Here is a 1,052,130-nt window from a genome sequence, read left to right on the forward strand (position 1 = left end):
CGCTCCATACCTACCTGCAAACGTGATTTTTTGCTCAAAAATTCTGAAGTGTATCTAATCAAGCGAGAAACGGAAGGCGGTGTGGTCGACCTATGTTTTTTGTCGGTTGAAAATTCCTTTGGACTTTGAATGAGGATGTAACCAGATGGAAGTCATCCTGCCTGTGTATAACTGGCGTTTCCGGTGGATCACGTGACTAGCGTTTCTCTGCTTCTCGCGTTCGGCGCGTTTCTGCGGGGTTCGAGGATGGCGGAAATAAAAATGCAGTCGTAACTTCGATGATCTGTTGTTATTAACATTAGAGAATAACAACGACTTTGCATTACTTATATCATCAGATCGGCGGATGGTGGTTAAAAAGGTGCAACCGTACGCGACATCCGGTGGAATAAACTCCGTATTGACTCTGACTGACGGTTTTGCAATTCAGGGAAAATTTCGTAGTGTCGTGGAGGATGGACTTTAGTCAAACGGAACATGCATGCGGTGGCACTTTTTAGCGTTACGCTCATCCAGCGATCTAATTATATACCTTTACAAAATTACTAATTTGTAATATGTACAGTAACTATACAGTTTGCGCCTTTTGGCACTCAAAAATAATGAGAGTATCTCCCCCATGACATAACTTGTTTTACGAAAACAAATCACGTCGTTGCTTTTGCGATGAGTCCTCCGGTGCATTTTATGCAACAACCAGAAAAGCACAGTACAAAAACAAGTGATTGGTTTTTGTAAAATTGTAGTTTACTTTACGTACGATACACACCCAGCGCAATCTGTTTGCACATTAAATTCTTTTATATACGAATAGAAAAAATTACACCTGTTTTAATTAGATAAAATGTAGAGTTATGTATGTCTGTAACAATAGGAACTGTACTCGACAAATTTTGAAGGTGGTTTACACGACACTGTGTGAAGTTAGAATGGGTAATGGTGGGTTTTACAAAGCAAAGAACGATAACTCCTATGATGTATGTTTACCATTACGAAACGATTGCGCGAATAAAGACCGCATTGACGAGGCGAGTTTATCTCATTTTTCTTATCACAGACCCAGACAAACGCATAATACAAAATAATTTTAAATATGTGTAAGAAGTCGAATGTCTGGATTTTTAGAAATTTTCCCAGTCGCAAACTCCCCTCTCTCAGTGCGACACCTTACCGCACCAACATTTAACTCGAATGCGATAAACAGTACAGTTTTTCTTGTAAGTTGTTACATGGGTAGTACAGACTACTTGTAAATCTTTTGTTATGTTTCAATATCGCCCACGGACCTGTGATTAAACCGCGTTCTTTCTTCGAAAGCGGTCAAGATTTCAACATATTTGAATAAAAGAAAAAAGTGAGAGAATGTAATACTGTTGTAGAAAGTATGAGGCGTCATCGCAATAATAATAATGATGAGAATAATAAAAAATATGCGAATTTCGTGGGTGGTTTAAGCACAGGTTTTGCAGGTGTGTTGTGTTGATGCGTACATCAGCAAACATACAGGCACACTCACACGACTATGACGCTTCCGAGTGGTGTGGCGACTCCGGGATCCGGGAATACCGCTACCGGTGACTTCACAGAAGGCGGGCGGTTTAGCTTCGCGGACCTGACTAAGTAAAGGGCTGACGGATATATATGTACGAGACCTGAATCGGATCTACACCAACACCGCTCGATCATTGTATTTTGGCAGTGCGAAAATGACTCGTTCGGGTGTGAAACCGGTTTAGTGGAAAACATGTCAACGACGTTGACATAACCTAATGTTTTTGACAGTCGGAGGGATACAGTACGGTCCATCTAGTGAAGTAGTGGAATGTTACTTCATCATATTCTGTTAGTCGAGTAGATAGATAGATGGATTTGGTGCGGGTATAGTAAGTAGGTAGGTAGGTGGGTAGGTGGTGTTGGTGGGTATCCGAGTTGGGTCAAATATATATACGTATACGAGAAAAAGGGAATCGCACACGACTCGGAAGCGGTAATTCTCAGAGCGCAGGACTAGATAATACTGGAGAGCCGCGGTAGTTCCGGTGCCCCCTCCCCCTTCGAATCAGCGTACACAAAATAACACAGCATAGCACAGCACCTCTTCAAGTCGACGACGTCCTAGGTCCACGTCCGGGGGCCACTCGGCAAACAAGCACGGAATATCATGTTCAGTTACACTTGTATATTTACAAAAAAGAGAAATAAATTAATGTAAAGTATCGGTTATGCAATTAGGTACACATGGCAGTCGTGACGGGGTGGCACCCGTCTTCCGTCCGTACGACACTGTTGCCACAACAACTAAAAGTCCGGGCTCGAGTCCAGCAGTCTTTTCTCGGGGGTGGCGAGCGGGGGCCGGCAGCGGCAGCCCGTCCTCGAGTGCCTCGCGTAGCACAGCTCGACGACGTGCTTGCAGCCCCGCAGGGGCCAGTAGAGCCAGAGGCAGGGCAGGACGAAGGAGAGCGCGCCGAGGCAGCCCCAGCGCGCCTTGCGGCGGTCGGGGCCGCAGCCGCAGGGGTAGTCGGCGCAGGACTCGCCGCCGTCCGCCTCGGAGCAGTGGTAGAACATGGCCTTGACGCAGCACAGGCAGGAGGCGTAGTCCACGACGCTGTCGGCGGAGAGGAGGCAGCCGTCGTTGCAGACCCAGCGTTGGGGTAGCGGCCGCGGCTGCTGGCAGGACTCGCACCGGCACCGGCTGCACTCGGGGCACACGATGGAGGGGCGGGCGACGCACTCGGCCGCCGCCGGCTCCTTGCTGAAGGAAGCCGTCGCCGGCTGCTTGGTGACGGGGGGCGTCGGCGCGGGGAGGGCGAGCCGGGCGGGCCGCTGGCTCCGGGGCGGCTGGGGCGGCGGAGGCGGGGTGGGCGGCTTGGCCGCTCGAAACGGGGTTTCCACGTACTCGTTCGTTGCCCGTTCATTTTCTGGACGTGGGGCGGCGAGCGTTACCGGCGGTTGAGGCCGCAGCGGTGCTAGAGGAGCGGTCAGCGGCGCAGGGGCGCTCATGATGGGCGCCCGCGGGCGATGCACGCGCGGCGGGGAAGTTGGGCCACCATAGTGAGCCATATGGCCAGGGGATCTAGCGGCCGTGCCAGGCTCCTCCTAGGTCCCTCATCGTCGCTAGCACCTGCAACAAACGCAATCCATCAGACACTCAACTCTTACATCTTATATACACCAAGCTAACAACGTTTCAACACACCAAAACCGTATCATTAAAATAAATCTCAATTTTTGTAACACTCTAGAAATTGTTTGCTGTTAAATAAAATAACAAAACAAGAAGTGATTTTGTGCTGACGAGCATCGTTTCCGTTGTAACCATTAGCAGAAATTCTGGTTTAAATTGATAATTTAGAAAACTGTCCTTTCTGAAATAGCAAAATTGAACTAAACATTGGTACAGTCAGGGAAATTTAAAGTGACAGATCCAACTTTTAAAGTTATCATAAAACCAAAAAAATAGAAACTGTGTACTGTCAAAACGTGTCACTATTTTCTACGTGGTTGTTATTTCAATCCCCTTTCCCTTGACTGATCTTCATCTCATAATAAACATTATTTGACAAAAGTAAATATTTCTGTGATAATCCTATGGCGGATTTAATAATTAGGTTTGTCATTTTAAATTTCCCCGACTATACATTATTTTATTTGCGAAAAGATCGAAAAGTTGTCGTTTATCATAAACATTTTCACAAGACGCGTGTTTGTGCTATCTAATCCTTCAAATTTATTTTGTGTTTGGGGCCAAGTAACTCCAAAATAGGAAAAATTTGAAATTAGAAAATTGGGGTTCTATTCTAGTCCTAAATAAAATTAGACATGTATCGTAAAATGGGACATAATATGTCATTATAGTTATTTGTGTATCAAGCCCATAAAGAAGAATTTTTCGGGCGATGTGAAGTTTGAGACCGAAGCGTAGCCGAGGCCTATAAATCAAATGAAGCCGAAAGAGTTCTCTTTGGCCGAGGTACACACAACGTTTTTTTAGCGACCATACTGAAACACAATTGGTTATGTAAGGGATTTTGGGCTTAGAACAATATTTTTTCGTAAAAAAAAAAAAAAGATAAAAATCATGGGGCCTTGGAAGGAAGTTTTCGACATCTGAGTACAAAAAAGTTACACTTTATGGACGTGATTGGAGGTGTAAAATGACTAAATTTCTAATGGTCACCTAAAAAAAGATTTTAATTATATTCTCGCCAAGTTTTTTTCTAAAAAACAGGGGTACTGTTCGCGATAAACATAGAGAATCCCTTTGTCATCATTGAAATTATACAAGAGAAAACCCGTCGTTCTGAAATAAACACAACAAAAATTAACTTAGAATTTTGAAAAAATATTCAATTCAGTGAAAAACTTGATGTGACTAATGTTTTACCTATTTTTCCCGATACCATCCATGACACAGAATAAAAATTTCACGTCATTCTTGTGAAAATAAGAAGTTAGCGTTTTGTTGCATTTTGTTATCTCCTTTATCTTTAATTTATGAGCCACTCTTTGAATTGGGTAGTAGCTACACAAACTAAAAATGGTACTGAGAATTTTGTAGAAAAGAAAACAAAAAGACGCAATTTTTTGGAACTAAATTCGGAATAGAAAAATATACAAAACTACAAAAAACTGGTACCTCTATTACATTAAAATGATTTGTCTAAAACAGTGGAACATTCTAAAACAAACAACCCCGGGCTGGTTGCCGCATTTCAGAACTATGGAAAAAAAAAATTAACACATCAAAGAACGTGTCTCGCCCCTGAAATACAATGACACATAGGGCTTTTTCGAAAAATTTGATTTTGCGAATTTTATTTGTTTTGTTAAGAGAACTGTAAGTTAAAATAAAGATATGTATGTAATGCTAAAATAAACGTAAAGAAGCGTGCTACACGAATGTTTCGAATGAGCTTTTCCTTTACAAAATTTTGTGATGACGTCATCAAAATTTTGCAAGGACACGTATATCAATTTGCATAAGTGCAGTGGAACACTAATAAAAACAGTCAATAAAGTGAATTGACTCATATTTTCTAAAAAGTATCAATCTCATAAATATTAAATCACAAGTCACTATATTTTATCTATTTTCTATAGGATTTATTCGGCAAAGTTTTGAGATGAGGTCATCAATTTTTTTCAAGGGGATAAACATATTTTGATTACAAATTTACCATGGTTACAATAACTTTAAAACGTCTGCAACATTTCAAAGCATTCGGTTTTGCAGTTTGTTTTGATCAATAAAATAAACTGAATCATTCATGAATTATTATTTTGAGTCGAACTACAAGTGGAGGAGTATATTATTTTAAAAATTTTAAATACAAGTTCTTAAAAAAAGGGTGTTACATTATTTTCATAAGCTTATCACTCACAAGATTGACATTTAACTGTGGAACTTCTGTTCACTCAAAACGTTTCTTTCGACGTGGTATTTCTGGCTACAAGGAAACAAAAAAATTAACAACTGTAAACACAAAATATTTTCGAACTTTAAATTTAAGAAACTCTTGTGGCGAATTTATGTTTTATCGAAACAACAAACTTTCCACGAGCAAAACATACGAACAACTCTATAAAATAAACTTCTCCAAACATGAACACGAATTTTCTTTTTTTATGCACACAGCAATAATTCGATTCAAAGAACACGGCACTCGATAAACTAATCCCCCTTTGGCCCGACTATACAAATTCCAGCTTTTTTTAACGTATTTTCTATATACTCCGTTTACTTTTAATAGATTATTAGAACGAATTTGTTTGTTTTGATTTAAAAAACGCCAAAATCAACAGAACCGATTTACGTCTCGCTAGGCAGAAATCCGACGTAACGCGGCATGCTCTAAACCAAAGCAACCTCACGATCGAACGGTATTAGAAATTGCCTTTTTGATCTCCCATTTAATAACGCAACATCTCGGCAATTGAGTAACAACCGCGACCGCAGCCACTGAAATCTTGCAAAATTTACAAGCAACTCTCGCGCCACCAAATGGCCACTCGAACGTTTCTACCCGGTCGTTCGCGTCTCCGTGGGCGCAACTACACCACATCCGCGGCAACGCCGCCGAAACCTCTCCAGGCCCCAGCTGCAAGGGCCGAGGGTGGGCGCCCCACACGCGAACCGCCGCCACCACATGCACACATCGCCTCATAAATATGCATGTACAATGTACGAGTTGGACGTGGTTTACGAAAGTGGGCAGCGCGACCCACGCCGCGAGTGGGTGCGCCGAAGGCCTAGCCTGGAACCGCCGCACCTGGTGCCGCTTCCGTCGCGTGCCGCCCCCAGCGCCCCCGGGGCGCGGCAGCCGCGCTCGCCACCGCAAACCGCCACCCGGAGAGAGAAAGCACCGTGCGCAACGCGCACGAAATCGCGAAATTAGTAAAGAAATAGGAAGAAACCTATTATGGTCGACAACCAGGTGAAAATTGTGGGGAGTCGGGGTGGATGGCGACTGTGTTATGCCTTCTAATGGCAGTTACGTCACCTACACTGAAGAAGAGCAATGTTATCGGGAATGAAAAATCGGTCCCGGGGAGGCGGATTTGCGTCGGGGCGAGTAATCCCAGAGCGGCGATTGCGGTTGCGGGTGCGTTTCGGCGTCGAGCGTGGTGGATATGGCGTATGGCGACGGCGTTTCCGGGTCGGCTTCGTCGGATGGAGGCAGTGGCGTGCGTTTTGGCGCGGACTGTACCCGGCCCACGTAACGAGAAAGTCGGTTTGGGAGTCCGCGGCTCGGTGAATGGACACAGCAAGCACACCCACACACCTCAATGTCATACGCACGCAGGTGGACGAGGTCGCGGCACACAAACACCCAACAAGGACGCCCATATGGGCCGGAAACTCACTTCGAGACGTGCACTGGCGATGGGCGGAAAAAGGGACGAGCTGGAGTCGAAAGGGGCGCCGCTGGGACACCGCTGCACGGCATGGTGGTCGATGGGTCGATGGGGCTACGATGGGACGAAACGGACGCGGCTCGCACGGAACGGATGCACGACGACCACTCTCCACAGCATAGCGAAGTACACTGAGGCAGCGCGGGTCGGTGAGACAGCAGGGGCGACAGTGGCGCACCGAGCGGACGACCCAAGAACCGATCCCCGGCTTTTTATGAATGGGAGGCAGCCATCATGAATGAAACAGCGTACATTCAAGGAAACGAGCGAACAATTCGCGAGCGCAATGCGCTTTCGCTCCATGCCGCTTTCCCCATTCATCCCGATGGGTTGGGTGACGAGAAATGGGGCTTTTCGGTGGAAACGCGAACGCATTGCGTGACCGGGCGGAAATTTTCGCAAGGCTGTGGGTCTCGCTTCCGTTGCGGCAAAACGAGGAGGTGGCGTTAATTAGAGAAAGAAAATATTTTATTGGTTTCGGAGAAACACAAATGGAAGTATTGGAATTGGGTCATTTTGACGAATGGACAAGCTCGCGTTCAGCGGTTCATGGCACTGCAACACGAAAATGCGTTTTTCCGTTTCCGTTTGTCTGTCCAGCATCTGTAGACAATTTTATTTGAATGAGTGTCTCCGAAACTAACGAACCGACTACTTTAAAAATTTAATATAATAAAAGACCATAACCACTGTAAAAATCAACTAAAACATGTGCAATTTAATAAGATAAGTGGTATTTTTGATAAATGTATTAACGACTATAGCAACGAACTTTATTAAGACACGTTCTTCGTTCTCGAACATGTCTCGCTGTATTTATGCAAAACAATAATTGAATTTAAATAAATAAAGCTATGAGTTTTTATATAATGTCCTTGAACACCTTATGTACAGCACTCATAAGTTCGCCATTTAACTTTAAATATAGTTTTTATTGAGCCATTATGCATTAACAACATAATATTAATCTTAATAAGAATAATAATAGTTCGTAAAATAGTTTATTAACCAAATAAGCAAATTTGCTCTATTCAGGTTTCGTGAAAAGTTAAAGAAGTTGCTAAAAAAATTGGAAAGTGTGATTATTACGTGAGATTCGCTGCAGTTTATGATACGTGAAAAATGTGTTTGGGTTACATTATTTTCTATTTTTTGAAATTCATTATCAAACTGGTTGAAACAGACGCACCATTGTTTTTTCGTCAGAATAAACAGGATAAACATTATACTTATAAATAGAACGTTTTGAGAGATGTTCACGTTGACATTTAACGAACGTCGCGATGTGAACGAGTTCCATATACTTATTTACTCAAGAAAAACGTCAAAGTTTAAGTAGATAATTGATCTGATATATTTTGATAGGAGTGAATGAGTACTTTATTATTACGGTATTTGTTTTTACGGACTTATATCACGACTGAAAGGAAATAACAGGGATAAAGTTGTACAATCCAAACTCGTTTTGCGCACCAAATATTAAAGGTTAAATTTCATGAAGTAAACAACTCTAAAATATTTACACTAAATATTCTCGTATAGTCAAAATCGTCACAACTACTAAATGATAACCATAGCTGTAAGAATACTACTAAAACTGTATTACATTTTTCAAAGGTAAGAAAAACTACGTCGGATATTTTTTATTAAATTAATAAAATTACAAAGTAGCTCAATTGAAGTATAACTCTATGCATAATTTATCATCTAGCACAGCAATTGGTATTTTTCTCATGGTGTCTGGGTTTTCGTGCATTGCTTGTAAATTATAGGTAATTCATAACACGCAATTTACTACACAAGATATTCTGATCATTTGAACTTCTAAATAAATTGTAATTTATGTCCCACAAGACCACTGCATGTATACTTACGATATTTACTGTAATCATTTGTATTCCAGGCAAAGCGGTTATCAAGTAATGCACCAAAGGCATATAAAATCTTGCTTGAAGATAATAACGACAGCAATAAGACAAATGGATAATTCAGAGATTTCGTTCCCCATTAATTACACAGTTTTGGAACTTGTGGACATGGGTCAGCTGCGCGCCACGATCAGAAAAATTTGAATATAATTTTAAGGGTTAATACCAGTCACATTAAATAATTTAACTTTCAGACAATTACACACGTATTTATTTATTATCAAATATGAATATGTATAAAACAGTAACCGTGGCGCACAACTGACCAACACCTGAACTTATAACTTTAAATCTAAAACAATGTCGGTACTGCGATTAGTTGCTGAAAAATTGTCACTTCTATAAGCAATTATTTTTGGACGGCACTGTTCACTTTTTCAAATCACAAAAAATCCAGTGCTTAGTCTTATCATCGAAATGAGGTACACTGTAGTTAATTATCCCTGTCAAAAGAGAGCTAATCATAATTATTGTTTTGTCACATCAGTCAGCTTAAGATGATATCTATCATCCTGTTTTGTTAAATACGAAATAGGTATTAAAAATTGCGATATATTTTGAATGTAGATTTATTGTTTTTAAATAAAATGATCCACCTATTAAGAACGGCAAAAATACGAGTATAAATTCAAGGTTTCTTACACTCCATATCCATGCCGGCGTTTAAGAAACATACTGGCGGCAAACTAAAGCAATACATAATCCGCATAATGTCGAGGAATGAATAGGCATTCTTCGACATTATTTCTTCCATTGCATGAATATTCTGTGAATTTCTTAGTACTTTGTCGGTCGGCAACGTTGATCGATTCAACGAAAGTGCCCCCAATAATCAAGCGCATCCGGGACGTCAAGGCAAACTTTGAGTTATTCTTCAAAGCAGATTCTTTAATCCTTTCACATTCATGTCTTACAAGTGGTAACTTAGGCATAGGTTTACAAACATACCGACAATTTCTTTAAATAAAATTTAAAAGCTGAGATAAATATTTTACCTAGACTTTTTATACAGCAACTTTTTCGGGCTATGCGATTAATTGCAAAGTTTAGCAAGAGTTTTGTAAAATAAACCGAATCCTTCCAAGAACACACAATTTCAGGAATTTTTTTGCATTATTATTTTGTTAATGTGTTAGGGTTCTAAATGTCTGATAAAAGTTCTTGTGTGGCACCAGATAAGAAAAACTAAGTTTTGGAACTACATAAACACTAGGCTTAGGTATAGTTTTTTGTCTACTGTTAACACTTTTATTCGAAACCCAAATCGGTATTTTTACCTGGTGTTCACAATGACAAATCGATCGCTATATATATTTATACTAACTCAGACACGTTATTATTGTTCCCCGAGCATTGAAAACTTCAACATGCACCAGTGTCTTTCAACAGCTACGCTGTTCTCAAATTCAAATTTATACCAAAATGACAGCTAACTGGTGATCGTTCTCCAGGTCTCTTGCTCAGAATCCGGAAACTGAGTTGTTGGGCAGCGTTATTTTTTTAATAGGGTGGCTGTCGGTGTTCAAATTCCCAAACCCGGCGACGTAAATCTCCGAAAAGCGAAAATCACACCTCTTATCTGTAGCGCGCTAATTGGAAAGTCTAGATTTATAATCTCGAAAACGGGGAATTTGTTTACAATCTTGGAGATATATACACCTCCAAGGAGTGATTTATGGCTTAGCCTGTAAAATTTCCCGGTTTTAAATGCGCCAGCTGTTTTTGGTGAATAGTGCAGCAGGGATTAAAGATTCGTCGGGAGCGTTTATACCTTTATTACTTCCGGATTAGTTTCGCTGACGAAAATAATGGCTGAATTTCCGTTTCCGGTTTGATTGTGGCGATTCGCCGAAACGGCCACGTTGCGAATAGTGAGTACCCATTCGTTGCTCGGTCAATTTAATAATCACTTACGTAACATTTCGAAACGACTTACTAATTGGGTTTAAACGAATAGTGGAAGAGCCTATTGGAGTGAGTCACTCTTGTTCTTCGGTTTGGAGTATTCGGAACACAGTAATTGGAGAGAGGAAGACACCGACTTTACGATAAAAATGGTAATACCAAAATAAATATAGTGATGATAATGAATGAATGGGGGGCGCTAGATTCTTCATTAACAAGTATATTAAAAATATCTGATAAGTTCGAGTGTCAATATCCTGTAATAAATTTTAAATGAGATTACTCGGTCGAGTAGTGGGAACGGTTCGACACCTGTTTCGTAATTACAACTGGTGCAAGATTCGGATGGTGTAGTAAGTGGTTTGAACAACACGAATTATACACAAAACCGATGACAAACAATTTTTTAGGCGGGTTACTCGAGCATCTTACCTTTCGCTTGAACGCTTCGAGAAGAGGCTCTACCTTTTTTCTCGAAAGGTCTTGAGTACGCTTGAATAAACTCGTCAACAGGAAGCATGGATGGTAAACACAATTTTTGACAACGAAATAGTCTCGCTTGAATTATTACTAGTAGAAATACGGCAACACCACATCGCCAGAAAATCATGAATGAAAACGCATCGGGCGAAATCGGAAGTAATCGCCGATGATGATAATAATAATTAGCAATCCGACAACGCATCGCTCCTCTGAATCGGGGTCAAAAAGGACAAATGTCCTATTATTTTAAGAGCAGATAGTGGCAGTTCTTTCCGTGCGGAAACCGCAGGGGTCGATGTTTACTATTTGGAGCAAAACTTTCTTAATTTTAGGTTACGATATAAATAGATAAAGATTTGTTGTGTCGCTAAATATGGCACCGGGATTCTATTCATCGTTGCAGACACACTACGAGCATTTTTTACGCCGGAATTACGCTTTAATCTAATTGTCTGTCGCGGAGAAAACGCCACAAAATAACTCCGCTGGCATTTTTTAAACGATCAAAAAACAAGATTTATTTCGCAAAAAATTCCCATTGAGAAATTTTTTGCCATTTGAAAATGTGCTCGTGGTGAATGAGTTACAGAACATGTTGGTTACGACAGAACGGAAGCGACATTTCGAAATCGAGATAGCGTGGCGATAACATGTTATAGAATTATATTCATTCGGCGTTTGTATAATAAACAAAGTCTAAAATTTTGATTCTGTTTACTCGTACAAGAAGCCAGTTTTATTTATTCTCTATCGATGCGTTGCTCTTCGGTTACCAGATGCCGAACCATTCCACTAATTCTCGAAAATTGTTGCCCCGTGGAGATTTCAGATAACAAGACATAATTTGGACCAATTTGCAAACTTTCAATTACAATTAACGTCTTAAAATTTTTAGTTCTTACTTTTTTCTTAAAAACTATGTTATTTGTACTTGACAGAAAAAACGGAGCTAAGTAACCATTTTTTGGCAACCATATAAAAGCAACAAATGCGAATACGTACTGGTGGATAATAATCAGAGGGCAATACAAATTGTATCATTTCTTGTTCCAAAACAAGAGGTATATGCCATCCACAAATTTAATGGTTTTATGACTTTGACTCTTATTTTTTTTTAGGGTATCAGTTTAATTTGTCCATTTTTCGCAAAGGAGGGGAAAAGTTAAAGTTGTAAAATCACAAAATATGTGGATAGCCTGTAAGTAATGTGGCAACTAAGTTTCGAGGATTGGTAAAATGGAATTACATACTTTTAACCTGTGATCTATCAAACTTGTGTTACGGTAAAATCAATTTGCACGGAATTTTGATAAATATATATTTATATTGGTTTTTTTTTTTTTCAAAAGCAAATTAAAACTGTTCTCGCATTATGATATTTTATTTTTATTTTCAAACAAAAAAAAAAAAATCGAAATCACAAAAAAGGTTATTTCAACAGAACTTCCTTCGCCCTTACTAGTCCTGCAAATCCCGTTTCTTTAAAAAATGATAAAATTTGATTTTGCGATTTTCTTTTTTATGGTAACTTCTATAAAGTACAAACCAGTGGCAGGAACGCAAATTCTAATAGGTCCCCAGAAGCGTGGACAATATCAAATAAATTTTTAGCAGATAAACAATAGAAAAGAAGTAGATATTCTAAATTTCCCAGTACATGATTAACTTCGACTGTTGCAACACTCATAAACTGAGAGATCATCTATTCGCCAAAATTCTAATAAGATGACGGAAAAATTTTGATTAACGATTTACATGCTTTCATTAATCTTATTAAACTACATATTTGCAAGATTTCCAAGCATTCGGTAAATACATATTGTTTTAGAATTTTGATTCCTTTTTAGCAAAAAATCTGGATGCCAAGGGTAAAAATTCACCAGCTTCATAGATCAGACATGCAGAAGCATGCTATTTTATTTTGTAAAATTAAAAAAAATATATATATCCAGCAGAATTGTAACATGACGTCATCATTTTTTGGGGAGGACATAAATAAGGCAAATAAATTTTGATTAACGATTTATCATGCTTCCTGTAGCTTTAAAAAGTCTGCAAGACTTCTGAGCATTCGATTTTGCGATTTCAATGTTAAAATTGTAAAATACAATTTTGAACTTTTTCCCAAAAATCTGGACGTCTAGAATAAAAACTCAACACGGATTTTAAAATCACAATTACAGAACTTTAAAACGTTTGCGAGCATTCGGTAAATGTTGTTAATTGTTCCAAAATTTTGATTTTTTTTTTTAGATCTGGATGTCTAGGGTAAAAAGTCATCACGGATTCATAAACCACATGTGCAGGAATATCTCATTTTCTAAAATTTAAATATTTCCCAAAGTAAATTTTGGAGCTGATGTGATCTTATTAGAAAATTTGACAACATTCGATCTAGTAGTTTGGGAGATTATCTGTCTAATTAAAATAGACACAGATGACACACAGACAGACGGAAACGGGAGACCTATGATTTCGTACTCTTAGAGACCATGAAATGAGAAAGCATAACAGTAGCTAGTCATCAAATGGACTCGATTACGCTTAACAAAAAAAAAAGTGGTAGTTAAGAAAATATTAATGACTATTGTTTATAATCAAATAAATGTAAAAGAGACCATTTAAATACACACGCTTGGAGTAAATAGGAGAAACATGCATGATTGTATTTTGTGAAGACGGTTATATTAAATGTCAACCTTTATATTTGAATGGAGCTTGAACTTTCCATAACCACGTTTGTTTATTTTAGATTTGTAAATACAGTTAACAGTATTATAATAAAATAATACTAATTCATGCCTGAATATATCATATTTTGTACATTTTAGACAGGATTTATTCGGCAAAATTTTCATCTGACGTCATCAATTTTTTGGAGGAGATAAGCAAATATATTTTGGTTAATATATAATTTTGAAATGACGTTATCACATTATTGGTGGAGATTATTAGACAAAATACATGATATTCCTAATATAAATACGAAATTTGACAACAATCGGCCCAGTACTTTCAGAGATTATCTGGCTAATAAAAATCGGGACGGCAGACAGGCAGACAGACGAACAACAGAATTGTAACATGACGTCATCATTTTTTGGAGAGGCCATAAACGAATAAATTTTGATTAACGATTTATCATGCTTCCTATAACCTTAAAACGTTTGCAAGATATCAGAACACTCGATTTTCAATTGTAAAATAGAATTTTGATTTTTTTCCCAAAAAATCTGGACGTCTATGAAAACTCAACATGGATTCTTAAATTGCAATTACAGGAGTATGCAATTCTATAAAATTTAAAAAATATTTATTCGGCATGATTTTAAAATGACGTCATCATTCGTTAGGGGAGCATAAACGAAAAATATTTGTAAGATTTCAGAGCATACGGTTCTACAATTTCAAAGTTGTTGTTATACAATTTTAATTATTGTTTAAATCTGTGTGTCTAGGGTAACAACACAACACGGATTCATAAACCATATGTGTAGAAGTACCTCATTTTGATAAAATTTAAATAACAATTTCTAATGTAAAATTTGACAACAATTGGTAAAGTAGTTTAGGAGATTATGTGTTGAATAAAAATTGACAGACAAACCGACGGAAACGGGAGACCTATGTTTTTGTACTCATGAAACGTAGAGAAAATATAAAAATGTCCAATCGCCAAGTGGACTTAATTTATGTTCGCGAAGTAAAAAGGGGTAGTTATTTAATTGATTGATTGATGACTATTGTTTATAACCAAATAACCGTGAATAAATACATACGTTTGGAGTGAAGATACAGACGAGAATGAGAAACCTGCATGATTGTATTTTATGAATGCGGTTATATTAAATGTCGACGTTTATATTTGAATGGAACTCCTATAACCACGTTTGTTTATTTTAGTTTTCTACATACAACAGTATTTTAATAAAATAAAACTAATTCATGGCTGAATATAAACAAATACTCTTATTAAATTAATGAATAGACAAAATTAAATTTAATTATTAGATGCTATCTAGACCTAACAAAACTCAATTTTTCTGCATTTCACTATTTCTAATCATAAACAGCGTTCATAAATTAATTTTGGTCTCTCAACCCAAAACATAACTCCACATTTAATTTTGACAGCAGGTAGAAATATTATTTTGCAAAAGGGCTGAAAAATTTACCTGTGCTATACCTGAGACAACCAAGTAGTGTTATGTTTTATGACATCTTAGAATTATGGTAATGATAATTTACGGCCCCGAACTCCTCCGAGGAACAAGGTTTTCAATGGATCAGATGTGCATGAACGAATTTTGGGTTGGGAAACCCTTATAATCCCGAGCGGTTTATTGGGGGCTGCCAACAAGCACTTTCGGAAAGAGAAAGTCAACGTTCACTATTTGGCAGCTGATTCCAAAATCCGAAAAATTTCATTGTATGTATACTAAAAAAATTCTTTACGGGATACCCTGGTAGCTTTGTAAGAAAAAGAGGAGTCGTTTTAAAACAAAAATCACTTAAAAACAATTGTTTACATTTTGAAAAAAAAAAAAAAATCTTGGAATAATAGGTTGGTACATTTTTTGCTTACTTTACATATATAATATAATCCACACATTGCTTTTAAAGTACGATTTTTTTGTGAAATGCTACTTTTTGTCAAATTTGCTGAAATTAATTTATATTTGTGTGATGTTTGTGTTTGAATGTGATTCCTTTATTTCAGCACAAACTTATCGCGTGATAACTCTTCGCCAATTCATGGAATTGCCCGCACGTACCTCCGAAGTCCTCGTGCGATTATCCGCCTCAGATCGCCAAATCGTGCCAAGTGATAATAAAAAGTCAGCACAAATAAAACCATCAATACGGATACGCGAAATAATGCACGCATTCCACTTTCCTTCTGCGAACGGTTCGCGTTTTTGTCGCGTCGTAAACAACCAAATAACCTTGATAACGACCCAACAAATTCGTAGAAATTGGTAGCGTAGAAAGCAATTTCGAGAAATTTCAACGATACCATCACATGGGTCGCAATTGCTTATCCGTCGTCTCGATTTAATGGAATCCCAACCAACCGAACGGCCGGAGCCAACCCATAAGTTATTTTTAAGGTCAGCTCAAGTGGTCGACGAAATTAACATCTGCCCATCTGAATGGGTTGAGAAACCCTATACAGACGCAGTGAGTGGTCCAAGGGGCGCGGACCAGACTCCAAGTGGACAAGTTCGTCTTTCATTTCCGCTGACGGCTACTGTGTGTGCCAGCAGCTGGTCGAAAACGCGTTCGTCGTTGGCCACGTTTCTACGGCTCGGATCCCGAATTCCAAACCTGTTTTTGCGGAATTCGTTGGATTTTATGGGTTTTCACAGACTGGAACGTCTTTTCTTCCTTTGTATTCATGATGGGTGTATTTTTGAAACGTACACGTTACGAATGTTGTAGCCGGCATCACGGTTCTCATATGAACGTGGTCAGTGACTTTTACAATTGAGTGTCCCCTCCCGCGACCCACACCGTTCTGCCGACCTTCCAGAGGCCGTATGTACAGTCAACCTGAAAACATTAGACGACTCTTGAATACAGCACCGGACGTAAAAAGAACAGTGGCGGGCTTAGGGGTGGGCCGGATGAACGACTACAGGTTACCGTCTATGGCCTTGGACATTACGACCATTCAGAATACATCTGGGTTTACAAACGTTTGAAAAACTAATCGATTTAGAGTGACGCACATCGATCTAGAAAATTCCGAATGGTTCCACATACGAATTTTCATTAAAATATAGGTTAGACCGCTTCTATTAATTTTATGCAGAGTTTACATAAATTTTGACCAAAATGAAGAGTTTGTTTTTCTACACTACATTCAACGTGATCACGTGGAATGTGGAACCCTGAAATTTGCAGCGCCAGTTTTTACACTGTATAATTCTTAATTGCTTTGATACTAGACAAAAAGAAGAATTCGCCTTTACGTCTCAAAAACCATAAACATCAAGACAACAGTTTCTTAAAACATATTAAAGGCGGAACGAAAAGTATGAATCATTTTGTAGTGTGATTCAGATTTTCGGACGAACCGAACACCAACTGCACTGACCAACAGAAAACAAATGACAGAGCTTTTTTAAAATTCATTTCTTTTGCACACTCGAATCGTAAGTATTGGTCAAAATATGCAAAAAAAAAAATGTAAAAGACAATATGCAAAAATAATTTTTAATTACTTCAATGTTTCAGACTTCAATAAACATATAAATGAATTTTTCAGGTACTATTTCATTGAAGTTCACGAGGTAACAATTAAAAAATTCCTATTTTGGAAAAAAGCAGTTAAAAAACGTTGCTGTCTGACGTCAAAATGTCGCACTCTAAACCGCAGCAAACAGTAGTAAACGTTATATTTACGTTAATTGAAACTAAATTTCAGTGGTAACTAATTCAACGAAAAACACTTTCAACGTCAACACTTAATTAACATCATTTCAACAATTAAACGTGTGTTTAATGAAAATTATAAATTCAGAAAAAATAACTTCGATCCGCAAAGATGGTAAAAATAAATTTCCAGTGAAACAGTTGGAATCCGAGTTCTAAAACTGAAATATTCACATTTTGAAGTTGCTGATTTATGTTGGTAATACAAGGAATAGATCTTATGAATGAGAGTTTTAAACTGTCTGTTTCAACTGCATCAAAAACAGGACCAAATAAAAAAAATTGGTCGAAGCTTATTTCAACAGAACTTCCCTCGCCTCTGAAGTGCAGCCAAATAAATCGCACTTTTTCGAAAAATTATATTTTATTTTTGCAATTTTTGTTTTCTAATAACCTCTATAAAGTAAAATCCAGTGCCGTAAATAACGGTCCCACAGCTTTTTTGATTGGAATTTTGCATTAATATTTAAATTAAATAATTAAGTTTTTCGAATTGAGTTTTTCGAGTTTTCAATTTTTAATTGTTTGATTTGCAATTTTTTGTTTCAGTTCTTTCTTTTCCTTATTTTTATAATTTTTCAATTTTTTGTTTCGTCAATTTTTCCATTTGCAATTTTTCAATTTTTTGAATTTTTAATTGTAACATTTTTCAGTTTTTCGAGAAAAATGAGAAAATACAAATTATTTTACGTGGCTTACGTTAGAAGTACAATGCAAAATTATTGAATAATATCTTGACAATATGTTTTGTATTATATCTCTTGTTCTTTGTATCAAAAAATTGTTGAAAGAAAACTATATACACAAAAGAAAAACAATGATTAAGCCCCACCCACCTGTCCCGATTTCAGTTGTGATGAGTATTTCACTCAAAACCAGACCGAGGGGCGGAGTTTAATTGTAATATCAAAATTTCCCTAGAAAATTCTACCTTTTTAAAAACATATTTCATACGGTAATTTCTTGTAGAGAAATGAGAATTTTTCAACCAAGGTCCACCCTTCAGCTCACGATGAATAGAAAATTCATCACAATTGAGAAGGGGTGGGCGGGCGGGGCTTATATTTTGTCCATTTTTTGTTAATATACGAAGTCTTTTGTGCCAACAAGAAACTGAAAACACGTTAATTATCCTGTTGTTGAAAGAAAACTCTATTTATATTAAAAAAAAATTACCATTTTCAACATGTTTTAAGTTTCCTGTTATGAAAAGAAATAAATCTGTCAAATTAAAGAAAGCATAACGTTAATCAAGTGATTAAAAGTACGGTACAAACGGGCATTACAAATCGAATAACTACAAAATAGAAAAAACGAAATATTGCAAAATTGAAAAATTTGTAAACTGGAAAATCGAGGAATTGAAAAATTAAAAATTTTTAAGAATGAAATGAACGAAAAAATAGAGGAAATGAAACGAAAAATTGTTAATAAAATCAAGAATTCAAAAATTTCAAAACGAAAACTTCAAGAAACGATAAACTGAAAAATTTGCAAGCGTGAAATTAAAAAAATTAGTGTCGACTTACGGAAAGCGAATTAAATATTGAATTCTCGACTGATTTAACATGAACGTTGCATAGCAACGGACCTCAAATAAAATTAATCGCGATTAACTTTTAATTCGCTTTCCACAAACCGGATCTCAAAGTTGCAAAAACGAAAAATTATGAAACCGAAACTTTGAAAATGAAAGAAATGGAAAAACATCTCAAAAATTGGTCGAAGGTAAATATAAATCCAGATTTTTCAAAAAGTTATGAGATTTGATTTTACGAATTTAATTTTTTCATTATAATTCTTATATGTTAAAATAAAAATGTGTATGGAATGTTAAAGTAAATGTAAGAAAGCCTGTTGGGCGTACGTTCCAAATGAGTTTTCCCTTAACAAAATTTTGTGATGACGTCATCAATATTTTTGCAAAGTTCACTTTGGATAGGTGCAGTATAATACTAATGATAACGGTATTATGTTCCCAAATGTTCGAGAAAACGGAGTGAGCGGTTCCCGATTTAATCAATAAAATAAATTGACTCATTCATTAACTTTTTTGAGTCACCGTATATAGAAATTTAAAAACTTTTAATGCAATGATATACATACAAAATATGACATCAATCGGTCCAGTCGTTTCAGAGATTATTATTATTATGATTGTTATCTAGTAAAAATGGAAACAGACACCAGACAGCCAGACGAAAATATGAAACCAGTTTTTTCGTATTTTAGAGGTCATGGCATGTCGAGAAAATATGAAAGTGGCAATTCGGCCGATAGACTCGATTACTATACTTCCTTAGGTAACCCTCGGAAAGTAAAAATTGGTCGAAGTTTATTTTTCTTGCTTCTGAAGTATAAAATTAACTTTTGCGACCCTTATTTTGTGATAACCTCTATAATATAAAGTAAAAAAGCAGATAACCAATGGGGGAAAATGGACTCTCAGCAATAATAACAAGCTTTAACTCCGAGTGTTTGTTAATACATTGGAAGAATGTCACGTAGAAGTTTGTCGAATCAACACAGAGGACTGAAATAATTAATTAAACGGAATGTTCTGATAATGATGATGATGATTATTATTATTATTATTAAATAATGACATGCGTATTCTCACCTTTTCGAGAGAATGAGATGACTCGTTCTTAGTTTGATCGATAAAAAATGTCTTACGTTATAAACATAGGTAACACACGCGCGAGAGAAAAAGGCATCGAACGTGCGACCGTCGGTCCGCATGCTGACGCCTCAACCCCGTGGCCACGGCCGGTTATTTCCTAAATTAGTGATAATTTTTTTGGTAAAATTTGGCCGTTTAAAGAAAACATTCAAAACGGATTCATACACCACAAGTATAGGAATATATTACTGTGTAACATTTAAATCATTTTAAAATACAATTCTTTCGATGAAATGACATCCTCAAATTGTTGGTGGGGATGATTAACCCAATTTTAGTTAATGTTTTACCATCCACATGATATTCATAATACATAGACAGACAGACGGAAACGGGAGTACTCTAGGGAAAATGAACGAGAAAACATAAAAGTGACTATGCGTCTGATGGACTTGATTCCTTAGCTTACGTTCACGTAGTTGAAGTGTTCAAAAAGTAGGAAATTTTGGCGTTTCATCCAAAGACCTGAGATTTTGGTGAAAGATTTATTATAAGTCAAACTTTCCTAGGAGCTTAAAAGCAAAACTTAACCTAATTTTAATTCCGCAATGCCACCACATGTATTTTCTCTGTGGTATTGATGTATTTCTGACATGTGAGTTTCAATTTTTCTGTCGTTGTTTCTTTTAATTTTGTCTTCTTTCTTGCTTTCATTACAGACTGAACTGTCCTTCGTGAAATTTTAAAATTTTCGAACCTGCAAAAAGTGAAGTAACTGGGTTCGTTTTAAGGTCATTATGATATTTCCCACTGTCGGTGTTTGCCACAACTTTTAGTGTGACAAATGTTTATTTCTGTGAAAAATTAGTTCAGTAGCTTAGGGTCAAGCTTAAATCATATTACTTAATTTGACGAAATTTACTCACGCGATTCTGAGAAACTGGGGCACACAAAACGCTGTACAATCACGAAGAAATTAAGTTTAAGTGTAAACGCACTTTTTGTTTTGCACAATTTGTTAGTCACAAGATTTTTGGATAAGTTCGAAGTAACGTAAGAAATTGTGGAAATTAATACATTTAATAACAGTTTTTGTATTTTTTTGAAAATTCTTCTGTAGATTAAAAAGAATCATTTCAATTTAAATTTATAAACTTACTCAGTTCAAACATTTGAATTCTCACTACAATTTTAAATGTTGAATGATTGGTTGTACAAATTTAAAGTTTTGTTTTGCTCCTGCATTTTAAAATTTATGTACTTACTTTTCCTGATTCCGGGTTTGTCAATGAATATAAAAAGTGCATAAATATGCACCTGTAAGTAATATTGTTGGAAAGACCCGTACTAGTTAATATTCAATTATTAAATAGAAATCTTTAACCACGACCATTAGAAAAAATATGGGGAAAGAACCCGGAAAACACACTAGTGGACGCCTTTGTCTCAATGCCAGTACTTTCGTAGTACAAAATTAAAATAAATTTTTGTAAATATTTGAATGATGTAATGTGAAACGAGCTTCTTGTATTATTCCATATTTACACACAAAAACCCAATAAATATTTCATGTTTATGTTAATTGGAGTTACATTAATGACGACTGCTTTATTAGAATCCCATGGTAAAATCCATCGGCACGCCACTGGAAAAACCCACTGGTAATAATTAATCGCTACACGTGAAGTAATGACGTAATAATAATCCCCACATGTAACAATTTTTCCTAATAATAATTACCTTCTGCACTATAAGGGTGTGACCCAGCCGATTCTAGGAAACCCAATTTCATTATGTACTCCCACTGCGCATTGTTGCCAATTTCTTCGGAGAAACGACTACAGACTCGGTTAAGTTGCGCGGGAAATCGATATGGCCCACAAAACGAAACTTCATCCTTGACATTCTAGTTTTTTCCACTATGCAACTTATTAAATAAAATGCACACAACCGTTATAATAATAATCAGTTAATGAATGATACACGTGAAAGTTTTTTATTTTATTGTGAGATACAGTAGTACCATTGGTTATACAAAAGAACACTTGCATGTATACGAGTTAATGTTGCATTTCTCAGATAAAAATCGACCATATATCCTCTTGGATAAAATTAATTAAAACGCTGAAAATTTAATAAGAGACCAACACGGGATACTATAAATTATTGTATTCTGAAGTTAGTCATGGATGAATCCGCTTCTTAAAAATAGTACACTAATCATAAATCTGTCATGGTGACATAACCAGTGCCAATTTATAAGTGGTGCCTACCATTTCAAAAAAGCGGATTTAAGCGTCACCATTCATTCCACGCCAGTTTTTAAACTTAAATCCGAAATGAAATCGCAATTAAAACATTTTTAAGTTGGATCGTGTCTGGCAAATGTAATGGCGAATGGAAGCTTTATTTCTTCGAGGAATAAAACAACAGTAATGTTTATTGTTTACTTTTTATTGTTTTTAACCTTTAGTCCGAGTTTATGATTATAGTGAACACCTCAAGATGGTCACGCTTCGTTAACTGAATGTGGTGTTTCGATAAGAGACAATCAGGTACCAACACTGCCAAAGGATTTCTTGCTTCAACAGATGTTTTCTTTGAAGTACGTCGTAAATATGTTTTTTCGTTTTGGATAAACGTGATGATTTAAGATATTTAAAAACTCGACCGTCACTGCAAATTACACAAACCGTAAACAGATTTCCACTTTTTCTCCAGTTTTCGGTGCAGAGCTTATAGATAATTGGGTTAAAGTTGTGTTTTTTAATTTTCTTAAGATTAATTTAGCAACAAATAATTTGGTCTTCAGAAATGAAGTTTATTGGTAATAATTTATAAATTCCATTATTATAATACATATAAGTTGTCATCATGTGAAATGGTACTTCATGCCAATCATTTTGAAACACATTTAAGATAAGAATACATGAAATATAAATATTGAGGAGAGAATTTTAAATATGAAATTGTATTATGTGTTGCATAATTTAACAAAATTAATTGTGTCTTGTTACCATCTTAATTAACTGCTGCATTCGCAACGAAAAATACTTTCTTTGAAATGCAAATAATAATAAAAGTACTATTGACTATTTGATGGTCGAAGAAGATTTTATTCACTACAGGCCTGAAAATATTGAAATAACGCAGTCTTGATTCCTTGATTGAACAGTTTCGATCTTCAATCATTCGCCATCTGGTTAACAAAACTCATCACATTTTTGTACTTTGTTGCTATTCTTGCGTGCTTAAATGGAACATCTAAACACAAGTGCTAAAATAAAAAAGCTTCTAAACTGGAGAACATAAAGTGCTAAATAAACAACCGGATTTGGTAATATTATCTAATTTCTCGGAATAACTTTTCTAGAAAACTGGAGTGCACGATTACCGTTCAATCAGAATTTTCCCACAAAATTGCGGAAATATCGACTTACTGTCTCAGTCATGTCATGGGAACGTTGATGTCTATTGAGTTTTGGATCAGACTTCACTTTCACGACCGATTGTCCACTAAGCACATTTCATAAAATGCACCGGAAATGTGTTTGTTATTTTAAAAAATTATGAACGTTGCTTTCTGTACAGATCCACTTAACATATTACAATGCGTCGCTCGACAGGAAAAGCACTCAAATCTGTTAAAGCCTTTTGTTACGTTCTTTGAAAAGGGCATTCCGAGAAAGTTGAATTCGGTGGCGTTTTAAAGAAGCTTTTACGGTTTCGGTGCATTTGCTAAAAGCTGGAGGTATTTGTAAGGACATGCAAAAATAAAGTCGGTCGCAAGATGAATTCTTGTTGAAGGAACGTGCGCCACCATTAACTGGTCTGAATTTTGTATATGAGAGGAAAATAATGGAGCAAGTACGTGATGCTTGAAAGTGACTCTCTCAAGATATAAATTCTCATATAAGGGAGAAATTTGTGCTGTGGTTGTGCTTATTATTTTGATCCAACCTATGACGTGGCGTTTAATCCAATTTTTAATAATTTGAGGCGTCTAAAAGAGAATAAATTAACGCTGTTAAAATTTTTCCACCTTTTGATGGATATTTTTTAAATTTATTTAGTAATAAAATTGTCTAGTATATTTTTCTTGTTTATTTTTTCTTTTTAGTTTCATTGTCAACTTTGTTGGCAGTTAGTTAAAGGTGGCCAGTCATAACAATGTCGAAAGAACGTTGTGAAATAGATTTAGACTGGAGAAAACTTCCACCACTTCAGTTAAGTCTATCGAAAAACAAAAATTAAAACTAGCGCTATGTTGAAATCGGCAAGGAATGGTAAAATAGTTTTTCGAGAGTTCGAGATATTTAAACAAATTCACTTTTAAACAGAGTTTTTTGAAAATTTTTAAGCAACTTCTCAAAAATGTGAATTTTGCAATATCATCAGAATGAATTTTTTGACTGTTTATCGAGATGTATTTAAAATACCTACCTTCAAATCAAATTTTGGAAATCAGAAATCTTGGTCCGGGACTACTGACCTTTGCCTTTAGAGTCAGTTCGTCAAGATCTATATCCCAGAATTTTTCTAGAATTTTTATGCAACTTTTCAAAAATCTCAATTTTTCAATTCATAGATACGTACATCCGAATTTTTTTATGGCTTTTCTATCTTTCGAGAAATTTAATGAAGCTTAAAAAAATTTAAGTTTCAAACTGAATTTTTCAAAAACCATGATCGGTGACCATGAACACTTGTTTTTTTCGAATCAGTTCGTCGAGATCTCTATTCCAAAATTTTTTGAGAATTTTTAGACAACCTTCCCAAAATTACAATTTTTCAATGAATTTTTCGAAAATCTGAGTCCGGAACAATAATACTTTATGTTTTTCGAATCAGCTCACTGAGATCTACATTCCAGAATTTTTGAAGAACTTTAAGAAAATTTTTAAAAATCAAATTTTTCAATACTCCGAATTAAAAAAAAAAATTAAATCGAATTTTGAAAATCATATTCGCAGTCATCAATACTTTGTTTTCACAATCAGAATTTTTTGAGAATTTTTAAGCAACATTCCCAAAATTACAAATTTTCAACAAAATTTTTGATTGTTTTTCGAGATATCGAAATATATTAAAAAAAAATCATTTACAAACCAAATTTTTCGAAAATCTGAGTCCGACATTAACACTTTTGTTTTTCGAACCAGCTTGTCGAGATCGATATTCCAGAATGTTTTAATAATTTTAAGCAAATGTTCAAAAATCTAATTTTTCTTTTTGGGGCTTTCGAGATATTTAAAATTTTCAAACCGAATTTTTCGAAAATCATATTCGGGGACTATTAACATTTTTTTTTTTTAATCAATTCTTCGAAATCAATATCCTAGCATTTTTTGAGTATCCGTTTGCAAGTTTTCAAAAATCCCAATTTTTCAATATCCGTATGAATTTTTTTTCCCTTTTTCCAGATTTCCAGATATTTAAAACATGCTACTTGCAAATAAAATTTTTCGAAAATCTTGGTCCAAGACCATTGAGCCTTTGGTTTTAAAAATCAGTTCGTCGAGATCTGTATCACAGGATTTTTTGAGAGTTTTTATGCAACTTTTCAAAATCTTCAATTTTTCAATAGATACGTCTGAATTTTTTTGTCGCTTTTCGGTCTTTCGAGAAATTAAATGGAGCTAAAAGAAATTACTTTTCAAACTGAATTTTTCAAAAACCATGGTCGGCGACCATTAAGACTTGATTTTTTCGAATAGTTCGTCGAGATTACATAATTTTGAAAAAAATTTTGGACCTTCCCAAAATCACTATTTTTTAATGAATTTTTTTACGATTTTTAGAGATATCAGGTATAAAAAAAAAACATTTACAAACCGATTTTTTCGAAAATCTGAGTTCGGAACATTAACACTTTGTTTTTTGAATTATCAACTCACCGAGATCCGTTCGATTTTTTTATCGTTTTTTGAGCTTTCGAGATATGTATTTACAAAAATAAATTCTCAAATAGAATTTTTCTAAAATCATGTTCGGGGATTATCAACACTTTGTTTTTACAATCAGTTCATCGAGATCTATATCCCAAAATTTTTTGAAAATTTTTAGGCAAGTTTTCCAAAATCACAATTTTTAATGAATTTTTTGACTGTTTTTCGAGATACTAGATAAAAAAAATACAAATCAAATTTTTCAAAAATCTGACACTGTATGTTTTTCGAATTAGGTTGTCTAGATCTATATTCCAGAATTTTTGAAGAATTTTTAGCAATTTTTCAAAAATCTAATTTTTCATTTGAACTTTCTGATCATTTTTCGAGCTTTCGAGATACTTAGAAAAATAAATTTTCAAACCGAATTTTTCGAAAATTATGTTGGTGGACTATCACCAATCTGTTCGTCGAGATCTATTATGTCGCAGAATTTTTTGAGAATTTTTAGATAACTTTCCCAAAATCACAATTCTTCAATTAATTTTTTCGCTGTGTTTCGAGATAAATATCGAGATATTAAAAAAAATCGTTTTCAAATCGAATTTGCCCAAAATCCGAGACCATTAGTACTTTGTGTCTTTCGAATCAACTCGTTGAAATCTATATCTCAGAATATTTTTTATCGTTCTTCAAGCTTTCGAGGTACAAAAAAACTAATTTTCAACGCAAATTTTTTGAAGAACTTGTTCTGGACCAGCACTTTGTTTTTTCGAATCAGTTCATCGAGATGTATATCCCAGAATTTTCTAAAGATTTTTGGTCAATTTTGTAAAAACCTACGTCAAGTGAACCACTGTCAACCAACGAAAATAGTGCTTTGATGGCTTTGATTTTTCCAAACTCTTCGTCTGTGAACAAAAAACATCTTAGACTAATATTGCTAAAAAAGCCGGTCCTCTTTAGCAGAAACCAAACACAGACAACAAAGAGCCACTATTGAAGTTTGAGATGGTGTCATAAATTTGGATATAATAAGCTGCCATTCGTTGACAAGATTGGTGGAGAAGTCAAAATTGTACAACCACTATTTTCGTTGCTTTACTATATATACCGAGACTCGCATGTGACGCCTTTAGTTAGGAACCTACGATGGTTAAACATAAATGGAGTTCGATTTTTACAGTTACAGCAAAAGTTGTTAAAGTAGAGTCCGCCAAATAGTGAACATTGACTGTCTGTTTCCAAAAGTTGTTATTTGGAAACCCCTAATCAATTCGATTTTTTTTTTTAATTTGAATGAAGACTAAGAATAATAACAATGACAATAACAACAAAAAATTGGCACAAACTGTGTTCTTTATTCATATTTATTATCTGAATATCTGTATTTTTAAAAATTATTACTTTAATATCTCAGGATTATGAACTTTCAGCCAAAGTTCTTACAAATAGATATTTGAATTTTTATTTAGGTATTTCTTAAACGAGAAAAAAGTAGATTTGAAAAAATTAGAAATACTTCTGAATTTTACAAACACCCACACTATTGCAATTTTTCCAATTAACTAAAAATCACGAGAGATTTTACCATCAGAACACAACTATTTGAAATGCGGAAATAGATCATTTAAATTTTTCTTGAAAATAAATACTCAGCCCGTAATTAAAAAAAAATCACCGCAAGCATTACTTTAAGATAATTGGCCATGGTCCACCTTAAGTATTACGGATATTAAACTTTTTACATTTTCGCAATTCAAGTCAACAAAGAGAGGTATTTCTTTAAAAAAGTCGTCATAATCTAAACATAATTACAGAAATTCCGAACTAATATTTTCGTTTTCGTAGTTGTTGATTTGACAGAAAAACGCGACCACGACGACGATAATATCCTCAAATGATGAAATAATAGTTGGCATAATGTTATAAACGGTAGTGTAATCTGGCGCTCAACGAACCTCTGTTCGAAATTCCGCCAAAACCGTTGGTCGAACGTCCGTTGGTGCCTTTAAAAACGTTAAAAACACCTACGTTTAAAGTTCCAAGCAAGACATGAGGTGCACAGCACGCAGAGAGCCTGCTTCGGAGCTATTCACCTCAACATCCTTGATATGGCACCTACATTCGACACCGAAATACGGCCCGCGACCATTTGGAGACAAAGACAACCGACGACAAACAAAGATGACATGCTTGCAACGAACGTGCCGTACTAAAGGCCCCTTCACGCGCCGCGTGTGCGAAAATTTTCGTTTACCTTCTTCACATGCCTGATGTAAGATCCTCGGCCAAGTCTCGAAGCAGCCCTGGGCTTCCAGTTTTGTTCTGAAACAAAAACGCCATCAGAAAACATCGTTTTTTCGATTTGGCACAAGTATTGTAAAGTGGAAGAGTTTGCGGTTTCGTCAACAAAAACATCTCCGTTTAACCTGTAATTCCTAGAAAAAGCGAGTAAATTAACTTGGGCGACCGCAATAAGCATCTACCAGCGCAAGAAAACAACAGCGGTTTACTGCTAAACGCTCGGCCAATATTTTCAGCGCACTTATACGATCTAAGCGGACAGTGCTTTCGGTTTTCTGGAGTTGGTACTGCATTTAATAACTAGACTTGCTGTACAATGCTGGGTAAGTTGGTTTCTGCCATCCCAAAAAACTAACACGTGATCAACGAACTTAGTCTTGCTACTGATATATTAATTATGCCCACTTGATGGTGACACAAATTTTCGGTTATACTTCAAAAATCAAAACTTGAAGACAAAATTTGACAAAGGAATCACTCACCAGTATGTTAAATTAGTGTTCGCAAAACTTACCAAATACTTTCCACATAATAAGAGCACCCTATATATTTTACCATATTCTCGATGGTCTCTTCGTAGGCTTTAACATGGTAGTTCATTTTTAAAATTCAAATGTGATGTTGCCATGTTAATTCAATTTTCTTGAAATTTTTTGCAACGCAAAGGTATGCGAAAAAATCCCAATAGAAATATTTTTAAAATCAATGTTACAATACTTTGGGGAAAGATAAACAAAGGAACGCGTTTTTAATCTTTGCCTAAAATATTGTAACACAGACTACAAAAATAACGCTACTGTGATCTTTCTTTTTGCGAACCCTTGCCTTGCTAAAAAAATTCAAGAAAATTAGAACGACATGGCATCAGAATTTCAAAAACAAACTATGGTTACAAATCCTACCAGGCCAATGAGAATATGGCAAAATATATTGGTGTTTCACAAAAAAAAAACTAGTCGTACACGGTTCCAAAATATAACACTATGTATAGTCGAAAATAGTTTTAGTGTATGCTCCGCAAAGAATTATATAACTTTAGCCTGTAACTTATATTTTCTATTTCTAGTAATTAATGGCACATCCAGAGCCGTGCACTTAATGACTCACCTGTATATACAAATAATCAGATTTAAAGAAATATCAGATGAGAATCAATTTGGAAAACAGCCAAACAAACCAAAACAAACAATTTCTATTCGATGATGTAATTAAACTGCATATTTACTGTCACAGCTTGTTAGTATGGTAGTATACTAAACTCACTTGACATGCACCTAGTAAAACTTTTGACTTAAACGGCTCAAGCCAAACAACCCCAAAGTCCAACTGGCTATTGTAAGCTTTATGGATCTGAACCGCAAGTCTTTTGTAGCCATAATGGAGCTGTAAAGTTTTACTAGGTATATGTCAACTGAGTTAAGTTATACAATAGCCACTTTGACTTATAAGGGTGGTTTAGCTTAAGCCGCGTAAGTCACAAAAGTTTTACTAGGTGAATGCCAAGTGAGTTTAGTACACACGGTGGTGTATACTCCTTGGAAGCAAAATTTCTAGATGAAACTGCCATAAGATTCCCATAAAAGGATAAACTTCTGTCAAATAATGTCTTTCCTACCTGATCTGGTCCGATTTTCAATACCGCTTCACTTGACTCATCTCCATTCCATTCCGCTGTTGTACTGGTATTCATAAACCAAAGAGCAATAAACATTATTTGACAGAAGTTTGTACTTTTGTGGTAATCCAATGCCGGCTTAAAAAGTTAGGTCATTCCATATGTCAGGATTATACTTCCAGTTCTGAAATAGTGAACACTAATTAAATGACTTCTGATAACCAACTGTTATCAGGTCGTTTACGAAACCCAATGTCTAATAGAAGGCACGTTGATTGATTTTTCTGAGGAAAATATCCAATCATCGACTGGAGCGGACACATATTATACTGGACTATAAATGCTCAACAGATGCGGTCATCATGTGGAAAGTTAAAGCTTAATTGAATCTACCGGGGCTTCAAGACACGTTGTCTAACCAATAGCAAGCGTAGGTTCATTGATAACGTGTTTTTATTATTGCCTCTATTCGGCGTTTCTAGTATATTACAAAAATTCCAAACACCTTTATTGAGTCTTAAATGAACCTTCTGTAGGATTCATTTATCACTGTTCACTATTTTAGAACTGGAAGTATAGAAACTTATTAACTTAAAATTGAAGAATACTTAAAAAGTTTTTCGATAATTTTGTTTTACAATTTTCATTGCAGGGCTGGGTATGTTAATGCACTAGCAGGTAATTAGTATTTAAACTTCACCCGGACGAAAAATTAGCAATTATTTGATCCTAAATGGTCACCTTATATGGTAATACATTACTTCTTACAAATATATGGGAATGTTATGGAATTCTTTTATAAACCTCAACTTTAACGTTTCGAACACTTGTTCTGTTCTCCTTCGGGGTATATACTTCCTAATACTAGAGATCACGAATTAGCGAACACTGACTTTCCATTTCTAAAAGTGTTTATTGAAACCTCTTAATAAACTGCTGAGGCTTATAATAACAGATTTACAAGACTTACCTACTAAAATGTGTTCAGGTACGTCTGATTCATGAAACCCGTGTGCCTCTCGGGCAAGCAATGACCAAAAAAGATTAACAAAATTTGAACAAGAAGCGTCACTGTCACCAAATGGAGAAAACGATTTCTAGTGCGCAAGTTCACCAAAGTGTACAGAGAGTGTGTTTACTAAAGCTGTATCGCACTGTTCTATCTTTGTTTATTGCAGGCGTACATCGCATTTCTTAAAATAGACGTTTGTCGTCATTTATTTCATACCCACATTTTCACCGTTTTAATCATAGAAAATCCGAGTTCTATTAATTACAAAGATGTTTTGTTGTGACGTTGATTCTGGAGGTTAGGTTAGTTTACAGCTAAGGTTTACAAACACGAATTTTATTATTTATCTTATTAACTAAAAATGCGAAATAAGAAATGCTAAACGAAACATCAGAAATGGGAAGTAAGAATCGCGAAATTAAACTACAGAAATGAGAAATGGGAAACTCGGAATGAGAAACTAAAAATTCGAAATGATAAATGGGAAAATGGGAAATGCGACAAATTCACGTGCGACCAATTTTTCCCTACATAAATGACAAACAAATTATTTACGTCAATATTGATATCTTGATGAAAACTAACTTTTAAAATTCCACAGCACCCTAACAATATGGCTGAAGATCACCAAAATTGACCAGCAAAAGATCAGAGGCATCGACACGAGTGTCGCTTCTTGTTCAAATTTTGTTAATCTTCTTCGCAATGACATAAAAGGCCAGGGTTCTAAATTATTATTACCATAATTCTAAGCGGTTTATGGAGGGCTTCCAATGAACACTTTTCGAAACAGGAAGTAATTTTTTTAAATCCTAGTCTCCACTTTACTTGTAGCTTTCTGACAAAAGACAGGATAAATGTATTGGAGTGATTATAGTGTGGACATATATATAAACTCACTTGACATACACCTAGTAAAACTTTTGACTTAAACGGCTTAAGCCAAACCACCTTTTAAGACAAACTGGCTATTGTAAGCTTTATGGATCCGAACCGCAAGAATTATTACTGTCCATTGTTGCCATAATGGAGCTGTAAAGTTTTACTAAGTTATGTGAACTGAATTAAGTTATACAATAGCCAATTCCACTTATAAGGGTGATTTGGCTTAAGTCATAAAAGTGAGTTTAGTATAATTGTTGCTATAGGTAAGCTGTCCTTATAGAGTCAACTCTTTTGTAGTCGCGTGTACACTTTGAGTAATTGGCAAAGCAATAAAGTAATACCGCAATCAATTACAAAGGTTATCAGCGCGTAGTCACTTCAAATTTACCAAATACCCATCTAGGAGCGTCAAAATCAACAAAAAAATCAAAAAGTCAATGTTTTCCAAAATCGTCAATTTCCAAAGTGACGCACAATATTTAAAGAAAGCAGTTTGGGAAATGCGTAAATAGGAGATAAGATAACAAAGTGTAAATCTTTGGCATTTCTTCCCATCATCAAACTCCAACGTCCACGATTCCAGTCCTACATCTAGGCGTTTATTTCGCGAAATTGATCGGAACGAATTCAAGGAAAAGCCGCTTCACGAAATGACACAACTCACACATTCAATCATCTCATTCTTTAATTAAAGCAGTAATTATCCGTCGTGTCTTAAGCGTATGTAATGGTGTTGTCATTTCTTCTCCAGTGCGATTCGCTGAAAAGGTGAAGGGGGCTTTACTCGCGCCGTGTCCCTGTAACCCATATGGTCGACGCGAGTGGGACGAAGAGGGTCAAAAAGTGGTCGAGCGGGAGAGAGACGGAACGAGAATGTTTTAGAGAGAGATCCCAAAGGACGGTCGTGTCGGAAAGAGATGGAAAGCATTGACCTGTTGCCTACCAGTCGGGCTACCGAGCTACGCAGCCACAAATCCGGGCGAGGGGAGGGAAATCGGGTACAATGCCGCGGGTAAAATGAGATAAAGGTGGGCACGTTTGGAATTTTTAACTATCGGAAACAATATTCACCTACGCCATATAACAAATTCTTAACTGGCTCTGAATGGACTAAAAATAACGAACGCTGATGGAGGCTAGAGAGCTGCTCTCGACTGGACACTGCCCACGAATTATTAAGAAATTCCTACACTGCGATACCGCCATATCTATCCGAAAAAATGACGTTTTGCAGATAACTACTTCCTCTCCGCCGTTTCCGGGCATGATTACGGTGTCACGAATTTGAGAGAATTAATTGGTACAAATACATTTTGTGGGTAAAAACCTTGTTTATTAATACACAGGAAGTTACGTGGAGATAAGTATATTTTTCACGTGCACAGAGGATGTGATAAGTAATATGGTATCTTAATTAGTAGTCTAATGCTGAACTGAATACAATGATCAATTAATTCATAAGTGCTAGTTAAATGTCGACGTAAACAGAAAGCTAAACTGTTGACGAGATGGGCATCACCAATTACTCGAAAAGACACAAAAGAATTGAAATTAGTGCCTCCGGTATAGCCACATTGGAATTTCCTATTTTTTTTGTGCAATTATTTCAGGCCATTATCCCGGATTCGAACAAAACCGTGGAAAGAATGTGGCCCTCTCCCATCTTTAATCGCACCTCAAACCAACTTCGATCTCGTGAAACGGTACTTCACTGTGATACTCTGTTCAAAATTGTCAATGTCGACGAAGGTATTTAACTCACTTCCTTCATATGGTCCACCGAAATTATTATACGACATGCAAACCACATAAATACAAATCAGAAGTATTTCGAAAATCGTTACATCGACGGGTCATTCCTCACACCCGTGCGCCAAAATCTAACTTAAACGAAAATATAAACTCATTACTTAGAACACAAATTCAATAATTTTCCGTACACCTAAGTATTCAAAAAATTCCACACCACGGGCTTCCAACATCCAAATTATTTATAAATGAAACACGTTTTCATCAAGCTTTTTGAGTGTTAATTGCACTAAAATTGTGTTAAATGAAACCTTAGATTAACTAGAGTTCGTTAACCATAAATACATACATGATTTTTTATTTAAACTGGTACTCCACAAGCTTATAAATTCCGTCAGTATTAATTTATAATTCTCTATCCTCAAATAAATAGAAACTGACAAACTGACAAAAACCAAACACAAAAATCAAGCAGCGGCAAAATATGTGCTTGCGTAGTCCGGATCTGAGAAAAGGTATGCGGTGCTTTACTCTCTATCACGTAGAAGCAAAAATTCTTTACTCACAATTTGCTACGGTTACGTTTAGTACCTTTAAGTTTTGTAAACAAAAGATCATAGCAAGGGTTCGTTAACTCTAACTCCGTTACCGCGGAAACCGCACTGCCGTTTCCTTAGTAAATAACCACAAGTTTTTAGTAACCGACGATTGAAACGCTGGTGCTAAATGTAACAGTGACATTTGGCCGTCAAACTCTTGCTTTCACGTTCGTACTAAGTGTTTGACATTTACCTTCCCCTTGCGTTTTTATTGTTCGTTAGTTGTTATCTGTTTAATCTAATAATAGTGTTCAACAATCGCTCACTGTCGCATATAAATCGATCACACCTTTAACATAGTTTAAAGATAGGAAGAGGAGAACCGGGAATGTACGTAAAGATTAGATTTCTTTCGACGTTAACATCATGCACATTTGAAATCGATGATGTCAACGGTAATGTTTTTGAGCCAGCAGCTATAAATCAATGGATCAGGATGTTGTCGATCGCACGGTACTATTATGAGACAATGCCGGAAATGTTACGTCCAAAATTATAATGTTCAATAGAACACTTTACGTTGATTCTTGTTTATGTGAAGTACTCCCGATTATTTATTATTATCAGGTGGTACTTTGTTGCGTCATATATGATGCTAAACACTCTCCAAAACATTCACAAAGCAGCATATTTCAAAGGCAAATAATATAAATAAAACATTTTCTGAATGTGGTCCACGCAGTTTTTTTAAATTTACCTGGAGTTTTTTTGGAGTACCCTTCGTTTCGAAATAGTCACTAACACCTTAAATTGGAAATTTCCATAAAAAACAGTGAATTATTCAGGGCTCCTCTGCTATCGAAGACTCGACTTTGTACAAACCATTATTCTAAAAAACCATAAACTCAGAACAGGAAGCGCAGACAGCCGCCGGTCACAATTTACGATTGCTTCTGATAACTTGCCTAATTTTTTTAATGCAAGAAATATTTCTTGGTATTTTGTAATTAAAGTAAAAACGAGATTTTGTTAACACAAAAACTTGGTTCATCTCCTGAAGTACACTCGAACAAATTCAGCTTCTTCGAAAACTTACAAAATTAAAATAACCCTTATAATTTGAAGTACAAAAAGGAAAAGGACAAGGAAAAAAATAGTCCATGCGTCTAAAATTTGATTAAAAATAGATCTGGTAGTTCCAAAGATTATTATCTGTTAAAAATAAACAAACAGGCAGAAATGCGAGACCCACTTTTTCATACTCTAGAGGTCATGAAACACCGAGAAAACTTGGAAGTTCCTATTCGTGGAACCCGATTACAATACTTTCTTAGTGCACACTCGGAAAGTAAAAATCTGAAAAATTTTTGAAAGTTATTTAGTTGTGTTTACTAATTTAAAACTAGAACTATACCTATAAAAATGCATACATACATTTGACACACACCGGAAAACTCAAATAACACTTTATAGGTATATTTAAGAAAATCTGAAATGTGTATATAACGGACCAACTTTATAATTTAATTTCTTTTGGTAAGATTACATTTTCGCTTATAAAACATAAATTCTTACAACTCGTTACTCGTTAACATAAAATGAAAAAAAAAAAAAGCTTATAAATTATAGCTTATACATTGTATTCCAAAAATGTAATAACTGGACATCCTGTATACATACATTAAATATTGTTCGCAACGTAACACGTGAGCCATCCATTCACTGTAATTGTTGAATCATGTTGTACAAAACTGGTTAATTGCAGAGGTCACATTAAAATTAATAACTATTCTGAAATTTGCAACAACAAAACCCATTTTACGTGATCGGCGATAAAGTTACATTGATCTTTAACAAAAAGTGCAAGCGTACAAGGCACCCTATTAGCATGATGCAATCTGGGACAAACACTTTAACCTTACATTTCTGACAATTCCAAGTATTAAGCTCGTTCTTTTTATATCGAAAGCAAAATATGCTCAAATAATCATAAGCTTGTGCACGTACATTATAATACCGCCACACGTGTTAACGTAATATAATAAATATACCGATGCATGGTGTGCACAAAAATGTTTTCAACTAATGAGCACGGCCACAATGATTATTTGTGTAACTAGCGCACGAAACGATTTTTTTTTTGAAGAGGCGGTAACCGAGGCAAGAAATCTTTCGAGAGCGTCAAAAGGTTTCGCGAACGAATAGTTTTTTGTACAACTTTTATTTTAAAAATAAAATGTTCTTGTATTTTCACTTCGTCTCAGTTATACAAAAATTGTAACAATGCAATAATATGTTCTATAATTTCTTAGTTATTTTTTGTCATTTTGTCAACTGGCACTATTGAATTTTTTGATTAATTTTGTAATTAAAGTATACCGCTCTGTAGATTATAAAAACTTGTTATCCTATCTCTGCGAAAAATGTGCAGTTTACGCTGAATTGTCCGCAAGCTGTGTAAAATGGATTTCGGGTTATTTATGAACAAATTAATTTATGTAATCAGTTGTTTTGACTGTTCGAATTGACCAAGTAAGCATCGTGGTGATTTAAAATGACTACAACAGCACTAATTTTTGCAATGTGCTTATTCTTGGAACAACAAAGTGTTATCTCGAACACATCTCTAATAATCTGCACAGTGTTTTGAAAAACAGTAGGATTTCTTCACACTTTCACGGCGTTTCGTGCAAGTAGAAAAAGCATCAGTGTGACGGCGATTTTCTTAATTCGATTAAAAGCGCGAAAAAAGCCGCCGTGTTTTCGGCCGCAATTATCGCCGAGCTATTTCGATCTAGTTGCATTTATAAAAATAGCGTGTCTGTGCGATAACCGTATCAATTACACATGTGGAGAGAGACAAGGGGGTGTCCTCAGACCGGCGTAATTATACGCTTCTGCGAGATTTAATGCGATGAGGCGCTACGTCACTTCCTCTCGAGAGCTCGCCAGGGGACATCTCGCGATTTCTCTCGCGATTTTTATTTACCGCAGGAGCAGAGAGAGTCCCGATTATATCCTCCTAAAAATAACGTGTTGTTAAAAACGCTATCGCATTTTATAATACGTGTTTATCGTGAAATGAAATAATCTATGTGGGGTTATCTGTGTCGAAAAAATATCCGGGCCTGAGCAAACAATCGCTTCTCTATGCTATTTCCATTTTCTTCAAATAGATCAACGCGAGTAAATACGCTGAATGGACATATCTCTATCGCACGATTAAAACGAAAACAAAAACAAAGTTTTTTGCCGAAAAAATTGGAAACATTTTCGACACCGTCGAAGTCTCGCAGCGAACACGCTCTCCCATAACTTGGCATTTAGTTTCGTATCATTATGTTAATATTATTTTCTCGTACGTTTAAAATCTTATCGAGAAATTCCTAGGGTCAACAACGCTAGCAGATATGGTTGAAAAAAATTATGAATAACATTGATACATCGCTTTTAAATTATTCGATTTACTATTTTTTTGTTTTATTTTTATCTGCCCAACTAGTATCTGTCATACGCATACACAATTTTTCAAAAACAATTGAATTCAAGACTGTAGTATGTTATCAAAGTTTTCGACTGCTTATCGAATTAGTTTAGAATTTATACATTCAGCAGCTTCATAAATCAAAATTCTGGCGCGACCTTATTATTATTAGCCTTATTTAGATGAAAGTAAATAGGCGCCAACTGTTGAAGGTCGCATATCGAATTTTAAACGTAATATTGGCCATTTGCACAATCTCTGATTTTAATAAAGATTAGTTTTCGTGTTTTACACATATATATGGCAGCTAAACAACAAGACAAATAATAAAAACAACAAAAAAATAATTATACAACACAAAATTCTGAGAAATTGTTTTGCCTTGAAATTTTGTGACGTCCTTCGGGAATACAGCAAATAAATTGTCTAAATGTGGTAAATAATTCTGTCAAATTCAAACTGTACTTTTTTGGTTCTTGTTATTGGCGACAGAAATCAGAGAAAATTATTAAACACCTAGCTTAAATATTTACGAACTACTTACTTGCAATTTAAAACTAACAACTTGTACATCTAGAGAAAATTTCGAAGTACATGTACATGTAAACATGGACAACTTTCTAGAGCTAATGATAAAATACAATATACCTAATCACATAGAAGATCGATTTTTAATGGATTTTATTTAATAAATCGCTATGCAAAGATTTGCTTATTTTTACTTGCCGAGGGTAGTACGAAAAAATAAGTCTCCAGTTTCCGTCCGTCTGTCTGTCTGTCTGCCATCTGTCCAAATTTTTATTGGACAGATAATCTCTGGGACTACCACACCGAGTGTTTCTAATGTTGTATGTACATATATTAGGAATATCAGGTAAAACGCTAACCAAAAGTGGTCCAGTCATCCTCACCAACAATATATTCAGCTCTACATTTTGCGCAATAAAAGATGTGTGAATTTTATAAAATAATGTGCTCCTGTACTTGTGGTTTATGAATCCACCTTGATTTTATTTATTACAAGCAGTTTGACCAGCTGTTATTATACAACTACTCACCGAAAATAATGTTCGGACCATTTTGCTCCATTAATTAGTCCTCTCCTCTGACGAGACAAAATCAGTCTTCATTTTCTCTTAACAAAAATGCTAGTGCTAATAGTCGAATTGGAATTTGCTGGGGCTGCGAGGGTATTATTTACACTACTGGCACTGATTTTTACTCTATAGAGGTCATAGGAAATTAGGTAAGTTATGATTTCAAGGTCCTTAATTACAGCAAACATTAAATGTGGAAATAAAAAAATTCGCCACCAATTTAATGGGACAATTTATTGTGGAACAACTTTTTAAAACAAGTATTATTTGACGGAAAGTTGTATTATTCATTTAGAATTGATACTAATTATGGTGAGTAATTGGCTTGCTCTAAAATTTAACTAAGCTACAACACGTGTTTATGTCTCATTAAGTCATTACTCCCTACCATTATTCCCAATTTTAATTTACTGCTAAGTTTTAACCAGAATGTATACGAGTTCCAGTTCAGCATAACTAAATGTCTTTTCACACCTGGCGACCGTTTTTATCTCGAAGGACCTCGTTATTTAAAATGCGGAAGTACAAAAAGAAGTTACAATTCGCGAAGTTTGAGAATAATAATAATCATAATGGTACTTCAACTTCACATGACCATTGTAAACAAACAACATGCCTGATTTATTTGCAAAAATTTATAATGTAGTATGTTCATCTTACATTTCGAATTTATATTTGTGCCAAAAAGTTGACCCGTGAATCTATTTTACGTTTAATTTCTTGACATTTTATGTCAAGACCTTGAGCTTTTGCTCTATTTTGTATTTACTTTCCTGAAATAAAATTAACGATTTTGGGCCAATTCTAAATTAAACTCAAAAGCCAACTTAGTTTAAACTATGCAAATTGAGTTAAAAAAAATCAACTTCAAAATTTAACGTATTAAAAATTCACAATCTCGTCGCACGTAGTTTAAAAAGCAAAATTTATACTGATTAAACACTACTTTGGAAACGAAAACGCCAAATATGGTGGTTCAACAAAACATTTTCCAGTTAACCTTCACGATTTTTATAAATTTATTTTTTGTATAAATATTATAGTTCCGTTGACTCAACATTTCTCATCTTGTAGATAGTTTTACAATTAGTAGTTAGTTTTTATGGTCATCATAATCACAGCAGAAAATGTCGCGTCAAGGCAATAAACGATTAAAAGAATTACAAATTCATGGAAAAAGAAAGACACCAAGTGAATGAACCACCATTCCACACAGCAAATAAAGATATGTTTGGCTATAAAAGGTAGACATCACTTGTTTATTTAAGTTTTTTCAACTAAAGATATGTCTCGAACCGATTAAGAATTTTATGCAAATATACACATACGTTATACCTTGGAAAATGTCTCGTTTAAATTGTTGAAAGTGACGTAGAATGATTCGTTTACACAGTGTATCAGTAAAATGCCCTACATTTTTTATTTATTTTTCAATAAACGACAAAAAACGATAGTGCGAGACAGCAGTGCTTTAAGAATTATCGTCGCAGACCGTCACATTAGGAGATAACGCCCCACTGAATTCGTAATGGTCCTTCCCCTAAAAGCTTCTTGATCGTGACGTATCTTCCGTAATCAGGTTTTTTAATGCAAACAGAGAATTTTCTTTGGCCGCGATCCATTCACGAGCCTCTTATATTCTGGAGATGACAGTCGAATGACGCTTTGATAAAAATGCTGACATCTGCATAGATATAACAAAAGAACCCTCTATCCACGACCTCAATGGCGTATCTTCCCTTTTATAAAGTTTTATATACGTTTGCACCCACGTGCATGTTGGGCCGGTTTAATTTTCATTCTAATGACACGTCCTACGAACGATTCTGAAGAGAGAAAGAGACGTTAATACCGAACATGACTCCACATCGTTTAAGGAGTTCATGCTTTATTACATATGGTTTTGCATTTATAAAAGAACGCACACATGTTATCTTTGGCGGTTTTTTCTCTAGTGATGATAATTTGCATATAAAATGGTCTTTCGTTGTCTGCGTTGAGCGTGGAAGATGATCCACGATGCGTTAGTGGAGATTTAGCAAGGATAAAGCCTGCATCAAGGCTTCTTTCAGATGCTACCATTTAAAAACAAACTTTAAATTTCGCCAAAGTAAGCTGAAATTATTAACCTGCTGGCTTTTCAATTTATAACATGCAGTGACGTTGCAATAATAATTTTAGGAATTCACGTCTTGGTTAATTACTAACAAGCGAATTTGACTTTTGACACACTCAAGATAACAAAACACAAATGCTGCAGTTTTATCCGTATAAGATTTCTTAAAAATAATTTTAAACGATATTAGAACACAAATTAAAATTGTTTTGAGTTTTGTTACCCTAATTACATAATTTTTGAAGTTGCATTTCAAAGTTTTAAAAAATCTGACAGGTAAAATAGTAATTTTGGATCAAAAGTGCTCGATTCCAATTTTTTTTTTCGTGAATTTTAGTTAATGTGTGGCCCAAATAATAATAATAGTAAAATTCACCACTCATTTAAAAAAATTCAAATTTTCTTGGACGTGGGAATGAAAATTGTTAAACAAAGAAATATATTTATAAATTTGTGTTAAATAACGCGACTTTATCACTTGCATCATCGCAAAATATATACCTATGCAATTAAATTAGTACCTAATTAATTAAATTAAAATTAATAACTCCGCCCGAAAAGCAATAGCGCCACGGTTATTTTTTCACTTTATTGGAAAATTTATAAACTCGGTCAATAAAAACGCGCTGATCTTTTGAACTACGGAAATGAGCACTTGATTAATTGTCTACTGAAACTAAGTAAAAAACATTTAATTGATGATAATGATAAACATCGTAATTACGTAATTACCATCAACATAACACTTTCTAAAAAACATGAGCCATCAATGGTGTTTATAGTGGTGATGAATACTAACTGCGCCGACTAAAAGTAAAGTGAAGACCAAACTGCGCTGCCATTCGTTCGTCGTTCGTAACTACTGACTGATATGATTGTCCCTTATAAGAATGTTTAGTAGAACGTGAAAAACCGGGTCTAAATTACAAAAAAATGCATCTTACGAGTTGTTACAGTTACACTAAAATAATCAAAACAATTTAGTAACTTCCTATGGAAGATAAATGACGTAACAATCAAGCCATTCCACTTCGTATCAACTGATGCCATACCATATAGGACATTCTAAATTAATTTAACCCATCCAAGTTTTTATGGTGAACAAGAAACTTGAAAAATTTCCTTTATTATTTTGTTTACATAAAACGCAACCTCAGGGCAAAAAAACAAACATAAGCTCAACGTGATAGTTTCTTTAAATGATTCAGTGTTTAAATTTGGCGGGAAGTTATATTTATCTGCATGGAATATATTAACATAAGACACTTTTCGTACTACGTACGGTAGGAACGGCGCTAAAGTAAATATAAGGCTATCTTATTTACTTAGATATCAATAAAATGTGACGTCGCATTAAAATTTCCGTGGAAACTACTTATGATATGAATTCAAGAATTTAAAAACAGGCAAACTGATAAATTAGTTTTCTTGTATCTTTTGTCTATGATGGATACAATTTCTAAAAATAATATATAGCGTAGAGCGTTCTGGAATAATAATGCCAGAGACTTTGGTACTAACTGAATTCTTAAAACTAGGTCAATAATTTACTTATGTGCAAAGTACACTAAAAAAAAAACGGTTACATGATATTATTTCATTATTCCTTGGCCTTTGAAATATAATAAAAAAATCCAGTTTTTAGAAAAATAAATATAGATAATACTAGTCAGTGTAAAAAAACCCGGTCCATGAGAGAGTTGAATCCGCGACCTTTCTGTTGTTAGCAGGCATTTTGTTAGAACCTTCCTCTAATATTAAGTACTATAAAACGTAGTTATATAAATTTTTTTCAGAAAATCTGGATGCCTGAGACAGAAACTCAATGCGGACACATAAATCACAATAAATTAAATTATTTTATAAAATTTAAATAATTTTTACCATGCACAATTTTGAGGTGACGTCATCAAACTGTTGATCGGGATGATTAAACAATTTTTTTTTTAACTTTTATATGACAAGGCAGAAGAAATCCATCAGGAAATAACGTTCTTAATTTGTCACTTGACTTTCTACTTCCCGAGCCTAGGCTAACGAAGAATTGTAATCTAGTCCATCGGGAGACTGGCTACTTTCATGTTTTCTCGACGGTTCATGCCCCCTAGAGCGAAAAATAGGACTGCCGTTTCCATTTGTCTGTCTGTCTGCCGTCTGTCCGAATTTTCATCATCTTCAAAACTAATGGACTGATTTTAATCAAATTTTATATGTGTGCTATGAATATCGTGTGTATAGCAAAACAGTAAGCAAAGTTTTTGGGGAAAAAAATCAAAATTGTACATTGCAACTAAACACTGAAACTGTAAAACATAAAGCTTTGAAATCGTACAGACATTTCAAGGTAAATCTTTAATCAAAACTTATTCGTTTATCCCCTCCCAAAAATTAATAACATCACAAAATTTTGCTAAATAAATGTTATTTAAATTTGTAAAATAACAATCTCCTGCACTTATGGTTTTTGAATCAGTGTTAAGTTTTTATCATACACATCCAGAATTTTGGAAAAAAAATCAAAATTGTATAGTTGCAAAACCGAACGTTCTGGAATCTTGCAAACGTTTAAAGGCAATCAAAAATTTATTCGTTTATTCGCTTCAAAAATGATGACGTCATTTTACAATTTTGCCGAATAAATGTTATAACATACTCCTGCACTTGTGATTTATGACTCCGTGTAGAGTTTTTACTTTGATATCCTTATATTAGTAATAAACAAATCAAAATTGTTTAACAACATTTTACAATTTAGCTTTGGAAGCAGAAAACCATATGTTCAGAATCTCACTAACATTTTAAGGTTATGTTATCGTAAGCATGATAAATCGCAATGAAACTTTATCTCCCCTCCCTCCCAAAATTGATCACGACTTCGCCAAATTTTCTCCGGAACATCGCATTTAAAATGTGCAATGATCAAATATTTCAAAATAAAATTAAATTCCTATTTTACAGTCAATAAAATACGTCAGTGAAATGAAGAAAGTAAATGGGAGGGGGGGAGGGGATAGTTTTTTCAACAAAGTCTTATAAGCAAGCAGTAGTCCTGCTCACCCACCCCTTTTTCATTCTAGTGACTACTTTTGATATTGTTCATTCTTCTCTTGACTGCTTGCAGGATCAAATACTAGCCCCGCCCACCCGCCCTGTTTTCTTACAGGGTATATCACATGCCAACATCAGTCTTATCGTAGCAAGTACAAGCTCCGCCCACCCGCCCTCTATTTTCTGAAAGGGTAAATCATTTGGCAAAATCAGTCTTACCTTAACAAGTACTTAGCCCCACTCACACGCCTTTATTTTCTTAAAGGGTATGTCATTTGTCAAAATCAGTTGTATTTTAGGAAGTACTATACCATATTGCTAAATTGAGCTTTCAGAAAAGTTGTTAAAAAATTGAAAAATATGAAAGTTTCGTTATTTCAGAGCAAGATTTTTTTAATATTCTGTTTGAAAACCATCCTAAAAATTACCATATTTCATTTGTCGATTTTGCAAAAATGGCAGAAATTTTCGAAGCAATGAAGTCTAAGTAACTTTTCGGGAAAAATTGGGCTTTTGAAAAAATGGTCCAAAGATCCTCAAAAAATTCTGGGATATACATATGGATGTGCTAATTTGAAAAATATAGCGTGTTTATTTATGGTCCCGGAGCAAAATTTTCAAAATATTCGGTTTGAACGTGAAATTTTGAATAATCGTAAAAAATTCAAAGTAATAAAAGCATCAGTGGACCACAAAGATCAGATAGAACAGACAGACGAAACGGGGGAACTATTTTTTCATATTCTAAGATTTAGGAAACGTCGAAAAAACATGAACTTACAAAATAAGTAAAAAGACATTTAAAACAAAATACAGGTGAATATGTGGCAGCACAATGAGCAATAAAAAATTTGAGAAAAAATGCTATTCGATAGAAACAAAATATATCAAACATTTGTCTAACATGGGCAAATAAAAGTGACGGCTAAATGTATTAACAATTATTATACCGACGAAGCGGGTTATGTTTGACTGCACTACAGGAGCGAGGGAAGTTCTGGAAATTTTTAAGTATTAAACGCTGATGAGTAATCATTATCAACGCCTAAACCATCTCTTATTTTTGATACCATGTTGTTATCGAGAACACAAATTTTTTGATGTATCTTCGTAAAGGTGTCCAACATTTCATTAAACACACGTACGTTAATAATTCTAGTTTGATTGAAGTTCCGCGTGTCGGAAGAGTAATCCTGCCCTGGATTTAGAGCAGAGTTTTCGGTGCAGCCTTCTCGTCCGAGAAGCGAGTCATAGACATGACCACGCTGTGAAGTCCTCGACATATCCTGCCCCCTCCTTTCAGCTTCCTGTGCTTAAGGCGACGACAAAGCAGGATAGGTGATTGTCGGCACCGCTCATTGCACCAGAGAACGTTGACTTATTATATTCCTACTGCATAAACATATTGAAATACGTGGATGTAGAATTGCGCCATATAAATCTCGCAGAGAACGAGCTTGACGAAAGCAGGCGTTCAGAAGAAAAACTCCCGAGTGAAAATTGCAACATTAAAATCCTAGAATCCAGAAACTGTGTTCGAAATGCAAAGCACTGATCTAAATTTGTAGTATTTATAAATAGTCATCCACCGGATATTTGAAGTACGTCTTCGACAACGTCACACTCCGAAAACAAACTAAAAATATGTCTTTCCTTCACATTTTCCAACATTAATTATAAAATTTCCTGTATATTCAAATCGGTGCGGACACCAACGCACCATGTAGTAAATACGCCTGTCGATGCGAAATTAGAAAGTGAGAGAATAGTTTCGAGTTATATAAAAGAACTTTGCTTCATTCATAACCGTTTGCTAGCAACCAGCTTTCCTATATTTGAAACGCCTCGCTTTGCTACACCCATTTTCTTATTGCTCCATTGAATATTGAAATATGTTAAGCTATTGGTCTACATACCTTCTGGGTATTTTTACATTCTTTACGGCTCCGTAAACAATTTTATTATATAAATATTCAGCCATCCATTATTATTTATACCTTAGATAATGAATTTTAAACATGAATGCAACGTTTTCTCACATTTTTTTCATTCACTAACCAACAGTAATTAAATATTCATAAGCAGGCCGTATCTCAACCACGACGCAACTTCACTCAATTTTTTCCTTGATCTTAACCACAGTAACATTCGTTACATCATCACCATCACTTATTATTAAACTCAAATTCATGATTTAAAGAGCACTATATCCTGAAAGTGAACATTCACTTCTTTCTGTTATGATACACTGTACGCATATGAATACAACAATGTTTCTCTTAAATGATACCTATTTTATGTAATTACTACAAACTACAACAACTTATTATACAAGTAGTACTTTATTTCAACGAAGTAAACCTTCGCCTCCATAAATACTGTGATTGGTTTAATCTTCCGCTTTTTATTAAATAATCTTCGTATCAGCATGTATTATAAAGGAAATTGCCAATCAGCATTCTAACGGTGATGGGTGAGCTATAAAACGGTGCACTGCTTTGTGGACATGTTGAATTAATTTATTATTAACTAGGAGACTACTTGAAATCATAGTGGTACTTAATGTACTGTACACTAGATGACGATAACATTTTTCCACCACAAATTTAAAATGACCAAGAAGTCAGACGAAAAAAACAAAAATGACAACTTTTTTTTTCATTAACTTCCTCAGAAATTCCTTCCTTTGAACTAATCACGTAACACCACTTCAAAAGTCTCTAGTCTAAAGTGGGTCGCTACCCCGGTAAGTGCTCTTGAAATGAACAATAGAGCATAAATCTACACAATTTGAACAGTTTAAAAACGGAAAGCAAAAATCTGTCAAATTTTATTTTAAATTAAACCCCCTTTTTTAACGTTAATTAAACACGGTTAGCTGTTGCTGAACTATTTTAACGTAACTACAAAAACGCTGCGCACATCTGGTATAATGGTCAATAATTTATGGCAACATACACTAGTATGGGAAGAATTATTACTCCCGACGTGATTAAAAATAAAGGACACGTGTGTCAATTCCGACACGTACAGTGTAACACTAATTATAAAACAATAGGGTGCACCGTTTTTGATTTCGCACACTGTACGCAGTAAGTTGACGAATGTAAAAGGACAATTTGAATCCCTCGAAGAAAACCTCGAGGCGAAGTCATAACCACAAGTACAGGAGTACGTTATTTTATAAAAGTTATTTACAAAATTTGAAAACAAGTTTCAGAGATTATCTGTAACAAAAATTGACAAAAGACGCCAGACAGACCTACAGACAGACGGAAACAGGAGACCTATTTTGTCGTCGAGAAAACATGAAAGTCGACCGTCGCCCAATGGACCCGATTACAATATTATCCTTATAGTAAAAAAGGAATAACATGATCCGTACTAATGAGTGGCAGTAAAAAATAACCACTGCTATACCTCAGTATAGTACTCGTACATTCATTCTATCAAAATTTGTTAATTAACATTACCTAGAAGCATGCTGAAGGTTCTTTAATGAACAAGAAATTTATAAAAAAAAAAAATGATCCAAAATTACTTCGATAGGACTTCCCTCTCGCCCCTGAAGAACGAGTAAAACGTCTGCAAGATTTCAGAGCATTCAGCGTTACAATTTTGGGTAAAAACTCGACACGGATTCATAAACTACACATATAGGAGGATGTTATTTTATAGAATTTAAAACCCAATTCTGAGGTGATGTCATCACATTATTGGTGGGATGGTTTGAAAAAGTTTAGTTGGCGTTTTATCATCTACCCGATATTCATAACCAGAGTTAGGTAAAGCCGAAGTGATTGGGAATCAATTAGACAAATACTAAATACAACAGCGCGACCTCAGGCGATAAATTTGGCTGGCCGACTGTGCAGTATCAACCTCAGCGGCGTTTGATTCACTTTTTATCTGATCAAGATCATCATGAAAATTGTGATGTTGAACAGTCCTTTTTAATTTTTAAAGCACTTTTAACATCTAGGAGAACCCGCATAACTGAAGAAAATCTAGAAAAAGTAGTCATTGTTATTAGGAATTCCCGAAGTTGTAGGCCTCGACTGCAATAGCGCTGGCGATCGGACAGCAATGAGCATCACTTCCGTGATACCGAAGTCTGTTCATAACACACATATAAAACAATTTGGGAACGGTCCCGCAGTTGCGGAAGATCTACTTTTTTCGTACTCTAGGGTCATAACACATCAAGAAAACGTGAAAGTAGCCAGCGTCCAATGGACCCTATTACAATTACGGATTACAGGAGTACCGAATCGTTGTACTGACTATCGTTTGTTGGAATTTTTTTGCGAATTTGAATGCCTAGGGAAAAAACTCAAGGTAGATTCATAAACCACAAGTGTGGGAATATATTACTGTGAAATTGCAATCCTGTTTAATGTAGGGGAGGCCATCAAATTGCTGGTGGGGATAGTAAAAAAAAAAATTAGTTAGCGGTTTTTTTATCATCTACACGACACTTCTAAAATACATATAAAGTTTGAAAACAATCGATCCAATAATTTTTAAGATTATCTGTCTAATAAATATCGACATAGACAGACAATAAACAGACAGACAGACGGAAATGGGACACCTATTTTTTCGAACTCTAGAGGTCATGAAACATCGGAAAACCTTGCCTCTATTACAAAACTTTCTTAGCTAACGCTAGACGCAACGAGAGACGACAGACAAACGGATACGGGAGATCTGTTTTCGTATTCTAGGGGTCATGAAACATCGAGAAAACATAAAGTACCCATTCGCCGAATGGACGCTATTATAAGACTTGCTTAGCTCACGCCCGAGAAGTGAAAAACCAAAAAAGTCCATATCCAAAAATGTTTTTAAAAAAACAACTTTCCAAGATCCAGAAACCAGCTCCAGTTCTCTGGTGTTAAGATTTTTAAGAAAGTGTCGACAGAAGGAACTTCTCTGCTGTATGAGAAAGTGATGTTTACATAAACAAATTAAGAAAACTAGTTGTATGTTCAACTTATATAGATATATTTAACACTTACCTAAGCTTCTTAAGTTAATTTATATATTGCTTATCTACAATATTTTTCTAAAAATTTTCTGTTATAAACTATAAAGCCTTTAATTCTTGTCGTAGTTATTTTCAACTACAGCGAGTCCAACTTAAAACAGTAAATGAGCGAAGAACAGATCAGAAAAAACGGGGATATTTAAACTTTTGAAGGTTTATGACACTTCACGACAAAATATCGGAGCGACAACTGAAGAGTTCAGCGAACATTAACACTTGTCGCGCCGTAACCAAACAAAGTTGATTTACTCATGAAGCAAAAACTAGATTCAAATGCTGTTAAACAAGGAAATATCAAAACTAATAACAGAACATAAAGAATTTGAACAAACTACGAAAAACCCAAGTACCTGGGGATTTCGTACTATTTAAATTACTGTGCAGCATTTGTGGTAATTTTCCATTTTGACTACGATTAAATACTGTTTACTTTTGGACAAATTTCTAGGTTATGTGAAAATAAAGAATAAAATTGTACACACTGACACTGTTTGCACATAAAGAGGCGTCACATTTTCAACATCATTCTTAATGAAGTTGGTCGGCAAAAGTGGTCAGGAGTTAAATTTATACTCAGTCAAACTGTTTTCAAATTAACACCTAGTGCAGAAACTCGCTAACAATCCCACTTTTTTTACTTTTTACTACACTATTTACCATTTTCATAACGAAAGAATTCCGCGAGATTCTTTAGCACATTGTGCACGAAATCCCAGAAGTTGATCGGTACGTTAACCACCACACTTAAACATGCGCAAACAACAGCAGCAGAGAAAACAAAATACGAATAAGCAATAAAATTCTTTATTACTGAATAACTGTTTGTATAAGAAAATAGTGTCGGCAAGAGAGATGAACAACAACAAAAAAAGGAAACGTCGGCGACCAGGATTAAATAAATAGATTTAAATTGACGTGGGCCCAATCGCGGTTTTTAAGAATTTTCAAATTTGAACATAACTAAAGAAACCTGGTACTACCAAAGTACCACAAGATTTTTTTTAGAATGTCTCGTTTTTATTTGCATGGTTACAGTAATCCGCACTACACAATGTATATCGTATTAAAAAAGACATGGCCATTCTTATCATCAATCCACCTACTTGTTCGCGCCGCATCCTACACCAACGATTATCAGAATTTGGAGTTCTGATGACTCGTTCACCCAAAAACCGAAACATCATGTGCGTTTCCTGTAAATGTGTTATGCAAATGCGTTTATGCTGCTGCGGCGGGTTGGTGCGTAAAAGGCCACCGGAAACCTTGTAAGGATGTCAGGTCCGGATGTGGCCTTATACTTAGCCTAGAAGGCAGGAAGATGTTTCCATCTACATCCCTGAATGACCGGAAATAGTCAACACCCGATGCTTACCGGATTAGCGAATCAACGCCTCTTCGTTCTAACACCGTTTAAGGCAGCAGCGCCTTGAAGTGTCTAAATCTGGGCGAACTCAAAGAATTTTGTATGTAATATTAATCCAGGGACGGATCTATAAATAATCCGCCGAATTGTTTGTGGATGTTTAGGCTAATGACGTCACACTTGAAGGCTGATAGCTCAGATGGCTTTTTCGGCCACTAAACGCAACTTTGTTGTAAATGTAGTAATTTAGCGATTCAATGTGTACGTGCATGGATACTTAGGCGAGATGGCAGATATAATTCCCGGGAAACAGTCTATTACAAGTAAGTAGGATGTCCGCCGTTGCCGTTATACACTCACAGTGCTGATATGAAGGGATATGAAATCGCTTTTCGTAAAAAAATATCATAAATGTTTACACCAGTTCAAGCGACCGATAACATTTGAACTATCTTTACAAAAATTTGTGTCGGATGGTATTCAAACTAGATACAATGAAGAGATATGATTCTCACACCAAATTCTCATTGCCGCATAGGGATCTTGATTCCAAGGAACTCTTACTCTTCTTACCCTATCTATAAGTATAATAGTACAAGCACAAAATTTTGTAAATTTTTACTTAAAGACCAAACTAATAATCTATTTCCAGTCATGTGTAAAATTAACTTATTAAAGCAACATTGGACTAATAGTTAATAGGTATCATAAAATGAGTAGTAAGTACCTCTCAAGAAATGAGCGTTAGAATTACAGAGAAGGATTAAGGACATCGTCCCCATTCCATGTACCACATTTTAGACCGAATTATTAAGAAACCCACCAATTGTCAGGATGTGTTTAAATTGTAATCACTTTGTCAATTTTCGTGGGCGCTTTTACAGGACCATATAAATGGAACATCCTTTTTTGGTTTTATCGAAAATAACGTTATTAAAATAGAATCTTAATTGCTATTATTACGGATAGGCACGCACTATATTTTCCTGCTGTATTCCCTCTTGTGGTGTGTAATTGACGCTCGTTGACAATTATCGAGTTATGTCGTTATTAAGTTTCAAAATTAATTGAAATAGGCAGTAATAATAAATTTATTGAGGAACATACAAAAAATAATGCAAAGAAAAACTAGAAGTACCTAGATTGAGGAAGTTACTTTCCACAACAACGTGAAATACAACGTAACGACATCCAGCTGCAATTTTAACAGATAACTTAACTCAAATAGCAAAACAAATCTAAAGAGCAACTGGACTTACAACGTTAACGACAACTTTTTCAGACAGCTAAATATATCAACTTCCTACCGACTGAAATTCATAAACCTGCATCAGGCTTGTAGTTTCTAAAATGTATACAAACACATGTTGACCAATTTAAAAAAAAATAGTGTAAGGTTATTTAGACAAAACTTCCCTTGCCTCTGAAGTACGATATTCGAATATTTCAAATAAAAATTCTTCAATTTGGATAGGTGGAGTGTAATACCAATAATAACAGTACTATATTCCCCAATTTTCTAGAAAATTGGGTTAACCATTCTTAATTTAATCAATAAACTAAATTGCCTCATTCATATTTTTTTTGAGTCATTCTGTATAAGTAATTCTAAATAAGGTGTCACTCACAACAACACATCGAAATATAGCATTATTCTAAAAAACCATAAACTCAGAACTGGCAGCGGACTCGCCCGACGATCACAATTTACGACTGTTTCTACTTATTTGATAACTAAAATTTTGAATGCAAAAAAAGGTTATTTACACCTCCTGAAGTGCATTCCAACAAATTCAGCTTCTTCGAAAAATTATAAAATTAAAACAACCCTTATAATTTAAAGTAGAGATATGTATGGATTATTATTTAACCATGTGTGCGAAATGACACGATATTGCTAACATATTAAATTTGTCAACAATCGATGCGGTAGTAGAGATTACAAGGCTATTAAAAATTTGAACAGACCGCAGACAGACAGACAGGCAGACGGACGGACGGAAACAGAAGATCAAGTCTGGGGGTCATAAAACGTGGAGAAAACATGAAAATACATATTCGTCGGATGGATCCTAATACAATAATTCCTTATCTTACATTCGGAAAGTAAAAAAAGACTGTGATTAAAAAAATGGTTTCCGTAAATATTCAAAATCATCAACTTGCGGACCTGATTTTTCTTGGATATTTTACCTCTAATGCTCAATGTTTCTATTGTGAATTGAGTCAAAGATGAAAACAATCTAAATCTTATTACTCTTTGTGACATGTAAAACAATTCGATTATTATAGTTTCAGTTTCAAAATCTTGATTAGCAAAAAGCCGACAAGGAACATATCGAAGGGCTCCTCAGGGTGAAGTCCTATGAATGAAGCCATACGTTATTACCGTAGCCTGGACCTGTCACAGCAACCACCAAGTTAGCCATAAGCTCGCGTCCTCGCTGCATTTAGTGAATGCTAAATTGCAATCTAAGTAACATCCCCAGAATTAACTTTATGTACGTTAACAATTATTGTTCCCTCAATACTTCTTCCATAAAATTGTGTTTGTAATGCGTGAAATTGAAGAAATAAACTCTTTTGTACCGTACAGTTAGTCACGTGAAGATTAATTGCACCGACGCGAGGTTCATGTGCATCAGTGGACTGGCGGTTTGCCGCTTTAAGTGGGATTTAAAAATTTGCTGTTGACATTGAAATAACTTTGATGTTCAACTTTTGCGGTATTTAAAGGGTTTGTAAAAGAAAAGTGGTGGATTTAAGTTGATTGTTACAAAAAATGTACTATTTTAGACATGTTTTAACTTTCTTGTTGCCGAAATAAGTTTACACATATTAAGAAAAAAAGGCAACATGTAGCCCCGCCCACCCGCCCTGTCTCAATTGTGATGATTTTTCTTTATTCGTCGTAAGCCGCGGAGCATAACTGTAAAATCCTTATTTCTCTACGAGAAATTAAAAACATATTGTTGAGTATCGTGTTGTTCAAAAAATACGATGTACCTATATTAAGAAAAATAAAGCCAAAGATTAGGCCCCACCGATACCCCCTCGATCTCAATTCTCAATTGATGAATTTTTCATTCGTTGTCAGATCGAGGGGCGGGCTTAATTTATTGCAAGATCCATATTTTTCTAGAAGAATTTACCATTTTAAACATGTTTTAAGTTTCTTGTTGCGAAAAGACGACTACGTACACTAAGAAAAAAGGCAAAATATAGGCCCCGCCCACCCGCCCTATCTCAATTATGATGATTTTTTTTAATCGATGGGAGCCAAAAGAGCAGAATTTAATTGCAAAATCCTTATTATTTCTCTACAAGAAATTACCATGTAAGACATGTTTTTGAGTATCGTGTTACTCAAAGCCAAAAATTAAGCCCCACCCATACTTGCCCTGATCTAAATGGTAATGAAGTTTGCATTCGTTGGCAGACCTAGAGGCGGAGCCTAATTACAAAATCCATATTTGCTTACAAAAATTTACCATTTTAAACGTGTTTTAAGTTTCTAAGAATAAAAAAAATCATCACAATTGAGATAGGGTGGGTGGGTAGGGTTTATATTTTGCATTTTTTTTTTTTTTCTTAATGTACATAGTATTCTTTGAACAACACGATACTCAAAAACATGTGTTTAATTTCTTGTACAGAAATATGTATTTTGAAGTTACGCTCCACCCCCTTGGTTGGTTTCTTTTCACAACATGCAACTTAAAACATGTTTTAAATGGAAAATTTGTATAAGGAAATATTGATTTTGCAATTAGGCTCCGCCTCAAATCCATATTTCCTTGCAAAAATGTACCGTTTCAACCATGTTGTAAGGTTCTTATTGTGAAAAGATGGCTATGTATGTTAAGAAAAAAAAAGGGCAAAACATAAGCTCCGCCCACCCGCCCTATCTCAATTCGGATGATTTTTTTTTATTCGTCGTAAGCCGAGGGGCGGTGCTTAATTGTAAAATCCTTATTTTTCTACGAAAAATTATCATGTGAAATATGTCCTTAAGTAATCGTGTTATATAAAGAAAACCAAAAGAGAAGCCCCACCCATCCGTCTCGATCTCAATCGTGATGAATTTTTCATTCGATGTCAGACCGAGGGGCGGAGCCTAATTGCAAAATCGATACTTTCCTACAAAAATTTACCATATGAAACAAGTTTTACCTTTCTTGTGTGAAAAGAAAACTAGACATATTAAAACAGAAAACTACAGTGTAGAAAATGATGGCAGCTATGTAAAATATGCGGGTTTCGGTGAACAGGTAGCTTAATATTAGTGGACCTCATTATATCTATCAAAATTTGATTTTCGGGGAATTAGTGCTGTCAACCAGAAAAATGTCCCCCCTACTTCAGGAGGTTTACCTTTAAGTTGGCAGCACTACACACCACCGCAATTTAATGGGTTGAAAACCCAACGTCAACGGCAACGTAAGGGCGAAAGTTTAAAAGTTGGTTATCTCGAACATCACCCCAACGGCGTATATACCAACTTTCAACGGTAACGTCAACGGATGATATAAACGACGCATACCTTAGCTGCGTATGTATCTTACAACGGCAACGTCAACGGCGAACAGCAACGTCAGCGGCAAGTTTATAAATCGACCTTTACCCACAAGAGTTTATGAAAATCTCAAAAACATATAATTCGAAGTTAAGTTTTAAGAACGCAAACTATACACGTTATGGAAACTTGTTACACAATAAATTCATAATTTCCGAGCAGGGAAACATTTTTGGTATTTTTTTCTTTTACGCTGTTTAAACGTTCGATTGTATATTTTCTTCTTAAGGAAGCTGACATTTCCGATAAACATTATTCACCTAACTCTGGGCTAAATTGTTAAAAACACTACCAATTCATTTAAATGAAGTGCACATGAAGTGGCAATGGAAGAAAGTGATGCCATAAAAAAACTGAGAAAAATGTTCCAAGTAATTTTTAAATTATCGTATTTATTCCTCTGTACATTAGAATCCAACAAATAGTGAACGTTGACAATCAGGTGTGCATGAACACATTTTAGGATATAATAACCAACTGTGTGCCAAAACCTTTGACCGTTGTAAATCATTACCATTATAATCCTGGACAATTTACTGAAGGCTTCCAAGATCTGTTGTAAACAGAAAGTCAAAATTCACTATCTGCCGGACTCTACAGTAGTCTCTCTAAAAAAATGAAGCTTCCTTGATATTAAAATATCTCGTACAAGACAGTTCTGTTGTGCTTTAATAAAAGCTGAGTTAATTAAAGCATTGAAATAACAGCTGTGAATCGGTATAAGATAAATCATTTTTGTAAATTCTTCCAGACCGTGAAAACACTGAACAAAATATGAACAGGAACACATGTATCATGTCGTATTAATTTATACTACTTTTCTCGATTTATGTTAAATTACTTAGGCATTTGAGACGAGAGAACAAGGTGAGTTTTTTGAATCCGCGTTCGCCGACTCCGAAAAATCGTAGCGAAAATAAATCACGAAATAAATAAAATAAAAATAAAGGGAGTTACAATCCCGTCATGATTTAAAAAATAATGGAAATAAAATGCAACGAGAACCTTGGTAATGGTAAATTACCTTCCAAGACAGGGAACAATTAAAATTTAGCACATTTACGCAATAAATTACTTCTGTGAAGAGTTTAATGAGCAAAGCCATGGCCGTTTTTAATAATTAATTCTGCTTTAATAATCTCAACTGGCTGCTTTTTAATAGAAGTCAATTGCAAGTCCGTCGTTTCGGTCAAACTGCGAGTTTTGTGACATTACCATTTTTCGAACGGCACGTGTCTGCAAAAATGTCCCGCATTTGGCTTGATTCCACGGCTCTTCGGATTACCATGTAATAAATCCGAGCAAACATCAAATAAGTTTTGTATCTGGACACGGATCATATTTCCCTGTCCAATAAAATTATTCGGGATAGTGATATGTGTCAAAGATGGTATAAAAGATAATAAAACTTGTTTGTGTTTCATCAACACAACGGAATCTAAAAATAACGATAGGAAAACATATCTTTGAGAAAAAGTTCCCCTAGTGAACGGAAACAGACTATTTAATATTGAGTTTTTGCTGCGGGCTCGGGTGAACGAACTTCGGTGGCTCAATGAAATACACAACTCTCAATGAATACAACCGAACTGCTTCCCCGACCACCGTCAACACTCCCTCTGAAACCTCCCGATCCCTTTCCGACCCACAACCTTCATTACAATTACTCAAGTTTTCGTCAACACCAATCGAGCCTGAGATACAAGTGTGTCCAATTAACAACAGAGAAATTATACAAACCAAATTAAATTAGAATGGGCCTGGTATGTGGACGATTGGAGCTCGAGGCAACGAATTTCACGAGTGATATATTTATTAATATAACGGACATTGTTTATTTCTTGTGTCAGAAAAGAATGTTCCTCTTGAGAAATTCCATGTTAAAGGCCGCATCTTCCTATATTCGACCCATACCGAAAACTCCCGCTAATTTATCACATCACTATATCCAAATTCCTGTCATCGCACCAACAAAGTGCTGATTGTCGTATTGAAGAACACCAACATAGTCGGAACACATGCCAAAAACCTTGAAGATTTCACCGAATTGTAACTGTAAGTGAAGGATTTCAACATGAGAGCCTCAAGCGTGAAAGAAAACCATTTGCGTTCTGCGGGCCCGAAGGAAACTAGCTGAGTTTTCTCGCTAATTATAACGTAATTATCGGCGGAGAAAAGAGAGCAAAAATTTCGACTTCCTGTTCGGACTGCTCGACGACACAATAATAATTATGCAGAAAAATTTCTAACACATTTGCAGAACGCTTTTTACATAATCGCTCTTATTCAACCTGATTCATAAATAATATATATTGTTTATCACGAGTTTACCAAGGCTTCATTAATATTGAAAAAATTCAACGGAAAAATGACTATTTTTCTTTTAATACACAAAGTTTTAATACGGCGCTGCTTCAGGAATTAAACTGAAATCTAGCATTCATATTTTCGTTTTTCGCAACTATAGTGAATGTATTGTAGTTATTCCATTACATTTACACCTGCTCATTACAATCAGTTATTTACGCAAATGTCAATGTACTAAAAAATATCGCCAAGATTTATTACTTTCCGGACTGGTCTGCCAAACAACTTAATGCGCCTTAACATGTTTTTCATTCACAAGAAACGTTTTTTAAATTAATTTAGCAATGCGTTGTTTCACATGAAGCAGTTTTTATTTCATTCCCAATTATTTATATATTTTTCTTGTCATTTTTTTTCTCTCAGATTACGTACATACAAATTTTTTAAATAATGAAACAAAAAATTACTAAATATTATATTTCACTACAGCTCCCCCCTCATAGTTCCGGTTCTGAACTAATGAATACAATATCATTTCTGATATACCTACTTCGTTAATCGTAATCGTTTGACGTTATGGAGCAGCCTCAAACAGAACCAACGTAAAACTACGTCCAAATACATACATGTTTCTAGCAACGTTAACTATTTTTTTTTGACACTTCCAGACGAACAAGAGTTTCTTTAACATCGTGACATTCAACAAATCTGTTTCAGTGTTAAGTATCCTGAAATATTCTCAAAAAACGTATCTTAGAACGCTTAATAGATTTCTGTTTATAATCATCACTCGTGGTGATGACGTTTCAAAAAATTCAGCTGGATCGAATGTGAATGATCTAATTACAATCATTAATCCGAAGGATGTTCACCATATGATCCACATGTCAACTCTCTTGCAGTAAAAAAACAGTATTACAACATCGCGTCTTGCGTATCTTTTGTAAAATCACCTTCAGCTTTCCTAGATAGTTTTTTGTTTAAATATTAAATATGGAATATTAAAACCGTACAGCTGTTCACGTAACCCGAAAAAGTCGTACTTTATGGAACATGTGAAGCATTAAAGTTGCAAAAATGGATGTTAATCATTCAGTGCTTATCAAGTTTGGATTATGACTTCTGGTTTTGTGGTTTGTTTATCAAGCGAGTTGTTAGAATACATATAAGCAGAAAGTATGATGTTAGAACTTCTTGTTAGTGGTTCTATTCTTTAAAATTTATTTTTTAAAAACGACCTTGTAACACTAACTCAAAGTACATTTACATTAACAGGACAAGTGTGGTTAAGCTTTTAATAGAAATTAATTATTTTTTCGTCGCTTGAACAACTTAATGAGATAAAGAACGTAATATCACAGACATCAGTGTAAACAAAGGAATATTGGGTTAATACTGCTGCAATTTACTTCTAGAAGCAACAGAAATCGCCTTAAATACAAGAAATGTAATTTCAGAATGGTAAAAATTATCATAATTTTAATCATTTTAAAATACCTGCATAATTCAACGATATAGTTAGAAATAGCTGCAAGTTCAGTTATAATGATACAACCACCATACCTGAACAGCTATATATGGGTACCCATAAATTCCGCTTCTTATTTATCCCACAATAACGCAACCGAAAATACTGTTCCTCATGGTACCGATGTCAACATGATAACACCAAACATGGAACACTTTTCCTGATTTATGAGTAAATCCACTATTGTAAAAAACAAATTTAAGCAGACGGTACCATCAATGAATAAATCACACAAAAGTTACGAAACTAGAGATAAAAGCATTAAGTGTGTGCACGTAATTTACTTTTTATTAGCTAAAACAACAGTCTCCGTCGTATTCATTCATAGTTCGCTACGTATTATCTGAATTATGAAGCGGTTAATTTTTTGAATAATGACAGGACCCGGGGCGGTATTTTATATGCAAATCGTGGAGTGCAAATATAGCGAGTCTTAAACCAAATCGTGTGAATGAGAAAAGCACGATGCGGTTCCTGAACGGTCTGTTCGGGCGGCGGCGGCGGAATTGCGTGCGTTGGGACGATGGAATGTGGCTCCTTGAATAAGTGAAGTTGAACACTTTTTTTTTACAATATGAGGGGAAATACACATGCGGTTTTAAATGCTTTACAAAACTCCAGTGTTTCGTTTCTGGACAAAATAAAAATTTATTGAATGAAATTTAAGACAGAAAGTTGGAGTTGCTTTATGTTCTTTATTAGTACTTTTGCTTGTATTCGCAAAAAAATACGTTGACTAAAAGACGCCCTCACGTTAATATTAATTTCTTTTTTTGTGCACCTCTCAATGACAAAGACAATTTTATTTGATCCACCAGCAGCAAAGTTAATTGGATTTTCCAAATTAAATTTTCTCAGTACAGTACATCCAGACGTGTAGGTGTTATAAGGTCTTTGATATGCGCCAGAACATCATTATTTTGTAGCTCTGCCAAAATTTGGTTGATCATCCCCACTAATAATAATAATAATTGATCACGTCATTTCAAAGAATTCTGTTTTAAAATCATTTAAATGTTATACAATAATATACTCCTATACTTGTGCTGTACGAATCCGCTTTGAGCTTTTTCCCGAAACGACCAAATGTTCACATAAAAATTAATACGGCATAACATTTTACCTAGTTCTAACTCAAGATCTAACCGTCCGTGGCCACGCAGTTATGGCGTCAGCATGCGGACCGGCGGTCCCACGTTCGATGCCAAACTTGGCCGTTTCTTTTTTTCTGTTTTTTCTTGCGCTGTGTATTATCTACGTTTATGACGTCATAGTAAATTTTTTATTGACCAAAATAACAACGAATCACCCCATTTTTGAGAAAGAGAAAAATCTGCACGTCCTTATTTAATATAAGAATTATAATAATAAAATTCGGCACATTCTGCTCGACTGTGGCTTAATTAATAAACAAACACTGGAAGTTAAAGTTTGCTATTATTGCTGAGACACCATTTTTCCCGTTGGTCATCTGCTTTAAATTTATTTTACATTGTCTGTACTTTGGACAATCCCTTGCAATTTGCGCCCAATACGAAAGGGACTATTTATGCCGCTGGTTTTTTACTTTATAGGTCTTTCCAAAAAAATACATCGCAAAATCTAATTATATAATTTTTCAAAGAAGTGGGATTTGTTGGACCAATTTTTGTAAACAGGAGTTCTGACCGGACGAATATACAGGGGGTTTATAAAGTGCTTGCTACTTCAACTTGCTACTGGAAATGTACTTTTTTTACTTTGTGACTGAATTTTAAAGCACTTGTTTCGAACTTAAGTTGTTTAACTTACTGTTGGTAAGTGGCAAATAACACTATTCAGCAATTTTTGACACAAAATAGCAACTTACAAAATGTGCTTGTGTCCACATGACGATTATTTTTAAGGTACTTTTTCTTCTTACACGCAGACTATGTTGACAAATACATCCGTCTTTATATTGACATATGAACAATTAATTTACGTTCTAGAACACACTTAGTCCTAGACGAAATATTAGAAAGACGAACAGATGGCCGTCAAAAGTATACCGTTCGATTAAAAAATAAATGTGTGCAACATTTTCAACATCAATTTTTGATTATTAGAAAACCGGTAGTCAAAATTCATATTTAGGTTACATAAAATTTACACTTACGACAATTATTTATTAAGTACTCCACTTAAATTGATAGCACTTATACCAAGGTGTAACGATACTGAGATAAGAACCAATTTTTGGTAACACATTTATGGGCGGACTGCTTATTCAGAGTTCCGTATCTCGTGTTTAATTTACGTAGACAGTTCAAATAGAACACATATTACAAAATTTTATCGCAAATAAAACAGATCGCAACTTTTTGACACCGCGATTGTGAAGGTAACAGCAAAAAGCTTGAGGGTGTATTGGTCAATAGTAGTACCCAATTATCAAATTTGCGGGAAAAAAGGGCGAATCCTGTATGCGAAAGTCGCATTATACGTTTACAAAAAAACTATATACAATACACAGGTAAGTACCGTCTCCTTCAAAAATGGGACAAAAGTTGAAACTTTGACAAAACATGGTACCGCAAAGTTGTTACCTGACGGGATTTATGTGGCGGTAAAGCTTAAAGACTTCTTATTTTTGTGGTTAGAGTGACAGCAATTTGCGCCACAATGGACATTTACCAATTAAGTCTACACATCTTAGGCAAACCGTGTAATTACATGGTTGATTCAACTGACAGTGCTGATTTTAATGCAGATGAAGTAACTATTAATAGTCGGACGGCGGTCAAATTTTCGGGGTACATAATATGTTTAATTTACGTACCCGGTTCAAACGGACGCCGGATTACGAACTATGAAGAATTTTTTGACAGTGGTTGTGACGAAAAGGCGGAAACTCCAAGCGACACTTGACAGTTGTTCGAGTATGAAGACATTCGTGGAAAGTGTGTGTTTTTGGGGTACATTGTAGTAGCCGAAAAATTCAAATTAGTAATGAGAGAGGTTGGTCCGATTAGCTCGCTGGGGTCCGCTTGTTCCGTATTTTGTATCGATTGAAAGAGGGTCGGAGGGAGTTTCCGCTGTGGGTCATCGCAGGATGATGCATCCCGGAGAAACGACTTGTTTACCAGAGTGGTGCCAACATGAGGAGATAAATATAAATAAGGGCCACTTACCTCGGTTATTTTGCGTCCGAGTAGTGATCCCGCTCGAGGCGCGCCGCGTGTCTGGGGCGGCGGCACTGAACTGCACTGCACGGGGGTGGCACTCACTGCACTCTGGGGGCGGCCTGTTGCGCACCGACCAGAGGCGCGCTAAGCGGCGGCCATGTCGGCCAGCGGTCGAGAGGCCGCGAAGAACGGATTCCCGGTGCGCTCGCTGGACGCCACTGGACCCACCCGACGAACACACAACTGATCCCTTCGTGGGCACTGCAAATCCTGGACACACTTCACTGTAAACGGCCGATTCCACGCGGACTTGTTCAGTCGCTCGAAACCTTGGGCATTCTGCGAGAAGCGGGCCCGAGGCCTGGACGGCGCATGCCCAGCCTCGCCTCGGCGATGGGCCGCAAGCCCCCGGCCCCCGCCCCCCGCCCGCCGACAACAACGCGCCATTCATTCATCCACCAAAACAACCTCGCCGCATACATATACGGAATTAGAACGCCTGACAAAACGATGAATGAGTGAGAATTCGCATCTGCACACTTCACCGCGACCTACTCTACCGGAAGTGCCCAAACATCTGCACCGGAACCTGTGCGTGTGTGCACCCCTGACACACGGACACGCACTTCCATTCACCTAAAGGGCCTTTTTTATACATGAATGAATGGCGTGGACACGGTGGATGCACGCGGCAAGTGACCACGTTTGCCAAAACGAGGAAACGACGAGGATGCGAGCTTCTGCCTCGCCGGACTTCAGAACTGCCTATTTCGGGCCATACTATAGGTGCTTTCGAGTAGTATTTGTGGAAATTTTTATTCTCATTGAGCAAGCAGCTGCTGTACTCTCAAAGACGGTGTGATTAACCATTCCGGCGTCTACATAACTTTACTAAGGTAATAATCAATCCTGCGGATCGTGGCAAGACATTTACATTTTTGTCAACCACAACATCGTTCACACCAGTCGCATGCCGTCATTATTTCTGATGTAACAGCATGGCGCGAAATGGTTTATGATGCACCAGGTAACCATTTGAGGATCTGATTACTACTATGTCTCCAGGACCAGCACTTACAGCGCTTTGATCTGATCTGTCCCCATCGCCTTTGCTAACCATTATTCAGCAAAACGAGAGAGCAGAATCTGATATTTTAACTTTGATATTTGGTGGCAGCGTTTGATAATGTTTCCACCTAACAAAGAGCTAAACTTTTGAAGTGTTGGTGCTGTCAAACGATTTTTCCGAAAGAACAAATCTTCTCTGAATAGAAACACAAGTTTACCAAAACAAAGATGAAGAAGTTACAAGGTCCTGTACTACCACAGTTTGGCAGTGATTATTTTGGGCCACATTTGCTTCGTCTAAGATGAGTGTCAATTGTATAGATCTGCCTTCCCTCTAATTAGACGTTGAACTTCTGAAAAAGATTGTTATTTTCTGATTGTAAGCTGTAATGGGGTCATTTTGTCAAATTCATGTTGGTACCTTTTTTCCGCCGCTCCGTCGTTGTCGTCATAAACAGAAAATTTCCTAAACTACTATATTGATAAATCAACACTTGATGTTTAGATACTTTTGGAACATCTTATAGAAAGAAAAGCTAAACAAAACTTATTTGTTCATCCTCGTTTAAATTTAAGTATTTTACCTCAATCTTTTGTCTTTTAAATCTTTGGTTATAATTTGTGTATTTTTTGGAGATGCTAACCAAAATGGATAATCATGGGCATTCAATTTCCTAGTAAAATCGAAACAACGAATTAATACGTACACATCATCAATGACATTGTTTCTTTACGAATCATCATTACTAAATCGGGCAAAAATCAATCGTTGCAGCTGATATTAAGTTAGTGTTCTGTGATATTACGTTGGCACTACCGATAATAAAAACTCTGCTACCTTGTATCGGTTTTGTACATTTGACAGCTAAGTTGTCACAGTTAATTTTCGACCCTACGTGTAGTGAGTATGATTTTCATTCAATATATTTTCAGAATGTAATATGTCCATTATTAACAGACTTATTGTTATGAAATTTTAATATAACAAGACAGCAGTTTTTTTTAACGGTTTATCATCTCCTTCGTTTTGACATTTTGTTGACATTTTTCATTACGTATATTTAAAAATTGATATCTCAGTTACTTGTGGAAATTTCAGAACGCGGTTTTTGCCACTGTTTTCAGTTTACAAAACTCTTGACATTACCCAAGAAACAGAATCGACTTTTTTTTAACAGGAAATGAGATGCAATAGAATCAGATTTTGTCGAAAAAATGCTTTTACAGTGTCTTATTTCCGACAAAAAAAGTCCATAATGTTTCTTAGGTAGTGTTTAGAGTTCTGTAAACTGAAGGTAGTGGCGAAATCCGAAAAATTTCCATAAAGAATAACGGAGATATTGATTTTTACAAATCAGCTTTCGAAAAATTTCAGTTTTTTGGCGGCAGATCGAGAATAGGGTTCGACAATAAATGTGTTTTCTTCCACATGTTTCCGTATCCTTCGTGATTTCAAGAAATAACCGTTAGAGTTTGATTCAAAGTTAAGATTAATTATTTTAGTAGAAAGTCTAATGAAGCGGCACACTAATAAATGACTATATTTATACAGATAGAAAGTATATTACAAAAATTTAAGGATGACCCTTCGTTGAAAAAGGCTTCTGTTGGCACCCATGTGGATAATAATACATTAGGTTTTATAAGGTCCATTATTAACATACGAGTTAAAAATTTGTAAAACAAGTGTGACAATGACTTCATAAAACATTTTTTTTAACTATTTTTTTCTATGTACTCCTAAAAACCCTTGTATTGTAAAATTTGTAAAACTTCCATTGTAACTCCGCATGTGCACCCATCCTTAAAACCACGTACCAACTAGTATCCGCTCTACCCATAGCTGCTTTTTAGAAGTGCGACGTAAACAAAAACATAACCTCAAATTGCTTTCTCTCACGGAATCAATCTTTTTTGGAGAAATTTTGAAAATTGTAAAATTACTTTTCACGTTTATTTGAATAGACGTCGTGACACTGATTTCAAATTAGTGATTAGCGGAAGATTATCTACATTTGACATCAATTCTCAGTAATTTAAAACTTTATTATCATTAACTTCAAGCATATTGTGAAACAATTTAAAATGAGATGGTATGAATAAACTTAAGTAAATTACAGAGCCATACAGACTAGGGCAAAAGTATGGAACCAACAAACTACAACAGATAACTACCTAAAATGTTTAACACAGCGTGTATAGCTTGAAGTTCATAGCATGTAACTTTTTTTAGATTTTTTTTTTCTGAGATTCACTCTTAATGCCATTTTTTAGGTACACACTTGTGTACATTTAACACCACTAAAAAGTGTTTTTTATTTTGTGCTGTATGCGCATATGATTTCTTTTATTTTTCACGACCCAGTTCCAATCTGTTGCGTTAACGCAATTTACAACTGTTGCTGGGTTATTATAAGCCGTTTGATTGGTGTTATTATGTGGCAAATTCATTTTGTGGCGACATAAAATCACAATTTAGTCCATGAATAAAAACACCGTTAATTGTGCTTTCATTTAGTTGAAATAAATCATTAAAACAAAGAACTTTTATTTTAGTACAAATGTTCAAAGGGCTCACAATTTACTTCGTATCAACAATGAATTTAAAGATCAAAAAGCATACATACACGATAGTCTGTCCCAAACGATGAATGGGTGAAAATTCGCTTCAACACACTTCTCCGGGTCTCCGCCGGAAGTGAAACAGCTGCATCGGAACCTGTACGTGTGTGCACCCTTACCACACGGACACGCACTTCCACACGACTAAAACCCTTTTTAAAACATGAATGAATGACGTGGACACGGTGAATGCACAAAACAAATGACCACATTAGCCAAAATAAGGAATTGGGGACGTTGTAAGGGCTTAAAACATGGAATTTTACTAAGTTCTAGGTGCTTTGTCACAACAATCAGAAATGTTTTTTTTTATTTGACGTTTTCTTTTCCATCATTCTCTCTCTTTTCTTTTTATCGCTGCGTCCTTTGCTCATTAAGTGTCTCCATGTGTAATGTGACTATTTACAAAATGTTGCAGGTGGAAAGGATACCACGTGAAATTGTTATTCCCAGACTATTATTACATCTCCCATCATTTTTATTTTCGACCTTGCGCTACGTCAAAAAATACCTTTTCGCAAAACAGGTGACTACGAAGTTCATCTCCTAATGAGTTTCTCACTTCCGCTAGTTTCGATCCGATTTTAGACTCTTTCGATTTCATTTTTTCCTTTGTTTTAAATGTTTTCTTTCGTGGTGTTCTATAGACATATCTTTTTCTTTCAATTGTCTAATAACATTGTTTCAGGGGGTTTCTCAAACGTCTGATTCCATTCAGGTATTTCACGAAAGGAGGAAATGGTCTTAACAATGGGATTTCCACACGGATTATTTCTCCGGAGGAATTAGTTTAGGAACAACACGGCCAATTTTAGCGTGTATGATAAATGTTTTCTATCATATTGTACTTACTGCACCACGGGTGTAAGCAAAATAAGAAAACCCTAACAGGTTTCAGACCATAACGAGTAAAGCCAACTTAAGTTTTCGCAATTTGCAGTAACAAATATACCGTCTCATAAATTACGGATAGAATGAAATACAACCCAATTCCAGAACCAGTTCAATACCAAATAAAAAACTTCAAACGTAAATTCTCCTATAATTATACACTTCCAGACTATAAAACCATTTTGCATTAAAATTCAATGACGAGAGATTTTATTTCACATTTGCATATATGGTATTCAAGTATAATTTGTTTATTTTTCATATCGCTTTTCCAGCTATAAAACAGGAACATTGTCGTTTCATTCATAAGTTATGATATTGGAATACACCAATTAGAATTGAGTCTATTTCTTGTCAATGAACGGCAGGAAGTGGGGTCGTATTTTCATTCCAGAAGGGCTTTCATTCATACTAGCCGACTACTTGGTTGCCTCTTCTAATTAGTTTGATGTAATCGTAACTAATTTACGTATTTTTACATAATAATTTAATTTCGTTGCAATATTTGGCACAGAGTCAACATAAAGAATCAATTTAAAAACATATTAAAACGTCCGCCCCCACAACACCGTCATCATAGAACGGAAGTCTGGGCCATAAAAATTTAAAAACCAACGTTATTCGCGTAGGTTATTCCACAGTAAACAACTTTAGCAGACAGATCTCAATTAATTTATAATTTGTAATTGAAATGGTTTTTAATTTAATAAGATAATATTAACAAACCAGTAAGACAGAACTAAATGTGCACTTTAATGAGCAATGAAATCATGATATTTAAATTTCAATGTCGAAAGGACGTTCTCTCTTCGGCCACTTTTTCCACAAAACTGGAATTGCAATCTGCGCGATTACTACGGACATTGATGACCCTAATAGTGACACACTGAAGTAAATATTAATATTCAACGATGTAGTTTATTTTTATTTATTTTCTCATTTGTGTACAGCTATATATCGGTGTCCCACTAATGACTAACCCCTTTTTTCGCATGTATTTATTACTCGATTAAAATGAAACTTTGTATACTATCCTCAAACATATTTGGCGTTTATGACTTCACACCAATTTGACTCCCATAATAATTCAATAGGCCGTCACAACCGGATGTCTTAAACCCGCTCACCGATACCTACCTGAAAAGACCTTTTCGACGTGCCAGGGACGGTCGAGACGCGAAGGACCGGACTCAGAGTAATTTTGTTTGTTAAAATTTTCAAATTTCAAAATTTCCTTACAGAACATGATTTATACTTCGAAGAAAATTACACAAAGACACAATTATTAGAAGTGTTACACACTCGAAAATTTGAGAAACAATATAAAATAGATGCTATGGCGCGAGATCGTGGATTTAGGGTGATTAGACTTCCGCCGTACCATTGTATATTTAACCCCATCGAACTAATCTGGTCGCAAATGAAAAATAATATAAGAAGGAATAATACGGCACCAAAATTTAGTAGTGCAACAATTGACATAATTAGGGAAGAAGCTTCCAAAATAACTGCCGAAATGTGGGCCAATTGTGTACGACATTCCACAAAAGAAGAAGACCAGTACAGGGCACGGTTGATAACACCGTTAATTATTAATTTAGAAGAGTCGAGTGATGATGACAGTGACTATTTCGACCAATAAATAAGCAGTAGTAGTTAAAAAGTAAATAGTTGTGCTGTAATAAAAAATGATTGAGTACAAAGTTACTTTGTTTTTACTTAAAATAAAAAACTCGAAAGGCGCAGTTGTCGGTAAATGCAAAACTCAGTCCTGCCCTGTGCTTTTACCAGAAAAGGTCTTTTCAGGTAGGTATCGGTGAGCGGGTTTAAGACATCCGGTTGTGACGGCCTATTGAATTATTATGGGAGTCAAATTGGTGTGAAGTCATAAACGCCAAATATGTTTGAGGATAGAATAGCTATAATATATTCTGCACTGTGTATGTTAACCTGTCATTTCCTCCGGAAATGCATCCTACTTTATTTCTTCATGCAAAACGCAACTTTGTAGATAAAAGCTAGAATATCTTGACTGTGGTACCGTCAGAGAATTAAAGCGACATTTACTTTCAGTTTTACATAAATGGTGGATGCGCTAAATTTTCTCCAAAATATCAAAATTATAGAAATTATTCAATATTGTTTGCAATTGACATTTTAACAAATTTTGACGTCCTATTTTTGAAATAAAATTCTCGAAATGAATATTGTATTGTTAAAGTATATAGCATTTGGGGCTTTTGGGAGGCATTATTATACAAACAGTTTTGAACAGACGCTTGTGGTGATGACATCAGTGCTGTCGAAAGTACATACAAAAAAAAGTGATATCAAGATGTGAAATGTTCACTACTATGAAGTATTACAGAAAATAAGTAAAACTTGAAGAATTTTCAGAATAGAATTAATGTGAATAGACTCATCCTCTATTATTGACCAGAACACTGTTTTTAAAACACGTTGTATATTTTTAATCTCCCTTTAGCAGCATTTAAACTACTCTTTATTGCCACCAAGAAGTTCTTAATCCAGTCTGGTGAGCCACCAAAGATTTATTATTATTTTAATGCCAAACTGTATTTCAAACTATAAATTACTATATTCTGAAGACAATCAATCCAAGTTATTTACTTTCTTGCCGTGGTGCTAGAAAAAAAAGTGTTAAATTGTAAAAGAGGCTTGCTGTTTTTATGGTACTTTTATTTGTTGTTTACGAGTATAGATGGTGTTAATATCTATATAACAAAACAAACAAGTTGTATAATCATAATTCACTCATCCCTGTCTAACTATACACTTATGAAAGCCTCATTCATAAAATAAGCGCATTGTTTCTAAAAGCTTATCACTTAATTATAGTTTCGACATCCACCGGATATAACCTATCTTCTTATGAAAAGTCCTCTTATGTGCTCTTAGATAAGGTTTTTATCGACTTCTTTCTATTCTCGCGCTCCATCACATCGTAACAACTTTGTAAACACGACAGGATGGATGGTCATAGTTATACGTAAGGAAAATCTTAAGGAATGCTAATTGACAATTTGTAATTTGTAATCAGAGATATGGTAATGAAAACGAAAAAATTGAATGTTTGTAGTGAATTCACTGAATGAACATGTTGTCTGCTATTTAGTAATACATATAATAATAATATAATTAATATAATAGTGTAATGTCTGGTTCCATCAAAATAAAGATAAATTAGAGACCTCGTGAAATTAATTGTAATTATTCTATTTCTAATCCTTTTCGTTCATTTCGAGTTCTCTGTTAAGATCAACGTCAGTCGACGTCCAACATTTACAGAAAACTCAGTTACGTCTCGTCACTTCAAAGTCAATTCTAAATTAAAAATTCACTGTTTCAGTAATAGTATTAGATATTAATGCACGTTAATTTTAGTTTTCTTATGCCACTTCAGTCTTCGGTGGTTAACGTGGAGGTGACTTTTGCAAAGCAGTGTATAATTTTGTCACCTAAGTTGTTGCAGGAAATTCTGTTCTACCAGCTACCAAAAATATCTTTTTTGCTGTTAGTTTGTAAACAGCGTTATTTTCAAAAGAGTTAGAATTAAAGCGTAACCTATATATTAAATAATCGATATAGGGGTGACCTGCAAGTGCGTCACATTTACTCTCCATAACCTGTAATTTATGTAGTAATAAATTCGCGTCATTCTTACTTATTAACCCTGGTAACTGCAATGCCGTACAGGAAAGATCTCTTGAATTCAGACATTATCATCCAGGGCCGGCCCAGAATGGCATCGTTCCCCGAGTGGATGGGCAGAAAGTTTCACCATGGCAACGACCGTGAAAGCGTAGGTCTAGGCCACCCCCTTTCGCCCACGCTCCCGCTGCGAAACCGCCCACCGAGCGCAGTTCGATAATTCGGGTGAAAAAAATCGGAACGCGTGGGTGCATTAATCAGAATATTGTAGGTTAATTTAATTAAAACGGGACAAGGAATCGTCTACACGGGACGTCGTCACCTGCTGCGTAAATTGCCAATTTCTGTCGTGGTACGTAGATAAGCTGTTGGCAACAATGTGTATTTATATTCCATTAAAAAAAACATCACTGCCGGATGTGCCTTAATCGAATTTGGGAGATTGGACGCAGTGGCGTAACTTTAGAATAATAAAAACAAAGGTGTGATACTTGGTAGCGGTGTTATTAATTCAATAAATATAGAAAATATGGTTGCCAGGATGTGTTTAGTCGAATAAGTTTGGTGATGTTGCCTAAAGCTGCCAATTGTTGCTACAGAAAACTTCAATAATTTGGAGCAAAATTGGTATTTAACTATAATATATTAAATTATTGTTGTTATTATTATATGACGTTCCTACTCAGCGCTAGTTTGAGGTTGACATATGCCCTAAGGTAGAAATTAAAAATAACGCACAGTGAACTGACTGTTATTTTATAACCAGGTTGTATTATACCAACACAGGCAAAATGTACACAAAAACAATGAAACTGTGCAGTAACGTTTAAAAAATTACCTAATGTTTAAATTTGGCAGGAAATTTGTTCACCTGAAGGAAAATAGTTTCCCACAGTGTAATGAATATGAATTTTCTCTTTCTCTCACAACGTTTTTGTTTATAACTTTGTAATTTTAGTGTTTAAAATTGTTTTCGTTGATAGAGTATGTAATTTGGAGGTTTTAAATTTGTCAAGTTTTAAGTTGAGTTTTAAATTCCTAGAAAAAATCTTTTGCAGTTTAAACCCTGCATTTGTTCCAGCAAAATTAAAAAATATATATATTTTTTCCATTTGTAATACCACATGATCGAGAAAAAAGTCCTAAAGTAGGCCATGAAATTTTTTGTTAAAATAATGATGTTGGTTTTGTAGCTATTTGTCACTTTATGCGACAGTTATTTGATGGCTGCTGTCAAACTTAACACGGAAGACGTCGGTGTTGCCAACATTATTATTTGAAAAGTAAATTTCATGACCTACTAAACGACTTTTTTCGATCATATGGTACTTACTATAATGACATTAATAAGAAGCAAACATTCCACCAAATACTTTATGACTAACTAGTATTACCAATTTGTACATGATAATAAATATATAGTTCTAGAAACAATAAAAAAATATGGTCTCTGAAATGACAGGCAATTTAGTTCTTCTAATCAAGGGACGAAAAGCTAAAGATAACAAGAAATGAAGAAGATAATTATTTGGACAGAAGTCGCAAGAACAAATAGGGGTAGAAACCAAATAAATTATTAATCAGTTTGTGGTGTGTCTGGAAATGAGGATTTTCTAAAAATATGTAGTACAGAAGAGGCAACACCGTCACGTCAGAGAATAAGAATTGTTGAAAAAAATAGAGGTACAATTTTTTCTTATATTCTTTGTGGGGCATATTTTGAAACAAAAAAAAAATTCGGCGCTTTGACAAAACATGAAATAACTGAAGTTCTAGTTTTAATAAACCTATTCAAATAGAAATTGAATTACAGAACTGGCCAAACCACACTTTAGACTCATCTACTTCCAATTTTTCCTTAACTAAAAACAGTACACGTAAATTGAAAAATTTTTTCATAAAATTTATTCTATGGTCAAAATTTTCGGTTTTAGGCCATATGAAGTTCGCTTAAACAAACCCCGATTGGCCTGGAAATTGCTCCTTTCCCTAATTCGAATCTCCTGAATAAGCATACGGTGTCAAAAAAGCAGAACGGCTCTTGACTTTTTTTTATTTTTCAAGTCCGAGTCTTCCGAAAATGAGATCGTACTGTTAACGAGATAAACCCATACGTCGCTCCGGTCGAAGCCTATGGGTTTTCTAGTATGTGCGTCTATGATGGGTGACTCATCGTCGGTGTATTCCAGAAAGACCTCGATCACGAAACCTCTAGAAGGAGAGTATAGGTTTAAATAGAGGCCACCTTCGGGAACGATTATTATTCAGTTGATTCAGTCAAGACACAGTCCAGTCAAGTTGCGCCGGAATTATTTTGTACATAATCGCTGTGTAATCACTCGTGTAAATTTGAGTTATTGAGAAATAAATTGTTGAGTTTTACCCACGCCGATTTTAAATACCCGTTCAACGTAACAGTACGATAACTGTGAACGTAGGTTCTAAACGGACATGGACACCGAGTTGCAAGTTCATCCAGATGTCTAAAAAAGTTGAAGAAATCAAGTGGTGAAAACCCAAATACGCGGTTTTTAATCGTTCAGGAGTTCTGGACTATGAACTCAAAATTTGGTGTTTGAATGTGGGTTTAAAAAAGGGAGCCAAGTTAGTTCAAGACCCGAATTTCAGACAAATTGAAAAATCTTTATTTTTTACAAAGTTTTTCCGTGGACAGAATTTTCCGATTTAGAGCATATCAAGCTATCTTGCTTAAACAACCCCCGATTTTTCTGAAAACTGTTCCCTTCCCCAATTCGAACTTCTTGAACACGAATGTGGGGATGAAAAAATTGCAGAGCGATCCATAATTTTTTTTTTAATTTTTTATATTCGAGTCTTCCGAAAATGACCACTTCCGATAAATGTGTGTGTAGATTCTAAACGGATAAGGACATTGAGTTGAAAGTTCACCCAGATGCCTAGAAAACTTGAAGAAATCGAACGGTGAACAACCAAACACGCAATCTTTGTCCTTTTAAGAGTTATGGCCCGTCTAACTCAAAATTTGGTTTTTAAGTATGACTTTGAAAAAGGATTTCGTTTAAGATAGGATTCAGAGGGACAAAATTAGTCCAGAAACCCAATTTCAGGCAGATTGGGGAATACGTATTTATTTTTTCTATTGATGACGACATTTTTTTTGCATCCATCAGTATGTGTCCTATAAGTCTTCTTATTTTAGATTTCATGTTATTATGTTTTTAACACTTGAGGTTATATTTATATCAATTGAATCTTTTATTTTTTATTGCTCAAGTTTAGTTTTCAAATTTAACTGCATCTTAAGCATAAAATTAAATGTGGCCAAGGATTTTATATTTTTTGTCTTTTTTAATACTCATGAACTTCTGTTATTTTCACCCTTCGACCCAAAAAGAGGGATGTTATAAGTTTGAAGCCTTTGTCTGTCTGTTTGTGTTTTTTTTTGTTTAAAAGCTGGTTTAATCGGGATCATCTCATAAAATAACACAGTAGTGGTGTAGGAATCAGTTCGTGTAGCGCGAAGGTGGGGACAGGGCATCGACCGTCGCAACAAACCTTAACCAAATTGAGACTTTTAAGGGTTTATCTTTTTGTGTCAGAATTTTTTAAGTATTAGCATGTGGTGATATATAAATTAAATCATTAATTAAAAAAACATTTCCAGATTTAAATCAGTGACATGACAATGGAAGTCGAATTTTTTTACAATATTAAGAAAGCCTAAAAGAAAAGCTTGTATCAATCGATGCCGAGGTCTCATTATCTTCTTAACATCCCATCGATAACTATGACAATGTTTAAGGCATGGTTTCACAATTGTGGATTTACCAAGTCGAGCTTGGTAAATAAAAATAAAATAAAACCCGTTTACGTTTCTCTATCTATAGACCAGGTTTACCAAAATTGGAATCTAGTAGCATCTTTAACCTATTTCTCATGCTGAAATGTGCTTGTTGTACAAGGCTGCAACCTGACAAAGTTATAAAAACCTGTAAACTTGGTGTGCTTGATTTATTATTTGTAAATTTGTTTAGCAAAAGTACGACAATTTCAACTATTTAACAATTAATGTGTAGAAAAAAGGGAATCAGGGTTAGTTTTACTTTCAAATTTGTGCTGGCAATTTTCCGGTGGATGGCAACAGTGAAAAGACGCCTTGTTCTACATATTGCCGTACTGGTAAAACACGACGACTCTTGCCAAGGTGAAATATCGAAGAATAAGTTATATTAATTAATAAAATCAAGTTAATAAACTGCAACAAACACTTTCGTTAATTGCATAGAATTTAGGTTTTATTCTCATTAACATCTGATTTTGACAGATTTTGGTCGCCTAGAAAAGCATGCTGACGTCACTCTGTCATGTTTTGAGGTTAACTTAATTGTCATAAACTTGTGAATGGATGAATACCATCTAAAAAAACATTTTGATATCATACTAACATTCGTAGAACAGATTTGTCAACTGATGGATTTGTAAGGTCACGGCCAAATTTAATTCTCTTTTTTCACGATCGCACAGCTTGTAATAGTGTGAATATCACACATACAGCTACAACTCTAATGTGGTATTTCTAGGGCAATAACTAACGCATCACCTCACTGATCAGTGTTAACACTTTCCTTGTCACTAAGAATTTTTTTACGAAATTTAGTTCTTGAGCAGCTTTATTGTTTTACATTACCAACTTGACATTTCAAAAAACAAAAGTTCCTTATTCTATCTATTTTTTTTGAAACGTTCAGACTAAAACAGTACAATTTACCGTTTGTATAGTGTCCACGAAAAGTTTTTGTTGGTTTACTTTATTTTATTTATCTGTCGCACTCTTGGCAATGACAGTTTGCCAAACCACAGGAGTGTGACGATTTTATAAACCTCACTGCCCTTGACGTAATTCTTATGTTTACACAGAGTAATGTTAACTACTTGTTTAACATGATAAAGCCAAAATTGACGTCGAAAATAGTTCATTGGAAATTCAGACACTGATTTATCATATTTTTAAAAAATAATAATCCATGTATTTTGTATCTATTATTATAGATTGTTAATGACCCACTTTTAACTATTTAATAAAACAAAGACTTCTGATTTGCCCTTAAGGCAGCTCCTCCCACTAGGTTGTGGTGGTGTTTAGCTTGAAATATGTAACAGTTGTGCAATTTTTTAATCGGTGGTCATTCAGCCAAAGAATGAAACCTTATAATTTTGTTTATTGCTTCAAATTTGGATCCCCTTCCTATAATGAATTGTTACGACACTGCAGGCTACTTAATTAAAAGACCCGGTCCACGTTTTAGATTTGCAATTCAATGGATTACTGACGCGCCAAACCATTCATCGAGCCATTTTATATGGATTTGTTATTTAATGCCATCAATTACATGAATGGCTGCTTTATTTTTATGTGCATTCATGGCTTATGTTTATACATTATCTATTCTACGAGCATATGCTTCAAACTACGCTTCAAATTCAACCTTTATTATTCATTTCAAAGGCGTTTGGCCACGGTTGACACACATTTCTTTTTTGGTATGAGCACCATTGTCGCATTGCTACTCATTACCGAACGAGTTCGCTAACGCCACTTATGGCAACAACTGGATTATTTAAATCCCCATTTAACATTTAACGACTTTTTGCGATATTGCCTAAAATGGTTCAACTAGAAGCTATTGTCATTTGCCTAAAATGGACCACTCATCGAATAAACATGAACATTCTCTGAGGCGTTTTTTTATTTGAAACTTTAATGAATGTGCTTCTCTTATCAACTGAATTTTAAACACTGTTATATATGCAGGTGGTTAAATATTTTTTATTCGGTTACCTTATTTATCTACAAAGATCTAATATTTAAGTTGTGGTGGCGCCTCCACTTTGTGTTATTAATCCTACACATTCAGAACACGATCATAAATAATATAATGTGGTATGACGCATAAAAATATCATAAAGTTACGACTGTTTGAGGGCAATCGCTTTAAAAAGTCGAAATACGAAGCGTTCCCACAACAATTTTTCACGACAATGAGTAACATGGCCATAAAATACAAATTTACATTTTTTCGGTCCCATAGAAAGTATTCTATGGTAGTAACCAAACAACCAATCGAAAAATTGTATTGTGCTATTGTCATGTCAGTTTACACTTGTTGTAGGTTTTTTCCAAGCTGAGTTGACGAATTGCAAGACATTTTGGTGAATATCTACTTTCCTGTGTTCTCTAGGTACGTTTTGCAGCCTGTAGAATACAAAAAAGTCCATCGGCATTATCAATCAACCCCCGTCATTATGTTGATATAAATTCGTATGTGCGATCTATATCGATAAATAATTATATCTTACAACCGGTACTCAAGCAGCTCGCCATTTACTTCATGACAATAATTAATGTTATATAAAATTCTAGGACACAGGTTTGATTAGTCGCAAAATTAATTAAAGCCTTACCACAAAAGGCGTCGAATTACATAACGAAAGGTGTGAAACAAATACGCCCTGTGACATACACGTAATAGTGGTCACGCTCCATAGATCGAGGGAAATACTGTCTACATTCTTTCGTTGAGTTTTTAATTAAAAAAAGTGAAACATGAGCACTAGTGTAAATGCTTTGTAACAGCGATAGTGATTAATCGTTCGGATGATTTACCGCATTCGCCTCCGGCTCGTGTGGCAAACCTCGTCCTCACGACTACTTGATATCATTATACCCTCGTTAATAATGTCTGATTAAGTTGCAAATATGAGCTTGCAAAATGTCAAGTGATTTCTAAAATTGCGATATTCAGATTAAATCGGGCTCTCCTGTATCCGAAAGCCCAACCCTCATTCAAACATGGAGGTTGGAGTCTTGAATGCTCTCGTCACTTCCTCAGTAAAAGAGGTATTTTTACTTTATCGCATACGTCAGCTCGACTGCAGTATCCTCGTTACGTTGGAAATCTAAAAAAACCCATTCAGACCCATTCCTATTCTGAATGTATGAACGATACTTGGAATGAATTAGAATTCGATGATTTAATATCTGCGCATTCATCCCAGCTGCAAGGTCTGTGCCTGAATCTGAATAAACCTTGTATACGTTCCAATATTTATTGGACCGAGTTCTTGCCCAAGACCTCATGTTATTGTAATTGTTAAAATTGTGCAGATAAAGCGTCTGCCATGACCGGAAGTATAATCATTCATAGAAGACGTGAATAAGTCCATTGATCGAAGATTGGCGCCTGCGCTCGGTGTGCACTTTCATTGATGAGGATTTTGCAAACAGCCAATGTCAGCAGTGTTCTATTACCGAACTAATTAATTTTAGTTTTATGGCCCATACTATTATGCTATTTTTAACGAGACTGCTTGTTATTGTTTCTCTGATGAGTTTTATTGTAACGCGACCTTGCGGTTTTAACACGTTGGTTTTATGGAGTATTTGTTTTTATGTGTTTAAGTGTTAAATTGTTTTTGTAAACAATCTTTTATGGGCGGATGAATGAGGCGCTTTAATTGCTGGAAACGTAAACATTTGAATTCAATTTCACTTGTCCAGTAGATCAGTTTGGTGCCGTTGTGTCACCATCGTCTTCGTCCTGGTCGAGGGATGGCAGTAAACAAGCGAGCCGTCATTTTTCATTATATACTTTATTATATCATAAATATACATTCATTTCAACCACTTTATATGAAAAAAACCCATAACAAATTATAACTTAAAATGATGAAATTAAAACACAATGGCAGGTTAAAAATGGTAATCTTTTGACTTCTTCGTAAGACTGTATCGCGCAGTAAGATAAGAAGTTACACATCAAACAGTACAAATATACATAGCACTGAAATTACCTAAACGTGCTGCAAATAAAACCAAGCCTAAGAAGCAGGGCTGTTAATCGTTTACAGAATAAAATACCGATGTTTAAAAGTGTCTAAAAACCGAAAGTATAAAGAATGTGACATCTTACAGGTAATTGTTACAAAATTTGGAAGAGTTTTTTCAGTTCCACCATTAACTGCCAGTCCGTTTTCACAAGGTCGTCTCGGAAATAGTCCTTGCAGGCATCGATAGACTGTCTTGATATCTGAAAATATAAAAACAACTTTGAGGAGAAAAATACACCCACAATTTATGTAAATGCAGACTATTGCGCAACATCAACCTTTGACAATTTTACTAAATCCATAAATTCCCCGAGAAAGCTTTATTGCTGAACGCTGGCCCGACCCACAAAACAGTACAAGTCCGATTTTATGGCTACTATTACGAAAGAAAGGTAAAGAGACGTCGTAAATATTTTTAAACGGGCTTCTTCCGGAATCATGCCATGTTTAAAAACGATAAAATACCAGACTAAACGAAAACGTTCAAATTCTTTTATAGATAATGTTTTATTTGGGGCACTATTTATTATCAATTTTTTAAACTTCATTTATTATAGCACTTTTCAAAGAACACCTGACACAATTTCGATGAGAAGCCAAACAATTTTTACGTAAGCTATATGTTAGAGGCAATTTTGAAAGTTTTTGAATATAATTTTAGAAATTTATAGCACTTTATGCTTTTTAATTGGCACAAATTGTTTATTTTTAGGTAGTCTATTACCAGTGAGACTTATGGCGTCTAACAACTTTCGTAACGATTTTGATTTGAAGGTGTTATAAAAATTTGTTTTTTTTTTGTGACATTTGCCATACTTATTTATCTACATCAAATAAACTAAGGTTGCTACTAAAACAAACTGATGTTGTTATAAATTTTCTACACTATTTAGAAACTTTCAGATTTGTTTCCATTATGTAGTTCATGCAAAAAATAAAAATATTTGCCGTGTCCAAAGTCTATATTTAAATTATTTTGTGGTAACCTGTTGCATATTTAATGACATTTTCTATTATTATTTAATAGCTTAACTGCTAAGAATTTCTTTGTAGTAAGCTTTCACATTTAAAACTGACCAAAAGTATTGCATTTTGACATTATAATTTTAACAAAACATAAATATATTGACTAAAAAAAAACTTCATTGACAATTTCGCATTTTTACTTATAATTTGAATGATTTTTCGACTTTTCTGTCGACTGAACAGAGAAAACGTCAACTGATCTAGTTCGGTGTGTCTACATCTATTTTCGAAACGTGAGTTTCGGAACATGCAATCACAGGTCTGCAAATTTCACAAAATTATAAAATGTTTTAAATTCACGAACTGTTCATTTTGAGGCAAGTGAAGGGTGATTAACACCCACTACTTAAGTCACGAGATTATTTACATAATCGTGACTGGAATAAATCAGAACGAATCTGCTTCATTGTTATGAAAAAGTTGCGAAAGATGGCAAAATCATGATTGGGTTTTATAACCAAAATTGTGAAGAGAGCGTTCGTTTTATAAGAGAAGATATAGAATTCTGTTCCTAGCCTAAATTATATGTTATGTGTACCCGACACGTGTAGTAAGCGTATAAAAGGCAACAAACGTTGAAACAGTTTTCTCTGTTTTTCAAAGTTTGGTAAAAAAGCGACCTACGAACGGAAACTTTAAATTGTTCGGAGGATTTTTGAAATGTTAAAATTGACTTGAGTTCGTCTGCCGTCATCAAAGCAAATAATTTGGAAGACAAACTATTTGATTTTTATAAAGATTGTGTTATTTGATTGTTACGGGTGGATTGACAAATAGTACGACTGAGCAATAAGTACAGGTATCAAGAAATAATGCAATTCGAAGCTTATCAAAGGACGAAAGCAAACTACTTACGGTATATTTTTTATTATATAATTCTTATTGCTTATTACAAAAGCGAGCATTACGTAAAGAGTTAATTATACTGCGCTTCATAGTTTTCAGAGCATTACATAACATTAAGTTTATCAGTTGATGAACACTGAGTACAGCTTCCTTATCCAATTTCAATATCTAAATCAAGATCATTCACGACTTATGGCCACTTTTAAGCCTACCAACTTGAAATTCTTAGGTTAATATAATATAAGCAATCTACAAATGGAGCTGTCACGCACTTTGGAGCAAAATAAAATTTGTAAAAAAAATATCCAGTCGTCCGATGGACTCTATTATAATACAAGGTGGATTCATAAAGCACGAGTACAGAAGAAAATTGGTAAAAGATATTAAACATAAAACACGACTACCTGTCATCTGGCAACGACACTATAAAAACGCAATGTGACAAAATACAATAAAAATACATACGTAAATCATTGGTCATAACAGTACTACTAGAAATTCCAGTCTTGATATTGTTAAATAGCATAACCGTCACATGCGTGTGCAATATCGTGATACATTTTCTAGTAGCGTTTAACCTCGGTCGAAACTAAATTCGGGCAAATGACCTAAAATTGTGTTATCAGCCCGAAGAGAAGACAGTTTATCTTCGTATTCCCCGGAACATATCTGTCTTGTAGCGGAACCGGACGTTGCTAGGGCCGGATGTAGGCCAGATGCGTCGTCATTGACGACCTCATCATTTCAACCGTGCTTCAATATCCGTTCTACCGTAATCCACTTCAAACTCACTGAACTGAAAATTTCAATGCGGAAAAGTTGCAGACTATGAAAAACGAAAACTAAAGTATGCTGCCGTGTCATTTTATTATGCAGGATGTTGGTTTGGTTTCGTTAGCGTAAGCAACAGACATCCAAGTATAGTAATTAAGCTGAAAATGTTCGATTCATATCTAATTTCTCGGTGCACTGGAAGTTAAAAAACTACATGAAAATCAAAGGGCCTTAAATAAATAATTATATGTAATTTTCGAGTCATAAGTTGTTGAATTTCATTTTCACAAAGATGTGTACATTTCGGACCTTTTAGTAATTTGTTTAATGAACGAGGAGATTCTTCTCATACTGAATTTTGCATATTATTGTGATTACATGGAATACTACTTGTATATACAAAACGTTTTACAAAGTTATATACTGAGACGACAGACACACTGAAACGGGGGACCCATTTTGTGATTCTCTAGAGGTCATTAAACGTCGAGAAAATATGAAACTAGCCGTTCGACGGATGGCTTGGGAAGTAAAAATTGTAAAAAATGATATGTAGTAACAAAGTAATTGAACTAAATCCGGAAATAATTCGCGCCCGAATTTTTGTGACATTTTTTTGGAATAATTTTCCACTCGATAAATTATTGTCGAAATGAACAATTGTCCGTGGGAATAATAGTTCTCGAACATAATTGTCCGTGAACACATTGACATTGAATGGTTATGACATCACAGGATGATCTATACTGAACTCCTGAATGGTTTGATGGTGTAATTTTATTTTTAAAAGCACTTGTTCATCTACACTTCTTCAATTTATGTTTAATAACAGGTTCATCACATTAAACGAAATTCTAAGGTCAATGTTTAACGTTGCGATAAAGCGTTGAAACCTCTCCAGGTATTCCGGTCGATTTTGTGGCGGCTTTTCAAGCGACTTCTGTTACTGCTTCTGCATAATGAATGTTTCGATTAATCTGACAAAATGTTGTGCACTCCCGGATTAAGCTAACAGGTAAATATAAATCATTGGTGCAGTACAGCGGAAACGCTTACGGATTAAAAAATTGCAGTGTGTAATTTAATATGTACGCCAATACGACCCTGGCGGCTATAATAATTAATTTTGTCGGACGTTAACATGCCATCTGAGAATTTTACGGCGACCGGATATTATGTGGAGTTTTTATGGCGATCCCAATCGGATGGAAGGCGGTAGGATGATTTCCATCGAGAAAAAACACATTTAATTTCATGGATAATCGTAAATACGCATCTTTACTTCAATTGGAGAAATAACTGAACAAACTGTAAACGAATTACGTTAATAAAATTTCAACGTTCGCCGTCTTTTTTTGCTGGCGCGTGTTTAACCCTCAAACAACACGTGTAAAGTTCCGGGTGCACGGCGGCATTCACGTCAAAGATCAATTAATGAGCCATTAGCTGAATTCCACTAAAATAATTAAATCCAGAGGGAGTGCCTCTGCACATGCGAACGGAACTCTGAAACCCATAGATCATTTATAGTCAACAACTTTGCTCAATTATGAATGTACATTATATACTTTATTCGACATGGTATACTACAAACAACCGACAAAAAAGTAATGCAATTTTTTGCTGGCTAATTGAGTTAATTCTTTTCGATACGGACTGTAACTTAGTTTATTGTAAAATATAAACTTGTTAAAAGTTCTTGGACTATGAAAAATAATTTCTTCTGCGGATTCTTGTGGTTGGTGGACTCTGCGAACGAAAATGTGTTATTTTCCTTATTAATTATTCCATACACTGAGAGAAGTTGTTATTAGAAAACGAGGGTAAACGAATTTAGACAAAAATAACACTTATAATGGGGGTACACAAAACCATCATTTGTGATTTTTTTATGTACTAACACAACGACAAGCATGTTGCAAGTTTGTGAAAATCAATCATCGTTTTCCTAAATCGCTTGACTTGAGTTGTTCAGATTTTTGATATGCATGTCGACATAAAAATATTTCGTAGAAGACCTTGTTTTTCCTAGAATACAGCACATTATTACTTATTAGTCTCACAAATTTGGCACAATAACGAAGATTGATGAACTTAATTCTCAAATTAATCACAATAATACTTCAATTGTGACGTAGTAAGACAATTACTCTGAATATAATTATTGGTTATGATAAAAAATACAAGTTTTTTTGCACAACTTGACGTCCATTTTTATTTGTTAAGATACGTGGACACACTAAAACGGCCATGGATCCGTATGTACTTTAATATAATAGTTAATTAAACATTATTATATAAAAAAAAAAACGTGTTTAAAAATTTTTGTTGAGCGCCGACATGTTTATTAGATTAGTTTTTGTACATTTTACAAAAATAAGGTGCTGCCAACCTTTTCATTCACGTTTTCTCTTCTCTCACTAGTAGTTTCTGCGTACACCAAGGCATAAATTATAACATTAACAACATAACTATACAATGCCTTTAATTATTGTCAGTTATTTCACCGTAACTGTCAAACTGAACAAGGGACGCGTTGATGCTGCCAAGATTATTTTAAAAATAAATTGCACGGCTTACTCGGGAGTTATTTTTTTGGTTACATATGTGGTATTTGATGCATAATTCGTTTGATAAAATGATTAAACAAATTAAATGGCGGCGTCTAGTTTATCTGTTCTAAAACTGAGACAGGTTTAGGTTTTTTACTTGTCGTCCCTTTAAAAAATTCCGTTTTTTTCGTTATCGTCCCGCTTTGAACCGAAACCACAAAGTTTTAAATATTAAGAATGAAACTTTTTGTTTTAATATTTTTGCATTATGAAACACTGAACAGAGAAATGACGTATATAGTGTCTCAGCTAAAATTCCGCGGCTTAAGATATTTAGAAGGGATTGAGATATTGAAACTCTGTAAATGCCATTGTTTTGAGCTTCAAGGGGGAAGCTTAATTTAGTACACTGTAAATATGACGCATATACATGGCGTCGGCGTCGCGACGTAAATCTATATATTTTTTACTTGGAAAGTATATTTTTTTAACGGATTTTGAGGGATCGCTAAATTACCATTACAATGATATATAATACTTATAGATATTTATTTCATTTTCAGTCGATAAAAAAAAAAAATTGTGTGAAATAAATTACTTGCACTTTATTTTATAATCAGCAAGATATGTTTCAAGTAGTTATTTGAATATATTGGTACGATGATCGGTGATTCAAAAATCGGCGCGGGTAAAACGCAGCAATTTAGTTCTTAGTAACTCAATAAATTTACACGACTAATTACACACCGATTATGTACAGAATAATTGCGACTCGAATGGATTTGTCTAGACTCTATTTCTTTCATTGTCTGGATTTCACTGACTGCTCCCGACGGTGGTTCCGATTTAAAGAGCGGTCCTTTTCGAACAGTCCTGTCACCGCTTCTAGGCTTATTCTAGAGCACCCATCGCGACTTCCGCTTCCAGGCTTTTCTTTAGCGAACGCTGCCCAGTCGCCGTCGCCGACGATGAGTCACCCATCATCGCAGCACATACTAGAAAAACTACAAGGGTCGTACCGGGGCAACGTATGAGTTAATTTCCTAACAATATGTTCGAGCTGTCATAAAATAGTGGTAGCTGTTTATTTCACACCACTTCCACTTTTTATGTATATAATTTTTTTCATCAACTGAGAATGAAATAAATATGTAAGTGTTGTGTATTATTCCAATCATAATTTAATAATCTGTCAGAATGTGAAAAATATATACGTTGCTATTTAAAAAAATATAGTTTTGCATCGCCACATGTATACGTTATAGTTGCAATGTGCTAAATTAAGCTTCTCCCTTCAAGCTAAAAAACATGGTGTTCGTAGAATTTCAATACATGTATCTGTTTTCAAGATATTAGGCCGCAGAGCTTTAGTTGAAACACCCTGTATATTATTTTTAAATGAAATAGTTAATATTTCATTTCAAGAATTTTCTTTTGTGTTTTGGTGGGCCGCGGGGTTCTCCCGTCCCTTTTGTGTCTCTCGGAAAGTTGATCACTTTATGTTTCACTTCAATTTCTTAGTAGTTTCAAGTGTAGAAGTTTGAATTTTGAACGGGTAGTTGGGATATACTTCTAGTTTTTCCGCAAGTGACAAACTTTTTTCAAATGATTTTGTTTTTCTTCTCAATGCCATTTTAAAAATGTATATTTAACAAAATGTTTTAAAAGGCTTCACAATTCATACAACACGTACAAGAAAAATTGAAGGAACGTTAATTGGCCACCATGAACTTGTTATTTTTGGTATTTTAAAATTGCAAAAGCGTATCGTAAGAAACAAATCCCGTGTTGTAATAATTACATTAAAAACAGTGTAATTTATTTTTCTGGCGACCCGCTAATGTTCAAATTCGACATTTTTATTACTGGAGCGTAAGAAGCTATAAGGAAGTATCGTAATCGAGTCTATTGGGCGATCTGCCACTTTCATGTTTTCTTGACGTTTCATTACCCCAAAAGTACGAAAAAAAAAGGTCTCCCATTTCCGACTGCCTGTCTGTGTGTCAAATTTGGATATCGTGTATATGGCAAAACGCTAACCAACGATGATATGACGTCACCTCAAAATTGTACATAGTAAATGTGTTTTAAAATTTATAAAAAACAAGCTCCTACACGTGTAGTTTATAAATCCGTGCTGAGTTTTTACCTGAGACGTCCAGATTTTTGGACAAAACATCAAAATTGTATAGTAAAAACATTTTGCAATTTAATTTTGAAATAGCAAAACCGAATGTTCTAAAATCCTGCAGACGTTTTAAACTTGGCGGAAGTATTTTTAATTAAAATATAAAAAATTTAGAATTGCTTATACACGGTGGCTAAAAAGTTAATAAATGAGTCAATTTATTTTATTGATTACATTAGAAACCACTCAATTCATTTTCTCGAAATTTTGGGATTGTAATACTATTACTGTTAATATATACCTACAGGGTTAGTATGAAGTCTCGGAACGGTCGAATTTTTATTTTACTTGTTATTTGAAATGCTTTTTTCCCGAAATTTGCTTTGGATATATAATTAAACATGGTGACTTGATTACAACATTTTTCCTTTTTTTATGGCTCTCGGTTTGCCACACAGGGCCGCCTACTTTTTTTTTTTTAATGGAACACCCAGATTTTTTTGACATTTTCTGAAGCAGAATACAAAACTACTTTCAGAAATTATCAACATGTCTATTTCTACTGAAACAAAAACTAATAAAAAAAAAATATCACAAAAAACACCTAATGTAAAATCACACATAATAATTCACTGAGACATTTTGTTGATCGATTGCATCACTATCAGATTGTAAACGGAGAATCGTTGAACATTTATTGTAGTTCCACTCAATTTATTATGTATTAGTATTTTCAAAGATGACGTGATTTTACAATATTAGGTGTTTTTTGTTTCTGAATTTTTTTCAATTTTTTTGTATCACAAGAAATAAATAAAAAAAAGTAGACGGCCTTGTGTGTCAAACTGAAAGTGCTAAAAGGAGGAAAAATATTGTAATCAAGTCACCATGTTTATTTATATATCCACACAAAATTTCTAAAAAAAATCTTTTCAAATAACAAAGTTATTCAATTGCTCCGGGACTTTACACTAACCCTGTATATATTTTTTCATAAATTTGGCATGATTATGGAGGGAGAAAATTGTTCATGATTCGTAGCTAAAAGTTGTATTTCTGGCAATGACAATTCAAATTAATTTTTAGCTACCATTTTTATATAATGCAAATTCCTAGATTTCGAAACTGCTTTGTTTTGTTGAAAGAGGCGCGTTTATAAGGCATTTTGTCACACTTAACTCGTTAAACCGTGTAAAACTTGTATCGTACATAATTAAAATAATATTATTTATTACATAATGTGTAACAGTAAATTATTTTAGCACAAGATGTAATTAATCAACATCAACGAACGTCTCTAAAAACGGAGCCAATGAAAACTATTACATATAATCGTAAAAATGACTTTCCCCCGGGTGTCTTTATATTTTTTTCTACAACCGCTGTACAATATAAAAGGAACTAGAGTTTGACGAAAGATATAGTGCAGTTATTGGTTAATTGCTAATCAACTTAAGATCCTTTTTACGAGTTTGTCACAGTAGAAGCAGTAAATCCGTTTGCCTGGAAAACCTTCTCCTGTTGTAAGAATAACCAGGAAAAATTATTTCAATACGGCACGTGGACTTCCTAACTGTGTGTGTAACGAGTTTGTAATTATTGAATTTTACGAGGGAACTGTTGTAAGATGCTTATGAATTGATAGTCGACACACACTATATCTTTCGTCAAATTTTACTACGAAAACTGTCATTCTTTCAAAACTGCAAAATTAATTTCATTTTTGAAACAAAATTGAAAAATTATCGCTCTACATGAGTACAAATTCATTAGAGAAAATTTTCCTAAATAACCTTATTACAAAAGTAAGCCTACGTAAGTCCCAAAATAGTTTAGCTCAATGTACTTATTTGGTTGTATAATTGTACATTGATGTACGTAGACTATTCCAATATTTTGAATAGTAGGATTATGCCCATTACCATTAAATTTTCACCATTGAAAATTACTGAAACGAAAAATAACGTACGACGGAAATTCGTTGCCATTGAAGAAAACTGGGAATTTTACAAATATTATAAAGTTGTTAGGAAAGTCAGTTTTACAAGATCCTAACACAAAAATCCTTCAGCATAGATAGAACTGTTAACACGGAAAAAACATGGTAGATGAACGGCCGAAAACTCTATGTAGATGAATCGATGCAAGAGAACAGAAATTGATAACACAGTGTTAGGTAGTGTTGATTTATTAGCCACAGTGTTACTTAATTAAATTAGGTTTATGAAGATGACGAGACAGGTTTAGGGAAATTTCATTCATGAAATTTCCACTTCCAACCAAAACTTCAAAATAATCTCAGGAACAAAACTGCGAAAAGTCGAAATGGCACTCTAAAACACGCTTGAGCCCAACCGGAAAATACATATCGGAACTTCAATCTCATCAGATTTTAGAGATATATATAACTGTAATAAAAGTTCAGTTCCATGGGACTAAAACATTTAAATCTCTCGAGGAAAACTATTTCAGTCGTCTACACAAAAAAAAAGACATTGCGGCAACTGAGAAAACGCATTTTTATGCTGACGTGATTTTTTAAATATATGTAAAACTGTAACCACAAGAGTTACAATTTTTTTTGAGATGACGTCATTAAATTTCGAGAGGTAATAAAACGAATTAATTAAAGTTCTGTCTAATCTCAATCCTCAAATCAAAATTGATGTTTTATCAAACTTACACATTTAATGAGATAAAGTGTAAAATTTGATACTCTAACTCGGTAAACCGTTTTCAAATTTTGATTGATATTTACCACCTTTGCAACAATCTTATTTATTCGTGAAAAGTCAAAGAACGTCAAAAACCATGACCCCACTGCAATATTTCCCTCGACCACTCTGCTCGAAGAGCAAAACCCAGCAGACATTGCCGAGGAAAGAGTTAAAGAGATTTACTGGCCATGACACATGAATCACATGACGTTCCTCAATGGTCACGACTGAAAATAAACAAAAGAATTTTTCAAGTGGTAGAAACAATGGCGAGTGCTTCCACCAATGGCCAGACGCAGTTCTGTGCTTCATGGTTGTAATTGAGATAAACAGGTCGCTGGGCCAGGAAGGACAAACAGGGGCGTCGCGGTGCATTATTGATCCGGGTGAATGCCCCGCAGCTTGCTGCATCGTCGTCATCGCAATAGGGTTGATCAATGAATAGAGGGGATGAATTCAAAACAAAAGTCTCAATGGCGCCCGGAAATTCCCACGAAACTCGCATTGAACGGAACGAAACAATGAACTCACCTTACTGACGAGCATGTCCGTAACCTCAAAGTGTCTCCCGACCATCTTGGGAGCCTCACCGGGAACTGGCTCGATTTTTATGCAGACCTCCTGGCCTTTTCGGGCGTTCTCCACGTTTTTGTGGTTCACTTCGATGCTGGTAACCACGCCCAAATCTACGAACTGGAAAAGAACACATTTATTATCTATTGTGCACTGGGGTTATGTTGTTTGGATACGTGGTAGGTTGCACCAGAAGGCACATGGTAAAAGAAATAATAAAAAGCTGGGGAACAGGAAAAATTAAAGCAAAATGTAGAAGATTTTCTCAAAACTAACGAATCTATGGACAATTTTTGCGATTTCTTTTCATTTGTTGCTGTAAATGCAACCAGCAATTGTTACGAAAATCTACCTGAGCTGACATGAGTAAAAAAATTACGGGTTATAAAATCTTGGTAAGTTGATATTGAAGAGTATTATAACATGCCGACAATAGACCTTCAACGCAGAATAATCATTTTTCAAATTCTTTTGAAATATTAGAATAAAATTTAGGTTACCATACATTTCTTATTTATATTTTGCAAGAGTAGCTACTCAATTTATATATTTCGTTTTTGTCTTGTAAATAGAATTATTCTGTTTGGAAAATAAATCTTTATTTATTTATTTAATTTATTTGAATATTAACTTATACAAATTGTTGCTCTGTGTACCGAATTATGTAAAAAAGGACAAATCAGTGAAGTAAATTTCTGTATTCAATAAAAAAGGCAAATTTTATTAAATGGAGCAACTCCAAAAACGGTCTACTAGTGTAAATCGCGCGATCAAACTCGTTACTAAAGTAGACTAGATAGATACAATATTGATTATTATTATTTTTAGGTTTCTATTAAGACAAAAATAAACAGATATTTAATATTTTTGTCTTGGTAACATGTGTAGTTCTAACTGCAATTTGCTTTTTTTTTTTAAAGAATGTGAATAAAATTCAATGATTTTCCGTTGATAGGTAAATATACTTTTTATTGGCAGAAATTCTTCTATTTTTCTTCTTTATAAAGAAAAATCTATGAAGCAATTGTCGCACCAAAAGTATTGTGGGTACACAGAAGCGAGGGTATTAGACTACTCCGTCTCCACATTGTGGATTTCCATAATCCTTAAACACTTAGAAAAGATAAAATGGACAAGGATCAAAATTTACTGGCTTGACTTTGAGAAAATTTAGAATTGGAAACGAGAACTTTAAATATTTTAAAGCATACAGTAACTGATGTTTTTAACAATAATAAATCTTTATTTAATAAATTTATTACGGGTAGACTTTAGATCGGAAGTAGTAAATTTGGGCCTGTCCGAATTACGGTGCATTTTTAATCCGCAATCGAACTGCGGTCCAAAATTTTGTAACTACCTGATCGAACTGCGGTTAGGGGTTAAGCGGTGGACACAGTTATTTAAGGCTGGCGTCTGGTTCGGTTTAGCCCTATACTAAATACATTGAAAACATCGTCGCGGTTTCCGGAGTTGCATTTTAAAAATATGAGATATATCGCTTTAAAAAAATTATATTTCGAATTAACAAACTTCAGTCCAGGGGACCTCCATATTTATATTCATATTTAATATGCAGTTTTTACAAAAAAAAAAAAAAAAATTATAAAGTTGAACAACTTTTACATCACCTTTTAACCGGCACATTGATGCATTTTTTGACGAAGTGCTGAAGTTTTTTGCATTCTGAGATAGGAGGTCCCCTGGGGAAAAGTGTCAGCTTTCTTTTGATACCATTTATAATGTTAAAAAATCCACGACTGAGGTAAATAACTCGCGAAAAGTCAAAATCTATTGAAACGAGAAATCGGCATTAAACGAGCTGTGATGCGGTAGCAGAATGCAAGTTTACTTAGATGTATTTAGTATTGGGCGAAACCGAACCAGACGCCACCCTTAATACCCAAAATTATGAATCAAAAACTTAATAAAAATTTAATAAACAACTTTAGTAAGTACATTTATTATCAGTAAATCGACTTTGATTACTTTTCGATCCTGTTATGCATGAAATCACAAATCACAAAATTATATCCAAAAATCATTACTTTAGATTGGATCATTTTAGATTCTATCTATAAACCGGATATTTTTCAGTATATAATTTTTCGTTTTTATGTTAAAAATTCACTTTCTTTTTTAAGTGTAAAAAGTATTTGGTTTTCGTCAAAATTTAAATTTAAAGCACTAAATGATGTTTCTAGTCTGAACCCCTACAGTTCAAGAACCAACCGCAATTCGGATACGACCATATATTTCATTAACAAATCATCCTGATCCACTAAGTAATCGAAACAACTAACAATTTAAAACGACACAGGAGGAAACTTCGGAATGAAATGTATAAAAATTAAAATAACGTAATCTAATAACATATCATCTAAGGGGGTAATTTCAAGTTCTTTTCTTAGAGGGTATCTCATTTGCCAAAATCACTCTTATCTTAGTAGGTACTAGTCCCGCCCACCCGCCCTCTATTCTCTTAGAGGATGATCATTTGCCAAAATCAGTCGTATCTTGACAGTTACTAGACTTGGTTTGAAACTCCTGAAACCCTCGTATTTAACGGGTATATTTAATACATGTCTCTTTTTTTTCTTCATTTTCATTTGTTTTTTTAAATTTGTTTTTTTAAGAATGTGAATAAAATTCAATGCTCTTCCGTTGGCAATAATATTTTTTTTTTACATAAATTCTTTTATGTTTCTTCTTTGTTAAGAAAAATATACAAAGTAATTGTCGAAAGTTACTATCGCGCGTAAACGTATTGTCGGTACCCAGCGGCGAGGGGTATTAGACTGCTTCGTCTCCTCACTGCGGGTTCCCATAATCCCTAAACATTTGTTGTTGTTGCTCAACATACTTTTAAGAATGATCACAGAATCCACGGAAACTGTTTAAAATTAGTTAAATCAGTTAATAACGTAAATTTCTGGATATTCACAAAAGTCTAGAAATATTTTGAAAACAGGGATAATGTAATGACTTTGGATCACACCTTTTGGAGTTAGTGAAAGTTGAGGTAGGGAGTGGTAAATACTAAAAAAGTTGGTAGGTTTGGGGGTGTGAACTCACCTCTTTGCTGGGGACACATATGGGAGTTCCTTCTTTAACGATTCCCGCCTCTACCATGACGCCCACGACAATAGGGTCACGCGAGTTGAAAACGAACTGTGGTAAGATCTTCAATTTGCAAGGGAAAACGGCGATGTGTTTGAATTCTTCGCGTTTCTTTTGCTTCAATTCTTCCCTATAGGCCATGAACTTGTCGAAGAGATGGTAAATGATGTCCGCTTGGAAAATTTTAACACCCAAGGTGTCAGCCAGCTCTTGAGCATCCCTCTCAACCCTGACATCGAACGCCAAAATAGTAGCATATCTGTAATAATATTGTTTTGGTACATACGCTGCAGAAGATGTCACTTTAGACATACGTAAATAAACATACAAACATAGAACTCGGATTTTATTCTTATCTTATTTGCTTAGGATTGAAAACAGACGGTTATGTGAGAAAAGCTAATACAGTAGTCGTGTTGTGCGTTTCGACCCGGTCATTTTCGAAAAATGATCGACGCACAGTTCCAAGAACAAGCACTAAATTGGCTGTTAGAAAGAGCCATCGGGATGACATGCAATCTCACAAATGGTAATTATCCAAAAGAACCACAATAAAAACTTACTGGCTTTCGTGCTCCAACATGATAGATGCTTTCATCACATCCTTCTTGACCACAGGGCCGATGCGAATTCCACTATACTGAAACAAAAATCATTATCACGAAAACCGTAGACCTAATGTTGACAGATCAATCCATTATTATCGAACCATTTAATTTAATCGAGTGTTATTTCATCCGGTCCGTTAAGTGATTGATTATTACTGTCGTAGGTAGGGTGTGTTCTTATAATAAACGAGAAGCGGATGCACGCCCTTATCAAAATGGGCTTGGTTAATTATCGCCGCCACAGTTTCTTCGGGATTACAAGGACGTTAGAGATAAAAATAACACGGAGATTACACATGATTTTTTTAATTCGTTAATTTTTCAAAACACAATTTCAAATACGTTGTAAGAAGAGGCATGTTTTTGTTAAGAACGGAAAAATGTGGTTTAGAGTAGTTTAAATAGAATTTCACTCGCCTCTAAAGCACAATCAATTTGCGATTTAGTGATTTTTTTAATAAATATTTATTTCGTTATTTATTAAAAAGTTCATTATGTTGGTTTAAGTCTATTGATAAATTCATTGTACAACTGTTATTTTTACTTCCCGACCGTAAGTTAGTTGAATCGCCAATTTCATCTTTTGTCGACGTTTCATGATTTCAAAAAGATAAAATGTAGATTTCCCGTTTCCGTTTGTCTGGTTGTCTGTTGGCGATTTAATTAAATTAGTAATTTCTGAAATTACCGGATATACGGTTAAATCTTTGATGTATTCAAACAATTGTATTTAGACTATAACGCTAACCAAAATTTCTTCGTCCCCATCAAAACTTCGATGTTAGTTATCTCAATTGCCAAGTAAATCTATATAAGTATGTATATAACTGTGATTTATTAATCCAGTTTACTTTTAACACAGCCCCTATAGGTAAATTAAAAAAAAAAAATCAATTACGCTGAAAATTTGTGTACGCTTTAAGGGTATCGTGATCATGGTAAATCTTTAATAAAAACCTATTTACCCATCTCTTAAAAAAATTGATGACATCATCTCAAATATTCGCAAAGTTAATTTCATTTGAAATGTGCCTAAAAACATACTTGTGTACATGTCGTTTATCTTTTAGAATTGTTTATACAGGGTGTCCTAAAAAATAAAGAATGCTGTTGTTATTAGTATTACACCGCACCTATCACAACTTATACATAAATTTTGATTAACGATTGCTTATGAATATCTTAAAACGTTTCCAAGACTGTAGAGTTATCGGTTTTGCAGTTTCAAAATTAAATAGCAAAATGTTGTTACACAATTTTGATTTTTTTTTTTTTTTAATCTGGACATCTAGGATAAAAACTCTTTTATATAAAATTTAAACAACATTTATCATTGTAAATTTTGACGTCATCCCATTGGTGATGCGGATTATTAGTCAAATTTTGGTAAGCGTTTTACCATCTACACGATAATCTTAACGTACATATAAAATTTGACAGCAATCGGTTACAAGATTCTCTGTCTAATAAAAATTGACGCAGATGACAGACCGACAGACGGATGGAGACGGAAAACTATTTTTTTGTACTCTAGGGGTTTTAAAACGTCGAGAAAACATAAAAGTAGACAGTCGCTCGATGGACTCCATTATATTTCCTTAGCTACACTCGGGAAGAAAAATTGAGCTCTATTGATTGTCCTTCAGGGGCAAGGGAAGTTCTGTCCAAACAACTTTAGACCACATTTTTTTATGATACGCTGTATGCGCGAGTTAAAAAAGTGAACATATAATAATTAAACCGCAGATATTTTTTGTAAATATTTAGTTCTCAAAAATATTTATTTTTCTGAGATGATGTCATCAAATTTCTGGAATGGATAAAAAGGCAAATTTTAGTTCATATTTTGTAATTGCTAGATCAAGTGGCATGGTCAAAAAAATTTGCAGGTGGTCCTAATCGCACAGAACAGTTGCGTGCAAACCACCTGAACGGTAAGGTTAGTTGTGCACTGCGGTCAGAAAGATTTGCATATGATTTTAAAGATTAAGACCATAAACAGGTACTGCCTGTTCTAACAGTTTACGTGAGTGTTGATCATTTAAAAATAAATAAGTACGGGAGGCATAATTCATACTTTCGAAGACAGATTTGCACACGTATTTATTAGTCGTTAGATATGTATATATTGAGCTGAAAATACTTTTTATAGTTGGTTGAGAAATTACTTTATCTTTTTACATATCCAAACGAAATACTATAAAATACTTATATTTTGCCCTTTTTTTCTTAATATACGTAGCCATCTTTTCACAACTAGAAACTTAAAACATGGGTAAAATGGTACATTTTTGCAAGGAAATATGGATTTTGCAATTATTGGGCAAAGTCGATATTTCCTTATACAAATTTTCCATCTTAAATATATTTTAAGTTTCATGTTGTGAAAAGAAATCTACACATATTAAAACAAAAAGGCACAATGTAAGACCGCCCACCCGCCCTATCTCAATTGTGATGATTTTTTTTGTTCACCGTGAACCAAGGGGGCGGAGCTTAACAGCAAAATACTATTTCATTGCAAGAAATTAAAAACATGGTTTTTGAGTATCGTGTTCAAAGAATACTATGTACATTAAGGAAAAAAAGGCAAAACATAAACCCCGCCCACCCACCCCATCTCAATTGTGATGATTTTTTTCTTCTTAGAAACACGTTCGCAATTGAGATAGGGCGGGTGGGCGGGGCTTATATTTTGCATGTTTTGTTTACATACGTAGTGGTCTTTTCAGAACAATAAACTTAAAATATGTTTAAAATGCTAAATTCTTCTAGACAAATATGGATCTTGATCGATGTGACAGCGAATGAAAAATTCATCACAATTGAGAATTGAGATCGGGGTGGGTATGGGTGGGGCCTAATCTTTGGCTTTATTTTTATTAATATACATTGTATTCTTTGAACAACACGATACTCAAAACATGTTTGTAATTTCTCGTAGAGAAATAAGGATTTTGCAGTTCGGCTTGCTTGGCTCATGACGGTTAAAAAAAATCATCACAATTGAGATAGGGCGGGTGGGCGGGGATACATTTTGCCTTTTTTACTTATTATGTGTAGATTTATTTCGGCAACAAGAAACTTAAAACACGTCTAAAATGGTAAATTTTTGTAGTAATCTACTTAAATCCTCCACTTTTCTTCTACAACCCCATTAAATATGGTAAAAGTTGAACATCAAAGTTACTCTCAACGGCAACTTGGCAACGGAGTTTATAAATGACAATTTTCAGCTGTAAAAGCAACGTCAGAGGGAATAGCAACTGCAACGGGAACTTCAACGTCAACATCAAGTTTATAAATCCCACTTTAGCTTTGAAACTGCAAAACCGAGGGCTATGAAATCTTGCAAACGCGTTAGGATTATCCTAAGCATTGTCAAAATGTATGTATTCGTTTTTTTCGGAAAAGCTGGATATATTGTACTGTACTTCAGAAGCGCGGAAAGTTCTGTCTAAGTAAACTGGACGAATTTATTCGTTCTTGCCAAATATACTGTAGAATTAATGGAACTGTAAAGTAGGAGTAAAAGGACAGAGTCGACTTCTTCGTATCAGCGAGGTACCTTTAGGTAATAATAACCATTATAATCCCATATTTGCACGCAGTATCCAATTATCTTTTTAGGAATTGGAAAACTGACCGCAGCGCGAAGTGACCAACACCCACATCAAGCTGGCCACGATGTCAAAGGGCTCCGTTGTAGAGGTTCAATTTTGATATTATTTCAAATGTAATAACAGTAACAAATCCACTACTTTGGGAAATATGTCTAATAAAATTATTAACAGACATGGACATTTTCATATTTTGTGAGACCTGAATGTCGGAAAAACCGGAAAATAGATATTTCTCAAAAAGACGTAAGTTACGTATGGGAATAAAAAACAAAATATCTTCGTTATCGATTAATTAAAATATCCACACATGGACGTTTTATTTCACACCTGTCGAAAAAAAAATGATTTGAAGGTTAAAATTTTTATGGCAAAACTTTGATCGTTAATTGTTTTAGTTATTTATAGCAATTCCAGACTCAGGAATGTAAAAATTTTTAAAACCAACATCGGTCCTCAGTAAGTGGACACATTAGTCGACTCCGATAAAATACCACTATTATGTTATTTCGATTGTCACGACACAATTTTCGAGATATTTTTCCCTTGCTTGCTTTTTTGTAAACCGCAAATTACAAGCTTCAAGATTTAGCACAGAAAATGATGGGATTCCTGTAAAACATCATTTGTAATATCGCCATATCGTCGCATACCAAAAGCAATAGTCATTCAACTTGTTGGGAATTGAAGTTCTAACTTTTTATTCAGCATTTCGAGAAATACAGTCTCTTAATTTTAATTGTGATTTTGAAAACCGTAAAAAAACACTGGCTGGGGTACAATAGAAGAATTTGCAACATTGCAAATATTTTGTTGGTGCATGAAACAACTATTTGACAAAGGTGCAAAACAATGAATTTAGTGTGGAAGTCGGAAAAACAGACCGAAAGTAATTAATAAACGTTCCTTTAAATGTCTACCAGTTCGTATTTCCTGGATCTGCAAGAAATTATTTAATTGTACCTTTAATCACTACTCCGAGTGTAAAATGAGGCTGTAATATTGTTATAGATCGGATTTACAAGCCATTAAAACAACGAACGCATTGTGTTGTGAAAATGCACGTAATTTTAAAGTCGGCATAAACTACGGCCGCTAAACAATAGCACAATACAAATCATTGTTTTATTATTTAATTTTCTATTAAAAAAATGCATATTTTTTCATTGTGTCGGTATAGCGGCAGCATCCGCTCACCGGATGTGGGGAACGTGCCAAGACGCGAACTACGTGGCGGAGGCCATATCACGCACGCCTTGAGGACCCTCCAGACACCGGGACGACAATAACATCGGACGCATCACACGACTTCCGTCGATTAATAATCTCCCATTAATATTCATAACTTGATTCAGCCTTGTAACTCATCAGCGAAAAGGGGCGGTTTCACGGTTTCATGAGTCAGCCGGTGCAAGAAGAAAAATGTTGGCGTTGATAGTTGATCCTTCAACTTACTGGCGGCAGTATAATGAGCCAATTAAGGTAAAACATATCGATTCCATCGATATTAAACAGGAGTCGGCAGCTTCAATTTTTTTCTTCGTTTTAATTTAACCACGTTGGAACTAAACATTAAGTTAACCCCGGGCCAAGTCATTAATAAATGTTGAATGTATGTGTGATTTATGTTGCTTTGATGAAAAAAAGTCTTGGAAAGCGAAATACAAAATCACACATTTCGCAAAAAGTTTCAAAATTAATTCCAAAGATCGTTGGTCAATTCCTATCAAAAAATGTGCAGTGTGTAATTAAAGCAAATTTTCAAAATTATTGTTGGGTTTTCCTTATCACGTCAGCATCTGTCCACCTCTGTTACATATGACCCCATAAAAAGAAGTCACATGAGTTAAGATCGGGTGATCGGGGAGGCCACAGAACTGGTCCATTCCATCCAATCCAATTTCCAGGAAATTTTTGATTAAACCACTTCTGCAGCGTAATGGGCGGAGGCTCCATCATGATAATACCACATGTCTCTTGATACATTCTCCATAGAGCTTTCCCATGTGCAATTAAAAAAAAAAAAAAATGTTTGACCTGTTAGTCGCGATAGAAAATCGATCTTAAACTGCATCACTCCAAATATGAGTATTGTGTGAATTAACAACACCATCTTTTGTAAATGTTGCTTCTCAACAAATTGCGGTTCCTCTCTTTTTTTTTGGCAGATCCTTTTTTAAAATTAGACGTATACTATGGTGTTAGAGTTTATTATCTCACTATTCTTAAACTTAGTAGCACACACGACATTTCATACAAATTTTCCATTAATTGTATCTCGAGAAGTTAAGGATTTTTATTAGAGGAATTTTTGGTTCGTAGTCTCAAAAAATCATAATCCATTGTCATACAAAAAGTTTTCTTGCTATTCAAAAACACATGTATTTTTGAGTGTTCTGAATTTTATAATACCTAACTTTGGTAAACATTTTCATTAGGATACTGTGTAGATCCGTGGGACACGCTAACTACAATGTCTGTTGTATGTCTATCCAAAAAACTGATGGACGTCATCTGACAATACTATTACATAAATTTCATTTTAAATTTATGAAGTTATATCGTCCTTGGCCTATAGATTCGTAGTCCAATTTTAGGCACACAAGTCGTATTTATCATAAAGAAATTATTAAATATTTGTTGAAAAATATTTATCTTATCGATTATTTGACAGATTACTTAAAAAACGCCTCACCTACATAAATATGGAAAATATTGTAATGTGCGCATTAAAAGTGATATATTTATCCATTTCGAGAATGAACTAGTGATTGATTTTACCCAATTTATATAAATTCTTCAGATGTTTGAAATTTTACATAAGACAAAAATATTTTTCAAAGAACTAAAAAAAAGATATCAATAATAATGTGTGAAAAATTATTATTCGACAGTATTCAAATATATAAAAAATATACTACCTATAATTTTACTTGAAAAAACAAAATCGTAAATTACGTGTAACTCGAAAGTTAATGATGTTTGATCACACTGTATCAGATACATATATTTGTAATTTAGTTAATACGAGTGAATAAAACAAGATCAGCACATTTGCTTTAGTAAAACGTTAAACGTAATTTCTCAACAAACTATTTGTTACAAAGTGAACCTCTTGGTAGAAAATTTAAGCATGGACAATTGTGTCTCAGAAAGTATTAATTATTTTTCTTAATTCTTCAAATTATATGCAAATATTTCTGACCGCAGCGCGCAACTGACCCCTGCCTCTCAGGTAGTTTGCTCGCAAATCTCCTGTGAAATTAGACCCACCTGCAGATTTTTTGACCGCCGAGCGCAACTAATCCATACCCCATATAATCCCGACTTTCTCATAAATATTTTGCTAAACGTACGAAATATATGCAGCTTGAAATTTGTTTTCGTTGGAGAATTGTAATGATTAATCTTGACACTATTACATTTTTTTTTAATAAATGAATTGTATCGAGTTTTTCCGATTTGCAAAAAATTTTTGATTCCGACTTTCGACTATTTTACTATATTTATTGGTACTTTACGAACAATTAATATAAAATGTACAGGAGAATTGTCTAGACCAAAAAAAAAAAAAAAACACGCTGAAATATTTAACATTCCAAACATTACTTCCAGTATAAACTGTGCAATATTCTCATTTTACAAAATTTTTGGTGAATAAATAATGTCTTATACCTTGGAAAAAATAAAAACGTATTTTGTTTAATCCACTTAAAAATGAACCATATCCTTTGTTGAAAAAAGTTAATGTCATTTCCGGAAAAATCAAAGGTGAAGCTGTATTGATTTTTTGTAATAATTTCCAATTCCAAATTTTAGCTGCTTCTATTATTCAAATATTAGAGTGGAAGCTAAAGAAGTATTGTATTAAGCTCCATCGGGCGACTGGCTACTTTCATGTTTTTTCGAAGTTTCATAATCCCAAGAGTACGAAAAAATAGGTCCCTGTTTCCTTATATTTAATAATGTTGTAACTGTACAGTAGGTCGTAACTTAAACTTGTGAAAATGACCACAGAGCACAATTTAGGGACTTTTAAAACGCGAGATTACAGCCAACTCGCACAATATAAGTTGGATGTTTTAAGAGATGACCTACGTAATTTAGTGACGTAATGAGCAGAGAAAACTAGATCAGAAAAAACACCTGCTACCTTAATGAATTAATTAGTTTTCTCATTTGTTTTGAGGAGACAAAATCAATTAAATTTCATTTTCTTTTAACATAAATGGATATTTTGATTTGTCACCGCTGATGCTGGTTATCTGTACGTGCTTAATAGAATTATTTCGAAATATATACATAAACAGTCGAAGTTAAGCTAGTGTAAATTTCTCTGCGAGATATTAAAGTGAAACAGGTAAAACACTCGGTGTAGTACACTTATTAAAAATTTTACCAAGACAGTGATTGATTTAGAGATACAGATTACGGATTACACTAACTACGTGTTTATTCATCCTCTCTAGAAGGCTGATAAAATCTCAAAACATTATTATCAAAAATTTGTTATTGAAAAATACGTCGTAGTGTGTTGTTTTGTGCTTCAGGAAGTTTAAAAAAAACCTATAATCCGATTTATTTTATTATCTCATAAATAGCTTATCTTATTTCTCTGAAATTCTAAGAATACCGTAGTGCATTTATTATTATTACATCGTATATTATATCTAGAATATGTATCATAACAGTCAATTTATTCACAACAAAAAATTGATGACGTTATTTAAAAAAGAAAAACATATTCTTTTACTTTTTAAAACGGTTTACCCAAAAGGTCTTTAGATACAGAGTGTGAACCCATAACATAATATAATATTTTAATAAATATTTTTGACCAATACATCATTACATGCCTGCGACGAAGAAAATTCTGTTTCTCTACTATGTTTCAATCCTATTTAGTAATCATATATATATATATATATATATCTCCTGGTAAATGAAAAATATCATTACTCTTATAAACAAAAAGACGGTTAATGTTTATTGAAAAAAACAAAAGTCAAAAATTTATTGTTTTAACTTCAGAAATAAATGGAATATAGTTTCGAATCAACTTATTACGTCAAAATTTATCAAAATCCCTATTCTGTCTGATGGTAACGATTTTTGTTCGCATGTTGCGCACTAAACTGATACGGAGATCTATCATCACTCCAAGGAATAAAATTACCATCGCGTTTTAGTACTACCCTAACTTACTAAACCGCTAACCATTATAACATTATAAATAGGACTGCGATTTTCATTGAAGATAACGCTAACACGACTAATACCTTCGAGCTATTTTCAAAGAAAACCTAATGAATACCAACACGTTTTGATGCATAAACTACTATAAAGTGCTTTATAGCGGCTATTTGTTCATCTCTGTCATGAGAGGCTTTACCTTACGAATACTGTTCGATAACTGTTTACTCGAGAATCATAAAATACGTAAACATACGAAGATAAAATTATTGTTGCGACGTTCACCTCCTACTCTACTTGAGACAATTAAAGCCATTGCAGAAAAAACCTGATTTATATTTTCAACTTTGTCGTTTCAGCGAACACGGCGCTAATGGAAAGTGCTTCCGGCAAATATTGATAGAATAACATTAGCGTTCCTAGGGGAAAACGGGCTTAAAGCTCATAACATCGAAAGCATTTAAAACCGACTTGTTTTTAGTTTATTTGCTACATCTAAAATATGCAGTACTGTAATAACAACCAGTATACTTCGCCCAACCAGTAATTAAAACATGCAATGTGCCACTAATGGCGACATTGATTATGAAATTTCATAGATATTACGCAAATAAACTTTGTTATTACACATACTATGTAGTTTCAAGATTTGAGTCGTTTGTGGAACAAACAATAAAACACAGTCTTAATATGGAGCCCAGTGCGACTATAAAATCTGCGTAAAGTGTATCGACCTTTCCATGTTTAGAAGATTAGATGTTTCCATTCTTCTGTAGCTTTCAAAGAAAACCACCTTTCGTCGTTCTCTCTTGACAAAAACCGCTGTTTTTGAAACCTCGACGTTAAGCCACTGGTCTATAGTTACTCATTCTAAACATGTCATTATTATCCGCATACTAGGAATTCGAACTGTTGCTAGAACCAAAATTCCAGTTAAAATGCCGCCCCAGGTTCACCTTTAATCCAATTAATACAACCACGCCACCGTCCATTCCCTTCCCAGAATCGTACAACAGAGACACCCACCGACTTCCGGTGGTAAGGCGGCGAAAGATCGAATGATCGGTTCGTCCAACGCGGCATCTCCTTATAGATAGACCTCGCCGACATGCCGCCGTCCATCTGGAGGCGATACTGACAAAAGGCCGTTGGAAAAAAAAAGACACACAGTAGATATCAAACACACATGCATGGATGTTGACTATCCTTAAATGGAAAATCGCTCTTTGCTCTCGCTCATTTTAAATTCAAATCATGGCAGATGGAACGTGAGAGATGCTCGGTGTGGGAAGGATGAGATAGATGGTTTCCAGATTTTCTTCCAAACGTCATCTATTTGTTCAATATACGTTACATAAAAACGGGGCCCACGCGACAAATTCACCGCTATTTTGTTTTTGGGTAATTTATTTCATTCAAAACAGATATAATGGTAAAGAGTAGGAGATGCACCTCTATAAGAAATCGAACGAGATGAGTTAAGTTTCGGTTTGAGTAACTGTTAATCTAGCTTATATATTTTGCAAAAAAAACACGAAAATTTAGAAATTCCAATGGCACCTCTTCCACGAAAATAGTTTTGAGATATCTTCTTTGTTTTCTAAAGCCACCAGCAACAACAAATTTAACAATAATCTAAATTTATGTACAAATAAGAGAAAAAAAAAAATTAAAAGATAGGTTTAGAATAACGGAGATTGAACACCTTTTTGACAAATACTTATTTAATAATTTCTCCGATGACGTCATTAACCTTCTAAAGGGGATGAGTTAATCGTTGTTGGGTAATCAATATTGGTAGTATCTTGCCGAAATTTCACTGATGCGACTTGAGTTAATACATCTGAAATTTTTTGGCTACATCCAAGTTTCATTTTCTCGTTTTATTAAAATTCTTATTCAATGGTGTTTTGACTTTGACTCAACTGCCAAGTTAGAACTTTTGTGGTAACATAATCGAAGGTTATTTCGATAGAACTTCCCTCGCCCCTGAATTACAGGCCAATAAATCCCGTTTCTTTGAAAAATTATAAAAAAATTAAGATTTTTGTTTTCTGCTAATTAGTATAAAGTAAAAACCAGTGATGTACTCCCAGATTTTTTGACTAGAATTTTTCAATTACTCAATTTTTCATTTTTTTGTCTTTTCAGATTTTCAGGTTTTCAAGTTTAAATTTTTTAGTTTTTCAATTTTTCAATTTTTGGTTTCCGTTTTTTATGTTTTTCAATTATTCGATTATTCAATGATTCGATTTTACAATTTTTTCTTTTTCAATTTTAATTTCTTCAATTTTTCGTTTCTTCAACTTTTTTATCTGCGATTTTTCGAATTGCAATTTTACGAGTTTTCAGTTTTTAGATTCTTTCTTTTTTTATTATTATTATTTTTAATTATATTATTTGAATATTTCGGTTTTTCAATTTAATTTATCTTTTTTCAATATGTATAAAAATTTTTAAATTTTTGGACCTGTAAATTTTTAGATTTTTCAGTTTTTCGGTTTTTCAGTTTTAGATTTTTCAGATTCTCTTTTCGATTTTTCAAATTTTCGTTTCTTTAATTTTTGATTTGCAATTTTTCTAGCTTTCATTTTAAATATGTAATAAGAATTATTAAGACCCACCACTGACTCGGAAATGACCGGCATTCAGGCAAGACTTCTATCATTACGGGTACTAAGACCAAGTAATGATATGCATTGATAAGAATTATAATTATTAATATTTTTCACTTTCTCAATTTAACTATTTTCATTTTTCAATTATTGGATTTTGAAACTTTTTCATTTATTCAATTTTTCGATTTTGCAATTGTAAATAAAAAATGAAAAAACGAAAAAGTATATCATCAGAACTTTGAAAAGTCTAAAAATTGGAAATCAAAATCTTGAAAAATTGAAGAAACAAAAAATTGAAAAATCGAAATACATATGTATAGTAAAATGGAAATATTGAAAATTAAAGTAATCGGAAAATCGGATAACTGAGAATTCCAAACATTGCAAAACTGAAAAATTGGAAAAACGAGAAACTGACAAATCAAAGACTGGAAAATTTAAAAACTGAATAAACGAAAAATTATAAAACTGGAAGAAAATTCAAGAAATAAAAGATAGGAAAAAACGAAAAATTGTTATATAAAATCGAAAAAATGAAAATTATAAAAATCGGGAGAACGAAAAATAAAGTCACGAATTTCAAAAATCGGGGAAACGAAAAATTGCAAAATCAAAAAAATAAAAATTGAGAAACTGAAAATTCGAAAAACGAAAAATTGTAACACCGAAAAATTTCAATCGAAAAATTGAAAAATTTGCAAGTCGAGAAATTGAAAAAAAGAAAAATGATTAAACCTAAAGAAAATTGAAGAAATAAAAGAAACGAAAAAATGAAAAATTGTGATATAAAATCGACAAAATGAAAATTATAAAAATTCGAAGAACGTAAAATAAAAAACGAGAACTTCAAAAATTGAGGAAACGAAAATATGCAAAATCAAAAAAATAAAAATTGAGAAACTGAAGAATCGAAAAATTGTAAAATTGAAAAATTTCCAATCGAAAAATTGAAAAATTAGCAATTCGAGAAATTGAAAAAACGAAATATGTATTAAGAAACCGAAAGAAAATTGAAGAAATAACAGAAACGAAAAAACGAAACATTGTTAACAAAAAAATGTTATACAAAATCGAGAAAATGAAAATTACATATAAAAATCGGGAGAACGAAAAATAAAAATTAAAAACTTCAAAATTTAAGGAAACGAAAAATCGAAAAAATTAAAATTGAGAAACTGAAAAATTGAAAAACGAAAAATTGTAACACCGAAAAATTGAAAAATTCCATCGAAAAATTGAAAAATTTGGAAGTCGAGATATTGAAAAAACGAAAAATTGTTAGATAAAATCGAGAAAATGAAAAGTATAAAAATCGGGAGAACGAAAAATAAAAGTCAAGAATTTCAAAAATTGAGGAAAGGAAAAATTGCAAAATCAAAAAAATTAAAATTGAGAAATTGAAAAATCGAAAAACGAAAAATTGTAACACCGAAAAATTGTAAATTGAAAAATTTCAATCGAAAAATTGAAAAATTTGCAAGTCGAGAAATTGAAAAAACGAAAAACTATTAAACCTAAAGAAAATTGAAGAAATAAAAGAAACGAAAAAATGAAAAATTGTGATATAAAATCGACAAAATGAAAATTACAAAAATTCGAAGAACGTGAAATAAAAATCAAGAACTTCAAAAATTGATGAAACGACAATATGCAAAATCAAGAAAATAAAAATTGAGAAACTGAAGAATCGAAAAATTGTAAAATTGAAAAATTCCTAATCGAAAAATTGAAAAATTAGTAAGTCGAGAAATCGAAAAAACGAAATATGTATTAAGAAATCGAAAGAAAATTGATGAAATAAAAGAAACGAAAAAACGAAAAATTGTTATATAAAATCGAGTAAATGAATATTATAAAAATCGGGAGAACGAAAAATAAAAATTAAGAACTTCAAAAACTGTGGAAACGAAAAATTTTTGAAATAGAAAAATTCCCAATCGAAAAATTGAAATTTTTAAGTCGAGAAATTGAAAAAACGATATATTATGAAACCGAAAGAAAATTGAGGTCAATAAAAAAAAAACGAAAGAACAAAAAATGGTTATACAAAATCGAGAAAATGAAAATTACATATAAAAATCGGCACAACGAAAAATAGAAATCAAGAAATTCAAAAATTAAGGGAACGAAAAATGGAAAAAATAAAAATTGAGAAACTGAAAAATGGAAAAACGAAAAATTGTAACACCGAAAAATTGTAAATTGAAAAATTTCAATCGAAAAATTGAAAAATTTTTTTTTCACACTGCTCTATATACAATATTTACAAAAAATCAAAGCCCACTTGATGACTTTTTTCGAAAATCTGGATGTCTACAGTAAAAACTGAGCACGGATTGATAAGCCACATATGAAGCAGTATCTTGGTGGGTATGTTTATCCAAATTTTGATTAGCTTTTCACCATCTACATTCTACATGATAGGTATTTCGAATACACGCAAACGGAGATCTATTTTTTCTTACTTCAGGGGTCATGAAACGTCGAGAAAACATAAAAGTAGTCAGTCGTCCAAATTACAGGTTAGAAAAATCCGAGGTTGAACACCTTTTTGACAAATATCTATTTAATAATTTTTACGTGGCGTTATTAACCTTCCAGAGGGGGATGAGTAAATATTTTTAATCGTTGCTCTGTAATTAATATTAGTAGTATCGTGCCAAAATTTCACTAGTGCGACTCGAATTATATTTTAATAAAATTCTTATTCGGTGTTTCGATCGAAATGCTAAATAACATTTTTTTGAGCTAAAATTACTTAAAAAACTGCTTTGGGGTTTCGCGGGAATAAATACAACTTTTACGTAACAGAACATATTACAAAATCATTAATTTAATAAACCCACCAGACAATCAAACGAAATCGCGCGTTAATATTTGACAGTCGATGAATGACTTAAACGACCGGACCATGTCAGGTCCATCACGAAGTTCGAGGAGGCTTGATGTGACACGAGATCGACGTCACAGCGCTCACCACCTTCTCGTTGTTTATTTTTAGTTTGGTGATAATGGTGGAGTACGCGTTCGCGACCAATTATGTAATTCATCCAATTTTAGAGAGAGAAATATTGACAGGAAGTGGCTTCCCAGTAAGACGACGGCATGGAGGTCTAACAGTTTCCGGTCCTGCCTAATTATAGATGATGGGACATTCCTAGACAAACGAGGATACTGCGAAGGAGGAACAGACGAATAGGACCGTTTCTAAATTTATTAGAAACTATTGATTTTCCGATGGGGTCGCGAACGCCCACCTACCAGTCTGCGTTCAATTAAAACGCCGCGGCACGCGTAACGATTCATCCAATTTTCTTCTTACAGCCCATCAAACACGGCCTCATTCGGAATATTCCCGCGATCGTAAACGCGTTCTAAAAGATTTCGGGATTTGACCAAATACTACACGAGGGGATGGGTTTTTGAAGCGACTAATTAATATTGTAATAACTCTTGGTCTAGATTTATTATAAAAATATTTGTAGTTTATTCATCACTAGCAATTTTTTTTTTCAAACCAGAATTACGCATTTATTGTTAAATTAAATCTATAAATACACGATCCAAGGCAGCCAGGGATTTTTGTACATTTGTCTTTGATATCATTTTCATCTTGTCAGATTACCTACTATTTTTTTATACTATACTGTCACTCTAAAAGAATATTATTGCACTATTGTTTTCTCGTATCTTGTTAGTTGAGAATACTACCTACTGTTGATTAACCACACGAGAACAATTGGTTCATAATTTTTAGATCCAATATAACGAGGAGACCAATGTTCCATTGAATTTTAATTAAATGAGTCAATAATATAAATTTGTGTTAAAAGTGCAACTGATGCCAATTTATTTCTGGATATTTTTAAAATCTATACTCCTAATAAATATAAAGAAACAATGACAAACTTTCCTGACATCGCAAAGTAAAGGTCGAGTTGAGAGTTGCCTATTTTAAAGATGAAAACTTTGAATCCATAAAAGATTAAAAAAAATGCCAATTAATTATAGAAGAAACCTCCTCAGTGGGAGGAATTAATTTAATATACCAATTTAAAGAAAATATTGTGACAGTTTTTGGAAAAATTGGACTCACTATACTTTATGATAACGCCTACAAACTAAAATAAAAAATAGTGCTATGTCCCCATAATTTTAGAAAAATTACATAAACCATTTGCGATTCAATAAAACCTGTATAATAAATTCTAAAAAATAAAAATCTATGTATGCAAGTATTACAAATTGCAAGAAAAGTTGCACCTCGAATGACATCACTAACTTGCTTGAGGAGATCAATAAATAAATTTTAATTGTTTTTCTGTAATCATTAAACCTTGCCAAAACGTAAAAAATCGTTTTGTAGATTCTAGGACAAATTGTAAAAGTGGCGTTCACATTTTTTTCCTATATTCCGTACACGCATTATTAAAAGTACATATGTAATTATTATTAATCCGCAATTAAAGGACCGTGGCAAACTCAATTTCAGGCGAGATTTACCTATATAACAAAATTTTGACATGACGTCATCAAGTTTTTGGAAGGGGTGAGCAGATAAATTCCGGATAGTAATTTACAATGTTCATGACAACCTTAAAGCGTCTGCAAAATTTCAATGCAATCAACTGATTTTTTTTGTACTTTCTAACTAAAACTTAAAAGTACAGGTCATGGAAACGAGCCGCCTCTCAGTTTTGGACTTTACTAAATGTCCAAGGACTCACGATAAATAATAATAATTCATTAAACAAATTTATTGCGGTTAAACATCACAGTACATGTTGAAAATGTTCACCATTTTGTACAAGACACATTCACTTTGGACCCATTGTTCAATTTCATGTTGCAACAGGAACTCCTGAGTGCTAAGAAAATCTTGTCAAAGATGTTTGCAGATTCTGCTCAAGTCGTCTTAAATCATTAACAATTTCCTCAGATACTGAATGTCTTTCAAGAGATTTCCCTTTGTCGACACTGCCAGTTCGAATAAATCTGTTATATCTCTAATATGAGCCTCTAACGATGTTTCTTGAATTATCAAATCCCGGTATTTTGTCAGATATTCTTGCTTACAAACGGTCACAGAATACACACTCTCCGTTTGCGATAATAAGAGATAATAATGAAAGTGTTGTTCAACAGAATAAACCATTTTCATGGTCTTCGCTTCCTAGCACAAAAACAAAAATTTTCGTACGCAAGCACCAAGAGTTTTGAAAACGACTATTTTGTTGTTTTGAGCTTGGATCAACGAGAATTACTGTAATTTATACTTAAAAAACGTTAAAGCAATAAAAACGACGACTTTAAATGACAAGTTATAAATAATATTAATGAAAAATGAAAACTGTCATAATGAGGCATAATTTCAGTGAAGCGGGATTTTTGAAATCCATGGCCAACTACGCCCTTAGAATCTCGTGATCTCTTTTGTTTTGTTTTTGAAATATTTTCAAAGAATCTCGGGGACTCTTTTTATTTTGGTTTTGAAGTAGTTTGAAAGAATCTCGGGGACCCCTCGTGCTTGGTTTTTGAAGTAGTTTGAAAGAATCTCGGAGACCCCTTGTATTTGGTTTTTGAAGTAGTTTGAAACAATCTCGAGGACCTCTTGTGCTTGGTTTTTGAAGTACTTCGTAAGAATCCAGAGGACCCTTTGTGCTTGGTTTTTGAAGTAGTTTGAAGGAATCTGGGGGGGCCCTTGTGTTTTATTTTTGAAGTATGTAGTTTAAAAGAATCTCGGGGAACCCTTTTGTTTTGGTTTTGAAGTAGTTTGAAATAATCTCGGCGACCTGTTGTCTCTGGTTTTTGAAGTACATAGTTTGAACGAATCCTGGGGACCCCTTTTGTTTTGTTTTTGAATTTTTTGAATTGGTTTGAATGGATCTCAGGGGCTTCTTGTGCCTGGTTTTAAAATTAGTTTGAAAGAATCTGGGGGACCCCTTGTATTTGGTTTTTAAAGTACTTTGAAATAATTTCGAGGACCCCTTGTGTCTGGAAGTAGTTTGTAAGAGTCTTGAGGATCCTTTGTGCTTGGTTTCTGAAGTAGTTTGAATGAATCTTGGGGATCCCTTGTTTTGTTTTTGAAGTAGTTTGAAAGAGTCTCGGGGATCCCTTTTGTTTTGAAGTAGTTTGAAAGAATCTCGTGGAAGCGATTGTGCTTAGTTTTTGAAGTAGTTTGTAAGAATCTCGAAGATCCTTTGTGCTTGGTTTCTTAAGTAGTTTGAATGAATCTTGGGGATCTGTTTTGTTTTGTTTTTGAAGTAGTTTGAAAGAATCTCGGGGATCCCTTTTGTTTTGAAGTAGTTTGAAAGAATCTCGGGGACGCCTTGTATTTGGTTTTTGATGTACTTTGAAATAATTTCGAGGACCCCTTGTGACTGGTTTTTGAAGTAGTTTGTAAGAGTCTTGAGGATCCTTTGTGCTTGGTTTCTGAAGTAGTTTGAATGAATCTTGGGGATCCCTTGTTTTGTTTTTGAAGTAGTTTGAAAGAGTCTCGGGGATCCCTTTTGTTTTGAAGTAGTTTGAAAGAATCTCGGGGAAGCGATTGTGCCTAGTTTTTGAAGTAGTTTGTAAGAATCTCGAGGATCCTTTGTACTTGGTTTCTTAAGTAGTTTGAATGAATCTTGGGGATCCCTTGTTTTGTTTTTGAAGTAGTTTGAAAGAATCTCGGGGACCTGTTGTCCTTGGTTTTTGAAGTAGTTTGAACGAATTCTGGGGACCCCTTTTGTTTTGTTTTTTTTTTGTTTTTGAATTGGTTTGAATGAATCTCAAGGACCTCTTGTGCCTGGTTCTAAAATTAATTTGAAAGAATCTTGGGGACCCCTTGTGACTGGTTTTTGAAGTAGTTTGTAACAATCTTGAGGATCCTTTGTGCTTGGTTTTTTAAGTATGTAGTTTGAATGAATCTTGGGGATCCTTTTTGTTTTGTTTTTGAAGTAGTTTGAAAAAATTTCGGAAACCGCTTGTATTTGGATTTTGAAGTAGTTTGTAACACTCTTGAGGATCCTTTGTGCTTGGTTTTTGAGGTAGTTTGAATGAATCTTGGGGATTCTTTTTTGTTTTGTTTTTGAAGCAGTTTGAAAGAATCTCGGAAACCCCTTGTATTTGGTTTTTGAAGTGGTTTGAAAGAATCTCGGGTACCCCCTGTGCCTGGTTTTTGAAGTAGTTTGAACGAATCTTGGAGACCCTTTTTGTTTTGTTTTTGAAGTAATTTGAATGAATCTCGGGGACCTCTTATGCTTGGTTTTTGAAGTAGTTTGAAAAAATCTTGGGGGTCCATTTAGCTGTGTTTTTGCAGTAGTTCGGAAGATTTTCGGAAATTTCTTGTCTTGTTTTTGAAATAATTAGATAAAAGTTAGAGGACTCCATGTGTCTAGTTTTGTAAACAATTTGAAAGAATCTCAAAGTCCGTGATAGGGGGGCCTGAAAGGCTGAAATTTTACTTCATTTAAAAGTTTATAATATTTGGATTCGGCCTCCGGTGATCTGGAAAATTCACGATTTCCAAATGGTCCGATTTGTCTCTGGTTTTACCATTTACACAACATTCTAACAACTGTTCAATAAACTCGCCTACAGACGACAGACTCTAAAAATGTTAAAGTTGATTCAAAAGTCGATGAAATTGGTACTTCAAAACTTACATCCGCTAGCGTTGAATGAAGCTTTTCATTTACATTAATCTATAACAATGGATGCGATATTTTTTAAGTTGAACAACAAAATGAATTTGACAAACCAGGTATTGGTAAATAGTGGAAAAACTGTGGAACAAACTGCGAAAGTAAAATTTTTTACCAAATGTGTGTACGAAATTTTAACACTGAATGTTATAAAATCAACAACAATAATCACTCTTGATTTCTACATATAAATCAGGCATAGTAATAAATTTGTGTAGTGAACAAGGTGTTTTTGTTTACTGTCACATTCTTAAATTACGTGAGTTGATAATGTGGTAATTAATAAATACAAAAAACATTGTTGTATTGTAATTTATCCTCGAGATAAGCAATACAAGTTTATTAGAATAATAAGAATTTATTATTCAGAATGTTATTTATGATAGTGGTTACACTAATTGAATATTTAATCCACTACAACTGTATTTTCCGTAAAAAGTATCAGCGGTTTTATTCCACAGATATGCAGCTTTACCAAGTGACACAATTTTTATACTTACGTTTTTGGTGTAGTCAATATTTGGGGTATTATTAATAATGTGTACTTATTTATAGATCTTGAATTATTTACAGTGTCAACTTTGTCGATAAGGTGCATGTTTTGTAATCTAATATCTATTAAATTCAGTGACAGCTCATCATTATCCTAATACCGGATATTGCTAGTTGGTTTATACATACGAAACTCTATGTCTATAACTAGCATTCATTAAACTAATGAGTCGTTACGTAAAAACACTTTCAGCTACAAAGTAACACAAAATCAATTTGAAAAACATTTTCATTTGCAGGACATATCGTGACATCCGATTTCCCTTTATGAACGTATTGCAAAGATCTGTTCGGGCGATATTCGGATAAAATAATTAAACCTCCAGTAATAATTCAGTATTTTTCCGAAACATTTCTTTCAACAATCGTCCCCGATAATTTTAAAGAAAAATAAACGAAACCACGTTGCTAAGCAATAATCTGATAATCTATTTCGGTGCGGTTTATTAAACATCCGGTGATTAAAGTCCCAAAAAAGTTGAGATTAATAAGTTACGCAAAACGTCCGGTTTCCTGTTTTTCCCTTCGTGGAAAATAAACATCGAGCAATAATTTTCGACTGTCATACGAAAGCGCGCATTTATGGTTCACGTTACCACATGCTCGACAATTTCACTCGAGAAAAGCGGGAAGGCATGTAATGTTATTCTAGAAAATTATGAATAGCCACCCGGGAAAGTTTTCAGTGATGGTGTGGTGTGTCATTCATGAACTGCGCAACTTTGTACTCATTGATTTCGTTCTGTCGGTCGAGGTCGCCGATGAATGAACGTGTGGGCTGAATTGGGGACGTTTTATTGAATTCTGAGGAAAAAGGAATCATGAATTGGAAGCAACGTCGTAGGCAGCATCTAAGGTCGATACATATTCGAAGAACGCCTTTGAATGAACTCATTCGCTTTAATTTTGCAATAAATAAAAACGCGATTTTGTCGATCAACGCAATTTAAGAGACACATGGTCGTCAATGAACATGTGTTTTAAAATATTAAACAATAAAAAAAAACTACTAGAGAATCATAAATTACGTCTGATTGTTTGCACCGAAAAACAAATCGTAGACTAATTAATAATGATTGTGGTAATTGTTGCGCCGGAGTAATTTAATTTATTTTCTATCAAAAGCTATCTAGTCGTCGTATAATTTATTCACAATAATTTAATAACCATTAAGTTGTTTTTGTTGTGTTATGTCATCAGTCTACGACTAGCCCGATAAGAAAAACATAAAATTTTGTTCCACCAAAGTAGACGATAATCCGAAATAAAATAGCGAATGGAACGTTATTCGTGACCTCTTTAGTTAATAAGTGTCGCCATGAGGGTTGCAATGATCTGCATCCTGTCTGATACGTGTAACAAGGATGTGTTCTATTGTAGTACCTCTATGGTGGCAGTGCCCATAAAAATTACAAACCATACGACTTACAAGATTAAAAAAAAAACACTCGACATAATTTATGGTACATGTGTACAACTAGACATATGTTGTTTACTCACCGGAATTTTGCTGGTACGCAAGAACTCCAGCAAAGCCTCTAACGAACCCAGCGTCGACGCCTGCACGTACACACCCCGTTCTTGCAGCTTGATTTTGGACAAAGCCGACTTCAACTCGCGAGTAACATCTTCTTTGAGTATATCAACTTCGTCCGATTTCTGGGCCACAAATAAATTTAATCCGGCGATGGCTTTCTCCAACTCCCGAGCAGCAATTTTAACTCCTTGGGCCGCTTTGATTTCTTTGTATTCAACATACGCGTTCTAAAACACACTACGTCAAAACGGAACTCCTTTTTTTTTTAAATTACTTACTTTGACTCTGAGTTCTCGAAGCGGTTGGGGCATCAGTAAAGATCTAATTTGAGTAACGATCGCCCCGTCTGTACCCGCACATACCATGGTATCGCCTTCTCTTAGCGTCCCGTTGACTAGAATTACATCAATGGTGGTACCCAACCCCGGGATCGCTTTTACTTCCAATACGGTGGCTTGTAGCTCGTCCGAGTACATAAGGCGTTTCGGTAGTTTGGTTTGGCAAAATTCAACGATCAACGCTAGAAGATTGCCCATGCCTTCACCGGTGATTGCACTTGTCGGTACCAGAGAAACGTAACTTCTAATGTCAGGGTTTTCGTAGTATAAAGCGGCGTTTAAGCCTTGTGTGGCGAATTGCACTATGACTTCTTTAGTTCTCTGTTCAAATTCTATCTGGGTGTTTGCTGCTTGCGATTTGATTATGTCTCGTACGTCTTTTCGGCTCATCGTTTGCCAGTCGTAAAGTCTGTCGATTTTGTTTAGGGCTACGATGAATGGCGTTTTTCTGGTTTTTAGAAGGTTGATTGATTCGATTGTTTGTGGTTCTAAACCGTGCATAATGTCTACTACTAGAATAGCAATATCACATAAGGATGAACCGCGACTTCTTAGATTGCTGAAAGACTCGTGACCTGGCGTGTCGATGATGAGAAGACCTGGAACCTTCATCTCCATTTCGCTAGCCTAAATAGATGAAAAGCAGTTGTGAATTTTGCTAAAAATGTTGCAAACTATTGTTTTTAATTTTAAAGCAAACATTTGATAATATGTTTTTAATACTACCGAGAGAGCAATAAAAACACGATGAAAGACAGCTACGGATTTTAAAAATTTTTTCTTTGATCGTTGCATTTTCAACATAATTTTCAAACTGAGTAATCTAAGATTTGTGAGCTAACATGGATGACAATTGTCCAATAGTACCAATACACAACTGGTCTCACAGCCAACTACGACATGATATATCTTATGTGTACAGGGTTTTCAAAAATTGGTCTATAACATCCAAGTGGGTACAGATTTCTTCCGTTTTTTTTCGGACTGTGTAACTATAATCTCAATTGCAGTTCAAATGTGATAATTATTTTGATAGATGACACTAAAATTAACTATAATTATTAAAATTTTACAAGCGTCTACCATTCCTAAGAAGTGGCAAATTTGCAATATTTTTAAATTTCATAGGTCAATAGGTTCATTTTAAACATGTTTTAAGTTTCATGTTGTGAAAAGAAGTCTATGTACGTTAAAACAAAAAAGCAAAATGTAAGCCCTCCCACCCGCCCTATTTCAATTGTGATGACTTTTTTTTTATTCACCGTGAACCAAGGTAGCGGAGCTTAACTGCTAAATACTTATTTCTTTACAACAAATTAAAAACATGGTTTTGAGTATCGTGTTATTCAAAGAATACTATGTATATTAAGAAAAAAACACAAAATATTAACCCCGCCCACCCACCCCATCTCAATTCTGATGATTTTTTTATTCTTAGAAACTCAAAACACGTTTAAAATGGTAAATTTTTGTATGGGTTTTGCAATTAGGCTTTGTACCTAGGTCTGGCAACGAACAAAAACTTCATTACTACATATTTAGATCAGGGCCGGTATGGGTGGGGCCTAATTGTTGGCTTTAATTTTGTCTTAAGGCCAGTCGTTAAGTTTTCCGAGTGAAATTTTCGGTCTATTTTCAGAATGTAATATCTCCGTTATTAACAGATCTATGCTTTTGAAATTTTAAACATACCTTATGTTGTCCATAACTTTCATTATATAGCGCAAGGGTAATTTTGTTAAAAACAGTTTGTGATCATATTTTTCTTTTAATTTTAGTGAAACATATTTTTAATAATCAATATCTCAATTATTGCAGGAAATTTGAGAACACGGTTTTCAACACTGTTTTCAGCTTACAAAACTCCAGAAATCATACCAGATGCACCGTCGTTTTTTTTTGTTAGAAATGATACACAGTAAAAAAAGTTTGTGTCATATAAGTTGCTACCTTTTATTTTTACTATATCTCAATCCGAACAAATAAAGTCAAAAATAGACCTAGTACGATTTCTAAATTTTTGCACGCTGAAAACAATGGTAACAACCCCGTTCCAAAATTTCCATAGATAACTGAAGTATTGATTTTTGAAAATATGTGATCAACAATTTCAATAAAATTAAAAAAATATATGATAATAAATTGTTTAAAAAAAACTGCCCATGCAGTTATGTAGTGACAGTTGTGAACAAATGACATTTAAAATTTCATAATAATAGGTGTGTTAATAATGGAGATATTACATTCTGAAAATAAATTGACACCATCAGAGCGAAACATACCGACTCCTCTTAATATACATAGTATTCTTTGAAGAACACGATACTCAAAAACATGTTTTTAATTTCTCATAGAGAAACAGGGATTTTGCAGTTAAGCTCCGCCCCTTTGGCTCACAACGAATAAAAAAAATCATTACAATTGAGATAGGGCGGGTGGGTGGGGCTTATATTTTGCCTTTTTTCTTAATATACGTAGTAGTCTTGTCAGAACAAAAAACTTAAAACATGTTCAAATGGTAAATTCTTGTAAACAAATATGGATCTTGTAATGAAGCCCCGCCCCTCGATCTGACAACGAATGAAAAACTTATCGCAATTGAGAATTAAGATCGGGGCGGATATATACGTAGTATTCTTTGAACAACACGATACTCAAAAACATGTTTTTAATTTCTCGTAGAGAAATAAGGATTTCACAATTAAGCTCCGCCCCTTTGGCTCACAACGAATAAAAAATCATTACAATTGAGATAGGGTGGGTGGGCGGGGCTACATTTTGCCATCAAAGTTATACTATCAATGGCAACTTGGCAACGGAGTTTATAAATGACAATTTTTTAGATCTAAAAGCTGCAACGGAAACTTCAACGTCAACAGCAAGTTTATCAAGCACAGGCGCGGATACAGGATTTCGTTTAGGGGGGGGGGGGCAATTTTTGTGGTATTTTACCTCCCAGAAATGCGTTCTAAACAAAAAAATTATAAAATTTTAACTAGTATACTCTTTTTCACATAACATGGGTGACATTTGGTTGTTTTCGTTACACGTAATAACCACTTCATACACAGTTGAAAACAAACTTCACGAAGTAAACCTTAATTTTATTAAACAAAATTAAAGAACTGAATTCTTAAGTTCTTTAATTAAAAATTCTTAAGTTCTTTAATTTTGTTTAATAAAATTAAGGTTTATTTCTTGAAGTTTGTTTTAAACTGTGTATGAAGTTGTTATTCAATTTCCTTTCAGATTTTTGGAAAATCGCTGATCCGAACAAATCGTTAATTCGAACACACCTTTTTCCCAATTAATTCGGATTATCGAGGTTCTACTGTACACTATACGTGTAACGATAAAATTACATTGGATAATAGATACATTCTAAAAAAATATTACTCCGTGACCATAAACACGCTATCTTTTTGGAATCAACACGCCGGAATCTATACCCTGAATTTTTTCAGAATTTTTAGACGAATTTTTCAAAAATGTTATTTTCCATTATGTATTCTCGACGATTTTCTAAATTTAACTAAATACATTTTCTTGTAGATTTTGGACCTCAGAAGTCACTTATGGCTTCATTTCTTCGATAACTTAAACCTTTTTTCCAGATTCGTCCAGTTGAAATAAGTACTTATGGCACTTTTTAAAAATTTCGAAAAATTCGAATTTCACACCGAATTTTCGAAAATATTGCTGGGTTACCATTAACATGCTATATTTTTGAAATCAGCACGTCGGGATATACATATCCCTGAATTTTTTCAGAATTTTTAGGAAATTTTTTCAAAAATGAAATGTTCCTCATGCAAATTTCGACCCATTTTCGACGATTTTCGAAATTTAATTTTTTAGTTTTAATTTCTTCGATAACTTCAACCTTTTTTCCAGAATTAGATAATTAATTCAGTGCATTGAAATGTGGCAATTTTTAAAAATTTCAGAATACTCCATACAACATATGTAGAAAGATCTTGCGTCATTTTTGCAACCATCAAATTTTAGCTAGAAACTGTATTTTTGTCGATTTTTATTGAATTTGAACTATATTTCAACGTTTTTTGATGGTTCTGAGCCACCAAACACACTTAAAGCATGCAGAATCGACTCAGAATAGGAAAAGGAGACGTTTAGGTCAATTTTATGCATTCTGGCGTGTTTCCAAGTTCAGTTCAGATTGTAGAGTTTTTGTTCGAATTAAACAAGCATCGACTTCAAATAGCCTGTGTTCGGATTACTGGATGTTCGGGTAATCGTGAATTCGGATTATAGAGGTTGTAGGTACTGTATTTACAAAATGAAATGCGATTTCAAAATTTTGAAATTGGTCAAAATAAAGTACCTCGGTCGTGTGTCAGGGGGGGGGGGGAATTGGACCCATTGCCCCCCCCCCTGGATCCGCGCCTGATCAAGCAGTCTGTTAATTATCATAAACATGAGTGCATATCTCTTTCGGAGTTCCTACTTTTGATTCTTGTGGATTGTTCAATATATTTTCAAAATATAATATCTCCATTATTAACAGAATTATTGCTATGAAACTTTAGGTATCAAGTATTCACAACCTTCACTACAGAGGGTGTCACCAAGCCTGCGTTCATCGACATCTCATTATTAGAAATTGAAAAAAGAAAAAAATCGAAGACTAAAATTGTAGGACTATACTTTACGATTATTTTTATCTATACTGAGTGTTCAGTATTTAAGCGTAAAACACAACTTAGCTTTATTTTATAAACTAGCCTATACGTATATCTTTACATATTTTGAATGACCTCTTCTTAGGTTTTACAACCACAGTTTATTTTTTTACCATTCGATGTTACCACGTTATTCCAATTTTCTTTAAATTTTTTAGCATGGGAAGGGTTTAAAAAAAATCAGTATTTTCTGGAGAGTTTATAAGAAATGAATACAATAATAATTATTGTAAAATTCGAATATTGATATTTTCGATTTTTTCCTGATATAACACCCTATCTTTTATTACTGCATCTTATTCTACTTACTGTTCTCTTTCTTTTCTGATGAGTGTTTTTGATATTTAAAGTTCATAATTACTGCAATTTTTTACTTTTTTAAGAGGCAGAAGGACAGATTAGAAGAATGAAGACAAAAAAAATTGGGTAAGATACGTAATAAAATACAGGGATATTTGAAAATCGTAAAGTTTTAGAAATTTTTCATAATTGTATATTAAAATTTGATTTAGTTGACACAACAACAAAGTGTGGACTTTTATTGAGGCTTCCACAAAATGTTGTAAGACACAATTTAAAAATAACCCTATTGCTATTTTTATTGTGAACCCTTCCATTGCAAAAAAAAATTCAAGAAAATTCAAAATTTCAAAAGTAAACTGTGGTTGTAAAACCTAAGAAGAGGTGAATCAAAATATGTAAAAATAAACAGGATGTTTCATAAAAAAAAACTAAGCTGTATGTTACGCCTAAAAAACAGAACACTCCGTATAGTTAAAAATAATTTTATAGTACAGTCCCCTAAAAACTGTATAACTATGGTCTTTTTTTCTATCTCTAATAATTAATGAGATATCGAGGACCGCACGCCTAGTGACTCACCCTGAATAACGCGAGGGCAGTTTTTTAACAACAAATTACCATCTTTTTTTAATTTCCGTAAAATTTTTGCATCACGTATTTTTAAAAATCAATTATTTATCAAATTTTGGAAAGTTGTTTTCACTACTGTTGCAGCTTACAAAACTATAAAAATTACAGAAGACATTATCGACTTTATTTGTCAGAAATAAGATACAGTAAAAGCAGCTGGTGTCGAAAAAACTGGTTTTACTGTATCTCATTTCAGGCAAAAAAAATCGACAATGTTAAATAATATGAGATGTTGATCTTTAAAAATACGTAATGCAAAATTTTCACCAAAATTAAAAAAAAGGATAAATATTTATAAAAGTGCCCGCGCATTGTATATGTATAGTGAAAGTTGTAGACAAGTTATATTTAAAATTTCATAAGTCTGTTAACAAAAGATATATTACATTTTGAAAATGTATTGAACACCCCACAAGAGTTAATTGTTGACACCTAACGTGTGAAATTATGTGCATTATCAAAAATTTTATGGCAAAATAATTTGCATTTGGTGTTAAGGGCATATTTAATCTCTAATTGATTATCAAAATATGATATATTAAATTAATAATGTCCAGACAGCCCTAGCACTTTGTGGAATATTTTCGACGATTACGAAGCACACCCATACTAATGCAGATACGTATCCCCAAAACAGTTAAAAATATCAGCCTAGTTCAGGAAGAGGACAGCGTAGCTGTTGAAACGCGTCGACATTTTTCAGGTTTGTACAATTACAATTAACAAACCTGAAAAATGTCGACGCGTTTAATGCATTTGAGTTAGCACTACGTAATTACGTATTATTTTTAATATTTCAGTTTTTTATTTTATTTTTTAATATATATAACCTCACGCCTTTATGTACTTACACCTTTGACAAACTTGATTTGTTCTTTGATAGCATCAATAGGAACATTAGTAGCACCAATCTGTTGTGTAATCCCACCAGCTTCTCCATCTTGAACGTTGGTCCTTCTTAGTTTATCTAAAATTTTCGTCTTTCCAGTATCTACATGACCAAGAACGCACACAATGCCAGCTCGCAAATTATCAACGTTCTTAGCCTTTTCTGCCGCCTCCTTTCTTGCCTATAAAATATATCATACAAAATTATACCACCCAGATGAGGCAACAAAGCAAAATACTTTAATACGTTCCACCGCCCTATCTCTTGATTTTTCCGCTGCTGTTTTTGCATCTTCATCTTCTTCATCCTCATCATCATCTTCATCTTCAGATTCTGAGTCTTCTGTATCTGAACCTTCAGATTCTTCTTCCGAACTACTTTTGTCTTGGTCTTCTTCAGTTTTACGTTTAGTTTTTGACTTGTCTTCTGGCAAAAGTTAAAAAACGTTAATCATAGAAAAATTTGAAAAAATTCTAGAGTAACTACCACGAACTGGAGGTGTAACTTCGTCTGATCCGTCTTCGTCTGAGGACGCATCCCACGCGTCTTTAACATCCTCCGCTACCTCTGGTTCTTTTTCTTGCTGTTCTTCTTTTATTGGAACGTCCGTTTCGACTGTTGGAGTTTCTTCCACTTTTGGTTCCTCCAATTCTTCTTCCGGTTTAGAGTCTTTATAACAAAATTATACTTTTAGTCATATAAAAATAATAATAAACTGTTCAAAAATGATTTCTTCATCTTTTTAGATTGTCCTTATTTTTTTTAAGTTATTAATTACATAATTGTGATATTAAAGACATATATCTATGAACTAAATCTACCACACATGTTGAAATTCTTACCTTTAATTTGCTCTTTTTGTTGCTTTGTTGGTTTGATTCTAGTTCCAGGTCTGGGTTTTTTGACTCCTACATCTGGCAATTCAACACCCTGCGCTTTAAGGCTGTCTATCAATGCTTGAGCTCTAGCTCTGTCAGCCTTTTGTTTAGGGGTTAAAAGTTTTCCTTCAGCCTTCAATCTCTCTCTGCGTTCCTTTTCTTTCTGTTTCTTCTTTTCTTTTCTTTCTTGTTCCAATCTGATTGCTTCCAAACGTGCTTTTTCTGCTTCTTCCTCCCTTATCAGGCGTTCTTCTTCTTCACGTTTAAGTCTCTCTTCTTCCTCCTTAATTTTCTTGAGTGCTTCTTGCATTGCAGCTATTGTTTTCTTTCCAGGTCCTGCAGTATTATCATACATTAATGGAAATACATTAATACATAACAAACAGATATACCTTTTTTGGGTTCCTTGCTTTCTTTCTCCTCCTTGGCCCCCTTCTTTTTTTTCTTTTTACTTTCCTTTTCGCCATCTTCCTGTTCTTGTTCTACTGTTTCAATACTCTCTGTGACTTTCTTAGCAGGTTCTTCTGCTTCTGTACTGTCTTGTTTCTTCAAAGTCTCTTTTTTGGCCTGCTTTTTGAGTTTCTCTCTTTCTTTTCTCTCCTTTTTCTTCTGCGCGGCAGTTTTTACTGTACTAGTTTCTTCAGGCTCTTCATTTTTATCTTCGGCGGGTTCAACAGATGGTTCTTTTTCTTGCTTTTTCTTAGGTTTAATCTCTTCTGGAGGTTTTTCAGGTTCAGCTTTCGGTATATCTTCTTTTTTGACGCCTGAATATTCTAATTCTAATTCAGCTAATACTTTTTCTATGTCTTCGTCGCTGTCGTCGCGTCTTTTTCGAGATTTTTTGCCCTTTTTGCCACCTTGTTCTTTAGTCCTATTTTCATCACTATTTTTATTAGATTTCTTCTTACTGTCACTTTTAACGATTTTAACTTCACTATCACTATCACCAGCTGGATTATTTTCTTCAGGATCACTATCATCTACCTTCAGAAGTGCAAATGATTTTTGCACTTTTGAAGTTGGCACGGGTTCGTCATCATCGGACTCATCAGAAATATCAATCTTCTTTTCCTTCTTCGGTTTTGGGGCAGTTTTCTTTGTTTGAAGCTTTTTTGGAACTTCTTCGTCACTGTCATCATCTTGATTTTGCTTAGACCTAGAGTTTTGAAAGTGACAAAGTTTTGAATGTGTTACACAAATGAAATGATTGTTGTGCAATTAATACACTATTCAGTGCAGTTTGAGGTGTTTGCGAAGAAAAATATGTTAGACTAAGGGAATCAACATAACCTCAAACTTTTTAAATGTATGTGTAATACTTACTTTGGAGGCTTAGATTTTTTAGAGTTTACTTTATCAGTCAATTCCTGGGTTTCTACCTCACGCTCAGATTCGCTAAAATTACAAAAAGGGCATTAGATTACGTAGAAATTGACATTTTCACACCATACCTGTCATCCCCTTTAGCTCCTTTACGGCCTTTTTTCGCTTTACCCATTGTGTATACTTAAGTAAGTCACTAGCACAAACTTTATTTATAAAAATTATCATAAGTAAATCACAAATTGTGTGAAAAATTTTAACAATCTGGCATGAGGTCTCTTATGGACATGCTTTACTTGTTCCTATGTGTCATAGGGATTTTATTTATGACGAAACTTGACATTTCCACATATTTGACATTTATACCACTAAATAAGTTTCCCTCGCAATTTTAAATTGTATTGGACGGACAAGAAATTACGGAAGCAAATATTTGATAAAACCGCATGATTTTTTTTATTGGTTATTCTCATAATTTAACGTACTTTTTAAGAAGGAAAATTTATACAAACTTATATTATTCATTGATATTACACAGAGATTATTCTATTTTGCTTGTGCTGCACCCATCTTGGTCACCTTCTGTTGGGGGATTGCACGCACCAAAAGTTAGTTTCTCATAAAGAGCTGTCCTTATAGGCATATGCGGTGACAACGCATTAGGGTTACCAAAAACGTTGAGCGGTAACTGCACATCGCCAAATCCACACTCCTTATTCGTAAATTCTCTTAAAACGTAATCCGTTGTAAAATCGTGGAAAAGCCTGGTATCATTGACTCTTAGCATTACATTATCTACTCTAAGAAAGAATCTTAACAGAATGAAAAAGGAGCTGGGCATAACCCTCTGCAATAAAAATGTTACAATCAAAAACACCAGTTAATAACATATTTACAATTTTGATAGTACATGATGATATCCCATTATCATGAAGTTCATCTTCATACAGCATCAGCTCTTGATAAAACAAGATTTTTTCCTTTTCTTTCAACCTTTCAATATCAATTCGTTCATCAGTAGGGGTAACAGTCACTGGACCTGCTATAGTTCCTTTATAATCATTACTGAATGTCCAATCAAAAGGTTTAATTTTCTCTTTTAATAGTTCAGGTGGTCTGTAATTTACAGCTTGCATTTAACTTTAAGGTTATGTGCACTTATACCTTGATTCATTCCATTCTTCAGAACACGCGACTTTAATTGGTAACTTGCCATTAGCAACAGTTTTCAAGGCATCTAGTGCATTGAATTCTATCTGCCCTCCGGAAGCATGAGTTAATGTTAAAATATTGTTAGGGAAAACCATTTCCGGTAAATGAGGAATATCCAACGTCCGTGTGTATCTACAAACTTACATTAACACCAAACACCTATTTACAAACTGGAAACTTACAAGCAAAGTAAGCAGGGTTCTTGCGACACATCATTACATTTTTCTGTAGTTGCACAAATTGAATGCAAAATGTGCGACTTCTTGTATTTTACAACCCAGTCGTGAAATATGTGTTCTTCCGAATTTACGGGCAATCTCTGGATGTCTATTTCCCCTTTAAACTGATTGACTGTGCTCATTATAACCTAAAAAATTATTAACTTGGAGACAGTGATGCATGTGACAGTTAACACGCTTACTTGATATTTGTGTTTTAGATAAAGCAGAATGTGACTTTATTTTTGGTTATTAAATTTATAGAGGGCTGTCAACGCTATCTCTTCGAAAATAATTACAAAAATATTTCAGTACGCATGCGCATTCTGAACATTTTCAAAACTTTATACCGCGAAATTTAAATCTGCATAGATTGTTCGAAACGCAACCCACAATACTTGATTTAAAACGACGATTTTGATAGTTTTTCTAATAATACAGTTTATTGTCTTTTTATATGTATTCCTGTAAAACTACAAGAGCAGCAGTATTTGTTTACATGGACAGAATTAAACAGAAATAAAGATAACTAAGTAAATAATTTTATCACTGCCAAACGCAATAGACAGCAGGATGTCTCGTCAGTCATGGATGATAACAGGTAGATATGCGTTTTTATTTCCCCAGCGATAGCCAAGGGAAGTTTGTAATAATATCTTGTGACGAATGTCCAATTTCAGTCAGGTCCTTGCACTGTCTAATACTTTTAAATAAAAAAAAAAACACAATTAGGACAAATTTAATATGTTATTAAGCTGTATGAAAACGGCCCTGGGCAATTCAATTGCCGGCTCCCTTGGACCAATAATGTTAGCGATTTCAAAAATCACGTGATTTTTACGCACTTACAATTCCGTTTGATCGGTAAACAGAATTTGTTTATAAGAAATGCCACAATCAAAAGATTTCTTGCCAAAACAGTTATTAAAAATTGTGGGAGAAAGACCAAGACCAAGATCACAAAAGCCAGTTCTACTATACTTATTAATCAATAACTAAGTTGCGCTTTGACCACTGTTTATTTTTAATAACTCCTACAAAACGACAACTCAGATTTGTGTAATATTTTCAAAAAATTATGAACCCAATACTAAATAGCCTTAGGAGATGTTGCTTTAGCCAGGGTTTAATAATAATCTGTTCTTATTTTCTCTTTTAAACAAATTAAGTTTTAATCCGGAAACTTTACATTCACCAACAAAGTTGAAAATTTTAGTAAAATGTTACCAATATTGATTTATGGATTTTAAAACATTGAATAAAATTTAATAATTCATTCATTCCGAAAGGTTGATGGCGTCCGACTAAAAATAATAAAAAAAAAACTCTAGACCCTGAGAGTATTATAAGTATTGTTAAGCTGAGGATTAAAATCCAAATAGGTACATATTTATTTACACAGAACTTCCCTCGTATCTAACGTGTAGTAAATATCAAACGAAAATTAGGACGTATTTTTAAAACATGATTTAATTGTGTAGTTTATGATCCTCTTTAGTCATCTGTCCATGTGAAAAGATTTGTCTAGTGAAAATATGATGGTTGTTGTGTGATTTTAGGCTTCGGTGAGGACTCATGGTTCCTTCTAAGGACTATTTATTTACTATCGGAGACATCTGTAAGAACACTATTTTGATATACTAATAAAAATTTACGATCTTAAGGCTAAGAACCTAAGCCCATACTCCGTAAAATCATAAATAGCAGACCCTCGGTCGAAACTTGGCAGTGGACAAAATGGAGAACAGGGGCGGATTTATTTTATTCTGTAACGAATTTATTTGAAATGTCTGGAGTGGTCGCATGCAAAGGAGCATATTAACAACCTAATTTTTGTATTTGTAGGTCATATATAGCGGACTTTCAACATCAGGAAATTATTTTGTCTCAGTATTTAGTCGAGCGATCTCTGACGATCCCTACCGAAAAGGATATTCGACGAATGTTGGCCCAATGATACTAACGTCTATAAAATTTTATTAATAAACAAGAGTAGTATCTTACTTTTTATAGGTCTCAGGACGGCAATTTAAATTTGAAAAATTTTCCGTCGTTCGACTGAATTTGATAAGCAGCACTGCAGTACAATATTAAAAAAAAAAAAGTTTTCATGTATAAATTTGGGTTTGAAACAAACACATGACTGCGTCCGGTAGTAAAACTGTTGTTGTTTTCACTACAGTATGAAATTTGAAATTTAAATGTCGTTTTAAAATTGTTATTGTGGTTTGCCGCTATAAATTATTATCATTTTCTGTTTAAGTATTTTTGGGGGTATGTACGTATATTTTTACCGGCCTTTGGTATACGAAGTTAAATTGAACATATTTATTATTTTGTTGAGAGTTTTTCAGACCTGGACACACACATTACATGAACTTACCAAACAAACTTCGGAAAATCAAAACATATTAATTCAAGAAATAGCAATATAAAATCGAGTTTGACGTTTCCAAACATTTAACTTCTTCAAGCGATTATAAGAATTTAACGAACATAATCCTGGTAATAAATCGACAAAAATGTCGAACTAAAATACCTATAAAAATTTTCTATCTACGCAAACAATGACAAATAGGTCTAGAGGTGCGGAGCGCATCCAGAGTTTTCAGATTCGGATATCATAAGGCGTCGCGACGCTTTAGCGTCTAGTTGACTCCAGCACAGCTTCTCGCACAAAAGGACGTTCTCTAGTTATGCTTGTTATTTCGTACGCGATGTGTGTTTCCTAGTGCGATTTTTACGTTTGTGGGATTATGGCCCCGGAAATGATGGAGACGACGGTTTATATTAGTTCGCCTATGGACTTTAAAACTAGGTTTAAAAATTGGTGGAAAAGACTGAGATTAAAAGCAGCTCTCCAACACATCGGACTTTTAATAACTCTAATGGCATACACCGTTGCGGGGGGTCTGGTAGGAATTTTTTCTTATTGAGTAATCTGGTAGTTGAACAAAGAAATTTGTTATTCTCAAAGCAAACTAACAAAAGTCTAGTTAATCATTTATATTTATATCTTAAGTTGCTATATAAATAAATGTAAGTGTAGTTACTGCTTAAGTTTTAATTTCCGCAATAAAGTCGCTCCAAACAACACGCTTTTATTGTCTTGTTACCAACTGCAAAGGATAATGAGAAATTTTGGAAATGTAGCCAAACTAATTTTTTATGGATTTTGTTGCAGGATACATCACTCTAATGTTAGCTCATTTAACTTTTCACTTACAATGTAAATGTTTATTTTAGTTTTAAGAACTTTGAGTTATTTTTTTTGCTTTCTGTTTCCGCTGTCCAAATGTTTTTTTTTTTGGAAAATATTTCTAAGAATTTAGGTATCTTAGTTTAAAAATTGCACCAATCGTATTTTCTTTTTGTTAGGAGCGATCAGTCTCGGTAGTGAGAAGATCAATGCTTTACACGTTGTAATCGACCATTTCAAAGACTAAACGAGACTTTATAACTTTAACAGCAATTCAATTTAAGCAAAGTTAAATTGTTTTTGGCTTGAAACAAAGTACGTAATGCAATAAGGCTCGAAAAAAGACGATTTTCAGAAGACGTTTTCGAATATGGAAAATAGAATAATAATCAGATTAAAATACTTAAAAGTTTTCATTTATTATTATTAACAACAGTTGTGTCTTTAGTTCACTTTTTTTTCTTTTTTCTTTTTCACCTTGAGTTCGCCACAGAATTACTCTTGCAGACATGGATCAGAGGTGTCCCATGTAATTGCTCAGGGATTTCACATATGAATATGTGCTGAGACAGTGGTTTGAAAATTGCCAACAAAACCGAACACAAAATTGAGAAACACTGACAAAACTATGGGGCAATTTCATCGCTGATTTGCATAAAAAGTTCAGTGGATGAGCTTTCTTGTGGGAAATAAATTTTTTCGCAGATTATAGACGAAAATGAAGTAATGATGAAAATAATCATACAATGGAAAAATTGTCTTCCTCGACGTCCAACTCTTCAAATGTCTTGGGTGTACATAATAATACAGTATTATTATGACTGTCTCGGCTATGTTATATGAAATATACGTATATTTTTTTTATAGTTTTTATTTATCTTTAATATTACATAGAATATATTAACAAACTTGAAGTACTAAGTTGGCATCACTAAAGACGATAATTTGTCAAATAATGAACAAGAATGCTTCTAAAAATATAAGTTACAGTTGCAAATTATTTTCAGCAAGTAGAGGATGAATGCCTGAAAACGTGTGACTAAAACTTTCAGTGATCAATCGATTATTATCCGTCATTTTTGACACTAAGATGGAAGTTCTATCACCTGCTCACTCCTGGGGGATGTTTTTTCCATCAAAACTAATGCTAAGGACTTAATTGATAAACAGACTGTATGTATATATGTCATCATTACACGTGATGGACTTTACACAAATTTTTAACAATGATAATAAATTTTGACCATCTAAAATAACTAAATAAAAGAACCTAAGTTAACTATATTTGAACGTATTTGTTATTGCATACTGAGTATTTGAGAAATAAAAACTAAAATTAATAGCAAATAAGCAAATAATAATTGTTCTTTTCATGTAAAAATATAGAGGTAATATTACTACAAACAACAAACGTTGAACGTACTTAAAAATTCTTAGCAAGTTTTTCGAAAATTATAAGAACACCTATGTATGTAGAGAATTAATTATCGATTGCTGTTAACCAGCAACTTTCCGTAAAGCAATATCTACTAAAAGTTTGTTCGTTAGTTGAGGCGTGCATTGAATTTTTGTGTGTCTTGAGAAAATAAACAATTTACAGATCTGGAATCATTTAAAGTTCGAGTTTGCTCTGTGTGAATAACTCGCGAAAACGGAATAGCTAAGAATGTTCGATAAAAGATCGAATTAAATAAAACAATTTACACAAACTATCGCTCTACTATAAACTAAATTTAAAATGAGTGTAGCATTTCAGCCCACTTTCTTTAAGTAAATATTTTTGTTTCAGATTTTCCGACGTTTCGAATATCCGGCAGAAATATCGCGGATAAATTATTTCAACACTACATTGTTATCAAAACGGGAGAATTTTATACAGCAAATAGTGAATAACAGCGATATAAGAAATTTGGACTTTTTTATCTCTAGTGAATTAGAAAATTACGAGAAAATCCTACAGGACGCGTTCACGGCCGGTATACCGTTGTTTCCTCGAGAACAACTGGTGAAATGGACCACCCTAAAAGCAGTGTTTTTTTCATCAACGGTTTTAACGACTATTGGTAAGTACACAGCAATAATTAATTATCCACTTGAATTAGAGAGCTTCTGCTCAATATTAATGAATTGTTTTGTGATCGGTGCAAAATTAAATCTCGTGTGATGAATATGTTTACCCTTAGTTTAATTAAGCGCCGCAGAGTTGGATGGAAATTCTTTTCCTCATGAAAAACTACAGTAAGGGTGAATTTTTATTTGCGTTGAAAATACGAAGTGAATTATAATTTAAACGATAAAGAAAAGGAATTGTCTGGGGCTCGATATGTTACATTTTTGTGAAATTAAAGTGTGAAAAAGAAAGTGTACATGGCGCCAATAACTAGCTTAAATCGAAAAGAAATAAAATATTGGAGAAAAACTGTAAGTTGAGAATCATGAGATTTACGATTATGGCTTTCGTTTTGTAGTAGTTATTAGAGCTTTTAATACGGACTTTATCGTCCGAGCAGCCAGCTTTGGAGAAATGTATAGCCAAACATTTTTGTAATTATGGGGTAAATGTTTCTCAAGTTTGCTTAAAATTATAGCAGCTTTTAATTAAGTGATAAGGAACTTTTTTGTATAATGTTTAACGAAGTGTAGATTTTACTTAGCTGAATTTATATTTACATATACATTAATAAGATGCATTAAATAAAACTTCCATGTACATACAGGACACTTTCAGTTTGGCTGTATTTTGTTTGTTTGTTGATTTTTCACTTAAAGAGAGTAATAAGTATTTTAAATTAAAGTTAAAATGTTTGCTGTGCTGCTTAATGATTTTGCATTTTCTAAAACATCATTCTCTTTCACAAACTGAATGAACTAAATACAAACGACAGCATAAAAAAGAAACACTTCGACAGAATACTTCGAAACAGATTAAAGCGAGGAATTGGATATCCTAATTTATTCCTAATGTCTGTATTAAATCATTCGCTAATACTTTGGGATTTTAAAATGGTTTTCAATTTAAAAAAGGACACTGAAGGTTTGAATAGACTGGAGAAATTATTTTAGCACATTGAGGTTTCAGTGTAACAAAGACTTTTTTTGAAGTTATTAGGTATCGCTCACCATTATTAAAATTTTAGTAACTATTACTAATGAATTTTTTTAATGTTTATCTGGCATTATTTAAGAACGAAAATGCAGCGTTTCCTGTCTTCTCCACAATCAGATCTATAAACACTGTTTTATTGAATAAAGAATTTAAACTCTAAACTTTCTAGTAGAACAAATTAATCACATCTTTCATTCCATTCATTTTCACACTTTGTTTAATTCACGTCAGAGGGTATTTTTTGAGTTATTGGGGTAATTTTTTAAATTTTAAAATAATCGAAAGAATCCGCCTTGACGCTAAGAATGTGTTATTAGTTTTTAAAATATTCAACATAATTGACCACCTATTGTGATGAACTTGTACTTCATTCCTCTCTAATAATGGTAATTTACACATGAATATTTTATTTTTCTATGAGTTGTGAATTTTTTACGATCACGTTTTTAGTTAAATATTTCGGAGCGTAATACCAGCTACCAGTGCACTCGTAAAAGTATCGCAATGAAACTGTATCTGAACAGAGGCGTTTCTCCAAATATATTATTGTGTAACATTATTGGGCACTGGCCTTTTGGCAACCCGATGATTTATAAGATTTACACACATTTTGTGATGACTGGTATGTATTTATATAACCTGGCAGGCACGATGTATTTGGTGAAAAATATCGATGATACCGAGGAAGCAACAGCTACAATTTACAATTTATTAAGCACCGTCGCAGTTATAATTAAAGCTAACATTTTTCACAGAAATTTTAAGCAGATTAAAAGCATCGTGGACATGTTTAAAATCGAGGAATTTCAGCCAAGGAACGACGAACAGTGCAAGCTTTTGAAAAGTGGAGTGTTTGTGGCCAGATTTGTCTTTTTTTATTTTTTCATTACGGCTGATTTAACTCTGGTGATGTGGATATCGTTTCCAATTTTGGATAAAGAAAGGCGATTGCCATCCAAAGCTTGGTTTCCTTACGACTACTTGTCGGAGGAATATTATATGCCGACTTATATTTGGCAGAGCATTTTTATTTGCTACCACGCTCTGAGTAATGTTGGAATGGATACTTTATTTGCAATGCTTATGGTGCAAACTGGTGCTCAGTGTGATGCACTTAATGAAGAATTGAGTAATTTAGGAAAAGAGAATTCTAACGACTCTGAGGCAGTACATCAAGATTTACGAAGATGTATTCTTCATCATAAATTAATTTTAGAGTAAAACTGCTGTAACAGTTAGTGGTGTCTATTAAATGTGCTTTTACAGCCTGTGCGATTCCATAGGATTAGCGTTTGGGAATATTGTTTTTGTGCAATTTGTAACTAGTGTTTTGGTTTTGTGCGAAACAATGTTTTTACTGTCTTTGGTAAATACTGTGAATAGTTGCAGATCTATCACATATATTTTTTTTTAGCTTAACACATTCAATGCAACTTTTGTTATGTTACTGTTTTATCAGATTGCTATTTTTACTCAAATATTTTTATATTGTTGGTTTGGAAATGAGGTGGTTTTAAAGGTAAACTTTATCTCACTCCTTGGGAAAATTTAAAACTGTTTTTTTTAAGAGCGAGAAGTTACATTATTCTGCATTTATGTGCAACTGGTACGAGTGTTCACAGCCCTTTAAGAAGGATTTGTTATTTTTTATGACAAGAGTGCGCAAACCTATAATATTGTTCGTGGGAAACATATTTCCTATAACTTTAATGACATTTACAAGCGTAAGTACTTTTTCGTTTTACAGGAGTAACTTAAAAAATGGGAGATTTTAAGATTCATTAAGGACAAACTGTTATATGCTGCTTGAAGTGTGAAATAATTAAGTTTATTTATTAATCAATTTTAGATTTTACGTTCTTCGTGGGCGTATTTTATGGCACTGCGTAAAGTTCATGACAAATCGTAACAATTTTAATATTTGGTCGTTTTTGTTGCGTAATAATGGTGGGATGCTGAACAAAGTTTCATTTTATATGGTCTTAATTAAAAATTATGTCAGTTTTGTTAATTTTTTATGATCCATTAAAAAATTGTGGATCGTAATTAGTTAGATGTTTTATTTATGTGTAGACTGCTATGATTTGCACTTACAATTATTCAGTGACAGTGCTGCAGTTCAAGAACACAAAATGATACATATATTAATCGCAAAATAAAATGAACAGAAATTGTTTGTGTTTTTTTTTTTGTGTTTTGTCTTTTGTTCAGAACTCTTACACCAATTTTTTAAATATTTGAGAAACATTAAAAAATATATAGAAACTTACAGTTGTGAGCTACTCTAACTAATTTTAAACAATCGTTAATTCCTAGACGATTCGTTGTGTTGAAGAACATTATTACATACCAAGTTTCAAGTAAAAATCTGAAATACTTAAATATGAAAAATGCTTAAATACGTGTTTCATTACTTGTGTTGAAGAGCATTAATACCAGGTTTTACGTAACCATTACCACAAAAAAACCCCTACACACCTCTTTTCAGCCCTTTAGGTTTTGAATTTCATCTCATCAATCATAGAATTCTGAAATATGTGTTTTACTTTGTATTTGTGTGAAGAGTATTAATACCAAGTTTCATGTACAAATGTAAATTTACTGTAGAAATATTGGTCCTAGACAAATTTTACCACCCCTTTTTGGGGGATGAATTTCGAGAAATGATGCCTCCAGTATAAAATAAATATTGTCCCCAAATTTCAAATTTCTATCGTTAGCGGTTTGGGCTGGGCGTTGACAGATCAGTCAATTAGGACATTGCCTTTTATATATTGTTACATTGAACGGGCTCAATAAGCTCAACAATTTATTTCTTAGTAACTTGAATTTACACGACTAATTACACAGCGACCATGTACAAAATAATTCCGGTGCAACTTGATTGGCTTTGCTTAACATTCGCTGGACTCGACTCGAATGAATAATCATTCCCGAAGTTGGCCTCTATTTAAATCCATACTACCTTCTAGATGTTCGGCGATCGGGGTCTTTCTGGAATACACCGACGATGAGTCACCCATTATCGCCGTACATACTAGAAACCATAGGCGTCGTACCGGGGCGGCGTATGGGTTTATTTCGTAACAATATACAGGGTTAGTATAAAGTTCCGGAACGAATAAATAACTTTGTTGTTTGAAAAGCTTTTTTTTTAGAAATTTGGTGTGGATATATAGTTGAGCATGGTGACTTGATTAAAATATTTTTCCTTTTTTTATGCTTTCGGTTTAACACACAAGGCCGCCTACTTTTTTTTAATGGAACACTATGATTTTTTTTGACATTTTCTGATGCAGAATAAAAAACTAATTTCAGAAAAAAGTAGGCGCTCCTGCCTGTCAAACCGAGAGCGAAAAAAAAGGAAAAATGTTGTAATCAAGTCGCTATGTTTAACAATATATCCAAAGCAAATTTCAGAAAAAAACTTTTCAAATAACAAACTTATTCGACCATTCCGGGACTTTATACTAACCCTGTATATAGATAGATTGACAAACTTCTGACTTAATATACACTAAAATGGCCGTTAGAAGTAAAATTGGAAATTAAACTCTCGTATTCTTTTCTTTTACATTGTTTGTTTTATATTATTCACAAAAATGTTCTCTAGCTCAGTACTATGTATACAAAATTAGCCTAAATTAATCTGGAAGTTTTATATCCCCTGAAACATAATCAGATAAATAATATAGTTTCTTAGATAAATTAGATAAAATTTGATTCTGCATGTTCTTTGATGACGCTGCCTGTATATTAAAATAAAATGTGGTTTCATATTATTAAACAGAACTTCCCGTGCCCCTGAAGTGCAATCAAACATATGCAGTTTTTTAGGAAAAAAAAAACAATACTTTTTTCGCTTATGCACGGAAGTAAAATAGATAATATCAGTCACAGTGTAAGAAAACAGGCACCATCGAAACCACCGATCTTCGCTCTAATTTAGTTAGTAATCTGCATTGTTGAACTGTACAATTTTGAAGCACAAATTTGACTTTTTTAAGCTACATGTTTACTTATTGTACAATACCAATTTACAAAAAAATGGCCTTATTTAAATAAATTGAAATATTAAATAAGATACAATTAGCACTATGTAATTATTTCATTAAGAGGAGATTATTTCTTCATTTGAAAAAATGGAGCCTTGTCTAAATTCTGAAAAATCTTTGGTGTTTAAATTCTTATAAACGGTAGTGTATAAGACCAAAAATAGAGGTGGATTAATAAATTACACCTATAAAGATATTATTTTACATAATTTAAACAGTATTTATTTCATAAAATTTTTAGAAGATGTAATCAAATTGTGGTGGAGATGATCAAAGGAATTTTGGTTAGCGTTTTACCATCAACATGATTCTATGCCTAATTAAAATCGCCAACATAAGACATACAGCTGGTTTCAAAAAAAAAAAAAAACGGGACAAATGACAATGACATGAACGTCATATTCCCACTGCTTTTCATTGATCTATGACAACCTGATTTGCTCATCTTGTCCCGTTTTTTTTTAAACCAGCTGTACATACGGAAATGGAAAAACAACTAAATGAAATTAGCCATTAGCCATCTATTTTATGCCTTCAAAATAATCAGTAGTGATAAATAATTACCATTAAAAAATAATTTATAAAGATCAAAGGACTTGTTTAAGTGAGGAAAAAATTTGACAATTTTTTGTTAGTACTGACAAAGCTATGACGTTCGGTTTTTTTTTGTAAGATGTATATGTTAAACACTGAACACAACTGTGTCCTAGTGATACTTTTGAAATTTTTTCATTGATTTAAAAATCGTTTTGTTATTGAAAATTTAATGATAATAATTAGAAATATCGCATTTCTTAGAGAAACAAAATGTAATTTTTATCACAGTTCGTTGGTAATTTTCAGTAATGTCGATTTTTGTTTTCTACACTTAAATTTATTAATGCTGCTGAAAATTGACGGCTTATAAGTAAATTTGAAATTTTCAGATTTGTGTTACAACCCTGACAATAGAGATCATAGAAGTTATTGTCCTGATACAAAATTTTGTAATCTAGAATTCAATAAAAGTTTCGAGATCGTATAAGCACAGCAAAGTAACTTTTCTATTATATTCCTCCTTTTTTTGCCGGTCCTTCTCAACGTCAACGTCATCAATCATCAATTTTCCAAAAGCGCAATATTGTACAATATGGTACCAAATACATATAAAGTTCTTCAAATATGAAACAAATGAAAAAGTTCATAAATTTTTACGTCAGAATGAATATTCGTCCGTCTGTAAATTCCAGACAAGATGTATGGAATTAAAAAGACATTTTATTTACAAGTTGTAGGCACAAAATATATTTATCAAGTTCATGACGTAGCTATTTATTTAAGAGGCGAAATAATCGCTATCCACACAGTTACAGCTCAGACAAATGAAACATCCGAAATTCATAATTAACAAAGATTTTTTTCCTTTGCCAGCTCGCCTTCAAATTGCTCGTTTAAATGGAATGGATTAAAGCGAAACGTGGAAACGCTGGCTTTAAAAAGCGTATCTTCTAAAACCATGTATCAGATTAAACTTTAAACTGTTTAAACAATACATGTAGAATTATCATTTAGTATAATTTGTTGATTTTTGTGAAATTGAATTTTTCGTTTATTACGAAACTAAACACGCTTTACTTTTGTTCTAATTCGTGTACAGGAAACACAGTGATTTACTTTATGGCATTCTCGGAACGTTGTACGGACATAAATTCCTTTAAATAAACCATATTTAAAATTTTTCGTTACAGACATATTTAATTTTTCATTCTTTGACATTATTGATTTGTAATTTTTAAAGAACCTGTATCGGGAACATATTAATAGGGGATGGGAGCGTGTAACACATTACCCTACTTTACTAAAATGTTGTGGATTCTGAATCATATTTTATGACTTATACAGGATAGTAAGTATATTAAAAGCTCCGATAACGCAATACAACACGCAAAGTTTTCGCTCTTCTGCTTGGTACGCTTGGCGCGAAAACTTCTGCAAAGCTATTTTGATCAATTAAACATTCGTGTTAATATGCATTTTGCACCCACAGTGATGACATTAAAAGCGTGGTAAAAAGTTGAATGAGAACAGATGCGGCTAATAAAATAATGTAGGCAATAAATTTTCTTACTTTAGTGAGAGGCTTTTAAACATTGTTATACACGGGTTTCAACAATGTCTTTTTTAATAAATTTTCGGCTGTTTTGGCATCTGCGTAAGAATAAAGACTTTAATAAACTCGTTACCGATTTATTGTTTATGTTATCATCTACTTGAAAGAAAACTATCAAGATGCGTAGTAGTTTTTAAAATATGAAAGTTTTTGAGTATGAAAATTTAGACATCAGACAGACAAACGGAAGTCTGGACGTGCATTTTTCTATTCCACGAACTATGAAACTTCAAAATTAAAGTTAGATATGCGTCAAAATGATCCTTTTAATTTTAGCTATCTGGAATATAATATAATGCCGGAAGTTTTAAATAAACTGTCGGTTATACATCTTCATTTTCCTTCAGGGGACAATTTCGGCTATAAAGTTCCACACAGCAACGGAAAACGAAATTCATTCATTCCGACATTTGCGTATGACATTTACATAAATTATTTTGTGCATATAATCCAGTTGTTTTGAGTTTATAACGCATATTCAACACGTTAATTAAAAGACAAAAATTTCGTTTTGCTCCAGTTATTATTATTATCAAAGCAAAATTGATTATTGCCTGTAACTGAGTCTATTACTCGTTGGGAATAAATTTATTATTACTATTATTAATATTATTATCATCATCAAAATTTTATCACGTACGATGCGATACTTCCTATGAGAATGGCAAATAAGGGTACCTTATATACATTTTTCAATTCAAGAAGCTTTTTTCGTATTCACTATTTACGTAATATTCCTCCATAGTACTGCTATTGATTTAAAGTTTCCTCAGGGACACTTTTTTAGTCGCCTAGTCTCCCTTAACACACTACATTTTTTTACGCCTTGCTCATATTTTCGTAATTTTGTCACCTACGCTCTTCGTAAATTGATTCATACATGATGCATGTGATTACATCGCCACTTGTTTGGGTTATAAACTCAAGCCGTTTGTTCTAACTGAATAAATTTTATTAGGGAGAAAGCAGGGTTTTGAGATATTTACCTCGGTTAGCGTTCGTATATTACGTTCTTGAAATTAGATTTTTGTTGTGTTTTTCAAACCACCATATTGTACGGTTCTTAATGACTACATTTCGGTCCGAATGCTCACTTTGCTTTGGCAAACACGGAATATTTTTCAGAAACGGAAGCCAGTAATAATATATCTTCCTGTTTCCCGAGAAATTCTGGCATTTTGTACTTAAATCTAGAACTAACTTCGATGAAAATCGATTTAGTCCCAGGGGAATTAGGATGTTTCGAAGTTCTTTCTACAAGCTGACGGACCATTTTAAGCAAACACCTTTAACCACGGTTTAAATTAGGTAATTTGGAAATAAATATATACATTTGGTTATTGGCATTGTACGAATGGTTATAAATTAAAAATGGATAAGCTATGAATGATTTATGTTGTGCCGGGGAAAATTTATCGGACGTGATCCTTGATGTGTGGCAATTTGTGAATGCAAATATACGTTGATTGATTGTTTTTCTAGACAGAGCTAGACATTGTTAAGGAGAACGAATAGTAATATGTTGTAAATTTGCAGTAAGTAGATGAGGAGAGTTTTATGTGACTTGAATAGTAGTCGTTAAATTTAAGTACTGCAAGCAATAATTCCTTACGTGATGTTAGGCATCAGTGTACGAATATTTATAAACAAATTGTTCCCCGGCGCATCCACCAAAAATTTTGCTGTAGTTATTTTCACTTTAAATAATTTTGTAGACATGATTTACTGACGATAGTAGACATAAATCATTATTTTGTCGGAACCTTTTGCTTTGTCGTCAATTAAAAAAAGGTTTCTTTTTGTGGAGACCCTAACATAAAGAAGTTACATTTTTGTCAATCGTACGAAACCTCACACTCATTCGTATCATTTGTCTTTCCGAGGGCTATTTATATAAATAACTATTATGTTCTATTAACTTCTCCTCTGTTCAACGTTATCATGTCCGCTTTCCCAATGTATTTGTTTTTATCCGTCTTGGAACAGACTCCTGTTTGTAAAGTCTGGAGAGCTGTTTCAGTTCTTTTTATTTTCCCTTCTTTGCTATTTTTGCACTTGTGTTTTAATTAACTGGCTCCTCGGAGTCTCAGTTAGCAGACCTAATTTTTATGTAAAAATAGCTTTAACGCGTAACTTTTTTTTGCAAACACAAAGACAACACATAAAGCGAGAACGTGTTTTAAAAGTGTAAACTTATTTATTGACTGAGTAAGTGCTCTAATGGCGATGCGTTTTAATCAGCTGAAAGCGCAATTTATAAAGACTTTTGTGCCATAAAACACCTTAATGATCATTTAAATCATGCGGATATTTTCCTGAGATTGTAATGAACCAAGTGCATTAGCTTATCTCATCGTCATAGCGGCAGCAAATTTCTTATAAAATGTTGTTTTACAGGATACGGGAATATCGTACCTGAAACGACAGAAGGGCGAGCCTTCTGCATAGTATTCGCTCTTGTGGGAATTCCTCTTACGCTCACCGTTATCGCAGACTGGGGCAGACTGTTCGCATCAACAGTGTCAACACTCGTGAAGCATACACCACCACTGCCAAAAAAATTCAGGTAGAAGAGTTAGCTAATATATCAGTCACACAAGAAACAGTTGGACCAACTTTGACCACGGGGTGCAATAAATCTTGTTTTGGTGCTCACCGGAAGGAAAATTTTTTGCCTTTGTAGTGGTCGCTACATTTGCCGAAAACTACACTTAAATATTTTTTCTTGAATTCCACATAAATAATGTACATAAATTAAAGATGATGCTGCAAACTATCATTCAATTTTTATAAGCTGAATTTTTAAAACGACATTACAACAAAATGTGTGTAGAATATCATTTTGTCGTTAATCAAAAAGCGATTTTAACACTGAAAATGTTTAAGATTTATCGCGCTATAAGTTTAAAGATGAAAGAACCGTAATTATCGGAGATCCTATTGGTAGTCGACAGTAAGTTTTATGGGAGTGTCCTCCTACTGTGTCTTTTGTGAACACTGATATATTGCAGTCCGCACTTCGGTTTCCATATATTTATTTAATAATAATTTTTATTTTCGTCTACATGTAACGAATCAGACTTAATATTAAGCTCAAATAAAAACAACCTTCTATGTTAAAATGCAAAACGTTAAATATTGTTCAAGAGCTGCACTTTCAGGCTGAAGGTAAAAGCTTTTCAGATGTACATTATGAAAGTCTTTATTTTATTAATAGAAAAAAGGAATTACTGTTAGACCTGCTTTTAAGATTTGAGATAGTAATTTTGTTTCGCGAATATGGAATCACGTTCTTTTTTTTAACTGTAATGTTGATATTAAAATACTTTGTTTACTTTTCCAAGCTGACATTTCACTGATTCAAAAACATAAGTGATTTTTATACTTTAGCAACATTTCAAAATATTTAGTCCGCAAACGTTGAGTGACATAGTTAAATAAACTCTAAACTTAAATAAAATATGAAGTATTACCTGGTCCCCTACAAGTTTTAAGTTGTAACTTCTTAATTAATTAGAGCAAAAAATAAGTTTCACTTTAAGCAACATAAACAATGTTTAGTTTTAAATTGTGAAATAATCAAGTGATGTTGCCATAGAATTCATGGAATCACCTAAACTTTTAGTGAAATTCTAAAAAAGTTTTGGGGATTCGATGTTCAGAACAGCATTAAAAAAAATCATTCCATTTTTGTTCCATGTACTTAAAAATTCATAGGTCATCTGTCATAGTATGAACGCTCTATATGTCAACTAATAAAATTTTACAACGTAAAAGTTAAAAAGTTTACGGCGAAACAAAGCCAGTTTTCTTAGAAACTTGTATTTACAAAATTATAAAAAAAATATGACAGTGCTGACGAACAAATATTTTCCTGAATACAACCCTGAATTTTGAGCAGATTTCAAGGTATGAAGCGTCGTCTATGATGGATTGACTAAGCTCTCTACCGTGAAGGTTGTTCGACCACTGTTGGCTTAAATGACTCTAATAGGGCCATAAAATTTTATTAGTACACAAAAATGGTGTTTTTACAGTGCATAAATTGTATATCCTTGCCAAATGTTAATATTAATCTCAAAACAAGTTGGCAGTATGCTGTGGCACTCGCAGTCACGAATAGCCAATAAAATTTTAAGTGTCACCAACTCTAAACCACATTTTTTCGATTACACGATGATTTAGGAATATATTTCATTAATGAAAAATCGTAATATGTTAAAAATTATTAATATGCTTTTGAATAGAGGTTTTTTATTTGTGTGAGACGTTATTAAATTTGAAGATTTAAATTTTGTGTGTTATGTTCTGCAACACCATACAAATAGTAAAAATAGTTCATCATAGTTAAGGTCGGTTTATACATATAAACTTGCCGCTGACGTTATTGTTCGAGGTTGCCGTTGCCGTTGTAAGATAAATACGCAGCGAAGGTATGCGTTCGAGATGACCAACTTTTAACTTTCGCCGGTACGTTGCCGTTGACTTTGGGTTTTCAACAAATCAAATTGCAATAATGTGCAGTGCTGGCAACTTGAAGGAAATCCCCTGAAGTAGGGGGGACATTTTTCTGGTTGACAGGTCCACTAATATTAAGTCAATTAATCACCTGTTCACCGAAACCCTTGTATTTTAAATAGCTGCCATCATTTTCTGCAATGTAGCTTTCTGTCAGTACTGATCCATTGTTAAAGATACTTCTCGACGTTTAAATCGACTATTCGTCTCAAAAACAGATTACGTAATATAACCGCTGGGGCTTACATTTTGCCCTTTTTTCTTAATATGTGTAGTCTTATTTTCACAACAAGAAAGGTAAAACATGTTTACAATGGTAAATTTTTGTAGGAAAGTATCGATTTTGCAACTAGGCTCCGCCCCTCGCGCTGACAACGAATGAAAAATTCATCACGATTGAGATCAAGACGGATGGGTGGGGCTTCTTTTTTGGTTTTCTTTTTTAATTGATACATTTAGTTTTCTTTATATAATAACCTGATTACTTAAGAACATATATCACATGGTAATTTGTCGTAGAAAAATAAGGATTTTACAATTAAGCTCCGCCCCTCGTTTTACGACGAATAAAAAAATCATCAGAATTGAAATGGGGTGGGTGGGTGGGGCTTACATGTTGCTTTTTTTTCGTAATATACATAGCCATCTTTTCACAACAAGATACTTAAAACATTGTTAAAATGGTACATTTTTGCAAGGAAATATGGATTTTGCAATTGTGGGGTGGAGCTCAATTGCAAAATCGATATTTTCTTATACAAATTTTCCATTTTAAACATATTTGTTGTGAAAAGAAGTCTACACATTTTAAAATAAAAAAGCAAAACGTAAGCCCGCCCACCCGCCCTATCTCAATTGTGATGATTTTTCGCCTTGAAGCAAGGGGGCGGAACTTAACTGCAAAATACTTACTTCTTAACAAGAAATTAAAAACATGTTTTTAAGTATCGTGTTGTTCAAACAATACTATGTACAATCGGCGGACATGTAAAACTGGTACAAAGAAAATTTTCCTAATGTGTATCAAGCTTGATTCCCGGGACCGTTACCGGCCAAATATACGTTAAAAAAAGACAGATTTACACAAGATACATTTTTCATTTTCCTTATAATTTTTATGACAGTTCGTAGCAGTTTTATAGGTCGACAGATTGTACGTTAAAAAAAAGACAAAATATGAACCCCGCCCACCCACTCCATCTCAATTGTGATATTTTTTTACGAATGACAACTTCATTAATGTTTACATCAGGGCAGGTATGGGTAGGACTCAATTTTTGGCTTTAATTTTTTCTTAATATACTTAGTATTTTTTAAATAAGACGATCCTTAAAAACATGTCTTACATGGTAATTTCTTGTAGAGAAATAAGAATTTTGCAATTAAATTCCGCTCCAATTGAGATAGGGCGGGTGGGTGGGGTTTATATTTTCCCTTTTCTCTTAATATACGTAGTCGTCCTTCGGGTCAAGAAACTTAAAATATGCGGGTATGGGTGGGGCTTTATTTTTCTTAATATACATAATATTCTTTGAACAACACGATACTCAAAAACATGTTTTTAATTTCTCGTAGAGAAATAAGGATTTTGCAGTTAAACTCCGCCCGCTTGGCTGACGATGAATAAAAAAAATCATCACAATTGAGATAGGGTGGATGGGCGGGGCTTCATTTTGCCTTTTTTTCTTAATATGTTTGGACTTATTTCGAAAACAAGAAACTTAAAACATGTCTAAAATGGTAAATTTTTGTAGTAAACAACTTCAATCCGCCACTTTTCTCTACAAACCCTTTAAATACAGCAAAAGTTGAACATCAAAGTTACTATCAATGGCAACTTGGCAACGAAGTTTATAAAAGATAATTTTGCTTTTAAGCAACGTCAGCGGGAACAGCAACTGCAACGGGATTTTCAACGTCAACGGCAAGTTTATAAATTCCACTTTGGAGTAATTATAGCTATGAATGGAAGTAGAATATTTATTATAGATATATTATGTTCGATAATAATTTAACCTTACATAACAAAGGACAGCACTGTCATGTAACATCATGTAAGTGAAATGTTATCTTTTTGTGTCGTCATTTAAAACTTATTTATAGAATGGGTTTTTAATTACCCCGAAAACATTAATTGAAATGGTGTTTACATTTATTTGCAATAATAAAAATGAATAATGATTCTAATTATATTTATTCCATCTTTTCTATAAACGTTAAATTTTTACTAAAAACGATTTTCAAAATATTTGTAGTAGTTTTTTCAACTGAAATGGAGCAAATCAAAACATCAAAAAAAAATTTTGATGATCATGAATCCAAACATTTCAAAAAAAAAAATAGGATTATCCTTAAAATATTTCGCAAATCCACTTTAAAAATTATACTTCAACTAGTGATTGTATTTATTTGTCTTTTTTTGCTTCCCGAGCGTAAGCTAAGAAACGTCAGGGTCCGGATAGTATTGTATTGTGCTGCAATCTATAACTTTTCGGGACGGGGATAAGTGCGCCTCTCGGCAGTGTTCTCGTCACAGGTGGTACGGAATTGCGACTCTCTGCGTGATCCGCTCGAGGTAGAGAACGTAATCGCGGCAATGAAAATAAGTGCTATTCGTAAGCCCTTTTAATCCTCTCCGGAATTGCGGCCCTCTGTGTGATCTGCTCGTCATTGAGAGCATTGCGTCACTCGGCCAAGATAAAGTCATTAATTTTTTGGAAGAAAAGCATAAATAAATTTTAGCAGTTTTGTAATTCTTAAATCGGTTAATCTTATCAAAGTGAGGAAGAAAGTTTTTATGTTATGTCGTATTATAACATGGACTGTAAAATTTTGTATTTGGACGTGTATATGTAATCTTAAAAAATGAAAACACATCAACACACTATAAGTTAAGAAGCATATTGTGCTGCATATTTAAAGATAAACTTATTTTAAAATAGTTTGGAATGACGTTATCTAAGTATTTGTATTATTGTTATTGAAAAGTGAGTGGATGGAGATAAATAGTTAATTTTTAATTGGAGTTTAGCGGTCTAAACAACAATCTTCAGGTCGTTCACGACAGCTCATGTAGAAAAAAAATAAGATTCCAAAAATTTTATTTAAAATTTACTCATTCCTCTTTTCCAAAAAGTCGTTTCCAAATATCATTGACTAAGTTCTTGGTTTACATACATATACAGATTCTCTAAAAGAAACTATTAATTAATCTTAACACGTCTTTATGAAAAGTAGGCCCTGACATGCACGAGGTGTTGGATGTAAATCAATATGTCTTTACCTAGTATGATTTTTAACAATAACTATTTGTTTCAGAAATGCGATGGTTGCTCGAAGAACCTCCTCCTACGCCCTGTCAGCTGTTTGTTTCCTTTTTGTTTACCTTGCAGCGGGGGCAGGACTCTTCGTCATTTGGGAAGACGATTGGACCTTTTTCGAGGGATTTTATTTCTGTTTCATAACGATGACTACCATCGGCTTCGGAGATTTAGTCCCAAGTAAGAATAACTATGCATTAATGAATTCCCGTGGCGTAAAAGCAATAATGACGTACCACATACTGCGTCGATGGTGAAAGGAAAAGTTAAAAGTACCGTAAACAATACTTTCCACTTCATTAAATCGTTACATGGTAATAACAATAGCGCCCTAACACGTTGTCATCATCACTCTGCCAAATTTCCTACATCCAATTTGGTGCCAAGGACATAATGGGACGTAAAATCCGGAAAGGTCATAAAATAAAGCATTTGTGTAACGAAATATGACATTTAAGTTAGGAAGCTCAGACGCGATTTCTGTAAGGATATGCAATTTAAAGAAAGATCAAATTTAGATGAATATTTGTCTTGCCAAAGTTTTTACGAAGTTTCTCTTTAAATAAGATACAAAGTGACTACACTGTACACTTTATTAGATTTTCTGGGAGAGTTCGTAGGGCAAAAAACTCTTGTTGTGGCTTTACAAATTTCATTTAGAGCGGGCTGTTTAATAAACTCCACTGGAGTTTTATCATTCGCTAAACCAGTTAACTGACGTCTCGTTATGAAGTATTTTTAATCCGTTCTAAATTCGTTAAGCGGAAAATGAAGACCATATTCACGTGTCAGATTCGCTCAAAAATTTATTATTTATCTGGAGAAGTAGACGTCCCGGGAGATCGATACAATTTGCGGTGCTTGTTTGCTTAATCTGTAATTTGCTAGGTTAGCGTCTGATGAGCTTTCACAAATTTATTGTTCTGGGGTGTACGGACATTGCTCAAATCGAGGACAAGCAAATTTTATGAGGTCTCCAAAGAATTGGAGTTGTAAACTATCTGAAACTTTGTAATGAGAATCGAGCATATTTCGAACGCGTTAATGGTGTCATATTTTGTTTCATAATTCTGGCCAAGTCTGATGGCCTATATTTTATGCGTTTACGAAAAGGCGCCAATATTCTTTCCCTCCATTTCACGGGTCGCAAAGTGCATCAAATGACAGTGACCGAGACGTCGATATATTGAAGGTTATTCACAGCAGGTGTGCCGGTCATAACTCCTCAGCGTTAGTTTACGTACAATAACATTTTTCTGACTGAAAAGATATACAAACCAAAACTCATAAAAAATTTAAACCATAATTAAAGAAAAAGTATCTAAAAATTTATTTATTGGAAAGGTAATGTAAAATTGCTGTCTTAAAATCTCAAAATTTGATGTGTCCGCGACGGATCAGTGGACACGTACCTTTACTGAAACCCTATACTCTACCGGAGAAAAAAATTTCAAACGGCTTCAAATCATTGATACTGACATTAAAGGGTACCTAACTTTGGCTTCATGAACAAATAGCCTTATTTCTTACTGTAGATATGTCTACAAACTGTGCAAAGCGCGTGATTTTTAGCTTTGTTTGTGTATTCCTAAACCTCAAATTCTCAACAAAGTTTTTATTGTGCTTGTGTTGAGACACAATACCTATGAATGTTTTGTGTATAGAAAATGTATATTTAGTGGTTATTCAGTTACTATTTCTGCCCATGTTTACGTCATAACGGAACTATATTACATTAATAAAGCCACTTTATATCTGCACAATTTCATTATGACTCCTGTAAATACCACTATCCCAGCTTTGATACCTCGTTTTCGGATTTACGATTCCTACGAAAAAGGATACGTAATTGGTATCGGATTTCTCTCGGGTTCAATTGTTGTCGCTTGATTTGCAAACAGATCGAGATTTGCTTCGTCACGTAGTGCTGTCCCATCAACGCAGAAAAAATAATTTTCGTAATCTCGTCTAGTCCCACCAGATGAGGCGACATCAAATGCAACACAAACATCGAAGTCCTTGCCATTGTGTCTCCTATAAAACTCCTATTTTTCTAGAGAAACCGACTTATATGCTGCTCTGCACGTTGTACATTCTGGTGGGTTTGGCTTTAACGTCTACTATAATAGAATTAGTGAGACGACAATATGCCCAGTCATGGCGACAGCTGCAAGCACTCCGAGGACCTCTTGCTGAAAATTTGAGGAGGTTGGCCGACAACGCGCCGGGATTAGACGTGATGGCATTTCAACAGGACCTCATGAAAGTTTTAACTGTGGTAAGGTGACGGTATTGTTATTTATTGACTACCCGAAACTGAAGGTTCTTTTATTTTACTCAAGAATGCTCTGCAAGTGTTTCTGTATTTTTAAAAGGGACTACACCAGGTGCTCATACAAAATTTACACTTATTTCTATACTATTAAAAAACAATATGCAATTCATCTTTAAATGGATACTTTTTTTATTCATTCAATCGAATACAAAGTGCGAATATGATTTTTATTTTCCGCTGACGTACAGTGTGGTCGAAAACTTTTTGAGTTGTAGTAACCCCTAACACCATCGCTGATTCAAGCTTGGTTGCTTAGCAGATTAAGACGGATTTCCCTTTTGATGAGAATGTTTTGTTTATCAGCTGATCGTACGTGGATTTTCGGCGTGGTCAGCGAATGGGTAGAACGTTGTAACTTTAATGTTTATTGTGGAGTGTAGCGAACTTCTGAATGACCGTCGGTTGTAAAAGTAAGGCTGTTGCAAGACCAGAATTGTTGAAATGTTATCGGAGGAAACAACCAGAGTGGAAAAATTAAGTCCCTAAATAACAAAGGGAGCAGCTGTGGACTTAGAACCAGGGTCGATTTAAATGAGGTAAAATTGATGCAAGAAATCCCTGAATTTGTTGAAAACCTTTCTAGGAATTATAGCACAGTATAGCCACTTTGCATTTACAGCTTCGTCCAGTCGTAAGTTAGGGCAGCAGAAACGGAATTCAGCGGAAAAAGATCGCCGTGGAAAAATTAAAGGTTTACGATGGTGAAGGTAGCAGCTGTTGTTCAAAGTACTTGTAGGGTAGGGTTACAAAAGAAAGTCATTTCACGGCAGTTATGTGAGATGAGAAACATTTGGATTGAAGTTATTCTCTAAATGGTGCTTACAATAAAGTGGACAAATGTTGTATAAAAGGGATTCAAAGATAAAAAAAATCTCTAAAATTAATGCCTTTATTTCGGTTAAAGTTAAAGTCTCCTGAATTTTGGCGATAGCAAGTAGAAATAGATTATTATAGTCACAAGGAAGAAAGGAAGCAGAATTAAATTATGCCAGAGTCTGTCAACAATTTTAAGCTTCAAAGAATTTACATGACGTTAAATCACGCGTTAATTCAGGTTATCGATTATTTAAATTGCATTCGCAGATTACCTTGTCGACCGAAACCCGATAGATATTACATACAAAAGAAAAAACACACGTTCAGTACGATCAAAATCACAATAAACTTGTCTCGGAAACGCTGCGCTCTAGAGCGGCGCCTGAGAATAAATGTTCGAATTCAAGCCGCAAAAATACTGCAAGAGAATAATTAGATCTGAAACAAACTATTAAGAAACTGTAAGAAAGCGCTTCCATTTTTCGAATCCACGAGGATATGAATTTTTAAGGTTCTTTGTTTCAAAATGGATCAACGTTTGAGATCAGTTTAAATGTCTGTGGCCGCCTGGAAGTATGCAACCAGTTATACATACATAATGCAGCCACCGGATTGGCAGTTACAACGCGCAAGCCCAAAGAGGAAACGCCACGGTGGAAACGTAAAACAGACTCTCTTCTTCTCCGACTACTCCCCGTGGGCAGACGTCCTCTTCTTCTCCGACCACTCACCGTGTGCAGACGTCCTCTTCTCTTCAAGACCTCCACGTGGACATACACATACAACCTTGGGCCGTGTTATCATTTTTTGTAGTTGGTATTGTAAATAAACCTGTACTAAAACCGTTTCCGTTAGTAATTCGACGACAACAATTACATGTCATAAACGAACTGTTAGCAACCTCGAGTGAGAAGTTAAGGAGTGTGTTATAGTATAAGTAATCCTTAAGTAAAAGCGTCCAGAAATTTTTAGTTATGACTTGATAAAGAAAAGAGTGAACTCTGAATTAGTGAATTTCTTAACACGTGGTTTTTGTGAACAATTTCACTACTGTTAAATTGTGTTAGAACCAGTAACATGAACTGCGAGTTTACAAAAATCAATTCGGGGACCGTATTATGTTCAAAATGGGTTCCTCAAACACTTTTGATTGAAATAAAGCAGATAATAGGTTTTCATTCTGTCAAGAGGTCTAAAGGTTTCATATCGAGCATTTATTAAGATAACTTACAAATTCCCCCTCAAGTTGAAAAGTCAAAGATTTAATATAGATATAGGTAAAAATGTTAAATGACATGATCTGATAGTTTAAAAAAATCATCGATACATTGTTTAGTTCTTGACAAAATTGGTTTATTAACTAGACCTTATTGTTTTCAAAGTGGGTTTCTCCAATACTTCGTATTCAAATAAAGCAGATAACAAGTTGTTCTCCTGTTATGAGGCCCAAGGGGTTCATATAGAGCAACTATTAAGATAACATTTTTTTAAGTACATATTCAATAAAATGTTTTTTCCCATGATTTTTTAAATTTGGTGTCATGTGTAAATGCGATTCAAAGGTTTTTCTCTGTACTTACGTGAGTTTGGGAATTTATAGGTCACAGATATCACTATAACGCCAATTACTGAGTTTAACGCCACATTGTTTAATTAATTAAAGAAGTATGGTGAAACTTAGTGTATAATATCGATACTATTGTTTTTATGAAAACTGGTTTCTACGTCTATCACTTTTGTTAACATTTGTTCAGCTGTTAAAAAATATTGTCATTATTATAATGATTAACAATTTACATATAAACAAAAGTGTTAGGTTTACCGATCGAGTATTTTTAAAAGCCATGATACAAAGATCGGCACAACTGTTTTTAGAACACTTAAAAATCAAATTAAAAAAATATTTGTAAAACATTACATTTAAGTCAGCAACACGATAATTATTATGAGCACAAAGAGATTTCTGTAAGCGTTGTAAATAATGGTGGTTGACCTTTACATTTAGTCGGTTTGCCAAAGGATCGAAGTCTTTGTATACCTGGTGGTTCGATTGAACTCAAAGATGTATTTCAGGACTATACATGTATTGTAAAACTTATTTAGTTACAATGTATGAAGTATGATTTCAGCGACAATTAAATTTAAAAAAATTGCTTTTAACTATCCATGTTTCCTGCGAAGTATACCTTAGCGATAAGGCTGTATGAATCACGGTTTCAACTGTGTCACACTTCTACACAACCACGTAGTTTTATATTATGTGGGATCACATTGTTTCAAACTGTTATTAGATTGCCTACAGGTGCTTATTTCAACAACTAATTCTGGATCTTATTTTTCCACTTTGAGTTTCAACCTAATCGCATTATTGCTATTCCACTGAGTCACTTGACTCGTGTTAAGAAAGTTCTGGAAAGTTCTGAGTTAGTAAACATTAAATTTGTAAATTCTAACCTTTTTTTATATTCTCAAAACGCTCTACTATAATCATAACTTGTTTATTACAGACGTCTGGCGCTTTGTTTTGCCTGATTTCTGTGTACATCACCTTTAATAAAAAGCTTCCATCTAGACCGGTATATATTGCTTCAATTTATCTCACATAATTCAGCTCTTTTGAATGTTTTGAGCCGCAATTGCGGTCGTTTGTACAAAACTGAAACATGAAACAAATTTAAACAGATTTTTGTCGACATTGTAAATGTTAAACAGCTATTCATGTATTCTTCTTTTGGTTTTGCCTCATTTAAACTGCCTTTGCTTTTACGTGCTTGCACTCACAACTGCGAATTGTTTCCTTCGACAGCATTCCTGTAATTTCATTTTTGCATCAACGTTCTACGTGTAAACTTTCAGTCGGACAAAAGGTAAGTTCGTTAAACTTCACAGTAATAAATTAATATTAAAACTTTATCCCCCTGTTTGATCAATTCCGCATAAAAAAACGATCAGCTGATAACAAAACAAAACAAAGCTGCTCCCACATGTTTTTAAACCAGTGATGCCAACTATATCCATACGTAGTGTATGTTATGGCTCGCTGAAAATCAAAAATGTTTCCACTGCACGGTATTCATTTTTAAGTAAGTTCGGGGTAAGCGTTTATGAAAGTCTTCAAGTTCCTACAGCTAGTTTGAAATTCAAATTTAGGTAAGGTAATTAGGTAAAAAAGTTTTCTCTTAATGCAAAAGTTTCGTGTTGTCTTAGTGTTTTGGTGAATACTTTTGCTTAAAGTTTTAGTTTAAAATTTTCTGTGATGAATTTTTAGTGCACAATTTTTTTCTTTTTTGGTTAACTATTTATATTTTAAAGTATGTACTGTAAGAATGTTATAACAAAATAATCAGTAAAATGCCCTTCGTAGATGCTAAACTGTTGGTAATTTCCGCAGTTGTAGGTAAATAAAACAAACTATTACCTGCCTACGCTCGTTCTCTCAAACTTTCTTAAAATAGATATTTAAAATACCCCAACTGAATTTAAGCTACTATTGAATTAAACTTGCAGATGAAAATATTTAAAGAGTATTAGAATTTGTTTTTGTAATCATTTCTTTCCTGTTTGTTTAGGTAACTATGCCCCGCAGATCTGCATTTTCAAAAAAGGAGAAGAAACTCAAACAGAAAGAATGGGAAGACGCCATCGAGGCTGTGATAAGAGATATCACTGTGGGTACAGCAGCCGCCGAACAGAAGCCTCCGATGGTCCAAATAGTCATTTACGAGAGTTCCGTTTGAAAGGTCAACAATTTTATCTCCAGTGTCAAGCTATACCGAAACTTAGGTCACTTGCATAACACGATCGGTATCGGAATTCCTATAAAAAATGTAACAAAAGTCATATCATTCTTTAGGTCGACTAAGGAGTCGACGATTATGATTATTTTCTTCTGCACCTAGGTAATAATATTTACTTATCTCAAGATTTACAAAGTTTCTACTTTATAACATAATAAAATGACAATTTAATCAAAATATTTTGTAATTTTTTATCACGATTTATAAATTGTAACACCTCATGCATATAGATTATTATGCTTTTCATTGATCTGTAAAATATTGTAAAGTTATATAAAAAGTATTATATAAGATATAAAACGTTTTTTAGACTTTTACGAAATAACATCCTCTAAAGCAGTTCCATTGTTTTATTCTATTACACCTACAGTAGAGAGTGATAAATGAAGCATTCTCATAGTCCTTACTATACTCCCAGAAAATGTGCCATCAGCACCTAATAATTCTCCAGGGTTGGTGGATAAGAGCAAATTTGTGTCATTATTTTAATTCCAGAGAAATTTAATTTTAGCAACTTTAATAAAGTTTTCCTTCAAGACTTAAGAGTCATGTTAGTGTCATAGCTATTACTACCTAACTCTACCGAACATTGCTCTTTACACTCAAAACCCAGGCCATAGTTCACGCAATTGTGCAACCTCAGAAATAACAATCAGTTATCGAGATGAGTCATTGATGTAGTAAATTCCGTATTTACTCCAGACATTTTCACGACTTAATTTTTATAGACCATGTATTTGGAAAATTTTGTTTCAATTTTTGGCGGTATTTTGCATTTTTCTTGAATAGTGTCGGTCATAATTCGGAAAAATCTAAACAATTACGAAAAACCACGCAACATTTTGTGGAACCGGTATCACAATGGACTTTGACCGGCTTTGGCGTTACTACTGTACTTATGTGGGGTATCATGTGATTCATAATAGACACGTTCAGTACAAGGGACCCCCACTCTTTATCTATATATACTATACCACAACCAGACGACCTTAACTCAGCTCCCAACTGTACGTTGCATCAGAGGGAAGTGTTTGTTTTGTTTAGTGCCTCTAGAACATTCTACCGGTGTGAAATTTCACGTAAGTGTGTTTATTTTATGTTAATATGACAGTAAAGTGTTACAATAAAGGCAAATTACAATTTTTAGTGAAATAGTGCTTCTCTTAAAAGATCAATTCTATTTTTTAATTTTTATTTCACGAAACAAGAAATTCTGTTTGATATTTGCACATATTTGGATTATACACTTGGTGCATAGAGTTTTTATCTATTAACAATTAGTCGATTTATTTGGTGCTAAGTAAGTTTACACACTTTACAAAATCTAATAGCAATTAATGAAAACTAAAAATATTAAAATTCTTCTAAAATCATTTGACCTTTGTGATAATAAAAACATATGTACTAAGTACTGCAGTCATTGGTTAGAGGTTTTATTAATGAACACACTAATTCGACTTAGAAAATCTAAAGAATTAATGGAAACTAAAAGATAAAAATATGTAGGTACTTCTAAAATTCATTTGACCTTTGTGATAATAAAAACACGGCTGTGATAATAAAAACTTTTACGCTGTATTCTTATCTAGTTTTTACGGTGATTATCAGATCAACGTTCCCTTTCCGGCACCAATTTAGTTCGTTAGTCTGTCTCGACTACTTGTAGTTCTCGTGATTGTTATATCGTTAAATCAAAACTTGCTCGAAATTTTTAATATCAAGTAAGTTAGATTATTGATACCGTTCAAATTCCTAAATTTATATTTGATTCACACTCAAGTTTTTGTAACAAACAATCAAAAAGCTATCTTAGTGATTACAGTTAACAAGCTCATTTAATTAGATCTTTTATCATTATAGAGAAAAAATGGCTGATACCCAAGTCACTTCACCCATGAATCCAACTTGCATGGAATCCGTCAACAGGATCGTCAAACTTCCAGTAGTCGAATCTTCCATCAACGCCGCGACCACCGTTTACGAAAAAGTCAAAGTAAGCCCACCAACAAACCATAAAGACGTTTCTAAACTCTACCTTTCAGGAATACAACAGCGTCACCCAGTGGACGTGCAACACCGCAGAAAGTGTCGTCAACAAAGCGGTTGAAGTAGGCAAACCCATCGCTACACCCATAGTTCAAGGCCTAGAAGGACCCATCAAGAAAGTTGACGGTGTTTTTTGTACTGGTCTGGACTACGTGGAAAACAAAGTTCCAGCAGTTAAGCTTCCTCCTGGAGAGGTAAGTTTCTTCTCATGTCATTCATCCAAAATATTTATTCATTCGTCGTCATTGCAATCATCTGACCCCAAAATGACTCTTATTCAGATTCTTTGCCAGATGTACACCACCACGAAAGACTACGTCAACAATACAGTCACCCCCGCAATTGGGGCGGCTTATGCTTACGTCGAACCCGCCGTCAAATCAGCGTACGAAAAAATTGAACCTGCTGTAGAAACAGCGAAGACAGTGGTAGAGCCTGCTGTTGAAAAGGCGAAAGTTATCGTCGAACCCGCTGTTGAAAAGGCGAAAACGCTTGTGGAACCGGCAATTGAGAAAGCGAAGTCAATTGTGGAACCTGCACTAGAGTCTCTTAAAGAATATGGCCAACAGAAATTGGCGGAATTGAACCAGTGTGCCCAAGGACATCCGGAAGGGGATATGGAGTGTGAAGAATGCCAGGCTGCTGCGAGAAACATGGAGGAACACTAAATTATCATAATGTATAGTTATTTATGTTAGTTTTGTACTGTGCTCATTTTTAAGACTGCGTTTTATACTGTATTTAAGTAATGCATGGCTTTTATGGTCTCAAAACTTTGGTAACTACTTTTGAAATTTGTATTTTACTGATGTAAAAAAACAATGGTTTGAGATTACGAATTTTTGTTTTGGGGCTGTAAAAGTAGTGATAGGTAAATCTTAGTATTTTTGAATAAATATTTTTACTCATTTTAAGAGTTTTCTTTGAAATTGAAAAGGTACAACATACATTTTTGTTTTAAAAACAACTTTGTGTGTGGTTAGTATGTAGTAATGGTGGGTCTTTGGTGTTTTATTAATTGAACGAATTAATCCATAATTGACAATACTGATTGAGAGAAACAATTTTATCATTAAAGAATCGTCAATTCCGATAGTTTTGGAGATCATTTGCCTAATAAAAATCTGAACAGACGGCACACAGACTGAACCAGGAGCCAGGAGACCTAATTTTTCATACTCTATGAGTCATGAAGTGTCGAGAAAACATAAAAGTAGTCAATCGCCGTAAACTTTCTGGGAGAGAATTAGAGAGATTATCTGTCTAATAAAGATCCATGACGACAGACAAGCAGACAAACGGACAGACAGACTGACAGACAGGCGGACAGATGGACAGCTAGTATTTAGGAAGTAAAATCTCTGGTATTTAAGAGGTCAAAGCGCTGATTAAGGGGAGATTAATTACGGATTAATTAATTCGAGATTAATTACGGATTAATTCGTTCAATTAATAAAACACTAAAGACCCATTTATTTCTAAACATCATATTCATGTTATTAATTGTCAGATTTCAGAATAATATTTGTTCTGTGCATAACTAGTGTGAGATGTAACATACATTTTTAGTTGTATAGTGTGTCCCATACTTTATGAAGACAACGTACTCGTATAAACACCTGATTTTATGGGAACTGCTTTAGAACTTCTAATAACTACGAGGGCCACTAAATATATTATTTGCCTGACTATGAAACAAAAGACATACGATTTTGTGGATAATTTTATTTTTGAATATAATCACCCCTACATCAACGCACTTGCGCCATTTACTCTCCAATGAATTTATGCCCTTAAAAAAATTTATTCTTGATCGTCAAAAAATAGTAAACTGCTTCTTTTATGCAGTTTTAACAATCTGAATAAATAAAAGTCAGACGGAGCTAGATCAGAACTATAGGGGGGATGATCTACTTCGAAGAACCTGAATTCTTGCACAACGGGCCGCATTATGCACCGTTGAATTTATCGTGCAGCGAAAACGCTTCTCTATTAGCCAAATGTTTCCAAATGATTTCGTGAAATTTCCCTTCGGCACAGTTTTTATTCGGATGTCAGGAATCATGGAACCCATCGGGCAGAGACTTTACTCATGTTCAAATTGTCATGCAATATGGTTATTAATCTAGATTCGGATATTTCTAATGTCCTGCTAATTATCGAAACTTTCAGACGCCGATTCTCGAAGACCATAGCTTCAACTTTTTGAGTCATCTCTGTATCTGTTGCTGGTTTTGGTCTTCCATTTCTGAGGTCGCCTTCGATGGATTCATGTCTCCACCGAAATTATTTAGACAAAATTTTAAACCCGAAATGAAAAATCTAACTTAACTAAAAATTACGGTGTCGGGCTAGAATAAATGGCACTATTTAACGTATCTTAACAAATGGTGTCAACTGTTTTTTTCATGGATAGGTAGATAATATTTCTAGTTGCCCTCGTATATTATATGCATGTATACTGAACATTCTTTAAATCTTACGACTTGATTTGCATAATTTGGGAATGTAATCAGAATTGTAATTTAGTAAAATATCACTGAAAAAGAAATAAGATTTGGAAAATATTTGTTGTTTTTGCACAAAATACCTATTCTGTTTGAAATCTGAAAATGGAGGTACAATAAGAAATTTTTAAAAGCATCTGTCGATTCAGCTAATAAAATGTTTGAAACAATTTCGCTGAAAAACACGTACAAGTTTATAAAAAAAAAAAAAAAAATACGAAAATACTGAAGAAGTTGTAATCTAACTTTTAAAATCTACTATAGAACTGCGTGATCAAAACTTAGTTTTTTTGGATGGAACTGTGTAAAGTAGGCAGTGAGATTTCAAAAATAAAATATAGTTGTAGAGAGCAATCAAGTTATCAAAAAATCTATAAATACAACACTCTGTATAACTGAATATAATTTTATATATTACGTTACTCAGAGAACCGAGGACCATTAATCTTTGATTTTTTTCTACTTATAGTGACTCACCCTGTGTACATTATTTTCATAACACGTAATATTTGAATGGGGTCAAAGCTACAAGTCTACATAATTTGCTTTTAAAATTTTCTGAAATGCGCTCCTCGATTGTTTAAAAGATTTGCAATGAACCTTTATGAAGTACGAGAGGTCACGCATTAGAATCCAATACCTAGTTCAAGCCGCGTTTATTGCACCTTGAAAATACTCACTGTCATTGTATCTTATTAACATGAACAGCAGCTTATTAAAAAAAAAATAATAATAAACCTTAGCTGACAGTCCCAACGAATAAGTGGCATTTATTGTGCTTGAGAGACGAGGAAAATTCTGCCTAAATAATTTACCGTTTTGTTATAACTCAACATTTTACAAATTGAAAGCATGACAATTTGCAGCAATGCTTTTAACAATCAGCAAAATTTGCTGCTGTCCGATTATGTACGATGCTATGTGACGTTTTTAGATCGAGTACCTAACCCAAATAATTTTTACTTTTTACTTTCTGAGCCTAAATTAAGAAAGTATTGTAATAAGGTTGAAGTTTTCTTGACGTCTGTCGTCTGCGTCGAATCTTCGAGGCTACCATTGTTGTCAAATAATATATTTATGTATTTAGAAATATAAAACGCTAACTAATAAACTTTGTCTAATCCTCCCCACCAACAATGTGATTGCGTCACATCAAAACTGTACATAGTAAAAGAGTTTTAAATTGTAGACTTATGGTTTATGAATCCGTGTTGAGTTTTTACCCTAAACATCCAATCAAAATTGTCTAACAACAGTTCGCAATTTAGCTTTAACACTGTAAAACCGAATGCCCTAAAATCTTATTTATTCCTCCCAAAGAATTAATGACGTCATATGTAATATGACATATACATGCAATATATATGTACCTCAAAAAATTAATGAATGAGGCAATTTATTTTATTGATGAAATCAAGAACGGCTCATTTTCCAGAAAATTTGAATATACAGTACTTTCGAAGATACTGTAATTGTTCGTCTGTATTTCAAGGGCAAGAAAAGTTCTGTCTAACTAAATAACATGAGACCAATTTTTTACACAACTGTGTAGTTTGATGAATATTTTTAACTCACCTGTTTTTACATGCATATGTACGAAAAGTCGCGTATTATATTCAAAATTTTGCTAAGTATGCTATCATTAACAAACAATAGAACCTTTTATTGAACTCTGCTGTACAATGTTGTCCACAATGATTTTTTCATATTTTATACACGTAATGATGTTAAATTGGAATTATTTTTACTAAAGTGTTCGAAAGAGTCGGCATTATATTTAAAATTTAAAACTTCCTAGTTAATGTAGTGAGCTTTTTTGGAATTTAAGTCGAAATTTGAACCGTGAAATTTAAATTTTGACGTTTATAGCTAAATTGAGCAAAAATAAATATTTAGCGTAATCATAGCTCTCCTTAATCCTTTAATTAATTGTAGAGTGTTAGTTAATTACTATTTACGCGTTGTGGAAAAATCGGGATTAAAAAAACACAAGTTTCAGTATTTTTCCAGTGTCCGTGGAAACACATACAATATTTTTTTTAACTCGCACTTCCTCTGCCATATTGAGGTCTTACATATTTATTATTAGAATGACCAATTATACGAAGCAAATGTCGGCCCATTGTGTTTTATTTATGAGGAAAACTCCAATGGAAAAAATTCTTACGTCAAACACTACGGATATAAATGGTACCCGCGGAATTAAGTGTACACTTCGGTGGGACATTCACTAGTTTATAGTTAGTTCTTGATTGACAATGTCGACGACAGTGCCAACTCCAAACATCACAGCCCCTACTGGAATTACTTCAGTATCAAATGTATTTTATTTTCTGCTTATCCCGACAATTCTGCTATGGTACGCTTACTGGAGGATCTCCAAGAGACACATGTTGGAATTAGCCGCCAAATTACCGGGACCTCCGGGCTTACCCATCATCGGCAACGCTTTAGACTTGATCGGAAAGCCACACCGTATGTATTATACATTTTATATTTAATTTTCATTTGGTATAACACTACTTTAATTTTTTGATGTTTTTATACGGTGTAATATATATATATATATTTTTTGGCTAAAACGATTTTAATAATCAGATTAGTAGAAACAAAATAATTGTATACACACTTACGAAATTAGTTCTTGGAAAGCTTTGAGAGAATATGTGTATTTAGAGTAACATACTCGTATACAACGAACACATAAAAAATAATTTAAAATTAACCGGATTCAAACCGTGCATTTTTTGCTACAGTTTAGGAACAAGCTTGAAGTTATGACGTCACTAATATTTTTTTGTATTAAAAAAACAACAATTAAATACTGTGATATATAATTTTGACGCTTAAGTAAAGTCTGTATCGAAACAATTCATCAATGTTCGAAAAAATATTTAAAAATGTTTTAGTTCGCCTTAGTTGCTTACATGTCGCTGCTGTTTAAAGATACCACAGAAATGCAAAGATTCCAGTTAAATCTATTTAAAAAAGTCGTCAATTTATTATCGTTTGTAAAGCGTGTTAAAAAATTCATTTAAAAATTTAGCACTGACGTCAGAAGCTTAACACAATTAAAATATTCCACAATTGTTTCGAAAATATAATTGTTCATAAAAAGCTTGACCGGTTCTAGCGTTTTGGTCCAATTATATCATATTAAAATATTCCGGAATTATTTTTAAATGACTGTATACAAAAAGTTTGACCGCTTTGACGGTTTTTGTCAAATAATATTGCTCTTTTTTCCCTTGGATTTTCCCACGTACACAAACACATTGTGTAATTAATTTAAATATTCTGCTTGTTGAATCTTTTCTAAAAAAAAGTGCTACTTGCATAACAATTTATTTAAAGGTCATCCACATTTTCTGAAATTATAAATTTGTAGTTAGACTAGAACAAAGAGGTCACATTTTATGTCAATGTTTACGATGTAGTCGTATTATTTTAATCGTAATGCTTTATTTTTCGCAACTCTCACTTTCTTGTTTAGAGGTCTTCAACCACGTTTACCAGAAATCGTTTGAATACCAAAAAGTCGTCAGGCTATGGGCAGGGACCAAGTTGTTGGTGTTCTTAACCGACCCTCGCGACGTCGAACTGATTTTAAGCAGTTATGAACACATCGACAAATCCTCCGAGTACAGATTCTTCAAACCATGGTTGGGTGATGGTCTCTTAATCTCTAGCGGACAAAAATGGAAAGCTCACCGCAAACTAATTGCCCCAACTTTCCATTTAAATGTTCTCAAGTCGTTCATCGACTTATTCAATGCCAACAGCCGCCATACTGTTAAAAAGTTGGAAAAAGAAATTGGAAAGGAATTTGATTGTCACGATTACATGTCAGAGGCAACGGTAGAAATTCTATTAGGTAAGATTTTTTTTTCAACCAAAATAAACACCTTTAAGTGCTTTAATCAAATAGAAACCGCGATGGGAGTAAGCAAGAAAACGCAGGACCAAAGTGGCTACGACTACGCACTGGCTGTAATGAAAATGTGCGACATATTACATCTTCGTCACACGAAATTCTGGCTGAGACCTGACGTTATTTTCAACAGAACGAGTTACGCAAAATATCAGGAAAGCCTTATCAACACCATTCACAGCCTCACGCGTAAAGTCATCAAACGCAAACGGGCCGATTTTGCGAAAGGAATCCGCGGTTCGACCGCTGAAGTTCCCCTAGAACTACAAACCAAGAGTCATGATAAAGTCGAATCAAAAACTGTGGTTGAAGGGTTGTCGTATGGGCAAAGCGCCGGCTTGAAGGACGATCTTGATGTTGACGACAACGATATTGGAGAAAAGAAGAGAATGGCTTTCTTGGATTTGATGATCGAGGCTTCTCAAAATGGCGTTGTTATTAACGACGAAGAAATCAAGGAACAAGTCGACACAATTATGTTTGAAGGACATGACACGACGGCAGCTGGTAGCAGCTTTTTCTTGTCAGTGATGGGAGTTCATCAAGATATTCAAGAAAAAGTAGTACAGGAACTGTACGATATTTTTGGAGATTCAGACAGACCTGCCACTTTCGCTGATACTTTGGAGATGAAATTTTTGGAACGTTGTTTGATGGAAACTTTGCGTATGTTCCCGCCTGTGCCTGTTATTGCACGTCAGCTTAATCAAGATCTTAAATTAGGTACTACTGGAAAAAGTATGTAGTTTACAGGTCTAAACTAATTTCTTGCAGTTTCTACCGACTGCATCGTTCCTGCCGGTTGTACTGTGGTCATTGCAACTTTCAAAGTTCATCGTCTGGAAGAATATTACCCAAATCCTGATAAATTCGATCCTGATAATTTCCTTCCAGAGCGTACAGCAAACAGACATTATTATTCATTTATTCCGTTTAGTGCTGGACCTCGCAGCTGTGTTGGTGAGTTATTTAAAAAAAAGAAAATGTCTGCACAGACTGATTCTTTTTGTCTAGGTCGCAAATATGCCATGTTGAAACTGAAAATTCTTCTTTCTACCATTCTGAGGAACTATCGTGTCTACTCAGATTTAAAAGAAAAAGATTTCCAACTGCAAGGCGATATTATCCTCAAACGTGCCGAAGGGTTCAGGGTGCGATTAGAACCAAGAAAAATGACGAAGGCATAATTCTGTTATATTTAACAAAATATTGATGTATTAGCACAAAGCTGTATATTTTTAGCACAAAATGTGGGATTATTTAATTGTGTAGTTTAAGAATAGAGGTAGTTGACGAACATTGCAATTTAAAAGTTTTTTTAACTGTGTCTAACCAACACTAATCAAAAGCAATGACCTCCGTAAACGCGATGTCACCTTTCTATAATTTGAAACAAGTGAGCGTGTAGACAATTAAACTGCATATAATAGAAGTTAAATGCCACAAACTTAACAGGAAATAAACAAAGCGCTGGTATTGTATTCGGTTGAAACTATTTTAAATATGCAGTATTATTTATTTTTGACCGGAAAATGTTCCATATTTTTATTGTTGATAGTTTGCTCCTTTAACTTCAATTGCATATTGTTTTCATGAAAAAACAAGTAGGACACAAAATTCTTCAAATATTTTGTTTGGAAGGCGATAATTGTGGTTTATTAGTTTAGTAAGTGTTCCGGGTGATGCTGGGGTCGTTGCTTTGAACTTGTTGGCGTTTCCAAAGACACGTTCTGTTTTAAACTCGCTTTGAAGTTGAGAGCAGCATCTATTTTGCCTACATTTTAGCACTATGTAAACATCTTTTAAAAGTAATAATAGTAGTCAGAAAATAAACATGTGGTTATCTTTATTTTAACGTAATAGTAACCATTCCTATCGAGAGTTATGTATAAGTTGTTGATAATGAAAGTGCCAAATGCTAATTAAATTGTAAAATAACATAAATTTCTCAACAATGGTAATAATTAACATAACAGACCGTAAGTTCTGGAACAGTTTTCCAACATCCACTGTAATCTGAGGTTTCTAATTTTTAAATTTGCAACATGAAAATGTTATTGGATGATCCGCTACTTCTGAGGTAGGTATGTTGTTCAAGTGTGACCACTAAAACGCGTAAGTTTGTTTATTTATATGACAAGTACCCTTAAGGTTATATGTGATTTTGTAACTTTTGATATAATTTTGACCATATAACATAGAAAAAATATGAACTAAGACTATTATAACTCCAGTGATCAAATTTTGACTTTAAAAGGCATCCATACTTTAAGTTTGGAATGTTCTTGTAAGATAGAGAGAACAACTGTTGATATGGTAGCAATTTTTCCCTCAAAGTTCTGCAAGAAGTTTCGACAAACTTCTTTTCTGTTCCTTGAGGTCGAATGATAGTTTGCTAATGAGTTAATGAAAAATATTTCATAGATTTTAGTCACGTCTTATTTAAAAATGGCAGTGTATCACTGCCAGAGATAATCTTTTTTTTAATAACGTACATTAAATAAAATCGAAAATATTTCATTTTTTCACTTTAGTTATTTATTACAGATACATCAGTAAGCACAATAAAAAAAATCCCCATTTTTGGAAAAATGTACTTGCATAAAACGTTTAATAAATTGTAAACAAAAACAAGATCGTGAGAGAAAGCACGATAAGTAAAAACACTATATATGTCGACGACCTCTACGTTTGTTCAGTGGTCATGAATCATATCTTGTAAAGAGATATTTAAATTAACTTTTCGTTGTCACTGACAGATATAAAACTTTCAATCTACACGAAATTTTAAATCGACGTGAAAGTATAATTTCTTATGTATTTTATAAGTCTATAACTATAGGTCGACGAATAATCAATTAAAGTGAAATGGCCGGTAATTATGTAGTTCAATAAGAAACTGTGATTTTTATATAATTACTAAAAATAACGTTGCAACATTTATTTTTGCTTTCTCATACATACAAGGAAAATGATGGAAACCTTGAAACACTGAATGGGGGTATTTTATTTACATACATTTTATATAGTTAATATTGTTACCTATTATTATTATTATTATTATTATTATGAGTAATCCCTCAACAGGCTGAGAGCCCAATTACTGAGGAATAAAAACTAGAAAATAAAGGCAAAAACAACTAAGTTAATATAGAATTAGACACTGAAAAACTGCTTAATTTTTGCCGGCGAAGTACTAAATATATCAATTTCCGATTCCACCTCTCCATAGTTTTGAAGCATTTGATATACTGGAGACGATTTCAATATGTTTGTTCTTGGGACAGGCATATGCAACAAAGAATATGATCTTAAACCTGGTTTTAACACACGTAGCTTTAGGATCTTAAGAACCTATACGTTATGTACTTCCAACAACTGTCCGAATGCTACCTACTTTGGATCCATGGAACGCAAATGATATCAAAATGTGACACTTAATTTAAAAAAACTCGCAGTGTTTGGTAAGATTAAACATTTTCAGTATAATACTCAAAAGCAAATGAAATTAAATGAAATGAAATAATTTCAATATTTACACAACCTTTCACTAAGAAAAACAACAATCCAGGTATTGCTCTAAGATTTCACTGTAGTTTTAAAAAAAATAGGTACAAAAGTTAACACTAAAAATTATATTTTTATTTAACCCTTTGCAACTTAAACTCTGTTCATATAAGTCTGAAAAAAGTCCTTCAGTGATCAGTGATCCTAATCACTTATCAGATACCTATAAATTACTGGTTGTCATTTAGAGTTGTTGGTTGCGCGCGCACTTAGTACTTGTCTGATTCTCAAAAGGTGCCTTTTCAGTTAAAGAGAATAGCGTGTCTTAATAGTGCAAAAACTGCGTAACCTTCACGACAATTACAATTTTAGCGTAGATGTAGACGGATTTCGCAGACACTTCACATTACAAGATTACACCACCATTTCACCTTACTCCTTTCTTTCTATCCCTTTCTCTCACTCTTTCACTACCAAAATACAAAAATTACTAGACTAGTTACACAAGTACCAATATACATCACGTTTTGCAGTTAAAGTTACATTAAGATAATTAATCTCAACACTCCTTCTTAATTATTTTACAACGCAGTGATTCAAACAAGTTTCGTGGGAGGGGCTTTGTGAATATCGTACTGTGAGAGCGATACTCACGTAACTCAAAAAGACCATGTTTTGAGTAATGATGATTTAAAATTCCCAAGTGTTTATTATATATTATTTGTATCTTATATACCGAAGGCTTCGAAATACATTATAGTCGTATTGTCACTCTATTATTAATCGTATTTTTATTCCTTTAGAGTAGAACCTTCTACTCGTTATAGAAAACAAGAAATTTTGACTTACGTGACTATTCCACTGGTACACAATATCAAAAATTTAAGACAAAAGCAAACTAGCAACACATTGTAATGAAAAAAATATAACAAAACACAAAACGATGACAGTATTAATTCATTCAACATCTACTATGGCTAAATTGTTATAAAATGTGTTATAATTTTATTTAATTCGTTTTTTTTATACATAATTGATTCAGTCCATCGTATTTTTTTACGTATTGCTAAAGGACCTTCATAAATATTGTTTAATCATTTTCATTTAAGTCTGATGCCGCCGTTGTCGTGATGTTCGGGAATTGATTGACTATTATTTCCTGATATATTTCCTTTCTATACGAAGTTACAAAATTCCATCGGAATTTTTGACAAATTTTAAATTTTTTATTTCGCTCTAATTAACTTTACTACCTTTCCTATTCAAAGAAAAATTGATTTCCATGTTTTCGGTCAATTCTTAGTTATATCAGTAGAGATTGTGCATTTGTTGTGTTCAATTTGTACCTAAATTAGTAGGAGTATCAGATTATTATCAACATCGACTGAAATCTCATAGCTTCATAGCTTACGTGCATTTCACTTATTTTTGAGATACGGCAGTCTTGCATTAAGTGCACACGTAATTTTCGGAAATGCAATACAAACATTTTGCTGAATTTGAGCATTACGCAACTATTAAAAACCGTTTATGCTTACATATACTAAAACTACATTAACTTGTTTATGCATTAATGATAAATTTAAGAATTCGGCAAATTTTGACTTACGTGAGTATTGCTCTCACAGTGCGATATGTCAACAAGTTGCTTACCACTATCAACATATTTAAGTGTGATTGTCTTGTTGACATGTTCGTGAAAAAACCTACGTGGGATTTCTATTTTATATGCTTCTTCCCTTTTGTAGTACCTTCATGTGTGTTGTACATCATGTGAATTGCTGCTTGATTGTCGGTAAGTAATTTGATGGATTTATTTTCCTTTACAAATCCAAGTTCCAGACAAATTCTTTTGACCCAACAAACATCATCAGTTGCAGATACGGCCGCTCGGTACTCCGCTTCAGCCATCGAGGTTGCTACCAGACGTTGTTTCTGTGTGTACCAGACAATTGGTCCTCCTCTCATCACAAGTACTCCAGCAGTTTTTGGTCTCAGGTTCTCCACCGTACATACATATTGAAAAACCCTTTTCACCATTCGCCAGTGACTCATCATTGCCTTTCCGTTGAAGAGACTTAGAAAGTTGACAGCAAAACTAATGTCCAGATGGTGGTATGGATTGATCGTTCATTTTGTCCTCTTTTCCTGTTACCACGCCTTTCTCGATAGGAGTTAACTTTGCATTGCACGAATCGAATTTGAAGCGTCGAATAATCTTCTCTGTATATTTTAGGTGACCTATAAAGATGTCTTCTTTGTCAATGCGAATTTCCATTCAGAGAGACATGCGATCTTGCTTTGAACTTGACGGCTGTATCTGATTTCAAATTTGGAGTTGATGATGTCGAGTATCCCTTAGATTTCCTTTTCATCGTAGTCAACGATAAACAAAGTCATCAGGATGGTCTTATCCTTATTATAATATAAACAGGGATCATCATGATCGGTGTTCAGTACTCCTATTTGCTTCTCAAGGAATTTTTAAATCGTATCATGTCATTTCCTCGCAGCCTGTTTCAGTTCATATAATCCTTTCTGTACTTTGCAAACATAGTTGGTGCCATCTTCAAACCCTTCTGGTTGATGCATGTAAATTTCCTCCTCCAGATTGCCGTATAGGAAAGCTGTCTTGATATCAAAGGGAACAAGTGTGATTTTCTGGACTGAACGTTTCCGTATAATCAATTCCTTCTTCCTGTGCAAAACCGCGTGCTACCGGATGTGCTTTCAATCTTCCATGTGCCTTCTCATATAACACCCATCTGCATGTCAACGGTCGAACTCCTTCAGGGCACTTCACAAGTTTCCAGGTCTTCATTTGTGTAAGAGAATTAAATTCCTCTTGCATCTCACGCTTCCATTTGTGATCCTTCAGTGCCTCGTTGACAGTGATGTCCTGAATTTCTCCTATCAAGGCTACATTTGTACTTCAGCCGGTGCGGTATTGATATCGCTGAAGTCCTCGTCTTGTCAGAGGTGCTGTTTCATCTTCAGTAATTTTGCCTTCAAGATTTCCCTGTCCTTGATCTTCATCCTCCAGACTCTCACTCTCATCCTCAAGACTTGTATCAGACTCGCATTCTTCATCTTCATGACCTGCATCAGTCTTTCCAGATGTTATTGGCACATCTCCTATATCTTAAGAACGTATGCCTGATTCCTCGCTCCACCAAAAGCTAACTTGTGATTTTGTTCTTTATTTCAGTTCCATGATCCGACCTCAGTTCCTTCACCTTCCTTCCAAATTGATTTTCCACTTGTATCAGAAATATCTTCAGTTTGTCCGGAGTTTCATTCTTCGACTTCAGATAGTAAACGGTTCGAAAGTGGGAATAATCATCCTTAAACATCAGGAAATAATTCGCTTCTCCGATCGACGTGACGTTCATTTCTCCATGATCTACCTGAACTAGATCTACTAATGTTTGAGCTGCTACCTTCTCATTTTTGGGATGTGAAATTCAGTGTTGTTTCCCATAAATGCATCCTTCACAGACTCGGTTGTTCCAGTCGTACTTGATGTTACTTCTGTCCAGAATGTCGTTGACGTACCTCAGATTCTGGTGTGCAAGCCTCTCATGCCAGATAACAATTGAGGTTGCAATCAGACTGGTCTTCTGATTGGGTAGTCGGACCATCACTCTATACAAGTTTTCTTCTCGTTACTTAATGTAGTTTAAACCACCTTACATTAATTTCTTTGAATTGATCTAATTTTGTGTTCTCTATGATTTTTTGGGTTAAAGTGGATTCGCTCTAGTTAATTCCATACTCATGAAATCATGTTGTGTAAAGCAAGCTGAAGCAGGAACCAATCAAAACACAACATTTAGTTTTCCTCAGCGAGGGGACTGAAAAACACTGAAAACCATGACACTATATCTATTAGATATATCGTTGAAAACCCTTAATAAATTACTCAATTTAGTACAAAGTTGAGCTTTATTCAACTTTCAATTTTTTTGTTAAGTTACAATAGATCTCCTGTTGCCTAACATTTTAAAAATATTTTCGTGGAATCCACGCAATGTACAACTGTGACATAAGTGACGCATTTCTGAAAACACTTTCAAGTACAAATTTTCCAAAAAGACCAAAACATTACCAACCATGGTGTCGTTTGAAGAACCTGTTTTAGCACTGGAACATGATATGTCGCCTGTAAAAAAAGAACGATTAAAAAGATTACAAAAAGAAATGTTACGAAAAAAATTCAGAGAAAGTTTGCCGGTGTTGAATAAACAGCAAATACGCAAACATCGTCTCCCATATCACGAATCTCTTCTCGCAGATCTAGAAGACAACGGTTTCGTAAACTCTGCAGAATTTATTAAGCAATTAATAGAGCTTCAAGAACGAACCAGAAAGAAATCTGGTCCTGGAACTGTCGTCTGGTTGAGACCACAATTAAAATATTCTAAATCAACTCTTGACGTGCTAGTTAAATGTCTAACCACTGCAGAAACAGCCCATAACGAAGACAAAGTGGGTTTGGAATGGGATGAAATGTTGCACTTGGCTGCTCAGTACGCTTTTGGTTCGGAGGATTGGTGGTGGTTGGGAGAGCAGCTCTTGTATCAGTGTGTTTCGATTGAATACCCTGACGAATTCAACAAACAAGAAGCTATTGCTTATTTCATCATAGGCAAGTACTTGGTAGAAAAGGGTAAGAAAATGGAACCCGGTAGGTATTACCTCGACCTTGCAAGAGTCATGTCGAAAGGAAAATCATGGACATGTTCTAAAATTTTGGGCAAGCGGCAAGATATAGTGTTTATTGAATCTTGTAGATTATTGTATAGTGTCTTGATAGAAGAGGCCGTGTTGATTATGAAAACAGATCCAAAAAAAGCTCTTGAAATTTGCAACGTTGCTCGAAAACGAGCAGCCGAAGCGTGTGATCATAACAACGAATATGAAGCTTCGCTGTTGAGAGGGAGATGCGAATTGCTTTTAAATCGTTCACTAGATGCCATCGCCACTGTGTTGAAAACGCTACATCGTACAGTTCGTCGTGGTTTTGTAAAAGGAATATGTGAAGCTAAAATTGCTTTGGCGCTAGCGTACCTCCAGTAAAAACTAATGTAATAGGTATATTTTACATTTACTTATGTGCTGCTGTTGTAGACACGGAAAAACAGTAGAATGTTTGGTATGTTTAAAGGATTTGAAAAAATTAGCAAAAGAACATAATCTCGTGTTTTATGTGGCGCAAGCGTACAGATTTATGGGAGAATATTTTCTGAATCAGAAGGAACCATCTGAAGCTACGCCATTACTAATGCACGGATTTTTTTTGTTTCATGACATCGAAGATATGAGGAGAGGAGAAAAAGTGAGAACGTGGGCAGCAATTTCAGCAGGTTCGTCTATTATCGTAAAGTACACCAAAGTAAAGACTTTAGATGCTTTAGATATAAAAAAAATATGGGTGAGATGGGTTAAACAACTGACTGTGACTGCGTGCGCAACAGATAAGGTGTAAGGTTAGATAGGCTGATTTATAAGTAACCCTTTGACCTCCTTGGTGAACAAACTCTAAGTAACTCTGTTTTGATGGCTCAGCGTTTTACATAATTCGAACTTATAATAAAACGGCGTGCGCGTGACCTAAACTGCAGTCAATTTGTCCAGTGGTCCAGTTCAACAGTGAATGCTTGATATCCCAATCAAGGAATTTATTGTCGTAAATACCGTAAAATAGCCAAAACCAAATCTATAGTTGACTGAACGTAGTGAAATAAGAACCCAACCTGGAGCTTGGAGATAACCCGCCTAAAACAGTCTCCGGGTCAAACGGTATCAGTCCTTAATAGACAAATGCAGATTAGCGTTGTATCAGCTTCAAAATAATTTTAAAAGTTGTACCTACGTGAAATTTCAATGAAATTTTTTTTAGTACGTTTTCAGAGATTTTTTGACGTACAGACACACCGACGGAAACGTGCGATCGACTTTTTCATTATAGTCTATGACCTGTGAAATGCGACCAATCACTTTTGGAAGTATTTTTTATTTATTTTATTAATTAGTATAAATAGCATTGCTATAAAAACATCGATGTCACAGTACTGACAAATGTAATAGTGTACGTTACAATTCCGTATGTATTCATTACATTCAGACAGACTACTAAGAAACTTTGACTGATCAAGCATTACAAACTTTGAGCTTAAATTTTTGTAGAATTTGCGTTTTTTCTTCAACAGTACAAAATAGTCACTTCTAGTGTCAAAATTTAAATTTAATTACTTCTGTTATCTGTAAATCTGGGTACTAAAATATGTACAACAAATCTTTGTTATTTTAGGTGAAGAACTATTTCCTGCTTTCATTGAATTAATACAAAAGGCAGACAACACTGAAGACGGCCGTGCGTATCTGATGAAGTTAATTGAATGGATTGATGAAAGAAAATTTTTCTGGCTTCACGACACCCAGTTCTCATTTTCTTTTACTGCATCAGGACAAAGTGTCTTCGAGTACACACTAGAAGATGTCGCTCGCTTGACTAATAAAAAATAAATTATATTAATGATAATTTATTTAAAGTATGAACACTAACTAAATACTATCAGTTTAAACGACAAAGCAAAGTCTAACAGAAACAAAATATGCTTTACAATATGAACGATGAGTGTCTTGTGTAAAAAACATTTAGTAATTGATTTGACCAATTGTAAAAATTCTTATGATTAATTCATCAGTTGTTAATTTCATCACTGAAAGTAACTCTTTTCTTTTTCCTTTCTGATCCATTGAGGACATCTGTATCTGAATTACCTTTATTTTTGTCTTTAAGATCATTACTGTCTGAGTCACTTCCTTCACTGCTGGTTTCAGTTTTTGTTTTTTCCACTGTAGTGTTTGATGAGTCTGATGAATTAGAATCTTCGTTTGTGCTTTTTTTGATTTCTTGTTCTTCTGTGGCTTCCACAGCAGGGATAACTGATTTTTCGCCATTGACCACGTCTTCGCTGGGTGGAGTTTCCAGGCTTACATTAGTCTCAACATTTTCAGAGTCTGATTTATCTATTCCATTTTTGTCTAACTCTTCACTCTTTTCTTCTTTGGGTTCTTCAGGCGACTCTGATTGTTCATGTTCATCTGTAGCAGTCTCATCAGTGTTTTCTTCAGGTTTAGTCTCTTCTTTACTTTCTTTTTCATTATCTTCTTGTTTCTCTTCTTTTTCCCCATTGTCTATGAGTTGTGAAACACGACGTTTAGGCACAAGATTTGAAACAATGGCGGATTTGGGAGTTTCTTCTAGTTTCTCTTCTACTTCCTCTGCAGGCTCAGTTGTCTCAACTTGAGAAAGTCTTCTTTTAGATTTGGGTTGGTCACTCTTGCTGGACACTTCTTCTGGCTTGCTAATATGATATTCTATCCTACTGCTGCCATCTTTTTCTCCTTTCTTATTCCTTGGCTTTAATTTAATCTTTATAATCGGGCGCATCTTCGGCGTCTCTTTAATGCTAACGTCTTTAGCATTTTTAAGATTAACGTACGCAATCTTTTTGTATAATCTCTTGTCGAGTTTGAGCTCATCATCAACCTGATAATTATAATTACACAACGGTTGCAAGTATGAAAAACAGTTATCAAAAATTTTACGTTTCTTTGAACTTGGGGGTGACTTAGGTAATGATTTTCTTTTAGGAGTATCACCTTGCTTTTGAACTATTTCCTGTGATTTCTTTTTCTGAGTAGCTAGCTGTGGCTGCAAAATATTAGTGTTAAATTTGAATGATGATTAGTGATGTTACTTACAAATTTATACGTCAACTTTGTCTTAAAATTGTATATCGCGTCAAAGTAAAAGAAACATTTGGGACAAGTACACAACGAGTAGTTGTTTGAAGTCAGATATCCTTCCGTTCTTTCTAGGAAATTCTTCCAATTTTTGTCCATCTGCATCAAAGATTTGTCTGTTTTACAAAAACAACAAACTTTCTCGTCACTTGCAGGCAGATCATCTTCAGTACTCAATACGTCTTTTACTTCAATGGCAATTTGTATTTTGTAACAGCATACAACACATATTTTAATTAAACCTTTGATTTTCTGGAACTAAGTTAGTAATAGAAAAAATTGTTATTTTAAATATAATCTCAGCTTACCTCAGCCTCCGGTAAAAAATTTTCATATAAGATATTTGGTAGAAATTTGGAATATTCTTCAGCATCTGAAGAAGTTAATACCCTGGTGTTTTCTGAACATAAACTGCAGACACCTCTTATCAGTTCCATTGCTATCGGCGCAATTAATTAACTAGTGTAGTTTGCGGACTACTGCATATATTTTTAAAATTTCTTTGTACAAAGGCCAGAAACCATACGACAACGACGCTTAAAACGAAAATAAAGACATCATAACCACCGACCCGCCAAATGCCACCATCTTCCTCTCGGAAGCTTCAAACAGTTCTGCCAACAAAAGTACACGTCAAATGTGGAAACGCAGGAAATGAGAATTTTTCACCGATATTGTTTCAAATTGACACCAATTTTGGTGACTGATAGTCCGAAGAGGTTGCGCCGAGTGATACCATACAATTTAACAACCTACCGTTCAAGTTTTCGCTATTTTAAATAACTCACGAAAACAAAGTAAAAAGGAGAAGCTAATGAACTTATTATTTTTGAAGGGAATAGATTTTTTGTGTTGTTACGTTGGCAGCGTGCGGTTGTTTTGATGGATTTGACATATTTGAGTCCCCTTCAGAATATTTTAAAATTGAAGTTGGATATTGATTTAAATCAATTATTAATTGTTTAAAAAGGGGAGCTTTATTTAGAAAAAATCGTTACTTTGGGTATTCGTAATGAATGGGAAGATTTGTAGGTTATGTATGGCGTACCCGTCTATTTGTTTTTCTTTGTTAGAAAACAATTTTTCAGAAATGTTAGAGGCACTTACTTCAATAAAGGTAAAAACTGAAACTATAATTTCAAATTATTGTGATTTCTTTTTTAGGTGAACCCAAATGATGTGGTATCGACTATTTCTTGCATGAAATGTTTACTCAACATAAAACTGGCTTTCAATATCCAACAAAATATTTTGAAAGCTGATAGAAGATTAAGAGAAATGACGCTCTTGAATAATGTTGAAGTAAAGTTAGAAGAATCTGATTGTGTGTTAGATCATGGAAATATAAATAATGTCAGTTTATCCACAGAAGCAAACATTCATAATTTAAATGAATCAGATAAATTAAATTTATCTTGTTCAAATTGCATAATATGTGGCGTTGAAGTAGAAAGCACTTTGTTGGTTAAACATGTTCAAGAACATTTCAGTGATAAGCAGAATTGTGATTGCTGCAATAAATCATTCAATAATATTAGTGAATATAAAGGACATGTTGCTCATAAACATAAACATTGTAAAAACATAAGCCACAGGTGTAAAAAATGTGGCGGAACTTTTCGTTATAAAAGCTTGTATAACATCCACATGAAGCAGGCTCACCAGAATTTGGAAGGTGCAAATACTGAAAAAATATTTCAGTTTGGTTTAAAATCCAAAAAGTCTGTAAAATTACTATTAGAAGCTAAAGTAAAGGAACTTGAAAAAGGTCCTTTCATTTGTAATGTGTGTAAAAAAGAGTTTCAGTTTAAAAGACAACTGATGAATCATACTCACCAAAAAAAGAAATGTCCCATTTGCGAGGCGGAAATTTCAAAAAGCAACTTAAAAAAACACATAGTGAATCACTCTTCAGGTCCCCAAATTTGTGAGCTTTGTGGAGCGAGTTTGAGAAGTTTGGAGAGCTTGAGAGGCCATCTAGCTCATACACATAGTACAGTTATGTACACTTGTGATGAATGTGGTAAGGAGTTTAGAAAAAAGTACCCTTTTCTTCTACACAAGAAGAAACATTCTGGTATGAGATTCATATTCAATAGACTAAATTTTTTTTATTATGATTTTCAGGTGAAAAAGCACATATTTGTGAAACTTGTGGTAAATCTTTCCTCACGTTTTTCTATCTTAATAAGCATATTAAGACGGCACATTTAAAGTTGCGTCCGTTTATTTGTGAATATTGTCACAAAGGCTTTTCCAGCAAATTTGCTCTGAAGACACATATTAGACAGCACACTAATGAGACACCATATAAATGTGAAATTTGTGGTGAGGGCTTCAGACAGAATGTGTCATTAAGAGCACATAGAAAATCAAAACATAACATTGTTGAAGCTAAAACGTGTGCTTGTCCAGTTTGTGGCAAATTATTTGGTTCTGATCAGGCTATTGTTAGTCATATGAGACTGCATTAGTTACATTTATAATTATTTTGGTCATTCATAGAATCCAAAAATCATTGTGCGTTGTTTTTGTTAGTGACTGTGAAGAGTGATATTCGTTAAAAGCTGATTTGAATAACAAATTGTTGTATTGTTGCATTGGAGTTTTATTTTGTTCCCACACTTCTCAATTGCAAATTCCCACATTTTTTATTTAGTGAGATTGAAACCGCCCCGCTTTCTATTATTGGAATGTAAATATTAGTGTGCATTTAATGGGTTTTTAAAGCTAATGAATAACAACTAGCGGGTTTTATTGTCTAATAAATTTAAAACTGATTGGTATTTTAATTGATGCGATCGATGTAACGCATTGTTGGTTGCATACACACTGCTGTGCATTTAATTGCAACTGCGCATGTGTCAATGTCTAAAAAAATTTTGATAGAAGTGTTTGTGTTTGTGGGAAGGTTTGGACTTTGATAAAACTCGAAATTTGTGTGGACGCTGTTAAAGCTAATTTAATTGTAATTAATCCACATGGAACATAAATAATGAAACTAACGATTAAAAGTACGTCAAGTACATTATAACCTCACTTTTTTTAATTATTTGTATCAACTCATGTCTTTCTAGATTGGACTGGAGTAGCCACTTGGAGATGGGTCGCTAATGATGATAATTGCGGAATTTGTCGAATGCCCTTTGATGGCTGCTGCCCTGATTGTAAGCTACCAGGGGACGATTGTCCCTTAGTTTGGGGCCAGTGTTCACATTGTTTTCATATGCACTGCATTGTAAAGTGGCTACAGTCGCAACCAGTAAATCAACAGTGCCCTATGTGTAGGCAAGGGTGGAAATTCAATAACAAATAAAGGTAAAATCAAACTTACGTGCTCACAACTGCAATGGCTACCTACTGTATGAACATTGTACTATATTTTTGATACTGTTGATCTAAAGATGATATAACATTTCAATGTATATTTTTTCCAAATAAAATGCAGAGTAAAATTCCTAATATAAATATAAAGACAAAATTGTGATTTGCTTAATGCAATATAAAGTTGATAGTTTCTGTATATGTATACAACTGGCGTGTTAGGATATTTGTAAAAATATAGTTCATTATTTTTGAGGGGAGTTGGACGATGCGTTATTATATTATACCTTTGTAAACATTTAGGTGTTAAAGGACATAGAAAAGAGTGCACCTCCTGTTTAATTTTTGAGTTCAAATTTCTAAGTGAGTTTAATTTATAGAAAAATATAAAGAAGAAACTATGTTGATGTCATTAAATTTTTGGAGGTGATGAACAGATAAATTCTGATTCACTGTTTACAAGCACATTGAAGCCAAATTTAAAAGCAAGAAAAGCACATTTTAAATCGGATTTATTTAGCAGAATTTTGCGAGGACGTCATCACAGTTTTAGTAGTGATGAATGGACAAATTTAGATTAGCGTTTTGGCATCTACATTATGATTTTAAAATAAATTTAAAGTTTAACCACAATCTGCTGATAATTCCGTAGATAACTTGTTTAATAACATCCCAACGGACGATAGGCGAGCGACAGACAGACAGACGGAAATGAGAGACCTATTTTTTTTATATTCTACGAGCAATGAAACCTCAAGGCAAATTATGCATTCATTAAATATACACCATATTGCAATACTAGCTTGATTAACAAGTAAAATATAATTTAATATTTTTTGAGAGATCGATTATATTAATTTTTAAGTGTTTGTAATTCTGGCTATAGAATCACTATTTTGTCGGGAAACTTAAATAAACATTTATACATATAATAACTTCATAATTAGTTTTAGAGGATGATGTAAATACAGTTAATGTTCTGCAATTATTAATTATTGTTAATATCTTACTAAAATTTTGAAGAAGTCCATCATATAATCGTTTTAGGCAATTTGTAAATGTAATTGCGAAAATGGGGCCAGGATTATTAAAATATAGGTAAAGAATATGTTTATTACTTAACAAGATTTAGAGATGACGTTATCAGTTTTTCAAGGAGATGAATACACGAATTTTAGTTAGCGTGTCACCAGCTTTAGAAGAACCTTAAAGTATTACAATAATTAAGATTTCAAACTAGACGGTACATATAATTTGTAAAAAATAAGGGAAAATGCAGACGTTTCATACTTGTAATTCCCAGATGTTGTACGTCGTGTTCGTAACTTCTTGTAATTTTTAACTAGAATTTGCTTTTTTATTGACAGTTTACCATTTTATTGTCAGTTTTTAAAACTTGTTATAAAATTCATTTAGATGTAAACCGACAATTCAAATCGAACTTGCTTCTAAATTTACCACAAACATATTTTTATCCGGATCAAATATGTTAAGAATTCTGTTGTGTAAATTTTTACTCTATTTAACTTGGAAGTTTTCAATTGTTAAAAAAAGTAAGCAACCAATTCCAGTTTTTAAGATGTAAACTTTTGATTACGTGAGTGGGACTGGCGCGACTTAGTTTTACCGGTTTCTTGTCAGCTTTAATCCAATGTGATTTTCGTCCGCCGATTTTTTTTATCGGTGGGAAATAATTTTGTTAATTAGGTCTAGTTCATTGTGCATAGTATGTAACCCCAGCCCTATATTGATTATTAATTGTTGTTTGTTTGATGGAGTGGCCCACAAATAGCTGAGTTGCTAATATAATTTGAAGCTCCAACTTCATCATTGCATGGCGAGTTGACTAATTGCTGTAATGAGATTTTAACATCTGATGGTAAATTAGATTAATATTTTTTCCCACCGTTTAAATGTAATTAGGAGCATCCTTGAATTTTGTCCCTTAATGATAGAGTTCAAGGCACAACGTTATTGTAAACTTATTTAGAGTCTATTACTGTCTAAATTTTGTTAACGGATTCTGTTGGTTCATCGCAGGACAATAACAAGAAAACGTTACAGTAATGTCGAGTCAGTCACGACAATGCTCTACTCTCGCAATTAAATGTTGCGTTATATAACATTGTATTTTTTAAATTATCTTTGTATCTAACATTGTGAGATGTAACAGATTTTTTTATTGGGAAAGTATGAGTTTTTTTTCGAAATTTTTACGCGAATCTGGGTAGGATATCGTGGATTCCGTATTTGTATGCTGAAGATAATGTAAACACGTCATTGTTCTGTTTGTACACTGTGTACCACTGTTTTATGTACGGATACAATACTTCACGTACGTGCACATTCATTCCATATACATCAATTAGGTTATAATAAATTTACCGTGATGGTTTCTGTGGCGTGGTAATTGAAATTAGATGGTAATATAGTATTGCTGTAGTTCATTTGAAAGTTGGAATTATTCTAGCCATAAAATAGTAAACAGTGCGATTTCAATGCCGCGTTTGAAAGTTACAATCCCTTGTGAATTTACAGTCATGTAGGCGTTAAAAATGAATTACTGTACGGAATGCATTCCGTCGGAAAAATCTGGTTGACATTTCCCCGAGTCACCGTTACATTTTCATTCCTTCCGCATATCATTATCTCGTTCATCCATTTTAATTAATATTAATGGAATATTACTTTCTGATGAAGAGCCAGCGCCTGCGTCTTCGGCGCGCAAATTTCGAACGCGTAAAGTCACCCTCGCGAAAAAACAACACGGGAAAGTCATTTTCACTCGTGTGGGACTCGCGTTATTTGTTTGTGTTTTCGTCGAGCACCTATTAACTATTGCATTAATTCCCCTTCTACCTGTCGCAAGGCCTCTCCTCGTTCCAGCTGCTTATCGCATTTAGTACGTTTACAGCGGTCGAGGATGATGTGTGCCGACTGCGAGCGCTAGTGATTCATTCGAGTGACTAACGAGTGTCACAAGATGATTATGATGAGGTCTACACCTTCCACGAAGATCGCCAAGCCGCCGCCGCCGGTCCCTCCCCGCCCCAGCAAGACGCTGGTGGCCGAAGCGCTGGCCAAAACCAGGAAATTGACGCCCGACGCGCAAAAAACCGCCCCCGTGAGGACGGCGCCGCCGCCGCCGACCAACGATATCAACAGGTCCAAGTCGACGGTCAACGTCAACGTGCAAAAGCCGGCGCCCTTCGACAGGTCGATCTCCGAAGAAGTCAAGTGCAGCACGAGGACCGTCATCTTTCAGTCGCCGAAAATCGAACCGGAAAACAAGAAACGCGTCGAAGTCAAGAAGGTCGACAGTTTTCGCGATGGGAGAGATAAGGTGGAACGAGCGGAAAGTTTCAAGAACAAAGTGGCGAAGACCGAAAGTGTTAAGAAGGATAATGATGACAAATCTGGGAGTGCTGAGAACAAACAGTGGGACCAAATGTTGAACGATCGCAATCATGTGAATACTTTGATTGATGAGATGTTTGCGAGTGTTTTGGAAGTTTCTGCTAATGAGGAAGACAATAAGGTTGTTATTAATACGAATGTCGAAACGAATTCTCCCACTGTGGTTGTGGTCGAAGACAATCACAGCAACACGTCGACCGCGGAAAAGAAAAAAGTTCAATTTGATGACCGTATGAATCACGAACTGTTGATTTCCGAATTGGAGAGTATGAGGTTGGAAGATGAGAAGATACTAAAGAGGCAGAGGTTGCCGTCGAAAGACATTTACAGTAGTAGTGATAGTGTTGATGTGTCTAAAATTCACCATTCTGACTGGGTGGAAGTGAGTGATGGACAGGAAGTGCGGTTATCAAGCTGTCAGATCACAATTGAGGATCTTAAAAATGAAGATGACGACAAGAACAAATTAAAGCTGGACTACGAAAGGTACAACATTGAGGATTTGTAGTTTACGTAATATGTTTCCTTGCGCCTCAGGACGTCACTGTTTTATCACGATATTGCTAAACATTGCTTTTGCTTTACTATAATTAACATTGTGAAAGATCCGTTTAGCGAAATTATAAACCGAGTAGTCGACCATTGGTATCGTGGTACCCTCATGTTGATAAATTAACACGATAAGACTATTTATGACCAAAGAATTTTTCTTCTTCCAGAATTAAAACGATGTCCTCGCTTCACGGCCTACCTCCACTGCCGAAAAGCCTCAGCGGTTTCAATCTCCTGGACGGCCAGACGAAACCCCCAACCCCCGTAAGAACGACCTCGATGCGTGGTCAAACCCCTTCAGGACACTTGGTGTATCCTCCACACCCAAAAATCAATGGAACGACTGAAGTAACCCTCACACCAAATACGGGTAGAAAATCAACAAATTTGGACGCGCAGTTGGCGATCTTGCGACGTGAAATGGTGAGTTTTATTTTTCATTATAGTTCGTATGGAATGAGCCAAGGTCGTTCGGCAAATATCATACGCATAAAAATTTCATACCGCTTACCAAGGTTGACTTGTGCGATTTATTTCCAATAGCGGAGACAAGTTGATTGCAACTGCAACAGCACGCGGCCTAAGACGTAATAGGTCAAAGACTTAAATTATAATTAATGTTGTTACTTCACTGCATGGTGATGTCCGTTGAAACCTGCGGGCGCAACGTGGGACTCATTAACTCGTGCCTTGCCGTTTGAGAAGGGATCGTTGAATATTATATCGAAAGGCAGGTGTTTCCAGGGGATTTTTCACGTTGCGTAGTGTCAAGGTTATTAGGGAAATGCATGGAGACATGAGCGTATGCAAGGTCGTGTTCAACAATGTGTAACACGATGGCACAGATGACGGGAATTTCGGGTCGTAACAAAAACAACGTTGTTAGCAGAATGTGAGCACTCACATCAAAACGAACTAAACACCGAATGTATTACGGTAATAAAATTCTCTTAGTGTTTTCTGTTAGTCTCCGATGCCACTTTTCACGTTTTGTGTCAAATCATCAAGTTGAGAGGTCTTTGGCATCATACGTAACCTTTAATATCGTCTTAATACCATGAAGTTTTGCAAGAAATTGCTGGGAGCCACGAAAGGATTGCACATTAGTTATTATTTTGTGTTCGTTCGCGTACATTGTCCTCGAACAAATTCACCTGTTCTGCTTGACGTGACGTCACAAACCACTGCACACAGACTAAGATGGTAGATACTGCTCAAGGATTAATGATAATAAGATTAATGTAAAAGAGGGATTTTCAAACAAAATGTACTTTTAAGGTATCGCTTATTGAAAAAGTTTAAAGTGTCACCTTTATTCCGTTTTGCAATTCTCTTGTATCCATAGTTATCATATAATCAACCCGGAACACCTTTTTTTCCACGTCGAAAAAACATACTAAACGGTAAACATAGCCAGCGCTTGCGGTTTTCGAGATAATCTCTTGTCACTTCTACAATATCAGTCATCTACATTTGGCGGCAACTTATATGCAGATTAATCTCGGCGATACAAAACTGGTAAAACAACGTGCTATAATTGGCCTGAATATTTATATTTTTCTTTACAGCAAAGTGATTTCTTTTTTATGTCACAATAGAAACGTGAATGTACACATTGCAACATTTACATTTTTATAATTGCTACCCGGTAAATAAGCTAGCCAAAAAAATTAGAGCATTTTCTGTGTTGAAAATACACCGGTAATTAGTGTTGTCTGCACAAGAGACGATTGAAGCTTGAATTTTTGACTATTAAGATCTTGGAAGCCGTAAAATCTACAAAATGAAGCCACCAAAAAACTGTCATTTGTACCGTAATTAAGATATTAAGAAAAGAACTGATTTTCTTGTTTTTATCTTAGTGTTACGGCGGCAAACGTAAAAGAGTACGGCCACATAATCTAACCAGATCATCGATAACATACCGTTTTTCGGATTCCTTTCTCCATTAAGTATTTCTCATAATTGACCGTTTGTGTGACGTTTAAATGTAAATCAAATAGAAAAAATTGAAATTTAATTTTTAGTACTAGTAACTCCCATTATCCTTTATAGTAACATTATTGAGCTGGTAATTTTTATTGTGTGTATTTTTTTTTTTTAGATTTTGTAGGTTAGAAGTGCCAATAAGTTTTATATGCAACATAAAGCCACTAAAACGAAGTTTATAATCTTAAAACAAAGATGATTTTCAATTTTATACTGGTATTAAATTGTGTTTATGCATTAATAGTTTAATGCTCACTTCTGAAAAACGCGTTCAAAGTGTAGTGTTTATAATGACTCAACTATAATTATAAATGATTCAACGTCATTTGATATACAGGCACCTATCTCATCCGGTCATTGGGTATTTTCCTCATTAGCTTTGCGAAATTTAGATTAACTGATAATCATATACACTCACTATCTAGTTATTTCCTTTTAAGGCGAATTATCTCAGTTGTTCTCTACACGAACTGTGCGTCGGAAAAAATGCACTGCGTCTCAAAAAGTATTCGTTGCCTTTGGCTATGGGTTACGTTTTACTATATAATGCAATGGTTGCATCAGGACAGGTTCTTTATGGTCTTGTATGAAACTTGCAGTAACGGAATTGCTTTAATTCACAGTTCTGGAGCAGTTGTATTTTTTAATTCTTACCACTTGTGAAATAAATGTCTTATTATTTTTGAAAATACGAGTGCGAGATCAAAAATTTCCGAGCTGGTGTAAATACGGATAAAAAATAATTATTTTTTTTTGTATGATGTACTCGATGAAGTTTTATAGTGTGATCAAAAATTTGTAAAAAAAATTCGTAACTCGTTTAATATTATTTACGAGTACATTAATTTGGGCAATTTATTAGCGTGAACATTTGCTTATGTTTAACGACGCATATGTAATTTATGAACTGTTAAAATTTGTTGAAAGTTTGCTGATATACGAAGTTGAAAATGTTATTTAAAGACAACAGGAAACATTTGCACATAATTTTGTTGGATATTGTTGATGATATGTTTGAAAACTTACATAATGCGTTATTTTTAATAACGAGAGGCTTTTATTGAAGAGAGCTACGTCGTTTACGTTTCGGTCAAATTTCAAGCAAAGAATTTTTTCATAGTAGCATAATTATCTGGTTAATAAACATTTTTTGTTTACATCCCCTTTATTCAACAGGATTAAATTTTTTGTTACACCGTTACAAAAAATCGGAGATATTTTTTCATTTGTCTCTTTTACTTGGCTATTTTCCCTTGGAATTGCTATACTAGAAAGGATGTGTTAACAACATGAAGCAACATTTTTTTAGGCTTTTCTTAGCTGTTGCAATCAATTTTTTACTCAGTTGCTCCATAAGTATTGCAGAACTTTCTCTAGTAATGATGTGATCCTTTAGGATTAATCTGGCGTGATTACCCTGAAAAACAACACTCTGTTCTTTGAAATATATTGATGATTTCGCTTTGTTTTTTCCTATCAGGTGCACAACAAATAAATAATCCAATCAAATTACTAAGAATTTGACAATAAGTGTGGAATTTCCCAACAATCGATAATGATGGCGTGTTTCCATATGTGATTGTTCACGTAAAATGCGGCATACTTGTGGACTGAAATTCCCATGATTTTAGCTATTTTGCGTTATCTTAACCGTTGATCTCCCATTACCCTATTAAGAACTTCTTATGGTTTTATAATTTGCTATAGTTTTATACGCAGAACGTTGTTATGAAAGTGTGCGATATAGAATTGTATCCAACACATTGGTCTAAATTTTCTATTTTTAAGTTAAAATATTTCCAAGAGTGCCTTTAGATTAAAATATATTTCATTATTTAAACATTTGGATGAGCTGTCTTTGGTGTTTACTTCTTGATACTTAATGTACTACATACCTGTATTACTTACATTGAATGGCTTATCTATTCTAGTATGATATTTGAACAGTTATCTTATAGTTATGTTGATATGAAGTGAATGTGCTGGCAAAATAAATATGTATTAATAGATTTCCTTGTTTTCTTTTTATTAAAATAATAATAACAGTTTATTTACTGACAAAATAATTATAGATATCTAGCTCGTATAATAAATTAAAATACAGTCCTTTTGTAAAAGAACCTCTTGATTCAGGCATTTCGACAAGTAGTTAATCCTTTAAGCCATACGCTTTGAAAACCAACGCTGCGTAACATTTAATCCGAGCTTTATCGGTGTACAAGAACGGCGGTTGCTAATGCTTGCCATCTAAAAAGTACTCAAAAAACGTAGGGCAGGGTAAAAATTACAACCCATACAGTACAAATAATCAATAAATGGTAACGAGAATTTATTGACCCATTGCACACAACAATCAAATGGGTTGAGTTATCAAATGGTAAAGTGGAATTAATAATGAAATATCGTATTTTCAGTATTGCGCGCCTATTCTTACACATTATTGTCTGTGTATTTGGTATAAAGCACGATTTCCACGGCGCACCACTAAGGTCAACTTCGTGTTCTTTAAACGGGAATTCCACGGCACGCGATTCGGAATACGGCATGGGTTGGTTATTGTCAGAACAATGCCAGATCATGTTAATTCTTGCGCGGTATTGTTGTGTTGTTAATTTTCACTCACAGGACATATTAGTTCTGTGAGTAGAAAATAATGATCACGCTTTGTAATATTAGGGGGTTAGTTGTAAACGTCGTTTTAGTTAAAGTTGTATATTGTTTTTGTAAAAAGGGTTTACTGTAAATTGTTGGTGAAAGAGTGGTACGAAATAAAAAGGGAGCCAGTAATATCAGTACCGTTATTGTAATGAAACGATAAAACAATCCACTGTGAAAACATTAATGAACAGTGCGATTCTTTTGTTAAAGATGAACTCTCCTTTGATTATCTCATTGTGCTGAAACTATCGATGTTGTACCGACAAGGCTGTAACGGTGTGGATTTAATTAGGCTGAAAACTTCAATATTTTTGATGATTTTTCTATTACCGATATCGTAGATTAGAGCTTCTACATCAACAACTAATACCTAAGGCGTTTTGTTGATTCGGAACCATACGTGACACATGACATGTAACGTCCGTCACGAGGGCAACAGTTGAAAAGTGTGATATATAGGTTTTGATGCCGAGTGATATTCCGGCTGTTGACATTTACGTAGAAAAAGTGGAAGTCCATTTCAGGATCGCCATAAAACATCCCCTAGATGGTGCCACAGTAGCGAAGGACTTTCACTTTCGACGCTTGTTAGTTTAATACTTATCACCTTGTTTTATTTGTTACGTTTCACGATTATTTATCTGAACAGTACTGGAACAGTGATTTTGTGTCGAAGAACAGTGTTGAAATTGCACGTGTTGGGGTTTGTGTATATTTAGAAGTTTGTGGAAAGGTTAATTAACAGAGGAACGTGAAATACCGAAGTACCACACTACTTAAAGTTCGTTGGTCTTACATTTCAAATACTTCTTCTTCTCAACTTCTACGTGTTTGCTAAATTTTTATTGCGAGACTTTCGAATTTGAAAGGATTTTCCACATTGAGAACATTTACAGTCTTGGGATACGGTTGACGTTATCAAGTGAAATTATTTAAAAGATAAATCTGGTCCCTGAAATTGCTGTCTGATTATGGCTTCCCAGAAAATTTTTAGTTTTTGTTTTTTTGTAACAACATTTATTGTAGGGTTCTTCGGAAAGATTTTTTAAGTTAAAAAATAGATACTCAATTTATTAACTTAAATAACTGATGAGATGTTGGGGATCATGCCTTATTGACTTTACGTGCTTATTGGAAGCCTCCATAAACTACGCAGAATTATAACGGTGGCAACACTTGCTTTTGGGTTGCTCGTCCGAAACGATAGAATAGTAGAATCAATAAAGCTTAAAAATTGTCAAAATCATAATCCTCAGAAACAGATGCGATTTTGATGAAACATTTTTGAAAATGGTATTTTTTAAATTCAGGAACATTGCCAAAGGATTGCGTATTTCACTTTCCGTTCTAACAGCTGGAATCGACGTAAACTGTTTGCCATTATTTAATAATTCAAAAATTCTTAATAGCAGCTGTTTTGAGTGTTGACAGCTCCGTTGTATCTGCTGTTCATTTTTTACTATTTTGACTTTAAGTCCTTTGTGTATCTGTACTTGGTGTTTGGTTGCAAATGCAACAGAAAAATTTGAATAGTATCTACAATATCGTGTTGTTCGTGTAATATACAAGAAATAAGAAATTTTGAAGAAATTCTTTCAATTAACAATACATACAAAGAACACTTATAATCAAACATACTGAAGTTGAATTACTCAACTGTCAGAGCTATTCAGTCAATATGCGTGAAATACAAACAAAAGTATTAATGCAAGCGAAAAAGTATTATGTACTTCAAAAAATACAAAGTATGCTTATTTCACATTTAACGCGAGCGTGGGTACAATAAATTACGGAACTAATTCTGTAAAATAAAAGATAATGTTGATGTATAACATATTATGATACTGATTTTTTATTCCAAATTAATTAAGTAAAGACACGTATAATTGACTATAATAATGATTTAACAACTAATTCGATGACGTCACATTATGTAATGGTATATTAAAGAACGAGTAATTTATATCATTTTTTTTACCGCGCACGTTTTTTCGCAAGATTTAATTGAAGTTTGCCTTTTTTTAAGTCTGGGGAATTTTGTCGTGGTTGGTAATGGGTTGGTCTGACACCAACCACGAAATATTTGAGGTTCGAATTTTCACAACAACTACTGTAATTCCAATCAATTCGAGTTTTTGTAAGTTAAAATTGGTTAAAATGTCTTGTGAAGAAGTTAGTGAAGTCCTTACGCCTTCGGAAATACGGGAAATTTTAATTTGACATTTGCCACTGACATTCACCTGACATTTCTCGTCATGGCTACCAATCTTACCGATCTAAATTACACCAGATCTATTAATTAACGCTTTTCCACTAGTAACGAACTGCTGTGACGTCATTTGCGTGCTTTTTAATAGACCTATTAGAAAACCAAAAAACGTGCGAGGTAGAAAAATAATTTTCTTTGTATTGATTTATACACTTTAATTAATTGTTCAGTTTTTCTTTAATTGTAGTAAAAAAAGTTCTTTGAAAAAATAAAAACACTGTTAGATTCAATTTATAACCTCAAGACATATATCTACGTTCAGTTCAAAAAATATACGAACAATTAGTGCGTTTGGAGCGGGAATAGGGGAAAACTGGTCAAGCGTTTGACTAGTATTCTCCTGTACCCACTTGGAGTTGAACCTTCAGGTTATTTACCCGAGATAATTAACGTACACAATAAAATTCCTTCTATTGTAGAGATGTTCATAAAAATTTAGAAACGTATTGATATTCGCCATAAATATATTCTATGCAGCTATTTCTTTCATATTAGAATTTTTAGTTTAAATAAATGCAAGCTAATTTTTTTGTTGAAAATTTTCTTATTTTTTTATCCAAAGAACATTTATTTTCCGAAATAAATCGTAAATTTTGTTTTTAATAAATTTGTTTACGATTGTTTAATCAATATAAATAAATATCTACATGCAATGTTTCTGATTTCAAATAATATATTAAATTAAACATTTAAAAAAAATCACATCCGCTGCTGATAATTATGAGGTAAAATCTTTCTTTGATTGCGTGGTTGACCATTATTATAACCTAAAATGTGTTTATGCACATCTGATTCATAGAACCTGTCAGGCTGGCAACCAATCGGAGAGGTCCGGGCTGTAAAATTTCGTTACCATAATCTTAAACGGTTTATTGGAGGCTTACAAAAAGCAGAAAGTCAGTGGTCACTGTTTGGCGGACTTCACTATTATTTAGTACTTTCTAAAGTCATAGCAAATAAAAATTTGTCTAAAAGTCCACAATTTTTGCTGAAAAAATGAGTACATAGTAAATGTAAAATACAAGAAAATATACACATATTTAAAGTCATGGCAACCCAAATATATTTTGTGAGAAAAACAGTAAGGTTTTAAATAAATATCAATAAAACTACTTAAATCTAATCATACTTTGACTAAATTTGAGTTTTTTTTTAATCTGTGTAATAATAAGTTCTGTATTAAAACGTTAGCCCACCAACGGAACCAGTATGGGTAGTGTTATAAAATTCGGTCTGTGTTCTCTGAAAACTAGTAGTTATTTCTGTAATAAAAAAAAAAGGCAGTAGATTAGCGTAACTGTAATTTCCCGGTAGTCCGACCTGCGAATATTTTTAAATTTTACCGCTTATAATTTGTCTCTTAAAATGCCCCAAATACATGAGCCGGACCGGATGGCTTAATTAAAACTCGGTGCAATGTCCATTCGAATGATGTAACAATTAACTTGCATAACATTTCAATTTTAACGATTCCATCAGGGAGTGCCTGCCCTGCCGTTTTGCTCGGAGCCATATTCCAGTACACACCTTCCCGTAATTAGATGTGGAGTGAAAGGTCATCTTTATGCATCGAAGCGGAGAGTTCGTCGATGCTTTTATTTCTTGTGTAAAATACGATAATGGCCGCTGGTAGTCCGGTTTTGCGATTTTTTGCTCATCATCTGGCGTTAGTGCTCGCCCAAGTAGTTTGCGCTTGGAATCGAGTAGATTCCCATTTAACGAGTGTCGGTCTTACACATCTAGTCCTATGTAAAGAATGAAGACCACACGACTTCCGCCGTGGCCTCTGCGAACGACCTGGACGAGCGAAGCGAGAAGAAGGGTCGTCCGGAACGTGAGAATCCGCACCGGCGTAACCGTTCGTTCGATAGCGGATAGATCGGCTTTTGCACTCGGAAAGGAAAGGGGTCATCGGGATAAATGATTAATATCTGTATCAAGTCGATACGTGACCTTGAAATGCACAACTGGATCACCGTCCCACTTAAATTATTTGCATACGAATGTGTGGGATGGGTCGAATTGAATTCCAGTGTGTTTGGGTATTTTCGATGACCAGATACGTGCATGGGCGGCTTAATTCGACGCATCGATGACCGGATCTGACACTACGGTAATTGAGGGAATAAGCGCGGACGCGCGGTTGTGCGTTGGGGGACCCTCGGCGGAGATAATTCGCTTCCTTGCGGAGTTAAACGACGCGTAGCTGCTTCGCTGCAACGTTTGATTTTGTCATTTTTACGTACGGATAATTTGTTCGTGTTGTGGAGTCAATTTAACACTTTCCTTGCCTTAGAAAGCTGCATGTATAATGTGTGTGAACGCATTATTGTTTTATGTCGTGTCAATTGTTCTAGACGAGAATGGGTCGATCGATGGCCTTCTGCTCGATTTTGACCAGAACCTGCCTCAAAATTACTACTGGCGTGTGGGCTAATGATTCTAGTTTGTTCGTCTTTAAAATGGCCGGGCAAATCTAGGCCGTCCTCTCGGTTGCAGAGTTCAAAACGACCAAGCTAACTGTACCTAACTTTGGTGGGAGGACAGCCGGGTTTTCAGGGCATCCATTTACTTAGTTATGAGTCTCTTTGTCCTGTGGCCGGCTTTAAGTACGCGGCAAAACTAAAAGCATGGAACAAGATGAAATAAACAATTTATACAACACCACATAATAAAATACGTAACTATGGTTATCGTAAATGTGGCTTATAAGTCTCTAGTGCGATAAAAATCATAAGTTTAAGTATTGGTATTTGAAAAATTCAGACACTTACTAAGACATTTTAATTTTATTAGTTTCCAGTGACTAATTAAGAATTAGATTAATATTTAAGTCGTTTTTTATTTGACCCAGCATGATTCACGTTATTTGACTTTACATTTGTACCGCAAGGAATGTCTGAAGGATCACAAATAAAATGGATTTGGTCATTAGGGGTCCCCGTATCTTTTTAATGAACTAAATTTTGTTAAATCTTGTATGCAACACTCTGTTACGGTGGCGAATTTCCCCCTACAGTGGTGTTCGTCAGAAGAGTTTTCGAAGAACGTCCCAGATTGTGTCCAGTGTAGCTTCAGGTGGGTTCACCATCAGCTAGTTTGATAACAACATGAATATTTTTTGATTCCAAAAAACGTTTTTTGTAAAGCTTAACAGCGTTGGTTGCGAAATTTCTTGGTACATTCGTCTTCGTATCAGGTATATAAAATACTATTTTGTCGTATCTTTCATTAACTGTTAACTGGTTATTTCATCACAACGACAACGACAAGCATCTGAGACGCGACCCAGAAAAATACGGCAAATGAATATTTCTGATTAAATTCAGAAAAATTATGTAATGTCTTTCTTGCGACGTAGTTTCTTTTCAAGACTGTAACATTTTTACTTACCGAGCTTAAACTAAAGAAGTATTAGAATCATTGTAATAGGATCCATCCGGTGAATGGCTACTTTGATGTTTCCTCGACAGTGTAAGACTCCTAGAATAGGAAAAATAGGTCTTCTGATTCCATCCCCACCAACAATTTGATGACGTTACATCAAAATTGCATGGTAAATGTATTTCAATTTTGTAAAATAACATACTTGTAGTTTATGAATCCGCCTTGAGTTTTTACCCTATGCGTCAGATTTTCGCAAAAAACAAACACAATTTTATACATATAGAAAAGAAACGTTCAGAAGCGTACGGTGGCTCAGATAGTTACGTGAGGAAGTATAGTAATCGAGTCTATCGAATGATTCGTCAGTTTTTGTTTTCTCGACGTTGCATGACCCCTAGAATATGAGTTTCCGTCTCTCTGTTTGTCTGGTGTCTGTGTTGATTTATATTATCTATGTTTATGAAGTCATTGCAAATTTTTTATTGCTCAAAGTAAGAACCAGTCACCCGATTTTCTCGAAAATGTAGGAATATGCACGTCTTTATGTAATAAGAATCATAATATGTAATAGTATTAGAACATTTGTTCGATTGTGGCTTAATTAATATGTTTAGTCCTCTGTTTTTACACGACAAACTCATTAAAATCAAAAACATTCAAAATTAAAGCTTATTATTATTGCTGAGAGGCTATTTTTTCTGTTTAAATATATTTTACCTTGTCCGTTCTTGTGCAATTTGCGCCCCCACGTCGCAGGGGCTGTGGGGGTTTATTTATACCGCAGGTTTTCATTTTATAGGGGTTATTACAAAATAAACATTATAAAATCTAATTTTATAATCTTTCAAAGAAGCGGGATTCGTTGGATTTGTACTTCGGGAGCAAGGGAAGTTCTGTCGAACTAAACTTCGACCAATTTTTTTCAGCATATCTATGTTTTTACGCACCAAAGTTTCCTCGATTCTTGAAATCGACATTTTGGCAGTAATTTAGAGCTTATAGTTCAAACTTATTTCTTAACTCTGCGAAATATTCCTATGAAAATTTTTGCAGACCCTCTTAAAACATTTTCTGGCGTTCCTTTTTGCTTTAAAAACGTTAAATTCGAATAATTTTTACATTTCAAAGAGGCATTCTTAAAAGGTGTCGAACGTTTTTGTCTCCCAAATGCAATTAAGGGAAGTATTGTAACTCACCAACAGTGTAATGACGCCATTTCGGTTGGCAACACCATTTAAATTGTATGTTACATACTGCTATACTTGTATTTTATGAATCTACCTCGATTTTGTTTATTATTGTCATTAAGACCCACCACTGACCCGGAAATGACCGGCATTCAGGCAAGACTTCTATCATTACGGGTACTAAGACCAAGTAATGATATGCATTGATTAGATTAACAGAACAACTTTCGAGATTCTAGAATTACAGCATACAAATTAGTCTGCTATCATTCTCTAATCTCACCCCATCCCCAAAAGTCTAGCGTAACTACCGACCATTTATCCGCGCATCACTTGAAAATTGACCTATTTTAAGACCCACCACTGACCCGGAAATGACCGGCATTCAGGCAAGACTTCTATCATTACGGGTACTAAGACCAAGTAATGATATGCATTGATTATTTGTATTTTTATTTTCTAAACCTTTTTATCCTTTTGGTGGACTTGTAGGGACACGTTCTGCCTTGCATAGGGAGGATGCCGGGTTCGATTCTTGGCAGCGTTTCCATTTTTTTTATTGATCAAATCAAGAGAAATTTTCTTGAATTTTTGAAATACAATATTGATTTGACATACGTGTTCTTACCGAAAGGTTTCTCAGAACATTCTTCAAAGGGAAAACTCACTAGAAACATAAACATTAATCGTCGAATTATTTTAATGTACATATGAACGGAGATGAATATACGAGTAGTCGAAATGAACCATTTATTGATATTATATTTTCTCGTTGGTTATCTGCTTTAAATAGATTTCGTGTTGTCCGTATCTGTGCGGACTGCGTCCCATATTTTGCGTGCCTCGCGGCATGATTGACAGTTCACACATATTTTTAAGTTATGGCGATGTTGCTTTTTGTTTTTATAACACATTTTAAACCATTCTTAAGATGTGGTAGATAAGTTTTTTATGATACGCGTGTGTTACTTAACGTAAGTCATTTAAGACAAGCACCGATTCGGTCTTACATTTCGGTGGGCTAAAACTTTTCTCGCGTGTCTTATTTGTATTGTAACACACTACTTGTACAATAAACAATACCTTATTAAGCTGTAGTTTTTAATGTGAAATTACAGCGGCAACGGTAACTTGAAGTGCTTTGTGGTTAGATCTGCGTCACATTTAAAAAAGCAGTAATGCGTAACCACTGATATCATAGATATTTGTGGCTTGGACAGGATAATTCAATAAACAATAACAAGATCAATCAAAGCATAAGCGTAACTTATTGATCGCACGATAGTTACGGATTTCACCCTCACAAATATTTGTTTGTTTCTACAAAGTCTGTAACTGTCGGTTAAAACTAGGAATTATTTTTTATTCTTTAAAAAAAAATAGGTGCCAAATACATTTAGTAAATTTTTGTGTACTAATAAAATTTTATGGCCCTGTTACTTCCATTTATGTATTAATTATTAGTCGAAAACTGTCCCGGTAGGAAACATCTATCTTTCACATACGACGCCTGTCGGTTTAAAATCGGCGTAAATTTCAGGGTTGCATTTAGGATAAGTTAATCGTCAGAGATTCATTGAAAGTCAATTGCATGCGACCTACAAACACAAGTTTATATTCTATTACTGTACGCGACCCTTTCAGGTGCCTCAGTTAAATTCGTTATAGAATAAAACAAATCCGCCCCTGTTTACCATTTGTCCACCACAAAGCTTCGAGCGAGGTTTCCAATATATGGTTTTACTTTTCGGTTGTAAATTTTTATTACTATACAAAACAAATGTTCCCAATCACAATAATTTACTGGCTGCTATTTCACTCAAATTTTCCCCGTCGAGTTATAATTAACACAATAAGTATTACATTTTTAGATTTTTACACAATTCAGCTCAGTACCGGTTAAAACCGGAGAGGTTAATAAGTTTTCAGCCACCGCTGCGTGACGAATTACCAAACGCTGACGCTGTTAAAGAATAACCATTTCTTCTTTGGCCACACCAGTGAGAAGTAAATGCATTGTAAAGTAATCACATTCAAATATTTATATCAAGTAGAAAGTTGTTTTCTTCTTCTAAATCTTGACGTTTATACGGTAGTTGAAATGCGAAAACCGTAAAACCGATTGACACTTGACACTACAAAGAAACGGATAGTTTATGGCTTTTCGTTTAAATTCGTTTTGTTGTAATTGGTAAACCAGGTGACTTCTTGGAGCTAAAATAAAGAAAATTCTAAAAGAAACGTTGTTGCCCCACTAGTTGGTTGGTTTTTGTTACTAGTAGCAAGGAATAGGTGTCCAACCCACACGACCATTTAATTGTACCAGGTGTTCTGTGAACCTCCTTAACCCCCTTTTTGTTCCACAAATAACTGTTACCTACGTATCGGTATGTTGACAAACTTCCGGTAAAAAAAGTCGATACGAATCGATTTTAAAAATGTTTAAAGATTTGTTTTAGTTTTTTTTTTTTAAGTTTATTTAGTTCAAAATTTAATCCTTAAACCAAGTGTCTTAATGGTTGTCGTTTTCAACGGAATATTGTCAAAAATTCTCAAAATGTCACATTTCCACATAATTTTATTCCTTTAACGCCGTTAAGTCGTATCGGTGCCCAACGATTGAAGTTGTATTACCATAAACTTGTTTACATCCGGGCCTACTATCACATATCACAAACATGAGCTTGACATCATTAAATATGTAAATATAAAACAAAAAAATCAGTATTGACTTGTATACTTAAAACGGTATTTTTGTATCCACTAAAATGTTATTGCCCTGTGAAGTAACGACCGTAATAACTGTGCAAACAGATTCAAGTGACAGTGTGTCAGTAGTAGGTAGAATCCCGTGCCAGGGACGTACTTTTAAAATTCCATTTTAAATTTTATTGATTTTATAAATGCAGTAGTTAGTTTTGACTGTATTGTTTGTAGTGAACAGAATGCTAGAAAAAAATGAGCTGGTGTTTTCGAAATAAAAATAAATATTGCATATATTTGCTTGGAAATTAAAATTCTATTTGTACAACTTGTTAGTAAACACTGATTTTCACGTCACATATGCGTTAATTTTTTGTTGGCAAAGTCTAAGTCACTCACTCCTGTTAGTTCTGCCAAATTTAAGAACCACATCGACTCTTTTCGCCCCAAACTATGAAAAGTATTTACTGTTTTAATGGCAGAGTAGATAATGAGGGCATTGTCGTCGACAAAATACAACTCTGCTATGGGAAACGAAAACGGACGAATCGGTCTACCATGCATGATGAATTATTATAATATCAGAGGCAGGTGGCAGAAAATACGGGCGGAATAGCGTAAGGAAAAATCCATATCCGATGTTGCATAACTGAAGAAGACACGGTTAAGCGATTCACGAAGTGAATGCCTCTCACCAAAATCCACATTGATCGAGTTGATTCTGATTTTGACGGCGCATTTTTTTCTTGCGGTGACACACTGTTACGGTTCAGTAAGATTCGGTTTAAAATTAGATAAAGTAAATTGAGTTGTCGATGGCGTCAGCAAGTCATCAGGAAATACTTTACATTTCACTGCTCCTTGAAACTTAACAGCATTAGTGGAGCCTTTTAACTTATCACTTCTTTAGTTAATTGAGAGATTTATTGCGTAATTAAAGAGGTGAAAATTGTACTCCTCGCGTAATTATCGATCGTGCAACTTTTATGGTTCGCTGAGTGCATAAAGGTGCGAGCACATAGAGCACGATCACGACTGAGTAACCCTAAAGTGATATCTTAGAACTTTACGAACGGTCATGGTTTGATTGAACGCAAAACCGCAAAATGCCTATACTTTTTACGAAATGATTCACTTTCGCGTTGAAGACTTTTGTTAGTTAAATGAGATTAGCGAGAAAGTGGTGTTTTCTAAAAATAAACGAATACGTTGAAAATGAACATTTTTCCGTCGCATGGCGTTGGAGTGTGGTTATCACTGTGCTGAATAGCTTGGACGCCCTAGATGTTCATTAAAATTAATGTGCGCTGCCAGTATGACCCTCAGTGAATTTTAAAGTAATCAACTATCGCATGTGAAAATGTTTTGATTCAATGACTAACGCGGATTGCGGATGATTCATCTCACATTGACAAACAAGCTGTATCCACCGTAAATTTTATTGCACAACAAAAAATTTCAGAAATGCCATAAAAGTTGTTTCTAACTGTATCATTGGAGCAGTATTGTTGTTTTTGACACGAAAAGTCCTAAACCGTTACCTACTCAAGAAACCAAGAAACGAACGCGCTTTTCACGTCGGTTTCTAATAGCAAATCTTTTATTCGTCATGGAAAGTTGACGCGGTCCATTAATTTTTGTCTATTGATTGCCGTTTTTATTGTTTCCGCCGCAGTTTCTGCGTCTCCTGCGTTCCTTAATTGTTGCGACAGGTTAAAAGTCAAACTTTCACCGAAGTTATTTTGCATAGTTTTTGACCCTTTGGAGGAGTTATGTCTAATTTCGTAATATCGTTACAGTACAGTCTTCGTCAATTGGACCTGTCGCTCCTGTCGCAGCTGTGGTCCTTAAACGAATCCATACAGGACTTTCGTCAGATATTGCAGGACCAGGAGGACCGAGTTCTTTCGCCACCGTCACCGTCTCCTACACCTTCCTCTGGGGATGAGGGTGATGGCGATGAATTTTATATGTCTGCGAGTTCGATGAACTTTCGGACGCCTCCACCGCCTCTGCCGGTCAGAAGACCAAGTAGTTCCTCGAATGCGTCCAGTCTTGGTTAGGTTAGTGAATAATTTAAGGGTTTAAAGAAGAATGTTACTTTGTTTTTTTAGTAGATCAATTTTTTTAACTCACCTTGGACCACTGTTTTTAAATTTGAGTATATTCGAATGTGTAAGTGAAGTGAATAAATTAGGGTATTTAACAAATGTAATGGTAATGTTGTAACCTTGTGATAAAAGTCTTGCACTAATTAAAGTAGTATTGTACAAATCTTACCATAACTGTAAGACTAGATAAGGTTGAGAGTTGAGTGCGCGCGTTCGCGCGCATAGCGTCCTGTGTAATGTACTTGTAGTATTTTATTAATATCCTAACATGGACTGATATTAAAATAAAATGTTTGTATTTACTAAAAGTTTTATTTAACATAAGCATGTTTTTAGCATAATCTACAGTTTGTCGGAATGGGAAGATCATATAACACTGGTTAACTATGAAGTAAAGTCCGAACTTAAAAGAAGTTTTTATTAGATGTACAAGTTAAACTTACTTGGATCAACTCAAATTAATCTATTTGTTATAGCGCGCACGATGGTGTTTCAGAACTATCGGCTTTAAACGTACAAAGGCAAGTCCTGCTTCCGCTACCATTAGGGACACAAATGTGATCAGGTGGACACTGATCTTTGTGATATTGGCAGACGTTGGTAAGTGTGGGACAACTCTGTGGAACCGCTACCAAACCGAATAATTTATTACCGCTTCCTCCTAAAGGCACATCCAAAGGTTTTAAGCGTGTTAGAGAATGTTTCTCCGCCCGCTCGATTTTTTTCCTGAGATAATCCGCATTTTATTTGAGTTGTTTATGTTTGCATACTTACGTGATCCAGTCGGACCAATAAATGTGTTTGTCCGTAACTGTTATACCAAACGGATATGTACAGTTCGTTGCAACAGTTCGTCTAACTTTAGTATCTATATCAACACATTCGATCTTCTTGGTTCCTGCATCCGCATAGCATAATTGTTCTGTGTCGTAGTCGATGGTGAGAGAATTGGGGAGCGAATCGGGTTCACCTTGAAGGAAAATAGCCCTTGCTGTCCCGTCGGCATTGGCCCACTCGATTTTAGGGTTTTTCCTGTCCCAGTCGGTCCAGAAGATTTTCCTGTAACGTAACTTAACGACACGGTTTTTGTTTCTGGCACCGTAATTACCCTCTTTGTGGATGTACGGCGATACCTCTAGGATTGACTAAACTGTCGTTGAACAGCACCCGCCTACGTTTGCCTTCAATACTTGCGACTTCTATTGTGTCTCTAGTGGAGTCGGTCCAGTATATATTCCGCGATACCCAATCAACTGCCAGACCCTCAGGCGAACCAATATCTGGAAAGTTTTGTTGAAGTGTGTGATTTTTTATGTTTGTGTCTACCTTGTGTGATAAAGTCTGCCTTTCCACTACTATTATAAGCGGAACTTCGAATTGCCATTCCGCTAATGTCGCTCCAGTACACCCTCCCTTCATAACAGTCAATTTCCAGCCCAACCGCCGTCTGGAACAACTTAATCTGTATCGGTTTCCCCAGATTTTTCTTCGAAGGTTCGAACGGAATCTTCAACGTTGCCATTCCTTGATTCACTAGTAAGAAGTTGCCTTCGTGTGTGGGATTGCGTCGACAAAAGGTACCATTGCCGGTGTATCCAGCGCCACATTGACAAATGTATCTGCGGCTTGCATCAGTCACGCACGTGGCTTGAGGGTCACATATGGTCGGGTCAACGTGACAATTGATCTCCGTGTAACAAACAAATCCGTCACCATAAAATCCTTTTTCGCACTGACACTGGTACAAAGTGGTGGACGCATCGTATTCGCAAGTGGCATGCAAACCGCAATTATTCTGAACATTGCAACCAATGGGTCGAGGTTTGCACTCGGTTATGCCGTCACCCATGAAACCACTTTTGCACGAGCAGTAATATAATTGGTAAGTTTCGTCAAAAAGACATTCTGCGTTGTCGACGCAGTTGCCGCCTCCACATGTACCCGGTTGGACGCATTGGTTTTGGGAATCTCGGACGTAGCCTTCTTTGCACACGCATTCGTACCGTTCCGAACTAGTGTAGAGACATTCTTCTGTTTGTGTGCAGTCATTGTTTGAAGTGCACATTGCTGAAGCCATGGATTAGATAGGGTAAGCGGAAGAATGTTGTGTTACCTGTTATGGTACAGTTGAAACCATCGCCTTGGTAACCTGGATTACAAACGCATCTTGATTTTCCTAGCGATTCGTCGTAGTAGCAGTTGGCGTTAGTACCACAGTTGTATTGTTGGGCACAAGAAGTGGTAGACAGTTCGCAGGTGTAGCCATCACCAGTGAAACCTTGGTTACACTGACAAGAAAAGGCGTCCGTTTCGGATGAGTACACGCACTGGGCGTTGCGGTCACAGTTGTTTAAGGTGTTACAGGTAACTGAAAGAGTCATTGTTGTTAATAAAAAAATAAGAATGTTAATGAGTGTGTACTGTTAAACCCTGAAAATCCCTTCGTGTTATGTTTTTGATCGGTATTTATGGAACAAGAATTGGTAGATTGCACTAAATGGAATCCACGTGGACAAAAACAAATAGAGGAGTTGTAACACTGAACTTCTGGAGTTTCTAGGGTTACTATATAAATATGTTAAAGTGGCATACAGTTCACCTACCATTGTCCAAAACTGTAGTCGTTTCAGGACTAACCGTCGTAGTTTGATCCTTCGGTATGCAGTATGCTGTACCTTGTTCTATACTATATCCTTCTGGACACCAACATACCCCTAAAAGACACCTTTGAATTTCTCTAGAAGACGTAGCTTCAGTAGCATCTTCAGTTTCAATTTTTCTGCAGTTATAACCATCTCCTTCATAACCCGGTAAACAAGCACAGTAGTAACTACTCGTGGTTTGATTGATCGTGCAGACCGCAAATTGTGCACAGTTGTTTACAGTGTGACAACTATTATCAACCAAAGCTGTACAAGTCTGACCATCTCCAGTAAACCCAGGCAGACATGTACACATTGCCACTCTATTAGTTTCAATACACTCGGAATTCGGAGGGCATTCAACATTATGACAAGAAAACTCATTTTCGCATACGTGACCGCTTCCAGTGAATCCTGGATTACATTTACAAGAATATGAACCGATTTCGTTAATACATTGAGCGTTATAGTCGCAACTGTGCAGCCCGGATTGGCACTCATCAACGTCAGCACAGATCGTTTCGTTCCCAGAAACAAGTTGCTGGTAGCCTTGATTACAAACACACCGGAAAGAATCATTGTCGACCACGCAGGCACTGTTGATCATACACTGGGAGCGACCTTCTTCGCACGGATCAACATCTAAAATTTTACAAAAATGTAGCTATTTTGGACCTTCTTGTAACACAACTCACCTCCTAGTGGCATTATCTTGTTAGTTAGCCCAAAACGGATGATCTGCTCTTTACTCTCGTAACTTATAAAGTTTTTTCCAACCTTTAGCCTCCATGTCTCACCTAGTGAAGTATTTTCGACCTTACAGTAATCAAAAGTGTAAACTTGATCCAGATCGTAAAAAAGCGTGACCTGTTCATTGTGTTCGTTAACGTACACAAATGATCGAGTTGACGACATTTGGATAACCCCAGGAGCGGTTTGAGTGTACTGTTCTTGGTATTCGTCCACGGTGATTTTGGAGTCGTGTGGTAATTTAGGAATCTCGCCTTGAATGTTTGCTTCTAGACGAAGTTGGTCGAAAACGTCGAGGCCAAGATATCGTTGTCTGATCGTAACGGTTTGACTCGTATTCAAAAATTTTAAGGTGGCCGTGTGGTTGAAAACACCACCCGTAAATTGGTAACCATTCTGGGCATTTCGTATGGGTTTAGCAAACACGTAGCCGATGACACCCCCAAGGATTTGTAGCGACTGTATGTCGAAACCTATCGCTTCGGGAATTTTTGAAATAGCTGTGTAGGCGCGTCCGTCTACCATGACGATGTACGACTGCAAGTCCAAATTCTCCAGTTTTTCGTCGTTGATCTTGCCGTTGATTTTGCCGTTGACTCGAAGCGGCACATCTAGAAAATGATTATTAATTTTAGGAATAAAGGTTTCTTTTCTTTAGTTACTGCTATAGTACACCTTTCTTTACACAGAATTTGCCGTTTCCATAGTACTGCTTCTTGCACTGGCAGCAAAATCCTTCGTCGTAGTCGATACATCTCGCTTGGACATGACAGTAAGTCGGTGCGTCTGCACAGGTCAAGGGACCACCCTCGGGTCCAACGTCATCCGTAATTAAATCCGGTGGGGCAATTTCGCTTCCGTCAACCCTGTAAATGAACTGTCCGGGGAGATCAATGTTTGACCACCTAAAACGAAATTTTTATTTTTAGAATACAGTATTTGAAACGGAACATACACTTCGAGGTTTCTAACTTGTTCCGTTCCAGACCCCGGAAGAGTAAATATTTTTCCGTCAGCTGAGATAAATCCAGCTTGTGCTCTTGCATCTGGTAGTCCTGACTCATCGCCAGTCCCTTGAATCCACTGAATGCCTTCTTTAGGATATAAGAGTTCGACGAATGATTGAGAGCCATCGCTAATGACGACTACTTGATAAGTATTGACTTTGTCGGTTCCTTTGTTAAAGTAGCCGACGCCAGACCACGTCACAATAAATAAACTAGTGGCTTGAAATTCTTCCTGGTCTGAGAAATACTCTCTTACGTTCTCCGTCGCCCGATGTATTAATGAAGATTTGTCAGTTTCATAATAGGAGACAGTTCCAGCCCCACGCGTATCGACGTTGGTATAAAACGGGGCTATAAGTGGGTAATCTAAAGGGAACTCGATATTGAAAAAATTTGGAATCTCTGTTTGAAACGAGATGAGGCCGTTGGAGTTCACCTGCAACACGCATTGATAAGACATCTTGCAACTAAGTTGTTTAATAATAAACATGTTTTGTTTTGAATATCGAACTTATCGCGGCTGCTATTTTTAGCCTAATGAATGAATATATAGGAAATTTTGATAAAATTAGAAGTTCAATAACCTAATTATAGAAAAATTTCAACAATGTACAATTTGCTGACTCTATGAACTGAGAAATAGCATGCAATTATATCAACATTCCATTACTTACGAATATGGAGGTGAATCGTGTACCGTAAAACACAATTGGAACTTTAAGTTTAATCTCTGGACTAGACACATCGTTCTGTTTTGGTAATTTAATGGCTTCTTGGACGTCGTGTTCGTATAAAAGACCCACAGGTATCGCAGAGACGCTTCTTAAAAATAGGATACAACAGCAAAAGATTCGTAGCAACTTCATTTTCTTCGAGTACTGAATAACTGAAGACTTATCAATATTCAAATAATCTCTCATATCGTCTTGAGTTCACAGTTCAAAAGAGCCTGCATGTTGTGACATTCATTATCTGCCTCATTAGATAGTTATAACAATGAGTTCATTTAAAGAACGGAAGGCTTGCCTTTATGTCATCTGTGTAAGAATAAATGCGTCTTTTATGTCGGCACGTTAAAATTTATGTTGTTTTCATTTGCTCGCTTTTTCTACGTGAACATTTGAATGTTCGCTTTGATGTTTGATTTTTGGTCTGGCGCCATCTGCGGTCTCGTCGGATCGTTATTGCGATTGTCCAGATAGCCAGCTGTTTAGGTAACGCTTTCACGTGCGTCCGGCTAAAAGAGCTATGCTTGAAAAGATGGCGGCAGCATTCTGTTGGCTGATTATATGATCAGTTGTGGTTCACACAGGGTCCTCGATCAAAAATAATCTTGATCAACTATAAACTTTTGCTTTTCAACTAGATTATCTTTTTTGCCAAGGGGATATTGTAACGCTAACTTTTAAAACAGATACTTCGAAGTGAAATAACTTTAATTCCGCTTTCAGATCAATGTAAATGTTGTTTCTGCTCTTTAAATAAGTTCCCTTTAGGCTCTCTTTTGTATAAAATATGACTTGGAAGTAAATTAAAGATGTTGGTGTGAACATCATGCAGGAATTCGTTATTTTATATAAGTTACATTTCTCCGAGGACATAATTATTTGATTCTTTTAATGACTTACTATAAAATTGTATTGTTTTTCTTTCAAAAAATCTTACATGTTTGTGAACATTTTTTACACTATAACAAGACTCTGGAGTTAAGACACATATGAACTATATTTTAAAAGCAGAAATACAGAAAGGTCAGGCAGTGGAAAGGTCCCAATTTGAAAGCAAGGTGTTTGGTAAATAGTTTATTATATACTCAATACAACTGCAATAATTCTAACAGCTATTTTACAAATAAATTCAAATGATTAATAATAACAGTATAAAATCGAAATAAATACACAAATTTACACTAATTTACATTTCATATAAATCTGAACGAACAAAAAGCCGTTGAATATAACTACTTACGCAGTTTATCACAAATAAAATGTTCATATTACAAGTTGTATATAAAGAAGCTTTGTATAAAATTTAGATGTCGAGATCAAAATTGACAAGCAGTCTTAGCTTATGGAGTATCTATTTAGAAAGTCAGTTGGCAAGATATCATTTTGATCCCTCAAAAGTTAATGATATGCAGGAAGTAAATAATAATATCGATACCAAAATAGATGTACATGCCAAGTTCGGTAATATCCTTAAATTATATTATATGTTAAATGATATAAATGATTCTAAAGATAAATTTGACACATTTCGACGTATACGATTGATACTGTTTCGTTGCATAACATATGATGTTATAAATGCGCGTACAAAAGCGTTCTCTACTGGGGGAGTTTAGTGAAAAAATATGTGATGTTACATTAATGTAGTGAGATACAAAACGACGAAAGTCTTTAAATTGATAACATGTTATCACATTATATTTATTAGTAGCTGTACATAGAATAAGTAATGAACTGCTCGTAGTACGAGCGCCATCCTGTCCACGATTCTCCAAGTAAAATTTTCAAGAAATTAACAATGTAAACATAATGATGACAACAATTATTCGATTTAAAAACTTTACTGGATTATTAAGTTCGGCTTCCTGAGATCACACAAGCTACGAGTCTGGTTCAAATTATTACAGCGGGAAAAGAAGCCTTCGGAAAATATCGTTTTTTCCAATTCAGTCTTCAATAGAACAACAAAAGTAAGATATGAAACAGGCAGCTTCCAGCTTACTCAACTTTTTGGTGTCAAATTTGGACCACCACTCGCTTGACTAACAAAGTAATGTCTGTTAATGCTACCAAGCTTTTAGAAATGAGTCTCGGGCGGGTCATCGATATATTTACATGTAAATGGATTAAGAAACCAGGAACAGAAAGATTTTTCGTGTTTATGTTTGCATTTACCCCTACGTCCATGTAAATTGTGCGACATTCTACTAGTATCAGAATCAATGCTAGAACTCTCACTATCCCTAACGACACTGTCGTAGCCGCTCTCAGCCCTTCTGCTTATAGCAGCAGGACTATGCTTCGACGTCCTCGGGGTGGAGTCGTGCCCGCTGTCGTATCCTTCCGACTTTTGGGTCAACTTAATAGCGGTCACACCTGATTCTATGCTAAGTATGGCTCTATTCATTCTTTCGACGGATGGAAGACTATTGGGGGGAGGCAAAGGTGGCGCAACAGGCTTAGAAGTCTCAGAAGTTGAAGCTCCGTTTCCACGTACCCTGGATTCTTCCCGTAAATTCGGATTGGAGGCGCCATCTGGATGGCGTAAATAAGCTAAATTATGGTCAGTACCGTAATTGTGACAGTACCTTTGAAACCTTCCGCCTAATCCATCGGACTTCTTCTCCGTTAAATCTTGAGTACTTGCAGATAAATACATATCGGTGTACCAATTCTGGGCGGTTGCTGGTCTGGCCATGTTTATTTTACAATTTTCGCAGAACTTTTCTTGCACGTAGGCCGGTTCGCTGTAAATGCTCCCGTTGTCATGGACTCCTCCGTAAAGCATGTCCGTGAGCGATAAGGATTCACATCTACTGAGCGTCCGGTGATTCTGTTTCTGGCTTTGATAAGTTTCGGAATTTGCCACATTTGCTTTAGCTAACCTGTTGGTATACAGCTGGTGCAAACGTGCCAATTGGTCGAATTTTTTCTGAGTAGTTTCGTCCAAATTTCCGTTGCGAGGATAAGGGTTATCGGGGTCTTCGTAATCGTCGTTGCATAGGCCGTAACGTGTATCGTATCGATGTCTCGGTAATATTCGTTCTAAGTCGGTATAAACTGACATGGAATCCGTGAAGGTGGACACTACTGTGAGGTTTTCTTGGCTTAGAATGCGTAAAGGGTGGTCGAGGGGGTTTTCTTGGTCTACTTCGGGTAGAGGGTTTTCTATATAACCCATACACAAAGCGATGTCTTCTTCGGTTACTTGTAAGCAGCAGTCTTGAGTGGGGACAGGTTCTAGAGGTTCTTCTACTTCGATGATTTCTAAAACTTCGTCTTCGTCGCTTCCGACGTTCTCTTCGTAACTGTTGTTTTGGTAATTGTTGTATTCGGCATTCGACAACATTCGTTCTTTGAGTAACATATCAAGACTCTCTAGAGACACTTCTCGGCTGCTGAGAGGTTGAATCAGTGGTAGCGCCGGAGGAATTTCCACTGCTTCTTCTTCGTCTTCTAAATCTTCTTCACCGTCAGGGTCGCCGTAGTCTTTTTCGTCTGGGGTCTGACATTCCGGGATTGCATCGTTCTTAGCTGACGTCAACTTTAACCCAGTTCTTATGGTGGACTCCTCCACGTTTTCTTGCTTCCTAGTGTCAAGCGGTTTGACGACTTCATCTTCGTACGTCTTGAACTGCGTCATTTCCTTGAGTGGTTCTTTGTACGCTTTCTGTTCTTGCATTCTCGGATGGACGTACTTCGCCCTCTGGATTTGTGACGTCTGGTGTTCCACCCACTTCCTGATCATGTTCTTTTTGTGGCTGTCCATGTACCCGTAGCCGGTCGTATTCTCAGCCTGCATGGGTCCATCAATCCAAGTCTCCCGTTTCTTTACGTGACAAGGTTCCTTCATGAGGTGTCTCGCTTCGGCGACTTTAGATTTAGAAATTCTCGGTCCGTCTATCCATTGTTCGTCGCTGGCTCCGTTAACTGAATGTTTAACGGCGTCGGACTTGCTCTTGGCAGCGGGGGCTCTGCTCGGCGACGACTTTGGCGAGTTGGTGTGAGCAGGGGAGGTCTTATTACTTTGGCACGAATTTTTAATCGACGGACGATGACTCTGCGCTTTGTCTTCGCATTTCGTAGGAACTTTGGAGGGGCGCTGCTCGGCGCTGGAGCCGCGCAGAGCCTTGCTCATCGAGCAGCGGTTGTCCCCGGAGTTGAGGCTGGGGATGTAGACCGGGGGATGCTCTCCGTCGGTGGCGTCGTCCGCCGGCCCGACGTAGATGACCGTGTCCGCGGACAGGTCGCTGCTGGAGGGATCCGGCTCGCTGCTGGTGCCGGTGGTGCGCGTCGGCTCCTCCCCCGAGCTGCCCCCCGAGCCGTTTCCGGTGCCCGCCGAAACGAACTTGATCCGCCGCCGCCGCATCCGGTGGATCCTGGAGGCTAATTGCACGGTCGTTAAGGTATCGGAGTAGTTCTGCGCGGATGGAGACACGTGAGCTATCATGGCCGCGTGACAAGTGAGCGAGCTGAGGCAGTCTTTCAGTAGTTGTGTCAATTTGTGTTCTTTGTAAGGTAAGTGCTTCTGGCCGTTGAATATTGCGAGTAGGATATTTCCGACTCCGGAAAGCGGGATTCCACCACTTGCTTTGCCTCGTTCTGAATTGCCCAGGTCGATCAGATGCAGACGACTCCTGCCGCCGGCGACTGAAACAATTTTTCACTTCAGGAAAAAATTCAGATAACGCCCGCCAACTTGGGGACTATCGCGAACTGTATGCACGAGAGAGCCGATAAGAAATCCAATTATCATAAATTTAGGGCTATAATGATCGCCAACAATTACAATTTCTTGCCTTATTTGGATTTTTTTTTTTTAATTTAAAAACAATATTCTACAAACAGGGTCAGTTAAGAGAGCTGAAACGCTAAAATTATTCCATCTGTCAGATTTGAACAGTGGTTTGAGGAAGATTAATAGTTTAATTGCCTTCGAAAATACCGAAACAGTATCTAATAACTGTGCTAGTTGTAAATAATTAAAAAAAATTTGTAATTCTTCACCAGACTGTTTTTTTCTTTGTAGATAATAACATGTAAGTACCGAGAGAACAATAAAAAACATAATCAAAGCTAGCTATATGCTTTTGAAAGTTTGTCTTTGATTTTCAACTCAAACTTTCAAATTAACGGCAATCTGACAAAACGAAATTTCTATCAAAGACAAATCTTCAAAAATTCATGGCTGTTTTTGATCGTGTTTTTTATTGCTTTCTTGATGTTTATAATCTATGTGTATATGCAACCAGTATAACAGCCATGTTACTTTGTAGCAACTTTATAGGTTTACGTCGGTTTGTTCGTATTTAATAATTATTTCTTTTAAATTTAGTAAAGTAGTTATATATTGTACATGTTATCGTTGTTTGACCAATAATAGTATTAAAAAAAACACTGAAAGACTGATTGGTAGCTTTAATACATGATGCATTCTTTTCCTATGGTTGTAGACTAGAAATATCATGAGAAGAACAGGTTTGATCAGTGGCGATCATTTGCGATTTGAAATGAAGGCATTGTAAAAATATATATATATATATTTTTATACATATGTCTATTGTGTACTTGGTGGCAGTTTGAAGACGTTAAAGTCCTCTTCAAACTTAAAAAGAGTTCAAAAGAAATTAGTTTATTATAGGGATCGTACATATTATATATAGTCATGTAACATTTTCTTTTGCTAAAAACATATCTCTTTCATCAATCAATTTCGGCTTCCCCGTACACACGTCCTCTCTGCCACCACTTACCGCCCCCCTTTCCAGCGACGCTGTACTGATAAACGTGCAAAGTAAACAAAAGATGGGAATCCCTGGTGTCCTCTCTCGTGGGTGCCCTGCACTCGATAGCTGCATCCAAGTAGTGAGCCGCCTTCTCCGCCGTGGGCACCCGCAGTTCGCAGTGCGGGGGCTGGTTGCCAAACAAGGGGTCGTCTCTCAGGTAGACGCCGGGGGATTGCTCCGAGTCTGCTGGAACAAAACGGGCTACTCAGTAAATAGTCTGCGGATACGGGCAAACAGGCCTTAAAGAGGACAATACGACCGAAGCGGTTGCATGCTATTCTCGCAACTGTGCAAATTTAATCCTTGCGTAAACAAGGTTGCCTATGCGCGGAAGCCCGAGCGAGCAACGTGCACTGGTTCACATACCGCACGTCACCTTATACACGCTTACGAATTTGTAAAAGCATATCTGCGAAAAGATTAAACATAAACAAAGGTAAAATGATGTATGGGGTATCAGACTTCAGACGTTCAACCATCCATCATAGTCGGAGCGGCGGCCGCGAAAGAAATAGACACGTATGCGACAGCTAAAATAAGAGTTGTGCGGTTGCGGTGTGGATTTCTGCTAAAATAAAATGTGTTTGTTTACAACACAATGAAATACATAGTTGCAGGCTGTCAAGTTTGACGTACAATTGTACCAATTTAATGTTCATGTATACGAAGTCATTCACGAGTAATAATGAACCTGATAGATTTGGGAATGCAACCCAGAATACATTTTCAAAATTTTTCTATATGTTTTTATTTACTCCTATTTAATATAACGATCGTTAATTATAGTAGTAATCTCGGACGTTACGTGTATAATATTTTTGATAAATTGAAAAAAAAAATCTACGAAAATTCTGGTTATATCTTCGGGTTGTAAGGGCTCATTGAATCATCATATAGAACTTGCTTTGTGTCTCTTCGATACTAAAGTGATGTAGTTGATAGAATTTGTTTTAAGTGCATCTGTTGTTTATGCAAATTTTCCATTCCATCTGCCTAGAATATTAGTGAATTGTAACGTTGTAATATGTCTATTTCGCTCGGGATCACAGGACAACCCATTAGCCAACAACTAGGAACTAGGTTCCATGAACTAGGACACAAGAACAGGGCCCAAAACGCGAGAAACTCTCAAATTTTCCTTTGCTTATTATTATTTATGTATAAAGGGAAATTTGTATGTATAATTTAATTAAAACGTAATTTTTATAACTAATTATCTGATGTACGTAACCTTCAGTTGAATCATTTTTAGTTTGTAAGTCCAAACCCACGTATTGTAATTAATTAAGTCTGTTGCTAAAAAGGTCTTAAGCTTCAGCAGAAAGCCGAACGTATTATATTATCAATGTAAACAAAAAATTCTAAAAAACTAGATATCTGTACTGACAATGCAGTTATGTCGAGAATATTTAGATTTTATCAACTGGGAATTTATCGATAGGGACATATCAAGCAACAAATTTTCTATGTGTTTAAAGACAGATGTTCAATAAACGATTATAACATTCAAGTGGGCACTGATTTGCTCCGTCTCCTTCAGAGGGTGTAACTGTAATGGCAACGACAGTTCAAATGTAATAACTATTCTGACAGATGATATGATGATATTAACCATATTCATTAAAACTTTAAAAATGTTTACCATTACCTACTAAGAAGTGACAAATCAGTCACATTTTTTAATTTCACAATAAGCTACTGGGCCTAAGAAATATTTATGAAAGCTCCATATAATTATGTTACACCATGGAGATGTAACATTATTGGATTTTTACATAGCGTTTTCTGAAAAACAGTTGCATGTTACACATAGTAACTCCACTCCAAATAAATTTAGGTTCACTTCAGAATTAACACCCATGAGAGAAATTCTGGCTTATTTAACTAACAACTTTTCCCGTGTCTTAAATAGAGTCAATAAAATAAATAAGTCTAATTTGTTAGGTAAATTAAAATTAAGTTCTGAAAATTGTTTTTTTTTTATGAAAGATAAATATGGGATAACGTTTTACCATCTTCTCAAAATATATTTAAAATTTCACAAATTTCCCCCATAAATGACACACTGACAATAGATGAAAATGGGACACCTACTTTTTCAAATTATAGGCTTTATGAAACATCGAGAAAACATAAAATTAATCTTTTGTTAAATGGATCCTCTTACAAGCTGACGTTCAGGAAGTAATAAATATATTTTATCCCTACAAAATTTCAAACATGATGCCAGTTATAGTGTATACAATAATCTTCAACTAATGTAGAAGCTCATTAATCGGGCTACCAAAATTAGAACACTAAAAATATGTAAGAACATTTCGAGCCGCTCTACAGTAACCCAAATTCGGTCTTGTATCTATCAGTACATATGATCGAGACAAAAAGTCGTCTAGCAACCGATGAAATTTAATGTTAAAAAAAATAACTACTGCTCTTTTCCTAGCTGCCAATACATATTGTTAGGAAATAAACCCATACGCCGCCCGGGTACGACGCCTATGGGTTTTCTGGTATGTGCGCGATGATGGCTCGGCCGGACGGCGTTCGCTAAAGAAAAGCCTGGAAGCGGAAGTCGCGATGGGTGCTCCAGAACCAGCCTAGAAGCGGTGACGGCGATCTTTCGAAAAGGACCGCGTGGTGTTTAAATGGGAACGACCGTCGGGAGCACGGGGTGAAGTTCGGACAGTGGGAGAAGTAGAGTCTAGTCAAATCCATTTCAATCGGAATTATTGTGTAGATAATCGTTGTGTGATTAGTCGTGTAAATTTGAATTACTAAGAAATAAATGTTGAGTTTTACTCACGCCGATTTTATTCACCGATCTTCGTAACAATATTTTCAAAAATTCTCTGTAGGAACAACCGTTCCCACAAAATCAGGTGTTCTACCTGAGGGCATTTGTAATATTTGTATAAATGTAAATATTTCCTATCCTTCGTCTACCTGCCCTACACTTCTTCATACTTTCTCTTTTCGCTTCTGGAACTTTCTAAACCCTTCTTTACCTACTTCCACCTCTTCAAATCCGAGCTTACCTGTGTACCATTTTAAACACCCTTCCTTCTTCTCCCTGGCACCGTCGAACAGTAAACAACGAAATAAAATCTCAAAACCGTACCGTCGCTTTTAAATCACCAACAATACCCACAACTGGTGACCCCGACGTGATTGAAAGAAGAAAAAAACGTGAGTATTACCAGTGATCGCGACGAGTAGAGTGCGGAATTTCGAGAGAAAATCAAAAACAATGGCGCCAAACGATACAAATAGCCCGTCAGTCGATCGCGTTGCCGTAAAAGTTCCACCGTTTTTGCCCCAGGATCCGGAATTATGGTTCCTGTTACTTGAAAGTGGTTTTGAAGCGTCGGGCATTACGCAAGAAAGCACTAAATTTGGTTACGCGGTCGGCGCCCTGGATGCGAAATACGCGGTCGAGATACGCGATGTACTCCTAAAGCCCAAAAGCGAGCGGACATACGAACTGCTAAAACGCGAATTAATCAAACGGATGGGGACATCAAAGGAAGAAAACACGCGCCGCCTCCTGGAGGACGGTCCACTTGGGGACCGCAAACCCACGCAGTTCCTCCGCCACCTACGAGTTCTCGCCGGGACGGAGTTCCCAGAAGAGGTCCTACAGACGCTGTGGATGAGACGCTTGCCCACACACATGCAAGCGCTGCTGGCCGCGCACAAGGACCTCACGCTGGATAAGAGAGCCGAGATCGCGGACTCCGTTGCGGAAGCTTATGGTAACCTGGGTAAAATAGCCGAGACAACCGTATCACCCGCAACCCCGTCATCGACCCAGGAGCAATCGAGGATAGACGGACTGGAACGCACCTTGGCGGCCGTCTTGCAAAAGTTTGCTGCAATTGAGATCTCCCCAATATCGCAGCCTCAAGACCGTTCGCGACCGGACTCGCGGCCAGGCACATCATCATCATCGCGTTCGCGTTCGCGATCGGGATCTCGTGATCGAATAAAAGGCGACAGCGGTATTTGCTGGTACCACTGGCGTTTCGGCGACAAATCAAGAAGATGCGACAAGCCGTGTAGGTACAGTTCCCTACCGGCGGGAAACGCCGAGGGCAGTCGTTAAAGACGGCCATTGACGCCTGCCCCACCACCCCTACAACAACATCGAGCCGTTTATTCGTCACCGAGAGGACAACAGGTAAAAAATTCCTCATCGACACCGGCGCCGATCTGTGTGTGTTCCCGCATGCCCTGCTACCAAAACCGCGTACGAAGTCCGCATATGAACTTTCCGCGGCAAACGGCACCGTCATCGCAACGTACGGAACAATCACGTTGTCGTTGAATTTAGGCTTACGACGCGATTTTACGTGGAGATTTGTTGTCGCGGACGTGGTGAAACCCATTATCGGAGCCGACTTCCTGGCTCACTACGGACTCCTGGTGGACATAAGAAACCAGCGACTACACGATCAAATTACCCAACTCACTTCCATCGGAGAGGTGACTGAGTGTGAGATCCCGTCCGTAAAAACCATCGCCGGAAGTTCACCGTTCCACGAACTCCTCCAACGGTTTCCCGATGTCACACGTCCAGACGGAACCCCTAAGGCGGTGAAACATTCCACCCGCCACCACATCGTAACCACGCCGGGCCCTCCCATTGCGCAACGTCCCCGAAGACTCGCGCCCGACCGACTCCAGGCAGCAAGAAAAGAATTCGACGCCATGGTCCAGCTAGGAATCGCCCGCCCTTCCCAAAGTTCATGGTCTTCACCGCTTCACATGGTGCCCAAAAAGGGCGACGAATGGAGGCCATGCGGAGATTATCGTGCCCTCAACGCGAGAACCTGCCCCGACAGGTACCCGGTGAGGCACATCCAAGATTTTGCGCAATCCTTACACGGCAAAATCATATTTTCAACGATCGATCTGGTACGCGCATTCAACCAGATCCCGGTCGCAGAAGAAGACGTTCCGAAGACTGCCATTACCACCCCATTCGGCTTGTTTGAATTTCAATTCATGACGTTCGGCTTACGTAACGCAGCGCAGACGTTCCAGCGATTCATGGACGAGGTGTTGCAGGGTCTCGATTTTTGCTATGCATACATCGACGACATCCTCGTCGCATCCGCATCACCAGAAGAACACCTCCAGCACTTGGAAACTGTGTTTCAGCGTTTGAGAGAGTACGGCGTCGTTATCAATCCCATGAAATGCGTCTTCGGCCAGCCAGAGGTCAAATTCTTAGGATATCTCGTTTCCGGCGCTGGTACACGTCCACTTCCAGAAAAGGTCGAAGCAATCCGCAGCTTCCCGCAGCCAAATACAATAAAAAAGTTGCGTCAGTTCTTGGGTATGTTGAATTTTTTCAGAAGATTCCTACCTAAGGCGGCAGAGACTCAAGCACCTTTGAACGACCTCCTCCAGGGCAACGTCAAAGGAAAAACCCCGGTCAACTGGACACCAGCAACGGTGGCCGCATTCGAGGCGTGCAAGGAGAGCCTCGCCGGAGCCACATTATTGGCACATCCCGAGCCAAACGCACCATTGGCTATTTTTTCGGACGCGTCAGATTTCGCCGTCGGAGCAGTCCTCCAGCAGAAGGTTGACGGTCACTGGCAACCGTTGGACTTCTTTTCCAAAAAACTGAGTCCCACCGAGTCAAACTACGGGGCTTATGATCGAGAACTACTAGCCATTTATCTCGCAGTCAAACATTTTAGGCATATGGTAGAGGCGCGGTCTTTCACCATTTATACAGACCACAAGCCGATCACGTACGCCTTTCAGAAGAAGAATACCGAGTCCTCGCCCCGCCAAATACGACACCTGGACTTCATCAGTCAATTCACGACTGACATTCGCCACATAGCAGGGAACGAAAATGTTGTCGCAGATACTCTTTCTCGCATCGAGGCTGTGGAAACCTCGATTGATTTCCAAGCCCTGGCAGCAGCACAACAGCAGGATGAGGAACTCGAGAGATTTCGAACAGGTAATACAGGCCTGCAGCTCAAACTGGTACGAATCCCAGGCTGCGACGTATCGGTACTCTGCGACGTCTCCACGCGAACAGCGCGTCCTTACGTCACCGAGTCATTTCGCCGAGCTGCATTCGAGTCGATTCATCGTCTATCCCATCCAGGCGTTAAAGCCACCGTAAAACTGGTGACGCAACGTTACGTCTGGCCATCGGTCAAATCAGATTGTCGAGAATGGGCCCGTAACTGCGTAGAGTGTCAGCGTTCGAAAATCTCACGCCATGTCTCTTCGCCCATCGGTACATTCTCGCCACCATCAGCGAGGTTTGAGCACGTGCACTTGGACATAGTAATTATGCCACACTCAGAGGGTTATCGTTACTGCCTTACCATGGTAGATCGGTACACCCGCTGGCCAGAAGCCGTACCCATTAGCGACCAGGAAGCAGCAACCGTGGCACGAGCTTTTTACGACACATGGATCGCACGATTCGGCACCCCGCTACGAGTAACCACCGACCAAGGTAGACAATTCGAGTCGTACCTATTTAAACAACTAAATTGTTTATTAGGAACCACTCATTTGAGAACTACAGCGTACCACCCCTCAGCCAACGGAATGGTTGAACGCCTACACCGACAGTTAAAAGCGGCAATCATGTGCCACCAGAATAATCGCTGGACTGAAGCCCTATCCACCGTCATGCTCGGCATTCGAGCAGCATGGAAAGAAGACTTCCAGGGTTCCTCCGCGGAGCTCGTATATGGCCAACCTCTCCGCCTGCCCGGTGAATTCCTAGGCATCCCACGCGACGAAAACAGCGCAGACAACAGCACCCCAAACTTCGTCAAAGAGTTACGTCAACACGTGCGTAACTTGAAGCCATGTGAGGGAACACGACATGGAGCAAAGAAGACCTTCATTTTTAAAGATCTCGCCACGTCCGAACAAGTTTTTGTACGCCACGACGGTCCCAAGCAGCCGCTTCAACAGCCATACGACGGTCCGTACAGAGTCGTAAGGCGATCGGCGAAAACGTTCGTCGTCAACATCAAAGGTCGAGATGTCACCGTTTCAATAGATCGGCTCAAACCCGCGTACATACTCAGTGACGACACGCCCACGTCAGAGTTTGGCCGCGACACTACGAGGACGACGCCCACAACAGACGAACCAGCGCCCTTCGCAGATCAACCCCACGACGACGACGAGATGCCAGCTTCCACAACGACGAGGACCACGAGGTCAGGAAGACGGGTGCGCTTCCCTGAGCGCCTGCAAAGCGGTTTTTCATAAAAAAAAAACACTAGCAGGGGGGTACTGTAGGAACAACCGTTCCCACAAAATCAGGTGTTCTACCTGAGGGCATTTGTAATATTTGTATAAATGTAAATATTTCCTATCCTTCGTCTACCTGCCCTACACTTCTTCATACTTTCTCTTTTCGCTTCTGGAACTTTCTAAACCCTTCTTTACCTACTTCCACCTCTTCAAATCCGAGCTTACCTGTGTACCATTTTAAACACCCTTCCTTCTTCTCCCTGGCACCGTCGAACAGTAAACAACGAAATAAAATCTCAAAACCGTACCGTCGCTTTTAAATCACCAACAATACCCACATCTCTAAAAGATTTTACTGAATGAAAGTAGCATACAGAGCGAGTCACTAAGCGCGCGGTCCCGAGGTAGAAACAGACTTCAAAGACGAAATTGTTTTTTTTTTAATAACACACCTTATTTTTACATATTTTTATTAGTCTCTTCTTAGAGTTTATAACTACAGTTTATTTTTGAAATGATGCTGTGCTGCCACTTTATTTCCATTTTCTTGAAATTTTTTGGCAATGAAAAGGTTCACAAAAAATCGTAGTCGAATTATTTTTAAAATCTGTGTTACAATATTTTGTATGCTTAAAAATAATTTTAAGAACCGTTAAACTTTGGTCTTTTACTTTTTTTTCTATTTCTAATACTTAATGAGATATTTAGGAACGTGCGCTTAGTTATCCATCCTGTATGTATACAAAACAATTGTTATAATATAGGCAGTGTCGGTTTTGAAAATGGTTATCCATTACATCTCGTGTCACTACTTTTCTCGAAAAAGCTGCACCAAGTTTAGAAAATAATCAGTTTTACTTTACAGCTTTCTTGAATCTTACAAAAATCTTGGATTGTGTATCATGTGTTTTAATGCATAAGCTGTATGTCTACAGTTCCCATATTAATACTCCGTACAAATCATGGCGTAATTCAAGGATCAATTCTTGGTCCTATCTTGTTTTTGTTGCATATAAATGATCTACTACAAAACTTGACACATTTATAAGTAAGTATAAGTACGTATTTGGTAATATAACTGTGACAACAAACAATATCCTAGTATTTTACTTTTTATACCAAAAATATCGTTTACAACCAGTGAAGGTTATTATTATTATTAATTTTACGATTATAGAATAGTCATGCTGAAGCAATCTGATTTAAAAATCAAATTAAACAAAATTGAATCCTTGGAATGAATGAATAATCTTTTTATACATGCTGTATTTTAATATCAAATGTAAATTTTTTCTCTGATCCTGTCAAAGTTATGTGCTGTCGACAACAAAAGACACAAAAAGAGAAAATAATCTAAATAAAATCTAAATATGCAAATATGTGTAATGGCAAAAACCAAAAACAAATGGATAGGACACAACAGAGCTTCATTTCACTAATTAAGCTGCTTATATTCGTCGTTATGGTAACATTATCACGATATTTATAAAGTTTTTAAATGAATTCGATGTCAAAGTGCAGACTTAAATAAATTAACGGAAAATAGGCAATTTTATCAAAAAGTGATTTATGTCACAACAACAGATATAATCAGTTTAATTAATGGAAAATGAACTCTCATTTTGTTTAATATCAATAAAAATCAGTTTGGAGTGCTATTTTGCGTATCGAGTTTCCATGCCTAATTAAAATCATCGATTCTAAGCAGTTCAACTTAAAACAATCGAAAGTCATTAAGTCCTGATGCCAACAAATCACGTGATCGTCTCTCTGTTTTATTCTTGCTCCTAATAAAATAAATAACGAGTTTCATATTTGTAGGTAATCACTGAACGTTGTCAGTTTGCACATTCAAATTGAAGGAATTAGAAAACAGAACAGTTCACAGTTTCCTCGCCCTAAAGTCAAAAGTGGACCTATCCGGACGCTTTTACGTCCACTACGACATTTATTGGTGTATTTTTAAATAACCTCAGTAAATTTTTAAAATCAGCCAACTGAAACCAACTAGAACATAACATTTATTTATGCGAAGTATTGTTTGTTACAGTCCTTATTATCCTGGAATTAAATCATTTGTTATTCAGTGTTCCAGATTACAGTTTTGTAACTAGTTTTCTTACAACAAACGTTTCCTCTTTGAGTTAATGTGATTGTATCCGTGAAACAGCGAAACAACATTTAAAAAACAATACTAATTCATACATTATTCAGAAAGTTAGATGAAAAACGCAAAGTATTTTTCACATTTTATGCAAACATTTACAATTCGCTTTAATTTCTCGTGTGTACATACCTAGCAGACCATATTATAATTGGAAATTTTAAATATGCAAAAACAATGTATACTTAAGCATAATGATATTACAGAGTTAATAATTTTTCCTTGCTCATATTTAACAGTGTTTTAAAAAAAATTAAGTAAATGAAAATGGTGTGTGAATAACATTACAAATCACAAAGCTGTTAAAAGATTTGACCGATATATTAAAAAAGGATTTAGAGTTTTTCTAATGTTTTTCTAAATTTTTATGTTGAAAATTTCATGATTCATACATTTGTTAGGTGACATAGTAACATTGCTGCCAATAATTCAGAACTGCCAACACAAAAATCTTCTTCAATTGCATTAATAATAGTCACCAGGTTTTAAAATTTGTGCTATGTGAATGTCGCCTCCGATCATATTTCAAATTTTCATCTGAAACTGTCCCGTAATTCGTAACAAGAGAACTAAGAACACATTTTAAATGAGCAGTGGTTTAAAAATTCACATACTTAACTCAGCGACGTTCTTGGATGCAACTCGGTACCTTTGAGAAAATTCATGTTTGTAGATTTATTCACTACAGTATCGTTTCAACACCTACAAAAACACCAACTACTGAAACTTTAAACCAAGCTACACCTTTATAATTGCACAAAACCCTCGGGCGTTCTTTACGCTTGAAAGTATGACTTCGTTTTTTAGTCGATTGGTAAATGTGCGTTATTGTTGCAAAATAATTTTAAACTAGTGTGAGCCGAAATTCTTGAGGTATGGATTTAATTAAAATCTGCAGAAGTCACCTGCCAAGCGCTTTACCCTTCACTGCGCACCAGACAAATATTCTCCTAGTCCTGATGTGTTTATACGTAATTTGTATTACGCCACAATGGAAAGCAAACATCGGTATCTAAATTCAAATCAGAACGTCGTCCTCAAGTCCTACGTAACAACTGATCCCAAGTTTATGAGTTTCGTGCCGTCGCTAGATTTTGAATTTATGCTTGGCTTTAATTAATTCGGGTAATTACCTTAACTTGAAGTTATAGTTCACTTCATTATCGTCATAAGTTGGTGATGATACCCTTTACCGAGGAAGATACAATGCCTGATTCTGGCAAGATAACTGTCTTAAAGCGTGAAATTTTTAGGGTTGCAATTTCGCAAGGAAAATTAATGCGACTGTCGACGAATGTCACGGTTAACATGGCAAGGAAATGCGCGAAGTGTTTGTACAGTTGCGTGCGGTAAATTAAAAGGGATATGGTAATTTTTCGATAGCTAGCATTCCGTAGATATTATATTTGTTTGGAAAAATTACTTTGACGATAATTACTTATCCTGAGAAATGAAATTCATGCCCTGTAATTTTGAGTGAAGTCGGCAGGATGTGGGAGTTGTAGGTAATAACACTGTTCCGAATATACAATAAAGGCAAAAATAATAAAAAATTACTTGAATGAAAGAATAATAACCTGTGTAAATAAACCATAGAAATTACATATCTAAATCGTAATACAATCGAATGACCTTATTTCAATATTTGATATATATTAATTATAGTATATTCAATAATCATTATTTAGAAAATTGTTCGGTAAACTTGATTAAATGCGAGCGGAATGATACCTACAAATACAATTAAAACGTAATATATTAAATAATTATTAAATTATTTATTACTGATTCATGTACATCACGATGATCGTTGAATGCTAGAAGCTATGAAAAACATTTGTTACTGTTTTAAGCAGAATGAACATTGCAGTAGAAAAAAATCACTTTGTTTAGTAAATTGTTTAATCTATCCGAAAATTTGGTTTGAACTACATATAAAACCTTGTTATTACAAATAGGTTTCCATAAACGTTAATTAAATTCTTTTACTCTTCATTTCTTTTTGTTTCTATACAGGGTGTGTCAATGAGGGCTTAACATCTCAAAAAATCAAAGACCAAATTTATGTGTTCCAATCAGTCTCTTTCCGATACTTCAAATTTTATGCTGGCATACCTGGTTGTCAATTAGAAATTTGGCACCAAGTCAGTAGTTGCCATTTTTTCATCGATCATGTTTGTTACGTACCCTTATGTCAAAATTGACAATTGTGAATTGAGATGACAATATTGCTGCCAATAATTCAGAATTGCCAACACAAAAATCTGATTCAATCATTAATAATCACCCGGTACCCCTGATGTAATATTTTACACAAAGAGATGTGCTTTGTTTAGGTGTCAAGAGTGTGTTTACCAAAAAATCTAATATATTATAATTTTCAAACAACTATATCTTAGTTTTTCAAATAGAATAGCCTGTATGATATTATTGCATCTGACTTTTTATTCTCATTCTTTTGATATTTTGGTGTGTTTTTTAAAAACAAGAGAAAAATTTCAGAAATTATCAACTTTAAGTACAGAAAAACACTACTGTACCTTTCCACTGTGAAAAAATTTAAGAAAATTCAGATGATTTGAAATATCGCGTTGTATTTCTAAAAGTTAAATATCTTTGTAAAGTCTAAAAAATGCCCTAAGTTATTTAGACAAAAATTCTCGGTCCTCTGAAGGACATTGGAATAAATATGGCTTCTTCGAAACATAAACAAATAAAATTGCGATTTTTATAAGTTACAATAAAGATACCAGTGGACTGTTAAAGTACAGGTAAAGAAGCTACGCTCACAAGTTCGGTACATTCTTAACTTCGATTGTTTATGTTCATATCTCGAAAGAATTCGACGATTAAGCAGCAGCAAGTTGCCTCATCAAACCAAAGGAGGCGACTAAAATGATTAATTAAGGTACAGTGGGGCGAAACGTTTGAATATCATTTTGATAATTTTCATTTTATTATTATTAAATATAGCTGCACGCAACATTACTGCATTGTCAAATTTTCGAGAAAATGAGGTGAATCGTTTTGATCTGATTAATAAATAAATTTGTGACCCATGAGTCGATCGAACCAGCAACATTGGCGTTAATAAGTCAACATTTTCACGACATGGCCACCGAGTTCACGTCTGAGTCTCACATGTACTGGTATTTTTTTGGAAAAATTTGACTGCTTAGGGTACAAAACCAAGGCTGCTTCATAAACCACAAACATAGAAGTATGTTATTTTATAAAATTAAAATGGCATATATAAAAGAAATTAGGGGTTGTCATCAAATTGTTGGTTGGGATGATCTAACAAATTTAACTTTGTACCGTCTGCACGATATTTCTAACATACTTATATAATTTGAGGACAATTAGTCCGGTAGTTTTAAAGTACTATACTTCTTTAGGTTACGTTCGGGAAGTAAAAAGATCAAATCAAACATAGGTATTATAGGGAATTCCATTTAAGAAATTAAGCTTTATGTTGAGCTTCAGAAATAAAATACTTTGTTAAGCTGAAACTAATTTTAATTTAATCTGTTTAATCTCTTTTTTGCATCTTTAGTAATTAATGAGATCTAAAAGATCGCGCGCTCATTGACTCATCCTGTATAAAATATACAGCAGCATTTCACGGTTTTATATCCTGAGAACGTATAGAAATGTTGAAATTTTGGAAATGTCATATATGACAACTAGATATATGTCTGATATGATTGGAAAAAAAAGTTCCTCTCGTAGGCTGTGCAATTTATTTTTAAAATAATGATGTTGTTAAACTGAACAAGGAACGCGTTGGTGTTGCCAAACATCATTATATTAAAAACAAATTGCATGGTCTACTAGAGCAGATTTTTTCTCGATTATATGGTAGGTCTTCATTTATATAATATTTTTGACAGTTAAAACACAATAATAAAATACATATAAGTGTTTTATATCATTGAAATTGTAATTTCATCATCTACCAATATCCGTAAAAAATTGACGTTATAATAAAAAAAAAAACAAATTTATTGAAACAAAAACAAAAAATAACCCAGTCTAGTACTTATTTAGGGTTATTTACTACGTACATATTTTTAAATATACAGGATGTTTTGTTTAAAAACTACATCTCATATTTGAATTATTTTAATAGATAATACACTAAGGGCCGGTTTATGGAAAGCGAATTAAATATTTAATCCTCGATTAATTTAACAAAAGATTAAAATGTAGAGCTCGTGATTTGTTAAAACATGCACATTGCATAGCAACGGACCTCAATTAAAAGTTAATCGCTTTCCATAATTGTAAGGATGTTTTTACAGATTTATATCTCATATTACAGAAGAAACGTCAAATAAGATACAAAGGAGATCAACCGCTTGCAACATATTTGCATTTTATGTAAAAAGTTGGCACTCTACCATATTTAAATAGGGAGATCTGCGACTTTGCATAACAGTTTTTAATTACCTTGCTTTGACAAAATTTGACTTTAACATGGTGATTAAATTAATAATTTTTCAGTTTTTTGATATTTTTCAAATGGGACACTTTGTATATTGTAACACATTCAGGTTTATTTTTTATAAGCTTTGTTTGACACCGATTTTGCTGAAGTTTATCCTAATAGTTTTTAGTAACAAATCTGATATTAAACGAAAGTTTCCTTAGCGACACGCTATAAAATATTATTACAAAACACAGGCAGTTCCATTTCAAAAAAGGGGAAAATTTGGCAATTGCAGATTTAAACATCCTATAGTGGAGTTGTGAATTTTTTTCGAAATGCAATTATCTTAAAACTATTGATAAAGAAATGACTGTGTCAGATGAAAACATGTTTCATTTTTAATAAGAAATCTAAATCTGTAAAAATAGATGCTGTGTATATGAAAAAAAAAAAAAAATACTTGTTTGGTATGCAATACTTAAATGAAATAACTCGCATGTTTGAAAAAAGTTTTAAATTGTAGCCTGAACTAACTTCTATCAAAGTCCATCATCGAATATTTTCAGCAGTTTAAGGTGAACGTGTAGGAGATCCTTGGGACATCCTGTATATACAAAATGTCCCTGGATTGAATTTACACGAGGAAAAAGTAATCTTCATTTAAAAAAAAAATGTCACAGGGATAAAAATTAATTTTATTTAGTTCATAGAGTACAAAAGTAAAGATTTCTGTCTCTTTTGCCTATCTGTAGACACTTTATTAGCTCTATTTACATAAAAACATTCTTCAAAACTAGGAATTGATTACCCTATGATAATGCGGTGTAGTTTAAGTGAGATTTACTATTGAAGTCATGGATTTGTTAGTAGTAATTGCTAAAAGGCAACAGACAGACGATAGATAATCAGTGTATCTTCGTCGTCTACGGGTTGTTAAACTTCAAGAAAACCAGAAATTAATGAAACTGAACATGTTGTAATACTGCCTAAACTGTGATAGTTTGGGATTTCAAAAGTTAATCACATTTCGAAGGAATCTTTAGAGTCGAGAAGCAACAATAGGAAACTATATCCAAGATGTTTCAGGACACGATTTAAATTTTGAAAATATTGCATCTGCATCGTAAGTTTTTTCCAAAATTTAATAGATCGGTCCACATCTTGTCGATTTCTTTTCGAACCAACAACAAAATGTGGTTTTTCTGGACATAAGTAAAAGTTTGTTTTCGTTGCGAGATATTTATTATATGGTGTGGCGTCTGTTTCTGTGCGACCATCAGTCCGTAAATGCTTTTCTGCCGTTAGGAGCAGCAGAGACAGTCGGTGGGAAGTCGCCAATTAGCACAATTCCAGCCACATCACGGCTAAAAGCTGTTTTAAACGTCGACTTTCCCTCCACAACGTCGCAATGTCATGTCAAGCCGAAAATGTAAAGTCGTATCTAAAATAATACGGCGGATTACTGGAACACGCTACTTTGTTATTTCACTGCGGCAAATATGCTAACAATATCGCAACATAGCATTCGACAATTCCTATCCGGAACACGTAAGCGAAACAAAGACCAAGACTTCCGCCAACCTCCTTATTAGCGCCGCGTGTACTTTGGGGGATGTTACAAGGTGTCTTACATATTACCACAAGCCGGTGACACGCCGGACCAGCTGCGCTTTATTGCACTGCGCTGCAGCGGAGAACATCACGGGAAAAGTTGATGATTAAAATTCTTTCGGTATAGCGAAAAATTACGAATTATTAAAAGGGGAAGGGCGGCTAAAATTAATTATTTTTTAATTCTCTCGATGCTGAGCGGGCGGTAAACTTCTTGTCCAATCTCGCAGGAAAAGTTTTGCAATTAAACGGAGAAATATTTGCTAATTTTTTCCTTACCGTTCGCATATCCGGCGAGGAGATCGCGCATTTGATTCGTCGGCCCGCATACTTCTAGGGCTGAAACACGCACTGAAAATCTAGCACCAGTTTTCTGTTTCTGTTCGTTGATGCCCTTGAACAACCACGAAATGGCACAAGGGATTATTCCTAGGGTGTTCGCGTTTTCGGGGGTCCCTAGCATGGTGTACGACTTTCCTGAAAAGATAAAAGAACATCATCAAAAAATATAAACGAACAAAACAAGAAGCTAGCACATTTTGTACTTAATATTTAACAATTAACGGTCATATTGTTCTGAAGAATGTCTGTCTAATAAAGTCCTCAGCAGACAGTGACTGACAAACAAAGCGATTAACAGAAAACTTGCATGTTGTCATTTTACTTTTGTTTTATGACAATATTTTTTTCTAGATTTGAAAATCAGAAATTTCACCTCCTGTTTAAAGCTACGTTAAAACTTAAAGTGAGCTTATGTCACAGAAACACATTGTTGAAGTGCATGAAATGCATATTTGTTACCTTGTCCCTGTAGTTTTAATATACATAGTTTAATGGAAATACTGATATAGTGGATAGTATGAGTAAAGTTTACTCGTTTTAGCATTCATGTATTCCTATCTTTTTCTAGTAGGGATAAAAGCATTTGTTCGAGAGTTTGTTCATTTACTCAGTATTAATTTGTTTGTCGTTGGCACTTTTAGGGTAGAAACTGATCCGAATATAAATGGCTTGACTCACTTTATGTAAGAATTTTGTAACTGCTAAAATATATAATTATAGTAGTGTAAAATTAAAGTCGTTTGTATTTTTGAAACGAAATAAGAGTCTGAACTGTTCAAAGATCATTTGTTTTAAAGTTTAGAAAGTAATTTAGTTTGTTTTAACTTCCCAAGCGACAATTCCAGAGAATTGTTATAAAAGAGACATCGTGGCGAATGTTAAATTTCATGTTTTGTCGATGTTTCGTAACTTCCGTTTTTGTTGTCTGTTTGTTGGTGATTTTATTAGGCTCTCCGAACTGGTTATTCTGAAATTCTAAATATCACTTAAGATTATTTCCAAGTTAACAACATACTAACGAAAATTTAATGTACTCATTCTCTCCAGAAAATCGATGATGTCATTTTAAAAGTTTGTTGGGTGCGACGAAATTTTGGTTAGTCACTAGCACCAATTTAGAGATCAAAAATTATTAAACGTTTCACTCTTTTTAGCTAGATAGGTTACTTGAATTATACTTCAAGTACATGAGGAAAGTAATTGAGATTTGAAGTACTTTTATTTAGTAAAAGTAAGTACTTGGTACTTTACTTGAACACTATTTCAAGAAGTACTTTGTACTTGGTACTTTAAGTACTTTTGTACTTTGAACAGCTCTGCAGGCGATACAATTCCTTCTAACCAAGCATTCAGAAGACTCGAAAAAAAAATTAAGAGAAGTTGATCAATTTAAGAAAACTAAAGTTAGACGTCCTATAGTAATAACGTCAAAAAATGAAGCTGCCCTGATTGAAATTATAGAAGATAATCCTGACGTGCTTCAACAGATCACAAGATTAGTCAGAGTTCGGTTTTTAACATCTTGAGAACAAACCGATTTCACCCATGCCAATTTAGCCCTTCTAATTCAAAATGAAGATCATTTGCGCGGAAAGGAACATGGTGTCAGGTATTCATCTAACACCCGAAATTCTAATTAGACTACGTGAAAAAGGATAAGGCGGATAGTTTGAGTACTTATTAGAGGATACCTATTTATTTATTTTATTTATATTCGTTTAAAGATCGAATAAATTACGTTCTATTTTCTTTAAATTTTGCCATTATTAGGTGCTTGACGATTTTCTTGTCATTATGACATAGTGTTATTTTTGTGGTGTTGTATTTACTATGGTTGCTAATTTAAAAAGATTAATAGCTTGATCAAAGTTGCGTAAGATATGTATAATGTGTCGCCTACATGAACGTATTCACGCGTTAACAGATAAAATAATCACCCTGTATAGCCTCCACTATTTCTCTTGATACACCACTTGTTGATCGATAATTTGGCAACGTTCGTGTTCAGACAATTTTCTAATTAAAAGACGTTCTCAATCAATCGAAAGCTGTTACACAGAGCTCGTGCTGAGCATTAAAGCTGGAATGCAACCACTTTCAGATTAGAAAAACTTTTCGGTATGAATTTGAAGCTGAATTTCTACAAGTGTCAAATGTCATAAAATCATGAGCAAATCAGAAAAAATTGTCTGTTACACTAGTTTAATAAGACAAATTGTAGTACTCGTGCTCCAATAGAACGTCTTTTATCTTAATATAATAATAATATTCTATTGTTAACATTAGCTATTAATTGGATTAGCCTTGTGTTCGTGTTTGCTTTTTAACTGTGGTTTCGCGTCTTTGGGACCTGGTAAACGGAACTGGTAAAGTAACTTCCGCATGGGGGACGTGAGAGATGCAGTATGATTCTATCTGATCTAACTATCGATAACTCTACGTAAATGATGCGAAAACATAGCTTCTCTTATTCTACGTCAACCCCCCAGCTTTTAGTTGGTGCAGGTTGGTACTGCCCACTATAGTCTTCAGTTTCTAATCCAAGGTTTGCAAAATTTGACACCTTGTACTTCCGCTGCAACTGGTAATTGTTCTCCCACTACTGGTGTCGAGCCGATGGCATCCTTAAAGGTCTGGTCCTTCGAATTTGGCAAACTTGCTTTCATGATTGTTCTGAGTTAGCCTTACCCGTATGGGAGGCGATCTGATCGTTAGTCATCCTTTGGTTTACCTAATTTTCTTGTAATGTTGGTAATAAAATAATCGATGTGTGAAAATATTGTTATTACGGAAGTGTATTGTTCAAGTTTAGAGAAATTTTAATAAATGTGGGCAGAACAGGCGGAAGTTTTTGATTCCGATAGTGATGATGATATCAGGGATCATGTGGGGCGAATGCGATGTCCAAAGAGATACTGACAAGCATTAACGTTAATTTTCAAAACTACAACTTTATTACACCATCTTTCTTGGTGAGGAGGTTCATGCTTGAAAGTGAATTACCCACACAATGTTCACCTCCTCCTGGATCTTCTTTGCAATAACTTTACCAACGTAATTTTTCACTGATGCAGAAGTTTTTCTTTGATCTTCTTTGTGATAACATTACCCTCGCAATTTTCTTCTAATGAACAAGGTTTCACTTTCTATCCTCTTTGCAGTGGCAATAGACAACTTGGATTCTGTGGAAGTGGCAAGGGTTTAATAATAAATAATGCGGGCTAGCGGTTCTAATACGACTTTTTCGAACTGTTTTTCGATTTTTTATCAAAGTTATTAGAATGATTAGTATTTAATATTCATTCAATTTTGGTGAAAAAATCAATGTATGTACAGTCATGCTTACATAAATCCCGCACAACCTCGCTCTTACGTAGTGTCAAAATCGATACAAAATCAATACCATGGATACAAGTTCAGATTTTCATTTGTACAGGATTTATGTGAGCATGACTGTACATCAAGCATTGTGGGTCAACTTTTTGGAGGTTATGTTGTTTATTTTGATAAAACTCAAGAAACGAGAGAAGAATGTAGATATACACATTCTAAAAGAAAAAGTAGGGTACCCACTTTCAAATCAGTTATCAAAATCATGTCGGAGAGAGTTATGACTTAATTACTATTCCTTGGATAAATTCTTATCCTATGCCAAGAGCGCGAAAAACCGTTGTTTATCCCAAACTTTGTCCGTTCTGCAGATATCCTATGATTGTAAAATCGCTATCCTACTACCTATTCAAGTAATAGAGTTATCCCTGGTTGGTAAATCCCTGGTTGGTAAAAGCGCGCCTAAGTAAAGTAACAATAAGGCATAAAATTTCTATCATTTTTTGTAAAAGATCCATCACTACTTGCTAAGATAAAACTGATTTTGGCAAATGACGTACCCTCTAAGAAAAGAGAGGGTGGGTGGGCGGTGCTAGCACCTGCTAAGATAAGAGTAATTTTGGCAGATGAGATATCCTCTAAGAAAAGAAGGGTGGGTGGGCGGGGCTAGTACCTGCTAAGATAAGAGTAATTTTGGCAGATGAGATAGCATCTAAGAAAAGAGAGGGTAGGTGGGCGGGGCTAGTACCTGTTAAGATAAGAATAATTTTGGCAGATGAGATACCCTTTAAGAAAAAAGTGGGCGGGGCTAGTATCTGTTAAGATAAGAGTAATTTTGGCAGATGAGATACTCTCTAAGAAAAGAGAGGGTGTTTGGATGGGGCTAGCACCTGTTAAGATAAGAATAATTTTGGCAAATGACATACCTTCTAAGAAAAGAGAGGCTGGGTGGGCGGGCTAGTACCTGTTAAGATAAGAATAATTTTGGCAAATGACATACCCTCTAAGAAAAGAGAGTGTGGGCGGGCGGGGATAGTACCTACTAAGATAAAACTGATTTTGGCAAATGATATATTCTCTAAAAAAAGAGAGGGTGGGTGGGCGGGGCTAGTACCTGCGATTAAATTGTTGTAAGAAAAGACACTAGAAGCTTCAAAGTACTTTCAAATTCTTTCCAAACAGGAATACCTAGAATCTCGAGATCGTTTTAAATTTTTCAAAAAAAAACGGGATTCCAAAATTAACTCAAAAACAGGTCAGGTCAGAATTTCCCAAAAATAGAACACCAAAGTCCCCCAAAATAGTTTTAAATAATTTACAAAAAATCTCCACGGGCTCCCAATAACCAAGACTCCGGGCTTCCCTTTTGGTTCTCGTGTTTAATTAATACATTTATGTCCGTTTGCACCAACGCATTGCAACTATACTTAAAATTTAAGCAATACTTAAAAACAGAAAACCGTTGCACCAACATGAAACCGCTTCTTAGGGTATTCTAAGAGGGGCTTATTTTAAGCCGGCAGGTAGTGACGCCTTAAATTCTAAAGTTCTTCTTAACAATAACAAATGAAAGAGCGCATGCTCGGTCGCTGTTGCCAATCATGTTGCACTTTGCATGTTACGATCATGAGCTGAAGATACCTCAGTTGCTAGTGTTGCCAATAGAAGTCCGCATTCCATTAAACTCACTAACTATGCATTGCTTTATTAAGTCACGGATAAGCAACGATGGTGCAATAGACAAACAATTTAAGTCCCAAGTAAAATTAAACACTTCTTCTTCCGCCCACCCACCCTGTCTTTTCTTAGAGGGTATATCATCTGCCAAAACTACTCTTATCTTAGCAGGTATTAGCCCCGCCCACGTACCCTCTCTTTTCTCAGAGGGTACCTCATCTGCCAAAATTCCTCTTATCTTAGCAGATACTAGGCCCGCCCACTTTTTTCTTAGAGGGTATCTCATCTGCTAAAATTACTCTTATCTTAGCAGATACTAGCCCCGCCCACTTTTTTCTTAGAGGGTATCTCATCTGCCAAAACTACTCTTATCTTAGCAGGTATTAGCCCCGCCCACCCACCCTCTCTTTTCTTAGAGGGTACCTCATCTGCCAAAATTACTCTTATCTTAGCAGATGTTAGGACCGCCCACTTTTTTCTTAGAGGGTATCTCATCTGCTAAAATTACTCTTATCTTAGCAGATACTAGCCCCGCCCACTTTTTTCTTAGAGGGTATCTCATCTGCTAAAATTACTCTTATCTCAGCAGATTCTGGCTCCGCCCACCCACTCCCTCTTTTATTAGAGGGTATCTCATCTGCCAAAATCATTCTTATCTTAACAGATACTAGCCCCGCCCACTTTTTTCTTAGAGGGTATCTCATCTGCTAAAATTACTCTTATCGTAGCAGATTCTAGCCCCGCCCACCCACCCTCTCTTTTCTTAGAGGGTGTCTCATCTGCCAAAATCATTCTTATCTTAGCAGGTACTAGCCCCGGCCACCCACCCTCTCTTTTCTTAGAGGGTATCTCATCTGCTAAAATTACTCTTATCTTAGCAGATGAGAGAAAAATTACGTCCAAGATTTTCTGGTCCCGCTGACGAAACGTAATGCCATTAAAGGAGCTAGAAATTCATATAGTAATTAGTACCGGGTGGCAATTCGTCAGGCGAAAATCATCGCTAACGAAAATTGTATAAAACACTCCCACAATAAAACACAGGCTAAATGGTTCATCATCACTGTAAAACGCAGTGACAAACTATGTCAAGTGCGCGAAGTAATTGAACATTGACAAACAGCAAATCTATACTTAGGTATATTAAAACCTGTACGCTTTCTGAATGTCTAAAGATTGTTGTCCCAGTTCTTAAAAAGGGTGAATTTAGCAATATTCATAATTGTTTTAGAAAAAAAAAAAGGTACCTACAGTTGACCAATATAATTTAATTTGTAATAATAATCAGTTTGGCTTCAAATTCCGATTAAACACATCACAAATCAAATGACGAACTGTTTTGTTCTTATACCACAACAACCTTTTCAGATTTGACCAAAGCCTTCGATTGTCTCTCACATTTGGTACTACTTTATTTTTGTTATATCTACTTCTAAAGAATTGACGCCAGTGATAGCAGGTATAAGTCAGCTTCAATGAATACGTGTCGTTCGTTTATTATGGATGTGTCTTTGCTACAGAATTCAAAAAGTCATTATAGGTGAACATCCTCTAATTATCTTCATGTTACGTGTCGTGTCCGCAGGGATCTATATTAGACCTGCTACTGTTTTCAATTTTTATTCATAATTTACCGTCTAATTTAACAAAGTTAGTTTAAATGCCGACATCACTATACTCAGCAGAGGTAACATTTTTGAAGATTGCGTAAATAAGATTTTGGAGGCACAGACGAAAGCCAACCAACGAACTAAGCATGAACACCGATAAATGAGTCAATATATTTTTAACACTAATCAATTATCTATCTGAATCTATCTATCTGAATACGCCGAAGAAAGCTTGTACCATCACATTTTATCTGAAACATTATTAACACTTCTTTGGAATTTCAGCAAGACACCTATTAACATTAAATTGGAAATTGCAAAGTGTTGACTGATAAAACTGACGCGTAAAAATATTAGTAGTGTTATTTAATTTTTAATTGAGATTAGCTATTTACATTAAAATCTCACTTACTTTTGTTGAAATTATGTATTTCAATATTAAATTATTTATCCCTACCAAAGAGTTGATGACATCGTCTTAAGAAACTCGTATGTTAAAGACTTATTATTTATGTTTGTAGTATTTCAAATGACGGGGAAGTTTTGTGGAAATAACTTGTTTGTTATTATGTTATAAAATTATTAAGTTAATTTTACAGCGTGAATTAGAAAAAAAACATTTTGAGAACTTTTTTTTTGCTGACAAAGTAACGTAACGAATTAATATATTGAGGTTCACTGCACTGTTTTGTGATTAATGACGCTCAAATCCTTTCACTTTTTGTAATTTTTTTTTGACGAAATATCGTGTCAAAGTACGCTCATTTGTTGTCACATGACCTTACAAATTCTGATTACAATATCCGCGAGCAGCAGAAGCAGCTCAAAGGGAAATTGAGATCTAGTGTATTCATTAATTCTTTACGCATGGATGAAGTGTGAGTGGTTTGTTAAGTCATAATTTTTTGCTTTTCGTTCTTATTCTCAGTTAGTTTGTTAATCCTGCTACTGCTTACAGAAAAGCATCGACTAAGTTGTGTGTTGTATAAAAATACTAGTCGATGCACTTTTGCTATTTTATGTTATATGGGTGTTGACTTGTGCCGTTAATGACTTAAAGCCGTTTTCTGTTTAATCAAAATGAAAACTTTCTTGAATTATGAATTTTAATTATTTATTAAAAGGCTTTGAGAATTTCAGCGCAAAGACTGCCGATTTTATTTTGAATCTATTCCTTTGGCATTAAAGGTGTTTGAGCGTCCTCTTTGCTTGCATCTCCGCTTAATAAGAGTCAAAATTGAAATATAACTCTATGCATATTTATTCTCGACTTTTGATGCAATCCGGAGTTATTTTAAAGGTAAATTTAGTGTCGAAGTAGCTCTCGCAGTTCGCAGCCAGTAACCAGATTTAAATGAACGGGGAAAAGTTTGCTCCTTCAGGATAACACTGCATGTAATAACCCATTTCCATGCAAACGCGCCTTGTAAAATGCAAAAAGCTCAGCCGACAAGACGATCCGAACAGAAGTGTCTCGTCACATTCGCTATTATTTATGAAAAGGGGGTCGTAAAAGACCGACTGTGGCAGTTAAGTTTGTTTAATTGTGGTTAGGGGTGAAATAAAATATTCGGTTACTCTGGATCCCGCTGTCGGTGGATAATTAGGGTGAGCTCGAGTGGGTCTCCGGATTCGTCAGCAAAAAGGACGATTTGAAAATATCGTAATCCTGTAGAGCAGATATCTTTCTTTATAGACGGGGTATTTATTCAGGAGGGGATTAGGAGGCTTATCGGTCCCTGAAAAATGGCTGAATCCAATACAGTATTTTCCATGCATGCATTGCTCTTCAGCCTAAAAACTTTCATCAAATTGCAAATTTTTCACGTGCCCCACACGCGCATTGTTCCCGGTGTTATTCGATGCATGGATTTTCAGGTTCGGGAAACGGCAGCGGACGTTAATAATGCAACATCAACTGGTTTTTTAACGCTATTTTAAACAAATATTTGCTCGTGTCAGACCGACGTTCGAAAAAGGGGATCAAAAACGGGAAAACGCTGCAAGGCCGTTTTGTTCTTTTGTACTTTATTACAATGAATGGACAATGACATAATTTGCATAAAATAGTATCGAAATGTGTTGCCGGGCTGCTGGAACTGTAAATTCCGACGTTAAATAACTGGCGAGGATAGCTTCAGTAACGACACCCTAGAGTCCGATCATCCAGTCAAATGTTCTCATCAACAACTAACGGATAGATGCGTTTCGGCTAAAAATAAACGTCACGACCATAATCGCAACCCTAATTACAGAGAAATTCGACTCAATGCATTTAAACAAGAAATATATTTCCGTAAATGGTTATTACTATTATTATTTTACATTATTTGAGAACATAAAAGTAGCAAGACGTACTTTTCTAAGTGAAACCCTGTATTATATTGAACATATTTTGATAACTTTGAAAGTGATGATAATACAAATCAAAATTAACTATGCATTTCGTCTAAAACATCGATGACGTCATCTGAACACGTTGTTATATCGATCTTAAATCCCATATGGGTTAAATTTCTCCATAGAGACAGTGATGACATCGTAAATCTTTACTGAAATTACGCGCTGAGATGATTTGGTGTGGTTTAGATGTTTTTACGCTATATTTTTTGTCAATTAGCGATACTTTTAAAAGCTTTGGCACGTGTTTGTCTTTTTCGCAACTCTGTTATTTTTCGTTGTTTTCGTAGCATAATGCCCTAAAGGGTATAAAGTCGGGGCAAGTGCAACTACGTCACCCTATACATCCATTGAAATGAAATTCACCGTCGATCAGTGAAGAAATCTGACGACAGTCAAGAATTTACCCTAAGTCATCGCGGAGACAGAGATATTAATCACAGTCTGTTTAATTTAAGTAATAATTATCAACACAGCTAGCTCGTGTTTTTCAATTAACAGATTGGGCTAATACAGGGGAGATCAATCTTACTTCAGCACTGTTTGCACACTTAATTAGCTGAAAATTAACGGAGTCGCTAAACTTTACGATTAAAAAGCTCTGTCTCCTTTTACCCCTTGACTGATTATCTTTGGAAATAACGAAAATTAATCATAATTAGTTTCAGACAGGTGTTCCAAGCCTAAAGGCATCTCCACTGTTTTCATTTCGACGAATTATACAGAGGCTACGTTCCGTTCGGTATTTTGTCACATCAACCGACGGCTATAATTTCATTTCTTCATCAGCGGCCCCTAAATGAATTTTCTCCGGTAGCTTCTTAATACCGGAGTCTACTACATTGGGTGTCCCACAGGAATGGTGGCTTGATGAATTAGCAGCGTGCCTTTGTGTTAATTTCTTTTGCATATTAAAAATCTAAGAGTGACGAGACTGGATAATAAATTGTGTTCAGTTAAATTAGAACAAACTTAAAGTAACAGCTGTCTTCATACACTATAATATACTGAGTGATTGAGTTTGGTAGTCACACTCATTTGTCTGTGGGACTACTAGCCAATATATGACTTAGGGCAACTCAAATTAAACATGTTGGAAATTAACGCTTATTCTCAGAACAGTGAAGAGGGTAATAACTTAATTTACAGACCCTCAGAGCAGGTGGAATCCCTGCCAGGGACGTCCCATGTAAAAGAGAAAACGATCAAACAGACCAAGATTTTAAGCATGAATTAAAACCATAAGCTGTTAAAAAGCATAAATATTGAATCATGTTATTAACAAAACGACATGATGGGCAGATAACATAATAAAACGGCAAAGAGGAACAAAAAAACATGGAAAAAATACCACGGATCAAAGCACTAGAAGAACATGACAAACATAAATAAAAACACAAACATGTAAAAATGCTACTAAAAGTAGAAAAGAGTTATGAAAGAATTGGAAGGAAAGATGGTACAGATCCACAAAAAATCAAAAAAATTTCTTTGACACGCTAAAACAATTTCGAAGTAAAATAGACTTCTACCTAATTAAGATAAAAGATCAAAATTAGTCTAAAGTTAATTAGACAGTACTTCCCTCGTCTCTGAAGTACAGGTCAACAAATACAGATTCTTGGAACAATAATAAAATTTAATTTTGCGAATTTTATTGCTTATGAGAACTTCTACGAGAAAACCTGAAAGCAGCGATTCGTGGCCGTCATCAAACTATTGGTGGGCATGATTAAACCAATTTTGGGTAGCATCTACACAAGGTTCTTAAAAAATATTTAAAATTTAACAATCGGTGCGTAGTTTCGGAAATTATCTGTCTAATAAAAATCTACACAAGAGACAGACGGCTGATGATAGATTGATGGAAGCGGCCAATCTATTTCTCCATACTATACAGGTCATGAAACGTCAAGAAAACATAAAAGTAGCCAATCGTCGGATGGACCCTGTTAAACAAACACTTAAAAATGAAAATGGAAGTATAAGAAGATGAAAAGAATATCTCTAAGAATTACTAGAAGACAAAGAGCAAGACGCAAATATGGGTGATGAAAGAACATATATCGATTCAAACATAAACTTCAGGACGAAATGGAAAAAGCTGCAGAAAGCAAAGTGAGGTGATAATACTGAATTTAGTAGAGCAATAAAAAAGAGCCTCGATAGACGGCATCATAACCTCAATTTTCAAAAAGTGGATCACTTAAAATGCAACTACAAGGCGATAACATATTCAAGTATTCAGGAAAAATCTACTGAAGGATCATATTACAAAAATTAAGAAACCGTTTAGACCCGACAATAGAAGACACCCAAGGTGGATTTAGAAGAGGAAGAGATATCCAAGAGTAAGTGTTCACCTTACTGTAAATAACAAAAAAAAACCCTTAGAGTTAATAGAGAAATTTACATGTATTGTATGCATGTATGCTGCTGGTTTTTACTTTATAGAGGTTTTCACAGAACGAAAAACGCAAAACCTAGTTTTATAATTTTTCAAAAAGCAAGATTTGTTGGACTTGTACTTCCGAAGCGAGGGTCCAATGTAAAATAGAAATTGGATTCTCTTCTGACAAGTTGTAGAATAGTAAGATTTAAAACAAAGCAAAAATAGCCCTGCCCACCCACCCCGATTCCCTTTTGATCATTCATTTTTATTGGCTCCGAAGACCGGAAGTTGGACTTTATATTGATATATAATAGTATCTATGATTATATTTTTTTAATACAATTTAATTTTTACTAAATTGTTTCAATTTTTCGATTAGCAATTTGACGAGTTTTCAATTTTTAATTTTTCAGTTTTTCATTTTTTGTTACTACTTGCTAAGATAAGACAGATTTTGGCAAATCACATAGCCTCTAGAAAAATAGAGGGCGGGTGGGCGGGCCTGGTATTTTCTAAAATAAGACAAATTTGGGCAAATGGGATACACTCTAAGAAAATAGAGGGTGGGTGGACGGGGCTACTACTTGGTAAGATAAGATTGAACAATATTAAGAGCAGTCATTGAAATGAAGAGGGGGTAGTTGGGCGGGGCTACTGCTTGCTTATAAGACTCTTCAGAAAAAAGCTACATTCAGCTCCGCCCACCTCTTTTCTCTATTTCATTGACTTGTTTTGATAAGTTGTAGAATCTAACACATTTCAAAAGGTTTTACAAAAATCCGTTCAGTGGACCCGGGTTCCGACGTATAAATCTTACAACAACAATCAAGGCGGATTCATAAGCCATTAGTACAAAAGTATGTTACTTTTTAAAATTGAAATAGTATTCACAAAGCAAAATGTTGACGTGATGTCATCAAATTGTTCTTGGGGATAATTTCACAAATTTTAATTAGCGTTTAGTGTTTTACCATCTACACGATATTCCCAAGCAACATTTCAAATTTGAAACAATTCGTCTGGTAGTTTAGGAAATTATTGGTCCAATAAAAATTGATATAGACGACAGACAAACGGAAATGGGAGGGCTATTTTTTCATATCTTAAGAGTCAGGAGTGGTCAAGAAAACATATAAGTAGCCGGAAGGACCCTATTATACTTCCTTAGGTTACGCCCGGGAAGTAAAAATTAAAATTAACAAAGATAATAAACCAAAGATAATGAAAATTAGTAAAAAGAAGAAAAACAGAAAATTAAAGATAAACAATGAACAGGAAGAAAAATACGAAAACATAAACCATAGAATTGCACAATCAGGAAGACTGTAGCAAAACATATAAAAACAGAAATTTTCTCAAAAATTGTAGTCCCGACAATAACATACAGCAAAATAAAGGAACACAAAATACACCTACGAATAATAGAAAACGAAAGTTAAAGAAACTATATATGGAACATCACATTAAACAACTGCATACAAAGTCAATTAATACCATAATGCAAGAAAATCAGTTAAGAAGGTTCGGTCACCTCCAGCGAATGAACCTAGATAGATTAACTAGAGCAAAACCTATAGGACTAGACCCAAAGGAGGACCAAGAAAAACGTGGATACAAGGACTAAACAAGGCAAACAAGAACAGAGGAATAAGTTGGAACAATATTAAAAAATTAACACAAGGTAGGAAAAAATATGGAAGTAACCATTTAATGATGAAGAAGACCAAGGCTCAATTCAGATTCTACCCTTAATCTATAATGTTAAAATTATTTCGACAAAATTAAAACCATAAAAAAATTGAAATCACAGGTACATTGTTGAATGTAACTAGAATTTATCTGTTCCCAAAGGAGACTTTCTTTCTCTGAGATAAATCTGAATGTTTCTGAAAAAGGATTTTCTTTATCTATCGCTCAATTAATGTTAGTAAATCTTATTTAAGAATAAAAGAATTACAATTCGGAACAAATAATCTAAATGGAAGCTAGTAGAATTCAGTATATTTTAAAAGTTTTGTTTTAAAAGTAATTGTTCTGGTCTTGTTAATTTGCAACTGTAACGCAACTGCAGTCTTCCTGAAAGTAATCAGACATCTCCAAGAAAACAGGTTTAATTCAACCAAGGCTCAACTAACCAACAAACTAATCTTTTTCATTTAATTAAACGGCAAGGTTAATTCTTTGTAGCTGAGCCCTTTCGGAGCACTGATTTAGGTCATGCTAATTACAAAATAAATTTCAGCGTATAAAAACAGCCAGAACCTCTCTCGGTTTTCTCAGATCCACCTCCTCGCTTTCTGTCGTTTTAAGGAATCACATCTAATTGAAACAAAACAGTTCGGACGAGCACTTCCTCTCCGGATTATCATCAATAAAACATGAGCCACTTACCGAGTCCTGCATGTCCGAAGCAGAACAGACAACCATCATTCCCATTGATGACCGCGTGGATGACGTCCGTGAGGGCACTCGAACACACCTCCGTCTGAAACCAAAGGATGCTGTAGTGCCCCATAGCAACCAACTTAACTAATAACTCGTGTGTTGCATGCATTAAAGATTACGCTTTGTGCGCGTTAGCGCCAAAACTATCGGAAAATGTTCCGAGTTTGAGATTTATGCGGTATTGGAGTTTCTTACTGCATTGGCTGCAAGTCGATTTGGGAAAAATCTGCATTGAACGGCTGTAATAAACAATTTTAACGAGATGAAGACCGCATTGTCATCGCCGTCATTATCCTAACGCTCCTTGCAGATGGGCTTTACAACTCCCTTCTCTTTATGTTTATCGCTATTAGCTGCCTCTACCTTGAGAGGGGGCCGATATTAATATTTTGCGACCTCGTAACTTCAAGACTGAAATTACCGGGGTTCGGCGATAACTATTCATGGGGTTAATCACGACTCTTAATGAGCGATAGAAAAATGTTAATGCCAACGCGGGTGATGAAGGCTGTTAAGGGTGGAGGTCGAAGTTATAGCAAAATACATTTTGCACCTACAGGTAATGGGTTGTGAAAATTGCTTCTTAACGGGATGTGCTATAAGGAGCAACTTCTAACGACTTTTCGCTTTAGCCCTCATTCATCACATCACAAATAAAATTTAGGTTGGAAATTAAAGAAAATCAGATTTACTTGCGTTTCAATAAATTAATAGCGTTTGAGTGTTGCTTTTATAAAATTTAATTAATAAAGTAAATGTTTTTGTTAGCTACGTTATCGAGTTGTCGAGTTAAAGTAATGAATTCTGGGTTGCGCTCAAAAACGTTTCAAAGGAAAGGAAAGATATGATTGCTTGACCAACAGAGGCGGGTCAGAGAAGGCCAAAAAACTCCAGGTCACTTATTAATAAACGGTACGTAAAGGGCTAATGAATTGAATCAGGAAATACCCGCAGAAATAGAAAATTAATTGAAAACTTTAGAAATAATAACGAAGAGAAACGATTATACTATATATATAATTTTGCTACTTCTTTAGTTATTGCTCATCAAGGCAGCCTCCTGGGACTTACTATTTTTATTTGGTTCATAAACGACGCAAAATAATAACTTTACATTGAGTTTGACATCGAAGTGCCAATTGTCCCTAATACAATGACAAACACTACGACATACGGAAAAACAATAGAATGGGAGGAAGCTGTTTTGATCAGATTTTTAATTAGACACAGTTATTAAAAAAATAGTGGTGCGATGTTCGTGCCTCTGATTTTTTTTCAATATGTGATATTATAATAACGTATGATTTTATAAATTTCTGCTCTAGTTAACCATGACGCGTGTCAGTAGAAAAAAATCACCCCCCTCCCCATATTAAAAATTATACAGTACATAGTGGTAGCAGCGAAACACGAGCAGCCTAGATCCTTTTTGGAATATTAAATATTTTGCTCTATTACTAGAAATAAATAATAGGTTTAATTTTGCATAAAATATTTTATAATTTTTTGAGATTACGTTAGAGGCGGCAACAACATTTTTGATAGTGTTCTGTAATGATCATATCAACTTCAGTATCTTCGATAGTTTTGATTAACTGGTACTCATATACAGGGTGAGTCACTAAGCGCGCGACATCTTATTAATCACAAGAGATAGAAAAAAGTCAAAGGTGAAAGTTGCACGGTTTTTTGAGAACTATATTATAGGACTTGTTTCTAACTAGACGGACTATTAGTGTTATTTTTTTGGCAATGGCAGCGTTCACAAAAACATTCGCAATAGGGTTATTTTTACAATCTATGTCACAGTATTTTGTAGAAAGATAAATAAAGGTATTTGTTTCCTTGTGGTATCAAATAAATCAATTTTAATATACAGACTCTTTATCAAAAGTTCAAAAAACGTTACAATTTTCAAATATCGATTTCAGTTTTTCTTCAAATAGTACATCCTATATTTTATAACTGGATCTTACTCTATTTTTTGTTCCCATTCTTCAAATATGGCGATGTCTATTAAAAAAGTAGGAATCTCAGTAACTATCAATTTTAAATATAGCAAATACTTATTAATAAAGTAGAAAGAGACCAAAAATAGAATAGGATGAAGTAAAATGAAATATCGATATTTGAAGATTGTAATAATTAATTTTTTATAAATACTTTGTATATGAAAATTTTAGTTTACTTATAACACAAAAAAACGCGTATCTTTATTTATCTCTCCACACAATATTATAATACAGATTTTAAAAATAGCGCTACTGCGATTTTTTTTGTGAACCCTTCAAATGCTAAAAATTTCAGGAAAATTGGAATAACGTGTCAAGGTTGCATCGGAATCTCAAAAATAAACAAAATAGGAAGAGGTCAATCAAAATATACTGTGTCTGGAAAATGGCGGATTGACTCTTCAGTACGTTATGCACGGGAGTGTCGGGGGTCCCAAAAAAATAATCAAAAAATTCTTACGATGTAGATTACGAAGAAAACGTAATTTTATTAAAGTAAAATTGGCAACACTGCATGCACCTAAGAGGGCGGGTGGGCGGGCTTCGTACTTGCTAAAATAAGACCGATTTTGGCAAATGGCAACCCGCTAAGAAAATAGAAGGCGTTGTTAAACGTAGCAAAAGAACTAATTTTAAAATGATTATAACTCCACCAAAATGTGAGAAGCATTTTTTTTTACTATTTCTCTCAGACTCACCAGTTGATTGTTAAAAGCATAGCGGACAGTTAATCCACCATTTTCTACACACACGGTATAGGGTGTTAAAAGAAAAAACTAAGTTGTGTGTTAAAAACAGAACACTTTGTAGCTAAAATTAATCTTAGAGTAGTTTCGTTGTATCGCAGTATTATGTTTCTAAAAAAAGATGACAGTCGGTAGTTTGTCTATTGCTTGTGTCCATTTTTATAAGACAGATAGACTCCGATTGTTGTCAAATTTTAATATGTAAATATTTTAGGAATACTGGGCAGATGGTAAAAGGCTACCCAAAAATTTGTCTAATCATCCAAATCAACAATTTGATGACGTCACCTCAAAATTTTGCATAGTAAATACTTTTTAAATTTTATAAAATAACATACTTCTGTACTTGTGGTTTATGAATCCACCTTGAGTTTTTACTCTGGCTGTCCAGATTTTCGGAAAAAAAAAAACAAAATTGTATAAGAACATTTTATACTAATTTGTATATGAGGAACCTTGATCAATCGTTTATTAACTCAAGTGGTTGGAGTGTGTATTAATAACGCCAAGGCCGAGGGGTTCGATCCCATAGTGGGAACTTTTTTTTCTTATAATGTGACTGTATTACTTGTATTTATTTTCTAAAAAACTAGATTAGTTTGATTGTACTTCAGAGGGGAGGGAATTTCTGAAAACATGAAACCATGTTTTTATGAATTGTGAAACGTGAAAAAAATATGAAATTAGATACCACTTCTTTTAGATTTCGCTCCAAACGTAAAAAAAATAATCTGCAGTGGAATAATGTGTTAGACCAAAACCTAACGTAAAATACCGTTGGGTAGATCGAAAACTAATGAGTATTTAATTCCGCAAAATTTTTATTGGTTCTTCCACATGCCAATTTTTTTACAGGAGCTATCGTTATCTATTTAGGAAAATTTACTTTCTTTGTAACGTAATGAACATAATATCCGAGTAAGTTAACACAATAACCAAAAAAAAAATTCTATGGGGTGATTTTTTAAATTTCTGCGCTAGTTAGACATTTAAAAAATCATCAGATACTTGGCGTTTATAATAAATTTATTTTGGTGATTTTTTAAAATAAAGACGTTAAATTTCTTCAATTAAGAAAAAAATGTATTATAAGGTCACCCGTCGCAAGCTTGTTTAACAAATTTGAATAAAATTTCGTCTAATTTGTCTCTTTCGTAGCTTTAATCAGTATTCTACATAATATTAAAGTAATATTACTTGATTAATGCCGATTTAGCGTCAATTATTATTAAAAAGTTGGATTACAAAATTCATCTTGAATTTTTTATGCCTTGATATATATTTTTAATTATTTCATATTAATATCTTACAATTAAACATCTTCACGTCCCTATAAATTCTACCTTGATTATTTATTAATTTGTGTTTTTCCATCTATCTAAGCTCGGAAAATCCCGGCGACAGCATCTCCTGTTTTTGGTGTGTTGGAAGACGCTAACAACGAATGAAAATTGATGACTAGGTGAGGGTTACACAAGCAACAATACAGCAAACTCCATTAGAAGTATAAGTGTCTAAGAGCGCAGCGCCTAGGAAAAACGCAGGGTGTTTCTTTCAAGAGACCAGCAAAGAGAATAGTATAGTTGCACACTGAGTGTTTCACTCAAAGAAATCTAGAATCTTAAAAAGATTGAACACGACTTTTACATTTGTGTCCCCCTGCAGCTTGATTGGTTCCCGCGTTGCAAAGAGAGAGATATCAAACGGAGGGGTGCATGGCGATACCGCAGACATAAACAATAAATTATCCCCGCATTTCTGTTCGTTAATTCTCTATTTTTTGTTCCAGTCGTTTTTCGTCGAATTGATTCGACCGTCAAAAGGTCGCCTACGGAACGATTTAAATTTAATCATAGAAGTCGACAATGGACGGGCCATGATTTAATTAAGTAACATAGTCAGCGAATGCCATCCCCATACCGGAATATCCGACAAACTGCCGGGATATTTGATTCGGAATTCCGAAGCTGCCGACGGGTCAGTTTTTAACAAAGGGCTGATTTAACGAGCGGATTGTTCCTTTTTTGGTTAACGCACCGATTAAACGGCTTTCCGTTTAATGCCAAGATTCACTTAACACAACATCTGAATCTGTTTAATGACCACGGGTTTCGCTCGGGTTGTTTCGTTGTGTGAATGAACTATTTCAGCACCAGAAAAATGGAACTAAATTGTATTTTATATTCGAAACGACAAGAGATGGACATTTTAATTGAAATATTTTGAAAAGCGTTGGATATTTTGCCAAACAATGAACAATTAAAATTATTTATTATATTCCACGTTTTTTAAACTTTGAATATTATTAAATTTATCACACTCACCGCTAGAATATCTAGTAAAAAAAAAAACATTGGCAAAATATAATTGCGAAATTTTCACATAGAATATCGGATTCGACATAAGACTATAGATCTGGAGAAACATATTGTTACGATTGACGGACGAATAATAAATCGGGTGTTGGTAAAACTCAAAAAATTTATTTCTTCAGGTCGAATTACAACACTATCTATTGCGACGAATATGTACAGAAATTATTCCGGCGCTCTCGACTGTCTTCACTGGATGAATGAATCCATTACCTACGGTCGCCTCTATTTAAACCCATAGTCTCTGATCGAGATCCTTCACGAACATCCATCGCGACTCCGCTTCGAGACTCCCCTGGACGCCGCTTCGAGACGCTCCAGACCTGTCTTTATGCGCCCGCCTCTCGGCCGTCAACAGCGATGATTCACCCATCAGCGCCGTGCGTACGTCCAGAAGGCTCTCGACCGCCATAGGCGTCGTACTGGGGCGGCGTAAGGGTGTATTTCGTAACACTGCCCCCCTCTTCAAATCCGATCGTCCCGATCGGAAGCGTCTTCGTTGTTTCCTTCGTACCGTTTTAGTCGATCGAGATGAACGATCTTCATCTTCGTCTTTGGTCCACGTTGGATCCGATAAACTACGTCATTTATTCTAGTGACGATAGTGTATGGACCTTCCCAGTCAGGAGCCAGTTTTGGGCAACGTCCCTTCTTCCGTCGGGGGTTATACAGCCACACTAAGTCATCTTCCTGGAATCCGCCACAGTTGGCCTTCACATCATAACGGGTCTTCATTCGGTCACTGGCAATCTTGATCCGGCCCCTCACTAGTTCATGCACGTTGACCAACTTCTCTTTCAGTTCGTCCACGTAGTCACGTACTTCCATTGGTTCTTCGGATGGCAATCCAAAGACTAGGTCACAGGGCAGCCGCAGTTCCTTCCCAAATACAACGTGAGCAGGTGTTTGGCCCGTGGTGTCGTGGATAGCTGCGCGGTAGGCCAGCAGGAATAGTGGAAGGTGCTGGTCCCAATCCCTTTGGTGCTCTTCTACCACTTTCGAAAGGTGTTGCTCCATAGTCCGATTGAACCTTTCCACCATGCCGTCGGACTGTGGGTGTAGTGGCGTTGTCCTTGTCTTACGTATTCCCAGTAGCTGCATCACTCTTTGGAAGACGTTGGATTCGAAATTGCGTCCCTGGTCTGAGTGAAGTTCCAAGGGGACGCCAAACCTACTGATCCAATTGTCAACCAGTACTTTCGCGACCGTGACGGCTTCCTGATTTGGAATGGCATAGGCATCTGGCCACTTGCTGAAGTAGTCGCTAGCCACCAGGATAAACTTGTTGCCGTCGTTTGTTACAGGGAACGGACCGGCCACATCGATGGCGATTCTTTCGAAAGGTGCCCCAACATTATATTTCTTCATCTTTCCCCTCGCCCTGGTATGAGGACCTTGGCTGGCCGCACACGTCGTACACTTGCGACACCAACTTTCGACATCGTCACGATGACCTACCCAATAAAACCTCTCCTGGATTTTCGACAAAGTTTTGTTCACTCCGAAGTGGGCTCCAGATGTTCCGGCATGAACTTCCTCTAAGACCTTGGAAACCTTTACCTTGGGGAGGACCAGCATCGTCTTAGAGGTACGCCCATCAGGACTCTCCCACTTTCGCTTCAAGAGCCCATTTTCCATGACCAAGGAATCCCATTGGGCCCATAATGCCTTCAAACTGGGGGATTGGTCGGACAATTCTGCCCAGCCGGGTCGTTCGACTCCTTCCTCCTTCCACTTTAGTATTGGTCCGATTATGTCGTCTGCTTCTTGCTCACGCTTTAACCGCGCCGTTGTCCATTCTTCATCTTGCTCAAAAATTGTCCGACGAACGGGCAGGTTCCCTTCTTCCGCGTCGATCCTGTCGCAGTGCTTGCACTCTCCACACGGACGCCTTGACAAAGCGTCAGCGTTGTTGTGAAGTCGACCCGCTCGGTGTTTGATCCTAAAGTGGTACTGCTGTAGTCTTTCCAGCCAACGCGCTACTTGGCCCTCGGGATTCTTTATCCGCAGTAGCCACGAGAGGGCAGCGTGGTCGGTTCTAATCAGAAACTCCTGTCCGTATAGATACTTGTGGAAGTGGTTGACGGCTTTGACAATGGCTAGCAGTTCCTTCCTTGTGGCACAGTAATTTCTCTCTGGTTTGGAATGTAATTTGCTAAAATATTCGATAACCCTTTCCTCCCCATCTTGTATCTGCGACAATACGGCCCCAATTCCCGAGTTACTCGCATCGGTATCGAGGACGAACATTCCTTTGTCCCTGGGGTAAGCCAAAATGGGGCTGGTGCACAAAGCCGTCTTCAGTCTCTTAAAGGCCATCGCACATGTACTGCTCCACTTGAAAGTCGCCTTCTGCTCCGTCAGTTGGTGTAACGGTGCTGCGATGTCGGCATACCCTTCCACAAATCGTCGGTAATATGTGCAGAGTCCCAAGAAGCTTCGTAGTTCATGCTTGTCTCTTGGTATGGGCCAATCCCGGATAGCAAGAACTTTCGTCGGGTTGGTTTCTATTCCTTTCTCCGACACGATATGGCCCAGGAATTCGACTCTTTTCTGGAAGAGCGAGCATTTCTTGGGATTTAGTTTCAAACGAGCCTTCTCCATTCGTTCCAGCACCTCCTCGAGATTCTTCAGATGGTCGTCAAACGTTTTGCCCATAATCATGACGTCGTCGAGGTATACCAGACAGGTCTTCCATGTCAATCCTTTCAGCACCATCTCCATCAGCCGCTCGAATGTTGCTGGCGCATTACATAATCCGAAGGGCATAACGGTGAAGTGATAGAGGCCACTTCCGGTGGAGAACGCAGTCTTTTCTTTGTCGTCCGGGTGCAAGCCTACTTGCCAGTAGCCACTCTTCAAGTCCAAGGTCGAAAACCACGCCGAGCCGGATAAGGTCGTCAAGGTATCGTCTATTCGAGGAAGGGGGTAACTGTCTTTCTTCGTGACGTCGTTCAGTTTCCTGTAATCGACGCAAAATCGGGTAGTCCCGTCCTTCTTGGTAACCAAGACTACTGGAGATGACCACGCGCTGTTGGATTCTTCAATTACCCCATCTCTCAACATGTTGTCCACGAGTCTTGTAGCTTCTTCTTGTTTGGCTAGGGGTAGTCTTCGAGGAGCCTGACGGATCGGTTGCGTGTCACCAGTGTTTATTCGGTGTTCTACGATGTTGGTCTTCCCGAATGGTTCCTCCTCTGAGGCGAAGACATTACGGTGCCTACGAATGAGTCCTTTGGCCAGTTTTCTCTCACGAGCAGACAGCTGGTCCCAGTTGACCTCCAAGCCTTTGGTATCCCCTTCCTTAGACTCATTCTCAACGTCTTCTTCCTCGCAGTTCAATACTCGGGCGACTGGCTCACACATTCCGATAATCTCCCCTTTTCTAATATTGACTGCATTGGGAAACACGTTTGCCACACGTAAGGGTATGTCACGATCGGTTTTGATTAGGGTGCTCGCGATCAGGAGCTTGTGGGTCGAGTCACTTGCCGGCTGCACCATCCCCAAACTGTATCCGGGGTTTGTCTCTACTCTGGCGGGAACGATGACTTCTGCATTACCATCTACCTTCGTTGTCTGACAGACCACTAGTCTGACCGTTGCAGCTTCCACATTCGGACGTCCCAGCACAAATTCTTCGGCTCCAAAACGCAGAATTTTCTGTTCTGGGTCGATCATTAAACCATACCGGCTGATTAGGTCCATACCCAGAATGAAATCGTCAGCGATTTCCGCCACCAGAACTTCATGCCTTATTCGGAGTCGACCGAGCTCTACATTCACCACCGCTGTACCCAGAACCGGTGTTGTTTCTCCTGTCACCGTCTTTACATTCGTGGCGGTATATACTGATTTAATTTGGCAATTTTGTAACCTGGATCTGCGTGCAAGGGACACTTCGGCTCCTGTGTCGATGATGATCTTTGATTCCCGTCCATTGATTTTTCCGCTGATTGTCGGACTGTCGACGCTCCCCGCGATACTTCTAACCATTACAGTTGTTGGGGCTTCTCTTTTAGCAGCCAGTACGCGCCCCGAGGTACCGACTGCCTTTAGTTTTCCTGCTCCTGATGTAGACGAGGTCGCGGCTGCGATCTCCTCATCGGCCCTGGCGATCTAACACGGCAATCCCTCCTAACATGCCCTTGACGCCCACACCTGTAACATTCTAGGCGCCCTCCATGTTGTCTAGAACTGCCCGTCTTGATTTCGGCAATTATTTCGCGGGCGAGTTTCTCAAAGTTCTCGCTCATTTTGTCGAGACTCTCTTGAATAGGGTTTACTTCGCCCTCAACCCCAATGCCTCGTATCTTAACGTTGGAACGAGGTGAGCTGTTGTATGCGGCGTCCACTTCTAACGCTCGAATCAGCGCCTCGGATGGTTTCTTGAACCCGGAGATTTGCAGGACTCTTCTTACCTCACTATCTCTTACGCCGTTTACGAAGGTTTCTGCTGCCAGTCTGTCTTGGAAGTCTTGCGGAGCTTCAGGATAGGCGAGGTGTACCAAACGTTTAACATCAGCCGCAAACTCCTGAAGAGATTCACTACTCTTCTGAATCCTAGATTTAAGCTGCGCTACGAAAACTTGCCGGAGGTGTTCATCTCCAAATCTGAGTTCGAGGGCGGTCGTCAAAGCGGTATAGTCCTTCTGGTTCTCTTCTGATAATGTCTGTAGAATCTCCAGGGCCGCACCTCGTAGTGCTACTACCAAAGCGGTCGCTTTCTGTTGGTCATTCCAGCTATTCGACAAGGCCGCAGCTTCAAATTGCTTCTTATAAGTAGTCCACGACGTCTGCCCATCGAAAATAGGGGGTTGAACTCTCACCGGACTGAATTCTGCAGGGGTCGCAATTGTAGGTCGTGGTGTTTGCAACCTTTCTTCGAGCTCCTTGATCTTGTTTTCCATTTCATTTCTCACCTCGTCCACTTCATTTCGCACGACTTGGAGGATTTCGCTTCGGCTGTTCAAAAGTGTAGTTTGCATAGCTTTTAAATTTTCTTCCATTATTCTTTGATTTTCTTCCATTATTCTGCGATCTTCTTTTCTATTTTCTTCCATTATTCTTCGATCTTCTTTTCTACTTTCTTCCATTATTCTTTGATTTTCTTCCATTATTCTGCGATCTTCTTTTCTATTTTCTTCCATTATTCTTCGATCTTCTTTTCTACTTTCTTCCATTATTCTTTGATTTTCGCTCAACATTTTCATCATTTTTGTCAGTTGTTCCTCCATGTTGGCTGTTTGCGCTCTTGTGGTAGTCGGCATAAAATTTTCTTCTAGAAACTTCTAGAGCCTTGACAGATGTCAATTCTCGAAGCCAATGTCAGGTGATGAAAGTCTAATTCCGTTATTCCACTCTTACCGCGGGAGAGAATTTTCTCGAAAGTTCACTTTGTTCCGGTCTCCCCTAGTAGCACCAACCAAATTCGAATCCCGATTTATTTCACAATTAATCCCACTTCTGACACCAGTGTTACGATTGACGGACGAATAATAAATCGGGTGTTGGTAAAACTCAAAAAATTTATTTCTTCAGGTCGAATTACAACACTATCTATTGCGACGAATATGTACAGAAATTATTCCGGCGCTCTCGACTGTCTTCACTGGATGAATGAATCCATTACCTACGGTCGCCTCTATTTAAACCCATAGTCTCTGATCGAGATCCTTCACGAACATCCATCGCGACTCCGCTTCGAGACTCCCCTGGACGCCGCTTCGAGACGCTCCAGACCTGTCTTTATGCGCCCGCCTCTCGGCCGTCAACAGCGATGATTCACCCATCAGCGCCGTGCGTACGTCCAGAAGGCTCTCGACCGCCATAGGCGTCGTACTGGGGCGGCGTAAGGGTGTATTTCGTAACAATATGTTTAAAAACTAGTAGCTTTTGATAATAAAAAAAATCTGAATGGGTTTTGAAATTTATCAAGTTTTCTTTCTCTGGACTCGTTTTCCACACACATCTTGACCTTGTCTCTAGAAAAATTAGTTACAACCTCACGTAATCCTGTTCACAATTTTATGTGTGCAGACAAAATTGTGAGCTTGCATTTAAAATGACGAACACAATTACCGAATTTGATCTTAGTGAAGATCAAATTTTCGTATTTCTGCAATTGGGTTACTTAAAATTTTGAATATATTTAACCTGAAGATGGGGGCACTTTCTTTTGAAATATATAATTTCTAATTAACAAATTTGTTTTGTTAATTATGGAATTTCAAAAAGTAGATAATTTTGAAAACATAAGTTGAACTTAGACTTTACACATATGTACGTATATTCAATTTTTTCCTCTACCTTTGTTATGCTTTGTTATGTCCAATTCAGAATAAACTATTGCGAGAACTCTCGATAGTTACTCGCAAGCAATTGGCCGCTGGAGAGGATATTTCGGCAACTTTTACTCTCCGATAGTTTTTAAAGAGCTATAATGAGGTTATTACCAGACAATACTCTCAGAACCGTGTCCACTACACAGCTACACTTTCTTGAAAGGGAAAGAAGCCACGTTTACTAGAAAGACAAATCATTTATGATTTTATGAGCTTTTTGTTAATCCTTTTTCAAGAAATATGATAAAATTATTAATACTGGGAAAATTGTTTTTAAATTTATCTAAATTCCAATTGCTGAGTGTGCACAATTAATCATAAAATAACATGTCCGTAATACGCTTTCAATCAGGACAGGCATAAACTATTTTTAAGCATTTGTGGAAAAACACCCAATATAAATATAAAAATTAATTTTCGAATACGAAGTAAGCAATACATTTTTTGTATATAATACTTTATTATTAAATACACATTAATTTAAAAGCGTTATTAAGAATTATAAAAAAAAATAATTTATTTCTTTCTGCAATCTTTAATCCCGTACTAAAATAATCTGGCTGTTCTATTTCCCGACGACTTCCATTGTATCATAAATCTGTGAAACGAATTGCTTTTAGTCCCGAAAGAATTTACCAATTTATAGGTTTTTTGTTAATTTTTCTTTCAACAAATAGGACAGAGATATTAATTAATGTTGGCCACAACTGCTTTACCGAATGTCTCCAGGATCGAAAAGAACAGAGTTTTCTTTTAACTTACAATTAGTTTCGCAGTTTTATTTTTTGACCATCGAAACTTTGTCATCATGGACTGTTTATTCTCGGAGAGCACTGTCCCACATTGAAATTTGTTCGTATTGTGAGAATCTCTCGCCGGAGATCAACGGAACTCTTCTAGAATCGTTTTCACCCATGTGTGACTTGGGAGAACAGCTCTCGAAAGCTACTCTAAGGCTACTTTCAAGTGAATAGGTAGCTTTAGTATATTGTCACATGAGATTTGTGATTACTCTCCAACAAAATTAAGGTTTTTTATTAATTTACAATTTACAATGTAACTATGGCCCGTTCCTCAACCAAGTTAAAAACTAATAGGGTATTAGTGAACCAACTCCTCATAAAACAATATAATCATAACATATTGCAAAATAAGTTCTATTTGATATTTTACAATTATTAAATCAATGTTTTCTTCGGCTGCCCGTATCCGTTAGGCCAGATAAGAGAGCCTGTTACATTCTAAATTAAAAGCAATATGTACTTAGCAAAACTCTGAGATGACGTAATTAAATTTTTATCCAACAAGAAAAAGTTTGATTTGTACCATTTATACGGCAATAATAAAGTACACCTCGTGAAATTATTTTAGTCCCATAAAATCGCCAACACGCAGACAACAGATAGATGGAATAGATATAAGTTAAGGAAACATGAAATTATAGATTTGTAAAACAAAAATGAGATAATAATTCTCAATTTTTAATTTTAGTTAGCTTAAAAAGGTTTTTACTGTTATTATCACCCCTGTCTTTATGTATTGTTGACAATATATGTGTTATTTACTATACTTTTTTGCTTTGTTAAACGTACTTTAATAACTAGGGGCAATTTTTACTTATTGAGCCTAATTTAAAAACAAAACAAATTATTGCGAGAATGGTATTATCATAAATATCGACTAATTTAATGTTTCTTCACATTTTACAGTTTGGAAAACACGCAAATATATTTTTTTTTTAGTCTGTCGTCTGTTGACTTTATTAAAAATTGATTTCAAATTTACTACATCTAAAATTCTTCCATATTCTTAAAAAAAAAAAAATGCTGCTAGGAGCCCTCAAGATTTTTTCCGATGAGAGAAAATAGAAAGTTCAATCTATTTTCAGTCTATCTCATTTCCGCCAAAAAAGTCGACAATGTTATAAATAAAATTTATGAAGGCTGAAAACAGTGGTGAAAACGACGTTCCAATATTTCCATTGATAAATAATAATTAAGATTTTGATTTTTAAAAATACGTGATGTAAAAATTTCACCAAATGTAAACTGTTATTACTTCCCAAGCGTAAGGTAAGGAAGGATAGTAAACGAGTCCATCGGACGAATGGTCACTTTTATATTTTCTCGACGTTTTAGGACCCCTAGAGTAGGCAAAAACTAGTCTCTAGTTTTCGTCTGTCTGTCTATCTGCATCAAATTTTATTAGACACGTAATCTCCGAAACTGCTGGACCGATTGTTGTCAAATTTTATATGTATATTTGAAATATCATGTAGATGGCTAAGTGCTAACCAATCATCCCCACCAACAATTTGATGACGTTATTTCAAAGAATTCTATGTTTATTTGATTTAACTGTTATACAACAATATAGTCCTAAAACTGTGGTGTACGAATCCGCTTTGAATTTTTCCCTAACCGTCCAAATTTTTGCAAAAACAAAACGCCCCTCTTTATTTAAAAATGTAAATCCTTCTCGGGGGTGCCAATGTCTTTTTAAGATTATGAAACCTTCTCGGGGGCCCAGGTGTCTTTTATTAAAAATTTAGAACCTTCTCAGCACCAAATGTGTCTTTTTTTATTGTGTAACCTTCTCGGGGGTCCCAACTGTTTGTTTTTTAATGTAAAACCTTCTCGGGGGCCCCAATGTCTTATTTTTAAAAATGTGAAACCTTTTAGGAAGTTCCAACTGTCTTTCTTAAAAATGCAAAACCTTCTCGCGGACGCCAAATGTCTTTTTTAAGAATGTGAAACGTTCTCGGGGTTTCCAACTGTCATTTTTAAAAATGTAAAATCTTCTCAGGGGCGCTAAATGCTTTTTTAAAAATGTGAAAGCTTCTCGAGGGTCCCAACTATTTTTTTTTAATGTGAAACCTTCTCGGTGGTCCCAAATGTCTTTTTTTAAGAATGTGAAACCTTCTCGGGGGCCTCAACTGTTTTTTTTTTTAAGAATGTGAAACCTTCTCGAGGGTCACAACTGTCCTTTTTTGACTAAGGTGAAACCTTCTTTTTTTCCATTACACTGTTGTGACTAGTACCTTTTAGATTGTTTTTATTCCATAGAGGTTACCACGAAAAAGGAAAATTCCGCAAAATTAAATTTTATAATTTTTCAGAGAAGCAGTATCTGTTGGACTGGATTTCAGAAGCGAGGGAAATTCTCTCGAAATAACTTTGGACTAATTTAATAATAATATTTAAAGTGTCCCTCCGCGTTATATAGTGACAAGTGTAGACATGTTATATTTAAAATTTGATAACAATAAGTGTTTTAATCATGGAGATATTATACTCGTATTTTGAAAATGTATTGATAATCCATAAACTCCAAACTTCTTAAAAATTTTTCAAAAACAAGACACTAGTGGTTTTCTAGTTTGTTCAAAATTCTTTCAAAAAATTTTATCCCATCTTTAAAAAAACTTTAGGAACCCTTAAAATTCTTTCAAATACTTTCAAAAAGAAAAAACCCGCAATACAATTTCGGAGTCAAAAAATTTTGTTTTGAGAATTTGATTATTTATGATAACTCTCTAAGTAAAAAAAATTTAAAAAAATACTGGTCCCAGGTAAGTCTTTCTTAAAAATTTTGTGATGATATCATCAACTTTTGGGCTTGATACATTTATGAGTTTGGAAAGGTAAAATGCAATACTAAATAACAACAACACAACAACATAATTTCAAGACAGTGCACTGAAGTAAGCCGTTTTTGATTTAATTACGATTATTTAAAAAACTACTCCATTAATTAATTATTATTATCTTACGCTCGAACGGCAAAAAATGGATCCAGGATTCGTTCTTTTTGTGATTCATAGTCAAAAAATAGGAGAAGTTTTGCTGAAATATATTTATTAGACATCGACAATGAAATCAGAGAACGTCGAACTTGACAGTTTGGGAAAACAGTTAAAGAAATATAACCATTAATGTTTATCTTTTATTTAAATCTGAATCAGTACTGCTCATATAACACGTAGGTATTAACATTTTTACGAGCACTGCGCATTCTACTTTTAATGATTTCATTAACAGAACAGTTGTACATTTTTCCGTAAGTTTAATAAATGAAAACCTTAAAAATACGTCACAATTTTGCGATTATGTGACTAGAATTAGTTATGAGTGTTGATATCTTGTTATGTTGGTTGTATTCTCTTTTAGTATGTGCGCAAGATATCGGTTAAATGAAACACGTTGCAGATATTGCAGAAACATTTTGTAAAGTCATTGTGATTAAAAATCAAGGCGGATTCATAAACCACAAGTATAGGTGTATGTTATTTTATAAAATTTGTTCTATTGTAATACTTTCTTAGCTGACTCTAAGTAAAGTAAATGTAAAGTAAAGTAAAAATGTTAAGATTCATTTCCTGGATGTTTTTTAAAATAATTCTACAGCAACTGGGGCGTTTTTAGTGTACTGTTTCACCTCTGACTACGCGATAATACCATACACTTTAAAATTGATAAACTGCAGCAAAATGAAAATGATCCCAGGGGTACTACTAAAAAATAAAAATTTTCGTTTCGGTTATTCACGGATCAATAATAACCTGTTTCCACGACTAATCCCACACGTACATTTACGTTTCAATCGGACTATTTTAATTTGTCATTGAACATTCAATTACAAATAAAACGTCAACATTAAAAACTGCTTTTTGATAACTAAATAAACGCGCAATTCATTGCGTACCTATCTGACTATCCTATTCCGAGCGCGGTAAATCGAGATAAACATTTTGCTATTCCGTTAATTTAGTCGAACATAATCAAAACAAATTTCAATTATGTTAAAATCACAGCGGGATAAATGATGAGGCAGAGCAGATAACAACTATATAGAGAGCTCGCCAGAGTGAGCTGTATAGCAGGTGCTGTTAGCACACGCTCGTTACTGCCTACACCTGAGTGTGAATGATCCCAAATTACCTGCGAGTCATCTTGGGAGAAGATAGCGTCAAAGGCGAACATTTTGGGCGCTGCGACACCAACTCTGCGATCTTCAGGCGCTGATGAACTCCCGCAAGTCGAAGGGTCAATTAGATTAACTTGTTTCTTTCGTTTGTCTAAGCTGAAGAACGTGTTTGAACATGCCTCGGCTCCGGGACCGGAGCAAGGATTCGACACTCGCAGCATCACTTTAACCTGAAACAAAAAATTGGAATAATACGTGATTTAAATAAATATGTACGCTGTCTCATTTAAAGTTTCATTCGCGCTGAATGACGCGTGATTAGATTAACAGAAGCGTCGAAGCAATTATGTTCTTAGTAAACCGTAACGAACTATATGAGTGAAATGACGATGGCACATGGTGAAGCTTAATTTGCAAGAGCGATTTCATAAAACAGCAATAAAACAGGGGAAAATTGTTTGAAATGATAATTACTAAAACTAGAGTACCGACTACTTTGAAAATTTAACTGTACTTTGAGATTATAATAAGGTCGTAAAATTTATCTTATCTCTCAACTGAAGTGGACGAAATATTATTATTATGGGAGATTTAAACATAGAGTTTTGTGAGCAAACTAATAGATTACAAAATTTAGCAGCATTTTTTAACATCCAATTTAAAACAAATTGTAAATAGGTTTCCTAAATCAGAAATGATTTGGTGTCATTGATTGACATAATCTGTTTAAAACAGCAGACAGGTTCAAACCAAGATGCCATTGATCTTTTCAACTTTTTATAAAATTGATATAAAATCTATCAAACGTAAGACTAATACTTCTAATTACAGAAATTTAGACTTTGACATAAATCCCTTTTCTGATGATGCAAACTTTATAAATTGGATTCATATCAGTAGTCTAGGAACAATAGGTGGAAAGGTGTTTTTTTTTCATTTTTGTCATGCGTGCTCCACTTAAATAAAACTACCTGCATTATGAAGCCATCTACACAATATGTAACACACACAACAAAAGTTTTACGAAAGAATAGAGAATGAATATGAAAGGCTATCAAAAAATACATAAAGATGATAATAATATATGTTAACGCAAAAGTAGGAAAGGGTTTTTATAAATTATTCTAAGGGCGTAGTTGACCATGGATTTCGAAAATCCTGCTTTGTTGAAATTATGTCTCATTATGGCAGTTCTTACTTGTCATTAATATCATGTAACTTGTAATTTAAAGTCGTCTCTTTTATTGTTCTAACGTTTTTCAAGTCTGAATTACAGTAATTCTCGTAGATCCAAGCTCAAAACGACAAAAAACAGTCGTTTTCAAGACTCTTTGTGCTTGCGTACGAAAATTTTTGTTCGAACTGGTAGAGTGGACAAAAGGAAATCTTCTAGAAGACCTCCACAATCTGAGGTAGTTGCGACATGAAATTGAACAATGGATCCAAAGCATTAACGAATGATGTTACAGAACATTTGAAATTTAATCACAATAAATTTGTTTATTTTTATTGTAAGTTTATTATTATTAATAACATAAGATATGAAATATTTAGGCAACCAGGTATACAAATTCATGTAGTATTTGTCGTGCGTCTTGGGCATTTAGTAAAAACACGAAGTGATAGGCGGCACACTTCCATGACCTACTTCGACCCTATAATCATTTATAGAAACCCTGTACAATGGTGACAGGTAGCACAGCAGACAGTAAAATGATCATCCAGAATAATAAGTTTTGCTGTGGAAAGACAAATTGTCATACAAAGTACATATGCAGTTGAGACGGAGAAAGATGCATAAATAATAATAAAACAATAAACCAGATAGACCATGTAAGAATACAGAGAATGAAAGGTGTTAAATGTAATTCGGACCACTTCTTAGTAATGTTGACACATAAAAATGAATGGACTGGAAACAAAAAAGATAACAAATAATGAAGAACAAGAAAAAGCATGGAATAAGTACATTCAGAAAGTATGAGAATGATCGGTCACAGTATCAAAAGCTGAAGGAATAGAAGTTTTGAGAAGCTGCAGGGTCCAAACAGAAATTTTAATGGACGTAACGAAATGAAAACAAAAAGACAAAGACTAGCATGATGGAGAGCGGTAGGTCATAAGTGGGTGACCTAACGAAGATTCGGCTCGAAGAACCCAAATGTTAGGTCATAAATGGGTGACTTAACGAAAATGTCGACCTGAAGGATCAGGTCACAATGGATGACCAAAAGTGAAGCTATTAATACAGCCTCGATTTTATTCTGACGGTTTATAATCAAATCTACAAAATGTGTATGCCTATTTTCAAAGGTGAACAGAGGTGGGTGAGAGGGTGGAGTTTAATGCATCCCTCTCCTTCCATGTACCTGGACTGACTGGGTGGACTGTGTGACAAAAATAGCAGAATTATTTACTAAGAAAAGACAGACAAAAGATGTTAGCGGATAATACGAGAGTAAATAAAGTAAAAAATTATTGAGAAATAAGAAGAGAAATGAACAAAATTATGATGAAACAAAATTTAATGAAAATAAATTGAGAGGAACGGAATAGAAGTTCCAAAAGGAAGAAGTAAGCTAAAAATATAGAAAGGGGTATCAAAACCAGTGCACATGAATAAAAGACGAGGTAGAAAGATTACTAATTAGCGTGAAAGGAAAAATGGAGGAATTATTTCAAGGAATTATTAAACTAAGGGGGAGAAGAGAACGCCTGTAATTAAACCTGGAGGAAGAAATAAACAAGAGAAGAAATAGAAGACAACATTAGAAATTTGAAGAATCATAGAAGCCCGGGGCAACTGAAATAATATCGGAGTGCTAGAAAATTGGTCGAAAGTTATATCGACAGGATTTCCATCGCCCCTGAGGTACAACAAATACCGCTTCATTGAAAAATAAAAAAATATTTTGCTAGCTTTGATTTATAATAACCTAAATAAATTAAAACACATCCTATAAACGTGTTTTAACATCTTATATATTTTTTGTTTGTCTATGACACCCATTTTTTTTAATAACACTATATATTTTTTACAGATTCTTGGAGAGCTCGTTTTTCTGATTTCATTAATGTATTGTACTTTAACCACCCATACCCCGCCTCTGTCTGATTCGAGGGCATTATGTTACGAAAAGACACTTGTTTGCATTTGGTCTGGAGTGACCATGATAGGAAACTTATGTCAATTCCGACGTGTGCAGTGTACTAATACTAATAGTAACATATTGCCGTGTACCGTTCTTGAGATTTGATCAATACAAAATTTTAATAGATAATAGCAGTATATGAAACCCATGCCGTTCGATCTTTTTTGCGAAAATTTAGATGTTTCTGGGAAAATCTGAAGATGGATTCATGGACAACAATCAGCGTTTTACCATCTACACTATATTCATAACATACATATAAAATGTGCTTAGTAAAAGCCGGACAGACAAACAAATGAAAATGGGCGACCTACTTTTTCGTACTCTAGGGGACATGAAATGTCGAGAAAAGAAAAGTAAGTAGCCAGTCGCCCGATGGACTCAATTACAATAGTTCCTTAGCTTACGCTCGAGAAGTACAAATATGGGAAACAGAAAGAATGCTTGAAGATTGTAAGGACTTGTGGAAAAATATTAACTCATATCCAAACCTGTCGTTGGTTATTCCTCTTGGAAATCGAATTGTAAAACACATTAATGATGCTAATATGTTGTCAATTTATAGCACCACGTAACTTTTAATATTTTTTCTAATATTTGTAGCGATTCCTCCATGCTACGGGTTCAAAAATACGAAGCGAATGTTCAAATTATAGCTAGAAATGAAAATAAACTTTTTGCCAAAATTTATAACTTCTGAGCTATATTTAGAGTTATTTTGAGCATAAGCCCTAAGTGTCTATTCCCGGGAAAAAGGAAACGATTGTTTATAGTTTCCACGCTCTCTTGTTTATAGCTTCAAGGAATTTGTTCAAAAACTGTAACGAAGAAAATTTTTGGCCGACCGTAAGCTGCGATAAGGGTACGAATGAACCCGAGGTTTCGTGACAACCACGCCGGGCCGACGTTGAGCGGGAGGCAGCTCAGACGCAAGAAAAAGTGTCAAAAACACCGAGGTAACCCCAAAGAGTGCCGTTACCACCAAGCACCGTACCTACTAGAAGTACCCTGGTGGGTAGTGTAAGCTACTTTGAGAACACCTATACAACCGCCACCGTCTCCGTTTTCGCGTCACCGCCTCCCCAGGATCTGAAACAGTACCACCTAACGAGGAGCCGCCGCCAAGGACGCCACAGAACGAACTCGATCGGATTTTCAGTTTTTTAATTGCTGCAAGTTTTTTTAGTCTGTTTAGTTTAGTTTTTTATTTAGTTCTGCAGCTAGTGGGTAGGAAGAAAAGCCAAACCTTTTCAATTTTAACCGCAGATACGTTTCTCCGGTTAGAGTACAGTCGCGGCCAGAAAATCTTGGATGTCATTTTCCTGTCATTTTGATATTTGAAGTTTAAAAGATTTGTCACATTTGTCACGTCGAATCCAGTGTTAGCATGCCTGCAGCGTCAAAAATGGCAAAACTAAAAAATAAGGTTACAATTCTTAAAGGTGTTTCACATTTTGTGACAGAGGAATGACACTGCAGTCCAAAATTTTCTGGCTTCGTCTCTGGAAAGCGAGCTGGCGCCCGAGCAACCGTCCCCGCAGAAGACGCCAACCCTCGTCACACCAAGACGAGTCAGGCGTGTCGTCAGGGGCACTAGTCGATCCAAGGCTCGACACTGACGTACGTCACAACCCCTACTTAGAACCCCCACCGTGGCTGTCACTGTCAACACCGACCCCCTTCAACACTTTTGATAATCCCTATATCGTTGGAAAGTATTTTTACATCTAGCGCCTTTACCGCGTAGTACGAAAATCATTCGCGTTAAATTAGAGACTTCCGTTCATAAGTCTTTTATAAATGACAATTAACAAGTTAACAAGCGAACAGATGTCAATAAAATCAGCGTTTCCAAAACCCTATTTGATGAGGGATACACGGATATATGCTAACTATTATACGGTCGTGATCCATATATATCTTTATATTTTAGACACACCACTGACCCGGAAATGATCGGCATTCAGGCAAGATTTCTAGCATTACGGGTACTAAGATCAAGTGATGAGGTGCATTAATTAGAAGCAACTTTCGAAATTCTATAGATCGTCAACAGACGATAGACGGTGGATAGACCAACGCAAACGGGCACCTACTTTTTCACATTCTAGGAGTTAGCACAAATACTATTACAACATTTCCGTAGTTCACGCCAAATTAGACAAAAATATTTAAAAACTGAAATTGTAATTTACGCAATTTTATACCTGCTATATACGAAACATGTCGCAGGTTATCTCCATTAGGAATTGTTTATGGGTAATTTTGCTGTATTTTTAACGATTATAGTTTTAAATGTATCGTTATTTGAAACTTTGTTATCCGAAAAGTGTGTGCCTCGGCGGTTAAAAGAAATAATTTTTCAGACCGATTCGATATAAAGAAAAAGAACATTCGTGATGTGCAATACCTTTTCCCGAACATCGAAAGCGAGAACGTTTTCAATAAAAACAGGGGATGTTTAGTTAATAAAATACTCGGCTGCTCCATTGTTACTATATATTAATTTATTAATTGCTGGGGGAAATTCGCATGTAGCGCTTTTCCGGCTCATTTACACAAGTTAGGTATACACAATCAACGAAATTTGGTTTATTGCGAAATTAATCAACGCCAGCCTCGGGCTGAAGTGAGGTTAATTTGGCAACAAGGCACAGGTGGCAAAAAACGTTGGAAACTATCGATTAGGCCTGACTTTGATGTGAAGTTGTTGAAAGACACGAGGCACGTGTGTCTTGAAGTTTATGCCGTCGTTATGTAATGAGGCATAAAACATTATTACTGCGCACACAATCGTTCTGCAGGGGTAGAACTATGAGCTGCGCCTCGTAAAGAGTTAGCTGTAAAATTTAATGCTTCATTTGTTTACTATAAACTTTTAGGAGAATCAAATTTCGATCGATGCAGGGACCGACTTGGAGGAGTTTATAACTCGAGTCGGAAAAATAAAATAGGGAACTTTAAGGGCTACTAGGGTTTAGTGCTAATGGAATAGGGGATTATACATTCTGAAATTAATCGAAGCAACCACTTACGCACTTTCTAATCATGTTGTATTTTGTTTGCGTTTCAAAGATTACCTTTGATTTTAAGAAAATTTAGTAATAGGAAAAAAAAGTTAGTTAACGCCCTTCAATAGCTACAGCTATTTTGACGTTGCAGTTGGAGTTATAAAAAGAGCTGCGTTTTATTGGAAGGATCCTAAATGAGTCGAATTTGTTTTGGTCCATTCGATAAAGGGACGACATTCACGACAGCTGGCGCATTTTTGTGAAAAAGAAAAAATTGTTTAATGAGGTCAAGTTCGTCTACAGGTGTTTTATTTGAAACGTTGGTTCAATTACTTTAAAACGACTGTCTCTGTAGGAAATAATGTTTTAGATCCGAAATGATGTACAGAATTAGAAGAAGTAAGGATATCTAGACGATTAGTGAAGTTCCAACGTTAACTGAAAAATAAATGAAAACAAAATTGACCTGCGTTTTCGTTTTCTATAGGGTGTAAAACGTTTATAAAACGTGACATTAACCATTCGTCAGAATGATTCTATTGCATTATCTTTCCTGCTATCGCCCGGAAAATAAAAATGTTGTACTTGGCACGTTCGATCAGATAAAATAAAAGAAGGCTATTGGATGAGTGGAATTTAGACCACAGCACACCAACCCCAAGAACTAAATCCAATTTCTGGTTTAGTAATCTACAAAAGTTTCTATACATTTTCGTAAATATCGTCCCTGTTCCCACTCTTCGAGTTTTGTTTCACGAACTCTGCATTTCCTTCTGCACGATTAAAGTTGTCGTAATTGGGGTATTTTATTATTAATGAGGCAAGTTCAAAGGTCCCATCCCGTGGCTTGCGAATCCCTCATCCGTGGAACTTCTCCTTTGGTCTTTGTTGAAACAAAAGAAAAGAGAAATCGGCAGGAATAAATAACGTCGAAGCAGATTTTGTGAGGCGACACATGTCGCTGCAGAGACGGAACACATAAGTTTGACAGAAAGATAAGGAGGTCGTGCCGAAGAACGGCCTATAAAATATGGAGGAGATGCAAAAGCGTGACAAGCTGATAGTGGGGCTACATGGAAGCGCTGATTTGAGAGATCGATTCCTACTCGGAAATTGGGTTTGTAGATTGCTGTGATAAGCGACGAGTTCAGTTAAGATGTTGCCCGGAATATACGAGCAAATATCGTTTGCCAAACGTGACTTTTCTTCGCAAATATTACGCCGGGTTGTTATTTATGGAAAGCAGAAAATTCCCCGCCAAAAAATAACAGTAACGAGGGATGCTCATAAAATTAATGAAACAAACACGTTTAGTGGTCGCTTTATGTACAATATCATGAAAATTCCATGTTAAAAGCTTCTATTCCTGTCGTGACAAATACACACACATCTTTTACGATAATTTTTACTTTGCTCGTAAATGCGGGCTCGGTGCGGCTGTAAAGGACAATCCAATATCTAGATCGTAAAAAGTTCGACATGCAGGGACTCTCTAAGGGCCCAATTACTGCATTTTATTATTTTCATGCGAAATCGCTCCGATCGATGCAAATTCAATCTCGAAACTTCGTTTTCGCCATAACATTATTAAATAGGATTTCCTCGAAACTATAGACCGGTTTCGTCCAATTAGTTTTTCAAACGGTCTGCAAAAACAAATCATATTTTACACTCTACAGAGTGTGTGAAAGGTCGCTTAATGTAGAATTCAATTTTTAAATCATTGCACTCTGTGTTGATAAAATGAGTCGCCTGAAGGGATTTACTTTGGTTTTTCAAAAGCGTTTGATACGTTGAATTATAGCCGTCTGTGAAAATTAGAAGGGATTGCTATTCGTGGTGTAGGTGTTGACCTTTTACCTTTCAATCCACCCGGAAGACCTCTCAAAAGTAATACCACCGTCGAGGCTGTTCTTCAAGCGTCGAATTTGGGTCAAATCTGTTTGTTTACATCTACATCCGTTTCATATTTTTTCGACGTTCCACAGCTTGCAGAATACGAAATGTCGGTCAAAAATCTGATGATGTCGTCCCAAAAATGAAATTTCCAGTTTGTCCGTCGATGCACAGGTCACGTGCGCGTTTCAATACTGTGTAAACTAGTAATTAATCCTTTGTTCAACTGTAAACATTGTACGATAAAAACTTAATTAATGCAAGAAAGCTGCTTGATATGTACATGTACTCAAGCGATAAGATTTAAATAGTCTTGAAACTCGGTTATAACCGGCACATTTGATGGATTTATAGGTTGCCCCACAAAAGTAGCTCGATACCATGTTCTACAGGCTTCTGTAATATTCGCGACAATAAGCGAGCGAAAAAAGGAGAAATATTGATAAAAAGAAGTAACATCAGCCGCTTTTGGATCCCTTCCAGCGATTGGAGACTTCGCATAGTAATGGCGATGGCGTATCGGGGCTGTTGCACCTCTGGAATATTTATTCGTATAATCAAATAAATCAACTTGTCGCCATATACACTGTTATATTTGAAAGTTTTGTTCGAAATTATCGACAGTCTGAGTTATATGCTCGCAAAACGACTCGGCTGGTTTCACTGACGAAATTGATGTAATTCAATTTTGGCCGTATTGGCGTGTATCGCATGAATAGTCCCTTCTATGAATCTTTTGGATATAAAGTGTTCCAGACATGGAAACTGTAGGATTTGAACTTATTTTCTTGAAAATAAGTCTATCATCCCCCGTGTCTTCCCAATATGCTGCTCTGGTTTGTTGCAGTTATATTTCAGGGGGCACAGTTCGAGATGTAGGCGAAAAATTGAAAATTTGTGTGGTTAGTTTTGACGTAGCATCAAGACAGAATAAGTTTTAAAACTGACAATTAAAGAACTAGTAAGGACTGTGAAGAGAATATTTAATGGGTACTTGAGTTGAACTAATTTTCATATTGTATAGTTTTCAATTTTTCAACGACTTTAATCCTTCAATAACAAGCAACTGTAACAAGGAAAATTATTAAGTGGAAGCATTTATTGGAAAAAATAAGCACAATTAGTGTCATTAAAGTCATAAATATAGAAAAATAACACAGCTCAAAAATTATTTTAATACAATAACAAATATAATCATTAATCCAAAACAAGTATTTTGATGACATTGTTAAATTTCATAAAAAAGCAATTGTTTAAACAAAACGAATCAGGGCAATACAACTTTATCTATTAATGATTTTCTAATTTGAAATGCTGTGAAACTTCGGAGAATTCATCAATGCGTGTAATTTTTGTTTTGTTTTTTGTAAATTTACGGTTCGAGATTTTTTATTGTTCATGGTTCTAATACAATGTAACATTCCTTGTACCGGAAGATGAGTATGTGTTTTAGTTCGTGAATTTCGCAAGACAACGTAATGTTGAAAACTAAGAAGTGATCGATCGCCTTGATCAGAGTCCATCCATCAAAAACACAAGGTAGGGTTCCATTTTGTTGACGATCACAACTCAAGGCTAAATTTTGAATTTTTTTCGGTATTTAAAATTTTGTTCACATGATACATTTTGGTAGGATGTTTGGGATGCGACAATAAAGTTCAGCCTAAATAACAATTTTTGCATAGACTTTTAAACGACTTATGCAGGGTTTCTATAAATGACTATAGGGTCAAAGTAGGTCATGGAAATGTGCCGCCTCTCAGTATTGGATTTTACAAAATGCCGAAAGACTCAGAATAAATACTACATGCATCTGTATAACTGGTTCATATCTTATTAAAAAATAAAACTAATTCGTTAAACAAATTTATTGCGGTTAAACATCACAATAAATAGTGAAAATATTCACCCTTTTGTTCAAGGCATATGTTCACTTTCTGTTTAATTTCAGAAATATTCTCTAACATTCTTTGGTCAATACTTTGGACCCATTGTTCAATTTCATGTTGCAACAGGAACTCCCGACTGGTGAGAAAATCATGTCAAAGATGTTTGTGGATTGTGCTTAAGTTGTCTCAAATCATCAGTAACTTGCTCATATACTGAGGGTCCTCCAGGAGATTTCCCTTTGTCTATACTGCCAGTTCGAACAAATCTGTTGATTACATCTCTAATATCAGCTTCTAACGATATTTCTTGAATTATCAAATCACGGTATTTGGCCAGAGATATTCTTGCTTACAACCGGTCACAGAATACACACACTCTCCCTTTACGAATGTCCTATTGCGATAATAAAACATAACAATGAAAGTGTTGTTGATTTGAGAATTACTGTAATTCACACTTGAAAAACGTTAAAACTATAAAAACGATGACTTTAAATGACAGGTTAAAAAATGAAATTAATGACAATTGTGAATTGTCATAATGACGCATAATGAGAATCATTTATAAAAACCCTGTATGAAATAATTTTAGTTGGGCAGTCGGAAAAAAGAAAGTTCTTACTTCACATTAAAATATTTTTCTGTGTTTAATTAAATCAAGAGGAAGTGGATAGTTCATGAAATTCATTTCACTGAATTTATAATTTCCTCATTAAATATTTATTAATTTTCTGACTATTTTCTGAGGCAAGAATCGACAAAACAAAAGCGTGGTTTTAGTTTACTCCAGCGATTTTCCAGTGACTTAAATCCATTGTCAACTGGTTAACTATGACCTACACAAAATATTTGTCTATAAGTGGGCATTTTCAACCGAGCGAGTGAAGTGGGTTTGGTTGGAAGCGCGATTACCGCTCGTGCTCCGCTAAATTCTGGCATAAGCTGCTCTAAAACGCTGGCGTTTAAAATTTTCGTCCAACATTGGGTCCTGTAACTGATTCCAGCACAATACAAAAGCGATTTGAGAACATATTCAGACGATCTAAATACCGCCAAGTAAGCGTATAATTTGCAGCACACACGTCGATTCATTCTCAAAGCCGTACAAGTTAAAGTGAAACTCTCCATTTCACGGTGTTGTTGCTGTATTACGCAGGATATAATAGTGGCTAATAACAATGGGACAACACCTGAATAGACACTATTGCGGTATGCTACCACCACACCCACTAGACTAACAATAACAAAACAAATTGTCCCGGATTAGTGTACGAGTGACGTTCAGGAAACAGTACGACTGATGCTCTATGTGTATGGTATACCTACACGATACCTGTTTCAGTCTTTTTGAACACTCCTCGTACCCTAGGACTTGGTTGAAATACTCAACTCCACCAATTAAGCGAGAAAAAATTCGCCAAACCTCCTTGGGGCCACTATTAAGGTTAACCCTGTCAGGAGTGGGAGTCTGATGGCATTTGCAGCGTGACTGGAGGCGTTTGAAAATTGACTTTCCGATGCGTGTAATACTTCAACTGGCAAAATCCATGTAAATTGACAGTGAAATTCGTCTGAACGACACTACAGAGTCGGTCCAAAATTCCTAGGAGGCATCTCAAGGGTTCGATCACTCATTAAAGGCCGACCGCCGCGTCTGATGCAATTATGAGAACGCGTTAGGGGGTAGGAATGAAATCCAACCATCGCCTTGACGTCTCATTGTTAATTAAAGCTAATTGAATGGAGTCTTGGTAAGAATCGAAATTATTTTCTACAAGGAAACCCTTAATTTCGTACACAGAACAAAAGACAAACATAAACTCGGTGACAGTAACAAGTTTTAACAAGACGTCGTCGATGACACCGCAGCTTCTAAAGTAATTATCTAGCGGTCTCTTGTTAGGACCGATCCTCTGCGGAAGCTTGTGTTGTTAAACGATTCGCTCGGTTGTCCTAAATAAGAAGAAAGTCTTGCTTGGTCCTACGTCTTTGATGTTGTTGATACAGGGTCTAATTTCCATTATGTTAAATACAGAAGCTTCGCTAAAAAGGGCAAAGAAGACTAACATCTATTCTCTTTTTACGCTCAGGACACAAAGAATACAACGCGCTCGCTTTTTTTATTTATAACCCAAATGTAATGAGGAATCTTTTTTAATCAGTTGTGGACGCGTTTCGCCAACCAAATTGGGGACAAATAAAATACTGCCGTTGCAGGATGCTAGAATTATTAAACTTCTTGACTACGTTGAAAGAAAGACTGAAACCTTGTCCTCGAAAAATAAAATATTACAAAAAAACTACACCCAAATTCACGTATCCTGAAAATAACGCAGTGTTCGTCCTTTTAAATTCTCAGTCTTGTGTAATTGCAGGCGGCTTTCCTCTGGCAGATTGTTTTTTGTTTTGCGGGGTTAGGTCTGCGCACAGGATAGGGGAGCAGACATAATCGGAAGATTATGCAAATGTAATTTTGTTTGGGATATTGGATTTATGAAAATACCTTTGACGGAAGTCCCTTTATTGATGGCTATGAACGGATGGCGTACTGTAGCAGGAAATAATTCATTTTTTGATCTAAAGCCAGAAGTGCGAAATACTGTGGCCCCTGCTGCATGTATAAAGCAGCCACCAGACGTGGTAAGGCGTTCAAGTCTGCCTTGTACCTGCTCTCATGTGAGCTATCAACGCAGGTTAGGTTTGCGGTCGGCTTTCGGGACTAGTTTATGGTTGTGGTCGCTGCGGTGCAGACATTTTCAATTTATAACAACTACATTAGCGCTCTGCCATTATACCATAAATACCGAATGGAATGCATCTTTGCCACATTTTCGCTGGAACTTACGAGCCACTAACGGATCACGTTATTACTATGCATGTGTCATTAAATTTTTATGATTTATTGTTATGGTGACCTGAGTTGATAGGGTTTTTTAGGCGCGACTGTTTTATATTCAGGAGTGTGTAACGACGTCGTTTTTGAGATTAGGTTATTAGGTATATCATGAAATATATTCACATTGCCGATAAGTATCACTGTTCAACGAAAGTTTCTTTGTCTGACCGGGAATAGAAACAGTTTTCTAGAACATTAAAATTAAAAAGAAGTTTCAACAGTTCAATTGGAAGATTGAGTTTAAAAAAAAAACAGGTTCCTTATTACAAGTTATATAACAGTATTCTCAATATTACTTGTGATATTTAATTTGCCAGAATTGCTGAATATCTACACAAGCAGTGACCGGTGTATATGTTTGTACTGGGTGGCCACCGTACTCAGCATTTTTTAAATCGTGTTTTTCCATTTGGTTGGACGGTACATTTTCCTACTTTGCAGAATAAAAAAAATCGACTTATTTGCGGTATAAATTAGACATATTCAGACCTCGTTTGATACTTGTTAACTACTAATGTTCTTGGGGTTTTATTCATTGCGTTGGGAATAGTTTGGTGATGATTAACGATATTCCCACGTCCTCAATTTCACGAACTTTCAAGTTTACGAGTTCATCTGCCCGGCATACGCCAGCTATGCCCAAAATCACTGCAACACTGACAGGTTTAATTTTAATAAGAATACCATTTTTTTAGGGTTTGCAACCAAGAATATTTTCGATCACTCGGTGCGCTGTATATAATATTATAATATAACGTTTATACAGAAAACACACAAAATACTTGTAGACGCGTTTCGCCAACCACATTGGGATTATCTAGATAAACCTAACCTAAAGTTCAATTACAACTAGACGCGTATTTATATCCTAATTAGGACTCTTTCCACTCCATGAACCTTCGAAACATATTGTTCGAGAGGCCAATAAACACGTCATAATGAAAAATGTAAAAACCGGTGAAAAATTTAATAACCCCGTTGACAATTATCAAGTGATCAAAGGTTTACGAGAGAAAGATTGCTTTTATGTTAGCCGACAAGGGTAATAAAGTCGTTATTTTAGATAAAGGGGATTAATTTGATAGGGTCAATCTTCTTATCGCGAATGGTCTTTATGAGTCAATTGTTAAAAATCCATTACCAAAGATGGACAGAGAAGTAAACAACACGTTCAAAATATGTAAATAATACTTTATTATTCTCGTACTAAGACTTAAGTTGTACATTGCTAACCCTGTAGTTTCCAAATTGTACTGTTTGCCCAAAATTCACAAACCTGGTAAATTGATGCGTTCAGTTGTCTCTGGAATTAATATTCCTAGATTTTACTAATCACATTAAAGACATTGTTTTGGAAGACAGTGAGAAATATTTCATTATTTTAATTTAGTTTTAGTTTCGTTCGACATTTGTTCTCTTGTTCCAAGTGGCCTAATATCGCAAATCTTAATTTATTTTAAGAATTGTTGGTCCAAAACGATTTGGAGCAACAAACATGAAGGAATATATCTAGTTGATCAACATCTGTATGAAACAGAATATTTTTCAATTCAACGGGCAATTCACTTGTTTTAACGGTTTTGAAACTGATCTAGTTAATAGAGTAATTAATAAATTTAAATTTAGAAAATGGATCGCTGAATCATCTACTTTTCAAACAGGAGAACTAGAGATGATGTTTCTGGCTACAGTCCTTTTTGCTCCTTCAGTGCCAAAAGGGCTGGAAAACATTTTCAGGGCCTAATAAAAAGTCGGGACTTTATTAAACAAGTTGTAAGGATTGTAATAAAAAATATATTGGGCAAACAAAAATGTCGATCATCACGAGATTCAAAGAACTCACCTTAAATTCGCAAGATTTGAAAAAATCAAGCCCTGGTCAAGACATTTTTGAAAATGATCATAGAATAAACGTAAATTGTTTAAAGTTAGTTAAAGCTGTCATTAATTGTAATTTTTTGAATATTCACGAAAGTCTAGACATTTTTAAGAACAAAGATAATGTAATGAATTCAGATTATGGACCCATCCCGAACTCGTCCTCTACACTCTTGTGGAGTCGGAGACGGGAAAGAGTGGTAGAAATAATTGGTAGATTAAGATTTAGTTTTTATAATAGGTAATACCTATTAATAAACAAAATATGTAGAAATAACATTAAAAATTAATTTTGTTAAATTTGTCAATAACTGTAAATTTCGGGACATGTACGAACGGAATTTTTTAAAAGGAAAAATGTAGTTAATATTAATCGTCCCTCTACGCCACTGGTGAAGACCTACAAGTTGTAATTTAGTTTTAGTTTAGCTATGTCTAAATAATGTCAATGTTGTTGGTGAAACGCGTCGACAATCAATTTGTGTTTTCGGTATTGTGGGGATAAATGTTATACTGTTGTTTGCTGCCAAGTCGGTTTTGTTATTACGTTGGTTTTCTTTATATCCATGTATTTTTAATTTCCGATAGTCGTTTTGTTCTTCTATTTGCTCTTCTTCATTCACTTTCACTCTATTGTCTAACCTTTTGTATAATTTTAGCACAGTGCTTAGAAATGTGCCTCTACATTGTTGTTCTCAATTTTATTTTCTTTTTTAAATTTATATTTATAGGTATAACTACTGTAATGAACCAAAAACGTGAGACTGGAAACCGTTATTGAGTCTTAGACTGAAGGGAGAGCTGTGGAAAAGAGAAAAGGATGTTCGAAAAGAGCAAGAAGCTAGTGCCAATGTAAGTGTCCTCGATACCTTAAGTACCGAGTTGGGTCCTACATGTTCCGTTCGCCTATTCCTAGTGCACGTATCGTTAAACACACCATCGTCCTCTTTTAATGTACCATCTCCGTCTGATCCTGGTTTCAGCGACGGCGCCTCCCCAGGATCCGAAGAAGTCCCATTCAAAGAAGAGACACCGCCAAGAAGGCCGAAGGATGACCGTGACCCATTTTTAGGTTTTTTTTGTTATCTGTTTTATCAGATCACTTTTTCTATCTTAGCCGTTATAACGTGGTAGAAAATGAAGACCGTTTATTTTTTTAACTTAAACAGGACTATTATTTATGTCTGTCGCGACCACTCACGAGACCTCTAGAGAACCGTTTCTCCGGGTTAGAGTACTCCAGGTGTTCCCTTTCCGAAGAACCGCCCTCATGGGAGATACCGCCCCCGTGACGTGAAAGCGACCTCATCGCCAATCTTGTCCTGCTGATATGCCCTTTTTAGGTTTCTTTTTGCTTCTATTCTATTTATTTTTTATTTTCTTCGTCATCCTCCTCTAGATTAGTTATAAGGAAAAGGTGCTATAAAATTTATACTGTGGCTATTTCACCCTTTTTTTAAAAATTATTTGTGTTGCCAACATCATTGTTTTAAAAATAAATTTCATGGCCTATTACACGACTATTTTTCGATCATATGGTACCATGAACTTTAAACTGCATTTCTACACTCCAATTGAACTTTTTTGCACAGCATTCAGGTGAGTCATAACCAGAGTTAGGCAAAGCCGGGCATTAATCAGACAAATATTAAAAACGACGGCGCGACGTCAGGCGATAAATCAAGATCATCACGAAAATTGTGATGTTAAACAGTCATTTTTAATTTTTAATGCATTTTAACATGTAGGAGTGTTAAGATTTTTCGACAAGAAAACCAGCCAAATAAAATATTTTTATATTCATCGACTTGTACACAGAAGAAGTATATTGCAAATACCAAGACATAGTAAAAATAGACTTCTTACTCTAAGGTTATTAAATACATAACAAAATTAACGAATTACATCAACAAGGAGAACTCGTATAACTGAGGCAAACCTAGAAAAAGTAGTAATTGTTATTAAGAATTCCGGAAGTTGTAGGCCACGACTGCAATAGCGCTGGCGATCGGACGGCAATGACCATCACACGTAGTACGCAGAATGGTTTTGTTCAGGTATTACAATTATCAAAAATCGTTAATAATACTTGCCGATTCTGCTCGACATTGATATCAGAAAATTAGTTATTATATTGAGTGTGTAATTTATTTTTCTTTTTTTTAATTCAGACCTGACGTCCTAGAAGTAATTTATTTTTAACCCTGTAATTAAAATGGACAAATCTAATATAGTTTGTGATTATTTCTTCAAAATTCGTGACTGCATCAATGCTGGAAAATATAGTAAGCCAACCCTCCTCGCTTACACTTCCCCTTTGATGCGTTTTTTACTGCAAAGTTTCTGATTTGATTTGTATCAGTTTAATTAGTGCAGCAGCAGCAGCCCTGAATTAAGCATTAGCTACAAGTATGTCTATTGTATTAACACGTTGCTCGTACAATATGGCGGCATGTTTAGTGTCAGTATCGGTATTGTACGTTATAGAAACCAGTATGTGTCTCATTCATCATCGGGAAAATATACGATCTCTCTCATGCGTTCTCTCTCTGCGAAAATTAGATCTGTACCCTTCCTTCGTCTCCAGGAAGTTTAACTACATCTAGCGATCTTAATCACAGCGAATCGCTATACTTTACAGGCGGCGGCGTCTTGACAAACACGTGAGAAGAAGCGATGAACAATGCTTGATTAACGTCTTCGATAAACAAATAGTCCGGCCCTGATCTTGTTTCCCATTAGCGATCCGTTTGTTTTCTCGTTAACCTCGCGGCATATCAGCGTGATTTGTTGCCGGTAAGTAGGGTTAGTAGTTGGAGATATCGCGTCGACACCCGGTTAGAAGCTGATGGATTTATTAGACGTATCTTAGCAGGTGGTGCACTCCCGACCGCTGCTGAACGCACCGATAACATCGGATTTCACACAGGCCAATTAAGAGTCCCTCGAACTTGACCGCGGTATCATTTTCGCGTAGTAATAACAGGGTTTTTCTGTCGATAGCCTTTGGTGGCTAGTCTGCGGATTAGTTCCTAAAAGTAACATTGGCTGGCGACGAGGGCGTCACTTTTGACTTGTTTAACCATTCGGCGAAAAAATTATGCATGCAACGCGTTCAAAAGTAACCTTTACGGGAACATGGTTAAACTGATTGATAAAAAAGTGGTTACGTGTCATATTTTTTACTGTCTGAATAAATCATTCTGTAAACAGTCTTGCTGCCGTGAAACTGTGCTGAAGAGAAACATTTCGAGTAATTACCTCTGTATGCGCGAAAGTGTTGCTTAACGTTAAAAAACCGCTCCCGGTTCGGGTTCAGCACTTGACAAAGAATATTGTAAATGGGCGTCTTAAATCATGTAAGTCTGTTTAATGAGTCTACTGGAACCATAACTCACAACTTTGGCAATAAGCCTGTGAATGCATGCGACCATTTTTTTCGCGTTGCCACTTAATAAATCACCCGAGAAAGTTAAAATAGCAACTTGTATTAATTGCGGAAAACTATAAATCACCGGTTTTTGACTATGATTGAAATCCAGTTAAGCAGATAAATGGTTTTTCTTGAGCGAAATGGGAAACCGGCCGGCGAAGGGAACGTCGAGAACACAATACGCGGCTAAAAATGGTATCGGTGTCGGAACAATACTCACCAATCTCACTACAAAAGACGACGGAATGGTCATCAGAATCGAATCATGCCGAGGATTTCCATCCATGTGCGTGAGCGGGGTCCAGATGGACATTACCTCCATGACGTCGTGATTACTAAACAGATCTTGGAGTCCGCGGCAGCGGCGCTCCTCAGGGGTCTGGCCGACCCGACTGAGTTTAGGTGAAATTAAAGTGACTTCGCCGGGTTATTGATTAGTCGGAAAAGCGTCTGTTCGCTATTTAATATTCAAAGAAACGTTTCGATAAGAAAATTTAAATAAGGACTTAAAATTGCCTACTCCAAATATGGACCGCCGCCACTGTCCGCGAGCGGCTTTTTATTGCGGAAGTCTCGTTTTTCCGTAAACATGGAAGTCAAGATTCGACATTCAGCATGAGGTTTCTGAGCACGTAAATAATATTGAATTTGCAATGATTTTGGATTAGGACGTCGGCTCATAAAAGGACAAAATAAAACTGGGTCGATATCTATAACTATAAAATTGATACGGAAAATATGTCGGCAATAAAATTCGAAGTGTATTAAAGTGGAGGACTAGAGGCCCATATTATGAACATAAAGATGACGACGGTTTTATACCAAATCGAATTTTTTGTAAGTTTTACAGTTTGGGGTTGCGCTTCTCTGAAAATATTTATTGTGTTCACGTCCTCTAGAAACAAATATTTGTCCTGATTCCCTTAAAGTTAAACAAGCAATGCAAAGGCGTTTCACGTGGAAACTTAATACAGGAAATTTGTGATGATGTTGAACATAACCTTATTTTTATTTAAATATTAATTTTATACTGATAAGTGGGAAGTAAGAATCTTAGGATAAAATACAAAGTTAGATTTTCGCCCAAAATCTCCTGAAAGTACAATGTACAGCATCCTGACCAAACACTGTTGTATATTATAATCTCTCTTTGGGAGTTTATAATACTCGAGTTCCACCAAAATCCCAGACAGACGGTAGAAAAGCCTCAGATACTCTATGTGGTTACAGTTCTGTTAAATAAAACGATTAGAAAATATTCAATACATACAAAAATTTGGTGACGCCTTAATTTAGTAGACTTAAACAAGTCTACTGTTTAATATAAATATAAAGAGGAATCAGTTCTGAAATTTGCTTTCTAGAGCCTGTTCTAGTATTAAATTTAATTGTCGGCATAGTGTATAAACACATCACTCCGACAGAATTATTACTCCGTCCTGAAAAAATCCTGCTCTGTTATTACATAAAAAGTGCAATATTCTCCGGAGTGCTTATTTCTTGCCATAAATCTTGAATATTTACGACATATAGGCACATGAAGAGATATCGTTAATTTTTGCGGAGATGCACACAACTGAGAATTATTCTCTCGGTGTGGGTAAAACAATACGCCAGATAATAAATATTCCGGGTAGATGGTATGAAACAGTCGTTCAGTGCGGCCATAAAACAGCCCTGCGGAACAGACTGGAATCAATGCATAAAGTATGGGGAACATATGCAGCAATCCTGCTCCCGTTCCTGCTTACTGTTACGTTTACGCCCCTTACTTGTAAGCGGTCTGAAGAATGGATCATCAATAATTCATTTTATATTTATTGCCTCTTTTATTTCTCCAGCACTTTATCGGTAAGTGCGAAATTACGTTTTGATTCGGTGAATATTTCATTTTATTTAAATCCATTAGTTTAAAACAACGAGAGTGATAATAAAGTCACCTCGTAAAACCGTAACATCGTAATCGCGAAAAACAATCACTTGTGAGGTTTTAGTACATTCTTGTGACATTAATTACGTAAAAAGAATTGTTGTGTGCTATATTTAAACAGAGCTCTTTATCGCTTCATTCGTTCCTAGTTTTTTGCATTGACTATGAAATTACTAAACGAATTAGCAAAAAAATATTACTCAAACGCTTATACAATTTGTCGATTATTTAAAACGGTGTTTTGAAACAGTAAAATATGGTACACATAAGGTTTTTTACAACTATCACTTTATACAATGATGAAGTCAGGTCAGGTCCAATCGTGTCAGGTCAGGTCAGGCCAGGTCGGGCAGGTCAGGTCAGGTCAGGTCAGGTCAGGTCAGGTCAGATCCGGTCAGATCCGGTCAGGTCCGGTCAGATCCGGTCCGGTCCACTTTATACAATTTTATTATTTTCTGTGTCTAATCTTGATTCTCAATTATCCACATTTCTCATACAAAGTGTCCAATTTTAGTGTGACATGAGGCCAAACAAAAAGTTAAATAATTTCTACTGAAAAATATACAGAAGCCTTCTGTTTGAAAACTAAAAGGTATAAAAGAAATTTTGACTTTAATCTTACGATTGCACTTCAAGCATAAGTTAGTTGATAAATTTAAAAATTTCATTTGGAAGAAAAGGAGTCGGAAGAAAGCAGACTGCACCACAAAATTGGAGTTAAAGAAACACATATGTAATTCAGAATTATAGAAATTAGGACAAATCAGATAGGACAGAACTGTTGAAAACGAGAAGTTTCTATATAATTTTTTTAATATAGAACAGCTGGAAACTGATGAAAGTGTCGTTCTAGAAAAATTTTGTTGTAAAATATGTATTGGGGCATTTCGACTTCATTGTACAGAAAAGCTCTGTCCCTTTTCGAAAATCGGTTTTGACGATTTTCCGAAGGATACTGAAACATTTGAAAACGGAAATAATAGGAAAGAAGACTTGTAGTAGCATTAATAAAGTCAGTTGATAATTAAAAAATAAAAAACATTTCACGAAGTTTTTGAACATTCGTTACATGAGGAGACTGCATCGTTTTACCGCTCTGGTAGTCGTACTTTAGTTTGTACTCGTATAAAATATTATTGTAGTAAGGTAAAAAGTCAAAGTGGATTCATAAATCAAAAGTATAAGGGTACGTTATTTTATAAAAAGTGAATTACATATGTGTACTTATTTATGCAAAATGTTGAGATGTTGGCTTTTCTTTTTTTTTTAATTATAATAATAACAATAATTTTATTATTCCAACAGGAATTACCCAATTACAGGAATAATATCTAACTAAATCTAAACAACAAAAGCAATTAAGATGAAATGATGAAATACAAACTGTTTTTACTATCTATACGATATTGACACAGACAGATGATAAATAGACAGACAGATGGAAACGGGCGACCCATTTTTCCTTACTCTAGGGTTGACGATACGTCGAGAAAACGTGAAACTAGCCCTTCGCTGAATAATAATTACAGTATTATTACAGTACTTGCTACCTTAAGCTCGAGATGAAAATACAGACAGAAGTAATAAACACGGATATATTAAAAGTAAAGAGTACAGAAAGCGCATACAGGCTTCTGAATTTGGCGGAAAAAGAAAAAAGGAATCCTTGAAAATGATAAACGAAACAATAAGTAGGCGCGAAACAAAATTCGTCATCTGGAAAATTGCTGTTTTTACTTTCCGAGCGTAAGTAATCTAAGGAAGTATAGTAATCGAGTCCATCGGACGAATGGGCACTTTTATATTTCCTCGACGTTTCATGACCCCTCGAGTATGAAAAAAGTAGTCTCCCGTTTCCGTCCGTCTGTCTGTCTGTCTGTCTGTTTGGTGTCTTCGTATTAAATACGTAATCTCCGAAACTGCTGGACCGATTTGATGACGTCATTTCAAAGATTTATGTTTATTTGATTTAACTGTTATGCAAAAATATAATCCTATACGTGTGGTGTATGAATCCGCTTTGAGTTTTTCTCTAACCGTCCAAATTTTTGCAAAAACAATGCACGGTATAATAAAGTTCGATTTATAAACTTGTCAGTGACGTTGCTGTTCGCCGTTGACGTTGACGTTGTAAGATAAATACGCAGCGATGGTATGCGTCGCTTATATTTTGCCTCTTTTTTTCTTAATATACATAGCCATCTTTTCACAACAGGAAACTTAAAACATGGTTAAAATGGTACATTTTTGCAAGGAAATAAGGATTTTGCAATTATGGTGCCAAGCCTAATTGCAAAATAGATATTTCGATATACAAGTTTTTCATTTTAAAAAGTTCCATGTTAGGAAAACATATATTAAAACAACAAGGCAAAATGTAAGCCCGCCCACCCGCCCTATTTCATTTGTGATGATTTTTTTTCTTATTCGCTGTGAACCAAGAACTTAACTGCAAAATACTTATTTCTTCACAAGAAATTAAAAGCATGTTTTTGAGTATCGTGTTGTTCAAAGGATACTTAAACTAAGAAAACAAGGCAAAATATAAACCCGGCTCACCCACCCTATGTTCAACTTTTGCCATATTTAAAGGCGTTGTAGAAGATAAGTGGCGGATTTAAGTTGATTACTATAAAAATTTACCATTTTAGACATATTTTAAGTTTCTTGTTGTCGAAATAAGTCTACACATATTAAGAAAAAAGGCAAAATGTAGCCCCGCCCACCCACCCATCTCAATTCTGATGATTTATCTTTATTCATCGTAGGCCAAGGGGGCGGAGCTTAACTGCAAAATCCTTATTTTTCTACGAGAAATTAAAAACACGTTTTTGAGGTCTCAACTGTCTTTTTTTTAAGAATGTTCTAGGGGGCCGCAAATGCCTCTTTGTTAAGAATGTGAAACCTTCTCGGGGGTCCTAACTGTCTTTTTTAAAGAAGGCGAAACCTTCTTGGGGGCCTGAAGTGTCTTTTTTAGGAATATTAAATCTTCTCGGGACTCCCAAGGTGAAACCTTCTTTTTTTCTACTACACTGTGACTACTACCTTCTCTCTTGTTTTTAATCCATAAGGTTATTACGAAATAGTAAAATTCGGCATAATTAAATTTTATAATTTTTCGGAGAAGCAGTGTTTGTTGGACTGTACTTCAGAAGCGAGGGAAGTTCTGTCGAAATAACTTTTTAACCAATTTTTTAAGGTTACGGCCATAAAATTTCATGTCTGCTAGTATTAAATTGAAAAGTATTCGACAGAAAACCAACACACAACGAATTTCCTTTGTATTTTTTCGTTTCAGCAGTGATGTTCTGCTACTGTATTAGGGTTCATTCAGTGAATGGTTATTTTCATGTTTTCTGGATGTTTTATGATCCCTAAGAGAACGAAAAATAGGTCTCTGTTGTCTGTGACGATTTTCATTTGGCAGATAATTTCCGAAAATACCAGTCCGACTATTTTCAAATTTTAAATGTATGTTAGGAGTCAGAAATATTATGTAGAAAATAACACGCTAAATAAAATTGGTCTAATTCTCCTCACCAAGAATTGATGACGTCAACTCAAAATTTTGGATGGTAGATAAATGCTATTTAAATTTTAACAATTAACACACTCCTGTACTTCTGATTTATTAATCCGATTTGATTTTTTACCCTACGCATCTAGAGTTTCACAAAAATCCAAATTTTGTAAGAGCTTTTAATACTAATACAACAGCACCGTAATGGATCGGATACATAGCTCACTTGTTTAGAGCGGTATTATCTCCTTTTTTTTAAAGCATTGGGATTTGTTTGATTTTACTTCAGGGATTAGGGAAGTTCTGTTTATTAACATAAGACCAATTTTAATTTTACATTTCATAATTAAAATTTAAGTCAATGCTCGACTTTTAAATAAGTGACATTTTATCTAACAAATATTAGTATGACAAAGTAAATTCTTTGACAGTTTTATACAAAAATAAAAGAATGTGTGTGAAAATATCACTCTTCTCTAGTTATTAAATTCGTGACCTTGATGTGGCACAAAATGGCAACTGATTCTGCTCGTTACATTTATAGACCCAACGACTCTATCGTAGTAAACAACGTTTTCATCTTTGAATAAAAATGAATCCTTGCCATGCCTGAAAGAGTGATACTTCTAAATATTTTGAAAATTTATGCATAATGGATTAAGCAAAAGCATACAAAGCAGCAAAAGTCATGAAGACGTAAGATCGCATTATTCGGTTGGCCGCTCGAGTGGACCCGTTGCGTTGGAGCGTAAGCTCATACCGCAACTTGTTGCAGCTAAATGAATGTTTTATAACGTACGTTGCGGAGGTTTTATAACCGAAACAGGCAAACAAATTCCGGCACAGCAGCGACTTTCAGCGATACGCGGTGGAAATACAATTTTTCAATTTTAGTTGTAAATATTTGAACGTTCATTAATGTCATTTCCGAAAATCAATATTTGTTTAAAGCACGACCGGATTCGAAATGTGTTCTTAGTGATTCGGAAGCGGATTAACGAAAGCCTCATTTAATAAAAGGAATTTCATTTTGTACGCTGCAACTGTAGAAATATTTCTGTGAAGATTCTAATTAAACTAGAAACAAAAATCTGCTACAATGCGCTAGGCGCAAGCCGCAGTAATTGGATTTTTGCTCGTTCGCTATTCATTTTACATTTATGCGATACGTCCCAAGGTGGATGCAGAGCGGGATTTTTGCTAGGCTTTGTTAAAAAAGATTGGAAATTTGATTGAAACTAAACCAGCTCACAATGAAACTAAGTGAGTATGCAGCGGATGTAATCAGTAACTGTGTACGAAGCGTTGGAATAGCCTTTGAGTTACTGAATTAACTTCTGAGTTAACATGATGAGAGGAGGATACTGAATCAAATAGATGAAACTGTGGCTTAAATTAATTTGTTCAGTAGTATGTAAACCGCATTTTCTTAAATTTACCAAAAATAATCAAAAACGGAACTTAATATATGCGACATAATTCCCTTTCTCTTTCATCACATGGTATAAATAATGATATTATTATACAGTTAAAGTAAACAAAAGTGTAAGCTTGTTTAAGTGTAAAACCTGTCATTTATGTAAATTATACGTTGGAGTTTTTTTTTAACAAACACTAGATGACTATCATAATTTTCACACTGTGTAATTCACTACTGCTATTATACTTTAGGCATCCTTTAAATAGAATAATCTTATATTATTATTCACAACACTTCAATTTCGAGACTTTAATAAGGTGTCGATGCTTTTCTCTGAAAACTGGTTTTAGCAGTTAACTCGCGAATATGGTGTAGGAAAAAAGAGTGGTTTGAAGTTGAAGAATTGTAGTAATAACTTGTTACACGATGCTTTTGAATTCGTTTGCGCTTGAGTGCTTAACCATGTTCATTAATATGTTTCAGACATACGTATAATCAAGCATCAAGAGGTACTCCCACTATGCGAAGTTTGGATAAATTCTGACAAATGCTTGTATTTACAATTTACAAATCCTATACGAGGAAAGATTAGGAACGAATGTGACTGATACTGTCAAATAAGTATTACTTGACTAGGACTTTCCTCAAATTTGAAATAAAGTCCTACAAATCCCGCTTTTTTGAATGATAAAATCTAATTTTGCGCTTGTGAACAATAAGAAATATATTTAAAGCAGACAACCAACGGGAAAAAGTATGTTATTATCAGTATACAGGTTTAATATTGTAGGTATCTTTTTTAGTTTCTCTCTTCAAAACAGAGGAATAAAATTATTAATTAAACCACAATGTGTATAGACGGGCGCAACATATATAAAAAAAAAACAAAGTTGTGTGTTACGCCTTAAAAACGGAACACTCTGCATAGGTAAAAATTGTAGAGAATAGTACACAAAAAACCGTACAACTTTGGTTTTTAATTTTTTCTTCAATTTCTATAATTAATGAGATATCGAGGAACGCGTGCTTTGTGACTTACGCTGTACACATAAAACTTGACATCAATTCGTCCAACAGTTTTGGAGATTATATAATAAAAATTATCTAATAAAAATCAACACAGACGGCAGACAGACAGACAGACGAAACGAGAGACCACTGTTTCGTACTTTAGGGCTCATTAAACGTCCAGAAAACATAAAATAGCAAGTCACCCGATGGACTCGACTACAGTACTTCTTTGTTTACGCTTGGGAAGTAAAAATTAATCTATTAAATGTGTGCCTTTTTTTTTATGGACACCAAAAGAGATTTTTGAGTCTTGGAAATTTGTTAAGTACTAGTATTCTGAAATTGTCAAAATTTGTATATTAATTTTTTCGATGATCACAAATAAAAACTCATATTTTGCACATTTCGGGTAGATTTAGGAATTTAACTCGTTACTATGCAATTTGATACCTTTTAAATTTAGCAAATTTTTACAAGATTAATACTGCAAAATTAGCTTTATCTTAGCAAGTACTAGTCGCCCACCCGCCCGCCCAGTTTAATCTTGCCAAGTACTAGGCCCACCCATCCGCTCCCTGTTTTCTCAGAGGATATGTCATTTGCCGAAATAAGTTTTATCTTAGCAAGTACTAGCCCCGCCCGCCTGCCCTTTATTTTCTTAGAGGGTGCTAGTACTTGCTAAGATATGTATGTCTTAGTATGGAAAATGACATTCTCTGAGAAAATAAGGGCGGGTGGGTGGGGCTAGTACTTGCTAAGATAAGACATATTTTGACAAATGACTTATCCTCTGAGAAAATAGAGGGCGGGTGGGCGGTGCTAGTAATTGCTAAGATAAGACTGATTTTGGTGTTATCGTTTGCAATTTAAAAAAATAAATTTAAAAACCGCCCCCTTCTGAAGTGTGCATGTTACGCTACTGCCTGACAGTCTGTTATCAGATTCTGATGATTCACCATGTTGAACTTAAAATAATTCATCTTTAACAACACTTGTTCCTCAACACTAGGTAATAAAAAAAAAACCTTTTTATTTGTATTTAAATATCTTTTAAATATTGAAAGACATTGGCTGCGGTTTTACACCTTCGTTACGAGTCAGGTACTTTACAGTTCTTATAACCACATTATGTCCATACCTTTCCTGACAAGACAAGTTCCGCAGATGTTAAGTGCAAAAAAGATCTAATATTAGGACAGTCCTCACAAGACAAACAAACCGACATATAGTGGGCTTCAGACACTCTGTTTAACTTTACTTGACTGTGAAGAGGTTCAACTTTTCTTAATAAATCTATATTTACGCAATAAATGTTTGTGATAAAAATTTAAAGTAAAATGTTTACAGACAATGAAACAGCTATTAAGAGCAAACTTGTAGCGCTCGACTACCCCGTATTTATAATAAAAAAGCGACCGAAAAAAGTGTCGTTAAAATTTCTTTAACAAATCTAATCAAATACGCCATTATGATGTACACGTTACATGAAAGTTGATTCTTTCCAAGTTTAAAACTTATTTCATCGCAAACTTTGTGCCACATAGTTCTAAACACTTATTATCAAACTCTGCAACGTAATAACCGGTATAGCGTTTTTCTTAAAACTGGTTATTCCTGTGCTAACTTCCCTTGAAGAAGAAATAAAGTTGAAAACGAGTTCTGCGTTATTTTTTAAGAATGTTCCCTCTGATTAAAGACTGTTGAATTGTTAAAATTCCTTTTTAGCAAAATCTTTGTATCATAACTAGCTAAATCGTCTAATGCTTCTCTTGATGTCCTTTCCTACGGAGAATCAATTGAAACGAGACTCCCAATCCGATTCGTTTTGCTCGTAAATCAAACTTGTTTAACTAAAGAACTTGAAAGATAATTTCGTTGCAGAAAGAGGCAATTTATCTAACAGAGCGCTGCGAAAATGTGACGTTACTCCTTAGGCGAAATAGTGTACAAGTTAGCACTTGGGTTGAGAGATTGCGTATAAGAAAATTCTGTGTGCAGTTTGAATGCGAATTGGATTTAGGACAGTAGTAAAAGAGCTAGAATAAAATAAAGCCTAGGGCGGATTAGGGAAGTGTAACTGCAGCGGGAATTTGTGGTTTCCACTTTCGAGACTTTTCCAATTGGTAAGTCAGTCGGTTTTCGCCCGACTTAGTTCTGCAGTAACGCATGACAAAAACTTACAAGTTTAATTAAGTCGTTGAGGGTAAGTTTTCAGCTGATATATTATTAAAACGGACTGCTGAAGCGGCGATCGCAATAATTTAAGCTGTTGCAGAGGTCCGCCGTCTCCATTTAGAGTCGTGCGAATAACGATCCATAAAATGTTTACAACTGCGAGTTTATAGATTGGACCTTCCCAAAAGGCCGTTATGCAGCGAGTGAGGTGATTTGAATATTTTAATTGCAGTGTCTTTTGCAGGGATACCTACGCACGAAGGGACCCCGTAAATGGCGCACTTGCAAGATATAGAAATAAAAATTTTAAAGGCCATTAGAAGAGCAATGCATATTTATTCGGGCCCGTAAAGAGAATATGAATTTTTTTAATCGCGGCCTCTATAAATTTCCAACCCTGATTTACAGAACGGCTCAAACAGATACCGGGGGCACCAACTTTTACGTGCCACTTATAATAATATCGAGCATCGTAAAATGAGGTTTTGTCGTCTCGTTCATTTTGTTACCCGGAGCGTCTCACCGAGCTCTTATTTTCATATCTTGATTGTGTATTTTTATGTTGCACTTAAACTTAAGATGGATGGATCCCCGCTTACTTGTAATTCAAACATAAAGGCTTAATGGACATTCCGAAGGTTGCATTTTACAATGTCGGGTTATTTCGATATTTTTGGTGCTTGCCGTGCGGAAGAATTGATTCCGTGGACACGTGGCATACGAATAAGCACACCTGAACTTGAGAGATTTGAATAAGCCTCCCCTAACCGCACTGAAAGGGATTTCGGGTCTTGATTTGCATCTTACAAGCGTCGGCAATGTTTGTTAGATGCTAGTAAGCCTACTTTGAATAGTTTACGTGTTCTATCTCATATCATATCAAATGAAACTGGAATACAGAAGAAATATGAATATTTTTCAATTCCATCTCGAAATCCCAACGTGCACGGACTGTGCCTGCAAAATGATGGTGAACTGAGGCGGCACATGTCAATCGATTCCGTTCCATTTTGTCATTTTCAACGAGAAATCGAATCACACATCTCGTCTTTTATGAAACAAATAACACAGGGGTGCATTTAGATTAAAATTTAATGATCACTGGTTCAGTACCAGAGATATATTTGATAACAGAACCGCATAAAGCGATAGTCGTAAGCTAAATATTATGTAGGTTCTAAGGTCACACCCTTGACGGCTTTCTGACTGCTATAACTTTGCGAAGTTGAGTGGAGACGGCAAGTTCCGGTATGTCGTGGAATACTGGCGGTTTTCCGACTTATAATAATACTACCGGATAAGTAGTGTAGAACGCATATCTAACAATACAGTTAATTGTTCTTTAATAGTAGTTTATCTTGAAAATAAATCCCATTATGGTACAGCTTTCCTCAAACGACAGTGATTTGAGAACACGTAATATTGGCGTGAAATTTTGAAAGTTTTAGCAGACTTAAATTTAAGCTAAATTAGTAGAATTAACAGACTGAAAAAGAGAAGATTCATATTACTCTAAATAGTTTCATATTTACCTTGTTGACACTTTTAGCATGAAATACGGAAAATAGTATAGAATTTGATAAAGAAATATTGTTATAGGTTCATTTGACGAATTTCATGTGTTGTCCATATTTTACGAGTCATGGAATACGAAATGTTATTGATAATTTTATTAGACAGATCTCCCAAACTACTGGACTTATTGTTGTGAGATTTTGGATGCATTTTATGAATATCGTGTAGATGGTAAAACGCTAACCAAATTGTATTACCAATAACTTAATAGGTAAATCCTATGTGAAATGTACAAAATAATAGGCTTCTATACTTGTGCTTTATTAAACTGCTTTCATATTTTACCTTAGACTTGTAAATTTTGAAAAAAAAAAAAAAATTACAACTGACTTTAGAAATTTCAAAACCGACTTAATGGAAATCTTGCAATCGGTGCCCGTAAATCACTTCTGAAGATCTCTTTATCCCCTCCGAAAACTTGATGCCGTCAGCTCAAAATATTGCTAGAGAAATTCTATTTCAAAATTATGTGAAATCAGAATTGTTTATATAGGATGTCTCAAAAAATATTGAACGAAGTAATTTATTTATTGATTCAATCAAAAACAGCGTATCTCTCACACTGTACTTTTATTTAAACTTATAGGGGTTATCATTAAAAAAAATAACATTAACGTTTAATATTTATTTAAGAAATTGAATTTGTTTATTTATTCTTTAGAGAGCCACGGGAATTTTTTGTCTAACTTTGAACCTTTCTTCGGTTCCTCGGTATTTTCCGTCAACGATAATGTAATTTATTTCTTCGACCACTGGATATAAGTAAATATTTTCTTTTGGTAAAAAGGTTCTATACTGTTTCAAGCGGTTGATTCCTGTGTTTCCGCTTAAAAAATTATAAAATATGTATTTTCAGCTACAGTGATGTTTCGTGGAAGTGTTCATTTTTCGAAACATTTCTCTCGGGTCAATATTGTTTTTATTTATTTTTCCTTTGCTTTGGTAAGTTTTCGGTCAGTTTAGATTTTTTTTACAATCATACATTTTTAAGAAAAAAAGAAAAAGTATAGGGTCAGGTGCAGGATTCGAACCTGCGCTCGTTTTTCGAACCAGAACTTAAATCTAGCACCTTAATCTATTGACCAACCTGATTTTCAGGGTACCGATTTAAATTAGGTATAAAAATATATAAATAATGAAGCGAATTTTCGCGGACCGGAAATCGCGACAAGTACCGACAGCTGGGGGTAAATCCGCGATTCTCTTTGTTTATTTTGTTATAGCGACTTGTAGTTTTATTATCTAAGAATTAGCTGTAAGATTATTATTTTAGCCGTGTAGCTGGTGGCAGGGAATAAACCCGATTTATTGTAAAATATTTCTTTCCGTTTTATTTTTTTTTCTCGCGGCCGCTCACCATCTAGAGATCCGTGTCTCCGGGTTGATAGCAACCCCGGTGTTAACTCCCCCGGAGAGGGAGTTGGCGTCCGAACGACCGTCGCCTCTGACCGAAGGCGCCACCCCCGGTGACATGAAGGTGTCTGCATAAGCCTAGATTGGCACTAGTCGGCCCAAGGCTTGGCAAAAACTATGTAAATGGCATTTTCCAGTTAAATAGATCTTTAGTTTCACTTTTCTTCCTGGAGTTCGAAGTATCCCGATTTGAATTAAAATTTCGCGCTGAAAAAAAGAGGGAATCAATGCCGCGAAACCGCATTTGAAAATCTAACAATAAAAAAAAATCGTTCAAAGGTAGGTAACAATGTGCAGAAATTTTCAATTAGGGTACACAGTTTAGAAAATTGGTGAATGTCATTTTTTAGGTTGGTCCTTGGCTAGGGGTTGACAATGCACGCAGAAAGCTCTCTCACTTGCTGTTTTTGGAGGCCATTTCTTGTTGTTGGTGTTATAACTAAAGTAAATGTAATACTCATTTGGGAAATTTGATTTTATTTGAAAAAATGGCATAAGATCACGTGGCTAAATTTGTTTTTGTTTTTTGTTTTATTTTTTTTTAATAATATATATTTCCTTCCAGACTTACAGTCTATAGCGGAACTTAAAAACAAATTAGAATTCACTATAATAACATGTAACTAATAATTAATAAATGACGAATGTACAACAAAAAAATAAAAAAATACAACAGGGTGGTACACAACGCTCTAATTAAGCATGCATCATATGGTCATCATACAAAATCGCAAATAATTTTTTCCTTATGTTAGCTTTACAACTTTTCCTACACTGATAAGTACATATTATAAAGCCTAAGACTAGTTATTAGTGGACTGTTGAAATGATGTTGTGTTCGCGGAATATCAAAATAAAAAGTTATTGATGTTCGATTATTTGTTCTTGGGCAGACAAAATGTAATAAATCTAAAAGCACTGGGCAGTTTATTTGGCCATGAATAAGTTTTTGTAAAAAAATTAGAGATGCAACTTTTCTACGGGCCCATAGTTGGTCTTCATTAACTGCACTGCATAAAATATCAGTTTCACAATGAAAAGGGGGATACAAATGAAATATTTTTAAGTGCAAATATTTGCAAAATTTCCGGAATACATTTTCTAACATAGTAATATAAACCTGGTGATAGGGTGACCATATAGTACTACAATATTCTAACTTAGATCTTATTAATGTGTAAAACAACAATTTAATACAATGGATATTTTTAAATTCACTGGTGTTTCTTATTATAAAACCTAGATTTTTTAAACATGCTTTTACAGTTGCTTCAATATGCGGTATAAACGTTAGCTTCTGATCAAATATAATACCAAGATCCTTATACTGATTGCAATGCTCTAATGGTATACCGTTGATATTATAGTAGTAGTTATGGCTTATTAATTTCCTCGTATAACTCACTTGTTTACACTTATCTATATTGATTTCTAGAGCATTATCAGAACACCATTCGATCAATTTGTCTAAACTATGTTGTAATTGCAGGCAGTCATTAAAACAATTAATTACATTTATGATTTTTAAATCATCTGCATAGATCAACGTTTTGCAGCCTATATGTCTTGCAACATCATTGAAAAATATAACAAAGAGCAGAGGTACAAGTGTGGAGCCTTGTGCGACACCGCTTTTCACATCAACATCAAAGGATTTAAAACCACCATATTCAACAAATAGCTTCCTCCCCGTAATAACAGATCTTAATACAAACAACAAATTTTTACAAATACCGTACATTTCTAATTTTCTCAAAAGTATGCAGTGGTTTACCCGATCGAAAGCTTTGGTTAGATCAGTATATATTACATCCACTTGCATTCGATTATCTAAAGCTGACGAAACTAAAGCGGGAGTCACGGTTCCTAGTTGAAGTTTGCAGTTTTGTCAACTACTCAAATGGATGTTGAATTGTAAATTTCATGCGCGCTCAGCTTGGTTTAATAGTTAGCTAGTTTGTAAAGGCCGGGTAAAAGTATAATTATGCGGCAGGTTTTTGGGCATAGAAATGTGAAGTGTGTGTTATACCTGTATATAGAGTAGAATCACCGAGGAAGGGAATAATTTGAATATTACAGCAAGACAAGAATATCCCTGGCCCTAAGCCATTAATTACACAGTGATGTAAATGTATAAAAACAAGGTTTTAAACGTCATCCATGTATCATTAGTGACTTGTAAAATTAACTTTTATAAAAAGTTGTTTTTTGTGAAGTTAATCTTGAATTTTATTATGGAATGAGGATACACATAAGCAAATCATTTTAAAACATGATGTTAGGTAATAAAATTATCTAGTTAGGTCTTAATTTTTGATCTTACGTTTATATTTATAGGTGAAATATTGAAATGGGCCGTTTATCTTATGTTTATTGACCTGTGGCTGCTTTATTGTAAATAAAGCGTTATGCGCCTCATAAACCAGATTGTCCATCAGTCACCGCACCAATAAATGTCAATCTATGCTCTCATAATTTTCAGAGGCACCTGGGCAATCATGCTTTTGCACCACTACAACTAAACACAGATATTTCATGAATTTTACATTCGTAACGATCTAGTTTTTTATGCGGTCCATCTGGTCGTTAATTCTGAACAGGCTTTATAGCGCGTTGATCATTATTAAGCTCTTTAGACCGGACAACAATGGACATATTACCGCAACCAACATAAAGGTATGCAGTACTAATAATTCTTGTAAAATGAATGGTTATGTGCGAATATCACGCCTTGTCCTCTGGTGCAAGTTAGGGTTGGTCCGTTTGCTCCCATATTGAGCTCGATGACTCCGGTGCGTTGCTCAGCTGCATAAATCCACAGTTCTCGCGTGCAGTGCCCATCTAAAGCGGAAAAAGTGCGTGGAATTGACTCGTAAAGAAAAAGTGTCACATGTTCAATATAGGTGGAGGTAAGTTCCATCATTGCGTAATATTACAAAAATACTGCCACGACCCGAGCTTCTTTCAGTGGCTGTTAACTTCTACGGCTTGGGAATTCTTGCCGGAATAATAGCCCCGGGTAAAGTCGCGGCAGTAACATTTATCTACAACTTCGTGTTGGGATGCACTTCGGAACATAATAGATTAAAGAATAAGTCAGTATTATCGGGCGGTGTCTGTGAAGGAGTGTGCAAAGTGTTATGGATACGAGCACGCGACGCTCAGACAGGGATGAAGCAATTTACAGGAATTAAACAAACATTACGGGGCAAATTAATGAACACACCGAAATCCACAGGTCTTCTGCATTTCATTAATCGTCTGAAATCGGCGCAAAGGCACGGTCTACGGACTTTTCTGTTTACAGAGCGGCCCTTTATGGCATTTTTTACAACAGAAACGGGTGGCCGGGTAAGTGCTGCTACATATTTATACAGAAATTGATTGTAATCGTTGTCTAAATAGTAATCTCTGTCGAAAAAAAAACGGGATATTTACTCTATGCTGAGGATAGTTCAGACGTGAATTTATACAGTTCATTCCTAGAAAGCATGCAGTTTCTAAAACTTTAGCTTTTACAAATGAAGCTTTAGAAATCCGCTGCATAAGACAGAAAAAGGTCTAAACTTTGCACGGGTTCGACGGACAAAGGACTAGCTTTCAAGTAATTGTTCTACATCATCCGAGTGTCGCATCTTTTCCTTATAATCTGTTTCTCCAGGTCGATTTATCTGCAGTCATTTTTCTACTTTGATGGGAAAAAAATTCTCAAACATAACTAAACCCTTTTGTAAATATTAGCTGTATCCACACTTTTTAACAACCCTGTATATTTGCGTATGTTTAAACATTTAATTTAAGACAAGTTACAATCTTATCGTTACCCTATAATAAAGGAAAATATACATTTTCTTAACGACTGAAATACAGTAATCTTCCACTTTTAAATCGATGGACTATTTCTCTTAGTAAACATGATGATTAAGTAATTACTCAAACTGATTTCCAACTACCACCTGCCACGCCGTCACGTTACAATTTTATCAACCCATTGAACAAAGAAAAATATATAGATTTTCCTAATGACCACAGCAAACTAGTAATCTTTGACTTCACACTAACTGCAGAAAAAATAAATTAGCTGAATCAGCAAAATAACACCTAGTTAGTATGTCAAAATACTTACCGGCTTATCTGTTTTCGCCGGAAGTGAATACAATTTTTGTTTTCTAAATAGAATTATCCACTTTTGCATCTTTTACTTTCCGACCATAACCTAGACAAGCATTGCATGGGTTTATTTGGCGATTGACTAATTTCATGCTTTTTCGATATTTCATGCTTTCTAGAATATTTTTAATGTCTTTAATTTTATTAGACAAAACTACTGAATTGATTGTTGTGAAATTCTAGACATACTTTAAGAACCTCATGTAGAATTCTAAAACGCTACTCAAAATATGTATGTCTTATCGTTTTTTCAAAAAAATATTTAAATTTATCGTGAATGGCTATTTAGAACGTATCTGTTTATTCCTTTCAAGAATTTGATGACGCTATATTGAAATTTCGTTATTAGCGTGATATATTCCTTTTTTTTGTGGTTTAATATACATTTATACTTTTAACAATGCGTATATGAATTATTGTAAAAATATTAAGTTCTTATTGCTCGTCTTAGAATGTACGCAATGAATTTTTCTGAAATAATTTCATGATATTAACTTTGGTTTGATTACAGAACGGCGATTAAATTTTTTTATTTGTCGCCTGTATAAAATTAATGACGTCCTCATCAAAATTGTTCACCGTTTAGTGATCTACAGTATTTTCATTTTTAGAAGTCTTTATTTAGGATGTTTAAAGTCTTGTGTTAATCTAGTTTTCCTAAAATTCTAAGAACACAATATTGTTTTACTTCTCGAGCTACGGAAATATTGCAATCGAATTCATCGGACGACTGCAACTTTCACGTTTTCTCGACGTTTCACGATCCCTAGAGTACATCTTCCTGTGTGTCCGCGTCTGTATCGATTTTTATTAATTTACGAAATTACTAGACCGCTTGTTGTCAAAATTTTTATGTATTTTATGAACATGGTGAATATGATAATACGCTGACCAAAATTTGTTTGATCATTCCCGCCAACGATGATGTGACGTCATCTCCCAATACAATTTACAATAGTTATAAATGTTACCTATTTACATTTTATAAAATAACATATTCCTCCATTTGTAGTTTATGAATCCGTGTTGAATTTTTATCTTAGGCGTCTAGATTTTCGAAAAAAAAAAAAATCGAAGTTGTATCATAACGTCTTGCAATTTAACTTTTTTATATATGTCATCTTGAAAAATAAAATTTGTGGAACGAACTTTTGTAATCCAACAAATTGTTTTTTTTATTGAGTATATATTTTGATTAAATTAAATTAATTAAGAAGGTCATAAGATTTTTTCACGAACAACGTTAACAAACGTGACACTTAACTGTTTTGGGAAAGTAAAGCTTGATAATGGAGGTGGCTATCTCTGAAACGTCGCCGTACAATTATAAGAAAGAAGAGTGTTAGTTAGTCCTAATAGCGGAAAAATATGAATAGGAAATAATAGCAAAAAAATTAAAGGGTATCGATTTTTTTACCAAAATTTGGATGCTTGGGAAAACTCAGGGTGGATTCGTAAACCATAAGTACAAGACCATGCTATTTTATAAAATTTAAGTGGCCTTTATTAAACAAAAATCTGAGGTGATATCATCAAATTGTTGGTAAGACTGTAAAATTTGACTGCAGTTGGTTCGGTAGTCTCGGAGATTATTTGTCTAATAAAAACCGACACAGACGACAGACAGACGGAAACGGGACACCTACTTTTTCGTAGTCTAGGGGTCATGAAACATCGAGAAAACATGAAAATAGCCTTTTGTCCGATGGCTTACGGTTGAGATTGAAAAACTACACTTTTAAAGTGATCGATAAAAGATATTTATCTATTCTGACCTTGTAGTGAATTTGATCAACAATTAACAATTATTTTACATAGAGATCTGGGAAGTGTCTACCATTTCTGCATTATGGCGTTTCTGATATGCTGGCAGCTACATTTTTAGGTTGTGAACTAAAACCGATGAAGAAAGTAACGTATCAAGGTAAAATCTTAGAATAAATCAACTAAGATACGAAAATATAGCGACTAAAAAAATTATAAAGCATGGCATACTTCATTCGTTAAGTGTCAAGAATATATAAAAAGATAAAATAAACCACGTTAAAGCGAGACTTCACGACAAAGTTTTGCAACATCTAACTATTATGAAAAGCCGCCCAAGAGGTTTCCTATTAATTCTCGCTGATGGCACTAAAAAAGTCGATTTAGCGACTTTAGGGGCGGTTTTTCTGTCTCGGGTTAACTACTAGTTAGTTACTAGGGTAACACACTGTTGCACAATCTTTCCTCCATAAATAACCATTAGTTTTTTGTAAACCAACGACGGAAAATCTGGGCTCAAAGAAATCGTTGATGGCATGAATAAATTCCGCAAATAAGTTTGCTCACAAGTTAAAAAAAAAACTCTCAAATTCCTCGATACTTTGGATGCTTTTAACCTTGCCTTCGGGCTGTCAATAGATTTTTAGAAACCGTGCGTGTACACTAAAGCTGAAAAATGCCCCAAATATATTATTTATTATCCGTTTTTCGATGTACAAGCAGAGCTATTGTTGGAAATTTGTTCCGGAAGGCGTGACACCTACAAGTGATTCTATAAAAAAGGCGAGATGACAAATGAGATGGCATTTAGAAGGACACATGTGCTCCTGCGATGGTTTCCGTTTTTACGGCAGCAGCGATCGAAAGGAAAGAGATATGGAATCTTGAGTATGTAGAAGAGATTTGTTACGGTGTTACCCGAGGAGCGGCCCCAGGCTAAGAATTAAATCTAACTTTCTTGGGCAAAAAAGCGCTCGTGCAGCACGGTTGGGGCGATTAGGTGCCCTAAAACACTCGTCGTAGAACAAGCGCAAGAGTACGAGTTACATGGCAGATGACACGGCTTTTATCAGTAATATCTGCAAGATGGTGTACGCCGAGGGTGGAGAAGAAGGCAGACACGGCTGTCACGCGCTATATTTGAACAGGCCCTCGGTGTGCAACTCCAACAATAACTTGGAAGACGCCGACGCTAGTTTTGACAACTTGACTTGTGTGTACACCGTTACTCTTAATGAGTTGTTGCGATGAGTTATTCTCGTCATGGGAAGACAATGCCGCGGCTGTTTTAAGTAGTTGTCGCATTTGCAACTAATTATTTCGGCCATACAATTCTCGAAAACAAAAAGTGCCCTTCATTCACAATCAAAATTAATTGTGCTCTGCAGATTTCCACTTATTCACGGCTGGCCCGAATTTTTCACGCTTTTTCGCTGGAATGGCACAATAACGTCGCGTGCTACATACTTCTTCCATTTCTCAATTGTGCTTTTCGACTGCCCGTAGAGGCGGCGAAGGGGCGTTAAATATTGGCATCATTAATACAGCGGCATAAATCGATTTAGTCCTTGTTGCTTTAACATTAAAAAAAATACACCTGCATAATGGCACACTGTTACATACTTGCTTCACTTACCTACTTTATTTTTTTTTTTATTTTTATTGGCCAACACATGACAATGACTAGGACTGCAGAGTGATTTTAATCATATAAACCCAGGGTGGGACGTTTTACGGTAAGCAACCTACTTTTACGTTGACATGTAAACAACACGTAAAACAATAGTAAACAACTGAAAACACGTAAACAAAGTAAACAACGTAAACGACTTCAGAAATGTTGACATTTTGAGATTATGTTAACATACTTAACCATTATAGAATTCTCTGAACTTAACAGCTTGACTACATAAATCACTACAATATCCCCAACCAGAAGCTTAGATTTTTCTCAAAAATCCCCAAATCGAAATTATTTAGTTTCGCCTTCATCCATCCCACTTATCGTTCTTTTTCTAGGGTTGGAAGGGTACTGATAATGCATGCTATGGGTAATAACTAATTAAAAACTATTGATGCAATGAGCGATTAGGTCTGGATTATCTTTAACCTATGACAAAACTAGGGAAGTTTTTTCGAAAAATGACTAATCCTGCGTAAATCTTTAAACGCACAGAGTACAGCATCTGGGTATAGGTAATATACTGTTACATGTAGGGATTAAAATGTATGTCATTTATCTTAGTCTTGCTTCTTTTAATTGGGTTTTCCTGTAAGAATTAATAGATATCATTATTATTATTATTAATATTATTATTATTGAAATATTCCCTCCGCTCGCTGCAGTTTACATTCGCCGCCTATATACTAACGCCCACTTTTACGCCATTTGGATAAACCATATCATGAAAATATTAGTCTTGGCTCATCTTCGCAGGCAAAACGAAATTATTAACATATAGTCGGAATGATCTTAATAATTTTGCTTTTTTGTTCATAATTTACGTAGCCTCCTTTCGTAACAAGAAAACTTAAACATGCGAAATATGGATTCAGTAATTACGATCCGCCCCTCAGTCTGAAATCGAATGAAAAATTCGTCAAAATTGAGATCGGGGCGGATGGGTGGGGTTTAATCTTTGGCTTTTTTTTTCTTAACAGATATATTTTTCTTTTATCATATAATGCTTAAAATATCAAATGGTGAATTTGAGATTAGAATTTTGTGCAAAATTTTGCATTTTTACCGTTTTATTTCATTCGAAGCATCTGGCAATACTGTGTGACACATATAATAACGTCACAATTAATATACTTAACAACTTTTACTGTCACACGAAATTATCATAATCGAATTCTTCCTCCTAGGTTTTTAGCAAAAGTTTCATATTAATTCCAATAGTGTCACAAAGCAGCAAATGGGCGGCTTTGATAATATACGCAGTATTACACTACGCCATCTGGCGGCCTTCGTCCCGTAAATACAAGTTGCGGATGAACGGTCGAAATCTCCCTGTCAAGGTAAATTACTTAAAAAAAAACAACCTCTCAAATGCGAGCGCAGCGAGCACATTCAGGTTGTTTCAGTTCCACAGTCATTAGAGATCACAATTTTAAACTCATATTTTAATAACAACAAAATTTTTCTTAATATTGTAGCTTCGCAGGGACATCAATGAATATATATATATTTTAATAATACCTGAACGTGCTCGCTGCGCTCGCATTCTGGCTGTCCTTTTGGGAATTAATTTAGCGTCAAAAAACATTTCAAATCATGCAGTCTATTACGCTACCTCTTGTAACGAAGCGAATTTTCGCGGGCCGGAAACTGGGACGCGTACCGAGAGAGTTGGGGGCGAATCCGCAATCACCGCGCCGACGTGGCCGGAAAGGGGATTCTTTCTCGAACTCTTAACGAGGAAGAAGTGTCTCGCCCCTGTGTTTTGGCTGTGGAGGAGTAATTGAAAATTTTGTTTCCTTGGAAGTGAAAACCGACCACCGAGCGCAAAACGTACCGCCGTCACCGTTTTTTCTGTATGGTTCCAGCGCGATTTCCCGTTCTAGGGTTGCCGCCCCCAGGACCAGCAGGGGCTGTTAATTTTCCGGGGCCGCTCACCAAACCACCTGGAGATCGGTGTCTGGCTTTAGAGCAACCCCGGCGCCGCAGCACCGCCGTTCCCAACCGAAGGCGCCACCCCAGGGTGGCGTGACGATGATCTCATAAGTCTAGGTCGGCCAGACGTGTTTCTGTTCAGCAACACTAGTCGGACCAAGGCTTGACACTGAGGCACGCCACTACCACGCTTTTTTGTGATACCATTTATTATATACCTAAAAATTTGTAATTGAGGTAAATAACTCCAGAAACCGTATTTTACAACCTACACCTAAATCGGAGAACTACCATTTTGGTAGTACCGAACATTCACTTTCAGTCGAGTTCGGTTCCCGACGCTTTAGTACGTAGTGTAGCAATTCTCCACAAGAGGGCGCTGATTAACATTAAAATAGTATTTTCGGGTACACTACCGTTTCATTGGTGCCGTTTTTTACAGGCGGTGCAATACGAGCAATATTGGTAACAGTCACTTATTATTTTTTATCAACTATGGAAAAAACAAACATACGTTACATTAATTATGAACTATGCTTTATTTGAGGAATTATATAAGTAACAGTTATGTATACAATAATCATAGTATAAAAAAAAAATTAAAGTTATTTAGACACAACATTTTCCGCATCTAAAGTACAAGTAAATCTGTTTAGCATTCATTATTTTTAATTTTTTGTATAAAAAAAAGGCCCAACATACCTCTAAAACCTGACTTTTTAGAATTACTTAATAATTCTTTGAAAACTTGTCGAGTTTTTGGTGGTCATCAAATTAATAAAGCCGACATACGTATTATTATTAAAAACAAGAAAAGAATCAGCGACATATTTTGAATTCAATTTACTCAGCAAAATTATCGATAACGCCGTCAAATTTTTGGGAAGATAAACAGAAAAAGAATTACAGCTGATTTCCCGTCTTAGGGTTGCTGCCCCAGGACCAGCAGGGGCTGTTAATTTTCCGCGGGCGCTCACCAGACCACCTGGAGATCGGTGTCTCTGGTTTTAGAGCAACCCCGGCGCCCGAGCACCGCCGCTCCCGACCGAAGGCGCCACCCCAGGGTGGCGTGACGATGATCTCATAAGCCTAGGTCGGCCAGACGTGTTTCTGTTCAGCAACATTAGTCGGCCCAAGGCTTGACACCGAGGCACGCCACTCCCACGCTTTTTTGTGATACCATTTGTTATATACGTAAAGAATTTATAATTAATAAAAAAAAAAAAATTAATAATAACGACACAATCGATTAGTAGGAAGTTCTGCATACGCTTTGAGCTTATTAATTGACTAGAATTTATTTGTTAATCTCTAAAAACTTGGCAACAACATATCAGCTTACCTTGGATGTTCAAAAATATGAATATAAATCGATTTATCGAGAACAATTCTGTTTAAATATTTGTGTGGTTTGTTTCTCATGATTATATTTTACCGCAACAATAGAATCATCTAGGTTTTTACTATTTATTTCATAATCACCGTTGTTGTCCATTTGCGACAACTTGTTATAGCAAAAGCGTATTGTGTGTGATTTTTACGAGAATTCTAAATACAACTCGAAGAAATAAGCCGGGTGCATAGAGTATAGTAGATTTTTCTTAATTTTGGCAAGATGTTGTAAAACGGCATGTTTCTGTCTTCGTCCGACGCAGGTACGCAAGTGTATGTTTCCGCCCCTAAAATGTTAAGTGCGTACATTCTTTACCAGCGTAAAAACAGGGTGTCGGGCGAAGAGAGAAATAAAAATATACCAGTTGTCGCAATTGATATAATTTTACAACACCTTGCCAAAGTTTAAAGAATTCTATTGTAGGGTCCCGCTTTTCGAACAACCACCATTTCTTAAGAAAGAGCGTTTTTACAGTATTTTTTGAGTGTTACAGATTGCAGTTGAAGCTTCTAGTGACATCTGCTGCCCTCCAAATTTCGCACCTGTTTCAATCAAAGATACAATAACCCCTCTAATCGCTTTTTTATATCTTGTCGTATCAGTTTTAACCTCTACATTAAACCCGATCACCAAGTTTACCACATTCCCAGCAACATTTATTATTTCCGGCTTGTTGCCGCTCAAGAGTTCGTTTGTGGCCGGATTGCCCGAAAAGTTTTCTAGTGATTAACCGCGATTTCGAGTTCTCGGCAGCTGATTTGATCCGAGATCGACGCATAACACCGAACCGTAGTTTTTCCGGAGGACACCATTAGCGTCCATCCGAGCGGAAACAAGAGACGGAGGTGCGGTGCATTTTATTGGTGTATGATTGTGGCTGGATGCCAGGCAGGTTCAGCGATCAGCAGCCGTGGGGAGGCGTTTAATTCTTGGCCTGGGGCGCGATGGAAACGGGGGTCGGAGCACTTTAGCGCGATCGTGTCTGGGGTCCGATATCGGAGCTCGCCCCAGGACAACCGGCCGCCGAAGCGATGCTGAGTACCAAGTTTGCCAGCTGGGATGGTGTCCATTACTTCATTACGGTTAGGACGTGGTCGTTTAAGCGCTCTTGGTGGAGAAATCGAACTAATTTGGCTCGTTTTGGCAGACTTCGAAGAGTGAGGCGTTTATTAGACGAAAACTTGGGATCGGTAAACTACGGCAGGAAGGTAGTAAATTTTGGTTTAGTTGTTTGGTGTATCTTCAGTAAAATAAATCGAAATGCTTTATGTTAACTGTTCGTGTTTACTTATAAAGTATAAGAAGATTAGGGCACCAATAAAACATCTTTGTTCTGTTGGAGGTCAATCATGTCCCAAGGAAAAATTATCACGATTCTGTATTACGCGTTCGAACATTGATGAAATCAGTTTTGGAGAAGTCGAAATCGGTTAATCACTATAAAACTTTTCGTACGACTATCAATCCGGGCACGAACGCATTCTATCGCGGCAATATGGCGGAAATAATATAAAGACTTCTTGGCAATAAAATAAAATTATAGCCAATAAATACATGGGCTTTGGGCGTCTTTTTGTCTTTGCGGAGGGAATATCTGCTTTATGTCACACAGTGGGGGTTGTGGAAAGAATACAAAGTGGCCACATAAACGGAGTCTTCACGATTTTACGGTACCTTGAGCTTCTTTGTTCGTATATTAAAATATAATTACAGGGGATAATATAACCGAACATCAAAGGGGAACTTTATTGTTTTATATTAACTTGTTAGCTGAATATTAGGCTTTTTATTTAGTTTATGTAGTTGGACGTGATGGTTAACACAAATCAGTCAAATGTGTGTGAGCTACAAAAATAAAATAAATTAAAAACGATGCTTCTCTTTACTGTGACTGAGATGGTGCGGGGAGCCGCAGGTAGACTGCCATTAATAAGTTAATTTACTTAGTTAAACGATCTAGAGCCAGGTGCACCACAGCAGTAATTTTCTGACAACTACGTATTTCCATACCATAAAACTATAATTTCGATTTGCGGTGAGCACTGTAAATAGCTGTTAATGTTAACGGCTGTAAACTATTTTTAAAGTGGTTAATCGCGTACACTAATAGCGAAAAAACGTATTCATAAGTCTACATAATTATCTAATCATCTAACTGTAAATTGCAGCAACTTTCGAACTTCTTATGCAGCGTTACTTGTGCATGCATTTCTTAGATCGTAAAGCTGAAACCGAAACAATTTATCGAATTAATGTGTAATGCATAAAAGGACTGCGGCGAAATTCCTGCATCTGCTGCTAATAGAGCGAAGTTTGTACGGAAAACTCTTGCAATACTCACTTCTGGCATTCATAAATTACTTGTATAAAACACGCTCGGAAACAATTTAATATTCACGAGTGCATACATGTACTTAGTTTGCAACGATGTAAATTATACTTATTCGAAGAAAGCAAACTTTCTGTGTCTTATAAGGCATAAACCCCTTAAATTTATGAGTACTTCATAATGCGAAATCAAGAGACGCTCAGAGTGCATTCTCTTCTTGCGAAAACCTGCTACTGTATGTGGTAAAACTTCCTGTTATGGTTTAAGTGTTTCTTAGTTGTTACGAAGCGGAGATACGAAGTTTCTGAAGGTATTAAAATACAATCACGTTTGTTCTAGCAGTAATTATTTGTCAGAAAAATAAATTACTTCCAGGTGTCTAAGACATCGCATAATGTAGGTACTATTTTCTGTTCTTTGTCAATTGTCAGTTCATCGCATAACTAACAATAGCTGTAATAACAGCTCCAACAATGCCGATATCAAATATTAAATCTTGAAGGCGTTCTACTGGATTACATTGTTCTGTAAGTTTTGGATGAGACTACAACAAAATTAAATAAATACTTATTTTACCAGATTTATACAACACTTGAAATTCTTGTTCAACTTCTAGTAATACTATACACATTGAAAATTTAAATTATTAAAACAAAATGTGTTGAATTTTAAAAATAACAAACAAAATAACGTGAAAGTTTAGTGAATGGGCCCAACACTGATAAAATGATGTGATTATGTGTTTATATCATGACTAAAGCTCGTAAGCTTTAGTCGTCAATCTAATTAGTATGTTTATTAATTAGTTCGAAAACTACTGTTAACACAACTTTCCATTTTCTAAATTAACTTAATATACAAAAATTTATTTATATTACGACACAAACAGAAATTAATGTTCCCAATAAATAACAGCACACGAAATATTTTAGTGGCTTTTCGCATTTAGGTTAGTTTTATCAGCAATGTTTATGTTAATTAGTGCTGTTTTATTACTACATAACACGGTTCCCTTCATTTTGTTCTCTTATTATCTCGTGTTTATTTTTATCTTGATTTAAATCGCTCATTCGTAAGACAGCTGGGTTAAGTTTATAATATTGCTATTACATTCATTGTGATCATCACTGCACAAAGCAATTGGTAGTAGAGTTCACTGAAAAAGAACTGTTAATTAATTTTTTATAACCAAATTCTTGAGATAATTTCATGAAATACAAAATTACTGATTACCACGAGAATTTAAGCATAAGCGAGAATTGTTTGTTAAAAAAAAGTGTAGACTAATATCAAGTACGGTTATTTTGTTTTGTATCCCTATTCTCTAGCTAACAAGCGAGCTGCCTGTTAACTAAAATCTAAACCACCGGCATGTGTATTTCTCATCGATCGTATTCATTATCTTAAATAATAAAGGATCGACTTGCAGCAACTAATGAATGTTGCCGCCTCCATACAATAGCTATTTCCGAACAAACTAATAAGGCGGTACGGTAATACGAGAGATTTTATGAACAAACTCTGGCACGTCGAATAGGATATTTTTGGAAAGCAGACGCTGAATCGATTCTCAAATATTTGCTATATGAGTATTGACATTCGCAACGCATACCCCAAACAGAATTTATTATTAGGATGCATCTGCAAGTGAAAACTTTATCCAACGGAAAATCCGTCGTGTTTGTGCTTGCAAATAATTCATGCAGCGAAGTCGTACCTTGCTAATTTGACTGTTAAAATAGTCGACTGTTGAAACTGTAAAAAATTGGTTTCATAGTTCGATGGAGTTTAAAGAGAACTTTAATCTTTTATTTAATAATTTTTGAGATGGCGTTATTCAATTTCTGGAGGGGAGAAACTGATAAATTTTAATGGATGTCCTGTAATTGCTACATTAAGTTCTTGTGGCAGGGTTTCATCAAGGTATCAAAGGGGTCGTTATGTAATCAAAGTTTGGATGAACGTCCCCACCAACAATTGGATGATGTCACTTCAAAATTTTGCATGGTAAAAGCTATTTAAATTCTACAAAATAACATACTCTTGTACTTGTGGTTTATGAATCCACCTTGATTGTTTACTCTAGACGTCTAGACGTCTAGACGTCAAAATATCCAACTTGTATAATAACATTCTATAACAGTAGGTACACAGAACAGAAGCAGAATAATGACCGAATAGCGCAGTTGGTGAAGTTTTGTGCTAATTTGTCTAAGTGACCTTAAATCAATTTTTTCTGCAATAATTTCCCTAGTTAAGTTTTAGTTAAGTCAAAGTTTTACCACTTATTTATTTTACTTTTTTGAAAAAATCTTGGAGACCCCCGATCTTTTACTTTTGAACAAAAATTGGGATTCCCGGTTTCCTGCTTGGAAACGATTGAAGGAAGCCTTTGGTGTTTTATTTTGTTAAAAATTGTGACTAATTTTGCGATCTACGGATACTGTAATACTTTAAAAGATCTTAGATGCGCCTGGTGTTTTATTAAAAAATAAAATTTTAAAAATCTCGGAGACCCCGGTGTGTTTTTTTTTTTAATAATTTTAAAGAATCTTGGAGGCCTTGAATTAATCTTCGAGATCCTTTGTGATTTTTTTTCAAAATTTTTAATAATTTTTAAAGCGTTTCAAGTGTTTGGGGGCCTTGATAGTTTATTTTCGAAAAAGTTCGGAAGAATTCTGAGGGCCTTGTTATTTTTTTTTTTGAAGAATTTAAAAAAATCTTGGTCTCTTCTGGTGTTTGATGAAAAAAATTGAAAGATATTGGAGACTCCTAGTGTTTCACTCTGGAAAAATTTGGTAGTGGCTTGTTTTGAAAAATTTGAAGGAATTTTGGAACTGTTCAGTGTTGTTTTTTTTTTAAATTGTGAAAACTATTGAGAGCCATGTGTGTTTTGTTTTTACAAATAGTGTAAACAAATTTTATGTGCATATTGAGTTTTATTAAACAATAAAATTCGAAGAATCTTGGAGGCCCCAAGCGGTTTTTTTGCACAATTTTAAAGAATTTAGGGAACTCCTGGTATTTAATTTAATAAAGTTTGGAAGATTTGAGGACCGCTCGTGTTTTTTTTTTAACTATTTTAAAAGACTTCCGGTGTTTCGCTTTTGAAAAAGTTTGAAAGAATATTTGGGACACCCAGTGTATTGTTTTTTAAAAATTTGAAAGAATCTCGTGCTTTTTTCTGTTGGAAGAATCTTGACGAACATTGGCGTGGTAGAGGTGTTTCGTTTTTTGAAACAGTTTCAAAGACTTTTTGGCGCGCCTGGTGTTTTATTAAAAAATAAAACTTTAAAAATCTTGGGGACCCTGTTGTTTTTTTTTACAACTTTAAAGAATCTTGGAGGTTTCGGTTGGTTTTGAATGAATCTTGGGTTTTTTTTATTTTTTTTTTTCAAAAATTCTAAAGAATTTTTAAAGCGTCTCCAGTGTTTGCGGGCCCTTGATAATTTGTCGTCGAAAATGTTTGAAAGAATTCTGGGCCTCCCTGATGTTTTTTCAAAGAATTCTAGTGTTTAATTGAAAAAGTTTGAAAAATTTTGTACATTCCTGTTGTTTTACATTTGAAAAAAATTGGTGGTGTCCTGTTCTAACAATTTGAAGGAATTATGGAAGCTTTTAGTGTTTTTTTTTTACTTAAATTGTGAAAAATTTTGCGAGCCATGTGTGTTTTGTTTTAGAATTAGTGTAAAAAATCTTATGTCCACCTTGAGTTTTATTAAACAATAAAATTGCCCCCCCCCCTAGCGTTTATTTCCACAATTTTAAAGAATTTTGGAGACTCCTGTTATTTAATTTTTGACAAAATTTGAAAGACTCTTGAGGACCGTTTTTTTTGGAAATGTTTTAAAGATTCAGGAAGTCTCCCGGCGTTTCGTTTTTGAAAAAGTTTGAAAGAATGTTTGGGACACCCACTGTTTTGTTAAAAAAAAAATTGAAGGAATTTTGGAAGAATTACGTGTTTTTTGTTGGATCTAGGGTAAATTGGTGTTTTATTTTGTTAAAAAACGTCAATAATTTTGGTAGCTACTTGTGTTTTGTTGTTTGAAACTGTTTGAAGAATCTAGGGCGCGGCGAGTGTTATATTAAAAAATAAAATTTAAAGAATTTTGACAACCCTGACTTTTGCGTTTTTCTTGATTTGAAGGAATCTTCCAATCTCCAGTGTTTCACTGTTAAAAATCTTGATGTGTTGTATTGGATTTTTTTTTGATGAATTTCAAAGAATATTGAGCACCCTGGTATTTTATTTTGGAAAAGTTTGAAAGAATTTGTGAACTGCTTTTTTTGAAGAATTTTAAAGGATTGTGAGGTCCTGATATTATGTTTTTGAAAAAGTTTAAGAGAATTTTACAGACTCCTGGTGTTTTACTTTTGAAAAAAATTTGAAAGAATTTTGGGGGCCTCTGGCGTTCTGTTTTAAAAAAGTTTTAAGAGATCTTGGAAGCCTCTGGTATTTTATTTTGTTAAAAGTTGTGAATAATTTTGGGAGTCACGGGTGTTTTTTTTTGAAAATTGTTAAAAAGACTTAAAGGATTTTGGAGGTCAGGTGTGGTTTCTTTAATTTAAATGAATCTTGAGGGCTCTTTGTGACTTTTTTTTAAATAATCTATAAGATTCTCCATATTTGCGGTCACTAGATGCTTTGTTTTCGAAAATGTTTGAGGATCCTTGGTACTTCTTTTTTGAAAAATTGTGGAGGCTGAGGGGTTTTACTTTTGAAGAAAATTGAAAAAAATCTGGTGTTCTGTTTTGCAAAGGTTTGAAGGAATGTTTAATTTTTGGAAGAACTTAAATGAATCTTCGAGATGCCTTATGTATTGTTTTTGTAAGAAATTGAAAGAGTTTTGGACGCCCATTTGTATTTGAAAATAAAAAAAAAAATGAATCTTGGGGTTCTTGATTTTTTATTTTTGCAAGAGCCTAAAAGAATCCCTGGGGACTCTGGTGTTTTATTTGCAAGAACTTGAAAGAATCTTAGAGCCCCATTGGATAAGTTGGAAGTGTTGAAGATTTTTTAGAGCCTTTGATGTTTCCTTATTTGGAAAAATTTGATAGAATCTTTTAGACTCGATAAGATTTGACGTTTTAAGAAATTTTGATGGATCTTGGAGGACATTTTTATTTTGTTAAAAAGTCTTTTATTTTTGGAAAGAATGACCTGACTCGACTTCACCTAACCTGACTTGACTAGCCGTTTTAGAGATTATAGGTTGAATAGAATTTCTGATAAATGACAAAGAGCCGGAAATTGTAAACCTACTTTTCCATGTCGCATATACATATTATGAAACATCTTAAAGTTCCAAATTTATACATTTATCAAAATGACGCACCTACAACAGAAACCTGAACCGAACCAGAAGCCGAAAAAAAACTACTCAAACCTCAAAAATTGGTAGCCAACTTAGTTTACATTTTTTTTTGTGCGAATATTTATGTTTATGTTTTTAAGAGGTTAAGTGTGAGTAACTCACAATACACTTCGCTTCTTTTCATTACTATTAAATAAAATTCTGTTATTATTATTGTCACAACATAAATTTTGAGCGAGATTACTCAGCTAATTTTGAGATGACGTCATCAAATTCAGGTGAGGATGAATGGATATTTAAATTTTATGATATATGGAATAATCATAAAATTCCCTTAATAGTTTATAGCAATCATCAACAGACAAACGACGGACGACAGACGATAGATATAAATACATCAGACTATAGATTACTGACAGGCGATCCATACTTTTGTATTGTACAGGCTGTGAGAAAGGTCGGGTAAATATGATAGTAGGGACAACACATTTTCAATGTAACAGTATATATAAACAAATGTATTTAATTAAGCTTTAGTATTGTACATGCCGTAAGAATTTACTATTGGGAGGCGTCTGCAAGTGAAAACTTTATCTCAACGAGAACTCCTATAAAATTTATGTGCCTTTAGCGGGAAATGATTTTGGGTCTAGGGCCCAGTCGTCCTCTATTAATTTTAGTGTGTTAAACTTACGAAATAAACCGCACAGTTTAAGCGCAACATTCTCAACCCTCTATGTCCGCGTGTTCCATAAACCCCGTGAAACGATCGTCAATATTTGAACCAGATTCGACTGCCGGTGTAAATAATTGGGATTGCAGGAATTTAGTTGACGAAGTTGTGACCCAGAGGCCCCCGAGTGCCCTCTGAACTCGCCCTCGCGCTGCCGCCCCCTCTTGTTATAATAATTATCAATGAGGCCCTCGAGATTAGACGTTATTACCCCTACCTCAGCCGTGTAGTTACAGATAGCTCGCAGCCATATTGCGTTCCTCTCGTTTGCGTCGCAAGCTTCCACTTATTTTTTATTCTTTAATCAATAAGCCCCCGCCCGCTCGCGACAGGAATGATTAACGCGATCATCTTGATGAAAATTTGAAAGGGCCGCATCATGAGCTCGTTATCAAATTATTTTGCGTTTCAGTTTGGCCGTTACGCCTTTCGGTGCCGCTTCCGCGCCCGTTAAGTCTTGAGCTGAATAATAAGGACCCACCAGAGATCGGTCGAGGGCCGGGTTGGGCTATGGGACGTGGTGGACCCATAAAGACTCCTCTATGGCACTTGAGGCGCTCACGCAGCACGCGCGAGAGCCTGCGAATAATCCTATTTCAGGACGAAATTTACCAGAACCAGTACGCATTAAAGTTTGCACTATTGTAAGGTAAATTTCATTTAACTTCATAATGTATACGGAATGCGGCCTCATCTAATATTCCATAACGAAAATTGCACGAGCCCAAATGGGTACCTTTGTGTTGTTAGCTGTTGAAGTACCTGAACTGTGGCCCGGAATAAGAACGCAAATACAAACTTCTCAAGTTTCTGAATAACAGGCATGTTATCAAAGTTGGAATCATAAAATTAGTGTACAGCCTGTGGTTTTCGAGGAAGTTGTAATTGTTCTATAATTATAGTTGTAGCGATAATTGCTTAAATTAGAAGAACGCGGTCTATTCATTTGCTACACTTTACTCACCTATGGCATGTTAGCGCTAATTACCTTGGAAAATCGCATTTTTTCTTTGAGAACAATGCTATCTTTCAATTAGAAATTGTATTGTGCGCGAGTAGGCAAGTATTTTATTTGCATCTAGCTCATATATTTTTCAAAGCTGCAGAATAACGTCTGATCAATAAAAAAGATGTCAACTGTTCGACATAATTGCATCAATCTGTGTCAGACTGTTGAAACCTGTCTCATCGTGTGCTGATTTTATTGAATGTAAATTAATGACTTCATGTTCTTAATGTTTAACAGTGTTGACCGCATTGGTAACATTGTAAATATTTTTTATTTGTCTCGTCAATGTCTGTCATTATTTTCGTGTCAAGAGTGTAAAGCGCACCATAAATTTAAAAGGTAATCAATATATTTTTATCAAGCTATTTTCTGTCCTGGTATGCGGCAGCAAAATTTTCTATTACTGTTTCTGGTCTAGCGTTGTCATAATTCATTTTTATTTCGAAATAAACATGATGAATATCACAAACTGGGAAAATTAACGCATGCAATTCCGCCGTAGCAGCATTTTTGTTGAAAAAATTTAATGTGTAGTTGGAGCAATTTTCTGAAGTAAAAAATCCAGGTATTTTAAGATAAATGAGATGTATCTAGTTTGTTACAAGGAAAGTGCAGGTGGTACCTTATCTCGCTAATTTCCTCGTTTATGTATTTATGTACAGGCATATATTGTTGTTTTTTATAAAAACAGTATTTCAGTTGCTAAACATTTTTGACACATTTAATTATTGGAGCTTTGTTGGAAGAAAGTAAATTAATATGAAGCAATATTGTGAAAAATATAATTAGGTAATTAGCTAATTAGCAATTTATCCTTGAATGGTTAATGAGATTCTGTGTGATGTATTTTTTATTAGCGACCATTATTCTGATTAAAGCATCACCGAAATAATAAATTAGTGTGTAATATTTTTTATTAGGTGTAAAATCTGGGAAAACGATTTTTCGAAGAAGAAAAATTTTCACATTTACAGTTATGTCATGTACTTCACATAATTTTAAAAATAAAGAAACATTATTGTTAATCATTAATTAAGAATACTCTGATTGTGTTTGTTTTGCGTGAATTGGTAGTTACAATAAAACATCAGTTGTTTAAAAGACGCCTCTTTCAAAGGTAGTTTAGTAAATATTTTTATTTTACTTGAAAAGGTGCGACTAGAGACACTAGTTACCTAAAAAATGCATATTGCCGGGTTAAGGATACTCCAGTATATATTTTTTGTACGAATAGTAAAGGTTTTTTTTCAACTATGATCTTGTTGACTGATGTCCCGTAGCAGTATAATTGCATATTACTGTGATTATTTAACTCTTTCGAAATAATATGTTCCAAAGTATGTACCATTAAAAAGTTGGCCTTTTCTTTCTAATCATCCCCGCCAACAATTTCATGACGTCTGTGTCTCGTTTTTAGTTTACCGGCAATGCCAAGAAAAATTTTTTTGTTTGCAATCAAGAAAATAAGCAACTTTTCAAACCCGCAGAAACAATCGTAAATCGTGATTGTCCGCCGTCTCCGCTTCCTGTTCTGAGTTTATGGATTTTTAGAATAATGTATTAAATTTTGGAACAATGTCTACCGTTTTCCTCTGCACTTTCAGGTGGGCTCAAATCGCTTCAGATTCGGAAAAAGAAAGATTAATTTTGGGTCAGAGTACATGTTCTGTAGAATCTAGATATGACAAGTGATTAAAAAAGTAGAAAAAAATAAAATGCAGATAAATAACAGGAATCCCTAGTTATTTTTTAATATTCATTACTGTGTTTTTATGGTTATTTTTGTGTTTTGTAGCGTTTGCGTTATTGTCAGCCTTGCAGTTGCTGTACAGGGTGTGCACTACACATGCGGCAAAAATTCTGGGCGTTATTCTTTGGGTTATTTTAAGATTTTTTGTCCTTGGATCATTTTCCGAAAGACGCTTTGTTTCCAAGATCAGGGCGCCATAAAAACTTCTGAAAATAAGTAGCGCCAGCTAGGGTTTCCATTGACTGCCGAACTTTTTAAAGTTTTTTAAAGCGATTAAGAAGGTATAAAGAAATAAAAGGCACATAAAATAACTGGTATCCCTAGCTAACTCATAATATATGTGGCTTTTTTTCTATGGTTATTCTTGTTTTTCGTAGTATCTGCACCGATGTCAGCTTTGCAATTGCTATACAGGGTGTTTAATAACATGCGGCAGAATTTCAAGTGGACATTCCTTGAGTTATTTTAAGATTTCTTTTGTCCATGGATGATTTCCGAAAGACATTTTCTTTCGAAGATACGGGGCGCTGCAAAAACTACGGACTGATGACTATTCTTTTATTGCAATACATCTTCTTGATTTTTCGCTGGAGTGGTGACTGTTTTCAAATGGCCCCATAAATAAAAATCCTGATCCGAAGATCATTTAGGGACAAAAAATCTTAAAATAATCCAAGGAATGACCCTTTTAATTTTTGGCGCATGTTTAGTAAACACCCTGTATATCTTGGTGTTGAATACGTGTGGACATTAAATTCATGAGACAGGACTTTTCCTATTTTATTTTTTAGTTGTCGTGACGATTTTGAAGGTATACTACTGAATATGAACTTTTTTTAAACTTTTACAATACTTCCCTAGCTGACTCTCAGAATTTTAATCGAGTCCCTCTGAGACTGGATATTTTCATGTTTTTTAGACGTTTCATGATCCCTAAAGAACAAAAAAATGTCTCCCGTTTCCGTCCGTCCGTCCGTTTGTCTGTCGTCTGTCCAGTTTTTTATTAGACAGAAAATCTTCGAAACTACTGAACCGATTGTTGTCAAATTTTATGTGTATTATTAATACCGTGTAGATGATAAAATGCGAACCAAAATTTGGCTACAGTGATAAATATTATTTAAATTTTACAAAATAAGTAGTGCAACTGCACTTCATGGATAGGTGTTGAGTTTTTATTAGCCTAGTCATCTACATTTTTGGGAAAAAAAACATCCAATTGTATATCATTTTGCAATTTAACTTTGAAACTGCAAAACCGAATTCTCTGAAATCTTCCAAACGTTTTACGGTTATCGTAAACATGGTAAATCGTTAATCAAATTTTTTTCATTTATACCCCTCCAAAAAATTACGTCACTTTACAGTTTTGTTCTTTAAATTTTATAGAATTACGTACTCCTGCATATGTGATTTAGTTTTACCAGGTTTTTGGGAAGAACTCAAAATTGTGTAGGAATGCTCTGAAATCTTAGAAGTTTTAATGTCATGGGAGACATAATAAATCGTTTATCAAAATTTATTCGTTTATAGCTTCTTCAAAAAATGATGACCTCAAACGTTTTTTAAATTTTGTAAAATAACACTCTTTTGTGTGTATGATTTATGAATGTGTGTTATGTTTTTACCCCAAATTTTATAATTTTTTAAGAAGGCGGCATTTGTCGGACGATACTTCAAGAGCGGGGGAAATTCTATTGATAGAACTATCTACCAATTGTTTTCTTTAGTGACTGGAGACACAAATGAAACTGTAGCTAAAGTGTTTAAACCAAAAGCAAAATATTTAGGACCAATTTCTTAAATTTGAGTGCGAACAAAAATTTTAACGGACACAAAAAAAGTATGTTGGCGGATAGAGAGTAACATACAAAAATATCGGGAAATAAAAACAGAAATGAAGAAAATATCTAGGATAAAGAAAAGAAAATTTAATAATGAAGATTGAGAAAAATAGAAAAGTAGTTCGAAAAGAAAGGGTCACTTTATCAAGAAATTAAAAGAAAGATAGGAAAAAGGTATCAGAACCAATTTGTAAAAGATGAGGCCGGAAGACTAATTAGCGGAAAAGGTAAAATAATTGATAGATGAAGAAGTTATTTTAACGAATTATTAAACCAGAGGGAGACGAACAACAGGTTTAAAACTGGAGGAAGAAAGGAATGGACAAGCAGTAGAACCACCGACAAGTGAAGAAATAGATTTAAATCTGGAGAAACAAAGAAATGAACAAAGAGCAGAACAAGAATAGAACAAAGGGTAATCAAAATAGTGAATGAGGCGGGAAAATTTGGTGCAAGAATAAACCAACAAAAAACAGCATTTATGATAATGGGAGACACCGAAATTGCCACGAGCTCAGGAACTAGTAGTACAAATCCAGGAGGGACAAGGAAATACATTCCAAAAGGAATTTACATGTTTAGGAGTGACTAATGAAGAAAATATAAAAATCAAGGAATAAAGATACGAATAGCAAAATGGAGTAAAGTACGGACTGCTTAGATCTACATTGAGATCGAAGCTGGTTTTAAGAAAAACTAAAGAAATAATTTACAGAACAGTAATACGAGTTACAGTAAAATAATGAAACGTAGATTTTAAATAAGGTGGAATAAGAAACAATAGGATCCTGGGAGGCCAAAATGTGAAGGGCCATATTATAGGAATCAATGATAACATGATAACAATGCGCCAAGTAGAAACGGATAAGGTAGAAAAGAAAAGGGCGACCCTGGAGAAGATGGAATTCTGTTGATCAGGAATCCTTCCCAAATCTACAAATTACTGCAAAAGCATATAATATAATTTTGACACAACAAAATTTAAAACATGCAGCTAAAACATGAGAACATGACTTATTCCAAATTTGGGAATATAAAACGAAAATTTTGGACAACTTTTTTGAAAAAAAAAAATTCACCAATTTGATATTCTAGTTATAGAAATACTCCTAGGTGCTAGAATAGAAAAGGGAGAGTGTCTGATAAAAATACTTTCCCAATCTTCCCTCTTTTCCCTTTTGAAGAGGGAGAGTAAGATTGGAAGGAGTAGCGGTTAGGGCAAATAATGGGGTAGTCTGTCCATAGGTTAATTATTTTCACGCTGAGAGAATGCCAGCAAAGTTGGCGAAATACGGAGTCATTAATGCTAATTTTTTTCTGTGTGCGGCTACATGTAAATGCAGTGCATCGAACAATCAAATAAGAGAATCTGATATATTATTTACAACTGTACCATGTATTATAATGAACGCCGTCATTAAAAAAACTCCGAATACACAAATAATTTTTGTTTTATGAATTAAAAGCGAACTATATTGTGGCTAAAATCCTCTCGCGTGTTAAGAGTGGATTTGTGTTTTCGCTTTACGAACGTGGTACGTACACCTTTCTCTCCTGATTAAAAATTCACAAAACGTAAGCACCCTAAATCCTTGGTGAAACTTTCTATTACCAACGCACCTTTCTAATCAAAACAAATTAATAATTAAATCGTCCCTACCTCCCCCACTGAAAATATTAATGATTGGTTAAGTCCGTCCGGGCCTCGCTAATCTTATAATCTCGGGAGTGGAGTTAGTCCATATGCCAAAAGGGCTTAATCTTCAATTATAACAACCGGTATTGTGGCGGCTGCGTATGCATGCGGGTGCAGCACTATTGTTTTGTGTTAATCCATCATCGACCATCCAGCCTGATTAAATTAAATGGAAAAACGGAGGCGGATTTCCTTCGATTGATTAGAATTTTTCGCATGTTGCCAAATTTGTTGCTTTGTGTCGCCTTGTTGTTAATTGACAGTGCAAGCTTGACTACGGGATTACAAATGGATTAGTTGTGTAATGAGCAAGCAAGTTTGATGTGGTCGACGCGTCAGTTCAAACAGACGGACATCACGCTGACATCGCTTCCCGCGGAAGTGCTAATAAGGCATGTGCTATTTCCAAAAGGGCTTTTTTCAGTCGGAGCGACCTTGTTGGATGCCATGTGTAAGTTGCCTAATCAATATTTATGAGTTCAGGAAACAAGGCAAGGGTTAAAACGTTATCAAAGGGCGAATGCCCTGGGGCAAAATACCCACAAACTTGTTACCGTAATTGAGTTTTTTAACTTTTTTAGGCGCTTTAAATATTTTTCCCTTTAACTGCCGTTCAGGGACGAATTAAAACAATGCCAGCGAAGAAATTGACAAAGATTCAAAACGTAATGAATTTATCGCTTTCCTGCGGCCGTAATAACACACGACGCGCTTATGTGGCTTTTCAGAACTCGAAAGAGATTGAAAAGGTAATAAAATAAATAAGGGAGGGATAGTTTGAGCATTGCCAGTGATTTTGACGAGCCCGATGAGACGGTCCAGAGGGTCAATCATCCCCCTTTTATCCGGAAACAAGGGTGGAAAGCTCTCTCACAATTTTTCCTCAATTTTCCGGAAATAGTTTCGACAAACTAATAGTCGACGCCATGATTTTCGGGATCATTTTAATAATTGTTCGCTTTTTTCGTACTTGACGCAACCCTTGAACTTTCTTTTGAAGTTGGAGAGAAACGAGCAACCGACAAATATGTTCCGGGAAGTTTGAAAAGCTCCGAACACGTACATAAATATATAAAAAGGAAGAGAGAAAAATTCTGAAGAGGAAATTCGAACAGACGTTGACCGATTCGCTCGGGACTCGACAAACAAAAAAATAAAACTTATTTAACTTGTACGTATATTTAATAATACAAATGATTCTTAGGGTGTTTTCAGTGTCTGTGTCACGCTCAGAAAGTCCTATTAAATTTAACTTTCACAGTTGTTTCGGTGCAGGAGAATTGAGAAAAATGGCCGCCGAATGAGTCGATACTAATACCGAGCGATTGCCGAAACGAGAGACAATATAAGAGGGTTATATAAACACTGGTGGAAAGACTAATAAAGAGACTTTCCTTCTAGCTTATTTCAAAAGAAATAACCTCAAGCTACACCACTGTCGTTCCCCCTTTCAGAAGTCAGCCATTATTAGTTAAATTAATGTTTGGAACCTGTATTTTCATCACACAATTGACCCTTGACGAGACAACTAAAATTGGTGGATGCGCCGGGAGAGCGAGAACCTCACAGACATTCATTTAACGGTTGAGAAGCGAAATATTCAGTTCCGGCGTAGTTTAGGTTTTTGTAAAACCGTCAAAATCAAATAGCACCGTCATTAATAATGCAAATACGAGTAGGAAAATTCCATGAAAATTTAATTGTAGGTTAGGAAGTTTCTCAAGTCAAGTAAACATAAACATGCCTTAATTTCCAAACAACACTAATTCCATCGACGAGTTAAATTTCAAATTGAGCTAAATCGCAGCCACACAACGCCATAAAACCGTCCGACGCTTCTAATGGTAAATTGCAATTAACGTAAAATAAATCAAAATATATGCCGATTTATTTATGGGCTTTAGTGCACGCACGTGTATATAAATTGACCGAACACCAAACAAATTGGCGTTTATTGCAGTCGAAATTTTTCATCGCGCCGTGCACACATACATTTATTAAATTTATGCGCGTAGCGTTATTTCAGAGGTTCTTAAGAGCCATTGAAATGCTTGTGCTGTTGCACGTTATTTTGTTGCATTGCTGCACTTTAACTTAATGAATATATTTTTAAGTAGGGGTCTTCGCTCGAGTGGCGGAGGTTTATGAGCGGATTCTTTTTCTTTATATTGCCACGAAATAAAAAACTTTGTAAGACATTCCTGCTTAATTTTGCTCTGTAGAGAGCTCGTAACAATTAACAAATTGCGAGTGCCAAGTTTTATGGCGGCTTGTATAGATACTCTGTGCCGACATTAACGGCGAACGCTGCCACTCTCTTTTAACATTCATTTTATACAAGCTTGCATAATCCTATAACGGGATTGGGCTCTTAAATCTTGGAATAACTTATGTATTCCAGTCAAGACTGATTTATTCGATCTCGTGCGTTAGCCTTTTCGCAGTTTTACGTGGGGATATAATTTCTTCATTTATTCTTTTTGTATCATTTCAGAAAGAGAAGAATTATAAGAGTCTGATATGGGTGTATCTGTGGTTTCACGTACTTCTGCACAAAACGGACTGTTTTTTTCATTATTTTCTTTGTTTACGTTTTCTAGAACACATTTGTTTTTTTCATTATTTTCTTTGTTTACGTTTTCTAGAACACATTTTGGCTTTGATTTTCAAGCACTATTAATTATGGTGTATACTTCACGGACATAATTTTATAAATTTTCAAGTTTTTAAGATAAAAAATAAAAAAATATAACCTCTGTCTCTTTTTAACATTTAATTATTATTTTTAACCGTCTGTTAAACTTTATTTTTTCTTTCCTGAGTACAGATGTTTTGTTAACTATGTTGGTATCTTACCAAACACACAAACGTCAGTTCTACCTTTGTTTTCCAGACTCGAAAAGCGGGAAAAGGAGAGATCAACCTGTGCATTGCATTAGCATATTATATTACTATTTCTAAGCTCTCCAAGATATTCAGAATTCCACATTTGCTATTAATTTAATTAATTTTCAAAAAACTTCGCCTATTTCTAATAACCCTGAAAAATAGCCTGTTCTGTCTAAAAATCGCTCGTCTATGTAAAAGGTGGTTTTATGTTAAATATCTACGAACTAGTAAATCAAACTGGTAATTTGTTGCAAGCATAACATAAATTCCTGTATGGCAGTAACCTGACACAGCTGAATGCTTTCATTTTAAATTGAGGTATACATATGTATTCAGATACAAACAGATTTGCATTTTTGCTTGCCATCAAGTTAATTTCAGCGCTATAAAAGTATACACGATTACAATGCAACTTTATAACGTGACATGTTCCGTTACTTGTAAATTCATAATGTACCTTACGTATACGGGTTGGCATAAGAAAAATAAAATGTATGGAACCTACATAACAATATATACAGGTGATCCATAAATGATGCACTAACTCTATATCAAGGACTATTTATTGAGCAAAGAAATAATAGAAGGTATACGCGTTCAAACTACACTGTTTCAGTTCGATATTTAACCATATTTAATTCACTACCGGAAATAGATGGAATTTTCATTTTCAAAATACTGAATAATTTTGGAATTATTATGTCTTTATCCATGGTTTTCTTCATAAAAATCACAAAAACTTAAACATTGTTCAGAATGAATAGTGGCTAATTTTTCACTTTTTTTTCTGTCTAAATCGATCGTTTTTTTAAGTGAACGTCAAATTTACGTATAAAAAAAATTTTTTTTGGTGATTTTTCTCAAACTTGTGAACTTAATAATGTGTTGAAAATACTCTGTATACCAAAATTTGGGCAAGACTAACATTAATTTAATAATTGTAACACATTGACTAAAGTAAGGTATATATCCAAATAGACTTACCATTTAAGTTTTTTTTTAGGAAAATTCACAACAAACAAATTTTTATTGAAAATGCACCATGATGACTTTTACTTTTGATTTTCTGTACTTAAGTTAAAAAATGGTCTAAGTTTTTCAAGATAGCCCCTGAAGCACAGCAAGTTAACAGTCACTTATACTACATAGTATAAACAGTTATTATAAAATGTTGATTTTCTTGTGAAAATTTGGATGCCTAGAGCTAAAAGTCAAGGTGAATTCATAAACCACAAGTACAAGAGTATGTTATTTTATAAGACTTAAATGATGGAGACGATCAGACAAATAATCCCAACATACTACATAAAAAATTTGACAACAATCGCTCCATTAGTTTGGAAATTAACTGTGTAATAAAAATTGGTTGAAGGTTATTTCAACAGGACTTCCCTTGCTCGTGAAGTACAGCCCAACAAATCCCGTTTCTTTGAAATATTAAAAGATTTTAAGACTTTAAGAACTTTTTTTATTTATGATAAACTTCATATATACATTAAAACAATTTCTTCTAGTTTGTCACCACACATTCAACTTTTTTTAAATGACACTGTATATTTTTACTTCCCGAGCGTAAGCCAAGGAAGTATAGTAATCGAGTCCATCATATTTTCACATTTTCTAGACGTTTCATGACCCCGTTTCTGGCTGTCTATCTGTTTGTCTGGTGTCTGTATCCATTTTAATTAGACACGTAATTTACGAAACTACTGGACCGATTGTTGCCACATTTTGTTCGTATATTAGGAATATCATGTAGATGGTAAAACACTAACCCAAATTTTCTAGTCATCCCCACCAACAACGTTATGACAATCCTCCAAAATTTTTCATAGTAAGTAGAGTTTAAATTTTATAAAATAACGTACTCCTGTACTTGTTCTTTATGAATCTGTCGTCAGATTTTCCTCAGAGCATCCACATTTTCACAAAAATTCGAAATTATACCTCAAACGTTTATACTAGTAGGGGCGGAGTGCTTAGAAGGTTGGTGCGTGGTCCATTACGCCTAGTGTTGGGTTTCAAACATGTAACGCGAAAATCGTTTACGGTTCGAATATTGCGAATTTTTTGTTTTTATATTACTACTTTGCTGAAATAATGTTGATCGAAACATTCTCAGGTGGGAAAACTCCCTATATCGGCATAATAGGCCCAAATGTGTATCAAAATGTCTTAAAATTTAAAGGTTGTTAAAAATAAACAGCCAATTAAATTTACGAATTTAACTCGTTTCTGTGGAAATTTGCAATTTAACACGCTTTAAATTTCACAATTTTTTTTTACAGAATTGCACTTATAAAGTCTACCTTTATCAACGAATTCACATTTTGGAACAATTGTTAATCCGTTTCCTGTCTTGGTCACTCTAGACGAAATATAAACAAGTGTATTTTTGTAATATAATGCGCTCAAATGCCATTAAAGTATAATACATTAATGAATTCAGAACAACAAGCTCCACAAAAATCTGGAAAAAAATGTCTAGAGTACCATTAAACAAAAGTTGAGGATCTTAGACAAAAAAAAAATTATTTTATAGGATGTCGTTTGCTTTTTACCCTATTACTAGTATTATTATCTATTATATTCGTTTTAATGTATAGAGGTTATCATAAATAAATGTTCGGAAAATCTATTTTTTTTTTTTCAAAGTAACGAGATTTGTTGGGCTGTACTTCAGCGGCGAGGGAAGTCCTGTCGAAATAACCTTCGACCAACTTTTTAGGTTCTTATATAACTTGTTTTTCTGGATTCATTAATGTATTATGCTTTAATCACCCAAACCCCGCCACTGTCTGATTCGAACGCATTATGTTACGAAAATACACTTGTCTGTATTTGGTCTGGAGTGACTATGATAGAAAACGAATTACCAACTGATCCAAGAATATGAATGCATTGATAAAAGTAAAAACTATAGCTATGTTACTGAGTTTTTCCATTTGAGAATATTTCGATCAAATGATTTCAGGAAGGACACGTCAAGTCCGACACGAGCAGTCTAATAGTTATAATAAAACCCTGAGGTTCTTGAGATTTGATCAATCCCCTGATATAATAGATAATAACAGCAATAATAGCATAATACCAAAATTTCGCATTTACATGTTTGAAACACTCGAGGTCATCAGCCACGCAATAACCTTGCGGGAACTCCACTTATAATGTTGTAAAAGGTTGCTGGACAATTTCGATTTTTTTTTGAGTGGTACGTAAATTTTGGTTAACGTTTTATTCTCTGCATGATATTTCTAATATATCGGTTCCGTACTTTCGGAGATCAATCTAATTAAATCCATACAGACGAACAGACAGATAGACAGATGGACAGACGGACAGACAGGCGACAGGCAGACGGAAACGGAAGACCACTTTTTTTGTAATCTAAGGATCATGAAACGTTGAAAAAACAGGAAACTGGCAAGTCGCCCGATGGAGTCGAACACTATATATCCTATACCCATATTATACTTAGCTTAAGCGCGGGAAGTAAAAATCGACACAGAAGGATAACACACAACCTATTTTTTTCCAGTTCTGGGAGTCATAAAACGTCGAGAAAACATAAAAGTACGGGTGGACCCTATTACAACAATACTTTTTTTATGCTCCTAAGTGTCGTATTTTCTGCACGTTGCAACTTGTTTAGTCAAATCTGATTCAAATTTGGTGTACTTTGTGGAATTTATTCAAAAAATTAAATTTTTATCAAAGATTCTAAGAACACGTGATATTAAAACTAATATATTTATCCCCACCAAGAAGGCGATGACGTCATTTCAAAAAACATTTATTGTGGTAGTATTAACTCAGGGCGATGGTTTTAACTCATGACTGTGGAGACACACAAAACAAAACCATTTATTATGTGTTTCATAACCGCACATCCACAGAAATTTTTTATACGTGTTGTCCTCATGTTTTCATTATTAATAAATCGAGGGTGGCTCTCCCTAAATTTTTCATTACAATTTTATTGTCGTACGACAGAGGACGATTTTTTATTAAATATTCAATTAAATTCATTATTTTTATTTACAAATGAATTACTGTTAGCGGTCACTGTTCAAACATGACCCGATTCCAGCCAAACGCAGCGACTAGAGGCGCGGTTTCCGTGGCAACGGTGTAAACAAAACGTCTAAATGAGTCATGATTTGGTCTCGGTCTCCGCTTACATTTGTAGATGCAAGTTTTGATACATTTGATACAAATGGAGCGAGATAAAGAAATTAGTCACAAACTTCTGGATAATTTTTTAAATATAGAAAATCACTCTTTTGCTATGTCAAGTGTGTTTGTGAATGGACGTAGTAATTTTGGCATTTTGGTGCAACTAAGTACCTATATTAAATATCATGTGTACAATGTGAAATTAAACATTTAACCGTTTTAAAATGTTTACCTTTCGTAAGTAATTCTAAAATAAAAAAAATATTACTAAATATTTATTATATATTATTATTTATTTATATACCAAGACGCAATTTTTAATAAAGGTAGTTTATTCATACGATGAGACCCTGTTGGTGGGGCAATGTATTCTGATGTGTACAATGTAACACCAGTCATAACATTATCCTGATTTTAATATTTATTGTAGAAGATAAATAACTAAATAAATAAAATTAACCTTCTGTAATCATTAAATCCGTCTTAGTGTTTTACCCACTTTCACAAAGCTAGTTTAATAAATTGTAAATTATAATTGTACAAACTTTTATATAACTCATAAAAGCCATGTAAGTTTAAATTCAAAATTAGGAACGGACAGACGGACGGAAATCATAGTTGCCAAACCGTCCACATGCAAATTCTGGATTTTAACGAAATGTAATATACCACACACGTGGGTACATAAATTCGTATGTATGTGAGTATGTTCATTGTCGTTTATCTGCACAAATGTACAGGGTGATTAAAAAATGGCGCACCAACTCTTTGACATATTGTTAAGGAATAATTTAGAAAATCCTTGAACCTAAGTGTAGAAGACATATTAAGTGTTAGGTATATGAAATTGATCGAATTTTCATTGTTTAACATAATTTTGGAAATAGCATATTACAAAAATTTTAAAATTATGACGTATGAATTTAAAAACAATGACTAATTTTTCATCTTTGTTAATATGCCATGTAAAATAGTCTCCTACTTCAGTTTGAGTAAATCGATGTTTATATTATTAATTTATTAGTTATACTGGAGCGAACTTAACATAAAAAATGCGTTTAGAGTTGACTTGTTTATTTGTGCGCACAACAAAACCATTTCGTAAAATAATAAAACTTTCACTCCATGTCTCTCGGAGTAAATTACTGTCTGAAGTTACACAGTCGTAACGTAGTTAACAAGATGTTTACCGTAGAAGATCACGCAGAACGCTCTAAACCCGTACTTTATAGTTTTCTTAAATGCGCTTTATTACCGAGCCGACAAACAGATAACCATAGAAAAATTAGTGTTCCACATAAAGTTGATCGTCCCGAAAATAACCCGAACCGCTCCATTCCTGCAATCACGGCTCTCGAAAGCTGCTTTCGCCCGCAAAACAGGGTTGCCTCTTGAACTGTCACTGTTTTTGAGGGGTTCGTCGATGAAGGCCAGTCCTGTTGGATACATTATTCGGTAGTAATCTTAGCAACAATGCGAGAATATAATGGAACAATGTAGAGTCGGGATCAGCCCTCTATAAGCTAGGTTAATTGCAGGGCACAATTAGTCACGCAGAATGCACAACCCCGTAATGACACGCTCGTTTATATGATGCCCTGTGCTGATATCCCATCAAACCGGTATATATGACGGACGTCTTTCTTTATAGCTGAACGTAATTCCGATAGTAAACTTAATTAACTCCTTTGTTTTAATGGCGATTTTAGAACACGCGGTATCGATTGCAAAGTAGTAACTCTGCTCCAACAATCTAACTCCATTGTAGAAATCACGTAGTTGGGAAAGAGAACGGTCCAAGCCAGACGGCATTATACATTCCTGGCCGGGGATTGAAACGTGGATTGGCATCGGATTATTTGCAAGTCAGATTCGCGATGGATGACACCTCGCGATACAGAAAGTGCCAAAACCGCGTTAGAAGTTGTTAGATGGAAGAGGAAAGCGGACTCATTGTTTTATGGAAATTCGACCCGTTTTGAATATATGAATAAGTCGGAAGCAAATCGCGTGTGTTTACAAGGACCGCAGGCTAAAATTTGGACGCTGCTGTAGAAAAAATTTATGGGAGGGCAATGCAATTTTCGCCCTTTACAAAAAAAATGGAGGTTGGAAATAACCACAAATCCATAACGTCCTATTTTTTTCTTGGCTCGGTAAACAGTTTTCTACGTTGGATTATGCAACGACTGTACCAGGCAAAATGAACTTTTTAACACTGTAGAGATTAAAAATGTTCCGTTTCGGTTTATAAAATATTCCTGCATTAAAAAGCGCGTCCTACAAAAATGCTCAAATTCTCTTGATTTTCATTTTCTGAGCGTAAGCTAAGAAAGCATTGTAATTGAGTCCATCGAGCGGCTGGCCACTTCTATGTTTTCTCGACGTTTTATGATAAGTCTCTCGTTTTCATGTGTGTCTGTCGTCTGCCGTTAATCTTCTAATCTACCAAATCGCCAAATTTTGTATAGGTGATAAAACGCTAACCAAAATTTTTGAATATCCCTACAATGAGATCAGTTCATCTCTAACTTTTACAATAGTAAACGTTAATTTAATTTTATAAAATAGTATGCTCCTCCACTTGTGTTTATTAATTTGTGCTGAGTTTTTACGCTAAGCATCCAGATTTTTGAAGAAAAAAAAAAACAAAATTGTATAATGTCTTAAAAATTGAAAACATTGAGATCTTGGAAACATTTTAAAGATATCGGAATTGATACAATATTGTCGAATAAATGTACTATAGTCCTAAATAGCTAACACCCCATTATTTTTCCATTATTCGATTTTTACTTTTTCGATTATTTCATTTTTCGATATTTCAATTTTGGAATTTCTCAATACATGTTTCAATTCTTCACTTTCGCAATTTTTATAAATTTCGAATTTTTTGTTTTTCAATTTCTCAACTTTACGATATTTTAGTTTTACGCTTTTTCAAATATCAGATTCTAATATTTTTCGATTTTTAAGGTTTTTCAATTTTGACGTTTCTAAATTTTCCATATCCCGATTAATCGATTTTTCGACTTTTCGATTCCTCAAATTTTTTGACTTTTCGACTTACACATTTTTCAATTTTTCGATTTTACCATTTCTGGATTTCTCGAATTTTCGATGTTTAGATTGCTCGACGTTTCGATTTCTCGAATTGTTAGTTTTTCAATTCTTCAGTTTTTCGATTTTTTTATTTTTAAAATTACTGATTTTTCATGTTCTTGATTTTTCAATTTATCGACTCTTCCATTTTTCAGTTTTTCAATTTTTCAGTTTTCGATTTTTCGTTTGGAATTTTTGACTTCTCGATTTTTACTTTCCGATTTTTGAATTTTTAATTTTTTCGATTTTTTGATGTTTCGATTTCTCAGTTATTCAATTTTTCAATTCTTCAGTTTTTCGACGCTTTAATTTTTCGACTTTTCAAATTTTAGATTTTTTGATTTTTCAATTCATCGATTTTTTAATTTTTCGAATTTATATTTTTACGTTTTTCAAAGTTTCGATTTCTCGATATTTCGATTTTTCGATTTCTTGACTTTTCTATTTCTCCATTTTCCGATTTCGAGGTTTTTCAGTTCTCGGTTTCTTAATTGTTCTACTTTTAAAATTTTCTCAGTTTTCGATTTTTCAATTTTTCGCTTTTTTGATGATTTTAACTATTTTTTGATTTTAAATAATTTCATTTTTTTCAATTTCTCGGTTTTTCGATTATAAAAATTTTACAATTTTTCAATTTCTCAATTTTTGACATTTCTAAATTTTTGATTTCTCAATTAATCTAATTTTCGACTTTTCGATTTCTCGAATTTTGGACTTTTAGATGTTCCCATTTCTAGATTGCTCGACGGCCCGATTTCTCTATTTTCAGTTCTTCAATTCTTCAGTTTTTCGATTTTTAAAATTTCTGATTTTTAGATTTTTCAATTTTTCCACTTTTAAATTTTTCAGTTTTTCAATTTTCCGATTTTTGGATTTATCGAGATTTCGATGTTTTGTTTTTTATTTTCGATTTACATAACTTGTTTTTAATTTTCAAATTGGATTTGATGCTATTTACATTTTTAGATTTTTTGGTTTTTCGACTTCTCGAGTTTTCGTTTTCTCGATCTCGGGGTTTTTCAGTTCTCGGTTCCTCAATTTTTCTATTTTTCACTTTTTTGAAGTTTCGATTTATCTATTTTTTTATTTTTAATGATAATAATGTTTATTTCTCGACTTTTCGGCTTCTCGAAGTTTTGACTTATTGACTTTTAGATTTTTTATTTTGGATTTTTGGATGTTCCCATTTCTATTTATCTCGAATTTTCAATATTTCGATTACTGGCGTCTCGAATTCTCGATTTTTTAGTTTTTCAATTCTTCAGATTTTTGATTTTTAAAATTTTTCATTTTCATGTTTATTAATTTTTCAAGTTTTCGGTTTTTAAAATTTTTGGATTCTTCAATTTTCCTTCCGATTTTACAATTTTTCAATATTTCAAGTTATCGAATTATCAGTATTTCAATATTTCAGTTTTGGGACTTTTCAACAATGCGATTCTTCTATTTTTCGATTGATTGGTTTCATTTTGAATTTTTGACTTCTCGATTTTTCAATTTTTCAATTTTCCGAGGCTTTAATTTCCGATCTTTCTATTTTTCGATTTTAGATTTTTCAGTTTTTTGATTCAATTTCTCGATCTTTGGATTTTTCGATTTTTCAATTTTTCGGCGTTTAAATTTTTTGATTTTTGGATATATCGAGATTTCGATGTTTCGATTTTCTAATTTTCGATTTACATATCGATTTTGTAAAATGTTCCATTTTCCAAATATTAATTTTTGGACTCGACTTTTCGATTTCTTGAGTTCTCGATCTTTTGATGTATCGATGTTCAGTTTTTCGATGTTTCGATTTTCCCATTTCTAGGTTTTTCAGTTTCTGATTCCATTATTTTTATATTTTTAAAATGTTTACATTTTTTTGATTTTTAAATTTTTCTATTTTACGATTTTTTGATGTTTCAATTTAGCTATTTTAATTTTTAATAATTTAAATTTTTCAATTATCTCGATTTTTCGATTTTGAAAATTTTTGGATTTTTCTATTTATCAATTTTTCGATTTCTCAATTTTTCAGCATTTCAGTTTTGGGAATTAGTTAATTTCTAGATTTTTCAATTTTTGGATACTTTAATTTTTCGACTTTTCGGATTTCGATATTTTGGTTTTCCAATTTGTCGAATATTAAAATCTTTGATTTTTCGATTTTTTACTTTTTTTATTTCTCAATATATCTATATTCCGATGTTTCAATTTGTCGATCGTTCGATCTCGAATTCTCGGTACTTCCATTTTTCAGTTTTTGGAAAAACATTTTTTCGTGTTGGTTATTTACTTTAAATATATTTTATATTGTACGCAATTGTACGGATTGCGCCCCCCCTGGAATTTGCGTCCCCGTGGCACAGGGGTCTGATGAGTATAATTTACTTTATAGAGATTATTAAAAAACAAATACAAAAACAAAAACTTTTTTATATTTTTTCAAAGGAGCGGGATTTGTTCCGCTTGAAGGGCGAGGGAATTTTTGTCGAAAAACATTTGACCAATTTTTACTGCTACTTAACCTTTTTATTGCTCGAGCGATAACTAAGGAGGTCTATCCGGGGAACGGTTATTTTTATGTTTTCTCGACGTGTCATGACCTAAAGAATGAAAAAATAGATTTTCTGTTTCCGTTTGTCTGTCATCTGTCTGTCTGTCATTTCATGTACACTGTTTAACTGTACAAACAAGGAGCGCGTTGATATCCGCCTTGAAATAACTGTCTGAATATGTTAAAATGAAATTGTTAGTAGTGCTAAAAGGTAAATATTCATTATATTTTATAGGTGAGGATAAACCTATTTATTTGTTACTGCGAACGTGACACCGCTTGTAACAAAAGGCGTTACCACTTGGACGGATAATTTTAGCACTTCTCCGAACGACACGTATTTGCTCTAGCTAACAAAGTAACACAGGATTTCAACAAATTTAGATCCCCGAAGACATTTGGGAATTCAGTAAGAGCAGAAGACCGACGTCCGAGCGAGTGTCTGGTAAGTCTTTTGATAATCAATAGAAGGACAGCTTGTTTGAGCCTCGTTGCTTTCTGTCAACTTTACTCACCTTTTCACTATATTCGAGCACTGGGATTTACAGAAAATGATAAGAAGCTTCAAAGCCGACATCCGCATTACAGTTTATTGCAAAACAAAATACACAAGCGAATTTCTAGAAGCAGATCCGAATAAGTGGAATTACGAGAAAATATTTTCTACATCTTTTCGAATAGCAAAAAAAAAGAGGAACCGGCGTTTGTGTTATTGTATTGTTAGTCGATTACAGAAAATGGGTCACTTAAGTGATTTGAGGCAAGCTTACGACAGTGGTCCAAAAAAGATAAACTGGAGTCATAATCTTGTCAAGCTCATGTCAACAAAGACCTGGACTTGAATGGGTGGTTGCCGGAATCGTCCGACTGATCACGGGATTAAATCGGAATGGACAAAGGGATTCCGATTCATTTACTTGGGATGATTGTGTGAGACTCCCTTGTTTGCACAATAAGAGTAAACAGAACAGGTAATAATTGCTTATACGCTACAGGCTTGAGTTCGGGCATCTAAATACGCAAGCATTAAGTACTTATGAATGTGCTTAAAGTTTTTTTTTAATGAAACGTGAACACGAAATTTGAGTGGTTTTCCTACTCACAACGTATAGTGGTCTCGGCAGATGAAAAGATGTCAATTACGTAGCTAGAAGTTCCTTCACCTTCATATAGTTATATACACGATCCCGGGTAAACAGCATCGTCAGTTCATAATCAATATCGACGCAAAAGACAAATAAAGGAACTTAATCTGACGTGAAAGCGAAAGTAAGGTAAGAGAAGATGAACGAAACAGGTCGTTGGTAATCCGCAGACGATACCAGCTTCATTAGAAGCTCCGTGAAACGGAACGAAATCAAGAGGAGGACTTGACCAGATCATCTGCACGGTGCCGTGAATTCCCAGCTTTGTTTCAAACTTTGAATACGTTAATAAAGTAATTCGTCGCGGTGAAATAAGTTCTCAAATAAATTGAACAAAACCCGCTACATTTAGTTGCGAAAAAATATTGTCTTAGCGACTAGCGTCCGGATACAGAGGTTTGTACAATAGATCTTAAAATTTTTTGCTTTGTTTAAGGCGACTCGCTAGGGGAGGTATAACCATTCTTCCCTTTTTTCTATGACAAAATGACTAATATTATATTATACATCAAACTGTAGTTTTTTTTTCATGTTATAAGCCTTTGAAAACAGTTCAATCAAGCCAAACAATGTAACAGAGAAATATCGTAATGAAGGCATCATTGTCTTCTTTTTTTCCTCTTTTCTGTGTTAAACATCATAGAATCGCTTAAAAATCCTCACAATGATAAAGTAACGTATTCTAAAAACCCCTGTCATATTAAATAATATTTGTTAGTACATACAGTCTTTGTTAAAATTAAAACATACCATAAATTAAGTAATTCAAAATAGGTCGAACGATTTTAAGAGGAGTATTAGTGAAAAATTAGTGATACAGTCCTTAGCAGAGTTTTTAACAAAATCGAACAATCAAAATGGGTTTGAATTCAACACGGTTTTGAGTGCTTAGTTAGTTCGGGGTCTTACCGACAGCAGCCAGGAAAAAAACCTTTCTGAGGAGACTGACAGTCTACCCTAAAGTAATTATTAACGTTCTCGACTGATTTTTCTAATTTATAACGATGAATTTGATTTTATACAAGTTCTCCGAAAGAATGAATGTTATTGTATCGATTATTATGTTAGAAACTGGTAGATTTCGAGTTACGTAAGTGTTATATTTCTAGTTAAAAGTATACGTACTATTCTACTATTACTATAAATTCTTGACATTATTTTTAATGTATGTTTTGCACTATTAGTAATAAAATTACACAGCCATTGTTTAACACGTATCAGCAGCTGAGCTAAGATTTTATTACTGATCTTTGAAACGAAGTGTTTAATAAAAGCCATACGTCCAGCAACTTCAAGTTTCTATGTCAGAATTGTCTGAAATTTTAAACCACATCGCATTCAGGACAAACGTACGTATATTTTTAACAATATATTTTTTTAAGAATACTCCGTCTAAAACAAGTTTGCTTAACGAACAGTTTTTTTAATATTAAAATTTTGATGAACAATCTACAATGTTTCTGATTAGCTTAAAACGTTTGAAAAGATTCTAGAGCATTCTGTTTTGCAATTTCAATTTTAATTGGTAAAACTAAACTCACACTCATAAACCACAATGCAGGAGTATAAATATTGTTATACAATTTTAAGTTGTTTTTTGCAAAAATCTGGATGTCTGTGATGAGGTCATTAATTTTTTGGGAGGAGATAAACGCCTAAATTTTGATTAACCTTTTACCATGCTTACGATAGCTTAAAACATTTTCAGGAATTCAGAGCGTTCCGTTTTGCACTCAGATACATATATGTAGAAAAGATTTAATATGCAATACATTATTAACATGAACTCAATGAAGAAAAAGCAAATTAAAAAACAGCAAAAAAAAACCTGGAACATGTTTCATCATTTGAACAGACATAAACGTTATGTTGATTTTTTTACATTTTATTCCGAAGTTTCGTCCTGTGTCATCTTCAAATTGTCAATATTCATCAGTTCTTTTCTCTTGTCTATACTGGATCAGGTTGATCTGCTACAAAAAAAATATTAATTTCCATCTAACATCTACCCTTAATGAATTTATTAAATAAAGATGCATTAACTATCTATTGTTAAAAAAATCACCCTACTGTTTGGTTTAAAAAAATACCTCAAAAAGTTCTCGTTTCGAATTCAAAATTTTCTATAATCAAACCAGGAAATTTTGAATCTTTTCCACTTTTTACTTTACACAATTTTATGATGACGTCAACAACATTTTTGCAAGGACACGTATATCAACTTATTAGATTGGTGCAGTGTAATACTAAAAATAACAGTTTTGAATTCCTAAAATTTTCTGAAAAAATGAAGTGAATCGTTCCGGATTTAATAAATTTTGTTCGACAAAATTTTGAGATTACGTCATCAATTTTTTGGGGGGGAATAAACTGATATATTTTGATTAACAATTTACCATGCTTACAATAACTTTAAAACATCTGCCAAATTTCAAAGTATTCCGTTTTGCAATTCTTGATTTATTCAATAAAATAAATTGACTGATTCATTAGTTTTTTGAGTCACCCTGTATAAGCAAATTTAAAAAATATGATTGAAATGATAAATTACAAGTATAGACTGATCATATTTTGCACATTTTAGATAGGATTTATTTGGCAAAATTTTGATCTGACATCATCAATTTTTAGGAAGGGCTAAGTAAACATATTTTGATTAAAAAAATATCATGCCTATCATAACCTTAAAACACCCGATAAAATTTTGAGATGACGTCATCAATTTTTGGGCTTGTTAAACAGGTACATTTTGATTAAAAATTTACCATGCTTACAACAACTTTAAAGTATTCAGTTTTCCAATTCTTGATTTAATCAATAAAATACACTGACTCAGTCATTAATTTTTTTGGGACATCCGGTATAACTAAATCTAAAAAATATGAATGCAGTGATAAATCACAAGTATAAATTCACCATATTTTGCACATTTAAGATAGGATGTATTCAACAATATTTTGAGGTGACCTCATCATTTTTAGAGGGGATGAGCAAAAAAATTTTGATCAAAAATGTACCATTCTTATGATAACTTTAAAACATATGATGAATGATAAATCACAAGTAAAAACTCATTATATTTTGCACATTTTATACGGCAAAATTTTGAGCTGACGTCATCAATTTTTTGGAGGAATAAGAAAATATATTTTGACTAAAAATTTACTATGCTTTTCATAACTTTAAAACATCTGCAAGATTTCAAAGCATTCGGTATGGCAGATTCAAAAATAAATTGCAAAATGTTTAATAATTTAGATTTTTTTTCCAAAAATCTCGACGTTTCTGGTAAAAACTCAACACGGACTCATAAACTACATATGTAGGACTATGTTATTTTATACAATTTAAAACCACTTGCTATGTCTAATTTTGAAATGACGTCATCATATTATTGGTGGGGATGATTAGACAAATTTTGGTTAGCGTTTCACCATCTGCATGATATTCCTAATACAAATACAAAATTTGACAATAATCGGCCTCGTACAGACAGACAGACGGAAACGGAAGACCTATTTCTTCGTACTCTAGGAGTCATGAAAGGTCAAGAAAACGTAAAAATGTAGAAAGTCGGTCGACGGACTCGATTACAATACTTCCTTCGCTTACGCTCGGGAAGTAAATATATATATATATATATAAAAAGTATATTTACCTACCAACAGAAGAGTATTGAATTTTATTCACATTCTTGAAAAAAACAAATTGCAGTTAGAACAATACATACTAACAAAGGAAAATATTAAGTAGATATCTATTTATTTTTTCTCAAATAAAAACCTAATAATAGTCAATAACCATTTAGAGTTGCCCCATTTCATAAAATTTGTCTTCTTTTATTGAATTCAGAAATTTACTTCACTGATATCCTTTTTTACATAATTCGATACAGAGAGCAACAAATTCTATAATATAATAATTAAATAAATATAAATAAATAAGTAAATAAATAGATAGATAAATAAATAAATAAATCAATCAATCAATAAATAAAAAAATAAATACATAAATAAATAAATTAATAAAGATTTATTTGCCCAAAAGAATAATTCCATTTGCAGGGCAAACCAATTATAAGTTTCAATAAAAGAAAAATATTAAGACCCGATTTATAGAAACCGATGTTAAAGTTAATTCGCGATTAACTTTTAATTGAGGTCCGTTGCTAAGTAACGTGCATGTTCTAACCAATCACGGGCTCATATTCCACATTTTAATCCTCTGTTAAATTAACTGAGGATTAAATATTTAATTCGCTTTTCTATAAACCGGCCCTAAATACCTTAAATATATAAATTCAGAGTCTACACTTGTAAAATATAACTAATAGATTTATATTAACCTAAATTTAATTCTAATATCTCAAGAGAATAAGAAAAATGATTATTTTGCGTTGAAAGTCTTTTGTCGTCGGCCTGTCACAAATTATAATCAATACTGTTTGATATCAACTTAAAGATGGTTTTATAACCCATGTCTATACCATTTACTAATTTCAGCTCAGGTAGATTTTATGAAGAATTGCTGGCTGCATTGAGTGGCTACTACTTTGACTTACCTGACGTTCCACCTTAAATTGAAACTTTATCAAGGCAACTCGCACGTTTTCTGCATGGAATTTTCGATCATTTTCAGAACGTAATATCTCCATTATTAACAGACTTATTATGTTTGTGAAAATTTAAAAATATAAAAAATATAAGCCGTTCATAACTTTCTTTATATAATGCAAGCTGCTAAACGTTTTTTTTTACTATATTTCAGTTCCAACAAATGAAGTCGAAAATATATCTGGTATGATTTCCAAGGTTTTGTAAGCTGAAAACAGTAGCAAAAAGTTCCAAAATTTCCATAAATAACTGAAATATTGATTTATTAAAATATTGACATATTTCAATAAATTTAAAAAATATATGATAAACTGTTTAAAAAAACTACCTTCGCATTATATAGTGAAAGTTGTGGACAGGACACATTTAAACTTTCATAAAAATACGTAAGCGTGTTAATAATTGAGATATTACATTCTGAAAATGTATTGACAACACCATACGAGCCAAACGTAGCGACTCTTTTAATAAAATTGTAAGATGACGTCATAAATTTTTTAGTGGGGATGAAAAAACTATTTCGATTAGTATTTAACCAAAGAAGATTAACAAAATTTGAACAAGAAGTGACACTCCTGTCGGTGTTTTTGATCTTTTGCTGGTCAATGTTGGTGACCTTCAGACATTTTGTTGGGGTGCTTTGACGCGGGAATTTTAAAAGTTGATTTTTATCAAAGGTTGAATGTTGACATTAATAATTTGTCATTTAGGTCGGAAAAATTGGTCGCACGTAAATTTATCGCATAGTCGATTAAAATTAGGTAAAATTCATCGCAAAGTATTTTGTTTTCATAAAATTACATTTTTATTGATTAAAAAAAAAAAAGCGACAAGATGAGCAATTCAAGTTTTCATAGATAAATTAAAAGCAATGTGAATAAGATATTCATGTCACTGTCATTTGTGCTTTTTGTTTAAACCACTTCCACAACGCCGCACAAAAATTTTCAAAAGACGTCAAATTATATTGGCTTTTAAAGCGTAATTTTGGCTAGCATTGTTGACAAAATAAATTCAAAGTATCAAAATTTCGGATTTAAATTCAAACGTCAGTCAGAGTCATAAGAAGGGGCCATTTACAACGATGGTTTTTAAAATGGCAAGGTTAGAACGATGAAAATATGTATATGAAATAAGTGTTTATCGTTACTTATGATTATTATCAGCAACAGAGAAATTCCTACAGACAGAAAAACGGAAACGGGACATCCGTGTTATCTAGAGTTTTATACATTTTTACTACAAAATATATGTATTGATTCGTGGTACACCAAAATTTGCATGTTTCCCTGAACTAAAACATTAATATCTGACAGATACATCATTTTTTATACAAATTTAATAAAAAGCGTCAGTTGCAAAAATTGTTTCAAGTTCTTTTTTTAACTTGAATTTCTTAGACAGTCTCCTTGAAAAGAAATCTCTACAACACCGTTATAGCCTCTGTTGCTTATAAGGACGTATTTAATTAAAAGCTTGTTTTTTAAACTTCGCTTTAGCCAAAGAGCTAGAAATATTTTCACTAGTCGACATAATTAAACGTAGTCTTATGGAGGTATTAAAAGGAGATAATTACATAAATCTTTTGATAAAAAATTCGTTTGAAGTAAAATAATTTCTGCAGGAAGTTTTCTCAAAACTAAAGACGAATTCGCTACATTACTTTTTAATTTACTCTCCTGGAGTCTCAGCAAATGCATTTTCTGTGAATTACCTGCTGCAGACCTTTAATGTTTTAAGCCAGCTGCAGCAATCAATAAGCGCGGAGGTCAGCTTGGGTCTTCATATCTCGGTTCAGTCAGCTGCACTAGTAAGTGACCATAAATCACCCAAAAGTTTCACATTAATCTGGAAGTTCGAAATCTAGGGGTCGCCTCGAGTTGTTAAATTAATATTTTCTTTAGTTCATTATTAATTAATTAGTCGACCGCGAGTGCTCCTACAAGCAGTTAATTCTATCGTTTTTCTCGTGTTCGCAGCACGAACACTTCTAAGAGTTCCGCCCAAGTTGGAGAAAGAGATCAAACTAATTACAAAGTTTCGTCCTTATTGTTGTGCGCACGTTTATAAAAAAATTACGGCTACTTAAAGCGAGTTGAATTTTGTTCCTTTTCAATTAAAACCCGTAAAAGTTTGGTCAGGTTGTCTGAAGCCCTAATCAAAACTGATTACGTGGGTCAATTACCGGTAATTCTTCATGAAATATGGACGTGCTCGCCTGCTGCACCGCCAACATGGTAATGTTTCATTGTACGGCAGTGTTTTCGGGGGTAAGTTACCCTTGACTTGTTTTTGCTGGCTAATTGGACGGCAGACGAACTCGACATGGCACTTTATAATTCACTGCCACTCGATCTGTCAATGCACAAATGCTCCGGTTAAATAATAAATATAGCGGATTCCGGTGCACCGGGACTTTTCCTCTACTGGAACCGATACCATTTCCACTGCACTGCTCGGTTTCGATTGTTTTGTTTTCGACACGGTCGGCCATTTTGATACAATTGTTGAGGGAATTGGAAGGCGGCAATGTTCGTAGTTTGGTCAAAAGTTAGACCAAGCTGAATGCGAGCTTTGAGCTTGGATACGTCTTTGAAACAAAACGTATGTGAAATTCGGTTTTAGTCAATTTCAGCCAAACAAAGATGGCGGAAATGTCTGATACACAGCTAAATAGGCAAGACTTTAAACAATGTATATTAAAATTAGAAACTTTAAGAGCAGTTGTTAACATTTATGTGACAAGTTTGAATTACTTAGACGTAACCTCTTAGTAGAAATCAATGTTCTTGACTGAGGTCAGCAGAAACATCAATATGTTAGATAAAATAAAAATAAAACGCAAAAAGAGGTAATTTTAGCCTTATCTCAGTAGTTATTAACCTAATGTCAAAATTATACAGAGTTTTGAATAAAGGCATGAAACACAGATAAAGTAACACTTTACTTACTTTTTAAACTGAGCTGTGGAAATGGAGGCCAAGGTGTAATAAACCGTGTAATAAAACATCGTATTTTGAAAAAGATCGTTATTGCTGACAACCTTTCAAATTGCCCAAGGACTTATAAACTATTTAGTCTTTATTTCGAGAATATTTCTGATTATGTCATTTTTGTTTAATTTTTTTAACAGACTTCTTGATTTTATAAGCTATTGCAAACATTGTTATCGCTATCAAAATTATAACGCCTTTAATATACCATATCATCCAAAAATATTCCTCTAGTCCGCAATGAAATTTATTTTTAAAATAATGATATTCGCAATATTAACATGCTCCTTGTTTAGTTTAAAAGTTCCGGTCAAATAAAGTGCAAATAGCAGAAATGGTTGGTTAATAAGGTTTTTTCGATGTTTCATGTCTCCTAAAAAAGTCGGTCTCTTGTCTCCACGTGTCCCAGGTCTTTGGGCGATATTTATTGTATTTTATTTCAGAATGTTTCCGACTATTTCTTCAAAAATTTTATGACCTAATGTTATAAATATTTATCTAACGTAAATTCTATTTAAGATGTGTTTTGAACCTTATATCTGTACATTTTTGGGAAAAAAGTTGTACAACATAATGTTGTAATTTAACTTAGAAACTATAAAACCGATTCTCTGAAATTCTGTCCATGCTTTAAGATTAGTGTGACCATGGTAAATTGTTAATTAAAATACATCTGTTGATCCCTTCTAAGAAGTTGATGACGTCAGCTCACAACGCTGTTAAGTAAATCTTACTTGAAATTTGTAGTGTGACATGCTCCTACTGTAAGCGTATACGGGTTACCGCAAACTAAAGAAATAAAATTTGTAAAAATATATACTAAAATTTTTTAATTTGTTACTAAATAGAAAAAAGCTTGTTTAGTCATTTTCTCAGCGCTGATTTTTTTACATAAGTGTTAAAAAATATGGTTTAAGACATAATGTTGTTTGAATGTTAATAATATTTTTTATTAGTTAGAATTGTTTAACCTGGGTGTTTTAAAAATGTAATAAATCTTAACTAATTGTCTTATAATTTTTTATTATGTTTTTGGTTTTGACTAAATACTACAGTATTTATATTTGTGTAGTACGTTTTTTGAAAATTGTTATAACATATAACGAGCGGTCATTGGACATCATATTGCAATACTGTATTTTAAACGGTTATTTTAATTTAAAACATTGGTTAGAGTTCATGACGTACAGTTCCTTCGAAAAATTGTAAAATTTAATTTACCAAATTTTATTATTTTTTTATGATAATTGTTATATGTTAAAATAAATGTGTGGACTGTTAAACTACAAGTAAAGAAGCATGTTATGCATATGTTTCAAGTGAGTTTCCTATAACAAAATTTTGAATGACATCATCAATATTTTAACAAGAACGTTTATATCAATTTGAACAGGTGCAGTGGAATACTAGTAACAACAATACAATATTGTCAAATTTCTGGAAAATAGGATGAAACGTTCTTGATTCGATCAATAAAAAAAATCTGGGCTCCAGCGCCTTATTGCTTTAAGACTTCGGTAGTAGAAGATCATATTATGAGCATAAAGAAGAAGACGGAGTAACAATTAAAAAATGTAATAATAATAAACAAAATCACAGTAGAGTCATAAACCACAAGTACAGGAATATATTATTTAATGAAATTTAGATAACCTGTACTACGCAATATCATGAGCGGACGTCATCAAATTGTTTGTTCTACTATTTACGTGGTATTCCTAAAATACAAATACGGATAACAAAACGGGGCCGTTGGATATTTTTGTGAAAATTTGAATGCGTAGGGTAAAAACTCTAAGGCGAATTCATAAGCCACAACTACAAGATGTTATTTTATGAAATTTAAATGGCGTTTACTAAAAAAAACTTGCGGGGACATCATCAAATTGTTGGTGGGGATGATCAGACCAATTTTGGTTAATATTTTACCGTCTGAACGATATTCCTAACGTACATATCAAATTTTACAATAATCAGTCTGATAGTTTTGGAAATCTGTACTAAAATCGACACAGACAGACGACAGAGGACAGGCAGACGGAAACACGAGACCTACTTTTTGGGGTTTTGGTGTTTAGTAAGTTGCGGCTTTATCTTCTGTGTAAAAGCCAATGCAGTAACTTTATGTGACTTTCACAGATACACTAAACTAAATTAATATTTTTTTTTAAATTTTGAAATCTGGCACATATTTGATGTATGTTTTCTCAGATTAAAAATATTTACATAGTTTTATGGTAGAATTAAACTCACGTTAGTGTGTACTTATTTTCCACTAAAAATGACTCGAAGAACTTCCCTCGCCCTGAAGTACAATCCAAGAAATCCCGTTTTATTGGAAAATTACAAAATTCGATTTAGCAAAATTGTATTTTTTTATGATAACCTCTGTATTAAAAAAATCTCTACAAAAATAGGATTCGAACTCATGCGTGCAAAGTTCAAGTTGCTGAAACTCGGCGCCGTAGATTATGCTGTCCCGAATTGCGCGAGATTTCAGTTACATGACTCTCCGTAAAAATTTTTCACAAACATTTTTGTAAAATAATTGTGATTAAAAATCAAGGTAGATTTATAAACAAGTGTCGGTGTAAGAGTATATTATTTTACAAAATTTATAATATTTGATCTACAAAATTTTGGTTAGCGTTTTACCATACACGATATTCCTAAACTACGTATTTTAACAAAGAAAATTTTGGCGGCCGGAAGCCACGATATGGGTACCGGGGACAGGGAGAACGACATTCAGGCTGAGGACGTGTGTGAATAGAGTTGATAGAACAGTGAAAAAGTACAAAGAGAGTTCCTGCAGTAGACCACGATACCATACCGAACCGTAAGTATCCGGTTGGATACTACATGCAATTGACTCGCCGCCTCCGAAGGATCTAGACTCCATACCGTCATAACCGCTCCCGTTCTTTTTTTAAACCGCCACCGCGCGACACCTTTCGGCGTACCGTCCCCATATGAACCCCGTTTCATCATCGCCGACCCTCCAGGATCCGAAGAAGCTTCGTTCAGGGAAAAACTGCCGGGAAAACTGGGTTTCCAGATCCTTTTGTTTGCCGAAAGTTTCCTTTTCTTATTAATTTAAATTTTTCTTATCTAGGTGGCAAGAAATAAAAGCAGGCGTTAATCTTGACCAAAATATTATTAAGACTCACTGGAGATCCGCTTCTTCGGATAAAGTACCCTTAGCCCCCGAGCAACTGCCCCCGTACAAGGCGCCAATTCTGTGACGTCAAGGCGACCTTTTCGTCTAAACCGGATAGGCTTGTCAACAGCGGTATCAGTCGTTCCAGGGCGCAATGCTGACGTACGCCACAACCCACAATACGATATCGGAGAACCTATCACCGCTATCGTCACCGACCCCAGGGTTTCATAAACTATAAAATTTGGCAATAATAAATCGGTCCAATAGTTTCGGAGATTATCTGTCTAATAAAAATCGACACAGGTAGACAGAGAAACGGAAACGGGAGACCTATTTTTAAGTAGCTAGTAGCCCGATGGACCCTATTACTAACTTACGTGCGGGAAGTAAATATTCATTAATAAAATTATAAGACGTTTACATACACAGCTGCGGTTGTCACCATGTTCTACTCGACTCTGTTTTTTAAGTAGATTAAAAGTTTTAGTAATTTGTCCAGGTAAATGGTGCAAAGAAAACGTAACTAGCTTGAACTGAATTTAGAATTTTCGAAGTGGTTTGTGTAATATCCGGTAACATTTTTCACTTTCCACACTCATTTCAATTTTTAGAGATTAATAGTTCCATTACAAACTGTGAAGACGTATTAATTACGAAACTGGAATATATAACATATATATGAAATAATTATAAATGCATGTAAGTTACAAGAAAATAGTTTTTTGTGGTGCTCACTGTTTCCAAATTGTCCAAATTAGATCTTAAATTCAGTTTTTGCTGGAATAATTTTAAAAGTTTAATACTTATGCAACATATTACGACGGTGTTTTGGCGATTTTTTTATTTTGACATTAATAAACCTTAAAATACATGCATGTTTGAGGTCAAGGTGAGCTTAGCCTTAAAACACGTTGAATCTATTGATGTGAAATTTATAAAACAATATAAATTGACAACAATTTTGTTTTCAATTATTTGCTTCATCACAAAATCAGAATTATTATCTACTAGTAACCAAGTACAAATCCTGTTAAAAATTTACCAAACTATTTAAAGATTGATTTTTAGTGGGTTTATTATAGAAAATTATCACCACTTCTCCACTTCTAGCAACTTTATTTGCTTGTCTTTTTGCGGTCAGTCCCCAAACAGTGCTAAACAGTTCGATTCGGTGACCTAAAGCGAAGAGGGTAAAAGCCCCTTTTTCTCAAATTACCTGGATAGCCGTGAACTGATTAATGGCATCGTAAACTTCCTTGTCGCCCTTAGGAGTAATTAATAATTTCGACCTGAGCACGCAAATACGGACTTGTAAATGTTTATTTACATCTGTAATCCAATCGAAAGCATTTGCAATTTTAATAGTAATTTAGCGTTATTAAGGCGCCATAACAGACGATGCTATCAGTTCAAACAACGATTCAAAGAATGTAATAACATGGATGTGGGTTTTTTGAAGCTCGCTTATCTCTGTTTATTGTAAAAGTAAAAACCAATATGTACGGCACTCACGCTAACTTTAAACCTTTCTAAGTGCACGGCTTACACCGCTGTTACTTTAAAAACCTGTTTACATCACAGTAAACTCGTATTATGGCACTTTCTGCAGGAAATTTACCGCCTCGGAATGGAGTGCAGCTACTAAATTCGTCTTTCCGCCTCATGACGTGTAAAGAGTTAGACCCTCGAATCTGATTGCGGGGATTATCGACGGCGGGTTTTTCTACATTCTTCTCGTCGAGATTTTAATTCACGAGACCGATACAAATTCGATATGATCTGTCGACTGGTTTGTTTGTATTGTTCGATGTACGGTTTCCATTTGATATATTGGATCGCTTTTTACATCCCCATATGAACAACTCGGTCCGAAGAAGAGAGACGAAATTTCAATTTAACTATTTCCGTTCTTCCTTCTCTCTAGATACTATTCGAGTGACCCTCAGGAAGGTTAAAACTCAATAAATGGCACTGTTCGCACGCGTTGCAGACCCAGATGGACTTCTTCTGATGTTGCTTTGAGTCAAATAACAAACGGCCATGCTTGTTCCGAAGTACATATTCGATAGTGCGCTTTGCCACTCAGAAATATCGACACATATTGGAGAGAGCCAATGGGCAGCTACATAAAATGGTTTTTCAGGATATGTCGTCGAAACAAGTACGGAAGCAGTTATTTTAAAGTGAAATACGTTGGAACGCAGCTGGAGAATTTGTGGATTTGTACCAAGCAACAGCGCTTATCTCGATTCACTGAAAACTTTTTAGCTCTGGCTTATATTGATGCTCTGGTATTTGTCTGATTCACATCGAGAGTTTTATTGCGATTGTTTCTGAAGAGCATTCACCTGTGTTGAGTGTTTAAAAATTTAATATAAAATTTATTACAAGATGTATGGTTTACATAAAAAACTAGAATCAAATATTTTATTGTCTTGTAAAAGCTAAGTTGTTTTAGTATCAGAGAAAGTACAGATGTCAGTCTGAACTCCGCACAGAACTTAAAATAATACCAGAACCAATTTTCATTAATGTTTTGGCTGATATAATTTTTGAGGACAATTAAGTTTGTTTATTTGGTAGTATGTGGAAGAAATTTATGCAATTTTGTCGTTAGTTGGAATATTGCAATAGAGTCCATACGGATACTTTCAGGTTTTCTCGACATATATGACCCCTAGAATGTGAAAAAAAGGTCTCCCATTTCCGTCCGTCTGTCTGTCTGTCTGTCTGTCTATACGGGGCCGATTATTGTCAAATCTATCGTGTATATGGTGAAATGCTATCTTTAAAATTTGTCTAATCATGTAATCCGCATAATAGTTTACATCTTTTTAAAATTTTGGGGAAATTTTTTAGAACACAATTTTAAAAATAAATACCTATCTCAATTCACCACTGTTTTCAGCTCGCAAAGCTTAATACATTCACGAGGAACTCATTTTCAACAAAAAAAGTCGACAATGTTTTTCAAGTATAGAGTTCTGTAAACTGAAACCAGTGGTGAAAACTGTGTTACAAAATATCCATTATTGAGATATTGCTTTTTAAAGATACGTGATGAAAAATTTCACCAAAATGCAAAAAAAGACGATGACCATAAAGTGTAAAAATTACGTTAGGAATGGACAGGTTATCTTTAAAATTTCATTACAATAAGGGCAAGTTTATAGAATATTTTAACTGAGATTAAGTTAATCATGTATTTAGCCATGTCTTGAATTCTCCCGCGTGGGTTCGAATACCCTTCTCGTCGACATTTTTTTATTACACTGTGATAGTATTATCTACATATTTTAACTTATAAAGGTTATCATAAACTAAATACAATTTCGTAAAATCAAATTTTGTTCTGTATAAGTAACCGTAGATAATTTTTTTTTTGAGAAATATTCACATTATTATTGTTAACATTTTGCGGAAGCTAACGACAGTGAATTTTCGTCCTTAGAAATGTTTTTTTACTTCCTGAGCGGAAGCTAGTAAGTATTATATTAGGGTTCATCTGGCGAATAGGTATTTCCATGTTTGTCGATTTTTATTAGGTAGATAATTTTATTTATTTTTAAAATATTTTTATTTATATATTTAAGTCTACATTTTAATTTATAAACACTGAATATTTACCTACTATTTTTTTTTTATTTAAAATTCCTGGGACGAATTAATTATGAAAGTTTAAGATTTAAGTTTCTCGAAAAAATCGTTAAACGAAAATACACTAACAAAAAATTGGTCGAAAGTTATTTCGACAGAACTTCCCTCGCTTCTGGTTTCACTTTCTTTAATAAATTTACTGGTTCCCTATTTTTTTTTGGTCACACTGTATAAGCAAATCTAAAAAATATGAATGCAATGATAAGTTACAAGTATAGTCCGATCATATTTTGTAGATTTTCGAAAGAATTTATTCGGCAAAATCTTGAGATGACGTAATCAAATTTATGGGGTTGATTAACACATACATTTTGATTAAAAACTTAACACACTTACAATAACTTCACAACTTCAAGATTTTAAAGTACATATTCAGTTTTGCAATTCTTGATTTAATCAATAAAATAAATTGACTCAGTCATTAATTTTTTTCAGACACCCCCTATAAGTAAATCTGAAAAATATTAATGCAGAGTTAGATCACAAGTAAACACTCATCATACTTTTTTCAACAAATTCGATTATGTAGTTCCTGATTAAATCAATAAAATAAATGTAGGCATTCATGAATTTTTTTGAGTCACCCTTATATGCAAATCCAAAAAATATGAATGGAGTGATAAATCACAAGTACAGACTCATCATATTTTGTACATTTTAGATAGGATTTATTCGGTAAACTTTTGGCTGAAGTCATCAATTTTTTGGAGGGGATAAGTAAATATACTTTGATTAAAAATATATCATTCTTATCATAACTGTAAACCATCTGCAAGATTTCAAAGCATTGGGTTTTGTAGATTCCAAATTAAATTGCAAAATTTTGTTTTTTTTTTGTCCAAAAATCTGGACATTTCGGGTAAAAATTCAATTCAGAGTCATAAACTACATGTAGAGGACTATGTTATCACATTAGTGGTGGGGATGATTAGATAAATTTTGGTTAGCTACATGATATTCCTAATATAATCAAAATTTGACAACAATCGGTCCAGTAGCTTCGGAGATTATCTGTCTAATAAAAATCCGGGACGGCAGACAGACAGACAGACAGACAGACGGACAGACAGACAGACAGACGGACAGACAGACGGACAGACAGACGGACAGACAGACAGACGGACAGACAGACGGACAGACGGATAGACGGACAGACAGACAGACAGACAGACAGACAGACAGATAGAGAGACGGACAGACGGACGGACGGACAGAGAGACGGAAACGAGAGACCTATTTCTTCGTTCTCTAGGGGTCATGAAATGTCGAGTAAATGTAAAAATAGAGAATCGGCCGACGGACTTAATGTGACTCGATCTTGAAATGTGTGGCAATTAGTAACTTTTATGAAATAGAAATATATCTGTGTCCTTGTTATGCTCCGTCTTTTCGACAGCAGGTATTTTTGCTTCCAGTATGGCGATCCTGTTACTGTCATTTGGCCGTCAATTGCCTTGGTGGTAACACGTCTTCCACGACTGTTTGCTGGTTACCGGTGACACTTTCTCGTTGAATAGGGCTGGAGTTACTTTGTGACTGGAATAATGTTCTTTCCGGTCCGTTAACTCAATAATTCTAGTACAGTCTGTCGTAACCTCAAATCGTAAACACATCAAACTTTCGTTGACAGATAGCGAAAATTACTAGCCTCGCGCTATCTTTGTTTAACACATAGGTTAGGTTCCTCTCTGTCGAATTCCGACCACAGGCAGTTTGCCGTACTTTCTAAAAGTAATAGTAGATCTAGTGACTTTAGACGGACTCGATTACAATACTTCCTTTGCTTACGCTCGGGAAGTAAAAGCATATAATATAAAATTAATTTTTCGGCTTGTGGTGAAAGTCTTTTATTATTTATAGAAACGTCTATTCAACAGGCCTGCATTTGGGGTATTTCCTGGAGAAGATCGGCCCAGAAGACTTTAAAACATTCTCAATGAGGTAAGAGTTAAATACATAATTTGGAAAAATCAGTCTTATCTTAGCAAGTACGAACCCCGCCCATCCACCGTTTATTTTCTTTGAGAGTAGGTCCTTTGCCAAAGTCAGTCTTATCTTGGCAAGTACTAGCCCCGCCCACCCGCCCCCTATTTTCTCAGAGAGTATCTCACTTGGCAAAATCAGTCTTATCTTAGCAAGTACTATTCCCGTCCACTCGCCGTTTATATTCTTAGAGGCTATGCCCTTTGGCAAAATCGGTCTTATCTTAGCAATTACGAACCCCGCCCACCCACTGTTTATTTTCTTAGAGAGTAGGTCCTTTGCCAAAGTCAGTCTTATCCTGGCAAGTACTAGCCCCGCCCACCCGCCCTTTATTTGCTTTATTTAATCTCCAAAACTACAACATCGATTGTTGTCAAAGTTTAGATGTTTGTTAAGAATATATAAATTATAAATAAGATGGTAAAAAATTGTCTAATCATCTTCACGAACAATATGATAACGAACATTTTAAAAATTTGCTTAGTACATGTCATATAAATTTATTAAAAGAACATGCCACTGTACTTATGGTTTATGAATTTGCCTTGATTTTGTTGATTATTATTAAAATTTTTATAATTCTATATTTCTCGTAGTAAAACTGGTATTTGAATACGTAATTGAATACGTTTTAGCTAATTTTTTTATTTGTTTATACTGTGAGTGGTTTACTTGTCTTGTACCAGTCCACACGAGTCTCTATTTTAAATTATAAGAGTTTTTTTTATTTTTTTATTTTTTCGAAGAACTTGAACTTGTTGGACTGTACTTCAGTGGCTGTAAATAACTTTGGATGATTTTTTTTGTATTAAGAAAATTTCATTTGTTATTTAATTACAAAATGCGAAGAAATATTTTTCATTCAAAAAATTAGGAATTTATGAAATAAGCAGAAGCAATCGTAAATTGTGACCGTCGGCCGTCTCCGCTTCCTGTTATGCGTTTATGGTTTAAGTTATTTAGCTTACCTTGATTTATGGTAATTATAATTAATTTTAGAATCTTGACACAAAATTTTGAATTTTATTCCGAAATCGACACAAAATAAGTTTAACAATTATGTAAGGATTAATAAAATATGTATGTAGCCGCATTTATATTTTAAATAAGATTTGCTAAAAAACGTTTAAGGTGACGTCATCAAAACTTGGCTAGGGTTCAGTACACAAATCGATGATATGTGTACTAAATTTCAGAGCAATGGTTGAGTAGTTTCTACGATAAATTGTAAAATGTCACATATTTTACAAAGTTTAGACAGGGTTTGTCTAATAAAATTTTGAGATGGTGAGGGATAAAACAAATACATTTTTTTTGTACAATTTTTGATTTTTTTTTTTCAAAAAACTAGGTGTGTAAAAGAAAAAATAAGGACACATTAATAAAATATATTATTGTATACAATTCTGATATGACTTAATGAAAATGTCGGTAAGAATGAAGCCAAATTTGGGTATCGTTTAATCAGCTACATGGTGGCATTAAAGTGGACTCCATATCAATAAACCCAATAATTTCGGAGATTTTGTGTCTAATAAAATCGCCAACAGACAAACAAACGGAAACCGTACAACGCGGAGAAAATATGAATTTAGCCACTCGTTAAGACTTAATGTGGTAAACAATATTACTCTTTACTTACTAACTTGTATTTAATCAAAAATACAGTTGATCTTAAAATTTTGTGGTATAGTGCACAGTGAGCGCTTGATAAACTAATCAAACAACTTGAAAAACCTAATAACGCATGGTCTAACAAGTGAATTTAAACTTGGCAAACTTTTAAAATTATTGATACTCAAGAAATTTATATTGTTTCAAACTTTTTTAAGCCCACGTATGGCAAAAGTGCATTACTTGTAGTACGTTTTGTCAACAAAGAAAACTTCCACTGCAGTTTTTCCCTGTTTGTAACTACTTGTTAGTTTAAGAAAGACTGCTTCAGCGACGAAATATCATTTTAGCACGTAAGTTTCGTCATTCAACGACAAGTCCATAATAAAATCTGCATTTCAAAAAGCCCTTTATTACTCGATGTTTTATATTCAACGTCATCGGAAAAGAAGGTAATAATGCCTTGAACACAGAAAATAAACTCCACCTTTTCCTACTTCACTCGACGTCCCATTCCCTAGGGAAATGCACAACACAGCAGCAAAAAATCTGCCACGATTAATTTAAGATGACTGTAATTATTCATAACTAAATAACTCGGTTAGGGTCGGAAGTGTAAAAAGTTTGAATATGTAAAGAGGGAACGGCAATTGCTCGAGACAATCCATTAGTTTCAAGTCAGAACCCTAATTTTTTACTGACAACTTGTATATTTGAGTTGGGACATGAAATTTTTTGCAATTTAGGTGAAAGCTCCACTTTTAAAGTGCACAGAATAAAGAAAACTTTGTTTGATAAATCTTCCCAGGATTGTCAGCTATCCCGGCTGAAGGATCAATATAAGGAATGATTTAGGTCGAAGGTCGTAGGCAGTGAATGCGTGTATAAGATTTTTTATTCGTTCGTGAAAATATGGCTCTGTTTCCTTCAAATCACAAGAGTCCTTACTACAAAAACGATTATTATCGTTATGGTTAATTAAACGACTGTAATTATGGTACAGTATTAATTAGGCAAGAATATTGTCGAGATTTGACTCGAGTGTTGATGAAAGTCCCATCGATATTAACATTATGTTACGGGGTGTTTATGAGAATAATTAACAAAGGCTAAACTGTCATTACTGTGGCAGTGTTGCTATTCAAAATGTTGTCCCAACTAGTTTACGGCTGTTAAATTCTATCACTATTATTAAAACAAACTAGGTATGACATTTCTGATAGAGCGAGCATGACCCCACGCCCATAAATAGGGCCTAAATCCTTTCGTCCACATGGCCAGTTCGCATCAGTCGCAATAGATGGCCGACTTCTTGGGTCATAGGTCGAGTATTGGCAATCAGGGCACCCTGCGAGTCCGTTCTTCATCCCGGTCTCGTATCCAATCTGTTTAGTTCGCTTCATTGAATGTTATGCGCCATTGGTTCGGTTGGCGAGGTAATTTTTTAGTTTTCTTATTATCTGAGAAAGGGCATTTGTGGCATCTTCTCGCACACATCCATCCTCGAGTCACCTCGACAGAGCGAGAACCCAAAAATTACGCGGCTCATAGTTTATATTCAGCCGAAAAAATGTATAACGAACGAGACGGATCCGAGAGAGAATTCCTAATGTTACCCACATCACGAGTTGTCGAAGTCTCGGGGAGCCGCTGAAGATGTCCTAGAACGGAGGGAGAGAAAGACGAACCAATAATTGGACTCCACTTCGCTCCTTGAATACGAATCGAAAGCTGACAGACTCGCAGATGAGACCCGAGAATTGTCCGGACTAAAATACAACACGCCACCGACTTCTTTTTCCATTTACGCTCTATTTTTGTTTGCGGAATCGGGGTAATTGGACTCCGGGATGAATATGCATAAAGTTTATAATTGACGAACCCGGAGGAAAGAGCGGATTGATATTATTTTTTGATTAGCTAACCGCTGCTACAATTTGTACGTAGATATGTCAGTTATTAACACTTACAATATTAAAGATTGCTTTTACGTTCTTTTTGTTGATACAGGATTTAGAAGGAGACAAAAAATTATCTAAAGACTGTATTTATTTGTTTCGTCCTTTGAAGCCTGACCACGTGGTGCACTTTTTTCACCAAAAATTTCAGGTCAATTCAAAATTGCGCTTGTAATTAATAATAATAATCAAAACACATTTGTGTATTCCACAAAAATGAGACTTATGAGTAAAAAACCCGAAGAGGCATTAATTAAATCGTGTAGGGTAAATGTGTACAAGAGTGCGAATATGTATAAGAGTACGCACTGATGATTTCTGCTTATTAGTGCCATCTGGGTAAGATGAAGTTATACCATTCAGAATTTAATGCTAAACCTGAGATAAAGGTGCAAAAGTGACCTGAATATATGTAGTTTATAGTTTGGTCGTACTGACGATTTTATGTTCACACGTTGTGTGGATGTAATTTTTACCGCTCATAGTTTTAGTTTTTTGTAAGGTACGTACCAGTTCTTTTATTTTACAGTAATAATTTTCATTAGCTGTAACTTTTAAGGTCTCGTTATACACTAACAGTTTTATACTTTCTATCCATCAAAAGCTTTCAACTTTGAAAACATTAGGTTATGTACAAATGTACAAGAGTGCGCAGCGAGGTATTGTATAAGAGTGCGCATTGCTTGCAATACGTAGTCTAATAGTCTTGGAGATACATATCATACGATAATGAATTATTTAACTCTACTACTTTGTACTGCTTCTCAAGTTGTGTGGTGGTGGTTATGGTGATTTTTTTTTTATTTCTACTTCCTGAGCGTGTTGTAATCGAGTCCGTCGACCGACTCTCTATTTTTACGTTTTCTCGACTTTTCAAGACCCTTAGAGTACGAAGAAATAGGTCTCCCGTTTTATGTGTAGTCTGTAGTCGCTTATTCCCATTTATTTTCACCTTAGAAACAAATATTTTTTCATAAAATATAATGCGCACTCATAAGCGTTCAAATGCGCACTCTTGTGCAATGAACTGTCTAAGAGTGCGCATTTACACATCTTGACAAAAATTGAAATTACTCTTAAAATATAGTGGTCTTGGGACGTACAATTAAATATATCTGATGTCTAAACATGTATATAACGAACCCATATCATAAAATTTGTCTATCAAAAAAAATTAAAAAGTTGTTGACGGTTTTACACTAGGTGCGTACTCTTGTACACATTTACCCTAACAATATACAGGGTGAGTCATTAAGCGCGCGGTCCTCAATATGTCATCTCGCAAAATTTAATTTATTAAGACAGATTTATTGGGAAAAAAGGAAAAACTAAAATTTAAGAAATGCACTTTTATCCATTTATTAAAAATCTTTGCGAAATCGTTGTCTTTTCTACTGGAAACTTAATTATATTTAATGTTTTTTAAGTTATGACTCCAATTTGACACTGTTTTATTTTGTTTACTATGGTATTTTTTTCATAAAATTTCGTTTTTTGATTTTTTTTTAATCGTACATGATTATTATTAGCTATTAGCTTTTCTCGTTAGTTTTTTCAAAGACTTAATAACCACAGTTTATTTTTGAAATTACTTTATTACAATTTTCTTAAATTTTTTTGCCAATGGAAAGGTTAATACAAAAACATTGCAAATGAGTTGTCTTTAAAAGCTGTGTTATAATATCTTGTGCAGGGTTAAATAAAGTACGTGCTTTGTTGTGGTATCAATTAAATCAAATTTTAATACAGAGGGCGTTTATAAAAAATTTCTAAAAGTTTAAATTTTCTAATATTGATACTCTATTTTTTTTTTTTGAAGTAAAAAATCGTGGTAACTATCAACTTAAATATAGAAATTACTTAACAAAAAAAGAAAAGTACTAAAAAATAAATAAAATAAGCTACAGTAATAAAATCAATGGCGTTCGACTTGAAAAAACTGAAATATTGATACTTGAAAATTGTAATTAGTATTTTTTTTATGAATACTCTATATACGAAGATTTAATTTTATTTCCACCACAACAAAGCGAGTACCTCTATATGCCCACAAAATATTGTAACACAAATTTTAAAAATAACCCTATTGCGATTTTTTTAACTCCTACGCTGCTAAAAAATTTAAAACAATAGCATAACGTGGCAACGTCGTATCGGAATTTCAGAAATAGACTGTGGTTGTAAAATCTAAAAGGAGATCAATGAAAGTACGCAAAAAAATATATAGGGCGTTTCATTAAAAAAACTAAGATCTGTGTTACGCCTTAAAAACAGAACACTCTGTATAGTTAAAAATAATTTTAGAGTATACTGCCCAAAAAACCTTACGACGAATAAAAAAAATCATCAGAACTGAGAGAGGGCGGGTGGGCGGGGCTTATATATATATATATATTTTTTTTTCTTAATATAGATAGCCACCTATTCACAACAAGAAACTTAGAACATGGTTAAAATGGTACATTTTTGCAAGGAAACGTGGATTTCGCTATTATGGGGCGGAGCCTCATTGCAAAATCGATATTTCTTTGTACAAATTTTCCATTTAAAGCATGTTTTAAGTTTTACGTTGCAAAAAGAAGTCTACACATATTAAAACAAAAAGGCAAAATTTAAGCCCGCCCACCCGCCCTATCTCAATTGTGATGATTTTTTTTATTCGCCGTGAACCAAGGGGGCGGAGCTTAACTGCAAAATACTTATTTCTTTATAAGAAATTAAAACATGTTTTTGACTATCGTGTTGTTCAAAGAATATTATGTATATTAAGACAAAAAGGCAAAATATAACCTCGCCCACCCACCCCATCTCAATTGTGATATTTTTTTTTACTCTTAGAAACTTAAAACACGTTTAAAATGGTACATTTTTGGAAGAAAATATGGATTTTGCAATTAGGCTGCGCCCTAGAATGCAAACTTCATTACTATTTAGATCAGGGCAGGTATGGATGGGGGTTAATTTTTGGCTTTAACTGTTTCTTAATATACATAGTATTCTTTGAATAACACGATACTCAAAAACGTGTCTTACATGGTAATTTCTTGTAGAGAAATAATAAGGATTTTGCAAATAAATTCAGCTCCTTTGGCTCACGACGATTAAAAAAAAATCATTACAATTGAGATAGGGTGGGTGGGCGGGGCTTATATTTTGCCTTTTTTTCTTAATATACGTAGTCATCTTTTCAAAACAAGAAAATTAAAACCTGTTTAAAATGATAAATTCTTGTAGACAAATATGGATCTTGCAATTAAGCCCCGCCCACGATCTGACAACGAGTCAAAAATTAAATTTAGCCTGTTTTTCTTAATATTGTAGACTTATTGCTTCTACGACCCCTTTAAATACGGCAAAAGTTTATAAATCCCACTTTATGCTTCGTAAAAAAAAGATTCTATATAGTTGAAGTTAATTTTATTGTATACTACTCAAAGAATTGTTAAATATTAATAAATAATTATTCTAATAATAACACAAGCCTGCAAAGATCAAATTGTCGGAAATCTATTTAGTGATTTTAATAAAGTTTTTGGTGTTAAAAAAGAGAAAAATATTTAAAAAATTCCATCACATAATAAGGTTTTATCATAATTTGTGTTTTTTGTGTTAGCCATTGATTCATTACAATAATAAAGGATTTTTTTTCAATTGTTGTTTAAAACAACCAATATAATATTTTTTTAGTTATAATGGCGCAAGAAGTTGATGCAATATGTTTTAAACAAACGATTTAGTTCAATATACCTTCTTTACAAATATGGTGTAAGTTTGTGCAATTTATTTTGTGACAATTTCATTTGTGTAATTTACTCCTTTTGCTATATTTAGTATTTTACTACGAATTTTCATTAGATTTAAGCATAATTTAGAATAATTTAGTTTTTCAATCACCCGTAAATAATGTATTTATTGATTGAAAAAAAAAATGTTCAAACCTTTTTGTGAAAAATCCTTACGCTTTGGAGAAAAATGGAATTCACATTTTGGATTCAATACTCAAATATACATAAGAATCAGCTATGAAACTGAAAACAACTTTCCAAAAGTTAAAATAAGCAATGAGATATACAGGGTGTTCAAAAATGGCGTTCCACCTGTATGACACATTGTTACCGACCATTTCATGCTTGGAGCAAAGAAAAAGTAATTAAAAAATCCTTTTGTCCAAATGTAGACCTTTTTTTTTCGAAATTTCACCACAATTTAATTCACTATTTTGTGTTGGGCATCTGATATCGATTGGACTTTCATTATTCATTTCTTCATTTTATAACATTACAAAAATTTTTAAAATGTTTACGATGAATTTGACGACAGTGGTCAAATTTTTCTGAGCGTAAGCTAATGAAGTATAGTGATCGAGTACATTGAACTTTTTTGATCCACATATCTATCTAAATCGATATTTTGTTTTTGTACATGGACGTCAAATTGACGTCAAGAATATTTTAATGATTTTTCCCGAACTTAAACTTGTGAATTTAGTTATGTATATATAAAAAAAAAAATCGAAAACAAATGCGAAAAATACATATTTTTCTCACGTATTTAAAAAAATTCACAAACCTCGAATATGCAGCGTTTTAGAAAAAAGCAAAAACAAACGAAATATTCAATACTTTGCTAACGTCGCTTTAAATAACCCCAAATTATCAAAATCCCAAAGCATTCAGCTGAATGGCAATCGATATGCAAATTTCGTAACTCCGCGTGTTTAACAAATTTCAAGCTATTTTGGTAATGTCGAAATCGGGTTTACGCTCCATAATGTTATTTTTCGTACAACCAGAATTGTTGTGCCTAAAATTATGCATCAATATCCACATTCACACACAGTTATGCCCGCAGTTGTTCAGACGCCACTTCTTTTCCCATTGACGTTCTATTTTTATCTGTGGAATCAGGGTAACTCGACTCCGGGACTCCGGAATGAATATGCATAAAGTTTATAATTGACGGACCCGCAGGAGATCTCGGATTGATATTATTTTTTGATTATCCAACCGCGGATGCGAATTTAATCCGACAATGATACATAAATTCGCCATTAACGTCCGACAGCCTAAATATTCCGATACACTCAGCGACGATTTCCATATTTGTTGCATATTAATTGAATATTGATTTTAAACTTATCGCCAAATAAAACGGTGTCAGCCAAATCAAATTAAGTTGTGATAAAGTTAAATAAAGTGAGTGGGAATCATAATCGTCATTATCATAAATTAGACAAACATTAAAATAATCCAATATCGTTTCCCTCGGGAAAACGTTGGTTGCTATTTTAATTAAAGTTTTGTTTGAAAATCTGAAGCTATTAACTAAATTAAATTAAAATATAAATACCATGGACACGTTGTACAGTTTTGGTGGCTAATCCATAATATAGACTACGTAAGGAATTTTGTAGAAACTTGTATGGAAGTCTGATTGAAGAAGTGCTCGCAACTTTGTTGCCATAACAGTATAGTAAGCTGTCGGCCAGAATTGTCAATTTGGCCCATAGTAAACAGGAAAATCAAATTAGGCCTCCGCAATGCCTTCGGTACACACCGTTCCACGAAGCGCATATAAATCATACATAAATCAAAACACAGTTTCCATTTTGTGTATTAGCAAAATGACAAAGAGCAATACGTCGGTTAGTTTACGAGTAAATCACTTTCGTGTTTGCATCAGTTTATTAAATAAACATTGACTTAACCCAATTGTAAATAAACACTCGAGTGAACTAAATTAATTCGCCACTAGCGAAATAAACTGCAAATAATAACAGTAATAATCCTGTCAGTTGGATAATCCTGAAAGTAGTAAAGTACGGATGCCGACGCATCTGTGTAGTTTAACGTGAGGCCAATTCCGGCATTATTCAATCCTGCCCCTGGACTTAAGCTCGGACATCGGGATCTCTCTGGTCATTGTCCTGACTGCAACCTTTCACTTTAGTCCGTTCTGTAGATTATGTCGAATCATTTACTTGATGCGATTAAGCTGTTGAAAAATGTTTGATATATTGGATTACTGGCTTTACGGCGTCAAGGGTAAACTCACTCCCATTTGTATGAGTTAAGACAAAATCGCTCACACGTGCCACTTTCGGAGCCATTGCAACGTGCTTTCTTCAACGAAGGACAATTAAAGGACTAAAATTACCTTCAGCATCAAATGACACAGAGTCGACAACAAAATTGTCATCATTTTAATGATTATTATTATTAAAGAAGGGTTTGCCATCGAAGCTCCAGTGTCAGCTTTTTATTAGAACAACATTTTTTTACATCTCTAATTTACGCCAGGTCACTACCCGTCTGAACAGTATCAAAGTTCTAAAAATATGCCATTTTGGGTCACAATCTACATCATATTGTAGTTGTTCTGATCATGCTATTGAAACATTCATGCTTCTATTTAAGCAATCTTTAATGCTTCATCAAAAGAACTGTAACTATATCTTGGACATAATCTGCTGGATTTAGAAATAAAGATTAATAATGAGGGCATTTACATTTGTTAATGGTGTCATTGGCAATATTTCTATAAATAGGTACCAAATTTTATTGAACTCGTGAACTATTCCACCGCAACGTGTACAGGCAGTATAGATGTCAATAAGCAGAAGTCAGTTCTGTTGAACATAAATCGTAAGTTTAGTATGCAAAGTTATTCCAAAATGGTTTAAAAATAGGTCAGGTCAACAAGAACAAGTCTTGGTCTAATGCTTAAGGCTGTGTGAATTAGGATTAGAATTCGTTTAATTCAAATTTTGCTTAGTTCTTGTTACTGATAACTAAACTTCCAATTCCACAATTGTGTGGTGGAAATGATTTTATCCAAAACTTTGCTATCAGATTCCGTGCAAAAGGAAATTCGTTATTGGCATTTAGTTCCATGCTTTCCTCTTTAAGTCGCTAATAATAAGATTTGGCACAAAACACAAGCATCCCATTATTTACTTTGTAGCAACCATTATACCCCATATTTAAGTTAAATTCGACCTTTGCATGTATCACGTAAGGGTATCGAACTAAACGCTCTGACCTTGTACGGTTTCGTTCCCAACATCAGAAATCTCTAGAATACAGAACAGTTGCGACCAAAATCCACCCCTTGTTAGTGGTGAGTATGATAATTGAGCCTGATTGAGGTTTCACTGGTAGCCGCAACGGAAGAAAGGGGTGTTGTCAATTCACCACCGAATTCCGATCCGTCGCCGTCTCGTGATTGATGTATAACCCTTGCTAATTTAGCGCAGTATTTTGCTCGAAATTAAATTAAAAGGAATACGGAAGTAAGGAGGAATTATTTCCTGTCAGTACTTACGTAATAGGGTTACTAACTTGAAAGGTAACCAATGAAGTTGACGATAGGTATAAGAGGATTAGAGTAAAGAAGTCGGACTACTTCCGAACATGCAAAAGAGGCTCAAGTTTGCTAATGAAGTGCCCTTTTGATGATTAATTCAGATGATTGAAAAAACTGTCACTTACCTTTCCGACTCCGGTCACTTCTTTTACTCCGATTCTACGGAGAAGCGCCGGCGGGACGGGAGGTGGAGAACGCTGCAACGTTCCACAGAAACCAGACGACTCGGTTTCTTCGGAGTTGTAGCGTTTCCGACGATGTGGAGACGAAGAAAGGTTCAGCTTCTGGGCGGCTCTAAAATAACGAGAAATGGTATTGATAGTAGTAATCAGATTTAGAAGTTATTCAGTGAAATCAGTTAACTGTTCGAAATTCAGATGGATGTATTTCAGCTTGACTTAAGTGGCGTGAGCGCACAGTTTTACTATTGCAAGATATAAAACTAAAGTAAAAAATAAAACAGTCACCAGACGAAAGTCGCATGAACAGCCTTACTAAAGCACACTTGAATGGAGTGAGACTTTCGTACAAGTGGTGTCTAACGACTAGAAACACTAGGTTTGTTGTTCACCCGTCGATCACTCGCGATTCTATTGTAGTAAACAGTATTGAAAATAATAGCCTACCCAACAACAATAGAGACAAATTCGTCGAAAGTTATTTCGACAGAACTTCCCTTGCGTCTGAAGTGTTACAATCCAAGAAATTTCGCTTCTTTGAAAAATTAAAAAGTCTGATTTTGTGATAACGTCTTTACATTAAAATAAATACAGATAAGTAATACCAGTGATCATACAGAAGGTAAATGACTTCCTATACATGTGACACCCCCTTAATTTTTTTATTGTTTGTCTACGACATCCCACTTATTTTTTAATGACATGCTTATATATTTTTTTAGACATTCTTGTACAGCTCGTTTTCCTGAATTCATTAATGTATTATACTTTAATCACTCATACTCCGCCACTGTGTAGCATTCTAACGCATCATGTTACGAAAACACACTTGTTTATTTTTGGTCTGGAACTCTGGGGTGTTCTTATCGTCAACCCGTGATAGGAACCGGTTAACAATTGATCCAAAAATATGAATGCATTGATAAACTGCAAGATTATTCTTTATGCATTAGTGAGTTTTTTCATTTAAAAATGTTCGGAGCAACATTATTTCAGCAAAGACACGTATTCCTACACGTGCAGTGTAACAAAAACCATTGGGGTGTATGTATGTTATTTTGGGTTTAATGAGACCTTCAACAATAAGAATCAAGTACTTATTTTCTACTATATTTCCAATTATATTCTTGTTACTTGAAACTTTGATAGTATAAAAGTCATATATACGACTCTTGGTGTAAACATGAGATTTTTCTTCCCGTGTGCCGTAATGCAGTATTTTACTCGCCTGTTGCATCCATCTGCGTCCTATTTGTGACTTTATTTCTACATCAATGGTAATGAATACCCAATACCTCGTAAACAATAAAGTAACTAAATTAACAGCTTTTTAGGCGGTAAGTTGTTAATCTGTATGTACTAAAGCTTGAAGCAATGTTTATGCTACAGTACATATTGGTACATCGAAATCTCCTTAGGGTGTATTAGGTGCACAGTTAAGATCGATAGCGTTGCATCATTGAACGAGGCACCTTTAATTAGTAAATTAATTAACAGCATTACCTGCTTTTCAACAGGCTACTAGCACTCGGGCATTTTCCTCTAATTACCACTGGAAACCTTCTAAATGATGATGTAAATTTCTCGATACAAAACGGCGCTGTGAAACCCCCGTGCATAAATTAATTCGACAATAAAATCGAGCGCACTGAATAATTCCCAGTAATTATCCAAATTATCATAATCCAGTAATAAATCCCTTTAATGCAGGCGAACAAATACGGCGTGTTGATATTTTTAGCGCTGTCATTATAAATACGGGGGTGTTGCGACCAGTGGCGACTCGTACACAGCTCGTAGGTGATTTTGGCTAAAATTTCATCCAATCAAAGTGCCTTCAATTTGTTCATTAATAACAAACCATTCCTATAGCGTGTCCTAAAAACTGTTACCAACAATACATTGTTAGTCACAGCCAACTCTAATCCAAAATGTTCGTAACAGCTTTCTTAAAGTTATCACAAATCAATATGTATCAATATATGAAAAAAAGTTTAAGAAATTTGTTCCTGATGATTACGTTCGCGTATTATCAGTCAACAACAGTATGTATACACTAATATAAATTCTTATTAACAACAACAGTGTTGGTGATTTTTCTAAGATTACCAGAAAGCATGTGTTTTTAGCCGAATTTGTAAAAGCTGCCACAGGCCAAGTCTATCATAATATGTGAAGATTCGAGCGAAGCCATAAAACTACACAGCGATACCGCTTTTCTCTCATCCCCAATATCTTTCTCAATACAGATACTCAACCGTCGTCGAATTTCGGCCCGTATATCCATAAAAAAAATCAGATACGGACCAGTCAATAATTCAGACAAGTGGTTATCACAATATTTTTTTATTCAAGTCTTCAACACGTCAGGAGCAAATCCCGGACTGTAATTTTTACGTCGACGCGACCATAAGAAAAACGTGTTTTCACAATTGTATCACGTTGCTGAAACATTTATCGACCCAATAAAACAAGGACGAGATTTTATTTTTTCAGCGTATGTTTGTATCCAAATTTAAAACAAATGGCTCAATTTCCCGGCGTTAAACCGCGCGTCAAGACTTGTGACTAATTCCACAACCTCAACATCACCTTGTTGAACTGTTTTGAATAATGGCGGAAGGGTCTTGCACATGAACGAACCCAGGGTGCGGAGTGAGTGATCCATCACCCGGAGTGACACTATCACCACCTGAATCGAAGACACGTGGTTCGGAAAAATTTCGGTGCAGTGTCAAAATAATGCACTTAATCCGCCAGCGGCGGCTGGTAGTGTTGTAACTCCGGGTATTCAGGCAAAATCTCTGTCATATTTAAGAGGGTATAATAAAGTAATAATTATAAGTAGCCGATTCAGCAGCGTCTGAAAAGAAAAGAGTGTAAAACAAGTTTGTGACAAAACAAGCAGCAGAGATTAGAAAGACTTAACCTTGCTATTAATAATATAAGTTGATTACTGTGTTTATGAACAGGATTTGCTGCCCAAAACACATAAAATGACTGCTTTAATCCCTGAATATTACGGACCATACAATAAATAAAAAATTAATGTCGCCTAAAAACAGCTCTTGAGGTTAAAAAACTTTTCCCACATGTAATCGGATCAACTCTTTCATCGTACTCTGATTTGTTTAGTATTCAACACCATCATCAGAAGGTGCAGCTTTTCGTTCTCTTTTCGGATCTCTGTGCACTATAAAATATTCAAAGAGCGACTTTTTGCAGTTGAAATTTAATCAACTTGTCCGTGAAAGTTTATTGTCTAGTGTCCAATTTGCACGAAGAGTTGAACAGTTGAAACAAAGCATATGCAAATGCATTCATTAAACGGAAAAAGAAATTTAAAAAATGTAGTTAATTGTATGATGTGAGGACGAACCCCTTTTTGTAATTTATTGATTCACTTCTTATGCGAAATTTAGCGACGCCATTTTGTCATTTTAAATTATGTGAACTATTTGCAATAGAGTGAGAATTCAAGATTTGAGCCCTCTGTGGGCTTTATACGGTTATATGGACGGGTATTTTGAACCTCTGTGTTGTTCACTGCTAACTAAATAGTCGACAAATGGAATTTGTTAATTAATTAGGATGTAGGTCCTCCATGCATTCACTTAATACAATGTTAGTATAATGGGGAATTTTATTACAGCTTTGACGGTATTGTTTTGCATCCGGTGCTTTGTTTTAGTTAGACCATCTATTATATTTTATGATACAGTATCAAAAATGTATCAAAACGGTGTACGTGATCGTGACAAGCAAGTCTCAAGAGAAATACAAAGCTGCCCCTCCCCATTATAAAAGTACCATGAAACCTATACACGTAATAGAATTTTATTACATAAACCCTACACGAAATCTGAAAATAAAAATCACTCAGTATTTCAAACAGTGGTTACCCGTAATTGATATGGTTGTCAAAGCGGACTATTATGTTTTGTGGTAAACCAATGTTGCCAAAATACGTTGTTGGATTCTCCTGAACAGTGTAATAACATACACAACAAAAGCCGTTCAAAAATTTCCCATCCACTTTAAATGAAGTTGTATCAACGAAATAGCACTGGGAAATCAAGCCGACCTCATTTTTGTAGCTAAAATATGTCGTATACTGGGTGTTTCACGTTTTCTTATTTTAACTGATTACAACAAAACTCGGATTTTACAACTTTTAATGCCTACTTTAATGTTTTCCTGAGCTTGACAAATCGTACAAGTCAGACTTTTTTGCTAAGAATTTTTATGATATCACCAATGTCAGAAAAACAGTTCTAAACTACAATTTCCGTTGCATTAAGTGTTAAACGATGGCATTTCTCCACAGGCCATCGATCATACAGACTTTCTGCAACTCCCAGCTATTGATAAATCCGGAGAAAAAATAGGAAAACTTTAAATACTCGCCGTTAACACGGCCAGATCCCCCAACTACATCCATCTTTCAATTTCTCTGACATTTCCAGTCATATTGGGGATAAAGTTGCCGACAAGTTCCCTAAGTGAAGCACGTTAAGTCGAGACCGATGAAAATTGCTCAGTTATGAATTTAACATGACAAGAAATCGATTTTTGCGAATAAACAACGTCTCGAAATTAAGATGAAAAAATAACTATAAAAGCCAAGTGTGAAAGTAAAAGTCTTCCAGGATTTTCCAATTTCACAGGCTCCTGCTTCCGGAACGAACGAGCCTAGCCACGTGACGAGCCAACCAAGAGCCCGAAGAGACGAAAGGGGGTGGTTGTAGTCGACTCCCTTCCACAGGTCGTGACGTCCATACGTAATCCTCGCGAGCCTGTTTGTGCAGGACTCTACCAAAATATTGCCGACTGAAACGGCTAATGTGTTATTGCTGCGGCTTTGTGTTCGATGCTATGCGAACTTCTGTCAGAGATGATGGAATAACAAGTTGGCTGCTCGAAATTTTCGAAAAAGAGTTTCATGAGTTGCTCGACCAGAATGTAATCGCTGTTTCTGTTTAATTATGGCTATGAGGGTCATTTGTAAATTCTCTTTTCGCGTTTTTTCGGCAAAAATTCCCTCAAACGTACATTGGAAATGCTAATTAAGCTATTAACTACCTTTTGTTTGAAGTTCGCCACGCAAATGCGAATTCACGATAAACCTTATTGTTACTATAGAGGTCAGCTGTGACGTTATTTTTTGATAATTTGAAATAACCGATGATCTTTACACTTTATACGGCTAAAATTAATAATAATAAGTTAATAATACGTAATTAAAATAACAGTGCCTCACAGTGTGTACGTGAATAATAGAATGGAACTAATATTTGGCAAGGTAATGAACTAGAAGATTAACTCATTATCTTGTTTAGACTAAAGCACTGAATAAAGTGTGTGAATTCGGGAAGCTTATTATGGCATGGTACTAAACAAAGCGTATTAATCAATTATACAATCATTAGATCGGATCATGTTACCGCACTGACACAGAAAAGCCTAAACTATTTTAGTTTATAATGACATCTGATGGATACGTTAGAAAAATTAAAAATGCCTAATATGTGGTACAATATACTAAAAAAAAACGTATAAATCGTCCTTTAGGAATGTATTTTAAATTAAATTTTTTGCCGGCCCTGTGTACAAAACAGAAACTCGAACATCAATTCAACAAAAAAAAAATGTTTTCATATATGTATTGCAATATGTAGCGACTGAAGCTTTAAAATACAAAACACAAACGAGCGTAATACTTTTTTTTATTAAATATATTTTCCAAAACGTTCTATTATTAGATCAACGCATTGCTCGTTTGTTTATAAAAATCCTGAGTAGAGGTAAAGCAAGCGAAACTCAGCCTTAGGGACTCTTGGGAATCCTGGTTGCAATCAGGAAACGACGGACGAACATTTCATATTTTGTGGACTATACAGGTGTCGCAGATAAAACTCCACGACCTTATATATTAAGAACCACTAGATCTATTAAAATTGTGTAAACGCCAATGTTTTTAGCTTGAAGGTGAAAGTTTAATTTAGTAACGATGCAAACCTATGTTTTTTATAAATTGCAACGTATATATCTTGAAGCGATTCGGATATATTATTAAATTACCATGACAACGATGTAAAACACTCATGTGTTCTATTAATTTCAACTGTAAAAAAAATATTGTTTAATTGTTATACAGATATACTTATAAATAATGCTGAAAATGACTCAACTTTTTGGTTTATTTATTTTATTAAGCATTTATGATCAAAATTGGATAGTTAATGGAGCCCCTAGTCGATCACCAGCTTGCCGGCCAGATCTGAGGTCCTTAAATTTATTGCTCTGGGAATACATAAAAGATTTGAGCCTTTTTCGCGCATGATATGTTATAAATAGTAAACTAATAAGAAGTTTTGTGTTCGAACATATGCTTAAACGATTGTTTTTGAAACAGATATTTTACTATTTTCTTCTATCGACTAAAAAACAAATACACACCCATGTGTTTTACATCCTCGTAATCGTAATTTAATGATCTACCAAATTCCGTTAATAAATATGTACGCTCTAATTTAAAAAAAAAAAAACGTGTTGGCATTTGACGCCAACGACATATATGTGTCATATTTGCAATGCACTAATACAGGCTTCCTCCTTCAAGCTAAAAATAATGGCGTTTACAGAAATCAAATATTTCAAGATATTAGGCAGTGGGATTTTATCTGGGTCACATATATATATATAGCCAAGACACGCTGAAATTGGCTTAAGCAGTTTAAGAAGACAGTTAGTCTATTAGTAAAGAGTAGAGAAAAATGTATTAACCTTTCATGTTCCATTCCAGGCAAAATTAAATTGAAATATTTATAAATTGCGACATGAAAAGTAAAGAAATATATTTTCGTTTTGGCGTCAGTTACTATATTATCGGAATATTTAAATTGCAAAAATTTAGTTCCACCTGACCCTATATTTGTTGCCTTCAACATTATGTTTAAATCTAGTTTTTTCAAAAAACGAAAACTTAGATCTATTGAGTTTTTTTCACACGTGCCGCGTTTTACATTATTTTCCCTATGCCAAAATCTACTTCAGCTCCCCCTTAAGCAACTTTTGCCAATACAGTAGAACTTCGATTATCCGGAATTCGGTCTTTCGGAACCTCAATTAACCACAAAAAAAAAGAAATCACGGAGAAGCCTTTACTGCAGCAGAAAACTTGCTCTAACGGTATGAGTAACAAGCAAAAAGCAAATCCACTCAAGTTTTTTATTAAAAAGAATGCGTGATGCAGCCACTCAGAAAAGAATACAAGTCTTGACCGAAGAAAAATTCCCGATTACGTCTGCTGAATAATATTTTATGAGTCTACAGAAATCAAGTACTATACATACGCTCCTGTATATTTGACGTTCGTTTTCTTGTTTGTTCCTTTTTTTGTGGTCTTAATCATAGTTTCCGTAATAGTTATATTGTGAATAGGCAATTTTTTTATTATCTGGAAAATTCGGTAACCGTCAGTCTGAATTATTCCGAATAATCGAAGTACTATTGTATTATCTAATCTCGGGTTTAGAAAATATCCACGAGAATTTAAAAAAAACACTTCCTAAACACTTACTTATTTATGACACGATTTTTAGTATAAGACACTTAAGTGCAACCCTTAATATTAATTAGAATAAAAATATTTTTCCAGTTGTTCAAAACGAAGTCAAGAATCTGTTGTTTAAAGAAATCATTCAGATGATAACTGCTTTCATAATAGATAAGCAGGTTTTAAGAAGCTTATGGACGGTGAGCATTTTAGATTGGAGTAACGATTTGAATTTAGGTCCTTTCCAAAGATCCGACCCAAGATTAAGGAATTTGCAAAAATGAAGGATCTGACCCGGATTTGAAAATAATCCGACGTCATTAGTGCAAAATGTGTTGGGACGAACGGACGGGAAGTTGTAAGATGTTCGAATAGAACGATGAAATTGAAAGAGAGTTATGTATTGTATCGACACAAGTGCGCACGTTTTATATGTTTTCTCAGATCTCCACAACCGTTCCAGCCGTTTTATTCTTTTCTTTATTTTGTAAAATTTTTCTTGTAGTCATTTAAGCATTACCCGTAAGATTTATTATTTTAGCCTTGGTGGTAGGGAATAAACCCGATTTATTGTTTAAAATTTATTTTCGTTTTATTTTATTCTCTTGTTTTCGCGGGCACTCACCATCTGCAGATCCGTGTCTCCAGCTTTAGAGCAACCCCGGTGCTCCCTTCCCCGGAGAGGGAACTTACGCCCGAGCGATTGTCGCTCCCGACCTAGGTCGGCCAGACGTGTTATTTTCTTAGCGGCAGTAGTTGGCCCAAGACTTGGCACCGAGGCACGCCGCCCATACGTGTTATCGGCAATATTTGATCATTTACCTGGGAGTTACCAAATTATTTATGAATATCAGTATCAGAATGTGAATGCTTTATTGTAAATTAGCAAGAAAGCTGAACTCAATACATCAAGACTTTTTCTATACTTTTATCACCGTTTACAAAAAGTTGACGGTTTGTTAAACTTACTAAGGGAACAACACAAATGATACAGTTATTTTAGAACTACAAACTTGTTTATTTCAACCGTTTCTTAATGTCTCTGTTTAATTGCAACTTTGCAGTTATCTAACTACATTCGAGAAATCAACATTAACTGTTATTTCTCTTAGGTGCATTCCCATTTTCTTAGACTTTTTCTGCTAACTTAAAGAAGTTTATGTATATTTTATTAATGGAACTACAAAACTCATTTGCATGGTTAAACTGAAGTCGCCCAAGTGCCTCTTATTCGCAATGACTTAGCGGAAGCGTAGATATCTTTCCAAAAATAAAATATCTGATCGATAATCTGATTACTGGATGGCGAAACACACACAGCAAACACAATTAGACGCCGCTAATGAGTTTCGAAGTGCTTAAAAAAGTTCAACATTCCGAAATTGTTGTCGACAAGTTGCTCGTTAATCAAGCTTTTACATTTCTCCCAGCAGTAGCGTTATGTGACATTTAAAATTTTTGGCATGGGTCTCTGGCTGTTCATTTTGTTAAGTGAAATATCGCTTATTTAGAGAGAACGAATTTAATTAATGTCCAAATCGGGAACAAGTACATGCAGTCACATAATTTAGGACGTGCGGAAACCCGGTGATAGCTCCTCTTGTACTGCCCCGTGCTTTGCGCAGTAAATATAATATTCATGTATTTTTTTCAAGAATAAATCCTTGTCTTTTTGCAGATTATGCAAGAATTCCATTTGTCAGGAGCCGCTGACAGTAAGAATACTTTATGGCGGTCGTCGCATGTAACTTGAGCAAACATGAAAATAAGCAAAAACGGCGCAGAATAAAACAAGCACGCTCGTAAATTAACGGTTTTGATTAAGAAACAAGCACGGTATAGGTGCTTTTCAGTAAGCGGCCATTAGGGCCGTCGCCGCCACTGATTTATTTAGGCCGGCTGGGCTCTGCGCAAAAACCTCAACCCTTTTCTTATTACGTATCGCGTTTTTTGCCGCAATTTGCCTCTAAGTTTCAAAGTTTTTATGTGTTGTTTGTAGGGCTTTGTGTATTTTCACCCCGCTTTATTACTTTTCTATAGCATGCCAACACAATGAACACAAGTTTTATAATTAATTTGCGCCTAATTACCTCCATATTTGATACAAAAGCGGTACAATAGCATTTCGGCACAGTTTTGGGACTGGTTATGCCAACAAAGAAACGCCGTCAATGTTCGAGGTTGGACAAATTTTCGGATAACGGAATGTAAAGACGTTTGAAATCGTACAAAAGCAGTCGAAGTGAGTACTCAAAGAATGTCAAATATTTTCACTTTAATTAGCTACTCGAATGCACTCGTGCTAACGAGAGAGGGTTTTAATTATTTAAGCCGTTAAGACTCATTTCGCTATCAATTGGACAAAAGTAGCTTTGTTTCAACGGCTGATCTATGAAGATGAAAATTAACAGAGAAGTTCTCAAAGTTTAGACTTCGGATTTAAATGACCAATTTGAAGATGATCGACAAGGATCAAGTCTTGATGCTAAGCTTTAATATCTTTTAAAAATCGCCTGCAATGTTCAGTTTGCCGAACATTATAGCATCATGAGTTTTCAAATTAGAAAAAAAAAATTATGGCTGACTTTAAAAAAGCCTTGATATTAAATCATCACTTTTATCTTATAGTCACTTTATTTTTTTATAAATATTTTTTTTGGAAGAAATGTAACAAATAGTAGGTACCCGAAATTGTACATCTTGGTAGTATTTTTAAACTCTTGCAGATATTCACTAAAACTTTAATAAACGTTTGGATAATTAAGTTCTTGTTTTCAATATTAACCCATTTACATTCATTTCAGATATAGATGAGTCTTTATTGTCTCCGATCGTTTATTGCCTCCTTGCGAACTTTAAACGAGTTCTAATAATTAAAGTCGGATGAGATTCGACTTTTGTTGTTGTATTCTACTGTCTTTTCGAAGGAATTTCATGATGTTATTTATTATTAGCATTCTTATTTATAGCCGGTTTCTCCATCGAAAAGGAGAAAGATGTTTAATAATTTCTTAGTCCTCACTACTTACATTTTATATTTGCAGATGATAGATAATTTAAGTAATGACAGCACTTATTTTATGTACCAAGTGGCTAGTAATATTTGAAGCAAATTTTTACGTTGGTAATTCTGAATGAATGGCAGCAGTGTTAGCATGTCAGTTCACAGTTATTAATTCTAACTTGAGCGCGCCTAAAAACCAATGAGGAGATGGCAGCTACTGAATTGGTGTCCAAAATTTGAACTTGACATCAGGGATGCCACCCTAAAAATATGTTGCCAAGCTGACAAAAAAAAAACACAAACATTAATGATCACTCGGTATTTGGTAAACTAAATCAGATACTAGTTTACGGTGTTAAGGGATAAATTCATTCAACAAATCTAGTTTTTTCTACACCAGGTGATTTCTACTTCCTTACAGTACGTAAAAAGTAGTCGGCAGTTTCCGTTTGTCTGTCTATCTGTCTGTATCCATTTTTATTAGACGCACGTAATCTCCGAAAGTGTTGGAGCGATTGTTGTGAAATTTTGTATGTATATTAGAAATACTACGTAGATGGTTAAATCCTAACCAAAATTTTGCTAATTATCCCCACCAACAATTTTATCACGTCATTTCAAAGAATTCTTTTTTTATTTGGTTTAATTGTTGTATTACAATATACTCCTTTAAGTGAGGTGTACGAATCCGCTTTGAGTTTTGCAAAAACATAATTTAGGGTATAATAGTGGTTTACCATTAGCATAAGGTATCCCGGTCATGGTCTAGTGGTTAAGGCAGAGGAATGCGGACCGGACGTCGTGCGTTCGATTTCGTTTTTTTTTTCTTTTTTTTCTCTCTCATTGTGTATTATCTATGTTTACGATATCATAACAAACTTTGTATTGGTCAAATTAAGAACGAATCACTCTGTTTTCTCGAAAAAGTGAGAATAAGCACGTTTTTATATAATAATGATAAAATAAGAATTACAATCTTCAGAAATTTTGTTCAATTGTGGTTTTAATTGTAGTCCTTTGTTTTGAGAAGACAAACTCATCCAAATCAAACTAATTTCTACGTGACATTCTTTCGATGCATACACATAAATAAACACTTGAGCTTCAGATTGCTGTTACCTAGTGCTGAAGGACATTTAATCCCGTTAGTTAAGTGTAATATTTCACATTGTTCGTACGGCGCAGGGGCTGCGGGGGTGTTATTTATGCCGCTGGTTTTTACTTTACAGCGGTTATTTAAAAACGAAAATTGTAAAATTATGTTTTATATTTTTTTAAAGAGCTGGATTTCTCGGATTATACTTCAATGACTCAATTTTCAATTTTTTTTATTTGTGATTTAGTAAATTTGTCCGAAAAGTCGGACGTACCTGGACAGACTTTTTAATTTTAATCATTTATAAAATTTTAATGAATTTAACATTTAATTCACTTTGCCTTTAAAAATGTCCAAACCTCAATATGGGTTGTCTGTGGCTGAACTTAGAAAACTAGGTTGTGTTAAGTCCATAAGAATTAAACCCTAGTTGGATTTAAAATGATTTATTTATGATAAGCAACATTTTAACTGACTTTACAACAATTGCTGGAAGATACATTACGTAAATTGACTCGGCGTTTCATATTCTTAAATACTGGAGTAAGAACTTTTAAGTCTTCAAATCCATCCATTAATTGTTTAAAAACCATGTTTTTCAAAGTCGGGAACCAAAAATAAGTAATTTAAAGGTGCGAGATCAGGTAATCGAGCTGGGTGGATATACTCTGTTACAAAATTCCCTTAGAAAGTTTAGACTTGTTTGAGCTGTATGAGCTGTTGCGCCGTCATGTTGAAAATATCCATTCTATAATTCTCCAGAATTAACTTGGTCAACAAATTCCTGCGGCACGTTGTGATATTTCGCAGCTGTAACAGACTCCTTGAAGAAAATGCAAAAATAGTCGTCTTCGAGAAACGGAACAAAACACCCCAATTTTTTGTGGGTGTAATGGCACCTCTTCAAAAAAATAAGGATTTTTTTGCACTTCACGTCCTTATATTTTGCGAGTTTATACCTTGATAGATGAAATCAGGCTTCACAATAAAAAATGTTAATACAAACTGAGTTTTCCCGAATTTTTGGTGGTTTGCTACGCTGATAATTGCTGAATTTTGGACAGTGCATCTGAGTATTGGCGATCTATGTGCTGTGTGAGTTTCTTCCACTTTTGATAGAGTGGCATTGTAGCATTTTAGTATTAATTAACTAAATTAAGTTCACCTTTTTACTGTATCTTTTTCGACTAACGTTATCAAGCCTCTGTTAATTGAAATAATTTGGTCTATACTGCAATCTTTGTTTCTCCTGTGTTAACACTACCGTAGTCCAAGTGTGTTTGTCTCACTCTGTTAGTCACCACGACGGACTCCGTTGGTGCGAGAAGAATTGTGTCCCCGTTCTTGTTTACTTTTCAATATGACCAACTTTTGTTTACATTGTGAGGGTGCCATAACACCAACAACACCCTCCACGAAATGTAATGGCCCATGTAAAAAATACTGCCACTTAAAATGCTTGAAATTAGGAGATTCTGATATGGCCAATATAATAAATGAAAAGTCTCATTGGGTGTGCTCGAAATGTGTTACAGCTTCTAGTTCCAGTAGTGCACCTATTACTGCTGAAAAGTTGGAGGAAATTATTAGATCACAATTGATGACTATTAAGCTTGAGATTAAACAAACCATTGAAGATAATTTTAAAATAATTAAGGATAGATTATCTGCAGTTGAAGAAAATGTACGCTTGATTCAAGACGAATGGACAGAATTTAAAAAATCTAACGTAAAAATGGATAATCCTTTGGACTTCAATACTGTTGTATCAGAAATTGAAGAGCGTAAGTCGCGGAGTACTAACGTTTTGCTGTTCAATATAAGTGAATCTATTTCATCGAATTCAGAAGAAAAGTTTCAGGATGATCTTTTGCAAGTAAATTCTATTCTTGCGCCTTTAGGTTCTTTTCCGCAGCTTAAGAAAATCGTTCGTGTTGGTATGCCTAAGCCTAATGTAGTTCGCCCTTTAAAGATCGTCTATGAAAATAACGATATAGCTAAAGATGTCCTACGATCAAATAAGAATAATAATAATCGTAATCACCACTTCCGGCCTGATTTGACAAAAATACAGCGAGATTATAATAATTCAATACGGAAAGAATTTAAGGATAAGGTTGCACAAGGGAATACTAACGTTATGTTGAGATATAAAAACAATATGCCATATATTGTGGAAAAAAATATTTCTCGGGGTACTCATCCAAAAAAGTAATTAGTTTTTATTACCAAAACGCTGGTGGCTTAAGGTCTAAATTAAAGGATTTCGCAATTAAGGTTAGCTCTTGTGTTTATGACATTATTATTATTTCTGAAACTTGGCTTAGTGATAACATTACTAGTTCTGAAATAAATTTAAACAACTATAATATATTTAGGGCTGATCGAAATGTTAATACTAGTAATAAAATACGCGGAGGTGGAATACTGATAGCGGTAAAAAAGGAATTCGAATCTGCGGTAATTCTTCTTGGAAACTTTATCGAAAGTATTTACATCCATGTAAAATATCATGATTTAAACTTAATTGTCGGTGGAGTATATATCCCTCCTGCAAGTTATTTTACTTCTTATGTTAACTTCTGTCAAGACATAGAATCAATTTTTGATCGTTTTCAGGAGTCGTCGTATGTTATTGCTGGTGACTTTAACTTACCACATATTGATTGGAATGATGATGGTGAATGTGGTCTTAACAATTCTCTTGAATATGATTTAATTAGTTCTACATGTGCTCTAATGAATTTGACGCAAATTAATAAAATTCCTAATATGAGAAATGTATTCCTAGATCTTGTATTTTCAAACGTTGATAATCTTGATGTCTGCTCTGCATTAGATCCCATATTTCCTAGTAGTTGTCATCATTCTCCTTATTCTTGGTCTCTTTCCTGTTTATCTGCACCTTCTTTGAAATCTGATTTTCGTATTTTTGATTTTATTAATGGTAACTATGAACGTTTGAACCATTTTTACTCATCTGTTTGCTGGGAATCGTGTTTGGTGGGTCAAAATCTTGACGAAAAAGTTGCTATCTTTTATGAGATTTTATTTTATGGCATAGTGAAATTTATTCCCTATAAAGTGATCAATCGTAAAACTAGTAAATACCCTTATTGGTTTAATAAAGAACTTAAAGAATTATGTCGGTTGAAAACCACTGCTCATTGCACATTTAAAAACACCGGCAAACTTGATGACTACCTTTATTTTAAATCTTTGAGAGATCGGTGTAATGAACTCATTGAGAAGGTATATGCCGAATACATCTCAAACGTCAATCGTAGTATGGTGAGTAATCCGAAATTGTTATGGAAATTTATTAATAGTAAAAAACATGGAGAATCTAACATCCCCAACGAAATGAATTTTGGACATCAATGTGTAAAGGTGGGGAAGAGATAGCCAATGCTTTTGCTCAATATTTTGCAAGTGTTTACGTAAAAGATGATTCCAATAAATTTGTTTGTGATTTCAAATCCAGTTACGATGTAAATGATATGGGTCTAAAGATTTGTTTGTCTGATATTTTCGATGAAATTTCTAAATTGAAATCTTCGTGCAGTCCAGGTCCTGACGGTATACCAAGTATCCTTATAAAAAACTGTAAGTTTGCTCTTTGTTCACCACTGCTTTTGTTGTTTGAAACCTCTTTGAGAGATGGTATTTTCCCTAAAATGTGGAAGAACAGCTTCATTATGCCCATTTTTAAATCTGGTAAACGTAATATAGTTGAAAATTACAGAGGTGTATGTTGTCAATCAGCAATTCCAAAGTTACTTGATTCCATTGTAACTAGGCAACTTCAGTAGGCTTCGTCTTCAGTTATCTCATCTAAACAACATGGTTTCGTCTCTAACAGGTCCACATTGTCGAATCTCCTTGAATATCGATCATTTCTAAACGAAGCATTGATTAATCATTTGCAAGTCGATTCAGTGTATACTGATTTCGCAAAAGCGTTCGACCGCGTTAATCATAAACTATTACTTTTACAGCTGGATAAACTTGGTTTCAAAAATAACACTATTAAGTGGTTAGCATCTTTTCTGTCAGGCAAGTGCCAGCAAGTTCGCATTGATAACTTTATTTCATCGTCTTTCTCTGTTCCATCTGGTGTTCCGCAAGGTACTCATTGCGGACCCGTTCTATTTCTGTTATTCATAAATGATTTAACGCAATGTTTACGATATTCAAATTATTTGTTGTACGCGGACGATCTAAAGATCTTTAAAGTCATTCGAGATACACAAGATTTAGAACAAGTACAATTAGATCTTGACATGCTTTTTGAGTGGTGCAGTAACAACTTACTCCCCTTAAATTTAGATAAGTGTTATATTATGTCAACTTTTAACATAAAATCTAACATCAGTTTTAAGTACCAACTGAATAAGCGTTGTATTAAACGTGTGACTCAGATTAAGGATTTAGGAGTAATTTTCGACTCATCACTTTCCTTTAAAAGTCATTATTCCTATGTATCCAAAAAAGCTTTGAACATGTGGGGGTTTATTTGGCGAAATTGTCATGAGCTTTCACCTTTGGTCCTCAAAAGTTTATATTGCTCCTTAGTTCGGACACACTTAGATTATTGTTCACCTGTTTGGTCACTTTTATATAATGTTGATCGGGAGTTGCTAGAAAATGCTCAGAAAAAATTTTTGAGAGCTCTCGAATTTAAAGTTGGCTTCAAACATATTAAAGGCGACTACAATTGGATTCAACATCATTTTAATATACAACCCCTATATATTCGAAGATATACAACGGATACTTGTGTTCTGCACGGAATATTAAATGGTCGTATTGACAATCCATCGCTGCTATCAAGACTCTCCTTCTTGCACCCTGCCGTCAACAGCCGTACAACGCGAAGTAAAGATATTTTTAGGGTAGCACCATCTACGTCGAATATAGGTCGTAATCATCCTTTACATAGAATGATGCTAGCTGCAAATGATTATTCGAACAACAGCAACATATCGATATTTGATTCTTCTTTGTCCAAATTTAAATTCAAAATTTTGTTATTTTATAAAAGTAGATTTTAGTTCCTTATTTATTGTATTCATATTAGTAACCGCCAAGCCATGAATATTTTTTTGTTTTTGAATTTACTTATTAGGGAACACTCTGTTAGAATATGTATTATTTAGTTAATTTAGTTTAATAATTCATAATGTAAATTGGAGATTCCGTTACAAATAAATAAATAAATAAATAAATAAATTTCATTTTTACTTCCTGGGCATAAGCTAAGGAAATATTGTATTCGTGTCCATTGGACGACTGACTACTTTTTTAGTTTTCAAGACTTTTCATGACCCCTACAGTTTCCAGTTTCCATGTGTCTGCCTGCCGTCTGTTCGGATTATTGTTAGACAGATAATCGTCGAAACTACTGGTCCGATTGTCGTCAAATTTTATATTATGTGTATTAGGAATATTTTGTAGATGATAAACGACTAACCAAAATTTGGTTAATCATCCCCAGCAACAATAGGTTGACGTCATCTCCAAAATCTACGTTAGTTATATTATTTAAATTTTATAAAATAAGATGCCGCTGCACACGTGGTTTATGGATCCATGTTTAGTTTTTATCCTAGACATCCCGATTTGTTGGAAAAAAAAAATCAAAATTGTACAATAACATTTTGCAATTTAATATTGAAATTGCAAAACCGAATGATCTGAAAACTTGCAAGTGGTTTGAGTTTATCGTAAGCATAGTATTTTTTTCGTTTATGCCTCATAAACGGATTTTACAATTTTGCCGAATTAAATTTTATAGAATTACGTACTCCTGCATGTGTGATTTAAGAATTCGTGTTGAGTTTTTACGCCAGACATCCAGATTTTTGTGAAAAAATTCAAAATTATATTTTACAATTTAACTTTGAAATTGCAAAACCAAATGCTCTGAAATCTTACTAATGTTTTAAAATTGTAGGAAACCTCATAAATTAGTAATCAAAATTACTTCATTTATGGCCTCCTCAAAAATTAATGATCTCATTCTTTAAATTTTATAAAATAACATGTTCCTGCATCTGTGATTTATGAATCCATGCTGGCATCTAATTTTTGGGAAAAAATAAAAATTGTACGAAAATATTTTACAATTGTGAATGCTGTGAAATCTTGTATTTTTTTAAGGGTATTGGAGGTGTGGTAAATCGTTTATCAAAATTTGTTTGTCATCGACAATTTTGGCGATTTTTTTTCAAATTTATGGGTGTTTTTGGAAAAAACTGAGTATGGTTAATAAATTCTCAATTAATGAATCCTCTTCTCTGCTTTGACCAGACAAAATCAATCAAATTTCATTTTCTTTTAACCGCTGATGCTTGTAATCTGAACGTGCTAATTGTAGAATTCTTTCGAAGTATAAACAGAAACAGTCGAAGTTAAGTATTTCTATTTTTTTCCCGTTGGTTATCTGCTTTAAATATGCTTATTTCTTAGTTAGTGTTTTCGTATATGATGACATACAATTTAAGTTTGTTTTCGGGATTTTAGACCAATGTATAAATCAAACCAAAAAATAATCACAAGTTACGCCGATGAATGTCATATTGTCCACACTTGTGTGGACCGCGCCTCTTTGAAATTTCGACCCCCGCCACGCAGGGGCTCCGGAGGTATTAATTACCGAGTGGTTTTTACTTTATAAAGGTTATTATAAAACGAAAATTGCAAAATCAAATTTTACAATTTTTTAAAGAAGTAGGATTTGTCGGACTATAAGGGTGAGGAAAGTTCTGTCGAAATGACCTTGGACCAATTTTTTTATTAAACCAGTTGCAATAAATCATTCTCTTTTAATAGGCACGCGATTTAAGTTTTTGATAAACCGGCATTTTGTAGGTAAACATTAAGTCCCTTTTAACAATTTTCTGACAAGTTCTTAAACATGTATGGGGGTTATCATCCATAACCTGTAGGTCATTTTCAACAGCTTCGGGAGTTCGCTTTTCCTTTTAATGCTACCTTATTATCTTCGGAGAACATTTTCCTCGAAATGGAAAATTCTGCTTCTATGGTAAAACGCACCTGGATAGTTTTGATTCACTCTTAAAAAGACTGATTTTTGTCGACGGTTGAAAAACAATAAGCGAAACGTATTTGCGAATATGTAAAAAAAAAACAATTTATATTGTTAAGCCGCGAGATTATAGCCAACCCACCACGACACAAGTTGTATGTTCTAATAAAAGATGAGCTCTATAAATTGGTAACATAATAGGCAGTGAAAGTTGTCTAGATCCGAAAAAAAAATCACACGGTATAAATTACATCGGGCGAGCAACATAATTTATAATCGGGTCATCCTTGGAACTGAATACGTATGTCTTCCTTGAAATGTAATGTTGAACGTTATGCCATAAGCCCTATTTTTGTTTCTACATTTGTCATTTTTTCACATTTATCCCCGAGGATGACTCGATTACAAATTATGTTTTTCGCCCGATAGCATTTTCTTATAACGTTGATTATTCCACAAATAGGTTTGAGACTTACAGCTTGTTATTTTTTAGTAACTTATATGTATATGTATAACACTTTCATGTTTCAGCCACTAAACCTTGTTTTCTGTGTATACTGCATTAACTAATTTTTGGTATGATATGGAGCTGTCATGTTGTTGTCCTCTCATCTCCAGTTCCTAAATGCCTCAATACGTGTAATATACTACATAATTTTTCCGCTGTTAATATGAACCTTCCGCGTAATTACGATCGGCTGTTACCGACAGCCGATGTAGATTTTGATATGCAGCCAGAACCAGAAGCAGAGCCCTCCTTTGGCGGATTCGCTTCCGTTTGAAATCGACGTCACTGCCACCCCGTATCGCTCTCAAAGCAATGATAATGCACCATAAGGAGCATGAATATTTTCCCCGTGTAATCTCGTGCATTCCCACCCGCGACTTCAGATATCGCGATGGCGGGTAGGTGCGAAGCATGCATCAAAAGAGGCGGCGTAATGGGGGCAGGAAGGGGTCCAAGCAGTGGTAGAAACATCGGCGGAACTTTGCATAATGTCGGCGGAGACAGCAGAGGCCTGCCGGCTATAAATCACCACAGCTGCACTGCTGATTCTTACGCTCGTGCCGTTCTTGCCATCCTCCACGCGAAATATTGGAAGTTCTTTTTTCTCCCAACAATATGACGCAACAATTTAATTACATTCTGAAAAAATTCACAAACGGAATGAAACTTTCATCTCGGATTTGGAGCGGCGAAATCGAAATCTAAACACAGGGGGAATACGTGAATCGCTCCTAAACCGTTGAAAAGGATTGGGAAAGTCGAGTTATAAGTTAGTTTTCGGGCGCTTTTCAGGCAAGTGCTGCACAATCCTGTGGGATATTTTTCACACCGGCTTGTATTAAGATGTGCGTGTCACTGAACTGGAATGACGTGAGAAGGAGGGGTTCGTTGCCGGGATAAAGTGTGTATTTCGAAATTTTAAATAACAAAGCTCTGAGGGGGATTATGATGTGCTTTTGATTGCTTTAGGTGTTATTTAGATAAATGAACATGGTAGTTTACTCTTTATTCATGAAATGGAGGTGACTGTTAGAGTTTTTGTGTAAATTTATACTTAATATAGTCCGGATCAAACATTATCTACTGTAAGTGAGTACAGGTTTCCTCGATTGGATAAAGTACCTTTATTCACGGCGTGCAATACAGATTTTTTTTAATTGGAACTTTTGAAGCTCCTTTGTAACACAATAATCTTTTGTATTTATGTTTCAAATTCTATATCAATTATAAAACTAGTAAATACAGTGATTTACTGTGATTTTGGTCTGTCTATTTTTTGTTAGCGATGTTTTCTATTATGTGGAAAGTCGGATTCGTTCATATGTGCCTTATCAATCTTGTCATAGAATAAATTATGGGAAGTATTGTAATCAAGTCCATCGGGCGACTGGTTACTTTCATATTTTCTCGATGTGTCATGATCCCAAGAGTACTTTTCCTGCACATCTGTCTGTTCGCCGTCCGTGTCAACTTTTGTTAGACAGACAATCCCAGAAACTACGGGACTGATTGTTCTCAAATTTTATTGTATTATGAATAGATGTAGATGGTAAAACGTTAACCAAATTTTGTTTAATCATCCCCAACAACAACGTGATGACGTCACTTCATAATTGTACGTAGTAAATGGGTTTTAAATTATATAAAATAACATATTTCTATAAGTGTAGTTTATAAATCTGTGTTGAATTTTTTCCCGAGGCATCCAGATTTTTGGAAAAAAATCAAAATTGTGCAACATTTTGAAATTTAATTTTGAATCTGCAAAATTGAATATGCTTTGAAATTTTGCAGACGCTTTGAAGTTACCATAATGATGGTAAATTTTTTATCAAAATCTATCTGCTTACCCCTCACAAAAATTGTTGAACAGTCTATATCTGTGATTTACCATTGCGTTGATATTTTTTAGAATTGCTTAAACAGGGTGACTCAAAAGAACTAAAAATGGGTCATTTATTTTGTTGATTAAATCGGGAACGGCTCACTCCATTTTCCAAAAAAATTGGAAATACATACAATACTGTTATTATTAGTATTACACTATCCCTATCCAAATTGACATGTGTGTCCTTGCAAGAATGTTATAAAGGAAAACTCATTTGAAACATACGCGTAGCACGCTTCTGTACATTTACTTTAACATTGCAAACATATCTTTATATTAACTTATAGGAATTCTCTTAAAAAAATAAAATTCGGGAAAACTACAGAATGATTTATGAAGTTTTTGATATGATCAGCAAAAATATGGACATTATTATTATTATATTACACACAGGCCACAAGGTATTTGATACATAAAGAAGATATGTCAGCTACCTTGAAACACGTGAAAAATATTGCACAACAATAATTTTTGTAAAGTAATGTTGATAAAAATCAAGGCGGATTCATAAACAATGCGTATAGAAGAATATTATATTACTTTTACCACGAAAAATGATAAGGAGACGTCATCAAATTGTTGGTAGGGTTTTACCGTTATTTCCTGCAAAAGTGAATATATAAGTAAAAAATACCTACTTTGTGCAGTCATAATTACAAATGATCGTAGGTTTATTTAGTTAATTAATATTAGTGTTGAAATGTACCTATTAAAGTTCATTAGTTATTACGTTATTATCTTTACGTTACAACCAATTTCTGTATTTCATGATAACGATACGAATTAATCTAAAATTCGAAATTAAATACGAATCCTTAATCTAGCAGGGTATGTTTGATGTCAATATCAAGAACCAAACCGTGTTATGAAGTTATGTATGTTTGGATGAATTCGGAAAGTCCTATTCCCGTTTCAAATATTTGTGGTATTTGTACGGAATGTAGAATTTTCGATTTTCTCAAGTTCTTGAATATAGGTCACTTTGACGTAAACATCTTTATCCACGTTCAGTTAATAATATGAACTTTATTAAATCCTCAAGGATTTTCAATATTCAGCTATGACTATCGAATATATTTCTCAATAAGCTAATAAAATATTGGAAGCGCTTAAAAAATCATGATTTGTTTCAATAAACATTTAAAAATCCACCTGAAACTTTTAAAATGTTGCTTGAAAGTTTTTCCAACATTTTTATGTTGTCAGTTTAAACTTAAATGTCGCCAGTGTAGACTCATAAATTCACGGAAGGATTTGCTATAACTTGGAATGTCTCGAAGAAGTTTCTCCGTTTTGTTGGGATTTAGAAAAGCGAATTCGCAGCTACTTGAAAATGAATTGTTGAAGAGTTTGTTCCTATAAGCGGAATTACAACATTTCAGTTGTCGTATATGAAATGACGGATTAATTAGTTGCATTTGAAAGAGGTTTAAAAACGAGTTACAAAAAAATTCAAAAAATCCGGTCACAGTGCTTGCGACCTCATGCCATAAAAAAGCTTGAATTTTCTCTCGGTTAATTTAAAATTCCATCGCTTCAAGTACGCTAATTCGATCCACGTAAACGGTACACGTCCGCATAGTTTTTAAATATTTGCTGGAATATTTTCTCGTAATTTTGCTGCATAACGCCGTCGCCTTCACCGAACATTTAGTTTTTCCAACGTAATTAATCTAGACAAGCTCCATCAATTCCTCCATCCGCTCGACAAAGAAAATAACTCCAATTGTTACAGTTATTGTTCCGAGCAAGTTCAAACGCAACTATTAAAAAGCGTCTGTGTAAAAAAGCTCAACAGGAAGTCCATGTTATGTTTGCTGTAGAAAAGAGAAATAACAAATAATTGTACAAGACAATAGCACTTCCTTTATTGTTCGTCCGTTGAAGAAGGCGTCGGCGTCTCGTCGACCCGTGACACGCTCCAGCCGTCCCATAACTCTGACCTTACCCTTCCAAGACGTGGGGAGTTAAAGGGCACCCGTTCAAGATTTACCGCGGCATTTTTCGACAATTTACTGCGAATAGACTGCAGTGCACCCCATTAAAATTGCATTTCGGGGATACAGCGGCACGTGGCCGTTGTCGCCCCTTATCTTATCAACTATTCAAATTCTCGGCAAACAATGCGTGCGCGCTCTAAAAAACACCGTCATTACGACCGCGGCATGGGCTTATTTCATATCCCATTTAGTCCCTTAAAATCCGTGAAATAAAAAGACGCATCACTTGGGGTTTCTGATTTATTCGCGTGTTCATCTGGATGCTGGTGAAGCCGACCGTTAAACTTCGAAGAGCTTATCGCTTCGGAGAGAGGAGATTTTGCTCGTTTACTTGTAAGTTATAATTTAGTTCTTGTGTGAAAAATTCACACGGAACATTCTTTTAGTTTAGCTTTTGAAAGCGATAAGTAGTTGTCTGTGTATCACAAGTTGAAAGTACAATTTTGTCGATCGTGGTCTGCGTTGACTAAAAACCAATGATAAGATGACAGCTCCTGAATTGCCATCAGAAAATTTTTGATATGTTGCCAACCTGACAAAAAAATCACAAACATTAACAATCATTCGGTCCTAACTATAAACGAAGGTTTTTGAACATGAAATGAAATATATTTAAATCAGACAATTGACGGGAAAAAGTGTATATGCTTAGCTTCGATTGTATATATTTATATATCGAATGAAAGTAACGCTTAAGCAAATAACAATTCGATTGAAGTGAATGAGTTTATCTCCCCGCAATAGATGACTGAATTATTAGTTAAGCTACATTGGCGCAAAATTTTCTGAATGTTATTTTTATAATATTAGTTATTAAATATAAACGGGCGCAACATTACTGTATTACCACATTCTCGAGAAAATGGGGTGACCCGTCGTTAATTTGATCAATAAAAAATTAGAGAGTGAATTGTATCAAATTTATTTTACCTAATGAAAAAAAAAACAGCTGCCGCCACCAGTTTAAATCCCGGACCTCTCATCTGCCCGGCAGACACGCTAGCACTGAAACACTTGTATTATTTATGTAAAGAATAAGATGAACTAAATAATAAACAAAATTAAGGTAGATTCGTAAAGCACAAGTACAGGACTATATTGTTCCATGACATTCAGATAATATTTAGAACCATTAGCAAATTCTGGTTAGCATTTTACCATATATATTCCTAATATACATACACATACAAATTGTAATAAAAATTGACGCACACGCCACACGACAAACAGACGTAAACGGGGGCCTACTTTTTCGTACTCTAAGGATCATGAAACGTTGAGAAAACATGAAAGCAGCAAGTCGCCCGATGACTCGATTACAATACTTTCTTCGCTTCAGTTCGGGAAGTTATATATCTAGATACATAATCATGAATTTGTTTATCTTCTCTTAAGTATTTCCGGATGAAGATAAAAGTATAAAAAATGGTCATAACTGATTGGGACAAAATTAGAAGTTGAACTGGTCGGTAATGAAGGACAGCAGTCGAGGTTGTTTATTCCATGCAGCAATTCCAGATCTATTAATATTTAAATTGGCTTCAATTTCATTAAAAGTCTATGCGCCTTGACGTGACATTATATAGCAGCTAGCCGGATGAATTTATGCTGAACATGTACTCTGTTTCAGTATTCTAATATCCTTCACGAAAAGATGAAGAGCAAGGGTCCCAAGTGAGAGTCTTGTGGAACTCCTGATGCTATTTGGATGGTCTAAGACACATTATTATTTTTCTAATTCGGTGTTTTACAATCACATTAAAGTACCGTTGTCGGCTGAAAACAATGGTTTAATAATTTAATAATTCATAATTCGAAATTGACAAGCAGAGACAATCGACATTTGTTACCGTGGAACGATTTTCCTTTTTTCATGCCTTTTGCACACAGGTAGGATGGAAGAATGACCACTTTTATTTTTTCTCGACGTTTCATGACCCCTACAGCACGAAAAAAGTAGTCTCCCGTTTCCGTCTGTCTGTCTGTCTGTATCCATTTTTATTAGACACGTAATCTCCGAAACTGCTGGAATGATTGTTGTCAAATTTTGTATGTACGTTAGAAATACAATGTAGATGGTTAAATGCTAGGCAAAATTTGGCTAATGATCCCCACTAACAATTTTATGACGACACCTAAAATGAGCTGAATGTTATACAAAAATATACTTGTATACTTGTAGTGTACGAATTTGTTTTCAGTTTTTTCGCTAAATGTTCAAATTCTTTCGTGAAGAATACCCATGTTTTGATATAATAATGATAAAATAAGAATTATAATATTCAGAACATGTTGTTCGATTGTGGTTTAATATAATAATTTTAATCCTGTTTTGAGAAGACAAATTCGTTCAAATCAAACTAATTTCTACGTGACATTTTTTCGATTTATCAACATAAACACTTGAGCTTCAGATTGCTATTACCTACTGCTGAAGGATAAGGGGTGTTATTTATGCCTCCGGTTTTTACTTTACAGCGGTTATCACAAAACGAAAATCGTAAAATCAAATTTCATAATTTTTTTAAAGAGGTGGATTTGTCGGATTATACTTCAATTTTTTATTGATCAAATTAAGAACCTCCTTTTTTTTTGATTTGCTTAAGCAGCCTCACTTAAAAAAAATGAATGAATCAGTCAATTTATTTTATTGAATAAATGAAGGATTGCAAAACTGAATACTCTGAAATCTTGCAGACGTTTTAAAGTTATTGTAAGCGTGATAAAATGTTAATCAAAATCTATCTTTTTATTCATCCCAAAAATTGCTGATAAATTCTACCCAAAATGTGCAAAATCTGGTGAGTTTTTACTTGTGATTTATCACTGCATTCCTATTTTTTAGATTTGCTTAAACAGGTGATTAAAAAAAAATTAATGAAACCTTCTCGGGAGTCCCAACTGTCTTTTTTAAAATTGTAAAGCCTTCTCGGGGGCCTCAAATGTATTTTTTTTATGTGAAACCTTCTTGGCGGTCCCAACTGTCTTTTTTAAAAATTTTAAACCTTCTCGGCGGCGTCAAATATTTTTTTTAATGTGAAACCTTCTCGGGGGTCCCAACTATCTTTTTTAAAAATGCAAAACCTTCTCGGGGTCGCCAAATGTCTTTTTTTTTAATGTGAAACCTTCTCAGGGGTCCCAACTGTCTTTTTTAAAAATTTAAAACCTTCTCGGTGGCGTCAAATATTTTTTTTAATGTGAAACCTTCTCGGGGGTCCCAACTATCTTTTTTAAAAATGCAAAACCTTCTTAGGGATACCAAATGTCCTTTTTTTAATGTGAAACCTTCTCGGGGGTCCCAACAGTCTTTTTTAAAAATTTAAAACCTTCTCGGCGGCGTCAAATATTTGTTTTAATTTGAAACCTTCTCGGGGGTCCCAACTATCTTTTTTAAAAATGTAAAACCCTCTTGGGGTCGCTAAATGTCTTTTTTTTAATGTGAAACCTTCTCGGGTGTCCCAACTGTTTTTTTTTTAGAATGTGAAACCTTCTCGGGAGTCCCAACTGTCTTTTTTAAAATTGTAAAGCCTTCTCGGGGGCCTCAAATGTTTTTTTTTTTTAATGTGAAACCTTCTTGGGGGTCCCAACTGTCTTTTTAAAAATGTGAAACCATCTTGGGGGCTCCAAATATCTTTTTTTTAATTTGTGACTAGTACCTTCTAATATTGCTTTTACACAAAAAATTAAAATTCCGCAAAATAACTTCCGACCAATTTTTTAACATAATCAGACTTAAATTTTGTCAGAGCTCGGTGTGCTAAGATATGGCAGTAACTTGCATGGTCACCAACTAAGGATGTCAAAATAACTAAATTTATGTTGATGTTTTTTTTGTTTTTAAATTTTCTCAAGAGAAAAAATGTATAAAAACTTGCTTTATAAAGTTATTGTCAAACTCGAATATAGGATAAACTAAGCACACTATCGACATATAATTTCGATCTTTCAGGTTTTATATGGTATACATATAAACATATATGGATAGTTAACCTTTTGAAATGACATAAAAAGTCACTTATGATTGTCATTGGTTATCTTGACAATGTTTAAATTTCATTTCCAATGGCATCAACACTAAGTAGTTTTAGTTACTAATTCATTATGTAACTAATTTTTCTTTAATAAATCTACTTTCTAATTCAACCTTGGTTTGTGTTTCGTAAATCGACGTCACTAAATGTTCAGTAACACGATAAGTGTAAAGGATGAGTCGTTTAAATGATAGTTTGTCTCGTTCCTTAAAAAAAAAATTCAAATCCGATAAAGAAAAATTTCTCGTGTAATACAAAATTTCCTACCAACTAATTGCTTTAAGGCCTATCATTTCTGGTAATATAAATCTCTATTATCTACAAACGAACTTAAAAAAGCGCACTAATTCAATGGTAAAACTCTATTACATTGATTCACGACCATGCGATCGTAAAAGAAAAGCCATTACGGTTATTACGGTTGGTTGTTTTAAAACTCTGTGGAGAATTCTTTTTTATAAATGTTATATCCTCCTGTCAATACTTGCTTTTAGGTTATGATTAACTGCCACGTTATACTCAGAACGTTATTTTTGTGTCTATTAAAATTTTATCACGTGATTATGAAGGGTTGGACGCCACAGTATCACTGTCGGTTAATAGTCTTAGGTACAAACATTGGTGTCGAAACAAAGAGAACAACTGAAAATTGCGTACTTCTTTAGTTTATGAAGAAAGGTTTCCACTTGCAAAGAATAAAAATGAGGTTACAAAACTAGACGTCAAAAAATTAATCAAGAGCAGTATATTTTTAGCCTCACGTACTTAAGGCATTAGCAAAATCTCCATTTTTATTCCGCGCGATATCTTAGAGGGGCTTCACTAATCTTTTAATAAATCATTCGATTCAGTTAAAAGATGAATTAAAAGAGCAAAGCTTAGATGTAAGCTAAGGATCACTTTGTAATTGTAAGTAAATGCGTAATCTTGCACAAAGGATTTTAGTATTTGCATTGCGCGCCCTTACTGTATACAAGGCCCCGTGATTACTGGGGTCATCCAAACTCTGCTACCCTTTAATATAATTACTAGTTTAGCGGAATAGACGACGCTTTTCACTGAGGGTCAAGAAAGTAAATATCGTTTGAAGCATTGTCTCGTAAGCCCCGCAGCCTAACCGAAAATAAATTATACGAAATAAGGGAGTTTAGTATCGTGCGGAGCCCTAAGAAGGTCCATGCGGGCAAAAAAGCACTTTAGTAAAATTTTTTTCATTAATAATTATTAAATATTTATTTCACTCTTTAGCACTCAGTAAGTTTGAAAATCGTCTGAGGTGTTCGTGTTGCAAATGTGGCAGACTTTTTACGTAAGAATCGATTCTCGCCGACCAGTTTTTGTTTGATTTCTGTATGACGATCAGTGAAAATGCAAGATTTAGGTCAGCAGCCGGCTTTTTTAAAAAAATTGCTTGCTATGCTCGACTCGTACGTCTCGCACGTGCAAGACTTATCAAAAATTCAAAACCTGACATAAACGATGATCAACATTAATGCAACGTCGCAATAGTTGTATATATCACAGCGTATTAGCTTTGGATAAAAATAATCTATGTCGTGCATAACGCAGATAATAAACGTTTATTTCTGTTATATATACCAAAAGCAGGTTAACAAATGAGTGAATACTGCGACTAAATGTTTAATAAATCATGGAGACTTTATTTGGTCCGATAGTAATTTGACAAATGTTTAACGCAAAGTTTTGTCCACTGTTGCAAATAACTGCGTCAAAATTATGTATTATCCTAGGATAACTTTTTTTGTTAAACACACATAAATGTCAACAAAATCATTAGAAATTCTATCTTTTATCCGATTCCCAGGCTGGAACGAACACAATTTAACGTATTGTCGCAGCTACATCCCATCATGTGCGACATTTTTCTCTTGTTAGCTTTAAATAGATTTTCTGAGTAACAATCAACTTTAATTTGTTATTCTGGAAGCAACACACAAAATAAAGATTTTACAGTAGGATAAGCTTGGGAAAGAACTTAATGCTGTGCAACAGTGTGTGTATGTTAATCTTCCAGCTTTTAACAAAACATCTAACTGTTCTAAATAAAATATTACTCTGCGATGCACTGCAATGCAATGAACGTTGCCTTGCATTTTCTGCATGAAATTACAAACTGCACCAAGTATAAATTAATTGCCCGGAAACTACACCATTTCTCAACGGCTATCCGACTGTTTAAGATTGCACATTCGTCATTCGGTACACTCAGATTTCTTTTTTAAATAGAGATTTATTTAGAAATTTCATAAACATTAAGTGACTCTATTACAGAAGTTTTCTCAGTTACCGTTCGAAAAGTATCAAAATCTTCCGTTACAAAAACCTGGCAATCGTTTTCTGAAAAGCGTCATTCTTCTTTAGAATGGCCTCTAAAATTTCATGTAAATGTTCCGATGATGTTCTAAGCCCACTCCTCGCCTGCGCTGTGGTCAAAGCAAGTTGATGAAGCCGTGTAAAAAAGTTCTAAATGGGCTGTTAAAACCGTTCTCTTGTAAGCGTCCAGGCAAATTCCGGAAGGACAGCACAAGCTCCGGAATGCGATCGAATAGTTGCTCACGTCGGGAAATAAACCGTGCTCCAGGTAAAGTTATTTAAAGTAATGGAATACGTTTGAATAAATCGCGGGTTAAATGGCCCAATGTTGAAGGCGATATTGTCGAATAAGCATTGTTTCACGTCGCGGCGAAGTGCACAGGGCAATTTCTCGCAAAGTTCTGCACCTTAAGGTAATCCTAACGTCGCGGTAATCGCTCCATGTGTCACCCTTGGACGAAATTCATGATCTACGCGCCCACTTTATTAGATTATAAATACACAAAAGTGGAAAGTTCGCTTATGAGAAGTCACAAAGTTCTTCAACGCTTCGGGCCATTTATAACTTGCGCCATTATGGAGAAGTTAATAATATATTGTGCTATTAATTTAGGGGAGTGCTTAAAAATTGTGATTCATTCGCACAGGTGCCGTGGAAGATACCGAGATACTTTAAATAAGAGGAATCACCTGATGCTTAAACTAGATTGATATTTTTCTCATACCTAAGTACTAGAGTTTTTTTTACTAAAAAACAAACTGTTGGGTACACACACAAACGACCGAACATACTTTTTTTCTCAAAAACTTAGCTAGAGATTATTAAGACAATTCTATAAAGTTGATACTCTTATATTTATCTGAATCACGTTTCACCTAGATGAGTTGAATATTAGAGTTAGAAGGTAAAATTAGAAAATATATATTTAGTTTCACATCTCATCACATTTATGACACTTTAACTTCACCGCACCTTTATTTATAAGTAACTATTAACCTACATACACAGTTTGTAACTAAATATTCTTTTCCTTCTGCGTATAATAAAGATCCCTGAGTTAACCCAACCCAATTTCGCGATTCAGATTTCATTGTTAGAAATTCGGTTTAGTGGTATTTTTTCCTTAAATCTCCTTTAAAACCCGATAAAAAGATATTTCCGGGTGGCAATGTGAACGAAGGAAAGCCATAACACTGTAATCTGCATCAGAAAATCGTGGATCGCCGTCAAAGACGCCCCCATATCTCAATACGGTCTGTATCCAAAAATATATAGACACTTGGGAAAATTTTATTCAACACAGCAGCCGTATCTTAACCCCGTCAAATTCTGTTGAATATCGCAGAAATTTACGAAGTGAAGAGTTGCAAATTATTGGCACTCAGATGTGCATAATAAAAACAAAAATCCCGTAACGGCAGAATTTTATTGTCAGCTAAAGTGGCGTAGCTGCGAGTTTTTCTCCTGTAAATTTATCATGAAAGTAGTTGATGAGCGCACACAGAGGTGTTTTTATCCTCGAAGTGTATTCACCGGTGCATCCTGTCTCTCCTGAAACCTGGGATTTCCGCAAAGGCGCTGACCCGAAAAATAAATTAATTTTTCAACTTTTCATTTCAGAACTCCCAACATTCGCCATTAAAAGTCCTGTTTCCTCTGATTAATTCAAACAAACAGTCGGAAAAGTTTCTAGTTATTTTTATTTACTTTTTCCATTGAACTCGTGTAGGTGAAATAATGGAAAACCTGAGCCCGCTTGAAATCGTTCGTCGGTTTTTCGCTCCGTTGTGACGAGATTAAATTTGAATGTCTGTTTAGAGCTGGATGTACGTATACGTACGTTATAGAGCGATGCCATTACTGTGTCGCCGGAAGCAACATGCCAAGTCTGTGTAAGTACTGAGTAATTGTTCTGTCTGATATGACCCACTCCTTAGGGCTGATATACGATACATATGCCGTAAATTGTCCGGTACAGTTATCTCGTTAATGTTTCAGGCGCAAATATGGTTTCAAAAATAAATTCACGGTAAATGCGGTAATAAATCGCAATCGCTCTTCTGAATAATAAACAGTCTGGAAAGACGGTTTATCCATTTTCAATTACGCTCCCTTACATTTTATGACTCAATTTTGCCTTTTTAACGGTTTTATGTAACTAATGTAAAACGTGGATAAAGGAACTGTTCGCAGAGGGAAACTTTTAATAATAAGTTAAAGTATAAAAGTCCCTTCAAAATGGTTCGTGAGCAAATTTTATGCTTATTATATAACTGGTAGCAAATCTTGGACCTGGTAAACTGTTTTCGCGCGGTTTATTATTTTTCATATTTTTGACTCGCAGCATTTGACATTTCTAAAACTTGAAATACGTAATTATATCTAGCTCCGTTCACTTGATATTTATCAACTACCTGTATAATAACTGTTACCGTAACTTATAATTTTAGTTTTTATTTTATGTTATTTATTATCCGGAATTCATCTTTTATTGCACACGAAAACTTAATTACCAGCTATAATCCAATACCATTTGTCTCTTTTTAGTTGTATTTCTCAACAGTAGTATATGAAGTTTTTCGGCAAAGCGGTACATTTAGTGTGCATCCATCTTTTAGGTTAAGTGGCACAGTGCCATCAAAGAAAGTTAGCTTGAAGTGGATGAGTGGGGGAACTGTCTATTGATACTGTACCGCTGAATCGTGTACGATTCAGCTATATAAAATTATTTTTATGTCTAGAAGCACATTCATTTTTTCCTCCAACATGCAAAAAGTGGAACTGATAAAAAAAATAATTCTATACTTGAAAATCAAGCTGTCGTCCACTAACTATAGTAATTATACAAGTTTTTGGATATTTTTGCAACAGAAAAAAACAACGTATCACAGGACAGTTTTTTTTTTACAAAATCTATGTTTCTACAAGCTTCGAACCTAAATTCAATGTTACTAAATTGAATAGAAAAATGAGTCATCGTGTGTCAGGATTTTCCAGAAAAAAATTAAATTTGAAATGAAAAAACGGAGAAAGTTCTTTACAATGAACATCTGTCGCCTCTGGCGTTTTACTTTTTTAAATATCTGGCATGTATGTATATTATACGGTTTGCTGTAACAAACCTTATTTGCAACATGTATTTCACTCATTTGATTTGGATCATTGGATAATATGAATTCGATCATTTAAATTATTGCCTAATCAAGTTTTAAAGTTGTGAAACTCTGCACCTTATATCTACTTTAACACATGATTATAAGTACTCGTGTGATCCACAGCTCAATTAACGCCAGGTTATGAGCAAACTTCACATTCATAGGTAATAATACTTTTATTACACTTGTAACATTACCATTAACTAATCTGTTTCAATTCTTGAGATAATCTCGAATTGTCAGAAAATTTGAATGCCTTTGAACTACTTGCTCTATTTTTCTTAAAATATTTTACTTCCCGAGCGTAAGCCAAGAAAATATTGTAACAGGGTTATAACAGTTACTTTCAAGTTGTTTGGAGGTTTTATGATCCCTAGTGTACGGAAAAATTAGGTCTGCCGTCTGTGACGATTCCGAAACTACTGAACTGACTGTTGTCAAATTTTAGACGTGTTTTATTGATGTCCAGTCCACCAAAAATTTGAGAACGTCACTTGGAAATTTTGCTTGGAAAATGCCATTTAAATTTTAGAATATGTATAAGAAACTCCTACACTTGTAATTTATCAATCAGCCTTGATTTCACCTTACACATCCATAATATCCAAAAAATCCAAATTACTTAAGTGTTGTAGTAAGAAAAAAAGTTAGATGGCACCTTTTGTAACGACACAAATTTTGGAAGCCGCGATAAAGTACCGGAAGCAGGGTTTATTTCTTGAATGCGCGATAAGTCGAATACCGCCAGATACAGCGTCCGTTTTAACGTCGCCGTCTCTCCAGGATCCGTAGCAGCCTCGACCAGCGAGAAACCGCCGCCAGGGAGGTCACAGGACGACCTTGACCGGGGTTACAATTCTTTTTGTGTACTGAAAGTTTTTATGACTTATCCGATAATTTGCTTATCTTAGCCGGTATAGTTGGTAGGTAATAGACACCGTATTTTTATAACTTTAGCCGGAGTATTATTTATTTCTTTAGCGGCCGCTCACGAGACCACTGGAGATCCTTTTCTCCGGTTAGAGTACCTCTGGTGGTCCTTCTCCGGAGCGGGAGCTGGCACCGGAGCAACCGCCCTCGTAGAAGGCGGCAAGTCCATGGCGTGAAAGTGACGTCTTCACCAAAACTCCACGCCACCTCCGGGTTTTGTCGCATTTTCTAAGACTTTTTCTGTAGAAATCTATGCAGTCAGTGTTGAATAATTTCATACAAGGGTAAACAATATTGCCTCTCAGGGTATAATTTCTAACAAATATTTATTCATACGTATTTTGAAGTGACGTCATCAATTTTCAATAGAGGATAAACCAATACTGTTAAATCATTGTTACTATCCTGCTTAAATTTCCAAGGACTTTATGCTTCCTATCCACCAAGTCAAAAATGATGCATATTTTTTGTAAAAAAATTTCTAAGGTGCTTTATACCCTCTGAATTAATTAGAGTTACGAAGATTTCAAAGAGTAGTTTCCGAAATGAATTATAAATTGAATTGTCAAATATTCATCTACTGGCAACAATGCCTGCATGTAAAGTTAACGAGCCATATTCTAGATGAGATTTTTTATAAGAAAATCTTGAGATGACGTTATTAATTTTGTAGGAGAATGAATAGGCTAATTTTAGTTACCGATCCGGGATCTTGATGATATTAATTAAGGTGCCTTTTAAACTCTATTGTAGTGTTTTTCGAGATTGTCTGTCATATTTAGACATATAGTCAATCTGTACAAGCTTATTGAGCAGCTATATACCAAAGTGTCTTTTAAAAAAATCGACACAAACCATAGACGACAGACAGACAGACAGACAGACGGAAACGAGAGATCTAATTTTTCGCACTCTAGAGGGTATGAAACGCTGAAAACATATGAAAGTAGCTGTTTGTTGAATAGTCCTTAAATTGCTAAAAACCGTAAACAAAAAAAAAAAAAATGGTCGAAAATTACTTAGATAGAACTTCCCTCGTCCCTGAAGTATTGTTCATTAAATCCAGCTTCTTAGAAAAATTATTAAAATTGATTTTGCAAAATTATATTATACAAGAGGATGGCACAAGTGACCCCCACCTGCTTAGTTCGATATATATTGTATAATTAGGATTTTTTCTAAAAATTTGGAAGCCCAGGGTAAAAATTCAAGGCTGATTCATAAGCCACAACTATAGGATTTATTTTATTTATTTTATAAATGTAAGTAATATTGACTCTGTAAATTTTGAAATGTCATCATGACGTTTTTGGTTTAATGATGGCTATTTCAAAACCTTAGCTCAGCCCAAGAGGTAAAAATTAAAAATACATCATTAGCATATTTTCTGTTCTAGCCAGATTGTAGCAATACCAATCCAGTACCAATGTAGTATATGACTATAACGAGTTACAATTTTTTTATATTTGCTTTTGCTTTTTTTATTTATCGTCCACAAAAAGCTTTTGACTATGTACACAGTAGTAAATATAATAAAAGTTACGAAACATTAAACATGTTGAGATATTTTAAAACTTACAGAGGCTTTATTTAACCGAAATTGTTGTTTTATTTTGGTTATTATTTTATATCCACATTTATTTATTCGAAATGATTCGCTTACGAAACAATGTTCAGAATGTGGAACTGCAAAGTACACATTCCGTCATCGAGCTTAGTTCCTATTGACCTACCCTACAACCGTGTATTACCTAAAGCTATGTTGCATGTCTAGTGCAGTTGTAATTTGTGGATGCGCGACTTTATGACGCTATTTAGGAGTGTTTTATGCTCGCTCTATATACACATGTTTGTGGCTGTTAATGTTCTTACTACTCTGAATACCTGAAATGGTATTTCTATGGTTAAAATACATCGTAATTAACAGTTTAGAATCATTCACGGTTGAACAATTGCAGGGAAAACAACAATTGATGTTAGTCATAGAGTATATAATTCGATGGTTATTCCAACCCCCTGATCAAACTACATATTATGGTATGTGCTTATCCATCATGTGTTCCGAAAAATATGTTCTACTATTTCTTTACCTATCCTGAAAATGCAGTTTTTAAATCCTTAGATTACTTATTTTTATTGTTCGTAAGGTTGCATTTGTTTGGATGATCATCCGTTTCACGTAGTACGGTGAAAACGTAGGCATTTGTCAGTTTTAAAAGACCTCCGTAAACTTTAATAAAAGAACATCATTCGGTCCAGTGGCTTCTTTATGATGTAAAGCGGTTATAAAAAAATTATGTTAAAAAATAAATTTTTGCGGAATTAATCCAAGCGATGATATCTTAACTTCCTTGAATTTCCTCCGCGCGGTTTTTATTAAAGGTTCACTCTAATGATCGTAAAATCCCTAATTGAGAAACCAATTTGGCGCATTTTATTTGGCGCGTTTTCTTTTCTGCGGGAATTATTAAATCAAGCAACATCAAACGAGCTTTCTTTGAAGTACTCATTCCGGTTACATCATTTTGTTCTCCGACGTTTTCCTTTTTGACGTTTTGTTTTGGATTTGCGGCCCGTTCGCGCTCTTTGTGGACAGAAATCCCCAGAGGATTCCATTTTGGCCCAAGAAACATTTCTTGCCGTCGCTTCTTCCTATCGATTCGTAACTGAAATTTTCCTGCGTGCATCTTTTAATCATCGTTATCTTCTCGATCTGTTCTAATTATACAGTTTTCAACCGGCAATATATTTTTGCTCCGGAAGAGTAAATGAAGGGACGCTATCTGAGCACTAAATCGGCGCGTCTCTTACTCTGCTTCACTTAAATGCTGAAAGCTTAAAGCCAAACAGCTGACTTAAATATGATTTATTGCGTCTTGTGTGTTATTTTAAGGCGGCTTAAGTATGCCTTTATGGACTCCAGTTGCAACTTGTAAGCGTTTTGGTGGTCACGTTTATTCACTTTATGGCTTTTTCTAGCGCACTTTGTTGAATTATTACAGCACAACACACGAAATTGTCACTTCTAAAACGTGTTATACCTTTTTTATCGAATACGGGAATGACTCGGGGCTACCGGCCATTAAAGTATAGCAGGTGATAGGGATGGGACGATAAGGTAAGATAAAGGAAGCAAGACGGATGGAGGACGTGACCCAGAGGCCACACTTTGTAAGAACGTCGATATAAGCACGTGTACAGGTATAGGGAGATATGAAACTCCGGCACATCCGAAGATATTCTTTCAATATTTAAAACAAACACAACCTATATCCCACCTTTCTCAGCTGTCAGATCCCTAAAAATAAAACGCATCACAAAAAAGCTGTAAAAATATGAGGAGGTAACAAACGGCGGATCGATTGTGCGGGCTCGGATGGAATCCTAATCTTCAATTTATGAAAATGCTAAGATTTTTTTTTTTTAATCAAAGAGGCCGTTAAGCAAAAAATGTTCATCCAATCATTTTTAACAATCCTACGTGCCGAGCGTAGGTTAGCAATTTAATGGGATTATTTTGACGAAAGTTTCACGTCAATGTCACGTTTCCGTCGACCTGTCCTCGGCTTCTGTCTGTTGCAATTAATTACTTTCTTTTAAAATAAATATTTTATTAAAACTCTATTTAGACATTTTAGATGTAGCCTCGTATTAGTTCGCAGAAAACTGAAATGTAATTTTTCATACCGAAATCCCGCAGTAAGCAGACTGTTTTCAACCCGGAAGGATAACTTAATCGCCGTTCCGCCTTTTGAGTTGAGGAAATTACCGCTCCACACACCAAAAACTAGCTCTTTATGATGCTGAACGTGTTATATATTTTTATTTAGTCCACGTATATATCTATATGCGGTGTCAGGCGTCCTTTGTAATCCTGATCCTGCGGCTGCTGCTATGTTTGTTTGTAGGTCTGCTGACGAGATAATCTCACCCTCGTATATTCCAGCTTTATTTCGGCATATTTCGCTAGTCGGCTTAGTATTTATTATTTTAATGCACTCAAGTAGAAGAGTACGCTCCAATTAATAATAAAGCTACACCGGAGGCTTTACCCTAAACGTATTACATAAATTTTGATTGGGCGGAAAAAATTCACACAATGGGAACTCCCTGTAGTATTCGAGAAATGAGAAATTTATGATTCGACGAAGAGTCAAAGGAAATACAAAGCTTTTATAAATTGAGTGTTAAATAAAATAATATGGCGCATGTAGTGCGCGAATGGGAATTTCATGATCTTTATTTCCGGTGTCTCGAAAATCGAATAACGCGTTCTCGTTTCTCGTTTTGTTTAACTGCTTTGAGCGAACTGAAAAAGGCCGGAATTGTTTATGCCGCTCTGTCTGTGCTTTATTCAAAATGTTGTGTTTATTAGGTTGATTTAATCGACACTGGATTAGTCGCTTATGAACAAGATTGGGTCAACAAAAACACAATTTAAATTAATTAACATCGATCACTCTAAAAAATATATTAAATATTATATCATTTAAAATTTACTTGAAAATTATATCCCTCTTGGTTTTGTACTGAATCATCAGATTCAAAGAGACTTTGAAATGAAAATTGAAGTTCATTGAATATAAAAAAAATATACAATATGGTGTAAAATAAGTTTTACAATCCGGAATTGCGCATATTTAACAAAAAACGTTTTCCGTCAAGTGTGAGTGGTCTCCTACGCTTTACTTACAAAAGTTTTTCCATTATTGGGTAAGAAAAGGAAAAACGTTTGGAATATTTTACGGGAAATGAGTTGAAGAACAAATTTATTTTTAGGGGCTACTTACTTTTTAGGGAACTAATCGAGAAATCCAGTTTAAGTCGGCAGCGTATAAAACCCTTTAGTAATGCATTTTATATGTGAGACTTCGAAGCAGTGTTGTCAATTTTTAAAAACGAATCCATTTGCTGAAGAAGCTTATGTGATTTATCACTTCTTTTTCGCAACTATTTCTGCTAAAGTTCTATTTTTACTTGTTAAAATTTCATTATAAATCCCAATTTTTCTTGAATTTTCTTGTTTATACTTATTATTCATTTAAGAAATGGTCAAATTCATAGTTTTCCACGTTTCATAGCTCCTACAGTATGAAAAAGTAGGTTCCCCATTTCCATGTGTCGACTATATTTATTTGTGGGCAAATTTATTAGATGATGTCCTTCGAAACGACTGAACTAATTGAACAGGTCAAAATTTTGTCCAAAATTTATTAAAATGTGCGTAGTAGCATATCTGCGATATGTTTTTAGTCTTACACATGTAGATTTTTGAAAAAAAAATCTAAATTATACACCAAAATTTTACAATTCTACTTAGAAGTTGCCAAACCGATTCCTGTGAAATTTTGCACAATCATGCTTTAGGTTAGTGTGGACATAGTAAATCGCTGATTCATCTCTTTCAAATACCTGATGACGTCATCTCAAAATTTAATTCAAATTTGGATCTAAATTTACAGTATAACTTGCTGCTTTACTGGTGCTTTAATAATATATCAAAATTTTTAACGATATTTATGTATCCCCTGCAAAAAGTCATTAAGGTCAATGCAAAAATTTGTTAAATATTATTATTATTATTATTATTATTATTAATCGTATATGTATATGTCTCGAGATATATCCTTGTGTGGACTGTGGTAATATATTTTTATTTTTACTTTCCGAGCGTAAGTTAAGGAAGTATTGTAATCGAGTTCATCGGACGACTAGCTGCTTTCATGCTTTCTCGACGTTTCATGAACCCTGGAGTACGAGAACATAGGTCTCTCGATTTCGTGTTTGTCTGCCATCTGTCCGATTGTTGTCAACTTTTGTATGTACATTAAGAGTGCCGTGCAAATGCTTTAAGGTTACCGGAAACATGGTAAATCGTTAATCAAAATGTATCCGTTTACAACTCCCTTAAAAACTGATGATCATTTCAAATAAAATGTGTGCAAAACATGATGTGCCTATACTTGTGATTTATCATTTTTTAGAATTACTTATACAGGGCGACTCAAAAAAATTGAAATCTTGTAGGCATTTTAAACATGGTAAATGTGTAATCAAAATATTTATCCCTTCCAAAAAAATCGATGACGTTTTCCCAAAATGTGTAAAATATGATGAGTCTGTTGTCGTTTGCTATTACAATTATATTTCTTAGAATTGCTTATACAGGGTGACTCAAAAAAATAAATGAACAAATCAATTTATTTTATTAATTAGGTCAGGAACGGCTCACTCCATTTTCCAGAAAATTTTGGAATACAGTACTGTTATTATATATGTATTATATAATATATCTTTATTTTAACTGTTAGGGGTTCTCATAAAAAAATAAAATTCGCAAAATCAAATTCTGTAATTTTTCGAAAAAGCTGGATGTTCTAGTGTGCTTCAGGAGCGAGGCAAGCTTTGTAGAAATAACATTGGACCAATTTTTTAGAATTGTTTGTATGACACGTTTACAAAACTAATAAATGAATCAATTGTATTGACTAAATCAAACGATTTATCAAATTTTCCCAAAAATACAGAAAACCCGGTAATATTTTTTAAATATAATTTATCTATTAAACGGAAGTTGTGCTTCCGGGGCGAAGGAAACTCTGTTTACAAAACTTTGAGCCAATTTTCTTCATTGTCTTTTTTAAGTACATGGATGAACTAATTATGATTTATTTCTATCAAAAATATTTTTGAATTTTTAGATTATTTTATAGTAAATACTATTTAAATCTGACAAATTATTACAAAATTCAGTTATTTTATTTGTTATTTTAGTGGCACACTTTTTCTGCGACTCTTGTGCATCAAGGTCCAATAAAGATTAATAAGGTTTATAGAAAAACTGTGTTATTTGTCAAAAATATTCCTCACTTTGTAGCACAACGCATACCTACATACCATAAGTGTCTATTATAAGTTTACCTGTTTTTATGTAAGTAGTAATTTTTTATTACATTGTATAAGTAAAAGTAACTACAGAAGCCAACCTTCAAATAACTGTTTACATCCTTTTACCACGACTTTCACAGAAAGTTCTTTTGTTCGGTAACCGCCAGTGCTTATAAGAACAACAAGCTTGGAATTTTAAGTGAGCTTTTAAAGGTGTCGCATTTTAGAATAAAAGAACGTAAAATATTTAAAAACGTTGTCTACAGAATTGCGGTATTAGCTTAGACACTTGGAAGAGCGCCGCGTGCTTTTTTATTGTGTTTTATTAACGCTGCTAATGGAGCTTTCACCGGCTTATTTTAATCTCATATATATCTAATTATATTATCTCAAAGCTCTCTGTCCATCTTAGCGCGCCACCATAATTCGACCGTGTTAGTACAAAGCATAGAAAAATAATTAATTACCTTCCGTCCCAGTTGGAGGATTCACTTGTTGAAGCAGCCATCATCGATTATTTCGGCATAATATAAAGTTACAAACTTAATTAATTAAGTAATAACCGCCATAACGTTTAAAACATAAATCCACCAAAGCGCGGTGCCTTCAACAAAACTTTTAAACTATCGTTAAACACAACATTAAATAACAGCATATACAAAAGATAACTCGATTAACTTGGAACAATTTGGTTACATCAATTAACACTTTAACGACGACATTGTTTATGTTGAAAAGTTTGTGTTTTGTTCGTGCGTGTTCCTTGCTTTCGTAAGCTCTCCTAATTTTATGGGATGTTGAAGTTGATGGCACCGCGACGACTGTCGGCGCGCAACTGGCGAAAACGACGGTGTTGCGTCGGGGCGCCGACGTCGCGGAGACCATGCGCAACATCTGAAAAAAATTCTTCCTGCTGTTTTCTTTTCATCCAAAATAATTACCACTCTCGGTAAAAAAGAATAGAGCGTTAAAACCCTGTCGTTGCCGGTGTGGAGGAATTGCGGTCTGTGTTATGTATTTTAAAGTTTTGATGGTGAAGCAAGTCACGTAAATCCTGCAAGAAAAAGGTGAAAAATCCATTAGTGTGTAAAAACAAATAATCAGTTTATAGATAACTGACTGTATGTGTGGTTTGTTCTTTTGGGCCAGAAGTCGCAAATTTTTTTGATGTTCTAGACTTGAAGCCAGTTTTTGTCAAAGCAGTAGTGCTTTCTAGCTTATGATTTAATACTTGTTAGAGACGTAGTTTACAGACACTAACTTTCAACAATGATCTATTTTAATGTCCTACAATGTAATCAACGTGAAAGGGTACATCAAAAGACTTGTTTTTACTACACTAATAGTGGAAGATTATACAATGAGTATATATAAAATATGGTCCACTTCCCTGAGTACCATCATTCACAAAGTTAAATTCTTATTAATGATCATTTGTAAAAGTCAAAGAAACGGTTTCAAGAAGCGCTTTAATTATTATTAGAATAATGTTTTTATGGATAATAATGAATAAAATGAAGCAAGTCTGTTTGTTGTGAAATAAAAAATGTGTGATGGGTATCCTTAAACCAAGAATGGTGAAGTAATAAAGAATTAAATTGGTAACATATTTTTTCTTATAATAAAAAATTGATGTAAAGTTATTTGGGTATAACTTTCCTCACCTTTGCAGCACAGACAATAAAACAGGTTCAGTTTCGTACATAAATTATTACAAAAAAATCCATTCTACAAATTTGATTGGTTTTCGTGTATTACAATTTCTATAAGTTAATTTAAAAAAAAAGACCAAGAACCCCCCAAGATTCTTAGATATTCTTAAAACAAGATATTGGGAAGTCCTAAGACTTTTTCAAAATAAAAACAGCAGGAACCTCGAAGATGTTCCTGAATCGAAAAATAAACACAGTGGTCCCTAGAACTCTTTCAAACAGTTTTAAAATCAAAATAACAGGGGCCTTCATGATTCTTTTACATCTTATACAAAAAACGTACCACGGTCCCCCAAGAGCCTTACATATTCATAAAACACGATATTAGAAACTCCTAAGACCCTAAGACTCTTTCAAAAATGAAACACCAGCAGCCTCCAAGATGCTTCTAAATTGAAAAGTAAATACGGAGGTCCGTTGAAACTATGTAGTACCTGCTAAGATAAAACTGATTTTGACAAATGAGATATCCTGTAAGAAAAGAGAGGACGGGTGGGTGGAACTAGTACCTGTGCAGACTGATTTTAGCAAATGACGTATCCTCTAAGAAATGTAATTAAATTATTAATAGAAAAGGCAGATAGAACCTCAAGATTGCACAAGGCAGCAAAAATCGAAGAAGTTAAAAATATTTCACGTATCAAAAATTGTCAAAGTTTTCAAAACTCTACGTTTAAAATGTTCGTACTTAGTTTTAGGTCCCCTGATGTTTTATCTTCGGATAAATTTAAAAAATCGGTTGTTTTGTTGCTGGATAAACTTAAAAAAATCATTTGAGCTTTTAGTGTTTCATTTTTTATGAATCTGAAAAAGTCTTGAGTGCCGCAGTGTCTTTTTTTAATTCGGGAGACTCTTGGGTACCCATGGTGTATTATTTTGGGAGCCCATGGAGTTTTTTTTAATAAATTACTTAAAACAGTGTTGGAGGAGTTTGGTGTTCTATTTTTGGAAAATTCTGACCCGATCTGTTTTTGAATTCATTTTGGGACCCTGTTTTGTTTTTTGAAAAATTGAAAACAATCTTGACGTTCTAGGCAATCCTGTTTGGAAAGAATTTGAAAATGCTTTGGAGCCTCTAGTGTCTTTTCGTATAATAATTTAATTAAATTTGTTAGAGGATACGTTATTTGCTAAAATCAGATAATAGCCCCGTCCACCCACCCTCTCTTTTCTTAGAGGGTATGTTATTTGCCACAATCAGTTTAATGTTAGCAGGTACTAGGCCCGCCCACCCACCCTCTCTTTTCTTGGATGGTATCTTATTTGCCAAAATCAGTCTTATCTTAGCAGGTACTAGGCCCGCCCACCCAACCTCTCTTTTCTTACAAATTATCGCATTTGCCAAAATCAGTTTTATCTTAGCAGGTACTAGCTTAAAAAAAACCAGGGTCCAAAATTAACTCAAAAACAGGTCAGGTCAAAATATGTACAGTAGACGCCGCTTAATATGATCACGGTTAATGTTATCAACCGCTTAGTGTGATCAAAATGGCTTGGAACGGGCCCACGCAATACCAATGCATTACAGTTTTTCCGTTTATTGTGATCAATATTTCGCTTATTGTGATCAATCTTCCAATTCTTATACAAGCTTTTTTGAAGAAACGAGACGATTGAAAGTACTATTGTTTTTAATGAACTTTTATTGCTCTCAAAAAATATATTCGCTTATGCTACTCACTTTATAGAGCCACGATCAGTGACAGACTTTAGTAATCAGCGCGTTTTCGTCTTTTGAATGAACGAATTTTTCCTGTTTTAAATTTGAGTAGTACTTATGTAAAAATGAGCACGTCAAAACGACGAGATCTCAGCTTATCAGAGAAAAAAAATTTTCAGCCCGTTTTTTCTAAAATAACCAACGGAAATCAAGAGTTCCTTTCTCAGAATGATAACCAAAATTAAAAATAAATTCTAATGTTTATGTACCTTCATTTACCAGCATAATGAACACTCTCTTGTTCATGATTTTGATTTGTTTCAAGTTTTCCTGTCTCTGATGGTGGTTTTCGCTTATTGTTATCAGTCGGTTAGTGTGATCAATTTGTCTGAGTCCCAAAGTGATCACATTAAGCGGCGTCCACTGTATTTCAAAACCAAAACATCCAGGACTATCAAGATTTTTTAAGGGAGATTGTTATACATTCTTGCAACACGACAATAGAGGCTCCTAAAACTCTTCTGAACTCTTTCAAAAATAGAACACCAGGAACCTCCAAGCTCTTTCTACATCCAAAACAACACGCACGCGCCTAAAACTCTTTCAAACTCTTTCAAAAAGAAAACAGTATAAATATTCAAGATTCTTTCACATCTTATATAAAAAAGACACCAGGGGCCCTCAAGATTCTGATATAATCTTAAATCAAGGCACTAGGAACTTCTAAGACTCTTTTAGGTGTTTCTAAAAGGAAAATACCAAGAAACTTCAAGCTCTTTCTAAATCTAAAAGAAATAGCGAGGGAATCAAGAATCTGTTAAACTCTTTCAAAAGAAAAATACCAGGAGCTTTCAAAATTCTTTCATAAACTTAAAAAACCCAAAGGGTCCCAAAGATTCCTACACATTCTTAAAACAAAATAATACAGCCTCCTAAAACCCTATCAAACTCTTTCAAAAGCGAAACACTAGGTGCCTTTAAGATTTATTCATATTCTTTAAATAAGACTTTAGGGGCCACTAAGTCTCTTTTAAACACTTTCAAAAGCAACACACCAGGAACCTTTAAAATTCCTCACATTCTTAAAATTAAAAAAAAAAACACTAAAGGCGCTCAAGAATCTGACACATTCTTAAAACGAGACACTAGGGGCCTTTAAGACTCTTCTAAACTCTTTCAAAAATAAGACAAAATAACATAAACGAAACAACAAAACAAAAAAACACGGGGGCCCAGAAGACTTTAAAACTCTTTCAAAAGCAAAATCGTAGGAGCTTTCAAAATTCTTTCACATTCTTTAAAAAAAGACACTAGAAGCCCCTAAAACTGTTCTAAACTCTTTCAAAAATAGAACATTAGGAACCTCCAAGCTCTTTCTAAATTACAGGCGGGCCCCTAAAACTCTTCCAAATTCTTTCAAAAGCAAAACACCAAAAGCCTTCAAAATTCTGTCACATCTTATATAAAAAAACACCAGGGGTTCTCAAGATTCTTGTTACAAAGTCTTAAATCAGGACAATAAGAGCCCCTTAGACTCTTTTAAAGGAAAATACCAGGAAGCTTCTAGCTCTTTCTAATACTAAAAAAAAAAAAACGCGAGGGGACCTAAGATTCTTTTAAACTCTTTAAAAAAAAAAACTACATCAGGGACCTTCAGAATTCTTTCACATCCTTAAAAACCCAAGAGCTCCCAAAGGTTCCTGCACATTCTTAAAACAAAATAATACAGGGTCCTACGACTCTTTTAAACTCTTTCAAAACAAACACCAGGAACGTCCAAGCAATTTCTAAATCGAACAAAAAACACGGAAGCGCCCAAGACTCTTTCAAACTCTTCCAAAAACGTGTATGCCTTTAAAATTCACTCATATTTTTTAAACAAGACACAAAGGGTCCCTAAATCTATTTTAAACTCTTTGAAAAGTAAAACGCCAGGAGGCTTCAAAATTCCTTCACAAACACTAGAGGCGCCTAATATTCTTACACATTCTTAAAACGAGACACTAGGGCCCCTAAGAGTTTTTTAAACTTTTTAAAACGCAAACCACAAGGAGACTTCAAGGTTCTGACAGAGTTTTCAAAGAAGACACTAGGAGCCTGTAAGACTCTTTTAAACTCTTTCACAAATAAGACACCAGAAACTTCCAAACTCTTTCTAAATCGACAAAAAAACACGAGGATCCCCAAGATCTTAAAACTTTTTCAAAATCATACATTACGAGCCTCCGAAATTGTTTCACATTCTTTAAAAAAAGACACTAGAGGTTCTAAAATACTTACATATACTTAAAACAAAACACTAGGAGCTCCTAAGACTCTTTCAAACCATTTCAAAGGCGAAACAATAGGTGGCTTAAAATTCATCGGAATTCTTTAAACAGGATACTATGGGCTCCTAAATCTATTTTAAATTCTTTCAAAGGCAAAACGCTGGAACTCTTTAAAATTCCTTCATACTGTTAAAAAAAAACACCAGAGGAGCCTAAGATCCTTACACATCCTTAAAACGGGATACTAGGAGCCCGTGAGACTTTTTAAACATTTCAAAAAGCAAATCTCTAGGGTCCCTTAAGATTCTTTTAAACTCTTCCAAACGCAAAACACTAGAAGTCTTAAAAATTCTTTCACATTCTTTAAAAAAAATACACTACAAAATACCAAGAATCTTCAACATTCTTTCACAAAACACCAGGTCCCCGTAATATTCTTCACACACTCTTAAAACCAGACACTAGGGTTAGCTAAGATTCTTAAACTTTATGAAAAATAAAATACAAACACCTTTCAAAATTCTTTTACTTTCTGAAAAAAAGAAACTAGGGATCCCCAAAATTCCTATACATTCTCAAAACAAGACCCCAGGATCTCTATTAAGTTTCTGGTAGGGATAAACAATAGTAATTAAGTATAAGTCTGGTAACTCACATTTTACAGTACGAGTGAGATGTTTTAGAAAGAGGCGACGAAGGAGTCGAGTCCTGAATTTCGAAACGAGTACTGTGAAAAGAGTTACCGGACGTATGTCGTCATGGATTTTCTTTCATACTGTCAACATATTTTTTTATTCGATAAAATAATTAGGAGTACTATTTTGAGAAAAAGTTCAAATCGAGTCACTTCTTCTGACATCGTTAGCAACCCCTGTTTGGCAAATGTTTCAATTTGTTTATTCGTGCAAATCAGCATCAAATGTTTAAACACTAAATAGTAACACTTTACAGCACTTGTACTTTTTGGCTCAATTTTACCGGACTCGTTCGAATCCGGTAAAACGTCAAATTTGACATTGTATGAATTAAAAAAAAAATGTAATTGTTTACCATGCTTACGTTTATAGTAAAAAATGTCACAACAACCAGGGCAGTAGTTTCGGAGATATCTTCTGCCTAATAAAATAGCCAATAGACGAGTGACTACAGAGGCATATGCAAGCAGAATACCTATTTTTTCAGACTCTATAGTTCTAAAATATATATCGAGAAAACTTGAAATTCGCTATTTGTCAAATATTTTCGAAATATAAAAACAACCCACAATATTCTGTATGTATAGGAATGAAATGAAGGTATTTAGTTTCCGTTGTCTCCAATAATGCCAACAAAATACTTTTTTACTTCCCGAGCGAAGGTAAGTAAGCATGCTTTTTTAATTTTTCAGGACCCCTAGAATACGGAAAATAGGACCCTCGTTTCCATCGTCGCCTGCCATCTGTTCGCATCTGTGTCGATTTTTATTAGTGAGATAATTTCCTAAACTACTGAGCTAACTGTTGTCAAATTTTATATGTAAGTATACTACGAATGGTAAAATCTTAACCAAAATTTGTCTGATTATCCCCACCCCCCATGATATGACGTCATTTCAATTTTTAAATTTATATAAAATAACACACTCCTTAATTTGTAGTTTATAAATCCGTTTCGAGTTTTTACACTACGCATCCAGATTTTTAGAAAAATTAAAAAAAATCAAAATTGTATGACAACATTGTTCTCCTAAGGATAGTAAACTCAACTCAAAATTTTACCAAATAAGTCTAAAATACGCACAGTATTAAATGTCTATCGATACGGTTTATCAATTCATTCATATTCTTTAGAAATACTTATACAGAGTGACTCCAAAAAATTACTGAATTTAATTTCCTATCCCATTTTGCCGCAAATTTCAGGATGCAATACTGTTATTAATAGTATTACACTGCACCTATTCAAACTGCTTCTACCCTGTACCTTAACAACCCACACATATGTTATTTTTAACTCATAGGGATCTTAAAAAACTCAATTCTCAAAGTTAAATTTAATAATTTTTCGAAGCTGTATTCGTTCCATTGTATTTTAAGAGCGAGGAAAGTTCTTAGTTTTTTTGCACTATATATTATATCTTCCAGCACACAGCAACAAATTAATTTCATTACGAAATGCAGCGAAAGCGAAATTTTCGCTAAGTTGGCTTCAATATCAAGAGATCTCGTAAGTCGAGCACAATGGACCGGGATTTTAAACAAGCTCAGGAAATGAATCCAGCCGATAGCATCATTATCACCGTGAAGATGACGTTGCAGCGAAGCAGGATAACGACTGGTAGATGAAGGGCACAAGAAGACAGTTGCACCTGGTTCAAGTTCATCACAAGCGAATAAACGAAGCCAATCGTTATGCAGGCACGTCGACTGAAGGGTTGTTGAAACTTTTCATTTCGAGAGCTTTTTCATGAAATTCGTTATTTTTAATGGACCGAAACTGGCCGCAACACCGACTCGCTTTGTCGGAATTCTGCAGAGCGAAATAGCTTTTGTGCAAATTAAGAAAGCACTAGTGGCACAATAGTTTTGGTCATTTGTAATACTTCATTGCAGTTGGTTGATTGTGTGCGGTTGCAGCACGTGTGACCGATTACTCGCAAAAGTACTAAATAAAATATTTACAGCAGCAGTAGTAACGTAGCTCTGTTCTACTTTCGATTATTTATTTGAAGATTCCAACCCTACGATCCGGCAATGTCCAAACGTCGAATTAATCTCCACGTTTTGCATACGGCACTTTGATCTTCCCAGCCACCTCACAAACCCTTGTAAGACGCTGCTGAATAGGCTCCAGCCCTAATAAAGTTTTTATTGCGGTTAATACGGGCTTTTCACTAACCCACATTTCTAAATTAATTTATATTGATAAAGGAGCGACTTTGCTTGAGAGCTTTTCGCAACACGCGTCTAGAAAGGACATTAATGTTCATGAGTGAGATTAATTTAATTGCGAAAGTCCAATTTTTTTGGCTCGTGCCGTAGAGGAGCTTTCAGCAAGGCTCGGGATGACATGTCACGTGCAGTTTTGCCTAATATCTCATAATTACAAACCTCGTAATTGCAAGGAACACGTAATAGAGATAATTAGGAGTGGGCTTAAATGAATCCGGAGGAAAACTAAATTTTAATGAACAGCGACTACTGGTGTGGCCTTCGTGACCTCTCAACTGTAATTATATAAATATGGGCAGCAGGTTCGCTGCAATGCTGTCAGGACGAGAATTCGCTGCAGCAGGACTTATCGTGCGCGTTCTACTTTTAAAGAATAGTGTAAATTATCGTTAGTTTCAGACGTTCTTTATTTTGTGAAAACATGTTGGTGTCCAAAAGACATAATTAACGGCGATTTTGGAAATAAACACCTCACGTATGTTGAATTATTTATTTTTATCTCGTTATAAATGCATTTTAATTAAGCTTTTTAATTGTTCAATTAGCGAGGTCTCTGTAAAGCGAAATGACAACGTGCTAGTATCTAAAAGAGTTTAATCAAATTACATCAAAACGGTTCCGCTGCACGCTACAGTTTTTTTTTTTTGTGAATTCATTGCAGTTTCGTAGTTTTTCAATATGGTTTTCACAAAATAAACACAATAACCAAATATAAGAGAATATTATTACACTAGTTTAATAAGACGTTCTATTCTAGCACAAGTTGCTTGGGGCACGACGAGCGCAGAGAGCGAACTTCAAACGAATGTAATATACAATTTTTTCGACTCTACCCATGATTTCATGAAGCAAAATAAAAAATCTGGTTAGGATTATTTTTTGAGTTTTTGTTTAACGTGTTCTATGCAGACAGCAACAATGTTAAATGGCGAACTGTGAACGAAATTATGGTTTTGACTGGTTGCACTTGACGTGTATGTGACGTTCTAGAAAACGTGGGACCGACATTACAAAACAAACTGTTACCAAAAACAATTTCACAAAGGCTTCCATTGTTAAATTGTTTTCGATTTAATAATGAGGCCATTGTTTATGCAAAGTAGAAAAATATAATTTCAGTATAGCCAAAAAGCAAACATATTTTTCTACTATGTATTATTTTAATACTTCACTTATTTACTTTTACTAACAGCACTTTTCATTTACAGTTTACTTAATAATTCTTTTTTTAGGGAACAAATGAATAAAATCATAAGTTGAAATAAAAATATGTATTGACTCATTAATTAACTTTTTTTAATTTTAATTATTTCAAAAAAATATTAATTTAATGATAAATCACATCACATTTTGCACATTTTCTTTGAGATTTATTCCGCAAAATTTTGAGATGACGTCATCAATTTTTGGGAGGAGATAAACAGATACATTTTGATACAAATTTACCATGCTTACGATAACTTTAAAAAGCCTGCAAGATTTCAAAGCATTCGGTTTTGCAATTTCTGATCTGATAAATAAAATTAATTGATATAGGTTTTTAGGTCTTACTCGATGTGGAACGTTGATCAAAAGAAGATTAGGGATAGCAAGATATGTCCAAACTCCACAGATATAGTTCAAATGATATAATATAAATTAGGGGATATCTTTCGAAGAGTAGCTGTCTTCATCTTCAGCCTATGTAGAAAAAAATCATAGGAAGAAATTAGATGTTAGAAAATTAACAAATAGCACCTCATTTTTTTTGCAGTAAATTTGTACGTATGTTTCACATGTAGTGTGGGTGACATTTTATACTACTAGGATAAAGTAGTCGGTAAGGTCGGGATCTATATTATTGTGGGGGAGTTAACTACATTTATGTTTATGTTAGAGAAGAGTTTGTGATGAAGTAGGTACAAAATTCGAGAAGAAAAGAGATTTTATGGTTCGCATGAGTATGGAAGAAAGAAAAAGGCGATTTGATGACAATAATTGAGGTTATGTTAACAGCGTTGGAAGTATAGAATCTGTGATAGGGATATCAAATTGTATTTTGTCATTTAAACAAATCTTGCTGGGATTAAGTTTTAATTTTTGCATTTCAAGCGCTTGAAATACGTGAGAATGCTTAATTGTCTAACATCTAACTTCTTCCTTTGGTTTTTTCTACATAGGCTGAAGATGAAAACAGCTAGTCTTCGAAACATGTCCCCTAATTTATATTAAATCAATTGAACTATATCTGTGGAGTTTGGACATATTTTGCAATCTGTAGCCTTTTTTTTAATTAATTGACTCATTTATTATTTTCTTTGAGTAACCTGTAATTCTAAAATATGTAAATAGAATGATAAATCACAAGTACGGACTCAGATTTATGTGTTAAATGTTTGAGATGACGTCATCAGTTTTTAGAGGTGTCGGTCTTAACGGAGTAATGGATCTTGATTAACGATTTTCTTGTTTCCGATAACCTTAAAACATTTGCAAGGTTTCAGAACGTTCGAATTTCAAAATTAAATTGTAAATTTTGTTTTACAAAAACCTGGATGCTTGGGCAAAAACTCAACACGGATTCATAAACTATAAGTGGAGGAATATGTTATTTTACAAAATCTAAATAACCTTAACTGTTGTAAATTTTGGAGATGACGTAATTACACTGGTGGTGGGATGATCAGACAAATTTTGGTCAGTGTTTTCTCATCCACACGACATTCCTAATATACATACAAAATTTGACAACAATTAGTTCAGCAGTTTAAAAGATTATTTGTTTACCCAAACGCTGGAACAACAGGTCATGAGCTTTCGGCTAGGATTAAAGTTAAAGATCCCTCAGTCACTAACCCTTTGTCTTTTTCTGATCATATCCTTACCAACTTACATCATTTCGATCCCAGTAGAGCCAAACTTCTCCCTAATTATCACAAAAGCTCGAAATTCGATTACCTGGAAGCAACAGAATTTAAAAAACCAACTCAATTTCGATACTCCTATTATTCAAGCTGTCCTTTAGTCCTGACATTTAAACTAAAATATCGTAACATGACCTCACCTTCCCCCTTTCCCCCACTCTCCACCCATGCATAATACCAATACAAGAAACTATGGTACACCAAGAGTACCACAACATTATTAGTATTACTACTTGTACTTTCAATAACAGAACACGTTTTTATGTTTTTCTGTTAAAACTTTTAATTTAATTTCTTAAGGTTGCCTTAGATTTTAATTACTTCATTAATTGTTATTTTTTTTTAGTTTGCCTTTTGTCTTCTGATCCATGTATTTCAAATTTTGAGCACCATCAACTGGAACTAGGATGAACATTTCCGAAGCACAAGAAGCGTGCAGAAGTGATGATGTAGACATTATTCAACTATTTACTCCTGAATTTTATTTTTTGATTATATCGACTATGCTTATTAAATATGTACTGAAGTAATAATAATTGTTTACTTCAGTGCTTCGAATCGTACTTATTGGAATGGAAAATACAAAGTGTGAAATTATTGGCAATATTGTTACAGTTTTTGTCAGGTTTTCTAACCTTAAAATAAAACAACTTAACCTAATATGACAAATTCCATTTTTTATTAGGGATCTTTGCATATACGAAATTGGTTGCCAACCAAATTACTAGATTTACTTGGTCTACCAGATTCCCGTTTTGGGATGTTCGTGAAACTTCTGTCGAGTCTAAGTAGAATAAGTATTCCTCCTCAAACCATGTGGTGAGTGGTTTAAAAAAGCTTCAATAATAGTTATAATACGAGAGCAACTCATCTGCGGTAGGAGATATTTCCAAAACGAACTAAAATCTAGAAAGCTCGTCTCTTTAAATTTTTTGACGATTGTAAAAAGTCAAAATCAGCATATCCGTATAAATTTAAAACTAATAGCACTTGTTACAAAATGAAATTTACTGTGGCATTTTGCGGTTTATTGATGTTTATGATAGCATGCATAGCTCAAGACGACGAACCCACGGAAATTACTACTGAATCTGGCGCAGCTCTCGAGTGTGATTTTTGTTTTAAGGAGTGTGATGACCCTCCTAAAACTGTGACATGTAAAGAGTCAGAGGATGTGTGCAAAGTGCAAGAATCGTTGAAACCTAGGGGTACGTACAGTAATTGTATTATTGTGGCCATTAATAAATTCACAGTTTTTAGGAAAAGGAGGTGTGCGAATAGATAGAGGCTGCGCGAAGTCCGCTGGTTCGGAAAAGGAGTGTAAAAATACTACCGATGGTCGACAAAGGTGTGTGATATGTTTTACCAGCAAGTGCAATTCGGTGCGATTATACAATACAAGTGGTTCAGTACGAATGAATTCGTCGTATTGGGTTATGTGTTTTGTAGTTTTCTGGTATGGTTTAATAATAATATGAACATTAATTTCATTCGAATGGAGAGATTATTTATTTTTTCCTCGAATCGAGAAAAATTCTTCCCTATTCAATTTATGACGGACCTGTTCTGTTCTTGGTTAAAGTGTTCCACTCCTTTCTCGATTGTTTGTGAACTAACTACTTTTGTGACATTAATCCGTGTTCTGAAGTTCCACTGTTTATAAATATAGAGAATACTATAGTAGTATTACGTTTTAGGGAGATTAATAATAAAAATCAACACAGACAGACTAAGGTAATCAAAGCGTCATGAAACGTCGAGGAAACATGAAACTGGAAAGTCGCCTGATGGACTGGAATACTACATTTCCTTAGCTTATGCTCGGGAAGCAAAATATACCATAATTTTAGTGTCAAAATCATGAAATTAGGGTCACCAATTTTGGGAAAGGAACAGTAAAAAAATTTGGTTACTGTTTTATGTCACAACTTTAAAGCACAGTTAAAATTTTTTGACTGAGAAAAGAAGAGACTTACGTTCTCTTCCAAAGTTATATACGTAAAACTTGCCTCGCCTCTGAAGCACAACGCATCGTTTATTAATGCGTATATTTCGCAGACAATTGAAGATAAGATATTTTTTAAGATAACATCATCAACTTTAAGGGAACATCTAAACGTCCTTTGACAATTGCAGGATGTTCGGTAATTAATGTCATAAAATATCAAATTAAAAGCTTGCAATGAAAAGATAGATTAAATTACCTAAGATATTAAACTAATAATCTACACCTTAATAACAATTATATATAAAAATAAAGCAATTACTGCGTTGCTGGGGTCCGATATCATTCGATGGTCCGTGCCGAATCCCACATCGATGATCGAATTACCTTAAGTAAGCTCGTTATTAAACGAAAAAGCGTCGCTTAATTCTTAGTCGATCCGTCAAGTTTAATGCAATTTTTCAATTAAGGCCGTGTTTCGCGATTAGCACAATTGCCGAAAAAGTGGCGGAACTCTTAAGAGAAGGCGTTGCAAAAAGCGCCATAAATAAGCATTCATCTGAAGTAAATGTTAAAAGACATTTGGAAATGAGAAATTCGCTGGGGGAGAGTGGCAGATTTGAGTTGTAAGTTTAAGGAGAGGGGCCGGGGTACTCAGCAAATTGGAGCACTAAACGACAGGATGTTAAAGTAACGATCTAAGAAATGGAAGAGATCGCAACTTGATTCCACGGCGTCTCATTACTTGATTTAGGTAGAAGTAGCAGAAAAAAAGTTGTCAGGGCAGATATCGCGGCTTTGGCGGATGTAGATTACAGACAATGGCCAGGCGGAAGCTTCATTTTCAAATCTTGGCTCAATTACTACTATACTCTTAATAACGAAGGAATTTCTGAAACAAAGGCGGGCTTTCAAGGATTACGGCTCGTGGAGGTTTCTCTGTGAACTGAATTAGTTGCACGGCGCAACCACCGAGAGGGTTGTATTTAAATTAGCGACCAAGAAAGCGACTAAAGTGATAAACTGCTAAATTAATAGATTGTTCACTGTTTCCTGTCGTACATTCTCTTTACAGACAACGTTGTTTACTAACAAACCGACCGAGTTCTTGCTGCCGAAAAGCTCTACGTGGCTGACAACTGTTTCGGATTCGTTTTCGTTCGCTTCTTACTGTCGGAATGCTCACAAAATTGCTTTTTCATTCATTTGCTGTTATTAGTTGTGTCTCCATGATGTATTTAGAGCGCCTGACTGCGATCCTCCCAAATAAAACACGACTACTTTCAGAAAACTGCTGCTTCCAAATAATTCGCATCCATCGTGTTAAAGAAAAATACAAAGTTTAGTCTTATACTTTTTAACGAAACACCAAATAAATCAAAACACCAAAAAACTGCTGATATATTCTTCCATAAATGAATTTCCATCCCTCTGAGTTAATTTCAACGTGATAATTAAGTTAAACTGGCTGTCTGTTACATGAAATATTGACTGGTTCGTTATACAAAAATAACTGAAAAATCAACTTAATTGCTGAGAGCTAATAACCGCTACTTTCTGCCAACAATTTCGAGCACCACATTTCCTACTTAATATTTTCCTTGTTATATATATCTGCAAATTTTTGTACATAAATTTTATCTATCGACGAAAATGAATCAAAGCGATGCAATAAATTCAAATTATCTAATATTATAAGCTAGCTGGAAGTCACATTTCATTTGAAAGGGAAATAAATAATTCTCACGTTCAACATTTTACTGTGAATATATTTTACATTTTGCCATAAATATGCAGTTCAATGATCTCAAAATAAATTTTCGGCTGCCACGAATTTATTGACACTAACTCAGACAAATTACGTAACACACAAATGTTTAGTGTTTGTGCTGTAACAAAAACACCATTTGCTGACAGTCGTCGGAGTTCTTCCATTTTATGATGGAACACTTTTGGTGCAACTAATATTTTCTAGCAGCGGTGATTTTAAATTAGAGATTTTTCTTTTCGTTTCTGCGTAATGTAGCGTGTAATGTTCAATGATTTGTGCACAGCGAATTTAAATTGAGACAATTTTGTTATTCGATGTGGTGTCTGGTAGAAAAATCTAATTTCAACAGCAATGATGATTGCTATAAATTTATGGGTTTTTTAGAGTTTGCATTCCTGAATTTGATATTTAAATTAATACATCTGTTAATATTGTTGATGCATTTTTCAATTAAAAGTTTTTTTGGTGTCTCATATCCCGCAGAATAGCAAAACGTGTCTCTTGAAAGCTTATTAGATAATTATTTTCGAAAGTATCCCACCGAATGCGTTCAATTTTAAGACACAGAATCTTTATTATCGTGCTAAGTAAATTTCAATTGAACTGTACACCCTAAATAATCTATTTTTAAATAAGACACTCCTATTTTTAACTGTAGATATTTATGCGGGTTATCCTGACTATCGTTATGAACTTGCTACATATTTTATATACCAAAATTAATATCGCTCTGTCCACTACAAAGTTGACGACGAAATTCTCCCATTAAATAAATCCTTATTGAAAAACAGATCCCGAAACGGAATATTACTTTTGTCTATAATTTGATTTTTTTTTTTCAGAAGCGAGGGTAGTTCATTTATTATATATTTCATATTTTCTTGTTGCTATTACATATTTTTTCAACTCGTTGATGTTTCTTTTTTTAGATTTTGTCGTTGAAAAATGCATTTTTGTCCAGTCGTTTAATAATAATAATAATAATAATAATTTAATAGATCCAACGGCCAGAGGCCTTTACAGGAAAATATAGTACACATCAATTATTACAATACAAAAAACACTTACTAATCAATAGACGAAATTACTTAACACTAATGAATAATTGCAAAGTGAAATTATAACTGAGAGTAACTGAATAAGTTAACTAAAATATATACTTTAATACGCTTTTCATTATGTTATACTGACAAAGCAATAAAAAAGGCTATCAAAGACAACAATGGATTTATTTTAGACTATTTTCAACAGTTTCATTTTCAACTCAAACTTTCAAATTAGCGGTAATGTGACAAGACGAAAATTCTATCAAAGACAAATCTTCTGTCTTTGATGGTGGTTTTAGTAGTCTTTCAGTACCATATGTTTAAAAAAAATTCTAGCAGGCAATGAAATATATTTAAAAAAATATGGTGTTGCAATTGCAGCTCTTTTACACTTCATTTGATAGTTATTTCACTGTAATTGTGAACAAAGAAAAGATGCCCATATAATTTTTTTTAGTATCAAATTTCCAAGGTTTCTGACGACTTTTTGCTTCGATCATACGGGCTATTCCCTTATATTTGTTTTGTTTTATTGTTTTATTATTATGGATTCAAATAGAAAACATCAGACATTTTATTTTCCAAAGAGTAGTCCACCTACCATGCCGTGGCAACTACATTATATGACGTTACCAAAAATTAATCGAGTGTGATTGGTCAAACATCACACAAAACTTGTAAACACCCCAAATATTAAAATATTGACACTCTACAGGGTGCATCTAACTAATCATTAGCATACAATATGATTTCGTTCTTTTAAATGAAGTGCATACATACTTTTACAGTACTGTCTGCCCTTTTTTTCGAGACTTTACAGTCAAATCTTAGTTATTTTTGAAATTTGAAAATTAAAAAAAATTGAGATACGAATATTTGAAAATTTTAACATATTAACATCATTTTTAAAGACAATATACTAAGCCCCAATTTTACTGACATTTGAACAAAACTCATACCTTTCATTTATTTAACTTTGAGATATTGTAAAATAACCGATTGTATTTTTACTTCCCGATCCTAAGTGAGCGAAGTATTTAACAGGGTCCATTGGTTGACTGGCTACTTTCATATTTTCTCAACCTTTCATGGTCCCTACAGTACGAAAAAAAAGGTCTCCTGTTCCCTTCCGTCTGTCTGTCTGTCGTCTGTGTCAATTTTTATTAGGCAGATAATTTTCGAAACTACCGGATCGATTACTGTCAAACTTTGTGTGTATGTTAGGAATTTCGTGTATATGGTAAAATGCTAACCGCAATGTGTGTATAATCATCCCCACCAACACTGGGAAGACGTAATCTCCGAATTTTAATAGTACATACATGTAATATAAATTTCATAAAATAACGAACTGTATTTGTGGTTAATGAATACCTTTTGGGTTTTTACTCTAGACATCCAAATTTCAAAAAGAAAATCAAAATTTTGTAACAACATTTTACAACGTAACTTGAAATTGCAAAACCGAATATTCTGAAATTTTGAAAATTTTAGCCAAATAAATGTTAAATATGCAAAAAACATTATGAGCCTATGCTTGTGGTTTATATTTATTTTTAATTTATAGAGGCTACAAAATCGAATTTTATAATTTATCAAAACGCAGGATTCGTGGGTCAACTGGCGAGAGAAGATAAGACTTATTTTGGCAAATGACATACCTTCTAAGAAAAGAGAGGGTGGGTGGGTGGGGGTAGTAGCTGTTAAGATAAGACTGATTTTGGCATATGAGACACCCTCTAAGAAAAGAGAGGGTGGTGAGCGGGGCTAGTACCTGCTAAGATAAAACTTATTTTGGCAAATGACATATCCTCTAAGAAAAGAGAAAGTGGGTGGGCGGGACTAGTAGCTGCTAAGATAAAACTGATTTTGGCAAATGAGATACCCTCTAAGAAAAGAGAGGGTATAGAGTTAAAATTAATTTTATTTTATGATCCTTAAGCAGGTGGTCTTTAAATTTTTTTGTTTTCAATTTCTTATAATTAATGGGAGTCAGAAGAGCACGTTTATTAGGTCACCTGTATAGAGGCCTTAGCAACATAAAAATTTTTGCTTATATTGACATAGAAATACTAAATACAAGAATTTAAAATTTTATAAAACCTGCATACATGATAATTATGTTCACAAAAAAAGACGCATTAAAACTATTTGTAGCAATATTTTTATAGACAAATATACAAATAAATGCACCGTGTTGTAGTGCTAATAAATTAGACCTTTGTGCTTAGAGTTTGTAAAAAAAAAAAATATTATAATTTTAAAGTAATTATAAAATAAAAATAAGTTTTTACAAATAGAACACCCTGTATTTTATTATTTACTCCGTTTTTATTATCTTGAGATATTGACAATTACTTTTCTACATTTAAAATTGACAGTTTCTGATTTTTCAATGTTTTAACACACACACACCAACATATTTAAATAAAGAGAATAAGAAACAACGAAAACAAAGAAACAATTGACATACGAGTATCTGAAAATTTTAACATATTAGAATGATTTTTGAAAACAATATACCTACTAATATAAGACTCAGTTTGGATGATATTCGAACAAAACTCACACCTTTTATTAATTTAATCTTGGAATATGGCAACACAAAATCTTAAAAATAATCTATCGAATTTTTGTTTTCCGGGTGTAATAAGTGAACGAAGTATTGTAATAAGGTTCATCGGTTGATTGGCTACTTTCATGTGTCTTCTCTACGTTTCATGGTCCCTAGAATACGAGAAAATATGTCTCCCGTATCCTTCCCGCTGTCTGTCTGCCGGCGGTCATCTGCGTCTATTTTTATTAGGCAGATAATTTTCGAAACTACCGGATCGATTGTTGGTAAATTTTCTATGTATGTTAGGAATTTCGAATAGATGGTAAAAGCTAACTACAATGTGTAATCTCCAAATTTTAATAGTACGTGTAACATAATTGTCATAAAATAACAAACTCCTGTATTTGTGGTTTATGAATGATTTTTACTCTAGACATCCAAATTTATAAAATCAAAATTTTGTAACAACATTTTACAATTTAATTTTGAAATTGCAAAACCGAATATTCTGAAAACTTGCAAACGTTTGCCCAATAAATGTTAAATGTGCAAAACATTGTGAGCCTACACTTGTGGTTTATCAATGCATTCATTCTTATTACTTCCCGAGCGTAAGCAAAGGAAGTATTGTAATCGAGTCCGTCTAATGTGACTCGATCTTGAAATGTGTGGCAATTAGTAACTTTTATGAAATAGAAATATATCTGTGTCCTTGTTATGCTCCGTCTTTTCGACAGCAGGTATTTTTTGCTTCCAGTATGGCGATCCTGTTACTGTCATTTGGCCGTCAATTGCCTTGGTGGTAACACGTCTTCCACGACTGTTTGCTGGTTACCGGTGACACTTTCTCGTTGAATAGGGCTGGAGTTACTTTGGGACTGGAATAGTGTTCTTTCCGGTCCGTTAACTCAATAATTCTAGTACAGTCTGTCGTAACCTCAAATCGTAAACACATCAACCTTTCGTTGACAGATAGCGAAAATTACTAGCCTCGCGCTATCTTTGTTTAACACATAGGTTAGGTTCCTCTCTGTCGAATTCCGACCACAGGCAGTTTGCCGTACTTTCTAAAAGTAATAGTAGATCTAGTGACTTTAAGTCCGTCGGCCGACTCTCTACTTTTACGTTTTCTCGATCTTTCATGACCCCTAGAAGACGAAGAAATAGGTCTCCCATTTCCGTCTGTCTGTCCGTCTGTCCGTCTGCCGTCCCGGATTTTTATTAGACAGATAATCTCCGAAAGTACTCAACCGATTGTTGTGAAATTTTGTACTTATATTAAGAATATGATGTAGATGGTAAAACGCTAACCAAAATTTGTCTAATCATCCCCACCACTAATGCGATGACGTCACTTCAAAATTGTACATAGTAAATGGGTTTTCAATTGTATAAAATAACATAGTCCTACACATGTAGTTTACAACTCTGAATCGACTTTTCACCCGAAACGTCCAGATTTTTGGAAAAAAAATCAAAATTATAAAACAACATTTTGAAATTTAATTTTTATCTGCTAACCAGAATGCTTTGAAATGTTGCAGATGTTTTAAGGCTATTTAGAGCATCATAAATCTTTAGTCAAAAAATATTTGCTTATCCCCTCCAAAAACTTGATGACGTCAGCTCAAAAGTTTGTGGAATAAATCGTATCTAAAATGTACAAAATATGATGAGTCTGTACTTGTGATCTATCACTCCATTCATATTTTTTGGATTTGCATATACAGGGTAACTCAAAAAAATTAATGAATGCGTAAATATATTTTACTGATTTACTCAGAAACTACAAAACCGAATGCTTTGAAATCTTGGAGATGTTTTAAGGTTATAAAGAGCATAATAAATGTTTAGTCAAAATATATTTGCTTATCCCCTCCAAAAAATTGATGACGTCAGCTCGAGAGTTTGCCGAGTAAATCCTATCCAAACTGTAAAAATATGATGAGTCTGTACTTGTAATTTATCACTCCATTCATATTTTTTGGATTTGCATATACAGGATGACTCAAAAAAATTAATGAATGCGTAAATATATTTTATTGATTTAATCAGGAACTACAAAACCGAATGCTCTGAAATCTTGCAGATGTTTTAAGGTGATAAAGAGCATAATAAATGTTTAGTCAAAATATATTTGCTTATCCCCTCCAAAAACTTGATGACGTCAGCTCGAAAGTTTGCCGAATAATTCATATCTAAAATGTACAAAATATGATGAGTCTGTACTTGTCATTTATCACTCCATTCATATTTTTTGGATTTGCATATACAGAGTGACTCAAAAAAATTAATGAATGCGTAAATATATTTTATTGATTTAATCAAGAACTACAAAACGGAATGCTCTGACATCTTGCAGATGTTTTAAGGTTATAAAGAGCATAATAAATGTTTAGTCAAAATATATTTGCTTATCCCCTCCAAAAACTTGATGACGTCAGCTCGAAAATTTGCCGAATAAATCATATCTAAAATGTACAAAATATGATCAGTCTGTACTTGTGATCTATCATTCCATTCATATTTTTTGGATTTGCATATACAGGGTGATTCAAGAAAATAAATGAAAGCGTAAATTTATTTTACTGATTTACTCAGGAACTACAAAACCGAATGCTTCGAAATCTTGAAGATATTTTAAAATTATCATAAGCATGGTAAATATTTGATCAAAATGTATTTGGTCGTCCCCCCTAAAAAATTTATGACGTCACCACAAAATTTTGCTGAATAAATCCTATCTAAAATGTACAAAATATGGTGAGTCTCTTCTTGTGATTTATCATTCCATTCAAATTTTTTCGATTTGCATATACAGGGTGACTCAAAAAAATTAATGAATGCGTAAATTTATTTTATTGATTTAATCAGGAACTACAAAACCGAATGCTTTGAAATCTTGCAGATGTTTTAAGGTTATAAAGAGCATAATAAATTTTTAGTCAAAATATATTTGGTTATCTTCTACAAAAAACTGATGACGTCAGCTCAAAAGTTTGCCGAATAAATCGTATCTAAAATGTACAAAATATGATGAGTCTGTACTTGTGATTTATCATTCCATTCATATTTTTGGATTTGCATATGCAGGGTGACTCAAAAAAATTAATGAAGGCGTGAATTTATTTTATCGATTTAATCAGGAATTACAAAACCGAATGCTTTGAAATCTTGGGAATATTTTAAAGTTATTATAAGCATGGTAAACTTTTGTTCAAAATGCATTTGTTCATCCCTCCTAAAAAAATTGATGACGTCACCCTTAAATTTTGCTGAATAAATCCTATCTAAAATGCAAAAAATATGATGAGTTTGTACTTGTGATTTATCATTCCATTCATATTTTTTAGATTTTCTTAAGAGGTGGTTCAAAAAAATTAATGACGTCAATTTATTTTATTGATTAAATTAAAGGCAACACTTATTATTAGTATTACACCCCAACCAACCTAATTTGGTAGACACAAAATTTGTCAAAGGAAAAACTCGGTTGAAACATAAGGGTAGCACGCTTATTTACATCGACTTTAACATTACAGACCTGCATTTGTTTTATGCGCTCACTTGGTTCCGCGAATGTGAAATAGACATGTTTATAATCAACCAATTGTGAATTTCACCGTCAAGAATTAAAATAAAACCCAATGTTTTATATAATAAGCGGAAGTCGAAGTAATAAAACCGATGGTCCTTTTGTTTACAGTTTCTCTGTTTGACTCTCACGTATGCTGTTACGCTTGTCATCTTAAATTAAGAATGTTTATACATAAACGATTTTTAGTTGCCTTTCATATTAGTCTAGACAGCGGATTTTTGTCGGGCTACGTCACGATTATAGGTGGGGACGCGCTGGATCGCCGGGACTCAGTAGCGGCTGAATTTAATCGGTACTAATTCCATAAATATAATTAACGATTTATTAATCAAACGGCTAAGTAAATGAGAACGGGAATTAACAGCAGAGTGCAACGAAACAGCGTTATTCTAATCTCAAATAAACGAAGTGCAGTCCGCAACCGCAATGTATTCGCATCCCTTAACGAGCCGTACCGAGTTTGGCCTTGCCTAGCCCGACAGAAATCCGCTCTCTAGATATTACACACCGGCGCCGTATACGTGAGTAAATTGTTTCGTTATTTTATTGATTATAAGAAATCAATATTCAAAACGACCCAATTCATTTTCCCGAAAATTTGGGAATACAATAATTTTATTCTTAGTATTACACTACATCTATCCCAACTGAAATACGTGTCCTTGCAAAAATGTTGATGACGTCATCACAATTTTTTTTTTAATTCCCACTACAAAAATGTAATGAGAAAAAAAAACACAATAGGCATGCAGTCGTCAAGTTTCCGACAGCGAGGGAAGTACTGTCTAAACTCTTTAGACCAATTTTTTTTTATTTTGTAAAGGTTATCACAACTATTTACAAAATCTAATTTTATAATTTATCAAAGAAGCAGGATTCGTTGGACTGTACGTCAGGGGTGAAGAAAATTGTGTAAAGTCTAAGAACATGTATTAAATAAACCTTTATAGGTTACTTTGAAAAAACTACGTTGTGTTGAGCATAAAAACAGAACACTCTTTAGAGTTAAAATTAATTTTATTTTATGCTGGTTCAGCAGTTTTTTTTGGTTTTCAATGTCTTTTAATTAATCAAAAATTTTAGTTATATTGGCACATGGATACTAAGAACATGAATTTAAAATTTTATAAAACGTATATACATGGTAAATATAATGTAGGAGATATATTTTTATCTGCAATAGTTGCATCTTTATTATCACGAATATACTTTGATTCGTACCGTTGGTTGAATAATGCGAATTGTTGTCCGTACTTGTCTTTAGATTTTGTAAAACTTAATTTTTTGAAATTCTTACACAAATTTATTTATACTGGGAACAACAAACATGTGAAAATAATTTTATTTGATTTACAACTAAATTAAAATTGAGGTGTTGGATAAAATCTTGTGTTGCACTAGTGGGTAAACCGGTATCATTCACTCAAGAAAAATTACTAACTCGTCCTGACAGACTCGTTGGTTAACATTTCTCTCATTGACACTTTACTTTACTTACTTATATGTACAATTGATAACTAGTACGATTTAGAGAAGACTGGATAGAAAGCGAGAAAAAATTAGCATTGTGAGATTTTGACATTTCTAAATCACAATTTTAAGAACAGATCATTTATATATGGTGTTCCAAGTGCACGAACTGGACCAATGTTAACTCAGGTTAAAACGTTTTTTTAAAGAAGAAACTTTAGACAGTTTTAATTATGATGAAATCGTTTTGTGGTAAAGAAACTATGTATATTTTTGTAGATTTAACCATTTTAAATATATACACCAACTGAAGTTTTTGTGAAAAATTTCGATATAACTGCTTACAAGAAGACTTGACCTGAATCGACCTGAAGTGCAGATTTTTGACTACCACAATATAATTTAGAACCACCTTACTAGCCTTACAAATTTTAAATTGAATTTGACAATCTGTCAGTAGTATCAAAATGCATGACCTACTAGGTATCAAACACTGTAGAAAAAGTGTAGCACCTCATGTTTAGTTTACGCGTATATTTAATATTAAAACACGCAACCAGTTGCAATGAAAATAATGTATTAAAATGTGTAATATTTTTATATGTCAGTGTTCTGGAGTTTAAATACCCAATAAAATGATTTTTACACCCCGCTTTAAAATTGCTCATAAATCAATTTGTTTTGAAGTATGAAAAGAGGTTTCTGTAAACGTGGCATGATGCAAATTCAAAATATTTACGTATATTAAATTTCAGCTTCACACGAAAAACGAAAAATTAAAAATTTTATGCAGAATTAAACGTTCTATTATAATCACAAAACAGGTATATTTAAGGTACATTTAAATTTATTGTTGTTAAAAACCCTTTCTGCCACCTTTACAACTTGAAAACACGTTTTGTTTTATTTATTTAGTTAATTACAATAATCTCATGTAATCTCCCGCTTTCAAATTATTCCATTATCCGCGATGAATAGAATCCGAAAGTAATTTAAACGAATGAGGGTGGTGCATATCATGTACTTTCCGTGACGTCGCCTGTAACGAATCCCGCATATGGCAAATTTCAAACTTTGAAAATCTGAGTGACGTCTCAGCAGGCTAAAAATAGATTAAAAGCGGAGTGAAAACGAAAAACACAATCCTTTTGTCGTTTTATCTCAACTCGGTGGGCAGGCAGCGTCATTGTTTCTAAACACCCATAGTCGAGTTGAACGGATTACTGTCACAACATACCGAAACCGAGTTTTTTTTTACACAAACCGTCGTTCTTCGGATCCACATTTCGATAAAAAGCGACACAGTCAGAAGGAAAAATCCGATTTAAATGAGCCACGGAGCTGGAAACATCATTATTTTTTCTTATTTTCTCGGATACACAAAAAGCTATAACCCAATCAGCGCTGTTCGTTAGTAAATACGCTACATTTAAAGCGGAGGAAGTTATCCGAGATTAGGAAAACCAAGACGAACTGAATAGGGGAGACTTGAACAAAACAACGAATTCTCGATATAGGTTTTAAACGTTTATTTGTTTTATATTTGATGATACGAACAAAAGGAAAACATAAATCGGCGAATAAGGTGCTTTTGAATGGAGCAGATAATATATTCGAAATATATGCTATTACGAATTTCTGTATGTTTCGCAAGCACAAGAAAAGATGTTTTTACGTTCATCACGAGTCAAAAGATTGGTACACGGATTATTTTTTCAATCGGTTCTTTTAAGAAAGAATGCAACTAGAAAGATAAATCGTAGTTTAGCCAGTTGCATCGTTTCCTAGCAATGCTGCAAATGTTGGCAAAATACCCAATGCAGTTAGGATGTTAGGAATTAAGTCTTTAAATCCACATGTAACGTTGGCGAATGTAATCGTGATGTAATTGTCTAATTACTTTAGAAAGTGATTATAACCACAAAATTCTATTAACAATAACGGCTCGAATCTCATTTCGCTTAGCTACTAACAAATAAGAACTGAAATGCGTAAAATTGTTAGTATGAGTATGAATATAGTTAGTCTATGACTACATTATATTTAATAGTTAATTTGTGAGAAGTTTGTATGGAGTTGAAAACACCTGCATTCAACATATATACCGTACGAGTATTCATCCTGAAAGGAAAAGTATTTAAATAGCATCTGTTATTAAAACTATGCTACTATACGGTCACTTAATTTTTCTATTCATCCTTTATGTTTCTCTTTTATAAAAAGCAGTGCAAGCATTTCTTGAATCAATACTGTATTACATTTCACTAGTTAAAAATTTTTACAAATTTAGTTTTCGAACAGTCTGATGATGTTAAGCAGAGTAGGTTAGCACAAATAGATCAGAGTAGTGTGAGTCACTTTTCAGGTACTATATGGATAAATGACCAGTAGTTACGCTAGGCTCATAGGGGTCGATTTATTAATTTCCATTTTAGTGTTGCGTTACAGTAATTAAAAGAAAAGCTGGATTGGATTCGAACCATTATTAAAATAAATTAAGGTCCAACATACAATGAATTTGTAAAATTACGACGACCTTTCAAAATTAATCTTACCTTCATTTTATATCTGCATATCAAAATCTCGCTCACTCCACAAGAAGCTTCCGCATTCTTTGATACTTATACGATACGATACGATACGCAACTCCAACTTACCTGAAATCAAAAAAATACAAATACAGTATACTTAAATATTAAATCGTAGTAATTTCATTTACATAGCCAGATTTATTAAAATATGCGGAAATAGTGCACTCCAATAAAAAAAATTTCAAATAATACAGAATTTTTATTCCTTGAACATTTATGATAAGGTCTAAAACTGAGAGGCGGCACGTGTTCATGACCTACTTCGACCCTATAATCATTTATAGAAACTCTGTATACGGCTTCTATTAACAAAATATACGGATTGCAAAGCCAAAATTTTAATATTATGATTTGCACAACTGAGTGCTGACCAAAACCATAACTGGAGTTATAAATGAAGAAACTATTTAGAGACAGCGTGACTTTACTTATCTCCACTTAAAAAATGCTTGTTTTGTTTACAGAGGCGGATTACGTAACTCTATAAAATTACAACTGATACAAGTTCTATTGTTTTAACCTTGTAATTGTTTTCATTTGTATATAGCGACAAAAAATAAATAATATAACCTTCCTTTAAATATGCGTAAACAAGTTTACATATTACAACGTACACTAAAATCTGTTACTATTCCTCTTCGACTAGTATAACCTATATCTAAACGAAGAGTTTTGTCATCTTTCTTTAACACTTTAAGTACCGCACCATCTTTGTTAGTTTTTCATTCTGGACCGCGGCTTTTTTGGATGGATAGTTCCCAATGGTTTTTCATCTAAAAATTCAATTTTAATGTCAAATTTGAGTTTTGGGTACTCTCCAATTTAGTGGACGGCGTCTGTGATAACAAAATTTATATTTTAGAACCGATGTCCAGTTAAGTTGACGTGGTTTTGTTGATAAAGTTTTTCTGTCAATTATGTGATTATTTACGAGTATATGCGAAAGTAAAGACACACCTTACTGCATAGATTGCATTATCTCATTTTTTTACAGAAATCTGACCATACATATACAAATGGGTATGGGAAGCATCTGTATCGCCTTCTATGCAAAACACTGTACAAACAACCGTTCCTTCAGAATTAAATATAAATTTGCGTCTAGTATACTTGATGCGGTTTGTGAGTCAAAACCACTGTGTCCAATAAACTGGACGGCGGTACTTAAAATGTTTTAACAATATTGTTGTAAAATTAATTAAACAATTTACTGAATTCTTTATATGAGTATTGATTAAAAAAATGGTGCAAGGTTATTTAGACAGAATTTCCCTAGTCCCTGAAGCTCTGGAATTCAAGAAATCCCGCTTTGAAAGATTATAAAATTAAATTTTGCACATTCTATTTGTGATAACCTTTGTACGTAGAAAATATATCGAGTGTTCAATTAAAAAAGCCATCAAGTTGGCGTTGCTTTTTTGACAGGCGAGAACGTAGAGAAAAACGAATGTGTTTATCAATTCATACTGTTCTATATAATTGACATTTCCGCGTTACCAGCTGTCATCGATTAAATTTGAAGTTAATTATAGACATACTTCACAATGTTTACAAAAAGTTAAAGCTAACTGAATGAATAATATCAGAAATATTGTTTTTGCATTGCAAGGCCACGGTTGACAACTTTAATTGGCTTATAAAAGGTTGTTATACGGTTTGGATGTTTGCGTAAATGTTGATGTCTAGAAAAATTCAAGGCGGATTCATAAACCACAATTGTAGAAATATATTATTTATGAAATTTAAATAATATTTAAAGTGCAAAATTTTGAGAGAACGTCAAATTCCTGGTGGGGATGTTTAGAAAAATGTTGATTCTATCTAAATTTGACAACAGTCGGTCCAGTAGTTTTCGAAATTGTCTGTATAACTATAATCAATACAAACGACAAACGGCAGACAGGCAGACGGAAACGCGAGATTTATTTTTTCGAGGAAACATGAAAGTAGCCATTCGGATAAATTGTAATACGATTGCAACACATTCTTCGCTCCGTTCGGGAAGGACAAATTTGTCGTGCTTGTTGTGATACGTAAACCAGACGAAATATGTAGTCAATATTGTACAAAAATTTGTATAAAGTATGTAATTTAGATAAAAATCAAGGCGGATTCATATACCACAAGTATACAAAACTCACTTGCCATACACCTTGTAAAACCTTTATGACTTAAGCCAAAGCACCCCTATAAGTCCAACTTAACTCAGTTCACATATACTTAGTAAAACTTTACAACTCCATTATGGCAACATTGGACAGTAATAATCCTTGCAGTTTTGGTCCATGAAGCTTACAATAGCCAGTTTAACTTATGGGTAGTTTGACTTAAGACCTTTAAGTAATAAAAGTTATTCCTAATAGACATTTAAAATTTGGTAATAATTGATCCGGTAGTTTCAAAGATTACTTGTCTAACAAAAATCGACACAAACGACAGATGACAGACAGATGGAAATAGGAGACCTACTTTTTGTACCCTAGGCGTCATGAAACGATGGTTCCTATTACAATACTTCATTAGCTTACGCTCGGGAACTAAAAATGTGGACGAGGATGGGATTCAAACACACGCGGGAAACATTCAAGTTCACCGCCTTAACCATTCTATTAATAAATTACGAATACAGGAGTAGATTACTTTATAAAATTTAGTTGGTATTTACTATGCAATATGTTGCGGAGATGGAATCAAACTGTTGGTGGAAATAATTAGACAAATTTTAAGTAACGTTTTAGCATCTGCACAATATTCCTAACATACAATTAGACTATTTCATCAATTGGTTGGTTGTTTCGGAGATTATTTGTTTAATAAAAAAAAAGACACACAATATTTCAAACACCCTAACACATCGCCTTCCTGAGGCTTACTTTCATACCCGCAAAGGAGGAAACCGTCTAGATGACCTGATCCACTGGCAGCGAAAATCCAATATTGGACATAAACATTCACGTGAACAAGAAGAGAAAAACTCTCAATAAGGGAGTATGTCCCGTCACTCCACTTCAGCTACGCGATTTAGTTAAAATTAAAATTCGCTAAATTTTGACGACGGCAAAATGAGCACATACAGAGTCATCAAAATTGATTGAGAGAGTTGGTAAACCTGAACTTGAATAATTTGGTTTTTTAAGTTGTATAAAAATATTAGCTGTCAGATTTGAAGTTTCAAGTTTCAAATTTCAAAACTCAGTGGCGTCTTTTTTCGACTTATTTTTTGGTAAAAACATTAGTTGTCAAATTTGACGTTTCTAATTTTTGTCACGCCACTGAATTCATTGCCATATAACCTTAAACAAATCTGTCATAAGGTTGACAAACTTCACGACAAAAACAGGGGGTACCAACTCTCTCAATCAATTTTGATGACCCTGTACTTATTACAATTGCAACGAATTTACATTATGTCAAATTATGCATTAATTCTATTTTAAAGATTAGATCAAAATGACTTCTCAAAAACCACATGATGGACTGAATGAATTCCCAATTCACATAAAATAAAGCACATATGAAATAAACACAACAGACATTCAATACAACCAAAATCAGAATAATAATTCGTGAATAAATGTTCAAATTCAAGCTGTGGGAAATTATAAAATCTGTAATATAATATTAAAAAACCTTCCCGTTTTTGGAGTCCACGATGATATTAATTTAATAGGTGATAACATTACTACACAAATGTCTTGAACGAATTATTATAAATCTCGAGTGAGAAGTTACGAAGTGTGGATAATGTAATAACTTAAGATAAAAACATCCAGAACTTTAGATATATCGTTACTAAAATAAGTTGAACCTGAATAAGTGAATTTACGCCACGTTTTTTAAATAAACGGTTACATTATTGCTGCTAAAACTGTAGTACAACTATGAACAGTCAAAAATTTTAACACGAACTGTGAAACAATAAAACAAAAATAAGCCAAGTTGACGAATTTGCTTAACTTTCAGAACATTTCAATTAGGAAATAGCTAATTAACTGGTCTTGCACTAATTACACTCGTTCAGGGAGACAGTGGCGTCGAATGCGATTCATAAAACAGTTGCCCTTGGTGAAATCACGAACAAAAAATTACTTACCCAATTTTAACATGTGTTTGCACTCACAAAAATGCGCAAAAACAGAAAGTAAGGGCCCTTTTCGAATTTATCTGCGCGGTCTTACAAAACTCTCCAGAACTATCAACTTACTTATATATAGATATTGATATTTAAAAACTTGAAATTCATTACACAGGATATCTCGTTAAAAAAAATTAATGCATTAATCTTGAATGAAAAATATGCCTTGATTTTTCTACTCCAGATGTGAAAGGAGCTCTAAGTATGTAAACAATTTCCCAGATTGTTTGTTAATATTATTGTAAATTTTATTCTAAAACTTAAAAGACGTGGGAGACAGATAATTCGTGTTGCGCTTTTTTTCCATATATTTTTTAGAATAAAAGTACGCCAGAAGGGAAAATTTGAGTTTGAATTACAAAAAAAAAAAAAACAGCGTGTGGGAGTAAATACAAAGAAATCGTGATTTATTTATTTTTTGCCCGGAAGTTTATCTTAATTGGGTATTTGATTATTTCACCCTGGAAAATTAAAATGAAACATGAGAAAAAAAATATCAAAACTTTTGTTATGTTTATATTTAGATAGCATACATCAAAAATAAGCACTCTACCATTTTGAGAACACCGTGAATTAGAAAATAAACGTACAAAAACGGAAACACTCCACCCTCAACCCCTTTCCCCCGGCGCCAAATAGCTACCGTTTTTTCTATTGCTATGTGCACAGCGCACCGGAATAAAATCTGCAATCTAGTAAATGTTCCGTGACCGCACAGGAATGCATCTTACCGCATTCCGGGCTCCGTTCCGGATACATATGAATATTACGGAAACTTTCGTACGTGTTATTACTCAACTATTCCGGAACTGCTTCAACAATGTGCAAGTCTTGCTGAATTTGGACGGTTTCGATACGGTATTCATTTTTGTGTCGTAACACTAAATGGATGGATGGCTCGTATGGTATCTTTAGCTCGTAAACACTGGGGTGTCGGAAATAACTACATATTAGACACACATTCCCTCCCTGTTATCCTCCAATTACATGTTGAACAATTAAAGCAACGCTGCTCCGGCATCACAGTGTTCGACTGAAAAATTTTAATGAATGTTTAGGAATTCCCGAAATAAAACCCCATCGTACAAAATATTAAACAGTTTCATGAAAGTATAATACCGGTTTCGAGCGCGCAAAAATTCCCAAGCAAATCCTCAATAAAAGGTAAATAACGATACTGTCCCTATAAGCAAGGCGAATTTAAATATTTGAAATTCTATGACTTGCGAAAGAACAGTTTCGAAATTAGGCTTATAAGATGCAGTCAGTGGCATCTCGGCTCGATTTTAGCGTATTTTTAGGCACTGAGGAAGAGTCATAAAATTACATAAATCAAACATAAATCATCAGTTTGTAGGTTCGATTTTAACGGATTCAGTCTGGGAAAAATTACGAAAGATTGATAAAATGTGTGCAACAAGCCGCAGAAAAGTTATACTCCAATTTTTTGGCGCGAAAAATGATGAAGAATCACTTTATAAAATGGGATATAGTAATAGGCAGAAAATAATGTCAATGGCCTGATCGTACCATAACTCTCTTTTACTGATGTTTAGAGACTCTTAGAAATTTATGAGTCTCTTAATAATCGAATTAATAACCGACTTGTTGGTACATTAAACTAAGAAAATTAGGTTTATTGTAGATGCTTTCTCCATTATTGTGTAGAATTATTTTATTATTACGATTTTTAATGTTTATGCATATGTTTTATTATTTGTAGAAATTGTTTACTGAACCAAAATGTGAAGTTTTTAGCGTAGGCTAACGAAGTATTGCAATCGAGATCATTGGAGGACTGGCTACTTTTATATTTTCTCAAAGTTTTATGATCCCTAGAGTACGAAAAAATAGGTCGCCCGTTTTTTAATAAAACGTTAAACAAAAAAATCAGTACATAAAACTTTAAAGACAAACAAGACCATACAGGAAAGTAATCGATAAAAATGCTGTAAACTTGTAGCGACATTGTGTTATGGATGTTCCAATATCCATAAAATCAGTTTTAAATTTATTGTCATCTGCAAAATAATTTCCAAGTTTTGACAGCACCCATTATTATTTTCTATGCATATTAAACAACTTTTTTCAGAAAAAATACAGATGATATTGAAAATACATTTACGGAAAACAAGACTTTCAAACAACAATGGGTTGTCGTGAAAATATTTTCATAAAATCTACTATGAAAAAATGATTATTACCATCGACTGGACAAAACTAGAAAATCTATAATAATAATGTGTGGTTAAATTTGAAACTAAGATCAATCTATTTAAATCTATGCTGTCATCTAACGCACTTAAAACCGTGTACACTTTTGTTGTGTTCACTAAGTAAAGACTTGTGTGATCACTGTAACAAAAAGCAGCAGCTGAAAAAGTATTCTTGTTGAGTAAGGTATTATTAAAATTTTTTCGAAGAATTTCATGTACATTTGATGGTTGCAGTATCATTTAACTGTAAATTACATCGTAAATTTGGTATGAAGCTCGAAATAGAGTACACACAAGCCATTTTTGCGTCTCCACTGTGTTTGTTTGTGCATCTACATTTTAGTGAGCTTTCATACAAACGTAATTGAAATGTTTGGCTGCCCTGCCAATGATTTTATTCGCTAGACGGTTGGCAGTGGTTCATTTAGACGAATTCCTCTCCGAAATCTGCATTTTAATTTAAACTGAAATTCCTTTGGTGTTTCATTAAAAGCGCGAGTTGAATCGTGCCCTTTCTTCAATGATTTTCCTTTAAAGTGTTATTAAGAATAACCCCAAATTCTCGACCGGATCCCGCTTTAGTAAATTCGGGTTTCACGTTGCAGCGACAAATTTTTAACCCTCCCGCGATTGTGCACGCTGTAGACTCACCCTACTAAAATTTTATGTTTTGCTGGAGGAATCCGTAAATTTTGCAAGTTTTCAATTGTAGTGAAATATTTTTCCAGCGAGACGTATTTCATAAATCTCGGTGAAGTATAGCTGAGAATTTAAAAAGCCACAGAGGCGCTGGTTGAAGATGAGGAGTCCAGACGGTCAATAGGAAGATGTTGATAAGAGCGGTTTGCAAGTTCGGGTCACAATAGACTGCCAACCTTTGACCTGCGACCAACTCCTTTACTATGCAAATTCGGCTTTTGAAATACATTCCACTTCCTCACCCCATACCTGAGCACATCTGCGGAGTGAAAGGGTAGATTTATTATCGTAACGCCATTTGTATTTAGTTTACTCATTTTACTTTCAATTGATGAAATGGCTGTAACGGCTGATATTAATCAGTACGGTCGATGCAAATAATCCAGAAAGTAGAACCTGTATTTAACATATAAAAACACATTTGTTGAAATTGCTGCAGTAATAAATTAATAATTTCGTAGTTCGTGTAATTTTCATAGTGGTATTGACAAACACTATATTCTGTAGCAAAATAATTTTAACAGCATGGATTAGATGAGTTTCCCTAATGATACACTCAGTAACTTGCTAGTCAGCAATGCCTATCATTTCAACAGATATTATCTAGCTATCAAACTACTTTCTGTATAGAAAGTAAATTAGATGAAAAATACAGAAAAAGTGTAGTTACTTCAAAAGTATTATGATATTTAACACACATTTTAAATAACTATGTTTATCAGCTCAGTTTTTACAAATGTCTAATTTTTTCTTTCTAAGTCTTGGTATACGAAAATTCAGGTTTGCAAAAAGGCATAATAAACCTACCAAAATGTGTCTATTGATCTCTGCTACAAAACTACTTCTAATTCCGCCTACAGAGGTACAGCAGAAAATTTAAATTTGTATAATAAACAAATGTAAGAATTTACTCTAGAATCTAAAAACGCTCAGTATTGATCCAGGGACAACAAAACTAAAATGCTTAAATCTTGTTCGCATAACCTATTTCATAATAAAGATCTGATCGCTTCTGTTTAAATCTTGTCTTGGTAGTATATTGCTGTTTGATATTTACTTTCACGGTTCCTAGGAACCTTGACCATTGTGTATTAGATCCATGAGCACAATTCCCTAATAGTCACACTTTATTTTGCCTTGGCAACACCGCACCGGAATTTCAAAAAGAAAATAAGCTTGTATAACCTAAAAATGGGCCAGTTAATTATGTAGTGGGGGTTCTAAGACAGTTTGACCTCAATTGACCTGTCTTAGAATCCCTATTACTTTTTGTCAACCAATCTGAGCAATCCTAGAATTCCCAACATGTTTTGTCAATCACTTGAGCGCTCTTAGGACCCCCATCAGACTACAGATCAAATTGGTGGGAAAAAAATAATGGGGGTCCTAAGACAGAGAAAATTGGCCGACAAAAAATAATAGTGGTCCTAAGATATGTCAAACTGGTCGACAAAAAATGATGGGGATCCTAAAACAGGTCAAACTGGGCAAACTGGTTGACAAAAAATGATGAGGATCTTAAGATATATTAAATGGTCGATAAAAAATGATCGGCGTCCTAGGAGAACTCAAATTGTAATGGGCGTTCTAAGGCAGGTCAAAAGGTCGGCAAAAAATGATAGGGGTCTTAAGACATGTCAAACTGGTCAAAAGGGTAGACAAAAAATGATAAAGCTCATTAGAGAGAACAAAGGGTCGACAAAAAATGATAAGGGTTCTAGAACAGTTCAAATTAGTCGCCAAAACGTAATGAGAGTTCTAAGGCATGTGAAATGGTCGACAAAAAGGAATAGGGGTCCAAAGACAGATCAAATTGTTTGACAAAAAGTAATGGAGGTTCTAAAACAGGTCAAGAGGTTAAGAACATGTGAAAATAAGTTGTATGTTGCGGCTTAGAAAAGGAACCCCCTGTAGTACCTACTAATAATAAATAACTTTAGCATGACACTGTTCAAAGAGCCATGTAGCTTATATAAAAGTATTGTAATCAGATCAATCCGGTTACAATACTATCGCTAATTTAACGTTTTCTTAAAATTTCTTAATCCCTAGAGTATGTAAAAGTAGGTGTTCCGTTTCCGTCTGCTACTGTTTGTCGTCCATTTTAGTAAACAGATAATCTTCGAAACTATTGGACTGATGGTTGTGACATTTTTGTTTTGATTATTTAGACGTGTCGAATATAATCTACGTGGTAAAATGATAACCTTTGTCTGTCAACAATTTGATGATGGTTACCTCAAAGTTTTCGAAATTAAATCCTACAAAAATCTTATAAAATTACACAATACTATACCTGTAGCTTATAAACTGGCTTTATGTTTTACCTTGAATGTCAAGATTTTTGGGGAAAAAATCGATTATTTAAACAGAACTTTCTTTCCCCTAAAATACATTCCAACAAATCCAGCATCTTTGGAAAATTATAATTTTGTTTTTGCAAAGTTTTATTTATTTTGTGATAAACCCTATACGTTAAAAATGTAGATAACAACAGTCACAGTGTACGAAAAAAAGTGGTTTCTGAGGGAATCGAACCGGCCACCTTCGCGTTATTAGTGCGACGCTCCTCCCAATGAACCAAGAGACCTCTTGGACTGCGCTTGTTTTGTACTGATATAAAACGTTAATATACAATTTAGATTTTTTACGAACTTCTGGATGCCTACGGGACAAAATCAAGGCAGATTCATAAACACCAAGTACAAAAGTATGTTGTTATAAAATTTAAATCCCATTTATTTGCAGAATTTTGTGTGACTTTATCAAATTATTAGCGAGATGATCAGACTAATTTTGGTTATCTGTTACCATATAAAAGATATTCTTAACATACATATAAAATTTCACAAGAATTAGTCCGGTAGATTAGACATACCTATTTCTTCACATACTCGTACTAATAAGAATCATAAAACGTTGATAAAACACGAAACTAGTCATTCGCCGGATGGATCCTATTACAATTACCAAAACCCGGGGATCGCTATCTTAGAGGTAGTTGTGCCGCGCCTTGGAGCGACTACTTAGTGCCGCTGTTAACATGCCTGGACGGTCTTAGCTAAAGAGGTCACTTTCGCACCACAGGGGTTGGTGCTTTCTACGGGAGCGGTTGCTCGGGCGCCAGCTACCTCTCCGGAGAGGAAACACCTGGACTGATCTAGCCAGAGAAATAGCCTCGTGAGTGGGCGCGCAAAATAGAATACTCCGCTTGAAATTAAAAATATTAGGTCCTTGTTGCCTCCCAGTTCTATAGTTACAGAAATAAAAATTAAAAACACTAACTAAAGAGAACTTGCAGCAAATCAACGATAGAAACGAAGGCTGGGGGCCGCCCCTTACTACTACGGTTCCTGGGGAGGCGGCGACGCTGAAACAGTACACGGAAAAAATTTCACGCGAGTATTAACGCTACGGTACGAAATAACTTTAAAACAAAACAGTCAAAATTCTACTTGGTTTTCACTCTCTTGCTCCCTCAATGAAATCAACCACCAAGATAGCTCTATACAAGTCCCAGTTTGTGCAACGATGGTCCGGCGTGGTTGTTCAAAAGGTCATCGGTCCATCGGTACTATTGTCACAATAATAGGCTCACGATTCACAGGGAAATTTGCTTCATTACAAAATACTTCCTTATCCTTGGCTTATGCTCGAGAAATAAAAATCAAAATTGCATCACAAGATTTTACTATTTATATTATGGTACAAACTGGAAAATCGAAGATCTTTCAGGTAGTCGTCAGCATGGTCAGTCATTAATCAAAATGTATTTGTTTATCCCTTCCAAAAACTTGACGTCGTTTAAAATTTTGTTGGAAATAAAATCTAAAATATGTAGCTAAGTTGGTGACCTAAAAACAACTATGAACTAGGCTTATCTGATTTTCCTGCAATTTTGGGAACATAGTATGATTGTTATTCATATTACACTGCTCTATCGAAATTGATATACAACCAGCAGTATTCCACTCGAACTGGGGATCAAAGTAACAGTTGTGTTTTGGGTAAAAGCGTCAGGGAAATTCGGTTAGCAAAATGCCGAAATCCAATAAAGCAAATCTATTTTTCTGCGTAAACCATCAAAGAACAAAATTTATTAAATAGAAGTATGTAGGTAGGTTTTATAGTATTTAACATTACTAGCGTGGTAAGCACTCACCTTCTGGAGCCAGTAAAAACCCGTTACCTTGCGTGTATTGTTCAATATTTTATTTGTTTCTCACTTGTAAATAACTATTATAAACTACTAAAGACTCTAAAAGATCCAATATTTGAAGAAACATCGTATGAGCTTTAGATGTATTGCCTTGGAAACGCACGTCAGCATGGCACTTACCATAGCACTTATTTTGTTGTCTAGTTCTGTCATTTAGATTTTTCGATTTATCGTTTTTGATGTATTGAGATGAGTGTGGCGCAAGCTATATTACTGAGGAAGCAGCAATTGTGAGTGAAAATTTGCCTGAATCAACTTTGGCTGTCATTTCAACTTATAATAGTTTAGAATACATGGCTGTATGAGCACGAGCAGGGCTGTAAAAATTTTGCTGGCTAGCCAATAAAATTTTTACAGGCTATAGCCAGTTAAGTGGCATTTTCATGTTGAATACAGTGACTTGGTAAATTGATGTTTACAAGTGAGGAACAAATAAAAATAATTAAAACACTCATTTACAGACCCCGAAACAAGTTGTCTCTTGTTTTTCTAGGAAAAGCTGTGGTGTGTTAAATATACACTTCAAGCCCTCCTACAACTTTCTTTTCGAGTTCTCTTCCCGCATCAATTAGTTCGTGTGGGGTTTTCGTGAAGTGAAGTTCAAAAGTGTAAATGTGTTTTAAGATGTAAGTACTAGCCCCGCCCACCACCCCCCAAATTTTTTCATTTGCCAAAATCAGTGTTATCTTTACAAGTACTATCCCCACCCACCCGCCCTTTATTTTCTTAGAAGGTATGTCATCTGCCAAAATCAGTCTTACCTTATCAAGCAGAAGCCCCGCCCACCCGCCCTATACTTTCTTAAAGGGTATATGTATCATTTGTCAAATTCAGTCTTATCTTAACAAGTACCAGCCCCACCTACCCGCCCTTTACTTTTTAGAGAGTATGCCATTTGCCAAAATCAGTCTTATCTTAACAAGTACTAGTCTTCGTCAAAAAGTTGATCACGTTATCATATTTTTTTTTAATAAAGAAAAAATCACTTTAAACATACGGATAGCTTGCTTCTTTACTTGTAGTTCAAAAATACATACGTATCCTTATTTTAACGGATAGCGATTGTCATAAAAAAACGAAATTCCCAAAACCAAAATTTTGTAACTTGTCCAAGAAACTGGACTTGTTTCATTGTACTTCAGGAGAAAAGGATGTTCTCTATAAATAACTTTAGACCTATTTTTTTAATTTCTAATAATTGAGGACACATTGAGACAGGCGCAATTATTAACTTATTATGCATAATGTTAATTATTTTGAACCGTTTCAATATTTCTAGTTTTATGGACACTTGTAAAAAATTCTATGCTGTCTTTCTATTTAAACTTTTACACAATTGCATTGATTGCTCCCTAATTTTAGAGCAACTACATTTTAATGTGGGCCCTAGGAGTATAATATCTCGTCACCCTGCAATATTTCATTTAACGGCTTCAAGGAGAGATGTTGCCAAATTTTCGCCATTGCTTACAATGTGTCGTATTGGTAATTGTATTCACAATAAAATTGACCTTTTCTCCGCCCCTTTACGTGCTGTTAAAGGATTCGATTATTCCCAAACTTGTCCATTTTGTTAAATCTACATCTTTTACCTTATTTTATTCGATAAGGATCATGCCGTCTCCAAATTGGAGACGTAGTGATTTTCAGCTGCGGATCGCTGATTCTTATTGTACTGTTGGTCTGTAAGTGGGTTTTGACTTGTTGACCACTTGTTCAATAATAATAATAATAATTATTATTATTAATTAATAATAAAAAAAAAAAAAAAAAAAAAAAAAAAAAAAGTGACCTTTGGTTGTTCGTAAATTTCTTAACAAGGCGGAATCTTTGGATAAAACTCGATTCAATACCTTTATTTGACTCAAAAGGACTCATAATAGTGCAAGGTACTGTATTTACTATTAAAACCACCTATTTAACTCGATATTTGCACTTAATTTCCTTTTTTCATAATCAACTGTCAACGCTGACATTTCCAACTAAAAAATGAGTCTAAACCAAATTGTTTCGCCTACAACGGAGAATGTTCAACTCGAAATCCGACGAACACCTATTACTGCAGTCTCCGAAGAGGTCGATGGAGCAAGTGGCATCACCTCGGGAAACACACGACAACGCAGCCAAAATCATTCACAAAGAATTAGCAACACTTATGAACTTAATCGAAGATACGACACCATATTACACTTACATTCCGTCTCCATTCCTTGAAAATAACAAATACAAATTATACTGGGATCGCACAATACTTACAGACTTAAACATTACAGCTAACAGACCAGACATCATACTTATCAAAAAACACACGAACGAAGCCATTCTCATTGACATTGCTATTCCTAACACAAACAACATTATTCAAACATACGACACCAAGATTTCAAAATATCTACAATTATCGATAGAAATGAAATCCATGTTGAATCTTAAAAAAATTTCAATTCTACCCCTAGTTATCTCTAATGTAGGTGTAGTTCCAAATAGCTTAGTTGAGAATTTAAAGTCTTTGCATTTGAATGATTCAATAATTGTCAAAATTCAAAAAGCTGTTTTGTTAGGAACATGTCATATTGTTCGTAAGTTTCTTGAACAGTCTGATCATGTCAGTCAGATTAGATTAGCACCAGTAGGTCAGAGTAGTGTAGGTCACTTTTCATGTGATGCGTGGATAAATGGTCGGTAGTTACGCTGGACTTTTGGGGATGGGGTGAGATTAGAGAATAATAGCAGACTAATTTGTATGCTGTAATTCTAGAATCTCGAAAGTTGTTCTGTTAATCTAATCAATGCATATCATTACTTGGTCTTAGTACCCGTAATGATAGAAGTCTTGCCTGAATGCCGGTCATTTCCGGGTCAGTGGTGGGTCTTAATACAATAATATCAAAGCATATCATTACTTGGTCTTAGTACCCGTAATGATAGAAGTCTTGCCTGAATGCCGGTCATTTCCGGGTCAGTGGTGGGTCTTAATTGTATAATAATTATTATTATTATTAATTAACAAATTATTGCAGCATAAATATTAAAGTTTATTATCAGAAGTGTCTTGTTTTCCAAAATTTTTCACAGGTTTAATATTGATCGTCATAAAATGGTTATACCGTTTACAAAGGACAGCCTATGAGAGCAAAACTAATTAAAAAAACAACTTCAAAAATTACACTTTTATTAAGAGTTTTTCTTAATTTTTGTGACATCAAAAAATTCACTATTCACTTATTATTTTTTTATATGAATCAGTAAGACTCAATAATTCAATCATTTGATGGTCTTCTAATATCCATTAGAAAAGTATACGTCGCAATTTCAAAAAATATATATTTGTGTAGCCACGCTGCATTATCATATTAGCAGTGTACTAAATTAAGCTTTCTTCTTCAAGTTGAAAGCAACGGCGATTACGAAATTTCAATATTTCTATTCGTTCTCAAGATAGTTGGATTTTTTTTGGTACACCTGTATATTTATGCAAAACGTAGCGTAATTTTAAGGATCAAACAATAAAATAAATAAAAATCTAGTAACTCGTCTCAACAACCCCTGTGATAGAATTATTTCCATAATGAATCGATACCTGCTCGTATAAATCAAAAAAAGCACCTCAGTCTAGAACTTTTTATTTACCCTGTACGTAATTAAAAGTTTTTTCCTTATAATACAAAGAACGATAATGTTTTCAAGAACTAATAAGTTGTTACAAATGGCTATTGGTTTAGTTATTTTCAGACCCGTCCCGATAAATCCGATTTTTTTGCAAAACCGCCTCGCATCTTTAATTTAGCTTGAATATTTAACTAATGCTGCTGTTTACCGTGAAATATGCTGCATTGTGAGAGACAAATGAGCCTGTTTTTCAACATGCCGGGTAAAAAGTACGCGTTGAAATGTTATTTAGCACATTGTGATGGTTTTCAACAAGCATTTGGAATCTTGCTTTGTGCACAAATGTCAGAGGTTTTAAACGGAACAAAGAACGTAGTAAAGCGCGCGTGTGTTTGCAATTATGTATACGCTATTTGACTACTTTTTTATTTTCATTCGCTGCGAACGGCAGGAGATTTGACTTCGTTAAAACACATCTCATGAATTTACATTCAAAAGCTTTTGTGTTCCGATCAAATTAACGCGACGGCATTTGTAACGCGGTGAAAAATCCGCATCGAATTCTGGCGGATGCGCCGGGACAGCGGAACCGATCGGAAGGTTTATAGATTTAAGGCGACTTACTGTCGTGAGTCATCAATCTTTTTAATTATCACGTCACACACATGTCCATTTTTTCAACAAAATAAATCACAAGCCGCATTTCGATTCATGCGGCGTAGCAGCTGTCAAAACAGAGATGATTAGAGTGTCGTTATTCGGTCGAATCGCCAGGGGTTGTTGGCGAGCTCACATGGTAGCTAATGACGTCACAATAAACAGTCTGGACGTCACCTGCTTGGTAACCAGCTTTTCGCATTTGTTTTACTGTTACAGTGACACTCTCAATTACGGACAAAGGCCAACAATGGACTGTGCAGACTAAACAAACATTTTAAAATCTATTTTTGTTTTCTGGCACGCACCACTTGTACACTATGCTTAAACAACAAAAATTAATTAGCTAATACTTTAATTAATAGGTAGAAATATTCGAAAGTATGAATCACATACCAACAACATGTATATGATCAATTTCACGACAATAAAATACAACTCTATTGCAAAACAAAAATTATAGATCGATTCTGTAACTTGTTATGTTAATAACATTCTGTTATCACTATGTAAACACAGCTAACATTCTGTTGTTGCTATGTAATAACATATTTAACATAAATTGCAATTCGCTAAGCTTCTTTCTGTTATGTTAATAACATTATGTTATTAAAATACTCTGTAAAATAACAGAGACATTTGAGTCAATGTTATTAACATAATGCGGTTATTTTAAGGTTTATTAATTAATAATATCACAAATTTGACTGAGGTGGCAAAAGAAGTAAAATGACAGAAGTGGATGATTTTCTACCAGTCTTCGGCTACTTATTATTAGAAGACGAAATTCAACGGTAGGTCTTTCATATCATAGTATTACTAAAAATATAACAATACATGTATTATATGAAGAGAATGAGAATTCGGCTGAGAGAGCTTCGCAATCAAAATTCCTTTGAAAATTTAACAGAGACGGAATTTAGAAAGTCCTTTCATTTTAGCAAAAATATGACCCGTTTCTTACTGCAGAGGTTGGAACCTCATTTGGGAAATCTACGTCCCAGTGGTATTCCGGGATACTTAAAAATTTTAGCCACATTGAACTTCTTAGGCCATGGCTCCATACCAACACTGCGTAGGAATGTCTTCTTCTGTTGCCATGAGTCAACCATCGGTTAGCAGGGTCATGACTTAAATTTGTCGCCTAATTAGTGAAATTTTAATGCCTGTCTGGATCTAGTTCCCAACGACAACAGAAGCGATAATATCTACTAAGCAAAAATTTTATGAAAAACCACATTTTCGTGCTGCATTTGTTTGACAGTGACAGATGATGAAAATGGTGTCATTACTTCGAAAAATAACATTTTCGGACAAATGACACATCTGTTATTTAGGTACTATAATTTATTTTTTTTTTAAAACTCACCACCTGTTGAATCCAGTTGGTATAACAAAAAAAAACCTATGTAGTGTTATTCCATACTTCATTGGCACGCCTGTTTTTTGAAAGTTTCAATAAGAGTCCGTCATTCAAAAATTTCTTAATTTTTGAAAGAACAAAAAATGCATCGCAAAACGCGAAATCTTTTAAGTGCTAAATTGAAAATGGCACTCATTAATTGCTACCACTTAATTTTGACATTGGAGCCAGCCGTAACTGGAAGAAAAATGCATGAACACTTAAAGACAGTCTTTTCGGTACTAAAATATGCTCAGTACGTAATATTCATCAATATTTTAAACTAGGTTTCTGAGTCCACGGTAAGAACTATTTTGAAGTGCCATACAACGGGCAAACCAATTGTCTCCTCTAAAAGTTCAGGGGGGAGAAAAAAAATTGCAGCATTCGAGGATCACTTTTTTAGGGAAGAGTTGGGACGGCAAATTCAAAAATACAAAGAAACAGGGCAATATTTTAATTTGGATACGCTTCTTTCATTTGCACAAAAGAATTTAGAATACACAGGATCGCGAAGTACCCTATATAAAATAATTAAAGCAATGGGTTTCAAATATAAGTATGAAAATCATCGAAAAATTTTAATAGAAAGACCTGATATAGTTGCTAAAAGAATCAAATTTCTAAAATGTTACCTGAAATATAAATTATCCAGACGTTAAATTCATTTTCCTCGATGAAACTTGGATTTACAAGCATGGTTCCCAGTTAAAAACATGGGTACATGACAATATTTGAAGGACAGCGTTTTACGGTTTTGCATGCTGGATCCTCAGAGGGTTTTATAAATGGGTGTAGCTTCCTCTTACACTCTACGAATAATGATAGAGATTATCATAAAACCATGGATTCCAGTATGTTCAAAGAATGGGTTTTAAACCAATTTATACCTAATGTAATTTGTTCACCAAATCTTTCAAAAAGTTCTAAAATAGTCGTGATTATGGATAATGCCAGCTATCACTCTGTAAAATTAGATAAACCACCAACTAAGTCTTCAAACAAAACTGTCATGCAGGAATATTTAACAAAATGTAACATTGCATTTGATCCAAAATTTACAAAAAAAGATTTATGGGATTTAATTCAACCCACAATTTCACCTGATACTCCTGTAAAATATGAAATTGATAACATTTTGAAACAGCATGATATTGATGTGCTTCGACTTCCACCTTACCATTGTCAATACAATGCTATTGAACTGGCATGGGCACACTGCAAACGTTATTATAATCAAAACATTCACGAATATACTGAAGACAAAAATCGAGTAACGCACTTGTGGTTGGAGGCTTTAAATAATTTTGATTCACAAATGTGGAAAAATAGTATTCGGCATTGTGAAGAATTAATTCTAGCAGACTGGCACAAAGAAATGGGCAATTTTACTCTAGATAGTATTCCACCAGTCATAATATCTTTAGCAGACTCTGATACAGACGAAACAGATGATGATGAGAGGGTAACTGACGATGATGTCGCTGAAATAGAAGGTGATGGCGATGCTATGTCTGTGGAATTTCCTCAAGCAACGACAAGTTTACAGGGCACTACTAGTAACCTACTATTGTTTCGTGTAGCTGTTATAATCTTAACTTTTATTGTACTTTGAGTAAAAATATGACTTTTCAAAAATAACCTTAAAATTTTTGATGTCAAAAAATTCCCTAAATCAAATCAGTGCAGTGTTGCCGATAATACTTTCGGCGGAAATTGCGACGTTAGCGAGTTTTTAATAAAAAAACAGATAATAACATAACGGTTTACAGAATACGACATTTCTTGTTTTATGTTAACGTCCTGATAACATAGCAATTTTAATAACAGAAATTTAAAATAACATAATGTTAACTGATTGTTACAGAATCGACCTATTAGTTTGCTCTCATTCAGAATCTTATTAATTATTATGTAAAATAAAAACGATGACAATGCAGTAACAAGTGTGGCCCGCATTGGTTTCTGTCTGTCTATCTGTCATTTGTCTAACGTTTGTAATCTGTTGGAGATTTTATTATGCAGATAATCTTCAAAACTACTGAACAGATTGTTGTGAGATTTTAGCACGTTTTAGGAATATTGTGTGGAAGGTAAAAGGCTAACAAAAAAATGTCTGACCATCCCCAAAAACAAATTGACGACGTCGTGTCAAAATTTTTCAAGGTGAATCCTATTTCGAAAAATAGCACAAACCTAAAATTAATGCGGTCTGAAAGGAATATACCCACCAATCAACTCTGGACGAATTTTAGTGACTTTTGCAATACTGTTGCTAACTAAATAAAGTTACATTTTTGTTATTAACGCCTATAGATTATGTGTAAGATAAATGAGATTTTTTTTTGGATTTTAGCATGATTAAATTTATTATTATTAGTTAAATTTTATGGAATAACATGTATAGATTTCTGGAAAAAAATCTAAAGTGTTAAATTGTACTTTGCAATTTAACGTGGAAACTACAAAACCGGCTGCTCTGAGAGCTTGTAAATGTTTTAAAGTTAACGTAAAGTGGTTATATAGTGGGTCTTTTGGTCCATTAATAAGGGCCGGTTTATCAATGCGCAGTTAAGTTAAAGTAACTGGCAGTTAAAGCTTGTCTGTGAGTTAACCTGTTTATCATTACCCGCTAGCTCAAAACTGGTGGTCAAAGTGCCTGATAAATTAACTGACAGTTCAAACTGTCAGTTAAAATGTTATCCACCAGTTAGTGGCAACATAACCTAACAAATCCAAATAAATCTGTTATGAATTTAACAATATTTTGATGAGGACTTATGCTGTGCAACAAATTGACAGAGAAAATATGAGAAAAACACTTATTATTAGCTGAGCCAGGTCTAATGTAGGTACCAAAAATTAAAAACCTATCTAATAATTCCGCGAGATCGAAAAAGAAATTAATCGAAGTAGGCCATGCACGACAAGCCGTTTGTCGTAATCACGGTGGTAGGGTAATTTAATTTTGTTTATTAAATGTCAAATTGACAGTTTAAAATTAGAATTATGACGCCTACTTTTAAAACACATAAGAATGAATTAAAATCACCGTTTTCCAATTTTGTCTAAAATTTATCCCATTTCTGAAGATTCTAATAACAAAAAAGCTTTAATTTCGTTTGATAACAGTGCAAATTACTTTTGTCAACGTGACGATTAATAAAAAATTATTTTAAAATAAGACAAACGCCTTTTCGTGCATGGCCAACTTTGACTAATTTCTTTTTCGATCTCTCTGTACATATTTATTTATAGGTGTACCTATTTGTTTCATTTTTAATTTCCAATACTTTTTTTCTAATGCTAAATTTTTCTTTTTCATGATTGATCACGTGAAACGCGATATACAATCGTTGAATACCGAATGCGGATCGAATCTGATGGAACTTTCAAGGTCGGGGTAGTTTTGAACTGACCAATCACAACTCATTTCCAGTGGGGTGAGCGTTACCAACCTAAGAGAGTAACAGCTAAACTTCGAGCTACGAAACTGGAAGAAACATCGTGCATTGATAAACACTTCACCTCCGTTAACTGCTAGTTACCCTTATCTGACAGTTACTTAACAGACACTTTTAACTGAGCATTGATAAACCGGCCCTTAGACCTCATTTTACCTGCGCCAGAAGCCCCAATACTATATGTCGGCCATTCTGAGCCCATTTGACCTGGACCAAAAGCCGCACCACTTTTTGTCTAGTTCAAGGTCGTTAAGCTTCCATCAAGGTAGCCTCGTTTCCAACACCGTCGTCTCGCCTCGTCGGTCCTTCGGGAGAGTTCCCCTCGCTTCGTTCAAGGTCGTAAAGTCTCAGGTCGGGTTATTGCGCAGACTCGCGTTATATCCCTATTATTCCTTGATAGAATTGTAATAAAGTAGAGATTTATAAATAAAAAAATTAATGTAGTCGGGTTGACAGGGCGGCCTAGGGTGTCGGTTTAAGCCCAGATTCTCGAATGACAATTTTTATAAATTAAATATCTAATCTGTAACACAATTAAGTGTAGTTAGGTCGGCCGAGCGATCTAAGGCGTCAGCTTCAACAGAAGGCGTGGGTTCGAATCCCACACCTGATAGGTTTTTCCTCTCTGTTTTACTTAGATCAACAATTCTGCATTTTAGTTTCCATGAATATTGCATGCTAAATTGCTAACCAACATTTATTGCATATCCTCACCAAAGACTTTATGGCGTCGTCTCACATTACTAGATAAGTATAAAAATATTGGGTCTACACTTGTGATTTATCCTACATATTGGTATTTTTAAAACTGTATAGAGAAAGAGACACAAAACAATGAAGGAATAAAGCAATTTACTTTCTTCATTAAATCGAAAACGGCGTCTTCACAAAATTGTATTATAAAAAACTCACTTGAAATATCTGCATAGCATGCCTATTTACCTGTAATTTAATAATAAAAAAATTGGTCGAAAGTTATTTCGACAGAATTTTCCTCGCTTCTGAAGTACAATTCAACATTTTTTCCTCTGAAAATATATAAAATTTAATTTTGAGGAATTTTACTTTTTCGTGATAACCTCTATAGAGTAAAAACGATATAGAAAGTACTAGGCACAGTATAATAGAAAAAAAGGTTTCACCTTCTTAAAAAAAAGACAGTTGGAAGCTCCAAGAAGATTTAATATTCTTAGAAAAAGACTTGGGGTCCCCAAGAAGGTTTTGCCTTCTTTGAAAAAGGACCGTTGGTACCCTCGAAAAGTTTTCACAATCTTAAAAAAAAACATTTGAAGCTCCCCGAAAAGGCTTCACATTCTTAAAAAATAGAGAGTTAGAACCACCGACAGGGTTTCACATTCTTAAAAAGAGACATTTAGCGTACACGAGAAGGTTTTACATTTTAAAAAAAGATAGTTGGGACCCCCGAGAAGGTTTCACATTAAAAAAAAAAACAATATTTGAGGCCTCCGGGAAGGTTCTAAATTTTTAAAAAGACAATTGGAACCCCCGAGAAGGTTTCACATTCTAAAAAAAGAACATTTGGCGTCCCCGAGAAGGTTTTACATTAAATAAAATATGGTCGAATTTCACTTCGACAGAGCTTGCCTTGTCCTTGAAGTACAGTCCAACAAATCCCGCCTCTTTGAAAAATTATACAAAGTTTTTGCTTTATGATAACCTTTATATAGTGGAAACCAGTGGTGTAAATGACACCACGAACGCGCAAATTCCAAGCGGTTGCCGTCCGCAGACATACGGACAATATGAAATGTATTCAAAGCAAATAACCAACGAAAAAGAGTGTACTATTATCAGCGTACATGCTTAAGTTCGATTGTTTATGTTCATACATCGAAAGAATGTCACGTAGAAATTACTTTGATGTGAATGAGTTGTCTCCTTAAAACAGAGGACTCAAATGATTGATTAACCCACAATGGAATAAAATTAAAGTTAGTGATTGTCGAAATATTAAATTGTTTGTAGTAGTATTATATATACAGCCTAATATTCCATTTCTAGAGTTTGAACTTTTTATTGATGCTCTTAACTCATTAGAACCTTTGAAACATGAAAATAATGTTCTATTCATAGGCGATTTCAATGTACCTGACTATATTACTAGTATTGAAAATCGATTCTGTACCACCTTAAACCACTTTTGTAATCTTCATAATTTACATCAGTACAACAATATTCTTAATGTTCATGGAAAACTTTTGGACCTAATTTTTTTCAATTCTGAATGCGTGGTCGAGAAAGCAGTCTCGCCATTGGTAGATGAAGATTTACATCACCCCGCTGTTTATTTACGCATAAAAACAATTCTTAAGAGTTCTTCCCTTCCTTTTCGTTTGAATAGTAAAGATCGATGTTACAATTTCAAGAATGCAAATTATTATCCTCTTCTTTATGACCTGCTTGCACGCTGTGACTGGACTTTTCTAAAAGATATTAAGGATGTTAACATATCATGCTCTATGTTTTATAACAAATTATATGCTTTATTTGATCTGTCAGTACCTAAATTTGCTCCCAGAAATCAGCGTCACTATCCCCCCTGGTTCACATCTGAAGTAATAACTAACCTGCGTGTTAAATCGTCAATGTATAAACAATTTAAAAGGACTAAAAACCAACACCATTTCAATTTATTTAAAACTCAGCGTGCTTTCTGTAAAAAACTTATTAGTGAAGCATATAAAGCATACTTGTATTCTGCTGAGAACTCATTATCTAATGATCCTAAAAAACTATGGAGTTTTATAAATAATAAAAAAGGATCGACACGTATTCCAGGCTTACTATATCATGATAACATCGAGATTTCTGGTCCTCTTGAAATAGTTAATGCTTTCGGCCATTACTTTAATAGTGTTTTTATTCCTCCGTCTCCTCTTGCTGCTGACAACATCTCTGTACATTGCAACCCCGGATCGTCGATAATCTCTGTAGATCATATTTTTTTTTGATGTAGTAGCACACTTGCAACAATCCAAAAACTCGTTAACATCGGGAATTGACAATGTTCCTAGTTTTATACTTAGAGACTGCGCTCATGTCCTTGTTGATCCTCTTCATACTATTTTTACTTTAATTTTGCAACGCTCAGAGTTTCCTGGTATTTGGAAAAAAGTCATGATTTGTCCAATTTTCAAAAAAGGAAAAGCTAATCAAATTTCGAACTACAGACCTATATCCTTGCTTTGCAATTTTGTGAAAACTTTTGAATCAATTTTATATAAATACATCTATTGTTCAATTAAACATTTAATATCTCCTTACCAGCATGGATTTATGTTAAACCGTTCAACTGTCTCCAACTTAACAGTATTTTCACAGTTCGTCTCAGAAACGCTCGATGCCAAAGGACAAGTTGATTGTATATATACCGACTTTTCCAAGACATTTGATCAAATCGATCACCATATACTATTACAAAAGCTTCGTATTCTAGGTTTTTCTGATTCTTTACTAAAATTATTTTTGTCTTACGTCTCTAATCGTGAATTTAGGGTCAGATATCGTAACTTCACGTCCTCTGCTTTTTCTCCCACATCTGGGATACCCCAAGGGTCTAACCTGGGGCCGTTGATTTTTCTTTTATTTATTAATGACCTTGCAGATGTGGTATTGTGTGACAAATTAATGTTTGCCGATGATTTTAAACTTTATTCGAAAATTGAGTCTTTACATGATTGTGCATTGCTTCAACGAAATATCGAAAATATTGTGCAGTGGTGTCTGGAAAATCGTCTGTCTCTGAATAAAAGCAAATGTAATGTAGTATCTTATTCAAGAAAACACATAAATATTATTTACGAGTATAGCATTAATGGTTCCACTATTGAGAGATGTCATACAGTCAAAGATTTAGGTATAATCTTTGATAGTAAACTCACCTTCGTGCAACACATTCATGCGTCTATTGCTGCTGCACTTAGAACCTATGGCTTTATATATAGGAACTGCAGCAATTTTTGTAATATTAGAACACTTAAAATATTGTTTTGTTCCTTGATTAGGTCGAAGTTGGAGTATGGTACTTTAATTTGGTATCCGATTTATGAAATACATTGCCGTCATTTAGAATCTGTTCAAAGACGATTCCTCAAATTTTTAGTATATTTGGAGGATGGTGTTTATCCCCCTCAAGGTTATGAACACTCCCTGTTACTTTCTCGTTTTAATTTTTTGTCTTTGGCTGTACGACGAAAAGTGATAGCGGTCAGATTTTTATATAATTTATTTCGCGATAAAGTAGAGTGCATTGATATTCTAAGTAGATTTAATATACTTGTACCTAGACTTAATTCTCGTCAACAAGTTCTGTTTTATATTGATTCTAGCCGTACAAACATCTCAGTTCGCTCTCCAGTGTCGGTTATGTGTAATTTATTCAACAAAATTGCACATTTATGTGATATTAATTTTGATTCTAGTTTTAGTATTTGTAATTTCATTATAAATTTGGGTTAATGTTTAATTACCTGTAGATACTTTTGTTTTTTCAATATTTATACTTTTTTAGTTACTGTCATGAATTAGTTTAGTTAGTTTGATATTATTCCTGTAATTGGGTGATACCTGTAGGAATAAATATTATTATTATTATTATTATTATTAAAATATTTTGAATATGATTTAATAGTCATATCATAAGAATAATTTCTTATTTGATTATAATTAAATAAAGACGTGGGTATTCTCACATTTTCTATAAAATGAGATTCTTAATTTGATTAATAAAAAATTGGTCGCAGGCTATAAGTATATTCCGACAGCTCTTTAAAAATATATATAAAATTTGATTTTACGATTTTCGTTTTGTGATAATCTCTATAAGGTAAAAACCAGCAGCATAAATAACACCCCTGCAGCCCCCGCACCGTACGGACAATCTAAATATATTTAAAGCTCATATACATAACTAACGAGATAAAATGTCCTTCAGCACTAGGTAATAGCAATCTAAACTGTTTATTTATGTTTATACATCGAAAAAATGTCACGTAGAAATTAGTTCAATTTGAATGAGTTTCTCAAAACAGAGAACCAAAATTATTAATTAAGCCATAATCATAATCGTTTTTGCGAAAATTTGAACGTTAAGCGAAAAAACTAGGAGCGGATTCGTATACTACAAGTATAGTGTCCCAAATACTAGAATGTTATATGGCTGTTGTAAAATTAGGGTATTGTGAAGACGACAGTGGAGCAGTTAATAAGGCAAACCCACAGTTGTAAATTGTGTTTATGTTGGTTTAATGTACCAAAAATGTTTAAGTGGATTATTCAGTAGTAGATATTAAAGTGGCAAGATATTGGGACAAATCCTTGATTTATAACGCTAAGATGGTGCCATACAAAAGAAATACAACATCCCACTATTAAGATTAGTGGGGCCATATAACCTTGTAGTATTTCGAACACTATATAGGAGTATATTTTTATATTCAATCCATTTTAAAATAGGGCTCAGTGAGATGACGTCATCAAATTGTTGGTGGATACAGACACCAGACAGACAGACACACAGAGACACAGAGAGAGAGGGAGAGACGAAAAAAGGAAACTACTTTTTTCGTATAAAAGTGGCCATTCGTCCGATGGACTCGATGGGAAGTAAAAACACTTTAATTCACAGAGATTATCATAACAAAAATGTTAAGGAAATCAAACTTTATCATTTATCTTAAAAAATGGATTTGATTGAATTTATTTTAGAAACGCAGTTGTCGCACCTTTACTCTAGGCAACCCACCATTCATGAATTGGAAAACAAATATAACCCTATGTGAAATTTAATTTGACAAGTTTGAATTTTGACGCGTGACATTTATCCAAAGAAATGAACAAAAATACGCAAATGATTTATGTTTTCCAGATCTAGATACAGTAAAAATTACAGGGAAACAACAGCATGATGGTGATTTATTAATGGTGAAAAGTCCATATGATTGTATCTACTGATGAAGCAAACGACGTAGATTTAAATGTGTACACAGAAAGCATTTAATTCCATAGCTAAAAACAACCCACTTTCATAGAACCGTGTCCAGTAAAAAAAAAAAAACAATACATAAAATTCCATCAGAAGAATAGATTCAAGTTCGAAAAACAAACTTCAAAAATATGATGTAAAATTTACTTTCTAATACATTTTTCTGTATTTTATAATACAGTACAGCGTAAACTAAGAAAGTATTGTAGTCGAGTCTGTCTGTCTGTCTGTGCGTCGTCAGTGACATTTTTTATTAGACAGATAATCATTGTTTTCAAATCCTATGTGTATTATGAATATCATGTAGATGGTAAAACTCTAACCAAACTGTGTCTAATCATCCCCACCAACAATGTGATCACGTCATCTCAAAATTGTACATAAAATAAATTAATTTTAAATTTATTTATTTGTTTTTTTAATTTTATAATAATTTTTCGAAATTGCGAAAAAAAAAAATTAAAATCGAAAATATTTTGTTATTTAGCGTTATTTTAAGCTCACTGAAAACCTGAAACAGTAAAACCGCTTTAATGCACAAAATTCGTATTTATTTATACAGACTACGTGAAAAACCCAATCGAAAACATAAAAGTTGCATCAGAATTAACATTTCCATTTACATATTAGTTCAGTAAAACTAAAAATAACCTGCCGTCAGAAATTTAATTAACCTGTATAAATCAAAAACGTTAGTCTGCATTACCGATTGTATTATTGATGTGTTTCAATTACACCATAGTTTACTCAAGCTCAACCAAATATTCAAAAAGATGAAATTTCTCCGGATAATTTGACATGTGATATCTGAATTAGAGCCTGTTTCCCTGTGAACTCACCTGTCCCCTCTCAGCTGAATAATGGATTTGATGTAGACGGTTTTAATTATTGACGTCGTGTACCGGTCTATAAATTTCACAGTAAAAAGTACTTCTCTCGCATCAGTCGATTGGCGGCAATCTAGTCAAGATGCAGGATGTCAAGTTTATTATTATTAAGATTAAAGCACCGGTGCGTGACATGTATCAGATTAAATGTGTACTCCTGAATACAAACGAGCCTGCCTGTCGCCGTATCTACTGACTTATTTTGGAAGGCGCGGATGACAAAAATAAACGCTTGCAGCCTGAATACAAAAGGCAAAATTTGTTTTGTCTTTGCCGAAAATTGCGTCATATTGTTGAATTAAGCTAAGACCGGCGCTGATCGCAAATCGCCGTGGCGATGAAACTGCTCTATTTTCGAATTCAGACATTTATAATGTAATAGGGAATAATGGCACTTCCTTGTCACAGAAGCAGCTCTTGCATGAATTACAACTTCAGGCAGATGGTTGTAAATATTTTATGTAATTTACATTTCCAAAAGCACCTTCGACAGGTAGATTGCCCTGTGACATGTTCAGCTTAAATTCCGTTGAATATTTCATATAGGAGCGGAGCTTTTGCTGAATTTTACAGAGAATTTCGATTAAAATTATTTTGCATGCGCGATGGATAAGTTATATTTATCACCAATGTTGATGCTTGGAAATCGATACAAAATTAAAGCATTCACAGTGTATTCAAGCAGCTGAACAATAGAGGATTCGTAAGATTTCTATAGAAACAAAAACACAATATTGAGCGAAGTTTGGGATCTCATTGTTACAAATAATAATCATAATAATAATAAGTTAGCACAACTTTCACATTTTACGACTGGTCGTTATCTACTCCAGTTGCTCTTTTTGAAAAATCTGCTGTTAAAAATTCTATTACCCCAAATTTCGTATTATTTTGAGCACAAAAAAGAGCCGATTTTTAAAATAGAAAGAAAATATCCAATAATATTATTTTCCATGAAGTTAAAACAAATTAACAAATTCATAACAAATATGAACTGGAAGTGGGGACTAAACTTAAAAATTGCTCGAAGCTTATTTCGTCAGAACTGCCCTCGCCTCTGCAGTTCAGCTCAACAAATCCAGCTTTCTTGAAAAATTATAAAAAAAATGCGGTATTTCTATTCTACTAATCTATAAGTGGTTTTTTGACTTGAATTTTTCAATTCTTCAATTTCAATTTTTTGTTTGTTTCTTGAGTTTTTCGATTTCCAATTTTTCGAGTTTTCAGATCAAAATTTTTCAGTTTTTTAATTTTCCCACTTTTGTGAGTTTTTCAATTTTTGGAATTCTGCAATTTTGGGATTAAAAATTTCTCGAGTTTTCAGTTTTTTGATTCTTTAATTTTCATTTCTTCCAATTTTCGATTTGCATTTTTTTATTTTTTTATTTTTTTGTATCTCCAATTTTACAACATATAACTTTGAGATTTCATTTTTAAAATTTTCAGTTTTTCAATTTTCCAACTTTTGCTTGTTTCAATTATAAATTTTGTAATATCATTTGCAAATTAATGTTTCGTTTGAGTATTTCATTTTTCTACGATTTTTTCATTTTTCTGTTTTACAATGCGTTGATTTTGTACTTTTTTTTCAATGTAAAATTTTTCAATTTTTAGAGTTTTTAATCCTTCGTTTTTCCAATTTTATATTTTCAGTTTCTCGATTTTTCAATTTTTGGTTTATTCAATTTTTGACTGGCAGTTTTTTAATTTTCATTTTAAATATGTAATAACTGATAATTACAGTTTTTAAAATTTTTCACTTTTTAAATTTTTGGATTTTAAAATTTTTTTTATTCAATTTTTTAGTTTTTCGAATTTTAATTTTTCGTTTTTTAATTGTTGAATTTTTCGATATTTCAATGTTACAATTTTTAAATTTTACAATTTTACAATTTATTGGTTGGTGCAGTCTTTCAATTCCATTGGTTTTTTCTTATTTCCAATTTACCGATTCATTTTTTTTTTCGATTTTTAAATTTTTCGTTTTTTATTTTTTCAATGCTTTTATTGTGTAACTTTTTTCAATTTTATTTTGTTAAATTTTAGATTTTATAATTTTTCGGTTTTTCAATTTTACATTTTCGGTGTCTCGATTTTTCAATTTTTCGTTTATTCAGTTTCTGATTAGCAATTCTTTTAGTTTTCATTTTAAACATATGTAATAACTCATAAATATAATTTTTAAATTTTACAATTTTTCCATTTTTCAAATTTTAGATTTGTAAAATTTTTTTTTTTCGATTTTTACTTTTTCCAATTTTAATTTTTAAATTTCTCGATATTAAATTTTTCAATTTTTCGATCTTCCACTGTTACAATTATTCGTTTAAACAATTATTGATTTTCTAAATTTTTCAATTTAAGAATTTTTCCGTTTTTCATTTATTTGATTTGAAAACTTTTTTTATTCGATTTTTTACTTTTTCGATTTTTAATTCTTGAATTTCTGGATATTTAATTTTTCAGTTTTTCGATCTTCTACTATTACAGTTTTTTAATTTTACAATTTTGACGATTCTATAATTTTTTGACTTCAAAATTTTTGGTTTTTCCAGTTTTTCAATTCGATTCGTTTTTTCTTATTTCCAGTTTATCGATTCATAAATTTTTTTTGATTTTAAAATTTTTCGTTTTTTAGTTTATAATGCTTTGATCTTGTAATGTTTTTTTTTCAATGTGAAATTTTAGAATTCTTAATTTCTCGTTTTTTCAATTTAAGATTTTCAATTTTTCGTTTATTCAATTTTTAATTGGCAGTTTTTTTAGTTTTCATTTTAAATATGTAATAACTAATGATTATTATTTTTAAATTGTTTCACTTTCCAAATTTTTCAATTTTAAATGTTTTCCATTTTTCAGTTAATGGATTTTAAATCTTTTTTTTCTTAGATTTTTAATTTTTCGAATTTTAATTTTTCCATTTATAATTTTTTAATTTCTGGATATTTAATTTTTCAATTTTTCAATGTTACAGTTTTTGAATTTTACAATTCTAACAGTTCTCTTATTTTTCGAGTTTACAATTTTTGGTTTTTCCAGTTTTTCAATTCGATTCGGTTTTTCTTATTTCCAATTTATCGATTCATAAATTTTTTTTTATTTTTTAATTTCTCGTTTCTTCAATTTGCAGTCTTTAGATTTTCCACTTTTTTCCGTTTTCCAATTTCTCGTTTTTTCAGTATTTCGATTTTTCAATTTTTTCTGATTTTTTAATTTTTTGATTTTCAATTTTTCGATTTTTTAGCAAAATCAAAAATAAAAAACCAAAAAGTATAACATGAAACCTTTGAAAAATGAAAAAACTTTGAATCAAGAATTTGAAAAATTGAAAAATCGAAAGATTAAAAATTAGGAAACTTATAAATAGAAAATGTGCAAAACCGAAAAAACGAAATACTGCAAAAACCTAATATTGGAAATAAAAGAAATAGGAGAAATCGAATAATTGAGAAATCCAAAAATTGGAAAATTGGAAAATTTAAAAAATGGAAAACCGACGAATTGAAAAATCAAAAATTGAATAAACAAAAAATTATAAAATCGAAAGAAACAACGAAAAAATAAAGGAATTAAAAAAACGATAAATTGTGATATTAAATCGAGAACATGAAGATAAAAAAAATGGGAAAATGAAAAATAAAAGTCAAGAACTTGAAAAATTGAAAATGAAAAATTGTAATACCGAAAAATTGCAAAGGGAAAAATTGAAGAAATGATTAATTACAAAATTTGAAAGTTCAGAAATTGAAAAATTGAAAAAATTAAAGCTGAAAAAACGAAAAATTGTCATATAAAAAATTGAAAAATCGGGAAAAGCGAAAAATTGGTCGAAGGTAAATAAATTCAAATTTTCCGAAAAATTATGTGACTTGATTTTGCGAATTTTTATTTTTTTTTTATAGTCCTTATAAGTTAAAATAAAGATGAGTTTTTCCCATTACAAACATTTTGAGATGACGTCATCAATTTTTTAGAAGGGGATAAATAAAAAAAGTAAATTTTGATTAACGATTTACCATGAGTACGATAACCTTAAAAAGTTTGCAAGATTTCAGAGCGTTTGGTTTTGTACTTTCAAAGATAAGTTGCAAAATGTCGTTAAACAATTTCGATTTTTTTCCAAAAATCTGGATGTCTGTGCTAAAAACTGAAGGATTATCTTATTTTATAAAATTGAAATAACATTTACTAATGTAAATTTTGGAAATGACGTCATTCTATTGTTGACGGGGATATTTATCCAAATTTTGGTTAGCGTTTTACTATCTACACGATATTCCCTAATACACATATAAAATTTTAAACAACAACAACAATTTGGCAGAGAGACAGAGAGACGGAAACGGAAGTCCTACTTTTTCATATTCCATGGTCATGAAATGTGGACAAAACACAAAAGTAGCCAATCGTCCAATGGACTCGATTACAATAGCTTACATTCAGGAAATATAAACTTAAAAATTCAGTTTATATCTCTTTCTAGTTTAAAAATGTTCTATCTGTTATCCTAAATTAATTATCTCTTTTATATTTACACAGCGTTACGTATGCAAATGGAATATGTTGGATTAACTCTTTGGTCTAATATTTTTACTGTGGCTGTAATGAATGAAGTCTATTCTGCTGTCCGCTGAAAACAATACTGGCCACCAGATTAGGTTATTACTCGCCACACGAGATTTTTAAATTGGATTAAAATTAAAAGGGTGGAACTAAGGGTGCGTTAATGCAATTTCATGCTCATATTATGGTTTCTGTTAGTATTTTAAAATTAAAATAATTTATCGACTTCACTTGTAATACCCCAAGAGGAAGCTAAGAGAAATAGTGTAAAATAGGTTCATTTTGATATAAAGTCTAATTTCAACAATGCCAAGTTTTCTCAGAGCTTCATCGTCTTACAACCAATAAAAACAAGGCGAATTCATAAACCACTCGTACAAGAGTTTGTTAGTTCACAAAATTTAAATAGCATTTATCATAAGTATAAAACTTTACTGTATAGAGATATGACGACACGACTGCAATAACAGAAAACGTCAAATTGCAGTATTTCGATAAACCCTGCGCCTACAGCAAATCGTTATATTTCACCGCGATAAATCAAAGACAAAAATCATATCTTGTATTATTAACTTTTGTTACAAAGCTCGCAACGACACAATAATTATTTCTGTCTGCTCTATCAAATCTGCTGTTTTAATAGTGTGTATCGTCGTGTGTGGATACAGCTAAGTGTGATTTAAAGCTGGGAGGTCTCCTCCTTATATGACACAGGCGAAGACACGAAGCGCCTTTATTACACGTTATTACAGTAGTATTTCCAGCTTATGTGCGGGAGCTTAGAAAGGGCTCGGTAAAAGAGATAATAGTCTATATGAATTCTTGCTTCAGTGTCACATAAATTATTAGCCGGATTTACCTTACGTTCATATGCAAAATCGGAGGTGTGCGTGTGTATCCTGTCTCGAACCGACCCCACACCACTCAAAATCGCACCATTCGACGTTATTTTAATTATAAGTCGTAAGTTGTTTAAGAGAACTCGTTCTAAATGTCAAACGGCGTTTCCGACTCAGATTTTCTTTCGCTAAGGGGCTGTTTCGCGTTGTGTGAAAGTGACATGTGGTGCTAACACCTTTTAGGACAGCTAAGAGGAATGAAGCTTTTAAAAGCTAATAAAACATGTCGTGGTCCTCTCGACGTAGACTCATGGTGTGTTATGTGAGGTGGTCATATTTTAGGAGAGTGAAAAATAAAACTGACTTGTTTCAGGATTTTGGTGGAGGTTCTGTAATTAACGGATTAGCTTAGTGCTTGCCAAGACGGCAAAAACATCCGTTGTGTAGGTTTTAAAACAAAGTGTAAAATTTCATTTCATTCATAAATTGTATTTTTGTAAGATGAGCTGAATAATTAAATAAATATTACCTTAGCTAACGTTCTGGAAGTAAAATAATACTCATCCTATTTGAATTTAAGCCAATCAGTGTAAGATATGTTTTTTTCTAAATAAAATATATACACGGGACTGTTTTTGAAAGCAAATAAAACGCTGTTACAGAGCCCTGATGGCTTATTTTTAAAAGAGTTTAAAAAAAATTTAAGAGTATTTAGTGTCCTTCTCTGAAGAATATGAAAGAATCTTTGGGACTCTGTGTCTTGTTTTTGACAGAAAATAAATATATGAAAAAAATCTTGGGGCCCTGGTGTTTCATTTTTGAAGGAGGAATTTTAAGCGCTCGTAGTATTTCATTTTTGAAATGATTTAAACAAATCTTCGAATTTTGTTTTGAAAGAATTTGAGAAATTCTTGGAGAACCTTAGTTCCTCTTTTAAATGAGTTTAGAAGACACTTAAGTGCTTCTAGCGCCTTTTTTTTAAGAATGTCAAAGAATTTCTGGAGCCATAGTATTTCATTTTTGAAATGATTTGACAAAATTTTTCGGAACCTTCGTATTTTGTCTTCAAAAAATTTGAGAATGAACTTGGAGATCCTTAGTTCCTCCTTTATATGATTTTAGAAGAATCTTATGGGCCCCTAGCGTCGTCTTTTTTTTAAGGCGAAAGAATTTGGGAGGTCCCGGGTGCTGAATTTTCTACAGAGTTTCAAAGAATCTTAGCATCTCCTAAAAAATGTGCAAAAATCTTATAAATAAATAAATAAATAAATAAATAAATAAATAAATAAATAAATAAATAAATAAATAAATAAATAAATAAATAAATAAATAAATAAATAAATAAATAAACTTTATTACGGGGAACCCCATTATATCTAAATTACAAATTATAATTAAATACACTAAAAATTAAATTAAATTAAATTAAACATCCTACCTAATGTAAAAAATAAAGAAAAAACAAATAACAAAAATAATAACAATACTAATAATAATAAAGAAATATAAAGAAATTATATTGTTTTATTTTTGAAAAAATTTGAAACAGTCCTGAAGAGCCCTATTATTTTGTTTTTGACACAGTTTGAAAAACTTTTGGAAGGATTTTTAGGGATCTTGGGCTCCGCCAGTGTTTTACTTTTGAAAAAAATTGAAAAAAATCCTCGGAACCGTAGTATTCTTCTTAAAGAGTTTGAAAGAATCTTGAAGATCCTTGGTTCCTGTTTTCAATGAGTTTAGAAGAATCTTAGGGGCCTCTAGGGTCTTTTTTTTTGAAGAATGCGAAAGAATTTTTGGGACCTCTGATGCTCAATTTCCAAAGGACAAAGAATCTTATCATTTTCTAAAGATTGTGCAAAAATCTTGAGGGTTCCCATTGTTTTTCTTTTGAAAAAATTTGAAACTGTCCTCAAGAGCACTGTTATTTTGATTTTGACGGAGTTTGATAAAGTTTTGGAAGCCTTGGTCTGGTTTTAAAGGCTCAGTAGTGACTTCTTCCAAAGAATATGGAAGAATCTTGGGGCCCCTTATGTTTTGTTTTTGGAAAAATTTGAAAAGACCTTGGAGACAGTTGATGAAATTTGAAAGATCTTGGGGGTATTGGGGTCCCCAATGTCTTATATTTTAAATAAGTTAAAAACCTCCTCGGAATCGTGGTATTCTTTTTGAAATGATTTGAAAACATTCTTCGGAACCTTCGTATTTTGTCTTGAAACATCTTAGGGGCCTCTAGAATCTTTATTTTTTCAAGCATGCGAAAGAATTTCTGGGGCCTCTGGTGCTGAATTTTCAACGGAGTTTCAAAGAATCTTAGCATGTCCTAAAGAATGTGCAAACATCTTATATTGTTTTATTTTTCAAAAAAATTTGAAACAGTCTTCAAGGGTACTGCTATATTGCTTTTGACACAGTTTCAAAATGTTTTTGAAAGATTTTTAGGAATCTTGGGGTCCGCCAGTGTTTTATTTTTGAAAAAAATTAAAAACAACCTCGGAATCGTGATATTCTTTTTTAAATGGTTTGAAAGAATCTTTTATTCTAAAGAATGTGAGAAAGTCTTGCGGCGCTCTAGTGCATAATTATTGTTATATTTGGAATTGATTCAAAGAATCTTGGAAGTCGTTGGTCCCTTTTTTTTGAAAGGTTTGAAAAACTCTTATTTCCCCTAGAATGTGCAAGAATCTTGATAGTTTTTATTGTTCTTTTTTTTAAATTGAAACAATCCCCAAGCTGGTTGTTATTTTGTTTTTGACAGACTTTGAAAAAATTTTTGAACTCTTGGTCGTTTTTTTTTTTAAATATAAAAGAATTTAAGGACCCACTAGTGACTTCTTTCAAAGAATGCGGAAGCATCTTGGAACCCCTCATGTTTTATTTTTGACGGAGTTTGAAAAATTCTTGGGGACATTGGTGTCCCCTAGTGTTTCATTTGTGAAAAAAATTGAAAACATTCTCGAAACCGTGGTATTCTTTTTTAAAGGGTTTGAAATAATCTTGGAAGCCTGTAGCTTCTTTTATAGTAAAGAATGTGAAAGACTCTTGATGTGCTGTGGTGTATTATTGTTATTATATTTGAAATAGATTTAAAGAATCTTAATTGGAAGTCAACTATTATTATTATTATTATTGTTTGCAATAGATTCAAAGAATCTTGGAAGTTCTTGGTCCCTTTTTTTTAAAGTTCGAAAAAATCTTAGGCCTCTATTATCTTTTTTAAAGAATGTGCAAGAATTTTTGGGCGTTTTCATTGTTTTATTTTTGAAAAAATGTGAAAAAATCCTCAAGGAGGCTGTTGTTTAATTTTTGACAGTTTCAAAAAAGAAGATGAAAAATTTAAGGGCCCACTAGTATCTGTTTTCAAAGAGTGTGGAAGAATCTTTTTGAGCCCCCTTGTGTTTTGTTTTTGAAAGAATTTAAAAGAATCTTAGCCGCCCATTGCATCTGTGAAGAATGTGGAAGAACCTTGGGTTCGATTTAAAAAAAATTTGAAAACATCTTCAGGTATATCGTATCCTCTTTTTAAGAGTTTGAAAGAATTTTGGAAACATCTAACGTCTTTTTAAATATACAGTGTGAAAGAATCTTGGCGCCCCTAGCATCTTTTTTTTTTTAAAGAGTGTGAAAGAATCTCTCGGACCTTGGTGTTGCGTTTCGAAGGAGTTTGAAAGAATCTTAACATATTTTTTTATTGGGTGTGTAAGAATGTTGGCAGTTACTACTATTTTAGTCTTGAAAAATTTGAAAAAATTCTCACGGCTGCTGGTATTTTGTTGGTATCATGTCAGAACAAGAGTTTGAAAAAATTTTGGAGGTCTTGGTTATTAATTTTTAAAGAGTATGAAAGAATTTGACAGCCCATTAGTGTCTTTTTTAAGAATGTGAAGGAATTTCCACTCATGCTTTGCTTTTGAAAAAAAAAAAATTAGAAGATCTTGGGGGCTCTTGATGTTTGGTTTTGAAGAAGTTTGAAAGAATTTTGGACGCTTATTACATCTTTTGTTTAAGAATATGAAAGAATCTTGGATCCCCTAGTGTTTTATTTTTTAAAAATTTAATAACCTCGTAACTCTGGTATTTTTGGAAGAGTTTGAAAGAATTTTGGCACCCTATAGCGTCTTTATATATATGAAAGAATCTTAGCGTTCCTAGTGTTTAGTTTTCTAAAAAATTTGATTTAAAGAATTTGAAAGAATGTTGGCGTTCTTACTTTTTATTTTTGAAAATCTTTAAAAAAATTTTCAGGGCCGCTGCTATTCTATGTTGGATAGAGAATTAAAAAATTTTGGAAACCTTGTTTTTTTTTAAGAGCATGAAAAAATTAAAGAGCTCACTAGTGTATTTTTTAAGAATATGAAAGAATCTTGGATTCCCCTTGTGTTTTATTTTTGAAAAATGTTAATAACGTCGGAACTTTGGTATTTTTTCGAAGAGTTTGAAAGAATTTGGCACCTTATAACGTCTTTATGAGAAATAATCTTATCGCTCCTAGAGTTTGTAAAAAATATTAGCATCTTTTTTTAAAGACTGTGCAAGAATCTTGAGGATTCTTACTTCCTATTTTTGAAAATAATTGAAAAAATCTTCAGCTGATAGAGATTGAAATAATGTGCCCTTTTTCAAAGAATGTGAAGGAATCTCTGGAGCGCCTTGTATTTTGTTATTGAAAAAATTTGAAATATCCTCGGAACCCTGGTATATTTTGTTGTGGAAGAGTTCGAAAAAATCTTGGGAGCCTATGGCCTCGTTTGAATGTGAAACAATCTTGTGGTCCTTGGTCTCTTTTTTGAAAGGTTTGAAAATATCCTAGGGCCTCTTGTGTCTTTTTTGCATGTGAAAGGACATTCGGGAAATTTTTTTGTTGACCCATCATATTTCACACAATTATAAATGGAAATAATTGGTCTAAAGCTATTTACATTGAACCTCCTTCGCCACTGAAGCACACTCAATTAAAGAAATCCAGTTTTTTAAATAATTACGTATGTAGAAGCATGCACGTTTCAACTTTCAACATTTACTTGGTAAAACTTTCAAATGACAGGGATGAACAAACAAATTTTGCTTCTACTTTTACTATCTACATGGTAACCCTAACCTACACTTAGAATATCACAGTAATTTGTCCAGTATTGTTCAAAATTACTTTTCTAATAGATACCCGACAAATAAGCAGATAGAGAGACGGAAACGGAAGAGCTATTTTTGCATATTCTAGGAACTATGAAACGTCAAAAAACGAAACTGGATCTGTGATCATGTTGAACACTGAATCTCTCTCAATTTGACCTTGTTGTAGCTTTAAATGCTGAATAATTTATTATTTTAACCCAACGATAACGTAGGTGCAGAACTATCGCCTTAAATTCAAGCGAAACGGTTAATTAAGTTTTAAGTAAATTTGCGGCAAAGTTTGACTGACCTCCATCAACTTAAATGTGTAAATATTATTTCATTATTTGTCGCAACAGTAAGTACCAGGAATCTGAATTTCGTTGATAACAAGAATTTAATTTTTTCTTTCTAAATTTATGGGAAGTTGTGTGTTTAATTAATAAGAAGTAGTTTACCACGACTGCTATTATAACTAAAATATACGTGCTTTAATATTTTGAAAACGAATCAGTAAAGCTTAAAACCTCATAATATGTAATGGAATTTCCACAAAACAAGCGAACCGCACGTTTAAAAATTTCACTACCCATAAAACCAGCCTAGATGGCATTTTTCATAAAGGATTAGAAAAAGTGTCGCCTTGAAAAGCCACTATGGCTTAATATAAACATGACAGCAACGGTGAGAACTCCTAGGGGACCCCGTTGCAGCCGGGAAACGTGCGGCTAACTCGATTTGAACATCTCCTGATGGCTCATTGGACAACCTCTACAGCGAGAGCTAATCATGTTGTGGACGCTGTGGCCCATCCGCATTATTTATTTAACGCAGAAATTCTGGCAGAGAACGGGTTCACACCTCCGCTAACCCCCATTGCGGCAAGTGCTGCAGATCATCACTATCGGAATTTCCAGATGATGAATAAGAAAGTCGGGAAATGTCAAGACAAGCAGTGCAAAACGGAAGCATGAATTAAATGTCGTGGCGCTGGATGGAAAGAAAGGAGTTTTTGTGTGGAATAAAACGAAAAATAAAGTTCATGTTTAATATCAGTGCCGTGACAGAGGCAATCATGTTTATTCGCGACTATCAAGATCTGTTCCTTTTTTTAACGGCACTGTTAAAAAATCATTAAAACGGTATAAAGCTGCCACTTGCATTTTGTTGCGTTTACTTTTATAATGAAATTTTCTGTGATATTGAGGTTTACCGCTCGCCCTTGGTAGGTATTTTGTTGGATCTGTTTTTTGTTTTGTTGAGATTCTTTTATAATTTGCTGGAATTCTTTTGTGTTATGTTGATCTTATTGTATCTACAAACAATGGGAGAAATGTGGTGTAACTCTTGTCATCGCATAATAGGATTTTCCTTTCAACGAATTTCTGGAAAAGGTTAAATTTCGTGCCAGGAAATGGCGAACATTATTATCTCGTTTAGGCAATTAGCGAAACTACGGAACGTAACTACGTACGTACTATGGACGTAATATCGTACGTAAAACCCTGAAAATTACGTTTTGTTAAAAAAATATTTATTTAACACTTCGAAACGCAACATAATTTTAATATACGTAATCCCAACACACTATATTTTACTAACCCAAGTTTTGTTGCCACTCTAGAGTACAATTTCCACAAATCTTATTATAACAAATGATTTAGGGTACAGGATATTTCAGTGCGGCGCTATATTCAGAATGTGAATTTAGTCAAATCGATTATCTACTTCCGCTGGTGCATTTTTGCCGACTGTTCGATTAAATTAGATCCATAATCTATTTACTTTCCTATTTACTTCCTCTGTTCGTATTTAATTCGATCACATTGGTGGTCGTGTGGAAATTAACGACGGCATTGCGCGCCTGTTCGCAGAAGAAATTGCACAAAACTCGCAATCCTTAAATTGAATACAGCGAATTCTAATCCTAAGAATTTCATTACTTTCTAGGGAGGCGTTGAGAGTGGAAGGGTTTACGAACCGTCTAAGATTCCACCACCCTCTGATTACAAAATCATTGCAGGAAGTACTCCGTAATTACAGTTGTTAGAACTTGATTTTAAGAAAAGGAGGAGCAGATCAAGCGACGCTTGATTCTGTGATACTTTATTATTAAAGTTGGTCTGGCGACCAGAGACGTACCTAGGGGTAGTTGAGGTCTGCATTGCAAGCAGGTGATTATTTTTACTACGCTACAACAATTCCAAGACGTAATCTCAAAATTGTACAGGGTAAATGTTATTTAAATTTTGTAAAATAACAATAACAATAACAATAATTAATAAAGCTATGTTTTGGATGAAAGCCCTTTTTCCAGGCACGACACGGATAATGCCAGTCGTGCCTTTGACTAATTATTCCAGTATGGAAATGAAATAAATTTAAGAGAACAATTGGGGTATTTTGTGTCGCGGACGTTACATCATTACAGGTCATGTAAAACAGCCATAAAAGACCGCAACTTTATAATTTTTACCCCGCTTTAAAGCACGCGATTCATAATAAATTAGCATTAATGGAGTGTTGAACACATTAAAAGCTTCGTAATGAGCCCCCATTAAAACCAAATCCGAGCAATAGATACGCTCAGCTATTTGCATCATCTCTTTCGACACTTCTGGTTTTTCTCAACAATCGATTCGATTTCATGTAGAAGTCGCTCTCTACCGGCGGCACACAAAACTGAGCAATCTTCGTTCCGGTATCTGTCACTAGGGTGTCTTTTGTCTTCGTCTTCGGCATTTGGTGGAAATGCAGGCTTGCAGCGATTTATTCAAACGGGTTTTATTTAGCGTAATCACATGCTATATCGTAATAAAGGACCAGACTTACTCTGTCAAATGTTGGGGAAACTACCACATGGGAAAGCGACGAATGATTGAGTAGCTGCAAGTTTGAAAAATTCTGGCCTTATCGTCCCCTTGATAGACGATATTAATTAACCTGAGGGCTTGCATAATATCACCATTAATTTAATTATTTTTTGAGTTGGAAATTTATTATCAATTTTTCAGTTTCATGTGCACTTAGAGAAGGACGGAAAAAGAAATTAATCGACATGAAGAGAAAAACTGCCAAGAGTAAAACTAATGAATTGTAGAAAGTGCCACATAGAGCAAAACGTTGCTTTTAAGTAAATAGATTGCATCTAAAACACTAAACGCCCTCACAGTTTCGTAAATCTAGAAACATGTTCTATTTAAAAAGTAGATCACGATAACATATCCGAAGTATAAATAAAATGTAGAAATTGTGAGAATAGGGTGAACTTCATGCATATTTTTTCATAATGTTAGAAACTTATCAGTTGAAGTCATCAGCTTAAGATTTGCAGGCGCTAAGTGTGAGCTAAGTTTACGCGGGTTACTGGCTGAAATAGGATAAGAAAATAATATTTTCAAATAAAAAATGCCACGCAACAATGGGTGCTAGTTCTGCTAGAAAAAAATTGCCACAATAAGAACTCCTGGTTATTTTTATATTTCTTGATATAAATAGTTAATTGAAACTCGATAGAAATGCAAGCAACTCTAAATTTGTAAAACTTATTAATCTTTTTCGAAAATGAATAAATTAGGCTAACTAGCTCAAAAATGAAGTGTTTTAAAAAATGGATTAATTTTTTTGTTTTAAATCTAAATTTCAAAGTGTGCGAGTTAGGGTAAATTACAAAAGTTACATTGGTGGATCAAACAACAATTTATTTTCAAGGTTTACTGGGTGTCATGCTTTTTGTTAATTCATTATTTGAAATCTAATGGTACATATTATAACGGGTAATTTAACCTGGAAAACTAGTGTACTGGGTGATTTTTAAAATTCCTGTTCTAGTAAGTTAGCCATGAAGCTTAAGTCAATGGTTTCAATTTCACTACTGACGTAAGCGTCATGGCTAACTAGATCAGAAATTTAAAAAATCACCCAATATGATATGATCTATAACACCTAAGAATAAAATAATAGTAACCTACACTGGTTTGGATAAAAACTGAAACCACTAAGTTTTTTCAGAAATAAAACTCATTGAAAACATTTTTTTAATAAAACTTTCATATTTTTATAGGCACCTGGCAGAGTTTTCTTCAGATTTTTATTAATTTCCAAAAGGTAAGTAAAATATTACATTAAACGGTACTTAATAGTAAATTTTAATATTTACCCTTAAAAGAGTATGATTTTTCACACGTTTTAAAATCCACCCCTCCTTTAAAATAATGCTACACAAAAAATACGTGATGTAATATCCGGAGATCTTACGGGTCACCGGATGGAATCTATTTGAATCCACATTATCCTGAGTGATGGAACAAAAATCACAATCAAAATATTCAATGACGTCTATATTTTATACCAATTGATTTCTTTTTGCGGTTTTTTAAAGAAGACAGGTTATATTTTATAGGATTTTAGGGAAAAATCAACTATTATACATTATTTGTTGAAACAAAAATTGACTAATGAAATTTGGACACAACTTCCCTATGCTTAAAACCACAATCAAATATATTTTCGAAAAAATGAGGAAATGCCAGGATCTTTCATATCCAAAGGGAGCATTTTGCCACAACGCCACGAGCCACGCTTGACGTAATCGTATTATGTATTTTATTTACCATTGGACAAAATAAACAATAAAACTTATAATAATAATAATAATAAATAAAATTAAAGCTAATTCATAAACCACAAGCAGAGGGGTATGCTATTTTATAAAATTTAAATAGTATTTACTAAGCAAAATTTTTAAGTGAACTCATCAAATTGTTAGTGGAAGTGATCTGATAAAATCTGGTTAGCGATTTACCATCTACACGATATTCATATAAAATTTTGCAAGAATCAATCCTGTAGTTGATGAGATATCTGTCTGATAAAATATCGACACAGACGCCAGACAGGGAGACGAAAATCGGGATCTACTTTTTCATGAGGAAATAATTAATTGATTTATTCATATTTTTTCAAAATTTCATATCGGGTGATTCAAAAATGGCGGAAAAGCTTGATGCTATCAATGGTAAGAACACTCTAAAGTCATCAGAGTTGAGGAATTAACTTCAGAATCTGATAAACAGCATGTCTAATAGACAGTTAAATAATAATAATTAGTTATTACTGAATTACTAATAATTTCCTACAATACAATCCACAACGTCATTGTTTACTATTGACAGAGTCATTTTTGACAATTTTTGTCGGAATTTTTGACCGTCAATTAAATTCACACTAAAACATATCAGAATTGCGCAGTTAATATAAGTTAAAATAAATTTGAGGATTAATATTTTCAAAAATTTTGTTCAGCGATTTTTTTAAGCAATTTTTTTGAGTTCTTCATAGGCTTCTTAACAATCGAGTACCATTGAGCTTTTTCGTCATTTTTGGGTCACCTGTATAAATTATTCAAAAAGTAAGCACATCTTTTAATATTAATACACATTTTATTTAACACATTTTTACAATGGGGTCATCAATTTTCAACAAGAGATTATTAAATAATTTGTAATCGTTGTTCTGCACTGATTAAATTCATGTTATTCTCTTCCAAATGCCCGAAAAAAAAATCATTTCCTAGATTTTAAGATAAACTGCATTATAATACTTGCTTTTATAAATGTTATTTTTATTATCATTATTATTATTAGACGACTTGTGCGTATAAATAGTTAAAAAATAACCTACAAAAAGGAGTCCATCACACTATAAACTGTAAGCAAAATTTACGGTAAGGAAGGGATGGACTCGAGTACATCTGGCGGCTGGATATTTTCATCTTTTCTCGACGTTCATGACGAAAAAATAGGTATCGTTTTCGTCTCGTCCAATTTTTATAAGACATATAATTTCCGAAACTATCGGATCGATCGTCGTCAAATTTTGTATGTAGGTATAGTAGGAATATCGTGTAGATGGCAACACGCTGACCAAAATTTGTTTGATCATCCCCACCAGCGTCATCTCCAACTTCTACAATAGCAAATGTTATTTACATTTTATAAAATAACATACTCCTCCATGTGTAGGTTACGAACCCGTGTTGAATTTTTACCCTAGGCATTCAGATTTTTGGAAAAAAAACATTATATAACAACAGTTTAAAAATTAACTTTGAAATTTCAAAAGCGAATGTTTTAAAATCTTGCAAACATTTTAAGGTTATCGGAAGCATGGTAAATTGTTGATTAAAATTTATCCATTTATCCCCTTCCAAAAAGTTAATGACGTCATCTTAAAATTTTAACAAGTAGATCTAAAATATGCACAATATTGTTACGTTGATCGCTGACTGAAAATCGGAGTGGGTAAAATAACTCGGTGCAATGGATTCTGGATTTTCTCGACATTCGTTGGACTCGCCAGACTTGTCTTTATGCGAACACCGCCCGGTCGCCGTCATCGATGATGAGTCAGCCATCATCTCCGCACATACTAGAAAACCCATAGGCGTTGTACCGGGGCGGCATATGCGTTTATTTCGTAACAATATTAAGAGTCCATGTACTTGTAGTTTATCAGTGCATTAATATTTTTTGCCGATACATCGTGACTTAAAAAAAATCTCATTTTTACGAAAATTTGAGGACACAGTAGTGTGTGCGAGCCACATTTTTTCACAACTTTTAGGAAAAGCAAAAAAAGACACGTTCTTATTATTTCTTGCTCTTGTTGACATCCCGGGACACAGTCCAACCTATTTTTTAATAAAAATTTACTATAACTACTTTTAAGAAAACAAGAAAGCAGTTTGGGGTTATGTTTTTGTTTTCGTTGTATTCCTAAAAGTCAAGCAAGCACACTGGATATTATTTCAACGTGTTTTTGAAGATGCGTGCGCACAGAAAGTCACTATGGAAGTTTTACGATCTTACAGGAAAAGGGTCAATAGAATTTCCACCTATTCAAACTAATATATATGCCCTTGATAAAATGTTGATGACATCATGAAAACATTATTATCTGGAAAAATTCACTAGTAATAATATGCAGACGATGCTTTTTCACCTGCACTTTAACTATCCATACATAAATTAATTTTAACTCATGGGGGTCATCATTAAAAGAAATAAAATTCTCAGAGTTAAATTTTATAACTTTTCGAAGCAGTATTATTCGAGCATATTTAGGAGCGAGGGCAGTTCTGTCGAAATAACCTTCAATCATTTTTTTTCAATTTTAAATAGAATTTATGAACGAAAATTTTAAGATGACATCATCAAACTCCTGCGGGAAAATTTTACTCAGTGTTTTAAAAAGCATCTAAAATTTAATTTACTAGATCCTATAAAACAGAGGAAACATGGAACTAGTTATTGGTCAAATGGACCCTATTACGACACACATTATATTCTTAACTTAAATTCTACAAGAAAAAGTTTGTTAATCACCTCTAAAGAAATTCACTAGTGTAATTATCTTTTGCATCTGGTAAGCGGAGATTTTCAATTCATTCTCAGTCTGGTGTTCCAAAGGTCAGGTTTGTATTAGAAGTTCCACAGATAAATAGGTGTGAACACAAAGCTGAATCACTTGGTATATACAAATCATCTACTAGACACATCATTTACATTTCTGATTATAGTTTTGTAATACTTATTTCCTTACTTAAATGGTAAATTTATTCCGTACAAGCTGAAGACTAATTAAAAATTCTTCTGCCATGCTATTCTGCTTCGTCACGTGCTACTTGATTGCAGAAATATTAATTCTGTATTAAAATTTACATGGTGAGTAAACACATAAAAGAAAAAATATACATTTCATGTCCAGAAAGGACAAGTGATAACTACATTTTGGCCAAAATAATTAGGTGCAAAATACAAAGTTGCAAATTCACTTCCTCTTCATTAAACCAGATTTGTAACTTACATGTTAATATTGATCCTACATTTGCATAATACAAGCATTCGTATTTTCTTTGTACCTTGAATAACTAGGATATTAGCCGTTGAATCGACTCAAAAAAGCAATATTAGTCTTTGCTGGCAACACAAGAGTAAAACATCAAAAATTTGTATCATCTCATACCCGAGTTATCTCTTAATTGGTACTAGCAGCTCTGCAATCAGTGTAGTCCTTTTTATTGAATTTTATTTATCTCATTCATTCCCATTTGTAGCTCCTCGAATCGATTTAAAGTTAATTGAATAGCGGTGTTCTCAGATTACCGGATCGAAGCGTAATCTGAGTTTTGTATGTTAATGTCGAATCGAATATAACATTTTTTTCGTTTTCGGTTTTGTGTACTCCCGGCCTTGATGGCGTGGGCGCAGCCAAAACCTGATTCGCCTCGGTACGTTCATGTGTAGACGCAATAAATTCAAAAACAGCGAGAGGTAAATTTTTAATACCTCATCAACAAATATCTCTACAAACAATAAAACAAGCAATCACTTGAGTGACCGTCGAGTTTTTACGACACCATTAATTGGTGAAATGCTACGCGCGCTGCTAGGTAGGGTAGGTGGAAGTCGTAAAACGTCAATTTAACAATTCCACGCACTATTGTTACTACTTACGAGCTCCCCATCCAAACACGCGACCGAACGGTAAAAAAGAGCACGTCTGGTCGGGTGTAATGAGGTGTGGGCCACCAAGTCAAGTGTTAGTAGGTACCTACTAAGAAATTTTACGTTCGGGCTCATAAAGATTCACTTGGGTCTTTTGTATATTCAGAGCACACTTCTTTGATGGTTTTTTGATGATGAAAGGCCGACGCGTCAAAAGTATAAATGTAAGGATACAACTCAATAAAATTTTTGTTGTTGTGTTTATGTCCAGGCGATTTCTCGCCTTCGCAAAAGTTTCCGTTTTGATAAACGTGCAACCAGGAGTAGGAGACCAGTTAGTGCAAACAGCGTTACTACCACCTGCTGGGTTAGCTTCACCAAGCGCTAATTAGAAGCAGATTATACTGAACTTCACCACGCCAAGAAAAAATGTAAACGAGTTGAAATCCGAGATTTCCCATTTTTGCTTTGAAAACCACATAAATTTAGAGCGAGAAAGCACAACTACAGAGCTAGTTGGTGGACATAAATAAATACATACTCGTAAAACACAAAATTACGTGCAATGTTTACTAAATAAATTTCTAAATATTTTTTTACATGTTCATATAATAAATTTACTTATTAGACGGTTATTTGTTAACTAGTGCGCTAGCACCTTGTATAGAAGTAGGAAAACTGAATAAAATCGTCTACTGTAATGTTACCGCGGTCAAAAAAGATCGACCTGACCCTTTTCTACATATTCGTCATTACATATTAAATGACTCTAGAATACGATCCGAAAATTTGCTCACGGGACTAGAAAGCTCCAAAGAATCGAACGGTTCAGACCGGAGTGCGAATTTTTGTGCCGTTATGTCTCACTCAAAAAGACTGTATTTTAAGTTACTAATCATATCTTCAGGTATATTCATCTCTATAAACTAAATGAATTTGTGGTCGATCAGGTTCTGGAAATATTAATCTAGAGTACCTATATATTTTTCTAGCACGAAATTATGGTTTGAAGCGACTAGATTAAACTTGAATAAAAACACGACGGAATTTATGCTGTTTACTTTAAAAATATTTCTAATTCAGATCAACATGGTGCTTCAGTTAAATAAGAATCGGGGTAGTATCATTGAAGCGTATTTAAATTAGGATTCACAAGTGGAATTTACGGCTAAAAAACTTTCTAAGCACATTTTAACTAAGGAAGTATTGTAATCAAGTCCATCGGGCGACTGGCTACTTTCACTCAACGTTTCAGGACCCCTAAGTCAATAGAGTAAGAAAAAATTGGTGACCCGTTTGTGTCTGTCTCCAGTCTGTTCGTCGTCTGTCTGTCGTCTGCTGTTTGTCGTCTTTCTGCGTCGATTCTTATTCGACAGATAATCTCCAAAATTACTGGACTGATAACAAATTTGATTACAATTTGAAAATATCATCTCAAAATTTTTTACGTTAAAACTATGAGTATTTAAATGTTATACAATAATATATTCCTACATTTTTGGTGTTTAAATTCTCTTTGAGTTTTTTCCCAAAAAAATCCAAATTTTGGGATCACATATTATACTAGCATAAGCGCCGCGCTAATCAGGTTTCAGTAGCGCAAAGGCAGCCATCCCCCACTTTTTTGAAAAATTTGAAAATACTGTAATGTTGCGCTCACCTATAATTAACAATAATAAAATAAGAATTATTTTATTATACCTATGTACGTAGCTAAATGAATAATTTTAGTCGCCTCCTCTATTTTGAGTGCTGAAAATCATTCAAAGTCTTCCACATATTCTGATTAACCAGCTTAATGCATGTTCAGTTGTCACATTCTTTCAATGTATTAATATAATATACAATTGAAATTAAGTATGTACAGACATATTTTTTCCATCAGTTATCTTTTCACTTGGGTAACATTTTCAAAATGTAATATCTCCGTAATTAACAGACGTATTGCTAAGAAATTTTAAATATAAATTGTCCACATTTTACTCTCTATAATACAGCAGTTTTTTTTAAACAGTTTACAACCATCATTCGTTTCAAAGGTTTTGGTGAAGTTTTGCATCACGTATGTATTTTTAAAATTCAATATCTCAATTATTTGTGGAAATTTGGGAACGCGATTTTCAACACTGCTTTAAGGTTACAAAGCTCTATACGTTACGTGGAAAACATTGTCGATTTCTTTTGTTGAAACACAGCTTCTTCGACACATACTTCTCATTTCGTACAGAGTTCTGTAAGTTGAAAGCAGTGGTGAAAACTGCATTACGAGATTTCCATAAATAATAGTTATGACGTGAGCCAAACAGTCCTCTTAACAGTCCACACGCATATCTGTATTTTAAGTTGTTGGGGTTGTCATAAAAATACAACAAAAAATAGCAAAATTAAATTTTATTACTCTTCGAAGAAGCTGTATTTGTTCGACTGTATTTTAGAGGCGAAGGAAGTTCTGTGTAAGTAACATTAGGTCAGTTTTTTATTACTTTTGATGTCTAACAATATTTCAATCAACTGTCTAAAAATGGCTTATTTTGCTTCAATACATTCTTCTTTGGATTGTGAAATTATATATGGGGTCATTCTATATCAAGGTACCAGATTATGCAAGTTGCATAGGCGAGCAATTAATTTCTACCAAATTTATAATATAGGGATTGCCACGAACACTTGAAGAAACTTAACACTGTCACCTTGGCCAGTCATTTATAGATGCCTAAAATATTGTTATGATGATCGGTGATTAAAAATCCGCGTGGGTTAAACTCAACAATTTATTTCTTACAAACTCAAATTTATACGACTAACTGTACAGCGATTATGTACAAAATAATTCCGGCGCAACTTGACTGGACTCTCTTGAATGAACTGGCTGAATAATAATCATCGTTCCCGAAGGTGGCCTCTATTTAAACCCATACTTCTGCGATCGAGGTCTTTCTGGAATACCATCGCGACTTCCGCTTTCAAACTTTTCGAACGCCGCTCGGCCACCGTCACCCACGATGAGTCATCCATCATTGCCGTGCAAAGCAGAAAGCTCTCGACGGCCCATAGGCGTCGTACAGGGGTGGCGTATGAGTTCCTTTCGGAACAATATATTACAAGCCATTCCACACCTGAAATTAAAGCGAAACCCTGGCCATGCCTATAACACTCGTACTACATCAGATATCTATTACATGTTAAAATTATTAAAATCCAGTTACAGAACAAACTTTTTTAGAAATTCTTATTGTATTAAATTTTGCAATAAAGTTCCAAACCATTTTAAGGACTTACCTAGCAAAAATTTGTAACGGAAATCCGTTGTTTTTTGTTAATAAGGTTATTCTATTCTTTCAAAGTTTATTTGAATAACACCTGTCAACACCTTGTGTAATTTACATTTCAATTCCAACATTATTTGATCTTTACATGCTTCATTTTCATTTTCTTTTAATGTATTTTTTTTTAAGACCATTACTATTAACATTATTATTATTTCAAAGAAACTGTTATAATTTTGTTTAGATTATGTTTATTTTGACATGTATAAATGCTGTATGCACTAATAAACATATTATTGTCATTTTTATTATTATAATTATTAACACAGATATATATTCCCTGGTCTTGGACTGTGAACCCTTCTGATATAAATATGTCTAGTAATACTTGGAAATTAAGGTTTTACTTCACTCCTCCATGATCCTCACTTACGAAATCGAAACCTGAACGAAAGAAGTTCAAGTGAGAACGAAAAAAGTCCAAGTGAGATCCTAAGAAGTGTATTTGAAATACGCACAAACAACTTTTTCAGTTTTAAAATTTCGTAATTCTTAAAAAGTTTGTGTTACCTCCTTCAAAACATTTCAAACAGTAACGTATGACCTCTTTGAATTTTGAATATTACATTAATATCGTCGTTTCCAAAAAATTTCGGGCAAATGACATTGACATGAAAGTCATATTCCATGGCTTTTCATTGATCTATGAGAACCTGATTTATTCATCATGCCCGAAATTTTTTGAAAACTACTGTAGATTAATTTGCAGAACCTGCAAAAATATCCTCTTCAGTGTCTGCATCAACTGACTAAAAATTCCTGTTTGAAAAATTAAAATTCATATCCTTCACTTATAGCTTTGACAAAAGTTTTCAGAAATCTAATTTTGTATGCAACCAGTAACAAGTGTTGTCCAAGAATATGTTGCTTTCTTAGTGATCATTGTTGACAATATAGTGACAATTTTTTTCTCAGAAATGTAAAAGAGTGTTTTATGGATAAACCAAATCATCATAACATTGAAATCAGCACTGGCGCACCGTTTGTGCTCTTTGCAATTAATTTTGTCAAGAAAGCATGCCGTATTTTCCTGGGATTCCGTCGTCTCAGTAGCATATCCTACAGAGATTAAAGGGTAATGTTTCCGGTTTGTAGAAGATACGATTATTGTGATATTTTAGATGTGTTTTAGAAATACAGTATAAATGGTAAAGCGCTAACCAATATTTGTCTGATCATCCACCGACAAGTTGATGACATTATCTCAGAATTTTGCTAGAATATAAAATCCACATTTTTGGGAAAAAAAATCAAAATTATATAACATTTTACTGTTTAACTTAGAAACCACAAAGTTCCCTGAGCTTTGGAAAAACAGTTTTTTATTGCCCATTTTTAGGTCAGGTAAAAGACATTATGTCAACAATTACCGAGGGGTTTGTATACAATCAACAATACCAAAAATTTTCGATAAATTGATTTCTGGTCAACTTAAAGTAGCCTGTAAACAGTTGGAACTCAAGTTGATTCTGTGTACGCTGATTTCTCGAATGCTTTCGACATGGTCAACCACAAAATCTTGTTGTACAAATTGAAAGCTATGAGATTTGACGACATGTTTCTTTTCTGGATTAACAATTTTATTTCAAACAGAACACACTTGGTTAAAATAGGCGGTACAACCTCAATTCAAATTTTAGTCATATCACGCGTAGCACAAGGTTGCCACTGTGGTGCTCTTCTTTTTACATTATTTATTAATGATATTTGTAAAGTAATCGAGTCCTCTGAATCTCTTCTTGTTACAGATGAAGATAATGTTTTTCTTAGTATAACATCAATGCCATGGATGTAAATTTTGACAAATTTTATGTTATAACCTGGGGGTTGTTTTTCATTCCAAACTGAGTTGTTCATCATGTAAATTTGACTGTAAACAAATCCATGAAAACATTAGGGCTTATTATTCGTTCATTGAAGGAATTTTCTCTACATACAATAGTTAAGGTGTATATTAGTTTAGTCCGTTCTTCCCTTAAGTACGCTTGTATAGTATGGTCGCCTTTCACTATATAACTTATATTAAATTAATTGAGAAAGTACAAAATAAATTCTTGCGTCATTGTACATGGAGAATGTGTTTCGTTTCATACAAACTCGACCGAGATCGAGTTTCGCCTCGGGTCGTGGAGCCCTCAACCCTCGAGGGGCAATCTGGCCACTCAGAGACATATGTGTTTTAGTTCGTAGGAGTAGCTTGTAGAGAACACTTGTTTGTTACTGTCTTAATATACGCTACGTAAGTCCACTCCCTATTTCTTTACTGCGAACTCATACCGACGGATAGTATAAAAAAATGGTCCTTCGAGCCGGATTTACTTTCAAGGCTTTTAAATAAACGCTATGTGTTTATATGTACCTCCAAAAACTTGCTGACGTCATGTCAAAATTTTGCTAGATAAGTACATCTTTTCTATGTGCAAAATATTATACACGTAAACTTTTGTTTATAAATGCACCTATATTTTTCATAATTGTGTCTAAAGGATACCCCAAAAAAATCTGAAAAATTAGCAATTTAATTTATAAATCAGAAACGGTTGATCTCAGTTCTCTGAAATTTTCAAAATATAGTACCGTTGTTTTAAGTATTACACTGTATACATACGCATCAGCTTAACACCTACTTAAAATCTGATGACGTCATCGCAAAATTTGATCAAGAAGAACTTACTTGAAACACACGCATAGCATGCTTGTGTACCTACAGTCTAATAAAGCATACCTATTTTTATCAACTTTTAAAATTTATTTATGAACTGAATAGCGGCTATTAAACATGTTATTTTAACAACAGTGGTTAATTTTCAAAACAGATCACTCACATTTTTCGAACCTACCTAAAACATTCGTCATTGTAATAGTACGGTATCAGAACGTCAGCAGGAATCTGCATGTTCAAGTAGTAATAAATCCTACGAGTAAAATTCCTTTGTATAAATAAGTTCGAAATTCAGCTGATTATAGTACAAAACTGATTTATCGCATGCCACTTATTTTACGTTTCAGAAATTTAAAATTACCCGTATCTGTAAAAAAGTCGCCACCTGCATGCTAGTAATTCCGAATCTATAAAGTTCCTTGATTGTAATTTATGTTCAGCAATATTAAATTACCATTAACCTTGTTTTCCCAAGAGAACTTGTTGTTTGAGCGACTAAATTATTACAAGATATAGGTATAATACAACACCACACTTCTGTCGAGCTATCTTCATCAATATATCACAGAACCGTGAATCTAAATCACCTCGACGCGTGAGTATTACTTTTCACTTTATTGACCCCTACTTGCCATAATTTGTATAAACACACCTTGAGTGAAAGCTCTCGTAGTGAATTCATGAGGGTGACGGGCTGGCGGGGTCGCAGACGGACGGCGCACAGTGGGACAAAATCAAAAATGCCGAATCAATTAAAACAATAAAATTGATAATAAATATCGCATTAATTTAGTTTTAAAGTAGTTTGTTAACAATTACTCACGACAGGTTGAGGACGTCATCAATATAAAGCACAAAAGTAATGGTACCAGATTTGGTCCCTGTGGGGACAATGTCATCTTTAAAAAAAAAAGCATCACAATAGTCGTTTTCCATTTATCACGAGACGATGAAGGCTTAATAAATACTATAAATGAGAAACAAATATTGAGGCGCAGTCTTTTAGGAGGAAGATGGGTATTTTGTGTACTTAGTCCTGCCATAAACAAGTCTTTCAAGCATTTTAAAGCCTGGAATATTTTCTCTTGAGATATACTATCAGCTTTTATATTCAACTTCGCAAGTTCTGACACTAAAACTCATGGGAATAGAGTTAATATAAGTGCTTTTAAAGAATACAGCAAAAGTGTTGACAATTCCTTGTGGCGTTGATAATTCTTGACCAAAGAATATTATACCTCTTGGAATTCTGGACCTTTGTTTTTCAATAATTTAAGCTCGATCAATACGATTTTAGTTAATCTACAATATGGAACATATTTTTAACATAGTATTGACGGCAACTAAAATGGTGAATAAGCAACGTCAGTGTCAGTTATATTTTTAAAAAGAACCAATCAGTTGACATGGGTAGTTGGATTAGTAACACGAAACTGAGGAGATACTTTTAAAATAAATAATACATAGATACCCACTAGATAAAAATGTAATCAAGTAATCTAAACAGTTTTGTTCGTACAATAAGTAATAGTAAACAATGCCTCAGGCATGTCAGCGTCTATCAGAGGCAATATTCTTCGGGAAACAAATGTTTATTTTTTTCGATTTTGGTCTCGTATTTTCAGTTTGGTCCCACTGTACGGTGGGTCGAATTTCGCAGGTCTGCGGATTAAAAATCGTTTTGCTGCGTGCGTGTCGAACTAATATACGGCATCTTTATGCATGTCGCCTGTCGACATTCGTGCGTGTCCCGAAGGGTAGATGTCACCTGCCGCCCACAGTCCCCCCATCAATTATCCCGCAGGTTGTGTGCCTAAAGGCATTAAAATTAGCCCGAGTACTATTCGGCGTTGTTATCAGCGACGATAAGATACACGTGTGCAGTCACAAGACTAGGACGCTCTGCAGGCGTTCCGCAATGATGGATTACGCAAAGTCTCCGTCGCTGTCCGTTCTGTCCGACGCTTGTTTTATGCGTAAACTAATAAAATTTTCATTTGTCACGCGCCAGAAGGACTAGTAAAGCACAGGTGAAAAATGGCGGACGTTTAATGCACTCTCCTTCGCGTGGTCAAGTCGAGTTACATCCATAATTTGAAAGCTTCCATTTAATTTAGAGTGAGGGACTGTGAAACGGGACAATCCCAGCTGAGACGGCGTCCGGTGGGGCTTTAAAGGACGTTACGTATTGCTGCGGAAAATGTTAAAAGTTTCTGTCATGTGAAACGTATTTATTTACCGACGCGAAATGCCAAAGTTTAAGCGGAATACGTATTTGTTGTTGCGGATTTGGTTGGTCTCTTTGTCGTTAAAAGATCGTTTGGAAATGAAAACGACACAATGAATTTTACTTTGTATAATTTAGCCTCAGGTCACATCATTTACGAAATTTAACACGGTGCGCATGGTTTTGATTTCAAACGTTCACATTCAAAAAAGGCATTTCAAATTCGCACAAAGTTTTATTGTCAAACGGGTCCTGTAATTATTTAAAAATGAAATGGTTTATTTGCCTTTGATGGAATATCGTTCATATGTTGAAGGTAGCAAATGGCTGAAAACCTACAACACAATTGTTAAATTGGAAAGACATAAATGTACTTCAGCCATCGAATGATTAGGCTCCAGTAAAGACCACAGCATAACATAATTTTTATAAAAGAATAATTATCGTTGTATCCACCACTTACAGTATAGTGCTAACAATTTAATCAGTATTACGCTTCTACCTTATTTAGGACTGAGGTGAAAATGAGTCAAGGGAAGTAGCACTGAAGCAAAGGTCAAGTCAGGTCAGGTCAGGTCAGGTTAGGTATGGTCAGGTCAGCTCAGGTCAGATCTCGTCCATTTAGAACCAAGCTAATGGAAATGGAGATGACAGCGTACGCCGACGATCTGGCACTATTGGTTGCGACAAAAGAGGTAGGGAGATTGGTAGAAGCGGCAAACGAGTCGGTAGAAAGGGTGATCGGGTGGATGGACGAGCAGGGGATGGCGCTGGCAGCAGAGAAAACAGGGATTGTCGTAAAAGCTGGACGCAGAAAGTTGAAATCAGTGGAGATAAGAGTAAAGGGCTGTGCAGTGCAGAGTGGAGAAGCCATTAAATATCTAGGAGTATGGATTGACAAAGACCTCAAGATGGTGCAACATGTCAAAAAAAACAGCAGGAAAAGCAGATAGAACGACCAGACTACTGGCGAGAATCAAGACATTTTCAGTAGTGGCAAGAGGAGGACCTTGGTGGGGGTTGTGCATTCCCTTTTAATGTATCCGGCTCCGGTGTGGGTCGATATTGTAAAGGTCAAAAAGTACAGGATGTTAATGGAAAGATGTCAAAGGAAGGCGCTACTTCGGCTGGCCTCAGCGTATTGGACCGTATCGAGCGAAGCGCTTTTCAGTTATTACGTGGACGCCCCCGATACACCTCCTCATGAATATGAGGACGAGCATTTACCGAAGTAGGGGAGAACAAATAGCAGAGGAAAATGCAAAATGATAGAAAGCTGGCAGGAGAGATGGCAAAATGCGACGGTTGGGGCCTGGAGGAGGCGGTTGATTCTACGGTGCAGGACTGGATCGAGAGAGGGGAAGGAGGCACAGACCACTATGTCACCCAATTTTTAACGGGCCACGGCTCCTTCGGGACGTACTTAAGAAGAATAGGGAAAGTTCAGGTAGAGACATGCAAGAGGAATAAACGCGCCGGATCATTTGTTGGGCTGTGCGAGATGGGAGAAGGAAAGGAGGGAAATTGGTATGCTACTGCAAGAGGATCTCACGGTAGATAATTTTAGTAAGGTCGTCAAAGAAGGGAGGTGGGTAGACATTAAGGAAATGAACTGGAAGATAATGAGGAATAAGGGAAGAAGGATAAGAGATATGATGGCGAAGCAATTCAACGCCCACTACCATGATATGCCCCAAGCGATTCCATGGAAGCCGCCTAGAGGGAGAAATGGACGGGGAGGGGTTTTAGCGGGAGGACCCTTTTGAAGGTTTCCCCTCCCCCAGGAGTGAAAAAAAAGGTATGGTCAGGTCAGCTCAGGTCAGATCTCGTCCATTTAGAACCAAGCTAAAAACGAGTCAAGGGAAGTGGCACTACGGCACTAAAAGAAGCGTCAAGTCAGGTCAGATCAGCTCAGGTCAAGTACTGTCAGACCAGGTGAAGCACAATCAGGTCAGATCAGGTCAGATCAAGTCAAGTTAGGCAAAGTCAGGTCAGGTCAGGCAAAGAACAAGGAAAAATATAAACGTATTAAACAGAGACATTGTTAAAAAATCGCTGTACGCCCACAAATGGGAAGAGGTGAAAAAGGTGGCATATGATGTTGAACAACAAACGGATAACACGGTGGTAAGCTCAGAAAAAATAAAAATAGAAGAGTTAATGGCAGAAGATGTGGCCCTTACAGCTCAGGTAGAAAGGTTAGAGCGTGAAAAGATAGAAACATCCCTGTCGGAGAGGGAGAAACAAATCGAAAACCTAGTAGGCATCGACGAGTTTTAAAAATAACAATGTATAGAAAACAAAGTCTGAAAAAAGGATGTGTATAAAAAGATAGAATTGAAGTTCACAGAGCTGGTGGAGGTCGACATGGATTTTGAGGTCACAAGTAACCAAAATCAGATCCAACCGTTCTGATAAAGAACTGTGGGAGCAAATAAATAGCCCTTCCTACGATAAATACTATGTCACCCCTCAGATTTCGAAAAATGGTGGAAAGTATATTTCACAAGTCTGAAACACAGATATGCATATAATCAACCAAGTGAGTGGACCAGAAGTCCTCAAGCAACGATGCACGGAAGGCTGCAAACCAAAGAACGTATGCAATTGTAGTAGAGGAAAAAGGAGAAGATTTTAATATGACCGTTGCAAACATAAACAACAATAACCGCAAGTGAGGCTAAGAAGGCCATAAGAGGAGTTAGAAGCACCAGAGATGAAAAGAGACTTATTACGCTTGACAAAAAGGAAGGAACCCTGGAGGATATAAGTGGTGCAATTGGTGGCATGTCAGAGGAGGTCAAGGTGAGGAAGCTCCGTACATCTTTGGGAGAAACGGAGACGATACACATTAGAAGACTGAATGCTGTCACAATAAAGGAGGAAGTTATTGCCACCCTCGAAACCAAACTAGGGTGCCGACATAATGTGGATTTCAGTTTGGTGAATTAACACCAAATATACCAAATACACAGGCAGCGACACTAATGGTAAAACAAGAGGTTGCAGAAAAGATACTCCAGGATGGCAGACTTACAGTGGGGATACTATCGTGTCCGGTAGAGAAAAATATCAAAATGAAAAAGTGTTATAGGTGTTGGGCGTACGATCATATTGCTGTTTCATGCCAGCGACCTGATAGAAGGAAGAAAACACTTGTTTTGCAGATGAATGCACAAAGAAAGGGAGTGGCGATGGATGTGATGTGGAAGACGGTTCAAGAGGAAGAAGTGAATGTATTGGTAGTGTCAGAGCCGAGCAAAAAAAGAGTGAACGGGGCAGAGTGGATCGGATGCGACAGAGGATGTGGCGGTGAGTGTGTGTGAAGGACACGAAACGGGAGTGATATTCGGGAATGGAGAAGGTTTTATGTATGTCCAATTTAGCGAACGGATATTGTAGTGATGTTATATATCTCCTGATAGTGGTATTGGAAGATACAGGAAGTTCCTTGATGATCTGGGTGAAAGTGTGAATACAGGGGTAGCATACTTGAGGATTGGATGCCTCAGAGATGAGTTATAATTGTGGAAACGCCCCCACTTTCCTGCGAGGCTCTCAGAAATAGCATATCGATCACGGAAGAGGTGGGTAGAAGAATGAAAGAATGGAGAGTGCTAGAACAGGAGAGGATGGGTGATCATCACGATATCGTATGGGTGCTAGGTGTGACAAGGGAATCTATGAGAGGAGATGATAAAAGGAAGGACTGGGAATGGAGAGTGTAGATGAGAAAATGGAAAGACTGGCCGAAGTGATGATACTAAAAAAGAAGACGAGAATGGGAAAGACGAAAGGAGACGGGTTAGATAGCAAATAAAAGGAAAGAATGTTTGAGAAAGAGAAGGGAATGGATCAGGTGTTAGAAGAAATCAAGAGAAACCGAATTATCGATAGAGAAAGAAATAGAATATAAACAAAAGAAGAAGAAATTGAAAATCATGATCCAAAGATCGACGAAAAAGGCGTGGAAGACAGTATGCGACGAAGTAGATAGGAATGTATGGGGAGAAGGGTACAAGATTGAAACAAAATGGATGGGAAGAGGAATGAAAGGTACTGAGTGTGGAGAGAATGTCATGGAGGAGGTCCGTAAAGTTTTTCCCGAGCACGGGCCTCTAGAGTGAACGGATCTGGTGGTGGACGGACAGATGCCAGTCTTCACTTCTGACGAGCTGCAGGAGCCAGCCGGGTCCAGACCGAATACCACCAGAAGTATCTACGATTTATGCGAAAGAATGTGAAAATGAATGCCTGGAGGTAGATATAAGTAGTACATAGTGAACTTTTTGTTTATTGGAAGCTCCCAATAAACTGCTGGGGATTACTATTATAATGGTGATAATTGAGAACAGTTGCCTGATTTTGGTTTTTTTGTCCGAATAGGACGTCGTTGACTATATAACTTAAAACTGGACCACTAGGTTTTGACACTCTTCAAAATTTTAAAAAAATTTAGGGTTTAATTAATGTGTTGTTTCATAGATCAAATAATTCTGACAATCACTGTCTTTTTTCAAATCAGGAACGTATATTGAAATTGCTATTATGATATTAAAAAAAAATACACAAACTAAAACTTTGTGTATGTTAAAGTGCTCCAGTTTTCTGCGGCCGCGACTATACATCTGGCCGATAGAACCTCTGTTCATTTCAGGCAAGTAACTGGAAACGAAGGATTTACATTTACTTTAATTATTTAAGACCAATATTTAGTGTAAATGTCATTGTTGTTTATAAATCGTAAATACTTCTCATTGTTTTCAACATGTTTGAATTTATTTACGTGATATACATTCAACTATTAAGTAAAGAAATTAATAAAGTTTACCATCAACAAGTGACGACACAATAACACTTCTTTAACAAAGACTCTAAATTCATATATAATTTAAATAAACTAATATTTACATATTTTAGGAGTTTATTTTAAAATTGCGGAATTAATTTCGGTTGAAATGTAATTATAAGTAGTTATTCACTATTTTATATGTGTAACAATATATGAGTAACATGTTTGTTTTGTCGTCTTACTTCAGAATTTACACCTCAGAACACTTATTTTAAAGGTGTACATGAACCACCCCAAAAATACGGACATTATAATAAATCTTCTAGATAAAATTGTAATAATTGTAAATCAAAAATTAAATGAAATATAATTTTCGTTTTCAGAAAACAAAATTTACATACAAGAATCACGTAAATTTTTTTCAGCACTGAATAGAACATTTGTGTTCGTATCATGGAGCAGCACTGCTTGCTGAGCGACTGCCTTTTCAACTCGCTCATTTCTAACTAAAAATTGTGCAGCCCGAGTGTCATCATTATTGCTTAACTTAATACGTCTTGTGTCACGCGTTTTTCATGGTTAGCCTTTTTTCTTAGTCTCATCGTGGAATGAACCATCACTGACAAAAAGCCCCAAGCCAGATACTTTTCCTATTTTCTGTCTACTATCTAAGTTACGATATAATAGGTACTTGCCCCTTCTCAGTGTCGCCGCCTCCCCAGGATTCAAAGCAGCACCGTCCAGTGAGGAATCGCCACCCAAGAACACAGGGCGAGCTTGACCCGCTTTTTTTTTTTTTTTTTTTTAACTGCTGCAAGCTTTTTTAGTCAGCCAGTACTCCTGGCAGGAAGCCGAATCTATTTTTTTAAGCTTTTTCCTCTACGAGCAAGAAACTGGCGCCTCCAGAACCATCACCATCTACCCACGGGTTTCGTCCCAAACTTTACTGTTGCCTGTTTTTATATTAAACGTAAACTTTTTTCTACGTTTTGTTCTAAAATTCCTTGTTTCAAATTTAATTACTCGTTAAAAGGACTTTCATTAGAAGATATCACAACTACATACACGTTTCATCTTCTTTATGACCTCTGGAAGTAGTACCCGGAATGGTTGAGAGATTTCGTTAGACTTACAATCTTTCGACACAACCATAAAGTGTTTTTCCCTGATTATTTCAATGGATCAAAATCACTTACCAAAGATATTGAGGAAATTAAGTTCAATTATATACAAATATATATTTAATTTTTTTCGCGATTAGTAAAGAAATGACCAATTTTCTTTACTCTATGCAAATATCGATTTCTAGTAGTGAAACCGATTTTAGATATATATAGATCTATGTAGCTATACATCGCTTATAATCTTCTTAAAAAAATCTAAGTCCGATGTGCTTCCCTAGTTATTTCTCTGAATGATCTGTAGTTAGTAAACTTTTAAGGAACATCACTTAATAACATCTTTTGATGGCCTTTGACATTATCTGATATTTCAAATTAATGTGGATCGTTTATTTTCGATGTCAATCTCAATTTCCGCTTTCTAAATTTCACACCAAATTACTATGTCGATGACGAACATTGTACGGCCAGCAACTTCTTATTAAAAGACTTTGACTGGAGGCTGTCGTAACAGGATTGGATCATTTTCGAATGCGTATCAGATCCCGATTCTGTTCAGATGTTCAACATAAATCTTTCAAATCTTGTACCACAATACCGGTTTTTTTACCGATTACTAAATAAGTTTTTAATGATAATTGTGGCTACTGATTTCATCCGGGTCACCATTTATAGAAAAAACTCCGCAGATATAAATCGAATAAAGTAAGAAATATGGATCTTCTTTTAAGATCCAAGCTCTTCATTTACTAAAACCTGCAGATTGGTACATCACTATTCTTTGCAACTCGTGAAAATTGGTTCTTTTATCGCATGCTGAGGTAGAGCCATCAACATTATTATTCATAGAACGTTTCACTAGTGTACTCACAGCTACTTAGAAAAGATATAATAAAACTCGGTGAGGACAATTGTAACAAGACTAAACTAAAGTGCAACAAAAAACATTCTATTCTAGAAAGCGTTAAACGAACAGCGCAACATCAGCGTGCTCCGACTGTGTTCGTTAACCGATTTAATGCTGAAGTGTCCTTTTTTTTCAAGCTTTTCAGCGACGTTTAAATATAATAGAGTACATCTCTTCTCAGGGAGTATGTAAATGAAAAATCACGACGCACCCCACAAAAACTTAATATTCTATTCACAGCCTACCCCTACTTTTCTGTAATTAAACCCTTTTTTAGCATGTAATTCGCCACTAATTGCTTTCATCTGTCCCTTATATTTCCTGAACAACAACTAAGCGAAACACTTTAATTGGAACGTTTTGACGATTGTCTAATTTCATGTTTTTTCAGCGTTCAACAGTTCCCAGAATATGAAATACAAGTGGCTTGTTTCCGTCTGTCTGTCAGTTGCAATTTTTTTCAATGAGTCATCTTCAAGATGCCCATATTGATTGGTAAGAATTTTAAAAGATGAAACATTAACTAAATTTTATCTGTCCATGCTCTGCAAAAAATGATGACGTCATTTCAAAATGAAACTCATTTGAAAAGTCAGATCTGGCCACTTTGTTGGCAAAATTTGACTGGTACATGGTTGATCCTGTTTAGAAATATATATGGTTTAAGAATTTAGATCATCAAACCAAATTTATTTTCTCCACTATTACACTGCTCAAAAGTTTTGTTCGCGTTTTGACACAAGCACCTTAAAACCCAAAATTTACAGAAAAAAGTTTCGTGTTTTCATAGCATGTGTGCACGCATGTCCTAGAGTTGCTAAATAGTCTAAATCATGCAAACTTGACAAAAAATTAAAAAAAAAGTTATTCTAATCTAACGTAACCTTGCTCGAATATCGCGAGACATTTTTTATTTTATTCTTTTGTTTCTTTTTTTATAGAGATTTAGTAAAGTATGAGTCCTTTTCAACACAAAAGTTCATTACGTAACAGGATATTGCGTGTCAAGTAAGATCTAAGACAATCACTGTAATATTAAATTATGTATCGCGTAATAACAGTGATATGTCGTTCATTATTAAAACAATAGCTTTTTTATGCTTACAAAGAAATTAGATTGATCCATTCTAGGTAAGTGTGACTTCAGATTAGATTTAAAAAATTACAGTTTCGTTTCATCGCACAACTTGATTAGTGAATTACCAAATAGTCATATTAATTTAGATGCACTATATTAAGCAACTGTGTGATATTTTATTTATTTAAATCGGTTTTATTATATCAAAAAAATGCAATTTACTCACTCTTACCCTATTCATGATGACGACTTGTGGCGGCATTTGCCCCTTTCGAAACCGCCCCTAAATGTCAACCCTCTTACCTGGAAAGAAAAAAATGCGTGAACATCAAAGTGACCATAAATTTTCAAATTCCAAAGCTACACACAACATCAAAAAGCGCGTGTTCGTCGAAAACGTGATTTACCTGGAACCATAAAGGGTGTTCTTAGCACCACTGATACCCATCATCCCATAACTTTGTTGCGCAACGACCTCCCCAAAACTGTGCCCCACCCCTCCTAATTACAAGCTCGTAAATCCGATAATTTCACTTAAACAAATAAAAATCAAAGCACAAAACCTCGGCGAAGTAATAAAGTTTATTTCTTTTTTCGCAGGAAACGCAGTATATTTTAGCGCATTAACATTTTTTGTGGTCCAAGGAATGTGTCCACTGGAGGTAGTTTGAATTCCAGGGCAGATATGATATCGGTAACACAGTCGACTCTAGGTCGGACCACACACGAAGTAGGCCTTGACACGCGACCACAGCCCTCTTCGTAATTTGTCAAATTGTTTTACGCACTTATTTATGCAGCAAATGGTTGTTTGTTTTGAATAATGGTGATTTTATGCGCTTTTTCTAATAATTAAAGATATAAACGGCTTGCTTCTCTGCTTGTGTCCTTTTTCCGGGTCGTTTGGGCAAATATGACCTAACTTCGTTGGCCAGGCGGCACGCACGGGACCCGCAAAGCTCCGCCGGGGGCCTTTAGTTATTGAGGTTATTAAATTTACATAAAGGAAGCCAAATAAACCAGGATATCCTCAAATGGGCGACCGACATACGGCACAAGCGCAGGTGTGGTAAGGACGGGAGCTTTCTTTAATATTTCACTTCAAAGGATCAACTGAAACATAAATAATGCCTTTTCGCCATATTTAACATTACCGACTCGCATTTAAATGGAACTACAGAGATAGTCTAAGCAGAAAGCAGAGGATTTGTTAGTCACGAGCGAAAACAAAGAAACTTTATGTCACAGGATTCCAATACCACGCATAAACCAAAACTGCTATACATTGAGTGCCCGATGCTTGGAATACACGAAGTACAAATTAAATTCATAGTTTTTACAAAATTTTAAAGCCGGTCTTAAAATTATTTTTTATATGAATTTGTTTTCAGGGAAGAAATGGAGCTAGCAACTCTTGTTTGGGACTAATTAAAAAGTTTTAAAACATAAAAAACTTTCATGCCTTACATAAAAATATTTAAAAAAACACGGGTTGTGTGTGCTACTTATAAAGTTTATCATATTTAGGTTCGATATTCGTTCAACAAGCGGAGCGAGTTTTATTTAGTCATTTCTAAAATTAAAGCCACGATTTATCTTTAAAATTCCTTTAATGCGCCAAAATATCAAAGCAATAACTATCAAAAACAGAAATATACCACTAGGGCTAAATTTTTCACTTTTAATGGAATGTACTTTTTTTAATATTAAAGAAAAACTAAGACATATATGGACACAATAATTTTAAAAGTGAAACTTAAATATACCGCAGAGGTAGCAGACAATATACATATTTCATTGTAAGAATAAATGGTATTATTACATTGCGTTTACCGAACAGATGGAGTTAGAAAAGTGTGTGCCTGATCTCCATTCAGAATTTAGTTTTTCGGATACTGACCAATTTTTTTTAAATAAAATTTTGTTATTGAGTTCACAGTTTAAAGAATTTCCTGGTTTTATCTTACATAAATATAAAGGGTGTTCAATTAAAAAAAAACATCAAGTTGGCGTTGCTTTTTTGATAGAAGAAAACGTAGAGAAAAATGCATGTGTTTTATTAATCCATACTGCTCTATACAATTGACATTTCCGAGTTGCCAGCTGTAATTTTTAAAATTTTAGGTTACTTGTGGATATACTTGACAACGTTTACAAAAAATCAAAGCCAACGATTGTAATCTGTCAATTGTGGACTTTCAAATAGGAGAATGGGATGCTAAATAAAATGTATATTTGGTTGCATAATTTAATTTTTATTTTCTAATTTTTAAAGACTTTGACCATCGAAAAAATATGGTAGCTAACACTACTGACTAGTTGCTTTACTGACTATCTATTATTAACACTCATTTCATGTAATATTAACATCGTAGGCATACAATTACCCTAGAAAATCGTCACAAGCAGCCACTACACAAGATAAAATCAGTAGATGCCCAATTTCTGTAGAAAATAGCGATCAACACTCACTTTACGAACAAGAAATATTATATGTACTGATATCAAAAAAGTTAAAAGCTACATTCAATTTTATTAATTTAGTAATTTTTTAAATGGAACTCAAAAATTTTAATAATCACCCTTGTATAATAGAATTTACGTTGAGACCACTGGTGGAAGGTACATCTAACATTTTTTCCATTTGTTTTATTCTTCTACCGTGTGTTCATTAATTATTTAGGTCAAAGAATGCTGTGCGATTTTGAACGTATGTTTTTGTTCTCGGTTCGGATACTTTTTAGATTATGCACTTAAACTAACGCATGCGTAATGTTGATTAACTGACATAAATCAATTTACAAATGAAAGTTAGCTCTTACTTGTTGAAAACTAGAAAAACTAATGAAAAAAAATAACTTCTGCAGATTTGTGAATAACTGTACTCAAAAAGCGAAAACAAAGTTAAAGAGACTGTGGGAAATGGTATCAACTGTCCTGTGTACAGAAATTGACACGCCTTTTCATGTTATCAAACACATTTTGTAGTGTAGCAGGAGTAATGCGAGTACACACTTCGGTAATTCTGTTTTTCAGTTCTTCTATAGTGTGAATAGGAGTTTTAAAAATATGAACTGAATGTAAACTTTTCCCTCTATCATCAAAAAATTCACGTAAAAAATTCAAATTGTCTATTGTTGTATGTGCCGTGGCACCATCATGTTGAAAAAATCCGTCTTGGAGTTCATAATCTTGTAACTCTTGAGCAAACACACTTAGGATATTGTTTAGATATCTTTGTGCTATTATAGTTTCTCAAAGAATTTGAGTCCAATGATACGTCTGCGAGACATTGCGCACCGTACACCAATTTTATCAGGATGGAATGGTGTTTCACGAGAGGCATGTGGATTTTCAGCACTCAAACATCTCTTATTTTGAGAGTTCACATAACCGACAAAACAAAATCTCACAATTGTTATTCAAATTTTTGAAAATTTTTGGTGGAATTCTTGTAAAATAGCACTACTGTTATAATGCCATTGGCCTTTAATGGCAACTCCATTTCGGAAGTAGGACTCAATCATGAATGTTCTATGTTCCCTAGAAAAATCATTTTGCACTTTTATTTTCAAAAAATTCGAAAGTTTGACATTTTAAACATCAACGCTACTGAATATATCAAAGACAATCAGAATCTGTCAATTTAATGTCCAGAGCCTCCACTGATCCAAAATAATTAATGAACGCACGGTATGTGTTTAGTAGATAACTCTATAGCCATATTCTTTCGGAAATACATTTATTTATTTTTGTTAAAGTGAGTGTATTTTACAATCCACTGGAAGAAATCAATTTAATAATAATAATAATAATATCAAATAAAATAAATATGCATAACACTCATGTCACTGGTTCAATGTTACAGAAGTTACATATTTTCAATAGTTGCAATAAATTAGATAGGTAAACATTACCCCACACAAGGACAACCTGGTAGTTAAAACTAAAAACTTTTATACGTGTTCCAGACTACATTTTGTGGTGGTAATTTGTAAAATTTTACACACCAATTCCATACCAACTAAAACACTTCAGCACTTTACACATTAGAGTACTCTTGAAAGATTTTGTGTAAACGAAACTTGAAATTATCACTATATTTAATTAAACCCACATTGTGTAGATACCACAGAAGTTAAGTTGCTATAACTTGAAAGCACAAGTTCCAGCTGCACTACTTTAAGTTCACTTAGAATTCTTTTGCAACTGATTAATTTAAACTATCTTTTCTTTTAATCTACGTTTCACGTTAACTGTAAGCGCATCAAGTCCACAGCAGCGATCATATTAATCAATAATCTAATTATTTTTCTCGTCACTCAAAAACAATGTTCTTTGTATTCACTTCAATGAATAATTGACGCGTGTTTGGTTTATATTCCATCATCAACAGATATTTATCATTCAATGAACTCAGAAATGGGTCACAGCAAATAAAGATATTTTTCTTCTAATGAATACCGTATTATGAAATTTTAAACAGGGAATGTTTCAATAACGCCACGTTTTGAAATTTCGATAAAAAAATTGTGTTCGATGTAAACAATAACAAAAAGCGCAGCTCTCTCCAGCAACCTAATATTATTTTAATAACTCGGATAAAAATTAAAGCACTGTAAATAATAATAAGCGTAGGGAGATATCGCGCTTCTTTAGGCGCTGGCGCACCGGCCGGCCGAAAAAGAAATTAAGTGGAAGACCGAATTAAACACGAAGTATAAAAAGGTCGTCCTTATTATATACCCAACCAATTATGGAAATCCTCATATTAAAAGCAAACAAGTAGGCGAAGCGCGCTTGAAATTTACCTGTTACAACGTTTCATCAACATTACACCGCCAATATAATTTCAGGTTTCAGAAAGCAATTTATACAAGCTATGAATAGTTCGACTCACTCTCCAAATCCCAACTTATTAACGACGGTACGTCATAATCCAGATCATTAAACATAGCCGATTGTCGAAATCCCCCTCTAAATTTACATTGGAGTCTAATTGATTTCGACGGGGGCACACGTGGGGGCACCGGTGTTAGACCGTATTGACTGCGGACTTGACTTATTAAAGGCGAGTTTGACACATGGGGTGTTGAAGGGAACAGACTTTAAAAAATGAGTTTACAAACACCCTATATTAGTGTACCTACAGCACCCCTAACATTCGTCATAGTCTCAACCGTCAACACAACAAAGTATTTTTGGTAGACGTTTGAACGACGACGTTCTCACACTGAAAATACACACGAAAACTGTACGAAACAGAATATTTAAAAACACGATGGGTCTAAATTTCCAGCTGATCAACTATTAGCAGTGATTCGATAACATCTCGCAAAAATCGAGTACCATTGTGATGATGAACATATTTTACAGTAGGTATAATTTTGAGCCGGACTCATCTTTGGCAGATTTAAAAAATGAGAATAGTATGTCCAACCAACATGCTGGTCCTGTCCCCTCCATCACACTAGTCCGTCTGATGAAAGTGGGGGAAGTTCTTAACACATTAAAAAAATCTTTAATTAAAAAAGTAGAAACCAGCCCTACTATTTATTACAAGACACTGGCGTAATTTGCAACAGTAAAATACCTTTTATTCAGCGACAATTTTGTGGCACGTCAGCATCAAAATTAAATAATAAATTTATAATTATTGTTAAATGGAAATAAATTTATCATGTGTCTGCTATCTTCGCGTCCACTATTAATTGCTCTCCCAAGGGTCGCATATTTTACTGCTTCGTTAAGTGCAATATAAGGGCTGAGAACAGAATAACACAATCAAGGGAGTGATCCTAGTAATTCTATACATTTAAATTGGCTTTTATACTTGAACACTTGCCCAACTAACCACACCACAAAGACATTGTTTATTTAAACCCCCCATTGAAAAGCGACCCAGATTACACGTTTAAATAATTTATTAAAAAGGACGTACATTACGGGGGAAAAACGACATTTTCCGCGCTTAACTGTATCCGATTAGTGTCTCATATACAATAAATGTAATAAAACTGATACATCAAGTGACGGACTTAATCTTTAATTCCAGTTTTATGACTTTGAGGAGATCAGCTCCAACTTCTCAATGGGGAGTGATGGTAAGTATGAAAAAGTTGACACGAATCGATTAGAATGAGCTTATTTGGTCCTAAAACGTCTAATCTTTTGCGATAAATGCTACTTTTAAATTTTCTAAAGTAAGAGCGGAAAAAAGCACTGATTATGAGTTTAATTTGGGTTTCAATTTCATTCAGAATGGACAAAACAAGTCCCGCGCACATCGCGAATAATTAAGCAGACGTTTGAGAGCAAAGCATTCACATTATATTAAGCTCAGACTGCGTAGGATGTTAATAATTTTATATTATAATGACATACGATATTTTAATTATAACATATAAGAGCCTAATTAGTACCATGTAAAAAAAATATTGCTGTATACATACAAAAAACCTATTACACGCATCGTAAACATTAACAACCCACACTAAAATGTAATAACTTTACAAGATTTTATCTTTCGACTTATATTCTATAATGAAACGCAATTATCTACTGTGGTATAATAGATATGTAAATAATAGTGTAAGTAAGAAAATATGGTAATGGAGACACTAACGAACTTTAGCTAACATTTAACTCGGTTTAAAGGATATTTTTTTTATTGTATATCTACATTAAAGTCTACACTAAAGTCTCTCCACTTTTGGTAATTACATTATACCTAATTGTTAAATAGAAATAATTTATAAAACTTTTAATTAATTTTGTTTCATTAACATCAATATGATTACAGTTGAATGAGAGCATCAGTCAATTATTAACAAAGTAAATTGCAAAGGTTAATTGTTTGTAAGCCCTCTGGAAGCTCCAATTTATAATAGGCAGTAATCATCCGTACTACATCGTTCCAACTGCGTGAGACAATGCATTATTTAATGGCGAGGTCATGATTTAAAATTAAATGCATTGGTTTACAAAAGCGACTCTATTAAAATTTTATGGTTCATATATACGACAAAAGGACTTAACGAAAAAAAAATACCCCGAAACTACCGGACCGATCGATGTCGAATTCTAAGTATACGCCAGGAATATCGTACAGAGGACCAAACGCTAATCAAAATTTGTCTGAGCATCTCCATTAATAATTTGATGACATCACCTCCAAATTTTGCACAGTAAATACTGTTTTATAAAATGGAGTAACATTCTCCTGTACTTGTCGTTTATGAATCCCGCTTGATTTTTATCACAATTATTTTACATAAATCTCTGTGCAATATTTGCCACGTGTTCCATGAAGTGGTTATCAGGTTTACGCAGACAACAAACTTGTGGTGTTTTTGTTTTTCCAAGACACTGAATTTGTTTGAATGTATCACTTCCAGTACGAGGGAAGTTCTGCCTACTCTAATATCATCTACATATTAACAGAATTTAATGAAACTTAAGTATTATGAACTCATTAATTCCCAGAAAATTCAATAATTTTTTTATTTATGAACGTCACAAGTGGTGTGGAATTGCGGCTCTTTGTGTGATCCGCTTGTCCTAGAAAGAATTGCGTTACTCGGCGTAATCACGGCATTGGCCGTAAGCGCAATTTGTAAGCCTTCTTAATCATCAAAACAATCTTCTAATTTTCCTGCCAGTCACTAGAGGCGACAGCGTGTTTTTCAACCAATCACCAGTTTTGTATATCTGATCTAGATTTCGCTGCCCATTACGGCATTAAATTACGTAGGTCGTTTTTTTGAACATACAATTTGTGTTGAGACAGTCTCTCGTTATAACATAACCTAAAATGTGCTTTGTTTTCATTTGTACAAGTTAAGTTACGAGCTATTTTCGGTCGAATTTGTGTTGTCAAATTCTTGGATGAAAATGACACCTTAATAAAAAAATCTACTTGGAAGACGTCGTATTTCAATTTTTGAATAGTTCTAACACAGATGATAAATTTCAGACAGCTAAGATAATTATAATTAAATATTCTGTAACATTAACTTACTTATATCTGTGAATCGCGAGTATTGATTCAACATCATTTTATTAATTATACCGCGTGTCTGGAAAATGGCGGATTAACTCTTCAGTACGTTATATTCGGGGGTTACGGGAAAAACAATAAAAAAAATTTGACATCCACCGTTTTTTTTTAAGGCAATAATCACAACAACCAGTAGCTAGTACCTTCTAAGATAAGAATGATTTTGGCAGATGAGATAGCTTCTAAGAAAGAAGAGGGCGGGTGGGCGGGGCTAATACCTGCTAAGATAAGAGTGATTTTGGCAAATGAGATACCCTCTAAGAAAAGAAAGGGTAACATGTTTCCAGTTTTGTTTAGTTGCAAAATCCTCATTTCCTTATAAGAAATTACCCTATGAAATATGTTTGTAAAAGGGTAGAATTTTTTAGAGAAATATTGATCTAACAATTAAACTGCGCCCTTCGGTCTAATTAGGAATGAAAAACTCATCACAATTGAGATCGGGGCGGGTGGGTGGGGCTTAATTTTCGTTTGTTTGTTTTTTAATGAGTATATAGAGTTTGCTTTCAACAACAGGATATTGTCAGTTTCTTACTCGGAAAAGAAGACTTCGTATATTAAGACAAAATGGATGAAATATAAGCTTTCATTTTCCGAAAATAGAACACCAAAGTCCCGCAAAATTGTTTTAGATAATTTACAAAAAAAAAATCCATGGGCCCCCAAAATAATACACCATGGGTACCCGAATTAAAAAAAATATATACTGCGGCCCTCAAGACTTTCAAATCCATAAAAAATAAAATGCTAAAAGCTCAAAAGATTTCTTCAAGTTCAGCCACTAACAAAACACCAGCAGATTCCTTTAAATTTATCCGAAAATAAAACACCAGGGGACCTAAAATTAACTGTAAACATTTTAAACGTAGGGTTTTGAAAACTTTGACAATTTTTGATACGTCAAACATTTTTAACTATTTACTCGATTTTTGCTGATTTGTAGATATCTTAATTGTTGTCAAATGGAATTTTATCAAATTATTACAAAAACAACACAATCATATCTTTTTACATTCTAACTAAAATGGTAATTAAACATGGTCATGGGAGAGAGAAACATTAACTAAAAGTTTTATTACTAGTTATTGTGACAATGAATGTGTTGTCTAGTTGTTAAACCTAGCAAAAGAACCAATTTTAAAATCGTTATAACTCCACCAAAATGTGAGAAGAAATTTTTTTACTATTTTTTCCAGACTCACCAGTTAATTGTTGAGAGCGTAACGGAGAGTTAATCCGCCATTTTCCAGACACCCGGTATATAATAGTAATTCTTGTAAACAATTATTATTGTAAGTAGCGACCTATTATTTTTATTTGGGACAAGCCTGGTTTGTAACATTTGTTTTATTAAAAATGTTGTTTTAATGTATCCATTCATTCACCTGATTAACGTTCTGTTTAATTTGGCAGATTTGTTTTTGCAAGCATATCATTTCGCGCCTTTTGTGAATCATTTTCCAGCAAGTCAAGGAAGTACTCCATCTAAAATACTCTCACATCATATTAATCATTTTAATCCTCTCGTCTCGGATGAAGTTGAATTACGGTTCTCTGTGTGATCCGCTCGTTCTAGAAGGAATTGCGGCAGTGACCGTAAGTGCAATTAGTGCGGGGAATCGCAGGGGGGAAGGGAATATTATTTCCTGCCAAATATCGAGAAAGGGATAGAATTAAGGAAGCGGGAATTTTTAAATCTTGGTGGTAAATTTCGCTCAAGGTGTTAGACTGTTTCACTGTTAATTTTCTAAATTTGTGACAAATTTTCCTTTTCTCTTATATTTTGAGACTGCATCTAGCATAAAAGTGCAAAAGACATTCAGGCGGAATGGATGCAAAGAAGAAATAGCTATTTTTTAGTAACTGAGTCAGTTCTACTCTGCAATACAAACAGAACACAATGTCGTATCAAATATTAGTGCCCCCAATGACCACCAACTCTCGACTTGGTATGAAATGGTTCTAGAGATTCTACTGAGCTTTGATAAAGCGTCATTTCTCCATTTATGGTAACTCCAAGCCAAGAGACAAAAACTTGGTTAAAAACAGTAAATTAGGGTTGCTACATCCTTCTTTAGTTCTTACTATAAATTTAAAACACTTAGTTATCCGTCCACAGATAAACCGCATATTATTATGGCATTTTTTCTGAAAAAAAGGTACATGCTGTCAAAACTGTAAGGTCCACAACCACTTTATCGTAATAGTGACTTTTTTTAATTACTAACAGCTATTAAAGCAATGCAGTTGTTTGTAAAAATTTCGAGCTCTTCATCACATTTTTGCTCATAAAAACACCCACACAAAGCGATATAGGTACATATATTGTGTGTAATAAAGCTCACTTTATGTTAAAGAGCAGTAAACTCCTAGTAATAAATGATATAAATAATCCAGTTCGGTTTAAGTGTGATGTATACAAAGCCATTCGGTTTTTCTCATTAATCATACAGTTATAACATCGTACATCAAGCAGTATCTTTTTTATTCTGTTGATTAATACATTCATTGTTCGTATTTCCCACTAAAATGTAAACACGTACATATCTTATATTCAGAGATTAATTATTATGTGAAAATTTTACTGATCTTCATGGTGTTATATAGTGGTGAGGATAATGTAGCAAGCTCCATTGGACTTTTTTACTATTAATCGTAAATTTGACGTGTTGACGATGAGTTTCAATCCATAACAGTATAAAAATTACGACAGGCTTTAATTTCCAGCCGACAGGACGCCTGATGAACAAACGCAGGTTTACTGATCAGCGTAAAACACAAAATACAAACTACAAACAAAGAAACAGATTTTGTATTTGCAAAATAACTACTGACAAATACATGGATAACATACCTTTCTGCATAATCATCACATTTTTCGGAAAAGTTGGAAAAGAGGCAACATTTTGATTAATTATGATGTGTTAGCTGAAAATTTGAATCACGAATGTCTGTTCTTCTTCTGGTTACTTCTGAAATCTTCAAACGTCTACACGGAATTTAAGAATTGCTGTAGAGATGGTTTCAAAAATCCTCTCGTTCTTATAGCTTTCATCTCGAAATGATTACAAACTAACATTTTCCGTGAACAGAAAACGCAGGCATATCATTACGTATCAACCCATTTTGTTTTGGCTAATTTTGTCGTGATTGATGGCTGCACTGCATTAACGGCGGCATATACCGGCATCAAAATTCAGATATCACTAATGGACGAAATGAATCCAACTTAACACCCTCCTCCATGGTAACAGCTAATGGATTGCCCTTTTTCGGCACAGTGGTGGATTGAAACTTGTTTTTTTCTTCCGTTTGGATGTTATTAGTCTTCGCGAGGTTCAATACGAAACGTGACGAAAATAAAAACCGATTCAAAATAAAAGGTTATTACTGCGATTGGATCATAGTATGAGACGATGAGTACAGAATTTTATTCGCAACTGCTCGTAAAAGTCCCCTTAAATTTAATGATGGCAGTCGTTCCAGTGGCTACTGTATATGATGACGATTTTACGACTTCATCTGAATAAAATGCAATTAAATAGATACCTTCATATGCAAATAAAACGATAAATTATTTTAAATTGAATGCTGCTTTATTTCTAGCTTGATTAATGGCGAGTGTAAGATGTGGTAAACGGTCATGCAGCGAATGAAAACGACGGAGTTATAAAGAGTACTGGAGACTGAAAACGGAAGAGAGTGCGACTGCAGAGACCAACATAACACATAGACTTTACACCGTGTTTCCGATTTTTACCACTGCTGCTTGTACGGTAAAAGCAGTAGTATTATTTACAATACGGTAGTGGTTTATAGCGTATTGTGTAGGTAAAGGCGTTGGCGTTGATGTCTCTACAGTGTATAATATAATATCTAACACCGGTGGCTTGTCAAAATGACACATCACTTAAAATGAATTTATAATATAATAAAATCAAATGCAACCAGCAAAAATAAAATTGATGAACCAATGTCACGCGTACGAAAACAGCAATTACATAATTGTGACAGATTTAAATTTTATTCTCGTCACGTCAAAGATTACATATGAAACAAAATTAAAAATAAAAAAAAATGTAGATATGTATATAAAGTAGCTGGCAAATTTAAGGTACATCATAAAAAAAAAAATATGTTCCTATATTTGGTGACATTTAAAACGTGGTGTAATAATGTATCTTCAATATAGTTCAATTATATTCCCGTTAAAATCAAAACAATTTAGTGTACCACTTTTCAGGTGTTACCAAATGTAGAAATTTAAAAACATTACAATCGAAGCTACAACGTCGTCCCAAAATTAAGTAAAACAGGCCCAAAACACTGGTCTTAATTGACATTTGCGTGTGTTCATCGTGACCTGTTCACTCCTGAGGCAACACACTTATTTAAAAATTCAGCTGAAGACGTCGGTTGTTGGGGTATTTAATGACATGGTGATATATCTCTGTCCTTTAATGTCTGTCCAATCAATGATCGAAAAAACAAGTTATTGATACTTGCTCCTTATCTATCACGTTAGTTAGTTTTCTCTCTTTCTGTTCGAAGTAAACCATTCGCGAGGAGTTATGGAGTGTCGGTTCTGATCCACTCGATTTAATTCCATACCAATTGTAACATATAAAAACAAAACCAGTAAAATAATTCCAACAAACACAGCTGAAATGGTGGCGAAGAGCAAGTTATCGAAGAGAGATGAACGCAAACCTGTCAATTTTAATTTTCAACGCTAAATGGGTCAGAACGTATATGTGGCACATTCAAAACTTGAAGTTCTTTACTTCCCAAGCGTAGCATTGTATTGTAATCGAGCCCATCGGCACTGGAATCTTCAGGTTTTCTCGACGTTTCATTACCCCTAGAGTACGAAAAAAGTGGTCTCTCGTTTCCGTCTGTCATCTGTCTGTATTAGACAGATAATCTGTCAATTTTGTATGTACTCGTATGTTAGGAATATAATGTAGAGAGTAAAACGCTATCAAAATTTAGTCAATCATGATGAGGTAATCTCGAAAATTTACAAAAGTAAATACATATTGAAATTCTTTTGTTGATTTAGATCTCCAGAAGTTGTTTTCGGTTTCATTTCTTCGCAAATTTCTAGTATTTTTCCAGAATCGCCCGAAAGAAATATAATAATTTTCAGGATAAAAAAAACAGTTGATTTTCAAATCGAAATCGCGAAAATTTTTCCTCGGGACCATAAACACGCATAAATTTCCGAATCAACTAGTCGAAATCTATAAAAAAATAACCTTTCCAAAATCTCAACTTTTCCATTCTACCCACTTAACGAAATTTTTAACCTTTTCTCGGGTACCTTCGAAAATTTGCAGGAGATTCTTTTGTTCATGGCGATCTACACAAGTTGTTTTCGGCTTTATTTTTTCGAAAACTGGTAATATTTTTCTAAAATTGTTAAAGTAAAATACACAATTTTTGGGATATTATTTCAAAATTACAAATTTGGAACCGAATATTTGGAAAATTGTAGGCTGGGGACAACAACGTACCAAGTTTTTAGGTGCAGCTCGATTTAATTCTAGAATTTTTTGAGGATTAAACATGAAAATTTTAACCTTTTTTAAGATTTTTAAAAAGTTTATAAATATGAAAATTTTGAATTTTTTACAAAGAGCATGGAAAATTATTATTAGAGGAGGCTCTTTTGTAGATTTCGAGATTTCGAACTCCAGAAGCTGTTTTGGAATAATTTCTTCGAAAATTTCGATTATTTTTCCAAAATCGTCAAAAAAATGCGAATTTTTAAGACTATTTAAAAATTTACATTTCAAAATGAATATTTTGGATATCTTGTGCCAAGACCCTAAACACACTAAGCATAATTTTCGATTTAGCTCATCGAAATCTGTAGATCTGAATTTTTTGAGAACTTTTGGGTGACTAAGAAAAAAGTTCATTTTTAAAATATGAAGTTTTTGACCTTTCTCCAAGCACCATCAAAATCATGCATAAAAAAACAAGTAAATTTTTGCTATTAAAAAAAATATTCCGGAGATTGTGAAAAGCTTGCTCCGGAACCACAAACAATCTATGTTTCTCGACTCAGCTTGTCGAGATCCATAGAGGCTGCTGAAAAAATGTCGTACCAACTCTATGTCACGTTGTTGAGGACTGCCTAAGGATCAGAGTAAAAATAATTTAAAAAATTCTGGAGCCCAAATGTAGAAAATATAGCCCTTCAAAATTTAACTTTTATTTTCAATATCTCACCATATTCTAATTCACCACTTATTAGTGTGAGACATGAAATCAATTAGACTTCCATTGTTCAAAATAATGTTGGAGGTATCTTGTTTTCATCCACAGTTTTCTTCATTTTATAATATAACAAAAAACTTAAAAAGTGCTTAGGATGAATTGGACAAGTGTGGCTAATTTTTAAAGTTTTTTGATTTATCGGTCTAAATCGATATTTTGTTTCTGTAAGTGAACGTCAAATTGACGTAAAGAATGTTTTAATTGTTTTTCCCGAACTTGGACCTATGAACTTAATAATAATGTACCGTTGAGTTGTTGCCCCATTTTTTCAGCACCCTGTACATCAGAATCGCTACCATTTGTCAAAAATCGTGCATAAAAATACCTAAATTTTTAGGAATTTTTAGAAAATTGAATCTCAAGCTGAATATTTAGAAAATCTTGCTGCAAGACCATAAATACGCTACATTTTTCGATTCAGTTTGTCGATATTTATACATCAGATTTTTTTGAGGATATTTGGGCAACTTCCAAAATAGGTCACTTATTAAATATGAAGTTGTTTTTTGGTCTAATTTCTTCGAAAATCACTACCATTTTTCAAAAATTATGTTTAAAGAAAATGTGAATTTTTAAGATATTTAAAAAAAATCTATTTCAAACTAAATATTTCGAAAATCTTGCTCCAAGACCACAAATAAGCTGTTTTCCAATCAAATGATGACGTCATCTTAGAATTTTACTGAATACATGTTACCTAAGTTTTCTAAAATAACATACTCCTGCATGTATCATTTATGAATTTAAGGTATTACTCTTGACATGTAGATTTTTGGAAAAAAAATCACAATTGTATAGCATTTTACAGTTTTACTTCGAAATTGTAAAAATGAATGCTCTGAAATCTTGCAAACATGCTACGATTATAGTAAGTATGATGAATCCGTAATCAACATTTACCAATTTACCCCCTCCCAAAAAAACTGATGACGTCATCTCAAAATGCTGAATAAATCCTACGCAAAATATTGTGGTTGTTTGTACTGTATCAATGGATTTATAGTTTGTAATATTACTTGTACAGGGTGACTGAAAGCAGCTAATGAATTAGGAAATTGATTTTTGTTATCAACTCAAGAACGGATTATCTTACTGTTATTGTCAGTATTACACTGCATCTATTCAAACTGTTCTGGCAAAAATGTTGATGATATCATAAAATATTATTAAAGAAAAACTCACTTGAGACATCACATAGCATGCTCCTTTACTTATACTTTTACAGTTCAAACATATCTTTATTTTAATTTATAGGGTTTATTATTAGAGAAATAACCCTAGACCAATTTTTTATCTCTATTGTTGCAGTGATAATAACAATGTTACCATGTCAAACTCCGAAGTTGACGCCAATTTTTTAATTGTTTAAATTTAAAAAATGGTTTAAATCATTAATTACCTCTTGTTGTTTATAAGCAGAGTATTTTTGGAAAGTAGTCTAGTGCTGATTATGTTGCTCGGTACAAAAATTAAGAAAATCTAAACAAGTAAGTGGACAAATATGGTAAAATAGACCATAAAATAGACACCCACAAAGAAAGCTTTGGTAAATAGCAGCTTGTAGCAATCACTAAACATTCTACTATTATACAACATACGTCATACAGCATCCATTAAGCCCTATTCTCTTTTGGTTGAATGCCAGCACTCTAAATCATATACTCCAGCATTCTAAATTTTCCTAATCCCCTGCTGCAGTCAATTCTAATTTTAATTTCTTAAAGATAAGCTAGAATATGTAAAATAGGTAGTCCATTTTTAAGTTATACAATAGCCAGTTTGACTTATAAGGGTGCTTTGCCTTAAGCCGCTTAAGTCATAAAAGTTTTACAAGGTGTATGTCAAGTGAGTTTTGTATATATCTCTTAGCTAATAGCTTGTTAAGACAAAAAATCTTCGAAACTATCGGGCAAATTACAGCTAAAATTTGTCTACACATTCCCACGAAAAAGTTAATGACGTCATCTCATAATTTTTATAGATAAATTTTATTTATAATTGTGCAAACAATATATTCCTACACTTGAAGCTTATAATCCACACTTAAATTAAAAAAAAAAAACTAATGTAAGTTTATTTAGACTTCGTCTCTGTAGACTACCTACCACGTATCCGATTTTTTCGAAAAAATATTTTTTTTGTTTTTGTTTTTGTTTTTCCATTACAATCTTTTGTGGTGACATATTCAACATTTTATAAAAGACACGTATATCAATTTGGTTAGGCGCAGTATAATATTAATAATAACAATACCGGTATCCTCAAAAATTTCAGGAAAATAGGGTGAGCCTTTCTTGATTTAATCAACAAAATAAACTTCCTAATTCTTTGCTTTTTACTTCCCGAGCGTAAGCAAAGGAAGTATTGTAATCGAGTCGGTTGGCCGACTCTCTACTTTTGCGTTTTCTCGACCTTTCATGACCCCTAGAGGACGAAGAAATAGGTCTCCCGTTTCCGTCTGTCAGTCCGTCTGTCCGTCTGTCTGTCCGTCCGTCTGTCCGCCTGTCTGTCCGCCTGTCCGTCTGCCGTCTCCGTTTTTTATTAGACAGATAATCTCCGAATATAACTGGACCGATTGTTGTAAAATTTTGTATTTATATTAGGAACATCATGTAGATGGTAAAACGCTAACCAAAATTTGTCTAATCATCCCCACCAATAATGTGCTGACGTCACTTCAAAATTGTACATCGTAAATGGGTTTTAAATTGTATAAAATAACATAGTCCTACACATGTAGTTTATGACTCCGAATTGAGTTTTTACCCAAAACGTCCACATTTTTTGAAAACAAATCAAGCAGGTGATTTACAGTTACAATAAGCATGATAAATTTTTATTCAAAATATATTTACGTGTCTCCTTCAAAAAATTGGTGACGTTACCTCAAAACTTCACCGAATAAATCCTATCTAAAATGTACAAAATATGATGAGTCTTTACTTGTGATTTATAATTCCATCCATATTTTTTGGATTTGCATATACAGGCTGTCTCAAAAAAATTAATTAATGCGTGAATTTATTTTATTTATTTGATCAGGAACTACAAAACCGAATGCTTTGAAATCTTGGAGATGTTTTACAGTTACCATAAGCATGGTAAATTTTTAATCAAAATGTATTTGCTCATCCCCCCTAAAAAATTGATGACGTCACCCCAAAATGTTGCTGAATATGTCCTATCTAAAATGTAGATAATATGATGAGTTGTACTTGTGATTTATCATTCCATTAATATTTTTTAGATTTGCTTAACAGGTCGGTCAAAAAAATAAATGAATGAGTCAATTTATTTAATTGATTAAATCAGGAATAGTTCACTCCATTTTTCCGAAAATTAGACACTGTTATTACTAGTATTATATTGCATGTAATAAAATAAAATAAAGAAAAAAAATAGCCATGCAGTCGTCATGTTTCCGACAGCGAGGGAAGTACTGTCTAAACTCTTTAGACCAATTTTTTGAGTCATATAAACAATTCAAAAAAATTTTTAACATTTTAGACGGGATTTATTCTATTAAAAAAATCTGAATGTGTAGAGTTTTAAAAATCAAGACTGATTCATGCAGAATTTTGAGGTGAAGTCATCACATTATTGGTGGCGTTGATTAGACAAGTTTTAATTAGAGTTTTATCATTTACACTAAATTCTAAAAACACATACAAAATTTTACAACAATTGGTCAAATAGTTTCGGAGATTATATGATACTATATTATAGTCCAATAAAAATCGGCACAGACGAGAGACGATCAGAGAAGACGGGAGACTTATTGATTCATAGTCTAGGGATACTAAAACGTCCAGAAAACATTAAAGTGGCCATTCACGTTACACATATTACGATACTGCCTTAGCTTACGCTCGTGAATCTAGAGTCAGAATTTATCTATTAATCTCTTTTAATCACGCCTTCTCAAATTTTGTAAAGTAAATCTCACTGGAAATGTGCAAAAGAGCATATTTCTGCCTTAATTATTGTCCCTTAATTTTTTCTTATTTTTACGACTGTTTATACAAGATGTTTCGAAGAAATTATTGTATACAGGAGTCGAATATGTTACTGATTCAATCAAATGAGATTTATCTAATATTCCCCTTATTCTGGGAACACAGAATTGTCGTTATGTATTAGGATTCATATTATCTAAATGTATGTATTTGTATCCACTAAAAGATGATAACGTTTATAATAACATTTCAGGAAGAAAGTGTCATTGAAATAAATGTAGCCTAACACGTTTCTTTTCCCTATAGTTTAATAATCAACATCTATTTTTACCGTAATAATTAAACAACATAAAAAAAATATTACGAATAGTATCAAATGGTACGATTTATTTAAAACACTAGATTTGTTAAATAGATTGTGGTTTAGGGACGAGGGAAGTTCTGTCAAAATAAATTTGGATCAATTCCGTATTCTGTAAAGAATTGGTTGCTATTTTCCACAAAAGTGAATATATATAATAACATAAATCATTTCTAATACTTGTTCGTTGGTATCTAAAATCTCATTTACTGGGATGACAAATTGGCACTAGGGTGATATCGTCTCGATAAGCAACTCTAATCAGATCAAGATCTGCTGATTTTGATAGAATGGGACGTTCTTATTGCTGTTATAGTGGTCATAATTACTTAATAGTTATAAAAAAATCATTTGAATCTCTAGCGGAGAAAAGATTTATGTATTTTTTTTATTCGAGAACCACTGTTACTTGTTACCATATAGACACGCTGGTTAAAAAAGTTCCGAAACATTAAATGCCTAGTTCCAACGATATTAATGACTATTCAAAAGATAAAAGATGTTATAAATTATAAATAATATCTCAGCGAAATTTGTCACATTTATTAACTGTCCGCCTCTAAATTTATGCACCACACATAAACGCCTCCATTAACACATTTTTTCTTAGCCACTGTTTAATGGCGATGTTCGGGCGCTTGTTGACTATTTCAGAGGTTAATTGCTTCATGGTTGCCATCAATCAGTTGATCCTCGTTTTAATTAGCGGTTTTATCGTTTAAATTCTTTTCGAGACGGATCGATTTGTCCGGATTCTGTCATGGGAATTAACACCGACGATTCCGAAGCGACCGACGAAAAAATCTTAATTTGCATTCTTATAAGGCCGTTTTCCCATGCTTAATATTCACGTCGTGAGGTGCAAGATCAAGCTCAATATCTTGATGTTAACTTATACGTAATACTCGCTTTAAAAAGCTCGCTATCGCCAAGGAATATGCATTTAGCCACAAATTAAAGGATAATGCGTTTTGTCATAATTCCTGTTCGACGCTTAACCCAGTAATTGGCTTATGGCCATTACGTTGGCTGGGTTTTTTAAAACCGAAAGAAAGTCTCGCATAATGCGATGTGACAGCTTGGTGGATTTTACATCTGCATGCAGGTACTGTTGTCACGCTTTTTCGCTAGCGTGGGAGAAACAAATTTATTAGTGTTGTCGAAAACAAACAAATCCTGATGCAGTTTCGATGATAACTGAATTAATTGATCACTATTCGAACCCATTCTGTTAATGAAGGCGGCGATGTTGGCCTCGGATGACCTCGAACTGCTGAAAAATGGTTTTCGGTGGGTTTTTAAAGCAGATATTTCATAGAATTATCAGTGATGAACTTGCCAAGTCACGCACTGATTTTTTGATAATTTGTTATTAATGTACCTGCTATTTTTGGACAGTTTTGTAGTAAAACATCCAGTGACCTATATACTACTTGGTACGAGGAAATCGTGGAAAATTTTAAAATCGTTATGGATCTGCTTTTAATAAAAGTAGAAATTTGACACGAATTTTAATTACGTGGTTATACTCATTGAATTTTGAACGCTTTAATGGATTTATTACGTTTTCGTGTTTAAAGTGCTTATTATAAATTTATGGATTAACGCATTTTTGATGCTGCACGAAGTTGACATTTTATTTGAAAATTTATTGGTGATACGGTTGTTTACTTACTTTTTGTTTGTTAATAATATATCATCTACGGATATATTTTTCTTTTCAACTTGGAAACGATCGTGCGAGCACCTACATTTCCTGGGGGATGTATTGACAAACACAAACTCATTTTTTCCAGTAATCAGTCGCTAAACAGGTTTCTAAAAAAAGAACTCCGGGCATTTCCAAACGGAAAATACTGCGTAAGTTCTAGATGAACAGATTGGTAAAAAACGTATTAAGGTTTACTGGTTACGTATAAGCGAAGCGATTATCAAATAACTCTTTTAGATTTTCTTTCAGTACGTAAATAATAAATACCTTTTAGAATTTTAATAACCAGCAACTTACTAGTGTTTATTTTGTACGAAATTTATCTCCAGAAATTTAAAACTCGAATGATGTATTTAATCTACTTTTAAAAGAAGCGAATATTTCTAGAACGAGAAAAATACAAGAACAATAAAAACAAACATTGGCAATTACATTGTGGCAATTTTAAAATAATGTTAGGATAAAAAGTGGGCTCGCTAGATGAGGTATAACAATTTTTTCATTTTTGCTATACAGTTTGATTTTTTTTTACAAAAATTTGGATGCCAAGGGTAAAAACTGAGCACGTACTCATAAACCAGAACTACAGAAATATAAACATTGATATACAATTTTAAGTTTTTTTTTCCAAAAATATGAATATCTAGGGTAAGAACTCAACACGGATTTATAAACCACAAGTAGGGTGTATGTCATTCTATAAAATTTAAATAATATTAATGCAACAAAATTTTGTGATGAGGTCATTAATTTTTTGAAAGGGTATAAACGCCTAAATTTTGATAAACCTTTTACCATGGTTACGAAAACCTTAAAACGTTTTCAAGAGTTCGGAGCATTTGGTTTTGCAGTCAGATCCATATATGGAAAAGAACTATGTAATATGTAATATGTTTATTAACATAAAGTCAATGAAGAAAAACATGATAATTAAAAGACAGGCTGTAATCAAACCAACAATTTTTATCCTTGTTCATTTTATTAGTGTTTATGGATTATGGAAACCAGCAATGAAGAGGCGGAGCAGTCTAATACACCTCGCTGTTGGATATCAACAATACTTTTGCGCGCGACAATTACTTTCTTTAGCAAATCATCGCCTGAGAATTTGTTTGATCCACAGATCGGAGTGCGCTCAGGCCAATGTTGACTTTAAGCGTTCAGAACTTTTGCGGGAAATGATAATTATTTAGATGCTTTTATTTACAAACATAATATCACATCTCCATATGTTTGACTCGATTTTGACATGCAACAAATTTTTTTGTTTAACTAAGAATTAATTCTTTGATTGTGTTTGATACTAACAACACGTCCTAAATTAGCAATACTAGTGGAACTGTAACCATGCAATAAATGTTTTTTCGGGAAAGTGCAGTTATTTTTATGTTTTAGAACCATTGTGTTCTATTTTGTATTACTTTTTACATATTTTTAGTCATAATTTTGGTGGTTATTTATTTTCCAGACTTTCTCAATTTTTGATTTTTCGATTTCTTGACTTTTTGATTTTTCGATTTCTCGACTTTTTGACTCCTGGATTTCTCGATTTTTTGACTCCTCGATTTCTCGATCTTTTGATTTTTCGGTTTTTTGATTTTTCACTTTTCGGCTTTTCAGTTTTTCGATATTTCGATTTTTGAATTATTCGATTTTTCTACTTTCCATTTTTTTTTCGATTTAAATTTTAGATTTTCGAATTTTTATTTTTCTGGTTTCTTGATTCTAGTTTTTCATGGTTTTAAATTTTAGATTTTTCGATTTTTTGATTTTTCAGTTCTTCAATATTTTTTAATTTTTCAAATTTTGACGTTTCTAAATTTTCAGTTTTCTGATTTCTCAGTTTAGGTATTTTTTGATTTTCCCATTTCTCACGTTCCCAAAGTTTCGATTTTTCAGTTCTTCAGTTCTTCAAGTTTTCGATTTTTCAGATTTTTGATTTTTCAATTTTCCGATTTTTCGACTTTGCTTCTTTGACTTTTAGATTTCCCAATTTTTTAATTACCCAATTTGTGAGTACATTTTTCGTTCAATTTTGTGATTTTTCAGTTTTTCGATTCTTCAGTTTTTCTTCTATTTTTCAATTTTTCGATTTTGCAGCTTTGGGATTTTTTAGTATTTCAAATTTTCGATTTTTTAGTTCTGGATTTTTCACTTTTTGAATTTTCAATTATTCGTTTTTAAAACTTTGGATTTTTCAATTTTTCGACTGTTTTATACTTCGATTTCTCAATATTTCTACTTTTCGATATTTTAACTATTCAATTTTTAAAATTTTAGGTTTTTCGATTTCTTGAGTTTCCAGTTCTTCTATATTTCAGTTTTTCAATTTTCGGAATTTTTAATTTTTCGATTTTCCAATTTTTTCATGTTATGATAAATAGGCCAAAATCGAAAAATCGAAAAGTTAAAAATGGAAACATTGATTAATCGAGAGATTGAACACTCAAAACATCGAAACATCCGAATCTCCATAAATCGAGATCTCAAAAAATTGAAAAATCGAAAATTTAAAAATTGGGAAAATTGAAAAATTAAAATATAGAAAAACTGAAAATTCCAGAAATCGAAAAATCTATAATTTTAAAAGTTGAAAAATTGAGAAATCGAAACATAAAACAGTCGAAAAATTGAAAAATTTAAAGTCTAAAAAACGCAAAACTAAAAATAAAAAATCGAAAAATCCAGAAGTCGAAAAATCGAAAATTGGAAGAATCGAAATATTGAAAAATCTCAAAACTGAAAGAAACATCCAAAAATTGGAAAATTGAGAAACCGAAAAACCAAAAAAGCGAAGTCGAAAAATAAAAACTTTGAGAAGTAGAGAAATGGAAAAATCAAAAATAGATTAATTGAGAAATCGGAAAACTGAAAATTTAGCAACGTCAAAATTTGAAACATTGAAAAATGGAAAAACTCTAGAACTAAAAAATCAAAAAATCGAGAAATCGAAAAATCTAAAATTTAAAATATCAAACAATTAAAATATCGCAAAATTGAAAAATCTAAAATTTAAAAATCGAAAAACTGAAAAATTGAGAAATCAGAAAATCGAAACCCCAGAAATGAAAAACCCAAACGTAATAAGTCGAAAAACCGAGAAATCCAAAAATCGAAAGATTGGACAATTCAAAAACTGAAACATCGGGAAATCGAAAAATCAGAGGATCGAGAAATTAAGGAGTTTCGAGTCGAAAAGAAAAGTTAAAAAATGAAAAATTGATGAATCGAGAAATTGAATAATCAAACCATCGAGACATCTGAATTCGATAAATCGAGAAATCCAAAAATTGAAAAATCGAAAATTTTAAAAAAGAAAAATCGGACAATTGAAAAATTGACAAAAAGACGAACTGAAAACTCAAGAAAACGAACTTAGAATTTTAAAAATTGAAATATTTATATATTTCTATACAACTAAAGTTTAACGGAAAACGGTGTTTGTTACTATCCGTCGGTATGAGTTCGCAGTAAAGAAATACGCAGTGGACTTAAATTAGCGTATATATTCAGACAGTAACAAAACAAGTGTTCTTAACAAGTTATTCCTACGAACTAAAGTTACATATGTCTCGAGTGGCCAGATTGCCCCTCGAGGGTTGAGGGCGGTACGACCCGAGGCGAAACCCGATATCGGTCGAGTCTGCATGAAACGAAACAAACGGAAAATCCAAAAAGTTAAAAAAGGAGAAATCAAAAAATTCAGGAGTCCAAAAATCAAAAAGTGGAAAAGTCGAAATATTGAAAAATCCCAAAACTGAAAGAAATTTCCTTAAAATTGACAAATTAAAAAATTGGAAAATTGAGCAATCGAAAACGAAAAAAGCAAAGTCGAAAAATCGTAAGCTTAAACAATCGAATAATTGAAAAATCAAAAACCTGAAAAAGCCAAAAATTGAAGAATTGAAGAAGTGAAAAATCGAAACTTTGGGAAGTCGAGAAATGAGAAAATAAAAAGATTATATATTATATTATAAAAGAATATTCGAAATATTTAAAAATAGTAAAATTGAAAGATAGGAAAACTGGAAAATCAAAAAATCGGGAAATCGAAAATTTGAAGAACGGAAAAATTGAAAAAGCCTAAAATTGAAATACTGAAAAATTGAGATATCTAAAGTTGAAAAATCGAGAAATCGAAAAGCCGAAAAACCTCAATAACGTATTTATAAACCACAATTTCAGGACTATGCTACTTTTTAACATTTAAATAACATTTATTCGACACAATTCTAAGATGACATCATCAATTCTTGGAGTGCATAAACGGATAAGGTTTGACTAACGATTTAACATGCTTTCAATAACTATGAAATCGAAAATGTTGTTGATTTTGTTTCAAAAATCTTGACGTCCGAGGTAAAAACTCAACAGGGATTCGTAAACCGTAAACGGAGGATATAAAATTTAAATTACATCTACTGTTGTAAAATTTGGAGATTACGTCATTTCATTGTAGGTTACAAATTTTGGTGAGCGTATTTACCCACCATCGGGAAAGCATTGAATTTTAATCACATTCTTAAAAAAAAAAAATTGCAGTTAGAACTACACATATTAACAAGAGGAAAATATCAAATATCTTTTTTTTTATAAAAATAAATAAATAAATAAATAAATAAATAAATAAATACATAAATAAATAAATAAATAAATAAATAAATAAATAAATAAATAAATAAATAAATAAATAAATAAATAAATAAATAAATACATAAACAAAAAGTCCATTGAAAGTGTGCGAATAGAATGTCGATCTTTCTACATTGCATATCCAAAACTTAAGACTAAGGTTACTTAGACTAAACTTCCTTTAATCGAATAAATTCAGTTTTTTTCGAAAAATTATAAAATTTGATTTTGAAAAGTTTTACATATTTATTTTATGCTAACCTCTATATAACAAAAAATAATAATAATGACGCGTTTGAAAAGAAGAGTATGATAACATAATTTTTCTAACACTGCTCTTCTTTTTGACACAATTTTGCTTCAGTTGATGACTCTTTGCTTCTTAAAAAAATTGCAACTTTTATTGGGACCTACTCGTAACGAACTAGCACATTTTCAAAGCTTATTGGTTACATCATGTTTATGGCAGTTACAGCCATCATAATAACAACAATTACTAAACCATCCGACTTTTTCCCTCACGAATCTCTTCAAGTACCTTCGGAATTAAATGATGGAGCACGTGGGAACACATCAAAGAATTCAGTTACGGTTTTATAAACCACTAATGATACATAATAAGGACTTCAGATATTTTATTTATGACTACAACGTGGTACGACATTACGGCCATTAACCGCAATCATAATTGTAACTTCTCTCCTCAGCATATACACCTAGTTAATTAAAATTCACCCAAAAAAATTCAGCACTGAACCATATCTGTCGATAAATCAAAATTTATTTACCACGACCAGAGGCAATATTCCCGCAATTTGAAAAATGTCAAGAAAACTCCTGATGCACGAACTGGGTATAAAATTGCAATAAACTCGTATCGCTAACGAATATTTTATGATAATAATGTGGGCAAGACGCGTGATTTGCATAAAACGGCTGAAATCAGGAGAGGACAAATTTGTTTCAAGACTAGTCGATATGTGGATACGTGGAAACGTGGATAATCATTGGGAGTGGTTCTTTAAAAAGGGATAACCTAATGGTATACCAAGCACGACTTGGAGAACGCTGGCGACCTACGACCCTCCGAGCGAGAAACATGATGTCCGAACTGATCTAGAAATTGTTGCATTGTGAGCGTTGCTTCACGGATTATTAATAACGATCCGTCTCCATAACGAACGCAATTACTCACTTTCAAACTGTGGTCTTCTACCACAAAGCAACTATACTTTTGTAAATTAATCACACAATTATTCGGAGCGCAGACAGTATATTACTGACCGAGGTTGCGTCATTTTCTACGAGAAGAAAAATCGTGATCTTTGGAACGACTGATACTAGTGATGTATAATACTTTTTAAAAGAAATATTGACTTTCGTAGTTTTATTATTTTTAGAGTAAGTATTTTATTTCATACAGTTTCTTTCTGTTCAGCGAAGTTGATAAATGTGATACAAAAGTTCATTAAATTGAATTCTCGGTAAAAGGAACTTAACACGATAAATTTATGTCGGAAATCATAGTGGAAATGTTCTTTTTGATAGAATAAAACATAGTTCTCCATCCAATTCTCAAATTATTGCGGTCTTGTGATGCTGAATAACAAAATTTATTTTGTTGTATTTCATCAAAACTTGTTTTAGTTGTCTTTGCAGTACAGCACATGAAAACAACTCACTTATTTAACTTCAGCCAACTAAAATTATACCTGAAAATTCTACTAAATTTCTTACACGGTTAACAAGACTTAACGCTGCTTTTGTACTGGATTTTTTGTAATCTATTGTTACGAAATAAACCCATACGCCGCCCCGGTACGACGCCTATGATGGGTTCTAGTATATACGGCGACGATGACTCATTGTCCGTGACGGCCGCCGGAGAAGAGTCTGGAAGCGGATGTCGCGACGGGTGTTCGAGACAACGAGAGCTAAATTCAGTTAACAAGTGGAGTCCAACCAGTGTTGAGAAAACCCAGTGAAGTTGCGCCGTAATTATTTTGTACATAATCGCTGTAATAGTTAGTCGTGTAAATTCGAGTTAGTAAGAAATAAATTGTTGAGTTTACCCACGCCGATTTTAATTCACCGCTCCACGTAACATTATTTTGGAATTCTATTTTGGGGAGGTTTAATTGTTGTCCTAATTTAGTTATAGACAAATTAACAAATTACTACAGTTAGCACCTTGAGCTGATTTTCCGAGATCACGAACAATTTTCCTACGAATACTATTTGTCAGTATAATGGAGTACTTTGCAGTGGTTTTCAGTGGCGGCTCGTGACCTTTTGAAGTGGGGGGGACACAATTTGATTGATAAGTTAAATATGAAGATATAAAACAGGCTGTTATTAAGAATTAATAGATGAAATTTTGTGGCGGAAATAAATACACATGCACAAAAATTTACCATGCTTGTTGTATCTATTAAAATATCTACAAAAGTCTCTCGTTTTGTCATAAACACTTTTTTTATTAATAAATCGGGGGTGGCTCTCTCTCCCTAAATTTTTCACTAAAACTTTACCGTCGTAAGACAGAGGACGATTTTTTATTAACTATTCAACTGAATTCAATATTTTTACTTAAAATCAAACAATTTCACTCGCGCAGGAAAATGAAAATGAAATCCCGCAACTTGATTACTGGTAGTGGTCACTGTTCGAGCAGGACCCGATTCCAGCTGAATACGGCGACTAGACGTACGGTTTCCATAGCAACGGTGTAAACAAAACGTCTAAATGAGGCATGATTTGGTCTCTGCTTTTATCAGCACTTCAGCACCGTATCATATATCCAAGACACAACATCTTTAGATGTAAGTTTTGATACATTTTATCCAAATGGAGCGAGATAAAAAAATAGTTTTGATAATTATGACACAAATTTGTGGATAATTTTTTAAATATTGAAGCTATGTCCAGTATGTTTGTAGACGTTGTAATTTTTGGGGGGAGCACGTGCCCTTGTGCCCCCTGGCACCAGACGCCCCTGCTGGTTTTTCTATACAGGATGTTCTAGATAAAACTCTGAGAACTTACATCTTGGAAACGGATAGAAACATGGAAATTCTGAGACGTCACTGTGATTAACTTGAAGAGGGAAGCTGAATTTGGTACACTGCAAAAAGAATTGGACCAGAATCGAGATTTTAGCGCACAAATGGCTACTTTCATATTTTCTCAACGTTTCATGACCCCAAGAGTATGAAGAAATGGGTCTCCTGTTTCCGTCTCTCTATCGCCTGTGTAGACTTTTATGAAACAGGTAATTTCCAAAACTATCGGACTGATTACCACCAAATTTTATAGGTATGCTGTATATACCGCGTAGACGGTAAAACGTCGACCAAACTTCGTCTAATTATCCTTCCAATAATTTAATGAGTCTGCTCAAAATTTTGCATAATAAAATTTACTTAAATTTTATATAATAATGGATCCTGTACTTGCGGTTTGTGAATCCATTTTGGTTTTGTATGTAATTATTATAATTTATATTATTTAATTCTTTCTCGTTTTTAAATACATACACACGAACCAGAGTTGTTGAAAGCAGCAATTTTTTCGACAAAAACTGACTTTATTGCATCTCATTTCCTACAAAAAATCGATACTATTGCCTAGGTAGTGTTTAGAATTCTGTGAGCTGAAAACAGTGGCGAAAATTACGTTCCGAAATTTCCATAAATAACTGAGATATTGATTTTTAAAATTACGGGATGCAAATTTCCCCAAAATTAAAAAAAAATGGCGAACGTTATTTCGACAGAACTTCCCTCGCCCGTAAATACAGTCGTACAAATTTTTTTGATGACGTCATTAATATTTAACAAGGAAACCTATATCAAATTGGATAGATAATAATAATAATAATATTTTATTATAACCCAACAAACATAAATGTTTTTGTAGGGTATTAAAAGAATACAATATTACAAACTAAAGATAAATTCACTTAAAAGAAATACATACCATTAAATAAGAATACAAGATTACTACAATGATAAGTTCGTATCAAGTAAAGGTTTGATACTATTCTGAAAAATAATATAAGAATCAAAAATATCGACTTTGTTTTGAACGCTGTGATAGTAACGAAACATTTAAAAGTGGCGAGTGTAGATGCTGATTCGTATTAGGTGTTTCAAAAGAGATGCTAGTAAACTCCATAACTCGGTACCTGAAAATTAACATTACTAAGTAAAACTGGGCTATCATATGATACATTCCTATAAGGATAAGTGCCAAACATTACAAAATATAAATGTTTTACGTGTTTTTTTAAATGCAATATAATACTGTCATATATATAGTATAGTATAACAAAGTATATTACACACTACACAGTACTGTATCCTCAAATTTTCAGGAAAATAGATTAGGCAGTAAAACATGTCGCCGCTTTCATATTTTTTTACTCACCTTGTATAAGTAACTCTAAAAAATATGAATGCATTGATACACCACAAGTACTTATTGTGACGTATCACCACACTCTTAACATTGTGCACATATTAGGTTTATTGGGTAAAATTTTGATACGACGTTATCAACTTTCTTTGGGAGGGGATAAACGAATAAATTTGTATTAACAATTCACCATGCTTACGATAATCATAAAACGTTTGCAAGATTTCAGAGGATTCGGTTTTGCACTTTCAAAGTTAATTTGCAAATTGTTATTACTTAATTTTGATTTTTTTTCCAAAAATCCACATGTCGAGAATACTAACTCAAGAAGAATTCATATATCACACATGAAGGAGTATATTATTTTATAAAATTTAAATAAAATTGACGGCAAAATTGTACGATGACGTCAACAATTTTTAGGAGGATCGTAAACAGATAAAATTTTAATTAAGATTTGGCAATTTCAAAGTTAAGTTGTAAAATGTTGTTACACTTTTTTGATTTACTATTCTGAAAGTTCGAGATGACGTCATGTTATTGCTGGTGGGGACGATCAGACAAATTTTGGTTAGAGCTTTACCATTTAAAGGATGTTCCTAACACGCATACAAAATTTGATAGTTTAGAAGATTATAGGCCGAATAAAAATTGACACAAATTGGATAGATGGCAGACGACAGACGGCAGACAGACAGGCAGAGAGAAACGAGATGTTTTCGTACTTTGGGATCATGAAACGTCGAGAAATTGTAAAAGTAGCCAGTCGCCCGATGCACTCGTTTACAATACTTCCTTAGCTTACGCGCGAAAAGAGTGATGACATCATCGCAAAATTTTGTAAAGGAAAAACTCACTTGCAACATACTCATAGCACGCTTCTTTACATTTACTTTAATATTACATACATATCTTTAAATTAACTTTACCATAAAAGGGGGTTACCATAAAAAATTAAAATTCGAAAATCGAATTTTACAATTTTTTTAAAAAACTGAACATCTTTCATTGTACTCAGGGCCGAGGCAATTTCTGTCGAAACAACCTTTAACCAATTTTTTTTATCTGAAATAATTTGAATAATTTGGTTAATTCAAGGTACCTGTCTGAACAAATTTCACGTCTCGGTTTATTAAGTAGTTACCGGCCACTTGATAACTGGCTGTCTGCCAATTTGTGGTTTCCACTTTGAAGTGTTTTGTTAAAATTGATATTACATTCTGTTCTTCCACATCACATACCTAAACAGTTGATTTTCACTTTATAATAATTTCAAGTATGTACACAAATTACAACCTCTCGTCCTCTCCAGACAAATTCGTATGTAGCAATTTTTGTAGGTTGTCCGAATTGTTGATATATTTATATTTTGCCCTTTTTTGCTTAATATTTGTAGTCTTCTTCACACAACGAAAAACTTAAAACATGTTCAAAACGGTCAATATCTGCAGGGAAATAAGGATTTTGCAATTACACCCCTTTCCCTGGCCCTCGAGAAACACAAAAATCATCACAATAGAGAGCGGGTGGGTGGGCGGGGCTTATATTTTGGTCTTTTTATCTTAATATACGTAGTCTTCTTTTCACAACGAGAAAGTTAAAACATGTTCAAAATGGGCAATATCTGCAGGAAAATAAGAATTTTGTCATTACGCTCCGCCCCCTGGCTCCCGAGGAATAAAAAAAATCATTACAATTGAGGTAGGGCGGATAGGCGGGGCTTACATTTTTACCCTCTTTTTTCTCAATATACGTACTCTTCTTTTCACAACTAGAAACTTAAAACGTCTTCAAAATAGTTAATTTCTGCAGAAAAATGAAGATTTTGTAATTAAGTTCCGCCTCTGGCCCCTGAGGAAGAAAAAAACGCATCACAATGGAGATAGGGCGGGTGGGTGCGGCTTATATTTTGCCCCTTTTTTCTTAATATCTTCTTTTCACAACGAGAAACTTAAAACATGTTCATATTGGTCAACTTTTGCAAGGAAATAAGGATTTTGCACTGACAGTCCACCCCCTGGCTCCCGACGAATAAAAAAAAACATCACAATTGAGATAGGGCGGGTGGGTGGGGCTTACATTTTGCGCTTTTTTTCTTAATATACGTAGCATTCTTTTTGCAACGAGAATCTTAAAACATGTTCAAAATGGTCAATATCTGCAGGGAAATGAGGATTTTGCGATTACAATCTGCCCCCTGGCAAAAAAAATCATCACAATTTAGACAGGGCGGGTGGGCGGGGCTTATATTTTGCCCGGTTTTTCTTAATATAAGTAGTCTTCTTCTCACAACAACTTCAACGTAGCCAAAGCAGGAAAAAGTTGATTAGCCAGCCAATTTTGAAAAAGTGTCCCTTCCATTGTTTAGTGATAATCTCTATCATTATTTTTCAAATTTACTAAAAAGTCACAACCATCTAAAAACCCAAATTTACTTCCTGCGTGTCGAATTGTATTTATAGCAAGAAAATGGAGGAAACCAAGATAAACATAGAAAAGGAAACAAAAGAAAAAGGAGATGAAAAAATACTTATAGGAGGGGATTTTAACGCAAGATTGGGCGATAAGGGGACAAGAATAATAGATAAAGAAAAGGGAGAGAAAAGAGGATCAAAATATAAAACAAATAACAAAGAAGAATGGACGTACGTAGGGGCTAGGGGAGAATCAATTATAGACTATGGGATTGTCAACGAAGAGGCGTGGGAAGAAATAGAGAGTTTCAAAGTGGGGGAAAGGGTAGAATCAGACCACATGCCTCTAGAAATAAAAATCAAAGGAAAAGAGCAAGAGTAGGAAAAACAAGAGAGAAGAAACGAAAGAAAAGAAATAGAAAAAAGAATATGGGATGAAGAGGGAATTCAAAGATACAGAAGTACACTAGAAAAAAAGAAATTCGAAGTAAAAGAAGATATAGAAGCTATGACAGCGGAACTGAGCAACCTAATTGTAGAAGCTACGGAAAAAAGAAAGATATACATATGGCAAGGAATAATGGATGAAACGGAGAATGTAATGAGTTGAAGAGAAAAGCAAGGGAAAAATTAAGAAAATGGAAAAATAACAAGGGAAGGAAAGAAGAGTACTTAAAACCAAGAGAGAATTATAGGGGAAAATGGGAAGAAAGAAAACGAGAAAAACGAGAAGAAGAAGAGAAGACAATAAAGTCCCTGAAAACAGAAGAACAAGTATAGAGATATATAAACAAGGAACGGAGAAGGAAGACTGAAGTCAGTAGGAAAATCAAAATACATGAGTGGAAAAGACACTTTATGAAATGTAGAATGTGTAGAATTGTAAATCTTGATCCTTCACTTTTAACTTTTGTGGGATTACTTTTTAAATCTGATTCGTGCACCTACCGCCGAAGTGATACTGACGCATTTTGGTAAAGTTTCTTCGAGGTACACATGAATGTTAATTGCTCTCAAGAATTTCGAAAGTGAAGGAATTTTCTCAAAAAAAAACGTGATAATATATTTGTTAATTCATCAGTTGGTAATCTGTAGTATGTATATATATTTTGTTTTTGACGATTTTTGTTTTTTACTGTTCAGTGTTATTTCACTCTGTTTTAAATATTTTTTTTGTAATTTTACCCCTTTAGTTCCTTTATATTCTACGTCCAATTGTTCATTTAAACACGCTTTGCGACAGAAGTCTTTTTGTGGCATCGTTCCAGATATGAATTATTTTGACAAAATCTGTGAAAACACGGTAAAAAAGTAGATTAAAAATTTAATGGATTAACATTAACTCAGACGAGCAACAGGTCATAAAGTCTGAAGTTAGTTTATAAGGTACTCAACAAAGTTTTACAGTGAAATAGTTGTACAGGCTCTCGTTAAACAAACCAAAGTTACGTAGGTTAAATTCACAAATCACTTCTCGTGTTTATTGTGTCTGGGAAACAAAAACTTGCCCTTCACGGAAAGAAACTTTCACGCTTAAAGAGTCTAGTTTTATAAAATTAGTATTTTAGCATATGCTGACGTAAATTTCAAGTTGAGTTTCTAATCGGCTTTAAGGCGAATTCAATTAAATTTTGTTATTAAAACACAATTTTGCACCAATTAATTAAAGTCACTTTACATTTAAATGAATTTAAGTTTTCAACACATCTATCGTCTGTCTGTCGTCTGTCTATCATGTCTATCTATATTGGTTTTTCAACATTTGTTCGATTGTACTTTAGGGGTCAGGGAAGTTCTGTTTAATAAAATGAAATCAGTTTCTTCTTATCCATGTCAAAATTGTCATACTTTAAAAATTCTACATAATTCCATGGACTTTTTCGTCACCCTAAAAGATGATACATACAAAAGTACAATGTAACACTTAGACAAGGCTGGTTAAAAATATCGTTAAATTATAATAGTTTATGCAATATTTTGTCGAATTATACTGTGAATTAAATAATTGCAAAAATTGAAAACATATTTATTTGATAATGAAGTTATTTTGAGAAAAATGTTGACGACAGGCAAACAAAAATTTTGACTCAAAGTTTTACCACCTTTACAATATTCCTAAACAAGCCCAAAATTTCAGTATAATATAAAACACGATAACTGAAAACCCGTATTTTCGTATTTTACGAACTGTACAACATAACGTAAACATTAAATGACTTTATTGCAAGACTTGATTGATTAGGGCTCTAGGAAAGAAAAATAGAACAACCAAAAGAACCGAAAAAAGAGAAAAGTTCATTCTTAGGTGCTATAAGTTCACATAATTTAATCAAAACTACATAATTAAATCACGGATACTTGATTACCTTAACGGCTTTAAGTTTGTTACGTTAACACTTAAAACTTTCAATACTGAGAAAAACATAACCCAACCGGTAATTAAAACCCTGATCAAGTGATTGATGATGCTCACCAAGCAATTAAGAACCAAAGCGTTAACAAGCTTTCGAACATTGTTATTAAACAGTAGTTCAGCTCAAAGGTGGTCAAGAAGAAGTAAACGTTTGTAATCGATATGCTAACACCCACACACCTGTTGCGGGACGACCCACACAAACAACTCACAAAAATTGAGAGAAATTCACCCCAGGCATTATTTACTCCACTCTAAAACGAACGTTCAATATTGTTACCTGCGTTTAAAACCGTGGTCATTTAAGTATTTAATTAACACCCCTACACCATCATAAAAATTAATGGATTTCTGCGGCATTTACATACGAATAGAAATTTTGGCAGCTAAATTTAGTGAGATGGATCGGGCTAAGGGTGAAAGTACAATCAGCGAAATTAAATACGTCTACAGGTCAATGATTTATTTCGTTAGTGGACACAAATCCCGCAAAAATAATGCCGTGGCCAAGTTTTATGACAGGGAAAATTGCGAAAGGATTCGTTATTGCCCCGTTCGGGTGTTATGGAAGGACGTTAACGTCAACGGTGTTATAGACCGGTGGTTTCGAAAGAAGAAAACGACGAGATAAAGAAACGTATAAAACTGTCGTAAAGTTAATATATTATAGGAAATGCGTATTGTTGCTTGGTGCAACAATCGAAGTCTTTATTTGACCCCGCTCAATAACAAATAGACGGTTTATCGTTTTCAATTTGTTCCTTTTGGGAGAAGGCGAAAGGTCGACTATATTTTGAAATGTTTAGGGTTTTTATCTATTAAAATAAACGTTAATTAATTTGAATGTCAGTACTTAAATAAAAATTATGTGTTCATGGTTCATTTGAAAATTATATCATCAATCACTAGGAAACATAGTTTCAAAACTTCATAAACATAGACATTGAGTGGCATTAAAATTGCAGTATTTTTTATTCGTCTTTTTCAAAATTTGTTACTAAAGCAACCTAAAAAGTAACCAAAGTACAACTTTTCATTCAAATATTTTTGTTTATAACCTAATGATATAAAATATAATGGAATTTGACAGAGACAACAACAATTTTCTTGGAAAGGTAAATCTTCAATTATATTCAAAATTTCGAAAGTAGGACTAGTTTTGAGAATTCTTTTTTTAGATAGGCAGATGAACAAAAACGAAAATCTTGCGTATGTATATTTCACGAGTTATGACAAGACAACAACACATTAATTATTCGTCGAAAAAATCCATCCTTCACTAATCTATCATTCGAAAAGTAAAATATAGATAGATATTATCACAATGACACATTTTTTTTTTAATTTATTTACACATATTAAGGGGAAAATATCGACAATTTTCTAGATGTGTTTACGTTACTGAAATAGTCCCGATATGTTTCAAATAAGTAAATATTTTTCAATACTCTCGATATATTTCGGTGTTTTGGGTTATAGCTGCCATAGAGAACATTGATTTCTTTTCATTGTTTGTAAAAGCGAAATGAATGTTCTTATGACAACGCAAAAACAAAAACGTGAAATGAGAGCCTGATATAATAAAATAAAAAATTGGTCGAAGGTTATTTCGACGGAACTTCCCTCGCCTCTGAAGTACAGCCCAACAAATCCCGCTTCTTTGCAGAATTATAAAAAATTGTTACGACTTTTGTCATCTGATGATCTTTATAAAGTTAAAACTAAGTGGAGTAAATAACACTCCTGTAGCTTTTTTGAGTTGAATTTTTCAGTTCTTTAATTTTTTTTCTTCAATTTCTCGGTTTACAATTTTTCGAGTTTTCAAGTTTAAATCTTTTAGTTTTTCAGTTTTTCAATTTTTAGATTTTGCGAGTTTTCAATTTAAAATTTCTCGAAATTTCAATTTTTAATTTTTCAATTTTTCGACTCTTTAATTTTGCATTTATTCAAATTTTCGATATCCAATTTTTCGTTTTGGTTTTTATTTTCTTTATTTTTACAATGTTTCGATTTTTCAATGTTCCAATTTTATAATGTTCTGTTTTTTCAATTATCCGTTTCTACAATTTTTCGAGATATAACTACGAGTTTTCATTTTTAGATTTTTTTTTATTTTCTGTATTTTCAAGTTTTCGGTTTTTCTTTTTAAAAATGCGAAATTTTTCACTTTTGGAGGATTTTTCAATTTGCAATTTTTTGATTTTCGTTTTAAATACGTAATAATATAATTTAAAAAATTTTTCACTTTTTCCATTTTGCGACTTTGGAACTTTTCCATTTTTCAATTATTGGAGTTCAAAACTTTTTCATCTAGTCGATTGTTGAATTTTTCGATTTTTAATTTTTGAATTTCTATATACTTATTTAATTTTTGACGTTTTGGTTTTTAATTTTTGAATTTTTCGATATTTAATATTTCAATTTTTCGATCTTGCAATGTTAAGGCTTTCGGACTTTGCAATTTACACGATTCTATAATTTTTCGATTAATTAATTTTTTCGATTTTGATGTTCCAGTTTTTTGTTTCTTCAGTTATTCAAATCGCAATTTTTCGATTTCGGTTTTTTGTTTTCCTTATTTTCTTTATTTTTTTAATTACGGTTTTTCAATGGTTTGATTTTATAATTCTTCTTTTTTACAATGTGAAATTTTTCACTTTTTGGGGATTTTTCAGTGTTTCTATTTGCAATTTTTTGGTTTCAATTTTTCGGTTTTCCACTTTTAGAAGTTTTAACTTTTCAATTTTTCAATATATCGTTTCCTCAATGTTTGATTTGCAATTTTTTTAGTTTTTATTTTAAATTAGTAATAATAATTATATTTAAAAAAAAAACTTTTTCAATTTTGTGATTTTAGAACTTTTTCATTTTTCAATTATTGGAGTTCAAAGCTTTTTCATTTACATATTCGATTGTTGGATTTGTAATTTTTGAATTTCTCGATAATTAGTTTTTCAGTTTTTCGTTTTTAATTTTTTAATTTCTCCATATTTAATATTTCAATTTTTCGATCTTTCAATGTAAAAGCTTTTCGACTTGCAATTTTGACGATTTTATCAATTATTATCGATTCACTAATTTGTTCGATTTTTAAGTTTCTCGATTTTTAGTTTTTTGATGTTCCAGTTTTCCGTTTCTTCAGTGCTTCAAATTGCAATTTTTGGATTTCGGTTTTTTTATTTTGTTTATTTTTTCAATTGTTATATTTTCAATGCTTTGATTTTAAAATCCCTTTTTTTAGAATGTGAAATTTTTCACATTTAATGTTTCAATTTTTCGATCTTTCAGTGTCACAGCTTTTCGACTTTGCAATTTTGAGGATTTTATCAATTATCGATTCACTAATTTTTTCGATTTTTAAGTTTCTCGATTTTTAGTTTTTTGATGTTACAGTTTTTCGTTTCTTCAGTGATTCAAATTGCAATTTTTCGATTTTGGTTTTTTTATTTTGTTTATTTTTTCTTTTTTAAGTTTCTCGATTTTTAGTTTTTTAATATTCCAGTTTTTCGTTTCTTCCTTATTTTTTCAATTTTTGGGTTTTTCAATGGTTTTAGTTTATAATTCCTTTTTACAATGTGAAATTTTTCACTTTTTGGGAATTTTTCAATTTTTCTATTTGAAATTTTTTTGGTTTCAATTTTTCGGTGTTCCGACTTTTAGAAGTTTCAACTTTTCGTTTTTTTTCAAATTTAGATTTTTCAGTTTCTCGATTTTTCAATAATTCGTTTCCTCAACTTTTGATTTGTAATTTTTTTAGTTTTCGTTTTAAATAAGTAATAGAGTAATTATAATTAAAAAAAAAAACACTTTTTCAATTTTGTAATTTTAGTACTTTACTTTTCCATTTTCCAATTATTGAGGTTCAAAATTTTTTCATTTATTCAATTGTTCAATTTTTAATTTTTGAATTTCTCGATATTTAATTTTTGAGTTTTTCGTGTTTAATTTTTTAATTTCTCGATATTTAATATTTTAGTTTTTCGATCCTTTAATGTTACAACTTTGCGACTTTTCAATTTTGACGATTCTATCATCTTTCGATTCATTAATTTTTTCGACTTCTGAATTTTTAGTTTTCCTCGATGTTTCAATTTTTCGTTTCTTCAGTTATTCAAATTGCAATTTTTCGATTTTCCACTTTTTGGATTTTGCAGTTTCTCGTTTTTTTTCAGTTTTTACATTTTTCAGTTTTTTTTGCGACCTTTGGTCTTTGCAGAATTATCAAATTTCAAAATCAAAAATGAAAAATGGAATAAGTATCAAATGAAAACTCTGAAAAATCCAAAAATCGGAAAGCAAGTGCTTGAAACATTGACGAAACGAAATAATGAAAACTAAAGAAATCGAAAAATCGGATAATTGCGAGATTTAAAAATTGCAAAATTGAATGAAACATATAAATTGGAAAATCGAGGAAATGAAAAATCAAATACTGAAAATTTGGGAAAGTGAATTAATGAAAAATTATAAAAACGAAAGAAACATTGAAAAAAACAAAGTTGAGAAAATGAAAATTAAAAAATCGGGAAAATGAGAAATAAAAATCAAGAAATTGAAAAACTGACAAAGAAAAATTGGAAAAATGAAAAGTTTGGAAGTCGAGAAGTTGACAGATTGAAAAAATTAAAGTTCAAAAAACGATGTTAAAAAATTGCAGAATAGAAGAAAAAGGAAAAACCGAAAATTGTGATATCAAAAAATCAGTCTCAGATTCCAGATTAATCGAAAAACTATAAGATTGGATAATTTAATTTTTTTTATGATAACCCTTATTAGTTAAAATAAAGATATGAATCTAATGTTAAAGTAAATATAAAGAAGCATGCTGTGGTTTGTTTCAAGTGAGTTTTTCCATTACAAAATTCCCTTCAACATTTCTGCAAGGACACGTACATCAATTTGGATAGATATAGTGTAATACTAAGAACAACAGTAGTGTATTTCCAAATTTTCAGGAAAAGGGAATGAGTTGTTCTTGATTTTAATCACTAGAATAAAGTGCCTCATTTATTAATTTTTTTGACTCACCGTGTATAATTAATTCTAAAATCTACGAGAGCATTGATAAACCACAATTATAGTCATAACTAGAGAGCGGAAAATATGCAGCAAAATTTTGGGAAATATGATCATATGATATGCATCAAATTTATGCAAATATGCAGTAACTTTCTTAATATATGCAGAGATATGCAATTGCATATGCTCCGAGAATTAAACAAAAAAGCATAATAACCGCACTAAATTTATTTACAAATTGCAAAAACAGGTTTCCCGTGCTTACCTTTTATTACAAAAAATACATAAATCACATTTTTTAATATAATATTCTTATACTAAAAAAATAAATATAGGTAAACAGAACGAATTAAAAAATAGTAGTAATCGACTATTTAATTACTATTTTGGTAACAATTTATTTTTAAATATTTTTCGAAATATTATAACAAAAAGTTTTTCCGGTGATTCTAAAGTATGTATTTGTAAATAGAAAAACTGCGTACTGCGTCCACAGATGTAAAAATACTTATTGGTTTAGAGCAAGAGCGACAAAACACAATTCCTTCTTGAAGAATAAGTTCAGGTTTAATCCATAAATTAATTTGAGTTATCTACATATTGACACACCTGTATCGTTTTAAATGTTTTGAATGCAAATTCACGATGAAAAATAATAGGATAACGTCCCTTCGACCACCATAAAACATACCATTAATACACTTAAGTAACGAACAAAAGTATTGCGAATGAACGGTATTTCCAAAAGTAATTAGAACCCGAATTTACCTGCAAGGATGGCTTAACACCCAGTGGTTCCTCCAAACTACTATAAAACCCAAACCTTTCCTAGTTATTTGAAGTTCAGGACAATATTTGCAATATGATTCATGAAATCTCATCTTTCTAGATAAATGCAGATAGAATGACAATCTTTTTTTTTACAAATTAGCACAAAAATTGATAAAAATGCAAAATATGCAGCCGTTGCGTGAAATATGCAGCAGAATGCAAATATATGCAAATATGCAATTTTTTTATAGCTGTATTCATTTTTAATTAGCATGATTCGTTCACATATAAAATATCAAGACTTATATGCAAAAAATAACGGATATGCAAATTTCATAAAATCCGCTCTCTAGTCATAACAATTTGCATATTTCAGGGAAGAATAAATTTTAATTAATGATTTACAATGATTACGATAACCTTAAAACGTTGCAAAATATTGTTACACAATTTTTATTTTTTTTTTCCAAAAATTTGGATGTCTGAACACGGACTAATAAACTACATGTGAAAGACTATCTTATTTTATAAAATTGAAATAATATGTACTAATGTAAATTTTGGAGATAACGTCATCCTATTGTCGTTGGGGACAAATTTTGGTTAGTGTTTCACCATCTACAGGATATTTCTAATATACAACAATCGGTTCCGTAGTTTCGGAAATTGTCTGTCTAATAAAAATTCGGATAGATAGGGAGAGAGATACAGAGACGGAAACAGGAGACCTATTTTTTCCTATTCAAGGGGTCACGACCCATCGAGAAAACGCAAAAGTAGCGAGTCGTCCAATGAACTTGATTACAATATTTCCTTAGTTTACGCTCAGGAAGTAAAAATTAAAAAAAAAACATTTGCAATTCGAAACATTCTCTGTAAACAAGATGGTTTACGTAAAATTCAAGAAACATAAACCTCCAGAAACAAATGGGATAAAGTAATTTGCAGAAAACATTGTTTTTCGTTTAAGGAAAACCTCAATGTGGAGTTGTAAATTTTACACATTTTTTAGAACTTGTAAATATCTTATACATACAATAGAGTGTTCAATGCAGATGCTGGTCCTATCCCCCACTCTTCCCATTTCCTCTTGAATAGGGTAAAACGAAGACCGATCAACGTTTAGTAGCAGCGTAATAATTCTTTAGGTTATTTTTTTCTCTCGCAGGAAACGCCAACATATGTCAATTTTTTTTTACATGCCGTATGTTGCATATAACGCTTTTTTCCTCTAAACCTCTCAATTATAATTAACTTGACACCAGTGCACGAAAAGTAAACGAAATCAAACAAAGATCAAAATTTCCGTATAGTACTTATATAAATTTCAATATTTATTCCCGACTTGACACAGAACATTACAGCAGAAATCCAATTCGTCGCATTATTATATCCGACATTTATTCTTGAGTCAATGAACACGAACCTGCCTCTTCTGTGAGTAACAGCTACTCTTTCAATTTAAAACAATGTAAGTTTATAATGCATCACATTTACGTGAATTACCTTTAACTCGCAACGTGAATGATTAAATTAACGCGTCGCGATGCAATCATATTTCAGTGAAAAAGCCATTTCCACCAACGTTGAATGCATTTTATATGTACTAACCGTGCGCTTCTAGAAATTCAATTATTGAATCACGAGCAAGATGGTAGCAAATTGGAAATCGGCCCATTTGGCGCAAAACTAGGATATATTTTACAACGTTACTGCCGTATGAACTTTATTGTTTGTTACGTACAAGTTCAGAGTTCGTTTTAGCGGAAACTTACGCCATCATTCCTAGGAATATACCATCATTGCAAAACGACGCTACGGTACATAAAATTACGTGGACGTGCATTGCAGTCCACACATTGTTACCAGAATTAAACAGGTATTCAATCGATGCTTCTGTCGATTTGTAGTAGAAGCTTGTTGGAGACACACGGTTTGGTGAAAGATTTATCTGAATAATGTGTGGTCAAAAATATAAATTATGAAGATAGAGTTTTTAACGCAGATGCTGGTTCTGTTGAAACAGAGACAATCTAATTAATATAATATAAAAGTTTAAAGATTTTAATTTTTCCTACATGACTGTTTTTGCCTTTTGGCGTTTACTTAACATAAATTATGTCTTTGATGAGTGATTTAAAACCACCGTGCACAATCGCATGTCATGAACATAAAACAATAGTTGCAATTTTCCGCAGATGACGCACAAGCACATATTAACGACTGATTTCCGGACATAATCAATTGAGTATCTACCCATAGTCTGGTCCCGTGAGGTTATGTGAAGAATTTCCGGTGGTTAGTTAGTTTTTTTTTTATCGATAACGTTGGTCAAAATGTTATGTGGTTGGATAAAGTTCAGGTTGAACAGAGAATGTGGTAAATATCAGCTCATTAGTCCTTTTACTCCACTTAGTTGAAATGTTCGCTTAATTAAAACGTAACCGTAAATTCTTAAAAAACATGTAACGCGAGTACAGTTTATTGGAAAAACTACTCAGCTGATTAAGTAATTAGGAATACCATAATTAGATAAGATACTAAGAATGATCCAAATAAGCTGAAGTTAATTAATGAATTCTTGAAACACTTAAGAATATTCTGTGAACTGCATGCCAAATTCTGGCCAATTTCACTCTTAGTTTCTGCTGGTCATAAATAACAAGAACACTTAATAAATTGAAATTTTAGTTATCCAGTAATGTAAATTAAACCACAAATTTAGAGTCTGTCTGTCTGAAATGTACACTCTCTGATGCAAAAATTGCATTATCTTTTAAATGAACGCGATAGATCAAATTGCAACCGGTGTATTATTAACAAATTTAAAAAAGTAAAGACCTGCTGCGAAAACCCATGGAAAGAAAAACGGAGTTCATTCGCTAATGAGTAAATTACGTGTAATCGAGCTCTAAGGAAGCGCTATCAGAAACTTGATAAACTTAATTAACAAAACATATAATAGGGTCTATCTTGTGGAATTGCTACCACATTTTAACATAAATTAATTTCGTCTCAAGTGCTGACGTACAACCGCTGAATGACAACTCCTTCAGCATATCTAAATAAAACAAACAACGATCGTAATGTTATCTACAATAAATTAATCATACCCACTCAAGTGGAAGACACATTTAAAAATCGGGCAAATTTCCCATTTGGATTTATACAAAATTGGTTATTCAATCCTTTAAAAATGTTAACGAAAATTACTAAATGGTTTGCCGACAGCGCGTGTTATGCGAAAATTAAAACCCGTCAAACATTTGATCGCTTCGAATTTACAGTTTACAGTTATTTTCAATTAAAAATGTTTAGTCTCGATGCACTATTTTCAAGTAATGAAGAGGCTAATCCGTGTGAACGAAACAGACAGTATAGTGTTACGTATTAAATTAGTGAGTAACGCGATTGCTACTATCAGGATGGGAAATGATAATAATTATAAAGCAAATTGTTAGTAGATGTGTGCTCGGAACACGCGTAATTGCAGCGGAATTAGTGTTAACGTCTAACAGTGACTATCTCAGTCTCTATAAATTTTGAACACATTACCATTACGCGTGTCTATCGAGTCATGCATCATTCATTTCATAGCGAACAACCATAAGCACCCCATGTTAATATTGCGGAGACGAATAGGGATGTGGTAGACTCTCAGAATAGGTTTATACGTCCTAAGCTCACAAGCAACGTATATAATATTATAGCTTATGCAGATATTTACGTTGCTAAAAATTAAAAAAAAATTAAGGAAACTTGCAGTTTACTTCATGCTCTAAATAAATTTACTGTTCAAATCCATAAAACGTCGTTATGACTTTTCACCTGTATGCATAATTTCACACGACTAATGCTAATATTAATTTTATATAATCAAGTGTTACTCATTTTATATATGTACCTTAAACCATTAACCATAGTTTTCAAACACATTTATCGTGCTTCGAAAAGTTTTTTAGGATAAATTTTATATCTTGTTCTTAAGCATGTACGAGGTGATTCATCTCAATTAAGTGATCAAAACTTCTACCTAATTATTATCTGTTTTTTGCGGTGGTTTTTGTAATAAAATCGCTGTGTTTTTACTATTTTTTGGAACAAAATTTTAAGCTAAAGGATTTAAAAATTCCATTTTAATAAAAATACGAGAACTGTTTCAACCGTTAATGAAAATATCTTCATTCGTACCTAAATATTTGAAAATTTTGTTGTGTAACTTCACAAGAAACTCCTGTATCTCTCTACAAGAAACATGTGCTGGTATAAACTGTAAAAGAATGTAGCACTTACGAAAAAAATTAAAGAGGAGTTTATTTTACATTAATTTTTAAATGGGTCTTATAAACCTTAAACACTAATAGTGAAATTAGATCTAATATGCAGAACAAAACCGTGATAATCTTTGACAAAATCTGTAATTTTATAAGTCCGTTGTACAACATTTAGTGACTATTTTTACGTCGGACTTCTGCTTTTATTTAATTTTAATCAAAACTGTTCAAAATTATATTTTTTAACCATTATTACTAAAAGATAAGAATTTTATTTCAGTCGTAATTTAAAAGCACAATTTATATTTTACTATTTTTACTTCCCGAAAGTAAACTAAGGTAATATGGTCCATCGGACGACTGGCCAGTTTCATGTTTTCTCGACCCTTCATGTTTCATAACCCCTAGAGTCCGAAAAAATAGGTCTCCCATTTATTTGGGTCTGTCTATCGTCTGTGTCGACTTTAATTACACAGATAACCTCCGAAGTTACTGGACTGATTGTTGTCAAATTTTGTATGTATTGTATATTAGGAATATGATGAAGACGGTAAAAACGCTAACCAAAATTTGCCTAGTCATCTCCACCAACAATTTGATGACATTCCATCAAAATATTTTTTGGTAAACTCCAGTTAAATTTTATAAAATAACATACTTCTGTACTTGTGGTTTATGAATCCGTCTTGATTTTTTACCCAATCCATCCAGATTTTCGCAAAAAAAATACAAATTGCATCATCACATTTTATGCCAGAACATGTGGAAAACTTTGTAGTTGTGCGACTAAAATATCGAATTACTAAGGCGAAAGTCGCTGATTTGATTGGCTCACGGGTCACAGTTTTTGTATTCATGACATTCAGGGCGCCTGTTTTTAATTATAATAAAATAAAAATTATAATCATAATACTTATTAAGAACGTTTTGCTCTATTTTAATTAAAAATGTTAATTTTGAATGATTTTGACAGAGGGGGCTCTGTCTTGTAGAAATAAAATATTTCAAATCAAGCGTTTTCTACGTACTTCATCATCACATTCATTCGATGTAAAAACATAAACAGTGGAAGTTAAGCATGTACAGATAACATTTTTTTTTTCATTGGTTATTTTATATATAGGTCATCATAAAACAAAAAACGCAAAAACAAATTTTATAATATTTCAAGGAAATGAAATTTGTCGGACTGTACTTCAGGGACCGAGAGAAATTCAGTCCGAGAAATCCCTCTTCTTTGAAAAATTATAAGATTTGACAAATAGGATTCATGATGTTGCAGATAAGCGGGTGGGTGGACGGCGCCACTTTGAATTTTTGGAAGTAAATTCTCGACAAAGTAAAAATCAATTTCCATCTAATCAGATAAGCCAATGGAATTCAAAAGCGGAGGTGGGTGGGGTTAGTTTTAGCTTTTTGTCTAGATTACTAGATTCTACTGTTATTCAATATAAAATGCACTTTTCGTCCAACAAAATGAGTGACCTAAAAGAAAATCGGGTGAGTAGGCGGGGCCACTTTGATTTTTTTAAGCATAGATTCGCCACTTGACACAGTAAAATTCAGTCTTCATCTAGTCATAAAAATCAATAAAATTCAAAAGCGACACAAATAACAAGCAAATTCCAAGGAGACGCGATCCGCAAAACTACGGACAATGTAAAATATATTTGAAGCAAATAACTAACGGGACAAAATATCTTCTCAGTAATAATAACATACTTAACTTCAAGTGTTTATGTTTATACTTCCAAAAACCTCAAGCACGGTCAGATACGATGCGTCAGCGCCACACGCAATTGTGTTAAAACAAAAGAGCATGTTATGGAATGTTTCAAGTGAGTTTTTCCATAACAAAACTGGTTATGATGTCATCAACATAGATCACATCAGTTTCAGTGAGCTTATATCCGTGTTAATACCATTCATGAAAAAATTTCAAAGCGGATTCGTACACCACAAGTATACGAGTATATTATTGTATAACATTTAAATAATTTTAAAATAGAATCCTTTGAAATGACGCCATCAAATTGTAGATGGAGACGATTAGTGAAATTTTGGTTAACGTCTTAGCATATACCTACATGATATTTCTAATATACATATAAAATTTGACAGACAGGTAGACAGACGGAAACGAGGACCACTTTTTTCGTATTCTAGAGGTCATAAGAAGTCGAGAAAACATGAAACCGACAAGTCCCCTAGCTTACGATCTGGAGGTAAAAAAATGTGTCTCTAATGGACCACCATAGTAAAGGAATTTTTATGTACAATATTCAAGTAAATTATGTTCGAAATTTGAAACAAAATTGGCCTAATAAGTATTATCTAGACTAAACTTCCAGAATTCTTCGAGAAATTATAAAATTAGATTTTTCGGAATTTCATTGATTTTATAAGTTACAAAAAATAGCTACGTTGTAACATAAAAAAAAATAGTTCGTGAGGGAACCGAACCCACGGCCCTAGGATTATTAGCACGACTCTTAACAAATTAATCGGCCATTGTTTTGCTTTCCTGTTATTCTGTTATAAAATGTTATATAAAAAAAAGTAAACAATCAAAACAATTTCATAAAAAACAAGTATAGTAGTAACGTATGTTACTTTGTAAAAATTAAATATTAGGAGTATTTATCATGCAAAATTTTTAGATAACGTTGTTGGTGGGGATGATCAGACAAATTTAGGTTAGCGTTTTAGCATCTACACGATATTCCTGACAAACATGCAAAATTTGGCAAAAATCGGTAGTGTTTAGGATATAGATAACAGATAGGCCACAGACGCGCGACAAACGAACGACGACAGACAAACGGAAACGGGTGACCTATTTTTTCATACTCCAAGTGTTATAAAACGTCGAGAAAACATTAAAGTGGTCATTCGCCGGATGGACTCTATTACAATACTTCCTTAGTATACCCTCGAGATGTAAAAACGAAATAATGCTCCTTTTAATTACTTGACAACGATATACGTCGACATAAATAAAAATAAATATAAACAAACACAAAAAAATAAATTAAACATAAATTAACAATAGTAGTAAAGTAAATTGTCTTTATCATTTGAAGAATGTTTAACTTTTACATCTTCTTCTATATAATTTGGAACCCCTGTTATTAGCAAGTTACTAGATCTTCTAAAATCCACTAGTTCAGGGAGGAAGCAATTTAAGCCAGATGTCTTTAATCATGTTTTCATTTTTGTTTTCGAGAAGATGCCATTTGAATCTTTATTGCAAAAATTTTAGTTGATTTTAATATTTCTATGTACATTTTTTCCGTAGATTCTCAGTCGTGTATTTTCTTTCCTATAAAAAAGCAAACTGTAAAAAAACTTAACTAACGTTTCAATCTGTATAGAAAATCATGTAATGAACTTAAACATATTTTCAAAACTGTTGAAAAAACAATGCATTAAGGTAGGATTATGCAACTACACATGAAATGGTTTGATTAAATTTAGTATCTTGAGATGACGTAACATAAAACTTTACCAGTAGTTCGATTTTCGTGTGTACGTTGTATAGTGTTTCGCGTGTACCCAAACATTGAAATCTTCAGTCACTTTGACAAGGAATTCAAAAACGCCAAATCAAAAATTGAGGTCCACCATACATGGGAGATGCAAATTAAATTGCAATCAGTAGATAAAATTTTGACGATTAGTAGTTGTTATGAAAAAATATGAAATTCAGAACGAAGACGATAGCCGAAATCGATACTCAAAAATTAAAAAAGTACTTTTTTAACAAATTCCACTAGTCTAAACAGTTATTTTGAATAAAATACTTTTATCTTAATTTTTAATTTGATTTCAGCCAGTGTTTTATCAAACATTATTATCAGCCAATAACAAACAAATAAAATTGTAGGGTTATAAGCTTGGATGAAGTTAAATGACTTGCGGTTAAGTCATAAAATGAACATAACCAAAACAACATGCTCGTTTTAATCTTCAGAGAACGACCTTATTAATATCAGCGGAACATTTGTGGTGAAGGTTTTCAAACAAAAACTATTCAGTTTAAACAACCCGTTAAATAGAAAACTGTAAGCATCACAACAAGACTCCCTAAGGCTCTACCTTTGAAAACCACGTACCACTGAGAGAAATCATTTTGTACCACTTAGTAGCTCTTCCAGTTTTGCAATCGACTGTGTAACGTTAATTCGGTCTAATCGAAAATGTTCGCTGCATGCTAAGATCTCCTCAGACGACCATATGGTCAACGTTCATAAAGGTCTAACGTAATTTAGTTCCAAACTCGCGACTTAATTCAAAATTGTAATAGATAGGTACTCTGTTTAAATTACATTTCAAATTTTAAAATTAGTTCCAAAATTTTCCCCTAAATTGCAGTCATAAAGCGAAAATTTATTGAATAACAGTTAAAGAAATAAAATAAAATCTTTTATTCAAAATACAGAAGTGTATGTTAACTAAGTTAAACAATTTTTAACAAATACGCTTGATTAAACACATTATTTTAAATAAAATATCAGCATCAGAGTTTTTAATTAATTAAAAGAGTGTTTTATTAAACAATGTAAGAAAAAAATAAAATTGTATTGTTATAGTCATCGTTATAAGCTCGAATGGAATTAAATGACTAGTTGCGGTTAAGTCATAAAATTAACATAACGTATAAGCAAAACAACATATTCCTATTATTAATCTTAGGAGAATGACCTTCTTAATATCAACGCAACATTTGTATTTTTGAAAAACTATTCATTAAAATATTCTATCAAATAAAAATACGGTAAGATTTGCAACAAAACACAAAAAGATTACTTCCTAAATCACTACCTTGGAAAACCACGTACTCTCGAGAGAAATCATTTCGTACCATTTAGTAGTTCCTCAAGTTTTGTAATCGACTGTAAAGTTAATTCGGTCTAATCGAAAATGTTCGCTGCATACTAACAATAACATCTCCTAAAACGACCATATGGTCAACGTTCATACAGGTGTACTGTAATTAAGTTCCAAAATTTGACCACACACCGGTCAGTTTAATCAAAATTTGTAGTAATTGACGGATTTATTGCACTTTACAAATAACTCATTGTAGGCATTTTTTCAACTTGTAGTTGTATTGACATTATCTATAATTAAGGATAAAAGTTCCCAAACTGGAAGAATTAAATTTACTGAAAAATGTTGGTCAGTGTTCCAGGATTTAAAACTAAATGAATGAACAAACTCTCCACAATAAATACAGTATGTGTGTAAAACACAAAACTTGTATTGAAATAACAGTCAGTTAATTAAAAAAAAAATTAGAGTTCCGACTTCATTTCTATCAATTTGCAAAACAGTGCTATTATAATTGATTTTTTTTTCCTTCGGACTCGTTCTCATTCTTCATTTTCCGCTTCAGAGCCAAAATTACATACTTATAAAACTTTAAAGGCAGCTCTAAATATTCCGTTTAATTTCCGTAATAACTCAAAACTTATCGAATAAAAATTTAAAAAATAGACCGCCAAAAACCCAAGCATTGTTGACATTATTAGTTTACAAACCTTGCAAAAAACGCCGCCGCCGCCGAAGCCTGAGCGGAGGTCCCCGGCATGCCGTTCACAGCAAAAGTGTACTTAGTTTCCGAATAAACACCGTACACAGCACTGTCATGTTGCATCGCACCCCCCACGTAACACGCGGTTGCACTCTGGTACCCCACAACCCCTTTCACTTTTTCCATTCTCTGCGCGGCGGGTCTTTGATTCTTGGCCTTTGATGTCGGCCTGAGACTCCGATTGTTGATCAGTCTGTCGTGGCTATCCATTTGCGGTTTAGTGGTTTGCTTCCTACGCCTTGCGTCTACTGCCGCCTGTGTTGGGGCAGGCACTGGAGCCGCCGCTGATCGGGATTTCGCGCGCCCATTCACCGTCTCCCACTCTGACGGCCGCTGCTGGCTTCGGACGCTTTGGTTGTGATGAGACATGAGGTGGCTGTAGTGCCCATTCATGTTGCTCTCCGGGGGCGGCACGTATTCCGTGCTCTTGATTACCTCCATGTCGACCTGGAAGAAGTAGTTGGGTTAGTCACGGATGTTACACGAAATCGGAACAGGTTGTCATATTTGATTTGATTAGCTAGTCCCAAAAGGGAGAATTTTTGTTTGTTTTGTTGGGTGATTTATTTGACTGACGATACCATGATACTGCATTTTTCCGGAATTACGACTGAAACGACAGAAGGTTAATTCCTGTTTTACGATATCAATGATTGGTCTTGCAGAAAATTGGGGTCGTATCAGTTATTTTGAAGGATTCGAATACAAAAGAATACACTGAACACATGTGGTAGTTTTGGAACCTTTGTTCCAGGTTGTGTTCGTTGGATACCCCTATGAATAATCATGGTAATAATAGAAAAAAATCGTGTGTATAAAGAAATCGACAGAGTCTAAAGTTTCAAGATCAGGGGTGCACAATTGTATTATGTACCCACTAATAACATTTACTATTTTTAACAGTTTGGAATGCCTCGTTTAATTTTCATTAAATGTGACGTGATTAATGTGTCAAAATCAAAACTGAGATATTATCCTCCAATAAATCCTTATTCAAAAAGCAGTCCTAAGACGTAGTGCCTCAGTAGAAAAGTTTTATTCATATTTTTTTCGTAGAATTCTTCAATAAAATTGTCTTCAGAAGCGTAATCCAGTGCATATGCGGCTTTTTCTCATTTAAATTCATTTGACGAGAAATGAAAAAAAAAGATGAATTAATTAAATACACGTATAGACACATACTATTTTATACTTTAATTACAATTTACTTACTACTCAAACTTTTTGTAAGAATCATAATATCAAATTTACATTTGACTATGACGGCAGATCAGGTCCGGTCAGGTTGGGTCAGGTCGGGTCAGGTGTGGTCAGATCTAGTTAGGTCAGGTTAGGTCAGCTCAGGTCACATCAGGTCAGGTCAGGCACGTCACATCAGGTCAGGTCAGGTCATGCACATGATAAGATCGGCACTATCATTGCGGTCAAAAACAAAATAGAATGGATAAGTACGACTAAAGAAATGGAATACTCTGAAAAACGTCATGGAACAATAATAAAAGAAAAAGAAGCAGAGGAGAGAAAGGAAGAAAAAATGTGAAAATGATAGCATTAGGTGCGGGTGGTTCCGAACAGTTATTACTATACTCTCCAAGGAGGGGTTTTAGCCGGTAGGAGTCCGGCACTCCCTAGTACCAACACTATTTGGATTTTTCCTCGTCCGAGAAAAGGTAAAGTTAGGTCACACCAGGTTCAAGCTAGGTCGGCAAGTTAATCCAATGCATGTAAGAATTTTTCTGATATGTAGATTAATTTGATAAGAAATTAAAAAAAAAGATTAATTATATAATTAAATACACGATAGACGCATATTATTTTATAAATTTAACTATCATGTACTTACTACTAAAAACTTTTTCTAAGAATGATTAAACAAATTTTTATTAGTTGGCTATCGCGGCACGTTAGATCAGTTCAGATCAGGTCAGATCAGGTCAGGTCAGGTTAAGTCAGAAGTGAAGTGGAATTGGGCATAAGAGTGAATGCTGATAATATGATTGAGATGATAGAGAATGAAGAGGGATGAATGGCAACAGAAACGATGTTAGTTATAATAATGAAAGCGAAATGTGAGTATGAAAGACAGAGAGAAAGGAGAGAGGAAGTGAGAGGTGAGTGAATAAAAAGAAAAGAAAAGAAAAGAAAAAAAAGGCAATAATAAAGACAAGCACGAGAGAAACAAGTTCAAAAAAGTGAAAAGTGTGACAAGAAAGCAGATGAAAATAAATGGGAACAGTAAGGAAGATAAGAACTAATAATAATAAAAAAAAACAGGGAAGAGAAAGACAGGCAATAATTAAGGAGGATAGAAAGAGAGGCTAAATAGGTAAAGTTAGCAAAACAACTAATAATAATAAAAAAAACCAGGGAAGAGAAAGACAGGTAATAATTAAGGAGGATAGAAAGAGAGGCTAAATAGGTAAAGTTAGCAAAACAAAATTGGGAAGAAGTAATGGTCAAGGACAAGGAAGAAGCAAGTGTCAACCAACCACCCCCTTGAAGTAATGCTAACGCGGTTCCGAGGGGGTAGGAGAACAGCTGGTCGAGAAAGGAGTTTTAGTCGATAAAAGTCCGACACTACCAGGGACGGTCGAACCTAAGGCCCTGGTACCCATGAGGGTTTCCCCTTTCACAGAAAAAAAAAGGTTCGGTTAGGTCAGGTCAGGTTAGGCCAGGTCAGGTCAGGTCAGGTCCCCTGAAGTAATGCACAAGCGGTTCCGGTGAGAACAATGAAGAGGGAGAAGGGTTTTTAGTTCATAGGTTCGCCTCCGACCATCTTGGGATGGGAATCCAACACTATCTGGGACAACTTCCCAGGTGCCAGTGAAGGTTTTCTCTCCGCCAGAAAAAAGAGGTTAGGTCATATCAGGTCGGGTCGGGTCAAATCAAGTCAAGTCAGGTCAGGTCAGGACAGGTAAATTACAAGAGAAGATCTGTACTATCATTGCGGTCGAAAACAAAAGAGAATGTATAAGTACGACTAAGAAATGAAATACCCTTAAAAACTTCAGTGACAGGATAATAAACGAGAAAGAGGCAGAGGAGAGAAAGCAAGAAAGCATATGAAGATGACGGCATTAGGTGCCTGGACGTAATATCTGCCGGTGGCTCCTAGATGACCTCACTATTCAAGGAAGCGTTTTAGTCGGTAGGAGTTCTGTACTCCCTAGTGCGATAGCAGTACTACGTGTACGTGCATTTTTCGTCTACAGAAAAAAGTAAGGTAAGGTCACGTCAACTCATGTCTGGTCAGGTCATATCTGGTCAGGTCATGTCTGGTCAGGTCATCTCTGGTCAGGTCATGTCTGGTCAGGTCATCTCTGGTCAGGTCATGTCTGGTCAGGTCATGTCTGGTCAGGTCATGTCTGGTCAGGTCAGGTCAGGTCAGCTGAGCAGAAGTTGAGGAAGGCAATGCAGAAAATAAAATACAAAATAGAGCCGGACCAGATCGCTCAACTCCCAAGATAGCTAAACTAGCACTTAACACGAGATTCGAAAAGACGTTGAAAATAATGAAAGACACTCTAAGGATGGGAAAGACCCCGGTTGAATGGAAAACCACCAGATTGGTCTTGATCTTGAATCCAGGATCTAGAAAATTTTGACCCAGCTGCTTTGAACAGTTGATTTTGAAACTCTTGAAAGAGGAGCCGCAGGATGAGACCAGAGAACTGGCTGACAACCAGTACGGCTTTAGAGAGGGGTGTACCGGGGAGACAGATCATAGACGAAGCTAACTCGGAACATAAGGGGTGAAGTACTCTTTGTTGATGACTTAAAAGGGTTTCTTATAAAGAAAGAAAAGGAGACTACTATACAAGCCGCAAGGAAATAGACAATAGCCGAGTGGCAAAAGAAGTGGCAGAAGTGAAGGTCAGATTTTAGAGAAAGTGAGAAATCATGACTGATAAGGCTCAATGGGCAAAAAAGGTGATAGCAAACGTGAAGATGTGGATTAGACAGAAACATGGATTCGTGAATTTCTCTATAATTCAGGCATAGATGATTTAAGACCTACCTCAAGAAAATTGGAAAGCCAAACACAGAAACCTGCTGGTATTGCAACAAAAAAGATGGCCTAAATATGTGTAAAATGGATGAAGAAGAGGCAAGAAGCAAACTTAAAGCTAAAAACTGAAATTAGTCCAGATAATGGCAGGGTTATTCAATAAAAGTATAGACCAAAAGGAAAATGACCAATAACTGGTAAAGAGATAACCAAGGCAGTCGCTGTCACTAAAGTAATACCGATTGGTGGTTCTGATGACAGCAATTGGGCAAAAAAATAGGAGTATGAATTTTAGTAGGTAGTCCCGTCTTAAATTCCTCAGAACGAATGAGTTCCTGGGGGTACGCAAATGTATTTTCCCCACTTCCCGAAAATAAAGTCAAATCAGGTCAGGTCAAGATAGGTCAAATTTTTATTGGGATGATTAGACAAATTTTGGTTAAACGCTTATCAAGCTGACGCTAGTCTCCACACACACTCTAGATTCCAGAGCAATTGGTTCAGTGGTTTCTGGGGAGCCAATTTTAAGTTGGACATGCGATATCATAAGTCCCCATTGTAATGGAAGATGCGATGACAGAAGTTGCGATCGCGAATATAGGAATCGAGAGTCGCAATTCCAACTTGAAATTGGCTCCCAATAAGTTAGTTATAAAATTTTGTTGTATATTGTTGATTTTAAAAATTTATAAGTGTTGTGCTGTTTTGCGATGATATGGATGGCAGCACCGAGGAAAGCTAAAATACCCAATGGAGTTAGCTTCTTTGAGATAAGATGTGAGAAGATCAGGGCAAATCTTCTGTAAAAGTGACGCCCAAGTCAATCTACGACGATACACACTGCAAAACGTGGCCCCCAAGATTATATTGCATTTTGGGATTTTTGCTGCCTAGATGAGGTGCACAGCATTTTTTTGATATTGAAGGGCATAAGCCATTTTTGCGGCCTTGCATATAGTGTTATTAAATCCGCCTTTAAAACATTATTAGGAGTTATACAGTTTCAAGTCGTCAGCGAACAGAGCGAAAGGACTGGAAAGTTCTACGGTAAAATCGGCAATCATTCTCTAAATTTGCAACTTTTGCTCGTAATTATAAATTACTCTATCTCAAACATAAGGACGGAAAAAGTAGGTATTAAAAAACATTCTTATAAGCAAGATACTACAGAAAAAATTCAGAGGCAGAAAAGAAAAGAAATAATCGCAAAAATTAATAAATAAAAGGAGAAGTTTCTAAAAAATGTTAAATCATAAAAGAACAAAATACAGATCAGGATAATCTTTTAATGCTACAAAATGAACTGCTTCTAAGCAATATACTGTCGTCTGATACTTTTGGACGCGGTGCTGATTTCCATTAAAAACATACTAAAATAATCAAAAATAAGTAAATGCAACGCGACAAGTTCTTCTAATAACGTTTTGGATTAGCTCTAAAGAAAAACAAGTAAAACAATAAGATATTTTTCAAAAATAGTTATATGTTATTAACGGCTTAATCCTTCGATTGTGCGTTATAAGAGGAGGTTGTCGTGACAAATAATGGAAAACCACAAATTCGCAACGGCCGTTTTTACTCGCCTCAGGCGCTTCATAAAAAGCTGAGGCGACGATAATCAACATCTCACTTGCAAAAATGCCATCTGTTTGTTTTTCAAAGCAAAAATAACACCAGCCTTGAAAGCCAACCATTGTTAATTGTTACAATAATATAGTGGTCACGGTGAAACCTCCACAAAACTTCGCTTGCTTCTCTAATGAGCGAAAGGATTTGAATAGAAATGCAGCTTCGAGCTTGGAACGAAACGAATATAAACGCTTTTTCTAGAACCACAAAGCAAAATTTTAGTTCAACTAGTTTCTGATGTCGGTAATAAGTAACTTACAAATAACTGCAATGCCTGTGCATGAGCTTTAACTCGAAAAACTAATACACAGAAAAAATACAAAATTAACTCAAAATCCGTTTCAATCAGTGATTAATGCAAACGATCATTATTTGGAGATAACTGTTAATTAAAGTTTAATCAGATTTGCTGCACGTTAGTTAAAATGATCAATTAAAGTTAATAGTGCGTTTTACTGGAAAACAATCCTCCTACGTTCTTTTTGTAACGGAGATCTCTGGTTGTCGATGCATCGATTCTTCGTTTCATTTCTCCGTATCAATAGCTATTACGTTGTTATTACGTCGTGTTGACAATATGTTGGCTTATTATTCCCTTGATGTTAACAACCTCTATCCAATTTACCACAACATTAACATTTACATTAAACAGGAATCCATTAAAAACATGTTTTTATGTAAAAAATATAAGCTTACATCAGAATAAATTGAAACTTTGCATAATGAGACCTGGAGAGTTGTGAGAACACCGACAGGTAGTCGTTCCTCATGTTACTCGTTGTCAAAGTAACAAATATGATACTTAACAACTTTGTTAAATAATTCCCATAATTATGTAAATATGGCTAACAAAAGGAGAAAAAAAACGCTACACGCAGCCACCATTTTTAAAGATTTTACAGTACGTTTTGCCTTTGTTTATCCCTTTTTCGTCTTAAGTAGTTTACAGCCAGACTTAACTACTCTACTATAAAATATTTAGGATCAACAAATATGCCTTTTGTACAGTGTTTTAAAGTATATAACAGTTGGAGTTCGGGCCTCCATAAGTATTAAATCCGGTCCTGTACCTCAATTTTACAAGACGTCAAGTCGCGTGCTTAACCATTCCAATTACTTAATATTTCAACTTGCAACTACCACTGTTGACATTACAAAACACGTTTTAGCTCTTCTTATTGTCAGATGCACTTAGATAATTATTGTAATGTTTACTACGTTATTTAAGGCTTGTAATTGCTATGAAATACAAAGTAAGTAACTAATTGAGTAAGACGGTCTAAACTTTCTACAAGCAATCAAATTATTTATTTGTACACACATCTAAGAAACAGATACAATCTAATTGCGGGTGCTGCAGTAACAGCGTTAGTTTTATGTCTGCATTCCTAGTAGTAAACCTTCTGTCTGCCAATAAGAAAAATTTAACCAACCCGTAGAAACCCATGTAGTTGTTAGATTATTTTAGATACTCTAGAAAAAGAGATTAATGCATTGTCAGAAAAAGTGTCACTTTGTAATTTAAATATTTACACAAAGTGCTGTTAATGATCCTCTAGAATCAAATCTTTAAACGTGGATAAACACTTTTCTCTGCAATGTCAATTTTCTAATAGCTTTTATTTACCGCCGCAAACCGCAATGTTTAGACAAGGCGAAAAAAGTTTCATGGAATCGCTTCAGTAATAATCACACAACAGAAACAAGCTTCTGCCATATAAGGATCTCGAGAAAGTTCGTTATTGCAGTACACACAGTCTTTATCAAATAATTACACAATTATTTTAAAAAGAAAATTATGTCATGTATGGACATTGTGTGTATATTTCTTTGATGTAGACGAGTTAAAACCGTTTTTGCAAATATTTGTCAGCCTTGCCTCCGATTAATAATTGTGTTCTGTGAAGGAATTACCCAGACCACAAAACGAAAGTAAACAAAAAGCTTCTCGCCTTCGCCCCAAGTCATGCCCATTGATCAAAGGTAATGACCGAAGACGGTTAAATGCAGCCTCCAATGGTACAGATCCAACGTCCTTTTTGCTCTCCGTACATTACCAAACAACAACCGCAACTGCAGGCATCAAACGAACAAACAAATTTGTCAAAACGTCAACCGGAAAAGGGAGACGCGGAGCTCGTTTTTATACACACTGTTTGGCCAATTTGCCAAAGTTCTTGTAATTTTTGTTGTGATTCAATTACGTTGATTTATTCTCCCGCTTTAATGGCCGACTCACTCATTTATGTTGTTCACGACTCGTTGCCCTTATCTGATTCACAACTTTAAATTTAGGCGATTGGTAAAAGACGGTCTCGGACACAAAAGTTTGGATGAGAGCGAAAGTGCGAGCGTTATTTATTCGCTTTCATATATTCAGATCTACAGTCAGAACGCTGAGCTGGAGGAAATCGGTGGAAATACTTATGAAATTGATCCCTGGAAAACTATTATGGAAAATGTGCAGTGTCATAGCAATGCGTGCGGCGGAGCGTTCGAGATGTAGGTTTTTGTTTGAAGTTGTATAGATAATTGAAAACGAGACTTTAGATTGATTATTGATCTCCCATGACTCGCTCTTTCACAATACGAATTAATTGTTGTAACAGTAAAATAATCGGTCGGAGTGATTTATGGTCGTGATGGTGGGAAAAGCATCGTACGAGAACAAATCATCGTTAATGCTGCAACGCATATTTCCGTTCCTATGCAGGTGATGATCCTTGTGCAAACTTCCTAATTCCATCATTATTGCAATTCTTCTTCCGAATTGTTCTATCAGAAGAATTCTATCAATCACTCTTAGTGTCAGTTCTCTGGTCCCTACTGAAGTTTACCCAACGTCGAGGATTATCCGGATTTAGAACTCACAATGTTGAAATATACACCTATCAATCAAGACACTTCAATCGATTCATTATCACTGTTATAGGCTACTTCAATACATCAATACCCAATTAAATGTTTACGCAGGTGTCCAGACGAGAGCTTTTAAATCTGAATTCCATCACCGAAGGCCTGCACAGATTTTAATTTAACTTTCGATGTAATATACTCGAGATACATGTTGCTATTATGCGCAAAATAATCTTTAGTGAGTGCTTCTCGCAAAGTTTTATTAATTTCCAAGTTTCCAACAGCAAGACTTCTCAATGGACTGAGATAATTATTTTCCAGGACGTTTACAGATTAGATTAAAGCAGCAACACAAGAGCAGCTTAGGTCCCGTCTGCAGGAAAAAAAATCCCTTATGCATATACAATCAAAACGTCACAACCCAGGCAGTAAATTCTGCACTAACATGATTAAAGGATTTTGAAACAGGCCATAAGAACCCTCCGGTTGCACCCTCATTCACCGGATGCACAGTAAGTGAGTCAAGTACCACCCCCGCCCACCCTATCTGCCGCAATCTCGGATTCTCCCTGATGTCATCACGCCGAACACAAATTATTACACTTCCGGTCCCTTTATCGCAATCTCGATAAGTAATATTAAAAATAGTAGAAGAAGTGTGCAAGCAGTTATGTCGGTGTCAAAGTGTTGAGTCACAAAGCGCCTCAGTAAGTTACGAGACTTTCACCGTTTTCAGTATAAATAATTTATCAACAGCACACTGCAATGATTAAAAACGCTCGAGAAACGGCGATTATTTACGTGGTAAGTGCGGTGGGACCACTTTTTACTTCCCGGTTGAGACCACGTGTTCAAAAGACCCTTAACGCAAATGTTACGTAAACAAAGCATTTTTTTTCTGCGGTGGCAAGTGGATTTGTGGGTGAAGAAAATTCATTTTTAATAAAGTAAAATAAAATACGAGTGATGTGAAAACAATGCGTTGGCCGCTTTTGTATATCCAAGGTAACAAAGCATGAGGAAAAAAATTAAAAAACATTTAAACACTGGGATGATTTTAAATACGTATCATGCTTTTCATTAAATATTTGCAAGAAAGTAATAAACGTGAGGCAGTTGGAATAATCGTTCACAAGTTTAATAAATTTTCTACCGAGACGCGAACAAAATATTCATCGAATTTATTTTAAAGTAAGTCGTTAATGTTTGGGTCCTACAATTCTGTATCTGTAAAAATATAAACAAAAATTGGCTACAATTTTGACTGTTTTGCGAAAATTTGTAAAGTACTTTATAAAATCTAAATAGGATTTACCATGCAAAATTTTGAGGTGACTTCATCAAATTGTTGGTGTGGAGGTTTATTATTTTAATTACAATTTTCCCAACTACACTATATTTCTAAAATACGTGTAAAATTTCACAACAATCAGTCCAGTAGTTTCAGAGCTTTTCTGTCTAATAAAAATCGATACAGATGACAAATAGAATGAAATGAACCCTATTACAATACTTCCTTCGTTTACATTCGAAAAGTAAAAAAAAACTGGAATATAGGTCGATACATTTTTCTGAAATTATGTTGTAAAGTTGCAAATATTATCTTACTCGTTGTAGCTGAGAGTCAATTAAGTAAATGTTCAATTGAATCCTTTAAAAAATCTAGAGACCCAGTTACTTAGCACTTTCAAACCATAATCAGTACACCGGCCATTGTTTTCAGCGAACATCCTGATCGATATGACTGGCGATAATATGAATTTAAAAAGAATCGAGGCTTAGCGATCTCAGAACATTGTAGTAAAGGATTACACTGGGTCAAGGCTTTTAACATCAAAATAACATTATTTACAAGAAAAGTACATGGGGAATTTCACCTAGTAACCTGTACAAATTTAGTATTTCTTTATTGAATATAAGACATATCTAACTATACAATCTACCTGAACATTTTCTGATGTTTATTCAAACTTATTTAGTCAAAAATTTTATAATATTCAAGCAATTTTCGGCTTCGTATAATTTTTATTCTACCAATGTTTCGCCCCTATGGAATAAAAAAATTTGGCAAAGCCGAAAATTGCTTGAATCCACAATTCATCTGAAGACAATGGACGAAAAAACTATATAAAACGCTTTTCAACTTTACCCTACTAGTGTTTAAAACACTAGTTTTATTGCTCCCTCGCAAAAACATTATTATTTATACCAGAATCTCTGAGCAAATTCAGTGATCCCACAAACGTCGCAGGAATAATTTTCTGTAAAGCCCTTCTGAGGCTACTGAGGCTTCAAGTCACGTATTATCTAACCAATAAAAACAGAGGTTTGTTGTTCACGCGTCAGTAATGTGCTATTGATATGACAATTATCGCCAAAAAGTGGAAAAAGGTCCTTAAATGTGGTCGCTAAATCAAACACATTTAAACACCGAATGAATTTACGAAAGAATCCAAGGGAGGAAAAAGTTTTGCCAAAAAAATTCTACTACGCCGGAAATTTCCTAAAAAATATTTCTAGACAATGTCTTTTTATAAAAAAGCCAATTTTGCTGTGGAGTATTACCGTAGATTAATTTCATAATTCATATTTATGTATATGTATTGACGTGAAATTAAATGTTCCTCAAAAAAAAAATCAGCAGAATAAATTTTACAAAATCCTGGGTTTTTTCAGTAATCCTTGTAAAAAAATTGATTTAATGTGTATGGTAGAACCTCCCTCCCCTTGACGTACAATCAAACGAATCAAGTTTTTTTGAAAAAAAAAGTAGATTCCAATTACAATGTAAGAAAAAAGTGGCTCATGAGGGGATTGAACCCGCTACGAAATTGGACCAATGTGGATGTTTTGTATTTCTCTTATATAAAAGGTTAACGATGACGTTATCAACTTTCTGCCAGCGATGAATAATAAATTTTAATTAACCCTGTAACCGCTACTAAATTAACGTTAACGTTTCCCAAAATTTTAAAGTGATCCATTCAATAAAAGAAGGTCCTGGCCAGGGAAGCGGATTTACCGTCCCGATTATGAAGAACGCGTAAAAATTACCTCGAGTTGAGTGGAAATTAAGCCATAACCGCACTATGTCTTTCTCTGCACCTTATTAACTACTTCATAATCCGTGAGATACAAAGTTTTATAAAGTTTATCATACAAAAAACTTATAGATTCATTATTATTTACAACACTGTAATAAAAATTTTATGGTTTCTGTCAACAGTATTATAGAAAAATTTTGGAAACATTGTGTTAAAAATATTTGGCACGAAATTTATGTTGGTTTGGAAACACCGATTAATCTTAATATTAACTGCTTGTGAATTTTTCACAACTCTTTGCCTTGTAGCACTCCTTTCAAACTCAGGCCGCAATTTGTCCACTCCTCCCTTGTTAGAATAAATATGACAAATTTAACGAGCATTTACGCGTTTATGTGAAAATTTATTATTCAATGTCATTTTAAATTTCTATTACAAATTGCATTTGTGTTCTGTACATCTATTTATGAGTAACAAATACTCATACATGTACGTATTATTTATCGCATATTTGTAGTGTGTAGGTAATTGGGTGGTAAACGTATTCTCTGGGGTGAACCAGTGGCCACGGCTGTCTTGATTTAATTTACATCCCCATTATGCGGTCCACCATATGGTTTAATCATGGAAGCATAATAAAGTTTTTAAACCTCGTGGGGTTGCAAAGATGCGCCTGAAAACTGCTGATTTCCAATCATAATACGCGTCAACCACTCCCGAAACCACCCCGCCGACTTCCTCAATAACTCTCCCCTAATATTATTTTCATTCCGAAACATCAATTTCTTCACACTGTGGTGTAAAATATGATTTTATGTACACCCTGCCAAAACGGATTACAGTTCGTGAGCTTGTGCTGGATTGGGTGAAAGAAGCTTGATATTATGGGGGGCTGTAAACTTTTACACACGAATATTTTATGAAAGTTTTTTATATTTCTGTTTGCAACCAAGAGAGGTGACTTACGGAGAAGCCGTTAACACTTCTCGAAAATACTGCCTCCAATCATGACTCTCCCCTCTCGAATGCAATTTATCAGGCATTAAAAAGAAGGAGGAAGTAAATTGCTGGCGAAAAATGGGCGAAAATCGGCGGTATTGTGACATTTTTTAGAGTAATAGCCTAAACTATCACTTTATCCTTAGACATCTAGCAGAGCGAGAGAAATGGCCCATTGAGCACTTGCTAAAGTAAAGCAGGCGATAGAAATACATCATGGACCAAGGAAAATCAGGGAGAGTTCCCCGTACGGCCACCTAATGACGCTTATAGCAGTCGTTAAGATCCTTGCCGCTTATTACGAAGCTGAGTCAGTTTCGAACAGAGGTTCCAAAAATATCAACTCTACGGTATACCACTTCTTTCATTAAATGTCACACAAATCTGTAAAGCTGTCAAAACGTTTTATAAAAAAGTTTAAAACATTATTGACCACAAAAAATATAAAAAATAATAAGCTATTGATAGCCACGGGAGCTTTACGTGTACATGAACACAAAAAATTTAACTTAGGCATCTATAAAAATAATTTTTATAGCAAAAAATGTCGATTAGAATTTATTACCCACTATGCATGCTTTATGATTAGTTAAAGAATTCCCATAAAGAGTATTATATGGTATAAAATAAATTGAAAAAAAGTAAACGCGTTAGTAACTATCGACTTTAATGCCAATATTTCTCTTTCTGTCTGAAAGATTATTTTTGTAGTATTACTGGTTTACTCGTTGATTTTTACTTAAATATTGTTTCAGTTGATAAATGACAAATTTCATGTTTTGTCGACGTTTTCTAGTTCTCCAAATATGAAAATACGTCTTGTGTTTCCATCTGTCCGTCTGTTTGTCTGTCGTCTCCCATCTGTCTGTTGATTTTAATAGTTCGTTAAAATGCGACTACAATGATATACAACATTTAGATTTATTTCATTTTCAGTTGATAAAAAATATATAAACATAGAAACATGAAAGTTGAATGAACAAAACGATTACAATTTTACGACAGCTCAAACATATGTAAAAATAACTGCTTTTGAAACAGATCTTCATAGTTATAAAATAAAGTGTGAGTGCTTTATTCCACTCAACTTCGAAATTTTTGTTTATAAATTTTACTTGTCCGAAAATTTGGTCATCTCAAAATTCTTTTAAGTACATCTCGCTTTAAATTCACAATGTGTCATGTTCTATTATAACATGGGTTACTTAATAATGTTACAGTATTGTGGTTATCAGTGACAACCTACACATCAAAAATGATATATGTATTTGGTTCCTTAAAAGGTTGATGACGTCATCAGGACAGCATGTGCATTTACATTTACTTTGCTAATCCCTCTATATTATTGTAACTTCAATCGACTCTGAAGTTCAGTCCAACAAATCCCGCTTCTTTGAAAAATTATAAAATTTGGTTTTAAGCAACGGAAATAATGTATTATCAGTATATGCTTAACTATATCGAAAGAATGCGATGATTAGGCACGTAGCAAGATGCCTGATTTAAATGATTTTGTCTACTCAAAGCAAAGGAGACAAAATTCAAAATTATTCTTTATTTGATTAGTAATCCAACATTTCTACGGCACGACCACCGACTTTACCGTCCGTCAGGGCTCTTTAATTGTTATTAAAATACGGATTTTTTTGCCAAAACATGGATGCCTAAAGTAAAAAATTGGTCAAACGCTATTTCGACAGAACTTTTCTCGCCCTTGAAGTATAATCCGACAAATCCAGCTCTTTAAAAAAATTATAAAATTTGATTTGACGATTTTCGTTTTGTGATAACCTCTGTAAAGCAAAAACCAACGGCATAAATAATACCTCCGTAGCCCCTGCGCCGTATGGACAATGTAAAATATATTTAAAGCACTTAACTAACGGGATAAAATGTCCTTCAGCACTAGGCAGTAACAATCTGAAGCTCAAGTGTTTATTTATATTCATACATCGAAAGAATGTCACCTAGAAATTAGTTTGATTTGGATGATTTTGTCTTCTTAAAATAGAGAACTAAAATTATTAATTAAACCACAATCGAACAAAATGTTGTAAATATTATAATTCTTATTTTATCATTATTATATAAAGACATGCATATTAACGCACTGTAAAAAAATGGGGTGATTCGTTCATAATTTGACCAATAAAAAATTTTTAAAAACCTCATAAACATAGATAATAATCAATGCGATAGAAAAAGAGAAAAAAAACGAAAGGCCAAGCTTGGAATCGAACGCGCGACATCCGGTCCGTATTTCTCAACCTTAACCACTAGACCACGATCGTGACGCCTAATTGTAAACTACTATTATACCGTGCTTTATGTTTTTGTAAAAATTTGGACGGTTTCGTACACCACACTTATACGAGTAGATTGTTGTATAACAGTTGAATCAAATAAACATATAATCCTTCATCTGCATGATATTTCTAATATACATAAAAAATTTGACAACAATCGGTCCAGTAGTTTCGGAGATTACGTAGCTAATAAAAATCCATACAGACAGACAGATGGAAACGAGGGACTACTATTTTCGTGTTGTAGGGATCATGAAACATCAACAAAATATAAAAGTGGCCATTCGTCCGATAGACTCGATTACTACACTTCCTTAGTTTACGCTCGGGAAGTAAAAATCAAGACGGATTCATGAACCACAAGTATAATATAATTCGAAATATCAAAACACAATTTTTGAATGTCAAACTTTTTATTTTATCCAAAAAACCAGGCTCCATGGACTAGAATCTTGTATAAAGAAAAATCATCAATTAATAGTTCGACTTGAGCTGGTAGGTCTTGATCAGCATTCATCTTTTATTACTATAAAATGTTATTATTTCCATAATATTGAAATTTTTGCGAAAATATTGATGTCTTGGGTAAAAAATCAAAGCGGATTAATAAGCCACAAGTACAAGAACATGTTATTTTCTAAAATTTATATGCAAAATTCTGAAATGACGGCATCACATTGTTGATCAGATTAATCAGACAAATTTTTGTTATCATAATACATATAAAATTTGACAACAATCAGTTGATAGTTTCAGAGATTAATTTGTCCAACAAACATTGACACAGTCGACACACGACGGACAGATGGAAACGGGAGACCTATTTTTTCAAACCCGAGGGAACATGAAACGTCGAGAAAACAAGTGAAAATAGAAGAACATTGAGAATAATAGTATATTCCGTACTATAGTTTCCTAGTTCTTGAGACACAGGAATTGTGCTTTTGCCGTGGTTTGTACACTATTTTATTCACAATCATTTTAAGTAGATTTATCCCGCAAATTGCTAATAAAATTCGACTTTTAACATTGAGAAACGTCAAACTCAAGGTAATGACCGGTGATAATAATGTGAAATAAAATGGGGACACCAATGAAAAAGTAGCAAAGTCTTGACCACAGAATCTCCTTACACTTATAATCGCTGATTTCCACTTACCATTAATTACACATAGATAACGTTTTAGGGCCGAAAGTGACAGTTACTTCCATCTCTTGGGTGGAAAGTGACAGATAAGTGACGTATGTCACTTTCCACCCTTGAGATTGAAGTGAAGTGTGCAATAGCTCATTTCCAAACTTTTAAAAAGTTTGAAAGTTTTACATTACTGATCGATTGTGAATGAAATGTTTTTCTAATGAAAAAAGTTCAAAAATTATTTTTATTGTTTTGGGAACGATACAATAATAATCCACACTGCAAATATATCCAGTCGACTGCAGGTGTAAACTTCATCACTTGTAATGTTTGTGTAACAAATGTTTAAACTTGGTATTAATTAATGTACCGCTTACTTTGGCTCTTTCCTTTTTCCATTAGTGGGAAAATTTATTCAACGAGAACAGTCCACTGCTATCTATAAAGAGAACTAAAAATTTTAAATACTTAAAATTATTCTACCGAATATGATAAAATAACGATTTACTCACTCAACGTAAAGAGGATATACCCTAATGTACAAATACTTGAGAGTTTTAACAAATTTCGGCAACTTTGTATCAGTTTTATTAGAGTTTTTACCACAGACAGCAAAATATTTTACAGAAACGTTTTATGAATACTTTGACCAGTTTCGTTCAATAAAAATTCCTACATAATGCATTCTCGTGGCTTTGCTCATCTGCATAGCACATAATTCCACATAAAAACTTTCATCTTATATTTAATTTCATGGAAATTTGTTCGCCAGTAATAAAGTTTTCATATAAAAGATTCTATTTAAAAACATAGTAGGTTGTTAATTCTGATTAAAGCTTTGTTATTCAAACGACCCTCACTTCAAGTTCGTACTCGTCGAAATATGCATAGCCTCACTATACGTGCACAAAGACTTCCTTAGTTAGTAAATTGCATAAATTTGTTTTATTAGACTAAATAAATTGCATTAGTGAGCACGTTGTCGTAAATAAACTTTAATGGCAATTCCGCTACCTGTGGATGTACGCAGATATTTTGCACGATTGATCCGTGGACACTATTGAAAGTTTTAGAAGCAATTTCGTTGTTTAACTGCGGAAGAATTCAGTTTCGGCGGTTCTCCCCTGAATAAAAATCGCCTTGTGTTTTTATCGCGATGCACATTTCGCTGGGAAAAAGAGGATGTAACTGAAATAATAATCATACGATTCTATGAATATTCTATTTATTTTACGCGCGATGTTTTATTTGGAAACTCTGATCTGGTCACAGACGGTTCACCCTGCCGTTTAACGCAGCAATAAAACTTTCACTTGGTGTTTATTCTTTAGTGGTTTCCCTCGTTATTGTCTTTGTTTTATATTTAGCCCCTACATCTAATTTATTAGATCTCTACGAAATCTTCCGTGAAACAGCTTCGGTCTTAATTCCACAATTTTTGATTTATGTGTTGTTTCCGTTGGCTTTCTAAAGGACAGTGTAAATCATCGGGGAAAAAATTATGCAGTGTCCTTTCTTACGGAGTTTTTCTTTGACGCCCTTAATCTAATATTCATGTAGAACTTTATGGACTCGCCTGACCCTACTTGGGGTGACATGTTTTTTATAGCGAGTTACCACTTTTGAAGGCTCGAGTACTTAACTTTATCCTGGCCTGAAAACTCGACACTGTCACTTGACTGCACTTGAAATATTATAGCGCGATTGTTTGGACAAGAGAATTCGCGGGAAAAAATTCCACTGCAAGGTCTTTCTTTTTCCAGCGTTAATATACATTTTTAAATTAATGCCACTAAGAGAAATGCAAATGTTTGTGCTCTGAAAAGTGGTATGAATAAAATTAAAAAAAAAAAAATACAAATATAAATCCTTAGATAGGTAACGTAAATTTAGACAATTTAAGGCTGATTATTTCAAAATAAGAATGTTAAGTACAATTATAACTTAATAACAATAAAAAAGATTAGGTATGTAGGTACATGATTGTTTAACTTAAATAAATACGTTTCGATATCAATAAACTAGACAGTGTCAGAACGTAAATCTTTACAAACGATTAGTGTGTAATTATAATAATAATATTATTAGCTATTTGTGTAACTAGTGATTATTTGTGTAATTAGTTCACAAAGTGGTACCCTTATGTTTTTTTAATACGAACGGGTTTTGGGTTTATTCATTTTTTAAATAAAACACTATTAACTGTTATCAATTGATTCTATTTTGCTGTTTTTGTTTCAAAACATCTTAGTAATATAATTACTATAGAAACATCGAACATACGTACGTAAATTAGATAAGATGTGATGAAGGAGTACGTAGGTTGTTGCGATTGGCAAGTTATCAAATTATCACTAAAAATATTATTTTGAAAAATATTGACACGAAACATTTACTGTTTTGACACATCTAAAAATGTTTTTCTTTGCTGCACTAAAATAATTTCAAGGTCATAACATTTATTTGTGTAATTTTGATGACATTTCATATTTTCTTGTCATTTCATAAATCGTACAATATGAATACGTAAGTTTTCCATTCCGTTTTCTGTCACTTGTCGTCTCTCTTGAAAATTTTGAAAGGAGTTTCAAAATTTATCTTGGAAACGATATAGCATTGATCAAACTTTGTCGGTTTGTTTCTTCATCGCAAAATTTTTGGGAAAAGACGTCATCTGAAATGTGCCAAATGACGTGTCCCTTAGTTTATTATCCCTCCCTATCCATATGCACTAATTTTCTTTTTTTTACCCTACCGAAACAACAAAAATATAAAATTTTAAAAATTGTTAACGCATTTCGCCAAATACGTTGGCATTGTCTAGACAAGCTTACACTATACTTAATATATACAGGGTGAATCACTAAGCGCGCGTTCTAATTAAGAATGACTATATAGATTGTTCCATTTGAGGTGTAATACACAACATCCTTTGTTTTTAATACAACAGTCTCTATATTACTTTCCGAGCGTAAGCGGACGAATAGCTACTTTCATGTTTTCTCGACCTTTCATGACCCCTGAAGTACGAAAAAAGAGATCTCCAGTTTCCATTTGTCTGTCGTCTGTGTCGATTGCTAGTAGAGAGATAATCCCTGAAACTACTGGACCGATTGTCGTCAACACATTTTAGCATATGAACTAATATACTCATGTACTTGTGGTTTATGAATTTACCCTGATTTTGTTTATCATAATTTTTTTTTTTTTTGTTTAATCCAGTTTGTTCTTTCAGCACACAGTACGATTTCCACTACTACAGCGATAGTCAGGGATCTTCATCAACTTCACAGACGAAAGATCCACGGATCAAAGGCGAGGCCAGGCCCCACGTTTTTTTTTTTATTAATGAAATCAAGAACAGTTCATCCTATTTTCCAGAAAATTTGGGAATACCGTACTGCTGTTAATACTATTAAAATATGATGACGTCGTAACAAAATTTTTCTATGGAAAAATCTTGCTATGGAAAAATCTTTTTTTTTTCCTTACACTGTGACTGTTATGTGCAGTTTAACAATCCATATTTATTTATACTTCAAGGGTTGTAAATAAACTTGAACCAATTTATTTGTATTAAGAATATCTTGTTTTGCATTCGAACAAGCAGAAACAATGGTAAATAATTGTAATCGTCGGCCGTCTCCGCTTCCTGTTCTGAGTTTATGGTTTTCTAGAAAAAGGCTTTGTGCATGGTTGTTGTGAGTGATTGCTTATAGAATTGCTTATAAAGACGGATTAAAAAAAATGTATGAATGAGGCAATCTATTTTATTAATTAAATTAAGAATGGCTCACGGAATTTTCCAGAAAATTTGGGAATATAATATTATTGTTATTAGAGCATATTACACTCCATCCATCCGAATTGATGTGTCCTCGCTAGAATATTGATGACGTTATCACGCCTACATGATCTGACGAAAACGGAAAGAAAAATTCAAAACAAGATAAAAGAAGAGGCAACAAAAGAGAGAAATAAAGGAAAAATGGTTAGAATGGGATATAAAAAGTTAACTATAGACGGCAGAAATTTTAAATGGAATGAAGAAGAGGGCAGACTTAAGAAGGCAGAAAATTTTTAGTAAAGAGCCAAAAGAGAAGGAAGAAAGCGAGGAAAACGGGAAGCAAACAAGGCAAAGGAAAAGGAAAAGGAATAAAGGATGTAAATAGGGAAATCGGAAAAAGGGAAGCTGGTACAAAATTAGGAGAAAAAGGGGTGAAGGTACTGTTTTGGAATGTCCAAGGGTTGCGAAAAAAGGAAAAGGAGTTCTGGGACTACGTGGGAAAATTTGATGTTGTGGGGCTAGTAGAGACTTGGGTGCAAAGAGAAAACTGGGAGAAATTGGAAGAGACACTACCACAACAATATGTGTGGGAGTGTCAAGGGGCGACAAAGGAAAAGAAAAAGGGGAGAGCAAGCGGGGGAATAGTAATGGGAATTCGAAAAGAAATGCAAGAATTGGAAAAGGGAAGTAATAATAAAAAAGGACTAATGAAGAAAGTAATACAGTTGGATAACAATCGATGGGAAATAATAACCGTTTATAGCAAGAAAATGGAGGAAACCAAGATAAACATAGAAATGGAAACAAAAGAAAAAGGAGATGAAAAAATACTTATAGGAGGGGATTTTAACGCAAGATTGGGCGATAAGGGGACAAGAATAATAGATAAAGAAAAGGGAGAGAAAAGAGGATCAAAAGATAAAGCAAATAACAATGAAGGGAAAATATTGTGGCAGATAATAGAAGAAATGGGATGGGAAATTTTGAATGGAAACAAGGAAGGAGATGAAGAAGGAGAATGGACGTACGTAGGGGCGAGGGGAGAATCAATTATAGATTATGGGATTGTCAACGAAGAGACGTGGGAAGAAATAGAGAGTTTCAAAGTGGGGGAAAGGGTAGAATCAGACCACATGCCGCTAGAAATAAAAATCAAAGGGAAAGAGCAAGAGTACGAAAAACAAGAGAGAAGACACGAAAGAAAAGAATTAGAAAAAAGAATATGGGATGAAGAGGGAATTCAAAGATACAGAAGTAGACTTGAAAAAAAGAAATTCGAAGTAAAAGAAGATATAGAAGCTATGATGGTGGAACTGAGCAACCTAATTGTAGAAGCTACGGAAAAAAGAAAGATATACATATGGCAAGGGAGGGATAATGGATGGAACGGAGAATGTAGTGAGTTGAAGAGAAAAGCAAGGGAAAAATTAAGAAAATGGAAGAATAACAAGGGAAGGAAAGAAGAGTACCTAAAAGCAAGAGATAATTATAGGAGAAAATGGGAAGAAAGAAAAAGAGAAAAACGAGAAGAAGAAGAGAAGACAATAAAGTCCCTGAAAACAGAAGAGCAAATGTGGAGATATATAAACAAGGAACGGAGAAGGAAGACTGAAATCAGCGGGAAAATCAAAATACATGAATGGAAAACACACTTTATGGAATTATTGGGAGGTTGTGAGGAAAAATGCTGCAAAATAAATAAAGGAATCACAACGACGGAAGAAATGTGGAGAGGTTCGGAAATAACAAAAGATGAAATAGAAAGACAGATTGGAAGACTGAAAAGAGGAAAGGCACCAGGAGGGAATGGAATCCAGAACGAAGCGTGGATGTTCGGGACAGAAGGAGTGAAAGAAAAGATATGGGAAGTGGTAAATGGAGTTTGGAAGGGAAAAGGGTTTCCTCGGCAGTGGAGAGAAGGTATAATAATCCCATTATTTAAAAAGGGACAAAAAAGTGATGTGAAGAACTACCGAGGGATTACCTTGCTCAATACGGCGTATAAGATATATGCAATGATACTCGATGAGAGGTTACGAAAGGAGATGGAAGCAAGGGGTATGTTACCAGACGGTCAGGCAGGGTTTAGGAAAGGAAGAGGTACTATAGACAATGTGTACATCCTGCGGCATTTAGTGGGAAGAGAAATAAGGAAAGAAGGTGGACGAATGTACGCATTGTTCATAGATTTCAAAGCAGCGTTTGATAGCGTGAATAGAGAGAAAATGTGGGAGTATTTGAGGAGAAAGGGAGTAGATGCATACTTGGTAACGAAAATGGAAGAAATATATGAAGAAACCTGAAACAGTAAATACGGTGAGAGTGAATGGAATAGAGAGTGAGAGTTTTTATACAAATAGAGGAGTGAGACAAGGATGCCCACTCAGCCCCGCATTGTTTGCAGCTTATCTAGGAGATATAGATGAAATGTTCAGAAAAGCACAGACAGGAGGGGTGGTAGTCGGCAAAGAGAAAGTGTGGTCGTTGGCGTACGCAGATGATTTGGTGATTGTGGCAAAGAAAAGAGAAGAAATGAAAGCAATGATTAAAAGTTTGGAGAAGTATGTAAAAAAAAAGGAATTGGAAGTGAATGTGGAAAAACCAAAAATGGTGGTGTTTGGGAAGAAAGTAAGAAAGGAGAAGGAAGAGTGGGCATGGAGAGGGAAGAAGATTGAACAGGTGAAAGAATTCCAGTACTTAGGATATACTTTAAAGAGCAATAACTCAGATAGAGCGCATATTCAAGAAATGGTCCAAAAAGCGAACAAAGTGGTGGGAATAGTATGGGGAATAGGAGAGAGAAAATTTGGACATGATTATAAGAGAAGAATAATGATGTTTGATAGTTTGGTCAAAAGTGTATTCATGTACGGAGCTGAGATTTGGGGATGGAGGGAATATGAAGAAATAGAGAGAGTGCAAGAAAAATACTTGAAATGGACATTGGGATTGGAAAAGTATACGCCGGGGTATATAGTGAGAGAAGAAACAAAAAGGGAGAAAATGAGAGTGGAAGCGGGTAAAAGGGCGGTTGGATTTGAAGAGAAGTTCAGTGAGAGAGGTGATTGCAAGATATTGCAAGAATGTTGGAAAGAAATAAGAAAGGAAGGGGGAAAACATGTTTGGAACGAAAGGGACAAGTATTATGAAGGAAAGGGATATGCATGTGAAGAAATAGAGAGAATGAGAGAAATGGGAAGGAGTATGAAAGAAGAGCTGAGTGTAAGAGATAAGGATATAGATAAGCAAGAACGTAGATCGAGAATATCGGAGTCTAGATATAATGCAGACTATAGAAAAATAGTAAAGGATGAAGTACCAAAGTACACAGAGAGAGAAAGTATAAAGGAGAAAAGAATGATGGCGAGATTTAGGTGTGGAAATGAAGAGAAAGAGAATAATTTTTGGATGGATGAAACTGACAGAAGGTGTAGGATATGTTGGAGAGAGGGAGAAACAATAGAGCATATGCTGGAAGGATGTGAAGGATTGAGAGAATCGGAGGAAAGTAGGGAAGAAGTGCTAAACGAGGATGGAAGAGGACTGGACTGGATGAAAGAAGTATGGAAGATAAGGGAACTATGGCAAGGGGTGGGCAAGCAGAAAGAATAGAATATTTATTATATAACACTCGAATTTTTATTTTATTTTATTTATTTTATTGTTATGGATTTATATGAGGTAGATTAAGTTAATTTGTACCCCTACTGGGAATATTATTAAGCCTGTAAGGCAAATAATAAATTAATACATAATTAAATTAAGAATGGCTCACGGAATTTTCCAGAAAATTTGGGAATATAATATTATTGTTATTAGAGCATATTACACTCCATCCATCCGAATTGATGTGTCCTCGCTAGAATATTGATGACGTTAGCACGCCTACTTTTCCCGCACACATATTTTTCTTGTAACTTATATTATTAGATTATCATCAACAAGATGAACTTCGCAAAATCAAATTTTACAAATTTTCGAAAAAAATAGGTAAGTTGTAGTGTACTTCAGAGGAGAGGAAAGTTCTGTCGAAATAACCTTCGACCAATTTTTACCTACTCTGATTGGCCTCTTCTCTCTTTAGTATCTGTGTTACTTTTTTGAGACATAAAGAGAAATACGCGCTTTGTTACGGTATCATTTTAATTGAATCTGAATATAGAGTGTGTTTAAAAAAATCTAAAATATTACAATTTTCAAATATCGATATTTTAAACTTTGTAAATCAAACACCCGGTATTTGATTTTTTTCCAACAAAACTAACTCTTTAAAAAAATTATAAAATGTGATACTACGATTTTTGTTTTGAAATAACCACTGTAAAATAAAAACCAGCGGCATAAATTACACCCCCGCAACCCCTGCGCCATACGGAAAATGTAAAATATACATATTTAAAGCACTTCACTAACGGGATAAAATCTCCTTTAGCACTAGGTAATAGCAATCTAAAGCTCAAGTGTTTATTTATGTTTATACATCTAAAGAATGTCACGTAGAAATTAGTTTGATTTGGATGAGTTTGTCTTCTCAAAACAGAGGACTAAAATTATTAATTAAACCACAATTGAATATTATAATTCTTATTTTATCATGATTATATAAAGAAGTGGGTATTCTCACATTTTCGACAAAAAGGCTTGATTCATTCTTTTAATTTAACCAATAAAAAATTATGACGTCATAAACATAGATAATATACAATGCGAGGGTAAAAGAGAAAAAAAAAGGAAAAAAACGAAAAGCCAAGCCTGGAATCGAACGCGCGACGTCCGGTCCACAATACTCAGACTCGACCACTAAACCACGATCGCGATGCCCTAAGCTAATGGTAAACTACTATTATACCGTGAATCAAATGAACATCGAACTTTTTGAAATGACGTCATCAAATTGTTGGTGGCGATGATCAAAGACTTCAAATATACATATATAGACTGGCTGTCACCCTAGATTCTATTGTATTTCGTGAAGCAGTTCTGTCAACAGAAATCGCCGCCATTGCTGGTCCCTTTCTGTCAATCCTGACCCAACTTAACCTTTAAACGGAACTATCGTTCTCAGTTTTCGAGTTTTCGTTAATAGAAGTAGGAAAGTCTGTTTGTTGGGTGCTGAGTGTGGCTGTTATTTGTTGTTTTTTTTTTGTTTATTGGACCTAGCTCCTGGTCAATGGTGTCGCGTTTGTTACGACAGTATTTAATAAATTAAGTGAACTTTGAACGAAAATGCCAGTAAGCTGCGGTGTACGGTGGTATCGTAATTCGAAACAAAAAAGTAGTGGTCAAAAAGGTATTTTATTTCATCGGCAACACCTTACTATTCCAAATAAACTTGTTAAGATCGTGTTTTAATAACTTTGAAATTGTTGACATTTTAAATTCGGCGCGATTTTGGGACTTTGGAGCAATATGGCGACTGCCGGCTTCAAGTTTTAGGCCACATAGCCGGTCTATACATATTTAAAGTCTCTGGCGATGATTAGCAAAATATTGAGTAGCATTTAACCATCTAAACTTGCGAGCATTAAAATCGGGCCACTATTCAAATATAGCGTATAGCGTGTTTGGACTGGCCAGCACGTAGCCCGGATATGAATCCTATAGAATAGAACATCTGTGGGATGAACTTAAACGAAGAATTAGAGATAGGATTGCCATTGAAGAAGAATGGGCTAATATCCCGCAAGAAGTTGTCGTCACCTCCTTGAGTCCATGAGTAGACGAATACGAGCGGTTATTAGAGCTAGGGAACACCGAATATTAACATCATTTTCTTCTTTAACATAAAAAATTTCGTTATTGAAAAAATTTCTTTTTTGCTCAAAACAATTTCATGAACTTTTTCGTAACTCTGTTTTAAAGACAAACATCTGGTCTTTCTAATGGCTTTTTTAGTTTCTTTAAGCGTAATATAGTTCGGTGGAAAATTTGATTCAAAGTCAGATGTGAATAGTGGCCCGATTTGAATGTTCGCAAGTGTACATGACATTTCTAGTATACATACAGAATTTGACAACAATCGGTCCAGCAGTTTCGAAGATTACGTGTCTAATAAATCCGGATACACACACCAGACAGACAGACAGACGGAAACGGGAGACTACTTTTTTGTGCTATAGGGATCATGAAACGTCGAGAAAATATAAAAGTGGCTATTAGTCCGATGGACGAATGGATTACCATACTTTCATAGCTTACGCTCAGGGAGTAAAAAGTGAAAAATTATAGTCATTATCAACTTTAGATATAGAAAATACTCCACAAAAAAGAAATAATGAAAAACAGAGATAGGATGCAATAATAAAATACACGATGTTCTATTGAAAAAACTGAGATATCGATATATGACAACTGTAACGTCCTAGATTTTTTGTATAAATACTCTGTATAATTAAATGTGATTTTATTGATATCACAGCAAAGCAGGTATCTGTCCATAAAATATTGTAATACAGATTTAGAAAATAATCCTATTGATTTTTCTGAATTGTCAAAGAATTTCAAGAAAATTGAAATAACGTAGCAACGTCGCATCGGAATTGCAAAATTATGGTCATAAATCCAATAAAAATGTATAGGAATATATAATATGTTTTACTTAAAAATTCTAAGTTGTTTGTTTCCCTTAATGAAGAACAGTTCGTATAATTGAAAATACGATAATTTTAGTGTATGCTAGTCAAGAAAATGTACAACTTTAGTTTTTAATTGGTTTTTCTATTTTTTTTTTTCTATTTTTTTTGTTCAGATTTCTTTCTGTAAATTGATCTATAAACATACATATTTACATTAAAATAAAAAATTTAAAGAATAATCACTGGTATTATAGTGAACCAAGAGTTATAAGGTTATATGGCCATCATAAAATCATCCCATTGTATCGAAGTTAAGTTGTTTACAATAGAAAAGGTTTTAGGGTCGTAAATAACGTGTCCACTGCAGCTCGACCGGCTCTTGTGGTTTCGTTCAGGGGCGGCTTTCACTAAATATGAAAATCCACCACTCCACTATTTCTTTACTACCTGCAGCCGCTGAGGGTTCCGAAATAACCACTCGCTTTGAAAGCCGGCCCTATTAAATATGAGCAAGAAATGTTTAGAAGATGATTTATTGCCAACCGGTAAGCTTAGTGCGAACCACACAAAGGGGGTATTTATTTGCGGTCAACTACTTTTATGATGGCCATATAACCTTATAGGTCTTGGTTCACTATATTAAGGTGGGCTTTCCTTAATCTGTGCTCCGTTGGCCTGTCCAGAGATCTGGGAAATTACCGAAGCATAGTAAAGGTTACAAACGTGTCTCAATTTATTGACAGTACTGAAATCACACATTTGAGCCTACTTAGACACGAATAAGTAAATAAAATTAGTTACACTGTATTTTTTTGAAATATCGAATACACATTAACAGTAACAATAATTCTCCGTTTTATTTCTTAATTCGCATATACTATTAAACTAATTAATTCAGTTCAATTCAAACTAGCAAACGAATACTAAATAAATACTAAGTCGGATACACAAATAATTATACATGTTATGGTAAGTAAAATTTTCATTTTTAACCCTTAACTTATTATTATTAAAACACTTTTTGTTTACAGTGAAGGTAAGCGAAGAAAAATGTTGCTGCCTCGGCGGGAATTGAACCACACGTCTCCCGCTTGCCGCCACAAGAGAAATTATGTTCAACAAACATCGATTATTTGATGATACTTTTAGAACTTTAGAACACTAAAAATAAAACATTCGACACAAATCATTTAATGAAGCTAAAACTAATAAGAATATTTTCAAAATAAACAAAACTCAGTATATTAACACATGCTTCTGATGTATCTAAACAAAGTTTTTTTACATTTTCCGACACTGTATCTCAAATTACTGTTTTCTGTCATATTTCTCTTCAGTAAAGAACAAAACTCGAGGAAACGGCCAAATTTTAATTATTATCAGCGGTGCAAAGTTTTTTTTTTTCAAAATTTTGAGGCGCACTGTTTTCAAATGGCAGTGACCTTTAAAGTGCAAATTGCAAAATACAAAAAGTTCTAAAAGTGTACATATATTACGAATATCTAGTAGCAATAATCAAAGTATGAAATAAAAAATTAACACCCTGTACATAAATATTTTATTTTAAGTTTTATTCTTACGACTTTGAACAGTTTCTTTCAATGTTTTCTTCCTTTTTCCATGTGATTAATGATCATGGATGTGGAAAATACACAAGTTAAGATAACGCTTTAGTACTCAAATTTTATAATACCTACAATAGTGAACAGTTTTGCAGAAAATCGTACAGCGGTGAGCTAACTAACGATTTAATAATGGAGAACAGACGGGTACATTTGGCGAAAATCGCCAATAACCTTCTATTCGCACGCACTTTTACGATAATTGCAATTTAGGTCTCGTTACTTGATTATTTGTATTGAGGGGAGAATCCATTATCGGACTTCTTGATTAAGATATAAATCATCACCTAGCAGGGGCAGCATTCCTTGAGAAACTTGAACACTTCGCTTAAATTAAAATGCTGCATTAAAATGCATGCAGCATTTACACAGCTTGACGTTAACGCCTTTCTAGTAGAGAAACTTATTCTTATTAATGTCGTCCCCGAAAAAAAGTGTCTTAAAATCCATTAGGCACGCTCTAAACTTGACCACCGAACCGACCATCCGGTGTCTTCCCCGATTTGCATAATTCAATTTTAATTTTAATTTAATGAGCTGTCCCCAGGCATCCAATTACTGAAATATCATATTTTATGAAGTCGTAAAGCTTATAGTAAATCTCTTTTATTATGGTCATATGAAACTGAGGGACTGGATCTATTTTACAGACAAATTACTATTGCTCAACCAATAAAATTAACATGCTATAAATTAGAGCCGGCAGCACTTTTTGGAAGACTAGTTATTAATACAAAGGACTGAATTACCTTTGAGATTAGCCTCGGATTGATCCATGCCGTTTTGACATCGTTATCCAGTAGCTTATAGGAGGCCTTTGTGATAAGCTTAGGAATGTCTGGTCCAACTGACGAGGGATGGATTTTCATGTTCGGATCTTTCGAATGCACGGATCTGAAATGATAAATCAAATTTACAAAGAAAGCACCACATTTTATTGCCATGTCACTGTTATCACAATTAAATTTGCCCAATTATGTCATTCGCTTGATTTATCATCCATCAAGTTCAAAAGGGGTCCATTTCTTCTTCAACTCTCGTAATGGAATCGCATTTCTGTTATAACAGATTATCAAAGAGACCTATTACTAGAAAAAAATATTTCGAACGAAAATAACAACAGTTAAAAGACAAAACGAAGATCTTATTGTAAACGAAGTTGATGGAGGGTAATTTAATAAATAATAATTTCATATTTTTCGTGTCTGTCTGTCTGTCTTCTGTTGCTGATTTTATCAATTTTTTCACTCTCACAGCAAAATTCAAGATATTAAAGAACAAACAAACAAATATTGACAGGAACAGTGACTTTTTCTGATATTTGCACAAAACACTATTTAAATGCATAGCGTTCAGTTACCAATGTCAGTTATCGAAATTTATAGATATCTATCGTGTCAGTTTAACGAATTCGTACTGATAGTTATCTGACTGAGATGAGGGAATTTGGAATCGTGTTTGAATATTCCCTTGGACCTCGTTCTACATAACACTTACTCTACTTCAACGTACGTGATATTAACACAATATATTAAACACTAGTGGGATTTTATCAGTAATGGTTAGTTTATCTTATAAATTTGGAATTGTAAAGCCATAATCCCATTGTCACGTTGTGGTATTCTATTATTTCTCCAAGTGCCTAAAAGCATGGATATGTAGATAACAAAACCTTAACATTATTGTCCCCAGATAATAATTTCGACTGTATCCAAAAGGAAAACACAATAAATAACACACATGTAACACACACTGTTAAGAAACCCTTCGATTGATACACATAGCACGGCAGTCCATTCGGCGGCCCTTTATACGAACATAAAAAACCTTGGTGACCTGAAGACCCCTATTAACACCAATTTCATTAATATCTTACGACACGCACCCCAAAAATTACTCGCAGCCCCTACCTTTTAATTGCATTAAAGTGCCTAGATTTAACACCGCCGCCAAAATGGAAAGGAAACCACCTTGCACTTTTCCTTCAGCTGTCGCCCTTCCTTCAGAAACCAGCTGATATTTTTTCAATTACCGTTTTCATCCACGCTTCATTAAACGTAATAAGTCAAACCTTTGAAAAGGCAAAGTCGCAGTCAGTGCTTGGCTTGCTGTTATAGATTCCATTCATACTAAGTTAATCGATTATAACGCGTAGAGGGTTGCATATGCCAAGGGGTGAAGGACTTATGCTAAGGCGGGGGGAGTCAAAGATCGCAATGATTTATTGCAAGGGAACGCGTATTCTTGCAACGTGACTTAAATTTTAAATTGTCTTATTGTTTTTTCGGGTATTTGGGGGAGCATAATTTGATCTTGAGATATTTTGTCTTTGATTAATGACGAAACTGAGTGACTTGGACATATGGTGCAACAACAGCAGACGCTGTGACAAATATTGTAAGAAAATTTCGCTAATAGCACAGCAATTATAATAATACGTGTATAACATATAGACATACAAAGCATTTTTTCAAAAAAGTGACATTTTATAATTATTTGGGGTGCTCGACAGTAATCACACTGTTTTATATGTCATCGAGATACTAACGGTAAATACTTCATTAAATGGTTATCTAATTATCACCAAAAAAGTTTGCTTTTTCCACAAATTATTTATTTGTAATCTCATAATCCGTGGTCTTTCGTAACTTTGCCTAAAGTCTGTATCTTTGTATGATTTAGATTACTCAACCTAAAATAACTATCATAATGGTACTGTTGGTATTGTCACATGATGACGTACTTTATGCGATGTATTTATTTGCGATTGGTACTCCTAGATGGTAATCTCTTCAGTCTTCCAATTTTAGAAAGCAAAACTGAAACTTTTCGACTTAGAATATCTAGCAGTCCTTTCTAAAAAAGATGTCCTTTCTCAGTTGGTTGTAATGTTATTTTAGTTCTTTAAGCAATGAAAAAGAATCAACAGCAGATCTTGTAAAAATGGGAGAGACAGATTGTTAAAATATAGACATGCTGTCTATATTTTGTCAAATCCTTTGCAATTTTGGTGATTATTTTTAATTCATATTTTGTTATTTGGAAATATAGCTAATAGCAATAATTCATTTTCTGCCAAAAATTGTATGAAATTTAATTTTTCGAAATTTTATCACAGTGTAAGAAAAAAAAAGGTTCATGAGGATATCGAACCAGTGACAGCGTTGTTAGTGAGATACGCTTTCTACTACGGAATTACAAATCCCTGTTCGAGTTTGTCTTATGCTGATATAAAATGTTATTACATCGGGTGATGAAAAAATGACATATTTGGTCGATGGTACATTGTTAAAAAGGCTCTGCAGAACTCAAAAAATTGGTCGAAAGTTGTTTCGACAAAATTTCCCTCGCTCCCGAATACCATGAATCATATCCAGCGTTTTCGAATGGGTGCACCCTCAGAGACGGCCGTTGTTTCTCTGTCACAGCGAATTTTTCTACCTGAATGGGTACCTGTATCTGTTTAGATTAGTGCCCAATAGATTCATTCGCATTCGTGCTAGCGTGTTGACCAGTTCACTTAAGTTTATGTTTCCGTGTATTAATAATTGCGATTTAAAAAAATAAATTTAAAAACCACCCCCTTCTGAAGTGTGCTTGTTACGCTACTGACTGACAGTCCGTTGTCAGATTCTGATGCCTCACCATGTTCAACTTAAAATAATCCATCTCTAACTAGGTAATAGCAATCTGACGCTCAAGTGTTTACAATTTATGTTTATAGATCGAAAAAATGTCACGTAGAAATTAGTTTAATTTGAATGAGTTGGTCTTCTCAAAGCAGGACCAAAATTATTCATTAAACCACAATCGAACAAAATGTTCTGAATATTATAATTCTTATTTTATCATTATTATTCTTCACATTTTCGAGAACATGGGATGACTCGGTCTTAATTTGACCAATAAAAAATTTGTGACGACGTCTCATCAACATGGATAAAACTAGTCATGGCACAAAAGAAAAGTAGTCACAGCGTACCACCAGTGCAAGAAAAAACAAGGACACGTATATCAACTTGGATTGGTGCAATGTATGACGTCATCAATTTTTTGGGGGAATAAACAGATATATTTTGATTAACAATTTACTATGCTCGCAAAACGTCTGCAAGATTTCAAAGTATTCAGTTTCACAATTCTACATAAGCAAATCTAAAAAATATTAATGCAGTGATAGATTACTAGTATACACTCATCATATTTTGCACATTTAAGATAGGATTTACTCAGCAATATTTTGAGGCGACGTCATCAGTTTTTTAGGGGGATGAGCAAATATACTGGTCAAAAATTTACCATGCTTATGATAACTTTAAACTATCTCCAATATTTCAAAGCATTTGGTTTTGCAGTTCTTGATTAAATCAATAAAATGAATTCACGCATTGATTAATTTTTTTGAGTCACCCTGTATAAGTAAATCCAAAAAATGTGAATGGAATGATAAATCACTATTATAGATTCATCATATTTTGGAAAAAAAATATCTGCAAGATTTCATAGCATTCGGTTTGCAGATTCAAAATTAAATTGCAAAATGTTGTTTTATGATTTTGATTTTTTTTTTCCAAAAATCTGAACGTTTCCGATAAAAACTCAACACGACTTCATAAACTACATGTGTAGGACTATCTTATTTTATGCAATTTAAAACCCATTTATTATGTACACTTTTGAAGTGACGTCATCACATTATTATTGGGGATGATTAGACACATTTTGCTTAGCGTTTTATCATCTATTCTACATATACAGGGTGTTATTGAAATACATGGAAACAAAAAATCTGGTGAATGTAGGGAACCTAAGAAGTCAAATGAACGTCTGTTGTTTTAGTAAAATTTTGAAAGGAAAATTTAACCCCTATCCAAACATTCATTCCTCCACTGATAAATAATGGTTTCACGAAAAAATGTGAAACCTAGTAACTGAAAACTGCCGAGGTGTAACTACTGTTGCTATTAATTTATTGCTAGCAACAAATAAACAATGACAATAATTAATGAACTGACAATTAAAACTTCAAAATTATAATTTAGTCAACCATAAAATGAAACAAAACGTAACGTATGCAACTAGAGCAAGTTTTCAAAATGTCCACCACCATTTCGTATACACGCTTCCGCACGTCTAATCAATGATTGTTGCCTTGTTCATGTAGAGTTCTCCACACCGCAAAAGGTGAAACTCCCACTCGGTAAGACAATCGTCTAATGCTTATACCTGGATCGTTTTCAACGACATTCAAAATTTCTTCTTCGGCATCAAGTGTCCGTTCTGTCCTTTCACGACCACGATCACTAAAACGAGGTTGAAATTTCCCATTTTCTCGTAGACGCTGAACAACGTTATCAAATGTTTTATGATTTGGCAATCTTCGTTCGGGAAATGCTTCTTGGTATAAACGTCGAGCTTCCAAGGAGTTTCTTAAGGCTTGTCCATACATCAGAACCATGTCAGTCATTTCAGAATTAGAAAAATTCATTTTGTTCTTCCAAAAAATTGCAAAAACGTCAAAAAATGATGGGCTAATGAATGTATTGTCATGTTAACAAGCAACAATTTTACCTACTTTAAATTAATATAGTGATCAAATTTACCTTTAACATTTTTGGAATCAGTAGCCCACACGCAAATTTTAACAGATTTTCAATCAATTTTATCTCGAAAACTAAAGGATTTTTATTAGATCAATATTTGATGCATAAATTCTCTACATCATGACCAATTACCTTAAAAAAAGTTTCCATCTATTTCAAAAATACCCTGTATAATAATCATCTACATGATATTCTTAATATAAGTACAAAATTTCACAACAATCAGCCCAGTACTTTCGGAGATTACCTGCCTAATAAAAATCCGGGACGGCAGACAGACAAACAGACAGACGGGAACGGGACATCTATTTCTTCGTACTGTACGGGTCATGAAAGGTTGAGAAAACGTAAAATCAGAGAGTCGGTGGACGGACTCAATTACAATACTTCCTTTTCTTATGCTCAGGAAAGAAAAAACGCTAAAAAAACTTCGGAACCAAATTTTTGGCAATATTAAGCTTCAAAATTGAAGAATAAACGTCGTAATTCTGGTATATTTTAATGTGAATTTAATTACCAATATAACATTCTAGTAATAATTGTCAAAAAGAATATCTGTCAATAGTAAAAAATGACGTGAATCGTATTCTAGCAAATTCTACAGGTCTGCGATGGTTAAACTGTCTGCAATCTATTTAATGATTTTAATAGAGCATTTGGTGTTGAAAAAGGCAAAAATATTTTAAGTTCCATTACGTAAGGTTTTTCGCATTTTTTTTTTTTTTTGGTTATAGCTATAGGTTTTAGACATGCTCATTTACAATAGTAAACGATAATTTTTTTCAAGTGTTGTTTAAATTAAGAACCTTTTTTTTTTAGTTTTAATAACGCAAAAAGTTGATACAACCTGTTCTAAACAAACCATTCATTGATCAAAAAAATCAAGCCTTTTTGTAAAAAATCCTTACATTATGGGGAAAAATGGAATTTATATTTGGATTCAACACTCAAAAATACATAAAAATCAGCTATCAAACTAAAAACAATTTTTCAAAAGTAAAAAAATTCAGGCCTGTATAATTATTAAATTATTAATAACTAATAGTTTAACTATCTATTACACAATGTAATTCATTGAAGCAAATCAGAATATCAGGCTGATAAATCTAAACTTTATGGTGCTTTTTTTCCTCTCAACGAAGCAAATTACGGTTTTGTAATTATTATTAATAAGTTTCATTTAGAAGAATAGGACAATCCACCACTTATGATCCTTCGAGCCGGATCCCACACGAGAAACAATAAACACAACAAATCTTTGAAATTTTGGGAATACAATACTGTTAATTCGCACTCTATTACACTGCTCCAATTCAAGTTAATATACGTGTCCTTGAAAAATTTTTGACAACGTCATCATAAAATTGTGTAAAGAAAAAGCTCAACTCGAAAATGCTGCATATCTTTCATTGTGTATTAGTTGCGAGGGAAGTTCTATCGAAACAAGTTTGGACCAGTTTTTTTTTCTTACACTGGTATAACGCTTGTGATTACTTTTTTTGTGCTGGGACTAGAATTATCCATGTTGATGACGTCACCACAAATTTTTTGTTGGTCAAATTAAGGAGGAGTCACACTGTTTTCTCAAAAATGTGAAGAATACGCAGGTCTTTAGATAATAATGATAAATTAAGAATTATAATATTCAGAACATTTTGTTCGATTGTGGCTTCATTAATAATTTTAGTTTCCTTTTTTGAGGATACAGCTCATTCAAATTATACAAATTTCTACGTGACATTTTTTCGATGTATAAACATAAACAATCGAATTTAAGCATGTACACTCATAATAATACACTGTTAACTAGCGAGAGCAACTTATCAGCTATGAATAAAGGTATAGTCCTCAAGACGGACGATGGTGATATCCCCACTTCTCTGTGTTTAAGCATGTGGTCAGTGAAAGGAGAGTCAGTCTCAGAACTTAATTCCTAATTAAAATATGATTGAGCCAAAATTGGTCTGTATTTATTTTACTTCAGTTTGAAAACGGTTTATTGTTTGTATACATTACTTTTGAATCATCCAAAAAATTTAAAAATGCTATAAGTTTATTAAGACTTCTCTCGGCATTAAAGCACACCACTACATATCCAAATTGTTCAAAAAATTATAAAATTATAAAACACGATAACTCCTATAAATTAAAATTAAAATATGTGTAGTGTTAAAGTAAATGTAAAGATGCAAATGATACGCATATGTTTCAAATGAGTTTTCCATTGCAAATTTTTGTGATGACGTCATCAATATGTTAGTAAAGACACGTATGTCAGTTCGGATATGCCCAGAATAATGCTAACATTAACAATTGTGCATCAAAAAATTTTCGTTCCTGATTTGAACACTAAAATAAATTGTCTCATTCATGAATTGTTGAGTCACCCTGTATGAGCAATCCTAAATAAAGTGTCACAACAACAATACACATCGAAATATCAAAAACAATAATGTTAATAATGTAAGGATGTAATTGGAGGACCTGATTTTGTATTGATGCAAATGCATTATTCTAGTAAAACCATAAACTCGGAACAATAGAAAGCAGGGACAGCGGACGGTCACAATTTACGATTGTTTCAACTTGCACTTGACCAAAAAAAAGTTAGCTCTTAACAAGAACAGGTGTATCAATTTGAATAGATGCAGTGTAGTACTAACAGCACTGTAATAACTGTTCTTGATTTAATCAATAAAAAAAAGAACTGGGAATACCGAGGATCGAATTCGAAACCGGGCCTTTTATTTGCGAGGCTGACGCCCTTTCAACAATTCTAAGGAATCGGCTTGTCCGAGTTCCCTTTATGCGTCTACAGAAAAGGAAGAATTAAACAATAAAAAAAAATAATAAACTACATCCACATTGATTCATAAACCACAAGTACATGAGTACATTATTGTATCGAATTGGAAAAACCTTTATTACGTGGAATGTTGTGCAGACGTTATCAAATTATTAATGAGGATAATTAGACAATTTTGGTTAGCGTTTTACAAACAGATAAAAGATAATATTTCCTTAGCTTACGCTCGGGAAATAAAAATACTTGCTACCCAATTTCTCTTGCCCCTGAGGCACAAGACTATTCGGTATAGTAGTTTCAAAAATTATCTCTTTAAAAGTATTTCCAACCGACGAGAACGGAAAAGAAACGAAACGAAAACTTGCATTATAATATTCTATATCCCACAAGAAAATCTTTTTACATACTTTATGTAATTACAGTTAGGGAAGTAAAATGGAACAAAATAAATCAGCGATTGTAGGTAGAATCCATTCAGACTTAACAAAATAAGAACAATGATAATAAATCCGGAATTTAAAAATATATAAACCAACATAAATTTTATTAAACAACGCGTCATAAAAATGACAAAATTTCAACATCGTATTTGCAAAAATTACCAAACGATAATAAATTACGAATAAAACAAGAACATAAACAGCACAACAAATCGTATTATAGAGCATTATAATATTCTAAATATATCCCACAAGCAAATCTTTTTACATACTTTATGTAATTACCATTAGGGAAGTAAAATGGAACAAAATAAATCAGCGGTTGTAGGTATAATCCATTCAGACTTAACAAAATAAGAACAATGATAATAAATCCGGAATTTAAAAATATATAAAACAACATTAATTTTATTAAACAATGCGCCATAAAAATGACAAAATTTCAACATCGTATTTGCAAAAATTACCAAACGATAATAAATTACGAATAAAACAAGAACATAAACAGCACAACAAATCGTATTATACATAGATCCACTAACAAAAGCTTTTTGTGAGAAAATCAAATAATTGCGAAAGAGCTGCCCTCTAGCCCACACTGCTCGAAGCTCTCGCCCGAAGCTTTCAGGCGTCGCGACGCCGTTCATTTTAGTGGGAACAAAGCACCACTAGATGTCGCCAGCCGAAGTTCTCTCCCTGTAATTGGAATGTTTTTATGTTTCGAATGAAATCCCATTACGCAAATTCATTTACAGGAAGAATTTCAAACATCGCTGTGGTATTTATGAAATTAATGTCCGAAAGAAATTATAAAAGCATCTTCGTTGTCTTTGAAGTCGTAAAGACTTTGTTTCTTTGGAATGTTGAGAGAAAACTTGGTTCACTACTTGTTGCAATGCTTGCTTGTATGTGCGAAGGAACAAATTACATATTTTCTTGGCAGACAATTAATAATTTCCTCATTAAAACACAAGCGGAAATAAGCGGGATTGCATGTGTAATAAACTTTCGAGTTCTCGTATTACATCTGGATTTACTACTCTTGTCAGATCGTAACACAACGTGCATTTAATGCAACAGTACTCGTATACCCCGGGTCTATAAATAGTTCGGTTGCTTGTATCAGAACTGTTTAATCCTTGATGTATGAGGTGCAGACTCGCACACGGCAATCAAACTTTGGGAAGATGTGTGTTAGTAAACAAGATCAAAGACAAGTTAAACATAAACTTGAATGCACTACGTCGGAAGGAGGTACATACATACCTACAAAATTTTAACCGCATATGAAGGGAAGCGCTAGTGCCAAACATCCAGATGAAGTTTCAACTCGGAACAACTTACTCACGCTCGATAAAGTTAGCTAGTAAACTCGCTCAACACAAATCCAACGAAATATGGTGATTGCGATAAATTTCAAGCAATAAAGACACAACGTAGGAACTTCATTTAGGTGTTCTCGAACCTAAGCGGGTTATACAAAAAAAAACTCTTTTGTCCGTCTACACTTGTATACCGGACATGGAACATAATTAACTCTTCTTTGTGAGTGTTTTCACTGTGTTGTTAACCCTAACTTAAATTAAAACTAACAAAATGTGCGAGTTTCTTAATGGAGTTGTTTCAGACCATTTAAGATCATTTGCATTTCTCTGTTGAAAGATAAAGTACCAAATTAAATTGCCTAAAAGAACTTTCTCTAGGACAAGAAAAAATCTGTACAATTTCACGAAAATCAAGCAATCAAGAACAGAAATCGATTAGCATTAATTTTCTTGACATAAAAATAAAGCATGTGAAGGTTTATTAATAAATAATTAAACATTTCATAAACCTTAAATTAATGTTATTGTTTCACTAAAATAATAAACAGCCCATTGTGTAGTTTCTGAAATAAATAATTAATCTGTCTGATGAAGGTACTGTGTACAAGAACACGTACATGTAGCGGAGTTCCACTAATTAAAATATTTCAAACTCAACAGTGTTGTTAATTATTATTTATTGTGATGGAGTTTACACAGTATTAACCAACATCATCAGTTCAAACGGGAAGATAAATTAAAAAATTGCTTTACAAAATCATTATTTAAAAAATAAACAAAAAAAACTATTTGAAAGCAATGACTACGCAATTTTTCACTGTTGTTTTACCATCTTAAAATGCACTTAAAATTGCAGTGCTATCAGTAGAATACTTTTGAAGATTACTCTTATTTCTACAGGTAAACAAAGCAGATTAGAAGTAAATGGGAAATGCCTCTGCCTATTCAAAGTTGTGAATCGCCAGCAAAACATGAAGCTATACCTTGTTTTAGTTTCATTTTAGCTGTCGCTGGGGAGTTAAAAAACAGCAGCTATGTATTTTATCGTCGTTAAAATTAAATATAGAACAATATTTACCTACATTTTTTCCTCCTACTTTTTAGGAAGGTACTGATACGAATTTAAGTTTTTTAAGCAATAACTAATTTCGTCACTTTAAAAGAAATGGGCCTTAAAAATATATTTGAGCTCATAAATATGTCAGTAATCTATTAGCTCCGTTAAAATTGATTAATCTCCAACGATTCTAAATTCTAACTTGAGTCTATTTTGGGACTCTATTAAAATAAGAGTTAAACAACTTTGAACGCAGATTTGCCGCACACTTTCCAGAAGCCACAATAGTAATTAATAAATTTTAGCTTCGCATTAGTTCCTGTTCTGTACATTCAGAGTAATTTTTTTAGTTATATCAGCTTGCTGATTTTCAAAGCTAAATATTATTCTGAATTAACACGTACAAGTAATGTTCATTCAGAGTATTTTTTTTTAGTTAATATGAGCTTGTTGATTTTTGAGAATAAATATTATTCTGAATTAACACGTACAAGTAAAATAATATTTTTGACGCTGCCAGGCTTTCAATGTAATTTTATTCTTTGCAGATAATTAAAAATAATTGTACAAAAAAATCATGCAAATAAAATACATACATAGAAGAAATATATACAAAAATAATTTTAATTAATTGATTGAAGATGACAAAAGAGTATCTATAAAAAGTTGGGCTTATGTTATTAGTAGTGAGCGGATTTCTGTCGGGCTAGGCAAGGCCAAACTCGGTACGGCTCGTACGGGATGCGAATTCATTGCGGTTACGGACTGCACTTCGTTTATTTGAGATTAGAATAACGCTGTTTCGTTGCACTCTGCTGTTAATTCCCGTTCTCATTTACTTAGCCGTTTGATTAATAAATCGTTAATTATATTTATGGAATTAGTACCGATTAAATTCAGTGCTTATCTATCACCCGCTACTGAGTCCCGGCGATCCAGCGCGTCCCTACCTATAATCGTGACGTAGCCCGACAGAAATCCGCTGTCTAGTTATTAGGCACAACTTCCCACGGTCTTGAAGTATTTTAGAAAAAAAAAATAGATAATACCAATCACAGTGTAAGAAAAAGAGGTCCAAGAGAAGATCGGATCCGCGCCACTCACGTTATTAGCATGCATTTTTTGCGATTTTTGTTTTGTGACCCCAGAGGAAAAACCAGTGATCTAAATAACAACTCCGATAAATCCAAAATCGAAAAATGGAAAACTGAACATCGAAAATTCAAAAAAACAAAAATGGTTGCAACATCGTAAAAACGAAAGTTTGAAATTCGAAGAAATCAAAAAATTTCCGGAAAGACAAGAAATGGAAAATTAAAAAGTCGAAAAACAACAATGGAACAATCGAAAAGTAAAAAATTGAAAATTCGAATATCGAAAAATGGAAAAGTAAAAAATCAAAAATTGAAACATTTGAAAAGCAAAGAAGTGGCCCTTCAATTACTCTACTTTCTGAACTTACGCTCAGGAAGTCAAAATCCAAAATTCAATGAATTCAAAAACGAAAAACCGAAAAATCGGAAAACCGATTTTCCCAAAATCCCAAATCGAAAAATTCGAAACTCGAAATTTCGAGAAATCGAAAAATCCAAGAATCGAAATATCGAAAGTCGAAAATTCCTAAAATTCGAAAATCGAGAAATCCAAATAAAAAAATAGGTCTAAAGAGTTTAGACAGTAGTTTTTTTTTTCGCATTAGATTTCAAAACATTCGGTTTTGTAGTTCCTGATTACATCAATAAAGTAAATTTGGGCATTCATTAAATTTTTGAGTCAGCCTGTATATCCAAATCGAAAAAATATGAATGGAATGATAAATCACAAGAAGAGACTCATCATATTTTACACAATTTAGATAAGATTATTCGGCAGACTTTTGAGCTGACGCATCAATTTTTTGAAGGAGATAAGCAAATATATTTTTACTAAAAATTTATTATGCTCTTTATAACCTTAAAACATTTGCAAGATTTCAAAGCATTCGGTTCTGTAGTTCCTGATTATATTAATAAAATAAATGTATCCATTCATTAATTTTTTTGGGTCACCCTGTATATGCATATCCAAAAAATATGAATGGAATGATAAATCACAAGAAGAGACTCATCATATTTTGTACATTTTAGATTTAGCAAAATTTTGGAATGACGTCATCAATTTTTTGGAGGGGATAACTAAATATATTGTGATTAAAATTTTATCATGCTTGTCATAACTGTAAACCATCTGCAAGATTTCGAAGCATTCGGTTTTGTAGATTCCAAATTAAATGTCAAAATGTTGTTTCATAAATTTGATTTTTTTTCCAAAAATCTGGACGTTTCGGGTAAAATTTCAATTCGAATTTCTAAACTACATGTTACAAGACTATGTTATTTGATCCAATTTAAAACCCAATTACTATGTACAATTTTGAAGTGACTTCATCACACTAGTGGTGGGGATGATTAGACAAATTTTGGTTAGCGTTTTACCATCTACATGATATACAAAATTTGACAACAATCGGACGAGTACTTTCGGAGATTATCTGTATAATAAAAATCCGGGACGGCAGACAGACGGACAGACGGACAGACGGACAGACAGACGGAAATGGGAGACCTATTTCGTCGTTTTCTAAGGGTCATGAAAGATCGAGAAAATGTAAAAGCAGAGAGTCGACCGACGGACTCGATTACTACTTCCTTTGCTTACGCTCGGGAAGTAAAAATTGAAAATTCAAATATCAAAGATTGGAAAATTGGAAAAATCGAAAAACCGAAATTTCTAAAATTGAAAATTTGAAAAGTCGAAAAACCGAAAATTTCAAAAACTGACAATTTGAAAAATCTTAAATTCCAAATATTGAAAAATCGAAATTTCAGTGAATCAAATATTCGAAAAATTGAAAATGGAAAAGACAAAAAATTTAAAAATCGAGAAATTGAAAAATTGAAAAGTAAAAAATTAGTAAATTCTAATTTCGAGAAATGAGCACATCGAAAATAGAAAATTCGAAATATATGGAAAAATCATAATAAGGTTAGGAAATGGAAAATTCTATGAATTGAATGTTCCAAAAATTGAAATCTGAAAAACGAAAAATCAAAAATTTCATGTCGAAAATTGAAACTATCGAAAAATCGAATATTCAGTGAATTAAATTTTCAAAAAGTCGAAAATTAAAAAAATTGAAAATTCGAATTTCGAAAATAAACAAAACAAAAATTGAAAATCGAAAAAGTGAAAATCAGAAATTCCAAAAATCAATAAATCGATTGATCAAATACATATTCGAAAAAAGAACAATCGAAAAATCGGAAATGTAAAAAACAAAAACTTGAAAACCCGATAATTGAGTGATTTAAAATGCGAAACGTTGTAATATCGAAAATTGAAATACCGAAAATAGAAAATTCGATGATTGATATGTTTGAAAAATTGAAAAACAAAAAATTTCTTTCTGTAACCTTACAGCGTTCATGATTTCAAAACCCTGGGTTTTGGAGTTATAAAGTTAAATGCTATACTAATTTGATTTTTTTCCCAAGAATCTGGACGTCTAGGGTTAAAACTCAACACGGATTCATGAATCACACATGCAGGAGTACGTAATTCTGTAAATTTTCGGCAAAATTGTAAATGACGTAAACATTTTTTGGGGAAGGCATAAACGAAAATATTTTGATTAGCGATTTACCATGATTACGATAACCTTAAAACATTTGGAAGATCTCAGAGCATTCGGTTTTACAGTTTGAAAGTTAAATTGGAAAATGTTATACTTATATATTTACAATTTTGATTTTTTTTTTTGCTAAAAGTCAGAAGAAACTTCTTCCCGAATGCAAACTGAAGTAGCATTGGTGGGAATTATCTGTCTAATAAAAATCCGAGCAGACCGCAGACAGACGGAAACGGGCGACCTATTATTCCGTACTCTAGGGATACTGAAATGTGGAGAAAACAAAAAAGTAGTCAGTCGCCTAATTGACTCGATTACAATACTTCCTTAGCTTACGCTCGGGAAGTTAAAAATACGTTTACACTCAATTTGCGCTGAAAAACGCTTAAAAATATAGAATATAACAAAAATTGTAACAAAAACACAAATTAGTGTAAGAATATAATAGGTATATCTATGAATCTAATATATATGCATGAATGGTAATACGATCCTGTATGCATGCTAAAGGATTTTCCGTTTTTCACTCTGTTAAATGAGATAAATCTAACATATTGTAATGGCAATTTAGAATTTATGTTTTTTTATTCTCTGGGTCGGTGACACTAATTTATTTAAAATCGCTGTCGTTCAGTTTTTAATAAAAAATATATTTGGTGCCGGCCTTGGAATTATTATTTGCCATTTATTTTCAGAGGCTAGGTATACAGCCGAATATACTTTAGAACTTTTTCTTGGATGGTTTCATCATTAGCCCCTTAAACGCAGTCGGGTTGGCAGATAATTGACATTTGAGAGTTTTCAATCCAATTTTTTTCAATACATTGCAAATAATTTTCATTTTAAATATTTTTTCTTTATCAACATCGAATGTAATATTATCTATTCTCTCCTCATAAGGACAACCTTTACAATTTCAAAGAATTTGCTATAAATTCGGTGAAACGTTGTTTCATGGATTAACATTTTTTTCTCTTTTTCCTGTACTTATTTGTTCCATAACTGTCATTAATTGTTGAATTGTAAGGTTATTCTAAGTATCAGGAAGACAAAAAATCCACTAAAATATATATTTCAATATTCAATAAATTACTTTTAAACTATTACCCAAAAAACTATTATTTAACCAAAAGTCTGTTCAGCAATATCATGCCAGGATCATACATCTTCGAGTTCATCAGCAGGGAAGACCTGACCGTAAAATTTATGTCAGGGTACGTAACGCAGAGTAACCCGACTTAGGCGAAACTTTTCATCGAAATGATATATGCTTGTCTACACTTCTTGTAAAAATGTGATGAAACGAAAAAAGTATGCGATCGGTCGTATGTATTAAATGAAAACTTGTGGCGCGAGTCGAGAAACCACTACGTTATTATCCCTCGCTCTTTAAGATTTTCCTCCACGACATCGTGCAGTCGCCACATAAAATCTGAAAACGTTCCACGTCTTTAAAAATGAAATATCGTTTGATCACATCACGCATCTGAAATATCCACACAAAAAAAATTATTTAAAAAGTCGTCACAAAGTTTTGGATGGTGATATTTTATAAAAGAATGCACTTTTGTACTTGTGGTTTATGAATCTGCCTTGTACTTCCGGGCGAGCGAAGTTCTCTTTAAATAAACTTCGACACTTTTTTTTAGAAAACCAAGTGACTGCCTTCATTGTCCTCCAATTATTCTCCACGAAACAACCATTAAAATCATCCATTACAACGAGCACAACTAAATTTGTTGCCTACGACAAAAATTCAAAACGTGTTCCGTAAAAAACGACATTAATTACGAGTCGGTGCTTAATGATAATTGCCACAACAGAAGCACAAGTAATAAGCTTTCGCGTAAAGAACAGCGACAAACCATTACTTCATCTGTTACGTCTCTAAAACACAGCAATTACACAAAAGCAGCGACCGCTTAATTCACTTAAAAACTTCCCGTAACAAGATGCACGTCGCTGTTCTGTCGAAATATTGCCTGCAATATTTGTAAAACGCATCGTTGAAATTTCCCTGAATTTCATCGGTCGTTACCAAAGTTTTGTTCCGTTTTTAGAACGCTGCTTGTTGTATATTTTAACGCCAATTAAAACGAAATAAATCTCGAGCACGTTTCACAAAAGCAAAAAGTAAAATTAGACATCATAAAAACCCGTAAAGTTAATTAGTGGTATCGTAATTATCGCCGAGCGGCATTCTTTTAAGTCGAACTAGATCAAATACTGCGCCTTTCAGTCGGTCTAAACCCAGCGCGTGTGTCACCAAGTTCTTAAATCAATAACATTGTTTTTGATGGGTAGTAGGTGAAGGTTTCCGGTGTTAGGGTTCAAAACAAGCGATGAATAAAAACAGTGTTACATTTTAATTTTTTTAGATTGGACGCAACCAACCATACACGTTGGTGTTCGTATGGAACCGTACTTTATTATTTAGCCGGCGAGCTTTCAGCGATTTGAAATTCTTCGTTCATTTTGTAGTAATACGTTCTATTTTCAGTGATAAAGAATAGCGGCAGTAAATTTTATTATTGTTGTACGCCGTAATGCAGCGAGTTTATGCCATATGTCGGTTCAAATGTAAACAGCATTATGACATTGCTTAGGGCTCACATGAATGGATATCCTTCCCACATATTGCAAAAATAAGGGTAGGGATTAGTCATTTACTACAATTGCTGTTCTGGGTTTATTGGATTTTTCGTCGGTCGCGGCGAAAGAAAATTCAAATGAGAACTTTTTATTCAACATAACCTGGGTTCCTGGATAGGCTGTTGGTTTATAAACTTAAATTGTAAAGGTGCAGAATCGAGATTAAACGGCAAAGTTATTGATTAATATTAGGTTCGTATTTAAGTTGAAACATAATTTACTAAATTAATTTGCGTGCTGAGAATGTTATTAAAAGTTGTCCTATTCAAAAATATTAGATCTAAGTTAAGCTAAGTGAGAGGCCAAATCAAATTATTTTTTAGAGAAACGTTACATTTGTTACTTATAATTTTACAAAGGAACTCTTTAGCACATCTGTTTTAGAAGTTAATGAAAATCAGACAACATTAAAATGAGCCAAGTTAACCACGGGACAAAATAAAAAATCCGAGTCGTATACCTCAACAGTTCTATTTTGATTATGAAGTTTCAGTGTGTAAAGAGCAATTAAATATACCTATTAAGGGCGATAACTAATTCTGACAGTATTCTTAAGAAACTTTATCAGAGAACTACATAAAAACAGAACAAATTATATTTCTATCAACAAATCAATAAATAAATCTAAAATTCAAGACCAATTATTATAAAAGAAACAATTATAAAATAGTGGCAAATTTTAACAAAAGAGTTAACATACTCTGCAAATACCGTAGGACTTCAGATTTCAAAAATTGGTAGAAGCTTATTCCGACAGAACATTCCTCGCATTTGGAATATACTTCGGTTTATACCGAAGTATATTCCAAATGCGAGGAATGGTTATCACTGTTATCAGTGATAACCTCTGCAAAGTAAAAACTAGATAACTAGCGGGAAAAATGCAGATATTGTCAATTTCTCAATACATCTTTAACTTCAATTGTTTATGTTTATACTTTGCAAGAATTCGACTATTAGGACGTATAGATTACAAGTACAAGAAGTTAAAAGAAAATTAAATTTGACTGCTTTTGTCTCGTCAACGGAGCGGAAAGGACTGATTAATTAATTAAGCACACTTGTTTTTTTTTTCAAAAACTTTAATAAATTTGAAGAACATTAATTCAGCAAAATTGTAGGATGACAGATAAATTTTGATTAATGATTTAGCATGCGTCCAAAAAGTTAAAATATTTGCAAGATCTCACAGGATTCGGTTTTTGCATTTTCAAAGTTAAATTATTGTAAAACGTAGTTTTATAATTACGATTTTTTTTACACAAAAAATCTGAATGCCAAGGGCAAAAACTAAGCACGTATTCACAAATCGCACATTCATATGCATGTTACTTTATATAATTTAAAGAACATTTATTCGGCAGAATGGTCAGATGACGTCATCATTTTTTAATGGGCATAAAGAAAAAATTTTCTTTAGCGATTTAATATGCATACGATAAGCTTAAAACGCTTGCAAATTTTAAGAGTATTCGATTTTGTCACTTCTTAGTTAAATTGTAAAATGTTTTGTAAAATATGGATTTTTTCCGAAAAATCTGGATGTCTGGGGTAAAAATTCGACACAGATTCATAAATCACACATGCAGGAGAACGTAATCCGATACGTCTTTAAGAACATTTATTCGGCAAAATTGTAAAATGATGTCGTCACTTTTTTGGGAGAGAATAAACGAGTTACTATGCCTAAAATAACCTTAAATGGTTTCGAAAATTTCATAGCAGTTAGTTTTTCAGATTCGAAGTTGGATTGCAAAATGTTGTTGCATTCATAATCCACAAGTGTGGGAATTTCTTATTTTATGAATTTTAAATATTCACTAATGTAAATTTCGGAGACGACGTCATCATTTTGTTGGTGGGGATGAGTAGCCAAATTTTGGTTAGCGTTTTACCATCTGCACGATATTCCTAATACACATAAAAAAATTTGAAAACTATAGGTCCAAAGTTTCGGGGATTATCTGTCTAATAAAAATTCCCACAGACGATAAACAGACAAACAGACAGACAGACGGACGAATGGACGGAGAGAGAGAGAGAGAGAGAGAGAGAGGAAATAAAAATTGGTAAATTGGTCAAATGTTAATGAACAGAACTTCTGTCACCCTTAAGGCACCATTAAACAAAACCAATTTTTTAGAATTAAAAGAAAAGATACATAATAATGTTACGTCGATCGGTGAATAAAATCGACGTAGGTTAAAGTCAACAATTTATTTGTTAGTAACTCGGATTTACACGACTAATTACAGAGCGATTATGTACAAAATAATTTCGACGCAACATTCACTGTGTTTTCTCGACACTCGTTGGACTTCAAAGTATCCGTTTCCGCTTCTAGGCTTGTTCTCGAACACCCGTCGCGTCATCCGGTTCCAGGGTCTTCTCCGGCCGCCGCCACCGACAATGAGTCATGATCGCCGTACATACTAGAACCCATAGGCGTCATACCGGGGCGGCGTATTAGGTTTATTTCGTAACAATACCAATTACAGTGTAACAAAAAAATTGGCCATAAGGAGATTGAACACGCTCCAACTAGCTGAGCTATTCGAACATCGATCAGCGTTCTTCTATTACTATAAAATGTTGTTACACACTTGTTTTTTCTTTCCAAAACTTGGGTGTTTAGGACAAAAAATCGTTTGAAAGTTATTTTGACAGAACTTTCCTAGCATCTAGTATAGTATAGTCCAACAAACCCTGCTTCTTTGAATAATTATAAAATTTGATTTTGCGATTTTTGTTTTGTAATAACCTGTATAAAGTAAAAACCAGTTGCGCAGCCCCTGCGCAGTAGTGATGCAAAGTCCAAGGGAACGCGATCTGCAACAAGTGCCGACAACATGAAAAATATTTAATGCAGATAATCAACGGGAAAAATGTCCTCTCAGTAATAATGACATGCTTAACTTCCAGTATTTATGTTTATACTTTGAAAGAATTCGACTAGTAGCACGTTCAAAAGACGATGAAATTTGATTGATGTTGTCTCCTTAAATCAGAGAAGAGAACTGATTAATTAATTAAGCTGGACTCGAACTATTGACCTTGCATCTATAAACCAGACTTCCTACCGGTTCTGTCGTTAGATTGGTTTGTTTGGCTACGTATTATATGATTAAAGAACCAGAGGGCTTAAAACAATAACAATTATAATGATAATAAACAAAACCAGAGCGGATTCATAAAGCACAAGTTCAAGAGTATAGTATTTTATAAAATTTAAGTTATGTTTATTATATAAAATTCTAGGGGATGTCATCACGTTGTTGGTAGGGATAAGTACATAAATTCTGGTTAGCATGTTATTATCTATATGGAATTTATAATATATATACAAAATTTGACAACAATCGGTCCAGTAGTTTTAGAGAGTATCAACTTATAAAAAGCTGGACAAAAGGCAGACAAACGGACAGACAGACGGAAACGGGCCACCTATTTTTCCGTACCCCAGGGGCGATGAAACGTCGAGAAAAATTGAAAGTACTCAGTCGGCTAATGAATTCGATTACAGTACTTCTTAAGCTTACGTTCGGGAAGTAAAAATCGAAGCGGATTTAGAAACCAATACAGACGTACACTAAACTCAGTCGACATACACGTTGTAAAGGTTTACGACTCAAGCTAAATCACAGTTGTAAATTAAACGAGCCCCTGTACCTTGCGACAAGTAAGTTTTCAGGGAGAGAGCAGGCGGATGCTTGCACAGGCCCGAACTTATTTTCATTGTAAATGTTAAACTCATTCTTTCGGAATCTGACGACGATTTTGTTGTGTCGTGTACCTATGTAAATACATATAATTTTGTGTGTATAAATATATCGTATTGTTGTCGTTCTTATATATTATTAGTTTCGATTCCGCAAGGATTATTGCCATAATCGAGTCATAAACCTTTACAAGGTGTATGTCGACTGAGTATAGTATATGTTATTTTATAGAACTTAAATAGCATTTACCATGCAAAATTTTGAGCTCACGTTATCAAATTCTTTTGTACAGAGAAATTTTGGTGAGTGTTCTATCATTTACACGCTATTTCCAAATAATTCTTAATAAATAAGAACAAAGTGTACGGAAAATTGTGGATTCTACATTGGGATAAATTTATTATCGAAGCCTATTTTCGCTGGCTAGGATATTGACGGAGGCTGGCAATACTCAACTTCTGCTGTCAAATAACTCCACTGCCCTCTAGTTGTAAGTCATTTATTAACACCCTGTATTTAAAATATGATACAACAAATGAACTTTTCAACTTTATTCATGAATTGATATCTAATAACTCTTGTGGGTAGGATTCAGTTTTTTTTTGTAAGTGTCGTTTACCCCATCAAGTCATACCTAAGTCATTCGCTTGCAGTATATTTTCGAAACAGTTAAAATTAACAATCCTATTATATTTCTCTGACCTTTCGTTTTTCGTTATTATAATATTAATACAGTGTGATTCTTTAAATTTCTGCTCTAGTTGGCCATAACGCATACGTCAGCAATTCTACTGAAACGGCTGACGTAAACGTCATGGCTAACTGGAGCAAACATTTAAAAAGTCAATCTATATAAAAAGTACACAAACGTTAAAAAATGTCAGTTGTCTGCTACCATTTTCTTTTTCTTTTCAATATTTTAAAATATTTTAAAGGACTTAAGTAAAATGTTATATCCCTGATAAAGGAAAAATTATGCAATTTCAAACTATCAAAAACCTCGTTACTGCCAAAATTCAAAGTTTTAATTCTCAAATGATTAAAATATTACAGTGAAACAATAAACTGAGATGACGCAATTTAAACATTTTTAATACATTGTATCAAACAATTTAATTTCAAGTATTTTACTAATGAAAAAATAAAACATATTCTATTTAACACAACTGTGAAACATATGCCGTTTTGTGTGTTAATTGAACGCTTCAAATTTTAAAGAACTAATAGTACTTAATTATGGCAAGTAGATTACAAGCAACTCTAGCTTAAATTAGATCATCAGGTCGGAGTCCCGAGCTTACGCACAATTAATTATTTACCGCCGTTTAAATCAACGAAACATTAATCAAAAATTTTACAAAGAATAGCTAATTGTCATCACATAAAATCTACAAATATAATTTAATTTTGATGAATTTCTCTTCTCCTTCAAACCCCGTTCTTCCGCTCCACCTTCGCCCCAGCAAAACCGGGTCGAAAAAACTTATAAGTCGTCCATCTACATTTCAGATGAGATTCCTTTGCAAGTCAGCTTTTTAGAACGTTGATTACAGCACAAAGCTTTAGAAATAGCAGTTCTAGAAAAACTCGTACCCTCCAGAAATACCGGAATAAATTCTAAAAAGACAGTAAATGTCAAAACCGACTCTCATCATATGCGAATATAATCCTTTGATTTTTATCAAACGCGTTTGCTTTAATCTCCACATAACCTTTGCGCTGCGCCAAACGCGAAAAAAGTCTCCAGAGTCCGATAACTTTATTTCGTCGTGCTTTTACGGAACATACACGCGCTCTAAAATTCATCATTGTTTAAATAATAAAATGTCAATTACCTGGGCGGATTGTTGTTGTTGGATGGAGGCATTGGGGTGGGTATTCTCGGTGGCGGCACAGGAATTGGCGTCGGCCGCCGCCTTCCCGGGAGTCCCCGAGATAGTTCACCGTTCATCTGAAACAATAAATTAATAATAAGTAGGTAATGCTTAATTAATTGAAAACTGCGTCAAATGAGAAAAATTTCACAATTCCATTTAAAACACGAAGATCGTTTTCATTTCTTTATGGAACAGGTGTTTCACGATACACGTTACATATGCAACATATATGTTACGCTAAAAATTTAGATTTTTTTAAAATCTCGTGAACAGACTGGGTGGAATTTATATAAATTCATAATTAGAGAGCGGAAAATATGCAGCAAAATTTTGGGAAATATGATCATATGATATGCACCAAATTTATGCAAATATGCAGTAACTTTCTTAATATATGCAGAGATATGCAGCTGCATATGCTCCAAAAACTAAAAAAAAGCGTAATAACCGAAATAAATTTATTTACAAATTACAAAATTAGTAGTAATCGACTATTTAATTACTATTTTGGTAACAATTTATTTTTAAATATTTTTCGAAATATTCTGACCAAAAGTTTTCCGATGATTCTAAAGTATATTTGGTATAGAAAAACTGTGTACTACCTCCACAGATATAAAAATCCTTACCGGTTGAGAGCAGACGCGACAAAACAGTTCCTTCTTGAAGAATAAGTTCAGGAAAAGGTTTAATCCATAAATTAATTTGAGTTATCTTCGACATATTAACACACATGTATCGCTTTAAATGCTTTCAATGCAAACTCGAAAAACGATGAAAAATAATAGGGTAACGTCCCTTCAACCACCATAACACATACCATTAATACACTTAAGTAACGAACAAAAATATTGGGAATGAACGGTATTTCCAAAAGTAATTAGGGCCCAAATTTACCTGGAAGAATGGCTTAACACCCAATGGATTCTCCAAACTACCATAAAACCCAAACCTTTACTAGTTATTTGAAGATCAGGACAATATTTGCAATATGATTAATGAAATTTCGTCTTTCTTGATACATGCCGATAGAATAACAATCATTTTTTTTTTCAAATTGGCACAAAAATTGATAAAAATGCAAAATATGCACCCGTTACGTGAAATATGCAACAGAAGGCAAATATATGCAAATATGCATTTTTTTTATGGCTGTATTCGTTTTTAATTAGCATGATTCGTTCACATATTAAATTTCAAGACTTATATGCAAAAAATAACGGATATGCAAATTTCATAAAATCCGCTCTTTATTCATAATAATCAATTTCACTGTCCAAAAACGCTCGTTGCACTTACACAGGCAGTTATTCCACTGTTTCGTTGTGCGAATCAAAGCGTTTGTTTGATTTCACGTTGAAAAAATCTAGAAACTAATCAGTGGTTGGGGAGAACCAGCTATCCAATTAAAATTATCGATTCTATTTACAATCAACGGAAAATTGTTCATATTAATTAATTATATTCGCGTTAATTATTATTTATGTAGGGGCTGACAACTCTAGATGCAGTTTAAACTCCGCTGCTTATACAGACGCAAAAACAAACATAAGGGCTGGTCTTTGTAGTGTTTCCTTTCGCATAGAAAAAATATGAGGGTAGTTGTGTTTATCTTGTACAGAGGAGAACATTAAGGTGGTGTGTATTTTAGTAATGATCCCCAAATTCAAAGCAAATAGTTGCGACTTCTCACTACCTGATGTCCTCTGCTTGTTTGAGAAGGGCTGTTTATAATCACTTATAAATTTAAATGTTTATCTCTCTTCTTTCTTCGTTTTATTATGTAACTTCGTTTCAGCAAGGGGAACTGCAGAGTTTTTCCCTCTTTACTCTTTACAGCCTAATTAAGTAAAATCTGACAAAGTTTAATTAAATTTAACATACAAACTACAATACAGACAAAGTGAGGCGTTTCGGAGCCCCTTTAGTGGGAGCTTATATTCTGGCAGTAAATGCTATGTAACAATCTACATAATAACAGATTACAACTTACAGGCTTCATCACATTTACCCTTATTCACCAATTTTGGTAGAAAGCACCGGGAAATGGGATAGAAATTCATTACTTTGCAAATCGGGACTTTTTACGACTAAGAAAAAAAAGTATCACGAGACCACTCCATAAATTGTTACCACAGTACTAGTTCCACATAATAAACACAATAGCTTTGAGCGAAATCGTAAAAAGAAGACGTTATGTGTTCTAAATATATTTAGAGTAAAGCAGATAAACCTCATATTTTTCACAGTACAGAATTTATTGGAAAATGCAGACGGATTTTTTATACTTTGTTCTCATGTTAACAAACCCATCCAAAAAAACGCTGTCATTAAAAGGGAGGAATTTTTAATCTTTTAGCTTTAGAAAACATGTGGAGTTCTATTTTATTTTTGTTAACCAACGTTGCATCAAGTAAAAGCATTCCACGTTGTAACAATTGATTTAATTCCACTTGAACCATGTTATTCCACTGCTCGTAGCAGGACGGTGCATAACCAAACTTTAAAACACAATTTTTGTATTGTTTTTTGGCGTACATTTTCTATACTAATCTCGTTTTTAACAAACAGAAGAAATATGGCTTTTGTTATATTCAAAAGTATACTTGACTTTTTTTTTCAATTGCACTCTATGTAGTGTTACATATAGACCGAATAAACATTTTCTTTACGTTGCTTTAATTAACGTTCAATGCAATTTTCTGCAACACAATAGACAATATATGATCCACGAAGCAAATCATGTTGATTAAAATTTTGGGTCTGGTTTATTAATGACTAACATTACCAATAAATATCAGTCACTATATAATTATCGTAATTTTCGTGCACAATATGTCGTTAATTTGTGTACACAATACCGTAACTAAAAGAACCGTAATGGTGGTAGGCAATTATTCACATTGCACATTTATTAAATTATAGCAAATATCACTGACATAATTTACGGTTATAAATACCGGAAATTGTCAATAAACACATTATTTCATTATATAAAATAAATAAATAAATAATTCATCAAAAACAACAGATTTAAACGTAATTGCAATTGAGTTAAAAAGAACTTCATTCGGTTTTTATTCAAAACTTGAATATAATGACAACTCATATTGAATAAACATTGATTTTTAACAAAAAAGTAATAAATGAAGTCAAGCCGAGAAGTTATTAATAATAAGGTTTATGTACCGTGACGTCATGCATTTTTTAAGACCAAAGAAATTATTATTATTTATATTTAACTTCCCTTTCCCTCGCAGATCCACAAAGTAGTAAAACGAAAACATCTCACCAAATTACTCTATACAAAAGTCAAATTAGCCTCAAAAAGCTCATTATTGGATTTCAACAAATCGGTTCATTCTCATTGGGAAAATAAACTATGTTTTATATCCCGTTCGGGCACAGAATTACAAAACGTTTTCCGACTTTTGCTTGTCACCATTTGTCGAAAAGCGTTACTTAAATCATATAATTTCATTAGAATTGATTCCCAAAATTTATCTTATAAATTTGTAACATCTCGCCAAACGCAAATGAAAGGAAAGAGCTCTCGGAAATATATCTGGAAATAATTAGGCCTATTTTCTCAAGAAATACTCTCGTTCATTATTGCCAAAGCCGTAAATTCTTGTTAAAATACCACGAATTACGACCGACTGATTCCAACTGAAATAAGTCTTTGTGTAGAATTATTTCGGCGAAATAAAGTCAAGCTCCCATCTACGCCCTTTACGACATTTGCTGTTGGCGAACACGTGGAGAAGATTAAAAACAAAAGAATGTGATGATTTCTTAATGCAGTAACGATTTTATCGCAAAATTAGTTATGATCACATTTTTACCACTTGATGGCAAAAATATTTATAAATTGAAATCTAAAATTGTCTCCTATATTAAAAAATGTGTAATATCAAGAACAGACAAAAAACTAAATAATTAGCCTCAAATTCTGAAATTAAGCTGTACAGTATCCAATTTTCATTCAGTTTGATCCTCCTACATAATTAAAACTGGATAAAATTTACAGCGCTACTAAATGTAAAGCGTAGGCGGCAACGTGATTCTTATAATGTTGGTGTTTTTCAGCATAGTCACTTCTAATGGAATTCAATTCAATTCAATTTTACAACAAAAATATTACAGTGTCATTTAAATTCTTGCCTGTGGCGACGATTTTATATAAAACGAAAATTTCATTTACTCTCGTGTTATTTGCACATAAAGCTTGTAGTGTTGCTAAATCACATTGACGTACAATTTATTGTATTTTTAAATATTAATCCTGTCAGAAAAAAATTATGGTGATGACATATACAACAACAAATACTTAAATTAACAAAAATATATTAGTGGCTTTGCTTACAAGATCTCTCATCCAAAAATTTTGATTAAAATTGTAATTAGCTTGACAGTTAATTTAACAAATGTACAGAATAAAAAACCTCAGTAGCAAGAAAATTCATTTTAAAATTTTGTATTAAATAACTAGCATAATTTATGTGTTTTAATGTACAAACAAAATGTTGGATGTCTCACTGGAAATTTTCCAACTCTGGCACACAAATAATAAAAAGAACTGTGCTTCGTATTTCCAGAACAACGCTGGACGTCGGTTAGTTTACCAAAAATGTCGTGTTTCCTCCAATGTTAGCATGCTGCTGTTATTATTGAATTAAATTTATCTTGTACACTGCAGTGCAGTAAAGCAGCCAAAAAAAGAAAAAAATAAGTTTCTAATATGTTAAATTGAAAATTAAACTTGGGATGTGCTAGTTTATACAAAAACTTAGATATTTTAATTAATGTACCAAGTTAAAAAAATACAGTATTATGTAGTAAGTTCAGCTTAGTACAACTAAGTTCGTTTTTAAAATTGACTGCTAGTCTACGTCTCTTGTACAGTGGTGGCACTTAATTTTTTAAATTAAAAGGGAAGCTTAAAATTTTCTTGTTTGTTAGAAGTCATTGTCCCGTTATTAAAAAACAGGATGTTCTCTACTCGTTTGGTTTTTACAGGGGAAAGACTATTATTAATTGGCGGAAGTAAATTTAAAATACTTAGGTATAATTACAATTTTTTTAACACATAATACTAATTTATAACAATTTTCTTAATTGGTTCATTCCACGGAGTTTTTTATGGATTTATCTGGTCGAAAATCAAGAAACGTTGCCAAAGTCTTTGTTAGCCATTTTAAGAGAGTGAGCTATTTACAGACAAACCACTAGTATTGGTCTAATTGGCACCTCATTTATATCCGTGAATTTATGTAACTTGACAGTCACCTTTGAAACTTTACTTATACATCTAAATAAATACACGTGCATTATTGGACACAAAAGAAATCTGGCACTCAAAGACCTTCAACGCGAACTAGTGTCTCTCAGTCTCATAATACGCATAATGAAATTTCTTGTATTCAAGCGGTACGTCATTGATAAATTGTGGCAATAATAACCGACTCAACACTCAGTCCTGTGGGACTCCTTGAAACTTTTGAAGCAAAACATGATGTACAGTTTACAGCCATTAAAGTGCTTTTAATGTGTTCCGATAGTCACTTTTGATACTCGTCACCCTTTCCGTCCTTCTTGGCTTGTAGTTTCAACAGTTGACAGTTACATGCTATAAATTTCAAATCCTGCAAAGCCCGTGCTAAATTTTAACTAATGATCATTTTTTATAGTACTTATTTATCCGGTCCTCATTTCGAGATTCTGTCGAGAGGTAATTGCGTTTACATTAACGATGATGTTCCTTTGATCTCCACCACTCAAACGGTCCTAGACTCTTATTTTAGATTATTTAATGTTATGAATAATACAGTCGCTGTGAAATTATTACGTTCGTCTATTTTTACAGTTCCATACTATTTCGTATGATAAGAAAAAACAGCCAATAATTTAATGTGGAATCTCCAAACCTGTAACTCCCAATGCTCTAATTACATGCTAATTATACACTAACTCGTGGCACAAAAAACAAAATTTTCTATTTGAATTTATGAGGTAGCTCTTTGTATAAAGTCCGCAAGAAATAATTAACAACACAGTTGAATTTAAAATATTTTAATTGGTAGAAGACTGTTGCACGTCGTCTTTCGATACACAGTACCTTCACGTACGTGCAGCAGAGTTTTACTAGTTAAAATATTTTAGTGCTACACGTACGTGATTCGGTATACAGTGCCTTCGCATGCGTAATAAATAATAAATAAATAATTTTATTGCGACTTAAAGCATTAAAGATTTATTGTTCGCCCACGGTTTCTACGGAAATGATTTCATCATCATATTCATCATTATATATAACGCTGTTACAAAGGAAAATATAGTATTTTAAGATTTACAATAATCTCGACACTGTGATAAAAACATTTCTTATAAAAGAAAATTATTTTCTTTCCACGCTGTACTAGTTTTTATACGAAAACTAAGTACCAGTGAAAAACTATTTACTTGGGTGTCCATATGTCAGGTTATGTAGACACTAAATCCAACAAATCCAGCTTCTTCGAAAATTTTAAGATTTTTTTTAATAAAACCCCCTATAAGGTAAGACAATATAGATAATACCAATCACAGTATAAGAAAGAAAAAAGTGGTCCATATTATTAGACCATTGCTTTATTATTTTTTTGGAAAATCTGGAAACCAAACGTAAAACCTGAAGGCGGACTCATAAACCACAAATACAGGACTATATTACTCTATAACAAAAAACAGACGATGCACACATGCTAGACATCCGACAAACTGAAACGGGAAATAAGATTTATCATACTCTAGAGTTCATGAAACTTCGAAAAAACATTAAAGTAGCCATTTGCTGGAGTATTACAATGCTTCCTTGACTTACTCTCGGAAAGTAAAAATATGAGTAGACTAAACTGCAGGTAGAGATGCGTATTATTTTACGCATTTTAAGTAGAATTTACTTGGCCAACTTTTGAGATGCAGTCATCACAATTTTGGTGGCGATGGATGACAACTCAGATTTAAATTTTAGACCAATTGGTATAATGGCTTCTAAAGTACATTATAAAATATTGTACAATTTTGCAAAAAATTTGCACACTTTCGTATTTTCAAATTTTCTTCTACAATTTTGATTTTTTTTTGTAAATTTGTGAGATCATCTCCTAGAACTGTGGGTAGAAATGAACAAACAAATTTTGGTTTTATTTTAGCCATTTACATGATAATCTTAAAGTACAACTAAAATTCCACAAAAATAGATCAGATCCAGCAGTTTTTGAAATTACGAGCCTCATAAAATCATCAACAGACCACAGACGACGCCACGGAAACTGAAAATTGACATTTTTTTATTACATAAGTGGCAAAAAATACGAAATAAGCCCTTCATCGAACGGACTTAATCACAATACAAAATTTTCTGTTAACCCTTTCAATGTTTTGAAGATTAATGGATATGTTCCCTTTTTTCTAAAATAAAACAAAATAATTGGCGTTTAGCTGACTTAAGTCAATCAGATTTGAATACGGTAATACTTTTAGTAAAGCTAAAAGTTAATCGATGACGCTGAGAATGTGGAGAAATACAGCCTAACCTTACTTTATTGCACAATAGCGCTTTTCAACAATTCTGTCACATAACGTTGATCCACAATAGTATCGACGAATACATGGTTTCTATAAATGAATATAGAAGTCTTCCACGAGATTTCTCTTTGTTGATACTGCCAGTTCGAACAAATCTGTTGATTACATCTTTTGTGACCCTTTAACGATGTTTCTTTAATTATTAAATCACGGTATTTGGGCAGCGGTTACAGAATACACTTACTCTTCGTTTAGGAAGTCCCACTGCGATAACAAGACATAACGATGAAAGTGTCTTGTTCAACAGAATAAACCATTTTCACAGTCTTCGCTTTCTTGCACAAAAACAAAATTTTCGTACGCAACCACCAAGAGTTCAGAAAATGACTGTTTTGTTGTATTGAACTTGGATCAACGAGAATTACTATAATTCGCACTTGAAAAACAGTTTAGGAAGTCCCACAGCGATAACGAGACATAACGATGAAAGTGTCTTGTTCAACAGAATAAACCATTTTCACAGTCTTCGCTTTCTTGCACAAAAACAAAATTTTCGTAGGCAACCACCAAGAGTTCAGAAAATGACTGTTTTGTTGTTTTGAGCTTGGATCAACGAGAATTACTGTAATTCGCACTTGAAAAACATTAAAACAATAAAAACGAAGACTTTAAATGACAGGTTACAAATGACATTAGACATTAATGTGACAAGTGAGAACTCTCATAATGATGCATAATCGCGGACATAATTTCAGCGAAGCGGGATTTTTGAAATCCATGGCCAACTACACCCTTAGAATCATTTATAAAACCCCTGTAGAACATGTCTTTCGCTAGGTCTTCCTTTATAAAAAAAAACAGTGTCAATTTGATGGATCTTTCAATTGAACACCGATTAGTTGGTATTGATAATTTTGAAATATTATTTATTTCAAAATGGTTGTCGACGCAGTTGGCTAGGAAAACTCTAAATAAAGTTGGCAGTACATCAACTATAGTAATTTAAAAGTTCTTTGTTAGCATTTCAATTGTCCTGTCAGAAACACATGTGCCAGTCCGTGGTGTAATCTCCGTCCTTTTGAATTTGCTTATTTTTACTAATTTGTAGTGTCGTTTTCAAATGAAATGTAACGCGAGATAGTTTGCTGTTTTTATCAGAAACTTCTAACTTCTCGTTTCTTTTAAATCGTAATTTCAAACTGATAAAATTGACATCTAGTTACCATTTTGTAAATAAAAAAGGCCGGTGTGCATGGCCACTGACTCTACCGATAACTGTTTTGAAATATTATATGAACGTCAATTTTTAGGTTAAAAACAACTTCAAAGAAAAACCTCGGTCAGGGTATCAGCTATATTATTATGGAGAACGCTTTTCACAGAAACGCACAGTAGTAGCGACATTTTTTCTGTACCCACTAAATTTAAAATAATGTCTGTTTTTCGACGTTTGAATTCATTTTACTTCAATTCTACCTAAATTCAATTTTAACATGCTAGTATCTATCCTACATCACATCAAAGTTGATACAACAAAACACATAACCATGTTTTACACTAAAAAAATGGCCGAAAGTTGTTTCGACAGAACTTCCCTTGCTCCTGAAGTACAATGAAACATATCCAGCATTTTCGAGTTGAATTTTTTCTTTATACAATTTTGCGATGACGTATCAACTTGGATTGGTGCAGTACTACTGCTATAATACTAAAAAAAATTGGTCTAAAGAGTTTAGACAGTACTTCCCTCGCTGTCGGAATCGTGACGACTGCATGCCTATTATGTCTTTTTTCGTATTACATTTTTGTAACGGGGCATTTTAAAATAAATTGAGTATTAACTTTTTCAATTTTGTCATTATTTGGCATTGATATCTTTGTCATTTTTCTTTGTGATTGCTATGACGGCTTATTAAAAAAAAATGGATTAAGTCGTCTCTGGGGTGTATAATATGTTGCCTATGCAAAAATTGTCAGGCGTGAACAGATAAAAGGAACACCCTGTATCGTACTTGTAATTTAAGACAAATAGCCATAACACTTATCAATCTGTAAACGTTCAACACATTAAGTGGTTCCTGATTAAATCAATAAAATAAATTCACGCATTCATTTTTTTTGTCACCCTGTATATGCAAAACCAAAAAATATGAATGGAATGATAAATCACAACTGCAGACTCAGCATATTTTGCACATTTAAGTTTTATTCATCAAAATTTTGGGGTGACGCCATCAATTTTTTAAGGGGGATCAGCAAATACATTTTGAATAGAAATTTGTCATGCCTATAATAACTTTAAAACATCTGTAAGATTTCAAAGCATTCGATTTTATAGTTCCTCAATAAATCAACAAAATTAATTCAGGCATTCATTAATTTTTTTGAGTCAGCCTGTATATGCAAATCCAAAAAATATGAATGGAATGATAAATCACAAGTACAGACTCATCATATTTTGTACATTTTAGATAGGATTTATTCGGCAAACTTTTGAGCTGACGTCATCACTTTTTTGGAAGGGATAAGTAAATATATTTTCATTAAAAATTTATCATGCTTGTCATAACTGTAAACCATCTGCAAGATTTCAAATCATTCGGTTTTGCAGATTCAAAATTAAATGGCAAAATGTTGTTTCATAATTTTGATTTTTTTTCCAAAAATTTGGACGTTTCCAGTAAAAACTCAATTCGGAGTCATAAACTGCATATGTAGGACTATGTTATTTTATACAATTTAAAACCCAATTACCAAGTACAATTTTGAAATGACGTCATCCCATTAGTGGTGGGGATGATGAGACAAATTTTGGTTAGCATTTTACCGTCTACATGATATTCTTACAGTATTTCACAACAATCAGTCTAGTACTTTCGGATATTATCTGTCTAATAAAAATCCGGGACGGCAGACAGACGGACAGACAGACGGAAACGGGAGACTAATTTCTTCGTCCTCTAGGGGTCATGAAAGATCGAGAAAACGTAAAAGTAGAGAGTCGGCCGACGGACTCGATTACAATACTTCCTTTGTTTACGCTCGGGAAGTAATAATAGTATTGTATTCCTAAAATTTTCTGGCAAACTGAAGTGAGCCGTTCCTGTTTAATTTTTTTGAGCCACCTGTTTAAGCAAATTTAAAAAATATGAATGCAATGATAAATCACAAGAAAAAACTCATCATATTTTGCACATTTTGGGTGGAATTTATTCGTCAAATTTTTTTGGGGGGAATAAACAGATAGATTTTGCTTAACAATTTACCATGCTTACAATATCTTTAAAACGTCTGCAAGATTTCAAAGTATTCAGTTTTGCAATTCTTGATTTATTCAATAAAATAGTAATAGCAATCTGAAACTGAAATGTTTGTTTATGTTTATACTTCGAAAGAATGTAGAAATTAGTTTCATTTGAATTACTTTGTCTTCTCAACACAGAGGGCTAAAATTATTAATTAAACCACAATCGAACAAAATGTTATGAACATTATAATTCATATTTTATCACTATTATATAAAGACGTTCGTATTCTCACATTCTTGAGAAAATGCGGTAACTGACTAGTTTTTAATTTGACCAATAGATAATTTGTGATGACGCCATCAATATGGAACATACTAATCACAGCACAAAAGAAAATTTGTCACAGCGCATTACCAATGCAAGAAAAAAAGGAAAGGGCCAAGGTCGTCATCGAACTAACGCCGGTTTGCCGAGAATGCTGCTGCCCCACTGAGCCACGAACGCTTCTACTCTGTGTTGGTAATACAGGGTCATTATAAAATACTGTAGTCAACTCATCTATGAAAAACAATTGAAATTTTTCTCGTGCCGCTAATCACCAAAATGATTTCAACTCTTTTGAAATGTCACGAACGTCGAAACAAATCTATCAAATGTGTCAAAAATTGATATGCCAGGTTTGCGATTTAATTTCATTTTAAATAGACACGAAAAGACGCCAGGCCAGAGCATTAAGGGTTGCAGGTTGCAGTGTTATCGAGCATTTGTGAACGCCACTGCAATACATTTCAGTTTCAAAAATTGTAAATTGTCAGAAAAACGTTTAAGGGCTTTGTCATGAATTACACCTTGGAAAGTCGATTGGAGTTGAACAGAATAAATCATCTGGTCTGTTTTGCAAAGAAGCAATAATTTTTCAAATAATGAAATCCAAAAAGTGAGGTTAAGTTTGTCGAAACCAATGAACACGGTAATTATTTAAAAAATTACATTTTTATAGGTACCCTGAAGGTAAAAATTGTGAAAAATCACGTAATGGACAATGGCAGAGCAAGTCTTATCACAGTTAACGAACACTATGAGTACCTAATGAGTTTTTGCAGTAAATAATTTTGCCAAAGTTGTGATCCCGCGAAAGTTCTGTTTGTAAATTGAAAGGAATCGTCAAAATATTGGTGCAGACATGGTTTGTGACCGGTGCTTTTCTCTTGAAAAAACACAACTGAAATCCTTGATCTTCATCCCTACAATAGGTGAAAACTGCTATGTCCAAACATTACCTTCAGCTTTGCAGTTTCTAGATATCTGAAACATGCCAGATCTGCATAACAGGAATGTCAAAGAGGTTCTACCCAAAACACGCCCACATGGCCATCCTAATATCAAGATTTTTCAAAATTTCTATAAGAAAAAAGATGAAAAAACCAATAAAATTTCAGGAGCATAGTGTTAAGAGTTCTGTAGCTGATTATGAGATCTCTTGAAACAACAGAATGTTTAATAAAGATTTTTAACTTTCCTAATAGTAAAATTACAATTATTACTAAACAGTAAGTTGAAGTAAGTTTTAAATTAAGAGAATGCAACTACCACCAAAAGAAAAATGAAAGTTACTGAAAATAAAAAACTTTATTGCAGTACCTACATACACTTTCTACATCTAATTTTGTTTATTGATCACATTCATTTACTTGAAAAAGTATCAGGCCTATGAATCGTCGTCTGCTAACCACACACCAACCTTCATTGCGTGTGATGGTGTTTCTTCAAAAGCGTGAGTATTTTCTATACACCAAATTCTGAAGTTCTGTCAGTTGACATAATAGCCTAACAGATGAAACCAGGCTTCATCAGAAAAGAACGACAAATCGAGAATCCCGTTATCGTCCATATCAGCTTGAAACCAACTACACTACCCAACGCGGCAAGGAAAATCAGCTGGTTGCAGCTCCTGAACCAACAAAATCTTGTATGGATGCATATGTAACTTCTCTTTTACGATTTTCTGACATGGGCTGTATGGTACTCCGGACAGTAAAGATTTTTGACAAAGCTTTATTCGGACTTTGTTCCATTCTCATCCTTAAATCTTCAACAACGTCTTCACTAACGTGAGGTCTCCCCGTCGGTTTTCACTTAGAAATGCTACCAGTGTCGTTAAATCTGGCCATAATTGGCCATATAGCGTCTTCAAAGATTCTTCATCAATGACAACAGAACATTTCACTAGATACTCGTTTTTAGACGCCTCCACAGAGTACACTCCATCCCCATCCTCATTTAACACCCCATTACGGTAATAGGCATGATGATTGCGCCAAAGAACTAAAAAAATCATTTGTAACACTGACCATAGTTATTCCTCTCTGTTCATTACCTGAGATTATTCCACAATGATCTGTAGTTTTGATAAAAACTGTTTTTTGAGACACTTATTAAAGTTCTAACAAAGGGGAAGACAGCAAAAATGAAAACAAGACAAGTCAATTAACGCACAAAGTGAGGGAAAACGTACCAGTGCAAACGAAAAAATTATTGACATCTGACAGCATTTGATGAAGCGTTGAAACAGTGCAGCCGCTAATGTCAACTAATGTGGCGCTAAAAATAAAAATTCCAATATTAGTGTAATCCTTTCCACAAAACTGAAAAAGGCGGCACAAAATGTCACCAAAATCATGGCCTTCTTCGACTACAATATTTTATAATGACCCTGTATAACGTTATTCTACCGTGCAATTATTTTTGCCAAAAATTTGAGCGTTTAGCGAAAACTCTGGAAACGGATTCGTATACTACAAGTATATGAGTATATTTTTGTATAACATTCAACAATCGGTCCAGCAATTTTGGAGGTTACGTGTCTAATAAAAATGGATACAGACACCAGACAGACACACAGACAGACGGAAACGGAAGATTACGTTTTTCGTACTGTAGGGGTCATGAAACGTCGAGAATATATAAAAGTGGCCATTCGTCCGATGGATTCGATTGGTATACTCCTTAGCTTACGCTCAGGAAGTAAAAATTGATCTAATTTTTATTCAAGAAGAATCTCTCGCCACTGAAATACAGTACAACAAATCCAGTATTTAAAAAAAATTAAAATTCGATTTTGTAAATTAATACTAAAAACTGTATGCCACAGCTGTGATAAACAACAGGTCAACATGTGAGGGGATAAAAAAATGAGGGATAAGCTCGATGATACGTTGTTACGAAGGCTCTGAAAAACTCAAGAAAAAGTTAGAAAAATCCCTGAACAAAATCTTTGAAATTATTAAACACCGATGAATTAACTTCGTAATTCTGCTATGTTTTAATGTAAACATTTAATTGATGGTCTAAAATTCTGATAAAAATTGCCAGTAGTGACATCTGCCAACAGTAAAATATGACGCTATAGATAGTAGTCGGGCACATTATTATTAAATTATTATTAATAACTAATTATTTGACTGTCTCTATTAGACATGCAGTCATTAAAGCAAATCAAAATCAAGCTTACCAGTCATTTTTTGATAGGACTTATTAATTAAAATTTCGAGATGACATTATCAATTTTTGAAACTTTTTGGGACAGATAAAAAAAATACATTTTGATTAACGATTTACCACGCTTATGACAAACGTTTGCAAGATTGACAGCATTTAGTTTTGCGGTTTCAAAGTTCAATTGAATTCTGTTGTTATTTAATTTTGAGTCGTTTTCCCAAAAATATGTCTAGAGTAAAAAATCAAGACGGTTTCATAAACCACCCGTGTAGGGGTATGTTATTTTATAAAATTAAAATTACATTTATTATGTAGCATTTTGATGTGACGTCATCATATTGTTGTTGGGATGATTAAACAAATTGTGGCTAGAGTTTAGCCATGCACAAGATATTCCAAAAATATACGTAAAATTTGAATATTTTATTTGTCAAAGTCAGTCTAATAAAACCATTTGTTGATTGTTCTAAAAAAGCCAACAGTAATGTTAAAAGTCGTATGCTGGATATGGTGGAGAATCCAAATTACTTGTTCGACCCTCGTATCGCTAACCATAACGGAGCGACTAAATTCAAAGATATAATCCCTGGCAGTTTGTAACCCTTGTATAGAATTCTTTGCGCGAATGATCGGGGTGTTGTTGAGTCATACTCGTATTCTACCATTTGAATAATAAATAATACTGCTTTTATGTGTTAACTATTCAATGCAAACTTATCAAAACAAAGAAAAAAGTCCGTCAAAAGCGAGTCGCCACTCTAATCTTCTAAATGACGCTCCTGGTGTAAAACCTAACGGTAAAAAGATCGTAACGTATTCCGAGTTCGATGGAAAGTAAGTTTTAATTAAAAGTGCAAATTTCCATATATGTCTTCTAGTAGCATAATTTCAATAAGTGAACGGACTGGTCGTGATGAGAAAGGGCGGGTTCGTTTAGCCAATGACCTATACCCACGGCACCTTAACTAAATCACGACTGTCCTCAACGTGAATGTAATTAAGCCACATATCGCGTCCCTCCAACTTTCTAGGACCATCGAAAGCTCTATCAACACAATATTTCCAAGAAGTTTCAGTCGGGCGCAAGAAATATGAACTCCAGCCGAACAAATAAAGAACTATTGGAACAACCGTCAGCAGACTGAATAAATAAACCAAAACTTGTGTGATCTTCAAACCCAGTTAACTGACTCCAGCTAATTTGAATTCGTTCCGACTGTCACAATTGAAACCGGATGAATAATTCTACGTTTCAGTGGCATTATTCAGGTCTCATCAGGAGGGCCACGTGTCTTAAATATTTAAGATCAACCATAAAACGAATTCCAAAGCTCGCTTGATTTAATCAACACCGGGTACAAATCGAGCAACCCTCGATATCGGGCTTACATTACCAGCACTTCTGGCTTTAATGCGATCATGCCCCAAACAAGAGGCCATAAATTCTGTTGGTGGTCACAGTGACTCATTCCCAATGTCAGGGGTAATTAGATGCAAGCACATCCGAAGGATTCGCCAGGAAAAAAGTCAGAGAAAATCAGTCGAACAGGAAAACGTTTATTTATACGTGCAGTTCGGTGGAAGACTATAAATGTAAGCACAAAGAGTTATTTACTTACCGCCAGTTTAAAAGCTACCGTTAAATCAAGGCTATGGTGTACATGTGTTGGTTGCAGGAATGCTTATTTATTTGGCTGGGGTGGGATGATTTAAAGATGGCATTAATCAAAAACAGGACTTTATTGTTTTGGGGCCGCTGGGAGTCCGTCTCTTTGGACCGAATTCACATTAGCCATAAGACAATTTGGCTAAGGATATTATACACGGTCCATCCCTAATTCTATATTCTGTTTTATAGGTCGTAAAGCATATAATTAAGCAGCTGCCACAGGGTTGTGTCTAGCCCTGTGCGATTACATAAACGGTGACTCAATAACACAAACTATATTTTATTGTTTACTCACAGTCTAAAAACTAAAAAAAATTATAAGCTGTAATACATCGACAAATTTCTGCTAGTACTTCTGACAACAAATTATAATTTTAAAATAAATTTTATATTATTTGATCGTTAAATATACCTGTGGGGGTTATAGAATGCACTTGTCCCTATAAGAACAGATATCCAATGCCGCCATCTGGGGATCCATATTAGAACTAAATAACTGGAGGTTTTATTTGCGCAGAAAAATTTGAATAAAATTCATAAACTCTTTTTTCACCTGTTCCCGACACATTTCGTTCGAATTTTGCATTACTCTAAACCAAATATTTTTATAACGAAATCTACCAAAACGTGTAATATAAAATTTGTATAATAGGAGTATTATTTAAGTATTTAATAATTATGATTGTTGATTGCTAAACTATATTTATAATTTTTTAGTAGTAATTTTATACGACTTAAATTAAATTGTTTTGTTGACCACATTATTTTACATTGCATTAAAATATCCTAAATATCATAAACTTGTTGTAACTCGAGAACGCTAGTAAGTAGTAAATATCATAGCAGTCGGTAATTATAGATAAAATCTGTTTATTAACAGCTGTAAAGCACGGTTTACAAAAAATAAAATTTAAACTAAAAGTGAAAGTAACGTATTTTCGTTAAAAATCATTGTAACAGTTATAAATTCACTTTGTATTTTTATTTATACAGTAAATATATAAATACTCCACCTGACATTCAGTGATAGTTAATAATGTTATGAAATATGTATATTGTTACGAAAGCCTATGGGTCTCCTAGTATGTAAGTGTTTATTCTGGTATGTACGGCGGTGATGACTCATCGGCTGGACGGCGCGGCGTTCGCTGACGAAAAGGCTGGAAGCGGAAGTCGCAGAGGCAACCCAAAAAACCCTCGAAGCGGCGTTCTCGCGTTCGGCGTTATTCAGTCAATCCAGTCCACGAGAGTACAGTCAAGTACAATCGTCGTGTAAATTCGGGTTATTAAGAAATAAATTATTGCGTTTTACCCACGTCGATTTTTATTTTAATCGCCCGTGCAACGTAACAACATGTACAATGTCCGTATGTAGTTGTTATAAAAATTTATATTGATTACAAATAATGGAAACATGTTCACGGAAATACAAACATGACTTTCGAATATATTCTACGACAATTAAATAACATGCAAAAATATTCTAAATTTAGAAAACCAAAACTTATGTTTCAATCGCTACATGCTTTCTGAATAATTTAAACTAACTTATATAACATGTGTAGAATGTGTACCTTCATACGGTAATAAACATAAATATTTCATATTTATTCTACGTTATATTTAAAATCATTTATAAATGTTTGATAGCATTTTGTCTTATCGTTAAAAATTTGTAACAAAAAAATCTGGCAGTGCGACTGCTCGCAGTGTACTTATCAAAGTATCTATTGATTAAAAAAAGAATGACTCGAAGAACTAAATTGCAGTGTCAACAATTAGATAAATGTATCCGGTTGCATCGCCAACAAAACAAGCTGAAACGCGACCTCGTAATCGATAAATTGACAAAAAGACAGAATGTGATCACATATCAAACTTTGTTTTTTATTTCAGTTTCAGTGAAGAGTTTCTAAATAAGCTGAATTTATTTGTCGCTATTTTAATAACAATTACATTAATAAAAAAAATATACTTCAATAAAAATAAATGTGAACTACATTTTTCTCGAACTTTTCACGTTCGTTTTAAATGAAAGATAATTCCATAGGCTTTATAGAAATGGAAAAACGATACAAATTTTAAAAATCGATCTTTGACTTGGCAGCGAACAAAATCCGTAAGAAATGCATTTTGTATGGGAGAATTCGCGGCGGTGTTATCAGTTATCAAAAACCTACCAATGTCAAATTTTTACCTAAAAAAATTAAAAAAAATTCAAATGTTGAAAATTTCAAAACACCTTTTGTGCAAGTAACAAAGAAATATTTTTTTGGTAACCATAAATTTAAAAATGCTAGCACAGTCACAGTTACATTGTTAAAATCAGTAGTGTTTCATTATATTACAGCTAAAAAGTAAGACAAAATTTTAGATAGTTTTTAAAATACATAGAACGCGATAAAAAAACAAAAAACGCACTGTTAAAATTATAGAAATAAGTCGATTTACTATGAAATTTTAACACGAACAGAAGCGAAAAGACAAAAACTGTTTGATAATTTGTGTACGATTTATGTATCAAGTATTTCACAAATCTGTAGAATTTTGATAACTTACAACACCGCCGCTAATTCTCCCATATAAAATGCGTTACTTATGGGTTTTGTACGCCGGCGCCGCCAAGTCAAAGTGTAAAGAACAATAAAATTGATACTAAAATAATTAATAGAATAATGTCGTTAACAATATTTCTAAAGCTGAATAATATCTACTACATACAGAACACTTGCAGTTTTGCCAACTTTGCAAAGTTGTTGGAAATTATTCCGTTTAATACCGTTTATGGACATATGTGTCTAGCACGGTTTTATACGAGCCAAATCAACATTGACTAATGTAGATAACTTCACTCAGTTCGTGTCAGATGTTAAATTATTCTCAGCAGGTTGAACTGAATTCAGGTTGTAAGTCACCAATGAATGAGTGTTATTCTGGTGTTTGTCAGGGTTCCAAATTAGAATCTTTATTGTTTTTAATTTTTATTAATGTGTACGTTTTAAATGTCAAACATTTCTTGTCGTATATATCTAAGTAAAGTTAGCTGTATAACCTAACAAAATAATCAAACAAAAGTTTAAGTATTCATTTATTTACAAAAAAAAAAACACAAATGCCCGCTTTTACCAAAGTCACACACGTATGGGAAATAGTAGTGAAAATGGAGAGGACACAACTTTAGGCAGAAAAACGACAGATGGAATAACCAAAAAATAATACACTGGAGACCTTGGGAATACAAAAGAGGTAATGGAAAACCACAAATGAGATGGGCAGATGATTTGGAAGACCCGCGGGATCTAGGTGGATGAATCTAGTCCAAGAACGAGAAACATGGAAAAATGAAGGGGAGACTCACCTCCTATGTGGATACAGTAAGCTTATAGATAGACAGGTCCGGATATAAGTTCTGCAATAAATTCTTAACTAAATTAACGCTGCAAAAGATCAACAAAAATCAAAATAAGTTTGAAATTTTTGAGTAACCCATTTTCTTAACCGACAACACTGGTTAGTCCATTTTTTAAAGCTCACTTGTTAAGATATATTTTGACAACATATTTAAACATTCTAAACCCATAGTTTAAATCTGCTACTTGTTTTTTTCAATATTTTGTTTTAATTGCTAATTAAAGCTGCAGTTAAAGTAAAATTGACTTTTGCTAACGAGGAGAAAATGGAAAATACTAGCGAACATATAAATAGCACCCTATTGCGGAACAACAGTGAATTGATTAATAAAAAAACACTTTCGAATTTCGGAGAACTTCTTATTACACCAAGGATAGCAATTGGCTCCACTCTTCTCGTATAACAGTATTATAACCGTTCGCTCGTGTTACACAGCTTTTAAACTTTTTTAATTTAAAACATGTGAACAAAAACTAAATTCTGCTTAAGCCCTTGTTTATTAAAATGATCACTTTCCAACAAATAATATCTAACAAAATTTAAACTGGTTTATAATTAGTCGAACAAAGCGGCCGTAAATATTATTTCAATTACTTACTGATAACAAACTCGCCCAAAACGCACTAGTGCATTGTGGCATAAATCCAACAACAATTAAAACATTATACCATTATTTAATAAACTTGTATTTAGATTACTGTTTTAATGTGCACACGACCCTTTAAGCGCACGGTCAGATTTACCCCTGGTAACTCACACAGGGCCCGAAGTACATCGCGTACAGAATAAATTGCTTACAGTGTCTGCAAAACACGTAAAAAGTAACACATTTACTACAAATGATATTTACGAAACAAAATTAGGATGCTGACGCCTTCCGTAATTTTTTTCTCGACATTTTTCATGTAGCTATTTTTCTGGTGTAAACACTTTCAAACTTCCACTGAATACGAAATGCTTACATTCAGCTTTTTTAAATTCGCTTTCGCTGCTCGTATTTAAATAAATTAAAATCAATTTCACACTTGCACTTCACTCACCTTTGGCTCCAAAATCCAACAACGCGATGAAATTATGTCCGACTTGTGTAGGTACCTGAATACCAAACGTACGTAAATAAGTTGAAGGGTTGTTTACTTTTCGTGAATATATGGTAATTTCGTTGTAATGAAGACCATTTTTTAACAAAACCAAATGGGTATTAACGAAATATGGGTCCAATTATGTTAGTGTAGAACAATGTCGAACATACCTAATAGCTAGTTCTAATATTCATTGATTCGAACCCTTATGATGTCTATTATACTTAATAACCGTATATCAATGTCCTCGACGTTTTATTTACCCCCATCGTATTATGGCCAACTGCACTAACATGTGCTAGTAAAGTGTGTGCTCTAAAATACAGGAACATTTTTAATTAAATAGTTCACAAAATTCTTAGACAATACATGGTGTAATACTTACTTAATTTTTGAAGGACACAAAATATGAAAGGGTTAAGTTTTCTCTCCACAAGTAGTAACTGAGTTTCTCGTTTATCTCATTAATTTTGGTTACAATTTGTAACTAATCGTTATTTTTAATTTTATTCTTTTATTCTTTGGATTTCCAAAAAAATTAAACAACTTTCAAACCGAATTCATTAAAAATTTACAAACAGTTTGTTGATTGAAACGACATAATAAAAGAGAGTGTAACAAAAACCTTTAATCTTCTTGAAAAGTAGAAGATGTATTTTGATTTTGAGCTCCTCATCTATAGGAAAGATGACAACTCCGTTGCTTAGAAAATTGAAACTTGGTGTTTTATGTTGAGACAAGTAATGTTATTAAGCAGAACTTTCCTCGCCCCTGAAGTACATATAAACAAATTCAGTTTTTTAGAAAAAAAAAGAAAGATAATATAAGTAACAGTGTAAGAAAAAAACGCAGCCCATGAATGGATCGAACCTGTGGCCTCCCCATTATTTACTAAGCTATAAGCAGTTACTTAAGGTTCCTCTTGTACAGGTTTTCTATAAATGATTATAGGGTCAAGTAGGTCATGGATGTGTGCCGCCTATCACTTTATGCGAATGTTACTAAATGCACAAAGCCCTGTATTAATTTGGTGTGAAATGTTTTCATACAGTTTTGATTTCTTTTTACAACAAAGACGCCCAAGGTGAAAAATCAAGCGGAATCCATAAACCACACGTGTAGGAGTATGTTATTTTATAAAAATTTAAATAGCATTTACCACTCAAAATTTTGAGATAACGTCATCACCATCAAATTGCTGATGGGAATAATCAAAGAATGTGTTCGCATTTTACAACCTACACGATATCCTTAAAATACCTAAAAATTTTGACCACAATTAGGCTAGCAGTTCTGAAGGGTATTTGTCTTAATAAAACTCGACGTCAACGACAAACAACAGACAAACGAATCGGCAAACCTAGATTTTCATTCTCTAGGGTCATGAAAAGTCGGGAAAACATGAAAGTAACTATTCGACGGATGGACTCTACTACAATACTTCCTTGGCTTCAGCTCGGGAAGTAAAAGGCAACAATAGTATATGTCTAAAAACGATATGTACATTATGTGAGTAAGCTAAGGAAGTATAGTAATCGAGTCCATTGGACGACTTGCCAGTTTCATGTTTTCTTGACGTTTCATGACCGCTAGAGTACGAAAAAAAGTGATCTCCCGTTACCGACTATATGTCTGTGTAGCGTCTGTGTGTCTGAAACTACTGGATCGATTGTTGACAAATTTTGTACGTATATTAGGAAAATCATGTAGGTGGTTAAACGCTAACCAAAATTTGGTTAACCATCCCTACCAAGAATTTGATGACGTCATCTGAAATAATTTTATTTTAAAATGATTTAAATGTTATTCAACAGTTATGTGCTGTAAGAATCCGCTTTGAGTTTGTTCCCTAAACGTCCAAATTTTCGCAAAAATATTTGCAAAGTATAATAATATTTTACTACTAACACGTGATATAACGCTTTGTGGAGCTGTTGCTCATTTGGAAGAACCCCAATCTGCGATGCCAAACTTGGCTACTTTTTTTCTTTTGTGGTATCATCACAATTTTGTTTTTGACAAATTAAGACCGAATCACTCCACTTTCTCCAAAATGTGAGAATATGCACGTCTTTAGTTAATAATAATAAAATAAGAATTATAGTATTTAGAGCAATTTGTTTGATTTTGGCTTAATTAATAATTTTAGTCCTGTGTTTTGCGGAGACAAACTCATTCAAATCATGACATTCTTTCGATGTATACACATAAACACTAGAACTTAGGCTTGTTATTAGTACTGAGAGGACATTTTTCCCATTGGTTATCTGCTTTAAATATATTTTACATTGTCCGCATATGGGAGCGCAAATTCTTGGCGCAGAGACTGCGGGGATGTTATTTATGTCGTTACCTTTTACTTTATAGAGGTTACGTAAAAACGAAAAACTTTATAATTTTTTAAAGAAGTGGGATTTGTTTGAATGTTTTACTTCAACGACATGGGATGTTCTGCCTAAACAATTGTAGACCAATTTTTGATTAACAAATTTCAGACACTAGAAATACGGGCCTATAAATGATTCTGCTATCAAAGTCGGCTTTGAAATTTCAAAAAAAAAAGAAAAAAATATGCTACTTTTTATAACTAGGTCACGAGCTTTTTGCAGTCGACGTGCTAGGTAACCTCAATCATTCAACTGCATAAATTATCACGTAATTAGAGTAAATTAGATTATGAAGACGCCTTTAATTAATTAAGTGAAGAAATTCCAGAGCCACCTTGACACCAGATACCAGAATCATGTATAATCAGACTATAATTAAGAACTGGAATGGAGTTTTGTCTTTATAGAGGGTGGGAGTAATGCTAAGACGAGAGAATTAATAGTTCACAAGCAGTAGTTAATTATGTATATTTAATACAACAAAATTGAATGTAATTAATTAGACTTTAAATAGGTGTAATAACGAGTGTTAAACGTAACGAAATTTAATTTATTAAAATTAAGAACTAATTTGTTAATTAATTAATGATTATGTGTAGATGAACTTCACTACTTAATTACGACTAATTATAGTTAGTTGCTAAGTACTTCAATATAAGTAATCTTTGTCACATCTACTTAAAATGGGATGGGAGGGGCTAGTAGCTGCTAAGATAAGATTGATTTTGGCTAATGAGATATCCTCTGAGAAAAGAGAGGGTGGGTGGGTGGGGCTAGTACCTGCTAAGATAAGACCGATTTTGGCAAATGACATACCCCCTAAGAAAAGAGAGGGCGGGTGGGCGGGGCTAGTATCTCCTAAAAACCCGATTTTGCTTTATATCAGGCGAACACTGTTGTCAAATGAGATTTTATCAAATTATTACAAAAATGTTGTACATTTTAACTGAAATGGTAATTAAACATGGTCATGGGCGAGAGAAATATTAACTAAAAGTTTTATTACTAGTTATTGGATACTGAATGTGTTGTTTAGTTGTTAAACTTAGCCAAAGAACCAATTTTAAAAACATTAAGACTCCACCAAAATGTGAAAAAGAATTTTTTTACAATGTTTCCCAGACTCACTAGTTGACTGTTAAAGATTTAATCCGCCATTTTCGAGACATCCGGTATATAATAAATTAATTAAAAATTATAGTATACATGCATGCATTTTACTGAACAAACCAATAAAACCCTGGAGAAGAGTGTAGTTTTAGAATTTCACCCTGTTACGAAATGGCCACAAGAATAAAACTTTTAGCAAGACCGAGGGCGAGCATATTATTCGCAAAAATTAAAAAACCATTTTACACATTCAAGAAATAATACCAAAAACATATGACATATAGTTGGCAACTGACTGAAGTCAAATTAGTCGTGATAATTTTTACATAAATTTTGCAATTTCAGTTGAAAGAGGTTTTATGTAACGCACAAAACCTCATCATTTACTCCCTGTGAACAATTTTCACGCTTGGAGTAAGGTGACTCACTTTTACGCTTGTTACAGACACAACCATTTCGTCCTAATTAATATTATTCACATTTCATCACTTTTGTTAATTCTGCATCTTCAATAAAAACGTTGTTCCAACAACGCATTTTGAATCCAAAGCACACAATCTGTCGACCCTGTGGTCTGGAATAGATATTATGTACTCTCGTACTATCACATAAACGCATTGTAACGATATGTACTTTGTCGACACAGAAATTCAGTAAACGTACATTTTTGCTCAGTGTTCAGCATGAGAAAATCTCGCAATAAAACTCTACCGCGATTTTGCACGCTATAACCCCAGTTTGTTATCTCAATATCTTGTTGACATATTTTTCAAGTATAATAGTTATTATGGACGACCATTTGTGTAGTCATCACGTGTTCCTATTATTGGAACGTGAGCCTTCGTTCAGAAAGCTCTTTTAAAGTCGGCTGAAATCCCCCAACTCTAAGTAGTATAGCAAATATTTCCCACCAGTTCCGAAAATAGGGAGAATAGAACAGGGAAAGCGTGAACCATACATGTCAGTAATTGACTGATTTGATTATTATCGTTAGTGTTGACTTTGCCAAATTCAGACTCTCTGTACTTGGCATGTTTGCCGTATATGTTTAAGCTAATCATATAGTTCCCTGTCATGTGCAACTATTAAAATATTTACAAAGCTGGGCGCATGAAAGTACTTTTGTGACAGCATTCTCTTAACCGAAAACCGCAACTTTACCACAGAAAAGCACGAGTCACTCCAACCCCTTATCTGGAGTGCTTTGACGTCACATTAAACTAATTCATCACTTCTAACTCGATAAGAGCACACGTCACCCTTTTCTTGGCCAGACGTTTTTTGACCAGTTTCAGTAATTTAGATTCCTGAAATAATAAGCGAAGAGTAATTTGTCTCAGAGCTGTAAAGTAGATGACATAAGTGCTATAAACTGTGTATAACTATATCAATTCCTGAAAGATGATTTGTTCAGTCAGCGGGGAATTTTTTTGTGGCGTTTTATTAAGCGAAGTCGCTCGTAAAGACCATAAATGGCCAAAACTTGAGAAGGGGATCGAAGCTAAATCTGGCTAAGGGTTTGTTCATAATTTGTTACGCCACTGATGCGCGTTTATAAAACGTCTTCGGTGGTCCGCGTGAAATTTTGTTGAATCAATAAAGCGAATATTTACAAGCAATGGTTCGAATACTCTACAACATAAAACGTCAGTGTGGCTGTGACAATTCTGCTATCAAAAGGTCTTTGTGCGTTTTTTTCAATCTTGACATTATGCAGTGTTGCGTTTTTTAAGGCTTTGTGCGAGTTATTATTGATTCCACATGCATAATGGTGAGCTAAAAGCAACGGAAAAGAAATGATTGATGAGGATATGTCATGTCTAGTGCTATATTTTATTTTTAAATTATATGGCTCAAAAAGTGAATTAGGTGCTCAATTAGCTCCTCAACGGAGCATTTATACAGTTGTATCTACTTTTAATAGACCGAGTTTAGTCTTGACGCCGAGGCCAGGTAATTTATTGTTCCCCAAGAACAATTAGTGTGAATGATAATTCTAAACAATAAATCAAAGAGTGAAAGGAAGCGCTTTCAGGAACTTACTTAAACAGATAAATTACGAGGTGAAGCTTTCGTTCCTTACACTTTCATATTCTCGTCGAGCTTTCGTCAGCACCTTGGAATAATGGAATTTAAATCATTTCCTTGCTGCAACTGCGCTTTTGCCGTCTCAACATTAAAAATTCAATTACGGCGCGCTGAAAAAGAAAGGCTCATTCTATTTATGGCTTTGTTAGCCATAACTGAAAATCGATTCTCTTTATTAACATACTCACAATACGAGGATTTCGTAAATACGTTATATGAGAGACAAATGCAGGATGTTTCTTCCACGTTGCTTCCACGGGAAATATGAAAACAAACAGGGGGAGATTGCGATTTCGCAGCCCCAGCTCGAAAGTTTTCACGTAATTTAATAAGAATAAGAAGTTGTTAAAGGCGAGGGATGATAAGTGATGTTGCACGACCGATTAACTTCCGACAATCCAACCAAGAGTATAAATAATGCATATTAGCACAAAAATAAACAGGGATAAAGTTGCAGACGTTATCTTTGCAGTTCCTGCACCGGAATTAAATGTGACCACATCAGAACATATATCTATAATCAAAAGAATGGAATTTAAGAAGTTCTACGACACGTACTAATGTGAGTTTGTATCAGGAAAGTCCAGCACTGGACTGGTAAGATGATTTATGTTCTACTTTTCTCCCAATAGTACAAAAGTTGTAGCATTTACTTGACGCTTCTAATTGTTTCTCTATGTTCTTTTATTGTATACTTAGAGCAAAGTTGTGTTTTCATTTTTTATCTAAGTTTTAGAATCAACGTAATTATAACATACTTAGTGTGTAAACTCAACACAAAGTCCACATTTGTCCAAAAATGGTTCCTATCGATTTTGTCAAATTATCCAAATACATAAATAAGGCGGGGAAAACAGTGTAATTAAGCGTAATGCAATTCCACTCTCCAATTACTACTTTATTTTTATGAATTTTTGCACACTTGGGTATTATTATCTCGTTAAGTAACTAGACCCTGTTTACCAATTTAAAAAACAAAAGCACCGTTTTCTAGTAGGAAAGTACAATACAACCGGCAACAGTGCACAGCTGATTGGAGGTTATAAATCACTACCAGAACCGCCGCAAGCGGTTTATGCAAATTGTGCAAAGCACAAAAGCCCCTAGAGCAGAGGGGCGCCAAAACTTAAAAAATGAAAGTATAAATATTGACTTAAATATGCATACAATGTGTTTCATGTCGATTTAAAGCTAAACATTTTTCCAGTAGGAAACAAATTATAAGATCATGAATTTAATTAAAGTCTAATTATTATTTTCGTTTTCAAGAGAAATAAAGGCAACTTTTTTTAATTAGGGCTACTATTTTTGATGGTGCATTAAGTAACACAAATTCGGCAACGGGTGTCATGGAAAAGTTTTACATTAAATTATAATTATATGCAATTCATTATTATTCTTCATTTGTCTAAATTACGATTATCTGGCTACAATATACATTTGTCATATGGATTCTTAGAATACCTTGACAACTACGTATTGTATTCTCTCTATATTTAAGTCTGTTGTATGAACTCAACTTTTAATTACAGACATTTATTTGTTTAGCTTATTAGTAGCTAGATTTAGTGCTTGGTTCATTCATGTATCATTTCATGTACGTTTTATGTAGTTATGCATAAGTCAACGATGAATATCAATATTTGTAATGTATTTATCCGGCAAATGAGTTACTTTTAAACAAATAACGGCTATTATTATTACAAATTAAAAGAGTTTTCCATCACTGGCTGAATGTGTGTAACTAGAGAAATATTGGTCGAATGCTAACTAATCAGATAACATGTGTGAGAGACTACAGAGAGTATAGAAGACCAAGATAACAAAATAGGGAAGCTACAAAGAGAAAAAAATAGTGTAATTTTCGGCGTCTAAGAAAAATCAAAACTGAACAACAGTCTTTAATAAGCAAAAAGTACTCAAAGGATATCTTGAAGAAAGAAAAATTTTAAGAGAACACATGAAAGACACAAGAGGGAGCTTCATAAGAAAACACGAAGACTTGCAAGAGGAATGAGTAACTCAAAAAAATACAAGAACGTAGAACTTACAATGTACTAACTCATCCAAATAGTTCGGATGATACAAAGGGGTATAGGAAAATAATAAAACTAAAAACATACGACGGCTAATAACCACAAAAAAGTCGAACAGAAAATTAATTGTGACCAGGCTAAAGAATAAGGAAATTAGGAAGAACGACGATAATACAAATGAAGACAGTAAAAAAAGCAAAGACTTATACCGGCACCTGGAACGTTATCTCACTAATAAGCAAAGAAGCAGAGATAGTGGAAGTAATGAGAAGGTGGAAGTTAAACATACCAGGGATTAGCGAGACGAAAAAACCAGTAATTAATGTTGAATGAGTGAACTCCAGAATTATTAGAATAGAAATAGACGTAGACGTCGTTATAAGTTATGTGAGTATAACCATATTGTTTAAAAAAAATGGAATAACGTGGCAACGTCGCATCAGTATTTCAAAAATAAATTGTAGCTGTAAAGCCTGAGAACACGCCAATCAAGATATGAAAAAGATATAAGATGTTCCATTAAAAAAACGAAGTTGTGTGTTGCGATTTAAAAACAGAACAGTTAAAAATAATTTTTGAATATGGTGGTCAAAGAATCGTACAACTTCAGACTTGATTTTTTCTTCTATTACTAATAATGAAGCCAATAATAAAATGGTCATAATCGGAGACTAGAATGCAAGAATTAGGAAAGACAGAAGTAAAGGATTACTAATTAGTAATTATTTAGGAATGAAATGGGACGTTGAAGTTATCATTTATAAACTCGGTTGCCAAGTGGCCGTTGATAGTAACTTTGATGTTCAGCTTTTGCCGCATTTCAAAGGGTTGTAGAAGAAAAGTGAAGGATTTAAACTGACTACTGCAAAAATATACCATTTTAGACATGTGTTAAGTTTCTAGTTGCCGAAATAAGTCTACAAATAACTATTAAAAAAAAGCCAAATGTAGCCCCGCCCACCCGCCCTAACTCAATTGTGATGATTTTTTTTTATTCGTTGGGAGCCATGGGGGCGGAGCTTAACTGCAAATACGAATCCAAGTTTATAGAACGAGCGGCGAAGCCGCGAGTTATATAAAGGATGAGTGCCACAATGGCCTTATGAACGACTTATTTATACTATTTTTTCTACTGCGCACGTTTTTTCGCTAATTTAATTGAAATTTGCGTTTTTTTAAATCTGGGGAATTTTGTCGTGGAAGGTCATGGGTTGGTCTGACACGAACCACGAAATATTTGAAGTTCGAATTTTCACAACAACTGTAATTCGAATCAATTCGAGTTAAAATTGGTTAAAATGTCTTGTGAAGAAGTTAGTGAAGTCCTTACGCCTCCCGAAATACGGGACATTTTGATTTGACATTTGTCACTGACATTCACCTGACATTTCTCATCATGGCTACCAATCTTACCGATCTAGATTACACCAGATCTATTTCAGGACCCCTTTCCGGTATTAACGAAACGCTATGACGTTATTTGGGTGCTTTAATAGCTCTAATAGAAAATCAAAAAACGTGGGCGGTAGAAAAACATGTTTTTGAGTATTGTGTTGTTCAAAGAATACTATGTATGTATATTGAGAAAAAAATACCCACTCATACCCGCCCCGATTTCAATTCTCAATTGTGATGAATTTTTCATTCGTTGTCAGATCGAGGGGCGGGGTTTAATTGCAAGATTCATATTTGTCCAAAGAATTTACCGATTACATATATTAAGAAAAAAGGCAAAATATTAGCCCCGCCCACCCACCCTATCTCAATTGTGATAATTTTTCAAAATCGTTATTATTTGTAAGACATGTTTTTGAATATCGTATTATTCAGCGAAAACTATGTATATTAAGAAAAAATTAAAGCCCAAGATTAAGCCCTACCCATACTTGCCTTGATCTAAATAGTAATGAAGTTTTCATTCGTTAGCAGACCTAGGGGTAATTGCAAAATCCACATTTTCTTACAAAAATTTATAATTTTAAACGTGTTTTAACTTCCTAAGAAGAAAAAAATCATCGCAATGGAGATAGGGCGGGTGGGCGGGTTTACATTTTGTCTTTTTGTTTTAATATGGTGTATACTTCTTTTCACAAAATAAAACTTATAACATGTTTAAAATGATAAATTTGTATAAGGAAATATCGATTTGGCAATTAGGCTATAATATTGCTATCGATATTTCCTTGTAAAAATGTACCATTTTAACCATGTTTTAAGTTTCTCGTTGTGAAAAGATGGCTATGTATATTAAGAAAAAAAAAATTCATTGGTTGTTATTGGTTGTTGTATGAAACCATACGGAGAACAAACCATGAATCGAAATGGAGAAAAAAGTCATATAATTTTGCATAGCAAATAACCTTATAATTGGTAACTCTTCAGGGAATTTGACGAGAAATACACTTTTATAGCAGAAGAACGAGATACCAAAAGTATCAAAGACTACATCGTATACACACAAAATCTACAAAACAGAATAGAAGAAATAAGGGTAATAAAATAAATAAAAATAAGAATACAACTAATGACTAACGTGTAACTAAATAAAGAAATAGGAAAAGAAAATAATACAATAAGTAGTAATATATAAACTGAAGTTAGACAAAGAACTAGAAGAATAATAAAAGAGAAGCACGGAATGGACTTTGAAAAAGAAAGGGAAACCTTCAAAGAGATAATAAGAAATAAAACAAGAGAAATATGCGGAGTCAAAAAATCCAGAAAACATACCAAAGCAACACCATGATTGAATGAGGAAATGAAACAAGAAATTAAGGAAAAGAAACTAGCGGGGAAAACATACCTTTGGACAAAATCCAAAGCAGACAAAAAAATTACAACCAAAAGGCCAAAAGACGCCGAAAGAAGTACTGGTTGGAAATAGAACAAGAAATGGAAGAAATAGACAAACCAAATACTTAACCAAAAAGTTTGGAGAATAGTGAAAAAACTCAGAAGAAATAAGCGACAAAAGCCAAGAGGGATAATAAATGAGAAGAACCAGCTGAAAACAAAAACTACGCTAAAAATAAAAAAAAAAAGAAGAGACAACAGAGGAATCAGAAAGCTTCGACGAGAGTTACAATACCGAACAAGAAAAATTAACAAAATAAGAGGAAATGGAAGCTGATATTTTCAAAATCAAAATGGGAAAACCATGTGGAGATCGCCATATTGAACGAGAAATGATTCAAAGGCTAGAGATAAAGGAAAAATTGTAGCTAATGAATACCTGGGCAGCATAACCACGAGCGATGGAAAAATGAACACAGACAACCAACCGAACAAGAAAAACCAAACACATTTACTATACAATAAACAAACCGATCTTAGAGAAAGATGAAATCCACAAAAAAGTCGAATCAAAAGAAGGAAACTATCGAACGGACCAAAACCAATTACCAACTTCACAGCGACAAAACAACTAAAATGGTGTGAAGAAGAAACATCAATACTGAGAAAAATAACAGACGCCGACAGAGACAACATACCAAAAAGGGCTAGACCACCCAAGAGATGGATAGAACAAATAGAAAAACTTGGAACAGAAAAAGAAACAAAGATCGGCGAAATGGGAAGAGTAGCAGCAGCAGACAGGAACACACGGAAAGACTGGATCGAAAGAAAGAATTTAGTGGATGTTCCGATCAATGTTAAAAAGACGTTTGAGACCATTTTTGACCTGTTGGAAATTTTGTGTTGCTATAAATCATGAAAATCGTCCATGAACATAAAAAGTCACTCTTTCACATACTTGCTTATTAACCACAAAATGTTACTCCTAATTAATTACTTATTAATATGTTGTACTTACATACTGAAATTTAGACGTAAGACAAAGATGAGTACAAGTTTGATATTTTACACGTATAAAAATTTAGCTTTAACATTTTGCCGTTCAATAAAACTGAGAATTATTATCCATTTAAGCAAGTAAAGACGCAATTTTTTCGCTAATTGAAGGCAGCTGTTTTCTAATTTTGAATATAAATTCATAATCCTCACTCAGAATGATTATAATCTTGAAACAACAAAAAACAAACTGACTGTCCATTGTAATGTAGATGTTATAGACTTAGGGATGGTTGTTCAGCTTTCGACCATGTTAACATAATCTATTATCATATGAATCAGTTTCATGTGGCTTCAGAATAATCTAGCTGCAATGGCTTAATTAATATCGAACAAACGATAATATACAATCTTAAGACTCCATTTTCAAATTTCTGAGATATTTTTCACGATATTCCTCATGAATCAATGTTTCAGTACAAATTGTTTTTAGCGATAAGTATTTAATAATGAAAACTAAATATATACATATTTATAGTCGGAAAAACACTACATTGGATGAAATTTTTTGGTTATGAAAAACGAAATTACTTTCTTGATTCAGACGACAAGAAAAGTGACCCATTTTGACTGTAGATGGTTGTTTTATGTATGCATTTAAGCGCATTTTGTTTATCTCAAACACGGTAATTTCTTTCCTCCAAAAGAAATTTATTGTTTTAATCTGATACGCTAAAAGACTGGGAATTCCTGCAAGAATGACAAACATGGACCACCTTTTCGACGAGATAAACTAACATCTAGTAAAACCCAAATCGACAGACACCAAAGCCACATCTGAGAAACTAGCGGTGATGCGGTAAGGTCCACATTCTTTTACCGGGGTGTAATGTAAATGAACTCGAAACTCGTATAAATTCCGTGTAAATTGCTTGTTTACTCGTCAAATCTAAACATGCAGCTCTTAGAAAGTTCCTGAGTTAATGCCGGAGTTAGGAAGAGTTTATCCTTTTCCCTAGTACGTGATGTTTTAAAATAGTCAGGGGATTTTTTATAACAGGGAAAATAATGTACTTGGGAGATTAATTTCAGCCAGGCAAACAGCTCTACATTATGCAGCAGCATCATCTTTCTCTATCGGCGCCTTGTCTGAAGATGTAGCGTATCCCGTTGAATTTTTCTGGAGCATTAATTAAGCGAACGATGCCATTTTTTCTGGGTCGCTTTTACATTATGAAACGCAACAACAACATTGCGTGAAACGACGGAGTATTAATATACTGAAAACATTTTCATAAGTTAGTCGAAAATATGAGGACGGATCCCTGAAGAACACATATTCAAATTTGGAACCATGCCCATTGGTAATGGATATTCATGAGTTAATCACATATTTACTTTAACACAGAAAGCACATTTTATTTAAAAGAAGGAAGCTCAGTTTTTAGGCTTATGAAAATTTATTTTCTACAGGTGACGGGTTAATCTGCTATTCAGTGGCGTAACGGAAAGTTCTCCACAAACTTTAACACACACTTCAACCTGTAAACAATAACATTGCAACTTGTATACTCGGCATGTAGGTATATGTTGTGACTAGAAAGTACAACAACAACAAACTAACACAATTTTGTTGCAAAATAGATTACATCAAGTGTAGTAAGCACATAACGTTCTTAACCAGTACATTTGCTGAGTGTCCAGTGTAAAATTATCGCACCTGATTTTTATCGTTTTTTTTTAAAGCTGCAATATTTCTAACTCGTAAGAACTGTAAACTTTAAATTATTATTGCCATAGTGAAACTTCCAAGTTTATTCTTGAACCGGTGCCAACAATGCATTTTTAATTTCATAATGCTAGCTAAGGGAAGCATTCTGATCATTTTAACCAATATTTAATGTCGTGTTTTCTAGGTGTTTCACAGCATGAATATGATAGAATGCGACAGTGCTGGATTATCGTTTCCGCTCGTTTTTTATCCATCGTCTGTCGTTTTATTAGACAAATCGTCTTCGAACCAACTAACTGATCAGTCAGAAATTTTATATTCATACTTTCAGATTGTCGTATAAATCTTTAAATGTACAACATAATATTTACTTACTAATTAATAATCCACTTTTATTTTAATCTTTGCATGTAAAAATAAACATAAATCTTGATTAATGATTTACCATATTTACGATAACTTTAAAAAGTTTGAAAGATTAAGAGCATTCGGTTTTGCGGTTTCTAAAATGTTGGTTAGATAAATTCTAGCTAGGCGACTGACAACAGACAGACAGATGGTAATGGGAGACCTACTTTTTCATACTGTAGAGCTCATATATAAGTGTAATGATTCATCCGCCTACTTTATGGCAAGAAGAAGAGGGAGAAGGAGGTAGCTTCTACTTGCTTTATTTTAATATCGTCAAAACCAAAGAAATAAAAGATCGTTAATGTTGCAATAACTTTAATTTTAAATTACTAAAGTTGCAGTTTATTCCCTCAAACGGTTTGATCACATTTCCTGCTGCAATAATATCTCGTATTTTATGTCTGTAATCCACTAATAACAACATGACATTCGACATTTCAAGGAACGCTGAAGCTGAAACGTTAACATTAAAATTTCATAAATCATCGCTAATGTAGATACATACACCTCCAATGCATTTTGAAACAGTGAATATTCAGCATTTGATGTTAATGCGAGCTGGCTGTGTTTGTCTGCCGTAGTGCGGTATTCAACACAAAAATATACAACAAAACAAGCCATTGCATTTCGTACTTTTATGGTGCACTGCTGAGATACAATGACAAAATATGTTTTATAAAAATCTGACAAGATATTTTATTGTACATGATGGTAAAAATTTATCGTGTGCGCCCACTCGCAAGCTGACGCTTTCCACTAATATCAGTAATTTTCGCAAGGCAGAGAGAAAAAGTTCGACGAACTTGCAATAAAATGAATATAAAAATGGTGTAATAAAAATATATGACCTGCGTTAAAGAGGAATATCTGCCGTGAAACCTGGTCACGATCTCTAAAATTATTACTTGAGTTTTATGAAACTTCTTGTTCAAAACGAAATGAAATATTCTGACGTGTAATTGAAATGTTGGAAAAAGTCTGTTTTCCGAATGTTTTTGTGAATGTATTGAGCTTTTGGGAAAAATTCACTTTATTGTTTATTTCACCCAGTAATAAGTAGTGAAAAGTAGAAAAAAGCGTCTGCTGTAAAAAATTTAATATCGAGTAAAGTGGATATCGGGTTGGAACAATGTGAAGCTTTTATTACAGTGCTCTGAGAATTCTATTGCGTTATAATCAGTATACCCATGGGCATAGAAGTTGATTTTACACTGTCGACGCTGAATTTCTAACCACAATGAAAACTTTGTACTTGTTGCTTGTAGGATAACTGCCAACAAACGCGACTATTTCACGTCACTGTTTGTTTGTTTGGCAAAATATAAACTTTTTTAATGATGACCTGTAATTTTTCACCTTGATCCATAAAATTATCGTCCTCCACAATCTGGTGAACTTTTTTCCAAACAATATCTACTAGACAAATTTCTTTCTCAAAAATCAGATGCGTAACAAAATTGACAAATATTTATGATTAATTTCTTTGAAAATGCAATTATTTTTTCAGAATCGTCAACAGCAAATATGGCAATTTTTAGAATTTTCTAAAAAATACACTTTCAAATCGAATAGGTGGAAAATATTAATTTGGGATCATCAATCCGGGATGCTTTTCGATTCAGATCGTCTACAAGCATATTGTTGAATTTTTTGTGAATTGTGGGGCAACTTTTCAAAAAAATTCAATATTACATTATTCCTCTTTGACTATATTTCGAAAGCTTTGGAAAATTATCTAAAGATATTTTTTTCAAGCTTCTCCCATCCAGAAGCTTTTCGGCTTCATTTCTTTGGAATGAAGTTGAAATATGACAATTCTTACGATTTTTAAAAAAATTGACTTTTAAACCGGATATTTGGAAAATCTTGGTCCGGGATCAGCAATCTGGCATGGTTTTCGATTCGACTCTCAAAATCTACAAGAATTTTTTGTAAATTTTTAGACAACTTTGGTAGTCTAATATGTGTAACTTTTTAACTCAGATTATTATTATGCCTAGTTTTCTTTCTCATTTTCCTATTTTCTATGCATTTTTTTCAACAAATACCGGTATTTCTACCAAAACATCAAAAAACAACGTTGAATTTGACTTTTTACTCTAATTTTTAACCCCTTTTTTAACTCAGATTTTCCCAAAAACATCAGTTTCTTAGAAATATGAGTCGATTTTCAAGTTTCAGTCGTCGAAGATTGTTAAGTTTGAAAAACAGCCCATTGAGATCTTTCGAAAAACACAAAAAATAGATAAAATGACCTGTTTTAAGCTCATTTTATCTATTAAAACATAATTTTTTTATAGAAAGTACCCTATTTTTTATGGCCTTTCTAAAAATGTGAGTCAGTAAAGATTTCTTAAAAAATGTGAGCCAGGCGTAGCAACTGAATCTGTAGTTTTTGTTGAAAAAAATTCATAGAAAATAAGAAAACGACTAAGAAAAGTAGGCATAATAATCTGAGTTAAAAAGTTACACATATTAGACCTACCAACTTTTCCAAAAAACTCAATTTTTCAATTCTAGCAACTTATAAAATTATCGAGTATGTTCCGATCATCCTGAAAAATTATCTAAGGGATTTTTTGTCGCTTCGCCCATCTAGAAGCCATTTTCGGGATCATTTCTTCGAAAATTCCTACAATTTTTCTAGAATCTCTAATATGAAATAAGGCAGTTTCTATATTTATTAAAAAAAAGATTTTCTAACCGAATATTTGGAAAATCTTAACCCAAGATCATCAATACACTCTTTTTTTTGATGCAGTTCGTTAAGATCTATATTTCAAATTTCTTTATGAATTTTTAGGCAACTTTTTGAAAAATCCCAAATTTTAATAATGCTCTTCCCCCTATGAAATTTTGGACTTTTTCGCGAGCAGCTTCGAAAATTAACTAAATAGATTTCTCTGAAGATTTTGACCTCCGGAAGTTACTTCCGGTTTCATTTCTTTGAAAATTAACATAATTTTTCCAGAATTGCCAATATCAAATACAATTTTTACGAATTAAAAAACAAATCAAGCAAATATTTAGAAAATCTTTTATATGTTTTACGATCCAACTCTGCATATTCCAGAATTTTTTGTCAATTTTTAGGTAACTTTTCAATACTCCCAACTCCCACATTATGAAATTTTCGACCATTTTTGGGCCGTTTTTGAAAATTATCTCAAGGAACTTTTTGTAGCTTCCAAAGGCCATTTTTGGCTTCATTTCTTTCAAAATTCCTACCATTTTTCCATGAGCGCCAATCTGAAATATGGCAGCTTTTAGAATAAAAAAAAAAGAGTTTCCACCGAATATTTGGAAAATCTTAGCTTGAGGACATCAATACGGTACATTGCTTGATTCAACTGGTCGAGATCTATATACCTGATTTTTTTACGATTTGTTTGACAACTGTTCAAACAGGTTCAATTTTTCAATCCCTTACGATATTTTCAACTTCCGATCGCCTTCGAAAATTATCTAAAGCAATTTTTTGTAGGTTCCCACATCCAGAAACCATTTTCTGTCCCATATCCAGAATTGCCAATATAAAATATAGGAATTGTTTGTGTTAAAAAAAAATCGAATCGATTATTTGGAAAGTTTTGGTGCTAGGCCGTCAGTACGTTATATTTTTCGATTCAGTGCGTCGAATTTGTTGTGAATTTTTAACAACTTTTCCAGAGAGCTCAATTTTTTAGTGCTACTCCCCTTATGAAATTTTTCACCTTTTCTCGAGCTCCTTCGAAAATTATGTAAAGAGATTTTTGTAGATTTTAACGTCCATAAGTTATTTTTGGTTTCATTTCTTCAAAAATTGACACAGCTTTCACAGAATCGCCAGCAACTTTTAGGAATTACAAAAAATATTTGGAAAATCTTAATCCAATACGTTATATTTTTGGATTCAGCTCAATTCTTCAAAAAAATTATGAAATTTTTAAGTGTTTTTCTAGCACTTTCGAAAATTACTTAAATAGATTTTTAGTAGAGTTTGACCTCCAGAAGTTATTTCCGGCTTCATTTTTTTGAAAAGTCAGATAGATTTTCAAGAATCACACCAATATGGCAATTTTTGAGACTTTCAAACTGAATATTTCGAAAATCTTGATCCGGGATCATCAATCCTACAATTGCATTCCAGAATTGTTTGTGAAATTTTAAGAAACTTTTCAAAAAATCTTAATTTTTCAATATTGCCCCATTATTAAGGTTTTCCACAATTTTTCAAACACCTTTGAACATTATCTAAGCAATTTTTGTAGCTTTCCCCATCTAAAAGCCACATTCAGTCTAATTTCTTCGAAAATTCCTACCATTTTTCCAAAAGAAAAAATAAACTATCAAATTGTTTGGAATATCTTGGTCCGAGGCCATCAATACGCTACATTTTTCAAAGAACCTCCAATTTTTCAATATATTTTTTACCTTTTGTCGAACACCTTTGAAAACGACCTAAAGAAATGGTTTTGCAGACTTTGATCTGTGGAATTTATTTTCGGATATACTCTAGAAAATTGAGCAAATAATTTTTACTGAGATGGACTAAGTGCATGCAGTCAGTCATCTTAAATCTAAAATTCAGTGGTAACGATGGTTACTTAGTTTGTTTTAAAAAATCTTGATCTATTACTGAGTCGACCTACATTGAGTAAAGTGTAACGCATCTAAAATTTCAGACCAATTTGTAAGTGAAAGAGTAGAATACTGTTTTTCAATTTTTATTTTTTATATTTCACAACAAACAATCCAGTAGTTTCGAAAAAACGACCAAGAGACAACATACAGATAACAGATGCTTGACAGACGGAAATAGGAGACCTACTTTAGCATAGAGAAACGTCGAGAAAATATGAAATTAGTCCGCACCAAATGGACTCTATAGACATAGAGAACGCTGGAAATTTTAAGCTGAAATTAATATCGATTTCAGATAAGCATTGTTTGTATTCGAAATAAAATAAACACTGCTGGCTTTGTAATGTATTGATAATCTTCATAACTATTTTCATACCCATTATTGTAAGTGAACAGACATAGATATCCAAGCTCATGTTTTAAAGAGTACATTAATTTTTAAAAGAAAATTTTAGAACACACATAACACATGAAAAATAAAAAAAAACAATATTTTCAATAATAACGGCATAAAAATATATTATTTGGTATGATGTGCACATTATTAGTAAAAGTTTTTCCTTGAAAACACATTCACGTATATTTTAAATATATTTTACTTGTTGAAATTATAGTCTTTGCAAATTTCCAAAACGGTTTCTGTTGCTAACAACAGTTTTACACACGAAATTATTCACCAGATAATTCTTTGCTCTGGAGTGTTTAAATTTTTGCCTCTCCTGAACAATATAGTTTTTTGTATGTTAAAAACGTACAAATTATGTTACACTTGGCGAATGAAAGTATGTCTTCATTTTAATCAAGAACGTGGGAACACTTTATTGTTAACGCAGTTTTCTGTAATGCAGCAAAATTGGAATTTCGCTGACTCGTAGTTGAAGACACGATCTATCAGTTTTTAGTCGTCACAAAACAAATACAAAAAAGTAGTTATCCAGGTGATATTACTTCAATCTAAGATAAAATGAATGTTATTTTCTTCTTGAACCGAACAAAAGCTGGTCGGTTTCAAATAAAGTGGCAGTTCGGGAAACAACGATTCCGTTGATGATTTGTGATATACTTAACAAAACAAAATATATATAAAAAAATCAATACAAAAACCAACAATAGAACATAATCGCTTGTTAGAATTTGGAGCTAAATATTTTATCCGACTCTAAAAAGTGACGGACGGTCGAAATATGGAGGAAAATTCTACATCAGCTACTGCAATGAAGTTGTGCTTTTAAATAAATCCCGCTTGAAATATGCAGCGTAATCTACTCGTCCATCTGTGGTTTAAAACGTACATCATGTCCAGAAAATTACATCTCAGAGTTCTTGAGTGAGACATTAACATCAACAGACATTAACTAGGAATTATAGATCAATTACAAAATTGATTTCCTGTCATGTTATTCTTTCAATTTCAGCAGTTTAGGTTGTTTTAAATATATAATAACATCGAAGATTATTTCTTCAAAACATGTCCAACTAGCAGACAGATGGACACATGAGGATAAACAAATGGAAATGGGATGGGAAACCTGGAAATAATATTTTATGAGCTGTGAAAAGCCAGGAAAACACGAACTGGATACAATATTCTTTTCATAGTTTTGTTATACGTCTGACAATAACAAAAATATTAAAAACTCATTAGGAGAAAATAACGATCCAGATCTCCAAATTTCAAAGTTGGAAAACGTTTTTTATGGAGTCGGAATTCTTAGTTTCAAAGCAGGAAAAAAATAATTCCGAGTTTGGTGATAAAGTCAGAACTCCGAGTTGTATGGAATTTCTTATTAGAAAATTGAAATACGAAAAAAGCCGCCTTCGTACGAAATATTAATAAAAAATGGATGCATAATTTGATTCCAAGAAAAACTTATTCACCGTGCCTTGATAGAAATCTGAAGAAAATTATGAATCGACCTAATAAAAACCCATTCATTGCACTTTTAAATATTAGATATGTATTTGTGTACTTTCCGAAGATACTGAGCTCGTTAACCATATGTGTTCTGCATAATTTATAAAATTTGGTCGATAAAATTGGGAGGAAGGCCACGCGGGTAATTAGTTGCCAAACTATTTTTAATAGAATCCCTGTGAATCCCCGGGGCGTGCCCCAACCCTAATCCGTTTCTGATGTTGTTATTAGAGACGTCATGTTGGAAGCGTCTTTTGCCATGCATAGAATTTTGTTTTACTAACAATGGGATGCACCCGCCCGTGGAAAAGTACTCTATCTTCTATGTAATTTACACAAAATCACAATGAGCTTCATCTGTGTACAAAAGACGGATTAAATAGTACGCCTGAATAGTTTAAATACAGTTTAACATCGTTCGATGAATATGAAAAGAATTGAATGGTCCCAGTCAAGTAGGGAAGCAGTGCATTTTTACAAAGCCATCGATTTGATGTGGGTCGGATCGATTCGATTTGGATGCACTACGAATAGATTTGTAATTACTGCCTGTTGTTGGGTATCATCATTATTTACGAAAAGTGTCAGAGGTGATGCTTTCAGAGGCTAATTAATTCATAAATCTAGACAAGTTCTTTCGAATACATTATTTCACGGCTTGGGTACAAGCCAAATCCTGTATTAATCATATTAGTGATCCCGACAAGCATATCTGGGATTACATAATGCTTGTAAGTAATTTATATCTTGTACAATTAAACCACTTAACGCTTTATTTACTACCTAATTACCATACACGGTAATACTAAACTGTGTAAATATTGGTGTTGTTTTATTAGAATTATATTAGAAAAATGCAGAAAAGTCTCGATTGATAATTTTAACGAACTCGCTGGCAATTGAGAACAAGGTTTATTAATAGTTCTGCACAATTAAGCGAGATTTATGAGATACACTATCACTATGCAATCACGTAGCGCGGAATGTCTTAGCTGATGAAGTCGTAATTAATCCCTCGTGAGTAGCAATTTAAATTAGTCTACACTGAAAAAGTCTTCAAAATTTTAATAGAAGAGCTTTAAAAACTAGATTGCCGTAGACATGAATTATTCGGGTTTGGCGCGTTTCGACATAATAAATGTTAAAACACACTGTAACTTATAAATTTTTGATAGATTTTTGGAGTATTGATCGTCGCCACAATGGCGTTACAATGCATTCTATTGCGCTATACATTAGATATAGCATAATAAATATCACAGACTATAATTTAAACAATAAAAAGCATCATGTATTTAAAGTTAAAATATAAAAACTAAATATTCGTCGACATCGCGGATTTGACGAATGCAAATTTTAAAGATCCACCCCTGATGACTTGTGTCATTAAAACAAATAAATTACCACCACCCTGTTCAGGAAATTCGAGTATTTTTTGTTGTCAACCCCGCGTATCGTTCGGTTTTCTTTCCAAGTGCTTCGTTCCCAGAATAAATATATGCTGTCCAACGATAAATTGTAATTAGAAGTCCATTTAATCTTCTCAATCATATGAAACTCATCAACAAAAAAAAATGTTACGGAAACTCGGTATCATTTATCGCTGCACTTATCAATCAATCCACAATTATAAAATCGTATTCTGTTTGCAAATATTTTCTTGTCATTTGTGTTTTCAATTCTCTCAATTCTCAATTTTTGTATTTTCACCAAAGTCTAACCAACAAGGACACGGACACTTTTTTAATTTTAAACACTACATTTTCTTACAGAGAGCAAAAAAATGCGTAATGGAGGGATAGATGTGATAAATCAAACATGGCAAGGATAGACAATCCATGCGAAAAAGTTGTTCTCAACTCTAACACCGCATTCAAGTCAATAACACGCCTAAGCTTGGCATGTCAGTTGCAAAAACAAAGCCTCGTTGACGGTGCTGGCTTTTGAATCATAGCCGAAGGTAACAATTTCTCTTTAAATCTAAAATTAAAGCGCCCAAATAAACAGACAAACTACATAGCATGGACATAGTCCAATTTAAAAAACGACAATCTTCATTTCCAATAAAATCGGAAATGCTGCGATACAATTTAATTTTCTCTTCAACTGGCAATTTTGTACCTATTTGCTCATTTAATTGAAAAGGAACTCTCTTTCTCTCTATATATACTCTATACAGAGCGGTAATAAAGTGAGATGCACTAGAACCTTCGTGTAACAATAATGACAAAAAAGAGGAACAACTCAACAAAACAAATTAAAATTTTCATCCGCTGTAAATTAAAATCAGTATATCTGGCGACGACATAATTTTTTCGAGGGTTCTCATTACATTGTGTCTCTCACAATGGGACTTGCAACTTATTAAAATTCATATGATGCCAATTTATATCTATTTGTTATCTGGTAACATGAACATATGCTGTTTCCCACTGGAAAGCTATAAACCCAGAGATACTTACCAGCGCCGTCAGTGTATCGACGTATAGTCTCCGAAATACTACAAGGTTACGTGGCTGTTGCAAAATTGGGATATTGTGAGGACAGTAATGGAGCAGTTAATAAGGCAAACCCACAGTTGTAAATCTTTGCGACTGTTTAAGCTAGAGATTGAGGTGGCAAGAGAAATCATTAGTGAGGCCATATAACCTTGTAGTATTTCGAAGACTATATAACTTACAATAAGTTTTTTTTTATAATTCATCATCATCTTTAAACAAACCCCATATTATGCCGACAAACATATCTTGTTTCCGATGAAAAAAGTCTACAATGTTAACCGTAGTATTTATAGAATTTTGTAAGCTGAAACAGTGGTGATAACTGCGTACCAAAATTTCCATAATAATAGAGATATTGATTTTTAAAGATACGTCCTGAAAAATGTTACCAACATTTTAAAATTTACGATGTGATTTACCGCCCGACCACAAACTTAACCTATGGGAGATTTATGATGGCAAGTTCCAGTTTTTCGTTTTGACCTAATTCTTCAATACAATCGAGTTTTACAAAAAAAGATAGACCAAATCAAGCTGTTAATTCTAAAGTAATATCTTCAGTTGTTAATATTTCAGTATTGTCTAAACGTTTTATTTTAGACAATTTGTTAAAATATAAGGTGTTCATTATCTTTTAAGAATTTCAACACGTTAAAAATATTCTGTGGTAAAACAGTTTTGTATGTGTTGTATTGGAGGAAAAATGGGATGGGAAAGGACAATCGCTTCAACAAATTATTTTGCGCATTCCAGAAACAGTTTTAGCTTAGTGCTCTCTCGTAGTTTCAACAGTTTCAAGCAATTCCCACAATTTAAAAGTATATCGTGCGCGAAGCGCACACATTTTCTCTGTTAACGATTTCTTCGATTAGATCACTTTATCTTAAAGAGAAACAGATGTGAATCTAACAGGTTTATTCGGTGCTTACCCTACAGATGCTGAGTTCGCACTTGCGGCACCCCAAGCGATGAAAGTTGTTTCACCCCCATGTCAGTACCTGACTCACCAAAACCTAACAGTCTTATGCATTATCATAGTGGTTAATTAATATATGGATTTGCGATTTGCGGGCAAAATGTACAATAATACAAATACAGAGAAAATGGGCACTATTTTGTAAACAAGGCGTTTCTTCTAAATAAAGTACAACTTCTTTTTTATCTGCATTATTACCCTGGTTAGAATAAATTGATTCACATAAATTTAGTCGAAACGGCAACCACTATAGCAATAGAAATAAATTTGTGGTCTGCACTGGCAAACCGTGTGCAATTCAAAACTTGTATCACTCTGTAGACTAAAATTTTATCCCGTGACTATGAGGGGTTGGACGGCATAACACAATAAATGGCAAAATAAATCATTTACAGAAAACACTTTGAGTCTCTTAGTTCTAGGTTTGACGAAACTCTGAAATATTAAAACTACGTCCCTGGCACGGGCTTCTACCTGCTTCTGATACAGTGTTATTTAGGATGTACGAATGCATCGGGCGAATTGTCACTTTCATATTTTCTCGACGTGTCATGACCTCTAGAGTACGAAAAAGAAGTCTCCCGTTTCCGTCTGTCTGTCTGCCTGTCTGTCTGTCTGTCTGGTGTCTATACCCATTTTTATTAAACACATAATCTCCGAAACTACCGAACCGATTATTGTCAAATTTTGTATATTACGTATGTATATTAGGAATATCATGTAGAATGTAGATGGTTAAATTATAACTAAAATTTGGATAATCATCCTCACCACCAATCGGATCACGACATCTCCAAAATTTGCAATAGTAACAGTTTTAAATTTTATAAAATATGAGACTCCTGCACTTGTCGTATGTGAATCCGGGTCGAATTTTCACCTTAGACAACCAGAATTTTTGGGAAAAAAAAATCAAAACTGTATAACAATATTTTGCAATTTAACTCTGAAATAGCAAAACCGAATGCTCTGAAATCTTGTATATATTTTAAGGTTATCGCAATCATGGTAAATCGTTAAGCAAAAGTTATTCGTTTATCCCCTTCCTTAAAATTTTGCTCAATAAATCTTCTCTGAATATGAAAAGTATTATCACTGTATACGTGTGGTTTATCAACGCGCTCATTGTTTTTAGAATTACTTATACAGGGTGATTTAAAAAATGTATGAATTTATTCATTAATTCAGGAATTGCACAACCGATTGCTTTGAAATCTTGCAGACGTAAGCATGGTAAATTTTGAATCAAAATTTATCTGTTTATTCAGCTCAAAAAACTGATGACGGCACCTCAAAATTTTGTCGCATAAATCCTATCCAAAATGTGCAAAATATGATGAGTCTATATTTGTGACTTTTCATTGCATAAGTGCTTTTAAATTTCTTAGACAAGCCGACTCATAAAAATTAACGAATGAATCAATTTATTTTATTGATTAAATCTGGAACAACTCGATCCATTTTCCCGAAAATTTGGGAATACAATACTGTTATCATTAGTATTACACTTCACCTATCCAAAGTGATACACGTCTCTTTGCACAAATGTTGATGACGTCATCACAAAATTTGATTAAAGGAAAACTCATTTGAAACGTATGCGCAGCAAGCTTCTTTATATTTACATTAACGTTACATACATAAATTAGTTTTTACTTATCGATTTATTTTATTGTACTTCCGAGGCGAGGGAAGTTCTGTCGAAATAACCTTCGACCAATTTAATAATGCTTACTATCATATGCTCAGTTTTTTCAAAATCAATTTCCAGGCTCCATATTATATGTATTTCACTAAACTTACTCAACATGGTTATAGTGCGAATCTTCTTCATCTCATGAAAAAATAATCTGATCGTCTGTGAAACTCAATGAAAACTAAATATCGTTATTTACTTCAATTTCCATATTTCTGCGTTTCTTTTTCTATTCTTTTAGTACATCGTTAAGGCATATTTTGAACAACGTTAGCGCCAAGCAACACCCTTCTCTCAATCTTTTAAATTCCGGGGACAGTGTTCTTCCGGTCTTAACACAGCTCATTTTTTGACTAATAGATCCTTTAAGGTGTGTTTCTAGGTTATGTGCCAATCACTTATATGGAATCTATCGGATGTAGAATATACTATCAACGCAAGATCTTACAGCTCTCAAACCACTCTGGTCTTCCATTTCTGTGAACTGATTTTCAATTCTTGTCTTCAAAATTTTGCTATATAATCTGCCGATACTGCTTAAAACAGTGTTTTCCTAGCTACTAAATTTGGCAACAATCGGTTCAATAAATAATTTCGGAGGCTTCCACGGTCGAAATCAATACATGATCGTTTTCCGGGTTGGAATCGTGTAAATTGAGTTTTTGGGCTCAACGTTTCGCACACTTTCGTAAGTGGCATCTTCAGGAACAGTGTTAAGAATAAAGCAAAAGAGCACGGTAACTCAGTATGTCAACCATACCAGAGGCGAAACTCTTTTTGGTTCAGTAGTTTCACGATTATACGACATACAGAAAAAGGAGAAAATTTTTCATACCCTACGGGGCATGAAACGTCGAAAAAACATGAAAGTAGCTAGATGGATCCTATTGGAATACTTCCTTAAGCAAAAATCGCAGTTTAATGCCATTTGGGATTATCACTCTTTTGGTTTAAGGCATTAAAGCTATATTTTTGGCTATATCGTCGGGCTATTACAACACAATTTCTACAAAACAGTAACCGAATACGAATTATCATCACCTGTTAATTACTTCACCACGAGTCCACTTTTCACATTAAAATAACTGTAGTCATCAAATTACGTTTTCTTTCACAATGGATTACGTTGTGTAGTGCTCACGGTGTGATAGAACGCCCATCACATGCAAGAATTGATTGATGCCTGCAATCTTAACTAAACTAATTAAATCTGTAACATTATGACGACCTTCTAAACACCTGTTCGGAAATGTAAGACTAGACGAGGTCTAATTTCCCATCCCCTTGTAAACGTGGCGACAGAAGTCATCGTAACTATAAACCGTACCCTTATCTCTAAATAACGGACGTTCCCAAACAACGATAAAACCGATCCAGATTTGGCAATGCAAAAGAGAACAATAAATTCGATGTCGCGAGGTCTGAAACTGGTTTCCTTATAAGGCCTGAAACTAAAAAAGACTGAACCCGGCCTCTAATCTTTTAAATCGGTACTGTCGATTTTCAAGAATAGTTCGTTGGATCTACGGTCTAAAAAACAGGCGGGAATGTTGTAACGACTACGGTTAATGGACCAATTAGTTACAATTTAAAGTAGTCAGGCACTTTGTATATTCCCTCGCTTTTTTCAAATGTACAATAATGAGGTATGGATATGCGGCCCATGTGGGACTAATTATGGTTTTCGGTTATGATATTAATTAAGAGCGACAGTGGCGCAGTCGAAGAATGACGATAATTTAACGACGCTATAAAAACTTGTCCGATCTCTTTATATCAATCGGTGAATTATTACGGTCGAGACGATTAAAGAAAATAGTAAAAGTGTATTAAAAGGAATAAGTTAAACAGAAATGAAGATGATGAATGATTACAGGCATTTTATTAATGGTGATGCCGAAGCTACGAAGCACTTTTTTAATTGGAAAGCACCTTTTTGCTCGACCCTTTCTCTTGCTTTATTTTCCCTACATAAATTAGCCATTATTGCTTAAGTGACGCCGACATTATCCTTGCAATCAACGAAAAAAACAACTTTTCAGGACTGGAATCAGATTTCGTAATTACAGTGACTAATGTTAACATCATAGACAAGTATCGAAATATCTTATTAGACAAATTAAAAGTCTCACTATTCTGTAAATGTTAATTCTAGAAGTTTTATTACGAAGCCTTTCCTGTCAACGTGCATTTAAGTAGTTCCCATACAACTCCTCACATACTGTAAACAAAAACGAAAATATCATTAAACTTTCCTCTTCCTTTAAAGATTTATTAATATGGCCATTCAACAAGTTGCAGGACCCTTTTTTCAATGCACAAAAAATTGTTGGTGCGTTTCGGTGTGTCTTTCGACTTAAAATCATTCAAAAAATCTAAATTCTAATAAAATGCGGCAGGACGCAATACTGCACAAAAAAGGGGAAAATGTCTTGTGAAAAATGAGACACATGATCGCCCAACGCCGGAGCTAACGTTCCTGCAAATGTTAAATTTTTTCTTGTTTCTACATCTGGTAAAAAAGCGATGTTAGAAAGAAAGTGACAGATATGCATAAATCAAAGTTCTAATTTAGTCGCAACGTTTTTATCCGTTTTCTTTGTAGAAGACGTTGAGAGTGGTGCAAAAATACTATTTTCAAGTAAAACACCCAATCTTCCTCTTACATTTTAAGGAATGAGGAACATCATTAAATATATAATACCCGGCAAAATACCACCCGTGGAGGCAAAGCAGATAAACAAAAGACGTTTAAACGCATTGAAGCCAGCAGACCGAAGCTCAAGTCGTAAAAATGTTGTAGGAGAAGAGGACCATTAGAATTAATTTTCCCCCAAGACATCGGGCTGGCCTTTATAATGTGCTGACGAAATAGATAAATTAATCACAGGATATTTATCAACATTACTCTAAGTTTAGTCGGTCAAATAATCACCGAGTTAAATTTCAATAATACGCACATTAGTTGATAAGAGGTACCTATGGTTTCTTGTCGATATTGCTTGGATGCCACTTTATTGACAAAATGTGATTTTAAATATTCTGGTATAAAGTTTACAAACAATTTGTTTGTGACTGTTACGTTTAATTAAAGTTCCAACAAAAACATCTTTATTTGTTTAACCGCAGTCAAAATCCAGCGCGGTCACGTGGACAGGACTTCTCCCGCAACGCAAAGAAAATTTTAATCGAATCCCACCCATTAACATGTCCTGATTATTATTGTTCGTGTGTTTCGTGCCGTCATTGTTATATAAACACGGCAACGATTGTGTTTGGTTGCTGAAGCACACAATAGATGTATTATTTGTGGGACCAAAGGGCATCGCGCATTAAACACGTGTCGTCCACGTGACTTGGCATCAGCGCCTTTCAGCGGGTTCCATCATAATTGTCAACACACGTATGTGCAGACAGCCATCAAGTTTGTACGATTGGATCGGATGTTGACGGTTTAATTAGGTTTTGATTTAGACAGACACAATTAGGAGAATTTGTGATTTTTTACGTGATTTCATCAAGGATAATTTCGTCGAAGAGTTGTTCGTTTCCGGTATTAACAGCCTGTTTAATTTTATACTGAGGAAGTTTCTATCCAGTGGAACAGACAATAAAACGCGCCTTGGTGGCCGTTAATGTCAGATTCTTGTAATGTTTGCTCGTAAAAATGATACTAAATCATAACGCGTACATTGTGAGTAGTCCTAGGTCAATGAAAGTATTCGCTGGTGTTTGTTCGGTTTTAATCAGTGTAGCTACTCGCTGGTTCTGACCTCAAAGGAAATTAGATCCGGCTGGTCCAATCAAAACTTAATAGAATATTCACGTCAATCTTTAATTTACTCTAATCAAATTTCGATAAAGTCACATCAGGAGCGATTGATTCTGCAGGATTTAGGAGAGGCCGGATGGATTTTCCCAGGAAACGATCCATCCAATTAGACTTCTTATGAATTTAATTGAAATAAGTATCTTACAAAATTAATTAAGGTACGTAAGGGCGGTAGCAATACTAAGCTAAAAGGCGGGATTAGAACATCTTCTCTATTTCCCAGAAGTTTTCCTTAACAACTTTCATTTATGGAAATGTTTAAAAGGATTAACAAAACCAATTAAATATTTATATTAACTGTTTTCCCTATGTAATAAAGGAGAATTAGAACACCTACACTAGCGGAGAAATTATACTTATTATAAAACTGTAACGAAATATATCATAATTTAAAAATCTTCTGAATATAGTCTATTAAAGAGAAATATTAGACTGCCGCCAGATTTGATTTAAAAGGAACTTTAGAAACCTGTAAATGGCCATTTAATATCGAAATGCCTATTTCATTAATAGTTTTATAGTCTCCGGAGCACATTTTAAAGCAATAATTTTCAGTTTTAGTCAGACATTTCAGACCTCAGAAAAGGTCCTACAAAACTGAAAAAGGTAACTACCAGTTACATAAACGCCCACTGTGCCCGTTTCTGTTCCTTTATGAGCGTTTAGTAGCCTATAAAATGGCATATTTTTATATTAGTTTTATCATGCTGCGTACGGTGAACATCCGGTTCTCATCGCTGTTGTTATTGTCACTAGAATAGCTTTGTTTTTCTCCCCAGAAACTTAACGAATTTAGTTATAGCTACTTGAGGACGTTTCCTTCCATCTTGATGAAAGGAGATAAGGAACATAATCATTTCCATAAAAATATACGAAGTCAGCGGCTTCAATATAGGAAAACATGAAAGATATAATATTCAACTGTATAAATTCGAGATATAAGTTTTTACTATTGAATTTGACAAAAATACATTACCTATGTTGTTTTTTAGGTTCATGTCAAAACAACTTTTATTATGTCCCCTTTATAAATTATTATGTTTTTTTCTAACTGATAATAAATTTTCTTTAGTTCGTAAACTAAAAAAATACAGGTGCCAGGTAGGCTACAACATACAAATTTCAAGTAGACAAAATTTTCAAATACATAGCATATTTTAAATAGATTGGTGTCTTGTTCCTTTGTGTTTGTGCCTAGTTCAAAATTGCCAACAGTCCTGACTTCATCGCATAAATACAAAAAAAAACACTTTCATTTTATTTAATTTCATGTGGAAAGTATACGAAAAGATAATATCTAAATGAGCAATGTTTATGCTTAAATTACGAAGCATATTAGACGGAAATGTGTATAGGGTCAGGAAAGTCTTTTTTACAAGTCACAACCTTATAAAGATATCCTCAGACCATTAAGTCCAGATCGAAGTGTTAGATAAACTAAGCTGATTTCGTGTCATTTAAGACGGCAGAAATTAGAGGGAGCAATTTATTGATAAAATCTTTTGTTTCGCCTGCGTAACAAGGTCGGAAAATACATTAAATAAAAAATAACTCAGTCTACTCTTTAATATTAGTGTGGTACTTTTTGTCGCATGTCATTGAATATGTAAATTTGACGCATAAATACGTATACAGTGTGCTCATAAGATATGGAAAAAATTGAAATCACCTGTTCACCGAAACCTTCAAATTTCAAATAGCTGTTGTTGTAGCTTGTTTTTTTTTAGTTCCACATAATATTCTTTGAACAACACGATACTCAAAAATATGTTTTTTATTTCTTGTAGAGAAATAAGGATTTTGCAATTAAGCTCCGCCCCCTTGGCTCACGACGAATAAAAAAATCATCACAATTGAGATAGGGCGGGTGGGCGAGGCCTTACATTTTGCTTTTTTTTCTTAATATGTCATCTTTTCACGACAATAAACTTAAAACATGTTTAAAATGGTAAATTTGTATTGGGAAATACCGATCTTGCAATTACACAGCGCCCCTCGATCTGACAACGAATGAAAAATTCATCACGATTGAGATTTCACATGGTAATTTCTCGTAGAAAAATCATCAGAATCGAGACAGGGCGGGTGGGCGGAGTTTATATTTTGTCTTTTCTTTCTACATACATAGCCATATTTTTACAACAGGGAACTTAAAACATGGTTAAAATTGTACATTTTTACAAGGAAATATGGATTTTGCATTATGGGGCGGAGCCTAATTGCAAAATCTATATTTCCTTATACAAATTTTCCACTTTAAACAAGTTTTAAATTTCGTGTTGGGAAAAGAATTCTACACTTATTAAAACAAATTATATTATATTTTGCCTTTTTTCTTAATATACGCAGTCGTTTTTTCAGAACAAGAAACTTAAAACTTGTTTAAAATGGTAAATTCTTGTAGACAAATATGGATCTTGAAATTAAGCCCCGCCCTCGATCTGACAACGAATGAAAAATGCATCACAATTGAGAATTGAGATCGGGGCGGGTATGGGTGGGGCCTAATCTTTAGCTTTATTTTTTTCTTAATACATATACATAGTATTCTTTGAACAACACGATACTCAAAAACATGTTTTTAATTTCTCGTAGAGAAATAAGGATTTTGCAGTTAAGCTCCGTCTCCTTGGGTCACGATAAATATAAATTTTGTAGTAATCTTCACTTCAACGTTAGAGCAAGTTTATAAATCCCACTTAAAACTGCTCCAATTTTGTCATTAACAAAAAATCCAAATTTGTATTTATTGGCTTTATTGATAAAGTACGAATGAAATGTCGGGGAAACCAACTTATTAAAATTTGATGAATGTATTATTTTGCTGCTTCTATGATTAATAAATTCATCACTTTAGCAGGTTTATTTCCTCATAAGATAATGCTCACATTGTAATGAAGCGGAGATTCTTCAATAATCACCATGTAATTATTTCACCGTAACCAATGTTCACCAAGTTAAAATCCCAGCAAACAGGTATGTGATATGCTGCGGGAAATATCCAAGTCATTAACTTCGTATTTTTAACACTAGATTAAAGGTGTAACCAGACTCGTGTTATCTGTTGAAGAAATTCGTTCAAAAATGGTTATGCCCACCCTTTATTAATTTTTGTGTGGTATAATTTTTATGTTCTATTCCAATTAGATATGTTACAACACTACCGTTGTTCGTTTAATCAACATCGCTACAAGATATGCCCTAGAGTATCTCTATTTAACGAGCACGACGTAACTTCTTTCTTTTGTGCCATAAATATCTTTACAATCATGATTTGAGCTCCTTCATCTCAGGCTCATAAAAGAACAGAGTGAAACCACATGTCAAAGGTAAGGGCTTCCTGATATTAAGTGTATGATCTAATACTATCGTATTGAGTGCTTTATACATATTCGATTCACGTGTGAGGTTATTTTTGTCATTCTGTAGCACCATAAATAAAAGAGTTTAAGTGGGCGACGAGAAAATGAAAGGTTCATATATAATTTTTTTTGCGAAAATTTGGATGCCTAGAGGAAAAACTCAAGGCGAAAGTAAATTATTGTATACAATTTAAATACTATATAATGTAAAAACTTGACGTCATCAAATTGTAAGCATTTGACCGATGGACCCTATAAAATACTTCATCAACTTACGCTGCGCATATACAGTACAAAACAGGCTCATTTTTTTTTTAATAACGTATAAAGAAAAATTTCGGTTGAAAAAGGTAAAGAAGATCATATTGACAACAAAAGACCCAAAACTTCTTAAAACCTTCCTACAACTAAGGAGAATAATCGGTGTAAATTACTCCACGATTATCTGATGAACTAAAAAAATGTAAGTACCATAAATCTAGTGCGAAACACCATGGATAATGTAGACATCCATCTTCATTCATATCTATCATTCCTGCAAAACCCTGTTTTTCAACAAGACAATGCCAGACCACGTTGCTAGGGTTAGTGTGGACCATTTTGAAGAAGCGAAAGCCAATCTTTTCCCTTGTCCTCCAAGATCTTCTTACCTGTACCCAATTGAAAATTTTGTCCTTGCATCATAGAGAATAACATTGAAATTCTAATCAATTCTTATTTCGACAAACCTTAACATGTATTTAAAATTTCAATACAAAATCACCATTCCTTCTTGCTGCTCTTTTTTGTCACTCAGTATATTAACCCCACTTTACTGCATAAAAATTCCTATACTTAATCAGATTTTTATAATGAATTCTGTATTAGCTTTTCGTTGCCAGCGCTTGATGTTTACTCCACCTGTATGAGTTACAAAAGTGCAATAAAGCACAGAAATGAAAAGACACTCAAGCTTTTTACAGAATTAAAAATTTATAAACTCCGAGCAAATGACTCTCATAAATTGCTATCTAAAAATCCTGAAACAAATATAATCGACTGTTTCGGCTCACAGAATGTGCATCCAGCTCCAAAAACATTTTTTATATTTTGTACATTTAGTGACACTAAATTTCGTGACTTAAGTAAGGTTGTTAAGAAACGAAAACTGCAACTTCATTGGAGAAATAATTTAACACATCAGACTGTCAACGACAAAGTTTCTCCAAATTCCACTATTTTAAAGATGCCTAGAAAACCACACTTCCATTCACATCTAATTTTAGTTTATTCCGCTTTGTTTAGTTTTTTCATAAAATAGGCTCTTTGTTGTTTATCTGCCACGTCTATTGCATGTTTTCTCAATAATTTAATCACACCAAGACAAATCCATTAAGGGTTCAAACAAAATGGACATGTTTAAAGAATTCAAACCACATGGGACACATCCACCTTCTTTTGACTTTTTTTATCAAATATAACTGTAACTAGTTCTTGTAAATATTTTTTTGCAGTTAAATACGAGTTTCGAACGTTTTAAGGCATTCTGAAAATTTTAAAGTACGCCCCTGGTAGAAGATTCTACCAGCTACTGATTTAATATGATTTAATGGACAGTTAACATTGCTGATGCAAAGATACGGCTCCTTCGATTTCTGAAATCAATCTGCCCAAATTAAAACCGCTCGGTTGCAAAATTCGTCAGAAATCTTATTGCTTCTTTGATTTCGGCGTAACATCCTGAGTGGCACCGCGTTTCTGTTGAATGACCCGAAACAAGTGTGTATTTTTAAACTTATCTATATATCTTTTATATAAAGTCGCATTCCAGACAGTAAAACCTCAACACAATTTCCATAATTTCCTGAATGAATATTTTCTGCAAACGGCGTTCATGTTTTAGCAGACGGCAGGGATTTTTCAATCCCGCCGGTTAAAACGACCCATGAAGCCGCCCGTCGAGCTGGAACACATTTATTGATAACATCAGTATTGAAGCTGAACCCATTCAGAGATGAGTGACTGCCACAGCTTTGAGTAGTCCCATTCAGGAGTCCTATACCACTAAACTTGATATTGACCAAACGCAATATTATTCATACACTAGTCAAGCTGTTGCATGAACTCGTGTAATTAAAGGACCACACGGAGTCAGCACCATCGTGAGAGAATTCTTGCACAGACACGAGATGCGCTATTCAATACAATGACATACGTTTGTAATTAAAATTGTTTATTATCTCTGACACGTCTGAGATTCCAGCTTTAGTGCAGTTAAAATAGGAAAGTGCTTTCTTGGTTGATAAGTTGTCGAATGGGAGGAATTTCCACATCGCTCCAGTTCTTCGGTGTGTATATGTCGGGAATTTATCACCATTATAAAGTTACGCAAACATTAATTGACGATGTCTTTGTACACTATTTATAGATAGCGACTGGGTTCTACTGGTTCTGGAGAAAAATTTAAGCGCACCTAACGCTCGACCGCAGACGACTTGTTCGTAAGCAGCAGTGTCGTCCTCTAAAAATTAAATACGTGCTTCACTTTCTATAATATGGTCGATTTTTCAATCAATGAAATTTACGAAGGAAAAAAATTTCAAAATTTTTGTTAGTTTTAGCTAAATTTCTTTAAAATCTTTGACATATCATCTAAATTGTTAAAAGCCGAACAGTCATTGCTGGTTTCATCGAAAATGCATTTAACTTTATTTTTTAATAAAATATGACAGTTTTTAGATATTTGGATTTGAACCTAATTATTAAAACAACAACGCTGATTTTGCTGCTCTTATTTCTTTGTCTCCCTTCATTAGGAAACATCAGTTACGTAGGCGTACTTTACACAATGAGTGGGTTGCTCTTCTTCCTCAGTTTATTAATCCAACAATTTCAACCAATACAAGCATCACCTCGAGCGTCAAAACAGACCATCATATCAATTAATGTTTTAGCAATAAAGTCTACATTAGCCTGAACAAGTAAACTCTGTTCAAAGAACTCGCGTTTGCTTTGTGCTAATTTATAAGACTACATTTATCGAAGTATTTACAGCCCCAAATACATTTAAAAAGGCTTTATAAAGAAAAAACATTCGAAATATGAAAATCTAACCACAGCGGTAGATTCTACAAACAGTTATTATTGAAATTCTACTATGTATTTATGCCACTAAAATTATGTACCAACGATATCTAAAAAGCATTGTAATTTTGAAAAAAAACTAACCCAAGTTTTCCTACAATGACACACTACTCACAAATGGTTTTCTAAAAGTTTCATTCATACTTTTTTATATGTATTTATATCTTACCTCGGTTGCCAAAAGCCGTTTTCATTTTTTGTATATTTTTACAGAAAACCCTTCATTTATACCAAACTTTGTACACCATGAATATGTCGATCTCCCGTTTCCGCCTCTCTCGTCTGTCGTCTGTCCATCAGTGTCGGGAAATTTAGAGTTTTGAAAAAATTATGTTGTTTTTGGAATTTTAATGACGCTACCAAGAAAAATAAAAGTAGTAAAAGAATTGTGTAAGGTTATTTTGACAGAACTTCCCTCGTCCTTGAAATATAGTCCGGCAAATTCCGTTTCTTTAAAAAATTATAAAATTTGGTTTTGCGATTTTTGTTTTGTGATAATAGTTAACCTCTATAAAGTAGCATAATTAACATCCCCGCAACCTCTGCGTCTTTAAATATGAGATATTTAAAGCAGATAATTAACGGGAAAAATATAAACATTCTCAATTTCTCAGTATATGCTTTACTTCGACTGTTACTGTTTAAAGTTCGACCGAATTCGACTATTAGCTCGTTCAGATTACAAGAATCAGCGGTTAAAAGAAAATGAAATTTGATTGATTTGTGTCCTCAACGCAGAGGAAAGAACTTATTAATTAATTCATACCTAGTTTTTTCCCAAAAATCACTCATATATTTAAAAAAAAATCGGCAAAAATATAAGATAACGGATAAATTTTCATTAACGATTTATCATGTTTCAGACAATCTTAAAATATTTGCTTAATTTCACAGCATTCGTTTTTTGCAATTTCAAAGTTAAATTTTAAAATATTGTTATACAATGTTGATTTTTTTCCAAAAATCTGGATGCAAAGGCTAAAAAGTCAACACGGATTCATAAATCACACATGCAGGACCATGTTATTTTATGAAATTTAAAGAGCATTTTTTTGTTCGGCAGAATTCTAGATGACGTCATGATTTTTTGGGAGGGCCTTAATCGAACAAATTTTGATTAATGATTTATCATCTTTCCTATAACCATAAAACGTGTACAGTATTTTAGCACATTGGCTTTTGCAATTTTAAAGTTAAATTGTGAAGTACAATTTTGGATTTTTTCCTAAAAATCTCGATGTCTAGGGCAAAATTTCAACACAAATTCTAAATTACACTATTTACTATGCTTACGATGATCTTAGAAAGCTTACAAGTTTTCAGAGCATTTGGCTATACAATTCTGAATTTTTTTCAAAAATCTAGATCTCTAGGGTAAAAATTCGACACGATGTATGAATCAACATCCAGGGGTATGGAATCCTATAATAGTTATTTACGTGGCAAGCTTAGTAAATTAGCCTTTACGGGCGAGCCGGAATGTTTGCAGGGCGAGCGACGTAGGAGCGAGTCCTGTAATCCGGTGAGCCCCAGTAAAGGCTAGTTGCAAGCGAGCCGCGTACAACGTTTTACTTCCTCTTGCTGAAAATCCTGAAAATGAACAACTTTGGGATCTCTAGAAATTTTACTTGAAATTACAGTCATAGAAATTATAGTCATTTTCCATAGTTTGCTCCGGTAACTATGGAAAATTGAATTGTTTGAAAATAACGCGACTGTCAATTTGTAAATTCGATTAATAATTTAAATGGTTTAATTTTGTTTCTGAGCTCTGTTAATTGTGGAATTCGATGAAGATGAAGAGTTTGAAGGTGATTTTAACGTTAGTATTAGCACAGTATTAATGAGATTAAGAAAAAGGCCGACGCAGCGAATGTGTGTTTGATTCCGGTGCTGTCATGATAACGTTTTACAGGCAAGGTGCCTGTAAAGCTGCCACGGTAACGCTTTACAGGCAGGGTGCGTGTAAAGGCTAATTTACCGAGTTAGTTCAGACGACAGTAAACGAGCTTTAACAAGACAAGAGGAAGTAAAATTAAGTATATCTAGTTCCAAAAAAGAGCCAAATTAGTAGTAAGTAAAATTGTAGGTTTTACCCCACAGTTTGTTTTTTAATTTATTATAAGCCGCTTTATCACTTTTTTTAAGAAACCAGGACAATTTTGTCATTGTTGAAGTGTTTTTTTTTTATTTTTTTGTAAAAATCTCAAAGTCGGCAGTTTCTATATGGATTCGCTGAATCATGGTCAAAATTTTCTGAAAAATGGGGTGAACTGTTAAAAAACGCATTAAAATAGTTTCGACAAAAATTGCCTTTTTTTATTTTATAAAAAAAAGCAATAAAAAGCTTCAACCACAAAGTTGGTCTGTTTGCTTAAAAAAATTATGCAGTACCTTAAAATAAATGAAAAAACTCGTTAAAAAATCGCTTAAATAGATGAAAAAAAAATGTGGGGCGAAAGGTACCATTTTACTTTCTACTGATTTTTGTTTAGAAATTTCATTTAAAACGTTCCAATCCTTAAACCCGAGTCATTCAGATGAGAATTGGATTTGAAATAAGAAACAATGCTTTTGGGGATCACCAAAATTTAAATTTGGCAAATATAAATTAAAGAACACTTATTCGGCAAAATTGTAAAATAATGTCCTTATTGTTTTGGAGAGGCATAAAAAAAAATTTGATTAACGATTTACCATACTTAAGATAACCTTAAAACGTTTGCAAAATTTCAGAACATTTGGTTTTGCAGTTTCAAAGTTAATTTTGATTTTTTCTCCACAAAACTGGATGTCTAGGATAAAAACTCAACAGGGGTCCGTAAACCACAAGTGCACGAGTATCTATTTTATAAAATTTAAACAATATTTACTACTGTAAATTTCGGAGATGACGTCAATAAATCGTTGGTAGAGATGATTAGCCAAATTTTGATTAGCGTTTTACCATCTATCTTAAAATTTTGATCGACAAATACTGTCTAAAATGTACAAAATATTGGGAATATATTTTAACCCTGCATGTGCAGATTTTTGTAAAAAATATTGGTCGAAAGTTAAAATTCGACAGAACTTCCCTTATCCCTGAAATACAGTCTAACAAAAACAATAGGATAAACAGACGGAAACGGGGACCTATTTTTTCATACTCTAGGGGTCATGAAATGTCCAGAAAACATTAAAGTAGCCAGTCGGCCGATGAACTGAAATACAATACTTCCTTAGCTTTTTGCTCGGAAAGTAAAAATCAAAATTATCCAACAAATTTAAAAATTCATTCCCATTTTGATGACGTTACCAAAAAAATTTAAAGCAAATTCTAGAATGGTAAAATAAATACAAGAAGAACCCTATAATCACTTGAATGTGAATCCTTCTACGGATAAAAAATTAATGTCATTTTCCAGGCTTTAATTAGATACTGATACGATAATTTCAAAAAATAATAAAATAACATTATGCAAAAAAAAATAAATGTCAAGTGCTTTATTCCATTATTTTTGCTTTCATAACAAATTCCTTGTTAGCGTAACTACTAAAGAAAGCACTTCGGGAGTTTAGTCGAAACGTTTAGGGAAGACGTAGAGCGTCGTAAAGATTATTCGGTGCTAATAAACTTTATAGTTTCAATCCCCGAACTCAATAATGATTATCGACTACTCAGGATTCATAATATTGACAATTAACAATTCCGGCGGTACTTTACAATTATCTAAACAAATTTGTTAAAAGTCAACAAATTAAATTAAATAAACACGAATTTCTCATCCATGTCAAAGATAAAACCCCTCGATCAATAAATACCAGCATTAATTGAAGTAGTTATTAGGTATTCAATTCAGACGTTTCACTTTGATATTCCAATCATAATATTATTAGCAAAATGTTTATTTTTCGTTGTCTACTACCGTCGGTATTTGTTGATGCGAGAAGTCGAGAAAGCTTTCAGTTCAGGTTTAATTCGCCTCAACTAAATGTCTGGAGTGTTTATATTACACAATAATTAAACCCAACACCAACACATGTGCATTTAAATCCGAAAGGTCAAACCTAAAACGGAACAAATCCACCATTTTATCTTTTTCTTGGTGTAATGGCCTGGAAAAGAATCCCGCATAACTGTGTTATGAAAAAACCAAAACTTCCGAAAGCTCCAAATGCAGTAATTAAATAAACAACTCCAATTTCATGATTTTCCCGACTTGCAAAATCCCAAGAGAAACTGGTAGGACGGAAGGAAGTGAAACCGACATTTTTAATTTAGTGGAAGTAAAATATCACCGGTCGATTTTTCGTTTTTACATGCAATATGCTTTTCTAATTTAATCTCAGTTATGGGACTACGTCAGCCGTCAAGATTTAAACGGAGAATAACCTAATAAATAATTTTCCGGATTTTGCATTTTTCATACTAATACACATAAAAAGAGGACGTTGGGGAAAAGAATGAACTCCGAGCCTTTTAAATCACAATGATTCAAAAATGCTCGTCGGGTGTGTTCCGTTAAATGGATAAAGTTTTACATAATCAAAACTGACACAGCAAATCAGTTGTTGACACATTCTTGTTAAAAGATTTTTCTTGGCACTTTTGACTTAAACACTCTCCTGTTGTAAATTTTAGCTCTTTTGATATTTTTTTGTATCAAAACATATACATATAATATAAACTTCCGGTAAAGCAAATATGTAACATGAGCGTATCTGCTTGGGGGACACAAAGTCGGGAATAACAAAAAAAAAATTCTGAAATACATATTCCTTTTCACATGATATAATAATACGGGAGGTATTTTTATAAGAGAGATAAGCCTATTATACCAACAGAAAATGCTTTTAATCAATAAAGTTCGGCATAGTTAGTTGCAATGGAAAATTAGGTATGTGGTATAAAAATAAAATACTTTGTGTTAGAATTTCTTTGAAAGCCACGTCTAAGTATTGAAGCTCCTAGCAGGTATTGCCTTTTAAATTCTGTAATCAATAAAATAAATGTCTAAGATGTTCTTTTCAAGTCAATTTGCAATAAAACAGCAACTGAAAAATTCACTCGTTATAGTTCAGTTATCTTTAATGTTATAATAACTACTAAAGTCACTTACAGTTATCTCGACATAATAATCAAAGCTTGCTAATGGTTTTATCAATAAATTATTGTATGCTGACAGTCACCTTCTAGTATGTGGCGAGCAACTGCAAAAAATATCACTTTGAAATTACGACGTATTTTATTATAAGTAAACGAGAAGGTATTTTTAATGTGTTACTGCATATTTTCTTACTTGGACATACATTTATTATATTCATATTTCAATAAATTAAAAAAAAGTAACACTTCTGTTTATAAATGCGATCACTCAACACTAAAACAGATTTTAAAACACGATAAAACTATTAACTATTCATTTTCAACTTAATAACTACAATTATGTATTTTTTGTTGTGAAAATTATAGACCAAAATTTCCTAGTTATGACTAAATAATGTCTCAATAGTGACGTGACTAATCAAACACTACTAATTAAAATTATTCGCGCCTAATTGGAACTCTCAATCAAACTACATTTTTGTTTAATCATACGTTTAAGAGGCACATTTTTGTTTAGATTATCTCAAATAATAATGACGACATTGCGCAAAAATGAGAGTACAAATATCCGCATTTTTACATTTATACCAGTTTACGAGTAGGTATGAAATTCCACTCAACATTGTTGCAAAATATTTAACAAAATTGCCTTCAACCCGTTAACAAGTAAATTAGGTTCAGAATGGAGATACCAGATTGTGCAACAGCATTATTGCCTGAAAATTTAATCACCGTATTTAGTGTTCTCGGTTTATAATCTGAACAGTCGAAGTCTAGAAGGTTAAGTTGTGGAAATTCAGTCATACTACAGTAGAACTTATAGAAAATGAAATACTACCTGTAATAATGGTTGGAATATGGTACGGAGAAACTCAAATGCGAGTTGCCTGCAATAATAAGACTTAATTACGTCCTAGTTTACGATAGAGTATTAAAAAAAATCGCATTTGTAGTTTGACATACATCTTCCAACATATGACGTGCCGTATTCAAGCTCATTAATTTGATATTTTTTATTGATTTGAAAATAACGATACAATTTACTCTAAATTTATGTAGTGTGAAACTTTTAATTAATTTTGAAAGGGAAGTCAATAAAATCTGCAAGCAATTTTTGATGGAATTCATCCCAATTAACACTAGGGCTTTCGCTTTGATAAAGACATCATATACTCAGATATTACTACTCAAGTCTTTTACTTGAATTATGTGCTTTATTAATGAAACAAGTAAGACTAAAAACCATTATAAATAAGTGATTAGACGTAACCACTTAGACGTAATAATTTTGCTGGGTACTTCAAACCCTAAAAACATGTTAACACCAAAAAGTGTGTATATTTTTTCTCTATGTTATTATAAGATCAACAGAAATTTCATTAAAAAATAAAACTAATACCAAATATTGATGACTTTACAAACCTGCCAAATAAAAACTGTGGCGCAACAAACTATATAACTAACATATTTCTGTGTATTTAGTTAAAGTAGAATCTTTTTTTTAATATGAAAATTTAAATAAATACTTTTTTGGCTACGGTCCGAAAATGTCAATTTTTTGAGTTCTTTGAGAGTCAATAGAATGTAGTTTTGACAACCGAATCGCAGCATATGGATTCTAGCACGAGCCTCGTCATTTTTAACATCCTTAAACCGGCGACAAAATTGTGTTACATTTCCAAGTGGCTTTTCCTGTTCGACTAAATCACAACTTTAATGCTTGTAACAAAAATAACTTTTGATTTTGTTCATACAATTATGATTTAATTAGTGTTAATTCTGGGGGTTTCAGTAAATATGGGTCATAAATATGGATAAGCAGATGGGAACGCAACATGACCAGTCCTGTTGTGTATTTAACATTTAATGTAAATTTCGAGCTTAAATACAGGCCTTTTTTAATTCTGGAGATTTCATTAATTCTGTAACAATTAAGAATTTTAATAATCGGAATTATTGACAAATGAAACATAATGAGTGCGTACTTAATGTCTGTAATTTATGCAGATAATACATGATTCACCGGAAGTACTATTAGTACTGCGAATGCAAATAAGAATCATTAAGTTTGATTGGAGCATGTATTTAATTTTGCAGATATAATCTAAGCAACAATGTATTAACTAAATTAAAAAAAAAGAGTATAAAAATGTCCCCTTTCGCAGCGCGAATAAAGTTTTCATTCTTAATTGTTACGACTGCCGCCGTATACAGAACTCCATAACATTTAATCCTTTTAGGTCTGACATCCGTTGCCATCAAGATAAACCAATGTTATCCACTGATTTGTATCTCCTCGTACCTTCGAAAATATTCATCTAATTTGAATCCAACTTCCCCCCAAATACAAAAAATACGCCGCATTACTTAATTAAGCGAATTAATTTCCAGACTTCCACATGCAATTTTCCCAAATCATCTAATCAAGATAAATTAATCTGAATTAATTTACGAGCACCGATTTGAGTATATTATTTTATGGGCCACGATCCTGAGGGCACGAAATGATGGTCCGCACACCTAATGAAAGTTAATGAGTTTACGCTACCTTTTCCTGTGGAGATTTAACCCTCCGTCACCTGCACTAATTCTCCTCAATTAACGGGCACCGGAGCGAAACACGGATTTATTAAAGCTGAAAAAAATCACATCACTAGCTAAGCAATTAGTCTTGACGAGAGATAAATGCGCGTCCGTAACACATGTCTCGCATGTGCAAGAAGCGACTTCTGAATTCGAGCGAAGAGCGAACGCACCGCAAGAGCTCCGTCGACCGGCGTATCGAAAGGGCGCAACCGTATTGTTTACTGGTCGGAGGCACATGGAATGGAACTCCGGCAGACTCCCGTAGGTGCACCGGCAACACACAGGGGCGGCGCTTCAAGGGGCAAGCGTGGAATGACTACCCTAGGACGCTGTTGCTGCAGTGCTCTTTCGGCATTAGGTTACGACAAAACCTCTAATCTTCGTTCCGCACTTTTTTATTTTATGTTCGCCAACGAGTTTAATTTTATGCTTCTAGACGAGTTAGGGCTGTAGTTTTGTTTTGTAACAACAAAACCAAAACAGTTTTAACCTCTTGGTTGAACGTACAAGATTTTTTAAATCTCCTTTAATCACAGTAATTTTACCGGAAGAACATAAACGATAGCAGTTTTTAAGATAAGTTATTCATGCATCTAGAGCGAAAATGAAAATAAAGCATCAGGCGCGAATTCGAAAGTTGAGGTGTGAAAAACTCCAACGCGCCTATTACATTTTGCGCTCGTGTTACATACAAAATTTTTCATGGTACTGTGGAATCAGACAAATTTTAAAGTTGTTCTAATTATTTTATGTTTCACAATTTATGACACCCACAGCCATGACTACTTCAGCAACTGACTCTTCTTGAGAGCTCTATTTAAAGTACTTATTGTTCCTTTCTAGAGTACTTCCCTTTTTTAAGCTAGGGATCACCAGAATTTTTTTAAAGCTATCGTTCCCAACGCACTTCCAGCGTTCTTTTGCATTGGTCCCTTTCCTGAATTCTGAAACGGGACCACTTCGATATTCTTCTTAAGTCAGTGACCGATGATAGCCTAATCCATGTTCAGCTGCCTTGCTGAAATACCAGCTGCCTGGTCCCACTTCGACGTCTACCTTTTTCGTACCGTTTATTTCTAAAACTCCATCGTTTTTTTAAGTCATTTACACTCAACTTACTTGGAAACAGTTTTTTGTCTTTACTTTCTTCTTGATCTTTACTTTCTCTCTAGACTTTTACATTTAATCGCGATAACTTTTGCAGTTTTTAGCTTCTTGCTGGGAGACGTTTAACTGAATATTGATTTCAGAAAAACTCACAAAAATTTGTGGAGAACTTTGCTTTGATGCATTATTTATTTGATGATGGAATAGTTAGTTATATACTGTCAAATTGTCCCCCTTGGATAGAATATTCCAGAACTTTCTCAATTCTTCGTCAACTATCATCGTTCCCTACATTGGGGGATCTACTTGAAAATATCTGTATTCACCCTTCACTCACAGCAAATCTGCTCTAAGTTAATGAAACCTCTCAGAATATTTTTTTTCTTAAATGAAAAATTGTCTGGGTCAAACGAATGAAAAGTGTATGATTTTTTATTAAAGAAAATTTAATTAATAAAGAACAACATGGTCGTCTGTTGAAATGGCTATTTTTTTATTTTAAAACAAACATTCTGGACCCAGTTTACCCTACAGCATTTGGAGCATGGCATTTTTTCTGTTTCAAGAGGATCTTCGACTGTCTAATCGCAGCGTTTTGTTCGACAAATTAGACAGATACGGCATTCATGTCGTGGCACTAAAGTAGATAAAATCTTATTCTTCGAATAGACTACAACTAATAAGTACTGAAAAGAATAATATAATACATATTTTTTCATATCTAAAGAAAATAGAAGCTGATATTCCACAACGAAGCTTCAGCCCCGAAGAATTATCTCAGAAAATAAAGCTTTTTAGTATCTATTACGCCAGCTTCAATTTGAATGAAGGTACAAAATTATATTTTAGGGCCAAAACGTAAAAGTAAAGAAAACATTTATCCTTCAAAAGAATGCAGTTAAAATCTTGGGTAGGTACTCGTATTTGCACATCAAATAAAACATCGTCGGTATAAAACGAGAACTATTAACTTAAAGTCGACGAATGTAAATTGTGGCGGACGGGGAAAATATTTTAATCCTTAGATGTAAAGTGCGACAGTGGCGGCTCGTCCATGGGGTCAATTGGTCAACGACCCCTAAAAAATGACCCATAAAAAATAAAAATTGAATACAATATTTTTTGGCCAAATTACATTTGTCAAATCGTATACATGACAAGTTATGAACAAAAAAATCAACAAGACAACAATTGTCGTTCGCGGTTTGTTGGGTCAATTTAAATATTGACCTCACGCAAAATATTTCCTTTGAGTGGGAGTGGGAGTGAACAAACGTATACCAAAATTCGCTTAAAACAGACAGAGTCAAATATAGCTCCATAAGAAGCAGCGTGGTCAGTGACCACGTTGTATCGAAGATTGTATAATTGAACTGCGTTCAGCAACACGACAAAAGAAAACAGACAACTACTCACTCACCCAGTGTTGCCAGACGTAGCGGACCAAAGTTCGGCGTAGCGACGATGGCGCAAAAAACCTGGAAATGTAGTGGAATTTTTCAGACATTAATAGATAATATTAATTTTTAATAAAATTTGAAAATTCGCGGGAAGAACTTTGTGGGTTTAATTATGCAATGATCGAACATTTTTTCAAACACAAAAGAATGAATATTGAACTGAAATTAAAGTTTTTTAAAAATTAGAAGGTAAAAGGTTTACAGAAGATATGTATTTATATTGTTACGAAATAAACCCATACGCCGCCTATGGGTCTTCTAGTATGCATGTGTTTCTTCTAGTATGTAGTGTAACTCATCGCCCGGAGCGGAAGTCGCAAATGGCTACTCCAGAGAAGTCTGGAAGCGGTGACGTAGGCGTTTCGAGCAGGACCGCATGTTGTCCAAACAACAAGGAGCTGAATTCAGTTAGCAAGTCGAGTCCAACTAGTGTCGAGAAAACCCAGTGAGTGTTGTGCTGGAATTCTTTTGTACATAATCGCTCTTTAATTAGTCGTGTAAATCCGAGTTACTAAGAACTAAATTGTTGAGTTTTACCCACGCCGATTTTATTCACCGAACAATCGTACGGCGGATCTTAGAGAAAGGTATATGTAAACGGCCGCGGGATGCAGGTATGTACCTAGTTATTGGACTCGATTGTAAAGTGTATAAATATTTACAAAGGATTTGTCATTTTTTTCAAAAGCATTAAGTTGTAAAATTAATTGTTTCTTGACATTTATAATGCAATATATTTGTGAATACTGGAAATATTATCTTTTTTTATTTCGGAAATCATCATAGATCCGGATGTGCTAAGACAAAAAAAATTAAAAATATTTTAAAAAATAATGCCCCGAAGGGCTTTTATTCATAACTCGTTTAGTACATTATACTACCCTAAAACAAGTGCGAATCCCTAGAAGGCTCACTCTTGTCCTAAATATTTCGTCAAAGCCCAGTTCTTTAAAGGATGCTCAACATTTACTTATTTATACAATTTTGGAATTATTCTACTTATTAACTTAAACTACATGATGTTGTTCACATGCACAAACTAATCTATCTATTTAGACATTGAGTGAGTATATCTGAGTATCCTATCTATGCTATCCTACTCTAGTCTTCAGACTTCAATTTCCCTACACGGTTGGGTGTGCAGGACCATACTCTGAGTTGGCTCACCAGGATCTCTCTCTGCGCTTCGAAGCTCGGGCAAGCGAAGATTTTATGTATCGGATTGTCTTCCTCTCTGTCTTTCTGACACCGTGCTTTGCCATTCCTCTGCAAGTGGCACTGGAAATTTCCATGTCCAGTTAGTGTTAAACTGGGGCTTATCAGGATCGGGTTTTTGAGCGCCGCCATCCTTGGAAAGAATCTACTTGTTGTCTCGCCTTTATTCAACAGTGTCCATCTGGCTTGCCATGTGTCAATAACTTCACTGTTTATTGATTCTCTAAGTTCTGCTTTAGTTTGATCCAGACTACTAATGTCCATACTTTTAAAGTTTATCGCCTGACCTCTTGATACTGCCGTTAGTTGAACATCAAGAGGCAAAAAGCATGAGGTCATTGTTGCAGCTGCTGCCGAAGCGAAGGTGCATGCCCCAATATTCAGATACCGTAGGTCAAAATTAGACGATCGTGCGTCGATAGATTTCAGATTACCCTTAATGCATTTGTCCATTTTTTGTTTGTGAATCGCTTCAAAGTCGGGAAAATCCCCTTAGCCCTGTTTGTCGTTTTATCCATACGTGCTAAGACCAAGAAGAAATGGGTTTCCAGTTGCAATGTTGCAACTATTTTCTTCTTAGTTGATTATACGTAAGCAGTATGTACTGTTACGGTTCGAAAATAAGGGGTTGCCTAGATAACAGCGAGTCAGGCGCAAGTGAGAGACTGCGGTGAACGAGTGGCGTTTTGAGCAGGGAAAGCGCGATTGGTCGCCTAATCGGGAATTTCCGCAACTCGTCCGACGGGATCGTGTTAAAACAGAAATCGAGTAACGGTCGGCAGCGGACGCACAAAATAAGGGGTTGTAACTTTTGGGGGAGCGACAGCCCGGAAAAGTTACACCGGGGGTGCGAGTGAGTGAGCGATAGAACCAGACAGCCAAGTTTTCGGTTTCTTTTCTGTTTTTTCTACAACTTTTTTCCTCCTCGACGTGGCGTGTTACTCATTTCTTTTGGAAGAAGAACGAAAAACCCCATTGGGGAGACTGTAAGAATTCCTCAGGCCTCCAAACCTCCCGACTCGTCCCACTGAGCCGACAAAGGGGCGTCACGAAAACAAGAGGAACCGCCGTGCCAGATTTTTCCCCCCCCACGAATCCTCCCGCAGGACTTGCCTACAAAGGAGGGAGGAAGCAACCTGTATGGTGGTAATTCGTATCGAAAAGGGCGCTGTGTGCGACCCACTGTGTACATGTTAAGCTAAGGTGCTAAGGTGTTGTTTGGTAATTAATCTGTGATTGAAGGGCGCTGTGTCGCGTCCAGTGTATTTCCTGTTTCATTAGATTTAAGTAAGTTACCGTCTTTTTTGTATACCCCATCTCCACCAGCGCATAGGTCGGTCGGCACAAAGGGTGTCGTAACAGTACGTTACCAAAATCATCTATGCCAAACTTCGATACATCTGGCGTTCCACAGGGATTGAACCTAGGTCTCTTCCTTTTTTTAATTTTCATTAACGACTTGCCCAATGTATTAATCAACAATAAACTGATGTTCGCCGACGACTTAAAAATATATGCTAGAATTACTTGTATCGAAGATTGCTACTCCCTCCTGAAAGATATTAACGAGTTAATCAAATGGTGTGTACTGAATCGACTCGCTCTAAACTGTCAAAAGTGTTTTGTCATGCCTTTTACCAGACAATTAACATCTATTACTTGGGAACATCTGAGATCAGTAGAGTTGACAGCTTACAAGATTTAAGAGTACTGTTCGACAAACATCTATCCTTTGTTGACCATATCAAGGACGTTATTGCCAAATCATTCAGGATATACGACTTTATATATCGCAACTGCAGAGACTTTACAAACAGCGAGGCTTTAAGTGTCTTATACTTCGCATAAGTTCGCAGCAGACTTAAATACTGCGCATGAATATGGTTTCCAATGTGCAAACTACATGTTAAGCATCTAGAATCTGTTCAACGAAAGTATTTGAAATTTCTAAGCTTTGTTGTTGACGGAACATATCGTCAACGAAGTTTGGAATACACGTTTCTATTGTAAAGATTTAAATTCACGTCGCTCAAGGTCCATCAGATATCATGCAGCATATCATGTTTGTGGAACAACCGCATTCACTACACAGGGCTATAAAAGATCTATTTTTAGTACCCAGAACAAATCACGTTCGTCAAAGTCATCTTTTTTATAGTGAATCATGCAGAACTAACCTGTTATCCAAGGCTGCGTTGATCAGTATGTGTACCTAATAATTTGCGACGAAATTCCGGTGGGACGCACGGTCTGGAATCTCGCCGATAACGTGTGGTGGCGGCGTACCTGAGTGCCAAGCCTTGGGCTGACTTTTGTTGCTGATTTAAAAAAAAAACACGTCTGGCCGACCTAGTCTTATGCGGCGGGAGGAGCGCCGGGGTTGCTCTCATGCCGGAGATACGGATCTCAGGTGGTGAGCGCCCGCGAAAACACGACAATAAAATAAAACGGCAAGGAATATTTTACAATACAACGAGTTTATTCTCTGCCACCAGCTACACGGCAAAAGGTACTTACGGTTGCCGGAGGGTCAAACTGCACTTCAACTTTTACTTTTACTTTTTAGAAAAACAGCCATACCACTTCCAGAGCCTTCACGGTTTCAAGGCAGAGTCCTTCTTCTTCCGCTGCGGCGATCGCGAATTTACCCCCGGCTAGCTCAGTACGCGTCCCGGTTTCCGGTCCGCGAAAATTCGCTTCGTTACAAACTTTAATCATTTGTGATATACATTTCGAGAGCTCTATTCGAATTAAGTGGCATGTTGAAGCATTCCTTGAATCTTAATTTCTTCTATGTTTTATAATATATTATATATTCTATACCTGGTACTTGTACTAACCTTCAAGTATAATTTTCTGTAATTGAGTATTTATACCTAGAAAATAAACCATTTATTTATTTATTATCCACCGCACTGCACACGGTATAAAAAATTACAACATAGGCTGAAGAAGATTAGCGGATTAGTTGTGCCGCAGTTTACATGTGCCCTCACATTAACAACAGAGATTCATAATGATTTTATTATTTCTTTGACTTCACACTTTTACATTGAAATTTTAATGTCTTTGTTTCTAATGGTTCTCAAATAATTCTTCTAGTTTATTCCTTTCTAATCTTTTTGGTAACCGACTTGTTTCGCAGATCCCTCAATCCAATAATCCTTTTCCGAGACAATATTCTTGTTTTTAGGATTCTTCGTCAATTGTCTTCTTTTTTGAATACCAATCGTGGACAACAACTGATTTTTCTTGTCTTTCTTTTAGTGCTTAATAAAGTCTTTCGAAAACACACTTGAAACTTGAAACCTCATATTTTGTCTTGGACTTCAGTTCCAAGTCGAAGTTAGTCTATTTTTTATCCGTTTAAAATAGAATAAAAAAGGTTTGGAATTCACTTCACGTAACTTCTGTCTGCATTTCAATTCGCACTAAAGGCGAAGTTTTTCTGTCTCTTTTTCTGTTCACCTACTAATTCGTCAGATTCCACTAATTTATTTTCGACTTTGGATACCAACGTTAATGTTTAACAAGGTTTTAGCAAAGATTCAGTTGTAATAGGGCTCCTCCGGCGAATTCCTACTTTCATATTTTCTTGACGTTTCATGACCCCTGAGTACGAAAAAGTAGGTTTTGATGTCTTTTTCCGTTTTTTTTTTCATTTTATGCAATCTTCTGGATTTATACCTTAATAATCTTCCATACGTTAATTAGGTATAAATCTTATAATATGGTTTAAAAATGCAGCTTTTGAATAGTTTTGCACATTTAATAAGCATTCCGTTCTTTTTTAAAAAAAACCCTAAAACTACAATCCCCAGTAGCAAAAGCTAAGTTCCACCTTCGCGTTAATGTTGAATCTCACTTTTCATAATGTGGATGCTTTTGAGTGCTACCGAGGTGTAAAATAAAATATGCCTCTCATGAAGAAAACTAGCACTGTATTATTCATTCATTCATGAATGTTTATATTTCAGAACCATTTTCATAAGCTGAAAAATGTGCACACCTACATTACTCATCTTACAAGCACACTGAAAATACCATCGTCACATTCGCCGCCCCTGAAGAACATCGCAGAATTTGCGTTCAGTGGCCCCCTATTATTTCGCTTCTTTTGTGTCCCTGATGTATTCCACATTCAATGCACGCGTACCAAAGAGTTTTTGTTAAATACCGAATATTTTAATACACTTCTCCTCGGTGGATTTTTAGGATTATTAATCTCAGCCCTCCACCAACAAAAACTACGCAGCCGAAGCGGATTATTTTGGCGGGCAACGATTTATTCAGAGGTAGACGGGACGGTATTGTAAAAAACACTGTTCACTATATTCCGATACTCGTTTATATTCGCATAACGCTGCAGTGTTTTTATTAGTTCATTCCACTTTTTCGACACATGGGGTTGAAATTAACAATAAACAGTCGAAACAATGTCACTGTTGATTGAGTACATAATCACTATTTGCTTTACATTTATTTTATGAAAACACGGGGAAACTATATTTTAATTTTAACTTTTGGTAATCCCGAAATATCTGCAGGGTGTGTTTATTTTGGAACGAATAAAAGCAACGACTCAAAAGGCCATTTTTAATTTTCTCGCTGGAGAAGTTTTCAGAATGAAATAAAATTTCGGTATGGAGATTTCTCATGGATTTGATATTTGCTAATGTATGAGGGTTTCAAACTTCAGTCCAGTCGTCTTAAACCTTTGATGTCGTTCAGAATCAAGGATTTCCTTAGTAATCAACACGAATAAAATTTACTACAAATATGTAATCACATTGTTCAAAAACATGGAGACAATAATAAAAAAAAGATTTAGATAGTGAGGCGAGAGGCTTACTTTATACAATTATTGTATACATACATAACAAACAGTAATAAAGTACATAAAATATAAAAATACAGTTTCTTGAAATTATCGGTGTCGTGGGGATAACAACTTGTTATAACTCCATCAAGCTCCAAGCACATCTATAAAAGTATATGTAATCAACAATATAAAAACGAAAGAAATAATAACACTGAAGATTAGGTAATGGACGTTTAAAACAAAGCAATTTAGTAGCATTTATTCTGTTACTAAGAAACTAATAAGGCTTATTTAATACTTGTAGTAAAGCTGTTTGTTCGTTTTAAACCGAAAGAGACATTTACTTTTTGGACGATAAAAGTTTTATGGTGATTGCTCTGACAATCCAACAGGAATAATTCCTCTTACGACGTCACTCATTTTTCGTGGCGATAACAAAATCCCAAGTAGTAAAAGCCACCTTCCACCTTTAATAATAGAGGGGATTTATTTTAAGACAATCCGCCTCTTTAGAAACTTAATAAAACTTTCTTAAATCCTATGCTTGTCGTTGGGAAGCATAATATATTAGAACCAACTTCCCAGCTTTTACAACTAGGTTGTGTCTAATCTAGCATTGTTAGAAACTTCCAAGTCAAACCGACTATATAACAGCACAAGCTCCAGACTAATTTATTATTCAAAAATGCCAAGGTTTTCCCGAATTCCGAAGATCGCTAAAAGGTGATGTCACTTCCGTTCACATTTTTGCGAGCAATCTCCAATTTTCTGGATCATCTGCTCTAACAACCCCACGAGCAATTAACGTTCCGCAAAAATTAGTTCGTGCATCTTGAATTTCATCATCAGTTTGAACAAGCCATTAGTGTAACATTCTATACATCCCTCCAGTGCGTCTTGGGCTACCACGGCTACGGTCATCCTTTTTCAATGCATCGTTAAACAATGGAAATGTGTTTGGAGCGAAATTGAAGAGGGATATTTTACATACTGCCTCCACTCATTCGAGCATTGTGCTGGTCGTGAATAAGTTTCAAGTCGCCTCGAAATAGCGTATGAATATGACGAGAAGGCACTTCACCGCGCTCCTACTTTTCAGAATTTTAAATGTGGCCCTTTAAACGACTTTCTCTCTATATGAATATTTCTTTCACCGGCGAATAAATTTTTTTATTGATACTTATTCGCTTTAAAAGAGGAGTTACCTTCAACTAAGCTGTTTTATGTTGTCGGTGTTTAAGAATTTTTTGTCCACCCATCGCGTTATTTAATATCGCTTTAGTAACCGATACATGAAAACTTAAAGGTGCTTCTGTTACAAGCCCGCGACATGTAATATATCAATTCTTCATTTCTAAAGCTTTAAACGTCGGTTCAAGGAAATTAATCAGTCCCACTTAATAAATTTCTAAGTGCTATTTTTAGACGATGTAAACAATTTGTAAGCAGCTACATAATTCGGTACATTTCTAAAGTAGTGCCGACAACACACAGTCAGACCGGCAAGGATTGAACTGCTTTCGCTTTTCCGATTTATAAATAACGTGCTTCAACTTAAGGGATTTCGGCGTGATATAATAAATATTAAGGCATGCATCCCGCGTAATCCCGCTTTGACCCTACACGTTAATGGAATATGTGAAAAGCTTTCGTTAAAAAATTTTGTTTGCGCTTGAGGTAAACATCCTGTTATAAATCCGCGAAAGTTTGCGCATAAAATTTTATTACTCCATAAATAATTACGTGAAATGTCCCCAAACTGTACTCTGACTTGTCGGAATCAAAAACAGAAAGCTGTATTACAGTTTTATTATAAAATACGTTATAAATAAGACACAAAGCGATACGTAAAAATAATTTTTTAATCTTGATTAACCAACTGATAAAACAGGGAGTTTGGCTCTGCGAGTAAATTATCTGGTTGATCGAACTCTGCGATTTGTCCATCATGCATTACCAGAACTCTATCACAATATAAAATAGTTTGAACTCGATGGGCGATCGTGAATACGGTGCTTTTTCTAAAAGCGGATCTTAACGTTTGCTGAATTTGCCGATCAGTCTCGTGGTCGACGTTAGCCGTCGCTTCGTCAATACACAGTATCTAAAACACAAGATAAAAGAGATTCCGCTCGTTACGACCGAGAACTTACCTTAGCGTTGTGTAAAACAGCCCTCGCCAAACAAATCAATTGTTTTTGCCCAACGGAAAAATTCGCCCCGCCTCCAACAACAATATTATTCAATCCACCCAACCTCTTAATTGTATCACATAAATTGACTTTATTTAAAGCATCCCACATCTCGCTGTCTCTGAATTCGCCTAAAGGATCAAGGTTTTCCTTTAACGTTCCGCTGAAGAGAAACGGCTCTTGGGGAATACAAAACAAACGAGACCTAAATCATTATTCCGTCACAAACTCATAACCTTAAATAAATAAATATTACCTTAAAGACTGCAAAGAAACCCTCGAAATATCGACCGAATCAATTGAAATTGAGCCTGAGTAAAGCTCAACCATTCGAAAAAGTGCTGATAGGAGCGAGCTTTTTCCAGCGCCAGTTCTTCCAACTACACCAATTTTCTCCGACGGCCTCGTTTCAAACGAGACGAACCTTAACGAAGGCGGTAAGTGCTCCCTGTTTTAGCCAGATTTTCACAACCAAGTGCGATAAGTACGTCTTTTACTCACCTATACTTCAGAACGACGTTCTTGAACGTTATAACTCCTTGGCTTGGCCAGCCGAAAGGCGGATCGATAACGAAATGAGTGCTTTCAGGGGGTATTTCTTTAATGTACTGATTAACTCTTTCCACAGAAATCATTTCTCTTTCTGTTTCGGTAAACGCGTTAACTACGCCATTTAGTGCAGAAGTTATAGACAGCGCGTACGACAAAGCCAACCCGATAAGACCTGACCAAAATTTATAGAAATCGGATTATTAAGCCAGTACGTACCTGGATCTGCGACATCATATTGATGCTGAATGATAGCAATAAAACTGACTCCCGCAACCATTGCGACCCCAATAAACTGAAGTCTCAGGCCCAGCCATCGAGCTGCCGCTTGACTGGCAAATTGTGCCTTGATATTGGCATCCACATTATCCTCATTGTCGCGCTTGAAACGCTGAGTTGCTCGCATTGCACGAATTGTCGTTAAACCTAAAATTTCGGATAGACATTACTTTAAAAACTACTTTCGAAATACCTTGCAATGACTCATTAAAATGGCTGTAAACCGGCGAAAGTGTAACGCTAGAAATTCGTTTTAGCTCTCTTGATGTTAGCCTGTAATTATACTGTAACCAGTGATAGACAGGGACGAGTGGAATTAGCACCAGACAGATCCAGGGTAAACCGTAAATGGTAATGACAACGGTTCCTTAAATTGCACAAATAGTTGATTTATTACTAATTTAAAAAAACCTACCTAAAAGTCCGAAGAATTGCGCCAACAAAATGTTAACTATAAAGGGTAAAGAATCGTCAACGGTGTATGTGTCGCTCGAAAACCTATTGAGAATTCTACCGATCGGGGACACATCGAAAAACGTAGACTTCCCCTTAAAAATAACTTCAATCAAAACACCGACGGACACAATTTCCACAACTTACTTTCAAAACGGATTTTAACAGCAACTTATGTATTTTCGACGCTGCAACAATTCCTCCATACGCAAACAAGAACGCTCTAATCATCGTAAAAACTGTATTTATACATGCAAGTTCTATGTAAATTCTTAAGTAGTAATTCATGGCGGAACTATCAGAATAACCGTCGAAATAGTGTCCTTCATTTAATTCATCATCAAAAAATGTACTCCAATTTTTACTTGGATCTGAGTCGCTAACCCACCGAGCCAACCACCAATCCGTCATATTTCTGGACGTTTGCATCATGGACACAGATAACAAAATCATGAAAGCCAAAGCATGCCCCATACCCTTCCAGTACGTGACGTAGACGTTAAATTCCACAGTACCAGTTTCGCTAACTTCATCTAAAAGCAAACTATCTCTGTCTTCCTCGCCTGTACTGTCCAATTTCACGCTGTCCATCAACGAACTTAGAGAAGATTGAGTACTTTCCCCCAGCTCCAACTCGATGGGCAACATATCGTCCATATTCGCCAAAACATCCGCCGGCTTCCCCTGCTGCTTGATAACGCCACCCTCCATTAACACAATCTTATCAGCGTGCACCAAATAATTTACATGGTGGGTGCATAAAACCCGTGTTTTGTCCTTCAGCAACCCCATGATGCAATTCTGGAAGATATGCTTAGCAACTTTGACGTCCACTGCGGATAAGATATCGTCGAGCAGGTAAACAGCCTTGTCCTGATAAACGGCTCGAGCGAGCGCCACCCTCGCCTTCTGTCCGCCAGATAAAGTCATGCCGCCCTCTCCCACACCAGTCAAATCGCCAGCTGGCAACAAATAAATGTCTTCGGCTAAACCACATGCGAATAAAACCGATTTGTAGCGGTTATCTTCGAAAGCTTTGCCGAACAGGATGTTTTCCCGCACGGTGCCTCTCTGGAGCCACGGCTGTTGCGTGACGAAGCCGAAACCTGACTCCACTTGGCTTACCGCGATTTCACCCTGTTGCACTGACAGTTCGGCGAGAATGGCGGAAAGGAGGGACGATTTGCCACAGCCGACGGAACCGATCACGCCCACGAATTCGCCCTTTAATGAGTAATAGTAAAAGGGAAAAATTTAGGAAGTGGTTTGCTTACCTTCTTGACTTTCAGATTTATGGCGGAAAGTAAAAATGCGGTGTTAGGGTCCGCGGGTTCGATGGGATCAGGTCGGATCGTTGTTCGTTTTCCTTTACCTTTGCCTTTGGACGCTTTTTTGGTTTGAGTGGTGTGTAAACGGGTTTTTTCTTCGGTAGTTAGTTCTTTTCCCCAATTAAATGTACCGTCTTCTATTATAATATCAGTGTTTTGGCTTGACTCTAACAGAGTTTCGTTGTAAAATAATTCTAAATCTAAATCTTCTAACTGAAATATATTTTTTTTTGTAAGTAAAGGGCCCAAACGAAAAATGATTATTTTATTTTTGCACACATGATGAAAATCTCATTTCATAGATAGAATGAGTTTCGTACGACATACAAATCCTACATCTACCATCTATCGTGTTTGTTGTTTCTATTGAATTATTTTTAGGCGTTTTGTTAGTTGTTTTTACTGGAATTAACAGTTCATTTAGAACTATGCAACAATTGATATATTTGTCATTATGAATTTTTTTTTCAAGAATAATACGTCACACAAGACACTGCCTCATGAAGGGATTGTATTCCGAAACATTAATTTTTACTTATTTTATATTCCAAAGATCAAAGACATAAATAAAAAACTAGAATGATCAAGAAATACCAAATCGTGGATTAATGTTATTAAACATCTTATAAACACAGGACTTCCAATTCCTAATGGTCAAGTAAAAATATCTGTGGCGGCACATCATAACGTAGAAGGTGAGGACAGATAATCACCACGTCGGATAGTTCAGTGGACAGAATATCCGCCCTGCAAGTGAGAGACGTGGGTTCAAATGCCACGCCTGCTATGAAATTTTTCCTCGTATCATTTTAACAAACTTAAAAATTGAAAAGAAAAGAGGTAAACAATACCCAATGAATACTCAGTTTCACAGATCAAAGAAGTGTCAATAATTTCAAGTATTGATCTGAAAATTAAATAGCTAAAAAATTATAAATCCCTTCAACGACACCACAACCCAATAAGCAAAGCCGACAAAAACCATATCATTAAAATGTATAGGAAAATATGAGATTATATATAAATTCGTCGGTGGCAATTAAGGCGATATTAGTACAGGGTTAGCCTTAAAAATTATGAACCTTAAACTGAAGAAATGTGGTTCACGAGTTGTGTTCTGCTTTTCAGAACATGGTGGCTCGTTTGAACATTTATTAGTTTGGAAAAGAAAAATGTCCATCGTTGCTTTAGTTAACAGGAAATTATTTTGTACAGTCGATTATAGTAAATGATTTCAGTTTGTTGTATCTCGTACCATAAAATCGAATAAAACCCCTCGAGTGGGTCATGAAATTTATTTTTTAAATTAATAATTCTGGCATTGTAGTTATTTGACACTTTATTTGATAGTTATTTGATCGCAACTGTCCGCTTAAACAAGAAACGCGTTGGTATTGCCATCATCATTATTTTAAAAATAAATTGCATAGCTTACTAGCGGGCTCTTTTGATCATCTCGAATTTCTTGACTACATTGGAAAAACTCTTTACGAGCAGCCTTCTATGTGCAAAAATGGACTCTAAAAATAATCCTTAAATCCTTAAAAATGGGCACGAACCGTAGAGCTCCATGATTTTGTGTCTCTTTTAAATGAAAGGCAAAAGTTTTAAATAGCATGTAAATTTTACAAAAAAAAAAGTTGAAAATCTGAGTGCAAACTGCATCAGACTTATGCTTCTTTAAAACAACTAATCACCTGACAATTCAATCATAATAATTAATCAGAGAAACACAGTTATCTATTTCCGAAGTTTAATCTAAAAGTTGTAATTTAGATGTTGCGAATACTGACGTATGTATTAAGTTCAGATTGTTGTTTTTGCGTTCGTACGATTAAGTATGACGTGTGTGCGAAGATAAAAAAATCAAACTATAAAATGTAAGATTTGTTAAGAGATAGTAGGAGCGTTGGGACACGCCTACGAAACATTTAGGACCGATTATAGACGTCTGAAAACTAACGTTTAGTCGTAAAATGTTACTAAAAGGTGGTACGGCCTGAAGAAGTCTTTGAGATATTAATAATAACTTACGTCTAGCAGTCTTTGTATCCGTTTGATAGACACCCACGCTTCGGTAAGTCCGTTAAGCACCCAAGGAAAGGCGTTCAGGGGACTGATGAGCATATTCAGTAAGGCAATACCCGTGAAGACAGTGGCCGCAGTCAATTTATTTCCCATTAGCACGTAAGTTCCAAATGTGAGAATTGAAATTAAAACAGGGGTAGTGGCCCAGAAATATACGCACAGCGCATCAAGATATTTCCGGCCTTTTAAGTATTTCAGTTCTTTGTCCCTTAATTCTGAAATTCGAGCTTTGAAGTTAATTGAGCCAAAAATTCGGCAGTGTATAAAGACGACTCGAGTATTTAACAACCTATTGTAATTATTTCAGTTTGCTAAATACTTCTGCTTGTTATTGTGTTCAACGTACTTGTGATAAGGCGGAGAAAATGCTGCTCCCAAACGTACAATTTAATGGCCTTAATCCCTCTCAGAACTTCTGTTATCATCTTAACTCTGGCGTCTTTTTCTTTCATTAGGAGTGTGCTGAGGCTTCCGATCTTATTGGCGATTAGTTTATTGATGGGAATTAGGAGCACGGAGAAGCAAACACCTGACACAAACGCTAGACCCACTTGGCTGTACAACAAGTATAAAGTAACCGCTAGCTGAAATTAAATCGTCTTGAACGATCGTTTCCGGAGAAGAAAACGGCAAAATTCTTACTTGAAATGGAATACTCCAGAGAGCATGGAAGCTCGGGCACGAATTGACGATACGATCCGTGTCTGTCGACATGAAATTTACGATTTCGCCGACTGAAAAGGCGGAATTTAAAACGGTTCCGCTCACAGTTAGTGTTTTTCTGTAAATCGTGGTAACTAGAGCCCCACGCATCCTCAGCCCCACCATCGCCATCCAAAAATTAAAGTGCGAATCGCAAAACGACGCTGCAACACTCTCGTTATCCAAAATCTACAATAATCTCGAGATCTTACAGATTAACGTCACCAGCATCAACAAGAATGCGTACAAATAGCCCCATTTTATGTCTTCCGATTTATTTTCAATGAAATTGACTAGCCTGTTTAAAAGCATCGGGGCGGCGAAGCCGGCACAATCCGCTGTAAATTTTAAAGCACCGACGCTGTAAAATTGCACCCAAAAACATTTATGCAGTGCCTTGAATAACGACACATTGTGTCTTTTAACTCCAATAAAAGTAACGTCTGGCGAAGTGGGTGTTGAATGGCTCGAAATCGATGAGGTGAAATGCCGATCTGACACATTTAATCGCTTTCTTATTTCGTCAACGTTACCGGTGAGCGCCTTGTCTAATTTCGTGCTGACTGTACCGCAATTTAGGGAAAAAGGCAAATCGTACAAGTCTTCTGAATTACTCAGCTTGCCTTGCACACCCTTTTCCATTAAGGGATTGACCCAATAGAATAATAATTTAGAGAGCCAAGTGACGTTCTCCATCGCCACCCCCAAATAACTGGGATCACCCTCTTCGGTGAAGCGGATGTAGGCATTGCCAAGTAGCGCCTGTGACTCTCCTATCTGAAATCGCCGCAGAACTCGCTTTACAATGGAAGATTAAAAATTTTTCCTTACCTCGGTGTACCTATCGGCGAAATTGAGATAGGTGGTGGACCCTTCGCTAGGAATGAGAGTGAAGGCATAGACGATCTGGAAGATAAGCTGGCAAATACTGAAGGCGTAAGCTAAATAGATGCTATAACTCGGCCTAATCGTGTATTTATAGATAAGTACATGACTCCTCACGGAAACTACGTTTAAAACGAACAATAGCGTCCATAGAACGCACACAAAAACCGGCCCTCTGGGACTCAAACCCAATCGCTTCCTTAACACCAAGGTGTACCCGAAGTGGCAAAACCAGGTGATGCCTTGCACCGCCGACAAAAAATACGAGATATAATAAATCTGGTCTTGAGTAACATTCAAGTCCACATAAATTTGTAATAAAGGAAGCAGTGCTAAACACAGGGCAATAAAGCAACGGAAATTGATGGAATAAAGTTGAACCCGTCCTCGAGTAACGTAACCCGAGTGACGGCCGAAATAATACGCCGAACAACAAGCAAAAAGAGAAAGAACTGGGATTTGGAGGTACAGCTGCTGGAAGCACAGTCCCAAGTCGTGCCGCTGGGGTGACCATATTTTTAAACCTCCCGGGCCGCACAAGCTCTCCCAGTCCCAACGCCACAGCGGAGGGTCCTCGAAACTAAAGTTCATGTCGTTAAGTTCGATTTCTGTAAATAAATACAAATGTCATAAAAACAAATTATTTTGATGCATTACATTAATTTAAGTTAAAGTACGCAGCTCTTGGTATTGAGGTTTCGCAATGATTGGGTTTGCTGAATGGGATGAGTCACCAATCATCATTTATTAACAACAACAAAAGGCGTACAATGAAGGATAGGCGGTAGTGGACTTACGCTACATTGACGTAATTAGAAGAGTTTGATTTGGACATTCCTTTGGTAAGTTTTGTGTTATAACGAATCAATTTTTTTCAACTTATAGAAACTACATTACAAACAGCACTTTCTTAGGTTAAACCACTGACATTTCTGCGATTCTAGTGCGGACTCCAACCTGTGGGTCTCGTTTTCATTCTTATCTGACATGAATGAATCATAGAGGGCAGCTGGTGCATTAAAATTACATTTGTCTATCTAGTTTCGATTTTTATCTAAATTAGTACTTACTTACTCAATTATCGAATCAATCCATCGCAACCCTGGACCACTGTACACGATACGTTTAAACAATATAATATAAAAGAAATTAGATCAAAAAGTTGCAAGTGCAATGAATGAAGACTCGTACACTTCAATTTTATAGGTCTTGTAACAACAAATACGAGAGTTAATCAGAGGTATGACGTTATCTATCTTTTTTAAGTCAGTGTGTTAAGTCTGCCTCTATGGACGATTTGAATCGAAGTGTATGAAAATTATGCACGTGTGTGGTCAAACTTAAACAGTAGAAGCAATTAAAAAAAAACTAACACAACTTTGATAAACTTAGAATGAAATTTGGTTTTTGAGATGTCGATTTGGTTAAAATAGTCTGGATTACCTGACAGATGTTTTATTAAGGTACGGTCGGCATAGATTGGTCGGATGTATTGGGTTTCTTCTATCTTAATGTAATTTCGCCCACGTAAAATTCAGATGAGTTAAGAAAGTCTCATTGAAAGCGATGCCACTGAGTTTAAATTTTAAAGCAACGTTACTGAGTAGGGATCAATTTTAAGTTTAAAATTATCGATAATGTGAGAGTTTAATTTTACGATTGTACTACAATATCTGCTGCCGACAGGTAGAAGCGTACCTTTAGTTTTCATATCTTCATCCTGATCATGTTTTTACACCTTTTTTGAGTAAGATGATAACGCAAAATATTCACGATAGTGTCTGCTTTATTGTAATTTATTTTAATTTTTTTAAGCATTAAAAATAGGGTTTGTCGTTTTTATGATTTTTTTTAATTCTTCAGAAGTTTTTCCATCTAATTTCTTCTAATTTTGCAATATTGCTGAAAACATTGTTCGTCTATCAGAGTATTTTTATTAACAAGAATTGCCTTATTTGAGGTTATTTTACTGTGAAAATTCGTGGCGAGCTCTTTCCCCAATTTTTGAAGTTCTTTTCTCCAGAAAAATAAATATTTTCTGCATGTTATAAAGTGGGTTAAGATGTATATTATAAAATTTTCATGTACAGTAACTTAAAAAATTAATAAAACTGTATGAGCAAAAATATAAATAAAAGGGGGAAATATGCATAAAAAAAATACAAGTCCCACTTTTTCCTTTAATGTTTGTTTGTAATTTTGTTTCAGTAAAATTGATTTTTCTATAACGTGCCAATATTAAAAATTAAAAATTCCATTGTCTATACCGAGTGTCTGGAAAATTGCGGATTAACTCTTCAGTACGGGAGTTGTGGGAGTCCCAAAAAATAATAAAAAAAAATTTTATGATATATATTACGAAAAAAACGTAATTTTATAAAAATAAAATTGGCAACACTGCACGGACAAATGCCATAACAACCAGTAGTAATTAATCATTTTGCGTTATTATTAATAAAACAAGCTGTTATTTTTCATTAATGAAAACAAACATTTAATAAAACATTCATTAATTATAAACAAAAACAAATTAACCAACAAAAGAAAAATCAAAAAAGCATAACCAACTAAACGCTAGAAAAGATGTTTAAAATTCCTGTTTTGTGCTTATAAGTAAGCTCGTAAAGTTTCCAAATTTTGATCATTTTTTTGTAAAAGTTAGTCATCAGCACTTTGTAAAATAAAACTGATTTTGGCAAATGAGAAACCCTCTAAAAAAGAGAGGGCGGGTGGGTGGGGCTAATAGATGCTAAGACAAGACTGATTTTGGCAAATGAGATACCCTTTAAGAAAAGAGAGGGTGGTGGGCGGGGCAAGTACCTGTTAAGATAAGATTGATTTTGGCAAATGAGATGCCTCTAAGAAAGTAGAGGGCGGGTGGGCGGGGTTAGTACCTGCTAAAATAAGATCGATTTTGGCAAATGACATACCCGCTAAGAAAATAGATGGCGCGGCTAGTACCTGCTAAAATAAGACCGATTTTGGCAAATGAGATACCTTCTAAGAAAAGAAAAGGCGGGTGGGCGGGGCGCAAAATTAACTCAAAAACAGGTCAGGTCAAAATTTGTCAAAAATAGAACACCAGAGTCCCCCAAAATTCTTTTAAATAATTTACAAAAAAATCTCCCAAAATAATACACTATTGATACTCAAGAGTCTCCCGAATTAAAAAAAAACATTGCGGCACTCAGATTCGTAAAGAATAAAACACTAAAAGCTCAAAAGATTTTTTCAAGTTCATCCAGTAACAAAACCCAGATTCCTTTAAATTTATCCGAAAATAAAACACCACAGGACCTAAAATTAACTGCGAACATTTTAAACGTTTTGAAAACTTTGACAATTTTTGATACGTCAAACATTTTTAACTGTTTACTCGATTTTTGCTGATTTGTACCTTTATATTTTGCAAACATTGTTGTCAAATTATTACAAAAACAACACAACCGTATCTTTGTACATTCTAAAATGGTAATTAAACATGGTCATGGGCGAGAGAAATATTAACGTTTTATTCCTAGTTATTGTGATAATGAATATAGTTCTTAAACTTAGGAAAAGAACCAATTTTAAAATCATTATAACTCCACCAAAATGTGAGAAGGAATTGAGAAGGCTTTTTTTTACTATTTTTTTCCATACTCAGCAATTGATTGTTAGAGCGTAGCGGAGAGTTAATCCGCCATTTTCCATACACCCAGTAGGTATAACCCACGAACAGTTTTTTTCAACAGGTTATTTTCAAATTCTTTTTAAAATTACGAAAAAATGTTTCATCACGTACCTTTTGAAGGTGAATATTTCAATTACTTAAGGAAATTTGGGAATGCGGTTTTCACCACTGTTTTTAACATATATAAACCAAATAAAACTGAATATATGCACCTATTCATGAGTAGAACCCATATTCCTGATCATCATTAGTGACAACACACTTTTTTATTGTGTAAGTTTTGTGAAGCTTTCGCTCTTGTCTGTGGCAGTTTAGTACCTGTTGATAATAATCGTCACACCGAGAAACTAGATTGACAAAATTACATGTCTTTGTTCGGTAATTTTGGAATTCCAAAGAAATTGATTCCTTAAAAACCTGATCTAGAAGAAAATTATAATATTAATTCTAAGGGTTGAAGGTAGAACCAAAAACAAATTCACTGGCTTAGAAGTAGCTTCTAGAAAGTCACTTCATCCAAACAAAGCACGGCCAACCCACCACATGGCAGTACCAAAAAAAACCTGTGGAGTGTTGCATGTAACGAGTAACTACTTTTTTAAATTTTATACTTAAATAATATGTATTTATTTAAAAAAAAACGAAAAATCGTGTGCAGTTAAGTTGGTTGCTCAAAATTTTTTGCTGAATCATATTATATATTTAGCCGTTTCTTGTGAAGAAAGTTGTTAAATATTTGATACTATTATTATTTTGATGCACGCGCCCGATAAAAAACTTTTCTACCTTAAATTGGAACCTTGAGGATGTGTTTTGAATTCTTCATGTAATTAATGGGTAAAATAACTTACCAAAATTTTTCGTCAGTTATAATAGACGATGCTGATTTTGAAAATTACAACAAAATATCTATGGTTTTTACTTAAAAAAACACTAGAAAACAGTGGGAACAATTTCAGCTAGTTTTTCTAGAAATATTTAAATACTAAAAAAATGATAAACTTAGTTGAACACCATGAACTATTTTGCCGCACTAATTCAGTTAAACATTCCCTCACCCTTTCAGGAATAGCAGTTTCTTTTCTACTTGAAATTTAAATCGAAACATTAAAGAGTACGTTTGATTAGACACAAATGTCCCAATATTTTGCATACACCTGTCCTAGAATGAATAAATAATGACTTGCTACAGGTGTACAAACTACGTTAGTTTTTTTAAATATCTTCGTTACTCATCAAATAATACTTACAAGGTCTACTTTTACAGAAAATGACAATGGAAGTGGAGATCGATCAACCGGAGGGATCAGCAGCCGAAATAATTGATAAAGATCAAATAATAGACTTTTTAACTAACAATGAAACAATCTGTTTTAAAAGTCAACAGAGAGGAGAGGATGACCTAAGCAAGCAAGAAAAAACTAACATCGCGTTAGAAATTTATAACAAAAGTAAATTAAATTTCCTCGTAAGATTTGGTAAATACCTTCAACGGAGCCAGTTGGACTTCTTCCAACAGTTTACGCAAAATTGCGAAGAAAGCGACGAAATCAACATCGTACTCAAAAATCATCTTGAAACAGTCGTTAAAAAGAAGCAAGTAAATGTGAAAAACCGGCGGTATGAGGCTCTGAAGGAAATGATTCGGGAAGACTCGTATTTTTCCGAAATTGAAATGATGAAACGCAATCCTTTATTATACGACCAACTAGTAGGTCAGTATATGACTGAAGAAGAGAGGGAAGAACGAGATAGAATTAACATCAATGAAAATTCGACTTTAGTAAAAGTTTTAATGGAGGGGATCGAACGAGATAACGCTCAAGTGAAGAGAAAAAAACAAGAAGAATACGAAGATGAAGTACGGGAAGAGGAAGAAAGTAACTCTGACGACGAGATGTCGACCTCGCCAAAAAGCCCCAAAATTACGCACGTCCAGTGGGGAGAATTTCTAAGTGAGCCGACTGCACAATCTGCGAAAAAAGCTAAAACTAAACATGTAGCACCCGAAGAGCAGAGACTGTTGAAAGAAGAATTTGTTTCGACTATGTATCAAGATTTTTTGGATGGAAAAGATGACGATTTTGACTACGATAGCGTTGATAATAATGAGAAATACGATAACAATGAAATGGTGGAGAACGACGAAGAGGAGAAATATTTCGATGCGGAAGAACCGGAAACCGTGCCGTGTTCACAGAGTCCGGAAGAATCGGAAGACGAATTGGACATTTTCATGAGCGGTCTAAATCAACATCCTGGTGTATCTCAACTGTCTAAAGACATTCAGAAGTTATAAACGCAGACAATAAAGTGTGCAGTATCGCGGTAATGTTCAGTGAAACTTAGTATCAGTGCTAGCAATCAGGTTAATGGGTAATTAGAGTAAGAACCAACCGCGAATAGTCTGTACATATTTAGGGAACAATTAGAAGTTTCTCGTTGTGTAAGTTGTAAAAATTAAATCATTTAATTAATTGAATGCAGAAGCTTATGGACAGTGAAACTATGAAAGTTATGACTATAATATAAACTACACACGTGACTTGTGTAACACACGTACCAATAAAAAGAAAGTGTTATATTTATTACACATGATTAATTTTTTAATTTTACATTTGAGACGTGCGGGAGTTACGTGTGAAATCTGTTTAGGTGTCTTGGAACGCAGTGTGTCTTCCAAAAATGTAAATTAAGAGCGGCCATTTCTTTTTCATTGAGAAAATAACTTTACAAATGTTAATTATCTGGGTAAAAGAATGCGATAAAGAGCAGCATAGTAAGTTTCATCAGACCACACGATCGTTTGTTAATGAGTAAACAAGCGATAAAATATTCAGCAGGGGTCAAACAAAGAATGTCGGAAGCGAATATAGTGGACAGTGTCCAAAGAGAAAGTGGGCAAAAGCTAGACAAAGTAAAATTCAAACCAGGTACTACGAAGACAGATAAAAAACCAAGATTAGGTCGCTGGTAATGATATATAGTATTGATTCGTTCGTCTGCCGGAAACTGATAATTATGTTAAATTTGTATATTCGACAAGTTTTAATTAACACATGTTAACAAAATTATTTGTTTAATTACATTATTTCAGACACAGTTAGGGAACGTGACTTTTCCAGGTGTGTATCTAAATTATACATATTATAAAATTGGTCTCGTATAAATCAGGTCAGACGCTAAAGTGACACAATTCTCCAAATTATTTAATTTTCCTAGCCGACGTTAAACGGGAATCGGTGTGTAAGTGTAGCTTATTGGGCGAAGGTAATGCCCGGAAGTTAACCATACTCTCCCCGGAGCGGAACGCGGCCTCACCGGGCTTTGTTCCGGTTTTCCGGCCCAGACTGTGTGAAAATCAAATGTTGACAGCCACGTTAGTCATTGAACTTTATAGACACTCCAAATTACATCAGCTGGTTTCACAATGAGAGTCTTTGGAAGTGAATGAGTTTGTTAGGGAGGAGGGCATCAGGTCTAGAGAAAATAAAGAAAAGTGGGAGGGAGGGGGTCATGTCGGTAATTCTCTGGTCTTGTGTGATCAGTCTTCACATAGAGTGTTTACGAACAACACACAATCGAATAATTAACAATAGTGCTAAGAACTTTTCACGCAATTTCAAAAAGTGTGAACAAAAGAGGCTCGTTTTTGCTACCATGTGTGCCATCCTCAGTTTCGGGTAAATCACCAAATTCATGGAACGTTGTCACTGAAGATACATATCTGGTGAAGGAAACGCAAACTGAAGGTAATTTTTACATTTTTATTTACTTTATTTGTTTCGTTGAATAGCTTCCAATAATTTTTCCCGATCTGCGACGTTTAAAAAAGTCAAGGAAATGCTAACACACACTGGGTTATAATAAAATTGCACGTATTTAAATACATACCGAACTAAATTCAAACGAAATTATCTCTTGTAAAGCCACAAGCGACGCCTTTATTCTAATCACATTTGAACAATTATGCATTCGGACCACCTGCTATTTTACAATGTATAATTATAGATCATAAAATGATACTTCGCGATAAATCTGAGGCGATTGCGATTTCGAGAAAACGATAAGCGACATCGCTTATTCGACCCGCCAAGGGAAGCTTTTACATTGTAAGGGGAATAAAATCAAAGTCAAGAGTTCAGTTTTGCATTTAATTGCATTTTAATTACATTAAATTATTATAAATTGCAAGTTCGCATGCCGTAAAATTTTACGATTTACGGTGGGTCTTCTTGTCGAGTTAACGTCTTAATCTTTTGTAACAGAACAATTCGAGCTGCCATTTATTTTTGCCGAACAACAAAAAATTAATAAACTTTGCATGATTGATAATGAAAAAGATGTTATGTTGGGCCCCTTGGGCGGCAAGTTACCACGAATTCTCAGAAGGCGAAGCCGCAGTGCTGTGGGAGGGGTTGCTAATTGGAAATATTAAAATTTTGTACAACGTAATAAACTACAATATTCTAGATTTACAGGTATATATTATGTAACAGGATAGTATTCATAATGGCTACTTGTTATTTTCTTTACAAAGGAAGTTGTAAAAATACACTATAGCATGTATAATTTTTTTTGTAAAGTATAGGTATATAATTTATAAACTTTTGTGTTAATATCTCAGAGAGAATATTTTGACAGTGTATTCCATATCACTACAAATGTGTCGAAATAAAATTCATACTAATGTACATTTTGTGTGCAAACAGTAAAAAGCCAACAATGTAAAATCAAAATTATTATCTACCTATATAGAAGAGAAATTATGCAATACAACAATCACAAAAATTTGTTTATTTAGGAATATAAAAAATAATTACAATACTTCAATCTGTACGAAAATGATGGCGGTTTTTCTTTTTGAAAAGGAAGTGTTTCTTTTTCTGAATTTATCGAGGGAGCACCAAATTTATACCACGCGCCAAAACAGAATTTTTGAGGAAATGCAGCTTTCATTCCTGAAAAAGTTCAGTTGGAATTTGGTTAAGAACTTTAAGAGCTTATCCAAAATTTCCGAAACAAACTGATTCAGTTAAAAAATATAACAATAACGATATTTGTAATATTTTTCAAAAAATAGGTGTGACTAAGACAACTTGAAGCGAGTTATCTTCGTACAAGATTATATCAGTAAAAAACTATTTTTGAAAATGTCTGCGTTGAAAATTCAAACAGGCCTTATCTACTAAGTTTTCTAGAGATTTTTCAAATATAACTAATTAAACTTAAAAAGTATAATTTTGTATTTTCTTCACGATATTATAGATGCAGAGGAGGTTTTTTCCAAGATGGAAGTTTTTTGCCTAGATGTACAAACACACTTGGATGACAATTTGGACGTTGATTTTATGGGAAGATAACTTAATTTGTAAGTGTAGTCTTCTGTTCATCAGTCAACAACTCTGGTGTACAGAGAAATCACAAATATTTGCAAGTAATTTTTAAATACCTGTTGCATGTCGTTAAAACATTGGATAAAGTTCCAGAAAAAAAGAGCAATGTTTCAATATTTTCCAATAATTTGTTTTTGTTGAATATATTTACGTTACGTTTAGAGTACCTTTTCTTGCGTAGGCATTAAATATATTTAGGTACTACATTTAAGAATATTGAATAGGATAATTAAAATTAAGTAAGTATGTATAAATCAGTAAAGGAAAATTACACAAAATTAATCTAAAAATCTACTTGGAACTAAAATGTAACATTACATTTGTCAGAAAAAACTAACTTTACAGTTTTACGATATAAGAAACTAAACTTTTATCAAATTACTTTAATCCAAGTCAGTAGTCTCTATATCGTTAACCATGCTTGAGATATTGCCGTAAAATTTAAAGATTTAAAGAGACAATTGAAGGTTAACTTTTTCCCAAAATGTTTTACTTATCGTTTTTGTAATAATTTTTCTATATAAAACAGCACCTTCATTTGAATTGTTGACTTAAATTCAATTAAATTGTTGACAAGAAAATAGGCCCTAAGTTTTGGAAAAATAAAGTAAAATTGATAAATAACTATTCTATTGGTATTATTTTATACATTTTATAAGACTGTTTTTTTGTCCGACGGAAAAGACTGCGACTTTTTATTGTAATATATTTTAGAAATCCTGCTTTGTGGTCTATTAACCAATAAGGTACCCTTAACTCCTGAAAAAATATTAAAAGAAAATGTTGTAAAAAAAATCACAGAATAACTGAAGGTTCACATTTTTTATTCTAATTTATTATATCTTTACAGGACATCGTACATTTTAGGAAAATACCAAACTGCGCCGATGTAGCAGACTTAAAAAAAATAATATCATCTATTTACAAAATTAAACTAGTTAAGTATGTATATAAGAGAAAAAAAAATTATTAAAAAACAAAGTATACAGGAATTGTTTGATATACCTGTCCTTTCAAGTATTTTTATGAAAAATATACCTGTATAATCTATTCCTGAAATATTAATTCAATACATACCACTAAACATAACAAATAATTTAAATAATTAATAACATTGCCAGAAATAAGTGATAAATACCAAAAATTCCAATGATATTTTTTACGTGATCCACCCTTTTTAACTAAATTTTCGATATTTCTACACAATTCTATCGAAATTATAGTGTTTCCATGACGCCAATTTTAATTTCCACTGTTAGATTGCACAAAATTCAATTTAGAATATTACATGGGTTGTAAAATTGCACCTTATTTTAGCTGCCGAGATGGTATTGACAAAATCATCTTATGAAAACTAAACTTTTTAAAAATAAAGTAGAGATTTTTCTCAAATTTCAACATTTGTTTTTGAAATTTATTGCTCTATTTTTTATAATTATTTCTTAAGAGCTCAAAATTTTGCACTACTACGCGATTTTTTTGAAGAGGTACTAGAAAAAGGGTTGTATTGAACTTCACATATATTTAACGTCTTTGGACGTAACATATATATCCTACTTATCAATGAAGTGAAGCTTCAACATTTGCCACACATTTTTTGATCTGTTATCACAATCTAATTCGTGCAGAAAAGCACGTGACGTCTTTAAATATGTTTCTGATTAGTATGTGTATACAGAGCACAGAAATTGTGTTTTCTTTTTTTTTCAAATCAATATTTTTTATTAATTTCACAGGCTTCACGATCGGAATCAATACATGATAGTTTTCCGGGTTGGACCGTGTAAATTGAGTTTTTGGGCTCAACGTTTCGTAAACTTTCGTAAGTGGCATCTTCAGAGGCAGGGTTAAGAATAAGGCAAAAGAGCACGGCCAATAAATTAAAAAAAAAGAGTTTCGCCTCTGGTATGGTTGACATACTGAGTTACCGTGCTCTTTTGCTTTATTCTTAACCCTGCTCCTGAAGATGCCACTTACGAAAGTGTGCGAAACGTTGAGCCCAAAAACTCAATTTACACGGTTCCAACCCAGAAAACGATCGTATAATATTTTTTATTATTTGCTCAGTTTTTCCACCCGACACTAAATTTACCGGGAAGAGTTGCAGTTGGGTACTAAGATTATATAGGCTGATTCAAAAAAGCCACACTAACTCAACGATACATCAAGTTTGAGAAAAATCAAAAAAATTCTATACGTTAATTTATTTTTCGTAATAGTTATTATAAAATGATACAAAATTATTTTGAATAATGACAGTCAGATCGATTTCATGTAGCCGACACTAAGAGGTGAATTAAAACATGGTCAATATCTAAAAGAAAAATTAAACTATATTTGGGTCCAGGGATTTGTAAGAATATTTTTCTTTGCTTAATAAATGTATGTCATAAAAGTCGCAATTTGGTCAACAGTTTTAAGGAATATGGTTTTAATCTTCGAAGTTAAAAAACATCGCTAGTGTATTATCCATTTACGTGGCATATTACAATTTTTATAAATTCTGTTTTGACCTTCTAGTCAAATCAGTTATACCATGAATGTCAAATTTGTGTAATTGCACTTTAAATAGTGTGTCTTCTAATTTTCCGTCGGCTCCGCTTTGGAAATTCCAGCAAATATTTAACGCTCTAGCTAGTTTTTCCATCTGGAACGGTCGATTGATAAAAACATCGTCTGTCACGAATCCGATCACACGTTATTCTAATAGTACCTGTGACAGATGGTGTAAGTCCACCCACATTCGCCCACATGGTTTCGGGTGTTCTCACGACACCCGTGGATCTTTGGGAGGTATCGCCACCTCTTAAGTCGATGTTACCGCCGATGACCTACGCACACCTCCATTTGTTACCGTCGAGAACAAGCCGTTTTGCATCTCGCCGACAATCGGTTTGTTTTTTCCACTCTCGAAACGGCACGATTAATTCTTGGACAAAAGCCGACAGGGCAGGACTCGAACTGTCAGCTGCCATGACCTCGACTGAACTTGATGTTCGATTAAAAAAAATTGACCCTTACACAATGACAGCGGCTTAAAATTTAAACTGCTGTAGCAATTTATAACGTCGTGACATTTTGTCCACAGATCGACGCTAATTTGAATATTTTTGTATCGAAAAAAAGACATAAATTATATAAGTTACGTCACACCAAATTGATTGTTATTGTCACGCCATTAACGGTAAACGTTTGTTTGTCTGGAGTCTAGGAGAACCCCCGCACTAGCTCGTTCTGCTTCTCTTTCGCTGCAGTTCTGTGGAAAATACTTAATTTCATAAATTATGACCAACAGCGCGTTTAAATAAATCAGTGGCATTATTAGCGACGCGGCCAATAAATTTATGAATTAACTGGAATCATTCTATCTTAAGCTTGAGTTAACACTGTAGCGGTTTATTTTGTTATATTAGAAATTATGGCGGCAAATATTTTCACACAGAACCGAGCCCAGATCAGACGAGTTTCAATCAAAAACACATCTCATTATAATGAAAAGTAGCATAAGTGTGATAAAGTGAAACTAAAAAATGTGCAAATCTTCGCAAAACAAACACGACACGATTAGTTTTCCCTTCAAGACTTTCCATAAAATTAACGCACGCACTAAATACTTGAAAAATTTTCACTTGTGCGACCTGTATCGCTTAAATTTTCATCTCCTGCAGCTGCAGCGCATTTACTTTTTTTATTTTGTTAATAATATTCAAGTATGGGTGCTGACTCACCAGGAACTGAGGTCGATGGTGCGAAGGAAAACCAAAGTGTCTGCTTGCAAATATTTTTAGATATACCGTAACAGTCCAATTCATTAAAATGACATTTATGTAGACATGTTTGGAGTTGAAACCCATATCTGTTTTATTCTAACGGCACGAATAATTGAAAAACTAGAGATATTTGGAGAGTCAAGTCGGATTAAGAGCTTTTAACATTTTGACATTTATTAGTTAAAAATATAACGTGCAAATGTAATCGGAAAAATATGTTAAATATGTTCGCGAACATTTCCCGCATTACGGCTTTCGGTTTGAAAGCGATTAAGTGCTATGAAATTGCCTCTATTGTGCCAACTTTATAAATAATGGATACCGACGCATAAGTGCAACAATAAGGGTCACTTTATGATGCCGGCTCAATGGTGGTTAAAGCATGACGAAACTTTCATTGACTTTCGATTTTGATATGATCTAGAGCATTTATAACATAATGGTAACATTGGCTAAAAATTCGATTTTTAAACGGAGATCGCACGATAATTGCGCGAGTTTCTAATAGCACATCTGCACGGTAATAACAGGCACGAAATAATCAGTTTTCTCTATTAAGACACAATGGTTATTCTATCTATGAAAGAACTAAGTCGAAATAAAAATTTGCATAGATGTCACGATGGCGATCTCTTCTCTATTACTTTAACCCACTGACCTTCCATCCTTTATTTAAAGACGATTTGTTTCAACGTTCGATAAGATCTCGACAATTTCCTATAAACCAAAACCTTTTAATTGTTCGGATCGTCATCGAGGTCAGAAGAAGCAGCTCAATTTCCGCGGAATTAGACGTTTTTTGGATTGAGCGATCGCAAGAATACTCGGAGATTGTTAGTTTGTCCAAACGCGAGGTTAATGAGTCCGGCCCTGAAACCAACATTATAAGACTCCTCAGCTTCCCAGACTGCGTGACGCTTCGAGTGCGAACGAAATCTCAGGTGTGGCATTAAAATGTTGACCGAGAGAGTCCATTGATGAAAGGTGACCAAAAAGAATGGACTAGAGAAAACTCTTGCGCAAGTGGATGAGTTCCATTTTAATTCATTTAAGCACACCTCTAAACCCAGAGTTTAACGGCAAAGTGTGGTCTAGACCTAAACACCTGCAGTAATGATAGAGTTCTTCCGAATGGGCACGGTTCGTTTGTTTTTGCCACAGCCTACGCCAGCAACAGTATTAATCAGTGTAATATTTTATGTACACGTAAGACTATTGAGAAAGGAATTATCAATGGCAGTAGCGCTAGAGATTTACTATTTACGTTGACGTAAATATTATTGCTCGAGCGGTATGTAAGTGGGACAAATTGAAATTAATATTGTTGTATATTGCTTTGCGCCGCTTCGGAACAGAAACTAACAAGTAAGGCCCCCTTTCACACGAAACACTTCGGTTGGGAAGCACTTTAATGGTTCGCCAAGATAAGTATTGCTGCTCACACTTAAATGTGCCCCAAAATTCTTCATTCGCATTACCGGCACTTTGGTAAATTGTACAAAACTTGGTATTGCATCACCTTCGACGACGAGTAGTTCCGAAGACGGACATAACTGTCGCAGCACCGAAAACGTTCCATCTCCCATAAAATTCTGAATTGGTAATGTCATCAAAACCGTCCCACAACTTTCGTCTACGGCACATTTCGATATTTCCAAAACGCTAAATAATCTCATTCGGTGCGCCGAACCATTAGGATTGGCCAGGCCGTGATTATGGTAATGGGTAATGGTAAAAGTGACCGACATTTGAATACGTTACATCTACATTATGTGCAGTCGATAATCAATTTCATCGACCCGCGTGGGCCTCTCAAGCTTTCGTCACGATTTCGTGACTGTGACGTTAGGTTTTGAAAATGTCTTGCATCTCACACTGGAGGCTACATGAAAACACGTTTTATATTTGTCACGCAAAAAAATTACCATATGTTCGACGAATTTTTCCACAACTTTCTACTGTTTTTACGCGAAAGCCAAAAATGAGTAACACTGCACAAAGTCTGCATATCTGCACAATGTTACGTCAGTGATTATACCTACTTTCTCTGATCTACAATGTACTGATTGTTGACATGGCTTTAGCAGACACGGCGGCGTCTAATGCTTCGTTTTTTTTTTCAGACTATGAGGTACAGGAATAAGCGTCGTGTCTTCAGCTGGATTTTTATATGGGCACATCTCCAGCTGGTTTCGAGCGAAGATGTTTCTCCGACCGACAGTAATTTCACTCAGCCAACTAATGGTACGCCCTCAGCCTTTGTTTGACCACACTTTTTTTTTAAAGAGATGAAGTTGTTGAAACAAGCACTTCCTATATTTAGCTACTATAAACAAAGAAAACGAGTTAAACCATTGATAATCACATCTCAGGCGTCATAAGAATTAGTAAACAATACAGACATCACACTCTAACCTAACTAGCTATAATACACTGGTGACATACTGACCTATACTACAATACTGTTTACGTTACATATTTATTTATCTCTTATTAGCATTTTCTTCACATTTGCGTTTGTAACTTTTCAGACAATCCGATTTCCAAAGACCTGCGCGGTCTTTTCTCGCCTCGAATGGACTACGATCAATGGAAGCCGCTCGGAAGAGGCGATCCATTAAAAAATGACCCAACGTACGACTACGTGCCACCAGTCCTGGACAGGGTTCACTACTGGATCGACCCAGCTCTGCGCAAACCCGACCCTCCGCTGCCCGGCGAAAGTCAGAAGACCGAAATATTGTTGCTGGGGGTGTCGTCCAAAAAACCCAGCACCGGGACCTCAGTTGCTGATTCGAGAAAAGATACGTACGATTCTTTTCTGAAATTCGTCGACGGACCCAAGTTCACCGGTCAAAGAAACACGAGACCACACTTTCCGATGACCTCGTCGTACTTCACGCCTTCGTTCTATTCAAAAAACAAGGGCTCTTTTCCAAAGACTAACGAACAAAGGATGCCTTACACGATGTTGATGCCGCCGCCAATGATAACGAAGAGACCAAATCCGGCGTCGTCGTATCCCGTACAAAAACCTGACGTACAAACTACTACAGTCGACTCTCTTACTGTGACATCCACGAATGTACCTGTAACTAACACAGAAACGTCGAATCCTGATGCGGAAGTAACAGTACAAGCGGCCAATTTGGTGTACCACTCGAGTAGTTTGGGTAATGCCAACGACTGGAAGACTACAGAGACGTCGACTAATTTAACTCCAAATCCGGCACTTTATTCTACGAAAAAGTTAAAACCCTACAAAGAGGAAGTGGTTTTTCAGAAACATTTGCAGCCTCCGGAGCCGTACATGCAGATCCAGTTTGCACCGCCACGACGTAATCTAACAAGTCAGCCATTAGTGGCAGCTAACAGTGATCATAACATTAATTATGTTACGCCTCCTCCTCTAATTGAACAAGAAATAATGCATAAAGGTCAAGTGTCTGACGATAATTTGGACATATCGAACACTTACGTGAAGATTGGTAAAACGGAAGCTCAAGTGCACTCTACTGCTATGGACAACATTTCTATTTTACCGCCAGAGAGTTTAGTGGGACAACCACCGAATATGATGATATTTTCCCACATGCCACCACTGACCCAAACTCCTTTAACCATGCAAACCATACAGAGCATGCAAAGTATGCAACCGCCTCCAGTAACCACAAGTCCTGTGTACAAAAAATCGACTAATCCCATTAGACAAGCTCTAGAGAGAGAAAAAGCGGAAGAATCAACCACTGAGAAAATAGAAACTAGCACAACACCATCTTCGTATGTAACTCTAACGACAACCATACCAACAACGACAATGACAACATCTTTAACCACAGATCCACTTTTTAAACACTATAAACAGCCGACGGAACCTTTAAGGGGTCCTCTGTATTTAATAATCCAAGGTCATTCGAAAGTGAAAACGTACGGAGCGAGCAAACAATATCATGGAATACGCGTACAAGAGACGAATGAGATCTCTGACGATAAGGAGGATACGCGCGTGAAACATTTGCATAACTATGTGAAGAAAGAAGAAGAAGAAGGAAATTCGCGAGAGGCGAGATCCGGGAATCTCCAAACTTTAAAACATGTGATTCAAACTAGATTGGGTGCCATTGATTTCAGTGATGTCGGAGCTGAAAGGAGAAAGGACCAAGGAGTCAAAGAAACGGAGCTCCAGTTCGGATATAAAGTAGGTGAAGATGTGACTAGTGAAAAGTATCATAAAGGAATCGTTGAAGAGGCTAGAAAACTCCACATGGAGGCTTAATTTTGTGATTTTTAATGTTATATTTTGTGCTATAATTTTTTATTTATTTTTATTTATACGTTTTTTATTTTTGCATATTTAGATGATTTAATAAAATATTTCGTAAGCATGTGTCGTCTTTTGGGAAACCTTGCCACACAAGCCGGTTCATTAATCAATACATTGTGCGAATTATTAACGTACAAATATGTATGAGAAATATTATCTTTTGAGAAGTTTATGTAAATTTGTAAACACGAACGACAAATATTTGGAGAAGTACAAGTAGGTAAATCATATGAGAGGCGACTGGTGTCGTCTGCGGAGTCAAGGATTCTGAGAAATCGAAGGAAGTAGCTGGAATGCATGTCTCATTTAGTTGTTTATCTGGTACTGAGGATTATTCTAGACAAACGACTGTAGAGAATGCGAAAAAACTCGACCACTGATAGAAGAACGAGGGAAGGACGTGCTATATGTGGTATGTCTGTCACGCATCAAATTTTTAAATTTCTAATTACGATTAAAGAGTACAAACACGAAAAGCAACTTTTTTGAAAGTGCTAAAATTAGATCTTATGTCTGAATTTGGAAATAGTTGGCGTGCTTCGAGTGGCTGGAATATTTGCAGCGGAAGTATTTTGTAGTTTTTAGTGATAACAACATTAATTAGACCAAAATACATAAATTATACGTTATCATTATCATAATAAATTCAAAAAAACGAGATGTCGCATAAACGCGTTTTATTTTTAGTGTTTGCAGGATAGTATCCGAGATCAATTAACGCAGGATTCCAGTTCCCAATAATTCTAAAAAGCTTTCAAAGAAAACAGCACGTCAATCACAATTTCTTGGAATTAATTTCTAGTGTAAAATACAGCGAGGAACGTTGACGACAAGACGGCATTGCCTTTTAAGTTCCTCGTCATATTTTATCCATATAGAGAGAACTTATTCATACCTCGTACGTCGGATTTCAGAGTTAAGATAAAATTTTTCGGATCCGTCCGGAAAGGATTCTTTGAAAGATCACTGGAACAGTTCTCGAGTAGCCAACGTGAAGCGTGACAAAAGGCTGTTCAATAAATTGATCGTCAGCCCAGAATGCGGTAATGGATAGTTAAGGAAATAAGTGGCGAGTATTGTACTTGAAATATCCATATAGTGAAATCATTAAGAAGCTGAAAAAATATCACCAAATGTGTAACTTCCTGCGGAGGAGCGAGGAAATCATTAGTTATATTTTTTGTATCGCACAGAACTAGATTATAAATTAGACAGAAGCGTGCTTCGCATAAGAGCCACTTTGACACACTGACACACACTCTATGTATCATTGAATAATTTTACTTTATTTACACCATATAACTATTTGTAGCTACACGCGATTATACTTAAAATACCAAAGACGACACACGAGGAAGTTTCGTTTGCTGGTTCCCAAGTAAAAAATTGCGGTGCTCTCTTTCCGCACGATTTTGTTCTTGAACATCCTCATCGGATACTTAAGTACAGGATAATTGGAGTCATAAACAATAGTGGACAAGAAACGGTTAAATGGTTATTGCAACTGTCCGATAATCAGGTTTGAGACCACAGGTGTTGCACCTCACCAGAGCTGGCCGCCGCCACGCCGTTTTATCACACTTTTTACCGCCAGGCGAAGAATTTTACCCACCCGCAATCATTCTCTTTGAAACTATACTACCTTACATAAAAACCTGCCTTATTAACCAAAATTAATGGCTGTATCTTTCGCGAGGACTGGCACGGAAACAGAACACCTTCCTTGAGGAGAAGCAATCTAGACTCTCTTTATAGATTTAAAACTTTAAAAAACTTGTATAAAGGGGACGCGGATCAGAATCGTCTCCTAAGAAATAAATGTCGTTTCTACAACCTAGTAAATACTGATTTAAATACTATTCATGTACAAACCATGAATGTCCTCGGGTTTCAGTCCTGACAACCATTTAGGCTGACGACTGCTTACAATGGTAATAACCGTATATTTTGATGAATAATACTATTATTGAAGTGTCTTTTAAGTTAATACCGTGCTTGGTGCCTCATAGGTATTGTCTGCTCACTGGAAAAATTTTGATGATGTAATTTTCCAAACTATGCTGTTCCGATTAGTGCGAAATCTTCAATGTATTTAGAGATTGCAGTGAGGACTCCGAGACGAAAAAAAAATCTGCTCACCTCCTCGAAAAAATGATGACATCATCGTAAATTTTAATAAATAAATGTCACTTGAAATATGAGCATGCTACTCTCCTTTATTTGTGGCTTAATGATCTACTCCTGTTCTTAACTTTACCTTTATGGGTTGTCCAAAAAAATATACCATAAACTTTAATAGTTTATTTAAGAAAACACACTGTGGACTTTGTTGCTTTAATAACAAAAAATGAAGTTTCAAGTTTTTTTTGGGTTTTTTAACGGCATCATGTTCTGTAAGATTTATGTTATGAATTACTTTATCATGTCATCACTGTCTATAGTGAATATTGTCAATTTACAGATTATTATATTTCATTAACTGAAAACATGTACAGTAATCGATTTTGGTTGACTTGAAAAAAGGTCGGTTAATTTCGTCAAAACGCGATTTAGATCAGTTCACTGTCATTGTTATGGAAATTTTACCTCATACGCTTCCACTCTACAACACTGATTATTTTCGAGATAAATCTGATGGAGTATGTTCTACCACGTAACTGGTCCATCAAGAAAGAATATCGTGTATCGCAAAATAAGAAATGACTCATACTTTGCCACACCACGGTTTTTTCGCATGTTCCTTGTTAATGATAGCTATATTTTTATTTTTTATTTTAAAATAAAAGCTGTCAGCGATAGTAACTTCTACAGGTACCGAAATTAGATACCGAGATAATAAAACTAGCGTGGAATATGTTAGTCGTTTTAGAACTTTACCGACAGTTTTATGTTAAGAAAAAAACACTACGATGAATGAAACTTTAACGACTAATTATTAGATGTTGACATATATCCGCTTCTAATGTACACGTAACGTTAAAAAGGCTAAACTTTTTCTTGTCTTTGTTTTTAATTCACTTTAAAGACATTTATATTAAATAAAATGATTATTATGTAAAACAACAATTGTTGGTCTGCGCATCACTGACAATACTGACGACATGTATATTCAAACAATTTTCCTGATGAGGAAGAGTAAATAATATTTAATATTTGCATCACAGTGATTTTTTTATTTTTTAGAACAAGTTTTTTCCTCCGACATATAACATAAATACATATACAATTTCACTGCATGTAAAGTGTTTTTTTAAAACAATATATTTTCAAGATTTAGATCTATTAGTGACAATAAAGTTTCGAAAAAAATACATGTACAGTACCTAACTGTACTCACTACCTCGCTACTAGATGTAGTTTTAGTGCACTGTATCATTTGTCAGTGTACAATTTCTTTTATTGTAGATCAGATTTATGAGATATTATTATTCAAAAAGTAATCACAGTTGTAGCAAACGTAACCGATTTCATTCTTTCAACCGTTTAGTTTATTATTATTTTAGACCTCCAAACACACCTTGTACTTTTTTAACAGTTAGATACCTCTCAAAACTTGATACATCTTAATTCCTTGGAATGAAAATAAATTTTGTTTTATCTATCTCCTTTAATATCTGAATCTGCTCTTAAAATTATCTGATCAAAATTGATTGGTTTACGATTAGTATTTTATTTACATTAAAAGAGAGTCAGTTCTTAATTATGAATTAGGATCATTACATCGCTGAAGTTTTTTGAAGATTACGTAACGTAACACCAAATAAACTACCGAATAACCGTGCGAAATTATCTTCGGAAGGTGGGCTGCTGAAGTTCAAGGCAACACAATTAAGAATTAATAGTTTTCGTGCAAGGTTATAGTAAATTATCATTATTATTGATGAATGCTTATAGAATCGACGACCTAAAGGAGAAAACGAGCCAGATGTTTTATTTCATAAACTGTTCATTGTTTGACAAAGAAGTTTCTGAAACGAACTGCTGACAGTAATGACATCGTTGTATTGAATTCAATCAAAACCATCGTTACAAGATCAAAAGCAGGACATCGTTGGACCACCTTACCAGTTCCTTCTAACAAAATATCTTAAAGATAACAACAACTAAATTATTAAAGCTGAAAAGATGTCTATCTATTGTGTACATTAACATTATTCTACTAACGAAAAGAAAAAAAAAACATGCGCCACAATAGGATTATCCTCGCGAATGTCCGATTTTATTTTTTCTTGACGTCTTATTTATAAAAAATGAAAATACCCCGCTTTCAGTCTCTTTAGCGCCTGTCTGCGATCTGTCTATTAGACCGTAAGTAATTTTATTCAGGAGATGATCTTCTAAAGTATCAAACCAATTACTCTCAAATTTTAGTCATACTTTAAAATTATCGTGAAAGTGATCAAACGGTAACCAAAATTTGTCCATCCATCAACTGCAAAAAACTGATGACATCATCGCAAAGTATCGTTAACTGTGCGGAATCACAGAACTTCTCTTCATCTTGTTTCTCTGAAAACAATTAAAAATTTGATTTTTCGATTTTTCCTTCCCGATCTGGAAGTATTAAAATAGGGTCCATACATCGAGCGACTACTTTAATGTTTTCTCAACATTTCATGACACAAAATAGATATGTCTCCCGTTTCCGTCTATCTGTTGCTTGTCTGTCTGTCGCCTATCGACTATTTGTCTTCTGTCGTCTGTGGCAATATACCGGGTGTCCCACCGTACCTGTTCCGCTTAAATACATATCTCAATTATTTTAAAACATAAAAATTTTGACTTACACATGTTCAATATAGGTAATACAACCTATTAGCATCGTATTAGCTTCAGTTTCACTGGAAATGACATCAATTTTTTAATCTAAAAGAGTACAGTTTGGAGTACTATAAAAGACAGCATTTTTTTCTTGTTTTAATGACATATGACTAGGTATAATAGTATTCATTTAGAAGCTTTAAAACGCTTGTGAATTAAAAAAAAATACGGTGGCGTTTCTCAAGCAAAGTGTCCTCGTATTTTCGTGTTCTGAAGTAACTGTTTGTGTCGTTTTATTTTGCTTTAAACGTTGATTTCATTAAAATACTTAGTTGCATATGATCGTTTTAAATTATTTTTTTTCTGTATTTTAGGGACGTTTTAAAACATTCATGTAAATAACATCGTAAAAAGGAGCACTATTTAATGTATCAAAAAATTATACCCTTTTGTATTAAAAAAAAGAAAATTGATGTCATTTCCGGCGAAACTGAAACTAATACGACGCGAGTAATCTATCCATTTAATAGGTTGTGTTACATATATTGAACATACCAAATTTCAAATTTTTATGTTTTAAAATAATTGAAATATTTAAGTGGAACGGGTACACTGGGGCACCCGGTATATTATACAGAGAATCTCCAATTGTTGTCCAATTTTATAGGTAAGAATAGCGCATAGATGGTAAGAATAGAGCATAGATGGTAAAACGATAACCAAAATTTAAAATAAACACTAACAAATATCATTTGACTATATTTGTGATTTATGAATCCGCCTTGATTTTTTTACTCTTGATTGCTACTTACGTTTTTCTCTAAAAAACTGTTTGATTGTATGCCAGGGACAAGGAAAGTTCTGTCTAATAACATGAGACCAATTTTTATTTTTTTATGATAATGTTTCAAGTGAGTTTTTCATGACAAAATATTGTGATAACGTCATCAACATTTTATTAAGTGGACATTGAATTTTTGTAAACATTGTTGTAACCCAAACATCTTGTCATAATTTGACATGTGAACAAAATTTTCAAACCTGCAAAAAGTTCAAAAATTTGGCCTGCAAACAACAAAGTATTATTTCAAGTTTCAACCGCCACATACAAAAATACATATTCAATACGATCAAAATCACAATTAGCTGGCCTCGGAAACGATACGCTTTGGAGAGGCGCTATTGAGAGTAAATGTTCAATTCAAGCCGCAAAATATAATTAAATCTACAAGTAAATAATTAGATTTGAAACAAAGTATTAAACCAATAAGAGATATTAAAACCCTACCGTTTTTCGAGTCCCCGAGGGCAAGAGTTTAGGCGTAACCTTTCAAGGTCCTTTTCCTCAAAATACACCAGCGTTTAGATCAGTTTAAATATCATAAATGAAATATTAGCAACCTCTAGTAAGAAATTAAGAAGTATGCTATAATGTACTTAATATTTAAGAAAAAACCATCCAGAAATTTTAATTATAACTTGATAAACAAAAGAATGAAACCTGACTACGTGGTTTACATGAACAATTTTACAACTGTTAAATTATTTTTCAGCGCGAAATTTTAATTCAAACTGGGACACCACAACATAACGACGCATACTAAAATTAAAGCTTTTCAACAACTCTGTAGAATAAAGTTTTATGTCATTGATCTACAATAGTATGGATTAATAAAACAGCAGAATTTTGTCTTGACGTCAAGTTTTTGGAAGGGATAAGCAGATATATTTTGATTAACGATTTGCCATGCTTACGATAATCTCGTAAAATTAGAAAACATTGTTGTACAATTTTGTTTCCAAAAAATCTGGATGTCTAGGGTCAAAAATCGAGACAGATTCATAAACTACAAGAGTAGAAGAATTTTATAACATTTAAACAGCATTTATCATGCAAAATTTTTAGACGACGTCATCAAATAATTCTTGGTAGGACTATCACACAAATTTTGGTTAGCATTTTACCATCTACACGATATTCCTTCCTAAAATATATATATCAGGGGCACGAGGGCACGTGCCCCCCCCCCCCCCAAATTACAACGTCTACACATTGGACATTGCAAAACAGTATCAAAACTTACATCCACTTACACCTAAAGATGTTTTGTCTTATGTTGCTAACGAAGTGCTGATAAAAGTCGCAGACCGAATGATGGCTAATTTAGACGTTTTGTGTACACCGTTGCCATGGAAACCGTGCGTTTTATCGCGGTATTGAAGTGGAATCGGGTCCTGTTCCGACAGTGCCCAGCCGCAGTAACTCAATTGCGGGTTTTAATTTTCATTCTGCACGAGTGAAATTGTTTGACTTTAAATAAAAATAATGAATTCGGTTGAATATTTAATAAAAAATAAATAAAATTTTAGTGAAAAATTTAGGGAGAGCCACCCCCGATTTATTAATAAAAAAAGTGTTCATGGCAAAACGAGAGACCCATAAATATTTTAATAGACGTAACACGATTGATAGATATTCTTGGATAATTTTCTCGGTAATACAGACATTCGGAAACAACTAAGCACCGCCTATATTAATAATATTCGAGCACATAACGCAAGGGTCCAGAAAAATCGCCATTTATTACGCCGATTGATAATGTGCATAAAATTTTGTGAAGTGTTCGAACTTGCTTTACGTGGACATGACGAAAGTAGGGAATCACAAAATCCAGGTATATTTCGAAGTCTGATTGATTTTGCGGCTGAATTGGACTCTGCTTTATCAGATCATTTGAAACAAGCAACGGTTTTTAGAGGAACGTCTAAAACTGTCCAAAATGAACTTTTAAATGCCATTAATGTAAAATTTTGGCCGAAGGCAAAAAGGTATGTGGACAAATACTTTTACGGTGTGATTAAACACTTTGCAAATACTTTTTTACTTTTATTGAATGTATTTTTGTATGTATTAATTTTCGTCACATAATTTCGTCTGTTAATTGGTAATAACAGCATGTTTTATATCTTCATATTTAACTCATCAATCAAATTGTGTCCCCCCATTTCAAAAGGTCATGAGCCGCCACTGAATTACATATACATCCGAGAATCCTTCTTTGGTTATTCTATTTTTCCTGAAATTCTGAAAATACTGTTACGATTTGTTTTAGAAAAGTTTAATACATGTCGTATTTACAAATGTTTTTCAAAATTGTGAATGTTTATGACATTAATATGAATCTTCTTCTTTTTCCGCGAGGTATGACATCCGAAATTGGCAGAGTCAGTAATTGTTGATGCAGCTACATACATCACTGAAAAAATTAAGGAAGACGTTACTGTGGCAATCCGTACATTAATACCGCGATTTTTATGACGAGGTAACAAGGTAATGGTAGGGTAATTCGGAGATATTTGTTGAAAGATAATGTGGGGCTTTTTAATCACGTTATTTTGAATGTGGTACTGTGTCCTGTGTGTTCCCACAGTATTACAGATGGCCCACCCCGATTTTCTTTCAGGCAGTCTGCGTGCATTTACTAAATTGATGCCCTCAGGCGCGCAATCATGTGATACTCGTCGGTTGAAACAAAAACGATCTTGTTAGGTGGACCTACACCATCGAAAATATCGAAACAGTCGGGATTTCTGTGCAGGAAAACAAAAAAAAAGCAGACACCCATTATTTGGACTTTGCTTTTAAATATTGTTGGAGGAAAAAAACGAAATCTAAATTTTATGTATCGGATCGGAGAGACCTATCATTGTACAAGCGGTTTTCATGTTCGATGACGTTATTGCGCGCAAATGTAAATGCAAATTTTTAAGTTTTGTGTCGATTCATTGACAAAAATATTGCCAGACTAAGTTACGACTTTGCATATTTGTATATTTCTGTGGCGGCTTGAAAGCAGCTCCGACAAAACTCGGTTTTGTTGTGTCGTTAGAATATGGTTATAAAGTTTTTTTAGGCAGTTAATGGCGAGATAACTAAATTTATCTTCTTGGTCTCCGGACAGACAAGAAAAATCGTTAGAGATAGTGTAGTCACGTTCATTCATCTCTATTCTCATAATCTTGGACTAATCTTAGTTCTCACCGTTTATACCGTCACTTATAAAAATCAAATTATGTTAAAAAATATTTACTTTATTTATTATTTTCGCACAATTTTAAATAGATGTGTATTTATAATTATGTTGTCTGTGTATTCTGGGTCTCTTTCTAAACGAACTAAATCGGTAAGAAATCTGTCAGATGTCTAATTTTAAATGGCTACAATCCTGCTCTAGACCTAGACCATGGAGGTCTAGACAATTCGAAATCCATGGTATGCAAATATTTACCATAATTATTTTTACGATATGGTGTTAATTTGCTTTCTTAAAACAACAGTTAAACTAAATTTAAAGCCATTTGAAAGAGTAAGTACTTTTTCTCATTTCAGCGATGTACCACTGTGTTTTTAAAGCGAAAAAATACACAAAAAAAATAAAAAAATTGTCTTTCTCTTGGAAAATAACATTATGGCCATTATTATGAAATGTTTTATTGTTCATTGTTTAATTTGTTATAGTCTACGAACACATATTCTGGTATCATGTAATTGTACATCTTTGACTAACTTCCTCAATTCAGAAAGAGAGAGAGAGAGAATGGGAAAGGAAACTGGAAAGAGAGAACATTAACGGTAAAGCTGGGAATAATAACGTTTAGAACTTTAATAAAAAATACAAAACAAATTATATGTAGGTATAATTAATTATTATGGTAATTTGAATTCATAAAACTCCATAAAATGAAAGAAAACCTATTTTAGTTCCTAAGAATATATATATATAAATATGGGTACTTTTTCCTGACTGGGAACTAGCTTTTTTTTCAAATTCAACCTGATACAATATTTAAACTAAGAATAAATTTCCTGAGGCCATTCTGAACTGTAAGACGGGGAGCTGAATAATATCTGCTTTTTTATATTATTTACATTGAAGGAAATATAAATTACAAAGATTATTTATTATGCATGTAATTCTACTTGCAAACGTACTATAGTAGTAAGTTGTATAATAATCAAAACTAAAACTTTCAACAGTTGTTTTATGTGTTGCATAAGCTATAGTAATATAAATTAAATATATTATTTATAATTTTGTAGACAGAGAGAACACGTGAGAATGTAAATATTTGATTGCTACATGTGATGATGATGATTATTATTATTATTACAAAATTCAACTGAACAATTTGTTAAGTAAGGCTTTTCTTAGCTTACTTAAGTAACAATATTAATATAAATCTATTTATATAAACGTATATAATTTTTCTGCATTATTTTAAGCACAGTATTGATATATAATATCCGCCGCAGATAAGTTTATTTTCAAATTTTCCGGATGATTATGCATCCTGTTGTACATCATCCTTTCCGATATCGGTGTTATAGTCCCACCTCATCGCACAATTCAGTAATAAAATCGGTACTTAAATCTCACTTTATTATACAGTTCTGTCTCTGTATTTCTTGCTAATGCATTGTATACGAAATCTGACGTGCAACCACTCATTCAACTCTAAATATGACCATTACACTATTGCTCAACAAACTATATTTTTTAAACTTTTTTTATAATCCTCGACTACTAATAGTAACTAATCACCAAAGTATTTTTAACCTCGCGAAGTTACTAGATTTTTCTTCATTGCAGCAAATGATTACGTTCGGGACCAAATCATTACCTCACTACGCATATAACTATTGATTTTTCGCTGGCCAAAATTTTACTATGACTCAGAAAAGTGTTATAAATTAAACCTACTAAAGTGACCGTAAAGTCGAACTAGAACGTGTAAATTAAAAAAAAAGTAAATTATATATAGTTGACCAGTTATACATGACGATAACATATATTGCATGCATTATAATCTATACGTGAAAGAAAAATTAAATTAATCTAAATACAATACGAAGTGTATAGGGGTTATGTTATCATACCAAAATCACAAAAACAAATTTTATTTTGTGTCAAGGGAACTGGATTTGCTTGATTGTTTCAGGAGACAGGAATAAGATTTTGTCTTAATAAGTTAAAATCAATGTTTTCTTCCTATGGGCACCACATGGAAAAGCGGTCCAAAATTTTAGGAAAACTGGGTCTGTTAAAAAAAATGGAAGCAAAAATAATACCAGTTTCAGTTTTATCAAATATCTTCCAGGAGAATTGTAATTTATAGCAATTTGTTTCAATAGAAAACCGTCATTTTATTCCAAAATTTCACAAAAAACATTGTCTGATACCCCTAATAGTGCAGCACACAAATAATATTTCTAAAATTAAGGAGAATAAATAAAAAATTAAAAAAATATCTGTTAGTGTCACACAAAATAGCTATGAGTGTTCATGCATGAATTTTTTTTTTCAGTAAGGACGACAATCTTGTTACAAAAAATAATAAATAGTATATAAATAGGTCTAACGTCAGCGACCACGTGACCATCGGCCTGTGATGTGTGTCGTTGCTTGCAGCTACAATTTTAGATATTTTGTAATGGTCATTGACGTCAGACCTGTTTATATACTGCTACTATATTTTCATTACTATTATCAATAAATTCATATCCATGTGATTTATAAAAATACTACCATACACAAAGTAATTTTTTCTTTCAAAATTACTGTCATAATTTTACCATTGGTTCTTATACAGAGTATGTGTCAATTGATGTTATTTCTTCATTTTAACATAGAAACAGTTTTAAATAATTAACTTATACACCTCGTGCTTATTTCCTCTTGTCTCGAGTCAGAAATAGAATTTCAATTACAAAAGCCATTCAATTTCCTGATTCCTCTCCCACGTTAACATTAAACAATCCAATGTAAATAAATGCATCGCATTGTCTGATTTTTTACAAGTTAAAGCAAAAGCAAAACTTGAAATTCATCAATAATAATAAGTGATTATTCGGTCACTTGGGGTCGGATATGGATTCTTGTTTCTCTGTTTTGGGCTAGATAGTTATTCAAACATTTCCACATATTTTAGAGCTCCCACGTACAATATTCTGCTGTTTGAAGGGCATGGCAGTTTTTAAAAGTTGCAGTATTACATTTAGTATACTTGATTTAGTTATTATCACAGGTTATCACTAGTTGTTAGAGATAAATAATGTAAAACTTGACTTCCATTTTTTAATACATTTTGTCAATTAAGTTAGCATCTTTGTGTGGTTCCATTTTCACTTTTCTATTCTAGAAAAGAGAAGACGAAAGTTTAAGATGATGAATGGACAAAGCAGTGAACACTTTATTCAAGATGTTAAATATTAATGAACGTCAGTCTCCGAAACATGGAAATTTAAAAATATCAACTGTCTGAACAAATTTTCAACATTTTTAGGGGATCTAAAAGACTTGAAAAGCAGAGGTATACACAAATATCACGAAAAAAGACTTATTTTTTAAAAAATGTGAAATTCGAAGATGAGTTTCTTATGATATAAACTTCTTAATCTTAAAAGCTTGATTGACTTTTCCGAACGCGTTAACTTTTAGGGTATATGCGTTCAAACTGAATTTGTCCTCCAACAAGTTATTTTGTTCACAAACAAGGTGGACACGGTTCGCTAGAGCTGTAACTGGACTTTGAGGAGTTGTATTACTCTTTCCAACTTATTACTGAGAAGGTCAACGTCATTATTTTTATCTATTCTGATGATAGTTGACCTATGAGTGAGGTTCATGTTGATCAAAGTAAAGGTTCGATTTACTTTTGTTTCTGCATCTTTGAGTCTTCAATTTGGATCTGTTTGCCAAAATGTAGCATGCAGTGGCGGCTCGTGAAGTTTTCTTCAGAGGAGGCTCAAATTTGAAAAGCACTACTTTTTATATCTTTCATTATCTGAATATTTTTTTATCATGCCCACGAGAAGAACACTCCTGCGTTGATAGATAAATAAACTATTGCATTGATTAGTCTTTTCAAAATTGCCCTATTTTCACCAACTTTCTGGTTATAGTTCTCAATATCCCTCTTATGAGCGGAATCTAAAGTAGTAGATGTGATTTTTCATGCCTTTCTATAGCTCTTGACAAATTTTGTAAATTATTATTATAGCCTGTTTTATCCCAAACTGAAGATTTATCACTTGTGAATAATACACAATTCCAACAGTATAATTTGTTTCTTAAAACCGAAGGCGTTAACCATTTAGTTTTGTTATAATTATTTTCATGAAATGCTCTGTTTTGCTTTTTACCTGTCATTACCATTAATGGGAGTGGTGGTGCTGGTCTCCCCTTTTGTTTTATAGCGATCTTTTTATCACAATCAAAGCTACTAAATTAATTTTTTAATAGATAATTTACGTATCTGCACATGAGACTGAATTATTTTCGTTGCTCATTCTCGATAAATAATATTAATATGCCGATAATACCAACTGTTTTTAACGATCAGAAATAAAATGCAAATAAATGATACAAAAAACACCTTAGGCTTTACGTAGGTACTAAACACCACTCACCACTGAATAGGGAGCACGCGAAACCACCTCAATGTTTTTCCTATTTACACCCGATGGCGCCAATTAATAAGAAAGAGATACAATTATCCGTGCGACTTGATCTGAAAAGAGATAAACTAGCCGGAGGCTAGCGGCCTGAAGCGGCACCCTGATCGACGTTGTAGCCAATGCAGTACTCAATGACGATGCGTCAAGGTCTACGGTCTCAATAGCAAGATGCATTCTCGGCGGAGGCTAGCTTCTACCGCTGAAGCCAAACGCGGAGCGGTCTGAATTATGATTGTAAGGGCGCAAATATAATTTTTTTTCGACATTTTGACCTGATATATGATGAAAGTAAATTAAATCAAACAAAATATCCTGAAAAGTAACAAATGTCTACAAAAATACAAATTCTTTCATCGAAAAAATTAGAGGAAGCTCAGCTCCAAAAAACAGAGGAGGCTCAGCCTCCCCTGCCTCCTCTGAGGAGCCGCCACTGGTAGCATGAGTGAATACATTTTAACCCCCATTTTTACATCTTGGAAAAGTGAAACTCGTCTAGATCGCCTTTGACTTCTGACAAGGGATGTTTTTTTTTTGAAAGGAGTTTATGAAAAGATCACCTTGAAATATTTTTAGTTTGGTGTGGATTAAATCTTGGTCAAAATTTGTCAAGCAGATTACATACATACAAACATGATTGTTTATAGCAAAATAACGTTTTTGTTATTTGGGATTTAATAGTTGCAAAATTGGTAAAGTATAAATTTGTTTTCATTTCGAGACTTCCTGGGCGTGTGCAAACACATCGTAGAAGCAGATTTACTTTGATTTACAATGACTCACCCATCTGGTAAACTTCCGTCACATTGAGGATATCGTCATGAGATTATCGTTATTGTTTGTAAACGCTTTATGTTGAACCGTCAATAAACTATTCTACACAGCTATAAATACAAGATGACAAAGGAAGGACAACAAGAGATTTTTAACAGTTAATGATCCATAGCAAACCTGAGTACCTACACAATATGCATTACGTAGTTCTGTATAAGCTATTCTTAAGAAACTGCGTCTTTAAAGTTTTGTAATCAAAACAATGATTGATTTTTAGAAAAATTAAAAAATAACTAAATGTGGAATCAGCAACATTTTTCACATCGATAAACATATTTATTATTGTTTTAAACTACATTTACTGTAGAATATGAATTACAATGAAAAACAATATAAAATAAGTTCTTAAAACGGTATCACAGATTTAATGAAATACTTCCTAAACAGAAATTACATCTTTATAGTTTCACGACAATTTCTTAACTGTAATTACCAATTAAAGTTCTCTTTGATAACAGTTCTAAGTAAATCTACGCTTTGTAAGCAACAAGTTTTACACATATTATTTAGTACCTACACAATCAAGCTCTGTGACTTGTGGTCCCACAAATCACCCTTTTCTTACTCCTCTCGTATCGTACATCCACACACAAAAATAAAACAATAATGATAAGAAACATCAGTCATGTTCTTAGTAAGTATAAAGAACTAAATATCGTCGAGAGCATGTAACCTCGAGTTGTGCAAGTTACTCGGGACAAACTCCTTAAGCGAGTAGTATCTATTAGTGTCGTCCCTGTCAACAGACGTGATGTGCTGGAAGCAGCAGGGTTGAGAAATATGGCTTTTAGGAGGAAGAGGTGCTGGCTTTGGCAGCTTTTTCTCTTTCTTCTTTTTCTTTTTCCCTGGAATCGATTTTATAATTGAACCTCATAAATATGGGAAAGAGCTATTAATCATACCTGGAATCGACAGCGATATGTTCTCGGGACATGAAACTAATCGCTCTATATGTGTCCACATATCATCGGCCGCTTGAGCGGTGTCAAAGCTGAACCCAATTTGCTTTGTATGATCCGAGGAGCAGCACATTGTATGGAACGCATTCCCAGCTACTTGATATGAAGATAAATTATCGATGGTGTCATTCCAAAGCATGAAACATGTTCCTCTTTCTGCTAGAGCTATTTGTATCCGCCTTTTATCCCTAGCGCGGGATTCCCCGATGTCTAAGACTACCACTGGTATTCCGGTATATTTTAACTGCCAGTCTTGATCTGATGCGGTTTTGAAATATAAGTTTGCCAAGGAACTGCACACGTATACCTGCAAACATAGAGCAAGAATAAGTGTGACGGATAAGGAACTGATGCATCTCTATTGTAAATATTTATGGCAATTATTTGTTAAATGGGAGGGATTGATTTGCCTGAAATAGACAATGTTATGGGATGACGCAATACTAAAATAAACTATTATTTATATCCGTGATTCATTTTTGCTAACTTATCTCGCAGTTTCATCACCAAGATGAAGAAATTTAAAATTTGCTCCCGTCAACAATAAAATTTAAAAGTGGGGAATTACGTTATTTGCACGACAAATGTGGCGTTTCGTTAAAACAAAAACAATCTCTGTCTGTACTCTCACACATACGTTTTACAAACATTGAAAACAAATAAAAATTTACATATACTAGTATGCATATTCCGAAAAATATAAATGACTAATTAGATAAAATTTTTCCTAAATAATTTATTCATGTTATTCGGCAGGTTTTAATAATAATAGTGCTAACAATCACTTTTCTTCTTCAGCTAGTGTTTTTAATTCAGATGTTTTTTTTTAACTGAATAAGTTAAAATCGTAAATTATAAGGTCAAACATGTAACACCCAGTATAATGTTCTTATTTCATAGTTGGACCTATTAACATAAAAACTACGAAATTTTGTTTGGTTGATGTGTTTGCTAAATTAAGTAACATTACTAAATTTTGACAACAAATTGTAGTTTCATTCACTACCATGTTACGTCTTAATGAGATGGCACCTTCGTTAATTGGTTACGGTTGTAAAAAACATAATTACAGTGTAGAGTGTAACCCGTGACGAGTACCACCAATAGGGTGTAACACAATGTGAACTGTAACATTAACGGTGTTTTTTGGTTTAGTACTTGCACATAACGAACTGTAATAAAAATAAATTCTCAAAAGTACATTCAGTTTAATTGAAACATGAATTCACTGATGCACATAAAAAGTAATAACTTGCAGAATTGGACATCTGGGGAATTAAAATATGGGGAAACCTAACTTGTCACCTACAGTTGTTATAATCAGTAGTTAGCAATGAGATTATGAGCGAAATCAGTAATCGAACGCCAACGTTTTATAATAAAAAGGTAACTGATAAAACATCGATTGTTATTTAGCTGCTATGGTTTGCCGTTTATTTCCTGTGTAGCAATAAGTTTATTGTATTGATAAGACATATTTTCGTAAGATAACGCATTTCACGTCCCATGTGTTTACATACACTCCAGTTTCACCTACATTTACACTTACACTAAATTTAGAAAATAATAAAATTATTAGTTGACGTAAAAACATGTTGAAATGCTTTCGTTTATTTCTCTATTCGTGTTGGTTTTTAACATTTTTATTATTCACTAATATTTGTGGCAATAATTTACATTCGGAAAGTAAATGTTATGCTGAAAACCAAAACAACTCTTACTCCAGATTCACTGAACCTAGGACATGAAATTTATTTTAAAATGCCAATATATAGTGTGTCAAAAGCGGCAATTTTTATTAAAATGGTGTTTTTGTGTATATATTTCAAAAATTATTATTCACCAACAAATACGTTACTCAAGCAAAAAATTTTCAGACTAATGTTTTCTAATTATGTTGACATATTTTTTTTGCAGTTCTTAGCTGGCCAAAAGTGTTTCCTCTAAATTATTTTTTTTTAACATTGCACTATCTACAATAGAATAATGTTACCTCGAAAATTACCCCTAGTTCTTGAATTCCTTGGGATAATATCTTTCTTTATTTAAAAAAAAGTTAGAAGTTTATTGACCAGAAAATTGAGACTTGCTATCCGCTTTTGTATTGTTAACAAGTGTGGTATGTTTCCTGAATACACTGAATTTTTACCCATTATTATCTCTAACAACTACTAGTGTGTTTAAAATTAGTTTTCATTATTCTTTTCATCGTATATTAACCTGGCGCTACCAAATAATTATTTAAAATTTTTACAAATTCTTGAGCGTTAAATTTGCTTGAGTCGTCGAAAATGACAACAAGAATGTATTCTAGAAAAATTGGTCGAAAAAAGTACAGTCCAAGAAATCCAGTTTTTTTGAAAAATTATAAAATTTGATTTTGCGACTTTTGTTTTGTGATAACCTCTATAAGATAAAAACCACGAACGGGAAAAATGATTATTAGTAAATACTTAACTTCGATTGTTCACAAGTATGCTTATACAACGAAAAAATGCGACGATTAAGGACGTACCAAGGTACATGATTGGAATGATTTTATCTCCTCAAAACAGAGTAGTCGACTAATAAAACTATTAATTAAGCTACAATAGAGGAAAACGTTGTGAATATTATTATTATTATTCTCATTTTATTATTATTAAATATAGGCGAGCGTAACATTACTGTATTCTTAAACTTAAAATGGGATGACTCGTTCCTGACTGGATCAATAACCTAACATTAGTGCTCTTATACTAGTGTAAAAGTGATCATGCAATTTGGATTTTTTTGCCAAAATCTGAATACCTGGATCAAAAAACGAAGGCGAATTTATAAACCACAAGTAGAAATACGTTATTTGTGGGGATGATTAGCCAAATTTTGGTTAGCGTTTTACCATCTACATAACATATTCCTAGTATTTATGTACAAAATTTGACAACAATCGGTACAGTATTTTCGAAGATTATCTGTCTAATTAAAGTCAACACAAACAGATACCATACACATGAGAGATAAACGGAAACGAGAGACCTATTTTTTCGTACTCTAGGGGTCGAAATATACGAAAGTATATACTTCCATTGCGTATACTCGGGAAGTAAAAATTATTATTAATCTTTTACGAATAAATTTATCCAAACGTTGAAGATGAAAGGAGGTAGTGAGTTGCTTATTGCCTTTCCTTTATGATAAAGGAAAAGTTGATTCACTTAGACGTTCGTTAGCAAAAAAACTTAAGGAAACTCATTAACAATTTGTAATCTTTGCATAAGAAAAATTGTTTTTGTTAAGGTGAAAAAATCTTCATCGTTGACTACTCACCCATTCGCTACTTATGGGCCAGTTTTCATTACCATTATCATTATTATAACATACTACTATTTAAAATGGCATCAGGTAAAACTCACTTTCATATCATGGGGAAATTCTGTAACCGCTGAACTTTTTAAATTAATTTAAATTTAAAAATTCCCAACCTGACAAAATTCATAGTTCCACTTGTTTCAGGAATCAATGCATATATTTTCAAAGTTTCCAAGCGGTTAACCCACAAATTTAATAATTCATCCATCCGACAGTTAAGTCTGACAATAAAAAAATTCAGCAGATTCATTAATAATAATAATAGTAAAGTACAGTTGTGTTAATACACAGAAAATAATAGTAAATTTTACTGAGTGAATTTATTGTAAAATTTAATTAATTGCTTCAGACAAGTCCTGCTTCAATTCTCTTTTTTCACTATTCCGTCCGGAAAAACTTTATTCTTTTTTAAAAACTTGTGTATTCACAACGACTCAAAACAAAAAAAAGCCGGAATCAGCTCACAAATTTATGATTTTTCATTTCAACGGACAATTTTAGTAACACTGCGAAAAGTGTCTTCCTTTATAACTGACTTTTCAAAATCTGATGTGAATTTGCAACAAAAGCGTGAATACTTTCCGAATAAAATAAAAATACTGACATTATTTGCCTTTTGCATCTAGATAGTGTTAGCAAAAATGTCAGTGGACTTTGTGTGAAAGTTGATTTGACAATTTCTGTATAATTTCGAAATTTTGAAAACATTTAAGACAGTATTCAGTGCATATGCTGGTCCCATCCGTTTCAAGTAAAGTTTTAATGAAATTTATTTAAGTGGCAACAAATAATAACACTTTTGTATAAATCAGCATTTCACATTTGGAAAAATCGCAGATGTGATACCTATCTATCAGTATCTTATTTGTAGTAAAAGTTTACAGATATGCAATTATAAATAAACATTATTAATTTCTGCTTTTATCATATTTGATTAGCAGTTGCAGATTGCCTACTTGTGGATTCTAACTGGATTATGTTTAAAGCATCTACTTTATTTTTATAGTACATGTTATCTGTAATATTTTTTCCAAGTACCGAATTCGAAAAAAGTTTAAAAATATGCTCAAACGACACCATTACACTTCAATTTTTACGTAACAGACACAAAAATAACTAGTGTGTAAAATATTACTTTCGCAAAACAGACACCTATCTCAGTTTTTAAGACGGTTATTGCGAATGTTCATGCTTGTTTTTCAATACTGGTTTTGAAAGACAGGTAACATATGCAAACACCCGGAAATTACAAACTAATTAAAGCGTGGCTACCAATTTTATAATAGAAGTGTTGTAATTAACACAAAATCGATCAAAATGCATAACAAAAGAAATTATAAAGTATAATTTTCGCCCTTGAAAAAGTTTAATTATAATGGTATTCAAAGTACACCATTTCAAGTGATATCGTTAAAAATTTAAAACCTCTGTAAACAACCGACATAGCACCAAGTTTACTGCAGTTTACTAGTTCATAAAAGCGTACTTGCCAGTAAAATGAAAATCCGCCGATAAAATTTAACGCCAAGAAGGTGTGAAAAAACTTGAAAACGATCCGCCATAAAGTTCTTCAGCAATTCGCATAAAGAAAAAATCCTTCGTCTGAACAGCTCTTGCATTTCTAATCAAGAGTTCATTTCTCTTTATGTCTCAAGATAAAAGTATCAGTTGTTACTCATGGAAGTGGCTGTGTTTTATTGTCTAGGTCTTGATCTTCCTATGACCTTTCTCTTTACGGCTGTGGGAAACGGTGTCTTATGTGAACCACTAGGTAAACCAATTTGCGTATTTATGAAAACAATTACAATAGCGTGCGAATTGGCCGTTTCAAAAATTAATTTAACACGGTTTCCACTCGCTTTAATAGCAAATTCCAGAAAAAAATAATAAAACCCGACAATCGGCATACAACAATAATAATTACTGGTTTGTTTCAGCGCCGCGGACGTCATCCCGATAAATATTATCACAGCCAAATGTACACAATGAGTCACACGATGTGTTGTTTAAGTGGTATGGAAAATGATGGATTAACAAATAGGGGCGCGGTTTCAATTTCGGTGTTAGCGTCGCACCCACGACACACAAGGTCGCTATTGGCAAATTGTAGGTAATGTGCGTCTGGAGAAAACTCAGGGTCTCCATATCCTGTGACCCTCGAAAGTCCTGTTAGAGTTAACTTCGAGGAAGAAAAATGACGAAGTTGGACAGGTTAAGTGGATTAGGGCGGGTGAACAAAATGTCATTTGTGTCAGGTTCGGAATAGATATTGCCAATTCGATTTCTTAAATTACATGCTTTACGATCACTCGTCAAGGGAATACGATTTTTATTTTTATTACAGTCGGCTATTTTATCTGCACCTCTTCAATTATTTTAATTAAACAGAGGCAGTAAAAAGATATCTCGCACAGTTATCTTGCATGTTGGCAAACAAGGGAACAAAAATGCTTTGCATTCTGGATGCAAGAAGAAACCTTAATTAATTAACTAAAACTCACGAATTGTGGAAAAATCAGAGGTATACAACTGTAAATACGAGATGTCAACAGATGGTTTTTATGGATTTTTGTGGCTCAAAACGGAAGTTATTTATTATTCGCTTGGAAATTGATGACTATTAGCCAAATACTCATAATCCTCATTAAAACTTCTCTAATTGTAAGTTATTTTTAGTTGGTTTCGTCGATTATGAGCATATTTTTACACAAATTTTTGGAAAAAATCGTTTCCTAATAGGTTTTTGAGTAACGCTTTAAGGAATTGGAATTATATGAACCAATAAGGAGACTAGAAATGGTAGATAGGTTATTATAATATACCATATACCTGTAAATACCTATAAATTTTAGTGACGTCAAAACAATTACATCTGAGTGCACATGCAACCGATAAAACTAAATCAATATGTAGGTAGTAATGATATAACGTGCGTTTTATGATATTGGAGATTAAATTCTTTACGAATGAATGTGCAGTAAACATGGTCCTATTAAAAATAAGAATGTTATGAATTCTTAACAGTAATTGTTATACAATGTCAAAATGTCGCTCCTTTCAAAATGTTTTTCAACACAAATAAATAGTTCTTACGTTTGCAAATTAACAACCAATTAAGCTGTTGACACTTCATTTTAAATTAACTAATACTTCCCGTGTCCCAGCTAAGGAAGTATTGTAATAGCGTACTTTCGTATTTTACCGACGTTTCATGACCCCTAGAGGACGAAAATAGGTCTCCCATTTCCATCTGTCTGCGAACCGCCGTCTGTCGTTTCTGTCGATTTTCATTAGATAGATAATCTCCGAACCTATACCGATTGTTAGTAAACGTGATTTAAATTTTATAAAATAACATACTCTTGTATTTGTGGTTTATGAATACGCCTTGAGTTTTTACCCTAGGCATCAAAATTTTCTGCACTCCGCACCAAACCAAATATAAACATGTGAACAGAGTGCGTTTTCGTAAAATAATGATTTCGAATCAGAAGCAGTGGCAGAGTATAGGTGATTAAGTATGATACATTATGATGAATTCAGAAAAGCAAGCTCTACAAGAATTTCTACAAAAACTGGCCTTTGAAAAATTATAAAATTTAATTTTGCGACTTTCGTTTTGTGATACCCTCTGTAATGTAAAAACTAGTGGTATAAATAACAGCTCATGTGCTGCGGGGACCAGAATTCCAAGATAGAAATGTGGACAAGTTAAAATGTATTTAAAGCCGATAACCAAAGGGTAAAATTTAGATATTCTCAATTTTTCGGTTCATGCTTAACTCCTACTGTTTATGTTTATATTTCGAAAGAATTAGACTATTAGCACGTTTAAATTACAATCATTAGCAGCTAAAAGAAAATGAAATTTGAATTCAAAGCATTCGGTTTTGCAATTCCAAAGTTAAACTGTAAAACGCTAGTATACAATTTTGAAGTTGGATATCTAAGGTAAAAACTCAACATGGATTCATAAACCTCAAGGGCAGGAGTATCTTATTTTATAAACTTTAAATTATATTTACTAATGTAAATCCTTGTTGGTGGGGATGATTAGCCAAATATAAAATTTGACAACAATCGGTTCAGTAGTTTTGGAGATCATCTATCTATTAAAAATCCGGGCATACGGCAAACAGACGGACAGATAGACAGACATAGGGACGGAAACGGGAGACCCATTTTTCGAACTCTAGGAGTCATAGAACGTCGAGAAAACATGTCATGTAACCAGTCGTCCGACGGACTCGATTAAAATACTTCCTTAGTTTACGCTCACGTAAATGGAAATATTAAAAAAAAAAATTAGATGCCGTAAACAAATACAAAAAAACTAATAGGGTGTCAATTAATGTCTTACACTGTCACTGGTATCATCTATTATTTTTTGTACGGAGGTTATTAAAAATAAAAATGCACAAAATCAGATTTTATCATTTTTCAAAGAAGTAGGACTTGTTGGACTGCACTTTAGGAGCGAATTCACCTTCGACCAATTTTTTTATCATATTGGCTTACCCAGTGAAGAGAACATGTATACAGAGTGATTCAAAAATGACTATCACAAATTGTTATATACTGTTTATTGAGCAAAGCAAAAAAATAATTTAAAAAAATCACCTTTTTACTTCCCGAGGGTAAGTTAAGGAAGTATAGTAATCGAGTCCATCGGACGAATACCCACTTTTATGTTTTCTCGACGTTTCATGATCCCTATAGTACGGAAAAAGTAATTTCCCGTTTCCGTTGGCTAATCATCCCCACTAACAATTTGATGACGTCATCTCAATAAACTGTATTTTAAAATAACTTGAATGTTGTACAAAAATATACTGCTATATTTGTAGTGTACAAATCCGACTTCAGTTTTTTCGCTAAACTTTTAAATTTTCACAAAAACACTTGCAAGGTATAACAACGTTATTTTACCTACATCAGATACAATTCCCGCGGCGCAATGGGTTTCTAGATAAACGGCGACTTGCGGGTCTTGGGTTTGATTCCGAACTTGACCGTCTCTTTTTTTTTTTCTTACATTGGTAACGCGTTGTGACCACTTTTCTTTTATCCTATGACTAGTAGTATCCATGTTGATAAAGTCATCACAAATTTTTTATTAATAGACTTAAGAACGAGTCACCCCATTTTTTCCAAAACGTGAGAATAGGCACGTTTTATATAATATTAATCAAATAAAAATTATATAATGTATTATTATATTATATAATATTCACAACATTTTGTTCGATTGTGGTTTAATTAGTAATTTTAGTCCTCTGTTTTAAGAAATCAAACTAATTTCTATGTGACATTCTTTCGATGAATAATGATAAATAATAATCGATGATAAATAAACACTTGAGCTTCAGGTTGTCATTACCTAGTGCTGAAGGATATTTTATGCCGTTATTATGTGCTTTAAATAAATATTACATTGTCCGTATGGCGCAGGGGCTGCGGGGGTGTTATTTATGTCTGTGATTTTTACTTCACAGAGGTTATCACAAAACGAAAATGGTAAAATGAAGATTTTATAATTCATTAATTTAAAGGGCGGGATTTGTTGTAATGCACTTCAAGGGCGAGTGAAGTTCTGTTGAAATAATATTCGACCAATTTTGTATCTACATACACATCTAAATCGATATGTAGATATTAAAATGTTTTTTAATACTGATAAAATAATTTGCTTTTTTTAAACTTGTTTAATTATTATTTATAAAATCTGTGAAAACCACAAAACATGATACTCGCTATTTGGAAAAAAAGAGAAGTCCGCAATATATGTTTTTAAAAATCCGTGGAACCAATTGTTAATAGAAAATACGGCATCTATTAATTTAATGATTTTTGCGTAACATATTCCATAATTTAGAATTCCACTTTAAATACAAAGTCCTTTGAATGCTCTATTGTAACAATATTAATAGCCATGGTGATGTTAATGGTCAAGGTAGTGACATTGTCTCAATTATCCATAATATTAATAGCCATGTTTAATAACTGTTGTCTGTTTTTAAACTCTTTACGCTCTTGTGTTCATAATAAATTCCGACAAAAACAAAAATTACCCAAAAATAGAATTTTTTTATAAAAATGTAGAAAAAAAACTAGAGATAACACGGTTAAAACCGAACTTTCTAGGACATATTATTATACAGCTTAAAACAAGGTGTAATTGAAAAATTATTTATTTTAATCGCAATATTACTGGCACATGTTAATAATCATATTATAAATTTTCCTTATTAATTTCGATCCCTCCGAAAAAGATAAACTTAGATGTTTGCCATTTGCATCCTAGTATGAAATTAAGAATCTCCAATGTTTTTCTTTTTTGCAAAAGGTACAAGTTATCAACTTCAAATCAACTTAAAAAAGACTCAGTCTGAAAAATCTAGATTTATCTTACATTATGCTTCTATTTTCTAGAGTTCTCTGACGACGCAGTTTTATTAGTAATCTTCCCAGAATTCAAACACAAGCACAAGTTCTAAGCTAGTCCATTATCTGAGTTACTTCATTTAAATTTGCGAATATAATTATCGTAGAAGGATTTTATTGGTTGTGCTGAACCATAGTCATTTCCAACATCTCTGATCTACGTTCGATTATTCAACGAAAACCCTATGCAGTGCAAATAAAAATAGCCTGTCCTATAGAATTTGATCCCGTAATATTTAACGACATTTGGAGACGATACATATTTACAATAGAAGAAACTCGATTAGAGTCCTGCAAGTGAGTTCTGAAATCTAATTAACTTAAAATATCCCCACGATGTCCACTATGTGCTTTTAACAAAAAGTTTCGATTTGATTTCTAACTGCACTTGAGCCCTGCTAATTTTTACAGATTGTGTTTGAAGATATTTTGCTATTATAACCGTTTTCTACAACAATGTTGGTAAAGGTAAACTTACTTGGATTTTCACGTCAATAGTGATAACGTATCTATTTAGATTATTTGCTCAGTTTAAATATGATTATTTGAGAAATACCAAGCGTTCCGTCAATTGACGTTAACGGATACCTGCCATAGGTAAGGTGACTCATATTAGGAAATTTTCTGAAATTTCTACATCTAAGATTCCCCGAAGAAGAACTTCAATTTTTATAAGGGAGAATAAGTATTCTATACTATTATGAAGAAAAAGTTGCCAATAATTTTGCATCAACTCGTATTTTAAAACTATGCAGTAGAGTACTGAAAAACAAACTGGAGAGACTAAACTTGAAACTTCTTATTCCAAATTTTTAATTCGTTTAAACCTCTAACCTAAAGTGCTCGCAATGTCTAGTATTTATTTATGAAATTAAAAAAAAAAACAGGTCCGAGACGAGTCCGCGTTTTTCACTTCACTTTGAAATGCCATCTCCACCAGTTAATTCAAGATTGCATTTTGTGACATCACGTACCAAACCGACGGGTTTAAAATTACTGCTGGTTGGAATACGTCACGCTGTAACCACTGAACGAATAATCCATTTGATCTTTAGTCGACTTCACGTTTCAATAAAAAATACAAAACTGAGCGCCCTCCCACTCGTTTAATTAAATTTCGATACGCGCAAATTTCCGGAATGATTGTTCCTGCTCTCCTATTTTCAGCGCCTCTAATTTTAACCCACATCATATTACCTGCGTTTTCAGTCCTTTGAAGAAGGTCTCGACCTGCTGCCTCTCATAATCCGTAATCTGACCCTCAAGAGGCTTCCTTTCTTCCCTCTCTTCTCTGTCTGTTTCATCACTCTCAGCTCTTCCTTCGCTGCCGTCCTCGCGCTCCCCGTAACTGCTCCCGGATGCAGTCGTGCTCGAGTCTCCACTTCCTTCCCCCGTTGACGAAAGTCGTCTACGTTGTTGGTTGTTCCTGTAGAGGAACTCCTGATAAGAATCGTATTTTTGCGAAAATCGGTTTATGGCGTATTCGGGATTTTCCTGTTTGGTCGATAGCGAAAGCGAGGACAGTCTTCTGTCGATCGGATAAGACGATGTGGGGTACATTCTGTAATCGGCTTGATGCATCACCTGGAAGAGGACAATTTAATGCTTATTTATGTTTGCGGAGACCACAAGCGGAAAGTGGAGCGCAAAATAATTCCAGATAATTCGCTTTTTATTGGTTTTCATTAATGCGGAAATTTTTTGCTTACATTGATATGCAGATAATTGCTGATCGGCTCTGCAACCAGTGTGGATGTGTTGAAAAAAATTTGCGACTACTATTTGTGACCACCTGTGATAAACAAGTGTATCAAAAACCTTAAATACTCTTAACTTGACTGCAATAAATATTTATTTATGATATATTTATGAAATTAACAAGATTTTATCTACATATACGCATGTGGTGTTTTCCCGTTTACTTTTTTACGTGAGCATACTATATACAATTTTTTTACACCAACTATTTTGAACTTTTTGGCCAAAAAATCCAGATAGTTGTTATTTTAACTACGTTTCCATTAGCAATGTGTATAATGAAAGTCTTTAATTCATTAAGATGTGCTTTCAAACCTCATTATATAGAGCTGGAACACAAAATTACCCATTGTGATTTGTTTCATGTTAAAATTATGTAAAATTAACTTTTAAATTGGCAACAACCGAAAAATTTAACACACAAGACTTTCGAATTTAGAAGTTCTTAAAAAGATTTGATCTTAGCAAGTCTATTTATTGCTTGACGCGTTTGAAACTTTCTTGTTTCCTTTTTTATTAAACCAATATCTATTGATTCTTTTTACTGATATTGACCTAATTGTTAAGGTGATGCTATAAATATGGTCTATAAAAATAAAACTGTCGTGATGTAGAAGCACTAACCCTGAAACCCTGAACCGATAAAATTTTATCTAAAAAGTCGTTCTCGTAACAAGCCTTTAATATAGGATAGTAGACATCTTTTGTTCTTAATTGATCAAGCACATGAAATCTCTAGCCACCGTTCAAATAGAAAACTGTTATCTCATTATGAAATCTATATATTCAGGTAAAAGTAAACTTGCACACAAATGCGCGTAGGCAGATTATTGAATATCTGCCATCATTGTTGCTATTGTTCCATCTACCTCGTAAATTCTGAAGCAACACACTCAATAAATTAATGCAATGACAAACAGTCACTTACTGCACGGTTAAATATTAGTTGTCGGAGTTCCGGTTTTTAATTTCTAACGCCGCGTGATTAATTTATTTTGATGAAATGTTTTCATTGCTGAGTGACGCTTTTTGATTTGTGTCAAAGCAATTTAAGGCTGGCATCTTCGTCGATAAATAATTGCACAAGCTGGAGTGTAATGAAATTATTATGTGTCAATTACCCTACAAAAACAGCACGCAATTCTACTTGAAGTAATGGAGGTTTATTAAGGCTGCAGTTGTTCAACTCACAAACTAGAATAATTTTTTGCAAAACAGAACCCATACTTTCGATTAGATGATTTTGCTTCGACAATTACTGAGCATTCTATCAATAATTAGTTGTCGCTGATTTTGTCAAATAACAAAGTTGGCAATAAAACCCAAGAAAAAAAAATACAAGAACAATGAAACGCTGAAACGATCAAAGACAGATACCTGCAGCTTTAATGGAATTTTGATGTTCTTTTGTTTAATTTCGCAATGTTTAAGCATGGTGAGCATAATAATTCGATGTCGGGTTCTTCAAGGATGTCGACCTCTTACGATACTGCCCATTATCTTGATCATTTTGAAAATCATTTTGCCTTATTACGTTTTTATCATAATTATGTTTAACTGGCATATATTATTGCATTTTTATAGTTACTGGACTGAATATCTTATCTAAATTACTACATTTTATCATCACAAGAAGCAAACAAAATAAATGATAGGAGACTTGTGATGGTACCACAAGAAACGCTGAAGAGCACTAATTAAAACCTTGATGTCATTTTATCTTTATTAAGGTAAAAAACTGGTATTAGAAACCAGGCTTTCATAACTTATGACAAAAACAGCGACTTTTGAATACCCCTATATCAAATAAATTGATTACTTTTTGTTATTTTTTTTCGTTTGATAGAATCGGAGGATGTTTTTTGTCGTTTCGAAACTCTGCCCAGACTTTTCCTCATTCTACAAATGGAAAACTTTTTAGTTCCTACATTATGTATGATATCGAACTTTCATCATACATTATAACAAAACTCATTTTTTGCTAACGTTGCGAACATTACACAAACAATTTTTTTAGATCTTCCTCCAACAAAAAATAATATAAATTCTCATAAAAATGTTTGGGTTATTAAACTTTAACATTTACATACATGTAACAACCATTTTCCAGTAGCTGTGTTTTAAATTTAAAAATTGAAAAAAAAATGGATAACAATGCTGTGAACTTTACTAACATTACTCGTCCTATTTTAACTAACTAGGTACGGTGTTTTCATTACAGAGTAAACATATTCTAAAAGCATAAGTTTGAGGGATTCTTGTTAATGTGATGGTAATGATAATATAAAATGTATATCTAGTTACAGCGGAAGCACTCGCTCTATAAATGTTTGCGGTATGATGCACACATTTTTGAGATTAAACAGAACGCAGGTTAAAGTAGGTAGCTTACGTACTCACCAAGTTCCTGGACATTAACAGCGTTAAATAATACACATTAAATCGCAATTATATTTAAACTGTTTATGATGTGGCAAATTTTTTAAAGTACTACTAATATGAAATCGATATTATTATTTATATTATTTATGTTATCAGTTTGTTTTTTTAACAAAATGAGAGAAAATAAATAAAACATGTGTAGATAACGAAAGAAAAATTTTTAAAAATATTATTTAAGGTTGACTACTTAATTTTTTTTTGATAACCGACAAATAACTTTAAATCAAAATTAATAACATGGTTAATAGCATTCATCACCCATAACAAGCCTTGATAAGTTTTTTATCACACATTACATGGTTATTTATCAAAGTTTTTTAGTACATCATTGTTAATGGTTAAGAAGAACCTTGTATTCAATTTTAAACATTAAAAACACTTTTAGTAATTGTACTGTTTTTTTGGGAGAAACTTTATGGTATAATAAAATGTGATTGCTTCATTAATTTTGGTAGTATGATCAAATTTGTACGAATTGCAACGAAAAGGAAACTATGTCAACCGATGTAAATTGCAAATTTAAGAAAATGTATGTGCTCACAGTTTACTTTTACGTAAAAGTGCATCAAATTGAGTAGAATGGGGTCAGGGGGGTATTTAAATTTTAACCGAGAATAAAAAACACATGTTCAAAATTGATCATCAGTTATCAAATAGTAAATAATAGGGTTAATTTACTGATGTATAATTACTTCTTCTTAATGTGTAAAGTTCTTACTGTTCATTTTCATCTACACTTTAAACTTTCTCGACGCGTAATCAGGTCTACAAGAAGATACAATAAAAATTACATATGAATTAGAATACATTCACTGGTTGACAACCCACATATGTATTGGAAATTGGAACCATAGAGAAAAGCTATTTCATCAAGAAAAATTAGACATTAAGTAAAAGGCTTATATCTACTCTAGTGAACTTGTGTGTCATCGGTACTAACTGCCAAACACGTAACAATGTGACAATTTCAATTACTATAATCTTTCTCAAATTTTCATATTTTTTTTTAATTGCTTTAGTAGTTCAGCAGAAATAATTAAAAACTGCAGAATGATTTGTAACGCATTAAAGTCGTTACACTTTTTTAGACAAAATTGTAGATCATACCCCGAAATTGTTTTTGTATTATTGCTAAAATTTAAATTTTCCACGGTCGATCGGCGCGACATTTTAAACAGTTTGTACAAAAATACTAAAGCAACAACTAATTTTTAAGATACAGTTTTTCTGACAATACTGATTTACTGTTGTTTATGGCTCGTAAAAACGACGCTCCCAGATATTAAAAATGCATCTCTCTTGAAAAAGAGACAACTAAATAAATCGTTTTAATAATACTCCACGATGTAACACTCGAATTCATGAATTCGTTCAAAAACATATTGTCCCGACTGAACAAGCTAAAAAGACTAAAGCAATCCATTCGTCACGACAATCATTATTCAGTGCTTCACTCACGATCTTAGTCATATTAAAGCGATTGTTGAAGTCAAATGAAGGTTTAGCCTCTCCTCGCTCCTCGCGTATTTTTTTCCACGAAAAAAACCAGTGAAGTCATTGATGAGTAATCATTAAACAATATTTAAAAAGTTGTTTTTATTCCATCTGCTCATCTGAATTCACTTCCATTAGGCATAATAGAGACCAGATTCCCCATCGTATCCATCGTGTTACTTTCAGTTTTTGAACCGTTACACGCTTCATTTTGTGCCTAGTGGAACTTTTATGCCCATTGGCTACGATCATACTTTTATATATTGATCAGTAAGTAATTCCGGGAACAGTAATATTTTTACAATATGACTTATTGCAACAATATCGAGGTTAGTGTTGCATTGAAATATGTAACAATTTTATGCGATAAGTCGACAAACCTGTTGTAAAGTGTTATAACCTGCAGTGAAGTAGATCATCGCCATGTGCACGCCACTAGGCATCAGTGTCTTACACATGTGGGAAAATTTATTTCGAGTTCAATGGCTCTGATGCATCTACAACCCCGACATTAAAATTAATTCCGGTTAATTAATTCAATTAAGAGTGACGACAAGTAAATTTTTCATTACGGTTCTGAGTGTTTTCTCATAACCCCGTTCGGAGTACCGATTGTATTTAAACAAAACACGATAAAGAAGAGGAAGTAGCACAATGTGTAACTGGAAAAGCGACAAAAACGAAAGCTGCTCGGATTTATTGCGCCGCTTTGATGACTCAGGCTTTTTATAGTAGTCGGAGAGTTTTCTCTTAAACGGTTGCTGGAATCTGGATGAGGACTTATTGTTCTCCAATTAAGAGATAATTAAGTAGGATATTATTAATCATAAAGCACAGTTTTGTGGTAATTTTTTTAAAATTTAATTAGGTGAGTAACTGTACCCGTCGCAAGAAGCCATGTCCGTTATGCAGAATGCTCAAAGTTTCAATTATGATGTAATGAAGAAATGGTGCAATTGTATGAAGAATTTGCAAACATTATACTCGGTGATGACATCTTGTTCGAGACGGAGTCAGGAACTATCAATTGCACTCCACTCTGGAACACCCATTAACTCATTATTTTTCGTAAGTGGGTTTTTGAGGTTGGACTGTGCAAAACCATTAAATTTAATCCTCTTATACACGATATTGTCGATTTCTATCTTATATCCGACATTTGCTATTTATTTTGTGAGCAATTAACAAATAGGGTCCCTGCATATTGTACGCTTCAAAACATTAAAATAATTGTAACCGGCTTCTATGTAGAAGTGTATTCACCCAATAGAAAACGGCCGAACTAATTTAAAATACAGAGGCGTCAAATGCACTCAAACGAACAAAACGTTTTAGCTCCGAGTATAAAATGAAGTATGTAATAAGATTTTATTATTGCGATTCGTTACAACAAATCTGCGCTGCTCGTTCTCAGTAAGTAGCCAATAGAATGTCATCAAATTTCTTCGTTGTAATATTTAAGTTTTATTTGTAAAAATCGAGATTTTAAGGTGATGTTTCTCAGTGGTTGTTTATTTGAACAACAACAAAGTTTTTTCATTTTTATTGCCAGAAAACCAAGAAAATTTACAAACGAATTTAATGAAGGCGCCACGCTTTACCACCTTAAATTAACGTTAACGATGCATTGTTTTATTCCTTCAAGTATGATAACAGGCAAGGCAATAAGTGAACGAACATAATCTTCAGTAGTTTAACACTAGAATTCCAACTGAACTTGAATGTTCTAGACAAAAAGTTCTCGTACTTGGATAGATCATCTATTTTTTTGGTGCGTATTAATTAAGAAAATACTATTCCTTTAATACCAAGAGATAAATTTTTATGCCAGGTTGTCAGCACTAAACAGTATCGCATCTACAGTAAATATAAATAAAAACATGTAATATTTGAATATACAGCGTTCGAAACATTTAACATCATGCTGGTGATAAGGGTTATTTACATTTATAATAGCGATAACGACTAGATTCTGGTTTCTAAAAACCTTCAGATCAGACACCGAAAACTTTATTCAACAGAAATTTTACAGTCGACGCCATCGGCTGACTGGCTACTTTCATGTCTTTTTTCTCGGAGTACGAAAATATACCTCTTTGCATGTATATTTGGAATTTTTTGTAGATGGTAACCAAAATTTATCTAATTACCCGCACCAACAACGTGATGACATCTCTCAAAATTTTTTACATTAAACACCTACACATGTACTTTATGAATCCGCCGTGTTTTTTTTTTTATTATGATGTTATTGTTTAAACCTTCTTGTTATTTAGTCACATAATACATAGCTACGCAAACCAACCTAACGATCCTGTGGTAAGGAGGTCTGGTTTATTGATGAAAGCTTGCGGTTCGAGCCCATTGCGTTTCTATTTTTTTTTATCAAATCGAGAACGGTTCACCCCATTTTCTCGAAAATATAAGAATACAGTAAATATTATCATCATAGTAACAGTTCCTCACCAAAAATAATATTCGGACCGTTTTGCTCAACTGTAACTTAATTAATTAATCAGTTCTCTCCTCTATTTTAAGGAGACAAAATTAATAAAATTTCATTTTCTTTTAACACAAATGCATGCGGCCGCTGATGCTTATTATCTGAACGTTCTAATTGTCGAGTACTTTGGAAGTATTAACATAAACACTCGAAGTTAAGCGTGTTGCTATTACTACTACTGCTTCTACTGGTGCGAAAAAAATAAATAGGTGCACTTAGTTTGTGCCCCGATTTTAAAATGAGTTTTAAAGATTAATAATCGGACTTTTCTTACACTTAACACTGACATCGGGTGACTGAAATACGTAAAGAAAACATTCTCAAACCGAATCTAAATTAATATTACACACCTCTGTAAACGCCAGCTTTTTGTGACCTAGAAAGGAACCAACAAAAACAACAAAATTAGTCACAATTTACAGTGGATTTTCTGCATTTTCATTATAATCACGGTTTGTTTTAACACGAGAAAGAGAACGACCGTAATCCCTTTCAACTGCCATTTCGTGTATTCTCATATTCAGCAGTCTAAATTTTAACCTTTAAATAACAAGGGATAACCTTTTGATTAGTTGCGTTAGCTTGTTATAATACCCAATTTAACTTCACTTAACTTTCAGGTACGAAGATGATACATCATCCGCCTGAAAAATTACAACATTAGAGGCGAACCATAAAATAGCCACGCAACAAAATTTCAATATTAGCCCTCGTTCCGTCGAGCGCAAAATTCAATTTTAACAATAAAACTCGCTGAAATATTAATTTTTCAAAACCGAATTACATGCGCACGAACTATTTTCTGGGTCATCTCGAGCTCGAAACAAATAATTGTTGCGTGTTGGCAAAATCGTTAACAAATTTATTGTGGATAAACTGTCGTTTTTAAGTCATTACTTAAGACAGCATTTTGCAATCAAAGGAAACAAACTGAAAGTGTAAACCATTGTCTCCTTACACCTAAATGCAATGTTTGGCATTTTACTGCCGTAACAATGCCTGATACATTAACTGTGCAGAGTTACGTCATTATCATTTAACGCGCTGATAATGCTCGAACAAAGGATCTTTATAAACACAAAAATAGGCAAAATAGGGCTGTTTGCAAACCTGTTCGCTTTCAAGGTTACTACGTGCTTCCACACGGATTACCATAAAAATTTTGTAACGATCCAGTCCGCATTGTTCCTGACACGTAACGTCACAGAAATTTTAGGAATGTTTGTCTAACTGCGTGAAAAAATGGCTACCCTTTTGGGTCTGGACTGGATCAGGTAGAAAAAGCTTTGACGGAAAGAATGATAAGAGGTAGATGCGTCACCGTGCATTCTGAAAGTTCCTTCAGGCGATGCTGGTTTGGAACTAAACGGTCAAAGACCGCGACTGTACAGGGCAAACTTCAAGAGTTCGCGCTGCTGAAGAAACAGGTACTTCAATTAAAAGCGGTAGAAAGTGGTAAATTGTCCCATGAAATTGATTCATTTACGACGTTTAATTGGATAAGTGGCTTCGTGTTAGACAATCAATCACATTTTGAATAATTCAAGCACCTACGGTACTTTCTTCATTTAAAAATTGAACGGAAGTTTTAAATAATCTTTGGAAAATCTCGATAGTGTATCAAGTTTTGCGTTACTTTCATCTTTTTGGTTTTGTTTGTGAATAGGCAACATTTCAGCAGAAAAATATGAAAGTCGAGTGCTGTCATATAAATTTTTATAAGAACTAGATTTGAAAGATGACCTTTCCCCAACAAACCAGTAAATATTAAATTAGATTTATTTCATCATATTTCTAGAGAGTGAAATAGAATAATTCAAGAACTAGTCACTCAACAACATGAAGCGCGAATCCATTCTTTGATCGTAGTGTCTATCAGATGACAGAGGCAAGACATATAATTTAAAAGCTCTGGAAATAGTGGCTACGGTCTGGAAATTCCCGTCAATTTTTTACTCGAACTTTTTGGTCGGAGAACAAACATTTGTCACAATCCGTATTTTCTCCGCCACTACATTCGAAATTTCGTATATGTGGGGGCAAACTAAACTGTCTGAGTGCATATTATACCAAGCAAAATTTGAAACAAAAGTACCAATGGTGATAATAATTAATCTTCAGCAAATTACTAGCCTACATTGTCTAAAAAAATCGGGACCTAAAAAAATCTCAAAATTTTGTTATAAAACAAAGCCTTGTGGGAAAGCACGAAATGGATAAAGCTTGTAATTTATTTAACGGGTTGCTTGCTTTAGATGAGACTACCATGTGTGCAGAATTTGAAGAAATGGTATTAAGAAGAAGCATCAGTCGTGCTTGCAATATAAACGCACTGATTACGTAACGGGCCTTTTGCGGTTCTTTTTAGGAAGCGCGCTAAAGAATCGGTAGATTTCGATTACAGTAGTTTGAAAAGCTACGAACAGATAGATATCCATCGACACACATGAACTGACGGTTAATTTGTGATTTCACAGTAATTATTATTTGTTTGTGGTAAGTTGTACAATATGCAAATGCACTAGAGAGTTACAAAACTTAATTTGGAAAGAGGCACACCATTAGAAAAGAACTATTAATATGCATACCTTTCTTAAAATTATTTTAAATATGCCACTAGGTAGCGCAGATTTGGTAAACATATTATTATTTTACCAGACACGCCAGAAAAGAAACACTGTTGTCAAAAAAAATGTACAAAATAATTTTTACCGTGTTTAACCACTATATACACTACTAGTTTTATTTAGACATCACTAAAACTAGGAACGCCTACGATGTTAAATTGGCGAACCGGTTACATCAAACAATAAACAAATTTGATTAATTGCCTTTTCTAATCCTGCACTTTCTTTCAAGACCAGTAATCGAATTAGTTCCGATGAAAATCTTCGAATTCCTTAAGATGCAGCTTTCACGGATCTCAGCGGAATTTAGAAAAGTTAATAAAGGGTAATATTCCTCATAAAACTACAAACTTTTCAGCAAGTTCCGATTGAAAAACGAAAGGAAACCGCTAATAAATGAACGAGATGAGCAAAATGTATGTATCATAAGTAAAAGTTTCGAATATTTGCGCGACATTGATTAAAACAAATATTTTGAAGGTGCGTTCACCTGAACCTAACCCATTTTCGTATTTGGAAAGAGAAATTTAAATTGCGCTCATATTTTATATATATTGGATGCAGGTATTCAGTACCTCTCCAAATATGTTTCGAGTGTAACAAGTGGATCGTCAGCGACGTGCAAAATGCAGGATAAAATTGTCTGATATAAATTATTCATACAATTACTAGAAAAGTGTCTCCGTCATAAAAAACGTGGAGCAATCATTGCAAAATTATTAGTGGGGTAACCGATGTGAGCTTATCAGTTGCGAGGTAAACCCACAATTGGATGAGGGCAGCAATTGTTACAAAAATAATTTATCAGGATCATCGTCATTTATGAGTTTGATAAACATTATCTGGTCATATACGAAAGCAAAACATTTTGGCATTTCCCCCTATCTCGTACCTCATACAAAAAAGAACAACGAAAATACCATAAAATTGCAAAGTGAAACTGATTTGACTGATAGAGGAAGGCTATTTTAATTAATTAGCATAAAAATTAACGCGCCGAACCATGGCCCCCCAAATCGTCCACGGCTAAATCATGGACAAACATCGCGATGTTCTTACAAATGCTTGTATTAATCTAATGACGCGTGAAAATATGACATCATTTGTTTATTAACTTCATTAAAGTTTACGGACTGTATAAGAACAGTAAACGTAAAAAACGGAAATAAAACAAGAATATTATTGCGACTGTTTCTGTTTAATGCGACTCCGGAATTTAATTAACGCAAAAGTAGATTTCCAGTGAATCATCTTGATTCGTTTTCAGTATTTCAATTCTTTCAGATACCGACTCATAACCGCGATTGCAATTTCCGGTTTTTTTCCGGTGTTTACATTAATTGCGAAGCATTGCAGCACTCAGTTCAGGGACAATTCAACCACAAAATTTGTCAAAGCCGTTTGAGTTTTTCGGGTAATTTTTATTGTGACTGCAATTGGTGCGGACAAAAACTGAACCCAGTTTGTGGTTTGACTGATTTGTATTAGAGTGAGGAAACTTTTCGTCGAGGAGACTCCTACAGGCCTTCGAGTTTGAGGTCCTGTGACATGGTCGAAAATTACATCAGTACATCACCATGAACTTAATTCAACATTCATGCATGTTTTTCGAAATCAATTCTGTAGGATCAAAAAAAAAAATGGGAGAATAAGTTGAGTTAATAACAATTTAGAAGATCCAAGGATCAAAAGACCTAAAATCAACTTTATAGAAATTGATTTCTTATACATTCATTTAATTCAATGTTTATGGATTCAATAACAGTATGGTTTTAATTTTTGACACAAATTATATCGACTAAAGAGCCATGGAAACCAAGGTTTCAACCTAAAAACTTGGCTGCATTTATAACCTTCCTCTAAAAAGGTTGCAAATGATGTTTTCCATCCTCAAGTTATTCAAAGCAAAACTAAGAAACCACACCACAATAAGAAGCGCATATGAGTACCGTGAAGAAAATTGGTACTTGGAAAAGTTCTTAGGCCGAAGATCCCTCTCGACTGAGAAGTTTTTCAGACACGTACAAATACAACAGAACTGACTTTTTGTCCGTTCTGTCGTTTACATTGTTGCCGTACCCCCTCAAAGTACCACAAACTGTCTGTAAACATTGGAAGCAAATTTCCCACGGAGAACGAGGTACAAAAAGGAAAAATTTTGATTTCCGAACTTTATATCAATAGATGACACTTTTATCGTGTTCCCTTTATCATCGACGTTATCACCCGTCAGAATGTTTATTTATTCTGGGAAATACGGATATGCCATTGTGGGAATATTAATCTTACCTAAGCAAATGCTGGTATTCCCTGTTGGGATGTTGTAAACAACAATCCAAAACACTGGTTAACCGAAAAGTCACAAATCCAACTCGAATTTGACCACCGAAACACACATTTTGGCTCTTATTCAACTTGGGTATACACTTCACTCAGGTAATCCACCTGACCACCAACTGTAAAACTGACTGTATCAGTGTACGTAAAGCTGCTCCGGTTCGTCGCTCCGGTACAACAAGCAAGCATGGAATAGTCAACTATGAAGCTAGATAGTGGATTGCGGTTGAAAAGGAATGCGCGCGCTCTCGCCACCCGCACTTTGAATGAATCATTTCATTTTTAATAACTAATAGTAAACAATTAGGAATTATACCGAATTTTCATGTAATGATGACACATTTTCTTGTTGTGATTTCAGCGGCGGAAAAGTTTCGGAATCTTTATTTGTTCTCGGTCGTTCTTCAAATATGTTAAGAGAATTTCTGGAGACGCGAAGTTTTATTGGTTGTTTTTAATGTGTGCCTAGAAGCGCATACCTGAAAAAGTTCTATTTTTCTTCGCTGCAACCGTAATCTTGAAAAATAGAACAATGAACAATCAATCTTTGCAGTTAAGCATGAAGCAAAGTGCATTTTGATGTAACGACGTGTTTGTGGTTCAATTAAACAAACGAGTTCACCTATATATGCGTCTATTTCAGTTGACTTTGATATTCAACATTTACAGACTTATACATTAAGTAGGTAGGTACTGACTTCCCGTGTGCTTTTAGTGAATATTTAACCACACGTACAATTATTCAACATTCAATGTTAATATTTAATTGTTTTTCTAAGAAAATTAATGGTTGGTGTAACGCAGCTGCAGCTATTATTATTCATATTTTGTTGAAAAATAGTGCAAATAAGTTTTGAATATTTCTGTCTTAGAAAAGTAGCGATCGAATATGTTAAAATGTCCAGTTTTTATCATTGTGCCCCCATGTCAACGTGATACAGGTATAACAAAAGGTATAATTATTTAAAAACTGTTATGTTAAAATACGCATTCCATCAATATTACTTAAGTTTTAATTGTACGTTGTGGCGTAAGTTAATGTTCATACTTTTGTACCAGACACATAAAACCGCCACAAGCAGAAATACGCTGTGATTATTATTTCGCTGAAATAAAGAGTCCTAAAATACTCACTCCACGTAAATACCTAATAAGTATAACTAAATTCAACAGAAATTTTTAAAACTGCTGTTTAAGAATGTCTACAGAATTCAGACTCACATTCTGAAACAAAATAAAAGTTGACTGCGTTTTCTGTTTTTATAAATACTTAGTATTATCTGCATTTTTAAAATATAAGAAAAAATTAAAACATATATATGTAAGCGATACTAAAGTTATTTATACCTGTATGTATGTAAATTATGTAAAAAATCGTGAAACCTCAAAAAGATAAAAAAAACATTATTTAAATTCTGCCGCTTCTGAAGGACAAATAACCGCATGTTTTATAACGTGGATTTGAAAATTGTAGTTATGCGTCATCAGTTTTCTGAAATGGATAAATTAATATTTTGAGTTAATATTTTGCAACTATTAAACGAGATTTAGTTTTTCACCAAAATTTGGAAGCAGTCTCAGGTGAACTGTAAAATTTGATTGTTCGAGTTATTTTTTGAGACAATCCGTTACATTAAGTTAAAAATAGAATTGGGTTGTTAAACCGCAAGTAAATGCTATGAGATTTATTAAAGTCGGCGTCTACACAGGTTTTGCCTTGTGTTGAACACGTGAGACCGACCAGCAATTTCAGAAATTGCACTTAAAAATTTGTTGAAGTTTATTTCGACAGAACTTGCAATTTTCGTTTTAACCCCAATTTGCGCTCCCAAGTACCGACAATAAAATATATTTGAAATAGATAAAAACTGGAAAACATCCTCTTAGCATTAATAACAAGCTTCACTTCAAGTGTTTATGTGTATACATCGAAAAAATGTCACGTAGAAATTAGTTTGATTTGAATGAGTTTGTCTCCTCACAATAGAGGACTAAAATTGCTAATTAAGCCACACTCGAACAAAATATTCTGAATATTATAATTCTTATATTATCATTAATAAATAAAAACGTGCGTAGTCTCACATTTTCGAATGACTCGTGCTTAATTTAATCATTAAAAAAATTGTGATGACGTTATCAACATAGATAATACTAGTCATAGCACAAAAGAAAAAAAAGAAACGGCCAACTTTGGCATCGAACATGCTGATCCCTTAGCTGCTACCCCAGGAAGGGTTATATCCTAATATCGTATATAAAATTTTACTATACTGTGTTAATTTTTTTGCAAAAATTTGAACATCTAGGGAAAAAACCCAATTCTTTGAAATGATATCCTCAAAATGTTGGTGGGGATGATTAGCCAAATTTCGGTTAGCGTTTAACTATCTACCAGCCCAGTAGTTTCGGAGATTACGTGTCTAATAAAAATCGACACAGACGGCAGACAGACAGACACACGAAAACAAGAAAACGAGAAAACATGAAACTGGCAAATTGCCCGCGGACTCGATTACTTATTATACTTCTTTAGCTTACACTCAGGAAGTAAAAATACAATATTTATTTATGTGCATGGAGAAACATAAATAAATAGTACTTCAGTCACTGTTTTCAAGTTTCGCCAAAATTCATCATTAAACATTTTGTATTAGTCAAAGTGGAAATTTTCGTGGGTACTAAAACATTCGTCAAAAATTATTTAGACAGAACTTCCCTCACCCTAAAGTACAGTAGAACAACTACAGCTTCTCTGAAAAATTATAAAAATTAATTTTGTGAATTTTTTTTTTATGATAAGCCCTATAACCTATAACTTAAAACGAGGATATCTCTGTACTGCTAAAGTACAATTAAAAAAGCATGCTATCCATTGGCGTGAAACAATTTTTCTCATTACTCGTTTGATGTTTGCTGTTATTAGCAACTCGCAAATCAAAATTGCTATAACTATATAATGTTTTTTGTTTTTTTTTTTTCTGTTCTGATGATAATGATGGCCGAAATTTTTGTTAGCCGACGTTTCTTAATATGGCGTCTATCTAATTTATCTACTGTTTCCATATACATAATGGCAATTATTATTTTATTATCATTAAATATAGACGGGTGCGACATTACCGTATTCTTACATTTTCGAGAAAATAGGGTGAACCCTGAGTGACTTTGTCAATAAAAAAAATGAAAGTGGCAGTTCGTTAGCTTACGCTCGGGAACTAAAAATGGCCAAACTTCTTTATATTTGGTCTAGCGCGGAATGCCGGGAAATCGGGTGAACGGTCAAGTAGAAGTTTCAAAAGTATGAATGGATTAAAAAAGCACAAAGCTTCCCGTTAGTAATGCAACATTTTTGCGGCACGGCCACAGAGTTCGCCACACGTCTGAGCTCTTACAGTGTGGTAAAATGTAATGATGCAATTTTTTGTGAAAAAAACAAAAAAAAATGGACGGAGATTCATGAACCACAAGTATATGAGTACGTTTCTTTATATAATTTAAATGGAGTTGTTGGTGGGGATGATCAGATAAATTTTGGTTAGTGTTTTATCATCTATACGACATTCCTAACATACATATAAAATTTGACAACAATGGGTTCAATAGTTTCGCAGAATTTGTCTAATAAAAATCGCCACAGACGACAGGTGACTGACGGCAGAGAGTCAGTCACACAGGCAGACATACGGTGATGAAACGTCGAGAAAACATGATGCCGGATGACTCGATTACAATACTTTCTTTGCTTACGCTTGGGAAGTAAAAATGGTTTCCATTCTGGCACGGAAAATGCAATCAATACAGCAAAGTTCGACTAAAAATATCGTACGGGTGTGGGTTAATTGCTATGCCACTTCGGTGATTTTTACGAGTTCATAACAATGAAGAACTTAAATCCGCTTGCCTGGCCAAGACCTTCTCCCATTGTACAAGTACGAAATAAACGTGTCATTGCAAAAGTGTCGAGGATGTTATCACAAAATTTTGTAATTCAAACGCTCACTTGAAACATACACATATCACGCTTTACCCTTGAATTAAACATTACATATGTAGATACATATCCTTATTTTAACTTATAGGACTTGATATCTAAATAACTTTATAGACCATTTTTTTAAATGTAGGTGTTTGTAATAGATAGTGAATACATAATTATTATTCAAAAATGGGCTCTCACGAATTGATCTTCACTCCTCCTGACTCATAGCGTTTCCATAAATTCATAAATATTTACGACACAATATAGGTACGGCATATTTTTTGAAGAAGCGTTCGTAATTAGGGTTTTTATGATAGCTAGCTGACTAAGAACATCGCTGTGTAAATCAAAAAATGAATCAGTAACTATATTTCATCAAAAAGATGAAAATTATAGTAATAACTACCGCAGCTAGAAGATATTTTGTAATTCGTGTTTGGCGAAGCAGGGAAATATTGGGTGAGAAACTTTTTAATTAAAATTATTGTTTCAGTTTACATTTTTCCACTTGTTAAAAAACATAACACAAAGTTTACCCGTAATTTCCTTAACTACATGAGCAGCATCGCTCCGTGTTATTTGCCATTATTTACAAAATAAATTAGCTGCGGACTACGTTTGAAGGTATATTTGTTTACACTCCACTTGCTAATTGTTATGTTTTCCTTTTTTAAACACAAATAGAAATAAGAGAGTCGTGAAAAAACAAGTACCTACATTACCTTAATGCCAACTTTTTTTTCCTATTAACTTACTTTCTGATGGTTTCTCCATAAAACTATCCATTTACCGGTTTACACTTAACTTTCAAATAGCCATGACGGCATCCGTTTTCGTATTACATTATGCGTCTGTTTTACGCATATCAAATTTTTGCAAACAAAATTTCCAAGAATGTCATATGTGCGGGAACCGAGCTTGTTATTTTTACAGAATGTGGATGTCTAGCGTTACGTTTTTCAACGTTTCGTATTCATCACTTGGCTTTGTTACGAAACATCTTGTCGTGTCTTTGATGTAATAACGTAATTATAAAACATTGGAGGTGATAACCTTAATAAAATGTGTTTTTCACTCTTGTGAAAGACATCTTCTAAAAAAATCAGGACATTAAGTGTCTATTCTTGAAATTAATGTGACTAATTTTTAGGTTCGTGGAAATGACACAAACTTGGTTTTGTCTTTGTTTCGTTATTTATTTACTTAGGAAAAATGGTTATTAATCTCTGAAAATTACTCTAATCTAATCTCAACACGTCATTACATTATTAAAAACGGGATTTTTAAATTTTGTAACAATCAAATAGATATTTAAAAAAAACAATTAACTGACATTAAAATAGTTAATTTGTAGTGGCAAGTGTTGTCGACGTTGTTTTAAAGTCGCTAGTCATTGTAAATATAATGGTATTCAGTATACAACTACATTATTGTTACGTCTGCGGCGGTTTTGTGTTTGTGATATTCACTTCATTTACAACACTGCAAGGAATACACATTGCTCATTACTTCGTTTCGTCTACATTTTAAGTACCTTCTCAGTTCTGATTCTCCCTGTTCTCAATTTTGCATCACATGTATGCAGTCCACACTTTTAGCTTATTCCATACTGCAGTTGCACGAACGCTTCCCATTACAAAATTGTCCCGACTATATTCTTTACGATTCACGTTTTATAGGCTTCACATACCATTATAGATCAGTAAAATGCAATGGAACAGTCTGAAAGAGGCGGCAAATAGCACTTCAGTTTATAGTAAATTATATCGAACGTTATAATTGTATAAACATAATTATTATTTTATTTATGTGATTATGTCATTTATTTAAACGCCTGGTGATTAGTGTAATCCAAATATAGCTATTTTTAAACTGCTTAATAACTTGAACAAATAATTAAATAAATTATTAATTAAAGTATGTTTATCTTAATAGAAAATCATTCTGACTACTTGTGGACAGACAATATAAATTTAGATAGTCATTTTCCTATTAAATAACCGTTATGCATAATTCGTAAAATTGTTATTATAAAAAATATATGCACTTTTAATGATTTTCTTGTGTAAATATTTTTTGTTTTACTAAGCTATTAACGATTGCATTCATTGTTCAGTTTCTTTTAAACTTATTAGAGTAGTGCAATAGTGAGTACACACACATTAATCAAACTTTAACAACTTCATAAAATTTAATAATGTATTGTATATTTCATTAAATTGTATGTAATATTTAGAACTGTTTGATTTTACGATTACGTAACCCATAATTATTGTAGACATTCTTCTAGCGTATTTTATGTTTTAAAATAATTTACAAAGATTTCAGAAAAAACGTTATAGGAAAATTTAGTCAAAAACAGCATTTGTCCAGAATCGAATTTATGAATTTATTCGGAAAATTTCAATTAGATTTCAGCTTCAAATTTAACTTTATCTCACGATTTAGTTATTTCACTAGAAAGAGCAAATAATTCGTCAATAAAGCTGAAACTGATTAATTTGTTTAAAATACAACTTTAGGTATGATTTTATGGTATCCTGTTTGATTTTGAGACAACCAAAAGCTTCCTGAACCGACACCAATTCTAGAAGGATCAAAATGTGGAAGCTAACCCAAGTACGCTATCTTTGAAATAACTGATTTCTAGTTCCAATTAGAAACTTTTCTGCATTTCTTTTCTCACTAGGTTTTTGAAACTTTGAGAAAAGGCGGTGAAAAGTTGTGGAATTAGCATTTCCTGAGATTGTGACTACTCACGCCAAATCTAGAGAGATGACGCGATGTTTTTGAACACAATAGCGTGTGATTTGTTAAAAACTTGTTATTAAACAATTAACAAGACACTCTTTCTATTGTGTGTTCACACCAATTGAAATCGTGATTCCAAAATTTATAATTAATCTGTCAACAAACAAACAAAAATATATACGTATTTATTTAAGTTGCTTGATTACTAAACTCCATATAATTTGTTAATATGTATTTACGTAAACTTAAGGATGTTATACTGCAGTTTAATTCAGTAAACAACAATCGTTTTAAAATTTTGCAGAAATCTTTAGGTTAGCAATACAGTAAATCGTTAATCAGAATTAATCTGTTCATCCCTTTCAAAAACTTAATGACGTCATTTCAAAAGTTTCGTAATCAATTCTTACTTGATTTTACGTAATATGATATTCTTGTAGATTTGTGGTTTAGTTATAGGTATATTTATTTTTGTAAAAAAAAAATGGTCTAACAAATGCAGCTTCTTCGAAAAATGATAAAATTTAATTTAGCGTTTTTTATGATAACCCCTATAAGGTAAGTAAAGATAGGACTCGCCAGATTATGTACAAAATGTATACATAATTGGATCAAATAAATGCATTTACATTTACATTTACATTTACGGAGCAAAACGGTCTGAATGCTACTTCGGGTGAATATCTGTTGTTAATCATCACAACTAATTATCAAATTATTATTTTATTATTATTAAATATAGCTGGGCGCGACACTACTGTAATGTGCAATTTTTGAGAAAAATTTCGACAGTCTTCGTCACACTTCCCTCACCGCTAAAATACAGTTGAACAAATACAGATTCTAAATATTTGTCAAATTTATCTTCACGAATTTATTTTTTTTGATAATAACCCTTACGACCTAAGTTGCATATGCGTCTAGTTAGTTTCACCACATAACATTTTGTGATGACGTCATCAACATTTTAGCAAGGACACGTATATCAATTTGAATAGGTGCAGTGTAATACTATTAATAACAGTATTGTATGCTCAAATAATTTTCAGGGAAATGGGATGGGCAATAAAACATTGTCTTATAATTTTTTTTGAGTAACCTTGCTAGGAATTCAAAAAATGTAAGTCCACTGATAAACGACAACAATAAACTCTTAACATTGGGTTTATTAGATAAAATTTTGAGATCACGTCATTAACTTTTTTTGGAAGAGTACAAACGGATAAATTTTGATTAACTATGCTTCCGACAATCACGAAACGTTTGCAATATATCAGAGAATTTAGTTTTGCAGTTTCAAAGTTAAATTGCACAATTTTGTTCCACAATTTTGATTTTTTTTCCTAAGAATCTGCATGTCTAGGATAATAACTCAAGGTGGATTCATAAATCACGCAATGTTATTTTATAAAATTTAAGTAACATTTATTCGGCAAAATTATAAGATGACGTCAAAATTCAATTTCAAAGTTAAATTGTAAAATATTCTTATACAATTTTGTTTTTTCTTTACCAAGATCTGGGTGCCTGGGGTAAAAATTTAACAGGGATTCATAAACTACAAGTGGATGAGTATGTTATTTTATAAAATTTAAGTAACATTTACTAGGCAAAATTTTGAGATGACGTCATTAGATTGTTTATTTTCCGTATGATACGACATTCCCAAAATGCATACGCATACATATAAGATTAGACAATAATCTGTAGTAGTAGTAGTTTCGGATACGACAGACGTCACACGACAGGCAGATAAACTACAAACGACAAACAGAGGGAAACGGTGGACTTATTGTTTCATTCTCTAGGAGGTATGAATAGAGAGCGGATTTCTAGATTTAATCCTTTTTGTGAAAAATATAAGCACTCCAAAACTTTTTTGAATCTGTAATTATGATACAATTTAACAACAAGTCATTTGACACATGTTTTTTTATGTTGATTTGCTTTTTTTCAGTTTTATGCATTTTAAAAATTGTATGCTTATTTAATGCTTTTTTTCTGCGAATCGGGAATTTTAATGGCATATTTTGTTCAATGTCGGTCTTGCCGGGATGACAACAATTTGTTAGTTACTCGTCTATTGTATGGGTTTTACCTGGTTTTGACCACTGAAGAATACTTACTCAAGACCCCTTTGTGTGAACATGTTTCGACCATTTGGGTAATAAAATTTTATTACAGAACTTAAAAATATTCAGCAGATTTTAAGAATTCAAAACTTTACAACTACAGAGATGTTTTTTTTTTCGGAAATTTGTGGCAAGACCAATATATTTTTACCACAAGGGCCCATAATAACCAGGCGGTGCACTTGGTTACTAGTCACATTTTATTATGGCAAATATATCAATGAATTTGAGGAAGTGGTTAACGAATTTGGCGAAGATTCTTCGTAATCGATTAAAGATTAATATTTTTAAAAACAAAGAGTTGCAACAAAATCTAGCTTTTTTTTTAGCAACTATCAATTCGTATGCGAGGTGATAGAAATGTTAGAAAAACATGTTTTTTTTTTAGTGTTATACATATTTTATGTTTATATCCACATTTTAAAGAATATTAAAAAAATTAATAAACCAATTCATTTTGTATTTTAAATCAAAAATTATGTCATTATTTTTCCAAAAATTTTGGGAGCTGTAGGATATCGTTTTTATTTTAATATATGCCCATTATTTAAAAAGAAAATGAAATGCAGAATCAAATTTCATAATACTCCTAAATTTTTCTAAGGCACTTATGTGCGTCAGAGGCGAGGAAAGTTTTATCTAAATAACTCGGATCAAAGATTTAATAATTTTAGTGAACCTATGTTAACAATACCACATACATCGTAACAGAAACTCAGAAGTTAAAAATTTAAATTCCCAATAAATAATATTTCTAGTGTCTTCCTTTTCTGTTTATCTTTCTTTTCATCGGGGTCTGTTGTAATAAATAAAACACCATCGTCAACATTTTTAAATTTTAAAACTCAAGTAACTAAGTAGGTCTACATTTATTCTCAACACCTAATCCCCACTGGAATTTCATACGAAATATTTTTTATAAAAAAATAATTTTACCTTCTGCATATAATGGTACATTTTTGTAGGAAAGTATCGATTTTGCAATTAGGCTCCTCCCGATACTCAAAAACATGTCTTAGATGGTAATTTCTTGTAGAGAAATAATAAGGATTTTGCAATTAATTTCCACTCCTTTTGTTCTCGACGACTAAAAAAAAATATCACAATTTAGATAGAGCGGGTGGGCGGGGCTTACATTTTGCCTTGTTTTCTAAATATGTGTAGTCATCTTTTCACAACAAGAAACTTAAAACATGTTTAAAATTGTAAATTTGTTTAGGGAAATATCGATTTTGCAATTACGCTCCGCCCCTCGGTCTGACAACGAATGGAAAATTTATCACGATTGAGATCGAGACGGATGGGTGGCGCTTCTCTTTTGGTTTTCTTTTTTAATTAATACATTTAGTTTTCTTTGTATAACACGATTACTTAAGAACATATTTCACAGGGTAATTTCTCATAGAAAAATAAGGATTTAATTAAGCTCCGCCCCTTGGCTCACGATCAATAAAAAAAATCATCACAATTGACATAGAGCGGGTGGGCGGGTTTATTTCTTGTCTTTTTTTCTTAATATACATAGCCATCTTTTCACAAGAAGAAACTTAGGACACGATTAAAATGGTCAATTTTGCAAGGAAATATGGATTTTGCAATTATGGGGCGGAGCCTAATTGCAAAATCGAACTTTCCTTTTACAAATTTTCCATTTTAAACATGTTTTAAGTTTCTTGTTGTGAAAAGAAGTTTACACATATTAAAACAAAAAGGCAAATAGTAAGCCCGCCCACCCGCCCTATCTCAATTGTAATTTTTTTTTATTCGTCGAAAACCGAAAGGGCGGAAATTAACTGCAAAATACTTATTTCTTTATAAAAATTAAAAACATATAAACCCCGCCTACGCACCCCCATCTAAATTGTGAGGATTGTTTTTTTATTCTTAGGAACTTAACACACGTTTAAAATGATAACTTTTTGTAAGGAAATATGGATTTTACAATTACGTTCTGCCCCTAGGTCTGCCAACGAATGAAAACTTCATTACTATTTAGATCAGGGAAGGTATGGGTGCGGCATAACCTTTAGTTTAATTGTTTTTTAATATACATATCTCGTAGAGAAATAAGGATTTTGCAGTTAAGCTCCGCCCCCTTGGCTCACGACAAATAAAAATAAATCATCACAATTGAGATAGGGGCAGGTGGGCGGGGCTTAAATTTTGCCTCTTTTCTTAATATGTGTAGACTTATTTCGACAAAAATAAACATAAAACATGTGAATGGTGAATTTTTGAAGAAATCAACTTAAAGCCGCCATTTTTCTTCTACAATCCGTTTAAATACGGAACTTCAACGTCAAAAGCAAGTTTATAAATCCCACTTTAAGGTTTAAGTCACTAACGGCTCGTGATCTTTTGAAATGAGGGGACACAGTTTGATTGATGAGTTAAATATTAAGAGTAAGATATAAAAGCGGCTGTTATTACCAATTAATAGACAAAATTGTGTAACAAAAATATATAAAAAAATACATTCAATAAAAGTTAAAAAATATTATATCTTTTTACCTTCTGTCAAAATTTTACATCGATGTTGTTATGTTGAAATGTCTGATTTTTTTTTACAGAATTTAATAGGAGTAATTTATAAAAATACAAGTCACACAACATACACAACAATCTTAAAGTTTTTATTTCATACTATCTTCCACTCTATCAGTTCTATCACGAGGAAGTATTTTATTTATAATTAAAATCTAATTTTTTGTTTTTGTTATTTACAAAATGTTTAACACTTCATTGTCAAAATTTTCAATTGTTTGCGTTCATTTTTTTTTCAGTTGATAGCATCTCAAGTACATTTAATCTGTCCGGAATCATACTTCATTACTGAGGAGTCAGACAAAACAAAACGATTAATTATTTTTTTCCAAACGCACAAAAATTTATCATATGTGTCATGTCTATTAATATATCTATGAAACTCTCTCTTATTTTGTTATGAACACTTTTTTCTTTATTAATAAATCGGGGATGGCTCTTCCTAAGTTTTTCACTACAATTTTATCGTCGTAAGACAGAAGACGATAATAAATATTCAACTGAATTCATTATTTTTATTTCAAACCAAACAATTTCACTCGTGCAGAGCTCCCATAGTTGAATTACTGCTGGCGGTCACTATTACAAGTGTGACCTGATTCCAGCCAAATACAGAGACTAGATGCGAGGTTTCCATGGCAACAGTGTAAACAAAACGTCTTAAAAGAGTCATGATTTGGTCTCCGCTTTTATCGAGACCTTACCAACAATATATCTAAGACACAACATCTTTAGATGTAAGTTTTGATACAATTGAATTCAAATGGAGCGAGATAAAAAAATTAGTTTTCGTAATTATGTCACAAACTTTCGGGTAATTTTTTAAGTATTGAAAATTATTGTTTTGCAATGTAAGCTTATCGGCCATTCCTCTAAAAAATGTATTTCCAAAAATATTTTTACAGCGCATTAAATGTAAATTTTTCCAGTTTTGTCAAACCACTTTTATTACTAAGACGGATTGTTAAAAGTATTGTTTGTTAAACCCTGTACTTTAGGTCTGCTTTACTTTAGTAATTTGCCAAAAATGCAGCTACCGCAAACAGGAATTAAAATCATCTGCAGACCATTTTTACATATTTTGAAACAGTCTACTTATTATTACGGCATAAGAGAAGTAATGATGCAAATTACCTATTTCCACCGATTATCACTGATTTAAAAAATATGAAATAATGTAGTTCTTTTCTTTTGAATGTCAATTAAAAGTTTTAGTAGTCGCCAATTATCGAAAGTTGCAAATTTCATCTCATTACAGATGACATAACGGAATCATCAAATTTAATGGGTGTTCCTGCTTGTAAATGAATTGACCAGGTGATGCAACGACACCACAGAGGCTCTTTACTGCATCACCGTAAACATAACAGTACACTTCAAACGTGCCAATATCGATCCATTAATCAGTGGTTTGTTTTTGCGGTCTGTAAGAAGATAAACGTTGTAATTTGGATAACTTCATGCATGTTTGAGTTTCTGTAACGAACCAATTACGCTTGACCGTCAAAATGATAAAAAGCCCCCGTTGAAGTTATGCAAATGGAGAAGCCTTTTATTTTGCATTTTCCGCGGCATTTGTGGTGTAGCGCCTGTAACACTGACATAACCCCGGTAACCAGATTGTGGTCTCGCTTCAAAAGGCATATAATAAGACGTTTAACTACGATCCAAAACGGGGACAGCCGTAATTGCGAACGTGAACATAAACCATGAACTTGAAAATAAAACTACTTATTTTCTCCAGGGCCCCAAATATGGCGAGGAAATTTTCGCCATTATCCTTGGAGGTTTATCTCGCACGTACTATTAAAAATCCCATTACCACACAACAGACGGCTTTGAAGTCACTTGGTCGACTTACTTTAATTAAAGACCGGGCGGTTTGTACTTTATACTTTATGATATGACGTAACCCGACAAACAACATCCTCTTCTGCATTCCCAAATCATTAAAATATTATTCTGTGTGTTTTTCTTGTTTGTCCAACTTCAATTGGTCATGGGAATGGCTCAAAATTTGCTGCTCCGACGTACCCTTTACCGGCTGGGCCATGAAAGCCTTACCGACAAATTCGCCGAAATCCCATTAATGCAAAACACCTCCCAGCTATGAAAAATAAACCGAAGTGAAATTGAGCTTGCAGCTATTTCTATGTTCGGTAGGTGGATCTTTGACACGGTTTTAAAGAGTTTTTAGGTGAAACCTCTCGTCCTGTGCCTCATGACCAAAGAATGCGAAAAAAAACTTTTCTATTATAAATTCTCGCTTGTCGTTCCAGTTTATACCTGCGCTGGTGATGAGACAAATTGAGAGCAAACGTGGTCTATTAGCGCTACCCACAACTCATCAACTTGGTACATCTGTGGGCGGTTTCATTCATAAAAAAATTATGATTCCTGCTGGTGCTTGATAGTAAAATTGTAGTAACCCACTTTACTGTGATTTTGGAATATATCAGTCATCGTTAAAGGCGGACTGGTCGTGTGGAGGAAGTTGGGGATCAACCCACGGGAGCAAGTACAAGAAAGTTTAGAGACAGCTGGCCTATTGGCACGTTTTAAGGGAAAGATAAATTGCGGCCAAGATCTTTATCACTCCTTATTATTCCGTTCCTCTTTGAATTTTTTTTAATAATCCACAAATTATTCATTGGTCATATTAACATAAAAAACGAAACTGCTGAAGTATGTTTATTTATATGTATATTTTTAGAACGAATTGAGAAAATAAAAAAAAGTTTACTGTTTAAATTAATTTCAAGCTAATGAAAGTCGGAAAAATATTTCTGTGCACTTTCGATTAAACTAATTTCATGTAATATACTTTGCATGCAATAATTCACATTTAGTGTACGAATAATCGGTATCTAATTATCTAAAAAAAGTCTCTAATATTATGATCTACAACTGTTATTAAGCAGTTACCTTGAGGTTTTTTATTAATTGTAACATATGATAGAGGCAAAAGTGTTGTGGTAATTACCGCTCCCATCTGTGGTTCCACATTTTTTAGTATTATGTGGAATCATATACTTTTTTTCCAAGATATAAGGCCCACTTGACATGATATTAAATTTAAAATTAGTCTTGAGATGAGTAAAATTTATAGCATGTGAAAAATCCTTAAATTATCAGTGCACTTACCTTTTTCACAGTATATGTGCTAACTTTAGGTTTAAATTAATTGTGATGTCTGCCAGGTCTACTCTCTGTTTTTCTTTGAAGAATTATGTGTGCAGTTAAATTCAAACACTGAAGGATTCGGAATCATTAAATAGTGACAATTTTGTTCTACACTCTTTAGTAAAAAATTGTCCAGTGGGCTCACCATTAATTACCCGCATGTTGTAAACAAAGCTATAAGAAAATTTTATTTTTAAAAGTAATTAAAATTATGTAGAAAATTCTTAACTAACTAAATAGTGACATAATACCAGCTTTGTGTAATCTTGAAATTAATATAACGATAGGGGTGAGCGGAAGAAAATTGTTATTGAATTTTAACTCGTTTTTATCTTTTCCTGTAGAATCTATTTTAATAAGCGAGCGTATAATATAAAGGCAATATGTCTTTTATAATTCCAGATTTGTCTCTGCAGGAGAAGTGTTGTATTATTAACGTATAGTAGTATGATAAATATCGCATTTAATATTTTCTCGGTTTTCTCAAACTGACATCTCAATTTTCTTATACATACATATAAACAATAACGTTACGCGTTACGAAAATCGGTAATCAAAATCGGCGTGGATAAAACTCAACAATTCATTTCTCAGTAGTACTAATTTACACGACTAACTATACAGCGATTATGTGCCGAATAATTCCGACTCGACTGGAATGGATTTGACTAAACCCATCTTCTCTCAACATTAAATGGACTCTATTCGCTGACTCTACTCGTACATTGCCGTACATACTAGAAAACCCTCGAGAAAACCCATAGGCGTCGTATTGCGGCCGCGTGTGAGTTTATTTCATAACAATAATTCCAATTTTTTGATGTTTAACATGAAGATAATAATTGAATCTTTAAAAAAATATTTATTAAAAATAGGTCTTCCGTTTCCGTCCGTCCATCGTCTGCCTGTCTGTTCATCGCGTATATCAATTTTTATTCGACAGGTAGTTTCTCATTATTGTAAAATTTTGCATGTATCATGTAGTCGTAGATGAACTAGATAGTCCAAAATTGGGCTAATCGCTTTCAGAAACAATTTGATAACGTCTACTCAATTTTTTTGGTAAACGTAGAAAATAACACACTCCTGTACGTGTGGTTTATGAATCTGCCTTGATTCTTGACCCTAGGCATCCAGATTATTCGCAGTAATTCACTGCGAATTGAAATACAACATAAGAGGCAACCACTCCTGACGTATTTACGGATACTGTGGTGACCAAATTTCAATCAAAATTTCGCGCTGAAAAAAGCAGCGGAAATAACATTTGACTAATTTGAATTTGAAAAAAAAAAAAACCAACCAAGAAAATCGTTAAACAAAGGCAACCATGTGCAGTATGCACGTTTAGCGTTTTTTGTGTTGTTGGTAGCTCTCCTGGGGAATTTCTGTTGAGAGGGTTGGTAGAAGTTTATTTGGAGGCTAGAGGGGCGAGAGGCGTCACTTTTGGTTTGTTTGTTGTGAGTGAAGCCGCATAGTGAGTTAGCTAGGTTAAGTTTAGTTGTTTTGGTAGTGACAGTTAGAAAAAGGGAGGAAGCCTTTGTTTAACGAAAATTAATCGTAACGACGACGAGGGCACAGTTTCCCAACACGCGTAGCTAATTCTTGCGGTTTTTCGAAACGGAAATATGAGAATTTTCGACCGACGCTAACACGTGGTGTAAATTTATTTTATTGTTCCTAAATTCACAGTTCATGTTAGGATTTTAATCGTTAACCAGTTCTAACACAATTTAACAGTCACGAATTTGTTTAGATCAAGTATTTGTTAGGAGATTTCATGAGATTCACTTACTCAGGATTCATCCTTTGTTTATTAAGCTATGAATAAGGCTTCTGGATACTTATACTTAAGTCTTACGTTATAACATTTCTTAATTCCTCACACAAGATTGCTAATAGTTCATGTAGCTAAATTAACCCAACATTGTCCCACTCTGGGAAAAGGAGCGTGAAATTGTGGTAGAATTCATATTATCGTGAACTGAGGTACGGAGGCATTAAAATATTCTACCCTAGGTAGTTATTATCATCATGTCATCATCATATCACACAGACATATTTTCTTGCAAACGTTGAAAATTATATAACCGAGACGCACATTTCTCGCAACGCTGGATGCATTTTGTGTTTATTTATCATGTGTTTGTTTGGGATAAGCTGGGGACAATCCACGATATAAACTCTCAAAGCTAGTGGTTTTAAGTAACCAATCACTTGGATAAAGCACCATTTAACATAATGTAAATTCTTTGTTTGAATCGTTGATAAAGTGTGGCATAATTTAACATCATGTACATTCTTTGTTCTGACAGCAGCCATGTTGAAGGAGTATTTTCAAATCGAGCACATGTTTGAACTGTAAAATTTCGTAGAACAAATTAACAACATTGTGGGTAATGTGGGACGTACATTTTTTTTCTTCGATTTACACCATTATTTGCACAGTGCCACAGGATTGATCACATTATTGGGAGACATATTTTTGGCGCATTTTTTTGAACGATGCATTCGTCCGACGCCATTTTGAATCTTTCGATTGTCTGCTATGTTTTTTTTGTGTTTGTTTGGGGGAATGTAAAACGAAGGCCCACAATGCAGATGAATAACTTCACTTTTAAAAATTAACCAATAACTCGAATGGACATGAAATATTAACCTCATGTAATTTTGTTAACTTTCCAATTTTTCACCTCATACAATTTTTTTTATCTCACAATTTTACCTTCAGTAATTTTCTTTATTGTAAAATTTAAATTGAACGTAAATTTTCATGCCCTGCATTTCTTAACCTCACGTAACTTTTTATCTGCACAAGTTTTACTTCACCAGATTATTTTTTTGTTTTATAAATCTTTGCTAATTTTTTTACCATTCACGAGAGTGTATGGCGAATTTAAATGTTTTTTATTGTTTCTTTTGATTTGTCGTTTAATATCAGAGTCATAGAAATTGAACATTTAAATGGAACTGAGTTAAATCACACAGAAACACGTGCAAGAAGCAGAGTGCGCGGTTCCTTGTTGAGCTGGCAGTCCCGCCATCTGCACAAAGGATGCAGGCCTAGTATAGAAGTCAGGGGCGGCCGGGATGACGTGATGCTGTTGGCTTCTGTCCATATCTGGGGCCAGACCACGAGTTTGCGAGTGTAACGGCATGTTCGTAATGGAGAGTGCTGTGCGGCAGTACTTGCGATAGAATAGAATCACCGTCGTGGTAGGAGAACAGTCATAACCAGGAGCCCCAAACTCCGCTTGTCCTACAACGCCCCCTATGGGTAATTTTGTTAATAAATGAAGTTAATATAATTCTATCGCCACACTCTTATAGCGCTCTAGTGCCGCTGCAGCTGCATAGAGGTTGTTTATTAAAATTTTATTCTCTTGTTGATTGCCATATTTTAAATTTGCCGCCATACGCCTGTAATAACTTGTGTATTTGCATTCAGATTTTTCTTTGTTTTTATTAAATTTGTGATATTCAAATATTTGCATTGATTTAGAACGTTTAATTTGATTTTACACAAAGTTACGCAAGTTTTTGTGTAGCTGAGCATTAAGAGGTGTCTTCAACCTTTTTTTTTTGTCAGTGGAGGAATAAATAATTTTGTGTCCTCCATATATTTTGTGTTTTATTTAGCGGTACTTTTCCAACCTTGGGTAGGATTATTTTTATTCTTTAGACATATAATACAAATTTTCATGGCAACAGCGATGGTTCAGTGGTGGCGCGCTCGCTTCGCAGACAAGAGGTCCGGGGATCAATGTCGAGCTTCAACTCTTTTTTTTATTCATCAAATCAACGGTTCATTCTATTTTACCAAAAATTTGGGAATACAGTAGTGTTATTATTAGTAACAGCAATTTTGTTATGGACATTCATCAAATGCAACATCAAAACTTTAAGGTTAACAGTAATCAGTTAACTGCATGAATCTGTTTTATGATATTTATGTTTCATAGTAACTACCAATTTTGTCACGTTAAGTTTGCAAATATATGCAAATATCTTCGACTATCAGTATTCACTTAAAGATATAATATACTTTTAATATTATGTAGTACAGGATGTGATGTAAGTAAATTGCTACAGTTAAATGGCCGCCTCCAGGCTGCCGAAGTGAATCATAAACCATAATTATTTGATATTATGTGATTTTTTGCAGAAGCAAAATTTTCAGCGCAGCAAAAAAATTTCTCGTCAACCGGACTTTTTTAAATTGACATTTAAACATTGAAATGTTACGTCTGCCTGAGAGTAAAACTTTTTTTAAAGTAGATGGTTCACAACCACTTAGAAAGAGATTAGGTAAGAAGTAGTGAATTCCGCTTCAATTCGAGAGGATAAAAAGACTAAACAAACTAAACATAAGTGAAAATGCAACATTCTCTATTAATTTGTAAAAACACAATTCACCGCACACTTCAGCAGAAGTTCAAATCAGTGCCGGATTCCAAAAATTTGAAAACATTAAAAAAAATGCTACATTGTTTCTTTTGTAATTATATGAAACTTATAACAACTGTAAAATCATTGTTCTGACCTAGAGACGCCTTTTCGGTTTATACATACATTAAATCATCACAGACATATCAAAGTTTATATCAGACTGAAAGAAATTGGCAACTCATTCAAAATAATTTTGTAACAGCTGTCACTATATAATCAGAATATATAATATTAGTAAATGGACTAATTATACCGAATAGAAATGAAAATAACTGAAACATGATATAACAAAGAAACAAGAGATTCAGTCTTTAACTAACAGTAGTTGAATTCGTGCAACAGTTACTCTAAAAGACCCAGGGCAGTCTAGTCACTACAAATTACTTAAATCATAAAAGTCGTGATAGTAATTTTGTACAATTTAGGAACAGTTTTACAGGAAATATGACTATAAAAATTAATCACGGTATTATTTTCAGGAAGATTCAATTATGTTTGCATAATTCTTATAGAGAGGTTTCCTATCTCTATCGAGAGAAAATTTCGTTACCTTATACTTCAACACTTATTAAAATTTAAATTGCTTTTATAATGCATGTTATAAGTTTCCTTTTTTATTTGAGTTACTAAGTTTATTCAATATTTTAACATCGATACTACCTCTGAAAGACAATGCAAAGATCTTTATAACAGCTGGGATACGTTAAATCCATGTTGATGGGCGATGAACTACATTAAAATAACAACGCAAGACCTTAACTCGACATTTTTATGTGAATTCTTTGTTAAACCTTGCAAATCATCAAAGATACTATCATATGTGTAATTATGTGGACCGTAACAGTGTGAATCACGTTTAGAAGGTCGTGAAATTATTTCAGACCTACAGTAAAGATAATATATTTTTTAACCGTGACCTCTTGATCCATGAGACAACCACCTCAAATATATTATTAAATCAATAAGTTGTCTTTAAGTCGCCGGAAGATGAAAGATCTTGTCTTTCTGTCGCGACTTATTTTTATTTAGAGATAATGCGGCCACTATGCAATATTGCAAACAACAATTATGAAGACTTCAAAGAACCTTGATTAGCCAATCAAACGTGACAGTCATGTGGAAGCTCGAGTATCAAATTGAAGGAGATAGTTTAATCGCAAAGAAATGAATATGAGAGGATATTATGCATCGAGCGTTGATCGTTTTATTGTTTTGTCTATATACGATAGTTTTGTGCTATCAGTGATTAGATTTTCTTGAATTGATTAAAAATCAAGGTTGATGACTCTTTTTCCGGTCGTCTCTTTAGATGAAAATAATTAAACGTACTATATTAGAGGTCATCAACTTCAACAACTTTTCAAACAATTACACATAACAAGGTCTCTGATGAAAATTAAATAACGGCGCAACAGGAAAACGGTCTTTAAAGTTTGAAAGTAAAAGCTAACTCTATCAGTTCACGTTAAAGGTCTCCTGGAATGATATTCACCTGTTTTACATGACAATTTAAAATTTGTCTAACGAAAGTAAGACATAAAATTCAATAAAAAAAAAAGGTGACACTACTGAACACGATATTTTGAGTTACAAGTTGAGTGACAGAGAAAGTTCTTGTTCCATTGGAAAGTTTCGACGACAAAGCTTCACTTGGCAAAAATTACGTAAACCATCTCTATCACGACTTGTTAAGGACTGTCCATGTTTTGCTGTTAATCAGCAGTAAAGTCACGACCCATCTGAGCAGCAGATGTACTTAATTTTGCTGAATATGACAGGGCGTGTACCAAGTTTGCATTTAGTATGAACCCGGCTACATGCAGAAGAGCCGGTTTTCGAGATGCCAGGATGTCCGTGAACTTGAGCGAATTGAAAATTCAGAACCTGTTTCGAAAGTCTTCGTCGGTTTACGTGTAGGTGAGGAAGATTTGTCGTTCGTTTCATTGCCACCTCGGCTGTTGCCATTGCGTAAGGAAATGAATCTGAACTGGATAAGCAACAACAAACCCATAAAAGGAAGGAAAGCGTTTGTAAAAATTTCCTCAATTAACTTGGTTGAGAGGAGTTTGTTTAAAATTCTTATTAATTATCGGCGAGGTGCTGATTTTATTTGTTGTGTTGGGCAATCACTGCGCATTTACTGAGTGATGCCGGCAAATTTTGTTACAGTCCGAATCTGCGGTGACGCAAAAATAAATTAAATTGTACGATTCCACTAGACGAACTCAAATTGACGGAAAATAAACAGTTGGATGGATATTAAGTGCGTATGAAACATTTTGTGGAAAATATTTTCGCACATTTTAATGAATTGTTACGTCGAAGTTTCGTCTTGGAAAGTTTTTCTCCGATAATGTTGTTGTAATCAATTAGTTTCCCCTACTAATTTTCCTTCGGACAAAATTAGCGTTGATTTATCCTCCAAAAAGTTGATACAATGGTGGTAGTAACAGTTACTTTTTATCAAAACAAAAATTCAGTTAGTGTCAAAATAAACGTTTGGAAAAACAACTGCTAATTTACAAAAATTTAGAAATAAATAAATAAAAATAATTTGAACAAATGTTTAATATCATGTTTTGTATATTATATGTTCCATCATCTTCCGTTTGTAACACGATAATTAAAATTTAAACTTTATCCCCTGTGAAAGATTGTTGACGTCACTTCAAAAATATCATTAAATAATACTCAAACGAAACGTACAGCGTGACCTTTGTCAATGACATAACCTGACCTGACCTGTGATACAGGGTTAAAATTTACTCGTACTTTACACATACACGCCATTCTAAAAGGAATAAAAATTGTATGGTAGGTAGGGTTCTTTGAAATTTTGGTAACATACCAGCATTGTTTCGAATATTGATTAATTTCTTCCTATATACCGGGTGTTCAGCTGAAAAAATCATCAAGTTGGTCTTAATTTTTTGTAAACATTGTGAAGTATCTCTATAATAAAGCTAAAATTTAATTGATAACGCTAACAACTTTGTCAGATGTCAATTATACACAACATTATATAGTATGGATTAATAACACATGTTTTAGCTACGTTTTCTTATATCACAAATGAAACGCCAACTTGATGACTTTTTCAATTCAACGTAATATATTTGAAACAGGTAACCAAAGGCTAATTCGACTATTAGCACGTTCTGATAACAAGCATCTGCATTAAAGGAAAATGGATTTTGATTGATTTTGTCTCCTCAAAGCAGAGGAGAAGACTGATTTAATTACAATGGAGCAAACCGGGCCAAATATATTTTTGGGGGAGTCACAAGAAATTTGCTACAAAGAATTAAATGTGGTAATAACTTTTCTTAAAATTAGCGTTACTTAAAAAATTACAAAAATTATGTTGCAATTTAAAAAGAACATAGGTATACGTCGAACGCCGCGTCATATTTGTAGTGTACGAGTTCAAGCTAAAAACGTTTAATAGCGACTACAGAATTTCAATATCTCTATTCGTTCTCAAGATATAAGGAATTTTAACTAGGGCACCTGTATAACTAAAAAATTAACGCTAACATATGTTTAAAGTATATACATATGTATGTATAAGCAAAATTTAAAAATGACGTCATTACCTTAGTGGTGGGGATAATAGATAAACTTTGGTTAGCGTTTTTTGAGAAATTGTCTATCTGATAAAATATCGACATAGACGACAGACGACAGATCGACGATAGATAGACGACAGACAGACGACAGACAGAACACAGACAGACCACAGACAGACCACAGACAGACGACAGACAGCTTACGCCCAACAAGTTAAAAATTCCACACTGATCTGAGTTTGAAATTCACTTTTTTATGAAATTTTCTGAATATGTTAAGTTTTTAATTTGTGTACATTGTAGATACCAGTATTAACATATTTATACGTTGTTGTCATCTTAATAAATATGAAATCAATCTAGAAAATTAGAAAAATAAAAATTAGTATATCATATTATTTTCTGTCGCAAGATCTGTATGAGTAGTATTCACGAATATTCAATTTCTGATCTTGCCGCTTTCTACAGCGCGTAGAACACGAAAATGCAGGTCTCTTGTTCCTACTTGTCTGTCAAAATGTTAATTTAAAGTTGCCTCTCAGTTCCCTCCAAAGCGCTGACGATGTTGCGTCAATTTTTTTTTCTGAATTAAATCTACTTATATTGTTTGCCAATCTTCTTATAAAATTACACACATTTTTTTTTATTTATACAATTCAGAATTTACAATTTACAAACTTGTACAACATATTATTTTGTTAATATACATTAATTTAGGGATATAAACAGTAAATTAAAGTTCATTCATTCCTCTCCCCGTAAAGTTGATGACGTTATCTCGTGTTATGATGAACATATTTTTACTGAAAAATACGCTTTGGAATGTAGTACTACTTGTGTTTTCTAATTATTTTGTCTTTTTAAAATTGCGTATACAGAGTGTCTCAAAATCAATGAAGCCTAAAACGACTTATGTTATCGGTACTCTCAGAACAGTTTCGTATACTTATTTCTGAAAATCTTCGTTCTACATAGTTAGTAATGTTATGATTGGTGTTCCATTGTACTTATGTGACAAAATTATTACATGTATTTAAACCGATCAAAAAATTGATGATTTCAAAAATAAGTAAGAAAATCCTTATTGGAGAATACTTCTTGATTACCCTGCTTTATTCTTACAATTTTATTTTAATGAGTTGTTTACAAATATTTTGCATCCTAGAGGCTTCCGTTCGCACATCCTTTATGGTGTTTAATAGACACAGGTACCTAGTTGTTTCCTTTGTATGTAAGTGGGTAATTTAGCCATTGTTTACTAAATCCATGTAAGAATAGCAATTTAACTACCTAAAATGACCCAAGTTCATTATCCATATCAAAATCTCTTCACAGAACAAACGCTTCTACAAATACATTACGGTTATTATTTCGCGTAAAATTTATAGCAGAGATAAAAGAATTTCTTTCTCATTCCATTTTCTTTTAGTTGGATTCCAATGCAGCATAAACTCTTGTGTTACTTTTTAAATCGAGTAAGAAACCATTCATTACAAAAAAGGTTTTTTAAAAGAATTTTCCACAAATAAAGCGAAAAAATAAAGCACATGTCAACTAACTTGTTGATTTAGTCAACGGTAGTTATATTTTATCGTCACTTTATCTAGACGTTATAACAATAAAATTCATTCCTACCTTCCAGATAAAATCCTCGGTAGTCGTATTTATCTTTAAAATGTAGATTTCGTAGAAAAACGCTCTAAACTGTAAAAATTGTTAAGGTTAATATGAAGTAATAATTTATTTCTTATTCTACATTGTATTGCACTTACTCCACAGTATGTTATTATTACGATATATCTTTATAAAACGTGAAGACCTTTTGAACACATTGCGTAAAAATGAAAGCACGTACGCGACTTGACCTCATACTTTACACATCAAAATGTGTTTGTCATAAAGGCCTAGTTTGTCTTTTAAATAGATCATCGTCGATGTCGTCAATATCCGCCGCATCCGTGTACCCGGAATCGTCATATCTCGACCGATCTGGTGTTCTCGTGCATCTACTTCCCGCCGTAGGACTCCGAGTCGCTAATCTCAGCACCGGATCATCGTATCTCCTCGAAACCAGCGTAAAATCATGATGTGCATCCACCAGTTTCTGCAACCGCGAAATTAATTCGTAATCCGGCATCGGCAGTGCAACACCGAGAATCTTCGCCACGGATCCCTTGAAGCTCTGCAACTGCGCCTCGCGCCGTTGCACTTCCGACAAATTGTCTTTGACACGAGCTAATTCGTCTCGAAGAAGTTGCAAAGAATGTTCACTTATATTGCGCTCTTGTTCGATTGTTTCGCCCGTTGTTCGTACTTGGTCTTTGAGCAGAGTCACTTTTCGGTTGTACTTTGTGCGCAAAGTTTCCGATTCAATTAAGCGTTTTTGTAGGTCGTCAATTTTGCGACCTCGTTCAAGGGCAGTGATCTAAAAAAGAGGATGTGGAGAAGTTGGATTGTCGAAGGTGGTGCAAACCTTGTAATCCGCAGCTTCGGACAGCTGAGAATTTAAATCTCTTATCTGAGATTTGGCATCTGATAGTTGCATTTGAAGTCTGTCAACTTGCTTGACTAACTTCTTGACGCGCATATTGGCTTCGTCGCGCTCGTTTTGGAGAAGGCACTTTGTTTTAATATTGTCCTCTTGTAAAGCTAGTTTACGTCGCAGGAGGTCGAGATGGAGATCTTTTCTTTGAACTTGTTCCCGGAGAGTTCGCACTCTTCTTTGCAGCTGGTACACTAGAGCAGTCTGAAAAAACAAAGTTGAAATAAATAGTCCAGTCAAAACGGAGTTGGAAAATAGACAACGGTGTATTTTGAGTAGGCAGCGATTTTTTTTGTTTTTGGGTTTAGTAGTGAGCTTTCGTGGCTAGGAGTGTTGTCATTCAGCCGCCATCTTAAAAATGGAGCTGCGGTAGAGTCCGTTAAATCATGTACTTCATGTTTTCAAAAGTTTAATGCCTTATCCTAAAGGACTAATGGTTTTGTGAATCGGACGTCGTTGACCAATATATATTATAAAAAAAATCCAGGTACTACTTCCAAATATCTCTTTAATTATTTATTTTCAAGTGATATTTCCTCGTCAAAGAATAAACTGAATTAGTTGTAATTGTTCTAAAGCTGTCTTAAACAGAATTGATTTTATAGTAGATGTTTGATTCATAGAAATTTTATTTCTTTGAGGCAAGCAATTGAAAAGAAGATCGGGAGATGATTTTAGGCGGTTTACTGAGGGCATCTAGTAAACATTTTTGGAAACGCAGGCAATGTTCACTATTTCCCGGACTCACTCATTATTTTTATTTCCCAAAAGAAGTATTGTCATAGGATCAATCCAGCGATTGACTACTTTCTTTTTTTTCTCTGCGTCGATTTTTGTTAGACAGATAATCTCCGAAACTACCGAATCAATTATTGTCTGATCTGATATATGATATAATATGATGCGAAATGATTTATTGATCCAGAAAATTTACATTTTTCCAGGCAAGTCATAAAACCTTGGCTTAATGAAACGTAATTAGAAAAGCTTTTGAACAATTAGCGGAAATTCGTTATCACTATACAAAGAACCAAAAAGTCCTTCGAAGTATGTATGTTAGTAATATACAATATAGTAATAAATTTTGTGTGGTAAATGGTATTTATATTTTACAAAATAACGTGCTCCTGTACTTGTGATTCATGAATCCGCATTAAATTTCAACCTAGGCATCTTTTCAGCAAAAGAATCAAAATTGTATAATATCAGATTAAATTTTTAAAGGAATTCCGTAACTGCGAGTTTGACAAAAATTTTTGGTGGTACAATTATCTGTTTATTCACACCTTTTATCAATACATTTTCAAAGTGATGCTATTATTAACGGAACCCATAATTTTTTATGACTAAAAAGGTTATGCGCATAAAGTGAAAAACTAAAAGTTAAAAAAATTTGGGATGAAGTAACCATTGCATTTTCATTCTCCTCTGCCATTATTTTACTTCCACAAGGAAGTATTGTAATAGGACTTATCAGGTGAATGACTACTTTTATGTTTTCTAGAAAAAATAGTTCTCCGGTTCCCGTCTGTTTGTCTCTCTGTCTCTCTGTCTACCTGTCCGCCATCTGTCCGGATTTTTATTACTCAAATAATTTCCGAAACTACTAGACCAATTGTTCAAATTTTATATATGTATTAGGAATATCGAATAAACGTTAAATAAAATTTGGCTAATCATCCCCACCAACAATAGGTCGACATCATCTCTAAAATTTATATTCGTAATTATTATTTAATTCTAGACATCTAGATTTTTTGAAAAAAAATCAAAAGTTTATAACATTTTACAATTTAAATTAGAACCTACAAAACCGAATGCTCTGAAATCTTCCAAATGTTTTTAAGGTTATCGTAGGCACCATAAATTGTTAATCAAAATTTTTTCGTTCACGGCCTTTTCAAAAAAACTATGACGTCATCCTACAATTCTGTGTTCTTTAAATTTTACTTTTGGCTTTCACATTTTTTCGAAAAAATCGAACTTATACAACAATATTTTACAATTTAACTTTGAAATTGCCAAAACCGAATGCTGTGAAATCTTGCAAATATTTTGAGGTTATTGGAAGTATGATAAATCGTTAATCAAAATTTTCCGTCAGGTTCTTCAAATTTGTTAGAGTTTTGGGGAAAAAACTGAGTTAATGAATCAGTTATCTTCCCTGCGTTGAGGAGATGAAATCAATTAAATTTCATTTTCTTTTAATTGCTGATGCTTGTAATCTGAACGTGCTAATAGTCGAATTCTTTTAAAGTATATAAACATAAACAGTCGAAGTTAGGCATGTGCTGAGAAATTGACAACATCTACATTTTTCCCGTTGGTTATCTCAGTTATCTGTTTTAAATGCATTTCATATTGTCCACACTTGTGCGGGCCGCGCCCCCTTGGAATTTGCATCCCCGCAGGGGCTGCGCGGTTATTAATTACGTCACTGGTTTTAACTTTATACAGGTTATGAAATTTTATAATTAAAAAAAATGGAATTTGTCGGCCTATACTTCAAGGGCGAGGGAAGCTCTGTCAAAATAACCTTCGACCCATTTTTTCTGAAATAGAATCAAACAGACCCAAATTTAAAAAATTGGTCTAAAGAGTTTAGACAGTACTTCCCTCGCTGTCGGAAACTTGACGACTGCATGGCTATTGTGTTTTTTTCTCATTACATTTTTGTAGTGGGAATTTAAAATTGCGATGACGTCATCAACATTTTTGCAAGGACACGGATATCAGTTGGGATAGATGTAGTGTAATACTAAGAATAAAATTATTGTATTCCCAAATTTTCAGGAAAATGAATTGGGTCGTTTTGAATATTGATTTTTTATAATCAATAAAATAACGAAACAATTTACTCACCTATACGGCAACTGAAAATCGTTTATGTATAAACATTCTTAATTTAAGATGACAAGCGTAACAGCATACGTGAGAGCCAAACAGAGAAACTGTAAACAAAACGACCATCGGTTTTATTGCTTCGACTTCCGCTTATTATATAAAACATTGGGTTTTATTTTAATTCTTGACGGTGAAATTCAGAATTGGTTGATTATAAACATGTCTATTTCACATTCGCGGAACCAAGTGAACAAATGCAGGTCTGTAATGTTAAAGTCGATGTAAATAAGCGTGCTACCCTTATGTTTCAACCGAGTTTTTCCTTTAACAAATTTTGTGTCTACCAAATTGGGTTGGTTGGGGTGTAATACTAATAATAAGTGTTGCCTTTAATTTAATCAATAAAATAAATTGACTTCATTAATTTTTTTTGAACCACCTCTTAAGAAAATCTAAAAAATATGAATGGAATGATAAATCACAAGTACAAACTCATCATATTTTTTGCATTTTAGATAGGATTTATTCAGCAAAATTTAAGGGTGACGTCATCAATTTTTTTAGGAGGGATGAACAAATACATTTTGAACAAAAGTTTACCATGCTTATAATAACTTTAAAATATTCCCAAGATTTCAAAGCATTCGGTTTTCTAATTCCTGATTAAATCGATAAAATAAATTCACGCCTTCATTAATTTTTTTGAGTCACCCTGCATATGCAAATCCAAAAATATGATTGGAATGATAAATCACAAGTACAGACTCATCATATTTTGTACATTTTAGATACGATTTTTTCGGCAAACTTTTGAGCTGACGTCATCAGTTTTTTGTAGAAGATAACCAAATATATTTTGACTAAAAATTTATTATGCTCTTTATAACCTTAAAACATCTGCAAGATTTCAAAGCATTCGGTTTTGTAGTTCCTGATTAAATCAATAAAATAAATTTACGCATTCATTAATTTTTTTGAGTCACCCTGTATATGCAAATCGAAAAAATTTGAATGGAATGATAAATCACAAGAAGAGACTCACCATATTTTGTACATTTTAGATAAGATTTTTTCAGCAAAATTTTGTGGTGACATCATAAATTTTTTAGGGGGGACGACCAAATGCGTTTTGATCAAAAATTTACCATGCTTATGATAATTTTAAAATATCTTCAAGATTTCGAAGCATTCGGTTTTGTAGTTCCTGAGTAAATCAGTAAAATAAATTTACGCTTTCATTTATTTTCTTGAATCGCCCTGTATATGCAAATCCAAAAAATATGAATGGAGTGATAGATCACAAGTACAGACTGATCATATTTTGTACATTTTAGATATGATTTATTCGGCAAATTTTCGAGCTGACGTCATCAAGTTTTTGGAGGGGATAAGCAAATATATTTTGACTAAACATTTATTATGCTCTTTATAACCTTAAAACATCTGCAAGATGTCAGAGCATTCCGTTTTGTAGTTCCTGATTAAATCAATAAAATATATTTACGCATTCATTAATTTTTTTGAGTCACTGTATATGCAAATCCAAAAAATATGAATGGAGTGATAAATGACAAGTACAGCCTCATCATATTTTGTACATTTTAGATATGATTTATTCGGCAAACTTTCGAGCTGACGTCATCAAGTTTTTGGAGGGGATAAGCAAATATATTTTGACTAAACATTTATTATGCTCTTTATGACCTTAAAACATCTGCAAGATTTCAGAGCATTCGGTTTTGTAGTTCCTGATTAAATCAATAAAATATATTTACGCATTCATTAATTTTTTTGAGTCACCCTGTATATGCAAATCCAAAAAATATGAATGGAGTGATAGATCACAAGTACAGACTCATCATATTTTGTACATTTTAGATATGATTCATTCCACAAACTTTTGAGCTGACGTCATCAAGTTTTTGGAGGGGATAAGCAAAGATTTTTTGACTAAAGATTTATGATGCTCTTTATAGCCTTAAAACATCTGCAACAATTCAAAGCATTCTGGTTAGCAGATTAAAAATTAAATTTCAAAATGTTGTTTTATAATTTTGATTTTTTTTTCAAAAATCTGGACGTTTCGGGTGAAAAGTCGATTCAGAGTTGTAAACTACATGTGTAGGACTATGTTATTTTATACAATTGAAAACCCATTTACTATGTACAATTTTGAAGTGACGTCATCGCATTAGTGGTGGGGATGATTAGACAAATTTTGGTTAGCGTTTTACCATCTACATGATATTCTTAATATAAGTACAAAATTTCACAACAATCGGTCGAGTACTTTCGGCGATTATCTGTCTAATAAAAATCCGGGACAACAGACGGACAGACGGACAGACGGACAGACGGACAGACGGACAGACGGACGGACAGACGGACAGACGGACAGACGGACAGACAGACGGAAATGGGAGACCTATTTCTTCGTCTTCTAGGGGTCATGAAAGATCGAGAAAACGTAAAAGTAGAGAGTCGGCCGACGGACTCGATTACAATACTTCCTTTGCTTACGCTCGGGAAGTAAAAAATATATAATTTTATTGGGGATAAAAGGATAAAGTTTGATGAACGATTTACCGGACTTACGATAAAACATTTGCAAGATTTCTGCAGTTTCAAAGTTAAATAGTAACATATTATTCTACAGTCTTGATTTTTACTTCCCGAGCGTAAGCAAAGGAAGTATTGTAATCGAGTCCGTCGGCCGACTGTCTACTTTTACGTTTTCTCGATCTTTCATGACCCCTAGAAGACGAAGAAATAGGTCTCCCATTTCCGTCTGTCTGTCCGTCTGTCCGTCCGTCTGTCCGTCTGTCCGTCTGTCCGTCTGTTGTCCCGGATTTTTATTAGACAGATAATCTCCGAAAGTACTCGACCGATTGTTGTGAAATTTTGTACTTATATTAAGAATATCATGTAGATGGTAGAACGCTAACCAAAATTTGTCTAATCATCCCCACCACTAATGCGATGACGTCACTTCAAAATTGTACATAGTAAATGGGTTTTCAATTGTATAAAATAACATAGTCCTACACATGTAGTTTACAACTCTGAATCGACTTTTCACCCGAAACGTCCAGATTTTTGGAAAAAAAATCAAAATTATAAAACAACATTTTGAAATTTATTTTTAATCTGCTAACCAGAATGCTTTGAAATGTTGCAGATGTTTTAAGGCTATAAAGAGCATCATAAATCTTTAGTCAAAAAATATTTGCTTATCCCCTCCAAAAACTTGATGACGTCAGCTCAAAAGTTTGTGGAATAAATCATATCTAAAATGTACAAAATATGATGAGTCTGTACTTGTGATCTATCACTCCATTCATATTTTTTGGATTTGCATATACAGGTGACCCAAAAAAATTAATGAATGCGTAAATTTATTTTACTGATTTACTCAGAAACTACAAAACCGAATGCTTTAAAATCTTGCAGATGTTTTAAGGTCATAAAGAGCATAATAAATGTTTAGTCAAAATATATTTGCTTATCCCCTCCAAAAACTTGATGACGTCAGCTCGAAAGTTTGCCGAATAAATCATATCTAAAATGTACAAAATATGATGAGTCTGTACTTGTGATCTATCACTCCATTCATATTTTTTGGATTTGCATATACAGGGTGATTCAAGAGAATAAATTAGAGCGTAAATTTATTTTACTGATTTACTCAGGAACTACAAAACCGAATGCTTCGAAATCTTGAAGATATTTTAAAATTATCATAAGCATAGTAAATTTTTGATCAAAATGTATTTGGTCGTCCCCCCTAAAAAATTTATGACATCACCACAAAATTTTGCTGAATAAATCCTATCTAAAATGTACAAAATATGGTGAGTCTCTTCTTGTGATTTATCATTCCATTCAAATTTTTTCGATTTGCATATACAGGGTGACTCAAAAAAATTAATGAATGCGTAAATTTATTTTATTGATTTAATCAGGAACTACAAAACCGAATGCTTTGAAATCTTGCAGATGTTTTAAGGTTATAAAGAGCATACTAAATTTTTAGTCTAAATATATTTGGTTATCTTCTACAAAAAACTGATGACGTCAGCTCAAAAGTTTGCCGAATAAATCGTATCTAAAATGTACAAAATATGATGAGTCTGTACTTGTGATTTATCATTCCATTCGTATTTTTGGATTTGCATATGCAGGGTGACTCAAAAAAATTAATGAAGGCGTGAATTTATTTTATCGATTTAATTAGGAATTACAAAACCGAATGCTTTGAAATCTTGGGAATATTTTAAAGTTATTATAAGCATGGTAAACTTTTGTTCAAAATGTATTTGTTCATCCCTCCTAAAAAAATTGATGACGTCACCCTTAAATTTTGCTGAATAAATCCTATCTAAAATGCAAAAAATATGATGAGTTTGTACTTGTGATTTATCATTCCATTCATATTTTTTAGATTTTCTTAAGAGGTGGTTCAAAAAAATTAATGAAGTCAATTTATTTTATTGATTAAATTAAAGGCAACACTTATTATTAGTATTACACCTCAACCAACCCAATTTGGTAGACACAAAATTTGTTAAAGGAAAAACTCGGTTGAAACATAAGGGTAGCGCGCTTATTTACATCGACTTTAACATTACAGACCTGCATTTGTTTTATGCGATCACTTGGTTCCGCGAATGTGAAATAGACATGTTTATAATCAACCAATTGTGAATTTCACCGTCAAGAATTAAAATAAAACCCAATGTTTTATATAATAAGCGGAAGTCGAAGCAATAAAACCGATGGTCGTTTTGTTTACAGTTTCTCTGTTTGACTCTCACGTATGCTGTTACGCCTGTCATCTTAAATTAAGAATGTTTATGCATACACGATTTTCAGTTGCCTCTGATACGTATACGTGAGTAAATTGTTTCGTTATTTTATTGATTATAAAAAATCAATATTCAAAACGACCCAATTCATTTTTCCGAAAATTTGGGAATACAATAATTTTATTCTTAGTATTACACTACATCTATCCCAACTGATATACGTGTCCTTGCAAAAATGTTGACGTCATCGCAATTTTTTTTAAATTCCCACTACAAAAATGTAATGAGAAAAAAACACAATAGCCATGCAGTCGTCAAGTTTCCGACAGCGAGGGAAGTACTGTCTAAACTCTTTAGACCAATTTTTTTCCAAGCATCTGAATGTCTAGGGTAAAAATCAAGACAGATTTATAAAACGAAATGTGCAGGAATGTGTTATTTTATAAAATTTAAATAACCTTTACTATGCAAAATTCAGACGTAACGTCATCATAGGGATCATTGGAAAAATTTTGGTTAGCGTTTGACTATCTACACGATATCGGTCTAATAAATATCGACACAAACGATAGATGACACGTAGACGACATACGGAAGGCGAAAACGGGAGATCTATTTTTCCATAGTCTAGGGGTCACAGAACGTCGCGAAAACATGAAAGTAGCCATTCGCCAGAGAGGCCCTATTACAATACTTAAAATACTGTAGTTGGAAAATGCAGTGCATTGATGGAAATATTTAAAACTTCTACAATAAAATTCTGGCATTAAACAAAATCTCAAAGGAAATTTTGAAAATAAGTATATCTATCCCATGAAAAAAATATTAAAAATATTCACTTCTTTTTTTTTTTCAATAAATCCTCAAAATGTAATATCTCAATGATTAACAGATTTATTGTCATGAAATTTTAGATGACTGTTCACAATTTCCTTTATATAATGTAGTGGCAATTTTTTTAAACATTTTATCATCACGTATCTTTAAAAATCAATATCGTAATTATTTAGGGAAATTTCGGAACGCGGTTTTCATGACTGTTTTCAAGTAAAAAGTTCTATAAATCGTAAGAAAATACAATGTATATTATCTACAAAATAAAGGTTACTAGAAAAATCAAAACAATGACTATCCGGATTTTCAAAACGGCGACCAAATGATAAAATCCCTAGTCCCGGAAACTTAGTTTTACACTCTACGAGACTTAAAAAAAATTTGCTGCCCACCCAAAATGCACGGTCTCATAATTCTCATACCGGATTGTCTATACTAAAATTCGAACAAAGGGAGCGATTTGTGTTAAAGCTAAAGGTTGAGTGGAGCGCTTTGCAAAAATCTATTTTTAAGAATGAGTGAAATGTGCTCTACAAAGGTCTTACTTCGCGTAACGGTATGTCATGACAAGTTCGTTCACGACGTAGCCGGGGCAAAGTCCCGTATCCACAGCAAAGCAGCTACCACACAAAACAAATTATTTGATGAATTTCGACCCTGGATTGGTAATTACCTTATCCACAAGCTTATCGCTTTCTAGCCTTGCCAGTTGTTCGGCCCGGAGCAGTAACGACTCCGTATGAAGATCCACTCCGATGTCGTGCGATATCTCATCCATGTTTAAAGCTCTGGCCAATCGATCCAAGAAATTCATAAACTAAAACGTCAACTCTAAAAATATATTCTTTTAGATATTGGTTTTATCTCACGGTGCTTTTGTCTCTTTTCAAGCCGTCCCTCGAAAGCTCGCATGTACTAATTTCGGCGTCAGCTTTGTGCAGTCTAGCTTCCAAATGATTCTTTTCATCTTCGAGAACACGAATCCGTGAGTTTGCTTGATCATAAAGCGAGATTTGGCGTGATAACTGCTGAGTCTCGTGGTTTAATTTGTCTTTCAAAGACTCGATTTGCTGCAAATTTAAATGAGACAAGTTTTAACTCCCGCAATCAAATCCTACCGCCTCTTTTTCTTTGTTCTCGGTTAAAATATCCCTGATCCGATCCTTAATAGTGGCTTCCAAAGCCTCCACGAAACGTGACGGCGTACTTAAAAGAATCGCCAGCGATTCCAAAGTGTGTCTATTTTCACTCTGCAACCTCTGACTTTTCTCTTCCCTGATTTTCAATTCGTCTGTAAAACTTTTTTATACCTGTCCAAACTAAACCGAAATAACGTTACCTCTAAGTTGGCAAATTTGACTTTCTTGTTGCGCTATATTTCCGCTAGCTGAACCTAAGCTTCTGTTCGAAAACGCCAGTTTTTCTTTTAGTTCGGTTAAATCTCTTTCGAGAACACGCTGCTGCATTTCGAGCGATTCTTTTTCCTGGCGCAGGCGATCGATTTCTAAAACCTGTGCCGCCGATTGCCTTTGTAAACATTCTTTGTCTGCTATCGTCCTATCTAAATTTTCTCTACAGTTCCGCAAATCTAATTCGCTAGCGGCTAAATTATCTTGTATATTATTAGAGCGATTTCTTAACCGTGAAGTTTCCTAAAATATTCGAAAAATACGATTAAGTCGAGCAAGTGCGGTAAACTATATCGAAATACCTGAACCAGTTCTGAAGTTTTATGCACAACTGATTCCGGCGTTAAATGAGCAGTTTCGGCCAAATCTAACCCCAAAGCCACGGAAAGACGCCTTATCAAATCCTGCAACTGTAATCTAGCCGAATCTTTCTTCTGTTCTTCGGCATTCAAATCTAACTCTAAATTTCTAACTTTCTTCTCTAATTCTTTGGCTTTGTCGTCATGGTAGCGATTATCTCTTTGCAAAGTCTGTAGCGCAATCTCGCTTCGACCTTGAGCCGCGAAGAGATTTCGTTCTCTTTCTTCTAATTCGTGGATGCGTTTCTTCAATGAAGATATAACAGCGTTTTGTCTTGCCGCTTGTTCTCGAAGCTGGTCTGCTTCCACTTGCAGGTCTAAACATCTTTGCTCGCGACTCCTCATCTGGCTTTTCATTTCAGCCAACTCTGCAGTCAGACGATCTCTTTTGTACTGAAGAGCAGCAAGTTCACTACGTAGAGTCGTCGTGACATCGACTTCGGGATCTTCCATCTACCAAAGATGCAGATTTTGTTACAATTATGGATTTGATTTACTTAGATTGGAAAGAATACCTACCTACTCCATGTCAGCAGTGTTTAAAATCTACTGAACGCGTGCAACAAAATTCCGTGATAGTAACGCATAACAGCCTATAGATACCGCAGTTTGATGATCAATCTAGCAAAACAGGGACAGACTGCGCACGAAGGACGAAATTTCCTTGCATTTATATAAATCAATCCTTTATATTAAAATCTCTTGTTCTTTTAACGGGTGAAAGAGAGTTGGAATCTTGTATTTATGTTCACAGCTTTTGAAAGTATTTTTTTTCAGACAAAAAAAATCGTCAATGGTGAATACAAATTTAAATAAAAAGTCCCCTCGCAGATTGTTGCATTAAGAAAATTGACCCAAATTGATGAAACTATTCTTATACAAAATCGATGATGACAGGAATAGAGCAACCATTATTTTTGGTACCATCTAACGAATGATCCTTTAGGGGTCATGTGAAATGAATTTAATTTTCATTACTTTAAACAGAGAGCGACCGAATAAAAATAGCTCTTGTGTTTACTTGACGACTGCACGCAAGGACTAAGTGAAAAGTAAATCGATGGTGCAATTTGCAAGTGCTGGGTTAGATAATGGTAATACTTGTAGCGAAAATGTTTTTTATACGCACGTGGCATCATTGTTAAGTAAAAAATATGCAAATGGATGTTTCACCGAATAGAAAAAAACACAACAGTTTAAGTTATTAGTTTCTTTTTTTATATACATAAATTTAAATATTTGTGATACTTGTAGCCTGCGGCACCTAACTAATAATTTATCTACCACAGCACTAAAAATACGTTGTTTAAATACTCACAACGTTATCTTTGCAAAGTATTTCAAATATTTGCCAATCTTCTTCGGTATTCCCAGATGCAACAGATTCAGGAGGTGCAGCCATAATCACTCGTTTCACGTAAATTATCCATATATTTTTAATACACTTAATTTGATTTGTTGGTCCCTTATGACTAATTTCTTTGTGTACAGTAAATTTAAAAAGCTCTGTTTACAGTAACTGAACAATACAGTGGTGAATTCACGCCATCTGTGGCCGTATAATCGATATAACCAAGGAGTTGGTGAAAAGGGGAAAATTAAGGTAGACCGCAAATAATAGCCATATACTACTACCACTTTTATTTCAAACGAACTATTTTCTTACATCTAACTTTATCAAGGTGTGACCTGATTCAACTAGTCCCACAGCGAGTAAAATTGAAGTGATTCCAAGAAGAATGCGGTCACCAAGACCACCCTTCAGATACACTGGAACTCCATCCTCTCTTTGAAATTTTTCGTAGTTACGTCTCAGATTTTCAGGTAGTCCATTGGAATACATTCTTTTGAGACCAAACTAAAATTTAAAATGTTGTGGTAAAACTACACACGTTTTTTGTAGCTGAGAATTGGTGGTTTACCTTATTTGGTTTAAATACCCCAAGAACACTAAGTAACTTCGACGTCATGATGTAAGCACTTATCTGTAACTTCGGGCGCAAGTAAGTAATTAGGTTTGATCACATTTGTAACCGTGCCAGATCTATTTTCAATTAAAAGCAATGAAAGAAATATTTGGCAGTTAATTAATTATAGAAAGCATGATGCGATTCGAACACGCTTGAGTCCTAGAACGAATTAAGTCGAATTTCATTCTAAAATTAAGAATTTTTTTATTGTTATTTTTATTTGAAGCAACCTAGTACGCTTGTTTTTCTTTCAATATGAGTATGGCTTGAATTTAATTAAGTCGTACGTATATGGAATCTTTCTAGATATATCCAGTCACTTCCAGTCATTTATGCGAAAACGGTATTATACCTATATATATATTAATTTCCCATTAACAGATATCTACTTTTTAATTTATAATCCTCTATAAATTTAAAGTATTATCAGAAATTCATTGTTATAGGACGTTCACACTAAAACAACTGATAAATTTTTTGTTATTTTTGATTTTATAAACATGTGAATGATTCATTTCAACTGAATTCTGCAAAAACCCCAACCTGTATAATTTATGTACAATACAACACAAATAAAAAAAATAAATTAACTTATTTAGTCACGTCATTTACACGCGCATAATGCATTTTTCAAGTAAATACGAAAGAAATGTTTATAAAATAATTACATTATGTAAAGAGGTTCGTACAAGTATGGTATGTACCAGTACAATCCAGTAAGTAAGTAGTTGAAAAAATACATATGTAGATCTCATAGTCTGTGAAGAAAGCGATATATTTAAAGTTTGTGCACGAAATGACATTAAAGTAATTTTTCCATAGAGGGAAAATTACACAAAATAAGTATTCAAGAGCGAAACTCGTATCAGAATCTGAATAACGAAAAAATTCTACAAACTATTTATGTTTCTGTCATATATCGTCGTTTTGTTAGTTATCTACTCTCAGTAAAAACTATCACATTTCAAATAGCCTTTACGATATTCCGCTGGTTCTATACTTTTGCGTCACGCTGTATATTTTTCTAAAACTAAAATTAATTAAATAGAAAAGGCATATGGTTGCATTTCGGACATGTGTTTGCTTAAAAATAACTAAATAAAAGCAAATGTTGTTAGTACGTAAACCACACATTACCGATTTGAATTTCCGTTTCAGTTTTTTCACTGGATACTTGCGAAATGTAAACAAATTTCCGGAGAATACCTAATCCGTCGATATTATGTGTCATATCATCATGAATCTTTTATGTAGTTGTATTTATTTCACGAACGAATTTTTTTTTCTTTTGATTAAAGGGATACGTAAACATTGATTTATGGTGGAAATTTTTTGTTCGGGACAATTAAGTCTTTAATAGTTTTTTAATGATATAATCAAGAAGAATTACTATTTATTTTATTAAAGACAAAATAAGAGCCCTGAATTAAACTACTTGTTACAAAAGAGTGAAGAATAATTTGCAATATGAGCTTAAAATTTACAAATGTCGCTTTGTTATTAAAGTAAATGAGTTAATCGAGTTTTATAAAAATTTCTGTATACAAAACTTATTTTCTGTGTATAACACGGTAGTATTGTGGGTTGCGTATCACTCTATGTACATTAAAATTTCAAAAATTGTATTCAAAGTTCCGAATCACTCAGCGATTTCTTTTCGTTTACATCATGGTATCGAAAGTTTTAATGAAGGGATTATTTATTTATAATTTGATTAACTTGTCTACCTCTATAAGTTTATTAATTAAATGGTTGAACGTCTTGGTGGAAAATGGTGGAAATGATCAGTTGAAGTATATTATGAATCCTTAGAAAAAATTAAAAGGTGAATGCTTTAAAAACAGCAAATCTTTGGTATAGTTGGGATAACATTACTGACGATAAAAATAACGAAATAAAATATCCAAAAAAAACTGGTGATGATCGCAATATACCTATTAAAACCTTTTTGGAAAAATTATAAAGATGATATTACTCAACTTCAGGGTATAAAAACATAGCGTCTACGTATGTCAAAGATGAAAACCAAAATTTATGGTGTCGATGTAAAAACTTCGTCAATTCCAGTTTTTGTTGATGAAAAGAAAATTTAGCAAAGCATCTGACATAACGGAGTTTCTGTCTGCAAGTAAAAAGTGAAAAAAATACCAATTCCTGAACTTACGCTAATTTCAGTGGCAAACTCGAGTATTGGAATGGATGGAGGAATCATAATAGTGCCAAAATCCAGAATCTTTAAAGTCGAAACGAACAACGACAATAACCACGTGATCGTAAAATTAAAAAGACCGATCCCAATGATCTATTCCTTCATATTTTTTGATTTTCTGGATAGTCGTAAAAAAAAGATTTTTTGGATTCGATAGAAGAAATCGAAAACAATGAGAGCTGAGACAACTAAAAACAATGCAATTGTTTTTTTTATAATTGTTTAATTTTTGCAGTGATGGAAGTGGAAAAGGATAAAATACTGCGCCAAATAAAGATACTGACGCAACAGCTTCACTCATGATTAAATTTGACACTTTCCTTTTCTTGTCTAACGAATCTTTAGTGAAAGTTTCAGCCACTGAAGATGAGCGCGTCCGACCACTCAGGCGTTTCAAAGATGTACGCCGGAAGCAATGCCCGGTGTAGATCTATGGGTTAGGCAGTTTTAAAATCAGTGGTTATTACCAAAATTGTGTATACCAACTCCTTCTGATTTGGATAAGATATGAAAAAATAATCATGTGGTATAAGTCGGGAACGAAAAAAAGAGCATACTTATTAGATAATTCTAAAAGGCTGACAGCTTCGGGCTCCGAGATTCATTTTCATTTAAAAAAATATTAATCACTTGTATCCTCAAATATATGTTTTTTGTAACCGACTTCACCTCGATACCTCCTTGGATTTTTTTGGTTTGTATTCTACTGACGATTACGTTTTAAAAATAATAATCATTATTATTAAAGAAGAGGGTTCGAACGAGAAAACAATCTATAATGTTCAACATGAGGGGATGGTTGAAGGTAGGTTATTCCAGGAATCGAAAACACGATTAGTTAAAAACCCTTGGCGACATTTTCTTCAATATGATTCTTTCAAGAGTTTATAACTATTGGGACGAAGTCGGGTAGAAGTATTGAACGAAAGGAGAGGTTTCAACTTACAAGTAAATATGTAATTTATGAACAATACGATATACATAATAATCAAGTCACCTCGCGCACATCTCCGATCAAAGGTGGTTAAGGGGACTCGCTAGACGAGGTATAACATTTTTTTGGTTTTATGTATGAAAAAATGATATTAATATAGATGTATCATACATCAAACTACAGCTTTTTTCATATTCTAGAGCGCAGAGACCAGTTCAATCAATTAAAAAAATATGGCTGAGAAATATCGTAAAAAAGCACCATTGTATGTTTTCATTTCAAGTTTCAACCATCATAGAATCGCTTGAAAATTCGCACATGGATAAAACATCACTTTTTACAGGGCACAGAGTCATTAAATGTTTGTTAGTGGTACAATTTGTTTAAATAATAATGTGTTTATTAAAATCAAAATATACCACAAATTAATGTAAAATACGTCGAATAATTTTAACAGGAATATCAGAGGAAAATTAATGATTTATTGGTTAGCAGAGTTTTTAACAAAAACTAACAATTATTGAAAAAAATGGGTATCAATTCGACAGAATTTGAGCAGTTAGTTCAGTACTTTGCCGATAGGAGCACCACTAAAATTTACGGAAGCCACTTTCCAGGTAAAACCCTTATCGCCTGCTTTACCATAAGCTGATTGTTAGAGTTCTCGGCTGATTTTTCTAATTTATGGCAAGGAACTCAGTTTTATAACAAGCCGCCAGGACTGGGGGTAGTAATCTATTGTTAAGGAAATTAACTTTTACGCAATGAGGTACTGTCATAAAACCGAATTAAAACTGGGGAACTATAATATTTTTACTCCACTCAGGATCCTGAATTCAATACACATGATTACTAAAAATTCATTGTAATATTGTTGTTAATATATATTTTGCTTTCTTAATTAATAAAACTTATAAACATATTTATAATAATAATAAAAAATAAAATACAGCTTTTGTTTAACACGTATAAGTTGCTAAGTGTATCTACTACTTATCCCAGAAAGGAGGTGTTTTAAAAAAGCCCTATGCCCAGTAACTTCTCCTTTCATTGTTTACTCGAAAAAAGTGCTCGTATATGTTTTCATTTGCCGAGAGATCATTTTCAAAATATATTTATAATAAAAATATGCAAGTCTTGGTGATGAAAAATGTACTCCTAATAAATTATTAAAGTACATAAAAAAATAGAAACAAATTTTATTTATTTTAAAAAAATCTCTCGCAAAGGCAGGTTCCTCTTTCTTCTTGAATCAATTATTTCGGGCAATAAAGCGCCAAAGCAAAATCTGCCAAGTTTATCTGCCATCTTTTTACATATATTTCTTCGTCTTTATAAATTTTTTCTATATTTCTTCCTTTGGGTGTCCATACCACAAAATAAACTTGTGAAATACCCGTAACAAGCATTTGTCCCTGGACTTGAAAGTAGTAGTCATGATTCTTTTTTTAGTTTCAATTATCTGTCTGTCAGTGTACAAAATTTGATTATTTTTTTTCTAACCGCTTCTTCGGGAGACAAATCTTGCAATTTTGAAGGGCATTTAATTTCGACTAATGCACTCCTATCCTCTAGAACCCTGTCTGGACTAGCAGCCAAGTAAGGAAATTGTTTTGAAATACACAAGCCACACCGTTCAGTTTTTATATTTTTATTTATTTCAAAACACTTGACAGCTTTTTCCTCACTTTGCTGTCCATAGTATGTATGACTGTTACTTCTAAATGTACTGTACAACAGAGACTCCACAGTTTTAGCCATTGCTGTAGTCGGTCTAAGTTTGTAAATACGTCCAAAATTTGAAGCCGTAACCCTAATTTCTCTTTCTTTTGCCCAAATGTGCCTGTTGCCTAGTGTCTATTTCAATTTGGTCTAAATTCAAAGATAATTTTCTCAAAAAAAAACCTCTTTGGCTGTGACAAATGTTTCTACATCCATGACAGGATTTTCTACGTAAATTTTTTTACGACATATTTTTTTACGAATACTTTGTCTAAGACGAGCTTGTTTTATAGACGAACAATATTTTTTTGTTATTAAACCAAGACCGTTTTAATCACAATATATTTACTTATCCCCTCTAAAAAATTGATGACGTCACCTCAAAATTTTGCTGAATAAATCCTATCTAAATTGTATAAAATATGATGAGTCTCTTCTTGTGATTTATCATTCCATTAATGTTTTTTGGATTTGCATATTGGATTCCTTCTATTTTTCAGTTTTTCAGTATTTCAGTTCTGAGATTTTGTAATGTTTCGGTTCTTCAATTTTTCCATTTTTTGATGTTTCGATTTCTCGGTTTTTCGATTTTTCGATGGGTATTTTAATTTTTCAATTTTTAAGTTCTAGATTTTCCGTTAATTTTATTGTTTTCCTTGATGTTTTGATTTCTCGATTATTCGATTTTTCAAGTTCTCGGTTTAGATTTTTTGGTTTTCCAATTCTTCGATTTTTAAATTCTTTAATTTTTAAATTGTTCAATTTCTCGATTTATAGATTTTTCAATTTTTCGGTTTACCGATTTTTTTCATTTAAAATGTTTCAATTTTTCAGTTATTAAGTTTTCGATTTTTCAATTTTGGTGTAATTTGAAAACGGTATTAATAATACATTTAGGCGAATAAACTAATAGACGGGCTTGATAAGGCTTGTTTGCTCTACAGTGTCTAAATTGTGTTTGAATAATATAATAATTATCTCGAATATTAAAATGTCAAAAGAATAGGGGAAATGATTATTCTGTGCTGAAGGTATGTTGTGAGCCGCCTGTCATAAACTATCATTATTCTGCATTATCGGCTTACGACGCTTTTATGACCCACGTCCGGTAGTCGTCTATCCCAGCGCGTCAGGTAGATTAAAAGAAGAATTGCTGGTTGCGTTTAAGGCAACAAATGGCGCCCAATTCAAACTTGTCTCTCGTCTAGCGTTCCCCCTTAAGTTGAATAAGAAAGTGAAGAACTCGGTCGTGTTACCAGTGCACACTCCACACAGGATGACCTACGAACTCCAGAACAGGTCGACAATAAATTCTATATAATGTAGGAAGAGTTTCAGGAGATTCGCCTTTGAAAACTCTATACATAAGTATATGAGAAACAAGATAGACTTGGCTTTACTACATACTTTTGCATTGTGTGGAGCTCAGGACAAAGTGTTAGTAGTTGTGACCCCTAGGTCAACATGCGCACCAACTACTTATTAGTTTTAAGTTCTTGATAGAATAACTAAATTTGGGTTATTTTTCCAAGGAGATGAGGTACAATCGCGGACAGTGAATTTCGTCCACACAATTCACGCGAATTCACAAAAATTCACTGTAGTCGGTGCTTTATTGTCATGATGACTGAAATAAAATAATTACACTACTAACTATTACAGTGATTATGTACAAACTATTTCCGGCGCAACTGGGCTGGCTCTTCTTAACATTCTCTGGACTGGTGGTTCGACTGATACCCCTGTTCCAGACGGTGCCCTCTATTTAATCCTATGCGTGCCTCTCGATGGATCCAGAACGCCCCATCGAGAGTTTTCTGGGCCCGCAATCGAGACTTCCGGTAAGCCGCTCCGTCGCTTAGTCGTATTGACGATGAATCATCGGCGTAAGACCAGAGAGTTCTCGACGGCCATTGGCGTCGCACCGAGGCGGCGTAAGGGTGTATTTCGTAACAGTATATAAGATTTTAAAATCGGGATAGTTGTGAGAATTCAGTTTTTTGATTAGGTATTAACAATGGCAAGTGTACCATTCAGATATTCAATTGTAATGTCACGCTCACCATTCTTAAGTCTGTTGTTAAGGTCCGCGAGCAATTTGGTCAAAAATCAAGCTGGAAGCGTGTTTTGTCGTCCGATAGCTTTTCATAGAGGATTCGGAATTCCGTAATGTTGTCTTATTTTGCAAGATTTATCTGCACGTGCTTGGATTGTTAAAAGGATATTCTTAGAATTATGTTTTTATTACTAGAATTTGTTGCAGAATCAATTCTAGTAACAGAGGTAAGCATCGAAAGATTAACTGAGAAAAAGTTTAGAAGAGGTTGGACGAAATGTTCATCATGGTCACTGGCGACTTCAGTTACACCAATAATTAATAAATTATGAGCCCGGCAAGCCCGCTCGGTAGCTTCATTTATGAGTATATCAGGAAAAGAAGTACGTATTGATAGTTGAAGATGTAGAAGGAGTGTTATGCCTGAATTTCTCAACTTCGTTTGCGATGCTTTCTAGATGACTTTGCATGGTTTGTTGTGAGGACTGTTTGTTGATAGTCCCGAAATGCTCAGATAAGCTGTTCGAATGAGCCTCAAGAAGCGTATTGCATTTAGCTATATGATTGACAAGTTGATTTTAGCTGGTTTTAATGGTAGCTATATCGGTGCCAATTGCATTAATTTTTTACAAGTAAATATAATGTTGAGATGAACGGTGGTTAATAGTTGAGATTTTAAGGCAGACGCGGTCAATTTTTGTTTAACGAATCAGTGAGAAGTTCCATGATTCAGCTTTCTGCAATTGAAGCAAGAGACTTTTTGTTCTTGATTTTTAAAGTTCTTTGATCAGGAAGAACAGCTTTTGTCGGTCATAGTTATTTAAAATTGTTGAGCTGATAGTGATATGTATGACTAAACTGAGACCAGTATAATATAGGGAAATCAAAGTTTACTCAACTATGGTTCCTCGGATGAAGGGATTGATTAAAGTCTGGCTAGTTGCAGCCTTGTAGTACACTGATTAAAACAAACTCACTAATTAATTCGTTTGGAATAACGTAAAAATAATCGAAAAACAGAGGAGCAAAATACAGAGGCGTTTGACACCATTCGACGTTCGAATTGATTGGGGAATTTCTTTCATGTTGGAATCAAAGAAAACGCACAAAAATACAATTTTTCAAGCAATCGTCGTGATATAAGGATTCGGCACGTTCATCGCCTCGTCTTTAATCATGATCCTTCTGCTAGACTCTAGTTTGCGTATTTAGAAAGTAAATACGAATTAACGGACAATAATAAATATGAGTTCAGTTCATCTTACATGAAAAATATATAAACTGATCATTATTTGTAATTTGTCAATTTGTCGCATGGAAATAATTATTTAGCAAGAATATACCTAACTACTTGAATATCTAGAGCACAGTAATGTAGGTTCACGGCCAGAACGTTTGAAATTGCTATTTAAATGTGTACGATTCATTTCAATTTAAAAAATCTCAAATATTATGTCATGCCTCAAAATTTAAAGAGGTCGCACATGAATAAATCTCATTAAAAAGAACAGCACGAAGAAAACTAATTCCACTAATTCACTGTGCAAACTTTTCTAAAATTTTATCAGTTTAAAATAACGGGCCTGTCTAATTTGCAGACCACAGTTTATCTTGCAGACTGGGGGTTAAAAATGCTCCAATCAAGTTGAAACTTAACATTTGCTTATTTCTCAATACGAAGATTGTTGGTACAAAATTTCAACCCGTTCGGAGAAACCCTTAAAAACCACCCCCAAAACAACCTTGCAGACTTGGGGTTAAAAATACTCCAATCAAGTTAAATTTTGACATTCGCTAGTTTTTCAATACGAGGATTATTGATGCAAAATTTCAGCCCATTCGGAGAAACCCTCAAAAATCACCCCCAAAACAACCTTGCAGACTGGGGGTTAAAAATCAAGTTAAAACTCCATATTTGCTTATTTCTCAATACGAAGATTGTTGATACAAAATTTCAAGCCGTTTGGAGAAACCCTTAACAACCACCCTTAAAACAGATTTGCAGACTGGGGGTTAAAAATGCTCCAATCAAGTTAAAACTCGATATTTGTTTATTTCTCAATACGAAGATTGTTAATACAAAATTTTAACCCGTTCGGAGAAACCGTTAAAAACTACCCCTAAAACAACTTTGCAGACTAGGGCTTAAAAATACTCTAATCAATTCAAAATTTGACATTCGCTAGTTTTTCAATACGAGGATTATTGATGCAAAACTTCACCCCATTCGGAGAAACCCTCAAAAATCATCCCCAAAACAACCTTGCAGACTGGGGGTAAAAAATGCTTCAATCAAATCAAAACTCGATATTTGCTTATTTCTCAATACAAAGATTATTGACACAAAATTTCAACCCGATCGGAGAAACCGTTAAAAACTACCCCCAAAACAACCTTGCAGACTGAAGCTTAAAAATACTTTGATCAAGTTAAATTTTGACAATCTCTAGTTTTTTAATATGACGATTATTGATGCAAAATTTCAGCCCATTCGGAGAAACCCTCAAAAATCACCCCTAAAACAACCTTGCAGACTGGGGATTAAAAATACTTCAATCAAAGCAAAACTCGACAGTCGCTTATTTCTCAATACAAAGATTGTTGATACAAAATTTCAAGCCGTTCGGAGAAACCCTTAAAAATCACCCCCAAAACAACCTTGCAGACTGGGGGTTAAAAATGCTCCAATCTAGTTAAAACTCGATATTTGCTTATTTCTCAATACGAAGATTGTTGATACAAAATTTCAACCCGTTCGGAAAAATCGTTAAAAACTACCCCCACAACAAGCTTGCAGACTGGGGCTTAAAAAATACTCTAATCACGTCAAAATTTGACAATCGCTAGTTTTTCAATACGAGGATTATCGGTACAAAAATTTCAGCCTATTCGAAGAAACCCGCAAAAATCACTCCCAAAACAACCTTGCAGACTGGGCGTTAAAAATGCTCCAATCAAGTCAAAATTTGATATTCGCTTGTTTCTCAATATGAGGATTATAGATACAAAATTTCAGCCTATTCGAAAAAACCCTCAAAAATCACCCCCAAAACAACCTTGCAGGCTGGAGATTAAAAATAATCCAATCAAGTCAAAACTCGACATTTGCTTATTTCTCAATACGAAAATTGTTGGCACAAAAATTTAACCCGTTCGCAAAGACCCTTAAAAACTACCCCCCCAGACAGACTTCGACTGGGGGTAACCGAGTGAAGTAATACGACTCCTGTCCCGCACGGCGAAGCAAGAGGATCAATTCCTACATTTGAATTGTACTCATAACTATATCAAACTCCTTGTACAACCCCTACAGTATAACATTATCTGAAAACGGATTTCATTAACAAAAAAACTAAATAATTAGTACTAAAATATTCACAAAAATGTAAAAAAAGATGTTTTTTTGTTCAAATTGAACGGAGGGATTTTACTGTATGGGTTCATCATTAAAAAAGTGTGCCAGTATATAAATTAGTACTTATTTCAAAAAATACTTGAAACTGAAAGTCTGTGACTATTGTAACAGTTATTAAATTCAAAATTCAATTTGTTTTAGAAGTGAGGATTTATTCAACACATGTAACACTTTTTAAACCTGCTGGAATAATTGTGTTATTACAATGTAGATTTTTATATACATACGAAAAATTTTAATAACACTTCTTTACTTAGAGCGAAAATAACATACAATATAAATATTGATCTGGTCTAATTTACTCTAAATTTCTTTCTCTATGTGGCAGTGTGTTGCGGTGTTGTCCCTTGGCTTTGAATAATACAGAATCACCCATGGCTGCATTGAAACCAGGTTCATACACTTCTCCAGGTGCCTAAAAAATTAATACAAATAATACAGTTACATTAGATTAAAAAATACACATACACTTTGTATGATATCATAATAATGCTTTGCATCTTCAGCTTCTATCATCAATTCTGGGACATTAAAAACCGGGACATTAAAGTATGCCAACACTGAATCCTTCTTGTCAGCATACCTACAAAGTAATAATTACAAATTTAACTAATACTTTTAATTTTTATTACTTATTCCTAAGCACGCCCCAATCTTCTTCAGAATGATGTCTCCAGTCCTTCATTTTTGGATCTTGCACATCATATGAATCAAAATCAATTCGCTCAATATCTTCAACCACTATTTCAACCTCACCACCTTCAGACCAGTCATAAATTAAAAGTTCAGCATGTTTGCTAATTTCTTTTAAATAGTTTTGTTTGTATGTTTTCTCCATTACAGACAAGTACTGGGGGGTGAGTACTTGTGAGTTCTTTTCAGATGGGATAGCACGTTTTTTGATGTTTTCCTGAACTGTGTGTACAGGTACATCGAGATAAACCACCAAGTGTGGTCTGAGTAGCTCAGTAATGGTATTACTACGAATTTCATAGTATGCTTTATAAGCTACAATAAAAATCGATTAATAAGACTTGTTTCCACTTTATATCTTCACACCTGGCTTTGACAAATAACCCTGCTTGTACATCGCCTCAACAAATACAAAATCTGAAAAACAACATCTGTCAAGGACAATTCCTTGTCCAGTGCTTAATAAATGAGCCAAAGCATCAATATACTGTGAATACCTTAAACATAATTTTTAACTCATGAACATATTAACTCAGTTGATTACTTTGTGTGATACTGCAGAATCTGGAAAGCGGCAGTGTTTCTATGTTTGGGGTTTAAAAGAAAGTCTTTAATGTCAAAACTTCTGCATGGCTCTGGTAATTGTTCATCAAGCTGTCTTAAATCATACCCATACTGATTGATATAAACCATGTCCAAATTAGCTTCAGGTAGATAAAGCATATCGAGTTCATCAGCTAAGGTTTTAGCGAAGTTTGTTTTGCCTGCAGCTACAGGCCCTTCAACTACAATGATCTACAACAAACATTAAGTAAAACATAGTTATACTAGAAAATAAATGCCTTTGAATTTTCATCAAGCCGGGACGTTGTTCTATCAGTCCAGTAGTTCAGAATAGTGTAGGACTTGTCATTGTAATTCCATGGTTGTGGTTTTGGGGGCCTGTCCGTATCCTTACTTCTTATTAGTTTGCTGCTGATTGTTCTGACTAAATTGAACTCGGTTTTCGTAAACAATAAATTTTTCGAACTATTGGCGTTTACTAAACGGGACACGCCGATGCGAACCAGACTTGCCATATTGGCCAATTAATTCGGGAAGGAAATTAGGACTGTTTTGGAATCAGTTATGTAAAATGTGTAAAATTGTAAGTTTGACAGCTGACACATTTGACATGTTGACTGAAGCCTAGTGTAAGAGAAACTTGAGGTTATGTAACTGGGGTGTAAAAAAACCGGTTGGCAGCCCTGTGTTCAGACGATTTTAAAATTACTTAAAATACAAAATTATTATCACGATTTACATAATCCTAAAGAAGAGATTTCTGTATTTTATGTAAATAGTTCTGCGCATTGTTTTATTTTTCATTTGTTTAGTTAATCTTTCCGTTAGACTGGTCGACAGTACGGTTGCTGCGGACGGAAACGTCAATAAACTGTTTAAATATAAATGTCAATTTGTACAGATGTTGAAAGGAGTAAATAAGAAAATTACAATTTTGGATGGCTCCTTTGGCTTCCAATTGGATAAATATGTATCAAAATCTCTCGATGGGGATCCTTTATGGAGCGCTAGATCTTTGGCAAGTGAACCAGAGGCTGTTATTAAAGTGCATTTAGACTATATAAAAGGTACTACCAAATTGTAGACAATTTCTTCATCCCAAGTTTTCAATTTCAGCTGGGTGTGATATAATAGAAACCAATACTTACCAAGCTAGTATTCCTGGTTTTATAAAGTATTTAAACTACACTAAAGAGGAAGGTTATGAACTTATTAAAAAAGCCGTTTCGCTGGCCAAAACAGCCATCGAAAGGGCACGAAAGGAGGGAATAATATCAGGTGGGTGTAACACTTTATTGTTATCATAATCTAATGAATGTGGAGTAGGTGACACAAGACCTTTAATTGCTGGGTCTGTGGGGCCGTATGGTGCGCATTTGCATGATGGATCTGAATATAATGGTTATTATACTGATAAAACAACAATTGAAGTTTTACAAAACTATCATAAACCAAGAATTTCAGCTTTAATTGAAGGTGGTGTAGATCTGTTGGCTATCGAAACAATTCCCAGTAAGAAAGAGGCAGAGGTCATAGTGAATATTATCAAAGATTACCCAGATATTAAGGCTTGGCTTTCTTTTAGCTGCCGGGTATGAAATAAACTACAATTATTTAACAAATTAAGCATCAGTGTCAACAAACTGCTTAGGCACTTAATGAAGTCAGTAATTTTCCTCTAATCCCATGTTGTTCCAGTTGTTAGTTAAATTCTGAATCATTGCAAATGAAAATTTTTGCAGTAAATATTTAGATATGGAGAAAGTCTTTTCCAAGTTTTTATTTTCAAACATAATTCACACTTTCTTTTAAAATGATTTTGAGTTCACAGTTCAGTAAAAATATGCAACCCACAATGCACAATGTAGCTCAATTTATGAAAAGTCGTCTTAATCCAAAGTAATATGTTGACATGCAATTAATCAGATCATTGAAGCCATGCTTATGTGATGAACATGTGACATATAGTTGAAAATTATAGCTGTAAACACATTTCCCGCCCTTTAAAATGTCGCCAACAGTTTCAAGTTATTTAAACATTAAAAGGCCAAACGTGTTTTGTTGAACTCATTTTTAAAATTACTTCTTGTAGACTGATGGTGTTTCCACTGCTCATGGAGATAATTTTAAAGATACTGTAACTTCTTGCTACAAATTAAATCCAGATCAAATAATAGCTGTGGGGGTGAATTGTATAGCACCACACGCAGTGGAGCCTCTTATAAAAGAAGTTACAGATATTCCTTTGATAGTTTATGCCAACAGTGGAGAAAAGTATGATTCAGCTTTGGGGTAATTTTGCTAGAAACCCGATTTTATATTTTTATCAATGTCTTTTTAGATGGGATAATAACGATGAGAAACTAGAAGAATATATTCCTACTTGGTTAAATTTGGGAGTCAAATACATCGGTGGGTGTTGTCGCGTCTGTGATAATAATATAAGTAAAATTGTTGAAGAAGTTCGGAAATGGGAAGCCACACATTCTGAGTAAATCACTTTATTTTACTATAAATGCATTTAAAAAATCTCAGACCACGAATTAACTAACGGGGTTTATAAAAATTTGTTGTTATAATAAATTTTTGACTATGGTAATATATCTAACAGCTGTTATCTTTGTCTCCCACCCACACACCAGAACTGTTACAAGTTAAAATGTAGTGAGCTTTGTTGGGACAGATTAGCGTTACCTTGTCTTCAAACAGATATGAATTTCCTTCTATAATGGTTGTTTCCTTAACAGCAGGTTTGCGGCATGATTTTTCTACAAATTAAATAAAAACATTATTCAGTTTTCTTCTTACATTCAGCTGAGTGTCTTTTCACTTTGATGCTCCCATATCCACTTAAGCAAATTAAAGTCAGTTAACCTACTTGAACATCTAGCTCGCATACGACTCCAGCGTCCATTGGCTAAACAGCGAGTTGAACCATCTCCAAATATTTTGTAACCTTCTATACAGTCCAGTTTGATCATATTCCCAAAGAAGTACTTGTCGTTGTCTTTAAGATCACCTTTGATAACCATTTTGTCAAACGCTGGTGGTGGACATTCAATAGCTAAAAGTATATTTTTATGGATTATGGATTGCAAGAGTTCGGGAACCTACGAATGCAAGTAATATTTGGCTCAGTCCAATATCCGTCAATTATACAGGTAGTATAATTTTCACCAGAGAGTTTATAACCAATTCGGCATTTATATTCAACTATGTCTCCAGTTCCATTGCCTAGAGCGTACATTGTGTCAAGAACAACGTATCCATTGTCTGGTGCTGGTGGTACTTTGGAAATATCACAACTTATTTGAGATTTAACGGGAGATACAGTAGTAGTAGTGGTGGTCGTAGTCGTAGTAGTTGTAGTAGTGGTAGTTGTTGTTGTTGGTTCTAGAACGCATTGTGGCGGAGGAACACTCCAACTACCTACAATAATGGTTTATAAAGAGCATGTTAAACTAATACCGCTGAAGCTAAGCTAATTACAACAATAAGTCGTTTTTAACGTCCTGAAAATAAAAATATTGTTATATTTACCATTTGCTTCACACGTTAGAACATTTTCTCCAATCAATTTCGCTTTTATGTCACAAGTAACTTCAACTTGTGTGCTAATGTCGAAAGTTGACTCATTTTCTATAAAATCCTCGTAGCTATGATCAGCCAAAATGATCAACTTGCTGTTCTCTGGTTTTTTAAAGGCAGTGCATTGTAATCCAGCACAGTACGGTTTTTCTGGATACCAAGTACCATTTTCTGAACACACACTAGCAGTGTTACCAACCAAATTGTAACCTTCGTAACATCTATATACAACTTTGTCACGAAAATAAAAATTGGTACCAATAATATATCCATTTCTCAAGTAACCAGGAGCGCCACAATAAACTCCTACAATTTATTTATAGAATAATTAGTTTTAACCAAAAAAGATATATCTAATACTTCTGCAAAATGGCTCATAGCGCCCTTCCCATTTTGCTGCTTTAGTACATTTCCGGCCGTTCTCATATGACGCATCACTTAAATAGAACCCTTTATAGCACTTATAATAAGCTACATTGTCAACAGTATCTATGATTCCGTTGTAAAGAGGCTTAAGATCTTCACACTTCGTACAAAACGAAGAATTTTCTATCTGAACATTTCCTTCGACGTGATTTTGTATATCAGGCCACCCGTAAACATCTCCGAAGTTTGTGTTTGCACAGTCACTCATGTGCATGGAAATTTCTTTCAACGATAACTGTTTTGACCATACATCTATGTGTGCCATTTTCCCAATGTACGTTTCTGATTGGCTGAAACGCCCCCCGAGCATATCTTGTTCTTGACCAATTACCATATTGCCATCTCCTACAACAGCAGAAATGACGTTGCAGAATTTATTACGCAACTCTGCTTACCTTTAATTTCTGTGTTGCGAGCTAACGCTGTGCCATTTTTTGCTATAAAAGCATCAACGTACACCTGGTATACACCCTTCGAATTTTCCCAAGACACGCAAACATGATGCCAAAGCCCATCGTTCAAGAAAACATCGGTCACGACATGGTAGTTATTGATGTATAAAACCAATCTGCAATTCAATGTCAAGACATGTCGATAATTGGGGTCAAGAAAAATACCCGGTATAGTCTGTTAACGTGAACGCATTATCATAATTTTTAGTTGCGTAAGAGAGGAGAGTTCCATAATTGACGTTATCTCGAGTTTGCATCCATAAACAAGCCGTAATTTCGCTAAGATTCTGTTGGAAACCGCTTAATTTCACATAATCGGTGGTTGAAAATTTCTGAAAATGTAAAACGTAGTCGGAGCGACGCCGAAATTCACACCTTCTTCCATAGTAAAAACGGGGACAAGAGCACTCGAAGGATACGGTGTTACTAGAGCAAATACCTCCATTTAAACACGGCAAATTTGTGCAAAAATCAATTTTTTCGTTGCATAAGTTGCCGGTGTAACCTTCGGGGCAAACGCAACTAAAACAGTACACGTAATGATATATTAACCTTTTTTTTTTAATTATGTACCTGTAACTGTTTCTAGTAGCCTTTGCGTCTAATATGTTTACACAGATACTATTACCTTTACAAGGTTTATAATCACAAGGTAATATATTACACCGTTTTCCAATGAACCCGTTTGAGCATTCGCATCGAAAACCGCTCATGTCGTCGGCACAAGTACCATTATTTTCACAGACATTTTTGGTACAGTAGTTGAGTTTGGTTTCGCATGTTTCCCCTCCAAAACCAGGAGGACACCAACAAAAGTAATCATCTGGTTCGTTATAGTGACATGTTCCATTGTTCAAACATATTAAAAGGCACTTTTCTTCGATTTCCTGACATAAAGTTCCTGAGTACCCTTTAGGACACAAACATTCAAAACCGGTGTCCGTTTCTCTGCAAAGCCCGTTATTCAGACAAGGATCTGAGTCGCATCGTGATACTTTTTTCTCACAGTGCGATCCTTAAAGTGATTAGTATTAGTCGTTTTCGTCACACTGTACACGAATACTCACCTATATAGTCCTGTGGGCATTCACAAGTATATTGATAGTTATCATGTTCCATACACTTGCCGGTGTTACATATCCCAGGAATTTTTGCACACATTTCTTCAGCTGTTGGTACACACTGATTCAAGCTGACTGATCTTGCAGACAACGTGGTATAACCTTTAGGACAAGGAAGACATTTTCTTTGGCCAAATTGTGATTGATAGTACCCTATGCTACACGAACGACAGTATGGTCTCAAAGTCGTCCTTTCTATAGTCACGTTGTGGTGACGCCTAGACTGCTTTATCACTTTTCGCCGAGCATGAGTACCTGGTAGGCACTGTTCTAAAATCAGAACATCCGTTTATAACCAGTGCAATTATTTTCACTTGAACGAACCTTTACAATCGTCGGCTTTTTTCGAATGTACCTTTCTGGTTGAATGATGTAAAGGACACGATTTACACTCGATTTGCCCCAAGTCGTCATTGTAGAACCCAAGTGGACAGCTTTGACACCTATTTCGTGTCACGTTATGAAAGGTACCTCTAGGACATTGTACTAAAAAGAGAAATCAAATTTCAACAAAAATTAAAGTTGTTTTACCGCATCTGTTCTTTCTAGGTACGAAACCAGAGGGACAAATAAATCTGGGTTTGTAGTAGTGAATGGAAATATTGTGAGCACCAAGATTAACATTTTGAGTTTCTTCAGTGTGATTTACGTATTTGCCCTTCACTTGGAATTTAACGTTAATTTTTTTCTTCTTCGCTCGACGTCTGCTGGTATTTTTGTGCGGGACTTCTTCAAATGTGGTGTCTCTTTTAATAATGTTTGTCGTTTCTTCATCTATTTCTTCCTCCAAACACGTAGTATCTGTGTTTACCGTGCAGTTGTCCTCACAGGTCATTTCTTGCAAGGTTATTTTAATGTCATTTTCCAACTAAAGTAAACGCTATAAACTATTGTGAAAAATTTTGCGCAACTGACTCTTACATCATTTAATTTTTCAGTGTTGTTGCAACTGTCTATGTCGGATATTACGTCAATGCTGCCATTTTGTTCGATTTCTTTCGGTACTTCGGTCACTAAAATTTTGGGTGAATTTAAACGGATTTTGTCATAGAACTAATTACCAGAACATTCAGGAAACATCAAACCTTCTTGATTGTACCAAATTGATTCCGAATCATTACACATGAAACTAACGGAACTATCCTCTGCGGAATTTTGAGGTTGTGCTAGTGGTACTGCGTAACCCTCTTGACATGTTATAACGCACTGCATTCCGTCATTATGGGATGAACAGTCACTGTACCCATAAATTGGATCCAAAAGTGCCTCACAGTGGGCCGCTACAATTTTTATAAAATCGTTTTATATGATAACGTCAAAACGTGATACAAGATCGACATATTTCACCAAAAAATTGGCATAATTTTCACTGATAGTACCAACTTTGTTGGCGAAACGCGTCGACCAAGCACGTGCCTAATTTTCTAATTTTACCAAATACCTTCAACCGTGATATTTATTAAGCACGTGTTTTCATTGCCTGAACCATCGGTTGCTGTGTATGTAACAACTGTGGTACCAAGCGGAAAGTTCCCAAAGTCATGGCTTCGCAGTATCTGTAATTATCAAGTGAGTAAATATTTTCCGATTTATTTTAGTGAAGGTTACTGTGACATTTTGAGAATTATCAAAGATATTGGGTTCGTCCCAAGTGATATCGGTACCTCTATTTTCGTTTGTTAAAAAGGTAGGTGGACTAGTGCAATCATCAATAATGGGTGCTTCAGTATCTAAAAGTAAAAAAAATCGTTATTACTTAATTGTAACATAATACAAAAGTAACCTTCAACGATAACGAAGAATATACACTTGGCTCTATTTTGGAAGGCATCTTGTGCGAAATATGTAACCTGGGTTTTACCAATCGGGAACTTAAAAGCTGTGATATTTTTGATGCTGGGTTTCATCCAAACCGAAACATCCAGGTCGGCGTTGTCTACAACTTCTGGACGTTTCCAAGAGGCTGTACCAAATTTTTTCCCTGGTAGAGCGCTCGTAGTTACATTTGGCGGACAAGTAATCTTTGGTGATATAACGTCCTTACATATGGTACTTTCGAAAGGAGTGTCCCATAAACCATGGTTACTGGTGCACGTTTTCTCTTCAGGACCTTCTAATTTAAAGTCATCGTCGCAAATAATTTTACACTTTTTTCCATACGATTGGCGCCCGATCATACACGATTCGGGTTCAATTCTACCGTTTTTGACCGGCGGAAGTTTCGGACATTTAATTTCTAGAAAAAAAACAAAACAATAAGAATGGCGTTAAAAGGTCATCGCACTAACGTTTACACGACGTTTTTAGACCGTCCCATCTCGCTAGAGGTAAACAAGTTCGTTGACTTGACCCGATCAAGGTTTTGCCGTCTTGGCAGGTAAAGGTGCATACAGTATCGACAGGAAGGTTTTCTTCGGTTTCATTGTATGTGATACCAAGATCAGTGTGTGAGCATATCATTGACCCATAAGCTGGAGGTGTCAGCTTTGTACATGTTTTTACTGAAAATAAATATTACTACATCGTGTTTTTGATTATGTAGCAGATAACCTTGGCATGATGGTTGTTCGCCACTCCAACTTGCATTTTTTTGGCATAGCCTTATGCTGTTCCCTACCAAAGTATAACCAACTTCGCACCTGATTCCACATGCACTGTTAAGCACGTTGCCACAGTCTCTCTTTTTGACGAAGTAAGCATGCTGGGGTGTAGACAATTTGGGACACTTGAGGGCTACCAATTAAAATAATTATTGAAAAAGTCGTTAATGGTTTTTACGGTTACTTTTGCAACTATTATCCTTGGTGGAGACGTAGCCGGTTTTGCAGGTGCAGTTTTCGATACTGTGAGCTGGGGGTATGGTTGTGTGATGCACATCTGGGCAAGGACGACAAAAGTGGGGACCATCGGAATAGTGTCCCGCAGGACAAGCTAAATAACAGGATTAAAAATTATGTTTACTTAAGAGCCAGACTGAGTAACAATGAATATAATAAATAATAAAAACTAGTGAGGTAATGACATCACTTACGAGAACAAGAGTTCCTAAGTCCTGTCCCATAATATCCTGGCTGGCATATGCAAGAATAGTGCCCAGTGGTGGTCCCACAGGTACACAGAGCATTTTTGTCGCAGCAGTCCCCATCTTCACATAGTCCAGCACACGGGCTATTAATCCCTAAAGGAATGTAATCGCCACTTTTGAGATCTAAAAATGAGAGTTACTTTATTTAGTAATTTTCACAATTAACCGCGTGTTAAATACTAGCCTACATGCAACGCTCGCCGAGCCAAACTTTCAAATTCTTGAAAGCTGTCTAATAAGTAACTGTAGAATTCCCCGGGGGATGAAGCCAAGTCGTAAAGTTCTCTATAATTCCCATTTTGTATTCCTATGGTAAAAATTTTAACTTGTGCTTTCTTTAAATCGTTGGCTAAGGGTATTGGGTCTCCACCATTTGAGAAACCATCAGTTATTAGAAATAGAACCTTTTGCGAATCGTTACGGCTGCGTTGAAAGATTTCCTGTAACGAAACTGTTAACGCTGAACATAACGGTGGAAGGAAAACTTGCTTTAGCAACTTTAAAAGCGTTGTGGGTGGAAGTTCCTCCACCGGAGTATTCTATTTTATTAAGTAATTTATTCAGTAGAAAGCACTTGTTGTTTTCAATTCTTGGTTCACTTATTTGGTCAATGTTTATACTCTGAAACAGTGAAAGGTTTAAAGATGAATTTTTCATAGGACTGATATTTCTAATTGTTGGCAAAATTTAATCATCGTGTAACTTACTGCGTTAAATAAACTTTCTCTAATGTTTATTCTAAAGTTAATTAATTACCGTCGGTGCGTTAAAACCGGCGTTATGGTAAATGTTGTATTATTTTGTTTGGTAAATGAATAAACGAATAATCGTGAAAGAGTTAAGCAATTTAATGGTCGCATTTTTAAGGTACCCTGATTCCAGAAAGATGTGGTAATTTGTGTAATAATATATTACACAATATATATATATCTAATATTTCTTCTTTACTTGGCTCACTGTTGTTGCTAATACTGTTGAAATTCAGAGGTAATTAGCACCATATACAAGAACATGCCACGGTTTTTAAATAGTATTTGCTCAATACTACATACTACTTTTTCTAAAATGTTATTATTTTTCGAAGAATCTGTATTTGTTCGCCTGAATTTCAAGGGTGAGGGAATTTCTATTTAAATAAACTTAGACCAATAGAGAGCTCCTCCAGAAAACCGCTTTAATTATACTTTCTTTCTATAAATTAAATATTTTGCTAGAAGGGACATATTATATCGCATGCTTATTTAAATTGGACGTCGAACAAAAGAGAAAACCGTAGATCTGAATCATTCAATTACGATCTCAGATTTTTAATGATTTTGACTGTAAATACACACACAAACTGAACCATGGTTTAGAAAGGTAAGGTAGAAGACTTGTTTCGATTTCGAACGATAGATGTGGTGTAGTATTTCATTTTTATTATTGAGTTTCATGAGAATTTAATGTGACAGATATGAGCACACGTGGGAAATAATGTGTGACCACCTCGTTAGTTTTCGTATAATACATAATTGCAAATTTAAATGATCACCGGATATGTTTTGTGTATGTACATTAAAATTCCAATGTATTACACCAAAAATATGTAACAATTTTCGAGGATATTTTCGAATTTGTGCCAGTGACATTAATTCGAAGTTAATGGGTGATTCTTAAGTTGTGGTTGAAGTAGTGAATTTAATAAAATAGTAATTTTTTAATGATATTCACAAGTATAGATATATCGGAAAATATATTATATAGAAATTAAAAACTGATTCATATCCTGTTAAATTATATTTATTTATGTTTTTGCCATCTTAAGTAAGTATTACGAACATCTAGATTTATTATCTTGTGACTTTTAGTTATAGAATAAAAATAAAATTCACATTTTTTAAACTACAAGATTAACTTAGTGGTATAACGTATAAGGGTTCACTGGACTCTATACTGTATAGGGAGTATTTTTTAACGAAATTACAAAATATGATCCACTTTTTGGAAAAGTTAAATAAAATAGAAGCTTTACAATTAAAAGGCAAAAATAATCTTCTTTGTTTAATAAAAAATTTGAAAAATAATAAGAAATGTAAGCAGCTATTTTTTTCAAGTATTTAGTCAACATTTCTATTGAAAGCACAATCAATCCAATCATGCGTTCTCAAATTTGTAACAATTTTAGAAACAGCAAATTTTTTTAAAACATTGTCAACATGAATTTCTTTGTTAATTAAGTTATTTGCTTACCAATCGAAGACTCAGAAAACTCCAGATAGATTGGTAGCAGTAAATAAATTGTTGTTAAACATAACTTACCACGGAAGAACTGAATGTAACAATGGCAACTCTCGTGTGATTGTAATCAACTGTCACATCACTCAACAATTTTTTAACAAACTTCAGTTCGTTTCTAAAATTGTCTTTTCCAACGCTAGACGACGCATCGATTAGAAACAGCACTTCTAATTTTCCCGCATGTTTTAAACTATCAATATTTCTCTTAAAAATCTCGCCAAGAACGTCAACTTTAGATTTGATAATAGCGTTTTCTAACGACTCTTTCTTCAATTTGAGTTTTTTCACACCAAAATTAAGAAATTCACTGTAGTTGTTCAACGTTTCTAAGTTAATTTTTTCGTTAGTTGCATGAATTGACGTTATCAACACTCCAACTACAATAAAACACAAATGCATTTTGTACAACTCGACCGCAACTAAAGAAACCAGTGCTTTAAATTCTTCCTTAGGGATATGAATCTTCCTTATCATATGCGTAACACATGGCGCTACAATGTTTGTCTTTGTGTTTTTGTTATTATCTGGTTTTATTTTTACCATTAAAGGTCTCGTAATATTTATGGGGTACTTTATTAGAACATTATCAGTTCAGAGATGGTAAATACTGCTGCGGAAATTAAGAATCCATCATTCCGATACTTTATTGTGTGATTACAACGATTAAATTACTTCAAAGTTCTCCGATGTTTTGAACTGTAGCAAGAGTTGTTTATGACTTTTGTCAACAAAACCAAGATAAGCTGCAAATGAGGTTGACACGATGATTGTCCCAACCATCTTTCAGTTATACAACTGCCAGCGATTTCTAAACTCTCACTTTCGTCAAGTCCAAAAGAACCGCAATTTCACGTTAACTCAGTATCAGTTCACTTCATGTCTTCTCCACGCTGCGAAATAACCATTAAATATAAACTGTAGCAGTGTAGCGTTAAATTTTATGACGAAGAAGTGTATGTTTGTTCATTTAGGTCATCGTTGTAACAACGTGTATTGATACAGTTCATCTGGCAAGTCAGTGCCCACTACAGCATCCAGCAAGATGGGTCGCAATTTTTTATTAAACAACAACAGGTGAGTTTTTTTCATACGTCTGTACACATCTACAAGGATGAAAGGAAAGTCTGTTTTCTCTGTAATCGTCCGTGTAATTGCAATTGTTTGTGAAAAGCTACGGGTTTGTAAATTCTGCCTTGAGCTATAGGTTGTTACTCACTAACTCACACGGTAAAAATGCCATCTATCGCAAGTTAATGAAGATTGAATGGCCAGGTGATTTCGCCTTTTAACAAAAGTCGTCCCTGTCCTTCAAAAAACTCAGTATAACAAAGTAATATTTGCATACATCATGTTCAAAGGTTACTAAATAGTACTGATTTCGAAAAATTACTTTATCACGTCTTTGGGTCAAGAGTTATCCTTTATGAAATTAACACAAACTTCCTAGGAATTAATAATAGCATGACTTATGTACGAGGGAGTTTAGTTTATAAAAAATACTGATATTTCTGAAGGTCAATGTTTCGTGGCAAGTGTTTTGATTTTTTTTTCTAAGTAATTATGAACATTAAATATACAAATTTATTTCTTCTTCATCTTTCTTATACATTAATTAGTTTGATATCATTGGCTATATGGAGGTCAAAAATATAACATTGTAAAGCTTTATAATTTTTACATTAACTCTAAACTGTATAAAAATGTAATCTATATAGAAAAAAAATGCATGTAGTTTTCCAAACCTTGTTAAAAATGATACATATCTGTAATGTTTTGTAAGACCACAAAATTCTAAAAATATTTGAATGCTGTATTATTGGTTGCGTTATAACTTTCTGCGTAAATTTATTTAGCTAATCGTGGTTTATTTTTAAGATTTTTTTTAAATTTGGTTTCCCACCAACAATTTTACCACTGAGTAGTGAGTATGTACTGTATCGAATTACTTACCCATGTTTTTTCCCTAGTATAACACGATTAGACGATAGTGGATGTTATGTGAATCACCCTATTAAAACAATATTTTCCTGAACTTAAGAAAAATAACCACCATTAATGTTGCCTAGCTTTTAGCTGATTTCACTAACAGTGACGTTATTTTATTTATTTTACATTTAGGTAGTTATAAATTTACCGTTTGTTAAATCTACCTGTTCGTTTAGTTTTTGTCCGTTAAGAGCATGTGCGGGAAATTCCAGTGCCAGGTGTTTGAGCCTGAGATCTAACTAAGGAAAATCATTTTCATATAAGTAAAATCAAATAGTGCAGCATTAATGTACCACCAGTACCAGTAATCATTAATTATTGTTCGCATTACTAGTACACAACACTGTTTGAAACGACATTTCTATAAATATTTTTTGTATTTAAATAATGAAATACCCAAACCTTCCATTTTTACATACTTACAACATGCTTACGTCAATCTAAATATTAAGTATTGTTCATTTAATTTGCTTATGCCTACGCAGCGAAACTCCACATCGCCATTATAAATGATTTCTTTTCTGTGATCACGCGTCGTTTGTTTTCATAAAATGACATTTCACCAATTTGGAGCAAACAGTTATGATTATAGGTCCAATTGAGTCCATAGTACTTATTGTCAATGAGCAATATACTATCAAAATCTACGCTGGCTGTCTCTTAATTTCAGAAAATAATTGGTTTTATTGTTGTAACATTGTAACTACAAGCATACCGATAGACCTGATGTCAAACAAGACAGTTACATCATTACGACAAATGTTTACTCAGAACTGGCCTTGAGTAGAGTTTTCTTTCAATGTTAGACGTCCCATGATAAATACCTTCACTAAATATCAGAAAAAAACAACGAAGTTGTGATAAGCGACTAAAGTGAGCTTGACTTATGTATATAGGTATAATGTTCGGAGAGACAACACTTTACAGTAGTGGTTAACTGAATAAAGACTTCTTCCGTCGATTTTGGATTTTAGTAATGAAATAATTCATAAGTTTGCCCTAATCAAAAATACTGTTTTGATTAAACAACTGTTTATAATCTATAACACCACAACCAAACAAAATTCTTATGTAGGTAACCATCGCAGGTACTCCGTAGAAGATGTAAACAAATGTATTTTTGGAATGTCTGAATTATAAATTGCTAATTCTGAGGTTATAAGACGCCACCGATCTAAAATAAATAAATATCGTATAAAGTAAATTTTTTATAGAAACTTTCTTTTCTTTTAAGTTTAAATTTTCTAAAACGGGGACTTTACAGTCATTTTGAGCATTCCAGGCAGTAAAGTTAAGAGATAAGACGTAGGTCAAGAAAAGTAGTTTTGTTATTCAATTTGTTATGAAATTTTGAAGATTAAGAAAAATTGACTCAGATCTTTAGTATAGTGACTCATACAAATGAATCGCTTTTGCGCTTAGTCTGAAATCTAATTTTATATAATAACTTTTAGCTGCCATAAAAGTATTCGGATTATTACTACTTATTAATCACGACAATAAAGTAAAACTCAAATTAACCTGCAGATCATATTTGTGCCAAAAGCTTTAAATACGATGTACCTAATCGTAAAAACTCTACCTATTCAAAACTTCACTGTTTTTGTTTTCACCAGTTTAAACGTTCCATTTTAGTATTTAATTAACATAATGATGACATTTACACACTTCAGTCGTATAACGAGCAATTTTTCCATAAAATATTGCTTGTAGTTTGTTAGTACTGACGGCATTGATAAAACTCCTTGCTGAATCGAACGACCTTGATATGTTATTTAAATAAATTTATTGGCTTGTTAATAACAAATAAAACAAATATGTTTTATGATTTAGTCAAATAATTCACGTTTGTTATGCAAACTGTAAACTTTTTCGCAGTTACGCCTACAATACTTACCTACCTCACTTTTAGTAAGGCACGTGAAGTAATATTTTTGTAAAGTTCTGCTTTCATGGACAATCGTAACAATATCTACGTATTTTTATAGTCAAATTTCTTACGTGTTTGTGAAGAAACAAGTATTTATATTTATTACTTCATTACTACTTACGTGTATGGGGCCGACAGGGAACAAAGTTACATATAAGTGAGGGTGAAATGTAATTGTAGCTGTATGTTTAACATAAAATTTTAAATAAAATACTAATATGATAATAAAAATAAAAAGAAAGGAAAACAAACGTTACAGCAATCTCGTGGTTAATGATGTGTTTTATGCATATTATTTGATAAAATATACACACATGGTGATGACAGGTCGAAGTCCATCTGATTTAATTTCTATCGTTCCGGCATTTAAAACTAATTAACGTCGTACTCAAAACGCAACCTTAATAATGGTCAAATTACTGACAATTGCATTGTTATTTCCAGTTCTTTAATTACGGAATACGTTAATTGACCAGGTTGTCGCTTCTATGTCTATTGTGTCAGCGTAGTTAAAAAATAAAAAAAAAACATTTCAAATAATTTTTGTATAGATGGAATAGATCTTCATTCCAGAGGTAAAAACGCACTAAACCGTATAAATTAAGGAACTACTAGACCGAGTTATTTTTTAGGAAACCGCGTAATAACCTTTACCTCCAAGGCAAAATTTGTAGCTTTTTCTTAAATTTGCAATTTTGGTTAGTTAAGCATTTTGTTTAGATTGCACAAGCTCACAAGAACACTTTTTATTAGCTGAATACGGAAATTTAGACGAATGTTTCATATTTTCTAAGTGTTTCAAGACACTACTGTTGAAATTGTTGTCCGAAATATCTTGCTAGTATGTCAAATTATTTGTGATATTTTATAGTAAATTCCAGGAGTGAGTATACCGAAACGCCAATTTGACATGGTCTCGTGTTGCTTCTATCGACCACTCTTTATATTCTATAAAATTATAAGAAAATGTTGACTTTAATTAGTGTTTTAATAAAAAATTGTTGTGCAGGATGCCTTAAAAACCTTATCTGTTCATCTAATTTCTTCAAAAACTTATTACATATAATAATATTAGTATATTTATCACCACCAATAAGTTGATGACGTCGTGACAAAAAACACATTTTTGTTGAACACCACGCCTTAACATATATGTAACATCTGGTGTATTTTTTAAACTCCTAGAGAAAAAAATCTTTGCGATAAAAACCAGTTATATTCTTTTCCCAACTTTTGTTAAATATTACCAAAACTTGTTTATCAAGCGGTGGTTAACCTTGGTAAGAAAATCAAGAGCGACTTAGAGGTTTATATTTGTGCTTATCACAATTAGTGACAACTTGCAAACTCATAATTACATTATTATTATTAAGTTTTTACGTCATTAGTAATAATGCGGTCAGAATATTAAAATAGTTTGTAAGAGATATATTTTTTGGTGACAAATAAAGGTAAATGACACAGTTCACAGTCTTTATTTCATGATGTTGGTCCTATTTAATATACACAGTTACATAAATATGTAGTTATATAACTGCAATTGCCGACAGAAAAAAAATCAATGTATAAGGTTTACATTTTTTTTTTTTTTTTAAATAGTCCAAATTTCCCGATTTTCCAAAATTTCTATAAAATTTGAACTTATCTTTCTCAATAAGGCGTAACTAAACGAACTGTAACAGATGTGTTAAGTTTAATAAGCTCTTTCCTACAAGGTAATAATAAAATTAGCAGTTGCTATCGTTGACTCCAATAAAAAAAAAGAACGTTAAATATAAAACTTTAAGAATGCGTTGGGAACGGTTGCATAAGTATAGGTTTTTTTTTGTTATAATTTGAGTTCAGTATTAATTGATATTCACTTAGCACCCATGTTTTAAATTCAACTGTAAGAATGTCATGGTCTAGGTGCAAATTAAATGTCCTCGACGAAATAATCTTGTAGACGTCGAACAAAAAAAAACCTTTTATAGCCTGAAGCAAGCTCTTTTTTTTCAGATGTGTGTAGGAAAATAATGTGGTCGATAATTTGATTATGCCACATTACACAAAAATTTTGACATGCTGTTTAGTCTAAATATGGTTTAGTAGTGCACCTTTATTTTTAATTTCACGCATGAGTTATTAAAAAAAATTCAGAATTATATAATATAAATTACAACTTGGAAAGTACGAAAACGAACTCCGTGAGACCTTGGTAACTCACTGTCTGCTGTGAATATTTTTAGTAAATGGTTCTACTTTAACTTATTAAAACAAGACATGGTAGGGTAAAAATATGGAACCGATCAAATACCTCGAAAAACGTTTATTAGGACTGCCGGAAGGTTTAATAGATTTTGCTTATTTTCTTTTTGGGAACCCCAATTTCTAAATGCCAGTAACGTTTTTATTAGTGTTGTGTTGCAAATATTATAAACACAACGACAGGTATACAGTCAGTTCTTACAACTTTGAGTAGCTGTTCCATAAGGATTAACACGATTGTCTTATTAAATTATTCTTATAATTACACTACGAAACAAACTGGAAAGTTTTGATTTTCTCTGGGATGGTGTGAAATTTTTATTCCAATAGATAAAATATTTGGGTCTGGGTCAGAAATCACTTAAATACAACGTTTCAAAATTAAAAGATTGATATTTAACATAATCACTGTTCAGAATATTAGTGATTTTTTAGAGTTACACAGTGACATCTCCATTTCTTCTAAAATTTTGCTTTCCATAACTTTGCTATTTTGCCAGATAATAGTACGATATCCTTACACTGTTCTTTATCTATTATTATTCTTCATTATTATACATAACACGTTTTTGTTCCTACACAAAGAATAACGTTACAATATCTCTTTGTTGTGTTAATGAACTGTCAGTAAATGAAACTGGGGACCGAAAACCTTAATAGTTTACATTTTTTTTACTCCATATTATCGTGACTTAATTCGCACTCGTACAATTCCATGAAAAAAGCCTGTCTTGAACTTCAACCTTCTTTTCTCGAGCAGTGTAATTTTTTATCCAACTCGATGACAAATTGTCGCCGGTGTAGAGTCCAACGTTTGATGAGCACTGGCATAAAACGCGCATGCGTCGAAATTGACAAATACAAAAGTTGGACGAACCGCACTGGCGTCCTCGTCCCTCACCGCACTACCTTGAGCTTCCTAACCGTAGTAGTTTATTATTGTTTATCATTGTTGCTCGAGCGCTGCTGATGGGTGTATTGTTGCGGTTCGTGTAGAAGTTTGGTCGTGTGCTTGGATTATTGAACGAATTTTCTGCTCAATCATGGCAACTGACACTATTTTGTTGAAAAATAGGAGTTCGGACTACAAAGTGCAAATTACACCAGCACAACCGAAGACATTGACACATCTTCCACAAAGGCCTAAAGTGGATCTAGCTTTTTCCAACCTCAAATACACCGTCAAACAGGGCAAAGGTGAGTGATTTTTGTTCATTATGTTGAAGAGGTGATTAGCGAACAATTGACAGCCTTGAATTTGGTATCGATTGATTTTGGTTAGTGTAAGAAGGGTTTGCAAAATTACATGTGTTTACTTCAGTGGTAGCGAATCGGGGGCACCTTTGGTTGTCAAAAAGTAATGCATGTTCATTAATCGTATTAACAGACACAACAGTATTTAACTTTATCTAATTGTGTAAAATAAGCCATTAGTTAATTATTGCATGCATATACTTCTTATAACAACAGTGAAAAGATATTGTTCGAAGATACGTAGTTACGACGTAGCTAATTAAAATGCGGATGTAAAGTTTGTAATTTCATGGTGAATGCTGATCAAGTTGCAAAAGTTAAAGAATAAATTGTGTTGCATCTATAAAATTTGACACCGAGATACATTGACAATATAATCCCATTTAAAATCTGTAACGTCACAATGAAGACAAAGGATACAGTAAAATAATTTGTTAATAAGTTTTACGTAAAATTAATTATGCAACACATTTGTGACCATAATTATTACTAATTAATTAATAATACTTTTTGTACTGCCAAACAATCAAATTCAAATAAATAAAAGTGGCAGCTTTTCTAAGAAGCTTGACCAGAATTTTACATGATTTAAATAGGCGCGTTATACGTAGCGCCCTCGTACGGTGATCTGTTCAAATAAAACATCCAGCTATTAAAATACAATGTTAATTTCCCAAAGGATTTAGTATGTAACTACTTGCATAACCGAATCGAATTTAAACAAATCTTTGATTCTAAAAAATGGTACATGCCTTTATTTTCTTTGTTGTCTTTCCTATTTATTAAAATATTGCCGTTAATTTACCAAAAAAAAAAAATCGGGTGCGGAGTTCAAGAATAATTTTACATATCACCTACATAAAAAGTTTTTAAGTAGCCTTCACACTTGTATATAATTTCGCACCCACTAATTCGAACAGTGCGATAACACTAACAATTTGTCTAAATTACGTTAATAATCGCATACTTTCATTAAAGGCTCATTAAAATTTGAAAAAATTGAATGTCCTTTAAAATTGTTAAGTTATTGGTGTAATAAACAACCACTGAAAATTTGTAAATAATCACATTGTAAATTTTAAAAATGCATATGGATGATATGATTGTATCTTTGGCACATTATAAATAATATTTGTTGTATGTGTAGTCAGTGCAGAATAATGATTGAGGGAAGCTACATTTTTTTACGCACGAGGTGCATAAACAGTTTTTACTATTTGACTAATGTCAGCTTTTGGTCGGTATTTTGTTTGCTATGAAACTTGCATCACGTTGCAATTTTATGATTAAAACGTTAAAAACACCATACGTAATATAGTAGTTATTTGTTCAAAACAAGTCTTGATTTACGTAGTCCTTATTCCTTAATTAACCACATAAATTTGTGCAAGTAATATAATTAAGGAATAAGGACTTAGGACTTGTTTTGAATAAATAGAATATGTCCTTAAAACATGGAGTTTATCATTGTAATATAGGTTCTAACGAGCGTCCAAATAAAAACGACGTCAAGTTGGCTATGTAATAAATGTGAACGAATCATTCACATTTCAGATTTCGCATTTCTGATTTTTATATTTAACTTGTACTTGTTTAATGAAAATTGTTGTTTTATTACAAAATTGAAAAAATAATCAGAAACGTAGTACATGTAGTCAAAGTAATTAGTGCCATAGTAGCTGAAAAATCAATCAAATAAAATATTTGTTGTATTTTGTACTCTACATTTTATTTATCTTATATTATTTAGTTCACGTTGTATGTATATGAATATGTATATTAATATCTAAATAATGTACAATTAATTCAGACCTTTAACAACTCAATGAACTCTCATATTAATCATGCTATAATATAAACAGACTTCATGATTCCGTGGCTAAAAAACTTCCGGTCTGTGTCAGGTTTAAGGAAAAAAATTAAAAAGTGTATTTCCTAGCTTTAATTAAGATCCTTGAGAAAAATTCCCACTGGCAACATGACATACAGTTTTAGCGAAATTATAGTCAAAATTAGAATTTTATATTAGTTTTGTGATAGGTACTACAATGGCTCCTAATTATGATTACTTTTTTATAACATATGTTGTTATTTTTTTGTCATTTAGATATTTGTCCTTGATATGTGACTATAGTTAGGATAATTTCCGAATTATATCCTGGTAATTTATACAAGATCAGATAGTTTAATTTTCAGTTCTCTAGCTAGATTAATTTTTCGTGCCAATTCGCATTTCAAATGTGAAATTCAGTGTATGCATGTAATCTTTGTTCTAGCATAATTTGTTACGCTTTTAGATATTCACTTTAGGTATTCAACAAACTCATTATTTAAAATGAACTCTGACGTAAGTAATCATAAATAATTATTACTTACTTACTCCCAATAGAGTAAGCATAGATTGTCTTTATTTTAAACATGGCAACAAATTACCAAAGGAATTGTTTGATTGTCATTTGCATATTTTTTAGTTTCCAAGCTTTTACGACCCAAGTATCATTTAAACGAATTCACTGTCACTGTGTACACAAATTGAGTGATCATTTTAATTTGGTGTCAAGTGATACATAAAAGCAGAAGTGTCGAGTTATATAACAATAAAAATGATATACAACACTGCACCTTTTGCGACGGAACAAAAACGTCTCCTGTTTTACTTTTTCATATCTTAATTGGTGTTCAGTTTTAAACCACAAAAAGGTGATTTAATCATTTACGACTAACCTAAAAGAAATGGCACGTGTTGCGTTATGACCTTCGAAACCAAATTTAAAATGATCATGTTTTTCAAACTTGGAAATACATTTTTTTTCTCGAATAACCAATTGTATGCGTTAACTTATTTATGTAACAAGTATATTTTAGACGTAAGGAATGATTATGTACCTGAAATATTACTTCATGTACATTCCACATTGACAATTTTCATTCGCAGCGCCTTAAAGTAACCACTGACTTTTCCGCATACTCCAATTGTCATTAGCTTGAAGGTAGGCAAGTTTTTAATATTAGACTTCCAAATTATAGGAATTCATTTTATATGATAACGTAATGATTTCTAAAAAAATTTGATATTAAGAAAGCAGGTTCACTAGGAACTAAAAAAAAAGGTTAAAAAGTTGTATAGTTCAATCGAAATAAATAAATTTTTATTTAAAATTTGACTTTTACTGTTACTAAGTTAATAAAAAATGCATACAAAATTAGTGCAGTTAGTTGTATGCTTGTTTTATAATTGTTAAAATTGATAACATCGTATCTCAATGTACGAACGAATACATTAGTGAAGTTAATTAAAAACACGTTTAAAGTGTGTTGGTTGTTGATTGACCACAAGCACGTTTCAGCGTCCAAGGCTGCATACAATGTCAACTCTTTGTTCGTATTTTTGGGTAAAAAATTAATCCAAAACTTGTGGACTTTACTTCCATACACACAAGGCTCGTGAGTCATCCCGAACTGATAAGATAAACCTCCCACATGAATTTTCTTTCGACATACTTTTCCACTGTTGACTTTTGTAATGATATGATATAAATATCCCTGAACTTTCAAAATTTTTTTTCGACAAATTCTTCGACCTTGTTGACATTTCCTTCAGCACATGTTTGCGATGTTCGCTCCACTGCAATTAGCTATTTTAAGACGTTTAATGAAATTTTACATGCTTCAATTTATTTTATTTGATTTTCAGTCGAGAAAACAATTTTAAAGTCGGTCAGCGGACGCCTGCGATCTGGAGAACTCACGGCAATTATGGGCCCTTCGGGGGCCGGGAAGTCCACTCTTCTCAACATTCTCACAGGGTATAGGTGAGTACAAAGAGACACTCGTTGCAATTACAAGTTGCTGTCGTTTGTGACGGATAGAAAGCGTAACTTTGCAGATTACACCATTTAAGGATTTTTCGTAAACAAGCTTTCGAAAGAATAGATTTCATCAGTGAGTGATTATATTATCAGATGCAGCTATTAAAATCTTTATCAAACTCACGTAGAACTACTGTGCTTGACCCACTTGACCTTTATTATGCTAGCATTAGGACGAGTACATGGAATGTTATCGTTGTCATACATTAAAATATTTTTCTACAAATATGTACGGTCGGAAAGCGAACCCTGACGGCCTCACGATCTCTTTGAAATTCGGGAAGTATGCGATGTTGCAATACAGACAAATTCACCAACAGAATAATGATTTTTTTGGTTTGAAATGTTTCAGTTTATTTTTTGTTTAAATTTGCCCCCACAGTCACTACAATTTTGTAAAATATTTGGAATGTTAATAAGAACTGATTTTTTCTGTCATTATCTTCTACACTAGACTTTTGACCTTTAACAGGGTTAATTATATGTTTCATATAGTTATCGGCGACTAATTTCGTGCCGCATTGAAAATTTACCTTTGTCGCTGGGTGAAGGTTAAAGATTAGATAAATTGATTACGTTTGCTCATTAGATAGGTGCTTATGGCTTAAATATATCCATCGGAGCTGATTTATAACTGGAACACTCTTTTTGATACTTACTGGTAATTCAAACCCCAGCTAGCGAGTCAACGAGTAGATCGGTAGTTTTTCCTCCAGATTTTTAATATAATACCCAAAATACGCTTCAGATTATACAATACTTACGAAACTTATGGTTATGGAAATTAGTTTATTTTTGTCTTTGGGTTTTTCACGACACGTCTGTTAGCTTTATTGAAATATTCATTATACTTTGACGTAATAAGCTGGTATATATTGAATTCGTGATATACACTAAAATTGATGGCTTCGTCGATATTTGGATAATTAATTGCGCCATGATTGTTGTATAATAGTACAATTAAGGTTGGACAATGGATTAAGATGACCTTAAAAAGTCGAAGTCGTTTATTTTTTTACTACCTACATCTTAGAACAAATTACAAATACTTATCCTAACTGCTAATAAAATCATTAAAGCTTTAATTAATGCATATATATAATAACAAATTATAATTTCCTTCTTCACTCTGTAATACTTCATAACTGCTACATGATTTTTTAGAAAACAAAGCCAGGAATCTACAAAATCATTCTATTTAAAGACACCACAAAAATACAAATATATAATCATAAATAATAATATTGCTTTTTTCAGAACAGGAATATAAAATTTCCAATAGATTATGCAACGACATTTTTTGAGAAAACCGGAGGAACATTTTATTTTAACAATAGTTGAAAGTATTCTCAAACAAAAAAAGGTACCTACTGTATTTCGTAATTGCTATTGTTGCGAAGCATTGAAAAAAAAAAAAAAAAATCTGGTATCTTACATCGTAGCTTAAAGAACATGATGTTTCAGAAACAAAGGAATGTATTTTAAAATGGTGTGCCATATTTAGTTGCCTCTGGGATCATTGTTCTCTGTACTTCAGCTACGGTGATCTTGCATCTAAAAAGTATAATGTGGCAATGCGAAAAAATCCTTTCGAATTTAAAAAGTCACTGTCCTTGTTCTGAATAATTTACTTAACGTCGTCTTCGTTTGGACTCAATATTTGGTTTTTGGTCCTGGCATTGGAAATTAGTTGATGCACTGTAGTAATTGGGTGTGTGGTTGAATTAATAATTTAATATTAACGACGTTGTTAGTTTTCTTCAGTTTCTGTTTTCTCAATAAATAGACCGTAGCTTGAGCCCGATCTACACTGACAAAGTACTACCAGAAATTCATTTTTGTCTGCCAGCCTTGAGTGAATTCAAAGGACCATAACTTTTGCATAAATGCAGACATTGTATTCATAAAAGGAACAGTTTTGAACTTTGACAGAACACCAATTTCCAAGACCAAAATTTGGTCCGCTTGACGTCATACAACGATGACCAAATAAATTGTTTCGTCTTTCAGTTTCGTCAGTTAATCTAGCATTGAACATACAATGGATGACACTTCCAAGATCTTTAAAATAAATAAATCTGTTCGGTGTGAAGGTACACTTGAATTGTTTTACGATTTGTTAATTAATAGCCGTCTTACGTGGTTGAAGCCAGTTATCTGTTCTCAACGGAATTTCCACAGAGAATGGTATATAAATTAGTCTGCAGTCTATAGTGTTGCAACTGCCAGATAATTTTCCTGATTAGAACAAATAAAATTAAGGATCAGCCATTTCGATGGATAATCTTTGTTCTACTAAATAATTTACGTGTCACGTAGTATGACCGAATCAGGGTCACAGAGTCTGGATGATGAACTCAATTACTGCTTTTTATAATTGTTACGTACAAGTTATGTTTTTGTCGTTGTTTTTACGAATATATACGTTATTTTATGGCTTCTGCAGGTGTTTGTAATAAATTGTTACCAGTGATTAGTAGAATTAGATACATTGTAAAACTTTTGTGCCGAGAGTAAAATGCTGCGATTTGACAACATTCCAGAAGTGGCACTTTTTTTTATTTTGCATGACTGGATATAAAGACTGGTAGAAAATCCATGAAGATATTTTGTCTTCCCACGATTACGTGAGCTCTTGCTTGAATTAAAGTCACGTATAATAATTCACTTGTACCGCTTAATGCTTGAAATTTTAAGAATGTCGTAGGTTGATACAAATAAGATTTTAATTCAACAAACTTTTTGTAGATTATTGAAAAAAATGTTCTGATAGAATTGTAGATATAATTATGTTCTACAACACAATTTACTATCTAGATTTACATAAAATAATGACGTCAATAAATATTGATTTTTGTATGTACATACCATATGACTATAATTATCGTATTCCAGGTAAATTAGATGAGACTTTTCTGAGATAATGGGTAAAATCAACATCGTGTGTACGTAATTTTGAAACAAAAAAGCAGGCAAATTATAAAGATTGATAGTTTCAACATATTTTCTATCCATAAAGTCAAAAATAATATGTTAACGTTGAACAGTTTTTGAATGTGAAAATATCTTAGCTTTAGGAAAATGAATTTTCACATGTTTGGATAAATAAAAGGTTGTGTGAGGCGTGGTGGAATAGTAAAATATGCAATGTATAGTGTTGTTTTTACATAAAAATGTAAATTAAATTTCAACCGATGCGATATAAGGAAAAATAATTTTCATCTGTGCAGCTACGGTGTATGAATCATATCAAGATATTACCCGATTCTCTTAAATAATTAAAAATTAAATCATCCTGTATAAAGAGTTAAAAAAAAAATTGGTCGGAAATTATTTAGACATAACTTTTGAATTTTGGTCAATGTTTAGTTTAAAGTATACCAAAAATTTCACAGTATTCGATCCAATAGATCACAGATTAGGTATCTAATAAAATCGCCAATTAGACGGAAACGAGGACTTTTTTCATATTCTAGGAGTAAAATAGATTTATTATAAATATTTCTGAAAACTTAATTAAACAAGAAAATTAATAATTCATGGTGGATTAGCCTCTCAGCAGTAATTATGACTTCCTACGGTTCCTTTTTAAGCAGACTTTCGATTTTTTGTTTCAACATATTTCAACTGCTGCAGATATTTCAGTCGCCTTGAACAATTTTAATTAATACGAAGTATTAATAACGTCTTTTTTCGAATTTAACCTTCTTTGTATGTTTTATTTCTTTCAATAGCAACACAAGAAAATAATAGAATAGAGAGATAGCACCCTATGTTTTTATTCAAATCAGCAATTGCAACCGACATATGATGACTAGCTACCTCATCACTATTGTTATACGTACAAGGAATAGCGATAATCATCAGTATGATGTCTTATCAGAATTGCGAATCGCATAAATTATTAATTACTCTTGACATTGAGCAGTGACGTTATAGTTGAATTAGATGTTGCTTTTACTTATTTTTGCGTCAGGTAATTTTTCTAGAAACATGTAATGTAGTCTGCAAAGTTGCGTTCTTATACACTTTATAACAACGTAATAATGATTTTTTTTTAATTAGAACTGACGGGGTGGAAGGTCAAATATTAATGAACGACAACGAAAGGGATTTGAGCCAATTCCGAAAATTATCAGCCTACATAATGCAAGACAATCAACTCCACCTTAACCTCACAGTAGATGAAGCCATGAATGTAGCTGCTAAATTAAAAATTGGCGACAAACCCAAATCGGAAAGAGCAGCCATTGTAAGATTTCAAATAACCGCATCTACGTTTAAGTACATGTGTTTTGTTCCAGATACATGAAATTTTGGACACTCTGGGGTTGCTAGATCATAGGAAGACTATGACCAGTGGACTATCGGGAGGTCAAAAGAAACGTCTTTCTATTGCCTTAGAGCTTGTCAGCAATCCTCCCATAATGTTTTTTGATGAACCAACAAGTGGCCTTGACAGTTCGTCGTGTTTCCAATGCATTTCGTTACTTAAAACTCTGGCGAGAGGTGGAAGAACAATCATTTGCACTATACATCAACCTTCAGCTAGACTGTTCGAAATGTTTGATCACCTTTACACTTTAGCTGATGGACAATGTGTTTACCAGGGTTCTACAAAGCAGTTGGTCCCGTTTTTGGCCAGTTTGTCATTACAGTGTCCTGCCTATCACAATCCGGCGTCGTACATTATTGAAGTAGCTTGTGGCGAATACGGAGATCACACAACAAAGCTAGTCGAGGCGATCGAGAACGGGAAGAACGATATCAGAGAAGGAAAACCGTTCCCGGAAGTTAAATATAGTAATGGACTGAATAATTCCGCTCTTATTACAAATGATCTTAGTAAAAGTTTCACGAATTACGATACAGAGAATAAGAATCTGATGGTGAATAATTCCGTCAATGTTGCCAAAGAAAGTAAGTATAATTTTGATGCATCAGTGAGCTGTGTTACTGCGCACAAAAACACGATTTTATTTAAGCGGGTTTAGCCGGTAGAAATTTTAACAACCTTGTGTGGGTTTTTGCGTTACAAATTTATGTGGTGGGTCATTACGGGTGTCTGGACGACTTGAATAAGCGTTGTCTTAAATTCATAAAGAAAAGAAGTTTGCATTATGACGGCGATATTTTATATAAAAACTACGACATTGACCTTTTTTAACGGTCAAACGTAACGTAGAATTTTAAGGTAAATAAATTGTTATCTGGAAAGCAGCAGTTATAAAAAATATCAAGCATTTCTTTTATTATTTTCTATTCCGGTGGATATTCAATAAGGTAAAAGTCGGGTACTCTTATTTTTTATGTTGTTTTTTGTTCAGTACTTTCTCATTTCGTTAATCTTTGTTACTTCTCCACATAGATATAAAATCGATAAAAAAGGAGATCCAGTATATCGGTGTTTCAATCAACATTCTATAGATTATATAGAGTCTGAGCGTACTAAAGATCGAAATCTCGATATGTTGCAAACAATGGGACAGTTGACACTCGATTGATATTAATACTTTTCTTAATCGCAGTCGTTGGCCTTAGTTTCTTTGTTTGTGGAAACATTTGTCTTTGTGCTTTATTTTGTGTTAATGCACTCGAAAAATAGAATTAAAATAATCATACCTATGAATGTTGTCCAGTGTTGCATTTACATGCAAATTATGCATTAATGTGATACGGAATTCAAGATGTTAACTTATCTTTTATCTGACATTTGTAAGTGTCTCTTAGCAAAGTATGATAAGAAATTGTATCTGTAAAACAAAGAATTAAACATTTTCGAGTTAAAATATATTCTAAACCTTGTAAATGTATATGTATAAGCTATTAATGATAAAAAACCCAGACAAACGTCGCCTTTGATTAGAAGTATACTTGGTTTTGTATTTTGATTGTACTGAAAATAACCTGTGAGTGCAAACTAACAAAATTAATTTTCCAAGTACATATTATATTAAATATCAAAGTACAAGATTAAAAAAATTCCGTTCCGACAACAGTTCAAGTTTAGAATTTGTTCCCAAGGACCCGTATCTTTATTTTGCGTCACACTACATCAATTAGCTCTCGAAATGTATTTTTAGAAAAATCAATAATGCATTTTGTACAACCAGATTTTATCTTTATAGAGTGCTTTTCTCTAAAAGGTACACGGGCGGAGTCAGAGATCTGCGCGTGGAAGTTGGCGGGAATAGATGATACTATAGACAGTGGCGTATCTTTTGGATATTGAATCTGGGGGCAATGTTATGTGGTACTAGAAATCACAGCCAAAAAAATGGAAACACAAATTTATTTTGTGAAAATGTGTTTCCGATGTTATAAAATCATAGGCGTAACAGTTTTTTCACAAAAAATCAAACTATACACTCACAATAAACCAAGAAAATTCTCCAAAGAGTTCTCTAACGCCAGACGCCACTGAAGATGAATCACCACGTGCTGGATTCTTTCACCCCGCAATGCTGAACCAAATTTCGTTTCTGCGCACGTTTATTGGTGTGTACCTTTTACAGAAAAACACTACCATTGATAACGATGTTTAAATATTTAACGATGAACTAAAATTCCTATTATTTGGGGACTAATAATACAACACGTGTGTATTGATAAGCGCTTAATTAAGCTTCGGGATTTCATTATGCCCTTATCATTCAAAAAAGTTTAGATGTATATATGGACAACAACTGACAATTAAAAATTGGGCGTTTCTCCAACAATTAATATTTCAATATTACTTTGAAACAGGGTAAATTCCCACTTAAGTACCTGACACTTTCGTAATGGTGATGTATTGTCAAACTGGTAACACCAGCTGTAATACTGTAGTTAGCGAATGGTGATAAGAGACACGTGTGGTGGAAAAATATTTAAAACGGAGTTAATAACATTTTTGACTACGTATAGTCTGATAAAAGATCACACTATTTTGAATACAGTTTGACCACAAAAAGTATTATGAAATAAACGCTTCTTTTTTTAAGTGGAATACCCTTTTTTAAATTTCTTTTCAATCATTGCTGCCTGAATGCAATAACATGAAATATACATTAAGTTACTGAATAAACGGTTAAAGCAAATTTGAATTGAATGAAAAGGAAACATTGTTGCAATTATCGTTTTTTCGAAATGGTCATATTGCGTAGAAAAGTGTAATTTTATTTACTTAAATAAACAACAATTGTATAAAATAACATACTCCTATACTTTATTTTACAAAGAAGCTGTATTTGGTCGAAGGTAGTTTAGGGACGAGGAAAGCTCGTCAAAATAACTTAAAAAACATTTTTCTTAAGATCTAGGACATTCAGCCGTAGTTTTTGTTTTTCGCTCTTTTATTGTTATTGGATGGAACTTGTGTTTAACCGATGTAGTGAATAATAGTGATAAGACATCCGCAAGATGGCACATAACCAGCAGCATGGTGATAAAGTGCTATATTTTGTTTGTAATAATCGGGCCGCAAAAAAGCGAATTTTCTGTACTGACCGCGTCAAATGGTCACATCTAAGTTGTGCTATGAAGGTGTTATCACCCCAAATTCCGTTTCTGAACTATTCAATGTACAAGGAAATCTTGAAACCATTAAAACGCTATCAACCGCAGTTAAGGCTATGAACAACATCATTGTGGAATTAGTGAATCAAAACAAGAAACTTAGACAAGGCATCGAACACAGGCAGAAAAACAACAAACAAACAAAAGGAATCTAAATTCTGAGGGGTCTGTTGTGGAACAGGCTGCTACAAATGTTATTATTCGAGGTGTTTCAGAAGGTCAAGGTAACAGTACCCAACAACAAGAGGCAGACGAACTAACTATTAAAAAACTGATAAAGTTAGCGATTCCAAATGATAACGAATATAACATTATGAGCATAATCTGCCCAAGTAAAGCTAAAAACAGATATTCATTTAAAATATATCAGCGTTATACCAAGAATTATGGAGGTAAAATACGAGTAAATTTCCAACAGCAACGTCATCTTTAAATTGTAATATTGTGTATCAGAATGTGCGTGGTTTAATCACGAAAATTAATGAATTTTATATGAATTGCTGTAGTATGGACATGGACATTGTTGTTTTGAGTGAAACTTGGTTAACATCGAATGTGCTGTCAAGTGAGTTATTTCCGGAAAATTTCAATGTTTTCCACACTGACAGAAATACAGGCCGGGGAGGAGGAGTTTTAATTGACAAAAAAATCATTTCTGTGCAAGAGAACTTCATGTTGTCGGTATCCCATCTGTTGAACTTCTAGGTATTAAAATTTCTGGAAATAACTGTAATCTTCGATTCCATAGAAAACTTCATTCATTTCTGTTCTCCTGTGATACTATGTGGGGATTTCAACATGTTAGAGATGAACGAATACTTCATCAGTGCAAAAATATCGAATCTGTTTAACATCTATACGCATTTCATTGCATTGAATAATAATCTAAGTCAACAGAACAAAGTTAGAAATTGCAACGACAAGGACTTAATTCTTGATATGGGTAAATTTGAATCTCACCTGGTAACAGAGGATAAACACCATCCCTGCCTTAATATTATCCCTCATGGTGACAGTTCATTAAATACTCTGTTTATAAATAATGGCGACTTCTTAACTTGAAGGAATTATATTTATCCGTCACGGAAGTAGACTAGTCATCAATTACGTACACACTGGACGCTGCTTTACCTTGAATTAGCATTTAAAAAAATAAAATAAAAACACGGAACACTTACAGGAAAACAAAATTTTCGTATCATTTAGACATAGTGGCTAGTCATTTTTCAATTTGTATCAGAAGCCTTAGATAATCGTTTGGTGTATGTGACAATATTTTTTATTAAATCTTTGTTAGAAGACAGGTGGTGGATTTAAATCAAATATGTATTGTGTTAACAGTGGTGTGAGACAAAGGTTAACCTAGGTCCACAGCTATATAATATATTTTATAATGACGTTGTGAAACGTTTGAACTGTAAGGCATTTGTTTATGCAGATGATCTACAGATTGCAAAGGTTATAACAAGTATTGAAGATTGCATTGAACTGCAAAATAGTCTTGTTAGCATACTGTACTGGTGTGATAATAACGAGTGTTAATAAAACTAAATGCAAAAAATAACATTTTAATATACATATCGCTAATTACGCTATGAAATTGTTAGGTTCTGTTGATAGAAACACTAAAGACTTCTCCAATATCCTCTGTATTAAATTTTTATTTTATATACTAGTCATATCAAAAATAGAAAATTGTAGCGTAATATGGAAATCTTACCATTTAACATACATATATCAGTTAGAGAATGTATTGAGAAAGTTTGCAAAGTACGTAGGTTTTAAGATGTTTGGCACATATCCTGTCAGACAATGCGATCTAAATAAGTAACTTAACACTGTTAATGAAAACTTTAATTAGTAGGAGGAATATGTCTTGTTTAGTATTTTTACAAAAGATTGTAACTGGACAAATTTAAAGTCAGATAAGTATCTCATATGATATTCCAAACACATTTTACCACTTCATTAGTCCCCTTATAGCTTGTTTTCGTTTGTATAATTACATTACTTGGTAACTCTTGAATAAGAAATAAGATATTGAAAATTGAATACTAATATTGCGGTTACTTATTGAATGTTATGTAGTTATGCAGTTCATAATTAATATTTAAATAATTGTTTGTGTCTATGTTGCTATGTAGTTATATCTACTAGAGATGATTGTCTGCTGAGAATAAACCCATTACTATTATTAGTATGAATAGTTCATACTTGCAAATTTTATGAATAATGAATTTGCACATGGTGTATCCTATTTCAAAGGATTTAAAAATATTCCGGTATTAAAAGTTCGTTATATTGGTATAAATTTATTAGATAACTTTTGTCCTAATGAATTATGATTTGAAATTTATAAATGGAAGCAAAAATTCATTTACCAGAAAACTATGTATTGTAAATCCACATTGTAATCTGTTGTTAAATTAAACTACGTTATGTTAAAAAATGATTTTTGTTTCAGATCTGCCGCCTCCCCCGCCGATCGGATTTGATAAACTAGCAACCGAAAAAGTGTCCGTGGACACAGCTTTGTTAGAAAATTCACTTCCAGTTAGGCAGCCACGTTATGGCAATTCACAGTTCCAACAATTTTTCATAATTTTAGGCCGTGCCTTTTTATTCAGTAGAAGAGATTGGGTAAGACTTCCTCTAGCACCATAAAGCAATCCGTCAGTATTTTATTTCCAGACTTTGATGTACTTGAGATTATTTGCTCACATTCTCGTGGGTTTCCTCATTGGTGCTCTGTATTTCAAAATCGGCAACGATGGTGCTAAAGTTCTTAGTAATCTAGGATTTCTATTTTTTAACATGCTTTTCTTAATGTATACGTCCATGACTATTACAATTTTATCCTTCCCGTTGGAGATGCCTGTGTTACTAAAAGAACATTTTAATAGATGGTACTCGCTGAGGTCGTACTACTTGGCTATAACTGTGTCAGATCTACCATTCCAAGTAAGCTGAAACGGAAATGTTTTGAAAATTGATATTATTTCTGTTTTTTTGTTTTAGACGGTTTTCTGTGTACTATACGTTACTATTGTATATTTCATGACTTCGCAACCGCATGAACTTAGTAGGTATTGTATGTTCCTGGCTGCCTGTTTACTGGTGTCGTTTGTGGCTCAGAGTGTAGGATTAGTGGTTGGCGCGGCAATGAATGTTCAGGTATTTATTATCATTTTAATTCTCCACACTGTCGGTTTAATGTAATGGCATTCCAAATAAACCTTTGTCATCAACAGCTTCATATAGCATGCGAAGGTTGCACTATGTACTAAAGTCCAAGCGAACTGGAAGTCCTGTTGATTATATTTACTTAATGAAATATCAGTTCTCTAGAATGAGTCATTACTAACTGTCACGTGAATCTGGAATAATTAATCATTTGCGGTCAATTAAATTAGTCATCTTTAATGCGTCTGATCTTTGTTTAGATGATTTATCACGCATTGTTGAACATTTATCGTGCGAATGGATTACTAATGATATGACTTATGTAAGAGTACAAGAATGAGACGAAAAAGTGCACATTAAAAAAAATTAGCAAGTCATAATTATATATTAGAACCTGATTATTCTGGTTATTTAATGTGTCCATTTTAATATGAGTTTAATGTAATATGACATTTTTTTGTTATCACTGTTTCATAAACCACATCCATCATTCGGTACTTAGATCTGTGGCCAATACTACAACATGACACATGCATGACTTAATTTGCCCAATCCAAACAATTCATAGTAGTGTTTTACAAAAGTTGTCAAAATTTTTGCCAATTCGGATTAAACTCGGATAAATCTACATTATTTAAAGAATTTTTTTGACAATGAAAATAAATTTTATACACATTTTGAAACTTGATTGACTTAATTTTTCAGCGAGTAAGCTGAGTCCTAATAAAGTAATAAATCTGATTACCACTACCGGTAGGCTAGGCACAGTTAGACTCGAGACATTTTAAAACAATCTAATTCAAGGTAAATGAGTTTTGTGTTAAAAACAAAATTATAGACGACAAAAATTTTATTGTTTATTGCAGTTTTTTATATGAACATTTCCGAGTCAAATTATACTTTAACCATGTATCAAACGAGTTGACATATTTTTAATTCAGGTTGTTATTTAATTTTCCTTTTTCGGTGGCAACTTGTTATCATTGTCGTAATGATTAATCACTGTTTACCTGTGTTATTTTAAGTCTTTTTAACTTAAGCCATATCTTACTTCCAAATAGAATTCGGTGTCCTGTTACACTTTTCTCAGAACTAATAACGTAAATCTTGCACGTCATTTTTTTGTTTAATTTACGTCAAATTTTAACGTCACGCCGGTGCTGAAGACCTTCAACATGGTCAAGTAGGTTCCACAAAAAAACTTATTATTCCATTGTTACAATGTACTAAATGAATATTATTCTAGTAACCGTAAATTGCCAAAGTGGTAGCAAAAAAATGGTTAATTAATTCAGGTTGATGTCCAGTTACCTATCACAAATGCACATAATTTTGTAGACAAATACACAATGACCACTATATTTGGAAAATATTTGGTTATCAATGAGGTCGCATAAATTTTCTATTGACTAATGACCCATTGTCACGGGTTTAATCAAAAAATGAATCGACACAAACCTTGAACCCAATTTATATACATCACCATGTTTTTGTAATATTTCAAAGTATAATCTACGTAAATTATTAATTGTGATGCTGAAAAAGTACGTCAAAACGTGTTTTTTTTTATGTCAGAATTTTGTGCTGACGTAACTTCATACAATGACTGATCACGAATTTAAAACAACGTTTGTGTTTTTTTTTCAGAATGGTGTGTTTCTGGCCCCTGTAATGTCCGTACCGTTCCTTTTGTTCTCTGGATTCTTTGTATCGTTTGACGCAATTCCGATTTATCTAAGATGGATTACGTATTTGTCTTACATACGATACGGTTTTGAAGGCACAGCTTTGGCTACTTATGGCTTTAATAGAACAAACTTGGAGTGTTTCAACCAGTACTGTCACTTTAAAAAACCAATTACAACATTAGAAGAGCTGGATATGATCAATTCGAACTACACCGTAGATATTGTCGCATTGGTTGCTATATTTTTCGTCTTGAGAATAGCAGCATATCTTTTCTTAAAATGGAAATTGAAGTCAACTCGTTGATTAATTTTTTTTTTGCGACTGAGGATTTAAGTAGCGAATTATTATTACAAAAGTAATGGTGAAGAAAGTTTTTTTATTTGATAGTAGTAGTCTGATTATATTATGTCCAAGTTTATATTTCGTTCTTTTCTAAGCGTGGAAATTTTATTGTAACACGAATTTGAGTGTGATAGAAAATAGGTAGGGCTGTGATTGTCAAGATAACTTATAGAGTGAATTTAATCAAACTTGCCAGAATTTTGCCCATGACTATGGTTCCCTTATCAATGTTTCGCAATTCGTAGGTACCCTTGGACCACAATACATTTATATTTTTATACGCTAGTTAGAACTATTTTAATACTTATATATTATATCGTATGTACAAACTGTTAATAAATTGTTTAAGTTTACTTTTGCTTTTTTTTATACACACGTGCCATTTTTTGCGAAATTAAAAAACCTGATAATTAGCGACCGTCTGAATGTCTGCAAAGTTGGAGGCAATCTGCATTCCGGCAAGGTGAGACAAGTTGAACAATCTTATTTCGATGCCAAGGGGAACTGTTTATCTTTCTAACATTGAATCGTCCCTGAAGTTGGCAATTTAGGTTTTTTTTACCAAAAATAGAAACAATACAAATTTTGGTAGCTAACGATTATAGAGTTTACTTTTAATGATGCTTATTATAGGCGGCCTCAGAAATAATTTTGTCCACAAAATATCATAATGAGATTTTAATGATGTTAAATCAAGTCACTAGGGAGCTAATTTATGAACATTCTGTAATTAAAATTGATATTGATTGAAGTTAAATATAGTATTGTGATAACCCAAACTTCCCGCCTTAAAATTTGACGTTGAAACAGTTTGAAAGGCCCGCGAAAAATTCAAAAATTCAAAGTTTGGCCTTGGCTGTGATCGTCTAACAAATGAGAACCTACGTTGTGTGTTTTTTTTTTTTTGTGGTTTGAAAAATGGCGGGAAGAAGTTCTTTCATACAAGTGCATACACTGTCGAGAGCGCAAGGAATAATAGACAAAATTAGGAGCCTTCCTAAGGAGGAAAAAGAAACGAAGAACGACAGACGCTCGATTTGCCCTTCTGGCGAGTCCGCAGGGCCAAGGTGTCATCGGTCTTCATTCCCCAAAACCCCCTGGGGTTTTATTCACCGACATATTACATGTCAAACACCTTAAGATATGTGAAAGAAAAACACTCGCGAATTGACAGACATACACATATGAAAACCGAACAAACACAAGACCTACACATATGTAAATTGGATGGCAGAACCCGAATCATTATGAGAGTGTGGCGATCGAACAATCATAGAACAAAATATAGCAATTTCATTTATGAGCACAGCAAAATACCCAGAGGAGGCGTTGTAGCGCAAGTGGAGGTTGGGACTCCTGATCATCACTGTTCTCCCTCACGACGGTGATTCTATCTACACCAACGCCTGCTCACACGCATCTCTCCATTACGAACGTGCCCTGCGAAACGAGGCGGTTACGATCGCAGATCCGTAGTGGGGTCCCGGCTATGGACAGAAGCCGACAGCGTTAAAAACCCGCGATCGACCCCTGAAGCTATACAACACCCGCGGGCTTGTGCAGGTGACGCGATTAATCCCGTCAGTTTGAGAAGGAGTCGCGCGCCCCAAGTACACTACGAGTTATGTGTTATTTACCTTAATTTCATTTAAATGTTCAATCTCTATGACTCTGATATTAAATGACAACCGAACAAGTGTTAAAGTTTCAACAAAGAGCAATAAACAACATTTAAATTCGCCATACACTCTTACGGAAATTCAGTCAACAAATAATTCTTAATTGAGATTAAATTTGGACATCAGATAATTTATATGAGAGAAACATTCATCAACAAAACATTTACATGATCAAAACTTAGCAAAGATTTATAAAACAAAGATCTGGTGTGAAATAAACTTGTGCAAATAAAATATTATGTTAGGTCAAAACTGTAGAGCATGGAAATTTACGTTCAATTCAAATTATACAACAAGGAAAATTACTGAAGCTAAAATTGTGAGACAAAGACAAATTGCATGAGGTGAAAGATTGTAAAGTTAACAGATTTACATGTGATTAATAATAATTCGTGTCCAGTCAAGTTATTGGTTAAAATTCAAACGTGAAATTATTTAGCTGCATTGTGGGCCATTATTACACATACATTTCCCCAAACAAAACACATAAACAAACATGGCAGACAATCTGCAGTTGCAAAATGGCGTTGGACGAATTCGTCATTCCAAATAATAGGCGTCGAAAATATGCGATGCAAAAATACGATGAATCCTGTGGCGTTGTATAAACGATGTGCTAAATCCAAAGAATAAAGGCACGTCCCCCCATGACCCACAATGTTTGTTAATTTGTTCAATAGATTCAGTTAAAACATGTGCTCGATTAAAAGAAACAAATGGACGCTTCAAAATGGCCGCTGCCTGAACAAAGAACGGTGAGAATAACAACTCGTTTGCCGCCATCCAAAATACAGATTTCACAAATATAGCTAAATAAAGCATGGCCCGAACTAGAAATCACTTCCTGTAAAGCCCTACTGCGATGGATTTTAAATGAAAGATAAAAAAAACGAGATTAGTGGAAAAACAAGCGCACGCGTCGCTGCGTCACGAGGTCAGAAGCATCGTCGGGGCTTGAAACTCGCCGCGAAACAGGTGTTCAAAACATACCTCTCCAAAGATGCGAAGATTTCGACACGGCTTACCGCCAAAAGGAACGCAAAAAACCTCGTCGTAAGAACGATGAGAAATCAGGAACACCCAATGGCTCAACGGGGGCTGCTAGATTTTCCAATGGAACAGATCAACACTGGAAAAACAAAACACAACAGCAAAAGGCACAGAATAATTCACAATTAAAAATACAACCTGTTGCTCGAAGCGCTCGAAAAGAAAGTCGACCGTTTGTTCCAAGCGGTCAAAGCGAAGTGGCGGTTTTACCCGAGACAAAACCACCCTCGCTTTGCGCACGTCTGTTTCCTTGGGGTGGTTGGTTGCCAACCTCTCCTTCTTCTCACTAACCGTTTCTTGTGCGCGCGGAATTCGTTTGAAATTTAAAAATTCGAATTGGATCCTTACAGTATATATTTTAAATTCTGCTGGAATTAGTATGCGTATTGCGACCAGAATTATATAATCTGCTGTAAATTCGCGTAATGCCTGACTTTATGTACAATTATAAAAAATCTCGATTGCGGAAAGCTACTTCAATAGCAAGTAGTTGTCAGTTCTTACGTTGAGTAAACCATGTTACATAAAATTTAAGCAATATTTATGTTTGTCATTCGATGGAAACATTGCTACTGCAAGCACTAATTTTATTAAAAATACCAAATTGATTTACTGACGTTCCCAAGTACGAAAATTAATTATTAATAATATTTCCATGCCTGTATATATTTGGATGTAATGTAAAAATACTCTTGATAATTACAGCATGTGCGAACACAAAGCTTATTAAGAATAATAATTACGGATTGTAATTTTTATTAACAATTAATATGGAAGTTCAGTGTTCCAATAAACACATCGTTATAACAATTGAAAAATCACTCAGAGTAGGCGTTGGACTCTCGTTTGACTGAGTGATTTTTAAAGTGAACACCCGTTATTTAATAAACTAATTATTGCGTACTAATTTCAACCATTTCTGTAAATAAAGAACATAAAAAATTAACTTGCGAGATATTCTGAAAATACTTGAAGTGTTGTTGATGTTCCATAGTATACACGAAACACAGGTTTTCATTTTTTCTGTTTGTCTATAGAAATACAAAATATTGTGAAATAAATTTCATTTGAAATGCGACATTTTATTTCAAGGTTAGTTGAAGAATTAACAGTTTTTTTACTTCCCACGCGACAGCCAAACAGGGTATTTCCTGGCGTCGTCGAATGTGAAAATATAGGTTTTTCATTTCCTCATGTCTGAAATTTTAATAAACTTACCTACAAATTATATCATTGAAGCAAAACACGCTAAAATTAATTCCCTCCAAGAAATACGTGACGTCATCTGAAAATTTTGTCAGTAAGCAGTGAGTTTATCTTGAGATAATGATTTTTACAACGTATCTCACAAATCATACAATACGTAATAGATGTTACCGCATTTTTAAAGTTTGTTCATTCAAATATATGTATATATGTATGTATATATTGTATAAAAAATTTGATGACATCTAAAAAATCTATAAAATAAATTTTTTGAAAAATTTATCCTGATATGCAGGTAATATTTGGGCAAGCTCACGAAAATGTCAACCTCAGCGCATTTTTTTGAAAATTGTTAAATTAGTCTAAATCTTACAAATAGTAGTTCTAAAAACTTTAAATTTTACTGGCATATATTTGCTTTTACAATACCATAACACCCGCAGTAAAAATTTCTTGTTATTGAGGAATAATAAAATTGTTCAGAGAAATGATAGATATTATATCTTCTTTAACATTGCTAGAAACAAAGTAAATATCTTGATTTACTTACAATATAAAGCATGATCGTAAAGAGTGTATCTTTATTGACAATAATGTACAATCAGTACTTATCCCAACATCATCTTTAAAAAATATTACAGTTCTTTCTTCTGATATATGTGATAATTGGTGTAAGTAACGATAAGGGACGAATTTTCATGTTATTTGAAAATATTAAAAATAATTGCAAATCAGGTTCCATTATCTCTTTTTCTCGTTCTCGCTCTCTATGTTCATTGTACTTTTATTGAAATTGCCTTGTGATTATTATTAAAAATCGCATCGTTACTTAGTTTTGAAATTAAATAATTAGTCTTGACAGTCGTCAATCTACCAATAATTTGATTTTGCTGTGTTAATCAAAATGTCTTTAACATCCACTGAAAAAGTAAGAAAACACCGACAAAAAGTAAAGAGACTCAGAATACCTAAAGTCAACCAACCGAAAATATCAGCAGAAATATAGGGCAAACATAAGCTGCACAAATAAAAAAGACATTTCCCTAGAAAAAAGTTAAGATACCATGAAAATAAAAAGGAGAAAAGCGAGAAAAGCCAAAATGAAAACAAACAAATGGAAATTTCAAATGATGGTAATGTCATCAAGTAAATAAATTGTAAATTCGGTAAGTTTGAATATTTTTTCTCATAGCATTTAATCCTTTTACGTTGACATTACATACATTTGTTCATTTCAACTTATAGAGGCTCTCATAAAAAAATAAAATTTGCAAAATCAAATTTTATAATTTTCGAAAATGGTGGAAATGTTTCATTGTGTGTACTTCATGGGCGAGGCAAGTTCTGTCTAAACCACCTTCGACCAACTTTTTCTTTTGTTTAAAACACGAATTTGCAATTTTTCTTACTTCCGTGGCAGCTAATATTCACAAGTTCGCGTAAGAAACGATGACATCGTGTAAGTAACGCAATTTTTTCGCAATTCAGACATAATCAAAATTAAACTTCTTCTCGGTTTTTGAAAACCCGAAAATTAAATTTTTTTCATTCTGTTCAAAATGTATCAATTCCAGAGAAGGCAGGTTCAAACGCGTAATGTAAGTAACGCAAACTTTTAATTAAATTTTGACTAAATTAAATATGACTTTAGTAATATCAAATTATTAAGAGAAAAGAGAAAACAAATCTCTACGATTAGGTTAAAAAATTAAAGTGTAAAAGCATTTATGAGGACAGTTTAAAATAAAAAAACTTTGCAGAGTTTCGTACGATTTTAGCCGAAGTAACGGTGGAATTGCCCATTTATGGTCGGAAGTTTTCTGAATAGTTTTACAGGTTTTTGTTTACTTGAATTCGATATAATTTACATAATTAATACTACGAGCAGGTAGTTTTGTTTTTATGTGTAAACAAATTTTTTGGAAACCTGTAGGTATGGTTCTTAGTTTTTTTCCTCGATTTTTTCAGACTGATAATAAAATTTTAATCACGTAACTAATGGCGAGATTTTTTTGCTTCCCAAACGATAATTAAGGTCACTTTATCGATTTATGTATTCGTCTGTTTTTTTGTTACACCAATTAACATAAAATTTTATATGGATCTGAAAATAGTATATTAAAAAAGAAGTTTCGTAAGACGTTGTTTTAGGAACCAAGGAATGGTGCTCTATACTCTATAGTGTCTTAAGAATCGTGTATTGTACACTATTCTTTTCTATTCCGCATCTTTTTTTTTTTCATTTTAAAGTATAAATAGAACTGGTACCACAAATGTCAACATTTTGTCTTACTAATAATAATGTAACTTCTAGTACACTATTTGGTCTTTTCCATTTCTAGCAAAACAATGAATTTCTTGAGTGGTTTTTCATTTATAGCACAGATTCAGCTATTCAGCATGATCAAAAAGTACTGTTTCAGTTGGAATTGTGATAACCCAAACATCCCGGGAAGGTACAATGGGCCAAAAGGCGAGGCCTAAGTGCCGGCTGGCTGCGGTCAGCCCCTATAAATTAAGAATCCAATCCAGAACCCAAACATCCCGCCAAAATCTGACATGTGAACATAATTTTAAAACCCGCGAAAAATTCAAAATTTGGCCTTAAACTGTGATCCTCAACAAAAGTGAAACTCTACGTTGTGCCCCTAATAAATCAAATACAAAATATGGAGGGAAAAACGTTTATTCCACCATTCTGGAAAGATAAAAGAAAAAAAAAAAAGAAGAGCTGTGACCAAGTGAAAGTTGCTGCTAATGTGTGGCGGCAAATTTAAATTTGAACAAAACCCTATATCGGGACTCCAAATCATGAATTACTATTACGGAGTGGATAACTTTTATCAAAGAAGTTTTCAGCTTTTCGTGATGTTGCGAGATTCACGAACTACAACACATACTCAACCTCACCGCAAGGTTGTTACATAATTGACTGTATCATCTACTAGCCTTGTGGACCGCCGGATCACTGACCGGCTCATTATACCAGGGAGGTTTTCGAAGAAACTCGATCTAAAATCCCTGCTAACATTGTCGCGATTGATCGTTCCTTTTGTTGCTGATTTTTCCTTTGATGTTAAATCAGGTGTTACTTCAAGTTATTAATGAAATTAAAATTAACCGATTACCTCATTACATATCACATAAAAAAAACACACATATTCATATGATCAAAACCACAGTCAGCTGCAAGAGAATAATTACACCTGAAATAAGCTATTAAACCTATAAGAAAATATTAAAGCCCTCCCGTTTTTCGAGTCCACGTGAGCAGGCTTGCAGGAATAGTTGAAAATCTTAATTTCATTCTAGAGCACAGCAAAATTACCCATAGGTGGCGTTGTAGCACGAGCGGAGTTTGGGGCTTCTGGTTGTGGCTGTTCTCCTACCCACGACGGTGACTACTCTATCGGCAAGCACATGCCGGTCAACGCCCCTCTATCACAAAGAAACCTGCCGCGCTAACAGGCCGTTACGGTCGCAAACTCGTGGTTGGAAATCCCGGCTACTGGAACAAGTCGAGAGCGTCACGTCATTCCAACCGCTTCCCTGACTTCCATTCAAGATGTCTTTTGTGCAATCCCGCCAGCTCGATTAGGAACCACGTCCTCCGCTTCCGCCACGTGTTTCTGTGTTATTTACCCCAATTCCACAAGTGTTAAAGTTTCAAAGAGCAATAAGCAACATTTAAATTCGCCATACACTCCGGCAAAATTTTAAACAGCAAAGAATTATAACCTGAGAATATTATATGATGGAAGCATTAATCAATAAAATATTTACGTGGTCAAAAAAAACTAGCAAGATTTATACAAACAAAAAAAGATCTGGTGTGAAATAAAACTTGCAGACAAAAAAATTATTAGGGGTTAGGAACTGCAGAGAATGAAAAAAATGTCTATTATAAATAAATATGTTCACTTAAATTATACAGCAAACAAAATTACTGAGATGAAAAATTACAAAGCTAACACAATTACATGAGGTTAATATTTGCCAGTTTGCCACACTTTATCAACGATTCAAACAAAGAATTTACATGATGTTAAATTATGCCACAGTTCATCAACGATTCAAATAAAAAATTTACATGATGTTAAATTATGCCTTGATCCAAGAGACTGGTTATTTAAAACAATTAGCTTTGAGAGTTTATATCGTGCACTGTCCCCAGCTTATCCCAAACAAACACATGATAAATACGTCTCGTTGATGTCCGGATGTTCTGCCAAAGTGGAAAAAAAAAAAAATCTCCCAGTCCCTCAGTTCACGATATTATGAATTCTAACGAACTTTTCACGGTCCTTTTCCCAGAGTGGGACGCCGTTAGGTTGATTTAACTGCCGTAAATAAACTATTAGCAATCTTGATAAACAAAGGATGAATTCTGACTAAGTGAATTTAATAAAATCTCCTAGCACGTGCTTTATCTGAACAATTTCATGACTTTAAATTGTGTCAGAACCAGTAACGAGTAAAATCCTAACATGAACTGTGAATTTACGAACAATTGATCAAATTTACACGTGTTAGCGTCGGTCGAAACTTCGCATATTTCCGATTAGAAAAACTAAACTTAATCTAGCTACCTTAACGCGTGCTTTCACTCACACCAAACAAACCTACGAATTACCGGAAAAAGAACTAAACTTGCACATGGTTGCCTACGTTTAACGATTTTCTTGATTATATTTTTTTTCAAATTCATATTATTCAAATGCGATTTCCCGCCGTTGTTTTTTTTTCAGCGCGAAATTTTAATTCAAATTTGGTCACCACAATACACCTCATAATAGTTAATTTTCGGCAAAACAATTTAATGGTTATTTCACTAACTCTGCAATGGACTTGACAAAGCATTAGCCACTCACTCATCAGGTGAGAACCCAACCTAAACACCTAAATTCACTTCCAAAGAACTTTCTTTCAATCAGATCCAAGATACCATCTTTTTGCTAAACATTTCATCTTAGCCTGTTGCCTAGATCTTTTAATCAAGATTTTATATTGTTTTTTAAGCACTAATACGAAAGTGCAGTTTGTAAAGCAAACCATGCGCAAATTTTTAATAAAGCGTTTATTCCGTATGTAAAACTCCTTATTTTAAACTAGAATCATTAAATCGTTACACTACAATAAAAGGAAACACTTTCGCATTTAAAATAGGACCGGATAAGGAAATTGAAATAAGCGATGCGCTGACTGCGTTTAATTTCACTACTTAAATATTTTGTTCATAACCTTGGGGGTAAGTGAATTGTTAACCGAATAATTTCCAATATGATTCTGGTTCTTCTGTGAAATGTAACTGGAATGGTGTGGGATTTTATTTTTGGCGGAAAAATGAGTGACAATAAAGAATAGAGTAATAGTAGTTATAGTTTTAATTCGTTTTTACCTGTGTCTAACATTGGGGCTATTTGACGAGAAAGTGCTCATTATGTTGAAACGTTTGACCAATCTAATGATTTTTTACTTTTCTTAGGATTTTTTTTAATGAAAAAAGTTAGAGTAAAACTTAGGCATATAAGTGCAAGTTGTATACGTACCAAAACAGACCCAAATACGTAAGTCATTATTTGTTGACTCTGGAAGTCTGGACGTACAAATAAACGACTAGACCACAGGATTTGTTCGTTTTATAAGGACATTGTGTATATATATTTACGCTTATTTTTCACTGTCTGAAGGTTAAGAAAACGAAAACAATTGTCACCTTACAATGTCAAATTTAATTTAGTTTTATTATCAAAATCAAAATAAGTCATCACTCATCATATTAGCCCAAAACATGAACTTAAGATTTTTCAAATGTTTCAAAGATTATGGATTTATTATAATTGTTCTACTAGTATTGCGTTTAATTTTTTGTGATATTGTTAATGTAGAACTTAGGATGGACAAGATTACAAGCATTCTTTAGGGGCAAATCTGATATCTGCTGTGCAGCTCTGCTGTTTCGGACTTTTTAGGAATGTGGGAATGGGAAGCTTGATTTGTGTACTAATAAAGCAAGAAAAAATATAATAGGAGAACCTAAATAACTTAGACATTCAGGTAAACTCACTAGAAAACGGTCTAATTAAGATTGGTTTCCGAAAAGTGGAAAAATTGTTACACTCAGTTGATAGTTACTTTACCAGTTGTATCACTAAGAAAAACCTCTGGATATTCCTGACTATCAGTAGGCATATAAGATTTTAAAATGTTGTTTTTGTTGTATGAACCGGAACATGAACCTCAAAAATTAGGTCATGACCAGATTAATAATGAATATCCAAATTTAGGAAAGATCAGTGACTTATTTTAAAAGTTATGATTATTTAAAATGGGGGACGTTGACATTAAAGTCGCCCACTGTAACAACGAAGTCAAATCAGGAAGAACCTGAAATACCTCCTGGTTTGACAATTATTATTCCTGCATGAAAAAACCTGCAATTATCTTCACAACTTTATCGTTACGGGACTGTTTAAAACTAAATATAACTATGTTGACAACAACAAGTAAAAAAAAACTATCAAACTAAATCTTAATAATCCTACATTTAAGTATGCAATTTTAAACCTGTTAGAGACTTTATGTGCTCAATTATAGCATTTATAACAATCATAAATTACTGGTTTAATAAAATCTTTGTTATAAAATTTAAGCTATTTTTTTACTGGTCACATACATGTATTCTAGTACTTTGACTTTGCAACGAGGTAATTTAAAGGTGTGAAGGTTTAAACCTATTTATCAACTTATTGCGTAAAGTCCCATTTGTGTATTTCACAAGCTAGTCTTTGTTTAATAGTTGAGTTGAATTAATTTGAACATTTAATTCAATCAAGTTTACATTACGATGAATCTTTTTCAACACTTATTCAGATTTCACTTTTGCCGAACCTTAAAGCTTACAAAAATGTCGACTGAATTGTTGAAACTAGTTTTAAAGCTATCTGAATACGAATAAAGTTAGAAAATAAATGTACATGCTCAGTACTTACGTTTTTTTTTCTAAGGTTTCTGGTTGAAAAAACTGGTTTTTCAGGAAATGAGAAGATGCTAGATTCGATTTTTTTGTATCGCTCAGAAAAATATGATACGGTTCTTGTTGACGTCACTATAGCAACACTTTTATTGCAGATATATATATCGAAAGGACTATTTTCCTTATATTTGATGAAATTTATGTGTTTCAGCATCATTTATCCATACATATATGAATATGTAATAACTAATAACATGTACAAGGTATTTCATCTCAGCTGGTATATTAAAATTATTTCAAACTAATCCATTTTACACAAAATTTCGTATTTCATCTAAAAATAAATGACATCCTGTCTAGAAGATACGATACATATATAAAATATTGAAGTGGTTAAGTGATTTCTTTAAATTAAATACTGGTGCCATTATCTCGAAAACAGTTTCGCACAAAAAAAATTGCTGATGTTTACGGTACGATTTTCTGACAAATTCCACATAATTAGATGGTATCTTGTGTGTAAAAAGCACGACCGAGCTCTGGTCAGAACCGATTTCTACATCATTCACTGCTTGTTTTTCTTTTAAATATGCTTATTAAATGTCTAATATATGTAATTTTCTTACTAATTAAACCAAAACTCTCTATTTAAAGAAAAGTTAATTAGTGACGCTAAAAATTTTTCGTTCGTTCCACTTTAATTAAGTCATAAGCAGCTTGGAAAATTTGATCACGATAATTACACGAGGTACCACCAAATTAAGTATCTACAAATAGCCATACAAATTTATAAAACGTATATATTTATATTTTTTCTGGACGTGGTTGTGATCGTAAGCATCATGTAGTGTTTTGAATACTTAACAATGGATAATCTGTTGTAGATAGAATAATCATAGAAGAAAAGAAAAATGTTGAAGTTTAATTTATGATGAACAGTGATGTAACCATTTTTTCCCTATAGGTACATTATTTTACATTATGTTATCAATTTTCTCCAAATATCTAAAAGGCAGAGAACTAACAATTTTAAGGCATATTTTTCGTTACTTTAGCCAGCTTAAAGTAAGAAACTGTGCAGAATCTTGTAGATTTGGTTAATCCTTGGTTATTTTCATTTGAACGACTGAAGCAAGTCTAAGGAATGTGGAAAAATAAACAACAGAAGAACTAATTTTGTAAAAAATAAAACTAGAACTGTTTCTGTTGCACTTTTATCCTTAGATACATACATGTCTAGAAATTGTTCCTGGGAGTCTCAAAGTTTCAGAAGATTTCATTTTACATAATAATAGCAGGTGGATAATTGTTACTTTTGTTATTTTCTAGTACTTTTTCACATTCCCCCCTGCCACTGTTGCAGGGTTAGTAAAGACGCCGAAACCCCCGACGACCTTCTACAGTAGTGATCGGTAGATGTTTGTATATTATATGCTTTAAAAAATTAACAATTTTTGTGGTAACGTAATGGTAAATGGAAATTTGCCAGAAATACTGACGTTGGTTGCTGCAAAGCAATTATTAGATTTATAAATGCATGTCGGGTGGATTAACTTTCACTCGGCTGCACTGAGTTCATCAACGGTTGAGCACGTAACGCAAATAATTTGTTGAACATAGGAATACTTATTTTCGTATTCAGACATTACTGGAATAACGCAACTTTAAAAAGTCATAAATAATGAGAGTAAACGAGGTTTGCGATTTTGATCCGGTTTAACAGAGTACGTCATTAAACGTTTTTAAGTTCTGTGTGAATTCTGTGATGAAGTGCTAAAAATTCATGATTATTTATTTAATATTTGATTAATAAATCATTATTTAACAAATATCAAATTAGTAATTTGTGACCTTTACTATAAAGACGTCAATGCAGTTCACGCGTTGCTAACTAAATTTGTTTTAGTTAACCATTTGCGACAAGTTTTACGCATGCAAATAGTTTAGTCATTAGTTGTACTAATTATCACGATTAAACCACAGAAAATAATTTCTATTATTATTTCACTTTAAAAACGACATTTGTGAGTGACCGCCACTTATTTACTCTTTCTAAATACACAGAGTGCTGTATAAACAAAATAATAATGTTTAAGGCATGATATAGTACAATTTTGACAGTCTTGATTTTTGAAAAATACAAAAGATATTCGAAAATAATTTTTTTTAATTTTATTTTAAAATATCTAGAGGTCTAAAAACCATTCAAAGTATTTGGATTTGGTGCATTACTACAAAAAAAAGACGTTGATGAAAAGCAATTTACAGCTTTCTCAGTTTTACAGGTAACGAACTGTTTTTTTTTTTGTATTCCAACATTTCAAATAAGATTAATTTAAGTATTTCACATTTTTTATAAAAAAATAAAAATGACCATGAACATGCATTTAAAACATCCTGGTGCAACGTAAAAAACCTGCAATTATATCTTGATATGACGTTATTTCAGACAATCACCACATACATTTTTATTAAAAAATATGTTGGGAATTTACGTGATATTGTTCGTCTTTGAAAGGTGAACGAATTTACTGCAAATAAATTGGCAACTGGTTTTATTCCAAAACTTGTATGCGGCAATTTTTGCAGATAATAATCTAAGTTTTGTTTACGTTTTGGAATACACATCTAAATTAAAGAATAATATTTTTGACAGGTCTCATTTATCGTAGAACTTGTTATAACGTTTATTATCTACAACACCGAAAATATAAACTTACAGAAATTGTTAAGACATTTCGCCAACCACGTTGTTATTAGCCATCATCTAGACAATACATAACATGTTAATATAAATCTAGTCAATGTTGCAGTGTATCGTGCACCGAGTGATCGAAGATGGTTCCAAGCAGTGAAATAGTGCTTTGATTTATCAGCACTGTTACAATATGAAAATATTTTTCTATAAAGTTGTTTGCGAACAAGATAGTTTGACCAGCTATTAGAAAATGCAAATTATGTTGAGGATGAAGATCGTTAAAGAATTAAAATTTAGGATTTCTTTAAACTGTCAAATATTCTCATTTCAACAGCGAGTCACATAATAATTTGAATTCTGCTATCTAATTGGCCTTTGGATACAGACGATTTTTATAGTACCAGTACGATAAGTGGCTTTTAACGCATTTAAAGTCTGGCATTTACGTCACGTTGAACAAAAAACATTTCCCATTCATTTTTTTTTTTTAAGATCCTTGAAGAGTGACATTTTTAAGTATACGAAATCTGGGAATAACAAATCTATTCGAACTTTTTTAGCATTTCGCAAACTATAAACTACAAGTTTCCCATTTCTTTTCAATAGACTGTCTATTTAGGTATACGTTGGTGATACACGACAGATCTCCGAAATTGAGGAATCGGTTACTTAGAGAATTGAAGATATCATCCCAAAAAGTTGTTGAATAATTGCGTATTGAAAAATGTGCCTTCAGTTTTAAATAATTCCAGCTGACGTCTTACTAAACCCTAGATTATTCTGTCCAGGGAAATGCTGCAGACCACAACAATGGCAAAACTTTCTTAAACTCTTAAACATATATTAGTTACAAAACTCTCTTCTGCATACAATATGTTTCAGTTTCTTGTAAAGAAACCGAATAATATATGCGCACTAAGCGTGCTAATTTGTAAAACAAAATGAAAACTTTCTTTTAGGGAAAAAGTTCATTGTTCTTTGCTAAAACTGTGTATTTAATTTAGCAGTCGATTTCGAATTTGTATGTAGAGCACTTAGTTGCATTTAGCGGTTTCTAACCTCCTAACAGCTTTTTTTATATGTTTCCTGATGACAAGTAATTTATAAAAATGAGTTTATCAAATTTTTAAAGGTTAAAAGTTTGCTAATTGATTTTGGGCCCACGCAAGAAAAGAACAGAAATTTATACTTTTACTATTAACACAACGATACGAGTAGTAAATATAATATCGTTGTCTGAAATTTTTCACGTTAGCGGTTACATATCTAACATATTCAAGGTTTTCGTAGGCTGTAACACTTTTGGTAGTTTACCCTGACCATGCACAACATAGAGATGTTCAAGGTTTTATTAATACGTAACTATCAAATAACCAAATGGGTTACTAACACTAATGACGAACACGGGCTCAGATAACTTGCTTTCTTACGCAATTTAGTCAAAGTCATTAATTATGTGTTAATTAAATAAAACAGTTAAGAATTGTTATTCGCAAACATACAAAGGAAACGGAGAGAGTTGGTGCGTTCATGAATAAATTTTGCATAGTGCAAAATCGCTGTTTTGTAATTTTCGAGGTAACTATTGGAGCAACTTAATTATAATATTTTTAAATCGCATATTACATGTCTGTGGTTATGGTTTCTGACTTGATAATTTGAGACAGCTAAAATTTCCAAATTATGGGTTTCGTCTCGTCTGGTTTTTTATTCTTTTTTCTATTAAATAATATTTAAAGACAAAAGATAAAGTTATGACCTAATTGCTGATTAACTTGCAGAAATTTGTCACTATATCTTTGACCGAACTCTATAGAAAAATTTTCACATTTATGCAAATATACATATAAATACATCCACATCATAAAAAACTAATAAGTTTGTTAACGATGTTTTCAGCTTAGCATGCATTAAGTTTATGTGTTTCGAGAGCAATTATAAACAAATTGATAAAATAATTATCCACATTTGCGAATTTGAATAATGACGGCTATTTTCTGTTTAACATAAAATATTTCCATTACGTTTAATTTATAGTAAAAAGTTGTACAAGCTTAAAAATAATGACGCTTATGATTATATTTATGACGTCTATAATTACTCGCCATTTATATAGCAATAAGAAGTAGAAAAGAAATATAATTTATGAAAAATGCTACTAATTGTGATAATTTACATAACAATTTGTCATTTTACACAAAATCTGCCTCAGAGACGATTAATATTAGGTGTTAACAAATTCTATACAATTTGTGTAGGGTGACCCCATAATGTATTAATGTGAATTAGTAGTCATTAGGGGTCAAAGTAGAGTATTAGAACCTGATTCAGCATCTTAGGCAGGAAGATTAAAAATATTGATACTTGTTTTATATCTTTAGGCGGTACTTTTGTATTAGCATTTTAACAGGCCAATCAAAATTTGTAAGGTAAAAAGTCTGGATTTATAATAAAATTCTTTAAATTTTTGTTAAATTGAATGAGCAGAATTCTAAACAACATATTCGTATCTCAAATACTTGTTAAAAGTATTAAAAATTAATTTTGTATATACTATTGGTAAAAATTTTGAAAAGAATGTTCTTATTTAAATTTTTTCATAGTATTGTTACGAAAGAAACCCCGGCGGCCGGGCTGCGTTCGCTAAAGAAAAACCTGGAAGCGGAACTTACGAAACGATTATTCCAGTTAGAGCAGAAATCAAACCCGGATTTGCTTTCGGCACACCCCCAAGAAGAGTCTCATGATTGCTAGTGCTTTAATCAATACCGCAAATGACATGCCTGTACGCGTCGGAAATGTTTTTCCCAAACCCATCAACATTAAGAGTGGGGAGGTTCTTGCCGTCTGTGAACCAGTCCCGAAGGACTTTCTGATAACAGTGATGCAGAAATAAAAAGCAACTTAGAAATTCCTGCTCTAAAGCTTGGTCATCTAACCCATCATCAACGGGAAGCAGCAGGAGAGGTTCAGTAGAAACACAGTGGAATGTTTGCATCTGGACAGTCTCCTGGGCGCACAAACATAGTGCGACATCAGATAAACACTGGAGATGCACAATCCATCCGTCAGGCTCCGCGAAGACTACCTTTGGCAAAACAAGAAGAAAACGAGAATCTGGTACGGAAAATGCTGGATAAAGGCGTTGTAGAGGAATCAAGCAGTACATGGTCTTCGCCTGTAGTGCTAGTCACCAAAAAAGATAGGTCGACGAGATTATGCGTAGACTACAGGAAACTAAACGATGTAACCAAGAAAGACAGTCACCCGCTTCCACGAATTTATGACACACTTACAATATTATCAGGATCCGCCTGGTTTTCCACGTTAATCCTAAAAAGCGGCTACTGGCAAGTTGGTATTCATCTAGAAGAAAAGGAAAAGATTGGTTTTTCTGCCGGACCTGCCTGTTTCAATTTACCGTAATTTCTTTTGGAGTCTGTAACGCTCCGGCTAATTTTGAGAGACTAATGGAGATGATATTACGAAGGTTAACATGGAAAACATGTTTGGTTTATTTAGACGGCATCATGGTGATGGAAAAGACATTTGAGGAGTACTTGACAAACCTAAAAGAAGTTTTTAGTCGAATGAAGAAGGCAAACTTGAAGCTTAATCCGAAGAAATACCTCCTCTTCTAAAAAGAAGTCGAATTTCTGAGGCATACCGTTTCGACAAACGAGATCAAGACTACCGGAACGATCAGTCCAATTCGCGATTGGCCAAAACCAAGAGATAAGCACGAAGTCCGAAGTTTTTTGAGATTACGTACGCACGTACTACAGAAGGTTTGTCAACGGGTTTGTTGATATTGCTGCTCCTCTGCACAAGCTGACGAATTTGAAGTCTCAGTTTAATTGGACTTCTGAATGTGAAACAGCCTTCAAAAGATTGAAGAATGCACTATGCTCTAGCCCTATTCTGTCCTATCCGCAATCATCGGGAATGTTCATCTTGGACAAGGACGCAAGCAACATCGAAATAGGTGCTGTATTGTCACAGGTGCAGGACAAAGAAGAAAAAGTCATCGAGTCCTTCATTAGCCTACTTTCGAAATCCGAGAAGAACTACTGTGCTACGAGGAAAGAGCTGTTGGCGATTGTCAGGGCTGTTGAACACTTCCATATGAACGCGAATTCCTGATTAGAACCGATCACGCAGCCCTCACATGGCTCCTTCAGATGAAAAAGGACAAGTGGCTAGATGGCTTGGACGACTCCAACATTATCATTTCAAAATTCGACACAGGGCTGGTAAGCTCCACAATAATGCGGACTCATTGTCGAGAAGACCGTGTAAGAATTGCAAACACTGAGACAAGGTCGAGCCGCGCGAAACATCGTTCAACTGTGAGAGGACAGCAGTTGTAGAAGATGAAGAATGGACTACATTCCAGCTTAGAAAAGACCAAGAGGAGGATGTGGATATCGGTTTGTTGCTCAAATGGAAACAAGATGGTGCTCATTTTGGAATCAACAAGACGGTTTCTAAAGTCAGGGAGAGATTCTACTGGGTCCATTGTAAGAGACGTACGACCTGTGCGGCAGTCGAGGGACCGAGGACTAGAGCGAGAGGGTCGATGCAACAACACAACGTCGTATCGCCTTTCGAAAGAATTGCAGTGGACATAGCAAGTCCTTTCCCGGTGACCGAGGCCGGGAATAAATACATAATGATTGTCAGCGATTACTTCAGCAAATGGCCCGAAACTTTTGCCATACCGAACCAAGAAACCACGACGGTTGCGAAAATGCTGATTAACAATTGGATTAGCAGGTTTGGGGTCCCAATGAAAATCTATTCGGACCAAGGCAGAAACTTCGATTCAAACCTATTCCAAAAAGTTAGGTACTGAAGTATTAGGGATACGGAAGACACGGACTACACAAAACATCTTTCGAAGGTGATGACCGAACATCAAAAAGATTGGGATCGACCCCTTCCACTGTTCCTACTGCCTTATCGATTAACTGTCCATAACACGACTGGTCGTACACCGGCACGCATAGTTTTCGGAAGAGAACTTCGTCTGCCTTGTGACATATTGTCCCAGTGCAGAACCAAAGGAGGTCATAGACTAGGTCGATGACTTGAAGGAGAAGCTGCTGAGCGTTCACGAAACGGTGCACCAAAAGATCCGGGTGGCGAGTGACAGAATGAAAACACGCTACGATCTTAAGGGTAACTCAGTAGGATTCCAGGCAGGAGTTTGGTATGGATTTATAATCCCCGAAGAAGGAAAGGTAGTTGCCCGAAGTTGTCACCACACTGGGAAGGTCCATATACCGTCGTGACGAGAATCAACGATGTTGTTTACAATATTCGACGAGGGCCGAAGACGAAAATGTAGATTGTTTGGCCCGCCTGATGAAGTACAACAGTGACACCGTCGACGTTTCTGATCGGGACGAGGAGCAGTTGTTACGAAAGAAACCCATACGCCGCACCGATACGACACCTGTGCGTTCTAATATGTACGGCGATGATGACTCATCGTCGGTGGCGACGGCCGGGCGGCGTTCGCTAAAGAAAAGCCTATAAGCGGAACTTGCGATGTGTATTCCAGAAAGACCCCGATCGCCTAACATCTAGAACGAAGTCTGGGTTTCAGTAGGGACCACCATTAAAATAAATTTTGTCAAAAAAATCACTCACACTATTTTCTGTTGCAGTTTTTTATTTGTTCGGAAGGTAATACGACAGGTGTCAGTAATTCCATTACTTGGAATTGATTTTTATATATTTTTTTTTCGGAAATAAAGGAATAAAATCATCTTCGGGTTTATTTTCTGTAAAAAAAAAATAATATTGATGAATCACAAAGTATATAGGATACCCCATTTTGCCTTGCCCTCTCTTCCCCTAATAGCAAATACTTAATTACGCACAATAGTAAATTTCACTTGATATTTATGCAAATAGTTTTATCTAAGTTAGTGTTCTTACTTTTTTACCAAGCAAAATGTTTCATGGGCATGACACGTTTGTTGTTGATAAAATCCTTCGTGTTGATGTCTTGATCGACGAGTTTGGCAAGTCATAGAAATAAGTTTTATGTAAATTTTTATTTTCCATAAGTTTATAAACCTCACGACGCCAACAACAACGTTGTGAAACAGTTATGTACTTCAAGAATTTTGTTAGATATTGTCCTCTGTTACCTAACAATAATTACTTTAAACAACCAGTCGAATAACACAGTGTTCATACAAAGCACTGTTAAAAGTGCGTAACGCAATTACGTAAACGTTCGCACAACTGACAAGAACGTCCTTAATGGAGAATAAGTAAACATTTCCAAAATAAACACATATTTTAACGACTTAAAGTTAGAACTGTAATAGCTGGAATTTCAAAAAATGAAGATGTTAAATTTACAAGAACATTATTAAAATTATCTTTCACATAAATGGAATTAAATTAAATCAAAATTGAAATCCGAAAGTCTCTTAAACTGTAGATATATAACATTAAACATTTTTTATTGAAATTGAATAGAATTTGTAAAGTTATAGTTTAAGAAGGTATACTTTCTAAATTTCCAACAAACGGACAGGCGGAACAGAAAACCTCAATTTTCAAAACAATACACAGAGAGGTCCACAGACAGATGGACGGAAAAAACTACTTGTTTGTGAAATAATAGTAAAAATTGTCTAGTAAAATACGGTTTGTTTTTTTTTTCGGTGTGTTTAGAACCTCATTACCGTGTAAATTGACTATTGTTTTATATTGTTTCCGGTCACCTTGAAACACAGTTTTAAACTCGAATTGCAAACGGCTATAAATTTTGTGTTTACTAATGTTTTACAAAAACAATAATCTTTTAAAAAAGTAAACAAAACCAAAATCAAGTACACGATACATTTTGTTTCCTCAAACGTATTTTATTTTCTATACTAGTAGTAAAACTGAAGTCATTTTAATACGATTGATTGAGATGAAACATCCTATGTTAATATCGCGATAAAAAAAAATAGAAAATAATTTGGTTTTCCGTCTTGTTTCATCAAATGTGTAACTAATGTTCCAGCATTTATAACTTACCTACCTTTGTAAGTGCTTGCGTCCAATTACTGTCATCAAAAACTAATCAAGTAGAAACAATATCGCATATTATATCTACACCAACGCAAATCTGATTCCATCTAGCTGATGTTTTTTGATTAAACAATTCGGTCGATAAAACACGCAATTATAATCAAAAAGCCGTTCGCTTTATTGAAAATGTTGGGAAGTGAAAATCAATTGTCGATCATAAACAGTGTCGGCTTTATAATGAACCAGCATTTCTGTTGATAGAGAAACGGCTATTTATACCCAGTGAATCCTTGACCTGCAAATGGCAAAAAAAAATGAGAATAAAATTTTCCAACAACATCCACGTCACGAAGAAATGCATAAATCGTAGATTAAACAGTACTCGATTAGACACGAACGTGTCTGCATATCCAGTATTTGTTAATTCTAAGGTCAAACCGCCCCCAACTCACTGCCGAGTCACTTTAATTCGATGTAAATAAATAAGCATTAGCGCATGTGTTCTAGTAACGTGCTTAAAATGAGTCAGTTTTAATATAACCGCAAAGAGGGGTTACAGTGCTGCACTTCCAGCGAGGTCTATCATTCTCACTCAGTCCATAGTAGAACGAATGTATTCAACTTCGATTATACATACGTAACTTTCGCTGTTTACAAACTGGTTAAAATTAACAAAAGTACATGTGGTGAAAGTTAAAAAAATGGTTGATAATGTGGAAGAAATTCGTAAAAATAATGTTTTGCATTTACCCCAGCGCCCCGCCGTGGATATCGAATTTTTGGATTTAACGTTTACAGTACCCCAAGGGAGAAAAGGTCAGATTTTTTTATAATTTAAATCATATTTTGTGTTATCGGAAGGTGATATTTTTAGTACCGTGATTTGAAGTTCGCTAACTGAACTTTGACCACACTTTTTTGGTTGCATGCCGTAGTGATTTTAATTTTTGTTGATAATTTTTAGACTGCACATTCATAAAATGTTTATAATTAATTTTCAATACAAATAAGCATTGAAGCTGCATTTGTTTTGACAGAAGCTCCTGCGTTAATCTGCTTTAAATACCGTCGTAAGAAGTGTTTATAAACTTTAACTTCTAGCCATGCTTTGACCTTATAATAGATTATAAAATTTGGGTTGCTAAAATTATCCTTGTTTCAGAAGTTCTCCGATCAAATGTGCCACTTAAACACATATACAGTGTGATTAATTAAATTTGTGCTCGTCGCCGGCTAGTACTTTTAATGTCCGCTATTACAGGAAGTCGTACACATTTATACTCGTTTCGTTTAGAATTTACCTCATAAAATTTTATGATAATATTGAACTCCTAACGATGGGGTGGACATGAGGTAAATCCAATTGTTGGTAGATACAGCTACAGGATCAGACTCTTGTAAAGTGGGATATAAACATATATAATTTTATGAGGTGTATCCTAAACGAATAGACTATACTCACTACTTCTTTTGAGTGTGTATAATTTACAAACAACTTCAGAACAGAGCGACTCTAAATAGTATATATTGAGCGATGTACAGTATCATCTACTTTTTGCTTGCTATCAATGTGTGAATATTATATAGCATGATAATTTGGAATATCAAAACAGTAAGTCAGTGTTAACATCAGTTAAAAAAACAGTAATGTGTAAGATAATTTGATCGTCACCGAAAATGAAGAATTATACAACATAATTACGAGAATTATGATGTGATCATATTTATTTAACGATAGTTGATATTAGGTAAATATACAGACGGTCCCCAGTTAAATTAAGAAAAAAGTTATTGTTACTCTTATCCATTATTAATATAACCATTATGAAAGATATTAACGAACTAATAAATGTAAATGCTTTGGAGCACGTGCATTTTTTAGAAGAAGTCTTGAGTAGACCTTGTATCTAATGAAATCAGATTATCGGAATATTTCTATAGGTTTTATCTCGTGTTTAGCGTCGCATAAAAAGGTAAATGAAAACGAAGGTAGTCACAATTTAGTAACGATTGGCTAAAGTTTAACGTTTATTGGAACCAAGTCCCCAAGGTACAGGATGCATGTTCCAATTATTATTACTAATAGAAAGGATTAATTTCGGATATATACTTCAAAAAATCTGCAAAGATGACCCTGAACTATTCTTCTGTCACAGAAAAACATTCGCACATTTGTTTGTCAATATATTAGGAATGAATAAATAAATTAATTATTATTTAATTGAAAATTCTGACACTCCTAAATCCACATTAGCGTCGTACCAAAATTTCTAAGAGATTCGTTTTATATTACATTATATATTATAATGGCTAGGATTTTATTTTTGTTACATGAGTACAACATGCAATGGGACTATAACCAACCGTAGTGTCAGAAATTTTATATAAGTTTTAGCTACACTATATACAGGGTGCCGCATGTAAAATCTCGTCGCCTTATATCTAGAGAACGGATAGAAATATTGAAATTCTGTAAACGCTACTGTTTTTAGCTTGAAGGGTTGACAGCCGAGCAAGCCTGGGAAAGACAATCAGCCGATTTAAACAAATTATCTATGTATTGGAGAAATTTGTGATGCAAAATGTGAAGGGGGAAATGGACAAATAATCACAATTGTTGTCATTTACCTCTCATCGAATAAAAGTGTAAATAAAACCATCGAATTCATTGATGAAAATTTGCTCATTTATACAACAGTAAGGTTTACACTGCTCAATTGCGACTTGCATTAATCAGCGATAATTTTGAGTGGGGATTTTAATATGGATTTTTCAAAAGGCCTTTAATTGATTTTTAAAAACGGCCGAGTTTTTTTTTTTTAGATATTTGGACAGATTTCAAGCAACAGTATTTATCTCCTGTTTTAATAGCCATAATAAGCCTATTGTTTCTTTTTTAGATTTTCATAATGATTATAAAAATAATAAGAAAATAAATAATTTTATTTTATAATTTATGCCTTGTACCTGATTCGTTTAAGTTATATCATCACTTATACACACTCGGTTTTTTAATTTTAAAAAGTAAGTTAGAATATGTATTTAAATGCTTTTGAAACAGATATTACTAGTTGTTTGTAAAACAAAGTGGTAGACCTTTATTTCACTCAACTTTCAATTTTTTTTATAGTTATACATTTGTTATCAATCGAAAATGAAATAAAAACCGAAGTGTTTTATACAGAACAACACGCCGACACTATATATGCGTCACATTTGCGTTCTCAAGATATAAAGCGATGGTGCCTGACCTGGGACACTGTGTATATATTATAGTATGGATGATACGATTTAGAATATAAGAAACACCCTTAATTGTCAACTATTTTTATTTTCATCTTTTTGTAAGATACACAACTAAAATATCACACAAATGTTCCAATCAGTAACAAACAAGATGATATTGTATTGCCTTGTATCTTATACAATATCAAATGACCTAGCCTAGAGCACTAAAACTAGCAAATTTACGCGTGCAAGGTACGCATCTAGTAGAAACCCGGGAGCTATGGTTCAAGAACTGTTAACGACAAGGATCATTTTGCAAGGGTAAAATTGTTTACATCAAAATCTTAAACTTTAACGTGGGTTAAAACATGGCTAGTCAAAGGTTACGTAGGAGTATTTCAAAAAACATCTAATCTTGTAGAATTAAGGCATTAATTTCAATTAAATTAATAAGAAATTGCGTCTACGTCAACGGTAAAACACAGTTGTGTAAAATTGTGACGTTTTATCATCTACAAAACGCATTTAGTTAGTGGAATGATTACAACATCTGAAAATTTAAATTTAAAGTGCAATAGTCTTTGCAAAAATAGTTATTCGTTTACTTGCAACTTACCGATCTTGTGGATGGTGCATAATAATAAGTAGTTTGTCAACTAAAAAATAATAATGTTACGAGTGCAGATGTGAAAAAATTACATAACCGCTGGTATAAGCAGAACCCACCAGCGTATATCAAGTTCATTATCAAAAGCACTATTAAAATTTAAATTAACTTTTTTTAGGATATGAAGTGTTACAAAATATTGCCATGAGCTAGTCCAACGAAATGTTTTCACTGAGTGTTTTGCACTGTTGTCTATTTCTCCATAACATTCCTCTAGATCACCGTGCAATTGAAACAAGTTTCCCCACTGTTGTTGCAACTGCAGCTTTTGTGTTAACGAAATACTTCTATTACTCGTAATGACTGAACTGTGATGCGTAACGTATCGAAAGGCATTTCAATAGCGTTTGATTTCACCATAAATCGCAAGTGTTTACTTAAAACGAGTTGTTTTAATTTGGCATAAGCGGCATATTAAAAAAAAGTTGCAGCGTGGTGTCGGGTTGTTTACCAATTTAAATATATTGAAACGATTGATTATAAAAAAAGTTTTAAAAATTTCCACATCGTCCAGTAGGAACACAAAAAACTACAAAATAATTTTACATTTACATGAGAATAAATAACATCGGTCAAAAATATTTCATGACAATACGTCCTCGAACATCGCTTCTCGAGGAGAATGATACATCCACACTTTATGAAATATTATTCATTAAGTATTAGCAATTTCAAAATGCGGTCATTGATAAGGATTGTGGTATTTTCAAGGAATTAAATAAATGTTGCCTTGGAGGTCAAGTTTAATTTGCATGTTTGCATTAATTGAATAGAAGCAAGATTTACGCAAATTTTGAACAAAATAGACGCACACATTTGTTGTTATAATTTCAACTTTGTGCATGACCGTTTAGTTTATATGCATTTATAAGGATTTACAAATTATCTAAATATTAACCTTGTTATCTCCTATTTACTAATGTTACTAAAACTTAAATTTGGCGACAGATTTGTAACATACAATATTTCTGTGGAAGTCATAAAACAGTGTTGTCCGTAATTGCAACGTTTATACGGTCACTGAACTCAGGTAACTCGCGAGGTGTAAAACGTTTTCGAATAGTCGCCGGTAACAATACGACGTAAAAAGTTTATGGGATAAGAAAATATGTTTCTGTTGTAGCTATCTTTAGAAAACGTTAATTTTTTTCTCTATCAAATACGTCAATGAGGCACATTATCTTTCGTCGAGTAATTTCCATTAAAGGAATAAATTATTGGTGATTTGAAAACAGAATGAGCGAAGACAAAAATTAAAATAACGTGTTTGTGCAATTAACAATATACATATATGTAGTTTTCATTCTGTAAACGAAAAAAAAATGATTGCTTTAAAAAATTGTTATGATGCAAGTAATAAAATGTTAGTATTACATGTAACGGGAATTATGCTCCAAACAACCCATCTGCATGACGTATAAAAACTGGTTGGTTCTCAATGAGATGTGGGGCAAACAATTTGGCATCTTAAATGTAGGACACTGTTTTGATAGTTCTGTGGTTGCTTATTGAACATATTTATTTGATATAATTACAAACAATCGGTTAAAAATCAGATGAATTTTTATTTTCTCTTAACTATAAGAGGTCATATTATGAACTCAACATCGTTAAAAGTTTGCACACACAAAATGTGTGCCAAAATAACTGTATAATCTGTATGGTGGTATCTAGTTTACAACCACTAAGTACATAGTTACAAAGTTTCCGAAATGGTTCCATCTCGTATTAGATTTACCCAGCCCCCTGTTATCTATGTCATGTCTCTGGTGTGTTGTATTTGAATTCGTCTATGTGCCTTGTACCACTGTTCCATTCGCCATTTGTTTTCAGTGTTCACAAATTCGAATTCCCTCTCGATTTCATAAGACTAGTTGTGGACGATTTTGGAAAGTGGTTTAAGATTTTCCAAAAATGTGACTACCGTAGGATTCTTATTTTTCCCACAAACTTAATAACACGTTTTCCGTTATAAAAAAAGTGCAGCTGATGGACTAATAACTATATAATTTCTGCAGAATCTCAGATATTCTCCACAGACAAGGAATCTCCGTCGTAGTCTATTTTTCGCTGTAGTAATTTTTAGGGTCAGTGACATTCCAGAATTTTCTAGACAATCTAGAGTCATCTAATTTGCTTCATACGCTGCTCCTGTTGTTTCAAATATTATAATATTAAGCAAATTTATGAAACTTATCTTTATGGTTGGTAGTAAGTAATAATGTTCGTCAGAAAGCAATCTAATAAAAATTGTGATTGCTTTTCGAAATTTCCTTCAAAGATAAAATTAATTCCAAGCATGTTATTTGAAACTATCTGAATCGTTCGTGTACCTCTAACCACACGTTTGAAGGCTTCGTTTGCTGCAGCAGTTACAAAAAATTATCCAATGACACTGCTGCTGAAAGTAACTGGACTTGTTGTAGCTTTTTTGCATTTAGCTCTCACCAGTTTCAAAGTAGTTTTATTTACTGCATCCTGCATCGAAGAGTTCCGGTGGTATTTAACAAAAGCCGAAATCACAGTCTATTTACTCCGGATGTTACGTTTTAGAATGGAGCGAAGGTTTAAGCTTTAGCGAAGAATAGAGTGGTAGATTTGATCAATTTAGAAAATTATCTGCCACCCTAGTACAAACTAATTGTTGTAGTGTGAATTCGCTTCGAATAATTCAGCTAAACTCTAAACAATGAATTCACTGCAACTGCGTACATGACATTTCGCGTAAGAGACTGGGAAATAAGTCAAAGACCTCAGTCGGTTTAAACTACTTTGCTGAGAAGTTAAAGAAATGGAATCTTCAAACTTGTAAAAGCATGTAGAGTTTGATGAGTTTGCTGATAAAGATTTTAGTAATTCATGTAATGTAATGTTTACGAAGTGCCGTGAACAAATTTAGATTGCCTGGAGCTTTCATTGATGTATCAATTTAGTAATCATTCGTGATTTTAAGTATCCTAATTTTGTCGTATTTGTGGTCAACCAATTATTGTAAATTTAAGTGACTGGTTTGAGGATAATTACTTTTCAAATAAGATATAGCGGAACACTATCCATAGGAGTGATGATAAAGGCTCATCAGATCAAATTATTTAGTGATGTAATGGAAAATTTTATCAATTTTTGTGGCTTTCCGTAATTGGTTTTAAAATTTTCCGTAAATATAGAACTATGAGAAGAGGTTGAAATGTAGGGTTCTTAGTTCTCAGAATTGTTGACCGAAGAACAATTTATTGGTTTTATTTCCCGCAGTGATTCTACGTGAAATGGGTGTGACGTGAATGCAGAATTGATAAATTAATTTATTTATAGGAACTTTATATAAGTTGGAAGGTGACTAAATTAACAGCATTAATGTATTCGAAGATGTTTTATCTCAAACCATTTCCCGACTTTGTTCTCATTGTTGTGGTGAGGATCTCAAGAATCGGCTACTTTAATTATTCATTGTGAGGTAGTATCTGATTAAAAATGGTCTCTACAGAATTAAGATTAATTCTTTCATTTTGATTTAACTAGAATTATTGAGGAAAATTTTGAGATGACCCCGTCAAATTTTTGATTTCACGCTAATTAATTTAGTAGTTTCTGCCATTATTTGTCAAACCGAGGAACGATCGACGGAAATAGGAAACTTTCATTCTCATATTGTCATATAAGCTGTGAAATGTCTAGAAAAATTAAATTGAACGTCCCTCAAAATTACCCTATTATAACACTTTCTTAACTTACACTGGAGCAATAAAATGTGTTAAAATACCAGTAACAAGTCCCTGTTAATTATTCTCACAACTTAGTTTAATGATGCTTCCTATATGTAAGTCACGCAATGCAATTAATACTCACTTCGCCTCATGCCATACTATATGTAAATCATACCATATAAAAAACATTAGTGTCTTTATAGACAATTTTTAAAAGATGACGCACTAGCATTATTAAAGGCCACGAAATAAGCACAGGAAACATAATTTAAAAAATCCTTGAGAGATAGAGACCTTTGTAGATTTAATTAACAAGAACAGGATGAAGTGAGTGTAAAATGTTTTACATGAAAGCTTACATTAAAATCCTGCTGTAAAGTTGCAAGTCAGCTTTCAAGCGGAAACTTGACCAAATATAATTAAACAATTATTCCTGGTTTAAACAATTAGTTCTGGTTGCAACGAATTTCCAAAAGTTTAAATCTTGATACTTTCCAAAATAACTCTTCGGTAGCATTTAAAATTACTATTAATATTTGTTCATATCGTGTGGTAAATCCGATGTAATGCAATTTATTTGTGACCTTTCAACTCAGTGCAATAACTCGATAGTTCACTGTGTTTAATACCTTTGATTTGAAGTTATCATCTTTAACTGTAGACATTTGACACAATTGATAACACAACGTCCGGTTTAAAATTTTCCCTAGAAACTAAAACAGAAAAGCAGATGACGATTATTGTTATTGTAGTAGTTGCAATCTTTACGAAGCGATTCGTGGAAGGTATGATAATGCGATGATAATGTTATCTACCATTTCAATTATTTTTAACTAGCTCGTGGAATGTTTCGCCGTTTAGACCTTGAATGAACAATATTGGCACCAACACTTATACACTACGTTTTAGTGTCAATTGTTTAATATAATATAAACTTTGACATTTTTCCTTGTTGATACCAATTCCAGGTTTTGTGTTGTATGGTATGATTAACAATCAAAAGAGCGTGACCTTATTTCCTAAAATCAGTTCTTATGATTAAAAGGGGACAGAATGTTGAATAGTTGATTTCTGTATCAGTTTCAGCGTTATTTCATAATGGCGCTATCACAAACAAATTGCTGATACTCCATGTTATCTTCTGAACAGATATCTATGATGAACATGTATAATTATTATAATTCCAGACAATTTAGTCTAAATTGTTGGATAATTATAGTGAACTAAATATGTTTCGTGTTTTATGTTTGATTTTTTTTGTAGAAAATTTGCAATTATTTGTTCGATATCATCACATGATACTCATAAATTGCTGAATAGTAGTCAGGGTCGTTATTAGCTTTTTCGCACTTTTATCTATGCTGACCCCGACCTAGAGCATTTTTAGACTGTTTTTGCACGCATGCCTTCACTTTAATGAGCTGTTAGACGTCAAAGATAGTCTTCTAAGACGGAAATTGTATAAAGACCTTGCGTAAAGATGAAATTATTTATTTTTTATAATGTATACATAAATTGCCAAACACAACAACAAGAAAATTGGCACATTAAAAATAAGCATTTGGGTACCCCGAATGAAATTGTTTTTAAGGAGACGTTAGACGAGTCAAAAATCTTCTAGAGGGCTAACACCTCCGAAATATAGTTGCCTTGTAATAATTAAATAATTGGAACTTGTTTGTTTTGATTTGACGTTACTTTTTGGAACATGAATTAATAGTGTTTTTTTTTTAATAATGCGGTCTTAACAACTTGCTTCATTTTGCATTTTTTGACTTAAAACATAAGACGTAAAAGACGTTAGTGAAGTAATTACTGTAAAAACAAGTTCTAAACCGGGTCATGGGTAAATTAAAACGACGGGGCATCATTTAAAAAATTATGCCGACATTTATACAAAAAAAGTTAAGCATAACAACAGTAATTATTATTTGAATTTCTCATTGTTATTATTATTAAACAAATCTCGGAGTGATTTAATGGGTTCCCTTTTGATATTAATGAAATTATCTCCATCTTTATTAAAAAATAAATAAAAACAGATTTGAAAAAGCTCAGTCTTAACTTTGGATTTACTCTAATGATTTAGTTGGTATAGTGTTGCGAAGTAGGGTTGTGTTAGCTTTTGACAGTATAATACTCGTATATTTCATAGACGCATTCGAAACCCTTTTAAACAAAACTCGTGTTTTATTGCTTTAATCTGAAGTTACGTACACATATCAGAATCAAGAAAAAGGATTTGCATAAATAATCGCTGCACCACAGGTTATATGACAGTACTTCTGGACTTTTTGAAAAAAAAAAGTGATGCTTGGTTTGTACAAAGCCTCTATTTGTTCCTACTTCTGTGGGAATAGCTTTATCTAATTTTGCATTCTTTATTATGTGTACATTAAATTTTCTTGAATGCATAATGATGTTGGTAGTATTTTAAATTGTTAATTACGTAACGTGTTTATAAAGCATTACAGATTTAAATATTACATATCTACATACTTTGGACAACAACGACTTGTAATCTTTTATAAAATTTGACACTGCAGAGGTACCAATACCTACATTCAAGTATCTTATCATAGCCTGACCTCTCGATAGCTTCGTAGTGTATTGCCATCGATATATCTTGTTTCTTTTGGTAGGGTTTCACTTACTGATACGACAACAGACCTATTTAAAACTGTATTAAAATTCTAGCTGTAAGTAAGCGATAAAAATAATAATTTATAACAGAAAAGGAGAAGTTGCTTCAATTAGTTAATAAAAACGGAAGCATTACTATTAACAGTTAGATGGAACTGCGATGTGTTCTTAATTACTTGATTTCTAAAAAATGCGTAATTATAAGTAACTGGAGGTTGATTACTAGGATGTAATTACATACAACATTGAATTTACCGTGTTTTTCCTCATATATATCTAGAACATAAAAGCTGAATGATTATTTTGTGATCACTTATATTAAAACAAAAGAAGGTTGAATGCTAATGCACGTCACGTCCATGTATAATTACGTGTTGTTCTAACGTAAAGGGAGGTAACAAACATGAACTATTCAAGAGCAAAGTACAAATAAAACGAGACCGTAGATACTTAGTTATGCATCGAGTACTAAAAAAAAGTGGAAATTTAGAAGGCTGCAAGGAGACGTCGAGTCAACAGGAAATCAAAAATTGACAACAACCCAAATAAAAAGCAGAGAAAATATTCGACGAAGAGATAATTCATCAATAAATACTTTATAATACTTTTCATTTCTGAAAATAAGTCATCTTTTACTAAATCAGTAAAATATAGATCAAAATTATTTTTAAGCATCACCTAATAAATGACCTACACAAATCTAGTTTGCTTAGTGCGTCCAACATGATTAGGCTGTTCGAGAAACATAACTTAACAAAAATTGAATTTCAATGACGAGAGAAGTTGTGACCGACATGAAACGAATTTTTTTCTGAGATGTGTTGGTTTGTATCTTTTCAGTCTTTCATCGTATAAGTTGAGATGCCTGTTGTATACGCTGTAAATTTTAGTCCAGTAATAATGATTTTTGAATAGTACCGATTGCATACACGCGTGATATGTTGTCTAGTCGTCCTTGTACCTACCATTAATTTTATAGTTTAATATTGTTACCTGATGTTATTATGATTTTTTATTTTTTCAATTTAATTAAAAAATTATATGATATTATACTAGTCATAAAAGTAAACGTTGCATATTGAAATGTAAACACTTCGTACTTCTCAGGTTAGAAATTCAGTTTTTTTCATATGATAAAAAAAATCGATTCACATACCGTACACTTGGGTTCAACACTCGTAAAGATCACCTAATCAATTATTCATTTATCTTTAAACACCTTCTTATAATAATGTAAAGACAAAGTCATCTATTAAATAATAATGAGTAATGACTTTACATTTCAGGTTCGAAACTCATCCTACGTAGCATTAGTGGCAAATTTCGTTCCGGTCAGTTGACCGCAATATTGGGACCTTCCGGATCGGGTAAAAGCACTCTTCTCAACATTCTAGCCGGTTATAAGTATGCACGTCAAGTTTATTTTTCTTATTGTTTGTTGCACTTTTCTAATTTTAGGAGTACAGAAGCCACAGGCACAATTCTAATAAATGGAGAGCACAGAAACCTCAAAGAATTTAGGAATATATCCCGATATATTATGCAGGAGGATGTTATCCAACCGTTATTAAGTATCGACGAAGCTATGATGATTGCTGCAAATTTAAAATTAGGAAAAAATGTGACAGTTTGTGATAAATTAGAGATAGTAAGCACTCTAAATCTGTAAACAGCTTTGTAATTGTGATATGAAGATTTCAGATACATTAGATTTGTTAAGGTTAACCCCAGCGAGGAATACTTTAACGAATAAATTATCGGGTGGCGAGAAAAAACGTCTTTCAATAGCGTTGGAGTTGTTGAATAATCCACCGGTAATATTCCTAGATGAACCAACAACGTAAGTACCAAACGCGTTGTACCGTTAAAAAGGAGTTCTAAAGTTCGATCGTTCGTAATATATCAGAACAACCAATCATTATTTCACCATACATTGTATTTATGCAATTCCACTTTATATCTGATCAGATCATTCGATTAGACGTTGGTACTCCCCAATGACAAAGCATTTATAATTCTTGCATTAAGGCAACCTATTTACATGTTAACGGATTAAACTTCTCACTTCTAAACTTTCAGGGGGCTGGACGACCTTTCTTGTTCACAATGCGTTTCTTTGTTGAAACAATTGGCTAAAGGGGGCAGAACTGTGATATGTTCAGTACATACACCTAGTGCCAAATTATTTTCTCTATTTGATGCTGTTTATGTGATTTCGTCTGGACAGTGCACGTACCAGGGTTATGGTCCGGATATAGTACCTTACTTGTCCAACATGGATATTACGTGTCCGACCCATTATAATCCAGCAGATTTCGGTAAGCTAATCGCACATCTGTATTGTCATCACACTCTAATAGTTCGAATCTAATTTCCGTAGTCATGGAAGTATGTGCCGGAGAGTATGGAGACTGTCAGGACAAAATGGTTTCGGCTATAGATAATGGCAGAAATATATACCGCAATAACCAGTTAACTTCGCTCTTTGAAAGTAACTCGCCTACAGGAAATGACCAAAATGTTATACACGTGATGGAATGCATATCTAACAAAGAACACAAAAATACTAGTTGGGATCAATTTAAAATATTGTTAATAAGGATGTGGGTCCAGATGTGGAGAAACAAAAGTTACCTTCTCTTGAAAGTAGTCTTACATATTGCTTTAGGGTTGTTGATAGGCAATATGTATATTGGAATAGGAGAAGACGGATCCAAAACCATTTTCAATTTTGGATTCTACTTCAATTGTATTATTTACTTCATGTACATACCAATGATGCCTGTGTTATTATCATGTAAGAATGACAATTGTAGATAAATCAATAGAAACTCATTGTCAAATTGCAGTTCCTTTGGAGATACAATATTTAAAACGGGAACACTTCAACAAATGGTACAATTTAAATTCTTATTTTTGTGCATTAACTGTTTCTACCCTACCAGTACAAATCGTTTTGGGTAGTTTATATATTACTATGGTATACATATTTTCGTATCAACCTTTGGAGTTTGGTAGGATTGCAGCATTTTTTGGAATTTGCATTTTGACGAGTATAATTTCGGAAAGTTTCGGGTTACTAATTTCTTCAACACTTAATTTAATTGTAAGTTGTAAATTTATTTCAATTACGTACAATTATTAAAACTTTGTTTTTTCAGAATGGAATGTTCGTTGGTCCTGTGATGATGGTACCATTTATAATATTCTGTGCCTATGGATTTGGTGAAGGTTATGCTAGTATACCAATTCTCATCAAAATTTTGATGCGCTGTAGCTACCTGCGGTATTCTTTCGAAGCTTTAGTATTAGTTATGTTGAGAGGACGTAAACTCGAGTGTCCAGAAACGGAAGAATTTTGTATGTTCACCAATCTAGATGAGTTTATTGAAATAATGGCAATGAATAATGGCATTCTGTGGGTAGATATTGTGGCCTTGGTATTGTTTTTGATAGTTGTAAGGAGTGCTAGCTATTATCTTTTACGACAAAGGCTTATGCCTAATAAGACTTTTATGGCTTTACAGTATATTGGTAGATTTATCAAAACACAAATGAGTGAGGGTCGATAACGACAGTGATAATAGACTATTTTTTTACAATGTTGAAACAATATTGAAAATAAATTTAAATTTATAAGTAAGTGTGTTTTTTTTTGTGCACATATAGGCATATGAAAAATCGTGAGAACAATAAATGACTGACAAAAATGAGAAGACATATCTAAACCCTTTCTTTATTTTAATAATTCACAAAATTATTTGTGGAAAAAAAAATTATAAATTATAACGCATACACATCGACATGAAATTCAACATCAGAGTGATTGCGCTGGAATCCCTTACTTGCCATTCGTTAAGTGATTCACAGTGCCCCAGTTATACAAGTGACTCTTCATGGAAGCACTTAGGGGAGGAATGTAAGACCGTGGAATTAAAAACGTAGATAGATTAAATAAGTCGACAAAAACTTTGTACCGATCACTGAAATGAACAGAAATTTAGAACCAGAACTACAAACATTAAAGTGGTACCTTAAGGTTGACCTCAAGTAGTGATAACCTGAAGAACCGCCTGTTCCCAACTGAGAAGATCCAATCATTCGTTGCACCATCAGAACATGGTTATCTAAAATAATAATACTATACGCTTATCAGTTTCAGACACCTGCACTTACATCTCCACTTGGTGATTAGTGAATCAATGTCCATCAAAAGAGTTAGAATTTGATGAGGTTGACTAAATCTCGGTTCATCTCTATAAAACGTGATCATGATTGCTCCTTGTAACGCTTTATGCGAAAATCTTCTCTCCCCTCTGGTTACCAAAGCTTGATGAACATCAGGTTTAAAAATAGATTCGTATACTTCCTTCCGCTTTTCCAAATCGTTCAATTTATAGCGTTTCAAATCCTCGGAAGTTTCAACTTCTGCTAATTTTCTCTGTTCGTCCAAAAGCTTTTCTACTGCGTCCTGATATTTGCCCCAAAAATTGAAACCTTCGAGTTCTAAACCGGGAGTTCGCTCGAGCCATCGCTCCACCAGATCAATCAATGACGGATCTTTTTCCGATTTTTCTATCTCCCCAATGGCTATCGAATCGTTACCAAAAACTTTTGAGTAATTTTGATTATATTTGACTCGATTCTCTTGTTTGACACCTAGTTTGTTTTCAAGAAGGCGGAATTGAAGACTTTGAAAACCGGAGGCTGGGCGAAGATAACATCGGAAGTCCATGAAATCTAGAGGTGTCATGGTTTCTAGAATCATGACCTGATCCACGAGAACCTATGATAAATGTACAAAGATTTTGTTTATCGTGCAAAACAAGTGTTGCAATTATTTATATGGTTATCAGCTCTACATGTGATGACTCAAAATTTATCAATTTCATGGTTAATACCTTTAGAATTAACACGACTCGGTTGAGGCGTTTCAGGATTTCAAGAGTTTGGGATTCTTCGAGGACATCGCTGAATATATTCCTGATGGAATCCAATTCATAAATAATTTGCTTGAACCAAAGTTCGTAGGCTGTAATGTAACATTGAATAATAAATATGGAATTAATTATAAATCAATTGAAGATATCATTATCAACAGTAACACAATAAGTAGCGATGACATTGACCATTATTTCTCAATATCAACTTGATCCGCAGTGTATTTTTAGGTTGAACAACAACGAGCGGAAATGGAAAGGGATATTTGGACAAATATTTTGAGCAAGGGTGGTGGATAGAATTTTCTGACAAGCTTTGTTATGAAATTAATAGTTTAAAAGTAACGTTAGACTTTTTGATCGATAAGTAGAACTCCCAGACAGTAAATGGTAGTAATCTTATTACACTTACCTTGATGGGTTACAATAAATAAATGTTCATCATGAACACGTTCATTATTTTGTTCACTAAGTAGCCTCTGTGCTCCTAGAATTTTATCCAGCATTAAGTATTCTCCATACAGCATTCCATCTTCGTCACCAAGTTGTTCAAGGTTTTGTCTTTCGCTTTACAATATACATAGTAAATTTTTTAATTAAAAAAATAACAGTGTTACTTACGGTTGTCTAACTGGGCAGCTCATGACGATGTGTCTTATTTTGCTTTAAATTTACAACTAAATCCGATATTGGTATTGGAACGGATCGTTGACTTAACCAAGCTGACGTAATTTGCTTAGGAATAATAGCCCCTGTTACAGTCCACTATCAAATAACTCTTATCGATTTTTTTGATATGCTGATGCAATTAACATACGTAAGGAAATTGGATCAACAGTTCATGCAATCTTTGTTTAAATTTCAAAAAATTATTAAGAATTGTTCAACGCGTAATTTATTCATGATAAGTGAAATAATTTATGATGTACAGAAGCATTGTGTTTTGTAAATCCTCTACATTGTTTCATATAATTGCACTAAAGATATTAAAGATGAAACAAGTAAAATAAACATCCACCAAGTTGCATTTATATAAAAACTAACATTGGTGGTTGTCAATTTAAAAAAAAGTTAACGATTTTTTATATTTTAATTCATTGTGGTTATATATTTTGTGGAGGCGTATTTCGAATTTAAAATTTTGATACTTTTGAATATACTTTTTCTCTTACATTTACACAGGTTTAATATTTTTTTAATTTGGCATCAAGTTCATTTATTAATTGCACCTTTGAAAATGACTTGACGCTGACAAGGTGAGTGTAACTAATGCTTTGAACCATATTTTTCTGTTTTTGTGTAAATTAGGGTAATTTCTTGATAATTTTTGATGATTTCATGAGTAATAAGTGAGTCGAATACAGTAGTCCAGACTCTACTTTAAATTATTCATAATTAGTTTACAAGATACTTTCGACAACTCTTAAAATTACCTATTGATTTATTTGTCAACAAAACTTGGTCACTCTAATAATCCTACTAATTAATCAGGTTTTCCAGCTGAAATCGATACTGTTTGTATTCTTTTCATTTTAATATACTGTTACCAGTCAGTCCTTAAGTATATCTGGAGCCTAACTAATTCTTTCCAGTCAATAATTAACACGAGAATGAAATATTCGTACACCTAGAAGAATACCATGTACTGAGAGCATAGTTTGCGAAAGAACATATACCTACATTTTTCAAATTATTCTGGTAATACTACATGAATTAACGAATTAATTAACAGATAAGTGAGGATTTTAAAATGCACATATATTTTACGCAAATGAAAATGATCTTTTGATACACTGGAAAAATTGTATTGCCTTTACGATTATTATTATAATGAAACCGTTAACTAAGGAATTATCTTTTGCATGCGACTAAATCTTTTAATATGGAGCATTACTATTTCTATTGTGGTGTCCCACTTTGAATTAAAGTATAGCATAGAAATACGGAGTTGTGTTATACCTGCCTATACTGGATGTGTATTTGCATCCAGTTACTTTAACTCAGTTTTATCTTTTTCTAAGTGTTTTTTAAAATTGTGATATTCAAATATTTGCATTGATTTGGAGCATTTGAATTTTTAAAAAATTTTGTTCACATGTCAAATTTTGGCAGAATATTGGGAGTTATCACACTATATACGTTTATAATTATAATGGAGTGTAACTAGTGTTAGAAATAAGACAAATAAATACCTCGGTAATTTTAATACGTTTAAGTGTGTATCCATTATTAGGATAACGCTACGTGTTCTTAACTTCCACTTAGGTGCACGAATCAACTCCCTGCAGATCATTTCGTAATACGTTAATGTATTTTTGTTTATTAAAGAGTTACGTGTAGATAAATTATTGTATCGAAAGTTTTCCATTTTCGTTGTTAAAATGTCGTACAACCTTTCGAGATACGATATAAGATTTTTGGACTATATGTACAAAATCGGAAATGTACTATCAATTGTACCTGCTTATAGTTTCGACAAATGCGTTTTGATTGCACCACATTTAACAAAACTATATGCATATATTTTCCTCATATTGGAAATTCTGGGTACAACGTGGATTATCTACATACGACGTTTTAGTTCCGACATAAGTTTCTTCACTATAACATTTAGGCTTCTCGGAACATGTGACAATTTAATCTTGACAGTGTTTAAAATTTCACTTATTCTTGGTATCTGTTGCTTTAAACAACAATCGTGGTTGAAACTTAACAACAAATTTCAGTTTATTGATAAAGAACTACATAACCGAGGCAGAAAAGAATCGCGTCTGCTACAAAATGTTTACATACAATTTTTTCTTTGTAATTTGATTTTCTTTTCGAGTGTTGTATTTACAATTGTTGTACGTATACTTGAAAAGGGGTTTTCAACTTTAAAAATGTTCGTAATACATGAAGTTAGTGGCTACTACAATTTTTACGTTCATGTTCTAATTTGGAACATAGCTCTCGCATTTCGGGCGAGATACAAATGCGTAAATGAACAAATTGACAAGATCCTTTGTACTGCAAGAAAAGAGTATCCAGTTCAGTTGTTGAAAGAAATTGAAAAAATGTCAACACTTCTAGGAGAAATGGTTGCTTTGTTCAATGATATTTTCGGGTTACCAATGGTTTTTATGACAGGAAGATGCGTTATAAAGACGCTTGTAGCTCTTAATTTTTTCACGAGTACGTTACACATAGATAATCCAACATTGAGGAATCGTTTAACAATTTCTAGTATTGGTCAGTCTGTAGTGCCATTGGTATAGTTCTTAGCTTTATATGAGTGATTTTTTTAATTCGTTTATTTTAGGTTTTAATTGGAATTTTAATACTTTGTTGTGACTCCGCAAAATCTGAAAGTCAGAAAACTGTACTTTTGTGCTATAAGTTAAGACAAAAATATTCTGACCAACCCGAAATACAAAAAGAAGTGCTAGAACTTGCGCATGTCATCGATAAACATCGAGCGATCTTTACGGCTGGTGGTTTCTTTGAAGTAAACAGGTCTGCCCTGTTTGGGATTTTGGGAACCACTACGACTTACCTGATTGTTACGATTCAGTTTAACCAAAGTTTAAAATATGTGTAAAATTGTTATGTTATGTAATGTAGTGCATGGTGGCTTGTTAGCACTTTTTTAACTGCATGTGACGCTCTCTCGAGGTAGTGATAATTATCCAAATGTTATTTTGTTCTAATAATATTTTTTTGTCTGTAGCTGTTGCTCCTGTAAAACTATATGCAAATAAAAAAAACTACTTCTGTGTCATTTATTTTTAACTGATGTCATCATCTCTTTGGATGGAATGAATAACTACAGTTTAAGTGTTCTGTAACTATCCATGTCAGTGCTATTACAACCGTACTTCAGTTCCTTACCAATTCAATTTAAAAGTTAGAACTCGTGAATATTTACAAAATGAAAAACCCGTTCTATGTAGATGAAGAACAATGGTAGAATAAACGTACTAAGAGATCTAGTACAGCGGTTATATAGTGGGGGTTCTAGTTTATTTTTTCGCGGGAATTCGTGCGCAGGCTTGGCTTTTGAGTCACTTGATTCTGCGCATGCTCGGGTTCTAGCCACTTATGGGCGAAACTTTGAATTTCGGCTTTCATAGACGGTTGTACTTCAGTAATTAACTGGTGCTTTTTACTTCGATGGATATTTTTTATTTAATTAACATTAGGCGCAGTTTAAGATCCGGTTTTTTACACGTATTAATAATGCTAAAGGCCTTTACCTAATCGATCTGAATTTAAAAATATGTACTAATTTAACGACAACTGGGTGATGGGAGATTCGAATAAAACAAAAATTTGCCTTGGCAATTTATTGGACACTAAGCTCCAAAAGGTGGAATACACAGAGAATCAATATCGCTTTAACCACTTGTATTAGTGTTTTTTTAATACTCACAAAAGCTTCGCCTCCAGCGATATCAACCTTTCTTAACAACTCTCTAAAACTTATCGTAAATCTGACATAAAATTTATATTAATTTTAACATTACGTAATTTATTTAGGAACAAAAAATCCATAACAAATCTATTAGTACCATTTCCTTCTTAAGATGTACATGTTGGTAATAGTGAGTACGAGTATAATATAAACATGAAGAATACAAAAACTAACAAATTAACTTTAGGACTAGAATTTGACGTTTATATTAAAACTACAACTACAATATAAATAAAAAAACATTGGTCCTTACGCAAAAAACTCGCTTTTACTTGACATTTCATACTCAAGTTCTTCGTTTTTGTACATATCAATCATCTTTTGAATGTCGTGGGACAACATTTCCAGCTGTTTATCATGTTTCATTTTTAACTTATCTTTTTCTTTTAACTGTTTGTTCGCCGCTGCTTTTCGTTCTTCGACAAATCTTTTTGTGTTGTTTTGTTGCTTCTCTTTTAATCTCCGTTCTTTATCACGTTTGGTTTTCAAGTTTTTGTCATTGGCGACCTAAAATCAAACGAAGATGACAACAATCCACACAAATGCGTTACACAATTACTTCTTTTGCGGTTTCAACGGATATTTTGGCTTGTTGGCTGTTCATTTCTTTCATTTCTCTGTCATGTTTGGCTTCTAATTGTTTCATTTGAGCAGCCTGCAATATTTGCATGTGTCTCTTTAAAGCATCGCGTTGTTCGTCTAGCTGGTTTCGCAAAAACTCCCACTCTTGTTTTCGATGACGTTCCATCAGAGTGCTCCATTCCAAAGTTTGTTCGGTTACCAGTTTACGTACTGCCGGGTCATTAACCAAATCACTTTTACTAAAACATAAAATGAAACAAAACCATAATGAAAAAAAAAGATACTACTTTTTGCCCTTAATTAATTTGTCGATGGCGGCACACTGCGATTTTTGTATTCCTAATTTCTCTTTCGTTTGCTTCTTTTTCAAGGTGTCATATTCTTTCTGCTGTTTTTTTGTGGTCTTTTGGAATGCCTTGTCTTGCTTAATCGATTCTATAGTAATTGCTTCGAAAACCAGCGGTTCTTCTTTTCTTTCTTCTCTTTCTTTATCTTTTCTATCTAGGCCCTTATTATCGGTAACTTCGATTCCCATCGAAGACATTTGCTCATTTTGCTTTTGTTGAGCACCCATGAATCCTCTCGGGTCGCTTAAGGCAGCCATGAAATCTTCAAAGCCGTCAGGAACGTAGATTTTAAGTTCGATATTACAGAACAACATAGGAAGAGACATAGGAAAATTGGCTTCTGTTCGTAATGAAATATGTCTATATCCAGCTTGTAGGCCATCCAAGGGTAAAATACGTTGTCCCAATAGTCGACTGTTTTCATCATATACTCCAAAACGCAATACAGCTAGATCGGGAAGAACGACTTTTCGAAAAAGGAAGGGTTCCTCATTGTACACAGGGTTCAAACCATTCGCTGGAACCATACGCGTTTTAAACTCTTTTCTTATAGTATCTGTGGGTAAACCATACATATCGACTTCGACATAGGTACCGACCTATAATTAGTAAAGACTTATTTCAGGAATTTTCTGAAAAACGTTACTACCTTTTTGTCAGACAAGAATTGACCTGCTATAACTTGTACTGAACACTGAGCAGCGATCACGCCGTCTACGGGACTTTCGGCGAAAGGGTCAAAAGTTCTGTCATGTCTCCTCATAAAGTCTGGTTTCAACAAATAACCACAGTTGCCGTTGTATTCGAACTTGCCCTGATTCAACTGCATTGGTAAGTCGGAAGTTTGGAAATTTAAAGAAACCATTTGGCAACCAGCATTCCAGAAAACCTGAGGCATGTAATTGGAAGAGTTGGCTCTTGCACCACTGGGATAAATGCGGGACATTTGGCGTTTGTTGTAATTGACAAAATCGATGGCTTGGCACTTTAGAAGACTTAAACCGGCGGGTTCGGAGAAACTCGACATGTTATGGTGGATGTTCCGTTCTAGTCGATGGTAGTTTTAATACAGGAAGAATAGAGGAGTTGAAACACTTACCTTCGGCATAATCGAAACTTTGAAATTTTACTGGTTGAGCGTAGTTTACCATGGAGCTCAGCCACGGATGTACGTTGGTTGTGGATCCCACATACTGTATATTAGTAGTGGCGATGTCACCTTCACCAGGAGTACATTCCGTAGCTGGTGTCTGAAATGGCAAACATAGTTTGCTATGGACCGGTACTAGAATCCTTAATGACTTACCTCGGCCGAAATATCTGGCGGAATGGGTCTATCAGCTGACGCACTAGCGTCTTCCTTTTCTTCGTCTTCAATAACAAATTCTCCCTGCCGGAACAATTCAAGCTCTTGCTTTTCTACCTCTGGCTTCAACCTTTTATTTTTGATTAATATCTTTCTCTTCAATGAAGAAGGAGGTGGTAGCGGTATTCCTGGTTCTAAGGAATAGTCTTCTAACGGTTCCTTCAATAATAAATCACCCAAAATTTCGTCACAATACTTCGCCAGTTTGTACTGTTGGGTTTTGCAACAATGATTTTCAAAGGATAGGATTACAGGATAGTCAGATGTAACGAAAGCTGTATCTCTAATGGCATAAATTACGTCTTTAAAGAGTATATCAGTGCACATGGCTCTTCCGTGTGTGATGATAGGTTCTTCATCTTCACCCTTTCCTACAATTCGAATCATTTCCCTGAATTGACTTGGTCAAAAGTTTCAAAACACTTACCATCCCAACAATCAAGTTCTACACAGCGACAACCGGCTAACAGAACTTGACGGTACATTTCTACAGAAGACTTTCCTCCAAACTGTCTACCACTCAAGTAAGTATTATGACTAGAATTGATGTAATAAGCACACAGTGGCTGATCCATGTCCATGTAAATGTCCAATCGGTCGAGAAAAACTGGCGCATTTTCATCCGACATCAAATATCTATACACATTGTCATGTAAATGACACATTCGGAAACAATAATTTTTACAATACCTGATCAATCCATCTTTGGTTAGTCTATTCGCAGCTCTCGCAGCTTCATCTTGTTCATAAGTGGTAATAATTTCTGACGCTCTTTTAGCGTCGTAATGGGGATACAAAATTTCGTTGAGTCGCGGATCTCTCTGTTTCTCATTCAAAAAATTTATGAATTGTTCAAGATTCATATAATCTGTTTTTCCTTGCGTGCTGTAACCAATCGAGATGTAATCAACAGTATCTATTTAACACGAGTTAAATTACATGCTCCTGAATAACTCCTCGATGTCATTTCTCGGGCAAATCTTATGATACAAGGCGTAAAACTTATCAAATGTGAAGTCCTCTGGTTCTATAACATCATTTTTACCTCCAGGTAAATCAAGATCTGACAAACACTGGTAGACAAGTTTCTCAGTCTTGCCAGAGGCGAAAGTACGCGCTACTACTTTCACGGGTACTTTCCCTCTAGCATCCACCAAAAAGCCAAGACGCATCCAGCTACAAATTGTAAATCGTGGTTAATTTCGACGAAACTGAAAATGAGCACCACATATGAATTCTACGCTACAGCATGAGAGTTAAAGCAAAAATGAACCAAAGCTTTAAATGTGCAATATCAGCAATGTGTGTTGAGTGAGTTCCTATCTACCAAATTAGTACTCCTTTAACTTAATCGTATTTACAACTCACTGTTTCATCAGGGCAGTTCTTGGGCAAACGTTAACAACTTTATTGTTGTGAGTAATGCTCCTCAAACCTTGCTGCCAGATCTGTTTGTTGCAGAAGCCATGCAAAAAACAAACAGGTAAAAAGTGTTGCCAGAACAAAGAAAACATGCAATGATTTTATTCAGTAATGGAGCTTCGACAGTTACATGCAGCCGCACATTTCAGGTTAGGAAGTTAACAGCGAGACAAAACAAAACAACAAACTTACTGTTTTTTCAAACATGTCATGGGACAGAAGTTATTGGCTTTCACGTTATGAGTGATTTTTCTCAAACCATCCAACCACACCTTTAAATATGTTCAATGTATTTGTTACGATAAGAATTTTCTTGATGGAAAACTGAAAAGGGTTTCTCAGAGACAACCCTTGTCAGTTCGATTTCGTACTTTCTCATACACAAATCTGTATAGAGATAGCACATAAGAAAATAAATGGTGATATCTTGATTTAACAGAGCTGCGTGAATACAGTTAAATGAATAAGGCAGCGCATTTATACTTAACTATAAAAAAGGGTAGAATACACTCATGATAAAGAGTATGTATAATTATAACGTGCAATCAACAAATATTGTCCGATATGTGGTGTAGTAAAGGTAAGAATTTCAGTTAATTGGTCTAGCGCCAACTTGAGGACATTTTTTGTTGGTTGCACCTTATAATTCCAGGAATAAAATAGTCACGATGTTTTTAATACTCCCTTAGATGTAATATTATAGAACGGAAAGTTCGGGCAGCATGTTATAAAATCAATGAATGAACTTTTCAGAGTTGACCTGAAACCTTATTTATTATGTAACTTGATTTACGTTACATAACTAAAAGTAACTAAATCCGTAATTTGTATATTAGGTTTTCATCCAACCCTAACAATTTTTTTTTGTTTATATATATAATAACAGTTAGTATTATTATTTCTTTAAAACTGCATGAATATTTACTAAGAAGAGCAAATATTTGTTGTGTACTGTATGAAAACGTCAGCAATATTGGTAAAAATAATTACTATCATTGATATAAATCCCTTGTACAACATCTAACATTAGTAAACTGTGCTGTGATTCTGCAAACGATTTAAAAATACGAAGTCTTAAAAGTTATGGAAGTGTAATAACATTTGAGGTCATTCAGATTTTAAAAATAGGTAAACTAATACTATAAAATTTACATTTTCGAATGTACCTACATTTTATTACAAACAGCAAATATTAACGTCGAAAACAAAGTAATAAATAATTTGTACCAGAAATATCGGGGATTTGCGTATTACAAGTCCCACTTGAGGTGTGGGTCTGGCCACATTTTAATTTAGATTAGCAACGTCAATATCGTTTAATTGGTCATGTTTACCAAATATCCGAAATTATTACACAAAAAGTGTATTAAATTCTCGTATAATCAGCAGCTTTACATAGCATAAAATGGCAAACCAATATTTGTTAAGTCGTATATGTATTATTAAAACTAAAAGTTTATATATTTTTTAATTAGGGCTTACATTTTGCCCTTTTTTTTTTTCTTAATATATATAGCCATCTTTTCACAACAACAAACTTAGAATATGGTTAAAATGGTGCAATTTTAGGTTTTCAGTTCTTCTATATTTCAATTTTTCAACTTTCGGAATTTTTAAATTTTCGATTTTCCATTTTTTTTAATTGTTCTATTTTCCAGTTTTTCGATGTTTCGAGTTTTCATTTATCCATAGTTCAGTTTCTCTATTTTTAAATTTTAGATTTTCCAATCTTTATTTCTTTGATTTTTTCAATTTTGGATTTTTCGATTTTTTAATTTTTCTATACATATCTGAATTCTTCAATGCTTTAAATTTTGGATTTTTCTATTTTTCTATTTTTTAATTTTGCCATTTTGGTTTTTCGAATTTTAAAATTTTTCGACTATTCGATTCTTAGATTTCCCGATTTTTTAGGTTTTCGATTTCTCAATTTTTTCAACATTATCGGTTTTGGGAACTTTTCAATTTCTGGTTTTTTCATTTTTCGATTTTTAAAATTTTTCATTCTTCGATAAATTAATTTTTCAATTTTTCGGTTTTTCGATCACTGAGAGCTTATGTCTTCCCTTTTTTTTTCTTAATATACATAGCCATCTTTTCACAATAAGAAATTTAAAACATGTTTAAAATGGTAAATTTGTATAGGGAAATATCGATTTTGCAATTATCAGAATTGAGATAGAGTGGATGGGCGGAGCTTATATTTTGCCCTTTTTTTCTTAATATAGATAGCCATCTTTTCACAACAACAAATTCAGGATTTGGTTAAAATGGTGCAATTTTAGGGTTTTCGATTTTCCGAGTTTTCAGTTCTATATTTCAATTTTTCAATTTTCGAGTTTCCATTCTTTTTTAATTTTTCGATGTTTGGAGTTTTCATTTATCCGATAGTTCAGTATCTCTATTTTTAAATTTGAGATTTTCCAATTTTTATTGTTTTTATTTTTCAACTTTGGATTTCTCGATTTTTTAATTTTTCCTCACATATTTGAATTCTTCAATGTTTAAATTTTGGATTTTTCAATTTTTCGATTTTAAAATTTTTCGGGTTTTCGATTTTTAGATTTCTCGATTTTTTAAGCTTTCGATTTCTCAATTTTTTCAGCATTATCGGTTTTGGAACTTTTCAATTTCTGGTTTTTTTAATTTTTAGATTTTTAAAATTTTTTATTGTTCGATAAATTAATTTTTCAATTTTTCGGTTTTTCGAGCACTGAGAGCTTGTCTTTATTTTATACATAGCCATCTTTTCACAATATGAAACTTAAAACATGTTTAAAATGGTAAATTTGTATAGGAAACTATCGATTTTGCAATTATCAGAATTGAGATAGGGTGGATGGGCGGGGCTTATATTTTGCCCTTTTTTTTTCTTAATATACATAGCCATCTTTCCCAACAAAAAACTTAGAATATGGTTAAAATGATGCAATTTTAGGTTTTTCAATTTTTCAAGTTTTCAGTTCTACATTTCAATTTTTCAATTTTCGATTTTCCGTTTTTTTCTAATTTTTCGATTTTCCAATTTTTCGATGTTTCGAGTTTTCATTTATCAGTTCATTTTCTCAATTTTTAAATTTGAGATTTTCCAATTTTTATTTTTTTTATTTTTCAGTTTCGGATTTCTCGATTTTTTAATTTTTCCTTACATATTTGAATTCTTCAATGTTTAAAATTTTGGATTTTTCAATTTTTCGATTTTTAAATTTTTTCGAATTTTCGATTTTTAGATTTCCCGATTTTTTAAGCTTTCGATTTCTCAATTTTTGAACATTATCGGGTTTGGGAACTTTTCAATTTCTGGTTTTTTTAATTTTTAGATTTTTAAAAATTTTTATTCTTGGATAAATTAATTTTTCAATGTTTCGGTTTTTCGATCACTGAGAGCTAATGTCTTCCCTTTTTTTTTTTTTTTCTTAATATACATAGCCATCTTTTCACAATAAGAAACTTAAAACATGTTTAAAATGGTAAATTTGTATAGGAAACTATCGATTTTGCAATTATCAGAATTGAGATAGGGTGGGCGGGCGGGGCTTATATTTTGCCCTTTTTTTTCTTAATATACATAGTCATCTTTCCCAACAAAAAACTTTGAATATGGTTAATAAAATGGTGCAATTTTAGGTTTTTCATTTTTTCAAGTTTTCAGTTCTACATTTCAATTTTTCAATTTTCGATTTTCCATTTTTTTTTTAATTTTTCGATTTTCCAGTTTTTCGATGTTTCGAGTTTTCATTTATCAGTTCATTTTCTCTATTTTTAAATTTGAGATTTTTCAATTTTTATTTTTTTTATTTTTCAATTTTGGATTTCTCGATTTTTTAATTTTTCTTTACATATTTGAATTCTTCAATGATTTTTCAATTTTTCGAATTTTAAATTTTTTATAATTTTCGATTTTTAGATTTCCCGATTTTTTAAGTTTTCGATATCTCAATTTTTTCAACATTATTAGTTGTGGACACTTTTCAATTTGTTTTTTTTAATTTTTAGACTTTTAAAATTTTTGATTCTTCGATAAATTAGTTTTTCAATTTTTGGGTTTTTCGATCACGGAAAGCTTGTGTTTTCCCTTTTCTTTTCTTTTTCTTAATATATACATAGCCATCTTTTCACAACAAGAAACTTAAAACATGGTTAAGATGGTTATCTTTAGCCTTTTTTTTTTTTTCTTAATATACGTAGTCATCTTTTCACAACAAGAAACTTAAAGCAAATTTTCCATTTTAAATATGTTTTAAATTTCATGTTGTGAACAGAGATCTACACATATTAAATCAAAAAGGCAAAATGTGAGAGATCTATATCACTGAATTTTTTGAAAATTTATATACAACTTTTTCAAAAATAAGGTTTTTAATTTTTTTCAAATTTAGACCGATTTTGATCCATTTTCGAAATTTAACCAACCTAATTTTCTTGTAGATTTTGGGCAGCAGAAGTAACTTCCGGTCTCATTTCTTCGATAACTACAACCGTTTTTCCAGAACCGTCTATTGAAATATTGCAATTTTCGGAAATTTAAAAAAATTCGAATTTCACACCGAATATTTAGGACTTGAACTACCGTTTACAAAAAACTAAATACAATTGCAACAAAGCCTGGATTATTTTTGAGCATAAGATTTATAGAAAAAGCGGTAGTTTAATACTGATTTGATTTCTAGTAACACGGGGACAGGTATTAGCACCAAGTTCTGGAACTTTTATTAAAGGTTTAACATAAAAGACCTTCCGGATACTTCCAGAGATAAAAGGAATTATGCCTTATAACCTGTGTATTTTTTTTAGATGAAAGCTAAATCTTTCTGAATTTCTAAGTAATATATTAATGCAAAATTTTACTTCTTTTCTGTTTTTAAATAAATTAAGCAAACTGTGAAGTTTAAAATATTTAATCAAAATTTGGTTTTCTACGTTTGGAGACAAAATAAGAAAAAAAATCATAAAAGTACAACATTCTTGTTTAATTAATTAAACCTGGAAATAAAAAGTACACAGAAAAAATCATAATAGAAAAAAGAATACAAAAATAGGTGTAAGAGAGACAATTTACTTGCGCGTTTGACTTATAAATGTGTTTTCCGTGGTCTTCTTTTGTAAGGAAAATCTTCAAAGAAATTTTTACTTCAACATTATTTTGCTTTTTAGCTATTTTAGACCACTTTATACACTTATGTCAATTCTGTCATTAAATTTTAATACTTCCAAATGTGATCAAAGCTAAATTGAGTGTAGACCATGCTTTAGAATTCAAATGACTTTCTTATCACTAAATTTTGCTAATTTACTACATATGCAAATGTGTATTCATATATAGGCAACACATATTACATATTTGGACAAAAATTGTACTCGCAACGAACGGGAAATATTATTCGATTATTGTAATTACAGCGTGCAGTCGCCACCATAAAACCTTATTTACTCACGAAATTTAATATCATAAAAGTGTTTACCTTTGGCTCGTACGTACGCAATGGGAGTTTACCGACGTGTATTTTTTACAATTAAATTGAGCACTTTATTGCTTCTAGATAAATTTTTATTATTAGATCTTATATCCTTGACTAAATGAAAACGCATTTTCGTCTAATAAACAAAAACAGCTGAACATAACATTTATACATTTTCATTAAACAAATGAGTAACTATTGATTTCTTATACTACAAATACTTTGGGAAAGTCCCCATCATTCCTACTGTATATAGTTTTACTTTGACAACAAATCCAATTAAGTGGATATGTAGTAACAAGTGAAATGTGAAAACAAGTTATCTATGTTTGTATAGTTTCAAAGTAGTTCTATAAATGTAACTAAAACTCATGAATTCTTATCTCATACCGCAAAAACGTGGGTAGTAGGTAGCCATAGAAATACTGATATCAATGTTATCTAATTCATAAACAGAAGTAGTAACACACACCAGCAAATATCTTGTTTCATAATCTGAATCCATTACACAAACTATTAAAGTATTAAACATCCTCTTTCCTACCATTATCTACAACTGTTCATAGATGTAATAGTTAGTTACATATAACATAAGTAAAACTACCAGTTTTTGCTCTTAATGGAAACATTTGTATAAAACATGAGCAAATAAGGCAATTAATATTACATCACTTCATAAATATTACAAAGGTAAAGGTACAGAGTACAAATCAAAATGATTTAGTGCAGACTTAGTACCACCATTATGGAATGAAAAGTAACAATAAAAAATTCAACCGTTGCCTTACCTTGGCCGTTTCGCTATTAGGGCACACAATATGTTGATAATTGATGTTTATGTAGTCAGTACCACTACAAATGGTGAGAGATTTGTCCTCTAAATCTGGCCCATGCTTATTAACAAGCTGGCTATAAAGCTTCAGATCTTTTGGAAGACCCCCAGCCCGAACATCGCTTACTTGACACAACTCGATCACGTCTCCCTCCTTCAGAACACCAAAATGATCGACTGTTAAAATTTTCTAAAGAATACGTACTCTGCCTTCGCTTTTCCAGTAAATGAAGAATCCATACTCGTCGACTTTGAAAAAAGCCCTCTGTTCTAACTCGGTGTTATCTTTTTCTTCGGTCCACCTGTCCATGAAGCACCCAGTTCGAAGGGGCTCTGGCACTGGGACGTGCCAGTCGAATTCGAATTTCTTCGTCATGATGAACTATCAACACGAAGGTCATTAAAAGACGTTCATTTTGTCTTTTACGCAGACTGTTTCGGCGGAAAATTAAAAAAATTGAGCGGCAGCCACGAAAAACTCATCTTTCTGCAAGTGACATGTTTATTTACCTACGTTCTTACGTCAACATGACGTCATACGTCAATATTTTTAAGCGCGATTTTTAAATTACAGCGTGACCGCGCATGTTTGAAGTCTGTATTAAAAGTAATAAACTAAAAACTAATAAATAATGCTGTATTAAAAAAAGGACCAAGCAAATAATACACAAAATATAGTACCCTAAAAATTCATTACGGCAAATTTGAACACATTTTGCACTGGCAGGTGTTCAATATTAAATAATTAAATACATTATTGGATTTTTTATGAAATTTATTTTATATTTTCCCGTCACACTATATATATTATTATGAGTAATGCTGGTTATAATAAATTAAGTGTGAGGATGGAAGGAATTATTAATTATTACTGACTATTACCAATTAAGTAAGAACAGATTTGGTATCTCAACCACATTATGGTTAACTGAGCCTATTATAAGGTCACTGATATGTGTTACTGTACATGTATTCAATTATGTTTAATCGTAATTCATAGTACACAACCATAATACATTTAAACAATATATACTACATTATAAGTTAAATGGCCCTATTGCAATATTTCCCTTAGTTATCACGGCTAAAGCTATTTATTTTCACTGCACCTGCGCACTGAGGTCTTTGTTCAAAGATAATAATTTTAAGGCAAAATTGTAGGTATGCAATAAGCTTAATTGTGAAAGCAATAAGATACGTTGTTTTTAAATGTAGGAAATAAAGTTATTTTACTAAGCGAATAGAAATAAAACAAAACCAAAAAATCGTTTAATATGAAAAAAAATGGTTGTTTCTACTATAATTAAGTATATAAAACATATTAATTATAAACAGTTTAAAAAATTAGTACTTACCTACTGATTTTTTTTACAAACCCTTGCACATTTTTTGCAAACAGCAAATCCCGCAAAAGTACCAGACCCACTCGTTAATTTTTTAGATTTTTTTCAAGCAATGTAACAATTTTCGTGTTCAACATTTATCTGAATTAAAGAACTACGTGCAAGTTACCATTCGCTGTACTTATTCAACTAAATTTTTACGGAATGTGCGTCTCGGGCTTCAACTTTTATGGCAATAGTAATTAAATTAGCAATAATCAATAAAAATTATGTGCTTTAATCCTTTTGAGGTGCTTTGTCTACCAATTACATAACACGGAACACAGCACTTTAAATACTAATCGGTGATCATTTAATATGTCTTATACAATGCGTTTGATTTTTATTGATAGTTCGGTGTGTAAAACTTTGCGTGTTCGATTTTTCGTTAAGTGATTCTTTGGTGGCGGATGTTTGCGAACGTTTTCGTGGGAATCTATACGGTGGCATTTCCAATCTAGATTTGTCAAGACATAGTTTCTCATTCTTCGCGTTTTGAAAATTATAAAGTGGTTTTTTCGTTGGTATTTTGCTTTTCTTGGGGTTAGAACTGGCAACAGGTTTCGCTTCTATGATACTATAGTAAGGTTTTAAAGACAGACGACTAGGAGGTTTCATCTGTTCAGTTGTTTGATTATTCGGATCTAAAGATAGTTTCTTGGGTGTAGAAGCCCCAGCAGGTTGCCCCATGTCTTCGAATTTAGAAGGTACTTGCATTGTCTTATTTTGTGAATCCAAAGACATTTTTTGTGGGGTGGAAGAGGCAGCAGGTGGACCAAAATCTTTATACGTTTCTGATAAATCAAAAGTTTCATCTTGTAGCAAAGATGTGTCATCATCTTGAACTGTCAGTTGGTTAATCGATATCTGTGCCGCAAAATATAAGCGTTCAACAGCAATTGCCATCCAGTCCGCAACCGATATCAAAAAATTTCCAATTTTGTCTAAAATTTACAGTCGGGGTTAAGATGTTGAATTAAGTAGAATAGTTACCGGGGTTTGAGCGATTTGGCACATCCACACATCTTAAGTCGCACAGTTGTTCTAAAATTATGTTAGATAAATATCGCAGACGTATTGACACCAGAGGCGGTACAGGATTTCTAGCAGCATACGAAATACCACATTTTAATAACCTCCTAAAAAGCTTAAATGCGCGCTGCCTTTGCCTTTGGTGGTGTTTGTCCATTAAATATTTGCGTAACTTTTGCTTAAGTTTTTTTCTCATTGCTGCTGCTCTAGCTTCCGCTCTAAGTTCGGCGAAGTATTTTGCAGTTTCCCTAATAGGACGATGTAGATAGGTTTTTTGAAAGATGGTCTGCACTTACTCGGGAGACATCGCATACAACTGCCGCAAAAGCAGCTTTAAATTTTTTACTTTGTCCTTCGGAAGGTGGTACGCGTGTTCGTTCCATAAAGCCAGAAATATTCTTCTATAAGGTGTCGATAATTCATCGATTCTGTGGTTACAACATTTTCGAGATTTGGGACTTCGACTTCTTTGGGTGGAAAAACCTACTCCTTCCTCTATAGCTTCTTCGTCTTCAGTGTATTCTTCACCTGTTTCTTCTTCATCTTCTGCCATTTTTGCGAACGAAAATTTTTAGATTTATCAGAAATAAATTAGCAAGTTAATGAGGCAAGAAAATAATTTTGATACAAATTTTAAATTTTGACAAAAAATTACGCCAAATTGTGTCAACTTTATGTCACTCTATGTTGTATTCATTAGTAGGTCATGCGTACTTCAACAAGAAATTAGAACCAAACTATTGATTTGGTTTTCTTTGTGGCGAGGAAAATGGGAATCAAAACTACACTTCACAAAGAAAAAAATTTAATTATTTTAGGGGACAGATGTACGCCCCGGCATTAATTATTACAAAATTTATAATTTGACCTTACAATTTTATACACAACCATTTGCTACTCGCAGACGTACTGTCAGATATGCATGGTATGTGCCAATATTCTTCATTTTTTTGGGCAATCTGTGAAAATGGTAAAGGTTTCTGAAAACACAAGATTAACAAAAATTAAAAACGATTTTTGTGCACTGACCTTAAATATAGGTTCTCCATTTTCTGGCACCCTTAGCAGCAAATATTGTCGTTGAGACAACCATCTGTCAAAAAGTAGTTTCAGATGGACTTCTCTCAACAGAAACTTGTGGCTTCTCATTAAATCTCTTGTAACAATGACCGTATCTTTTCCAGAGTTTAATGCACAGTAAAGTAAGTAAGGGTCATCTTGAGATAAATCCTCAGTTAAGAAAGTTGTGGCATTTTTTTGAACATACTTCCAGTTCTTTTGGGGCCATTTACTCATATGTTTTCTTCCCAGAACTAGAACTTTTTTTCCTACTCTAGCAAAATGGCTCACAACAGCAGCAACCTGTTTAACAGTACAATCACCAAGAAAAGATTAGACCAGCGCTAGATATTGTTTTGTGTGGAATTTATAATTAAATGTTCAGAATAAATAATTTTAATTACCAGTCCTGATGTAACATAGGATGACTGCTTAACTCCTGCCGAATATGCAACATTTAAACCATCAATAATGACATCGAATTTTTCCATGTTTGAAGTAAATTTATTAAACCTTTCTAACTCTTCTGAAGTTGTTTTATTGAAAACATCCTTTCCTACAATTACATTGTCCAAAATTTTTGTTTTTAAATTATTAAATTCATCATCTGAGAGTTCAAATGTTTTGAGTTTCTTATTGCAGCATTTACATACACCTCTAAAATAAATTAGAATTTTAAAATTATACATTATTTATTATGAAACGTCTTACCGTGTGTGAATATTAGAATTTTTAATCACTACTTTTAAGTCTTTAAATGCTTCAACAAATGTGTCTACGTTTTCAGGTTCAATTTGAACCCCATTGTTTTGCATGAAATTGAACATTTTTTCAATGTGTGCAATTTTTTCAGACTGTGTAATAATTCTTTTAAAATATGTAATATAAACTACATCCTGAATAGTTTTGTTGTTTTCTTTAAATAGTTAATCAGTAATGACATGTTCTTCATTTAATTTAGAATACACACCTATCAGTTCATCAAGTAACTTCCAGGCTAGATTATCAGCTTTATTGGAAAAAGCTGCTGCAATCACAGCACTATATGTATTTGACGTCGGTGATGAAGTTACTTTAATTTCATCTAAGAGGTCAAGACATACCTTCCACTTTTTTGTCAATGAAAGGGCTTGTGTAACATTGTCTAATGTTAAAGAATCTAGAACAGGATACGTTGTCCGTAGGCTGTCATACCTTAATTTAACATAATGTACTCATAAAATGAAACAACTAATTGTTGATTATTGTATACTTACATTTGTAAAATTTTCTCTTCATCTTCTGTAGCCAGTGACTCTTCTACACCCTTCACATACAACAATTTAAAATACTTCCCTAACGTGGCCAAATTTAACTTGACGTTTTCGTTATTTAAAAAATCCAAATAGCTTAGTGCTAAATTAAATTTTTTCTTTCGTGTACAAATGCTCACAGTCATTGCATCTATACTCGCAGGGGTGACACTTCTAATTTCGTTCTGGATTTGTGTTCGCACATCTTTCCAGTCTTGTGCACCTTTAATGTTGTTTTCTTCAATAATTTTCCACAGTAAATTATTCGGTGATGACCGTTCTTTTGAGGGATTTGGACGCTGTTGCTGCCTAAACGTTCTGATGTTAATTTTATGGAAGGAAATCCGGGTAAAAATTTTACTACTAAACATTGTTTTCTAAAAAAGGGTGTAATAAATCACGGTTTGAAAATGTTAATGTCTTTGGCATTTGGTACACTTGCACACTTTGAGGTTATACAGCACATTTAGGTTATTTAGATTGTTTGCTTTGCACTGGCGCTACGGTGCGGTAGTTCGTATGACCGGGCTGTAATACTGGTTGCTTCAAATGCTTAATTTACTTTGATCTATAATTCTGTATTTACACAAAATATAAATTGTATTTAAGTAGAAAGGGAATATTAAAAGATGTTCTAGAGTCCAGATACTCATGGCTAGGACTTCAACATAACAACTACCTTATTCATAAGTATTTAGATAGATTTATTTACAAATATTTCACATGTCACACGTTTCATTCGATTTTGACACGCAACTATTTTTTTTTTGTTTAATTAAGAATTAATTCTTTAATTGTGTTTTATCCTAACAAAACGTGTTAAATTAACAATAATAATAATGTGAAAATGGTAATAATCCAATGAATTTCTTTCCGGAAAATGTAGTTATTTTTATGTATTCTATTTTGTATAAATTTTTAAATGTTTTTAGTGACAATGTTTGTATATAGTTATTTTCGGTACATTGTACATATGGTAACGAGCGTTCAAATAAAAACGATGTCAATCTGACTTTGTAAATGTGAATTTAGGGTTTACTGAATGATTCGTTCACATTTCCAAAGCCAACTTGACGTCGTTTTATTTGAACGCTCACTACTAACACTGAGAAAAAATGAAAAATTGAAAAAATCAAGAATTTGAAAAATCGAAAAATTTTAAATTTAAAAAATCGAAAAATTCAAAAATAGAAATATAAAATAATCGAAAATTTGAAAAATTAGAAAATTTAAAATTTAAAAAATCGAAAAATAGAAAAATAGAAAGATCAAAGAACTAAAAATCAAAAAAGTGAAAAATTCAAGATTCTAAAATTTAAAAACCGGAAAACGAAAAATCGGGAAATCAAAACTCCTAAATTAAAATCAGATAATTTAAATCGAAACATCGAAAAATTGGAAAATCGCGAAACCGAAAATCCGAAAAGTAAAAAATCGAAAAACCGAGAAATCGAAAAATTAGAAAATCGAAAATCGAAAATCTAAAAGCGGAAAAATAAAAAAATGAAGAAACGGAAAAAGGGAAAAACTGAGAAACTGCAGTAGGGCAAAATAAAAAATCTGAAAGTTATAAATTAAAAAACTCAATAAATCGGGAAATCAAAACATTAAAAATCGAAAATTTGAAAAACGAAAAATTGAAAAAGAGAAAATCTAAAACCGGGAAGTCAAGAATCGAAAGATTCCAAAACTGGAATCTCCCAAAAATTAGAATCTAAAAGATTTTGAAAAATTGAGAAATCGAAATATTAAAAAAGCGAAGTCGAACACCTTAAAAAAATCGAAAAATTGAAAAATCAAAAGCCTGAAAAATTTAAAAACTGAAGAATTGAAGCACAGGAAAATCGAAACAGTCGAAAGTTAAGAAATAGGAAAATCTAAACATCCATTAATTGAAAAATGGAAAAATTGAGAATTTAGAAAAGTCAAAAATTAAAAATTGAAAAATCAAAGTATTTAAAAATCGTACAATTGAAAAGAAAAATTGAAAAAACGTAAAACTAAAACATGGGAAAATTGAGAAATCGAAAAACTGAAAATCGAGAAATTGAAAAATTGGGAAATTGTAAAATCGAAAAATGGAGTCTGAAAAATCCCAAAACTAAAATTTCGAAAAATTGAAAAATTAAAGAAAAACTGAAGAAAGGAAAAACTGAAAAGTTGAAAAATTGAAAAATTGAGAAGTTAAAAGGTCAAAAAAATAAAGTCGAAAAATCAAAACCTTACAAATTGAAAAATCAAAAACCTAAAAAGTTGAAAAACTGAAGAATTGAATAAATGAAAAATTGAAGAATTGAAGAAATGAAAAATCGAAAACGTGAGAGTTTATAAAAGTCAAATTTGAAAAAATTGCGTATCTAAAAATCGTAAAATTGAAGAGAAAAAAAATTGAATAATAAATAAACTGAAATTTCGAAAAATTAAAAAATAAACGAAAAACTAAAAAATCCCAAAACTGATAAATAGAAGAATCAAAAAGGTGAACTCGAAAAATTGAAACCTTAAAAAATTGAAAAACTCAAAAACCCAAAAAGTTGAAAAATTGAAGAATTGAAGAAATGACAAATCGAAAAATTGAGAGTTTATAAAAGTGAAATTGAAAAATCGAAATATTTAAAAATTGTAAAAATGAAGAGGAGGAAAACAAAAATTTGACTTAAAAAATAAATAAAAATTCATGCAAAGTAGAACCTAACATTTCCAAAAGATAAAAATAACTACACTTTTCCGAAGAAAATCTATTGCATGATAACGGTTTCAACAGTATTTTATTAATTTGCCCAATTTTGCTAGTACCAAACATAATTAAAGAATTATTTCTCGTTGAAATTATGGTCGAACTGCTTAGGATCACGGAACATGGCTTAGAATCAAATCGTTTCTGAACGCTTAGAATCGACATTGGCCTGAGTGCGTTCTGGTCTGTAGATCAAACAAGTTTTCAGGCAACGTCTATCAAGTTATCATAACATATAGAAGTTCTTCTAGTACAGTTATTCAAAATAGATCCTTTTTGTGTGTTTTGGCAACCTCAAGAGCATCTAAAGGACGTATTGTATTGTAAAGATATGGATAATAGATGAGGAAAATTTATTACTGCCTAGAAAGAATCACAACTTTCAGTTTTTAAATAGCTAATATTTTTATTGAACGTTAAATTGAATGATAATAATGAAGTAGGTAGCTGTTACACTCAAAATTCCTAGGAACGTATTTCTGTTAATTTGAAAGAAGCCTGCGGCCGTAAATTTTGTAGTATTGTTAGCAATTTCTTGTGCCAATGTTAATAATTCTTTTCTTTCATTTGAATTCTCGGGAAAATTTTGCTGGATTCTATAACATAGAATCATTGTACCTATTTCTAGACTCAGATGCAGCTGAATCACAACACATAATTACGATTGCCATACATAGCTAAAAAAATAGTAATTAAACTTTCCACAAACAATTATTTATTTACTTACTGCAGAATAAATAGATATAAACAAATTAGCATAGATCACGTGTTGTGAATAAGTGTCGTCCTTAAATGTTAAATTCGGAGTAAACGCTGTCATAGTAAACTGTGGAGATGATAAAAGTTGACCAACTAATCTTCCAGTGAAGAAAATTAACGGCCATCCAAATATTTTGTTAAAAAGCCAACTCTTTCATTCAAAATTCTCCAAAGATCTCCGATTTCTCTGACAGAACTTCGAGAATCCAAACAGAATTTGCTGTTCTGGGTGTTTACTTGGCGCAGAAGCCTGTTTAGGTCATTAAATCTAACACTAAATGCCATAGCTAAATTGCACATAAAAAATTCGCAGGTGTAACAAAACTGACATAATCAAAACATTTTCGAAAACATGGAAGGTAGTATTCGGAAGGTTTGATAACTGATGTATATATTACCAATTAAAAATGCTGTAAAGCCTGCCATAAACTGAAAATTATGATTTTTGAGAAAATTGGTTTCTTGTCTGTTTCCGTTGTTTAGTTTTTCGTCGATGTATTGAAAATTTTTATTAAGTTTTAGCCATACATGTTGGCCAAAAATGCATTTCATATTTACTGAAAGTGTTTCACTCATTAAAAATATAACATTTAAAAAATCCACAGCAAAAATCGTTGCTTGATTCCAACGTTTCGTCATGTGAATATCAACTTCTTCATTAATCGCTAGAATATTTGTCACTATTATCAACAAGATGCACAAACACGCGTAGGTTTTAGTTAAAAGTGGCTTCACTATTAACTGTTTACCAAAATCATAACTCGGATTTATAGCTAGAACAGAGCCTACTTTATAAATCGTATATCTCGTTTTGACAGGTTGAATTCACTGACTATTTCACTTTCTATTTTTTTCATTTTTCTAGCACAACAATTATACGTGTGTCATGAATAAATTAAATAATTCGGTTAAAATAGCAGTTTATATTTTAATCATTTCTTATCTGTTTGCTTTATTAAGTGCATTTATTGGTTTATCCATTAACAATACGTGAATTTTGTTTTTATTTTGTTGTAATGACAACTGTTTCAAAAACAAAGTGTAGTGTACGCAATTAACATATGCTCGTAAGTGTGAAAGATTTTTATTAAAAATAAGTAATTTTTGTTTTTAGACGATTCTGAAACTTGTATCTGGAGTTATTTAACACTAACGGTAGTTTTCAAAATTCTAGAATGTAGGACGAAAGCTGAAAAGCTTAATGTAACTTAATCGGACTTTTATGGCTAAAGCAAAACTTTAGGTTTTGTAGTATTTAAGTATATCAAACATTAAACTGAATGATAATAATGAAATAAGTAGCTGTCACACTCAAAATTCCTAGGAATGTATTTCTATTAACTTGAAAGAAACCTGCAGCCGTAAATTTTGTAGCATTGTCAGCGATTTCTTGTGCCAGTATTAGTAATTCTTTTCTTTCATTTGAACTGTCAGAAAAACTTTTCTGGATTCGATAACATAGAATCATTGTATTTCTAGACTCTGATGTAGCTGAATCACAACACTTAATCACGAACGCCATACATAACTAAAAAAAAAGAAATTATATTTACTGTGCTCACAAAAAACACCTACTTACTGCGATATAAGTACATAGAAATAAATTAGGGTAGATAATATGTTGCGAATAATTATCCTTCTTAAGTGTTAAATTTCGGGTTAACGTCGTCATGGTAAACTGCAAAGATGCCAAAATTTGGCCAACTAATCTTCCAGTGAAGAAAATTAACGGCCATCCAAATATTTTATCAAAGAATCCAACTGTTTCATTCAAGACTCTCCAAAGGTTCCCGATTTCTCTGACGGAACTATTGGTATTAAAACACAATTTGGTGCTTTGGAGGTTTAATTGAGACAGAAATCGATTTAGATCACTGAACCTCACACTAAACGCCCTAGTTAAATCGCATATTAATACACAAATAAAAAATTCGGAGAGGTAACAAAATTGATATAAAAAAAATCTTTTAGACAATACTGTAGATACTATTTTCAAACGTTGATAAGTGACATATATATTACAGATTAAAAAAGTTGCAAAGCATAGCACGAATTGAAAACAGTGATTCTTGAAAAACATGGTTTCTTGCCTGTTTTTATTATTCAATTTTTCGTCGATGTATTGAAAATTTTTATTAAGTTTTAGCCATATGTGTTGGTCGAAAATGCAGTTTATTTTTATTGAGAGTGTCTCACTTAGTAAAAATATAAAATTTAGAAAGTCGACAACAAAAATCGTTGTTTGATTCCATTGCTTTGTCGAATGAACATTAATTTCTTCATGAACTGTTAGAACACTCGTCACTATTATTAATAAGATGCACACACACGCGTATATTTTGGTTAAAAGTGGTTTTATTATTATTTTATTTTCAAAATCGTAACTCGGATTTATGGCTAGAACAGTGCCTGTTTTGTATAAAAAGTTGATAAATCGTATGTCTAGTCTTGAAAGCATAACTTCAGTGATTATTTTACTTTCTGTTTTTTCCATTTTTTCAGACAAAATGGTTATACTTGTATGTACTGCATATATGTTATGCAGTGGATTAATTAGGGTAAAATGTTTGTTTATATTTTAATCATTCCTCGAGTATTTGTTTGAATAAGTGCTTTTATTGGTTTGTTCATTTATTATGTATACCCTAAATATAGGCACAATATGTGAATTTTGTTTATATTTTGTAGACATTATTAGGCATATTTGTAAGTGTCCAAAAGATAGAATTTTGCACATTTCAGCTAAATTTAGGTTAAACTCAACAGTTTATTTCTTAATAACTCGAATTTACACGACTAATTACAGAGCGATTAAATAATTGACTGTACTCGACTCGTTGGCTGAATAATCCTCGTTCTCAAAGGTGGCCTCTATTTAAAACCATACTTCCTTCTAGATGTGCGGCGATCGGAATCTTTCTGGACTGCCGCTTTTTTCTATAGCGATCAACTGCCCGGTCGCTGTCATTGACGATGAGTCATCATCGGCGTACCGACCAGAGAGCTCTCGACGGCCCGTAGGCGTCGTACCGGCACGGCGTATGGGTTTGTTTCGTAACATTGCCCTCTCCTTAGTTCTGAGCGTCTCGATCAGAAACGTCGACGGTGTCACTGTTGTATTTCATGAGGTAACATGAGGGTCTATATGAACGATTTTCAATTTTGTCTTCGGCCCTCATCGAATTCTGTAAACGACATCGTTGATTCGCGTCAAGACAGCATATGGACCTTCCCAGTCTACTGACAACTTCGGGCAATGACCTTTTCTTCTTCGGGGAGTATAAAGCCATACCAAGTCCCCTGCCTGAAATCCTACTAAGTTACCCTTAAAGTCGTAGCGTGTTTTCATTATGTCACTTGCCACCCGGATCTTGTAGCGCATCGTTTCGTCAACACTCATCAGCTTCTTCTTCAAGTCATTGACGTAATCTATGCCCCCTTTCACTAGGAGAGCCGAACACTATGCGCGCCGGTGTCTGACCCCGGCCGTGTCATGGACAGTTAATCGATAAGCCAGCAGGAACAGTGGAAAGTGTCGATCCTAATCTTTCTGATGTTCGACCACCACCTTCGAAAGATGTTCTTCCATGGTACGATTGAACCGCTCTACCATTCCGTCTGACTGCGGGGCAACGGTGTAGTCCGTGTCTTCTGTATCCCTAGTACTTCAGTAACTCTTTGGAATAGGTTTGACTTGAAGTTTCTGCCTTGGTCCGAATGTAATTGTTGCAACCGTCGTGACATCTTGGTTCGGTATGGCATAATCTTCGGGTCATTTGCTGAAGTAATCACTGACGACCATCATGTACTTATTCCAGTCCTTGGTCACCGGGAACGAATCTGCTATGCCCACTGCAATTCTTTCTAAAGGCGAACCGACGTTGTATTGTTGCATCGGCCCTCTCGCCCTAGTTCTTGGTCCCTTGACGGCCTCACAGGTCGTACCAGCTGTCGACAATTTCTCGGCAACGGACCCAGTAAAATCTCTCACTAACTTTAGAAAGCATCTTGTTGATTCCAAAATGAGCACCAGAACCCATTATGTATTTCTCGAAGTATTTTTTTGATTCTGGTGGCCGGAACCACCAACTGCATGGTGGTATGTTTTCCATCTGGATTCTTCCAAGCTCGCTTAAGAAATCCACTCTCGACACGCAGGGAGTCCCACTGTGCCCATAACGCTTTGAAAGAGGGCCGTCCTACCCCATGTTCTTTCCATTTGAGGAGTGGTCTACTTCTTGGTCTTTTCTAAGCTGAACCGTTATCCACTCCTCATGTTCTGCGGCTGTTGTCCACCTATAGCTGAATGACGGTTCGCGCTAATCAATCTTGTCGCAGTGTTTGCAGTTCCTACAGGATTTTCATGACAAAGAATCCGCATTATTGTGAAGCTTACCAGCCCTGTGTCGAATTTTGAAATGATACTGTTGGAGTCGTTCAAGCCATCTAGCCACTTGTCCTTCGAGATTTTTTATCTGAAAGAGCCATGTAAAGGCTGAGTGATCGGTTCTAATCAGAAACAGGAATTCGCGTCCATAGAGATACTTATGGAAGTGTTCAACAGCCCTGACAACCGCCAACAGCTCCTTCCTCATAGTACACTATTTCTTCTCGGGTTTCGAAAGTACGCTGCTGAAGTACTTGATGACTTTTTCTTCCTTGTCCTGTACCTGTGACAATACAGCACCTATTTCGATATTGCTGACTTGATTGAGAACTTCAATATTTTAAAGGCTGCTTAACATTCAGGAGTCCAATTAAACTGAGACTTCAAATACGTCAGGCTCGGCAGAGGAGGAGCAGTATCAGCAAACCCGTTGACAAACCTTCTGTAGTCCATGCACAATCATAAGAAACTCCGAACTTCGTGCTTATCTGCCGAAACAGTATGTCCCAGAAATTCTACTTCGTTTTGGAAGAGGAGGCACTTCTTCGAAATCAACTTCAAATTTACCTTTTTCATTCGGCTAAATTCTTCTTCACGGTTGTTCAAGTGCTCCTCAAATGTCTTTCCCATTACCATATTAGTGATCGTAGTACCATCTCTATTAGGGTCTCAAAAGTAGCCGGAGCATTACACAGTCCAAAAGACATTACTGTAAATTGATACAAGCCGCTCCCGGCAGAAAACGCGGTCTTTTCCTTATCTTCTGGATGAATACCAACTTGCCAGTAGCCGCTTTTTAGGTCCAACGTGGAAAACCAGGCGGATGCTGATAATCTTGTGAGCATATCATCAGGTCGTGGAAGCAGGTAACTGTCCTTTTTGGTTACATCGTTTAGTTTCTTATAGTTTACGCAGAATCTCGTCGATTCATCTTTTTTGGTGACTAGCACTACAGGCGAAGACAATGGACTGTTTGATGCCTCTATAACGCTTTTGTCGAACATTTTTCGTACCAGTTCATCGGCTTCCTTTTGTTTTGCCAAGAGTAATCTTCGCGGGGCTTGACGGATCAGTCGCGCGTCTCCAGTATTTATTCGATGTCGCACTATGTTTGTGGGCCCAGAGGACTGTCCAGATGCAAACATTCCATTGTGTTTCTGTATAAACTCTCTTACCACTTTCGTTCGGTTAGATGACCAAGCTCTAGGGCAGAGATTTCTAAGTTGCTTTATATTTCTTAATCAATGTTATCAGAAACACCGTTGTTATGATGAACTATCTTCGTGACTGGTTCACAGACGGCAAGAAGCTCCCCACCCTACCCGTACAGGTATGTCATTTTCGGTAATGATTAAAGCACTAGCAATCATGAGATTCTTCTTGGGGGTATGCGGTGGTTGAATAATGGCGAGGGCAAATCCGGGTTCGATTTCTGCTCTGACTAGAACAATCGTTTCTGTATTCCCTCTAACTTTCACATTCTGGCACGCGATCAATCTTTCAGGCTTGGATTCAATACTGCGTTGATTCAGGATAAACTCTTCATTGCCAAGACTTAGGAGTTTTTCCACTGGATCGACCGTCAATCCATGGCGGCTAATCAAATCCATTCCCAGAATGAAGTTATCTTCGATGACAGGCTACTTCTGACTGGCCCATGATTGGCGCCGCTTCTCCAGTTAGTATCTTCAATTTGATTGTTTCGGATGAAGTCGCTAGGTCTTTAGCTGTCATGAGTCCTTGATGTATGATGTATTGATACCTGAGCACCAGTATCGATCGTGATTGCTGCGGGAGTTCTATTAATCTTCCCCGGTATAGTTGGACTACTGCCTCTGATGAAACTTCCGATCTTCAATTCTTTGGGGGCCTTATTCACACCAGCCAGCACATCCCTCAAAGCGCTGGCTGTCTTTAGATTTCCTGCACATTCCGTTGAGGAGGTCTCTGTTGTATGCTTCTCCTCGGAGCTGGTGATCGAGCACGACAATCGCGTTTGAAATGTTCCTGGTGCCCGTACCTATAACATTCTAGGCTTCTCAATTGCTTCTCTTACGAGGCATACTATTCTGTAATTCTTGCGATATACCATCCATTTGTTGTGACAGTTTTTCCAGTATCTTCTTTATTCCGTCGTTTTCTTCCATCTCTAGTTCTGCCATTCTGCCTTTTTGGAACGTTCTTGAAGAATTGTACGACGCCTCCACTTCCAGCGTTCGAATTAGGGCATCAGACGATGTCTGATAGGCTGATACTTGTAGGAGTTTCTTAACTTCACTGTTATGAATGCCATTTATAAAATTTTCTGTCGCAAACCTCTCTTGGAAGGATGGTGGTGCGTCGGAATATGCAAGACGTACCAATTTCTTGACATCTGCTTCAAATTCTTGCAGAGATTCCTCCACTTTCTGTATTCTTGTTTTGATTTGGGCGGCAAAAACTTTTTTACGTGTTTATCCCCAAATCGAAGTCCTAGGGCAGCAGTTAGGGCACTGTATCTGTTTCTATCTTCTTCGGATAGAGTTTGCAGTATCTCCAGCCTCGCAAAGCTATTACTAAGGCTGAAGCTTTTTGCTCTTCTTCCCAGAGATTCGCCGTCGCTGCTGCTTCAAACTGCTTCTTGTAAGATGACCAAACCGTCCAACCATCATTGTTCTAGGGCTCGACACCACATTCTATGGATTAGATGTTGTCGCATTTTTGATTATTTTTTCAAATTTCCTCATTTTACTCTCCATTCGATCTTTCATAGATTTCATTCGATCTTCCATTTTGTTCTCCATTTAATCTTCCACACATTCCACTGATTTTTCTAACTCACTCTTTAATTGATACTTGACTTCCTCTTTTACGTTTTTCATTTGTTCTTTACTTTCCGCTATTTCACTTTTGTTTGCTTCCACGTCCATCTGGAATTTTTCAGTGAGGTTGATTTGCTTATGTATTTGTTCGTCCATATTTTCCATTCTTGCGTCAATTTTTTCGTTCATGTCTTCTATTGTTACATTCATTTTTCCATCTCTTGCATCCATTTTTTGGTTTATTTCTTCCATTCTTTCGCCCATTCTTTCCATTGTTGTGTCCATTTTCTTGTCCATTTCTTTGTTTCTTGTGTCCATCTTTTCGTCCATTTTTTCCATTCTTGCGCCCATTTCTTCTTTCATTTCTTTATTTCTTGCGTCCATCTGTGCGAGCATACTTTTTCCTTAATTTTCGCAGCTTGAGCTCTAGGCATAAATTCTTCCGAATTCTTGTCCGATCTGCTCGGAAGTCGTCGCAAAGCCAGTTATTAATCTCAAATCTCACTTCCGACACCAGTGTTATCTCGCTGTCATTGATTTTTTTTAAATTCGTCCCCAAAAAGTTTTATTGGAATATCTAACACATAATTTTAGTTTTTAAATAGAATAACGCAAGCTTTCAGGTTTGTAATATTTTTATTAACCACTAAACTGAATGATAATGATGAAATATGTAGCTGTCACGCTCAAGATTCCTAAGAATGTACTTTTATTAATTTGGAAGAAACCTGCAGCCGTGAATTTTGTAGCATTGTCAGCGATTTCTCGTGCCAGTATTAGCAATTCTTTTCTTTCACTTGAATTGTCGGAAAAATTTTCCTGGACTCTATAACATAGAATCATTGTATTTCTAGATTCAGATGCAGCTGTATCACAACACATAATTACGAACACCATACATAGCTAAAAAAGAAATTATAATGATTGTAGTCCCAAAAAATTTTACTTACTGCCATATAAATAAATATAAATAAATTAGCCATGATCAAATGCTGTGAATAAGTATCCTCCTTAAGTGTTAAATTTTCAGTAAACATAAACAAAGTAAACTGTAAAGATGTTAAAAGTTGCCAAACTAATCTTCCAATGAAGAAAATTAACACCCATCCAAATATCTTGTTAAAGAATCCAACTGTTTCATTCAAAATTCTCCAAAGGTCCCCGATTTCTCTCACAGAAGCAAGAGAACCCAAACATGATTTTGTAGTCAGATTGCACAAAAGTCTGTTTAGATCATTAAACCTAACACTGAACGCTATAGCTAAATTGCACATAAGGACGCAAATAAAAAATTCGCAGGTGTAACAAAACTGACTTAACAAAAATCTTTTAGAAAATATTTGAGGAATTATTTTCAAAACTTGGTAAGAGACAAATATATTACAGATCAAAAAAGCCAGAAAGCCTAGTAGGAACTGAAAACAATGCCTTTTGAAAAAAACTGCTTCTTGTTTGTTTTTGTTATTTAACTTTTCGTCGATGTACTGAAAATTTTTATTAAGTTTTAGCCATATGTGTTGGCCAAAAATGCATTTTATATTTACTGAAAGTGTTTCACTTATTAAAAATACAAAATTTAAAAAATCAACAACAAAAAGTGTTGCTTGATTCTGTTGTTTTGTAACGTGGATATCAATTTCTTCATTAAATGTTAGAACACTTGCCACTATTATTAACAATGTGCACAAACACGCGTGTGTTTTAATTAAAAGTGGCTTCACTAGTAATTTTTTACCAAAATCGTAACTCGGATTTATAGCTAGAACAGTGCCAAGTTTATATAAGACATTTATAAATCGTATATCTCGTTTTGAAAGCTGAAGTTCACTAACTACTTTATTTTCTATTTTTTTCATTTTTCGAGACAATGATTTTACGCGTGTTGCTATACAATGCAATGTATTAATTCGGTTAATATGACGGCTTATATTATAATAATTCCTTATCTGTTTGCTTTATTAAGTGCTTTTATTGGTTTGCCCATTTATTATGTACACCATACACAAGAACGATAAGTGAATTTGTTTTTTTTTTGTTGTTGTGAATTAAATAAATTGTAGATGATCTTAAGCATATTCGCAGATGTGAAAGATTAAACTGTACATTGTTATGAATGTCCACCACCTAATTATTTATTAATAGTCTGAAATTTTGTGATATTTTTATTAACCATTAAACTGAATGATAATAATGCAGTAAGTAGCTGTCACACTCAAAATTCCTAGGAATGTATTTTTATTAATTTGAAAGAAACCAGCAGCCGCAAATTTTGTAGCATTGTCAGCAATTTCTCGTGCCAGTATTAATAATTCTTTTCTTTCATTCGAATTAACGGAAAAATTTTGCTGGACTCTATAACATAGGATCATTGTATTTCTGGATTCAGATGTAGCTGAATCACAACACATAATTACGAACGCCATACACAGCTAAAAAATTAAATGATATGTAATGATTGTAACCACAAAAAATATTATTTACTTACTGCCATATAAACAAATATAAATAAATTAGCCAAGATCATATGTTGCGAATAAGGATCTTCCTTAAGTGTTAAATTTTCAGTAAACGTCATCAAAGTAAACTGCAGAGATGTTAAAAGTTGTCCAACTAATCTTCCAGCGAAGAAAATTAACGACCATCCAAATATGTTGTTAAAGAATTCTACTGTTTCGTTCAAAATTCTCCAAAGGTCTCCAATTTCTCTCACAGAATTAAGACAATCCAAACCCATTTTGGTGGTCTGGGTGTTTAATTTGCACAAAAGTCTGTTTAAATCACTAAATCTAACACTGAACGCCATTGCTAAATTGCACATTAGAACGCATATAAAAAATTCAGATGTGTAACCAAACTGACTTAAACAAAAACTGCTAGAAAATACTTCAGGCAATATTCTCAAAGTTTCAAAAGTGACGTATACATTACAAATAAAAAATATTAGAAACCCTAGCAGAAACTGAAAATAGTGATTATTGAAAAAAACTGTTTCTTGTCTGTTTTTATTGTTTAATTTTTCGTCGATGTACTGAAAATTTTTATTAAGTTTTAGCCATATGTGTTGACCACAAATACACTTCATCTTTAATGAAAGTGTTTCACTTATTAAAAATATAAAATTTAGAAAATCTACAACGAAAACCGTTGCTTGGTTCTGTTGTTTTGTCATGTGAATATCAATTTCTTCGTTAATTGTTAGAACAGTTGCCACTATTATTAACAAGGTGCACAAACACGCGTATGTTTTAGTTAAAAGTGGTCTCACTATTAACTTGTTAGTAAAATCATAACTCGGATTTATAGCTAGCACAGTGCCTATTTTATACAAGAAGTTTATAAATCGTATATCTCGTTTTGAAAGGTTGAGTTCACTCATTATTTTGCTTTTCATTTTTTTCATTTTTCGATGCACAATATGCGTTATACAATGAATTAATTCGGTTAAAGTGACCGTCTATATTTGAATACTACCTTATCTGTTTGTCTGATTAAGTGCTTTTATTGGTTTATCCATTAAATGAACACGATGTACCAGAAGAATAAGCACATTTTGTTTTTAGTTTGTTATAAAACGTAAGCAAACTGTTTATGTCATTAAACATATTCGTAAGTTCAGCGTAAATAAATGACGAATTTGACCTATCCCGATAGGCACCCCAAAATACAATTTTCTTCTATTTCTTGATTCATAACAGAATTTAAAAAATTTTGTTACGTTGAACGGGTATTAAAAATCGGCGTGGATAAAACTCAACAATTTAATTCTTAGCAACTCAAATTTAGACGACTAATTACACAGCGATTATGAACAAAATAATTCCGGCGCAACTTGTCTGGATTTTCGCGACACTCGCTGAACTCGACTCGTTGACTGAATAATCGTTCCCGACGGGGCCCTCTATTCAAATCCATACATTTCTCTAGAAGGATCGCGAACGCCACTTCTAGGTTTTTCTGGAGCCCACAATCGAGACTTCCGGTAACCGGCTCCAGACTTGTCTTTACGCGAACGCCGCCCGGCCGCCGTGACTCTTTTGGTTCTTCACTCGGAGAGCCGAACAAGATGTCACAAGGTAGACGAAGTTCTCTTCCGGAAACTGTGCGCGCCGGTGTTTGATTCGTCATGTCATGGACAGCTGTAAATCCCAATCGTTCTACTGTTCGGCCGCCACCTTCGTAAGATGTTCTTCCATGGTACGATTGAACCGTTCTACCATTCCATCTCACTGCGGGTGCAACTTCAGTAACCCTTTGGAATAGGTTTGACTCGAAGTTTCTGCCTTGGTCCGAATGGAGTTCCATTGGGACCCCAAACCTGCTGATCCAACTGTCAATCAGCGTTGATGCAACCGTCGTGGCTTCTTGGTTCCGTATGGCATAGGTTTCGGGTCATTTGCTGAAGTAATCGCTGACGAGCGTTATGTACTTATTGCCGTCCTCGGTCACCGGGAAAGGACCTGCTATGTCCACTGCAATCCTTTCGAAAGGCGAACCAACGTTGTATTGTTGCATCGGCCCTCTCACTGTAGTCCTCGGTCCATTTCTTGTACCAGCCCTGGACGTCGTCTCGGCAACGGACCCAGTCAAATCTCTCCCTAACTTTAGAAAGCGTCTTACTGATTTCAAAATGACCACCAGAACCCCCATTGTGCATCTCTAGAAGTACTTCCTTGACTCTAGTGGCCGGAACCACCAACTGTATGGTGGTATGTTTCCCATCCGGACTCTCCCAAGCTCGCTTAAATAATCCGTTCTCGACACGCAGCGATTCCCATTGAGCCCACAATGCTTTGAAAGAGGGTGACTCGTCTGATATTTTAGACCAAGCTGGTCGTTCTACCACATTTTCTTTCCATTTGAGCAACGGCCCGATGTCCACGTCCTCCTCTTGGTCTTTTCTAAGCTGGGCCGTAGTCCATTCTTCATCATCTGCAACTGCCGTCCTCCCACAGTTGAACGACGTTTCACCCTGCTCGATCTTGTCGCAGTGTTTGCAGTTTTTACAGGGTCTTCTCGACAAAGAGTCTGCATTATTGTGGAGCTTATCAGCCCTGTGTCGAATTTTGAAGTGATACTGTTTGAGTCGTTCAAGCCATCTAGCCATTTGTCCTTCGGAATTCTTCATCTGAAGGAGCCATGTGAGGGCTGCGTGATCGATTCTAATCAGGAATTCGCATCCATAGAGGTACGTATGAAAGTGTTCAACAGTCCTGACAATCGCCAACAGCTCCCTCCTCGTAGCACAGTAGTTCTTCTCGGGTTTCGAAAGTACGCTGTTGAAGTACTCTATGACTTTTTCTTCCTTGTGACAATACAGCACCTATTTCTATGTTGCTCGCGTCTGTGTCCAAAATAAACATTCCCGATGATTGAGGATAGGACAAAACAGAACTAGAGCATAGTGCATTTTTCAGTCTTTCGAAGGCTACCTCACATTCAGCAGTTCAATTAAACTGAGACTTTAGATCCGTCAGCCTGTGCAGAGGAGCAGCAATGTCAGCAAACCCTTTGACAAACCTTCTGTAGTACGTGCACAATCCCAAGAAACTCTGGACTTCGTGTTTATCTCTTGATCTTGGCCAATCGCGAATTGCACTGATCTTCGCTTTCGTAGTCTTGATCCCATTTGCCGAAATAAATATGCCACAGAAATTCTACTTCTTTTTGGAAGAGGAGGCATTTCTTAGGATTCAGCTTCAAATTTGCCTCCTTCATTCGACTAAATATTTATTCTAGGTTGGTCAAGTGCTCCTAAAATGTCTTTCCCATTATCATGATGTCGTCTAAATAAACCAAACATGTTTTCCATGTTAGCCGTCGTAGTATCATCTCCATCAGCCTCTCAAAAGTAGCCGGGGCGTTACTTAGTCCAAAAGACATTACGGTAAATTGATACAGGCCGCTGCCGACAGAAAAAGCAGTCTTTTCCTTATCTTCTGGATGAATATCAACTTGTCACTAGCAGCTTTTTAGGTCTAACGTGGAAAACCAGGCGGATCCTGATAATGTTGTTAGTGCGTCATCAATTCGTGGAAGCGGGTAACTGTCCTTCTTGGTTACATCGTTTAGTTTCCTGTAGTCTACGCAGAATCTCGTCGACCCATCTTTTTTGGTGACTAGCACAACAGGCGAAGACCACGGACTGTTTGATTCCTCTATAACGCCATCATCCAGCATTTTCCGTACAAGTTTCTCGGCCTCTTCTTGTGTTTATCCGACGTAGCACTATGTTTGTGCTCCCAGAGGACTCTCCAGATGCAAACATTCCACTATGTTTCTGCAGAAACTCTCCTGCTACATCTCGTTTATTATCGGTTAGATGACCAAGCTCTAGGGCAGGAATTTCTAAGTTGATGTTTTTTTCTTCATCAGTGTTATCAGAAAGACCGTCGTTATGATGAACTATCTTCGTAACTGGTTCGTAAGAACCGCCCCAGTCTTGATGTAGGTACATGGGTTTGGGAAAAATATTTGCGACGAGTATAGATGTGCCATTATCGATATTGATTAAAGCACTAGCAATCATGAGATTCTTCTTAGAGGTGTGCGGTTGTTGAATAATGCCGATGGCAAATCCGAGTTCGATTTCTGCTCTAACTCGAACAATCGTTTCTGCATTCCCTTTGACTTTCACATTCTGGCACGCCGTCAGCCTTACAGGCTTCGATTCAATACTGCGCTGATTCAAGATACATTCTTCATTGCCAAGCCGTAAGACATTGTCCAATGGATCGATCGTCAATCCAAGGCGGCTAATCAAATCCATTCCCAAAATGTTAGCAACAACAGCCCGATGTTTTACCGTATTTGTTTATATCTTCTTCGGACAAAGTTTGAAGTATTTCCAACGTTGCACTGCGCAAAGCTATTACCAAGGTTGTCGCTTTTTGCTCTTCTTCCCAGAGATTTGCCGTGGCTACCGCTTCAAACTGTTTTTTGTACGATGACCAAGGTGTCTGACCATCATAGGTAGGTGGCCGACGTCAACAACATGAACCAGGGGTTGCTGCGTTCTTACTGTCTTTTCAAATCTCTTCATCTTCAGATTTTACTGGATCCGTTGCCGAGAAGACGTCGAGAGCTGGTGTAAGAAATGTACAACTTGTCAAAGTCAAAGAACCGAGAACTAGAGCGAGAGGGCCGATGCAACAATACAACATCGGTTCGCTGTTCGAAAGAATTGCAGCAAAGATAGCAGGTCCTCTCCCGGTGACCGAAGACTGGAATAAGTACATGATGGTCGTCAGTGATTACTTCAGCAAATGGCCAAAGCTTATGCCAAACCGAACCAAGAAGTCACGACGGTTGCAACAATTACATTCGGACCAAGGCAGAAACTTCAAGTCAAATCTATTCCAAAATGAAGATTGTTCATTTAGACCGCCTCATAAAGTGCAACAGTGACACCGTTGACATTTCTGATTGGGGCGATCCGAACTAAGGAGAGGGCAGTGTTACGAAAGAAACCCATACGCCGCCCCGGTACGACGCCTGTGGGTTCTAATATGTACGACGATGATGAGTGACTCATCGTCGGTGATGGCGGCCGGGCGGCGTTCGCTAAACAAAAACCTGGAAGCAGCAGTCGCGATGGGTATTCCAGAAAAAGCTCGATTGTGAAACATCTATAAGGGGAGATATGAATTTAAATCGAGGCCACGTTCGGGAACGAGATTATTCAGTTAGCGAGTCCGAGTCAGAGAACTAATTCAAGTTGCACCACGGAGTTATATTCTGTACATGATCGCTGTAATAGGTAGTCGTGTAAATTTGAGTTATGGAGAAATAAATTGTTGAGTTGTGTCCACCCCAACGTAACAATATGCTATACAATAATGACTTAAAAATATAAGGTCAGGGACTACGATTAATTAGGTCAGTAGGCAATTGTGTTTGCTTATCTTTTCTTGTATTATCGGCTTTCTATCAGTTATATTTAACTCTGTTTGATGCCACTAGGTAATTTATGGTAAATACAATCGGACCTCGATAAGTCGACACTGTTAAAAAAAAATCATTTTGTCGAGAGTTCAAGTTGTTACTAGAATTATAGAGTTTTAGGAAACTAAGAATGTAATAAATTTTAATATAAACTGAAGCAAAGTCATACATTTGAATTTCAAATCAAATGCGCCACAAGAATTTTAGCTCACTTGTCTTTTCATCATTTCATCAGACTATTACATAAAAGAGACACAATATATGCGCCATGAATAATAAATTATATTGATGCTTGATAATTTTCCCTGCATATTTATTGTGTTTGGTGAACGAATATTAAAAAAAACTTCATTTTCCTGAAAAATTAGCTATACAACAATTATTGCTGCCATGCATGCTTATTATTTACCTACGTTAATCTACGGAAAATAAGCTGTTTAAAGCATCTAATATTCTATATTCAAAATTATGACTCATTACCGCTAGGCATAGAAACTTTTTATTTTGCCTAAAGAAGTTTTACCAAATTTGTTACAGATTACACTTGTTTATGGTAAAACACCCCTTTTTGAAAATTTGATTCAAAAAGACCTATAGCTATTAAAATAACCCAAATTACCTAAAGTTACCGAATTTCAACTTATCCTTCTTAGTAGAAGGTTTCAATGATTTCGAACTTACTGACGTTCGAATCATTGAGGTTCCACTATATGTCTGCAATTATCACTCAATCAACTTAATTCTAGTTTGACTCCTAATTATACTCCCACACATATAATTCACATTCGTCTTCATTAAAACTTTTTTCAGAGAATTTAATTGATTGTTCAAGAATAGTGTAACCATTTTATTTCTGATTGTTATCCTCGTGTTGGTAATATGTTCGAAACACGATAAGTATTCTAAGTTCCGACTTAACTGAGTCTGTTTACGTGACATAATACACTAAAATGGATTGTTTGGCACTTTCTAAAGGAGATATTCGTTTCACAAAAATTATTTATCATCTCGCCAGCATAATGGGTATTACTCCATACTATAATTTCGAAAAGGGTGCACTTACACATCCACTGTTAAACAAGTATCAGAGTGTATCAATGATTTTCTTTATAATCATTGGAACTATCTACTCCCTATACAACCGCTACCAATATTTCGACGAAATTTTTTACCTCACTAATTACATTCTTGACGTCGCTTGCGAATTTTTCTTTGTTAGCATGACTGTAATTGCACTATTTGACAATAAAAAACTGTGGTTACAACTTATGAACAATTTTCAAGGCATCGATAAAATATTCATTAGCAGAGGCAAGAAAGAATACAACGTCTTGAGAAACATTTATATTCACTTTCTTTTGTATTTGGTAGTACTTTTATCTGGTATAGTGTACATGATGCACATATGGTATAAAAAAATCTTTTCAGTATTGTGGTCTACTTATGGATTTCATGAAATATATTCTTTGTATGACGGGTTATTGCACTTTTTGGTGTTTGTCTTAGCTTCTGCTTTGGCACACAGATACGAAAATCTGAATAAACTGTTTCACCCTAGCATGTTTATAAATAAGGGAAATATATTTCAAAACCACTTGTCAGTAATAAGGAGGATAACAGTTACTTCCCGAATTTTGGCGGAAACGGTAGAAAATTTTAACGAAATTTTTGGATGGTTGTTAATATGCATGATCGGCAAAGATGTTACACAAATTTTGATATCTCTCAATTACATGATCGGGGGTGTGATGAAATTTGATGGGACCTTCAAGCAAGAACTCTTCGTTGCAAACACGCTTCTGGGAGTGTACACGCTGGTAATAACAAAATAAAAATATTTTAGTAGTAACAATAAATTTATTTGTAGATAGCCATAACCATGGTCATGATGTCATGTGATGATGTAATTTCCAAAAGTGAGAAAACAATTTTCTTGTGTTATAAACTGCACGAAAATTTCACGGATGACTACAAACTCAGAAGCGAATTATATAACTTGGCACGTCATTTGAAAGCAAATGTTACCAAAATTACGGCAGCAAACTTTTTTGAAATTAGTAAGAACACACTGTTTAGTGTGTTTGGGACGATCACTACATATTTTATAATAATTTTGCAATTTAATGGTAATTTAACGAATTACGAATGAAGACTAAATCATACGCTACTTTGCAAACTGCTTTTAGAAACTAAGTCAATCATAATCATATTATGATAGTTTGATATTTCTGTTTTGGGGAGAGTTTATTAATAGAAAATAAAAAGAAAGATTTGTTGTTGTTTAATAAATGCCAAACATCAGGATTTACACTTAACAAGTTAACAATAGCTTATTTTTGAATTCGTAGTGTTTATTTTGTCGAACAATTGCAAGCAATGTATAAAAATGATCGTGTGAATCACACAGAAAATAGTGAACACCTATCGGCTAATACACGTATTTGTTTAATTTCCTGATAAGCTTTGATTGAATTGTAAAATAACGATGAAGTAAGTTGTAGTTGTTCCAAATAATCCAAAAAGCGTTGCTTTGTTAATCTGAAAAAAATTAGCAGCTGTTATAACTGCTGTACTGGCAGTAGTTTGTTGTGCTAATTTGAAAAGTTCTAAACGCGCTTCTGATTTTGTTACAAATTGTTCTTGAAATTTGTAACACAGAGAAGTGGTTTTTGTGCTTGAAGCTGTCGCTCTATCAGCAGATATCATTATGTAGCTAACAGACACCTAAAATAAAATTACAGTAATAAATACACAAAATCGTATCACCGAAGTTACCAAGGTATAAATTACTAGTGTAACATTGGCAACAAAAAGTCTGTGTTTAAACTCCACATCGTCAATTTTTAAATTGTTGGTGAGAAAATTTAGACACGTTAACAGCTGTGTGATACTTTTGCCTGTAATAAAAATCAACGGTGTACCAAAGACTTCATTAAACAAGTTTACAGTTTCACTAAGTATCTGTGATACATTTTCGATTTTTCGGAGAGAAGTCATGATGTTGTTCTCCGAATATTCATTGGCTTCACTTTCCAATAAGTCATTTAAATCATCGTATCTACACTGCAATGCTGAACATATTGTAAAAATCAGAAAGTGTAACAGAAGATCGTAGACGTAGCAGAATTGGTGCAATGCGTGGCTTTGAAGGCTTTCTACACCCATTTTTTCCATCCATATGTACATTAAAAATAGAACATTAAAAACGTACACGAGAAAGTATCCTGTAAACTGAATCGAAATGTTGCGCAATAAATTCTGTTCTTTTTTGTCTTTATTCTTTAATACTTCGTCAATATGCTGCAAATTGTTATTTAGCTTAATCCAGCAATCTTTGCTACAAAAACATGAGTTGAATATAACTGTAAAGGCTATCATAACCACAAAAAATTCGTCTATGTAATCAAGCACCAAATGTGTCAGTGTGTATAAATTTTTATAAAAAATGTGGCGAAAGTACATAGAATAAGCTGTACCTATTGATATTCCACCTATCAGTAACAATCCTTTTATTTTTTTCCAAGCTGTACTTGTTACGTTTGTGTTTTTGAAGGAATCACAAGGTATAACAGCTAAAAGGGTGCATATTTTATATAAAATAGATAAGGATCGAATATCGCGTTTAGAATGATTAAAATAATGCATTTTATTTTATTTAACTTTGTATTCTTATTAATGATTTTCCAATAACCTCTCGAATAAACCTTACTAACTACACGTACTTGCTATCAACAGACAAACTCAATTAGGGTAATGTATAATTTAGTGTTTGCAGATAGATCAATAGTTTTTTAATTTATCTATTATTACGACAAAAATTGATCAGGCAACAAAAATGACACTCGAAGGGTTATTATTGTGCGCTAAGCAAATTTAAACAAGCACGATATTATGCCTTTATGTGAATGCATAATCCAATCGATGGCATTAGATATGTAAAGCTGTTTTTAAAAGAAACTTCACAAACACAATTATTCTGTGTACACACTACTTAATCATATTTTAAACGTGTAGAACAAAGGTGTGTGGAACACACTTGTAAGTATAGTAATGTTACCGGGCCAACATTTGGAGGCCTGATTAGTGCGATCATTAGGTTAAGGAATTAGATAAGTTGTTTTATTCAAATAATATTTAAGCATGTCCGAGATCCGCGGCACCGCGGTCCGAGATCCGCGGCACCGCGGTCCGAGATCCGCGGCACTACGGTCCGCTAATCGGAGCGCGGCTGCGACAGCAGCCGCATATAAAGATACGTAAAATTAGAGCAATAGGCAGTTGAGTCGTGGGTTTCAAGGAAGTCTGTTGTCGTCAGTGCTCGCCCCGGCGGCTAAACGGCCAGACAACCCCAATAAACCGTACCTTCTTTCATCGAGGCTTTTATTCACGAAAAACCCCGTGCTCAGTTTTTTGCCGTAGCAAACAAAGCACCCACTAGGGATGGGGAACTGTTACTTTTTTGAGGAACAGGAACAATTTATTACTGTTCCATTTTAGGAACAGTTCCAAATAACAGTGATTCTGGAACAATTTGTTATTGCGTTCCCTAACAAGAACACTTTTATCCCGTATACCTACTATGCGGCTCTGCTACAGATAACACTGTTATTTGTTCTTTACGTACTCGTTAGCGTTACGTTACGATTTTGGTCTTCGGATTTTGCCTTCGGAATCTGAAATTGTTACTTAAGATTTTTTTTGATTAAATATAAAGATTTAATAATTTTTATTTATAACCAACGTAGCCTGTAAAAGAAAATTGACGTTCCTATATGTTGTTTCTTGTTGCTGTTATCTAATTTCTTAGTTTACTATTTTATTGAAAAAAAAAAAATTAAAAAATATATTAAATCTTGAAAATATAAATTATTGTATCACTGCATCCAAATACAACAGTGCCTTTATTAAATAAAACTCTTTATTCCAAATAATTCTCTATTTTTTACCTTTCTGCTTATATGTATTATTATTTATTGTATTATTATATTATATGTTTATTTTATTCAAATATGTATAAACTTTTTATTTATAATTTGCAGTTTGTGTTCATTTATAAATTTTTATATTATACTCCTAATACTTTATAATAAAAATATTAATTAACTGTTCCAATTTAATGATTTCACAAAATCGCCAAAAACGATATTCATTTGTTCCCGTTCGTGATATTTCGGCACCCATCGTTACGTTTCGCTTCGCAGCTGATTTAATTTCCAACCCGTATAAACGTTATTATTCTGTATTAATCTGTTCTTGTTTCGGTTCCAACATCGCAAGTCGCTAGTTTCACTTATAAAACCAGTTCTGCGGACTTTTATTTTAAAGGAACAAATTTATCCCGAATAACTGTTATTTTGAATCTTCGGTAACAACTTGTTCCTGTTCCACATTGGTAACAGTTCCGAAATACCTGTTCCGTCAAATACTCCCCACCCCTAGCACCCACACCGGTTCTTTTCAGAACCCCATCACCCAAGGGCACTCCGACACCCTGGAACAAAGTCGGCGTACCGACGCGGGTAAAGACCGGACGCTTCCCCGCTGGAACCGCGAGGTCGCGACGACCCGGTCCCGTAACAGTAAACACTAAAAGTGCTTATTATTATTTTCGGTAAAATTTTACAAAGAGCACTTCTCGATTTCGTACAAACTGTTTGCACAGAACTCTTCTACAGGACCCCCTGATCACGTTCCTCACCTTCAAATGTTGTGGAAATGCTTACTTTTGCCACAAAAAAATTATTAAATTTCCCATTTGCACACTCTTCAATGGAGAGTCGTTTCGAACATAACCTAACTTTTATAGTCAACAACATGGGTAGGTGTAACATCGGGTTTTTAGTGGAGGCAGGGCGCTTCGCGCCCTGCACCCCATTACAAACATGCCCCTAAACGTGGCACTTCTTGCTCCGTGGATCATTTAGTTATTGGAATTCGTGCGAGTTCAACTGTGTGTGTCGTTGGTTGCCTACATGCGGCGCAACTAATAGGGTGCAAACCATAGGGCGAACACTAAATATTTTTTTCTGACACAAGGAAGCATTTCCACAACTTTTGAAGGTAAGGAACGTAATCAGGGGGTCCTGTAGAAGAGTTCTGTGCAAACAGTTTGTGCGAAATCGAGAAGTGCTCTTTGTAAAATTTGACCTTATTTTCCTTTTGTATAAAATGTTTTCTAAATTATTTCATCAGTTTGTCTGAAAAGCTTGTCAGTTCAATGATTACGCTTGTTGAAGGTTTGAAATTTTGGAGGATTTGAAACAGCTACAAGTAAGTTACTACTTGGCATTGAATAACGGGAATGAAAACTGAAAGGAGACGGAGTGAAGATTCATTCAATCGCCGTGGTTTATGACGTTCTGAGGTATGACAGTGAGGGCAATAGCACTGACGCAAATCTGACTACATTGTTGACATATTTATGCAAAAGCTAATAATGTAGCCAAAGAACGTACACAGGTTCTTCTAAAACACGCTGCGTGTGAATATCATAGTGTACAATTTAAACGGTGTACGAGGAAATATCATGAAATGTATGAGAAATACTCACCTAGTGGAACTTACAATAGTCCGGACACTCCTGTCTTTCTGTTAGTTGCCATCTGTGCCTTCAATTTTAGACCGTACCGTATGTGATTTTTTTCGTTTTTATCTTAGAAACCACAAAAAAAATTATTCAATATTTTTTCAGTTGAAAATGAAAATCGATTTATACATAATTTTATGCCTTGTTAAATTGAAGTCAGTACTATATTAAGTTAAAAAATAATACTATATAAATAATTTATATTTTTGTCCTATTCTAGAAATTGTGGTTCATTTTATATACACAGTGTGTGCAAGTGCCTAATTTAGATGTACCAGTAGATCTATTTAGAATTTACTTAAGTATTACAATTACTTTGTTTTGAGAGCTGTTGTTATTAATGTCTAATTTTATGACAAATGACATATAAGTGGTCATAAGACAAAACAGTTAATTTAAACGTATGATTTATTAAAAAAAGGAGGTTCTAGTTAATACCTAGAAACTAAACTGTCATTCACCTACGTTAAAAATTCTTTTCCTAATTTATTATTATTCCTTAATGGAGTTTGTTGTATCTATGTGTTTTGGAAGTGTACTTTAATAAAAGATACGGTCGAGGTCATTGCCAAGTAATAGTTTCGTAGTAAACACTACTTGTAATTCGTTGTGTTGATGCAGTGGAATAACCATTGATTAAACACTGGGTTGAACACAGCAGCGCATAAACTGATGATAATCCCTGCTCTTTTGTACTGCGGAAAATTACAGAGCGAAAGAGTTCTACAGTCATATGAAAGCGATTTCAGGAACATTTGTGGGAATTCCGCAACACAACTTTTGGTCACGACTGGGGAATGCATTACCATAAAAACTGTTGTTATCGGTTAAAACGACGTTAAAATATACCGTAAAAATCCCTGTACCCATTTTTAAAGATACATTTCAATACGCAAGGTATGACAGAAATATATATTTTATACAGGAGTATATTTTTTCAGTTAAGGCAGATCTTTTATAAGCTACTACATATATGGAATTTATTATTTATTCGAACATAAATCAGTTATAAATTTAAATGGAAGATAATTTTTACTCTCCAGTTTTCACATTATAAATTTTTATATCGAAGACGTATTAAAATTTTCGAGTCTAATTCTGTTTCAGTTAACTTGCAAGAGGCAGTCAAAGATGTGCCACAACATTTTTGTAATGCATTCGTATTTTTCCGTTTTTATAAAAATATTTTTTGTGTAATAAAACTGTCGAGTATTTTTATCAAACTGAATCTTAATTTTTTTTATCGAGTTGTTCTATATTTTACGAACGCTTTCAGTTCCGTATACAATTTTTTATTTTTTGAATAAGTTCACTGACTTCAGTCTTTTTAATGAGAATTTATTAACAAATGAGTTCACTCATGTTGGGATACACTTCTCGTTACATTATTTCCTCTTCTTGGGTTTTACTTGTCACCAAGAATGTATAGTACTAAGCATACACAGTTTTCAAACATTTTAAACCACCGTAAAACAGAAAATGCAAGCAATAGTTAAGAAAGTTTTGTCTTTAGAGCTTTAAAAAAATCTTTAAAAATTAGCAAGAATTATTTAAAAACACAAGTCTTCAAAAATCATATTTAATAGGAGTAATAAATTATGGCACAATAAATATTTTTAAAATCGATGTGAAAATTTAAGTCCTCCATAGTAATTAGGTCTTCCAGTTCCCCAGGGTCCCCCATAGTGTCTGTTGTAGTTGCCAACGGCATCCAAACGAGAATTCCCTCTTCTCCATATATTTGCATTTCCTGATGCACTCAAGTCGGTACCACCCCGGTGGGTATGTTGAGCGCCGACATTCAGACCTGAACCTGAAGGAACATGTGAGTATCCCAACTGTCCTGTTACACTCAGGGGTCCTGATGGATGGAATTGTTTTGAAGCAGAAGCAGCCCCATCAAGACGATGAACTCCGTTGTTAAAAATGGTACCCTGATGATTTAGGCTAGTCCTGACACCACCACCAGCTCCCCCTCGAATATCAACGCCTGTTGCTTGCCTGTAAGTCAATGTAATGGTAATTGTTTATGGTACAAAGGGGTTTCGTTTTCTTGATTGTCGATGAAAAAAAAATCATAAAATTTACCTTCTCTGGCGATGTAGAGGCACCAAGTAGTATTCTTGTCCCCTGGCATCTTGAACGTTGTATGCTGACGAAGCAGCAAAGCAAGCAAAAGCAAAAACAAGAATCGTGTTCATATTCCTAGCTGGAGTGATGATCGTATGAAGTACTGCCGAAAAATTGGATGCCTGAAGTTTTATAAGGAGTGAATAGATGATTAAGGGGTTTTACTGGATTCAGCATACAGGGAATTACAGAGTCCTGGGTTGCGAATATGAGGTCAAATATTTAATGATAGTGGCATCACTCGGCTGGACTGATGTAAGAGCTCGGTATACTGATAACAGTGTTGTTTATTTATGGATATCTTGAAAATAACCACGTCAAAAATTAAAACCTTATCATTTCTGTGTTTACTAAAAAATTACCGTCTAACAAGGAAAAAAAGTGATTCATGTACAAAATGATTTACAAGTCTATAAAATATCTTTCATTTGTTCTTTTAATCTTTTGGCAGTTTATGAAACAAGTTTCATTAGCAATTCTTTTAGAGTACGAATCTCAAAATTATAAAATGAGTCGTCGAAGGAGTTCTCTAAAAGTGATTAAATAATGTTATTGATCCAAACCTGATATTTTTATTCGATAGTACAGTGTATTTAATATTAAGTGTCTTTTTAAAGTTAAATTTCTGGAGTTGTAGTTTCTGTATAGTTAGCCAATAGATATTACTATAAATCTGGAAATATAAGAGATTCTAATGTGACAGTAGACTAAAAGAATATTCCCAAAATAACAAGAATAATGGTTTTAACAGAAGTTTTGGAAACAAGAGTTCTAGAGATTCTGCTTATTCATAACGAGAAACTTACTGCGTCATTAAGCAAGTATTCAAAACCCCAGTGTAACTTTAGTAAAGGTCATGTAGCTCTTCTTTGGTGTGTATAAATTCAATAAGTTCTCAGTATTTAAGTTATGATATTGTTACGATAGACCGGTATCTAAAATCGGCGTGGGTAAAACTCAACCATTTATTTTTTAGTAACTCAAATGTACACGACGAATTACACAGCGATTAAGTACAAAATAATTCCGGCGCAACTTAGTTGCACTCTGTCTTGACTGAACTGGCTGAATAATCATCGTTTCCGAAGACGGCCTCTATTTAAAGCCATACTTTCCTTCTAGAAGTTCCGCAGTCGAGGTCTTTCTCGATTGTCCATCGCGACTTCCGCTTCCAGGCTTTCCTTTAGCGAACCCCGCCCGGCCGCCGTCATCCACGATGCGTCATCATCACCGTACATACTAGAAAACCCATACTGGGTCGGCGTATCAAAATTTTTGAGTGTAATGCTATTTCACGTTCGGATGAAAAAGTGTTATTTCAGATATACTTATAGAATTAAAAACTGTTTCAACCACAATAGCTTAAAAAAAAAAATACTGATTTTTTTTGTACTACAAAAATTTTGTGATGCACTCGTATTGTTCCGTTTTTATAAAATAGTTTTCGTGTAATAAAACTGCCAAGTACTTTTATCAAACTGAATCTTAATTTTTTTATCGAGTTGTTCTATATTTTACAAACGCTTTCAGTTCCGTGCACATTTTTTTATTTTTTGCTTAAGTTCATTGACTCTAGTCTTTTTAATTAGAATTTATTTACAAATGAGTTCACTTATGTGGGGATATACTTCTCGTTACATTACTTCCTTTTCTTGGATTTTAGTTGTCACCAAGAATGTATAATACTAAGCATACACAATTTTCAAACCACAGAACTCAGAAATATGGAAATAACAATTAAGGCAGTTTTCTCTTTAGAGCTTTAAAAAAATGTTTTCTGTTCTTCTACTTTACGGAAACACATTTGTGAATAATTTATGTGGAATGTCATATATTTAGACTAGCAGAACCATTTAAAAACAAAAGTTTTAAAAAGTCATATTTAATAGCAGAAATAAATAATGGTACAATAAATATTTTTAAAATCGATGTGAAAATTTAAGTCCTCCATAGTAATTAGGTCTTCCATTTCCCCAGGGTCCCCCATAGTGTCTGTTGTAGTTGCCAACGGCATCTAAACGAGAATTGCCTCTTCTCCATATATTCGCATTTCCTGATGCACTCAAGTCGGTACCACCTCGATGGGTATGTTGAGCGCCGACATTCAGACCTGAACCTGAAGGAACATGTGAGTATTCCAACTGTCCTGTTACACTCAGGGGTCCTGTTGGGTGGAATTGTTTTGAAGCAGAAGCAGTGCCATCAAGACGGTGAACTCCGTCGTTAAAAATGGTACCCTGATGACTTAGGCTAGTCATGACACCACCACCAGCTCCCCCTCGAATATCAACGCCTGTTGCTTGCCTGGAAGTCAATGTAATAGTAATTGTTTATGGCACAAGGTGTTTTTGTTTTCTTGATTGTCTATTAAAAATCACAGAATTTACCTTCTCTGGCGATGAAGAGGCACCAAGTAGTATTCTTCGCCGCTGACATCTTGAACGATGTATGCTGAAGAAGCAGCAAAGCAAGCAAAAGCAAAAACAAGAATGGTGTTCATGTTCCTGGCCGGAGTGATTTGTATGAAGTACTGCTGAAAAATTGGGTGCCCAAAGTTTTTATACGAAGTGGACAGATGGGGTTTTACTGGACTCGGCGTGCAGGGAATTACAGAGTCCTGGATTGTGAATATGAGGTCAAATATTTAATGATAATGGCATCACTCGGCTATATTGATGTAAGAACTTGCATACTGATAACTGTGGTCTGTTTATTTATGGATATATTAAAAATAACCACGTCAAAAATTAAAACCTTATCATTTCTGTGTTTACTAAAAAATACCGTCCAACAAGGAAAAAAGTGATTCATGTACAAAATGATTTATGAGTCTACGAAACATTTTTCATTTGTTCTTGTAATCTTTTGACAATGTATGAAATAGGGAAACTAACGCTACAGTGCAGTATATAACGAAATTTAGGAAATTTTTTAGAGTACAAATCTCAAAATTATCAAACGAATCCTCAGAAGAATTCTCTAAAGATTAATAAATAATTTTTCCAAATCTGATATTTTTAATCGATAGTACAATGTTTTTCATTTTGAGAGTATTTTAAAGTTAAATTTCTGGAGTTGTAGTTTCTGTAGACTCGGCCAGTAGACATTATTATAAATGTAGAAATATAGGAGATTCTAATGTGACTGCAGAGTAAAACAATGTTCCCAAAATAAAAAGAATAATGCTTTTAAAGACGCTTATTCGGAACGACAAAGTTGCTGCTTCATTAAGCAAGTATGGGGATCTTCCTGTGTAACGTTAGTAGAGATCATGTATCTCTTTGGTTAAGATAAATTCCATAAGTTTTTGCTTTTTATAATGCTAAATTTCGTAATTTAACGGATAACAAGAAGCATATATATGGACACATTAAAAATGTTTATTTAATAACAAATTAATTATGACACAATAATTAATTTTAAAATCTAGTTGAAAACTGAAGTCCTCCATAGTAATTCGGTCTTCCAGTTCCCCAGGGTCCCCCATAATGTCTAGTATAGCTACCAACGGCGTCCAAACGAGAATTTCCGTTGCGCCATAAGTTTGCATTTCCGGTCGCACTAAAGTCAGTACCACCCCGAGAGGTACGTTGAACGTCGATATTTAGACCTGAACGTGAAGGAATATGTGAGTATCCCAATTGTCCGGCTACGCTCAGAGGTCCTGACGGACGGAACTCTTTTGAGATAGAAGCACCGCCAACAAGACGATGAACTCCGTTGTTAAAAATGGTACCCAGATAATTTGCGCTAGTCCTAATACCACCATTAGCTTCCTTCGAAATGTCAAATCCTGTTGTTTGTCTATAAAGGTGTATTAATGCTATATTGATAGTTTTTCATGGTATAAGAATTCACATTCAAAATTTCGAAAAAATTTGCTTGAAATGTACCTATAGAACTTACCTCCTCTGGCGATGAAGGGGTGCCAGATAATATTCTTCACCGTCGCGATCTTGAATAACGTATGCTGACGAAACAGCAAAGCAAGCAAAAGCCAAAACAAGAATTGGGTTCATGACTGGAGTGATTCGTCTGAAGTACTGCCGAAACATTGTTTGCCCTAGTTTTTATAAGAAATTATCAGATTGTTAAGGGATTTTTTCCAGGATAGGCGCTACAGGGAATTCCAAGGTATTGGGTTGCGAATATTATATCAAATATTTGATTTTAATGGCATCATTCGGTTGCGGCTGAAGTGATGTAATAGGTTGTTAAACTGATATAGGTTAAAAACCAAAACCTTATCATTTGTGCATTTTACTGATGATGACCATCTAACAAAGGAAAAAGTGATTCATGTACAGAATCTTATATGAGTCTAATTACTGTTTTTCAGTTGTTCCTGTAATATTTTGAAAATTTTTGAAAGAGTGAATTTTGAAATCTGGTGCTGCAGTATAAAAGTTGTTTAAACACATGCATTTAAAATTACGTTTTTTGTTTAATAAAAAGATACATTTAAAATGAGTTATCTTTGATTTCCTCAAATGTCACTTCAATAGTACATGTATCTAAATCTGATATCCTTGATCGATGGTGTGTTAATATTGAGGGTTCCTTTGAGGCTAACTTTCTGGCTGTATATTGTATCCATTTCTTGCGGTACATTTAATTTTAGGAAGTATAGTTCTCTGTTAGTTCACGAGAAAATCGCAATAAAAAGACCGCAAAACAAATCTCCCGAATATAAGAATAAAATTACCCAACACGCATGTCCAAATCTCCATATAGTACAATTCAAACAGATCGCAATCGACCACCAATCCTCAAACATAAGAATAAAATTCTCAACGAAGGACGCCGCCTTTAGTAATCAAGATGACTCAGGCTGATACAACGAAAAACCGGACGCCATTGGAACTGAGTGATCCAAGTTAAAAAGATTTAAACATTTACGAGTTAATCTAACTCAAATTCGCGAAAATCCGTCGGTTTTACGGCTAAGAAGAAATCCTATGCATGGTGAATTTCGACTTTGTAGAATCGCAAAATACTGTTTAGAGCGCACCACAACGTGGCCCCACGAAACACCTTTTCATTACATACTAATAAGAGACAAAAGTCATATAAACTTTTGCACCAGAAACAAAATTCAATCAAGTCCGGAGGTGCCATCGCTTGTGATGCTGCAGTGAACCGCTGAAATCTTCCAACTTGAATCGCTGCCCGAATTTCTGCTGAATTCTTAAGAAAGCTGGACTTGGGGAAGAATTTCCATATTGTGTCGGTGGATTTCTACTTGCAGTTTTATTTGATATTATCTTCGTTCTCGTGCTGCTCATCATGTATTTCTGCCTTTGGCCATATTAAGTCTAATTTATGCTTTTTTTTTCGGTGGTCTCCGATGCGTTTGGTATGAGCGGATAGCACCAGCGCAGAGGTTGAAAGAATTTTTAACATTAACAAATGCTCTTGTTCGCGATACGAATTTTTTAGGTGAGCATTTTAGATGTTTAGTTTTAGGTTAGTTTATATTCTCTGGGGAATATTTCTTCGATATCCACGGGGACCTTAGTTTTAATTATTATTTTTGTGATTTTTAGTAGTAATTGGTTAGGGTTTAAATGCCCAGTCGCAGTTTTCTAAGTAGCAGAGTGCAATACTCGAATTCGCATCATTGTAGCTTTCACGATTTTATAATTAAAATTTAATTACACGTATAATTGTTAGCTTGTAGGAGGTATCATATATATTTAGGGATTTATAAATTTACTCTGAATTTTTGGATCGTACATGCAGTTTAGCTTTCCATTTCCACACCAGTATCTCAAAAATTTCAAATCCACTACACAATTCTTTTTCGAAACGTATAAAATAAATCCTCAACACACCAAAGCAAGAAAAATCTATCTTAGTGTTTATCGAGAACTCTTTATAAAAATTTACCGCCGCAGATTTTTAGATTTATGAAAATCGTTATGTTTTAATGTAAAATGAAATTGCGTTTTATTCGTTTACACTGAAAAATTAATTCCAGAATCTTTATATGCTTCATGATATTCCAAATAAAATTTATCTTTTATCATTGTTATAACTATGAAATGAATTAATAATTATTTTTCCTAAAATAGCATTTTTTTTCTCAGAGAGATATTACATTTTTTAGCTTTATGCGATTCTATCGACGTCCTATCATGATTGATTGTGATGATATATTATTATTATTATTAATTAGGTTAACGGGAACATTTAAAAATGGAAATGTTTAAAAAATAATTCTTTATTAATAAATTAATCGCGGTAAATAAATAATTTTAAAATCTATGTGTAAATTGAAGTCCTCCATAGTAATCCGGTTTTCCAGTTCCCCAAGGTCCTCCATAATGCCTGCTGTAGGTACCAACGGCATCCAATCGAGAATTTCCTTTACTCCACAAATTCGCATTTCCGCTCGCACTCAAGTCAGTACCTCCCCGGTGGGTATGTTGAGCGCCGACATTTAGACCTGAACCTGAAGGAATATGCGAGTATCCCAACTGTCCTGTTACACTCAGAGGTCCAGATGGACGGAATTCTTTAGAGGCAGAAGCCGCACCATCCAGACGATGAACTCCGTTGTTAAAAATGGTACCCTGATGGTTTAGGGTAGTCCTAACACCACCACCAGCTCCTTTTGAAATATCAACTCCAGTTGTCTGTCTGTAAAGTGTTTAAACATGTTAACATTAGCGTCGTGTTTAATAAAAAATGTTATCTACTCGTTGCTTTAAAAAGTAGCTATTACCAATACTTAGAATTCATAGAACATACCTTCTTTGGCGATGGAGGGGGACCAGGTAGTACTCTTGACCGTCGGCAACTTGCACGACGTATGCCGATGAAACAGCAATGCAGGCAAAAACAAAAACGAGGAGCTTGTTCATGGTTCGAGTGAGTTGAATGAATTGATGTTGAATAATTGGATACGTCTGCTTTTTATACAAATTGGACGGCTTACTAAGGGACTTTTTCTGGACTCGGGGTGTTGGGAATTCCCACAGTGTTGAGTTCCGAATATTAGGTTAAAAACTTACTCACTCTGCTGGATTTATGAGACATATTATTATACTGAGAATATAATTCATGTATCACATGACCCCATTTCTTCCAATAGAATTTGTTCAAGCCCTTAGTTACATGTCTATCACAGCGATAATAATTTTATTGCCTTATTGTGGTCTGTTGCTACCTAAATTTAAAAACTGTCAAATTGACAAATTTTAGAATTTCATAATTTTTTTTGTCTTTTATGGCTTGCCAACGTTGGGGGCAAGCTCAAAACGACGAAATCAATTCTATTATCAAAAAATGTGTTCATTTATTATATTCTCATGTTGAATATAACTCGTGATATGATTAATAATTGAAGATATGGCTCGTGAAACCGAAGCAGCACATTCAACTCGTGCTTCGCACTCGTTGAATCTGCAGCTCGGTTTCACTCGAAATATTATCGATAATAATCATATCACTTGTTATATTATAATTGAGAATATAATTCATGTAACACATGATCCCATTTCTTCCAATAGAATTTGTTCATGCCCTTAGTTACATGTCTATCACAGCGATAATAATTTTATTGCCTTATTGTGGTCTGTTGCTACCTAAATTTAAAAACTGTCAAATTGACAAATTTTAGAATTTCATAAATTTTTTTGTCTTTTATGGCTTGCCAACGTTGGGGGCAAGCTCAAAACGACGAAATTAATTCTATTATCAAAAAATGTGTTCATTTATTATATTCTCATGTTGAATATAACTCGTGATATGATTAATAATCGAAGATATGGCTCGTGAAACCGAAGCAGCACATTCAACTCGTGCTTCGCACTCGTTGAATCTGCAGCTCGGTTTCACTCGAAATATTATCGATAATAATCATATCACTTGTTATATTATAATTGATAAGAGCGGTTTATTTGTTTACCAAAAAATTAAAATGATATCAACTGTGTTAGGAAAAAATAAATTTATATTAGGAAATATTTATCTAATAAAGAAAGAAAACCAATTATGCACAATGTATTTTGCATATCAAACAAATTTTTTTTTCAGAAAAAAAAACTGACAATAAATTACATGAATGTGAAAAGTAGTAGAAATGACGAAGAACTAAAGGCTTGTAATTAAATGATAAATATAAAATAGATTTTTTTTAGGTAACTTAAATAGTTTGTTACGTACCTTAATAAGTTTGTTCAGTAGAAATTGTAAGTATTAAAGTAAAACGTGACCAGTACAATGTGCAAGTATTTAACTGTGCTGTGTTTAGTAAAAATAATAGATGTTCAGTAGAAATGCTAGAGTGTCTGGTTGACCTAACTGGCGATGGCACGTTTTAATGAATACTCCTATTTAGTAAAAAAATAGTAATCTATAAGTACATACGAGTAATTGTAACAATAGCTAGGAAGCAATATTTTTAACAAATACTTTTATATATACATTGTTCTTTGTAAAAATTAACATAAAATTCTAAGAAAAAAAAAATAGATCACATTTAAACATAGAATACACTTTCATGTATTAAAAAAATAACAATAAACATTAAAATAATAATAAAAAACAGTCTTCACTGTTTCAATAATAACAAATAAATGATTCTATATAATAAAGATTAACATGCATATTCCAAAAAAAATGATGAGATTATCTATCACGTGTGGGGTGTTAACTATAAAGAACACCATAATTTTCTAACGAACCTGTTCAATTTCTACTGAACGTCTATGATTTCTACTGTACACCCAACATTATTAACTAAGCTTTCGTTATTTTTCCAGGACAACAGTTTTATTTACTGGACAAAATGAATAGTATACATAACTTCCATGATAAAAACATATCGTTAAAATTAGTTACTGGAACAAAAAATTTGTTATATGACATTTATATTTTCAAATGAACAATTGTATACCTAATATATCGGCAACTTGTCGAAAAAATATTATACTGAGCAGAATATTTTTACCGGTATTGTAATAGGGTCCACCTGATAAATGGCGACTTTCATGTTTTCTTAATGACCCTTACGGTATGAAAAAGTAGGTTCTCCGTTTCTACAACCCAAATTTAATTTTTTTTATTTCTCTACAAATTTCATAAAGCATATTTACAAAATTAAATGTATGATTGTTGTACTCATATAAATATTAATAATAATATTATAATTATACGTAAAATTAGTAAACGTGTTTAATGTATTTGTCGATAAATCAAGAGCATCGTGACCATGCCTTCACGTTTCCATTTTCTTGATTCAGCGAACCTTTTCTACTTGAAATATGAATTCCCAGAAAACAAACACCTTAACGCTTATCTTTTACAGGTGTAATTTTACGAACGTATACAATCGAACTTCTTCCCAACGCCGAGGGAATTACAGCTTTCTTACTATAAAACAACTTGACAAAAAGCGAATCTTAAGTCACTTCGTACTAGCCACTCAAGCTCGACAACCTCCACCATGCAAAACACAATTCTCTTCGTATTAGCCTCTCTGGCCTTGTCCTTGGCCTTCCCAGCCGGTCCTGCGAACCCCCTTCCAAAACCAGAGGATCGTCAGAGGTAAATTAAAACAACCGTATCCAGAACTACCAACTAAAAACTGACTTTTCAGAGAAACTACCTATAAAATTGAAGATCCCGGGACTCTCAATGTTTTGCATCGCCAGAAAGTGTTCGAAGATAGTAAACATAGAGTGGATGCCACTGGTATATTGAAACAGGATTTGTTAAACATCAGGAGACCAACGCAGGTTGGCGGAAGAGTCGATTACAACTACAAACCCGCAGACACTAAGTTGGGCGTAGAGGCGATAAATAATGGTCGTTTTGGTACTGATGTAGGTGTTGAAGCCACTAGAAATGTTTTCAAGGGTAGGAACAGCGATCTGGAAATTGGAGCTAAATACGGGCAGCACTTTGGCGGACCTGGTGGTCGAAGCGAACCCTCCTTCGGCGGGTTCGTCAGAGGTCATTTTTAAGACCGTTTAACCTCCAGGAGTATATGTTTAAATAGATTAAATTATTATTGTTTTATATAAGATCGTTATTTGTTTGAATGTTATGTATGAATGCTTTTTGTAAAAATTGTTCTTAATTTGGTAATATAAGTATAACAAAAAAGCCGAAAGTATTTTTTTTTTACAAATTATGTATATGATAATCACTGAACGTACAGAGGCAAGAATTTATTTTTATAATATGTATACGTGTAGTGTGTAGTTTAACACAAATCATCGTACTGAGAGGGTGTCACCCAGAAAACTTAATTAACTGTAACTGAAGGAAGTTTTCAAGGGATACTTTGAATCCTCTGTTATTCTTCTTATTATGATTTAAAGCTGCTTATCAGTACATTTCTTTATCAGTTTGCAAGTGACACTTCGTGTGTTTTATTAGTTCCAGCCGTCTATGATATAAGTTCTTGTTCTACTAAGCCATTTTAAATTTAAATACGATAAAAAAATAAGACCATGTGATTCAGAGTTTAAGTAATAAAGAAAAGGAAGCGACGTCCGCTATTGCACGAAAGTAGCTCGATTTAAATACTGATAACACAAAAGTGGAAAAAGTATTTCTGAAATGTTGAATTAACCCAAAGCAAAAACAATGTTCTAATTTACCCAATATGTTTATGATTTTCTGTTTTATGAAATGACGACTTGGTTAGTAGTTTTGCAAGATTTAGAAAAGTGTAACATTTATGTTTATTAGATTTACAAACACTAGATTTCTCATTATTACTGCATCGCATCAAAATTTATAAGTTTTTCGTTCGTTACTAAATTTCAAAATGACTTCCGAGAAGATGTCAGCCACTTACGGTATAAGATGCTAGTGCTATGTGGAGATTTTTAAAAAAGCCTTAATTTACTTTATTTAATATTTTGCTTCCAAATATAAATATGTATAAGTTGTAGATACCGTTTTATTAACTGCCATACAAAATTATTTCAGCAACTAAAATTTAGGCCCAATATAAGCAGGTCATGTTTGAACAGTATTTAACTTAAATTATAAAAGTGAAACACCTCTTATACTGAACCAGATTCTAATCCAACATTTTTTAGTGGATTTTGCGTTCGTTTTCCGTATCAGAATTCTTTAGTTATAACGGTTGTGTTTTATTTTTTGACCTTAACTACATTAAAATCTGTGTTCCACAAAGTTTAAGACCTTAAGTTGCCAAACTAATGAATGGAGGCGATACGCTCCAATTTTTCATGTAACTAGGTAAGCGAACTCCGGTGGGAATCGAACCGCACGTTTACCGCTTGCCGGGCGGGTGCCCTTACCACTAGACTACAGAGGAGCTTATCTTTCTTAGCTTACTGCTACCTATTATTGTGCCGCTACATAACCATGTAGTGGATATAAGCCAGTCGTTCCTGCTTTGTTTTAATCTTTATAATTATAACGATACTTACTATGCATTTGGTACGTCAGTTGTTATGCCACAACACTAACAAATAAAACTTAACTTTAGTAATAAAGACAATAATTTATTCTTTCATAAAAAATAAAAAATCATAGCCATCTCCAACAAAATCAACATTAGTACAAAAACTGGAACAATGAGTAAATAAATAAATAAATAATGTAAGGAGGTTACAGGTTCTTTGGCAGGTAATTTATAAAAAATGTCAGTCTGTTGTCACAAGTTATCCGTTTAACTATCTTGGATTTGTTATTTTTTCAAAAGGTTGTCTGGATCCAGTTGAAAAGGGTACGTTGTATTCTGCGCTGCTGAAAACTTCAGCATCAGGATTTATAGGTGCACCAGCGTCGGCCATTATCTGATTTACATATGTATCTCTGCTTAAATCAGGTGGACGATAAACAGAATCGACTGAATTATCTTCAAAACTTTCAAAAGGCTCAATCGAGTTCCATTCTGAATTTCCAGTTGTAAGTTTCTCGAATTTAGTTCCGGGTGAGAAGCGCTGGGGTAATACTGATTTGACAGAATTTCCTTCCATTCTTTCCAAACTTTCCGTGCCGTCTTCACTCAAGTTTTCATTGGTAGCTTTTTGAGACGGAAGGGAAGAATCGGTTTGGTCAAAGGTTTCAGTGGTGCTAGAGTCCTAGAGAGAAAGAGTGCAAAGAAATGAAATAGTGCAAGAAACACTTAAAAGTTATAGTGTTAGAAGCAATAGGTTAAGCGTTAGTCACACTTGACAAATTACTGCTGTTTGTAACGAGAACTAGAATCTTTATTTGTTATAGTAGCACTTGTACATTATTTTATTACAAAATAATGTAAATGTTATAGGATCTGCAATCGCATTATTACGTAAGGTGGTTTTATATAACTAAAATACGTTGGTAAGGTCAGTAAAAATAAAAATTATAAGTACTGTGCATGCAATCTCTAAGCAGCTTGTAGTTTTTCGGGGGTTTTACGAACCTCGGTCTCTCTATTTTTTGAAATTTCATTCTCGAAACTGTCTTCTACGGATTCGGGTTCTTTTGGCGGAGTGGTGATGCTTTCGGCGTTTTTCTCCGTGGTCAGCTCGCTGCTATCCGGTTGGACGTCAATAATGCGCACTTTGAAGAAAGATCCGCCATTTTCACCTTCTTGGTTGTACGAAGTTTCATTTATGACAACTTTGTGTCCATCAATCACCTGGAAAAAGAATACGCATTTAGTTGCTGGACTTGACGAGGCACAATTACCTGATATTGCGTAACATAGTACGCTTCGTACCTACCTTTGTAACTGAGGTGGTATTTCCTTTGCTCAAATCGATATCAGAAATACCAGGAAATGCTGGGAATGGTCCGTTATTGTCAATGGTACCATTTCTGAATGGCAAATGTCGCAAAAGGTAGTCCATTTGTTGCCTCATTCGGGCCATCATTGCTAGAAAAACAAACAAATAAATAAAATAATCATGTGTATTGAGGCAAAAGCGTGCACCCGTGAAGCAACTGCATCGTGACATAATTCGCGTTTCTTGACTATTGAGTGAACATCGTTTTATACTTATATAAAGAGAAAATAATTTCCTCGTAGGAGTTAATTAATAAGAAAAGCCTACACAAGTCCTTCCGATTCTAAATTAACAATTTTCTATGCTTACCTGCGAAGCTTCCAAATACATCGTCGAATGGACTGTACCATGGTCCTCCGCCAATCACGCCGGTGTCCACAATAGGCCTACCTGTTTGGTCTTCAAGTGGGACGAATTCTACTTCCTCCGACGCTTCCCTCCGTGCTGCAACGATTATAAATTAAATAGAAACTTGTTCAAGGCTGATCAAGTATTGCAGATGAGTAAACAACAAAAAATATTAGTCATCAGTTGCACGATTTTAGTAATATCCGCATCTGTGTATAGGACGCGAATCAGTAATTTGTGACCGTGCAAGGACGTTTCGGTATCGAAATATTCCAATCCCAGGAAATATGCAAACCGCGATTCAAGCTATTTTTAAATGATAATATATCGTAAAGTTCAATGTCGAGAAACATTCCAAGAAATAAACGCTTCTAAGACGTTCCTGAAATTTCTATAAGCACGGTCAAAGAAAGTATGGATTTACCCAATGCTTGGAGCTTGTTTTACCGGTACACGCAATGTGTGTCGATCTGTAACAGTTGTTACTTTGCAAATCTTTTTGTTTAATTCGCGTGACTATTGTAAGCCACATGACTGCAGCAGATATTGTGTAATGAAAAACACCCATTTAAGGTTAGGAGGTTGAAGCAAGAGATTCATTTCGCGTTATGGGCGTTGTAGGTCAGTTTTCATAAAAGCAATGCAGTTTATTGAACTCTGCATTGTTATGAACATGACTTGATCAACCGTTGAAAATGCTGAATAAAGCAGAAACAGCTATCAATGGACGGGTGAGATTTGCTGAAATTGACGACTGACGTTTCAAATCTATAATTAAAACCTTTTGTTAGAAATATCTTGCACAGGAACGATTGTGGTTGTTTATCCTGTAGGTTTCTGCTGATTTCTCTGTGCTTAAATGTAAGCTGACCAAGTGCTTAACTAGATTAAAACTTTATCATTTATTTTATTAGAACAACTGCGATAATATCGTCCGTTTGTGCGAAGATATGGAACCTAATTTTGCAGGAAGAATGGTTTCAAACATGACAGAATAAGTATTCTCGGTAGTGATTTTTTTTAGTTTGAAATGACTTAACTGAGTTAAATTAAAAAATCAACGAAAATTTAGAAAAATGTACAAGGATACAAAGGTCATATGGAAAGATATGCTTCGAGCATTCGTTGGAAGGTTAGCATATTTTAAGTTTAATTTAACCAAGAACTGACTGAAAAGTAGGTTAAGTAAGATATTATCAATATCATAATATAGTATTTATTATTACATACTGTTGATAAACAGATTTATCTACACATACGCATTTTTTATTCGTTATTTAGACATTCCAGTGATTCAGTTTACAAAATATTGATGATTAATTGAAATAACCCACTATAAATGCTATTTGCAATTGTCCGATAGTGTTGTAAAAAAATATTGGTCGATTATCTCTTTTCGATATTTTTTTACAATAACATTTTTTCCTTCATCAGTATTTTTTGTCTTGCAATGGACACTCAAGAAATATATTTCTATATCCACTGCTGACTCCAATTTTTGCGTGATTGGTAATTTGAATTTCAGAAAATCATCTTTGCTAAAAGTGTAATTATAATGAGTCCGATATTTAACTTGCACCATCAAGAATAATCAATCCTTTTTTGAATGATCTTTTTCGTTGTAACGACGTACAGTAGTTGTTTTTGTTGTTATCGTGTAATATTATATCTACTTTTAAAGTTTATTATGTTATTTCCTTTTTTATATCGTAAGGTGATTTGTTCTATTATGAAATGTTTCTATTGTGAAAAAAAAAATAATACACGCATAGGCATTGGTTTATTTCGCCTCTTTCGGATTGTGTAACTAACGGGTGATCGGAATTGAGAGACAAGATTCATTATAGTCACTTGTTATAATGACAACGAACATTCAAATGTTATAGTTATTTTGACAGATGGATACGAATCATTTTAAATAAAATTTTTAAAATGTCTAACACTACTAAGAAGTGGCAAATCTGAAACACACAGGTCACTGGATGAAAGAGACATTTATGAAATTTATATACTAACTAACATCCTACGTAGCAACGAAAAAACTTACATCAAAAAATAAAGAGGATGCATATTGTACATTAATTGTTATTAGTCAACTGATGAGAAAATTTTGATTTAATTACACGAATCACAACTCGAAAACTTAGCACTGGGTATGTTACATTTTTTTCACAATCATAAATAATAAGCTTGCAAATTAAGCATTCCCCTTTAAAAGGCGAAAACAATGACGTTCACAGAATTTCAATATCTGAATCCTGAATCCGTATATTCTGCATATATTATTCGGCACAACCATACTCACTTCCCACTGAACGCTATAGAAAATACTCCTATTATAATAAAAAAATTAAAAAACCTCTATATTCTGTAGTTTAAAAATAGATTTATTAAACTATTACCAACATTTACAACCAAATATCAGAAACTTTATTATGGTTGTTAAATTTGAATTAATCGTTGAAAAAAAAATCAAAATTTCGTTCCAGGAAATTAAGAAAATTTCTTGTTGTCTTTAAAAATTGCGTTACAGTCATTTTGTATTTTAAATGTTGAGTCAATTTTTGTAAATAGTGTACTTTTTTCTCTGTATTTTAGTAAACACTGTTAAACATGGAACTTTTGCATAACAGTACACCTGATTTTTCTTATAATATTTTTCTAATACTGTGTACGTCAAACACTTATTACACAGTTGTTATGTGCAAACGATATTAAAATGATATCAAAGTTTAAATGGCAAACCTTGAAGTGACTTGTTGGGTAGAACATTCTAGCCATTTCCATCATTTTGAACACGTTTCTAAATTGCGTACCTGCATAACTATTATCTTTTAATGAGACTTTAACAATAACCACCATTATTTTACAGTTTCCTGCCGCTTTCAATTTTATTAAATAGGGGCTTAAATAACCGTTCATTATCATTAACCGACTACAAAATTTTGATTACAAGTAACAGAATTTTTGCATTTTTTGTTTACTTTCTTGAGTGTCGTTCAAACCTTGAGATCATTTGTAATAAATAACACTAACACCAGTAGCAATGTCATTAAATTATAAACAACACGGACAGTTTTTATTATAATTGTAAATCCAACAGGTCAGGAACAACATTATTAAGGCCGCTGGATTCCACGAATATTGATGCTTTGCAAATGACAAAAAATCAAGAATCATTACACCTTCGATTTAATAGATGTAGCTTGCAAAATAAAAAAACACGAATCGAATTTTCTAGAACTACAAAGGTATATCATTTAAACGTGTTTTATTTATAGCGAGCTACTTAATTAGTTTCCGATTGAGTACATTGCGGCGTCCTTGATTTTATGCCATAATACAACAAAATAATAACGTGAATGAAACTTACCAGGATGAGCATAAACGGCGGCAAAGTAGCTCAAGGAGAAAATTAAAGCCCATGTCACTTTCATCTTGGCGATACTGATTACAAAAATTCGAAGTATAAAAGTTGCTAAGTAGAAGAAGCGCGAGAACGTACAAACACTATGCGCATCGAAAGCGGCTTCAGCTTATGGTGAAAAGCAATTTGAACGCACCAAATATAAAAGCCGCGAAGATGACATGCGTTTGACGTGTGTGATTTCCCCCTCTGCTGAAAAACGGCGCCATCTTTAAAAATCGAATTCGACGGGGATATAATTAGATGAGGTTTCATTATGAACTGTGATTAATGCAGAGTTCTGCAGAATTGTTTATTTCGGAACTATGGTGTAATAATTTCTCCTCCCACGCGTTTAGGTCTGTCGGAACCGGTGGTTATTATTGACTCAATATCTGGAATTTGTTCTCGGGTTCGAGAAGTTCAATTTTTTTACAGGGAAATTTTATTGATTGTATGGACAAATTACCGTGGTTAACAAAGTGAACGAGGTGTGAAATTTTAAGTTGAACTGGATGAGTAACAGGGGGGACCTTTACTGCCCTTTGGTTTCCTCTGCAGATTACGCATAAACAATTATTCTATTTATAAACACTGATACAGAGGAACCTGCGAATTTTACTTCTTTGAATTGTGGCCGTTCATTGTGGGCACGTCCATCATCAACATTATCATCATCTAAATAATGATGTCATCTCTTTTGTTGACGACGTCAGTATACCACCGTGACGTGACGACCTAAGAAATCACATGGCCATCCATATATAGACTATATCTTATATTTTATGTGGGAAGAAGTCGTGAGTGATTAAATTTAAAATAAGGTTTTATGATAGAGTAAAAGCGTGTTGCTGGTCTAATCTATTTCGGAAGATTCTCTGAAACAAGTATATTTTTTATAAATTTTCAGGTTTTGAGGTCTTTGAATACCTGTTTAATATTTATGAAAAATGTATGTGTCATTAAAATTGCCTCACACTACTGCTGATATTAAAGTAATCACTAAATTATTTACCTATTAATTTCTTCACCACTAAACCACAAAAATATCTACATTTTAAAGATTTGTTTAATATACCTACATTAATATAATTATACCACGAAGCACTAATTATAACGTAATTGTTTTCTAAAATTTATCAAGTATAGATTGATATAGTTGTACCACGAAACACTAATTGTACCGTAATTATTATGTTTGTCGAATTTAAGAAAATTTGTTTTTTTAATTAATCTATAATATAATTTTTCGTGCATGTATTTTAAGACAGGTAAACAATTGTAAAAAGAAATGATTACCGATGATGTCAATAGACATTTATTTAATAAAACATTTCTAATTTACTTTTTTTGATATGACATCATCAACTTGCTGAAGGCAGTTATTAAAATAATTTTAGTTGATGTTCTCTAATAATACAAATTAATTTATCCTACTTATGAAATAGTCTCGCAATAGTCTACAATTTTTTAAATAACTTGTTAAACTTGTTTAAGAGGAGTAATCACGCTGCACATTTCGAATAAGATTTATTTAACAATGAAATAACGTCACTTTGTTAGAGAAGATAAATAAACATGTTTTAGTTAACGTTTTAGTATCATGATGATAATTTTAAAGTACATTTACAGTGGCACAGTTTTGTTAGTATTGCATATAATTAACGAAGAAAAAAAAAAAGAAAAACTGCAGATTGCAACCATTTTTGTGCTCTAATTATAATAAAATTTGTTATATATTTTTTTTATTAAAACACTCACCTGAAACAAAAATGGCTCTATCGCTGCCTTGGTTTTAATTGATTTTTATAGGCTTAATTTTGTTGCTAAATTATTAAACATAAAAGTTGATCTATCCGGCACTTTTGACAAAATATCAATATAGATTTGAACTCAGTGGGTCAGAATATTTGATTGTAGTTGCAAATCAGTGTTATGTTAAGTTTAAAATTTTAGATTTTCAACTGAAATATTTGGCACTACATCTATATTTGAGATAGTAGAAGCCAAAATTGAAATACACCAACATTTACGGTAAATTTGACATTATTTTCAGTTATGGACAGCTTCAAGTATTTTGAAATTTTTGTCTCAATATATCACAGTTTATATACTTATGTAGTTCTCGATAATCACAAACGTGATTAGACATAATGATTTCTGGAATTCATATTCTCCCTGTTATTTTCATAGTTGCAAACATACATTTTTATTGACATTGCTATTAGTTGAAAATAGACACAAGATACATTTTTTTTTGTTTTGTCGTTTCCTGGATGATTTTGAAATCTGTCATTTTAGACTTACGACAATTTCTCGTATTGCCCGACGTCTGATTGTTATAATACTTCTGAAAATACATTTTAAAATATGCTTCCTTTTTAGGAAGGAAGTATTTTGCGTTAAAGTTCTACTTTTGTCTAATAATTGCTCAAATATTTATACGAATGATGAATATGCCCGTCAAAATCTTGTTATTATTGAAGAAAACAAATAATAGCGTTCGTTGCGCAAAGTTAATGCCTACAAAATCTTATCAAACTATGCAGGTAATAGCAACTGGTTTTTATCACAAACTCATTAACATTATTTCAACCCACTCAAGTTAATTTACCCACATACTAAGAACCAACCGCAAGTTGGGCAAAATAATTGTGTTTAAATGCTTAAATAATAAGATATTTATTACAATATGGAGCTACGTAGAGCTTGAAGCTAAATCGAAAAAGTCCAAAATTTCACATATTGCGACACAAAACGAACATTTGTGTGTGACGAATTCTTAATAGAGTTACTAATTAAGCAAAACATTTAATTATACGAAAGTAAATTTTACAAACATCAAATTACCTAAGTAAATAAAATTTAAAACTTACTAGTATAAATAACAAAAGACCCTTTCAGTTCTGTTATAACGCTATAAACTTACAACACATAAAAAAAATCTCGTAGTCAGCGTTAAAGAATTACAACAATTCCACAGAAATTTGTCAGACCTGTCGACCGGTTGAACATGCATTGTTTTGAGTTAACTCAAGTAAACAAATAATATGAAGCATTATGGAAGATTTATTCTCGATTAATTTAAAAACAGTGGATATCCAAGTCTTATAAGTACATTAGTCCTATCCACATTAGTTATCAAAAAGAGAACGTTTCATTTGAAGTGTCATTATTCATTAATAAGAAAGAATGCGTTGTTACAGCACCTTATAAAGTGAAAACAACATCTCCATCTGTTACTATTTACTAACCGGTTTTGCTATTATTTAATAAAAAGTACTTCTTGAACGCATAATTATGTCAGTGTATGACTAACGCATAATAATTACTGTATGTTTTTATATTCATCTGTCTTTTTTTACCTAATACGTAGTTGTTACTTTGACAGAAATATTCTGCCAACTATTTCTAGGTAAAAACAAATCACTCAAACTTCCTCTGATTCAGTTAATGGTGTATTGTAAAATTCGTCCAATTCAAGGCTGATCTATCATAACACGAGGGGAACGCATTAAAGGACGAGACCATTTCTAGATAAACTTTATTAATTTATTCGTTAACGTTCGGTAATCATTTCTGTCGCCCTCCGTATTCTTGTCCATGAATACGATTACCTTAAATTAACGTACCCTATAATTTCTCAAAAACAAGTCGTAAGCTAATCGTCGGAAACCTGCTCAAAGTCACCTCCAAAGCCTCGACGATTATTTTTTATCCATAATCGTGTTACTTTAAACTCGTTATGGCTTTGTTTTGTCGTGCTGAAGCGATTGAGAGAAGCTCCGGGAGAATTAATGAAGCTTACGGGATTAACCAAACAACTAATTCTTTATTTTACGTTACCTCGTCTTGAAAAAGGAATGATCAAAAGTTAGTCGTAAATTTTAGGAAAATATTTGAAACGGAATTCTTCAAACGCAATTTAATCGTTTTTTCTCCAAAGTCAATAAACGCATTTAAGAAATGCTGTAAACTAAAGCAGTGGTTAGTTTTTCCGTGACCACCACAAGTCATCATTTACCGCGGATTCTTGTGGAGGACCGACTGGTGCTACTTCGTGTCGGTTTCAGCGTACCGACTACCTTCAAGTCATAGGTCGCAGGGAAAAACGTCGGTTTTGTAATATACTGCAGCTGTACTCTTTCGACAGAAATCCCATTACCGTGCACATTCCTAAAATGTTTAGATGGTCATCTCACGAGGTATGTGTGCTTCCTGCAGATTTTTCCAATATAATAGCAAGTTTCTGAATAACTAAAAACGGATATGTGCCAACAATAACTTTGTCAGAGCCGATTATTTCTTGAACAAGTGTAGAACAATGTCTTGCTTTTATAATCGCCTTTAAACTGTTACGCAGGGTAAGAGGTAAAGCAAAGATTTCAGATCACCAGCTTAGAAGTATTTTCAAAACTGTTAGACAAAAGGCTGTAGGTATTCGAAGTTTTCACTTTTAGTTCTTTTTAGTCACGAGTTTCGTCGATTTCCGGTCTGACATGAAACACGTACAACATATGAAGAAAAAAAGGATAACGATGACTCTACATTTAATACATCATACCGTGACTTAAAATACGCTTTTGTTAAGCGATTTACTCTTGAAAACAACGGAGTAATGCAGTAAAAAATAAATTAGAAAACTGAAACAGCAAACATGATATGTAGATAATTTCAATAAATTGCTATATACCTACTTAACCAAAATAAATTGCACCAAACTATTTCCGATCTAAATAGGTCTTTAGCCAAATTACTGTGCTCTTCAAGGTCCGTGCGTGATGGGTCCGTAGAGTAGAACAAATTGTAAATATGATAGATTGACTCTTGATTGTTTCATGAGAAATCTGTCAGCTCTAGTTCACTGCCATAATCTTAAGACTTACATTCAAATCAAATTCTGCAGGACGTCCCTAACTAAAATTTTATTGTCGCACTCTTTTGTATTAATGATGCTAATAATAATGGAAAAACTGTGATTCACAGAACACAAAATTTGTCGAACGGAGTCCAAAAATTGTATCCTGTTCAGAGAACAAACAGTTACGCAGATGAACGATTGTAACCTGGATCTGCTCGGCATTTAGCAGCTATTTGTGAAACATAAACAAAAATTTGATGACTAGTACAGTTCGTTTATAGTTCTTTTGTACTATTTGATTAGTAAATAAATATGTATTGCTTATCAATAAGGCTTCCTGAAAAATATACGGCGGTATCTATTGGAAAAAGTGTGCTTCCCCATTTGACGAAGCTGCTGAACCTGTTACTTTGAAAGTTTAGGTATCCTAAGATTTTTCTAAAGCTATTACAACTTTACCAAGTCAGACAGAAGATCTAGTAAAATTTGTTTATTCATTCCCTATATTCGTATGTGTAGTCAGTGTTCTTAAAAACTGATTTCACACGATGTTTGAAAATGAAATGTAGAAACCAATTACATATTTTTAAATAAATTAATCTCCACGTATTATACACCTTTTATTTTTTGTAATATTTAATACTAAAATCTTTTCTAAAAACATTTTTAAAAATTTACATGATTTACAGGTGTGGTTGTGGTTTCTTTCATTTTTTTCGATGAAAATTGTTTTAACTTACCGGTTCAAAAATCCAGACCAGTTTTAATATTTAATAACCTTTCCATTAACAACGTGTTTAGTGACGGTCTTTAAATATCCTTGTAATTAAAGGGTTGTTTTACAAACCGTCTATTATATTTATAAACATAGATGTACTTTCAAAGTACTCAAGGAAAATTAACTTAACTACGTTCTATGTTTCCATTCGCGACAGGTAATTGTACTGAAAAATATTTTTGTCATCAATTTACTGTTAATTTTTTATGTACTCGTTTAAGCAAGATCATGGACATATTTGGCTATTACGCATACCGGAATATAAATAAAGTTGATAATAGTTTTTATTTATTTTACATAAACCGCAAATATTCATAGAATATACCAAGTGTCCTTTCCTATATTATTTTATCATATTTGGTTTGTAAATGATATAAATTTCCTATTATAAACTATTTATGTGGTTACATATAAATAACAAAGTAAAATATAGAAGTTTTGGTTCTATATGCATTTTTAAAGAAGATCGTGACTGGCAACAACTTTACTTTTGCCCAACAATAGCCAGCGTAGCTAAAACGCCAATTTCATGTCACTTATGCTGAGACTTTTTAATTGCCAATCATACAATAACCTTACTCATCACCATGCGTCTGACGCCTATTCGTTTAAAACAAATAGCAGAACGAATTCTAAAGCGCAGTCAACAATTCTTCTCATTAAAGGACAAATTGATTTATTTCTGTTGTGGATCAGCGTTAAACAAGGATGTAATTAGATTTTGTTAGTTCGACGACTTGATAATTTTTTAGCGGCACCATTTTCAGTAAGTTTAACCCCGTTGTTTACACAGTCAAATAGACCATTGATTATAATAATTTGAATTAAATAGCCAGGATTTACGTTCTCATAAACGCTGGCAAATTCATCGCATCCGTCTAGTGATGATACTTTAAAACGTTTGTTAATCAAGAATGCATTTTATTCGTATGAAGAATATTTGTCTTTTAAATTCAAGTGATGTCATTGTGTGTGTACTTGTAATATTATATGTGAATATGTTTTTTTTTTTTTGACCTGTGCAAAACAAATTGTTGTTGTAGCATTAATAAACTTTATTATTATTATTATTATTATTATTAGTAAACCGTGTCACAAATATCCTTTGAACCCCAATAACATTAGTGAAAACGGTTTTATGAAAAACAAAACATTATTCTCTTTATACTATTTGCTTGCATTTTTGTCGCGGAAATATTTTTTTTACAAAAAAAAACCACATGTACCTAGAGAGTAAAATGAGAAAAAAATTGTTTCTTCTCATGAATGAATACACTACTAATTTGTTTTGATTTTTGAAAATTTCGTTCTAAATATCAAAATTTGTAAGCTAACTTAAAATATGAAATATAAATTTAGTATCCTTGTATTAATTTAACAAATCTTGAAAACCTTTTGTGCAGCTGTATGGTGGTTATACAGATGTTATATTCATATATGCGGAACATATTTTTAATTTCAAATTGGCAGTATTGAATAATTGTACTATTCTTAGTAACGGAAAAACTAAATTTAAATAAATTTAAACTTTGGTGGTCAAAAATGGAAAAACCAAATAATTAATAAACAGTTTCATGTAAACCATTGGGTTTGTCAAAAACAAGTTAACCTCAATAAATAAGCATATATTTATTTATGTAGATCTTAAAATAGAGTGTCTGTGTCACTTTGTTCTAATTTTTTTTAATTCAGCCTGCTGAGTGGAGCAGAATGTACCTAACATTGTAAAATATAGGTGTGTAATTAACTGTATGGACCTCAAACCACGATACTTTAAGTTACATACTGAAATGTGAAGTCTAATTATAAAATTACCGATGAACTTAAAAAAAAATGTAGTCTTCGAACGTCTAGGTATCCTCAAGTCAGATAAACATTATTTAATTTAAAATCTATGCAACCCAAAATACCTTGGTTTTGCTTTACATCTGAACAGATTTCAGTGCTGTGCAAGATAACGTTCTATCTTACATTTTCTTAAATAGTTATTTTACAAAATGGTAATAATAATAATAAAATGTCTTTTCGAAGTAGATTACAAGAGAATTTAATTTTTAAGCTAAGATAGTATCCTAATATGGTCCATCGCTCGAATGGCTAATTTCAACGTCTCGTGATCCCTAGCGCACGAAAAAGTGGGTCTTCGGATCAGCCTTTTTGTCGTCTGTCTGTCTGTCTGTGTCTATGTCGATTTTTATTAGATAGATAATAATTTCCGAAACTACTAAACCGATTATTATCAAATTTTATATGCATATAAAGAATACTGTGTAAACGGTAAAACGCTAACCCATGCCTAATAAATGTCTATCCCTTTTACTCATCTCAGCTCAGGTAGATTTAAGGAAGATTTGCTGTGTGGTAACCAGATTTGAATTAAAATTTCGGGCTGAAAAAAAAACAACAGCGCGAAATCGCATTTGAATAATTTGAAGTTGAAAAAAAATCAATCAAGAAAATCGTTAAACCTAGACAACCATGTGCACGTTTAGTTCTTTTTTGGTAGTTGGTAGTTCTGCTAGGGAATTTCTAGGTAGAGGGTTGGTAGTGAAGTTCACTTGTTTGGTAGAGGGTAGGTGGCACGTCACTGTTGGTTTTGTTTTGGTCAGTAAAGCATGCGGTAAGTTAGCTAGGTTAAGTCCGTTGGTTTGGTAGTTAGAAAAAAAGGGAGAGCCTTTGTTTAACGAAAATTAATCCTACCGATTGTGATGCCACAGTTTCCCCAATAAGCGTAGCTAATTCTTGCAATTGTTTCCAAGCGGAAATATGCGAATTTTCAACCGACGCCAACATGTGGTGTAAATTTGTTTTGTTGTTTGTAAATTCACAGTTCATGTTAGGATTTTAATCGTTAACTGGCTCTAACACAATTTAACCGTCCTGAGATTGTTTACATACAGTACTTGCTAGGAAATTTCATGAAATTCACTTAATTAGGACTCATCCTTTGTTTATCAAATTATAAATAAGGTTTCTGGATGCATATACTTAAGTGCTACATTATAACACTTCTTAACTCCTCACACAAGATTGCTAATAGTTCATTTACGGCAGTTAAATGAACCTAACGTTGTCCCACTCATGGAAAAGACCATGGAAAGTGCGGTAAAATTCACAACATCGTGAACTGAGGTACGGGGGAATTAATTTTTTTCCCTTATAGTATATTCAAGTGAAAGAGTCAGTAATGAAGACGCGTAATCAGCGCGTGTCAACTGATTATTGGTCGACAAATTTGAGGGAGGGTTCTTCCCAAGCCCGTTTTACACTGTACCGATAATTCGTTGCCGGTGCGTTTCATTGTTTACTCGCAGTTTTTTTTTCTTTTTGTTTGTCGGTGGAGGAATAAATGATTTTGTCTCGTTTTGTGTATATTCTGTGTTTTATTTAGCGGTACTTTTCCAATCTTGGGATCCACCACTTGCATCTGAACGCATTCCGTCATAAAAAAAAAACAAATACAATGTCGGGTTCCATTTTGTTAAACGATTACAGCCAATGCCAAATTTTTGAATTTTTTAATTTTTCACGGGCTTTCGATTTTTTTTTTCATATGTCAATTTAAGACGGGATGTTTGGGTTATCACAGCTGGTTGCATTTAGGGCCACAAATGGCGCCGAATTCAAACTTGTCTGTGGTCTAGCGTTCCACCTTAACGACATCCTTCAATAATATACCCTTTAGGGTATTCGCGCCTCTTCGGACAGTCTGTAAACGCGTTGACTTGTTACACCATTTATAGATTTTTTTTAATATATGGAAATATCAAAAATCATTTAAAATATATTACCACTACCAAATGAGAAAAGTAAGAACCAGTGACGCCAGTTGCGGCAGGTGTAATTCAGCGTCCAGCTGGTTGGTCAAGATATTAAGATATTTGCGACAAAATGAAAATTATCGACATCTATATCTCATGAATATCGGTCAGCTTGCTTAAGCATGCAAAATTAAATACTTTCAGTCAATAGTCAACTATTGAAATATGCTGTACTGATGGGACCCAAGGAGGTATCAACTGCAAACTACAGATTTTCATTGAGTTTGTCTAATCTTTAGCGATAAAAACAATATATTGGTATTGTTGGTATAGTGTATTTCAGAACTCCGTTCGCCTAAGCCGTAAACCGTTTCAAATATTGACAGATTCGAGGGTTTCTCAACCGTCGGCAGGCTGAGAGATAGTAATTCTCAAAAGTCACTGCCACGATGGAGCAAACAATTCGTTTTGTTTTATTAATTGTTATTAATAAAGTCATAGGTTACCTTTAAAAAAATTGCTATTTGAGTCTCCCTTGTACATACATGTAAACGCAGGGCTTCAACATTTTAACGTCACTGCTCTTGCTCTAACCACTGAGTGAATCGCTATATCAACAACCATGCTAAAAATGGACTAAGGTTTTCTTGTTTCAACTTATTTGCTCTATACTAAAAGACTAGGATACCCTTAGATTCAGCGCTTACCTGGGAAAAGAAGGGAACAGCTTCTTTAACAAAAGAAGATAATTATTTTTAGTTTATAATCACCCCGGTTTATGGCTTAGGAGAACTGAATTCTGAAATATACTATAATGGTTATGGTTGGATCATAACGGTTGGCATCACAATTATCAAAGTCGCTTAACTTGGCACAAGTATATTACTGGTTGCATATCTACATGTATTGGTTGTTTTTATTTACATGCAAATAATAAGTTGTAAGATAAATGATTATAATTGTTAACTAATTTATATGTTAATCAAATATGTATACTAGATTTGTTTACAAAGCACAGAATATTCAAATTCGCTAATTTATAGGAGATGTTGTGGGCACATTTAAATTTCATCTAATGTCTAACCAGTATTTAAGATTATTTTGCTCGAACTCAACAAAGACCAAAGCACCTACACATTAGGAGTAAATTCTTAAACGAAAGGAGATGAATGTCACTAATGGTAAACATCACAATTTTATAAAAAATAGGCAACGAAAGTTGCAAATAATAATTGACTATGATAGTGAGAAAATTTGATATTTAGTTAGGTATATCAAATGAAATATACTTTACAAGATTTCCGTCCATCGTTTTTATGTAGTTACAAATTTTTGTAAAACGTGTGATAACCCAAACTTCCCGCCTTAAAAATTGACCTTGAAAAAGTTTGAAAGGCCCGCGAAAAATTCAAAAATTCAAAGTTTGGCCTTGGCTGTGATCGTCTAACAAATGAGAACCTACGTTGTGTTTTTTTTTTTTTTTTTGAAAAATGGCGGGAAGACGTTCTTTCATACAAGTGAGCATATACTGCATGTGAGTTGAGAGCGCAAGAAATAATAGACAAAATTGTTTTGGAGGGGGGGTACGGCACCCCTCACAGGAGGAAAGACGCTCCAAAGATTTACCCCTCAGCGCAAAAACCCCCTTTTTGTTTTATTCCCGGACATATTACATTTCAAACACCTTAAGATATATGAAAGAAAAACACTCGCGAATTGACAGACATACACATATGAAAAACGAACAAACGGAAAATCTATACATCTGTTTGGAATCAATGCAAATATTTGAATATCACAAATTTAATAAAACAAAGCAAAAGCTGAATCAAGTAACTGGATGCCAATACACAAGTTATTACAGGCGTGTGGCGGCCGATTTCTTTTCCTTTTTTAAGTTACGGCAGTTAACAGGAGCACAACAAAAATACCCCTGGAGCGTTGTAGCATAAGCGGAGTCTGGGCTACCGGTCTGGAACTGTTCTCCCCCCACGACGGTGATTCTATCTATCGCAAAGCCTACCCCACACGCATATCTCCATTACGAACGTGCCCTGCGGAACTAGGCCATTACGGTCGGCCAACCCGCAAGAGATCTCGACTATTGGGCCAAATCGAGAAATTCACAAAGTCGGCGGCCGCCCCTGAATCTATCCAAACCTGTGGACTTGTACAGGTGGCACGATAAATCTCGCCAGCTCGACTAGGAACCGAACCTCGCTTCTGCCACGTTTTCTGTGTCATTTAACCTCAATTCCATTTTAAAATATTCAATCTCTTATAACTCTGATATTAACAACAACTGAACAAGTGTTAAAGTTTCAAAGAGCAATAAACAACATTTAGATTCGCCATACAACCTTGTGAAATTTCAAACAACAAATGATTCTTATGTGAGATTAAAGTTGGACATCAAATAATTTATATGATAGAAACATTCATCAACAAAGTATTTACAAAACAGAATTTAGTAAGGATTGATGAAACAGAAGATCTGGTGTGAAATAAACTGTACAAATAGACATATTATGTGAGGTTAAAACTGTAGAACATGAAATTTACGTTCAATCAAAATTATACAACAAATAAAATTACTGAGGTTAAGATTGTGAGATTCAGAAATATAGTATGAGGTGAAAGTTTGCAGAGTTAACAAAATTTACATGGTATTAATAATTGCCACAGTTTATCAGCGGTTCAAACAAAGAGTTTACATTATGCCAAATTATATCATATCTAAATGATTGGTTACTTCAAAAATAATTTACTTTGAGAGTTCAAAATACTACGAACTGGTTACCCCAACAAAATACATAATAAACAAACACAAAAATATCCAATCATCGCTCCGAGGAAAAAGCGTCTCGGGGATGTAAATTCCAAAATCGTTGCGAGGAAAAAGCGTCTCGGTGATGTAAATTCCAAAATCGTTACGAGGAAAAAGCGTCTCGGTGATGTAAATTTTCTGTAGCGTTGGGGCATGCCTTGATTAATTAATCAATCTGGCGTTGTGAAGCATGCCCCGATGAATTAATCGTGATAACGATGATAACCACCTAAGGGGAGAAAATATCGTAACCCCCCCGCCAGTCCGCAGTATAATGAACTTGTTTAACTGCCGTAAATGAACTATTAGCAATCTTGTGTGAAGAATTTAGAAGTGTTATAATGTAACACTTACGTATATGCATCCAGAGACCTATTCGTAATTAAACATAAGGTGTTTTTCCTGACTAAGTGAATTTCGTGAAATTTTGTAGCAAATGGTTTATTTAAATAATCCTGATTGTTAAATTGTGTTTGCTCTAGCTGAGTATTAAGAAAAACTAGCTTGATTGATGAATTTACAAACAATGAAACAAATTTACAGCACGTGTTTCGGTGGACCGGAAGTTCGCATTTCTCCGATTAAAAGGCCGCAAGAATTAACCGCGCGGGTTGGGGACAACACGTGGTTACACACACACAGCCACATTCATAATGACACATTCTACCCCATGCAGCTTCCCTCTACCAACCCTCTAACTGAAATCACCCTAGCGCTACGTGCTGCCATCTAACCCAATGATCATGCAAACTAACCCCTAAGCGCTACGTGCATTAGACCAGGCATGCATATTTGGTTGCCTATGTTTAAGGATCTCCTTTTCGTGATTAAACTTTTTTTTTTTTCAAATTCAAATTATTCAAATGTGATTTCGCGCCGTTGTTAATTAATTTCAGCGCGAAAACTTTGATTTAAATTCGGTCACCACAAACGGAATAAAAAAAAATTGAGAAACGACTGTAATCCTGTCATAATTAAAAAAAAAAAACAATTATTGTTGTATTGTTGTGGGAAGAACAAGACGGTTGTTTCCAGTTAGTAGATAGGTACCACACACTGCCTAAATTCAAACTGCCTACACAAAAATGAACAAAAATATCACGAATTATTATTATTGAAAATAACAAGGACATTTTTATGAAAATTCTTGCTTATTACATTGTTATGGCAAAATTTAAAATAAAAATATACCATAGAATATCAAATTAGTATTATTGCACCAAGAAAGTTTACGACTGAATTGAGACTATTTAAACAACGGCAAAATTTTCCGATGTGCACTATTGTGAAATGTTTCGAGTTAAGATAGCTATTTTTAACATTGTCGGTATTGCTTTCTTCCTGTAGTATTTTAACGCGACGACGTATTTAAGCAGCTTATGATTGAAAATTAGCGTTAAACAAAGAGTGTATTTTGAAGATTGGTAATCTTTCAACAAATAATTTGGATTTTGTAATTTAAGAGCAAATAAAGTGTGAGTAAACTAAGTACTGTGGATTTGTAGACTTTAATAAAAGAGGTTAAGCAAAATCATCATTAAACCAACAGTACAGTGAGAACGGTTAGTCAGATCGGAAGTTCTTTGCAGATCCAGTTAAGGTAAGACGTTAATTGTAACACTACATGTAAATATAAATTCTTTGATTGATTTTTATATAATGATGTATATACTATTAGCGAAAGATGCCATCCATAAAGCTCCTACTGCTGTATGTGCGTTTTTTTTAAATTTATAAATAAAATATAGCTGCAGATGTTTCAATATTTTTGTGGAGATGTAGCAAATTTTATACCTTACTGTTGAAAAATGGTTGAAATAAACTATTTTCTATGAATAAAAAAAAAGTCTATTTGAAAATAAAATAACAAGAGGTAAACAGGCACCTTGACTTATAGAGGTAAAAAGTGCGTTGTCGTTACTGGTTTTGAAACATTAATATGAACTTTTAACGATGAAATTTCAGAAACCAGTTTTTATTATATAATGGGTATAAAAACCAAAAATTAAAATAATTTAAAATCCGTGTAGAATACTCAAGGAATTTTCAAGTTTGAAACAATAATATTCGTTTCAGGCAACAATTCTCTGCAACTGGGGGCAAACCATCGCATAAATCTATCTATCTACCTTCGAATTGTTGTAAATTCCAAAATGGGATTTTACGAAGGAAGACGTATAGAAATTTATCCGTTTTATGTATCAGCTATATCGTAACATATAAAATATGCAACGTAATATACTTCATACATTAATCATAATTTGTTCATGATTTTAATTTCACGTTAATTGTATAAACAGAATATTGTATTTAATACATCTATCAATAATAATAATTGTAGGTATACCTAAGCAAGGAGTACCTAAGCAGTGACATTCTAAGCATGATTTTATTATTTGCGTGATTTTCGTTATGATATACGTGCATTAATTTAAAAATACTCAAATGAACTTTGTTTCAAAAGATATCTGCAATCGTTCATAAATATAAAAATAAATGTTTTGTGAATGACGAATGCGCAAGTTTCTTATGGACGTCTACAGATGATGTATAACTATTGCGATGGTCCTTGCTTTCACCTTCTAATATCTTTTTTTTTTAACGATTCAACAATGTAATTTCCCAACTTCCTTTTAATATATTCATTACAGCTGGCACATTAACAAAACACCTGCTGGAATTACCGAGATGGATGAAAAAACGTGTTCTCTTGTTACATTATAAATCGAAAAACTAGAGTTAATTTCAGTCAAAACAAACGAATGTTAAGGTCTTTCATTCTTTGTTGACACGAAATGTCTCTTCCTGTTGCTTTTTACGTTGTTGACGATGGACGTGTTCAGTGTTAAATGACTGCAAAATTTAGTAAAAGTTACTTGTTACTAAGTTTTATACTTAATAATGAAATTATAAAAGAAATTTAATAATATTGTGTTTGAAACGTACGGAAACGTATTCTGTTCTGTTAATTAAAAAATATGTCGGTGGTCAAATTCTACTTACCTTAATATGCAACAACACAAAAAGTTAGCAGCAAATATCTTCGTTTTACTATGAATAGACTTTCACAAAAGTTACATGACTTTTTTCGTAGTCAAAATATCAGTGCGTTTGGTAAACTACTGATTTTTGTTTTTGCATCGTTTTAGATATCATTGATGTCACACTATTAAGTGAACTAACCTTGACCAATTTTTTTTTGTAAATCATTTTACTCAAAGCAGAATTGATTAGATTTATCAGCTAATTATTATCTTAATATTGATGACTGCATGTGTGGATTCAAATTGGAGCCATGTTTAAATATAGTCAGATATCAAAGACCTTTCGTTGTTTAGTATCTCAACGCATTTTATTTTATTTTATACACTGACATCTTGTAACTTTGTGATATTTTTTTATGTAACAATAAGTACATAATTTCGCATTAGGTAAGCTTTTTCAATGTCTTATGTTTACTGTTTTTTTTATGTAAATCTTTATACAGTTTTTTTTCACACTTTGGTGATAATTGGAGTAACTTTGACCACTAAAGCTGATATGATTTTAAAACGAATTAACAGATAGTGCTTAAATGTTTTTTAAATTTTTAAACAACGTATAAATTTTCTCTCAATTCAAGATACTTTATATTCATTTAGCCCTTCGAAAATGTTCATACTCACTAAATTTTCTTGCTGTTTCTCATTTCATTCTAAATTAGATATATTGAATTACGTAAGAAACGAACCACATCAGAAAAACCCAAGGAAAAGTGCTATTTATGTACTTGTTTGAATAGTGTTGGAAAATTTAGTTATCAGAATTTCAGTTATTAAATTTATGCCATTAGTACTTTCTACAGTGTATATTATAGTTGTAAATAAATGAATACGAAATTGACAGTAGTCATTATCTAACCAGAACAATTTCAAGAAAGTTACAAGACAACTAACAGTTTCAACATTGAAAACATAATTTTATCAACAAGGTGGATGCACAGAGACTCTTGGTTCAACTTTATTTAATGTGTGATTTAGATGATTTGTAATTCGTATTGAAATTAACACTGATTTGAATAAATTATATTATGTTAAATTATTATCTACAAGGTAACTATCGCTATAAAATTTCTTTATTGTCTTTTAATCAACAATGTCAGGCATGGAAACAGACTAGAGTTCAAGTTCAATTTTACTTATGTTATTAAAGAAAATAATCTTGAATACGTTCTTCGAGCTTCAACTTTGTGATAAGAGTACACTGTTCTAGATTTAAACGTGCTAACGTATTTTCTTCCGCAAAAGTGTATTTGCTTTCGAATCACAACTGACGTAATTCATATTATACTGATATGAAAATACTATTCCCGGATCTATTGTTTGCAAGAAAATATATATTATACAATAAGTAATATATTGTATAAGTAATAGGTAAACGACCTGGAAGATTTCTTTTTCATTTTTAGTTTATTAAATCTACACTTTAGAATAATACTTGACAATTAAAAGAAACAAAAGCTGCTTTTGGTAACTTTTAAGAATTTACCAAAAATTATTAAACTAATATTCTATTTAAAAAATATGTAATTTTTCTGAAAAATGTAGATGCAAAACTCTTTAAATTAAGGATATCTTTTATCAGAACGTTACTAAAAGTTGAAGTTTATTGTTCGATCATTTTAAGTGTGATCTTCAAATATAATTAACTTTTCCGTAAGTACTGTTTTTTTCTTCACATATTCAATGTAATACAGATTTTTGGTACTGATTTTTGCGACTGACGAAAATTTTACTTTCTGTTTATTTCATATTTGTTATCCAGCCCAGCTAGAAAATTATAGTGTATAATTAAGTTTAATAACGTCGGAAATGATCAAACTAAAACATTGGGGAAAACTTCAATTTTTGAATTTCTTTTTTACAATCGTTCTTCTTAACTGTCTTAGTGTTAATGAAATTATTGTTTTTCTAAGGAAACACCTGTATGTCATTTATCTCGTGCCATTAAGTACAAAGTACGCTATTGTTTTAATATCAAACTTAAAATTATGTAAAGTACCCTTGACTTGGATTCTTATTTCTTTAATTGATGGTTCTTAAAATAGAACCGTGGCATATAATTCTAGTACTATTTTCGCAAGATAAATTTAAGTGGAATTCATCTTATCTAAAATTTCACGATAACAATTTATATTTTCTATTATATCCATATCTAAGATTTATAAAATCGGAAAAGTACTAAAATGAGACTTCAGAGATAATTATGAATTATGATTTTCACTTTTTGTCGTAAGATATGCAATTAAAAAATATATTTGTTTCAATGTTATCGAATGTTTTAAGTTCAAAATGCTACCATCAGTATTAACAACATTCGAATAAAACAATACAGGATTCCGATTTTTCAAGCTAAATTATTTTAATACTTTATTACGTATATAATTTGAAAGAAGCAAAGAGTATCTACACCTACACTCCTAAATTTCAACATCAAGTGCAGGTTAAAGTTGAAAAACTTGCGATATAATTTGTACTTATAGAAGCGACACTACTTGTTTATAGATAAGAATAAAATTTTCTTTGTTTTCGCAGAGTTGTTGAATATTTTTTTAGTCTACATCAAGTGAGAATCAGCCTTTATCTCACTCGTCTTAGACGGGGTCATCCTTGATTACTAGATCGAGATTTTTAATAAGTCATCAGCAGCTCTCACCAGGTTGTGAATCTAATCTATATTTGCATAATTGATACATTATGCTGATTTTCCAAGAAATACTGACACCACAGATCAATAAAGTAGAAACAATAAGAAATAACCACGTTATTTTAAATATTCAAAATATGTAAGCACAAGTAGCGAAATTGAGATAAAGTAAAAAAATGTTTACAACCACCTGTTTTCGAGCAGATGTTTATAACATTAAAAGATTATACTATTTTTCAAATAACTTCAACAGAAAAATAGAATGACAAAACTGGCTGTTTGTTTTAAAGCGCTATCTGTTTTGAAATGTGGTGACAAGTATCCTGAAATTTAAAAAAATTGCAGATATGAGAACAAATTGTTGTGTTGAACGTATTACATCAGTAGACATTTTTATGAAGATAACTCAGTCAAATACCTTTACAATAACACATGCTTATTTTTAAATTGTCTCTCTTTCTCTATGTATATATATGGGTGTTAAAAAAATTTGGAGTATTATTGTTGCTATTATTAAAATATACATTATTTTAATTATTGTTCTAATCGTCAACATGTAAACACACTTGATTTTGTTGAGCATACATAATCTGCAACTTTGTATTTTAGACCAATACAGTAACGATATCAGCAGTGTATTTTCCAGTATTTCTGTAAATTTAATTATAGCCGACAAATTTTCTTAGTAGGGTTTCATTTCTATGCACTTGTTAAGACCTTATTTGAAAAAAATTCAAGTTGAAAACATGTAGTGTTCTATATATATAATGACGAACCATAAGGTTAATGACTCGATTTTTTTAAATAAAACCCTCACTCTATTATTACTATCGTAACAACCATTGGGGTGGACGTAACATGCGATATTGTGTCATGCGTATTGGGGTGCTTCAAGCTTTTGATATCGACTGACGATGTCGTGTGCTCGAGCTTAAAACGTGTTAAAGCCTAATACAAAAACTTCTTTAGTGTTTTCAGTTTGGCAAACCAGTTTTAAGGACATCCACCAGTAAGTTACTCTCCTTGAGATTTAATATTCATAATAATTTACAAAAAAAAGTATTTCCTCTTTACTAGCAATTATTTTGTGCGATAACTAATACTAAATGCGAAATTTTTGTGGTTCAAGGATAGTTAGAATTGCCGCTAACAACAAAAAAAATACTTTAATTGGTTATTGTGTAATTTTATTCCATCCACGTACCATTTTGTTTTTGTTAATAAAACGGATATAGTTCATTTTCTCTTTGTAAAATATGAAAGGATTTTGTTGAGTAATTGCTGGTCATCACGATATGACTGTTGTCAAGTTTTGTGGTAACAAAATTTGTTGATATTTTTTCCTAGAATTTCGTGCACTTATCTGGCATAAACAAAAAATTAATTTGATAACAATGGCTGAAAATTTCAGCACTTAGCACAATTAACTCTACTAGCTGCGACGTAACGTTCAACAATAAAAGCACCTTTGTAAATTGTATTTGTTTAATAGTCTTCATTGAGATTGTTAATGTTATTACCAAGGCTAATCTGCCGCTATAACAAAAAATAATTAAAACACTGGAAGAATGCTATAAGTCCAATCCACTTATAAATGTAAATGTGATTCACATGAAAATTTGCTCTCTCTTTCCTGTAAAAAACGTAAAACTTGTTGCCAGGTATTTAGTTTTAAGGTTCACACTCCATTTAATACAAAATAAACAAAACATTGAAGTGGGGCACTAGAGTATGCTACTGCTTCTTATTAAAAGCACAAGATATTTATTTTTGGACCTCCTCAGGTTTAATTATCCTTAAAATTAACACACTAGTTTTGAGGTTTGGTGTAGTACGCTTGAATTATGTATATTTACTTTTATAGCTTTTTCTGGTAGTAGTATATTTTATGGTAAATTTGCGTTAGTTTAATGTTTACACAAATATGTAAGTAATTTAAATAAAACAAAATGTTTATAAATAGCAATTACTTAATAAATATATATTTATATCTCTAACGATTTAAAATATATCGGCTAGAGTAGATAATTAATATTATGTATTGTGAAAACATTTAACCACAAACGCGTTTAAGATGATATTTTAATTGGTAACATTTCCTTCTAGTCAATTTTTTAAGTAAATGGGCGATTATTTTATTTTTATTTTTCGGATGTGAGCTGAGTAGGTACTGAAAAAGTCCGTTTGACGAATGGCTAATTTCATATTTTCTCAAAGTTTTCTAGCTTCTATTGGAATATGAAATCCCCGAAACGACTGGACTGATTGTGTGAAATTTTAGATGTGTTTTAAGAATATCATATAGGTGTTAAAACGCTAACTAAAATTTGTTTTAAACTTTTCCTAAATAAGGGGCCAATTCCAAGTTGGCGGCGCAAGTCACTGGTGCAGCGCAACTTTATAATGCTAATTTGGGTATCAAATGCTGGTTGCTAGGGGTGACGGAATAAACAAACGCACTTTTTCGAGATAAATTGCGCCAACTTGCACTGCCTACTAGAGGTGCCGCAACTCCATGGTGCAAATTTCAATGGAAAATTCGACACAACTGCGTTTGTTTATTCCGTCACCCCTAGCAACCAGCATTTGATACCCAAATTAGCATTATAAAGTTGCGCTGCACCAGTGACTTGCGCCACCAACTTGAAATTGGCCCCTCAATCACGTTTAAAATGCATAAATTAATTTCCATCTATACTTCTGTAATCTACAAATTAATCAATATGCTATCACGAACATCTCAGTTCATCTCTTCCAACAACTCGACTACTACATCACTTATAAATAATTTATAATATGATATCATTTTTTAGGACTATTTATGCAGATGTTTAAAAAAATATATGAATGAGTTTATCTAATTTTTCTGAAATTTTCAAACCATTGTAAGACTCTTTCGATTGTTGATGGTCGTGGAATTTGTCGGTTTGGATGAAGCGCTGCAAAAGTTTCTGAAATTTTCTGGATTGAAGACCTGCCCTAGTACCATTTTACTCGATTTACTTTCTCCTGTAAGGTATGGTATGTTTTGCATAAGTAAAAGGCGCAAAATTCAGTACATAGTGACAAATTATTGAACACAAATCACAAAGCGTGAATTCTTTTTTTCTTTTCATTTCAATATCATCGGGTGTTACAAAATAAATAAAAATGATTTATATACAGTTTGTAATTCTCTACAATTTTTGTCTTTAATATTTATCTCTAAAATAACTAGGGGAAGCAATATTTTCAAACATCTGTTTTCCGGTATGTAAATAATTAAATGCATTTCCTAGCATGGAATTTAGAAAAAATAGAAAAAAGGAAAGCGTGAAGCATGCAGACAACCTGTACACAAGAAGTGATAGGAAGACTCGAACTACATACTAATAAAGTGATAATCATAATCAGTGACTGGAATCCTTTGAGAAACAAACGTAATTACATGTTATAGTGGTTATTCTCGAATTACAATATACATACATCATTATGTAGAGAAACGGATATAACTACATACAGATGTTTAACATTAAAATTTGTTAAAATATTTACATTAGGCCAAATTTTCTGTTCTGAGAAAAATATGCTGTATTTGTGGTTCTACTGTACCAATGGATTATATAAAAAATATATATTTTGTAGAATTAGCATATATGCTGCAGTTATACTTTTCACTTTCTTGGTCACATTGTAAATCATAAAATTTGTATACCATTTTCTTGCTTAAAATTTGAAAGTAAGCAGGAAAATGTATTGTTACGTTTTGCGGGTGATTGAATTCGGCGTAGCTTAAACTCAACAATTTATTTCTTAATAATTCGTGTTTACACGACTACTAAAATTATTCCAGCGAATTTCACTCCACTAGCTGAATAATCCGTTCCCGAATCCCGACGGTCGCCTCTATTTAAACCAGGGGCGGCTGGTCAGGGGCGGCAGGGTCGGCCACGCCGTACCAGTCATTTTAAAATACTTAGTAAGCGTTGAAATTAGAAAATAAAAAAAGAAATAAAGTTTGAATGTACATTAGGATAGATCATATATATTAAAAATATATTTTATTATATTGTAGGTACAAAATAAAGCATTTGTTGCTAATTTTAAATGCTGATAAACACGCTTTGCCGGCGAGATTTCGGCACGCCGTATCCAGGAATGTATTATGCTCGATGTTTCGACTTCGTAGCAGCTTACGGTTTCATCGTTCTCTTTGTCTAGTACACTGTAGTAGACAAAGACCTGGCGGAACGTATGTTGTGCCAGGTCCGGCGAAATCCTCCTTCGCCGTACCCAGCAACGCGAATTTAGTTTTTAAAACGCTTAATATTTAAGATAGCTAACCAAATTACAAAACAATAACGGCTTCGATGTTCTTCAGTGCATACTATTTTTTTTTTAATAATAATTGTCGATTTAATACATTTTCCTGTGTATGAATAATAAACGAAAAAAATTACATTAAATTATCTAAAATTTTATTTTTCGTACATAACTTAGCTCATTAGCTACAACATAAATGCGCTTTTTCTGTATTTTTAGCATCTAAGCGTTTTCAGATATTTCAGAAACGAATTTAAAGTTTTAAATCATTTTAATTTTTCAATTATTCAATTAATTTATTTGACAATTTGTCATATACATTAAAAAAAAAAATTAATGTAAATGAAGATAGTTAACAGTTGGTACTTTTATTATTACTTTTTTTTTTATATTTTTCAACTGCATGTCATTATTTAATTATTATTATTTAATTGTGGATGTCCGGGGTCGGCAAGCCGTGTAGCCGCCGGTCGACGCGGAACTCAGTAAAAATAATGTTTTCGGTGGTTCTCAATTAATGATAAAGCAGAACAAGTAGAATTAAGGATTAATAGTATTTGGAATCAAACTGACATTGTCAATTTCCTATAAAAAATTATTTTAACAGGTCGAAACATTTGAGATGTTTTGTACATCCTGGCACGTAAAATGTCAGTGGTTAATGAGTAGCAGCCATACATTACGAAAATATATAACACCAAGGTGTAGACTCAAAATATTTGGCCGACCCGAAATTTTGACCCACCAGCCGCCACTGATTTAAACCCATACTTCTGCCTCCGCCATCGAGGTATTTCTCGAATATCCATCGCGACTGCCGCTTAGAGACTTCCCTGGACGCCGCTTCGAGACTTCCGGCAATGCTTCCGGTAACCGGCTCCAGACTTGTCTTTATGCGCCCGTCGCTCGGCCGTCGATGAGTCACCCTTCATCGACACACATACTAGAAAAACCCATAGGCGTCGCACCGTCGTTATGGGTTTATTTCGTAACAGTATTTAATTTATAGAGATCTCACATAAAAAACCACAGAAACCTCTTCAATAACAACTGTGTTAAATCCGCCAAATCGAAAATTTTATTGCCGTCTAAAAATTTAAACTGAACCGTTTAATTTAATTTCATTTCATTTAATATATTTAATCAGCACTGAACTTTTCCGTTATATAAATTTCTGTCTAAGATTAAAATAATACTCTCATAGTAAATATTTATACTATACTTAATTTATCGATGGAAAATTTTTGTGAATAATGTTTACTTCTCCGGTTCCCTGTAACAAATGTTTCCACATATGCATTAGTAGTACTACAAATGATAAGGTCTTTGATTGGTTTCAGAGTTTCAAAATAAATTTGTAATAATAGCTCAGATTTTGTTCGTACTAACAACTTCCTGTGAAGGAAACAATAGAACATTGTAAAAACCACAGCTGAAAAATTGAAGAATATTTTTTGATGGTGGTTAAAAGTATAAAAATTATTGGAAGGGGACTTGGCGTAAAATAGGTGGCTAATAGAACGCAGGTACTTAATTAAGTAATATTTTGAAAGCAACTGTTAAGGACACCGATTTTTTTTAATGCTCATAAAACTTAATTCTTATTTTTTTGCGATACTAAAATTTAATTTTTTGCATCTTTTATAACAGCTTGTATAAAGAAAAGAAATACTAAATTCGTTCTGTACACTATGCCATTTGTTTAGGAACTCTGTATGGTTAATATCTGCCATTTGCACATAATAACAGACTTCGAATAATTTCGTCATATATCAGTACGCTAACTTTATTGATAAATAGTATTTTTTGATATTATAATGACAAAAGATTTAACACGTACGCTGGAGATTGTGAAATTCTTTTTAACACTGTGGCTTGATATTGGAAAATTCATTTCCCGTTTATGTATTACTTGAAAGTTAAATGTGTTTTCGTACAATATGATAAAAATTCAAAATACTTATCTGTTAAGTATTCAGGAAATATAAATAAAATATTTAAGGTTTATGTATAATCGTGTACAGTTGTTAAATGGTTAGACCGAATATAGTTTCAATGTTTATGACATCTTCTGAAAAATCATTAATTTTTGCTACTATTCGAATTAATACATGTAGCATTATGTTATTCATAACGTTACCTCTGTGTATATTTGATAAAATTTCATACAATAGATAATAATAAATTCAATTTCAATGCCAATTTTAGTTTGTGTCATACGTTGATATGCAGCTAGTTTATGACTGACTGCATAGGTGTAGTGACTGTTCATGAATAGTAATGTCAGTGTGATGTGTAGATTAATGCAAAATATTAAACGCGTGGTTGTTTTCGTGGTGACTGATGGTAAGACATAGAACTTCATACCGAGTGTTCCAAAATTGTTGTATACGCACGGAATCATCAACAAATAAAATAATGCTGAATATAGAATTGTTTTCATAATAACAATTCATTAATTAATTATAAGTGTACTAAAAAATGAACGAAAATCAAACACTACTACAAACAAAAATTAAAAAAGAATACCGTAATTTAAAAAAAAAAGAGAAATTTATTTCGAGTTAGTTTTGATGTATGCCTGATGACGGTAATGTGTACCGAAACTCGTTGTGTCAATCAGTTTCAAAATTAAAAGTTTAATGGAATACTTGCCAAATATTGAAAATTACCAGTACTCACAAAAAATGTCTGTGGTGGAAATTTCAAAATAGTCTTTGTATAAATAAAAAACAACAATATATTGTACGCATGGAAATGGGTGCGTTGTTATAATCGACAACATTTAGTCACAATAAAAAATAAAACGAAATTCGAAAACAACTGCGAACTTTCATAAAACGAAATTTTGCATCTACTGCTGATGTTTGTCATAAATACAGAGTGCACGTACATTTCATCTGCCAAGCTCTTCAGAAATCCGGTTTATTTTTAACATTTGCCAGTAGAGAGTAGACAAGCGGAATTCATAAGTTATTTAAATTGTAACTTATTAATTAAGGTAAGTTTTTGTTTACGATTCTACTTGTCTAGACCTTGAAAACTTTAAAATACTCGTGTCTATTTTATGAACGGAGAATATCGCCACGTGTTGTAATTTTGCAGGTTAATGTGTTTCGGAGGTATAAAGAAATAATTGGTACTTTAATTTAAATATTACAACTGTAGACATTGTTTTACTTTGTCAACTCATTAAACTTTCGCGTCATTTTCACCAATACGAATTTAATTCCCTTTTACTTAGTTCAGAAAAAATTGTTCAGAACTTTTGGCACATTTGTCAGATTAGAATAAGGATTGTAGTTTAATTCACCTAAAAATGATTACAAGCAAATAGCTTCACTTCTCAAATAACAAACCATTGTGAATACTATCATAAAACAAAATTATCATAAATGTTATCACCAGTTTAATTACTACTACTGCAACTGATAAAATTAATTGTTGCCGGAACTTTAGCATGAAGTTCGCATTTATATTCAGGAAAAGAATTTTACGGTTTGTTGTGTTTAAGTTGTTAAAATTTGAATTGTTTGTTTTGTCGAAATTTGCTAGCTTCTTCATTAACTGTATTACGGAATATTTACTGATACCACGTTATTGCCTCGTAAAAATTACATACCCTTTAACGTTTGAAATATTGCAAAATAATTAAAAGTGGTGGAAATTTTTTAAAACATCGAATTCTTAAGTTGTTTTTTCAACTTTTCTATAACTAGTTTTTTTCTGTAAACACTGCGAAAAAAAATCTGCGAACCTGTTTTATCAATTTACGCTAATTCAAAGCCGATTTACTGGATAGGGCGTTATTTTATGCGGTTTAGTAAATCTCCAGTTTTACGTTGGTGAGGTTGCCGAGATGTGTTTTGTTAATCTCATTTCGGTTCGTCCACATACCCTGCATGGAATTTAATTGTTTGAATTTATTCACTGTGAAAAGAGAAAAAGTGTTGATTTTTTTGCACAAAGGTGAGATATTTTTTAATTGCTATTGATAATTGTTAATAACTGTGTTAGACATTTATGAATCATAAGAGCAGACATTTTTAATTCTCTAAGGACAAAGTTAAATTGTACAAGGGTGTCCAAGTCCGTTATCCAGGTCTTCGGTATTTCTCCTTGAACAGAAAAAAGTTGTTTTATCGTAATAATCAACTTATGGATTCAAACATGCCTTTAAATAACACTGATTTAGGCAAGAATTGTTTAGTCATTTTTTAATTACTATTAGAGAGTTTTGAATTTCGTGGCATAATTGCTACGTGACTGAAATAATAACTGTTTTAAAAGATTCTCAGTTTTTTTTAATAGAACATTCACGTTCTATTCAAATTATTATTAAATGCTTACGGAATTAATTGACTTGTTCTCAATTAAATGATAATTGCTTATGATTTACTTTCCGAGGTAAATAATTCAATAGAATTAACTTTCTTACTTGTTATTACTGCGTGGTACATTTAGCCGAAAATTACATTATTTCGTAGTTTCTTGCTCTTTATCTTAACCATTCATTTAGTAGTTATGTTACGAAGTAGTTTAAAGCATTAAATTAGAGATTACAAGGTGCAAATTGCAACAGCATGGAGATTAATTAAACAATGGTATTTGAAGTGTTCCGAAAAGATTTCTTTTTGCACAAACATGTAATAAATGACTTCTCTTACGTTTCTTAACATTTAACTGTCAAGTCATAAAATAAATTCGATATGTTTTGATTACGTTCAGCAAGAAATTACTACACTGCTTTTATGTAAGTGATAACAATCAAACAGAGGTTATAAAAAGCCTCCGTGCAAAAGATGCTGTTATCAGTTATCGTACAATCATATCTGTATGTCAAGAATAATAAGTGAGGTGAAAGTTCTTCAGGTAGCAACAAATACAACATATAAAGTACTTTGCCCAGTGGCTATATCAGTTTTAAAATCAATTACTGGTGTTATGTAATACTAATTCATAGCTCTAATTTAGTCAGTAGGGATTTTTTTTGCTATTGTTCACTTTTCCTAATTAAATGTTGTTAAGAATTGTAGAAATTAAATACATTCAAATGGGACATAAAATTGGAATAAATAAAATTAAAATCACAAATACATTTCAAATATGTTTCAGTTGATTTAAAATATAAATGGATCTTTAACGGATGCGAAATCGACTACATGACGAGCCTTACTTATTTTTCACTCATTTAAATTGTAGCATTCTGGTCGATAAGTACAACTCACACATGTTTTATAGTAAACATGAGTATGTTAAAATAATACCAAGTATTTTATCATCTTATGTCGCAAGTAAAATTTTCCATGATTCGACATTATTATCTGCTGCCACTATCACATCCGCTATAACTAACTGCTTTTTATAAATATTTTAGCTATTTTTACTTGTTTTAGTTTTTAGAAATCAAACTCTTGGTAAAAATTTACTTTTTTATTGCTGGCGAACCTTTCGTCTTTGACACGATTTTTGTACTTATCTGCATGAAAATGATAGCTTTGTGCAAGGAATACGACTCAAAAAAATCTTACAATAATGCATTACCAGGTGAAACTATTTTTTCTATTTGAGGTACTCAGTGACGTTAGCTTAAGAAACATTACTGAGTTAATTTGATAGCATACGGTTCAAAATTTATAAAAACAGCACACAAAAACTTGCTTACAATATTATAAACTGTTGGCGATTCGTAACTAATATTGGTGACTATACAGATCAGGTAAATTTTTACACTTAACTCGAATCAACAAGTAACATGAAAAACAATCTTTAATTAGTTTTTGCTCATTTTATTTTATGTTATTGTTATGTCAGATTCTAAGTTCAATGTATCGTGTTCGGGTTTCGGTTTTACCTACCAACCGCAACCCTTGTCAACAAGCGTCCCCAACTTTCTCTTCTACCTGCAATGTATCGCTTCCTATTTTAACAACTTTGTACATAGACTTCGAACCGTCAACAACAAGTAAATACAGTGTTACACAGCACATGTTTGTGTATCATTTATATCAATCTTTTTCGGTACGTATGTATGAATAACAATCACACATCCAACATTGGTCCTTCGAGTCGGATCTCTCGACATGTGTGATCCAGTGCTGTGAATTCAACAATAAAACGCGGTGGTGCCATTTTTCGACGCCTGTATCGGGAGACGTGATCTACCGGCCATCGGAGTTCCCTACCGGACAGGAGAGCAGCGAATCCAGCCCATCCAGTCGTTTCATCCAAGGTTCCAAGTGACCTTATCACGTTTTTGGTAATTTTCGACGCCTGTATCGGGAGACGTGACTTACCGGCCATCGGAGTTCCCTACCGAGCAGGAGAGCAGCGAATTCAGCCCATCCAGTCAATTCACCCAGGCTCCAGGTGATCTTATTACGGTTTTGGCAATTTTCGACGCCTGCATCGGGAGACGGGATCCAGCCATTGGAAATTCCCAACCGGACAGGAGAGCAGCGAATCAGTCTAGCCGTCCCAGGTGCCAGAGGGCCTTATTGCGGTGAGTGGGTTCCAACTATTCCTTTTCTTTATCTATTTCCGGTCAAGCACGCATTCGACCGTAATTGTACGTCATTTTATTTAAATTTCATTGGCAAGTACCATTTACCTTGCCCGAACTGTACCAGTTTTACGTATTTCAACTAAGCGGTTTTTCAAATGGTTATGACGCGTTCGCAAACTTTCGATGCTCCACACATGGCAGGCGCGGAAGGTGACGACAATGCCGAAACATTTTCGGACTCAAATCCCACACCAGAGGATGCAGGAAATTTACAAATTTTATTCTTAAAAAGAAATCGCATTCACGACGAAATATCGCGTTTCAAGTTGTGGTTTGAAACAAACAATCTAAGTACATCCGCTTCTCGATTAAGAGTAAGATTGCGCGATTTTGTACGTATTAAGGCTCAGTTTGACAAAATCCATTCTCAGATTGAAGCTCTTGATGACGCCACCCCCGATTTAGAACACTCTAGAACAAAACTTTATTTCGAAAACGCGTATTACGATTTATGTGCAGATGTCGAAGATGCTATTGAACAAAAACGCGTTAACACATCTTTACCTGCACCGCAAGGTAACGCACCTACGAGCACACCGTCACCATCGATACAGTTGCTCCCGATTGTTATTAAACCGTTTAGCGGAATTTATACTGAATGGCTACCTTTTTATAATACATTTAAAACATTGGTTCATGACGACACACGTCTGACCAAAATTCAGAAATTTCATCATTTAAAAAATTCTTTGTGTGGCGACGCAGTAAACGCCATAAATCCGTTAACAATTTCTGAGGCAAATTATGATGTAGCGTGGAAATTGCTCAAGGACAGATTTGAAAACAAACGGTTAATCGTCCAGCACCACGTGACCAATTTGTTTAATCTACCTCAAGTAATTAAAGATTCTGCTAGTTCAATGCGACAGTTATTAGATACTTTTAACACAAATCTTGAAGCGTTGAAATCTTTTGATGTCGAAATAAATCCATCAGACGTCTTACTCATTTATTTATTAACATCGAAATTAGACTTTATCAGCCGTAGGGGTTGGGAAGAATCGTTGACTACGAACGAATTACCAACTAAAAAACAATTAATTGATTACTTGACACAACGGTGTCATTTGATGGAATCGATGGAGTTAAATAAATCGCAATTTAAAACTAATAATACGTATAATAATAATCAAAAAACAGAACCGAAATCATTTTCAAAGCCCCCACAAAAGGTGTCTACATTTACAGCGGCAGTAAATCGCAATAGCACACAATCCACTTGTTATTTTTGTAAAAAATCTCATTTAATTTACAACTGTGTTACCTTTTCAAAACTCAGTGTTTCGGAAAGAAGGTCTCAGGTAGATAGGTTGAAATTATGTCAAAATTGTCTCAAACCATCGCATACGTCCGATAGCTGTAAATCTATGTCATGTAAATTATGCCAATTGAAACATAATACACTTTTACATAGTGACCAACCCTCCCATTCAAACGAAAACCAGCCTAGTACCAGTGGAGTTTATTGCTCATCCGCCCTTTTTCCACAAGCCGTTTTGTCTACAGCAATAATTCTAATAAAGGATTGTAAAAACAAATTTCAAAAATTCCGGGCTTTGTTAGACGTGGGTTCAGAATCGCATTTTATTACTGAAGCCGCCACTAACAAATTGGGTTTAAGTACAGAAAATGCAAATGTGGTCGTAGCAGGTATTCAATGTTCAAATACAACCGCTAGACAAAAGGTTCAGGTACAGATCGAGTCGTTGCATTACTCATTTACAACAGCTTTAAATTGTCTGGTAATCCCAAAAATTTCGAAGAACATACCTGTCCGTACCTTTTCTAAAGATGAGCTGGACATACCTGAAGCGGTAAAACTTGCCGATCCTAATTTCAATTTGTCACAGCCAATCGATCTGTTAATCGGAGCTGGATTATTTTGGCAACTGTTATGTGTAGGTCAAATTCAAACGATAGGACATGGCTTAATATTACAAAAAACTTTATTAGGTTGGATTGCAGGAGGGCCATTGCATGGATGCCCCACCAGTAACACTCGTCAAAATCTACATTGCGCGGTCAATAATGTCAATTTAGAAAAGCAAGTTGAAAAGTTTTGCAAACTTGAAAGCCATTCAAGCGATGCCAAGTCGCTCACAGCTCCTGAAATGCAACAGGAGAACTATTTTATTAACAATGCCACTCGATTGTCCAACGGACGATTTCAAGTCAGATTAACCTTTAGCAAGAGTTTCCCAATTTTGAGGAATTCGAAAGAAATCGCGCTTCAACGATTGTACTCATCGGAACTTAAGCTCGCAAAAAATATTATGTTAGAAATCAACTATCATAATTTTATAAAAGAAAACATTAATTCAAATCACATCCGTTTACTAGGTCCATTGACAGAGCATAGAATCGAAAGTGAACCCTATTACCTCTTGCCTCACCACGCGGTTTTCAAAAATGACGGGGTCACTGAAAAGATTTGCGTAGTGTTTGACGGGTCAGTCAAACCATTAGTCGGAAAAAGCATAAATGCTTGTCTGAGTACAGGGCCAAAAATACAAAACGACATTTCCGATTCAATAATTCGATCTAGGACGCATGAGATCGCTTTTACTGCGGACATTTGTAACATGTATCATCAAATTTTATTTCAACCCGAAGACAGACGATACGAAAAAACTTTGTGGTGGGATGATCCCGTGCTTTACCAAGCACGTGTCACTTTAGCCAAACGGGCTTCGAATACAAATTTGCTGAGTGATTTGACAACTAACCACATCAATTTTCATTTCATTCCGCCTTCTGCGCCACATATGGGGACTATCGGGGAAGCAATGGTCAAATCTGCGAAAAGTCAGTTGAAGCGCGTTACTGGTATATTTTTATTTAATTTGCAAGAAATGCAGACGTTGCAAATACAAGTTGAAACTTGTTTGAATTCGTACCCGTTAACCGCCATGTCCAAAGATCCAAATGACCTGACTCCTTTAATTCCCGGTCACTTCCTCGTTGGAACCCCTCTAACTGTTATTCCAGAGGATAACGTCACCACGGTCTCAACGAACCGGCTCTCCAGGTGGCAACAATTCAGCCGCACTCAGCAGCAATTTTGGAAACGGTGGACAGCAGAACATATGGGTCAACTTCATCATCGCCTAAAATGGACCAAGGCCAGCCGCAACAGCATAAGGTGGACGATTTGGTGGTCGTTAAGGAAGACCACACACCCCCGCTTATATGGACCACTGGGACGCGTTATTACTGTTCATCCCGGTCTACATGGCCCCATTCGCGTAGTGACAGTGAGAACCGCGCATGATGTGATTAACCTGCAAGTGACTAAGCTGTGTGTGCTTCCGACATAAACAAATGTGCAGTGTCTAAATTTACCCCTTTTTTTCTATGTGTTCTGTACTCTATTTCATTGTCAATGTATGCACCTGTCATGTAGACACATATTATGTATTTCATATTTGCAATTGTTATATTTTGCCATGTTGAAAGTTAGTTCTTTCAAGGCGCCGGACCATGTTCGGGTTTCGGTTTTACCTACCAACCGCAACCCTTGTCAACAAGCGTCCCCAACTTTCTCTTCTACCTGCAATGTATCGCTTCCTATTTTAACAACTTTGTACATAGACTTCGAACCGTCAACAACAAGTAAATACAGTGTTACACAGCACATGTTTGTGTATCATTTATATCAATCTTTTTCGGTACGTATGTATGAATAACAATCATACATCCAACATATCGCGAACCGAAACTATAGGTGTTTGGCAAATTCTGCTAATAACAATGTCAAGGGTAATCATTTCAAGCTTAATTTTTTTGACAAACGAATAACAGGTTGACTTGGAGCCCAGTTTCGTAGTAATATATCACAAATGAATATAGTGTGGTCAAAGCCCTCCATCTCCGATATTTATTATAAATATCTGTCACAAATTATGAGTATCGAGTGAAATTATGTAAATTAAAGTGTGTAATATTATTGCAAAGGCATGACTGAAAATATCTTTGCTGTACACAAAGTGTATCTTAATACTTGACGTCACACTCAATTAACTGTTATTTTGTGTTCATTATTTATTCGACTTTTTGAACGATGTTTCTCTTGAGTTGTTGCTTTATCATTCATTATAGATATCCTATGCGAAAAGACAAGTTTTAATAAAATCTCTGATACTGGTTTTATCTTTTATCAGCACTTATCTGTTTCGTGGAAATTGATTTATCTACTTTTCAAATCTTTTGCTTTATTAGACAGGTAAGTGCTTATGTAATTGAACATTAGAACAACATGTGAGAGTAGCAATTTCTCAATTTGTCAAAGATACAAAAGATTTTTTATATATACCTATTCCGATTTTTATATTTACAAGCAAAAAGTAATCCGGAGAGCATAAAATGTAGCTTAAATTGATTGTAAAAAAATTTTTTTATGCATTTATTATGTAAAGTTGCATTTATTATGTAAAGTGTACCATAACAGTGCAGGGAATGGAAGAAGGTAACAGTGTATGCTCTCATTAACTGCAAGGTTGCTGATGACATATTCAAAAATTGGAAAATGAACTTAACAAAAAATGCCATTTACATTGCCAACAACATTATTAATTTACAGTCGTTTTTAAAAGTGAAATGTTGTCTGCCAAAGGAGTTGGAAGTGTTTTCTCTGTGAAGGACGTTGTGTTACATTCATTGTAATAGCTAATTATTTTAACAAAAATCAAGTTGGTCGAAAATGTTGCACCACCAATGTTTTTTATTTCTTGGGCGATATTTTTTCGTTTGTTACATTTAACATTATTTTTATATAAATATTACATCTTACTTTTCTAACAAAAAACAACATGATAACATTCACATTCTTCCTATAAAAATATTGAATATGGAGCTCTTCAAGGATGGATTCTGGTTTCTGTTCTATTCAGCACATATATAAATGACTAATCTTTTCGCTGCCTCGTAGTGTATATTTGTACACACTGATGATCCTACAGTTGTATATGAAGCATATACTTGATGGACTTTTCTGTTACATCACATCAAATGATAAAAAACGCGTCTACGTCTTGTTGCATAAACAACTATTGAATGTCTTTATAAAAGTGCATCACAACATATTTATAAAAATATGCGTCAATTCGATGGTCTTTGTCACATTTATAATTCAAAATATTTTTTGCAGGCTCAATAATTATAAAAAAAGCCTTAAACACTAAGTTAAAATTTTCCAAGTCGTGTGTTGTCATGATAATAGATTACAAAGTTATAATTTATTATGTTCGACCGTAATGGGGTTTTACATATTAATAATAGCTAACGATAGGTTACGTAGGTATTACAATCAATCAACAATTACAGGTTCGAGCCAAGAATTTTAAGTTATGTTGGTGCTTTAGTTATACGTATGTAGCGAGGGAAAAACCACGCGATTTTTAAAGTTTTCGCGGATCAGAATCTGAGTTTACGATCGTCAATCTGACGCAAGTTTTATCGTAATTCCCATTTATCTATATCAGTGCCTCGAACTTATACACTACTGTGCTTATATCTCGCAATCAAATACCGAAGTCGAAACGGAAAACTCTACATGTGTAGATTGTCCAAAAGAATCTTTCTACAAAATTTAAAAAGTCAATTGGAAGATTTTTTTAACTAAATTTCTTTAGGGCCGTTGCGACGATATCATGTGATAACTTTTCGTAGATATCAGCTTATTAGGATCTTGAATTTTTTTGCTTATACGTTTTGAGAGTCCTTTGGGTTGTTGTTTTCATTAATTCACATCTTTCAGTCTCTACCGTTGTTCTACGTTGATCATTTGATAATCAGTTTGGTCCATTTGTTCTCTATTGTGATGTTGTTTCCAAACATCTCAGATTGTTGTAGGTCATTTTTTATCAAGATATTGTAGTTCGTTTGTTTTCTTGGTTGTTTTTTCGGTTAGAATAGAGAGACAAAACAGAGGAAACTTAGAGACGAGAATTAATAAATATGAAAACAAAAACCCAACACGAAATCGACATTTAGTAAACACAATCACGAAATCTCGGAAGATGTAAGATCCCGCACGGTATCAACAAAATAAGTATTGGAAATGTACCAATTCCATGAAAATAAAAGGAAGCATCCTATAATTACAATAAAATAATCCAAACTCGTTTTAGACCCATATACGTGACCTTAGCCACGTCTCAAAAATCATCGACCATGACCTTGGAAGGAACAGCTACTACGGTCAAACCTATAATTTCGATCGGGAGCAAAAATCGACGAAATTAACGGTAAATTTTCTTATTTTAATAGTGTCATTTAAATAGATGAAATTCTTGTAGAACTGGTCCTGATTACATTAACTGTTTAATTCACCACGCAGTTTACGCACTGCAAGAAAAAATTACTTTTGATGACTATTCGTACCTTTGAAAGAGTTGATAAAACTGCTAGTTGTGAAATAAACTTATCTTCGGCACATGATTGCATTATTGTTTTACACAGAAAGCAATGTTGTCTGTTGTTAAATTGGTGTTAGTCAAAATTAAAATTCACCAACGACAAGTGTCCAACAAATTACTATTAGGCTGACAACACAGAGTGTGGTGCAAAATACATAAACCAATGATGACGACAAATTGCACTGGTAATAGCTGATGACACATTGATTTAAAGCTATCAATTTTTTTTGATAAAACTTCAAACCAGTTTGTGCGTTTATTCAAATTTCCCTTGACAAAAAGAGGTGTCTTGTTACTAGAATTTATGCCAAATTGTAAGTTAAGTATAATGTGGTTCAGTGTAGCTTCTTCACGTAAAGCAAAGTAACAACAGGTAGAAAACATGACGTTATAAATAAACCAATGAAAATTATCAATTTTCAAACAAAACAATAATGTAGATAATCTGCATTTGCCAATTTAAACTAGCCAAAAATGTTTACTATTTTGCAAGTTTTAAAAGTCAATTTTTAAAGGTGTAAACTATCCTAATAAGTTGTAAAGTGTACAAATATTTAAACTTTTCATTAAAATCACTGTATCGTCCTATTTCTATAATGGCGATAGTGCAAACTGCTAGAAATACTAGGGCACTTCCATGAACTAGGTTTGTGTGTCAATTTAACGATATCATTTTTACTGGTGAAAATGGATGAAAAGCACTAATGATTTCCACATTCATGAGTAAGTGCGAAGAAGAGTTTATTGCATGTCGAATTTGATCGCTAAGATACAAGTACATAAATGTCACGAATATTACATAAAACGATATAATGTCCCTTTAATGGGATGACGTTAACAAAAAGTGACATAAATTCCAGATGGTGTCTTCCATGCAACGTAATTCAACCTTTAAAATATTTAAATATCATTCCACGATTGTAGGAAGTTTAAGAATGAACTCGTACTTGAATATGAATACACCGCATTTTAGTTTAAAATATTCAGGAAATATTGTGTCAATAATAAAATTTGTTTCTAAGTTTACTAAAAATATCAGAGTGTTATAATTAGCATATAAAAACAGTCCGCTCGAATAAATGTAAAAAGTAAATAAATGTTAAACATAAAATTATTTGAAAATTATTTCATGTTTAAAAATTACGTACGCAAAACGGAAACAACCAAAGAGATTTCCTCAAGTGACACGAGCTCTTGAATAGTTGTTGGCAGGATATGGCCCTGACGTTTATCTGTCACTTCCGCAGCATGCGGACCTGTTGAAAGTTGGCTCGCAACGAATTATCAAACTACATTGGAATTTAAACGAAGAACAAAATTTACTACTTTTTTAGTACTTTTGAATTTGTCACATGTGTGGTTATCAGTATCCTACTACGAATTAAAGACAAAATTACAGCGAAAATTAATTTAAACAACGTCATTGATTACAATATTCAAAAATAAATATATATCAAAAAATGAAGACAATAAACCCATTATTTCATACACATGCTCGAATGAAGTATCTAAAATTAGAAAAATGTTTTCAAGAGAAGTATGTAACTAAATGTAAATAACGTATTCGTAATCCCGTGTTTGGTAAACAAATTTGTTTGATCGTCCCCCTTCCTATCAGTTCCAAAAAGATGCGAGTGTTCACTTATATGAAAGCTGATTATCAGTCCTGGAAAAAATTGAAACTGATAAAACTATTCCTCTCTTACTATCAAGGTGGAGTTCAGGGCTCATTGAAATTACACAAGGCTAATGCGAACCGATGTGAATAATAAGAATTGTTACTCAGTAAATGAACTAAAACAACGTTACATGACTGTCGATAAATGTTAATCAAACTTTCATTGACCTTCATTATTTGTGATAAGACGGTCGGAACAGCATTTAATGTTAATTCTTCAAGACGCTTCTTTGTAAGTCCGATTTGATGAAAACAAACAAATTGACGCAAATATTTTGCAAAGCAAATAGTCCATTGCATATACATTGCACTATAATAGATTGATGAAACGCATTTATGTTTACAACTATAATAAAAAATTAGTCTGTTGCGGAATATAACTTCTCAGAAAATTAATGACAATGAGGCAGTTGTGTCTATTGACCTTCTTGTTGAATCAAAGTGCTATTTTCTGTCAAATTTTGACAAGTAGTGACACAAAATTTTTGACAACCTCATATACAGAAAAAAAAATCTGAAACAACTAAAACTGGGCATAATTTATAAACCCCGTTTTAAAATAAGGCAGAGTCGACGAATTTTTTCCTCGAAAGCGACAAATGTGTGTTTGCCTGGAATACATTCACAACTGGTAAGGGGACAGGGTAATTATTAAAAAAAGTTAAGGTTAACGGTCTGAGAAAATAAGACTGGTTTAATTTCAGAATGTGTCTGGTTTTCTTATGCACGTGATATTTTTAATTTTTTTTTCTGATTTAAGTATTTTCTGAAGATGAATTTGCAACATATTTCAGACTTTAATAACTCGTGTGGCGACCTAATCGGACCCTGGAAATGAAGCAAACATACTTGTTTTGACAGACATTTTTACGACAAATATGACAAAAAACACGTTTAAACATCAGCTACTAAATATTGCAGTTATTTTTTACTCCTTATAAAATTCAATTATACGAATTTTATTTTTATTTTTTGATAACCTTTATAAGTTAAAATAAATATATGTGTGAACGGTTAAAACACAAACAAAGAAGCACGTTATATATTTCAAGCAAATTTTTTCTTAACAAAATTTTGTGGTGATGTCAATATTTTAACAGGTATTTTCAAATTTTCGGAAACACGTATTACGTATGTATCTAAAGAACATCTGTACTGTAAGATCACTGTAAATGTATACTAATAAACTTTAGTAGGGTCCCTGTAAACTTGTAAGTCCTATCGCGTGCCTACAGAATTTCCGTTCGTTACAAATACGGTCCTGTGTTGCCCCAAGCAGACGATCTCTGGCAGTCGTATCGGTATAATTTATGATTTTTGAGTTTTACCGATTGGGTTCTTTGACTAAAGTTGTAAAATGTTATTAGTATGTATTTAAAGTGATCCTAGTATACTATTAGAAGGATTAAATAATAAACATTATAATAATAAAAACAAAATTAAGGTGGACTGAAATGCAGAAGCATTGTCCATTCTTTAAACATAAATGACAGAAGAATAAAAGTTGGTTGGTATAATGAAAAAATTCCCTGATATTCTTTTCTGCAGTGACAATTTTTTTTTTAATTGTGAATTCACCACGATCCAAACGATTTTTTTTTTGTCTAAGCCAACTGTCAATTATTATTGTCCAGCAAGACAAGAACTCTGTTCCGATTGTCCCAAATATGCAATATGCCGACTAACAGCTAGAATATTTATGGTACTTAAGATCCCAAATTTTATTCCGACTTCACGTAACCTATCCCTCATATCCTTTATGTAGGTGCAAAATATTTGTCAGGCACACGAGCGTAGACCACCACTTTTGTACTAGTTATAGAATAAATGTTTGCTCATTTTTATCTTAATCATGTAAAAATACTCATTAAACAAAAACTAAGAAGATCAGTTGACATAACCTATAATTTTATAATTACAGGCTGTGCTCTGGCCAATTTACTGATACAAAAAAACATATTTCTCTAACCCTAAACAACTCCCTAGATATACTCTGATTTTTGAAAATTTGACATCGGTTGTCATTTATATTTTGTAAACAGATAATAAATGTTATTTTATAAAATTTAAATAGCATTTACTATGCAAAATTTTGAGGTGACGTGATCAAATTGTTGATGGTGGTGGTGAAACAAATTGTTTATTAGTGTTTTACCATTCACACGAGATTATTGACCTACATTAAAATTTCTCAGAAATAAGTCCATTAGTTTTGGAAATTACCTGTCTCATAAAACATCGACACAGAGGATAGATAGACCGAAACGGGACACTTATTTTTTCATATATGGAAACATGAAAGTAGTCATTCGCTGGTTGGACCTTGTTACAATATTTTCTTAGCTCACACTCGAGACGTAAAACTAATCAATTAAAAATAAGGGAAAATAGGTGGCCAAGAATTAAATTTAATGTATACCTTAGAACGCGAATATCAAGAAAAAGTACATTAATGGAAAAAGTAATACGGCTTAATTTATTTTATTAACACTTCTAACTGTGGTGATTATGCTGATGAAGGAATCATCACAATGGAAAGTACAGAATATATTTACAATTCATTTTCGATTTAAATGGCTTATCGTTGGATAATGAGTTTCTTTTGGTCGTTTTCTTCAAAGATGCTAGATATGATTACCAGTTTCTGAGAATGATTACACAATAACTGCTAATTTTATATTGGGAAATTACTGCCTAAATGAAAATTTCGGCGAACTTCGACTCCGGTCCAAGTTGGGTGTTTACTAATCCGGCACCTTGACTCTGGTCCGCGGTCATCTTGGGCTATTTAGCTATAGCATTACTCCCGTCTGGCAAATCTACCTGATTCTAACTACTTATTTACTATGGGAACACATTCAACACCTTTTGAATTATAAAGTGAAGTAAAAATTCTTTTAATAATTAAAACAATATTAATTAACTTTGTACTTACAACATTTTACAGATTTTGCAATACTAAAATCAGCAACTCTTATCTAGAAATGCCGTTATCTAACCTTCTTACTTAGTACACGGATTTTAAACTTATTGTAACTTGCTAAAATTTATGCCAATTTTACAATCGTTGGTATTATGAGTTTAGATCGGCCAGGGATTAAGGTACTCCAGGTATTGGTTTAAAAAGATATGTTTTATGTAGAAAGTTCAATCTTAAAAATATAACAATACGTAAGGTATTCTGTTTGAAAAAATTGTAATTTTGTGTGTAATGTTGAAGCGGAACGTTTGCATCACTAACATTAATTAAATTTGAATGGGTGTAATCGGACCGTGTCAAAATATTGTTTCAGTAGTCTACAGGAACACTCTAGTAGTATAGTGTCGGGTCGACAACATAAACTAATAATACGTAATATCAAACATCTGATAAAACCCCAAGCCCTGAACACTGAGTTTCGGCTCTGAATAGGCAGGGAGAGTATAAAGCGTTTTCATGATAGTGGAGCGTCAGTTTAAGTAAATCGCTCCGCTGTGCGGTGTCTACAAATAATCATTCGCTGCATCACCACAGTGCATTGTTTTTTGTTTAGACGGAATGACTCAACAGTGAATGAAGATGACCACAAAAGAAGAAACAATTTTAAGTACGAGCCCCGCGAAGTGTTGTCAAAGTGCATCCTCGCTGAAATTCGCATCTGCTAATAATAACGACGCCGCGACTCGCGACGCCGACACCAAATTCCTCTGGGACAACAAGGACTGCGTCAAAAGACACCGGTTTCCGAAAAAACAAGCCGTACATGTGGAATTTGAAAACATCACATATACCACATGGAGTTGGTCCATGACCCGCTTTCAAAAAGGTAAATGCAACAACTTTCTTCCTCCCGTCCAAACACTCACGTGTATGTGCAATCAATGCCCCTAAACCATGTCACAGCCAAAGCTGCACAGTATTGGTTTTGCTAATTTCGTAAGAGACCCCGTTAGGAGGTTCAATGACAACGTTTTACGCGAAAATTTACAAGCGGAGAAAGTAGATAAAAAATGCGTTAACCTGTGTTTGTGTTTACGTAAAATTAATCTTTTTTTACAGTCTATTCGCACGCACTTGGTGTGTGAATAAAAATAAACCTTGTCTGCTATGTGTATTAGTTTCACGCGCCAGATTAGAAGTATCATCTGTTCACGGACAAGGGGCGGGTTGTGAAGCTGCAGAATGCAAGAACAGGTTATTGCATTCTACTTTCTCCTCGGAAAACCCGTGTGGCTTATTCTATCTTCTCTATTGTATTATTTAAAGAACTCGTTTTTCATGGTTTAAAAAACTCGCCAACCGTTCGCACCATTAATATTAATATTTTGTACCGATGTTTTAATAAACATCTAGGTTTTTACACAGTAAATTAATACAAGTTTTTGCGAAAATTAATTGGTTGGTTGCCCAAACAACAGGTACTTTTTGTAAGTAAATGTACACGTGCAGACTTGTGTAATCATTTAGGCTTCAGTTTAAAATTTTTGTGTAATTAAGCAACTAGTTATGCTTGACTAAGTTTCTGTTAAGACGAGAAATGCTTGTGTTTGATTAACTGATATTGCAGCGATAAATTCCACACTGCGATAATTGAAAATTAAGATCGAGTATGATAGATTTGTCAGAGAAATCACATACCATGACCATCACAAAAAAAGATAGATAAGTGAGAATACTTATCTTGATAAACAATTTCTTATCATAAAAAAGTCCTTAAAAAAGGCATTCCAAAAACTAAAAAAGGGGAAGGTTTATCAATGACTTGTTTAATAAAAAAATTCAGCATAATAACAATACATGTTTTAATACTATCAGGAAAGTTTGTCTTCTGTTAAATAACAAATTTTTATCGTTTGAAAAATGTACTCAGAAATACTTTTTTAGCAATACGAGTATAAGTTTCAGGAATTTATCCCATGGAGTTGAATTGACTAATATTTTTACCTAATAGAACTAGAAAGTTTTAAATATTTATAATTAGGAATTGGAGTTGAAACTTCGCCTAAATAAAGTATATTACATAAAAAAGCGAATGAAAGCGTAAATAAATAATACAGATAATAAATAAAATAAAGATAACGGATAAAATCAAGTTTTATTTCTAATTTAAGTATAAAGCTTTCTTAAAACTTCAGAACTAATTAACTCAATAAATGGTATATTTATATGTCATTTTTACGACTCTGACGTACACTACTAACGGATATCTGATTTCCAGATTTAAAACATTTTATTCAGTAATTAATGTAAAAAATAAATATAGGGGTCGTAAAGGTATTTGAAGAAAGCAAAAGTATTTTGCAATGATTCGTAATACAATTACTTAATATTTTAGTTTTAATAATAGTTGATTTTATTTTCTTCTCATTTGAACTAACTGACATTCTGTTCGTGTTAACTATGCAAAATCTCAGTAACTTTTTTTGCTTTGGTTTGGTTTGTTTCTTCTAAAGGTTAGTTCGTATTCGTTTTTATTCTTTCATAACTAAGTCATACAGTAGTTTTCATTCTGTGTGCTACTTTGATTAAAAAGTCTCTTTGCTTTTTCTTTTCTTTACACTTTCCTGCTCGTTTTCCATTTATTAACACCAAAACTGTGGTCAGTATTTCATTAATTCACAGTTACTTACTAATTATTATTTGTAATTATATGGCAAGAACTATTTTTGAATTCTTGATTGAAAATATTCACGCATAAAGCACACAATACACGATATGATGAATTTATTTATTTATGCGTTTTATGGCTCAATAGTGTGATTTTCATCACTAAAGTTAATGGTCAGTAAATACATTATTTAGATTAGGTATTGTGTGAAAACCATGTCAGTGACGACTTGAAAATTAAATCAACAAGATAACTTCAGTTTACCCACTGCATTTTTAAAATTAATTTGCTAAACTGTTAAGACTCGCTATTTTATTTATTTAAAACTAAATTTTAATCAGGAAAAGAAGTGACACTATTACATTTAAAAACGTCAAAAGACTTGTATCTCTACGCTCTAATGATTTATGGATTTTGTTTCTTTTTTTTTAAGTAAACAGTAACTAGTGCACGAAGTGAGTATTTTAAATGTAGAAAAATTATTTGAAAACAATAAAACTGCTTTGTACTGATTTATTATTGTCAATTCTGTTTCTTCACTTTGACAAATCAACGCTTCAGTTATTTTTTTTGTCTGCGAAATTTAAGAAATAAGTTTGTAGTATGAATAATACTGAAACATAATCTTGTTTTTGCGAAAATATGTATCTTGTTTTTAATATTGCTGTAGACAGAAAAAAGTTGCTTGTTGGTCAATTTTACAAAAACACACATTTATACTTTCATAAAATGCCACAAACCTGCTTCAGTTATTTTAAATTGGATTCAATCTTGCTTCATTTGCTTGGTGAACCAAAAATCAGCATAATTCATACAAATGTACTTAGTAATAACTTAATAAGTTATTAAATAATTTCGGGAATCAACACTTCGAGCTCTTCTACCAAAATTGTAAAAAAAACACGAAAACTTGTTTGCAAAATTATGTAAACCTATCCAAAAATTCAAGTTTATTTTTATTTAGCGATTTGATGAGATAAGTGTGTGCTATAAATTGCAACTACGCAGATAACAGGTGGGATTCTTAAATCCTTGATTTAATTTGCAAGAAAAGCATAGAATATAACTGAACGTGGCAAGCTTTGCTTCATATTCCAAAAATCTGAAGAAGTGGCTAATTAAGAAATATGATACAAATGCGAATTTTCGATCAGAGAACAAACTTACGCTTTTTAATTGCATTTTTTTTATAACCTTGCACGTATTTTAAGAACTAATAGTAGCTAACTAAAAATCTTTTTTTTGTTTTTAAACAAGTTTTGGACGAAATTAAAGTTTTACGACCACATCCGTTAATTAAATTTCTAACTATTAATAAAATATCAAGTGATTTGTATTTTGGGTTTGCTTACTCATGTGCGTCATTAAAAAACTGGTTGTTACATTCGCTTAGATTTAATGTAAAATAATATGTTTTGCAAATATGTGATATTTAGGTAAAAACAAAAACAAAAAAAACAAACACGTGAGGCTGCGCTTTTTATGAACCGGAATTACCTATACCCAATATCGAATATAAATATTTTTTGAAATAGTCACATTTCAAAAGATGCTGAACCAAACTAATTAATAAATAGTGTAAAAATGTCTCATGTGCTCACGACTGTCGTCCTTGCAATGCAAGAAAAAACAATAATAAAAATATCTGAAAAAATTTTGAAAATCACAGGCTTTCTTCTGAAACACACCGAATCGGACAGGCTTTCTTTTTATTAAGATGTTGAAAAGCTTTACGTCATCTCGCATCTTTTGTATCATCAAAAAGAAACACGACACACTGGTTATTACAATTTAAATCAAAATTTTTGAAAACTATAATTTTTTTATTACTTATAATTATATTGCTTCGCAAAACAAAAAACTCTTACTAGATATGTTTTTTATTTATCATCATGTTTTGTACAAAACTTAATATGTCTGCTACACATTTACTGCCTTCATGTTCTCTTGAATTTATTGCTTATAACAAGAACTGCATGGACGTCACAGTGTAGTTATTTTTAATTTTAATAAAATAAAAAAAAAATTGGTTTCATAATAACGAAAAACCAGTATTCTGGAATGATGAATGTTTTGCGTTGTATGTCACCTGTGGCGTTTTTAAACTGATTTCTTTGACGTCAATGGTATATCGCTTGATCATAATGTTCAGGTCGCACGAAGCTTTATATGTAAATTTAAAATTTTTGCTATGTTAATAAACCACAAAATTATATTCTGGGGAAATATAATTTTTTGAAAATGGTAAACATCAGCGTCAGTTTGTTAATTTATTGCAACAATAATCCATCATTTCCAACGAACTAATGAATAAAAACAAATTTTTGCACGTAACCAATTTTGTTTTGCGTTATAAATTTAAATAATATAAAATTCATCAGTAATAAGTCAAAAATGTCTCAAATAAGTTTTTTTTTGACTGCTTAAACGGTATTTTTAATTTGTAATATAACTAATTGTAATGAATGCTTTGTGTAATAAGAAATATATTCCGACCAAATTTTTACTGATTTTGACTCAATGAATATAAGTATATACTAAAAAGTGCAAAATTACCTTTAATTTTGCACTTTTTGGTATATACTTGGACCCTTGCCCTGATTCTTACATAATAATTGTCTAAAAATGGTACGCCACACGTTAGACATCCAACTTTTTCTTATAATTTCAACATTATAGAACAATCACTACTAATAGAAAAAATTTTGCTCAAAAAGGACAAACATATTGAAGTTAAAGCAGAGTCACAAACTTTGCGAAAAAGCTTATTTCCAGTGATGTAGCCTAGTTGAAAAGAAAGTTTTCTTAGAAACTATGCATAAGATGCTCTTGCTGTCTTTTTTTTCTGTTTCAAGTTGTTATGGTCGAAGGTTTTTAATAATGATAACAATAACAGCAAGAAACTACAAGTTAGAGCTCAATGGAACATTGAACTCTGATGTTTAAACTCGTTGTTACCTAAGCAGCGAAATTCATAAAACTAAGATAGATCACGAAAGTGGTGAATAATTTCATTTCTCCACGTCATGTTTGATGACCGATGATTCACTAACGTCCTGTGACGATGAATCAACGAAAAGAGTAACAATTATCATAACACGCCTACAAACTGATAGTATCAAAGTACCCATTTGATGTTTATAAATAAACACGAATGCAAAATTTTTCGTTAAAAATAATGACAGAATACACGCGCCTGCATACTTACCCTTGAACGCTGAACGCATATTCATTAGAGCTTTGTTGTACTGTAAATAATAATTTTGCAATTATTTAACAGAAAACAAGCAAATTCTGCATGGAGTTTCTGGGCAGTTCAAAGCTGGAGAAATTTCGGTAATAATGGGACCATCCGGAGCTGGCAAGACAACCTTACTCAACATTTTAGCCGGCTTCACGTAAGTAAATTAATTGAACAGATCCAATAAATGGAGAAAGTTGTTGGGAAATTAATTAAACAAGTTCAACGTACTAGCATCACGTTTGACCTCCATGCATGTTGCAAAATTTAATAAAAAAAATTTGCAAGAGGAATTGAGAAATAAAATTGTGCGGAGACACGAAAGACGGTGAATGACAGTGGCCTAGCTAGATGCTAATACATCATAATTGCTTAGTACTGATTTACAGCGCTTTGTTCTTTAATTGTTGTTTATCTACCAGCCACAGCCAAAATCTTAGAGTGCTAATAAAAAATTGTGAAAACGTTAATAGTCCCTCAAGGACAACTTTACTGATGTTTACGAAATCACTACAAGACGACTAAGCCGAAATTATCCTTTTAGTAGTCTTGCTTAACGCAATGGAAAGAATTTTCGTAGACGAAATAAGCTTTCTATTATTTTGGACTTAAGATGAAAAATGACACACACACTTTCTCGTCATAGTTTAAACTCGATTTTTACTTGTTGACTTAACATAGATTCTTTAGTTTGCCATTGATTATTTATAATTATTTACTATGACATAACGTTGCAGTCCTGAGTACTTTGACCTTAGTAGTGTGAAGCACTCTCGTTTTTAATTTCATTTATACAAACTTGTTTATGACCGTTATTTCCCACAATACTTTCACTGCAACGACCTTAAACGTAAAGATGATTTAATTATATCTCATTTAGAACCCGCGGCAGCAGCGGTGCTGTCAAACTCAACGATGTCGTGCGAGATCAGAGTCCACGATTCCGGAAACTATCAGCTTACATACCTCAGGATGAAGAACTCCGGATGGGTTTGACCGTACAGGAAGCCATGACCTTCGCTGCCCATCTGAAACTAGGATATACAGTTTCCACAGAGTATAAAAAACAACAGGTAAAAATACGATCATCTCAGAGGTGGAAATATTTTCGAGCCTTTCAATGCCAGCCAGCTTCCGCGTGTGTAAAAAAATTTCCATCGATCAAGAAGCAATTTCCTGCTTCATTTCCTAATCTACAGTCGACGATTTTTGTGACCTTTGTATCAACATCAGTACAACACTAAATTTGCGTCTAGAATTATCTGAAAATAAGGAAGTAGTGTCTTACAAGGTTATTTCTCGAGATTTTGATATCAGTATTCTTTGTATTTTTTCACATGTAAGGTGTAAGGTCACGATCGCTAGATTTGGTACAGACTTTCTAGATTGCTTATCGTGGTTAATTTAACTGAATTTCAAAATACGCTATGTCTAAATTTGCCGGATTGCAACAGATTTGTAAGAAGCTGAGTTCACTCGCTTGTGACTACAGCAGAAATTTTTACAGGTAATAGAACTTTTGGAAATACTGGGTTTAGAAAGCAGCCAGCATACCTTAACGGCACGTCTGTCAGGAGGTCAAAGGAAACGGTTAGCGGTAGCTCTAGAATTACTCAGTAATCCTCCGATTTTATACTTGGATGAACCTACCACGTAAGTTGCAATTAGCCACATTCATGTGTTTTTAATAGCATAAACGGTGTCGTAAAGTTATCGAAGAATTGCATTGCAATAAATTAAATTAATAGCGACAATTACTAGCTTTTCAATGCTAGAAATTATGTTTCAGGGGATTGGATAGCTTGTCGTGTACTCAATGCATCTACTTGTTGAAACGTTTGGCCCAGGAAGGTAGAACCATTATTTGCACAATTCATCAACCTTCGGCTTTAATTTTTGAAATGTTCGACAAACTGTATGCTCTCTCTGATGGTCGATGTATTTACGACGGAACTATAAAGGACCTGGTACCACACCTTTCTAATATTGGTTTGACCTGCCCGCCTTATCACAATCCTGCCGATTTCCGTAAGTAAGTTTCCATAAGTGGCGTCAAAATCTAACTCTATGGTCACAGTGATGGAAGTAGCCATTGGTGAATATGGTACAGACATAAACATGCTTGCAGAAGCAGCGAAAGTTAAACGTTTGGACTCGATCGGCGAAAGTCCCAAAGGTTAGTACTGCAGTGAAAAGACTACAACTTTCCCAATCGTAACAGTCGACTTCCTTCAATAAATTATTACTTCCGACGAATTAATTATATATGGAAAATTTTGGTACAAAAAATGTACATAAAAATAATTTCGGAGATTATGACCATGACTGTCAATTCAATTTTATGATCAAGTTCAATGACTTTCTATCTGTGTTTATTCATTATTATTTCTTCGTAGAGAAAGAGTCAATGTCTCGTAGTGTAATTGAACAAGATGAGGCGGAAGAGAAACCTATTTATGAGAAGTCGCCGCTACCCGCAGCGGTCGTGATGCAGTTTTTATTATTATACAAACGAAATTTGTTGACGACAAAAAGGGGTTACGTAAGTTCACGAAGTTGTTGATAACAAATTATGACATTGATTTACACGTTTCAGTTATATTTTATCAATCGACTTTTGGCACACGTGGCTATAGGAATCATTTTTGGATATCTTTACAAGGGCGTTGGAATGGGAGCAAACACGATTTTGGCAAACTATGTTTACCTTTATGGTTCACTGCTACTAAATGTTTACACTGGAAAAATGTCTGTTACCATATCCTGTAAGTTATATACACAGTCGTCCGTGATTTAAGTTAAGAGCAAAAATTTAGTTCCCTTAGAAATGAAAATACTGACCAGAGAACACTTTAATAGATGGTATAAGTTAACTCCTTATTTACTCTCTGTGATATTAATTGAGATTCCATTTCAAGTAAGCTATTCAGTTTTTGTAACTACAAATGATTTATACAATTTTTTTAGGTAATTTGTACCTTAACATATATTGCGATTAGTTATTGGCTGACGGCTCAGCCAGTTAATTTTCGCCTGTACCTCTTCGTACTCTTCTGTATATTATCGACTTTATGTGCACAGTCGTGGGGTTACTTCATTGGAGCTACAACCCCAATCAAAGTATGACAAACAAAATAAAATCGCTTCAGTCGTTAATTTTTTTGTTTTACAGGTAGCAGTATTTTTGGGTCCCGTAATCGCTTGTTTGTTTTCCGTTTTTGGATTCTGTATACGATATTTCGATACTCCTATTTTCTTCCGGTGGATGTTTCATGTCAGTTATTACAGAGCAGGATTTCAGGGAATTGTTTATTCCATCTATGGTCTCAATCGACAGAAGCTCGACTGTCCTGAAGAGGCCCTTTATTGTCACTATTCCGACCCAACAAATTTCTTGAAAGAAATGGATATTATGGACGTAGATTTGGTCTCAAACATTTCTGTGATAGTGGTGATATGGTGCTTAATGCATGCCGCTACTTATCTAACTCTATGGATTAAATTAAACAAACGCTGAACATTAGTTAATTTTAATGAATTGTATCACGCATTCATTAATTTATTTTAGAACCAAAGACTACCTTCCTAATGAGGTTTTAATGTGTGTGCTTGTGAAGCTAGTTTATGATTTGGTATTAATGACTTTTTTATGTCGTATTATTTTAAAGTATGATAGAGATTTTTAATTTATGATCATTTGTACACAGTTCAGTTTCAGCTAGTCACTTTTAGATTGTAATTTGGCGGTGTAAGTAAGCCACAGTTGCCAATAAGATATTTTTGTATGTAAAAATAGACTTAATTGTGATAGAATTTTATATTTTAATTACTTAGCGGATCAAAAAATTTTAACGACTTTTCAGTTATTCAAAGAGTTACTTGTAATAAAAAATCTTTTCTGTTTTTTTGTTCGTTATTACCTCGTATCACGTTACGTTATGTAGTTATAAAAAATTATTTTAATTTGTGGCACTGACCAGAAGATTATCTACAGACAGGCATCATCGTTACGGGTAATGTACTCAACTAATGATGTTATAATTGGGATTAATTAAATTGAAACAATAAGCAATTTACTTATCATGTTACTAATTTTTTTTTTAAGTATATAGGTAACTATGTCGTTATCATTTCATTTACGATAATGACCTATCCGATGTAGTAAAATAGTAAATTGCGATGATGTGTGTATCTCCACAGGTCATAATTTTTTTCAACAGTGATTATTATCGGAGTTATATGCAAATATATCATCTTCAGAAGTTAATATTTTGAATAATTATTTGTTAAAACGTTTCTTTGACACATTTCCGTATTTACTTAATACTTTGTTAAAATTAATTTGTGTCGAATAAATACTGCTTCGTGTGAGTAAACTATTTTATCTTGTTTTTTGTCACTCTTAGATTAATCTTTTACAAACAGGTTAAAGACATTGTTTCGGAAGTCAGAAGTAACAAAGGGTTTTATCATGGTATTAATTAGTTTGAATTTGACAAATTTGAAGTCAATTTCCGAATAATTAACAATAGTGTTTGGAGAAACTTGAAATAATTTACGAGACATTTATTTTTAGTTTTCATTATTGCTTGTATAATTACCAGTCCCTAAATATAAAACACGAATTTTCGTAAATCACGTCGCCGTTTGTATGCGTTGGTGGTAGTTTGGTCCAACTTGATATTAAGTAAGCTACCTTCACAAATAGACCTGTAAGCTACATGGTCAATTATTTACTTGTAATGATTATATGAAAATCGCTTGTTAACTAATTCCGCTTCACGCCATACGCAAGGTTAATTACATAACTCCAAATTCGCTATAAGGTTAGACGTGTTTTTTAAAACTAATATCCGCAAAAAGTTACCCTTTAGGAAGTGCGGTTTACCTTCAGCACAATCACCCCGGAATTAGTCAAGGTTTTGTTCCGTCTTACCACATGGTTCAAGTTCAAGTTTTCTCACTTTTCTGTAACTATTTCCGATCTTCAGTTTATGATAAATTGATAAAACAACACTACAGAGTGTTAACGTTTGTGACACAGGTGATAAGCAAATTCGTGGGTAGGGGTCGACTTATTTACACTTCTTTTGCAGATATCACGTTAGAAAATTGACAGTTTGGTGAAACTTTTTTTTCACATAGAATGTAAACGGCATGTCCTTCATAGAAGCAGAATTATTATTACAAAAATAAAGAACATAGATACTGATCCAGTCTGGGTATAAAAATTGTAAGATCATAAAAATGTGGTATAAAAAAAATAGTCGTGCTGTTCTGTATGAACACGCCGACTGACTACATAAGAAGAGACATGACTTCGCCCAATAAATTAGGAGTTCAAAAAGTGGAACCGCCATCCCATTACAATTTATTTTGTATAAGAATCACGTTGGTACTTATTACACAAAAAGAAATGAAGAACAATGTATGGATTGAACGTTTAAGCATGAACCAGTTTTTTGCAAGATTTAAAATTGTTTGATATATGTAGATGAACAAATTTAACTCAACTTTTAATCAAATAGATTGTCGTCTAGTCAAGTGATAATAATTTATCAACGGAATGTTGGCTGCTTTCTACTCGGATTATCGTCAGCGCAGACATTCAAATTAATCAAAGTAAAACTTGAACTAGTGACATATAGAGATGTTTTTATTCATCGGAAAATCAATTGGGTGTACCTAATAACGCTAGCGATCGAAAGATATGCAACAAAGCGTCTATACTTAACTGAAATCCATGTAGTTGTGTATGTTAATAAAAAGAGATTCCAATTTTGTTTATTAAGATATCAATAATTTATGTAGTCGTTATCGAAAATTCTTCCTCTGTGTGGGTAAGTTTCCCTGAATAAATAAAAATAGGACTGAAAATATCAAACCCGACTTAAAATTTACATTCCATGACCTACAAAGATTATGTTTTTGACCCACACTATGCGCATAAGAAAATCAGAATTTTAAAATCTAAACAAAATTCATATCTAAATAGTATAGTGATGTATAAGTGGATGAAGACATGCTGAAGATGATTTTTAACTTTATGATTAATAGTAGTTTTGGTAAAAAAACTCTCTGAATAGTAAACGAAAATTTAAAACAACGCAATTAACAATTCTCATGGTGATAATGCTAATAGTATTTAACGTCTAAATTATTATTAATTACATCGTGTTAAATTAACATAATAAAAACTGTTTGAATGCTGATGATAAGTAAAATACATACTTACTTACTTACATTTTTCCTGGTAACAGTAGGTAATACATTCACTCGGTGGTGTCAATTAATTAATTACGGTAATTTCATAATGACATAATCACTGTTAGTTAAGATTTTGACACAGCAAAATACAGTGATTAATAAGAAATATTTAAAACTGCATTAACAATAATTTGTTTTCCATTTAAACTTGATTTAATCGGATAGACAACACATTATTCAGTGCGATAATATGCGCACACGTGGACGATGAATGCTGTGTCTCAGGGTAGACACATACACACTTAATCACTAAAAAAGCAACAAATGTTGAGATCTTCTTTGTACGTGTAAACATGTGTCAACATTTTATATGTAAAACTGAGTTTATAATTTCATCAACGAGCAAATGTTCAACAAAAAAAGAATCGCATTCGACGTCACAGTCTGCCTCGCCGAGTATAATTTAAAGTAATATATGTAGTTGATTAGCGATTTTCAAATCTGAATTGTTGCCGTAAACATGAATGTGTTAGTTCTTTGGTTTTTATTGTTTTCCACAGTTCAGATTTTTGACTGTTGAAAGTTGTAATAGAATTTTACAGGCACGTATATGCATAAATGTTCATAGAAACCACGCAGACTTTAGTCTTTGTTAATCACGTCTGTGTCATTTATTGATTGATCTAAAGAGTTGGTCCATATTGAGGGAAACTACCTTGAAAATTAATTATTATCCATTAAATTCATGTTCTTACAGGTTTAAGAATTTGTTGCGACTTGAATTCGAGCATTTATTGTCGAAGTATGCTGAGTGTTTCCCAAGCCACCTTATTTTGATTTTGATCGTGTTGAACATGTGTTTTGTTTGTATGTGATATGGTTTCAGTTTGATGCAAATTCTTTGTTGTTTAAAAATTTTACTACATTGTGACGTAATGGAGATTTGTTGGCTTTGCATTTGCAGTGATTCATTTAATCATCATCACGACTTCCCGCCTTAAATTGACACTTGAAAAATAAATTGAAAAATTGAAAAATTCAAAATTTGGCCTTGGCTGTGATCGTCTAACAAAATGAAACCTACGTTGTGTGTTGTTTGAAAAATGGCGGGAAGACGTTCTTTCATAATACAAGTGAGCATACACTGCGTGCGAGTAGAGAGCGCAAGAAATAAGAGACAGAATTTTTGGGAGGGAGCTAAAAATCGCAGCCCTCTCTAGGAGAAAAAGAAGCTGCCCAAGGGGGGGGGGGCGAATCGCATTCACTTCTCAGCTCCAAAACCCCCTATGATTTATTCACCTACATATATGTAACACATCGCAAATGAAACACATAAACATATGAAAGAAAGAGACAACCGCGAGTTGACAATCAATGCAAAGATCTGAATATCACAAATTTAATAGAAACAAAGGAAAATCTGAATTAAAGTAACTGGATGCAAATACACAAGTTATTACAAGCGTGTGGCGTCAAATTTAAAATTATGGCAGTTAAAAAAAACACAACAAAAGTACCCATAGTTCTAGCACAAGCGGAGTTTAGGGCTACCGTGATTCTATCTATCGCAAGCCTACCGCAAAGCATCTCTCTATTACGGACGTGCCGTACGAGCAGGCCGTTACGGTCGCAGATCCGCAGTTGGGTCTCGACTATTGGACCAAGCCGTCAGCGTTACAACATCGCGACCGCCCCTGAATGCTATACAAACCTGCGCCTTTTGTGTAGATGGCGCGATAAATTTCACCGGCCCAATTAGGAACCGCGCATTTCGCTTCTGCCACCTATTTCAGTGTTATTTAATTCAATTCCACTTTAAATGTCCAATTTCCTATAACTTTGATATTAACAACAACTAAACAAGTGTCAAAGTTTCAAAAACAGCAATAAACAACAATTAAATTCGCCATACAATCTTGTGAAATTTTAAAAAACAAATAATTTTTATGTGAGATTAAAATTGGACATCAGATAATTTATATGATGGAAACATTCATCAACAAAATATTAACAAAATAAAGAGTTTACATTATGTCAAATTATGTCATGATCCAAGTGATTGGTTACTTAACAAACAAATTACTTTGAGAGTTTATAATACCGTGAACTAGTTACCCCAACAACACATAATAAATAAACACAAAAATATCCAGTCATCGTTGCGAGGAATAAGCGTCTCGGTGATGTAAATTTTAACGTTGCGAGAAAACGCCTCGGTGATGCAAATTTTAACGTTGCTAGGAAATGCCTCGGTGATGCAAATTTTAACGTTGCAAGGAAATGCCTCGTTGATGTAATTTTTAACGTTGCGAGGAGATATCTCGGTGATGTAATCAATCTTTAGCGTTGCGAGGACATGCTTCGGTGATGTAATCAATCTTTAGGGTTGCGAGGACATACCTTGGTGATGTAATCAATCTTTAACGTTGCGAGGAAATGCCTCGGTGGTGTGATGATAACGATGATAATAACGATGATAACTGCCTAAGGGATGAAATTATTGTATCAGCCCCACCTGTTCACAGTATGAATTAGTTAATTTAACTGCCGTAAATGAACTATTAGCAATCTTGTGTGAAGAATTAAGAAGTGTTATAATGTAACACTTACGTATATGCATCCAAAAACCTCATTCGTAATTAAAAAAACAAAGGTTTTATCCTGACTAAGTGAAGTTCATGAAATCTTCAAGCAAGTGGTTTATTTAAATAATCCTGATTGTTAAGTTGTGTTAACACTAGTTGACGATTAAACTCGTAATATGAACTGTGAATTTACAAACAATGAATCAAATTTACACGTGTTAGCGTCGATTAAAAAGTCGCATTTTTCCGACTAAAAAGCCGGAAGAATTCGCTACACGTGTTGGGGAAAACTGGGCGTCGTCGGCTTTACGATTGATTGTCGTTAAACAAAGGCTTCCTCCCTTTTGTTAACTACCAAGCGAACTAAACTAATTTAACTACACTCACGAACCAAAACCCACAATGACCTTTACCATGCTTTCAACATGTCGGTCTTTTCTAGCAAGCCGCCCTCTCATAACCAACCCTATAACTAAAACTCCCTAGCAAGCTACCAACTATCAGGAAAAGAACTAAACGTGTACAAGGCCTATGTTTAACGATTTTTTTGTTTGAATTTTTTTCTCAAATTCAAATTATTCAAATGTGATTTCGCGCCGCTGTTTGATTCAGTTTGATTCAAATCTGGTCACGACAAGATGTTGACGCGGACAGTATTCGAAATTTGTTTAAAATGACAATAACAAAGTGAATTATTTAAAGTTTAGGGTTCCATTCTTTGTAAACTATATAGCAGTTTAAAGCGAAATTTTGACTTTTTCGTGGTTTTTAAAAATTTGTCTAATTTCGGTGGGATGTTTGGGTTAACACGTTATATTGGACATTGCAAAATATACGAGGATCAAATTGCTTATTCAACCAAACAGTAATAGACCAACAACTATTTTTTATATTTACATAAGTCAGTTTCTGGTCATTATTTATATAGTTTCTTTTCCAATAAACTTCCAAATTTAAGGTATACAAGTTTCGAAGGCTATTATATTTTAAGTTTTTTTTTTCCAAAAAACGGTGTGATACTGTAGTGGTTTTCGTACGCTATCCTTGCAACTATGCAAGTAGCGTAACGTTAATTTAAAGTACTGGCATAGGCAATTTACAATACGGAGGAGTATCTGGGCAACATATACACATACCATATGTTTTCTTCGCTATAAAAGAAGCGTCTTTCTATTTTTTGATCGTTTAGTTTATGTAATCGTGAAAAAAAATTGCGAAGCTATACTCAAATGTACTTTTAGCTTTTTCTGTGATTGTTTTGCGTAAACAACATAAATAACGTTTTTTTGTTTTTTTTTTCAAAAAATTGACATTTTGCCTACATAAGAACAACACAAAAATGTTTTCACCATTACCAGAAAAATAAAACTTTGCACGAGTAAAAAATAATTTTTAATTGTTTATTAACTATTTTCCCGCGAGTCTTGGTGTGGGTTAGTGCGGACAAAATATTAAGTTTGTGGCTATTTTGTGCAAGTCGTTGGCAATAAAACCTAAAATGATGACGTAGATTTTTTAGGGCTCACGTAAGTGTTAAAAAAAACAAGTAAATGTAGGGTAGGTATATAATCATATACAGAATCTATATTAAAAAAAAGGAAGAAAAAGATCCCGTCAACACGAAGGTTAATTGTTCCATGATTCGCTATCCTGTTGTACTTCCTCAATTTGTTTGCGTCAAAATAATAACAAAAGTGGATCAGACTGCATTACGTTAATTATCCGTAGTTCGAATGTATTTGTTATATTATCGTTACACAATTGTCTGAAAAACAATAAAAATGACAAATAATGCCTTCGGTACTTCCTTTCTATTTTATTTTATCTAAAGTCCGTGAAATATACAGTTTAAATGCTAAATTAGCAATTTTCATTTGTAGGCTTTAACTACAATGATTTATCTACGTACGTCTGCTGTTGTGTCATTCTCCAGAGTTTACAGTTCTCACGAATGAATTTACTTATTTGACTTCTTGGCCTCATCAACCTTGTTGTAGACAGATTATTAAGTCATTTAATCAGAACGATCAGTAAAATTTCGGTTTGCAATGAGTTTGGAGTAAATTTTGTCGACATGAAAGTTCTTTTTGTGTTAACGTTACCTGACATACACTAACCTAAACAGCGTACACTAATGTAGTAAACTAAGGGTGTGTGCATACTCTGGGGAAGCATCGGAGGTATCGCTTCCTTTAAATTCATCTTCAACATTGATTGTATAACGCTATGTCAAAAAAAAAAAAATTAAAACAAAACTTTCAAAACAAATTTGTATCATCAGAAGATGGTAAAATATACTTACCACAATCGTTATCGATATGTGAAGGTACATGCAGTGGGTTGATATGATTTTGAAGTTTCTTATAGTCGTTTTAAAAGTTCATTGTAAGACGAAATAAATGTTCACTAGGTCAAATTTATTCAAGTAAACTAAGTATTCAAACGAGTAGTTGAAGTATTTTGGCGTTAGCTTTTTTTGTTTTTGCCTTTTAGTTTCTTTTTGTTGTTTGTTTGTATGTCATTAGGTACACTCTTATTCGTGCTTAAGTCGAACTACAGCTTTTTACGATGTTATTGTATTATTGTTTCTTGACCGCTACAATAGAAGTAATTTATTAGAAAATATAGGAACACAAAGTTTCTCGTAATAAATCGATTATAAACTCATTTTCAGCAATAACTACGCACATCTAGATAAGAGTATAAGAGGTGCGAAGCAATCGACATGTGTCACTAACACCTTCTAAAGTAGCAGTGGAAAATGTGTCAATGAAGTGCAAAAAACCAAGTTTATTAGGATTTCTGAAGCAGTAGCGAAAGTCCTAAATTGTATACCGGACATACCTTTCGAGCATCGTCCGCAGATGTTCTTAGGTAATCGGATCAAAATTTGTTAATAACTAAAAAAATATGGTAGATGGAAGCTGTTAGCAGTCGCAGACGACCACACAGATGAATCGGTCACCCAAAGAAAAAAATTAAATAACAAAGCATTAAGTAATTTTGTTTGTTTGTCATTGGTAATTGGACCAAGAACAGTTGTAACAGGATTTAGAAAGTTTCATTAATAAATCTGCAGGAACTTTCACACAAACTTCAACATAGTCTGAAAAATGGAATTTGTTTAGTGCACACTTAACAAGTTGTCATTTTGGTATTGCTAGAAGTGTACAAATCAATAACACATGCTTACAACAGTAATTTTAATATTTATTAAAGCGGTGAAAAGTCGACCGTAAAATACGCCCAACCAGACACCATCAAAACTTACAAATCGATAACTATAATAAAAGTTCACGTTCATGGAACTAAAATATTTAAACTTACGAGGGAAAACTTTTTTAGTTCCATAGGGAAAAACGTGAGTTTTCCTCAACTAACGGTATATAACAAATATTACGAGTTCATACCGGTTAAAAAAAACAATTATTTTTATTGTAGCAAAAAATAAACCATTATTTATTACAGTTATTAGCGCCATTTATTAGCCGTCTATTGCGTGTGCCGAAAATTCAGGTGTTTTTAGACTACTAAGAAGTAAGAAATCTAATATCGTAATAGTTCGAATGACTCACTCCAAATGGCGCCATTATAAATTGTTTTTTGTTGAGCATGCTCGATTAACAGATATTTATCATTTTCTACACACACTTGTAACCAATGCAACCCCCAATTGTGTGAGTAAAGATGATATTTTGAAAAAAAAATCAAAATTGTGTAACATTTAACTTTTAAACTGCAAAACCGAATGCCCTGAAATCTTAGAAACGTTATAAAGTTATCGTAAGTATGGTAAATCATTAGCCCAAATTTATCCGTTTAATCCCTTCCAAAAATTGATGACGTATTCTCAAAAATTTTAAAAATTAGTTTAATAATAATTGATGATATTTAACTTAGTCACAATCTGACACAAAGGATAACCTTAAATAGGTGACAACCCAATCGATATGAAGAATCTTAGTCGTTCTCAAGAACCCTTTTAGCTTACCAATGTTGATTACCATCCTCCTGGTTATTAGATTTCCACGGTTTGCTGCGGACTAAAAAGGTCGTGAATACATTATACTCATGAATTTTCCCAATCAAACACATTGTGCTGACTATAGTTTGTTTATTAAACAATGTGGTTGCAATGTGCAGTGGTTGTTATGGTGGACTGAATAATTGCTATATTCGGTTGAACTACCACCCCACAGTTGAATTAATGCTGTAATTCTAATTCAAATTTCACTCGTTATGTGGTTAGAGTTGGCTTAAATTTGCATTTGGATTCGTGCTTTCCTGACCAAAACTAGAATCAGTTTGCACCAGCTAAGCAATAAAAGTATTACATGTATTACGTTTGAAATAAATATATCTTAAAAAAAACTTTCAATTCAATGTAACTGGTCAAAACTTTGATGTTGTTCTGTCAAAGAATTATTACACAAATCTACATATATTAAGAAGTTTTTAAAAGTTCCAGCCACCCTGTCTGACCGTCTCGTCCTAAGTGAACTGTGTAAATTCCAAATGCCAAATTTATTTAAGAAGTGTTTCGTTTCAAAATGCGTTCAGAACGAAATTTGGAGTATTCCGGGAAAAAATTTATCAGAAAATAGCTTTATCAGAAAGGAAATAAAATATTGTTTCAATAATAATGATAAAAATAACTATGTACGTGCTGTAATTTAGCGTGTCAATGTTAGAGAGTGACGAACTCATGTACACATGTGCTTTACCTAAACGCGAATTGTTAAATGTGATAAGTTCAACTGATAATCTGTAATTATGATAAACTTACATAATAGGGTTTGTTCGCATGTTTAACCATGTAGTTATCAATACTCGTAAAACTGGAGGTAATTACTAAAAAGATGAGTAAAATGAATCAGATTATTGAGTCACTCAATCAAGTTCTACAAATACATGGATTAACATCAAATTTCTGTTATAGATGAACAGCATTTAAACATTGAGATAATAGCAGTAATGGTGGTGTGACTCACAATAATTATATACTAACAACGTGAACCATAATAATTTTTAATGATTCCGTCGTTATAACATAAATAATTTCTCCTCAAAATTCCAAGAGAATAGTGTCAGTTTCCTTATCGAATCCGTCAAAATCTGGAAAATTCAGGTAAAAGGATTTTGAAATAACACAAGAGAAATATAAGAGAAACAACATTAATATTTTCTTCTCAATATTGATAGTTCAACCAAAATATTCTCTCCTTTTTTGGGAAAAATGCTGTCTGAATAAGAATCAGCATAGTAAGTAGTTATATAAAAAGTATTGGAAGACTTCACAGTACATAAACAAAGTCATTTTGCTCAACTGAATGAAAAGATCGTTAACTGCGCAATATTTATCAAAAATAAATACTGCAGATTTGCATCACGTTTTCATGCAATGAAAAATAAACAAAGATAATTTAATCAGAAGATACTTCCTAGCGATAAAGATGTTCCGAGTAGAGCTGGATTGAAATACATAGTAAATTAGAGTACCGGTGAAATTGGCTAGACGTCAAAGGCTGCAAATGTAATAAGGCTACATAGATATTACTCGAATGTGTCTATCAATATTTGATAGTTACGGAAAGTCTCTACAATTTATTAATCCTGGAAGAACAAACTTAAGTGTGGAAAGCACTCTGCGTGGAATTACTTGTGGAAGACGGGGTCAAGTTATCAAAAAGAGATAAAATTGATGGAGTATCAACCTATCAACGAAGGACCAGATGTGTACGCAGTCTTTGTTTTGATGTATTTATTGCAAACATTATGTAAGATAAAATTATGTGCAGCAGATCACTGATACTAGGTTTATTAATGAAATACTTTTTATTTCTTTTTGCAGATTTTGCACTGTCTCATTAAAAAGGCGACGTCACATATCGTCTGTAATGACACCTCAGCACTGGGATGTTATATAAGATCTGTTGTTGTGTTTAATTTGTTACTTGTTAAAGATTTGAATTATCTTCGTTGGTGTTTCATTCAAGAAGAAAATTTATGATATACAAGTGGAAAAGGTAATAATGTCGTCAGAGAAGCTGAGAACTGTCAGCAATCGTTTTTTTTTAAGGAGAATTATCTTAATATTCACCACTATCATCTGAAGTAAGCGGTGCCGGAAATCACAGAGAACATTTATAAGAGTTAAGACTAGATGAAGGAACTTCCCGGAATAATGTTCTTTATTTCCATAAGCCTGCATTTTCGCATCGTCACGTCGTGCAATGAATAAGAATTTTTACAAGTTTCAAGTACACTTATTTCAACATTGTAGACTAAATATTGTCTGTTGTAACACTGTTTCGCCCAAAAAATACAGTTTTTTTTAATACAGTAGTTCCAGACCTGAACGTGTTTTGTTTACGAGAAAAATTGTGGAGAGAAATACTAACACTTTTATTACAAGTTGTTCACAAACTTCAAACATTGTCAGTTTATTCAAGTCATTAAATAGGAGAACTGTTACAATTTGTCCTTAGTATCTCAGTAATTCATTAAAGACAAAAAAAGTTAGTGACAAAAGTTCCTTGAGAAACATACATAAAAATATATAATATACAGAATGTTTTGTTTCTGAGGCATAGCACTAACTGTTTTTTTTTTACAGAACAATCTATATATTTTTATATATTCTCATTAGCCCAGGTTTTAAAAACGTAATTTATTTTTAAAAAACCGATACGACGTTGTCAAGTTAATCCAATTTTCTTGAATTTTTAAAATTTTTAACAAAGAAATGGTTCACAAAATAAATAGCTATAATTTTATTTTTAAAAAGTTTTACGCGGAGAGAAACAGAAGTATGTACTCATTTTGCTGTGGTCTTAATTAAACTAAATTTTAATATACAGAGTGTTTATAAAAAATATACTACTGATTTTGTGAAATTTTTCATGTGCTGCTGTTACCAAACCTGATCCAAAGGCTTGGCACTATGTCACTTTGACGTGGTCAATAAAGTTAAGTTATGACAATATAATAGTAATCAACAACAAATTTTTATTGAAATTAAGTTTCACTCTAATTGTGTCAATTTTGACAATATAAGAAGTAAGTAATTTCAAGCAAAATTTGTTCATACCAAGTGAAACAGTACTTGTTTATCAGGCTGTATATTATCAGTACATGCTTAATTTCGAACTTTTATGTTTATATATGGAAAGAATTCGACCACTGGTTGCACAATATGCGGCGGTGGTAGATAAGAAGTATGGATTTGTGTTAAGAGGAAATATGATTAGATTTATTTTGTCTGCTGAAAGTAGAGAACAGTTATTATTTTTCTATTATTACATATGAGGGGGCGTAGCGTGTAGTTTTAATTAGGTAACCTATTATGATTTTTTTCTGATCCTTTTCATTGCTAAGAAATATCCAAGCATTTTAAAAGTAAACCGTGGTTATAAGGCCTACAGGAAGCGATCAATAGTGTTATGTGAAAATGTACAGTGTATTCCATTACAAAAAAAACCTAAAATATATTACTGCTTTACGGCTTAAAAATAGAACACTCTGTTTAATTGAACATAAGAACAGCAAAACTTCAGTTTTTAACTTTTTGTTTTGTTTCTAATAATAATTAATGAGGTATTTAAGACCGCGCTTAGTGACGCACCACTGTGGTCAGATTCATGCTAAACAATTTGTAAGTTTTTTGTAATGTTATAAAGTGAAAAAATCCATGGATAAAGCAGGGGCGGCTGGTGCCAGGGGGCACAAGGGCACGTGTTGCCCCAAAATTACAACGTCTACAAACACACTTAACATTGTCAAAATAGTAGTTTTCAATATTTAAAAAAATATCTGGAAGTTTATGTCATAATTAATTATCAAAACTATTTTTTAAAAAGAAAAAGAATAAAAATCTTGTGTCTTAGACATCAGCGAAGACCAAATCATGACTCATTTAGACGTTTTGTTTACCCCGTTGGCATGGAAACCGCTAATTTAGTCTCTGTATTTGGCTGGAATCGGGGCACGTTTGGACAGTTTGAATGTCAGTAATTCAACTACAGGAGTTTGTTTCATTCTGCGCGAGTTAAACTGATTTTAAATAAAAGTAATAAATTTAGTTGAATATTTAATAAAAACTCGTCCTCTGTCTTACGACGATAAAATTGTAGTGAAAAGTTTAGGGAGAGCTACCCCTAATTTATTGATAAAAAAAGTATTCATGGCAGAAGGAGGGACTTTCATAGATACTTTAATAGATAGGCATAACACGTATGATAAATTTCTATGGATGTGCGGTTGTGAAAAAAATAATAAACTGTTTTGTTTTGTGTGTCTCCTCGGTAATGAGTTAAAACCATCGCCCTGGATTAATACTGGCGTTGATGATCTACGACACCTAAAGAAAAGAGCAACAAAACATGAACGAAGTGCGAATCATTTGCATCATTTAGTAGATTACAATCTTCTTGGTAAGACGGATATTCGGAAACAACCAGACACCTATATTAACAATATTCGGACACAATAAATAAAATTACATTCTAATGATAAGATTAAGATTATTGTGTACGCATTGTGACTTGTATTTTTATAAATTCTTAAATTTTGTGAAAAAATCAGACGTTTCAACATCACATCAACATAAAAGGCAAAAAGGTATATGGACAAATAGTTTATTAAATTTATTGAATGCATTTTTGTATTTATTTCCGTCATACAATTTCGTCTATTAATTGGTAATAACGGCCTGGTTTATATCTTCATATTTAACTCATCAATCAAATTCTGTCCCCCCGTTTCAAAAGGTTACGAGCCGCCACTGGGAAAAAGACAAGATTCCTCCAAATTTATTTGTATAATGAAAGTGATTTCGACCAAAGGATTTTTTATATTATTTTTTCGTTGCTCCATAAATGGTCCTGAACAATGTGTCATAGAGTTGCTGCGCCATTTTTTTTAACATCCTGTATATACACATTTTATAAAAAACGACTGTTGTTTCGCTTTAACTAGCTTCTCAAAATTTAAAAGTGAAAAAATAGCGGTTCCATATATTGATAATTTGGTCAGAACTTTCCCCGCCCATGAAATGCAAACACACACATCGAGTTTCTGATAGGAGTTACTATAGTTGGTCCTGTAAATTTTATAACGGACACGTCTATATATTTAAATAAAAAATATATCCGTCTTCTGACAATTTTGGGAAAAATTGATAAACCATTTTTGATTTTGTCATTAAACTAAATGATTAATTCGTTCATTTTTTAAACATCCTGTATAAAAAATGTAAATAATAAAAACCTTAAAGTTCTTTTATAACAAAGTTGTATTTGACGACATTTTATGATGACGCCATTGATTTTCTGAAGGGAATAAATACACAATTTTTAAGAGTTGTCTGTACTCAATAAATGTTAGTATTTGTTAAAGTTAAAAAAAAACCTTTTCATGAACCTTATAATTAATAGGAAAAAATATGGATACTTATTAAATCACAAATAAAGGCCATATCACACAAATTTCAAGCCACATACAATTAACAAAATTTTGAGATGACATCATCAAATGGATGAACAGATGAATTCTGATTAGTGATTTAACCATGTTTACGAAAATATTAAAAAGTGTGCAAAATTTTTACATTATAAAGCGAATTTACGTAGGCAAATTTTGGTTAGTGTTTCATCAATTATCACTTCCACGATTTTCTTAAAATACATACGTATAAAATTTCGTATTGATTAATCCAGTAATTTCGGAAATGATTATTATTATTATACTTATGTAATAAAATTGTCAACAACAGAAAGGTCAACCTACTTTTTCATTTTCGACAAGCTATGAAGTGTGGAGAAAACATGAAATTAGTTATTCTCCAAATGGACCTTAGTACAATACTGCTCTACCTTACACTCGAGACGTAAAAAAATATATCTTGGATTTAAAAGTTGAACAAATGTAAAAAGATACACGTTTTCCTCAGCGCGGTCTTGAGAGTCCTAATTTAATCATTTTATTAAACTGTTGCCTCAGTTATAAGTTTAAGAACATCCCAAAGTAATAAGGAGCGTCCTACTTTACAAAGTCGATTTGTTTGAATTGTCCCAAATAGTCATATTAATCATTCGTAACAATATCTAACCTTACACATGTTCTCAGTAGTAATGAAACTTTTAGCAGACTGATAAGACACAAAGTTCGAACATCCATCATCTATACAAAACAGCTCACTTTTCTCTGCTACCTTGTCGCCAAAATTTAGGATGTGGTTTCCCGGATTTTCACCACACCTGTACACTCGTGTGGTTGCACCTATCATTATCCAGATAAGCCGAGTTTTCCGAAATTGTTAATACCCGACAATGAATGATCAAATTAATAAACTTTATCGTATATTACTGATAAGACAATGGCTTGTTTTCCTGAGTCGGCGTAAAATAGGTAGATAATCAGATAACGTAGCCTAGTCGAGTCGACCGGTGTAACTAAATCGACATCACCGAAGATCCAATTTACGCCTAAACCCTCGCGCTTACTCATCCAGAAGACACCGGGCAGACGTCCGAATGTTGATAACAAAGAGAACAAAAGAAGAGAGTGGGGCGATAGCGTGATAGTGGTGAAAATCGTCGCGCAGTTGCCACCGCAGAGCCGAGAGCTCTGGATGTGCTGCTATGGAGTCGAGGGCTACGACCACGCCGTCGTCGCTGCAGCAGAAATTCTTGAAACGACCGGACTCGCTTCAACTGGAGCTACTGCCTATTCCTGAGAACGGGCCTTTGTCTAAGTTCAGTCAAGATAACAACGAATTAGTGCACGTGGGCTTTAGGGATGTCACGTATACTATCAAGGAGGGCTTCTTCAAAAGAAGTAAGTAATTATGATTTTAGATTAAAATAAAATCAGGTGGTGGATAAACCTGTCATCTGCATTTATAGTGTCGTCTTCGTGGTGTTTGAATCCTGTTTTCAGTGCACAAAGGCCTTTGTGTGTCAAAACATTTTTTGGCGCCCCGTTGCATGTAATAGTTTCATTAATTTTTTCAGCAGAATGCGCGGATCAATGGAGAGGTTTATAGTAGTTTTAAAATTCACCCCTTTATTTAAATGGAAAATTAGGAATTGTGATCAATTTGATTACGTACTTAGTTACTTAAATGAAAAGGGTTTAAGTTTTTCAAGATTTGACTAGTTGTAGTACTACAACGGGGTGCTTTTTTATGTGTTAACCTTGTAAATTTGGACTTGGATTTGATCCAAATAAGTTGGGGAAAGTTACGATAGCGACGTCGTAAAAAAATATTTTATGTAATCTTATCTAACAACTTGGATGTTTCTTACAACCATCCAAAATGTAAAATGACAACTGAGAATAAACGTTTCTAGGAGTTGTAGGATTTATATTTTTTAGTTTCGAATTAAAAGCGAATCTGTTGAAAAAGGTGGGAAACAAATTTTTAAAATAAAAATAAGTATGTGTGAAGTTAGGAGCAATCATCAATTGTATCAATTGTGTTATACAAATATTACATTAATAAGTACCAAACCCGATATAGCAACTAACCAACAAGTTATAGCTATAAGTTTTTTCAAACTCTGTCCACAACAGTTTTTCCTAAATTTTTTATAAATTCTTTAAGTAGTTTATTACGTATCGTTTTAGATTTATTTATATTGTTCGACTGAGTTTTTTTCCTTCCGTACACTGTGCCATGCGTGCCCTAAAACGCTCAATTACGGCTGCTTTGGGAACATTTATAACCAAAAATTTACTCTTGCCGAAAAGACACTAATTCTGTTCAAACATGATCGAAATGATTCTTACGGTTTTTGAAGCAACTTATGTGGAATATTTATGTAAACAACTGATTGTGTCTCTAATATGATAAATAGTTGAAACAGTTTTCTTTGTTTCTTTCTATATATGTGATTTAAATAAAAGTGCATTTTTTTTTAAGAATTGTTCACTTTTTGTATTCCCATTCTAAATTGGTTTAACCAATCACAAATACCTATATTGACACAGTTAGATGAATATAGCCTTGTCTTCACTTTACACCATCCCTCATGCAAACTTATTTAGGCAAATGCCATAGGAGACACAAACTTTCCAAATGATATGATTTCATTCATTTTTGAACTACGTTATTTTTTATGTTTTAAATTCCCATTCGACTAGGACCGTTTTCTAGTATTTTTTGTAAGTAACTTTTTGAAAATCAATAGGTCAAAAGGATCCTGTTAAAAGCTCCTTTATGATTATATCTGGGAAGTCCCTGTGGCAAAGACTAGTCTGAAAAAATAGTTTTAGCGGTTTCTGGCTGTTAAATGCCTGTTTACTTTTATAAAAGTTGGCTGGTAGGAAAGCCATAACTGTATCCTGTATGTAAAATCGGTAGGGTAATATATTACCTTACCGAAATGTCAATTGTCAACATTTGGCAAGGAATTGAAAAGCAGTGAATGTGAAAAACAATAAATGTAAGTAACTTTACCGGTTTTATTCAAACTGTTTAATGGTTGACTGACTGCATTTTTAATATTTTCGGGCAATACGTCGCCTAAATCCATCATTTCCTAATTCTGTTCACAACATTTTTTTGAATAAACATCAAAATGTAACTATGACATACAAACGTGATCAACCAAATTTATTTGTTTTTTAATTAATTTTTGGATTAATGGATTAAAATGGACAGAAACCGATAAAATCTTGAACACACCACGGATGTAGAGGGTGCACTCTTTACATTCTAGGTATGTTAACAGTTATTAGAATTTTTCTAACATTAGTATTCATCTGTGCATACTCTTTTCTTTTATCATAAGCTTAGGTAATTGTTGTAGTTTATTCCCTATTATTCAAAGTCCATTTTTTAATTATCCATAAGACATAACATAATAGTTGTCTTAAATATACAAAAACAAATTCTCTGTAGTTAAATTGATATTCATCACGTTAAAACCTTAGAAGGTTAATTTTACAAAACCTTCCAAACAACGTGAGCAACCGCGAACAACAGTAGGTACTAATAAATTTATTGAGAAAACAATGAAAGAAATTTTGTGGTTCAATGAAATTTTTGTTAGCGATGGTAGTATATATTATCTATTGCAGTCGTGGCCTACAATTTCGGGAATTCTTAATAACAATTACTACTTTTTCTAGGTTTCCTCAGTTAGATATACGAGTTCTCCTTGATGCTAAAATGCTTTAAAAATTAAAAATGACTGTTCAGCATCACAATCTTCGTGATGATTTTCATCAGATAAGCCCTGAATTGCATTAAACGCCACTGAGGTTGAGGCTGCACAGTCAGGCAGCCAATTTTATCGCCTGACGTCTCGCCGTCGTTTTTAATATTTGTCTGATTGATTCCCCATCAGTTCGGCTGTGCCTAATTCTGATCATCAATCACTATTTCTTAACATATAAAAGGGGATTTGAAAATAGGTTTTAAAGGAGAAAAAGGCTTCAAAAAGAGACAAAATAGACACTTGATGCGATAACTTTTTTAGTCATTCAGTGGTACTATTTTTTTCACTAGTAGCCTAGAAACATACAATTATAGACTTGTTCAGAGGCATGAAGTTGATCATTATAAACCAAGGTCTAGAAAAAAAATTGAAGTTGTGTAATACTTGACAAACGAAAATTGATAATTATCAGATTTTTGAAATGCCAGTGATGTTGTTACTTTTAATAAATAGAAATTTGAAATCTGTGTTTTGTAGTGTGCTACATGCTTTACAATAACTCTCGACACTTCGCGTTTCGGGCTATAATCTACGTTCGGTCACTTTGGTCTATAATGTTTCACTACCTTGGCGTATGATGTACTATTTTTTACTTCCCGAGCGTAAGCTAAGGAAGTATTGTAATAGAGACCATCCGGAGACTGGCTAATTTAATGTTTTCTTGATGTTTGCTGACTCCGAAAACAATTCCACGTTCTGACAACAGAATAAAACACCGTTTTGAACTGACCTTAAGTCCGAAAACATCTCAGGTCAACTTAAAAAGACAACGGACATCACGAGTGTTCCTCAACTGATGGTTTTTATGTTCGATACCAAAGAGAGGATGATTCTTCTGAAAATATTCTATTTTGTTTGCCTCAGGAAACAACAAGAGAAGAAGACCTTTTACAGGCTAGACGAGTTTATGAAAAAACACGATCTCAATTGGAAGAAATGTTTGGCTAAAAGCACAGACGGGGTAGTTATTGAGGGCTTCTTGGGAGAATTTAATAGAAAAATCCTGAGGTCATTACTGTCCACTATTTTTTACACAGAGAAAACTTGGCTTCCCAACGATTGCAGCCACAATTAAATTCTGTAGACGCTGTAGTAAATTTTATAAAAGATCGATCGTTGAATTCGGGCATTTTTCACAACTAATGCGAAGAAATGGGATCAGCACACCAAAAGCTGAAGACGCGTTATTGAGTTGAGTGAAATTGAATTATTTTTAAAAGATAGGGGATACAATCTAGCTGAAAAATGTATGGATCACAGTTGATTGGCACATTTATCTTACTCAAGTGGCATACTCGGGCATTTAAATGAGTTGAATACAGAAATGAAGGGTACGAATTGGTTGACATCAGAGCAAAGATTTCTGCGTTCAAATGAAATTTGATTTTTGGAAAGATAAATTGCAGTGATAGTGAATTGCTTCTTTTCCGGATCTAAGCCTTTTTTGGAGAATTCAGAACAAGCTTCTTTGTTAGGTATTTAAGGTATCATTGTTGCGCACATTGTTGGGTTCGTAATCCATTTATTATTGATGTCAAAGAAATTGAAGAAGATATACCTGGATTTTAAGAAGAGCTCTGTTATCTCCAAGAAAATCTAGCAGGTACAGAAAGAACGATTTCAGCAGTTGCCACTTGCACAATTCTGGACCAGTTAAAAAACTAACACACTTCTTAATTTTCAAACAAGGTCGTCCGAAAAGAGATTTGAGAAATCCTGGTGACAAAACGCTAACCAAATTTTTGTCTAATCATCCTCATCAACAATGTGATGAAGTCCTTTCAATGTTATGCATAGTAAATATTGTTCCAATTTATGAGCTAACGTATTCCTATACTTGTGGTTTATGAATTTAGACATCCCGATTTCTGGAAAAAAACATCAAAATTATGTAACAACATTTTACTATTTAATTTTGAAATGAACTGAAGGCGCCAAAATCATACGAACAGTTTATTAAACACCAAAGGGTAAAAATCCCAAATGCCTCACTCCTCTGAAAAAGTCAAAGCGTTATTTAAATTCTTCCCTTAATTATAAAATTTTCGCCTTTTTACTTGCATGGTAGTCGAGTCCGTCAGGCGACTCTTTACTTTTACGTTTTCTCCACCATTCATGACCCCTACAGTACGAAGAAATCGGTCTCCCGTTTCCGTCTGCCTGTCCGTCTGTCTGTCTGCCGTCCCGGATTTTTAATAGATAGATAATCTCCAAAAGTACTGGGTGGATTGTTGTCAAATTTTGTATTTATATTGGGAATATTATGTAGATGGTAAAACGCTATCCAAAATGTGTCTGGTCATCCCTACAAATAATGTGATGACGTCACTTCAAAATTGCACATAGGTAAATGGGTTTTAAATTGCATGAAATAACATAGTCCTAATTTATGACTCCGTATTGAGTTTTTACCCGAAACGTCCAGATTTTTGGAAAACAATCAAAATTGTAAAACAACATTTTGCAATTTAATTTTGAATCTGGAAAACCGAATGCTTTGAAATCTTGCAGATGTTTTAAAGTTATGTTCAGCATGAACATTTTTTTATCAAAATATATTTACTCATCCCGCCGAATAAATCCTACCTAAATTGTAGAAAATATGATGAGTCTGTACTTGTGATTTATCATTCCATTCATATTTTTTGGATTTGCATATATAAAAAAATTAATGAATGCGTGAATTTATTTTATTGATTTAATCAGGAACCACAAAACCGAATGCTTTGAAATCTGAGATATTTTAAATTTATCATAAGCATGGTAAATTTTGAAAAAAAAGGATTTGCTCATTCCCCCTAAAAAATTGATGACGTCACCTACAAATGTTGCTGAACAAATCCTATCTTAAATGTGCAAAGTATGATGAGTCTAATAGTCTATACTTGTTATTTATCACTGCATTCATATTTTTTAGATTTGCTTGTTCATGAATGAGTTAATTTATTTTATTGACCCCGTTTTCCCGGAAAATGTTGGGAATACAACACTGTTATTTTTAGTATTACACTGTACCTATCCAAGTTGATATATGTGTCCTTGCAAAAATGTTGATGAGGTCATCACAAAATTGTGTAAAGAAAAAACTCAACTCGAAAATGCTGGATTTGCTTCATTGTACTTCAGGATCGAGGGAAGTTCTGTCAAAACTACTTTCGACCAATTTTTTTTAAATGGAAAACTTAAACATTTTCTACTTTTCTTAGTTTTCCAATTACAGTAAATCGTGAAAATAGTGTTTTTCGTCTTTAGACAAATAACATATCTACGGTATTTCATATTTAAATACTCGCCTCGCAATACAGCGGAATCTCGATCTTTGTATAAAATTTAGGTATGCATAAAGTTTTATTCTTTATTTATTCGAAAAATGATTGTTATTGAACTAATAACTGGATCCACTAAAAACTATTGGGGTTGATATTCAAAATGAGAACAAATTGATATTAATTTAACTGTTACTTTCCAAATTTAAGCACAAAATGTATAAGTTTCCATTTACCTTAATACTACAACTAAAAAATAAACTTGCAAAGTATTGTATCTATGAAACGTTAAAATATTCTCCTATAAATGAAATATTTTTACCACAATTCAAGACTACCTTTCGTCATTTTACGGAAAAATCTGGAATCTGGTCAGATAATTTTCACTTTTTTGCTAGACAACAATAGACAGTAAATTTGTTTTTAACTAAATAAAAACACTCAATAGAATGTCTGATTAATACTTACGCAACACTGATAAATAAATCTATTGTTTACCTAGATCATTTTCTCAGAAATCATTAACCGACTACTATGACCTACAAGGTCCCAAAGTATTATATATATTATATCCGTAAAAAATAACAACTTTTGGTTTACGAAATTAATCAAAGTGTGTTTGTGAGATTATATATTAGGATTAAGTACCAATTGTATTTTTCATCCGCTATTATGTGTAAAGTTACTAAAAAATGAAGTATTAAATGTCACAAATACATACCTTTATGAATAATACGAATCCTCATTCTCAGACTACTATAATCTGTTTTCAGTAATTTAGACACGTTAAAATGGAAAGAAGGCAATAAAGGGAACGTAAAATTTAATGTATTATATAATTTTACGTTATAGTTATAGTTAATCTCTAGCGTTTACCTATATCAAAAATCAAAATAAATATCGTACGTGACATAAAAAGTGCAACACCCAGTAATAATGAGTTTAGGAAGATAATTTATTTTTATTGCAATATATTTTGATAACTATATTTGTGGTGTATGTATATCATATGACTCATCTTCATAAAATTGCAGCAGTGAGGATGCTTATCGATCATAAACTGTAGTGCTAAATTGTACCACTCCAAAGTTATGTAATATATGACGAAGTGAAAGAGCAAACAATTCAACAAAAACGTTAACTTTTATTAAGAAAGAAATACTTAACGGAATAATACAGTAGGTTTACATTGATCGTTTTTTTTTTTAAATTGATAACATAATGTCAAAATTTGTTTGCGTTGCGTTAATTAAATATGAATAAAAATAACTCCTATTACTATTTATAGCACAAACTTTGTAATTTTTTTTGCATTACAAGTAAAACGCAGTGTTAGATAATTTAACTCACGCCGCTTATCAACTGTTCGTGCATTGTAAATCAACACCCATACCGTGTAAATTGACTTATTCTTGAATAGGCAAGTAAAATATAAGAAGTGCATGCCAAATGGCATGTTTCTAAATTATATATTACTCAAATGGTGGAGTCGTGTGGGTCACGATTTTCAAAAAAGACATGCCACACTTTGTCAGTTTGTAAACGAACGTGTTTTTAAAACTTTGAAAATTTGTTTGGTTCTGATTTTGCTGATATGATATGGCGTTTCCGGTATTCGTATTATTGTTAACAATTTTGGTGCACGTTTATTACGTGGTATGCAGGTATACCGCGCTCATGATCCTATGTCAGGCGAGCTTAAAATTTATTGCCTTACAAAAACTAAATTGTTAAATATATCGTTATATGTAAGGTAAACTAATGACAAGTGTTCGCTTCAAACGAGAAAACAAGTAAAACACCGATTTTATTTTCTTGTTATGAAAATTATCGCAGTAGTGATTACAGCAAATACCCAATTTGACATCGTCGCGACTTTCGTAGACTGAGATCTAATAAAACTCATCATTATTGAAATAGAGACGTTAATTGTAAGGAAACCTTGTAAACAGGATAATTATAACCAGCAGTCCACAAAAAATACGACAACAATAAAGTCATTAACTCTTTGCAAGTTTTAAAGCAAACATTATTTTTTGCCAAGAGAGTTAGGGATGATAAAGTTATCTTGGACGAAAAGCATTATTAAGAAAGGTCGAGTGTTTGTTTGCTGATGATCCTTATCCGTTTCCAAAAACCCTTTAACAAAGATGGAAGATTTAAAATTGATTGCCTTTTGTCGCATATAATTTATTTCAAAATTGTGAAGTAATCGGATTTAATAAAAATTATTTGGTTATGGTTACTACAATTTATAATCGAGTCAACAAACATCTTACAAAACTACGGTAATAGATATTAATTTCATATATGTATTTCTTTTTTCTCAATTGTACTTACCACATACGTTAATTAGTCTTTAAAACTGTTGATTTTAATTGGCTTGAAACAGCGGTACTCATAATCAAGGAAGATATTCAGTTGACAGATTTTTGCACGAAACAGACCATTTCTGATTCCAACTGGCAATGATTCTAAATTACTAACTCAATTTATTAATTTTTTCACGAACCGATTTGAAAAGGTTTTGCTGTTAAAGCTTCAGTGCTTCGACGTTTTCTCAGTATTATACACAACAAAATATTCATTTTCAATAAGTAAGTAATCAAGTTGATAGTAATAAATTCACACAAGAAAATAGAACAATGGGGAACTACCGTTTTTGGACACACTACTGATTACGAACAACAATAGATTCGAATTTGATCTATGTATTCAGAAAAGATAACTGAAATACTTCGCTACATTTCTCTTTATATTACAATATTTTTAACAGAAAATGACAAGTCGCAACTGCTTGGTAAAAGACTCCTCATTCTATCTTTAAATAAAGAAGAATACAAAAATTGAGATGCAGTCAGCTGCATATACGAGTAATTACGAGATTATTTGTAAAATTAAGTCTAAAAATCGATCTGTAAATATTTATTCTATTTTGAAAAAAAGAGAGAAAGCACTTTTAGTCCCATCACCGAGGGAATAGAAAAAGGGAGAAAGTAGGCATCCAGGCGAAATAATTTATACAATACTTAAACGTCCTGACGATGCCAACTTTGTGAGAGCTGCCGTTTTTGACAATACATCTGTTCAGTCTCTTATAAGTAAAGCCAAATCTAGTTATTTTCGAAGCCTACTCTAAAAGAACTCGTTCTCAGATAACCATTGTAATGAAGTTCAGATTTTTCTAAAAAAACAAAGCACGTCTGTGGGGTTCAGGGGGCTGATTTTTTTTTCAGAAATTTTCTTACTAGGTTCAACGAAGTATATATATTATTTACGAGATGGAACAAAATTCAAATTTTTTCAAATGAAACTGCTAACTACTTATTTTATGATATTTCCAGTGAAAGCTCCCCTTATCAGTAATGTGGAGCTACCATTATGTTTTAATCAAACAGGTATATGTCGTAATTATGGCACATTGTGTAATCGAGACCTTCTGATAAGACTAGATTTTTAAAAAGACAAAAAAATTTCTTGAAAAATGAACACATATTTGAACCGTTGTCTTTTCTTTAGTGAGATTATTTGTCTTCCTACATCTTATTTACAAGATTTATTCATTAACCATGTCAAACTGTGATTAAACTTTAACCAATTAAAATCAATTATCACAGTTTTAATAACACACAACTACAACAACACTGAAATGTACTGAAAAAGTATCAGAAATATAAACAGAATTTTTACGTTCAACATTCACTTAAAAAAAGTACTGATGAATTAATATTACTGATCTAGATTTTAACAATGTTTAGTTTAGTTCTGATTCGAATAGTAGAAAGATTTTCAAGAAAGAGCGTCATCAGAAACTTTTAATAATACAGTGTAAAATTATTCTGACACGTTATGATTGATTACAAAAATAATATAAATATAATAAACTGTTCTATAAAAATACGTACTCACTATAATTGAAATTTTGTCTGATCATTCAGCGGTTTACTCAGCGAGAAAATGGATTAATTTTCCAATTGAATTAGCACTTTTTGATCTAACGCTTGTAATTTATTGCCATAAGCTGATATTACGCCAGAGATAATCCCCTCTTATCTCTCGTATAAAGTAAATATCATCTATGTGAAATGATCCTTGTAATAACGGATACCGAAACTCGAGCATGTGTCAAAATTCATAAGATTTTTTCGCTAAGCGGTTCAATTAAATGAAAGACCGTCACTTTAATTAATAAAGTGGGGTCAAATTAAGTTCAAGTGTTGCCGGCAGAGAATAATTGGAATGATCAAAACCTGGCATTGATCGTCTGCTTTAAAATAATAAAAAATGCAGGAGACAGCGCGAAGTTTGGATACCTCACTCCATACTTTGTTTACCTGCGGCTTGTGATCGATGTTCATCAGTAATTTATCATTTTTCTGGTGTTACTACTAACTTTGTTCGTTAGTATTATTTCCATGTATAAATTTGCTGAACTTTTATCGTAGCCACAAACAGGTGTTTATCGATAGATATTATCGAACAGGTGCAAGGACTTGTAAGGTTGTCCTTTTTGTGATGTTTCAAGTAGGAGCAATTCTAATGTTTCATTTCCATGATCGTCGTTGACATTTCCATTTACCGTTTACGGGGCAATTTGTAGCCGTTTTAACGCCATACGGTAGATATTACAGAACATTATATATTCCTGCAGAGTGTAAGCAATTTTTTAGAGTTCAGCCCTTCTTTATGGATGAGACGTCCAAGTTAATATATTGCGGGTCAGAGTTTGTAATATTCGAAGCTAAGAATCAACATCAGATCTTGAGATTTGAATATATTGTGTTGTTTGTCAAGTCAATACAGTGTTTGCAATTTTAATCTATTTCTGATTTATTGTCTGTCGAGTCCGCTCTGAATTGATTTAAAAGTTTTAAATGGGATGTAAATGCCTTCAACTGCTTTAGGACTAGATTTGGAATACATAACATTGTTTTAAATTTATATTTTTTCCACACGGAGTAGATTATATTTCAGATTACATCGTAACTGATGAAGCAACATCTGAAGGCAGTAGGAAGATGTGTCAGGATTAAAATAAATTTAATTAAAAATATTTCAGTATTATAAACAAAATTTTCATAAAATGTGATCTTTTAAAGTGCAAAATTAATTTGTGTGGCCGACCAAATTTCCTTTTTTAGCTTTCTGGAGAGTAAATGAAATTTTACTCTTGTAGACGGTGGCAACTAGATTTAGTATACAACAAATAAATAACACTATTTTCTTTCGATTAGTTCGTGGTGGTAGTAATTAAATGGGTGTGTGAGCATGAAGTAATAAATTATAAAAGTTGAAACGAAATAATTATTGACCAGTCAGGATGAACCAACATTTTTTTGTTCATATCATGTACGAGAATTGTGTACTATACTCGAGCTAACTTCTCCAATATTTATACGTTTTAAGTTCTAAAAAGATTTCATGCTGTTGTATTCTTAAATTTTATTATAAAAATGGCAAGAATGTGACACTTGCTTCAATATTTGTATACGTTTCTGTGTGAAGTATGTTAAAATGCTTCTAATATCCTTAAAAATATATATATATATATATATTTTAAAGTAGATTACTTCAAAAAATTAATCGATAATTTAAACATGTTACCGTTATTTTTTCAAGTTTATTTACGTTTTAAAAACGTTTTCTAATCGCGCTGAATGTGATGTTTTAATTTGAAGTTTTATTTTTAACAAGACGTTTCCACATTCCCTAACCCCCCGCTACGTTAACCTTAACCTACTTTAATGAGGTAAATATGGTATGTTTTTAGCTTTTAAAGAAGTGTCTAGCCTAAGAATTGTCTGGGCCCAAAACTCCATTTTTTTATTTCATGCTGTATAATAAGACCGCGGTATTTGCGGCATATATGAAGTTATTAGTTAACATGTGTCAGCGAAAATCATTTGAAATTCAAGCAAGACCTAAACTATGAATTTAAATCGCGTTATATTAAAAAAAAACTGAGTGCGAGATATATGCAATTTGCATAACGATTATTTTTAATGTGACAGCTACATTTGTTAAGATCGGCACGAGCTGATTATTTTGCATATTTTTACATATTTTTGCATATTTTTTGATTTCGGACGAATTTTACCTGTATATGTCAAAAAATTCAATTTTCTCAAAACTGCAGCGTAGCAAAAGTATTTTTTTAATTCCCACTCTGAATTTGGATAAATAACCAAAAAGGGAAGGGGACTAAAGGTTGCCTATATTTTTTTTGTAAATAATAATAATTTTTAAGAACTACAGCAAACTCGTAAACTGATTATTATAATGTTAAAAGTAATAACAAATTTATAAAATATTATTGTTCTAACCACAGAAAAATTTATGCTTTAAATTATTGTACTATATTGAGTGAAGATTTTGAAAATGTTGACGTTAATTTAAAGGCTAATGTACGCAATGTTTAAGAATGCACGTTGATGCCGAACGAAGTTCTTCACCAAAGTAGTTATGGATAACTACCTTATATGATTAATTAAACACGTGTGTACAATCAGGTGGATGACTAATTGTTAGTGGTAAATATTTACATCTTTTTTACGCATATTTAATTTCCACGTATGAACTTAATTAAGTTCAGACTGTAGTTATTACTTATGGGTTTACGTGGAATTGGCTTGGAGTTAGTGGTACTAATGACAAAATTTAAATACAGTTAACATGGTTCTATTATCATCATGAGGTGGCGTATGGTCAGCTTAGTGTATAGATTTTAGGTTAATCAGCTTTGTCGACTGCAACCGAGAGTTGTAACTACATAATTGTAATCATCAAGGAAGGAAAAACGTGGAAAAATACCAAAATAAGTACATCTAATAAGTGTAGTTTAGTGAGTGAATTTTAATAGCTTTCTTATTCACTGATAATGTCTTAACGTTTTTGTAACGTAATTTTTAATCATACTTATTTTATTTTTTATCAAAGAGTTTCAACAAACACTGCCTAATTACATGTTTGTTGTTTGAAACAGATACCCACTCTCTTTACACAATAATATCCAAAATAAATTGAATTTACTACCAGGTGCGTTCAAAACAAATATTTACGCAATGCTCGAAAAGAATTGTGTGAACAAACTTTATAAACCAATAAATCTATTTTGCTATTGTTCTGTGATAGTTTTATTAGATTTCCTGAAATTTCTGCACAAATTTGTTAAGAGTTAAATAATGTAATGCAGTGTAGATATTTCATCCTGGTTCATGCGAATGGTAGAAAATAATTTCATCTAAACGTGTCATTCCACTTTATCAAACTTGGGTAACTTGAAAATTAAGAATATATTTTTTGGTACAAAAGAACTAGCGCTACAAATTCAAAAAAATCCTTATCGTAATCGAACATAAAAAAAATGATGGAAAAATGATAGTTTAAAACGTTTCACCTCATTTATATAGATAACATGATTATATCAGACAACATTGTTGCTAACAATAGTAATAGCGTTTATAGTAACTTAAATTTTTAATTACGTTTGAAGTGGTTTTAAATTACTAATTCATGGAAGCACGAAACCACCGTTCTAGGTTCAAAATAGGGTCTTTTTTCTGTTTTATTACTTTTAAATTAATTTACTTGATTAGTTGCTGTATTTTTTACAACAACTTTTTTTGGCCCAAAAACTCAATTTATACGGTTCCAACACGGAAAACGATCATGTATTGATTCCGACCGTGCAGGCCTCCGAAATTATTGACACAAAAAGTCCACAAGTTTCGCGTTTCATCAATAATCCAAAACTGAAGATGCATCCTTGTTCGTAATGAAACTCTTGAACATATACTTATTATAATTTTAATTTTTATTTTCTTCATTTTAAGCTTCTAGTGTATACGAAACTTTGATGTTAAAAATGAATAGGTATATTGTGGGTCGGTCTTGCATACGAAATTGCGAATGAGTTAACATTGAACACCTTTTTAATACAGTTTGGGTTTTAATTGCGCATTTATTGCAAAATAATTAGCAGTAAACTTAAAAAACCATTTTCGTCTAGAATTTAATTTCAGAGCAGCGGTTGTAACCACAAAATGTAATTGCTTAAAGTGTTAATCGGTCCAATACTTATTGAATTTGGATTAATATCGAACCGTGATAACGACGTTTATTACACGATTCATTTCTCACACTGCCCACTAAAGTAAATTTTTTTGTAAGTTGGCTTTAAAAATGGCACTTATTGGTTTTCGTTCTTCAACATGGTGTGTTATAGTGTTCAAACTAACGGCCCTTATTTTCTATTATCTATAGTCTAGTAAACAAATGTTTTACGCTACACTACGCTAGAACTTCAAAGTAACTAAAAGTTTTTATTTTCCTCAGATAAATCCACCTGTTATCTACACCTTTGCCTTCTAAAACGCAGTCCTTTGACAGCGTTGGGCAATCTAGAATGAGATTAGAGAGAATATTTTATATGCAGCCATTGAAATAATAAAAATTCTACTATGATAGTATGTAGTATAATTTGTAAATACATATGTTGTCTATTTCCAAAGATGAGAAGTAAAAAATAAGCCAAGATTTAAGTCCTTGAATCTGATATGTTAAACATATGCGTATTGAGCATAATTATTATCTAAATGAAGTTACTAATATCAGAATATTAATAAATTACTTGCACATAGAGGTTTAGTGTTAACCATATACGAGAAACCATAAAAATACATTTAAAAATGAGTGATCTTTATATCATTTCATTCACTGCAAAAATCCGTTTTTAATACTTTCTGAGGACTGTATCTTTAACCGAAGTATTTTTGCAGGACCAAGAGACCTATTACGCAAAGTGAACGGCGAATTTTGTGCCGGCGAACTAACAGCAATAATGGGTCCTTCCGGTGCTGGAAAATCAACCCTCATGAATATATTAGCAGGATACACGTAAGTTGAAATAGTACGTTTTATTAAAGGATTACTCAATTACATACAATTTCTGCATTAATTATCACTTAGCCTGATTACTTGTAAACATGATTAGCATAATAATAATTCTCATTTATTGTGGAAACGGTTAACCTGAAAATCGACATTCCCATTAACTGCGTATTGATATCTCCATTTAAAAAAACAAACACTTCTGATTAAACAAGATAATAGGGTATTGGTCGCGGTGGTTGTTTGCATCAAACGATCAAGATCGGAGTGCAAAACCTTCACTGAAGGATATAGTTACCGTTTTGGCAAAAGTTTTTATCGAAATTTGTGGGGAAAGTAACGACTTGGTTCGAGGTCAGATTATGTAAAGACTAAATTGAAATGCATTCAAGCATTGTTAAGATTATGATTTATTGTTAACATCATTGCAGCGATTGAATTAAGTTGATTGGTTTGTTAGTGGCAATTTTTTTAGTGTCATGGTGGCGTTGTACTTTTTATTCACAATGCTGTATTGTAGTTTTGTATTTTTTCTATTCCGAGAAACACGAAATTGATAGGTACGACATCAGTTATTTTTAATATATGTTGATTTTTTAAAATGGGCATTAGTTATAATATACTAGATGACAGGTATCACTTTGCGGATAGTTGATCAACTAACAATGGATAGATAATAATTTGTATCAAGTTAATTATCAGTAAAGGACGCAAAACTTAATCATTTGTAGGGTTACCAGTTTTGAAATTTGCTGTGTTTGTGTTGTACATATGTTAGATAACAAACTAACTATGTTGGGGTAACGCTATTTGAATATAATCTGACATCGTTGAGCAAAAAGTGACGTATTTTGACTGACAATAAATTGCTAAAATAGTTATCGTCAAGTCAATATTTGTACCAAAGTAACCTTTAGTTGAGTAACAAAAAAAGTATATTATGTTGCATAAAATGTCATTTTGTTTGTGTTCATAACAGATTTATAGTTCAACCATTGCAATAAAATCCGAACGAATAATAAAAGTTTTTCCTCGTCATATTTTAGGTATGACCTTTAAAATGCCACTAAATTTAATTTTCACCAAGACCAGAAGGAAGTACTTCAAAATGTGATTTCAACAAATAGACACGTTGGTTTTATGTATAATATTTATGCACCAAACTCATAGTCACACTCATTTCTATTTTGTCCTAATTCAAGGTTTACCAGGAGAAGTGTTCTCAAAATTAAAAAATTAAATGTGTTTTTCCAGGAACTGTGTTACATTTAGTTCTTTTCTCATGGGAAAACATTTTATGCGAACTCACTCGTAATATGCATATTACTGTGGTGTTTACGACTACAGGGTATGTTCATTCGCTAGTAGGTCAACAAACCTCAAAATCATTAAAAAGTACGCGCCGAATTTAATAAACACAAATGAGTGATTCCTTTTTTCACGATCCGTAAAGATAAATTGTCGACTGTACCTAATTATTGATGCCAAATGACAAATCGCGTAATCGGTAAAATAATGGATTCATTCATTAATTTTTGTATGAAACATGTGTCAGTAGATTGACTACATAAAAAATAAATCATAAATATTTTTCTTTGATTAGTTTTTTGAAATGTACCTAAAATTAAATTTTAGCGAAGTCTGTTGTACTATAAAGTCAATAAATTTCAAGAGACATTCCTTCAGTTTGATGATAATCTTGAAGTACAGATATCTAAAATACCAAAATAATCAGTTCCGCAGTTTCAAACTTTATCTGCCTATTTTAAAACCGTCGATGGACGACAGATAGGCAGACCACAGACAGACGACAGACAGATTGTATTTTACAAGTTATAAAATTCTTCTTCAAAATGATTCCGTTGCAGTCCTTTACCTAGTTTACGCTCGGGAAATCTCGCTTGCTGAAAATTTCAAATTATTGGAGTTTGGTGAAATAAAAATAGCACTGTTAGATCCATAATGTTTGGATATTTATTTATACGATGGCGTGAAGTCCACAGCCTTACTGCTTATTATTTTTTTGATATTCGAATTTTGTCGATGTCGATTCCAGTGTTTTCTAAACGTTCTTATTTCAAACAGTATTGAGTTCAAGGTTTAAAGGACAAGGCACACATTAGTTTTTCCGCAGTAGGCGTAAATATTTAAAAAAATACTATCACTTAATTTTTTATATGTACCTAGTACGGGTCGCAAACTTTCTTGATACTAAAATTAAAACTGTTAAGTATGACGCTGCTATAATTTATAACAAAAAAATCCACAATCCTTAAAAAATCGTCAACCAGCCCATCCTTTTACGGATTAATTGTAGCTGCAATTTAGATGTGTTCAATTTATAACTTTTAATTATAAAAATGCAGAAATCACAACTTTCTATGAATTTCTTTAATTGTGCAACCAATCGATCGGCATGAGTCATGATAAGTTTCGAGATTACACCAGTGCATCAACAATTTCCACAACATCCTTATCAACAAATTTATTTTCTTTTATTAGGGAAACAAATAATTATCAAGACCACCAGCTGCATCTTCGAAATTTATTCAATTGATTAATGATGATTGATTGTTGATCTTTCTCAAGCTGAACATTCAACCGTATAAACCGAGTCTTTGATTGTTTTACAACTTCTGTTTGCATAATGCAGTCTTCCCGGTACACTAGCACTCGACAGCGAGTGACTATATTGATCTCGGGCAGGCTGAGTACACGTGCACCGAACGCAGAGTAACCGTTGTTTTCCGTACACTAGCACCGACGGTACATAAACACATGGTTTTCGTTTCGTAGACCTCTTGGTGGTCTCTTTTTGTTTCGTTTACGTTCCATCATAATGGGGTTTGCCCACTCCGTTCGAGATTATAACACTCGACTGTAAATTTTCAAGGTTTTAGCTAACTATTTTAACCTGAATAACTCCTTAAAGTATGTTTTTATCTTGATTACACATAACAAATTTTATGAAAATAGAAGTATTTAAAATTATCTCCAGTTACTATACGAAAATGAAATATTTGTTATTCATTTATCTGATCTGGGAGACCTGTGATTTTTTTATACTTCAGTTCTCACTTTATTTTTTAATGTCTATTTTATTGTCAGACTAATTACAATTAAATTAAGGAAACAGCTTGTCTAATACAATACTTCCTGGTATTAATTTTTAGGAATTACAAATATTTACGTCTTATTTTTTGTATAAATATTACTTATTATTATTACTATTAGTCTTTTTTAATATCTTTGCAAATAAAGAAATTAATGTTACATAATCTGCTATTTAAAGAATGCTTAATATTGACAACATTAATTTATATAGTATCAAAGGTATAACAAAGTTTGCCAAAAGAAATTATTCGCATATATGCACGTTGAGTGTATTCTTATTCTCTCCCTCTACGCGGAACAACGCACAGACCAAATGTCCCAGAAATTGAATTTTGGCAAAAATTTTAAATAACAGATTCGAGGCAATTATTGTATTAGTTATTGGCATTAATTAAAACGGATTATTTTAAGAAAGCTTTCAGGGACAATTATGTGGCCAACTTAATAACGATGAAGGATTTATTTGATTTCAGATCTCAGTTTCTTCACAGAGAGAGTCGCACGTTTGAATAAACCAAAAATAGCGGGAGATGAATTCTAAATCACAGCCACTCGTGTTAGTTGAAATCAATAAATTTAAAATAAAATTGAAATGATGAACATTTTTCAATAACATTTTGTGTCGCCCCTTATCACAGCATTTAATTCATAAAGTTGTCGGAATCTGATCGGAGAACTAAGTGAAACCCAGTAAAAATAAACATATACAAACTTTTCGGTGATGGAACAATTTGTTGGTCGATATTTATATCACGGAGTATCTACAGGAGGAAAACATCTCTTTCCCAGATTCTACGCAGAATGAAACCTCTTGTATTGTTTAAACGTCGTGGCAATAATATACCCAACGTTGTAAATTAGCATTATCTTAACGTACAAAGTTAATGACTAAACATAAAAACATTTCAATAGGACCAATTAGAAGTTTTAATTTCCACTAAATATAGTACATGTGGTGTTAACGTTGTTTCATGTTTTTCGTTTTTTAAGTAGAACCATATGATTCGATTTCCTTTATTTTAGAGGTTGTATTTTAACATTTAGAAAAAAAATATTTTATTTTTTACAGCAGCGGACGAATTGAATATGAAACTCTCTAAACAAAGATATTAAGTACGATTGGTTATCTCATTTAAGTACTATGAAGTTTGTACTTTAGAAATTACTGTGGCTCAGTCATTGACCCGACTTTGATGAAACATTCATTAAAAAATAAAAAAAGGAAATAATATTTCATAGAACCTCAGTAATGGATATAAGTAGTTTAATTTGTAGATGTGATACGTTGTTGTTTATTATCTTGACAAATAAAGGTGCTGTTTGTGGTGTATTATTATTTTTTCTAGTTTTAATAATGCGTGTAGCTATTAAAAATTCCAAGTATGCACCGATGACGTGAAATTTGAGATATTAAGATTATCGTAAAGATAATTAAATACTAAAACTAACTTATCATATTTATCCACTACAAACACTCCATGACGTCATTTCAACATATTGTCTGGTCTAGTAAACTGTATCGGACAGGTATTACTTTACTTCTGTTCATTTAGCTAATTTACTGATATTGAAGTTTCATTTATTTCGTATTTTTTGTAGCTTATTTTAATATACTTATTAAAAAAAAAATTGGAAGGACAAGTAGTAACAAATAATGGTGGTGTCTGACCAAAATTTTTAAGAAGTTACGTAATCTTTGAGATAACAAACCGTAAAATAATAATTTCAGATTTATTTATATGATTAGACAAATCTGTGTTAGTTTTTATCACTTGCGCGGTATCTTAAAATACACTGTTATAATTTCAAATTAATCGGTTCGGTGACTGCAGACATTTTCTTCCTAATTAAGTCACCAAAAACCAGGCGAAACTGAGAAACTTGCTTTTGCGTATTCTACCACTTGTGAAACCTAATTAAGTCGGCATGTATTTATTTTCGATACTGACTTTGATCTGGTGGAATTCTTTCTTGTAGTTTTTGATTTTATTGTATCCTTGTTGGTACTTGTCTTATTCCACAAACCGGTATCGTACGTTTAAAAATTATAATGGTCAACAAATACGCTGTTTACTAATAAATTATAAACGTTTCAGGACTTCAGGTGTTACTGGGAAGCTCCTCGTAAACGGAGAAGATCGGGATGAGAGCACCTTTAGAAAACGATCCTGTTATATCATGCAAAATGACAATCTCCAACCCTTGTTAACTGTTCACGAGGCCATGACCGTGGCGGCGAACCTTAAACTTAGTGCAAAATATACTCACAAAGAAAAGCAAACTAGGGTAATTACTTCGACTTACGACACCCGGATCGCAGTATACTTCATTGATTTTTAGATTAAAGAAATATTGGAATCTATTAATTTATGGCAAAACCGGAAAGTGAAGACGTTTTCTTTGTCTGGTGGACAAAAGAAGCGTCTATCAATAGCTTTAGAACTGTTAAAAAATCCGCAAGTTATGTTTTTCGATGAACCCACGAGTGGGCTTGACAGCCTTACGTCGAAGCAGTGCGTGATGCTTCTAAAACAAATTGCGTCAACTGGAAGGACTGTCATTTGTACCATTCATCAACCCAGTGCTATGATTTTCGAAATGTTTGATCATCTTTACGCGGTGTCGAATGGTTACTGTATTTATCAGGGAGCTGTTAAAGGGCTTTTACCGTATCTAGAACAAAGTAGTCTCAAGTGTCCACCTTATCACAATCCAGCGGATTACTGTGAGTATAATTTTGTTATCTGCCTAATTATTATATAGCGATTATTCATCGTGTTTAATAATGCAATTATCTATTTTTAAAACAACGAAAATGCGTTTGATTTTGAAAATGTAATAAATGACAAAACGCACTAAATGTTCTTAGAAGCATTTGTTACAAATATCAATTTATTTTGAAGCGTTACAGTTCAAATTCCAGACTTTTAAAGTAGAAACAGACAATTAATAACATAAAATGTTTCATTTAAATATGTACTTGAAGATAACGTCACCTTATCATGTCATCTAGCGGTTAAGCACCTTAAAATATATAATTGTGTTGTTTCCTGGTTCCTCTATTTTTATGTATATTTGTTTAACATATTAGTAGCAGCTGATTCTGTTTATGACAAAGGTCTTTGTCTTTGAGGACAAGGTTGTTACTCTTTTTGTTCAATAAGATCGCGCAGTAGTGGGATTATGACGTATTTCTTTGTTTACATCGTGAATTATGATTATGCACTAATATGATAATTTCGCACACGGATAACATTTGAGCCGATTAAATAATCCAGTTAAGAACAAGAAAGTTTGTTTTGTTATTAATTTTAAAAGTAAATATAGTTACAAATTTAGGTCAAGCATCTGCGTCGGAGAAACTGGAAAAAACGGTTTAACTTTTTTCCCAATTGAGAAAAACCATCGTTACAATCTTTTTAGTTATGGCTTAAAGTCTACTCTAGCGTAATGAAAATGAAATCTCTTTCATCGGTTACGGATTTGGCTTGAATGTTGTAAAAGTGTGTTACGTAGTTGTGGAAGTACTGTAGGAATATGCATAGTGTAGCGGAGCTTTCAAAGCGCTCCGCTAGTACCCTTTCGAGGGCGCTGTCCTCGGCAGCGCCAGTATCAACCCCACCAAGCTCACCCCCACTGGAACGCACCCCACCTGAAGCTACTTCATTGTGCAGGTACTCCCACGCATCTCAACCCTGCCTATAAAAGGGCAACTCGGACGCTTTTCAGGCAGATGGAACGCCACCATCTCCACCTTAAGGGCTGCACTGTCTCGGTCCCCTTCTGGTGAGCACCGTACAGATGGAACTCCACCATCTCCACCTTAAGGGCTGCACTGTCTCGGTCCCCTTCTGGTGATCACCAGGGCTGCACTGTGTTACGGTCCCCTGCGCCGCTTCGATATTATTACCAGGGCTGCACTGTGTTACGGTCCCCTGCGCTGCTTCGAGATCATCACCAGGGCTGCACTGTTTTACGGTCCCCTGCGCTGCTTCGAGATCATCACCAGGGCTGCACTGTTTTACGGTCCCCTGCGCCGCTTCGAGATCTTCACCAGGGCTGCACTGTTTTACGGTCCCCTGCGCCGCTTCGAGATCTTCACCAGGGCTGCACTGTTTTACGGTCCCCTGCGCCGCTTCAACGACGTCATCTCCAGGGTCGCACTGTCTAGGTCCCCTGTGCCGCATCGCCGACGTCGTCATCTCCAGGGTCGCATTCTCTAGGTCCCCTGTGCCGTATCGCCGACGTCGTCATCTCCAGGGTCGCACTCTCTAGGTCCCCTGTGCCGTATCGCCGACGTCGTCATCTCCAGGGTCGCACTCTCTAGGTCCCCTGTGCCGTATCGCCGACGTCGTCATCTCCAGGGTCGCATTCTCTAGGTCTCCTGTGCCGCACCGCCGACGTCGTCATCTCCAGGGTCGCAGTGTCCAGGTGCCCTGCGCTACATACATCGCCGCCGTCATCCCCTACGACGCTCTGAGTCCCAGGAGCCGCCACCATCCCCGACGAGAATTGCCACCACTTCGATAACCCATACCCATATTTTGCTTTGTATTGTTTGCTTATTATCAATAAACCGCTGAGCTACCACAAACTGTCGCCCTAACGTGGGGCTTCGAACAAGGAAGGATACCACAATCTGGCTCCCCACCGTGGGGCCTTGAAGAAGAGAAAATACCACAATAGTGGTTTCATGGAGTATATACATAAATAGTCATCTTTAAAAATAATTTATTTTGGCAAAAAACATACACATTAAAAGTTATTGATTGACAATTGAATAAAAAGTTATTTATTGTCTTCAAACATAAATGTGTAAAAATATTAACTGACTGTTCACGACCCTGAAGATCGAAATTACATACAAATAATGCAAAAGGAATTTCGTATTAGCAGATAACTTACTAAAAATATTTTCACAACGTTATTCTTGTATCCACTGAAATTTAATTCACTTGATTTTGAGGGGTTGGACGGCAGAATAATAAGGTTGGTTTTAAAGTGAGACAATTTCTAATAACTGTTTTTTTCATTTTGTTTCCCAAGAAATATATGCCTTTTTTAAAAGTATGCCCCTGGGACGGGGTTTTACCTGCTTTAGGTAGGTGCGTGTCATTTAGAATCCATTCGATTCGATCTGCTTTGATTAAATATTAGACTGACGTAATTTTGCACACATTTGATAAATTTGTAAAACTTAATTTAATATTTTTTATTATTTGTTATTTTTTTATAAATGTGTATGCAGTTGATACTAAATTTTACTTCATTTCCCACACCTGGGATCTCATAGACCGGAAGAGACATTAATTGGATTAAATTATAATAATTATAAACTGTTAACCCTTGCCAAGTTTCAAATCGATACGATAATTAGAAGTAGGTCAAAATCGACTTCCTAGATTTGTTTACATAGTTTGCGCAAATTTTATGACAGTTCACAACCTACAATTGGTATTTTCAGAGTTATCTAAAAAATAATGAAATTTGTAATTTCAAAATTTTGTAGCTTTGTTTCAGGTAAAGCCAAAAACAACTACAAAATGAAAATATGTTTCAGTATTGGAAGTAGCCTCTGGTGACTATGGCGACTATACAGAAATGCTATCCAAAAAATCAGAGAACGGCTTAAACAATGAATGGCGAAATAAGCAAACAAATTCCTTGCAGTTCCAGTCCATGGAACACATAGGTGGGATCCAAGTTACGTTATACCCCTTTTTAACTTCTTGGATTTTGTAGACAAGTTAATGGAGAGTGGCTGTATAACTCCCGTAAAGGCCCCACCTATACTTTTTAAAAAAATGACTAACGGAATTGACGTGAAAAAAAGGTCGTGGTTTTGTTACCGCAGTCAATATCCAACTTCTTTTTGCAACCAAATTTACGTATTACTTAAGCGAACTTTTTTATTGATTAGTCGTGATCGAACTTTGACGTTTTCAAGAATTACGACGCATTTGGGAATTGCGTTTTTTATAGGAACTTTGTATTACGGAATAGGAGAAGACGCTTCGAATGTTCTCAATAATTTCAATTTCTTGTTCTTCACTGTCATGTTTCTCATGTTGACGGCGTTCAACTGCGTCACAACAACGTGTAAGTAGAAGTTGTGTAATTGTTTCTCGTTTGTAATCTGTCGTTTGTTACAGTTCCTTCGGAATTGCCAATAATCACTAGGGAACATTTCAATAAATGGTATTCACTCAAATCGTACTACTTAGCAATAACTTTAGCGGATATACCTATACAAGTGAGTATTTGTTCAGTTGTAAGAATGTCATAATTTTTTTTGTTTGATAGATGGTAGCGACACTACTGTATGCGGTGATTACTTACTTTCTTACCATGCAACCTGTCGAACCATTTCGAATATTTTCTTTCCTCTTCATGTGCATATTAATATCCTTAGTAGCCCAAAGTTTTGGTTTGTTTATTGGGGCTATTATGGATATCAAGGTAACATTTGATTTTTGAATTTAATTCAAAAAATATTTCTGTTGTTTTTCAGAATGGTGTCATTTTTGGACCGTTTTGTTTCCTACCGTTCACAATATTCTCAGGGTTTTTTGTACAACTCAACGACTCCCATCCATACATGCGGTGGCTGTTCCACATATCATTCTTAAAATATGGCCTAGAGGGATTAGTTTTATCCGTTTTGGGGTACGACCGTGGAAAGTTACCATGTAATGCCGATTATTGCCATTTCGTCTATCCAGAGAAGTTTCTGGATCAAATGGACATGGAATATGCTCAGTATTCGACGGCTGTGATTTTTATGTTAGGCCTAATTGCCTTTATTAGAATTGCGGCCTATTTTGCCTTGAGCGTACAAATAAAAAAGCGAACGTGAACTAAGTCACTTAGGTTTAAGAGTTATTGTTTTTGTAAAACAAAACACGTTGTATTAAAATTAAAACTTACTGTTTGCTCAAACTTTTCAAAGTTTGTTACGAAAATTCTGAGCAATAAACATCGTGTCTACCCTTAGTCGCGTGCACAATTATAATAACATTTTTCTAAAATCGGTGCTGTACCTAGACTTAGTCTGTTTGCTCATTTGAACGACGTAAAGTTTTTTTTATATGCTAAGGAGGCATACAGGTTGAGTGAATTTTATATGTATTTATTAGCAGTCAGTTGTTTTGTACGTTTAAGCAATGAACGTATACATTTATACTTAGATTATTTAAAAATGTGTTCATAATCAAATGTGATAATGCCCTTATATATTTGTATGTTAATTAAACAGATGTGTATTTAGTGGGTTTACTTGATTTAAAGAGGACTAGTCTTAGTTGTTTGTTTAGTGTCAAAGATGTCGAAGTAACAACATTCCATATCGTTAGCAATCGATTCGTTGCTGATATTATTTTAGTATCAGTTTGCCGACTATTACCATAGAATAGGGTTACTAACACACAAGCTGTTTATTAAAGCTTTAATATGTTCTCCCCCAATACTTGTACAAATTTTACAGAGCAGATGGACAAGATTTATTTTTTTTAGTTGTCAAGTTAAATGTAAAATACGTACGTATTATACAAATATTGTTACACATGTTGTTTTATTAAAATAACAATGTATCAATTGGATTAAGATACATTGCATGGACCAAAATAAATAAATACATGAAAAAAAAGACAGAGTAAAAAGAAAAGCTGCAGCATCATTGTCAAGTTGATCTGTCCAGCCCATAGATGGCGTCAACAACTTTTCTAGTCCGCAACAGAGATAAGATATTTGTAACTCTCCAGTAGAGATAAGAAGATAAGTCACTCAAAGTTACCCCAAAACCAGTAAACATTGTGGTACAAAAAGTACTATGGCGGGCTTTTAAACGAAACATGTCCAAGCAATGATCGTTTGATTTCATGGCATGTGAATATCGTTTGAAATCAATAATTATTTTCAAGTCCATAATAATTTTTTTTGCTGAAGATCAGCTAGCACTAGTAACGCAGCACGTTTTCTTTCCAGGCCACTCCATATTATCATAAATAGGGTTATCAACACGCAAACTGTTTATTAAAGCTTTAATATGTTCTAATATTTGTACAAATTTTACAGAGCAGACGAACAAGTTCTTTTTTAGTTGTCAAGTTACACACAAATATTGTTACACATGTTGTTTCATTACAATTTACAGTCAACAAGTTAAAAAACAAAGTATAAAAATAACTTAACATAGAACAATAAATATAAAAATAAAATAACACAGCCTTACGTTCTATCAATTAAGATACATTGCATTGATCAAAATAAATAAATTAATCATTAACGGACAGCCATAAGTTTGTATCTTAGAAGTACATACGCTACAATTCGCAAAAAGAATAGAGTAATAAGAAGAGCTATAACGTCATTGCCAAACTGGCCTGCCTTCATGGCAACATCCTGGAGAAACTTCTTCGGATATTTATAATGGCAATACTGATCTTCAGGACAATAAATAGTTGGTCTGTCCATCCCGTAGATGGCGTCAACAATTCCTTCCAATCCGTATCGGAGATAAGATATATAGCTCCCCCAGTAGAGATAAGGCGGTAGATCATTTAAAGTTACCCCAAAACCAGCAAACATCATCATCGGTACTGATAACGTCGGACCCAGGAATGTGCCATTCTGCAAGATTTCGATAAGTCTTTCCTCAGGCTGTTTGATCAAGAGTTACTTACAATAACATTGAACACGGCGCCGACCATTAATCCGAAACTCTGGGCCACAAAAACAACCAACATGCTAATGATAAAGAACATCGTAAACCGATCTTCTTCCAAAGGCTGACCAGTCGTATAATAAATTATTACGGAGAAAATAAAACAACATACCACCTACAATGAACATGTGATTCGCTTGACAACAAAGATAAAATGAATCCTTACCGAAATAGGAATGTCTATCAGCGTGACCGAAAGGTAGTACATCTTCAATGAATACCATCGGTTAAAGTGTTCTTTTATCAAAATGGACATCTCGTTAGGAACTACACAAACAATACATTAATAAATAGTATGAAACTGTTTTTGTAACTTACATGTGAGGATGGTAAGCATCATGGTCGACATCATATGGTGCATCAATATTGAAAATAACAGGTTATAGTTGTCTAGGACTTTGGTACCGTCATTTCCCGCTCCCCAATACAAAGTTCCCAACATAAGACCAACGATTGCGTTTACTCCGAGACGCATGTATGTTAGAGTCTTGAAAAATTAAACATTTGCATATTCAGATTTTATTTACAACAAAGTGTTTACCTGGTCTCGTTTTGTTTTGATATATCCTCGTCTTAGTAATACTTTGAGTTGGTTCATTGAGCTTGTGGCTTGTAGACCGGTTTCGTCGTTTAAATCCTCTTGATTTTCCTCGGTGGTAGCATTTCCACCTGCAACGATTTAAAGATTTTAAGTAAATTTAAACGCTCCTAAAAAGTTGATAAAAGGAAGCTGAATTTGTAAATAAGTATCATACTTGCAACAAGTTCATAACACGTGGCTTTAAATTTTTTATAATTTTGCCTCCTATAAGGAAACAAACCGTCGATCATGATTAGAATAACGTTATTCAGCTGGGTATATAGAATACAAGATGAAAATTTAAACATAGTTTATATTTCATCTGGAATGCTTGCACAAGAAGCTAATATTGATCTATGACGCGTGGCAACAACTTCAGACTGTATGGCTCGAGTGGTTATCAACAATCAGTCTTATCTCTGTGTGAAAGCAAAGAATAAATTTAGGTACATATTTTTTTATGATACGTAATAATACTAATAATAGTATTAAAATAAACTGATATCAGTATAAATAATAATTATTTGAATCTGCGCGTTGACAAAATTTTTGATTTTTTGTCTTTCGCTTAAGTAAATTAGCACTAAAATGGACTTTGGAAGTTCTGTGATTGATAACAACATCTGCCACAGCTGCTTTTAACGATAATTACGTTAATCTAAAAATGTCAAAGAAAAAATCGCTTTTGTAACGTTTCCTTGTTGGTCAACTGATAAAACATCATTTAGCCACCGAATGATCAAGTGCATTAAAGCCGCTGACTTCATACTTTCTTTAATAACCAACTTGATATTTTACTATTTATAACAAAGTGATTAAAATATAAGCCAAGACTAATGATCTGAACTACATTATCTTAAGTATGTGGAGTGTTCAACAAAAAAAAGCGGCGAAGTGTTTGTACAATTTATGTATATGTTTGTACAAGAGTGTACAAACTACTTACCTAAGTAACGATTCAACGCGGGATACACATCCTTGTTGAAATATGTTAAACTTTTTCCATTATCGGCTGCCTTAACCATTTCATCTATAACCTCGGACCCATACTCTTCGCAAGCAATTTCGATAACAAAGTCTGCGGGATTATGGTATGCCGGACATGGGTGTTTTACATCTTCTAAGAAGGGTACCAGATTTTTTGTGCTGCCTTGATATAAACACCTGCCCGCAGCCAAAACGTAAACTTGATCAAATAACTGGAAAAGTGAAGCGGACGGTTGATGGATGGTGCATACTATTGTTCTGCCCTCCAGTGTTAAGTCTTTCAGTAATTTGATGCATTGTGAGCAGGAAGAACTGTCTAATCCTCTGCAAAGAAAATGTTGTTAGCTTTTTTGTTAGAACGTTAGCAGCGTACACATGTATGAAGTTTGTTCAAGGGTATCAGAAGTTATATTCATTGTTTGTTAGTTTTATTAAAAACTTAACACCTGTTCACTTGCGCTATTTGAAATGTAACTTATTTTAAAGGTGTCATGTGTATGCCTTTTTCAAAAATTTTAGTTGTTTTAAAAAAGATTTCAAAAATTAAAAAGTATTAGGCCATAGGTATTTAGGGTAATTCGTTTAGTCGCAAATAGTTTGGTTACCAAATCTGTAACAGACCAGGGGCAAATGATGGATATATACGGAGCGGACCCAACTACAACTAGTAAAATCCGCATATAAACTTTTAATAGTCTTACAACGTATGATTAAAAACAACAGGGGCAGCGAATGGTTATGAAACACCAAAAAAAAAAAAAAATAGTTCCATTTTGAGGTCATCGGATAAAATCCATTCGGAGGGCATACCCCTTGAGTATCTCCGGCGGGCATTTCATAACCTTGCAATGACAAACTTATGATATAAGAAAGTGAGGACACTACATGTAAAACGAAGCTGCGTCCTTGTTCTGCCCGCGGTTATCTTTTCGCATTTCCAGATATTGTTCGGATTTGGCGATTGCATAATTGGAATCAATCGGACTATATAATTTTTAACATCGTTTTTATAAAGAAGAGTGTCAAACTGTCAACAGTGTTTAGCTGTTTCCAAATTCGAAAATGTTCAGAGTGGACTCAAATTTTTCCGTGGATACATATTTTTACTTTATATATTTACTATTTTCTTCTAAAAAACGTCAACATAGCAGAATTTGATTGCTGTTTACCTAAACAACAGGGTAAGTAAAGATCAAAGACATTTCTCTGTGTCTACAAGAGAATAACAACGTTTGTGGTAATTTTCATGAGAGTAAATTTGTTTACTGTCTGCTGACGCATATTATAGCTTTAAAGGTGCTCATTCATTCACCTTTATTTGATGAGGTATGTACAAAGAAGGTGGAAGAAGAATATTTCAACCACATGACTATATTTTTTATACTGGACATGGAAAAACAGTAATTTTCAATATTTAAAAAATTATACCGAAATTTGTGTCATAATTAGCAAAACTAATCTTTTAGCTCGCTCCACTTGTATTAAAATGTATCAAAACTGATATCTAAAGATGTTGGTCTTGGATATATGATATGTTATTGTTGATGAATGGCTGATAAAAGCGGAGACGGAGACCAAATCATGGCTAATATAGACGTTTTGTTTGCATCGTTGCCATGGAAATCGTGCGTCTAGTGGCGGTATTTAATTTTCATTCTGCGCTAGTGAAATTGTTTGATTTTAAATAAAAATAATGAATTCGGTTGAATATTTAATAAAAAATCGTCCTCTGTATCATGACGGCAAAATTTTAGTGAAAAATTTAGAGAGAGCCACCCCCGATTTATTAATAAAAAAGTGTTCAAGGCAAAACGAAACATTTTCGTAGATATTTTACGTATGATAAAATAATATTGAATGTACAGTTGTGAAAAAAATAATAAATTGCTTTGTTTTGTGTGTCTTCTCAGTAATGACTTAAACCATAGCCCTGGATTAATACTGGCGTGGATGATCTACGACACGAAGGTATGTGAAAAATACTTTTCTACTTTTGTTGAATGTATTTTTGTATTTATTTCCGTCACACAATTTCGTCTATTAAAAGGGTAATAAAAACCTGTTTTATATCTTCATATATAACTCATCAATCAAATTGTGTCCCCCATTTTAAAAGACCACTATCCGCCACTGGAAAATTATCAGATTAAATAAAAAGAACAAACCAAAGAAATTAAAACACTTATGAACTGTTATTTATTAATTAAAAACAAATGCCGATACGTCTTGGATTATCCTTTGCGACCCCAATGTAGCAAAATTATTATGATAGCATTGAAAATAGAAATAGAGAATAAAATACATATACACAAAAATAACAGTTTATGGATCAAATGAAGGAGAATCAATGAAAGAAGTAGACAAATAAAGCATGGGAAGGATTCGGAGTAAACATGGTAAAAAATGCAGTAAACTGAAAACTCTAAAGAAAGAAATAAGAAACCCCATGTGAAATATAAAAGACAAAAAAGGGGATGTGATTACAAAAGAAAATAAAATTATGGGTAGATAGAGGGAATATTTGGCAGAACTATTAGGAACAGGTGAAGAACAGAAGGTGGAAATACAAGAACAAAACACTGAAGAAGAGGAAAGAGAAATTGAAAGGAATCAGATGGCAAAAGCTATTGAAAGAATGAAAATAAAAGCGGCCCTTCCAGGATCAGACAATGTAAGTCCAGAAGTGGTAAAGTACATCGGAGAAGAAGGAAATAAACTTATTACATAAAGTACTAAAAACATCAAGAAAATCTAATAAAATAGCAAGGGAGGTTCTACGGAAGAGTGGCATAAATGGAAAACTAATAAAAACAATAAGTAACCTATACGAAACAACAGAAAAAATAGTAAAAATAAAGCGGAAAACAATGAAAAATTGTATTTATTATTTATAATGATATTGTACAACATAGCAAAATAGATAAAGAAATGGGAGAGGCGGACCCAGCTAGGCTACAGAAAACTAAGATCAGTAGAATTGAGTAAACTACTTTACGCGGATGATTTGAAAATATTTGCAAATAACAGAAGAGAATTAAATGTATCAGATCGTCAGAGAATTAAAAAAATATAATCTAAAAATAAACACAAGGTAGTCAGAAATAAAGACAATAGCAAATGAAAAGATAAAAGCACCAAGAGATATGCAAGAAAAGGAAATAAGAGAAGTAGGAAAAATAAGATATCTAGGAGCAATAGGAATAGAAAAAAAAATAGAAATGTAGGAATAAATGGGGAACAATAATTTCTACATCCACGGTGGAAAAGGTCAAGAATAACTAAGTATGTTCTGCTCTTATCAATCATGGAGAGATTGAGTTTAACATCGTTATAATTTTAGGTCGTCACTTATGTCGACAAATGGCATATAAGGCTTATCTTGGGAATTTTTTTATAAGTGGTTATATCTTCTCGCCTATTTTATAATATTCCTTCACAATTCGTTCTGGAAATACATACATGCGAAATCAACGAACCAAAAAGCTACTTTATTTCTATCTGCCAACGAGCTGAATTCTTCTTTCATTATTTGCCACTCATTCTAAATATCTCTAGCGCTGTTATAAACATTATTTTTATTGCTCATACAGCGGAAGATTTTTTACGAAATTCTATCACCATTAACCATTGTTTTTTGTCTTGTTTTGAATATTAAAGTATCTATGAAATTTTAAACATCATTAAGCTACAAGATATCTGTAAAATACAGACTTTTGACATTAGCGCTAATAACTTAAATGTGTTAGTTTTTAAAGGACACGTGTAAAACAGCGATAGTGTTTATGTATCACAAGGTTAAGTTTTTGGGTTACTTTTGTTGCGAATTAAATTATTAAACCCTCGACAGTCGTTGGCGTTTTTGAGCAAACGGTTTACCTACAAGAATCTGTTATTAAGTTCTAAAACAGCACCTACCATTTCACTTAAACAACTTGATTTCAATATGCAAAATATCTTGTTATTTTCTGTTAAGCTTTCAACGTAATGCATTTCAAATTAATGTTGTCATTTAAATGTCTTAAAATGCAATTATGCTAATTGTTAACCTTTAATTAAATAATTTCTATAGTGTCGTGCTTTGATCGGTTTGCATGGCAAAGAGAAGTTCAAAAATAACATTAAATGCCATAATATTGCAAGTGGAAAAAAACCTTGTCTTTGGTGTAACGTAATAATACTTATACACTTCCTTTTTTTCCAAACAATGCGTTATTGCAACCTTAGTGAAGTGATTGTTATGTGACAGCTAACTGATAAATTGTTTATGTGAATGTACTTCGATACCGTTTTTGTTTCAACCATTTGTTCCATAACAAGTCTTTTTTTTATTATACGTTATCGAAAAAAAATGAAGGATTAATTCTTTCATTGTTCTTTTAAATGTTTAGATAGATTTTTAACGTCTGTCTGTCAATAAATTACTATTATTATTACTACTGTTAACTATTTGGATTTATTTCTGGAGACACATCTCTAAAAAATATATGCAAGAACTATAACCATTGAAAATAAAAAAGAGAACTTTTGTAAACTAGGCCTTCTGACTACCGAACGGAGCAACGGAAATGACAAAGTTCTAATGCAATATTTGCTGATATGATTATCGTTATCATAGCGGTGGATTTAAGGGATCATAATTAGTCGGTTACTGATATTACTTTATCGCGGCTCGACAGACACAAAAAAAAATAAAAGACGTCGGCATGCATACATTTAACGACATATTACTAGCGTATTTTCATAATTGTTCTGATATATTTTCCAGGTACCCATAAAATGTAGTTGACCCTCAGGGTACGTATGCAAAAATGTCGATAGCCTAGCTTTACATAATTTACGGTAGATGTTGATGACGCAGGTATTACATTTCAGAGTTTCGCTGATGTTAGTATTAACCTTCAAACCTACTAGTTTTTCGAAACTAGCACTAATTAAATCGAAGAAAATAACAATGTTTAAAGATAATGCTTTTAATGTCCTCAAAACACAATAAATAAAATTATCTTCAGCAATAACTAAAAACATACATACGGGACTGGAACGTGAAACGTAAATTAAATAGTTACAGAATAATTTTTGTTGATTGCATTTATCAATTTTGTTCACTTCCTTTTCCCACAATAACTACAAGAGTGAGTACCCATTTACTGATAACAGTATCAGAACTTCGTTTAAAATCTGCCGAAAACTCCGGATTATTTCTTAACGACCTCGTGATTGATAGTAACAACATGCCGAGTTTGCTTACCAAACACATTCTGTTTAATGAGTACAGCACATTTCGCAATTACATAAAACTTACGTTGTAGGTTCATCTAGGAACATCACGGTGGGATTATTTACAAGTTCTAGCGCAATCGAGAGCCTTTTCCTTTGACCTCCTGAGAGCCCTGAGGCTTTAGTTCTTGCCGTTTTGTCGAGGCTTAACAACTTGAGAATTTCATTAATCTGAAACAAAACAGTTTAATCTAATAAGGAACGGTTTTTATCAATTAAACAAGTACGCAAAATATATATTATGTTGTCCTAGTTGTCTTATAAGCGCTTTCATGGGTCAGAAGTTGTGATAAGATGCAGCACGCGTACCTACATATTATCATTAATTTTTTACACATCAACAACGAAGAATCTTTGATTTATTATTACTTCTGTACACAACCTTGACGAAAATAACCATCGAAAGGTCAAGACAACAAAGGCTTTTCCACTTACAGTTTTATTTTTTTCAGTCTTGTTAATTTCAGGTGGAAGTTTTAGGTCCGCTGCTATTTGCATATTCTCGGAGGTCGTTAACAAAGGTTGTAATCGGTCATCTTGCTGGATATAACAAGACGACTTTCTGAAGGTTTTTAAATTTCGGGGAACACCGTTCGTGCGAACTGTGCCGGATACTCTTCGGATTCTGTAACCACTAAGGATATCCAGTAGGGTACTTTTACCAGCGCCTGAAGGTCCCATAATAGCTATCAACTGGCCAGGAGGAAACCTTCCATTGATGTCATGAAGAATTTGTTTTGTACCTGTGTGATAAATGGTTGTTAATGCTTTTGAATAAAAATGAAACGTGACAATTATCAAGCATTCGTTACGATTGATACAATGTAATTACATAGATACAAGTAAAATTAATTCATTTAGGCTAGCAGGTCGTTGTAGGTAGAGCTGAACTCGAAGGTCTCCAACAGACCTAATTGCAGTTACTTATCTTTTACACGATAGTTTAATGACCAAAGAAAAACTAGTTCTGCTGTTCTCATACGTCACATGGCAATGAACTACAACCTGTATAATTGTCGGAAATTTTCAAAATCGTGCATGAAAACAATGTTATCATAGAATCTTATCACAACGAAATACCGTTAATTGATGAAACCAATAAATTTTTTTACTCGTATCTTCAATAAAAGTGCACGATAATGCGAATGTAAACGCTCCAAATATAACTAGTTAATTAAAAAAATCTTAAAACCTTTTCGAAATCCAAGGGATGCTGTGTAGCAAATATTTTCAAACTGAATGTCGATGGTCTGCTCCAATTTCGTGAAAGTACTTCTTTCAGTTCCTTCATATTGCGGTAAGATCACTGGTTTTTCTACACTGCCACCGTTGTATTTAACACCACTTTCACTACTATTGTTTTCATCATTTACGGTGCTGGCTTCGTGCATAACAACTTCCATGTTCGAGTTGTGCACTCTTTAGAAACACATGGAAGAATGAACAAAGTTGTTTGCGGTCGCGCTTATTTTCTAATGAAATAACATTATCATGTTTTGGTCACTTATATAGACTGAGTAAAGTCAAACGGATTGGACCGAGACTAAAGTTCATTTATCGCAGTTCTCTACTCGTTTTGTCATCCATGGTTGTTGGGAAGAAGGTGCATGACATTTGTCATGTTTGAATTATGCATCATACAGCTGTGGGATTTATCTATACGTTTTTAATGATAGGAATAGTTTTTTTATTATGCGATTAACACTAATTTTAGTACATTGAATTCATGAGATTAGTCGGTGCCGTAGATGTCACACGTAATACACGTCCAAGTTTTACCTGTTCAAGGTTTTCTGGTTTTTTCAGTCAAATTATAATTCGTTCAAGCAGTTTGCAAATTTCCAAGGAGCACAAAGTGCAGTAATTTACATTAAAAGTAAATCCTTCGAATTTTTTTCTTTTTCTCTTTAAATATAAAATAACTTGTTTTGCTATTATATAATGCATAGATATTTAATTATTCACCTGAGACGTTCGTTGACTGCAGGGAACACAAAAAAAAGAAAAACAGGTTTTTCAAAAATTCTTGATATTTGCTAAAGTAGTAGAGTTTATCTGACACTGTAAAACACTATTGAGTCCTTCAATATTACCAAAATTTATCTATTTGTAACTATAGTTTCTTCTAATGTTACCATTAGTATAAATGGTGTAAAGTGAGCAAAATACTAATTAGTGTGGGCTTACAAATTCATAGAATATTGAAAATATTGTCTTAAAATTGAGTTACTAGATGACAGTAGCACAAATATTCGAAGTTTGCAATTTATATTCGTTTCAATCGTTAATAAATTATTGTCTAGAGGTACAAAAAGTGCAAAAACTCTTATTTGTATTTCACCCCTGGATGTTTTGGCAGAAAAGCAATGAACCATTAGCGAAGACGGATTAAGACATAAAACTGATCTTATAACTACATGAAGCCATTAACCAACCTCCGCTCTCACCTCATGCACTTTGTTACAGTCATCAAGAAATTATTTCACTGACCGATGATGAAAGTAACTGTTAAACTAATGTGCATGTCCTCTCAAGAAGATTTCTTTGACTTTAATAAAAATTCTTGTAATAACAGAGAATATTATCTGTGTCGACACACTAATGCTGTTACACACAAACAACATCGTATACTTTGAATGTGCAGCAATCATTCTGCTTTATATTTTTGTTTACATAATTATATTTGCTTCTTAATATAAACTGTATTTTTGTTAAATTGAAAACATTGAATTTGAAGTCAAGTTATTTTCTCCATTTTTAAATAAAAATGTTTTAGATATTACCAACATAAAAAAGTAGAAAATGTATGTTGCATTTGCCAAGAATACTTTCATACAACGATTGATCTAATATTTAAAAACAAACATTATTTCTTTGGGATACTATTTATTTTCCAAGATAATGATAATATGGCATAAGTTATATAAACAAGAACAATTAATGGAACGTACAGCACTCGTGGAAAAACTGCTTGAAAAATTGCTCATTTAAATTTATAATAACACAAACACGTTGTTTTTGTGATATAAAACCACAAACTGTAGTACGTTTTATTTACATTCCATAATTTCTCGGAAATACCTAACCAAGCCCATAACAAACCCATTTCAAACGATTATTACCTAAGTGCTATCCAACCCAATATTTTTAAAATAATTTTTTAAGCATTAATTTCTGTTTAGATATAATGTTTATGAAGGACGTTAAAAATTTTTACGAAACACCAAAATTTTGTGTTTTATAAATTTTTTGATATTTTTGTTTTTACGTGTTAAATTTATCGATGCGCTTTACGGTTCAAGGTTTCACATTTTGTCATCCAATTTACATTCTACAATAATAAATAATGCAGAATTTGTGCAGAGGTTTTACCATATTTGTAGAGAAAACACAAGTTGGAATGTTATTGACCTTTGATGTTTCACAGTCACTATGGTAATAAAAATTTACAGTGTCTGCAGAATTTGCAATTACTCGTATATGCTTTTTTAAAATTCTGTTACAATAATTAAACTTTTATAACATTTAATTAACTTTGCAAACTAATATTTTAACATAAGTGAAAATAGTGCATTTACATTTGTACAACTGTAAATATTTTATGTTATTATGATACAATACATTTTTACAAGTTTTTACTAGATTTTTTGAAGATTTAGTCCCCTAGTTTTATCGTGCAAATTATACATATGTACTTCCGAAAACGTTGAACACTTACTTGTAAATTACTCACCAACAATAGTTTCAGCGTGTTTCAAAACTACACAAGAATAAACAATAACCATGTTACAACATTTTACGAAATTAAAAAAACACTCTATATGCAACAAGAAACTAAGTAGAGGAAATATAAACTCCTATAAGGATTAAATTTTGGGTGATTAAAAAAGGGTTTCATTGTATCTCTGACATTCACAAAATGAATTGCGTTGCATACTACAAGCCTCTTTTCCATTATTATGCAGCTCTTGATAGCGATGAAGTTCATTACACCACTGACAGTTTGTCTTCCATAGATAAGCTTGGTGCATGGACAGTAGACGAAATTTTTTAATATTTTGTCATTTAGAGTTAAAAATTTATTGATTAAGAGTAACCTGAACAATGTGGCGTGCGGCTTTAGCAAAAAAAATGTCTTTGGTGTTTCACAGTCACTGCGGTAATAAGAATTTACAAGTGATATTCACTGAAAAACAAAATCTAGGAACGCGGAAGTCTATTAATATTCTCATTACTTTGCCTTTTCGCGTATTTGCAATGATAATATAACTACTTAATTTTTTTCAGTTAGTTTAGTTATATATCGAAAATTTATGTAAAGCTTTTTAAATTCAAACCACGAGGTTGTATTTTGTACTTTTACTTTTATATCTATTTTTTACCAAGGCTAGCAAAAATCTTAAAAAAAACATAGTTAAAATTCTGACTAATCTACATTTTCCGTTCTTGACTTCTGATAAACTAGTGAAGTATAGGATAAAGAATATACCCATAAATAAAATTTAGCGCTAAGGCCTATTATAATATAGTGCACAAAAACAATTTTTATTTGTATGCAAATAACATGGAACAGTGGACAAAGCATTTACGCAATTCATAGAACAGAATAAAAGTTCATTATCTGAAAGCCGTGCTTTCTTAACAGTAATAAGTATTACAAGTCATTCGTTACTAATTTATTTCTAAAATTACCCACTTTGTAATACGTTATTTAAAACAGGAAGTGAAACTGTATTATAAATTTGAAGTTGTTAGTGTTGAGTGTGAAGTTCACGTAAGTTGTTCCATTTAAAACATCACATTTTTAAACAGTTTATTTTTTCGATAGTTTCATATATTGAAATCTGAATATATTTTGACGCTTATTTAAACAGGAAAAATGTATCCTTTTTTCCTGTGAGTAGTATACAGTTGTAAAGACGATAATAGCCAGTGTTCGGTTCGTATTATGTACTTTGATTAAACAAAACTGCTAAACTATCTAATACAAGACCTTGGCATTTGAAAAGTAATGGAAATCACAGGAATATTATCGTTGGTGCTAGTGAAGTCCGATAATGCGTATAAAAAGCATGGAATCGGTTAACTATTTCGAAAAATGTTTTTACTTCCCGGGCCTAAGCTCAACAAATAGACAACATGTCGAGGATGTTGCCGTTTTCGGGTAGGTTTTTGAAATATATCAATAGTATAGGCGCCAGGACTATTCCTTGGGGCACACCATCATTTTTTTGATGAGTTATGAAAAAGCACTCTATTTATTTCTGCGATTTGGCTTCCGTTTTCAAGGTGAGATTTAATCATGTTGTATGGAACGTTTTTTATTCTATTGTGTCGATTTTTTCTTAGCAGAACGTGATGTTATATAATGTCGATGACACTACTAAAGTCAGATAAAGCCATTTTTACTGTTTCTTTACTGTCGCGGTTAAAGGACTAAAACTCTTGAGTTTTATCAAAATGTTCTAGCTGTTGATAACCTGGATATTATTTTTCTTACAGAAAGGTGGGCTAGCGATGATATACTAAACTCTGAATTATTTCCAGTTGATTTTCAAGTTTTTAGGTGTGGTCGTAGCTCAGCTGGTTGTAAGTTAATTGAATTTGAAATTGATAATTTTTTGGAAGATTACTTACGTTCCTCCATCTACTCCTATCCTTGGTATATGAGCATTTATTTCATAAGCTAGAATTAAATGATTTGTTTAATGATAAGTCCATTTTTTTGCGGGTGATTTCAATGCTTCACTGTTGAATGAGGTAGCTTGCTCTAAATCTGTTAGTATCACAAATTTTGTTAGTTCTGTTTATGCTGTACAAATTAATAAGGTAAAAAATGTTAATAACAGATGTTTAGACTTGATTTTCTGCTCTAAAGATGTAACATATAGTTTAAGCCACTCAGAAATTACCTTAGTACAAGAAGACTCTCTTCATCCTGCATTGTTATTTGATATTCAATATCCATCTGAGAGGTTTAACTCTTTTGTAGTATCTAGTTCGACATCGTATAATTTTAGGCGATGTAACCTTAATGATTTGTTTAATCTTACAGTTAGTACTGATTGGACTCCGGTTTTGAAACGTAATAATGTTGATAGCGTCTGCACACATTTTTATGCCATATTGAATTCTTATTTAAATCTAATTGAACCAGTTATCTGTAAACGTGAAAGTTCATTTCGTCTTTGGTTTTTTCATAAGAGTCAAAAAACATTACTTGAAAATGAGGAGGTCTACCAAGTCTAATGTTTATTGTGTTTAAGTTAAGAATGATAGCATACTTGTAAAAACGAGTATTTAGTCTAACCATTGTAATTATCCTGCGATGGTATCTACTTGTATCCGAGATGATCCTAAAAAACTGGTCGTTTATAAACAGTCTCAAATGCGTATTCCAGGTTCTATGTTAAACATCAATGGTGATATTATTGATAGTCCCCAGGATATTACCGATGCATTTATGTCACATTTTGAGTCCGTGTATCAAGAAATTCTGCTGTAAATTCAACATGTGAGCTACTGCCTAATTTTAATGTTAATATCTGTGTAAAGGAATTTAGTGATAGTGAGGTGCAGCACTTTAAAGAATAATTGTACTGCAGGACCTAATATTTCGTTATAAGAGACTGCAGAAATGTGGTTGTAAAGCCGATTTTACATATATACAATTTGATGTTAAAAACAAAAATCTTTCCGGAGTGCTGGAAAATGTCACGTCTAATACCTGTTTTTAAATCTGGCAGTAAAAGTGAAGTAGAACACTATTGTTCGATCTCGATCATCAATAACTTTGCAAAAGCTTTTGAATCGTTGGTTTACAAACCCATTTCCACGTGGTTTATCAACTGTAGTTCAATCAACACGTATTTGTCAAAGGAAAATCTAGTCTTACGAATCTTTGTTCTTTTACGGATTATGTTTCCTTGTCATGGTTACATTTTTTGTTTATTGAAAAAAATATTTGTGAAGCAAATTAGAAAAATGATCGATTTAGACGACGCATTTCCTGAAAATGTTAAAAATGCAGCCAGTCAGACATTAAACAGTTTAAATACAGTTACTTACATTTATTGGTTTTCACATTTATTGCTTTTCAATTCCTTGACAAATGTTGACAATTGACATTTTGGTAAGGTAATACATATTACCTTTTACGATTTTACATACAGGATACAGTTATGGCTTTCCTACCAGCCAACTTTTATAAATGTAAACAGGCACTTAATAGACAGAAACTGATAAAAGTATTTAATGATTAAATTAAAATTATGCTGTCAAAAATGACGAGTTAAAATGATAAGTCAAAACCTGTGATGTACCAAATGTTTTTAAAGCAGAAATTAACAGTTTACTTCAAAAAGTGGTAGGGGAAATTGAAGTAGAACCCTTAGGCTACTTTCACCTCCAAAATCATCTTTCACCCTAACAAAAGTTAACATGGGATCGAAAATTTAACATGGGAAACGCTATGGTCACTTTTAAAAAATATGCACTGTATAAAATAACACACTTCTGTAATTGTGATTTATGAATCTACCTTGAGTTTTATCCATGGATATCCAGATTTTCGCAAAAAAACACAATTGTTTACTAGCATTTTATTTAAGAACCACGTTGTCCAATAGCTGTTTACAGCATAGTTGATAATTTTTTTTAGTAGATATTATTTATATTGTTTTTTCTAAACAACTATATTTTTTTGCATATGCTATGCAAGATTTAAGACCTATAAAATGCATTTTTTTTTTATTTTTACTGTCGAATTTTTTGACACACAAAACAAAGACAAATTCACTGAAAATAATTTTGTAAAACTACATTATTTGGCTACGTAAGTAAATTAAAAACAAAAGGTAGACAAGAACTTCGTGGTAGTTTTTAAAATTAGTGGGAAGTTTATTCAGCTAGAATGGTGTACATGCACTGACTTTAAATAATTTTATAACAAAACAAAAGCTACTTCTTTATTTTGAAATTTTTATCCCAGTAGTGCAAATATGATAGATTTATTGTGTTTTAACCTTATGAACTTAAGATAACTTTGTTCGTAACCAAACTGATTGTGTGAATTTTTGTTGATATCCAGCTTGAGGCTCCACTTCTAGTACAAATTCTTACATGAAAAATTGTTTTTGACGTAGTTAAAAATTCATTTAATCTTATAGTGAAGTATTGCTTGTCATTATTGTACTACCTAGAAAGTTGACAAGTAGCACGATAAAATTTTTGTAATTTGATGCTCTAATTATTTTATGGTAAATCTTACAAAGATTTGCAAAGGTATAAATTGTAATTTTAATACATATATACAATTGCTTTTCAATATTTTGATGTATTTCATACTTCATAAAAGTACAGTATAAAATAATGTGTAACACAGAATACTAAACCAGTGCATTCTTGTCTCTGAAAGTGTTGTTTATGGTGTGTTCATTTACATATTACGAAGGTTAAATATACTAATCAGAAACCCCATCCAGCAGATAAGAATTGTACATTAAGAATTGTATAATTAATTATCAAGCTTGGAATTAATGAAACGTTAAATTCATTAGTATTAGGTAAACGATACTAATAACAGCGCCAAATATTAAACCTTTTCTTTGTTTTATAGAGGTGAAGGTCAACAATTCTACAAGATTACCTTCTTCTGTCTGTTCACTTCCTTTTACGTATATTGTATATGATACACGAAAGGTTCTTGTAGATGATTTTACTATATTAACCTAATGTATAGGTATATTAAATTTATATTAGTTTGCAGTACTTCCATAAACACTCGAAAACAAATTGGCTCAAATTTTTTTTGTTGCAGAACATATTGCTATTAACATTGTACTTCATGGAACATTTATATTAATGGAAAAATATTGATCTCTTCACTTAAAACTTACATATAATTATTTAGATTTTAATAAATATCGTGTTTTGAGTTTAGAGGAATTCTATTTAGAAACCGCTAGCCCGTAGCATGTTACGTACTTATATCCAGTGCACGTGAACAAGTACATTTTGATATTGAATTTACGCAGTATGTGATACATATTTTTATCATTAATCAAAGTGTTTGCGTCTAAAAATAATTTATATCTGATCATCTTAAACTTTTTTCAAATTCCTCGTTCTGTAAGCCTTTATTTCAATTTCACTATTAAAATTCCTATGATAAATTAAAAAAATAGCTAGAAAGACAATTTTAAACCCAACTTTAGTTATAGATTGAAAAGATGCATGACAGTATATATATTAATGTTACTGCGTTTAAAAATTAAAGTAACTGTATTAATAATGTGTATTCAAAATAATAAGAATTTTAAGCTATCGAAAACTAAGAAACTTATTATATTATGTTGGTTGTTTTACAGCTTAAATGTGTTATAGAATCATCAACTTAAATTTTTTGTTGATGTGACTATGTTTCAACGTAGAACATATAATAAAACCCCTCTCAGATATAAAATTAGGTCGACGTTAACTGTCGGATTACCCAAATTATGAATGATCCGCTCGAAGAACTGTCTTACTTTTTTATATCTCTTTAAAACTGAAGCTTAAGGTGTTGTCAATCATCTTTATGCAATAGAAGGCAGTTGGATTCCCCAAATTTTTTTCAATGCCATCGTTAATTTTTTTAACCTTTAAGTGCATACGACACCTAAGTATGATAGTAACAAGACGTGCTCGATAGGTATGAAGTGGCTAGGTACAACAAGTATCAACAATTAATAATCGATGACAAATTAGATAAAGTTCAACAAGTGTCCCACATAGAACAAAAGCTATTATCTCACGAAATTTTCAACCTTTTAACAAACGATTAATGTTGTAATAGCCAAAAACTTTGTAACTTCACTTATTTCGTAGTGTTGGGAAACAAGATCATCACGTTGACTCATCCATGGTCTTTGCTCCGATTAGATTTTTTTTATTTTAATCGCTACAAATATTTTATGTTGACAAAAGTTCGTGTAGATTTCGGATCAGTGGAATATTTAATTGCAGTTATTTTTAAATAATGATTTGTAAATATTTATTCGTCGTAATCGGCACTAAACGATCAAGTGTAAAGTCCAATAACACTATTACGTAAAAAAGTTTATTAAATTAAAGAAAATAATTTTGTCTGAAGCGGGAAAACATGATGCAGATATCTTTTCGACTAAATTGTGTTTAGTTATTAAATGTACCGAATAGCACTGCCTACGTTTCTTACAGTCAACTATATTGTAAGGCATAACATCAGTCAACAGCTTTCTGTTATCGAATAGTTCTCTACTTCCACGTTACATGAATGTCAGAACTTCAACGTTAGATGGCGTATCACTAGGAGCTGGGGCTAATCATTATTAAGTAAGTATTACACACTTTCAGAAATGTTAGATAAACTGTAAATTATTTCATGGAAAGATTTTTTAACTGTTACTAAGTAAATACTTTTATGGGTTTGTTTTAAAAATTCATGCTCCTAACTGAAATACAATCGGTATCTTGCAAATATCCTATATAACAGCTACTCTGTGGACATTTTTCAGAATTAATGTCGTCTGTCCACCATATGTGTCGATTTTTATTAAACAGATATCATTTTCGAAACTACTCGGCTGATTGTTATCGAAACATGAACCAACATTTGTTAGTCACCCCTACCAATATTTTAATGACGCGACCTCAAAATTTTGTACATTAAATATTATTTTAATTTTAGAAAACAATCTGCGCCTATAAACGATAATATAAAAAACAAATTAAAACCACAGTGATAACTTCTAATTTGCCTTTCATGAAACAACTACAGTCTTCAGAAGTTACGAGTAATAGATCCTACGTCGTAAAACTATCCAGCTCAAAGTTTAAGTATTTGAATTAAAACAGCGCCTTCCCACCAAGTTCTTTAACACAAGCTTTGTATATAGGATAAACAGAAGATTTTTTACAACGTAGTTTTGTGTTTAAGAAGCGTGGGCAAACTAAGGCAAATTTGAAATAAGTAAAGTTTTTTATATCAATTTCGACTTTTAAGTAATAACATCCTCAGTTATAAAACCTTCAGGCAGTTTTAAATGAACAAGCTTTAAATTCGCTTGATATTTAACTACTTGTAGCATTAAAACTGGCGTTTTTTCCTATATTATACCGAATATTTTAAGTTTGCTTTCGACTTAGGTCGACTCCAGATGTAGATTATAAGGTTCACCAATCAAAATTAAAGATTTGTTTTAATGCTAAAGGTTAAAAGCAAACTTAACGAGGGCCAGCCGTGATTTTAAGTAGGGATTTCTTTTCGAGAACATCTCTCAGGAACAAAAAGGTTTACAGTGTATACATTTTCGTTGTCTGAATATGCTGCGAATGTTAATACAATGAAAAACCAATTGCTAATTTCGTTCTCGCTACCGACATCCACACTCAGATTTAGAACAAGAACTGTTATTCTGTCAATTTAGCGTAAATTTGTGTGAGGTTTACTAAAAAAATGACACGAACTTTATTGTCAACAGAATCGGCAGCGTATCCTTCAGCCACAGAACTATTGAAGATTTTCGTTTACTTGTCGTTTCAGAGTTAAAATATTCCTGTCTTGTACGTTGCAAATATTCTGCAAAATGCGGAACAAACTAACTTTGGCTACCCAAAAGCAGGAATTTGGGTTTTCAAGAATTTAGCGTAACATCGATTGAGTTTGAGTTTTTAACAATTGTTTTTCTTTCCCTGTCTTATCATACAGATATTGTTTCCAATCAATTTGTTGTTGTGCAACTTTGTGTTTTTTCGAACAGCTTGAGTCAATTATAAAACACAATGTGTATTTCATTTAGATACTTTACCACTCTCGGTATTATGGTTGATGATATTATGAAAGTATTAACCTGGCATAAAAAATAAAAATAATGACCCATGAAATATTTATGCCGTAAGGTAATTAATTAGGTCTTTTAATAACTTCCATCACGTTGTTAAAGTAACTTTAAGATTATTATTCTAAGGTTTATTATTCAAGTTATGACGTATTTAAGCAAGGAAGAAATTATTTTATGTTTAATTAAATTAACGACTTAACATAATCTAAACTTACTCTGCTTTATGGTGTAGCTTAGCGTTTCCTAAATTTGTATAATAAAATTTAGAAATGAAACAGTTTTTATTTGATTGTGTTTTTTGGAATTAGTGTTTTAGTAGAATGTGAGAAAAATGATCATGTACTTGAAATATGCTTTCTATAACGTTTCTCAGGGATTAGATTTAATAAATTACTTTTGTGCACTTATATTGTTCTGCTGCATAGTGTACCATTAATAACGAACGATGTTATTGTAAGTGTTTGAATGGCAAGACAAATCACTGGTAAACTTTGCACATGCTATGTGCATTGTACATGCTACATGACGTAACGCAATCAGTGCTATTAGTAGTAATTATCTAATTAGTAATTACACACAAAATCGGCAAAAACATAACGTAAAGGGTTGGAATGTTGTTTTTCGAATACTCTTTAATTTTTAATCAAACGTTTTGATTTGTAAAGCGGTACCTATTTGTAGACACTAAAGCTTTACACGAAATAAACGTGTAGTGCTTTTTTAGGTAGTAATTACGTTGATTTACTGTCTGTGCATTGATTCATCGATAGACATTACAAAAAGAGCTCGTTTCTTTCATTCAACAAAATTGGGGATATTAATAAGTTAAGCAACATGAAGAACTCAAAGTTTAATTTTGTTTTTTGTGGTCATTTTTTTCATTAATCCAACGAACGAAACGTGATAAAGTATGACAGGGGGAAATCCACTGAGATCTTTAAGGTTATATTTAGGTACAAGTTTTAAAACTAATAACTTATACAAATTTCGTAAATAATCATAAAAATGAAATAAAAAACATTATTACCACTAGCTGTAAGACAAATTTTCCACCGAACGAATTTTGTAAAACCGGATTTTGATTTTTAAAACCCAAATTTGTTTTCATGATACGAATTGTTAGTCTTTCTAGTTTTGTTGTGCAATGAACAATACTGTAAAAAATCTGGTTTTGATACGAAAATCATATATAATATATTTCAATTTGCCTTTAAACAACACACTGCATGTCTCATGAAATACTAATCCGTAAACTTTTTTTTTACAACTTTCAGCCAGATGCCACTAGATTAATTTCATCGTATCTTTTGAATCGATTGCAAGTAGTCTCTGTTGATGGTATAGTCTCCGATAAAGAACAAATCGCGTATGGTGTACCTCAGGGGTCCATCTTAGGGCCTCTACTTTTCTTAATTTATGTGAACGATCTGCCATACTTTTTCCCTGATTTTTTTACGATATTGTACGCGGACGATACTACTTTTAGTAAAAAGGCAATGTCATCTTCATTAGTAATAAGTACTCTTATGAATATATCTTCGCAAGCGGAACCTTGGTTTTCCGCCAACAAACTTTGCGTAAATAAGAACAAATCAGTTCAGATGGTATTTTCATTGAAGAAAGATAAGTCTTTTGCGGATACGAAAAGTACTAACAAGTTTCTCGGAATTGTTCTAGATACTAAATTACTTTGGCATGAACATGTGGATTATATTGTTCACATCATTTCTAAAAATACTTATCTCTTAAGAAACTTATCAAATCATGTTGATCAAAATATATTAAAAATTGCATATTATGCGCTAATACAATCTCACTTAGTGTATGGTATACTAATCTGGGGACACAGCGCCTCGTCACAAAACCTTTTTAGGCTTCAAAGAAGAGCTATTAGAATCCTTTCAGGTATTGGTTATTGTAATGATTGCAAATTTTCATTTCAATCCTTAAATATTTTGACATTGCCCTGCTTGTACATCTATCACTGTTTTAAATTTTTAGTAAACCAAATTAATCAATTTCCTACACTGAGTTCTTTCCATGACTATAATACCAGGTCCACAAATTTGTTAATCGAAAATTTGAGAATAAACCGTTGCAGAACTGCCAGGAACTATTTCTGTATAGTGTTCTTTAACAAATTACCTCAGAGTTTCCGCAACCTTCCACCATCTCAATTTCTAAAAAAAATCAAGGATGTCTTAACCGAAAATAGTTTTTATAGTTTCAATGAATATTTTCAATATAATTTTGAGTAATTTCTTGTTTATCATGTAGCTAGCTCATAATCTACATAAGTATTGTATTGCATGGTTTTTATGTTTATTTTTACTATTACATTCTTGTAAACTTTGGACGAGTGTATAAACTTTATGTTTTTTAGCACAATAAAATTACTTACTTACTTACTTACTTAACATTTATTTATATCCGAAGAAACTGTGCTTTAACCGAAATAAATCCATTATTTATGAAAAATGCCTTACCAGTCAAAAAGTTTTTCAACTCAGAACAATAACTTCCGTTGCGGTGCGAGAGAATGCATTAACATGGTGAAACGATGTTTACTTTAAATTCTTTTTGCTCTTTCCAATCAATTTTTTGGTTGGTTTGTTGCATAAAATTTGCAAAACTTGTAATAACGGTCGGTATTTTAGAATTTCATGGTTATCACGAAAAATTGAAGTATGTAATGATTTTACAATTGCATCTGTCTTCACTTCTCCTGGAGATCGATATTTAAACTCGGACTGGAAATATTTGTAAAAAGATAGTATACGTGTTATTCCAATTTAAGTAGTAGCTAGTCTTAAATACAATATTATGGACTTAATAATTTTACTCTTTGCTGCCTAATAATATGCGAATGTCATAGTCTACATCTACTACTCATAACAGAAAATGAGAAAGTACTAAAAATCCGTGTACAATTTGATCGTGTTTTTTAGTTCCTGGGCGATAATTGTTTACAAAGGAGACATCTGAAACTATCGAATCGGTTACTTTGAAATTGTAAATACATATATGTATTTTAAATTCATCGTTAGGTTTACAACCGCATACGTAAAGTTAAAGACAGTTATAAAATCGACCTTTCCAGTTATATTTACTTGGGTTACCGTGCGTCCGGTAATTTTAAAGCGCTCTTAAAAGTTAAATGGAATCGGTTCAGTGGTTTCAGCGATTATTTTTCTCTAGTAAATTACTAGCTGAATGCGTAAACTTACATTTGAGCTGGAAAGTGTCTAGAAAACATGAAATGGCAAGCGGCCTGCCTCTCTTAGCTGTTGCTCGGGAAGTAAAAGTTTTACAAAGTTTCTAATATCCCTCGTAGTCGTGACGTCGAATGCCGCATTTCAAAATATATATCAAAGTTTTCACTACGATACTGTACACTGTGTGTGTACAGTTTCTAAAATATCAATTATACTTTTTCTAACGTGTGATTTCTGCTACGCACAAAGACAGCTGAAATCTAAAACGTCAACTTGAAGACATTTTCGCTAATCGCACACTGCAACTGTTGTTGAAACTTCGGTCTAGCTATAGGGTTCAAACGGTGGATATTTTTTTAAAATATGTTCGCTACATAATAAGCTATTTTTTCTCCGTTATTTTCGATCTTGTAGGAAGTTTTTTTCATGTGAGCCTGAGAACTCATCCCGCGTTTTATTTCACAGCGTAATGAGGTTCTCTTTTTAATCAGGTTGTTACGAGGAATATGTCTGTTGTAATAATATATGAAGAAACTTTATCTCTCTTTTTTTTCTTAACTTGTGGCACTGGAATGTTTTTGTAACTGACAAAATGGAAGTTTGATATAACGGAAAAGTTCCCAAATCGACTCATATGCCGAGATCTTAATCAAGAATTCCAGGTGATTATGCGAACGCACGTGCAGTCTTGCAAGACTACACGTGTGCAAACGATTTATGATTAAAGTTTGTTGTATTAGTGGTTAGATTAAACCATAAAACGGGTCGTTTCCTAGTTTACTCGTGGCTTGTTTTGTTACGCCACTTAAGAATTTCTAATTTCTTTACCTAAGAGTATAGTAATCTGATTAAAGTTATTAAAACTTAAGAGTACAAGAGTTAATCGTCTTATTTATTCTGTCCCAGTTTGTCGAAAATTTATGACGGCTTTTCGAGACATCCAGAGGCTGTTTCTCCTGTATAGCGCTGACATTATTTTAACATCAATTATCGTGGTGCGGGTGGTATATTTCACCCTGATATTGGCACAGTCAAAACAGGCGCCCACTGTTTTAAGTTCGGCTTGTATGTATTTCATGTTTAACCATTCTATTTGCAATATGACAGAACATCATACATCCAATGATAAATGTTCTCCGACGCGGACGCTCACCCGATTTATATTTGCAAATTTTAACAAAACGCGAACAGCGGTTAGCCGAATCCCTCTGCCAGTACTACTGCAGAACCCTGTTTTGTTTAATATTTATTTTACTTGTTTTTGTAACGAAACACATTTGCCCGATTTTTGCAGTATAAATCAGACCCGAGATTTATAGATTTTTCTGCATATAAATATTCTGGCTATAGCAAATATCATACAGAACCGGACTTTTCAAAATTATTACCATAGCTACAAGACGAATTTTACATCGAACGGTATTAAATTTTTACTGACTTTTTATTTCTATGAACAAATGTTCAATGAAACAAAAGAAGCGGTAATCCAGCTGAAAAATTTACGTACCGCAATTCCTATGAAACATTGTAAAGTTTTATGTTTATATGGTAATTTGCAGCGATATTGAAATGGAGATTCCACTGGAACGAAGAAAGAAATTTGTCTGATTTATAACTGAATTCACAGTAATAACCACTAAAACCGTAAAATCCTCTACTGCGCATGCGGAATAGTAATTAAGCTAATTTATTATGGTAACAATGAAACTGTTATAATAGTGTATTAGACTTGATCAGAATTAGAACAATTTCTTTCTAAAACTATGATGTTGCACTACGCGACGTCAAAAATTATGCAGATATTGACCAGGCAAGTTCATTTCACTACACATTGTCATCAGCGTTGTCACGTCTTCTTCTGTTATCCTCGCCGAGTTTCCTTACGCGGTTTACTTCATTACGCTAATTATATCTTATATTTTATTGAATTACATGGCTGTTCGCTGCGCATTATATTATATGAGAAAGATGCATGAAAATTAGTCTGTTTTACGATGTCGTAGTCGTAATCTACTTAGCTTTAACTAACTTTCTTTAGTCTGGTCCTAATTCTGTGAAATGTTTGTGATGCGGTTGTTGATTAAGGATAGAAAATTGAAATTTGGAGCGTAGATCGAGAACTGCTTTCAAACAAACTAGAATATCTGGATCGTTGTATGTGAGGTACACTTAATGAACTTTATTATTCTCCGTTCATCGTTATCTACCTTTAAAAATTATTCGTGAATCCTAAAAATACTTTTTTTCGGTCCCTTGTTTAATAACTTAAATTCATTCAAAGGTAATTTTATGACAAGAGAATTTTTTTTCAAACTCGCAAAATTCCTTTCTGTCATGAATCTGGTCGTTTTAATTGTTGGAACGATTTTAGTCTTTTCAATCAGAAACAAAAAATTCCGATATTCGTATTGAGGTTTTTTTAAATTTAGGTGCTTGCAAGCACTCAGCAAGTCTCGTATAGCAACTACACACTCATTTGCAAGCACTTTTAAAACAATTAATTAATATATGGATATTACCTGGTTTCGGCAGAAGACTGTTTTATTGTTCTCTTTATTATAATAAATTTTACGTCTACAATGTGTCAAAATATTGATTCTGGTAATCGATGATTAGCTAGTTTTTTAACTTGTTTTCGAAGAATACATTTCCACCAGTAAATTTACTTTATTATATCCTCGAACAAACATCAAACTGAAGGGTAAAACCTAGGTGGCAATAAACATACATAATTTCTAAAAAGAAATAGTCGATAGTAAGTAGGTAAACAAATAAGTACACTCTAACAGAAAATTTCAAAAAATTTTGAACATAAATCAATCATAATTTAATATGTTAATGAAATGTCACTTACTACTCAAAGATAATATTGGGTCATTTTAAAATTGTATGAATGGTGAATAAATGTTATAATATTTTTTTTAACAATTAAAAACGACTGGAAAAAAATTACCAGTCATACCTTGCGTCATCTACACGCTATCAAATCGTCAATGTTGTACCTAGTATTTGTACGGCAGCGAGTCGTTCTACGATTCTGTAGTAACTTATTTTTAGTTCGCGGAATTAAAATATACTCGTATTTTTATTTTCTGTTGAAAGGTCTCGTATCTCATACATTTCGCATTGAATTTTCCTTTCGAGTTTTGCTAAATAAATCTATACTCTAAATAATGAAATTCTTTCCAACATTGTGTTTATATTTGAATATAATGGTGGTTGAATATTTAAATAAAATTAAAAAGTATATGTTTCTTTAATGTTCTAAAAATGTACTACATAGTTGCAAATAAATCTTTTAAAGGAAGGTTTTTTTTATCCTGTCCTCTCCGGGCATATTTTCCATTTTGTTTCAATTTTAATAAATGTCAGTTGCATAGTTACAAGATTTATTTTAAACAGTTTTAACTGAAGTTTTGTTATACTGTTACGCTAACCTCAGCTCCTGATATACTGTACACATATAGTTTTAATTTTGACGAAGAAAATTCAATCAACACAAATTTAGCTTCTAAAAGCCGTTACACTTAAATTTAAAAAAGTTGTAGCTTGACGTGTTTAACAATTAACAGTACGCTAAACATTTAATATTTTATAAATCCGGTAAATTTAAATTGTAAAGCATTAATAGTGCGTTTAATTAATTTTTTCCACTGACGTTGTTAAAGTTCGAATCCAACTTGTCGTTTTAGTTTGTTCGATAAACGTTTCGCATTAATAATTTTCTAGACCTCACAAATTTATTTCAACAGCAGTGGAAATCCAAATCGGTGGACTTTTCTAGCTTTAATTTAAAGTGTTGTGTTGCCTACAAAAGAAAAAAGTGCATTGAAAGCGTTGGAACGAGCAAATTTCAGTTGCAACTCTGCTTCGTTTCGAGTCAAGTTTATGAGTTGAACTTTCCGATTGTGTCTGAACTCGGAAGGCAAAACGGTGGTGAAATGCACTTCTGGGTGGATCCGGCTGGTGTCATGAAATTAGCGTCAAAATTGAATAGGTCAAACACGTCAATTGTGTGTGTACTTAGCCCATATACACGTGTATAATATCAATCATGAATACCGACGTAATGGGATTGGTATCCTCTGCTACATCCTAGTGTTAGTATGTATAATTAATTGGCCGTACTATGCCTCCGGACATCCGGCAGTCAGATTACGACCGTCTATTGGTATCCGACATCTCCACGATGATAGCGTGCTGATGCTATTATGTAGAAAGTCTATCGCGAGCTTTTAATTACTAGGAAAGGATATAATCTGCAGGAGGCTGACGCTGACGAAGGGGACTAGTTAGAACCAAAAAGTGGATTTTTACATAGTAGAAACACACATGCGAACGTCTGTTTTTTCGGCGTTTCGCATCTTTTGGAAAATCCAGATTTTGCGTTTCCGTCTGACTGTCCGTTGTCCGCTGTCTGTCGATTGTCCATAATTTTCAGGACATTCTAAACTAATATTTGTCGGTATTATCAATGATATTGATATTTATAATTAAAAAAAATTACACAAACATTTAGATTCCTCCTGTATTAGGTGTCACAAAAAATATATACATTAAAGTGCGCTCCCGCAATGAAGTTGGAGCGAACGTACTTAACTTGAAAATTTCACACAAATATGAAGCTTTGTAATGTAAAATAATCTGTTATTTTGAGAGTTTTAAGTATATATTAAGTCCAAATTTAATTAAATGAAGTGTTTCATGGACATGTGTGAAAATACAGTTGCGACCGATACAGAAAATGTTCCGCTTTGTAATTTGCGTCAGGGACGTAACGGGAAATCAGTTACCAGTTTATTAGCTAAACGGTGTGTTAATAATTATAGTTAAAAACTCCAGTGGGTTCTAGATAACTGAAGTCTCCCTTACTGTAATTTTGTCTATTTTTATTATTTTAGAAGCGTAGTGTGCGATGCAAATATACCGATTATTGTACTTCATGCTGGTAAAGTCGTCAATACTCAACATATCTTTCTGTAAAGGTTAAAGTGGTAGTTTGAAAATGTTAAACGATTCGTTAGCAATATGTTATTGATCTTGATATATTTAATATAGGACGTTGCCAAAGTAACGATCGCATTATGGGCTTCTACCGTTAGTTTTGTAATCTATCAAATATACAGAGTGTTTTTAAAAACTTTATGAGTAAAAATAATGACAAAATTCAAACTCAAACCCTAAGCCTCGGGCCTAAAGTGTTTCTTATGTGCATCTTATTTTCATCCAAGTTGTGCTAGAAAATGTAGTGATGTAAAAATAATAGGTGCCACACTAATTTGTTGTGAAAAACCCATCGAATCAACAATATTGATTAATGACAAATTTGAGGAAGCTCTCAACCATGAAGAACTGCCAACGTTATTTAAATATATCCTTAAACAAAAGGACATCATTATATCCGAACTTCAGGAAAAAGTAGTAATCCTGAAGAAGCAAATTGAAATGCAAAAACAAATGAACACATTAAAATCCATTGACCTCCAAGCCGATAGCGACAACCGGCTGTGTGAGAAAAATAACCAGCAAGATAAGAGGAGCTCTTCAAAAAAAGAATACGAGTCAATAAATGAAAATAAACAACGATCAGCTGACATGAAAACTTCAAAACTAAAATTAAAACAACCATCAGCTGAACCAGGAACATCGAAATCAACACCGTCTGCCAAGCACAATCAACAACATCAGTCTGAGCAGTCTGAGCTATCCCAAGAAGTAACATCAGGACTAATTGAAATTCAGCCTACTCAACCTATTAACACCAATGAAAGCACTACATGGACTAAAGTCACACAAAAACAAAAACGGTTTACGCGGACACCTCTCATATAATTGGTAATAACACTCAACCATGTTCCATAAAAGTAGCACCAAAGAAAGGCTTCATATATGTATCAAGGTTGGCTCCAGAAACAACAACATCGGACCTAGCCGCCCTTCTAACACCAAATTTTCCAGAAGCGACGATCCAAAAGCTTGATTGCAAGCACCCTGAGTTTTACTCAGCTTTTAAAGTCACAGTGCATTTGCACAATTTCGATTCTGCTATGCATCCCGAGAACTGGCCAAAAGGATGTTACGTGTCCCGTTATTTTCACCGGGGGAGACAGACAAAATCTCCCAGTTAGCCGCCTCTCCGCATTTTTCCTTATTCCATTTGAATATACAAAGTCTGCGGAATAAACGCCAAGAATTTGACTACTTTATTAACGAATTGGCTCCCACAGCCATTGCAGTTACTGAACACTGGCTAAACAAAGACGAAGTGTCCTTGTACGGACCAGAAAATTATCAGCTGAGTAGCGCCTCTTCACGAAATAACTCCAAAGGTGGTGGCACCGCAATATTTGTAAAAACATCTACGTTCGACACTCAGCCCTTGAAGCTGGAAAAGCCCATTCAGGTAGAAGGAGACTTTGAGTACTGTTGTACTACGATTAATGTACCTAGTCAACAAAGTTTTTTAATCGTATGCATTTACCGTTCTCCCTCAGGAGACATAAATATTTTTCTTGATAAATTATGGGACTTATTGCAGCAACTTGTTCGTAACTCATCGAGACGAGTAATAATCTGTGGCGATTTTAACACAGACTTCTTAACAAATTCAAGCAGCACTGAGGCTAAAGACGTACAGCAACTTTTTCTTAGTTTTGGACTAACACCTCATGTTAATGAGCCTACACGGGTAAGCAAAACCTCGAAATCTCTTATTGACAACTTTTTTAGTAACGTTAATGACGATCTAGTAGACTGCACTGTCATCAAATCTTACTTATCAGATCACTTCTCACAACTTTTAAGAATCTCTATTGAAGCAAGTAAGTCAGAAAATCTACATGTCTCTATAAGAAACTTCTCAAGTTTAAAAAATAATTCTAACTTTCTCGAAGCCATTAGCAATCAATCCTGGTCCAATGTGTATAATGTACCAGACAGCAAATCTAAATTTAAGGAATTTTACGGAACACTTAAATATTACTTTGATAACGCTTATCCCCTCTGTATGAAATCTATATCTAAAAATGGTCAAAAAAAAATAAATAATCCGTACTTTAAAAGCTGGTCTACTTACATTCATGACCTACATAAATTGTATATTAATACAAAATCTCAACAAATATTGGAAAAACTAAAACTAGAACGGAAAAAATTCAAGAAATCCCTAAATGAATATAAAAAAAATCTAAACCATTCCATAATTAACAATTCAAAAAACAAAACAAAAACTACTTTTGCAATGTTTAAAAAAGTTACTAAACAGGGTAATAGTAATTCCAACTATACAAAACCGCTGAATATAAAAGATAATGATCAAATAATTACTGATCCAGCTGTACTTGCTCATAAATTCATAGAATCATTTCAACCACCGGACTTAATAAGAACTACCAAGAATCTTAACTTTCACACAGTTACCAAAAAACTATTTAATAACACTATGTACCTTAACCCAGTATCAGCCGATGAAGTCAAAAAAGTAATAAATGCCCTACCAAACAAACATGCTTGTGGGATAGATGATATTCCAATATCTGTGATAAAAAATGTTTGTGATTATATAAGCGAACCTTTGGCGCATATAATAAATCAGTGCTTCTTAGATGGATATTTTCCAAACGAGCTGAAATCAGCAAAAATCATTCCGATTCATAAAAAAGGCAGTACAGAAAACATTAACAATTATAGGCCTATTTCTATATTGCCTTCTCTCTCGAAAATTTTCGAAAAAATCATATATAATAAATTAATTCACTTTATTAGAGTTAACAACATATTATCATCAACGCATCATGGATTTGTACCAAACCGCAATACGGAATCTGCATTATTCAATTTTATGAATTCGTTATTATCCCAAATAGATAATCAGCAACAGTGTGCAGGCATTTATTTTGACTTATCAAAAGCCTTTGATACAATTAATTACGAAATATTGCTAAACAAATTGGCGAAATATGGTATTAGAGGCCAAGTAACCCAACTTATAAAGTCATATTTATATGGGAGGACACAACAAATCTTTTTAAAAACTACAGCAAATAATATTATTACAACTCAAAAATCCGGCGTCTATGAAATGAAAAAAGGGGTCCCGCAAGGCTCAATTTTGGGCCCAATCCTTTTTCTTTTATATGTGAATGATCTTTATGAATACATAAGTAACAACATCTATCAATTCGCAGATGACACCTCATGTATGGTGAGTAGCTCTAGTGTTCCAAAATTATCCCATAAGACACTCACAACTATCAATCAAATGACAAAATATTGTGAGCAGAACTGTCTCTTACTAAATGTGGAAAAAACAGCTATACTAACTTTCAGAAACACAGGACATCTACAGTTAGGGGATATTATTATTCAGCAACCTAATGAAACTAAATTCCTAGGGTTAATTTTAGACACAAAATTTCACTACAGGGAACATATACATAATCTGATAAATAAAATACATATTGCTTCCCATGTCATTCGTGTACTCAAGGAAGAACTATCCATCGAGACAATCAAACAGTTTTACTATGCTTATGTTCAGTCTTTAGTAGCATATGGTATCATATTCTGGTATGCCTCCCCTGATTGGAATAAAGTCTTTGTGGCACAAAAGAGAGTCTTAAGAACTATTTACAACTTATCAGCCCGACAATCATGTAGGTCATTCTTTAGGAAGTTCGATATAATGACAGTTACCTCTTTGTATATGTATAAGTTGATTATGTATGTCCGACGAAATCAAAGTAATTTTACAAAGAATGGAGATCTTTACTCCAAGATGACAACACGAGGTCATACTTACCTAAGTGTACCAAAACATAGGACAACTTGCTTCGAAAAGGGACCATATTACAGAGCGATACAAATATATAACACCTTGCCCTTGTCATTAATAAATATTTATGAAAATAATAGATTCAAACGCGAAATTAAAAAATATTTCATAAATAAGGAGTACTATAGTCTCGACGAGTTATGAATTTTATGTTATTCTGCTGTCTCATTTGACTAATTTTCTGTATGTACATAATATATTGTGTAGAACGTTTATACACACATGCATAATATCTATGGTCACATATTTATGTTTATTTTTATGTTTATGTTACTGTTCCGTGTGTTTTGTTTCTATATTTGACGTGTTCAATGATCTTTATTGATCCTAATGAATAAATCACCATTATTATTATTATTATTATAAACGCGAAAGTTGAGCCTCCTTAGGATCATTTATTATTTTTGTTTTCACAGTATGTTTCCATATGAAAATACCAAATTCGCGTAAAAAAGTGATCGTTTGCTTTTGAGAAAAAAAAAATTAAAATATTTGAATGCTTTACTGTAACTTTTTTCTATAACACGTATTGAAATTATTGTAATTTCTCCGTTATAATTTCCTGATTTTTCACTGTTGATCTGAGAAAATTAATTTTTTTTAAACATTTAGTACTCATACAATAGAAAATGTAACGAAAGCTACAAAAATAGCCTACCTACCCCCGAAATCGTTATAATGAGGAAAAATACAAATTTGAAACTTTCCGGAAATGTAGTCTATGCGATCATATTTTTACGCCAATAAGTTCTCCTTTGTTATTTTCGCCCTACTAAGACATGTAATTTTTTTAAAAGGTAGTCTCGGACGATTTTAACAAAAATTCTAGGACACACCTATGGTTATTATGTGTATATACATGTAAGTTTCTGACAATATATTTCGAATTTGAAAGATTTGTTGACAATAATACTGTTTATTAAAAATTGGTAGAAGCAGGCTTATTTCGATAAAACTCTCGCTCCTGAATTACAATGCGATATTTGTTTTGTGATAACCTCTATAAAAACCAACAACATAAATAACACCCCGCAGCCCTTGAGGGTGAGGCGCAAATTGTAACAAGGGACTGTGCAAATTGCGCAAGTGCGGACAACGTAAAATATATTTAAAGCAAAGAACCAACGCAACGGGAAAAATGGCCTTTCAACAATAATAAGTTTTAAATTCAAATGTTTATTTATACATCGGAAGAATGTCTCACCTAGAAAATTGTTTGATTTAAATGAGTTTGTCGCCTCAAAACAGAGTATTAGTCCTCTGTTATTAATTAAGCCATAGTCGAATACAATATTTTGAATATCATTATTACAATTCTTATTAAAAAAGACATGCGCATTCTCAACTATTCTATAAAATAATGTGACTCGTTCTTAATTTGACCAATAAAAAATTTGTGATTACGTCATTAACATAGATAACATACAGCGCGAGAGAAAAAGTTAGTAGTAACATGCTATTATACTGTGTTCATTTTTTTGTGAACATTTGGCCATTTAGAGAAAAAAGTTGGATTCGTACACCATAAGGTACGTAGGTATTATAAGGAGTTTATTATTGTATAACATTTAAATCAATTTAAAACAGGATTCTTTGAACTGGCGTCATTAAATTATTGGTGGTGATGATTACCCCAATTTTAGTTAGCATTTAACCATCTGCATGACATTCCTATCCATACAAAATTTGACAACAATGGGTCCAGTAGTTTCGGAGATTACGCTAATAGAAACGGATACAAACGCCAGACAGACAGACAAACGCATAGTCGGAAACGGAAAACTACTTTTTTCGTACTCAAGAGGTCATGAATTGTCGAGAAAATATAAAAGTGGCCATTCGTCCGATGGACTCGATTATTATACTTCCTTAGCTTACACTAGGAAGTTAAAATAACGTAATATTTTCAAGACGTATATCAAAATTTGAAGACAACCATTTTAATAACTCCAATCATAATGTTATTTGATATCTTTATTGCTTACATTTGGTTTTTTGACTTATTTTTACAATTTCGAACTTGCCGGAGCTTGAATATCTTCGTACGTTTAAAGTATTGTTACAAAATAAACCCATACGCCGCCCCGGTACGCCTGTGGGTTTTCTAGTATGTGCGGCGATGATGGAGGGCTCATCGTCGGTGACGGCGGCCGGACGCCGTTCGCTGAAGAAAAGCCTGCAAGCGGAAGTCGCGATGGGTGCTCTAGAACAAGCCTAGAAGCGATAACGGCGACCTTTCGACCACGGCCGGGGGCAGTTAGTGAAGTTCAGACAATGGGAGAAGTAGAATCTAGTCAAATCCATTCCAGTCGGAATTATTCTCTACATAATTGCTGTGTAATTAGTAGTGTCAATTTGCGTTACTAAGAAATAAATTGTTGAGTATTACCCACGTCGATTTTTAATTACCGGTTAAAGTAACAGTATGATGTGAAAGAGGTACAAAATTACGATAAGTCCTTGTATTCTTGATTGTAATTAATACATTTTTCGGATAAATACGTTCCTGCATGTTCAACACTTTCAGCTACTACCTACTACCAGTACTTTAAGCTTAACACACTACTATCGCTACAAGTAGTGTTGTCAGTTTGAAATGGAACTGAAAGTAAAAGATATTGTAAGGTAATAGTTTTCTGTAGAAGCCACAAAGATCATAATTAATAATTTTAGAAAAAGTCATTACAAAAATATATCTCCTAGAGAAATTAAAAAAAAACCCAGCCGGACTTACTGGCGTGAAAATATAAACGAGGGGATAATGATTTCACATGTCAAGATAGGCTATTTTAGAAAATTTACAAATTTGAAGCATTTTTTTCTCCAAGAAAATGATGGTCCGGGAACTTAAAACTTCCTTTACATTTTCTGTTGTAAGAGTACTAAGTGTCTGAAAAAAATCAACTCTTTCAGGTCAATAGTGTTGACACACGAGACTGAAAATCACCAAATTTGGCAAATTCTAACGAAGTTTCAATAGTCCACATTTGTGCTTGTTCAAGTAGGGTACTTAAAAATAGAATTCTTTGAAATGATGTTGAAAGCAACCTTTTTAGGCAGGCAGTAAAATAAAATTACAAAAATTTCAATATGTGTTTTAAACAAAAAGTTACAGTCTATAACAGGAGAGTTCGAAAATACTACAACTTCAGAATTCTAATGGATGCCGATCCGAAGTAAAGCATCAAAAAAAAATTGGTCGAAAATTGTTTTGACAGAACTTCTCTCGCTCCTGAATTATAATGAAACATATTCGTATCCAGCATTTTCGAATGGGCGCAACCTCAGAGGCGTCCGTCATCGTTTCTCTGTCATAATGAACTTCTCTACCTGCGATGGGTACCTGTATCTGTTTAGATTAGTGCCTAATAGATTCATTCGCATTCCTGCTTGCGTGTTGACCAGTTCACTTAAGTTTACGTTTCCATGTGTTATTGTTTGCTATTTAAAAAAAAAAATAAATTTAAAAACCACCCTCTTCTGAAGTGTGCATGTTACGCTACTGACTGACAGTCCGTTGTCTCATTCTGATGACTCACCATGTTGAACTTAAAATAATCCATCTCTAACAACCCTTGTCCTTCAAGTCTAGGTAATAGCAATCTGACGTTCAAGTGTTTATTTATGTTTATACATCGAAAGATCGTCACGTAGAAATTAGTTTGATTTGAGTGAGTTTGTCTTCTCAAAACACAAGACTAAAATTTATTTGATCATTATTCCTAATATAAATAGAAAATTTGACAACAATCGGCCCAGTACTTTCAGAGATTATCTGTCTAATAAAAATCCGGGACGGCAGACAGATGGACAGACAGACGGAGAGACGGAGAGACGGCCAGAAGGATAGACAGACAGACAGACGGAAACGGGAGACCTATTACTTCGTACTATAGGGGTCATGAAAGGTCGAGAAAACGTAAAAGTAGAGAGTTTGTCGACGGACTCGATTACAATACTTCCTTTGCTTACGCTGAGGAAGTAATAAATGATAACGGGTTGTGATATGTGTTACCTAAAATATCACCCTTAATTTTTTTATATGTTATATTGATTATTATATCCAAGCTAAGTGGAGAAAGTTTATCACGAATAATAATTGTTGTTTGTTCTGCCTATTTTTTTTTTATTAAAATCAAAAATTATTTGGTGTTTTCTTATGGAACGATTCAAATATGGCTTTGGAATATATGTTGTATTGATTATATATCCAGCTTAGGTAGAGAAAGTTTGTGACAAATAACTGTTGTTTGTTCTGTTTGTATTCTATAATATGGTATGCAGACCTTCTACTTTCTTAACGATCTCCACGCCTTTGATATTTCACTAAATAAAATAAAGAACAGTAGAAATTTATCAAAGCTAAGCTTTTCTTATTGCTACTAAGAGGAGAGCTTGTTATAGAAACCCGATTTTCCAAGAGTATATAAGCTCCAGTAACTTCAGCATTGGCGTTTCGTGACATTTAACACAGAGAAAACAATCATTAATACTTTTAATAACGGTACTATAACAATAATGTTTTACTATAACCATAAAAACTTCGAAAACCGTTGATGAACGCAATTATGTTAACGCTGCTGACATTTCGAGCTCTACATGTAACGATCACCCGATAGATGACGCTAAATTAATTGTAATTTGCACTCTGAGACAGCATTTACGTCAGAAGGAAGGAAGCCATAACAAGTAAAGATTATTTTCCTATAAAGAAGTGTCTATAAAATCTATAAACAGGATTTTCAATGTATTCTTGACAGATCTCTGACATTGTGTAACAAAGTGTATATTTTTTCACAGTTGAACAAAGGCCAGCAAGGATTGGCGGGAGATATTTTCATGGCTATATTACAATTATTAGGAACAACAGCACTCTTGTTATTTTGGGGTAAGCGGTTTACAAGGCATAACAATTACTGGAAATTTATGGAAAACAAGCACCGATAATCGTCAACATTAAAAATGCAAATTGACGATCTACATAAAAGCACTAAATATTTATTGAATTTTGCGGTGTTGGCTATAACATTTCCCAATTATGTTTTATTTTTATGCATAACGCGGTCTGCTCATAAAAGGGTTTATGTTTGAGGGGCATCACAAATTAATAGCATTTGTGAAGGGTGTCAGTTACTTCTCGTCCATGCTTTTCTTTTTCAATTGCACACAGGCATTATAACGAGAGATTTCATTCAAAAATAAAATCTTTCTCGTTTTCAGCCACTAAATGACACGTTTGTGAGAATATCTTATCTAAAAATCTATAATTTAAGAGTTTTTGAAAAATCTCTAGCGTTTATCTTCTTTCCACTAATTTTAAATACTCCACTGGCGTTTTAATCTCGCTTCTGCATATAAGTCTTTTCGTTGCCGGCGTCGTCAGCACGTAGCCTGCACCATCTAAACCTTTTATTCGTTGGGAAAGCAATAAAAGCACTTAGTAATCAAATAGAACGAAGTCTGGTCTAATGGGGATGAACAAGTACCACCAACTACTGAAACTACACTTCGAATGTTTTTGTGGTTATCCGGTATAAAACTCGATAAGATGTTTTTAACAATTGCCCGTTGTGTGGCAAAAGTACTTATTTACTGTGTTGTAGACACACTTCGTAAATTTAAAGCTGATGAGTCTATCAGCACATTAATATATAATGTAGTTACGGTAAACGACAGGAACCTTTGTTTTTTCGAGAAAATATAACTGTGGGCAAAGAGGGGGATGATTAAACTAAGTCTTACATAAATAAATACGCTTTTAAAATTGTGCACAAAATATGTTTGCGGTAACGTATAAATTCAAAATGATTATAATTAACCTTGTTACTATTAGTGGTGCAAAATTCAGTTGGAGTTGCTGTTATAATAATATAAAAACACATTTTTTACAATAAAATTATTTTTATAACTGTAAAATTTTGTTGTCAGGATTTAAAAATATCGTTATCTGAATCATAAAATTTTCCTGCTAAAGTTGTGTAAAATATATGTTGGAAAAACATCCTCCTAATCAATAGCTGCAAAACGGGAATTAAAACATTTCTCATCATTTTGTTGAATGTCTAATTTACTTCCACGTTTCATAGCTTAAAGCGTACGAGAATGCCGTTGTCTGTCAGTTGGTGATTTTATTAGATCATTTCCGAAACTACTGAACTGACTACTAGGAAAAAAATACGTTAACTTTATTTTGTATGTGATAAAACGCTAAATAAAATTTATTTGTTCATTTACAGCAAAAGTTTAACGACGTCGCGCGTCGTCTCTATTTTAAATTAAAACTCGCTTGAAATTTATGCTATGACATGCCATGACATGTGTAATTTAAAATGATGTGTTCATATTTTTAACTTTAGTGTTAAATATGGGTTGTAGAAATTCTACAATGAAATTTTGTGATTTGTGTTAAAATCTACGCAATATTTTTTGAAATTTTAGCAAGACAGTTATTAGTCTGGTTAGCATACAACATATATTGAAATTTATTTACTTGTTCTGTCTCGAAATTGATAATTTCATGTTAGACATGTATCAAATAATTATTAAGAGGCTGTGTTTTGATAATCTATTTTAATTTTTTAAATTCGTCTGTAATGGATTTTTCAGGAAAATTATTGCGTCAACCAATTTATTGATGGCATAACATGTTGGCTTACTTAAGGTTTAATTACCTACCTCTATTATTATGTTAACATATGGATAGAGTTTTTTATAAAAGTTAATATACGCACATGATAAAGTAAACTTATTTAAAACATTTGGGTGAGGTTCTAACATAGTAGATATAATAGTAATAACAAATTCTATATTTATTCATATTCTCCAAGGAACTGCTGACACTACCTGAAAAACATTATTAAATAAATGTTTATTAAAAAGTATGTTTTGAAGTGAGATTTACTGGTATTTTAGTCATACGATTTTAGTTCATACATTTTATTTGTATTTTTTTGTTATTCCATAAACGATCCATTTAATTTCCTTGAAATTTCTGAAAAAGTAACGTTAGCAAAATATTATATTTGAGAACTTTGCATTATACCGTCCTTCGTTATATTGCACATATTGTAACAAAGCGAAGGTTACCGGGGCAGGGGTTAAACTATGACAGCCGCACCGACGCGACGCCGAAAATCGGGATTGTGTCATCGACCCTTGTGGAGAAAAGCTGTGTAAAGAAGAGTGAAGAGACTTTCCAAAAGAAGTGAGAAGCTGTAAGTCTCAGACCGCTTCGCCCATTTTTTGTACCCACGCGCGGGATAAGCCGAACGCTGATGAGAACTTATAAGTGCCACACACCGTGTCACCGTTACTGATTCCCGTCTCAACGTCACCGCCTCGCCAGGATCCCAAGCAGCCCCGTCTAGTGAGGAGCCAGGGAGACCGCAGGACGACCGTGGCCGAATTTTATTTCGTTTTGCTGTTAGCTGTTTTAAAGACGTGTATTTTTAAATCTTAGCCGCTCACGAGATACTCAGGAGATCTGGGTGCCTGGCTATTTTCATGTTTTCTCCACGTTTCATGCCACTAGAAGCGAAAAAATAGGTCTCCCCTTTTCCTTCTGTTTGTCAGTATGTCAGTTGTCTGTCTGCCTGTGATTTTTTAGGCAGATAATCTCCGAAACTACTGAACCGATTATTGTCAAATTTGAATGTATAATTAGGAATATCATGTAGATAGATGAAAAAGCGTTAACCAAAACGTGTTTAATTATCCCCATCAACAATTTTATGACGCCAGCTCAACATTTTGCGCACTAAATGATATTTAAATTTTATAAAATACTGTATTCCTGTACTTATTGTTTATGAATCCACTTTGATTTTGTTTATTATTATTATAATTTTTATTGTTTAGTTCTCCTGTACTTACTTCAGATACATAATAAGAAGTTCGACTAGCGGGTTTCATGGAGTACGTGATCGAGCGCAAGTTTTGCAAATGAAAGGCCCAGTTTGAACTCGATCTCCAGCATTTCCAATTTTTTTATCGATCAAATCAAGGACGGTTCACCCCATGTCTTCGAAAATGTAAGAATACAATAATGTCGCGCCCGCCTATATTTAATAATAATATCCACAATAATTATCATAACAGTTCACTGCATACATATGTGTATTATATCATTGTAATCGTAATCTAATGGTCTATTAAAATTCGTTAAAAAGGGTACGTTGCAATTAAAAAAAAAAAATTTGAATCGCGACGCCGACTCCATATATGCGTCATATTTGCAGTGTACTAAATTAAGTTCCCTACCAAGCTAAAAACAATGACGTTTACGGATTTCAAGATTTCTGTCCGTTTTCAGGATATGAGGTGAGTTTTGTCAGGACAGCCTGTATCTACGGTACGTACTAAAAAGTACCATACATACCAACGTATTTTGGGAACATATTGCAATTATGCCAGTGTGTTGTACTATATTTTTTACAATAAATTTCAAAACTTTTTATTTAATAAACAAATTCCATTAAAATATGGAAATTTATATAACACTTACAATATTTTTGTACCACTGTTTGTTAAAAACGTTACAAAACAAAAATTGTTGTAGGTGTATTTGACATGATACTAAATTCAAAGCTTGTGGATCTTTTGCCATGAAAATTGGAAAATCTAAAAAAATTCTCCTTTTCATTTATATGTACGTTATTTTTGTAACCATTAAAATTTTATGATGCGATTATCGGGAATTGAATAGCAGGGTTAGTGACGATTGCGAAATGGACTTTGATGAAGATAAATCTGATGAAAATAGTGAGAGAAATAAAGCCCATAGAAATGAAATGTCAAAAGATTACAAATCCAGTACAGTTCCGCTTCTTTAAAAAAATTATACAATTAGATTTTGGGATTTCGATTTGTGATAACTGTTTGTTTCTATAAAGTGGTGTAATTAACATCCCTGGAACTCCGGCGTCTTTAAATACGAAATATATTTAAAGCAGATAACTAATGGGAAAAAATATAGACATTCTCAGTTTCTCAGTATATGCTTAAATCCGACTGTTTATATTTATACTTCGACCGAATTCGACTTTTAACACGTTCAGATTACAAGAATCAGCGGTTCAAAGAAAGTGAAATTTGGTTGATTTTGTGCCCTCAACGCAGAGGAAAGGACACAAAACAATCTTAAAATATCGTCATGATTTCACAACATTCGGTTTTTCCAATTTCAAAGTTCAATTATAAAAGATTGTTATCAATGTTGATTTTTTTTCAAAAAATCTAGATGCTAAGAGAAAAAAAATCAACACAGATTTATGAATCACACATACAGGACTATGTTGTTTTATAAAATTTAAAGACCATTAATTGTTTCGTAGAATTCTGAGATGACGTCATAATTTTTTGGGAAGGTCTTAATCGAACAAATCTTGATTAACGATTTATCATCTCTTCTATAACCTTAAAATGTTTGGAAAATTTCAGTACATTCGCTTTTGCCATTTTGAAGTTAAATTGTAAAATATAATTTTGAATTTGTACTTTATAAAATTTAAATAATATGTACCATTGTGAATTTTCGAGATGACGTCAACAAATTGTTGGTAGTGATGATTACTGATGATTATCCAAATTTTGATTAGCGTTTTCCCATCTACATGATATTCGAAATCCATACATAAAATTTGACGACTGGTTCAGTAGTTTCGGCGATTATCTGTCTAATAAAAATCCGGACACACGGCAGACAGACAGACGGGCAAACAGACAGACATACGGAAACGGACGACCTAATGTTTCGTACTGAGCTTACACTGTAAAAAGATGCTCTTATTTAATATTTACATATATAGTTTTTTATGCGTCTGTTATATTTTTACGAATATTTATTGCATTTGTAATTGTAACATTTTGGATATATGAAAAATATAAATAATTGTATAAAAAAAGACTGTTTCGGGGAAATTTCCTAGTATCCCGGCGGTATAATCCGACACTGGTTTCTCGTACTGGACTCCCGTTGCTGGTACAGTGTTAACTAATTTTAGTTAATACAAAATTAACATTCTGAGCATAAAATATTAGTTTTTCTTAAATCAAGATTTTAAATTCTTACTACTGTCATTTTTTTTAAATTACGAGTATTAAATTGTTTTTACTTTATTTTAATAGATATTATTTATTGATTGTATTTGGTATTCGTGTTACTTATACGAGCCCATTACCAAAATGTGATCAGTGAATAAATAGTTCCGGCGAGTAAATAAAATCAGTGAATTAATAAAGTCAGGTAGCACCTACAATAAATTGCAGCACGGTATACCAAAACAGTGATTTTGGGTTTGTGATGATGCAGAAAGGTTATGTTATGTGGGTTAGAGGGTTATTTCTTAAAATCCCTCGGAATTTCATTATGCGACGTCTCTTTCGCCGGGTAATCCGATAATGGGCGATTAATAATTCCCCGCACTTCTCCACGCTTCTTCAAATATCGGATAGTTCGCTAAAGCGATGCGATTAATTTAAAAAGTCCCTGGTATCAATGTGAGTTCTCGCGATATCATAATATTAATATTCATGGCAGTGACATCCCAATATTCCCCAGTTAATCGCAGGTGGAGGGGTGATTTATATGAGCTGTCGGGCCGGTTCTATGACTTCGTATTAATATATCAAACTTGCGACGCCCTCTAGATATATCTCAACGATGAAATTCAGATTTCCGACCCAATATACCTAGACCAGAGGAGACAACAAATCGGTTTGCAAATGCATTTCTGGGCCATGTGGTGGACGACGTCTAAATGCATTATTGTTGGCTCTGGTTTTCTCTTTAAATGACAATTAACACATTTTGCATTTAAATTAAACATCAGGTGTTGGATGCCCTGCCATATGTTCAGAAACTGATGTTTATTGTATGATCTTCCACCTGAAATTTACAACGTTTGCAGCTGGCTGTTGCACTTTCTGAAATGGATTGCAATCGTATATGTAATTACCGTTGCAGGAATATCAGCTGCCTGCGCCGACGGAAAATCATTAATTTCAAAGAGCTTTGGATATCATAATACAGCTGTCAAATTATTAATAAACTTTTAATAGAATTCACAAGTAGTATACAGTGCGTCCCAATGTATAGGTGTTCCAATGAGCGAATATTTCCCTGAAATTAACTTACTTTGTCTACTACTGATGACAGTTGATAACAACTGTTGCCTATACCTACTATTGTTAACACTCCACAAATTCAATTCAAAATCAAAGCGGATTCATACACTACAAGTACAGGAGATTATTTTATTTTTTCATACTTCCTTCGCCTACGTTTCTGGAAGTTAAAAAACTTGCAGGCGATCTTAAGGAAAGAAAGGATAATGAATATTGTTACGAAATAAACCCATACGCCGCCCCGGTACGACGCCTATGGGTTTTCTAATATACGCGGAGATGATGGGTGACTCATCATCGGTGACGGCGGTCCATCCAGAGAAATGTATGGATTTAAATAGCGGCCCTCGTCGGGAACGAAGAATCAGTCAACAAGTCGAGTTGAGCGAAGGCAGAATCCAGTCAAGTTGCGCCGGAATTATTTTGTACATAATCGCTGTGTAATCAGTCATGTAAATTCGATTTTAAAGACTCGTTCGACGTAACAATATATTTAAATTGATAAAATCGGCAGATCAGTCAAGGTTGAATAGTAAGAATTGGGACCAGCAGCTGAAACACTCGGTGACTAACTGATAAATGCACAGATTTAACAGTTTTTTTAGCACAGACGTCGAAACCTACGTAATGGAAAGTTCGAGCACAAACGGTATGCTTATCACGAAAAAAACGTTTTCATTTACAACACAACACATATTTTTTTATAAAATTTTTTTATAATGGAAAGTATGTAGGTAGGTATACAATTTCGTAATAACATTTGCTCGTATTTCTGTATTGTTTTATTTCTTTTTATGCGAGAAGAAAGAACCAGAACGTGCGTGATGTCTTTTTTAATCCAAAAGCGTTAGTTTAGTAAGCGACAAAAACTATGTGGTTGCACATTGCGTTACAAATGAGAATAAAATAAAAAAGTATAAACTGTACTACTGTTCTTGGCAAGTGCCATTAATTAAATTAAAAATGAGTCGTTGCGTACCTCGTTATCTCACTTAGCACTAAAACGACTAATACCGTGTTACGGAATATACAGGGTATTTTTGAAATAGATGGAAACTTTTTTTAAGGTAATTGGTCATGATGTAGAGAATTTATGCATCAAATATTGATCTAATAAAAATCCTTTAGTTTTCGAGATAAAATTGATTGAAAATCTGTTAAAATTTGCGTGTGCGCTACTGATTCCAAAAATGTTAAAGGTAAATTTGATCACTATAGTAATTTAAAGTAGGTAAAATTGTTGCTTGTTAACATGACAATACATTCATTAGCCCATCATTTTTTGACGTTTTTGCAATTTTTTGGAAGAACAAAATGAATTTTTCTCATTCTGAAATGACTGACATGGTTCTGATGTATGGACAAGCCTTAAGAAACTCCTTGGAACCTCGACGTTTATACCAAGAAGCATTTCCCGAACGAAGATTGCCAAATCATAAAACATTTGCTAACGTTGTTCAGCGTCTACGAGAAAATTGGAAATTTCAACCTCGTTTTAGTGATCGTGGTCGTGAAAGAACGGACACTTGATGCCGAAGAAGAAATTTTGAATGTCGTTGAAAACGATCCAGGTATCAGCATTAGACGATTGTCTTACCGAGTGGGAGTTTCACGTTTTGTGGTGTGGAGAACTCTACATGAACAAGGCAACAATCATTGATTAGACGTGTGGAAGCGTGTATACGAAATGCTGGTGAACATTTTGAAAACTTGCTCTAGTTGCATACGTTACGTTTTGTTTCATTTTATGGTTGATTAAATTATTATTTTGAAGTTTTAATTGTCAGTTCATTAATTATTGTCATTGTTTATTTGTTGCTAGCAATAAATTAATAGCAACAGTAGTTACACCTCGGCAGTTTTCAGTTACTAGGTTTCACATTTTTTCGTGAAACCATTATTTATCAGTGGAGGAATGAATGTTTGGACAGGGGTTAAATTTTCCTTTCAAAATTTTACTAAAACAACAAACGTTCATTTGACTTTTTAGGTTCCCTACATTCACCAGATTTTTTGTTTCCATGTATTTCAATAACACCCTGTAGAAACATTTCGTGCATCTAAAAACCCATTAAAGGACACATTAGCATTAGATAAAACAAACAACTGCAAAGTCGAAATAAATACGGGGAAGACAGCGGTCTAAAAGCTTTATTTTCGCTCGTCGTCGTCGTCGTCGTAGTTCTCCATTAGGAGATATCTTATTAGTTTCACTACACCCACATCGAAGTGTCACCGAAACAAAAACTGTATATCATGCGGAGGTATGAAGTAGTTTTATTGTTTTATTTTGAACTGAAACTGTGTGCCTCTGTGTTTAATCGGAATTATTGCTGGCTATTAAAAATCAATAACAAGATATCAGAAGCGTTTACGCTTAATTGATCTGAAACGTTTGGTGTGTTCAATGGGTCTTATATGCAGTATCGTAAACTCACATTTTCTCTTGTAGTGTACACACATAGTTGCTATTGTATTCTGCGTGTAATCTCCTGTGGGCATTCTGTTTCCTTTGTACGCTTCACTCGTTACCAGATAACTTTCCACTGGTTCTATCTAATGGTAAAGATTAGCAGAACCTCGGAAAGTGCTTATGTCACTGTGATAAGATCTGGAACTACCAATCTAAACAGGACAACATACACTTCTTAGTAATTTACATCGATAAGTGTGGTTTAAAAGTGGCAATTTATAACAACACAGTAGAATAGAGTTAAGAAATTTAATTCGTTTGAAAACACCGACATTTGAGACTAATCCAAGACGCGAAAACCTTCCAAATATAAGGTCCTTCACATATAGCGTCACCCTATTTCTACTCAACCCAAAAGAGAACTATTTTCCAGGGACTGAGAGTTGAAACACTATATATTTATTACAGGCGTTATTTAATCAATTTTCTGTAATATGTAACAGCAAAAGATATGGGAATACTGAATTGGTTAGTGTGGACTGTAGTCACAACTCTCAAAATTTTTCATTAGTATGTGTTTACCGACCGCCTGGAAGTCCCCTAGTTGATGATGAATTGCTGTACGATGAAATTAAAAGATTATGTCACCTTCGTTCCAACTTAATCATATTTGGCGATTTTAATTTTCCAAATATTTCCTGGCAAAACGTTCAATCGCAGACCAACGATGACTCTACAGCACAATTTATTGATATGCTCCATGAAACAAACCTAACACAACTTGTCGCTGCCCCCACTCGTTTTCGCGTTGGACAAGAACCATCTTTACTTGATCTAGTCTTAACAACTGATCTCAATCTCTTAGGGGAGATCAGGCATTGTGCTCCCATTGGCATTTCAGATCATTGTGTTATTGAAACCACTTTACAGTACCACTCATCTTCGTTGCAAAAGCATCATTTTCGCAAGCACTCCAAAATTCATTTTGAAGGGTTAAATTCAGATCTGACCAATACCGATTGGACTTCTCTATATAGCACAAGTTGTTGTACCGAAGCGTGGAACATATTTAGAAATGTACTGTGTGACCTGGTTTCTAGACATACGACTACATATAAAGTCAAGTGCAATCGTATAAAACCCTGGATTACCCAGACCTTTATAAAACGTGCAAAAATAAAAAACAAACTATGGAATAAATACAGAATGTCGGGTGCTCAAGAGGATTACGACCTACACCGCAATTTTTCCAATATGTTAAAAAGTGACTTGAGATCAGCAAAAAGTCGTTTTGAGAATAACGTGGTGAAGAGCGGTCCCAAAGCCGTGTACAAATTTATGAGAAATAAAATTCTGTCGAAAGTTTCGGTCCCTATTATCTGCAGCAACAACTTATTTGCAAAAAATGAACAAGAGTCAGCCAACTTTCTAGCAGATTTCTTTGGGAGTGTATTTACTAGTGAACCCAAAGGAAATTTACCAGCATGTCCAGCACCTCGTACAGAAGCTTCGTTACCAAATATTAATTTCACTGATGAAATAGTTCTGAAGGAACTTGATAACCTTCCTGATAAAAGTTCGCCTGGTCCAGACGGCATCACATCACATGTTCTCAGGCGATGTAGTAGTAATCTAGCTCGTCCGCTATCACATATTATGGAGCGTTCATTTCAAACATCAAAACTTCCACCAGTATGGCTTCAAGCCCATATTACACCGGTGTACAAAAAAGGTGATAAAACAATGGCGGAGAATTATCGACCCATTAGTCTGACATCAACCTGTTGTAAAGTTATGGAACGAATAATTTGGAGGCATCTTCTCCGATTTTTATATGATCACGACATTATTACATTAAATCAACATGGCTTCTTGCCTAAAAGGTCCACTGTCACTTGCCTACTTCAATGTCTTAATGAATGGACGTTGTCTTTAGAAAAAAATATTCCAGTTGATATAATTTATTTAGATTTCGCAAAAGCTTTCGATAGAGTTCCCCATCGTCGTCTTATACACAAACTTGAAAACAGCGGAATTCGTGGGCTCCTATTGCAATGGATTAAAGCATTCCTTTGTGGTCGCAATTTTAAAGTAAAAGTAGGCTCAGCTTTTTCAAATAAAAAAGACGTACTGTCTGGTGTGCCGCAAGGGTCGGTCTTGGGCCCTGTATTGTTTCTTGTTTATATATCTGACCTGCTAACTTCACTCAACTCACATCACGCTTTTTACGCTGACGATGGTCGGATATACGGTAATTCCTTTTCATCTTCACGAATCATCCAACAAGATCTTCATACTATGTATACTTGGACGCACGTATGGTTAATGCCCCTAAATGTCCAAAAATGTTTTGTACTTCGCTTGGGTAAAAACAACCCCAACATTGCATACACTCTGAACAACTATGTTTTAGAATCCGTTCAGCAGATCAACGATTTAGGTGTCATACTTGACAAAGAGCTATCTTTTTCGGAGCATACCGTTCACATTGTAAAAAAAGCCAATGTCAGAAGTTATCTGTTGCAAAAGACGTTTACCAATCCGGACGAAGTTCTGTTAAAAACACTTTTTGTATCGTACATTCGTCCTATCGTAGAATACGCGAGTGTAATCTGGTCTCCTGCCCTAGTAAAAGATAAGCAATTAATTGAGAAAGTCCAGCGTCGTTTCTCTAAGTACGGCCAATCTCTCAGAAATAAATCTTATGAAGATAGACTTTCGACACTGAAACTCCCTACCCTCGAAAAACGGCGTCTCTTCAATGATTTGGTTTGTACTTATAACATCCTCTCCAATAAATTTAGTTTCAGCCTTGCCGACATCTTTGTTCTGTCGGATATTTCCCGTCTCCGGGGACACTCGTTGAAATTATACCATGAAAATTATAAAACTAAATGGCGTCAAAATTTTCTGACCAACCGAGTCTTCCAGATCTGGAACGGCTTAGCCGTAGAAATCGTTGAAGCAACTACAACTGCTTCCTTTAAAAACAAACTGGGTATATATTTGTACCAGTCATCTTAACACCCATCTGACACCGGAACTCTTCCTATGTGAGAAGCAGTAATAAATTGTAGTTGCTGGAAAATTGTTTTCGGCGGATGGGCATAATAGGCTCTGCCTCTGCCCAACGTTTTCAATAATAATAATAATAATAATAATAATAATATTTTTCCCATTATAAAATTATAATAACATTTGCTCATTTGCATATACAAACCTATCTGTACGCTCATAAAGTCCTTGCAATAATAACTGTAATTTTAACTTTCTACATATCCATGAAATTACTTAATAATTTTGCTTGGATTGTTCACGTTTTGATAACAAAATATTTGTTATGTTAGCTTCATTGTTTATTTAATTATTATTAATGTTAAAAGCGCCGAAAATATAAATTTCACCTGAAAAAGCACTTTTAAAACCCTTGGCTCTATTTGTCTCAATACTACACTTGTTTTATCATTTAGAAATGTATTTTAATTTTTTAATTTTTTTGTATTTACTAACAGTATTTTGAACTCTCTTATTTTATCAAATTTATATATCTTATGTTAATTGTATGAAAAAAGACGTAAGTTGAGAAAAATACCGTAGTAGGGTCCATTCGGCGAATCACTACTTTCATGTTTCCTCGACGTTTTTTTCATGTTTTCATACTCCTAGAGGGAAAAAACAAAATTGTATAACAACATTTTACAATTTAACTTTGAAACTGCAAAACCAAATGCTCTGAAATCTTGCAAATATTTTAAAGTTATCGTAAGCATGGGGAATCGTTATTCAAAATTTATCCGGTTATTCCTCCAAAAAATTGGTGACGTCATCTCTATTTTACCGAATAAATCTAAAATATGCAAAACATCACAAATCTATACTTATGATTTATCACTGCATTCATATTTTTACTCACCAGTCATAAGCTAAGGAAGTGTTGTAATATGCTACATCCGACGAATGACTACTTTCATATTTTCTAGACGTTTCATGACCCTAAGAGTACGAAACAATACATCTCCGGTTTGTGTTTGTCTGTCTGTTTGTCCGCGGGCTGTGTCGATTCTTATTAGATAGATAATCTCCGAAATAACCGGAGTGATTGTTGCCAATTTGACATGTGTTGGAATATCGTATTGAAAAAAGCTAACCAAAATTTGTCTAATTATCCCCACCCACATGTTAATTTTAATGTCGCCTTAAAATTTTGCTTGTTATTTCAATATTAGAAAATAATATATCTGTGCTTTATGAATCCGCCTTGTTTTTGTTTATTATTATTTTTTTATTGATCTAATCAAGAACGGTACACCCCATTTTTTATTATAAGTAGTATTAAACTACATGCGTCGGAATTGACATACGTCCTCGTTAAAGTGTGATCGAAACATTATCCAATGGGAAAAGTTGCTAGAAAAACAGACATAGCCTTACGTTTTATCAATTGCATTCATATTTTTCGAGTAATTGTTGATCGAGTATTCGTTTCCTAATATCGGCGGAGACGTGCAAACTGACACTCCGCGCCAGATCAAATAAAAATAAATCAGCAGAGCGTGTTTTCGTAACATGATTTGTTCGAATCAAAAACAGTGGCGGAATATGTGTGATTAAAGTATGATACATTAATGAATTCAAGAAATAGGCTCTACAGGCGTTTTTCTTACATTGCGATTGGTACGTTTTTTTTTCTAAATAACTGATCTGTCTAATCACATAAGACCATTAGTGTTTTACATTTATTTCTGATCACCTTAAGATCACCAGAATAAAGAGACTCTTATGTAGTAAAAACAGAAATATCTTAAGTTGGAGCCACGATACATCCAAAATAAGATAACAGTTGAAATGAAAGATGAGCTCCCTAAATTTCAAGTAGTTTGGCAAAATTTGTAGATAATAATACGTAGCCTGAGAACTTGTTTGATCCACAGACCGGAGCGCGCTCAGGCCAATGTCGACTCTAAGCGTTTAGAATTTCTGCGGGAAATAGTTATTACGTATTTAGATTCTTTTATTTACACACATAATATCACATCTCACATGTTTCACTCGATTTTGACATGCAACCATTTTTTTGTTTTGTTCTAAGAATTAATTAATTCTTTAATTGAAAATTTGAAACATCGAAAGATTGGAAAACCGAAATTTTAAAAATTTCGAAAATTGAAAAATTTCAAAGTAAAAATATCGAAAGGTTCAAAAATTGAGAAATCGAAGTATAAAACAGTGGAAAAATTGAAAAACCTAAAGTTTCAAAAAGGAACATTGAAAATCCACAAAGTAAAAAGTCGAGAAACGGAAAAATCCAGAATTCGAAAAATCGAAAAGTCGAAATACTAAAAAAATTCCAAAACTGAAATATCGAAAAATTGAAAAATAGAAGAAACATTGAAAAATTGAAAAATCACAAAATTGAACGAAATATCCAAAAAGTGGGAAATTAAAAAATTGAAAAATTGAAGAACTGAAGAACTGAAAAATCGAAACTTTGGGAAGTCGAGAAATCGAAACATCAAAAATTAAAAAAAAATAAAAATTCGAAAATCTAAAATTTAAAAATCGAAAAACTGAAAAATCAACAAATCGAGAAATCGAAACTGGAAAATTTAAAAAACTGGACAATTGAGAAATCGGATAATTCAAAAATGCCAACATCAAAAAATCGAAAATCCAAGAAGTAAAAAATTGGAAAACCAACAAATCGAAAAATCGAAACATCGAAAATTTTAAAAACTGAGAGATCGAGAAATCGAAAAATCAAAAGATCCAGAAATCGAAAAGTCGAGAACTCGAAATATCGAAAAATTGAGAAACTGAGATAGGCCAAATACGATAATTCGAAAAATTCAGAATCAAAATACTGGAAACTCCCAATGGAAATTAAAAAATTGGAAAATTGAAAAATCGAAAAACCAAAAAAGTAAAATCAAAAAATCGAAAGTTCGCAAAGTCGAGAAATGGGAAAATCAAGAACAGATTTATTGAGGAATCGGAAAACTGAAAATTTAACCAAAATTTGAAAAACTGAACTATAGAAACACCTAATGAAGAACTGAAGAATCAAAAAACGAGAAATCGAAAAATCTAAAATTTAAAACATTGAACAATTGAAATATCCCAAATTGAAAATTGGAGAAATCCAAACATCAAAAAATAAAAGTTCGAAAAACTAAAATTTAAAAATCGAAAAACTGAACCAGAATTAAAAAATTTTAAACATTGAAAAATCGTACAACTGAAAAATCGAAACATCGAAAAATTCAAAAACTCGGACATCGAGAAATCGAAAAATCGATTTGTAAGTCTAGAAGTTAAAAATTGAAAAATTGATAAATCGAGAAATTGAACAGTCAAAACATCGAAATACATATCTGAATTCGATAATATGAGAAATCAAAAAATAGAAAAATCGAAAAATTAAAAAAAAAAAGAAATGGTAAAAAAAAGTATACAACAATCGAAAAATTGAAAAATCCCAAAACTGGAAGAAATATTAAAAATAATTGAGAAATTAAAAAATTGGAAAAGTGAGAAATCGAAAAACTAAAAAGCAAAGTCGACAAATTGTAAGCTTAAAAAAACGAAAAATGAAAAAACCTGAAAAAACGAAAATTGAAGAATTAAAGAAGTGAAAAATCGAAACTTTGGGAAGTCGAGAAATGGGAAAATAAAAAAAAACAAAATTAGTTCAAAAATCGGAAAGCTGAAAATTTAGAAACGTCAAAATCTGAAAAATTGAAAAATCGAAATATTTAAAAATTGTGAAATCGTATCATTGAAACATCGGAAAATTGCGTGTTTATAAACCATAAGATCAGGACTATGCAACTTTTTAACATTTAAATAACATTTATTCTACAAAATTGTAAGATGTCGTCATCAGTTCCTGCGGGCATAAACGGATAAATTTTGATTAACGATTTAACATCCTCACAATAACTATAAATTGGAGAACGTTGATTTTTTCCAAAAATCTTCACGTCTGAGGTAAAAACTCAACACGGATTCACAAACCATAAACGGAGGATATAAAATTGAAATTACATCTACTATTGTAAAATTTTGTAGATTACGTCATTTCATCGTTGGTGACAAATTTGGGTGAGCCTTTTACCATTTGATAATACAATTTGAAAAATAAATTTTGTCATTCGGGAACATTATGTTATTATGTATTAAATCGTTAACATGTTCAAGAACTTTGTTCACTTATTCGTTGTAAAGTCCGACCAGATGGTCAAAACGGGTTAGTTCTTCGTAGTGGGTGTGATCACCTCTAACGAAAGTTATCGCTTAGAGTCGATATTCGCTTGAGTGCGCTCTGGTCTGTAGATCAAACAAGTTCTCAGACGACGAATAGCGATAGGTCTATAATTCGTTACATTAGATTAAGATTTCAAACCGTTTACGAAAAATCAAAGCTTTTTTGACTAAATACACGGATTCATTCCACTGACAAATTTTGTTCTACTACAAGAGGTCGCTAAACGAATATCCTTTAAAATAAAAATCTATCTGATGCCTCCACACAAGGCATTTTCAGTTTTTTTGAAGAAAGTTGTCGATTAAATGAAAATATTTTTGAAACACGAGCGATGTACAAAGACGAAATTTCTTTTCGTTAGGGTAATGCATAGCATAGAGGGTGCGGTCGAGTGAGGGTCATGTGACTGTCAGTATTTAACACCTGCAATAACATAGTTGTTTTACGAAAATATCTATTCCAAATACCTAACTTGTGGCCGTCAACACCACTATTTGGGATCATTGATGTTTTGGAGCCTATTAAATTTGTATGTTCTCTACCACTGAAATCAACTAATGAAGAGCGATTTACTATTACACACACCCGATATATATATGATATAGTTCTAATTCCTGAAAATTTGGACTATATGGTCAAAATAATGGAACAAATTCAATGACAGTTAATTTTTAGTAAAAATGTTCCTTTAGTTCTTCTGTTACAAAATTCCTAAAAATTGAAGTAAGGGAACACCTCTTTAAAAAATGAAAAAAGAAAGAAACGTAGATAATATCTACACTTGTCAATACAATTGTCGAATTTAAATGTTCCTCAGAATTAGTTTCAGCTCCACAGGGTACAAAACATTAGTCTTATTTTAGTGCAATCGAGTGATTCATTTCTGATGCACTGAAAAAAAATTATTTTCATTTTTTTTTATTTGATAGCTCAAAAATCGTTGCAGCTACAAGCAAAATACAGTTCTGAAAACGTTCAAAATCAAGTGAAGAAATTAAAATTTGTTATTAGCACGTTATATAGTTTTCCAAAGTTCAGTCTTTTGGGTAAGAGTGGCAACATGTTCAGTCAGGCTTTTTTAACAACCCCCAGCCTCTATATTTTAGATATTTGTTGATGCAGCAGCACCACCATATATTACAGGAGACTGCTGTGACATAATTCATGAGCAATAAAAGTGGTTTGTATCGTCGTTTTTTTACGGATCTTGCTAGATGATGTGTTATATAGTACCGGAGATAAGACATTTAGCGGAGGAAAGGCAGCAAAGTTCAAGTAATTATTTCATGAGCCCAAAGAAGGGACTGTGAGAGATCGCGACGACACTTGAATGATGTCATGATTGATGTTTCTCAGCTGCGTACAACCTCTATCTAAGATGTACATTATATATTGCTTTGTGCTGATATATTCGCTGATATTCACCCGGAGGGAAAGAAATTGAAAATACTGAATAAATATATGATCGGTCGTAAATTTTCTCGCCCGGATTTTTCCAATACGTGCAATATCTGCATGGTGAGTGTGATTTGTGTCTATTTTGCGTTGGTTTTTCTGCGTTTTTTCCCGTAATTAATTGCAAACAGTGGATTCAGTTATTCGCGTCCGGGCTGGACATTATCAGCGTTATTGGGATCGCGGCCGGCGCTGGACCGACTCGCGATGTTCAGCTATTTACGTAATGATGCAGTAAATTTGTGTAATTTGAGCGGGGTTCCGATATTCCGGGGATTTAGCCACTTTTACAACGGATGCCGACGCGATTATTAAATATTTCATGTATCGACCGCGCGGTCTTTGCGACACCTCTAATGAACTGCCTCTATATACCAAAGACCCTTCTCATGTAGGATATACAGCCGATTTTATGGTTGAATTTAGAGCCCTTTTATCTTTGCCTAAGCTTAGTTATCAATATCTACGCACTGTAATCTACCCTTATTGTGTTTCTTGGACACTGGCCATATTTATATTTATGTAAAAGGAGCCAGAATAGGTTGAAATGTGCTTCTGGGGATACACTCAGAATTCGGACGTTCAGCTTTGATCCACTTTAAAAATGGTTAAGCTATAAGATTATTATTTATTGCTTTTTCAACATAGTTTTACTTTCCGACTGTCACTTAAAGAAGTCTTGCAAAAACATAATTTTGTCGAATGTCTAGTTTGGCATTTCCTCAATGCCATCTCATAAATCAAAAGCTTGCCGGTAGAAAGCGAATTTGGTTGCCTATATTTATAAAAAGAATATGTTAATTAAATTTTGCTTTACCTAACCAACAATAACTAAAAAGTGGATACTTTAAGAAAAAAATAAAAACAACTCTGTAAAAACAATAACATTTTCTAAATATCAGCTGTCTCTGACGGCAAAATACGTCTTCTTAAAAAGAAAATTGGTTTTTTTGGTTTTAATTTTTTACGAAGGCTTTCAATTCAGTATAAAAATTCTCCCACATCAAATAGGTACTATCATAGGATGTGTTTTAATAAAGAGACAATCTTCGAAACTACTGAACTGATTATGATGATAGTTTCGATGCATTTGCTTAGACCTTTAACTAAATTTTTTTGTTCGTCACCAAGAAAAATTGTAAGAAGTTTACATTGAAAAATATAATTGGAACAGTCTTTGAAATTATTATTTGCCATTTTTCATAACAGGGTAATTATGTTTGGAGTCTAAGTAGGCAACAGAATATATTCTAGAGCATGGAATACATAATTACTATTTTAAATGCAGTCGAATTGACATATAAATGACATTTGACTCGGCCGCTTTTCCTAACCATGCGTATCAATTTTTTACTATTTATTATTGTTTCATCGTTTGCTTCGTTTGCATTGTCAAAATCAGTAATTTTCAGGATAAATGTGTGAGTTTTGCTGTTTACATTTTTAGCAAGAATGACTTTTTCTGAACAACACAAAGTATTCAATGTCTTACTTTTTCACGGTATAAAAGTACATATATAGAAGTTGGCAATATTCAGTTGGTTTTTCTGTGAAAAGATCTTAATTCTTTCTCTGTCACCTCACATTTGTATAGTTTCGACCAGAAAATCTTGGGCAGTATTTTTCTGCCATTAAAAAAAAACACGATGTAGTCTATGCTTTATTGTCAAAATGATTGGCACTTTTAAAAAATTAATTTTGACACACGTCATATAAATTTTGACATACGTCCTTAAATCATATAATAAATAGATACCAACACTCCGTGTTCTTTCCCTAGGAGAGCCTGTGACGACATCCTCCTGTCACACGTCTCTCTTCTGCATGGAGGGATTACAATGAAGCTATCCTTGCCTGATCACTATTTGAATTTTGCGCGCCTAAATTTTAGGAAGTATGTCTGAACTAACTTCGTACTTAAAGATGTTGACAGCTTGATTTTATAAATAATTCACAGGAAATAACGAAAGAAATAGTAAATTATTGGGCAGCAATTGTGATCCGTTATGATTACATCACTTAAAATAGGATCTTTGTTCTAAATTCTAAAATTGTTTCTCGTACAAGAACTCGAAAATGAGGTTAGAAGAAACATCTGTCAAAAGCGATTTGTTGCGCTGGTGCGGTACAAGGATGGAAGTGAAATAGCCATATACAGATGAAATGCATATAACAAAGATGAAGATGTGGTGATCACACAAGGATAGCATTATACTACTCCCCTTGACGTAGAAAACGACAACAGATAGCTTCGTGTCTAGTCACAGCTTTCAGTTTGAGTTCTATTTATTATATCGCACTGTGAGAGCAATACTCACGTAACTCAAAACCAGCGCGTTGTGAGTAATGATGATTTAAAATTCCCAAGCTTTTATATATTATTTGTATCTTAAATACCAAAGGCTTCGAAATAGATTATAGTCGTATTGTCAATCTATTATTAATCGTGTTTTTATTCCTTTAGAGTAGACCCTTCTACTCATTAATGAAAACAAGAAATTTTGACTTACGTGACTATTGCACTGCTACACCATATCAAATATTTTGGCTTGCGTGTTAATGAATTTAAGACAAGCGCTAACTAGCAACACATTGTATTGAAAAAAATATAACAAAACACAAAACGATCACAGTATTAATTCATTCAACATCTACACTGACCGGCAAAAAAAACCGGCCACCCTCAAAAATTTCGCAAAACCACTTTAAAACTTAATTTAACACTAGTGATCGTTATTTTATTAAAGAATCATTCACTATTGACACATGATGTACAAATTAGCACAAAAAAGAAGACAATTAAACGCAGAATTAAATTTAATTTAACAAAATAACAGAAACAGACCAAGTACGATATTTTCTTAAAAAAAAAACAATAAAGGAGGCTGTTGTTGTAAATAGTGTTTTTCATCATTTGATTATAAGTTTGGCAATTAATTAACGTTTTCACGCGAAAATAATTCTATTAACTCTTACAGACGTCTTTCAAAATGTCGCTCTGTTTCTGTTATTTTGTTAAATTAAATTTAATTCTGCGTTTAATTGGCTTCTTTTTTTTGCTAATTTATATCTTATATATCAATAGTGAATGGTTCTTTAATAAAATAACGATCACTAGTTAAATTAATAATTTTTAAAGCTTCGTTTTGCGAAATTTTTCATGGTGGCCGGTTTTTTTTGCCGGTTAGTGTACTATGGCTAAATTGTTATAAAATGTGTTATAATTTTATTTAATTCGTTTTTTTTATACATAATTAATTCAGTCCATCGTATTTTTTTACGTATTGCTAAAGGACCTTCATAAATATTGTTTAATCATTTTCATTTAAGTCTGATGTCGCCGTTGTCGTAATGTTCGAGCATTTATTGACTATTATTTCCTGATATACTTCCTTTCTATACGAAGTTACAAAATTCCATCGGAATTTTTGACAAATTTTAAATTTTTTATTTCGCTCTAATTAACTTTCCTACCTTTCCTATTCAAAGAAAAATTGATTTCCATGTTTTCGGTCAATTCTTAACTATATCAGAAGACATTGTGGATTTATTGTGTTCAATTTGTACCTAAATTAGTAGGAGTAACAGATTATCAACATCGACTGAAATCTCATAGTTTTATAGCTTACGTGCATTTCACTTAGTTTTGAGATACGGCAGTCTTGCATTAAGTGCACGCGTAATGTTCGGAAATGCAATACAAACATTTTAATGAATTTGAGCATTACGCAAGTATTAAAAACCGTTTATACTTACATATACTAAAACTACATTAACTTTTTTATGCATTAATGATAAATTTAAGAATTCGGCAAATTTTGACTTACGTGATTTGTTGCGCTGGTGCGGTACAAGGATGGAAGTGAAATAGCCATATACAGATGAAATGCATATAACAAAGATGAAGATGTGGTGATCACACAAGGATAGCATTATACTACAGTGCGATATGATCTAAGCATAGGTCATCATCCACATTCCAGTCTACGTCGAAACATGGCAAATTTGAGGTTATAAGCTTAGCATAAGTATATAAAGCCTGTTTTAGAGCTTATGTCACTGGAATGAGGAGGATTTTGTGGCCGAACTGTACCTGAATAACGTTCAACTGATTGTTCTCAAAGAGTTCAATATTGTCAATGGTATTTAAATACTCCAGATCTGGATGACCAAATAGAAGAAACGTTTTTCATTGATAAAGTATACTTTCATCTTAGTGGTTATGTATACTAAGAAAACACAAGAATATTTTATCTTTTCTCGACATTTCATGACCCCTAGAGTAGGAAGAAAGAGGTCTCTCGTTTCCGTCTGTCTGTCTCTCTGTCTGTTTGTATGTTTGTCTGTCTGTCCCGTCTATCTGTCTGGCTGCCGTCTGTCCGGATTTTTATTACACAGATAATCTCCGGATATCATGTAGATGGGACAACGGTAACCAAAATCCCCCTAAAAAATTGATGGCGTCATCTCAAAATTTTGTCGAATAAATCCTCTCTGAAATATGCAAAATATTATGACTTACATTTGTGGTTTATCAACATAATCTTAGTTTTTAGAATTACTTACACAGGGGGACACCAAAAAAATGATAAATGTATCAATTTATTTTATTGATTGAATCAGGAAGTGCAGAAATGAACACACATAAAAAACGATATATGTTATTATTATTATGTTAAGTATTATGTTATTAAATAAGAGCATCTTTTTACTTTCAGAACGTAAATTCAGTATGAAACAATAGGTCGCCGGTTTCCGTCTGTTTGTCTGTCTGTCTGTTTATCTGCCGTCTGTCCGGATTTTTATTAGACAGATACCTAATATCCGAAAGTACTAAACCAGTTGTTAAATTTTATATGTGTAATACGAATATCGTCTAGATGCTCAAAATTTGGCTAATCATCCCTACCAACAACGTGTTGACGTCATCTCCAAAATTTACAGTAATAAATACTCCTATTATTTAAACTTACAGTAATAAATACTCCTATTATTTAAATTTCGTAAAATAAGATAGTCCTGCACATGTGGTTTAGGAACCCCTGTTGAATTTTTATCCTAGACATCCAGAATCAAAATTACAACACCTTGCAACGTAACTTTGAAACTGCTCTGAAATTTTTTAGGTTATCGTAAGCATGGTAAATCGTTAATCAAAATTTTTTTGCTTATAACCTCCTAAAAAAGAATTACGTCATTTTATAATTTTGCAGAAAAAATGTTACTTAAATTTAATAGAACTCCATATCCGTGTTGAATTGTACCCTAGACATCGAGAATTTTTGGAAAAAATTCAAAATTGTATTTTACAATTTAGCTTGAAAATTGCAAAAGTGAACGTACTGAAATATTGCAAACGTTTTAAGGTTATATGAAAGATGATAAATCGTTAATCAAAATTTGTTCGTTTAAGGCCTTCCCAAAAAATTATAACGTCATTTTAGAATTCTGCGGAATAAATGTTCTTTAAATTTTGTGAAATAACATATTCCTGTATGTGTGATATGAATCCCTCTTAAATTTTTATCCTACCAGATTTTTGGAAAAAAACTCAACATTGTATAACAATGTTTACAATGTAACTTTGAAATTGCAAAAACCGAATCCTGTCAAATCGTGCAAATATTTTAAGATTATTTGAAACATGGTAAATCGTTAATCAAAATGTGTCCGTCATTTTGCATTTTTCCCGAAATTCTTCAAATGTTTGAGTATTTTTGGGAAAAACTGAATATGAATTAAATAAGAAGTCCTTTCCTCTGCGTTGAAGACACAAAATCAACCAAATTTCATTTTATTTTAATCGCTGATGTTTGTGCTAATAGTCGAATTCGGTCAAAGTATAAACATAAACAGTCGAAGTTAAGCATATACTGAGAAATTGAAATTGTCTACATTTCTTCCCGTTAGTTATCTGCTTTAAATATATTTCATATTTAAAGACGTAGGGCTTGCGGAGATGTTAATAACGCCACTTCATAGAGGTTATCACTTATCAGTTATCACAAAACGAAAATCGTAGAATCTAATTTTATAATTTTTTAAAGCGGAATTTATCGGAGCATACTTCAAAGGCGAGGGAAGTTGTGTCAAAATAACCTTCCATAATTTTTTTATTAGCTTTATTTTTCTTGGTAGCGTCATCAAAATTCCAAAAACAACATAATTTTTTCAAAACGGCAATGTCACCAGCAAAACTGGAAATAATAATAGTAATGATAATACCCAACAAAATATATCCGTTTGTGCTCCCCCCCCGTCGTATAATTGATGACGCCATTTGAAAATTTTGCTGATTAAATCCTGTCCAAATTGTGCAAAATATGATGAGTCTATACTTGTGATTTATCATTGCATTAAGAGTTTTTGAATTCCTTATAAAGCTGATAAAATCAGGAACTCCATTTTCCTGAAAATTTAAGAATACAATAGTGTTACAGAAAGAAAAAAAGAGAAAACTAGTTTGAAAATTTAATTTAACAGTACATACATATTATAATAGCTTGCAAGGTTGTCATATTTTATAATTTTTCGAAAACGCAGGATATGTTTCATTGTAACTGGTTCAATTGAAAAATCACTCAGAGTAGGCGTTGAAATTTCAAATGGCATTGGCATGTCTATTCTTATATTATCTCTTTGGCAAAAACATAACCTTACATTTTAAAACAAACAGTTTAACCATCAATTTTTGACGTGACTCTTTCTAAGCTAGCCGCAAACATTTGAATTTTCACTAACCGCTTTTAATATATTTTTCTGATTTTACAACAATATTTTGTGTTTAAGATTAGCAATAGAATGAATTTAATTAGATTAAGTATGTACTGATAAAATATAAAGAGCTTTTTTTCTCCTCTAACCGTAAAAGCGAATGCTTTCATAAAGGAATTTTAACATATTTACTGTGCTTAAGAAATTTGTTCATAAGATTTTTATTGTACGTACATACTAAAGCGAAAAAATGACCACTTATTATAGACGAAATGTTTTAAAAGTGAAATCTATTTTTACAAATAAAAAAATATTTTAATTTAAATTCAGGGATAACTTCCACCTACACACGTTGGAGGAAAACAAATTTTCCAAAATATCGAACCGGCTGTTAATTTCGCCATAAATGACTTTGAGAATGGAGAACCACAATGGACATACAACTAAAGGGTAAACAAGTAGTGTAATTGACAAATTATTCTGTTTAAGACTCCATTACTGAGAAACATTCTTGCATCATCCAGACTTACGATGTAATTTATTTTTAATTGTTTTCTTCTGCTAGCAGGACCCAGTTCGACCATAACCCTTTTACCAGTAACAAATTAAGCCTGTGATTTGGTACCAAATTTGATCACGTCCTTCAACTATTCAGTTAATCGTTTTAATAGTTTTTATTGACTTAAACACTCCAGCAATAGTAATTAAATTTTAGTTGCTTTTTTTCCAATTTCTTGAATTCTCGGCTTTCCACAGATCGTAGAATATTAGAATGCAGGTTTCCCGCTTCCTGAGTTTGCTGTTGGTTTTTTATTTGAACCGCTAATCTTCGATACTGAACCGAAAGTGTAACTCTTAAAATTATTGTGAAGATGATAAAAAGCCATCCATAATGAGTTTATAAGTTTAAAATGTGGACTCTGACATTATCTTTATATTTGATTTAATAATCGATTCTTATTTTTAGCCTTACATGCACATATTTTACTGAAAAAGGGTTTCACCATGAAATTTTACAATTTATCTCAAGAATTACGGAACATTAACTGAAATTTATTATTCATTCCCTCCGCAGTGTTCACGGCGTTAGGTTAAAAAATTTATTAATGGATCTTGATTGAAAAACACTCACTGAGATGCGATACTGCTTCAGTTTTAGCAATATTTTTGAAATATTTAGAACTGTTACATAAACCGCGTTAAAAATACTTACCTACTGGTTTATATTAGTTATTATCACAGTCATTAGTTTGCTAATTTTTTTGTAATCTTTACTAGTACAGTATAACGAAAAGTTTTAGTTTTGTAGTTAATATTTCATAAACAAACATTATCACTTGACAGTTTTAGTTCCGTGGTTTAGAATTATCCCATTCTAAGATTTATCGTCAAGCTTTGACATGCATGCCCGCCACCGGATATGTAAAGGCATTAATTACAAAGCG

At 33.8% G+C, this 1,052,130-nt stretch overlaps 39 protein-coding genes and 5 long non-coding RNA genes across 59 annotated transcripts; 20 read left to right on the forward strand and 24 right to left on the reverse strand.

The window, feature by feature from the left end:
• Positions 1-270: 270 nt before the first annotated feature.
• On the reverse strand, positions 271-62,357 carry LOC135128818 (protein sprouty-like). Of its 3 annotated transcripts, none has more exons than XM_064055900.1 (3): positions 62,009-62,357; positions 28,441-28,508; positions 271-3,121 (listed from the first exon to the last, which is right to left on the reverse strand). In XM_064055900.1, the coding sequence occupies exon 3, from the start codon at positions 3,058-3,060 to the stop codon at positions 2,299-2,301; it is 762 nt and encodes a 253-aa protein (XP_063911970.1). In that variant the 5' UTR covers positions 3,061-3,121; positions 28,441-28,508; positions 62,009-62,357; the 3' UTR covers positions 271-2,298. The 3 variants fall into 3 exon arrangements, with proteins under 3 accessions (XP_063911970.1, XP_063911978.1, XP_063911975.1); XM_064055908.1 differs by lacking the exons at positions 28,441-28,508; positions 62,009-62,357 and adding exons at positions 5,382-5,447; positions 6,865-7,106; XM_064055905.1 differs by lacking the exons at positions 28,441-28,508; positions 62,009-62,357 and adding an exon at positions 6,865-7,105.
• A 15,539-nt stretch (positions 62,358-77,896) lies between these two features.
• On the reverse strand, positions 77,897-123,045 carry LOC135128835 (eukaryotic translation initiation factor 5B). Its single transcript, XM_064055917.1, has 13 exons — positions 122,866-123,045; positions 122,738-122,809; positions 121,807-122,570; positions 121,379-121,750; positions 121,023-121,205; positions 120,775-120,962; positions 120,499-120,717; positions 113,952-114,638; positions 113,637-113,900; positions 92,424-92,500; positions 91,816-92,119; positions 88,699-88,860; positions 77,897-78,324 (listed from the first exon to the last, which is right to left on the reverse strand). The coding sequence occupies exons 1-13, from the start codon at positions 122,910-122,912 to the stop codon at positions 78,217-78,219; spliced, it is 3,447 nt and encodes a 1,148-aa protein (XP_063911987.1). The 5' UTR covers positions 122,913-123,045; the 3' UTR covers positions 77,897-78,216.
• On the forward strand, positions 92,314-96,265 carry LOC135128846 (uncharacterized). 2 transcript variants are annotated; one of them, XR_010280467.1, is made up of 4 exons: positions 92,314-92,389; positions 95,705-95,856; positions 95,908-96,042; positions 96,099-96,265. It is a non-coding gene; the product is annotated as an uncharacterized LOC135128846 (long non-coding RNA). The 2 variants fall into 2 exon arrangements; XR_010280466.1 differs by lacking the exon at positions 92,314-92,389 and having other exon boundaries at positions 95,552-95,856.
• Positions 123,046-123,167: 122 nt separating the features above from the next.
• Positions 123,168-124,486, reverse strand: LOC135119779 (TIP41-like protein). The gene is made up of 5 exons (XM_064044194.1): positions 124,371-124,486; positions 124,132-124,316; positions 123,902-124,081; positions 123,634-123,853; positions 123,168-123,584 (listed from the first exon to the last, which is right to left on the reverse strand). Exons 2-5 carry the CDS (start codon positions 124,308-124,310, stop codon positions 123,279-123,281), a joined length of 885 nt encoding a protein of 294 aa, XP_063900264.1. The 5' UTR covers positions 124,311-124,316; positions 124,371-124,486; the 3' UTR covers positions 123,168-123,278.
• A 1,015-nt stretch (positions 124,487-125,501) lies between these two features.
• LOC135119876 (uncharacterized) lies at positions 125,502-126,165 on the reverse strand. 2 transcript variants are annotated; one of them, XR_010278423.1, is made up of 3 exons: positions 125,994-126,165; positions 125,841-125,933; positions 125,502-125,783 (listed from the first exon to the last, which is right to left on the reverse strand). It is a non-coding gene; the product is annotated as an uncharacterized LOC135119876 (long non-coding RNA). The 2 variants fall into 2 exon arrangements; XR_010278439.1 differs by having other exon boundaries at positions 125,502-125,794.
• A 363-nt stretch (positions 126,166-126,528) lies between these two features.
• On the forward strand, positions 126,529-151,674 carry LOC135128868 (uncharacterized protein). The gene is made up of 6 exons (XM_064055948.1): positions 126,529-127,082; positions 129,156-129,429; positions 139,074-139,242; positions 144,513-144,694; positions 146,572-146,792; positions 151,235-151,674. Exons 1-6 carry the CDS (start codon positions 126,924-126,926, stop codon positions 151,400-151,402), a joined length of 1,173 nt encoding a protein of 390 aa, XP_063912018.1. The 5' UTR covers positions 126,529-126,923; the 3' UTR covers positions 151,403-151,674.
• LOC135119975 (odorant receptor Or1-like) lies at positions 130,977-132,381 on the forward strand. The gene is made up of 5 exons (XM_064044370.1): positions 130,977-131,689; positions 131,739-131,838; positions 131,887-131,991; positions 132,041-132,196; positions 132,322-132,381. Exons 1-5 carry the CDS (start codon positions 130,977-130,979, stop codon positions 132,379-132,381), a joined length of 1,134 nt encoding a protein of 377 aa, XP_063900440.1.
• Positions 151,675-152,431: 757 nt separating the features above from the next.
• LOC135128878 (lipid storage droplets surface-binding protein 2-like) lies at positions 152,432-154,417 on the forward strand. Of its 3 annotated transcripts, none has more exons than XM_064055955.1 (4): positions 152,432-152,541; positions 153,323-153,455; positions 153,505-153,702; positions 153,790-154,417. In XM_064055955.1, the coding sequence occupies exons 2-4, from the start codon at positions 153,330-153,332 to the stop codon at positions 154,174-154,176; spliced, it is 711 nt and encodes a 236-aa protein (XP_063912025.1). In that variant the 5' UTR covers positions 152,432-152,541; positions 153,323-153,329; the 3' UTR covers positions 154,177-154,417. The 3 variants fall into 3 exon arrangements, with proteins under 3 accessions (XP_063912025.1, XP_063912040.1, XP_063912032.1); XM_064055970.1 differs by having other exon boundaries at positions 153,802-154,417; XM_064055962.1 differs by lacking the exon at positions 152,432-152,541 and adding an exon at positions 153,016-153,183.
• A 3,797-nt stretch (positions 154,418-158,214) lies between these two features.
• On the forward strand, positions 158,215-161,258 carry LOC135128856 (cytochrome P450 4g15). The gene is made up of 5 exons (XM_064055937.1): positions 158,215-158,490; positions 159,509-159,889; positions 159,944-160,669; positions 160,721-160,906; positions 160,961-161,258. Exons 1-5 carry the CDS (start codon positions 158,274-158,276, stop codon positions 161,131-161,133), a joined length of 1,683 nt encoding a protein of 560 aa, XP_063912007.1. The 5' UTR covers positions 158,215-158,273; the 3' UTR covers positions 161,134-161,258.
• A 6,239-nt stretch (positions 161,259-167,497) lies between these two features.
• LOC135128907 (uncharacterized) lies at positions 167,498-169,987 on the forward strand. Its single transcript, XM_064055989.1, has 3 exons — positions 167,498-168,528; positions 168,584-168,819; positions 169,767-169,987. The coding sequence occupies exons 1-3, from the start codon at positions 167,567-167,569 to the stop codon at positions 169,979-169,981; spliced, it is 1,413 nt and encodes a 470-aa protein (XP_063912059.1). The 5' UTR covers positions 167,498-167,566; the 3' UTR covers positions 169,982-169,987.
• On the reverse strand, positions 169,983-172,029 carry LOC135128896 (uncharacterized). Its single transcript, XM_064055978.1, has 4 exons — positions 171,938-172,029; positions 171,577-171,882; positions 171,227-171,526; positions 169,983-171,176 (listed from the first exon to the last, which is right to left on the reverse strand). Exons 2-4 carry the CDS (start codon positions 171,703-171,705, stop codon positions 170,160-170,162), a joined length of 1,446 nt encoding a protein of 481 aa, XP_063912048.1. The 5' UTR covers positions 171,706-171,882; positions 171,938-172,029; the 3' UTR covers positions 169,983-170,159.
• Positions 172,030-172,132: 103 nt separating this feature from the next.
• On the forward strand, positions 172,133-173,865 carry LOC135128916 (gastrula zinc finger protein XlCGF46.1-like). Its single transcript, XM_064055996.1, has 3 exons — positions 172,133-172,385; positions 172,433-173,345; positions 173,396-173,865. The coding sequence occupies exons 1-3, from the start codon at positions 172,281-172,283 to the stop codon at positions 173,740-173,742; spliced, it is 1,365 nt and encodes a 454-aa protein (XP_063912066.1). The 5' UTR covers positions 172,133-172,280; the 3' UTR covers positions 173,743-173,865.
• A 270-nt stretch (positions 173,866-174,135) lies between these two features.
• Positions 174,136-195,173, forward strand: LOC135129055 (anaphase-promoting complex subunit 11-like). 2 transcript variants are annotated; one of them, XM_064056148.1, is made up of 3 exons: positions 174,136-174,282; positions 174,346-174,586; positions 178,729-178,814. In XM_064056148.1, exons 1-2 carry the CDS (start codon positions 174,264-174,266, stop codon positions 174,582-174,584), a joined length of 258 nt encoding a protein of 85 aa, XP_063912218.1. In that variant the 5' UTR covers positions 174,136-174,263; the 3' UTR covers positions 174,585-174,586; positions 178,729-178,814. The 2 variants fall into 2 exon arrangements, with proteins under 2 accessions (XP_063912218.1, XP_063912210.1); XM_064056140.1 differs by lacking the exons at positions 174,136-174,282; positions 174,346-174,586 and adding exons at positions 177,470-178,495; positions 194,554-195,173 and having other exon boundaries at positions 178,729-178,984.
• A 96-nt stretch (positions 195,174-195,269) lies between these two features.
• LOC135129025 (nidogen) lies at positions 195,270-200,172 on the reverse strand. Of its 2 annotated transcripts, XM_064056115.1 has the most exons (11): positions 199,939-200,172; positions 199,213-199,700; positions 198,933-199,162; positions 198,203-198,868; positions 197,469-198,149; positions 197,287-197,421; positions 196,979-197,233; positions 196,192-196,932; positions 195,974-196,145; positions 195,640-195,924; positions 195,270-195,591 (listed from the first exon to the last, which is right to left on the reverse strand). In XM_064056115.1, exons 1-11 carry the CDS (start codon positions 200,128-200,130, stop codon positions 195,336-195,338), a joined length of 4,101 nt encoding a protein of 1,366 aa, XP_063912185.1. In that variant the 5' UTR covers positions 200,131-200,172; the 3' UTR covers positions 195,270-195,335. The 2 variants fall into 2 exon arrangements, with proteins under 2 accessions (XP_063912185.1, XP_063912190.1); XM_064056120.1 differs by lacking the exon at positions 197,287-197,421.
• Positions 200,173-201,108: 936 nt separating this feature from the next.
• Positions 201,109-646,682, reverse strand: LOC135128998 (kinesin-like protein CG14535). 4 transcript variants are annotated; one of them, XM_064056105.1, is made up of 11 exons: positions 644,060-644,308; positions 580,320-580,435; positions 557,965-558,109; positions 529,198-529,697; positions 349,970-350,138; positions 251,844-252,059; positions 235,376-235,469; positions 221,513-221,710; positions 205,746-205,964; positions 202,581-204,642; positions 202,367-202,527 (listed from the first exon to the last, which is right to left on the reverse strand). In XM_064056105.1, exons 2-11 carry the CDS (start codon positions 580,433-580,435, stop codon positions 202,461-202,463), a joined length of 3,786 nt encoding a protein of 1,261 aa, XP_063912175.1. In that variant the 5' UTR covers positions 644,060-644,308; the 3' UTR covers positions 202,367-202,460. The 4 variants fall into 4 exon arrangements, with proteins under 4 accessions (XP_063912159.1, XP_063912168.1, XP_063912152.1 ...); XM_064056089.1 differs by lacking the exon at positions 644,060-644,308 and adding an exon at positions 646,625-646,682 and having other exon boundaries at positions 201,109-204,642; XM_064056098.1 differs by having other exon boundaries at positions 201,109-204,642; positions 205,746-205,961.
• Positions 308,934-402,438, forward strand: LOC135129094 (uncharacterized). The gene is made up of 3 exons (XR_010280508.1): positions 308,934-309,098; positions 338,785-338,865; positions 402,289-402,438. It is a non-coding gene; the product is annotated as an uncharacterized LOC135129094 (long non-coding RNA).
• LOC135120077 (uncharacterized) lies at positions 402,892-403,438 on the forward strand. Its single transcript, XR_010278506.1, has 2 exons — positions 402,892-403,150; positions 403,203-403,438. It is a non-coding gene; the product is annotated as an uncharacterized LOC135120077 (long non-coding RNA).
• A 7,812-nt stretch (positions 646,683-654,494) lies between the features above and the next one.
• LOC135128926 (ATP-binding cassette sub-family C member 10) lies at positions 654,495-661,768 on the reverse strand. Its single transcript, XM_064056004.1, has 14 exons — positions 661,124-661,768; positions 660,505-661,069; positions 660,233-660,456; positions 659,937-660,174; positions 659,537-659,805; positions 657,449-657,715; positions 656,322-657,398; positions 656,137-656,269; positions 655,915-656,088; positions 655,662-655,868; positions 655,395-655,617; positions 655,150-655,341; positions 654,855-655,098; positions 654,495-654,805 (listed from the first exon to the last, which is right to left on the reverse strand). The coding sequence occupies exons 1-14, from the start codon at positions 661,766-661,768 to the stop codon at positions 654,563-654,565; spliced, it is 4,701 nt and encodes a 1,566-aa protein (XP_063912074.1). The 3' UTR covers positions 654,495-654,562.
• Positions 661,769-661,778: 10 nt separating this feature from the next.
• LOC135128934 (coiled-coil domain-containing protein 97) lies at positions 661,779-667,446 on the forward strand. Its single transcript, XM_064056014.1, has 2 exons — positions 661,779-662,019; positions 666,118-667,446. The coding sequence occupies exon 2, from the start codon at positions 666,121-666,123 to the stop codon at positions 667,147-667,149; it is 1,029 nt and encodes a 342-aa protein (XP_063912084.1). The 5' UTR covers positions 661,779-662,019; positions 666,118-666,120; the 3' UTR covers positions 667,150-667,446.
• A 943-nt stretch (positions 667,447-668,389) lies between these two features.
• LOC135120154 (uncharacterized protein) lies at positions 668,390-678,351 on the forward strand. Its single transcript, XM_064044503.1, has 3 exons — positions 668,390-668,602; positions 676,140-676,260; positions 676,548-678,351. Exons 2-3 carry the CDS (start codon positions 676,143-676,145, stop codon positions 678,290-678,292), a joined length of 1,863 nt encoding a protein of 620 aa, XP_063900573.1. The 5' UTR covers positions 668,390-668,602; positions 676,140-676,142; the 3' UTR covers positions 678,293-678,351.
• A 14,353-nt stretch (positions 678,352-692,704) lies between these two features.
• Positions 692,705-716,569, reverse strand: LOC135128942 (uncharacterized). Its single transcript, XM_064056024.1, has 4 exons — positions 716,318-716,569; positions 704,402-704,788; positions 693,353-693,716; positions 692,705-693,295 (listed from the first exon to the last, which is right to left on the reverse strand). The coding sequence occupies exons 2-4, from the start codon at positions 704,783-704,785 to the stop codon at positions 693,099-693,101; spliced, it is 945 nt and encodes a 314-aa protein (XP_063912094.1). The 5' UTR covers positions 704,786-704,788; positions 716,318-716,569; the 3' UTR covers positions 692,705-693,098.
• Positions 716,570-740,767: 24,198 nt separating this feature from the next.
• LOC135120261 (uncharacterized) lies at positions 740,768-741,568 on the reverse strand. The gene is made up of 2 exons (XM_064044600.1): positions 741,449-741,568; positions 740,768-741,400 (listed from the first exon to the last, which is right to left on the reverse strand). Exons 1-2 carry the CDS (start codon positions 741,560-741,562, stop codon positions 740,870-740,872), a joined length of 645 nt encoding a protein of 214 aa, XP_063900670.1. The 5' UTR covers positions 741,563-741,568; the 3' UTR covers positions 740,768-740,869.
• A 56-nt stretch (positions 741,569-741,624) lies between these two features.
• Positions 741,625-752,221, reverse strand: LOC135127107 (girdin-like). Its single transcript, XM_064053473.1, has 7 exons — positions 751,712-752,221; positions 751,340-751,652; positions 751,119-751,291; positions 750,870-751,070; positions 750,674-750,817; positions 750,546-750,620; positions 741,625-741,711 (listed from the first exon to the last, which is right to left on the reverse strand). Exons 1-7 carry the CDS (start codon positions 752,219-752,221, stop codon positions 741,625-741,627), a joined length of 1,503 nt encoding a protein of 500 aa, XP_063909543.1.
• A 931-nt stretch (positions 752,222-753,152) lies between these two features.
• On the forward strand, positions 753,153-753,513 carry LOC135120362 (uncharacterized). Its single transcript, XR_010278598.1, has 3 exons — positions 753,153-753,185; positions 753,285-753,371; positions 753,451-753,513. It is a non-coding gene; the product is annotated as an uncharacterized LOC135120362 (long non-coding RNA).
• A 10,692-nt stretch (positions 753,514-764,205) lies between these two features.
• Positions 764,206-765,967, reverse strand: LOC135128979 (NADH dehydrogenase [ubiquinone] 1 alpha subcomplex subunit 10, mitochondrial). Its single transcript, XM_064056062.1, has 6 exons — positions 765,610-765,967; positions 765,312-765,562; positions 765,134-765,264; positions 764,707-765,082; positions 764,543-764,657; positions 764,206-764,489 (listed from the first exon to the last, which is right to left on the reverse strand). Exons 1-6 carry the CDS (start codon positions 765,844-765,846, stop codon positions 764,373-764,375), a joined length of 1,227 nt encoding a protein of 408 aa, XP_063912132.1. The 5' UTR covers positions 765,847-765,967; the 3' UTR covers positions 764,206-764,372.
• Positions 765,968-766,087: 120 nt separating this feature from the next.
• LOC135128989 (uncharacterized) lies at positions 766,088-767,934 on the forward strand. The gene is made up of 6 exons (XM_064056073.1): positions 766,088-766,102; positions 766,160-766,398; positions 766,448-766,609; positions 766,658-766,923; positions 767,424-767,623; positions 767,673-767,934. The coding sequence occupies exons 2-6, from the start codon at positions 766,233-766,235 to the stop codon at positions 767,824-767,826; spliced, it is 948 nt and encodes a 315-aa protein (XP_063912143.1). The 5' UTR covers positions 766,088-766,102; positions 766,160-766,232; the 3' UTR covers positions 767,827-767,934.
• On the reverse strand, positions 767,817-777,060 carry LOC135128953 (sushi, von Willebrand factor type A, EGF and pentraxin domain-containing protein 1-like). Of its 2 annotated transcripts, none has more exons than XM_064056042.1 (23): positions 776,953-777,060; positions 774,493-774,624; positions 774,188-774,443; positions 773,950-774,126; positions 773,703-773,849; positions 773,469-773,651; positions 773,207-773,419; positions 772,702-773,154; positions 772,527-772,648; positions 772,360-772,474; positions 771,980-772,198; positions 771,840-771,931; positions 771,450-771,786; positions 771,243-771,404; positions 770,865-771,188; positions 770,371-770,812; positions 769,963-770,319; positions 769,741-769,913; positions 769,280-769,690; positions 768,872-769,225; positions 768,446-768,760; positions 768,210-768,395; positions 767,817-768,099 (listed from the first exon to the last, which is right to left on the reverse strand). In XM_064056042.1, the coding sequence occupies exons 1-23, from the start codon at positions 777,058-777,060 to the stop codon at positions 767,936-767,938; spliced, it is 5,442 nt and encodes a 1,813-aa protein (XP_063912112.1). In that variant the 3' UTR covers positions 767,817-767,935. The 2 variants fall into 2 exon arrangements, with proteins under 2 accessions (XP_063912112.1, XP_063912105.1); XM_064056035.1 differs by having other exon boundaries at positions 776,302-777,044.
• A 63-nt stretch (positions 777,061-777,123) lies between these two features.
• Positions 777,124-800,690, forward strand: LOC135128968 (uncharacterized protein). Its single transcript, XM_064056052.1, has 9 exons — positions 777,124-777,354; positions 783,519-783,640; positions 787,392-787,509; positions 791,632-791,818; positions 791,871-792,486; positions 797,588-797,763; positions 797,815-798,084; positions 798,142-798,297; positions 799,954-800,690. The coding sequence occupies exons 1-9, from the start codon at positions 777,323-777,325 to the stop codon at positions 800,296-800,298; spliced, it is 2,022 nt and encodes a 673-aa protein (XP_063912122.1). The 5' UTR covers positions 777,124-777,322; the 3' UTR covers positions 800,299-800,690.
• A 20,693-nt stretch (positions 800,691-821,383) lies between these two features.
• On the forward strand, positions 821,384-834,872 carry LOC135129045 (ATP-binding cassette sub-family G member 1-like). Its single transcript, XM_064056128.1, has 8 exons — positions 821,384-821,803; positions 832,516-832,633; positions 832,688-832,877; positions 832,924-833,069; positions 833,309-833,547; positions 833,610-834,026; positions 834,079-834,335; positions 834,391-834,872. Exons 1-8 carry the CDS (start codon positions 821,689-821,691, stop codon positions 834,799-834,801), a joined length of 1,893 nt encoding a protein of 630 aa, XP_063912198.1. The 5' UTR covers positions 821,384-821,688; the 3' UTR covers positions 834,802-834,872.
• Positions 834,873-834,960: 88 nt separating this feature from the next.
• Positions 834,961-837,062, reverse strand: LOC135129072 (tryptophan 2,3-dioxygenase). Its single transcript, XM_064056158.1, has 6 exons — positions 836,791-837,062; positions 836,582-836,736; positions 836,131-836,261; positions 835,406-836,015; positions 835,263-835,356; positions 834,961-835,212 (listed from the first exon to the last, which is right to left on the reverse strand). The coding sequence occupies exons 1-6, from the start codon at positions 836,811-836,813 to the stop codon at positions 835,071-835,073; spliced, it is 1,155 nt and encodes a 384-aa protein (XP_063912228.1). The 5' UTR covers positions 836,814-837,062; the 3' UTR covers positions 834,961-835,070.
• A 1,024-nt stretch (positions 837,063-838,086) lies between these two features.
• Positions 838,087-839,884, forward strand: LOC135129084 (putative gustatory receptor 28a). Its single transcript, XM_064056169.1, has 2 exons — positions 838,087-839,420; positions 839,471-839,884. Exons 1-2 carry the CDS (start codon positions 838,551-838,553, stop codon positions 839,747-839,749), a joined length of 1,149 nt encoding a protein of 382 aa, XP_063912239.1. The 5' UTR covers positions 838,087-838,550; the 3' UTR covers positions 839,750-839,884.
• A 595-nt stretch (positions 839,885-840,479) lies between these two features.
• On the reverse strand, positions 840,480-851,150 carry Norpa (no receptor potential A). 2 transcript variants are annotated; one of them, XM_064056190.1, is made up of 12 exons: positions 850,836-851,150; positions 850,587-850,784; positions 844,286-844,365; positions 843,857-844,093; positions 843,608-843,802; positions 843,345-843,553; positions 842,858-843,288; positions 842,651-842,801; positions 842,201-842,598; positions 841,492-842,150; positions 841,182-841,443; positions 840,480-841,129 (listed from the first exon to the last, which is right to left on the reverse strand). In XM_064056190.1, exons 1-12 carry the CDS (start codon positions 851,004-851,006, stop codon positions 840,872-840,874), a joined length of 3,249 nt encoding a protein of 1,082 aa, XP_063912260.1. In that variant the 5' UTR covers positions 851,007-851,150; the 3' UTR covers positions 840,480-840,871. The 2 variants fall into 2 exon arrangements, with proteins under 2 accessions (XP_063912260.1, XP_063912255.1); XM_064056185.1 differs by lacking the exon at positions 844,286-844,365 and adding an exon at positions 844,532-844,611.
• Positions 851,151-852,229: 1,079 nt separating this feature from the next.
• Positions 852,230-853,712, reverse strand: LOC135129120 (uncharacterized). The gene is made up of 3 exons (XM_064056204.1): positions 853,341-853,712; positions 853,006-853,292; positions 852,230-852,956 (listed from the first exon to the last, which is right to left on the reverse strand). Exons 1-3 carry the CDS (start codon positions 853,595-853,597, stop codon positions 852,322-852,324), a joined length of 1,179 nt encoding a protein of 392 aa, XP_063912274.1. The 5' UTR covers positions 853,598-853,712; the 3' UTR covers positions 852,230-852,321.
• Positions 853,713-853,832: 120 nt separating this feature from the next.
• Positions 853,833-855,869, reverse strand: LOC135129112 (mitochondrial ribonuclease P catalytic subunit-like). The gene is made up of 6 exons (XM_064056196.1): positions 855,360-855,869; positions 855,074-855,297; positions 854,815-855,019; positions 854,508-854,760; positions 854,074-854,406; positions 853,833-854,024 (listed from the first exon to the last, which is right to left on the reverse strand). Exons 1-6 carry the CDS (start codon positions 855,764-855,766, stop codon positions 853,914-853,916), a joined length of 1,533 nt encoding a protein of 510 aa, XP_063912266.1. The 5' UTR covers positions 855,767-855,869; the 3' UTR covers positions 853,833-853,913.
• Positions 855,870-876,465: 20,596 nt separating this feature from the next.
• On the reverse strand, positions 876,466-877,665 carry LOC135127326 (uncharacterized). Its single transcript, XM_064053797.1, has 2 exons — positions 876,796-877,665; positions 876,466-876,744 (listed from the first exon to the last, which is right to left on the reverse strand). The coding sequence occupies exons 1-2, from the start codon at positions 877,663-877,665 to the stop codon at positions 876,466-876,468; spliced, it is 1,149 nt and encodes a 382-aa protein (XP_063909867.1).
• A 4,504-nt stretch (positions 877,666-882,169) lies between these two features.
• LOC135120423 (attacin-C-like) lies at positions 882,170-882,860 on the reverse strand. Its single transcript, XM_064044761.1, has 2 exons — positions 882,695-882,860; positions 882,170-882,607 (listed from the first exon to the last, which is right to left on the reverse strand). The coding sequence occupies exons 1-2, from the start codon at positions 882,805-882,807 to the stop codon at positions 882,223-882,225; spliced, it is 498 nt and encodes a 165-aa protein (XP_063900831.1). The 5' UTR covers positions 882,808-882,860; the 3' UTR covers positions 882,170-882,222.
• A 1,742-nt stretch (positions 882,861-884,602) lies between these two features.
• On the reverse strand, positions 884,603-885,279 carry LOC135120516 (attacin-C-like). Its single transcript, XM_064044867.1, has 2 exons — positions 885,124-885,279; positions 884,603-885,040 (listed from the first exon to the last, which is right to left on the reverse strand). The coding sequence occupies exons 1-2, from the start codon at positions 885,234-885,236 to the stop codon at positions 884,656-884,658; spliced, it is 498 nt and encodes a 165-aa protein (XP_063900937.1). The 5' UTR covers positions 885,237-885,279; the 3' UTR covers positions 884,603-884,655.
• Positions 885,280-886,096: 817 nt separating this feature from the next.
• Positions 886,097-886,879, reverse strand: LOC135120597 (uncharacterized). The gene is made up of 2 exons (XM_064044962.1): positions 886,643-886,879; positions 886,097-886,540 (listed from the first exon to the last, which is right to left on the reverse strand). Exons 1-2 carry the CDS (start codon positions 886,789-886,791, stop codon positions 886,156-886,158), a joined length of 534 nt encoding a protein of 177 aa, XP_063901032.1. The 5' UTR covers positions 886,792-886,879; the 3' UTR covers positions 886,097-886,155.
• Positions 886,880-888,948: 2,069 nt separating this feature from the next.
• Positions 888,949-889,708, reverse strand: LOC135120687 (uncharacterized). The gene is made up of 2 exons (XM_064045056.1): positions 889,490-889,708; positions 888,949-889,378 (listed from the first exon to the last, which is right to left on the reverse strand). Exons 1-2 carry the CDS (start codon positions 889,600-889,602, stop codon positions 888,994-888,996), a joined length of 498 nt encoding a protein of 165 aa, XP_063901126.1. The 5' UTR covers positions 889,603-889,708; the 3' UTR covers positions 888,949-888,993.
• A 2,453-nt stretch (positions 889,709-892,161) lies between these two features.
• LOC135120775 (uncharacterized) lies at positions 892,162-892,816 on the forward strand. Its single transcript, XM_064045130.1, has 2 exons — positions 892,162-892,288; positions 892,341-892,816. Exons 1-2 carry the CDS (start codon positions 892,188-892,190, stop codon positions 892,705-892,707), a joined length of 468 nt encoding a protein of 155 aa, XP_063901200.1. The 5' UTR covers positions 892,162-892,187; the 3' UTR covers positions 892,708-892,816.
• Positions 892,817-894,207: 1,391 nt separating this feature from the next.
• Positions 894,208-899,426, reverse strand: LOC135129129 (uncharacterized). The gene is made up of 5 exons (XM_064056214.1): positions 899,222-899,426; positions 895,810-895,944; positions 895,438-895,589; positions 895,134-895,352; positions 894,208-894,810 (listed from the first exon to the last, which is right to left on the reverse strand). The coding sequence occupies exons 1-5, from the start codon at positions 899,283-899,285 to the stop codon at positions 894,400-894,402; spliced, it is 981 nt and encodes a 326-aa protein (XP_063912284.1). The 5' UTR covers positions 899,286-899,426; the 3' UTR covers positions 894,208-894,399.
• A 13,439-nt stretch (positions 899,427-912,865) lies between these two features.
• On the forward strand, positions 912,866-948,859 carry LOC135129137 (uncharacterized protein). 3 transcript variants are annotated; one of them, XM_064056235.1, is made up of 12 exons: positions 912,866-913,081; positions 939,661-939,933; positions 944,996-945,113; positions 945,837-946,029; positions 946,464-946,609; positions 946,746-946,984; positions 947,034-947,132; positions 947,353-947,498; positions 947,553-947,721; positions 947,773-947,873; positions 947,924-948,076; positions 948,129-948,859. In XM_064056235.1, exons 2-12 carry the CDS (start codon positions 939,681-939,683, stop codon positions 948,471-948,473), a joined length of 1,962 nt encoding a protein of 653 aa, XP_063912305.1. In that variant the 5' UTR covers positions 912,866-913,081; positions 939,661-939,680; the 3' UTR covers positions 948,474-948,859. The 3 variants fall into 3 exon arrangements, with proteins under 3 accessions (XP_063912305.1, XP_063912308.1, XP_063912295.1); XM_064056238.1 differs by lacking the exon at positions 912,866-913,081 and adding an exon at positions 918,074-918,175; XM_064056225.1 differs by lacking the exon at positions 912,866-913,081 and having other exon boundaries at positions 939,478-939,933.
• A 15,314-nt stretch (positions 948,860-964,173) lies between these two features.
• LOC135129153 (ATP-binding cassette subfamily G member 4-like) lies at positions 964,174-989,799 on the forward strand. The gene is made up of 9 exons (XM_064056251.1): positions 964,174-964,584; positions 979,015-979,132; positions 984,337-984,526; positions 984,581-984,965; positions 987,801-987,932; positions 987,983-988,339; positions 988,393-988,493; positions 988,544-988,699; positions 988,752-989,799. Exons 1-9 carry the CDS (start codon positions 964,389-964,391, stop codon positions 989,094-989,096), a joined length of 1,980 nt encoding a protein of 659 aa, XP_063912321.1. The 5' UTR covers positions 964,174-964,388; the 3' UTR covers positions 989,097-989,799.
• A 466-nt stretch (positions 989,800-990,265) lies between these two features.
• LOC135129158 (ATP-binding cassette sub-family G member 1) lies at positions 990,266-999,320 on the reverse strand. The gene is made up of 9 exons (XM_064056266.1): positions 998,999-999,320; positions 998,242-998,549; positions 997,832-997,977; positions 992,489-992,853; positions 991,504-991,631; positions 991,281-991,449; positions 991,129-991,229; positions 990,922-991,077; positions 990,266-990,868 (listed from the first exon to the last, which is right to left on the reverse strand). Exons 1-9 carry the CDS (start codon positions 999,207-999,209, stop codon positions 990,521-990,523), a joined length of 1,932 nt encoding a protein of 643 aa, XP_063912336.1. The 5' UTR covers positions 999,210-999,320; the 3' UTR covers positions 990,266-990,520.
• Between the last annotated feature and the right edge of the window lie 52,810 nt (positions 999,321-1,052,130).

Source organism: Zophobas morio, unplaced genomic scaffold, assembly GCF_036711695.1.
Source record: "Zophobas morio isolate AGI-343-1 ecotype UQ-CSIRO unplaced genomic scaffold, CSIRO_AGI_Zmor_V1 ptg000002l, whole genome shotgun sequence".
NCBI lineage: Eukaryota > Metazoa > Arthropoda > Insecta > Coleoptera > Tenebrionidae > Zophobas > Zophobas morio.

Excerpts from the sequence above, each read along its gene's own strand:
- LOC135128818 (XM_064055900.1), bottom strand. The coding sequence starts at position 3,060 with ATGGCTCACTATGGTGGCCCAACTTCCCCGCCGCGCGTGCATCGCCCG.
- LOC135128835 (XM_064055917.1), bottom strand. The coding sequence starts at position 122,912 with ATGGGTAAAGCGAAAAAAGGCCGTAAAGGAGCTAAAGGGGATGACAG. Across the intron at positions 121,206-121,378 it reads ACAAAAAGAGCAAATTAAAG|ACTCTAAACCGGAAGAAGAA; the intron begins GTAAGAATTTCA and ends TTTGTTATAAAG. Across the intron at positions 92,501-113,636 it reads TGCGTACCAGCAAAATTCCG|TATAGTGGAATTCGCATCGG; the intron begins GTGAGTAAACAA and ends TTTTTGTTTCAG.
- LOC135119779 (XM_064044194.1), bottom strand. The coding sequence starts at position 124,310 with ATGAGCACAGTCAATCAGTTTAAAGGGGAAATAGACATCCAGAGATTG. Across the intron at positions 123,854-123,901 it reads GAAGAATGGAATGAATCAAG|ACCACCTGAACTATTAAAAG; the intron begins GTATAAGTGCAC and ends TGTAAATTACAG. Across the intron at positions 123,585-123,633 it reads CATCATGTACTATCAAAATT|AGGGTTATGCCCAGCTCCTT; the intron begins GTAAATATGTTA and ends TTTTTATTGCAG.
- LOC135128868 (XM_064055948.1), top strand. The coding sequence starts at position 126,924 with ATGGCCCCGGAAATGATGGAGACGACGGTTTATATTAGTTCGCCTATG. Across the intron at positions 127,083-129,155 it reads ACACCGTTGCGGGGGGTCTG|ATTTTCCGACGTTTCGAATA; the intron begins GTAGGAATTTTT and ends TTTTTGTTTCAG. Across the intron at positions 139,243-144,512 it reads CCACTGCCAAAAAAATTCAG|AAATGCGATGGTTGCTCGAA; the intron begins GTAGAAGAGTTA and ends TATTTGTTTCAG.
- LOC135119975 (XM_064044370.1), top strand. The coding sequence starts at position 130,977 with ATGAAACTGTATCTGAACAGAGGCGTTTCTCCAAATATATTATTGTGT. Across the intron at positions 131,992-132,040 it reads GAAATGAGGTGGTTTTAAAG|AGCGAGAAGTTACATTATTC; the intron begins GTAAACTTTATC and ends GTTTTTTTTAAG. Across the intron at positions 132,197-132,321 it reads CTTTAATGACATTTACAAGC|ATTTTACGTTCTTCGTGGGC; the intron begins GTAAGTACTTTT and ends AATCAATTTTAG.
- LOC135128878 (XM_064055955.1), top strand. The coding sequence starts at position 153,330 with ATGGCTGATACCCAAGTCACTTCACCCATGAATCCAACTTGCATGGAA. Across the intron at positions 153,456-153,504 it reads CCGTTTACGAAAAAGTCAAA|GAATACAACAGCGTCACCCA; the intron begins GTAAGCCCACCA and ends TCTACCTTTCAG. Across the intron at positions 153,703-153,789 it reads TTAAGCTTCCTCCTGGAGAG|ATTCTTTGCCAGATGTACAC; the intron begins GTAAGTTTCTTC and ends ACTCTTATTCAG.
- LOC135128856 (XM_064055937.1), top strand. The coding sequence starts at position 158,274 with ATGTCGACGACAGTGCCAACTCCAAACATCACAGCCCCTACTGGAATT. Across the intron at positions 158,491-159,508 it reads CTTGATCGGAAAGCCACACC|AGGTCTTCAACCACGTTTAC; the intron begins GTATGTATTATA and ends TTTCTTGTTTAG. Across the intron at positions 160,670-160,720 it reads TAATCAAGATCTTAAATTAG|TTTCTACCGACTGCATCGTT; the intron begins GTACTACTGGAA and ends AATTTCTTGCAG.
- LOC135128907 (XM_064055989.1), top strand. The coding sequence starts at position 167,567 with ATGGTGTCGTTTGAAGAACCTGTTTTAGCACTGGAACATGATATGTCG. Across the intron at positions 168,529-168,583 it reads TTGGCGCTAGCGTACCTCCA|ACACGGAAAAACAGTAGAAT; the intron begins GTAAAAACTAAT and ends CTGCTGTTGTAG. Across the intron at positions 168,820-169,766 it reads GTGGGCAGCAATTTCAGCAG|GTGAAGAACTATTTCCTGCT; the intron begins GTTCGTCTATTA and ends TTGTTATTTTAG.
- LOC135128896 (XM_064055978.1), bottom strand. The coding sequence starts at position 171,705 with ATGGAACTGATAAGAGGTGTCTGCAGTTTATGTTCAGAAAACACCAGG. Across the intron at positions 171,527-171,576 it reads ATTTTTTACCGGAGGCTGAG|TTCCAGAAAATCAAAGGTTT; the intron begins GTAAGCTGAGAT and ends TTACTAACTTAG. Across the intron at positions 171,177-171,226 it reads CAAAGTTGACGTATAAATTT|CCACAGCTAGCTACTCAGAA; the intron begins GTAAGTAACATC and ends AATATTTTGCAG.
- LOC135128916 (XM_064055996.1), top strand. The coding sequence starts at position 172,281 with ATGAATGGGAAGATTTGTAGGTTATGTATGGCGTACCCGTCTATTTGT. Across the intron at positions 172,386-172,432 it reads AGGCACTTACTTCAATAAAG|GTGAACCCAAATGATGTGGT; the intron begins GTAAAAACTGAA and ends TTTCTTTTTTAG. Across the intron at positions 173,346-173,395 it reads ACACAAGAAGAAACATTCTG|GTGAAAAAGCACATATTTGT; the intron begins GTATGAGATTCA and ends TATGATTTTCAG.
- LOC135129055 (XM_064056140.1), top strand. The coding sequence starts at position 177,576 with ATGATTATGATGAGGTCTACACCTTCCACGAAGATCGCCAAGCCGCCG. Across the intron at positions 178,496-178,728 it reads TTAAAGCTGGACTACGAAAG|AATTAAAACGATGTCCTCGC; the intron begins GTACAACATTGA and ends TTCTTCTTCCAG. Across the intron at positions 178,985-194,553 it reads CGATCTTGCGACGTGAAATG|TACAGTCTTCGTCAATTGGA; the intron begins GTGAGTTTTATT and ends ATATCGTTACAG.
- LOC135129025 (XM_064056115.1), bottom strand. The coding sequence starts at position 200,130 with ATGAAGTTGCTACGAATCTTTTGCTGTTGTATCCTATTTTTAAGAAGC. Across the intron at positions 198,150-198,202 it reads CAAGATAATGCCACTAGGAG|ATGTTGATCCGTGCGAAGAA; the intron begins GTGAGTTGTGTT and ends GTAAAATTTTAG. Across the intron at positions 196,146-196,191 it reads GGCAGACTTTATCACACAAG|ATATTGGTTCGCCTGAGGGT; the intron begins GTAGACACAAAC and ends AAAACTTTCCAG.
- LOC135128998 (XM_064056089.1), bottom strand. The coding sequence starts at position 580,435 with ATGAACGGTGAACTATCTCGGGGACTCCCGGGAAGGCGGCGGCCGACG. Across the intron at positions 350,139-529,197 it reads GCGGCGGCGTTTTTTGCAAG|AGCCGCCCAGAAGCTGAACC; the intron begins GTTTGTAAACTA and ends TCGTTATTTTAG. Across the intron at positions 235,470-251,843 it reads TCTCCCAAGATGACTCGCAG|ACGGAGGTGTGTTCGAGTGC; the intron begins GTAATTTGGGAT and ends CTTTGGTTTCAG.
- LOC135128926 (XM_064056004.1), bottom strand. The coding sequence starts at position 661,768 with ATGAACTTTAGTTTCGAGGACCCTCCGCTGTGGCGTTGGGACTGGGAG. Across the intron at positions 660,457-660,504 it reads GATGCTGGTGACGTTAATCT|CGTCGTTTTGCGATTCGCAC; the intron begins GTAAGATCTCGA and ends AGAGTGTTGCAG. Across the intron at positions 655,618-655,661 it reads ATATGATGTCGCAGATCCAG|GTCTTATCGGGTTGGCTTTG; the intron begins GTACGTACTGGC and ends AATTTTGGTCAG.
- LOC135128934 (XM_064056014.1), top strand. The coding sequence starts at position 666,121 with ATGACAATGGAAGTGGAGATCGATCAACCGGAGGGATCAGCAGCCGAA.
- LOC135120154 (XM_064044503.1), top strand. The coding sequence starts at position 676,143 with ATGAGGTACAGGAATAAGCGTCGTGTCTTCAGCTGGATTTTTATATGG. Across the intron at positions 676,261-676,547 it reads TTTCACTCAGCCAACTAATG|ACAATCCGATTTCCAAAGAC; the intron begins GTACGCCCTCAG and ends GTAACTTTTCAG.
- LOC135128942 (XM_064056024.1), bottom strand. The coding sequence starts at position 704,785 with ATGCATCAAGCCGATTACAGAATGTACCCCACATCGTCTTATCCGATC. Across the intron at positions 693,717-704,401 it reads TCAAAGGACTGAAAACGCAG|GTATACGTGTGCAGTTCCTT; the intron begins GTAATATGATGT and ends CTATGTTTGCAG. Across the intron at positions 693,296-693,352 it reads CATATCGCTGTCGATTCCAG|GGAAAAAGAAAAAGAAGAAA; the intron begins GTATGATTAATA and ends AATCGATTCCAG.
- LOC135120261 (XM_064044600.1), bottom strand. The coding sequence starts at position 741,562 with ATGCGCGTCAAGAAGTTAGTCAAGCAAGTTGACAGACTTCAAATGCAA. Across the intron at positions 741,401-741,448 it reads CCGAAGCTGCGGATTACAAG|ATCACTGCCCTTGAACGAGG; the intron begins GTTTGCACCACC and ends CCTCTTTTTTAG.
- LOC135127107 (XM_064053473.1), bottom strand. The coding sequence starts at position 752,221 with ATGGAAGATCCCGAAGTCGATGTCACGACGACTCTACGTAGTGAACTT. Across the intron at positions 751,071-751,118 it reads AGAACAAAGAAAAAGAGGCG|CAAATCGAGTCTTTGAAAGA; the intron begins GTAGGATTTGAT and ends TTAAATTTGCAG. Across the intron at positions 750,818-750,869 it reads TGAAAAGAGACAAAAGCACC|TTTATGAATTTCTTGGATCG; the intron begins GTGAGATAAAAC and ends TTGACGTTTTAG.
- LOC135128979 (XM_064056062.1), bottom strand. The coding sequence starts at position 765,846 with ATGGCAAGTCTGGTTCGCATCGGCGTGTCCCGTTTAGTAAACGCCAAT. Across the intron at positions 765,083-765,133 it reads GGGTTATTTGTCAAAGCCAG|CTTATAAAGCATACTATGAA; the intron begins GTGTGAAGATAT and ends TTTTTATTGTAG. Across the intron at positions 764,658-764,706 it reads TGGGGCGTGCTTAGGAATAA|GTATGCTGACAAGAAGGATT; the intron begins GTAATAAAAATT and ends ATTACTTTGTAG.
- LOC135128989 (XM_064056073.1), top strand. The coding sequence starts at position 766,233 with ATGTTGAAAGGAGTAAATAAGAAAATTACAATTTTGGATGGCTCCTTT. Across the intron at positions 766,399-766,447 it reads GCATTTAGACTATATAAAAG|CTGGGTGTGATATAATAGAA; the intron begins GTACTACCAAAT and ends TTTCAATTTCAG. Across the intron at positions 767,624-767,672 it reads AAGTATGATTCAGCTTTGGG|ATGGGATAATAACGATGAGA; the intron begins GTAATTTTGCTA and ends ATGTCTTTTTAG.
- LOC135128953 (XM_064056035.1), bottom strand. The coding sequence starts at position 776,823 with ATGGTAAAAATAAAACCAGATAATAACAAAAACACAAAGACAAACATT. Across the intron at positions 771,787-771,839 it reads ACACTGAAAAATTAAATGAT|TTGGAAAATGACATTAAAAT; the intron begins GTAAGAGTCAGT and ends CGTTTACTTTAG. Across the intron at positions 770,320-770,370 it reads GCTACTAGAAACAGTTACAG|TTGCGTTTGCCCCGAAGGTT; the intron begins GTACATAATTAA and ends GTACTGTTTTAG.
- LOC135128968 (XM_064056052.1), top strand. The coding sequence starts at position 777,323 with ATGGGTCGCAATTTTTTATTAAACAACAACAG. Across the intron at positions 783,641-787,391 it reads CACCGTCAAACAGGGCAAAG|TCGAGAAAACAATTTTAAAG; the intron begins GTGAGTGATTTT and ends TTTGATTTTCAG. Across the intron at positions 797,764-797,814 it reads TATTCAGTAGAAGAGATTGG|ACTTTGATGTACTTGAGATT; the intron begins GTAAGACTTCCT and ends TTTTATTTCCAG.
- LOC135129045 (XM_064056128.1), top strand. The coding sequence starts at position 821,689 with ATGGTTGATAATGTGGAAGAAATTCGTAAAAATAATGTTTTGCATTTA. Across the intron at positions 832,634-832,687 it reads AACATTCTAGCCGGTTATAA|GAGTACAGAAGCCACAGGCA; the intron begins GTATGCACGTCA and ends TTCTAATTTTAG. Across the intron at positions 834,336-834,390 it reads CTTCAACACTTAATTTAATT|AATGGAATGTTCGTTGGTCC; the intron begins GTAAGTTGTAAA and ends TTGTTTTTTCAG.
- LOC135129072 (XM_064056158.1), bottom strand. The coding sequence starts at position 836,813 with ATGAGCTGCCCAGTTAGACAACC. Across the intron at positions 836,262-836,581 it reads ATTTATTGTAACCCATCAAG|CCTACGAACTTTGGTTCAAG; the intron begins GTAAGTGTAATA and ends GTTACATTACAG. Across the intron at positions 836,016-836,130 it reads GAGTCGTGTTAATTCTAAAG|GTTCTCGTGGATCAGGTCAT; the intron begins GTATTAACCATG and ends CATTTATCATAG.
- LOC135129084 (XM_064056169.1), top strand. The coding sequence starts at position 838,551 with ATGTCGTACAACCTTTCGAGATACGATATAAGATTTTTGGACTATATG. Across the intron at positions 839,421-839,470 it reads GTCAGTCTGTAGTGCCATTG|GTTTTAATTGGAATTTTAAT; the intron begins GTATAGTTCTTA and ends CGTTTATTTTAG.
- Norpa (XM_064056190.1), bottom strand. The coding sequence starts at position 851,006 with ATGACGAAGAAATTCGAATTCGACTGGCACGTCCCAGTGCCAGAGCCC. Across the intron at positions 844,366-850,586 it reads CTAATAGCGAAACGGCCAAG|ATCTGGCAGCAAGGTTTGAG; the intron begins GTAAGGCAACGG and ends TGCAACAAACAG. Across the intron at positions 842,151-842,200 it reads AATTCTTGTCTGACAAAAAG|GTCGGTACCTATGTCGAAGT; the intron begins GTAGTAACGTTT and ends TACTAATTATAG.
- LOC135129120 (XM_064056204.1), bottom strand. The coding sequence starts at position 853,597 with ATGGCAGAAGATGAAGAAGAAACAGGTGAAGAATACACTGAAGACGAA. Across the intron at positions 853,293-853,340 it reads TTGTATGCGATGTCTCCCGA|GGAAACTGCAAAATACTTCG; the intron begins GTAAGTGCAGAC and ends TCGTCCTATTAG. Across the intron at positions 852,957-853,005 it reads GCCAAATCGCTCAAACCCCG|ACAAAATTGGAAATTTTTTG; the intron begins GTAACTATTCTA and ends TGTAAATTTTAG.
- LOC135129112 (XM_064056196.1), bottom strand. The coding sequence starts at position 855,766 with ATGTTTAGTAGTAAAATTTTTACCCGGATTTCCTTCCATAAAATTAAC. Across the intron at positions 855,020-855,073 it reads GTTACTTGATGAACTGATAG|AAAACAACAAAACTATTCAG; the intron begins GTGTGTATTCTA and ends AACTATTTAAAG. Across the intron at positions 854,761-854,814 it reads AATTCTAATATTCACACACG|AGGTGTATGTAAATGCTGCA; the intron begins GTAAGACGTTTC and ends AATTTATTTTAG.
- LOC135127326 (XM_064053797.1), bottom strand. The coding sequence starts at position 877,665 with ATGCATTATTTTAATCATTCTAAACGCGATATTCGATCCTTATCTATT. Across the intron at positions 876,745-876,795 it reads CACTAGTAATTTATACCTTG|GTGTCTGTTAGCTACATAAT; the intron begins GTAACTTCGGTG and ends ATTTTATTTTAG.
- LOC135120423 (XM_064044761.1), bottom strand. The coding sequence starts at position 882,807 with ATGAACACGATTCTTGTTTTTGCTTTTGCTTGCTTTGCTGCTTCGTCA. Across the intron at positions 882,608-882,694 it reads CCTCTACATCGCCAGAGAAG|GCAAGCAACAGGCGTTGATA; the intron begins GTAAATTTTATG and ends ATTGACTTACAG.
- LOC135120516 (XM_064044867.1), bottom strand. The coding sequence starts at position 885,236 with ATGAACACCATTCTTGTTTTTGCTTTTGCTTGCTTTGCTGCTTCTTCA. Across the intron at positions 885,041-885,123 it reads CCTCTTCATCGCCAGAGAAG|GCAAGCAACAGGCGTTGATA; the intron begins GTAAATTCTGTG and ends ATTGACTTCCAG.
- LOC135120597 (XM_064044962.1), bottom strand. The coding sequence starts at position 886,791 with ATGTTTCGGCAGTACTTCAGACGAATCACTCCAGTCATGAACCCAATT. Across the intron at positions 886,541-886,642 it reads CCCCTTCATCGCCAGAGGAG|ACAAACAACAGGATTTGACA; the intron begins GTAAGTTCTATA and ends ACACCTTTATAG.
- LOC135120687 (XM_064045056.1), bottom strand. The coding sequence starts at position 889,602 with ATGAACAAGCTCCTCGTTTTTGTTTTTGCCTGCATTGCTGTTTCATCG. Across the intron at positions 889,379-889,489 it reads CCCCTCCATCGCCAAAGAAG|ACAGACAACTGGAGTTGATA; the intron begins GTATGTTCTATG and ends AACACTTTACAG.
- LOC135120775 (XM_064045130.1), top strand. The coding sequence starts at position 892,188 with ATGCAAAACACAATTCTCTTCGTATTAGCCTCTCTGGCCTTGTCCTTG. Across the intron at positions 892,289-892,340 it reads AAACCAGAGGATCGTCAGAG|AGAAACTACCTATAAAATTG; the intron begins GTAAATTAAAAC and ends CTGACTTTTCAG.
- LOC135129129 (XM_064056214.1), bottom strand. The coding sequence starts at position 899,285 with ATGAAAGTGACATGGGCTTTAATTTTCTCCTTGAGCTACTTTGCCGCC. Across the intron at positions 895,945-899,221 it reads CGCCGTTTATGCTCATCCTG|CACGGAGGGAAGCGTCGGAG; the intron begins GTAAGTTTCATT and ends TAATCGTTGCAG. Across the intron at positions 895,353-895,437 it reads ATACCACCTCAGTTACAAAG|GTGATTGATGGACACAAAGT; the intron begins GTAGGTACGAAG and ends TTCTTTTTCCAG.
- LOC135129137 (XM_064056235.1), top strand. The coding sequence starts at position 939,681 with ATGAAGATGACCACAAAAGAAGAAACAATTTTAAGTACGAGCCCCGCG. Across the intron at positions 946,030-946,463 it reads CAGAGTATAAAAAACAACAG|GTAATAGAACTTTTGGAAAT; the intron begins GTAAAAATACGA and ends AAATTTTTACAG. Across the intron at positions 947,722-947,772 it reads AATGTCTGTTACCATATCCT|TTCCCTTAGAAATGAAAATA; the intron begins GTAAGTTATATA and ends GCAAAAATTTAG.
- LOC135129153 (XM_064056251.1), top strand. The coding sequence starts at position 964,389 with ATGGAGTCGAGGGCTACGACCACGCCGTCGTCGCTGCAGCAGAAATTC. Across the intron at positions 979,133-984,336 it reads AATATATTAGCAGGATACAC|GACTTCAGGTGTTACTGGGA; the intron begins GTAAGTTGAAAT and ends TAAACGTTTCAG. Across the intron at positions 988,700-988,751 it reads GGGCTATTATGGATATCAAG|AATGGTGTCATTTTTGGACC; the intron begins GTAACATTTGAT and ends GTTGTTTTTCAG.
- LOC135129158 (XM_064056266.1), bottom strand. The coding sequence starts at position 999,209 with ATGGAAGTTGTTATGCACGAAGCCAGCACCGTAAATGATGAAAACAAT. Across the intron at positions 992,854-997,831 it reads TTCCTAGATGAACCTACAAC|AGGATTAGACAGTTCTTCCT; the intron begins GTAAGTTTTATG and ends TTTTCTTTGCAG. Across the intron at positions 991,078-991,128 it reads TGATAGACATTCCTATTTCG|GTGGTATGTTGTTTTATTTT; the intron begins GTAAGGATTCAT and ends TGTTCATTGTAG.